The sequence below is a fragment of the Mustela lutreola genome, chromosome 4 (assembly GCF_030435805.1).
Source record: "Mustela lutreola isolate mMusLut2 chromosome 4, mMusLut2.pri, whole genome shotgun sequence".
NCBI classification, from domain to species: domain Eukaryota; kingdom Metazoa; phylum Chordata; class Mammalia; order Carnivora; family Mustelidae; genus Mustela; species Mustela lutreola.
Window position 1 is genome coordinate 113,763,491 of NC_081293.1, and position 957,240 is coordinate 114,720,730.

Here is a 957,240-nt window from a genome sequence, read left to right on the forward strand (position 1 = left end):
CTCAATTTGCATATCTGAAAAATAGGATTAAGTATTGACCTCAAAGACTGTTCTTGAGAATGAATTGAGTTAGTAAATATTAAGTCCTTAGATCAGTATTCAGCAATAGGTCCTTTATAAATGTTGGCTATGATTACTAATGTTTGATAGATTCTGATACAGAGATTCTTAACCTGGAGTCTCTAGAGCTGGAGAAGGGAATGTGGTGGTCTTGGGCAGAAAGGCAAGGTAAGCTTCAGGATTTTATAGATCTCCCTTTCTGTTCCTCAGAGTCCTGGATGTTTTAGCATTTATTTTTCTGTTGGTGGTAGTTGTACATAAAGTTAATGACATTGAAATTTAATAGCTATTGAGATTACAGCAAATTCGGGAAGGAGTCCATTCCGTTGCTTTTTCACTTTCCAATTTTGATTCTGATTTTGCATCAACATCACAGGGTTAAGCAGTTTATAAGATAATTTCCAGAACAGAAGAAGTAAAACGCTTTGGGATGCCTGGCTGACTCTTGATCTCAGGGTTGTGAGTTGGAGCCTCACGTTGTGTATAGAGAGTACTTAAAATAAATCTTTTTTTTTTTCTTTAAAGTAAAAGCTTTGACTTACTAGGTGATAGGTTGCGGAGAATTATTTATAAACATCATTACTAATGTTTTTGTGAATTCAGGTCATTCGGATAAGGATACTTATGTTGTCCAACAACATCAAGTTGCAAGGTTATGCATAACAACTTGATGTTGTTGGACTGTTGCCAATCTGATGGGTTTGAAATAGTGTTTCTGGTGTGTTTTTAATCTGCATTTCTTTAATGACTATAGAGGTTCATGATCTTTCTGTATTTAATGGACATTGAGTTTTCTCCTACTCTGAATTGCATATTCATATCTTTTGCCAGTTTTTCTATTGTGTTTCTGTTTCCTATAGATTTGAGGTGTTCTTTATTCTGGATACTAATTCCTTGACATTTATATAGATTGCAGCTGTCCTCTCCTTGTCCATGGCTTGTGTTTTCACTTTATGATTTTTTGTCATAGAAGTTTTTTGTTTTTTGGGGGGGATTATTAATGATGTTTATTTGACAGAGAGAAATAAAGGGAGAGAGGGAACACAAGCAGGTGGAGTGGGAGAGGGAGAAGCAGGCTTCCCGCCAAGCAGGGAGCCCAATGCGAGGCTCGATCCTCGGACCCTGGGATCATGACCTGAGCTGAAGGCAGATGCCCAACAACTGAGACACCCAGGCACCCCTGTCATACAAAAGGTTATCTTAACTCTGATTTAACTTTCTTCATGATTTGTGCTTACTGTGTCTTAAGAAATTTTCAATATGTTTTCTGAATGTTAGATTTGTTTTTACTTTTAGATCTTTAAGCCATTGGCAGTGTATTTTTGTATATAGTTTGAGATAGGGATCTAATTTTTGTATTTTTCAATACTCATACCCAATTTTCATACTACCTGTATTTAAAAGTTCATCTTCTAGGGGGCGCCTGGGTGACTCAGTCAGTTAAGCAGCCAGCTCTTGGTTTTGGCTTAGGTCATGATCTCAGTCAGGGTCCTGGGATCAAGCCCTGCCTTGGGCTGCATGCTCAGGGGGGAATCTGCTTAATGATACTTTCTCTCCCTCCCTCTCCTTCTCCCTTCTCCCACTACCTTGCCCCCTTCACTTGTGCTCTCGCTCTCTAAAGTAAATAAATAAATCTTAAAAATAATAAGTAAAAAATAAGGGACACCTGAGTGGTGCAGTTGATTAAGTGTCTGACTCTTGGTTTCTGCTCAGTTGGTGATCTCAGGGTCCTCAGGTGGAGCCCCCACATTGGGCTCCATGCTCAGCACAGAGTCTGCTTGAGATTCTCTCTCCTTCTCAACTGAGGTCCCACAAAGGTCCCTGTGTACACACGTATTCTTCTCTGTCTCAAATAAGTAAATCTTTAAAAAAATAAAATAAAAGTTCATCTTTTAGTCACCTCTGTCATATATCAAGTTTCCGTATTAATTGTAACTCTCTGTGTGCTCTAGACCAGCACCATATCTAGCCCTATCTTTCTTTAATAAGAATTACTGTCTGATAGGGTAAGTACCAGAGCACCATCATTATTTTTACTCAGTTGTCTCAGCTATTGTGAGCCCTGTACTCTTTTGTATAAATTTTAGGATCAGCTGGTCAAGTTCCCAAAAACCTTTGTGGGACCTCAGTTGAAAAGAATTGCATTCAATTAATAGATCAACTTAGGGAGATGATCACATTTATAATACTGAGGCTTTGTATTTATGAACACAGTTTATCTCTCCATTTAGATCTTTCATATCTATCAATTGTAATTTTCTACATAAGGATTTAGACTTACATCTATGTGTCTTATAGTCTTTGTTACTATTATACATCATAACAATTAAGTTATAGTCTATATTATCATTTTCATTGCTGTTCTACAGGGCTTCTGACTTATCTATTGATTTTCTACAAGGTAACCTTTCTAAGCCTAGTTAATTTTAATAATTTGTAGAGTCTCCTACTTTTTATGTGGCAAATATTGACATATAAAAATAATTTCTTCATTTTGTTTGGAAACTAAACCTTTTTTCTCCTATTATCTTTCTCTGATTATAGTTGCATAGTGATTATTATTGAAATCTGTGAAAAATAGGAACTATATGTTCATTTGAAAATATAATAGCATTTTGTTTCAGAATAGCAAACATAATACAAATTTATACCATCTTGTATCTTGGTCATCCTAGTAATATACAAAATTTGATCAATATCAACAATTCTTACATTGTGGAATAAATGAAAGTACCAGTTAAGGGGCGCCTGTGTGGCTTAGTCAGTTAAGTGTCTGCCTTTGGCTCAGGTCTTGCTCTCAGGACTCTGGGATCGAGCCCTGCGTTGGGTCCCCTGCTCAGCAGGGAGCCTGCTTCTCCCTCTCTACCCTTTTCCCTGCTCCCCACCCCCAGCTCGTACTTGCTCTCACTCTCTCTGTCAAATAAATCTTCAAAAAAAAAAAAGTTAAATTGACCAAAATAAGATAATACTATTACATGTTATATTTTGTAACACAGCCATCAGAGTGAATTTCTTATTACTACAATTTGGATTTTGCTTGTACAAAATGGAACCTTGCTTGCTAGTCGAATTTGAAAAATATAGTTAATACAGTTTCTTAAAAACAGTTTCATTCAGGTATAACTGACATATCATAATTTACAAATCCAGAGCATACAATTTAACAAGTCTTTATGTATCTGTGAAACTGTCACCACATCAAGATAATAAGTCTATGGAAGTCAAACCCAGCATGTTCTCATCACCCTTGCTAAGCCCTTTCACCCATCCATCCACTTATTTCCCAGCAGCCGTGGATCTTTGTCACTGTTAGTTTGCATTTTCTAGAGTTGTATATAAATGTTGGATTTATATACAGTATTAAAATGTTTAAATTTATTTCATACAGTATTTATTCTTTTTGCGGGCCTTCTTTCACCCAGCAGAATTAGAGATCCATGTTGTGTATCAACAGCCCATTCCTTTTTGGTGCTGAGTGTTGTTCCATTATACACCATTGGTGTACATGTTCACCTGGTAGATATTAGGGCTCTTTCCAGTTTGAGGCTAATACAAGTAAAGTTGCTAAGAATGTCCACATAAACGGCTTTTTATGGACATATGTCACCCTCAGGGGTCAATAGCTAGGAGTGGGATAGCTGAATTACACAGTAGCGTTATGTTTAACCTTTTAAGAAATGCCACAGTGGTTTTAGCATTCTGAATTCCCACCAGCAATGTGTGAGAGTTGAGTTCTTTCACATCTCCATCAACACTTAGTTAGCATGGTCAGTCTTTTCATTTAGCCATTCTAATGGGCGTGCATCTCATTGTGGTTCTCGCATTTCTGTGATGGCTAATGATGTGGAGCATGTTTTCATGTGCTCATGGGCCATTTGCATATCTTTAAGTATCTGTTCAAAACTTTTGCCCACGGATTGTGTTTTGTTTACTGAGTTTTGAGGCTTCTTAGATAGTCCATTGTTGAACTTGTCATTTCATTCTGAGTCTTTCAGAGAGCACAGGTTTTAAATGTTTTTTAAAGATTTGTTTTGTTGTTAACTAATCTCTACACCCAGCACAGGGCTCAGACTCATAACCCTGCAGTCAGAAGGCACATGCTCTACTGACCGAGGCAGCCAGGTACCCCACAGGTTTTTAATTTTGATGAATTCAAATGTATTGTGTTTTCCTTATGGATTTTGCTTTTGGTGTTGCATCTGTGAAATCTTTGTTTAACCGATGGTCAAAAATATTTTTTTCTCTAGAAGTTTTATAGGTTGGGGTTTTACATTTTGGACTACGGTGCATTTTGAATTTAGTTTTATGAGTGCATAGGATTGATCAAAATTACTTTTTTTTTGGCCGGTGGTTACAGCACCGTTTGCTGAAAAACTGTCCTTCGTCCAGCGAGTTGTTTTTGCACCTTTGTTAAAAAAAAAAAAGTCCATATACGTGTGTCAATTGCACTGTATTCTCTTTCACTGACCCATTTGTCTGTGTTGATTGTTGCAACTTTGTAAGTGTTGCAATCAGGTAGCGTGTGAGTCCTGCAACTTTTTTTTTCTTAAGTTTAGAAAAAAGTTGTTTCTGCTGATAGAGGTCTTGTATTTCCATGTGAATGTTGGAATCAGCTCAGTTTCTACAAAAATGCCTGTTGGAGTTTTGACTGGAATTGTGTTGAGCCTATAGATAATTCAGAAAGAACTGACTTATTGAGGCTTCGACTTGTGAACATGGTGTAACTCTCCATTTATATGTGTTTAATTTCTCTCAGCAGTGTTTTGTAGTTTTCAGTGTACAGAGTCTTACATGGTTTTTCAGATTTATCCCTCATAGTTAATATTTTTATGCCATTGTAATCATATTTTTATATAGAAACATAATTTTTTTGCATATTAATCTTGTATGCTAAACTGACTTATACTAGTAGATGCAAACTACCTCATGTTTCCATCCAAGGTGCAGTCTGAGTCCCTGTCACAGCCCCATTAGCCATTTTCATAATCCCGGGACATCAAAATGACATATTCCTCATTGGTTCTGCAGAAGCTTCTTAGGAAGATTTTTCATCTGACTCATCCACTGATTAGCAGCTGTCAGGGTCACTTTGGAGCCAGAAGAAATGCAGAATCTCAGGCCTCCCTCCAGAGCTGCTGAACCTGACTCTGCACTGGAACATTCCTCTGATGTTTTCATGTATAGTAAAGGTGGAGTAGCATTGCTTCCTGTCAACAGAAGGCACCACGGCAGATCCTATACTACTGGGCCAATCTGAAAAACCGGTTTTGTGTGTAATTTATCGAAAGGAGTCTCAAGCCATTATCCCATATAAGAACTATAAAGACTTTTATGCCCGATGCTAAGTTGTTTGAAGAAATGCAGAAATTGATTTACATATGTTTCAGTCTTTTTACAGGATGTATTGATTCATCATCAGAGCTGAGAAGGCTGTTGTTAGACCCAGATAGAGGTCTCAAATAGGTGAATAGGACCTTAGTCACAATACCATCCTCAAGAACCAGGATCTCCCTCATTCTCACCTCCTTAACCCAACCCTTCTGCCAATATTCTTGACTTCCTCACCTAGCAGATTTCCAACTACATATCACTCTGTCAGCTTTCTCTAGTCCTACCTTCAGACTGACGAGTTCTGCTGGAAAAATCAGCCAGCTGTGCAGACTGATACAACTTTGTCTAGCATTCGGCTGGGTCTCCTTAGCAGTCCTTCCCAGGCAGCTCTCTCCCACCCCATTTGTATGCAATTTCTGAGGCTGCTGGAAGAAATCGCGGCAAACCTGATGGCTTGACAGACAGAAATTTGTTCTCTCTGGTCTGGAGGCCAGAAGGCCAAAATCTGTTTTCATCTGTGAAATTGTGGTGTCCACAGAGCTGCACTCCCTCCAGAGGCTCTCAGGGAGAATCGACTCATGGTGGTAATAGCTTCCCTGAGTGGGGTTCCATCTCTCTTAGTTGTTGCTTTCGGAGTCACATTGCCTTTTCTTATGTGTCTGTGGACTCTCTGTGTCTCTCCTAAGGATAATTATGACGGCATTTGGGGCACACTGGATAATCAAATTGATCGCATCTCAAGATTGTTAATCACAGCCACAAAGACCCTTTTACCAAGGTAATGTTTAATGAACTCCAAGGATTAGAATTTGATATTTTGGGGTGGCCATTATTCAATCTACTATACCATTCAAAAATACAGCCCATATAAAAATATATGAAAATGCACAGCTGTCCAACCAAGAAACAATGTTACCGATGCCTCTCAGACTCCTTTCACTTCCCCTCCCTGGTTGGATCTTCAATTCCAAATGTTATAGTAATTCTTCCTTTTTTTTTTTTTTTTTTTTTTTTTTGGTAGCTTTTACATCCTAAATAATCTGTGGTTTTGATTTCTGCTTTTGAAGTTTATAAAAACAAAATGGTTTGGGGTTTTGATTTTGGGTTTGTTTGTTTTTCTTACTTTCTTGGACATTTTTTTTTTTTTTTGAAATTTATCCCTGCCGATGAATTTAGCTGTAGTTTATTAGTACTCACTGGTATAGTTTCATTGTATAAATATACCGAATGGATACACGTTTGGATTATTTGGAGCTTTTGCTGTTATGAGTGATACGGTGAATTGTTGAGTTGTAGGGTAGATGCCTATTCAACTTAGGTAATGTAAACCATTTCTCAAAATGGTTATACCAATTTACATTTCCTCTGGTAGTGGATAAGGGAGCCCATTGCTTCATAGTCTTACAGACACTTGGGGTTGTTTCAAATGTTCAATCTTTAATAATTCAGTGAGTATGAAATATTTCACACTGGATTTAATACCCCTGATTATGAATAAGATTGAGCACCCCTTCTTTTTTTTTTTAAAGATTTTATTTATTTATCTGACAGAGAGAGATCACAAGTAGGTAAAGAGGCAGGCAGAGAGAGAAAGGAGGAAGCAGGCTCTCTGCTGAGCAGAGAGACCCATGTGGGGCTCGATCCCAGGACCCTGAGATGATGAGCTGAGCTGAAGGCAGGGGCTTCTCTCTCTGCCTGCCTCTCAGCATACTTGTGATCTCTCTCTCTGTCAAATAAATAAGTAAAATATTAAAAAAAAAATCACTGTCACAGTCTTATTTATGATTATAGGACTAGTCAGATTTTTAAGTCTTTCTTGAATCAATAATATTTTGAGAATTTTTCCATTACATCTCAGTTTTCAAATTTATTAGCATGAAATTAGATCGATATTTTTAAAGGATCAATTTTATTTATCCTTATTAGTTTGTTCTCTTTCTTTAATTTCTGCTCTTCCCTTCATTAGCCCTTTTCTTCTACTTTCTCTGGATTTGCTTTGCTGTGCTCTGTTTTTTTCACCCTTGTTTGAAATGGTCACTTAGCTCATTAATTTTTCAAGCTTTTTCCCTAATACACACGTTTGTGATTTTATATTTTCCACTATGTAACTGTTTTAGCTTTAAAACACAAGTTGTCCGTGTCTGGTATTTTTATCATTTTGGTATCAAAATGGCGTTTTCTAACTTTTTTTTATTGGCTTCTAAGGTGACTGACTGCATTGAGGTCTCTTGCAATGATCATTCCTCTTTGAAATTTGCTTTGATTTGCTTTTTGACCTAGTTTATGATCAAAAATGTTATTTCAGGGGCGCCTGGGTGGCTCAGTGGGTTAAGCCTCTGCCTTCGGCTCGGGTCATGATCGCAGGGTCCTGGGATCGAGCCCCGCATCAGGCTCTCTGCTCAGCCGGGAGCCTGCTTCCTTCTCTCTCTCTGCCTGCCTCTCTGCCTGCTTCTGATCTCTCTTCTGTCAAATAAATAAATAAAATCTTTAAAAAAAAAATGTTATTTCATGTGCTTGAAAGAACATATATTCTATTGACTGTGGTGTTCTATAGTTTGCCTTATATATTAGGTTGTTAATTTTACTATTTAAATCTATATGTTAAGCTCATGTAAATAGGATACAATACATTAAAAATAAAACAATGATTAAAAAAAAGAGATCAGGCAAAACAAGTTTTATCTGTTTGGGATTTGCTCAGCTTCTTAAATCTATAGATTTATATCCTTTGCCAGATTTGGGAGTTTTCAGCCGTTACTTCTTCCAGGCCTTTTTCAGCTCTGCCCCCTTTCTCCTCTTCTAGGACAATAATGACATAAATGTTAGATTTTTTTGTTGTTGCAGTTCTGCAGGTCTCAGAGATCTCTTATTTTGCTTTTTATAGTCTATTTTCTCTCCAGAAGTTGTGTAACATCTGTCTTCTAACTCATTGATTTCTTTCTTCTGTGTCTTTGATTCTGTCCATCCATTGTTAAGGTATTGTATTTTTCAGTTCTAAAGTTTCCATTGGGGGGCACTCCTCATGACTCAGAATGGTATGTGACTCTTGATCTTTTTTTTTTTTTTAAGATTTTTTATTTATTTGACAGAGAGGTCACAAGTAGGCAGAGAGAGGGGGGAAGCAGGCTCCCTGCTGAGCAGGGAGCCCGTGTGGGCCTTGATCCCAGGACCCTGAGATCATGACCTGAGCTGAAGACAGAGGCCTAAGCCACTGAGCCACCCAGGCACCCATGATTCTTATCTTGGGGTTGTGAGTTTGAGCCCCATGTTGGGTATAAATATTACTTAAACTTCAAAAGAATAAAATTTCCATTCAGTTCTTTATTTACTGAGACTTACTACTTCTTTGCTATTTTTTCATTTGCTTCAATAACGTTTATAATTGGGGTGCCTGGGTGGCGTAGTGGGTTAGGCCTCTGCCTTCGGTCCGGGGACTAGCCCTGCATCGGGCTCCCTGCTCAGCGGGGAGCCTGCTTCTCCCACTCCCCCTGTTTGTGTTCCCTCTCTCGCTATGTCTCTGTCAACTAAATAAAATCCTTAAAAAAAAAAAAAAAAAGACTGCTTATAAATGCTTGTTGAAGCATTTGTATTAGAACTGCTTCAGAATTGTAATTCAGTGTTCTCATTGTCTTTTCTCATTCAGCTGGTTCTTGGTATGATGAGTGATTTTTACTTGAAACCTAGACATTTTGGGCATCACGTTATGAGACTCTGGTGCTTACATCAGCTTTCTGTTTTAGCAGGCCTCCTTTGACTGTTCCAGCAGAGAGAGGTCGGGCCACCTCTTGATTACCTCACATGGAAACAACTATAGGCTCCTCATTGTACTTTGTGGGTATTGGCAGGGCCACAGTTTTTTCCTGTGCTGTTTGGCTGGAGTAGAGTGGGCTTATTGTCTAAACATTTCTTACTAGACTGCCCTTTCTCTTATCCTTTGACTAGAGACAGTCGCCTTTTGCCAGGACTGTGTGTGTGTGTGTCTGTGTGTGTGTGTCTGTGTGTGCGCGCGCGCACGCACACACCTATTGGCATTTCTAGATCACCAGCTTCTTCAGCTCCAAGTCTGATATGTATGAGGTAAATAGAAAATCCAGGGAATCACCACTGCGTTGTGTATTCCTTGGGTCCCAAGGTCCCTGGCTACTGTTTCATCATCTCTCCATCTTTCAGAAACTTATGATTGTTTTATATATGATGTTCCAGGTTTTTAGTTGTTCTTCATTAGAGAAATAGGGAAAAGTACATCTCTATTCCATCTTATGGAAAGCAGAAATTCTCATTTTCTTATTTGCTGACCTACATATTTAGTGAGAGGAGGGAAGATGAGTAGAGAAAATGACTATTCTCTCTAAGTAATTGTTTTCTTCTTGCTTAGCACAGTGACCAGACGTGATGGAGCAATCAAGGTATGGAAATCGTTTTGACATAGTTTTCCTTTTTTCCAGGAATTCAAACGAAATCGTGTAAAATTTCATTTTAAATCAGTTTTAAATCAGAGGTTGTGTGTGTGCTCCTGATTTTATCCATGATCTGAGAAGAGATAATTTTAAAAACCATTGCTTTAGAGATACAACTTAGTCACTTTATAAGTGGGACGTGAAGTATAGCAGGCTTAAAGATGGAAATAACATCCACTCTAGTCCCAAAGGGAAAGTAAATCTGGACTCTCAATTCAGTTTTTCCTCCCACTGTACTATTTGCATCTAATAAGCTTCTAATAACTGTTTGCTCCTAGTGTTCCTTTTATAGGAATTTTAAAGAAAACTATATAAATCAGCAAGGAATACATCTAGTTGCAAATAACAGAAACCATCCTTTAGTGGTTTAAATAGAGGTGTATCTGTATCATACAGCCAAATGCTTTACCTCTTTGAAAAAATAAATTGTGAGTAAGTGACTAAATACACAAACACCATGTATTTACACCTACACATGCACACACACACACACACACACACACCGACAGCTGATAAGATCAGTTGTCAAATGCTGAGAGATTAAGTAAGATGAGGACTGAGAATCAACCTTTGCATTTGACAATGTGGAGTGTATTATCTTTGAGGCCATTTCAGTGAAGTTCTGGGAACAGCCTGAGTAGTCCAACGGAATGATTTGTGGTGAGAGTGGAAACTAGCAAGTGTAGATGACTCTTGAGGTGTTTTGCGATAAAGTTGGGCAGGGAACTGGAAAAGCTGAAGGTGGATTTGGGGCATTTCTAAGATTTATTTATTTCAGAGAGACAGCACACCAGGGGGAGGGACAGAGGGAGAGGGAGAAAGAATCTCAAGCAGACTCCCTGCCAAGTGCAGAGCGGGGACATAGGGCTCAATCCCACAATCCTAACATCATGTTCTGAACCAAAATCAAGAGTTGGTCCTTCAAATGACTGAGCCACTAAGGTACCCCTACAGCATGTTTTTAAGCTGAGAAGATTGATTCACTTTAGGTCTAAAAAAAAAAAAAAAATGATGATGCAAGGAGAGGAGGGATGATTGCAGAGCTGAGTCCTTGAGAATGTGTGAGAAGGGATCTGATACCCAAAGGAAAGGCTGATATTGGTGACAGCAAACGCAGTTCATCCATTATATTAGGAGAGAAAAACAGAATTTTAAAGTTGTGTTTGTAGATTCCGGTGATTAGACTGAAGAATTTCTCTTTGCACCTGTTTCTTTTCTTTCTTTCTTTCTTTTCTTTTTTTTTTTTTTTAAGTTGGCTGCACACCCAACCTGGAGCCCCAAGTGGGGCTTAAGCTCATGACCATGAGATTAAGTCCTGAGCTGAGATCAAGAGTTGGAGGCTTAACTGACTGAGCCACCCAGGCGCCCTGCACCTGTTTCTGAACATGAACTAAAAAGCAAGGTCACCCACTGAGGAGAGAGGAGGTATAGAGGCTTGAATGGAGAGGAGAACATAGGACATAGAGTACATAAAAATGAGCTGGTATTGTACTGGGGATCCTAGCCAATGCAGTAAGACAAGGAAAAAAGTACATATAAGAAAGCAAAAAATTTAAAAAAAGAAAAAAAGCAAGAAACTAATCTGTTATTAATACATAACATGTATCCACATAGATACCCAAAATGATCTACCAACTAAGTACTAGAATTAATGAGTTTAGGAAATAACTGAATCTAAGATCAGTATACAAAAACTGCATTTCTATGTAGAGCATCAGTTATAAACCGTAATTTATGAAAATATATAATCTAAAGTAACAAAGGCTTATGAAGTGAGAGATAAAGCTAATATTGCAAAATTATTAGTAAGAAAACTATAAAACTTCTCTGTTTAGTAAACAAACATCATTCAATTACAATAAAAATTCCAAAGTTTCTGGAAAATCTTGACAAATGGATTCCTATGGAAGAGCAAAAGCCCTCAGATAATCAAGACACTCCTAGAGAAGATTAAGTAGTAACACTTAGTATGAACCTATTATAATTGATATGGTAATAATGTGAAGGAAAGACAAAACTCACCAATAGAAGAAATATTTAAGAAAGAAACTATGCGGGGCACCTGGGTGGCTCAGTGGGTTAAAGCCTCTGCCTTCGGCTCAGGTCATGATCCCAGGGTCCTGGGATCGAGCCCCACATCGGGCTCTCTGCTCAGCAGAGAGCCTGCTTCCTCCTCTCTCTGCCTGCCTCTCTGCCTACTTGTGATCTCTGTCTGTCAAATAAATAAATAAAAATCTTTAAAAAAAAAAAAAAAAGAAAGAAACTATGCAAATATGTAAATTTGATACATGATGTGGAAGATATCACAGATTCAGTGTTTACAAAATGCCTAGCACATAATCAGTATATATTTGTTGAATTAATGTTTAGGTAAATGAGTAGAAAAAGAATGAGCTCTTTAATATTTGATGCTGGGACAATTGGTTATCCATATTTTTAAAAAATTGATTTCTCTCTCAGACCATAATTAAGATAACTTTCAGATCTGTTAAAAACTGGAATGAGAGAGAACCTGGCTGATTCAGTTGAAAAAGCTTGTGACTCTTGATCTCGGGGTCATGAGTTGGAGCCCCACATGGGATGTAGAGATGACTTAAATATATTAAACTTTAAAAAAAAAAAAAAAAAAAAACCTAAATGTGAAAGGTAAAACTTTAAAAAAAATTTTTTTTTTTAAGATTTTATTTATTTTATTTGACAGAGAGAGAGATCACAAGTAGGCAGAGAGGCAGGCAGAGACAGAGGGGGAAGCAGGCTCCCTGCTGAGCAGAGGGCCCGATGCGGGGCTCGATCCCAGGACACTGAGATCATGACCTGAGCCGAAGGCAGCGGCTTAATCCACTGAGCCACCCAGGCGCCCCAAAAATTTTATAACAATTTAAAGTTTTGGGACTTCACTGCTATGAAAATGAATAAATTACATCTATATACAACAAATGTGTATCTTAGAAACAATGGAAAGTAAAAATAGCAAATCATAGACTTTGTGATACTATTTTTATATTAAGCTCAGAATGAAACAATGCAAACTATTGTGTAGGTATACAGTGATACATGGTTAAACATTTTCTTTCTAAAAAAGCAAGAGAATGATAAACAAGATTCAAAACATGATTACCTTGGAGGGAGAAAAGGGGGTTGGCATCCACGAGGAGCACTTGGGGGTTTCAAAGGCACTAACAATATTCTGGTATAAATTGGGTGGTGGGTTCATGTGTGTTTGTTGTATTATTATACTTCATAACGAAGAGCGTTGATACACTTTCAAATGTATCAAATACTACATAATAAAAACATTTAAGGGAGAAAAAACAAAAATACATGATAACGTGCCTAATAAGACTTGTGACAATGACTGTGAGTGGAAGCACCTATGGCTCTTCTCAGTTTGACTCGTTGTTTACTGTCTAATCATCAGCATCCACTCTGCTCCCTGTCTGTGTCCACCGTCTTGTTCAAGCAGGGTATTAGCCGTCCGCCTACAGGCTTCCTGCCTCTCTCTGTCCCACCTTCATCTCAGACTCCTCATTGCTATCAAAACCACTCTGATCGCTGGCAGTAGGGTTGCGTTACAGTGTTTTTCTCTAGCTGCACTAGTGACGGTGGGAAGTTACTTCTGCCTTCTCTTCCTTCACATACACATGTAGCAAGTCCTTCTCTGCAGGGGGGATTCTTCCCCGAGGAGCAAAGCATCACAATCACTCTCCCCCTGGCAAGAAACAAAAACAAAAAGCCATATGTAATTTACTTTGGAGAAAAAAGGAAGATTAGTTATACATATGTGTGAGGTTTTAGTCGCAGTTAATTATGCTACCTGGTGGCAAAATCAGATGATTTACCAACATAGAGGAGAAAGTCCTGTATTGGTCTTTTGACCAGTTATTACCTTCTATAAGGTGTCATGGCATTTTTTTTTTAAGTAATAGACATGTTTTTATGTCCCCCATAATTACTTAAAAATACAAACATAATGCTATAATAATTCATATATTTAACAAATGTTTATTAAGTATTACTTTGCACCAGGGTTGGGTCAGTGAGGCAAACAAAGTGCCTCATGGTGCTTACATTTCAGAGGAAAGGACAAACAACAAAGGATTCACATAAGCTCGGTAAATAAAAAAAGATGTGCTACCAACCAATTAGGTAAAATTTTGTGACAGAAACAAAAGAGAAAAGAGAAAGCTGATTCAAAACTTTGAGGGAGATTTGGAGACTAGAGACTAAAGTTTTTTTCTTTGCAAATGTGGAGGGAATGCTTGAAGGAAGCGAGGGTGTTGATCCTGAGGTTTTCAGGGAACAGCATCCAGAGGGAACAGCTCGGGCAAAGGTACTGAGGTAGAAACACATCTCACGTGTGCAAACGTATCAGAGTTCAAAGGAATCTGTTCAAAGGGTTGGGCCTCACGCAATCCGGGGAGCTGGTGACAAAGCCTGGTGGCCTCTGCATCTGGTGGTATGAGGAAGTCATGGTAGACCAGGAGCACCAGCAGTCAGGAAGGAAAGCTGAGTGGGAATCAGGGAAGAATAGGAAACAGAAAAACAACCAGAATCCGTGAAACCAGAGCCACCTCAACTGCAGAGGTGAGCTGCAGAGCTGCACACACCTGACTCAGAACTGGGAGAAGACGAAGATCTGGCAGTAGCTGGCAGAGCTGCCCGTCATGAACAGAGCCAACAGATCGGAGACAGCACGCGTGCACTGGCACTGGGCCCTCTGTCCCCACCTTCGCAGCACAGTGGCTGCTGCTCCACTGCTGCCTTCCAGGCCTTACACCGGATTCTCCTGAGGCCATTGCAAACAGGAAGGAGAAGTGCATTCTGAGACATCTATTTCCTGCTTAGCAAAGATGACACACTTTAAAATTCCGAGGAACCGCAAGGAGGCCAAGGTCGCCAGACTGGACTGAGCATGGACGGGGCAAACTAGTAAGGGTTGAGGACAGAGCCGTATACTGGGGTCCAGGTCATCAGGGGTCTTATAGGCCCTTGTAAGGACGTGGGCTTTTACTCTCAGTGAAACGAGGACCCTTTGCTGGGCTTTGAGCTGAGGAGTAATCCTTACTTGTAAAAGGAATAACTAAGCAGTCCGTTAATAATGTACAGACTGTACAATAGTTAACCCTGAAGTATACCATCTTACAAATAATGATTTAGACTAAAAGGAAATGTCAAAAACCAATGGATGATAGAAACATCATTCTATAACTGACACTGAGAAAATTAGACATTTAGGGGGAAAGCAAGTTAGATTCTCTTATTCCCCCAGATAGATTTCAGATTGATTAAATAAGTAGATGCATACCATTTATGTAAGTGCCTAATAATAACCTTTCTGGAAAATGATTTCATCCAACAGATATTGATTAAGTATCCAGTAAGTGCTAGGCAGCTCCGTTAGGTACAGGGGAGAAAAATATAATGAATCTATCATTCCGGCAGTTGAGGAGTCCATATTCTGCTGGGCTATTTTGCAATACATCCCTAGAGTCCTGAAATTGCAAAAGGTAAAATATTTTCTCGCTACACAGGTATTTAAAAATGTAACCTGTTTATTTTTTTTATAGCTTATGTCCATTTTGAGGCTTTATTAATATAATCTTAGATATTTCTGATAAACTCATTAAACTCGGTTAATTCAACTTTTAAATTCCCCCCTCCTCCCCTCCAAGATGGCGTTTTGATTCTGGGGAGCCTACATATTATGATAGCCCTAAAAGGCACCATCTGCCCCTCATGCCATTGTCCCCCATCTGCTCTAGGGTGAAGCCACACCCACCCCCATAACAAATACACTGAGATGCTCCAGGAGCCAGCAGCTGGTCCTGGGAGCTGGGTCTTCCTCAGCCTCACCCCCACGGCCCCTTCAGATCTGCCTGCTTGCTCTCAGTCACTTTCTCACCACTTCCCTTTGGGTGTTCCTGTACTGCTCAGAAGCCTGAGAGTCTGAAAATGATCCCAAGCTCCCTCAGTCCACACACACTTTACCATGATTTCCAACCCACTCCCCCACCCAGGAAGCAGACATGGATGCTCTCTGATCCTCAGATCCTCAAAACCATCTGGCGTTCTGTCATCTCTTACCCAATATGTCCATATCCGGGGCTGTGGTCATCAACTAGCTCCAGCCTACTGGACACTCCCAGGATCATCTGACTTTCTTTTCTCCTCTCCCTTAGCCCTAGAAATCTCACTCTGATTTATTGTTCTATATCTTCTTTTTTTTTTTTTAATGTCATGACCTTGACCCAGTATGCTGAAAGACCCAAGCTCTTTCAGCCTTTACGAAAGACTGCAAAAAATATTTTTTGAATTTACAGTACCTGTGCATTAACTCATTTGATTCCCACTACATTTCTTCGGGAACAACCTACCAAGTGTAGTGTCTTAGCTTCCTGGACTGGTAGAGAACCTTTCAAAGTTTAAGGAAGCCAGGGTAGTTGGGGTAACAAGTGGCCCTGGAATGAAAACTGGTTAAGACTTCAAAGTTTCATTCTACCATGAAGATTTTCCTTTGGCCCCAGTAATTCCACTCTGAACATTTTACTTTTATTTTTTTATTTTTACTTTTTTAAGTTAGCTCTGTGCCCAACATGGGGCTTGAACTCATGACCCTGAGATCAAGAATCATACGTTCCACCAACTGAACCAGCTAGGCACTCCCACTTTGAGCATTTTAAAATAAATGAACAGTAAAAATTAAAAAATAAGTAAGTCAATAAATAATAAAAAATAAATAAATGAGCAGCAATAGGCTTTCTATTCTTCCCTTTCTGAAAAGAAAAGAATCTGAGGTTTGCCCCAGATTGAAGCTCTGAAATCAGAAGTAGATTAGGTTGACCCATGGATTAAAGAAATAGCTTGCAGCTTTTTTGTAGTGTTGTTATTTGTTTTTATAATTTCATGGAAAGACATTTCTTTTTTTTTTTTTTTTTAATTTATTTATTTGACAGACAGAGATCACAAGTAGGCAAAGAGGCAGGCAGAGAGAGAGAGAGAGAGAGAGGGAAGCAGGCTTCCTGCGGAGCAGGGAGCCCGATGCGGGGCTCGATCCCAGGACCCTGAGATCATGACCCGAGCCGAAGGCAGCAGCCCAAACCACTGAGCCACCCAGGCGCCCCTGGAAAGACATTTCTAGAAGACTTTTTTTTAGAAGACTTTTTTTGTCTTGCAAAATATCCATGTGATACTAGCCTAACTGCCCACCTTGGTTTCTGGACAACATCCCAAGATGTGGTAAAGACCAAATATCCATTCCTTCCTTTCTATGTTAAATTAAAAGAAATCCATTTGCTCCATGCCACCCAACTAGAAGACTATATCCTAGCCTCTGTTGCAGCCATGTGTAGTTTGGTGGCTAAATTCTGGCCAATGGAATGAAAACAGAATGTTATATGAGACTTCAAGAGTCTCATTAAAGTCTGATCTTTGGGGCACCTGGTGGCTCAGTCGGTTAAGCTTCCTACTCTTGGTTTCAGCTCAGGTCCTGATCTCATGGGTTGTGAGATGGAGCCCTACATTGGGCTCCATGCTCAATGGGGAGTCTGGTTGGAGATTCTCTCCCTCTGCATCTCCCTGTACTCTCCCTCTCTCTCTCTAAAATAAAGAAATCTTCCTTAAAAACAAAACAAAACAAAAAAACTTTTAAAACATCCAATCTTAAATAAAACCCTTAAAATAAAAAATCATGCTAAGTAGGAAAACATTGGAAATTTTCCTTTGAAAGTCAGGAAAAAACTAAAGGTGCCTGCTTTTATCTCTTTAGTTCATCTATAGAGATCCTATGCAACACAAAAGGTCACAAAAAAGAAATTAAACGCGTAAGGATTGAGGGTGAAATAAAACTTACCATTTGCAAATGATATGATTGTCTAGGTAAAAATACCCTAAAGAATTTAAAAATAAATTATTAGACATAATAGAAAACTTCGATATGATAACAAATTCAATTTCATTTCCATATACCAGACACAATTTAAAAATTTGTTTTAAAATATCAATATTATTGGGGCGCCTGGGTGGCTCAGTGGGTTAAAGCCTCTGCCTTTGGCCCAGGTCATGATCTCAGAGTCCTCGGATTGAGCCCCACATTGGGCTCTCTGCTCAGCAGGGAGCCTGCTTCCTCCTCTCTCTCTGCCTGCCTCTCTGCCTACTTGTAATCTCTGTCTGTCGGGTAAATGGATAAAATCTTTAAAAAAATTTTTTTTAAATCAATATTATTGATTTATAATACTATAAAACTATAAAAATTTCTAGGGGGGAAATTAACAAAAGATGTGCAAGATCTATACATAGAAAGTTAGAAAATTTTGGCAAAAGAACATGAAAGAGTACCTAAATGGAGAAATATCGCATCTCTATGGATAGGAAGATTTTTATCATAAATATGCCAGTTCTCTCCAAATTGATCTCCACATGTACTGCAAATCAATTACAGTCAAAAATCTCAACAAGGTTTTTCATAGAACACGAGAAGTTGATTCTAATATATGTGAAGGAGCAAAAGGCCAAGGATAGATTTTTTAATATAATATTTTATTTTTTTTATTAACATATAATGTATTATTAGCCCCAGGGATACAGGTCTGTGAATCACCAGGCTTACACACTTCACAGCACTCACCATAGCACATTAGACAAGATACTTTTGAAGGAGAAAAATAATGGAGAGAATTATCCTGCAGATATAATGATTTATTGTAAAGTTATAATAATGAAGGCAGTGTGTTAATGAGGTAGGAACAAACGAACTCACCAATGGGCAGAATAGAGAGCCCACAATCAGAGCCATGCATATTTGAATTTTTAAGACATGTTGGAAGTAGAAAGTGGGAAAAAGAAACACTGAATCACAAATGGAGCCAAAAAAATGAAAGCTGAGCTTATTTCACATCTTATACAAAAATCAAACCTAGAAGCATTAAAAGCTTAAATGTCAAAAGGGAATTTGAGCCCTTAGAAGAAAATGTAGGTGAAAATCTTGCCGATCTTAAGATAGGGAAGAGTTTTCTAAACAAGTGACAAAAGCACACTAATATGAAAGGTGTTATTAACAAATCCAGACACATTTAAATGAATCATCAAAACATGTCATCAGCATACTGTAAAGAAACCAAAATTTACAAGTAGAAGAATTAGCATGCAGAATATATAAAGATTCCTACCAACAACTAAGAAAAAGAAGAGTAACCTGATAGAAAACTGTGCTGTAAATTCAAACAGGCCTTCCTTTCACCGAAGAGGAAACAGACATAGTGGAGAAACGTGAAACAATCTTGACCTCGTTACTGGGGAAATGTAAGTCAAAACCACGTAGAGGTACCGTTGTCCAAGTGCAGATAAGAATGACAAAGTCTGGCAACACCACGTTTGAAGGGAGTGTGAACCAATGTGATCACACTGCTGGTAGAAATGTAAATTTAATACAACACTTGGAAAATTAGTTTGTCATTTGGTAGAGTTGTTCGTGCTTTAAGACCCAGTAATTCCACGTCTGGGTATTTGCCCCCACACAAAATGAGCTCCTGTGCGATGTAACATAGAAAGAAGGTTCGTAGACAGAAAGTTTGTATTAGAAAAAGAAATTTAGGGGCACCTGGGTGTCTCAGCAGGTTAAAGCCTCTGCCTTCAGCTCAAGTCATGATCCCGGGGTCCTGGGATGGAGCCCCGCTTCGGGCTCTCTGCTTAGCGGTGGGGAAGCCTGCTTCCTCCTCCCTCTCTGTCTGCCTCTCTGCCTACATGGGATCTCTCTGTCAAATAAATAAATAAAATCTTTCTTTAAAAAAATAGAAATAGAAACAATCCAATTCTCTATTGGCAGGAGAAAACATAAATACAGTTTGGTAGAGTCATGCAATGAAAATACGGAGGTGAAAATGAATGAACTGCGGTTTGACTAACCACGTGGACGTCTCAGAAACACCATTAAGTAAAAATAGGCTAGAGAAGAGTAAATACAGTGCGATACTAATTTTATTAACCAAGCAAGCCCAATTATGTCTTTATTTCAGATGTACGAGCATATTTGGTAAAATTCCTTTTCAAAAGGCAAAGAAATGGCACACACCGAATTTAGGAGAGGAATAACCTGGGTAAGAAGCAGAGAGCGAGGACAGGGGGGGTCGCCCTTACTTAGGTCAAGGGGAAATGCTTGTGATAGGCTAATTCTTGGTTGGCATTAGTTCCAGCAGGTGTAGAGTAGCAGAGAAAAATACCATGAAGCAAAATAGGGTCATGCCTGCTCCCATGATGAGAGCGTGCCATGAATCAAGAATTTTAATTGCATTCTGCACATTGGAAACCCATGTCTTAAATCATTTTTTTTATGAAGGCCATGAAAACTGTACAAGAAATTCTCCTTAATCCCACTACCCAAATGCTGCAAGCAACTCCTCTTAAAAGTCTCAGTTAATGACCTGGAACATGCTTTTATGGCTTTCCAATGAAGTGTGAAGTGTTGCTGTTCTTGTCAACAAACTGTCAAACTGCATTTCCAGCAGCTCAAAGGTCAGGGGACTGATTTTGAAAACCTTGGCGGGGAACTTCAGGAAAGAAACAAAAAAAGGTGTCAGCGAAGGCTCCCTAGGGACAGTTTACAGTTTATTTTAAAAATCTGGTTCCAAAAGCCTCATTTAAATTCTAGAAAAAACAAATAGGAGTATTGCAAAGTAAATGTTTATTTTAAATGTCACTTTCAGATCACATTTATAGTGTAACATGCCTTGCACTTTCCTTCTGTGTGAGTCATTATTAAAATTATCTTTATAACTTTATATAGCCCTCGGTTTCCTCATAAAAACATAGAAAGGCGTTTTGATTTAGAAGAAGCAACTAGGGGCCCCTGGCTAGCTCCATTTGCAGAATATGGGACTTGATCTCGGGGTCATGAGTTCAAGCCCCACGCTGGGCATAAAGCTTACTTAAAAACAAAAATTAGAGATAGCAACAAAATGGAGTTTGGGGGGGCTAGAACAGGGTGCATTTAAAACAGCATCCCGCTCCGCAAGAGGGCAAAGAAGCAAATAAAATACACACTGTCCACCCTCTCTCAGGAGCTCTATGCTATGGTTCAAAATGACTACACTTAGGAAAAGAAAGGAACCCCTATGGTCTGTAAGTCCCTGCTGTGGTTCTGACCAGCTGCGCGTTTAGAATCCCATTTCCCCATCTGTTGAACTCAAGAACCAACACCTGCCTTCCATACCTCACGGTCAGTGTGACGATGTCCTGCACGGTTCTACAGGGTTCTACGCGCTGACAGTCAGTAGTCAAGGAGGAATAATGGGAGACCCCCGGGACGCATATAATCCCTTTACACCCACTTTATCGTGCGTGGAGCATGATGGTACTAGGTATAATGACCATGGAGTTCAAAGTTAATTTATTTTTGCCTTTCCAACAGAACTCATCAAATCCTATCTGATGTGTTTGATGCCAAGTCCCTAAGCAGGAATGTAGCTCCGCGTTTATAACCTGGGTCCTGTGGTAAAAAGTAGAATCCATTCTGCAGTAACCTGTTTTGCGATGATCCCGTTTATGTGGTGGCTTCTGGAAGTGTTTTATGGACCACCAAGGGTTGCCAGTCACAGAAATATTAATTATATAGTCAATGTAGACCAATATGTGCGGGCTTCCCTTGACACTGTGGAGGGTAGGTGAGTGCCTTGGATACAAACGCCTGTCCCCATTACTTTACATTATCATTTCAAAAGCACTTTATCTTTCTTTCTGCTTGCTTGCTGTTTGAGAGCTGCACTCCCAAAATGTCAGTTCCAAATTTCTCTGCCCTTCAGCTTCCCCAACAAGTAAGTTAACGATCTGTAAATAAATCCTTAAATATCCTCGTGGATCTGCTGCCCGGTGAAGGAATCCTATCAGAAACCCAAGAAACCTCCCAAAATGCAAATACCTTCCTTGTTTCTGAGCTGGCCTGGAATTTTATACAAGGGGCTCTCTGGGGCTCAGGGAGGCAACAAACCCCTCACAGTCTCCCTCGCCCCGCTCCCCCGCCCGCTTTCTTTTAGTTGATCTCATTGTCTTTCGGGGAAGACAAGAGAAGAAGCATCCTAGAAAATCTTTATCTCTTACTTTTTTCAAGAGGAGTAGGAGGAAGATCGAAAATAGTTAGGTCTGGCAGCTTAATCTGGGTTGGCTGTTTTTTGCCAGCAATCTGTAAAATGTGTTTTTCAAGGATAAGAAGTTTGGGCCCCAGGCCAAAGCTCATGTCTGTCAGCGGCAGGAAGAGAAAAGATCCCTTTAACCCACTGCTATGTTCTGTTTACCTTTGTGCTTGACCGTGAGCACCAGGTCTGCAATCCGCCTGGAGCTGCTCAGGGGTGACCCTCTCTTCCCTCCAAACAGAGCCTTCATGCCCTCCAGTGCCGTGAGCAGGGCCGACCTTTGGCTGGGGAGACCAAACCAGCACCTGTTCCTGGATTGTTCTTTAGTTTTTCATACTGCTCAAGAGGCTCTGAAAGGGGGTGCGGGGGGTGGGGGGCGACGCCTGGGTGGCTCAGTCCTTGAACCCCTGCCTTCCATTCAGGTCATGATCCCCGGAGGAGTCCTGTGATGGGGTTTTGGGATTTGAGCCCCGCACCGCACTGGGCTCTCTGCTCAGAGGGGTGCCTGCTTCTCACTCTCCCACTCCCCCTGCCTGTGTTCCCTCTCTGTGTTCTGTCAAATAAATATAAAATCTCTTAAAAATTAAAAAAAAAAAAAGAGGCTCAAAAAGGGAACTTGAGGTACTCTTGCTTTTTTAATGCCCCCAAAGGGCATTTCCTAAGAAGTCAGAAGAGCGTACACGTGCGCTCGGGGTACCAGTGGCTGCCAACCACCGAAAGTCTCTGGCGCAAGAACTCTCCGGTGGAACCCGGTGTTCATTCATTATGCAAAACTTCATTCTAGCCCGTAGCTAACGGCACACCCCGCTACTCCCGGGGGCTTGAGGGGATGGCTGCTAAACCGGGTTTCCTGTTTCCTGCAGAACCCACCACAGCAGTGCAGAAGGTGTCTCAGAGCCAGGCAGAGTCAGGCTCCAAAAAGAGAGAAAAGACTGGCAGCACAGCAGGGGCTCGACCCCTCCCTCCTGGACCTCCCTCCTTTCCCGGGAAAGTTGCCTCCTCAGGGATGGAAAGGGGGATGCGGATCCCAGTTCCTTGGGGAGCTGCTCAAGGCCATGTTTCCCAGGAGACCGGACACAGGTGGATTTCCCTCCCTCTTGTTCCCCATCTGGCCCCTGAGCTGCTTCTTCTTCTTCTTCTTTTTTTTTTTTTTAAGATTTTATGTATTTATTTGACAGAGATCACAAGTAGACAGAGAGGCAGACAGAGAGAGAGAGAGGAGGAAGAAGGCCCCTTGCAGAGCAGAGAGCCCGATGCGGGGCTCGATCCCAGGACCTGAGCGGAAGGTAGAGGCCTTAACCCACTGAGCCACCCAGGCACCTCTGGCCCCTGAACTTCTTACTCCCCTCCTCCTTTATCTGGAAGGCCAAGTGGACCAGCCCCACTGAGAACAGATAGAGAGAGAGAGAGAGAGAGAGAGAGGCTCTGACCAACAGGCAGTGAAAAAATGATGGAGTGAGTAGGTCCCCTGCGCAGCCTGGCTTCCCCACCCCTGCTCCTCCAGCTGGGGTACTGGGTAGCGAGGAGACTGTGGGGCTGGAGGACGAGGGGGGGTGGGAAGGATGAAGTAGCATAACCTTGTTTTTTTTCCTGAAGTTGGGTCCAGCAAAAGCCCCCAACGTCTGCATTGAAGAAGCTGGCCCTTCCTGGGCCGCCTTGTAGCGTCCAGCCTTCTCCAGGCGCTTTCTTCAGGCACTTACGGAGCTCCTCCTTGCACTAGGTGAGAAAGCTGGGGTCCTCCGCTCAGGGAGCTCACAGTCTAGCTAGGAGGAGGCACGTTCCCAGGGTCCTTCCATGGGAAAGGCTGAGGCTCCAGCTGGGGTCTGCAGGGACCTCCGGAAGAGCTGGAAAGAGGGAGCAGAGCATGTCGTTGGGCAGGAGAGAGTTTGTTCACTAAGCAGTTACACCACCCTGGTCGGGCACCCTGCCCTCCCTGGGCCTCCGTTCCTTCACTGCCAGGTAAAGGACTTAGAGGCTCTGGGGATCTCAGGACTCCAAGCCTTTGCGTCTTGCCATGTGGCCCTTTCCCCACCCCTGTGCAGGGCTGTTTGCTCTCAGAGGACAGAGCCCAACCCCCGTGCAGTTCAGGATGAGCCCGGCCCTCCTGACTCTCTAGGAATCCCTACAGCCCCCGCTGGCCTCAGAAGATCCGAGATTGCCTTGCAGGGAGGGGGTTGGGTGGCGGTAGTCTGCAGGCAGCACTGATGCTGAAATCCTGCCAACCAGGGCTATGAGCAGTCCTGGTGGAATTCGGGGCATGTTCTCACCAGAAAAACCCGAGTTGACTCTTTCTGTGCCAAAGGTGCTAAAGATGTATCCCGGGGGTGGTGAGCACGACAGCCAAAGCCAGCCTAGAGAGCAGGCCCCCGGCTGCCCCCAGCCCCACTGCCCTCTCTTCCTATTCCTTGCTAGGCAGTCCCAGAACAGAGTGTCATCTCATCTGGGCAGCTAGAAGTGGACACATAACACCCTGCCCTACCCCCAAAACACATGCACTGTTTTGCGTAGATGTGAAACGTAAGGGACTCGGGCTTCAGAAATGCACCTTTCCTCCTCCCGCAGGCAATGCCATTTTCAAGGCCAGTATTCAAGTCCTGAGGAGTTCCTGGCCATCTGCTCAAGATTTCGCCTCAGTGGCTTCCTCCTATCCAACCTGTGGGCTTCCAGAATCCTCTGTGCAGATCTCCACTGAGCTTGAGAGCTCAGCCTGGCCCTGTCCTTTTCCCCACCACATCCCTGAGCAGGTTCTCAATCAAGGGCAGGAACAGTTCAATGCAGGGCGTCCATCACCTAATGCCGAGGCCTCTACCAATACCCAAGTACTGGGAATGTTGTAATCAATTCCAAGTATTCTGTTCTCAACTATTCTCATATTACTTTGTATGATCTCAATTCCTTCCACAGCCGTGGACTGACTTATGTAGACCTCATCTATCTTATTAAATGGTGATGTTAGGTCATCTGGGGTGAGAAAGCTGGCGGGGAAAGGCTGAGACTCTGGCTACTACTATTTCTAGGAGCAACAAACTGTTTTTCTGTGGCCCAGGAGTCTCACGTCTTCCACCAACATCCATGACATTGTGGCACACTGATTTATTAGCCTATACAGAGGACAAAATTCCAGACACTTTGCAGTTCTTGACAGCGTGGGACATTGCAGGTAGAAGAAGCAGTATAAGCAAAGGCCCTGAGGCCGAGGGAGCACGGCTTATTCTAGGAATTGCCAGATCAGAATGACTATGGCATAAACTTGGGGTGTGGAGTGACAAGTAATTTCTTCCTTCAGGTGTTTGCTCGATTATCACCTCAGTAGAGTGATCTTCCTTGACTAACCTATCTATGACCATCCTATCCATCCGGGAGCCAAGATCCTTTAAAGTATTTTGTGTTTGCATTTTAGAGTAATGAGGTAGCAGTAAAGGTAGCAGTGTGAGGAGTTCATTGAAAGAGAGCAAGACCACTGGAGGCTGAAAGACCAGATAGGAGGTTGGTGCGTTTTCTAGAAGGATGATGCTGATTTGGATTGAGGACATTCGGAGTGGAGAGAAATGGACAAGAGTGAAAGCTATGAGAGATGTAGAATTGACAGGACTTGGTGATTCACTGAGAGTGGAGTGCAGGTGAGTGAAGGTCACGGGTGGCCATTATGGTAATGAAGTGATTGGTTCAGGGAGCTCAGGGGAAATGTGGCGCACCTCAGCGGAGAGCTTCAAAGTGCACAATTTTGGCTTAATATTATCTGCAAAACTGTGGGGAAAGCCTGGAAACATCGCTTGAGGTAACTCTAATGGCTAGTGGTTTGTTGCTGGCTCCAGGGTCAGAATGTGACTCCACTGGGGAAACCCCAAGGAGAAGCGAGTTACGGGGCTTTCTGGAAACTGAGGCCAGCACCAAGTCAGACAGTCCCCATTTAACTTGACCTTCTCACACCTTCTCCAATTACTCTTTTTCTTTTCAATACTTTCATTGATGGGGTGTCTGGGTGTCTCAGTCAGTTAACCATCTGCCTTCAGCTCAGGTTATAATCACAAGGTCCTGGGATCGAGCCCTGCATCAGGCTCCCTGCTCAGCGGGGTGCCTGCTTCTCCCTCTTCTACTGCTCCACCTGCTTGTGCTCTCTGGCTCTCTCTATCTCTTCGTCAGATAAATAAAATACTTAAAAAACATTTTCCTTGGCTTATAAAAATTTTAAACTTTTATTTATATGCACTAAAATGCCCAGTTCTTGAGTACATGCCTCCATGAATTATTAGCTATGCATATACTCAAGTAACCACCCCTCAAACCAAGATACAGAATGTCCCATCTCCCCAGAAAGTTTTCTGTACCTCTTCCAAATCCAAGGTCAAATCCACCCCAAGGTCAGCATATTTCAGAAATTTATTCCTTTTTATAGCTGTGTGATATTCCATTCTGTAAATATACCACAGTTTGTTTTCCATTCTCCTGTTGGGGGGCATTTGGGTTATTTGGAATAAAGCTATAAGAACTTTCTTGTTCAAGTCTTTTTGTGCCCGTTCTCACGTGACCATTTCAGGGAAGCCCATCTCCTGTGTATGAGTGGGTGTTATCAAAGGAAACCCTTCCTAACAAGGCTTTGAACTTGCTGTGGATCTCTGCCTAAGGTAGCCTTAGGGATCAGCAGGTCCAAGAAACACTGGACAGGAACTCAATTCTCCATGCAGAGGGTAACGTCATTTTACCTCAACCATTTATTTCATCAAAGATCAAGAGGTTTGAAGGGAAACAAACCAGTGGTCTTGAGCAACGATTTTCATGTGCTTAGGAAACTTTTACATACTTCACAAGGACTAGAGCTGGGGAAGGAGATGGAATCAGGATACAGCATGGGCCCTATGGACCTGGCACTGAGCTACCTACAGCCTGTGGCCCTATGTCAAGGAGATGGTTTTCCCATATCATCAATGGAAAATGCTTTCACTTCTGTGTACATCACACTCATCATGTAAGCAGCCATCACGAGGATTCAGACGGAAGAGGTAACCTCATTTCTGCGAAAGGACTTCTTACACCCCTGATTCCTGGTGGCAACATGACCTTCTCATAGACCCCATTTTCTTTCTAAGCCACTTCCCAAAGACTTCTGATTTCCCAGACAGCTCCGCCAGTAAATGCTGAGATTTCTAATGCTAGACTCCTTCTCAGGCATCCCAGATTTTAGAAGAGAAAGGGAATTCTCCTTGACCCAGCCTGGCTGTGTGTCAGGTACTGGCGGTGGTGGGGGTGGGGGAAAGAGCAGTTGAAATCCCTTTTCTTATTCAGTCTTCACAGCAACACAGGGAGATGGGGGTTATGGTTCCCCTTTGTCAGACGAGGAAACAGAAGTACAGAGAAGCTAATTAACTTGTCCAAAGTCACACACTCGAGCCAGGATTGATCTCAGACATGTTTGCCTCTTTCTTGTCCAACACATGGCCCCTTAGGGACTGTGTGTGTCTGATCAGACCTCTTAACCTGGCTCACACTGTTTCTGGGTCTAAAAAAAACGCCGTTCTTTCAAATGACTCTGTGGAATTCCACTGTCTTTTTATAACTTTATTACATGGAAAATGATATTAGGTCTTGAGCTTAAAGTAACACCAACCCAGAATCACATGTGGCCCAATGTTTAAAAGCTTAAGGTGACACCAGTGCATGAGGGGGACTTCCACAAATCTGCAGGCCAAAGGGGGTTCCCTTTGGGGGAATTCTGTTCAAAGCATAGAATTGCCCAGAGATGGCTTCTCTGGCCTTCTTCTCACACTTCTTAACCCTCAGAGGGACCTAGGGCACGAGCTAGTGCCTGTTGACAGCAAGGGAAACCTGCGTTCTGGGGGTGGGCCGGGGTGGGGGAGATTCAAGGGGTCTGCCCAGCAGCCAGGAAGGTGTGGAAGGGGCCCGTCCAGCTCGAGCCTGACCCCACGGACTGCTGATAGCCCCACAGAGCTGTGATTAGTGCCTCCCACACACCCCAGGAGCCCTGCAGTAGCAGAGCCTGCATAATTTCATGCTTCCTAATTTCTGAGGTTAGTGAATCCATCTCCCTTTCTGTTTGCGTAGAACAAGAGCTTATGTAGATAAAAGCCTCCTGGGAAAGTCAGTCGGAGAAAATCACTCAAGAAAACAAAAGACTTGTAAATGAACACTTGAACGGTCTGTGTAGTCTGCATGAGACACTCTAAAGTTGTGAGAAGCCTTCCAGAGGTGTGAACAAGTAGTCCCCAGATCATTCTAGAAAGGAAACCCAGGACACTGACTTCAAAGAGCAGCAGTGAGCCCTGGAGACGGAAGAGGAGGATACTTCAGAATCTGCTCTCAGACATACTTCAGAATGTGTCAGGTCAAAGTCACCCACGTCACCATGGTCAGCAGGCCCTGTCAGGGACAGTCTACCAGGAGGCCCCGTCCACTGGAGGTATCAGCCTGCTTGCTTTAAGGAACAAAGGACATGGGGGTTAGGACTGGGAAGAGAGAGCCCCATGAGTAGAGGCAGCTGAAGACAGTGAATTCCAGCTGCTGTAGGAGGGGAAGCCCCCACATGGCCAGACCCCGAGGGGAAGGGGCTTCCAAGAGACCTCGGCCCTCCAGTCCGGCCAAGAGGTGGGCAACGCACCCCGAGCAAGCTGCTGCCTCTGGCAACCCTCAGCAGTTTTCCCTTTTCCAGAAAGGAAAAGGAGGGGAAAGGCTGTGAACGCTGGCCTGGCTCCCAGAAGCCGGGCTGCCGCGGAAGTGGAAAAAACCGCTCATCCGGGCTAGTGGGCTTGGCAAAGCTCAGGTCAGTGCAGGGGCAAAAGCCAGAGGCCGAGCCCACGGCCCTGGTCACCTAAAGGGCCTGGCCCTCAGTGGCCACAACCACGCCCACCGCACCCCTCGAAGGCCCAGAAAGAGCACTGGCTGGGGAGTGGACGTCGCCGCTGAAGGCCGCACCAGGTTCCTCCCACAAGCCCGCTGGAGGGGTCCGGTTGGACTGCAGGCTTGCCTCCTCCCTGGGACGCCCGGCCAGGGCGCAGTTCATGCCCTCAGCAATCCGGGGCCATCACGTCCTCGGAGGTATGCACCGCCTGGTTAATAAGGAGCCGCGTTGGAGCCCACGATGCGAAGGTCCAGCGCATCGGACTTTCCGTGGCGCAGAGAAGGGGGAATGAACGCCTCCGCCGGTCCCAGGCTCAGCTTTCTCACCCCAAATGCGGCTCATACTTCACATGGTGATGGGTGCGTTTAACCAACTAACATATGGGAAGCAGGAGAGGGAGCCCAGTAAATAAACGAACGCTCTTTTTTTCCAAGCAGCTGGAATCCGTGACCACTTCCTTCCCTCTAGAGAGGGGGTGAGAAGCCGGTGAGCCTGGTCGGAGTAAGGGCCTCGCTGGTTTCAGGGTCACATCTGTCACTCTGGAGAGCAGATGATACACGTTTGCCGCGCCCCCAGTTAGCGTGGGAAGAGGCCTCCCGCTGAGGCCGGGGGCCCCACCGGGGTGACATCAGCAGCAGGGCCCTGTTTAAACACAGCGGGGTGTGGGCACCGCTCCTCGCCCCCCCCCACCCCCCCACCCCCGCCCCGTGGAAGAGCCTCCTGCAACCCAACCTCGAGACAGACCTCTGCCATCTCTGAAGCTCACTGATTCCTCCTACCTCCCCAGCCTCACACCTGCGGAGCGGAGTGTGCGGAAGGAGAGGGACAGGTCTTCCGTAATGCTTCGGCAGAGCTTTCAGGGTTTCCAAACCTGGTGTTAACCCCTGATGGTCCTACCACTGAAACAAGCCTGCTGGTGCCTCCTGCTGCTGGTGGCGCTCCCTCTGTCCTTGGCTTCGAGGCTGATGGCTGTGCCTGTCACTTTCCCAGTGTGATGACAAAGCACACTCAGGCCACGATCTCCTGTGCGCCTCACTGTGGGCAGGAAAAGAGTACTCTCTCCCCTTTTTATAGACAAGGCATCCCGTCCCAGAGAAGTCACAGGGCTTATTAGCAGGAGGACTGGAAAATGCCTTCCCCTGTGCAGACCTGGCCCGCGACGGCAGGGAGGAGGGAGCCCCGCTGTTCAGCCTCGGGTACTGAGCTCTGGGAAGACTCTAGCAAGCACACACGCGCCATCGCGCGCACACACACGTGCTCTGTTTCTTCCCAGGTTCCGCTTCCCGTCGCCAAGGGCAGGGAAGGGACCCTGAGACGACCCTCCCCCATACCGTACCCTCTGCTTCTGAGAAACAGAACGCAGGGACTGTGGCTGTGGTAGCTTCTCTACAGTCGGAGACCACCGTTAGTCCCGCCCCAGGCACATTCTGGCTGTCCTCTTAGAGCCAGGGTCTCCCTTAGACCCTGCTTAGTGAGCTGCTGGCCAATGGGGCCACAGGAGACCCCTGTGACTGGTGCTCTGTCTCCAGCCGGTGCAAGCTGGGGCCCAAGCCATGCACCTGGCAGGGACCCCGGGGCACCTGCCCTCCCCCCCCCCCCCCCCCCGCAGCCACAGCTGGGACCAGGCGAGGCCCCTTCTTTGCAGAAGGCAAGAGAGCAGTCATTTCAGACCCTCCCAACTCTCATTGCCCACAGCCCCCTCCTCACCGTGGTGTGGTAGGCCCAGGGGCCGCAGAGTATGGAGGAGTGACAGGGCAGAGTAGAGAGGCATAAACAGAGACATCGGAGTGCTGTGGTTTTAGATTCAAATCCTGACCCCTTTCTTCACAGCATGGTGATCTTGGGAAGTCAGAGTCTCCTCTTTGCCAGTTTCCTTATTTGGAAAATTAGCCCTTATTGGGATAATAACAGCACCATCCAGGGGAGCCTGGGTGGCTCAGTCGTCAAGCATCTATTTTTGGCTCAGGTCATGATTTCACGATACTGGGATCGAGCCCCACATCAGGGTCCCTGCCCAGCTGAGAGTCTGCTTCTCCCTCTCTCTCTGATCCTGTCCCTGCTCGTGCTCTCTCTCTCTCTCAAATAAATAAATCAATCTTCAAAAAAGTATAATGATAGCACCTAACCACATGAGCTGTTAAGCCATTTAAATGAGATAATGCCCCTGAGTCACTGGACGGGGTGCGGCTATGGCAATTGCTGAGCCCACGTGCACTGTCACTCAAAGGTCAGCGAAGTTAACTCTTTTCACAGCCATTGTGTGGTGCAAACAGAAGCTGTTCTCAGAGCTGCTCCTCACGTAATGTGTCCTAGGCTTCACCTTTTACTTTATGTCTGATCTCTCCCACTGGAATAGCATTTCCATGAGGGCAGGGACTCGTGGCTGTTCACCGATGTATCCTCGATGCCTACAAGACCATCTGGTGCAAAATGAAAGCTCGATTTGTTGGCTGAGAGAAAGAAAAAAAGAGAGAGAGGGAGAGAGACTGAAAGAAAGAAGTAAAATCTCTTTAGGAATGCAGCTGACAAGGACCGTCCAGGAGAACCATTGCAGATCCAAGACGTACCCTGCCTGTTGGTTTTGTTTTCTGGTTTGGGGGCTTTGTTATTTGGCTTGGAAAAAAAGTCGTTATTAGATAGAACTAATGATGTATTTAGAAACATTTGCAGTTGGAATAAAAATCGGATGATTTGCCGCCTGTTTGCTCTGTTGCGATCCCGCTGGTAAAAATACTTGCATCAAATGAAGCTGTCAAGTTCTAGATTTTTTTGTTCTTTCTGCTTGAGGCTGAAGGTCATCTCACTTCCTCTTCACTACGGGATGCTGTCACCGTCCGCGTACATCTTCTTCAAGTGACATTATGTCGTGTTGCCCTGTGAGGGGCTTGCATTTGCAATCCTGGCCAAGCCAAAGCGGTCTGTCACTGGGGCTGTACTCCTGATGTTGAACTAGAGCTGACCTTCTCTGAACTGCCTCCTGGATCACCAGTGTAGTATAAAGGGATAAAACTCAGGAATAGGTGGAGGGAAGAATGCGCTGGCCAAGCTATGGGGGAAGGGTGGGGAGCTCTGGTCCCCCTCCAGGGGCACCATTCTCCCCAAATCTCTATGCATTCACCAACTCCTCCCCACCAAAGCTCCCTGCCTGCTCTTTTTACAGAGGCCGTGGCAGCCATGGTGGCCTGAGCTGGCTTGGCACCCCCATGGGGGTGGGAACTGAGGAAGGCAAAGGAGCCATGACCCGGATTTCTGAGAGCACAGCAGCAAGGAAAGCAGAAGGTGACCAGAGCCGTTCCTCAGTCACACCGGACCAAAGGGTCTCACTGACGAGGCTGGAAGCAGTGCCCAAACCCCATTACTTAATGTTTATTTGTTGGACACGTAATTATGCAGAAATTCCCGACAGGCTCAGCGGCATCTAGTTCTCATTCCGAGCGTGGACTCAGTCATTTCAGGATATTCTTTCAGCGGCCTGTTTGGTTCTTAAAGGTTTGTGAACCAGGTAAGCCCCAAAGGAAAAGTGTCAGCCAGATTCTGTGTGGGCAGAGCCAGGGAGCCGCCTGTTGGGGTGGGACTCCTCCAGGCAGGCCCCAGGCTGCACTGCTCCTTGTTCCGAAGCATGAAGCATGCACTTCAGCCAGAGGCATGACCCAGCTGCCCACGGGGAGGAAGGAGGATTTGGGGCCAGTTGGGGGAGTCCCTTCTGCCCCTGGACTTGGTCCAGAAGGTGCTCATTGTCAGAGATTTACCTTGTCATAAATAGTCTACCCTGAGTTCCCCATGGGCTTGTGAGGTGGACTGGTTTCCAGTTTCAGAAGATCTCCTGGCAGGCCCGTTGGCCAGACTGAAACCTGAGAGAAGAGCCAAGGGACAGCCCTGAGAGGGGGGGTGGGGCAGGGATCCCCCCTCCCCTGCTGTGGGGAGAGGAAGGGAAAGTTCAGGGGACCCAGCAGGCTCTGGATGGAAGGGCGCTTGCGGCAAGCACTTAACAAAGGCTCTGTGGAGCCCAGTAGGTCAGGCTACAGGGAAAGGCTCAGGGTCACTCAAAACCATCCCAGAAGAGCTCCCCAGGCAGGGTGGGTCCAGAATGCACACCTGCTCTGGGAGAAACATAGCTCATCGTGGTCTGGGATGGCATTTTCCTAGATACTGCCGAGATTAGCATTTCCGTATACATACTTAGCTCTCTGTGTTTCTTCTGTGAAATGCCTGTGTATCATTTTTGCCCATTTTTGCCTATTTTTCTGTTGAACTGCTGGTGTCTTTTCCCACTGCCTGCATCTCCCCTGGAGTCCCCAGACCCTTGATCTATTCTTGATTCTCATCCTTTGTCACTTCTGTGTTATACATCTCTTCTCCCAGTTTGTGGCTTATCTTTTGAAATTCTTGAAAGCCCGTGTGATAAATTGAGATTCTTAAACTTAATGTACTTGAAAGTGTGAATCTTTTATGGCTTGTGATTGCCTGTGTGTGTCTTGTTCTGGTTGGATGTCCCCCCACCCTGGGAAGTTGCTGCCACTTAGGGACCTGTGCCCAGGCCCCATGGTGGGGACAGGCAGCCCTCAGCATGCCTTGATATCAGGAAGGGCCCCGCACAACAACCTTAATGGTGCTGCCGCTGTCTACTTGCACAATGATGGGCCCTGGGCACAGACTACTCCTCTGTGCATTTGGAATCCATAGGCACCCACGGGGAGGTAGAGGCAACACATCGTGGACAGTTTGGATGCTGCATCCAAGGGCGGGTGCTGGAAATACTGTGACCGGCACCGAGCTGTCTGCTCACCGCATGCCAGGATCTGCCAGGGACCATCTCACAGCTAATGACAAACCTTCCTGTCAAGGCCACAAAGCAACGCTTTGTGATGCCGCGGTAGCCTGCATCCTCCCAGGGCAGGGCTCCAGGCCAGGCTGGTCAGTCCAGGCCACGGCGGACAATGGAGCCACAGTCGGGTCTGCGCAGGCAATGGAAGTCAGCGTGGAGAGGGGCACTAGACGCCAGCTGGCCGGCAGCGGCCAGGTCCACACACGCCTCCCGAGCAGGGTGGCAGGCCGGGCGTGATTCCCCCAGAGTTAACTGGACAACCTGAACCTTGCAAGTCTGCCCAGCACCCAAGCAGGCTCCACGGACACGGACCTGCGCCTGGCTTACCTGCTTTCAGTCCTCAGACTTTCCCTTCTGCTCAGACTTTGGTTTCAGAGCCTCCCTGGGGAACCACCCACCTGCAGGTCTGACCACCTGAGGTCCATAGGTCGGGGCTGGGGTTCTCTTGAGCCCCACTCTCAGGGGAGGAGGGGAAGTCGGGCTTCCAGCAGGGACACTGGTTCATGTGGTATTTAACTGGTATTTTAAAACACCAGTAACAAATAGAGAAGTATCAGGGTTTGGGTAGGCTTTTTTTTTTTTTTTTTTAAACAAGATGCTAAATTAAAAATTTGCATCTTTCCTATCAGACAAGTGAGGAGGGAGCCTCAGCTCTGTCTGTGGCCCCATCTGGGCAGTTCCCAGGGCCGGGTCTCACTTCTGCCTTCACGCTCTGCTGCTGCCCACAGAGGCCGCTGCCGGGGGGCCATCCCCTGCCCACCCCATGCTTATCAGACTCCTCCGCCTCTCCTCTCCCTGGCCACACACCATGGTTCCGACCACTTTGAATATAGTTTCCAGTTAGCTCAAAATATTTGACCTACACCCCCCACCCCATTACAATGGACTTATATGGGATCTAATATATGTTAGTTAGACTGATCATAGATGAGGCTTAAACAGAGCATCCGGTGGGTAAGAAACTACATACTGAAGAAAGTGGCTGTGAATTCAGTAACCCCACTAAGTGTGATGATGTTTTCTTTATCAAAGGAGCATCCAGGCACCTTGGAAAAGCAGCAGTCCAGTAGGTTTGCTGTCCATTCCAACTAAGGACAGTGGGGAGTCTGCCTGTGAGTTTGCAGCTGCTTGCAAAAGCTCGGGTTTTTCTGGAAGGGAACCCAGTGTCCCCCAACCTTGAGGTTCAGGGCACTCTCTGGGTTCCTCCACCAGAAAGGACGGGCATACAGATCTGGGTCTCCAGGTTGACCAGTAAAATGTAGATTCGGCCCAGGCTGCCTGCCAAGTCTGGTATAGTCTGGTCTTGGGTGGAGAACCAATTAGATCAGAAGTTCTTTGCCCCCCACCCCCTTTCTCTTTCTTTCTTTTTTTTCTTTAAAGATTTTATTTATTTATTTGACAGACAGAGATCACAAGTAGGCAGAGAGGCAGGCAGAGAGAGAGGGGGAAGCAGGCTCCCCCCTGAGCAGAGAGCCCAATGTGGGGCTCAATCCCAGGACCCTGGGATCATAACCTGAGCCGAAGGCAGAGGCTTTAACCCACTGAGCCACCCAGGCGCCCCTCCACCCCCTTTTTCTTTTCTTGTATCCTAGAACTCCTGGGTGAAGCTTTGGAGATTTCCTCTGAAAAGTGCATTCTACAATTTTACAATTCAGGAGATTCCCAGAATCCTGGAGTCCCTCCACAGGTATCATGGACCCCACGTGGCAATCAACTAAATCAAGAGATCTCAAGTTCTCATTCTGAGAGTCTGTGGTTGATGATCTGCTTAGCGCCTGCTGGACTTTGATTCCCTGGCAGAAGGCCTGGAGCTGGGACAGTGGTCTTTGCCTCCTCCTCTCCCTTCAGCTTGTATGGGGACCCGTGACTGTGAGGAGTAATATAAAGCCACCCTGTCTTGTGTTCTGACTTCATTTCTTACAATCTCCCACTTGCCTGCTTTGATCCAACCATACTGGGCTCCTTACATTACTGCCTCAGGGCCTTTGCATGAACTGTTCCTACTGCCCGGAGGTCTGATTTTTGAAACCACTTAAACAAATGCAGTTTGTACTGTCATATTGTGAGTCCAAAAATTGCAAATTTTTATGAAGAGGCTTTCATTCTCATTTGGCCTTAGACTGAGAGAATATCACATGAGCACATTAAGGAATTTTTTGAAATTCAAGGCATTTTTAATTAGTCAGCTTTCATTACATTTGGTGACAGTAACAAACAGCCTCAGAGTCTCAGTGGCTAACAGCAACAGAAGTATTTACCCCCAAGTTATTTATTTCCCTGGGAATCAGCGATGGCTCTGCCTCCGGCTTCTTTGTGACAGGATGAGGTCCTGAAGAGCTGCTGCCTAGTTTTCTCCCTCACCCCCTTCAAGGAAAGGGTGATGTTGAACAAACGAGCCAGTAGACCCGCTCCTCAGCTTCCTTCACATTAATGACCCTCATGAGGAAAGGAAATCTGCAGGGTCGTGGAGTAGAAACTTCCTCCAGCTGTAAGGATACCAAAGCTGTCTCCCCCCACCCCACAGTGGTGGGACTGGAACCGTTACTGCCCCAAAGCAGACGTGAGCTGCGGCCGTCTGGGAGGGACAGGAGTCCTGGGCACTGGGGGGGGGGGGGGGGGTCCCTGCCAACATCCACCTAGACCCAAAGTGCCCAAGATAGCACAACTGTCCAGAAGGGAGTAAGAGGGCTTCTGGGTGCCATTAAAAATCTTCGGGCAAAGGCAAAGAGAAGGGGGACGGGAAGAGTCATCAGGGAAGCAGAGGCCAGGAAGAGAGCGGGAAAGAGGGGCATGGCACACGGGCGCTCCAAGACCCCAGGCTTCTGCAGCTCAGAACCATCGGGGCCTGCACTGACAGCCCTGGGCTGGGTGTGGGGGATGGGAGGGGCTCTCTTCCTAAAAGAAGTGCCAGCAACCTGCAGTTACCCCTACACCTCGCGCTCACACTGGGAAGGAATGGACAAGCGAGCGTCCCACCTAGAAAAGCGCCGGGAGATTTGTTTCCTTCTCTTGAAAGATCTCTTTTCTCAGCCCCAGGAAAACAAGTTTCAAAGTGGATTGGGGAAGGGGGGGTTGGGATACAGATATGGAAAGAATGAGGAGAGAACAGATGGTGCCTGCTAAGGCGACCAGATTTTTTCCCCCAGTTAATCTGGGAATGACCTAATTTACATATCATTTGCATAAATTTCCATTTCAAATTAAAGCTGTCCTAACTTCAAGTATACAGGAGAAAATAAATGAGATCAGGCGATCTACTGTCATTGAACTCAAGCAGACTTCTGTGAAATGCAGGTCAAGCTTTTGCCTACTGTCCGTTAGAGGGAGCAGGGCCGAGAAGGCTCTCTGCCTCTCAAATCAGAAAAAGCTATCACAGGTGGGGCCAGAGAAGTGGTGAGAGGAAATTCAACGTCTTCTTTGGGAAGAACCAACAGTAAAAATAGAGCAGAAAAGCAGGGACCCCAGCACCCCCAGACCCAGCAGACAACACTTGTATGGAGAACGGGTATCCTTTCTACTCCTCCCTGGCATGTGTCGGGCTACTTGTCTCTCTATCCATTCAGTCTCATTCTCCCTCAAGTCCCATATCCCACCACAGACCCTCATGGACATGTGAGTGCACAGGTACCTTCATACACACACACACACACACACACACACACACTCACACACATACCCAGTCCTAAATCTGGCGATGGGAACTGAGAAGCCATGGGATGTGAAGTCCCCGTGATACACCAAGAATTTCCCCAGTGGGATAAGGCTCTCAGGTTGACTCTGGCCCACTTAATATCCAGAGCCCACTAAATGTCCAGGCCCCCCTCTATGTATCGGGGACTAAATCTGATCCAGGTGGTGAGTTCCTAGGGCAGGTGAGATGGACACAGAGCCACAGTGGAGCTTCGGAAGGTGTTCTGCATTGTAGGGATGAGCCGGCAGATGAAGTCATTCCCACCCAGGTGAGCGAAAGCCAGCCAGTGGCCCTGAGTGGTGCTTGCTTCTGTGAAGGCTTAGGGTCAAGGCAGCCTTCTGCTGACAAGCCCAGGTGCTGTCCTCAGGGGCCGTGACTCCCGATGTCTCAGCACACAGCACCCCATTCCATTTCGCACCAGAGAACAGAGGTGGGGGAGACTTGCTCGCTCCCTTCCTTTCCCCCAAAGCGGATTTTGCTGAGAGTTTTCAGTGCCTCCCCATCCTTGAAGTTCAAGTCCCTGTCCCCACTGCCCCCAACTCTCTTGAGACAAGAACACAGAACAGCCTGGCTCCTAGGGGTGGCAGGGAGCTTGAGGCAAGGAGGGTTTAAAAAAAAAAAAAATGAAGAAGAGGAATCAGGCATCTATGAATATTTTTTAAAAATTGACTTTGCCACATACTTTGTTAGGAAGCAGTAACCTAGAAGTCAGAGAAGCTCAAAGTAAGATAGAGCCAGAGTAGAGGAAAGTGTTGCTAGCAAGGCAAAGAGGGAAGAGAAAGGTCAAGTGGAGAAGTCAGGGTCCAGCGCTGGCTAATTTTTCAAAGGCTGCTCTCTCCAGGCCCCAGTGCAGCCCCAGCCCCAGGCCCGGCCGCGTGGTGCCTGAGAGTCAGGAGTCTCCGAGCGGCTGCCAGATGGTTGCTCTAGGCTGTCATGTGGTTCAAGTTCACACGCCACGCCAGCCTGGTGCTCCCGCTGGCCGGCAAGCGGGCTCAGCCAGGGGGACCCCAGCAAAGCCAGATGTTCTCAGCCAGATGGTCTTTTAAGGGCCCCAAAGCAGCAGAACTATTCCTTTTGCGGTCACCCTCTCCCTAGCATAAGATACACCGTGCTTTAAGCCCAGGGTGGCTAAGCCAGCTCGGTAAAGGGCCCCAGAGCAAATATTTCGGGCTTTGCAGGCCATGCCCAGGTCCGCTGCTGCAGCGTGGAAGCTACCATAGACGACAGGCAAACGAGTGAGGGTGGCTGTGAGCCAATAATTAGAGACACTGCGATTTGAATTTCATATTCTTCTCATATGTCGTGAAAGTATTCTTATTTTGATTCTCTCCCACCCCCCCATTTAAAATCATTCTTAGCTCACAGACCTACGAAAACAGGCAGAGGGCTAGATTTGGCTGGCAGGCCATACTTTGCTTTAAGCAAAGCCCAAAGCAGAAGGTTGAGGCTTCATAAATGCTAATTAAGAGGAGGTTGATTTGATTTATAGAAGAATCTAAGTAGAGGATGTCTTGAGTGCATTTCAAATAGGACTCAATTGCACACCTTGTTCCTGCCACACTCATGACTACCTTTCCTCCCTTCCCTTCTTTAGTATTTCTCATACTGACCTTTGTCATCCGTCAGTGGGATGCAAAATTCACGAATGGCATTTTGGAAAACATGGGATAGGATAGGACAGAATAAAAAATAGAGCAGAGTCCATTGCATGTAACAATGGACTTTATATCTTATAAAATGTTGCCAGAAGTACATATATTCATTTATCTACACATATATGCCTCTGTGCATACTGGATTGTAATGTGAGATGTATTCCTGACAGTGGATCATGGTTAAAAAGACCACACTCTGATGAATACTGGGAAAGAGAGAGGTTGAATTTCCAGCCCTCTGAGTCTGACATTAATCTCTCCACCCCTGTGTCGCTGTGGGTTCCTTTGCTGTTTGATCCTGAGAACCACTGGTCAGATGTCCTCACATGATGCTCTGGCACATGGGGTACCAGTGATGAAGAAGGCACAGGCCAGCCCACCACAACATTGAGCATTGCTCACTCAGCACATTGGAGACGGAGTGCCTGATGCCTAGGAGAAGCTCCGCAAGTGTGTGTGAGCTTGCGGCCAGCCCCTCCAGCTGCTGGGCAAGGGAGCCTGGTCCCAGTCAGCTCCCATCCAAGCAATGCAGAGAAAGCTCCCAGGCATTCCTCCCGATGTTCCGCCCTTTACTCTGCCCCCCACGCAGGGGAAACCACATGCTCCTCAGCATTTGGGTCTGCCCCCTGCCCAGCCTTTTGAGTTGCCTGCCAATTCCTTGAGCCCTTCCATGTGCAAGGACCTTCTGAGTCAAGAATTTGGAGGGTCTGTTGTGTGTGTACTGATGGCCTGAGCCCTGACCACGTCCTACAAAGAGCTGGGACCCGTGACTGTCTACAGCCCACTGCTGGGCAGATCGGCAGTGGCCCCCAGTGTGGAGCTGCAGTGGACTCCAAGGAGGGAGGGAAGACGTGGAGACCCAAAGTTACCTTTCCTGCTTCAGAGTCACAGTGTTTGGTTGCAGTGTTGTGTTCTGTCTTGTTTTATTATTTTATTTTCTTTGAATAAACAAACATCTGGTACACAGATTGTCATACATTTTAAAGGTCTCTCCTACCTCCTTTGGGTGTTGTAAGCCCGCCCCTCTCCTTTCCCTGCCTGTTCATTTGAACGTGAACTTAACGGACGCTAAGTAAGTCAGCAAAGATGCTGTTTTCATGCAGCGGGTCAGACGTGTGTCTGAAGAGATGGGCTCATATACAGGCAACACAGCCCAAAAGACACCTCCAGTCTGTTCCCTGCCACTCGGCGGGGCCCCAAGACAGGGGTTGGCTTAGCCAACCTCAGAGCTCTTGGGGGAACTGAATGTGCAAGTGTCACCTGTCTCTGTCCCCTCCTCGTGGCACCAAGGACAGCCCCTGAGCTCGAGGGGCACATACCAGTCCAGTGCTGGGAAAATAGCCCATGCTTAACAATCCTGATGCATTCAAACCAGGGCTAAATCTTTCAAGTTCCAGCCAAATGGAAGTTCCAGCACTTTCAGGGATTTGGGGGGAAGCAGGGTAGGCCAAGGAAGGCTCTCTTGAAGCCTGGGCTGACTCATCCTCAGGGTTGAGGAAAGCTTGCCTGACACAGTGCCAGTTTGGGATTTGCCTAGAATCCAGCAGAAGGCTGGAGCAGGACAGCTTTGGTCCCAATCCCCACCGTCCCAGTGAAGGACAGGGGTGTGGGCTAAGGTACAAAGCAGTCCAATGTTCTTATGGGGTTTCAGGATAGTTGTCTTTTCCAGCGAAGCACCAGCCTCCCTGGCTCAGGTACCATGTGATGTGGAAGAAGGACAGAAGTCCCAGTGCTGGGTTTAGTAACTGACTCAGTCACCTGGCCCTCTCTATGCGTCTCTCTCTTTATTTGCATAACCAAGGGGTCGCTGCAGATGACCTCAAACCTTTTTGTAGATTTAAAACTCCATGGACAGTGTGCCTGGGTGGCTTAGTGGGTTAAGCATCTGCCTTTGGCTCAGATCATGATCTCAGGGTCCTGGGATCGAGCCCCACATTGGATTCTGCTCAGCAGCAAGTCTGCTTCTCCCTCTGCCTCTGTGATCTCCCCCACTTTCACTGCCTCTCAAATAAATTAATAAATATTTAAAACCAAATAATAAAACTAAAATAAAAAACACAACATAGTTGTTTCTTCTCTAAACTCTAGTGTAGAGGTTTGTTCCAAGATCGGCACTGTGTTTGTGAACGCCTCCTGCAAACAGAAAGGCACCCAGTGCATCAGCCTTTTTAAACGACCTCTGAGCCCTGGATCTGCCTGGGCCATCACCTCACAGATACCCTTCTTAATGGATTTGTCAGCTCCTTAGATCAGAGATTGAACAAAAGCCTGGCTGAGCCCAGATTAGGTTTCTCAGAGACTGGACTTGGGGTCCAGTTTCCACTTGTGTTGAAACACTTTGTCAGAGTCAGGTGGCAGCCACAGACCAGGGTGGATGGCAGCAGTGGGGGCTCCTCCCCCGTGTCCATCCTGTAATGAAAGCTGTGCCCAGTAACATCAAGCAGCAAGCACTATGCACTAAAAGAAAACCCCCAACTGAAGAGTTGGTGGTGGGTCCCTCGGGGCTTAGCACACTTTCTGCTCGGTGAATGGCCCAAGTCCACACTTGCATGTTCCAAGTCGGCCATTGTCTTGATCATCTTCTCTGGGACCAGTGATGTTTGGCCCGAGGTCCTTAGAGAGGCAGGAGGAACTGAGCCAGGAGGGAGATGGAGGACCCCACAGCACCCAGCTATGATGTTTCTGTCACCTTCACCTGAAAGGGCCCCAAAGGGTACAAGCCCCAGCAAGGTCTCTAGGGAAAAAGAGCTGAGGATGCCCAGAGAAACCCCACCCAACTAGAAAAAACTGAATGTTTACTGCTTATTATGTACACGATCTCATTTAATATACACACACCGCTAGGGGGCAGACTCATGCCGCTATGGTCCTCATCAGCACCATCCTCGAAATGGAGGCACAAAGATGTTAAATAACTTTATTCAGGGTCACGAAGCACCAATACTTGACCCCCAGTAAGTCTATTATGAGAGTCGACACTCTTCACCACTAAGCTATGTCTTCTCCAGAGTAGGGACAGATCAGCTTGGTGAGGCCACCATGTAGACTAGAGATCATGTTTTGTCTTGAGCCATAATTCAGCAATAAAGTCCAAAGAGTCACCAGAACTTGGTGGGTTAAATAAACAGAACTCAAACAAAGACCTGGCATCTTTGGAGACATGAGCTACTGAGGTTTGAGAAGTCATGTCTCTAGGATTCTAGGAGCCTTCAAGAAGGAATTAGACCTTAGGGACAGCATTTGAGGCCTGGGCGGAAGTGGGTCCAGGCAGAGAGGTCGCTTTCTTTCCCAGGTTAATGCTCTGGCTGAACCAGGGACTGTGCCAGATCAGGGGAAACTCCACGTTGAAATAGGGACCTCCTTACCAGATTGTCTCCTGCTGCCAACCGTGGTGGTTATGGTTATTTTATCAAAAGTGGAGGCATTCTGGTGCCTTTCAATTCACTGAAAAAAGCATGGTGGGATAATGACAGAGCTTCCAATAAGCCATATGAGTGGCTGGTCTGAGACAGGCCTCCTAGGTATGAACCTCCTGTTCTATGTTTTTCTCTGTGTCTTTTTGTGGTGTTATTTTTAAAAAAGATTTTATTTTTGAGTAATCTCTACACCCAACGTGGGGCTTGAACTGACAGCCCTGAGATCAACAATCACACGCTCCACCAGACCACTGACTGAGCCAGCCAGGTGCCCCCTTCCTGCTTCTTTTGAAAGCATTTTGGCTTATAGTTGGAGGCTCTGGAGTTGGCCTTTAGAGGGGGATACAACACTACATAAACCAGGTGGCAGCTGGGTGCTCTGTGTCAGGGAAAAGGAGTATTAAAATGATGCTCAGCAAATCTTAAAAAAAAAAAAAAAAAAATCATGCTCAGCAATCTCTCTCTCCCCAGAGTCCCTGAAAGGGCATGAGCTCCGGCAGCCTTTGGTTTATAGGAAAATAAAAATGGGTAACAGTCACAGAAATAGCCAGGAGGTGAGATGCAGGAAGAACAGAGGTGTTTGAAGGTGCAGACAACCCTTGACAATTATGACCATGCCCACTCCAGTCACCATCACAATTTTAGGAAAGGAGAAGGTACCAGACATAATGATCATGTAATCTATCATACCCATGATGCCTGGCTAAGAAAAACTGCCCCAGTCGTAGCCCCCAAGGAGGGAGGTGTCCCCAACTGTTCTTCCTCATCTAACGTTTGAGTGTTTTTACCATGTGACCCTCTCTCCGCCAAGTGTGATTGGCCAGGAGTGGATGACTTGCCCAGGACCCGCCACCCATGGGACACTGCCTGCTATTGTCTAATGAAGCCCATGTCAATGGATCCTATCCAAATGAGAATTAGAATTAGCAAGTAGATGGATCAAATTCTATCTTTCTCTCTTAAGGAATTGATTTTGGAAATAAAGAGAAAACGAGCCGATTGGTAGCAGGACAAGAATCATGCAGGTACACTTAGAAGAGGGGAGTGAGGGGTGGAGTCACCAAGTCATTGGAGCACAAATGTCTCCGCGCACAGGCTGGCAACGTGCACTCACAGGAGGCCACCACGTTGTGCGCCAGGTGGAGGACGTAGCTTTTGTTGCAGCTGAAGGTGTGCATTGTTAAACGGCGCTAGTCAGACAGAATGCTGAGAGCAGAGCTTCCTGCAGAACGGAGAACGTAAATGGGCACCTGGGCGGGGAGAGCTAGAGCGTCACGACGAAGGGTGCGACGGAGCCGTGCTTTGCATGGGTGTGCCAGTTTGGGCCAGTTTGGGCCTGTGCTAGAGAAGGTAGCTGGGGCCGTACTACTTATCCTCAAATAGAAGATGCTTGAGGGCTCGAAGAAGAACCAAGTGAACGGGGTGGAAGCAGGGATGGGATTTAATTCCTTTAAAAGCGTGCCAGAAGGTCTAGTGTTTGGACGTGCACCACTGTATTCGCGCCCTTTTGGTTTCAAGTGACTGAAACTTTCCAAGGATAATTGGAAAACGTTAAGGACAGAACTGACTTAAGCATGGCTGGATCCACGTTTGCAAAATGAGGAGCGGACCCTTCTCTCCTACTCTGCTTTCCCCGCACTGGCTTTCTGCTTTGGTGGTCAGGCTCCTCCCGTACCAGACAAGGTGGTCAACGCTGGCCTCGCGCTGCCCGCAGCCTCTAGGCCAAGAGCGACGCCTAGAAATAGCGCTCAAGTCCCGCGGACAGCTCTCATTGGTCCACGTTAGGACTCGGACTGATTTCTGAACCAATCACTGGGACCAGGGAGAAGCAGCAATCTGATTGGCCTGGGTAGGATCACATGTCCAGCTCCGGCTCTAGGGCATGAGGTCATCCGCACTGGAACACTGAGCCTGCAGAAAATGGTTGTTACTGGAGGGATGGATGTTGAAGAGGCAATGAGCAGATAATCCACCTTAGTCCCAAACAAAATGGCTGAGCGCAATCTCTCCAGAGTAATGATCCTTGAACTCCGGATGTTAACCTCCTATAGCTAATGCTCAATGACTTTCTGTTCCCGGCTCCATGAGGGAGCTATATTGGGGGTTTATTAATAACGGGTTTATTATTCAGGTTTCTTCCTACCAACTAAGTCCACTCTGGTTTGTTTAAACAGAAAAAAACCAAATGTCTTAAGGGGCATTAGTGGCTCCCACAATCTCCGACAGAGTCCGAAATTGGGGGTTGAATCTCTGCAGCCTTAAACAGTACCCAACTCCCCACACGTCCGGGCCCAGGCTCAAACCCACCACCCTTGTCTCAGGCTCCTGGGAGCCTCTCTAGCCCTGCTGCCTCCAGGGGCTCAACGTCTTCTGCCACCATCTGCTCCTATCCCCAAGAGACAAGCCCATGCAGCAGCTGCTTCCTTGCTCTCCATTCTTCCTGAAGTCTCCTGCTGCTACATCCCATTGGCAGAGCCCAGGACACATGCCTGCGTCCTAGCTGCGGCCTGAGTCTGGGAAACTGAGTTCAGGACCTCCACCCTGCTGACCTAATGCGTGTAACATGGCCTACTTTCCTAACTTAGAAAGGCTGTTCAAATGATGCCGGGCTGGTACTAATATGACCCGCAGCCACGAGGCCACACTTAAAACAGTTTGGGTCTTCTGTGTCTTCTGGGTTCCTGAGAGCTCAAGTCATGGGGCCAAGTCTCATTATTTCCACATGTGTCCTGTCAATGAATCTGTGAGTGTTTGTTCTTTGCAACCAATGGAAGGCAGTTAACACAAGTAATTTGGCCAAGGCAATTTGGAGAAAATTTAGCCTGGGGGAGTGTTTCCTTCCCAGCCAGACCACATCACAGAAGCTTGAGATTTATTCTTCAAAAGGATAGTCTTCAGTGGGGCTTTCGAAGGTACCTGGAAAGCATGGCCACGCGGAGCCCTCCCAGGGGTACCAACCCACAGACATTTAACAGGCCTTCTTATAGAGCTCTATGAATGCCACAGCGGGCCACTGTTTAACCACAGACCATCCCCAGCCATTAGTAAGAAGCCACGTTGCTGGGGGACGGGGTGCTCCCTGGCAAGGCCTTCCTCTTGTGATAAGTTTCCTTCAAAGTTTGGAGTCGTACTTTCCAGGAGACTGGATTCTCTGCCCTCCCTCCTGTGGCTCCCCACTGCTCTCAGGAACTCAAGTGATTCAATTAAGAAAGATTTTGAGAGATGTCTGACTGGCTCAGTGGGTGGAGCGTGTGACTCTTGATCTCAAGGGTGTGAGTTTGAGCCCCACATTTTTTGTGGAGATTACTTAATCAAACTTAAAAAAAAAATAGATTTTGAGTATCAACTATGTCCCAGGCATTCATTGTATGATTGTGCTAACACTGGACGTCCTCGGTCCCCAGGGAGCCTTCGGACAAGTATTTCAGCCAAAGCTTACCTGAACGAGAATGAAGATGTTCAAGCACCTTTATCCAGAAAGAGGTGCATGGTTTTCACTTTTACAGACTTATTGACCAGGATCATTTCAGAAGCTGAGGTCTTTGACTTAATAATACAGGAGCACAGGGGCACCTGGGTGGTTCACTCAGTTGAGCATCTGACTCTTGATTTCATTCTGGTCATGATCTCAGGATTGTGAGATCAAGCCCTGTGTCGAGGTCTGCACTGGGCATGGAGTCTGCTTAAGATCTCTCTCTCCCATCTCCCTTTGCCCCTCCCCCCCTCCTCTCTCTAAAAATAATAATAATAATACAGGAATATCATCATTATACCTTCCAAACACGGAGTCTAACAAAGAAATTTCTCTGATAGGATCATTCATTTGTGTAAAAGTCTTTCAAAGATCTCACCATTAAATCTAATTACATGTGATAAATGAAAAGTATAAACTTGGAGCGAACAATTGAGCACCTCAGAAAATCCAGCCAGTACCGTCAGTTGGATATACATAACTGGCTGCCCACCCTGGGGATGTGTGGACCCTCACCCCTCCCACCCCCGCAGAGTATTGAAATGTTCCACAAAGCAGCAAGCGAAGTATTTGCTCTAGACCCCAAATACTCTCTTCCCACCACAGGCCTGGACGTTCCCACGGCGGCGGCAGGTGCCCACGAGGACCGCTAGGTGTCGCTGTGAGCCCGCGAGAGCCGGGCCTCACGCGGCGGGCGCACTTGAGCCCGGTCTGTTTTCAATCAACACGTTGTCAGTTTTCCTCCCCGAGGCCCCAGGGGTGTGCTAGGAATTTTTATTTCTTGAGAAATCCTGTGATTCAGCTGCCCTTTGTTGGCCCTGCTTGAGAAAATGAAGCCTGTGCTTGCTCTCCCAGCCCCCCAGACAGGGGCTCCCTGGCAAGGGTCTTTGGACCACCAGCTACAGGGCCACTCCTTCCTGGTTCATAGCCTTGGCCCTTGCTCTCCCCCTCCCTTTCAGCCTCTACTCTTTTTATCTTTCTCTCCTGGTGCCCCGTGACACTAATGAGCCCTCAGGGGTTCTCTGCCATACTAGGAGCCTTGGCCTGGTGAATTTCAAGACACCCCAACCAACTCCCACACCAACCAGCTTGCAGATTCCGTCCTCACCTTCCACCGTCCCCTTCTGATTCTACCCCTGACTTTGTGCCCTTTCTCCAGCGCAGCCACAAAACTAAGGCCATGTTGGGGTGGGAACAGCATGAGGCTGAGCTATCTTACCCTAGTCCTGGCACAAAGGGGTTAGGAGCCGCGGCGACTTTCAGACCCCCACCTCCCTCTGCCACTCACTAAACTGTGAGACCTCTGGCCTTACTTAGCTGTGAAAGCTTTCTGAGTTTCGATTCTTCAGAGGTAAATTAAATAGTACCTCCAGATGCATCCATTAAGTAAAATTATTAAGCACAAAGGACCCCATGGGATCTTACACACTGCAAGCATTCTATAAATGCAAAGTGATTTTAATTGTTATTACATGGACATTTAGGCAGGCACGTTAGCACACACTCAGCCAAAGGTACAGACCTTAGGCCCTCATTTCTCCTGAAGCCCATGGTAAGACGGTGTGTTAAGGAAACAGAGTCTGGGGGCACTCGGTCAGACGTGCCAAGCAGCACCGCTGATGCTAACCCTCTCTACTCATGTCAACAGTGATGAAGCCGTCCTGAGCCCAGCTGGGCGCTGTCTTGGTCAATAGCAGTAGCTTGCTTGGCAAACGGCCCTGCGAGCTGTCCTGGGGCCTTCTGGGAAAAGGCCACTTGTGGGCGGAGCCGACCCGCACTCCTTCCTCCTGAAGGTTCAGCACACCGCTCCCTGGTTTCCAGCTACCACACAGCTACTGTGGTTTTTTGTGGGTGACCACGCGGCAGAATCCTGACTGTGGGTGCCCTGGGGCTGCCCTGCAGGCCTCGAGGCCTCACACCCTGGAGAGCTTGGGGAAAGGCGGAAAGAAGGCAGAGCCCTCTGTCTTTTACCAAGGCGGTTCTGGACTACTCGGTAGAAGCAGCTAAATGGTAACTAGAGCCCCTGCTGGTCGGGATTAGTAACTGCAGCCACGTCCATCTGCCTCTAGAAGAGGGGGCTGATTCCCAGTGACCCAGATCTTAATCTACCGTCTTTGGAGGCGCTTGGATACTCATGGCCAAGGCTAGCCTGCTTTTTTTGAGCAGCAGACAGGTAGGGGATGTGTACAGAACGGGGGAAAGAATAGACTGCTTTTTATGCCGCCCAAAGCCCAGGGCTCTGAGCTTGGCAGGACTCTGGGAGATCATTTCAGATCCCAATCCAAGCCAGACGGGAAAGGACAGACACTCTCGGGGCGTATCTGCTGGTCCAGAAGCTGGTATTGATGCTGTTCCTGTGAAAGCTTGATTTCTGCAGCCGTCAGAAGCCTTGGACGTTGAGGGAGGAGAGTGATTCTATCAGAGGCCACTTGAGTGTTCAGTAGTCCGACACCTGTCCCCACCAGAATGCAGATCAAGGGCCATTGCAGAGCCCTTCCTGCTGAGGCTCAGAGTAGGCACCCCTAGGTTCCTGTCCTGGCCCTGTGACCTTTGGGTAGGTCCCCTTATCTCTCCAGCCCTCAGCTTTCTCAACCATGAAATGCAGGAGACGGGACCATCTCAAAGGAGTGCTGAGAGGATGAGGTCACGCAAGACAGTGTGCCCAGCACATCCCAGACACACAGTCACCATCCTGAGGTTGGTAGAGACCTAGCCATGGAGAAACTCGGGGAGGTCCACCTGCACTCCAGACCAACCCTGGACTCCTCCTGCCACAGTGGCCAGGATCTGGGAAGGGCTGAACTCCCCACACCACAACCTAGACTGGGGGTGCCTCCCTTTCTTTTAAAAATTTGGGAAACCCTCATGCCTTGCTGGTGAGAAGGCAAAATGGTACAGCCACTTTGGAAAAATCTGGCAGTTTCTCAGAATGATCTAGAATTACCACATGACCCAGCAATTCCCCTCTTAGAGACGGTCCAAGAGGAATTAGAACATAGGTCTGCAAAGAATGTGTACGTGAGTGTTCATTGCAACATCATTCCTAATAGCCAAGAGGTGCAAACAACCCAAATATCCAGCAACTGATGAATGGATAAACATAATACGGTGTGCTCGTCCAGGAGACCATGGCTCAGCCAGAGAAGGGAAGGAAGTACTAGTATCTGATAACATTATGCTAAATGAAATAAGCCAAGTCACAAAAGGACAAATACTCTATGATTCTATTTCTGTGAAATGTCCAGAATAGGCAAATCCATAGAGACAGATGGTGCCAGGGCCTGGGGATGGGGAATGACCATTTATGGGATCTGGGTTTATTTGGAGGGAGATGAAAATATTTCAGAATTAGGTAATGGTGGTGGCCATACTACTTTGCACATATCCTAAAAACCCATTGAATTTTATGGTATGTGAATTAAATCACATTATGAATAATAAAATTGTTACCAAAAAAAAAAAAAAAAAAAAAAGGCGGTTTTGCCTGCCAGCTGGAGAATGCTCTTACTGGGGATGGAGAAAGGAGATGGGCAGTGTGGGGAGGGGCGGGGAGCCTTGCCTATAAATCAGATTAACCAGCTTCCCTCCCTCCATGGTTCCTGGCTCGGAAGAGGCTGGGGCTTCCTCCCCATTTTCTCAAAGCCAAAGCTGCAGAAATCAAAGAGCCACGGGGATGCTGAGGCTCAGTGTGTGGGCAACAGGATGCGGGCCTCCAGGCACTGCGCCAGCCCCACCCAGCGGGAAACACAGAGGAAGAAAGCAGGGCTCCTGAGTGTGCTTTGCCTTGGTCCTAAGATTTACAAGGACCGTGTTTTCCAAGCCCCAGATCAGGACTGATAATTACGGTTTGTGCTCATGGGGACAGTGGGGCATACCATTTTAAGTTGCGACTGTCTCTCCAAATCTGATCATAAGGGTTCCGTTTTCTTGGACACCTCCCTCTAAAAGCTTGGACTTTTGGGAGAGTCCCAGGAAACAATTTTTTTCCTACAACTCAGGCCTCCTGGTGAAAGGTATTTAATCAGAGCTGGACAGTGGTCAACCCTGATCTGTGATTTCGCTTTCAAAGATTTTCATTACGTGCGGTCGACTGACCACGTTCTAGAAGCAATGATCCTCCTTCTGGCATGGGGTCAGAGGTGGTACCTCCGTGTCACCAAGCTCAAGCTGTTCATCTCCTCATCTCACATCATCACAAGAAGAGTGAGTACAGGACAATACGAAATTTTAAGAGATAGAGACCACATTCCCATAATTTTTAGTGAGGTGTATATTGATAAAATTGTCCCATTTTATTATGAGTTATTGTTAGTAATCTCTGACAATGCCTACTTTATAAATGAAGATTTATCATAAACTTTAGGTACATATAGGAAAAAATAATAGTACATATAACGTTTGGTACTATCTGCCATTTTCAGGGATTTCAGGTTTCGGGGGTCTTAGAATGTACCCCCCTCCCCATGGATGAGGGGGAACTACTGTACTTTTTAGACTGAGAGCAAATCTAATGCAGTTCTTGGGTCAAATGAAGTGCCTATAACCTTTCCCAGGGCTGGGCACAGACTCCAGACCTAGACAATCGATGCATGTTTCCTCTGTTTCCTCAAAGCCTGTTTGAGACATTGACAGGAAGTTCAATGCAGCAGAAACGCCGAGGGGTTATCTTTACTTCCCCAACACACACGTGACCACCAGCCCCCGAGAGCAACAGATGTCACAGACCAGGCATGGGAGCAGTTGTATTTGGGAGGAACTGTCCCGTGTTCTCTGAAACAGCCGGTAGCTTCCACTGACCGAGTGCCCAACACTGCTGGGGCGTCATTTTTTTTCCATCTCTCTCTCTCTTTTTTAAAGATTTTATTTATTTATTTATTTGACAGAGAGATCGCACGTAGGTAGAGAGGCAGGCAGAGAGAAAGAGGGGGAAGCAGACTCCCCACTGAGCAGAGAGCCCGATGTGGGGCTTGATCCCAGGACCCTGAGAACATGACCTGAGCAGAAGGCAGAGGTTTAACCCACTGAGCCACCCAGGCGCCCCAGGGGGCACCTTTTTCTAATATGGAATAGGGCTTGAGAGAATTCCAGACTTCCTTCTTCTCTGAAATACTCAAAAAGTCTCCTTATACCCACCATCCCCCACCTCTGCCACCTTGGACCAAGCCACTAACATTCATATCTGGATTCATCCAGGAGCTGCTTTATTGGGCTCTACTTCCAGCCCTGTTCCCTGCCCCCCAGTCTATTCTCAAGTCAGCAGAGAGATGCTTTTTTTTTTTTTTTTTTTAATTTTATTTATTTAAGCAGGGTGGAGGGGAGAGGGACAAGCAGATCCCACCCAGATCCACTGCGGAGTTCAGTCCCATGACCCAGAGATCACCACCTGAGCCAAAACCAAGAGTCGGCTGCTTAACCAACCATGCCCCCCAGGCGCCCCCAGAAAGACGTTTATTAAAATATAAATGATATCACCCCTCAAAACACTGCAATGGCTCCCATCATACTTGGAGTAAAAGCCAAAGTCCTTATTAGGATCCCAAAAGCCCTACATGATGATCACATTATCTCCTGACTCCTCATCATACATGCCCCACAGACACACATTCGCAGCCTGTCCCCCACAGAGACGTGCTCCCTCTCCCACAAAACCCTCTGCCATCACCTCCAGTCCTTATGCTCCTCACCCTGTTCTCCCCACTGAGCCTCGCAGCCCCTGCCTTTGTATTCCCAGCCCGGAGGCTCTTCCCACTTCCAGCAATTGCTTCTCAGTTCACCATGGGGCCATTCCCTGAGCACCCTCATTAACGTGGGCGTCCCCACCCTCCACAACCCTGACCCTATTCACTTTTCTCAGTGGCATTTACCACCCTTAACCCGTCACGCATCTGTGGGTGGATTATATATATATACAGATACAGATGTAATATGTATAATCCATTTGTCTGTCATTCCTGTGGAGATAAGCCAAGACCAACCATATGAGAAAAGCAAAGGCTACTACTTAGATGGCGAGAGAGGGAACATAACAATCACGGGCAGGGGGAGAGGGAGATGCAGGGTCCCTATTGATCAGGGAGCCTGATGCAGGACTTGATCCCAGGACCCTGGGATCATGACCTGAGCTGAAGGCAGATGCTTAATTGTTGAGCACCTCCCACATACACACCACTTGAATTCTTGCAGACACTCAAAGGGAAGCTGAGGAGCAGGAACAAAGGGAAGGCTTCAGGCATGGTCTGCCTAGGGGCTGTGGGCTTGGGGAGGCTGGAGGTGGGCTCACTGGCGTAGCTTCTGTGACTGGTGAGGAGTGGATATGTGGCTCTCTGTGGTTGGTGCTCAGCTGAAAGTGGACATAAAGTTAGCTGTCAGTAACTGTCAAGCCCCAGACCTTCTGGGCGGATTGTTAGAGAAGTTACTGCTTGCCTTCCTGGAGTGTTTCTGGAGGTAGCAATCTGGCTTTCCTCGAGCCTGACTTATAGAAGGCTGGCATCCCGTCCGCTCGGTGTAGATCGGGGCATGGTTTCCTGGGGGCTGTGGGTCAGAGTGCTGTTTTTATCTACGGTCCGACCACCGTTGTTCCTTGGTCTACTCAGTCTCTCGTCCTTCCCTAGGATATAAATGATAAGAATGTTGTTTTATTTACTGCTCAGACCCCAGAGCCTAAAATAGTGTCTGGAGCCTCATAGGCACACGGTGACTGTTTGCCACCGATTATCATAATGTTTGTCCATATCTAGTGAGACGTGCCGTGGTTCTGCTGCAGGACCCGGGCGCAAACCCACCGCAAGCTCGTAGGATGCAGTCCGAGTCTCCCGATGTTTGTTGAATGCTCTCTGCATATCCAGGAGGCTCTGTCTGGGGCTGTGTTCCTCAGTCAGGTGACGCAGGACAAGCATCGGCTGAAAATGGGTCCAAGGCTGGGATTCTGCGTGCTTTCACCTTTGCTCAAAATTTCTCTTCTCTTGCAGTTTGAACTCATCTCCACCTTTAAGGACTCGAAGGTTCCGGATCCCGCATTAGACTCAGAGACTGCTGGGGCCCACACCTGCTTTCTCCAGCACCCACTACCTGTGAAGCTCGTTTATCCTCCACAAAGGGCCTGTGTGGGAGCTGATCACCTTTTTAATAAGCTGGTTATCTTCTCAGTTGGATTATTCCCTTTTAGAGCAGGAGCTGCCTCTTACCCCCAAAACAGGTGGTCTGAGCTTCTCTCCATCCTCCCTCCCCTGCTATGTTTGACCTTTTCCCTGATCACACATCTCCCGATCACATGTCTCACGGGCCCCGGGGTCCTGCTCAGCACTGCTGTTTGGAGACGGATGCCGGCCTGACAGCCCAAGCCCAGGACCCCCTCTTCGGGCATCTTAATTATTTTCTGAGACGGGCTTCCCATGAAGTCTTCTACAAAAATATTTGAGTAATTCTGAGTTATCTGTTCTTCCAGAAAGATTTGGGTTAATTTATCTTTCAGACAGAACATTCCAGGGAGGGGGCGCCTGGGTGGCTCAGTAGGTTAAGCGTCCTGACTCTTGGCTTCAGCTCAGGTCATGATCTTAGGGTTGTGAGATCGTGCCCCAAGTCAGGATCAGCACTCAGTGGAGAGTCTGCTTTGGAATTCTCTCTCTCCCTCTGCCCCCCTCTCTCTCAAATAAATAAATAAATCTTAAAAACACACACACACACACACACACACACACACACACACAATTAGCTCTCTCAAGGAACCAATAAATGAATAGGCCAGGATGGTACAGAGAGTAGAATCTTCGGGGAGGGCTTATCAGCAGGCTAAGGTCAACTGTAACAGACGGAACAGAAGCTCCTCAAGGGCAGGGACTTGGAGGCAGCTGTGTCTACTCAGGAATCAATACGTGGCACACAGTAGATGCACACAGTAGATCCAGAAATACTTATTGAGTGAATGGGAGTTATAAACACGCACATTAAGTTTGAAACGCGAAACACCAAGTTTGAGTAGCTATTGTTTTCAGTAGTCACTAGATTCGTCGCCTTGACTGCCTCAGCCATCACAAAGCACATTTCATTAAAAAAAAAAAAAAAAAAAAAAAAAAAGAACTAAAAGGCAAAAATAGAAGCATAGATGCGGAAGAGGGCTCCGAGGCGTGAAAGCGTCCATGTGCGGTTTCTGTTCCGGAACCACACGTGCTCGAAATGCCCTGCTTCCCACAGAGCGCGAAGGAAAGCTTGAACTCCAGGATTCAGCACGTGGTTTTAGATCCCTCAGCGAGGACGGGTCCCCCTGTGGTCTCATCCCTGAACACCTTTGCCCCAGTTTCATGACTCAGAAGCAGGTGACCAGACGTCAGTTACAGAAGTCTGTATGTGTTTAAGGCCTTGAAAGGGAAATATGAGAAATTTTTTCACAAGATCCATAGCTCTCCCTGGCTTGATTTTACTCAGATAACGCCACCTCCCGCCCCCAGGCCCCAAACCTGGTGAATGTTAGAAAACAAATGACCTCTGCCTTGGACCTCAGACTTCTGATTTCCCCTCACCAAGGAGCCAAAAGTGCAAAGGAAAAAGCAGATTTTCTCTTAGCCAAAGAAAGCCTCTCCTGGTGCTGCTCTTAACCCCGTACCTTGGCTTCCTCCAGGCTCTCCTCTTGGGGCTTAGAGGGTAAGTGGCTCTTCCTACCCGACACCAGGGAAGACTCCGAGCTCTTCCAGCAGACCCCAGCCTTCAGGAAGTCCCTCCCTGTGCCTGACTTAAATCTTTCTTGGCCGAGAAGCCCAGCTCCCGCTTGCCCTGTCATCTCTGGAGAAGGGGGCAACAGCTGCTCACTGCTCTCCTTTTAATCATCCTTAATGGGCTCGTAAACAGTTACGAGATCCCCCTTCAGCCTTCTCTGAGCCTCATTTTACTTGCATTGAGGCTGAGAGCTTCTGAGGAAGGCATTCTGCTCAGAGCTCCCCAGACTTGTGGAGTCTTAAATGGGTAATCAGCCTCTTCACCCACTTTAACCTCCGCAAATGAACAGCTCTGCCTCCTTTTGCGAAATTTAAATCTATTCAGGGGAGTTCCCTGGCAACCAACCCTTATTAATAAATCACGCCTGCTCTAGGCCAGGACAGGGCATTTTTTAAAATGTTTCTCTCTCTTGGGAAGTCACACTGATGCGCAAGCACACAGTAGATGCACAGCTGCTCCCTCGAGGTTCTGCATTTGCGGGATTGTGGGCCTGGGGAGGTCGTATCTGGCTCCCCAGCTGAGAAGGGTGTGTGTTGCTCTAGTAGACTCTCGCCTGGGCCTTTCTTGTGGTTATTGGACTAGGAGCATAGCAGCAGGCGGGGGGCAGCAGGACATAGAGTTATGGCAAGACCTGCTCAGCCTCCACTAGGCACATCCTGGAAAGTTCCACTTTCTGTTCCATCCTGCTATGGTTCATGCCCACTGGGGAAAGTCCCAGTTGTATGGTTGGTTTGAGCTTCCCATTGTGTCTCCACTTTGGGTCCTGTGATTCCCTCCAATGGCAGGAGGTAGGGGAGGAACAGGGCAGGGAGGTGGGACGGTGAGCATTGCTTCAGCTTTGAGAAAGAGTGATTTCATTTCAAGAGAACTTTTAACCAGGATGGCTAAGATGAAAAGGACTGATAACACCAAGTGTGGGCAAGGGAAGTACAGCCATCAGAACTCTCAGTCATTGCTGAGGGAAGCGTACATCAGAGCCACCCACTTTGGGATTCTGGGCCAATTCCAGCAACAGCTCTGACAATTCCACTTCTAGGAATATGCTCAGAAGGAACAGGGGTTTACGAGCTGTGAAAAATGTGCACAAGAAAGTTCATAACGATGGGATTTATAAGAGTCAAATAGCAGAAGCTGCCACCCAAGTGCAGAATGGATAAATAAACCAAGGCATGGTCCTGCCATGAAAGAGGACACACGGTGGAGAGAACTGAATGACTAATCTACAGTGTCACGTGGGTGATTCTCACAGACATGATGCCCAGCAAAAGCAGCAGACATAGGAGAACCTCAGTGGCTCAGTCGGGTAAGCTTCAACTCTTGGTTTTGGCCCGGTCATGATCTCAGGGTTGTGTTATCGAGCCCTGAGTCCGGCTCTGAGCTCAATGGGGCATCTGCTTGAGATTCTCTGTCTCCCTCTGCTCCTCCCCCGACCAAGAGAAATAATTAAATCTTAAAAAAAAAAAAAAAAAAAAAAGCTACACACAAAAGAGCATGTTCTGTATGATTGCATTTATAGAAATTCAGAAAAGGCAAAAACTAATCTATGATGATAAAGATCGGAATAGCGGCTGCCTCAGAGGGGAGCCTATTATGAGGGGAATGGCTTAGATCTGTGCACTTGACTGACTATAAGTCATACCTCCATAAAAAAAGAATACAAGAAGGTGTCCATTGTGTTTTCGTCTTCCCAGATGAATATCTCATTATTTATGCGTCTGTTTTTCTTTCACTGCTTTGCTTCTTTTGAAACAGATTTGAGGTGACTTAAGAAGATGTGTGGCTTTGGGTGTGTTCATCAGGGAAGCCATCGGAGCGGTGTTACACTAAGGGCAGGGGATCGTGGTGAAACCCACTGGAAGGGGAGCCCTCTGTGTTTTCATCAGGAAGTCCCTGAGTGCTTCCTACAGAGCTTCCCAGCAGTCAACACGAAGAAGAAACATGATTCCACATCCAAAAGTTAACAGTTTATCTGATCAGAGGACAGAGACCCAAAAGAAATTTCTCCCATGCTCTCTTAGAAAAGGGCAACTACATGTGTTTTAAACATCCCATTTGGGGCCCTGGTTCTCCGAGTCCTTCAGCCCATGTTTTCACCCCTGGTGCTCCCACCCCTGCCCACGTAGGAATTAGGGAGAGGCAGTCTCCCAGGGATACTCAACTCCCCTCCCCCATGCTGCGATGTGGGACCTGCACCCAGATACCCCTTACTTTCTTGGGTGCAGTTTGGGGGAAGTCCTGACCGTGAGGGCTGAGTTTCTGCTCTTTGGGGTGCCAGGCTTGGCATCCTGGTTTCTGGAACTGGGTTGTCCTCAGCCGGGGCTTTGCTGCTCAGCCCATGTTGCTCACTGGTGCTCCTCAGTGGCCTGGCCCCTTCCCCAGCAACAACTCTATTGGGAGCAGCTCCCTGGGGGCCAGGCTCTTTCCATCTTGGCATTTGGGTTGAGGGATCTTTCCACTTTCTGGCTCCCGTGTTTGAGTTGAATTCATATACTGCCCCAGTAACTAGGAGAAAAAAATATATAACCACCCCATAAACAAGGGCATTCAAATGCTGTCCTCCCCCACGTCCACCCCACTCCTTTCTAACCCCAGGGAAAGAGGAAAGGCATGAGGAGGGGCTAGTTGTGGAGAGAGGAAGCAGGCCCGTGAATGGCATGATCTTCACCAGCCTGCCCTTTCTATGAGCTTCAGGACTCTGACCACATGGATAGCAAATATCACACCTCCCTGGGTAGATGGGCTTAGGACAGGCTCCTGGTTGCAGGGTTAGAAAGCCACATAAATCTTGAATTCCACGTCCATATTGGATAAATTCAGTTCAGTTTTCTGAATGGGGTTCCTAATTATGTTTTGATTTTTTAAAAAAGATTTTATTTTTTTTTGGGAGAGAGAGAGAGAGAGAGCAAGAGAGCCTGAGCTGGGGGGGGGGGGCGGGGGGCACAGAAGGAGAAGCAGGCTCCCCGGTTAGCAGCGAGCCAGACGCGGGGCTCGATCCCAGGACCCCAGGATCATGACCTGAGCCGAAGGCAGATGCTTCACCGTCGGAGCCACCCAGGCACCCTGATGGGTTTGTTTTAAAGCCCCGTGAATCCCAGGTATAAGAAGGAAGTCCCCGGGTTAAGGAGAACGGGACTCTGATTTTGATGTCTGTTGGGTTAGCGGGCATCTGGAGGCACAGCCACGGAGCTGGTGCAGAGAAGCCATCTTGGCGGAGTCAGAGCGGCAGACACTAATTGGTGTGCCTGTTCGCATAGTGCACTTGGCGCCTCTCTTTCTTGTCCCCTTCTCTCAAGCACACACATGTAGATAACAGCCGTGGGCTCCTGGGCTTTGGCCCCAGGAGACGGAGTCTCAGGCCACCCTCTGCTCTTGTCATTTCCGTGCGGCATGAGTGGCCTCTCGGCAGAGGATCCCACCAGCACTTATGCTAATGTGGGCACATTATGGTAACAAGTACCTAATAATAGAGGGAAATTTAATTCCAGCAGCAGCAGCAGCCTCTCCTGGAGAGGAGCCATCCTTCTGAGAAGGACCGAGCGGCTTGTGTGTGAGGATGGCAACGTGCCAACACCCTTGCCTCCCGAGTTTGGTTTCCTTCCCTTTATTCACATCTATAATTGAGCCTTTGTGAGTGGAGGGATGTGTGTAAAGGAGCTAAATTTGGAGCTGATTTCATGGGGGTGAGGGGAGCGCTAGGGGCCAGCTTTACCTTATGTTCATCTTGCCGACCGAGAAGAAATTCTTGGCCCTGATCTAGGAGGAGAGGGAGCCAAGCGTGCCATTGCTCCATCTCGCTCGCCGCCCATGGGACGGGGTTAGGAGCATTCAGAAAGGACTGGGGGAGGAGGTCGCGCCAAAGGGCAGGCAGAAGGCACCAGTCCCCTGAGCAGGTTTGCCATTTAGGAAGGGAGGACAGCCGGGGCGGGGGGCTTTCCGTGGAGATCCCGTGGTTGGGCATCTGCCAGCTCCGAGGCCATCTCCCCCCGGGGTGACCGCCAGAAGGGTCAGGCAACTTCATCCAAAGGAGGGATAAACAGAGTCAAAGGCAGGACCTTGGATAGGGTCCCTCCATGACTTTACCCACCGGCATTATAGAAAACACCTTTTGGAGGGACAGCATTGCCACTTCATTACCTGGGTCGATGGCTTCTCCATCAAAGACAGAGTTCATCTGGATTGTTTCCTAAGGAGGAGAAAGAGACAGCTTGAAGCCCAACTCTACACACACCCCGCCAGGCCAGGCCACTCATCATCACAGCTGGCTGCTTTCTGTACCCAGGGCCTTCTGGACCCTTGTCTACTCGCTAGGCACGTGCTCGATGCTGGGGACCCAACAGTGAACATGACAGGCGTGGGGACTGTGTGCACAAAGCTTGCAATCAGGGGAGCGCCTGCCAACAGGTGCACAGCATAGGGTAATAAAGTGGACCGTAGGACTCTGCCATGCTGGGGAGGGGGGAGCAGGAGGACATCTAATCCAGCTTGGGAGGCAGGAAAGCATCCCAAGTAAATATTACCTAAGCTGCACAGAAAGAAGAGCAGAAATGCCACACAACCTTGGCTGAGACCCCTTTTGCCTCAGTGGGATCTGTCAGACAAGCAGGCAAGGCAGGCAGAATGGAAAACTCACGTGCTCCCACCTGTGGGCTCTGACTGTGTCCCCTTGCCTAGGCCAACACAGTGTTGCATCTGGGCTGGGCCTGGGCTCCAGCTCCCTGCCTTCCCCCCTTCTCTGTGCCACCCTCCCGGGACTCGACCTCTGTCCCCATGGAAACATTCCCTTCCCTCACAATGTACCCTCCGGAGCTGCCCCTCTTTAGCATGCTAATGAGGACGGTATTTGGTGTCTAGGGGGCCTTTCCACCCCAGCTCTCATCCCACCAGCCATCATCTACGTACTGGTCCACAGCTCCCCAACTGCAACGACAGAGGAAATGGAGACCATATGGGTTTTATTCATGCAAAGAGTTCAACACTTTTTATGGCCATGGAGATTTGCTTATTTAATTGATTAATTTAGTAGTACATATTTCTAAGGTGCTCTCTGAGTGGCATCATCAAGGGATTTAAGAGATCCCCTTTCTCCCGAGTGTAGTAGACAGGCTCATCTGGATACGCACTTAGGTGCCTGACCTGAAGCAGAAATGCTGAAGCACAGAATAGCATTCATCATTGTACATCTCATTCCCCCCATTTATGGGTCTCGGATCATAACAGAATCTTATTATCAGGGGGTGAGGGAGACTGGGGGGGTCACTTCAAGTTCTGTCACTTCCCAGTGGGCAGATCAGGTTCAGTAAAGGAAGGCCAGGAGGTTAGCGTTGGGGGGTGCGGAGGAGACTCTCCAGCTATCTTGTAAACCTTGGCATTTGTGTGATTCTCAGCAGCTTGCAAGGTAGTTCCTCACCTGCGACCCCAGGGCGGGTGTTCTCACGCCCATCTTACAGGTGAGGAGTCCAAGGCTTAAACAGGTCGAGGGAGATTGCAAGGTCATATGGCCAAGCCAGCCGAGCGGACCTGTGGCCCAAGCACCGCCCCATCTCCCTTGCTTTTCCACGAGGTTGTGGAACAGCAAAGAAAAAAAATCAATCCCACCGAAGGTTGAGGCTCCCGTTCTGGTCTTTAAGCTCTTCTCCCCACAACTCACTCTCCTGGGGAGCTGGTGTAGATAATAAACACCACTATTCAATATTTATGAAATCCACTTCTTCTGCAAATATATCAGCAGACATGTTCAGTGGAGGGAACAAATTCTATCAGGGGCCCGTCACACAGCAATCTGTTCCAGTGGCCAAATGTAGGCGTCTTCCTGAATGATAAACACGTCCGTGAGGCTGCGGCAGGCTCTGCCCGAGAGGGGACGGGAGGGGCCCACCACATGTTACCCAAGCCAGGGGTCCCGCAGCCACCCGCACTTACCACCAAAACCTCGGGCCTCGTATCCTTCATTTCTGCAGGGAGTAGAACAGATAGAAGTGAAGCTCCTTGGACACTAAATTGACCTTAAAACTCTACCTCTACAATGGGATTTCTCTTCAACAGGCTTTGAACCTAGTATTGCAGACCCAACAAGCAATTCTCTGTCTGTAGAAATGTGTGGGGTTTTTTTAAGATTTTATTTATTTATTTGACAGAGAGAGAGAGAAATCACAGAGCAGCAGGCAGAGAAAGAGGGGAAAGCAGGCTCCCCGCCAAGCAGAGAGCCCGATGTGGGGTCAATCCCAGGACCCTGAGATCATGACCTGAGCCAAAGGCAGAGGCTTAACACACTGAGCCACCCAGGTGCCCTGTCTGTAGAAATGTTTATTGACAGTTTTCTACTTTCTCAGAAAAATACGCACACACATGCACACTCATATAATAATGTACAGAATTTTGGGGGGGAATGTTACTCTTTTCCCAATTTACTCCTATTACTGGACCTGGGTAATAAGCTTTTCACGGAAAGATAAGAAAGAAAGATCCAGTTGATACATTTGTTCATATTGTGAGGATTCCTTGCCTCTGTTCCCCGTGCCCTTTTTAGAAAGTAACTAGGGTGGGCAACAGTCTGCGAAGACCTCATTAAAATCTTTTCATTTGATGTGATCAACACCATTATAGTCAAATTTCTAACCCCACTGAGTGCCTTGTGCACATCAGCCAGGCATGCCTATGGATTGAGTGATGAACACAATCTTTTTGGGGATGCCTGGGTGGCTCAGTCACTTAAACAACTGCCTTTAGCTCAGGTCGTGATCCTGGAGTCCCAGGATCGGGTCCCACACCAGGCTTCCTGCTCAGTGGGGAGTCTGCTTTGTCTTCTGACCCTACTCCTCTCTCATTCTCTCTCAAATAAGTAAATACAATCTTAAAAAAAAAAAAAAAAGCTTTTTTTTTTTTTTTTTTTTTAAACACACTTCCCAATTCTCTGTCCTGTCTTTCTCCATAGCCTGGGTTACCCTCAAGGCAGCAACTTTCGGGGCTGGATCTATCATCCCCCTAGGCTTGGTGTCCTTATTCAGGGGGGAACTTGCTCAACTCACCAGCGGCTCAGCTCTCGCTGCCCATCTAGCTGTACCCCGCCCCCCTTCCCACTCGCCTGACCCAAATAACTTGTGAAAATGATCAAATCTGTTACAATCTGGGAATAAAGTGTTATTTGTTCTTGCAAAAGAGGCATCTGTCCCATGCAGAGCATTCGCTGTCCTCCGGCGCCGTCTCACCCCTCCAAGTGCAACAGCCAGTAGATACTGTCTGTGTCTCACTCATGCAGAATTCTTCACTCCTGGCCCGCTTGGCAGGGAACAGACCTCACGTGCCTCCGTTCCGCTGGAAGAAGGCAATCCCGGGTAGGGACCAGGCAGGACTCAGAGGAGAGATCCGAGTGCGCACATGGCACCGTGTGCCCTGCCCTGCCCTTTCTCTGGCGACATCTGACCTCTGCGTCATTTCAGCCGCAGAAGACATGATTGAAAACGCCCTGAGACAGAACTACACCCCGATTCTCTGCTGAGTTGGAATTCTTCTGATTAGTACAAGAGAACAGGCAAAACCCCAACAACAGCAGCCGCCACAGTCAGAGGGAATCGGCGTGGTCCTTACCTCCTCTCTTCACCCTATGGGGAAAAATGAGAGACGGACAAGAATGAGCCCGAGAGTGTTCTGCTCTCGTTCACGTGTAATAACTTGGGGCCTTTGGGGCAACTGTGTTCCTTGGGATTCAGGGACTGATTAAAAGAGGGGCCAGGCCTGGGGACTAAAGTGAAGGCTGGGCTCCCACCCGTGCTCCAAACAGAGCAGTTCCATCACTGTTGGTGTGGAAACTAAAGAGGTTCTGGGAGTTGGCTAAGTTTGAAAACTACTGCCTTATCGAACTTGAGGGAAAGTATTTCCTCTGACAGCACAGGTGAGGAGGGCATGGCCAGCGCGCCCAGCAATTCTGCCTGCCTCCTTTTCCTCCCCAGTAGCCAGCTTGAGCAGAAGGCTTGGCCCACAGCAGAACCTTCCAAGCTGGCATAAACCCTGTTTTCCTATAACACGAAGACCTGGGCTAGGATGCTAAACCCCTTCTTGGGATAACCCTGGGTTCCATAATTTTGCAACTCTCTTATCTTCTTTGCTGTTGGACAAACGTTGGCTGCCATATAGTTCACCTAATTTCCAGAGAGGCCAGGCCTGAGTCTGTATTACTAGCCAGTTTTTCTTCTTTAAGTCAACCATGTCGGAAACAATTAATATTTAGAATGTAAATTAAGGCAACCAGGGTCAAGGTACACCTAACCACAAATTACGTGAGAGTTATGGTGTCTAGTGGATGACTTCCTTTAAGAACTTCTGTCCAAACCTCGTTATGGAGCACCAACCATCCTTACAAGCTTGTGTGTCACTCTTTTGGAGCCAATTTCTTCTTCCAAATCAATTTGTGAGTAGAGCCCAAACAAAAATGTCTCTTTTAATTTCAGCAGATGCTCACGGATTTCTTACCTTGAAGTCAAGGTTGCCAATAGCAACGAACTTCCCCAATAAATATGGCAAAATGCAATGCACATCTTTATGCTAATGCCTTATACTTTTGAACAGGCTTTTCGTCTATAGATTTTAAATTATTCGACAGTACTCAGTAATCGGCAAAATAACCTTAAAAGGTATAGGAAGTCCCATCTCTCCCTCGTTGTGCCAAAACTTGGGTTCCAACTGCCCGAGATACCTGAGCATAGAGCTAAACTTGGAATCTAGAATCCTGAGCTCACTGGGACTCAGACACAAAAAATAATGCAACAAGACCCAACAAACACTATATTGAGCATTTACTCAACATCGGGAACAGTGCTAAGTGTTTCCTTTGTCTTTGCTCATTTGATTGTTTACTTTTCAAATAAGGAACTGAGATTCACAGAGGTCGCCACTGATCTGAGGCCATATAGAAAATGGTGAGCCCAGATCCAAACGGGTCCTTGTCCCTCTCCAAAGCCCAGGCTCAGAACCATCATGCTGTCATGGTGGGAGCTTCTGAGACTTAAGAAACTGGGTCTTGGGGAAGCCCGGGACAATGACGTGCTCTCTCTCCATTTCACTCTGGTGGCTCACTTCAGCCAGGAAAAGGCACTCCGCCGAGTACCTGGTAAGAGGCACGTGAGTGAGCAGGAGGAAACAAGAGGGAGGGGAAACGGCCGCTGCTTCCAGCCCTGGAGCGTGAGAGATTGGGGTCACATGCAAATGAACAAGGATGATTTAGTCACAAAGCCCAATGAGTCACTGGAGCCAAAAGCTTAAATCCCTTATCAGTTTTCTGTGCTTCCTCTAATTCCCTCCCATCCTTTAGATATTCTGCAAATACCAGCAGAGCATATCCTATCACTACTCACAACCAGGCTTTTTTTCCCCTGAAGCTTTTATCTAGGGCAAGGCCACTGGAGGGTGAAGCCCTGGTTTCATTGGGAATGTATCAAGGAGGAGCCGGTGGCAGGGAAAACCAAAGGAGCCATTTCCTGGCCCAGCAGGTGATGAAGAGGGAACCAAGACTGAAGGGAGCTTCGGTTCAGGTTCCTTCCCCCCACCCACTCCTTCCTTCACTCTAGGCTCCCTCCCTACCCTGGAGAGAAATCCCAATTCCTTCCATTCCTCTCCTGACACCGCTGGAAACGGTGTCCTAAAGGAAGTGGTGGAAAGGGCCCAGCCCACCGACAACTTACGGAAGTTTCCTGTGCTTCCTAGTCTTGCGGAGACAGTGTCTGTGGATGGCTTTGGCCAACAGGATGAACAGGGACCCCAGGAGTCCCAAAAGCAATATGGAGCCCAAAGTGATGACAAAAGGCACGTACCACGCTGATGGAGAATAGACGTTTTTTCTCAGGACCTGGTAGATGACCCTGGGCTTGAATGACAGAGGGGGGGGGAGCGTGCACGGAGGGTGGTTTTAGAGCCATCTCTGACATCAGCCCTCTCTCACGTCAAGTGTCTAGGGCATCTGTGTGCTCCCAGTTCTTGCTGCTTCAACCCGTCCCCTTATTTATAGTCTTTCCAAGCACCCAGGAGATCAAAACCCAGAAAATTTAGGGAACTGAAAAGCAACTCCAGGCCTATTTTTACTCTCTTTCTTCCCCTTCCCAAACGCTAAAAATCCCATTGGCTTTTTTCCCTGCCAAATCATGGCATAACCCTGGGACGAATATAGCCATTGTCTCTCACTGGGAAGGCATGCGCCACAAAAGTTGTTCTCTTTAACACTTTGTAGGCTTTGCCGTGTTCCCTTGTTGCAAGCTGCACTGCCAGATAACACGGGGCTAATGGCACAGGGAAGCCTCAAGCGTGGCATCTGCTTTCTAGAGAGGGAGACAGGACCCAAACAAGGTATGGAGATCTGTGGGCTGGAGAGATGTCACCATTGGGTCGTGCAAGCCCCAGAAGGGTGGCAGCTCCTTACGCACGGGAGATGAACATGGACCAGCTCATGGTAGGACTCTGACAAGCAGAAATTGACCACTGGTCACAGGTAGCTAGGTTCTGATGACTTCTCCTCTAGCACACTGCAGGTGTGGGGCTGCCTGCTAAGAACTCATCTTTTCTAGGAACAGGAGCTAGAGTCCCTCCAAGGACAGGGAGGAGGTAATCCTATTGTCAGACTCCAAGCCTCTCCCTTCCTTAATCACACTGGTTTTACTAGGGCACCTGCTTGCTTGCTTCCTACTATCTACTATGATCTGCAGTGAATGAATGAATTTGGATACCTGTCTGTCATCTGTCTCCCTCTCTAGATCACAGCACTCAAACTGTAGAGCATGTTGGAATCCTCTTGGAGCCTTATTAAAGTCCCAGACTGCTAGGCTCCCACTCCCGGAACTTCTGATCCAGTGGTTCTGGGGACGTGGCTAAGGACTCCAGGTTCCAGTATCTTTCCCTAGAGGTCATGGTGATCATCGCAAGGGCAGTATTCTGGGGGTGGGCCTAAGAATTTGCATTCCTAACAGGTTTCCAAGTGATGCTGTTGCTGATGGTCTAGGCACCACTGGTCTATTGGGAGCTAGTGACAGTCGAGATCATTTTTGGCTGTTCACCAAAGAGCTTGGTGTATTATAGGTGTTGAATTGATATTTGTAGATTGAACCAGTGAATTTTTTTGGCGTGGGGGTGGGCAGTAGGCTACAGGTTGGTGCATAGGGACTCTTCAAAAGAAGTGGAGAAGAGCATATAAGCAGCTGCGTTTATGGACGTTGACTCACAGTGACTCTTAAGAGCAAGCCCAGAAGCGACTGAGACAGTAGCTGCTGGTCACATGTCCATGAAAACTGACTCCTGTGCCAGCCATACACGGTCAATACCTGATCTGTCGCAAGTCGGTGTGGAAGTGCACATTCTTCTTTAACAACACAGGGAATGCTAATGGTTCTGTGAATCCAAGGTCTCACTCCGAACTTTGTCTACCACCCAGTGACTGCTCCAGTCCAGCCTATAGTTGGCGCTCCTTGCAACATCCTAGCACCTCAACTCTTTTCAGCCCATCCTATCTTTCTCCTGGGTCAAGGGGCTCCATCCCTGTGCATCGCAAGGACCCAGAGCCCTTACCCTGGGGGTTGTGGTGACAGCTGTGGTGGGGTGAGGAATGACGCTAATACTCAGCGTCACCGTCCCTGTTTCAACGTGAGCCTGAGCTTTCTTCCTGCCAGACAGCAAGTTGTCGTCGGTTACATAGACAAGTAGTTTGTAGTCCCAGATCTTGTCAAGCCCACTGGCATAGTCAAAGCGTGTCGCAAGGAGCAGGCTTGTAATGTTGGACCCGGCGTTGGGAGAGAAGATGAAATGACTGTTGATGTTGCCTAAAGGCGGTGTGAATCAAGGATTTGGGGAAAAGAAAGAAAAGAGAGTGAGAAAAGGGTTTAGATGAAAACGGCATTCCATCGTTTCCTCAAACATCCACGCCGCAGTCGTCGGCTGTGTTTCTGACACACCAGAACCAGGTCAGTGATGTGACGGGGGCCGTAATGACACCAGAGACCTCATGGGAACAGAAGAGCTCCTGTGGGGCATCTGGGTGGCTCAGTCGGATAAGCATCTGTCTTCAGCTCAGGTCATAATCCTGGGGTCCTGAGATGGAGCCCCTCGTCGGACTCTCTGCTTCTCCCTCCCCCTCTGCCTCTCTCCCTGCTCATGCTTGCTCTCTCTCTCTGTCTCTCACATGCTCTCTCTCAAATAAATAAAATCTTTAAAAAAACAAAACCAAAAACTCTTGCTCACAGTGAGGCTGCAGCAAGAATGAGGTAGAAAAGAATAGCAGCATGCCTGTCCCAGGAGGATGGCTGCCATCTTTCTGGGCATCAGGTGGAGATGTAATAGTCCTGGGGCAGCCTCTCTAGCCAATCTTCATTGCCAGTGTTTGTTTGCTAATAGTGTGTAATTCACACTCAGACCTGCGGGGTGGGGGGCGGCAGGGAGAAGATAGAGGAGGCTGCATCTCCAGCCTTGGGTCAAATTCACTCCATTGTCTTGAGTGGAACCTAGCTGGCCACCTTGGTGGCCGCAGCGGTGGTACCTCCTGGCTCACAAGGGGTCATGGTCCCAGGTCCTCCTGCATCCACCTCGGACCCACCTTCCCCACAGTGCAGCTTGGGCTCAAGCCTCCCAGCTCAGAGAGCCCCCGGGGTAGAAAGGCTCCCACCCAAGCAGCCCCTGCTCAGTCCTCTGGTGGCTCCAGACTCATTACCAACGGCAAACCCGTAAATGGAGCAGGAGGTGATTTAATTTTTACTCCCTTAGCAGCGAGGAGTTCCATAAAGGCCCGAGGGCTCTCAGTACCGATTATTTCCATCTTCAGCGACTGCCGTCGGAGGCGGTCTCTGCCCCTGGGTTTTGCGACACAGCCTGCTCACAAGGCTCCCTACCCTCGGAGTTACTGCTCTGCTGGGGCAGCCGGGATAGATTTGTACTCTTTTCCATGGAATTGCTCTGCTTATTTGGGTTTCAATCTCTGGCCCCAGCCCTTCATTAGATGAGCTATTTTGTTCCCATTTCCATCGAGGGGTGCTCTTTTTTTTTTTTTTCTCCCCACGGTGGTATATTTTTAAAGAGAGAAAGTGAAGGGAGCAAAAGAGAATTCCTGAGGATAGGAATTCGCTGCAGAATGCATTTGATCTATTTAATCTATTATTATCCAGAGAGAGGACTGGGATTCCCTGCCCCCACGGCAGGCTGGCAGGAAGTGAGGTGGTGGAGGAGGGGGACCCCCCAAATTTAAACCATACTAATACGGCTCATGCACCATGGTGGGTGGGAATTGTGAAGGGTGGGAGTGCCATCCGTGGGGTTCACTCTCCCTGGGGCCTTTGCACAACCACAGACAGGAGTCTGGGAAGACTTAGGTGAGATGGAGAAGCAGGAGGACTTGGAGGTCCGGGACCATTATGTTCCTCAACCTTGCTTCCCTCATTCAAAATACTGCCCCCTCAAACACACACACACACACACACACACACACACACACACACTGCTCCATTCAGTGTGTGAGCACACAGCCCCTTCTCCCTAAACAGCTGCTGAGGCCTCTAACACCAAGAGCCCCTGGAAACTGTGTACCTGGGCCCATGGAGTAACGAAACGACCTGGGGCTGGAGTCCAGGTCGGTACACGTCAGCTTGAAATTCTGAATGTTCGTGCCCACTTTCAGATCCACTGGGATGGCCAAGAAATAAGAGTCTGGCATACAAACTGGCTTTTCATCATTTTCTTCAAGGATGTTCACAGTTACCTAGAACAGCAAGAAGGCAGCCATGATTACCAGCCAAGGCTCACGGAGAACTTAGGGTACTTGTGGTGCCCTCCCCTGGCTCTCACGGATCCTCCCCTGAGCTGGACGATGTGGTTATTCCCATTCTCCGGATGCGGAAGCTGAGGCTTAGGGAGATTAGGTAGTGGACCTCAGGGCATCCCATTTGGTGAGGGGCACAGTTCAAGGAATTTGATCTCGGGTCAGTCCTATTCCAAATCCTGGGCTATTAACCTCTGTTCTGCGAGTGTGTGTGCTCTCATGTACATAATAAATATGCACACTCACTTACCACCCCAACCCACAGGCATCTAAGAAACATGGGCTCATCCCCCCAAGATGAAGAGCTGTTTTTCCAGTAATGATGACAAATTCTCAGTGACAACCTGTCGTCCCTTGTCATTTGCCCTTTCGAACTGGAAGTTCTGTCTTTAACTCCGGCATATAGAACACTGGTTCTCCTGCTTTCGCAGGCTTGCTCCAGACCAGGTGAACTGGACTCCCAGGAGGGTAGGGCCCAGGCACGTTTGCAAATGTTCTCCAGCTGATTCTAATATGCAGCCAGGGTTGAGAAGCGCCGGGATAGAAGGAGTCGACCCGGCTAAGCTGGGATCTCATCTGTGACCTGGGCTATGAGCACGGCACGAAGCCGGTGGCCTAACCTGCCACGAACAGGAGTGAGCCTCTTCTGTTTCCTCGTTATCTTTTATGCCTGCTGAATTGGAATATGGACTGGGACGCCTGCCAGCGCGGAATCCTAGAACGTCAGCCCTGAAAGGGACTTATGTGATCATCACCCTTTTTAAAGGCTTATGAATTTTGAGTCGTATTCATTCTACCTTTGAAATTTGGGGATTTCAGCTATTTCTGAGCCCAGGAATAAATTGAAATGTTCACTCCAGTTAGCTCCCAAAGTGGACTCCATTCATTTTTTCAAAAACCCAGCCGAACAAACATGACAATTATCTGCGACTTAGCACGCCGTTTGCTCAGCAACGCCGGGCCTCGCACATCATTAAAAACATGTCCCATTAATTCAAAGCCAGTCATCAGAGGAACTGGACTGTTCAGGTGATGGGTTATCAGGTGACTCTCCATTTAAGAGAGAGAGAAAGTGGGACACAAAGATAAGCCTTGTTCAGACCCCCTTGGAAAATTGGGATCAAAGTTGAGAAATGAACTCCATCTCCTGACGGAACAGTCGTTCTCTGGATCACACGCGGCTGCCTGCTGCTAGCCAAGAGTTCATTTTGCCTCGTGTTCCTTCACTTTACTAATGGGAAAGACCAAGAAACAGTTTTGTCCTTGCAACCATCGTATTACCTCCAGGTAATTTTAACCATGGACAGCACAGACTGTTAAGCCCTTGTTACTCAAAGAGTGGCCCCGGACCAGCTGCATCCGTAGAAGTGTGGAAATGTGTTAGAAATGCAGATTCCGAGGCCCACTGAGACAGGCTGACTCCGCATCTATATTTAAGCAGATACACAACACCACGGTTGAGAAGCAGCCCCGCCCTGGGTCAAGCCACATCCTGTGAAGGTCTACTCCATCTGACGTGATGTGGGGAGAGGTGGGAACACAGCAGAACTATTAACAATAGAACCACACCACCCTTCTGGAAGCATGCATCTCACCACCAGCCCACTGCCAGAGCGAAGAGAGATCTAAAGGGTAATGGGAGGAAGCCGGTCTTGCAGTGGTCGGTCATCAATCTTGGCGTGCCTCCCAGCCACCCATAAACTTGGACCTATGGATGCATTCTTTATTTCCTAGCCCTGCTAGTTGTGTCCAAGTGTGGCGTCCTGGAAACCACGAGTCACTCCCCCTTACATCTGTGGGATGTGCCCTGTCAAGATTCTTTATCACTACAGCTGCACGTGGAAGGTGCCAGAAGGATCCTAAGTCAACGGGTTGGGCTGGTGTGAACACACCCATGACCCCACTCACAGTGACTGAGCTGCTGTCCTCGCCGTTGGTGGCCTGGATTCTGAGAATATAGCTGGGGGTTGTTTCGTAGTCTGCTCTCATCACCAGCTGGAGTTCTCCTGTCTGGGGGTCGATCCAAAATATGTTTGGGTACTGGAGGCTGGCTCCTCCCGTGGAGATGGAATACACGACTCTGCTCTGGGGGAAGTCTTGATCGGTGGCGTGCACTAGTCCAACCCGGGTTCGAGCTGGAAGAATAAAGAACCTGAGATTAGTCCTGCTTGGGTGAGGGGGAGGGGAAACAACAGGAACCCACACTCCCACTGCCACGGGCAGACAGAGTGTTGGAGGTCTCTCTCCTGTTCAAATTCTGTATATGTCTTCAATTCTATTAAAATCAAATTATGCTAATGAATACACACCAGGTATTGGCTCTATGAGCCAAGCCTTTCTACAGACTCCAAGCAAGCCAGTTATCACGTGATCATAAGCAACACCGCAGAGAACATCTCACACCTGCTCTGGTCAAAGCAGTGTCGTCTAATGCCGCGCTGTCTCTTTCAAATGATCTGTAGTGAGTGTGAATTATTCTCACGAACAAGATGATAAAGAAAGTTTTTAAAAGGGTTTGACTATAGACTTTTAGAGGCTGTTCCATTTTGCTTATTTGATAATGTCTGTTGGTGGGGCTGCTGGAGTTCTAGCTGGCCCCTTCTAGATCTTTCTCACAGATCTTTCTCGTACATTGCACTCCTCAAGGGCAGAAACCTCTTATTTAACTGTATAGCCCCAGGGCTAAGTGCTCGACCCCAAATCGCGATATGATCTGTGAAGCATGAGAAGCCAATGACTACTGCGTCTGGTAGCCACTGGATAAGGTATAAGGAATTAAAAGCATTCTCATCAGAGACTTTCTGCACTTTGTTTAAAACTTAACCAGGAAATGGAGACCATCCTCAAGACAAGTAATAATATGGAGAAGAGATCACTGTCGAGGGAGTGTTTGGGTTGGTTGGCTGAACAGAAAAGAAGAGGAAGTATCCAAGTATCCATGGGTAAAGGATCAAAAGCAGGACTGAAGTGGGATTATACTGGAGGTAACGGTCTCCCTTTGAAGTCAGGGGAGATGGGAACTCATGGAAGCTGGAAGAGAGGAAGGACCTTCAGAAACCGAGATGTCGACAGAGGGCACAAAAGAGGCCTCCAGGGATTCCCGTTATGGGCGAGAATCTTTATGTTGTTTTAAATGAAGGAAATCTACAAATGGGAAATCTGTTCTCTATTTTTACATTTCAATTCTCTGCTCGAGCAGGATAAAAATCACAGTGGAGACTGAGGGAGAACTTAGACCACATAAAGGGAAGATGAGAGGAATCAGGCATGCAGTCAAGGAAGCAATCAGGGATTCAGAGAAACACGGCTTAAACAATAGTTTTCAAAATCTAGGTTTCATCTGAAGAGCTCCTCAGCGGTTAGGACAATTTAAAAAGAAACAAGAGATGCAATAAACACGAATGAGCTGTGAGTTGCCGTGTGCAAGCGCTCTCAGGGCCCCTGAGCTGAAGGCAGTTTCCGCTCCCGGGAAGGCGTGTGTGGATGACAGCCCGTGGACAGCGCTGCCCTCCGTGTCCTGTCGCCTCCTTACCTGGCCTTAATTCTGACACCTCAAATACGTAGGACGGTCTGTCAAAGGCAAGAGGAAACTCGTCTTCGGGCTTTGTGAAGATATAAATGTAGATGTTGTCTGAAAGCAGACACAGGAAAAAAATTAAATTGCAACACACATTTATTTATTCACCATTTTGAAAGAGCCTTCTGTGTCCCAGGCTCCGTGCAAAACGGAGGGGATACAAGGTGAAGAAGACCCACGGGTCCTGCCTTCACGATGCTTAAAGTAGTTAGCACCTTTGGCTGAACATGGGTGCAGGTCACCGCGGACATCGGAGGAAGGGCAAGAAGCTGGCTCATAGGGATGTTTAGGGTTACACACGTGGGCCAGCGTGGAGCCCGGGTACAGGGGCGCGGGGTGGTTCTGGGCATGCGCAAGGATACCGAGGTCGAGAACTGCAGGACTGTCTCCGGGAGATTGCGGTTTGGGAAAAGGGGAGCTCAGAGATGGGCAACCAGAGCTGAAGCCAGAGAGTTAGGCAGGGGCCAGAGATGAGAGCCCTTGTGTGCCAAGCCAGAGTTTGGACTTGAACTTGATAGCTGCGGGGAGACCCTCAGAGGGCTTGCAGAGAGGAAGTAATATAATGCTATTTGCATTTCCCGAAAATCACTGTCAGAACGTGGAGGGTGCCCTGGAAAGGGGCAAGACAAAAGCCGGACGGAAAGATCCTTAAAAGGCTCTTAGTGTTGTAACTGAGCCAAGAAAGGGAGGTTCTGCGTTCGAGCACTACTAGGGGAGGGGGCCGGAGGGGCAGCAGATCCTTGCGATTTTAGGTGACACCGAAGAAAGGACCCAGAGACATATCAAAAGTGTCTGGCAAAGAACAGGATTCCCAAGTGTTCGGGTTTTTGAAGTCTGCTTTTGAACACAAATGCCTAGCCCAATACTGACTGCTGCCTGACACAGCTTAGCTGTTGCTACTCAAAGATGCTTCATGAAATAAATCAAAACGATACTTGCTTTTATAGTAAGGAAGGGCAACGTCCTGCACCTGGATTATCATGGTGTACTTATTGCCAGCTGCTAGATTACTTAAATTTTCATAATCTAGGTCACCAATCAACTAGAGTAAAACAGAGATATCATATTACACAGAATAAACAATCCTTGTACTTAACTGACAGAGACACTTACATGGACTGTTAGTGGATATGTAAATTGCAAAACCTTTCCGATGACGCATTTTGCATGTAAGAGGAGTTTTAACAAGTTACATCCATACCTTTCCCCACTGTTAGAGAATTTATTCAAAAGAATTTACCAGGAGAAAGAATCTATGTTTAAAGATGTTCATCAGGCACTATTGCCTAACAGCATAGGCTCAAGACTTCAGGTTAGTTGAAGAGAAGCATGATATAGAATCCTATAGGTAGGGATATTGTCCTTTAAAATATTTATGCATATGTGTATGTAATATACATAAAAATCTATGCATAGGGAAGAAGACAAGAGGGTAACATATCAAAATGTTAATAATGGTTAACATTGAATGGTAATGTTGTTCTGTGTTTTCTACATTCTGCAGTGAAGATGTATTAATTTCCTAAACAGAATAAATAGAAATTATTTTTTAGTTGACATGTGTGCATAAAATTGTTAAGTCTTTCTTGGGGGTGGAAGAAGGGCTTGAGATGGGGGGTGTGGAGAGAATGCCTAGTGGGTTGCTTGTTCTCTCTGAGGCTCTCTATCCCTGATGCAAAGACCTCCCCCCACCTCCCAGACCGCTCTGCCCTTCCACTTCCCTCTCCTCCTTTCCCAACAGCCTCCAGCAGGAGCCCTATAGGTAACGGTCTTGCACAGCTCCCTGGGACCTGCCCTTCATGCCCCTCCGACTTCCAATTCTGTTCTTGTGCCCCTGTGGAGATGCTGCAGAGGGGGACATCTCTACACCCCTACTCCCTCAGGTCCCACAGTCAAGGCGCTGGACGTTCTCTCCCCTCACACCCCTCTGGGCCAGAGACGAGCACTCAAGTAAACCAAAGGGCTGGAGCCCAGAGTGCTAACGTGACCGTGACCGCGAGGGGCACACGGAACAGGCACGCCAGCTGCAAGCTTTGCAGGAAGGCATCCAGTCCTTAGCACCCCAGGCACAACTATGCATAACTAATGATTCCTGGAACTTGGGTAAAATAAAGAGCGAATGGGGAAAACGGAGTCACTATTAAGTTTGTCAATTACAGTCGCTTTGAGAGGGAGTTACCTTGGATATTTCCCTCTACGGGGCAGCAAAAGCGCTATGCGTGTTACACCAGCCTCCCCGATGCCCTTTCAATGATGCAATGACCATTCACTGACCACGATTTTCCCAGAGCCAGCTGGATCCTGTGAAAATCTGCCGCTGCTCCCCACTCCAGATGGCGTGGTGAAGTTGAATTGGTTGTTTGGTGCTTTGCTGTCATCATCAAAGCAGAACTTGCTCAGGTCCAGAAGCAACGTCCCCTTGGCTGCTCTTTCAGGCACCATAATGCTGGCGAAAAGACACGATTCAATATTTTCCCCAACAAATGGTGATTGAGTGTTCCTCCTGACATAGGCCCTAGGCTAGACACCTCTGCTTTTAATTTCAGTTCAAAGCTAGTCCACGGTGACGGCAGTCATCACCTAATGGGTTCCCTGCTTTGCCCTTGCTTCCTTTCAGACTCTTCTTAACACAGCAGCCAAAGGGATCCCGTTAAAATGTTGTCAGGTCACGCCACTCCTCTGCTCCTAATCCTCAATGGCTGCTACTTCACTCCAAGTCCTCGCTTTGATCTAGAGGCTCTTCGAGATGGGCACGCCCTGCCTCGCCTCGCCTGTCTGTACTCTTCGCTCGCTACAATGCTCCCTATTGGCTCCTGCCACCGGGCTTGCGGGTGCTTCTAGAATTCTTCCCCGGTGCTCCCGGAAGTCTGGGCTCAGGCCATCCCACTAGCTGTGCAAGGCTCTCCCCGCAAACGCCCACCCGGCTTGCTCAACCACTTTCTGGAGTCTCCATCAATGTTGCCTTCTCAGGCAGCCAGGCTGGGGCCCTTCTCTCAAATATCAGCCGCTCCTGCCCCTTGCTCCCTCCCCACCCCCCCACTGTTTATTTTAAATTCTAGCACGCATCCTTTTCCCATCTACTACACAGTTACTCATTTATCCCATTTGTCTCCTGCTTTCCCCCCCGGAAAGTAAGCTCCAGGAGGACAGAAATCTGTCTGCTCTCTTCTTGGCAGGCTCGCTAATGTCCGTCGATTGAGTGAATGGTGACTTAGGAGACTAGCACAGCCGTGAAGAAGGATAAATGAGAAACAGAAAACCTGCCCTGCCTGCCAGGGGTTTAGGACCTGGTTAGGGAAAATTGCCAGGTGCCTACCCACCTCACCTCACATGCTTTGCAACTCAGGATTTCTGCCCCTTGTGTTTTAATGGCTTTGACATCCCAAAAGGGCCCCCTAACACATTAGTGTCATTCACCCAAGAGAGCTTCATTAAGGGTGGAATTCGGGGGTCCCAACCTCAGCTGACTCCAGTAACACAAATGAGGAAATTTGCCCGCACCCCGGAGCCATCTGGTCCAGCCACGCTGGACGCGGGCGATGGCGGGGGGGTGGGGGGCAGGTGCGGGGAAGGTGGTGAGGCAAGGAAGTGTGATTAATCCCTTCAGGCTTCCGTTCATTCAGGGACTTGACTGTGCCCCCATGTTTCAGGTTTCCCATCTGTAATCTAGACATAAATCATGTCACCTTTGCTTCGTAACAAACCAGCCTAGAACGTAGTGGCTTAAAACAGGGCACTTGTTATTTCTTGCAGTACTAAGGGCTATCCATGAGTTCTTTGGGTTCTAGTCTCACTTGCTTCTAGTCTCTGTTGTCTGGCCATTCGGCTGGGTCTGGCTGGTCTAGGATGGCTTTGGTCACATGTCTGGTGGCGGGTCGGCAGGAGGCCTCTGCTTCCTGCTGCCGATAACCCTCCATGAGATGGGTCCAGGCTCTTTGCATGGACGTCTCAGGTTCCCAAAAGTAGCAAAAGAAGGAGTCCCATGTACACGCATCATTCGAGCCTGGGCTGCATCCAATCTGTGAATGTTCCAGCGGCCAAAGCAACTGACACAATCAGGTTCAGATCCAAGGAGTAGAAAGAGAAACCCATCCCTTGATGGGAGAAACAGTGTGGCTGAGGAATTTGTGGCTGGTGTGTGGTTTGGTTTTTGCTGTCTACCTCAATCAGTTATCTCTTATGAAAATGTATCGTGGCTGCCACGAGAATGTGTCCAGAAGACCCTCAAACAAGGAACATAGCTGACCACAGACCTTAGGCTGCTGTGCTCTGAAATTCACAGCTTCATAGGCAGTGAGGCCACGTGCCTGCGACCAGGAGTCACAGATGCTAAGGCAGGCTCATTCCTGTCTGAGGACAGCTGACTCTGGCACTAGGACCCCTTGATGCCTCGCTGAACCTTCCAGAGCCGACACAGCATGCTAGAACATTTCTGCCCACCCTCTTTCCCACTTCCCTTTGCTGAGGCCAGTCTTGTGTTGTGGTCTCATGACTCTCCTAGCCTTGTCTAACTCTCCCCCATTTTCTTCCCAAGAAGTGCCCCCCCCTAATAAAACCAGTATTATTTATTATATCAGATGGTTTGGGGGATCCAGACCCTGGTTCAGACTCTGGGAGCCAGAGTGCTCCATCTTCCCACGAATCCCACATCCTGCAGCCAGATGTTTCAGGCACTGCGCCTCTCAGGGCTGCCTAGCACGTTCTTCTCATTTTTTCCTCCCTGGTGCTTGGTATTTTCCCCCCAAACGCATAACTTGGAAAACCCCTCCCCCTCATTCATCAAGGCCTGCCTCAAAGGCCGGCTGCCCTTACTCCCGGCCATCTGACCACGTTCCCTCCCTGCGCACAGGTGACTGGCCCAGCCGCAGTCTGAGCCCGCTGACCTTCTCTGCCTCTGGCTCACAAACAGCTTGCCAAGCGCTTTCAGCCAAGCGCAGGGCAATTTACAACCAGAGCAGGGGCTGTCTCGGCGCCTTTGATGCCTCCATCAGGCCCTGGGCTCATTCATCACCAGCCTGGGAAAGCTGCAGGGTCCTCTGTGCTAGGGGATGACTCCGTCTCCAGGCTGGCCTGAGCGTCTGCAGGACCCGTGTGATCCATGGGGGCAGGTGGGGGCTGGGCACGCAGCCACCTGCCTCCAACCCACTGGGTGCGGGCACCCTCCCCCTCTCTTCCACCTGCTCTCCCAAACTCCCCAACAGGGACCATGCCGAAAGCCCTGGAGAAGGAATAAATATTCAGGGATGTGTTGTCAGAGCTGCTGTCAGTCCTCTTCTGTTTGGTTTGGACCCACCTGTGTGCTCCGGCATGGTGGGAATGGGGAAGGTGGTAAGGATCGGGGGTGGGTGATGCTGGGTCAGGGGTGGGTGATGCTGGGTCAGGTTTTCCAGCCAGTGGAGTTTGCAAATGAGGCTGGGTTTTCTGGAATAAAGATTTCCACCTCCCGGGGCTGCAGAGGAAGGAGCCCCTGCAGAGGACCTGCCCCTCCTCAGATCCTGGTTTTCACAGGATGCAAGTTGGAAAAGCCCAGAAGCAGGTCTTGAATGCTGTTCAACACCTTCACTGATCCGTGCAATTAGTCTAGTTTCTGCCTGGCATTGACCTTCAGGGCTAATTTGGAGAGATTATCAAGAGCCGGACTCTGCAAGGGGTGGCCTGGACAGCCTCGGATCATCAGACTGTGGTTTTCCCAACCAATATGGAATGCGGATCTACAAGCCACACATCAGGGGAGCTGGGACGACGCTGGAAGTGCACCGGGCGGGGAGGAAATGGACAAGGAAGCTTGGAGACAGCACGGTCCTCACCAGTCATTGCTTCCCAGAGTTCTTACCCCTCAGCCCACGCCCTCCATCTCTCAGGGTAGGGGAACGAGGAAGAGCAGAAGGGCCTAGAAAGGCAGCGCAGGAGGACAGGAAATGCCCCCAGGCCCTAGAACCACCCAAGAATGCTAGGTTTAGATTTTCAAAAGAAAGTAGAAGTGGGACTCTGCATAGCATCTCGATGCCATCCCCAGAGCCCAGGCTAGGTTAACAGAGGTGGGTTCCATCTATGGGGGAATAGTGTAGAAGTCACCGTCTGAACTACCCCACGGCGACGAGCCCTACCTACCAAACAGACTCTGAGATTAGGGTTGGGATAGAAACCTATCGCATGGTCAAGGCCCTTCCTGACTTGATCAGGGACACAGCGGGAAGTAGATGACAATTTCGGATGATTCTAGGAAGGGCTTTGGTAAAGGGCTATTACAAAGGTGGCTGGCTATTACAATCCCCAGGGATGGTGCAGTATCTCAGAGCTCCTGAGGGCCGAGTTCCCTTACCTCCTCCTGGCCCAGAGGAGCCCCAGGAGGAAGCAGTTCCTGAAGCCAGAAGAGAGACTGCTGTGTGCAATCTGGGAACTTCAAGAGGTGGAGGGACTTCTCCAGTTGACAGGCAGGGAGCCAGGGGGGTAAATACCCTGACTTTACGCTCCCCTTTGCTCTAGGGCATCCCAATGGACAAGCAGAAGCTACAGGGGAAGGGAGCCAATTCATATCCGTGTAGGTCGTTTCCATACTCCCGGGGCACAGAGCAGGGTGGGGAAGTCTGGAAGCTGCATCTGAAGGGGGCAAATAGGGTCTGTCTAAACCTGGATTTAACTGTTTCGCTGCCAGACTCCAGGCCACACTGATTTTTAGCATCGTGCTGGGCTCGCCCTTTGAGAAAACAGGGAGACAATCATAAGCATAATAAAGGAATTCATAGTTCTATTGCCAAACCTCAACAATCTTTGTCCTTTGCCCTACGGTCCTTTGCATGGCCACACCGTGGATTAGATCTGTGTCCAGAGTCTCCTGGAGCTTAAAAACTGACCTTGCAGGACCTATCAAATGTCACACCTCAGAGGAAGACTCTCCATGGGGCATCTTAAAGGGGGACATGCTCCAGCCAGCATCACTGTGGGGTGCCCCCCTCACGAGGAGCCCCCTTCGTGGTCCTGAGAAGCTGGAGACTAGCAAGTAGGAAGCCACAGAGACGAAGCCAACCCCGGGAGCGACTCGGGTGGCATTTAGACAAAGGAGCTAGTAGAGAGACAGTGCTGTTCACCAAAAGGCATATTAACACAGAATCACGAGGGACTTTATTTTTAAATAACACCCAAGAGGTGTGACATGAAGCATAGGTCAAAATGTACAAAAGAACTTGTTTCTGTGTTTTTCCCCCTTTCCATTGCCTTTGGTTTACCAGCATTTAAGTTGTGTAAGGTGAATTCGAGGCTCTGTTTTGTTTTAAGTAAACACATGGTGTGATTTATTCCTATTACTGCGATGTGTTTCTCAGGAAGCTCCTAGCTACTAATCCTAAGTCTCAGGTCTCTGTTATAACCGCTAACGAACAACACCGTCTGGACACAGGCGGCAATAAAAAAAGAAAAGACACAGTCCAGGGAGTCTCTGTGGTACATTTCACCAACAAAGATGAACATGCTGTAGGAGGGAGCAAAAAAAAAATTAAAAAAATATATATATTTTTTGCCAGAGTCCGAAGGTGCAGAAGGGAAACAAGGAAAAAGAAAGAAAATGAAGAGAAGGAAGAGAAAAGGATCAAGACAGGAAAACCTGTCTCCGAAATCGGACACCTCAGGTGGGCTTCTGGTATTGAGACATGTCCCAGATGCCCCTGATTCTTCGGTTCCTGCCAGAGAAGCCGAGGAGTTGGGGCCCCACGGAGCGCCGGGGCGGGGGAGGGGTGGCACCCAGCCCGGGAGTATACCTGAAGGAGGTCTTGGAGCACGTGGCCGGGTTGTCATTAATGTCCTCCACGATGAAGGTTATCTGCATGCGATTCTCTTGACCTCCCGAGGGTCTGTCCTTCACCAGAACTTCCAGAGAAATGGAGGGATTTTGTCTTAATTCACCTGCGTCTCGGTCTAGCCTGTGGGCCACGTGGATCGTACCCGTCACTGAGAAGGCAAAGGTGAGAACACGACTCTTCAGAGACTTGGAGACAATTGGAAAGATCGTTCCGGTGTGAGGACTGGCTTGCAGGGAAAACACCCTCTCTGCAGACACATTTTTAAAAACTCAGGTAACTTCCTGTATTGGACATTGATTGGGATGCCCGGCCTGACCCTTCTAGAACCTGTTGCCTCAAACTTCAGGGTTGGCCTTGCCCGCTATAGGACTGGCAGACAGACGACTCCAGCTCGGCCCACTACGCTCTCTCACTGGAGAACAGGTCACCGAGACTCACCAGGCAGGTTAACAGTGGAGCTACGGATCGGGGGCCAGAACTCTTGCCACTGTGGTGGGCGGGGCAGCACCAGTCCCCACCCTTGCAGTGACCCACCTACTTGTTCTCACGGGATCGCCAGGATCCTGTTGGTAGTTCTCCCCTATCTGTTTTTTCTTCTCTCATGCCTGGTTTGGCTTGCCTCCATTTTTGTTACTTGCAACCAGAGTCTTAATAAAGATGCCCCCCAAAACCACTGCATTTCTTAAAAGTTGCATTTGCAGTACTAGTGTGAACAGGATTCTAAACCATGGTTGTCCATGCTTACACCATTAGCTGAGTGAGGTCTTTGATGACAGGACTAGACAGTGCTCAGAGATTGAGCATGATTATTGCCTAAGCCTGCCTCTCCTGGGACCAGGCATCCCTCACTGTAAAGCCGATGGGGCAAATAACACATCGTCTTTCTGGGACTGTCCAATGTTTGCCTCCACAAAGTCATTATGTAAAGTGAAGTATTTTGGAAGAATGTGATAGGAACTTATGAGGTGGTATTGCCTAGGAGTGGTCTCTTGGGTCACAATCTTTGGTCTGAATCTGCTTCGTTCCCTGAAGACAAGTCATTGTCTTGGACAAGTCATTTACCCTGCCCAAGTCTCTCTCTTAGCCTTAGTTCCCTCATCTATAAAGTGTGGGTTACAATATTTCATTGGGTTGCTGTGCTGAGTTGAATACTTACAATGGAATATATATGGGTCACTTAAGATAGTACCTAGCATATGGGAAGACCCCAGTAGAAGATGGCTGTCCTAGGAGGGAGAGCTCTCCTCTGCACTGGACATACTTAGTTGGGAAGATAACTCCCAGGAGCCCGGCAGATTGCTCTAGAATGATGAGGTCCAGTCTGGTAACCACTAGCCCCACGTTATAGCTCTTGAGATGTAGCTAGTCCAAACGGAGATGCGTGCTCACTATAAAATACACAGCGAACTTACAGACTTGATACAGTAAATGATAATGTCAAATACGTCATTAATAAATTTAAGATATTTATTACACTTCATGACAATATTTTGGATATGTTGGGGTAACTAAGCTGCCTTATTGAAGATAATTTCACCTGTTTCTTGTTACTTTTTAAAAATGCGGCTACTGGACTTTAAACTTACACACATGGCTTCTGTCCTATTTATTTGTAGACAGTGTCGGTCAGGATCTTCTTTTCAGGAGACTCCCAGGTACCCTTAGGGTAGTGAACTCACCCATTCCTACACCTGCTTCGAAGGTGAAGGAGGGACATAGCTGGTCACCTTGGGACCCTGTTCAGTTTCCCCGATCCTTACCCAGCTGCTTTTAATGCATCTGTTACCCTGATGTGTTACGATATTCTCTACAGAAGGGCATGCCTCAGAACAGAAGACAGATGAAATATTTGTGAAAGAATCCAAATGGCTGAATGAAAGGGTGCACAGGAGGGTGAGTGTGTGTATGTGTGTGTGTGTAACTTACACTGGTTTATCACAAAATAGCGGTTAGCAGTCGTGATGCTGTAGAGCAGGAAACTGGTGAAACCCTTGTCGTCGGGGTCCTCCGCGGTGACATTGGCCACAATGGTGCCTGAAGCCAGCTCCTCGGCGATCGTGTACACTCGCGCCAGGCTGAGCAGAAATACAGCAGACACAGCTCATTTTCAGGGGCACGGGAGGGTGGAGTCTGCGGGGTGGGTATTTTGGTTTGCGCTAAATATAGCCCTGAGCTTCTGAAGCTGCATGCGCAGGCTCTGAGAAAGCAGTCACCGCTGAAAGGAGGGGGGGGGCAGGCTTTTGCGTTTCCAAAGATCACGTCCCCGCGGCTGCTGCTACCATGGACAGTGGCCTCGACCTCCGACGCCACACAGGCCTGATGCCGATTCACAACGGCCTGGGCGTTAACGTCTTTTATAATCGGGATGCTTGGCCGATCTGGCCCCCTTCTCTCCCTCTCCGATTCTTGTGCAAAAGCTCCCTGAGTGATTTTAAAAATCCATCTGGACCCAGGTTCCTGGCCTATCCCCTGGCTGCCACCAGAAGCGATGGTCAATAAACGATAAGTACTTTTATTTCTTCTCTGTCTTCATTTTGTTCTGTCTTGCCTGCAGAAGCAGAGTTGACGCACAGAACCTGCACACCTCCCTGAGTTGCATTTCTCGTAAGGTCAGCTCTCTGAACAGAGACGCCAAGGTCACTGCCCTCCGACGGTGACTTCTTAGGAGATAACCCCAAATCGCCAATGTACCCATCTTCCTCAGGCCTCCCCTGCTCTGGGGACGGGATGATAGTGAGGCAGATAGGTTCCAAGTTTTAACCACACGACTTGGGTAAATTGAGTAATTTTGAAGGCACCAAGGGAGGCTTATTGTTTAGAATAATCCTGCAGGAAATCCTTCTGCTGAGGGAAAGTCATTTCAGTGGGACAAATCATCACCCTCCGATTTACCAGTTTCCTGAGTTTGGATTTTCCCTTCCTTAAGAGGGAAACGTTATATCTCAGGTCTAAATGATCGCATTCGTTTGGTGAGGTCAGGATTTTTCTGCAGTTCTGTCTCATCCTTCTCCCAGGGTAGATGGGACCAAAGGGAAGAGAAAGGAGAGGGAGAGAGAATGTCCAGCTAATGTCAGACCGAGGCAGGCCGAAGGAGGCTGCGACCAGGCCCTCCCTCACCGGGGTTCCTGCCTGGGTTCTGGGTCTTGAGGTGACCCATTCTTTTTTTTTTTTTTTTTAAAGATTTTATTTATTTATTTGACAGAGAGAGATCACAAGTAGGCAGAGAGGCAGGCAGAGAGAGAGAGAGGAAAGCAGGCTCTCTGCTGAGCAGAGAGCCCGATGCAGGACTCAATCCCAGGACCCTGAGATCATGACCTGAGCCGAAGGCAGTGGCTTAACCCACTGAGCCACCCAGGCGCCCCGAGGTGACCCATTCTTGAGGTGACCTCCTATCGGTGCACTCCACTGTGGGGGTCAGTAATCCTGTTCAGGCCAAGAGGCCACCCAGTGCCCTCCTGACGCTGCCCATTGATCCACTTACTTGCCTGTGGATCAATGGGCTGTGGCCCATTGTGGGGGAGGAGTAGACAAAGGGGAGTGGGACCAAGGAGGCAGGGGTGGCAGGAGCCAAACCCAGAGTGGGAGGAGAGAGGGAGGTAGTCTCAGCTCCCAGAGCTATACTAAACTAAGCCCTTGTGTTCCTGATGTGAGAGCCTCTGTTTCTAACGTGTTCTATCTTTTCTTTGGTTACTTTGAGTGGCTTCCGTTGACTTCGAACACAGAGACTGCTATGGCTCCTGTGCCACCTTCACCCCTTGGCCCCGCTGCTCCCAGTGTGGTCCCTGCATGCCTTACATGTACCCTCAGAGATTCTGGATCTGAACGTAGAACTCAGGCCAGCTCTAGACTGCAGAATCGAGAGCTGTGTTTTCCCAAGAAGACCGAGGGACTTTGCCTTCAAAGTTTGAGAAGAGTTCTTACAAGGCATCACCAGAGGTGACAACCCCAGATACCCAGGCTGTCCTAGGACAGAGGACCCCTTGGGAGGGGACTTCTTGCAAGAAAGTGGTTCTCAGTTGGGAGCGACTGTGCTGTTTGTCACAAGCAGAGGCAGGGGCTGCTACTGGCCTCCAGTGGGAGAGCCCAGGGATGCAGCTACGCCCCCTACAGTGAGCGGGTCAGCGCCCACCGCCCACCGCAGGGAATGTCCACAGAGCAGCTGCTTAGGGCACGCTGTTCTGCAGGTTCCTCTGCCCTGAACCTGGCACTCTGGGAAATCAGGTCCCGTGGAGGGGACTAGTCAGACTATCACTTAGGTACACCATTCTCTCCTTGGCTCACCTGATAGTGAGCCTGGCAGAAGGCAAAATATCTTTGGTTTATTTGGTCTGGGGACCCAAGACCCAAGTGTGTATAAAATTACATTTAACATAAAGCCCACAGTTAAGACCTATACAGCCAGGGTCCCTGTGGTCAGCCGACGGGGTCAAGCTCTGATACCATTACATCCCCATCCCCCCACCTTCTTCCTACTGCCCATCCTCCCATAACACCGGGCTACTGGGGCCCAGGGGAGGGGGAGACAAGGACCAGGGGCCACATTCACGCCGAAGGGCATGAATCCCAGAGGATGGCCTCAGTGTTACGAATGCATATGCAGTAGGTGCATAAAAGTGTGCGTGCACTGCGAGGCACCAGGTTGAAAATGATGGCGGGGAGATACCGAAGAAATGGGCAGTGGGAGAGAGACTGCTGGAGTCTAAGGTAAAGTGCTCTGCCAAAGCAGCAAGCACGGTGCTTGCTCCATAGAGGGCAAATAGAAGTCAAGTACTTTTACAAAAAGGTGCTGGACTGTAATAATAGCAGGATCCGTGAGTACACAGCGGGAGGCCACAGAGCATTGGGGGTTTGCCCCCACTCAGGGGTAAGACGGTGAGCTCTGCCACAGAAAGGGCGTTCTCTTTGGCTGTATTCAGTGCGGGGCTTTACTAGCTAGTAAAGATAGGAGGGTTGTTTCCATATTCCGCAGCTGAATCAGTCTGAGGGTTTAATTGTGTTAATTCTGAATTAAAGAACTCATGGCTCGTCCTGGCACTGGTTTGGAAGGGAAAGAAGGACCATGGCTCCAGGGAACCAGGAAAGCCCTCCACGTCAGTACCTACTTTGAAACTGAGCAGACTCTTGCAAACCACGGACGGCTGAAGGACAAAGTCGATTCCGATGAGCCCGTGGGTGAAGTCAGGGCAGCCCCCCTGCCCCAGGGCTTCCAGCGATAGGCTCTTTCAGACCTATCCCTGCCAACACCCACGGGTCGCTGTTTGACTTAAAGCCCGATGACTTTTTACAAAACAGTTAAACGGTCACACAGATCTTTTGTCTGGCATGGAGCCTAACAGGATCATTTCTCAAACCAAAAAAGAGAACCCGAGTCCCAGACCCATCTCTGGGGGCCCCAGCAACCAGCCAAGGCCACATTCTCTTTCTTTTGGAAGATGTTGTCCAAACCAGGCATTCTGCCCCTTGGGAGAACTTACTTCTCCCTTTGCAGCCCTGTTAGCCTGCCTCCCCATGTCACAGATTGGAATGGGGTGGGGGGGCCGACACAGCAGACCGCATGGCCGTCGCCTGTCCCTGGGGGTTACCCATGAGTCGGCATTGCTGTGCCCGTGAGTACTGGAGTCTGCATCCAGGCAGGGATGTCAGAGCTCGTTATGAACCGTGCTGGGCTCCCGGAGGAACCCATCAGCAGAAACGGATCGCGTCAGCCTTCCGAGCTTAGTGGGGCCATGGGCGTCGCTGGGAAGCCTGATGCGGGCGTGTCTGCTGCTCTTCCCTCCACGTGGACCCCCGGCCCCTGGGCTGCAGACTCCTCACATCCAGAAGGCTCACAACTGTGCTGTGTTTTGCCAAACAGGACCGGCTTAGCCGGTGCATAGGGCGGCCTTATACCTGCTGGGCGCAGAAGACTTTTGCAAACGTTCTACATAGTTCTGGGGCCCGGGGCCTTTCTGTTGGTGGAGTCTCCCCAACTTCCCATATTTTACTCACGGCCACGAGAGCGGTTACTCTCACTCTCCAGGCTGGTGATTTCACCGTTCCCTCGGGCTGGTTCCCGAGCCCAGCTCAGCAACGGGGATGGGGCCTGTCTGGCAAGCAGTAGGCCGGGTGGTTTGCAAGTCGTTTTCCAGCTCAGAATCCCAGATTCCCTCTGAGATCCCAATCTATAACAGGCTTGACTGTCCCCTTTGGGCCTGAGCTGGGGGCCAGACCCGTTCCCCCAGGCTGCCCGCACCAGACTCGCTTCCCTACCTCGCCTCTACTGCCAGACACCGCCAGATCTCTTTTCTGGACCCACCACAGCAGGAATAAATCTAGAACACCCCACCGTGGGCAGGCCTCTTAGGCAACCTTGTCAGAGACCTCTCCTCAGTCAGAGAGGACATTGTTCTGAGAGTGGGCTTTATAAACCCTTGACTGATGGTGCGTGCCCTTGAACTTGACTATTATTCATGCTGGACACTCTAGTAAATGGTACCTGCCTTGGGGTTCCTGGACTCAGTGGGTTAAAGCCTCTGCCTTTGGCTCAGGTCACGATCCCAGGGTCCTGGGATCGAGCCCTGCATCGGGCTCTGTGCTCAGCAGGGACTCTGCTTCCTCCTCTCTCTGCCTGCCTCTCTGCCTACTTGTGATCTCTCTGTCAAATAAATAAATAACATCTTTAAAAAAAAAAAATAGTACCTGCCTTGTCGTTACCTCCTACACAGGTCCAGCAGCCAGCCCCGCAGCAGGGGCATCATGTCCAGCTCCTCTCCCCACTCCCCACCATACCCACAACCCCATGGAAAGGCGAGCAAAGCTGGCAGGGGGATGTCCAGAGGTCAGAGAAAAGACACTGAAGATCTCAGGCCTCTTGTCTCTCCTCCGGGCCAGGGCAAAGGGCATCCCTCTGGCGTATATTAAATGTGTCTGAGAAAGCCGGGCCGCCCAGAAGGAATGGCAGCTGTGGCCCATGGAGCCCCACACGCCCTCAGGCCTACCTGGTGAAGCGTGGGATTTCATCGTTGACATTCACAATGTTCACCTGGAGCGTTGTGGAGGCTTCGAGCCCTTGGCTATCCCTCACTCCCGCAAGCAGAAGGAAACTGTCAGGGAAACCCCCCGGAGTGAGGGACTCAGGCTTTGCCGACACTACCTCGAAGTGGAGTGGGGGGGGAGATGGGGCGGGATGAGGGGGGAAGGTTGGTCTGCCCCATTCTGCCCACTGTCCTCCAGATGCACATACAGAGTCAGAACAGCTAGGTCAACACTTCCCCTTCCTTGTCTCTACAAACCCACCCCGCCCTTCTTATTATGTGGAGATGAAGATTTGCGATGGGGAAGGAGGCCTTACTTCCTCTTCCTTTTGGGGGTCTCCCTACCCTCTGAACTCAGCAGGAAGGCAGCAGAATCTGCTCGGGGCTTCCCTCGCTTCCCCACGCCTGCTCCTCAACCCTCAGACTTCAAACAAGGTCATTGGCAAAGGCTACCTTTTGGGTCCTGCTTCATAGTCAAATTCTATTGTGGAGAAAAGGGTCCCATTAGCAGACATCGTGAAGTTCACTGAGGAGACGATCAGGAAATACTAAAAAACAAAGAAAAGAAAGAATGTAACTGAATGTACCTCTTCTTCTTTTTCTGGGGGGACTATTTTGTTCTATTCCTGTTTTATATTCTTGGCCCATGAAACATCCTTGATGCTTCAGGATGAGGCCCAATGCACAGTTCTCAGACTCAGTGATCCTTGAAGCAAGAAAGTTCTGCATCTGCTGGCCTAAGCCTCTGACCTGAGAAGCCACACTCTGAGGAGATGGTCCCTGGGTCCTGCTTCAGTGACAGAGCGAGCGAGAAGGCTCCCAGTCTAGGCACTCTGCTTCCGACTCCAGTCTCCTTTTCCCTGTCACCGTCTCTCACTTGTGCTTCTCAGGATAATGTCTGGGATTGAGTCCAGGTCTTGTCTTTGACCAGCACTATTTAAACATGGCTACCATGTGTTAAGCAATAAGTCGTAAGAAAGACCTGGTCTCTACTCTTGGAAGAACTTATGATACAGGAGGGTGCAAAAATGTTCACAAGCATCATTCCCTGGCATGATGGCAGGGAAAAGTGAAGGGACAGGAGTGAGAGAGGAGAAAACTTAGCAGGACCTCAAGTCCAAGTTGGAAGCTGGTTTGTAGCTACGAAGGCTGTTTCAGAGTCTGATCTCAGGTTTATGGCCACGGGTGAATTCTCTCTGCCTCTTGGAAGTGTCTAGAGTATAGTCCTTTATGGCTCCCAGTGCCCAGCCCAGCTCCCATGATGACCGCTGACTAGCCACACTTGCTCTGACAAAAATACAAGCTTATTTGCACAGACCCCTAAGGGCAGCCAGTGGGAAGAGCACCCTCGTGCTATCCATGCGTGTTCATCAAGATTGCTTCCTCGGTGAGGTGATGATGTCAACGAGGCAGGTGAAGGACCTGGATCGGAAGAGCTGAGTCCGAGTTCTGGTCCCCACCACGGGATCTGGGACAAGTCCCTTCCTTGCCTGTCCTACAGGGACGATACCACCAACCGCTCCTCTATGTTATCATGAGGATTCCATCAGAAGCCACACTGGAAAATGCAAACCACCACTTCCGTGTTTATGGCCATTTATCCCAAAGGGCTTTAAGGTTTGAAGGTTTGATTATTTCCTACCAGGATGAGAGAGGACCTATCCTCCAGGCCTTAGATCTCTGGATCAGATAATCAGTGGAGTTTTTGCAATCAGAGCCACAGCCCCTGAAGTCTAGAATCAAAGGAAACACCAGCCAAGGCTTCCAACCCAGCGATTTGCTCTGTTGTGCGTTTGCAGCTAAGCTCCCCATAGGAGAAGAGCGAACGCACAGAAAAGAGATTAACGATCCCGTTTGGGGCCATTAGGAGGTTTTAACCATTTTCCTAATTGTAATAAAACATGCTTTCTACACACAAAATAGGAAAGACAGAAAAATATAAAAAAGAAACTCAAGAGTAGTCACCTGTAAAATCTAACGATTTTCATGGATAGCCCTCCGATCTTTTCTATGCAAACGTACACCCCACCAAAAGATTTTGAGATGATGCTCTATTCAAAATTACATTCTCTCTTTCTTTCCCTTTGCAGCTTGAGTCCTTCCCCATATTCTTAACTCTTCCTTTATAGCCCAGTTGGTTAATGATGGCACACATTCTACTGTAGGGCTTACTTTACTAAGTCTTTCTTGCTGGTCCTTTAAGTGGTTCTTACCCATTTTTAAGGGGGAATGGGCAGCACCAAGGAACACCCTTCTTCCCCAAGTTGTATAAACAGCTTGGCAGCGCTCAAAGGTATGACATTTAAATCCCAAGGACCGCCCCCCCCCCCCCACCACTGTCTCTCTAGCTCACAGCCTGGGCAGCAGCTGCCTGTACACAGAGCCATTCTGTGCCTTTGAGCTGAGCCTTCCCTGCAGAGAATCCTCACATATCCACAGATCAGAGGTGCAAGCTGGATGTGATGGCAAGGTTTATAGACCCAGGGGAGCATTCACTCTATGCACCTGGACCGGGATGCCTTTCCAGAGTGTTTAATGCTCAGGAGATAGGTCCCCTATCTATCTCTTCCCTATGTATCCCCTAAGAGATAGTCCTGCTCAGTCTCAAACAGGAGAAAATCTCGGGATACAAAGGTGACAGACAAACCCTGCTCTCCAAAAACTGATGGGCAACTGATGGAACCTACAGGGAAAATGTAGGAGACGTGCTCAGAGGGAGACAAACATAGGATATGATGGAAACAGAGAAGAGGAACTTAGCCCCGTCTAGAATTCACTGTCTAGAAGAGTCACGAATGGGGGAGGTTGAGTCAAGGGCAGGGTCTCTGGAGCCAGACTGCTCAGTCTGAATCCTGGTTCAACTACTTTGTAGCTGTGAGAGCTTGTGCAACAAAGACTAATAATAATAGAGCATGTCGAAGGGGTTATCACATAAAGTTCTAGAACAGTGCCTAGCACATGATAATCCCTCAATTAACTAACTACTGTCAGTTAGAGTGTAAGATTCACGAGGGAAAGGGCTTCATTTTATTCATTACTACATCTCTAATGCCTAACATATAATAGATGCTCAATAAATATTTTCCTCAATCAATACCTATTTGTAAATGTTAAATACTGGGCTTTTCTTCTTGCCTATGTCCCACTGGAGACCAGCATTCCCACCCTAAAGAATCTTAAAAAAAAAAAAAAAAAAAAAAAGGCAACAACAACGAATATCTTGCTGAATTAAAAAAAAAAAATCTGTTTTACTTCAGTACAGCGAGGCTTGATTATGAAATCTCCCCCAGTTCTGCCTAGGTCTGAGCAAACAAGAAAAACCGAACAACAGCAGGCAACTGTAGAATCAGGCGACTGTAGAATCAGGAACGTGGGGGATTTCTTTTTCTTTTTGATTAAGAGGCTGATTTCCTGGAATCCTGATTTTTTTTTTCTTTTAACACAAGGCTAATTTCCTTATCCCTGAACCTACGAGCCTGAGTTAATGGGAATAGCAGTTTTGTACTTAGAAAGGAGATAATATCCATAGACTAAAAATATTGTGTCCTGTGGCCATTTGCCAGCAACTTGGTAAAGCTTTCTGTAAAACCTGGCATTCACTCCCCTTTTTAAAGGCTTGTTTAATCAAAGCTGCTCCCTTGGTATTCATTCTTGGAAAACAGAAATTAAATAGAATGAGAAGCCACTGCAGCCCCTCTCTGCTGCACCACCGGCTAAGAAAAGTCCTGAGTAATCAGATCAATTCGGTTCACAGATGCTTGTCAGACAAGCGCCGGAGTGTCCCCACTGGGAATATTCCTTTACCAGGTCTCTCTCTTTGCAGCCCCTTGCCAGCTACAGTTGGCTCCGGGACACAATGTCTTCAGTGTGGAAGACAACAGAGCCCGAGCTTCCTGCCCCATTCCCCCTTCATCGTGTTGCTAGTGTCGCTAGTGTTGGGAGAAAGGAGGGTGAGAGGCAGCTGGCCCAGTTTCCTGAAATGTCAGGCTCCTGGGGGCTGGTGGGGGGCGAGTGGGGGGGCAGATCGCGCCACCTGGGCGGGGTTCACTCACTGCAGCCGGGACCACGGGCAAATTCTGATCCAACATGTGCTCGTGGGCAGCCATCCGTGGCTTTCAGGCCTGCCGTGGAACCGAGCGACAAGAATTCAGCCTCCGGTCTCCCGAGAACAGAGCCATCCACTTCCAGGGGCCATGTTTCCAGGGGGGAGAGGAAGGACCCTTCTGCCTCCCGAGGCCAGGAATGCCAATGGGTCAGCAAGCCCCCGAGATCATGCCCAGCCGCCCCACCCCCACCCCGCCGAGCACACAGCATCGTCTTCCAATGGGGCTGTAGGGGGCGATAAATATGAGGCCACGTTCCCACTGCATTTTTTCAGTGTAAGGTGGACATTTTATAAAAGCCTTGATTCCTCTTTCTTCCCTGGTTCCACCCCTATCCAAGCTCAGAGATAGGAGGTGGGGGACAGAAGTAGGAGGGAAGGGTGCCTGAGAGGAGAAAAAAAAAAAAAGCACCATAAAAAATCCTACTCTGAACCTTTAACTTGGCTTGGGCAGTATTATCATGAGGGTGAGTAAGCGGGTGAGAGGCAAGCCTTTGAATGTTTTTAAGAGCCACGTTTACAAACCAAAAATGCTATAGGTACGGAATCCTTTACTGGTAAGGCTGTCAAGGATTCGACCCTCTCGAATTCTCTCATTCCTTTTCCAAAATCTGCCTCGGTCCTATTTGCTGATTCAGCCTTCACTGATCTTAAGGACAGCAGACCCCATCTATTTGAAGAAGTGTCTCTCCCAACATATGAAGAGTCATCAGGGGTGCTGTATGTGGAGAGGGAATTGTCCCAAACTAGTTTTTCCTTTCTTGAGCATTTTAGCAAGAAGAACCTGGAGTAGAACACGTTTTGCAGACTCCTGAGTTAGCAGGCAGATGCCACAGGGCAATGAACAAGTGGTGTGCGTGGTGGGGAGGGGGAGACATGTGGGGCGCGGGAAGGGTGCTGTCACTTGGGAAATCAAGGGGACATCAAGAACAGAATTTGCTGGAACGAGCTAGAAGGGAAGGAGCAGGGGCTAGAGTTTCGGGGCCCAGGCAAAGGCCTCAGCTCCTTCTCTCATCCGGAAATAAAATGCTGCTCAGTGCATCTAAAAAGTCCCAGCCAGCCAGCACCCACAGTGGAAAGAACAACCTTATTCCCAGGAAGAGGGAAAGAACAGCTCACTGCCGCATCTCAGAGCCTGGTGCAAGCCGGAGCGGGGAGAGAATGACTTCCCCTGTTGCCCTCCCGGTAGCTCAGCTAGTAGCAAGGTCATTGCTCTTTTAATTTCATCCTTTGTCTGCTCCAGTGAAGACAAAACACATTTCACTTTATGCAAAAGTCCTTCCCTAATGGAAAGGCCGAGAGAAAGCTCCTTAATGGAGGAATCGCTGCACTAGATCACTTTGCCTCCAGCTGCGAAACTGATTAACGTCCTGAGAGTCTCGGAGGAGGCTTCCCTGCCATCACGGTGGCCCTAGCTGAGCAGAGGGGGAGGTGAAGTGGGGGAGTTGGGTGGGAGGGGCTTGGATCTCTCTGAACCTCCTTCAAGAGGTAGGGAAAGCGCTGGTGGAGGGGGCCCAGAGAAGGAATGCTGGTTGGTATGATTATTCACAGACAAACCATTCTGAGCCCAGTATAAACACATGCCTCTGAGAATGTCCTCCTGGAACTCATAACCACACAGAAGGCGCCCAGGGAGGGGGAGCTGCTGCCAGATCCAAGCCTGCTCCCTATAGCAGGTGCCACCAGCCACCGGCACCTGTGATGACCGAGCATTTACAATGGGGCTGGTCTGAGAGGAGACGAGCTATAAATCAGCATAATGGAAAGGATGAGCCCGGAGACTTACTATTAAGAAAAAGGAGGTAAAACAGCTCATGAATCATTTGATGTTGGTCACATGTCGAAAGTATAGTAGTTTGGATAAGAGTATTTAAACATTGAAGAAGTGTATTAAAATTAATTTCACCTGTTCCATCTTATTTTTTTTTAAGATTTTATTTATTTATTTGACAGAGAGAGATCACAAGTACACTGAGAGGCAGGCAGAGAGAGAGAGAGAGAAGGAAGCAGGCTCCCTGCTGAGCAGAGAGCCCGATGCGGGACTCGATCCCAGGACCCTGAGATCATGACCTGAGCCGAAGGCAGTGGCTTAACCCACTGAGCCACCCAGGCGCCCCTCCATCTTATTTTTTAATGTGGCTCCTGGAGCATTTAAAATGGCATACACGGGCGTCATTTCCTGCTTGCAGGCCCGCTCTGTGGGCAGTGCTGGCCCAAACAACGTACAACTATCGGCTTTTACAACTGCTTTGGAAAGGAGGGAGCAAATACTAGCGGTTTCTGCATCAGCCCCACCTTCATGTTATCTGCAGCGAAGTTTCAATTTATTAAGGTGGGTAGGGATTTAAACCATTTAAAGGGTTTCTGAAGATCTCCTAGAGCTATTTAATTCATCCTTCCTCCTTAGTGGTTCCCACTGGCAGGGCAGCTCCTTGGAACCCAGCAGGAAAGCTGATAGGCACAAACCAAGCCAAGGTGTCTTCACGCTCATGCTTTACTGGTTTGCTCTTGTTCTGGTTTTGTTTCATTCTTCCTTATGGGAAGTCGCATAGTTTATTCATCAGTTTAGGGCCATCTGAAATGGGCACCTTCTCCCTCCACCTCCACCATGATCCCAAGATCATGTAAGAACTGGTGGTAAGTCTGAACGGAGATCCCATAATTATCTTGCGGGTCACAGCTTTGCCAGGTAGAGGGTTGGCTGAGGTCATGGCGGCAGGGGAGCCAGGAGGCCCCGCCATCCCATTTCAGACTCCTCCCTCAGGACCACCCTTGCAGCCAGGGCCCAGCTTGCTGCAAAGTGCCGTGACCCGACCCACCGCCAGATACGTTGACTATCAACCCCAGATCCTTCAGACCATGGCAGTATTGACCCAGCATCCTTAGCACAGGCTCCCCTCTGATCATGGGGCACAATGCCATTTTTTTCAAACACCACTCTTCTGAAGACCTGTGCTGTAGAGGAGTCCCACACAGAGAGGACTCCCCTGCAGCAAGGTTGTCATGGGCACCGTTCCCATCTTTGTAAGTATGGCTCAATATCCTCCTTCAGGCTCGCTTTCACCCCAGGGTTCTCCGCACATATTCCGGACCATACTGTCCTCAGTGCCATGGCCGACAAACCAGCTGGCCACAGAAATGACATGGTTTAGGTCACAGTACTCCCGGTAGATGCCCCCTGTGTTGACCCTATCTGCTGTGGGGCGGGTGATGCTGTAGGCCCAGCAGGAGCTGCCGTCCTGGGGATGGGCTAGTTCTTGGGGGACAAATTGACCCCATTCACCTTGTACCTGTTGCAGCTCATGAGCAGAGGCCTGGGGTGTGTGCTGAGCCCCAGCTTCAGCAGCTGGTCCTCCTGCAGGGCCAGTGGTGGCTTAGGCCCAACGGCAACAGCGGGATCCGTGCCGTGGCTCCTGGCCCTGCTCTGATGTTTCATTAAACCCTCCACTTGTTTCTTCAGTTCAGTGGTTCTCGAAGGGTACAGAGCATCAGAATCACCTGGGAAGTTTGTGTTCCAGGAATCTGTGCTTTTTTCATTTATTTTAATTAATTAATAAATTAATTTTTAAAGTAGGCTTCTGCACCTAGCAAGAAGCCCAGTGTGGGACCTGAACTCACGAACCTGAGATCAGGACCTGAGCTGAGATCAAGTGTTAGCCGCCTTAACTGTCAGAATTTGGTTTTGTTTTTGTTTTTAAAGTGGCCTACATATATTCTCAAGCAGGGACCTTAACACCTTCTGAGAAAGCCCTCCCAGCCATGCTGACTGAAAGACTTGTCCTGGGGCATTGGGCAAATACACAGACTCCCAGGCCCCTCCCAGACCTACAGGAAAAAGAAAGTTTAAGAGAGAGACTTGGGAAATTTGGGAAGCCATGTCTTAAACGGGTGGTTCTCAGTCCTCACTGTGCAAGAGATTAAGCTGGGGGCTCCAAAAAGCCTGAGGCCTGGGACACACCCCAGGACCATCACATCAGACTCCTGGGGGGCAGGACCCAGAAACCTGTCTTTTTTTAAAGTTCGTCTGCTGGTTTCAACGGACAGCCACGGGCTTCAGTGACAAGGACGGGTTTGGTCATAGTAAATCAACCCAGTTCCTTTCTCCTTATATAGGACAAAGTCTATCCTTTCATACCTTCCAAGCGTCCAGAATAAAATGTCTAAGCACAAAGGCCACATGATGTCACTTCCTAAACTGTTAGTACATTTTTCTCATCTGAGAAAGGTGCTTTCTGGATTGTCTGCCCCTCTAGGCTGACTGTCAAAGGTCTGGGCAGCTGTTCGTGCTAGTGCAGGTGTGATTAACACTTTCTGCTGCATGGGGAGCCCCCTCCCCAGAGAACTCCTAAACCCATGGCAGAACCCACAAGTGCGGGGCCCCCTAGTTCCAGGTCCCAAGCCTCTGCAGCTGCTCTCAGACCTCTTTGGACCGCACTGTTTTCTCCTAAGGGAAAAACACTGTTGCGCCATTTGCTCCTCACATGGGGCTGCTTCCCTTCCTCAGAAAGGGCAACAACCTGATCTACAAGGCATTTTTAAAGGGGTGCCATGACCTTATTCTTTCTAGATAATTTAAAGATGGAGATTTAAAAATAAACATTTTTTTGACACTTGAGATTCCTTCCACTTGGCCCCCACTGTGTCTTGTATGAACTTTAGAGTCGTTGCCTTACTGAATTCTAATAATCTGGTGTATGTGTGAATGTCTCCCATCCAGACCGTAAACTTCTGGAGGTACAAAGATGGGTCTTTCTCGTCTTTGTGCCCCAAGTATCCAATAGAAAGCCTGGCACATCGTGGATTCTTGGTAAGTGTTGAAAAGAACTAAATGTATAGATGAGGTACTATATTCTGGCTTGTTGACCCATCCAAAATTCCTTTCCGTTTGGTCACCGTCAAAAAACAGTGGCCAACAGTTCTGGCTGGTGAGAAGTAGGGCCTCCAGGAAGATCTTTGAGATACAGACTGGGTTGGCCTCTCCCTTCACCTTGTACCCCTTCCTGCCTTTTTTTTTTTTCTTCTTCTTCTTCTTCTTCCTGCCTGGAACTTAAAGCCTGGAGGTGTCGCAGCCATGTTGTGATCATGAGGTGAACAAAAAGAAGACAAAACCAGCCCTGGACTGCCTGCCCTCCTCTGCACTTCTTGTAATGGGAGGGGTAAAAAATCCCACCTCTGCCACTGTGGTTTTCTGTTATTTTCAGACAAGCATACTTATAACTGATATAATAAGGATGTTATTCGTAAGTTCGCATTTAAAGCACCTCGTATTGTTCTTAGCATACAGTAGGGACCCATTAAGTGTTTGCCTATTCCACTTACTCATGCAAATAGAACCTTGAATAAACCATTTTGGGGACAGAAGAGTCATCTTCTAATAAGAACAGACTATTCCCTAACTCAAAATGTGTCTGCTAATTTGAAAACAGCTCTGTTTCAGACCCTGTAGACCGTATTATACGGGTCCTGGAGGTTATTTCCAAGGCTCACGTCCTCCTGTTAGAAAAAGTAGCCCCTTTGAAGCTGCAAATCAAGCCTCCAACAGCAGAAACAGCCTCCCGGCGTTACCCATTCCCTGAGTGTCGTATTTCAAATATGCCCTTCTCTGTAAGGCGGGCTTTGCAGGAGTGATGCCTGCTCCAAGGTTAGTTGCCTGGCTGGTGTGAGCTTTGTTTTTGCTTTTCTTTTTCTTTTTCTCCAGCCTGGACTCCCCAGCAGCAGGGTGCATGGACCGTTTGAGGGGACAGAGCTAGGAGCCAAGCGTCCTGGCCCAGGGACAAGCTGACAGCCTCCTTCGCCTGAGGGTTGGTGTTTACAAGAGCTCCACTGATAACTGCATGAAGGAAATGGATTTAGGAAGAAGAGTGATCAGCTGTCCCGAATGAAACGCGAGGGAAAGTTCCGGGACCCAGTTTCCAACTTCCCCTGTGGGGTTTCCTCCCTCTTATTCGGAATTTCTGGGATTCTCTTTTAACTTTTTTATTTTTTACTTTCTAACTCAGCTCCAAGCAGCTTGACATCACCTCTGGAAAAGGAAGTGTTAATGCCAGTCTTTGGGGTACGCATTTTTTGCTTACTTTTAAAAGAATACAGCTGGATTTTTAGCACCTTAGAAATAAAAATACTGAGCAATTTCAGTATGCCTAACCCTGTGCTAAGTGGCTTTACGTGCATTATCTCATACTTAAAATCCCCGGTCTGTAGGTCCTTTTATGCTTCCATTTTATAGATGAAGAAATGGGAAGTTCACGGAGTCTGATCTGGCATGTCTACAGCCAGAGCTCCCTTACCCATTCCGACGTCCCCCGTGCTCTGCACCGTGGCGGTAGACAGCCTATTCCTCCCCTCACCACTGCCCGAGCCCCGGCCGAGAATCCAGGCTCCCGTGTCAAAGGCAGCACAGAGAAGCCCGACTCATTTATCAAGGAGACTTACACTGAGGGGTATGTTTCGGCTTATGTCTTCCGGATCAAAGGCTTCAACCTGGTAAATGAATCCCGGGTTTGTTCCTTCCAGTATGTAGAGGTCTAGACCTAGATCAGCGCCGGAAGTGTAAGAAGAGGCATTTTAGTAGATAAAGCCAATGAGGAATTACAGAACCAGGACAGCCGTATGCAGCCAAGGAGAACCAAGCATGCTTGGTGGGGTGGGAAGGGGGAATAAGGCTGGGAGTGAGCCCGCCGGCTGGCCTGAGCAGACCGCTCATGGAAATTTATGAAGTACTCCGGGGACAGGGGGACGAGGTGGGATCATGTTTCCTCCACTGAGAGGTGATCTAGGGGAGGAACCTCCTGGTACGGCTCCTCCGTGTTCCTGATCTATGCTCATGGGCAAATTCCTCCAAAACCATGTTGCCTGTTGAAGGGCACTTAGCACGTCAGCTGAAAGGACTTGCAGCAGGAGTAAGGGAGAGGGCTGCGGAGGCCCAGGAACGGGACCAAAAATTGCTTCATCTCCTTCAGAGTTCTGGGCAGCCAGGGGGAACCCGGCACTGGGCCCCAGCAGCCTGGCCCGAAGGGTCCCCGCACCCCGCTCTGGCCTCTCTTTCCCAGCACCCGTCCGTCCGCAAGAGGGCTGAGAACATGCACGCCAGCTCACTCTTTGGGGCCACTGTGCCGAGGGCTTGTGTTTTCTCCTTTATCGTCATAACCCCCTGTACGTAGGTATTGCAATTCTCTCCACTTTACAGACAAGGAAACGGGCTTGCGGGGATTAGGAGGCTGACTCAGCGAGGAAGGAGGTGAGAGCATACAAATTCAAGCCCCACCTGGCTTCGAGCTGAGCTCCAGCTCTCCTTCGCCTGTATCATGGCTCACGCTTGCATTTAAAACGGTGTTTACGGAGTCCTCACTCCGTACCGGACACCGATCTGTCCAAGCGCTGGGGACATAGCGGTCCTCCCAACGCACAATCACGCTCTCACAGAGCTTGCATGGCAGTGGGACGATACAGGCAATAAAATAAATGAGCAAAATATGTGAACGTTACTGAGCTGGGTGCTGGAGAAAATCAGGGAATGGAGTGTTGTGTGAAATCGTGGTTGGGGAAGGTTCGCAACACTTGAGTCTAGATTCTTAAAGAGATGAGGATCGTAGAGATACAGGGGAAGCGGTAAAGAGCCACTGAGACGATGCGGGCGAGGGTGCTATGGGGGCCACAGTGGGGGGAGGGGGAATGTGTGGAAGAGGACATGGTGGGGGTGGAAGGGGGCAGATTGGATGAGGCCTTGAGATTCTGGCTCTGATCCCGAGAGAGATGGGAAGTTCTTGCGGGGCTTGAAGCAGAGGCGTGCCTTGATTTGATTGACATTCAACAGGATTCTTCTGGCTGGTCTGCGGAAAATAGACTGACAGGGGACAAGGGCAGAGCAGTCAGGCCGGTTAGCTCGCCATTGCCATCGCGGTAAGGCGGGTGACCCATGACTAGTGACATGCTCATGTTGGTGGCAATGGAGATGCCGGGGGCAGTCAGACTGCATAGACTTGGAAGTGGCAAGATTTCCTCATGGACTTGATGTTGGGTGTGAAAGACAGAGGAGTCAAGGCTGACTTTGAAGTCTGGCCTGAGCCACTGGAAGGTGGCTAATAGCTAAAATGGGAAAGACAGGAGAAGCGGGGTTTTGGGAGTGGGAAGGAGGGGTGGAGTGGAAGTCAAGAGTTTGATTTGGGGGCAATGTCGTGTTCTGGCACCAGTTCTAATGTGTAGGGGATACTCCTACAGCATCAAGCAATCCGCTGACACCAGCTGGGGGTTCTACAATTCAACTCCATTCTGATACTATCTACCCAGAGCTAGTCTTCAGATTCTACAGACCAAGAACTCACCCCCATGAGACACCCCCATCCCACTTCAGACGCCAATTCCAAGTTCAGGTTATTGTCCGTGCTCCTGACCCACAGGCTATAAATCTGAGTTCGTCTTTGGGTTCGATGCATTTGCTAGAGGGGATCCCAAAACTCAGGGAAATATTTTACTTGCTTACTAGATTACTGGTTTTATTATGACCAGGTCTAACTCAGGAACAGACAGAAGTAAGAGATGCAGAGACCATGATAGGAAAGGAGCACAGAGCCTTCATGCTCTCTGGGCACACCACTCTCCGGGAAGGGCGAGGTGGCTCACCAGTCTGGAAGTTCTCCAAACCCCACCCTTCGGTGCTTTTCTGGAGACGTGATTACAGAGGAGTGGCTGATGACATCACTGGCCATGGGCAGGTGAGTTCCCTCTCTGCCCTCCTCCCCTTCCCATAGGCGGGGGTGAGGCAGAGTGCAGGACTGAAAGTTTCGACCTTCTAATCACATGGTTGGCTCCACTGGCAACCAGTTCTCACACTTAGGTGACCTGGGGGCATTCCAAAAGTCCCCTCACAACATCCCAGATGCCTATTAGACAGGGCAGACAGAGCTATGATTTAAGATGGCCAGATATTGGAGTCAGGAGTTTAGAGGAGAAGCTGGGTGAAATTGACAGAGCTGGAGGTTGTGAGTATGGATGGCAGTCAAAGTCATGAGCCTGGGAGAGCTCATGCAGGAAGTCACCCTGTGCTCCAGTCCTGCATGTTGGTCCCCATGCTGCAGCACACCCCAGTCCATGGGGAGAATAAACAGGTCAGTCAATGGCCACAGCACACAATGACCACACATGAGCCTCTGATGCCTGGGCCCTGCTTCCTCCAGAATGACCCAATCGAGGGCCCTGAGCCTTAATATCCCTCCACCCCCACCAAGGACTGAAAGAGGCGCAAGAGAAACCAGAGGTGAGGGGCTTTGTACGTTGTTGGGCATCATTTTGGGGAGTCCTGTCCTGGAGGACATTTCATTTATTCCCTGCTCATTAAGCAGCTGCCTGTTCCAGGCAAACAGCTGCTTGTTTACTTACTTTTCTGTTTTGCTCTGTCCCCCAGGGTCCCCCCGCGATGCCACCGTCTGGGCTGCACGGCACAGCCCAGTGAATCTTACCTTGAGCCAAGTTGCCTTGAAACTGAGGCGGCTCATTCACATCTGTTACCTGGACGGTCAGGATCTGAAGGTCAGTGACACCAACATCATCCTTAACATAAATCTGCAAATCAAATATGTTTGGTCCTGTTTCAAAGTCTAGTTGTTCCTTCCCCGTGGTGACAACCTAAAAGCAAAGGCAGAATTCTTCGTAACCAGGTGAAAGGAGATCTATTTCGTATGCATGCATTTTGCAAAGGGATGTTACTAGGAGGGAAGCAAACAGCATTCTGGAAAACATCTCTCCCCCACCACCAGAGGAACCGGTTGTTTTGCCTTCGTCCTTCCAACCTAAGCCCCTGAGATTTCTACCAAAGGGACTCCTGCAACGTGAAGCTGCTTTTCAGAGGAAAGAAAAATATTTAGGCGGCATCCTGGTTCCATTGACTGGCGATGGAAAGCCAGGAGTTAAAACCCAGTCACTACGTGGGGTAGGCATCTAGACGAGTCCCTTAGCCACCCTGAAGATGGTTGGACTTTCTGGTCTTTAAGAATAAGCCACTGCATTTTCCTGGGATTGTTGTGAAGTCACATCTTGACTCGGCACCCCATACTAATTTTCCCAAGGCCATGTCCATGAATAAACAAGGGAAGGATGCATCTGCTGAAATAAGGAACAATATACACTTACATCAACAGCCGGTTCAGGGTCTTAGTGCGTTTCCACACATTCTCCCACTGGTGGAAACGTGTTCCCTGCACTCTAAGTGTTTTTGGAGCTATGGGAGGGACCCCAAGAACGAGGGCCAGAGAAATATCACCGGAATCATCAGCAGGAACCCAGCTGGTCCACAATGTAAGGGTCCTCCTGAGGCCAGCTGGAGGCCAACTTGTGACCTCTCAGACCTACAAGCATGCTCCTGCCACCAGCTTAGACCACGGGGAGCCCCTGGCCTTTTGGAACCTCAAGGACTAAATTTCATAAATGTCTTAATTGTGCTTATGGAGATTTTTGTTTACTAAAACGCCTGGGGCCAGGCAGGTGTTCATTCTCCTGTCGTTAGGTGAGCACTTAGCTCCCATCTCACTGTCATGACTGACAGTGTGACCTGATGGGTATGACCTTGAGAAAGTCCTTTACCTTTCCCTGATTTTGTTTCCATGTGATTATAATTAGGCAAATACTCCTTGCCCCAGTAAAACAGCTGAAGCGTAACACAGGGGATTATAACAAAACGCTAGATCAGGATACAGGTGCAAAGTTCATTGTGAGCTCTGTGTAGTCAAGGAAGACTTCATGGAAGAGGCTGTGCATGATCTCGATTGGTTGAGAGAAGACAACCACAGATGGAATGAGTGCATGCGGCGGAGGGAGAAAGTGTAGAGGAGGGTTGAGAGAGGAAATGATGTAGTCTCATCTCTACCTGTGAGCAGGGACAGCCTGGGACCCACATACCTAGAGATGACCTGTCTCCATGCTTGACGTGTGACAGGCGAGACCTCTCTGTGCCTCAGATTCCCCCTCACCCCCTAACGTGTACATAATAGTAGTACACTGTGTTGTGGGGCTATTATGGGGATTAAATAAATGAATTCCCAAAATGTTTAGGGGGGAATTCCTTGTATATAGTCAAAGCACCATAAATAAGAGTTGTTATCATTAGTCTCACTATTATTAACCCTCCTTACCTTCCCTGTACCCCCAGACGTCCCAGCATCTGTGAGAGGACTGGCTCTTGGCATGAGTCAGAGGTCACCCTCAGAAAGCCTAGTACAACAGAGTCCCAAGGCCAACAGTGACCAGACCTCTGGGCCAGAGACCCAAAAACCTTGTCGCTAGCCTTCTCCTGCAGAATGTCAAGTTGGCCCATGGGAGAGTCAAGTTCCACCACGGGGATGGCACTGACCCATTCTTTAGGCCACAGAAGCAACTCTTGTGAGCATTTTGGGTTGGAGAATAGGATCTTTCTTGTGGGGGCGGAGATAGTTGATGCTGTTGGGTGATTTCTGGGGAGAAGCAGTCATTGCTTTGGGACCCAGTAACGTGTGGCCCTTCCTAGTTACTGACATAGCACCCAGGAGGGCACCAGGCCTAGGACAATACACTGGACACTAGAGCCAACATCAGTTGAGGTGCTAAGAAAGTCACCATTTCTAGAGGTCAGACACAGGATGGAATTCTTCCTTGATTGTCAACCCTTTTGGAATCATATCAAACTTGGAAAGGATGGGTCCTTTTACCTGACAGGGGGAGCTCACCAACCAGCAACAGAAGCGCAGGGCAACATGGAAGAAAGAACCTAGGATCGGCCATCAGAAGACCTGAGTTAAGTATTTCATCTGTTATGGTTACGTGATCTTGGACACACCAGCCAACCCTGCCATCTCTCTGTGATCTTAGTTTGAAAATAGAAATAAATCCTTTGCAATGGTGGTAACGTCAGTGTCAGTAGTGACAATCCAGAGGTCACTACTGGATTATGTTTCCATGTGATTATAATCAGGCAAATACTCCTTGCCCCAGTTAAACATAACTGGGGTCATAAACAGAGGTTACATAATCCAGAGAACACGCGGTGGGACCGCTGCACAGTTGCCATCATCACCATCAAAGGCAATAGACTCCTAGAGCCTAAGGGTGAGAGTTCTCAAGGGAGAACCACCCCAATGCTGTGAAAAGATAATCAAACAGTGGTCTATCCTTACGGAGGAATATGACTCAGCCATGAAAAGGAAGGAAGAGCTGACCCAGGCTAAAAGGAAACTAGCCAGTCACTAACAACCACATACAATATGAATCCATTCATAGATGACATCCAAGATAGCCAAATCCATAAGGCAGAAAGGAGATCCGGGGGTACAGGGACTGGGAGAAACAGGATAAGCATTCTAAAGCTAGATGGTGGTGATGGGGCACCTGGGTGGCTCAGTGGGTTAAGCCTCTGCCTTCTGCTCAGGTCATGATCCCAGGGTCCTGGGATCCCGCTCTCTGCTCAGCAGGGAGCCTGCTTCCCCATCTCTCTTCCTGCCTCTCTGCCTACTTGTGATCTTTCAGTCAAATTAATAAATAAAATCTTAAAAAAAAATAAAACTAGATGGTGGTGATGGTCTGTGAATGCAGTAAAAACCACCAAATTGTACATTTTCAATGGGCGAGTTGCATGCTGTACGAATTATATCATTTCCAAAAATAGGCAGAGGTCTGAAGTCAGACGCCCGGGCTCCAGGTTCAGCTCCGCCCCCGAAGCGCTGTGCCACCCGGGGCAGTTATCTAATGAATTTTGCTTCAGTTTCCTCCACGTGTGAAAAGGGAATAGGAACAGCAATAAAGTTATCAGCTTGTTTGGATATTACAAGAGGAAACACACGTGAAGCGTGCGCCACGGTGTCCAGCATATACGCCATGCCACACGCGTGCAAGCCATGGGCGGGGCTTCTAGGACCAGGTGTGCAGCAGCTGTGGAAGATGAGCCAGATGTCCAGGGCCAGGGAGAGAGGGGAGATGAGTCACAGAATGAGCCTCTGGGGCCGGGGCCTCTACACCGGATGCTGAATGTGCACTCCTTATGCACCGAAGAACCTGCCCCCCCCCCCCCCCGGGGTGCTGAGAGTACTGTCTTCCTGAGCTCTGTCTGCAGGTTCTCCAGACATGCACACTTTTTAAGAGCTCCCCTCGGGACTCTCATGATCAGCTGTGTTTAGGAACACCTAACCTCAAGGAGGCAACCAAGACTCGACCAAGCAGGCTGAGCCCACAGGGTCCCACCAGTTCCCCAGGGAAATGGCAGGGAGGACTCATGTCAGGGCTCATGATAACCGCCAGTGGTCTCTAAGTGGATGGAGGGAAGGGCAGGGATTGGGGGCGAGGGGTTCAGACATCAGGATCCTAAAGGCGTCCCTGGAAAGGCCTCCCAAAGTACCAAGAGAAAACACGCAGATAGATTTGTCCTACCTAAGGAGGAGCGTCGACTTTGGAAAAGACTTAAATGACAAACTAGGAAAGAGAGCAGAGTGTAACAGCTCCTGAATGTGAATGACGGGGTCTGAAATATCCAAGAGGAAACATTCACACAGCACAGCTGGGCTTTCAGGCTTGTATTTTTATGAAGGGTGTGTTCTTCCATATTAAATAAGTTTCCTCATAGATTTCCTTCTGGACACATCACAGAATACGAGAAGAGCAGAATCAACAGACATAAGTTCATCAGGGCCTGGCTTTGGAGGAGATGAATCCCCACGCTATGCCCCCCAAAGGATTTAGATAGTCTGCACACGCCTAACAGATGACGTCTCGTGAGGGCAGATGGCCATGAGAAACAGGACTTTTATTTGTAACAATTTGTAATAATTTGAGCATATTGTCTATCACACTGGATTAAGTGCAGAAAGAAGGTCCAAAGTATTTAGGGGCCTCTCTCAAAGAGAAATCTTGGATGCCCCAGACGGGCCTTCTGGGTCCTAGTAGAGGAGGGAGTGAGCCCGGGAAAGAGAAGGAACGGGTCCACCATCTAGAATCCATCCATCCTCATCTTCAGGACCCATCTCTGTGGACAACTCCCCCAGGGCCATGTGCTTGCCTCAAAGTCGGTGCCTGACAGCCAGTTCACTTTGAAGGCCTCAGTGAGGGGGCTCGTGTTGATGATCAGGGGCCACCCTGGGATCACAGGAGACAGCGAGGCTGATAAGTTCACAGAAAACTTGTGCACTGGCGTCTCAGGTGGAGAATTTTCAGCCACGGTGCTTGTAGCTGGCAAGTGGACAAGATGTAGCGCTTCTCTCCCTGTGGGTTTAAAAAGGATGCAAAATGGCATGAATGCAAAGCCTTGTGCTGGGAACAGCTTGGTCTGTGGCTTCAACCCGTAGCCCAGGGCATTGATGGAACCTGGTCACTCCCCAAGAGCAGACACTCTTGCCAAGGACTGGAAATGGAAATACAAGATCTTTTAGGAAGCAAGAAAATGACCACCACCAAACAACCATGAAATCTGCTTCTGTCATTCTGTAAAGAAAGCTGCTGCTTTCCTCGTCTGCCTGCGCCCCTTCTCTTTTCTCACAGCCTTTGTGAAGAGCTTGGGAAAGAGGAACGTGATGCCTCAGGGGGCAGACCTCCCCCTGGACGACCAAGGCCAGCCATGACACACCGTCTTACAAGGGCTGGGGAGTTTATGGGAGTTTCTTTTCTTGTCTGTGTCAGCGTCTGATTCAGAGGTCATCAAAACTGAGTGTGCATGACCGCCAAGCTCCAAAATCATGGTAGACCTCCCCGCATCCATAACTAATCTCAAGGATAATTGTTTGTCATTCTAGGTTTGAGGGGTGGTTGTCATGATGCTGAAGACCCATCAGTACATCTTGATTGACAGATTAACTCCCATTTCACAGGGAAGGAAATGAGAGAGACTCGGGGAAGGCATGCATGTTGCCTTGGGCTGTGTCTCAGCCAGAGTTTTACAATCTAAGAGAAAGGATGTTTCTTCCAGGAAAGCCTTGGGATGTTCTTCAGTCTCCTTGATTCTCTGCAAGATTTTGCAGGTATGGAAGAGAGTGCCAGGTCCTGTTCTTTCATGTTTCCATAGTGATGGTTACTCTCAGGAGGGGGTATGTGTGTGTGAAAAGTGTCCCCCCTCCAAAAATAAAATCCATGTTCACTCAGAATCTCCGAATCTTCCTTATTGGGAAATAGAGTCTTTGCAAACGAATTGGTTAAGAGGCAGCCATTCTGGATCGGGGTGGGCCCTAACGCACTAAATGGCATCCTTCTAAGAGGAGGACAGGGCACCAAGACACACACAGGAGGCAGAAAGCCAAGTTATGATAGAGACAGAAGATGGACTGATGCAGCTAGAAAACAAGGACCAGCAAGCAACCACTGAAAGCTAGGAAGTCCATGGAGAACAGATCTCCCTCAGAGTTTCTAGAAGGAACCAATCCTGCGAGCACCTTGACGTCAGACCTCGGATCTCCTGAACTATGAGAGAACACATTCCTGTTGCTCACAGCCAGCCAGTGTGTGGTTTATTATGGCCACTCTAGAAAGTCAAAGTCAAAAAACCATTTATCGGGACACCTGGGTGGCTCAGTTCGTTAAGCAGCTGCCTTCGGCTCAGGTCATGATCCCAGCATCCTAGGATCAAGTCCCACATAGGACTCCTTGTTCCGTAGGGAGCCCGCTTCTCCCTCTGCCCACTCTGTCTGCCTGTGCTCACTCTCTCTCTCTCTCTCTCAAAAAAACAAAAACAAAAACAAAACAAACAACAACAACAACAAAACCCACATTTATCCATTGTTCCAAATAAGCACACAATGTAAAATCCTTTCTCTCACTTACTCCCCAAAACAATCCTCTCAGAGATGAGTATTAGTGGCACCATTTTGCAGATAAGAAAACAGAGCTGAATAATAATAAGTAAAAAACCAAAATTTATACTGAAGCCCTACTTTAAGAGTAAAGCCAGCTTCCTGATCTTGGCCCCCATTAGCCCTTGGGGACAAGCCACTTGGAATGAGAGGAAGGTTCTGGGGACAGGAAAAGGATCTGTCCTACCAAAAAGCATAGAACTTCTGGGAACAAATGAGCCACGAGGAAGTGCTAGCTTTTGTCAGAGAATGTTTTTATTCAGACTTGGGGGAAAGGATGCAGAGAAGTAGATGGCCATGTAGGAAAAGTTGAAATACAAACACATTGGTACAAGCTTTCAAAAAAATCTAAAATCATTTTAGTTTAGAGACTAAAGTTCATTATGCATAAGTTATTTTTGCTCCCCGAATGTTCCAGTTTTGTGGACACAGAGCAAGGGCTCAGAAATAACAAAGCAACTGAGTTTTAGGGTGACATTGATGGGAATAGATTTTTTTTTTAAATCTATTAAAATTGACTTTAATATTATAGCATTCTCATGGTAAAAATTGGGAGCCAAATAATAAGCTATTTCTAGGCAAAAAAAGAAAGAAAGAAAGAAAGAAAGAAAGAAAGAAAGAAAGAAAGAAAGAAAGAAGTTCCCCCAAATAGTTTTTTTTTTTTTTAAGATTTTATTTATTCATTTGATAGAGATCACAAGTAGGTAGAGAGGCAGGCAGGAAGAGAGGGGGAAGCAGGCCCCCTGCTGAGCAGAGAGCCCGATGCAGGGCTCAATTCCAGGACCCTGGAATCATGACCCGAGCTGAAGGCAGAGGCTTTAACCCACTGAGCCACCCAGGTGCCCCACCCCCAAAATAGTTTCCTTAAATGAGCAAATTAATCAGTTGCTTTTGGTGCTTGGGTTTTTTTTAGACATCATTCCCTCAACGCCCTCTCATCCGGCGGCTGGAAGTCACCAGGCACCCTGAACTGTTCACCATGCTGTTTCCTCTCTGTTCAGCAAGACAGGGATGGTCACAAGCAAAGTGGAAGGTTGGTAATTTCAAGGAAACCCCCACCTTCTCTTGTCCCCTCCCACTCACCCCAGTGACTCGGGCCCCTCTCATCAAGGAGGAAGGAAGACTCTGCTCATATTTAAACAAAGATATCGCTCACTGGGTTTTTCTCAAGAATCGCCTGCGGTTAGGTATGTGCCCAGCCCAGATGAACGGACCCAAACTTTACTGAGCACCTATTTGCCAGGCTTTGTGCAGCTCTGCTGCCTAATCTCAGCTGTTCTCAACACAAGCCCGTGGTGCAAGTGTCACTGTCACCCTTCCACGTGCCTGAGGTGGCACAGCGAGGGGCCATGGGAGGCCTGGCTCGCAGCATCCGGGGCTTCCTGCTAACAGGTGGCACATACCTACTACAGACAGTCTGTTGCATGCCTGTCAGGTGACCACATACACATTATGCTTCGTGGTTATTCTACGACCCGGTGACATGGTAGCCAGATGGTGCCGGGGTCTGGTACGACATTGGCCCCTCCACCCAGATGTTTGGTCATGCTGATGCAATCTGGGGGAGGCTGTCTGGGGGAACAAGATAAGGGATCGTTCTGCAGTATCAGCTTGACATGGGCTTGGTGGGGGGAGGGGGCTTGGTGAGAGGCTTTCCGCAGCCTTGCCCTGAGCCATGGCCACCAGCCTGGCTGCATCTCCTTCAATGAACTGAGAAGGCTAGATACACTGTGCTCTTCAAATATCCCGTGCCAATCGCTTCTAGTTTGCTCTGCTCAGAGTGTGTTTATCAATCTTGTGTTCATTTTAACTTCGATAAGCCCTGGTTTCTGGAAACTAATTCCGTGAAAGAAGCAACCTTCCCATCCAAGGCATCTGACTCCAAGGACGGGCTCTTTGCATGGATCCATACATTATGGACCTTTCCATAGTCCTTCATCAATGGCCTTTTTTTTTTTTTTTTTTTTTGCGTGGCAGAATGAGAGAGATATGTTGAGGGCAGGAGTGGGTCTATTTGTGCCCTTCAAGCACTTTGTGTTGGGGACTGCCTGTTTCATGTAATGATTAAAGCCCGGCTGTATCCTTGGATATGTCCTTTCTTTTGATATTCTTTTCTCTCTCACTCTTTTTTTCTGTTTTGTTTTTTAAGTAGGCTTGGGGGCTTGAACTTACAACACTGAGATCAAGGCCTGAGATGAGATCAAGAGTTGGACGCTTAGCCAACTGAGCCACCTGTGCAGCCCTCTGCTCACATTCTTGCTGGAGATATTCTGTGCTTCAGCCTGTGGCGTCCATTCCCAGGGCAAGGCCACATGTGCCAGGGCATGCCACCAAATCCTGAAGACTTCGTGGCAGATCCTCCAAAGACACTGGTAAGAAAGGTGGTCAAGCTGAGATCTCCTGATTCTTAGGTCAACAACAAGCTCCTCCAGCCCTTTGGTTATTACAAAAAGTAGTAGGAGCAGCATTAATAGCCATAGTAATAATAACAACTGGTGCCTAGAGTCCATGCCCCCAAAATAGAGCATTTAATAAGACACAAAACTCACCAAATGCTCAAACCATTCATTATATAATCGGTTTAAGGAATGTGCCCAAAGGTACTCAGCTGATCAGGGGCAGACGGAAGGTTAGAAGCCAGGGAATGGCTCTGAGACACTACACACACTTGCCTTCCAAGGCTGGTCTTCCGAAATTTCTCCGGTGGTCTGAGGGCTGGAGACCAAGAAGGAGGCTTTAATGGAATTTGACTTACACATGCATCTTAATTAAGGATCAAATTAGAATTGCTTGAAGCGTACACTTTGAAAAAGAAAGAGCACACAGAAGATTTATTATCAGTCACTGAGCCCACTGAAATGTCTTCCTTGCTGTAGAGATCTGGGGACGTGACGTGTTCACTTGTTTCCAAATGAGCAAAATCATCACCTTGCCAGAAATGGACGCACTAGGCCTCCACAGCCTCAGTTGTGGGAGCAGAAGCCAGCCAGCCGGGACCTCTGACACCAAAGCGGTGGTGGGGTTTAGGAAACATGGGTGCTGTCGCCCTCTCCCCCACCCAGGGCCGCAGCGGCTCTTACAGTGTGACTTCAATACACAGAGCAGTCCTTGCCCAACACTGTCGCTCCATAAAGTCCTTTTCATTCTCTCCAGGAACTACTGAAAATGGTAGTGAGAGAGATCGGGGAGTGTTGGGAAAAGAGCACAGGACTGGCAACTAGAGCTCTTGCTTTAAGGTGGACTCTGCCACCGCTTGACTGTGTGACCTTAGACTGGTCCTTTAACTTCTCTGGGGCCCTCTGTCAGCTCTGTCCCTCAGGGCTGTGGTGCCACACCACCAGTGCCCATGAAACAGAGCTTAACTGCTCAAGAAGGCACCTAGGACCCGAAGGGAAAGCATACACGTCTACAGTTTATTACAGAGAAAGGAGGCGGGTTCGTATGCCCCACAGCTGAGGGCTGCCTCCTAGGACCTTGGGACTGAAGAGGCCACCAGCCTCCATCATCGTCTTTTCTTTCGGGGCCATAACAGAACGCGCTCGCTCAGATCAGAAACCATCGATGTAGCCTCGAAACCAGGGAGCCCAAAATAGAGTCTCGGCTGGACATTTTTATATTCTGCTGGTCATGTAAGCACCATCTCGTTACGTAACTGGCCTCAGCAGCAGAGCCTTCCAAGCCAGGTGCAAATCATCAATCTCACCGTTATCCACGAACAAGCTTACAAGCCCCTATAAACCGTGGCAAAACTCCCTGGACCCAGGGCTCCAAAGCAGCACTGTTCATCAGCGTGCTTCTGGCCTTGACCCTAAGTCCGTTCTGGTCAGGAACTTTATTTTAGCAAAGCAACTCAGGCTAGTTCCGGGCCGCTAGAATTCACTCTCCCAGCATAGATACCATACCCTGAACACGCATATACTCGATAAACCATAAAACATTATAGAATGTGGTTTCATTACTTGCAGTGCCTTCTCCTACTTTTAGTTTACATGATACCTACATCCCCGGATGGGACGCTCACCTGCGTCCTTTGGGAGGACCGATCCATGCCAGGCAAGGCTAATGGCGGGGAGCTCATAGGAGGACGCAGAAGGGAAGGCAGTGACTCTACTTGCGATTCTGTATGTTACCCTGGGTCACAAGTAGCAGGAGAAAGATGTGTTTGTCTTGGTGCAGTAGTCTGCCTTGGAGCTGGAGAGGGGAAGACAGCCAGATTGCCTCAGAAAGGGCGTGGGAGGAAAGCCGAGAAGAGGGACACCTTTTGTCCTTCTGATGTCAACTCTGAGCAGGAAAAGTGACATCATAGGAAAAGTAGAAACCTTTTGCAATGTTCACTGGACCCCCACCCTCACCCCCAGTACAGTATTAATCAGCCAACAAGATTTTCTGGAGATGGACTCCATCTTCCTGACTTTTCAAATGAGGGGAATCTGGATAAGGAAGGGTTGCTCCTAGCTCCTCAAAGAGCCTGAGACACTGAGTCTTGGGCCTCTTTTTGATCTCCCAACATTGCCTCGCAGGCGGCCAGGCGCGATGGCAGGCTTGGGGAAGGAGTTCTTCCTACAGAGACACGAGTTAGCCTCCTACCCGGTGCTCGGCTAGGAAAACTCAAACCAATGAGGTCTGTACCTTTCTGGGGCTCACATGGATGTTCTAGGTACTGGGGAACCCTTCTCTCATTAAACACCCTAGCATTTTTTTATTTCCAACAGAATGATACAAAAGTTAGTTCCCTGGAGGAACTTTCCCAACAATGTAGACAACTTCAGGATGTGGTGGATTTAAACACAGCGAGGGGTCCTCACTAAGTCCTCCAGCTTCGCGAATGATGCTTGCTCCTTCAGAACCGATGGAACCAGAAGATTGTTTTAACCCAACTCTCCTACCACTGTGCTTGGGGGGGTTTGTCTAGTTTATGTTCTCCCGGGGCCTTCCCGTGTAAGCCATGGGGGGAATGGGACACTGCAGCATCCGCAAAGTCCTGAAGAGAAATGGTTTCATTTCTCTCATCTTCGTAGGAGGTAGGAAGGACAGAAGCTAATTTAAATGCCGACATGAGATGTAAATTTCTGCATTTGGAGGGGTCTCAATAAATATGAAAAAAAAAAAAAAAAGACCCCAAAAGGGACGATGATCAATGAAACCAGCAAATATTTATTGGGTCCCATATATATGTGTGGAATGAGGGGACCACAGAGCAACACGAGAAGCAAAACCTGTGACTGTGGGGCCCACATTCTCCTCGTGGAAACGTGACAGATGAATTCTATAAACCATGCTGCCTGTTCTTGAGCACTTATTCTGTGTTGGGCGCTGTAACCAAACCTTGGCATACATTCCACGTATAGGCAAGAGGAGCGCCAAGGGTGGGGTGGGAAGACTACCCACCGGGAGTTGGGGCAATCCGGGAAGGCTCCATGGAGGAGGTGGGGCTTGACTTGGTTGTTGAGGGGTGTAGAGGACTTAGAGCAAATGAGAGGAAAGAGGACACTGGAGCATGTTAGTTTGTTTGAGATTATTATGGTGATGCCTGCTTCCAACAGCCTTAAGGCAGCTACCAGTGTGGCTGCCTGCCCCTCCCCTTCATGCCATGGGACTCTGGTGTTGGAGAGCCAGGATGAGAATCATGTTCCCAGACTCACAAAAAAAAGGTGAGAGGGAAACAATCTGCATCACAGCAGACCTTCAACAAACCAGGATTTGCCCCCATGGAAGCAAAAGCAGGGTACAGTGCATGGTCTTTTGGAGACGGAGGGATGTGAGTGTGGTTTTGACAAGGAATTTCAGATATGCTTGCAAACCTTTGTGATCTGTCCCTTTCACACACACGTCTGATGATTAAGTTCCAAATGATAATGTTCAGCGTGAGACACTGGGTTCTTCCTAACCTCACTCTTCCCCCAGTGGCGACAAATGTCACCTCTTAACTCAAATGATCATGGTCCAAAAAGCCTATAATTCCGGGAAAGCCTCAAGTGTTTGCTTCAAGGGAGAGTCTGAGCTACTTGAGACACGGCATCACATCCCCAGCTCCTCTTGCCCTCTGCCGGGAAGAGAAGCCCAAGATTAAAGAGGGTTCAGTATTAAGAGACCCAGTCATTTACTTATGTTATAAACAGATCAAAGGGGAAAATTAAGTGGTTATTTCCATAAATCTGGAAAAAACATTTGATTTAAAAATCCACTGTGATTCAAAAATAAATACCTGAAAAAAAAAAAGTATCTCCTTAACATATAAACCATTTCTGTTTCACACCAAAGGTTGACATCATGCTTAATGGAGAATAAGACAAAAGTGTACATTCTTATCATTATTCAACAACAGCCTGAAAGTATGGGCCTGGTAGTTAGATAAGAGAAAGAAATACAAGACAGAAAAATAGGCAAGGAGAAGTATAAATGTTGATTATTTTTCAAACGTGGGAAATGCATGAAAGTCACCTGGAAAACCATGACAAATAATAAGAAAAGGCATTAGGAGGCATTCATCCATTGTATGATAATCAATGAAAACAGATAAGGGAAGAAAAGATGTTATTCACAAATATGGAAAAAGAAAAAAATCGAAGAAAGAACTAGAAATAAATGTAATCAGAATGTGCAAGATCTCTGTGAAGGAAATCTTAAACTACTCCAGAGGAAAACAAAGACTTGAACAAGTATCTAGAACTGTCAAACAGGAAGGCTCAACATCCTACGTAATAATCACTAACATTTACTAAGCATTTACCATGTACCTCTTCCAAGAGTGTCACTATATAACTCATCAAATATGTAAATTACCCCAAACTAATCTGAAAATTTAGCATGATTGAATTCCATACATTATGCATATACTACCTATTCAAAAATAAGATTGAATTTAAAAAGCTCAATTTCCATAATCCAACCTGACGACATTAAAAGGATCACCCCAGATTCTCCAAACTCTTGAATAAGGAAGTGGGAGTACAAGACGCTCTAGCGTGAATCCAGTTCTTCAATCAGAAGATGTTTTCTTTGCTCAAGACTGAGACAAGAGCCCCTTGATACCTCGGTTTTCCCATAAGATACTTGCCAACTTCCGGTTGCCTCCAGAAGGCTCCAGAGAAAAGCCAGAGTCTCCACAAAGACTGGCTTGACATACACACAAAGCTCTGCTGTGAAACTCCTTTTCCCAACCTTACATCTTGGAAGGACGTCTGGCACAGGCCAGCAGGCAAGGAGAAAAAGCGAAGTCTGCGAGACCAGAGACTAGACTGTGGCTTCGTTCGGCGCGCCTCTTCCCCAGGGCAGCCCCACCCCAGCCTCCGAGAGCTCCCTGTTGCCGCATCATCTCATTCACCAGTGCCGATGAGCCCACTGTTGAAGAAGACCGCCCAGAGGCCATTTCCTCTTTGGGGACGTTATCACTCAGTGACAGTAACTAGACCGAGGGAGGTGGCAACATGGCGTCCCTACCTGACATGGCCCCCAGGAGACCCAGGAGAAAAACTGCTCCCTGCATCTTGGAAAGTTCACGTCTGTAGGCCCTTCCAGTATATTATCCAGCAGCAAAGTCCCGCCCAACACCCAGACTTTATTCTGGATGCCACTCATCTGCAGCTCCTGGCTTTGTTGCCATGTGAGAAATCAAACAGAGGCTTTGCTGGTAACTCAGGGAGACTCCAAACACCTCGGGACTGTTTGTTCTTTGATTACCTGCTTCTGTGACCTCATGGTACCCAAAAGGCCAACCAGCCAATCCTGGTGAGTTCACAGAGCCATTCTTAAAAGTCCGCAAGAGCAAAGAAAGCAGAGGCCCGGAGATGGTGGTAAAAGACGTAAGCATCTATGTCCGCGATGGTCCCCACCACCCTGGAGCCAGGCGTCTTGTCGTTCCCAGAGGCCAGGGCTGTGTGGGAATTTTTCTGCTGCCCTGATTTAAGGAGCAGGGCTCAGAGTTGGGACCAGACCCCTCCTCAAGGCAGACTAGCTGTGATAGACCCCTGCTCATCATCACCACCGGCCTTCTAGCCTTCAGTGAAGTCTGTGGCTTTAAGATGACTGAGGTAGTGAGGCTTCCGCCCAGTGGGGAGTGATGTGACCCCAGGCCGGGACCCTAGGCCTGGTGAGTAAGACACAGCTGGGCTGGGGTCCAGCCTCTGCTCAGAGCAGGAGCAATGGCGGCACAGAGGGAGGTGGGGAGTGGATAGTAGCTGACATAGCAGAAGGAAGTCAGACTTGGATCCTCCCTCCTGCTCCTCACACTCGAGAACTGCCTGCTGCATGAGGGGTGCCCAGGAGCCCAAGGCTGGTGGCAGGAGTGGGGGCACCCCACCAGTGAACCAGTACTTGGCACTCAGAGATCACCACGGGCCAGTTAGTCGGTCTGAGCCAGAGGAAGGTCCATCGAGAGAGACAGTCATGAGCGCCCACTAGGGGAACACACCAGTCGCTTCCCCTCTGCCTCCTCCCTGTCCTTCTGCTCCGTGACAGAGGGGAGGCCTGACCACACCCCACGTCCAGGCCCCAGGCTCTCCGAGTCCCAGCTCCCGCTGCACGAGCCTTGAAATGAGACTTTGGTCCAGCATGAGATGGAAGCAAAAGTAAAACTGGCCTCCTCCTCGCCACGGCATCCAAACCTTCGTCAAGACCCTTCCAGCCTCCACTGTAGCACCTGAGGCCCCCTTTCCCCATTTTGACATGTGACCTTGGGCAAATTACCTAACCTTCCAGAATCTCAGTTCTGCTTCTATAAATCCAGGAAGATAACGCCAGTCATGCCGTATTCTTGCAAGCAGCAATAAGATAACGAAGAGAAAGAAACCAGCCCTTGGATATGCTCTGGCGATACTATTTTTTCCTAGTAGGACATCTCTAGGGCCACGGCAAAGGCGAAAAGCTAGGAGGTCCTCCCTAAACGCGGGCTGGAAACATAAGAATAAATAGTTGCCAAGTTACCAATTCTCACCTCTCAGTTTTTCCTGTCATATTAGTTACTGTAAATAATCCATTTCATTATGCCTAATTAAAGTTGAAGTGATGGCTCAGATTAAGTTATGGAAAACGTCAGAATAATTAAGGCTTTGAATTAAAGAAACTCACATCTGTTTAATTTTCAGCCTGACTGCACAGAGTTCCTCATGCTGCCATTTTCACCAGGATACAGAGAACCTCCACTTAACTTCCCCCTTTCCGGCCTGGGGATCGTTAAGGGTCACGTTTTGGAATTTGTTGTGGGTTTGTTCTTCTGTAATTACAGCTTCTGTTCTTAGCACTGAGGTAGTTTCTGCCATTATGATGTTCTGTGGTCCCTGCGTCAGCTCCCCTCATCTTCTCGAAGCACGTGGTCCTGGCACAAGGGACCCAGCTGGACCAGTCATGTGAGGTGGGACGTTGAGGTCCCCTGGATCTCCTGTTCTTGACTGTGGGCATGCTGAGTCCTCCCGGTCCCACTGGGGTCGCAGCCAGGTGAGATGAAAAAGAGTGACTTGAAGAAAGCTGGGACCTTTGGGACAGGCACCCCTCCAGCTGCCCATGAAAGACCTGGGGAGCCTTCTCCCACATTGTGTCTGGCCACGAGTGGCTCAGGTCCTTCGAGTATTCAAAGCAACTTTTCTGGGACCCAACTACTGCAAGTGTCTAATTTGCCAGCAAAGATGTTGTGCTCTGAAGATTTGTTGACTTAGAATTTGGAACACGCTTTCTTACAGATGAGTTGTTCACAGCCCAGAAACCCTTGCGTAAGCTGGGATGCGCTGGAAATGTTATAGACTTGAGATGCAGCAGAGATTTTTAAACGTTGAGCTCCTTCAGCAGTTCTACCAACACTGGGGGGCCGGCCAGCGACCCCGGTCACCTTTATATCATTGGGCAAGTTCTGTCTATGATTCTCATTCATTCAGTCCTGGAACTATGGCCTTTCAGAATCCAAGCTCGGATACATGGCACCCAGGCTGCACAGTCCCAGCACCTCTGCATGGCGGGTCTCCCTTAGGAAGAGAGTCCTCGAGGCCAGTACCACACTCCCAGCAATGGTGGCCATGCTGATGGCCTGCAGCTCCTTGTAGGAGTGGATACCTGCCTTCCCGTGTCTTCCATGTGGTTCAGCATACCCGCAGGCACACCCTCTTTCAAACCACACTCTCTCAATTCTCTCATTGTCAGTGTCCAGCCAGTCTCAACAAGATTTTCCAAGCCAGAGAAGCTCTTCTCTTTCATTGCTTCCCAGTTGCATTGCATGTCACCTCGTGCCAGATGCATAACCAGAGAAGTTGTGAATTCCTGAAATGGCTTTATACTCCCTTGTCCTGTGCTATCCTCTCCCCTGCCCCAAACACCCATCCTGGGAGAGCCCCTCGGCTTTTTGGGAAGGGAAGAAAGTGCCACAGCCTTCCTCATTTCCGGACCACCAGCAGCACTCACTCCTGGCCCTGAAGAGCGTGGGAGGGATTCCTCTGAGGCAGAAGCCCTGTGGAAGGGGAAGAAGAATTTCCCTCTACCCTTCTAAGCTCTTGGCTGAGACCTCGGTAATAAAGGACAGAGTGACAAGAGAAAAACAAACAGAACTTTATTAATGTATGTATTTCATGGATACACGGGAGATAACTGGGGGAAAATGAATAACTCCCCAAGGGGGATCAGAATTCAGGATTAAATATCTTAATAAGAAAGGGGAAGGGAGATGTTCATGATCTTAGGGGAAGGAAATTGATTTTTCAGCAAGATGAATGGGCCCTTAAAAGAACAGATGAGAGGTATGATAGTTTGTGACCTACTTTGTCTGGTGTGGGGTTGACTTCTAAACTCCTCTCCTGTGATAAGAGCCAATCTTATGTGGTTGATGGCACTCCCCACGAGAAGATTTATGACAATTGAGTTTCTTTGGAGGATCAGTCTTCAGGTAGATGAGGAGAATTTGAAGAAAGCCTCTCCCTGTATTTGCTGTTTTTCAAGCTCAACTCAACATGATCAGTCTGCCAAGGCTGCATTTCCTGGAGCAGCACATTCTGACCTCCTACCGTCCCATTTTGGGGTGCCATCGCCTGCCACCCTGTAGCCCGCAGGACCCACTGGCAGGGCCCCTGCCCTAGCTCTAGTGGTGGAGGAGTCAATGAGCTTGACTTCCCTTAGCTTAGCCCTACTTGGCTCTAAGGAACAGAACACTGGTCAACACGGGCTAGGCTCCGCTCTCACCTCCAAGAAACTCCAGATTATTCTTATTTTCTATAACAGCATGACTGATATGTGCAAATCAGTGGTTTTTAAAGTATATTCACAGAGTTGTGCGACTATTGCCATAATGAATTTAAGGACACTTCCATCCCCCCTCCCGCCCCTTAGCACTCAATGCTCCATGTTTCCCCAGCTCCCTTCCTCCACTGCCCCAGCAATCACTGATCCACCTTCTGCCTCTATAGGCTTTCCTGTTCCAGTGGAATCATACCCTATGTGGCCTTTCTTTTTTTTTTTTTTTTTAAAGATTTTATTTATCCACTTGACAGAGAGAGATCACAAGTAGGCAGAGAGGCAGGCAGAGAGAGAGGGGGAAGCAGGCTCCCTGCTGAATAGAGAGCCCGATGTGGGGCTTGATCCCAGGATCCCGGGATCACAACCTGAGCCGAAGGCAGAGGCTTTAATCCACTGAGCCACCCAGGCACCCCCCCCCCCATGTGGCCTTTCTGACAGACTTCTTTCATTTTGCAAAATGTTTTCAAGATCCATCCCTGTTGTAGCATGAATCTTTACTTCATTCCTTATCATTGCTGAATTGTATTCCATGGTATGGTTATCCCACATTTAACTTGTCCATTCATCAGCAACAGACATTTTGGGTTTTTTTCCCCTACATTTTGGCTATTGTGAATAGTGTTATGAACATTCCTATATAAACTTTTGCAGGGACATATGTTCTCCTTGCTCTTTGATATATACCCAGGAGTGTAACTGGTGGGTCATATGGTAACTCTACCACATCATTCTCTCCTTCCCAGCCCCCCGTGGTTGATTTTTATAGGTTTATGGGGGCCTTGGACAGGGAAGCAGGGCCTCATAGTTTCTTCAGCCATTCCATGCTTGAACCTGGGGATCCTAGGATGGTTGGCATGTGGAGCACATTCCCATCATCTCAGAAGGGCCCTGGGTGGCTCAGTTGATAATGATGTTGATCATGATGTGGGGGCTGAGTGGAGGCAGAATTACAGCAAGGTCCCCAGTGGTGAAGGACTTCACTGGCACAGGCCCTTGGCTCTGGCATTCATAAGGAAGGTGGCACATCTAACGGCCATCTTGATTCTGTCAGCTGCCAGATCATTCTGTGAATACACTGAGAGCCACTGAATTATACACTTTAAATGGACAAATGGTATGGTATGTGGATTATATCTTAATAAAGCTGTTTAAAAAAACAAACAAACAAACCACTACACAATGCAACCATTCCATTTCTAAGTATTTACCCAAAGGAAATGAGAACGTATGTCTGTCCACCCAAAGACTTGCCCATAAATGTGCAAAGCAACTTTATTCATAGCAACCACAAGCTAGAAACAGCCCAAATAGTCATTAGCTGGCAAATGCATAAACAATTGTGGTATATCACAATTCCACAAACAGAATACACCTCGGGGGCAGGGGATGGCGGGGAGGAATGAATGACTGATACAGGCAACGTGGATAAATCTCGAAATCATGCTCAGCAAAAGAAGTGAGACACACAGAGAGAGAAGGTACTGTTCAATTTCATTTATATAAAATTCTAGAAAATGCAAACCAATCTAAGTGTCAAACGACAGGTCGATGATCACACAGGGCTGAAGGTGAAGGGAGGGGAAAACTGCAAAGGGGCAGGAACACTCACCTGGAAGTAGTAAAAATGTTCTGTGTCTTGATCGTAGTGGTGTTTTCACAGGCATACACAGTTGTCAAAACTCATCAGGTTGTACACTTCCAATGCACACAGTCCATTTTATATAATAGACTACATAAATGTATTTACATGTACTACATAAATATATTTACATAAATATACCTAAACAAACGTTTTAAGAGTGCACTGTAAAGCATAGGATGTTTATTTGCCAGGGGCTGTATGAACCCCCCGGGGCCTTTGGGTAAGTCAACTACTTCCCATCCCATAATCACTTTATATGTAAAATTAAGAGTATTTCAAATACTCTCCCAAACATTTCTATTGACCCTCTGTGAGTATTTATTGAAAACCTTCTATGTGTAAGGCCCTGTGCTAACTAGAGGAAGTGCATGAATGAAAAAGCACTTAAGCTGACAAAGTAGCTCCAAGGCTGATACTTTACCATTTGAGGAAGGAAACAAAATATGCTTTCATGAGTATTTTTCTGGTAGTTCCTTTTTTCCCTTTTTTAAAAAAAAGATTTTATTTATTTCTTTGACAGAGAACATAAGCAACGGGAGCAGCAGACAGAGAGAGTGGAGCGGGAAACCCAGTGAGGGGCTCGATCCCAGGATCACAGGCTCATGACCTGAGCTAAAGGCAGACACTTAACCAACTGAGCCACCCAGGCACCCTAGTATGTCTTTTTCTATCTTTTTATTCTCAAACATTCTATGTAAATTTTAAACACGATTTTTTTTTCTAAGATTTTATTTTTTAAATGTAGGGCTCAAACCCACAACCCTGAGTTCAAGTCACATATTCCACTGACTGAGACAGTCAGTCAGGTGCCCCTCAACATGATTCTTGATTAGTAAGTTATATCTTGTTTTTAAAAATTCTATCTAAAATCCCTTTCTTCCAACAAATACTTACATTTATGTTTATTGGGATAATTAGGGCTATTTTCATTCTTACTCTTCTTTTTATTGTCAATCAAGTTTTTCTGTTTTTTTTCACCTTTTTAAAATTTTTAATAAAAATGAGCAATATTGGGGGCACCTGGGTGACTGAGTTGATTAAGCATCTGATTCTTGATTTTGGCTCAGGTCATGATCTTATGGTCCTGGGATTGAACCCTGTTCAGTGTATTACAAAACATAATTTTTAAATTAACATATAATATATTATTTGCCCCAGGGGTACAGGTCTGTGAATCATCAGGCTTACACATTTCATAGCACTCACCATAGCACATATCCTCCCCAATGTCCATAACCCAGCCACCCTATCTCTACCCCCGCAAACCCCAGGAACCCTCAGTTTGTTTCATGAGATTAAGAGTCTCTTATGTTTGTCTCCCTCCCAATCCCATCTTGTTTCATTTTTACCCTCCCTAGCCCCTGTGACCCCTGCCCTGCCTCTCAAATTCCTCATATCAGAGACATCATATGATAATTGTCTTTCTCTGATTGACTTATTTCGCTTAGCATCATACCCTCTAGTTCCATCCACCTCCTTCCAAATGGCAAGATTTTGGGTTTTTTATGGCTGCATAGTATTCCATTGTGTGTATGTATATATATATATACATACACATACACACACACCACCTCTTCTTTATCCATTCATCTATTGATGGACATCTAGGTTCTTTCCATAGCTTGGCTATTATGGACATTGCTGCTATAAACATTTGGGTGCACATGCCCCTTCGGATCACTACATTTGTATCTTTAGGGTAAATACCCAGTAGTGTGATTTTTGGGTCCTAGGGTATCTCTATTTTCAACTTTTTGAGGAACCTCTATGCTGTTTTCCAGAGTGGCTACACCAGCTTGCATTCCCACTAACAGTGTAGAAGGGTTCACTTTTCTCTGCAACCTCACCAACACCTATCATTTTCTGACTGTTTAAATTTAGCCATTCTGACTGGTGTGAGGTGGTATATCACTGTGGTTTTGATTTGCATTTCCCCGATGCTGAGTAACGTTGAGCACTTTATCATGTGTCTGTTAGCCATTAGGATGTTTTCTTTGCCCAGATGTCTGTTCCTGTCTTCTGCCCATTTCTTGATTGGATTTTTTGTTCTTTGGGTGTTGAGTTTGACAAGTTCTTTATAGATTTTGAATACTAGCACTTTATCTGATATGTCATTTGCGAATATATTCTCCCATTCTGTCCATTGTCTTTCAGTTTTGTTGATTGTTTCCTTTGCTGTGCATAAGCTTTTGATCTTGATGAAGTCCCAAAAGTTCATTTTTGCCCTTGCTTCCCTTGCCTTTGGTGATGTTTCTAGGAGGAAGTTGCTGTGACTGAGGTCGAAAAGGTTGCTGCCTGTGTTCTCCTCAAGGATGTGATGGATTCATGTCTCACACTGATGACTTTCATTCATTTTGAGTGTATTTTAATGTGTGGTGAAGGAAATGGTCGAGTTTCATTCTTCTGCATATGGCTGTCCAATTTTCTCAACACCATTTGTTGATGAGACAGTCTTTTTTTCCATTGGACATTCTTTCCTGCTTTGTCAAAGATTATTTAACCATAGAGTTGTGGGTCTATTTCTGGGCTTTCTATTCTGTTCCATTGATCTATGTGTCTGTTTCTGTCTCAGTACCGTACTGTCTTGATGATGACAGCTTTGTAATAGAGCTTGAAGTCTGGAGTTGTGATGCCACCAACTTTGGTTTTCTTTTTCAACATTCCTCTGTCTATTCAGGATCTTTTCTAGTTTCATATAAATTTTAGGATTATTTGTTCCATTTCTTTGAAAAAAAATTGATGGCATTTTGATAGAGATTGTGTTAAATGTGTAGATTGCTTGAGGTAGCATGGACATTCTCACAATATTTGTTCTTCCAATCCATGAGCATGGAACATTTTTTTATTTCTTTGTGTCTTCCTCAATTTCTTTCTTGAGTACTTTATAGTTTTCTGAGTACAGATTCTTTGCCTCTTTGGTTAGGCTTATTCCTAGGTATCTTATGGTTATGGGTGCAATTGTAAATGGAATCAACTCCTTAATATCTCTTTCTTCTATCTTGCTGTTGGTGTATAGAAATGCAACTGATTTCTGTGCATTTCATATCTTGACACTTTACTGAATTCCTGTATGAGTTCTAGCAGTTTTTGAGTGGAGTCTTTTGGGATTTCCACATAAAGTATCATATCATCTGCAAAGAGTGAGTTTGACTTCTTTGCTCATTTGGATGCCTTTTATTTCCTTTTGTTGACTGATTGCTAAGGCTAGGACTTCTAGTACTATGTTGAATAGCAGTGGTGATAGTGGGCATCCCTGCCATGTTCCTGACATTAGGAGAAAAGCTCTCAGATTTTCCCCATTAAGAATGATATTCAGTGGGGTGCCTGGGTGGCTCAGTGGGTTAAAGCCTCTGCCTTTGGCTCAGGTCATGATCCCAGGGTCCTGGGATCGAGCCATCGGGCTCTCTGCTCAGCAGGGAATCTGCTTCCTCTTCTCTCTCTGCCTGCTTCTCTGCCTACTTGTGATTTCCTTCTGTCAAATAAATAAATAAAATCTAAAAACCCAAAACAAAGCAAAACAAAAAAAGAATGATATTCACTGGGTTTTTCATAGATGGCTTTGATGATATTGAGGCATGTACTCTCTATCCCTACAGTTTGAAGAGTTTTTATCAAGAAAGGATGCTGTACTTTGTCAAATGCTTTTTCAGTATCTATTGAGAGTATCTTATGATTCTTGTTCTTTCTTTTATGAATGTATTGTATCACTTTGATTGATTTGCAGATGTTGAACCAACCTGGCAGCCCAGAAATAAATCTCACTTGGTTGTGGTGAATAATCCTTTTAATGTACTGTTGGATCCTATTGGCTAGTATTTTGGTGAGAATTTTTGCATCCATGTTCATCAAGGATATTGTTCTGTAATTCTCCTTTATGATGGGGTTTTTGTTTGGTTTGGGGATCAAGGTAATGCTGGCCTCATAGAATGAATTTGGAAGTTTTCCTTCTGTTTTTGTGTTTTGGAACAGTTTCAGGAGAATAGGTATTAATTCTTCTTAAAGTGTTTGGTAGAATTTAAATTCTACCAAATTTGGGAAGCTTTCTGGCCCTGCGCTCTTGTTTGCTGGGAGATTTTTGATGACTGCTTCAATCTCCTTACTGGTTATGGGTCTGATCAGGTTTTCCATTTCTTCCTGGTTTAGTTTTGGTAATTTATATATCTCTAGGAATGCATCCATTTCTTCCAGACTGTCAAATTTGCTGGCATATAGTTGTTCATAATATGTTCATATAATTGTTTGTATTTCTTTGGTGTTGGTTGTGATCTCCCCTCTTTCATTTATAATTTTATTAATTTGGGTCCTTTCTCTTTTCTTTTTAATAAGTCTGACCAGGAGTTTATCAATCTTTCAAAGAACCAGCTCCTAGTTTCGTTGACCTGTTCTAGTATTCTCCTGGCTTCTATTTCATTGATTTCTGCTCTGATCTTTATTATTTCTCTTCTCCTGCTGGGTTTAGGCTTTCTTTGCTGTTCTTTCTCCAACTCTTTTAGGTGTAGGGTTAGGTTGTGTACTTGAGACCTTTCTTGTTTCTTGAGAAAGGCTTGTATGCTATATACTTTCCTCTCAGGACCACCTTTACTGTGTTCCACAGATGTTGAACAGTTGTGTTTTCATTATCATTTGTTCCATGACGTTTTTCAGTTCTTCTTTAATTTCCTGGTTTACCCACTCATTCTTTAGTAAGATGCTCTTTAGCCTCCATGTATTGGAGTTCTTTCCAACTTTCCTCTTGTGATTGAGTTCTAGTTTCAGAGCATTGTGGTCTGAAAATATGCAGAGAATGATTCCAATCTTTGGTACCAGTTGAGACCTCATTTGTGACCCAGGATGTGATCTATTCTGGAGAATGTTCCATGTGCACTGGAGAAGAATGTGTATTCTGTTGCTTTGGCATAGAATGTTCTGAATATATCTATGATGTCCATCTGGTCCAGTGTGTCATTTAAAGCCTTTATTTCCTTGTTTATCTTTTGCTAAGATAATTTGTCCATTTCAGTAAAGGGGGTGTTAAATTTCCCTACTATTATTGTATTACTGTCAATGTGTTTCTTTGATTTTGTAATTAATTGGTTTATATAATTGGCTGCTCCCATGTTAGGGGCATAGATATTTAAAATTGTTAGATCTTCCTGTTGGACAGACCCTTTAAGTATGATATAGTGCCCCTCCTCATCTCTTATTATAGTCTTTGGCTTAAAATCTATTTATCTGATATAAGGATTGCCACCCCAGTTTTCTTTTGGTGTCCATTAGCATGGTAGATTGTTTTCCGTCCCCTCACTTTAAATCTGGAGGTGTCTTTGGGTCTAAAATGAGTTTCTTGTAGACAGCATATCAATGGGTCTTTTTTAAAAAATCTATTCTGATACCCTATGTCTTTTGATTGGGGCATTTAGCCTATATTCAGGATAACTATTGAAATATATGAATTTATTGCCATTGTATTGCCTGTAAGATGACTGTTACTGTATATTGTCTCTGTTCCTTTCTGGTCAGTTACTTTTAGGCTTTCTCTTTGCTTAGATGACCCTTTTCAATATTTCTTGTAGGGCTGGTTTGGTGTTTGCAAATTCTTTTAGTTTGGGGTTTTTTTTGTTTGTTTGTTTGGTTGGTTTTTTGTTTTGTGTATTTTTGTTTGTTTGTTTGGTCCTGGAAGCTTTTTATTTCTCCTTCTATTTTCAATGGCAGCCTAACTGGATGTAGTATTCTTGGCTGAATATTTTTCTTGTTTAGTGCTTGAATATATCATGCCAGTCCTTTCTGGCCTGTCAAATCTCTGTGAATAGATCTTCTGCCAATCTAATATTTCTACCATTTTATGTTACAGACTTTTTTTCCTGAGCTGCTTTCAGGAATTTCTTTTTGACCCTGACAATTCTAAGTTTTACTATGGATGACAGGTTGTGGACCTGTGGTTCTCTGTACCTCCTGGATTTTGATGCTTGTGTCCTTTGCCATCTTAGGGAAATTCTCTACTATAATTTGTTCTACTATATCTTCTGCATCTCTCTCTCTCTCTCTCTTCTTCTTCTTCTTCTTCTGGAATCCCAATTATTCTAATTTTTTTGTTTTTTGTTTTTGTCTTATGGTATCACTTATCTCTCAAATTCTCCACTCGTGGTCCAGTTTCTTTGCTCAGCTTCTTTATTCTCCATCATTCAGTCTTCTATATCACTAATTCTCTCTTCTGCCTCATTTTTCCTAACAGTAAGAGCCTCCATTTATTATTTCACCTCATTAATAGCTTTTTAAATTTCAAGTTAGTTAGATTTTAATTATTTTATTTCTGAAGAAAGGGATTCTCCAATCTCTTCCATGCTTTTTTCAAGGCCAGATAGCACCTTGATAATGGTCATTCTGAACTCTAGTTCTGACATATTACTAATGTCCATATGGATTACATCCCTAGTCATTGGTACTGCCTCTTGTTCTTTTTGGGGGGGGGGGTGAGTTTTTCTGCTTTGTCATTTTATCCAGATAAGAATAGATGAATGAGAGAACAAAATACTAAAATAGTGGCAAAGACCCCAGAAAAATATACTCTAACCAAATCAGAAGAGACCCGAAACTGGGGGAGAAGTATGGGGGAAGAAATAAATTAATAATAAATAAAATAAATATATATATATATATATATATATATATATATATATATATATATATTTATATATTAGACTGGTGAATAGAACAGAGCCACCCACTTGATTTTGAGTATATTCTGGTCTCTTAGAAGAAACTACCTCCCAAAATTTTAAAGAAAGAACAACTTACATATACAAAAATAAGAGTAAACATGATGAAAGGATGGAATATGACTGTAAAAATGAAAATTTTAAAAATTCTAAAAAAGGAATTGGTAAGATAAGTTGGTTAGAAAGAGGGAAAAAAAAGAGGAGAGAATGTGATCAGCCTGGAGCCTAGAACAAAGCCACGTGCTAGATTTAGGATATATTTTGATCTATTAGAAGAAATTGTATCCCAAAATTTTAAAGAAAAAAAAAACTCTATATGTATGCAAAAAAAATAAGGCTAAATACCATGAAGGGATAAAAGATGACTATAACAATGAAAATATAAAATATTTTTTTAAAGGTATTGATAAGATAAAATAGTTTAAAAAAACATTAAAATAGGAAGGAGGAAATTTTTTAAAAAATAGAATAAGAAAAAAATTTTTTAAATTTAACTTTGAAAGACTAAAGGATCATGGGGAAAAGACCATAAATTCTATGTGTTGCTTTCCCCTAACTCTGGAATTCCACTGTTCTCATTGACTAATGAACTTGGTCTTGGCTGGATGCTCTTGCTAATCTTCTGGGGGGAGGGGCCTGTTGCAGTGATTCTCAAATGTCTTTGCCTGAGGCAGAATTGCACTGCCTTTGCCAGCGGCCAGGCTAAGTAATCTGTTCGGGTTCACTCTCAGGAGATTTTGTTCCCTGAACGCTTTCCATACAGCTTTGAAGGACAGAAGTGAAAATGGCAGCCTCCCAGTCTCTGGCTGGAGGAGCTGAGAGCCCAGGCCCCACTCCTCAGTGCGTCCTCAGAGAAAAGCAGCCAATCCCTCCCATCTCCCTGGTCTCTGGCCACACTCCATGCTTACCAGACCTGTGACCAAACATTTCTATCTCTGGTGCATGGCCCCGTTTGGAGTCTCCAAACCCAGCAGATTCCTGCAGCATGCTTTTGCACCACCCCTCCTGGGAGAAGAAGGATGAGTCTCCCGGGTCTGCCACTTGTGGGGTCCTTGCTTGAAGAGTCATAGTCTGACTATGCCTTGGAGCATGGTTTAAGGTATCCCTGAGCTGGGAGCCCCCTCCTCGGCTCCATACAACTGGCTTCCCTGTTCCAATACCTAGGAGCTCTGCTGCACTCAGGCACCCCCTGTGACCCTGCAGGTCCTGAGACCACATTGTCCCCAGGAGGGCTTCACCCTCAGCTGGAGTGATGTCCCTCAGTGGAGCAGACTTCTAAAGTTCTGATTTTGTGCTCCACTGCTCTACCACTTGCCAAGAGCCAGCCCCTCCCTCCGCATCTCTGTTCCCCTATATCCCCTTGGATTCACTTCTCCGTACGTCCTACCTTCTAGAAAATGGTCGCTTTTCTGTTCCTAACATTGCTGCTCTTCTTCTCTTCTATCTCCTGTTGAGTTTGTAGGTGTTCAGAATGGTTTGATAACTATCTAGCTGAATTCCTGGGACCTGATGATATTCAGCTCTCCTACTTCTCTGCCATCTTGATCCTCTCTCTCTCTCTTTCTCTTTTTTTTTTTTTCACTTTTTCTGACAGATCTTTTTTTTTTTCCTTCACCCCATTGCCTTGGAAGACATACATCTATTTCTATTTCTTGTGCAATTTGCCTTACTTTAATAGAACACATAACTTTATGTTTTTTCCCCAAAATGCTAAAGGTCATTGTTAGTTTTATCTTTGTCCTCTCTGAACAAAGACCTTAGCTTCCTTCTAATTCTCTAAAAGTTCCTCTCCCATCTTGTCTATTTTCTATGTTATTTAAAGTTAAGTTTCTTCTTGTTTCTAAAAGCTTTTAACCATCAATATTGTCTGTATTTACATTTATCAATATAATTTGCAGATTCTTTAGCACATTTTTACTTCTTGCATCTCAATACTTTTTTTTTCTAGATTCATTTTTCTTCATACTTAATTCTTTAGCTGTTTTTTTCTGCCTGACTCGGTAAGCATAAGTGCTCTGTATGTCTGGAAATATTGTTTATTTCATCCTCACTTGTGAAAAGTAGTTTAGGTGGGTATAGAATTCTAGCTTAACATTTTACCCTTCCTCCTCTCATTGAGGATATTTCTCCCCTGTCTTCTGCCATCAGCTCTTACCTGTAGTGCTTTGTTGTTAATCTGATGGTTTTCTGGGTTTTGTTTTTGAGGAATATGTCTTTTCTTTCCAGTGACTTTTAAGGTTTCAAGTTAGCCTCGATGTCCTGCAATTACAAAATTCTAATTTTGTTGTGAGACTACAAGCTTAGTTGTTCTTGAGGACACATTATAACTTCCTGGTCTCAAAAACCTAACAGATTAATAACTGTTTTGAAAGCTCAAATGGTTTACTGTCAAGTGAAGACCATATTCATTGAGTCAAATAGTATTATTATCAAAGAGTTTCTCATTATGTTGTCTCTTCAAAACCACTTAAATAGATCTGATAGAAGTGGCCATAAATCAAGACTTCTGCTTAATGTGAGGTACTCTCACTTACTATATATGAAATCCAGCTTTAAAATAACACAATTTGCAAATAAGATATGAAAATCATTTCATGGTCATCATGTATAGGTATGTCTCATTACAAAACTGATCTCCAAAAAAAAAAAGACTATCTGAATTTTCATACCAGATAAATAATATTAAGGGTTCTAATAAGACAAATTGAGAGTTGTATTGGTCTGGTCTGGTTTGATTTTGCTTAATTTTGAGGACTTATTAGGATTTTCTACCTTTTCAAAATGTTAGTATACTCTCTTTGTGCAGTCCAAATATTTCAATTTACAAAAAATCTAGCTTAATATGCACCTTTTCAGAAACACATTATCCTTTAATATGTGATTCTTTTGTTTGTCTGTGTTTGTAGTGCATGTGAGTGATTGTGTTTGTGTGGTGGATAAACCCACATTCAAAAATAAGTTCCAGTTTAACCAGTTGGGCTACAAACAGCCCTCTGTGCTTTTGTGGGGCTCCATAACCTACATTTAAAACCTTGACTATATTAAAAACAAGAAAACTCTTTGCTTCTGAACTCTTAACAGATCTGCCCCTTGTTAAAAGTTTTCTGGACATTTAGCTGATTATATGCATGGAGTTTCCTCAAATGACTAGAATGTGAAAACTGTGTTAGCACTATCAAATGTTAGAGGCTGAAAGGGCCACAGAGATCTTCTAGTTGAGTACTATATAAGCTTTGCATTTTCTAGGTAAGAGAACAGTTTAAATGCCTTAACTGCTCACAGAGCAGTTAGTAGAGATCCTGGAGTGGATGGATGTCCAGCCTCTGTGTTCTCCTCCCTGCTGCCTTTCTCTCATTCTAAAAGTATTAATTAATAGTAGGAAGAGTGCACCAGCAGCAGTAAATGACTGATGCATGTGTGCTACTTCATAGAAAGCACTTCTATGGGCAGATAATGCCTTCTGTTAGGATTACTTCATTGACCAGTGCTTAGACTGTAGGTGTTTCAAGCTACTGCCTCTCTCCCTCAACAGATAATGTGAGAATATAGATATCCTGCTACAGAAATCGCCAGAACAGTGGCTGTTTACCAGGCAAAGAACCACGGCTGGACAGGATTCTGGGGAAGGGCCTAAGGAATGAGAATGGGAAGTCAGTCTCTAGCTCATTGGGCATGATCATCACTAGCATTACACAACTCCCCAGGGCCCAGCATATGGGTGGCTTACCTGAGGTTCCCAGATTTGGAGAGCTCTGACCCAGAAGATGATGGTCAAGAAGGAAGAGAAGGCTTCTGTCCACAGGTATTTAAAAGGACCCTTCAAATGTGTCTATGCATGAACCTGCTCGTGTATGAAGGTATTGCCATGAAATGAGACTTTTCATCTTGAATTCCCATTTTGAACGGATACAGAAAATCTTATCTAGCTATTTTCAGGTAAATCTACCCAATTTCAGTGACTTCCTAGCCATTCCAGTTTCATAACCAGTCATATCGTGATTTTCTTCTCCCTCTTTCTCCTTATCCCTGAAGTTGACCCTAATATCCAACTCCTTTCACATTTGCCAACATGGTGGTGAGGGGTTGGGAGAGGAGTGGTGGCTAGGCACCTAATTCTTGGTGCTTTACTGCCTTGTTGCTTCGAATGTACCCCATACCGCCTGGTCTCCAAGAAGTCTTCCCAGATTTCCTACAGTCCTGTCCAATGCTAAAGCTCAAGGTCCCATGGGCTTGCTACCTCCTAGGTAGCTTTTGTGTGTCATTGAAGAGCCTTGGACATATTCACATGGCCACTCACACACTTTCAGAGACACAGGGAGCTCAGGCTACCTTCCAGCCCTGTATGTCAACTGCTGTTTCCACCTTACTGTTGATACACAACCATGGAGCCAGTTGCCATCTCCCTGGACAGGGCACAGGTACCCTCCATTCTCAGATGCCTAAACTCAACAGGAGCTCCTTGTGTGCCTTCAGCAGACACACCCACATCTGCAAGGTGGTTAGCATGGGGGTGGGGAGATGGGGGCATAACTTCCACACTGCACCCAGCTATCTTATTTCCCCTTCAGCTCTCCTCTCTCCACTCAGAGTAAGGGTTTCACCTGTTGGCTCAGAAGTGGGGAGGTTACGGGTGGAGAGAAGGCAGGGAAAAATGGGTGCTATCTTCTCATATCCTCTTTCAGATCCTCCCTCTGTCTATACCTAGAGAAGGCCTTCTGAGGCTTTGTTCTTGATTTCTGCAGTTTGGATTATGGCAAGTGAAGGGGAATGTAATCACATACCACAGGCGGGTGGCATTTTATTATCCTTCAGTTCTGGAGGCTGAAGTCTGAGATCAGAGTGTTGGCTGGGTTGGTTCCTCTTGAAGGCTGTGGGGAATCATTTGCTCTGCGCTCTGCTCTGTTCCTAGCTTCGGGGGGTTTGCTGGCATCACCCCGATCACCCCGAAGCATCCTTTCCTCCTCACATGGTGTTCTCCCTGTGTGCATACCTGTCTTTGTGTCCAAATTTCCCCTTTCTTAAGGAAACTGATCGCATTAGATTAGGGCCTTTTTAGCTTAATTACATCTGCAAATAAGGTCACTGTGACACTTCATTTTTATGTGTCAACTCAATTAGACCATGAAACCCAGATAGTCGGTCAAACATTTGTCTAGATGTTTCTCAGAATGTTTTGTTTGGTTGGTTTTTGTTTTTTACTGGAGATTCATGTTTACATCAGTAGGCTTTGAGTAAAGCAGATTACTCGCCATAATGCATGTGGGGGAGGTGCACCTCCTCATCTGCAGGCCTTCATGGAAGACACTGACCTCCCCCAGGCAAGAAGAAATTATGGCAGCAGCCTGCCTTTGGACTGAACCAATGACTCCTCCCTGAGTCCCCAGCCTGCCAGCCTCCTTTGCAGATTTGGGAATTGCCAAGCCTTCATAATTACATGAGGCAAGTCCTTAAATCAACCAATTTCAGGCCACCTGGGTGGCTCAGCCTTTAAGTGTCTGCCTTCGGCTCAGGTCATGATCCTAGGGTCCTGGTATTAAACCCCATATTGGGCTCTCTGCTCAAGAAAGAGAGAGAGAGAGAGAGAGGGAAAGACAGAAAGCCTATTGGTTCCATTTCTCTGAAGAACCTGACTGGTATTAATATAATTACGGGAATGGTGGGGAGTTAGAACTTTAACATATCTTTTTGGGATAGGGGGAGAGTTCAATCCATAACAGAAAGCATCCAGACCACAAGAGAATGGTGTGTGTGATGATGGCAGGGGTGGGGGTGGCATGGACAGGCATCTCCACTAATGCTATGTACGTCCCATACTCCAGGACTGTTGTCACCAGCAATGTATGAGGGCTCCAACCTCTCCACATCCTTGACACATTTTCTTAACTCTCTTAGTCTATAGGCTCCCCCCTACTTTTTTCTACATTTTCCCCCCTTGTAAATTATTTGTTATTTGTCAAACTTTAGGTCATTTTTCCTGTAGTTATTCCCTCATAATGATTATATTCACATGGATTGTTTAAAGTGTCTCTATTTTCCCTGTATTTCTTCTTAACGACCCCATCTCAAACAGTTCACCCCCTCTTCCATTCCCGCCAGCCACGCTGGCTTTATATCAAGTCAAGAATACCAAGCACTGCCTGGCCCAGGGCCTTTGTACATGCTGTTTCCTCTGTTTGGAACTTTCCCCTTCACTTTGAACTTGTAGATCTCGGATTAAATGTCTCTCTTCACTAAGAGTTCCCTTAATTACTTTCCCTCCAAGCACCCTGGGTCCTCTCATTCATGGCTCTTATCACACTTCACTGTGTATTCCTTTCTTTTCTTAGAGAAAAAGAGAGAGTGTGCATGCATGCACACGAGCGGGGCCAGGGTGCAGGATGGGACAGGGGAAAAGGGAGGGGGAGAAAGAGAGAATCTTAAGTAGGCTCCACGTCCAGTGCACAGCCCGACAACAGGGCTCTATCTCACAACCCTGAGATCATGACCTGAGCCAAAACCAAAAGTCTGACATTCAACCAACTGAGCCACCCAGGCACCCATTCACTGTATTTCTTCATGAGGTCATTTGCAGACAGCCCATCAGACTGTGAGTGCCATGAAGCAGGGCCCACATCTGCTTCATTCATGACCACTGCAGCGTGAGTCACAGAACCATTTACTTGCTAACCAAATCAGTCAGTCCTCAGAGGAGCAGCGTTGGACCTGAGCTCAGGCCCTGGGCAAGACTATGTGGCCACCCAGGTCCTAGATCGCGGACGGAGGCTCTCATAGAGAAGACGGTAATAAATGAGCCACAAACTGTTAGCACCAGAATCAATTAAAGCCCTGTTTACATTTCTTTGTCAAACATAATCACTTAGTGTTTGAATTAAAGTCAGGCTCACTATTGACAGCCTCTACTGTGCGTCAAATATTGATATGATTTCTACGCTTTAAGACTGTTATACAAATGCTCACACATACACACACACACATCCTTTGCTGGATGGGGGAAAGCAAGCCACCCGGAAGTTCAGTAACCAGCCCAAGGTTACAAATCCAGGAAGTGCTGGAGCCAGGATTCAAAGCCAGGCAGTTTGGCCCTAGCGTCTGGGTTTCAGGTCACTCTGTTGATAATCTCTGTGTCCCGATTATTGAACTCCATAGAACAACCACATTCGTAAATAGCACATGGGTCCTCTAAAATGGAAGGGTGCCTCCCTCTCCTACCACCGCCCCCTCAATCCTCCTCCTGCATTCATTGGAAAGAAAAGTCACTGCAAATGGTATCTGGGAGTGGGTGGGGAGTGGGGGGAGGCCCAGAGCCTAAAGAACCAAGATTAAATCTGGTTTAGTTTGGTTTTGTTCTTTCTTTGTTATTTGCTGCTCTAACAAGAAGCGCCCTCACCACCACCCCCCACTGCCAATCACTGAGCAGGTGGGGTGGGGAGGGGTTTGGTCATCAGGGAGGAAAGGAAAGGGTTTCTGGTGTCTGGGTTCTCCTTGTGTTCAGCGCGAGGGGACCAGCTCATAGGTGTTTTAAGCTCCAGGGCCTCCTGAATGGGCCACTTGGCACTTACTGGTGAAGCACCCAGCTTGACCCTGGGGGAAAAGGGGCAAGATGAATGAATGCCTTTTGGGGGCTTTGTCTAGGGAGATAAGAAGCGCCCCAACCCCTGGAAGTCCCCAAGGCCAAGACCTAGATAGGGGGCTGCGAAAGCAGGTATGGAGTCAGTCAGCGAGGTCAGTGCCTCTGCAGGGAGGGGACCCTCTGGGGCATTGTGTGATCCGAGAGCCGAGGGACCCCTTTACAAGCGGGCGGCACTGTGGCTGAGTGGCCAGTGGATCAGCCGTACACCTGGACGACAGCTGGGGACAAGGAAGGGCAGCAGCTGGTGAGCCCCATGGCCCTGCCCCATCCCAGGTGGAGGACTCCTGGCCACGTGACAAGAGACCAATGCTCCAGCCTAACCACACAGGTCCAGACCCCATGACACTTGACAGTACTCCTCAGAGCAGCTGGATGGAGGCACAACTGGAAAGAAGAAAGTTTTTATTCAGTGCCCTCAGTTCGGGACCCTTCTCCAACAGGTTTTCAGGAGAGAATATTCTACCACTGACCTAATTATTCATGGAAGTCAATAAGTTCTCCAGGCATCTGAGCTTGAGGGAAGCAGGGGAGGGGAGGGGCAAGTAAATATAGGTTTTTTTACTCAGATCTCTCCTATTCCTACTGTAACAAGGGTGGTCTGGGAAGGAACAGTGAGTCATTTCTCTTTTTTTTTTTTTTTTAATATTTTATTTATTCATTTGACAGACAAGAGATCACAAGTAGGCAGAGAGGCAGGCAGAGAGAGAGAGAGGAGGAGGAAGCAGGCTCTCTGCTGAGCAGAGAGCCCGATGCGGGGCTTGATCCCAGGACCCTGGGACCATGACCCGAGCCGAAGGCAGAGGCTTTAACCCACTGAGCCACTCAGGTGCCCCAGTGAGTCATTTCTCTTTAAGTGTTTCTGAGGTCTTTGATTTGGCAAGGTCCTTTCTGCCTGAGATGTCTCCAGTTTCTCGGCATTTCCTCTGCCCCTGTTAAAGGGGTATCAAGTGAGGGGGAAAGGGCATGAGGAATGAGAGAGCCTACCTAGGCAGAAGTGAGCATCTGCAGGAAGCCGGACACAGGGCTCTCTTGGCTTCAGCACCATGTCTGCTTAAGGGTGCCTGGCTGATACATTGGTTGATGTACCAGTGTCCCTGGGAAACTCCAAGCAGTCGATGCAAGCAGGCATGAAAGAAAACAGAGGAGAGTCTAGGGTTTCTATGTACCCAGGCTGCAGGACAGCTCTTCTTTCACGGATCAAATCTGTGGGTTGCGAGCTTATGCTGAGGTCTAATTGTTAGAGCCGGGATGGAGGCCAGCGTTTCCTTGGAAAGTCCACCATAGAACCAGGTTCTGTGACTCACAGCCTTGACAGTGTGTGGTCTGGGAGGGACAGACGGCACCCTGCTAGCCATGGCAGCACCCAGAGGTGGTGGCAGTGGCTATCCTTAATGAGAAATCAATTCTGACTTTCTTGGGTTGCAGCTGAGAAGGTGGTATTTGTGGTGGTGTTTTTAAGCAGCCTTCCCACCCAGTGCAGAGCCCGACACAGGGCCCGAACTCACATCCCTGAGATCCAGACCCGAGCTGAGACCAAGAGTCAGATACCGGGGCATCTGGGTGGCTCAGTGGGTTAAGCCTCTGCCATTGGCTCAGGTCATGATCCCAGGGGCCTGGGATCGAGTCCCGCATTGGGCTCTCTGCTCAGCAGGGAGCCTGCTTCTCCTCATCTCTCTCTCTGTCTGTCTCTCTGCCTATTTGTCATCTCTCTCTGTCAAATAAATAAATAAAATCTTAAAAAAAAAAAAAAAAGAATCAGATACCTAACCAAGTGAGGCCCAGCGCTCTGAGAAAGGGGTATTTGTAGCAGGTGAGGTTTCAGAAAATGGTAATAAGAAGACATTTCTTCATGAACCAAATCAAGAAGACACCTTATGTGGACATTTGAATATCTTAATTTGAATACTTGGCCTTTGGCAGTAACTCCTGGATGGGCTTCATCAACTACACAGGGTATGAACGCGCGTGTGTGTGTACACATTTGTATGCATACGCACACACGCACGCACACACACAGTGCACATACAAGGGAATTTTTTGGCAAGATACTACGCTACTGGTCAGTAGGATTGGGGTGGGCACGGCAGAGATGCTGGTCAGAGCCTTTCCAGCATCATCATCTTCTTGGGGAATTTAGCCTCTCATGATCCCTAAAAGGAGAAGCTTCGTTTACCCTACTCACATCTCCCCTAGCCACAAATGACTGGAACACAGCGCTCCACCACCTCCAAGGACCCCAGGCCATAGACAGGGCTGTGTCAGCCATATTTGCTCTTTCCTTTTTTTTTCTCTCAAGACCTTGACCTAAGAGACATGAAAATGGTCAAATGATGGTGGTTATGTAGAATTAAGAGAGGGGAAATGAGAGGCACCTGGCTGGCTCAGCTGGTAGAGAATGCAATTCTTGATCTTGGGGTTGTAAGTTCAAGCCCCATGTTGGGTGTTGGGTGTAGAGATTACTTAAAAATAAAATCCTTTTTAAAATTTTTTTTAAGATTTTATTCATTTATTTGACAGAGATCACAAGTAGGCAGAGAGGCAGACAGAGAAAGAAGAGGAAGCAGGCTCCCTGCTGAGCAGAGAGCCCGATGAGGGGCTCGATTCCAGGAGCCTGGGATCATGACCTGAGCCAAAGGCAGAGGCTTTAAACCACTGAGCCACCCAGGTGCGCCAAAAATCTTTTTTTAAAGGAATTTATGTATGTATGTATTTGAGAGAGAGTATGCACGCAATGTATGAGTGAGCACAAGCAAGGGGAGGGACAGAGCAAGAGGGAGAGGGAGAGGAAATCCCAAGCCGACTTCCCCCTGGGCATGGATCCCTACACAGGGCTTGGTCCCATGACCCTGAGACCACAACCACAGCTGAAACCAGGATTCTGACGCTCAACCAACTGAGCCACCCAGGTGCCCCTTAAAAATAAAACCTTAAGAAAAGATTGGGGGAGTGTGCTGATAAGTAAATAGAAAGGGAAAGAGAAGCAGGAACAGAAGCACATGCTCAGATGAAAGCAGAGAGGAGAAGAGTCTGTGGACCCGTGAGAGAGGCAGGGAAAACTTGACATGCCAACACCGCAGGTCCGCTCTGAGTGATCCAAAGAGCCTTCATCCCTAATCTCAGGGTCGAGCCTTTAACCCTGATTAAACTCAAACCAGTTTGAGTAGTGTTCTTTTTCTTGCAACAAAATGATCCCTAAAGCAGTACAAAAGGGGAGGATAGATGTCCAAGACCCCAAGGACAAGCATATCTATATGAGGATTGTTAGGATGTCTGTGATTTCGGCAAGGTAGAGTCAGTCCTATGACGTATGTGCCGGTTCATTTAAGCTTTGAGCTTTTCCTCTAAGGGCCGTCAGTTGCTCTAATGGAAAATTCCACTCCAGGGCAGTCAGCTCATATTCTATCAGAAAAGCCAGACTCCAGAAGCAGCCACTCCAAGCACTTCTGTGATGGAAGTCTCACGGAGTACCTGAGGCCTGGTTAATTAGCATAGTGAGTGTCAGAAATGGAGTTTTATTGTTTAAATTAGTACAGTGCTAATAGGTACAATGAATATTAGAAATGGACTCTATGATGAAATTAAAGGTCTTCAAGATAGGTGGACTGGCTAAAACAGTTTGGTCATGTACCATCCTTCACTGTTCTGCGAGCAGCATGGTGGATGTGGGGATGTGTGGCCCGGGGTCCCCCTCCCAGAAAGGGCTTGCAGCAAGAGGTGGGTTCGGCAAACATCTCTGGCCACCCGCCCCTTCAGGGTCCGCTTCAGCTGTAGGAGCCTCCTTGTTCAAGGCCACCTTCCTGGGGCCACCCTTGTGCAGTGATTGATTGGGCCCAGCAGGGATGAAGTCCCAGCCGTTTTGACAAAGTGCTAGGCAACCCTGTAGGGCAGCCTTCAGTCCAGGGCTCAACTCGGGGTTGCTTGATGTCTCCTCCAATGTACATTATCATTCATATTTTCCGTCTGCTCAATCTCTATTCCTTCGTCCTCCTTTCTAAACAAAATGTACTTCAAATTGTATTGAATTGAAATCCTTCTAACTATTCCTATAAAGCTGTTCTTATTAACGAGTAAAGAATAACTTATTTCATTAGCATTCATAATATATTGTTATTGGCATTGATAAGCCTCTTCAATTTGTGGATTATAACTCTCCACCAATATGAAAATAGATTGCATCATACTCTTTATAAACTATGACGGGAAAACACATACAATAAGTGTCAATGAAGTTTAAAGACCATCATGCTCCGTGATATTAAATTTGGGGCTTTTTTTTAAGAAGCGGAACAAGCCAGCGCTATATGTTAACTCATTTCATGTCAGTTGCATTCTGTTTCTGATGATGGTTCCTCCCCCCTTTCCTTTATGGGATTTGGTCCCTAACAGACATTTTCCACCCCAAACTCTGTCTCAGCACCTGCTTGCAGAGAGCCTGACTGGTGACAAATGGCACAGGGTGCCACTGCCGAGACAAAGCACCAGAGACCGGGTGGCTTCAACCACAGATAGTTACTGTCACACAACTCATCCCAAATGAAGATGTTGGCAGGGTTGTTTCCTTCCAAGGACTGTAGGGAAAGCGTCTGTCCCAGGCCTCTCTCCGTGGCTTGTGGATGGCTGTCTCCTCCCTGTGTCTCGATGACATCTTCCCTCTATGCCTGTCTGAGTCTGTATCCAAAATTCTGTCTGAGATCTCACCAGAAGCACCATTAACATTCCTATTTCGAGCAGCATTCTGTTCAGGATGGTACGTGTGTGCTCTAAGACAATAGAGACTTGCTCTCCAGCTCTTTCCTTCCTGAGCTCTCGCCCGAACCACTTTCATACCCATTATTTCTACCAATGATGTCTTCAAGGCAATTTAGGCTTTTTCAGTCCCATGTTTTAAATTTGTCCATTCCCCTACCCTTTCCTCACTCCAAAGCCACTTTCACATTTTTAAGGCATTTGTTACACCTGCAGCCCACTTCCTAGTATTAGTCAGGGTTCCCCAAAGAAGTAGAACCAATAGGAGACAAAGATCTAGATATAGACAGATTGAGATTTATTTTAGGAAATTGGCTCACATGGTTGTGGGGGTAGCAAATCTAAAATTCAAAGGGTAGGCTGGGGGCTGGTAACTCAAGTAAGAGTTATTGTTGCAATTCTTGAGTCAACTGATGAGTCTGAAGGCTGGAAACTCAGGCCAAATCTCTATCTGTAGTCTGGGGTTAGAATTTCTTCCTCTTTGGGGCATCTCAGTCTTTGCTCTTAAATCCTTCAACTGATTGAATGAGGCCCACCAACATTATAGAGGATAATCTACTCAAAGTTTACTAATCTAAGTGTTCATCACATTTTAAAAAAAATGCGTTTTAAAAATGCCTTCACAGTAACATCTAGACTGGTGTTTGACCAAGCAGCTTGGCACCACAGCCTAACCAAGTTGACACATAAAATTAAACATCACAAATATGCATCCTGGGATGGCCCCTGAGGCATGGTCCAGTATAGTTCAGTGTCTGTGCATTGGTTCAGGGGTGCTCTGGCCACCTGTTGCTGAGTCCCAGTGTAACAGAATCCTGCCTCTGAGGTATTATTGTCCCCACTTCAAATGACCCTCTCATGCAAGGCGGTGCTAAGAGCTCCTGAAAGAACAGAGTGCCCAGTCTCCATTGAGTTTATTAAATAGTTTGTTTGAATAGTTTATTTGAACCAGTTAGTTAAAAGCATTTGATAAATTTGTGTACGATGACCAAATTTGGTAGAAGATTTGGTCTCTTTACAAACTGGGAGCAAAGTTATGGGGGAGCGATTCACCCTAATTTACCTCGATCTACCTCAAAAGCTGTCATCACTACCAAGAACCTAAAAGCATCGTGACCAAGTTGACATAGGTCAGTTCATAGTGACAGTGATATGTAGTCTCTGACACCGGGCTTTATTTTCAGAGGAGGGGGCGGGGATGCGCCGCTTCAAAGCGGAAGGTACAGCGAGTTTTTTTCCGAGACAGTGATATGTAGTCTCCCTCCCATGACTCACCACTTCATTTCATTCAGGTCTTATTGTTCAAATGTCATCCCTTCTGGGCAGTGAATCTAACTACATTAGCCAGTGGACACGTGCACACACATACGCCATTTTCTGTCACTATGTCCAAATCCTGCTTCGTTTTTCTCATTGACGTTTATCAAACCTGAATGATATTTGGCAATTTTTAAATTTGGTTTGTTTTTCTCGTCTGCCAGTACGGGAGTATCAGTAGGGTACATGCCTTGCTCATGGCTCTGTCCCTAGAGCATAGAGCCATACTGTGCCTATGTTGGAAGTTAATTATTATGTGTTGATTGAATATAGGAATGGATCAATGCAGAAGATCTACCTCTGTCAGGTGGTGATTATGGGGCACTGGGGCTTTAAGGCACAAAAGAGGTACTTTAAAACAAGTGGTCAGCTGTTAACTTTTGGTCCTGTAACTCTGCTTTGCCACTCTCTCCCCTTGCTGTTCTCACCCTCTGGAGTATCTTGATCCCTGGTCTTCCCACATAAGGAAGGCTCAATTTCTGGTCCCCAGGAAAGAGTTCATTTAACCTGCCCAATTGCATGAGAACTTCAGTAGATGTTGTTTTATGTCGAGTGGTATGTTTTGACTCTTCATGGATCACCCAGTGTTTCTAAACAGAAACACTGAAATGCAGTGACAGGTTGCTAATTAAGAGGATAAGGGCTGGCAAGTGGGGGGTGATGGCTAAGCAGAAAGAGGACACTAAATAAATTGATAAAGCAAACAAAACTCCAGAGGATATTTTAAGTCCACATAGAAGAATACTCTGTTTTCAAATATTGCTTAATTAGATAAGAGGCAACTACCTATTTACCAAAAAAAACTAGTGTGTCAAGTACAAATCATTCTTCATTAAGGCAGTTCTTCTCCATTTCTAAACCAGGCAGACTTTTGCTAATATACTTGCAGCATAGATATGCAAAAAAAAAAGAAAAAAAGAAATGTATCTCTGATTAAACCTCTCTTCCCAGAGTTGGTTTACATGAAGTTTTTCTTTTTGACACCTACAGAAACAATAGCCACCTGTGTGATTCAGTAGTGGTGTTGGTGGAGGAGGCAGTGAAGGTGGAGGCCAAGGAAGTGATGGTGGTGGTGGTGGTGGAGGTGGTGGAGGTGGTAGTAGAGGTAGAGGAGGTGATGGTGGTGGAGGTGGTGGTAGAGGAGGTAGAGGAGGTAGAGGAGGTGGTGGATATAGTAGAGGTGGCAGAGGAGGTGATGGTGGTGGAGGTGGTGGTAGAGGAGGTGGTGGAGGAGGAGGTGGTGAAGGTAGGTGGTGACAGTAGCAGAGGTAGAGGAGGTGGTGGAAGTGGAGGAGGTGGTGGGGGTGCTAGAAGAGGTGTGGGAGGTGGTAAGGTGGGGGTGGTGAGGGATACTTTGAGGTCAGCGTGTGGAGGCCAAGGATGTGGAGCTCGTCCCAGTGGAGGCGGTGATGTTGTTGGAGGTGGTGGTGGTTGGAGAGGTGGTAGTAGAAAGAACAGTATACACCTCTGAACCTCTCTCTGGACCACCCCCAAGAGACGTGCCATGGAGGCTTCCCCCTCCACCCGATCTGGCTTCAGTTGTCTCATCTCCAGAAGTTCAGGTTTCATAGAATGTGTTGAGATTGGCAGCTGTGCAGGGTTGACCTTCTGTCAACAGGGCCTCACCCTTGCTGAGTTTTGGAGAAATGTTGCCATCTAGTGCCCCACAGGAGTGTTCACTCTCTAAGACAATAAACCAGCCCCCACCCCCAGCTTCATTGTCCCCTCTCCCCCACCAGAGGTCACACACACCACAGGCCAGGACTGGCGAGCGCAACCCCCTCACCTACAGGAGGAATCATGGAAATGTCTCCAGATATTTATCTAATCCCTTTTTCTCTTTACAAAATGCACAAGAGTAAGTTAGATACAACAAGAACAGCGACAGAATGACGATTTAGGCAGGAGTTAACATTTACTGTGTAGAGCACACTAAACTCAGTGAGAAATTAAGGAGTTCTAGACACAACAGTGAACTACATGAAGGGAGTCATGGCATGGCCTGAACCTTGTACTCTGGGTCATCTCCTTTTGGAACCTCTTATCCCCCTCCAGGCCCACCAAAATATAAACCCTCCCACCCTGGCCCACCTAAAGCCCCCAGTCTATTCTCTCCAGTTCATCCTCTTGCCTTTCCGCAGGAACGGCTAGTGACATCCATCACCCACACTGTCGTCTGTGTTCTTGACCTCCCCTGTCAGGTAGAAGAGGCCTATTTTTAACGGAAACCCTCAATGACTTCACAATGATTGGTGACTTTGTAGAGGGACAAGTGGCAAGCCAGGCCCGTGGGGAAGCTGCTTTGATTAGGATACTTTCTGTAGTTTCTTTCAAGCCCCAGGCATGCTCCAACTTCAACCCTGACCTTATCTTTCATGACGGATATATCTTGATTTAGATGTACATACTCATTTGTTTCCTTGATGCCAACCTCCCCAACTCGTCTGTGGGCTCCATGGGTGTGGGGACCCGGGCTGTGTTGTTCACTGCTAAACGCCCAGTGCCTGGCACCATGCCTGGCTCACAGGAGCCCTCGGACAAATGCTGGAGAGAAAACTGTGCCCATCTATAGGGGTATTTGGTACAGTGAATGGAGGCTGAGCACAGAGTTCAACACTCTAGTCAGAAGGGACACGGTGGTGTCACGATTCTCCAGTTGTTTTCCCCAAAGCCCTTGGTTCACTTGCTTTTAAGCTGAAACCTACCACCACCACCCCTCACCTTCCCCATCGTGAAGAGAAGCCCTTTCTCTATCTCCTCAGCCCATCCTCTGGGCCCTGGCAAGCCTTTAAAACATTCAAGGCAGCACAGTGTGAAAACAGCTCATCAGGTCCCTTCATTTTACAGACAAAGAAATCCGTGGAAAGCAGAGAAATGTGGAAAGGTGACAAAGGTAAGAGACTGAAGACCAAAAAAAGTGTATGTCAGAGAAGGAAAGTGCTTTGTCACAGTTTCCCCTTTCAGCCCTCGCTGTGATTCCAGAGCACTCTTCAAGAGCTGGCCTCTCTCCTTTGGGAATTCACAGCGAGATACATCCAGGCCAGCCTGAAAACAAAGCGTCCTGGAGAGAAGTCAGGGGCTCAGTATGCTGGAGGGATCTGCGGCCTCCCAGGTGGCTTGGAGGACCCTGACGGGTAAGGGGGATGCAAGCACCCCAGAGGATCTTTCTGGGAAATCGTGGCCACGTTGAGATGTTGAGGACAAAGGCTTTTCTATCCTTTGCCACCCGTGAGGCGGTGCTTTTCTGAGCAGCTCTGATTATAAATCCCTGTCCTGCTAAGATGGGTAAACTTGGCAGCATTCAAGATCTGCCTTGTGTCTTAACTGTTTCTCAGTTGGTTTGGGTCTGGCAAAAGCCCAAACGCATTCTGCCAAGTACTCTTTCCCTTAATTTCAAATCCCCTGAGTGGCTTAAGGGAAATTTCATCCATATGTTTCTGAGTCATTTACTGTGAACTCATCTTTTGGTAAAAGAAATATGTTCTCAAGCCAGCACAGTCCAGAGAATAGCAAAGTTTGAGGCTGAAATAGGTCATGCTTTCTTTGGGGAGAATTTCCTGAATTTTCTGAGTACAAGGAGGAGGCAAGACAGCAATATTTCCTTTTCTTATATTGCTTCCTCTTTCAGCATGTCCTTTCTTAAGGTTTACTTGAAAGCGTCTATAATTTAAGAAGCTGGTAAATGCCATATTTGCATTTGGATCTAAACAAAGTCTATAGAATTGTAGTTTTCAACACAAATTCTCATTTTTAACCTACGCTGGAAAAGAAACAAACAATTATTGAACACATACTACACAGTGAGTACATATCAGCAGCCTGGTGAGATAGACATTACCTTCATATGTAAAGAATCTGAGGTTAAGAAATTAGAAAAGGCGTCCTCTTAATGAAAGGCAAAGCCAAAATTCAAATCTATGGCTGACTCCCAAGTTCACATTCTGTCCACCAGCGCAGGTTCACCGAAATGCACAGAAGAGAGGCCCAACGCCTTCTAGCTGACAGTCATCCTAGAGCTAATGACGGATTCTGGCTAGATGTGTTTAAGGCAACGGGGACTAGACCTGACCTTACTGCAAAACAGTTATCCTCTTTTCTGTTGCCTTGGGAAGGTTTAGAACCTGCCTAACTACGGTGAGATGTCATACAATGACATGTTGTGGAAATTGTCAGTCTCGGAAGAGAAGTTTCCTCTATTGTTAATAGTGATGACAAGCCTCCAGGTACCGCCAATGGCTTACAAGAATTACAGGTAATAGAAGAACATGATAAACAATACCATGGGGATACAGCCCCAAATCCAGAATGTTGAAAAGTCCACAAGGCAAACAGCCCAGCTTCTTCAATAAATAAATACCAAAGCAGGGACACCTGGGTGGCTCATTCACTTAAATAGCCGATTCTTGATTTTTGGCTCAGGTCATGATCTCAGGGTCATGATCTCAGGGTTGTGAGATCGAGTCCTGCCTCAGGTTCCACATTCAAGGCAGAGTCTGTTGTCTTTCTCTCCTTCTGCCTCTCCCCCTGTTCTCTTTCTAAAATAAAATCAATCAATCAATCAATAACAAAGGGGGAAAAATGAAGGCAAGAAAACCTATAGATTCAAAAAGACAAGACATTTCAACTGAATACAATGTGTGGATCTTATTTGGATCCTGATTTGAGCAAACTAAGAATAAAAAGAAATCACGAGATAATCAGGGAAATTTGAGCACTTCCTGCATATCTTATATTAACAAATCAATGTTGTTTTTTGGATGTGGTAATGGTATTGTGATCGTGTTTTTAAAAAAGGAAGGACAGGTGCCTGGGTGGCTCAGTGGGTTAAGCCTCTGCCTTCGGCTCAGGTCATGATCTCAGGGTCCTGAGATCGAGCCCCGGCTCTCTGCTCAGTGGGGAGCCTGCTTCCCCCTTCTCTCTCTCTGCCTGCCTCTGTGCCTACTTGTGATCTCTCTCCCTGTCAAATAAATAAATAAAAACATCCACTGAGGCTGGGTGCTGGTAAAAGGGGTTCCTTCTACTAGACAGACAGACATTTATATGTTGGAAAGTGTCCATAATAAAAAATTTTAAAGTTATTATAATTATGATTTTTTTTAAAATAAAAATCATTCTAATATTTTGCTTCCTGGATAAAGCTATGAAGGGAAAAATTTTAAGTGACCTTTTGCTAATGATAAACTGAATATATGCTCTCTTTCTAGCATCACATAAAATGAGAACAAGAACCCTAAATTAGGTCGTATGCCATCACATATATTCTTCTGCGAATTTTTTGATGGCCCTTTCCTAATGCGCACTGAAAGCGCACATGAACCGACGTGCTCCCACCACATCCAGCGCCGGCTGTGTCCATCTATGCCTTTCTTTCCCTCGTTCCAGATGGGTTAAAAACAAATTCCAACACTTAACCACGATGGGCACGGAGTAATGTATCGAATTGTTCAATCACTACATTGTACCCCGGAAACTAATATGCCGCTGTACATTAACGATCCTGGAGTTAAAAAAAACTTAATAAAAGATAATTCCACAGATCATTATTGTTTCATCTGTAGAACTTCTGCGTGCATCTCTTTTTCTCTCAGATTCATGGGATTAACAGACGAGCTTCAGGTGGATTTGTAGAGTGAAGAGTCCGCCCAGAGATAACAAGAGATAAACGCGCGCGGATTTGGAGGTGCGGGAGACAGCGGAGGGCGGTTGGGGGGAGGAAGAAAGGCAGCAGGTGCAGAGTAACGGTTGAGAAGGGCAGATTAGAGGCTCAGAGCCACACCTGGGGGCTGCGGTTGCTGGGAGGGGACTCCCGTAGCTGATAGCCAGAGCAGGGGAGGGGCTGGCTGGGGAGGACAGCAGGGTCAGCCCCTCCGGCCTCTGCGCTCACCTCCTGTGCTGTGTGACGTCATCACACCCGAGCTGCTGCGGAGGAGGCCGCGCGGGGACCCGCAAGGTTTGGGATCCTCAAATGTGTTCACTGGAACTGTCAAAACGTTTCTTTCCACCCAATTTGATAAAAGCACTCCTCTGCCTCCTTCAGGAGAGAAAGGCAGTGAACATTTAGCCTTTTCCCGATGACTTAAAGCTGGTCAAGGACAATTTGGGGACTTATTTTACATGTGGGGCTCCTAAGCCAAAGGGTCACTAGATTGTTCTGTCTTTTTTAACAGGGTAAGATGGAAGTGGAAGGCAATCTTTTCTCCCTCCGCTGGACCTTGTTACAGACATCAAGATACCTGTTCCACTTCTGACCTGGCCTTTCTAACCCAGCTGTGAAGACTGTGACTAGGGGCACCTGGGTGGCTCAGTGACTTAAAGTCTCTGCCTTTTTGCTCAGGTCATGATCTCAGGGTTCTGGGATGGAGCCCTGCATTGGGCTCTCTGCTCAGCAGGGAGCCTGCTTCCCCCTCTCTCTCTGCCTGCCTCTCTGCCTACTTGTGATCTCTCTCTCCCTGTCAAATAAATGAATAAAATCTTAAAAAAAAAAAAAAAAAAAAAAGAGTCCATTGGCTATGAGGATCCAGGAGGCTCACCTCTGAGGGAAGCATAGGTTTCCCTGTTTACGTCTTTAGAGCCTTGTTGTGCTTCACTTTTTAGTTTGTAGCAGAATCCTGGACAGTTAAGGCTGCTGAGTAGATGATGTATCACTTCTGTATTGCTTGCAGCTGTTTGATACATGATCAAAAAAGATCCTGAATCCGATCTCAGCATTTTCCAGAGATTGGAAAATATGGCAAGACCTAGGAGCTGGGCAACAAGTAGCCTGAAAATATAGCACACGGTAGTAGAAACACCCTCCTAGGTACCCTGGGATCTTGGTGGGAAAGAGTTTCGAATGGAAATAGTCATTTTTAAAAGCAGGTTTTATTCTAAAGGAGCATACCTTACAAAAAAAAAAAAAAAAAGAAGAAGAAGAAGAAGAGAGAGAGATGCAGAACTTTAGATAAGAACACGTTCAACTCCATCAAAATCAGTAAGTCTAGGGGCGCCTGGGTGGCTCAGTGGGTTAAAGCCTCTGCTTCCGGCTCAGGCCATGATCCCAGAGTCCTGGGATCGGGGCCCACACTGGGCTCTCTGCTAGGCAGGGATCCTGCTCCCCACCCCACCCCCGCCCTGCCTGCCTCTCTGCCTACTTGTGATCTCTCTCTGTCAAATAAGTAAATAAAATCTTAAAAAAAAAAAAAAATCAGTAAGTCTAGGAGGGAAAAGATGCTCATCTGATGAAGTGAATGAAAGAAGTTTTCCCCAAACAGAGTATGAACCTTTGCATAAAGACAGAGAGCAAGGCTGGAGGGACTCAACTCCCCAGCCATTGGTTACAGGTCTCGGTCCCCCACAAGAAGAACAGGTGGTCACCTTTCCTGCTATCTCACTGACAGTTTCCTCTCTGAGCAAGGAGACCCTGTGTTCCATTCCACCTTGACCGACAACAGAGTGTAGTTGATGTGTTGGAAATGAGAGGGATCTCCAGTCCAATTTTCATGGTGGTCTGGGGTTCCCCAGCACGAGAGATTGGAATGCAGGATGCTGGCAAGCAAAGGGTCTGGATGTTAGAAGGAAGGTTTTCACACTGTAAGGAAAAGACAGAACACATTTTATTCTAGCGGTGACTCTCAACCCTTCCTGAGCCATAAGATCATGTGGGGAATATGTATTCCTTGAACTTCTCCAGTTGAGCCATAAATTAGATAAACCCAAATGGACAACATTTAAGACCCTCACCCTTCATATGAGTTTAGATAAATGCATATGCTTTGTTACCCACCCTGCCATCAAGATAGAGGATATATCTGTCACCCCAGAAAGATTCCTCACACACTCTCCAGTCACGGGTAGGCTGTGCCATCCCACAGGCAGTGTCTGCTCTATTCCTTTCTCCATATCTTGGTTTTGACTGTCCTTGAGCTTCATATAAAGAGAATCACAGAGTAGGTCGTCTTTTGTATGTGGCTTCTTCTCTCGGCATCGTGTTTCCGAGGTCCATCCGTGCTGTCAGGTGAATCGGGACCTCTTTTCTGTAACAGTGGTATCTAACTGTATGGACGTACCACAGTTTGTTCCTTCCGTCTCTAATTGAGGGGCATCTGGATTGTTTCCAGTTCGGGGCTGTTACTCATGTAGCTGTGAAGTCTTTGAGTGTGTGTGTGGTTTGGTTTCTCTTGGATAAAAACAGATGTGGCATTTCTGTCCTGAGGAGGGTGTGTGTTTCGCCTATGAGAAACTGCCAAACCAGCATCCAAAGTGGTCACACCATTCTGGTCCGCTAGCAGCAGCCTGTGAGAGTTCTAGCACTTTCCATCCTTGTGTTGTCAGGTTTGTCTTTTACTTCAACTGTTAGTGGTCGTATCATTTTGGTTTTACTTTGTCTTTCTCTGATGCCCAGTGGTGGTGAACACATTTTCACATACTGATGGGCTCCTTATATATTTTCCTTTGTGAAATGCCTTTCAAGCTTTTTGGCTATTTTTTTAAATGGGGCTGGTTGTCTTTTTACTAAATTATAGGAATTGCTATGATACACTGGATACAAGTTCTTTCTCAGATATATGTGCGGCAAATATTTTCACCCAGTCTATGACTTACCTCCTTTTCCTTAACAGTTTCTTTTGATGAGTAGACGTTTTTAATTTTGACAATGTCCATTTTTACACTTTTTTTTTTCTTTTGTGACTATCTGGGCAAACTTAAAGTAAAAATACCCATACCCAGGCCCAAGAGATCTGGTTCAGTGGGTCTGGGTTGGGGCCAAGCATCAGTGCTTTTTAAAGGTTGCTTGAACCTTCCAGTGTGGACAGTCAGGGTTGAGAACTGCAGCACCAAGAGGAAACACGGCTTGACATAGAGAGCATTGGAAAGAATGAAATTCTGGAAATATTATAAGGCATAATCCAAATGAACATTGAGGAGGGACCTAAAAACCTCTGTGTGTCAGTACAAGGGACATGTCGGTGAGGGTAGGGAGAAAGGCAGAAGGACAGGCCAGGAAGGACTGTGGGCTTGACAGCTCTGGTCTCAGGCCTGCGAAACACCCAGGGAGCAAAAAATGGACCTCGTAACATGGTGTTTGGGACAAGAAGATGAGCAAGAAGGACGAGGGTTCCGAGTAGATGAGGAACAGATGACGGATCTGCCCAGCCACGCTTGTCCTTCTGTCCCCCGCCATCTGGAAGCAGAATCTACAGCACCAGTAAAACAGAACACAGACGGTGAAGAGGGAACGGTAGCTGAAGATGGATGGGGACACGGAGAGGCAGCCCCAGGCAGCTCTAAAAGAGCTCAGGTCTTCGGGCCTCATGAATTACAATCCGGGGAACGGGAAGACCTCGCAGAGGTAATTGAGGAATCACGCTGTGATCTCTGAAAATCGTGGACTGAGGGAACATGGCCAGAAAACCCACAAGGAAAAAAAAAATGCTCCAAGTCTTGAAGCGAGGGCTGTCAGCAGCCGTCAGGTGGTGGCCCTTGTCCAGCATGTGCCCCCGGGATGGGCCCATTGAAGACTGGGCAGCGGAAGCAGCTGTCCCGAGAAGCCCAAACCCGCCCTTTCCAGAAAAATGTAGGTGTGACTACAAATCCTATTAATAAGACTGCGCTTCCCAGGTTGGAGCTTATGAACGCAGGTCTGGGCCCAGCCCCATTTCTAGCTTCTGTTATAGGAGTTATAATCCTGTTGTTAATTATTTACATTTATTGAGTACCTACTATACGCTAGGCTCATGTTTCTCAAATTTGAAACTTGTGAGTCCTCAAGGATCCACACTTAGCCCAGACAGAGAGCCCCAGATCCCTGTTTGAAAAGCACTGGGTTGAGAGCTAAGAGCTAGCTAGTGGATGGATAATTACAGCCAGACCACGGAATATTATTCAGCATGAAAACGAGATGAGCATTCAAGACCCAAAAAGACATGGAGGAATGTGAAATGCATATTTCTAAGTAAAAAGAGGCCAATCTGAAAAGACTAGATACTGTAGGATTCCAACTATATGACATTCTGGAAAAAGCAAAACTACAGAGACAGTAAAAAGATCAGTGGTTGCCAGGGCTTGGGGAGAGTAAAGGGAGGATGAACTGGAAGGGCACAGGGGATTTTTAGGGGAGTGTAATGACTCCGTATGGCACTTCAGGAGTGGATACACGTCGTGGTACGCTTGTCCAAACCCGTAGAACTCACACCATCAAGAGTGAGCCCTTATGTAAACTAGGGAATCTGAATGAAAATGGTGTGTCAGTGTAGGTTCATTGACTGTAGCAAGTGTACCACTGTGTTTGTGGGGGACGTCGTGCGTGTGCGGAGTGAGGGGTGTACGGGAACTCTTTTTTCTGCTCAATTTTGCTATGAACCTCCAAGTCCTCTAAAAAATAAATCTGTGTTTAAAAAATAAGCTAAGAACAGAGAATAAAAATTTCATGGAGAACATTTGGATTCCTAAAATGGACCCAGTTGAAGAAATAGTGTGTAAGGGGCTTCATATGCATTATTTCTAATTTTTTTTTCTAAGACAGTGGGGAGTGGGGGCGGGAGGGACAGAGGGAGAAGGAAGAGAATCTCAAGCAGGTTCCACACCCAGCACAGAGCCTGATGGGGCGGCAGGACGATCTCACAACCCTGAGGTCATGACCTGAACCAAAATCAAAACTCGGATGCTTAAAAGGGAGCCACCCAGGCGCCCCGCATTATTTCTAATTCTTAAAATGACCAGCAGCATACATATTATTATTCTAATTTTAGAAATGATTTAACTGGGACAGATTTAAGTAAGTTGACCCAAATCACATTGCAAGTAAATGGCAGGACAGGATTGAGCTCAAGCCTTCTATGTAAATGAAAAACCCATTGCTCTTGACCATGGCACCCCACCACCTCCCCCCTGCCTCCTCGGCTTACCTGCTGTGTACTGACTTAGCCAACTTCACTCCATCTCAGACCTCTCTCAGCCTACCTCTGCTTGCATGCTTCTCCCCTCATCCTGACTGTGTTGCTGCCGGGACCCCTGACCTACCCTCAGTCCAGTCCTCAGTTGTTTGGTTTTTTTATATCTATATTATTTATTTGACACAAAGAGAGAGATCACAAGTAGACAGAGAGGCAGGCGGGGGGGTGGGAAGCAGGCTCCCTACCGAGCAGAGAGCCCAATGCGGGGCTCCATTCCAGGACTCTGAGATCACAACCTGAGCCGAAGGCAGAGGCTTAACCCACTGAGCCACCCAGGCGCCCCCAGTCCTCCGTTTTAATTCCCAGCCCTGCTAACCGAATGCTTGCCAACCTCCTTCTAAGCTAGCCAGCCCTCTAACCGGCACCACTCCTACCTGCAGCCTCAATTCTGCCCTTTCTCTCCCCTGTACACCCAACCATGCCTTGCCTAGCCCAGCCCCTCAGCCCCAGGAACCAGCCCCACGCATAGCAGATGAGTCACGAATGGGAAGGACTTACGCTGCCCTCTGCCACAGCTAAAGGAGACCAAACCTTCATCACTTCCAGGAAGTGATGCCGTATATTATCTAAGACCAGTCAGAGACTGACGTTGGACACCATCTATGAATTTGAGGTGCTTTGTTTTGAGAAGAGGCTTTATCTATTCATCCACATGTCAGGAGCCTTTTGGAAAAATGGCGATAATGTGAATACTCTGAGCGGTAAATCTCAAGGAGCAGAAGAAGGACAGCAGTTATCAGCCGCCTTGCAAAGTTAAAAGAAAAAAAAAAAGACGTGAACCCAATTTTGCATCATTATAAGGAACCATGCTCCATGAATTACTGCAGCAACAACGCCTGTATAGTGACCTCGTCTCCTTCCAAGACACGGCAGCCAATGGCCCATACTTGCCCGGGAGCTTCAGTAATGCTGTTCCCGTGTCTGTCCAAAGATGAGTAGCAGTTATCTGTTACCTGTTTAAACACCTTCTGGGATTTGGGAGCCTGCATATCTCTAAGGTGATATTTCAGCTTTTTAGTGAGTTCACTCTAAGCATAATTGCCTTTCTGACTTGGTATGTGAAGTCAAGTTCATAATAAAGCTGTTCTTATAGGAGAAAAACACGGGCAACTGGTCAGCCAGCCAGTGAGTGTTGGAATCGGTGGGTGGAATTCCTGAGCCCTCATGGCAACTATCACATCTTTTCTCCACAAAGGTGAAGCGATGCCTTCTGGAAGCCTAGCAGGGGCTACGCCTTAGCAAAATAAGGGCTCATTACCTGAGCTCCATCTCCCTGAGTCGTAGCCGTGGTCTACGGAGGGAACAGGGACAGCCTAGGAGGCTCAAGGGTAAGCACGAATGTCAATTCTGTTAATTATTTTGTGTGTGAGAACTAAAATGTGTGTAGTCCTCAGCAGCCCTGATCCTGACTTTGTTGCCAGTGACAAACACGACTACCAGGCTCCCACGGGTGTGTACTGGGGTACAGATCCCATGGGACACCCTCCCACACCCCGCTGCTCCCCACAAAGGGTTCCTCAAAACCAAGTTTTGCCATCTATCTTCTTTGGTCATCTCTATGAAAAGAAAATAACACCAGGGAGCTAAGGCTATGAAACCGGTAGAAGGTTTCAACACCATAGTCATGCATGGCTGCTGCCTAATTCACCAGGCCAGGTCTTGGCAGTCGTGTTCTCTACCGGATTACCTCTCAGAGGCCTTATACCCCCAGATAAGTGAAGGGTGGAAACAGGCACATAGCCTCTGGGCTCAGCCTAATCACTAAGCAAGCTTTCTGTGCTCACCAAGCGATGATTTTATTATAATTTGGCTTCGTACAGAATGGTTACAAGCTAAGAATGCACTAATTAGTGAACATGAATATTCTATCTTCTTAACGGTTATATTTTTCAAAATAAATTATTTAATAATCTTCCACTGTATACAAAATGAATTCGTTTCCTACTGCCACTATTAATAATTACCACGAATGTAGCAAGCTCGACAACACAAAGTTACCACCTTAGGGTTCTGCAGATCAGAAGTCTAAAATCAAGGTGAGCAGGGCTATATTTTTTGCCAGTGGCTCTGGGAGAGAGTCTATTTCCTTGCCTTTTCCCGCTACCAAAGGCCACCCACCTACATTCCTTCACCCATAGAATTCCTTCACCCACCTACATTCCTTCATCCTTCACCTGCCTCTGTCTTCAAAGGCAGCAATGCTATAATTCTCCAATTCATCTTGTATTGGTCTCATTTCTTTATTGACTGCAACTCAGAAAGGTTCTCTGCTTCTGCTCTTCAGGATTCATGTGACAACATACAGCCCACCTGGATAACCCAGGAAAATCCCACCATCTCAAAATCCTTAACTCGATCACACCTGCAAAGTCTGCTTTTTCATGTAAAGTAACATATTCCCAGGTTCTGGGGATTAGAAACGTGGTTATCTTCGGAGGCCACTGTGCTGCCTACCACAAAAATAAAGGGTAATCTTAATGCCATTCATGCTTTCAGTGCCTCTCATAATCCCTGCGTTTGTGAATTAGAGTCGACGAGACTGGTATCCCTTATCTCAATTTTCTAAGGGGAGGAGCATCCTTCATTTATTAGACTTACTAACATTACAGAACAAATTATTTGTCAAAGGGTATTTGTTGGAAGCCACAGTATGGGCGAGGACTATGGGGAAGGGCCAAGTAGTGCATAATCTTTTAGGGAAAAGATTTCAGTATCTATTAATTTCTCATCCCTTATCTAAAAAGCCCTGATATGCCTCTGGATTTACAGGTCAAACACAAAACTATAGAAGCACGTTTTTTTAACTGGTGGAAGTCAAATTTCTGGATCGTATCAACTTCAAGTATGGCGTCCGGATAGAGTAACACCGTCCCCCAGACACCTACCCCACTCAGCTCCAAGACGATCTGGGTTTATATTTTGAGGACCTCCCACAAAAAACAGCTACCAAAAATGTGTAACTTTGAGGCATTATCCACTGGATCTTTAAAGACTTGAGGAAATTATTTACCTCTGTTCTGACTCACAGCAACCTTTCCTGGGGGAGGGAGAACCTCTTCTCTATCTCCTATCCTTTCCTGGTCTAAAATTCACCACCAGCCTGGTGACCTTGCAGGAGCACAACTTCCTACAAATTCTTCTCCTTCAAAGAGATCTAGACCAGCATTGTCCCACAGAACTTTCTTCAATGATGAAAATGTTCTGTAATCAGCATTGATCAATATAGTAGCCAGTAGCTACATGTGGCTACAGAGCATTTAAAAGGTAGCTAGTGGGACTGAGCAACTGAATTTTTTTTAATTTTATTTATTTATTTGATAGAGAAATCACAAGTAGGCAGAGTTGCAGGCAGAGAGAGCTGGGGAAGCAGGCTCCCTGCTGAGCAGAGAGCCCAATGCGGGGCTCGATCCCAGGACCCTGAGATCATGACCTTAGCCAAAGGCAGAGGCTTAACCCACTGAGCCCCCCAGGTGTCCCGAGCAACTGAATTTTTAATTTTGATTCATCCATTTCAATTTTATATCATTGTGGCTACTGGCTTCCATACTGGACAAGGCAGATCTAGACCATCTGAGAAAAAGGAACACTTGGCCATCAAGGTCATATTTTTGATCCTGTAGATCCCACCTGGAGGGGTAGGAATCAGGCACTCTGTCATATCGTGTGTGGATCACGGCAAACCCAAGCGTTTCCAGAGTCTAAGATGCTGACACCAACCATCAAACCCACTGTTTCAACATCAATACACAGAGGACCCTGAGTATCCAGAACCACAGGTTTTCTGTTCTGACCCAGAGGACTGACTACCTGGCCAGTTCAAAGAAGCAGGCTCAATGCACAAGAATACCCAGAAATTTGCCACAACTCAGCTTTACTGTCTTTGCATTTTTCCACAGAGAGCAGCAGACCAAGGCATGGACCATGGCTGCTGCTTGGCCACTGAGGCAACCATAGGGTACACTTTCTTTTCTTTTCTTTTCTTTTTTAATTTTATTTAATGAGTTGAGAGAGAGAGAACATGCATGCCCATGAGTGGGGGGAGGGGCAGAGGGAGAAGCACACTCCCCGCTGAGCATAGGCTCTATTGCAAGACCCTGGGATCATGACCTGAGCTGAAGGCAGACACTTAACTGACTAAGCCACCCGCACACCCCCAGAATGCACTTTCCAACACCCAGACACTGTGGCTATGTCTTCCTTCTCAGTTGGCACTACCATTATATTTTATAAATTGGACCTTCTAGAAGGAGATGCCGACAGAAAATGGATACATTCAAGGAATGTTCTTGGGTCAACTCTTCATTTAGTTCCTGCCACATTCCTCGTAATTTAACCCAGTAACTAGGCTGTGGGGGTGACTGGTGTTTCCCTAAGCTCTCCAAAGCAGAGCCTTTCACTACTATTCACCATATTGGCTAATGCATCTGCTAACACAGCTTATTTTCTATCAGGCCTACAAGAAACCCAGGGTGGCTACGACTGCCCAGATGTGTATTTGAAACTCGTTTCGTTTTCATGAATCCTCCCAAGTGGATTGCTTCCGTATTGTAGACTCAGTTTATACCCCAATTTTTGCAAAGCATAAATTAAAGATGGCTTTTTCTCTATGCTCTACTACCACCATCACCAAGCTATCACTTCTCCTCACCGTTAAATTTCCCCTCTAATACCCATTTGTTCTGCTACATTTACGACAGTTTCTGCCAGCCCCCAGATCTCTTAAAGCCATCATGATAAAAATAACTACCAGTGCAAATGTCCCATTGACAGGCCAGTTTATACATAATCTTACACCAGATCAGGTCTGCCTACGAGATTAGGTTGAACAAACTGTCTCCCTGGAGAAATTCTCCATGTTAAGAACCTAGTACAGGTACCCACCAAAATGCCCCAATTCTGCCTTTTCTGCTATGTACGCCAAACTCTAAGATGATGAATGACTTTTCTCTAGTCCTATTTCCCACTGCCTGGGTCATTTACTCTGGGAACCTGGGGCCATAGATCCCCCTTACCCCTCAAATCCATTCTCTTCTTCATCATCCCCTCCTCATGGCAACCAAGCTTGATTCTATGTCATGACCATAGCACCTGGCTGCCTCCTCTCCTGATAAAGGATATGAAAGGATTCTGAAAAAGCTTCAGTTCCTGGTGAACTAGGAGATGTGACCTGGTATCATACCTCCTACATATATAACCTCTAAAAAACAAGCCCCTCTGTCACCAGTAAGTATCAAGACCCACTAGACTTCACTTGGATAGGGGAACATAATGTCTCAAGATAGAGACCATTTAAAGGGCTTGTCTTCAAAGGGGGCTGTTCTTTCATTAGTATTGAATGTATGGACACCCGGATTCAACAAATATGTTTTGTTTACCTCGATGTGCCAAGCTCTGTGCCAGGCACTAGGGATTCTAAGATATTTTCTGGCCCTCAAAAAGCTCACACTCCAGAGGAGAGGGAAACAAATAAATCAGTTATTACAATATAGGGCAAGTATATCCTGTGAAGGAATTGAGATAAGGACACTTAGGGAGGGTCATATTCTTTACAAAGGGGAAAGGGAGCAGGTAGTAGGCAGGGGAGACACCGGAGTGGACTAGCAATTAGGTGGGTGGGTGTAAGGTGGGGACAGGTATTTCTGGCAGCAGGAGCAGTATGTCCAGTAGCAAAAAAGGGAGCATCTATGAAATGACCATGCAGAGCGCAGTCCCCCAGAGCCTTAGGCAGGTAAAATAAGGTGGGAGGGAGTGGGAAGAGAGGCATCCCTAAGGAGGAGCTGCCGTTTCATGCTGAAGGGCTTGATTTTATCCTGGAAGTCATAGGAAAACCACTGAAGGCTTTTGAAGAGGGGGAGAGGTATGATGAAGTTTGTGTTTCAGAATAAGGGCTGAATCCACGGCATGGAGACCGGGAAGCCAAATCTGGAGGCAAGAGGACAGAAGAGGTATCTGGGTAGTGACTCAAGAGTGAGATGACAGGGGCCCCTGGTTGGCTCAGTCAGTAGAGCACTTGACTCTTCACCTTGAGGTCAAGAGTTCCAGCCCCACGTTGGGCGTAGAGACTACTTAAAACAAACAAACAAACAAAGAAACAAAAACCAAACAAGAAACAGAGTGAGATGACAGTTGCCAGGGTGAGGACAGAGTGCTGGAGAGAAACAAGCAGTTTGGGGAAATATTAGAGGTAGAAAGAATAGGGCTTGGGGCGCCTGGGTGGCTCAGTGGGTTAAGCCTCTGCCTTCAGCTCAGGTCATGATCTCAGGGTCCTGGGATTAAGCCCCGCATCAGGCTCTCTGCTCAGCAGGGAGCCTGCTTCCCCATCTCTCTCTCTCTGCTTGCCTCTCTCCCTACTTGTGATCTCTGTCTGTCAAATAAATGAATAAAATCTTGAAAAAAAAAAAAGAATAGGGTTTCATGATTAAACTGACCAATGGGAAGCCGAGGGAGAGGGGCGCTCTAGGAGAACCCCAAATTTCTGGTTTTCACAGTTGGCTAGTTGGTGTCATTTGCTGAGACAGGGAATGAAGTTGTCCCATTACAAGACCTAAGGAGGCAAGTCATTCCTCCAAGATTCACCCTCACTCTTTTTTTTTTTTTTTTTTAAGATTATTTATTTATTTATTTATTTGACAGAGAGAGAGAGAGAGATCACAAGCAGGCAGAGAGGCAGGCAGAGAGGGGGGAAGCAGGCTCCCCGCTGAGCAGAGAGCCTGATGCCGGGCTCGATCCCAGGACTCTGGGATCATAACCTGAGCCGAAGGCAGAAGCCTAACCCACTGAGCCATCCAGGCACCCACCCCCCACCCTCACTCTTAACTCATGTCAGCCCCACTGCCCTGACTCTTGGGTTTTCTAGGATTCTTAGTTTCAGTTAAACATCAGCCTCCAGTCTTCCCCTGGTCCGCTCTTTTGCTTCCTAAAGGAACATCTGCTCTTGTCCCATTCTTGATCTGTCCTGGTCCTTTGATTCATCTGTAGAGTAGACCCTTGAGTTCACCCCACTGAGTGGTAGTCAAGTCTCCCTCTAATTAACCAGCCCAACTTATGCATGTAACCAGCCACCCACCTTGTCTCTGAAACCGCCTTCATTCATCACCCTGCTGGCCTTGGCTCTGCCTGCCATTCCAGGCTCCGAGGAACCTGGCCCCTTTCAGAGCCACTCAGAGCCCAGCAAAAAAGTGAGTTGATATCAACCCACAGCAAAAACTCTCAACCAGACTGTAGAAGATATTGTGTGAACCTGAAAGGGGAAAGGTTATGACAACTAGGAGCTCACATAGAGTTTGCTAGAACAGAATTAAATACTTCCCTTTTTAGACAAGCTTACTAGGTTAATTAACAGGAAAATGCTGTGGACAGAAAGACATTCGACCAAATTTCCCTTGTCCTGATAGACAAGACTGAATGAACAATTAGGGGTCTTCACCTTTGGTTGGATAACTGTAGCCTGGAAATGTGAATTAATTGATTAATTAAATGATTGATTAATTCCCCTGCATGTGCTCAAAGACTCTGTTCTTGGTCTTACCTTCAACAAAACCTTTATCAGCAATTTGGACACAAAGAAACATTATAGTCACTAAAATATGAGCATGACATTGAGCTCGTTAGTTTAATGGGCTATCACATCGGGAAGCTACATGATCTGTATCCGTTGGGACGATAGGTCACCACAACCAAGAAGAAAGATACTGGAGATGGAAATGAGGTCTCTCTTTGAAGAAAAAGAATTCTGTTTGCAAGGATCAACAACAGTTTATGAAAACAAACAAAAAACTAAGGGTTTTCTTGCCACCAAGGGCAAAATGAGCAAAGACTTTGTTCCTCCTCATTCCTTCTCGTTCCTCCAAGCCCACAAGGCAGTCAGAGGTCAGAGCAAAGGAGACCGGTTCCCCTCTGTTCTGAATGGAACATCCAGCGTGGCAAGCGTGACAGTGTCTCCCTGCTGGGAGAAGAATGGGGGGAGTTGGGGGGGCTCTGATACACTTCAGTTTAATACTCACTTAGCACCTATTTGCATTTAAACCAAAGAAAAGAAAAGCTGGGAGCATGATGTGTTAGTTAAGAGTGCGGAATCTGGGGGCGCCTGGCTGGCTTCAGCTCAGGTCATGATCTCAGGGTCCTGGGATCGAGCCCCGTGTCAGGCTCCCCACTCAGCAGGAGTCTGCTTCTCCCTCTCTCTCTGCCCCTTCCCCAACCCCCACTCTCACTCGTTTTCTTGCTCTCCCTCTCTCTCTCTCTCTCACTCTCAGAGGGACAAATAAAATCTTTAAAAAAAAAAAAAAAAAGAGTGCAGGATCTGGAGTCAGACAAATGCTTCAAATTTCAGCTCAGTTATTATTAGTTTGTAGGAACCAGGTGGGGTGGGTCACTTAACCTGACTGGCCCTCCGTCACTTCTTAACCCTGGAAAGATACCTCCTCCATCAAGTGCTCACAAGAGATCATCTGAGAGACCTACCTAAACTCACTTTAGCCATATTCAAGGCAGAACAACCAGGACTAAGAGCCCAGGACTGAGAACAGAGATCTTGAGAAGGAAGACAGTAGCTGTCTTTAAGTGCTGGGGGGAAAAATAGGAGAAACGTTTTTCTGCGTTGCTCTAAAAGATACCATCAAGATCAATGGGTAGAAATACTTGTGGTGGAAATGCCTTTCAATTCGCCCTAAGGAAGAGCTGGTTCAGCACAGACCATGTGGGAAAAGCCACGAGGGTACCTGAGCTGAAGGTCACGCACAACCACCACCTGCCCGAGAAGAGGGTCAGGGGAGGCTGGCCCGAGGCATTAGGCTGAGCCAGTGGTTCTGAACCCAGGCTGATCATCAGAGGCACAAAGAGAGCTTTCCCACATGCAGCTTTCCTGTCCCCATGCAGTCCCGATGCGTCTGGACAAGTCAGGGGGCCAGAATATGTATTTTAGTCAAGTTTGCCAAGAGACTGATGAAAAGCTGGACCTGGACACCTCTAGATGATGACTTCTCTATTGCCTTGAGTTTAAGAATCTGCGATATGATACATGCTAAGTTGGGCACCCGGTCGCTCAGTCAGTTAAACGTCTGCCTTTGACTCAGGTTATGATTCCAGGGTCCTGGGATCGAGTCCCCCCTCGGGCTCCCCGCTCAGCAGGGAGTCTGCTTCTCTGCCCCCCCCCCGCTCGTGCTCTCTCTCCCTCTCTCCCTCTCTTTGTCTAATAAATAAATGAAACCTTTTAAAAAAGGATATATGCTGACTCGAATTTTGAAGAGGGGAGCTAGTGTAAATGAGGGCCCGAGAGTCTCTGTAGGAATGGAAAAGCGAGAGAAGGGGGTTACCCCATTCCTGCAACAACCCAAGTGAGGCCAGGATCCCCCGGGGCCCGGTCGCCCCCTGACAAGGGGCATGTCAAGTTCCTACAAATCGCCAGCAAGCATTTTCTTTGGAAACCATCATCCCAAACAATCCCTCCCTGGCAGAATCATAGAACATATCCCACTCTGAGCGGTAAGCTAGGTCTCGGACAAAACTGCAGGGAAGGGGAGATGTGACGATGCTGGAGCTTATGACGGGAGCAGAGGACAAGTGCAGCCTTAGGTGCTTTTTAATTGGAAGGAGATGTTATTTCAGGCAACAAGACATTCAGGAAACATCATTAATTGTTTGTTGCTGTCACCGATGAGAAGAAGGTAGACGGGAACGGACTTTTTAAAATTAGCCGTCGTTAAAAAGTAAGGAGGGGGCACCTGGCCGGCTCAGTTGGTTAAGTGTCTGACTCTTGGTTTCCACTCAGGTCATGGTCTCAAGGTCATTGGATTGAGCCCCACAATGGGCTCTGTGCTCTGTGGGGGGCGGGGTTCTGCTTGGGATTCTCTCTCCCTCTGCCCTGCTCCCTGCCTGCACATGCACTCACACTCTCTCTCTCAAATAAATAAATATTAGAAAGTAAGGAGGAGCTCCTAGGCCTAGGGGAAGGGGGTGTGGCTCGGAGTGTTAAATACTACTCAGTTACGTCATTACAAATCATCTGAACTCAGTAAGCACCTCTCTGTTGTAATATTGAGATACTGGCTTATTCCCCGAGCCGCATTTCCTAACTTCAGGCAAAGGAGGACACCTGAAGAACTCAAAAACTGCACATAGACCCAAACATTGTGTGCATGGCTGCATACACTGGTCTCCTGCATATTTTCGCTACTATTTTTGAACTTTATGTGGACCTTGTTGTAATCAGTAGAATACATTCATAGTCACTTATAAACATTACTGAATTCACAGCAGTTTTCCACCCCAGAGATCTGTCCTAATCGAGGGACCAAATACAAATACGTCTGGGTATGCACCAACCTTCTCCTGCTTGCAGGAGTCAAAACTGACTTCCAGGGGCACCTAGGTGGCTCAGTGGGTTAAAGCCTCTGCCTTTGGCTCAGGTCATGATCCCAGCGTCCTGGGATCAAGCCCCACATCAGGCTCTCTGCTTGGCAGCGAGCCTGCTTCCCCCACTCTCTCTCTGCCTGCCTTTCTGCCTACTTGTGATCTCTATCTGTCAAAGAAATAAATAAAATCTTTAAAAAAAATTTAAAAAAAAAAATCTAGTCTGCTGCAGACTTTCTGGGACTGTGACCCACACCAATTTCTGTTATAGACAGAAAGCTTGTATTAGAAAAAGAAATTTAGGGGTGCCTGGGTGGCTCAGCAGGTTAAAGCCTCTGCCTTCAGCTCAGGTCATGATCCTACGGTCCTGGGATCAAGCCCCATGTCGGGCTCTCTGCTTGGCAGGAAGCCTGCTTTCTCCTCTCTCTCTGCCTGCCTCTCTGCTTGCTTGTGATCTCTGTCTGTCAAATAAATAAATAAAATCTTTTAAAAAAAATGAACAAAGTACTAACTTCCACAGCTTAGGAGGCGCCTGTCTGTGTTCGTTTCCTTCCCATCTACCCTGCAAAGAGCTTTCCCTGGCTTCACATGGAGCTGACTCTTAAGGTGTTGGGAGACACAGAGAGGGGTTGGAGGAAGAGCACAGAGGTAGCTGCCTCCTTTTGTGGTGGGGAGGTCTGCTTCCTACCAATAAAAATCTTCATATAATTTTCCAGCAAACAGCTCTCTGAGGCTACCAACATAAGTGAAATAAGTGTACTTTGTTTTCTAAAAAGACTGCTGGGGCACCTGGGTGGCTCAGTCATTAAGCATCTGCCTTTGGCTTGAGTCATGATCCCAGAGTCCTGGGATAGAGACCCGCATTAGGCTCCCTGCTTGGCAAGAAGCGTGCTTCACTCTCTCCCACTCCCCCTGTTTGTGTTCCTGCTCTCGCTGTCTCTCTGTGTCAAACAAATACATAAAATCTTAATAACAATAAAAATAAAAAAGACCGCTATTGGAAAACCAAAGAATTATCAGGAAGAGGATTGCCTAAATCCTTTATCGTTTCAAAAAGTAATCATTGATTTTTTGTGCTGTGCAAGGTTTATAAACTGCCCTCCAGGAGTTTACAAGAGTAGGGATGGAGAAGACAGGTTTGGGGCATGCATGCCCAAAAGTTAGACCCAGGAACTTACTAGCTTCTATTAAATTAGATTATAGTTTTTCTAATGATGAAATTTGGTGCCGGCAAATTGCTGAAAATGGGGCAATCTCCCCCCAACCCCATGCTGGCATCCTAAATTGTTAGAGTCCTTTACCAAAGCAATTTAGTGGTACATTCAAAAGCCTTAAAGTGTTCAGGCCCCTTGATCCAAACACTTATGGGAATTCTATTTTGAGTAAATAAACCAAAGGAAGTTGAAATTATATGCAGAAATAATTTCATTGCACACAATTTCTCATATCGAAACTTTAGAAGCAATCAAAAGGCTTTAACAATAGAGGAATGTAAAAGTAAATCATAGTAAGTCTATTCAACAAAATACTGTGTAGCCTATAAAATGTCAATATTAAAGAACTATAGAAACATGACAAATGCAGAAGTACTGAGTTAAAAAAAAACACAATGGAAGAGTGTATCAATGCCATAATTATAGTGGAATAAAAATATGTTATTTATATTACTTACGAATAAGGGCTGAAGAGAAACATGAAAAAAAATCCACATGATTTTAATTATTGTCCGGAATTTCTGCGTGAATTTATCTGCTTTTATCCTAGAGTGTGTTTACGTCATGATCAAGCTCAGTATACAAAAGAAAGTACAAACGTGAGCACGGGAAGGATCTCCTCCTCCTCTTGTACATTAGAGATCCTCGAGGCTGTTACCATGAATTCTCAGTCTAAGCATGTCCCTCTCCTCAGGTGGAGGGAGAAGATCGCACCACAGTACAGGACACTGCGGTGCTGGGGTTCTCACAAAAACAAGGCATGGTGATGGTGGCTCCCTTCCGGTCTAGAAGGAGATACAAAGCAGAGTGTGAGACCTGTTATAACCAGGAAACCGGCCACACAAAAACCCTCTGGAGTATGTTCTTTCCAAAGGAGAAAAGAGGGGCTGGCCTGGGTGGCTCAGCTGGTTAAGCGTTTGTCTTCAGCTCAGGTCACGATCCTGGGGTCCTGGGATCGAGCCCCACGTTGGGCTCCCTGCTCAGCGGGGAGCCTTCTTCCTCCTTCTCCCTCTGCCTGCTGTTCCCTCTGCTCGTGCTCTCTGTCTCTCTCTGACAAATAAATAAGCAAAATCTTTTTAAAAAATAAAATAAAATAAAGGAGAAAAGAGACTCCTACCTTCCATAGGCAAAAATAAATCTCAGAGAGGCGATCTGGTTGGTCCAAGGTCACACAGCAAGTCGCTAGTGGGGCTGATTTTCCAAACTGAGTCCAAAGCCTACTTGCCCTTCTCTCTAGACCAGGAGAAGACTGGGGTGCATCTAGGATGTAGCCCAAGTCGGTGCACCCTTGGGCTGTCAGCCCACTTGGCCCTTGAGATTTTCAGCCAGTGTTCTCAATCCTGCTTTTGCATTACAATGGTCTGGGGGTTAATTTTAAAATTTTTGGTGCCTGGACCTCCCCTGCAGAGATTCTGCTCTAACTGGTCTTACTCAGATCTGAATAAGACAAGGGTGGACTATCACAAGTCCCCAGTTCATTCTTCACAGCACGCAGGCTGAGAACCACTGATTTAGGCCCTTTGCACTTGATCCCGGAAGACTTGCCACTGGCCCCATGATTTGAATTAAAAGAGCGCTCCATTCACTCTTTGTATTTTTTATTGTCGTAAAATACAAATGACCAAGTGACCACGTGCATCATTTTAAGTGTTCGGTTGCATTAGGTGCATTCAGTGTTGTCCAACCATCACGTCTGCCTGGTTCCAGAATGTTTGCACCATCCCAAATGGAAACCTAGTAAACAGTGGCTCCCCATTCCCTCCTACCTCCTGGTAACTGCCAAGTTGCTTTCTGTCTCTATGAGTTTGCTTCTTCTGGGCATCTCCTATAGATGGAACCATGCAGTGTGTCCCCGCAACTGGCTGCTTCCGCTCCGCATGTTGTCTTGGTTCTTGCATGTCATAGCCTGTGTCAGTATCTCACATCTTTTCCTGGCGGAGTAGTACTCCGCCGTAGGGATCTACTGCCCTCTGCTTATCCCTTCACTGGTTGATGGATATCTGGGTGGTGTCCATCTTCAGACTTCTGTCCACTTTTCTCCCCAGCTCTGAAGTCCCTCAGGGCCCAGAAGACCTGGAGAGGAACCACTTTCTGAGTCAAGGCTCTGAAGTAGGCGTGTCGTTTTCCAAGTGTGATCTCCCAACCAGCAGCTCTTAGGAACTGGAAATAGAAATGCAAAATCACTGTCCCTGTCCTAGACCGACTGAATCAGAGTCTCTGGGGGCAGGTGGTTATAAAACTCAATGTTTTAACACGTCTCGCAGGTGACTCAGACACAGGCTGAGGTTTGAGAACCATTGTTACTGACTTCGGCTGGGGTTCCAACTCGAGGCGTGTGGGCTGCCTTCGCTCCGGTCAGGCTGCTCTATGCTCAGGTCACGCTGCCCCACGCTGCGCACGAGGCACCTTCAGAGCTGCATGGTCAGGCCCTGGGCAGCCTCCCTGGGCTGCGGTCATAACACCCCATCTGTCGGATCCAAGTTGCCAGGGGCACCGAGTTCAGCTGGCGCATGAGACAAGGTTGACACGACTCCCTTGTGTTATCACAGCTCTCGGTAATAAACAAACACATGTTGTAAGAAAATCGACTTAATGAGAGAGCTGCATCCTAGCAGTTTACATTGTTGAGTGTCTTGTACCCGGGGAACTGCAGTCAACATGCTCAAACCAGCTTCTCTGGTAGAGAAACTACCAGAAAGCAGTTGGCAGGGGCTCCACGGTTTTCAGCTCTCTGCTTCTCTTTCCCACCTGGGAGGACTCCTGCTCCTCCTGCCAGCCCGCACTGCTGCTCACCGGTCCCTCCCCCAAGGCCAGGAGCCATGGCAGCTCCGCACCTTGGATCAGGCTGTTTCTCCCGCTTGTGATGCACCGCCCCCCGCCCCGCTCCCCACTCACCAACCCCATCCGTCTCTTGTTATTCAGCCCCAATTCCTCCTTCTCCCCTAAGAGCCAAGGCGGGTCATGCTCGCTGACATCTATCCATCTCTTCCTCCTGGTTTCCAGGGCCACCACCCCTTATTGAGTCATATCATATGGCCATCTTCTGTTTGGGTTTTTTTTTTTTTACTAGACACCGGGATGCCTGGGAGGAGGAGGGGGCTTCATCATTAAGCGTCTGCCTTCAGCTCAGGTCATGATCCCAGGGTCCTGGGATCAAGTCCTGCATGGGGCTCCCAGCTCAGCCGGGAGCCTCCTTCTCTCTTTGCCTGCCACTCCCCCTGCGTGTGCTCTCTCACTCGCTCTCTGTCTGACAGATAAATAAATAAAATCTTTTAAAAATGAAAAATATATTTAAAAATAGACACCTTTTTTATTTTTATTATGTTCAGTTAGCCAGCATATAGTGCATCATTAGTTTTTGAGGTAGTGTTCAACGATTCATTAGTTGTGTGTATCACCCCGTGCTCAGCACACCACGTGCTCTCCTTAATACCCATCACCCGATTCCCCGATCCCCCCACCCCCACTCCTTTCTGGAACCCTCGGTTTGTTTCTTGGAGTCCAGAGTCTCTCATGGTCTGTCCCCCTCTCTGATTTCTTCCCATTCGGCTTTCCCTCCCTTCCCCCGTGCACTCTCCTTTATGTTCTACATATGAGTGAAACCATGATTATTGTCTTTCTCTACTTGACTATTTTCACTTAGCACCATCCCATCTCCAGTTCCATCCATGTTGATGCAAATGGTGGGTATTCATCCATTCTGACGGCTGAGTAATATTCCATTGTGTATGTGGACCACATCTTCTTTACCCATTCGCCTCGGCTCCTTCCACATATTGGCTATTGTGGACACTGCTGCTATGAATGTTGTGGGGCACGTGCCCCTTCTTTTCTCTACATCTGTATCTTTGGGGTAAACACCTAATAGTGCAATTCCTGAGCCATGGGATAGCTCGATTTTTAACTAGACAACCTTATTAGAGCAGCTTTAAGTTCTTAGCGAACCTGAGCAGACAGTGCAGAGATTTCTCCTGCGCCCATTGTCCCCCTCACAAACACCACTGCCTCCATTATTAGCATCCCCCACCAGAGTGGTACGTTTGTTGGGGATCTCCAGTGACACCCCTTACATTAGAGTTCACTCTTGTTGTACATTTTATGGATTTGGACAAGGGTATAATGCCGTGGGTCCGCATCACAGCATCCCAGAGAAGAGACTCACTGACCTTCAAAATCCCGCGTTCCTCCTGTTCTTTCTCCCGCCCCACAACCCCCGGCAAGCCCAGATTCTTTTACTGTCTCTGCAGTCTTGCCTTTTCCAGAATGTCACAGAGTTGGGATCCTATAGCACAGAGCCTTTTCAGATTGCCTTCTTTCACTTGGGAGTATGCATTGAAGATCCCTCCATGTCTTTTCACGGCTTGCAAACGCCTTCCTGATCATTGGTATTATGCTATTATTTTTGTCTTTACTTTGTAAGAATTTAATTCCCAACGATTCTGTAAACTCTGATATATCAGATCTAGTAGGGAGAAATGTTTAAAACCTTGACTGTGGGGGCGCCTGGGTGGCTCAGTCGGTTAAGCATCTGCCTTCTGCTCAGGTCCTGATCTCAGGGTCACAGGATTGAGTCCTGCATCGGGCTCCCTGCTCAGCAGGAAGTCTGCTTCTCCTTCTCATTCTCTCTCTGTGCTCTTCCTCCTTCTAGCTCTCTCTCTCTCAAATAATATATATATACATATATATATTTATTTATTTGTTTGTTTGTTTGTTTGTTTAAAGAAAGAAACAGGCTATATGAACTTTGATGAGACTTTATGGGTGAGAAAATCAAGCTCTGGGCATGGCTGGGAAGTAAAGGGGAAAATGCAGAATGAGCTAAACTCTGTTCTGTAAGGACGTAACTGGAATTTGGGGGTTGGAGGCACTAGTCAGCTGGGCAGACAGGAGCTCCTGAGGAAGAGCAACCCCGTGAAGATAATGCCAAGCCAGGGCCTTAAGAGAACATGGTCAATAATCCTGCTAAGGGACGGGACATCTGGCTTTCTGCTCTTGCCTCTCTCCTCTGCTGTGCCCCGTTCCCTCTGCTTAGACCAAGCACAAAGCCTGAGGCACAAAGGAGAAGGGGACGGGGGCTTTGTATAGCAGAGGGGGACATGAGCAGGGAGAAAGCAGTCACCCCCTGGGCCTGATGAGCCTCCGTGAGCTGAGCAGGAGACCACGAGCCATCAGAGACAGCCTCTGGAAATCCAGAGGAGAGCTTGAATCGCACAGAAGGGGAGATGGGACTCTGCCGGTTACTCTGGATCGCAAGCAGAGGAGGAGTCCAGAAGGCTGGGCCGCTGAGAATCCGGCTTTGTTTCACAATTGTGATCCACAATGTCTACCTTGCAGATCCCCCTTTCTGGATCATTCTGCAGTGACGATGGTTGAGATGGGGGGGCTTTAGGTGTGTTTCCCGCCAGACAGTTTAGGAGGCCAATATCTTGGGCCAAAATCACAGTTAAAGGAAGATGTATTGAGTATCCTATGAGGGCCATAGACTCATTTTTTTCAAACAGCCAAAATGAACTTCAGTGCCTTGACAATTTTTCAGACTAAAACTATTGCAGGCATGACACACAGAAAATTTTAGGTCTTTCATCATCCATATGTCCGCACCTTCAAGTGGACTGAAGATCCTTTTTTTTTTTCTTTTAGATTTATTTATTTTAGAAAGAGAGGGAGAGAACATGTGCATGGGGGGAGGGGCAGAGGGAGAGAAGCAGACTCCCCGCTGAGCGCTCAATCCCCCCCCCCCCCCCCCCGGCTGGAGATCATGACCTGAGCCAAAACCAAGAGACTCTCAACCGACAGAGCGCCTCTGAGGATCAATTTCTAAGGTGGACTATCTATCTTGGACCTATTCCCCTGCTTGCTCTCCTCCTTCCTGAACCAAGTTCATGAGCACCTTCGGTTCAAGCCCTTGAATAATCTGTTGGTTCTGTCCCATCTTGGCTGACGGAGAAACCACACCATACCACCCTAACTGAACCCACAGATGTCTGCTCCTCAGGAACCTCTCAAGAGGCAGACAGTCTCTTGAACTCACTGCAGCCCAGGATCAGTCAAAGCCTCAGCTGACAAGGACCATGACAAGGCTGTTGAGTTCAACCAGTTTTCCAGATTGAGAGAGGCAGTGGCACGGGCCCTGGAGACTGCCTGCCTAGGTGTGAAGCCCGGCTAGAGATCATGAGTTCTGTGACCCTGGGGAGCGTCCTTCCCTTTTTTTTCTGGGCCTCAGCTTACTCATCTGCAAAATAGGACTATCGTAGCACCAATCTCACATGATTGCGGTGAGACTTGAGTGAGGCAATCCACACGGAGGACACAGTGCCCTCACTGGCCCCTCGTAGTGCTCAGTAGGCATTAGTGATTACTGGCCCTGGACAGGCCACTAGAGCCCAGGACTCTCTCATGTTGGCTCTCGGTGGAATGCTTTCTGTTGGATTATGCTGTGGCTTGTTGCCATTGGTCAGGGGACAGCCAGTAGCACTTGTTACGGCATTTATTCTAAAGAAGTTGTTGAGGAAGATGGGATTGGGAGGGAGACAAACCATAAGAAACTCTTAATCTCACAAAATAAATTGAGGGCTGCTAGGGGGCGGGTAGGGGTAGGGTGCCTGGGTGATGGACATTGGGGAGGGTATGTGTTATGGTGAGTGCTATGAAATGTGTAAGCCTGATGATTCACAGACCTGTACCCCTGGGGTACATGACACACTATGTGTTAATAAAAAAAAAAAAGAAGTTGTTGAGGACACTGTTTATAATTTTGCAGTGTCCCCCTTCAAAGGGCTCTAGAGATCTTTCTTTCCACTTTAGTCTGGGACGTTGCCTCTCCTGAGTGCTCTTTTCATGAATGATTTAACAATCAGGTTTCTGGCCTCACGGGGGCCCTGAGAAAGCAAGTACACTTTGCAGTAGGTGTCTTTGCATGGGCCTCATAGCTGGCTTCCGTTTGTGACCCTGCCCCTTGTTCTCCTTATACAGCGTCGTTCTCGGCCTGGGAACAGTAATTCTTCATCACCATCCACATTATCACCCACTGAGCCACGGAGAACCTTCTGTAGGCCAGCCCAGGGCTGGGAGCTGTCCTGGATGTTTGCCCAGATCCACCAGGGAGCCCTGATCGCCAGTCTCAGATAAAGAAACCCCGGGGCAGGAGGACAGTGGGATCCATCCAGGTCCCCGAGGAGGGGAAGGGGAGCGCTGGGATTCGGGCCGCACAGCCCTAACTGATGTTCTTTCCTAGAAGGCGAGGCATTTCCATGTGCTGTCACAAGCCCTTGAGGGAACGAGTCATGGGATAAATAAATGAATCACATTTTAAACGATGCCATCTCTCGCTAGTTCCCTGATTGAACCGGTGGGACTAGGAGTGTGATGTCTGATGCTCCCAGATCCCCTGAGGGTCCCAGGACACTCTGACTAAGAGCCCTGGTGGAAATGAAGATCAGAGTGCAGCTAAGGCACAGGTGAATGTGGCCCCTGGGGCCCAGGACACCGGTTATTGATCACAAGGGGCCTCGAAGCAGTTCCAGGCTGGGTGGGGTTTGCGTCCCCAGCCTTGCCACTGCACACTCCAGCCTTGTGATGTCTTCAGCTTACTTCTCCCGTGAAGTGTGGGATCGAGAGACCTTCCCATACGTCCCTGGAGGCGGCAGCGTGACATAGCAGATAAGACACAGGCTCTGGACTCCCTGGTCTTCTCACTGTGCCTCAGTCTCCTTATCCATAAGATGGGTAGGCTAAGGATACGGAAACCTCCCCAAGGGGAGGTAATGCGGTCAATGGGTTAAGAACACAGAGCCCAGCAGTCTTCGAATCCAGGCTCTGGAAGGAGCTGAATGACCCTGAGCAAGTTTTTTAATTTTTCGGAGCCTGGGTCTCCTCTATAGAGTATGCCTGGTGGTGGCTACTCCTTCCAAGGAGAAATAACATAAATTAACATACAATCGAATGATTTCAACTGTGGTTGGCACACGGTAAGCACCATAGTAACTGTCAGCTCTTCCCATTGCTATTATGACACCTGCGAAGTGCTTGGAATGGCCAGCAACAGCCGCTCGCTCTCCTCCATCCCGGATTATAGAGACTGAGCAGCAAGCAGCACTCTGGGGAACTTCGGTCTCCTCCAGTGCCGGCAAGGGCAGGAACGCGTGAGCGACTCTGCTGGGAAACTTGAGCGTGAATCCCCCCCACTTCACCCTCCGCCAAGCCCCCTGGCCTTGCCGAAGCCAGGAGGGAAGGTTGGAAGGAGGGAAGAGGGGGAGGACAAACCAGCTTAGGTGCACTTGGCCGAGGCTTTCTCAAGGCGGAAAAAGCCTCTACCTTTGAATTTGCAAACGAAAACCCACCCGCTCAACTCTTTGGCAAGTCTGCCACAAATGAGCTCCAGGCCTGAAGAATGCATTTCTTATGGAAATCTACATGAATAAATAGAGCACATTCTTCTTTTTCCAAGTAACCCAGCCTGGGAACAAGAAGTCAACATCTGGCTAAGCAGGGGTGAGGCTGCCACCCAGGTGGGGGCCATTCTAGGCTTCCCATCACCTGCTCCTCACAGCGCGCCCGGTGCTCCCGTCTGCTCTCTGCACTCCCGAGTCCTTTTCTGTTATTGTCATACCTCCCGGCACAGAAAGCTGCCTGGGCAAATTAGAGATGAGGTCAGAAACACACACAGGGCTGCTACTGAGAAGAATTCCTAAGGAGAGAAAAGCATCTACAGAAATAGAAGCTGGAGGAGAGCAAAGAAGAGCTTTAAGGTTCCAGGTGAAGAAACACAAGCATGAGAGAGAAAAACACAGGAGAATAGAATCCAAGAATCAGGACGTATTATTATGTTTATTACTGAACCTTTTTTAAATGCTCACTATGCACCAAGCCTATATGCATTCTCTTATTTGATTTTGAAGATAGATGCTATGACCCTCATCACTTTATAGATGGGGAAACGGAGGTTTAGAGGGGTTTGGAGATTTGCCTGCTCATGACTGTCCTGTGTGAGTCAGGAAAGTCAGGAAAGACTGGAGAAGAGTCACAGAATATCCATAAAAAGGAATCTGAAATTCACAGCTTTTATCAAGAGGCTAGAAATCTTAGCATTGTTTAGTGGAGTAAAAAGAGGGCTGGGGAGCGGGTGTCAGGGGGAGGAAAAATTGTAGGGACGTTCATTGCCCCATTTCCCTTTTCTTAATTTTTTAAAAAATTTTATTTTGTTTTATTTTATTTTATTTTCTGTGTTGCAAAATTCATTGTTTATCTTAATGGGTTCTTGAGGGTCCCAGGGCCCTGGCTGGGGGAGCATGCCACACCCTCAGTTCCAGGAGGGGGCGCTAATGTGCTCAAGCCGGTCTGCACTGCCCAACTCCGACACTCACTCCCCTTCAGTGAGTGCTGTGGGGGTGGCTCACTCTGAGCCAGTGAGATATGAGGTGTGTTTTCTGGGGTCTTCTGAGAAAAATAAATCTTCTCCCTTTTATGGACGCCCCCTCCCCCATGTGACTGTGATCCAGCCAATGAAATACAAGCAAAAGTATTGTTCGGCGGTACTTCCAATGAGTCTCCTTACAAGTGAGGGGGCAAGACTTTCTCATGTTCCCTCCTCTTGCCTAGAATTCAGAGATAATGGTGAGAGTTCAGCAGTCATTGAGGTGACCTTAGAAAGGGATGAGGAACTTCAAGTTAGACATCTGGGCCCATGACATGATGGAGCCATACTTCCACCCTTGGATTGCCTGCCTCTGAAGTTCTCTGCCATGGGGGAGAAATATGCATCTGTCTTGTTATAACCACTGTAAGAGGGGATTTTCCATTACATGGAGTAAACGCAATTCTGATAGATGGACCCAGACATCTGCTGACAAACATCTTGTAGCTATAAAGGAAGGCAGACTTGGAATAAAGCTGATACCATGGCAGCAGAACAGAAATAAAAGAAACCAGCTCTTTCAATAGATCATGGAGCTGCTGGATCAAGCATGTCCTGAATCTGACATTTATCATGGGATTTTGCAGTTACATGAACAAACACAATTGCTTTATTGTTAAAGCTTATTTAAATTGAGGGTTTTGCCACTTGCAACAAAAAACATCTTAGTAGCTATATACTTACCCAAATACTCTTAAGGAAGTAATATATTAGTATTTCATTTCTGAAGGAAGCTGTACAAACAGAAGTGTATTTAAAATGCCTTGGGCTTGGGGTGCCTGGGTGGCTCAGTGGTAACAGTGTCTGCCTTCGGGTCAAGTCATGATCTCAGGGTCCTGGAATCAAGCCCCGCATCGGGCTCTCTGCTCAGCAGGGAGCCTGCTTCTCTCTCTCTCTCTCTGCCTGCCTCTCTGCCTGCCTCTCTGCCTACTTGTGATCTCTCTCTCTCTGTCAAAATAAATTAATTAAAATATTTAAAAATAAAAATAAAAATAAAGTGCCTCTGACCTTTCCTTACATCAGACTCATTAAACACATGGAATAAGGGCTGGATGATTTTTTTAAATCACCCAACATGCAGTGAGCCCCTGCTATGAGCCAGGTATTTGATGTAAATTAATCTTCATCCCTGCGATGGTACTGAATGGAAGAAATTATTATTCTGGTTTTGCGAATGGTAGAAATCTAGGCCCAAGGTCATGTAACTAATAAGGACAGAGCTGAGCCTGGGGGCCAGGCCCGTGGAGATCTCACACCCACAAACCTCGCTCCAGCCTGAGCCCCGGCCACAGACTCCACATCCTCATTAACATTCTGCAGTTCCTGTGTTTTAATTTTTGCCTTTGGGAACCTCGCAGCTTGGGCAATATTGGAGAGGACTTGTACCAGACCACGAAGAGGGGCCTACAGCTGGGTGAGCCGGCATATCTTCCTGCTCACAGATACAACTGTCCCCTCTCTTTCTTGCCTTGTCTGCTCTCAGTCTCTGGCTTTCTCCGAGGAATGGCACACGTGGATTTGGGACTGGACCAGTTGTGAAGAGCATCTGTCCTGGATATTGGATCCAGCTCGTGGTTCTGCTTTAACAAATGACTCTGTCTCCCTAGCCTTTGTTCCACTCTCTGCTAAATGTTTGAATCTCCTTTTCATTTACAATTTAGAGTTGAACGTTATGCTCCAAGATGGCGTTGGCACCAGTGAATTAGTGCTGATCCAGTACGTCTACACTGAGCCCCCCCAACATCAGTCCACACTGGGGTTTCAGGCCTCGTTTTGTTCTGTTGGTTTGTCTCTCTGCGCCTAACTACAGTGAAGAGTTTTGTGTAATATTGATTGAAGTGAGAGCATGTGCATTCATTTGCTGACGTTATGTAATTCAGTTTAAGCAAACGCCGATTCCAAATGGAAGGTCATGTGAGGTGTATTATCTATGACTCTATACTTTGCAGAAATGATCCTCTTCAGTTAAATATTTTCAACTAATTCAAATTTTATAAAAAGACCAGACAAATAGAATACCATTTCTTCTCCTGGGCCCAATGGCCGTGTTTCTTCCTTGGATGAGTCACTGTGCAACATCAGTGAGGTAGTATCTTCAAAGCAGTACATGAATATATAAATATCAGTCACTGACATTTCTTAGAGTGCTAATTAACATTTTGTCTGTTCAGACAAGTCCGAGTCTCAGGCTTCTCTATACATAAGCCACCGCAGTATAATTTATCATGGAGCTCTCAGCACATTAAATAATATCTAAGCAACTTTCCCAAATATACTACTTCTCTGGAGTGTTTCCCACATAAGATCTTCACTAAGAGCCAATAAAAGAAGCAATGGGGATCCTTCTGTATCCAGGAAATGGGCACTTCCCAATAAGCAACTTAAAAACATGAAATTCTATCTTAAATATATCTTATATGTTCATACAACATTTAGCAGATCGCTGTTAAAATAGTGTACGTTGAAGAGCATGGGCAGACAAGCCACGGACTGGGAGAAAATACTTGCGAAAGACACATCCGTTAAAAGACTGTTAGCCAACATATACAAAGAACTCCTAAAAGTCAACAATAAGAAATCAAACAACACGATTTTTCAAATGGGCCAAAGATAGGGAGAGACCTCTCCCCCGAAAAAGTTCTACAGATGGCAAATTAACACATGAAAAGATTTTCAACAGCTGTTATGGGAGGATTGCAAATTAAAATAACAATGAGAAACTACTGCATACCTTTTAGAATCACCAAAATCAGGAACATGACATCACCAGATCCTGGAGAGGATGCTGAACAACAGCAACTCTCATTCATTGCCGATGGGAAGGCAAAATGGTAGAGCCACACTGGAAAACAGCACGGCACTTTCTCTCAAAATGAAATACACTCTCTCCATTTAGCCAACAATCATGCTCCTTGTTGTTTCCCCAAACGAATTAAAAACTCATTTCTACAGAAACCTGCACATGGATGCCTATAGCAGCTTTATTCACAACTGCCAAAACTTGGAGGCAACCAAAATGTCCTTTAGTAGGTGAATGGATATATAATAAACTATAGTACAGCCCGACAACAGAGGGTTATTCGGCGCTAAAAAGAAATTAGTTATTAAGATACAAAAGGACATGGAGGAATCTGAAATGCATATGACTACGTGAAAGAAGTCCATCGGAAAAGGCTACGGACCATAGGGTGCCAACTCTGTGCCATCAGAGAAAAGGCAAAAGCACAGAAACAGTAAAAAGATTTGTGGTCACCAGGGGTTGGGGAGAGGGAGGGATTTAAATAGGAGGAGCGTGGGGGATTTTTTGGCATATGAAATTATTCTGAATGCTGGATACATTTCATTATATCTTCAACCAAACCCAGAGAAGGCGCAACACCAGGAGTGAGCCATAGCATAGACTGTGGACTTTGGGTTCGTGGATTGTAACAAAGGCGTTGCTCTGGTCCGGAATGTTGGCAGTGAGTGGGACAGGCTGTGCGTGCGTGGGCGCAGGGGGGCTGGGAACACTGTACTCTCTATGAACCTAAAACTACTTAAGAAAACAAAGCCGGTTTTACCAGGTAATGGCAAAGGCTCAACACAAGCCACCTCCTGCTAGAGATGCCACCGTACACCCCCATTATCCTGGAGGGGGGCAGCACAGTCTGAAAAGCAGGAAGTAATGCGTTTCCACTGGACACAGTCATGGAAATAGGCCGGAAAAGTTTCTGTAACCCTGGAAACAAAGCCAGACATACCATTTCGGTTCTAAAGGGCCAATTCTAAACAGCCCCAATGCTCTCCAATGCCCCCCCTCCCAATACCACACACGCATCCTCACACAACACGTGCAGATCGTATGTAGGTGGGGCAGCGGGAGAGCCCAGAGGAAAAAGATCAGCACCTAGGATCTGGAATTAAAGCAATAAGTGTGGGAGAACGTTGAATGCAAATTCTTTCACTTCTAAAGCTAAGAAATCTACTTCATTGCCGGTCAAAAAGCCTCTTTACAACTGTTGTCAGCTAAAAGACTAGAAGAAAACAACCCCAGAGGGAAAATCATTTTCCTGTGCCTCAGCAGTTCTGACGAAGTTCATGAACATCCACATGAAAGTGCTCCAATAGCTTACACGTCAGGGTATGCACTGAACTTTGGAGGTTCCTCTATTTTAAATGAAAATAAGCGTAGAGCGCAGCCCCCTGTGGGAAGCTCTACCAAGACCCAAACTTAGAATTCTGGCATCTTTGAAAGGACCTTGAAAGTCGTTTAGTCCAACCTGCCATCCAATGCAGGAACTTCTTCTGAAACATATTTGCTGCCTCTGCTTAGAGGGAGAGAATGTGTTGGGCCCTAAAACTCCCTATTTCGCTGTTAGGACATTTTTGGCTTCTGGGTACCAAACTGCCCCCAACCCCACCACCCAGTGTCATTTCTAAACACTGGGCTGTGCCTACCTTGCAGGAACAGAGAGTAAGAAGGACCCTTCTCCTGGCCCCAGCCCTCAGCGGCTGCGTGACCTACAGCAAGGCCCTGAATAGTTGAAATGTTAGCCCGTGTCTGGCATCTGATGAACACCCCATAATTATTAGCTTTTACTATAATTCGCTTTTAGACACAATCACCCTTCCCATAACCATGGAATGGGGATTCCATTATTCGGCATGCAAGGAGTAGAGACATCTCAGTTTCCTTTAAATCAGGGGCAGTCAACCTTTCTGTGGAATACCAGGTTTGGGGGCCACACGCTTGAAGGGTTTAAACGGCACCCACGGTTACCCTGGGGTCACCTGAATCAGCCCTCTTTGGGTGTGGCCGATAGACTCTCAGCAGGTCAAGTAATCGCGCGTCCTCGTTTCTTTGGCACCAGCTTGCCGCCAGGGGCCGCCTTTAATTCCCAACCTCTGACCAGCCAACAGGCTGGCCTCTGGCTGTAGGCCATGTCCCATGGCCCTCAGTTCAGCAATCTCACTTTCTGGAATTGCTTAGCAACAGAGACACTAAAAAAAAAAAAAAAAAAAAAAAAAAAAAAAAAAAAAGTTTAACCGCTTGCCAAAATTTGGCAGCACACTTTGGTAGAGTCTGAGGCAGTCCAGTAAACCACCGCACATCCAGTGAGAAGGGCTGAACGAAGCAATGAGATTTATCAGGAGGCCACACTCTGGGAACCAGAGGGGTCCAGAATCTCCACCTCAAAGCCAGGCCTCACAGAGACTGGCGCTGAGTGCAGGAGCTGGAAGGTTACTTAGGATACAGTGCAGCTCTAACAACTGGGTTATAACAGTAAATAAAATTGCCATCTGTTGAGCTCTTAATATGGGCCAGGCACTGTGCCAAGCATTTTACAAGTGTTAGCTATCTTTTCTTTTTTTTAAACCTGTTTAAATTGTGAAATAAAATACTCTTAGATTAAAGTGTTCAAAACAAATGTACAGCATAATGAACAATCACAAAGCAAACACTAGGATAATGACCTCCTTGGTCAAGAAATAAAAGACGTCCAAACACTGCAGGAGCGCCCCCAACCAGGCCCCAAGTATCCCTGTCTATCCCAGAACCCTCCGCTCCCCAGAAACAACCAGCCTTCCAACTTTTGTGATCATTGCTCCCTTGCTTTTCTTGATAGCTTGCTCAATAATATATGCTATACAATATAATCTCCATTATATAGAGTTTAGTGTTCCCAATTTATAAATTTTAAAGTAAAATCATATAGTACACATTATTTCTTTGGTTCAACATTGTGTTTGTAAAATTCATTCATGTTGTTCCCCCTAGCATAGCCCATTCATTTTTTGGTGCTGTATAGTATTCCACCGTGTGAATATTTCACAATCTATGTATTCACTGAACAGTTGATGGATCTTTCTGTTGTTTCTAGCATGAAGTGATGGACAAAGTTATAGACAAGCTTGTATATAAGACGTTCTTCCCAGAGGTGCACGTCCAAGAATAGAATTACTGGGTTGCGCAATGCGTCAGCCTTCAGGTTCCTAGATAATGCTGAAGCGTTTTTCAAAATGCTTATACTCATCTACATTCCCACCAGCAGCATTGAGATTTCTGGTTCTCCACGCCCTCTTCACTGGTACTTGGTATTAACAGATTTTTCAAATTTTACAAATCTGATGGACACGTGAAGTGTTTAATTATAGTTTTAGTGGTAGTTTTCTTTTTAAACTTTAAATGCATTGACTCCTACTTCATGCATTCATCTTGATCTTGTTACTTGTGCTCAACGCTGTGTTTATAGGATTTGTCTGTGTTGTTGCACGTGGAGCCTCACTGGATTTCCCTCATTAAGGAGGTTGAATGTATTTCCATGTATTTTTGAGTCATGCTCTATCTCCTTTCAGTAACCGCTTGTTCAAGTCTTTTGCTCGTTTGTCCATGGGGTTGGCTGTTTTTTCTTTATTGATTTGTAGATTTCTCCTGGTTTGAATCTAGATACTGGTTCTCTAGTGGTCTCCTGGGCTGCAAATACCTTCTTTCACTCTCTCATGTGCCTTTCAATCCTCTCGAGCCGAACAAAAAGATATTGTGGCATCTGTTTCATGGTCGAGGGGACAAAACAGAGCCTTTGAGAAGGTCAGTGCTTTGTTTGGGGTCCTCCCAAGAATCAGCCTCACAGCTGGGCAAGCAAGACTGGCTCTGTTCCCCGGCCACAGGCAGGTGGGGCCACCAGTCCTCCCCGTGCTCTGTGATCCTTCTACCCCTTCTGCCTCTGCTCCTCTCTTCGTTCCTTCTTCCTTCCTGTTGACTCCCACTTTCTGCCCTCCCCTCATGTGACCTTTCTAGTGTCCCTACTTCCAGATGTTGCCACCCCCCAAAGGACAGCGTCCGCTCCATCTGGCACCATCCCCGTCACGGGCAGGCTTCACACCAGACCACATCACAGCTGGGGCTCCAGAGCTCTCCCAGCCCCGCTGTGGCCAGCGTGGCAGAATCTCAGGGTCAGCCTGTGGGCTGGAGCTGTGGGCACACGGGAAACTGCAGCGAGATGGCTCTGCAAAGCCGCTGTCTTCTCCTGATTTTCACTTTTCTGGCTAATTCTCACCTGCTCCTTTCACATCATCCCAGTAACAGCTCCCAGTCAGTCTGTCCAACACGCCTGGGCGTCTTCCAGGATGGCACATTCCCCACCCAAGCCCAGCCAAGCCTCAGTTCCCATCCATTCCTATTGAGCCCTGTTCCGTCTCAGTCCCTCCAAAGTCTAGCCACTCTCTCTAGGGTACATCTGTTGGGCCTCAACCTGAGTCCAGGTTCTGCCCTGGGGTAGGTTACCACCATCTCCTACCTGGAAGCCAAAAGCTACCTCGTGTTCTCTTAGCTTCCAGCCTCTCCTCTTCCTCATCTGTTCTCCACACAGCAGCCAGAGGAATCTGCTCCAAATGCTAGTCCAATCATGTCAGATTGTTCAAAAACTTTCCACTGGCTTCCGTTTCTCTTGGCATAAAATCCAAAACCCATAAGATGAACCTCAAGGCCCTGCAGAGTTTAACCTTTGCCTCTTCTTCACTCTTCCCCTTGCTCCCTGCTCTTTGCTTCCCTGAGAACCCTTCCGATTTCATGGACAGGCCAAGCATGCTCTCACCACAGGGCCTTTGTACGTGCAGTGTGAACTGCCCAGCATGCTGCGGTTACCTGTCACCACCCCCCGCCTGGTTAATTTCAGGCCTCAGCAGTTGTGGCCTCTCTGACATACACAGGTGACCTGCATATGTCTGCATATCCTTTATCTTGGTTGTAGGCCAAACATGGTTCATGCAAACAGTATAGGATTGTCTCCTGCCTGTCAGAGAAAAAAGATTATGATTATTGATAAAAATGCACTCTGATGTGCACTGTCATTCAGGTACCACCTGAATTGTAAAGTATGGCCACAACTGTCATTTGGATGTTTCAGACCCTACGCCCCAGGGTTCCCACCTCCAGGGACTCATCCTTTAGGAAGAAATACTCCCACCAGTTCATTGGGAAGGTTTTGCAGAACAAGTTTGGTGGTAACATGTTTATAATAGTGGAAAGTGGAAACAGTACACATATCAATAAGACACTAAACTGTGGTACATTCATAAAATGCAGTATGACTCAGCCATTTAAAAAACAGGGGAGATCTTCTTGTATTCATGCGGATCAAGCTAAAAAAATTTAAAAGACTATGGTTCCATTTTTAAATTTTAAAAATTAAAAAATGCATTTTTTTTTTTTTGTAAATAAAAGACAGCTAGATTTTTAAAAGTTGGAGAAAATGCACAAACCTCTTGATGGTGGCTATTTCTGGGGAAGCAAGATGAATTAATAGGGGATTTTTTTCTTTTCTGTGTTGCATAGTTCTGTGATGTTTGATTTTGCCCTTTTATTACCACAGTTTATAATCGGGAAAAAAAATTTAATGCAGAAATAAAGATAGGAATTGATGGGAACTGAGGCTTGGCTGGGCTTGGGTGGGGAGGGTGGCATCCTGGAAGACGTCCAGGCGTGCTGGACAGACTGACTGGGAGTTGTTATTGGGATGATGTGGAAGGAGCAGGTGAGAATTAGCCAGAAATGTGAAGATTGGGAGGAGACAGTGGATTTGCAGTTACATAATTAAATCTAGAGTGTCTCTCTTCTCCCTAGAAGCTCTCTGAGGTCAGCAAATGCTGTATCCTATACAGTGGTTTTTCCCCACAGCCCAGCCAGTACCAGGTACATAGGTGTCCACCAAACATTTATTCATTGCTTAAATGAATGAATGAATGAATGAATGAATAAACTGTTTCTGTGGCCCCGTAAAATGTAATGCCCACTCAGTGCTCCAGAAACAGCCCCGTGGTTGCCTCCTCTCTTGAGCTGTCCTCCATGCCGTAAAAAGCCGTAAAGGAGTTTCATCATCAGGTTGCATGCTGATACTGAGTTTCAGGGCCTTCACACAGTACTGATTAAGGCAAGTAATTTCATATTTTGTCCCTGTCAAATTTTATCTTTAGAGTTTTGTTCACACCTGCCAAGATATTTTAAAAGCCAATCCCTGACATCTAACTAAATATAAGTCCTACCAGCTCATGTGACCCACACTTGATTTATGACTCGTATGTTTACTTCTAATTTAGTCACAAATAAAGAAAACTGCATAGGACAGGGCCTTCAACAGAACCCCGCAGCCCTCTGTGAGATGTGGCTCTCCACGCTGACATGGAGGATCTGGTCTTTCTGGGCACAATTAAGCTCAAGCACATTAAGCTCATACCTACCTCAGGGCATTTGCACTTACAACTCTCACCAATTAGAAAGCTTCGTCCAGATGGTAACTCCTTTTTGATATTCAGGGCTCAGCTCTGAGATTATCTCATCAGAAAGGCCCTCCTACTGCCCAATCTAAAATAGTTCCCTCCCCAATTCCCCACCACCTTGTTTTGTTTTCTTTAAAGCACTTATTGAAAACTCAAGTTACCTGGTTCATGTTCCTCATGTACCTCTTTACTACTTGCTCCCTCCCTCCACCCTGGTATCAGTGGGGACACAGTCAGCCTTATTCTCTCTCTCCTATGCCTGGAACAACTGTACTCAATAAATATTTGCCGAGGGAATGAATAAACGGACTTTCAGATGCCTGTGACGCCACCTGCCTGAAAACTGTCCTCTAGATCCTTGTCCCTGTTTTATATGCGAAGATGTTTTATTAGTTTCTTGGGGCTGTGTAACAAATTACCACGTTTGGGAGCTTAAAACAACTACAATTTATTCTCTCATAATTCCGGAGGCCAGAAGTCCAAAATCAAGGTGTCAAAGGGCTGTGCGCTCCCTCCAGAGGCTCTAGGAGACAGTCTTGCCTCTCGTAGCTTTGGGTGGCGGCTGCGGTTTCCTGGCTTGGGGTTGCATCACCCCGATCTTCAAGGCCAGCACCTTCAAATTTTTATCTGTTCCATCTTTGCATCACCTACTCCCCTTTTTGTGTAAAATCTCCCTCTGCCTCCCTCTTAAAAGGATACAGGTGATGGCATTTCGGACATAGCTGGATAAGCCGGGATAATCTCTCCAACCCAAGATGCTTCACTCAGTCACATCTGTAAGACTTGACCACATGCTCCCATAGGTAGTACACGCCTTGGTCTTGGGGATTAGCACCTCGCGCCTTTGGGGGCCACCATTCAGCCCCCCTACAGGTGTCATTAGTGACTCTGAGAAATGCCTTTGCAAAATGGGGACCCATTACGTATCCAGGATTTCTCTCTCCCGCTCCTCTGGTGGTGCCTGCCAGAGGAAGGCTCAGTGTTTCCTCAATGAATAAACATATGGATGTTGTTCTGTTCCAACACACCCCACCTCAGCCCGCAAAAGGAGGAAAAAAAAAAAGAGAGAGAAAGACATGGGCCTATAGTTCCTTTAGTATAGCTGGCTTCCCCAATTCCCAGATTCATGAAGAGCCAGAATGGGTTTGGAAACTGTAGCGTCTTCTCATAAGTGAGCTACCTCTGACATGCTGCCAATACCCATCGGGAGGCTATATAATTAGTGAATGGGTAACAAGACGAAAATTATTTACGAGTGAGCCTTGGCCACTGAAGACGGTTTGAGCTGAACGCACATTTGGTTTCTCTCCCTCTCCAGCACTCCGAGGAGGATTATGTTGCAGCCAAATTAGTTCTTTGGCTCTGGAGATATTGGATAAGAGAATATGGAGAGACCAAAGGGCACTGATAAGGCAGAAAGGAAATGGGTGTGTCTTTCCCAAACTGAGGGGACCCCTGATGGACTTCATCTAAAAGCCTCTGGGGAAGGGGCTGCTCAGATCCATAATAGGGTCCTTCCATAGTAAAAACTATTTTCAAGGCCCTGGTCTGGCTCCCAGAGTAGCACCACACCCCCTATTCCCTGTGGGCAGGAGCAGGTTAGTCTACAGTAATTGCATGTATTATGGTTTTTTAAGAGTTTATTTCTTTGACAGAGCATGTACAAGCAGGGGGGCGGGGTGCAGCAGGCAGAGGGAGAGGGAGCAGCAGACTCCCGGCTGAGCAGAGAACCCCATGTGGGGCTCTATCCCAGGACCCTGGGATCATGACCCAAGCTGGAGCCAGACACCCAATAACTGAGCCACCCAGGCACCCTGCATGTATTGCAGGGCCTGACAAAACCAGACAGCAAAGACTTGCTATGGTATATGGCCTTGGTCCCAATGCCCACACTCCCGCCATGATAGGGTTCTCTAGAGAAAGTGTCAGTTGGTGGGGTCTGGTATCCTAAGATTGCCTCTGCTGGTCACTGGAGTTCTCATGGCTAAAGAGCAGGGGAAACGCTCTGACAGCTGAGAACAGAGACAGTCACCCTATGTCATTATCATGGTGACGGTGATCATCAATGTCACACTCAGCCCTCAGTGGAGCTCAAGTCCTCCCCTCCATCACCCTGCAGGAGGGCTCTGGGCAAATGGGGAATGGGGTTGAGGACAATCAAGGGACTTCCCTGAGGTATGTAAGTGGAAGAGGATTCTCTTCTCTCCCTGCTCCCTAGAATAAACACCGAGAGGGCCAAGCAGGCAAGGGCGAGGGCCAAGGAGAGAGAGTAGTATGCACAGGTCTAACTTGAAAAATGAAGAAGTAATTGAGGCTCACATGTGGTTCAGCCCAGCAAGCCAGCAGAGAAGCCCAGAGACAAGCTCACCCCCAACAGTCCCAGCTAGAACAAGATGTGCATTTGCTAGAATGCCCTCCCCATCAGATAAGTAATGCTGCCATGAAGCCCAGGGGCATCGTTCCATGGAAAGCTGCTTGCTTTGGGGGAGCTATGGCAGGCCATGGCATTTCTTTGCATAGTAAATAGAACTTAGGGTTGATGCCACAGCTGTCTTGAGATCACACCAGTGCAATTATAAAGCATATCAATGGGGCAGTGATGATTCACTCCACAAAGAATCTAAACAAACTGGTCCTTTCTAATTCCTATTACAGCTTTTCATAAAGGGAGCCATACATGTTTCGTGGTTGAGGAAAATGCTTATCACCAGTTCCTACTTGCGTAACTTATCTGTGAGTTTGTGAAGTGACTGAACCCCATCTGGGGGACAGCCTGAACTGGAGAAATGGAAACAAAATTGCAGCTCATCTAATACAAGGACCATACTGGTAAATTTGAAACAGATCAGATTATGAAAATTTCACGGGTTCATTCCTGAAAACTTGGTCCTTTAAAAAAGTATATAACTCCACAAAGGAGAAGACTGATAGGTGTAACTGTATAAAAATCTTCTGAATCCATATATACGCACATGCATACACAAACCTGCCAGAAATAAAATGAAGAGACAAATAGTACATCAGGAAAAAATCTTACAATGTGTAACACAAAGCATTAATTTATTTAATATATAAAGAGCTTTCATAATTCAATAAGAGAAAGGTGTACACTCTAGTAGAAAAATAAGTGATTTATTAAAAAATAAATTTAAAAAATCAATAATCAGAGATACAACTGAAATAAACAAGAGATGAAATTCTTTCCTGTTGGGCTGAAAGATGAAAAAAGAAAAATACACCACAGATGAAGTAGGGAGTAGGAATTTTCCCACATGCTGGCCAAGTTTGACATATTCAAAATTTTAAATACATAGACCCTTTGACTTACCATCAGTTTCATTTATAAGAAAGCATCCCAAATAATCATGAATGTGAGAAAAGATTTAGCTATAGAAACACTTCTTATAGGGCGCCTGGGTGGCTCAGTGGGTTAAGCTGCTGCCTTCGGCTCAGGTCATGATCTTGGGGTCCTGAGATCGAGTCCCGCGTTGGGCTCTCTGCTCAGCAGGGAGCCTGCTTCTCTCTCTCTCTCTCTCTGCCTGCCTCTCTGTCTACTTGTGATCTCTCTGTCAAATAAATAAATAAATAAATCTTAAAAAAAAAAAAAAAAAGAAACACTTCTTATAACATTGTTAATAAAATATATAAAAGAAACAATCTAACTGCTCCCAATTGAGGAATTAAATATATTAGTTTAAGAACAGGCATTCACTAGAAGACAACACAATCTTTGAAAGTGGTTATTTAAAGGGGCGCCTGGCTGGTGCAATTGGTTAAGCCTCTTGGCTTTGGCTCATATCGTGATCTCATGGTTGTAAAACTGAACCCCACTTTCGGTTCTGTGCTCAGTACAGAGTATGCTTGAAGTTCTCTCTCCCTCTCCTCTGCCACTCCTGCTCAGGCCCTCTCTCTCTCTTAAATAAATCTTTTTTTTTTTTTTTAAGATTTTATTTATTTATTTGTCAGAGAGAGAGAGAGCACGAGAGCGAGTACAGGCAGACAGAGTGGCAGGCAGAGACAGAGAGAGAAGCAGGCTCAAGCAGCCTGATGTGGGACTTGATCCCAGGACATTGGGATCATGACCTGAGCTGAAGGCAGCCGCTTAACCAACTAAGCCACCCAGGCGTCCTTAAATAAATCTTTTTTTAAAAGTGATTATTTTAGAGGCACCTGGGTGGCTCAGTGGGTTATAGCCTCTGCCTTTGGCTCAGGTCATGATCCCAGGGTAGGGTCCTGGGATCCAGCCCCGCATTGGGCTCTCTGCTCGGCAGGGAGCCTGCTTCCCCCTCTCTCTCTGCCTGCCTCTCTGCCTGCTTGTGATCTCTGTCAAGTAAATAAATAAAATATTTTTTTTAAAAAAAGTGATTATTTTTAAAGGGTGGTTTTATCTATGTTGACTACATTATTATACAGTTCTAAATATACAATTTGATGTAGTATCCATATCTATATATGTATATATGGAATGCTATTCCAAGTAAAGTCATTTAGTTTGGAGATTGGGATCTAAAAATATATAAATATATGAAAGGTATAGATATAGTTAAATAGATTGAGTATTACTCTAATAGTCTACCAAATATTAACATTGATTTCTAGGTTTAAGTCATTTATGCTGCTTTTCTTCTGAATGCTTTGTAAAAATTCCTTTATATGCAAAGAGAAAAATACAACCATTTCAAAAAGACAGAATGCACATGGGGGCAAATATCCTAGAGGCGGAGGCATCCCTTTTGGTCACTGAGGATTCGCAGAGTAAGCAAAGGAAGTCCACAATGAATCACTTCAAATTAGGGCAGCCATATAATGTATCACCAAAACCAGGACACTTTTGAGACTGGAAGGACAAGCTATTAATAATTTTGCATAATCCGGGACTCCCCAGGCAAACTCAGCCATGTGGTCATCCTACTTGGGATGAAAAATCTGTTTAACTTGCCTTTGATAACGACCCAGGGTTGGAGTATTAGAGTAAAGCATGAACACAGAGATCCCTTTTATCAGCGCCATCAGGTACCATTTCTGAACACGCCGGCCAGATGGCTAAAGAATCTTGAAAAGTTCAAGTTTCTTACCTGATGAGCTCCTGTCCACAGAGCCCTCGTTTTAGAGATTCATTCTTTTTTTTTTTCTTTTTAAGATTTTATTTATTTATTTCACAGACAGAGATCACAAGTCAAACAGAGATCACAAGTAGGCAGAGAGGCAGGCAGAGAGAGGAGGAAGCAGGCTCCCTGCCGAGCAGAGAGCCCGATGTGGGACTTGATCCCAGGACCCTGGGATCATGACCTGAGCCGAAGGCAGAGGCTTTAACCCACTGAGCCACCCAGGCGCCCCTAGAGATTCATTCTTGACAAAAAGTATTTCTCCAAGAAATCTGCCACTTGCCTAAGAACACAGTATTATACTCAAGTTATCTCATACTGTAGATTTTAATCTTGGAAACATTGTGTAACACTTTCAAACCCTTCCTGTTTCCGAATCCCCTTGAGACTTGCCTATTTTCCACTAAGGGCTTTGTTGTAGGGAATTATTGTCTATGTGACCTGAGGCGCTCACTGAAGAAGGCCCCTGTCCCCAATGCATGCTCTGCCCACCGGCTATTCAAGACCCCCCCCTCCCATCTTTCCCAGCTCAGATTTCTCCTCTGCCCCAAGCCCTCCCGTTCTCCAGTCACTGACTACACACACATCTCCCTCCACCCCTGGTGAAAGCAGCTACTCAGTCTGTGCCATCTGGCACAGGCCCAGGCCAGGCCAGTCTGTCAGCCTCTCTCATTCCAATTATGAAATGAGGGTTGCAATGCCTTTACATACCCCACCTCCCACCCAAACTTGACTGTTTACTAGGCATTAAAAAAGACCCTTTTTTTTTTTTTTTTTTTTTTTTTTTTTTGGCTTAGCCAGAGTCTGTGAATGCCTAGGTTTTGCATAGGTAGAAAAATTAAAGCCTTCTCAACTGAGGCAACTGGTGAGACCTTTCCTCCCTAAAAGCACCATGAAATGGCACACACTGAAGATTCAGAACAAAGTCAAGCACAGAGAGTGGAGTCTGTGTGTTACAGAGATGGTTACGTAGCTACAACGGGCAAAAGCTATTCCCACCTTACAGTATTTTACTTGGATTTGATGCTCCCTGTGGGGGGCCTACCTGGAGCTCATCAGCTGATCAATGCTGCAACATTTGCCCCCATCCTCTTAAGGGTCCAGTACCTGCCATCTCTTGGTGTTGATTACACCCTAGGAGCCATTGATTGACGTTGGTAAATCAATCATGGGTCAATCCATAATTGAAACGACACTCTTTGCACTTCCTGCTGCCAAATTTATAAACTGATATACATGTCAATGTCTCCCCCTTCAAACCAAGCTTAGGATGACTTAAACCATAACAGAACAAGCACATTTAGATAGCAAGATTGTTCTATTTATTCCATCACGCAAAGCACTCTATTTCCCACACAGCTCCCAGCTGAACTGCTAACATAGAGAGAGTCATCAATAACCCCCTTCTTTGCTGCTAGTCCATCTAGCGCTTTCACAAGCATTAGGGAGAGGTGTACTTTCCTGAAGAAACTTAACTTCTGTTAGAAAATTGCTTCATAATCCTGATTTTGTTAGAACAAGCCACTTTTGTGCCATCTGCCTAGAATATTGTCACAATAAATCTATGTCTGTCCTGAGAATGGTGCTCCCTTAAAAGTGGCACCGTTGTGCAGTACACAACCTGTGCAATGGCCAAGGCCAGGTGTTTGATAACTTTAGAATATAAGAAACCAGAGGGAGGGCACCATGCTTTACTTCCACTCTGTGCCTCACTTTTATCATCCATAAGTTGGGAATAATAAGAGCTACCTCACATGGGTGTCTTAGCACTGATCAACTTTCCCCGTAGAGTAGGTAAGTCAAGATCTGTAAGGGATTCAAAGAGAAAGAGGCAACCACATTACTTGATTATTGCATAAGAACTATATCCATTTCCTTTGATTCTACCAATTCATCCAATAATATAATTTGGCTTTCATGCACTGAAAGGGCAAAAACCTAGGATTTAACTCGTAGCGATGGACGACGGGTCTCACAGCCCTGCCGTACTATTACTGGTTTCTGTGAGAGGAAGGAAGCCCATTATGGCAAAGAAGTTGCTGGGGTTTAGGTATTCATTCTCTGGAAATGAAAAAGAAAGAGAGGAAACTAGCAATTGGTTGTCCTACATCAGGGTTTCTGGATCTTATCGTTAGGATTTGGGGCTGGATAAATCTTCCCGTTCACCTAATGGCAGGATTTTTACCAGGATCCCCAGCCTGTACCTGCTAGATGCCAGTAGTACACCCCAGCCCATCAGGACAACCACAGATGTCTCCAGCCGTTGCCAGATATCCTTGGAGTGAGGAGGGGCAGTGGCGAAATCAACCCTGGTTGAGAAGCACTGGCCTATATGGAAATGGCATTTTTAGCCCTAGTATCATTCTTGGGACGTAGTCATCTGTGAGTCAGCGGGCCTCCAGACAGAGACCTGGTCTGTACTCTAAGTTCCACAGTGACTATTTGATGAACTTAAGGATACCAGGCTTCTATTTTCTGTCATATAAAGATCACCCAAACTCTGGCCTCTCATTTTCAGGATTTCCTCCTTTTGAGGGTATCAGATTGGGCCTAGAAGAAAGGCGTTAGGAACTGCTGGGGGCTGTCCCCTGCTTGCTCTGGGCCTAGCCACTTCCTGGGTTGTGGGAACAGCCATATTCTTTCAAATAATGGTGTTGCTCCCACACAGGGTTGGCAGGAAGGAAAGCTAGCAACTTGCAACCTTATATCTATGGCGATCATATACCCTTACATTTATGGCGATATGACTCAATTTCCCACAACGCCCCTACCTAAGATCAGGCCATTTAAAACTTTGATGGAAGCAAAAGTAAAGACAACACAGAAAGCCTTATGACTGGTTACTGACTCATAGCCAGGTCATCCCAGAAGGGGTCTGCTATTGGACACTACCAGGCCCGGCAATTGGCCCATTGGAGGCTCTTCTTACCTACCTGCTCCCCACACCGGGGAGAGCTCAGTCCTCTTCCCAGGTCTGCGACCCTCTCCTTCAGCCTCTAGGGCTCATGGCTCCTTCTTCTCACCCTGGAATGACAGACAGATGGGAATATCCCCATAGAGTCTCAACCACTAACCACAGGGGTTGGCCTTTTCAGATAGTTGGAAGGATAATCTCTCAATAATTCATTTTCCTAGGGGGCCTGGGTGGCTCAGTGGGTTAAGCCACTGCTTTCAGCTCAGGTCATGATCTCGGGGTCCTGGGATCGAGTCCTGCATCGGGCTCTCTGCTCAGCAGGGGGCCTGCTTCCCTTCCTCTCTCTCTGCCTGCCTCTCTGCCTACTTGCTCTCTCTGTCAAATAAATAAATAAAATCTTTTAAAAAAATTCATTTTCCTAAGGCTGAGATATTTGGTAAATCATCTTGGGGGAGGCTTTCCCCAAGAGTCCAAGCTGGTTGTGGCCATTAGGCCCAAACTTTACAGTAGCCATGAAATAGGCATGAGGTCAGGTTTCCAAAGATCTTCCTCACATGGCCCAGTCTCTGCCATGAGATGTCCCCATGACAACTGTTGAACAATGACACCTATAACACGTTTCTCAGGAATAAAAAATACTTCCCAAGAAATAGAGTACTGTGGTCTGAATCATTGTGTCCCAACCAAATTCATATGGTTGAAATCCTACTCCTGAAGGTAATGGTGTCAGGAGGTAGGGCCTTTGGGGCCTGGGGGAGAAGAGTGGGTTGTAAAGGTGGACCCTTTATCAAAGAGACTCTAGAAAGCTAGCTCGCCCCTTCTACCCTGTGGGGATATGGTAAAAAAGTGCTGTCTATGAACCAAGACACCCTCACTGAACACTGCATTTTCCAATATCACAGTCCCTGACTTCCAGCCTCCAAAATTGTGAGCAAGACATTTTTGTTGTTTTTAAGCCCTTCAATCTGTGGTAATTTGTTACAGCAACCCAAACAGACCAAGACAGAGGATTCTCAGTCCATAGTGGAAAAGAAACATTTTTTTTTCTCTGATACACCAGCAAAACATATTATAAAACAAGAGCAATTAAACTGTGGACTGGTATGGAAAAAACAGGCCAAACCGTGGAACAGAAAAGGGAGCTCAGAAACAGACCTTTGTATTTGGGAAGTGAGTATATGAAGGATCTCTGTGGAAAGAAAGGCTAAGCTCTTCAGTATACGCCTGGGGAAACTGGTAACTGGGAAAAGATCAAAAATTAAGTTTTTACTTCACATCGTTAACCAAAAATATCTAAGAGCTTAATGTAAAAACAAAAACCTGTAAAGCATAAAGAAAGAATGTAAGAAAATATTTTGTGACCTTGGGAAGGTCTTCTTAAGCAAGACACAAAAGACAAAAAGCCTCAAGGAAAAAATCTAATACACCTAACTACAACCAAATTAAAAAAAAAAATGTGCATAGAAAATACGTCACACACAAGGTTAAAAGAAGACAAGCATCATGCTGGAAAATTACATTATTTTCAGACAAAAGCTGTCAATCTAGAATGTATAGAGAATTCCTAAGAGTCAATAAAAAGATCTGAAAATGCCAATAAGAAATCATCAAAAGTTATTAACAGCAATTTACAGAGTGAAAATACAATGGACATAAGAACAAATGCTCAAAAGTATTTCAGAAATGAGGGAAGCACAAATTTTAAACAAGATATGTTTTTACCCTAACACTGGCGAAATTAAAATGTTTGAAAACTTTGGGTAGGAATTAGAGCACGAGACAATGGGCCCATCCTACGCTGCTAGTGGGAGCAAGAATCAATCAGCTATTTCAGAAGATATTTTGGCAGACCTACGAAAATTTAAAATGCACACACCCAGCAGTTCTACTTTTAGGTAGAAATACTCCCTCATGTGCCCAGGAAGCAGATCTAAAAATAAAAATGCTGACCATTCTGTTTTTTGTAAAACCAGAAACCTCAATGCCGATCACTAGGAAAACAGACTCCAGAACATCTTATGGAATAGTATGCAGCACTTTAAAAGGAGGTATTTCTACCTATAATGACATGCAGTCATTATGTGTGACAAAAGAAAACTGCTACAGAAAAATATTCACAAAACAGTCTGTTGCACCTGTCGATCTTGTTTTAAAAGCTCACGCGAGTCTTCTTTCTCAGCCAGGGACAAACCCCATCTCTCCACAAAATGATGCTGTTTGCGTTCAAAAGAAAATAGGAGCACACATGTGGCAATACCATCTATGTCTGTAATGATAAATATAGACAGCAGAGAGACATCTAGAGAATGGCTTGGACAACCACCTTCAGATTTGGGGTGTATGGAAGTGACGTGGGACCAGGGATATGTCCACTTTGGAAGGAAATACTCAAAAGGAATTTTCTCCTTATCATTACTCTTTCACTATCTCATGGGAATACATCCACATGTAACCTTTAGAATATAATATTGACAATAAATTGCTTTTGGAGGGAGGAAGTAATTTGTGGAGACCCCACTCAGCTTATTCTCAGGACAACTATTTACCGGGCTGCGCAAAAGCAGTTTTGCCTCCAGGCACATGGAATTTGGGCAGAACAGAAAAGTCTTGTAGGGCCTTCCCCAGAACAAAGGGGTATGCACGCAGCCCTGAAGTCCACATCAAATGAAGTTTCAGGCAGAAGATTGCTGACAGAAGTCTCCGCCAGTGGAAGTGGGACAGTAGGCCCATACAAAGGAACAGGAGCTTTGGTTTCCTTTCTAAATAGAAGGATGGTCAGAAGCAACCACAGGAGCCCTCCCAGCGTCAGAGGATCAGCCTGTTTCGGACTAGCCGCTGTTGTCTACACAACGCATTGTAGCTAAAGTAATAATCATAGCAAACAATTACAGTGCTCCACGGTGCACCAGGCCCTCGGCTGGGGGCTCCATAGCCAGGATCTCACTTCATCCTCACAACCATCTGAAGAGAAGAGCCTTGGTACCCATTTAACAGACTGTAAAACTGAGGTTGGGTGGGATGAAGAAGGGTTCTCAAGCAAATGACTGAAGAGCAATTCTCATTTACCACCTGCCGATCTCAAGCCCGCGCTCACCCTGCTCCGCCTCCCCAGCTATATGAACCGGTGAGTTTGGAGGGGTGGGAGGTCGGGGGGGCTGGGCTTTGCTCCAATTAATAAGTGCACATGAGTCTTAACGTTTGTCTATATTTATATTTAGATGAAGGGCCAAAAGTGATTTCTCTGGGGGTGCCTGGGTGACTCAGTGGGTTAAAGTCTCTGCCTCTGACTCAAGTCATGATCTCAGGGTCCTGGGATCGAGCCCCACATTGGGCTCTCTGCTCAGCGGGAAGCCTGCCCCCCCCCCCCCCGCCGCTGCCTAACTCTCTGCGTACTTGTGATCTCTCTCTGTCAAATAAATAAAATCTTATAAAAATTTTTTTTTAATTTTTAAAAATTTGATGATGCCAAAGAGATGCTATCTTTTCTCCTGACTCCTGAGGAAGAGCAAGGGACACTCGGGAGCAGAGGCCTCCTCAGCCTGCAGCAGCCGAGGGGTTCCAGGAAGCCCTGAGACATCAGAGCCTCCCATGAGTCTGCCAGAGCTGTCCAGGCAGCTGTCCCTCAAGGCCACGCATTCCCGTTATGGACCTTTCTGCCAGAGTCAGAATGCAAATTGTATGTTTTTGTAGTTCCGTTTATCACTAAAGTCCCTGTTATTTAGACCAGACACATGTCTAGGGCCTTATATGGAAACCAATAACCCAAAGCCTGGAATCCCTATTTTCTTCCCTACTCCCGTTGCTACTGGGGGTCTTTTCTCCCCATCCCCTTTGATCTGGCGACATGTGAGGGGCAGGGAAGAGGCAGGCAACCTTGTCTAACAAGGCGACAGAGACAGCACACCTGCTCTCCAGCTGCGGTGTTATAAAAGGTAACAACGTACGTAACAAATTCCCCCCCGCCCCCATTACAATGCTCAGAGAGAGTGGGTTTGGGAAATAAATTTAGAGAGAAGAGTGGCAGATGGGATAGATGGATTCAATTAAGACAAAGAACATCAAACAATTCCAGGGATGCCTCATTCTAATGGAATGTCATTTTCTCCTCGTCCCCTCCAGGGAGCTCCCCCCAACAGTCTAGGTAGGAAGTAAGGTGCACACACAGCAAGCACCTCGACCCCAGCAGGGGCTTAATATCCTCAAATGAGAGAGCTAATATTACCTCTTCTCTTCTTTTCAATAATGAGGTAAAACAGCACATGAATCAGACTAAGTGAATGCAGGCTGTGGATCAGACGCACTGCTCTCCCGAACCAGGTGGTACTCAAATTACACAGGTATTTTCCACGGCCGTCTCTGTGGAATGGATTTCTTTATTTGGTCTATGTTAGCGTCTCCTTTTTAATTAAATCAACCACTGTTATTTTTCTAAGAAAGATAACAAAACAATAAAAATATTTATACCCTTTTATCTTCCCAAACATTAATCATGAAGAGAAGAAAGTGTTCTACCTTTGCTAGACAGTTTTATCACATAGACATGATACTAATATGCCTTCAGTGACTGTTTTGTGGGTCAATTTGTACCTATTAAGAATGTATAAGGTTCTTGTTGCCACTATCAGTATTTGTAACTCTTTATTACCAGAAGGAATTCAAGTCTACCATAAATTTGCCATATGTATAGTTGATATTTAAGTACAGACATGTATATAACATTATTTACACACCGTGTTGACCCAAATACTATTCCTGACTGACCTCAGTTTTCATCCAAAGTCAAGTCTGAAAGTCTAGTGGTCTGATGAGCAATGCTTCCTTCCTTGTTGGGCTCCCAGTGGTATAATTTAATTGACAGCCATGTTCTCCAGTTACTAAGTCATAGGTAGGTTAGAGTTTCACCAAGTTAGTATTATGATCTCTAGAGTGGCTGGAGACACTGGGCAAAGTTGAGAGTAGAAACCGCAAATTATACTCCAGAATTCTAACTGCGGTAATACACACACGTTCTGATTATCAGTCAAACACAATGTAGCCAACGTCAGTTTTGTAGAAATGTTAAACCACTTGTAGGTTCCAGCCCCTACTTTACTATGTTATAAACCCAAATGCTCCCAGCTAGAAGGGAATAATATTTAGGATGTCATGCCAGCTTAGGGGTGCTGTGTAGAAGTAATCTCAACTTGAGAGACTTGGCCGGGGGTGTAAACTCTTATTAAAATACTGGACCAAAAAAAAATTAAAATAAAATAAAAGTAAAAAGATAAAATAAAATACTGGACCACTACCTTATTTCTCTGAGACTGAGGTGACCTGACTCCTCCAGAGAAGCCACCTTTGGTTTTTTGGGTGGTTCAAAATGGCCCCTGAGAGAAGAGAATTTTCTAGAAGCTCCCAACCACTGGGCTCAAGTCCCTTTGTCACTTTACTCTCCATACACCTCAAGGATGGCAGGGTTGTAAGGGCACCAGTGCAACAGCATCATGATCAGTAAGGACTTGTTTCTAACAGTTACATCATGACTTTGTCATTGGTGAATTCTTTCCGTAGAATAGTGATTGAGTCTAAAAAGCAAAAAACTGGAGTACCCAGAGATAAAGGTAAACTACCAAACTCAACATGTAGGAGATACTAGAGTAAACCAGTCCCACCAAGCTGGCAAGGATGGTAGACAATTCACAGGAAGCTCAAATGAGGACCAAGGAATTTTGCCTTTGTTATCTCATCATTTCATATGCAAAGCATTCTGTATTAGCTATGCATTCTTATGCAACAAGTTATCCCCAAATTTAACAACTTAAAACAGCAAACACTAATTATCTCATAGTTTAGGGGGGTCAAGAATCCAGGCACAACTTAACTGGGTGCCTCTGCCCCAGGGTCTCTCACATGCATGGGCTAGGGCTGTCGTCTCATCTCAAGGCTTGGCTGGAGAAAAATATGCTTCCAAACTCACTCACATGACTATTGACAAGATTCAGCACCTCATGGGCTGTTGGACCAAGGGCTCAGTTCTTCACTGATTGTTGGCCAGAGGCCTCCCCCAGTTCCATGCTCCCGTGCCTCTCCATAAGGTGGCTCATGAGATGGCAGGGGGCTTCCAGGAAGAGCAAGAGTGAACAAGATAGAAGCCACAGTCTTTTTGTAACCTAACCTCAGACGTGACATCACATTCGTTTTGATATATTCTGTTTGTTAGTGGCAAGTCCCTAGGTCCAACCCACCCTGAAGGGGAGGGAATCACCTAAGTGCGTCAATACCAGGATGTGGGAATCACTGGCATCATCTTAGAGGCTGCCTACCACATCTTCCCTTGTACATGCAACAGAGAAATAAACACACACACACACACACACACACACACACACAAGCGGGAGGAAAACAAGAAAGCAGTTGGGGAAGGGAAGATGTTCTAGGATCTAATTACCTAGGCATCTGAGCTCTATCTCTCCCCAAACCCAGTCATACAACATACCCTTCAATGAGGCGCTCTCTTCACAGTCTTTCACACCTGTCCCCTCCTCTACCTGTACGGGACCACCAAAGTTCATTTGGCCTTCATTTCTTCACACCACGAATACTGCAACACTACTCCTAACCTGCTTCCATATCCAAGAAGTCCTGGGCACCACAACCTTTCTAAATCACACTTTCTACTCACCCTTACACACCAGAAAGCCCCTTTAGGGGCTCCCCATTGTCAAACAAAACCCAGACTCTTTAGGTGGGCATTCAGTGCCTTCCATAATTTGACCCAGGCCTAACTATACTTCCAAATCCCCAATAATAACTCATCATCCCAGGTAAACCACATTCACCCCCCTGAAACACACCAAGCTTGTGCTCAGTTTAAAACCTCCATGAATACCATCAATCCCCTTCCCTTGGCGAAACCAGTCTTCACCTTACCATGATAAATCCTCCCCAATCTCTAAGGTGCAGAGCAAATCCCATCTTCTCTGTGACACATTTTTCTGGTCATTCCAAACTAGAATCTGGTTCCTCTTATGAAAAGGCGCAGCTCTGTGAGACCATACAGTTCACTGCTCTGGCCAGTCGCTGGGCACTTGTCTTGTTTTTCCAAGGAGTTGATAAGTTTTACACTTTCCTTCTTCCATAGAGACCACCAGACTGCATCTATACAAGGGGCTAGGTCTCATTTGTCTTCCTCTGTGGAAGGCACTTGTCCATGATAGGCAATATTTGTTGGATGGATGGATGGATGGATATTTGGAATGAAATGTCAAGCACAGTGTCTAGCATATCCTAAGAGGTCAAAAAGTAACACATCTTTGTTAATACCCACCAATTCTTAAAATGAGAATTCTCCCTGGCATCTCAGCCACTTAGTGGTTCCTTTGTAGAAACCCTTCCAAAGACAGCAGAGGCAAATCAAACTTGTCTGGGTCTGATGAAACACAAGCCCATTCCCACAAATACCACAACCAATCCATAGATCCTCCTTCATTGCTCATCCTAAACCTGGTTTGAGGTACAGCATGCCAAGTGCAGGGACATTAGATAGATGGCATAGGCAGGACAGAACGCAGTACGGAAAAACCTCAAATCAGTGTGTTTCAGCCACAGGGCAGAAACAAAAGTGGTAAGAACTAAAAGAGTACAGGGGAAAATGAAATCGATAGTAGGGGAGTTCCATCTATTCTAGGTAATTCCTAGTAAAGGAAAGGATTCCAAGAGAGAGAAAGCAATACTAGAAGACCTTTTAAGGCCTTTGCTGCTTACCCCGAGGGAGAGGAGGAGAAATCTCAATTAAAGCGTCAAACACCCAAAATTCAGGGGAAATCTAACCCATCCTTTCCAACTGGCTAGAGCAGTTACGCCTGGAGTGTATGCTCCCAGGAGTCCGATTCCTGGCCTAGGTTGCAAACGCTAATCACGGCCACCGTCGAATCACGGTAGGGAGCGCTGGAAACTGCTCCATGGGCTTGGGCCAGTAAGCAGCGTCTTCCGTGCGGCGAGCGGGCTCTCCTGCTAGCTACCGTGATCCTGCAGCAAGGTCTGCGCAGGGGTTCGCGGAGAGCCCGAGACACGCATCGCGCGGAGCATCTGGGGGCACCGCGGCCCTGAGTTTTGAGCTTTGCAATGTCCCGCAGCCTGACTGAGCTGGGTAGGCAACTGGCCTTGCCCCAAACTCACCTGCGTTTTAGAACCACTTCCATCTACCCACGGGTCTCAGCTCCCAAAGGCATCCGCGGAATCCTCCACGGTCCCAAGGTCCGCCGTGACAGGAGAGAGAAAGGGACAAGGGAGTGGTGGCTAGGAGGAGAGGTCATCACCGGGGTCCCTCCCGGGCTTGGGATGCTGGGAGGGGGGAAAACCCTGCCCCGCTTCCCCTCACTGGGCCGCGGCGGTGGGGGTGGGTCTCCGTGGGGGGCGCCTCACCGTGGACGACGGGGAGCCGGCGAGGGAAGGACATGCTGGAAGGGCTGCGTGCAAAAAACTTTCCGTCGTCTGGCGGCCACTCTGCGGGGAAGACCTCCCCGCCTCCGGCCCCGGGTAGTGCCTCTCCCCGGTCAGCCCACCCGCCGCCCCTACCCCGCAAGCCCCGCAAGCCCCGCAAGCCCCGCAAGCCCCGCAGGCCCCGGCTCTTCGGACACGGGCTCCGGCCGCCGGGCGCACGAAGCGGTGGAGGCGGCGGTGCCGCAGCACCTCCACGCGCGCGCTCGCCGCAGCCTCCCGGCCCCGGCACGCGGCGCTGGTGGGGCGCGCGGCCCCTCCCCCGGCGCGCCGGCCCCTCCCCCGGCGCGCGGCCCCTCCCCCGGCGCGCAGGCGGGCGGGCGGGCGCGCGGCGAGCTGCGGGCGCCTCTCTGCTGCCTCTGGCGGCCGCGCACCGCCCAGCGAGCCCAGCCGGCCCCGGGCGCCGAGCGCCGGCCCCGGCTCCTCCTCCTCTCTCTCCCTCTCCCCTCCTCCGCCGCCTCCCCGCGCCCTCCTCCCGTCCCTCCCTCCCTCCCCCTTTCAGAGCACTCAATGTCGGAACGTTCCGAAGATGACGTCGGAGCGTTCTCGAATCCCGTGTCTCTCGGCTGCTGCTGCCGAAGGAACAGGGAAAAAGCAACAAGAAGGAAGAGCAATGGCGACACTGGATCGCAAAGTGCCCAGTCCGGAGGCGTTTCTGGGCAAACCCTGGTCCTCCTGGATCGACGCCGCCAAATTACACTGCTCCGACAGTAAGAACCCCACCGCCTCCTCCTCCTTTTATTATCCTGTAACCTTTCCATTCACCTAGAGCCACTGGGAAAAAGTGTGTGTGTGAGAGAGAGAGTGGCCCCCGGTGTCCTCCATGCTTCTCCCTCTCTCTCTAAATAAATACACACAGAGACAGATCATCAATGTACAGAGAGAGGCCCTGCTGCCAGGGTTGGCTGTCTGTCTGTCTGTGCCCGGCTCCCCGTGGCAGCCCGCGGGGTGGGCTTTCACAGCCCCACGGTGTATCTGTTTAAAAGGCTACTCTGTTGCTGCTTGCATAGTTTTTTTGGTACCTATCTGGGCCAGGTAGATGGCAATCCGGACTTGGGAGAAAATGTGGCATTGTCAATTTTTGAAAGATTTTCATGTTCAGTATTTATATCGATCTGTTTGCAAATAAACACTCTCCCTCCCCCCCCCCCTTGACTTTGGCTTTTCCCCCCTTTTTGATCTTTTTTTCCCCCTCATTTTCTTTTCTCCTTTTCTTTTTCATCTGCAGATGTAGATTTAGAAGAGGCTGGAAAAGAGGGTGGAAAAAACAGGGAGGTTATGAGGCTTAATAAAGAAGGTAAGTGGAGCTACTGGCATTTTAGTGTTAGCATGTGTGGTAGAATCTTCACAGGATTTCGACTATAATGTGAATTGTTCTGCTGGGTACAGAGTGACTAAGGCTTGTCAAAAATCGAGCACGCCCAGGTGACTACTGCTTCATGTTAACTTCTTTCAAAGTATAAATACAACTGGGGTGGGGGGAAGGGGGGTGACTGTGGAAGGCAGAAGTTTACAGCACTTAAGCTGGAGTCCCCCGTTTGGACCCTCTGATGTGTATCTGCCATTCACCTTTGGAGCATCATTGCCAAATGGTGGGTGGGCGGGGGGGGGGGGTCGAAATCTCTGAAATGAGGTGCGGGGCTCTCTTCACCAGCATCCCAGCCTTCCTTGTGGGCGAATACACAACAGCTTAATGAGCCCCACATGGTTGGTCATTCCAGCAGTTACTTCTCCACTCTCCACTGAAAACCATTGTACATGGCAGACCTTCGCAGCAAGTTACGTTCGGCCCACTTCGCGTTTGGTCACAGATGGCTGTGCGGCAGGCAGGGCTCGGGGTGTATGTGTGTGCAGCCCCCAGCCGGTTTGCACATCTCTGTTTCCCCAGCCTGGAAATACAGCCCCCGAAAGGGGACACAGTGTGGAGATAGGTCATCCCAGACAGAGGCAGGGGAGGGAAGCTACAGCCTGCTGGAACTGGGCGTCAAACACACATGGTCATCATAAATAAATCATATCCTGGTTGCGTTTGCAGGCCTGCCGTATGTAACTCTGGCCTCTGGGCTTCACGTGGAAGCAACTCCAGAGGCCACTTTCTGTTGAACAAATGGATGGGTTCATTTGAATTGCGATTTACTCACTGGTGTCTTGTAAACATGGCTGGCTGAAATTGGGGTAGGAGGAAGGCATGAGGGGGCAGAAAAGGTTGGTGGGAAGTGTTGAAGGAGTTCAGCCATCACTAGGCCGTGGGAGCATTGCTCATCCAGAACGAATGGAGGAAAGGCCAGTCAGACTCCCAAGAATGGTCTCCCCCCTAAACAAGGATATCACCCCGGAAGGCAGTTAAAACCTACTTGGAAACGTTTTGTGGATCAGTCCCTGGGTTTCTGGGCCCAGGGATTTCCTGACCATCCAGCCAGAGGAGAATCTGTGCCTTAGAAAAAAGAGCATGGAGGTTAAGATATTCAAGGACAGTTTTCTAGCATAGTGTTCCTGCTAATTAATCACTTCAGGAACGAAACCTTATTCTAAAGATGTTTGCTTCTAAATATCTTAGTGTGATCCCTGCCATGTGTCTCCAGGATGCACGAGGGAACGATGTAAAGTGGAAATCTTACAAGTGGCAGCTTATTGGTGCTGAACGTCCATGTGTGTTGGCAATGGAACGTATCTCTCGAAATTGGTTTTCTTTACAAACTCTTGAGACCTTTAAGAGCTCATGGGACTCCATTGTCAGATCACCGGCCGTGAAAAGGTTTCCACAGAGGAAGATGAGGTTGTGAAAACCTTTAAATAAGTTGAGTAAAGGTCATGGTGTGTCACCGATTGGTACCTTTCAGGCCTGGATGGCAGATTCTGACCATACCCACCCAAAGCTTGTATTCTGCCCCCTCCTCCCTGCATCTGTCTCAAAATCCTGTTGTTCACAGATTCTCTTTGCCTCTTGGGAAACAGATTCTTTTAAGGAAAAATGAAACGCTCTCCTTTCCTCAGAAGTCACAAATGGTACATCCTGCTTATTACAGCCTTTGTCCTGTAAAGGTACAAAGATTTAGCTCCTAATTATATGAGTTTGCATTAAGGACGCCCACTGTTCAGTGTAACGTGCGATTGCTGAGTTCACCAAATAGCCACACATGGGCTGAAATCTCTTTGTTCCTGGGCCTGGTGGAGCAAGCTTGGCTTAGCAGTGCCCAAAGGTCTCCCTGCTGTGTGCATACGGTTGTCTGCAGAGGTGGAGGATACAGTAGTCAATATCTATCACGACCCATCCCCACCCCTGCCATCATGGTGAGGAATCGAAGGGTCACACTGGGACTCTGCATTGGTGTGTTTGGTGCCGGGATCTCCAGAAACACTGGTTGCATTAGTCTTGCCATGGGCCTTCTTGTCGGAGTCACCAGGGTGACCTCCAGATGGATATGGGTTTGTGGATGGGTCTCCAGGACACAAAGTGACCTAGGTATGATCGTTGTTACCCACGTGTGGTAAGCGCACAGATTGGCTGTGATGCTGTTGGGAGGAAGCAGGTCTTGAGAAGAAGTTTGGGCTTTGATGGCAGCGAGTGGGTGAGGAACGCCAAGTGAGAAATCAAGGGCTGTGATCCATAGTTGAATATACTTTAAATTGTGGTGAAAGAACTGTAATGTGAAATTTACCATTTTAACCATTTTAAATAGTATAATTCAGTGGGGCTAGGTGCATTTACAATGTTGTACAGCCATCATCTCTGTACGTTTCCTGAACTTTTTCATCATCCCAGCCGGGAACCCTGCAGCCTTTATACAGTAACTCCCCATTGCTCCTCCTCTCAGCCCAGGAAACCTCTGTGCTACCTTCTGCCTCTAGGAAGGTGCCTATTTTAAATTCTCTCTCTCTCCCTGTCCCACTCCTCTTTTTCTCTTCTCCCCCTTCTCTTTCTCTCTCTCTCTGAAATGCAGTATTTGTCTCTTTGTGTCTGGCTTATTTCAGTTAGCATGACATTTTCATCATTTATCCACACTGTAGTAGGTGTCAGAATTTTTTTTCCTTTTTATGGCTAAATAATATTCCATGGTGTTTATAGACCCCGGTTTACTTGGGCAGTCATCTGGTGATGGGCATTTGGCTTGTTTCTGCCTTTCGGCTATAGTGAATAACGCTGCTGTGACCATTGTTGTGAAACGGGATATTTTATAGACGAAGCTCAGGGAGGAAAGTTAAGCTGGAAACGTGAAAGAAGAAACATTTTGCCTTCTGCCTGTATTTGGCCACAGCGTCAGAAGACCCAGGAAGGACTTGCCGGCGTTTAGGATAGCCTGGTTATTGGAATGTTCTTCCTTCTTCCTTTTAGCTTTTGTGGCTTCGGTTCTCCACCTGTATCAGTAGGAAACATTAACCGGATGCTTCGGAATTGCTGTAGTGAATTCTTTCATCCAAAGTTTGCAAAAATCACAGACAAGAGGAATTTGGCAAAACACCCTCAAACCTTGCTAGCTTATCACCTGGGTTCAGAAGGTGTTGCCAACTGCGTGCTTGGATGTGGTGACCGGGGATTACACCGAGGGTGGCCAGGATTGCCCACAGAGCAGGAGAGAGGGCTCTGGGGCAGCTTCCTGAAGTACCCCTGTATGACCTTGGGAACATCGGCTCCCTTCTCTAGGCCTCTCCTCTCACTTGTAAAGTAAGGGAGTAGGATGATACATCCCCCAGGGTCCCTTTGAGACGGCTGACCCTGACTCTCTCTATAGAATGTACCTCTGTTTGAGATCCAGTCATACTACTCCAGGCTGTTTTTAAAGAAACAACAGCCCTCGCCTTAAAAATATCTCAGCTAACTATTACACACTGGATATGTTTTCTCATTTTATAATCTTTTGGTGGCAAACATTACTGTATCTCCTACACAAGCAAATAGTTTGTGAAGAGTGTGTGGCCTTTAGGCATCTGAGAACACTGAGGGTCTGAGTTTCAAATCCCAGGCACATGTGTCCTCCCGAAGTAGAGAGTAAGCGGACCTCAGACCATTGAGGCACTGACATTCCTGCAGGGGGAGAAGGGTCCCAGAAACCTTGTTAGTCTAATCTAAAGATGTGAAATTCATTCATAATAGAAAATTCCAAGGAAGGCCATTCATCTAGCTAACCTTTTAAAATAATTTTCTCCCTCTAGCTTCATAGATTTATCTGAAGACGTTTTTTTTTTTTTTTTTTTTTTTTTTTCCCAGCTAATTGGGGAAAAGCTCTGTGATTTAGAAGGATGTCTTTGTTTCTCATTGGCTTACCTGAACTTTTTTTTTTTCTAAGAATTTATTTATTTATTTGACAGAGAGATCACAAGTAGGCAGAGAGGCAGGCAGAGAGAGAGAGAGAGGAGGAAGCAGGCTCCCTGCTGAGCAGAGAGCCTGATGGGGGGCTTGGTCCCAGGATCCTGAGATCATGACCCAGGCTGAAGACAGAGGCTTAGCCAGCTTAGCCACCCAGGTGCCCCTAAACTTTTTTTAAGGATGTCAATTTGTAAATCGGGAACAGTGTGTGAATGGCTCATGAGTGCCTAGATCTGTATAAAATGGAGGTGCTAACAGGGTTGTGAGCACTGACTGAGATAATAGAACAGGACCCAGCAAACAGAAAGCATATAATGTTTGCCTCTATTCTTTTTTTAACTGTTTTTATGATTATCATTTATTAATGAAACCAGTTCTAGAACACTTTATTATACTTAATTAGGACTTTCAACTACTGGGTGACAAATGGGAAGAGAGATCCTGTATCAGAAATTTCATTTTTAGAGTAAACCGTGTTATCATAATTTTAGAAAGCTAGTGATTAAAAAAAAATGATTTCTATGACATCCATGTGTTTCGTGGAGTGCAGTAAATATGTAGTCTTTTATAGCTTTTATCAGGAGTTAGAAAATATACTTAGACAGTTTCGGGCCTATGGCTAAGGAGGGTTTACAGACATCTCTCTGGGGACTGGGAAGATGTAAAGAATAATTCAAAAAATTGATCGATAAGTTATTTTATCTTGTCACTGAGACAAGGAAGCCCTCCAGAGATCCTTGTTTGGGTCTTTTGGAAGTTGATGCTGGTTTCTCCGGGCATTTGTCTGTGTTTTAATGTTCCCAGATGTTCTGATTTGATGGAGGTAAACTTGTGGAATGCGTCTGATTTGGAAACTGTGCTGGGCCAGTAAGGTCTCGCCGTGACTGTAAGAGTTTGCTGCTGTCCCCCGAGGTGCTGACGGAGTTGGGCTGGAAGGGAGGAGGAAGCGGGGAACGTGGGAATGTGTTCAGCTCAGGTTTAGGAGGCTTGCCATTGTGGCGGGATGGGAGCACATTGGGGGCAGCGGTGGCAGCTGACCGGGAAAGAGTGAGGCCTTCTTAGAAGCCAAGCCAGGGAAGACCGCAACAAGTGGTGGGGATTCCTGGGAATCCGCAGGCAGCTTCCTTTTGTCATTACACAGACAACTCCGTGTCTATGCTAATAGGAGATGGGAAGACACCAAGTCCACAGATTACATAGATAAACCTCATTTTTGCATCAATTTCACCTTCCTTGCCCGTGAAGTCTCCCCTTTGGCTAACAAGCAGCAACATTTGCTCGCTTTGACGTTTTCATGATCGTCTCTCTTGTCCTGCCCAGCATTTGGGATGAAAGGACAGGAGAGACAGAGTGGCTTCCAGGTGGCAGGGAGGCAGGCTGGAAAGGAGGAGAAAGGCCTGGAGAATGAATAAGCTTTGTAGTTGCCTCCAACTGATGGGGCAGGGAGGGGGATGCCAGGACCAAGACCGCAAAGCAGAGAGAGAGAGTGCGCGCGTGCACATGCATGTTTTCAAAGCCATCTAGTTTGGAAAACATAAAGCTTCTAAAATGAGTGACTCTTTATCCATACAAGCGTTTCCATGTGCCCGGGTCTTCATGTGGAGAAAATGTGGCTCTGGCTTCTTCCAAAACAGGAAGTGAGGGTGGGCACACTTTGAAACACTGTATGTGAATTTAGCTTCGAAGCACGAAGCACGGTTCGCTGTGCTGGGCTCTCATCATATGTCATTCTGCACGAGCCTTTTTTTTTTTTTTTTAATCTCTAGAAGATGTCCACTTTTATACAGATGCAGCCATTCAAATGCTTCTTATTTTCTTTAATAATGGACACAGGTTACAAAATCCAAAAGAGTGTGCCGTGGAAAGGAAGTCTCCCTGCCCCCACCCCTTCCCCCATTCCCCTTGGTTTCCAGTAGATTCTTACACTGTTTTTCCTTCTTGCACCGCCGCCCCCCACTGATCCCCGGGTGTGGATGATGGCACCCCCTGGAGGTGCTGCTTGGTGTCCCGCCATAACCACTCATCTTGCAGAGTGGTCCGTGCCCTTCCACAAGGAGCTGCCACTTTCGGCTTTTGGTGCCTGTGCGGCAGGATGATCACTAAAGCCTCTGAGTGTCTTGCTAAGTTTTTAATACCCCCACCTGCATTCTTGGCCTGGGCCGTGCGTTGGAGACTGAGCGAGCTCTCGCAGGGCGCCAGCCCTGGGCTGGGCCTGGGGAGACAGCCATGAAATAGCACAGTCTCTGCCTCGTGGCGCTGCCACAAAGTTGAGGTGACTGCAGTGTGCGCTCTGAAAGGGAACATTGGGGTGCGGTGCCGTTGAGCAGCATGTTGGCGGGACCTCACTTAGATTAGGGGCTCAGTGAAGGCCTCCCTCTGGGGACATTTTATGTGTGCCAAAATCTGGAGGACAAATGGAAGTCTCCATGTGCAGGGCTGGGCAGGACAGAGTTAAAGGAAGCAACATGTGCAAAGGCCCAAAACGTGAGAGAATATAGAATGTTCTAGAAACAAAGAAGTCTGTCCCTAGAGGGATGACAGCAGAGCAGAGAGTTCTAACAAAGTTTCCCAACAGTGGCACTCCTTCTTTGTGGTGGGGACCATCCTGGGCATTGCAGGCTGCTTAGTGGCATGCCTGGCCTCTACCAGTAGAGTCCAGTGGCTCCCGTCCCCAAGACATCTCCAGACATTGCCAAAGTTCCACTGGGGCGGGGTAAAAATCACACAGATAGAGAATCACTGCTGTAGGAAGATGCTGGAAAAGAAGACAAAGGAAAGTAGACTTAAGATTTTCACAGAAATATTCTGTTCCTGCCTGCCTCTGTCTTAGACCTACATCCTGGGGCGGGGGGAGGGGAGGGGTGTCAACCCCAGTGAACACCCAGCAGGTGTCTATGCAGCCGTGACATCCCTGGGCTCTGGGTTGTATTTAGGAGGAGCTAAAGAGAGTGGACTCGCTCCCTCCAGGAGCTCTCCTCCTAAGGTTTCCAGGATGGCTTCTCCAAACCTTCAGTTGCATTCTATCTTAAATGGTGACAGTGGTGAGATTCAGGTTCTAATTCTGGGTGGCCCAGCCCTCCCTCGCTGTGGGTAGAGGAGACCCCAAGGCGCCGATTCCGATAATGGTGAAGCATTAAGGATCTCGGAGTATGTTTAAAGTCAGGCTGGAAATACAACTGGCTTTCTGTGCAGTTTGATTACCCACGGGATTTGTCTGAAATGGGGATGCACATGACAGAGAGCAAAGCAGCTAGCTTCAGGATTCCCATGTTCAAGATGAGGAGATAGGGTGGGCAGAGGAGGTCTCATTCCTGAGGGCTTCTGACCTGGGTGTCAAGTGGTCTGTGGCATTACTTAGAATGGGAAGGCCATGTTCACTGCAGCCTGTGGTTATCAGGGGTTGGCCGGCTCTGCTTCCAGAGCGATTTTAGAAGAGTGAGGCCAATTCCATTCCTGCTCGCTCTTCTGTGTATGTGTGTTTCTGTCCTTTGGACTAACCTGTCCTTCGCAACACTTCATTTCACTCATGACATCCTTCAGAAGTAGACCTAAGGTGGTAGCAGACACAGTAAGACTCTGCCCTAGTCAAATCCCCTTTTACCCACGGACCCCGTGGGCTGAGGTAGCCCGGTCCTTACACCTGCTAGGATCATTTAGTGACCACAATAGGAGTGATGTCCCCATGATGGTGACTTAGGTCATTCCTGACCTCACTCCTCCTCACAAGAACAGCTAACAACTATTTGTGGATGAGACACCACAGGGAGAATCCAAGAACATGGTGGGGGCAGGGGCTGAGGCGCCCCCTGCGCCACAGAGAGCAAGACAGCGGGGGAGGGTAGGAGGAGCACTGCTCACTGCCCGCAGTGGCCTTCCCCAGGCTGGCACAGCACCACATGGAGAGGGTACCTTGTGCCCAGGCTCCTTTCAGGAGAAGAGAGCCCTGGGTCGGGGAAACATCCAGCTCTTGGGAGTGCCCTCTCTGGTCTCACCTTACAGTGGGAGTCTATGGGGCTTGATTCCTGGGAGTCCAATTGTGAATGTAATAATCCAATGTAGCCATAATGGAGAGGAAGACGGTTAGCCGGTGGGTTGGCCTTTTTCTGTATTGTGGAATCCGAATGTCAAAGACTGACTTCTACATCTCTCTCCTGAAACTCCTGGTGCAGTGTTGTCGATGACATGCTCCAGCCAATGCTGTTTGGCTGGCATCCTCCCACTCTCTCCTGTGGCAGAGCTCAGACTGGCCACTTCAGCCAATTGGACCTGGCTTGAGACCGTGAGGCACTTGAACTCATGAGGGGAGGCTAGGAAATCCCTTCCTGCAAGTGGGCTGAGCCCAAGGAGCCTTAGCATTCAGGGGCTACACTTGGCTTGTCCAGTTGCGTCTAAGCAAAGCTGGAGTCCCGCTGTGAGGAACGCTTTTGTTTTTAGGCAGATGTTTTATCCTCGTACCTGTAGTTCATAACACAATCCCACTTGCCAAGTTTAAAGGATCAGGTACTTAAAGAAAAAAGGAAGCCCAGTAAGTACTCCCGACAGCAGGACAAAGTGGTACTAGGGCACCAAAGTGGGGAAGATGAAAGTGACTGCGTGACGGAAGGAGTGGTCGGTGTATCTACTCCGTGGAGCTAGATGGGGTTCTCTGGCAGGAGTGGGGGACTGCACCTGCACACCTGGCGTGGGGACACAGGGCACCCAAACCCATGCCACAAACCAGGGTATAAAGATGGTTGAGACACGTTCTCAACTTGGTCCTATCAGACTAAAGTAGAATCTGGCTCTTTCTAAGAGTGTATTGGATACGGGGTGCCTGGGGGGCTCAGTTGTTAAGCGTCTACCTTCAACTCAGGTCATGAGCCGAGGGTCCTGGGATCCAGCCACCGATTAGTCTCCCTGCTCAGCAGGAAGCCTGCTTCTCCCTCTCCCTCTGCCCTTCCCCCTGCATATGTGCACACATGCTCTCTTTCTCTCTCTCTCTCAAATAAATAAAAACTTTAAAAAAAAAAAAAAAGAGTATATTGGGCATAGAGGGGCCGAGACTGTATGTTGCACTTACTGAGGTTCCGAAAGTAGTTAAATTCACAGAGACGTAGTAGAGTGCTGGCTGCCAGGGGCAGGGGGAGGGTGGGGAAAGGGAGACTTACTGTTTCATGGGCACAGAGTTCCAGTTGGGAGAGATGACTAAGTTCTGGAGAAGGATGATGGAGACAGCTACAGACCCATTTGAACATACTTCATGCCGCTGAACTGTACGCTTAAAAATGGTTCAAGTGGTAGATTTTATGTCCTGTGTATTTTAGCATAGGAGTGCATTGGCACTGCAGACCCAGAAGTTTTAGGGAGGGTTCTTTAAATCTCACCTGTGCTCCTTCCTAGCTGTGGAGTGGGACACTTCTCTGAGCTTCAATTTTCTCCTTTTCAGAATGGGGATAAGTTCTTGGGGTTGTTGTGAAAACAAATGAGATACTCTGTGGCATACAGCAGGTGCTTAATAATGTAAGCTCTCATCACGATCGTTGCTTTTACCAGGTGTGTGGGTCCTCTCCTTGGCCTTGGTGGAACTGCCACTTGTACGGGCCAGGCGGCGTCCACTGGGGTTCTTTGAGGATGCCAGGAATCAAGTCACAAGGAGTTGGACTGGTGTCCCTGTGCTATTAGTTTTTATGAGTGATTACCAGTTTCAGTTTTTTGGAGTGTGGTCGTTCTGGGGACCGTGCATTGAAATCTCTAGGTCCTGAGCAACCCAGCCTGTGGTGTACTGAATCAGGAGCACCGGGAGTGGAGCACAGGAAGGTGGATTTTAAACAGGCTCTTGGTGGGGGGGGAGCTTTGCTATTCACCTAACTTTCTGAATCACTCTTTTTTTTTTTTTTTTTTTTAATTAATTTATTTGACAGATAGAGAGTACAAGTAGGCAGAGCAGTAGGCAGAGGGAGAAGCAGATTCCCCCCTGAGGAGGGAGTTCGATGTGGGGCTCGATCCCAGGGCCCTGGGATCATGACCCAAGCCGAAGGCAGTCGCTTAACAGACTGAGCCACCCAGGCACCCCTCTGAATCACTTTATGGTCTCAGAAATGACTCTCGGCTCTGCCCACCTTGAGAATCCTTTGCGAAGGGATTTTGAAGAACAAAAACACAGGACCATTCCCAGAGATTATGACTCCACAGGGCTGGTTTAAGGGGTTCTAGGTCACTGTGTACATATCTTTAAAAATAACAGCCCTAGCTACATTTATTGGGTATGGACCAGGAGCCAGACACAGAGCTAAGTGTGATTGTTTCACTTAACCCTTATGACCACCTATGAGGCAATTCCTATTATCAGCCCCCTTTTAAAGATTGGAAACTGAGGCTCAGAGAGGTTAAGTGATTTACCCAAGGTGATACAGTTGGGAAGTAGTAGAGCTGGGATTTGAACCCAGAGGCAGGCTGACTTCAGAGGCTGTATCCTTAAGCCCTGGGTCCCGGTATTGCCCCAGAGCAGATTTAGGACAAAGGTGAGGTAGGCAGGACCCCCAGGACCCATATCTGAGGAGGTACATCCTTAACTGTCGCACTCTGGGCGCCTCCCTAGCCTCACCCCAGGACCAGCCCTGTGACAGAAGGCGTGTCCTTAAGCAAAATGGTTGCAGCTTCCTTCCCCCCTCATGGGGGGGAAGAGAGGGCCCCAGCCCCGCTTCCGCCCCCATTGACCTGCTTTCCCATCTCAGAGCACCGCCCCCCCCATTCTGGGGCCTCTGTGGTCGGAGTCCTGGCCTCAGAGAAATCTCAGGAGCTGACTCAAACTGTTCCTTTTTGGGAGAAGGTGTTAGCAAAGATGGTTGCCAAGCAACTCCAGGGGCATCTATCTACAGTGATGATTTCTCTCTTTTTTCCCCCCTTTTGAACATCTTCTAGGCCGCTTTTCAGGTTCTCTGTTGTTAGCGTTTTCATGAAGGGTGCACTCCTTCCGATGATGGAAAGAAGATAGCTTTTCAATACCCGCCGCCTTAGAGGTGTCCTGTTGATGGGTGACGTGCCCGCTAAGTGGGTGTGAAAGACCTTTGCTTCCACAGCCACACTGACACCCTCCTTGTCACCGGCTCCAAGGGGACTGGAGCAGCCGAGAAAGGCACAGAATGCCTCTCCCACAGGAGGCCAGGGCCAGGGCCTTAGGGTGACGTTTGGTTCTGGGTCTTGGGTTCATCTACTCTGTTAACCTGGGCACTTGGGCTTTTGTGCGTGATGACCCGACTGGTCCCAAAGGAGCTGGTGTTTCTCTCTCTGCTTCTCTTTGTCTCTGTCTCTCTCACTCACCCTCAGTGGTTTCACAGATAAGAGCTCTTGACATGTGTTTTCTCTTCAGTATTGTCCCCACTTCTGCTTGGTCACCTCCTCAGTGTGGGGTTTCAGGTGGCCTTTGACAGACCCCAGACCCCTTGGTGGGCCGGCAGGTGACCTGACCCCTCTGGCAGGGGCTGGGAGCATGTGGGTTGGAGCACCTTTCACACGCAACAGAATCTGCCCCAGGCTGGCTTGGAAAAAAGACAAACACAGGGAAGGGAAACCAGTTGCATCTGGGTAAGGTTGACTCCATTTGGCCCACCCACCCGTGACAGACAGCCCTGGGAGCCCTGTCCCCAAACTCCAGACTTCTTCTGTTCCTTGCATTGCATCCTTGACCTTGACCGTGGTGGCCTTCCTCACCGTCCTCTGAGAAGCAGGGCAAGGCTGGAAGAGAACACAGAACTCACATGAGTCCTGCCACCTTCAGAGGCTCGGGCCAAACACGGAACTGCGGAAGACCGTGGAAAATAGAGATGCGTTCAGTTTCATGCAAGCGCAGTAGATAATAATGCAGCCTTCAATGGAATGATTGGAGATTTCATTAAACAGTGGACCTTGTTGGAGCGTTTTAGAAATTATACTTTCTTTTCCAAAGTCTCAGTGACACCCACTTTTATGCCTCTTCTGCCAGCTCCTTGTGTCCTGTCCGTTCCTCCCCCCAGAGTTTGTTCTGTGTCAGGTGTACCCGGCTCCCAGCTCGCACCGCAGACGTTCCCTCTGTGTGGTGACGCTGGCACGTGCACCTCCAGTCCTGGCCTCTTCCCCGCAGAGTGCGCAGCTCATGCCTCCAGTGCGCTGCATTGGACAGACCCCCCACAGGGGTCCCGACCGCACCCCGTGATGCCACTAGGCAGGCGCAGAGCCTTCTCTGTATCTTCCCTTTTCTACTGTCTTTAGAAAGCACCCCCATCTCCCCACCCTCCCTCTCTCCTCTCTAGAGGGATTCTCTGAGCCTCCCCATTTCTTTCTGCACTCTCCCCACCCCCACCCCCAGGCTACCTAGATTTTTTATAATAGCTGCTTAATTGGTCTCCCTGACGCCCATCTTCCTGCATACCACTTCAAAATTAATCTCCTGAAAAGTCGCATTGTATCAGGTTGTTCCTCAAATGAAAACCTCTCATCGCTTCCCCAGCGACCAAAGCTGACGCTGTATTCCAGGTCCCGCCTGCCTCACCCCTCCAAATGCCATAGGTGGTTTGCCCCTCACCGCCTTAGACAAGCCCTGCTCCTTCCTGGTCCCAGTCTCTGCCTCAGTGGGGTCCTCCGCATCGAGAACCTTCCCCGCAAGTGAATGATTCTCATTCTTCAGGGCTCCGGGCCACATCCTCTCTCTGAGGAAGCCTCCCCCGGCCTCTCAGGCTGCACAGCCCCGACCCCTGGGGGCTGTACCCACCATGTACTTCGGCATTAGAGTCTTCCCCCTTCAAGGCCTTTCTTCTGTCTACCAGACCATTCCACTATTGTCCTGATGGAGGAGGAGGACTGGACCTTCCCTTTTTCCTTCCTCAGGTATTTTCAACCAGCAGAGCGCTTCGTTTCAGCTACGCATCCGATTTGTTTTTCAGGTCCCCATCTTGACGTACCTGTATTTTAATTTCTTTTCTTCCTTTCCTCTTTTTTTTTTTTTTTTTTTTTTTTAAACTGCGGTTACATACAAATAAAAAAGAATTTAACCATCTTTCTTTTTAAGGAGTTCAGTAGCGTTAAGTACATGCACGTTATGCAGCCCATCTCCTGAACTCTCATCGTCTTAGGAAACTGAAACTCTACGTCCTTTAAGCAATTCCACACTTACATCTTCCTTTTTAAATGCCGTCTGGAGATGACTTAGGAGTTTCCTTGATTGATCGCCTGATGTTTTCAAAGTTGTTGAGATTCTAAGCATTGGCAGGACTCCTGAAATTTCTGTCTTGGTGGATATTTGGAGCAAGAATGCAAAAAGGCCCGGCTCAACTTAGGAGTCCCCTGTGGGTCCCTCTGCCAGCAGTGTAAGTTCAGTGGGAAAGTGCTGTGATTTGGGCCCCTGCACAGCCTAAAGGTTCCCAGTTCAGATCTGATGTAACCCCTACCCGGCACCCTCCTTTCTGTACCCCTCCAGCTTAAACTGATCATGAAATTTTCACACGTACAAAAAAGCCGAAACGATAATACAGTAGTCCTTCATCTAAGCTCCACTTAGAGTGAAAAATTAGTTCACATTTCTTCTGTGCTTTCCTATAAAGATAGAAATTTTGGTAGCATTTGGAAATAAGTTGTAGACAGCATGACACTTCACCTCAAAATATTTATCATTTTGACACATCTTGGTTGCATAACCTTGGGCCACTACTCACTTAAGTTCTCAGAGCCTCATTTTATTATAAATATGTATGTGTGCTTTTGCTGAACATTTGGAAGTATGTCGCAGACAGCATGGCACTTCACCTGTAAATACTGTATCCTGCGTCCCCTAAAAACAAAGGCATTCTCCTATATCATCGTAACACCAGCATCGCATTTAGAAAACGAATGTTAATCCCCGGTAGCATCTCATATCCAGTTCATGTTCGTCCTTCCCCTGTTATCCTCCCCAAAACCTTTATAGCTACTCTCTTCTGAGCTGCTTTTTTTTTTTTAAATGTATATAGCCAGATTCTATCAAGGTTCTTGCGTTACATTCGGCTGTTATGTCTCTTTAATCAGTTTTAATCTAGAATAGTGCCCCCCATATGTGTGTGTATATCTGTATGGATGTTTATGTATATATTTTTGTGTATCATCTATAAAACATTGCCATTTAAAATGCTTCACATTCTGCTCATGGTGTCATGTATCTTGTTTTTCTAGGCCTTGTTTTTCCCTCAGAGTTGAAGTTTTAGAGCTAAAGTCTCCAAGTGAGGCTCTGCATTTTGGCAAGAATTCTGAGTGATTCTGAGTGCCTCATTAAGCATCTCGCCGTGTCAGGGCACCCCATTATTAGGCATTGGTCACACGGTAAGGGGGTGCCCACCTCTCTCCCTGGCAAAGCCATTTTCCTTCTGCAATTGGTATGTGGTTCTGTGGGTGCTGCTTTGGCACCAAGTGAATGCCCAGTTCCCCGATAAGAAATTTCACGGATTTGGCTTGGTATCGGTCGATAATCCTTGCTTGGATTATTTACTTCTTGGGGGGGTTGTAGAACGATCATTTTCAAATTCCGTCATTTTATCTACGTTGATTGGCTGACATTCACCTATAAAGGAGACCTGTTTCTCATCAGCAGTGAAATTTTCCATTCCCCCTAAAAAGGCAAAATACAGTCTTTCCCTCTAATTACCAATTTCCAGAGTAAGGAGTTGAACCCCCGTGATTTAAGGCAAAGAGGAACAAGGCCAAGGACTGGGCACACCAGCATTTCAATAGGATGTATGTGTAGTGAGAAAACCCATAATCAATAGGAAATTTAGAGAGGGTGAGCTTTGTAGCACAAACCTCAGAAGTCAAGTGTAACCCCATCTTGGTTGGTAGAGCATGAGTTTACAGACTTTGAGCAATATTACCCTTCCCCCCACACAAATGACCCTCTTCTCCTTTAATTTGGACCTTCTCTTCTTTAATTTGGAGAAGGAAAGAAATAATTACACCTAAAATAATCTTTCTGCCACCTTTTAGCTGGAGCCCAGCATTTAACCTGGGTCTGGCAACCTGCTCCAGTTAAATTGTACACCAGGATGAGGGATGAGCTGTGAAGTTAGAGTAGTATGTTGCAGACCACTGATTCACTAGGAAGTGACCAAATGCCCAGGCACTGGGCTGGGCTCTGCACAGGACGTAATGGTGGAAAAGCCCTGGGCCCTGCCTCCTAGGAACTCAGGAAACTGCCATACAGGGGGCTGAAAACACTGACCACCTAGAGGGTGAAAAGTGGCCTGAGTGCCCAGAGACTCCAGGAAGGAAAACTCCAGTCTGCTGTCTGCACAGCCTTTGACCTGCAGGGGCTCTTTGGTTTGTGGTTCTATCTAGACCCTGGTGAAGGCATGCCATAGGAGGCAAGTTAATGTTTGAAGGATGAATGAATGAATGAATGAATGAATAAATGGATGCTTCATCAAGGATAGGATTTGGATATTGGGCACTGTGTGGGGACAGACTGACACAAGGAGAGCCTTGGTGAGGGCTGTGAGCTCCCCAGAAAGTCACTTTTAGGAAAAGGAGTCACAGAGAGCCCTGGGCCTACCCTCGGCACTGAGGAGAGATAGCTCATCATCTACTCCACGTGTATACTTCCTCCATATCCAGCACAGTTCAGCTTCTTAGGATGTAGAATTTTCAGGAAGCATGCTCCTTTTTGGTGTGGTCAGGTTTATGTGTTTTGCTTTTTCCATTCAGTACTGGGGGAGGGTTGTTCTCTCTCTCTTTCTGTCTTTCTCTCTCTCTCTCTCTCTCTCTCACACACACACACACGCGCACGCACGCACACACACACTCCCCTTACTTCTTGCTGCCTGGTTCATCTGTCGTTCTTCCCTATCACAATCCGTGTCCTGCTATTAAATGTTTTACAACTTGCCCACTGAATAAATGGGCATGGATACATATTGTAGGATACATTTTACCCATGAGAGGCTGCTTCGCATACAGTTTACAAATAATAATATAGTTGATACTCTCTTTTATAAATTTCATATAGTCCATTTATTCTAACAGAATGCTTTTGTTGATTTTTGCCAAACTCTGGGATCTGGCCAACCTGAAATCGAACTTGACAAACAAGTATAGCTCCGACATAAGTATGTTGGTTGATATTTTCATGTAAATCAGTGGGTAAGATGAAAGTGAAAGAACAAAGACGTGTGTTGGAACTTCACTGGGTCTTTGGTGACGAGAGTGACTTCCTTGCTGAAATGGAGAATAGTTTTTCAAGTACTGAGAGAACATGTCCTCATTTTTTGGTGCTATTCACAATACAGCTATAGACATGGTATACTTTTGAATAATTTTCTCCGTCGCTTTCTCAAATTTAATCACCAAAATAATAATAATAATAATAATGCCTTATTTGTAGCATTTGGAAATTTCCATGGTGTAAATTCCCATCACCATACTATAAGCTAGCATGCTATCACTGAATTCAAAGTTGGGAAAAGATACACATCCAAATGCTGTGATATGGGATTTCCACCACATAGATACAACAGCTGTAAATAACTTTAAGAGCATCAGTTCACAACCTATGGCCCATCAGTGAAATTGAGCCTGCCACCTGTTTTTGTAAATAAAGTTTTATTGGAATGCAGCCATGCTCGTTCATTTACATATTGTCCTGGTCCCTTTTGCCTTTAATGGCAGAGTGGAGTGACTGAGACAAGACACTGAAAACCTAAAATATCCCTGGCCCCTTCTAGAAAAGAAGAGTCAGCCCGTGCTAAAAAGCATAGGTAATAGTAAAAGGCAGCAAAATAAATAGGAACTGATCAACTTTGAGTATTCTTTTTAAGATATATAACACATTTAACTGTAAGCTCATATAATTTTTAATAATTTAACAATTGGCTCACCATATTCCTGAAAATTTAACAATGGGCTCTTGCACGTGTCCATGCTGGACCCAGCTCACCACTGCAATGCATTGAGGGCCTCTGTTTTTAGTGCCAAAAAGTGAGACCATCACTAATAGGAAGAAGCAGCTGACAATGCCAGATTGGAGGGGGAGCCACAGCGAGCGGATTTGAACTACTTGAAATTGTGGTCTAATTGAACCTAGAAATCAGAAGAAAGCATTTTTGAGGTTAGTTTTCATACAGTTTTTTCCCTTCCCTCTTAGGGTCTGGGTTTGTTTTGTTTTTTCAAATGAGTTTCCTTCCGAGCTGATTTAAAAACTCAGTGCAGCATGCGTTCCTTACCAAATTTTGTGAGCATCTGTCTCGGGCCCGTGGAGCCCCCTGACAGCCACCCGGCAGCTTCCAGAACCCCCACAGATGTTCTGTGTCCCGAGAAGGGCCGACTTCCTGTTGCTGGCCGGGAGCTCGAGGAGAGGTGGTCCCACCAGTTGCGTGGCGCTGGGGTTTTCCTTGCTGCCATTTCCTGCCAGTTGCCTCTGAATGGATTACAGATGGTCAGAGAAAGACTTCTTGGCACAGCGCGAGCACCAGTCTCCAGTGCTTTGTGGGAAGGATTTATAACAGGATGGCAGTTCAGGCCTACCCAGAACGGGCCTGGCGGCCGAGGCCTTCCTGACAAAACCAGCTGCCAGTGGGGATGGGGCCTGTGGGTGGAGGGGACCAGCAGGAGGGACAGCGTGTCTCCCTTTATGTCACACCGTTCATCCAGCGGGGTCTCAAATGGCTGCGTGTCCAAGGGTGTTAGGCTCCTGTGGGATGGGAGCACCTGGGAGTCAGGGCCTGAGGTCATGTTCTGGTTGCAGCTAGCTCTTTGGGAAAGCAGACTAGATCCTCCGGTCTTTTCAAAGTGAGGTAAAGGCAGGTGGGCCGTTTCCATTTTTTTTTAAGCCACAATAAAAACAGATTTAATTGTTAAATTTTTAAAAAATACACATAGTATTTACTACTGTAACAGATTCGGCCACACCGAGCACAAGCATAGCGCTGTGCATCTGTCACCACCAGCCATCTCCAGAAGTTTCCCATCAGCCCAAACAGAAACTCGGCACCCGTTAAGCAATAGCTCCCCATCCCTCCCTCCCCTCAGCCCTGGTAACCTCTACCCTGCCTCCATGAATTTACCTAATCCAGGGACCTCAGACAAATGGAAGCATGCAACATTCGTCCTTTTGTGACTGGCTTATTTCCTGTAGCATAATGTGCTCCAAGTTCTTCTGTATTGTGGCATGTATCAGAATTTCCTTCCTTTTCACGGATGGGTAACATTCCGTGGTATGTGTCTACTGCATTTTGTTTATGCATTTTTCCCACGGATGGACACTTGGGCTGTGTGTCCCCTTCGGCCATTGTGAATCTGCTGCTGTGGACCCAGGTATGGGATGGTGTCAGATGGAGGAATCAGTTTGTCCAGGATGACTCGTCAGCCCTTCCAACGTTACTCAGTTCAGGTGCGTCTTTCTGTCAAAGCTGCCAGGAATAGGTGCGCAAGAGGGCCCCTTCCAGGCACCAGTCTGGGGCCCGAGGAATTGTATGTCCTTCTGGCTGCATCCACCCAGAGCGGGCACCTTTTCCTAATTGGCATAGGGACGCTTTACTACCCAGAGGAGCCCCTGAGACTGAAACCTGACAGGCCAGCGTTCACGCGGTGCTTTTGTGTCTGGGGCAAGGGGAGACCTTGCTGGGCTGAGGCAGGGACAGAGGGCTAGATTACCTGCGTGAGGATTCCTGGGTCTCCCGCTGCCAGAAATCCGGGCCACCATGGGCAGTTATAGGGGCAAGGTCCTCTGTGAGAGAGACTAGGGCCATAAGCTCCCAGTGCACAGAGCCAGCAAAATCCATCAGAAGGAGGATGGGTATGGGGCCATGTCCGAGTGCACTTGGGTTCCGTCATGAAATACTCCAGACTGGTTGGCTTGTAAACAACAAACTTGTTTCCCACAGTTCTGGAGGCCAGAAGTCCAAGATCAGGGCACCAGCATGGTCGGATTCTGGTGAGAATCCTTCCTGGGTCACAGACTTCTCATCCTGTCCCCCATGGCAGAAGGGGTGAAGGAGCTTTGGTGGGGGGGGGGGATCCTCTTTTTTATCTGAGAGCCCTAATGCCATCCATTTCTGAGGGCTCATGGCTCATGACCGGATCAGCTCTCCTAGGCCCCACCTCCTAACACCACCCCACCGGGTGTTAGGATTCAACATGTGCAGTCAGGGGGACACAGACATTCAGACCAGAGCAGGCAGGCCTGTGAGGACGGGGTGTGGGCGGCATGAGGCTAGAGACCAGGCTGGAAGGCTCCGGGCCTGGAACAAGATGGTGGTGGAACTTCACAGAGGACAAGGGAAGATGGATGGTACAGAAAGCGTCATAAAGTGAATGGCTGCATTCTTTCTGACCAAAGATGGTGGCAGGAAGAGGAGGAGAAAAAAGTGGTGGCATTTTTCCTTCATAAAATTATTATTCATTTTATACTTTTTTAAAAAAATTTTTGAGAGATTTTATTTGTTTTTTGGAGAGAGAGAAAGGGAGAGAGCATGAGCAGAGGGGGAGGGGCAGAGGAAGAGGGAGAAGCAGGCTCCCTGCTAGACTCAATCTTAGGACCTTAGGATCATGACATGAGCCGAAGGCAGACGCTCAACTGACCGAGCCACCCAGGCATCCTCTCCTTAATGAAATTATTTAGCACCACCTGAACAGAGCCCTTTGCCTGGCATAGGAGGGACACAGAGCAGTGACGCCGGGCTTGTGATGTGTAAAACCCTCCAATTGCATGAAGACTCTAGGAGGGCCTGATTTGTGTGCGCACTTTTTCTGGGCAGCGGTTTTATGGCTTTCCTGAGATCCTCAAAGGTATGACCCTCCTTCCCCCTTTCAAAAACAAGTGATGCTTAAGGAAATTTACAGCTCCTGGGGGAGACACACGTGTGCCCAGGTATAACCACGGTGCAAGCTGCACAGACAGGGGGATCCAAGCCAGCAGGGAGGTGTGGGCCTTGGCTTAAGGGTGGATTTCGGAGTTAGGCTTTCATGACACTTTGAAATCTCCTTTGAGGAAGAGTGCTGCCTGGGCTGGGGTAGAGAGCTGGGGAGGAGCCTTGGCAGTGGAGCCACGTTAAAAAGCTAGCTCTGCTGACATGATTGCAGTCAGGCTTGCCCTGAAGATACAGAGCTCCAGAGATGGGTAACGTGGTATAAGCCGCCCGAATCTTATGTCTGTGTCTGGTTGCCTATGGCAGAGCCTGTTGGTGGAGACGGAGGAACTCGGGCTTTGCAGTCAGATCTTAACCTGTCGTCTAGGCCCTGCCGCCTGCAGGCTGTGTGACTCCAGGCATGCGACCTCACTGCTCTGGGCCTCTGCTTGCTCATTCCAACCACAGTGTTCGTCACAAGGAGGGCTCCTCACAAGGAGATGGCAGCCGTTACTGTCCGCTAGAGGGGACGGGTCTGAGAAGTCCAGGTTAACCGCTGTGTGTGCATAAATTACAGGAGGAGTGAAAAACAGGCCAGAATTTGAGAGCAAAGGATAGGAAGTGTTGTGGGAAGGTGAGTGTGGAAGTTCCAGGTGAAGAATGGGTTTAGAAGGAAGGGGGCCACAGGCCGGAGTAAGGTCTGAAGTGAGGTGTTCTGGGGGCGGAGACTGGACTTCTGCCTCCTTTGGCACCAACTCTCAGAGCTCCCACTTGATCTGGGCTCCCAGTGAGGGCATGCCCAGGGCCTGCAGAGCCGGAGGAGAGGCCAGGGAGCTCGCCCCCCTGCGGGCAAATGAGGGTTGCTTTTGAAACAAACCCCAGGGGGCCTGGACCCCTGTTCTGTGAACAGAGAGGGGACTGGGATGTTTGAGAGCAGACGTCTGTGCCCGTTCCATGACTGCCTGTCAGGGTCAGAGCCCAGCCTCTTTCCGTCCTGGGAGTCACATCATGCCGCCCAGCTTCATTTTTCCCGTCTGTAAAAGAGCCTCATCGGGTTGTTGGGAAGAGAAAGTGAAGGGGACATAACGGCACTTAGCACAAGGCCCAGCGCATCATAAATGCTCACTAGTTCTTTCCTTTCAATGCCGCCGAGTGTCCCCAGAAGGGGCACCCGAGGAGCGTTGTTCACAACGAGACACGGTGCCTTGGCCAGGGCTGTGTTCTAGATGCTGCTGGACTTAACCTCTTAAAAGGAAACCTCAGCTAGAGATGGCCCCTAAATGGGGGACCCCCAGCAGGGAGCCAGCATCTTCCAGTTCTTTGCCAGCATTTTTAGGGGAAATGATGATTTTTTTTTTATCATTGTATTTCATAGGGGGAAAAAGCTGCCAATTAAACTATAGCTACTATTGATTCTAAGAATCCATTTGGATTTTAAAGATGTTACAGTGTGTTTGGAGGGGGGTAGGGAATACAGCTTAGAATTAAGGAAATACAGCGGGGCAAAAATAGAGTCTTAAGCAAAATTTACAGGAGTTTTTAAGATTAAAGCATGAAAGTTTAAGAAATACCAAAAGCTCTGGTAGAGCCCCACACTGCGACATTCCTGTGAATTAACCTCCACCTTCAGGGTGACTCTGTTTCAAGGATTGTGTAGGGAGGAGAAGTGCCCAGGTTTGACCTCCCTGTGAGTTTAGTTGGGACATGGGGGGCGGGGAGGTCAAGGAAGTGACCCCAGAGTGTAGTAGGCTCAAAGTCATCTTAGGGCCTGAACATCCTCAGGCAGACGTCGCTTGAGTTAACTTCGCTTAGGAGGAAAATCCACACACAGCACTTTGAGGAGGAGAAGGAGGTCATAAAACCAAGCAAACGACCCACACCTGGGAAAGGGTGGAAACCACAGTTCGCTGCCCCCCCCCCCGTGAGAAAAGGCTGCTTGCTGGGACCCACAAAGCAGCACACTTCCCAGTGGGCTCCTAGCACTGGTGTTTTGATACCTCGATGGACATTTGGGGGGACACCCAGCTTTGCCCTCTTGCCCTTAAAAAACTTATGGCAACTCTCAGGCGCCTCAGAAGGGGTCTGATTAAGCTTCCTTCTCCCTGCGGGGCCCTTCTGCTCCCACCTGCATATGGCCATGTGGGGACAGGTGACTGGGGACTCTCAGTGTGGCCCAGGGAGCTTCTGGCACCTTGAAGCAAAAGGACTTCTCCCAGCCCTGTCGAGACTGAACAGACGACTCATAATAATGGTGCCACCAACTTCTGTGGAGCATGTGTCCTGGGAGTGCTGGGTCCTAGGGGTGCTGGGTCAGAGTGCTGGGTCCTAGGGGTGGTCGATGAGGCAGGCATTACCTTGAAGGACTTGCAGATGGCAGGATGGAGGTGCTGAGAGACTTTGTGATTGCCCTGGGGTGATAGTGCTGGGGGGGAGGACCCGGACAGGAGCAGAGAACGTGCCCCGGCCCTGCGAGATGGCACTCGCTGGAGGAAGAAGGGACTTGGAGGTGGGAGAGTGGATATTCGGCGAGCTGAAGCAGCGTGCTGAGCAGGCCTTCCTGGAGGCTCTGGGCCTCCGTGAGTCAACTTATTTAAAAAATATATTTTTTCATTAATACAGAGGTGATGCATGATCGCTGTGGAAAATACATATCAAAAGACAAAAAGAAAAGTTAGGCTCATCCTGTCATGTACTATTAACCTATGCATCTCATTTACAAAAATGAGATAGTCTTGTCTTGTTTGGATTATAGTGAGCATCTTTTCAAGTTATTCGCTAGTCCGTTGCATATGTGTTCCATAATTTAACCAGTTCCCTGCCATTGGCTATATCGGTTGTTTTCAGTGTTTCATCACGAAAAGAATTGCAATTAATAAATGAATATCCTAGGGGCACCCGGGTGGCTCAATCAGTTAAGTGTCCGACTCTTGATTTGGCTCATGTCGTGATCTCAGGATGGAGAGATTGGGCTCCACATTGGGCGCCACACTCAGCAGGAAGTCTACTTGGGATTCTCTCTCTTCTCTCTCTCCCTCTCCCTCTGCTTCTCTCCTCCCCCAAGCCCATCCTACCCCACCCCTGCACAAGCACACTTAATCTCTGTCTCACTCTCTTTCAAGATAAATAAGTAAGTGAATGAATGAATATCCTTGTAGCTAAATTTTTGTACATGTTCATGATTATTTCCGTAGGTATATTTTTTGAAGAGGACTGCTGAGTCCAGGGGTATGATATTTTTGAGGCTTTTGATGTCATTGTTAAATTGTCCTCTAGAAATATTTTACCCGTTAATACCCCTGTTAGGAGTATATGAGAATGTTTCCTGAACTTTGGCCAATATCTCACTGAAGATTTTCAAATATTTGGTGATTTAATAAGTTTAAATGTTTCCTTCCTTTAATTAGCCCTCTCCTGATTACTAATGAGGGTGACCATTTTGTATGTGTTTATTACCCACTTGTATATGTTTTGTGTGAGTTGCTTTTTTCATGGTCTTTGCTTAGTTTCCTATTGGTCTCAATCTTTTTCTCACTGATTTGCAAAAGCTCTCTATATATTAAAGCTAATTTACCATTGTATTTATATGGGGATCACGTGATTTTTAGAAAATCTTGTAGCTTAAGAACTCTGACTCTTTGATCTAGCCTGAAGGATGAAAGTAGCTAGGAAAATAGAAATTCCAGATAATTTCCAAGCCGTGTCGTAGGTGTTGCTGAATGCTGGCAAGGGCCACACAATATTACTTATGCTGACAAGACAGGACTAAGAGTAAGAGCTACCATTTACTGAACAATTGTTATTTACCAGGCACTTTACATGTATTAGCCTTTTAATCCTATGACCCTGTAAAGAGCTGAGAAAAGTGGAGCAGAGATGAATGAAGCTCTCATCTGAGCTCACACAGCTAGTAAGTGACAGAGTCAGGATTTGAACTTGGATCTGCCCATCTCTACGATCCACGTGCCTTCCACTCTACCAAGCTGACTCTGGCTCTCAGCGTTAATCGTAGTCTTACAAGTCAGATTTTCATCAGCGATCTCCACAGAGAAAGGAGCAAGTTGGAGAACACGGGATAACTGATCTCCAAAGATGCCCTTGCAGTGAACACGCCTCCCATTATAGTTCCCTCCCTGGAACCCTTAGCCAAGCCCGTGATTCACGTGTGTGGATGTGCATGTTTTATAGTGGCTTTATTGAAATTTAATTCCTATGCCATTAAATCCACTCCTTTAAAGTATATCATTCTATGCTCTTGGTATATTCACAAAATTGTGCAAACAACACAACTATCTAATTCCAGGACGTTTTAATAACCCCCAAAAGAAACTTCATATCCATTAGCAGTCACTCACTTTCCCTCCTCCCCCAGTCCTTGGCAGCCACTAATCTGCTTTCTAGAATAGGATTTGCCTTTTCTACCCATTACATATAAATGAAATCATACAATATGTGACCTCTTGTGTCTGGCCCCCTTCACTTAGAATAATGTTTTTAAGGTTCATTCATGTAGCATGAATCAGGACTTCATTCCTTTTATGGCAGAATAGTATTCCATTGTATGAATGTACCACATTCTGTTTATCCATTCATCAGTTGACATTTGGGTTGTTTCCACCTTTGGGCGGTTGTGAATTGCATTGTTATGAATATTTGTGTACAAGTTTTTGAGTGGATGGAATTTTATTTCAGCTCTCTTGTGTATATATCTAGGAGTGGAATTGCTGAATTATAATGGTATCTCTATGCTTAATTTTTTGAGGAACTGCCAAACTATTTTCCAAAGCAGCTGCATCATTGTATCTTCCCACCAGCAGTGTCTGAGGCTTCCAATATCTCCTCATCGTTGCCAACACTTGTTATTGTCCATCTTTTTGATTATAGCCACCCTAGTGGGTGTGAAGCTATCGCATTGTGGTTTTGATTTGCATTTCCCTGATGACTAATAATTTTGAGCATCTTTTAATGTGGCACATGTGTTTATTGGCACGTATGACCATCTTTTTTTGGAGAAATGTTTTGAAAATTCTTTGCCTGGTTTTTATTTTTATTTTTTTTATTATTATTATGTTGTGAGAGTTCTTTATATATTCTGGATATAAGACTCTTATCAGACGTAGGATTTGCAAATATTTTTTCCCATTCCGTGGGTTGTCTTTTTGCTTTCTTGATGGTGTCCTTTGAAGTACAGTAGCTTTTAGTTTTTATCATGTCCTGTTTATCAGTAATTTCTCTTGTTACTTGTGCTTTTGGTGTCACATCTAAGGAACCACAGTCTTATCTCAGGTCACAGAGATTTACTTCTGTGTTTTCTTCTAAGAGTTTTATAGTTTTGGCTCCTACATTGTGATCACTGATCTATTCTGAGGTGTTTTTGCATATGATGTGAAGTAGGGGCCCAAATTCATTCCTTTTTTATGTGGTTATCCTGTTGTCCTAGCACAATTTGTTGGAAAGATTGGTCTTTGTCCCTTTGAACTATCTCGGAACTTCTATTGAAAATCAATAGACTAGGGGCGCCAGGGTGGCTCACATGGTTAAGCACCTGCCTTTGGCTCAGATCATGATCCCAGAATCCTGAGATCAGAGTCCACGTTGGGCTCCCTGCTCAGCAGGAAGTCTGTTTCTCCCTCTGCCCCTCCCCGCCCTCCCGCTCATGCTTTCTAACTCTCTCTCAAATAAATAAATAAAATCTTTCTTAAAAAAAGAAAGAAAATCAGTGGACCATAAATATAAGGGCTTATTTCTGGGCTGTCAATTCTATCTCATTGAAATGTATGTCTATCCTTATGCTACTAGCACACTGTCTTGATTACTGTAGCTTCATAGTATTTTTTTTAAAGATTTTATTTATGTATTTGAGAGAGAGACAGCAAGAGATAGAGCATGAGCAAGGGAGAGAGGGAAAAGCAAACTCCCCACTGAGCAGGGAGCCCGACTCGGGGGTCCACCCCAGGACCCTGGGATCATGACCTGAGCCAAAAGCGGCAGATTCTTAACCGGCTGAGCCACCCAGACGCCCCTGTAGCTTCACAGTATGTTTTGAAACCAAGAAATAGGAATCCTCCAACTGTTCTCTTTTTTAAGATTGTTTCTGCTTGAAACAATATGGGCCCCTTGAATTTCCATATTAACTTTAGGATCAGCTTGTCAGTTTCTGCAAAAGAAAAGAAAAACTAGAATTATTATAGAGATTGTGTTGGATCTGTAGGTCAGTTTAGGGAGGATAGCCATCTTTACAATGTTATGTAGTCCCGTACATGAACATGAGATACCTTTCCACTTATCTAAATAATTTCTGAGTTACTCTTAACTGTGTTGTTTGTGGTTTTCAGTGTCCAAGTTTTGTCCCCCTTTGGCTAAATTTATTCATATTTTATTTTTTCAGTGCAATTACAAATGGAATTGTTTTCTTCTTCTTTTTTTTTTTTTTAATGTTATTTATTTATTTGAGAGAAAGAGAGAGCTGAGTGAGGAGAAGGTCAGAGAGAGAAGCAGACTCCCTGTGGAGCTGGGAGCCCCATGCGGGACTCGATCCCGAGACTTCGGGATCGTGACCTGAGCCAAAGCAGTCGTCCAACCAACTGAGCCACCCAGGCGTCCCTGGAATTGTTTTCTTAATTTCATTTTCAGGTTGTATACAGGGCTATTATCCTGCAACTTGTTTGTTACATCTAATAGTTCTCTGTGTGTGTGTGTGTTCTTTAGGGTTTTCTATAGGTAAGACTGTGTCAACTGCAAATGGAGGTAGTTTTACTTTTCCCTTCCCAATCTGAAGGCCTTTTATTCCTTTCCTTTCCTTTCCTTTCCGTTTTACCTTTCCTCTCCTCTCCCTTTCCCTTCCCTCCCCTCCTTTCTTCTCTGCTCCTAATTGCCCTGGCCAGAGCCTCTGGTACAATATAGGTTAGAAGTGGCATGGCAAGACGTCATGTCTTGTTCCTCATCTTCAGAGGAAGGCATACCATTAAGTATGATACTGGGTTGTGGGCTTTTCATAAATACCTCTTAACAAGTTGAGTAAGTTCCCTTTTATTCCTAGTTTGTTGAGAGTTTTTTTCATGAACGTGTGTGGCGTCTTGCCAAGTACTTTTGCCGCATCCTTTGAGGGGATCATGTGGTTTTATCCTGTATTCTATGGATAGGGTGTATTACATGGATTAACGTTCGTATGTTGAACCACCCATGGATTCCTGGGATAGATTCCACTTGTTCAAGGTATAGAATCCTTTTTATATGTTGCAGAATTCAGTTTGCAGGTATTTTGTGGAGGATTTTTACATGTAATTCATAAGGGATCCGATCAGTAATTTTCTTACGATACCTTTGTCTGATAGGGTAATAATGGCCTCATAGAGTCAGGAAAGGTTCCCTTTGACTCACTCCTAACCAATAGAATATGACAGATGTCACTGTGCAACATATGAGGCTAGGACATAGGAGCCTTGTGACTTCTGCCTGCATTTGGGGGAACATCCACTGTTGGGACACTCCGTTTTGGAGCCCCACTGCCATGCTGTAAGAAGCCCTAGCCCCAGCGGGGTGGGGGGTACCCCAGTGGACTTCCGGCTCCGGCAGCATCAAACACCAATCACGGGAAAGAGCCGCCTCGGACACACAGCCCAGCAGATCTTCGTGTGACTGTTGCTTCCATTGACATCTCATCCAAAGAGAAAACTGCCCAACTGAGTCTAGACTATCTGCAGACCCATGAGACATAATAACAAATTGTGGTTTTTAAGCCACAGATTTGGGGGATAGTTTATGGCATGATGATAGATCAGGAATCCATTGCCTCAGACTGCCTCTCAGCCATACCTTTCTGTAAGAATTATGGGGGCACACAGTGGTATTTTCCCTCTCCCCAGTTACTGAGAAGGCTCTGAAAAGTGACAAAACAGCCAGAAGGCAGCAATGAAAAGAAGAGGCAGCATGGGGCCCAGGATACCCATACATGGGGTAATCATTCTTCCCCATGGTAGCCAGTGGCCTGTTTTGAGAAAAGGCACTTGTCCAGTTGTACTTGGCCCCTGCTTTTGGCAGAGTAGCTCAAAATTCACAGTGCTCACACACTAGTCAACCTGGGGCCATTTTGCTGCCCTGATACCAGGAGGGTTTTTCTTCAGTGAGTGCCTAGCCCTGGCATGGCTGGCATTTCAGGCCATCTGCTCCCTTCGTGTTCAAGATGGATCGGTCATGTGGCATTTACCCTTAGCTCCCACCATTTTTCTCAGGTCTGCAGTTGGTTCCCCAACTGAGCATCTCCAAGCCTCTTGCTGATCCCACCTTCAAGCCCTTGGACAGAGTTGGGCTGCTATCCTTAAGGCAGAGGCAGCCAAGAAGGCCCACAAAAACAGATGTGCCCTAATAACCAGCAAGAGGAATGGGGCAGGGTGGGCCCCAGGTGGATATGAAAGCTTTTGTAGGCCTGTGCAGCCTTCTCAAATCCCAGCCTACCGCCAAAGGCTGCCATTTGCTTGCTACACGCAGGAACTGACAACTCACCTGTCTGTTGGGTGTTGTGTTTGCCACTGCCGTCTGTAAGTGGGTCAGTTCTGTGCACGTATACCAAGCAATACTTCTTTGTCTCAGAAAAGGGGCCCAAGACCTCTTTTATCTCCACTTCCATCATATCAAGAACATAAAGATGTATTACACATGAACAAATGTTCAACATCACTCATCACTAAGGAAATGCAAGTCAAAACTGCAATGAGAGATTGCTTCACATCTACTAAGATGGTTATAATATTTATATATAGAAATATACATATATATATATATTTATATATATATTTATAGAAAGGGTTTGGACAGTTCCTCAGCAGTTAGACATAAAGTTACTGTATGACCCAGCTCTTCCACTCCTAGGTATATACCCAAGTTCTCACAAAAACCTGTATAACAGTATTCATACAAGCACTGCTCTTAACAGCCAAAAGGTGGAAATAACACAAATGTCCATCAACTGATGAATGGGGAGACAGAATGTGGTATATCCACCCAGTGGAATACTATTCAAACATAAAAAGGAATGAAGTACTAATATATGTTATAACATGGACTATGCTTGAAAACATGCTCAGGGAAAGAAACCAGACCCAAAGGACCCCCTATTTATGGCTCCATTTATATGAAATATCCAGAATAGCCAGAAAGAAAGTAAATAGCAGTTGCCCTGCTAAGGAAGGAGGGGCATTGGGAAGTACAGGGTTTTCCTTTGGGGGGGTGCTGAATATTCTGGAATTAGATAATGGTAATGGTTGCATAATATTGTGAATATACCAAAAACCATCAAACTGTACACTTTAAAGTGGCTAAATATAAATTTGATGTTATATAAATTTTAGCTTAACAAAAATTTTCAGAAAAAGATGTGTTCTACTTTTAATGGTCCTTTCTGGGGAATGAAGATGTACCTTGTTTTCCCTGGAAGGACGGGTGTTTTCCCTGGGAAGACCCTTTCCCAGGAAGGATGAGGAACTTGCTAGGGAATAAGTGTTTCCCAGAGGAGCTTGACACAACACCAAGAGCGTGGGCCTAGGAGCAAGGAAATCTAGTTCTCTATCTCACACGCCGGCCAGACAACCCCAGGCAAGTTCCCCAGCCTATCAGCACCGTGTTGAAGTCATCTCTGAATTGGAGATCTTCCTTTCAGAAACACTTATAAAGTGCTAATTATGTGCTAGTCCTTAGTATTAGTCCCAGGTTCCAGCTGGAGAGACTGAGGCATAAGGGAGTAGAGTACTTGTCCAAGGTCAGCCAGCCAGTAAATGGCAGAGCAGGGTTCTAACCCAGGCCCTCTGTCTGCAGACTTTATGCCCCCCAAGTTGTCCCCACAGGAGTCTGTACCTCACCTACCTCCCATGTCATCGTAGGGATCAAACGCAATTATACACCGCAAAACCCTCTTCCAAGCATGAACGCTGTGCCACGCGCACAAGGTCTAGGGTTACTCCTGCCTTCCATATTAGCAATTAGATTTACAGGAAGAACACCTGAGGCTCATGTGCCCCAGGGACCCACCTGGTCCCACCCTGAATGTATTCCTTGTGACTTTACCAAAGAAATTAGGATTATCATCTTAAACCCATGTTTCTTTTGGTCGCAGAAAAATGTCCCAGAAAGGTTTCTGGGAAAACTCCCAAGATTGCCTTATGCTATATGGGGCCAGAACTTGGAGGGTGCAGGCAGACCAGATAGATCCTGGAATTCCTCATACTGGCTGGGGCAGATAAACCTAGAAGGGTGACCTCACCTCCAATAAGTCATTTGCAGTTTGTATTTGGAAAGGGGCCCAGTCATAAGATCAGGCAGTATGCATACCCCCATTTCTTCTTGGGGCTTCTGGTCTGGAAGCCCACAGGGATGCAGGGGAGGACGTGAAGGCTCCCTGGCCCAGCATTTGATGGTTGGGTGGGCGAGAGGTTTGGAAGCTGTCGGGGGGTGGGGGGGAATGCATAATCTGGAGAAGATATAAAAGGTAGCAGTAGAAGCCAGAATGTTGCCTGGATTCTGGCAGGGGTGAATCCAGGGATCGGGAAATTCCAGTAAACGTGACCCAAAGAGCTGGTGTGTTGGCAGGCTGATCGAGGCGTGAAATGCACCAGGCTTTTTAACCTAGCAGCACACAGGTGGGCCCCAGGCAGGCCTCTCTCCCCTCCTGCCCGCAGCCCCAAAGCATTTCTGCTCTGGCTCCTCCTCCTCTCCCCTACAGGGGCGGACTTTGTACGTGCCCTCATCCTACAGAGCCTTCACAGCAGCCTGCTAACTGACCTCTCTCCTGCTTATTGCCTCTCTAATCTGGTCTTACTGTCTCCAGAGGGGTTTTTCCAAAACTCACATCTGATTGTTACTCTGCTTCTTAAATCACGTTAGAGGCCCCCTGGGCTCTAGTGAGTGACACTGGGCACATGGCCTGTCACACATCCAGCCCCGGCTGCCTTCCCCTGTTGTTCCTCTCTTTCTCACTTCTGACTCAGACCACCTGGCGACTTCCTACACATCCATGAAGACCCAGTTCAAGGGAAGTTTCCCTGTCCCCATTCCACACTCGGCCCTGTGCATAGTTAACTGGGTCCTTACCTGGTTCCTGGCATGTCTCGGGTGCCTCTGTTATAGCTTCTGTCATATCTTATTATTGTTTCTTACGTCACTTTTTTTTTTTTTCCCGGTGGGCTCATGGTTCCTTTAAGACAGGACCCATGGGGGCACCTGGGTGGCTTAGTGGGTTAAGCCTCTGTCTTCAGCTCAGGTCATGATCTCGGGGTCCTGGGATGGAGCCCCACATTGGGATCTATGCTAGGCAGGGAGCCTGCTTCTCCCTCTCTCTGCCTGCCTCTCTGCCTACTTGTGATCACTCTCTCTCTCTGTCAAATAAATAAATAAAACCTTTAAAAAAAAAAAAGACAGGACCCATGTCTCATACATACCCCTTTTCTCCCCACGCCCAGCACACCGTAGGTGCTCTATACATGTATTTTCCTATCAGTGTTCATGACCTATCCGAGTTTGAGGCAGACACTCGACTCACCAGCGTTCTCTGTCCTGCATGTGGGGCTGGACCTAAGGCTACCGGTCCTCATGGGCTACTGAAGCTCTTCCCTGTCTCCTGGGTACCCTGAGCTGCAGGAGAAGGGAAGGAAGACTCATCTCGCTGTGCCCCTTGCACAAACTAATGAACAGCTGCTGTCCAGACGGCCCAGATGGACTGTCCAATATAGGCCAAGTGGCCAAAACAGACTCATACGTGCTAATCAGGTACCATCTGGAACCCAGTCCAAATGGGGAAGCTGCCAGCAGTTAACACCCAAGTGCCCAACAGACTGAGAGTGAGGTCCAGTACAGTAGTGCTAGGCTGAGGCACGGAAATCCCCATCTTGGATCCGGAGCGCTCAGGCCAGGAAGAGATGCCAAACCCTCGGGCAACTGCCTTCCAGGTTCAAGTTTTGATACTCATTGTAGGTGCACAAAACCCACAAGCTTTTTTTTTTTTTTTCCTTCCCCTGCATGCAGCAGCAACAGCTTCCTAAAATGTCTCTCAGCTGCACAACTGCCCATAACCCCGTGCCGTTTGGCCTTTCTAAAAGGCAACACCTCTGCACTCGAATCTAGAACACCCACAGCCAAGTGTGTCACATGTTGTTGGCTTGTTTGGTTGGTGGCTGGGCATGGCGCCTCCCTCGAGGGCTGGCTTCCCCAGAGTTGAGTGGGCAATTCTGAGAGTTCTTCGGCGACGCAGTCTGAACCGAAGGACACGTATCTGTGCAGCAGTCACCCTCCGTGGGGGAATGGATTCCTTTGCTTTTCTGCTGGAGCGAGGGAAGTGCTTGAGAGACTCTCAAGTGGACAGGAAGTGGAGGTGAGCCACTGCCAACCCTCCAGATGAGGCAGGTAGGTGGAAAAGGGCTCGCTCCTAGACCGGGCTGGCTCCGTTCCCAGGGCCCCAACACTTGGGGTCATTTCTGCATGGCCTGGGGCTCTCGCCCTGGTGCCAGACTGACAGTCAGGAGAAGGCAGTGAGCCGTTCAGGGGGAAGTGAAGGTTGCCCCTCAGAGCCCCTTTCCCTTCTCTCTGCAGGTTGCACGGTGGGGGGGGGGGGTTGCTGACCCAGGGGGGAACAGAGATCACTTTTCTTACCTGGCTTCCCAGCTCCAGCTCCTGGCAGGGATCTCACAATCCAACAAATCTCTGCACGGGGGTGCGGCGGGGGTGGGGGGGTGTGGTGCGGCGGCACCCCTTGTATCAAAAGGCTGAAATCCTGGGGGGTGTGGCCTGCGCCGCAGCTGTTTCCCTCCTGATTTCCAAGGATAATGTCAAGTGCCTCGAGTGTGTGAAATTCTGGCTGAAAGTGAATGATTGAAATGCTTTTTCCATTAAGCCGGCTCCCTTCTGCTATAGGTGTTTTCCTAACAACCCTTATGCAAATAGCTGTGAAAAGTAGGAAGTGGTAAAATGTCGAGAGTATCTTCGGCTCCTGGCTCCTGGCCGTGTTCTCAGCCGAAGCCTTCTGATTTTCCACCGCAAAAGAAAGAAAGAAAGAAGAGAGAAAAGCCGACAGACCACTAGCCCTTGGTGTGGCACCGGGCGACACAGCCAGGAGGCCTGTGCCGTTTTCTTGTCTGCAGCTTGGAGGGCAGGATTATGTTAGAACACTGAGCCATTATGGGTCTCTAGGATCACATATCGTGTGTTATTGTCTACGCAGCCAGTGTAAGTTATTGATTTGCAAATGGGCAGCATTCCTTTCCAACTCCCGTGAAGGAGGTTGGAGGGGGAGCTCTTTTCCAAGAGAGAAGACTTGATTCATTCTTTGCAAAAACATTTCCTGTGCAGCCCCGACTCCTGCTTTTAGGACCTGAGCCATAGAGAGCGAATGCACAGGGTGCATGGCGTTCATTCATGAAGGAGGCGAACACTTGGCAGGTGGCCCCAAAGGCCCCGCGCACCTGCGGAGGTTGCAAGCTTGGCATCAGGCTTGCCATGCGAGCAGAGAAGGGTGGCCAGTGACCTGCGCCCCGCGGCAGGGACCTAGTAAAGCAGATCCACGGGGAGCGCCTGCTTGCTTCTGTGGCTCCTTTGTCAGCCGTTCACCCTGTTGAGCTTTTACCTCACGCTGTGGAGATTCTGCACCCCTCTTCAGTTGGTGCCGGTGAGGAGGGGTGAGGCAGTATCATGGCTCCATGCACGCCTCCCAGAACAGCCGGGTAGCATCTGATAGACCTTGTGGATTTCATTGCTTCCAAGATGCGAGGTGTTGACTCCTCCAGCGTTGAAATGCGTCTTTAAAATCAACGCTATTATCATAGTTGAACTAGTCTGTCAGTTCTTCTCTTGCTTAGCCGTCCGTAAGATGAGGGTGCATTCTTCTAAGACCTGAAGAAATAGGGAGAACCAGAAAACCAGTCCATTGGTCTGACCACTGCTTTAAGAGAACCTCAAATCAGAAAGATTCTTCAAGGATCTGCTGAAACTAAGTCCTGCCCTCACTGGCTCCCCATCCCAACAGTTTTGGGGCCCACACGCCACCTGGTCATGGTTGCCGTCTGTCCCTCGTAATTCACTTTTCCTTCACTTCATCTCCAGAAGCCTCACCCTGTGCCGTGCACAGGCCACCTCATTGTCCTAACCCCTGGCATCCTGTTTCTCCCTTATTGCCCTCTCCTGGGCTTCTAACATGTTCATCTCATTCCTTTTGGTTTTTCTTCTTTCTTTCCTTTTTTTTTTTTTTTTTTGAGGTACGTTGACATACATTATATTAGTTTCAGGTGTGCAACATAATTATACAGTGTTTGTCTATATTGTGAAATGATTGCCACAATAAATCTAGTTTTCAGCCACCACCACACACTTAGCAGGATTTTCTTATTTGAGAGTGAGAGTGAGTGTGAGAGGGGAGAAGGTCAGAGGGAGAAGCAGACTCCCCATGGAGCTGGGAGCCTGACGCGGGACTCGATCCCGGGACTCCAGGATCATGACCTGAGCCTAAGGCAGTCACCCAATCAACTGAGCCACCCAGGCACCCAGAATTTTCTTAACTTTTAAAATCTACTCTATTAGCAACTTTCAAATATGCAATATAGTATTATTAACTTTAGTTACCAAAGCTGTACATTATAGTCCTATGATTTATTTATTTCATAACTTGAAGAATATACCTTTTGGCTCTCTTCCTCCATTTTGCCCCACCTTCCCTCCCCTCCCCACGCCACCCCCCCCAATAGCTACCAATTTGTTCTCCATATCTATGGGCTTCGGTTTTTTGGCTCATGTCCTTGTTTTGTTTTTAGATGCCACATGTAAGTGAGATCACACAGTATTTATCTTTCTCTGTCTGACTTACTTCACTTAGCATAGTGCCCTCAAGATACATCCCTGTTATTGCAAATGACAAGAATGAGTTCTTGTTTATGGCAGGGTAACACTCGTGTGCGTGTGTGTGTGTGTATGTGTGTACCACATTTTCTTCATCCATTCGTCCATCAATGGGCACTTAGTTATTTCCATATTTGGACATTGTAAATAATGACGTAGTAAACATGGGAAGTATACATCTTTTTTTTTTAAGATTTTATTTATTTATTTGACACACAGAGAGAGATCACTGCCTAGAGAGAGGAGGGGGAAGCAGGCTCCCTGCTGAGCAGAGAGCCCGATGTAGGGCTTGATCCCAGGACCCTGAAATCATGACCAGAGCTGAAGGCAGAGGCTTAACCACTGAGCCACCCAGGTGCCCAGCATAGATCTTTTTGAACTAGTGTTTTTGTCTTCTTCAGATAATACCCATTAGTGGAATTACTGAATCATATGGTCATTCTGTTTTGAACTTTTTGAGGAACTGCCGTACTATGGCCACAGTGGCTGCACCAGTTTGCATTCCCCCAGCAGTGCACAAGGGTTCTCTTTTCTCCACATCCTCATCAACACTTACTGCTTGTCTTTTTGGTTTGAGCCATTCTGACAAGAGTGAGGTGGTATCTCTTGGTGGTTTGATTTGCATTTCCCTGAGAGTGAATGATGTTGAGCATCTTTTCGTCGGTCTGTTGGCTATCGTGTGTCTTCTTTGGAGAAATTCAGATCCTGTGGCCATTTTTAATTGGATTATTTGGAGGGTTTTGCTGTTGAGTTGTAGGATTCTTTATATATTTTGGATATTAACACCATACCAGATATATGATTTATAAATATTTTATGCCATTCAGTGGGTTGCCTTTTTGTTTTGTTAATGGTTTCCTTTGCTCTGCAGAAGCTCGTTAGTTTGATGTAGTCCCACTTGCTTATTTTTGCCTTTGCTTTTGGTGTCAAATGCAAAAAATCATCACCAGGACCGAAGTCAAGGAGCTTATGCCTATGTTTTCTTCTAGAAGTTTCATGGTTTCAAGTCTTATATTCAAGCCTCTCATCTATTTTGAATTAATTTTTGCATATGGTGTCAGATTGTGTCTGGTGTCATACTTTTGCATGTAGCTGTCCTGTTTCCCCAACACCATTTATTGAAAAGACTCTGCTTTCGCCATTGTATAGTTTTGGCTCCTTTGCTGTAAATTAATTGACCCTGTATGCATGGGTTTATTTCTGGGCTCTCTGTTTTGTTCCCTTGATCTGTGTGTCTGTTTTTATTCCGGTACCATACCGTTTTGATGACTCTAGCTTCACGGTATAGTTTGATCATCTCATTTTTTAGATCATTTTTGGTCCTTGGATCTCTTTGGTTGTTAGGGTGACCCTGCGGCTCTTGTGCACCTTGGGGCCTTATAGTCTCAAGCTGCAATAAGACGTTCAGCTAAATAGATATGGCCTCTTCCTCCCGACAGAAACATACATTATTTACTGGCAGTCATTTGCCCCTGTTGTCACTGTCGTCTGTAAGCTAATGATCCAAGGGCTGTGCTGGAGTGATGGGGCCTGCCCAAATCCTGAACCGTCGGAAGCTCCTCATCTCCGTGGCTGTTCTGAGGCTCCAGAATGAGTATCTGTCTGCTGCCTCCAAGGTCTGTGCAGTTGAGACATTTCCCTAAGGTAGGAGAGAGTTCAGGTCTCCAGTGGTTTCCTTTCTGATCCTGCATCCTACTCTCCTCCTCCTCAAGCCCCCAGGTCTGGGGCACTGCTCCCCTTTCAATGTCCTCGGGGGATACAGGAGGACCTGCTCCTTCTTCCTTCACCCCCTCTCACCAGGGATAAGTCAGATCATTTCGCCTCAGAAGGCGCCTGTTCTCACACATTCACTGAAGACCCCTCACCCCTCACTTTCATCCCTCCACCTGTTACCTCAGCAAAATTCTGACTATTTCTTTCTCTGCTACTCTTCCCTCTTAAAAAAAAAAAGACATGAGAAATAAGGGTGCCACTAGCCAGACTTCCCTAGAAAGGTTTTGGGTTTTTTTTTTTTTTTTCTTTTCTTTTTTAAAGAAAAGTGACAGCCTCTGTCACCAGTCCTGTGGAAGTCCCTTCAGGATCTCCACCGTCTGGGTTTTACGGTGCTCTATGACAGTCAGATCTATTTTGGTTTCATGAAAGGTCAGAGAAGCTCTTCCCAGCCAAAAGAGAAATTGCTTCCATTTTATAGGGAAATGTATTCCAAGTCCCAAACAAGAACTTACAAATGAACTTTGGGAGCAAAACCAGTTTGTAAGATGAAAACTAATTCTCCAGAGCCTTTTAAAGCTGAAATCCTTGTACACGAAAGTCTAAACTGAGATACTGAGATTCCAGATCCAAACAGTAATCTCAGATCATCGTCCCCACCAACCCTGTCCCCTTTTCCTCTAGGAAACAACTTTTTTTTTCTTTAACTATAAAATCAAATTGTAAAATTATTTTAAAAACAACCACCCATAGTCCAGAGAGGCATGGAGTAAAGAAGGTAAGCTCCTTTCACCTGCACAGACCTGAGGTGGCCGCCCTGCCTCCATTTTGCATTTTGCTTTCTGCTTCCCTTGGCGTTCATCCTAATCATCTTCCCACCAGAATTCATATAGCCTGACCTCATTGTGTTTAAAGGCCACAAGAATGTTCCATTGTTTGAGTGAACCATTTCTTTAGCGAGTCCCAGAGACCACCTTTCACCCCAGCAAGAGCTAGTTCCCAGTGGCCCAGTGAGTCTTGGGGAGACCTGGGCCCTTGCCTCCCATCTACAGGTCATGAAGGGGCAACCTGAAATTTCCCATAACGAAAAGTGCCTCTCCCTTTTTTCCTCCAAGATACGGCAGGATTGGTTCTGGTCATATGGTCTTTGCACATAACACAAGATACTTTTCTGAGCCCCTGCACCATGCATGGCCAGAGGCAGAGGAAAACAGTTCCTCTCCTTTAAGAAATCTGCAGACTCACAGATAATGAGAAAATACCCAGCAGTGGCCACTTTCAGGAAGGGAGTTGGCAGTATGTGTGTATCTGGATTCCCAAATGTGATGACATTTGACCCCAATGATTGGACTTCCAGGAGTGTAAACTGAGTAAATAAACATCCTTGGGCACACAGATTTATACACAGGATTTTCATTACCCTATTGTTGATAAAAGCAAAAAACCGTGGCTGGTGTGTCCAAAGACAGACCAGTTAAATAAGTTGTGGTACATCCATTCAGTGGCATAGTGTGCCACCACTTGAAACCGCATTTTCAAAGATAGTAATGACATGTGAGAATACAACAAAACATTCAATGAACCATGTAGGATACAAAATTATAGGCAGTATGCCCATAAATAATTTTTTCCAGTATTTTATTATAAAAATTTTCAAACGTACAGTATACTTGAAGGAATGTTGCAGTGAGTTAACTACCAGTAGTTCTACAGCTAACATCTTACTGTATTTACTTTATTTTATATATATATATATATATAGGAATAATATGTGTCCATCCACCTGTGTTCCTTCTATCCCTCCAATAAGCCATCTTGGTTTTTTTTTATGCATTTCAAGTTGCAGACATCAGTAAATACTGAAAGAATCCCATAAATATTTCAGCATGTGAATCATTAATTAGTATTGAATATTTGTTTGTACTTTTTTTATTTGAAGAAACATTTATATACAGTGAATATACAAACCTTATACAATCTCTTAGTTTTAACAAATCTATTTGTATAAAATTCAAATCCCTATCGAGATGTGGAACTTTGCCACCTGCAACTAATGTGTCATTGTGTGTGAACTCTACTCAAATTAAAACTGTGTGGAGAGAGAGCATTACAAATTATGTTTATTATTTTTCTTATTAGGCACACACTCTTATTTATATATATGTTTATATCTAGGGTATGTGTCTATATGGATATATGATTTTCTTCACTATCTTATATTTGCCAGTGGTATACAATGAATACATCTGTTCATTCTTTTAGTCATCAGGGACTCATTGATCATGTGGTATGTGTTAGGCTGTGACCTAAATACAGGGGACTCTGGGGTTTTGGATTTTGGGGAGTTGTTTTTAAGATTTTTAAGTAATCTCTGCACCCAACATGGGGCTCGACTCATAACTTCAAGATCAAGAGTCTCATGCTCTATCAACTGAACCAGCCAAGTGTCCCTGGAGGATTCTGTGGTTAATAAAACTATAAAACTCCCTATCTTTATGGAACTTGTAGTCTACTAGGTGAAAGTCAGTAAACCAAAAATAATGCAGCAACGAAATAGGGAGTAAGCAATGGACTGTGACTGATACAGGAGGCCTCTCTCAGGAGATGGTATTTGACCAGAGAACCAAATGATGTGAGGAGAAAATCAACTGAGAGTCAGAGAGTCTGGGGTGGGGGGATTGGCAGGTGCAAAAGTCCTGGGGCAGGAAGGGAAGGCGGCTGCCATGGCTGGAGGAAACTGAGTAAGGCAGAATATGATAGGAGGTAGGGTCAGAGTGGGAGGCAGGAGCAAGCCACATGGGGCTTTGTAGGTTACACAGCGAGTTAGGATTTCATTCCAGTGTTGAGAGAAGTCATTAGAGTGTTTTAATCAGGGGAGTGACTTGATCTGATTTTTGTTTCTAAAAGCTCTGTCTGTTCTGTGGAGCACTGGCTCTAGTGGAGTAAACCATGAAGGAGGGAAGCCAGGAAGCGGGGCTTGCAGTGGGGGTGGCCGTGAGTGTGACTGGCAGTGGGCACATCCAGGACAGCCTGTGGAGATGGAGCTGACCCTACTTCATGAGGGATTAAAGGTGGGGTGGGACTGGGGAGGGGGGGCAGGTATCAAGACGGATTCTTAGTTTCTAGGTCCAGGCAGCTGGGGTGAACGATCGTGGTATAACTGAGGCAGGTGAAGAGAAGTAGAGTCAGGAGTTCTGTTTTGGGCGTGTCAAGCACAATACCTTGCAGACCCTTCAGTGGAGAAGTCAAGCAGGCAGGGGCTGGGGGAGCATGCCTGTGCCCCAGCAGCGTTTTTATCAAAACGGGGGATTGGAGGTGCAGGTCCTGTGTGACGCCCTTGTGGGCAGTGGGGTGAACAGAGGAGAGAGAGGTCAGGTTGGAGGCCAGGCAGTGAGGAAAGAGAAGAAGCCAGAGGGTAGGGCCTCGGGGCGTTTATGGAAGAAACGACTGCCCCTGCCAAACACTCCTGCGGAGAGGGGGAGCGTGAGTGAGCAATAGTGAGGGCATGTGACACATCCAAGGTCATGAGCAACTTTGACAGGAGGGAGGAGCAGCAGGAGTGAATTTCTCCGTGGAGTGCACAGAGAGGGAGTGTGGTGGCTGCCATGTCCGCGGAGGGCCAGAGTGTGCATCTGTGGAAGTCCGTCGTTCATTCGCCGTCCACTCATTCACTCATCGGCAGACATTGTGGAGTACCTCCAGGCCCAGACACAGCTCTCAGATTAGTGAACGCGACAGGCCCCTGCCCTGTGGAGAAGGGAGAAGACAGTAAATAAGTAAATAAGACAACCCAGGTGGTGAGACAGAGAGTAACAGAGGTTTAAACTGCGCAGGTCCGCTTAGACAGTACAATAAAAAAAATACAGTACAGTCCTATAAATGTATTTCCTCTTCCTTAGGATTTTCTCTCTCTCTTTTTTTTTTTTCAATTTTATTTATTTGAAAGCAAGAATGTGAGCACAGGCAAAGGGGAGCAGCAGGCAAAAGCAGAAGGAGAAGCAGGCTCCTTGAGGAGCAGGGAGCCCCAGCGTGGGGCTTGATCACAGGACCATGGGATCACAACCTGAGCTGAAGGCACATGCTTAACCGACTAAGCCCCTCAGGCACCCCACATACGATTTTCTTAATAATCTTTTCTTTTCTCTAACTCACACGATGGTAAGAATGCACTATCTAATACACACAAGTAAGTGTCAGTCAGCTGTTTACGTTATCAGTAAGGCTTCTGGTCAGTCAACAGTAGGCTCTTCCTAGTTAGGTTTGGGGGAGGCAGAAGTACTTGCGGGTTTTCTACTGCACGGTGTGCCCCCCACCCCTGCACTGCTTGAGAGTCTGCCGCACAGGAACCAGACAGGGCAGTGTGGCCCAGACCGCCACTCTAGGGAGACTGCTAGGGAGGACTAGAGTTCACCTTTGAGCTGAGACCCAAGTGATGAGAAGAGGGACAGGAAATGCAGAGTAGCCAGTGTGCTGAGTGGAGTGTGCTCCCCATTCTGAAGACCTTTGTCCAGGACCCGGGTTGGGGGGTGTGCCTAGTGCCAGGTGGAGGGGCTTGGGAGGCCCTGGAGGGGGAGCAGGTGGGGCCTGGGCAGAGAACCCCCGGCTTGGGAGGGATGGGCCCTGGCTGTGGGTTTCAGAACATGGGCCTGGAGCGGAGGGCAGTGGGATCAGAGATCTGCTGGAAGATGACTCTGGCATGTGCTGAAAATATTAGAAAGTTGGCCCTGGAGGCAGAGAGCCAGTTCAGAGATGGTTGTTGGGGGCGGAGAGGGGAGTGATACTCAATTTGTGTTGTCAGTAAAAACTCTTCTTTGGTTAAAAAGTCTGTACACCAGCATTGCACACTTTTATTTTTCTCAAAATCATACATGTACACAATTTTCAAAGATCAAACCATACTGTAAGTCTTGTAAGAAAAACCATCAGTCCCCTCCTTTGCCTCCATTCCCACTCCCAGAAGCAGGTTCTCCAGAACACTTTTCATATTGTTTTGTGATCGTTACTTCTGTAATTTAAAATAATTGGCTTTGGGGCATCTGGGTAGCTCAGTCGGTTAAGCATCCAACTCTTGGTTTCCGCTCAGGTCATGATCTCAGGGTCCTGAGATGAAGGCCCCCCCCACCCTCTCACCCCCCACTGGGCTCCAAGCTCAGCAGGGAGTCTGCTTGAGTGAGATTCTCTCCCTTTGCCCTCCATCCTCCCTCTCCCCCTCCTGTGCCTGTTCATGTATGTTCACTATCTCTGTCTCTGTCTCTCTCTCTCTCTCTCTCTCTCTCAAACAAATAAAATCTTCAGGGACACCTGGGTGACTCAGTCAGTTAAACATCTGCCTCCAGCTCAGGTAATGATCCCAGGATCCTGGGATCGAGTCCCACATTGGTCTCCTTGCTTAGTGGGCAGCCTGCTTCTCCCTCTCCCTCTTCCTACTGTTCCCCCTGCTTGTTCTCTCTCTCTCTGACAAATAAAATCTTTCAAAATAAATAAATAAATAAAATCTTTAAAGAAACAAATTTTTAAAAAATTTAAAAACTGGCTTTTTTTTTTTTGCCATTTCTCAATTTTTTAGAAGTTTTAATTAGGGGCGCCTGAATGGTTCAGTTGGTTAAGGGACTACCTTTGGCTCGGGTCATGATCCCAGGGTCCTGGGATTGAGCCCCACCTCAGGCTCCCCTCCTCCGCGGGGAGCCTGCTTCTCCCTCTCCCTCCCCCTGCTTGTGCGCACTCTCTCTCGCTCTCTCTCGCTCTCTCTGTGTCAAATGAATGAATGAAATATAAAAGAAAAAAAAAGTTTTAACATTATGTAGTAACGTCCTGCCCTGAGAAATGAAAGTTCACTTCCTTGATAGTCCCTCCACACACAGAATTTCTCTTCCATCCATCCCTCCAAGATAGTGGCATGGCAGTTTTTCACTAAGTAGGTACTGGGGGCTCGTAATCCTTATGCCCATGGAGGTATCACAGCTGAGGCTGCTAGTGTACTATGATGACATGTCCTCTCTTACCCAGCTCTGATTTCCGCCACCTTTTGCCGCGGCGATGCAGAGGGTGTGAGGGTATGAGGTTACGGGAACTTTCCAGCAAGCTCCCTATGGTTAGCTTCCCCAACCCCTCAACTCCTGGTCCTCCCATCCTTGGCCTCCCTGGGTCCTTGGGGCTCAAATCAGCCTGGGCCCACCCCCAGCTGGGGTTTACAAAGTCCTTTGCTGTTTGTCCAACTGCTCCCCAGGAGCGTCCAAAATTTTGTTGACCTCCGAGATCGCCCCTCTTCTCCTGTCTTATTCCTGTTGTTCATGTAGTTCGTGCTTTCCAGACTTTAGATTTGCTGTCGTTGTCGTGGGACTTCAGAAGACAGTCGAGGTAACCGTGGTGACCCATCCGCCCCTTTTAGCCACAAGTCTACCAGAGCATTTTTCATGCTTTCCGGCTCACAGCGTTTTCCTAACGGATGTCGGCACATGTTCCCTACTTAATGATTTTCTCCAGCTGTTGCCCACCTCAGCCCACAGGGTTGGAACTCAGGAGTTCGGAAGTACCCATCACCACAGCTGGTGACTTCTAGGCTTTTCAAGCCACTCCTGGTTTCTCCAGAGCAGTCTGGGAGACCTCCTGAGTGGGCCTGATGTGCCTTCATACTATAATGCTGAGACTATGGGGCCTTCACATTTATTTGGTGGTTTTGAAGCAGAACCCTTCCCGCAACCGAGGTGGCGAAAGGGGCAGAGTGATAAGCCGGCAGGCTGGAGCATGGCCTCCAACCAGCTGTGTGACAATGCACAACTCATTCTACCTCTCGGGACCTTAGTCGCTTCATCTAGGACGTGAGACAAGTGGACTAGAAAACCTCGTTTCTTACCCAAACCTTGCTTAGAGCCCTCTGTAAAAACAACAACAACAAAAACAAAAAATAAAACACACACACACACACACACACACACACACACACAACTGTTCTGGTGGAAGGAGGATTGACAGATGGCCCTGGGGTGATCTCTGATATACTTCTGAGGCACCTCAGGGCTCCTAGGAACCTGGATTGAGAAGCCCTGTACTTGAAGATGTCTCTGAAGTCTCCGTAGGGTAGCCCTGCGAATCTGCACAGTGTTCACTGCCCTGTAGTCAGTCTGTGATAAAATGCTGTTTGCAAGCAGGGTCTCAGGACAGGCAGCCCCCCCACTGTCTCCAGGACTTATGGGGCCCAGCACGCGCTGTCTTCATCTCCCTTGCCCCCTTCAGAGGTGAGAAATATAGGTTCTTGCTTCTTCTAGAAGGGGTGGATTTGTTGATTTATGGGTTAAGAGCCCTGGGATGGGTATCCTCCCAACACGGGCTCTGTAAGAATACAGGAATTTGTTTTCCCACATTGTTTGCTTTTGATTTACTGTTTTGATGTAGGGCTGCTTTATGACTCAGATGTTATCTTCCGCTGCCAAATCACGTGTTAGGTATGTATAACATTTCCCACACAGCGACGTCTTATCCTCTTCCACAGTTACCACGGGCTGCACCCCACACCCCCGCGCCAGGGAGAGGGAAAGAAGGTTAAAAAAATAAATAAATAAATAACAAAAGAAAAAAACTCTTCTAGTCACAAACCAAGGCACGCCGTGGGCATGTGGCAGTGGTTTGCAAAGTCATTGTCTTTGCTGTTGATGACAATGTTTGCAGAATAGGACTTTATCTGTCTTGGTCAACAAGACAGATCAAATGGAGTCCCAGCTCAGGTTGAGGGGTGCGATGGGAAGGGCTGAAACCCCCTCAGCCAATCCCACCAGCCCCATTCCCCATTGTGGGGACCGACCCTGGTGTCATTCTTGCTTCCACTTCCTGTACTTGGTGTGACCTGAACCAAGTGATGTCACCTCGCAGAGCCTCCTTTTCCTGATCTGTAAAGTGGGGTAGCCGCTGCTAGCTTTGAGCGGGCCATTTGGAGTGGTCTCAGCGACACAGACCCTTCCCCTGACCTCCTCCTCAGACTCCTGAGAGCTCCTTTCCGGGGGACCTTCACGTGGGAATGTTTTCGAAAACCTCGCTGTACCCCAACCTCAGCAGTTTGTAATAACTCGGCTTTCTTTTTAATCCTTTCTTTCCAGAGAAGGTCCTTGTAAGGCCCTTGTAACATCAGCTGTTAAGTGCTTGTGATTTTGCTTGGAATGTAAACAACATTCTGTCTCTGGCCCATTCTGAAAGGAAGTTTTCGTGTTTTCTCCTCTAGCGGAAATAGCTTTACTCTGGGAAGTGCATTTTGATCATTTGCACTGAAGTCTGCAATTTTGGTCAACGCTGAAGGTGGGGAAGCCGGCGGTAGTGTGGACCTTCTCAGGGAATGTGCGTTTGTGGGGGTTTGTTGCTGTTTGCTCAATGCACAACATTATCGTAAAATTGCACGGTCATGTCTCCCCTCTCCTGCGCGTTGGCCTCCAGGAGCCTTGTCTCTGTGTGGGCAGTGGCTGTGTTTTCAACTCTGTGTTTTCAACTCTGGAGGGCTCAGCCCGTCAAAGGTATTGATGCCTTCTCCGAGCTGGAAATTGGAAGCTATGTATTTGCTCATCTTTCCTTGTGAAAAAGCAAAGATGTCTGCTTATCTAGTATTTAAATTCTCTTTTCATTGACTCTGTCAAAAGCCTTATCCCATGAAGACATAATTTGGAAAGTATCTTCATAGAAAATAGCTCTCATTGTGTAAGCCGTGAATGTCTTCGCCTGGAGAGCTCGTGTGTTTTTCCTGTAGAGATCAGTGCTGTTCACAACCTCTCATGGTCCTCGTGAGGGTTACAGCTTCTAAACCCTATGTTTTCCCTCCTCCCTTTTTTTTTTTTTTTTTTAAGATTTATTTATTTGGGGGGGGGGAGGTGAGGGGAAGGGCAAAGGGAGAGGAAGAGAGAGTCTTAAGCAGACTCCTCACTGAACTCAGAGCCTGATGCAGGGCTCGAGCTCACGACCCTGAGATCATGACCTGAGCTGAAATCCAGGGCCAGTTGCTGAACCGACTATACCACCCAGGCGCCCCTGTGTTCTCCTCTTACCAAGTCCTTCTTCCATTTGGGTTCTGCTTTTCATAAACTGTGAACTGTGTGAGCTGGGCCTCAGTGTCCTCCTCTGTGAAGTGGGAATAATTATGGTCCCTCCCTTAAAAGGCTATGGAACGGGTAAACGGCGGTAGTGTGCATGAAGTGCCCAGCATGGTATCCAGTGTAGAGCCTGTGTCCAATACACGGCTCTTCTTGCCTCTCACGTGGGACAGAGACTGGTTTACCTGCCTACCCCTGGGACTTTCGGTATCCCTCCTCATCCCAGCCTTCCTGTGGAGTTCAGAGCAGGCCCAGCCCTCTGCAAGGTGCTGTGCGCCCCGGGGTCTTTCTGGTTCGTGGTCAGCTGTATGTTACTGCAAGCCTTGGCCTTCTAACAAGACACCCCACCCTTGCTCTCAGGGACAAGAAGCACAGATGTCTCCCGGCTCTCTTACTGGGCAGCAGGGTTCTGCGGTGGTGTGAATGCCGGGTTCCTCACCTGCTGGGATGGTGAAAATGTAATGTGTACCTCCCTCAGGCCCAATCCCAAACTGTAAGCCGTGCACAAGGAAGCCATGGGTCAGGGGTGTTAAGAGCCTAGGTGTGAGGCTGGACTGCCCGGGGTCACCTCCTGACCGCACCACGGACTAGCTGTGTGATTTTTGGACAAGTTCCATAATTTTTATGCCTCAGTTTCCCCATCTGTCAAAAAGAGATAAGAGTACTGTTTTAGTATTAGGGTCTGCATCTCTTAAACCCAAATACTCTGAAAATAGAAAGTCCCCCCACCCCCGAGTTTCCAGTACAGTCATCTGGCATCAAAATCTGACCAGAACTGGCATGTGGCTATTTATTATACTCTTTATTTAGCCAAATTAGTATGATTAGTCCTGTATTTCTCTGCAGAAATATCAGTGCTTTTGATTATAGGATGCAGCAGGTACAAGCCATGAGGCAGTCATTTATTTTAGGACAAGCAAAAACTTACACATGAGAGGAAGTGTAAACGCCAGTGTCTAAAACTGATCGGCGAGGGGCGCCTGGGTGGCTCAGTGGATTAAGCCGCTGCCTTCGGCTCAGGTCATGATTCAGGGTCCTGGGATCAAGTCCCGCATCGGGCTCTCTGCTCAGCAGGGAGCCTGCTTCCCTCTCTCTCTCTGCCCGCCTCTCGTTCTACTTGTGATTTCTCTCTGTCAAATAAATAAATAAAATCTTTAAAAAATAATAATAATAAAAATAAAAAAAAATAAAACTGATCAGCAAGAATGTTGTCAATACACACGTTTTTGGGAAAAAGAGGAGATTAGTATTCCTTGGCTCTGCTGTAAACATTATAGGTGGTCCTCATTCTCCAGACCCTCACTGTCCATCCACTGGAAGGCAATATATTCCGATACCTCTTGGGAGAGCTCTTCCCCACTCTCTGAACTCGCGCTGCTTATATCCGGAACCCAGAAACCACATAAGTATGGACCACGAGGTGCCCCTCACTTTCTGAACTTGGTATCTGACTCAGGAACTCAATAGATTTGGATACTCGACGCTGATAGCAGCTTCCTGTCACCACAGTCCCTTCCCTGGGAGCCACGACATAGCCTGGAAAGTGGGGCCCAGGGGTATTGAGGGCCAATCCCTCCTTTCCTTTTCGAAGATGCAAGTGATCTCTGGAGTCGATAAATGAAGAAATACTCAATACTCTCAGGAGCACATTTCCTGTAGATACAGAGTAAGATAAGAAGAAACTGTTAGAAGAGTGGAGTGGTTGCTTCCAGGGGAGTGGGTAGAGACAGGGCAAGGCGCTGATATTTGGGGCTTCAACTGTGTATGTATTACTTTGAAAAGAAACAAAAGATTCTTAAGAAGCACAAGCAGCTTGGAGGTTCTAGAGAACTTTCAGTTATCAGCATGGGGAGACCTTTTCCTGAGGCTGTCCATTTTTTGTTTTGTTTTGTTTTGTTTTGTTTAGGAGACTAATCCTCCCCTTTCCTGCCAGGTCTAATTGCAGATGGAGAATGGGGACCAAGAGCATCGTGTCTTTTAGTGTGGACTCCTTCATGCCATCCCACAGTTTTTAGCAGTGCCTGTCACTCTGTCCCTCCACCAGGCCTCCTGTCTCCTAGTCTGGGGATTCTTCTAGTTCATTTCCCTAGGAAATAAACCATCAGGCTTTCAAATAGCACCCCCCCCCCCCATCAGATTGCCCTTGTCGTCTGCAGTGTCTCCAGCTCCCAAGCCTGCCCAGGTTGTATCCCAGGCACATAGGCTCACCTTGCATCCATATCCCTTTCTGTAGACGTATTGGTCACTGTTTCCTCCCATCTGCACATTCCAGGATCACCCCTCTTCTGCCTTCTAGAAATATCACTTCTTTATTGATCTCTCCCATTTCCATTCATTTTGCATTTCACCCCTATTTTCTTGACTGTCGTGTTGGGGGTGTCTTTGTTGAGCTAGGAAAAGAGAGTGAAGGATTGTCGGTCAGGAGACCATGATCGTGTTCCCACTGGGTTATAGGCACTGCTGGGGGTAGAGCAGTGAACAGCTCCTTCTTAAAACACCCCAAATCCTGTGCACGGGACGCTCCATGCTCTTTAGTGCCACAAAATGGCAGCCGTGTGACAAACTATAGAAGCAGTTTGGGCTTGTTACGGTTCAAGAGCCAAAGTGCCCCCAGCCAGTTACCCCTTTCCTTGCTTGAACCTTTGCTGCCTGTAAGTGGTGACATATGATGCTGAAACTGGGGTGCCTCTGCTGTGTGAGCTGGAAACAACCATGTTTGCATGCCCCTAGACTCCTCTTACAAAGAAAGATGATTGGTTGCAGCCCTCGACTCCGTAGGAGAAAACACCTTTTATGAGTCTTTATTAAAACCAAGGTCCTATGGCTTTGCCAGGCTGAGGTGCAACCTGAAAAATGACACATCATTAAAATTTCGAAGTCACCAGTAGCAGTTTATGGAAGAGAAAGGAGCAGAACAATCTGTTAATGGTCGGTAGTAGGAAGACTCCTCCTTAGAGAAGAGATCCCCAAGCTAATTTCCACTGTACACCTGTATCGGTTAAAATATCGGGACCTGGTCCCCCAGCCTGTGTGTATTTAATACACTGTTCTGTAATTGCAGTTACAATTCGTAACATATTGGGAGTATTATGAAACAGATCCAAGATTTAAAATGTTAAAAGGGTGAGCTAAAAATAACCAGAATAACTAAAACTGCGCTAAAAAAAAAATAAAGTATTAATTAACAAAGAAGAAGAAGAAAAAGTAACTAGAATCCGAAGTTTTATTATGTTTCAGCTCTCTAATGGATCTTGTTGGCCGTCCAACCCTCACCAAGAACCAGTCACTGGGAGAAGGGGAGTGAGGACTTAGTCTTAGATCATACTGTAACCTGACATGGAGGGATGTCAGGCAAGCCACTGGGTTCTGGGCCTCAGTTTCCCCATCTCTGAAGTCATAATAGAAATACAGCAGTTTCCTTGCCTTCCTCATAGGGTGGTGGTGACAGCGACTGGGCTGACATTTCTGAGCGTATTTTATAGACCGTAGAGGACTCATTACACAGACCCAGTCGTGTGACCAGCCAGCCACCGCCTGTCCCCGGCCAGCTGTTCTTTTTCACCATCCAGAAATCTGGCCTGCTGGTCTTAGAGGTCATGGGGTAGAAGTGGGCAAGCGAAGCCGTGGAGGGCTCCCACCCTTCCTTAAAGAGACAAGTGCCACAAGCAATACAAGCCACATCCTGCAGCTAATGAGTCACCTGTCCTCTCCATTCACAGAGGGCCTCTTTCTCCCTGCAGCTCCAAGGGTCGTGTGCTCTGCTCATACAGACACTGCAAATATTGAAAAGAAAATCTGTTGTTGAGAAGCAATGTCCATGAGACTTGGAGAAATTCAGGGTGTCCAGCTGAAGTGTGAGAGGAGGGCTCTGTGGCCTCTGCAAGACCATTAATGAGCCACCTGATGGCAAGTCTCTGGGCCCCGCAGCTGGTCCCCAGAAAAGGTCCAGGGCAGACACGCTTTCAGCGTGTAGCAAGACTACATCTCTGGCATCAAGCAAAAGAAAGGATTAATTATTATTAATTATGCAAGGGGAAAATAAATGCTCCAAGTACCAGCTAGTTAATGTAAGCAGCAACAACCCCAGTTGTCCATACCGAGTCCGGACTCTGTGCTTGCATGATCTCCTGTAATCCTCATCAGTTTCATTTACATTTTGTAGAGGGGGAAAGTGAAGGTAAAGAAGCAGGATGGCTTGCTCAAGGTCATGGTGGAGCCACAGTTCCAACCCAGGTCCCTCTGTCTCCAGAGCCCTCGTGCCTAATTGCGCTACCCTTCTGCCTATACAAAGAGCTATTTGCACCTTTGATGACAATTTACACCCCTCTTGGATATCTGTATAGCTGATCGTTTATGGAGTTATGAGAGGACCCCAAACTGGAAAAAGCCTGGAGATTTCCCAGTCCAGCCACTTCTCTGAGGCCAAGCTGGGATAGAACCCCAGGCCCCCACTGCCGGCCACGGGATCTTCCAACAGCAGCAGCTGATCCGTTGGCTTCTTATAGGCAACTCTTCCAAGGACATGCAGGAGAGTTTGCAATTGAAGAAGCAATGCTCTCTCTTTTTACCCAAAGCTGGAGTACAAGTGGGAGAGCGGGAGTCTTTCATCCTGGCAGCCCAGAAGAAGGGCTGCGTATCTGAGCCTTCAAGTGATGAAAACCACAGCTGTCTGTCCATTCAAGTGGGGGCTCCAGCTTCTCCCAGGGGCCAGATGACCCATGCAGATCCCACTCCAATACCAGCACCTCCCCCCCAATACCCATCCTTTCTTCATTCTCCCCAAAAAGCCTTGCTCTCCAGAAAAATACCCAACTACGAGTCATCCATACCCCAATATGAATTTTAGACCAATACACTATTTCCTGGTAATATGTACACTTGAACTATTTTTCTTGAATATCTGTTGGCAAGGCTTTGCTTCTATTTCTATAACCTTTAGACATCAATATTAGATAGGAGAGAGAACATCTGAATGGGACACAACTTTTTAAAATTAACATATAATGTATTATTTGCCCCAGGGGTTCAGGTCTGTGAATCGCCAGGTTTACACACTTTACAGCACTCACCATAGCACATACTCTCCCCAATATACATAACCCCACCACCCTCTCCCAACCCCCCTGCCCCCAGCAACCCTCAGTTTATTTTGTGAAATTAAGTGTCTCTTACAGTTGGGACACAACTATTTAAAAAAAAATCCCAAAACAAGTTAATGCTTTCTACCTTTCTCTAATTTTAAACATTTTTATTGTTAAATATCCGACACATCCGACAGAAAACTTCATAAAACAGATGCACAAATTTACATGAGGGCCACACTACTGTAACCACCTCCCATTGAGAAAGGACCTTCATAGTCATTTAGATGCAGAGCGACCTACATCCTGAATTTTTTTAAAGATTTTATTCATTTATTTGAGAGAAAGAGCACACACACACATACAAGGGGGAGGAAGAGTGAAGGGGCAGAGGGAAAGAGAGAAGCAGGCTCCTCGCTGAGCAGGGAGCCTAACATGGGCCTCAATCCCAGGACTCTGGAATCATACCTGAGCCTAAGGCAGACGCTTTAACCAACTGAGCTACCCAGATGCCCCCATCCCGAGTTTTTTTTTTTTTTTTTTTTTTTTTAAGATTTTATTATTTGACAGACAGAGATCACAAGTAGGCAGAGAGGCAGGCAGAGAGAGAGGAGGAAGCAGGCTCCCTGCCGAGCAGAGAGCCCGACATGGGGCTCGATCCCAGGACCCCGAGATCATGACCTGAGCTGAAGGCAGAGGCTTTAACCAACTCTGCCACCCAGATGCCCCCATCCTGAATTTTTAAAACAAAGTTAAATTCGATGTGAAAATTAGCCACTTATAGGTTCAGCAATAAGAAATAACTATGGGCATTGTCTTTTCTAGCTGCAATGTTTTGAGGTCCTACATGGCTCCAGAAACCTGGGTTTTTGGTGATGCATCTCCACCGGGGTGCAGTTACGAATTATTGTAGTACATGCTGACCTCAGTGCCTGCTGCAGACTTACCCAGTGGCATCCAAACTTTTGGAGACCCTCCCTCTGCCTTGTGGAATTATCTTGACATTGGTCAGATGGTAGATGGTCCCTTTGCTTTGAACGGAAGCTGTGTTGTGCAGTTGGTCCTTCAGCCTTGAATTTGGGCCATTATGGCATCAAACAATCCCCGGAAGACTAATTTTCTTCCACCTTCAACATTCTAAGACTGCTTTGCCGCCTTTGCTGCTAAGAATCCCAAAGCTATTCCAAAAGACAAGGATTTTAGCTCAGGCAGCTTGTTAGAGTTAGCGTCTGGTGTCTGGCACTTGGCCAAGATGCTTTTGGAATATTTGCAAAGCCATCGGTCATCTTCTTAACGGTTTCACTTGGGATACTATCCGTCCTGTTTTATATGATTTTCAACTCGTTATCTGGAAATAACTTCAAATTTACAGAGATGTTTCAAGAACAAGAATAGTAGCCCCCTCTAGGTCTTACCCAGTTTGTTAACGTTTGGCCCAATTTGCTTTATCGATACGTCTCTTTAGCTGGAGAGATACATACGTGCGTATGGAGAGGACAGAGTTCTATAGACACGTATCCGTGTGTACTTTTTAACAGCCATACATAATATTTTTCTGAGCCGTTTGAGGGCAAGTTACATTCTTCCTGGCACTTTACCAGTGACTCGAGCGTGTGTGTCTCTTACATAACCTCAGTACGGTCCTCAACTTCAGTGCGTGGAGCAGCTGAGCATTCAGTGCAATCAGAAGAAACCGCCAGCCAGCCGTGGTTTATTTTCTTCTGCACGCGGAGCAATAGGGTTCCATTTTCCTGTGGTTGGCGTGCAGCAGTCTTCGAATCTAATTGTTTCAATCTTACTAAAATTGCCTTCTCCTGTATCCACACTAGGTAGAGGGTGAGTATTGACATTTCTGTTTTCAATCAAATGTTTGTTTACTCTCTGCCCTCATTAGGGTCTCTAAATACATCAGAGACAGAGAGTAAAAATAAATACTCCACCCCACTCCGGGGCCTTGGAAGTGAAAGAGTAAACACCAGTATAATTTAACACGTTCCTAATCCGGTGGGAACATGTTGCCTTTTTATGTCTCCCACGCTAAGGAGGGAGCTCTCAGTTCAGTAGAATATCCCTTGCACCCTCTGTGCCCAGCTTCCCCTTGTTGACTGACTTGCCCCACCAGATCCATCAGCTGGGCTGAACTACTGAGTGACCCACGCCTGTTCTCCCCTGTTTGTCTTCTAAACTCTGAGGTCATGGTTTGTGACACCTGTCATCAGTTGCGTCTCACCCTGCTCCCTATACTCTGTGGGTTTCCTAGAGTTCTTAGCTTCTCCCGCCTCGAAAGCAAACATTCCAGAATATTCCTGAACATTCCAGCTCACCGCTAGAGGCAAGTCTCAGCAGACATATTTCCTAATTGGAGGCCTCCCCTTGGACCGAGAACAGATGTGGTGGGAGTGACAGTGAGTTGAGGGAAACTTCTCGGTGGTTGAACCCCTTCCTGAGGTGCACGGAATGTCTCTGGGCTCCAGGTGTGGGGAAAAGGAGCACAGCATTACCGGAGTGCTGTGCTTGGAAGTTTCCGGCAGCAGGAAAATCACATTTGTGGTTTCTGAATTCAAATCATTTCACACTGAGAATTTTGTCCTATTTCCCCTTTGTCCTCCTCCACCTTAATCTCCACCATTTTGAATTGTTTTGTCACTGCATTTTCCGTATTAAAAGCTTTCTTCTATAAAAATGTCAAGGGACTGCATCATTTTCTTAAGTGAAGTTTTATTTTATCAAAGTATTGCGAAAACAAAGATTAAAAGCCTACAGCAGTACCCTTCTCAGCGCCTCTGCAGCCCCCCAGCCTCATTCCCCGGAGCAACCTCTTAAAAATCTTTTAGCTATTTATTTTGGTATTGATCTCCATAAATTAGATGCTTATCCTGCGTTTCCTGATGAACAGGTTTTAAACATTGCCTACTGACTTCCTGTTAGGGAAGTGTGACTCCTCCTACCACCCACACTCACTTCCCCGCCCCTTCTTCCCAGTAGACTGACATATAAAGTGGGACATAGTCTGTGGGCAGTGTTTCCAGTGCTGTGATGATTTCAGTATGATTCCCTAGAGAACCAGCTCTTGGGCCGGAATTACGCCTTGTTTCTCATATGACCTCTTGTTTTTCTCAGAGTTCATCGTTACCTCCAAAAGATCGCTTAGTTGACTACGTACCTGTTGCATGTTTTTCTCCCAGACACCCCGTAGCCCTATTAGATGCCTCCCAGTGCCATTCGCCAGATGCTCCCCAGCTTCAGACAATGTGCCGCTTCAGCCCTGCCCTCCGTCTCCTTCTCCAGTCCTTCCTCCTCCTTCGCCAGTCTAGACCCGTCACTCTCCAGACGTCATCTAGGGATTTCCCTCCACCACACCTCTGCGCCTTAGGTCCTTGTTTTTCTTGGACCCCATGGCTTTCTGTTTTTCAGCTTAGTCCTTCATCCGCGGGGAGCACATCCTCCAGCAGCTAAGAGGACATGGGAAGCGAAGTTTCTGAGGCCGCACAGGTCTGGAAAGGCCGGTGTCTCCCCTCAGCCTGAATGGTGGCTCATTGCTTATGGAATTTTGGGCTGAAAATAATTTCCCCTCCAGATTTTGAAAGCAACATTCCACTACCTTCCAGCCTCCTGGAAAAGTCAGATGATATTCTGGGTTTTTAATGTGACGTTTTCTCTCTGGGAGTTTATGAGATCTCCTCTTTATCCTTCGGAACAACATGCCTTGGATGGTTATGTCTCTCCCCCTCCCTCCTTCCCCCCTCCCGCCATGCCTGCCTTTCTTCGTGATCCACTCCTTAACTTGGCTATTCCCTGGGGATTTTCAACCTGAAGATGCCTTTCTTTGATTCTGGAATATGTTCATATTTCAGATGGTTCCTTTGTTGCCCCGTTCTTCCCTCCTGGAACTCCCTGCTAGTTAGACGTTGGCCAACCTAGACTGGCCTCTAAGTCCTTTGCCCTTTTCTCCTTATCCCATATCCTTTGACGAATCTGTGCTGCTGCCCGGCCTATTTCCTGGACTTTATTAGTACTCCAGTATGCTCCATTGGATTTTTTTTTTTTATTTCAGTTGACATATTTTTAATTTCTAGGAGCACTTTCTACTCTGATTCTTTTTCAGAGCACCATTCTTCCAACATGCCCTGTCTGATCTCACTGATAGTATTAATTACTGGGATTTGGGTTTGGTTTTGCTTTTTATTTCTCTCTCTAGATTTTCTTATTCTTCTCGAATTGCCTATTTCCTTCGAGCTCCACTTTCCTTATGATTTCAGGCTCACCTTTTCACTTCAGAAGGCATTCCTCAAGTGTCTGGTGTGTCTGATCAACAGGGGGTCCACCTCCTGCTGAAGGACTTGGAGCCATTCTTCCCTCCTGCCGGGGAGTCCTAAACCACAAAGGGCAGTGGCTCATGATCGGTTCACTGTTCAGGGTGTAGACTTTCACCTCCTTCCCTGTTTTCTTCCAGTACCACACTTTTGCCCCAACAGGAGCCTACCTGGAACAGTTTCCCCCTGGAATACTGCTCCTTCCTTGATGGCACTGGGCAGAGAGGGGGGAACCTAGGGGTTCCCTCTCGTGGAGGAACTGGGGTCCAGCCTGTCTCTGGTCAGCCTTGACCGTGGCCCTTCCCTTCCTCTCTATGCTACTGAGCACCCCCAGCCCTGAGCCTTCCAGGCTGACAAACCACAGGCTCACAAAGGAAGCCACAGCCTGTCTGCCCACAGGAAGGCACACCCAAGGGCTCCTTGCCTGTCTCTATCCTCAGTGTTCAACCACTGTAATATCTTTAATATATTCTTCCAGGGATTTATGAGGGAAAGGAAACACAAAACATAATAACATGTGGTTGAATCGGCCGTGTTTCAAGGAAACTATTAATTATCCCAACGTAGGCCATATAGAGGGAAACAGCATCACTCTTAGTAAGGTAGAGAGGCAAGCTGCAATGTGGGTCCCTTTTCCTGGAGCCACCTGCGAAGGGCAGATGTGAGATCTTGATGCTGTCTGACTCTCCAATGTCTTGTACCTGGCACTCCTCCCCCTTGACTCCCCAATACCTGGCCCTCCAGACACAAGAGAGCCGTCTTCCAAGTGTCTGGAACAGAGAGAACGAGCACCCCTACTTGGGTTACTTAGGTTCAAGAATAATTGCTCCTCTTTCCCCTAAAGAGACAAAAGGGAGAGGGGAGCCAAGGGGTGGGAGACCAGCCCCATCCACAGCCCTCGCACCCCCTCTCTGCAGCAATCCCAATCCTTCTATGCTCCCAGTGAATGTTCTTTTCTAACAGCCCTGTGAACTGATTGTTCTAGACTGGCAATTTCTGTGAAACAGTAATAAATACAAAGCCCCAGGAAGAAGCCGTTCAGAACATTCTCTTCTTATTTAAGGAAGAATTTATTTTTACATCAAATTTTCTGTATCTTCTCTGAATGTCTAGCCATGAGGAGGTGAGAGACAAAGTAAAATGTTATCTTTTAAGCTATGCAAGTATTTTGCAACTCTGTCCGTCCCCCTTTGGGTCCTTTCTTCTTCTGTCTTTCTTTTTATCCGTCCTTACATGTACTGGAAGGAATTTGTGAGCAGTGGAGTCATTGAGTCACTGGAATGAGGGAGGAATTGAGAAGCAGTGAGGGAGAGGAAACTCCACCTGAAGTCCAAGTTATAATAAAATACCTATTAATACCCTATGAGTATATGTAGATATAATCTAGTAGCCAGAGGTTTATGGGTATCCTAGCTTCTTTCTTAAAGACTGATTTATTTTAGAAGTAGAGAGAGCAGGATCCGGGGGAGAGGCAGAGGGTGAGAGGGAATCCCAAGCAGACTGCACCCTGAGCGCAGAGCCCAGTGCTGGGCTCGATCTCACGACCCTGAGATCATGACCTGAGCTTTTCAGCTCCAACCAAGAGTCGGGACACTTAACTCACTGAGCCACCCGGGAGCCCTTTCCTAGCTTTTCTATTCCTCAGACATGAGACCCTGAGCAAACCTAAATGGGAAACGCTGAATTGAGAGTTTCTTGATCCCCCACCCCCTTCTTCTTCAACATCCTCATCATCAAAACCTCAAGTATGGGGGGTGGGAGGGGCTATGCTAAGTTTATTATTAGAGTTTTTTAGAAGTTTTCTGGCCTGAGAGCAATGAACTGCCCGATGAGTTTTGGGTCCACATGGCTGTTGCCCTTGCTGTGGATGATTGTTGGATGCTGGATGAGAGAATGAGCACTGGACAGGCAGGGAAGGCCCCTGGCAGAGAGAGCATCCCAAAGGGCAGGGTCCGACTGCTGGTGGTGTAGAGGGGCTGCAGAGTTGCAGGGGGTCGGGGGGAGCAGCAAAGTTGGACTTTATCCACGAGTGTCCAGAGGACGCAGTATTCTCGGGGAAAGATAGCTTTCACCTACAGGCGAAGAGAAGGCTGAGGCTACAGACGTCCTATTAATAAGAAAGATTTTCAGGGTGCCAGCCTGGTTCAGTCGGTAGAACATGAGAGTCATGATCTCAGGGTCATGAGTTCAAGCCTCCCGTTGGGCACAGAGATTACTTAAAAACAAAATCTTTAAAAAGAAGAAGAAAGATTTTCTAAATGGATAATTTACTAATATCTGCATCATTTTAAACTTCAAATTAGCTCAGTCATTGGCTCAAAGTTAATGTCAACTGAGTTAAATTGGGCTTAGGGTGTATTTGTATGATATCTGCGGTACATTTTGCCCATGGCTTGTAAATATATATTAACTTTAAAGAACTTGGCAAGATTCTCATAGAAATGCTTTTATTATGTAAATATGTGCTGCATTAATATAATAATTTGCAATCTTTCCAAAAAAATAAAAAGGAAAGAAGAAGAAAGATTTGCAAACTGAGGGACTCAAAACTAGTAAGAGGAAATAGGAGTTCAGGCTAGATGGAGAAATTACCCAAGAAGACCCAATTAGTCTAAGTTCAGATTGCAGATCCAGTTAGTGATATTCTAGGATAATAGAAAAAAGGAGATGGACTTGCTTCTGGTTAGCTTGGCAGAGTCACAGAGTCACAGAGAAAAAGAGAAGTCCCAGAAGACTGAACGTAGTCAATGATTTTGTTTGTTTGTTTGTTTGTTTCCCCAAAAGGGAAGGAAACTAATTCCAGAGTTTCCAGAACAGAGGAGAGTCTAAACCACATTGATAAAATGATAGATCGTGAATGCTGGAAAGGGAAGATAGTGACCAACAGAAGCCACCCTGGGTTTACTAGAAATTACACACACCAGACAAATGCCATTTCCTCTTCTGAAAGGCCACTGGGCTAAGAGGTCAAGAAATACTTAAGACACAGTGTCCCCGATTTTAACAAGGCATTTGACAAAGGTCCCTCGTGAAATGTGTATGTGGATAACAGGAGACTCTGATCCTGAATATCATCCAAGTAGGTAGATTTGTAGCCAACTTCCGAAAGGCTGTACCTGACTATAAGTTGTTGGGAACACAGAGCTTTGTTTTGTTAACTGATAGCCTAGAACAATGCCAGGCACACAGTAGGTGCTTAATAAGTATCTGCTAAATGAGAGCGCTGTTACCAAGCCAGAGAGAGAATTTGTGGGGAGCATGACAGGATTCTTCCCTTGCCCCACCTTGCTGAGTGTTATATTATTGACCCAAGTAAAGACATTGATGATCTACTCATTAAAGTTTGTAGAGAAGAGAAAATGAGGCTTGAAAACTAACATTTTTCCAGTTTTATTGAAATAGAAGCTACAACTTCCTCTGGTTTAGAATGTATGATTTGATACATGTATATGTTACAAAATTACCACAGTAAGTTTAGCTAATATCTATTGCCCCAATAGTTACAAACCTTTCATCTTGTGATGAGAACTAGGGTGATCTACTCTCTTAGCAACTTCTGCTGCCCTGTTTTCCCTTATACATCCTAACCTTGCCCAACCTCAGGACCTTTGCACTAGCTCTCCCCTCTGCCTGGAACAAGATTCCCTAGATATCCTTCTACCTCATGATTGATGCCCTCACCTTCTTCCACACTCTCCTCAGATATCATCTTCTCAGGGACGCCCTCCTCAAAATTCTAACTAGCCTTCGCACCAGTGTTCGCAAACCCCTATTTGCTCAAGTGTGTTTTCCAGAATACTTTCCCTCTCTACATACCACACATTATTTGAAATATTTATTGTTTATTCTTTGTCTTCCTTGATAGAATGTAATCTCCATGAGTCAGGGATCTTGTTGATTTTGTTCATTTTTGTTTCCCAAGTGCCTGGAGCCGGGATAGAGCCAGAATCAGCCCGAGGCCTCCCCGGCTCCAAGCTTCCTACTGGGAAGGACCACGTCCGATTGTGCAAAGGTGAATCCTTCAGACACCATCTCTCGCTTACTCTCCCTGCCCCCCATCTTTTGCCATCACCCTCAGTGATGTCAGTATTTCTATTAAACAGATTTGCCTAAAATAAAAAGTATAAATTGTTCCAGAATCAACTTTGTGTTTGTTATGTCCACACCAAGTGAGCCTGAGCACATGACTTCACCTCCCTGTGCCTCAAAGAGAGATAGTAATGATCCTGTCCCTCACAGGATGTCCATGGGGTTCAGTGAGTTGATATGTCAGTACTCAGGTTCAAATAGTGGGTACCATGTGTTACTATAAGAATATAGGATGTTTGAACCTTAAGGGCATCCTGCTACATGAAATAAACCGCAGAAATACCACATGATCCATTTATATGAGGTATCTGTAAAGTAGTCAGACTCCTAGAAACAAGAGTAGCGTGGTGGTGGCCAGGGGCTGGGAGGAGGGGGCAATTGGAGTTGTTCCTTGGGTGTCGAGTTTCACTTGTGTGAAATGAGAAGGTTCCAGAGATCTGTACAGCATTGTGCTTATATTTAACAAGACTGTACTATGTTCTTTAAAAGTATATTAAGCTAGATCTCATGGGGGTTTTTTGTTTGTTTTTGCCACAGTTTTAAAAAAAAGAAAAATATTTTTAGTCCCTAACCCCTTGAGTTTACTGAATTTTCTCAAGGTTAAGGGACTTGCCCAAACCTCCCAGCTAATAAATGGCAGGGGGACAGCAAGAATGGAGCCTCTGACTTCCGGGGCTCTTTGGCCTGCCCCAGGTGGGGCATTGGTCCTGTCCATCCGCGTCCAGATTTTTGAAGTGCCACGTTCGGCCATCCCAGAGGGGCACATGCACACTCCCTCAAGGGAAACACCTCACGTTCTGGCTCCATAAAATCCTTCAATGCCCCATAGCTTGGGCAGTGAGAAACAAATAATCCAGACATTGGTGTTATTGATGGGCGGCTAAGGCTTCGCAAACAAGGGGAGTAAACAAAAGAACCGTCTTCATTTCAAGCTTCATTAGAACCAGCAAAGACCAAAAGTCATTTTTCACAATGGTGGGCGGCATCAGGCATCTGTCCCCACCTGTAAGGGGCCCTTGGTCTATAAAAGCTGCAAAAATAATTGTGTCTTCTGTGTCACTTGAGTAGAAGCTCCTGTCCTAATTAATTCTTCTCTCCTCCTCCCTTTATAAATATGCTTGGGGAAAGTGACATCCTAGCATTTTGTTATTGTTGTCTCTCTTCCTAACAAGGAATTCTCTTTGCTTAAGCATTTTGAGGTTCTAATTTTTCCCATGTCCTAGGGATGCTTCTAATTAGTTGATGCTTCCTTTCCATAATAGTTCACCCCAGAGAGTGGGTTTGGACTGGAGGAGGGAGCAGTTTTGTCACCGTATCAAAGTGCTACTGATCAGGTTAGTCTTCTTGGGTACTCATTCATTTTTATGCCTGTCTGGAAACAGAAACAGCAAGCTCCTTGCTAAGCGGCGCTGGAGATTGCTGGGTTTTGCAGAGCCTCCCGAAAGAGCTCCTCCAGCACCCTTTGATGAAATGCTGCCTTGAAGCCTTTGCAGTAGTGCTCACTAAAGAGATGATCTCCTTCCTTTCTCATCAGTGGAAAAACACTAGGCTAGGGACAATATGGCAGAAGCAGACTCCATGTCACCTTGTCCCCAGATAACCTGGCACCCACCAGAGGCTGTCTGCTGCCTGGGGACAGGCCCTCTGTGCATTCCAGAGGGAAGGGACATAGAAGGCCATCCCTTTTCCTGCTCTCTCTAGGAGCACAAGGACACGCCACGCCAAGGATGGCGTCATACTGTTAGAGTGGTTCTTCCGTTGCCGAAGGAGTCTGTCGACACCAGAGACCCAGGACTTGCCTCCACTTTACAGAGCTAGAAGGAGAAAGCAGTTTGGGCTTTCTTTAAAAACTTGTATCAAGGGCGCTTGGGTGGCTCAGTAGGTTGAAGCCTCTGCCTTTGGCTCAGGTCATGATCCCAGGGTCCTGGGATCGAGCCCCATGTCGGGCTCTCCGCTCGGCAGGGAGCCTGCTTCCTCCTCTCTCTCTGCCTGCCTCTCTGCCTTCTTGTGATTTCTGCCTGTCAGATAAAATCTCAAAAAAAAAAAAAAAAAAAAAAAAAAAACTTGTATCAATCAGCCTTTGCTGCGAAACGAAGCACCCCGGAATTTGATAGCTTCTTAAGACAGTAAACATCATTTATCGTGATTCTAGGGATCATCAGGGTGGTTCTTCCGGTGTGGAGGGCTCAGCTGGGGTGGGATGGTCTAAGACAGACAGCCACATTCATCTGTCTCATAGTTGGGAGGCTGGTTGATCAGAAGTGACCTTCCCAGGAATGGCTAATCCCACTCCGTGGTTGGCTTCTTCGTGTGAGACAACAGCATTCCAAAGAGCAACACAAGAGGGCAAACAAACCCCAATGCACAAGGACTCGGTGTGTCTCTGTCTGTGTCATATTTGCTGTTGTCCCGTTGGCCAAAGCAAGTTGCATGACCAAGCATAGAATCAGTATGGAAGAGGAATGAATGGTCAAGGGCATGGATATGCAGAAGAGTAAACAAATTGAGGTCATTCCTACAACATCTGCCCAGGAGTTGCATGTCGTAGAATATTTCCTATCCTGTCCGTAGTGGGCAGCGTGTGGGGTCGGTACCGGGTGGCTCTTTCAAGGAAGACAAGAATGAGAGACGGTCTTCTGCAATGGGCGAGGATAGTGGAGTTTGACCCATGTGGCTTCCAATCCCACACCCCATTTACTATCCATGAGACTCTTGGCAGGTGACTTCCTTGTCCAGGCCCCAGTTTCTTCACCTGTAGACCTCACTCTGCAAACCATCTTCGTGAGATTCTTCTGAAAGATTGGATGATACGATGTTTGTGAAGCTGTGTGCGTCTGGCCCTGGCTCACTGGGGGGCAGCTGAAGGGCACTCGTGGGAGCCACTTGGGCAGAGGGGGCAAGAGAGGGGTCTCCCATGTCCGAGAGTTTCGCCTGGGAAAGACCCTGGCAAAGGGCAAAGAAGGCTCTCCTGGCTTCTTGGAGACTAAACCCTTGTTCAGATATTTGTTGTTTAAATCAAAACAACACCTTTTCTTGGCTGCTTGTGTCCTGAAGTGGCCACTTGGCTTCCATAACTCACCTTGTCCCCAAAATAGCATTTGATCCTTGCTGTCAGAGGCATTGGGCACTCTGCAGCCTTTTCCTACCTGATGTCCCGTGCATGGTCCTCTGTGGTCTGTGTTGTATTTGGCGCCTACTGATGACTCCCCTCCCCTCTCTGGATGTTTCTTCTCAGCTTCCTGCGCCCATCCCCTTCCTCTTCTTGTCCTTGCCTGGTCGGTGTTCCCCAGCTTCCATCCTTTACCGTGTCATCATTTCACAGGCTGACACGTCCCCACATCCCCCCATATTCCCGATTCAGGGACCATCTACACGCTCGCGGTTATCTTCGCTTCCCCTGGCCCCAGCTTGCTCTTGAACTGCAGATCAGTTGTTCAAACTCAGTAGGCTGCAAGCAAATATACCTGCCCCATCGGTGTTCATCCATTTGGGCTGCCCTCCACTGTGCCACGGGCTGGGGGGCTTAAACCACAGGCATCTGTGCCTCTCCATTCTGGAGGCTGGAGTCCAAGGTCAGAGGATCAGTGTGGTTGGTTCTTGGGGAGGCCGTCTCCCAGTCGCATTACACTGGGAGTTAAGGCTTCAGCATATGACTTCAGGGGGACACAATTCAGCCCATAACACCTCCTGCGCTCCTGCTGTCTTCCCACCCACCTTCCTCTCTTCCCAGCATCCCAAGCCCAGAAGCTCTAAGTCATTTCCCACAGTGGGTCTGTGCTGAGTCTTGGGTGCTTCCTCCTCTTTCCTTGTGGCCACGCCGCCCTAGGTCAGACGTTCCCTGCCCTCCCCACAGACCTCTGCAGCAGCTTTCCCAGCTCCAAGCACGTCTCAGCACGCTGGCCACTGCCACCAGCAGGAACATGCACCCCCATTCTCCACATTCCTCTCTTGTGCACATGCACACTTGAAAATCCTGCCTCCCGCCTCTCTGGCCTTCCTGCCATCCTTGCTCTGTGCTACCTTCGGCTTCCTGCAGTGCCCTGACCAAGCCATCTCAGTCCTCTGCTGGTCCCTCGCCTGCAGGGCTGCTCCACTCTCGGCTGCAAGAAGACTCCTGCTCACCCGCCAGGATCCGACACCAGGCTCAGCATGGCCAAGCCTTCCCTGCCATCTGCCACAGAACAGGCTCTCCCTTCTTTGTACCCTGTAAACACCCTATTTATCACGCACTGGAGTGTGCTGTGGGCCTGCTTCCCCTCATGGTCACTAGGTTCCTTGAGGGGAAGAATTATCTCGTTCGTTTCTCTATACCCCACTGTCTGTAGTCAGGACAGTGAAGAAGTACTGAATGAATGAATGAATGAATGAATGAATGAACAAACAAATGAACGTGGTTAAGTGTGTGGGTGAGGGTACTGGGTGAACCCAGCAGTCTTCTCCTTCCCAGACCTTCTCCCCCCGCCCACAGAGACCACCCTCCTCCAGCGGGCCCCTGGCCACCTCAGCAACTTCCTCAGCCCTGGTTCATCACTCCCCGAGACAGCCCCTTTGGCCTTTTCTGCCTGTTCCGCTCAGTTCTGATCGATTGTCCTACCGTCTGACTGTCTGTGCTGGTTACCCCGTTACCTGGTCAAGCCCTTCAGCTGTCTGTCTGTCTGTTGTTTGACATGTGTGTGTTGTCCCAGCTGCGCCCTCGCTGTGGGAAGGGGCTGCAGTTCGTGCTTCTGTACTTCCCTGGGCATTTGGCAGATGCGACTCTTTATTCATAATGTACCTGGGCTTCCTGTCAATTCCCCACTGCTTGCTTTTCCTCCAAACTGCCGTCCCCTTTGGAAAGGCACAATGGGCCCAGCAGTTCAACGTCAGCAGACCAGGGTTCCCGTCTTGCCTCTACCACTCCCAAGCTGGGAGACTGGGAGACCGGGAGCCAGTAGCTTCCCTCTTGGAGCTTCTACTTCCTCACCAGTAAAATGGAGACTCCATTCCCTGCAGGGCTGTCGTAAGAATTACACGTAACAAGAATTACACAGTCGATGTCAGGCACTTAGCATGGTGCCTAGCACGGGGTAAATAGTCGATAAGTATTGGCCGCTGTGATTGATGTTGTTGGCGGTATTATTTTATCAATAGATCTTCCCTGTAAGGATCTAGTATAGAGCAGTCCTGGCCAGCAGCCAACATGTCGAATGAGTATTGGTAGAAATATCAAACTAGCATGCAAATGATTTCATAGGGCCACCCTGAAACTCTACCCCTTACTCATTAGTTGGCACGAGAGAGTAATTTCCTCCAGGTGGGAGAACGTGGGGGCAGGGAGACCCCCATCTTCTCCATGAACATGACTGCTCTGAATCTGATCTGGGTACAGGGTGGACTGCGCTGGCTCCTTCCCCGTACGTGTGCGCACACCTGGGACAGCCCGACCCACAAGTCCCTCTCTAACCAGGCTTTCTTAGAGGTCATCTACCAGGCCCTTCCCATCCCGTCACGTCAGGAGGTGAGGGTTTGCTGACTAAGCTGGTCTCAGCACGGCTGCCACTTGTCTCGAAGGGCTTTTCTTAACGCATCAATGAGGCGAAGGCAGCCTGCGGGACCTGATGGGAGCCTGGGTGGAAGGGAGACCTGGGCCACACCTGTCCAGCACGGGGGTGTGGCTAGGTCAAGGCTGTGGCTGGAGGGAGGAGAGGGGAGCCGAAGCCTTGACACCCAACCCTCACCTATGGTGGCCCCTTACTGCCTTCTGTGGTTGGCCAGTGGCCACTCAACAGGGCCAGAGAGGGAAACAGTGTTCTAGCCCCATCCTGTTTGCTAGGGAGGCAAAAAGTCGTGCATAAGACTCTTAGCCCCGTTCTTTCCCTTCCCTGTCCTGGTTCATAACTGGGTGAAAGAGTACAAAGTAATAGACAGTTTTTACGAGAAGGTTTTTATGGGAAGTCTTTATGGAGGAGCTCAGCCCAGTGCTGAGTTGAATGGCTACCGCAAAATCACCAGAGAAACTTTGGTCCAATATACAGATTCCTGGGACTCACTCCCAGAATTCCTAGTTCACTTGCACTGGCTAGGAGCCAGGAATCTGTACCTTAGAAAATCCTAAGAGATTCTGCTGCTCAGCTAGATACAGAACCATCCCATGGCCTCATTTCACTGGCAGGGACCAGGGTGCTCTAGGGACCCAGAGAGGTCTCACGTGTTCACAGGTCAGATACAGAGGCCCAGCGTACCATAGACACCGGTCTAGCCCTGTCTTCTCCCAACAGCCAGCCAAGTCAGGATGGCCAGGATCCGGTCAGTGGGGTGCTGACTCGGGGGGCCTCCCTCCCCATTGTCCGTAGTTCTAGGGGAGTGAAGAAGGAGCCAGGGCAGAGAAAGGAGCTCTTCAACCATTCCTTACAGAGGCCTGTACTCCCACTCTCTGCCCTCCACTGCCCTCTGTGACCGTGTCTTCGGCACCCCTGCAACCCACCGTCACTGGCACTGGAGTCCTTTTAGGGGTCCACACTGAAGTTGGCTGGACAGTGTCCCAGATGTATAGATATGACACAGAGGCAGAAGTGGAAGTTTACGATACAGATGACCCCAAGCCCCCAAGTACACAGGGGGGCTTCTGATCTGAGCATTAAAGCCTTCTAGAAAGATGAGACTGTCCAAAGATACCCAGCCCGGCTCCCAGCATTTCACTCTGGGAAACCTCTAGAATGGCAGGCACCGACCCAACAGAGACAGGCTAGGCATCTGGACCGAAAGCAGCATTAAAACCAGGAAAACAGAAATCCACGCACCCTGGGCAGCCCCAGAAGGGGAGCATGGTGCAGGGTGCATAAGGGAGCCTCCTGCCATGGGGAACTGAGGGCCCAGAGCTGTAGCCCCACTGGGAAGGTGTCTTCCTCAAGCCAATACCCCCCCAGGGCTTCAAGAGGAGGCCACCCTAGGCCTACAGGGATGGGGGGAGGGGCTGGGTGGCCTGGCTCTTGCTGGTAGCATTCCAGGAAGGTGGGATCTTTCTTTCTTTCTTTTTTTTTTTTCTGGCAAGTGAGAGGCAGTTTGATGGCACTATGAGAAAGCTTCCCCAGGCATGCAGACCTTAAGTAAATAAAAGCACAAAAATAGATTTTTCAAACCGTGTCCTTCCAGAGCATAGGAGGCTTTACTGAGAAATTGGATTGAATTCCCCTGGACTCACCTGATTGCTGAGTGGAAGAATGCAAAGGAAAAGTGTATGTTTCCCTCCGGCCTATCGGCCAAAACAGTGGCCACAGCAGGGCCTGCAGCTCTTAACGGGTGACCTTTCAAAAGGCAGCTAAGGGCGTCTCAACAGCAGGCAGGGGACTGGGGCTAAAGCTTAGCTCCCTCCTCCTCCCCACACCAGAACCATCCACTCCCTGGGATGAGAGGGAGATTTATTGGAGAACCTCAGCCCTGCCTGAGCATTCTAGATTGGTTCCCTGCGGGTCTGAAGGCCACTGGGCAGCCCTCGGGAGAACAACATTGTTTCTAAAAGGGATTGGTCCCGAAGCACCCACATCCGACTCTCTTCCACTTGGGGAATCAAGACCACACTTTACCTCCTGGCCAGCCCAAGACTAGGGTCCAGGGGGTTTTCTCCTGAGCCCCAGCATGAGGACTTGAACACTGGAACACTGTTAGTCTCATGAGCACCATCGAGCAGGAAGGCTTTCAGAAGCCGGGCTCTAAATGGTCCCAGACTACCTAAGCACCTAAATGTAGTGCCTAGTTCCTCATTCCGTAGAATTTGGGTTCCAGCAGAGAATTGATTATGGATAAGAACCAGTGGAGTGCCTAATTTAAGACGCCTGATTGTACTAGTTGTGATTTTTGAGGTATAAGTGCTCCCACCGTGGTGACTTTCAGAAAGCCAACAGAAGCCACCAAATGTGGAGTTGGGGAAGAGAGGCGCACGGTTAGCTCAGCGCAACACTGTCTCTAACCCACAGACCGCCGGCGCTTAGAGTAGGGATACCTGGGGGGGGGGGCATGAATCCCCAGGCCATGGGGACTCACAGTGGCACCTCCATATGCATCTACAGAACATGCCGTACCTTGCGAACAGTCTTTGACACACTGAGAGATTCCGTATCAGGAAACTGATGCGGGTGTGTTCCTCCAGCTGTCTCCGTATCAGCAGGTTCCATGGTAACAACAGCGTTTGGGCAGCTCTCGGGGAGATCTCCTCCCTTGAGGCCCAGGGAGGTGGGCCTTGACCTCCCTTGACCTCCCCAGGCGCCACCCCCGGAGAATCTTATTCCACAGATCTGGGATAGGGTCCAGGCCTCTGCATCTGGCCACCAAATAGCAGGGAGGATTCACACCTTGAGGAAGCCCCATTGTTTCCTCCCCCTGTGGCTTTGACAACTAGAAGTTCAAGGTCTGGAGACCATGAGCATCATGATGTCGTTCTCCACAATCCCTGTTTCCCTCCAGTGAAACAGGGCTGTTTTCTTCAAGTCCCACCGTGCAAAAGCAGATCCCAAATCCCAAGGCCAGCTGACATTATTGAGAACCTCACAAGCTCCAGACATCAAAGTGGGTGACTCCCATCACAGCCCCACAACTCCCCTGTTATTATCCTTCCCATTTCGTGGATGAGGAAACTGAGACGTGTCCCAAGGGTTCAAGTCCGGACAGCCTGACTCCTGCTCTGAACGTTACATCGAGCTGCCTCTGCGAAGTGGTGCTCCTCGCCAGGTGTGTGGGTTTCCATGCAGCGACTTCAGGCTCCGGTTCTGCTGGGCTTTGTGGGTATGTAACTGAGCGCTTGCCAGACGTCAGCACTGGTATGAGCTCTCGTTTAATCCGCCCGGCAGCCGGATGGGGAGGGTATGACTGCCATCTCCCAGGAGAGGAACGGTAAAGCCAGAGAGTCTCCGCAGCTTGCCCAGTGTCACACAGCCAGCTCAAGGCCGAGCAGGAATTTGCCGCTCAGCCTGCCCTCCCCCACAGCTGCCCAGCTACGTCTCCAGGGCACTGCCTTAGTCTTAGGCCGCTGTGATGCACTGGTGCTTTTTTAAGCATTTGAGCATGTTTCTGGCTGCCTTGATTTTGGACTGTTAGGTGTCTGAGTCCGTATGTAAAATATCAGTGTACAAATGGGGAAGATGAGCCTGCCCACCACTGTCTGTATCCACTGGGTACCGGGGGCCGAGTGAGCCAGTAAGTGCAGGAAATACAGAGGAGGGGCTTGTCGTGTGTGTGGCAGGCTCCCTGGAGGAGGTCATACCAGTGCTGGCCAGGACCTCCGCAAGCGTGGAGGGAGGGGCACAGGAAGGGCTGCAGGGGAGGAGGACATGGTGGAAGCTGAACGAGGGACCCAGGGGCACGGCCAGAGCCCAGGGGCTCACGAACCCTACCAAGAGTCTCCCTTTGCCCCTCGGGCCCATAACTAGCTTCACGCTTGATTTGTGATGGGAGACATTGTGATTTTTCTCCTCCAGCCGATCGATCTTATTTTCCATTAGTACCTTCAAACAGCCTTCCATAATCCTCTCTGTGGTGGATTTTTTTTCTTCCTTGGTCTCTCCTCTGAAATCTGCCAGCTTGAAGCACCAGCCTGCGCAGTGCCTGCCAGGTGCGTGTGGCTGGTTCGAGGAGCCTACGTGCATCGAGATGCTCCTGTCTGTTCTCTTAGAGCAGACGTCCCTTTCTGTCCTTCATGAGCAGGGATAGCAGGAGTGGCTCTGACTCCCCCGTAGGCTCCCTTTCCCCAGGGTATGCCTTGGGATATCTGTCATCAGCCTCCTGCAGGCTGGCTGTCCCAGTGGCTTGAATGCTTTGGACACCGATTCCCGGGGACATTAAACAGTTCTTGCCGCGGCCCTCTGGCTATGCCAAGTGGATGCTTCTTGTGACAGAGCCAAATGACACACCCTCCTCCGAGCTTGGCAGCATCGTTTGGGTGATCTCTGTAGTCCTAAAGGGCGCATGTGGGGCTCCAGAATCTTGATAAATGGCCCTCTGGGGGCGTGGGGGAAATGCCGCCTTCTCTTTGCCAATTACAGCCAGAGCCAGCTCTGCGTGGTACTCAGAGCTGGTGACAGGTGCCACGGGATCCAGGGGTCTCTTAGACCCTCTGAGGGCGAATGAGCTCCCCACTGCCAAGGGACTCATCAAGACGCCCCAGGCACCAGGGCCAGCCGTCATTCCTGGCCACTTGTCTCATGGATTCTGCACATAAGCTCTTCTTCGTCCCCAAATCTGTGAACATCACATTGATGTATCCCCCCCTAGCCGAGCAGGTGTTGGCCTATTGGAAATGATGGGGGCATTTTCTGGTGCGGGCGTTTTCTTGACCCTGTGGTCCCCGTCGCGTGTTCTGGATGGCACTAGGAATGGTCATCTGATGGCTGAATCCTGCTATATTATGGCCTCGTGAAGGCATCTTCTTGTGTCTTTAAGAATGTCGCATTTTCCAGCATTTGTGAGGCACCACTGGAGGGCTTGTTCATAGACGCTGCAGGTTCCAGCAGGTTCCAGCGACATGCCATCCAAGAAACGTCCCAAACTGCTAGGCTGGAACAGCGGAGCACCTGTGTGATAGATGCTGCCTGGCCGCTCGGGTCCATTTCTAAATTAAAATCTCTACGCGGTGACGGCAGGCCCAGTGAGACGTTCTTCTTACATAATTGTCCTGATCTTAGCAGGGCTGTGAAAGCCCTCAGTGTGGCGTGGTTGGATTCCCACAGATGGCTGGGTACCCCAACCCCATCCCATTCCTTTGCCTGGGGCTCTTGGTCTTATTTTCATCAAGATGGAAAGCCTCGGGGCACCTGGGTGGCTCAGATGGTTAAGGATCTGCCTTTGGCTCAGGTCATGATCTCAGGGTCCTGGGATCGAGTCCTGTGTCGGGCTCCCAGCTCAGAGAGGAGTCTGCTTCCCCTCTCCCTCTGCTGCTCCCCCTGCTTGTTTGCGTGCTCTCACTCCCTCACACTCTCTCTCTGTATCTCTCTCAAATGAATAAATAAAATCTTATTTTTTAAAAAAAGGATGGAAAGCATCTCGGCATGTGAGTCTCAAGAAGCAAGGTGGCGGACATGGAGTCCTTCAGTATGCCTTAGAGCAGCCTTTTTTTTTTTTTTTTTAAGATTTTATTTCTTTATTTCACAGAGAGAGAGATCACAAGTAGGCAGAGAGGCAGGCAGAGAGGGGGGAAGCAGGCTTCCTGCCAAGCAGAGAGCCCGATGCGGGGCTGGATCCCAGGACCCTGGGATCATGACCTGAGCCAAAGGCAGAGGCTTTAACCCACTGAGCCACCCAGGCGCCCTTTAGAGCAGCCTTTTTTAAAGCCTAAAGTCTATTCAGGTTTTGGTGAGAAGGCTGAACTCAGTGGCCTTCGTTTCAGACTTCACTTTGCTCCTGCTGTATGAACAGAACCGAGCCGGGGTGAGGAAGGCGGCACATGCGTGGGGCTTGGTCCGTGCTCTTGCGTAGTTTGTGATGCAGCCCTTGAAAACCGACTAACACTCTTTTGGCGTTGTCTCAGTTTCTCATTATCTTCTGTTTCTTTCTTTTTTAAATTTTTATTTATTTTTATAAAGCCATCTCACCTCTGTCACCCCAAATTGTAGCATTTGGTGTAGCAATAAAATGGGCTGAAGCTAAGTTAAGTCCACCTCAAAACCACATTGCTCGAAGAATATAATGCTTCCTAATATATATATATATATATATATATAGAGAGAGAGAGAGAGAGAGAGAGAGAGAGATGATAGAAGAAAGAGAGAGAGAAGAAAGAAATATAGAAAAAGATGTTAGAAGAAACAAAGAGAAGAAAGGAAAGGAAAGGAATAGAGAGAGAGAAAGAGACGATAGAAGTCAAAGAAAGATGATGACATAGAAGATAGGTAAGAGACATAGGTAGGTAGGATAAATATGATTGATAGATCAATATAGATGGTGGATAGATCAAGATAGATGATTGGTGAGAAAGGTATGGGAGATGAGATAAAGATAGACAACAGATGGCTGGCCCTCACTAACTCCTTTTAAGAATAAGCTGCTCGGATTTTGTGCTTTATTTACCTTTTCTAGAGATTTCCTTTGTAAAATCAATGTGGCATCCTCCCCTCCTTCTCAGCCGTCCTTCTCCTGACACACTCCCCGTTGGACCTGTCATCATAACTGAAGAGCCAGAAAGGAATTAAGGGACCAGTTAGTCCATCCTGCAGACTCTGTGTCAGTTGCCACAAGAAAAGAAGGTCAATGGTCTTATAGGAAAAGGCACCAAAGATGTTCCCATTGATTTCCCCTCGACTCATTTAAGTATTCTTCACAGCAGTGCTCTGTTCAGTATGGAACTTATTTTTGACCATCCCTGTCTTATTACGAAAGACATCATCACCTCCTCATCCCCAAACCCACTGCCCTCTTTTTTGAGATATAGCACCCATCCCTGCCTCTCAAAGATCTCTCTTGGGTCGGGGATAGAAAGAGGGAAGGCATCACAGACTTCGCCAGGAGACCCAACCTGGACGCAAGAGATGCTCAGGATGGAGGTGGAAGGAGTCACCCCAGAATGAACTGGAAACGGGCCTCACACATACCAGCTCTTAAATTTCCTACCCTTAAGGCAACCCAGGGTAGGAAAGGCCTATTCCAAACAAAGAAGCAAAGCCAAGCCTCCTGAAGAAGAACTGAGGAACACTGTCCAGGGAGGCCTACTGATTTTGTGAAAACAACGATTATCTCAATCGTTGTCCTCAAGTTGAAAGGTGATGTGGGCATAAAGATTCTGGTGAACGTTTAAACATTTAAATGACCCAGGTGGGAGGGGCGCCTGGGTGGCTCAGTCAGTTGAGCATCCAATTCTTGGTTCTGGCTCAGGTCATGCCCTTAAGGTTGTGAGATGGAGCCCTGTGTTGGACTCTTCACTCAGGGGGAATAATAACTGAATAATGAATGAATGAATGAATGAATGGATGGATGAGTGACCCATTTGGAGAACCTGAGAGGGAATGAGGTGTGGTGATGACTTGCGGCCGTTCCAAACCACTTGTAGGACCTTCTACTTAGCTGAAGCTGGAGGAAGGGACTAGAATTTCCCCCAGTAGGTTGATGCTTCTCTCTCTAGATGAGTCATAGTGAACTATTACAACTATTACAATTTTTACATAGCAGGCCTTTGGCTGAATATGATACATCCACCCTTGTCCTCTCCACAGAACTTTTCTCCCGCTGGGTCCAGGAAACTGGGGCTGATGTGGCAAAGGGGCTTAGAGGCTGTCCTGCCTGTGTAGCTGACCTCTGACCACGAGCAGCCCTTGCTTTAAGCAGAGGACACCTTATCAGGACTCAGCAACCAGCCAAAGTGATTCCATGTTCCTTATCTGTCCTGAGGGCCAGAGTAGGGATGTCAGGCCAGAAGCCACCAGTCAGCCTGGCTGGAGTGGTGGACAAGGATGTGCGTGACTGTGCAGGGAGGAGCTTGGGTGTCCCTGCGGCTGCTGGATAGGGAGTCAAGGCTGGGTTTATACCCCAGGCAATATTTTTAGAGACAGATTATTGGCATTGTTATCAAGGCCGTGCACGGGCGAAGGGGATCCCTTTGCAAAATGACTTTCTTAGCTCCCAGGGTCATTGTTGACCTGTAGATCCTCTGCCAGGCTGGCCTCAGATGGCTTAGTGTGCCCTGGGCTGAGCCCGGCTGCTGTGTCAGTCCAGTGCCAGACTGGGAAAGGGTGCGGCAGGAAGGACTGGGGCAAGTCTCTATCTTCTGGGCCCTAGATCTCTCACTGTTTTGATGTACAAGACACTTTACAGCCCCAGGATGAGGAAGTGGAGAAGGAGACCAGGGGAGCATCCAGAAAACACCCCTATGCCTGCCCCGAATGCTGGCTCTGAGGGGGCCCCTCACTGGGGTGGAATGGGGAGCATCCATTTTTGCCAGACGGGGAAGGACACAACCTTCGTGAATCTGGCACCAGCAGGCACAGGAATGAACCACTTCTTCCCGACGAGGGCCCACCCGGCGCGTCTTAAAAATTCAGGCAGGGCGCCTGGGTGGCTCAGTGGGTTAAGCCGCTGCCTTCGGCTCAGGTCATGATCTCAGGGTCCTGGGATCGAGTCCTGCATCGGGCTCTCTGCTCAGCGGGGAGCCTGCTTCCCTCTCTCTCTCTGCCTGCCTCTCTGTGTACTTGTGATCTCTCTCTGTCAGATAAATAAATAAAATCTTTAAAAAATAATAAAATAAAATAAAATAAAAAATAAAAATTCAGGCAGCACGTGCTTCCAGGGAGCTCAGAGAATGAATAAATGGACATAGTTATTGGCCCCATAATCTTAGATAGCAGCATGGAGATGAAGGCAATGTATTATCATTTACAACTTCCCCCTTTGAGGGCAGAGAAAATTAAGGGGCGTAGAAAGTAAATCGACTTCTTGGGGCCTTCCACTCTCATGAACGAATTGACATTTATTAAGCAGCCACCATGGGCCAGACTGTTTGGCTGGAGAGATAGAAAGAGCACTGAGTCACAACTCCTGTCCTCGAGAAGGTCCCAGTCTGGTGAGGGAGGTGTAGGCCACGTGCTCTGGGATAGCCCGGGAGCTGTGGGCACATGTGGACGGCACACTGGGAGGGAAGGGGGCCGACTCTGCCTCTCCTCTGGGGGAGGCAGAGAAGGCTTCCCAGAGGAGGGGATGGGTGGATTGGAGAGGCAGAAAGAAGGCCGCAGGTAAGAGTATTTTGTTCCCTCTATCCTTACTGGGGGCCAGCCCCTTCACACATGTGCCCTTTAATTCCAGATGAGCCAGCAACTTAGAGGGGACTGTCATGCCAAACGGCAGAGTCGGGATTTGAACTCAAGATGGCCTGACTGCGGTGCCCAGCTCTGGGGCCCTGCCTCTTACCAGGCCCACATCTCACAGGTTTTGTTCTAAGCCCTGGCGTACGGTCTCCCCCGGGGTCCAGCTGCATCCTGTCACCCCTTCCTTGTGCGGCAGAGTGGGAGTTCTGCTGGGTCTGGGAGGAAGCACGAGGAGAGTCTGCCGAGAGAGGCCTGAGGCCCAGGGAGCAGCCCCCCTCGCCGCACAGAGCATGACTGCATGGGAGTTAAGGCCCTTCTGAGGGGGCGGGATTAGGCCGTGGCTGTGGCCGGCAGGGGCTTGTGGCTTGGTTGGGTTAGGGGTAGTTCACACAGCGTCACGGGGAGCGTCCACCTGCTACGGGACCTAGCTCCCGGCAGCCGCTGTGCAGGGGGGCGCCTTCTGGCCCAGCCTCAGCAAGAACAGGCTGGGGGCCCCCCCGTTAGACCTGGTCTGTCGGAAAAGAAAGGCTCTGTGCCTGCCGCCCCGCACTCGCCCGCCGGCCCTCAGGGATGCTGAGGAGCTCTCTGCTGCTGCTTGCTTTCTAGTCCTCCCCTGGAGTTTCCGTTTCCAGATTTCATTGTTTTTGAAGCCCTCACAGTCAGGCCCTGGGTTTTCAGAGATCTGAAAGACAGAAAGTGACCGCATTTTTTTTTTTTTTTTTTTTTTTTTGCATTTTCCTAGAGGGGAAGTTCAACATTCTGCCGGAGAAGTGGGAGGTATTGGGTCCGAGGTCACTGTTTGAAGACCCCACGTTGTTTTGATCTCTAGATTTAAGGAGATTCTGGAGTTGAGGAACAAACAGAATCACGCTGTCAGAGCAAAGGAGAAACGTTTTTTATATCCCCTCAAGCTTTCCATTTGACACAAGTGATTAAAATGCTGCTGGAAACTCCACCAGCAGAGAGAAAAGACGAATTAATAAAAACTGTGTAATGAGCGTATTAAGATTAATGGGGGACGGGAAGGCGCTCGGGCCCAGCCTCTCCCAGCGTGAGGAACGCGCCTCCCGAGGTAGCACGCGTCATTCCTGTAGGTGCCCTTCTGCGTCCAGATCAGAATCCGCTTGGAGGCAGTCACGTGGCTCTTTGAACCACAGCGACTGTTCTTCCCAGCGATTTCCCATTTGAGTTTATGGAAGGGGAAGACCACAGATCAGTGCCTCTGGCAGCCCCCAGCTCGCCCTTCTGATGGTTCTGCAAGAAGCCCGCGGCATCCCACTCTCCAGCCCTGGGCGCGGGGTTGGCACTCCCTGAGGTCCTCCCGAGCGCCGCGTGCCCAGCTGCGTCCCATGGGCAGAGGCGTGCAAAGTTTCAGGCAGGGCTCGCATTCACCTTCCTGGAAAGGGCGTGGTGGGTTGCAATTACAAAAATACAACCTCCATTTTTTTTTTTATTTCATTTTTCACAGTAGTTTTTTGGAGTCTGTGAAAAGGGAAGCGTAATTTTTAAATTAAAGGTAATTGTTATAATAGGGTGTTAGGGCAATGGCTACCTTGACATTTTTATCACTCCTATAGCAACTGGGGTGGTTTCCCAACCCTGGACCAGACTTTTGGGGGAAACTGAAGGACATTTTCTGGGGATTTTTTTTTTTTTTTTTAATGGAAACTGAAATTCAGCATTGTCTGTTCTGCTGTCTTCCTTTCCGCGCTGTGGGGTTTTCTCTAGAAGGCACAAGTACCACCGATGGCCGAGAAGCCGTTCCACTGCCTTCAAAGCAAGTCAGCCTCTTGCGGCCTCTCTGTTCAGCCTGCGCTCCACTTGGCATTCCCACTCGCAGGGGGAAGGCATCAATCCTGACTCACTCCTTCCCAACTTTTTCATCTTCTGAGCTCTCAACCGGTTGTTGCCTCATAATGTTGGAGTCTTGGGCTCTGGAGGGCGTCTGGGGCAAATTCAAAGGCGCACAGCACCACAGCGGGTCCCCGGGTCCACACAAACAGCTGTCTTCCCATTTCAGGAGCCACCTTGTACAGACAGTGGGTTGGACGTGTCACCCTGCCTTTTCCGGGATGGCAGCCGTTTTGTGAACATGAGGACAGTTTGCAGCAGAAGTTCGGGCACACACGTGGCTTTGCGTGTCGAAAGGTTCCCCTCAAAAAGCTGTGTATCTGGAGTAGAACGAGGCTCCTATCCCACCACTTTTATTTCGGCATTGACTTAAAAGACAGTCAGCCAGCGACACCAGGACATGAGAGTTAACTGTTTTACTTTCACAGAAACCACTCTGCGTTCTCGAACTGCATGTCTCCTTCCATCACAGCTGAGCTCTGTCCCCTTCCCCCATCCTGTGCTGAGGTGGGGGTGGGGTGCGTGTAGGGAAGGTGAGGCTGTCTGTAAGCAGGCCGAGGGGGCCAGCCGCACGGATAGCGGTTGACAGTCCACTCTGCCACCAGTGAGCATGTTAGCAGTAGTAAGGAAGGAAGTGAAGGAGTGCCCAGCTTTAAATCGGGGCACTGGAAATGGCCTGCGGTGACCTTGTAAGGAGCACGAGGTTAATACTGTGAGTCCATTCTGAGAGTATCCTCCGTGAATAACCCTTAGTAAGGAGGCATTAAGTTGACAGACACTGGAAAGTACTCCAGTAACAATTCTCATCCTCTCTCCCCCACTGTGCCAGCCCCTCCCCCTTCTCGCCACCAAACCGTCTGCAGGTTGTGGCCTCCCTGTGCTCATCGGTTACAGGAAGCCATCCACACACCCACCTGGCTCCGTTGTGCTTGGGTTCTGGGGCTCATGATCAGTACCCCAACCGTGACTTTATAGTCATGTAACAATTTCCTCCCAAGTTCACAGAAGGCTCTCTGCATCCCACTGTGATAGACGATGAATATACTTTTCTCTGTTTTTATAATTAGGGAAGTTAGTACAGGGAAGAGTGACCACAGAATGGCTGCTCATCAGTGGTTTAAATGTTTACACAGCCCGCTCTCTGAGAGAAGAACCCAGCTCTCTCTGGTGTCGGGTGGATACCGATTCACCCAGTGTGAATATGTCCCCCTTGGCTGATTGAAGCTACCAGTGTGCCTCCTTGAATGCTGACACGAGATGATACCGTCAGGTCCCGTGAGGGGGTACCACGGGCTCCGGCATAAAATTGGCACTCACAATTCAGTTCCGGGCTCCCAACTCCCACGTGACCACTGAGGACCAGCTCAGACCTCGGTGAGTCCCCAGTGAACCCTCAGGCGGAGCTCAGCCCCTGACTGCCTCCGTTGCCTTTGAGCAGTGTTTTTCAGATACTTGGAGTTGTGACCCACTAAGGAGTCCTGAAATTGTGAAATCTCAATGAGCATTTTTTAAATGAAGTAGAATATAGTAAAACAAAAAGAAATGAGTAAAACAGAACCCATCGGAGTGTGATATATATGTTCCAAGGAGAGATGGTGGATGGATGGATGGATGGATGGATAGATAGATAGATAGATAGATGTTTATAGTGGGTTAGGGTTCAGAAACTGAAAAATACTGACCTGGAAGCAAGCGTGCCTGTTTTCTGTATCTGCAAAACGGAGCTGATGGAACTGACTCCCTCCCGGCTCCCTCAGGCCAGGGACGGGACTGAGGTCACCTCTGTGATCGTGCCCTGGCAGTTCTGGCACCCTCTCTGACCTGCAGGTGATCTGTTTGCAGGGGCAGAATGAGCCAAAACAGAAGTTTGCCTTTCTCTGTTTGGGAGATGGTTGAACGCTGTGTTTGAAACTGGGCAAAGTCTCATCATTTTTGTGCACATGCTTTCCTGGAATCCAGCCACAGCCAGAGAGAGAGCCCTCCCAAAGGATTTCAGCCCTCATCAGTCCATGCACGTGTACAAATTCTGCAGGTGGCAGGGACCCCCATTCTTCCCAGGAGGTCTGCTGTGAGTGGTCATGAGGGAGACACAAAGGATATGTTGCCTAGAGCAAGGATTGTCCCGATGGAGAAAGAGCTAGTTAGTTCTGGAAAATAGGAGCGATGAGCTCAGTTAAGGATTTCTCTACACTCTCTCCTGGATCCCTGGTGGAAGAAAACACAAACTTTTATGAGCCATCACAGCAACCCTGTGACCTGTAAGCCCCATTTCACATGAGGAAACTGACACTCAGAGAGGTTGGGCACCTTCCCTGAGGTTGCAGAGCAATGAGCACTGTTCCACAAAATCCCTCCTTCTGACTCCAGGCCTGTGCTCAAGCCAGTAACTCCCTCTGAGGCTTGGAAAAGCCTGGCAGTCACCAAGGAGACCCTTCCAAACTGGTTTCTTCATCTGCGAATTGGGCTTTTGCTCTCTTAAGGAAGGAAGCAGCCCTTTGCTGAGGAGGGGGTATCCCATTCAGGTAGAGCGTCCTGGCGTCTCAGCCCAGTTTACAAATCACCACCCCGGGATCGCAAGCAAACTGCCTTTGTTTCCTTGCCTGGAAAGTGGAGGTGATGGCAACTTTCTGGATGCATTACGAGGATTAACCGAGGTAGTGTTATCACATCACAAAGTTGAGAAGCAGCCATAGTAACCGGTCAACAGTGGCTACCCTGGGGTGGCCGCCTTGCAGGTGGTTTCACTTTTTCCCTCTTTTCTCATCTTTATTCACTGGTACTCTGCTAAATGCTTGAAAGCCAGCTCTCCAAAAGGACCAGACCTGATTGGTAGCCTCTGCCCCTTTCCGTGGTGCAAATACCCCCACAAAGGCTGATTCCAAGCCCCCACTATGAAACCACTGAATGAACTGGGGAGAGATGTGTTGGGACAAGTCCACTTCAGCACACCACCATTGGTCTTTTCAACAGTGCACTGAGTGTGTTGTTTGGGCAGTAAGTTGACAGAGAGAAAGGAAATTAATGAATAGAATGCCTAGCATCGTTCTGGGCATAGTAGTTTTCAGTTCTGCCCGACCTACCTCCCTCCCCAAGCCAACAGCACAGGGATTGTAATGGCCGGCCAGGCAACCTGAGGCAGTGGTCTTCTGAGAGGCCAAGTGCCCATATCTCGCCCCCCATCTGCTGGACTTTCAGAACCTGGGCGGCCTGCACAGGAGATTCAGAGACTGGCCAGCTGAGGAGTCAGCAGGCAGGCAAGCAGGTCCTTTCATTTTCTGTGGGAGACACACTTTTAACCAACATGGACAAGGTTGAAAGTGCCTGAGAGGAAACCAGGAAGGGTCTCAGTGGAGCGGAGAGCCTGAAGAGGCGCACACAGTTAAGGGTTTCTCTACACTCTCTCCCGGATCCCATATTCGAGCACACGCACACACCGCTGCAGCCAGCCTCTGGCTAGCTGAACCCATGACCATAGACGAGTGTGTGTACCTTGGAGGTGAGGGGGCAGTTCTGCAGATTTCTGAAGGATTACAGAAGTGGGAGTCCTGAGAGCCTCCGAACAGGTCAGCAGGCATGCACTACAGAAGTGCGGAGGCCACTCGCTCCCCGGAGCCTCCAGACTCTGCACAGCTTCCCGCACACAGTAGGCGCTCAAGACATTTTTGTTCACGCCTGTGTTTTGAATTCATAAATCTCTTCTGTTCCTGCATAGCTTAATCTGTTGCAGAAAGGATGCAAGGCCCCTCAGTAAATGCTTGCTGAATCAGTAAGTCCTCAGTCTTAGCCCTCACCAGCTCCTGGTTTCACATGTTCCTGGACGTAAAATGCGACCACATCTAAATGAGATGCAAAACGTGAATAAAAGTTACTGGTGGTTTTTTTTTTTTTTCTGGTTCTTTTGCCTTTTTCAAATGTGTCTTCAAAGAACATGGATCAATTTTGTCATTAAAAAAAAAAAAAGGACATGTATTATAAAAATAAACAGAACTATATAATCCAGAGTAGAACTGAGTGGTGTCAGCAATGAAAGAGACAGACAGCCACCCTCCCCACGCTGTACTGCTTGAACCAGGGGCCCCGGACACGTTGGCTGGGCCCAGCATGGACCTCCTCATGCTTCAGGACACTTGTCATGGCTGGGTTCTCTCCACCTCTCTTTCCCGGGGCCTCCCGCCCACGAGACACTGACTCATAACGTTGCCCTGTGGTAACAAGTCTTAGTCAGAAGTGGAAACAGAGGCGAGTCCTCGAGAGGGGAAATAACAGGCCGCGCCCAGGGCCACCGACAAGTGAGAATTTCAGGGGGCCTGCATCCCCAGCCCCACCCCCGCCTCAAGAGGACCTGCTGCGGCCAGATCCAGCAGCACCCGCACAGCCACGCGCCTCTTCCGGGGATTCAGCCCCTTGCCCAGTGACAAACGTGTCTGTCCCCCTTCTCTCCGGGCAGTGGGGCTCTTCCGAGGGTGCAGCGCTGATTGTGCCCCTGGGAAGGCAGCTGCTGGGTGATAAACGAGTTACCCCCGCATCCTGGGCGACCAGGCTTTCCCTGTGATCTAGCTCTACAGCTGGGGGAACCATCCTGTGTTTGCCGGGGTTTTGTGAAAGACACAGGTTGAGTCTAGAAGATGAGGCCTTGGAGGGGTAAGGAGAGGAAGTTCAGGAGGCTTGCGACAGAAAGTGCACTTATGCAGGCACTATCTTCTAAGTCCTCCAAGTCCTGTGTCTGCTGCGTCGGTGTCCCTGAGCCTCCTGTTCTGTGTGATTCTGGAGCGACTCTAGAGCTGGTGGGCTGAGCGGAGTCCGGGTCAGGTGCCCCCAGGGCTCCGTGTGCACCCAGTGGTACTCCAGGGGGTATAACCGTGTCTCCTCAGAACTTTTCTTTCTTTTTTGACAACTTTTATTCACATACTGTACAAATTCACCCATGAGGGGCGCCCGGGTGGCTCAGTGGGTGAAGTGTCTGCCTTCAGCTCAGGTCATGATCTGAGTGTCCTGGGATCCAGTCTGGAGCTCCCTGCTCAGCGAGGAGCCTGCTTCTCCCTCTCTCTCTCTCTCTCTGCCCGACCCCTACTTGTGCATGTGCGCGCTTTCTCTTTCTCTCTCTCTCTAACTCTTTCTCTGCCAAATAAATAAACTCTTTTTTAAAAAATTCTAATTTTTGTCTCTGAATTTGCCTGCCCTGGACAAATGGAATCCTACAACATGTGGCCTTTTGTGTCTGGCTCCTTTCGCGTCACATAATGTCTTCAAGCGTCATCCAGGATATAACAGGTGTCAGCACTTCCTTCATTTTCATGGCTGAATAGTATTCCATGATCCTGCTTAGGACTCATTTTATCTGTTCACCGGTTGATGGACATGTGTCTGGGTTGTTCCCACTGTTTGGCTGTTGTGAATAATGCTGCTAGGAGCACACATGAACAAGTTTCTGTGTGGACGTATGCTTTCATGTCCCTTAGGCCACACCACTGATTTTTTAAGTGTATAGCTGATCGTGCCACTGCTTTGCTCAAAAACCCTCAGTAGCTTCTGTCGTTTTTAAAATCAGGTTTAAAAAATATTTACCGTCCACAAGCCTTACAGCTTCTGGGCTCTCCCCTTGTTCTGTTCCTCAGAGAACCAAGAGGTTCCTCAGACACACAGCACCTCCTACCTTGGCAGCCCTGGAACCTTCCTCCCCAGCCCTTTGTTGAACCCACATGCATCCCGATGTCTCAGCCAAAATACCCCGTGCTCCGGGAAGCCTCTTCAATGCCTCTGAGCAGGTTGGGGCCACATGCTCTGCTGGGACTCTTCCATCCCTCTCCTTAGCATGAACCCCAGGGAGCGCCACATGGTGATCTTTGTCTAGTACTTGTCTCTTCTGCCGCCGTGCGCTCCAGGAGAATGGGGCCCTCGTTGGCATTCAGTGGTCCTTCCTGGCACGAGCCCAGTGCCTGGCACTTGGCGCGTGGTAAATATCGGGCAGATGAGTAACAGGTAATGAGGGCAGCAAACAAATCGCTTGTTTGGAGGTTTTGCCATGGGGTCTCCCTCAGGCGGTGGAGAACACAGGCAGCAGCGTTCACAGGCCTCTTGCCCCCCCAACCCACCTGAGAGACCTCTGCTGAAGTTGGAATGGGCTTGGGGGGACCCCCCCCCACATCCTCAAATAACTGGAGCCCCATCAGGTGCCCACTAGCACGTGGGCTCTCTGTCGGGACGAGGTAACTCCCCGCAGCATAGGACCCGGGGCAGCCCCCCACGCTGTCCACACCGAGGGTTACAGCGGTCCACCTCCAGGGATGACATGAGGAGGGGGGTCCGTGAGGCTGCAGCTTCTGTGACAGCTGGGAGCCCCATGAGCATGGACCGTGTTCCCTTTAGTAAAGATCATTGCCTTTCTACGTGTCTCGTTTGAAAAACTGTCCTTGAGGAAATTGCGAGAGGAAACTGTAGACCTTCTGAGACTTAATTGCTTTTTTCAAAACACCGTGTTTTCATTTCCCCCACAGATATGCACTTATTTGGCCATTATCCCGCACATGACGACTTCTATCTCGTAGTGTGCAGTGCCTGCAATCAGGCCGTCAAGCCACAGGTTTTCCAGGCGCACTGCGGTAAGTGGACCCCCGCACCCCGCCGCACGTTCGCAGCCGCCGCTCCCCCCCGCCACTTTGGCCCCCAGAGAGGGTCGGCCCCCTGTGCCTGCCTCAGCCCAAGGCGGTAGGGAAACTCTTCCTGCGGCTCTGCCTCTACTCTCAGGGGCACTATTTTCTGAGCTGTAGTCCTTCATCCGAAAGGCTCAGCCCTATCAGAGCAAAGGAGAGAAAACGTGCAACTTGTTTAGGGAAAGGGGACCAGACGGCAGCCATCCGCCCAACCTTCCAAGGGCCTCCCCAAGGTGACCAGAGGAAGGGCAGAGCGGTGGTTTGAGGAATGGGCCCTGCAGCCTGACATCCCTGAACGAGGGGGCCAGACTGAGTCTCCTAGGGTTTCTTCCCCCAGGACGGGCTGGGGCTGAGGGCAGCCTAGTGTGGGGGCTGTTGGGGGTGCTGCCCCAAGGAAATGCCTGGAACTTCCTGCCTCAGGTTCAGTTTCTCTGTCTCCAAGAATGCTCTTTGTGTTTGGGAACTTGCTTTCCCTCTGTATCTTTACATCCTTGGTGTCATAGATGCCCTTCGGTAGGTCACCAGCAAACCTAGGCCCCCCTTCAGAGCAGGTGTCACGGACACAGGACAGATAAAGTCCATGTGACCGCTATGTCAGGAACGTATAAACAGCTACTGACCTCGGACAGGCAGTCGCTGAACCTCTGGGGATGGAAGTTTCCTTATCGTTGAGCAGAGAGTTGTACCAGATGGTTTCCAAAGCTGTGAACTCCAGAAGAGGCTTCCCCGAGCTTTGTATTTAAGCCCCACTCTCTTTGGGTGAATGTAATGTCTCGCTGCCCCCTTTTTACTGTTGTAGCTCAAAGCACATTAAATATCGTGCCTTAAAAAATCAAAGCGATAATAATCCTGGGTATGCTTTTGTAAACCACACATTTCCCTTCTCACACTTGAAATTTCTGGCTCTCTCCCACCCCCTTCAGTTGTCACTGTTCGGTAATAAATAGGTTTGAAGTAAAGGGAGTTGCTTATCCAAGCTCTTCAGTAAGTGTTTTTGGGCCTTTAGAATAGTTTTTATGTATTCTAATATCATCTATGCATATGTATGTGTATGATATATCCATATCTATATCTATATATAGTGAGAATATTTTGTGTTTTTAATACGTAGACAGAGAATGCAGGATTTAGAGGTGCTTTCCAAAACTTCCTTACCTACACAAGGTAGAGCGGGGGGCCCGAGGGAAAGGGCCATACAGCGAGCTTCTGCATAGAGGCCCAGTCTCCCACCGTCCCTGCGGCCAGCTCCGTGAGCTTGGTTTCTTTGTGTCTTCCATGAGAGTGACTTCCAGAGGTGCTTCTAGCTCTAACATTTACGCTTCTGGCAGGCTGAGCCCGAAAGGAGCAAGTTGTGTGCTCGGCATGAGCTGACCTTCTTGCTCAGTGCTCTGCAGCGAGTGACCCTCTCTTCTTCCAAGAGGAGAGAAAAGGGCAGGCCTTTCCAAAGGGAAGCTGTCGGAGACCCAGAGGTGACACCTACCAGCTAAGGTGACAGGTGGGGGGATGGAAAGCAGAGCAGAGGCAGGAGGATCCCACACAGCTGGTTTGTTCAGTGAATGACCGTGGAATCCGCGTGGCCGATGGCTTCTGTTTGTCTTGGGAAGATGCAGAGGCTAGAGCCCTCCGAATGTAGTGGGCGTTCATTCATTCGCAGGGCCTTGCTGCTATTCTGCACACTGGGGAATGGGAACGGATGAATGGGACAGATGTGAATGGGATAGATGAAAACTCCATAGGCCATCAAAACCTTCCCTGGGAACTTGATTCACTGGCAGAGTCTGTGATGGAAGGAACCAGAAAGGGACCTGGGACCTCACTGTGCCTTGCAGAGTTCTGTCTAAGGGGATGCCTCATCTAGCCAGTGAAAGAGGTCTCGAGGGCTTGGCTCCGCTGATGCTCCCGCCTCCCTCTGTTCTAGGCCTTTCAGTTCAAAAGCCAAGTCGAGTTCAGGGGAACAGCCTGGGGTTTTGTGGCCATCTTCTCTGAGCGGTGGCAGTAAATGAGTATGTGGGTTTGGGGTGACCGACCTCGTCACTTGAAGCCCAGACTCTGTCAAGCTTCTTGCCGAAAGAGCTAACGAGTAGCGGTTGGAACACAACCACAGCTCAGCAGACAGAGGCGGCCAAACCTTGTCTTTCAGGTTGTCCTGATGATGCACAGCCCACACTTAACAGACCGGGAGAATGCAAGTCAGAGCTCGGAGTCACAGCTGTTCTTTGGGAACAGAGAGGAGTTCTCAGTGTCCCTGAGAATTCTTTCAGTGGCTTCATGATACTTCTCTTCTCTATGTTTTATCCCCTCTGACTAGCCTTGCTTTTCCAACAAGTTCATAAGAGGGACATTGTGCTAAGTGCCAAGTACCGTGCCGTGCGCTTTCTTGATCTTCGCGTGTGTGATCCTCTCAGCAGCCCTGTGCGGCAGGTACCGGTGTGACCCCTGTTTTGACTGGGAGGAGGCTCGGGCTCAGGAGCTCTGTGCCTATGGTCTCCAAGCGAGGCAGGTGCAGAACCTGGTTCAGTGCAGGCAGCGTCACTCCAGAGTGAGGGACGTGCATCATCGGCTTGCTTAGCCCTTGTCCCTCATGCCATCTGCAGGGGTCCCCTGCCCTCCCCGCCCTGCCCAGACTCCGGGAGCTGCCCCAGTTCACTGGCCGGTTAGCAACTGGGAGTACGGGTATTTATCCCCTATTTTGTTATCAGAACTTTGTTTCAGAAGGCATCTCATGGAGAACCCCACCAAAAATATATATGCAAAGGGAAGCCACTGGCGTTGAACTTCCTATAGGGGCTCGAGCCCTGCCTGCCCGGCCTCTCCTGAGCCCCAGCCTGCGGGGGTCCATAAGACAGCATTTGAAGTCTGTTGTAATGGGGAGGATATGGGGTGGAAGCCAGACAAAGAAATTCGTGTTAACTGGGTGACCTTGGGCCGGCTGCCTCTATCTCTATACCTGGTCTGCCTCATGGAGTGGTTGGTGTGAAATCACTGGCAGGAAGCACCTTCTTGCAGATACCCCCAGAGCACGGGTTCTTCGTGGCACCATGCCCCGTGGCCCCCAGCTAGACATTGTTCATCCCTCCTAGGAGCGGAGCCATCGAGTTCTGTTCTCCTGTGCCACGACATCTTCTGCCGTGTGCTTCGGTTGTCTGCGGACTGTCTCATCCCTCTACCCGCCTCTCAGATCTTTTCAGGACCAGGGACGTGTCTTGTCAGCTCTGTATTCCCACGTCCCGAAATGAACCCATCATCACGAGCACTGACCCCAGGAAGCTGAGCTGGGGTGCACTGGGAGGGACATTCCTAGAGGCCAGTGCTCCTGGGGCCAAATCCAGCTCAGCCATGCCCAGCCCTGAGACCCTGGACTTGTCACTTTTTTAAATGACACGGGACTGGATAGGATGTTCTCTTAGCCACTTAATCATTCACAGCATGTGTGACTCAACTCCTGGATTTTATGGTTACCGGCATGGAGAGCAAGAGATAGGTGTGTGACGATATCGGAGATCTCGATGTCCTGGTTGCTTAAGTTAAACTGAAAAAAGTTCATGGTGTGTGTGTGGGGGGGGGGGGCAGTTGGTTCTGGGGACTTTGAAGGTTGATGGTAACATGAAAAATTGAAAGCCATAGTGGGAAAACCATGAATTTCGGAGTAAGACAGACCTGGGCTAGAATCTGGACTAACATTTACTGTCTGTGTAACGGTGGGCTAATTGCATGACCTTTCTGAGCCTCCCTGTCCTCTAAAATGAAGGTGATAGTTCTTGCCTCACTGTTACTGTGAGGAAAGGAGAATAGAGTAGAGTTTCCTGGCACATGGTAAAGAAATAAAGAAAGGGTCACTTTTATTGTCAATAAAGTGTGGCTCCTTCTTATTAAGTTGAATGTTTCTTATGAAAAATGAGAAAACCGATTCAGTAAAATGCTTCCTGTCTTCGTTTCTTGCCCTGTCTCGGGGGACGTGAGCGCCGAGGTCAGCCTGTAGACATTGGCCCGTGATTGATCTTCAGCCTCGCATACTCTTGGAGGCAAGAATTGTCAGCCTGGAGATGATTACATGGCCAGGAGTCCCGAGGATATGGCTCTATAGATTGGGTTTACGTTCGCATAAGGTCCCAGCGTCAGATCCTCTGGAAACGCCGTGAAACTCCAGGACCCTCTCTGAGGACTCTGCCAGGGTCCATCCTGCTTTGGCCGCTTTGCCAATATGGGGTCCCATGAGTCCCCATTCCCAGGACTCTCTGCATTCCTGTTTGCTCCTGACTTTGTGCCCCATGCTGATGTCCCAGCCATAAAAAGCTGTGCTTTGCACAGGCGGGGGCTCTCTGGGAGCCTGTGTTGGTCCTCTGAGTTCTGTTTCCTGAGTGTGCAAGGGTCCTTTCAATGCCTTTTAAACCTCTACCCAGACGATCTAGAATTTTGAGGGCTTGCTCTATTTCTAAAGCCCCTTAGGTGAGTTGATGAGGTGATTTAGGGATAGTCACAAAGGGGAAACAGAAGCCTCACCTTGGAGGCTGTCCAGCCCGAGTTGTAGCTTGATACGCTGCCATGGTGTGATTGGCTTATGGCTGGGAATAGCCTCTCTGTGGTCAGTCTGCTTGGAATCAAGTTCCAGCTCTACCATTTGTTAGCTGTGTGACTTGGGCAGGTTACTTGGCCTCTCTGTGCTTTAGTTTCCTGATGCTTAAAGTGGGTAGAGAGGTTTAACCCATAAAGTGGTTGTAATGATTAAAAGAACTTGGGGCTCTTGGGTGGCTCAGTCAGTGAAGCGTCCGACTCCCATCACAGCTCAGGTCTTGATCTCAGTATCACGAGTTCAAGCCCCATGTTGGGCATGGAGACTACTTAAAAAAAGAAGAAGAAGAAGAAAAAGAAGTTGCCTTTGGAAAGTAGTTTATACAATAATTAAACAAATTTTGCTCTAACAAGAAGAAAGTTAAGCTATCGAAAACCAGGCGATAAGCTATAGAGATTTGTAATGAAATCTTGTCCAGGGACTGCCTGGGTGGCTCAGTCAGTTAAGCATCTGCCATCTGCTCGGGTCATGAACTCAGGGTCCTGGAATCGAGCCCCATGATGGGCTCCCTGCTCAGTGGGGAGCCTGCTTCTCCCTTTCCATCTGCTGCTCCCCCTACTTGTACTCGCTGTCTCTCTCTCTCTCAAATAAATTAAATCTTTAAAATAAATAAATAAATAAAACAGAGTCGGAGGACGGCATGTGAGACCTTCCTCTTATGTCAGTTGTTGTGGGGCCCACCCTCATCCCAGAGATGCAGTTGTTACCATCTTTCCAAAAAGAACACTCTCTCTGTGATACGTGTATGTGGGTGCATGTGTGCATGTGCATGTGTACACGCGTGCACAGGGGTCTTACCTGTGTGCACAGGCGTGGATATCAGCTCAAAACAAGGAGGTGCGAGGTGCCTACCATGGACAAAAAAATTTAGTATTACTTTCAGTAGTGGCACACCTTAACAATTTAGAATATTGCAGTCAGCCGAAAAGAAGACTAAATAGATTTAAGTAGTATCTTTGTAATGGGGTTGAACATTTATGAAGTTATAGTTGTAGGATTTGTCCAAATGAAAGGAGTATGATTTTTTTTTCCTCTCCTTATCTCCAATATATTTGCATAATGAGCTACTACAGTAAAGCAGGGCTTCTCGCCAGTGACACCGGTCCTGTCGGGGGCTGGCTAATTGTCTGTGTTGGGGACCCCCTGTGCAGTGTGGGGCACCGAACAGCTTCCCAGACCTCTGTCCACTCGACGCCAGTAGCAGTCACCACCTCCATCATGACAGCCAGAACTGTCTCCAGCCACTGCCAGTGTTCCCTAAGGGACAAAAACCGCCCCGGTTAAAAACGACTCCCATAACATAGAGCACCCCCACGTGTTATCGCATATCCTGTGCTTTTCTATATTTAAATTTTGCTCTGCATGAAAGTGAATGTGCGTGCACATACACACGTAGCCCAGAAATAACTGCCACAGAATATCACACACGGCAGCTTGGAGAAAGTTTACTATTTCGGCTTCCACGGAGCTGGTCACCGGGCTAATTTCCCCGTCACATTTGTATGCCAACCCTAATACAAGCTCTCTTCTAGAAGCCCCGAAGCCGCCGTTTTTCCCACCTCAAACCAAAAAAGGGGAGAAGAGGCATAAGAAAGAGCACATCCATAGACACAGATCATTCAGCCACATTTGGTTCCTGCCCTCCATGCCGAGGAGAGCCCCGCAGCCCCACATCCCATCCATCACACAGAGATAATCCTGGGAAGTCGCTGCTACTGGAAAAAAAAAAAAAAAAAAAAAAAAAAAGAATGTATTCGAACCAAAGAACCTAGATGTCATTCAATAGACAAGAGAGGATTAATTTTTCCCCTCTTTCTCAGAGAGGGCTTTTTATTCCCTTCCCTGATTATATTTTTGAATGCCCTTCAAGTAGCTGTTTTGCATGTTGATGGTGAATGCAGCAGGATTTAATGAACTGTGAGCTAAAGCAGAGAGGCTGAGCAGGAAAATAAATGAGTGACAGCAACTCACCTCCGTTCCTTGCACACATGTCCAGATGCCGGTGTCGGTTGGGTCCCGAGAGCGACACAGCCCAGCAGCCCTGCACATGGGAGCCTCATTAAGGAGGTTCCAGGCTTTCCTGCCATTGTTCTTTTCACTTTGGCTGTCTCCGGGTGACCTCTAGTTGAGGAGGAAACACACCATTTGGGCTTCTGAGCCCTAGAGACAGTCAGTCCCTCTGAATGTCAGTGCCCCCTGGGCTTCTCAGGAATCATCAGCGACTAATGATCCTAGAGGACTTCCTGTCTGAAGGTGCTCGTGTTCACCACACAGAGACCTTGGGTCTGAGTGTCAATGCAGTTGGATTTGTTTGCTGAGATTACATTTCTGTTGTTGTTACTGTTCGTTGTCTTTTATGAGACTTACCCTGGAGAAGTACAAAATAATTAAAGGAAATTGTTCTCATCAAACATAGTCTTTGTCGAGTCTGACAGCATTAATTAATAAGGCTTGGCAAGAGCATGGGAATATGTGCAAACTTTATTTTGTTAGTAGGGTTCTTTTTTACCTTTAATTTGATGAATGTACCCCAGTCCAGAATGAGCTCCTAGACTGGTATGTCTTTGGGGTTCCTTATGATCAGAAGCAGTGTCTGCCATTGTTTCTTCTGATAGCATCTTCCCATCATCCTGGTAAAGTGTGGATCCTATACTAGGTCCTAAGGAAATTCCTACAAATCCTACAGAGATCCCTATGGAAAGAAGCGACAGACCGATTAACAAACGGTTATATCTTAAGTCAAGCATTACATCTGCAAGAACCCACAAGTAGGACTGCGTTGTGCTCCAGTTCAAGTGTTTATATTTTGAACTTGCATCTGCCCAAGTTACAGTCAATGCTGGGTCTGGAACAGAGCAGGTTGACCTGGTCCCCAACCCGGACTTTTCTTTTTGCTCTGCTAATGGGAAACAAATACCATTAACAACAATGATGATAAAGCTGACGCATGTGGTGAGCCTCACACGTGCTAAGCTTTCCGTGTGTTAGCTAATCCTGTCACCACATGGTCATATTCTCCCCGTCATACAGCCAAGAAAGGGAAATTCAGAGGGTTTAGGAAATCTTCTCTGGATCCAGCCGATGTAAGTGGCAGAACCGGGATTCCAACCTCTGTCTGACTCAAGTCACTGTAACCATGGTCCAGGTGGAAAGTTTTGGGCCTGGAGCTCCCTGCAGCACTATAACTAGGCTTGGCTACAGAGAGGTCGTCACGGTCCCCTGTGGGATCTGCACAGGTGCTCTCAGGCAGCTGAACTCCCTGTCTCTTCCTCACCCACACTACTGACCTGGTCTGCTCACTGGCAGAGGTCAGGAACTTGGGCACAGTCTCGGGCACAATGAAGAAGGGAGGAATAAATCAGCCCTAGTGAGTGTGTTTGGAGCCTCAGCCCCGAGCCCCTTTAAATATCGACAGGTAAAAAAGAGGGAGCTTCTCATGGTGGTGGAGTGGGTACCTTCAGCAGTACCTGCACCTGTAGGTTCTCCTGTATCTCCAACAAAAGAACGGATCCCTGAGGCCCACAGTCGGCGCTTTCCTCTACACCGATCAAAATTCCCTTTTTGCATGTTTCTGTGAATTAAGTAGAAATGCTCACAAACAGCAGATGTAACAGTTCAGCTCAAATTTAAAGCTAAATCAATAAGCTCTTCATAACCTTAGGATTGTTGAATTCATCTTTAATTGAAAAAAAAAAGTCTACTTATAATCTCATCAAAGCCTGTTTCTTGAAGGCTGAATCTCGTGGGTCACCTTCAGAGTCGCATGGCTTTGACTCATTCATTTATTTGAAAAATGTTTACTGAGCACCTGTTACATGCAGGTATTGTTCTTGTGTTGCGGGTATCGTGGTGAGCATCACAGACAAGGGCATGGCTTTCTTGAAGCTAGTATTCTGGGAGGTTAAATGACATAAACAAAGATGCAGTCAAGTCCTATAAAGAGCTGTCACAAGAATGTCCCAGCAGGAGAGGTGGGTGGGGACAAGAACCATAGAGCCCTGCAGGCCAGGGCCCACAGTTTGGGTTTTATTCTGGGTGCGGTGAGAAGACACTGAGGGCATTGAGTGAGGCAAAGACATAATCTGGTTGATATTTTTAGATGATCACTCTGGTGGCTTGGAGCCTGGGAAACCTCCTAGGGACGAATGCAGCGCTGTGCGGATAGAAAAGGATAACTTTGAAGTCCGTTCTGGAAAAGTAACTGACAGAATTTGATGATGGGCCACATTGGAAAAGAGAGGGGTCAACATTTAGGATTAGTGAGCAGCAGAGGATGACAACATGGAAGCCAAGGCAGCAGAGCCTTAAGTAGACCTGGTCAAATGCCAAGAAGTTGAGTGAGAAGAGAAAAGAGAAGAAGCCCTTAGATTTGCCACCATAGGCTGTAACTGACCTTGACAATCCCCATCTCAGATGGGTCTTGAGATTTTTTTTTTCCCCCAAGTGCGGGTGACTTCATTTTTACATCCCTGATGGACCTCTTTTTAGGCTGACAGAGCCCCAAGTATTCTATCTGCCTTTGTGCTGAGGTCAGCTGCCACCCAGTCAAATTGTCAGCACGTTCCTCTGCCCCCAGCATCCCCATGTTCTGTGACTGATTACTGTGCAGCAGGATCACCTGCAAACACCAGCGGATGAGCTGTATGCATCCCTGAGTCTCGGCATGGAGCGTATTTCTGGACTTGATATGCAGTCGGGTAGAAGGAAAGACTCCTCTGATCCCTGTTAGGGTGCCCTTGGCGCCTCCACTTCACCAGCATTAGCATACGTCAGGGCTGTTGGAAGTGCTCGCTGACTTATCCGTCCCATCTCTCTCCCTCTCTTTCTCTCCCTCTCTCTGTCATACACACACACACACACACACACACACACACACACACGACCAGGAGTAGTTCCAAGGAGCCAGGACCCCTGTTATCACCTGTGTGATACTACCTGCGTTAATGATGATGCTGGATACGCAGTTGCTGCTCAGTATATGTCTTTGAAAATGAAGGGAGAAGAGAGGGAGGAAGCAAACAATGAAGGAAAATTGGCTTGCTGTTTGTGAAGAAGCCAGATTCCACATGTAAACGAGTACATTCATTTGAAGACACCACTCCTTGAAGGAGAATGACCAGCTCTGTTGCAATCCGGTTGGAGAGGCGGCATTGGGGAAACGTCCTTCCTCGCCAGGCGGCTTGGGAGGCTGCTGCTTTGATCCTTGACCACAGCTGATTTCTGGAGGGCTCTCCCCGTAACATGACCCCCGGCTTCTGACTCATCACTGGCTTGTCCCCGCTGTGTGGCTGCCCTGCTCCGTTCCTCGGAGCTGTATCAACCAAGGAAAATCAGGGGAACAGTCATCGCTTTATTTAAATCTGAGGAAAGAATGTGGCCAGCACAGATTCAAAGGTCATTTTGCAATCCTCTGCATCCCAAGCCGTGAGGAGGGCAGCACTTCGCAGGCAGTGGTCCCTCCCTGGTGTGGCGAACCGTACCGTGAAAGCTAGAGCTGCGGCTGGACACAGCTGGGCGCACGCACACTGGGGGACCTGCGCCCAGATCCCTCCGGAGTTTCGCGGCTGCTCTCTGAGGATTAAAGTGATCTAAGGTCTTGGAGTGAAACACAGGAACATCTCTTTCACTGGGGATTCTAATCACCGAGTTTATCTTAATCCAGCCACAAACACGGGGTAACTATCAAGGTCGTCATCAGGCACTTCTGTTTCCAAAAATGTGACCCCAGACACAAACCCACTTCGTCTGGTGCCGGAGCAGAGAAATAAAGATTTTTTTCTTTTTCTCCCCCACCAACCCTGGAGGAGAAACTGGCCATAGAGAGAGTCCACGATCCCCAAACCCTGGGCTCTGTGCTTTCTAACAGAAGGGCATTTGAGGGCGTGGGGATTATACACCATTTTTGCCTCACACCCAGATGCAGGACCCCAGCTGCTGTCAAAGCTCAAAGTCTGCTGAGCGCTTGTCCTCTTAGAAGGGTCTCTGGACTTCTCGTTCAAGGGGCTGGTTCTTAGTGCATGGCAGGGGTCACTGAGAGCGTCCCATACGAGGAAGCCCTGTATAGGTTCACCTCGGGGATGTGAAGGAAGGTTCCAGGCCCTCTTGTTTCTAAAGTCAAAGCCCTTCTCCCCTCGTGTGTATACTGACTGTGTCAGCTTTCTTGTTCCCTCCTCTGGAGGAAGGTGCTGTTAAATTGCCATGGCTTCTTAGCAGTTAGTGGCGTCCTGGGATCCAGGGAATCCTGCAGCTTGGGGAAGGCTGCGCCGAGCCAGGCCCCTTAGAAAACTGGGCACAAGTTAGGCGAAGCAGAAGACTCGAGAGATAAGTGGTCTGGGGGCAGTAATGACTGGGAGCAAGCAAACCGTTCCACGACGATGAATCCTGCTTCGTGTGCAATGAATAATAATAACTTTCTTTCCGGAGAAAGTTCCCTTTGCTTTACAAAACCACAGCTGTCGATCTCTGTCCAAGGTGTGGCCTCTGGCAAACCCTGTGATTTGCTTGTCTATGAGTGTTGTCGATGCTTTGCTTTTCTCCCCCAGGATCACTTCTTCAGATTCCTGAGCCTCCTGCAGAGGTGCGTGCGGCGGCATCCATGCTGGGTCCGTGCTGTCCACCCAGCTGCACTTGACTCTCTTTGGCAAGTGCCTGCCTCCAGCAGGGGTGCACTGCCTCTGTCCCCATCAGCAAGGTCACACTGACCCAGGCCCCGACCGACGTCCTTGCTCTGTGACCCACACTACTGTCAGCTCTGGGTATCCACTTGATGGTGGCACGATGTCCAGAGATATAGATGACCAGGATACCAAGTGTTTAAGGAAGCAGGACCTGGATGGCAGGTGCTTTCAGAATCCTAGCCCTGCTTTTCCAGCTGTGTTGTCAGATCCTTCCCACCGGTGACACTCATCGGGGGAGCTGGTGGTAGGGCACCTCTGCCCTTAGGACAAACCTGGGCCTCAGCTACTCTTCAGAGAAGGGGGAGCAGTGGTGGTGGTAGTGGGCTTGCCGCTGCTCCGAGGAGCCAGGAGACCCGCGGGGAGGCCTGGAGGTGGGGGGGTGGGGTTTTGCCCCATCGAGCTGGCCCGCCTGATGGCCAGGAGACATTTGTGCCCCAGGAAACCACCAGGCCATTTTAACCACAGCAGATGCACCAGGCACAGTCAGAAGAGCTGCATCCCCTTTCTCTTATCTTCCATCTTTCTGCCTCCTGCCTCCACTCACCCACAGAACTTACGGACCCGTCAATAATTCTGTTTGGGCCACATTGCCCTGATCCTGCGTACCATCCATTTTCCGTGGTTGAGCGGTTTTCTTTTTAATATTTGTCCTCTCTGGGATGCGTGGGTGGCTCAGTCAGTTAAGTGGCAGCCTTTGGCTCAGGTCATGATCCCAGGGTTCTGGGATTGAGCCCTGCGTTGGGCTCTCTGCTCAGCGGGGAGCTTGCTTCCTCCTCTCTCTCTGCCTGCCTCTCTGCCTACTTGTGATCTTTCTCTGTCAAATAAATAAATAAATAATCTTTAAAAATATATATATATATATCTCCCCTCCATCAGCTAGCTCTGGAACTGAATTAGGTCGGCAATGCAGTCCAGGGGATGGAGCATCTGCCTGGTTGGGGTTTTGTCTTGAGGAAGTCCTTGGGCGAGACCCTTCCTCCCCGCAGGATAACCGGACCTGTATTTTTCCTGGGCTTCTCCTCTGCAGCCTTCCCAGATCATTTTCAGCAGTGGTTGGCCATGGAAAAGAATGAACAGGAGGCCCCATACACTCTGTTACCTGCAGTGTTTGCTCGATTCCAGGACACTGTTCATTGTCAGATGCCACATCAACCGGATAGCACCTTCCCCCAGGTGCCAGTGGCACTTCCAGAACAGTCTTTCCAACCAGCCCACATCAGTGAGTGTCAGGAGATAGGCGTAGAGTGGGGCGAGCCGGCACAGCCTGGGGAATAAGCCAGGAGCAGCTTCCAGGCTTATACGCTGGGTCATAATTAACCCACGCACATCCCTCTTTTCTTCCAGGACTCCTGTACTTCACCTTCCCCCTGGTGTAGAATTAAGTTCAAAGTACAAAAGAATGAAGTTATCATGGCTCAGGGAGTTTCCTGTTTCTGGTGATAGCCCCTGACAAATGTCATGTAAAATAACGTGGTCCCATAGCAACTCTGCCACACATAGAAGAAGAAAAAAAAAAAATCGCACAACCACCAAGTGGTAATTTAGGAGTGTGGTTTTAGTTTTCAGATGTAAGAATAGTTGGGGGAGGCCGTACTGTTGTTTTATTTTTGATTTCTGGTTTCGTTTATGATGGACAGAGAATGTCAGCTCTAAGTTGTCCGTTTTAGAACTTACGATATTTCCTTTGTGACTAGTTAGCATGCGATCATTTTTTTAATGTGTCATGTGTGATTAGAAAATGTGTTTACCCTCTCTTTTTTATGCAAGTTTCCCTGTATTTATTATTTTGTTCAAATCTTATATATCCTGAGCATTTTTGGCTGCTTGGTCTGTGATTTCTGAGAAGGGGCTTTTTGTGTTTTGGGTTTTTTTTTAAGATTTTATTTTATTTGATAGAGAAAGAGAGTGTGTAGGCATGAGCAGTGGGAGGGGCAGAGGGAGAGGGAGAAGCAGACTCTACGTGAACAGGGAGCTCGATGGGGAGCTTGATCCCAGGACACCAAGATCATGATTTGAGCAGGCAGACACTTAACCGACTGAACCACTGAGGCATCCCTCTGAGAAAAGGGTCTTAAGTCTCCTATGACGGTTATAAGTATGTCAGGCTCTCCTGGAACTCAGATAGCTTTTGATTTACAGTTTTGAGACTGTGCTGTTGGGTGCATATAAGTTTATGACACATGTCTTTTTAATGGTGGAGTCTTCATCTCATTAACTTTCCCCTTAGGTCCTATTTTATCTGATTAACTTACCCAGTTTTCTTTTGGTGAATAAATGTTTGTCTTGTCTCCTTCCAATCTTTTATTTTAAATTCTTTTATCTTTTAAGATTTTATTTGTTTATGATAGACGGCAAGAGAGGGGACACAAGGAGGGGGAATGGGAGAGGGAGAAGCAGACTTCCCGCAGAGGAGGGAGCCCAGTGTGGGGCTCCATCCCAGGACCCTGGATCATGACCTGAGCCAAAGGCAGACGCTTAATGACTGAGCCACCCAGGCATCCCTATTTTCAATTCTTTTGTGTTCTCTTGTCTTGGGCTCCTCTCTTGTAAACAGTATATAGCTGGCTTTTGTGAAAGTCCAATCTGATAGTGCCTTTTAATAGGTAAGTCTTATCCATTTACATTTATTGTGATTATTTTATATATTTGGACCTATTTCTGTCTTTTAATTTGTGTTTCTGTGTACCTTGCTTTCTGTTTGTTTCTTTGTTCTCCTTTCCTATCTTCCATTAGATTAGCCATTAGATTAACCAAGTTTTCTTAAACTTCTTCCCATTTTTTTTTCTCTGCTAGTTTGGCCAGAATAGATTTTATTTTATATATTAAAAAATCTGTCTATCTATCTATTTATTTATTTATGTAGTGATTGCCATTAAGTTTTTAACATGCATACTGAACAATAATTTTTTTCCTAGTAAAAGCTACAATTATCCAGGATTTCGGTGTTCTCAAACAACACAAAGACCTTTGTACACTTTTTTCTTAACTTAAAGTCAACTGGTAATTACAATAAAGAGTTGAAATCTTGGCCCAAAACATTGCCATGCATTCTCAGCCTACTAACTCACAGGCAGATTAGAGGCACCCTTTTTGATTTCTAAAGCATGAACTTTTGGCTAATTCACTCCATTTTACACCCTGGGGTGCTCTTGGACATCTGTCTAGTTCAGAGTGATACATTCATTTCCAGTCTTTTTTTTTTTTAAGATTTTATTTATTTGACAGACAGAGATCACAAGTAGACAGAGAGGCAGGCAGAGAGAGAGAAAGGGAAGCAGGCTCCCTGCTGAGCAGAGAGCCCGATGCAGGACTCAATCCCAGGACCCTGAGATCATGACCCGAGCCGAGGGCAGCGGCTTAACCCACTGAGCCACCCAGGTGCCCTCATTTCCAGTCTTTAAAAAAAATCTGTCAAGTTCCTGAAAACATTCTGAAGTAGGACTGGACAACAGAGAATTCAGAACCCTATGCTGTACTGCTAGGCCCTGTTCCCATACGTCCTGTTTGTCATGTGTAAGATTTTTAGTGAGAAAATGAAGGGGCCCCTCCCTGCTGACTCCTGCTTTCTTATCCCTTGATTCCCAAACGTTAGTGTGCATATGAATCCCCCAGGTGTTTGCTAAATGCTAAATTGCTAACATGCAGATTCTGATTGAGTATGTCTGTGGTTCTGATGCCCTTCCAGGTGATGCTGGTGCTTTCAGTCCATAGACCACATTTGAGTAAACAAGTGCTTGGAGAGTAAAATTTAGCTAGGAAAGTCAGGGCTTCAGTCTTAGGTCAGGGTTCCATGACACCTCACAGACCAGCAGATAGCAGAAGAAATACGCTCTTCGAAGTGTTAAGGGGTTCAGGATCATTCAGAGTCTGAAGGTCTCCTTAAAGCCTTCAGGTCTGGCAGAGCCCAGCTTCAGTGCTCATTCTGCTCACCGTGAGTCCCTCTTGCCCCCATGGGCTCTGTCTGCCTCCCCTCTGGAGGTCAGCACAGCACATGCTTCAGGTAGACGTGACTCTGTGAGTCAGTGCCCCAAGAAAGAGCCTGCCTGGGGCCGGGGGCAGGTTTCCTGGTAATTTATGTTTAAGACAAGCTTTTAATAGAACTACACTTTTAAATAGTAACCAGGAAAAAGATTCTCTCTTTTTAACGGGGAGCCATTTATAGGACTCAGCTGTTGAGGCTCAAGGGTAGCATTAGGCTTAAGTTTAATCTTCTGTATGCCATAATTTACAGCACTGAGTAAAGCATTGTACGTACAACGATTTCAGTCATTTGCTGTGATAAATAGCTATCGCTCTTGGCGGAACAGAAACACCGTCTCTGCTTTCCACTTATGAATATTGAATGGTCTCAGGCAGGCTTTGCCTATAAGTTTTTAAAGGGGAAATCCCCGCCGATCACAACTCCTCACTAGCCCAAAGTGTAATTTCTCTGCTCCCTGCACCCGCCAGCCCTTGATCCGGACGGTGGTTCTGCATTGTGCGTGTCCTGGGGAATATCACACAGGGCACTTCTGATGGTCCCTTGTGCAAGTCCTGCAGTTTTGTACCACACGTTCCCCTGGTAGTTTGGTAGATTTAACTAGTGGCAGGAAGCCAGTGACAGAGGTCAGGGAAAGAGCTTAAAGGTGATCATCTGATGGAGCAGAAATTCTGTTTGATGCCTCACAGTGAGAGGATGGTGTCAGCTCGGGAAAAGGAAACAAATCGGGGCCCAAGGGGGAAAAGAAAAAGTCCAGATTCTAAATCTCTAGGGATCCACTCTTTAGGAGCTCGGAGACACACGTGCCTTCCACCAGACTTCCCTTAGTTCAGAGACTTTGTTCCCTGCCGCCTGCCACCTGGGAGGCGGCAAAATGGATATTTAAGTATGACGCTTGGTAGAGTGACCAGCTTGTCTTGGGAAGTCACTGGAACCATGTTGGCCATTCACCCTAGACTCAGGCTTCCAGAAATTCTCCCCTCAGCCCAGCTCCTTTCCTATGGGTGAATTTTCTACACTAGGGACTGAAATCCTTACACTGGCACCCATTGATTTGTCTCATGTTTGTGAGCACCCACTGTGCCAAGCCTTGCATTGGGTGGTGAGAGGACTCAAGGGTGAACATGAGTAGAGAGGGTGAACAAGTAAAATAGTGTCCCTTGGCCTCCTTTTGAATGCCATGACAGAGACTGCCTTCCTGTGGTCCATTTGGGAGCAGCCCAATGCCATTTAGCCACAGCATCTCTCTAAGATGATTCCTTTGAACACAGAGACTAGAGGCTTCTATTCTTACTACAGCCTTCTGAGGGTGAGCACGTATCTCTGGAAATATCTTCAATTTCTAGAGCATCTTGTCATTTATGAAGCACTCTCTAGTAACTTCTTCATTCTCACCGTGATAACAACTCAGTGAGGGGGACTGGGCGCTGGCTTCCCAGCTCTGGAAGCTCAAAGAAGTTCCGCAACCTTCCGAAGGTCGCTGACGGCTCGCTGCAGAGATGGGACGAGTGCTCAGGACTCCTGAATCTAACCTCAGTGTGTTTTCCGTGGAGCGAGACCCCAGGGAAGAAATGCACAGCAGCAGCAAAATATTGGAGGCAAGTGTACCTTTATGAAACTTCCAGCCTCGGCCAGTTTCTAATTCCAGACGGAGCGGCAACCAGCGTCTCCGTCTTCTTGCTTTCTCGTCTCCACTTCACATGGGATCCAAGCTTTCTGTAATAACTACTTGAAAAACAGCCTTACTGTCCTGATTATTCAGCCTGCTCATAGGCTAGGATCCATCCTTTCATTTCCTGGCCAGAAGATTCCATCAGAACAAAGTTACGGTCATTTGAGCAGACGCTGAAGGCGTTCGGTTGCGTTCCGCCTGAGAATAAATCCGCTCGGCATTCTGATTAGTTACAACTGGTGATGAGAGAATTGTGTGGGCCAAAAACTCCAAGTATGTGTTTCATGCCTGTAAACCTACTAATGAGAATGGGGTTTGGCAGAAAGCTGGGCTTAGTGTTGCTTGTTAGTATTCTGAGAGCTGGATTATAGACACAGATACAACACAATTTGATCTTGATAGCTTCCCTCATTCCCAGGCCTCAGATAAGTTTGTTAAGCAGGAAGATGAGAGGAAGCAGTCGGGAGAGAGAATTAGGTGTGAGTGGCTCAAGAGACCAAACCGTTTAGGACTCCTTAGCAACCTTGCGGTGACTTCCCGCCTCTCTTTGCCCATCTGTGGAATGGGCTTGGTGGTGCTGCTCCAAGGTTATTATTAGAAATGAAGACCTTGAAAATGCCTTGGCATGTGACTTACGCTATAAATATGCTTTGCTGCCATGTGGAAAAGGGAGTTTTTAGCTGCAATGTACCATGAGGTGAGGCAGGGAACGTCAGTCCCTGGCAGTGGAAGCCTTGCCAGAGTTGGGAGAGGTGTGAGAGAGAGGGCCAGGTGCTTGGGTACGGAAGGAGGACGCAAAGACCGTGCTGCAAACACACACGGCATGTTCAAAACAAACAAGCACAAAATAAACATTTGAACGCCTGGCCTGAACTTAGAAGCACATAGGGGATTGGAGATGAGCCTCTGTCCTTTCACATTATGGTCTCTGAGGTCCAGCCCCAGCCATGCACTGAATTCCAGAGGGTTGGGGCTGCGGAAACAGGAAGACCTAGGCAGACCAGTGGCCGTGTGGGGTTCAGCTGCCGTGTTTGGAAGAGGATTGTATTAGGAGAAGCAGCACAGGTCAGGAAGGAGCCAGCCCCTGGAGCAAGCTGCCTCTGTGTGCTGGTGTCTCTCTCTGCTCCTCACCAGCCAGGGGACCTTCAGCCAGTCCCTCAGTCTCCACGCCTCTTTCCTCATCCACAAAAGAGGGTGAAATTAGCGCCTGTCTCAGAGGTTTTTAGGAGGATGAAATGAGTAACCGCGAGTGTGGCATTTCCAAGAGCAGCCGGCATCTGTCCCCGTAAGCATCCTGAAGGCTTCCCCAGCCTTGCGAATTCCGGCGTATGGCAGTGACAGGACACACACCGACTGGCTGAGGGGAGTTCACCTCCGGCGGACTGAGGGGGCTGACCACGAATTACATGCCCGTAGTCAGAGAGGCAGCGTCGGCTGGAAAGAAGAAGAAGGGTCACAGCCAGACGATAACCAGGCTTGGCTGGACCACTGGCTGTATGCACAAAAGCAGATTCCAATGGCCAGTCTCCTAGAAATTTCTGTCTGTTTATCTCATGCAAGTCTGTCTTTCCCAGAGTCACTCGCTGATACTGTATCTCGAGTCTGGAATCCTACGAAATCATTCCCCTGTTATCTGTCTGCCTCAACAAGGGAAAAATCCCTGTCATCTGGGACTCCTGTCCAATGCCTGCCGCCCTGCCTGCCAACGGTGTGTGGGCAGCTCTGCTCTCTGCTGCACACGTCTTCAGAATGACGGGATTTGGGGCTTTCAGAGCAAGTGTCTTTAAATCCGCTGGTGAAAGGAGACAGCAGTCATCTGCGGGATGGTGTTTGCCAAAATGTGGCCTCATGACGGGAAGAAGTGATGGCTCCTGGCATGAAACCTGGTTCCCCCTGGGCGTACACCCAGCCTGAACAGCTCCTTTAAAACCAGAAGCAATTTGTCATCTTTTGATTCTCTTCCAGTACTGTCCCTGTCACAGGTAGATAAATGAGGCGGCACATGGGTGTCCCAATGCAGGAACGTCTAATCCCTGCGGTTTCCCACGAAGCCCTCACTCCACAGGGATGGAGAGCACAGTGGGGTAGTCCCTGGCCCCAGGATTGTAGCCATAAGCAAATTTTTTCATCGCATGCCAAAATGCTTTCTCAGAACCTCCCAGCCCCCAGCGTGCCAGTGATGGGTGCGTTTCTCATTTCAGACTCCTGAAATGAATCATACGTTTGCGAGCCCTGCCTCTCATGTCTCTAGTCCCACAGAATGCCACTAATCAAATCAATGTCTCAGCAGAAGCCAGCAAACGCCCCTGAATTAGAAAGAGAGACGGGTGGGGCTTGGTGTTCCAAAAAGCACTGATAATAGAAAGTCAATGGGAAAGGCAGGTGCGTTTCCTTCACCTCAAGTTCCATCCTCCCTGTATGGCCGGAGAGAAACCCCCATGGTCTTCTACACAACCCGCATGGACCATAGATTGTCTTGGTGGCCTATAACTAAAGTTACCAGGTCATTCCCAAGGATGCAATAGGCAGAAGAGGCCTCCTGGGGCCTCTTGCTCGCCAAAACATGGGAGACCTATGACGCCCCTGTAAATAAAGGCTAGTCCTGGGGGCGGATGAACTCCGCAAGCCAGGGCAGGCCTGGTGCCCATGCCAAGGTCTGAATGTGCTGCTGGTCCTGCCAGACAGCTTTGATGTCTTCTGGGGTCATCGGTCACACCCTTCCCCCCGTGCCTGCCGGAGTCACCGGGCAGCCCCAGTCACGGGAGCCCAGGCTTGGCTGGATCAACTCAAGCTCGTCCCTAACCACAGGGAGATCATCTGCCCTGATAGTATTACAGTGAGTCACTGAGCATCCCGGGGGCTCCCTGAGAAAGGAGCAAATGTGGAGCGTTTCCTCGGAGCTGGATCTTCTGAGCATGGACCAGATTCTCCGCCATTCTCCGCCACCATAAGGACTTCAGAGCCAGCTCCTAATTACCTGTGACACTGAAGGAGAACGCCAGCGTGACCTTTATCATTTAGAAAGAAGTCCCCCAGTTGAGCTTTAGCCAGCAGTTTCCTACTAGAAATCTTTGAGGAGAGCGTGGCATTTCCTTTTACGTTTTCCCCAATAACCAGTAGTGTTAATAAGCGACAAAATGACCCAGTGGGACTGGACTAACAGCCCTGGAGGGTAATTGATGCGAGCTTGAGGGCTGCGTCTGGGCCTCTTTCTGCCTCTTCCGGCCTTCGTCCTTCCTCTACCCACCGTGTGTGTTTGTGGCATCTACTTTATAAGGGCAGGAGAAGATCAAATGTAGAAATGTCCCGAGCTTCGCCGTAGGAAGCGCACAGTACATCTTAGCTCTTGTGACTTACCTAGACTTACGGAAACTCTTACTTCATCGGGAGGATGAAATAAGAGAATCGTTTGTTCAGCAAGACAGGTGTGAATTTTAGTGCCTCTCTAAGGTAATTCTGTATTTCATTCATGGCAATATCACATCATCTTTTTTTTTTTTAAAGCTTAAAAGGCTAAGCCAGCTGATATGATATATTAAACCCACATGTTTACTTACTTTCAAAAAGTTACGATTTTGAGAGTATAATCACTCCTGGAAAAAATAAACAAATAAAACTGTTTTGGTGTGCCTCTTGCCCGTCTGGAAAGAGTTGCATGTGAAGAATGATCTCCACTCCTTGGATGAGTGTCTGCAAATTCCTGCTTTCTTTTTAAGCTTTGTCATAAAGCTAGAGAAGGGCGGACTGCAGACTGCTCTCGGAAGGAGTTCCTCGTAATCCCTCTTCCCTGCCACAGAGTGTCTGGCAAACAGGTACTCAGTCAATGTCTCATGAATGAAAGAATGAATAATTTAGACGTTTAATCCTCTAAGTCAGTGATACTGAACTGTTAGCCATGCATCAGTATCATTCAGGGGGCTTGTTTAAAACACCGATCACCGGGCCCCAGCCTCAGAGTTTGTGCCTGGACGGGTCTGGGCTGGTACCTGGGAATGTGCATTTTCACTAGGCCACCTGAGGATGCTGATGCCATGGGCCCAGGGGCTAGACTTTGAGAACCACTGCTTTGGGGTCTATTCCGCTGCTTCAGTCTTCTGGTACTTCACCTGTTTCAGGACTTCCAAGAGATTGACATCCCTTTAGTTGTCTGACCTTGCCCCATCAACCTAAGATAGACTCTGTAAAAAGTACCAGGATTTAATCAGATGGAAAAGTGACCTGAATTTTTTTTTTAATTTTTTTTTTTTTTTTAATCGCAAGCCACATTTTGTTCCTTGTGAGAATCAGATCACCTCCTTCCTCTTGATGGTGACCTCTGCTGGCGGAATGCCGCCAGGAGGGGTGGAGCAGGGTGGTACAGCTTGCAACACTTGAGCCAGATTATATCTCCCTCCAGTCTGGGAATCCCTACTTAGTGTTAGATGCGCTTAGCAGGAAAGTTGAAATGAGATGCGACCTTTTGCAGAAACTGTAGATGAGGGAAAAGGGTATAGGAGATGAGCATATGAGACAAAAGGGAACAAATTCCTTGCAAAAAGGCTTTTTATGCTGCCTGTCGGCCCGACCGAAGTCATTAGGGCCCCGGGATTCGGAAACATAGAGGTAGCTTCATGGCCTAAGGAAGGCTGCTCTTTGCAAAAAGTCGTTCTAAGTCTAGATGTCACTTTGAATGGCAGGCAAAGAGCTAGAATTTCCAAACCCAGGCCCCAGAGAGTTCCCCTCCCACCATGCATCCCCCTTCTTCTCAGGGAAGGAGTCCTCGAGACCATGAGGACCCTCAGTAGAGGCCAGCGACAGGTCAGTAGAAGGTACCGGAGGGACACCAGACTCACTAAACAGAAAGAAGAGATCAAAGCAGAGTCTAAGAAGGGAATTGAAGGGATGGAGGGGACCAAGACCTTCCTCTGAAGTAGGGAAAGTTTATAAGTAACCCATTGCCGTGTGACAAGTGACCCCAACATTTGGCAGCTTAAAACCACAAGTATTTCTTGTCTTGCATGGTTTCCACGGTACCCAGGCCTGGAGTACCATAGCGAGAGCTTCTGGCCCAGGCTCTCTCATGACTTGTAGTCACGCAGTCACCTGAAAGCTTGGCTGCGGCCGAAGGACCCTCTTCCAAGATGGCGCACTCACCTGGCTGTAGGCAGGAGGCCTCAGTTTCTCCCAGTCACAGCAGAACAGTTGCCTTCCCCCCGGCGCCTGCAAGCTGAGAGAGAGAGGAAACCAGATGGCTGAAACAAATGCCTCAGGCTGGCCCTCACTCCACGGGAAAGGAAGGAGGGGCGCCACCACAGAGTGAGCCCCCCCACCCTCCCGTTGCCAGGCTCAGAAAAGCACAGGAGTCTGTGATATGGGGACTTTGGTGAAAGGCCTTTGGAAAATGACTCCAGGGGCAGCTGTGGGAGTTCTGTCTGGATGGGGCTGAGGAGGAGTGGTTGCGTAGAGGAAGGGGCATTGGAAACTCTGGGGGCTTGGAGCCCAGGATCCTGTAGGGGTCTTTTTCGGGCCGCGGGCTACCTTGCTTACAAGGGACTGAAGCCCCCTGTGAGTCCCAGGGCTCAGGTTGGGTTTCAGAGAAGAGGAAGTAGGACACCTGCTTAGAGCCACCTCTGTGCTAGAGAAAGAGCAGTCGACAGCTCCGGCACCTCCTGGGTCATCTGGGCTGGCAGGTGCCCCGAAGGCCAGAGAAGGGCAATTCCAGGCAGAAGTGGTGTCCTGGGATAAAGGGGAGCTTGCGGGCTGTGCCTCCCAGGAAGAATACTTGGGGGGAGGGGATCTTAGGAAGCGGGAGTAGAGAAGCCTCACTCTTTTTTATTAAAGGGACCGCATCAGGGATGGTGGCTCGGTACTGCCAGGCATGGAGGCCGTCAGCCCTTCATGGCTGTGGTTCCCGGGTCCCACACCGAGACCCTCCCCCGGGGGGCACACATCTGTTTCGGCGGCCCCAGCCGCATACATGGATCCTGGTTGGCCGTCTTCTTCTGAGAATGCAGAATCATGGGTGGTCATATTGTACTGTGTCTGTTCTTATCTCCCCTATCATCCCTGGGGAATAAGCTAATCAAACTTGCTGACGATCTTACACTAAGAAGGAGATAGCTAATAACTTGGATGACAAGTATTAGAATACAATGTGATGTGGATAAATTGGGTCCATGTATTAAGGGCTATAAAATGAGATTCCATCAAGGCATGAATAATGGTGCCTGTGGAAAGGATTAATCAAATACCCCATTAAAAGGTATAGGAATTCTGATCAGACAGCCCCTGTTTAATTACACTCCTGCCCCCCACCCCGCCCTCTCACTCGGTTCCCTCTGGAACTACTCTCTACTAGGAGAAATGTGGAAATGAGTTTAGAGGAAATTATAGAAAAATTGGGGACATACGTTTTGATAGAACAAGATCATGAAGACAGATTTAAGGAACCAGTGTTTAATTTAGGGGGGAAAAAAAGATAAGGCAATTGGCGTGAGTAATCATTTACAAATGTAATTTCCAAAGGAGCCCTGTTGATACCATTCGGCAAATGCCAACAAAGCATTTACTTTCCAAAGGGAGGAAGCAAGACAACAAGACAAATGAAGCCATCTCCAGGAATGGACCGGAGAACAGCCAAGCCATAGAGGAGAATCAGGTGTGAGAATGGACAGTGCAGAAGGTAGACAGAGCTTCTGAAAGATCTTGGAGGACTGGCCTTGTCTGGAGAAGGCTTCCTGGAAGAAGAGACTCCAGCGGAGCCCTGCAGTGTGGACGAGCTTCCATGTGCTGCAAACTCGTGAGCACACTCTTGGTGACAGGGTTTAGGGAGAAAATGGGCTTGCACAGAGCGAGGGGCCTCTGTGGGATTCTTCTCCTCATTTCCACCACTACCACCTTGGTCCAGGCTATCATCGCTTCTCACCTGGACAAGTGCAAAAGCCTCCCGGCTGTTTTCCGTGCCTCCACTCTTGCTCCTCTACAATCCATCCTGCGCACCAAAGTCAGAATCAAAGATCAAAGTTAATCATACCATTCTCTTGACTTGTGGCTTCCCATTGCTTTTAAGCTCAAAGGAAATCGTTCTCATGGCTGTAAAATCTTGCATGGTCTGAACCACATCCTGTGCCAGGCCCCCTTTCACTCTCTGTATGCCAGTCAAGCCAACCTTCAGCGTTTCAGCTCATTGGGTCTTTCTGCCACAGGGCCCTTGCATATGCTTTTCCTTCTCTGTATACAATTTTTTTTTCTTTGTCTCCTCTTTCTGAAGCTAACTCTTTACTTATCCTTCAGAATGCATCTTAATGATTATTTCCTCCTAGAAGACTTCTCTGATTTCCATAACTAAGTAAGCACTCTCTTATACCCCAAAAACAAATGTTTATTGTGTGAACACATGATTAATGTTTGTCTCCTCCCACTAGACCACAAACTGTACAAGGGCAGGGACCCAGTCTTTGATCCCACAGAGCCTAGCACTGTCTCATAAATACATATTGACTGGATCATGACATTTAACTAGTAGAGAGATTACAGTCCACCAGTATGCAGTAGAATGCCATTATGAATTCTTTCTGGAATGAAAAGCTGAATGCATGTTCACACTCTGCCACCTGCTGGTTGTGCTGTTGTAAATAAATCACAGGTCCTCTCAGGATCTGTTTCCTCATCTGTAACGTGGGGGTGCCAAACAGCCACTTCACTTGGTTGTAGTGAGAAATTCATGAAATAATATAAACATCTTTTAACTGTAAAGCCAGATATGAATATACTTTGTCATTTTTTCCAGTGCTTGTCACTAGCTGTCGGAAGCCTGGATGGATGGATGGATTAATGGGTGGACAGATGGATGAATGGTTGCATGGATGGATGGACAGATTAACGGGGAGCCAGCATGAGAGCCAGGAGTAGTGTGATGGAAGCCAAAAGAGGAGGGAATTTCAAGAAATGAGAGAAGGCGTGTTGATTGACCACAGCATCACATATAGTAAAGCAAGCAAGGAATGAGGGGAAAACAAGTCTTTCAACTCAGTAGTCGCTGGTGACCTCAGGACAAGTCCTCCTCAGCCTTTTCACGTTTTCTGTGCTTTCAGTGACGGACCTTAATTGTAACTTCATCGCTTTACTGCTTTTTATCTTTTCGGAGGGAAATCAAGTTGATTTGCACACACAGCAGAATTGGTGAGATTACTCCAGCTGCCACCAACAGGTGCAGACAAGTGAAGAAGTGAGCATCTGAGGATAAGAGAATACCCCACACACTTATTGTAATAGGGCCCAGTGAACCTCAGTTATTTCTTACATTGCCATGGATAAGTAGGTTTCAGTTTCTAGGGTCGTTTCATTTCTAACTCCCTGCATTCCAATAGGAGGAACAGGGCTGGATGTGTAGGCTGCTAGCCGTGGTGTGAGATCTGTGTGAGGGCAGTTTCACTGCTGTGAGCTTCTTTGGGGTCTCTGTTTACATTTCACTTTCTACCAGAACCGTCCAAGCAGGGTAGGTCACTCTAACACACACACACACCCCAGCTAAGTCCATAGGCCCATGGTTACTCCAACATGACAGCTTAGACCTCACCGAGATGCAGCCCGTCTCTCTGTGTGCGGGCCCTGGAGGCGAGTGGCCCAGGCTGCACCAGAGCCCCACGCTTACCATCTCGGGACGGACTTCTGTTGAAAAAGAAAGATGTGATGTTAATGAACCTCCAGTGGCCAATCTCAGCATTCATCTTCACCCCTCCATGCTCTAAACCCTGGCTGACGAAACTAGATACTCCACAGGAAGAACGTTAAGAACAAACTAGAAGAAGGGTACCTGGGTGGCTCAGTGGGTTAAGCCTCTGCTTTCGGCTCAGGTCATGATCTCAGGGTCCTGGGATAGAGCCCCACACCATGCTGTCTGCTTGACAGGGAGCCTCCTTCCCCCCACCTGCCTCTCTGCCTACTTGTGATCTCTGTCTGCCAAATAAATAAATAAAATCTTTAAAAAAAAAAAAAAAAACTAGGAGAAAAGACCACCAGTTATTTCATTTCCATGTAGTAGTTGATGGTGTGGAACATGGGTTTGTGAAGTAAGGAGGCAATCTTCCAAGAAGACTTTAAAATGGTCCCGGGTGGGTTCGAAGACCTTGAGCATGATGGCTGAAGCCCTTGTTGCCCATCTAAAGACCAATCCATGCATGTCTCTGCTGCTTCCCCACAGCTCCCAGGTCTAGAACTTTCCTTGACAGTCATAGGGCAAACGCTTTGTACCTGATTCAGTGGCAGACCATCACGGGGAAGCTGGGTGGTCGGTGTGAGGAGGCAGGAGGAGGCACAAGGACACAGTCTCCTGCTTCAGACGGAAGAGCTTGGTGGTTCAGAGTTGGGTTAAGAGTTCCCCTCCGCCCCACCGAGTTCCTGTCCTCTGCTGGCTGAAATCTCCTGTGTAGCGAACGGGTGTGATCATGCTTTCTCAGGGAGGCAGTGTGAGGATTAAACACCATAATGCATATAACGTGCTTCGACGGAGCCCTCCCCAGCAGGGGAAGTGAGCTAACAGAGGCATGGAAGCCGTGGTAGATTGAACCCCCTTTCCAAGTTCTGGTCTGACTTAGGACACCCCCCTGGGCCCCAGCTCAGCCTGCGCTTTCAGAACATCATACGCTGGGTGGTTCTTAGAGGCTGAAGTTGGGAATCTTGAGAAGACAGGAGTCCATGATGGGTTTGGGGTGGAGGACAGGTACAAGGAAAGGGGTCAGGGAAGAGCTCTCTGGAAGGCCTAGTGAGCCAGAGAGGGGCTGGAGGCGCAGGGGGAGCAGCCAGGAAGAGAAGCAGCTAGACTCAAGCCCCAGCATGACCGTGTCACAGAGCCCAGGCAGGAAGGAATTCCAGGGAGTGTCCGATCTTTTAGGAAGGTAGCCTAGGACGGGCACTAAGAATAAGAAAAAAAGCTTCTGAATCATATTTGCCTTTTCAGTGAAAGTGAATTCAAGTTAATTCGGTTGTAGAGCTTTAAACACATATGTCATCGTTGGAAATACCCTAGAGCACTGTAAAAACTTACCAAATTGCAACTCACTAACCGTCAACACTCTAAGAGCAGGAACCCAATCTTGCAAGCAGATTTGAAAAACTCCTGAGGCCAGGAAAGACATTGGTCTGCCAGTCCCCTGTGCCTAAGTTCTTCTCCCGATCATAACCAGAGAAGTTTCCTTAAGTTTCCATGCCTGCTCCTTGCCATCCCGCATCCTCCCCGCTATTAACAGCGACAAACAATCCTGATCTGCTTCACAAATAAAACCCCCTGGGAGAACCAAGGGAAGAAATACGAACCGAGAACCAGGATGTGATCTGTTTGGACCTCTGCCTGACTTCTTTTATTCCCCTGACGTCTTTCAGCACCCTTCCGTGGCTTTTATATGACTTCTGCTGTACTAAAGGTCTGAAGGTAGTATTGGGAGCCTATTGCGTTTGAGGACTGCCTTGGCTTTTGAATTTTTTGCTATAGTTTTGGGAATTTTTTTCTTTCTGTGCAAATCAAAACAAACCCCACATGTGTTTAATTTTTTTTTTAAGATTTTTATTTATTTGTCAGAGGGAAAGCACGAGCAAGGGGGAAGGGCAGGAAAGGGAGAAGCAGATTCCCCGCTGAGCAGGGAGACAGATGCGGAACTCAATCCCAGGACCCTGGGATTATGACCTGAGCCAAAGGCAGACGCCTAATGACTGAACCACCCAGGCGTCCCTCACACATGTTTAATTTTAAGTGTTATAAAACCTCTCATCTCCTAGTACAAGAGTGCTCATTTCTTTTGTCCATTTTGGGGTGTCAGGGCCCTGGAACATGTAACTTAGGGTCCTGGACTTACTGGAGGGGGGATCTAGAGGTCACCATTAAGTGGATGCACTCTTTATTAAGTCAATAGTTGATAAAGCCCTTTGCAATAATGCTTAATAATTGTGTTTGTGGGACTGACTGCTGAGATTGGAGAAAGGAAAAACTTTCTAAGTGTAACTGTTCTTGCTCCAGACCATAAGTGAATGGCCCGTCTCGTCTTCCCTTCATCTATCATTTATTTATTACATTTGGTGAGTCTGGTTAGTGGTCGAGATTCCTTCAGCTCCTGCTACATCCAGGCTGCTATTATGCAATCATCTTTGATAAAACTTAACAATAGACAACCCTGGGCCCTGGGGCATAGTGCGATGTCAAACCCCATTCCAAACTATATTGAAAGGCATGAAAGAGAAGCATTCCCCAGTCATTTCCAATTGTTTTAAAAAAAAAAGTCGTAAATCACTAGTTCCGCAGAGAGCTCCCCCAGATCCCATTCTCCTCCTGTCTCATGACCTTTAATGTGAGAGCGTGATCACGGTGAGGTGCGCCCTCCTTGTGTACGGGCTTTTTCTCAGATGTGATTATTTGGGTTAAGAATGAGTGCCCTTGGACACATTTGGCGTGCACCAAGACAAAATCCGGATGGTGGGAAAAGGCAGGTTTGGTGGCCTGAGCCTTCCACAGATCATGTGCAAGGAAAGGGCATAGATGGAGGGAGAACTCGTGGCCACTTATAAGAAATGTAAAGGACATCTAAAAATACGGGTTGGGACACCTGGGGGGCTCAGTCGGTTAAGCGTCTGCCTCGGGCTCAGATCCTGGTCCCTGCTCAGCGGGGGGCCTGCTTCTCCCTCTTCTGCCCTGCATGTGCTCTGCACACTCTCACTCTCTGACAAAGAAAGAAAATCCTCAAAAATAAAATAAAATATGGACAGGACTGGCCTACAGCGTCTCGGGATACGTGGGTGATGACACCATAAATAAACACGAGGAACTGAAGTTAGGAGTGCGGTGGCTTCTGGGAGCCGGGGAGGGACGAGGGCTGCAGTTGGGACCGGTGCGTGGAGGGGCCTCTTGGGGGGAGCGGCACAGTCCCCTCCCCTCCCCTGGCCAGTGCTTCCTGGGGCGCTTGCCTTCTCATCTTGCCCAGTGCGGTCCGTTTGCCTTGTGTGGTTTTGAGTGTCTATGCTTTGTTTTACAATAGAAACTTCTGTTTTAATGAGTCCCCTTGGGGTTTATATTACCTATAGTCCTTCCAGAATTTGGCTTGGGGAGAGGGGGAGGGGTGGTCATCTTAAAATATGTCTTTGTTTTCTCACAGAGAGGTAAATTATAAATCCAGTTGGAAATCCACCAGTGGGGTTTTCTGGCAGCTTGGTCGGAACTGTGAGCCTGGGGCTGGAGCGTTTTCGGGTTCTGGCTACTGAAAATCCTCTGGTCTTTCTTTTTTCCCTTTTTCTTTTTAATGTAGCTAATTATCTAGTCAGATGCTTTTGGTACTGGTATAAACACCTGCAAACCCACCCTCCCTAAACAGACTCTGGGAGCCTGACAACATCTTCTCCCCCTCTTCCTCCTCCCTGATCTCTGGAAATCGCTAAAGGCCACAAAGGTTTGCTTTGGGGACCTTCCCCCTGCCATGAGTCCCTGCTTTGTCCACCTCGCTGTCCCTGGAAATGCCGGTCTGCAGCGACTACCCTTGTGGTATGATCTTAGGGTGCCCTTTCACATCTCTCTGTCCAGCAGGGATACCATTCCTTTACCTCGAGGCTTTCGTCCCTGTGAAGTGTCATTCCACGAGAGCACTGACCACCTTAGCACGAGGAAGTTAGGTGAGAGCTGGTTTTAACAGGGGATACAGTTAAAGGGTAGGCTCCTGAAGCCTGAGGTGAGGACACAGGAAGGGAGAACACGACAGGGGGTTCTTCTTCATATTACACCTGGCCTCAACTCGTTGATATTTTTCAGCTAACTCTAGGATCGCACTAAAACACGACATTGCCATCTGTCCCTGGGCCTGCATGAAGCTAGTTGTCCAGCTCTCTCGGTGCATAAGCCTGAGTCCAAACCTGTTTGGGAAGGAAGGGCAGGGACCTCATCTGGTTTTGCTCACCATTCAATTCTCAACCCCCGGCACGGTGCTTGGCACACAGCAGGTGCCCAGGAGACACTGGATGAAGACGATGAATGAATGAACGGGGGACCAGGCCAAAACCAGCTTGTAGTGGGGAAGTGTTCGCAGGGATCCCCCAAGAGGGGCAGGGAGAAAGGGACTGCTGTCGCTCCGTGGGCTCTCAGGGACACCTTCCCCTTGCCTCCACCTCTAGGCATCTCCTTGGCAGCAGCCTGGGGTCAGCCCTCTGTGCCTCCCTTTCCTCGACAAAGGACTCAGCCAGCACCTAGTTCTTGAGAAGTACCAGCTCTTCCCACGGTTTCTCCCTCTTAGGCAACACTTCTGGGTCACGGAAGTATTTCCCCACACGCTGTCTCAAGGGCGCTGCCCAAAAGCTGCATGAAGTAGGTACTTCCCACTTCTCAGAGGCAGAAACTGAGGCCAGGAGGATTCAAGTCACTTTTGAGGAGCAGCGCTATAACGGGAACCTGGAACTTGGGATCTGTGTGTCAGGGATCCTTCCTGCTGCCCTGTCCTAGGCACCGGGATCCCAGTAAAGGGGGATCAGAGATCAGCCTGGCCCTCAAGAAGCTTCAGATCCGCTTCGGGCACAGAAAACGACCTCACACAAGGAAACGTAGGCCACTGAACATTCTGGAGCACTTCCCAATCTTTCCCTGGGTGGCTTCACAGAGATGGTCCAAAAGATTCCTGCTGGTGCCTCTCAGAAGGTTTCTCTCTCTAAACTATTTACAGAGTATGGGTCAATAAGGTGTAGTAATAATAAGGGTAAATCAGATTTATGGGTACGAGTATGGGTAATAAGAGTATTGGGAGTGGGTATGGGCTATGGGTTAAAATAAGAGTGTGGGTCAATCAGGGGTAATGATAGTAAGGGTAAATAGGGCGGCAGCGGGCTTTCACTACTGTATTGGGGAGGCCATAAATAATACAAACCCAGAGGAAATTTCAGAGACCTTATTTTGACCAGTTGTGTCAGTCTCACACTTCAGCCGCAGACCTCATTAGGAACGACCATGTTGCGGCTAGGAGAAAGAAAGCAATGGGTCGAATCCATCATGGAGATGACCATTCCCTGTGACAGAGTTACTCCTCCGCACGAAGAACCGCCCATGCTTTTGGACCTACTCCCCCGCCCCGAGCTCTTCCGCATCCCTCTCTTCCAGTGGCCTCTGTTGGCAAAGGGCCCGCTGACCACTTGGCTGAGTTATAATCCTTTAATTCGTCTATGCCTAGGAGGAAGAGGTGCTTTATTTAGAAGCTTACCAGTGAAACCTTCCGAGTCTCTAGTTCCCGATGAGCTTGCTGGCATTGGGATGATCCCAGGGTCTGCCCGCTGTGCCCCCGATCTACTGAGCACAGAAGGACTGATAGCCAGGAAGCTTGGTCCACTGGGCAGCCAGCGTGCTGCAGACTGAGGGAAGGTTGTGGCTGGGTTCGTGCACAGAGGGCAGACTGATGCAGGAAGGCAGAAGAATGAGAAAATCTTTGAAAGAATAACCAGATCTTGTTATGCTCCTCCTGGGGCAAAAAGAGAGAAGAATTGATCGTCTTGAGCCCCAGGTTGGAGCTAGTCCCCAGGTTGCCAGGCAGTGGTTCTTAGCCACGACTATACATTAGGGTGGCCTGGGAAGCTTTCCCATAATGTGGTGCTAGTCCTGGCGTCTGTGTTTTTAAAACCACATGTCATTCCAGCGAGTAGCCAGGCTTGAGAACCAGCAATCAGACCAGCATCAGAACCAGCAATCAGGGTGGTGATGGCTTTGTCGTGGGTAGGCGTGGCTAGGCTGAACTTCATCTCCCAGAATTCCCTGGCCTGTGGGTTCCTCTTTGGGTTGGGCCACAGAGGGCTCAGGAAAGCTGGAGGACAGAAGGGAAGCAGTATGTGCATTGTGGTCTTCCTGCTGGCTCACCCGATTGCCAGGTAGCAGTGGCCAGGCCTGCCATCCCTCCACCTTTCCGGGCATCCCGCCTTGGCTTCTCTGACTCTCCGGCCAGCTGCAAGTGCTTAGCTCCATAGCTCCTGGGGTATAGATATCCCTACTGTCAAGGTCAAAGGCAGCAGGAGTTTTAATCCATCCTCATGGGATTCTAGATTGTTCTTGGTCTACCAAGGTCTTTCCTTCCTAACTGCCTGCCCTATGGACTTCACGCTCCAGTATCGAACACCAAAACAACAGCCCTATAGGGGCTGTTAAACCAGCAAGTCCTGTTTTGAAAGGTCCAAGTCCCGTCCTTAATACATATATATACAGATCCACCCGGACCCTCCTTGTAGGTCTATTTCCTCTACTGAACCGACCGATATGGCTAGCTTTCAGGACTGTGGAGTGAGGGCTTGTTTCCATCCACAGAGAAAAGGCCTTTCTTGAGCCGGAGTCTCCGTTTAAGAAAGAGATCCCAGCGGGTCTGACACTTTCCTGCCTCAACCGCCATCCCCCAGGGTGACACATGAGGGGCAGTTTGAAAATCCTTGGTAGATTCCTGCTCTCCGAGTCCAGTAGGTGCGTGGGAAACCAGACTTCTCTGGGGAAAACCTTAAAGATGTAAATTCCTGGACTTGACTTGTGAGAATTTTTCAAAAGCCTCCTTCACCCCAGCCTTTCTGGGTTGTTGATAACATGCTGGTTCCTGATGTGGATGCTGGTCACATGAGGCTGTTTTGTACACCCAGAGTTAAAGGGCGTACACTTGTGATTTTTGCCCGTTCCTATATACATGTTCTATCTCAGTTTAAAAAAAAAATGCACCACCCCCCATCCCTCACCCTCCTACTGCCCATAATCCCATATTCCAGTGACTGGCCAAAGTTGACAACCGCTGATCTAGACGATTCCTTGGACCCTTCCTGACAAAATTCAGAGAGGAGCAGCAGAAAGATGTTCGGCCATTGGGAATGGTTAAGTTGTATCCATAATCCTGATGATACAATCCCACGCAGTTACTGGAACACTCGAGGAGAACGTGAAACAATGAGGCTGCCGGCCAGCTTGAAGCAGGGGGCCTGGGCTGTTAAGGAGAAAGAGAAGCTTGGAGGATCATACTGGAGCCAGATCATGGAAGGCTTTGAGTGGCAAACTGAAAAAAAGGAAAAGCCACTTTCAGAGAGTCAAGACCTTATTTTGAGGAGAAGCAAGGGGGACAGTGTGGTTGGGGAGGGGGCCTTACAGATTTGGAAAGTGATGGGTAAAAGTAACATTTTTTTAAAATTTTTTTAAGATTTTATTTATTCATTTGACAGAGATCACAAGTAGGCAGAAAGGCAGACAGAGAGAGAGGGGGAAACAGGGTCACCGCCGAGCAGAGCGCCCGATGTGGGGCCAATCCCAGGACGCTGGGATCATGACCCGAGCTGAAGACAGAGGCTTTAATCCACTGAGCCACCCAGGCGCCCCTAAAAGTAACATTTTAAACAGTGCATTTGTAAAGGTAACATTGAACTGTTTGCAGTGCATATTGGTAAATGACAGCAGAGAGCAGGCCTTGGCCTGGAGATGGGACATGACCTTCCTTTGGTGTTAAAACAGACTACACTGCACTTCCTCCTGAGGTGCCTGCAGGCTATACACACAGTTCTGGAATGTTCTTAAATAGAAAAAAATGGGGGGTAGACCCCCAGTTCTCCCATTTGAAGGCCAAGGAGATCGCTATGAGGCACAACTGTAATAGGTACGTGAAGATTTTGAAGTCAAAACGCAGGGAGAAACTTCATGGGCTGATTCATTTTAGGCCTTAAGTGTCCAGAACAGGTCCAGCCGTGGTTCTCGGCAGGGCGCCTGGACTTGGGGACCAGAGGGTATGGGGACAACAATAGACAAGCAGGTTGGGTTGCAGTTGTTTCTGGGGCTTTTGAAATAAAGAACAGGCCCTACCCCAGAGGGATTCTGAAGCTCCCCTCAATTTAAATCCTCCAGCCCACACGCTGTCTTGTCTCTACTTTAATATCCAGGGACGGAGTTTCCCTTTTCTGAGTGTGACAACTCTGTGCCCCTCCCCTACACCGCACCCCCCAGGTCCCAAAAGACACCTCCAAAGACTACAGCTCCTGAGCTTTCACAGTAAGGGCAGAATTAAGCTTAAATACATGGTAAGAAAATTGGTTAAGAAAATCAAACCTGGCTGGTTCAGTCAGAGAAGCATGCACCTCTTCATCTCAGGTCATGAGTTCGATCCGCTGTAGGGTGTAGAGATTACATAAGTACATAAAACTTTGAAGAAATAGGAAGAAAATCAAGCCATAGGTATCATCCAACTTCTTTTGAGAGATAGACGTTCTTTCTCCTTCCAATCTGACTTAAAGGATTTTCATTCACCCTTGAGTATTCCTCCCTGCTGTAACCACACCCTAAACTCGATTTTGAGGACCGGCCACTGAGAACCCTTTAATTCCCCAGGGAATTCCCTCTGGAGCCCCACAGACTCCCGAACCTCTCTCTACCAGTTCACGGGCATGTGCAGAGGGAATGCGAACCAGTCCTCGCATCAGTTGCGGTCTAAAATAGCTAGCAAGGCAACTGCAGTCATGAAAACGGTAACGTGCAGGCACTCCAAAGGGAGAAGCCAGTTCCCATGCCCTCCTGCCATTTCCTTCCTTCTCCTCCTGCAGATAATTTGAGAATCGATGTCCACAAGTTTTCTCTCCCACTGCCCACTCCCCTCCCCTACCTGAGGGCCTTTCATGGTTTTTTCCTTGCCAGCATCTTTCAGGAAAGGGAAGTTTACTTTAATAGTCTGGCCTACTGGCTCGTGAAACCACCTGACCTTCTCCTTGCTCTCCTGGGTGGGCCCAGCCCCGAGGACGCAGACGAAGCCCTGTCCACGCCAGGCTCCGGTTGTTCTGCTCACATCATGTGTAGCAGCTCTCCAGAGCACTTTACTTGGCTAATACAAGTTGGCAGAGGCACAGGGTACAAAAGCCCCAAATTCCAGGGCTCGACAAGGAAGCCTCTGGAAGCAGGAGGGTGAGCCTTAGCATTCTGACTCAGTCATGCTCGGGTTCAGGTAGCCCAGAGGACGCCCGGCTGGGTCAGTTTCAGGCAGGAGGGCTCCCATGATGTCAGTGTCTTGTGTGCACGGATCTCACAGAGCACCTGTCCATTGGTGAGGTCCAACAGGCAACATCTACTTGAAACACACAACTACAGAGTGTTAGAGCTGGAAAGAGTCCTCTACCGCAACCCCTCACTACAGTAATGGGACCCCAGACCTGCTGAGGCCATGCAAGTGATTTGCCCAGAGCCCCTCAGGTGGCAAGAGAGGTGGCCCACGCTCGCGGGGGTCAAGGTCTAGCGCTCCACCATGGCCCCTGGCCCCTTTTCGCAGATACAATGTCTTTTCATATTTCTTGTCAGGAGCCTGAAGGGCCGGGACATTACCAGGTACAGCAGAGGGCCCCAAGGCCCCTCAGACCTAGAAAAGTCACAGCTCCCACCTAGGCTGGGCCTTGGGGTTGGGCATACTTTTTATTTTTTATTTTTTTAACCACCAGTAATCCTTCCAGCTCATTTGCCTTTGTTTCTTCTGTCTCAGTCTTCCTTTCAGTTACTTTTTAGTTAGGTCTCTAGGGGACTGCATATGTGGGTGGGATGTTTCTGAGAACTCTAACTGTAGGCACGAGATATCATGTCTCTTAGCCTCGACTAGGATAAACTTCACCAAACGGTGTTACAGTAAAAAAAAAAAAAAAAAAAAATAGGGGGGGATGTACCTGCCCAAACAGAATCTGTGTATCACGATTTTACATCCGTAACACGTGTGTCCACATGGGTGGAAGTGTGCCTTATAACATTCGGGGTGGCGGGGGACGTGGATTTCATTACAGGTGGCCTTTTCTTTAATTGAAATGTAATTGACATATAACATCGTATTTGCTTTAGGTGTCCAACATAATGATTTGATACACATATGTATCCTTAATTCATCAAATCAGTAACACATGTCCCTATGAAAATATTCGAAAGGGGGGGCACCTGGGGACCCGAGTCAGTTAAGCGTCTGCCTTCGGCTCAGGTCATGATCCCGGGGTCTTGGATCGAGTCCTGCGTAAGGCTCTCTGCTCAGCAGAGAGACTGCTTCTCCCTCTGCCTGCCTCTCCCCCTACTTGCGCTCGCTCTCTTCTCTCTCTCTTTCTCCGACAAATAAATAAATAAAATCTTAAAAAAAAAAAAATTTCAAAAGGTACCAAGAGGGTCTACAGTGTACTGACAAGTCTTCCTTGCCTCCAGCTACCCGCTCACCCTCCCAGAAGCCATAGCTATTAACTCCTCCCGGAGTTAGGCAAGCATAAATGTGTTCATTTCTTTTTCTTTTTTAATAAGTGGGTGTGTATTATAGATACTGTTCCGCTGCTTGCTTCTTTAACTTAACAATGCATTCATTCATTACTTTAACTAACATGTACTGAGCTCCTATTAGGTGCCACTCAGTAGCTAGAATACAAAGGGAACCAAATAGATCCCCGGCCTCTAGGAACTTAGTGAGGGGATAGAGACGAGAAAAATCGGCGTGGGGGAGGGCGGGAGTGATGTTTCCCATGAGTCAGTCAGGGAAGGCCGGTCTGAAGAGGCTTGAGGCTGCTCCTGCGTGAACTTGGAGACGGGCCTCATAGATACTTGGCAGAAGGACTCGGCAGGGAGAGCAGCCGGGGAAGACCCTGAAACGGGGGCGTGCCAGGCAGATCATACCCCTGTGGCAGCAGAGCTGGGGTGCCTGGAGCTTCTAGGGTGAAGGACAGGGAGAAAGGGGCATGACTCTGCAGGAGACCCGCGGGGTAGACCCTTGTGAGGGTTAGTCCAGAGTGAGGTGGAAGTGCTTGGGCAGGTTTTGAGCTCCCTCTGGTCACTGGCGGAGAACACACATGGAAAGGGATCTGATCAGAAGGTGCTCGTGGGAGCCCCAGGGAGAAAGCGCCATGGCCTGAGTCAGGCTGGTGTCAGTGCTGCTGGGGAAAAGCCAGTTCTGGGTCTGTGTTGGCGGGAGAGGGGCAAACAGGATGATGTGGCTGACGGTGAGGCTGTGGGGGGCCAGTGAACAGGAGGCTGCACTGACCCTCCGGGCTTGGCCTGAGCAACCAGGCGAGTGGAGGGGCTGGACTGAGATGAAAAGTGGGGGAGGGGAGAAGGGGAGCTTTTGGCTTTGCGTGCTGCCTAGCGGTGCCCCTTCAACAGGCAAGAGTTGGATGTTGGATCCAGGAGTGGGGACTTCAGACAGAGGTCGGGGTTGGGGGACAAATTTGAGACTCCTTTGAGCCCCGGGAGCAGAAGAGATCAGAGCTGAACATTTTTCATACCCCAGGCCCTCTGCAGGAAAGGAAGAGGATGCTGACTCCGGGGCCTCTTGCCCTCTCGACAGGTCTCCATCCGTTGCCCTCAAGGCCAGAGGGATTCATGTCCTGTCACCGCTGTCACTCCTTTGTGGCCAAACGCACGGTGCAGTCGCATAGTGTGGCGTCGAAGACAGAGCATTGGGTGGGGGGTCGGGACACAGAATCCAGGCCAGCTCGGGCCCGTTCAGCCAAGGGATGACAAGCCACGTCACCTGGATGGGTTCGAGTTGGGTGGTCTCTGAGGACCCTTCCCACAGTAATGTTATATGCCCATGAGTCCAGTGGCCCAAGGAGGACAAAAGAAATCCCTGCACACCCTTTTCCAAGGACATTCACAAAGTGGAAGGGAGGCAGTGTGGTTGACTGTGCAGTGCTTGTCTGGGCTGAAGGAAGATATTTCAGACTCACAGAAAAGTTGCAAAAAATAGTTTGACCCCCTCCCCATACATATGTGTGTAGATAGACATTTTCATAGGTTTTATATATTGTGTTTTAAAGGTTTTTTGAGCTGTTTGAGAGTAAGTTGCAAAGTGTCATGTCCTCTTACCCCTTAATATTTCAAAGTGCATTTCCTAAAAACAAAAAACTCTCTTACATAACGGTAATATAATTATCAAGATCAGGAAACCAGTGTCACCAACAGAGACCTTATTCAAATGTTGCCAGCTTCTCCACAGAGCCAAGAAAAAAGGTAAAGATCCAGGATTACATGTTGGGTTTCTCTGTCATGTCCCTTTAGTCTCCTTGAATCGGGGAGAGTCCTATAGCCTAAGGCTCCCAGCCTTGACCCTAGTCAAGATTACAAGATAATAATCTTACAAAATGTCCCTCAGTTTCCTTTGCGTGATGTTCTCCGAGGGTTAAATTCAAATTTCGTATTTGGGGCAGAAGGCCCTTGCCACAGGGTGAGGTCTGAGTCTGAGATGTTGGGACAAGGACAAAGGGAAGGCAGGGCAGGGCCACTCCGGAGAGGAGGGGAGGCCCTTTTGGTGGGGACCCGACAGCTGGTCCCCACCAAAACTGGACTGGGACCTAAAGAGAAGGTTCACCTGGTCTGGATGCCATGCATGTTAAATACTTTCTGAGCTAATGTTTGGCAGGAAAGTAGGTTTATTCTCCCCAATTATTCAGAGCCATTAAAAAATCATTGATTCCAGGGCGCCTGGGTGGCTCAGTCAGTTAAGTGTCTGCCTTAGGCTCAGAACGGGATCCCAGCATCCTGGGATAAAGCCCCGAGTTGGGCTCCCTGCTCAGCGGGGAGCCTGCTTCTCCCTCTGCACCTCCCCCCCACTCATGCACACACACTCTCTCTCTCAAATAAATAAATAAAATCTTCAAAAAATCATCACTTCTGTGTAGGGCCTATGTAGGATACACACTTAACATGCCTCCTCTCACTCAGTCCCTCAGTGACCCGAGGCCTAGCAGGGTTTCCCTTGTTTTACAAATGGGGAAACTGAGGCCCAGGGAGCAGACGCAGTTAGGGGAGTATCATCGGGCCTCTGCCCCCGCCCAAGCTCGTGCTCTTTGCACTCCACGGCGCTGTTTCAAACCTAGGAGAGGATTTCCTCAGCAATCAGCCCTTGCCTGGCTTTGCTCACAACAAGGCTTGAATAAAGACTCCAGCTCTATTTTCCATTCATGTCAGTGATTGATACTTGATTAATGTTCAGGATTGCCGTCATCTAGAGCGTAATTTTCACAGATGCAAAGACCAATTTTGTTGTTACTGAGGCGGAAAGATCTATTTCCTCCTAAGTTAGCAGACAGAGTTGGAGGGAGCCAGTAAGCACCGGGGCGTCTCGCTGGCTAATTCAGAGAGGAAGCTGTGCTGCATCTGGCCTCCTTAGCCTCTGTGGTGGGTGGGGCAGGAGGCGGGCAGGGGACGGCGGGCTCAGGGCACAGGCGTGGGCACCGCCTGGACTACGATGACTCTGTATCTGGGTGTATCTGGGTGACTCTCCTCTGTCTCTAAGCGGGGGAACCTCTCAGCTGCCTTCTCACTGTCGCCCTAAGGGGCTTCGTGGAATCGTGGCCAAATCTCTTTGTGGACTTGACAGATGCCGTGAACATTACTTCCCCACCCAGCCAGAAATCCTCGTGGAGAAGAGTCCTGTCCTGTCAGAACTGCTAAGCCAGGCTGCTGCACCCCACCACACACCCACCCCCCGCAGCTCTCAGGGACACCGGTTCGGGTACTGGGTTCAAGTTCAGCTCTGTGCAGCAGGCTACCCAGCTTCTTGGGGTTTCTGGCCGTGGGAAGAGTGTGCTGAGTACCTAGCCCCCGTTCCTGGCACAGAGAGGCAATCAACTTCGGTTTTCCCTCTTCTCCCTCCATTATTTCTGCCCATTCGCCTTCTCCTTATCAGTATTGCTCTCCTGCTCCCTCCTTTCCCCTCTCTGACTCCCTTAGTCAAAGTGAGAGTTGTTATTTTGTACCAGTATCACGAACCAAGACTAGGAGGCCGAGTCCCCTGCACACTGACCAGCAAAGTAAAAAGACCCATCAAATCCTAGTTTGGAAAGCAATGACCTTGGCCTTAGGAGGTCTTGCTTTCCCCCAGAGAAGCATTCATTCGCTTCCTCATTCTAGCTGGAGGACCAGGGCTGGAAGTTGGGGCGGGCGCCCTGTGTTGAGACGGGGAAGGGCAAGCAGCTGGCCACTGGAAGATATCCACTAGGGGTAGCTGTGGGATCAGCAGCCAGTGACCAGCTTTGTAGGAGGGACCCGGTCGTGTGTGTGTGTGTGTGTGTGTGTGTGTGTGTGTGTGTAATGGAAAATGGGGTGGGGGCTTTTTTTTTTTTTTAAGATTTTATTTATTTATTTGTCAGAGAGAGAGAGCACAAGCAGGGGTAATGGCACACAGAGCAGCCAGAGGGAGAAGCAAGCTCCCCGCTGAGCAAGGAGCTCCATGCAGGACTTGATCCCAGCACCCTGGGATCATGACCTCAGCCAAAGGCAGCAGCTTAACCCACTCAGCTATCCTGGTGTCCCAAGGTCAGGGGGGTGGGGGGAGCTTTTAAACTCAACATTGAAATCGCTTTCCTGGGGGTGCCTGGGTGGCTCAGTGGGTTAATGCCTCTGCCTTTGGCTCATGTCATGATCCCGGGGTCCTGGGATCGAGCCCCGCATCAGGCTCCCTGCTGAGCAGAGAGCCTCTTCCTCCTCTCTATCTGCCTGCTTCTCTGTGATCTCCATCTGTCAAATAAATAAATAAAATCTTTTTAAAAAAAAAAAAAAAGAATATGAGTATTTAGAGAAACAGTTGCCCCAGGGTAAGCGCTCAAGCCAGTGGTAGCCATTTTTTATAGTGGCCAAGGGCCTGGACTCTCCAGCCAGATGGCCTGGGTCCACATTTCAGCTCTAACATTTCTAGGCTCACAGCCTTGGGGAGAAAGACGTTCCTTTACCTCTACCTCTCTGTGTCTCAGTTTCTGTATCTGTGAAATGGGTATGATCAGAGTATGTACATGAGAACATTGTTGTGAAAATTCATCAAAATCAAATGAATTCATATCCAGAAGGCACTTAGAAAGAGCACCAGGCACATATCAAGCAAACCATATTAGAGCTATTACTTGGGGCGCCTAGGGGGCTCTGTCGGTTAAGGGTCTGACTCTTGATTTTGGCTCAGGTCATGGGATCATGCTCGCGAGATCGAGCCCCGAGTCAGGCTCCTCACTGAGCATGGAGTCTGCTTAGGATTTTCCTTCTCACTCTGCTAGCCACCCCCCTCTTGCCTCCGTGCTCACACGTGCGCTGTCTCTATCTCTCCAAAAAGAAAAAGAGAGAGAGAAAGAGAGCAAGAAAGAGAGTTATCGCCTGCTGTTCTGGTCAATGAGAAAATTACCCCTGGATTTTGCTCATACCCAGACATATCTGAAAACCTCAACAAAGAGACTGGTCATCTTGAACTTAGAACACAAGCTCTACTTCAAGGCTAGGTCCCTGCACCAAAGAAGACAGGGCATCTGCATCATAGAGTAAGTCACACGAGAGACAGAACACTCCTATTCCTTTGAAGTTCTCGTCTTTGCCTGGGTGCATGACAGCGTGTTCTTTGAGCAAGGATCTGGCGCTCGGGATATCTGTTTCTTAGGGCTGCTGTAACAAGTACCGCAGCAGAACTTTCTTGTCTTACGATTCTGGAAGCTAGATGTCTGAGGTCAAGCTGTCCGCAGGGTCTATTCCCTCTGAGGGCTGGGGGAGAGAATCTGCTCCATGCCTACCCCTAGCTTTTCGTGCTCCACCAGGCATCTTAGACCTTCCTTGGCTTATGGAAGCATCACCCCAGTCTCAGCGTTCACCTTCACATGCTGTTCTCCCTGTGTGCATCTATCTCTGTGTTCAGATTTCCCTTTGCTAAGGACACGGTCCTATTAAATCAGGGCCCACCTTCATGACTTTGTCTTAATTCGATCATCTGCAAAAACCCTATTTACAAGAAAGGTCACATTCCCAAGTACGGGGGAGGTTAGGACCTCCACATCTTTGGGGGAGCCCAATTCAGCCCATGGTACTCACAGTTCCTCAAGCCCTCACACTGGAATTGCTGAAACCACCTTCCAGCTGGCCAAGCTCTCAGCCCTCACCTCCCATTCCCGCTCACCTTCCACAAGGTGGGGGAAGAATCATTCTTCCACTCCATTGTCCCCATGGAGGCATTTCTTTCATTCCTGATATTGTGATTAGGAACTGAGCTCATATGGGTCAGAATCAAACATGTTGACAGCCAAGGCTGGACAAGGTTATAGGGAGGGGGTTGGCCTAGTTCTTGAGTAAGGAAAACTAAGGCTTTACTTTGTGTGAGGGACTGTCTGTTGGCCCCGTGCTCTGGCCGAAGTTCAGTGTGGTCATTTGGGGTCGTTTAAGTTTCCTCTGGGCTCTTTCCTGTATCCAGAGGAGGCCACACAGTGAGGCAGAATTAGCATTTGAAGCAGAGTGTCATGTCTGTTCTCCGGCTGCCCAGCTATGTGAACTTGGACCTGCCTTACTGGGGTTTAGTGTTCTCATCGGTCCACCGAGGAAGCTGGATTCACAGTGAAGTGACTTTTGGCTGAGGTCAAAGGTATATGCGACTTCATACTTAACCCTTACAACAAGCCACTAGTATGGATGTTGTTGTCCTCATTCCGCAAACAGAAAACTCCAACAACTGAAAAGACCTCAGAAACCCACGTTCTTGGTGCTATGCGACCTCCACATTTTTCACTGACCCCGGTGGTTCTCCATCATACTGCATAGTCTAGTCACTTAGAAGAACTTCAGGTTCGAGGTGGAACATGTCTGGGAGGAGGGCCTCGGTCCCGGTACTTTTCGAGAGAGCTCTCTAGGTGATTCTGATACGTTTCCAGCGTGAGAGCCACAGCTCTAAATGTTCTGCGGATCTCCCCTGTCTAGAAGCTATATGAGTGCCCATGGCCCCTGAAGTCCTTGCTGAACTCCTCAGGCCCAGCCCTGGGAATTAAAATTCACTTGACCCAAGAATGTGCATTTTCTGATTCTGAGTGTCATGAACCACTGATCGAATCTGCTTTCTTCATTTGACACTGAGTGCCGTGCCCAAGGCCACACAGCTTGTTAGTGGCAGAGCTAGAATTCTCCCTCCCCTGCCGTTCCTCCATCTTTCTGCTCCACAGGTCTCCAGGGAAGGCATGGGATGCATGTTACAGTTACCTGAAAATGTTTTTTTAGATCTAGATGTCGTGGCCCCAGCCCAGACCAATTAAGTTACAGCCTCTGGGGGTGGGCCTCAGTGTCTAGCCTTATGGTAGCCTTTTACCAACTTTAGTGTCCATATGACTCCTGTGAAGGTCTGGTTAGAATGCAGATTCTGGGGCACCTGGCTGGCTCAGTCGGTTAAGCGTTCAACTCTTGGTTTCAGCCCAGGTCATGCTTTCAGGGTTGTGAGACGGAGCCCCACATCTGGCTCCCCACTGGGTGTGGAGCGGGCTTAAGGTTCTCTCTCTCCCGCTCCCTCCACGCCTCCCACCATCACACACAAGCACGTGTGTTCGCTCGCTCTCTCTTAAAATATATATATATATGAAGTTCTGTATCATCATTTAAGGAAAAAAAAAAAAAAAGCAGATTCTGCTTCCATGGTCTGGGATGGGTTCTAGGAGTCTGCACTTTGGAACAGGCCCCCTGTGGTGGGTCCAGGGACCACACTTTGTGCAGCAGGGCCTTATGACGGTATGGCCGCAGGTCCCTCAGAGTGTGCAGACCTGCACACCACTGCTGGCATCCCCCTTGCCTGCCTCAGGTTGTGCTCACGCATTTGCTTTTGCTTACTCTCCAGCCGAGATTTTCCACTGCATCGCTTGTCCAAGTTGACCTCCCTACCCACACTTTAAAGTGTCTTGACCCCGGGGACCTTGGTTCCAAATTCCTCACCCCTATCCTGCTCAACCCATCTACTGAGTACTGTGTTCTTCTCCAGCTGGGCAGATACTTAGGGCACATCCACTAAGCCATTTCGTTGTTAAGTAATCTCTACGCCCAATGTCGGGGCTTGAACCCACAACCCAAGATCCAGAGTCACGTGCTGTGTTGACCAAGCCAGCCAGGCGCCCCATTACTATAGACATACACCAGAACCATAGGCACAGCCCTTCCTGGAGGAGCGTGCTGTCCTATAGGGAAGGTAAAACAAGTGTGAAAGTCGCTGCAATTCACCCTGCGGAGAGTCACAGGCACCGTGCGTCCGAGTTAGGTGTGTGGGGCCAGACCACCTGGATTTGAATCCCAGCTCTGCTATAGCCCTGAGGCCTTGAGCCAATGACTGAGCCTCAGTTATCCCAATTATAAAAGAGGGACAGGAATAATACATCCTTCACAGGATTGTTCTGAAGGCTGAATGAACCAGCAGAATCAAATGCTGGCACACACGGTGAGCTGTATGTCTGTGCTAGTGCTGTGTAGTTACAGGAAGAGAGGATTGACACCCGTGTCGTGACCAGCTAGAGCTTGAGGGACTCGTTGCATTCGGGTATCCAGAGCGGGAGAAAGGGCATTCATGGTGGAAGAAAAATCATTGGCAGAGATCTGGAGGCAGACATACAAGGACATATAGAGCCTGGAGTTGAGACTGACAGATGCTGCTGGGCTTAGAATGGGCTTAGAATGCCTGTTGGGGCCAGGTGGTAGGAATCCTTCAAGGCCAAACTGAAAAGTCCAGATTTTATTCTTGAAGCAAAGAGAGAGCCACTTCTGGGAGGGTTTTGTTTTATTTTGCTTTAAGATTTTTTTATTTTTTTAAATATTTTATTTATTTATTTGACAGAGATCACAAGTAGGCAGAGAGGCAGGCAGAGAGAGAGGAGGAAGCAGGCTCCCCACAAAGCAGAGAGCCCCATGCGGGGCTCGATCCCAGGACCCTGGGATCATGACCTGAGCCGAAGGCAGAGGCCTTAACCCACTGAGCCACTCAGGCGCCCCTTAAGATTTTATTTTTAAGTAATCTCTACACCCAAGGTGGGGCTCGAACTTATAACCCAGAGATGAATTGAATACTCAAGGCCCTTGAGTTCAAGTGACCTCGAACTAGGACATGAAAAGAGTCACATAGCATGGAATCCGTCTAAGCACTGGCGTTCACAACCCCAAGCCTTGGGCCACTCTCTGCTGGTGGAATCTTGTCCCTCCCAGCCACACAACTCTCAGATTATCCACTCTAGTTAAGAACTTCAAACAGGAACACTATTGTTGTTCCTTTCCCCTTCCTCTTCTTTTTTTTTTTTTTAATTTATTTGACAGACAGAGATCACAAGTAGTCAGAGGGGCAGGCAGAGAGAGGAGGAAGCAGGCTCCCCGCTGAGCAGAGAGCCCGATGTGGGGCCCGATCCCAGGACCCTGGGATCACGACTGGAGCCGAAGGCAGAGGCTTTAACCCACTGAGCCACCCAGGCACTCCCCTTCCCCTTCTTAATTCTTAAACCTAGAATAACAGACTCGAATGGTAGGCGGCATCTCAGCTCACATACACAGGTCAGTAGGCAACATACAGAACTACTGGCGAGTTACCTAACTTCTCTGCGCGCCTACAGGTGAGGAATTTGTCTGTAACATGAGGCTCTTAAGAGTACCTATCTCACTGAGTGCTCTTGAGGGTTAAAGGAGCTACTGCGAGTAAAGCAGTTAGCCCCCTGTGCCTAGCACGTGGTCAGTGATCAGTAAGCACTGCTATTATTTCAGCAGAGGAGATCTGAGCAGCTCCTGGTCTGCAGCATTAGAATGAGAAAGAAAATGTGGTTACCCAGTGGGAAAGGAGTAAAAGAATTGTAAAAGCATTGTATGTGAACATCTATGGCAATAAATTTGAAAATCTTGAGGAAATGGAGAATTTCCTAGCAAAATATAAATTATCAAAATTGCCCCCAAAGAGGTAGAACACCTTGAATTGACCAATAACCATAGAATACTTTAGAAAGTTTATTAAAGGAGCCCTTTTTGAAAGGCCTTCATGGTCTCACAACTGGACACTGGCTTGTCTTCAAAAACCAGGTATCTTCTTTGTTATTCAAACTATTTCAGGTCATGGAATAAGATGAAAATTTCCCTCACTTCGTTTTATGAAACCAGCATGACCTCAGTGTTTAAACCTGAAAAGCACATGTCTCTTCTATCTGAAAAGCTTTGAGGGAAAAAATGACCCTACCAAAGAAAGATGGGGAAGAAAGCAGGACTATGTGCACAAAGCATTTGCTCTAAGGCCCCAGGTTCTGCCCTGAAGGCGGGTAAGAATCACTGGGGAACACCAGGCCCCACTCACAGAGATCCTGAGTTCACTAGTCTGGGGAAGCACCGGGCCATGGATACACTTTTCAACTCCCCAGAACCACTGCTTTCAGGGAACTGGAGATTATGTAAGTCCGCAAACCTGGGTTGGGGAAACCGTCCCAGCACAGCAGAAGCAATTCGAGGAGAGACTTTTAGACAAAGCTTTGGTACAGTCAGAACTAGAAGAGGCAGCCATTGGCCACAGTCACACCAAGGCTCCCATCAGAGCCTAAAGGTCTCCAGAAAGCTCCACGTGCCGCGTCTTGAGAGACCAAAGACCTAGCCAGCAACAGAGCCACTTGCATGGGCAACTTCTGAGCCAGCAACCTTGCTCGCCACAAAGGAAGGCCAGGAAAGCCCACAGAGTTTCAGTCTCTGGACCCCAGTAGGATTTTAATGACAGACCTGCTCACTGTCGTGCCGCAAGGTCATTAAGCACACGTGCTAAGCAGTTACATAAATCATTAATTCGCAGTGTGGGCACACACTCAATCCACGGTCCGGCTTTTCCTCCTTCATTATTCCCCAGTTCCCGTGCTCGGCAGCAGCAGGGACAGCACTGTGACCACACAGGCTGAAGCCTCATCAGACAGTCCTGTAGGCTCCCTAGAGGACAGATGTCCTAGATATCCGTCCTAGACCGGGGCCCTGGAAACCCTTCCAACCATCCATTGTCCTCAGAACTCAAGGTGACAATAATAGTTTTATATCCATCTTCAGTTCCGGCGTTAGGTGTAAATCTACTCTCCATCCCTTGTTTCATTAAATAATAATAATAAGGCAATTTGAACAACTTTCACCATAAGACAACATTTTTTTTTTAAATGAACAGATTGTTGGCTTAGGTTGGGTTAATTGATAGAGGAGAAATGCAAACCGTATTCCTGTGTGCACCACGCCACCTCCTTCCAAGAAAAAGAACCAGCAGGAAATCTCACTGGGTTCTCAGAGTCACCGCATCATTAAAGCAAGTGAAAGAACAAACGAAAGATCCCAAGGAGCGGTGGTGAGGTGGCACAGTGTCCGGTGTTCCCTTTATAATAGTCCCTAAAAGGAGCCTTTGGGGTGGGAATAGAAAACAAAAGGAATGGCAAAATATTAACTCCTGCAGCGGGGAGGGGTGGGTACAGGTGCCTCTAATGTTCTTCTTTCCCTTTGTGTGTTTGAAGTTTTTCCATCAGAAGAAAGAAAAAAAGACTGGGAGAGTCCACATGTGAGTAGGGATGAGCGTCCATGGCCACATGACCCATGGAAGCTTCTGGACCCTGAAATCCGTGGGGGAAAGTCCCGGAGGAGGGACAAGGGTCTCAGTGCAGATAAGCTTCTCAGGCCGTGTGAGCCATTGGCAGATTAATACTTAGCATCGCCTTGGCTCAGAGCAAGGGCCCTGTGAAAGGCAGCGAGCCGACAGCATCATTCCTATTATAGATGTTGTTATTATGCAGTCCAGGACATGGGGATCTCGTATGGAAGAGGCTGAATAAACAGGAGTTTCTTCTAGTATTTACCTTGAAACCGTCTTCAGCCCTGAGAGGACACAACACACCGCAGAGGGACGAGTCTTTGTTCCCATAGAATAAATGTGCCAGCTCTGTCTGCAAGCTTCCCCCTTCTCAGTGAGCGCTGACAATTTCATGCACCCCATTGGGAAGTGAGAGCGCGAATACAAAGGCGAGAAAATGCCAGAGCTGATGGAGGAATCCGGCCATGGCTCCAGGAAGGACAGTCTCCTGTGCATTCTCCTTGGCTCCCTCTGTCGCCCGCTCGCCTTGGCTCACGCCTCCTTCCTCTCTCTCCCCTTCCTCCTCTCCCCCCACCCCGCCCCGTTATTCACTTTGATTAGACTTTGGAAGACTTACAATATCTTCCCTTTGAAGAAAGCCTAGCCTGGTCAATGATGTTTATATGTCAACACTCAGGAATCACTTTCATTTACTAGCAAGCCCCATCTTGGAAGAAACTCCAGAGCCGGCCAAGTCAAGGTTTTTAAAAAAATATAAAAGGAGACTCTGAGGGTTGTGAAGGCTTTAGAACAGAACACAATAGCCAACAGGCCCTCAGCTGCAGGAGAGGCCGGGGTGGGAAGAGCTGGTGTGTGCTTGAATCAAATGGTAACCAAAGATTATTGATGGTCTACTTAATCTGCAAAGGATTACCTTGACAGGAATTGGGCTGCCTCTCCTGATTTGTGTCCAACCGTTGAGTTTTTGAGTGATGGCGGATCGGCCCCCGCCAGAAGCCGCAGCTGCCTCGGGCTCCGAGGCCCACTGAGAAGCGGTCGGAGCAAAAGATGGGAGTTTGGGGTATTGTTTTGTTCGGTTTTGTTTGTGTGTCTGTCCTTGCGTTTGGGTTTTGGTTTTATTTTTAAGCATTTGCTGCCTGAGAACCCCGCACGTGTGATCAGGGATTCACAGTGTCCAAGGCGCATTTCTTTTGGGGTCTCGTCCTTTGATGCTGCCAGCAGCTCCCGGTGTGACAGACTGGCTGAGGGTCTCAGACCCTCGTTTACGGATGAGGAAACTCATGCTCAGAGTTTAACAATTTGAGTGTCCGAAAATTACCAGCCGAGCAACACTAAATTCTTTAGTTCTCTGCCATGAGAAAGACAGGGATGTGTATCCAGTGCTACTTAAACATGCAGAATCTGGGGGTGCTGGAGGGGTGCTCAGTCGGTTAAGCGGCTGCCTTTGGCTTAGGTCATGATCCGGGGTCCTGGGATTGAGCCCCGCGTTGGGCTTCCTGCTCACTGGGGAGCCTGCTTCTCCCTCTCCCTCTGCCCCTCCCTCTGCCCCTCCCTCTGCTCATTCTCTCTCTCTCTCTCTCTGTCTCTCAGATAAATAAAATCTTTTAAAATAAAAAACATGCAGTGTCTGGCACTTACCAGATCCCAAAAGGATGGGATGGATGGATGGATGGATGGAACTCCCAGACATTGGAAAGTGGGTTTTATTCACCTCTGTGCCCTTGGTGCCCACCACAGTACTTTGACATGCAAGGCCCACTTCCCAAATATTTGTTGAATGAATAGTCCACTTATATATGCATATACTTTTGTACAAAGACAAACGAGAGTGCAGAGAAGTAGCTTTTTGAGCTGTAAAGAATCAAAGGGACAGAGAAATACGTTGTGAGTGTAACTGTTATTATTTATCAACACATATTATTCACCGTACTGCGGTGTAAAAAAATCTCCCATGCATTCATGTATTCACTCAAGATATCACTGAGTGCGGGCTAAGTACTAAGTTCTAGTCTTGATGTTGGTAATAAGCAGCGAACAAGAAAAATGTGGTCTCAGCTCTTACAGGAATCGCCTTCTACTTGGAGATAACAGATAATAAGCCACTAACTAGATAGCGTGTTAGTACACAGAAAGAAAAAATTCAGCCAGCCCAGGGAACGTAGTGATGATTGCAGGGTTTGCTATTTTAGCCACAAAGTCCTTTCCGGTGCTGTGACATTTGAGCAGAGACCCTAGAGAAGTGGTGACAACAAGTCGTGAGCTCTCCCAAAGGTGGAGCATTCCGGGCAGAGGACCAGCAGGTGCAAGGGCTGCGGCTGGGACTGTGTTTTTTGGATTTGAGGAACAGCTAGGAGCCCAGTGTGATGGGATGGGGGTAAACAAAGCAGATGGTTACAGGAGATTATAGAATTTTGAACAGAAGAGTGATGGATTGTCGCCAGCCTCTGGCTCTCACCAGCTACTGCTCACATCAAAACCAGCAGCCCATGGGAGGAGTCCAGGGGCTGACAGGGTACCTCATGTACACACAAGGTGGACAATGACCCTGCCCCACCCAACTTAGACTCCAGTTGCCTTGGCACTGAGTACAAATGCTCATCTGGGCAAGTGCCCTTGACTTGCCAAGGCCGCAGCAGCCATCACTGCTGAGACTAGACTAGAAATTCATCCCAGCTGTAGTCTAAAGTACTCGGCCTCCTCGTCCTGAAATCTCTCCCAAGAGAAAAAGTCCATGATTTATCCTTGTAAATCTGAAATCTATACTTAGGTTTCAGGGTGTTTGGGGTTTTTAAAGAAGGAATAGGAAATAATGTATAAGTTAAAAGGACACTTCTTTTAATAGATTTTATTTTTTAGCGGCACCTGTGTGGCTCAGCTCGGTTAAGCATCCAGCTCTTGGTTTTAACTCAGGTCATGATCTCAGTGCAGGCTCTCCAGCAAACTTACTCCTCCCGCCATTTCCCATCCCATAGTCTTTGCAAGGAGGTCACTATGCACAGCCCACACTTATGAAATGAGGAGTTGTGCTCTCCCTCCTTAAGGATGTAATATCTACGTATATTATTTGGAATTCTTTTGAAAAGGAAATCTGTATTCTTCCCCCATTTATTTATTATTTGATCACTTATTTATATCAATATGGACTCACAGATCTTTATATTTTGGGGTTCCAATCCAATACTACTCTATTTTTTTTGCTCAAATTTTTCCAGTTTTGGCCATTGGGAGCTCTCTCCATTGACCTCCTGTGTTTTGTTTTGTATGAGATTTTATTTATTTATTTAACAGAGAGAGATCAAAAGTAGGCAGAGAGGCAGGCAGAGAGAGAGGAGGAAGCAGGCTCCCTGCCAGGCAGAGAGCCCAACGTGGGGCTGGATCCCAGGACTTGAGCCGAAGGCAGAGGCTTTAACCCACTGAGCCACCCAGGTGCCCTGACTCCTGTGTTCTTTTGACATATAGAAGTTGGAGGGGTTTTGCAGGGGAGGAGATAGGTTGAGCTTGTCCTTACCTTTTGGCACCAGCAGACCCTCGAGGCTCACCTTGTCTATCTTGCCCCTGTTGAAAATCAACCATTTCCCCAAGGAGTCCTGGTTCCTTTTGCTGAAGAATGGTATTAGAAACCAGCATCTGGGGTCACCTGGGTGTTTCAGTAGGTTAAGCATCTGACTACTGATTTTGGCTCAGGTCAGGATCGCAGGGTCACGAGATCAAGCTCTGTGTTGGGCTCAGTGGGGAGTCTGCTTGAGGTTCTCTCTCTCCCTCTGCCCCCCAGCCCCTGTGCTCGCTCGCTCTCAAATAAATAAATTAAAAAAAAAAAAAAAAAACAGGATCTGGGCACAGGATGTGCTTGCTGCTATTGGAATGTTGTTGCTTCCAGGCCCTCTCAGCTGACAGAGCAAGAAAATACGTGTGTATACTAACCTAACTCATGTATATATACGTATCTATAAATATTTCTGTATATAACCATCTGTAGCTTTAGGAACGTAAGCAGTTCTTGCTGATGTCTCCAGCTCTTACCTGTTACCACACAGATCGTTCTAGCTTATGCGTAAAGTTAAACCTGCCTTCCCCCATATGCTCTCCATCCCATTGTTCAATTCCAGCCGGCATCGACAGCAGTATGAGAATTGTTAGCCAGTGTCCCCGTGGAGAACAACTTTATCCACTAGCATACAGCGCTTACGTGTGCTTGCCTTTGCCTTTAGTCTTGGAGACTCCCCTCATTTCGAAGGTTACTTAGATCAACACTTTTCCCCAGCCCTCTTCAGTGGGGTGGTTTCATAATTTGTAATACAAGTAGAGTCTCTTGTCACGATCTATATTCCTTCCTGAGATCTAAGGGGATAATTTTTTTTTTTTTTTTTTTTTTTTTTAAGTAAGCTCTATCCCGCTGTGTGGCTGAGTGCACAACCTCGAGATAGAGAGTCACATGTTGTACCAGCTGAGCCAGCCAGGGGCCCCTAAGGGGACATTTTTTTTTTTTAAGCTTTTATTTTTTAAGTAATCTCTCCACCCAACATGGGGCTTGAACTTGAAACCCCAAGATCAAGAGTTGCAACCCCAATATGTGAATATTGTGAATTTGAGACCTGTGGTGGAGGTAGAGATTACTTAATAAATATATATTTTTAAAAAAGAAAGAGAGAGAGACTCACATGCTCTACTGACTGAGCCAGCCAGGTGCCCCACAGAACACTTTTTAAACTCTTTTAATGTTTTATCTCTAGCTAGGATAATAAATCCACAGAGAAAAACTGCCGTAAGAAACAAAGTGGTACAATCATATGTTTTTTTCATTTCCTTGGTTTTTTTTAAAGTAATTCTCACATTACACAATAGATTTATTATAAGTTAAACTACTTAATACTACTTTTTAAAAAAGATTTTATTTATTTATTTGAGAGACAGAGAGAGAGAGAGAGAGAACAAGTAGAGCAGATGGGAGAGGCAGAGATAGAGGGGGAAGCAGGCTCCCTGCTGAGCATAGAGGCCCAGTGCGGGGCTAGATCCCAGAACCCTGGGATCATGACCTGAGTCAAAGGCAGACATTTAACTGACTGAACCACCCAGGCGCCCCAGTGTAATACTACTTTCCTACTGTTCCAACCCCAGTTCCCCTCCTAATGATGAACGTTGCTGTTCATCTGGGCTGTGTCTGTGCTCACTTTTTTTTTTGCAATTATATCCTCATATATATGTACTCATAGAAAATGTGTGGTAATGCTAGGGCACCTGAATAGCTCAGTCAGCTAAGCACCCGACTCTTCATTTCCGCTCAGGTCTTATCTCCAGGTCCTGAGTTCAAGCCCTGTGTTGAAAATATATATTTTTTTTTAAATGTAGATGGTAAGAGATTTAGAATTTGATATTTATAAAATATACAGTTAGAAGCATTTAATATCTATAGTATGCCTGAAATTATTTTTTAAAACAGCTTCATGACCAATTATATTTCATGCTGATATTAATTAATTTTCCTAAATAAAATTATTTTTCATTCCAAAAAAAAAGTAGAAATGTTCTCGTTTTGACACAAATAGTTTCACTTACAACTGCTGCACCTCGATTTTCTCCAAACCACTCAGCTTGGCTATCTTTCGAGTCCATGTGTGGCTTTGTACCCCATGAGCAACATTGCACAGAATGGACATGTGGGTCCTGATTGTGGGATCCTGCTCTACCCTCATCAGCCACGCTACAGGGACAGTTTTGTACGAGCACTTCTCCAGGAATTGCTGGGTCACCGAAATGCATGTTTTCTGTAACAGCTACTGTCAAAATACCTCTCGGTATAGTTAAGCCAGGAAAAAAACCTTGTTCCATATTACATAGCTGAGTGGGACTGAGAAGGGAATCAGACTGCCAGTTTCTAATTTGTCTTAATGTTTCTCTCCAGAGAATAGTAACTAGGGGGTAAGACTCACTGTGTGTTATTTAAAAGAACCTCACGCTGTGATGATTTCCAGGGCTTTTAAAATGGTAATAGTTAAATGATTAGAAGAGGGACAGTGTGGTATAGAGGGCTACCCGCTCTGGGTCAAGATTCTAAGCAGATGTACAGCAATTGTCTGACTCCCCAGGAACTCCTTATTGGCTTGACAGGGGCCAGAACGCCACAGACACTGAAGGACCAAGATGGGAGACGCCAGGGGAGATATTTCATGGCCTCTCACGTGCTCCCTCGGAGTAGGGAAGTTCCTGATTTCATTCAGCAATCACGCTTGATCATTCACTAAGGGCTGGCCACGGGGTTGGCCTTGTGGCATCCAGTTACTCAGACGGGCTGAAAATTTCCAGAATCTCTGTGACAGAGGCGGCCAGTGCATTTCTGCACCTTCATTTCCCCTTTGGCTGAGCGTATGTTGGGTTCCAGACAGGAAGCCTGGCACTGGGGAGACACACGTGAGAGGGTGACATGCTGCAGTCCTGGGTTTGCTCACATGTGGCTCCGCCGGCCGTCCCCTCGGACTCTCAGCTCCGTCCTGATTTGGTCATGCTAAGGGGCCGATGAGGCACTTTCTGTGCGAGCTGAGGGACAGGAGATGTGTTAAGCATCCTTAAATACGGTGAATGGTGGATTCAGTCCTCCCAGAAGTGCAACGTTTCCAGCTTCACTCTCAAGGCCGCTTTATGCTCCCGGAATTATTTCTGAGGTGATTGGGCGTTTGGATGGATGTGTGAAAGCTAATAACTTGCTGGGCTGCTATTTAATCAGATGTGGAAAAATTAAATTAAAGTTGCTCACAATGTCCCTGTTCTGATTAATCAGAATCAGGTATATGCTTCACATTTTAAGAGCAGATTCCCCACGAAGCAGGCTCTACGCACACAACCTGCCAACCGTGGGAAGTCGTAGATGGTGCATCTGAGGAGGAGGTGCGGAAGGAGTCAGACAGATTTTTTTAAAGGTTTGCGGAGGAGCTTTCATCAGGACGCTAATTATTGGGGACTTATTCTCCCCGTGGTCCTATAATTTACCACAACCAGCTCCAGAGTGGGGAGTGCAGGATGGAGGGAGACTGGTTGTTTCCACTTACTAGTGGTTTATAGCTTTTCTCAGAGCAGAGATGATTTCTCTTGTTCTCTCGTTGGTTAAACAGTAAATTCTCTCCTCTCCTCAATTCCGTGTTCTGGACCCTGTCCATCCTGCATAAGGGGTTGAACTGTGGCCCCCTCCAAAAAGATATGCTTGAATCCCACCACCCCTACCTGGGAATGTGACCTTATTTGGAAATAGGGCCTGCAGACACAATCCGGGTAAGGTGAGGTTGTATTGGATCAGGGTGGGCACTAGATCCAATTGGCACCCATCTTAAACCTAGAGGCTGGTGTCTTCATAAGAGAAAGGATAGAAGGATTTGGATGCAGCAGAAGCTAGGAGGGAAATCTTGGACAAATTCTTCCTCAAGGTCTTCAGAAGGGACTCACCCTGCCAACACCTTGATTTCAGAATTCTGGCCTCCTGAACTGTGTAAAAGAATACATTTCTGTTGCTTTAAGCCCCCCAGTTGGTGGTACTTTGTTCTAGCAGCCCTGGAAACTAATACACCCTGTCTTTTGGTTCTCTTGAAAAAGGAGCCTTTGAACCCAAATATCCTGTTTCCATCAAAGAAAGATTCAGTCCCACATCTAGCAATGACTTTCAGTTCCAAAATCTAGCCTTCTCCTGTTCTCCCTGCTTTGCACAAAATCAAGTGCCAATGGAGGATCTTAGCGGCTGTGGACACTGGAAATCTGTTTGCTCTGACCCCAGTGGCCCAGCTTATCTCAGAGGGGCCGTTTGGGGGCAGAGCTGCAGCCGGGGGGCGGAGCTGTAGCCAGGGGCGGAGCTGCAGCCAGGGGGCGGAGCTAGAATCCACCAACCGGCCAAAGAGAAAGGGTTGTGACCTCGGCTCTCTATAGCATTCATGGGGAACAGACTGGAGGACCGAGAGCGGTCCTGGTTTGTACCAACCGGAGACACACGAGCTTTACACAAAATGCACATAGAGGGGCCAGGAGTGGGTGGGCAACCTAGTCCTAGGTTCTCCATGGCTGATGTTTTCCTTCAAAGGATCCGCTCAGAATTCATTGAATCTTCCATAATATAAAATTTCAAAGCTGCAGAATACCTGGATTATGATTCAGTCCAACTCTCCACCCCATTTTATTTATAATAATGCCATCTGCTATTGTTGAATAACAATATAAATAATACCACATACTTACTGAATACATATTGTTTGCCAGGAAATTTTCTTTTTCTTTTCTTTTTTTTTTTTTTTTAGATTTTATTTATTTATTTGAGAGAGGGAGAGAGCACAAGCAGAGGGAGGGGTGGAGAAGGAGGGATAAGCAGACTCCCCACTGAGCACAAAGCCGCCGTGGGGCTTAATCCCAGGATCCTGAGATCATGACCCAAATGAAATCAAGAGACCTGAGATGAAATCAGACACTTAACCGACTGAGCCACCCAGGTGCTCCTGTGCCAGGAAATTTTCTAAGTGGTCTCTGTATTTTAACTTACTTAATCATCGCAGTAACACATTGTTACCTGGGCTCTCGTTATCCCAAGTCTATAGAAAAGGAAGCTGAAGTACAGAGAGAACAGGAGCAACAGCTCACAAATGGCAGAATCGTGTTTGCTCTACCCTGATCCCTCTGCTCTGCAGAGATGCAACAGGATAGGATATTCCTATCCTGTCCTAGAGCCAGAGAGCAAGAGCGTCACGATTGGGAGCCACAGAACCTAAACACTGGAAGTGGGACTACGTTTTCTTAATATAGACCCAGAGGCACGTACGAGTGTGTGTGCAGGCATGCATGTGTCATGCACGTGTGTGCGCGCACACACACACACACACACACACCCTTCTTAAAAAGAGGAACCACCAGTCACTTCCAGGAGAACAGAAGCTTAGAAGAAGGGATTTAGGAGAAAGACCCCATTGTGTTATCAGTTAGGCTACCCAGTTCCCCTTAATGTAAAAAGTTTCTCCAGCGGCTGAGCATTTCCCTCACAAAAGCGCACTGGTTAGACTTGGATCTTCGAGGAGCAGTCACAGGATGAGCACAACCAGCCATATGGTCTCAAGATGAGGACCTTGGGTCCCGCTGGACAGAACGGTAGCCTGACCCTGCCCCCTAGCCCCTGGGAATTCTTCCCAGTTTCCTCTGGGCTGGTCCCTCCCCACTGCCCTGGGGCCTTCGCCCTGTTTTGCACCATGAGGTCCCAGAGGAATGACAGACACCCCCATCGGTGCAAGCACCTACTCCATCCCCAGTGTTCCCCACGCCCGCCCTGGGACAAGACCCCTTCCCCACACGGCCGGGGCTCCAGGAGCGGCTGTGATAGATGCGCTGTGTGCGGGAGAACAGGACGCACACAGGATGGCGTTGCTGCCCTCCAGCTGGCCTGGTGTCTTCCGGAGACAGGTATTAATGACGAGCCGCTTGAAGGCCAGCTGTGCCGGAGGATCCAGGAATCGGTCCAGCAGCTAGGTGCGGCACGTCCTGGCCCCCTGCCTGTCGCTGGGCTTCTCCCTAAGTCAGCCTTTGGTTCCACTCCTTCTTCTGCTTCCTTGGGAGGTGGGGGGGGGGGGGCGCAGGGAGCGGCGCTGGAGGCCATGAGGACATCAGCTGAGTCAGAGATGTGGGGGGACTTCCATGCCCTGTCACACCATGACTCTGTGTGGGTGTCCTCTGCCTCGTTCCAACCGACAGCCCTTAGGCTGGAGGGAGCGAGGTAGGGCAGGAAGGCCCCGACTATCTGAAGCCACCATCCTGGCCCCGCCATTCCCCACCCCAGCGACAGCCTCAGAGGTCAGGTATTTGTGGTCACGGCCGCCCAGACTGTTGGGTGGATGAAGGGTCATCTTGCTAGAATTTCTGGGGGGTCAGGCCACAGACAGAGAAGCCATGTGTGTGAACCCGGAACAGAGGTCCTTTTGCCCCCCGGGCCAAAGAAACTAGAAGGGCCACGGGGAGGGAAGTGAAACAAGTACTCGTGGAGGGAGGCACGGCTGCCCTGGGGAGCCTGCTCGGCGCTTACCAAGGTTTTGCTCTGCCTCGGCCAGACGGGTGGAGAGCACCCTGGGGTCCTCCGGTAGAAGCCCAAAGGACGCCAGGTCCTCTGAGGTAAAGGGAAGTACCTGGATTACTGCTCAGCCAGAGTTAGCTCTGCCCACTCCTATCTACACTCTGCAGGTGTTAATGAATTAACCACCCGCACCAAGGATCACAGCCCAGAGAAGCTACTGTGGGCCAAGGACGGCACCAAGATCAAGATCCCAGCCTTCAAGACCTATCCAGACTATTTAAAGAAGCAGGAAGCAGAGTCTAGGTCCCACATTCCAGCCCAGGCCCCCAGGCTCTCTAGGGCTTAAGATATAATTCGGCTTCCGCAGACCTTGAAGGGATTAGACAGTCACCCTGGGTTTCAGAAAAATCCCGAGTTTGGGGCACGGCTGAGGGGAGTCTCCTTTCCCTGGCTCTCTGGCAGTGCATCTTGGAGTGTGTTCTTGGCCAGGCCTTTCACCGCAGCTCTTTATCTCCCCTGCCGTTCGCTGAGCAGCAAAAATCAACTTTGAAAGCAGGGCTTACTCCCTGTGCTGTTGCTTTTTTCTGTAAGTGGTGGGTTTCGGTCTGTCCTCAGTCTGTTGGGCTGCCAAACCTTAATTTCCTGTCTCCACTGTGGGCTTCAGGTATGCCCCCGATTTAAGTAGGTGTCAGATTCGCCCCAAATGTAATGTAATTCCTCTTTCCAAGGAGGCTCCAATTCCTGACCTGCATCCTTTGTACTCCCTCCTGCTCCAGCTTCAGAGGGAGCTCTGGGATGGCTCCTGGGATCTGGTCAGTGCCGCGAGGGCCGTGGGAATCCTAACGCAGTGAACTGAGACACATAGTCAAGTGCATGAATTTAGGAAACCAGAAAGACCCAGAGCCCAGGTGGCAATGGTATCTGTGGAAGCTCTTTAATCTGGAAAGGCTTGCACAAATCCCTGGGATATTGGTTTTGTCCGCTAGCCATGTTCCCTAGAGAGGGTCTCCCAAGCCTCCAAGAGGTGAGAGGTGGGGCAGAGCCTATCCCATGAGGGCCTCCTAGACTTGAATGTAGGAGAAGGGTGTTCCCCAGAGGAAAATTAAAGCCCATAATTGGAAGAAGAAACAAAAGGGGGAATACCAAAAGTTCTTCTTACCTATCCCCTGCCTGGTCTCTTTCCTTGCCTACCCATGTCTGCCCTTCAACTACTGATTGCAAAAGGAGAGGAAGCTCTCTTGTAGTGGGCAAATGTGTGAGCCTGGCGAGCACCATGGATGGTCTGTGACCTGGTCTTGTTCATTTGGGATCTGGATGTAATATGGACAGGCCTCAGGCAACGCACTACCTGACTTCACACCCTCGAGCCCGTGCCTCCCTGCTCAACTCTGAGCCCTTCCCCACAAGCTAAATCCTCTTTCCCGGAATGTGCTCGACCCGCACTCGGATGCTGCAGCCTCCTCTCGGCTTTTGTTTCGTTCTGGACTTCCTGTTCTATTTGTGCACAGTTGTAGCCCGGACAGATGCCTCGGCAGACGCAGAGCACGTACGAATGGCTAGCGTCCAACATGAACACCTGCCCTACTGTAAGCGACCTGGGGCTGCCCCAAGGTGGCTGCCTGCCTCCTGTCCGCCCTCGCCCTCCACCCTCCCAACCTGGTTGGCCGCATTCTCTCCTGCTCCTTCAACAGCTCCTTGAGAACTGAGAGCTTGTAACCACCTGTGCCCCCCCTCTCCGGGGAGCCCTCAGGCAGATGTGACCCTGCCCCTTGGGAACAGTGGGTCAGGTCACCTTGTGGTAGCTTTCTTAAACCTTCTTCCATCCTATCCACCCCGAGGGAGTGGGTGGTCGCATCTACATGGGTCTTCTGATCACTCAGCTTAGGCGAAGTGGCACATGGGAACTCAAGAGTTCGAACCCACTGGCTTGCTGGCTCTCACCCAAACAAGAACTTCTGCAAAATGCCCTACCCTTCCTGTGGCCACTGGGGCTGGAACCACGTGGGTCAGTGCCCACATGACCACTCTTCTCCCCCACCACCCCAGGCGTCCTGCCACAGATGAACTAGGCTACCTAGCACAGGCATGGGACTCAACCTAAGGGGTCACCCTGTCGTTATTTCTATGTCTGGGGTTTTGGTATTTTTGCTGGTATTTTAAAAGGGGAGAAGTTTTACTTATTTATTAAAGATTTTATTTATTTGAGAGCAAGAGAGAGAAGTAGATTCCCCACTGAGTGCAGAGCCGGATGTGGGGCCCAGTCCCAGGACCCCGGGATCATGACCTGAGCCGAAGGCAGAGATTTAACTGACTGAGCTACCCAGGCGCCCTCAAGGGAAGCAGTTTAAAACAAGAATTCCAGAATCAAGTTTGGTGACAAATATTTTTTTAATCAGATTTAAACTTCACCTGCCCCCATTTCTTCCCCTCCAAGCCATCACAAAAAATCTAAACAAAAAAAAAAAAAACACAAAAACTAAAAACCACCTTTTAATGCTGGATATTTCCCAGTTGTCTTATTAAGAAGCAATTATAATTTTGAACTTATGATTTTAAAATATTACTATTCATACTATTATTAAAAAAATTCTTGCAGATTAGTGACCAAAAGCAAATATACTAATGCCAGAATGGATATAAACAGGCAATTCATAAGAGAAGAAACTCAGGTAGTCAATGAATATGAAAAATATGCAACCTCAATGGTAAACAAAAAATAAATAAGTAAAACAAAAACTTATCAAAACGGCCAATGTTTAGAAGTCGACAATACCGAGTTTTAGTGAGGAAGAAAGAAAACAGACTCACTCCCAAGCTGATAGGCATATAAGTGGGGCCTCCCTTTTCCGCCAAGCATTTGACTCATGAATGAAGGGCCTGGAACCACAATTTCTGCTTCTAGGAGTTTACATAAGAAAATAAATAGAAATGTGTGAAAAATTTACCTAAAGGATGTTCACTACACAATTATCTAGAATAGCAAAAAATTGGAGCCAATATGAATGCCCTGACAGTAGGGCTATGAGAATACTAAGTAGACCTAATACTAAGTAGAATACTAAGAGAATACTAAGTAGAATACTAAGTAGTAGAATTGTATTGTTTATACAATTCAACTGGTTTTTAAGATTTTTATTTTTAAGACATCTCCACACCCAACGTGGGGCTCAAACTCACAACCCCAAGATCAAGAGTCACACGTTCCACTGACGGAGCCAGCCAGCACCCCGTACGATTCGCTTTTTTATTTAACAAGTAACATGGTAACAGTGACCGAGTTACGGTGCATGAGAACCCACATTGGTCTTGGCGTTTGTTAGGTATTTTGTTTGTTTCTAGATCAGAATCTAAATGGACTGGGGTGGGGGGGAGGAAAAAACTGGGCCCCCACATGCAAAATATCTAATATTTTGGTGGCGATTTTCAAATCCTGGAGGGAATAATGAAAAGATGAGGTCTGCTCAGGTTTTCAATTTACCACCTACATCCTGTCATTGAAATTTTTCTTTACAGATCTGAAGAGTAACTACTGACATGTCCCAGTGGGGTTTTAATTTATATAATAGAGCTAGGATTACATTTTTTTTCTTATCGTTTTAAAAAATCCTTTGAATTCTACTTGTACCCCCTGCTCTCGAGTGAAAAGCTGATTTGATAGCAGCTTACTGAGGTAGAGATGACAGAAATGCCCCCTGAGGCTCCTCCTCTACCACATCCTTTCTCTTTCCCCTCCCCCGCTTTGGGGAGGGTCCCTTTTCTTTGCTTATACCCGAAGCCTGCTGGTGTCTGATTGGGATGCCCCAGCCCTCCGTAATCAGTGTGACAGCTGCTTCCTCCGAGGTGTCTGTAGGACTGGAAGTGGGAGGGTGGGTTTGGTTCCGATAGGACTGGAATCGTCATTGTAGTATGGGGTACATACTTGGGGCTGATTTTTCACACCATAATCCCTGCTGCACTTCTGGGGTATGGGATTGGGTAAATTTTTTTTTATAAATGTGCCATGGGTAACAACTTTACCGGGTGTTGGAGGGAAGTAGTCAAAAGCAAATCGATTGCTTTAAATGTGAATGTCCGGGGCGCCTGGGTGGCTCAGTGGGTTAAAGCCTCTGCCTTCGGCTCCGGTCATGATCTCAGGGTCCTGGGATAGAGCCCCGCATCGGGCTCTCTGCTCAGCGGGGAGCCTGCTTCCTTCTCTCTCTCTGCCTGCCTCTCTGCCTGCTTGTGATCTCTTTCTGTCAAATAAATAAATAAAATTTAAAAAAATAAAATAAAAATAAATGTGAATGTCCGCCATTCACAAGTGAGCACTTCTCCCACACCATGGGGCTGGCAGCTTTTTTGATAGTATTAGAGACACTCACAGCATCTGGGTGATAACAGTAATGCCTTTGGGCATTAGTTAGATAGCTCAACACTCCAGTTATTCAAGATTATGACTTCCTTATTCTTTCTGAAAGCTCTTCTAGGTTTGGCACCAAAGGAATTCAGGATTCAGACTGATAGATAGCACCATACGAAAGAACGTGAATTTTAGAAAATTGGGCAGCTCTGAGAAATTCCTGGGGCCGCCGTTGCTGGGCACCTCGTGAGTGCGCTTTATACAGTTCTCTCTCTTAATGCTCCCCAGAACTCCAGGGGGTGGATATTGCCTCCCCCTTCTCCAGGTTGGGGGGGTGGGGTGGGGGAAAGCTCAGATAAGTTCACATTCTCTGCCCAAAGTTTCTGAGCTGGTAAGCTGCTGCTGGAACTGGGTTTCGCACCCTTGCCTAATTCTTGCTGGCATACCAGGCCGCCTTCCAGAACATTCCTCTAAGCAATGGAATCTGTGCTTCAAGTTAAACTTGTGCTATGGCTATGGGTCTAGCCTGGGAAATGAGCGTCCACCAGTTTTGCTTTGGATATTATCTTCTCCAATTGCAGCGTGCAGTGGAGCGTGCTGGGGTAACGCTCAGATCCCAGGTCAGCAGGTCTGGGCTGGGTGCCTGCTGATGCCAACACTGCAGACGGAGGCCTCCTTCTGGGGTAACAGGGCCCTAGGTAGGGAAGCAGCACTCGGCCGGCTGGCGAAGGGCGCGTTACGCAGAACGTGGATATAAATTCTGATCCTGCCAATGTGTGGGTGGCTTGGGCAAGCTATTTAACCTCTCTGCACTTGCTTACTCATCTTGAAAATAAGGATTTAAATAGCAGCTACTTCTCCGAGGTCTGAGGATTAGATGAGATAAGCCTTGTGAAGTACTAACAATTGATAGTTCTTAATCAGGATTTGCTTTGATTAGTAACACGTGGAGCCACACTGCCCTGGGGTGGAGGAAAGTGCTCTGGCAGGGAGTGGGAAGGTTTGAGGTCTCGCCTAGACCACTTCTGTAAGCGCCTAGAGTCTCGCTGGGGGTGGGAGACCCACAGAGTCCTCCTGTGGCTTAGGTACCTGCATAGCCTCTTGCTCCGGAGACCCGTAACGAGCTCGGATCCCGGGAGTCCTCCGGAGCCTCCCGATGGGGGCTTCCCACAGATGCCTACATCGCTTCCAGGGCCCACATCAGATGGGGCTCAGGCAGGGGGCACATGGCAAGCGCCCTGTGCTTGCTGTCCCCCCAGAGCCCAAACTCTTACCCCCACACCGGGGCCTGGGATCACCCTTATTGCCACTATACCTGATATAGTTTAAGGGCCTCAGGCCCTGCTTCCTTTTCATTGTATTTTGTTTAATTTCTGTGTCGCCAAGGCTCTGTGGACCCACATGTTAGCTGTGTCTGTGGGGCGGGCACTACCCTCAGAGCCCAGCCTTGAACCCCCACTCCGTGGCCGAGTGTAGTTTCCAGAACAGCAGCATCCGCACCCCCATGCCCGGCCCCTGGAAGATGGAGGTTTTACTATTACTCAGGGCTAGTGAGTCCCACAGATCAGGAGATTGTTGCCTGTGACAAGGTACTTTGTTACAGTTCCAAAGAGGAGGAGGTGTGCTGTGTCACTCAGGACCACACAGGGAAGCGCCTAGGTCAGTCAGGTGGCAGAGGAAGTGGGGAAAGCAGAGGCAGGAGCCTTTGCTGTGGTATGCACGGGAAGGCCAGGTGAGGCAGAGTCAGCAAGCACGGCAGTGGCTAGCTGGAGTAATCCAAGCAGGCTCCAGGGTGTAGGGGCCGTCTCTGATTATCTGTACCCCAGTGGCTAGCTGGAGTAATCCAAGCAGGCTCCGGGGTGTAGGGGCCGTCTCTGATTATCTGTACCCCACCCTAGGATGACCGGGACAAGGGAGCAGTGGCCTAGACTGTCAAGGAGATGGTTGTGGGTATGGGCTTTAGATTGGTTGATTTGCATATGAAAGATACATTGTGTGTGAGTCCTTTGCTACCTTTAGGGAATTGGACAGCCCATGGTCAGCAAGACTCTTGGATGTTAAAGCATCAGAAATACAGAAAAATAAAAAGGTGTGATTAGATGCTGACATATGGAATCTGCATTTTAACCAGATCTCCAGGTAGTTAATGAGCAGTCTAAATTCTGAGAAGCACCTGTAGGGCACTCTTCTCCGGCAGTCGGAATGGGGTCTGCTAAAAGCAGCAGAGCAACAGAGGCCCTAAGGGTTGGTGGTTCGCCTGGGGAGCTCAGTCAGTTAAGCCATCCAGCTCTTGATTTCAACCCAGGTCATGATCTTAGGGTCGTGAGATCGAGCCCCGCATCCTGGCAGGCTGTTTAAGAGCCTGTTTAAGATTCTCTCTCTCCCTCTGCCCTGGCCCCCGCATGCACACATGTGTGTTCTCGCTCACTCTCTCAAAAAAAAAAAAAAAAGGTAGGAATGGTGACTACGGGTCTGGGAGACAAGCTACACTGAAATCTTAAATGGATAGCTAAGAGAAGAATGTCCCAGAACATTAACAACGCCTTCCATTTCCTGGGCAGATGCTACTAATATCCTTTTGATCATTAATAATGATCCGTGTAGCAGTCATAGAAACTGGGAAAACAAATGTGGTATTCATTTCTATAACAGAACTTATTTAAAAGTAGGGAACTTACCACCTCATCAGTGAGTGGAGAGAAAAACCAGTGTTTTTATCCCCTTTTACAGTGGGAACATTGGTCAATAAATTATTCAGGTTTTCTCTGAGAAAACTCAGGTTTTCTCTCATCTCAAACGAGTAGTGCTTCAGTTTCTTGTAACAGGACATTCATCTCTCTGGTCAGACCAGTTATTTCTTCAGCTGACTGGTGCCATTTCCATTTGTCAGCACAGACAGAAAGTCCTCTAGAAGGAGCCCCGACTAGCCCACTCCACTTGGAGAAGAGGCAGTATATTGAGAAAGAGTCGAGAGCACGAGGAACCAGAGCCAAGTGTGGGTGTGGCTTAGAATCCCAGTGCTGGGACATAAAGGGACCTTTGAATCCATCCAGTGAAATCTCTCGTTTTAAGGGTGAGGACCCTGAGGCCCAAGATGTTAGTTAGCTTGCACGAGGTGCTGGGACTCCTGGATGGGGACAGGGCAGGACACAGGCTCCAGGCCCAGGGCCAGCCTTCACTGTTCTCCATGGCACTGGAGTCGCGCCAGCTCCCCCCACCCCTGTTTCGGCCGAGCGCCTCCTCCTCTGAGATGCGAGCCAGGCTCCTCATGCCCAGTCTGGCAGTGCTGACGCTGCAGCCGTGTATTTCATTTCTTTGCTTTATTTATTTATACCCAGCCTTGTTACAAAAGGATTTAAGGCCGCTGGTAAAATTGCAAACAACAGAGCAAAATAAATTTTAAATAAGTGAGAAAGATGAGACAAAGGAATAAGTGGATTCCTAATAGCTTTGCCCAGTGCCATCCCGCTCCGGCTCTCGAGCATCCAACCCCGAAATCCGAGTGATGGCTGTGGGGTCTCTGTGCCCGTGGCCCCTCCAACTCAGCAGCACTTTGGCCAGTTTTTCTCCGTGGCTACTGTTAGAGCCTCTCCCGCTTTGGGGTCAGGATGCCCTTTGGAAGGTCATGTTGAGAGACTTGGAAATTCTCGGCAGTGGGTGACCTGGACAGGGCTGGCCACGGCGGTGATGGTGGCAGGGATGGGGCTATTGTGTTGTCGGTGCTCCACAGAACCTTGGGACCATTAGCGCTGTCCCGAGTCCGTGTCCTCCTCGGCCCCTGCAGGCTGGGAGGAGGAGGCCCGGCATCACCAGAGTTCACGGCCATTGTTTTCCGCCAGCCCTTTTGCACCGTGTAGGCCTCTGCTTCAGCTCTGATCTCTTGGTTCTGGAAGGCCAGCTCGCTGGATGCTTTGACTTCTTCACACAAGGGACCCCGGCATCCTTCCTGCTTTCTGGACCTCTACTCTCTCCCACAGGCAGGCCTCGTTCTCAGGCAAGGTCCCACTCAGGTGCGCTCTCTCTCTGACTTCCTGGGATTTGTTCCAACCCCCCACTGGTGTGGGTGGCTTGTTTGATCCCTTCCAAGCCCCTGTGGCCACCAAAGGAATCAAAGCTAACCCCACCAGCAGTCCCAGGACTTGCAAGAGCTCTCACCCCTGGACACATCTGGAAATGTGCGTTTTTGTGGCCGTCCTAGTATCCGGAGGTGCTAAGTGCTCTGCCATGCCTGGGACAGCTCCACCCAGGGAAAAATCATCCAACTAAAACTGCCAGGTGCATCCCTGGGGGGATAAACACTGATAAGAACTCAGGAACGCCTAAATATTTACACGCGTACAGTTAGCATCCCAACAGCCAAGCTGCAGACTTCTTGGTTGATGCCCAAGAGTTTAGTGGGAGGAAATCACTAAATTATTTTTATCTACACAGTGTGGTTAGAAAGAATTACATTATGAAGGGTCAGCCTCTGCTGGGAATTGTTTATTTCATTAGGCCAGAGTCCCACGGTCAGATCAAGCGGCGGCTCTCCTCGGGTCGAGCATCTGAGACCCAGGAGCTTCTCAGCTAAGCGGGGCACCCCGGAGTTGGTGAGCACCACCCCATGAACTGCCAGGGCCACCTGACCTATGGGTGCTGTCAGGTCACCCCCAGCCCCCAAGGGGATGCCGGGAGCCCGCAAAACACTAGCAACCTTGTAACTGGTTGCATCGGGGAAATTTCTCCAGAGCCCCCCCTCCCCCGCCCCGGGTTACAAGCAAGGGAGAACTCTCAAAATTAAATAGACTGTTGCCTCTCGTAAAAACCCACCCTCGTTGCTCATAGGCTTCAAAAAATAACTTTTGAACTCACTGGCTAAGACAAGTGATTAAGATTAGCTAGCCCTCTGCCCACTCAAAACTTCTGGCCTGGCTGATCCCTGCCTTCTCTCTTGCTTTACTGCGGACTGGCGAATTATTTCCCGATTCGTCCCCGCAGTGTTCTCTGACACACTTTGAGTGCCTGCTGTGTGCCAGCGCCAAGATGAGATCTTTGACTGCGGCTCTTTTGGGAATCGTGGGAGAGGAAGGCCGTCCCGCGGGTCAGTCCAGATCCGTGGACCATGCGCTAAGTGGAGGTGTGCCCAGCGTGTCCTGGGAACCCCGAGAAGGGGACCGGAGGCGAGCCGGGAGAGGTGCAGTGTGATGGGGTCCCCCGCATAGCCCAAATGTGGTTCTGTCTGAACTGGGTCTTGACAGAAGACAGAGTTAAGCAAGGTGAGGAAGGCCAGGGTGGATTCCAGGGGAGAACAGTGTGCACCGAGTCACAGGGACATGAAACAAAATGCTGTCCGGAGTCCAGGGTGGCAGGAGGGAAGGATGCGGGGGGGGGGGGGGGGTGGGGGAGGGGGACGGGGGGGGGAGGATCAGAGCCATCCAGAGCGCCCGGGGCCCTGGAGATGAGTGCTGTGACAGATTCCTAGGGACTGATTCTTCTGCGGCTCAAAGACGCGAGAGGCCATTAGACATTGAGAGCAATGCCACATGTCAATCAAAATAATTAAAAGCAAAAGAACCGGAAAGCTGGCTCCCATATTCCAACATCCATCTAGCTTTCCTCCCCCGCCCAGAAAACGCTTTTGATAAAATACAATGAATGAAGTGCCAAAAGCTGTGTGTGTTCCAGAGCCGGACATGAAGTGAGTAGCGTACAAGTAATAAAAATAAAACAAAAATTTTAAAAACTCAATCCCTGCCCCACTGAGGAATTGCTAACTCCCGACAGCAGAGCGCACTTGGGTTCAGAATCCGACAGAATTCACGTCCTAAACTCAGGTTCTGCCTTGATTCACTTGAGACTGAGCGGCTCTGGGCTTTGATTTCCTCATCCAGATGAGAGGGCGATGATACCAATCTCAGCATGCTGTTGTGAAGATTAAACCGTGTCATCCCCGTGGTTTTTATTACCAGCTTAGTGTGTTTCATGTTTTAAGTAATCTCTCCTCCCAACACGGGGCTCAAACTCACAGCCCTGAGATTCGGAGTTGCACACTGTACTGAGGAAGCCAGCCAGGCCCCTTCACCCGCTTGTTGTTTCCTTTTAAGGTACTGACCTAATCCAAAGCAAGCAGCAGAATATGGTATATGAAGATCAGTGATCGTTTAGCGGAGTAAAGAACAATCACAAATTAGTTAATAAAATACATGCTAGAAATAAAAGAATTCCTATTCATTTCTGTTATTCATTGGATGAGTGTCAGGCACTGCATGAGGCTTAGGGACTAGAAGAGTGAATAAGACAAACCCGGTGTCTGCCTTCATGAGGCTCATAATCTGGTATGAAAAGGAATATGTTGGGAGATTTTTGTGTTTGTTTTGGGGGGCTTTAGGGGGGTGTTGTTTTTTAATATTTTATTTATTTATTTGACACAGAGAGAGAGATCACTTGTAGACAGAAAGGCAGGCAGAGAGGGGGTGAGGAAACTGGCTCCCCACTGAGCAGAGAGCCCAATTCGGGGCTTGATCCCAGGACCCTGAGATCATGACCTGAGCTGAAGGCAAAGTCTTTAACCCACTGAGCAACCCAGGCACCCCTGGGTTTTGTTTTTTTTTTTAAGTTTATTTTTATTATTATTATTATTATTATTATTTATTTTTGATAGAGAGAGAGCAGGGGGAGGGACAGAGGGAGAAGGAGACTCCCCCCTGAGCAGGGAGACCAACACAGGGCTCGATCCCAGGGCCCAGGGATCATGACCTGAGCCAAAGGCAGACACCCAACTGACTGAGCCACCCAGGCGCCCGAAAAGGAATGTGTTTCAAGGGATCCCTTCCTGAAATCTACCCACTAGAGACTCACCTAGAGGCATGCTCGCTGTGGACTGACCTCCGCTGCTGTGGCGATACAGAACTCCTCAGGGTTGCCATGGTAGAAGGTTGGAGGTGGTTGGAGGTGGTGAGGGCTGCTGCTCCCCCATAACCTCACTACCAGGTTACAGCGGGTCTTCCAGTCGGACTGAAGGCTGCAGTCAGTACAACATTGATCAAACAAATGTGTGTCAACCAGTGGGAAGAAAACAATGGACTGAACCTCCTCGGTAAACATGATGAAGTCCCCGCCTCCTCTCCTTGGAGCTGTCCCAGCCATCCCTATACAGAAGGTTCACTCAAGGCAGTGACGAGAATATTCCAAACACAGGAGGACTCTGTTTCCCCAAATCAGCATCATGCTGTCTTCAACCCTCCTAACTCACTGGCTGCCCCAGGCCACCTCCGGTGCCTTCCCTAAGGGCGAAGGGATGGGTCTCGCTCGATTCGAACCCTCTATTCATTCAAGCGTGGGATGTCTCTAAGGCCTTTGCCCTGGCCACCTATCTTGAATACCTCTAATTTCACCAAAAAGAATCGTTTCCTAGCATTCCTTATGCTAAGTCAAGCTTTCACCGAACAGAAGCCCATTTTTTATGTTTAGAGTGTTGATCAAAAAACAGATAGCGAAAGGATTTAAAGTAGCCGGACACTTTGGGAATTTTTTGTGGGGTTTTTTTTTCTTAATTTGTATTAAGTTTTTAATCTCAGTTCCAGTATAGTTAAGAAAAAACAGTAGCATATTAGTTTCTCACAATTCAGCAATTCTCTGCATTACTCAGTGCTCATTAGTGTTCAATCCTCATCACCTATTTTGCCCATCCCCCCACCACCTCCCCTTAATGTAGCCACTTTTGGAGTGTGACCTCTAAGATTAATACTGGTTACCCAAGATGGACTTCGTATTCTTTTTCTTTTTTATTTTTTTTTTATTTTGTTTATTTATTTGAGAGAGAGAGAGTGAGAGAGCAAGTTGGGGGGAGGGGCAGAGGGAGAAACAGATCCCTGAGGAGCAGGGAGTCTGATGTGGGGCTCAACCCCAGGACTCCGGGATTGAGACCCGAACCAAAGGCAGACACTTAACTGACGGAGCCACCCAGGCGTTCTTGATAACTTGTGAGCTGATCACCCCTAGAGGGAGAGCCCAGACTCACAGTACACCACCAGTCAGACTCAAGTACTTTTTTTTCTCTTTCATTTGTTTGTATTAAAGTACTTTAAAGTAAATTACAGACATTGTAACTGAGTTCCATTTCTCCATCCCGTTCGAAAGGTATGATTCCCGGTGGCGGGCTAGGGGGCCAGATGATATTCAAAGTGACCATAAAATCCTGGATTGTTCAGGAAAGTTGCCTTGGGGCCGGCCCATGCATTTCACACCCCCTTTTATTTTCATAAGTGTCCAGTTAGGATAAGAAAGTATATGGTTACTCTATTTATAGACAGTGCTGTAGCACAGAACGAAAAGAACACACGCGGGAGAACTGGGTTTGAGTCCCGTCTCTACCAGTTCCAGTAGGCAGGCCTTGGGCACGTTGCCTCACCATGATAAGTCTTCCTTTCCTCATTTGTAAACTGAGAGTGATACACTTGCTTGCCCTCTCTGCCTCGTCATTTCTTACAGGAGGTACCAGTCACCCCATGGACGTGAATACACTTGGTGGGGAGAAGAACACCGACAAGCGCTGGGGGTTATTCCTGTCCTTAAACCCAACATTGGTTCATGCTTTGACTTGACTCTGGCTTGGGAGAAAACTAGCTTTAGAACATAGATGACGGGGGCGCCTGGGTGGCTCAGTGGGGTAAGCAGCTGACTTCCGGCTCAGGTCATGATCCCAGGGTCCTGGGATCAAGTGCCACATGGGGCTCCTTGCTCAGCACGGAGCCTGCTTCTCCCTTTCCCTCTGCCTGCTGCTCTCCCTGCTTGTACTCACTCTCTCCCTCTCTCAAATAAGTAAATAAATTCTTCAAAAAAAAAAAAAAAAAAAAGACTCTCTCGGCCCCTCCCTCTATCTACTTGCGCACGCAGGTGCTCTCTTTCTCAAATAAATAAATGTTTAGAATATAGGTCATGTCAACTCTTTCCCTTGTCTTCCTATAGAACGGAGAGACCCCATGAGTGACCTTGCTTTTGCAGGGAAGTAAAAGCCATCCCCATCCTGCTTGGAGATTTACTTTCCCCCTTAATTCCATCAGAGAAGAGAGAATGAGCCTTGCAAGTACAACTGTAAGCCTTTCCTTTGCCTTAAAGGCATTCATGTAAAAATTTTCCGGTAAGGATTCCACTTACCCTTCTTTGTATATGTAGAACTTTTCGAAAGTTTGAGGAAACCAGCTAATGAGATCCGAAGGTGAAAGGCCCACCCGAGTATGAGTATCCTGCCTTGTTGATGCCTAGTCCAAGCAAATGTTCCCATGGCAACAGTCACACCAGAGGTGAGGGTGAGTGGGGAGGCCAGGCGGCAGTAGACTGTTTTGCATAATAAAGCAGGGTTGTTTTTTTCCCCCAAAGTGAAAATTGCTTTTCTTTCTTATTATGAAAGTAATACATTGTAAAAACTGCCTAAATTTCAAGAAGTAAGAAAGTAGGGGCACCTGGGTGGCTCCGTCGTTAAGTGTCTGCCTTTGGCTGAGGTCAAGATCCCCGGGTCCTGGGATGGAGTCCTTGCTCAGCAGGAAACCTGCTTCTCCCTCTCCCTCTGTCTGCTGCTCCCCCAGTTTGCATTTGCTCCCTCTCTCTCTCTCTCTCAAATAAATAAAATCTTAAAAAAAAAAAAAAAGTAAATATTTTGGTGTAAAATGTAACAGTCATTTTTCTGTGTTTCTGTGTTTGTCTCTGTGTTGTGTGCGTGTTTCTATATGCATATATCTTATATTTTAAAAAATAAAAGTGGAAATCTGCCTTTTGAAATTTGCCCTTTTTTTCCCAGTTAAAATTGTTGAGGACGCACTTCAGTGAATATAGATCTACATCATCACTTTTATAGCTTCCCAGCATTCCATGGAGTAGCGGGCTCAGGAATTTACCTACCCAGGACCCGATTGCTTGTTATTTAGGTTTGGTTGGGCACACAGTATCTACCCCTTTTGCTGTAATTTTTAAAAATCAATGTACGGGGGCGCCTGGGTGGCTCAGTGGGTTAAAGCCTCTGCCTTCAGCTCAGGTCATGATCCCAGGGTCCTGGGATTGAGCCCCGCATCGGGCTCTCTGCTCAGCAAGGAGCCTGCTTCTTCCTCTCTCTCTGCCTGTGTCTTTGCCTACTTGTGATCTCTGTCTGTCAAACAAATAAATAAAAATCTTTAAAAAATAAAAAAAATAAAAAAAAAATCAATGTATGATACCTATTCTCAAAGGGAAAAAAATAGCTCTCTACTCTTTTTTTTTTTTTTTAAGATTTATTTATTTATTTATTTGACAGACAGAGGCCACAAGTAGGCAGAGAGGCAGGCAGAGACAGAGAGAGAGGGAAGCAGGCTCCCTGCTGAGCAGAGAGCCTCACACGGGGCTCAATGAGAGGACTCTGGGATCATGACCTGAGCGGAAGGCAGAGGCTTTAACCCACTGAGCCACCCAGGCACCCCAAGCTCTCTCTCTACTCTTAATGTAGCCATGCATGCACACTTTTCAAAACCCCGACAGGGGGAGGTTCATTTATTGATTAGTTTGTCTTCTTTGCATTTGGGTGGAAAGTGCACCGACATTTGACGTATTGACCAGGAAGAGCTAGTCGACAACAGGGCAAAGGGCAGCTCAGCTGGGAGCGGAAAGCCAGGCTACAACATTGCAAACTGCCTAGAGTAGGGTCAGCGGCTTGCCCAGTAACCTCGTACATGGGAACCTGGGTCTGGTCATTCACGACCCAGCCCTGCTGCTGCCTAGTGAGGTGTCCATGTATCTTTTGTGGTGTACGTTACGAGGAATTTCAATCATTCATTCAAAACACGTATTAAAAACTCAAATCAAGGTTTCTGTGCTTGGCAAGGTGTCAGCCTTCAAAATAAACGAGGCTCGGAATTGGAGCCTTTGAGGAACTTACAGTGCGGTGGTCCGAGTCCAGTCAACCCACAGTTAAAGCCACTTTGCAAACTGTGGTGCCATAGCACTCAGGCTGGCAGAAATTGATACTCTCCCCAAAGCCCAGGGTATGTAGCCTACGTGTGGATACCACTGGCCCCGTGGCTTTGATCATGAGTCCACATCACCAAGGATTAAGCCAAAAGCTAGTTCCAGGTTAAGATCTGGAAGGCTGGCTCAGCCCCTGTGAAGGCAGAAGGGAAGAGCAAGGAGCTGGACCACAGGTCCTGACCTGAAAGTGTGCAGGGAGCATCAGGGACAAGAACCCAAGGGACAAGAAGCCAAATCCGTGGCCACAGCTGCTGACACGCTTACCTTGGCTTTCTGTCCCCTGACACCTCAGGCCTCCGTCCTTTTTTTTGGCTCCATCCTTTTCCTGGTCAGCTTTCCGCACATCCGTCCGGGCTATGTTTTGAAGACCTTGCTGGTCCCTGACCAGCTTCCTCCTGTGTGGATGAACTCTGAGGCAGCTGCCTTCATTAGGGGGAGTCTCGACACCCAGAGAGTGGGTCGAGGGCCTCAGCTCTGTCTCATCCTCTGCCATCGTCCTCAGGGGCCTGGATGTATTGTGCTCACCTGCCTTCCCCAACCACCGTATCCACTGACAGAGTACTGTTTGTCTGTCTGTTCTGTGGTAGAACTCACTTTGTGGAGCACACGGACGCTAACTACAAGTTTTTGCTAATGTTCCACAGCCCGCTCCTAGCCCACTTTTACTAATTTAATCGTACAGATCGGGTGGTCATGCCTCAAGGATTTTCAGAAGTTGCTGATTTTAAATAGCCCACCCTGTCTTCCCTAAATATACCAGTGCCTGCTGAACCATGTGTTCCATTTTGGGATTTTAAAAAAGTGGTCTCTCTGCTCACAAGAGCCACAAGTTATGTGGAAGTACTCTACTCGCTTTTTATCTTGTAAGCAAATGAATTTTCCTATCGAGACTGTTCTCATTTACCCAGGCCCTATATTCTTTTCAGGGAGCATAGATGCAAATGTCCTGTGGTCACCAAACCAAAACAACCTCAAATAAACCAGTCAAAGGTGCCACCTGTGCATTCCTCTGACCACAGAGCCTCTGCAGCCAACAAAACCTTCTGCATTTGATCAGTCCTCATGAGCTAGGCTGCGTAGGCACTTTGAACATAAAGTCTGCCTTGACCTCCAGCTCCTCTGGCTTTTGCTTCTATGTTTTCTTATTGGGTTTGGGGGGAGAAAAGAGGAGGAGAGGTGGATTCATAAGGCAGTGGCCAAACACTCTAGAACTCTGCAATCTTTGCCTCCGGACTGTCTTCCCTCTCCCCTCCACATTTGGCATCATGATCATGGCTCTGAGCTCTTGGGTTCCCGACACATATCTCCATTCTCCCCCAACAAACCCTGTGGCCATTTGCAGGAACTCACTACCATGTTCCCTCAGAGGAAGTGCCCCAAATTTGCAATAAACTCGCTCACGGTGTATCACACAATAGCGATACCATTTTCTATCAGGGTGTGAGCATGTCCCCTCAGCACAGACCGGGAACACAATAGTGGGACTCTCCATTTGATCCAATATTTTCAGTGGCCTCTGCTGCTACAGAACTCAGCAGAAGCATAGCCGGGAAACGTACCCGTGAAGAAGACATGCACCAAACCGTAGGCTGAGCCCAATCCCTCCTACATTGGAGACAGCACACCTTGGAAATGCAGACTCCCTAATGTTCAGCTTGGCAGGCCTGCTGGGATGCTCTGCTGTGGCTTCTCCTTAGATGAGGATTAGGGGAAGAGCCAGGGGTTAGCACGTGGGTGAAGTAAGCAGACGAAGAAGGACAGGGTTCTCACGGGGCGGAGATGGTGGCTTCCCATTGACATATGAGCTCTGCTGTCCAGATGTTTGAAACTCACAGGCTTGGAGAGGCACCTCTTGCGCTGGGGGAGCGGCACTGTGAACGGCTGCCAAAGAGCTGTGCAGACAGTTCCGAGAAGAATCTAGAGATGATGTGCTCTTAAAATACAGCCATGTTGGTGGCCTTTTGGGTCAATCATTAAGTGTTCTGGGAACATGGTAGAGGTAAGCAAGAAAGGTTAGATGAGCAATTAGGAGACCCAGTGCTGCATATTATTTGCAGTGTGGCCTTGGACATGACCTGTGGCCTCCCCAGAATCTCGGTGTACTTGTCTGGACATGGGAAGGATAAACCCTGCCCCTTTTAAAGTGCTCTGCGAATAGAAAGCACCAGCACGGCATGCAAGTCTTCTCGCTGGTAGGCCTCACTGGGCCTCAGCTTGCTTCCTTCGTTGCTCAGGACCTGACCATTCAGGATGTCTCTGAGGGGCAAATAACATAACGAGCTTGAAGGGGACCCGTAAACCATGGTGCTCTACGTGCAGGGCACGCCTTGCAAAAGTTCTGGGGTCACTCTCTAGAGTCAGTTGCCAACCCAGAGCCCAGAGGTGGTTGGAGACCCCCTGGGCCCGACCAGATCCTTCTCTCCCACGAAAGCCCTTCCCCCATTCTCCCCTCCCCCACCCCCAGCCGTCTTCCTCCTCAGCTCCTTCCTTTGTCTTGGACGCCTTTGCTTTTCTCTCTTGATGTGTCTCTGTCAGGCAGCTGCTGTGTTTCGCTCCAGGGGGTGGGGGTGGGGGGCTCCATTTCAGATCACAGCGAAACTATTTCTATATCTAGTTTGTAATAAAATGTGGGCTCGTAGCCACCAAGTGGGTTCGTGTCCACTATCACACTGCTGACCCCCAGAACCAGAGGAACAACATTTACTCTCCAGAATAAACACGAATCTGGCCTAAGTCACAGTGGTTATCCCAACAACCTGTTTCTACTTACTCATTGCTTTTTCCTAACCCTCTGGAGTGGGAAAGTGGCAACACTGGATTCTTCAGATCAAAGGTAGATGATAGATGATAGATAAATAGTGTGGACCAAGAAAGAAGTCATGAAAATTTAAGCCAACAGGCATTCACTTGTGCTGCTAGAGTTGGAATTTAGGAGACACAGATTCAGGTAGAAACCGCAACCTTGTCCTAAGGAAGACAAAGAAGGGGTAGGGCTAGGTGTGCAGTCCTCATTCAGGTCCTCTGTGCAAAGGAGGCATTGCAACTAGGCTAGCTGGGATTGGTCAGGTTAATATATAAATAAGGGACTGAACCATGTTAATTGCATGGGCTCTTTCTGAGATGAAGAGTGAGGATGATTCAGGTGTCTTGAGGAGGAAGTTAGGTCCCGGCTGAGGGCTGGCTAAACGCTCTTTTTATAAGTTCTTGGCTCCTACAATAAGGACGTGCAAATATTCCCCTTCCCTTATGGCCTCCCAAGCCCGTTTTAAAAAGAGATGGTCTTAGCTAGGCTTGCTTGCTGCATTTTGAAATCTCCTTAGAAAGAGAGATAGATAGATGGTAGATGATAGATAGGTAGATAGATAATGGGAGGAGGGCTTGAGTCCACTCTGCAATTTAAAATTCCTCACTCTTACATCTATACTCCAGTTCTCTTGGAATTCACTTTTTCAAATCCTCAGACAATCCGATTAATTCTCTTGTCTTGTTCCTCACCTGAGATGGTGCTGAATGCATTCTGGAGAAGAAATGGAAATCCTGGTTAGACAGGTGATGTAAACATTCCTTTTTATTTTATTTTGCCAGTTGAAAATACTTTATTCACTATCACCTAAAGAACACAGAGTACAGTCCCGGATGAAGGTGAAAGCTTGACCCCAGCAACCCTAAACCCAAAGAGGGCAGAGAAACCTTTCTCAGGACCAGGACAGAAACAAACCAGGGACGCAGGCCCCTGCGTCTGCTTCCTGAGTGGCTCGGCGATCTCACATCATGGAGCAGGACGCTTGGAAGTCATTTTCCTGTGTCTTGAAATCTCTGTTCAGCACGCCCCTTTCTCCTCCTATGGGATTTGCCAACTTCCAAATACCAGGGCCTCCGCCAGTCACCCCCAGATGTGCACCGAGGCCTCAGCATTTGCGAGATCTCTTAAGTAGATCTCAAAGTAAAAGATGCTTCGAGGAAGCACCCGGTTCCTCCTAATAACGGCAGTTCGTCATGTGACATCTGCCCCTCCCCCCCCCACTGATTCTCTCCGAAAACCCCCCACCCACCCCACCGATAAACTAGGTTGACGTCTGTCCTTTATCTGCCAACATCTCCATTTCCTTCAAGGTGGTAATCTTTTGCTTTTGTTCTTTAAGTTCGGCTTTATTCGTAATTGTTCCCCAATCGCTTTGGGGCTTGCATAAACAGTTAACAAAAACACGGCACACGAGGCAGCCGTTTCGCTTTCTGTGCTTGTTGTTCTTGGCACCGGGTCAGTTCTATGAACTTCTGGTGTCCAACTGGTAGGACCTGAAACTCTGTGTTTAACAAGTGCCCGTAGTCAAAACAGTTGGCGTGTGCAAGCCGGGCTCGCTGCTGCTGCCGCAGCTGGTCACCGCGGGTCCGGACTGTGCAGGGCGCCGGACTGTGCTGCTCGGTTTCAGGGGTGGGCTTTTGTTGTTTAGCTGTTGTTGTTTTGTTTTGTTTTTTTTTTGTTTTTTTTTGTTTTTTTTTGGTTTTTTTGGTTTTTTTTTTGTGATGGCATCCGTGCTAATGTGGATCTCTTCAGGTTCCAAAAGTACAACATGTTTACAGTCGTCGTAGAATCAGATTAAGTTGGCAGCCTGAGTCTCTCTGTAAGTGGTTTTAGTTTACATTTCTTCTCCTAGCAGGGTGTTTTGCATAATTTTGCTGATCCTCGGTTATTTATAGACTTTTCTGAAGAAACGGGGGTGCAGGAGTGTGTTCTGTTCTGGCTGGGGAAAGTGAAAATCCGCGTCTGCAGGGAGGGAAACTGGCCGTGCCTGGGCAGCAGGCGGTTATTTTAGCTCCTGAAAATTAATTTCTCCTCGAGGTCACTTGATAACATTCCGGAGCGTCCCGCCCAGCCCCTGACATCGGATACCCCGAGGATTGTCTTAGGACGAGTTGTTTTCCTTGGGTCGGTCAGAAACGGAGCAAAATGAAAGTCATGATGCCATTTCCTCCGGGGCGCTCTAGGAGGGTGGATGCAGTGATTGGGTGTTGTTTCACACGGGCCGAGTGGGTTTGTGTGGCTGTGCTGTCCCACCCACGGGAGCCGGGTCCGCCGGCTACCGCCGCCTGCCCAGAAGCCAGCGGGCAGGACCCACCGAGAGCAGGGGCTCAGGGGCGGGGGGCGGTGTAGGGGCAGAAGAGGGCCGGCCTCTGGAAAGTTCATGGCTAACAAAGTTTGTCCTCCTCTGCGCGTCCGTGATCCTCGGGGGTTCGTGACGTAAAAAAAAAAAAAAAAAAAAAAAGAGTCCTAATCCACGGCGAGGTGGCATCCCAGCGAATGCATTATCCATTGGATCTTCTGGCCCTGGCAGGGGGTGGGTGGGGAGCACCTTCCGGTGGCATCTTTGTGGGGTGGGTATGTGCAGGAATGAGGAGGAAATCTGGGCACGCTTGAGATCACTAAGCCGGAATGAACTCTCTGAAAGGGCTTCCATAATATTTACTAGCACAGCTGGCTGGAAATCGCCCTGCTTTGCCCACTGAATGGCTGTGTAATTAAATCACCCCTTGATAGCGTACCTTGAGCACCTCCCATCTCTGGGTTGTAGGCTCCTGGAATTTGCATGGGGAGTAGCACCTTCTCCAGCGTAAAGAGTGCGGAGTCCCAGCCTCCTGGTCCAGGGGAACGCTCGTAAATGAGACAATTCATTGTGCCTCGGGCTAAATATTTCAAACAAATCAGGAGGGAGGGAGGAAGAAAGGAAACAGTAAACATCGTGTGGGCAGTGCGAAAGGCCTTCAGAGCGGGAAGTCGGCCCTGGTCCGTGGGTCCCTCGCCGACAGGCCCACACCTACCATCAGCGACTCCCACACCTACCATCAGCGACTCGCACACGCAAATGAGAATGGATGGTTGAGGCGGAAATTTTCAAGGTAGTAAATGTGGCGTCGTAGTAACTGCTGAGCAAGGCCAGGAGCCGATTTCTTTTTCTCCTCCATGTTTCTCTAATCTGTTGCAGAGTGCAGTTTTCTTGGTGGTGGTTTGGTTTGGTTTGGTTTGGTTTGGTTTGGTTTGGTTGGCCTCCTCTCACCTTGCAGACAACGATGATGAGGCTGTCTGGCTTCTCTTAATTGAGAGCGTGCCCTCTGCTTCCTCACAGTAGCCCCAAGCTGGTGAAGGACAAGAGAAACCCTTGGGTCCCAGCAGAAAGAGGCTGAAGGAGGGGCCAGGCTTGCCCATTTTCGGACCTCCCCCTCCCCGCTGCCCATCCAACCCCAGGAACCACACTGCAGAAGTGAGGAGCCCCTTTGTTCCCGCGTGATTCTAATCCACCCCCAAGGATGCGGTCCCTATGACACTTCCCTCTTCCTCCTCCTGTACTGAGGTTGCGGGGTTGCGGGAGGACTTGAGGCTCGCCTTTGGAAGGGGCCCAAAGTGTGTGTTGGTTTGTATGCTCTCAGATAGCGGTGATTATGGGGGCTCCCACTCCTCCGGGTAAATAACCTCACGGCCAGAGTGAATGAAGGGACCTGGAGGGAACCTATAGGCCTTTCTGATGGAGCTAGAGAATGGAAAGGTTTCCTAGTTTTCCTGCCCTGAGGCTTTTGCATTTGATTAGCCAGTCCCGCCCACTCTGGAATCCTTGAGAGAGTGAAGGCACAGCCCTTTGTCCACCTCTCTGAGCAGAGCTCGCCCGCCCCTCCCAGCCCCTCCAGACATCCGCCTGCCAAAACCTTTCAAATACCCTCCTTCCTTGCTTTGATCCTTGCTGCCCGCCTGGAGAGAGCCTTGGTTGGATTGATAATTGATTGGTGTGTCTGGGCCCCTTAGCAGCAGTAAGCATTTGTGGGTCCCCCTAGGGGTCCACTCCTGGCCCCTAAGGAGTGGTTTGGCTGGGCCGCACACTCACTGGGAAGCCCAGGGTCTGGCAGCGTCCTGGAGGCTCGGGAGGGCCAAGGCATCCAGGCAGACTTGGGGATTGCCAATTCCCAATGCCAAAGGCAGCAGTTGGCGTGACCCTCTCAGGGCCAGATTTGAGTTGGTTTGTCAAACCTAGGAGAGTTTGCAGGTGGCCACCTCACTTGCTAGCCCACTCATCCCCTAGGTCTTATCCTTTTCTGGAACAACAGCCATGACATACAGATTAGGCAGAGTTTGGTTACTCCTCAGCGGTGGCTTAGTCATCTTCTTTCACCCCAGATGCTTGTGGCCCTAGGGGTACCTAAGCCTCGGGCCACCGGAGAAGGCAGGATTTGGCAGTCCTCGGTGACCAGTAGACTGTCCCCACTTGGACCTTGCTACAATTTGCCATCAAAGTGGCACGTCTCAGACTAAGGAAGAAGCTCCATTTGCTCCACAGCATCCTTTGCTTCCGAGCTTAGGACTCTGCCCTCTGTCCTCTTCTCTTTCTCTCCAATCTGGGGAACAGCGAGGGTTTTTAGGTAAATCAGTTGCATGAGTTTGCTAGGGCTGTCATAACAACGTACCACAGCCTGGGTGGCTTAAACCACAGAAATTTATTTTTTCACAGTTGTGGAGGCTGGAAGTCCCAAGATGAAGGTGCTGGCAGGCTCGGTTTCTCTGGAGGCCTCCCTCCTTGGCTTGCGGATGGCTGTCTTGCTGTCTCCTCATCAGGTTGTCCCTCTTGTATCAAAGGGCTCCAGACCTCCTGGAATAGAGCCCACCCCCACTGGCCTCATTTTTAACTTAATCACCTCTGTGAAGGCCTTATCTGCCCATTCATCCAGTCACATTGCGAGATACTGGGGATTGGGACTTCAACATACGGATTTGGGGGCGACATAATTCAGCCCAAAGCGCCAGTGCACTGAGCCTGGTGCCACCATAGCTCCATTCCTTAGCTGCCTCAGAGCACTGCTGCTCCAGCAAGATGTCGAGGTTCATCTGTGCCTTGTTCTTGCACATAGGAGTGTTGAGAACCAGGCACCGTCTCTCTGTGTGGGTGCACAGTCAAAGGGAACACAATGAGAAAAAGACAAAATATGTTCAAAGGCACAAGAAGAAGTCACCAGTGGCGGTGAATGTCTGAGTAAGCTTTCATGTGTCTTGTGATAATTTTTTGATGATTTCAGCAGCTCACCTGCCTTGAGGAAGGCTGTTTGTTGTAGGCGTGGTCTGGGCAGGAGTAGCTGGTAGACCATTGGGCCCCAGAAATCATCTGACAAAGTGGTACCTTCCCTTCTGGGCCTCTTCCTCCCGGTGCCTTTCTGGGCAGACTCCCTGATCTGTGAATAGATTCGTTGGCGTGATCCTCTCAGTGTCTTGCCAACAATTATGTATATATATTTAAATCTGCCCTCAGTGTTCATTCCCTCTGGAAGTTGGAAACCCAGCCTCACATGGGCTGGGAGAGGAAAATTTAGCCAGTTATGTCTCCCATTTCAACAGCTGCTCTTTTCCCAAGGGCCTGTGGGTGGCCGTCCATGTCCTTCCCTCTTCCCTTGCTGTGGGACATCTTTGACCCCGAGATGCTAGGAGCCAGCAGGTGGCTCCCTGATAGCCCTTCACACAAAATTTCCCCCAAGGTCTTTTTCTTCGGTAAAGAACATTTGTTCCCTCAGAAGGTACCCACCCTCAACCAAGGCAGGAGTGGGGTTCCCGGGGGCCCACCTGGAGAATGGCAGAGACGAAAGCCTGGTGTTCTTGGAAACTGCCGCCCCACTCAGAAACTCACGGATGAGTTGTGGTCATGCTTGCTCAAGCCACAGGGAAGCTAGGAGAGGAGAGCTAGGAGCTAGGAGCGACCCTCCCAGCCCTTCATTGCGTACTGGGTTCCTGCTGCAGATGACTCGAGTTCGGGTCCCCACCGTGGAGAGACGATGTGTTCCTGCAGGCTAGTGGGAGGATCCATTATCCTTTGTGAGCCAGCCTGGATTTTGGTCGGAGACAAGGAAGAAGGGGATTGCTGTCCCGAGAGGAGGTCAGGCGTCTGCTCCCTTGCAGCAATCCAGCTGCTCCGTGCTGAAAAGCCAGCTTCCGGCAGCCTCAACGCTGCTACTGGTTCCTCCTAGGTTTAACAGGCGGGTTTCTGCCAGGGAAGTGGGGGGGAGTCTGGGTTATTTATAACGGCAATAATCATAAAACTCTTCTTTTATGTTTGCATAGCCTGACTCAACTTTTAAACCTTTTTTTACGTGCCTGATCTCATTGACTCCTCCTTATAGCCCTGGGAGGACAAGTATGGTTAACCCCAGAGCATGGAAATTCTGGAAGGAGAGCCGGGGTTGACACTCCAGCTCCTGGACTCCAGTGCTCCTTCTCTTGATTTCAGCTGCCTAATGTCTGTATTTGGTTGCCAGTAAGGTGGTAGTCTGGGAGCGCACCTGGGTGGCTCAGTCAGTTAAGGGTCTGCCTTCGGCTTAGGTCATGACTCCAGAGTCCTGGAATCAAGCTCTGTATCGGGCTCCCTGCTCGGCGGGAAGCCTGCTTCTCCCTCTCCCACTTCCCTTGCTTGTGTTCCCTCTCTCTCTGTGTCTGTCAAATAAATAAATAAAATCTTAAAAAAAAAAAAAAAAAAAAAAGGAGGTAGTTTGAGAATGGGAAAACCAGGTAGTTGGTTTTTTTTTTTTTTAATTGTGTTTCCTGTCAGTTATAAAAGCAACATTTGATTGCTCACTCTGTGCAATGCCCTGCTCTATGACCTTTATGCTTAATCTTCACCACCACTGGTAAGAAGATGGGGGTTGTTAGCCCCGTTTGTCGGTTGCCCATGAGATCCTTCCGAGGGAAGATGAAGAAATGTGGGCTAAGTGACACACCTGCGCTGAGTGGCCAAGAGTGCTGTTCACGGATCGCAGTCACTCTAGGGGATGCGTGTCTGCAGTCACACACTTGGCCGCGTCCTCCTCCGCGTTGTGGGGTTTGGAAGAAGAATGGTATTGGCGGCAGGCTTCTCTAGTTTGCAGGTGGCAGATTTGGGAGGGAGAACGGATACATGAATGGATCGGGGTCCAAAACGATTTCAGCAGGCCAGACTAAACTAACCCATGACATTTTTAAAGGATGCCTGTGGCTTCGTGGCGTGGCAAGAACATGTGTGAAATAAGACTTAGGGGTGATACAGTTATCAGAAATTAAGAAATCGAGGTTGGCTCTCTAGCTGTGTGGATAGAAGGATCATGTCCAGGATGGACAGCTACAAGCTGCTCAGATCCCATCAGACCCCAGTTCTCTCTTCTGAGTTCCACAGTTTATGAAGGACCGACAGTAGAGCCGAAGACAGCCCAGAGATGAGACTAGTGAAAATGATGTTTTGTGAGGTATGGTTTAAAAAGATGTCTGGGCTGGGCGCCTGGGTGGCTCAGTGGGTTAAGCCGCTGCCTTCGGCTCAGGTCATGATCTCAGGGTCCTGGGATCGAGTCCCGCATCGGGCTCTCTGCTCAGCGGGGAGCCTGCTTCCTCCTCTCTCTCTCTGCCTACTTGTAATCTCTCTCTGTCAAATAAATAAATAAAATCTTTAAAAAAAAAAAAAAAGATGTCTGGGGTGTTTAGCCAGGAGAAAGATTTCAAGGAGCAAGTATTTGGCAAGGTGTCAGTGAAAGGGAAGTAAGACTGGGTCAAGGTGACTCCCACAGAGCAGAAATGGGATTAACATGCAACATTGCAGAGCTGCTCAAGGAGGGGAGGAGGCTCCAACAGCCAGTGGAAATGCTGTGCTGTCCCACCTGGTGCACGCTTGGAAGGCGCCATGCACATCAGGCCTCCAAGGGGAGAAGCCAGGCTGGGCAGCCCCACGGCCAGAGTACTAGGGAGGCAACAACAGTCCCAAGAGGGGGCTGGCAGGGATTAGCAGAGAGTGATTATCTTGGGGCTTCTTCTTGCCTCTTGGGAGTCTGTTACTCTGTCCCAACGCCAAGGTCTAAGATGCCATCATTGGTGGCAATGATGATTCCGTCACGGGAATGACAGTCCCTCTGATGGAAATGACGGTTGTAGCAGAGATGAGGGGCTGGCAGAGGGGAACTGTGCCTCAATGTCTGGTGTGTGTGTGTGTGTGTGTGTATGTTTGTGTGCAAGCGCATGTGTTGATACTGTTTGAAGTAAATTCACACTTCTTCGTGGACCCAAATTGGCCTTGTTTGAGAACTATCCTGGAGTGCCTGTGAGCTGTCTCCTACTGACCACCTTAATTCCCTTAACTTAAAAATTACCTCGTTTAGGGACACCTGGGTGGCTCAGTTAGGTAAGCAACCAACTCTTGATTTCAGCTCAGGTCATGATCTCAGGGTCATAATCTCCCCACTTAGAGCAGTCGGCTTCTCCCGCTCCCTCTGTCCCTCCCCTACTCTCTCTGTCCCTATCTCTAAAATAAATAATTACTTAATTTTTAAAATCACATCCTTTTAGTGATTCCAAGAAGGGTTTTGAAAGTAACTCTGAGTTATCCTTTGTATTTTATATTTTTTTAAGGATTTCATTTATTTATTTGACAGAGAGTGTAAGCAGGGGGAGCAACAGGCAGACGGAGGAGGGAGAAGCGGGCTTCCCACAGAGCAGGAAGTCAGAGGTGGGACTCGATCCCAGGACCCAGGGATCATGACCCTCGCCGAAGGCAGATGCCCAACCGACTGAGCCACCCACACGCCCCAGCCCTGATATCCTGAAGCAGTCTGTTCCTAGTATTACTATGAACATTTGTATACAAGGATTTGTTTGGGCACATGTTTTCAGTTCTTTTGGGTATATACCTTAGGGCAGAATTGTTGGGTTCTATGATAATTCTGTGTTTAATTTTTTGAGCAACTACCAAACTGTTTCCTTTCTTTTTTGTTGTTTTTGAGAGACGGAGCATGAGTGCAAGCGGGAGGAGGGACAGAGGCAGAGGGAGAGAGAGCATCTTAAGCAGGCTCCATGCCCAGCGTGGAGCCCAACACAGGGCTGGATCTCATGACCCTGAGCTCATGACCTGAGCCGACATCAAGAGTCAAACCCTCACCTGACTGCACCACTCAGGTGCTCCCCCAAACTGTTTTCCATAGAGGCTGCACCATTTTAGTCCCACTGATAGTGCCTAAGGGTTCCAATTTTTCCACATCCTTGCCAACACTTGTCATTTTACATTTTGGTTGTTTTGGGTTATTTTTTATATACAGCACCCTAGTAGGTGCAAGGCTGGAGCTCGTTGTGGTTTTGATTTGCTTCCTACTGACTAATGATGTTGAGCATCTTTTCATGTGCTTGTTGGCCGTGAGCATATCTACTTTGGAGAAATGTCTGTGTTCAAGACCTTTGCCCATTTCTTAACTGGGTCGAACCTGCCTGTTTTTGTATTTAGAGTTAAGGTTCTAACGCTAGAGCAGTAGAGGTAAATATTGCATCTTTTTATCATAAACCATCTGTTTGCTGAGAATGTAGGCCACCAACTCATTCCCTGGGTGCTGGAGGTAATAGGAGAGCACAGGGTGAAGGAAGCAGGGGAAGGTGCTCCAGAAGGATCAAGGGTTCTGGGAGAGTTGACCCCAGGAAGCTGTTCACAGCTCTTGCCCCGTGGGCTATCCTGGAACTCAGCAGAGACTAGGAAAGCTGTTCACATTGGTCTCTGGAAAGGGTAGGGCTCCTGGGCCACAGAGACTGCCCTTTCATCTGTGAAACATGGCAGCATCCTGCAGACCTCCTCTTGACAGTCCCCTAAGCGTGGGAAGTGTACCCATGGGCCCTTGACCTACTGGCCTAGGGTTCAGCAGAGAAGGCTCATAGCCTTACCCACTACAGGCAGCCTGTCTCTAGGCAAAGCTGCAAGTAACCTGGAAAGGAGGCCCGGACGCTCCTTCCAGTGAACCTGGGTCAGGTCGGTGGTCGGCTCACACTCCCTCATTCCCACTGGCTCCATCCCAAAGAAATGGAATTGTGGAGACCAGTTCTGCTTGGCCAACCAGTACTACACCCTACCTGTCAGAAACTGATGAGTTCTCCTTCATTCTGGGAAGAAACTCTAAGAGAGGAAAGGGAGCCAAGAATCCAGAGGCCCGAAGTCACGTCCTCTTGAATTATTCTCCTCAGGAGACTCCCTCCGGCCGGCTTCGGTTATGCTGGTAAGCCATTGAGGGAATGGTCCCAACGTGGGACGGTCTTGAAAAGGCAGGAAGGCCCTGCTTCATGTATGTGGCCTTGTTTGAGAGGATACTGTCTTCCCCTGGGCTGAAAATTCTCCATAGAGCTGTACTTCCGTGGCTTGTAAACCCTTTGTCTCTTAGAAGTTTGTTTTTAATTCTTATTAGAGGGCATATGTTCCTCAGCCAGGATTGACTTTAGATTTATTAGTTAGTAACCAGGTTTTACTAAAAAAAAATGTTGGAACACAGCAGAGATCTCAGTAGAAGATAAAATTGCCCAAAATGCACTTTGCCACCAGGTTTTTTTTTTAATTGAGGTGAACTTCGCCTAACAATTTTTTAAAGATTTATTTATTTATTTGAGGGAGAAAGAGCTGGGGGCGGGGGGAGAGAGAGAGAGACTCAAGCAGACTTCACATCAAGCGCAGAACCTGACCCAGGGCTTGATCTCACGATCCTGAGATCACAGCCTGAGCTGAAACGAAGAGCCGTGGGAATTCAGTCGACTGAGCCACCAAGGTGCCCCCTCACCTAACACTTTCTAAAGCATACAGTTCCATGGCAGTGAGTTTGTTCCCAATGCTGGATTACCATCGCCTCTAGATAGTTCTAAAACATTTTCGTCACCCCCAAAAGAGCCCTTATACCCATTAAGTAGTCCCTCCCCGCTGCCTTCTTCCCCAGCACCCCCGCAATCACTGATCTGCTTTCTGTCTCTGTGGATTTGCCTGTTCTGGATATTTCTTTTTGTTGTTGTTGTTCTGGATATTTCTTATCAGTGGAATTCTGCAACACGTGGCCTTTTGTGAACTGTTGGGTTTTTTTCGGACCGTCATCTTCCCCACCAGTCTCTATGCCAAGCTCAAGGAATGAACTCCCTTAATAGCCGGAATGAATGAAAACTCCCCTCTGGAATTAGTGGTTAAAATGTCCCACAAAAGTATCTTTCAGTCTTTATAACGATGTCTCTACTCTTGAAAGCACGGGGCCAGGCATTGCCGTGGACTCTGCCCTGCGTGCTGGACGGGCCCTGGGGGAAGGAGGAGTGGAAAGGCCTGAGCTCCTGCAAGCGGCCCGGAACCAGGCCTGAGCGGACAGCTCCCGGAGCCGGACCCATGCAGTTTGCACGTGGCCATCAAGCCAGGGAATGGGGGTGGGGGTGGGGGTGGGGGTTGTGACAGGCCCACCCACCCACCCATCCTCCCCTTCCCAAACACCCACTGCTCAAATCAGCCCCCAGGGGAGCCCACGGCCTCTGACACCACCTTGTGAGTGCAGTTCAGGAAAACCCAAGTTCATCTGCCAAATTTGGGATACAGCCCTGACTGTTCCGGGCTTTTCTTTCTGCCTTTCCCTAATCGCATCTGGGCGTGCTCTCTTAAAGGGGAAGTGGTGCGTTCTGACTGGCCAGGGCCCTCAGCCAGGAGCCAGGAAACGGCTCCCACGAGTCGCGTCGCCCAGCGTGTCACTGGCTCAGCCTCCTTATCCAAACGGCAAGGCTGTCTCCCCGGGATGTGTAAGTGTGAGCACAGGGCCCGTCTGCCACACAGGATGGCGTGGGGCTGGGCCCAGGTCACGGAAGAGAGAGCCCGGCAGGCGGAGCGTGCTGTCAGCCCACGATCCATTTAGCAAGTCCGAGGTGTAGCACAGACCGCGCTCTGGGGCTGTGGGCTGGCGCCGGAGCCCCAGACAGGGCTGAGGCATGCGGGGGGAAAGGAGCTGCCTCAGAAAGAGGTCAGGAGTAGGAGGCTGGGTTGGGGACCAGTCTATTTTGGACAGCCCTTCTGGAGGCGCTAACCTCGGGGCCTGGGAAGGAGTGGAGTGGAAAATTTTCTGGCACACCTCCCCTAGCCGCGGGAACCTCACCCACCCGTCACCCCCTCTTCTCTGCACCTCTGCGCAGCTCACTTAATGCATAGACTTCCCCGGCCATCAGTTTGGTCATTTTTATATGTAATTTGCATGAAGAAATAGTTCGGGTCTCTTGCCCTCGAACTTTGAAAATCACTTGACACTCGGGACTTGTGATTTTTCCCATTTCCTACTTGGGGGCGGGGTGGGTCCTCTGTCCTGGGTGTGCCCACAGCGGGCCCTGGGCAGACGCTGCTGGCCGGCCCCCCACCCCCCTACCCCGGGTAGGCTGGCCGGCTCCCTGGGGTGGCTGGCAGGGTACCTGCCCTGGTTTCTTGCTCAGGTTTTGTTTCCTGTGTGCCCACGGTGACGTAGAGGAGAAAGCTCATACCGGCTCACACACACAGCCACTAACTCAGTTGCCACAAGCAAGTGACTGACGGTCGGAAGAAAGACCCTCCATCTATGTTAGACAGCCTTCTGCCCGGGTTTTTGTGCGCATGTGGTAGTCAGTGGGTGATCTTCAATCAGGTACAAAGGCTTTGTTCTCCCCAAAATAATTCAGACCTTCCACTCCTGAAGGAGGGCAGGGGCAAACAGAAGGGGGCTGGGAAGAGACAAAACAAGTGTGTGTCTCTGTACGCACATATTGACAGGGTACAACCACACCCTATTTCAAGACAACTTCCTGTTTGCCACTGCCAACTGCCACTCCAAGGAGAACAGAAGTGGTTCCGTTATTAGTGGTTGCTGCAGGACCCCGGCAGCCTGTGGGGTGAGTGGTTCTGGGTGCCGCCGTGGGCTTCACAGGGAGCTGAGACCTCGCAGCTTCTCTTGGAAGAGGCTGTGACCCTGCACTCTGGAGACTGGAGGTCAGGACAGAGACAAATCGAGTCCCGGTGGCCTCTCCTTCCTCAGCCTGTTTTTTTTTTTTTTTTTTTTTTTTTACAACAGCGTGCTCCCAGAGGATTCTTGTACATGGAATCGTTTTAATTCAGGGGCAGGGAGAAGGAGCTACCCACTTAGTAAGGCTATGCCTTGTATTTTAAAAAAAGTCGACGTTTTCATGCGGATGGGGAACTTAAAATAAGTGAGTTGGCACTTATCACAGTAAGTGAGTTGGTCGCTACCTCCTTTGGGTCATCAATCCTCCCAACACTCATTTCTTCGATGCTGAACGCAGCAAGTGCCTATTAGGGCAAGACACAGGGCCAACTGCCAGGGATAAGAGGGAACGAGGCACCTGCCCTCGAGGTGACAATGACAGGACGCCTAGGCCAGTCAGCCAGGGATGACAGCATGAGATGTGTGGAGAGACAGGGCGCATTAGTGTCTGGGGGGGGCACCTGCCTGCTTGCAACCCTATGACGTGGACAGTGTTGTTCCCATTTTATAGGTAAGAAAACTAGGGCTCGGGAAGTGGGTTACATTATCTGCACAGTCACAGAGCTAATGGGTGACAGGTCTGGGATTTGAGCCCAGATCCTTCCGATTCCAAAGACAGCAGTGTCTGTCCACATTTCCTGTGACTCCCAAAGCTGGCACAGAGCATGAGAATCACCTCAGTACCTTTCTTTTTTTTTTTTAGATTTTATTTATTTATTTGACAGAGAGAGAGCAGGAACAGTGGGGAGGGGCAGAGAGGAAAGCAGGCTTTTCGCTGAGCAGGGAGCCAGATATGAGACTCCATCCCAGGACCCTGAGATCATGACCTGGGCCAAAGGCAGATGCTTAACCGACTGAGCCACCCAATGGGTACCACCTTGGGACTTTTAAAAAATACAGATTTGGGGCACCTGGGTGGCTCAGTGGGTTAAAGCCTCTGCTTTCCGCTCAGGTCTTGATGCCAGGGTTCTGGGATCGAGCCCCGCATCAGGCTCTGTGCTCGGCAGGGAGCCTGCTTCCTCCTCTCTCTCTGCCTGCCTCTCTGCCTACTTGTGATCTCTGTCAAATAAATAAATAAAACCTTAAAAAAAAAATACAGATTTGGGGGCCTTGGCCTTGCTGCACCGAGTGGTCCCAGAGATAGGGGTATGGCCTGGCCCCTTTCTCTACCTCTTGCTGCAGGATCCTCCCCACCTCCTGTGGGGTGTGGACAGGGCATGCCTGCGACAAGGACTCTTTAAGCACTTGCCACTGGGGAAAAGCCACTGATGGGAAGATTCGGTCCAGCTGTTCAGGTGTTTTAGACATTGGGAATCCCCATTCGAATATCTTCTCCCCAGAGACACAGCAGTCCATGCCTCCTGCTTCACCCAGCTTCCAGCTGCCTGTCACACCTGTCCCTTTGGCACCCTGGGGCGGGGACGAGGTTAGCTGTGCCAGCCTAAGGTAGAATCCAACAGCTGGAAGCCACTAGTTTTCGCCTAAGCTTTGGAGGCTCTTGTGTTTGGACTCGTGCAGCTTGTGCAGTGGGTCTGTTGGGTGGTTGTTGGAAGCAGTCGTTCTGATGGAAGACTTAGTACCATACAGAGGAACTTCTCAACCTCTCCACTACCGTGTTGGCTCTGATCACATGAGGACAACTGGGACAACAAAAGGCCTGGTATTATTAAGAGAATCGAGGCTCTGGCTGCAGGCGGAGTCCCACAAGGCAGGAGGGCTAGTCCTCGGGTCCTGCCGGCAGCAACCTTCCTCCACCACTCAGGGCGACCACGTGGTGGCCAGCCCGGGATCTGGAGTGTCCCCCATCCTGAGGGAACTCTCTGGCAATGACAATATCTCGTCGCGACCATCCCAGTGTGTGGCACACAGTGTCGTGCCTAGGAAATGCTTTACATGTGAATGAACGCATGAACGGGGGTGACTTAAACACGTTTGACTCCTTCCTACCTTTGTATTTGCACCTGTTCGCCCTCCTTCGCCCCCTCTCAGATTAAGGATGTGTTCGTAGTTGTTTTTGTTCCTTTTGATTTTTTTGTCTTACATGGACTTAAACAGCTGTAACAAAACTAACCCTATTAAGCAGTCCATCCTATATCCTTGTCTTTTCCCCCATCCGTCTACATTATGTATTCGTATAGATGGGAGTGTGTGTGTTACATTTTTTTTTGTTTTTGTAAAGTAATGATTCATGGTTACACATGATTTGTGATATTTGTGATTTCCTTGTGGGCTTGGGCACATGATCTCACATACACCTTTCCTTAGGTTGGGATAATAATGAACCTTGTTCCTGTCATTTTCAGTTGTTTTATTATAGATCATTCAGGTCAGTTGTGATATTTTTTACTATTGTAAACAGTGCCACACTGAGGCTATCTTTGAACTTTTTTGCAGTGGGGGGAGGGGGCGAATGATTTCCTTGAGGTCTGCTTTCCAGACTATAGTTACCAGATTACCAGATCAAAGGCTATGGATTCCTGTTTGGTTCTTGCTATCATCACTGGTTGGTCTCCAGAGAAATGTCATCCCTTGAAAGTACCCCAGCAGTGTCTGCGTGAGTTTGTTTCCCCAGAGGTCTCTATTTGCTGTGGTTTTTTCTTAGAGCTAGGTTTGGTGCCTCTTGAGGACTGGGGTTTACCCCTGAGGACTGATGGAAGTATTTTAGGGCCCTGGAAAGTCCCTGGGACTCCCCCAAATCATGCCCAGCAGGAGGTGATGCCAGAAACTTGCACCTTAGTATAAATAACCAAGAAAAGGAGAGGGAAGAGCTCACGGGGGAGATAAAGAGGATCTCAAGTTCTCTAGCTTCAGAGTTGTGTCTCAGGCCAGCTCTGAAAATGGGAAATGCTTTGTGAAGAATCATGGGAGAAGCGCGTTGCTGCAGTGTAGAGGGGAAGAGAACGTCCAAGCAGGGTGGCGTGCTGTGGGAAGAGTGTTGGCTTGGGCTGAGTGGACATGGGCTCTCCTCTCAAATGGCAAGGGCTGCATGACCTTGGTCTGTTTCATAACCTTGCCAAGCTTTCATTTTCCCGTCTATAACAAGGAGGCTAACAGCATCCTGTTGTCGGGCTGTTGGGTAGATTGCGTGAGCTGGAAGGCAGGAAAGTAGCTTGCACGGTGCCTGACACAGAGGCACTCAGGAGCGCCATCTCTCTTCCTGACTGAATGAATGGACAGAGTGACCAGATGACCAAGAAACCCAGCTAGAGCTTGGAGGGATTTGAGAACCAATCTGGCACGACCCACCAGCCCACAGTGGCATCTGTCTAGGTGCTGCAGACGGTGCCCACTGGCTGGCAGTGGGTAGGAGGTGAAAAGGGTAAAGAAGACCCAGTATACGCTGATTGGTGGTAGGCACCCATGCCTTCGGGAGCACTTCCGCTCAGGCCTTGGTTTGTTTGTTTTTTTTAAGATTTTATTTATTTATTTGACAGAGATCACAAGTTGGCAGAGAGGCAGACAGAGAGAGAGAGGGAGGGAAGCAGGCCCCCTGCTGAGCAGAGAGCCCGATGCGGGACTCAATCCCAGGACTCCGGGATCATGACCTGAGCCGAAGGCAGAGGCTTAACCCACTGAGCCACCCAGGCGCCCCGGCCCTGGGATCTTTTAAAGAGGTCCTCTGGCCTGAGGAGGGAGGAGGCATTCCAGAGGGGCTCACAGCACTCTGGCAGAGTGCTCTGCCTGCCACAGTCCCTTGACTTTGCTGTGTCTTCATTTCATCCGCTGCTGAGAATATCCCACCAGGTCAATACACTTCCCCTAACCACCATGGCACTACATTTAGTGTCTAACGACCATCGCGGCAAATGAGACCACAGGCTCAGATTCTAGCCCCCACTCTGCCTCTTAATTGCCTTGTGACTCTAGACAAGTTTCTCTAACTCGGGCTGCCTTCGTGTCCATGGCTGTAAACCGGAGACTACCTGCCTCAGGGGCCGGGACGCAGGGAAGGTGACAGATTTCCTGTGCCGGGGTCCGTGCTGCACCCCTTACCTTCCAGCTCCAGTTTTCTTTTGGAAGACGGTCACTTGGAATTCCGAGTTGTCCTTTATGGACAGCATCCCGACTGCGGCTCCTACTCAGATGGAATCCATTGATAAAACGGAGCCGGGCTCATCATCTGCCAAGCACTTGCCCTCCAAGCTGGGGGCCGAAAGAGAGTCCATGCTGCTGAGTGAGAAAGCCTGAGCCTGAGTGAGCCGACACAACCGTGAAGGCCACAGGTGACAGCGGTGCTCAAAGTCTCCTGGGAGGGGATGGGTCCCCTAAAAGCCATATTGGAAAATTCAAGACAGTTTCTTTCTAAAGCCGGTATAGGGAACCACACTGGGTGTTGGTAGCTGGCTCAGCCATTCAATGAGGCGTCTGCGCTGAGGCTTTCAATGCAAGATATTGATGCTGTGAGTATGAAAATATCTCAGTGAATAAGCATGGGGTGGGGGAGGTCCGAATTTTTACTGAAATGGAATTGCTCAAGGACCAGGTGCCTCCAGCCAGTGGAGAGCAAGGGAGAGAAAGGACTGTGGAGACACCAGGCTCCCCACACTTACCAGAGATTTCCAGAACGCTGGGAGGCGATGTCTGCAAGCCCGCTACTCAGCTGTTCTCCAGCTGGGCGCCCTGGAGTCACACCTGGATGGTTAAGGCCTGTAGGTGAAGCAGGTGGTCAGCCTAGCTGCTGACACCACGGTCTGGACTTCTTGTGGCAGAAATGCAAAACAAGTAAAAGGATTTGGTCTTCGGTCCTGGGGTCCCCAGCTCCTCCAGGCCGGGGCCTCAGGCTGTGGGCGTGGGACTGCTGACCAGGACCTAAAAGGCATCTCTTTCCTCTTCCTAAGGGAGCAGGAGTGCCGTGCAGGAATGCCCATATAGGTGGGCGGGGCGGGGTGGGGGTCCTTAGGGATCTTCCAGGCTGCCCCTGTCCACTGCACCGTCTTCCAGGATTGTCAGGTGGTAGAGCTCAGACCACAGGCTCTGATGTTTTCTAGCATTGTAACCTCGGGCACGTCCTGTCTCTGAACTTCATGCCTTTCATCTGTGGCAGAGAGCTAGTAATAATACCTCTCTTGGGGAATTGAAAGAATTAAATGCTCCAAGGGAAATCAAGTTTCGTAGACTGCCTGATACAGGGGACTTTCTTAGTAAATTATTAGTAGTGTTGGCCAGAGGACAGAGGGCTGGGACCAGAGGTTGCTAAGCCAAGATCAGTCACAGACGTTGTTCTTGAACTTACTTCCGTACGGGTGTTCTCACAGTGACTTTGTTTCCACTTTAGTGGAATATTTATTTATTTATTTATTTAAGCGCAATATTTATTTATTTATTTATTTATTTTTATTATTCGTATTTAGCTTTAGCACAGTAGATGGGTTTGATCTTTCTGTCCAGAAAGAAACGCGTCGTAAGAGTGATGAACTGTTGCAGTCTTTTGCTTTGGAAACGATCCCTCAAAGAAATAATCCTAAAACACTTTTTAAATAAATTACTTTTTTTTTTTTAAAGCCAAAAAAGAAAACCAAAAAACCAGATAATAAGCACATGGCTTAAAAAGTGGCTCAATAATATAGAGCAATGATTGACTGTTACCTAACCATTTTAAGTGACCGGTGACCGGTATATGAGAATCAGTAGGGTATAAATAGAATAACGGTAGTTGAAAAAGAATAATCCAAAACAGCAATTAATTGCCGTTTTGCTAACGCATCTATTTACATTAACAAAGAAAGAGGGTCGCCTGGTGGCTCAATTGGTTAAGCCTCTGCCTTGGGCTCCTGTCATGATCTCAGGGTCCTGGGATGGAGCCCTGCATCAGGCTCTCTGCTCAGCGAGGAGCCTGCTCTTCCCCCTCTCTCTCTGCCTCCCTCTCTGCCTGCTTGTGATCTCTCTGTCAAATAAATAAAAAAAAATAAAAATAAAAAAAGAAAGAAAGAAAAATTGGAGAAAAAGAATTTTTCTCTAAAAAAATTGTAAAAGTCTGTAATGTATTTTAATAGTGAATAAAAAATTCAGTGTTCTATAAACTCTTCCTGGGCAGGGCAGGTGGAATAAGTATAATTATAAGGATCTACCTTAGGCTGACCCTTGAGCAAAACAGAAAAAAATAAGCCCAGGGTAGGTGAGGACTCGCATCAGAATGATTGTCATAAATCTGGAATGCTTTACCCAAGGACATTGCCCCCGCACAGAGTGCCTTTTTACGAGAAACCGGGACCCTGTCTGCCTCTATCAGCAGCCCACCCCACTCTCCACCAAAAGACAAAACCATGTGAGTTCTCCACGGGCGGGTCATCCCAGACTAGAGAAACACCGATTGAATAGGAATTGGATCTTTCTGAAAAATCTACTCACTCCGCGCTACCCAGGACATCAGTTCTCCCCCTTTTCAAAAGCTTCACCGACTGAAGTGTGCAGCTCGCCTCCTAAGGGAGGCTCTGATCACTGTGACCTGAGCTCCCCACTTTAAATCCGTACACAGCCTTTCTCGCTCGTACCAGAGGCTGCCAAGCTTGTTCTCGAAGCTCAGGGGACAGAAGTACGGGTCTCTTTGTGGGGTACCTTGAAAGAGTGATACATTTACTCCTGTCTGAACAATAAGGAATAGTTCAATAGGAAACACTGCTTTAATCTGTTTATTACAATTCAAAATCACACATTTAAGGGTAAAGGGCTATCTTCAGGTTTTGATGAGTAATTCTCTCCTTTACAACTTGTTCTTCTAATTGGTCATTTGAGGAGAATTTATGGAACTAAAAACCAAGAAATAAGCGGATCTGTTGATTTCTTTCTTTTCTGTGAATTCAGGAGTGGAACGTGTTGGCTGGGTCACTAAACAGAGTTCCCTGAGAAGGTGATTTTAGAATCATTGGTGTGGCTCATTCATTTTATCCTTAATCACACCCTTTCTTGTGATTTTTCTTTGTTTACTATTATTATTATTATTATTATTTAAAAGCTATAATTCTAGTAGAGTTAACATACAGTGTTATATTAGTTTCAGGTGCACAATATAGTGATTCAACCATTCTGTATGTTACCCCCTGCTTATCAGGACAAGTGTACTCTTTTTGGTTTTTTTAACAGGGCGCGCGAGTTAGGTGGGGAGCAGAGTGGGAGGGAGAGAAAGAATTGTAGGCAGGCTCCACGCCCAGCACAGAGCCCAACACCGGGCTCGATCTCAGCGTCCTGAGCTGAAGTCAAGCGATGAACACTTCACCGATTGAGGCCCCTGGGGTATACTCTTAATCTTAACCAAGAATACTCTTAATCTTAATCCCCATCACCTATTTCCCCCATCCCCATCCCCCCCCGCCCATCTCCCCTCTGGCAACCACCAGTTTGTTTTCCCTAGTTAAGAGTCTGTTTTTTGGTTTTTTATTTTGTTTCATTTCTTAAATTCCACATATGAGTGAGATCATATGGTATTTGTCTCTCTCCATTTACTTGTATTATTTTTAACTCTTAGTTTAGCAAAACAGAATTTCTCTTCGTTATCAAAGCCCACCTCTCCCCCAGAGCTGAGAACGATTTCTGCACATCCTCCCCCCGCCCTCCCCACCCACCCCCACTGTGTCAGCTTGAGCAAGTGATCAGCAAGTGAGTCAATGAAAATGTCAAGCATGTCCAAACAGTGGTGGTAAACATCAGAGTTGTATTTTCATTCTGGAAACCTCCGGAAGGGCAGCAAGAACTATGGATTTGAAGTGAGAAGACTTGGTTCTGGTCTAGGCGTGGCCCCCAACTGGCTTCACCCTGCAGGCTGGTGACCAAGAGCCCCTGTAGCCTCATCCATCAGCACGGAGTTCGGACCGCTGACTTTCGATCCATTTCTGATCTTCTGTGATTCTGAGTCCTGCACTTCCTAATTTCCTGGCTCCAAATCTTGCTCGCAGTACATCCCATTTCCTGTCTTCCTGAGAAGCCGCTCGGCCCCCTGCACACGGCACAGAGGCCCATTCCTCGCATAGCCATTGGCCCTGACCTTGGCGAGTCACCTCGCCGCTCTGGGTCTTCTTTGACCAGTCAGCTGTGAGGAGGGTGGAGACGCCTGGCTGCTTCCTGCATGTCTCGCAGGGGCTGTAAAGGCCAGTCCAATTTCACAAAGGATGAATTCCTCCAAGGAAGACCCTGCCTGGGTAAAATATTTCAATACTTCAGCTGTAACTATTGCCATAATATTCGGGAATCATGAGGGATGAGGAGAAAAGCAGCAGGTGTTAGTATCCTTGTATTTATGGTAATGGAGAGGCAAGAGACCTTAGAAGCCAACTAGGAACCCTCTTCATTTACAGATAAAGACACGGAGACTGAGACTGCTCGAGTGGCAGACTCCAGGCCCAGGACTGCAGGGTGGCTGGAGTCGGAGCCTCGGTCCCTGGTTCGCAGCCTAGGGTTCTCCCACTACTTCAAAACAGATGCCCTGGGACCAGCTCTTGGTTTGTAAAAACTACAGCAGAATGGTTCTGGGACCGAAGCATGGATGAAGGGTCTGCTCTGACTCAATGAAGAAAAACTACCGAGGAAAGTTCCTGAGTATAGGCAACCTACAAGCACTGGTCAGGCAGAAGTACCCTCAACAATCAGATGGTGCGTGAAAATCCGCTTCTTCCCCAGGCCCCACTTCATCAGAGGACGGGAGTCAATCTGCATGAGACAGTCTGGCAGCCCATCAGTGTGAGGGAACCCAGAGAAACCCCCAAGAGCCCATTCCCGATCACCAAGTGAACTTGGCTTTCTCTTCCTAGGTCAGGTACACGGAATAACTTAACTGCCAGAAATGTCTCACTCATGAGAAAAGCCTGATACCCCGCTTGGAGATGGAGGGACAACATGGACTGTCATTTTCAGCTCCCATCTTGTTCATTGTCACGTTCAACCCAGATTTCCAGATCTGTGATGTCTAGTTCTTCCCATCAGGACATCTTTTTTTTGGGGGGGGGGGGGATTTTATTTTTTAAGTAATGTCAACCCCCAGGGTGGGGCTTGAACTTACAACCCCAAGATCAAGAGTCGCGTGCCCCACTGACTGAGCCGGGCAGGTGCCCCACATCGGGACGTCTGATGTAATTTTCTTTCTTTATTCAGCATTTGAACGAACAGCCCCCCCCCCCCACTGTATGGGGGCCCCAGAGAGCCAGAAGGAACTTAAGATTTCAGAGCCTTTGTCTTTTGGAGGTCCAGGATTCCTTCCTATAATTGTGTACGAAGTTTTTGTGCGTGTGTAAGTGCACGTTTTTCTTGAGAGGGGGTTCCCTAGCGTGGATCAGACCTGTTACCCTGCAACAGTTAAGGACTTTACGACGTGCACCTGTCGTCCTGGTCAGCATCCCCATCCTGCCCAGTGAGTCGAGACCACACGGGCTGACAATGGGAGAACAAGTGAGGCATATCTGCCGAGAACGCTAGTATTTTCTGTAGAACCTCAGGAAGCTGTGCCCGTCCGCCTAGACCCAGCCCCATATCTGTGACTTCTCCCTCAAGCACAGATGTCCTTCTGTGGGTCCGAGGCCAGCAGCTGGGGCCTGGCCCTCAGTGAGCCCTGTAGAGGCCGCAGGGGCACATGGACAGAAGCTGGGCCACTTCCTGGCATTCATTGACCCTTTCATTCAGCCCTCCTGGTCCTTCTGACCTTCATGCTCCTGCTGGGGGTTGGTGAGGAAGGGGTTCAGGTTCAAGAATTTCCTATTTGTTCTCTTGAGAGCCCTACTCTACCCGCTGTCAAGGGACCTTGTGGCCCCCGAAGAGCTGTCTGGAGATCACTTGGGCTGTATGGTTGCCCCACGGTGTTCTGGGAACACCTGGTTCCCTCTGCTAGTCCTTTGGGGCTGGTTTTGCAGAAAGCAAGCCCGGTGGACGCCTCCTTGAGAAGCCGGGAATTCGTTGAACGTGCCATTTGATAGAAACATTCAAAACGTCGTCACTCCTTGGTGGGATAGGAGCAGATGTCCAGACAGAATCGTAGTCAGAGCTGGGGCTTTGGGGTCCCAACCCTGCAAGATAGACGCTTTTCTCTTTGCCTCTTGTGTATTTGAGTGTGCGTGAGCATGTGGGGCTCGCCTGCTACCCGTGATGTGCTGAGTTCTCTTCTTTCTTCCTCCGCAGAGAGAAGACACGGGTCAATGTGTAGGCCTTCTCCCTCTCCGGCATCTCCACCCTCCAATTCCAGGACATCGTTAGTACAGGTGAAAACTAAAGCCTGTCTCAGCGGCCAGAACTCTGCCAGCAGCACCTCAAAGCCATTCAAAACGCCCAAAGACAATCTCCTTACCTCCAGCAGCAAACAGCACACGGTCTTTTCTGCAAAAGGATCAAGGGACAAACCATGGTGAGTGTCGGGCGCTGGCAGCCGGCAGCGGTCTGTCCCCGCCGCTCGTCTGTCCTGGGTCACCGCAGGAAACGGTGTTTACCCTCTGGCTTTGTTCCTGGGCAACATGTCCAGGAATTTGGGGAATGAGGAGGGAAGGGGCAGAAAACCAGAATGATGGGACTGGGGACGAGAAACCTAAATCCTGAGAGGGCACACGGGGCCTTAAGGCACCACGTGCCTGACAGGGGAAGCCTTTCTGTCCCTGAGAGCTGAGCCAAGCCATGTCTAAGAACAGGGTGCCAGGGAAGTATTCCTCAGTGAGGCGGTCGTCTCAATTTTCCGCCCCAGTGAAGAGAAGCACTGATGAAAATAATCAAAAGCAGGGACAGTTTGCCCAGCAGGGAGTGAGGCCCTGTGAGGCAGGCCCTCCACCGAGCCTCCGCTCCCGGACAGCAGCCGACAGAGGCAGGTAATGGGGAGCTGACCTCTGAAAGGAAAAGAGGAAATCCAAAGAGAACATCACCCCTTTGAGGGGTGGGAGAGGGCTGGTTGCAAGTGACTGTGGAGAATCAGAGGCTCTGGGTTCGTTTTGTTTTGTTTTTATCTCAGTCTTTACCCAAAAGTCAGGGAAAGGTCACCTGTGGAATGGACAGATAGGAAACGAGACATGGAAAGGAGGACCGGAGGCAGGAGGCGAACGTCTTCAAATTCGGACAGCCCCAACGTGAAACACTTAAGGGACTGGCTTCTGACCGAGCCTCTAGCCTTCTCGTTCAGGCATCGTGGAGGCAGACGAGGGATAAGTGTGGAGCCTGCCTCATTTGTGTATTTAAAGAGAAAAAGTGTTCTGTTAATTAATGATAGTTAATTACACTTAAGTTCATACCTAGTAAAGCTGTGGACTAAAATCATCCATCAATTAGTTTGTCACTGCTCACTGGAAATTATGATGACTTTGTAAAGAGCTAATTATGCCAGATCAATTAGAGAGCCTCTTGTGATAGAGTGGAAAGGTTTAGACACAGCTGTCAAGGAGGGGAGTAACCTGTCATCCAGGTGGGCCTCGTGGGCAGGCTTTGTTCTCTCGGCTTGTTAGGATCCCAGGGCCATCCTGTAGGAGGATGGAGCAGGTTAGGGAAGGCCCAGCCTGAGAGTGACGGTGGGTGGCCTCTGGCCCCGCTTGCTCAGAGTGAGAGGCTCCCTTGTATCTGTGACCTCAGCAGCCTCGATATAAGCACATGCACGTTCTGGCCATCACTGTCCCTGTACAGATCTCAGCTGGGTGACCCTGGGCAAGTTGTTCCATCCAGTGTGCCTCAGTTTTCTTCATCTGTAAAATGGGGCTACTGAAAGCTCTACCCCGTGGAATTGCTGTGAGGCTCTAGTGAGCTAATTTTTATAAAGGCAGCAAGTGCAATGTCTGGAGAGGAGCACACATTTGACATACTGGGAAGATAATGTTACCATCCTCATTGTCAGCTGCACCAAAGGTCAGAGCTCCTCTAAATGGTGACAAAGGTTGGGAAGTCAAATCTCTCTGCAAAACTAGAGAAATGAAGTTGAAAATGGAAAAGGATAAAGTCCTTTCTTCAGAGTCCAGAGTACTGAGAAACCACCGGAGAGAGCTGGACCAAGGGCCCGGGAGGAAGGAGCCAGAAGGAAAATCGGGGGTCACGGAAGATCATAACATGAACACAATGGACCACAGATGATAGACGTCCCAGCGGCATGAGACATGCTCTAAGACGTCCAAGATGTCTCCTCAGGGAGACCGCTGGGTTAGATCAGGCCCCACACTCCATTCAGACCAATGCCACATGCCCTCGTGAAGACCGCTGTGGGCCAGGCCCATCAGCCCAAGCAGGATAATTCTGGAAGTCTCTGAGAACATTGGCCAGGGCCCACAGAAGAGCAGCCAGAAGGACTGCAAGGAGGGAAATCCTTCTTAGGGAAAAAGCAGCTCCAGACACTAGAGCACTCGTCTTGTGTGAAGAGCGGAAACCTGGCTGGTGATTGCCCACTTTCAAGGAGGCAAACCTGAAGACCGACAAGGGGTGGGCAATGCAGGAGGCTTTCTCCCTGGCCTCTAGCCGAGCTATCGGCCCCCAACCCTCCATTGCCAGGAGTGTGTCAGGAAGGCTGGAAAGACTTTTCTTGGAGACTCGGAGGACTCTGCCTTGGTTCTGGCAGGCTTCCCTGGAGAGCAGTGTGAAAGAGCCAGCAGGGAGCTGGGGGCAAGAGAAGCCAGTTCAAGTCCGGGCTCAGCCAGGAATGTTCTGTGTGACCTTGTACAAGTCACTTCACTTCTCTGAGTCTCCTTTTCAAGCCTGAGTAGTTTGTGAGTCTAAGTCACAGTCATCTCAAAAATTTTCAAAGCTTCCTCATTGCCTTCTCAACTAAGGGTTAGACCCTATACAAACTGGCCCCAAGCTTCCCCACTGTGTCTTTCTTTGGTACCTATCTAGAATATCCATCCATCTGTCGTTACTCAATTTAACATTTAATAAGCACCTACTATAATACTGTGTGCCAATTCTGTAACGAGGCCTATATATTAAGTATATATGGGGGGCCCCTGATGTCCCCTATGGCATCTTTGTGCAAATAGAAAAAAGCTTGGATACAGCCCTGTCCCAGAGTGCATTGTTGGCTAACTGTCTTCATCCCCTACTCACTTCCTCAAGCAGAAATCCTGGTGCAGTGCATAACCTGTACAACTGCACACTGTAGCCTTAGGGATGCAAAATTAAATAAGACAAAGACTCTCAGACTGCCTCAGTGGCTCAGTCATTAAGTATCTGCCTTCGGCTTAGGTCATGATCTCAGGGTCCTGGGATTGAGCCCTGTGTCAGGCTCCAAGCTTAGTGGGGAGTCTGCTTCTCCCTCTTCCTCTGCCACTTCCCCCACCCCAGCTTATGTGCTCTTGTGCATGCTCCCTCTCTCTCAAATAAATAAAATCTTAAAAAAAAAAAAAAAAGACACAGACTCTCTTAGGGAGTCTGTAATAAAAAGAGACAGATGCTAACACAGAGTACAACGTGTTAAGAACTAAGATACTGGTAGAACAAAAGATGGGCACCTACCCCAGTCTGAGGACTCAGGAAGGGTTTTTCAGAAGGGGTCACCCTAGAGCTGAATTTGAAGGATAAATAGGAATCCTCTAGAAAAAGAAAACTAGATTCAATTGGTGAATGTTTTATCTATTTTACCAACATGTTTTGGGTTTTTTTAAACTTTTTTTTTAAGAAAGTGGGAAGAGGGTCCCAGGCAAAGGGAATGGACTGCACAGGGTTATCTGCACGTGGGGAGAGGGGGGAGGTGAACCTGGGTAGGTGGGCAGGGCCATATTATGAAGTTCCGCTCTGTGTGCTAAGTTCAGGGATTTGGACTTCCGGAAGGCTGCCCGGAGCTGCTAAAGGATCAGCTTCTAGGGGCCTGGGCGGCTCCAGTGGTTAAGCCTTCGACTCCTGATCTTGGCTCAGGTCACGATCTCAGGGTGGTGAGGTTGAGCCTGCGTGGGGCTCTGTGTTGAGCGCAGAGCCTGTTTGGGATTCGCCCTCCCTCTGCCCCTCCCGCGCCCCCCACTACAGCAGCTTTCCGAGGTGGTGGAGCCCCCTGCCGGCCGTGTGAAGGATGGCTTGAGGCGCCCCTCGGAAAGCAGCAAGAACAGTGAGGGAGCTTTGAGTATCCCGGGTGAGGTGCGGGGACATTCTGTACGCAGGCAGCGGTCGCCGGCGTGTGCAGAAGGGGCCAGGTAGGAGAAACAGCGGGCAGAAAACCGCCACGGGACCTCAGAGCTCATTGCATGCAGGGCTTGGAGTACGTGAGAAGAGCAGGATGCCGCTGTCCTCCCGGGCCGGTATAGCGGGCTGACTGGTCCTGCTGCTGTCTCTTGAGGAGGATAGGAAGGGCCAGGGTTTAGGAGGGAAGGAAAGGCGGGATTAAACTGGGAAGTCCATGCGTGTGAAGTCCAGACACCTCGGAGATGTGCAGGTTCCTGTCCAGATCACCGCGATAAAGTAAATAGCGCAGTAAAGCAAGTCCTATGAATTTTAGGTTTCCTGGTGTATATAAAAGTTATGTATACACTACACTGTAATCTGTTAAGTGTGCAACAGCATTGTCTTTAAGAAATAGTGTATTCACCTTACGTATGTATGTATGTATGTATGTATTTTAAAAGATTTTATTTATTTGACAGAGAAAAATACAGCAAGAGAGAGAACACAAGCAGGGGAGTGGGAGAGGGGGAAGCAGGCTTCAGGTCAAGCAGGGAGCCCGATGTGGGGCTCGATCCCAGAACCCTGAGATCATGACCTGAGCCAAAGGCAGATGCTTAACTGACTGAGCCACCCAGGCGCCCCACACCTAATTTAAAAATACTTTATTGTGGGGTACCTGGGTGGTTCAGTCGGTTAACCATCTGTCTTGGTCTTAGGCCATGATCCCAGGGTCCTGGGATCAAGCTCTGCATCCAGCTCCCTGCTAAGTTGGGGACTGCTTCTCCCTCCCCTCCCTGCTCCCTATCTCTGTCTCTCTCTCAAATAAATAAATACATAAATACATAAAACTACTTCATTGCTATGAAAAGTGCTAACCGTCATCTGAGCTTTCGGGGCGTCGTAATGTTTTTGCTGGTAGAAGGTCTTGCTTGTGTGGATGGCTGCTGACTGATGGGGATGGCAGTTGCTGGAGCCTGGAGTGGCTGTGACAAGTTTTTAAAGTAAGACAACAATGACATTTGCCACATTAGTTGACTTTTCCTTTCAAGAGGGATTTCTCTGTAGCATACACGTGCTGCTCAAGAGCATTTTACCCCCAGCCGCCAGAATTCCTTTCAAGCCCGGAGACCATCCTCTCAAACACTGCTTTATCCACTAGGTTTCTGCTGTATTCTCAATCCTTTGCTGTCGTTTCCACGGTCTTCACAGCACCCTCTCCAGGAGTATATTCCATCTCTGGAAACCACTTCCCTGGCTCCTCCATCAGGAGCGACCCCTCCTCTGTTCAAGTTCCAGCACGAGATCGTAATATTCAGCCACGTCTTCAGACTGCACTTCTCACCCTATTCTCTGGCTGTTTCCACCCTCCTGTAGCTACTTTTCCCACCAGAGCCTCGAACCCCGCTTCATGGCATCTAGAATGGTGAATCCTTCCCAGAAGATTTTTAGTTCATTTGGCCCAGACCGTCAGAGGAATCACAACCGGAGGCAGTTATAGCCTTAAGTGAAAGGTATTTCTTCAGTAGTAAGACTTGAAACCCGGGGTGCTTTCCTGGTCCATGGGCCGCAGAACCAGACACCGTGTTCACAGGCATGAGAACAACACAAATCGCGGCGTCCTTCTCCATCAGAACTCGAGTGACCAAGTTCATTGTCAATGAGCAGTCGTATTTTATTTTTTTTAAACTTTATATTTTTTTATTAAAGATTTTGTTTATTTATTTGACAGAGATCACAAGTAGGCAGAGAAAGAGAGAGAAGAGGAAGCAGGCTCTTTGCTGAGCAGAGAGTCCCATGCGGGGCTTGATCCCAGGACCCTGGGATCATGACCCAAGCCCAGGGCAGAGGCTTAACCCCCTGAGCCACCCAGGCGCCCCAGCAGTCGTATTTTAAAAGGAATCTTTTTTTTTTTTTTTTTTTTTTTTTAAATTTTCTGAGCGGTAGGTCTCCACGATAGGCTGAAAAGCTTCAGTAAACCATGTTGTAGACAGATGTGGTGTCAGGTGGGCTTCGGTGTTTCATTTAGAGAGCTATAGGCAGAGTAGATCTAGTGTCATTCTTAAGGGCCCCAGGATTTTTGGACTCGTAAATGAGCATTAGGTAGAACCTGAAGTCCCCAGCTGCCTATCGGGAGAGCCGGCCTGTCCTTTGAAGCTTTAAAGGTAGGCATTGACCTGTCTGTGGCCATGAAAGTCCCAGAAGATGGCATCTTCTCCCAGTAGGAGGCTGTTTCCCCTACACTGAAAACCTCTCGTTCAGTGCAGCCGCCTTCATTCATGATCTGAGCTAGATCTTCTAGAAGAACTTGTTGTAGCTTCTCCATCAGCACCTTCTGCTTCACCTTGCTCTCTTACATTCTAGAGACGCCTTCTTTCCTTAAACCTCATGAACCAACCTCTGCTCAATTCAGACTTGTCTTCTCTTACTTCGTCTCCTCTCTCAGCCTTCAGGGAAGGCAGTGTTAGGGCCTTGCTCTGGATTAGGCTCTGGCTTAAGGGAGAGTTGTGGCTGATTTGATCTTCTGTCCATATCACTGTCCATATCCATGACCCCTAAAATGTTCTCCATTTATCAGCAGTAAGGCTGTTTGGCTTTCTTATCATTCATGTGTTCTCTGGAGGAACACTTTTAATTTCCTTCAGTAATTTTTCCTTTGCATTCACAGCTTGGCTATCCGGTGCAAGCTTTTGGCCTGTCTCAGCTTTCAACATGCCTTCCTTGCTACACTAAAGAATTTCTAGCTTTCAGTTTAAAGTGGGAGACAAGTGCCTCTTTTTTCCCCTTGAACACTTACAGGCTGTTGTGGGGTTAGTCACTGGGCTGATCTCAAGACTGTTGTGTCTCAGGGAATCGGGGAGGCCCGAGGAGAGGGAGAGAGCCTGAGAATGGTTGAGAACGGCTGGTCAGGGGAGCCATCCAAATACGCTTGTTGCTCAGCTGCGTCTGTGGTCTTACACGATGTGGTCTTATATGGATGCGGTTCGCGGCGCCCTGAAGCAATGATTACAACAGTCACATCAAAGATCGCCCATAACAACTATCACAATATGAAAAGTTTGAACTACTGCAAGAATTACCAAAATGTGACACAGAGACACAAAGTAAGCAGGTGGCTATTGGGAAAATGGCGCCGAAAGACTTGTTCGACGCAGCGTGTGCGAATTGCGACCAAGCGAAATGCACTAAAACATCCACATAGAGATATTCAGTTGGTGGCATTGGATGTGGGGACCCAGAGGTCAGGAGAGCGGCGTGGGCTGGGAATGGAGCTGTGAGAGTCATCAGTGTAGACACAGGCATGGAGGCTGGAGGTACAGATGGGTCCTCCAGGGAAGCTTGTGTGTCTTGAGAGGAGCAGGGGTCAAGGGCCGAGGACGGTGAGGGGGTGGGGGGTGTGCGAGGGAAGAGGGTCTGAGGAGAAAAGGACTGCTGAGCTGAGATTCTTCCTACAGCATCCTGGCCCTTCTGGTCCAGATCCTCAGCGCCCGCACAGCCTGTCCGCCCAGCCACCTTCTCCGTGAACCCTGTGCCTCACCCACTTCCTCCCTGCAGGCCCCCGATACACTGACATCTTTTAATTCCCACAGCACTTCGTGTCTAGCTCTCCTGCAACTCTGTCCAGGGTCTGCTCCAGGTTAGACCTCCTGCCACTCTGCTCCGTAGTAAGTGCCAGGCCTCACTCTCGGCCAACTTAGTCCCCTTGTCAGTAAATATTTGTTGAATTGAATGAAATTGATCTGACCATTGAAAGGGTTTGTAAGATTTCTGTTCTTGAAGACAGTTAACCTTTTACCTACAACTGTTTGGACTGGTATTCTCCAGTGGAAATATAATGTGTGACACACGTGGAGTGGTAAACTTTCTAGTAGCCACGGTGGAGAAAGTGAAAAGATGACAAATTTTTTTTTTTAAGATTTTATTTATTTGAGACAGGAGGAAATTATTTATTTGAGACAGGAGGAAACAGGCTCCCTGCTGAGCAGAGAGCCCGCTGTGGGGCTCCATCCCAGGACCCTGAGATCATGACCTGAGCCGAAGGCAGAGGTGTAACCCACTAAGCCACCCAGGCACCCCAAAAGATCACAATTTTTAACAGTGTATTTTATTTATCCTAATGTATCCACAGTCTTCTAATTTTAACATATCAGTGGGATCATTTTCATTCTTTTTTGTTTTCTCTACCAAGTCTTTGAGATCCTGTATTTTATACTTAACATACACGTCAATTTGGACAGTGCGTTTTCATCATAAATACTTAACCCTATATTCAGATTTTGTAAACAACTAGAGATTATAAAATATGAATTTGCATACCCAGGTTGTTCCAAACACACTGAAGCATTTTCTAATAACTGAATCAAGTTCCTCAGATTGAATAAAATTTTTAAAATTCAGTTCCTCAGCCCTTTTTAAAGTGCTCTATAATGGGATGCCTGGGTGGCTCAGTGGGTTACACATCTGCCTTCAGCTCAGGTCATGATCCCAGGATCCTGGGATCGATCTCCGCATCAGGCTCCTTGCTCAGCGGGGAGCTTGCTTCCCCCCTGCCTCTGCCGTTCCCCCTGCTTGTGCTCTCTTTCTCTCTCTCTCTCTCTAACAAATAAAATCTTTTTTTTTTTTTTTTAAGTGCTCACTAGCCACAAACAGCTAGTGGTTGCTGCATCGCACAGATCTGGGCACCTAGGCCAGGCGACCCTTGGTGGGGTCCTCTGGTTCCTTGATTCACAGGTGCGTGACCGTGGCTCCTGGCGTCTCTGTGACATCACGCTCCCTGCAGGAGCTGACAGATTTCAGGGTGGAAGGCACGTTTGCCCGGCCTGGTTTAGCCAGCTGCCACTAGGTGTGAGGTGGGAATGGGCCTGACGGACGCAGGCAGGCCGTGCCAAGGATCCCTTGCCCCGAAGCAGTTCTGCCGCAGCCCCTAAAGGTCAGGAAAGCATAAGGCTTGCGTGCAGGTAATGGAACATGGCCTTTAGATTAGACTTAACAGGAGTTGAGGGACGCCCTTTTCCAAGTAGCTCAAATCCCCATGTATGGCAATAAAAAACACCACTCCTGAGTTCAGGCTATCCTCCAAGCATCTCACTCAAGGTTAAAGGGCCTGCGGGTGTGTTGTTTTCTCCCTTTTGTGCTGGGAGGTTAAAAAATAACTCTGCATTAGAAGAAAGGGAGAAAGGGGGCGTCCCTACGCCACCACTCACAGCCACCAGAGCCCCCGTTCAACACCACCCAGAGCCCCCCTCCACCAGTGCCCTGCCCTCAGGGGGCCAGCGGTGGGGGAATTCTGTGTCACCTCACCCTCTCGATGTCCACCGAGCCCAGAAAGGCCGAGGGATGGTGGCAAGATGATTCTGTCCCTAGGTGGAAGTCAAGAGGGAATTATAGCTGTTCGGCTCTTTTTTTTTTTTTTTTAAATATTTTATTTATTTATTTGACAGAGAGAGATCACAAGCAGGCAGAGAGGCAGGCAGAGAGAGAGAGAGGAGGAAGCAGCAGGCTCCCTGCTGAGCAGAGAGCCTGATGCGGGACTCGATCCCAGGATCCTGAGATCATGACCCGAGCCGAAGGCAGCAGCCCAACCCACTGAGCCACCCAGGCGCCCCTGGCTGTTCGGCTCTTTTGAGCTAAAATGAACATTGCAACCTTTACTTCTGAGCCTCCTGCTCAGCCAGGGGGCTCGCCCCGCCTAGTGGACCGGGTCGGGCCGTCTGACTTTCCCTTCTGCTGTCCCACTGGCCACCCGGGGCCAGGAAGGGAGCCGTGGGGTCACTTACACCTGCAAACCCGTTAGTGTGGGCGGGAGCGGGTGAGGCTTCCCTCCTCGCATAGCTTGTTGCCTTCTTTTGGGCCTGATCCACCCATATGTGTGTGATGAATGCTGAATATGCCCAGCTATTAAAAATGCAGATGAGCCTGCCGCCCCAGAAAGAGGATGAGCCAGAGCAAGAGAACAGTCAGACAGACATGCCTGACAGTGAGGTGGGGGTGACGGGGTCACTGCCCTCCCTTAGGCAGGGCTACTCTGGACACCTAGAATGGGAGGCGTGTCCTCCTGGAGTGGTGGGGGTTCGGGGGTTTGGGGAGTACACATGCTCTTGAAGCCCTTCCCAGTGTCGTATGGAGACGGGGGGGGGGGGGATAGCCCCACCTCGTGGGAGAAATGAGGCTGGCTTATCTGGTCTTGCCTGGTGTTGGCATGAAGTGGGGGCAGGACCACGGCTTGTTACTAGTGGCTCCCGGAGGGCAAAGGGACTCATCTCGGGGCTCCCAATCAGGCTGGGAAACCCCAGACATCCAAATGAATGAAGTAGTCCGTGACACAGAGCAGTTCCTTCTACCTCACAGAGATTTTTCTGATGCGAAAGGAAATGACGGGTATAAATAGCCTAACTTTCAAGTTCTTTTTTTTTTTTTTTTTTAATTTTTAAAAAAAATTTTTTAAAGATTTTTATTTATTTATTTATTTGACAGACAGAGATCACAAGCAGGCAGAGAGGCAGGCAGAGAGAGAGGAAGGGAAACAGGCTCCCTGCTGAACAGAGAGCCCGATGCGGGGCTCGATCCCAGGACCCTGGGATCATGACCCGAGCCGAAGGCAGAGGCTTTAACCCACTGAGCCACCCAGGCGCCTCTACCTTTCAGGGTCTTGATGAGAAATCCAAGTGCCAGTTTCCATCATGGAATTGTTGTCCCTGTCCCAATTACAAGAGCTAGGAAGGGAGAACTGTGGTTCTGGGATGATAAAAAGGAGAAACCCTTTGCACTCTGGCAAGAAAGGGAAGGTTCAGTGCTTCCTGTACCACTGGCTGGTCTGTCTGCCTGTGTCCCGGCGTGCACTTGACCGAGTCAGGAGGGAGCTGAGACGTCGTCGGTACGGCCTTGCACAGAAGTCCCTCCCTAGATCCCACGTCCACATCCAGCCCCTCACACAAGAGATTGGGCGGGGGGGGAGGGCGTTCAAAGGCCAGTTTTTACCACCAGTGGTGCGGGTTTGGGTGGCGAGGAAGGAGGAGTGCGACAGAGGGTCAGAGAGGAGAAAAGCAGGGTGGAGAAAAGTAAGACGGTAGAGGTTACCGGAAGGGGCCCCAGAGGGAAGGAGTGAGTGGAAAGGATAGCTGGTGAGAGATTGGGAGGGACAGGCCAGAATATGCAAGCATGGGGGGCGGGGGGAGGATGGTGTCCTTTCCAGGACAGGCAGGCACAGGAACCGAAACATCTCAAAGGCTGCATGGATTTCCAGATGATTGAGATAAGGACAATGGACAGCTCCTTGTGTATTAGACTCCGCTGACCTTGCCAAGTCACAGAAGGGCTCAGAAAAAGGGACCAGAGTCCAGGGGAGGAAACCAGAGATTTGGAGAGCTGGGGAAGGGGAGAACGGTGTGACAGAGCCACAAGGATTCGTGGCCACCGCGTCCTCTGTGTTTCTGCCGTACCTTGTAGCCCCACCCCTTTGAGCCTCTCGCCTGCTCAGTGATGAGAGGAGGAAGCAGGTGCACCCTGATGAAGAGAATAGCCAGAGCGGGAACCCCACCCCTGGACCTCTCACTGCCAGTGCCAAGATCAAGGGCGCCATCCTTAGAGCTGCCCGAAGTCAAGCCCCATGGCTGCCCTTCTCTTTGCTAAATGAAGGCCCTGGGACAACCTTTTTAAGCCCCAGGCCCCTTACCTATATCCAGCCGGCCTGAGGGTGACACACATATTCCGTGTTAAAGCATAGCCTCCTGGCCGGCATGTGGCAGTGTCAAGGGACAGTGAGAGGAGTAAGAGGCCAGGGGGAGGGTCGACAAGCCCCCAACCTTTGTCGTTGCTCTGGCACCGGGGAGAGAGAACTGTGGGCCGGTCCTTACCTAAAGCATTTATTTGTTCTGGTGGAACTCTGGTTTGGTTTTTATCCTGACTTCACCTTTACTGAGAACAGTCATTCATTCATCAACCATGTCTTGTGCCCTTCTGAAGCGCCCAATAATGCATCTGTCCCTGGGATCACTCCAGAGCAATGTATACACTCGGTCAAGGTTCTTGTCCTCAGGCAGCAGCTCATTTTCTGGTCAGGCCACAAACACAGAACTGAGACCTTGACATTTGACATGATGAATGTGGCCCAAACACCTCGGAAGGACCAGCCAGTGCTGCGAGAGAAGAGAACACTCCACCCAGATCCCGGCAGATGGAGGAGTGTCCCCCGGAGAAGGGAGGAGGGCACACCTGAGAAAGGCACCACCCAGCCCACGTAAAGGCCCAGAGCCAGGCCATGCTCGCAGCATGTTCAGGGAGCAGTGAGAGCCCCACAAGGTTATGCGGAGGGTTCCCCAGGGCAGGAGCTGTGGTGAACTGGACTGGGTCGTGGGGAGCCTGCTACACCTGGAACAGCAGGGTCAGACGTGGCTACCAGTATGCCTGGTAGCCAAGTGGAGGCAGGGGAGAGCCAGGGGGCAGGGCGGCAATGCTGGTGGTGGGGTTTTCCTCCAGGCTCTGGGGAGAGAGGAGGACAGACAAGGCAGGGGCAGGTAGACCCCGCAAGTGACTGAATGTCGTGCAAGACCCAAGGTCTCTAACTGGTTGGTGATGTTGTTCACATGCGGGTTTTTTAAAAAGACAAAGCCTATTAAATTTGGGACGAAGAATTTCCCGCGTGTGCTGTAGGTCCTGTGAAGACTGTAACGTCAAGGGTTTTAACAAAGTGTGCTCCGTGTTCTGGGTGGAGATGGTTGGGGTGCGGGGCTAGGGGGTGGAGAAGGAAAAAGCAGGGCGGGTGACAACCTCTTGTGAGGTAAGATGCCCCCTGGGACTCCTGGTCTCTGAAGGAAGCTGGGGAGCAGAGGCTGGGACCCCCACAGGTGGCCAAGGATGCTACGCCATTTCCTCGTCCCCTCTTCCTCTCAGGACAAGCTCCCTGAAAGCAGAGGCTGAGACCTGAGGTCAGGGCTTGGCACCCGACCTCCATTGGCAGGGGGACAGAGACTGTTCTGTGAGGACTCCTCTCCCCTCCCCTGGCCAGCCCAGCCAGTGATGACTCCTGGGCTTGAAGGAGACTCAATGTCTGGGCTGCTCTGGCTCTGGGAGGTGAGGAGCCGCTCCAGGAGCGGGAGCCTCTGACCTCTGGTGGCTGCAGAGGGGAGTGCACCTGCTTGCTGCTCCGGAGCTGAGCCTGTCCCCGGGCTGTGTGGGTGTCTGGAGCTCTGTTCCACTCAGCACCCGTTGCTCCCTCCAGAATCCACTTGTTTCCTGGCGTCTGACATCTCATATTCTGCCCTCCAAGGCTCTGACACCCTTTATGCATTGATGTGAATTTCACTGAGTGTTCATTTTAGGGGCCATTGGTTTGGCCCAGGGTTTGTGCCAAACCCCTCCTGCCAGCGCTGCCCAAGGCCGTGCCACTGCTGGCAAGCTGGTCCCAAGTGCACCCCAGAGATAGCCTGTCCAGCATGTGTACCCTACTGTGCCAGGACTGTTTCTTCCTTCTCTATTTTCCTCTCCTCTGGCTTGTCGATTTTTCCTACAGTTTTAGGGCATCATGACTCCCCGGAGTGTCATTTAGTGCCTGTTGATCTCCCAGCAGGTTTGGAGACCACCTCCCGAGCTCCCTGCCCTGGGAAGCCCTGATTAACAAAAATGCTGGGGAGACTAGCAGAGGCTGGTCCTGGGGCCTCCCATTTCCAGGAAATCTGGAGCAGCTTAGAAAGGGGCCCATGCAGTTACTTCTCCAGAAGACACACTGTAAAGCCAGAAGGACCCCTCCCATTGCCTAACATAATTTGGGGTCATAGCACAACGTGTTTACATTAAGAAGGAGGAGGCTGGGGGGCACCTGGGTGGCTCAGTGGGTTAAGCTGCTGCCTTCGGCTCAGGTCATGATCTCAGGGTCCTGGGATCAAGTCCCACATCGGGCTCTCTGCTCAGCAGGGAGCCTGCTTCCCTCTCTCTCTCTCTGCCTGCCTCTCTGTCTACTGTGATCTCTCTCTGTCAAATAAATAAATAAAATCTTTAAAAAAAAAAAAAAAAAAAAAAAAAAAAAGAAGGAGGAGGCTGGAGTTTCTGCTCACTCTTCCTCCAGAATGTGTTCTCCAGACAGGAGCTCGGCCCATTAGTCCAGGCTTGGTCTGTGCATGGAAGACCAGGGATGGAGAAGCAGTGGGGAAGACATCTTCCCTGGCTTTGGTTTTCCTCTTCACTGCACCCCCCCCCCCCAGAAGTGGTCCTCTACTCTGGGTAAATATGGAAGGTCCACCAGCTCCCAGCCTCTGCTGTCCCTGCCTCTCCCTACCTTATATAGCCCCCTCCCTCTGTGGTGGGACCAGAAGGGCAAAGAGGACATACATTTCTGATGAGCTGCACTCCTGATGTATACCCCAGAAGAAAGAGCAGGGTCAGTCGGGCGAGGGCACAGCAGGATCCTCTCTTGCCTTTTTGTTTTCTCTCCAGTTTATTGAAAGCCAACCATGCGCCCACCATTCTACTGTGCACTTCATATGAAAATTCCATGTAATCCCTTCAAATCTCCACCATCATCTTCATCTTACTGATAGTGAAACTGATACTGATAGGGAAACTGAGGCCCAGAGTGGTGAAGTCCTGAGATAAGGTAGGCAAGGCAGCCTCCTATGCCTGAGTGAGTTTTGTCCTTCACGAGGCTGTCCCTTCTTCTGATTCTCTCAGAAGTCCTCAGGGGCTCATGGAGGTCCCAGAATTGGGAAGTCGGATGGCCTACCCTTATGAAACCAGCAGTAGAAAAAGCAGGATCCCGATCTGGGTTCATCTGCATTCCTAACTATCATCCTCCATTGTCATGCGACACCCTCTAGAACAGTGACAAGGCACAGCCCTTGGAGTAGGCCCTACTTGTGCTCGCTGATTTTATTTCATTTGCCTCCAGCCACTTTTCCAATTCATCAGCTCAGCTTGTTCGTCTCTCCCCCGTTCCTAACGGGTTTAAGGGAGAGTCCCACACCATTCTTCACGGGGCGGCTGGTCATCTTTTCCCCCAGTTGACAGATGAGGTGTCGGCCCATCATCCAAGTAACGGATGAAGATGCATTCACCTTCCTGGTGGGCGAGGGGCCCCTCTGAGCTCTGTTCAGGGTGCTGCCCGGGGCTGCATAAGTCGCCGCTAGCTGGTCTTGGCTCTGTTGCCAGGGCACCACATTTTCCCAGTTTACTGAGGGTGGGTTCTATGGGAGGGAATCCAAAGTCGTGCAAAAGGCCAGGAGAGATTAGACACCGTGCCTTCTCTCTGACTGCCAAACCTGACACTCAGCCACCAAATAATATTAGATTAATCTGGCTGGTTTTTTATTGACTGTGCCCTGTGGCCAATTACCCTGTTTTCTGTTTGCTTAAGGTGTTTACAGATTGGCCTTCTGAAAGTTTCCCCAGTCTTTTCCCAGATTAAAAATGAAAAACAAAAACAAAAAAAAACCATTTATTCATTCGTCGGGATTTCTGCCGTACCTCCCCAATGCGCTATACCATGGGAGGACTTTGTAGCTCTCTTACTTAGGCAGATCCGTAGCGACTGTCTGACTCTTGGCCTTCAGGAACATCCCAGGTATTTTGTCTACTTAAAGAATTTAAATGTGGGGGCGCCTGGGTGGCTCAGTCAATGAAGCATCTGCTTTCGGCTCAGGTCATGATCCCAGGGTCCTGGGATTGAGCCCAGAGTTGGGCTCCTTCTCAGCAGGGAGCCTGCTTCTCCTTTTCCCTTTGCCTGCTGCTCTGCCTACTTGTGCTCACCCTCTGTGTCAAATAAATAAATAAATAAATTTTTAAAGAATTTTTTTTTAAGATTTTATTTATTTATTTGACAGACAGAGATCACAAGTAGGCAGAGAGGCAGAGAGAGAGAGGAGGAAGCAGGCTCCCTGCCAAGCAGAGAACCCGATGTGGGGCTCGATCCCAGGACTCTGGGATCACGACCTGAGCCGAAGGCAGAGGCTTTAACCCACTGAGCCACCCAGGCGCCCCTTAAAACAGAATTTAAATGTGATGTAAAAATTATCTTGATAGCAGCCCCCCAAAAATTATCTTGATAGCAGCCCCCCAAGAGAGCCAAATAGAATTCCTTCTCTGAGGGTCTTTTAAAATAGAGCAGATCGGGACAGCGCGGTGGCTCAGTTGGTTCAGCGTCTGCCTTCAGCTCAGGTCGTGATCCCAGGGTGCTGGGATCGAGTCCCACATCGGGCTCTCTGCTCAGCAGGAAGCCTGCTTCTCCTTCTGCCTGCTCTGCCTGCTGCTCCCCCTGCTTATGCCCTCTCTCTGACAAATAAAGAAATAAAATCTTTTTTAAAATTTTTAAATTAAAAAAATAATAATAAAATAGAGCAGATCCCCTTTCACTCGGGATGACTTCAATGCCGTCACTGCTTACAATGCAGGAGGCTGGGTGGTGTGCAGTAAATCGGAGATCCTTGAAATTCTGCCAGACCAGGAGGACAGGCACAGGGACCTTTGTCAAAAGAATGGGTGGGAAGAAATCAGACCACTGAGAACTCTCCACCAGACACATAACCCACAGCACAAATACCGTATGTCTCTGCAGGCTCCTGCCTGTCAAATCCATCTTTGCCCCGCGCTGGTAAATGGAGCTGGGCTGGCACCAATTTCTGCAGGCCCGAAGGTTTTCCGAACCGTTCTTTTAAGGCTTATCCATTGACGATGAAAGAATAAATCATGGGGCGCATGGGTGGCTCAGTCGGTTAAAGCCTCTGCCTTCGGCTCAGGTCACGATTCCGGGGTCCTGGAATCGAGCCCCGCATCGGGCTCTCTGCTCAGCAGGGAGCCTGCTTCCCTTCCTCTCTCTCTGCCTGCCTCTCTGCCTACTTGTGATCTCTGTCTGTCAAATAAATAAATAAAATCTTTAAAAATAAAAGAATAAATCATGATCCCCAAGCACGGGGAGCAGCCGGAGAGCTCTGGGCCCGAGAGACACAGGCAGCCCTTGGAACAGCGCTGTAAGACACTCCACTTCTGCTCATTTGCAGACGTCACTGGGCAGCGAGAGGAACCCACTCGGTGCCATGAGAACCATTTTTCTTAGAGCCAGAGCACCCTCCCTGGTCCAAAATGATAAATTCAGGCAGGCCCCCCAGGAAGAGGACGTGGCAGCCAAACGGCCCAAACTCAGCAAGGTAGACCTGTCCCCACAGAGCAAGGAGGACGAGGGAGGACTGTTCTCAGCTGCGGGATCCCTTCCCAGACCAGAGACAGAGGGACTGCGGTCACCGGGAGCAGACGACTCCCAGGGTGTTCGACACAGCAGGGAAACAAGCTGCCACCCTGGGATCCCGGAAAGAGTTCATCTCAACGGAATAAAACGGGATTATGAAAGCAGCCGGGGCCGAGCGTGGACTCTTCTCTCCCTTTCAGACACGGCTCCGCGGAGAAAGGCCAACAGCAAGGTGACCTGTGTGTCTGCCGAATTGGGAGACTCCAGGGGGCGCGTGCGTGCACCCCTCCAGACCGCAAGGACGGGACCTCAGGGGTCACTGCCAGGCTTGTGGATCACCTAAGCACACAGAGTAATGAATCTGCTTAGTCATCCGGGTGTTGCCAGCTCCCCAGTCCTCCCAGTGCCAACAGCACACGGAGGTGTTTGAGTTACCCGGATTCCACGCAGGGAGATGCCTGCACCATGAAAGCAGGGGTCAGCATCTTCTGGCTTCTTACCAGTGGAAAGAAATTAAATCTGTTTTTCAGGATCCACTGCCCAGGGCTGGGACTCTGTCTTGGCCAGGGGTGATGGGAGGGGAAGGGGGAGCAGGGAGAGAGGGGACAGTGGGGGAAGGCGGGAGGCGGTTCTGCATCGGGTTGCCACAGAAGGCTTCCAGACAGCCGCGCTCCCGTGCCCTGGAGTGTAGATACCCGTGGGGATCGACGTGCCCCTGAAGCAGCGGCGGGGGCTCTCTGCACCTTCCTGAGCTCCTAGCTGGAAAAGATGGAGTCTCTGGGATTGGTTTTTCCAAATCAGGTGGTACCATCTTGCCATCATATCCTCCTTTGTTCATCAGCTTCGGATCTGAGGGCGGTTGTCAACAGTGGTGAAGAAAAGAGACTAAATATTCCACTGGACGGACAGCTGACATTTATCCTGGGGAATGAGGTTGGCAAGGGGCAAACGGGAAGGCTTTTCACCTCTGTCTGTCTGTCTCTGATTCTCATTTCTTTTGGGGATGGGTTTGATCCTTCCTACCATCACCAAGATACCTGCTTCCCTGTCGTCTTTTACCTCCCAGCAGAAGTACCGTCTCAGCTCAGACCAGAGGCAGGTTACCTTAGCAGGTAAGCCCAAAAAGCAGGGCAGAAGGGACACCAAAGATAAAAGTATCCAGGTCACGGCTGCCTGGCTGGCTCAGTCAGAAGGGCACGTAACTCTTGATCTTGGGGTTGTGAGTTCGAGCCCCACATTGAGTATAGAGATTACTTAAAAAATAAAATCTTAAAAAATAATAATAATAATAAAGTATCCAGGTCAGGTTCCAGGTTTTCCTCCTTCATTTTTTTTTAAAGATTTTATTTATTGGAGTGCCTGGGTGGCTCAGTTGTTAAGCATCTGCCTTCGGCTCAGGTGTGATTCCAGGGTCCTGGGATCAAGTTCTGCATCGGGTTCCCTGCTTTGCGGGAAGCCTGCTTCTCCCTCTCCCACTCCCCTGGTTGTGTTCCCTCTCTTGCTGTGTCTCTCTCTGTCAAATAAATAAAGTAAAATCTCTTTAAAAATTTTTTTTAAATTTATTTGTGGGGGTGACCCAAGCAGGGGGAGTGGCAGGCGGAGGGAGAAGCAGACTCCCCACTGAACAAGGAGCCCAATGCGGGACTCAGTCTCAGGACCCCAAGATCATGACTTGAGCCAAAGGCAGACACTTAACCAACTGAGCCCCCCAGGAGTCCCTTTTCTCCTTCATTCTATATACAGCCATTCTCCATTAGTTACTGGACACCCTTGGAATTCTCACCCAAAACAACTAGAGTCTCCTATCCTCTTCCTGCTGCCAAGATACAGTGCCCCCCAACCAGCTGGTATCAGAGGTACTTACTCAGCAGCTGAGTCCCTGCTACTCACCCGGTCTGTGGAACCCACTGAAACCCTCTTGATCAGACTTTTTCCCTTAACACCTTCCATTCCAGCACAGGAAAACTCAATCCAGAGAACTTCACGTTAGGCTTCTCGTCTAGTGTGTGATGGGCTTCAATTCCACATCTTGCCCATGGACGCTGGGATCGCAGTCCAGCTGGAGTTCTGGAAGCGTTGGCAGTACCGGGTAGCAGTGAGGCACACTTGTTATATAGCAGAGAAAGTTGCAAATCAGGAGATCGGTCACAGGTATAAGGGGGCCTGGCTCAGGCTCAGTTCCTAACACAGCAGGGCAGAAGTGTGACCAAAGAGGAGTCAGCTGGCACTGTGCTCATGGCTGAATTAAGGAGCCCGTTGGAGCTGGACATTGACTTTAGGGGAGAAATGCAGACTGTACTGTGAGCGTCAGAGGACCATTTGGCTCAGTTTTGAAATTTATTCTGGTTCATACAACCGCTCTGGATTATTCTCTCCCAGTGTCGTATCTTTGTCCGCTGAGATCGCGGTACTCAACATGGGCCCCAGCCATTTTTCACAGAGACTGGAGGCCTTCCCTTTTCTCCTACCAGCTCATGGGACAGGAGCTGGCCTTGAAACCCAAAGGTCCTAGTTTCTTGTCCTGAATATACGATGAAGTACGTCCGAGAAGGCCGCTCAGGAACAGCAGAATCTTCCCACCTGGAATTCCATCAACATTTGAAGTTGAACTTCCTTCTTTAAAAGAAATAAAAATCAACAGATCAGAACCAAGGTGACTAAATCGGCAAGAGCTTTTTAAGCAGCTCTTGGAATGAGTATTTTTAAAGTCAAGATATTGATGTATAATTTAAGTTGCATGAATTTGGGGGCTGGGGAGTTCGACTGTATTTTTAATTGTGGCAAAATACACACATAAGAAAATTTTACCGTCCTGGGCACCTGGGTGGCTCAGTCAGTTAAGCCTCCGACTCTTGATTTTGGCTCCCGGTCACGATCTCAGGGTCGCGAGATTGAGCCCCGCGTCAGGCTCTGCACTTGGCGGGAGTCTGCTTGAGATTGTCTCTCTCCCTCTCCCTCTGCTCCTCCACTATACCCTCCACCCCACTGTTTACACACACTCTCTTAAAAAAGGGGGGGAGCTGCCTGGTGGCTCAGTGGGTTGAACATCCATCTTGGGTCATGTTCTCATAGGTTGTGGGATCAAGTCCTGTGTCTGGCTCCTCGCTCAGTGGGGAGTCTGCTTGAGATTCTCTCCCTCTTCCCCCCTCCTCCCTCACTCCTGCATGCTCTCTCTCTCTCTAAAATAAATAGATCTTTTGGGGTGCCTGTGTGCCTCAGTTAGTTGAGGCACTGCCTTTGGCTCAGGTCATGATCCTAGAGTCCCGGGATAGAGTCCCACGTCGGGCTCCCTGCTCTGCAGGGAGCCTGCTTCTTCTTCTCCCTCTGCCTCTTCCCCTGCTTGCGCTCTGTCTCTGTCAAATAAATAAAATCTTTAAATAAATAAATAAAATGGATCTTTAATAAATTCATTGAATTGAATTTTTTGAAAAAAAAAACTGACCATCGTAACCATTTTTAATACATAGTGCAGCAGTGTTAAATACATTCATGGTGTCCTACACCCAATCTCCAGAACTCTTTTCATCTTGCAAAACTGCAGCTTCACACACGCAGACCAACGGCTCCCTATTTTCCCCTCCCTCAGCCCTTGCAACTACCTTTCTACTTCCTGTCTCGGAATTTGACCCCTCGAAGCACCTCATGTAAGTGGAATTCTGTAGTATTTGTCTTTTTCTGACTGGCTTATTTCGCTTAGCGTAATGTTCTCAATGTTCATCCGTGTGTCAGAATTTCCTTCCTTTATAAGGCTAATATTCTGTTGTATGGCGAGCCCACATTTTGTTTATCCCATCGTCCGCCAATGGATAGTATTTGAATTGTACCACTACGAACAAGTGTGGGAACGGCTCTTCAAGACCCTGATTGGCATTAGTCTCTCTTAAAATTGAGTGAAGGAAGCCTCGAAGAATTCCATGTCCCGTGGTTTTATTATTATTTGTTTTAATTATATATTATTTATTTATCTATTTGACAGGCAGAGATCACAAGTAGGCAGAGAGGCAGGCAGAGAGAGAGGAGGAAGCAGGCTCCCTGCTGAGCAGAGAGCCCCATGCGGACCTTGATCCCAGGACCCTGGGATCATGACCTGAGCCGAAGGCAGAGGCTTTAACCCACTGAGCTACTCAGGTGCCCGGGGTTTTTTTTTTTGTTGTTTATTATTATTATTATTATTATTTTACCATTTGGAAAAACTCAGGAATGCAACACTAATTTCACGAGGTAGTATCTTTACAGTTTCTCAGTGTGCTAACTTCAAGGGCTGCCTGTGCCGTTTTTCAGCCCTGTGTGTGTGTTCTGAGAATTGCCATTAAATAGAAAGTTGCCACAGTCCAGCTGTACCTCCGTGACTGAGACACTGGTCAAAGGCAGAATTATCAGGGACTTGGTGTATCACTGAAACCCACTGTTCCAGTTTCGCCTCACACGGGGCTCGATGTCCCACACCGCCCTTCCCCGGGCCAAGAAAGCACGTAATCCCAGGACAAAGTCAGGGACACCCAGCTACAATCCGCTTCACCACCAAATGCCCTTCTCCCTGGCAAAGACCTACAAATAACATCCGTGATCAGGTTTCAGAGTAAGCAAAGTGGCAAGGGCTGAGGGGTTGCTGAAATGAGTTCATGAACAAATTGATCAAAAAAATGATCTGTGAATAAATCATAGAGAAGGAAGAGCTCACCAGCCATGTGGACAGATAAGACTCCTCCCCCACAAAAACCAGCCTCTCTTTCATGCCCTACATTGTCTGCAGGCGTGTATAAGCTATATTCTAGACCATTTGGCATTCAGATAGCTAAGTCGGCTCCACTCAGCTCAGAGATGATCGGGGGGCTGAAGTGTTAGCGTTCTGCCCTCCTGCAAAGAGGAAAGGGAATCTAGTTCAGGAACCAAAGGAAAGCGTATTCATCCCATCTCATCTTTTAAGACCCTGAGACAGACTCCTCCACGGCCCCCCAGACACAGGGCTCTCCAGCATTAAATGCGCAGAAATCAAATGCATATCCATTATGGGAGAAATCGTAGGGAAGGGGAGCTGAGGTGACAGATTTTGAAGAGCAAACATGCACCTTTGTGCTCTGTCTTCTTAAAATTCATCCTCTCACCTGCCAGCCTTGAGCATTGCCTATTTACATAACTAGCTGCCTAAAATGGAATATTCAATAACGTTACACGGTGCCTCACTCCGTTGGAGCCCATCCCCAGGATAGGAGTGCTCCTGGAGTCCTCCCGCAGCATGTGGCGTGGCACGCTGGCCCGCCGCTGTGCCTCCGTGTGGTGTGAGCCTGTCAGCGCTCCCGAGCCAAGCAGATGTCAGGCCTGATCGCCGAGGTGGGAGGCCAGCGAGCAGCAGGGGGAGGGGACGTGATTCAGCAAGTGGCATGGTAGCACGCCGTCTTCAGGGGACAAACAGCGTCTCTCCCTGAGCTTCCCAGCAGGCAAGGTGCTGTCCCAGAGACCGCCGGCAGAGAGGGACTGAAGAAGGGGGGAGCTGCAGGATCTATGGGGACAACCCGGTGCCGGAGGGACTCAGTCAGCTCTGAGCCGGCCCTGGCACTGTACCAGCCTTGAACCCCCTGTCGGTCCTTTCCAAGGCACAGATCTCCTTCCCGTCCAAACGGGAGTCCTGCTGCTCGCTTATGAGAGGAGTATAAATAAGTGATAAGCAAGTGTTCTGATGATGAGAAGCGCGTGTAGCTTCTCAGCGGACTGCATGTATCAAAGAAGGCAATTGTGTGTGTTTGTTCATTTATTTTTCAGCGTTCCGGTTCCTGTAGTCAGTTTAGAGAAAATCCCTAACCTAGTGAAGGCAGATGGTGCCAATGTCAAAATGAACTCTACAACCACTACCGCGGTCACCTCCTGCTCCATGTCATCCTCTGCTGTCTCCACCCCACCTTTAATTAAGCCAGTCTTGATGTCCAAGTCAGTGCCACCTTCCCCAGAGAAGATCTTAAATGGCAAAGGAATTCTGTCTGCCACAATAGACAAGAAGCACCAAAATGGCACCAAAAACAACAACAAGCCTTACAGGAGACTTTCAGGTACGTGTCTGTGTCCTTCGAGCCTGGCTTACGATTAGATCTGGGTCACATTGCATGACCAAGCAGTGCTGTGTTCTTATCATTAAGCAGGTCCCTTTCGTTGTAAGGAGAACACGGGCTTTACCTGCCAGCAGGACCCCCCTCCCCCAACTTAAAAATGCGAGGGAAAGCGGGTTCTCTTATTTCCTGGCCAGATGAGAGCTCTCGCTCAGCTCAGTGCTCAGCAGGAGGGGTCTTCCTGGTCCAGAAGACAGGATGCCTTATACCAAACACAACAGCCCATTCGTTCTCGAGGGTCTTATCAGGCTGACGGGCTGAACAGGCCCCAGGTTCCAAAGAGGCTTCTCCGCAGGGAAGTCAGACAGCACAGGGATGGAAACCTCACAGTAGGTCAGGGCCGACACGGGGCAGGACTGCTGAGTGCTGTGAGTGCTGTCTGCCCCGCTCCGTGCTTGGGTCTTAGTTGGTCACCTGGTTGATTTTATGGTCTGGGGCTACGACCACATTTCCTATAAATTCAGGTTGGAATTCCCACTTGGGAACCCTCAGACCAGCACAGCCGGTGCGAGGTTGAGGGGTTTCTCTTGGATCTCCATCTCGGTTGTCTGCGTAGACACTTGGGATGGCCAGAAAGGGGCACAGGGCTGGTCTTGGAGGCAGTGGTTGCCCTCAGGGGCCCCCATGTGGATGATATTTGCTTTGGATTTGTTGTGGAACTAAATCTGGCGGTTCTACTTTCTCCAAAAGACCAAGAAAAGCTATAAACTTTATTACTTCTTCACACACCGGGGGCATTTATCAAATGTTGACTGGAAAAAAAGAAAGAAAGAAAATACAGTGAAAGCCACCTGGTGAGAGAGAGAAACCATGCCCTCCAGTAAGAGCGTAATTCTGAATCAGCCTAAGAACTGTGGGTCATTTTTATTTTTTACTTCGTGTTAATCTGTATTTCAAGTGTCCTACTTTAACATCTGTAACTGTTCAAAAAAATCATTTCTTAAAAGTTCTTTGGACCCAAAGCATGCAAAAGATGTTTACCCTAAACATCTTCCTGGGTACTGTTCACCCACTCTCAAGAAAGAAAGGTAGAGCCTGGCGCACTCTTTGAGCATTGTGGTGGGGGAGGGGTGCTGTGTGGACAGGAGCCCCCAGCTCCTGGCTGTCTCCTGAACGGAAAGTTCAAGTTCACTCTGCAGGGGTGGGTGGCAACATCCCTGGAAAAACCAGTAGGCCCAGCTGGGCGGCATCCAGAGGCAGAAGCATGACCTGGCTTCCAGCCTGCGGCCCAGCCTGAAGTCATAGAGGGGTGGTTGGGATTCTTTTTTGGTGTTTGTTGGTTTTGCATTTTGTTGGTTGTTTGTCTCATTGGATCTTTTGCTTGTTTCTATCTCGCTTTCACATTTGGCAGCCAGCTCCTACACACACACACACACACACACACACACACACACACACCCCGCCAAACAACCTGCTCGGTTGCAGGCCAGGGTGAGCGCTGGTGTGGATCTGGGCCCGGGTGTGACTCTGACAGGCCCCGGGGAAAGAACTCGGTGGCAGGCAGCCTGGGGCCTGGCTCCTGGTGCGTCCTCAGCAGGCAGAGAGGGCTCCGAGGAAACGGGCCTCTCCAGGCCTCACAGTTTTCTAGTCTTAAAAAAGAAGCTAACAACAACAAAAAGTTGCAGGCAGTGTGAGGGAGCGCCTGCCTGAGACTCTTGATCTCTGGTTGTGAGTTCAAGCCCCACGCTGGGTGTAGAGATTACTAAAAATAAAATCTTTAAAAAGGAAGAAGAAAATGATGATGATGATGACAATGACAAAAGCAAAACAAAAAAAAAAAAAAAGAGAGAGAGGGGAGGGGGAGGCATTTTGATGACAGCCCGGAAACCTGTCTCAAATCTTAGAATGGTTTTCGTCGCAGCCGTTGCCCCTGTTGCAACCACCCCACAGGCCCCAGACTTTCTTTTAAAAACAGAACACGTTCATTTATTATGCTCAGAGTTTCCTCCACCAATCCCAGACGGCTTCTCAGGTAAAGCCCTGTTTGGTTTGCAGCCATTCAAATCTTTTAAGGAGACTCTCCTGCAAACTGATATCCGAGCCCCCCACCCACCCTGCGACGCTGTTGCCTACCTCCCCAGATGCCCAGAGGAGCTGTGTTTTCCCTGTGCCAAAGGACCCAGGTGGCTGCTGGGTGCCTTCCAGAAACAGCACGGCCCATCCGAGACCTGGACCTTTGAAGCGGAAAACGTCCATCAGGGCTTGTCTCGCGTCCCGCATTTTCCAGGGGAGGGGAGCGTGTTGGTCATCCAGAAGGGGCAAGGGATCCGAAGTGGGCATAGACAGAGCAGACTTCCTAGAAGGAACGTCACCGAGAATGATCCACAGCCCAGTAAGAGGCGGGAACCAGAGGAAGCCTGGCTTCCCTGCAGCCGTCCTCCGTCCCCAGTGGGTGGGCTAGCCCAGGCTCATTCCCACGGAGGAGCGACGAGAGCGGCAGGCCCCGCCCTCTGTGCCCCTTCACCTTCACATGCACAGACAGCACACACCCAGCCTTTGCCCCTGCCCCTGCCTGTGACACTGCCAAACAGGCCTGAATCAGGTAAACCACATTTCTGGTCAGCTGGGCTGCGTGGAAAGCCCGGTGCTGAGGACTTGGCAAAGCACAAGAGAGGCAGGTCACACTGACATGGCAGGGAACACTCTCCCACTTACTTGGCGAGAACTAGTGGGAAGGTAAGGGGCGGCCGGAGGTGGGGTGGGAGGGGGACGGGGAAGATGACGTATTCTTGGAGCTGCCCCGGGAGAAACGGTGGCCCTCCCTGGTCTGCAGCCAGCTGCGCCCCAAGTGCCAAGTGCTTGGGGAACCATTTAAGTGAGATAAAGTGTGTGAGCATCAGGGCTCCCTGCCCTCTGTGCCTGCCCGCCCCTCCCCTCCTTAGTCCTTGCGTCTGGGGCTGTCCCGCATCCCAGTCTAAGCTGGACTTGGAACTCTGGGGTCAGAGGGGAGTGTATTTTCCCCTGAGCGGTTCTTGAAGCATTTTAGCAGCCGGTTGGGGAAAAAAAGAGAAAGAAAGAAAAGAAAAACAAAAAACCAGATTGCCTGACAATGTCTCACTTGTTGGTGCAAATGTGCATTTTTTTAAAAATGTAGTCTTAATGCCAAATCCTATTTAGTCTCCTTTTTTCTTATATTTTTTGTTTGTTTCTTAAACCAGAGAGAGAATTTGACCCAAATAAACACTGTGGAGTGTTGGATCCCGAGACAAAGAAACCTTGCACAAGATCCCTCACCTGCAAGGTATTTCTCTTTCCATAAAAAATACTTCCTGCTCTCGCTGGGGCCTTTGTCGAAATGTTTGCATGCCACTCTCTGCACACGGCAGGGTGTGGAACCTCGACATGACCCCCAGCTGTTCTTTGTAAGGGAAATGCTTTCTTCTCTTCCATGGTAGCAGAGTGCCTGCCTCGAGCTGGCTGGCTTTTTAAGAAGGAAAAAAAAAAAAAAATAGGCTTCCCCTGTTACTTGTGAGGCCAGACAGTAAATTGTATTTATAGGCACTCACAGGCGGTTCTAAACCCTGCTACGTTTTAATGTATGCAGGAGCGGCGGCGGCGGCGGCGGCAGCGGCGGCCTGAAAGGCAGCCGCGGAGGGGAGGACCAGCGGCCGCGCCCCTGATCTGGCCACACCGGGTGGCCAGGGGGACAGCTGAACCCAAGGCAGCCGCCATCGGGCAGCCCCCAGCCCTGTATTTCATACTGAACTGCTAGTGCTTCTTGGGATCGAGGCCGTGGCCCCCTCCGCCCGGTGGCCCCGTGGGTCTGGGCCACGGCGAGCCTCCCTCCTGCACCCGGATTAACTCTAGCCCGTCCTCCCCGTCGCCTGGCCTCAGAGAGGTTTCCGTGGGCTCTGCGCTGAGGCTCGTCGTCCTGCACCAGTTGTTGTTGGGTTTTGGTTTTTGTGGTTGTTTTTTTTTTTTTTTTTTTTTTTTTTTGGAGGAAGCTTTGGCTTCTTAACGCCAGGAGTGTAGGGCATGGTTGCGTTTGCGTGGTGTCTGCCTCTTCCTAGCCACAGCACGGGAGCTGTTGCCTTGAAGTTGACTTTTCAAGCACCTCTAAATTCCCATGAATTGCTGTATCTGAGATGGAGGGCCTGGGGAAGCAGGTTTATGTGCTGATCAAAGAGGCTGTGCTTTTCATCTCTCTTCTCCTTAGACACATTCGCTAAGCCATCGGAGGGCAGTCCCGGGCCGGAAAAAGCAATTTGACCTCCTTCTGGCGGAACACAAAGCCAAGTCCCGGGAAAAAGAAGTTAAAGATAAAGAGCATCTCCTGACTTCAGCGAGGGAAGTGTTTCCAAACCAACCCGGGCCGGCACAGGACACTCTGCCAGGACCTTCAGGGAGCTCTGGGCCAGAACCGAAAGTCGCCTCCCCTGCAAAATCCAGGCCACCTAACTCTGTGCTTCCTAGGTAAGTCCCGCTTTGCCGGTAGAAGCCCCAGGTCCTAGGTCAAGTGACTGGCTGGGTCAAGTGCGGTCTGATCACATGGCAGGCGGAAGTTCTCATAGTCCTTCCTCGTGAGGCGGTTGTGAAGTTTAAGCGAGATCCTGGGCATGAGGGGCTCAGCCAGTGGCCGCCACGTAGCTTTTGGTGGATTTTACTGCCGTCACCATCTTCATCTTCATCTTCATAGCAGACCTTTAGCAGACGGAGCAAGACTAATCCGGGAATTAATACGTGGAAGGGTGACCAATCAGCCCCTGGGCCACTTTCCGGTTGCCTGAGTTTTTAGATGAGTTGGACACTCCTGGCGCTGAGAGTGGGGCAGTCATCACACCTTAGGAGCCCAGGTGCCACGTAATTTTGTGGATTTTTTTCCCCACAACTCTCCTGTGATCAGGGCGAAAGGAAAACTGGCATCACTGAGCTCATTTGTCCTTCCATCTCTCTCTACACCAAGAAAATTGAGCCATCTGTTTGGGGTTTTATTTGGTTGACCTGCACAGAGAGGAAAGAACAGAAAACAGAATTAAAATCCGTCTGGATTAAGAGTGATTTAAAGCCCATGCATGTCTGATTTGATGGGCAGTGGAATCCTGAGTGGCCAACCAGTTTCCAGGTAATAAGACAGGGAGCCCTTCATCCAAAAATATTTATCTAGTGCTGGCTCTATGAGCAAGGGACCAGTGTACCTCTTCCTTATGGGGCTTCGCAGATATTGCTGCCTTTTTTCCCCCCCAACAAATTGAAGGTTTGTGGCAACCCTGCGTTGAGCAAGTCCGCCAGCGCCATTTTCCCAACACGGTTTGCTCATTTTGTGTCTCCTTGTCAATAAAGTATTTTTTAATGAAAGCATGCACATTAGGTATAATACTACTGCACACTTGATAGACGGCAGTATAGTGTAAACATAACTTTTATAGGCACTGGGAAGCCCAAAAAATGTATTTGATTCACTGTATTGCGATACTGTCTTTATGGCAGCGGTCTAGAACCAACCCCAAGCTATCTCCCAAGTATACCTGAACTATGTCAGTTACTTTCAAGCAACAGTGCAGAGATGAATGCAGTTAGATCCCACTTTTTGAGAATTCAGTTTAGAAGAGACGAGACTCAGATACTCATAACTTCATGGAAAAGAAACGTTAATAATAAAATAATGAGACGTGCAGGTAGTGGTATTATCTGATCGCTTTTAAGGCGTACAGCGTGAATCTCAAAGGGTAATTGTGCAGTTAGCAAGCAAGCATTAAGAGAACACAGTTACGAAACAAGGGGAAGGGGTTGATTTTTAAAGCAAAAACAAATATTTGATGACAGCTGGCACGGAACTGCCGGGTTCTCACCCTCCTGCCTTCCACTTTGGTGTAAGCCTGATCCAGATGGATAGCCGGAGTCCCATTTTCGGAACCGCCAAGGGCGGCCTCAGGTTCAGGAGGATGCAGTCAGGTGGAAGGGCCACCAGCACCCATTTCCTGCGTCAGAAACATTGCCCTGGTGTTGCCATCAACTTAAACGTCATGTCGTTTTGCAGGATCATTTTATAACGACTTTTCACGGTCATGCCAGAATTTGCCAAAGGATATTTATTACCTTTCCTGAGCTTTAGAGTTAAGCAGGCAGTTATGTTCCAGATTTCCGGGAGGAGCTTCAGGTCTCTGTACAATGGCTCTCAAACTCTTCTGTAGCTGTAGAGCTTTCTCACTTCCCATAAAACGTTGTGTGTACCCAGTATAAAAACAGAGACCTGCTCCACCTAACTCCAGCTCCACTCTGCTCCCTTTGCACATGCATCCAGAGCCTGCTGTCCCCTAGCCCATCCAAGGGATCACCTTGGAGTCCCCCAGGGCTCCAAGGAGCCCAGTTTGAAAACCATCTTTTATTATAGGTTCACCGTAGATTTTGACTGATGGAGGTGCTTCTCACCACCGCCCCCTACCCCCATGGCCCAGCCTAAACAGGTAGTGGAGGCTTAAGTGTGATTTCTTTTTCTTTTTTTCCTTACTATTTCATGTGTTTATTTGAGAGAGAGAACACGAGTGGCAGGGAGGGGCAGAGGGAAAGGGAGAAGCAGACTCCCCACTGAGTAGGGAACCTGATGTGGGGCTCGATCCCAGGACCCAAGATGATGACCTGATCGTGACTAAGACACCCAACTGACTGAGCCACCCAGGCGCCTAAGAGCAGATTCTTAATGTTCTTTTTCATATAATTTTCAGGGAATGTTTGTTAATAGAGAAATGCCAGGTGTTTATATTCTCTTAAGGAAGATGAAGAAAGGGGTGTCTGGGTGGCTCAGTCGGTTAAGCATCTGCCTTCATCTCACGTCATGATCCCAGGGTCCTGGGATAGAGCCTTCAGGCAGACTCCCTGCTCAGTGGGGAGTCTGCTTCTCCCTCTCCTCTCCAGCTCTTCTCCCTCAAAAATAATAAATAAAATCTTTGGGCGGGGGGGAAGGAAGCAGAGGAAAGACAGAGTAAAGTTCATCAGCAAAAAGAATGGCTCTGAAAGGAAGGGGGCAGCCAGGGGTCGCATTACAAATGTTGGCTTACAGAGTAATCATTAAGGATGCTTTTCAAAGTTGACATAAGCACCAGAAAACTCAGAGATGAACTCAGTTCCAAACTTTGTAGGAAATAATGTCCTTTTTCACTTGGTTTTAGTTAGGAAGAAACCTCATACAATTAGTGATTGACAAGACATGATCAGAATTTAATATCCTCCTTGGGCACCTTGGCTGGCTGGCTCAGTTGGAAGAAAGAGAGTGTGACTCTTGATCTCAGTGTTATGAGTTCAAGCCCAACATTGGGTGTAGAGATCATTTTAAAAATAAAATCTCTTAAAAAAAAAAAAAAAGGAATTTAATGTCCTCCCATAAAACTTAAAACAACATTTATTTTCCTCATATTAGTGCTATATAATATATATTATAGCTATTTCAATCACAGTAATCAATTATAATTGGCAAAAAAAAAATTATCACACAGGAATGGAAATACTATAATCCCTCCCCAGTCATGAATTTCTTTTGTCGGAAATTCTTACACATGTGAATTTGTTTTTTACATATCATTTGGTAACCTTGAAAATATTTCAGTTCTCATATTCTTGAATTACAACCTACTCTTGTCAAGGGTTCCTGAAAATAGAACTTAGGTCTACTGCTGGAAAAGTGAGTCAGTAGCCAGGGCCGGAGCAAGGTTGGAAGTGCAAATGTCAGCTGTGTGCTCACGAAGGAGATGAGCGCCGCCATGTTTCTGAGCTTCTGCGGCTTCAAGCTACCCGTCTGTAAAGTGGAGCTAAGAAGAATTAGGCGAGAAGTACCAAGTTCCTAATAAGTGCTTAGTTAATGATAGCTTCGAGTAGGCGGTAGTACTGTCCCATAGAAAGCAGTGTGAGGAAATAAAGGCCTTGGGGCCCCCCCAGATTTCCATTTGCCTGCCCTCCTGGGCACTGTTTACCAACCTGGGGGCCTTCAAATAGGGGCTCTATGCTGTTTCTTGGCCCCAGCTCCAAGGGAACATATTATGTACCCCCAGAGAGTCCAAGGCTATGGATGACCAGCCCAACCAAACCCATCAGGACTTTTGTGGAAAGAGGGTTGAGGGTTGAGCTAGGTGCTAACAAGCCAGTCTCCGGCCCCCAGGAGGGAGGGAGAAAAGGTAAGCCATGGAAGCCCATGCTGACAAAACCTGGGCACATTCCCCTCTGTCTTGTGGACGTTCACATATCTAATCTTAAAATATAAAAATAGTGGGAGCCTGGGTGGCTCAGTCAGTTGGGCATCTGGCTCTTGGTTTCAGCTCAGGTTATGATCTCAGGGTCCCAAGATGGAGCCCCGCATAGTGCTTGGCGCCCAGCACAAAGTCTGCTTGAGTTTTTGGGCCTCTGCCTGTCCCCCTGCTCATGTGCTTGTGCTCTCTCTCTAAAATAAATAAATTTTTTTTTAAAATTTTTAAAGTATAAAAATGGCAAAATCTAAGGAATTTTAGACTGGCACAGGTAGTGGAGAGAGAGGCAGAAGGTTCTAGATACCTAAAAAAGGGCAGCGATGGTTCTGGAATGAAAGCAACTCTAGCTCATGCCTCATTAGGATAAGTGTCACTACTACACTGTAACCCTTGACTTTATGCGTGTCCCTCTGTTTTTTCTTTTTCTTTTTTTTAAAGATTTTATTTATTTATTTGACATACAGAGATCACAAGTAGGCAGAGAGGCAGGCAGAGAGGGGGAAGCAGGCTCCCTGCTGAGCAGAGAGCCCAATGTGGGGCTCGATCTCAGGATCCTGGGATCATGACCTGAGCCAAAGACCGAGGTTTTAACCCACTGAGCCACCCAAGCGCCCCGACCCTCTGTTTTTTTCTACATCTATTTCTTAATCTGAGGGACTTTGAAGTCAGGCAGATGGTATCAAGTCTCATTTCTGCTTCTCATTAGCTTTGCCACCCATTCCCTTGTCTGAGAAATGTGGATGAGTTACACCCACCTAAAGCAGAGGGTAAATTGAGTGAGAAAATGTACGTTGTATGCCTGGCACATAGTTGGGACTCAGTTTAGGTCGATTATCTTGTGCTGTCTTCCCCAAAGCACTCAGACAGACTGATGCTCATGCTTCCTCAAAGGGGAGGAGGAGGAACTTTCTTTAAGTTTCCCTTAGTGGAACTGGAAGCACAGGGATCACCGATTGTCGCGTGGTCTTTAGACCAGACTGGTAAATGGAGAGTGGCGGTTGATGCCATGTTGACCTCAGAAGGATGGGTGGCAGCTTAACTCAAGTGATTTTTTCAACACATTCTCATGACTGGTTGCCCCATTCCCCATCATTCCTCACCAAGCCTTATTTTTCTGAGAGTCAACTTGGTTCCATCAAACTCCTTCCCTCCAGGTTCTGCCCTGGGGTACAGTGATCAGAGCTGGAAGGTCTTGAAAGCATCCCCTACCCCATTATTGCCAGGAGGGTGCCTACATCTTGAGTGAATCAAGCCTACTAAGGAACAAATTCAGAGCTTCTTCTCCGTGTGCACGGGCACACTGTCATCATTCATGATTCTGTCTCTGCTCTCAGAGCCCTTTCTGCTCTAGACACAAATTTCCATGCTCGGCTTCCCTCTATAGGATTCTCCTCCCCTTATCTCTCTTTTATTCAGCCAGCAATTAGAATTTATTATTGTTTCAACCATGTTTTTCTTATTTTTTTCCTTAAACTTTTTTTTAATGAAAGTAAAATGGGCACATAGTTCAGAAGTCAAATAGAACTGAAAGACTTAGAACAAAAAACAGTAGTTCCTGCCATCCTGGGGAGGGGGTCTCTACCCAGTCTGTGTTAGAGTGTGTGTTTCCTAGATCCGTTGCCTCTCTGTCTATTGGTTTGCTCCTTTATTCTGATGGAGTAGCTCTTCCATCAGCTTCCTGTAAAAGTGCAAAGGGGGTCAGTTTTTAGAAACTTGTTTTTATTCTCCCCTTACACTTAATTGATAATCTCTCCGAGTATATAACTGAATTGAAAATCATTTCCTATAGAATTGTGAAGACATTTTTTATTGGCTTCTAGCACCAAAGGTTTGTATTGGGGAGTCTGTTGTCCTTCTCTTCTCATATAACCTGTTTTTAATCTCCGAGACCTGGGTCTCTGAAGTTTCACAGGGATCATTCAATATGGGTCTTTTCTCATTCGTGGTACTTGGTACTTAGTAGATCCTTGCAGTCTATGAACACCCGTCTCAGGGATAATTTCCTGTGTTACACCTTGGCTAATTGTCTCCCCACTATAGTCTTTTTTCTCTTTATTGACCTCCTATTAGTTGGATGTTGGACCTTTTGCTCTGACCTTTCCTTCTCTTATCTCTTTTCTCCTGTTATTTCTTAATTTCCTGTTATTCTTTCTAAAAAATGTTCTTTTATCTTACCTTCAAAACTGTATATGAAATAATCAATTTATGATTTGCTTTTTTAAATCTTTGGAATCTAAATCTTTGGAATTTAAATCTTTTTAAATCTTCATTATCTGGTCTTTATATAAAAAGAACTTCTTACTGTTGCTTCTTTAAAAAAAAAAAGATTTATTTATGAGAGAGAGAGAATGTGCAAGTGAGGAGAGGGGCAGAGGGAGAAGGTCAAGTAGATTCCCCACTGAGCCATGAACCCCAATGTGGGACTTGATCTCAAGACCCTGAGATCCTGACCTGAACCATAATCAAAAGTTCAATGCTGGGCGCCTGGGTGGCTCAGTGGGTTAAGCCGCTGCCTTCGGCTCAGGTCATGATCTCAGGTTCCTGGGATCGAGTCCCGCATCGGGCTCTCTGCTCAGCAGGGGGCCTGCTTCCCTTCCTCTCTATCTGACTGCCTCTGTCTACTTGTGTTCTCTGTCTGTCAAATAAATAAATAAAATCTTTAAAAAAAAAAAAAAAAAAAAAAAAAAAAAAAAAAGTTCAATGCTTAACCAAGCCACCTGGGCACCCATATCCTATGACTGCTTCTTATAATATCCTACAAGATACTATCATTTTGCAGTTAATACCATTCCAATATCTTTAAGGTTGGTTTTTAAATTTTTTCCTTTTTGCTTCATTATCTTCATTTCTTTCATGTGTGTGTTCATGCGTTTGATATTTGGCTGGTCGGTCTCATTATGGAGATGTTCCAGGAATGTTTAGTGATCCCTAACCATTCACATTTAGAAGAGAAGTGCTAACGGGCTGGTTGGAAGTCTTTATGTGGGACTGTCAACAAAAAAATCATCAAGTCACCAATCAGCCTTTCTTTAGAGGATTCCCAAAAGCAAGATCTGGAATCCTTTTCTCCAGAGCCATTCAGTTTCTCAGGGTAAAAGACTCCTCTCTGCTGATGTGCCAGTGATAGGCATTCTGGGGAGTGCCCACTAAGGATTTGACTAGAGAAAGCTCATGGTCACTTTGTTTCCAGCCCTGTGCCTTTCTCCTGATCTCTGCTGAGCCTGGCAGCCCCCTTATCTATGGTCTCTCCAGTTCATTTTCTCTGAAGAGTAAATTTCTGTTCTCTTGTTGGAGAGTTGATTGGAAGGGGTGGGACCTGACAGGGGCAATGGTGAGTCATCTGGCCGTCTAAGGTCCTAGTGTTGACCTTTGGGTCCAGCTACCACATGGGAAGACTTTCAGCTTTCCCACTAAGTTTAGCCTTCACCTCACCCATGACCTTTGCAGCTTGAGGTAGCTCCAGGTGCCCTGCTTCTCAGAGGTTTTGTGGTAGGTCAGCTCCTTGCCCTGCATCTAACACTTCTGCAGACACATTCTGTATTCTGGAAATATGTTCAGGTCTCACGTTCACACTGTATCATTTGGGATGCTACAGGTGCAAGTGGCAGAAAACCTAGTCTTCCTAAATGTTTAAATAATTAAAAATTTTCTTATCACACGGGACAAGAAGTCCAGAGGTGAAAGGGCACCAGTCCCCAAAGATGAGGAATCAGCTCTTGTTCCCTGACTTTCTTTTACTCCATCCTCTTCTGTCTTCCAGTTTCATCTTCAAAATTTGTAGCAAGATGGCAACTGCACTTTCAGGGACATCCAGAAGAAGGGGGAGACCACTTTTTCCTTGTGTCTCATTATAAAAGTGAGAAAAATCTTTGCAACCACCCCCCAGAAAAAAATGTTTATGTATTTCTCATGCCCTTTTCCAAACCAATCATTAGCCGGATGAATGAGATTTCCATTATTGGTTTAGGGGTTCAATGGAGGCTGGGGAGTAACTACCATAAGGATCGCTGTATTTCTGCTGATCTCTTTGTTCTTCAGAGCCATGCCTTTTTGATCCCTTTACTGTGATTTTAGTAGTGTTTTGGGAGGATGAGGAGATAAGTGTGTTCAATCCATGTGGCCCATATAACAAAGTTCCTCAACTACTTCCTTATACATATCTGTACTAGTAGCTCGCTTTCTGGTTTTTTTCTGTTGTCGTTGTTGTTGTTGTTTTCTTTTTGTTATGAAATTTTACCCATGTACAGAAAAGTAGAAGGAATAATAAAATGAACACCTGCATGCCTAGTTTTAACAGCTGTAATATTAACATCTTGCTATTGTATTTACTTTATCTACATTTTCTGGTGACACATTTTGACGTAAATTGCAGATAACATGGCATTTCACCTCTAAAGATTTCTAAATGCATCTTTAAAAAGTAAAGATATTTTCCTATATAACCAAAATGCTATTAATCACACTTAACAAAATCCAGCTCACTTTTATCTCCTGCAGGACAAGGAGGCCCTATCACCATGGAGAAGGCCTCAAAAAGAGCCTGCTAGAAATTTTGGAAAAAATGTCAATGTCCATCAATAGACTAGTTAAGTAAATTATGATATATCCTTACTATGGAATATTGGGGAATATAAAAAATGATGATATGGGGTGCCTGGGTGACTCGGTGGGTTAAAGCCTCTGCCTTCAGCTCAGGTCATGATCTCAGGGTCCTGGGATGGAGGCCCACATCTGCTCAGCGGGGAGCCTGCTTCCCCTCCTCTCTGCCTGCCTCTCTGCGTACTTATGATCTCTGTCTGTCAAATAAATAAATAAAAATCTTTTTTTAAAAATGATGATATAGTTCTACACATTGAAAGATCTCTACAACTTTACTAGGCTGGGGGGGTAAAGCACATCTCAAAATAGTATGTACGGTGTGATCCAGTTCTTGCTTAAAAACGCATGTGCTGTGTATGCACAGTAGAGAAATCTGGAAGGATATAAATCAAAATGGTAATAACACTTGATCTTGAGTGGCAGGATTATGGGTGCCATTTTCTCTCTTTGTATGTTTCAGCATTATCAAAATTGTTTCAGTGTTTGGGTCTCCAGCTATAAATAGGCAATAATGTTGTTGCCCCTTCTGATACAGGAGAGTAGGCATCTAGGAGTACACTTGAGGTGATGTATTCTCTGGACGATACACGTGAAACATGCAGAATGAATGGCATCCTTGCTTGCTTAAATACAGGAAGATGACAGTCAATAAATTGTCACACCAACAGAGTTTTTATAGTGACACTGCAAACTACCTGTGGCCTTGTTTTTGGTTTCTTGTGGATTTTGTGTGTGTGTGTGACAAAATATACATAAGGTGTGTTTACCATTTTAGGCCATTTCTAAGTGTATAGGTTCGTGGCTTAAGGACATGCACATCGTGGTGTGAACGTCACCACCATCCATCTCCAGAACTTTCTGTCATCTCGTAGAGAAACTCTGCACCCATCCCCAGTAGCTGGTAACCACTGTTCTACTTCCTGTCTCTGTGAACGTGACTATTGTGGGTATCTTACATAAGTGGAATCATACAATCTTCGTCCTTCGTGATTGTCTTATTTCACTCATCGTCAGGTCCTCAAGGTTCATCTGTGTTGTCGTGTGTCCAGACTTCCTTCCTTTTTAGGACTTAACTGATAGTCCATTGTATGGCTATATCATAAATATGTTTTATCCATTCATCTATTTATTGATGGACGTTCAGATTGTTTCCACCTTTGTGGCTTTGCTTTTAAAGGACTATTTTGGGGATCGGTTTGAACTTAGCTGTTTGACCCCTGGACAGCACTGAGAATGACAATGAGGGAGAAGGGAGAGCAGAATGCAGAAAGCCCATTTTTTAAAAAGATCTGGATTTTGGGGTGCCTGGGTGGCTCATTCGGTTAAGCGTCTGACTTTGGCTCAGATCCCGATCCTCGGGTCCTGGGATCAAGTCCCGCATCAGGCTCCCTGCTCAGTGGGGATCCTGCTTCTCCCTCTTCCTTTGCCTGCTGCTCCTCTGCTTCTGCTCCCTCTCTCTCTCTTGCTCTGTTAAATGAATAAAATCTTTTTTTAGATAAAGGATCTGGATTTTTTTTCCTCCCAAACTTCTTTTTCTCCCTATTTCTCCCCAGTCACCTTCTGAAAGTGGAGAAGCAGGAAAAACAACTGATGGCTAACTCTGACTATTCCTCCTTTAAGTCTTTCACTGATAGCAATGTGTTTGGTTTGTTTTTGCTTTCTCCTTGGTTTGGTTTTTTGCTGCTCATGAAATCCATGGTACCTTTTCTTGTGACATTGCTTTTCAAGCTTAGCCATCATCCAGATGAAATCTGCTGGATTGTTCATACACAGGGAACGTGTTCATTCCTTCAGCGAGAAACACAGTTCCGCAGCACCTGCTGTAGGCCAAACATGCCAGCCTGTGGTTCTAGTGGTTTGTCAAAAGTAAAATGGAAACATTCATCCTCAGAAAATATGATTAAACAACATGTGGCTTGATACTAAGAAACCCATCTTGAGCTCTTAGATGGCTCATTTGGCTAAGCATCTGCCTTTGGCTCAGGTCATGATTCCAGAGTCCTGGGATCGAGCCCTGTGTTGTGCTCCCTGCTCAGCAGGGAGTCTGCTTCTCTCTCTGCCCCTCCACCCAGCTAGTGCTTTTCTCTCTCTCTCTCTCTCTCACATAAATAAATAAAATCTTTAAAAAGGGAAAGAAAAGAAAAAAGAAACATCTGGGGACACCTCGCTGTCTCTGTTGGTGGGTCCGTGGTGGGGCATGCATTTCTTGTTCTCAGGGTCATGAGTTCAAGCCCCACATTGGGTGTAGAGCTTACTTTAAAAAAGAAAAAAAAAAAAAATGGGGGAAAAAAAGAAACAGATCTAACTGTGGGGTAAGAGACTTCTGCCTCATCAATGGGACAAAGGCTTTTTCCATGCCAGTGTGTTAATTTCATAAAGCTGGAGTTTAGTAGCTAAAACCAAATGTGGGGCCATCTTCCCTCGTGACTGATATTTCGGTAATTGGTTTGAAGTTGTTTACTTGGTTGATCTTCCTGTCAGGTTCCACTTTCAGGAAGAAGCAGCTACATGACGAGTACAAATTACTTACATGCAAACGGATGAGTTATTATAACAATTCATTAGAAGACCGATTTTAAGTTAATTCTCTCTTACTGTATATTGTGTTCCACTTACATCGTTGGAGTTTTCCCCGGTTCCTGGACTTAAGCAGGGCAGAGCCTAAGCGCCCCTGGATCACTGTAGAAAGCTCGTTGATCCCTACCTGCTCCTAGCCTGAAGTTTTCCCTCGTGTAAATTTACCATTGGCCCGCCTTCCTTGATGTATCGAGAGAGAGCGGATCAGTCTGCCTTCGGAGCTCCCTTCAACCCGGTGGGTCTTCCTCCCTCCGCCAAGTTCATTCTGTCCATTCTCTCTTGCCCTCAGACCATCTTCTGCAAATAGCATCAGCAGCAGCACGTCTTCAAACCACAGCGGCTACGGCCCGGAGCCCCCCCTGCCCCCCCCCGGAGGGGACCTCACCAGCCGGCTGTCGAGTGATGAAGGGGAGATGGATGGAGCTGACGAACCCGAGAAGTTAGACTGTCATTTCTCTACCCACCACCCCAGACCTCTTGCGGTAGGCCACCGTGTTTCCACCCATGTGTTTTCCGCCCCCTCCCCCTGGTGCCCTGCAGGCGTTTAGGTCACCCTGTCGGCCAGCACCCATTCCTGGGGAGAGGCTGCCAGAACAGTGGTTGATGGAAAGGTTTACCCTGAGGTTGAATGACCGCCTTCAGTTTACCCTTGAACGTCCCAGAAGGAAAGGGCAGGGCTCCCACCTGGTTATAATCCTTTAAGCGTCTGAGTAGCCGTGGTCCACCTTGCATCGAGAAGGCCTGAGAAATGGTGTTGATGTAAGTGTGCTGGGCAGCTGACCTTGCGGCCGTACCCGGCTCAGAATGGAGCCTCTGGTTTCCAGAGTCCGTCTAGCTCACCTGCTTTGGAAACCGTCTATCTTAGCAGTAAACCAGGTGCCAGCCCTAGCTGCTTTTCTCCCCTGTTGGTTCTGAATTTTATTGTTATTAGTAAGTATGACCATATGGCACCAGAACTGAGAGAAGGAATGTGTGTGTGTGTGTGTGCGCGCGCGCGTGTGTGTGCACGCGCAAAGAGAGGAGGAAATATTGCACATCAGCATGATCACTGAGTCCAATTCCTTGAAAGAGTCTTCTTTCGACAGTTCAAAAGGTCATTGGAATCGAGGTGGGAAGTGTCAGGAGGCGTGAGCTAAAGGCTTTTTTACATTTGCCCTACAAGCACTTAAGGGACTTCATGGCTACCATCACAGAGCCAAATTCGGGGGGGCTGGAATGTGGGACCCCATGGCCTATTTGCTCTGGTCCCAGCTGGAGCCCTGCAAGGTTTCCTTTGACTATCCCTAGATATCATGGGCTGTGTAGGGACAATCAGCCCTGTACTGGAGCACCTGGCTGGCTCAGCGAGTGGAGCATGTGACTCTTGATCTCGGAGTTGGGAGTTCAAGCCCCACACTGGGTTAAGAGATTACTTAAATAAATAAAATCTAAAAAAAAAAAAAAACAGAAACAGTCCTGCAACAGGATAGAGTGAGTGCCTCCTCCCTTCTATCCGTATGATGAATAAAGGCCAAATTCACTTCCTGTTTCTGGGGATGATGGTAACCTGTGGTTCACCAACACCCTGAGACTTGGCTGCTTAGACAGTGCAGAATAGGGATGGGGAGGAATGCCTCTGACTGCCAAGAACAGAATGTCGAACTCGTGTATAGTGTATATACACACAGTCATTGGTTCATCTTATGGAACAAGAGGTCCAGAGGTAGGTGGTTGCCTCCTTGGTTCAGCACCTCTGTAATAAGGTGCTACTCAGCGAGAATCTCTCAAGCCTCTTTGCCTGTCATCCGTGGTCTCCTGTGCCTGTGACAGCTCCCATGTCACACCCTCACCCACTGGCATTCTCCAAAGGCCAGAAGGGGACAAACAGAAAGGGAGTCTTCTTCTAAGGTGCTATCTTATATCATTTCTTAAGGAAGGAAAGCTTCCAAGGAGCTCCCCCAGCAGGCATCTGCTTCCGTCCAGCAGAAAAGGGTGACGAGCCTACCCCTGCATCAACTAGGGGCTCAGGACGAGGGGATTGCAGTGACACAGGACAAAAGTAGCCATGGTTCATCTCAAGGTTCTGGGAAGGGACCCCCATACACACCCCCACCCCATTCCCTACTCCCTGTTCCGTGTCAGATACCGGACCAAAAGGGCGGCTCCATTAGGCAGGAAAAGGTGGGGGGAGAAGTATGGGTGGGCTGGCAGCAGAGCCAGCCACAGTGGCTGGGGCAGTGAGGACCCGCAGCGCCATCTAAGGCACGATGGGTGGCAAAGAACAGGAGTCTCTTGGGCGTTAACCTTGCATCGGTATCAAATTAGAGACATGGGTAGCAAAAACAATAGGGAGCCTTCAGCTTCTGAGTCTGAAAGCGAGCCTGGGCTCTACCAGAAGGCCAGACTACAGAGCACGGGAGGTTTGTCCAAATGACAGGCTGCCAGGCTCCAGTGGCTTAGCTCAACTCTGGGCATGGCGGATTTGTGTGCCCTTCATGTTTTGCTGATTTAAATGTAAAGCCCATGGACTGTTTCCTTGCTTTGTCCTTTTCCTCATGGTCAATTGATACATTAAGTCATTTTTTGTCATGAACGGTTACTCAGGGTGTCTTTAGCAACTGGGACGAAGGAAGAAAAGATGTCTAGACCTGGAACAGCTCCCACATGCTGCTGGGGACTGGCTTCCACGTTGGAGAATCCCTTTTGTTTATTTTCTTGCTCCTTCTGTAAGCACTTGATAGGAAAGTGCAGGAAAGAGTTTTTCATCAGGATTACCAGATTTGACGGGTGACAAAATTTTCATGCAAAGCCCCCAAAACATAAGCAGAAACAAAACAAAAGCAAGGTCTTGCATTTCCTCCTAAGAACCGTTCCAAAGGCTGGTTCCAGGAAGGGTTTGTGGAATGAGTGCCAAAGCCTCTGTGTCTGGGATGGAGGCCAGGGAGCTGCTGGGAGGTCTGGGGGAAGGGGGAGAAGCTGTATTTGAGTTAGAGAGTCTTCTGCAGACTCGCCTGAGCTCTAGACCATCCAAATGTCACCTTCTCAGAGGTTGCTTCCTGAATTTCTGTCTGCAGGTCTTCTGGTTGCCCTAAATCATAATCCAGTGACGTTTGTTAAACATCTTACTGTACATACTTCAGCCACATGTTTTAAATGTGACGATTTGCTTTTAAAAACATTTTGTCGGACCTCATCTCTGCAATCCATTCTTTATCCCAGATCTCTTCCCTACCATCCTCACACTAAGGAGGAAGAAGAGAACGAGGCTTCCAGCCTTTATACATTTAAAATCAAGCAAGGCACATAGATTTTATTTACATAGAACATAAAACAGCCAATTCCAAGGTGACATGCAATAATGCATGCGATAGGTATGTGGTGGGAGCGAGAGGCATGAGGCTGGTCACATAAGAGCCACTGGAAATGAGAGTCTTGATTAGGCCACTGGGGGAGGGGAGAATTGGGACTTCACGAGAAGAGGGAAAGAGACAGGGAACAGAGGGAACAGCATGAATGAGCCAAGGGAACAGCATGAACAGAAGCATGGTGACGGTGACATGTCACAGGGCAGCCCTAAAGTGCGGAGAGGTGGACATGAGGTCAGGACTGGGGAAGGAAGGAGTTTCTAGCCTCCCTGGAAGTGAAATGGCTCTGTTGGCAACAGATGGGAAAGCTCTGACCAGTTGGCGGACTGTGTCAGGACAAGCAGTGTCCATTACTGCAGGGAGGAGCAGGGAACCACCGAGTCCCTGGAGAAGACAGATGATATACCGTAAGCAGGCAGTGCTGAAAAACCCTCCCCACTGCTGGTTTGGTTTGGTTTGGTTTGTGTGTTTGTTTTTAACCTATAATACTGGCTCGATCCCAGGTGTAGAGAAGGTAGCCCTCAGGGCCACAGAAAATTGAATGTCACTACGGTCGAGTCCTAACGCGAGGTTCTGCAGAAAATCTAGAGCACAGATGAGAGCACCACAGAAATATTTTTGGCTTCAGTACTATTTGCTTCTTTATTTTGAGTAAAATTGTACCCCTGTGTGTTTTTGTGCAAATGTTATTTTTCTCTGCATGGTTTATATTAGCTTATTAACCTGTAATCAAAATTAAAATGTTTTTTCCCCTCACAGTTTTGCTCATTCGGGAGTCGCCTCATGGGACGAGGGTACTATGTGTTTGATAGAAGATGGGATCGTTTTCGATTCGCACTAAACTCCATGGTAGAAAAACACTTGAATTCACAGATGTGGAAGTAAGTGAGCCGTTTTTGTGCAATATACGCTCAGAGCTGCCCCGAGACTGTCTGAACCCTAGCTTTCTGGATGAATGTGGTAGTTGACTTTTCATGGAACAAAATGATTCTGAAATCGGGATCCCTGCTTAATTCATAAGTACCAGGTCTTCTTAATGGCTTTCCGACAGTTTCTCAGAGATGCGTACAACGTGTGGTATGCCTTGTCCTCTCTGGAGATCATTTTTGCGTTGGTAATCTTCTAAACTAAGTGAAAAAGGCATTAGATAAGATCTCGTCTACTTAAGACTGTTAAAGGGCCTTTTGCTATGACTAAGAACATCTAAGGATACTAAGAATATGCCTCTGTCTGTAATGTTAATGCTACAATGTCGATACTAAAATTTTCACAATGGTTATGGACCAATTTCTAATTGTTTAATGTCCTGTGAGAAAAATACATATGGCGGCCAACAGGGCGGGTCCTGAGTGATGTTGGAAGTTGGTTAAGCTTGTCTTTGGCCCTTCCCGCCTGGCTAGAGCTCTCTCCTCACCTCTCCCTGAACTTCTCTGCCCCCCCACCCCAGCTTATGTTCCATTTCTCTGAGCCCCCTTTCTTCTCCAGCACCTCCCGGTGTATTTACATCTTAACAAGAGACTCATAAAAAAGGGGAGGAAACCTCCTGCCTTAGCCAAATGCCCTTGTGTAAGAATGACAAGCTAGACCGGCTGAGAATGCACGGCCAGCCCGCACCCCCACTCCCACAGAAGTGAGCCTCTAGGACATCATAATCCACTAGAGTCATGGACCTCAGGGCTGGGCCCAAGTGGGTCAGGAAAGCCACGGGTGAATCCCAAACCCCACCCAGGGAAGTCGAGGAAAGGCGGGAAGGCGTTCCTGAGAATGGGATGGGGTGCGGTGGGGGGACATGGGAACAGAATTCAGAGCTGACCCCTGTCCCAGGCAGCTGTGGCCCCTCAGCCCCTTTTCACTGCAATGCCCAGATAGCCTCCAGACCCGACCTTCTAGCAGAAGCCAGCCCCGCAGGGTGTGCGGGCCGCTGTCCCAGGGGACTCCGAGGTGACACTTACTACCAGATAGGCAAGGGCCACAAGAGAAGCTTATCGCTTCTTCTCACGGAAGTGATAGCTCAGGGTGCCCTTGGTGTCTGCCTGTGACCGCCCTAAACAGCCGCCCCCGGGCGCTGCATGTGGGGTTCCTGGGTTCCCGGTGTTTGGGTGGTTGACTCTGGTGCGCTTGCTCCCCCAAGATGGCAGCCCGCCCCGGGGGTTCCCGCAGCTCTTTGCGCTCCTGTGTGGTGGAAGTGTAAATCCCGGACACGTGGAAGGAATGTGTTGATCTGTATTTCGCTACCTGGTGTCCTGTCAGCTCAAGCTCCATATTCCTTTCCTCCTCAGGCACAGAAACCCGAGCCCCAGGGCGTCAGGTCCCTCCCCCCTTTTCAGGACTTGCCTAACCAATCTGCTGTCACTGAGCAACATTGGGGCTGCCTGGGTGTCAACTCTGGAGAGCGTAGCACCCCGCTGCCCTCTCAGCCTCGCTGCCCCAACCCCAGGCCCCGACGGGCCCGAACCTGGAGGCATGGCAGCCGATGGGGGCGTGGAAGACATTAGGAAGAAAAGGAACGGCCAAGACTCTTTTTTCTTTAACAAGCATTTAACTCTGCATCAGGAGACGCCAACACAGTATTCTCTTTCAGCCAGGTCAGCATCTGGAGCTCCATGCCAGCTGGCAGGGGAGGAGGGGTGCTGTCCGTAATTTATTCGCATCTGTGGGCTTTTGGATGGGACTTCCTAGGCCAGCGTGCAAAGTTGAAACCAGAGCACAGCCCGCAGAGCTGAAGTCCACTGCCACTCACCTAGAAAAACACATAAACTGTTGAGCCAGGGAGGCAGGGGCTTCCTGAGACAGTGAGCCTAACCACATGCCCCTCGCCCTGCTTCACCCCTGCCCTCTCTCTCCTCTGCCTCTGCCCTCCACTTAGGGCTACTGGGGAAAAGAAGACAAGGGACAGAAAGTAGATGAGGAAAATAGCATCTACTATCCCGAGCGGCCCCGGGTAAGAGGTTCGACTCCAGCCCTGCTTGTCCACGCAAGTCAAAACACGCTCACGTGACTCAGTGGGAAAGTTGCAAATCGGGGCATTCGGAGTCGATCCCGGTTAAGGCCATTGCTCGGGGTCCTCCCTAAAGGAGCCATCTGGTATCTGTAAATAACATTTGTTAACAAGTCACTGCCAAACCTCTGCCCGCATGTATTTCTGTCCCTACTTTAGCTGGTGAGAAAATGGAGTCAGGGTAAGACGGCGCGGGCTGGCGACAGACGGCAGGGAGAGGGAGAGCGTGCTAAGCCCATACAGCCTAAAAAGTCTGCCCAAAAGCATCAGGGCGGCTTGTGCCTGCCAGACCATTTGGAGGGCGTGTCCAGGCCTCTGGGGTCTGCTCTCCTGGGAGTCCCTTCCCCGCATGCATAGTAACGTTGCTGCTGAGAACTCACTCGCTCACCCGTCCACCCTCCTGTCCATCCATCCATCCATTCACTCATCGGTTCATTGCAACAAGTACCGAGGAGCCCTGGCTGGGTGCCGACAGGACCTTTTATGTCCTTTGGGCTTAAGAAAAGGTAGATTTTCGAACGGCATCACGGCCACAGTGGATTTGGCAACATTTTTTCTCTTATATTTGATCCGTTTGGTCTGATGTTTTCAAGGACCCTGTGCTGCTTCTGTATTCAAGGATTCCTCTGGATTCCACCCTAAAGATGGAAGCCGTAAGCTCCACCAGATTGCAGGCAGAAGACCGAGTCCTCAGGGCAGCGCTTAGGAGAGGAATGTCCTCGGTGGGGCCTCTTTGGGGAGTCCAGGGGCACCCCGTCCTGCTGCTCCTCCAGCTGAGAGGGTAGCCAAGGAGCCAAGGAATTTCAAGAGGCCGAGAGGCCCCATCTCACACCTACTAGAAGCCTGGGGGTTCAGGTCCCAAGTCTCCCCACCTGCCAGTGCTGCTTTCAAAGAAAGAGCGCTAGTTCCTGACTGCTGGGGCGTGGGGGGACTCGGCTCCCCTGAAAATGATTTCCGGGGAAGCAGGGAGAGGTGAGCGAGGGGAAAGATAGGAAAGTGCCCATTTGGAAATACTCACCTGGCTCCTGAGGTCAGTATCCTTTCTTGCCCCCAAAAAAATCAGGAACAAAGGGTGACCCCAAGGCCCCTGTGCCCCTCCCAGTTCCCAGAGTAGCGGCGACACCGAGCCAACCATGGTTTGGAGGTGAGAGTCAATAGATGGAATTGACAGGATGGCCTCAAGAGTGACCCGCCACCTGCTGCTGGCCTGGGCCCCCCAACCTCCTGGAAGAACCCCACCCTACCCCCCAGTCCCCTGTGTTTTCCTGTGCCCATATCCTGCATCTGTCTTCAGAACAAACTGGAAATTCCTGACCCCCTGGTCGGGATCCATGGGGGTCGCTGTCCTCTCACCCCATCCTAACCCAGGCGTGGGAAGACCTGTGCGAGGGCCGCCGCACCCCCATCATAGCTCCTCAGAGTGAGAGCTGAGGTTGGGTGCGGTGAATAAGAATAAATCGGAGCCAGCAGCCCCAGCCCGGAGCTCACGTGTTCATGCCTCTCTACAGAATAAAGCGGAGGCAGCAGACAGCAAAGGCAAGAGGATGCTGGCCTGCCAGCGGAGGGGGGAGGCAGGGGAGGGTTGGGTAGAGGACAGGAGGGACTGGGAGGCCCCGAGAGGGAGTGTACAGGACTGTCCCCCCCAGGTACAGGTGGCAAAGCCCTGTCCTCACACTTCTTACATCAAGCCAGGACCTACCTGTGAAAATGACAGCTTCTCATTAAAACTCACCGTCATCACTGCCAAAAAAAAAAAAAAAAAGAAAGAAAGAAAGAAAAAGAAAAAGAGGGAGAGAGAGAGAACACTGTCGGGGAAATTTTTATTCTAAATGACATTCACCTTTATTCATGAACCCAAATCGGCCATTATCTGGTAGCCAAGCATGGAGAAAAGGATCTGAAAACCTGAAAGTGACTCAGACTAGGTTGCTGGCTGTTGCAATGGAGGGAACCGCAGGGAAGGGCCATAATTCAGAGTCTGCCATCCTCCAAGGCTTCATCTTCCATAGTGTGGTTCGACCTGGGGTTTCCGTGGAGCCCTGCCGCTCACACGTGCTCGAGCCTCTGGAGCGCTGCCAAGCCTGTTTCTCACGGTTTCTCTTTCACTCTTCTCTCATGTTTAGGAAGATCCCTCCTGCGGCAGATAGCCCCATGCCCTCGCCAGCAGCCCACATCACCACCCCCGTTCCAGCATCCGTTTCCCAGCCTTTCAACAACCCCAGTGCCGTGTATCTTCCTTCAGCTCCCATCAGCTCGAGACTCACCTCTTCCTACATAATGACATCAGCCATGCTCTCAAACGCACCTTTTGTGGCGTCGCCGGACCCGAGTGCCCTCATGTCACACACCACAGCTTTCCCCCATGTGGCTGCAACCCTCAGCATCATGGACTCAACCTTCAAGGCCCCACCCGCCGTGTCCCCGATACCAGCCGTCATACCTTCCCCATCCCACAAGCCATCCAAAACCAAAACCAGCAAATCCTCAAAAGTCAAAGACCTGTCCGCCCGTAGCAACGAGTCTCCAAGTAACAAAAAGAGGAAGCCGCAGCCTTCGACTTCCTCCTCCTCCTCCTCATTAACCCTGCCGACATCCCTCTCGTCTCCATTGTCAGGGCCCCACAGAAAGAACTGTGTCTTGAATGCCAGTTCAGCCTTGAACTCCTATCAGGCGGCCCCTCCCTATAACAGTCTGTCTGTGCACAACTCAAACAATGGGGTGAGCCCACTCAGTGCCAAACTGGAGCCCTCAGGACGGACCTCGCTGCCCGGCGGCCCCGCGGACATAGTGAGACACGTGGGCTCGGTGGGCGGCAGCAGTGACTCCTGTCCCCTCTCTGTGCCCTCCCTTGCAGGGGACCTCTCTCTGGCCTCACACAATGCCGTGTCTTCGCTGCCCCTCTCTTTTGACAAATCAGAAGGAAAAAAGCGTAAGAACTCGAGTTCTAGTAGCAAAGCCTGTAAAATCACTAAAATGCCTGGTATGAATAGCGTTCACAAAAAGAACCCTCCCAGCCTTCTCGCACCGGTGCCCGATGCCGTTAACAGCACCTCCTCTCGGCAGGTAAGGGACCTGTGCTTCTGGGGGGCCTCCTAGCGCTGCCTCTGTGGGCTCTGGGGGACGGAGCAGGCCGGGCAGCGCCCCTGCTGAGCCGGGTGGCTCAGGTCAAGACCAGAGCGGCCTCTGTTCTGAGGATGGTTTGGTGAACACATACTTAAGGCGGCTGTCGCTGTGGGCTGGGCCGTTCGAAGCACTATGCAAAATCACTTCGTTTAAAAACCCAGAGCGGTTGGTGCATTTGTTATCACTGCGTTACAGATGAGGAAAGTGAGGCGCGGGGGAGGGGGGGTGCTGAGTTCCCCCGCCACACCTGTCTCTTCTGTATCTTGAGCTCTGAGAACGATTGCATTAAATCTGATCTCTGGGAAGCCCCCGAGGAAGAGCCCGAAGCCCAGGCAGGTTCAGTGATAGGCGGGGGAGGGGCTACCTGGGATGTGGTGGCTGGTGCTGCTGCCTCCTGGGTGCCTGAGCGTTCCCACTTCTCACCCCAGCCAACACAGACGTGTCCAATGATGCCGCTGTGCAAGTAGGAGGGTGTACAGTGAGGAAGACCGGGAAGATGGAGTGAGAAGAGTCCAGGCTCAGGCATTCTCAAGCCTGGTCTTTTCCGGTAGGGGGGCTATTTGGAGAGGCCCCACCCCCTCCTGGTGCCGCTGCTTGGGCGTCCAGGAGTGGGTGGAGGTGGCAGAGGGCCACATTCACAGGCCTGCCTCAGAGCCTGAGCCCCACAGCCCAGACGGTGGGCTGCGGCTGCCCAGGTTTAGAGTTAAGTGGGCCGGACCCTCGGCCCTGTGTGGGGATGAGGACTTGAGGGGGATTCATAAATCACAAGTAGACACATGAGAGACAGCCCATTTGGGTCCCAAGGGCCAGACTAGCTGCACACTGAGGCGAAGGTGAGACCGAGGGAGATGTAGGTCCTCTCACTGGAGCCCGGGACGCTCACGCCCGTCTGCAGCTGTGGCAGGTGTCCCACTGTTCTGATCCCCGCACGCCCAGGCATGTAGGGGAGGCGGGCTAGCACCCACAGGGCCCTCTCCTGAGACTACACTGCTGGTCCGGGCCACCTTCGGGCATCAGGATGATGAAGAGCAGAACCAGCACTTTCTGAACTTGAATGTGTAACAGGAATCCCCTGGGGTTGTGTATTCGAGCGGAGTGGAGGGTCTTATTAAGATGCAGACCGAGTCAGCTGGTCAGGGGTGTCACTGCATTGGGTTCCAGGCCACCCTGACAATGAGGGGCTTGAACTCAACCCGGAGATCCCTCCTGCGAGATTCAGATTGCAACAGTCAGGTATTTACCGACTGAGCCGTCCAGGCGCCCCCTAGTGGCACCCGTTTTAGATAAAGTTCTAGGCGCCAACACTTAGGGGATGAGCTCTGTTCCAAGCACTTCAGATATATTCATTCACTTAATTATTACCTTACCCCCCATTTTACAAATGAGTAAACCAAGGCACAGGAAGGTTAAACAACGTGCCCAAAGTCACACAGCAAGGAAATAGTGGGGCAGAGATCCAAACCCAGGCAGTCTGGCTCTGGAGTCTGGGCCCTTAACATCCATGCCTCTGTGTTCAGGGAATATCTCTGTACTGAGTCAGCGATGTCCTCTTTGCCCTTGGGTCAGCAGGACCGTAAGAAATGTTTAGCTAACACAATGAATTAGTCAAAGCGAGGGGTGAAAGGAACATCTATCAAGAGGGAAATTTAAAAAAAAAAAAAAACTGATGCCTTGAACAGCTGCCTCGGGTCTAGCTCGCACTGGCTCTCGGCTGCTAGTGATACCTGGGTGCTTGTCACCAGGCCATTTAGAAAAGCCTTTGTCTAGGGTCACCCCCCCCCCCCCAGGTGATGTCCAAGTGCTGGGGAAAAGCCTTTGCAATCTGTGTGGATTCTTGTAGGAGACTGGGAGAAGCATGACCTAGGTTGAGAAAGGCAGGGTAAACGTGCTTTGGGAACCAAATGGGGATCTAATTGTATCTGTTAGGTGTAAGGCCAGAATTTCTCACAGAGGTATTAAATTGAACAAAAAAACAAGGCTGCGAGTATAAGACAGACGTCTTTCTGCAAAGGTGAGTTAACAGAGAGGATGAGCTCTTTATAGGCCCAAGGAGCTGCCTGTAGGCAGGGTACTAACCTGAGGAAGGCTCCCACCACGTGCGCACCCAGGACGCAGAGGAAGGGGAGGAGCCCGACGGCCACACGCACAGCCGCCCCGCCCCCTCACTTGGCTAGTTTCCTGAAGAATAGCAAGGTGTTCGCTGTGTCCGGTGGCCAGCAAAACGCAGCCAGAATAAGAGGCAAGCTTCTATCCTGAGCTAGTCCCAGGGAGTCTGGGCTGGACCGGTCTGGGAGGTCAGAGGTGGAGAAGCAGGGGCCTCTGCGGGGGTAAATGCCACCCCCACCCCCAGAAGGGACGAGGCCTCTTCATCCTCACCCTTGAAACTCACCGGCTACATCTGGGAAGCAGAATTAGGAGTTACCCACTATTCCGTTTTCCCTCTGGGATGGGAAGCGCGCCCTCAGGGTGTCCCCAGAGCCATTGGCGTCTTTTCCGCCATCTGAGAGGGAAACGAGCGGCTCACCACCGGAGGGCGCTGTTGTACCCCGGGCGGCGCCGGATACCGGGGGTGTCGCGCCGCAGGCTGGCTGGTGGATCTGAGGGGGACTTCGCTGGTGTCTTTCAGGTCGGGAAAAATAGCAGCCTAGCTTTGTCACAATCCAGTCCTTCAAGCATATCCAGCCCAGGACACAGCCGACCGGTAAGTTACTGGGAAGGGGCTGTGGGGGGAATACACGGGGTCACCAGCAGAGGGAGCGAGGGAGTTCGGGCAGACCCTGACTCACCTCAGATCCAATTAAGAGTGTAGCTTCCTGGCTTCTGGAGCTTAGCCTTCTTGTTAGTAGCTGTGCGTCGTTGGCTAAGTTACTTAACTTCTCTGTGCTTCAATTTCCTCACCCACGACGGGGATCATAATGGCCCCTACCCCATACGGCTTTTGTGAGGACTAAATTAATTTATCTGCCTAAGCCTTCTAGAAAATGCCTGACACAGACCAAACACTACAAGTCTTAGCCCGATTATTAATCGCAGCCGTGTGATATTAAGCAGGTTCCTTCTCTGAGTCCCAGTATTTTCATCTGTTCAGTGGCAAAGGTGATGCCTACCTCCTAAGGTTATCGTGAAAATGAATGGTGTTGACCAGAAGGCCTTGCTTGGGGCACTGATCCATCAGTCCTTTCTCAAGGCCTCTGGTGAGCTGTGGCTGCTATTGAAGATGTGGTTTCATGGTAGGAATATTCAAGGTGGATCTAGAAGTTTCTACAAACTCAAAGTGCGAGAGTAGTCAGCGAACAGATGATTTTCTCCAGTGGAGTGTGTGTGCGCCTCTGAGGGAGGCCAGGGAGAGTAGGCAGTGGGGTGAAGTGTGTTCTGGATGGCTGGAAAAAATACATGCACGGCTGTGTTACATCATTTTCAATGTTGCAGAGGTTTTGTAGATACCAGATTGCAATATGCCTTCACTTTGACCTTTTGGGGTTTCTCCACCAGTGCTGGGTAGTGTTTGAGTGAAGATTATGGGAAAATAGTTTTTGTATCCCTAGATCAAGGAGTGTCTCAACTAATTTGAGTCACTTTTTGTGCCTGAGGACCTGCAGCCTATCCTCAGTGCTGGGATGGGGGCGGGGGGTGGAGTCATCTATGCTCTGGTAACCTGCCCCTGTTTGTGACCAGCCTCCTCCACAGGTTGCGCAGTGCACTTGTTGGCTACACGGTCACCCTTAACAGACGTAATAGTAATCAAATAGCATTTGTTGAGGCTTTTTTTTCTCTGAGGGTGCTGTGCTGAGCCCTTCACATACATTTCATGCATATAACCCTTGTAGCAATTGTATGAGGGACAAATGATGATCCTCATGTTATAGGCTGAAGATGCCCACAGGGAGAAGCTAAGAAACTTGAACCCAAAGCCTCTGTGCTTAACCTGTTATTAGATATCTTCCTTAGAGAATTCTCCCTGTGGTCTACAGGTTAGGTAGGAAAAGGTGAATTAAGAGAGGAAAAAAACAGATGGGCCCATTTTTCCAGATCTCTCTGTAGTAGGGAACCCCCACCATGCATGTCCAGGAGCTGTGTCCCTGTGTCTTCCCCCCCAGAGAGGATCTGTGTGGCTGCAGATGCATGCAGCCCTCCACACCTGGCACCTCACGTGCCTTTCACCGTGACCTTGGGCCCAAGGTTACTCTGTATCACAGCCGTGGAAACTGAGCCTCTCTGTTCTTGAATTCTTGCGGGTCATCCCAAGTGTACGGTTTTGAAACAAGCTTTTCTTTTCTTTCCTAGAAGACCACAAACCGAACGGGCAGGATAAGGACTCTTCCATAACAAGACTGTGAAGCCACTTGGAAACCAATGCCTGGCCACCTGGCCAATGTGGGAGGAGGAGGGAGGGGAGCGCGCAGCCGGGGAGAGTCTGTTTCCTGCACCGTGACTGTGGCTCGGGCCGTTCTTCTTCCTTTTTTAATTGACCAGTTTTTAGTTTTGAAGAAAGAGCAAAAGGCAAAAGAACGTGAATTTAAGATTTACAGAAAACAATACCAGTGTTCTGTTTGGGTTCTTTCATTTGCCTTGTGTATACGTATACGTTCTTCCAAGTTCGGGGTCGCCCCTCTAGCTTCCCATGCTGCTACTGCACCATCATTTCGCTCCAGCCACGAGTGCAGACATGGCCCAATGTCCGCTCCCGGTTGGCGTTGTCTGAAACTCTTGAACTTGAGCACGCGGTGCTCCTTTCCTCGACCTCTCCCACCCATCCCTTGCATCCCCTCCCACCTGCCGCTCACCGGGTCCACACTGGCCATGCAGAAGGAGCCGGCTCCCCCTTGGACAGGGTGCTGGGGGTGGGGCTCTCCTGGGGAAGAGCCTATGTTTGGGGCGCTGAGAGCAGGGAGCCCCTTGAGGGCTGAGCGCACTCATCAGGGTTCTGCGCCGCACCAGCACTGCGGGAGCCAGATGCTATGAGCAAAACCGAGAAGAGTGGCCGTTGAACTATGTCGTTTAGCCGATACCACTGTCCAGCTGTGCAGCTCAGAGAGGAGCTACAGGGTCAGGGACAGGGGCTGGAATGGTCCTGGAAGGTGACAAGAAGCAGAGCTTCTGCGTAGGGGAAGATACCTGTCAAGACAGAGGAAAGCCGGTGTTAGACATCTCTGGGGCAGAATCCCTTCCAGGGTGCGGGTCTACAAGGGCGCCAAAGCCAGGCGAACCAGAGGCGGAGAAATCCCAGGAAGGAGGGCACGAGACCCCAGGAGGTCCCTCAGGGCTTGAGACACAGCTTCCACAGTGCAAGTTCTTAAGCTGCCTTCCAGGGCTAGGCAAGAGGAGTAGAAGCAGGGCTGGGCGTGCAGGAAGGGTCTGAGGGCAAACTTCCATGAAGGGTTAAGCAATAGACACCTGGGAGAATAAGTAACTTGTGGCTTATGGCTTATGCTGCCCCAGGGTCCTGGGCAGTCAGCACACCCATCAGTCAGCTTGTGCTAGGCTATCCCAAGCCCCAGCCCGGACACAGCCACCCCAGGGAGGTGTGGTCAGCCCAGCTACCTACCCCTTAGTGCAGAGCTGTCTGGAAGTGTGGGAAGAGAAAAGCTAGAGCCTCACAGCTCTGCAACTGTTCACACTGGAGTTTTAAAAGAAATAGCAATAACCACAAGCTGTACTATGGAATGGTGATCAGGAAAGGAATTCACAACATGAAATAGGCATCCTGTGCTATTAATCATGAAATTTTGTATACGATATACTAGCAAGAGAGACCAGGAAGTTTTGCTTCATCCCTAAATCAGAAATGAATGCCAGTTTCACAGCTGGACCCAAACCTTCATCCCAACCCCGAAGTTTCCCTTTTCCTTCCCATCCCCACAACCCAAAGATCAGACTACTGTTACGTTTCACCACATTGGATTTCGCGAAGACAGGAGGCAAATGGAGTGATTTGTATCAATGGAATTGCACTGACCGTGTTTCTTATAGGATTCCTAAAATTTTTAATATAAAATGAAGATTTTTTTAAAAATCAGGAGTTGATATTAGGTACCAGGACATTAGTTCAGATGATTTCATTTTTATTTCTACAGTGTTAAAAGTGCACTTATATGCCGGTTTATTTACGTCTTGAGAAAAAGAGACTACAAATTGAAGGGAAGATGGTTAATTTTTCTTTTTTAAAAAAAAAATTAAGGCAGATTTTAAGACTTATAAAATGTTTAAGAAATTATAAACAGGTTAGACCCTTTGGAAAAAAAGTTTAGAAAATATTCTTAAAGTAAATTTTTATAGTGTTAATTTTGTAATAATTTATGTTTTACTATATTACAGAGCTAACTGACCAGAATAGTTTCAGAAACAATATGAAACGTAGGAAAGTTTAAGCAATGTTTATATTTTTAAAATGTTCTTTGAATTATGTTTTTATTGTACATTTCTTCAGACTGAAAAGTATGTACATATCTTTGTTATTTTTGCACAATTTTTGTCTCGTTCGGTTTTAGAAGTCTGTTGTTTTTTTTTATAATTTATTTTAAGTTGTAAAATTTGCAGGAGTAAAAAACAAAAAAAAATAACAAAAAAAATCTCAGCAACAAAATAACCCTCTGATTTATAAACTCTTAAACTCAAAAGAGGGAAAACAATGGTTGAGAGATTAAGTGGCTGCTTCTGAGAAATAATGTCTCGACAGGGACGAAAGGAGCAATTCAGTAGGCTTAAACATTTTAGCTGTCTGCGTCTTGAATTGCAAGCTGGAATAAAGAGGCTCCCCACCGAATGCTGCTTACTTGGTGAAAGACTGGCTCTGACCAAGGTGAGGACATTTCTGGAAAACTGAGCAAAAAGGGAAAACCCACGGTGTTTCTTCCTTCACAGTCAACCACAGGTTTACTTTATAATGATGTATTAAAAATTTACAGCTTGAAAAATGGAATGCAAATAAAAGGTTTTCTTTGGGTTTGTTTTAACGGAGTTCGACTGGACCAGCCTATAAAGCATTACTAGGGTGAGACCCTTTGGGTACTTCTGTTTCTGCGCATCCCGCCCCAGCCCTTTGACTGCACACACACACACACACACACACACACACACACACACCACCCTTCATTTGCCTGAAGATCTCATGACTTGTCGTCAGCCATAGAGGCTCGAAAGCTCTGGTTGTTAAGCATAACACAATGCATAGACCTGTCAGCCATATAAAAAAAAAAAAAAAAAAAAAAGCGACTTGGATAACTTGTATGCCTTCTTTTGTATCAATGTACCAATTGTAAATAACGCTGATCAACCTTTGTAGAGAATAGTTTCTACAGCATATTCTATTATTGCTGATTCTCAGTGAACTCTTGTTTTAAAAAAGGAAAAAAAAAAAGAAATTTTCTATTTACACCTTCTATTTTGTTATGCTGTCGGCCCATGGCACTTTAACAAAATTCTGTGGGTTTTACGTAGCTGGTCAGTCATGGGGTATATTCAATAACTGTTGTTGCACAGACAAGAATTTGCACCTGCTCATTTGTCCTTTCCTACTACCGATTTTAGAACCTTTTCCAGAAGAATTTTGGAGAAAGCATGTCCCAACATTCTAAACAAACGCCACACTTGTGGAGTGGGTTTCTTTTCTACGATCCATATTTTGTAACACTAAGTATTTTCCTTCTTTGTCCCGCACCTTTACATATTAGCACTATTGGATAGAAGTCATTCCATGCCTGTGATGATGTAAGCAGAATAAATGTCTAAAGTAGGTGTAAATAGTAAATTCTACGGCTTACAGTTTTAAAAGGAAAGAACAAACATGTATCCATTGATACTGCCATGGTTCAGCACCAGGCCTGGAGACATTCTCCAGTGAGCGATTGTACTTTTTTTTTTTTTTTTTGCCTTTTTTTTTTTTTTTTTTTTTTTTGTAACATGGCTTTGTAAATAAAATAATTTATATGTTTGTAAAACAAAGTCTTTGGGTTTTCATAAAATTTAGATTTTTTGGCTATTTCTTTTGTCTTCCGGGTCAAAGTATCCCTGCTAGAATGCACATTTGCTAGAAGAGTGTGAATTCATTCACCAAATATTTATGGAGCATCATGGGGTGGCTGCCCCTCAGCGAAGCTCTCTGTGCTCAGTGAGGAGAAACAGACATGGTCCCAGCTGCTTTCTGGAAGCTACCCGGTGGGAAAGATAGTAAATAAACACATGATCAAATGTGTAATTACGGTTTGTGGCAAAGGCTGTCGTGGAAAGAATCGGATTCTGTGAGAGAAAAGAACAGGAGAAGCTGACATACAGTGGGCGATAGGGCGCCATCAGGGAGTCCCCTTCGAGGAAGTGAGCTGAACGCACAGTGCGGGGGAGAGAATCCCCGGCAGAGATGGTCCAAAGTAGGAAACACTTGGAAGTACTTAGAGCCTGAGGAAGATCCACTGTGGACAGAGCGGAGGGAGAGAGATGGACAGAAGGCAAGGCAAAGTCACAGAAGGCCTCTCAGAATTTGGATTTCATGCTCAGTTCAGTGGGAATCCTTTGAAGGGCTTGAAGTAGGGACATGGCATGATGCCCTACATATGAGCTGTTGCATGGAGAATCACTCAGAAGCTAGTTCAAGAGACCAGATGAGACGCCATGGTTGATGCCAGTGGAGACAAGGGGAAGTGAATGGAGATCCAGCTTACATATTAAATTGACAAGACTTGCTTGGGAATTGGATCTGAGAGTAGGGAGAAATGACTCCCAGGCTGGGTTACGTGGAGATGTCTGCCATTTCTTGAGATGTGGAAACCAAAGGAGGAATGAGTTTTTCAGGGGACAGGCAGGACGAGAGATTGGTGAAGCTCAGAAGTCCTGTTCTGGGCACATGTGGGATCACTGGATCACTGAAGCTGCTGTGCCAAGTAGGTGTGACAGACGTGTGACTGAAAGGATCAGCTGCTCTAAATTGGAAACACCAGTTTGGGAACCTTTGGTATATGGATGATATTTAGAGCCCCAAGCATGAGTGGGATTGCTTCAGAGAACATAGAGCGGGAAGAAAGGACACTTAGAGGTGAGTCAGAAGCAGAAAACTAACAAAGAACCCGAAGCTGAAGGATTCCCAAAGAGAAGAGAGAACCCAACAGAAAGTGGTTCCCTCAAGGAGAGGACTGTGAGCTGTTTCAAGGAAGGAAGAGTCAACTGAGTCAGATACCATTCATGATGTTAGATCTAGATGGTATCGTGTTTGGACTTACGCAGCATGGAGGTCATGGGTGACTATTAGTTTCTTAGGGTGGCCGTAACAAATTACCACAATGTGGTGGCTTAAAGCAGCAAAAAGTTACTCTTTCAGAGTTCTGGAGACCGGAAATCCCAAAATCGAGCAGGCATGCCTTCCCTTTGACAGCCCTAGAGGAAAATCCTCCCAGTTTCTGTGGACTCCTAGCAGTGCATGGCATTCCTTGGCTTATAGACACATCCCTCCCATTGCTGCTTCTGTCTTCACATGGCTCCTGCATGGCCCCCATGTCTCTCCCACGGCAAAGATTTCCCCCTGCCTTTCTCTTGTGAGGACATCCGCGGGGGACTTACCTCCCCCACTAAATCCTGGATGATCTCATCTCCAGATCCTTAACTTAATGACATCTTTTTCCAAATAAGTTCATACTCACAGGTTCGAGGGCCCTGTCGTTTGGGGGGTTACTATTCAACCCACTACAGTGACCCTTGCAAAGCAGGTATGATGGCGTGGTAGGGCCCACAGCCAGACTGGAGTGATTTGAAGGAAATTCATGTATGTCGTCGGATCTTAAGGAGATAAGAAGGCTCAAGAGAGTGTTTGGATTTTGTTTCTTTTTGTTTATTGTTTTTCAGGGGAGAAGAGACAAGATTATGATTCATATGCTGGTAAGAATGGAATGGTAGGGGAGGGGAAGAGCAGAAGAAGAAGAGGGTGATTTAGAAAACAGGGAGAGGCCCCTGGGTGGTTCGGGGGGTGGGGGTCAAGTGATTAAGTGTCTGACTCTTGGTTTTGACTCAGGTCATGATCTCAGGGTTATGAGATGGAGCCCCACATCGGGTGCGGTGCTGACCCGCTTAAGCTTCATTCTCTCTCTCTCTGCCCCCTCCCCACTCGTGCCCACTCTCTCTTGCTCACATTCTCTTTTGGGGAGAGCCCCTACCCCCCCCCCAAAAAAGGGAAGGCTTTGAGAAGGCAAGAGGGAGGTAAACCCAAACGCATGTGTTTGTAGGGTTCAAAGATAAACTGAGGCATATTTTTAAAACTCTAAGAGTTTATTTAAGCCAAAAAGAATTTGAATCAGCAGCACCAAACAGGAAGTGCTTGGGGGCATGCCACCAACAGGGAAGAGACTGTTACAGAGAAAAGGTGGAAGCAAAGAAGTTCTTGGATGGACTGTAGCTTAAAGCCTGATTGATTGACCTTGTTAGTGTTCAGTGCTCATGACCTTGAGGCATTGATGAGCAGAGATTTGGGGTGGTTTACAAAGGCCACTGGGCATTAGTGTCTCCTCAGTCTCAGGGCCTCATTTAATGGAAGGACCAGTAGGAAGAAGGGCCCTTCCTCCAGGGCAGTGGTGAAGAAGTCAGCTTGCAGACTGGCTGTTGGGAAGACAGGGGAAATGCACACCTGGTGGCCGCCATTTTCTCCGTGACCGCGGGTAACCTGAATTTGTGTGGGAACGTGGGAGAAGTGTTAAGAAAGAATTAAGTAATTACTAGTGAAACTAGATTGCAACAGTGTTGAGAGCACATTTGAGATCCATTGTTCAAAGCAAGGTCCCGGCTCAGGGAAGACGATCTTGGAGAGTGGTTCCAGCGCACTAAGGGCAGAGCAGGGCCATTGGAGTTCCAAGTCACACTAAGACACATTTCTTACCATTCTGCCTCTGCCTTTCACTGTTGTGCAGAAAAGAAAATCGGGGGAAGCGGGTTAGAGATTTGGCACATAGTGAGCACCTTGCAAATAAATGTTTATACAAACGGATTATCCGTAGTCACAAAACCTGTGTCGTGCTTCTAGCACCAAGGACAGCATATAGCCATTTGTTCTGAGCTTTGTCTCTGACTGGCCACTCAACATCTCATTGGCCTGGGTGACCTTTCACTCCATTTTGAAAGGAGCCTATGTATTCTGTGTTTTCCAAACCTAGACTGAGAAGCCTCCTTCGGTTCTAGTCACAGGCTCAGAGAACCCCTAGAAAACCGGAAGTGATCTTAAAGACCCTCTTCTACAAGTGAGGGAACTGAGACACAGAGAGGTCAACTGAGGTACAAAACCACACCGCTGGCTGATGGGCAAGCCTGTTCTTTTAGTCTAGTGCTCTTTCCATGGTATCTCCCTGCTTCCTGTAGAAATAAACTCCACCTACAGACTCTTCCACAATGAGGTTTTAAAAGTCTATGTGACAGGACACCTGGAAGGCTCAGTTGCTGCCTTCTGCTCAGGTCATGATCCTGGGGTCCTGGGATCAAGTCCCACATTGGGCTCCTTGCTCAGCAGAGACCCCATTTTTCCCTCTGCCTGTTGCTCCACCCTCTTATGCTCGCTCTCTCTCTCTGACAAATAAGTAAGTAAAATATTTTTTAAATTAAAATAAAATTCTGTGCATCTCTTACTTGGATTACTCAGGTCTCTGAATTTCTTTTACTAAAACATTTTTCTTCTTTCTTTTTTTCCTGTTAGGCAATAACCACTTGCCCAATGGATTATTTCTTGCTTTCTGATCTGGTTGGGATTAGTCCAGTTTCCAGGCATGTATTTTTTTTTTTTAAAGATTTATTTATTTATTTATTTGACAGAGAGAGATCACAAGTAGGCAGAGAAGCAGGCAGAGAGAGAGGAAGGGAAGCAGGCTCCCCGTTGAGCAGAGATCCCGATGCGGGACTCGATCCCAGGACCCTGAGATCATGACCTGAGCGGAAGGCAGCGGCTTAACCCACTGAGCCACCCAGGCACCCTCCAGGCATGTATTTTAATAAGTGTATTTTTATTCAGTACAGCCTCGTAAGCCATTCACCTAGGCAGGTAAATGAGGAAAGTGCAGAAAAGCTGAATATCTCAAAAACTAAATCAGTCCCATAAAGGGCCACATCAGGACAGAAGGGCTGTAGGAAGCTTGCCATCGTCTTGGAGGTGTATCATTCATTGTGATCTTTTGAAATACAAATCTGATCTAAGGTCACAAATATTGGGAAAGTTCTCTTGATTTCAGAAATTTGGGGAGTTTTCTGGGCTTCCCTTTCACCTTCAAATTTTTCAGTAAATTTCTAATCAAAGTAAACCTCATCATCACAAAAGTGTTTGCTTCTTCTGAGACCTGAGCAAGCACTGTGGAAGCTGCTGGAAAAATTGGAGCTTGTGCACCCTGTATTGGGATTTTCGGTTTCTCTAGGCTCCTTTCACTTCCCTATCTGATTTCCTAGCCCATTATTACTAAGCCCCCAACCAAACACACACACACACACACACACACACACACACACACACACACACAGAGGCATCTCCCAATTTTCCTGAGTAATCCAGACACCATGTTGGGGCTTACAGGGAAAAGACAGAATTCCGACACGTTATCAGAATGGGGTAAAGGCAGAGAGCCCCAGAGAAGTGAGGCAAACAGGGAGGAAACCATAATTTGGGAGCTTTTCTTTTGGAAAAAAATCAGATGCATGTTTCTGGTTTTGTTTGCAATTTTTGCAAGTCTTTTGGTTCTGTCCAACTCAATAAACTGAGACACATTTGCTATGGACTAGATGCACCGCCCTGAGTATGGGACTGACTGAATCAGCAGAGAGAGTGCCCCCAGGGGCACTCACCTTCAAGCACTTGGCAAGATGTTCCCTCCAGGTCTACGCTGAACCCAGCACTGTTCAACATTTTAATTAATGAATTGGCATTCAACGTAACCTTGTGAATTAAAGCCTTGAATACCAACAGACGGCTTTGTAGAATAGCTCTTACCTTTGGGGGGGCACAAGGGAGGTTTCTGGTGCTGGAAGTGTTCTGTATCTTGAGCTGGGAACTTGTTACATGAACATAATTGTTGGTGAAATATTTATCAGGTTGTAGGCTCAATACTGGTTCATTTCACTGTGCACTTTGAGGTTGAAAAGTTTACACACAGACACGAAAAGTAAATGGCAGACTTGGAGCGATAATTGTGTCAGCAGAAAGAAGAAAGTTGCAAAGCAGTTTAAGGAGAATGCTAATGAGAGGCTTGCTTTCTCCCCAGCTCCCCCCAGGGGCCGCAGGGGCCACAGAGGGGAAGAGGCAGAAATGAGCTGAAAATGGAGAAGGGCGTGAAAAGTCCCCTAGGAGGTTGTTGGACCCCGGGGAGCCTGGTCACCTCCCCCATGCAGCCAAGCAACTACTCCTTCCCTACCCGCCCAGCTGGAGCCAGAAGGGGTATTTTCTAGAAAAATGGAATGGGATACTGAGATTCAGGATTCCGGGTTACCAGGCTCAGCAGAGAAAGTTAGCATCGAATGGGATGGGGGCTGGGATGAGGCATGAGCTCCTTTCCTCTCATCATTTTAATTTGTTACCATTTGGGTGTATTGCTTTGATATTTTTTAAATTTAGGTAAGCAGGGGCAGCTTCGATGGTGTGTGGATAAACGTCAAATATCGGGCTTCGGGGAATGACAGGGGACGCACTTGATGATTTCTGTGATGTTAATACTCCCACCGTGGCCTACTCATTTCGAGCCATCAGCCCAACTTTGCTGCACATAGAGAGGGAGGAGAGGTGTACAGCTGAATCCAAATGAATCCATTTTGGCCAATGCAACAGGTGAGCTTATCACCAGTAATTCTATATTAATTAACGTCAAACTACATGAAATAATTTAATCCATTAGTAACACCAGAAAGGAGAACTTTGATATCCCTTAGAAATGGCCAACAATTAAGCCATCCAATTTTTTTTTTACCCCTTTTTATTTGTCTTCTAAACTTATTTCTGCTGAAAGAGGGCATTGGGGCAAAGTGGGTCTCTTAGTTTCAAAAAATAATATACAAAGCAATGATCTATCTTTCCTGTAAAAGCCGTCCCCACTCTGTGGGCTGTGCTCCAAATGCTTCATTTGGAACTGAATATATTCTTCCATTTAAGTGTCATATCAAGGGTGATTGGTTTGCAGGACAAGCCACAAGAGCCCACAGATCCACGATGCACTTGAAGTCTGACATCAGTGCAGTAGTGTTGTTTGGGGACATGCATTCTCGGTTTCAGCTAGGGAAGACAGAACCATGTGCCCCCTGGTCACCATCCATAGCCATGAGAGGCCACACCCTCCATTCCACCCCACAGACTGCCGGCTGCGGACAAGACTTTGCCATAACTCCATGAGGTGGGTGAGATTCTTGCCCCCATTTTACAGATGAGAAAAACCAAGGCTTGCGGAGGTCAAGTCATTTGGTGAGGACCACACAGCTCATGCACGGGAAGCCTTTTGGGAAAGGGTCCTCGATCCCCCAGGTAAATTGTATAAATAGCAAATCACCTGAGGTCATCCATCATAGAAATAATTTAGAAGCACAAAGAAGGTTTTTCAAAAATTTTGTTCTGGGCTTCAATTTGGTGGACCTAATTCAAGCTTCAGCAGACCCAGTCAGTGGGATGGAAGTTAAATTTAGTCTCAGTTTATAAAATGAAGCTCCGTTTATATGATATTCTGAAATACAGAAGTATCCTCAAAAAGGAAACAGAACTGGTGTGCTCGCCTGGCTCGGTCAGGAGAGCATGCAACTTTTGATCTTGGGGTCATGAGTTCAAGGCCCATGGTGGGTGTAGAGATTACTTTTTAAACAAAAAGTGAAACAGGACAGAAAAAGAAAAAAGAATTCAGATAAAAACTAGTGAAATGCAAATGAGGTCTATGGCCCAGTAATAGTATGTACCAGTGTTGATTACCTAGTTCTGCGGTGATGTTCTTTTTTTTTTTTTTTTTTTTTTTTTTAAGATTTTATATATTTGACAGAGACAGCAAGGGGGAAACAAAGCAGGGGGAGTAAGAGAGGGAGAAGCAGGCTTCCCGCTGAGCAAGGAGCCCAATTCGGGGCTCGATCCCAGGACCCTGAGATCATGACCTGAGCCGAAGGCAGACACTCAACAACCAAGTCACCCAGGCGCCCCGATTGTGATGTTCTATGGTTATGTGATGTATTGTCATTTGGAAGAGCCAAAGGAAGGCCGCATGGAAATTTCTACAGTTTTTTTTTAAGATTTTATTTATTTATTTATTTATTTATTTATTTATTTATTTATTTATTTGAAAGAGAGAGAGAGAAGGCAATTGAGCAAGAGAGCATAAGAATGCAGAGGGGCAGAAGGAGAGGGAGACACAGACTCGCTGCCGAGCAAGGAGCCTGGACCCTGAGATCATGACCTGAGCTGAAGGCAGACACCTAACCGACTAAGCCACCCAGGTGCCCTTTTCCCCTCCTTTTTAACAGCAAGCAAAATTCCTAGCTGACTTACTCCTGGTTGAAACAGAAAACAGAGAGGAGTCACCCACAGTCTGTTGTGGAGTCTTAGCTTCCCCCTTATACAATGCTCCCTGACATACACACCATCCCCTTGAGCTACACATCCCCAGTGCACAGAGAGATTGGCAAATCTGACGTCAAAGTTCATGCCCTTGTGCCAGTGGTTCACAAACAGGGTGACAAGGTGCTCAGCTGACCTGGGACTTTCCTAGTCTTGTGGTGATAAGTTTCCCAGAACCACCCCCCTTGGAGTCCTGGTCAAACAAGGGGCGTTAGTCACTTTGTGCTCTAGAACCACCCAGGAAGCTGTTAGGAAAGCTCTGATGCCTGAGACAGCCCCCACGTACCCGGTGTGTGCGGAGCAATCACATCAGGGTCCCTGCAGGAGAAGGGACAGACACTGTGTTTATAGAAGGCTCCTGGGAGATTCCCGCGTGTGTCCTGTGCGGAGATGGGCTGCGGGACTCTACTCTCGGGGATTCTGAGCAGTGTTACTCAGACCTTTAGCCCAGGCCTCCCAGGCGGCCATCAGGCAGGATCTCAGTCCCATCTGAGCACCAGGCTCGCCCTGGGGGACCTTTCATAACCACCAGTTCAGGGAGGTAAAATGGCACAGCCACTGGGGAAAATGGTTTGGCATTTTCTCAAAATACTGCACTTCCCATATGATCCAGCAGTCCGCTCCTAGCTCTTTCCCTAAGGGAGATGAACTCACGTGCCCACCCCAGACACGTATACCGATGTTCAGATGTTCATGTCAGAGCTGTTTGTCATAGCTCCGCCGTCCCTGAAGTCCTACTCAGCACCAGCACGGGAGGAGGTACGGCGCCGTGCAATGACATGGGTGAGTCTCAAAACATAATTATATTGAGTGATGCCTGGGTGGCTCCGTTGGCTAAGTGTCTGCCTTCAGCTCAGGTCATGATCCCAGGGTCCTGGGATGGAGTCCTACATCGGGCTCCTTGCTCAGCGGGGAGTCTGCTTCTCTCTCTGCCTCTGCTGCTCCCCTTGCTTGTCCTCTCTCTCTCTCTGACAAATAAATAAAATCTTTTTAAAAAATTATATCAAGTGAAATACACTCACTGAGCCAAAACAAGAACAGCAAACCCACACTGTGTGGCTCCATTTATAGAAAATTCAGAAAATGTAAACTAATCTAGAGGGATAGCTAGCAGGTCAGTGGTTACCTGGCAGAGGGGTGAGGGGGAGGAACTAGAAAGGGGTACAAGGCAACCTTTGGGGACTATAGATATGTTTCTCGTCTTGACTGCAGTCATGGTTTCATGGATGTATATTTATTGATGAGTACACCTTAAAGATGTGCAGTTTATTTATTTATTTGTTTTTAAATTTATTTGACAGAGATCACAAGTAGGCAAAGAGGCAGGCAGGGGTAGCGGGGGAAGCAGGGTCTGTGCTGAGCCGAGAGCCCGATGTGGGGCTCCATCCCAGGACCCTGAGATCATGACCCCAGCAGAAGGCAGAGGCTTTAACCCCCTGAGCCACCCGGGCGCCCCAGTTGTGCAGTTTTTTAAATGTTAATTATACCTCAATCCTTGCTTTTAAAGCAACAACAACAGAACTACCAATGTTCAGGCCCCAATTCAAGAGATTCCATTTCCTGCTTGAGAATGGGGCCCCGCCTCCAGTAGTCTGTAAAGGACCCGGTTGGTTCTAAGGTGCAGTTGTGACTGGGAACCACCACCTTCATGTCTTCCAACTGGAGTTACTCTCCCAAACCACTAAAGGGTTAGAATAACGAGGAGAGGGGCCAGGGGGAAGTCGAAGGATGGTGATGTTGATGACAGTGATTAATTAAGCCCAAATTGCCTTAAGAGATGGCACCAGCATGGGGCAACCTGGCTGGTTCAGTCTGCTAAGCATCCCCCTTTGGGTCAGGTCACAATCCCAGGGTTTTGGGTTCGAGCCCCACATCGAGCCCCGCGGGGAGCTCCCTGCTCAGCGGGGTGTCTGCTTCTCCCTCTGCCCTCCCCCCTGCTCATGCTCAGGCACACACACTCTCAAATACGTAAAATCTTGAGAGGAAAGGCATCAGCACAAATAGCTGGCTCCACTAGGTGGCATCTGGATACTTCTCTTTAGCATGACTTCCGCGGGAATTGTAAGAGGGAGCACTGGGCACAGGAACTGCTGCCAGGCCTTTTGGAACAGAAGACAGTGAGTCAGGAAGACGTCCACAAGGTCCAACGTGCAGCCTGACTCCACAGTCACAGAAGATCAGACCGCTCCATTTCCAGGTCAAGATTCTAGGTCATCTGAGGTTCCAAGAGCAGAGCTATTTATTCAGGGCCCGAGTAACCCAGGTAGAGTAAGTGAAGCTCCCACCGGGAGGACCAAATGTCTTGAGCTTAGAGCACCAGGCAGAAATCACCGTCTCCAATGGACCACCATGCAGTCTTCTCTCCCTCCATTAAAGAACAGTCCTGACATTTTAAAGATTTTATTCATTTATTTGAGAGACAGAGAGAGAGAGAGAGAGACAGCACAAACCAGGAAAGAGCAGAGGGACATGCACACTCCACGGGGAGCACAAAGCTGCATATGGGGCTCTATTCCACAATACATGGGATCATGACCTGAGCCAAAGGCAGATGCCCAACCAACTGAGCCACCCAGCCTCCCCAATCCATTGTGTTCTTGATGAACTTTAGGGCTGTTATCAGTGCTTGTTATTATGAAGAGTGCTGCTGTGAACATTCTTGTGCACATGTCCAGGTACACCTGTCCAAGAGCAGCTGAGTGCAGAAACATGCTTGCATTATCAAGACAATTCCAAATCGATTGTCCAAAGTGGGTGTTCCAATTTGGGCTCCTATCATCACTGTTTTGTCGCAGTGTATCCTTGCCAGCTCGATCTTGTCCAACTTCCTAACTACGACCAGTCTGCTACATGTAAACTGGCATTTTCTTGTAGTTTTGTTTACAGGATTGTCGAAGAGGCTGGGAATATTTTCGTATGTTTATTGGCCATTTGTCTTTCCTCTCCTTGAAGTGCCTGTCCTGGGATAACTCCTTGTTGACCGTTAGGCCACAGGCTTCCGAGCTTGGCCCTTCAGGACAGAAGTCCCAGCCTAGAGTCCAGTTTCCGAGGCACACCGACCACTGAAGCGCGGGCCCTGCTATGCACCTGCATCCCGTCGTACTCAGTGACTCTCCCTCAACACTACTGTCAGGTGGTCTTCGACACGACCCCTCGGCGCAGCCTGGTTAAGCTGCAGAGACGTTGGCGCTCAGGATCCCAGCACGCTTCCCGACCCGCAGCCCAGGGCAGAAAGCCGGCCGACTCCTGCCCGGATTTAAGACTCTCCCTGTATGCTCTCTAATTCCCAAGGTTCATCCTGTGTTACTAGAACCTGAGGTCTCAGTTCCCAGATCAACAAGCACGGACTGGACGAGGTGCTCGAGACAAAAACAGGAAAAGCCGACCCCGCCCAGCCCTCCGCGCAGCGGGGGAACCGGACCCTCCGCCCGCCAGGGGCTCTGCACGGGCCACCCTCAGCCTCCGCGCAGGCGCCAACCCCACGCCGCACCAAGCTTCCTCTCCGCGAGGAAGTGGAGGACTCCGGTCTCAGGCCGCCCCCTAAGGCCGACCGCGCGGGGCGGAGGGGGTGGAGCCCAAGGGCCCCGACGCCGCCGGGTCGCCTAGCAACGCCCCCACGCGGAGCCATGCAGGCGCGCGGCAGCAGGGAGCTGGAGGCCAGGAATTACTTGGAAAAACACCGGATTATGGAGTTGCTGAACTATCTCACCAGCACCCTGCTCTTTTTCCGGCCGGGTAAGAGTCTTGCTTACCGCTCGGCTTTCGTTCCCACCCGCCTCCCTGCCCGGGCTGTTCCCAGAAACTCCCGGTACCGCCCTCCCTGCGCGCCCGCACCCCCCGCCCGCTCGCGTCCCCGGGACCCCCGCAGCTCGCCCTCCCCGCCCGGCCTCTATCTAGGCGGCTGGAGCCCTACTGCCGGCGAACGCCGCGGCCCTGAGTACTCGTTGAACGGCCTCTTTTGTGCCGGCCACTGGCCAGGTGCGCGGGGCTCTCGTAGGGGGAGGCTCGCGGCGGGTGGGGAGAGGCTCGGGGGAGGGTCGTCCTTAACACTAGCGGAGTGTGGGCGAGGGTCTGCGCGTCAGGGTCCTCTTCTGGAGAACGGGGAGCAGTACCGAGCTGTGGACACGTGGGGAAGACTGAATGGGTAATATATAAGTTAGCCTTACGGCTGGCAACCAACACGTGTTTGATTTAGATTTTTATAAAAGTATATGCGTATGGGGTTTAAAAGTCAAAAAGCACCCCAAGGCTTATAGAGAAGAACAGCGTTTCCCTCCCTGCCCCAGATTCCTGTTGTAAAGAATGATTGCCAACTCCCTGATATTAATAGATCACAGACTTTACTGCTACTTACCAATGTCCCCTCAGCCCCGGGGTTTAGATTTAGCTTTATACTGTGTAGGAGGAAACGTCAGCTCGCTTACAGACATGCACGTACACTCACACCTGTTCCCACTCATCCCCACCTTCCCAGTAAAATTATAATTCAGTTTTGGTGTGGCCAGCATTTAGAATGTGCATTATTATTATTAGGCAAATATCCACAGCGAATCCGTGTAGCATGCTATGACTGTATTTCCTTTGTTGATTTCCTGGAAATTAGTAATACCACCATTTTATTTTTATTTATTTTTTTAAAGATTTTATTTATTTATTTGACAGACAGAGATCACAAGTAGGCAGAGAGAGAGAGAGGAGAAAGCAGGCTCCCTGCTGAGCAGAGAGCTGGATGGGGGGGTGTGTGTGTGCTCCATCCCGGGGTTCTGGGATCATGACCCCAGCCAAAGGCAGAGGCTTTAACCCATTGAGCCACCCAGGCGCCCCAGTAATACCACATTTTAAATGTTGACTTAAATTTTCTGTGTCATTACTACTCAGTCATCGATATTCTCTTTTTGTCGCAAGCAGAGCTCTCCTCCAGGTAGGACAGGAGAGTCGTAGGAGAGGAGAGTCATGGTGTAACCACTCCCCAAGCTCTGTCTTCTTGCTCTGGACTAGACTGATGGCCCAGCTGCGCTGCTGTGTGGCTGTAATTCAGGGGTTTCCCTCTCTCTTCTCAGACCTTAACCTTTTCATCTCTCTCCTCTGTTTACAGCCTGTTTTATGGTGCTTGGGTCTCTTTCACCCACCCGCACTTTTTTTTTTTTTTTTTTTTTTTTTGCCTTTTCTCCCTTCCTTTAGAGGACAGACCAAGGAGCGTGCTTCATTGGAGTGGTAAATATTTTGAGAACTTATGTGTATGGTAGTGTCTCATCCTACACTCAAACATGATAACTAGGGTAGATACAATTCTCAGAAAGTACTGCCTTCAGAATTTGGAGGGCTGTGCCCCTTCCTCTTCTGATTGCCACAGTTGTTCTGAAGAGTCTGATGACATGACGTCATCAGATTCTTGACCTGTTTAATGAAGACTTTTTCTCTCTTCTGGAAGTTTTTATTTTATCCCTGTTGTTCTCTCTCTTTCCCTTTTTAAATACGTGTCCTCCTTTTTTTTTTTTTTTAAGATTTTATTTATTTATTTGACAGAGAGATCACAAGTAGGCAGAGAAGCAGGCAGAGAGAGAAGAGGAAGCAGGCTCCCTGCTGAGCAGAGAGCCCGATGCGGGGATGCGGGGCTCGATCCCAGGACCCTGAGACCATGACCCAAGCGGAAGGCAGAGGCTTTAATCCACTGAGCCACCCAGGCACCCTTTATCCCTATTGTTCTAAATGTTTATATGCCTTTGAAGTGGGTTTGTTTTTGTTTGTCTGTTTTCTCATTAACTGTGCTAGTAGGTACTTTGTAGTCTTTTTTTAGTTTGTAGATTTTTTTTTCTATTTCCTGCTTCTTTCCTGGCCTTTTTCTCTCAAGCTCTTTCTAATGTCAACCAATGTGGTATCTCAAGGATTCTTTTTTTTTTTTTTTAAAGATTTTATTTATTTATTTGACAGAGAGAGATCACAGTAGGAGAGAGGAAGGGAAGAGATCACAAAGAGAGAGGAAGGGAAGCAGGCCCCCTGCCGAGCAGAGAGCCTGATGCGGGACTGGATCCCAGCACCCTGAGATCATGACCTGAGCCGAAGGCAGCAGCTTAACCCACTGAGCCACCCAGGCGCCCCAAGGATTCATTTTTTTCCTTTAATATAAAAGGCTTTGAACTCGTCTGGCAAAAACAGCATTCTCCTATAGAAGGCATGGTGGGGGAAAGAGAATCTAAGATAAAGACAAATTTTCTCAGCAGAGGATAGGAAGGGGAGGTCTGGTAGAAGTTACACAATTAATATTGTAATCCTACCCCATTCATAATTTAAATAATTATCAATGTAAGAAACTGAGATGCTGTTACCCTCTGTAACAATGTGAACTTTTTCTTTTTATTTATTTATTTATTTTTAAAGATTTTATTTATTTATTTGAGAGAGATCACAAGTAGGCAGAGAGAAAGGCAGAGAGAGAGGCAGGGTGAAGCAGACTCCCCACTGAACAGAGAGCCCTATATGGGGCTTGATCCCTGGACCATGGGATCATGACCCGAGCCAAAGGCAGAGGCTTAACCCACTGAGCCACCCAGGCGCCCCGAACTTTTTCTTTTTTAAAGATGTTATTTATTTATTTATTTGAGAGAGAGGGAGCAAGAACAAGCATCGGGGAAGGTCAGAGAGGGAAGCAGAGTCCCTGCTGAGCCGAGAGCCAGGTGTGGGACTTTATCCCAGAACCCTGAGATCACGACCCAAGCTAAAGGCAGACAATTAACCGACTGAGCCATCTAGGCACCCCACAATGTAAACTTCTTGAAACATCTTTACAAAATCCAAAGGGAGTGGGGAGGGGCCGGAAAAATATGAAGAAATACTGAGGAGAAGCTAAGGGGTTTGGTTGGTGTCCAGAGTATAGGGCAATGCCTCTCCAAGTTTCCTGCCCAGATTCTCCTAATGGCAAAGAGCGGACTTGTAACTTTGGTGTCTGAAACCTTAGCCTGCTGCTGCCTGACAAGTTTCTTTGGAGTCACTTGTATTACCATAAAAATTTGCAAGTTTTGTTCTTCTACAGAGATACCCATTTCTTACTATAAATGTTTCACATTATTCACCAGAGTATGATTGATTCTCAGGAAGAAACATTATCTTTACCTCGGGTCTATCCGAAGCCTCTGGCATTATGACATGGATCCCAATTTGAAAAGCTTGGATCTTGAAGGGATTTATGGGGGCACCTGGGGGGCTCAGTGGATTAAAGCCTCTGCCTTCCGCTTGGGTCATGGTCTCAGGGTCCTGGGATCGAGCCCCGCATCGGGCTCTCTGCTCAGCAGGGAGCCTGCTTCCTCCTCTCTCTCTCTCTCTGACTGCCTCTCTGCCTACTTGTGATCTCCGTCTGTTGAACAAATAAATAAAATCTTTTTTAAAAAATAAAAAAATATTAAAAAGGGATTTATGGAAAATAAGCCTAGGCAGTTTGATTGTGTTACTACTGGTGAGGGAGCAGGTCTACAATCCCACATCCTCAACTTCAGAATTCTATCAGCTCTGGAAACTAACAGATTTTCATAACTCATTTAACAGCAAAACCCAACATGACCTGAAGTCATTCGGTAGGAAAACGTGTCATTTCCCAGCGACAATTCTGTGCTAGGGAGGGAGGGAGTATAAATGCTTAGGAGAGGGCTTTAATAGAATTAAAATTTCATTAAAAAAAAAGAGACAGTTGTAGTAACCCAGGTGAGAGATATTGCTATGGGGATGGTTAAATGAGGATAAGATACCTTTGAGAGTTACAGAGGAGGAAAAACTCAATGGAGACCATCATGCTGACAAGGTTTGGGGTTTCCAGATGCTTCCCATATTTGAGTTAGTAGAGTGCTCCCTATTAACTCCCTACTAACTCCCTAAAATGTACAGGCTTTACTGCACATTTTAGGGAGCATATTATGGATTCATACTAGCTGTGGTCTTGGGGAAGTGATGGTTATGGGGAATACCAGGCCCATAGTGAGGGCTCAATAATTATTAGCATTTATTATTAAGATGTGAACTTGAGCACGCCTGGGTGGCTCAGTGGGTTAAGCCGCTGTCTTTGGCTCAGGTCATGATCTCAGGGTCCTGGGATCGAGTCCCGCGTCGGGCTCTCTGCTCAGCGGGGAGCCTGCTTCCCTTCCTCTCTCTCTCTGCCTGCCTCTCTGCCTACTTGTGATCTCTCTCTGTCAAACAAATAAATTTAAAAAAAAAACTAAAAAAAAAAAAAGTGAACTTGAGGTTTTGTTTTACAAAAACTGATTATCATTATCAGCTGACATTTACAGAACTTTAGGTGGTTAGTAACATTTGGATCTTCCCTTCATGTTTTATTTTTTAAAATTTTTAAAGATTTATTTGTTTGAGAGAGTGCGCGGACAAGCAAAGGGAGGGAGAGGGGAGAGAGAATCTCAAGCCAACTCCATGACCAGTGCAGAGCCTGACGTGGGGCCCAATCCCAGGACCCTGAGATGACCTGACCTGAAACCAAGAGTGGGATGCTCAACCATCTGAGTCAGCCAGGCAACCCCTCTTCGTGTTTTTAAGAAGTCCTATCTTTAGGGGCGGTTGGCTTCCTCAGTCGATGGAGCAAATGACTCTTGTTCTCGGGATTGTGAGTTCAAGCTCCATGTCGGGCAGAGAGATTACTTAAAAATAAAATATTTCTTTAAAGGTAATATTTTTATTACTTCTGTTGTAAGCATCTTCAAAACATTTTTAGAAGCAGGCGGAGTATAAATTATAGACTCTAGACTTAAACATGATAACATCTCATGTAGTCTAAGGGATATACAGTAAAAATCCTTCATCAGAGAAACACACCAAGTTCCATTAGCATTATTTACTTACTCTGTCCTTAAAAAGAAAAGTAGTAAATTGAAATTCAAACTTGGCCTTTTTTCTTTTTCTGAATTTGATAAGTAGTTCCGAGAGAAGCGACAGAAGACCACATATGTGACGGGATTGCCTTCAGTAACCCAATTGTTTCTATAGTCTGTTAAAATCTGTACAGAAAGGCACAAGAGAGATCTAAAAACGTAATCACAATGTGTGGGTGCTATTTGAATAAGTGTTTACATTCATTTTTTAAAGATTTTATTTATCTATTTGACAGAGAGAGACATTGAGAGAGGGAACAGCAGGGCGAGTGGGAGAGGGAGAAGCAGGCTTCCCACGGAGCAGGGAGCCTGATGCAGGACTCAATCCTGGGACCCTGGGATCACGACCTGAGCCAAAGGCAGACACTTAAGGACTGAGCTGCTAAATTCACTTTTACTTTTTAAAACTTTACTATTTTTAAAAAATTCTATTTATTTGAGAGAGAGAGGAGAGAGAGAGAGAGAGAGCAAGCGCATGAGCATGGGAAGAGGCAGAGGGAGAGGGAGAGAAGCAGACTTCCTGCTGAGCGCGGAGCCCAACATGGGGCTCCATGCTGGACAAGACGCTGAGATCATGATCTGAGTCGAAGTCAGATGCTTAACGGACTGAGCCATCCAGGTGCCCCAACTTTTTTAAATTTAAAAAGTGTTCTCAATTCATAAAATTTGTGGGACAACCTGATACCATGAGATTCCTAGAAGAAAACACAGGGAAGAAGCTCCCTGACACAGGTCTTGGCAATGATTTTTTAGATACATCACCAGAAGCACAAAGAACAAAATGAAAAAACCAACAGCTGGGATTATGTCATATTTAAAACTTCTGCACCACAAAAGAATCAACAAAATGGAAAGGCAACCTATAGGAGAAATATTTGCAAACTATGTATCATTTAAGATCTAAAATGTATAAAGAACTCCTACAACTCAATAGCAAAAAAATTGATTTAAAAATGGGACACCTGGGTGGCTTAGTCAGTTAAGCATCTTCCTTCAGCTCAGGTCATAATCCTGGGGTCCTGGATCGAGTCCTGCATTAGGCTCCCTGCTTGGCGGGGAGCCTACTTCTCCCTCTGCCTGCCACTCCCTTGCTTGTGCTCACTCACTCTCACTCTCTATCTGACAAGTAAATAAAAAATATATATATTTTTAAATGGGCAAGGCAGGGCTCCTGGCTGGCTTAGTCAGGAGAACACAGGACTCTTGATCTTGGGGTCATGAGTTTGAGCCCCATGTTAGGGCTCAATGTAGCAATTACTAAAAAAAAAATAAAAAATAAAAAACTTAAAAAAAAATGGGCAGATGAGCTAAATAGACATTTTTCCAAAGAAGGTATACAATGGCCCGCAGATACATAAAAAGATGCCCAACATCACTAATTATCAGGGAAATGCCACTATGGAAAACAGTATAGAGGTTCCTCAAAAAAATTAAATCAGGGGCACTTGGGTTAAGCCTCTGCTTTCGGCTCTCAGGGTCCTGGGATCAAGCCCCGCCATCGGGCTCTCTGCTCAGTAGGGAGCGTGCTTCCCCCCTCTCTCTCTGTCTGCCTCTCTGCCTACTTGTGATCTCTGTCAAATAAATAAATAAAATCTTTAAAAAAAATTAAATCGGAACTACCATATGCCTAAGCAATTCCACTTCTGGGTGTATATCCAAAGGAAATGAAAACGGTCTGAAGGAGATATCTGCGCACTCATGTTTACTGCTGCATAATTCACAAAAGCCAAGGTATGAAAACAGCCCAAGTGTCTGTCTACAGATAAATGAATAATGACACTGTGGTATATTTATACAATGGAATATTATTCAGCCATGAGAAAGAAGGAGATCCTGCCATTTGCAACGAGGATGCCCCTTGAGGATAGGCTAAGTGAGCTAAGTGAGAGAAAGACAAATACTGCAAGACACCACTTATACAGGGAATCTAACAAAGCCAGTTGTAGAAATGGAGTAGAATGGTGAGTGGTGGGGGAGTAGGAGAGCTGTTGTTTGAGGGCAAGTAAGGTAATTCTTGGAAATTAATGCACAGCAAAAGGCTTACAGACAGTTATCACTGTATGATAAACACTAAACTTGCTAAGAGACTAGATCTTAAAGAAATATGTGGTAAAAGTGTCAGCAAATACTACAGTGACAATCATATTGCAAATTAAAAATGTACCAAATCAACATGTTATGTAAACTTACATAATGCTACATGTCAGTTATATCTCAGAAGGAGTCCTTATCTGTTAGGGATACATGCTCAAGTATTTATTAATGAAATATCACTGTAATTGACTTCAAAACAATACAGCAAGAGGGGGCCTGGATGAGATGATGGTGAAATGAGACTGGCCACAAATTTTAAGTTAAAGTGGGTTGACAGGTTCGTTATACTTTCCTACTTTTATTTATTTATGAAATTCTCAAGAAAAAGCCTTTTTTTTTTAAAGATTTTATTTATTTATTTGACACACAGAGATCACAAGTAGGCAGAGAGGCAGGCAGAGAGAGAGTAAGAAGCAGGCTCCCTGTGGAGCAGAGAGCCCGATGCAGGGCTCGATCCCAGAACCCTGGGATCCTGACCAAGCTGAAGGCAGAGGCTTTAACCCACTGAGCCACCCAGGCACCCCTCATGTTATACATTTTTTTTCTCCCCCTCGACACTTATCTACAAATTAGAATCACCTGAGGAGCTCTTTTTTTAAAAATTCCCAGGTCCTATATCTGGGGTAGAGTAATTGTCTAATGTCTTGTTTTGCTTGTGAGCAAGGTGTAATACCCCAGTGCCTAGTACAGAACCTTGAACGTAGTTATTTAATAATTGTTAAATGACTGTTTCCATGTGTGATATATCTTAATTTTATATCAGAAAGAATTGGAACCATTCTTTTACAGAAAAACCAAGAGAGTATTTAATATCTATATTGGAACGACTGAGAATTGCCAAAGTAACAGGCGTGGCTTTTCCTTTCTTTATGGATCACTCTAACATCGTGTCTATGTTTGAGATGATGGACACTTCACATAAAGGCACCATATCATTTGTGCAGTACCGAGAAGGTCAGTATCTTCTACTCACTGAAGTAACAGTTCGTGCTCATTTTTGAACTTTCCTTAGTTGAAAATAATGCTCGCTTCATGAATTTTCCTTCTCTCATTCTGACTTTACAGGCCTGAAAACCCTGGGTCTGTTGGATGAAGATGAAGTTTTACAAGATGATGGACATGTGATAACTTTGGAAAAATTCAGATCTGAAGTGTAAGTTTATTTTGACGTGGCTGATATTTAATGAACATGACTTTGAGGTACAAGGACTATAATTTAAAACAGAAGTTCCTACCTTTTGACAGAAACATTTCATTCCCTTGAAACGTCCAGCTGTCTAGAAAGCAAGGAGTGACAGTCAAGTCTGGAATTAGGAAATTCTGGGGCAGATTCATTCTTTTCTCAATGGGAAAGCCCAGCAGTTCTCAAAGAATGAGGGGGAGAAGCCCCAGTCTGCTAGAACTCACAGAAAAGCTTTGAGCCTAATACACCAGTTGGAAAATCTCTTTATAAAATATAGAGCAGTAGAAGTTCTCTCAGAATATTTCCTCAAAGTTATTTATCACCAAGTAGATGTTTATCAATAGTAGAGGTTGTAGGGCCTGACTAGCTCAATCAGTAGAGAATGAGACTCTTGATCTCAGGGTCATGAGTTCAAGCCCCCTGTTGGGTGCAGGGCTTACTCAAAACAAACAAACAAAAAAAACGAAACAAAAATATCAGTGTAAGTTGCATGCCAGCCCAACAATTTTAGATTTGGAGTATTACACTTGAAAAGTACTAACTAAATGCTAAATCAGAAAAAAAAAAAAAAAGGAATAAAATTTGATAGCTGTAGGCTTCTGACCAATGTAACTCAATGCCTTTAAATATTTTGTTCTCTGAGGATTTATTAATCAAGAAATCATTATGTAACAGAGTCCAGAGCCAAGGAAAAGTTGGAAGAAAAGGAGAGTTAAAGATTCCAGCTCGTTGTCACTTACATAAATATCAGACAAAAACTGTTTAGTTCCCATCCCTACCCTTGTGGGGAAAGACTGAAACACAGTGTTCTGGCCTGAAATGTTTCGTCCAAAAGAGAAGGCTGTCTACTGTCATATGGAATGGAACTAGGAAGGATTTTATTTATTTATTTTTAAAGGTTTATTTATTTATGAGAGAGAGCACACGCACGGGGTAGGGGTTAGAGGGAGGGGGAGAACGAGAACCTGCAGCAGACTCCCCACTGAGCCGGGGGCCCAAAGCATGGGGCTCCATCCCATGACCCTGAGATGATGACCTAAGCCGAAACCAAGAGTCTGATGCTCACCTACTGAGCCACCTAGGCGCCCCTAGGAAGGATTTTAAATGTAAGGACATTTGTGGAAAATGAGAGCAATTCTGTTTTAGTCACCATCTCATATGTTTTCTTGCAGGAAACACAGTGAATTTCCAAATCAAATACAGGAACCTCAATTATAAACATGCATTCTACATTGATTTTTAAAAAAAAATTTATTTGCTGTGTTTGATTATCTACAGTAGTCTCCCTTAATTAGCATAGGAAATTGAAAATTCATTGTAATTTATTATCTCTGCTCTTGTATCTTACTTAACAGACAGCATTTATATTTGTAAATGGAATTACTCTTGAGTTTTTCTGGCTTCTGAGTTTTCTGTTTTTATTTTCTTAGGAACAAGAGGACTGAGAAAATATGGTCAGCATTTTAATAACACTGTAAGTTCAAGATAATAAATGATTCTATAAAGTTTTCAATTGTCCAGTTTCATTAATTCAGAACATCATCATATAACTCGAAATCCCAACTGGCTTCTTCTTTGTTAAAAACGAAAAACTCCAAAACAAAAAAAGATGCATCATTTTCCAGTGTTAGGCCAGTTTGTCCTCAAATTAAGTAGAATCTCAACATCTTGTTGAGCCAGTTTGTAAATTCCAACTTCATTTAAGGCCGCTGTGGCCTGAGACTGCCCAGAATCGGACTGGAGGACGTCTTTCAGAAGTAGGGCAGAACCAACGTTCAGGTTCAAAACAATACAGGCTTCTTTGACACTGTTAAGAAAAAGAAAAAAAAAAAGGGCAGGAGGTCCATTATCTGTATCATCCACATCACTCCATAATATACTCATTTTCAGAAACAACTTCCCTGCACTGCTAGTCCATATGCCTTCTGTAAAAAGTATTGATGGATTTATTTGGCTCTTTTAACACATTAGGACTATGTATTTGTATAGTGTTTACATTTCATTAGATTATTATAATAGGACCATTGTTTTCAATATGTATCTATTACTTCCCAAAATATAATAATGATACTAACATAATAGCCTATTATATGTAGCTTAGCGTTTAGTTAGATTAGAATATGGGAAGAGAAACAAGAAAAATTTCAGATGACTTACTAAAATGAGCAAAAATAAATCTTTCATTTTATAATAACTTTAAAAGGAATACTTTATAATCTCAAATTCCCCCCAACAATATAAATTTTACATCAGCAATTTCTAAAAATGTCCTTACATACATTTATAGTTATGCTTAGAATCAAAATTAATACTAAATATTTAAGAAAACAGATTTTCTTCAGGCCTGGCTTACTATTAGGTACTAAGCATAATTTTAATTTCTTCTTGAATATGGCAGAATTACACTTGTTTGCATTTTCTCTCTCTAGTAATAGGCAAATAGGAGCATTCAACCAAATGCAAGAAACAAAAGGCCCAAAACGTAGTTTAGATCCAGTCCTGATAAATCTGGGGGATCATGAATCACATCTTTGATTATCTGGGTACATAATGGATATTTTAAAATTTCAATTGATGCCTTACTTATCCCACCAAACATCACTGGAACCCTGAGAGTTGTTATTAAAAAAAAAAAAGGAATCAACCTCCTCTAAACACGCGATACATTAGCAGTCACTGTTAAATATCGAGCTTACTGTTTAAAATAATTTTCCGGTCTCTTGCAATAGTGGGAGAACAGGGGGAACAGGTTCCGGGTCATATCAAACTGCAGCTGAGCCGCTCCTCCTTCATTGAAGTGATTAGCCAGAATGATCTGAAACAAAGAGCAACTCTTGTTACAGTCTCCTTGATCCTCGTGGCCCCGACATACTGTCTGCTCTTACTTACTTCTTGGTAGATGTACACATCCAGCTTCTCCACAAGCATTTGCCAGAAAATTTTAAATAAGGAGAAGCAGAGCTGCTGTTCCAGCTGAAGGGAGCGGTCTCTGAGAGTGAGCAGGAGCGGGCAGGCCGAGCTGGACAGGGACATCACCGCCTGCTCGGCCTGCGACGGCAAGGACAGCCATCTGCAAGACACAAGAGCGGCGCGGCCTGTGGCACTTTAAGTATGACTACAAGATTTTCCAAACGTGGTGGTTTTTCTGTTTGTTTGTTTGTTGACAGGCAGAGATCACAAGTAGGCAGAGAGGCTGAGAGAGAGAGGAGGAAGCAGGCTCCCCACTGAGCAGAGAGCCCAATGCAGGGCTCGAACCTGAGCCAAAGGCAGAGGCTTTAACCCACTGAGCCACCCAGGTGCCCCCAAACATGGTGTTTTGAAAGATTTAACAGATCCTTTCAAATTCGGGGAAGTGCACGTTGGATAAGAAATGATATACAGCCCAGCATGAAAAGCTCTCTCAGGAAAAAAATGTATTTGGGGTGCCTGGGTGGCTCAGTCGGTTGAGTGTCATGATCCCAGGGTCCCAGGATCAAGCCCTGCGTTAGGCTCCCTGCTCAGCGGGGGAGTCAGTCTGCTTCTCCCTCTCCCCCCTGCTCATGCTCTCTCTCTCTCTAATAGATAAAAAAAATCTTAAATAAATAAATTTATACTTTAGTGCTTTTTTAAAAAAGATTTTATTTATTTATTTGACAGAAATCACAAGTAGGCAGAGATGCAGGCAGAGAGAGAAGGAAGCAGGCTCTCTGCTGAGCAGAGAGCCCAATGTGGGGCTCGATCCCAGGACCCTGAGATCATGACCTGAGCCGAAGGCAGGGGCTTAACCCACTGAGCCACCCAGGTGCCCAATTTATACTTTAGTTCTACATTAAATGCCCCCTATTTAATGAGGATGGTAGTTTTTTTTTAAATCCCCCAATTTTAATATGACTTACTGAAATATTTATAAAACAGGCAACATGTAACCCGTATTAGCATTTAAGACATCTGCTAACTTCGTGATCTGATTTTTGGCAAGATTACAGGGACTGAAAACACTTCTACACTGATTAGAAATACTCCATGTGACCGGCACTGTTCTCCCAGAGGACACTGTGTGACGCACACAGAACCACAGCGGGATCAACTGTACAGGCAGGTGCGCAAAGGACACCCCTGGACCGTGCTTGGTAGAGCGATGACAGGCCATTCAGCTCCACATCATACACCAGCTCCCTGTATTTACAGACAGTCCTGGAGCTCAGCTATGATCAGTTTATTCTGATAAAGAATGTTTGAATATATTTTAGAAAGATTTCCATCAAAAGGTAAAGTTTGTAGCATAAAGAGCCAAACTCTGCTGTCTAGATGCCTTGGAAGTTGACTATATGTATCATCTTTCAATTTGTTTTTAAGGTCTTAAAAATTAATTATTTTAAGATTTCATTTATTTATTTGTCAGAGAGAGAACGTGCATAAGCAGGCAGGGTGGCAGGCAGAGGCAGAGAGAGAAGCCGGCTCCCTGCTGAGCAAGGAGCCTGATGTCGGACTCAATCCCCTGCCCCTGAGATCATGACCTGAGCCAAGGCTGCAGCTTAACCAACTGAGGCACCCAGGTGTCCCTTTAAGTTTTTATTTAAATCACCGGTGCTCACCACAAGCGCACTCCCTTAATCCCTGTCACCGATTTCACTCATTCCCCCAACTACCTCCCCCCTGGTAACCAGCAGTGTGTTCTCCATTGTTAAGAGTCTCTTTCTTTCTTTTTTTTTTTTTTTTTTTAAAGATTTTATTTATTTATTTGACAGAGAGAAATCACAAGTAGATGGAGAGGCAGGCAGAGAGAGAGAGAGGGAAGCAGGCTCCCTGCTGAGCAGAGAGCCCGATGCGGGACTTGATCCTAGGACCCTGAGATCATGACCCGAGCTGAAGGCAGCGGCTTAACCCACTGAGCCACCCAGGCGCCCCAAGAGTCTCTTTCTTGATGTGTCTGTTTCCCCCTATGCTCATTTGTTTTGTGTCTTAAATTCTACATACGAGTGAAATCTTATGCTATTTATCTTTCTCTGATTTATTTAACTTAGCATAATACTCTCTAGCTCCATTCATGTCTTGCAAATGGCAAGACTTCATTCTTGTTTATGCCTGAATAATATTCCATTGTATTACATATACTATGATACGTGCACACTGTGTGTGTGTGTGTGTATCTTTATCCATTCATCAGTTGACGGACACTTGGGCTGTTTCCCTAACTTAGCTATTGTAGATAGTACTGCTATAAACATTGCGGTGCATTCATTCCTTTGAATTAGTGTTTCTGTATTCTTTGGGTAAATACCCGGTACTGGGACTGCTGGATCATAGGATTACTTTATTTTTAACTTCTTGAGGAACCTCCACACTGTTTTCCAGAGTGGCTGCACCAGCTTGCATTCCCACCAACAGTGTAGGAGGGTTCCCCTTTCTCCGTATCCTCACCAATACCTGTTTTTTCTTGTTTTTTATTTTAGCCATTCCAACAGGTGTGAGGCGATATCTCATTGTGGTTTTGATTTGCATTTTCCTGATGGTCAGTGATGATGAGTATCTTTTCATGTGTTTGCTGGCCATCTGGATGTCTTCTTTGGAAAAAATGTCTGTTCAGGTCTTCTGCCCTGTTTTTGTTTTGTTTTGTTTTAAAGTGAGCTCCATGGAGCCTAATGCAGGGCTTAAACTCCCGATCCTGAGATCAAGACCTGTGTTGAAATCAAGAGTCCCCCACTCAACTGGCTAAGCCACCCAGGTGCTTCTGCCCATTTTTTAATTGGCCTATTTATTTTTTGAGTTTTAGAAGTTCTCTATATATTTTGGATATATAACCCTTTATTGGATATGGATTTACAAATATCTTCTCCCATTCTGTAGATTGCCTTTTAGTTATTGACTTTTCTTTCTGTACTGAAGCTTTTTATTCTGATGTAGCCCCAATAGTTTATTTTTGCTTTTGTTTCCCTTGCCTCAGGGGACCTATCTAGAGGAAAGTTGTTATGGTCGATATGTGAGTTCGGCTAGTGTTCTCTTCCTGAGTTTTTATGGTTCCAGGTCTCACATTTAGGTCTTTAATCCATTTTGAGTTTATTTTTGTATATGGTGTAAGAAAGTGGCCCAGTTTTCATCCTTTTCAAGTAGCTGTCCAGTTTTCCCAACACCATTTGTTTTTTGTTTTAAGATTTTATTTTTATATTTGACAGACAGAGATCTCAAGTAGGGGGAGAGGTAGGCAGAGAGAGAGAGGAGGAAGCAGGCTCCCTGCTGAGCAGAGAGCCTGATGCAGGGCTCGATCCCAGGACCTGGGACCATGACCTGAGCCGAAGGCAGAGGCTTTGACACACTGAGCCACCCAGGTGCCCCAGTGCAACAACATTTGTTGAGGAGACTGTCTTTTTCCCATTTTTCTTTCCTGCTTTGTCGAAGATTAATTGACCATATAATCATGGATTTATTTCTGAGTTTTCTATTCTGTTTCATGATCTATATGTCTATTTTTGGGGCCAGTACTCTTTTAATGTCTATAGCTTTGTCATATAACTTGAGGTCTGGAATCCTGCTGCTTTCAGCTACACTTTTTTTCTCCTCCGAGATTACTTTCTTGAGGTCTTTTGCGGCTCCATACAAATTTTAGGATTGTTTGTTCTAGCTCTGTGAAAGATGCTGTTGGTATTTTGATAGGGATTGCATTAAATGTGTAGACTGCTTTGGGTAGCATAGACATTTTAACAATGTTTGTTCTTTCAATCCATGAGCACGGAATGTCTTTCCATTTCTTTGTGTCATCTTCAATTTCTTCCATCCGTGCTATAGCTTTCAGAGGACTGGTCTTTCACCTCTTTGGTTGGATTTATTCCTAGGTTACCTTATTATTTTGGGTGCAATTTTAAATGGGTGGTTTTCTTAATTTCTTTCTCTGCTTCATTACTGGTGGATAGAAATGCAACAGACTTTTGTATGTTGTATATTCTCTGACTTTACTGAATTCATAATCAGTTCTAGCAGTTTGTTGGTGGAGTCTTTTAGGTTTTCTGTATACAGTATCATGTCTTCAGCAAAGTTTTACTTCCTCCTTACCAATGTGGATGCCTTTTGTTTCTTTCTGTTGTCTGATTGCTGTGGTTAGGACTTCCAGTATTAGGCTGAATAAAATGGGAGAGTGGACATCCCTGTCTTGTTCCTGACCTTAGGGGGAAAGGCTCTCAGTTTTCCCCCACTGAGGATGATGTTTGCTGTGCGATTTTCACAGATGGCCTTTATCACGTTGAGGTGTGTTCTCTCTAAACCTACTTTGTTGAGGGTTTTTATCATGGGTGTTGTACTGTGTCAAATGTTTTTTCTGCATCTACTGAAATGATCATATGGTTATCCTTTCTCTATTTGATGTAACGTGTTCATGCTGACAGATTTGCAAATACTGAACTACACTTGCAAGCCAGGAATAAATCCCACTTGATCGTGACAAATGATTTTTTTTTCATGCACTGTTGGGTTTGGCTTGGTAGTATTTTGTTGAGGATGTTTGCATCTATGTTCATCAGGGATATTGGCCTATAATTCTTTTTTTGTGGTGCCTTTATCTGGTTTTGGTATCAAGGTAATGTTGGCCTCATGGAGTGAATTAAGAAGCTTTCCTTCCTCTTCTGTTTTTTGGAATAATTTGAGAAAAATAGATATTTATCGTCTTTCAATTTTTAGCAAACTGGATTTGAGAGTTGAGTTGTCAGAAAATACAAAAGGACTTACCTTTCTTTTTTATACAATTTTGCAGCTTCTTTAACTTCTCTAAAAACGTGGTCTACTTGGCGGGTCAACATATCATGCTTTAAACGTTCCAGCAGGTTAATCATGTCATCAAAGACAGAACTCTCCATGGAGGCTAGCTGTCCCAGCTGCAACTTACTGAGGGTGTTATTCTCTGCAAAGACTTCCAGTGCTGCCTGTTGAAGTTGTAGGAAAAACTGAAAGCAAAAACAGGTTCACATGGTTATTAAAATACTTCTTAAAAAAAAAAAAGATACTTCTTTTTTAACAGCTTGAAATATAACTCATGTACTACATCTTATTCATTTCAAATGGACAATTCATTGGGTTTAAGAGTACATTCAGAGTTGTGCGTTTATCACCAGAGTCAATTTTAGAATCTTTTTTTTTTTTAAGATTTTATTTATTTAACAGAGAAAGACAGGAAGAGAGGAAACACAAGCAGGGGGAGTGGGAGAGAGATAAGCAGACTCCCTGCTGAGCAGGGAGCCCAATGTGGGGCTCGATCCCAGGACCCTGGGATCATGACCTGAGCTGAAGGCAGACGCTTAACAACTGAGACACCCAGGTGCCTCTAGAATGTTTTCTTTACCCCCAAAGATACCCACACTTAACCATCATCTCCCAATTCCTTCCCTCCCTGCCCTCCCTACCCCCCAAACTGTAGGCAACCACTAATCTTCCTGTCTTTGTCAACTTGCCTGTTCCGGACATTTCATATAAATGGAATTATACAATTTATGGCTCTTTGTGACTGGCTTCTTTCACTTAGTATATTTTCAGGGTTCATCTATGTTGTAACATATATCAATCAGTACTTAATTTCTTTTCACTGCTGAATAATATTCCAATATATTTACATTTTATTTATATTTATTCAGTCATCATTTGACAGATAATTAGGTTCTTTCCACTTTTTGTCTTTATGAATAATACTGCTATGAACATTGTGTAAGTTTTTTATAGACATAGGTCTTTATTTCTCTTGGATACACCTCGAAGTACAATTGCTAGATCATATGGTAATTCTAGGTTTAACTATCTGGAGATATGACAGACTGTTTTCCACAGTGACTGTACAAACCATGTGTGACCATTCAAATTTCTCCACAGCTGCACTGATAACACTTACTGTTTTATTATAGCCATCTTAGTTTATATTTAGTGGTAACTCACTGTGTTTGTTTTTGAGACTGAGAGAGAGAGTGTGTGCAAGGAGCCGGAGCAGGGGGAGGGGCTGGTGGGAGAAGGAGAGACAGAATCTCAAGCAGACTCTTTACCCAGCACAGAGCCCAAGGTGGGGCTGGATCTCACAATCCTGAGATCATGACCTGAGTTGAAATCAAGAGAAACCGACTGAGCTACCCAGGCACCCCATCTCACTGCGATTTTATTTTTTATTTTTATTTAAATTCAATTAACATATAATGTATTATTGGTTTCAGAGGTAGAGGTTTCATTGTGATTTTCATTTGCATTTGCCTGATAGCTAACTTCTTTGGGTAGTCATTTTTTCTGGGTACTGACTAAGAGTCATAGTAAAACCAGGAGAGATTTCTGACAGTTAAGAAAATTAAAATGCGAGGGGTGCCTGGGTGGGTTAAACCTCTGCCTTCGGCTCAGGTCATGATCTCGGGAGTCTTGGGATCAAGCCGCTCATTGGGCTCTCTGCCTACTTCTGATCTCTGTCAAATAAATAAATAAATCTTTAAAAAAAAAAAAAAGATTAAAATGTGGGGCATCTGGGTAGCTCAGTCAGTTAAGCAGCTGCCTTCAGCTCAGGTCATGATCCCAGGGTCTGGGATTTAGCACCGCATCCTGCTCTCTGCTCAACGGGCAGTCTGCTTCTCCCTCTCCCACTCCCCCTGCTTGTTTTCCCTCTCTTTCTGTCAAATAAATAATTTTTTTTTAAAGGAAAAATTAAAGTGTCATTTTCATAGTGGCATTTTCAATAGAATTCATATTATTTTTCTGTAGGGTAGCAAAAAATATTTTTCTAATATGAATAATGCTGTGGATAATTAGCAAAAGATTAAAAATAGCCTAAATGTCCATTAACAGGGAACTGGATATGGCCACACTAGGGATTGTTCACGAATGGCCAAGTTGGAATTTTCTGCTCAAACGGAGAAGAGGCACTGGTCCTTTGGAGACTGGTGAATGACATTGTGAGCTTGAAGCCACCTGTGGCCATGCTTCCCAGAGTCTGCCTGAGAACGAAGCCAGAAGCGAACGACTTTAGGGCATCCATGCCTAATGCTTTCAGTTACACCAAATCCTCACCACCTCACCCCAGCCCCCCATTCGCACTCAGGCCAACATGAATCTGGTTTCTGTTACCTACAATTCAAAAACTCCTGATGTTGAAGGGCTGTGTATGTCAGGCTTGGCACAATCTGGCAAGAGTCAGACAGCTATTAGTATAGAATCTAAATGAATGGAAAGTGAATTCTGTCCACTCTTCTTTTTTCTATCTAGACAATACGAGAGCTTTAATTTTATTTTAATCATTCACAGGCTGAAGGACCATGAAGAAAGTTAATTTTTGATGTTAAACAGATTTGTAATATAATAACAAGCAAGGACAAAGAACTCATTCATGATTTGAAGAGTAACTCTAAATTTAGTTATTCTTCTGTTGACAGAAGGATCCAGTTAATTCAGCATCAGATTATAAATTTCCTAAGGATAGGGATGATGGCCAATTCACTGTCATTAACAGACTACGGCACCAAGTAAAGTGTTTAATGATGTTTCACAAATAATTCGTTGAAGCTAGAAATCTGGCCTTGAAGGAGTCTCTTATTAGATCATCTGGCACAAGAAAGAGGAATGACAATTTGTTTTATGACAAAGCTTAGCAGAAAATGGAGCAGTGTGGGGGCTGAGTGAAGAAAGTACAGGATGAGGAAAACAACACATAAAAGTACAGAATGAATAAATGTATTCTAATTGGGTGCCATTATAAACAAATGCTGTGATCATTACACTTTACATTATATTCATTTTATGAAATAATTATTTTGTGTCTTATTTTCCTTGCTTAGCAGAATGTTACTACATACATGGATTTCAGTTAATGTTTTTGTAGAAAAAAGGCTTTATATAGTTAAGTCCCAGCCAAAGAGTCCAGAATAGAATAAACTATGATTGTTTTTCTCAGATTTTCATCTTGTTTATATCTGTTACTATTTTTTTTGTTCCCTTTTTTAAAATTTATTACCCTATATTTAATTAAGATTAAAGACTTTTTTGTTTCACTCGTTCTTTCACAGTAGAGGAATATAACTTCTATATAATACAGTACATTATACAATTTTTTGGTCATAAATTCATAATTTAAAATTTATTTTTTGAAATATTTTATTTATTTATTTGACAGACAGAGATCACAAGTAGGCAGAAAGACAGTCAGAGAGAGATAGGGGAGGAGGCTCACTGCTGAGCAGAGAGCCCGATGCGGGGCTCGATCCCGGGACCCTGAGATCATGACCTGAGCCGAAGGCAGAGGCTTTAACCCACTGAGCCACCCAGGCGCCCCTTGATGCCTTTAAAACACGAGTAAATACAGGGGCACCTGGCTGGCTCAGTTGTTAAGCCTCTGACTCTGGATTTCAGCTCAGGTTCTGATGCCAGGATTGTGAGATCTAGCCCAGTGTCTGCACTTACCAGGAGTCAGCTTGGGGTTCTCTCTCCCTGCTCTCAAGTGTGTGCATGCACTCAAATAAATAAATCCTTAATAAATAAATAAATAGGCAGACCAAATCTGTCAACACACAGCATTGTGTGGAAAAAGGAAAGATAAATGAAATTCCTGGATGTAAAAGTCCTTGTAATACATGCTAACCAGACCCAAGGTTTTGATTTTTAGATTTATTTGAAAGATACCTCTCCCTATAAGAAATTAAATATTTGGATGATGTGATAATGGCATTATGGTACTTTTTTTTAAAGGCGTTCTCTTAGAGCTACATTTTGAAATATTTATCATGAAATATATCTAAGATCTTTAAAATAATCAAGGATGGGGGATGGAGAAGAGGCTTAAAACAAAACTGGTCTAAGCAGCTGGGTCACAGGCACATAGAAATCCCTTTATTATTCGATTTACTCATGTTTTGTTTCTTTTTTAAAGATTTATTTATTTGAGAAAGAGAGAAAGCAAGAGCACAAGCAGGAGGGACAGAGAGAGAGGGCTCCATGTCACCCAAGATCATAACCTGAGCTGAAACCAAGAGTCGGCTGCTTAACCAACTGGGCCATGCAGGTGCCCCTCTATTTACTCATGTCTTGAAGGCATTCAAAAGATAGCCAATATCATCATTATTTTATTTATTTTATTTTTTTATGTAATCTCTATGTGGGACTCAAACTCAAGACCCCGAGACCAAGAGTCCCATGTTCCACCAACTGAGCCGGGCAGGCGCCCCTCAAATGCTATTATTTGATCTTTCTTACAGTCCTGGATTTTACTGATTTTGACACCATTATTCAATATTAGCTTTTTCTGAGATGGCAATTACCATACATGAATATTTACCAAATCTAAAGAAGAAAAAGGTTCATTCTATAGACAACTATTACACGAAAGGCTGCCTTTCTTTTCTAATAATTATAATCGTGGGATTATTTAACCATTTGAGACTTAATTGAGAAAAATATGTAATTTAATCATAACCCCTAAATTTGGCCTAATGTGTAACTTCAGCATGTTATAAGTTCAACATTTCAAAAGGTAAAACTGTTAAAACTACTAATTTGTTATTTAATATAAAAGCATATTAATAGAGTGCCTGGCTGGCTCAGTCAGAAAAGCATGTAACTAACTCTTGATCTCAGGGTGTGAGTTTAAGCCCCACATTGGATGCAGAGATTAACAAATATATATCAAAATATATATTAAATAAATATATATTAAATAAATATATATTAAATAAATAAATATATATATATTAAAATAGATGAATAAAAGTACATTAACTTACAACATTGTCAGCCCAATCTGCTAGGACTGTTGAGATATAGTTCACGGCATTGAGAATCGCACAGTATCGAAAGCCAAGGGAAGCTCTAGTCTCTTCTTTCATCACCTGAGTTAATCGTATCCTAAAATCATCTACTAAGTCCTTCTGTAACTCCAGGAACTGTAGCTTTCTGGAAGCTGTGGGGAGATTTTTATATCTGTCTGTGGAAAAAGTAAGACATGAAGGTTTGGGTTCCATCCATTACACAGTTAGAGGCTTTCCTATTGACACTGTGGGTGCTTTTGTCAAAAACTCTATCAACTGGGGGCACCTGAGTGGCTCAGTGAGTTAAAGCCTCTGCCTTCGGCTCAGGTCATGATCCCAGGGTCCTGGAGTCAAGCCCCACATTGGGCTCCCTGCTCAGAGGGGAGCCTCTGCCTACTTAAGATTTCTGTCAAATAAATAAATAAATAAAATCTTTTTTAAAAAAAAAAAAGGCACCAAAAACCTCTATCAACTGTTCATGTACGGACTTATTTCTACACTTTATAAGGGTATGGGTTTTACAAGTATATATACTTGTCAAAACTCACTGAACTGTATACTTCAGATTCATGTCTTTTACTATGTATAAATCACATGTCAAATTTTTTAAGGCATGAGGAATTTGTAGATGGTGCCTGATTTATGATGGTTCAACTTAAGATTTTTCAAGTTTACAATAGTGCAAAGGCCATACGCATTCATAGAAACGACTTCAAATTTTTTATTTGGATCTTTTTGCAGACTAGCAATATGGGGTACAACCCTCTCATGACCCTGGGCAGAGGGAGCAAGCCACAGCTCTGTCAGCCACGGGACGGAGAGGGCAGACAGCCAATGCCTTTACAGAATGGTTGTACCCACACAACCATTTCGGTTTTCGCCACCAGTGCAGCACTCAATACATTACATGAGACAGTCAATACCTTATCATAAAATAGGCTTTCTGTTAGATGATTTTGCCCAATGAATGGCTAATGTTAATGTTGTGAGCATGTGCAAGGTAGACTGTGATATTCAATAGGTTAGGCGTATTAAATGCATTTTTGACTTGGAATATTTTCATTTAGGATAGGTTTATGAGGCTATAGCCCCACTGTAAGTCAAAGATCTATATATACAAAAATCATTCCATTTCTTCAACAAAAAAATATGACTTATTTTTTCACAGGAGGAAGGGGTGCTTGGGTGGCCCAGTCAGCTAAATGTCTGGCTTTGACTTGGGTCATGGTCCCAGGGTCCTGGGATGGAGCCCTGTGTCGGGCTCCCTGAGGGAGTCTGCTTCTCTCTCTCCCTCTTCTTCGTCTCTATCTTCCTCTGCCCCTCCCCCTGCTCAGGTTCTCTCTCTGTCTCTGTCAAATAAATGAAATCTTCAAAAAAAAAAAAGAAAAAGAAAAACTTTTTTTTTTTAGATTTCATTTATTTATTTGACAGACAGAGACACAGAGAGAGAGGGAACACAAGCAGGGGGAGTGGGAGAGGAGAAGAGTCTTCTTGCCAAGCAGGGAGCCCAATGCAGGGCTCGGATCCCAGGACTCTGGGATCATCATGACCTGAGCTGAAAGTAGATGCTTAATGACTGAGCCACCCAGGCACCTCCCAAAAGAAGTTTTTTTAGATTTCTTGTGTGTTCTAGTGTTTTTCATATTCTTCACACAATGAAGAATATGGAGTTATTTACTGGCTAGGCTGGAATGACACTTCTTCAGGTGACTAATGGACAAGCTAGAAGAAAATGGTACTGGGCTCAGGGGCACCTGGAGCAGCAGCAAGTCTCCAGTGGGACAATGCAGAAAATTATGGCCCAAACAGGACTAGAGGCTGCTAGGCCCTCCTCCAGCCAGAAATTCTGGCACTGTAAGAAGAGTTCCTCTCTTCTTTTTTTTTTTTTAAGAATTTTATTTATTTATTTGACAGACAGAGATCACAAGTAGGCAGGGTCAGGCAGAAAGAGAGGAGGAAGCAGGCTCCCTACTGAGCAGAGAGCCTGATGCGGGGCTCGATCCCAGGACCCCGGGATCATGACCTGAGCCAAAGACAGAGGCTTAACCCACTGAGCCATCCAGGCACCCCTATTATTGTATTCTTCTGCAATCTTTTCTTTTTTAAAAGATTTTATTTATTTACTTGAGAGAGAGAGCACGAGAGAGAGAGTGAACATGCATGAGTCGGGGGACAGAGGGAGAGGGAGAAGCAGGCTCCCCACTGAGCAGGGAACCCGATACGGGACTCGATCCCAACCGACTAAGCCACCCAGGGGTCCCTTCTGCAATCTTTTCTGTTTTAAGGAGAAAAAGAACAGTATTTAAAATTCAGCGCCTGGGTGGCTCAGTGGGTTAAGCCTCTGCCTTCGGCTCAGGTCATGATCTCAGGGTCCTAGGATCGAGTCCCACATTGGGCTCTTGCTTGGAAGGAAGCCTGCTTCCTCCTCTCTCTCTCTGTCTACTTGTGATCTCTGTCAAATAAATAAACCTCTTAAAAAATAATAATAATAAATAAAAGAAAATAAAATTCAGGTCAATCTACTGAAGACACTTAAGCTGAATGGCGAAAGAATTCAGGTAATAAAAATAAATTCTCGGGGCACCTGAGTGGCTCAGTGGGTTAAAGTCTCTGCCTTCACCTTGGGTCATGATCCCAGGGTCCTGGGATCGAGCCCCACATCAGGCTCTCTGCTCCGTGGGTAGCCTGCTTCCCCCCACCCACCCCCGTGCCTGCCTCTGCCTACTTGTGATCTCTGTCTGTCAAATAAATAAATAAAATCTGTTTTAAATAAATAAATAAATAAAATTAATTCTCATTATTTTTAGGTAGCCATTCAGGAATTTCCTCCTCATATATACCAATGTTTAAGATATTAAATTATTAAAAATCTGAAAGCAAGTATATTGTACTAGGATTCTACCAAGATAGAAACTATATTTAAAGATATTAAAATAGCCACTATATGATATTAATTTTGTTGAACTACTTGAAAAAGTACTATATGAAGAATCAGTACTTTTAAAACAAAGTTATATCTTAAAAGATTTCTACTTACCAGTTATTACCAGTAGTAGCGTCATAAAAGTCTCTGCACAATCTGGAACTTTCATCTCATCCACATCGGTGATATCCTTATATTGGGACACCCAGGCAGCTTCTGATGAAAGCATAGAGTCCATTTTTTGAAGAGCAACTAATATGCAGAAAAAGGGAATATGTTAATTAAGTAGTTGCAGATACTCTTAATTTTCAACACAATTTTTAGGAATGACTTTCCTGTAAAAAGTAAACAAATACACAATCCCCTACTGGTTGCATTATATTTAACATCCTCTGGTTTAGGGTTGAACAAGATACTTGACTTCTCCCTGCCACCCCTACCCAAAATCTTCAAAATATTTACATTGATTAGACAAGCTACAACCAACAGCTTCTACCAATTACAGAAATAATGTAGTATAATCAGTAGGACAGCTAATTGTATAAACTACTGGCTTGAATACTACATTCTGGAAACATGTACAGTCTAAGTGTAAATTCAAGAGAAACTAAAGTTTGATGGGAAGCAAATAAGGCAACTTAGTAAATCATGACCAAGAAAAAATTCAGATGACTCTAGTTTTCTACCCAGAGCTGGGGAAGAAAAACACCAAATATTAATACCCACAAAAGAAGACAATTCTTCCCACCCAATGGCTACAAGAGCACTTACATTTTCTCTCCACAGTCAACCATCTCTGAAAACAGGTTTCCTCTGACAGAATATGCATACAGTTGGCAAACGTGTCAGGATAGCCATAAACACTGTGTAGCTCCCTTTCGAACAAAAGCACCTCATCCACCAAATGACAGAAGAGACTGTCATCGTAGAGCAGACACGGAATATCAGCAGCTAACTTCTCCAGAACGAGCATCATAAGGCCCCGGGAAAATTCGAGCTGAAAAAAATATGTACGCATAAGGTAATGTAGACAACAGGTTATTTGTGGACACATCCAACTCTAAAATTGGAATGCTTAGGACTGAGTCTCTTACCCTAGCATTTACCGAAGGGCCCGCTTTGTCCAAAATCGGCTGAATCTTCTCATCCAGAAACTGAGAGTGATTCCCAATCCACATAAGCACCTGAGCCAGGTACCATTCAGGCTAAGGAAAGAAGTAAAACAGTTTGAATTCTTAAGTCATTCCAAGTAGAGAGTTACAATTAAAGGGCTCTATTTAATTGTATACAAGCGGTACTTACAAAAATTAGTTGAAAATTCCTAAATGTAAGAACGCAATTTCTGTTCTGAACTTTAAGGTCATGCAAGGCTTAATAATCAAATGTATCCCAATGTATTCCCAGCAAATTCCCAAACGTGGCAGAAATCAATAAACTCATAAAGTTACAGTACCATGTATATTGAAAATGTGGCACTTTGGGAATACCTAGGTGGCTCAGTGGGTTAAGCGTCTGCTTTCGGCTCATGTCGTGATCCCAGTGTCCTGGGATCGAGTCCCACATCAGGCTCCCTGCTCAGTGGGGAACTTGCTCCCCATAAATAAATAAATAATTTTTTTAAAAATTAAATTAAATTAACAAAATAAGTTGTTTTTGTGTATTTCTCTGGAAATACACAAAATGAGTATTACAAAGATCTCACAGCCTTTAAATTGGTTGGTTTTTTTTTTTTGGCCATTGCATTCCAAAATAACTTTTAAACTTGATTTTCTTCTGCTCTGTCTTTTAAAAAAGTAAATTAACAAAACAAAACAACATATGCCTTAAAATAGATATAATCATAGAAAAATAATTGTAAGTAGCAGCTTTTGAAATGGTCCCTAGAGCCGATTCTACAAACCTTCCAAGTTTTGTTGGGCTAGTATTCAAAAACATTTACTGGGTGGTAAATCACTGTTGTGTGCTAGGTGCTGGAAATACAAACATGAGTAACAAACACCTATAATCTCAGGGACTGCACAGTTTAGGCTTGATGACGGTGAAAGCACTTTAGGAAGCAGTCAACATAACACAATTTTCTCACCTTTCTTACTGCTTCTCTAGAGCTTTAGGTTTATTGCTTTGTCTCACTTACCATTTACTAATTGATTCTACTCTTCTTTCCACTTACACCCCATCCAAAAAAGGAGGAGCCCCATAAACACAAAAGAAGCCGAATTTAAGAACGAAGAGGATAAAAAAAGAACCAGGAAAAAACTGCTGTGGCATTTGTGGGGCACTGTTTATACCTGGCCCCACATGCTTCACTGTGCGAATTGCTCCTTCAGGTTTATATCAGAAAGAGAAGTGGAAGGCAAGAGAGCCGAGTATTAGCTTTTGTGGTTTTTTTAAAAGATTTTATTTATTTATTTGACAGACAGAGATCACAAGTAGGCAGAGAGGCAGGCAGAGAGAGAGGAGGAAGCAGGCTCCCCGCTGAGCAGAGAGCCCAATGCAAGGCTTGATCCCAGGACCCTGGGATCATGACCTGAGCCAAAGGCAGAGGCTTTAACCCACTGAGCCACCCAGGGGCCCCGAGTATTAGCTTTTGAATAGATTGTTAATGCTAAAATGATTTGTGGCCGTAAGGGCATGACATGCTAATGAGTGAGCGGATTTCGACAACCTCTCAAGAAAAGTCCGGAAATAGATCTATTTTTTTTAATGCAAAAATTTTTTTCCTTTTTATTTATTTGATAGAGAAATCACAAGTATGCAGAGAAGCAGGCAGAGAGAGAGACAGGGAAGCAGGCTCCCCATTGAGCAGAGAGCCCAATGCGGGGCTCGATCCCAGGACCCTGAGACCATGACCTGAGCCAAAGGCAGAGGCTTAACCCACTGAGCCATCCAGGCGCCCCAGAAATTTAGATTAAGGACAGTGACAAAATAGGAATTTAACTCTTTAGAGAAAAAAAAATGTGAATAGAATCAGATTTTAACTTAAACCAGAAAAGTACAGACCACTTTGCATTTGCTATTAATAAAAACCAAGGACAAAAGAGTTGAGAAAACATACCTTGCTTATAACATTAGTCTGTCGGTTCCCTCTGAAGTGATACCTGAACCTCTTCTGGAGGGGCGTCAGCATAACCTGGATGGGCAGAATGATAGCTGGGGAAGCAGGAAGACAATATTTCTCTGGAAGTTGTTTTGGCTCAGTAAGTAATTCATCTCTGACAGAGTCGAGTCAAGGGAAAAAATATTTATATGTGTGTATATATGTATATGTGATATATTTTCCCAACAAATATATGATACTAAATAAAATTAATTATAATACAGAAAATGTTACATTACATATGATTTCAATAAAAAGTGCACAAAAATGTTCTTAAAATTAATCTATCTTCCCTAAAATGAAAAATAGTAGTAAGGAACGAAACACATTCAAGTAATTGCTTTATTGGGGCTCCTGGGTGGCTCAGCTGGTTGAGGTCTCAGGTCTCAGGTCATGATCCCGGAGTCCTAGGACTGAGTCCCACACCAGGCTCCCAGCTCAGCAGGAGCCTGCTTCTCCCTCTGACCCTCTCCAATCTCATGCTGTTTCACTCTCTCTCTCAAATAAATAAATCTTTAACAACAACAAAAAAAGTAATCACTTTATTAAATTGACACAAAGTTACTAAGATCTTCTCCCAATTGCTTTATTTTTTCCTCCCAAGAGACCTACGTGTGATGTAAACTTGGGTCGGTCATATTTCAGCCTGACCCTCCCCTGCCCCACATGTAATTCACTCGAAAGGAGAATAATCTACCACCCCATGGGTATATAAATATAAAGGTAAGACCAAACCCAGTACCCCCACTTGACTTCCTGGCCACTTTCAAAGTTTTACTCTCTAGCCACGAATCCACTCTTTAAAAAAAAAAAGCCATTTTAGTAAGTTTGAACTCCAACAAAGATACGAGGTTTGTAGTTTCAGAAGCTGACAAAACAGCATCTCCAGGTTAGTGTAGATGTCAGGGGCACTGGCTGGTCGACTCAAGCCAGCAGCTTGAGACTGGGGGGGTGTGATGAAGGGCCAATGAAGTTGGGCCAAAATTTCCTCAAAATCACTGTAACAGAAAAGTAACACACATGTTTCAGTTAAAATACAAGTCAAGAAATATCCTTCTGAAAGCAATTACCACGCAATATAATTCCTTACCTTGTAAGCTTATCCTTGAGAATCTTGTGCCAGAATTTAACAGTGGCTCTCATGAACGTGAGAAGATGAGTACAAGATGATTCCTGAAGCTTGATGTCAAGTTCCGCCATGTACGCCAGAATCGAGGCTGCCTCTGGGACGTTATTGGTCATCAGATACTGCTGAATGTTATCGCTGCAAAATGAGGCAAAGCAGACTTCAAAGATGGTTTGTTCAAGAGAATTCCAAATGCAGAAAAACTGTTTCTCCTTCCTGCCGTATATCAAGTTACATACAAGGAAAAAGGAAGCACCAGCTAGAAGTGGCTTTTTTACCAATGTGGCCAAAGTTTAAAATGGTTCTAGGTAAGCCAGAAGTCAAGATTTCCATGTAAAGCCAATTAATCAAATTCTTTGAAACCAGCCAAACAGATCCCATGAACTATCATTTTGCTTATTTGCCTTTATAAACCAAACACTTTGTTTAAAAATTAGATGTTGCATGTCAACTATACTTCAAAAAAAATTAGGAAAATTAAAATGAGATATTTCTTCTGATAAAAATACGTATTCTAGGGGCACCTACATGGCACTATCAGTTAAGCACCCAACTCTTGGGTTCCTGTGGGGCTCAGTCAGTTAAGCATCTGCCTTCAGCTCAGGTAATGATCTCAGGGTCCTGGAATCAAGTCCTGCATCAGGCTCCTTGCTCAGTGGGCAGCCTGCTTCCTCCTCTCCCTTTGCCTGCTGTTTTTCCTGCTTGTGCTTCCTCTCTGTCAAATAAATAAATAAAAATCTCTTTTTTTTTTTGAAAGATTTTATTTATTTGACAGAGATCACAAGTAGGCAGAGAGGCAGACAGAGAGAGGGGGAAGCAGGCTCCCCACTGAGCAGAGAGCCCAACGCAGGGCTCGATCCCAGGACCCTGAGATCACGACCTGAGCTGAACGCAGAGGCTTAAACCACTGAGGCTTAAACCACTGAGCAGGCGCCCCAATAAATAAAAATCTTTTTTAAAAAATGGGGTGCCTGGGTGGCTCGGTGGGCTAAAGCCTCTGCCTTCAGCTCAGGTAATGATCCCAGAGTTCTGGGATCGATCCCCACGTTGGGCGCTCTGCTTGGCGGGAAGCCTGCTTCCTCCTTTCTCTCTCTCTGTCTGCCTCTCTGCCTACTTGTGATCTCTGTCAAATAAGTAGAATAAAACCTTAAAAAAAAGAATATCAAGAAACCAACTCATTTAGAAAAAAAAGCATCCAACTCTTGATTTCGACTCAGGTCATGAGATCGAGCCCCTCCTTCCCCCCGCCATGCCCTTGCACAGAGCCTACTTAAGATTCTCTCCCTCTGCCTCTCCCTGCTTGCACTTGCTCACAAAACAAAAACCCATAGCAATTTAAAAAAAATAATAATATTCCATAGCTTAAACTAAGAAAAAGGAAAAAAAACTTTTTAATTTTTAAAAAATTTTTTAAAAGCTTTATTTATTTGAGAGAGAGAGAGAGTGCAAGAGAGCAGTTGGAAGGGGCAGTCACTGAGGGAGAGAGAATCACAAGCAGACTCCCCACTAAGCACAGAGCCTGACAGGGGGCTCAGTCTTAGGACCTGAGCAGAAATCAAAAATCAGATGTTCAATTGACGGAGCCACACAGCTGCCCCAGAACCCTGTTCTTTAATTAATTAATTAAGATGTTAACATATTTATTTATTTGACACAGAGAGAGAGAGAGCACAAGCAAGGGGAGCAGGAGAGGAAGAAGTAGGCTCCACACCGAGCAGGAAGCCCGACATGGGGCTCAGTCCCAGGACCCTGGGATCATCACGACCCAAACTGAAGGCAGCTGCTTAACCAACTGAGCCACCCAGGTGCCCGACATGGCTCTTTTAAAAAAGAGAGTGCTAGGGACGCCTGGGTGGCTCAGTTGGTTAAGCAGCTGCCTTCGGCTCAGGTCATGATCCCAGCGTCCTGGGATCGAGTCCCACATCGGGCTTCTTGCTCCACGGGGAATCTGCTTCTCCCTCTGACTCTGCCTTCCACTCTGTCTGCCTGTGCTCACTCTCGTTCTCCCTCTGAAAAATAAATTTAAAAAATTTAAAAAATTAAAAAAAAAAAAAAAAGAGAGAGTGCTAATGAAAAGCAGGTGAACATTAGAGAGAACTTAGAAGATGAAGAAAATCTCAGAAGCCCTAAGGAAGCCAGAAATAGAGATTTATCTTGAAGACCTAAAGGAAAGATCTTGCATGTTATTAAAGAAAGAAAGAGCTGTGCTCTACTTGATTATGAATTTGATTCCTATTTCTTTTTTTAAGATTCCATTTACTTATTTTGACAGAAAGAGAGAGAGAACACGAGCAGGGGGAGGCAGATGGAGAGGGAGAAGCAGGTTCCTTGCTGAGCCACATGCAGGACTCGATACCAGGACCCTGGGATCATGACCTGAGCTGAAAGCAGACACTTAACCATCTGAGCCACCCAGATGCCCTGTTTCCTACTTCTAATATGATTTCCAGGCCAAATGTCTCTTGTATTTTTAAAGATTTTATTTATTTAGTTGACAGACAGATATCACAAGTAGGCAGAGAGGCAGGCAGAGAGAGAGGGGGAAGCAGGCTCCCCACTGAGCAGAGAGCCCGATGCAGGGCTCAATCCCAGGCCCCTGAGATCATGACCTGAGCTGAAGGCAGAGACTTAACCCACGGAGTCATCCAGGCACCCCCAAATATCTTTTTTAAACAATTCCAACATAGATAAAAGCTATCTACAACCATAGTCCTATTTGAATTAACCTATTACCTTGGCTACTACAAGAGTGAGGCTTTTAAACAATTTATTCTACTTAATAAGGTTATTAATATTGCCCCTTATTGGTATTATCTTTCAGAGGGGCAAGGGGCAGTGAAGTAAAAAGAAAGAAGGTTTAAAATTCATTCATTGCAAGTGATTTATCTAAACAAGGAGATGGTCTAAAAGGTTAAGCTGAGGGGCGCCTGGGTGGCTCAGTGGATTAAGCCGCTGCCTTCGGCTCAGGTCATGTTCCCAGGGTCCTGGGATCGAGTCCCGCATCGGGCTCTCTGCTCAGCAGGGAGCCTGCTTCCTCCTCTCTCTCTCTGCCTGTCTCTCTGCCTACTTGTAATCTCTCTCTGTCAAATAATTAAAATCTTTAAAAAAAAAAAAAAAAAAAATTTATTCTACTTAATAAGGTTATTAATATTGCCCCTTATTGGTATTATCTTTCAGAGGGGCAAGGGGCAGTGAAGTAAAAAGAAAGAAGGTTTAAAATTCATTCATTGCAAGTGATTTATCTAAACAAGGAGATGGTCTAAAAGGTTAAGCTGAGGGGCGCCTGGGTGGCTCAGTGGGTTAAGCCGCTGCCTTCGGCTCAGATCATGATCTCAGGGTCCTGGGATCGAGTCCCGCATCGGGCTCTCTGCTCAGCAGGGAGCCTGCTTCCCTTCCTCTCTCTCTCTGCCTACTTGTGATCTCTCTCTCTCTGTCAAATAAATAAATCTTTAAAAAAAAAAGGTTAAGCTGATATCTGGAATCACTGGTAACACTACAACCTTGGGCATATCACTCTTGCTGTATATGTAAAACTCAGATGCAACTCAAAGATTTTCACACTGCACTGACAGGTAAAACTCTTTAAAATCTCGAGAAAAATGCAGGACAAAGTGATACCACATTACTCTTTGGGAGACATAACATAAAATATATTAATTGGGATGAATTTACGATGGGACATTAAGACTCTTGGATGGGGGCACCTGGGTGGCTCAGTGGGTTAAGCCGCTGCCTTCAGCTCAGGTCATGATCTCAGGGTCCTGGGATCGAGCCCCACGTCGGGCTCTCTCCTCAGCAGGGAGCCTGCTTCCCTTCCTCTCTCTCTGTCTGCCTTTTTGCCTACTTGTGATCTCTGTCAAATAAATAAATAAATAATCTTAAAAAAAAAAAAAAAAAAAAAAAGACTCTTGGATGACCTTTCCTCCTTAAGTCTTCCAGACAACATGAATGGTTACTGACAGCTTTGGAGCAAGAGTAGTTGAAACCAAGCAGGATGGAACCATGCAGTTTGGAGGGGCTGAAACCATATAATGAAACCAAATAATGTGCCAATCTAGGCAGAAATGTTCATTTAGCTTGTCTGAAAGGCAGTATCAGACACAGTCAACACTGTAACACACATTCAATTCAGAAAGTATGTACTTTCCCTCCTACCCATAGGTAGCAAAACTCTTGTTACTCATCTAAGAATACTGTGTAGCTCTTGTTAGATGATTTCCATTGGGGGCACCTGGGTGGCTCAGTCAGTAAAGCATCTGTCTTCAGCTCAGGTCATGATCCCCAGGGTGGGGGGGGGGGCGGTGTTTCCTGGAATGGAGCCCCACATGGGGCATCCTGCTCAGTGGAGAGTCTCATTCTCCCTCTCCCCCTGGGGTGTGCTAGTGCTGTGCGCTAGTGCTCTCTCTCTCTCTCTGTCTCTCTCTCTCATGTTCTCTCTCAAATAAGTAAATGTCTTTTAAAAAAACGATTCTCATTGAAAAGAATTCAAATTTTAGAGAAAGCAATCCACTTCAAGTGACCATGTCTAAAAAGTAAAAGTAGAGAATATTACCATGTTGAAGAGTTGTTGTATTAATTTGGTTTTATAAATTAACAGTTTTTATTATGTGTTCACAACACAAGTATAGGACTTACAATTTTTACTTAGATTACTTTCTTTCAAATGCAAATTAGGATCCCTGAAAACTTTATGTTCATTCACAATAAAGGAAAAGAATCATTATCATAATGCTATTTTCATAACAACTGGTAAAATTATATTATTATAATCTTTAATTAACTCAATTATTTAATGGCATGCATGCACTCACTAAGACAGAGCCTCAAAGGAAAATAATAATTATGAGAACAAAGAGGCCCTTTTTACCTTAGTTCTTCAATTTGTGAAATCCATTTAAGGTAAGCAAGATGGCGCTCAATCTCTTCAATTTGGCTGATCATGGCCCCAAGATCTTCCATCCATGGCTGTGCGGTCAGCAAATGGCTGTTAATGGAACTGAAGAGATGAGTTTCTTGCTCCAGAAACTGATTCAGGAATTGCTTTGATTCTTCTGCATTTTTTAAGGCACTCTGAATTCTTTTAGGGATTTCTGATGAAATCGTAAGTACCTGACCATACAAAAAACAAAACCAGCAGCAATCAGATAAAATTTTCAAAACGTTTTCTTTAGACTATTACCTTCAAAATACACATTTGTTCTAACAGAATTGAAAGTTGTCAATTACAAGCTTCAAAAGAGAGGTGTGATTTCTGCATCCTGTACCCACCAAACCAAAACACGAAATGCTGTACATGGAGATGTGTGGGGAGCGGCCTGTCGTCCCAATAAACACCTCTGGATCTGCCCTCATGTAGCTCAGCACTTTCAGAAGGTCCAACCAGAAAATACTTTGATGCTTTATCTACTAAATACTTCGATTCAAAAACAAATGAAGCTCTGATTCTAAAAGTATGAGTATCTGTATGTCCCAAAAGTTACCCAGGTGATTCTGATTTAAGTCCAGGTTGAGAACCACTGACCTGGTAAGATGATAACCAGATAATGCCTTGAGATATGGTATTTACTCATTCTTCTTACAGCACATGGAAAAACATATACAAACATTAGGTATCAATGCAGTACAAAGACTATTATAGGGGAATTACAATTTAATCAATACTGATTAGTCACTTTGCACAAGGCCCTGTGCAAGGAACAGAGAAACAAGACAACCTCTGCCCTAAAGCTCAGTTCGTGTGGAAGAGAAATGTAAGCAAATACGTCCTGTAATATGGGAAGAATGCAATGAAAGAGAGATACTAGGTGTAATGGTGACTAAGGTAATGCTTCTCACACCGGAATGTGCACAGGAATCCCCTAGATATCTGGTATAATGCCAACGTGAACTCATTAGGTCTAAAGTAAGGACTGAGATTCCGCGTGTCTAACAAGCTCTCACACTTTGGCCAACAAGGTTTTGAGGTGGTTGCCCGGCTCCTGCACAAACCTTCACAGGATGGGCGGGAATTTTCTGGGGAACTTTGGAAGGAAAGGGAATTCCAGGCAAAAGGAATGGCTCGGTCGCAATCAGAGAACAGCAAAGAGCTGAGTAGGCACAGAACACAGTTAAGAAAAAAAAAAAAAAACAAACAAAACATAGGAAGAAGAGATGAGTCTAGATTGGTAGGGAGAGATACGATCACAGGGGCATCTTGTGCCTTAGAAGAATGTGGGCTTTTTCCAACAGACAATGGGAAGCCAGTAAGAGTTTCTTTTCTTTCTTTCTTTTTTTCTTTTAAGTAGACTCCACGTCTGCATGGAACCCAACGTGGGGTCATGACCCTGAGATCAAAACCTGAGCTGACCTCAAGAGTAGAATGCTTAACCAACTGTGCCACCCAGGTGCCCCAAGAGATTTGAACAAGGAAATCATTCAGTTAGATTTATGATTTAGAAAATAAAGTGACAGGGGTGCCTGGGTGGCTCAGTGGGTTAAGCCGCTGCCTTCGGCTCAGGTCATGATCCCGGGGTCCCAGGATCGAGTCCCGCATTGGGCTCTGTCTGCTCAGCAGGGAGCCTGCTTCCTCCTCTCTCTGCCCACTTGTGATTTCTGTCAAATAAATAAATAAAATCTTTAAAAAATAATAATAATAAATAAATAAAAGAAAATAAAGTGACAAAATATTATGTTTATTCTCCTATTATTTGCCATAATAAAAACTGGAGACATCAAAAATGTCAACCAACAAGGGCCTGGCCAAAGAAATTATGTACAGTTATAGCTGAATACCATAAAACGATTAAAAAAGAGAGCTCTATATACACTGATATGAAAAAGTAGTATATTACATTAATTACAAAAAGTTAAGTGATACATATTTGATGTATGCATATGCTTATATATACATAAAAGCTATTAACTATATTTTATATACATATATATTTGCTTAATTACATATCACACAGTTTCTGTAAAGAATACAAATGAAAGTTAGTTAGCGTGGGGATGGGAAGGAAACAGATGATGTGCAAGTGCAGGAGAGGCTGCAGCCCTAAACTGGGGTGAAAAGACACCAGAGACATGAAGGGGGGCAAAACTCTGATGTGTCGGTGATGGTGAGGTGGAGGCAGGATGATGGGCAACCTGGGAGGGCTCCTAGTTTCAGGCCCGAGTGACAGGCAGATGGTGGTACCATTTTCCAAGGAGGGGAAGCATCTTTAGAGAAGAGATGCTTAATTTAAGGTTTAGTAGGGACTTCAGCAGAAGCTTCCACAGTCATCAGGGAAATGAGCCTGGGAAGTGGAGATAGACATAAAGAAAGATGACTTTCTAAGGAAGTCTAACAGTAAAAGGAATGAACACCTAGTAAAAGATGAGGGGAGGGTTTTTCGTTTGGGTTTTAAGGCAAACATCTGGGTGTGTTCCTGTGCTGAGGGGACAGGACTGGCTGAGGAGCAGAGGTTCTCACTACAAAAGTGTGAAGCAAGTTCACTCAGGTGGCAGGTGGGACCTGAGGCATGAAGACTGCCTCACATTGATCCTCTGCTGAATTACCAAGTAGAAATGATTGCAGATAAGTTTGTGGGCTGTGGTGTAGACTGTTCCAATAGATTCACGCTAAGCGCTCTCAATTTCTTCTTTTGGGAAAGGGCAAAGACAGAATGGCCAGATGGGGTCGTATCTTGGGGCAGAATTCTCAAGCCCAGCTGGGGGGAGGAGCAGAGGAGCCGACCTTCCCAGGGAAGGAGCCCTGGAAGCACTGCCGGGTGGGGCTGGAGACCACTCATCCAGGCCAGCCTCCTCGCACTCCTCTGTGGGATTCCTCAGAGAGCCCAGCACAGCCTGCCTGCGGGAGTGGAAGAGGAAGACGGGGAAGACTGGAGGTGCTGGGGATGGGAACACAGGACGACTGACAACTCAGGGCTAACACCAACATAGCCACATACAGTTTCCTTAGCCCAACATATTAGCTACAGGATAGAAAGCTTTTATCCTTGACAAACACTGTTGCAAGTACAGGGATCCACTTGTTTTTAGATTACATTCATTGGGTGTTTTAAAAATTATTTTAAGTAATATGTTCACTGTAAAAAGAAAACACTGAAAACACACAAAGATCTGAAGAAAATAAATCACCTGTTGATGCACCACCCAGAAATAACCACTATTATGTTATACTCACTTTCATGTTTTTTCCTTATGAGTGGGCATATGCAAAGTTTGGAATGATGATGTTATAACATTTTTATATACCATGAAATGACTTAGTTGTAAAAGCACTTTAAAAGTCACTGTATGGGGGTGCCTGGGTGGCTCAGTGGATTAGGCCACTGCCTTCAGCTCAGGTCATGATCTTGGGGTCCTGGGATTGAGCCCTGCATCAGGCTCCCTGCTCAGCAAGGAGTCTGCTTCCCCCTCTTTCTCTGCCTACCTCTCTCTGCCTACTTGTGATCTCTGTCTGCCAAATAAATAAAGTTTGTTTTTTTTTTTTAAAAAAAAAAGGTCAGGAGCACCTGGGAGGCTCAGTGGGTTAAAGCTTCTGCCTTCGGCTCAGGTCATGATCCCAGGGTCCTAGGATCGAGCCCCGAATTGGGCTCTCTGCTTGGCAGGGAGCCTGCTTCCCCCCTTTTCTCTCTGCCTGCCTCTCTGCCTAATTGTGATCTCTGTCTGTGAAATAAATAAATAAAATCTCAAAAAAAAATAAAAATAAAAATAAGATCACTGTATGAAAAGCTACTTAAAACGTTAGCTATCATTGTATTTTTGACAGAGAAAGACACAATAAGAGAGGAAACACAAGCAGGGGGAGTGGGAGAAGGAGAAGCAGGCTTCCCACTGAGCAGAGAGCCCGATGCAAGGCTCGAACCCAGGACCGTGGGATCACAACCCAAGCTGAAGGCAGGCGCTTAACGACTGAGCCACCCAGGCACCCCAGTTGCCATTATATTTTTAAAACCCAAATAGTATCAGCAGGAACTTTGTCTTTTTTTTTTTTTTTTTTTAAGATTTTATTTTTAGGTAATCTCTCCACCCAACATGGGGCTCAAACCCACAACTCCGAGATTAAGAATCATACATTTGGGCGCCTGGGTGGCTCAGTGGGTTAAGCCGCTGCCTTCGGCTCAGGTCATGATCTCAGGGTCCTGGGATCGAGTCCCGCATCGGGCTCTCTGCTCAGCAGGGAGCCTGCTTCCCTCTCTCTCTCTGCCTGCCTCTCTGCCTACTTGTGATCTCTGTCTGTCAAATAAACAAATAAAACCTTTTAAAAAAAAAAAAAAAGAATCATACATTCCACTGACTGGGCCAGCCAGGTGGCCCCAGGATCTTTGTCTTTTACATAATTCATAAAATACCTAGCACACTGTAAGTCTTAAAACCTATTACCTATTAAACAGTTTTAAATGATCAGACTATTAGTCATAAGCTGTATCTTCAAAATTACCTATATAATAATGGTTATGTGTATACTTCTGATTTTATTTCAATGAGTTTTAATACTTGCCTGTTCTTCTAACTGCATTTTATTTTCTGTCATCTGTTCTATGAGTTTATCAAGTTTCTTTAAAGATTTAAGGTCACTTCCAACTTCCTTTTCTATAAATGCAGACACATAAGAAGGGAGATCACCATTATCTTTATCTTCATTGACTTGTTCATTTCCAACAAGAGCTGTAATATGCACATCACCTAAAACAAAAGAATATTATTCAACATTACTAAGTACCATGGAGTTAAAAGAAATACAAAAGATATACAAAGCAATATATCTACTTTCAAAAGTCAGTAATTTAAAGAAAACACTATATATGGTATGCATGAATATGTTCATGTATATATACATACACCATATACACACATACAAAAATACCAAAATGAATATATATAATACGTATAGATGTATATGCATATATGTGGGTTTTTTGGATTTTTTACACACACACACACACATACACCCAAATGAATAGCTATAAAGTAATCTATCAATCAAGTACTACAAAATGCTTAGGAGCTGAGGAAATTCAGAGGAAGGAAAAATCCTGAGGTCTGTCCTAGTAACCATGGGTTTCAACTGATGTTGGCATGACAATGCAGTTATAAGCACATATTAAACTTTTCCAGAAGACTTTTATCTTATGAATCTATTTTATTACTAGAGGAAAAAAAAGGTCAAATACTATTTTATGGATGCAGTTTTTATTACAGTAGTAATATATTTTCAAAATTTGTAAGGAAACAGATAATGTGATCTAGAATAACACCAGAGGACTCTGATTTTAAAATGTTAAAAAAAGGAAAAAGTATTCAAAGATTTCAAGTATATGAAAAAAAATGTGAAAGGCTGACCAATGAGTAAAAACTCCTCCTTATGTAAGAATAAAAAAGTTTTAGGTGCACCTGGATGGCTCAGTCGGTTAAGCATCCAACTCTTGGTTTCAGCTCAGGTCATGATCTCAGGATCATGAGATTAAGCCCCACATCAGGCTCCATGATCAGTGAGGAGACTTGAGATTCTCTCTCTCCCTCTCCCTTTGCCCCTCCCCTGCTCGTGTACATACACACACACACATGCACACACACACACACTCTCTCTCTCTCTCTCTCTCACATAAACAGATAAATCTTTTTAATGTTAAAGATTTATTTATTTATTTATTTGACAGACAGGGATCACAAGGAGGCAGAGAGGCAGGTGGAGAGAGAGGGGAAGCAGGCTCCCTGGGGAGCAGAGAGCCCAATGTGGGGATCAATCCCAGGACCCTGGGATCATGACCTGAGCCGAAGGCAGAGGCTTTAACCCACTGAGCCACCCAGGTGCCCCTCTTTTTTAAAAAAGTAAATAAATAAATAAATAAACAAATTTTTTTTAATTAAAAAATTTTTTAATTAAAAAAAAATTTAATTTTTTTCAATGCCATTTTTCCAAATGCCATTATACAAAGTAAGATGCCCATGTCGGGAAAAGAAGTATAAAAGGAAGTGTGAAAGAAAACACAAATTACTAAGAAAAACTCAAAATGACAGGTGCAACCACTAATTTTACAGTCTGAAGTGAGACTCCTTCCACAGCAAATAAACTGGACTTGAACTGGGTCATCCAAGTTTATATACACTTATTAAATGTGACGAAAACAGATGACTTGGAACCCTGAGCCATTTCTATGGAGGAGTGGTGGCAGAGGAGCACGGCCTGTGACGGAGTGAACAATGCCCAGTGAAAACAGGAACACTGTGTAGCTTTGCTCTCACCCCATTTAGCGGGTGGGATTTCCCAAAAAGACCATTCCTCACTCTGACTTGAACACCAATTGTTTCCTGTCAGTTCCAAGTCAGTTTTTCACTCTGCAGGCATCTATACCTTCTTCCACAATCCACAATGTTTCAGAAATAATTAAGTCATTGAAGCTACATTCTCCATTTTTAGTCAAAGAAACAGATTTCTAGTAAACACTTAATCCACTTCAAAGGAAATTAAATCCTCCTCCACTATCCAAAATTTGTGGACCAACAGCACTGCTCCTTTTTTGCAGAGCTTCTCCAGCTCTACCTTCACTGACCGTCTGTGCCCAGCTGCATGTGTCTACACCCCACAGAAATCTGAAGGCCACAGCGGGGTGTCAGCAAGGAAGGCAGGAGTGACGTGATCTGTAGTTGCTACAGAGGCTCTTTCCACTCGAGCCCTGTGTGTTAGATACACTGTTTCTTCTGGGGTATCTGCTGCATGTGCAGGCTGTCCCCCTTTGCTTACTTATGGTACCCCTCTTCCTGGAGAAGGTTAGGAAACTTGGTACAATGGTGGCTGCTTTTCCACAATTTGAATTATTCCACAGACAGAGCTTACACCCCGTAGATTTGGTAGTACCTACAGATTTTTTTTAAAGGTGGTGGGGGGAGCTTGGGTGGCACAGGTGGTTGAGTATCTGACTCTTGGTTTCAGCTCTGGTGGTGATCTTGGGGGGTGTGAAATCAAAACCCACATCAGGCTCCACACTCAGCAGGGAGTCGGCTTGTCTCTCTCCCATCCCCTCTGCAATACCCCCCAGCTTGTGCTCTTCTCTCTCTCTCAAATAAAGTCTTAAAGATTTTTTTTTTTTTAATTTGACAGAGAGAGAGATCTCAAGTAGGCAGAGAGGCAGGCAGAGATAGAGGGGGAAGCAGGCTCCCTGCTGAGCAGAGAGTCTGATGTGGGGCTCGATCCCAAGACCCTGAGATCATGACCTAAGCTGAAGGCAGAGGCTTAACCCACTGAGCCACCCAAGTGCCCTCAAATAAGTAAAATCTTAAAAAAAAAAAAGATAATGTAAGAGGAATAGCCATTGGTCTCTAGATGAAAATAAGTGCTATAAAATAAGGTCCCAGACAAAAAGCAGACTTCCTAGAAACCAAACCTTAGAATAAACCTGAACATACAGTGCATTTCTCTACTTCAGGTTTAACTAAAGGATTTGGTCCTCTCTAAACAAACCATTCATAATGAGTTTATAAACAAATTAAAAGCTTAATTAAACTAGCATATGTTTAATTACAGACTGCAGCAATTTCTAAAAAAGAAAAAAACAGTGTGTGTGCATGAGAGATAAAGCTGGGGGAACAATACAGAGCCTCCTGGGGAGCAATACTGGTTGAACTTCGCCTCTGTTCTTCCTGGAGCTGCCCTTGTAGAACTTGGCTCTTTACCAAAATGGAAGTTTTAAGAAAGCAGCAACGAGGGAAAGGCAAGAGGTTATAATCAGCCTCATTACAAAACAACTATTACTTCTGATAAAATGAAAATATGAATACCTAAAAAAAAGATTCGCCTAAATGCAAAATGTAACTGTCAGATATTCAATTATTTATGTAAAGATTAACAGAACAGGGGCACCTGGGTGGCTCAGTCAATGAAGTGTCTGCCTTTGGCTTAGGTCATGATCTTGGGGTCCTGGAATCGAGCCCCACACCAGGCTACCTACTCAGCGGGGTGTCTGCTTCTCCCTCTGACCCTTCCCCCCCTCATGCTCTGTCTCTCTCTCTCTCTCTCTCTCTCTCTCAAATAAATAAGTAAAATCTTTAAAAAAAAAAAAAAAGATTAACAGAATATATACCAATGTGTTTAGGACTGGGAATGTTCCCCAGCCCTCCAAAACCAAATTTTCCTTTGTTCTATTCAACTTATAAGAATTAAAAGCTTGTTTCTGTGCTATGCGAACCAGCAGCCCACTAGTAAGAAGCAAAACTAGCATAAATCTCTGCCTCAGCTTCCCAACTATAAATGGTAACATTTGCCTGGCTTATACTTAAAGGTTATAAACAGTATTAAAGTCCATGTTTCCTGACTCTCAACCCAATTTTCTTATTTTTTTTTTCTCCTTCAAATATGAGCAGAATTGGCTGGCCTCCATCAAATTTTATTAATACAGAAACCCATCTACCATTATGTACAGGAGTCATGGTATCCTCTTTTTTTATCCTAAATAAACAAGATTTAAAGATTTTCTTTCTTGGGGCACCTGGGTGGCTCAGTGGATTAAGCCTCTGCCTTCAGCTCAGGTCATGATCTCAGGGTCCTGGGATGGAGCCCCTCATCGGGCTCTCTGCTCAGCAGGGAGCCTGCTTCCTCCTCTCTCTCTCTGCCTGCCTCTCTGCCTACTTGTGATCAATATCAAATAAAAACAAAAAAAATCTTAAAGATTTTCTATCTTCAAAGATTTTATTTAATTATCTCAGAAAGAGAGACAGTCAACAAGTTCAAGCATGAGCTGGGAAAAAGGGCACAGGGAGAAGCAGACCCCTACTGAGCAGAGAGCCTATAGAGGGGCTCCATCCCAGGACTCCTGGATCATGACCTGAGCCGAAGGCAGACACTTAACTGGCTGAGCCAGCCAGGTACTCCTTTAAGTTATATTCCTTTGACATCACCATTTAAATGTAGCATAGTACATTCTTAGTCAAATGACATATTTTTTTTTAAAAATCCATTTATTCATTTATTTGAGAGAGAGCATGAGGCCAGGGGCAGGGGTTGAGATGGGGCAGTGAGAGAGGGAGCGGCAGACTGCCCACTGAGCAGGGAGGCTTAGCCAACTGAGCCATCCAGGTGCCCCAAATGATATTCATGAAGATGACACACTGATGATTTGCGAGACTTTTATGATTCTCTTCTCATTTTTTGTAATGAGCACTCCTAATTGCAAAGAAGTTGACCAAGCCACCAAAGGAGGGACAAGGACAAAGTCTATAGTCTGTGTCTTTCATTCTACTAAATGACAGCTCAGTAGGCATCAACTTCCAGGCATCTGAATGGGCAAAGGTGGAAAAGGGAAGGGTTTAACTGAAAGACTGGGGTACTCTCCAATCCTTTTACAAGGGAGCAAAGCTGTGGGAGCTATGCCTGTCAAGGGCTGTGGACTACGTAGATCTTTCCTTCTGAGGCAGACTAGATCAGCGGGCAACGTCAAGGGCAAGCCTAACTCCTAAAGCCATTGCGGTAATGTGGACACCCTTCCTCCTATCACTATTCATTCCTAGACTATTTGCCATGGTCAGAAGAACCAAAACCCTCTGATGAAACAGCTGTTACATGCTCTTCCCTTCCTCCCCTAATTTCACTTCAAATGCCCTTGAAGACTCCTTGATTTCCAAAAGCCTGCCCTACTTAGCTCATTAAAGTAAAATGACAAATGTCCATGTCCTTGACATATGCTCCTGTCCTAGGTGGAAAATGGAGGTGCTGACCTTTTCCCTCTTCCTTATCCAGACCAAGACCCAGGAAACAAGTTATCACTTGCCCTCTTCCTCCCACATCAACTTTTTTTTTTTTTAAAGATTTATTTATTTATTTATTTGACAGACAGAGATCACAAGCAGGCAGAGAGGCAGGCAGAGAGAGAGAGGAGGAAGCAGGCTCCCTGCTGAGCAGAGAGCCCGATGTGGGGCTTGATCCCAGGACCCTGAGATCATGACCTGAGCTGAAGGCACGGCTTAACCCACTGAGCCACCAAGGTGCCCCCCACATCAACTTTTATTTTTTATTTTTTATTTTTTAGATTTTTTTTTATTTATTTATTTGACAGAGAGAGAGATTACAAGTAGGCAGAGAGGCAGGCAGAGAGAGAGAGGAGGAAGCAGGCTCCCTGCTGAGCAGAGAGCCCGATGCGGGACTCGATCCCAGGACCCTGAGATCATGACCTGAGCCGAAGGCAGCGGCTTAACCCACTGAGCCACCCAGGTGCCCCCCACATCAACTTTTAAAGGAAAATTCACCGAAGGTAGAGTACAACTAAGCAATTACCATTTTGACTCCAATTAAAGTCGTGGTCATCTCTCCTAGATCATTAGCTCCTCCAAATTCCTGATGCTTGATAAGTCGATGCTTCATTAAAATAACAGGTGGGCCAGGGCGCCTGGGTGGCTCAGTGGGTTAAGCCGCTGCCTTCGGCTCGGGTCATGATCTCGGGGTCCTGGGATCGAGTCCCGCATTGGGCTCTCTGCTCAGCAGGGAGCCTGCTTCCCTCTCTCTCTCTGCCTGCCTCTCCATCTACTTGTGATTAAAAAAATAATAATAAAAAAAAAAAAACAGGCGGGCCCTAATTATTCTGAATCCAGTCTGAGGGGCAGCACTGCAGTTATTCCACACCAGACCCTGCACTAAGTAGGGATTAGGAAATGTTTATCTCCAAATCATCCCATATTTTACAATTTTAGAAAGAAATATATGTATATAATGATACCACTACTGCATACTATGCAAGCATATTGCACAAAAAAGAGAGATTTGTCTAAAAGATAACAGGCTAAGCAAGGCAGTTCGCCGCAGACCCAGGAGGGCTGAGTTTTGGAGAGATGGCTGGGTACAGAATGCTTAGGTGTTTAGAGTCCGCTTACTTTTCTCTTCGACGTCCTTCCTTTCGTCACCACTTTCAGAGCAGCACTAGAAGAACAGGTGTAACGAACGCATTAAGACTGAAGAGATAGGTGGCACTCACACAGGATTCCCAGAGGGCATCCACTGGAGCACCAGAGGTCCCAGACTCCCTCCCCTGGGGCCTTCCTGGGGGTCAGGGCCATCTGATGCAGGTGGCCCTTGGGACCACCACTGCCACCACCCCAGGACGGCTGGAGTTACCGCGCCCAGCCTCCAGCGCCACGTCCCTAGAGAGATCTGTCTGTGTCATCTCACTGGGATGGCCAGAGCCACCGCCTCGGGACCAGCTCCCCTGGGAGGGAGGTCCACCTCACTAGATCAAGCGCTATCTCCCCCGGGCCACGGAAACCACGTCGCCAGGCTGCCAGGGCCACCTTAGAGACACAATCTTCCTTGGGAGATCTGTGCCACCTCACTGGGTCACCGGTGTCCCTTGTCCAGATCACCAGGGCCGCCTCACCGGAGCTGCCGGCGCCTCGCGGATCTCGCCGGCCGGGAGCATCCCGCCTCCGCGCGAGTCCTCAGCTCCACGCGCAGCCAGCGTGGCTTGTAGCGTTCGGGGCCGGCCAGCGGCCACACACCAGCTCAGGCTGCAAGTCTGTGGGGCTGGACGCCACCGCTACTTCCCCTCCGTCTCTCTGGTTTCTTCCTCTTTTCCCAGAGAGGCCCTGCCCGCGCAGTCGCCAGCCATGCGCCATAGCTCCCCCTGCTGGCAGGATGCCGGCTCGGCCGCTCAGAAAGTGGACACTGTGCCCCAAGGCTTTCCCGAGAAAGGGGTGGCGGGGGGATGGCGGTTCTTCTCAACCAGGAAAAAACCTCCACCTCTCTGGGCACTCAGTGGGCCCTTTTAACCTGGAAACTCATAGTTTTTAGTTTGGAGACGTTTTCTTGAACTTTTTGTTGACGACCATTACTTCCCTAACCCCTGTTGGTTTTTCCTTTTGGAACTCTTATTTTTCAGATTTTGGATTCCCTGGAATGGTCCCCGAATTTCTCATTTTTTCTTTCTTATTTTTCATTTCTTTGTCCTTTCCCTTACATTTACTTCTTCTTTCTCAGGATGCTACTGGAGATTGTGCTCTACTAAAATGAGAGACTAAACAAAGAAAAAAGAAGACATGGGATATAGGAAACAGAAAATACAATACAGAAGAAAAATGAATTGAGAGTCCCTGACACCAACCATCACCAGACATGGACTGGTGCAGGTCCAGAAGGCTCCAGGAGAGACTCCTTCAGACAGATTAAACTGATAGAACACCTCAACTATCTAAAATCTTGGGAGGTGGAGATTGAAACAATCATTAAAAAGTTTGGGCTCAGGGGGCCTGGGTGGCTCAGTGGGTTAAAGCCTCTGCCTTCAGCTCAGGTCATGATCCCAGGGTCCCGGGATTAAGCCCCACATCAGGCTCTCTGCTCAGCCGGAAGCCTGCCTCCCCCCCTCTCTCTGCCTGCTTCTCTGCCTACTTGTGATTTTTGTCAAATAAATAAAATCTAAAAAATATATATTAAAAAAAAAAAAAATATATATATATATATATATATATATATTTTTTTTTTTTTTTAAAGGACAGTATAGGGCACCTGGGTGGCTCAGTCATTAAGCGTCTGCCTTTAGCTCAGGTTATGATCCCAGGGTCCTGGGATCCAGTCCTGTGTCAGGCTCCCTGATCAGCAGGAAGCCTGCTTCTTATTCTCCCACTCCCCCTGCTTGTGTTCCCTTTCTCACTGTGCCACTCTCTCAGATAAATTAAGTAAAATCTTTAAAAAAAGAAGAGAAGAAAGGACAGTATAACTAGATTGAGTAGATAAAGAGTTGAAAGTGTGGTGGGGTTGGGGGAGGCATGGGTAAAGGAAGAAAAGTTAAATCCTCGTCTTCCATTTAGTGAAGTCAATAGATAATGCTTGAAAGTGAAAATTTGAGAAATAGCAATGCAAATATATATATATATTTTTTGCAATGTTAACATTTTATATAGAGAAATGAAGGTAAATATCACAATAGCAGTTGAAAGAGGCAACATGAGGACACTGGGTGGCTCAGTCGGTTAAGTGCCTGACTTGTGGTTTTGGCTCAGGTCATGACCTCAGGGTTGTGGGATTGAGCCCCACCACAGGCATCATGCTCAGCGGGGATCCTGCTCAGGATTCCTTCTCTCCTTCTCCCTCTGCCCCTTCCCCTCTAAAATAAATGTCTTTTTAAAAGGGTGAAATGAGGGAGGCCTGGATGGCCCAGTAGGTTCAGTGTCTGCCTTCGGCTTAGGTCATATTCCCAGGGTCTTGGGATTGAGTTCTGCATTGGGCTCCCTGCTTGTCAGGGAGCCTGCTTCTGGATTCTTCTGCCTGCCACTCCCCCTGCTTGTACTCTGTCTCTCTCTCTCTCTCTCTAACAAATAAATAAATAAAGTCTTTAAATAAATAAATAACAATTAAAAAGAGACATGACTGTCTTTGAGGAGGGGAAAATTGAAAAGGAGGGGGTGGGGGTACAGCCTTTGCTCTTTCATTGCAAATTATAAGATTTCTATAGAACTTGCATAACTGATAAAACATGCATAACTGATAAAAATAAAAACATTAAAGGGAAAAAAGATTGCTCTAAACTCAAATTTTTGCTTCTGAAGAATTCACTTTCTGGTAACAGAAATAGAAATAAAAATAATTTAAGATTGGATGCCATAGGCTCAATAACAGAAATGTTTGCAGTGACTGAGGGAGCACAAAAAACAATCAACTACTATCTGGGGAGTGGAGAGAGGCCATCTAAAATGGACAGAATACTTGGCAATAATAAGGATAAACAAGAGATACATTGTGTGTGTTACACACTTAGCAATACATAGTGCTGGTGTGGGTTAAAAGCAGGATCCTGAATAATATACATAACATACATGTTTCAAATGTAATTTGAAAGTCAAGGAGAACATTAAATTGTTAAATGATTGTTAGAGGAAGTTGGAGTTTGGGACAGGCTTTGAACGCTTCTGTATTATTTTAAGTATAAAAGCTAATAAAGAGGGATGCCTGGGTGGCTCAGCTGTTTAAGTGGCTGCCTTCCGCTCAGGTCATAATCCCAGTGTCCTGCTCCTTGCTTGGCAGGGAGCCTGCTTCTCCCTCCCCCTCTGCCTACCACTCTGTCTGCCTGTGCTCGCGCTCTCTCTCTAACAAATAAATAAAATCTTAAAAAAAAAAAATCCAGTAAAGAGCTGCCATTTTGAAAAACAAAACTAAAAATACATGTTTCAGTTGGACCTTGTCTAAGGCAGTTCAGGCTAAAAATGCAAAAAGGGTAAGTTTTGGCCGTGGACCTAGCTACCAGCTAAAGGAATGTAGACATTCTTTCCTTCTATGTGCATTTATGAGGATTTGGGCCACAAACTCAGAGAAGACACTGTTTGAAGTATACAAAAATTTAATGTTTGGGATCAAAGTTTTACTGAGGCTGTGGTAAAAATATTTGCAGTTGCTCTCACTGGAACATTAACCTATGAATTAGCCATAGCCAGAGGACATGTGCTTATACATGCATTAGAGACAAAACAGTCCATGGTACTGTACTTAATTGAGATGACTACTCGGAGACAGGCAATATAGAATCCTACCAGTCTGAGTAAATTGTCCATACTGAGTATGGATAATGTACACCTAGATTTTAAAAACAAGTCTACAGATACTATAGAAAACAATGTGGGGGTTGTTCAAAAAACATTAAAAATAGAATTACCATATGATACATCAGTTCTGCTTCTGGGTACATGCCACAAAAAATTGAAAGCAAGGTCTCCAATAGTTATTGGAACACCCACATTCATAGCAGCATTATTCACAATAACCAAAAGGTGGAAGCAATCCAAGTGACGAGAGGTGACAGATGTGGTTATATAATATGTAATGGGATATTATTCAGCCTTAAAAAGGAAGGAAATTCCGACACATGTCACAACATGGATGAACAGTAAGGAAATAAGGCAGTCACGAGGGAACATATACTGTATGATTTCCACTTACTGAGATACCTACAGTCGTAAAATTTAGCCAGACGAAAAGTAGAATGGTGGTTGCCATGGCTAAAAGTAGGGACAATGGAGTTGTTATTTCCTGGGTAGAGAGTTTCAGCGTTGCAAGACGAAAAGAGTTCTAGAGATGGACGGTTTCTCAACAGTGTGAATGTACTTAATGCCACTGAACACTGAATTGTACACTTGACCATGGTTAAAATGGTAATTTTTAAAAAATATTTTATTTATTTATTTGACGGACAGAGATCACAAGTAGGCAGAGAGTCAGGCAGAGAGAGAGATGAGAGAGAGAGAGAGAGGGAGAAGCAGGCCTCCTGCCAAGCAGAGAGCCCCATGTGGGCCTGGATCCCAGGAGCCTGTGATCAGGACCTGAGGCAAAGGCAGAGGCTTTAACCCACTGAGCCACCCAGGCGCCCCACCATGGTTAAAATGGTAAATTTTATGTTGTATGTACTTTAAAAAAAAAAAAAAAAGAACTCGGAAATAACGCCGGTTTTTCACTAAGGATTGAGATCTGGCAAAATATTGAATGTGCAAAAGCTATTCGAGGTCCCGGTTTGGTTGCTAACGTGTGCTATTCGAACAGCATGGAAGGAGTAATGGGTTTGCTTTTTCTTCTCACAGAAGCACAAACTTGCTAAAAGATCAGTTTTCCTGAAGCAGATCCTATGGGGGAGCCATCAAGCCGAAGGGGTAAATCGAAGAAGTGGGAAAATGGTTCTGTTGGATTCTCTGCACTTTGGAGGAAATTATATATAGAACCCGAATAGAATATAGTCCCTGAAGTTACTCTTTTTGTTGTTAGTTGCGTGTGGAGAACACAAAAGGTCCTTAACTATGTAGAAAAAACCCTTATAGTAAGGCCATGGCCACTTTAAAGGTCCTAAAGGCAGTGTAAAGCACTCTTCGGTGCACGATGAAATTACTGTTTGCTGGGCTCAAAGCCCAGGCGAATGGGCCTCAGCAAGCTCCCCACCCCGCAGCCTGCCAGGCCTCAAGGGACCAGCGAGATCCAGCTCCGCGAGGCCGCTGGGACACCAGGCTGCAGAAAGGGGGCGGGGTCTCGCCGAGAGAGCCCGGCGCGGGGGCAGGGCCTCCGGCGGAGACCGGGCTCCGCCCCGGGGGTGGGGCCGACCAGCGGCGGCGCGTCGCTGCGCGGCACGTGTGAGAGCTCGGCCCCCGGCGAGTCCACGCGCGCGCTCCGCGGCGCAGGGGCTGAAGACGCTGGCCGCGCTGCCTATGTCGGGACGCCCCCGCAGCTGGCTCTTCCGAGTGGCGTTCGCCGCCGCCGCCCTCCTGCGCCCGGAGCAGCGCGCCCGCCCCCTCGCCGCCCGGCCGGTGCCGCGCCCGCGCTCCCAGGCCCCGGGTAAGTGCGTTGCCTCGCCGCAGCCCCCGGGCTCCGCGGCTAGCCGACGGCCCGGCCCCAGGGCCTCGCCCTGAGGGGCAGTGCAGACTGGGAAGGCGTCCCGGCCGCGGCCTGAGCCCCCGGAGCGCCCACGGTGCCTCCATTACGGACAGTGCCCGCGAGAGCGCGGTTGGAGCCGGCGGTCCTGCTCCCGCGGTGCCAGCCCCGCCCCCCCTCCCGGGGCCGGTCAGCAGGGGGCGCCGCGCTCTCCCGCCTCCCCGCGCGGCTCGCAGCCCGCGGGCCCAGGCCCCTCTCCTCCCTTTCTTCGTCCGGGACGCTCCCTAAACTCTTCTCGCTGGGGAGAAAACCGGCCTGTATCCCGGAGCCTTAAGGGCTCGGGTGTTTCGCGGGGCCGGTCTTCTGCGGGGTGAAGCCCACGTGCTTTTGTCCTCGTTTTCAGCCATCACTGCTTACTGCGAGCTTCCTGCACGCCAGGCAGGCACTCAGCTGCTGCTTTACTACACGTTGCCCAGAGTAGGAGCGAACAAGTTGGGGCCGAAGAGTCCTATCTCCAGCCCTCCGCCGGGTCCGCGTTCAGTGAGTGGATGTTGTAGGGGCTGCTGTGCTTGTTGAAAACTCATCCGCGCTGAGTCCTTACCGCCAGCCCAGCACTGAGAGGTTTGGAAGGACATCCTTATTGCCTGGGTTATTAGCGCCTGCCAGGAAGTAGGCTTTGGAGAGTTCCGTTTGTCACGATTTGATCGCGCTGTCAGACCACTTTTTTTTTCCCCCCCCGAAAATACAGGATTATGAAGGGTTTTTGTTTCAAGTCTCCAGTCTGATCTGTGAAAACAGGTATCCCCCATTGGTTTGGGGATGCCTTGACAGTGGAGGGATCTGTCAAAAAGAAGCCAGTACACTCATATTGAAAAGGGGACGGATAGGCAGTGATTATGTTCAGTCATTAGGCAAGTAGCCAACAATCTGCATATATTAATTTAACAACTTTTGTTTTATGCGTGTGTTTGTTTTTTAAAATATTTTATTTATTTGACAGAGAGCACAAGCAGGGGGAGCAGCAGGGAGAGGGAAAAAGAGAAGCAGGCTCCCTGCTGAGCAGAGAGCCCAATGTAGGGCTCAATCCCAGGACCCTGGGATCATGACCTGAGCTGAAGGCAGATGCTTAACCCACTGAGCCACCCTGGGACCCCTAACCTTTTGCACATAACTTTTGGTGGAAGCTGGGGGGATACGGGTATTAATAAAACAGCTTTTACCACCAAATAGGAGACAGAAATTACAGTCTAGCTGATCTGTTGACGAAGTTTGCTCCTGACTCAGGTCCTTTACCTGTGCCAGTCCCACTGCCTGGAACTCACCCCACAGGCATCTCTTCATGTCTAGTTCTTCCTTCCAGTCGAGGTTCAAAGGACATCTACTTAGAGATGTTCACTAAATAGCACTCCTCTTCCTCTCCTTCCCTTTACTGTGCTTTATTTATAATTCTGCATGCATATTTCTTTTTTTTTTTTTTTTTTTTTTAAATATTTTATTTATTTACTTGACAGAGATCACAAGTAGGCAGAGAGGCAGGCAGAGAGAGAGGAAGGGAAGCAGGCTCCATGCTGAGCAGAGAACCCGATGTGGGGCTCGATCCCAGGACCCTGGTTTCATAACCTGAGCCAAAGGCAGAGGCCTTAACCCACTGAGCCACCCAGGCACCCCTGCATGCATATTTCTTAGAGATTATTACTTTATTCATTGATATATCCTTAAGTAAATGTAAACTTAGGGCAAGAAATTGTCCCTTTTCCCCCCCTGTGCTTAGACTAGTGGCAGACTTATAAGGGATCCACAGATATTTGTGGAATTAATGAATCTGATGGACTTAATGATTTTGCATGTTAGAGTGTAGTGTGTGTTCTGCCCTGGGGAAAGGGTTGTTTATTGTGAGCTAAAGGGATTATTGACAGTTTGCAGAGGATGGATGCGTTTAAAAAGTGGATGTTGTATTCTGAACATAGAATTAAGACTAATATGACTTTTTTAAGATGTTCACTTTGCAGGAAATATGTTAACGGACTATCAGTGTTGTATTACAATTTAGAGAATGCTAAACATTTCTTGTTGTGGGTGTAAAGGAATCTTATTGGTGAATCTAATTTTAATGTAAAAGACTTTAAAATATTGTTAAGGGGTGCCTGGGTGGCTTAATGGGTTAAAGCCTTTGCCTTTGGCTCAGGTCATGATCCCGGGGTCCTAGGATCAAGCCCCACATCAGGCTCTCTGCTCGGCAGGGAGCCTACTTTCCCCACCTCCCTACCTGCCTCTCTGCCTGCTTGTAATCTGTCTCTCTCTGTCAAATAAATAAATAATCTTTTAAAAAATTATTTAAAAAATTGTTAAAATCTAATATTCCTCATCTCATTTGGGTCATTTGGAGTATAAAAGAGACAAAACCCCATTTTTTAGTACTGTATTCAAAAAATTTTGTAGGACTTTGAAGTTCATTGGAAAGTATCAGTAGATTCTTTCTCTTCTTGGTTCCAGGATCAAGCTTCTGGTCTATATTACTTGACTGTGACTATATTGCTTGACTGTTGTTCTGGATTGTGTATTTGTGCAGCATAACATTTTTTTAAAAAACTTTGTTTTAAAGATTTTACTTTTATTTGGCAGAGGAAGAGAGCAAGAGCAGGAACACAAGCAGGGGGAGTGGGAGAGGGAGAAGTAGACCCCTCGCAGAGCAGGGAGCCCAATGCATCTGATCCCATAACCCTGGGATCACAACCCCATCTTAAGGCAGACAAGCTGAAGGCAGACGCTTAACAACTGAGCCACCCAGATGCCCCTAAAAACATTTTTTTAAATACCATTAAAAAAACTCCTGAAGCTGTACCCTCCACCCTTCCTCCCCTTCTTAAAAAGCCAGTCTTTTTTTCCAGCTGTGAGGTACAGTGCTTGAATATTATATTTGGATTTTCCTGAATGCAAAACTGATTTCCTTAGGAAAATCATACTGGGGCAGTCCGGGTGATTTTTTTTTTTTTAAAAGATTTTCTTTAATTCATTTATTTAACAGACAGATCACAAGTAGGCAGAGAGGCAAGGCAGGCAGAGAGAGAGGAGGAAGCAGGCTCCACACTGAGCAGAGAGCCCGATGCAGGGCTCGATCCCAGGACCCCGAGACCATGACCTGAGCCGAAGGCAGAGGCTTTAACCCACTGAGCCATCCAGGTGCCCCAGTCCGGGTGATTTTATCTTTCTGCTTGAATTCTTCCCAGCCTCTTCCATGTTCAGAGGATCTGCTCCCTCCCTCCTTCCATTTAAAAATTATATTGCATTTTAGTCTCCCCTTCTATGTAGTTCCTGCTTATGAAAATGGCACTAATTTGAGTTTGCTCTCTCCTAGTCCAGAAGTTTGCACAGCTGTTCTAGTTAAATAAGTTTTTATCTTCTAGGCCCAGTGAAAGAACTTAGCCAAAAAAAAAAAAAAAATATATATATATATATATACACACACACACACACACACACACACACATATATATATAATATATAAAATATACATATACATTTAATATATAAAATATACATATATTTTAAGATTTTATTTATTTATTTGGGAGAGAGAGAGTGCCCATGTGTGTGCGTGCTAGGGTAAGAAGGGGGAGGGTCAGAGGGAGACGCAGACTCCCTGCCGAGCAGGGATCCTGATGCAGATCGGATTGAGTCTGGGGAGTCCAGGATCATGACCTGAGCCGAAGGCAATTGCTTAAACAACTGAGCCACCCAAGTGCCAGCAAAATATATATTAACAGATTTATAGATATTGATGCTATGTATACTTTAATAATTAATGCCTGTGAAAGAGCCATTGGCTAAAACAAATGAAAACTATAATTTAATTGGGAACACAAAAGTTAGATTAGTTAATGAGCTTGTCTTTACAGTAAAACATAATAAGAAAAAGAGATTAGACAAGTATCTACAAGTATCAAGGAAAAAACTGCCAAAGAATATTAAAGGCCTGTTTATTTGGTGCTGTTGGCAGTGCTATGAGGGTCTCTTAAAATTAAATGGTATTTGAATGAGGAAACCATGTTTAATCATTAGCCCAGAGAACAAAAGAAGCATAAGAAGCTTTGTTTTTTCCCCAGACTCAGCAGTACAGCTCTGCTGTGTAAACCATCCATAATAAATATTAATGACCAACAGTTGACTGGGAACAGCTATTATAGACCTCTGAGCAAATCATCATTTTTCAGCCTTACAGAGAAAGAAACTCAACCCCCAGACTGGGTTGAAACCAGTGGGTGATACTTCATATGCATGATCTGCCTATATTCTTATTCCGGGGATGGCATAACAGTGCTGTTCTAAACCTTCTGGAACTGTCTGCATGAAATCACTGATATGGGCAGAGGGAAGAGCAAGGAGTTGGGCTGATGACCACATTCTGACCTTGGTGGTAACATCCCCTGAGGTAAGAGGTGTAAGGTGGGAAACGCTGAGATCAGTTTAGGGCATGTTGAATTTGAGCATTTGGTTCAGCTCTTCCAAGCTGGGTAAGCTGGAGCCAGAGCTGTAATCTCTGGGGTACCCCCCCCTCCCCGCAGGCCATAGGGCCAAGGAGAGGCCTCAGTGCGTTCGGCGTACACACTCTGCAGTTGCTTAGCTGTCCTCACTGTTACTTTGGGCCCCCAGGCAATGCAGGAAATTGGAAAGGGGTCTCGGCTGGACGAATTGGAGCTGGGAACAAGATGGGTGGGAAGCTAGAGATGCCCCCATTTAAGTGGCAGCAGAGAAGGAAGGGGAAAGAGCAGCTTGAGAGTCAGGAGAAGGGCAAGGAGTAGAAGCAGGGTTTCAAGGAAGGGAAGCAGTGAACCATGTCCCTTTGGGAAAAGATGTCAGTTAGAGCCAGGATGGCACAGCTGTGGTTTGGGCACAAGGACGCCATCACGGAACTTTAAAGAAACAATTGGATTGGTGTGTTGGAGGAAGAAGCCGGATCTTCCCTGGATTGGTGTGTTGGAGGAAGAAGCCGGATCTTCCCTCGAAGGAATGTTAGCCCCACAAAGGTGGGGCAGTAATTTGATTTGCTACAGTGTCTTTTTGTGGTGTAGGGTGCAGGGTGCTCAGTGTTTGTGGAGGGGGTGGAGTGAGTGTTCAGGTGACCACGGATTCTTTTAAGAAGGTTGCTGTATTTAGGGAAGTGGTTCTGATAAGGTAATCTCCGTTTTCTTTGTGGATGGCCAGCAGGACTCAGAGAAGCCTGTCCCTACCTGGGATGGCGGTCGGTCGTTAAGAGAAGAACTCTCCTTACCGGGTGTGGTTTTCTCCAGCAGCAACAAGGAGCACAGACGGAGGCAGTAGGGTTGTTACTTGCTTGGGGTCTAGCAGGGATCATGGAGCAGGACCAAGGAGCAGGAGTGTCGAGTGGTGGCTCACAGATACTAAGGCTTGGGGCACTTGAGGAAGTGAGGGTGGAGGAGACAGTTTCTTGGAACTGGTCGGAAGAGCAGGTGATGACAGAGGGTGGGACAGAAGAGGGGAAAACATCAGTGGCTTGATTGGAACAGAATAGTTTGTGTATCTCTTTCTACTTTGTAGGCTTGAAATTTCTTGTAAGAAAAACAAAAGCTCCAAGTAGAAGTTGTTTTGTTACCATCACTTAGTTTCAGTAATTACCTACCTGGTTTCAAATCTATACCTTTTCCACTTCCATTCATCACTGGTAAATTATCCTGAAGCAAATTCTAGACTTCATAATTTTCAACCATAAATATTTCACTTTGTATCTTTAAAACATAAGAATTCTATTTTTAATGTAACCACAGTAACGTAATTGTACCTTAAAAAGTTGACAGTACTGGGGCCCGTGGGTGGCTTAGTCAGTGAAGTGTCCAACTCTTGTCTGACTCTTGATTTTGGCTCAGGTCATGATTTCAGGGTCTTGGGATAGAGACCTATGCAGGGTTCCACGTGGGCGGGGAGTCTGCTTGAGGGTCTCCCTGTCCCTCTTCCTCTGCATACTCTCACATACAAATGCTCTCTCTTTAAAAAAAAAAAAAAAAAAAATTGATACTACCTTAATGTCATCAAATATCACCAGTATTTCTGCATCCCTGATTGTCCTAAACAGTTTTTTAAATAGTTGACTTATTTAAAGAAGAATCCACTCATTGCATTTCTTTTTAAGTTTATCTGTTAAGTTCCCCTCCCTTTTTCCCCATTTGTTGTTTATTAGTGAAGGAACTGTCTTTGTTCTTGTAGTGTTCCACATTCAGAATTTTGCTAGTTCCTCCCTGTGGTGGGGTTTAAAACCTTCTGTCTCTGTATGCCATCTAACCTACCAACTAGACATCGAGTTCCAGTCAGTTAGAATGCTTCACAGAGGGGCGCCTGGGTGGCTCAGTCGGTTAAGGGTCTGCCTTAGGCTCAGGTCATGGTCCCGGGTCCCGGGATAGAGCCCCACATCGGGTGTCCCTGCTCAGCGGGAAGCCTGCTTCTCCCTCCCCCACTTCCTGCTGTGTTCCTGCTCTGGTTGCCTCTCTCTGTCAAATAAATAAGTAAGTAAGATTAAAAAAAAAAAGAAGAAGAATACTTCACAGATGATATAGCACGTGCTTTCAGGGGCTTGCGGTGTGTCTGGTTGTCTGTCTGTTGTGATGTTAGTGGCCGTTCATGGTGGCTGGTTGTTCAGGCCCACTCTTTCCTTAGAGATTTGCTATTTAGTGTGTCTGATCTCTGTAGGTGAGGAACAGTTTCAGCACCTGTTGCACGAAGTCTACAGAAGATCCGGGGAGAGCTCATGAGCAGTCATCTCCCTATATAATTAACATAGGAAAACTTTTATCCTTATTTCACCAAGAGTACCAAGTAAGATCAATAAATGTATTTATTTTGATTGCCACATGTTACCCGGCTGGCAAGCTGCTCAGTACTGGGAAGTATGTATGGCTTCTTAGACTTTCCTTCATTACATTATGTGTGGGCTGGTTAAATGATAATCGGTGTTGTTTAAATTATGGCAAAATACACATAACATGTAACATTAGTTTATTCATTTATTTTTATTTTTTATTTATTTTTTATTTTTATTTTTTTTTTTTTAGATTTTTTTTTTTTAAATTTATTTATCAGAGAGAGAGAGGGGGAGAGAGTGAGCACAGCCAGACAGAATGGCAGGCAGAGGCAGAGGGAGAAGCAGGCTCCCTGCGGAGCAAGGAGCCCGATGTGGGACTCGATCCTAGGATGTTGGGATCATGACCTGAGCCGAAGGCAGCTGCTTAACCAACTGAGCCACCCAGGCGTCCCTATTTTTTTATTTTTTTGACAGACAGAGATCACAAGTAGATAGAGAGGCAGGCAGAGAGAGAGGGGGAAGCAGGCTCCCTGCTGAGCAGAGAGCCCGATATGGGGCTCGATCCCAGGACCCTGGGATCATGACCTGAGCCGAGGGCAAAGGCTTTAACTCCCTGAGCCACCCAGGCATCCCAGTTTATTCATTTTTTTATAAGATTTTATTTGTTTAATTGAGAGTGATCATAAGTGGGAGGAGGGGCAGAGGGAGAGGCAGACTCCCCGCTGAGCAAGGAGCCCAGCGCAAGGCTGGATCCCAGCACCCAGGGATCCTGACCTGAGCCAAAGGCAGACCCTTAACCGACTGAGCCACCCATGTGCCCCATCTAATCCATTTTGAAGCATACAGTTCAGTAGTGTTACACACATTCACACTGTTGTGCAACCAGTATGCGGGGCTCATTCTAATCATGCAAAACTGAAACTCTGTACCCAGTAAGCAACTCTGCATCCCCTTTGCTTTTTATTTTTCATATGGTACAAGTATGCATTCATGTCAGTAAGTGTATTTATGCACTATTTTTGTTTAATGAGTTTTTTGAAAGGATGATAATCTTCGTGAAACAAAGTTCAAGTGGCCTGACTGCGGTTTTCAGTAAAAACAGCAGGTCACCCTGTTGTGCTCAGCCACCCATACCATGTCCTAGAAGTAACCACCTTTCCCAGTTTCTGTTCACACTGTTTTGACTTATTGTTTTGAAAGACCCCTCTCCCCTTGCTAAAGGCTTGTTTAAGTAACCTGATATCCCCACAGCACCCCCTGTCCCCTTGCTGAAGGCTTGATTAAGTAACCTATTGTCCCCATAGCCGGATGGCAATACATACCAGGATGTCTATGGTCAACCGGCCTGTCAAAAGGGAAGACAAATGAGAAACAGAGTGTACCTGGGACTTTCCAGAGTGCTGAGGCAAGGCCCACCAGAACAAACGGCTGAGTCCTTGCCTTGAATCCAACGCCTGACTATGCTTGATTTAAGTTAACCAATCAGATCCCTGTAACCATGCATCTGCTTCTGTAAGTTCGCTTCCCGCCACCCCAACCCTGCCCTATATAATCTGCTCCCCAACTTAGCCCGGCACGCTCAGTCCACAGGAGGCTGATGAGTCCGCAGGCGCCTTGTGTAAACAATAAATCACCTCTTGCGACTTGCATCCAGTGGAGACGTGGTGTCTGGTTCTTGGGTGCGGAGTGAGGGTCTTTCAGTTTAGTTTATGTACCCAGGCATCATTGTTCTTAGTTTTTTGCTAATATGAAAGCACTGAGATGAGTATTCTTACAGCTGAACTTGAAACACTTAACAAAAATTTTAAGCACTTCAGTTATTTTAAGATAATCCCTGAAAGTAGTATTTCTGGGTCAAAGAACATACATTTTTTTAAGGTTTATGAAACACACTCAAATTCTATGCAGAAGTGTTGTGCCATTTTTCTGTGCCAGCATCAGGAAGAATTATTGTAATAAATGAGTTTTAGGATCCTAGGAGCAAAGTTAATTGTGCCTTTGTTTGCTGAAACTCACCCCTTAACACCTCTTTTTTTTTTTTTTTTAATTTTAGATTGTTATTTATTTATTTATTTGACAGACAGAGATCACAAGTAGGCAGAGAGGCAGGCAGAGAGGGAGGAGGAAACAGACTCCCCTCCAAGCAGAGAGCCCAATGTGGGGCTCAATCCCAGGACCCTGAGATCATGACCCAAGCCAAAGGCAGAGGCCTTAGCCCACTGAACCACCCAGGTGCCCCCCCTTAACACCTCTTAACAGAAGTGATTGTTACTTCCTTCTCTCTCTTCCTTCCCAAAAGGTTCTCTTAAATGTTTTTTTGGAGCCTTAAGAATGGAGATGACAGAAGTGACTGGTGTGTCGCTGAAACGTGGGTCTCATGCTGTCGAAGATAATGACTGTGTGGCCTCAGCTGAGGAGGCAAAGAGACAGAAGGTCTTGGATGGGAATCTGACCACAGGTCAGGATGGGCTGGAGCACGACTCTCCTCCCGGCCGTGTAGACGTGCCTGGACCGCCCACAGCTGTAAGTGCCAAAGAAGGTAGAAAGAATTCTGATGTGCAGGTGGAGGAAGAGGAGGAGGAGGAAGAAGATGGCCTTTCGGAGGAGGGTGAGGAGGAGGAGGAAGCTGAGAGTTTTGCAGACATGATGAAGCACGGCCTCACTGAACTTGATGTTGGCATCACCAAGTTTGTAAGTTCTCATCAGGGATTTTCAGGCATCTTGAAAGAAAGGTATGTTTTTATTTACGTGTCAAGTTATTTTCGTTCTGTTTGTTCTTTTCTTGAGGAAGAAACCAGCAAAAGGCTCTTCTATTTCTTTTTCTTCTTCTTCTTTTTTTTTTTTTTAAGATTTTATTTATTTATTTGACAGACACAGCGAGAGAGGGAACACAAGCAGGGGGATGGGAGAGGGAGAAGCAGGCTTTCCGCAGGGCAGGGAGCCTGATGTGGGGCTTGATCACAGGATCCTGGGATCATGACCTGAGCTAAAGGCAGACTCCTCATGACTAAACCACCCAGGCGCCCTCTGGTTATTCTTCTCTTTAGCTTTCTATCCCCAAGAATTGTTTACTGATGGTCACAAAGGAATTGTTAGGGTACGGAGTTGACCACCCCTCAGTTAGAGAACACTCTCAGTAATGCAAGTCACACAGCTAGGTTTATTTCCAGCTAGCTGAGGTCCAAGTATCTGCCTGGCGCAGCGGGTTTCAACAAGGACCCCGAGCACTCAAAGCCAAGGGTTTATATATAATTTTCAAGGCACTTTATCATAGCTATAGACATATCTTGTGCCCCACTTTGACAGTTTAACTTTGTTTAACCTTTTGCCACCCCGGCGTCACCCTGGAGCCAGGAGGCGTCACCCTGGAGCCATCCTGGCGGTTAAGTGAGACTTAAGTTTAGAAGAAATTTAACTTTATTTACATTTCCTTCTGCCTCAGCCTCCTTCGGTTTTCTGGTGGGGAGGGCGATCTTAGGCCTTGAGGAACTAAGCCATCTGTCTCTGGAAATTGGGCCATTGAAGAGATAGCCCTTTTTGTTGTAAATCACCAGGACCTTTGCAAACCAAGGGAGACTCCTGTCTTGCAGGATTGTGATCTCTGCAAGTTAACTATTTGTTTTTCTTCAACATTTGGTCCCTGTGGCACCACCACCTAACCACCCTGGTGGTATATGATTAAGTTGTTTTTTCAGGTTTTAGCTACTTTCTCTTATCTCAAGTTACACGCGCCCTTGTGGGCTGGTTACGGACGCTCAGTAAAATGGTTTCCTGGCCTTCAGGATGGCCATTCTTATGCTAACCCACTCTTACAGTGCAAGGTGCCAGCTTTTGCTTTGCCAAGATGGCTGTACTTATGTTAGGGCTAGACTCAGAGGTGGATACAGCCTTGTTTTTCTTGGCCTCCACACCTGGAGCTGGTTTCCAGGACTTGTTTTTAAGTCCCCTGGGGGGAGGGGAGCAGGAACAGTTTAAGGGTTAAACAGCAAAGTTATTGTTTAACCTCAGTGGAAGCCTCTGGCTAAAATAAAAATATAAAATAGATCCTTACAGAATGGGATGGAGAAGAGCTGCCTAAATAGTCAGATGAAGCCATTTAAAGATGAAATGAGTAAATAAAAATAATTTTTGTGGCATGCCTTGCTCATACGTGAGTGAGTGCTGTTTACTTCTTTAAAATACATTATTGTAAATGGTCTTAAGTTTTCTCTTGAGTTGGTTTTCAAATCTTAAACTCAGCTCTTTCACCTAAATGTGCCACATCTACAGTAGAAAGCAGGTGGATCTGGGTGTGAGTCTGGTCTGGTCACTGAGTTTACTTAACTCAGAGCCTCGGTAGCCTTTTCCAGAAAATGGCTCCTAATACCATCTTGGGGTTTTTGAGAGGATTTTAAGTAATGTGTGTAGAGTATTTAGCATAAATGTAAGCTTCAGGTTGGTTCATGGTAGACTCACAGGGTTCCGATTTAATTAACCGTCCCATATTTTAGGATTCACTTTAGTATGGACTGTCTCTGTAACATTCCTATGCTTTGATTTATGCATTTCTCTGAAAAAATATTCTAGAAGTTCAGAGGGCCCTTACATTCCAATACAAAGCCAAGCCATGGCTTAGAATTCATTAAGAAACCAGAAGAAATAACTCCATGTGAATTTTGTACTGAAGATTGTTTTTTAAATCCCTGTTTCGTACAACAAGGCTTAATGTTAATAAATTTTCTCCTAAAATTACTAGGAAGCAAAATGTTAATGCTTTGAAAATTTGTGTTTCCTTTTCATTTTAGGTACTCCGACTTCGTTGTTCATGAAATAGGAAAAGATGGACAGATCAGCCATTTGGATGACTTGTCCGTCCCAGTGGATGAGGAGGTAAGAGCAGCTCTCCAGCAAAAGTCACCTTCTATATAAAATAGCATTTCCTGGAGATCCTGGAAATACAGATCTCTAACAGCTTTAAATTCTGTGTTTGACTCACTGAGAGTTTCATCATTATTTTCAAGGATCCTTCAGAAGATGTATTTACGGTTTTGACAGCTGAAGAAAAGCAGCGTTTAGAAGAACTCCAGCTTTTTAAAAATAAGGAAACCAGTGTTGCCATCGAGGTAAATAGCACAAAAATGTATGGAAAAGTTTCTTTAGAGTTTTGAGTGCTTCTTTTTGGGTGAATATATCAAAGTGTCTATTAGAAAAATTACAGTAGCTTATAAAAGGATGGCCTTGCTCTATTTGATCTAAAAGAGCACTACACTAAAAATGTTTTTATTGGGGTGCCTGGATGGCTCAGTCACTTAAGCATCTGCCTTAGGGCATGGGGCTCCCTGCTCAGCAGGGGAATCTCCTTCTCCCTCTCCCTCTGTCATTTCCCTCCTTGTGCTCTTTGGCTCTGTCTGTCAAATAAATAAATAAATAAGTAGAATTTTAAAAAAATGTTTCTGTCAGTGGCAGATAACCTGTATCCAGATAAACTATAACAAAAAAAGTTAACGTTTTTGTTTTAAGAAAATTTTATACATGACCACAGATCAACAAAGAAAGGTATTGTTCGGAATCATAGAGTAGTTTTTCTATCACATGGTGTCTGTAGCCAAAAGACTAGGACAGCCTGACAATCAGATGTGTGGCCTGCTAGGGAGGCCGTGGCCTTGGCTCTGCCTCCTACAGCCTCTGGGTCTCAGGTGGGTTTTTAGAGGGAGAGGTGTTGGGGAAAGAGAAGGGAGATTTCTCTGCTCAACTTCAATCAGCTTCCACTGTGGAGGAAAAGGAGAGCTGAGCTACTAAATGCAATAGTGGATGCCTTTTCAAAAGCTTTTGTTATGAAAATTTTATTCTCAGTTAGTGCTGTCCAGTGGAATTATAATGCGTGCCATGTTTTTAATTTTAAACTTTCTAAAAACTTACAGAGGTGAAATTAATTTTTACATTATATTTTACTTACCCTAGTACATTTTATTTTTTTATTTTTATTTTTTTTTTAAGATTTTATTTATTTATTTGACAGAGAGAGATCACAAGCAGGCAGAGAGGCAGGCAGAGAGAGAGGAGGAAGCAGGCTCTCTGCTGAGCAGAGAGCCCGATGCGGGCCTCGATCCCAGGACCCTGAGATCATGATCTGAGCCGAAGGCAGCGGCTTAACCCACTGAGCCACCCAGGCGCCCTACCCTAGTACATTTTAAAATATCATTTCAGGGCACCTAGGTGGCTTAGTCAGTTAAACATCTGACTCCTGATTTCGGCTTAGGTCATGCTCTTGGGGTCATTAGATCAAGCCCCACGCTGGGCTCTGCACTCAGCTGGGAGTCTGCTTGAGATTATTCTCCCTCTCCCTCTGCCCTTTCCCCCACTCTTGCTCTCTCTGGAATAAAAGAATAAATTTTAAAAAATAATAAAAAATAGAATAGTTCAGCAGGTAATCTATATACATATATATTTTTTTTTTTACAAATGAGATGTTTTTACATTCTTTTTTCCCCCTGCTTAATCATCAAAATTTGGTGTTCTTTTATGCTGGTAACATAGCTCAGTTCAGACTAGCCACATTCAGGGACTCCGTTGCCATCTGTAGCTCATGACTGCCGTACAGGATAGCGCAGCTCTAGGTGATACAAGATTTTAAGAGTCTTGTAGCATAAGATTTTTAGAATTTTAAGTTTATGTTAAATTCATTTTATACCATAGTTTAATGACCTACTTGATTAGGGGTTGTCTGAAATCCCGGTTTCCATCACTCCCAGTTAACAAGAGCTTACCATAACTTTTCAGAATTCATTATCTGCCCCCAACCCTTGGCTCTTCTTCCCATCCACCGAAATGTCCCCAAAGTATGTATATTACAGTTTTAGGATTCATCAATTACTGAATTTACCAATGGACAAAATCTTGCAGTGCCAAAAAGAAAACAAAGAACTGTTTTGGGGAGCTGTCCAGGAGGGTGGCTTAGGTTTCTCTTGCTTGTACAGCACAGTGGCAGATCTCAGTGTCCTCTGAAAACCTATAATCATGACATCTACTGAATGTTTTTACCTTTAAAGATAAAGCCTGGGCACATTTTCTTGTTTGTAAAATGAGGACGGACTTGCCAAATGCTTGAAGTCTAACTATGTGTTCAGTCATCTGTACAAAGTTTGATTCCAGCTCAGTGCTCAGTAAATACCAGATCTAGACTCATTTTTAATATGAAAATGTCACATGTCTGTAATTAAAATGTAGTTTGTTTTCTTTTACATTTTTAATTTTACTAAAATATTACTAAGTTTAGCAAGTAGTTTAATGTATCCTGGTGTTTTTCAGCTTGCAGATTGCAGTCCTCAGTGGGTCATGGAATCAGTTCAGTAGAACTTAACCGATATCTGTGTGAATGCAATACGATAAAACAGAAAATAAGAATGTATTGTACACATTAAGGATAAATACTGTTTTTCTAAAAAAATTTTAGGTATTTAGTAAGGCATATACACATACATACTTCTGGTGGTTGAATCTAGATACGAAATGTATTTCTTAGAGTGAGACATTCAGAAATTGAACAACAGTTTTGTTTTGTTTTGTTTTGTTTTGAGAGAGGGAACATGTGTGCAGCAGGGGGAAGGGGCGGAGAGAATCTTAACCAGACTCCACACCCAGTGCAGAGCTGGAGCCCGACGCGGGGCTCGATCCCACGACCCTGAGAATCATGACCTGAGCTGAAATTGAGAGTCAGGCGTTCAACCTAGTGTGCCACCCAGGCGCCCCTGAACAATGGTTCTATAACTAATAAGTTTACATTTTCTTTTTTTTTTTTTTTTTTTTTTTTTTTTTTTTTTTTTAAGTTTACATTTTCTTGATGTCGATTTTATTTTTTATTATGAACAAATGTTCTAGAACATCATTATAAAATAATTCATCTAATATAGGGTTCACTATGGGGCAGTTGTAGATTGGAGTGTTCCAGGGAGTTGAATGTGTGATCCTCCAAAGACCCAGCTTGCCGACATCGCCATCTGAGAGCCCCGAGTCCCTGAGAGGCAGTGTCTGTGATGGGCGCCTCTGGAGTCTCACAGCCTGGATTTCACATCTGGCGCCGCCTTCCTCCAGCTGTGAGCTGGGACACATTCCTTCACTTCTGTCAGCTTCGTTTTCCTTCTCTCCGAGCAGGTGTAAGGATGGCATGGTGAGGAGATGATGGGGATTAAATAAGCCAACGACTGCGAAGTTCTTGGTACTGTGCCTGGCGGCGGTCATGCTCAGTAAACAGGCTCTTAAGATGAGCAGCGTTACGGAGCTCTGGGAGATCCAGCAATCCTACCCACAGACTCTGTTACTTCACACGGTTGATAACACGACTCGTGTTTTTACTGACTCATTAGTGTTATCTCCCTATTTGATGTTTGTTAAATCACTAGTCGCGGTATTTCTGTTTTTAATAGGTTATTGAGGACACCAAAGAAAAAAGAACCGTCATCCATCAAGCGATTAAATCTCTGTTTCCAGGATTAGAGACAAAAACGGAGGACAGAGAGGGGAAGAAATATATTGTAGCCTACCATGCAGCTGGGAAAAAGGCTCTGGCAAGTAAGTGTGCGAGTGACCTGGCATTTGTGCTGTCGGGGACCGTCCTGCTCCTCCTGCTCTTGCCCGTTCATGTTTCAGGACTACTTGGCTGGTGGGCAGGAGAGTATATTGGCCATGTCACTCTTTCAGAGAAGGTGGATGATAGCTTTCACATTCACAGAGCAGCCCTGTAGAATGTGTCTGGTTGGGAGCACTGGGTCTCTTTTGGGAGTCACGATTTGCCATAGTGACAGTGGTGCCGAAGAGACAGTGCTAGGAATTTGATACGTTCCCTGAGGAGCAGAATGGGCTCAGCGGTAATTCAAAAAGAAAATGGAAGGGTATTGCTCATTCTGTGCCTTAATGGAGAAAAGAAAGCTTTCAGTGAACCCCAAATCCCAGTGGCATATTTTCTGCCAAGCCCCTATAATGGAAGGCCTTCTGCTTTCCAACTGTGAGTTTTTTCACTCAGACAAAAAAAACCCCATGGAATATACAGGAAAATATCCCTTTGCCCATGCTCATCTTTTGTTGTATATCATTCACTTGAAACAAGTCTAATGTATTTTCTATAGCCATGAAAATTTCTATATCCTTAAAAAATAGGTCGTCTGCCAAATCAGCAGACAAAATTCTAATGAAAATGACAGTGGGGAAAAAGATATTTCCTCACCCTCGTCCCCTACGCTTGATGGCTTCTATTAGGGAAGAGTTATTTCTAGATATATTTGTCAGAGCAAAACTCGAAGACTGCGTAACAAAAGACTGCTCACACTGTTGATGCTTTGTCAGTCTTCTCTCAGGTTAATGCGTGAGTGGGAGAAGCCTTAATTGTAACTATGAATCTAGAGAAATGAGGCCATTATAAGAAAAATGGGCACAGAAATAAGGTTCAGCTGTGCCTGAAAAAAAAAATAATGTAGTTGGTTCAGTATGTCTGGGTAGTGACACAGAAATGAGAAATCTTGAGCAGGTAGGAGGAGAAGATGGACATTGGAGGCTACTTCTCAGTGGACACTGCAAAGGAAATGAGATGGTGTGTTCTGGAACAGCTGAGGGCATGGGTGGTTAATCACTCCTCAAGCCACATGCTGATGTCTTGCTTGCTGCACATTTCTTTGATGTCTGAGTCACCGTATAAAATGATTCTCCAGCCAGGGCTGTTCAGAAGCATTAATGAAAGTGATTTGAGTGAATTTTTTTTTTTTTTTTTTGCCTTCTCCCAAGATTGGCAGATGGCTGGTTACTGTCCTGGATATAGAGAGGGTGCCATGGTGCACTCAGGCTCCCGTTCTCTCAAGGAGCCCAGGCTGAGCGTGGCTGCTAGTGAGCCGTTCCTTGTAGAGAGGCAGTCCCCATGTTGGGCAACAGCCCCCTTTTAAAGGCAAGGTCTTGATTCTGCTGAGTGTGGTCATGAGGAAGCAGGTTAGCAAAACCTGGATTGTTTTGACTGGCTGCTGCTTAGAAATTATCTTTCTTTCCTAGAGGATGCTGGCCTTTGTGACTTGCAGAGAGGGGTGTTAGGGCATTTATTTGCACTGTCATGGTGGCCCTGAGAGTCTTCCCACCCTTTCCCCTCAAGTGAGTGGCATCAGATCTCTCACATTCTGTCTTTAGCCACATTCTCTATGCCTAAGCCATACCCATCTTCTTTTTTTTCCAAATAAGAAATTTCCTTAAGATTTTTTAGGTGAGATGCTGAGCTCTGTAGGACTTGAACCACCCTCCCTCTTTCCCTTGCACATCTTCAGTAAAATAGGAATTTCTCACTGGAGGAAGCATGAAGGCAGGTCAGATTGGATCGTCACCTGCATAGAGTTCTAAACCTCTTGAGCTTGAGTCGTTTTGGCGTTTGGTCAAAGTGGACTGGAGGTCTGAGCCATTCTCACCCACCTCCTCATAGCCCCAGACAGAACACAGGAGGGCCTGTGTTCATCTGTTGCAGATCCAACTCCCCACCAGTAAGAGTGCCTTAGTTAAAGACTGTTGGAAAAGTCGGGAGAGCTGGGATCCAAAGACCACCCTTCATGCCCCTGCAAATAGAGTCCAGTACCAATGATAACTTACCGTTTCGAGCATATGAATAAATTAGCTTTTAGAGATTCATTGCAAAGCTAAGCTTATAGTGTTTTTAGCGCTCCTTTCCTACCATACCCTGATATTGTTACATGCGTTACTAAGCAGATTGGCAATATTCTCACCTAAACTTTTCTCAGCTAGAGCCATGCATCCTAAAACGTAGACATCATGGTGCCCAGACACCACAGATTACCAGCTGTTTTACCTCCGAAGCTATGTTGTTTGTGAATCCAGTCTGATAGACAGGGCACCTTGATTCACCTACCAAACCATGCCTAACGGTATTTTCTGAAAATATCATTTAATTATTATAAGCCATGTAGTCAGGTAAACTAATATGTATTTTCAGATAGATCATATATTCTAAATGCCTCTAAGGACATCTTTTTAAAAAGACTTAAGTAAAAATAAGGAAAAAATCTGCCACATGATATGTAGAGGTTCCTGCATACTTTCTGAAAGGAATGGATCCCAGCAGGGATACCTACCCAGATAAAGGAATCCACAGAGACTCCAGAGAAAGGGCCAGACAGATAAGAAGGAAACTCTCTGGGAGAGGCTGGTATTGTGGAATCCACAGGAAGAGGGAATGCCAATAACTGAAGTGATTAGCAGTGGAAAATACTACAGATGGGTCCAGCAAGAGAAGAACTCTGAAATCAATCTGTCAGTTTATAGCCACATCGATATCATTGGGGCGTTTGCTGTAGAAACTCCAGTAGAATAGGATTGGGAACCGGTTGACACCGTAGGCTGCGCTGGAAGACACCAGTATGGAATGCTATTTGAAATAAGCTGTAAAGAGGGGCGCTGCTGGCTCATTCGGAGGTGTGTGTGGCTCTTGATTTCACAGGCGTGAGTTTGAGCCCCACCTGGGGTGTAGAGATTACTTGACTAAATAAATTTAAAAAAAAAATAAGCTATGAAGAGAAGGAGAAAGGAAGGCAGCATGGTGGAGAGGGATGCAAGTTTGACTTTTAAAATGGAAGAGTCCTGGGCGTCTTGATCTCCTGAAGGGAAAGAGCCAGTGGAGAGGGTGGGCAGAAATTCTGGGAGGAGAGTGATAGTTGGAAGGTCAGTGTACAGCGATGCAGTCCTGGAAATGGCCTTGAATAAGAAGGAAAGAATGTTCTGCATGCTACACCATCATGTCCTCTTTCTAGAGCTACATTTTTCCTTCCTTATTCATGAGGATCTCTGTGCTCCATACCTGACCCTTCCCGAATGTGGTTTCTTTTTTTCTCTGGTTTCTATTTCTACTGAACTGGCACTGCCCTATCAGACCATCAGAAGGTTGCTTTCTGTGATCTCAGCCTGAGAATTCTTTGCATTCTATCTTTTAAAACAGGGTGTCTCAAAAAAGTCTGAAAGTCATTTTTAATTCTCTTAAATTACAAAGCTACATAATGCTCCTTAGCATTCCAAGGATTTAGAGTTTTAGAAAGTCCCATTCACCCAGAATAAGTTGAGTCTTGCGGATTTTTTCATTATTCAAAATATTCCCGGTTAATTAATGCATATGCTTACTATTTTGTATACTGAGTGTGCCTAGAAAAAGAATCGTCAATGTTAGTGACAGAGGAGATAATGCTATGCATGTGCAGTGCTTGGATTTGCTAATAAAAGATGCATGCTTGTGAGCCAAAACTCATGCTCGGTTGTCATGGTTTCTCTTAGGCATTAAGTTTTTTAGCCTTGTAGCCTCATTCATTTCTCGCCATTATAGTTGATTGGGAAGGGGAAGGGGTCCTGAGGGGGTCATTAAGGATGCATACAGTTCCACTACATCATTTCTGATCACAAGGTTTTTTCGACTTTGTTGTATTATGGATATTTTCAAACAAGCACAGAGTGTGGTATATATTGAACCACTGTGGACCCACCAACCACCTTCAAGATTGTTTACATTCTGTTGTTTTTGCTTGATCTTTTCCTCCTGCTCATTTTTCTTGTGGAGTGTTCTAAAGAAAATTCTCTGCAGCACTTCATTTCACTCATAAATACTTCAGTGTGTATTTAGCAGCTAAGGAGAAAAACCCCAAACCATTATCACATCCTACATAACGAACAATAATTTATTAATATCCAGTAGCCAGTGCACATTCAGTTTTTCCCCCAATCATCTCAAATACGTCTTTTACAATAGATGACTTGTCAGGCAATGATACAAAAAAGGTCTGAACATTGCATTAAATAGAAGTCTCTAAAATCATCTTAAATCCCTTCAAATTTATCTTTTCAGGAGCTGTTTTCTGTAAGGAATTCTCAAATCTTTATCGAATAAAAAAATCTTTATAACTCAATGCCAGAAACTCATAAAGCACAGAAAAAGACAAAGCTAAACAATAATTACATGCAGTGTCACCACCAAAAGATAATCACAAGTAGCACTTTGTGAAAACGAATCTCTAGATGGGGCAGCATTTTGCATTAGGTTTTTTTTTTTTTTTTTTTTTTAAGCTTTTATTTAAATTCCAGTTAACATGCCTTGTAACACTAGTGTTGGGTAGACAACGCACTGTATTCAGTCGTAAACCTTACGCTGCGTCCCTTGGGTACGGACAGTGCAGCTCTGAGGATGAAAAGACCTGCCCTTGTGAGGAGGCTGAGACAGGGAAGCTGGTACCTATAGGTGAGTTTTCTCCTCATTCACTGTTTGCCTCTGTGACATTCCATTGTTAACGTCTGAATGGCTGTTAACCCACCACATAACTACCAGGTACTGTAGCAGTTCTTGGTAGGAAATTTCCATGCGATCATTTGCATGTTCACCTCTAAAGCACTTTAATATTATTACGAATTAAACATTGCTCTCTTGTGCTCTTTATGCTGTGCATTTGGACAGAGGTCAGAACTGCAGCAGGTAAGAGCGGTTGGTGTTTCATGTAGAGAAAATGAAATGCCAATGATTTTTCTCCCAAGTGCTAAGTAGAAGACAATTTTGGTTAACTGGTGAGCTAGATGGAAAGCCAAAAATAATACTGTTATTCACAATTTTCTGAGGATGAATTGTGAGGAATTCCCACGAAGAGCCAAAGAAATACTTGTAATATTTTTGTTGTCCAAGACAGAAGAGACTTACCTTCACATTTATCAGAAAGGGAAAGCAATTCGCTGAGCATGCAAGCTGTGGCGGTTTTGCAAGATGATCCATTGATTCATTTGTTGTTTACGTTTTAGCGTAAATCACTAACGTACCAAGAGTGCTTTTTGCCTTGACAAAGCGGAATGTACCAGCAACTTCAGTACCAGAAGTTTCTTATATCTCTGAAGAGGACAGATTCACGAGTTCATCCTAAAGGATTATTTTTAGGGACAAAGACAAAGGAACATTTTTAGAAGAAGACTCTAAGGATTGTATGAAATACTTTTTCCACAGTTTTTCTTTCACAAAGTTGTAGAAATCAAGTGAATTAGATGTGTACAGATGACATTTGCTGCTGTGTGTCGCTCAAGATGCAGGAACATCATTGTACAGCATCTGGAAGTGGGGTTGTGGCTTACCTGTTTTTCCCAAACTGTGTTGATTTTTCACGATCAGAGTTTAAATCCTAATATTTAAAAAAAAATCTCTGATGATAGTACATTTAAAAGAAAATTTTTTTTTTTTTTTAAAGATTTTATTTATTTGTCAGAGAGAGGGAAAGAGAGCGAGCACAGGCAGACAGAATGGCAGGCAGAGGCAGAGGGAGAAGCAGGCTCCCTGCCGAGCAAGGAGCCCGATGTGGGACTCGATCCCAGGACGCTGGGATCATGACCTGAGCCGAAGGCAGCTGCTTAACCAACTGAGCCACCCAGGCGTCCCTAAAAGAAAATTTTTAAATGTTTTCCAAAACCTGGACATATTGGTCACTTTTCAAAAAGTTGAATAATCTAACTGTAGTTCAGAAGGTCACATTGAAAGTTAACATTTAACCTGGCTTAATTTTTAGAGTTTCCTTTTCCCCAAGAATCATGACCATTAAGTTTTGAATGCTAGCCATGCTCTCTGCCAGGGAAGCGTTTGTAAACCACCTAGGATTAACTCAACTTTTGTGAAGGAAGTGGCCTTTGGAAAGCTTGAACGTGTCACTAAGGCAAGTCCTCACAAGCTTTGTCCCCATCCTTGCTGAGGCAAGTATGTGTGAACTCCTGGCTTGGGATATGAGGCAGGGCCTGTAGATTCCAAGGGGAGTTCTCTTTCCTTCTGGACACGTGTGTTCCAGAAAGCCAGTTACCCACCAAGAAGATACGCGCTTGTGAAGTAAACGCCTCTGGGGAGTGGGGACCCCTGTGTGTGAGGAGTTGCTCTGTGTGAGGATGGTTGGTTAGTCGTACTCATTTGTCACACAGCCTGCCTTTCAGCTTTTGTTTGTGACTGTGGACAGATCATGTGCAGTCTCCAGTCACAGGAAGTGTCATACCTGTAGTCCACACAGCTGTAACCACTTAACCTGTATTTCTTGTCAGACTAGATCGGATTTCTCACTCAGGTTCTCTAGCAAAAAATGAGCTTGTAGGTTTCATAAGCTAAAGCTTATGTTTAGAGCACTTTTATTATGGTCTGTGTAACATTTAATTTTTTTTGCTTTTAAGATCCAAGAAAACATTCTTGGCCAAAATCTAGGGGAAGTTACTGCCACTTTGTACTGTACAAGGAAAACAAAGACACCATGGATGCTATTAATGTGCTGTCCAAATACTTACGGTTAGTATCTTGTTCTTGTGCAGACACAAAATGACAACACGGGAATTTATTTTCCTCTTTCAATGCTAATGAAAAACAAGTGGGAAAATAAGCAAAAAGAGAGCAAGTGTGCCCTCCAGTTACGGTTTCCTTAAGCAGTAGGTGATTTATTTATTTATTTATTTTTAACCTTCGTGCATACTGCTAATGACTCAAGATCAAAATTCTATAAGTAAATAGTTATCATAGTAGCCCATCCAGTTGAAAATAAAAAGTAACTTGCTTCCTGGAAAGCCTACACTTTGATGTGTTTGCAGGGGTTTGCTTAACTAGAGTGTAAATTCTTTAATTCTTGGAGATGGACTTGATCGGACGCTTGAGACCAGTTGGATTTCCTCCTGGGAATGCAGATAGAGCAGGTTTGAGTCTTCGAGGATCGGCCAGGAGCTGAAGAATTGTTTTTCAGTTGTGGATACAGGCACCGCAGCCAGTCTGTGCGCACAGGAAGTTTACTTTGATACACATTTAACCCAGTTTAAACGTGGTACACACTGTGTCAGTCCACTGGGGCCACCATACCAAACTGTCACAGACTGGGGGGCTTCAGTAATAGCTCAGGAGACTGGGGGTCCCAGGATCAAGGTGTTGGCAGGTTTGGTTTTTTTTTTTTTTTTGAGGCCTCTCCGTGGCTTATAGATGGCCACCTTCTCTGTGTGTGTGTCCCAGAGTCTGTCCAGATTTTCTCTTTCTGCTGGAACAGATCGGATAAGGGCCCCCCAGCAGCCTCATTCTAACTGAACCACCTCTTTAAAGGCCCTGTCCAAGTGCAGCTCCATTCTGAGGTACTGGGGGTCAGGGCCAGTAAGTCCGTATGCTAGCCAGGAGGGTGCAGTACCCTACAAGGGACATTATTTTACTCCTGTTGCTGGCTCTCTGGGAGAGAGTCGGTGGGGCCTGTCTGTCCCTGAGCCTGCGAGGATACTTCCTCTGTATTGCAGAGGGACTTCCTGTGACATGGGCAGTTGGAGAGCACTCAGAATTCAAGCAGTTTGTCCTGTCCTTTTCCTTTTCATGTGGAGCAGTTTCTATAAAATACTTCATTGTTAACTAGCTTAGTTACATCTTCATATCACAACTATTGAGATCCCTATTATAGTGTTTAGCTTTTTTATGCAAAGAAATGCCATGAATTTATGGAAACTTTGTATTATTAACTTTTTAAAAACCGAAGATAATAAAATTTTCAGAGTGGTATGTTACGTATCTAGAATGAATTCCTCTTTACCTTCACTGCTATGTCATCTAAAGAAAGGCCTACGGTCGATAGGAAGTACATTGTTTCCTTTTGGTGACTGGCTAGCAAAGTCTTCCAATGGCATGTTTTTTCACTCAGCCACAAACATTCTAAGTCAAGCCCTGCTAAGAAGGTTGCTGTCCAGGCATCATTTACTTCCTTAGCTTGCATACTATTTCCTGGGTACATTTTATTTTTTAATTTTTTTATTTTTTAAAGATGTATTTGTTTATTTGACAGAGAGAGAGAGATGACAAGTAGGCAGAGAGGCAGGCGGGGGGGGTGGGGAGCAGGCTTCCGGCCGAGCAGAGAGCCTGCTCGGTCCCAGGTCCCTGAGATCATGACCTGAGCCGAAGGCAGAGGCTTATTAACCCCCTGAGCCACCCAGCACCCCCCACCCCACCAGGTACATTTTAAAATCAAGTTTCTCCTTACTCTTCTATTCCGGTACCATTTTATTTACTTTGTGTCTTAAATCATGAGAAATACGATTTTCTAATGATGTGCAAATTCATATGGTTTTGTTTTTGTCTTACCAGAGTCAAACCAAACATATTCTCCTACATGGGAACCAAAGATAAAAGGGCCATAACCGTTCAAGAGATTGCTGTTCTCAAGTAAGTACCAAGTACATGTCAGGGTTCGTTCTGCAAAAACCCTGGTGTCACTGTCCTCAAATTCACCATGAGGAGGTTTCTCTCTTCTTTTTCTTTTCTTTTCTTTTTTTTGAGAGATTTATTTGAGAGAGAGAGAGAAAGCCTAGGGTGGAGGGAAGAGAGGGAGAGGGAAAGCAGGCTCCACACTGAGCACAAGCCTGATGCATGGCTTGACCTCACCACCTGAGATCATGACCTGAACTGAAATCACGAGTCAGACGCTTAACCGACTGAGCCACCCAAGTACCCCTCTCTCTTCTTCTCTAAATGGTGCCTCTGCCTATTTGAAAAATCAGTTTTATTCTTTTTTTCTTTTTGTTTTTCTGTATTTCCTAATGTTTTTAGGAGCATACAGATATTGTTTGTGTGTGATTTTTAAAGGATTTTTGTGGTAGAGTCAAGAAAGTCAAGAAAGAGTGCTTCTTTCTTTTCGTCCTTTTTTGTTCATTCATTATTAAATATAAGTTACTTAAAATTTAATTACAAAACAGTGAATCTTTTGTTACACCCTGGGGATATACAGATGAAAAGATGGTCTGTGCATTTAAAGCAATTACAATTTAATGGAGCAGACAGATAAGTAAATCAGAGCTTATCACACAGTGAGATAAATGTGGGGGTATTAGGGTAGGCCAGTTTCATTGAAAACGGGATGCTCTAGTTTTAATCTAATCAGGGCATGTCCGCCTTCACCGGTGACATTTTGGAATGGATAATTCTTTGTTGTGGGGGCGTCCTGTACATTGTAGGGCATTTAGTGGCAGCCGTGGGCTCTACCCATTGGATGTCAGCAGCTTCCTCCCACCCTGCCCCCCACCCTCCAGTTGTGACAACCAAAAATGCCTCCAGACTTTGCCAGGTGTCCCTTGAAGGGCAGAGTCACCTGGGGTTGAGAACCACTGGTCTAGATTCTGGAAGGATGGGTAGTTTTCTGAGGCTGCAGAGGGTCTAAGGTTGCTTGTTTGAACTGAGAAAATACCTTGTGAAAGGACACTGGAAAGGAGTTGGGGAGCACTGCACATTTGGTACTTGGCAGGTGACTTTAGTCTTCTGGGAGCTAGTGAGAAATCAGGGTCCTCGGACCCTGCAGGCTGTGGTGAGGATCTTGGACTTGGCCATGATCTAAACGGAGGGCATTGTGTGGAGAGGCAGGAGTAAGGAAGGGTTGGTTGTGACTGGAGCAGGTAGGTGACCCTGGAGATCGCGGCTGTTGCTCTGTCCTGAGGGCTCTGAACCCAGCCACTTGAGTGAAAGGAAGGGGAGAAGATGAATTTATACCCTTGTGAAGTCAGAAGACAGACACACACACACACACACACACACCCGCTGAGTTTATAGCCATGTGAAGTCAGACACATGCACACACACCATCACCGCCTCCACCCTGAGGTAAGGAATGGTGGGAGGGAGAAATAAAGGGGCAGGAGAAAACTTCTGAGGGTTATGCGTGTGTTCATTATCTTGAATGTCGTAATGGTTTCATGGGCTTAGTGGTAAATCTTGTACATTTTGAATATGTACAGTTTACCACATGTTAATTATACTGTAATGATAAATGAAGTCAGTCATCTGTGCTTGCTGTCCTCACTTAAATATGTATTTATGTGTAACTCCCTTATTTTTTCATAAAGAATTTGAGGCGACCTCTCCTCTTTATCCCATGGTCCCCTATAGTGTGCTGCTTTCCCACGACTATTCTGATTCACATGAAATGGTGTCGGGTTTAAGCATCTGGTTGCATCCTAATGGTTTTGCAGCCCTTTTCCTCCTTGACCTCGAGAGGGAGGCATGATGTATGTGGTCATGAAAAAGCAAAGTAAGAACATCTCTCCATGACTCCACTAAGGTTTGTAGGAATCTTGACGTGTTTGAAAGAGCAGCAGGAGACACCTAAAAGTATTCGTATATGGTGGCCTGCTCTTTTTCGTCCTGTGATGCAGAATGTGGAATCATCTGCTGAGAATGCAGGGGACAGGATTGGGGGAGAGAAATTGAAGAGTGGGAAGATTTGAAACTGCCTCTGCTGGTAGTGGGGGCCACTGGGCTAGCCAGAAACTCTGAAGGGTTAGAGGGAGCAGCAGTGGCTCCCGGACTCTGGTATTTCTGTCTTCTGTATCTAAACTATCATTGTAGTCAACTCCTATGCTATCCGGCTGGTTCTGCAAAATTTTTTCACCAAAATTAAAAAATAAGTTAGAAAAAATCATAATAGGGGTGCCTGGTGGTTCAGTGGGTTGGGCTTCTGCCTTCAGCTCAGGCCCTGGTCCCCTCCTGCATCGAGCCTTGCATTGGGCTCTCTGCTCAGCAGGGAGCCTGCTCCCCTACCCCACTCTGCCTTCCTCTCTGCCTACTTGTGATGTCTCTCTCTCTCTCTCTCTGTCAAGTAAATAATTTTTTTTTAAGATTTTAATTATTTATTTGACAGATCACAAGTAGGCAGAGAGGCAGGCAGAGAGAGAGAGAGAGAGAGGAGGAAGCAGACTCCCCGCTGAGCAGAGAGCCCGATGTGGGGCTTGATCCCAGCACCCTGGGATCATGACCTGAGCCGAAGGCAGAGGCTTTAACCCACTGAGCCACCCAGGCGCGCGCCCCCCCCCCCCCCCCCCCCACCAAAATCATAGTAAGTTCACAAGCAACTGGCTGGCTTAGTCAGTAGAGCGTGTGACTCTTGATCTCCGGGTTGTGAGTTAGAGCCTCATGCTGGTTGTGGAGATTACTTAAAAAAAAAATAATCTCTTTTAAAAATTAAGTAAGTTAGTTGTTTTATTTCCCTTCCAGAAGGAACGAGGTGGAAGATGAAAGTTCTGCCATAATTGTACTCCTTCAGAGATTGCCTTGTTCACAGCTTGGTGTGTTTTTTGTGGGGGACTCTTTTTTTCCCTGTGAACCAAAATATTTATATAAGATGTGTTCTTGTGAACAGTAAATGATGTACCTCTTTCCCTTTTAGTACATAGCAAAAGATACGTAAAATATGGCAAACCTTAATTTCTGATGTTGACATTGTTTCCCATTTCTTGCTATTATAAGCAATTCCATGAGAGACATATTGGTAGCTAAATCTTGGCAAACTTCATTAAGATAAACTTAGCAGAGGGGCGCCTGGGTGGCTCAGTGGGTTAAAGCCTCTGCCTTCGGCTCAGGTCGTGATCCCAGGGTCCTGGGATGGAGCCCCGTATCGGGCTCTCTGCTCCTCGGGGAGCCTGCTTCCTCCTCTCTCTGCCTGCCTCTCTGCTTACTTGTGATTTCTCTCTGCAAAATAAATAAATAAAATCTTTAAAAAAAAAAAAAAAAAGATAAACTTAGCAGAGAAGGGCGCCTGGGTGGCTCAGTGGGTTAAGCATCTGCCTACAGCTCAGGTCATGATCGTGGGGTACTGGGATTGAGCCCTGTGTCAGGCTCCCTACTCAGTAGAGAGTCTGCTTCTCCCTCTCCCTGCTGCTCCCCCTGGTTGTGCGCTTTCTCTCTCTAAAATAAAGAAATAAAATCTTAAAGAAACAAAACAATACAAAAAAAACTTAGTAGCAGAATTCTGACTTAAATGTGAAACTCTACGGTTTCTTTTCTTTTCTTTTCTTTTTTTAAGATTTTATTTATTTGACAGACGGAGATCACAAGTAGGCAGAGAAGCAGGCAGAGAGAGGAGGAAGCAGGCTCCCTGCCAAGCAGAGAGCCCAATGAGGGGCTCGATCCCAGGACCCTGGGATCTTGACCTGAGCTGATAGCAGAGGCTTTAACCCACTGAGCCACCCAGGTGCCCCTCTACAATTTCTTTTGACAGCAAAGCGTAATTGCCCTGAGGAAAGGTAGTACCATTTACACCTTTATTCTGCTTCCTCAGAATCCTCCCTAACATGTGTTATGGTGTTCTGGTTTTTTTTTAATCCTTTACTAATCTGAGGGTCAAAAAATGGCATCTCGTTATTTTATTTTGTATTAAATGATGTGAAATCTTTGAATATTTGGAGTCAAGGTATTTCTCTTTTTGGTCAGCCACCAGGTGTCACACTTGATCACAATGCCGCTTTGTCTTCGAGCCTTTTGCTGCTTTTCTCATCTTCCTGTTGACTTAGTAAGAAACTATATTAGACACCTAAGTGTTGGCCTTTGGAAGGCACATAGCACTTATCTCGCGGATGCAGGCGACACCCTTCGTTGGCTTAATGGATACCCAGGGCCGGGCTGGGTGGCCTTTCCCGTGAGAACGAGTACACAGGATAACCCTACTCTGCCACGCAGGGGTCTTGATTATTGCTGAATCGCCCATTCCTAGGAATAAGCAGCATTTCTTTTAGCTTCATGTAACTCTCCAGCCACCTTGTAATTTTAACAGGATCTCCAGCAGGAACAGCCCCATTCAGAATGATTTGTTTCTTTTCCTGTCTCTTCCTGCCAGTCTCCTTTCTGAGCCTGGGCCAGTGTTTCGCTGGTTTTGTTAATAAAGGCTTTTTGTGCAACATGTTGCTTAGGTTGGCTCCTGATGTTTAAAAGTGAGATTTTTAGTAGTCCCAAGTTAGTCACAGAATTCGCTATGAATTTAAAACCGTAGAGCTCTATCCAAGATCATCAGAATTAAAACTGTGAACAGTATCATGAAGATACTGTCAACCCCATTCCACCTCTGCTCAGGGAACGCCCATTCTATAAGAATGAATATACCTGTTGCTTTCTGCTGCGCCAGTGGGATTCAGAAACATATGTCTATTGTGTATTCAGGAAGAGGTAATGGAGTATGCTTCAGCCATATAAAGGAACGAAGTACTGATACATATTACAATATGGAGAACCTATTTTTAAGATTTTATTTATTTATTTGAGAGAGAGAGCAAGCATGAGTGGGGGAAGGGGCAGAGGGAGAAGCAGGCTCCCCGCTGAACAGGGACCTACCCCACCCCCACCCAGGATAGACGCAGGGCTTGATCCCAAGACCCTCTGATCATGACCTGAGCTGAAGGCAGACACTTAACCCACTGAACCACCCAGGCACTAAACATGGATCAGTCTTAAAAATGTGATGCTAGGGGCATCTGGGTGGCTCGGTGGGTTAAAGCCTCTGCCTTTGGCTCAGGTCATGATCCCAGGGTCCTGGGATCGAGCCCCACGTCAGGCTCTCTGCTCAGCAGGGAGCCTGCTTCCTCCTCTCTCTGTCTGCTTCTCTGCCTACTTCTGATCTCCGTCTGTCAAATAAATAAAATCTTTAAAAAAAAAATGTGATGCTAAATACAAGAAATCAGACAAAAAAGGCCACATATATGATTATGTTTATGTGAAATGTCCATAGTAGGGAAACGTATAGAGACAGAGTGCAGGAGTGGTTGCTAGGGGCTGCTGGGAGAGGGAATGGGATTAATAGGTGTCGGGTTTTTTGGGGAGTGATGGAAATGTTCTTGGATTAGATAGTGGTAACAGTTGCGCAACACTGTGAATGTACTAAAATCTGCTAAATTGTATATTTTATAATGGTTAAAGTGATACATTTTAGGTTATATTAATTTTATCTCAAAAAGAGAAAACAACGGAGTCGTCAGGTACTCCCATGGCTTCCAGGGAGTAGTACTCTCCAGAATCTCTCCAGAGCCACCAGGTGCTTGATTACTTCTTCCCTCTTAAGTATCTTGTTCGTTTCTACAACAGCGGTTATGACCAAAGAAGAGTTCTGTCATCCTTGTTCCCCTCTGTTCCTCCTGATCTCTGCTTCCTGGACTCCTTGGGATATAAGTCCTAGACTAATTTATGCCCTGTGGTCCCACCACTGTCTGCATATGTATGCAGATAAGGACCTGGTGTCCTTTCTTCCTGGACCTGCCACTGGCCCATGGCCACACGAGCCTTGCTTTATGCTGTTTGGTCTTCAGATTGGATATGGTGAGGAAGGGTACTAGACTAGGAGCTTTGCCCATTTCCCAGTTTCTCTTTTTAGCTCCTGTGTTTTATATTAATTAATGGTGCAGTGACAGATTTTTTTCCTCAAGAAATTTGGTCAGGCTGCTTTTGCACATGTTGAGCTGGGAAACAAACTGATTGATATGCAGCAAAGAGATGATTGCGTGTCTTCAGGAAGTATAGGGAAATTTTCAGCAAAGAAAAAGAGTGCTGTGAGATGAATTAGCAAGCTGGTATTATATAGATGAATTTTAAACAGTTGGACTCAGTAGACAGCATGTTTTTAACTAAGGATATGACAAAGTTTGCCTGTCAGTTCTTCCTGGGACGTTGGGACTTTAGGCGGGCGGAGGTGCACACTGTGCAGGGCAGCTTCCGTGATGAGCTGCTTTGGGTGTGTGGACTGGGCACTCTGGGGCAGGGCTTGGCCTTCCGTGCTGGCCCGGCGCGCAGGCTCTACAGCCAGATGCACACGCCCATCCAGCACCTACATTTTCAGGCCAAAGCCAGAATGGGCTCCTGACAGCAGGAATGAGCTCAAGGACTAAGGCTGAAAACCAGTCCAGAGCGTCAGGTGTACTGTTCCCCAAGGTGAAGCACAAATACCCTTTGTTGTTGTAGTTCTCAGAGTAGATGTCTTTTCAGAGGAAATCTGAACTTAGAGAAAGTCAGAAACCATCTTCCACACGATGAGGTACCATGCAACATTATTTGTGATTTTGAAAAATTGTGAACAACCCAAATGGCCCAAATTGGAGGATCTTAATAAAATGAATGGTTATAATAGATGAATTTTAATGGGTGAGTTGTTTTCGACTATGTCAGAGTCTTTTTTTTTTTTTTTTAAGATTTTATTATTGACAGAAAGCATAAGCAGGGGGAGGGACAAAGGGGAGGGAGAAGCAGGCTCTCACTGATCAGGGAGCTCTGACCAGGGGCTTGATCCCAGGACCCTGAAATCATGACCTGAGCTGAAGGTAGACAGTAGACTGAGCCACCCAGGCACCCCATGTTAGATTATTTCTAAAAACACAAAAACCCTTTTTACTAAAGTAGAGATGCAAGTTGTCATAACAATATAAAAATACTGTAACATGACAATATATGAAAATCTCAAATGAAAATCCAGTGTCTTATTTATTGGGAAAATACCAGAAGCATTTCATTTAGAGTCAGGAGAAAAATAAATAAGGATGACCACACTATAACCACTATTTTTGTTGTTGTTCTGGACAGACTATAGTACAAACAAAATTATTTTTTTTTAAGATTTTATTTATATATTTATTTAAATTTATTTGACAGATCACAAGTAGGCAGAGAGGCAGGCAGAGAGAGAGGAAGGAAAACAGACTCCCTGCTGAGCAGGGAGCCCGATGCAAGGCTCGATCCCAGGACCCTGGGATCATGACCTGAGCCAAAAGCAGAGGCTTTAACCCACTGAGCCACCCAGGCGCCCCAAGATTTTATTTATTTATTTGACAGAGATCCCAAGTAGGCAGAGAGGCAGGCAGGGGATGGAGGGGAAGCAGGCCCCCTGCTGAGCAGGCAGCCCAATGCAGGGCTCGATCCCAGGACCCTGGGATCATGACTTGAGCCGAAGGCAAAGGCTTAAAACCCACTGAGCCACCCAGGTGCCCCTAGACATTTAAAAAAAGATCTTTAAAAAATTTTTAAGAAATAAGTGTTATAAAAATATTCTAAAAATTTGGCCTGGTGGCCAAATTGCGGTTTTTGTCATAAGTGATTATTTGTACTTAAAGGAGTTGACTGAAACTTATACAAGATAAGAAAGATAGGGGCACCTGGGTGGCTCAGTGGGTTGGCCCGCTGCCTTTGGCTCGGGTCATGGTCCCAGGTCCTGGGTTCGAGCCCTGCATCGGGCTTTCTGCTCATCCAGGGGCCTGCTTCCTCCTCTCTCTCTGCCTGCCTCTCTGCCTACTTGTGATCTCTCTCTGTCAAAATAAATAAAATCTTTAAAAAAAAAAAAAAAAGACTAATATAGGGACGCCTCAGTGGCTCAGTTGTTAAGTGTCTGCCTTCAGCTCAGGTCATGATCCCCAGATACTGGGATTGAGCCCTGCATCGGGCTCCCTGCTCAGCAGGAAGCCTGCTTCTCCCTCTCGCACTGCCCCTGCTGTGTTACCTCTCTTACTGTGTCTTTCTCTGTCAAATAAATAAAATCTTTAAAAGGAAGGAAGAAAGAGACGAAACGTAATATGAAGACAATATCTTAATGGAAATTATAATGGAAAAGAAGTTTTTTACACAAGGAGAAAAAGAACATACCTAGAAATATATATATATATGATTTTTATGAAGAAAATTTTTAAATACTGTTGAGAGATGTAAAAGAACTGAATGAATGCATGATACAACTGGTTCTTTTGGGTCCATATAAATGTTTTTTCTTATTGAATAAGTTTATAAATTTGTGCTGCTACTAGTGAGAATAGCAGTAGAATGGTATTGTTTAACTAAGTTAATCATAAAGTTAATGTAGGAAACTTAAGATGAAAACTAGCTATAAAAAAAAAAATTCTGGTAGAAGTCACTATCCAAGGGGGATTAACCTTAGTATATATTAAAGCATATAGAAATTTCACAGTTAAAGCAATTTGATCTTGGCACATAAATCAGTAGAATAATTAGGGGCCCAGATCCATCGACAAATTTACTGTGTATTCAAAGTAGCATTTAAAATCAGCAGAGGGAGGTGCCTGGGTGGCCCAGTTGGTGAAGCGTCTGCCTTCAGCTCAGGTAATGATCCCAAGATCCTGGGATTGAGTCCTGCATTGGGCTCCCTGCTCAGTGGGGAGCCTGCTTCTTCCTCTCCCACTTCCCCTGCTTGTGCACTTGCACATTCTCTCTCTCTCTTTGTCAAATAAATAAATAAATAAATAATATTTTAAAAAATATAAGTAAGATCAGAGGAAAAAAAATTGCTGAGTCAATGAATGTTGTTGAGATAACTGAATAGCCATCTGGGAAAAAAAAAATTGGCTCTTTACCTCTGTTCCCTAGTCTAAAATTCCAGGTGAATCAAAAATTTAAACATAAAATAAGTACAAAATAATCAGTGATGACATTTTGCCTGTCTTCACTGAGTGGGTAAAGTGGCAATGCTTTGTCAGATTTTCTTTTTTCTTCACACAAAGAAAACGTTTGTTTGAAGTAAAGAAGGTGATCACTGGGAATGGCTTCCAGAGCTGTGACTCTGCCAGAGAGTAACAAAACCGGTTACAAAGCAGCACCAGCCACAGTATCACTGCCCATGGATACAGATAAATACATTTTTTTTTTTTTTTGTAGTCAGGTCCTTGGTGGAATTTTTTTTACTCCACAGTTGGCCTCTTTATTAGGCCATAAAAGGGGCACCTGGGTGGCTCAGTCATTAAGCGTCTGCCTTCAGCTCAGGTCATGATCCCAGGGTCCTGGGATTGAGCCCTGCATCCGGCTCCCTGCTCAGTGGGAAGCCTGCTTCTCCCTCTCCCACTCCCCCTGCTCGTGGTCCCTCTCTCGCTGTGTCTCTCTCTGTCAGATAAATAAAATCTTAAAAAAATAAAAGGCCATAAAGCAGAAAGGCATGTGTGATACTGTTAATTTAAAATGTGGAGTCCACGCCACTGGTAGCTGCTGACACGGTTGCCAGTTTATGTGTGAAGAACACTTTCCCCCTTTCCTTCACCTCCTTGTTGCTTAGGATGAGGAGACGCCATGATTTAAAGCCAGGGAGTGAGAGCAGGAAAGCCTTCCCGAGTCAGCAGGACCTGTCCTATATCCCCCTCCGTTGTAAGGAATCCACTTTTGGCATCACAGGCGGACTGGGGAAGGAGCAACGGATGCTCCCACTCAAAGCCCCTGGGCAGCAGTGCCTGAGGTCTTGTCTTTTTCTCCACAACTCACCTGCTGTGAACTTAGAAAACCCTAGCAGTGAAGGTCAGTGTGTTGGTGAGCTCATGGCCTGCTCTAAGTGAAGTGTGATAAAAAGGAATCACTACCATAATCAAAAGGAAAAAAAGAAAAGTGTCCTTTTTCCTGAAAACAACAAAAAGTGGTAGAAGTATTCTACCCTTGGGAAACATTTAAAAACAAAAACAAAAAAACCTCTCTGGCTAGAGATACCCTGAGTATGTCTTAAACCTCAGAACTATTCTTTTTTTCAAGATTTTATTTATTTGACAGAGGGAGCGAGTGAGCAGAGAGGGAGAAGCAAACTCCCCGCAGAGCAGGGAGCACGACATGGGGCTCAGTCCTACAACCTGAGCTGAAGGCGAACGCTCGACTGTGCCACTCAGGCAACCCTAAATCTCAGAACTATTTAGAAAAAAAAAAAAAAGATTAATGAACATACCTAAAACTCTACTCTATAGTCCTTTGTTTACAGAAGAATGCCACCTAAGGCAGGAGGAATGGTAGATGGAGAAAAATTCTCTCTCTCACATTAACACACCAGTGTTTGCTTCAGGCAGTAAGACTCCTGGGGTACCTGGACAGGCGGATGAAAGACTGAGGAACAGGATAATCCTAAGGATTAGGGAGAAGGTCCCTTTACAGTAAAAAACCCTAGTACGTACCATCCTAACCCAGTGATTAAATTTATCACCATCAGTGTTGGACAAACTGAACACCGTTGCCTTTTGCTGGGATCTGCTGAAAAGATCATAGCATCACCTAAATAATGTGTTTATTTGAGTTGGATCACGAGGAAACAAATCCGAATGTAAAGGCACGGTGTGAGACAGCTGGCCTGGATTCTGCCAAAAGTCAGATACCAACAGAGACAAAAAGGCTGGGCCGAGGCACACAGCTTAGTAGACGCTAACCGGACATCAAGACGGCAGTATGTAGTCCTTGGTTAGATCCTGAATTCAGGGAGCTTTAAAAAAAATTGAAATGATCTTATCGGGTAACTGGGTAAGTGTGGGTGTGGACTGCCAAACAGTAGTGTCGAATTCATGTTGGGCTTCCTGACCAGGACCCGCATGGGTAGCAGTCCAGGATACACAGGGGTCACTAGGGTTAAGGTGTGAGGTCTGCAACTAACTCAGAATCATTCAGTAAAGTATTTCGATTTCACATGTGTGTCTTTGTGTATGCATGTGTGTGTACTGTATGCAGGTTCCTAGATTAGAGAGAGACTTACAAAAGGGGAGGGAGTTAAAAGTTGGTAAATCTCTTAGAACATACAAGGTTACAATGTTGCCATTTTTCTCCAGCTCTGATTTTTTTTTTTTTTTTTTTAATAAAACAGGTAGGGAGAGTTTTTTTGTTTTGTTTTGTTTTGTTTTTAAGATTTTATTTATTTATTTATTTGACAGAGAGAAATCACAAGTAGATGGAGAGGCAGGCGGGGAGAGAGAGAGAGAGAGGGAAGCAGGCTCCCCACTGAGCAGAGAGCCCGATGCAGGACTCAATCCCAGGACTCTGAGGTGGGAGCCTGAGAGCCACCCAGGCGCCCCTTTTTCTTTCCTTTTCAAAGATTCTATTTATTTATTTGACAGAGATCACAAGTAAGCAGAGAAGCAGGCAGAGAGAGAGGAGGAAGCAGGCTCCCTCTGAGCAGAGAGCCTGATTCGGGGCTTCATCCCAGGACTCTGGGATCATGTCCTGAGCCAAAGGCAGAGGCTTTAATCCACTGAGCCACCCAGGCGCCCCTAGGGAGAGATTTTCTAATGTATAAATTAATATAAATAAACTAGACTCAGGGCACCTGGGTGGCTCAGTCAGTTAAGTGTCTGCCTTTGGCTCAACTCATGATCCCAGGGTCCTGGGATTGAGTCCCACATCGGCTCCTTGCTCAGCTCTCCCTTTGTTTCTCCCCCCAGCTCATGCTCGCTCTCTCTCTGAAATAAATAAAATCTTTTGTTTTTGTTTTAAGATTTTTTTGTTTATTTCTTTGAGAGAGAGAGAGAATAAGAGAGAGTGCCATGAGAGGTAAGAGGGAGAAGCAGACTCCCCACCAAGCAGGGAGCCTGATGTGGGATTCGATCCCAGGACTCTAGGGTCATGACCTGAGCCGAAGGCATCTGCTTAACCAACTGAGCCACCTAGGCGCCCAATAAATAAAATATTTTTATGAAAATAAATAAACTAGGGATGCTTGGATGTCTGTCGGTTAAGCAACTGCTTTAGGCTCTGGTCATGATCCCAGGGTCCTGGGATCGAGCCCCGCATCAGGCTCTCTGCTCAGCAGCGGGCATGCTTCTCCCTCTCCCTTTGCTTGCCTCTCTGCCTACTTGTGCTATCTCTCTGTTGAATAAATAAAGAAAATATTTAAATAAACAAACTCACAAAATGGGAAGTAATATTTACAAACTATGTGGTAAAGGACAGATTTCTTTACTCTGAAAACAGAAAAATAATAACAATCCAAAATACGTTAAAAAAAAAGTAACAGGACAAACAGGCAGTTCACAACCAACATATGTAGAAATGTTTAACCTCATAATAGGAAGTGTGCAAATAAAAACCAAAGGTAAATATTTTTTTAACAGTCTGGCAGACTTCAAAAAGATTTATAATAGGCCCTGGCAGCAGACACAGGGATGAGGCAATAGGCACTCATATGTTAATATTGTGAGCATAAATTGATAAAACTTTTTTGGAGGGCAGTAGGGATTAAAATTTAAAATCTGTACCTCCCACATCGAGGAATTTACTCCGAGGATGTATCTGTATAGATGCACACAAAGACGTATGTGTAAGGATGTTTGCTGTAGAATTGTTTGTGATAGCAAAAGTTAGGTCCTTTAAATGTACACCAAAGGGGATCAGATGGAGGATTGAATAGGCAGGACAACAGCCATCCCATGCACTGGACAAAGAATGCGGCAGCCTCGGAAGTACCGTGTGGATAAAGCGCATCTTGGATATGCATTTTTAAGTGGAAGAAAGCCAAGAGGCTAGGGCACCTGGGTCGCTCGGTTAAGCATCGACTCTTGATTTCAGCTCAGGTCATATATCTCCTGCTCCGGAGATTAAGCCCCCGCATTGGGCTCCCCACTGAGCGGGGAGTCTGCTTCCCCTTTCCTTCTGCTTCTTACCCTGCTCACACACACACTCTCTCTCTCTCTAAAAATGAATAAATCTTTAAAAAAAAAGTGCTGAACAATTTATAATGTAACAAAAGAGGGGAGGATCTGGGTGCTAGTTACATGGTTGAGTTCACTTGGTGAAAATTCATCGAGCAGAACACTTAACGAGTCTTGTATTTTGCCATATATATAAAACATATAAAGATCTTACCAAAAAATTCCAAAAAGGGAGGAGACTGTGGGTACACCTATGCCTCTTTATACAAAAAGTGTTTCTGGAAGGATGCACAAGAAACTATTGGGGGCACCTGGGTGGTTCAGTGGGTTAAGTCTCTGCCTTCGGCTCAGGTCATGATCCCAGGGTCCTGGGATGGAGCCCTGCATTGGGCTCTCTGCTCAGCAGGGAGCCTGCTTCCCCCTCTCTCTCTGCTTGCCTCTCTGCCTGCTCGTGATCTCTGTCTTTCAAATATATAAATAAAATCTTTAAAAAAAAAAAAAAAACTGTTAACATGGGCTGCTGATGAGGAGAGGTGTTGAGGGATAGAGAGAGGACATTGGTTTTTTAGTTCTGTGTTTGTTTTTCTATGTAAATTACTATTATAGAAGTTAAGGAATTTTCATGAAAGTTTCCTTATACCTTTTAAAGATTTTTTTTTTTTTTTTTTTTTTTTTTTTTTTTTTTGAGAGAGAGAGCAGAGGGAGAACTCCTTTTACAATCATGGTCCTGGGGCTTGATGCCAGGACCCCGGGATCATGACCTGAGCTGAAGGCAGACACTTACCCAACTGAACCACCCAGGCACCCCATTCTTAACACCTTTTAAGTGATAACAAGGTACACATTTGTAGTAGAATGCCATCTCTATCTCTGTCTCCATCTATATAATATGTTTGAAAAAAAAAAAGAATGGTAGGAAATGCAAAGTTAAATATTAGCAGATATTTTTTCTTTTCTCTGTACATTTTCAAGTTTTCTTCTTAAGATCACAGTATTTTTCTGATAGATGAAAATAGGACTGAGGGATTGCTCTCTGTTATTATCCCCTTCCCTCTCACAAAATGTAGCAAATTTTACAGATATGATTGTCCCATTACTCAGAAATCACAGTAGGCTTTATGAATATAAATGTGGCCCAGGTTAATCTATCCAGTAAGATCGAACCAGCATCATTTTGCTGAAGGAACAATCCAGAGGGAAATGAAAAATGCTCAGCCCACTTGCCTGTGTTCTGCTCCTCATAACTTGGTGCAGTCTTGTTTCTAGTTGTTGTGTCCTATAGCAGGGTGCTCAAGACTATTTCATTCAGGCAGTATTTTATTTTATTTTATTTATTTGACAGACAGGGAAAGGGAATACAAGCAGGGAGGGTGGGAAAAGGAGAGGCAGGCTTCCTGCTGAACAGGAGCGTGATGCGGGGATTGATCCCAGGACTCTGGGATCATGACCTGAGCCAAAGGCAGACTATTAATGACTGAGCCACCCAAGCGCCCCTTCAGGCAGTATTTCATGATCCTCTTTGTGTTCCTTTTTTATTTTATATTTTTTAGAATAACCGCTCAAAGACTTGCCCACTTGAACAAGTGCTTGATGAACTTTAAGCTGGGGAATTTCAGCTATCAGAAAAACCCTCTGAAACTGGGAGAGCTTCAAGGGAATCACTTCACAGTTGTCCTCAGGTAAAGACCTGCAGATAGGAGTGCAAACCAGAGAGGGTCCCCCTGGGTCCCCTCACATCTGTTCAGAATAGTTATTAATCCAGGTGAGCTGGCTCTAGCAGGTGTGGCAGTGAGGGAAGGCCCAGCAGAGCCTCATAGGGCTGGAAGAGCAAATAGTGCTGGAGAATTGTACCAACACCCCCTCACCTCTCAAAACTCAGCTCCTCCTTTGGAAAGGAGCCATGTGCTTCAGACACGGTGTTAAGAGATGGAGAGCCTATGCTTCTGCTTATAGGCAGTAGCTAGGATGGGCAAATTCACAGACACAGAAAGTAGAAGAAAGGTTACCTGGGGCGGGGAGTCTAAGAGGGGGACTTCGGAACTATTGTTTAATGGGTCCAAAGTTTCAGTTTGGGAAGAGTGGGAAGTTCAGGAAGTAGATAGTGGGGAATGTTGCACAACATTGTGGGTGTACTTAAAAATGGCCAAAACAGTCAGTGTTACCTGTATTTCACCACCGTTTTTAAAAAAAAAAGCAGAGAGTCCTCAGCAGGTGGAGAGAAAGCTGCAGGGGATAAGCGAAAAGCACGAAGCCAGGCCATATCATTGATGATAGGCGTCCCTGAATGTGTTTGACTCCGTTTTTTTCTCTGGGTAACTTGGGCCCTTGCAGAAATATAACAGGAACTGATGACCAAGTTCAGCAAGCTATGAACTCTCTCAAGGAGATCGGATTTATTAACTACTATGGGATGCAAAGATTTGGAACTACCGCTGTCCCCACATATCAGGTTGGAAGGTGCGTATTTAATTTCTTGACTTTTGTCTGAAAGAGCTCACTTGAAAAAAGAAAGGGTTTTTTTTGTTATTGCTGCTGTTCTTATTCATTCATGTCTGGGCTGAGTGAACCAGTATGTCTCATCAGCTGATCTGTAGACTCCTTCTAATTTTTGTTGTGTTTTAAGATAATGCAAATTAATATAAAAATAATAATAAAAAATTAAATCACTGTTCAAAAGGATATAATTTGGAAGGTAAGTTTTTCTCTCATCTGGGATAACCCATCTAGGAATTCTATTCTTAGTTGCTTCCTTACAGGTAAATCTTGACTCAGTACAATAAGCTGTAGGGTAGCCCGACAAAGATGATACAGTTTGTGATCTCTTTTTACAAGTGCTTTCCAGTTTATTAAATTTTCATCTGCACTTTGCCTGCCCTTAAAGAAAGTGGTGTGGGATGGAAATAGTGTGGTAAAGCTTATTTTAAGAACTCTGATTCACTTTCAGGCAATGGAGAATCCCTGTAGTATAACCTAGGGTGGAAATCCCATCAATAAATAATTGGACTCTTGATCTTGGGGGTCATTAGAGCTCCATGTTGGGTGTAGATATCACTAAATAAATAAACTTAAAAAAAATAAAAATAAACTTTAAAAGGGACACCTAAGTTGGAAGAGCATGCAACTCTTGATCCCTGGGTCATGAGTTCAAGCTCCACATTCAGGTGTAGAGATTACTTAAATAAATATTTTTTTCTAAGATTTTTTTTTTTTAAGATTTTATTTATTTATTTATTTGACAGAGATCACAAGTAGGCAGAGAGCCTGATGCAGGGCTCAATCCCAGGACTCTGGGATCATGACCTGAGGTGAGGGCAGAGGCCTAACCCACTGAGCCACCCAGGTGCCCCTAAGATTTTTTTTTTTTTTTTTTTTTTTTTTTTTGAGAAAGAGAGAGATACAGAGTGGGTGGAGGGAGGAGCAGAGGGAGAAGCGGACTCTACACTGAGCATGGAGCCCGATGCAGGACTCCATCCCAGGACCCTGGGATCATGACCTGAGCTGAAGGCAGATGCTTAACCAACTGAGCCACCCAGGTGCCCAAAAAGATAAACTTTTAATACATGCCTACATACTTACTTGGATTTGGAAGCCTAAACCTGAATATGCTGTCCAGTAGATTATTAAATAAAGTAATCATTTTCATGGTTATAGAAGTCATGAGTTGGAAGTGATCTGAAGGATAAGGTAGTTCATGGTCTTACTTGTGTTTCAAACCCTTTTTCTAACAAAGGTGAAATTTAGGGTTAGGGGTCTGCTGGAGCTCACTAGTTGGTCCTCTGTAGCCCTGGGAGCAGAGGACTTCTCTTGATTCCTGTGCATGGTTGCAGCAGTTGACTACACATACTCGCGTTTGTTCATGCTTTTTTTTTTTTTTTTTTTAAGATTTTATTTATTTATTTGACAGAGATCACAACTAGGCAGAGAGTCAGGCAGAGAGAGAGGAGGAAGCAGGCTCCCTGCTGCACAGAGAGCCCAATATGGGCCTCGATCCCAGGACCCTGAGACCATGACCTGAGCCGAAAGCAGAGGCTTTAACCCACTGAGCCACCCAGACGCCCCATGTTCATGCATTTTTAAACGCACAAAATGATTGGAGTGGCTCAGTTGGTTAGGCATCTGACTCTTGGTTTTGGCTGAGGTTATGATCTCAGGGTTGTGGGATCAAGCCTCTCATAGGGGTCCGCACTCAGTGTGTTTGAGATTCTCTCCCCCTCTGCCCCTCCCCCTGCTCGCACATACTTTCTTTCTCTCAGATAATAAAGTCTTTTTTAAAAAATGAAATAAAGTTTTAGAAAAGCACAAAATGATAAAAATCTCATGCCTCTACTTCTTTGAGGCAGTGTTGTGGAGATTAAAAGCTCAGGCAGTTCTGAGCCTCAGATTACCCATCTGTTAAATGGAGATCATGAAGTGATGTGATATTTATGCATCCCCTATTGCTGTGTCTAGGATATAGTAGGTGCTCAATAAGCAGAAAGTAGTATTTTAAAGCTAAAGCATACCAAGCAGAGAAAGAATATTTACCGGAAAGAAAACTAAAGTCACTAAATATCATTATTATTAGATAGTAAATGATCATGTTTTCAATTTTGCTAAATGGTCAGAGGACATTGATAAAGATAGTGAAGATATTAATTGTATCATGGGACAGAATATTTAAGGGAAGACTGTATCAGCCTTTTGTTTTGTTTTGTTTTAAATAGCATTTATTTTTTAAGTAGGTTCCATGCCTGACTTGGTGCTTAAATTCATGATCTCGAAATCAAGAGTTCAAGAGTTGTACACTCCACTGACAAGCCAGCCAGATGCCCCAGGCTATATCAGCTTTTTTTTTTTTTTTTTTTTCCAAAATTTTACTTATTTTAGAGAGAAAGAGCACAAGCATGAGTGGAGTTGGGGGAAGGGAGGGAGAGAATCTCAAGCAGACTGTGCCCTGAGTGCAAAGCCTAACAGGGCTTAGTCTCATGACCCTGAGAGCATGACCTGACCCAAAACCAAGAGTCAGACTCTCACTGACTGACCCACTGAAGTGCCCTGTATGAGTTTTTGAATTTGTAATTAATTTGGCAGAAGAATAGCCAGGGGACCCTGCAAATGTACTCCAAAGATAATGTAAAATGGCTAATGAAAATAAAATCAGATTTATCAAAAGTGTAGAAAGGAACAAAAATTGCATTGCTTTCCCTAAGTATAGTCATTATACAGTCCATTCAAAATTTCAAACCAGCAGTTTCCTAGCTTCAGAGCAGCCCCCTATTACCATCATAGGATCTCTCAAGGGAAAAACAAAACCACCCTTAGTTTATAGATTAAAAATGGAAAAATGACTTTTATCCACAGTTTTTAAAGAACCCTTATAAAGACAAAAGAAACAAATAACAGTCTAAAAATTGGCAAGTGATCTGAGCAGACATTTCTCTAAAGAACATAGACTAATGGCCAGTAAGCACACAAAAAGGTGCTCAACATCACTAGGGAATCACTAATCATTAGGGAAAAGCAATTTAAAAATATATATATTTATTTATTTGACAGACAAAGATCACAAGTAGAGAGGCATGCTGAGACAGAGGGGAAGCAGGCTCCCTGCCGAGTCAAGAGCCCAATGCAGGGTTCGATCCCAGGACCCTGAGATCATGACCTGAGCCAAAGGCAGAAGCTTTAACCCACTGAGCCACCCAGGTGCCCCAGGGAAAAGCAGTTTAGAACCACAGTGAGCTATCACTTCATATGCACTATGATAGCTGACATCACAAAGACAGACGATAGCAAGTGTTGGTGAGGATGTGGAGAGATTGGAACCCTCACGTGCTGCAGGTAGAAATGTAAACCAGTACAGCCATTTTGGATAACAGCCTGGCTAGTCCCCAGAAGGTTCAGTCATACAACTTAGCTGTTGCACTCTAGGTGTATACTCGGGAGTTGAAAACATGTTTACACAGAAATTTACACCAATGTTTATAGCAGCCAAAAAGAATGGAAACAACCCAGATGTCCCATCAACTAATAAATGGTTAAACAAAATGTGGTGTATCCATACAATGGAATATTATTCAACAATGAAAGAGAATGGAGTGGGGCGCCTGGGTGGCTCAGTGGGTTAGGCTGCTGCCTTCGGCTCAGGTCATGATCTCGGGGTCCCGGGATCGAGTCCCACATCGGGCTCTCTGCTCAGCAGGGAGCCTGCTTCCTCTTCTCTCTCTCTCTGCCTGCCTCTCTGCCTACTTGTGATCTCTGTCTGTCAAATAAATAAATAAAATCTTAAAAAAAAAAAAAAAAGAATGAAGTACTGACTCCAACTACGTGGATGGACCTTGAAAACATGCTAAGTGAAAGAAGCTAGTCACAAAAGGCAAGATATTGTAGGATTCATATATATGAAATATTCAGAATAGGCAAATACGTAGAGACAGAAAGCTGATTAGTGGTTGCCTACGTTTGGGGAGGGGTAGCAGAGAGTGACTGCTGATGGGTGTAGGATTTCTTTTGGGGTGCTAAAAATGTTCCAGAATGATTGTGTAATGTCAACAATTCTGTGATTATACCAAAAGCATTGAATTGTGCACTTAAATATATGAATTATATGGATATATGAATTATACCCCAGTAAAGCTGTTTTTATTATTTTTTTAAAGTGGAATAAATCCTTGCATATATGGTCAAATGATATTTGACAAGAGTAACAAGACCAGTGGGGAGAGGACAGTCTTTTCAACAGATTATGTTGGGGAAATTGGATTATACACATAAAAAAAGTGAAGTTGGACCCTTAACACCATTACAAGTTGTCTCACACCATGCACAAAAATTAACTAAAAATAGATCCAAGACCTGAACCACTAAAATTATAAAATTAGGGGAAAACCTCATGACATTTGATTGCCAATTTCTTGGATCTAACAGTAGGTTGGGTTCCATAAAATCAAAAATCTCTGTGTAGAAAGGGCACTATCAACAGAATAAGAAAGCAGTCCGCAGAATGGGAGAAAATATTTGCAGGTTATCTGTTGAGGGGTTAATGTCCAAAACATAAAGAGTTCCTTACAACTCAACAATAACAAAACAACTTGATTAAAAATTGACAAAGAACTTGAATAGACCTTTCATAAAGAAGAAATGCAAATGACTTATAAACTAATAATGAAAAGATTACCAATCAAGATTACCAATCATTAAGGAACAAATCAAAACCATAATGAGATGATTTTTTATACCCATTAGACCATTATTAAATAAATTGTTGGTGAAGATGTGGGAAAATAGGAACCCTTGTGCATTGCTAATGGGAATATAAAATGGGCCTGCTGCTATGGAAAATGATACAGTAATTCTTTACAACATCAAATGTAGAATCACCATATGATCCATAAATTCCATTTTTTAGTGTCTACCCAGAAGAATTGAACATGAACACTCAGCAAGTATTTACTCACCCATGTTTTTAAGAGCAGTGTTCACAACAGCCGAAAGGTGGACGCAATCAAGTGTCCATTAACAGGTGAATGGATCCAAGACATGTTAGATCGATACAATGGAGAATCCTTCAGCTTTGACAGGAAAGAGACTCTGACACATGCTACAACATGCATAGACCTTGAAGACTTTCATGCTGAATGAAATAAGCCAGGCACAGAAGGACAAAAACTGTGTAAATCCTCTTACCTGAGGTAACTCGCATAGTTTCATACATAGTATGAAACTCGCATAGATTCATACATGAAGTGGAGCAGTGGTTGCCAAGAGACAGCAGAGTTTCAGTTGAGGAAGATGTGAAAGTTCTAGGGGCAGGTCGTCCTGATGGTTACAGTGTGAATGCACTCAGCACCGTAGAACTGTACACTTGAAAAATGGCTAAAATTAAGAGTTTTATGTTATGTGTTTTATATACAATTAAAGGGTGGCTCAGTGGGTTGGGTCTGTGCCTTCAGCTCGAGTCTTGATCTCAGGATCCTGCTCAGCGGGGAGCCTGCTTCCCCCTCTCTCTCTGCCTACTTGTGATCTCTGTCTGTCAAATAAATAAATAATCTTTTTAAAAAAAGTTGGAAGAAAGATAACGTAAGAAAAGTAGGAAACATCTTAACGTGTAGAGGACCAGATAGAATGGCCTCTTGTAAATGAAATCTACACATATTTCATACGGCACTAGGTAGTGAACTTTCATGTATGTGGCAGCATCTTAGGAAACTTGATAGTATACCACGCGTTGGCAGACTTTTTCTTTGAAGGGCCAAGTAGTAAATGTCTTGGGCTTGGTGGGCCAAGGAGTGTTCATAGCAGGTGCTCAGCTCTGCTGTTAAAACAGTGTGGAAGGAGTCACATACGATGCGTCAGGGAGGAGCACAGGTGTTTTCAAGAAACCTATTTACAAAATCAAGGGGCCAGCCAGGTCACGGGTTTTTGAACACAGACATCTTCTTTGCCACCTGACTGACCAGTGCCTCATCCTGAACTCATTCTCTGCTCTCTCTGAAGGTGTTGTGGATAGTCTAGACAGTTGCATAATGTGTCATCCAGGAGAATATTGAAGGACTGATAGAGCATGGCTTCTTCTAGGACTGTTAAGGATGGCCAGGAGTAAGAGTCTGTTATGTAATTAATCACATTAGTAGATAAAAAATCGCTATGATCCTATCATTGGATAACAAACAGCATTTTATACAGTTTAATATGCAAAAATATGCCATATAGGTTTCTTAAATATGAAAAATAAAAACCCCAGTTAGCTAGAACAAAAATTAGTAGAAGGGATTTCGGTATTCTTTTGGTGGGGAAAGCCTTTCTTCTTTTAAAGTTTTAGAGAGAGGGAAAAAGTGAGTAGGCAGGGCGCTGGAGGAGGAGGAGAAAATCTCAAGCAGACTCCCCACTGAGCATGGAGCCTGACTTGGGGCTCGCTATGGAGCTCAACCCCACAGTCATGGGATCATGAGATCATGACTTGAGCCAAAACCAAGATTTGGGCACTTAACTAGGGAAGGCCCTTCTAAGCATGACTCCAACACCAGAAATCTTAGCTGGAAGAATTCAGGTAAGACACCCGAAATAGAATTTTTGTATGGCAACATATAATGGAATAAAAGTTAAAGGGAAAATTGGATATGCTTACAGATTTATCAAAAACATCATGGAGGCACCTGGTTGGTTCAGTCAGCATGTGACTCTTCATCTTGGGGTTGTGAGTTCTACCCCCACAGTCTTTAATGGGGACCCTGGGTGGCTTAGTGGATTAAGCGTCTGCCTTTGGGTCAGGTTATGATCCCAGAGTCCTGGGATCAAGTCCCACCTGGGGCTCGCTGCTCAGTGGGGAGTCTGCTCCTCCCTCTGCCCCTTCCCTTCCCTGTCCACCCCCCAGCCCCACCGCTCGTTGCCTCTCAGTTTCTGGTGCTCGCTCGCTCGCTCTCAGATAAAATCTTAAAAAAAAAAGTTACAAAAAATACTCTCTAAAGTGTTGATTTAGATAGTGTTAGATAACAGGTAACCTTTCTTACATACTATTTAATTTTTAAGAAGCATATATTATAATCAGTAAAAATAAAGGTATTTCCATTTTGGCAAGAATAGTAAGGAAGGATAAAGTGTTATTTATTCTGTTTGTCTAGGCAAGAAGGTATTAACAAGGGGGAGAAGTTTCTTGAGAAGTTTCAAATAAGTTTTAGTGCAGAAAGGCTTAACTTTGATTTATACACATAATACCTTGTATAACAGCTTGATGAGTTGGTAGTATTTATACTATTAGCATTTTAAAACTGAGGGTGATACTGAATGTTAATGAGTGAATATGCTCTTCATTTTGTTCTCTCGTTTTTAAGTTCTTTTGGCATTTACGTTTGAAACCTTTATCATTATATTAGTTTTCCAGCTCACTGTTGCATTTAATAAAATATAGACAGTTAATATGATTTGTGACTGCACAGATTTTGACATATAAAATACATCTTACTGCAAAATTAAGTAAAATCAATGATGTTTAATTTTAGAGCTATCCTGCAGAATTCCTGGACTGAAGTCATGGATTTAATATTGAAACCCCGTTCTGGAGGTATGAATAAAATTCATGTTAATGAAAGAAATAGAATATTTTGTTAAGTATTTGTGGAATTGCTTTGAATAAAAAGTATGTGTGCTTACTGGGGGTCGTTATTTCAGAATTTTCAAGATTGTTTTTATAGTAAAATAAAAAGATGGTTCATTTTTCATAAATTCTGTGTGTATATATATATAGATGTGAGATTTATAACTTATATCCTGTTTTCAGCAGTTTAGCTCATGTAATTTATTCATTCATAAATGAATACATGTATTTCCTTTTCCCTGTGCTCTGTTAAATCTCTGAACATTCAGGAATGCAGGCACATTTCACTTGTAGTTAATTTTTAAGCATAGTGTGATAGAATGTAAAAACTGGGCCAAAAAATGTTGAGGATTTTTAGTTTAAAGAGTTTGTCAGGAACTTCCCAGAAAGTACCTCTACATTCATACTGTATGAAAAAAATATTTCAGTGCTTCTGTACAAGGGCGCCTAGGTGGCTCAGTCAGTTAAGGGTCTGACTTTTGATTTCAGCGCAGTTCTTGATCTCAGGGTCCTGAGTTGGAGCCCCACTTTGGGCTCTGTGCTGGGCGTAGTGCCTCTTTAAAAAAAAAAAAAAGAGGGGCGCCTGGGTGGCTCAGTGGGTTAAGCCGCTGCCTTCGGCTCAGGTCATGATCTCAGGGTCCTGGGATCGAGTCCCGCATCGGGCTCTCTGCTCAGCGGGGAGCCTGCTTCCTCCTCTCTCTCTCTGCCTGCCTCTCTGCCTACTTGTGATCTCCCTCTGTCAAATAAATAAATAAAATCTTTAAAAAAAAAAAAAAAAAAAAAAAAGAAAGAAAAAACCTGTACAAATTATCAAAACAGGTATGCCCTTTGGATAACCGTTTCCAAATTAAAAGAGATAAAGTTGTCTAATTTTAAGGAGAGTGGCCTCTTAAATTTGCCCACCCAGTAGAGAAGGAGAAGGAAGAAAGGACTACCTGGGTTTTGTCTTGTGACTCAGCCATTGTTATGGAACAGTAATGGTGTTTAAATCCTGGGGTGGCAGAAGGTGGACAGAGCTGGCTGGTTCAGTGCACTCTGCCTGTCCTGCCTTGTCACGTTCTGGTGGCTGTTCTCAGGTGAGCAGAAGCTGTTCAGAGTACCTGAAGCACAGAGAGCCATTTCTAATTTTGTGTTCTCTCGGCAGCACATTAAGTTACGGAAACCTGCCTGTCAATAATTTATTTTAATCACAGCTTTTCTTCCCTCCCAGCTGAAAAGGGCTACTTGGTTAAGTGCAGAGAAGAGTGGGCGAAGACCAAAGACCCAGCCGCTGCCCTCAGAAAACTTCCTGTCAAAAGGTGTGTGGAAGGGCAGCTGCTTCGAGGACTTTCAAAATATGGAATGAAGAATATAGTCTCTGCGTTTGGCATAGTGAGTCCTATTTGTGAAGTCAGGCGAATGACTTGAGGTGGCTTAATGCTTTTTAAATTTTTTCTTTAAATGTTTTACTAAATTTTGAGAGAGCAGAAGGTAAATAAGGATCCTTTGGTGATCTCTAACCAGAGTGATCCTTGTTTGTGCCCTGAACGGTGATGGGGGCGGAGGGTGGGTGAAGGAAATGTTGGCAGTAACTATTAACGTTGAGGGCATGAGGAGAGCATTGAAGTGGAAGATACTATCCACGAGAAAATTAAAATTAGCCATTTTGGTACTTCAGAAATTCACAGACCATGTTAGAGTTCGTTTCTTGGTCATTCTCCAGGTTCAGCCCTCTGACCTGCCTAAGAAGCTGCACGAGGAGTGGTCTAAATGATCACATTTTAGTTTGGTTTCTTCGTGGTGGTTCAGCAGTGGGTCCCGTCTTGGCACGCGTGGCCTTTGCTAGCATTCGGATACCTGTAACCCAGAAGAGACTGAAGTTTAACTCTTCACCTTCTGTCTTATCTACTCTTCCCCAGGGAAACAAAACAGCGTTTTTGCTGCATTAAATTAGTTGTCCGTTCAGTCCTTTAGGTTTTCTCCTTCCATGGAATTAATCAGGAAGGATGCCTGGTCTGCTCTGTAAGTGACATGTCAATTTCTGCAGTCAGAGTGCTGTGTCTTTGAATCAGGGTATAGGGTCTCCCGGAGTTGCCTTCACTGCATGAATGCCTGGCAGCTGCTGAAGTCAGAGCGACTGAGCACCCGTAGGCACAGGGGCTCTGTCCCTCACACTGGTTGCTGTGCGTCACTCAGTTTCTACCCATTCAGCGTATGAGCTGCTTATCCTAGGGTCACCACTAAACCAATGAGATGTCTTGGAAAGTACAGTACTTCTAATACTCAGAATGTGTATTTTTTTTCCTTGCCCATTTTTTTCTTCCTTCCAGATACCAAGAAATAATCGCCTGATGTATATTCATAGCTATCAAAGCTATGTGTGGAATAACATGGTAAGCAAGAGAATAGAAGAGTATGGACTGAAGCCTGTTCCAGGAGACCTTGTTCTCAAAGGAGGTAAAAAGGCAGATAGCCTCATTCCATCCAACTAGGCTTAGCTGTTTAACACTAGTGCTTAAAATGCAACCTGGCCAACTAAAGAGAGAGAGATGTCTGGTAAGGTTGAAATGGAAAGACGTTGTAAACTTGGGTTGAACAGTTTGGACCTGTGTCTTTAATGAAAATATATATCTAGTTAGGGGCTCCTGGGTGGCTCAGTTTGTTAAGTGTCTGCCTTTGGCTCAGGTCATGATCCTGCAGTCCTGGGATCTAGCCCTGTATCGGGCTCCCGGCTCAGTGGGGAGTCTGCTTCTCCCTCTGCCTGCCACTCCCCCTGCTTGTGCTCTGTCTCTCTCTCTGTCAAAGGAATAATCTCCAATTTGAAAAAGTGCCTAACTCTCTCTGGGTCTCTGGGCCTTCATTTTCTCAGCTAGAATAAGATTTGGATTCAGTGTTGCCTTAAATCTTTTTCCAAACTGTAATCTGGGTCTTGCAAATACTCCTCTCTACTTCTGGATATACCTCAGCCTCTCAGCTGTTGTCTGCCAATTTCAAAGAGTTTCTTTAAGTCAACACTCAGCTGGAGCCTGCTTTACATACCGGCCATGATATAACAGACATTTAGTGCATACCCTGTGCCCAAAGCATTCATAAGACACACAGATGATCCCTCTGATGCCAAGCCCTCCCACCACGGGCCAGGCCCTGTGCTAAGCCCTTTGTCTGCATTTTCTGGTTTAAAGTTCATAGTATGCTGTGAAGTATTCTCTCTGTTCTTCAGACGAGGTTCACAGGGTTCCACGGCTGGTTAAAGAAAGAAAAGCGGGGGCGCCTCTGCCTTTGGCTTGGATCATGATCTCAGGGTCCTGGGATCGAGCCCCACATCGGGCTTTCTGCTCAACAGGGAGCCTGCTTCCCCCACCCTTTCTGCCTACTTGTGATCTCTGTCTGTCAAATAAATAAATAAAATCTTTAAAAAAAAAAAAGAAAAGGAGCGCCTGGGTGGCTCAGTGGATTGAGCTGCTGCCTTCGGCTCAGGTCATGATCTCAGGGTCCTGGGATCGAGCCCCGCATCGGGCTTTCTGCTCAGCAGGGAGCCTGCTTCCCCCTCTGTCTCTGCCTGCCTCTCTGCCTACTTGTGATCTCTCTCTCTGTCAAATAAAATAAATAGAATTAAAAAAATTTAAAAAAAAAAAAAAAAAAAAAAAAAAAAAAAAAAAAAAAAAAAAATAAAAATAAAAAAAAAAAAGAAAGAAAGAAAAGGCAGGGATTCAGAATCAAGATCTGCCTGTTTCCACAGTCCACTTCCTTTTGGCCTACCCACCTGTCCTTCTACTGTCTGCAGACATAGCCTGCTCGTCTGCATGTATGCCTGAGAGATCCAGGTTTCTGTTGAGAAATGTTAATTATCCTAAATTAATAGTATTTAACCTCATTTAGTGTTGATTACATCCAGTGTATTTTGATGTCCCATGTGCCATTACATTTCATTCTCTAAATGCAGATGGATTTTTTAAAATTATTCTCTTAGCAAAATGCATCCATTGATGATAGAATTCTAGATGGTATTTTATAGTGTTTATAAAGGAGCTAATCATTTAATGCAAACATTCTAAAAAATTGAGGGTGCAGCTGAGAAATACATTTTTTTTTTTTTTTGGCTTCCCACTTATTCTCAGTCCATGGTTTTTATTTCTTGGGTAGAGCAGAAAAGACAAAAAGATCTCTAACTTCATTTCTTAAGCTTTGTAGGCCACTCAGCCATGTCAGCTTGCCCTTCTGACTTCTTAGATGTGTATAATTTTAGAAGCTCAGGCTCATGAAAATATTACCTATTTTCACTATTTTTCTCAATTTCTCTTTGTGAATTTGCAGCAACAGCTACCTACATCGATGAAGAAGATGTTAATAATTACTCCATCCATGATGTGGTAATGCCCTTGCCAGGTTTTGATGTTATCTACCCAAAGCATAAAAGTAAGTTCCCTATTTGGGGAAAACAGTCCAAACAAAGTTTGACATATTTAAGCCATTGGCTGTGAAGAGTAGAGAGAGGAGGGAAAAGTAATCAGTACTTGAAATAGAATTTTAGAACTTTGATTTCCATCAGACTTGAAAATGTTTCAATTTCAAGCATTTATAAATCATATTTATATATAAAGTCCCCCAGGAAGGGATGTATTCAGATAGATAAATTATTTTTTTTTTATTTTTAAGAAGTCTCTACACCCAACATGGGGCTCAGACTTATAACCCCAAGATCAAAAATCCCTTGATCTACTGATTACTCCAGCCAGGCCCCCCTGAATAATTAAAATTGAGAAACAAAATGGTGGTGGTGGTGGCAGCAGTAATGGGGAGTTTAGTAGTGGTGGTATTATTGTTCCTAGTGTTGCTGTTATTAGTGGCATCATTTAAATTTCTGAAATCCACTAATTCTTATAAAGGATAGGAAGGCTTTGAAAAAAGTCATTGAGAAAGTGAATGGATAGTTCGACTTTACCTTCCTTCAGCCTTTTTTCTTTGATAACCATGGAAGTAATACCTGCTTACTGTGTTTTAAAAGTCAACGAGCAGAAGTTTATGGAGTGAAAAGTGAGCATTCACTTCCCTTATTTCCCATTCCCCATAGGCTGTTAGGATTTACTTCCCTTATCTTCATGAATTAGGGATGGGGGTTGTGGACTGAAACTTTGGTTCTTCAGGGATTCAGAAATTGGAAAAAAGAAGGCAGCTCTGAGCATGGGACCAGCTTGATGGATCTGACCCTGGAAGTTTACCCTTAGCCAGAACTGATCTGTGGGAGGTTATTTCTTGTAAAAAAAAAAAAAAAAAAATCTTTTCTCTTGGAGCACCTGGGTGGCACAGCTGATTAGCATCTGACTCTTGATTGCAGCTCTGGTCTTGAATTCAGGGTTGTGAGTTCAGGCCCCACGTTTGGGCTCCACACTGGAGCCTACTTGAACCAACAAATGAAAACCATCTTTTCTCTCAAAGGACCAGAATGGTTTTCCTGGTCATTGTTCTTTTCCTTGAAATTGTACAAGTTAGAGAATGATTCAATATTAACATCCTTCTGGGGCTCCTGGGTGGCTCAGTGGGTTAAGCCACTGCCTTTGGCTCAGGTCATGATCTCAGGGTCCTGGGATCAAGTCCCACAGCAGGGAGCCTGCTTCCTCCTCTCTCTCTGCCTGCTTCTGCCTACTTGTGATCTCTGTCAAATAAATAAATAAAATCTTAAAAAAAAAAATTAACACCCTTCTTTGATAATGCAGATACTTAAAAAAGTTAGTTATCTGCCACTTCCATGTTGGTTGACACAGTCAAACTGCTGTGCTCCTGTTACTTCCGAGGCTGACTTTGCTGAGGGGCAAGAACAGAGACAAGGAAGAGAGAAGGACTGGGGAGACGAGGGAGGGAGCGGGGAGTGGTCTGCCTAGCCTGACATTGCAGCGAGGCCCCGAGGACACACTGACACTGGGAACTAGCGAGAAGGAAAGCACTTAAGATGCTCAGACCCACACTTGCTCTCTTTCCAAGAAAGAAAAAGTGAGCGTTCTTTTCTTCTTTCTTGTACCTCTCAGGATCAGAATTATGGGCTAATGCCAGTTAAGACATAAATTCAGCACAGCCTTTGACCAGGCCATTCATGGAAACCTTGTGGCCAGGACAGGGGCTCACAGACTGCATGGCTGGCAGGTCAGGCACATGGATGGATGGGTAACACACGCGCACACAGCGGCCAGCTGTGCTCAGTGTAGGGATCCCTGTTGTCTCATGGGTGTGTTGTGAGGGAGTCTTTCCTTCACGCTGGTCTACCCAGCATTTTTTATGAATAACTTGAATCAAGAAACCTGTTTATCATGTTTGCAGATTCTTTTACCCAGAATGGTTAATACTAATTGTATGAAAAATAAGTTTTTTGAAAAGAACTGCTGAAGGTATTGAATAGGGTTTAATGTAGATAGTGTTTTTGTAAAGGCCTAGTTTGATAGTAGTCTACATAAAGTATCTGGAGTTCTTAATAGCCTCAGACTGCTACTCTGAGGCCAATTGAGTGTTTTGTGAGGAGTACAGAAACGGCAGAGGAGGGACAGTTGAAGGAACAGGTGTGTGACCTAGAGAAGAAACGGCTTAAAGGGCCAGTACTCGTGAGTACTCATGAGTACATGAGGGCAGTGAATCCGCTATGTTCCAAAGCAGTCAGCGGAAGTTCTAAGAAGACAGATTATAGTCCGGAATAAGGGACTTTCTAACAATTGTGTTTCTCACAAGGAAGTGGTGACCAGTAACTGGCCACATGCAAGCAAGGCTGAATGACGGTCTCTTTTGGATATTCCCACATCAGGTGTGAGGCTGAGCCCAGATGGTTTTCCCAGGTCTCTTATATATATAATTTATATCTGCCTTCTTCTAGAAAGAGTCTGAGGCCATGTGTGTGGTCTCTTCCAGCTCTAAGCATGTATAAATTGTAGGTTAACAACTTCGGAGGAAATGCTCTTGTAGTTAGCTTAAGAACCTATGCCCCAGATACTGTGGCTGCTCGCAAGAGATAACTTACAAGTTGGTCCAAACTAAGCTGCAGACTCCTACTTGTGGGAGTAAGTCCCTAAATTTCGATTCCAGAGGACAGGCTGGATCATACATTAGAGGGATTTTGGTTTTGTCAAGACAGGCTGGATTATACATTAGAGGAATATCTGATTTTGTTAGGACGATCTAACTGAATGTACATGTTACTCTCTTCATAGTCTAACTGAAGATAGCTTGCTGGCATGCTGCATTCCAACTAACTTTTTGTATTTTATAGTCAGCGAAGCCTACAGGGAAATGCTCACAGCAGACAATCTGGATATTGACAACATGAGACACAAAATTCGAGATTATTCCTTATCAGGGGCCTACCGAAAGATCATTATTCGTCCTCAGAATGTCAGTTGGTGAGTGATCGTCTGGAATGATACAGAACTGAATTATGTGAGACTGAAAGCTTTTGCATCTCCTGTGTATTTTCCATCATTTACAATCTGGTGTAGAAGTGCTATTTGCTATTATTACCATTATTATTGCTATTACTTGGGATTTTTCAAGTCATCAGAAAACAAATGAGTGAAAGTGTTTAAAGTTTACATTTTATTGACCTTGCTAAATTATTGAAGAAATGTGCAGAGAATAAACTTTTCCCTATTAATAAAAAATTGAGATTTGTTGGGGCACCTGGGTGGCTCAGTTAGTTAAGCATTCAGCTCGATTTTAGCTCAGGTCATGATCTCAGGGTGGTGACATTGAGCCTTGCGTCTGGCTCCAGAGTCTGCTTGAGGCTCCTCCCCTCCTCCCAAATAAAAAGAAAGAAATCTTTTAAACATTGAGATTTGCAACAGAGCTATTGCTGAACAAGCTACCTTTATTCAGAATTAGCTGTGAGGGGCGCCTGGGTGGCTCAGTGGGTTAAACCACTGCCTTCGGCTCAGGTCGTGATCTCAGGGTCCTGGGATCGAGTCCCACATCGGGCTCTCTGCTCGGCAGGGTGCCTGCTTCCCTCTCTCTCTGCCTGCCTCTCTGCCTACTTGTGATCTCTGTCTAATAAATAAATAAAATCTTTAAAAAAAAAAAGAATTAGCTGTGAGTTCCAAACACTGATCTGTTTGTTTTAATAACAGTTTCTAAAGAGAAAAAAGTATATATGTATTAACTCATTTAAAATATTTCAGTACCTAATGTGAACCAAAGCTTTATTTGATAATTTTTAAAATTGGATCTTGAGTTAGTTGTCCATTGCCAGAAAGTTCTCTTTCCTCTCTCCATCTCCTTCTCTCTTCCTGGGTTGTGGGGTAAGGTTGGCAGGGTTGGACTTGGTCCTCCCCACTCCAGAGAACAGTTCCTCTGAGTAACTACAGTGTTAGTAGTGAAAACCACTCTGGAGAAAACATAAATGCCATTATTAATTCATTTCACATCTGTGCAAAGTGAAGTTTACTACTTATCAGTTACATATAAAAAGAATTTCTGTCCCAAGGAAATATATTGTGGGTTTTTTTTTGTTTTTTGTTTTTTTGTTTTTACAGAGGCTGGCATCCTTTGTCACCTTACCATATAGTGATGTAAAGGCAATACTCATGAAAGATCTGGTCCTGTCCTGTTAACGAGTAGTTCCACCCAGAATTATTTCCAGCAGGCCTATGTGTTTTTCTTTCTAAGCAAATGGCAATGAGCAGCTTAATAACCGTTTATGGCAGTGCACATTCACACTTCTCTTCCTTTCTGTGTTTTGAAGGGAAGTCGTTGCATACGATGATCCTAAAATCCCACTCTTCAACACAGATGTGGACAACCTGGAAGGGAAACCACCACCAGTGTTTCCTTCTGGTAAGTTTACTCAGCCGTCAGTTCTGTGTCAATTGTGAAATGTTTTCCCAATCCAAAACATAAAGAAAAAACTGTTGGGGGGCACTTAGGTGGTTCAGTAGGTTAAGCATCTGCCTTTGGTTCAGGTCATGATCTCAGTGTCCTGGGTTCGAGCCCCACATTGGGCTCCCTGCTTCTCCCTCTGCCTACCCCTCCCCTTGCTTGTACTCACTCTTTCTCTCTCTCTCTTTCTCTGTCAAATAAATAAAATCTTTAAAAAACAAAACAAAAATTCTTGGGGCATCTGGGGTGGCTCAGTTAAGTGTCTGCCTTTGACTCGGGTCATGATCCCAGGGTCCAGGGATCGAGCCCCGAGTTGGTCTCCCTGCTCGGCTGGGAATCTGCTCCTCCCTCCGCCTGCTGCTAACCCTCCTTGTGCTCTGTCTCTGTCTGTCTCTCTCAAATAAATGAATAAAGCCTTTGAAAAGAAAGAAAAAAAACACCTCTTAAAATCATCACCACCTTTGGGACGCCTGGGTGGCTCAGTTGGTTAAGCAGCTGCCTTCAGCTCAGGTCATGATCCCGGCGTTCTGGGATCAAGTCCCACATCGGGCTCCTTGCTCCACGGGGAGCCTGCTTCTCCCTCTGACTCTGTCTGCCACTCTGTCTGCCTGTGCTCGCTCTCGCTCTCTCTCTCTGACTAAATAAATTTAAAAAAAAAAAAAAATCTTTAAAAAAAAAAAAATCATCACCACCTTCTACCAGCTCAGTGACTTCTATTTTGTGTTTTGTCATCTTAGTTTCATGGTTATACTTTAATAATTAAAACGGTAGATTTTGCTGAGAATGAAGGAACGTTATAGAAGGTTGTGGTGTTAGGTGATCGAATATTTCCTCCACCGCCCCCCCACGTCCCCCCAAGTTAACACAGGTGAGTGAAAGTCCAGGAACGGAGTCTAGCACATGAAATTTGCCTTGTCATCGTCAAAGTTTTGCCACCATTCCTTTGTCTGTTTCCACCCTACTGCTTTTGTGTCGCCTGCCCTTTTTATGAAGGTTCCAGGTAGAATCACCATAGGGATTCAGCTGGATCCCATACTGCCAGATCTCACTTCCACGTTTATTCTCGGAGGCCCCACGGGAAGTAGCGCCTGAGGCAAGGAGTGAGGTGGTTTTCTTTCTGTACAGACGCTAGGACTCGCCCCGGTCTGTCTGCCGCTGCCTGCCTTTTCTGACTGTTCTCTTCTCTCTTGCCTGGCAGAAGGCAAATACAGAGCTCTGAAGATGGATTTTTCTCTCCCTCCCTCTACCTACGCTACCATGGCCATTCGCGAAGTGCTAAAAATGGATACCAGCATCAAGAACCAGACCCAGCTGAATACCACCTGGCTCCGCTGAGTCCTTCTCCCCCAGGGTTAGAAGATGCGCACGAGTGTTCGCCGGCTCCCTGTTCCTTTTTCTCTTAGTACAGACCCATAGGTGTACGTTAGATCTTTGTAGTTAAAGATTATTTGTATTTTTTCAGGTTTTTATTAGCTTAATTTGCAGTATTTGTACACATATACAAATCCTGAGGATCCTAATTCTAGCTCAGAGGATATAAATTGATCAGAATATATTTCAGGTGCTTAAATCATAGTAAAATGTCAGCTTTCCTGGCTTTATAATAATTTTAAAAGGACTTTGGTTTAAAGTTGCAGTTTTAGGTTTTTGCTACATTCTTAATGGAAATGAACTTTTAATGTATCCATGAATGGAGTACTCAGTGATGCATTTTAAGAGAAAAGGCAACAAATCTTGAGTAGCACCCCCCACCCACCTATTACTACAAGTACAGTACTCGTGCTTATTGAAATGATGATAAAACATCGCCATGTCTATAGACGCACACGTGACTGTGTCATCATCTCACTCCTGCACCAGGTTGAGGCAAGTGGTGAGAGACCTTTCAGTTGCTATAGCTTTGCGTTTATTTTCTCATCGCCTTGCGGAAGGTTGGGTTGATAGGGCTTTTTTTTCCTCAAGGTAAACACATGCAGCTATTTTTATTAGTCAAGGTCTGATTTTTACTCTAGGTGCCTTTTATGTTCAGAACTCCTTACACTGGACTGGTTATTTGCCCCAAAATGAGTGACAGCAGAGAAGAAAACTTTAAACCTTCACAAGGGCTCCTCCAATCAGCAGCATCGGCCTCTGTCACCTGCCGCGTAGGTGTTTACGTTTCTGGCATTGTGTGAGACTTGTCTCTGGCATGAGAGGGTACACGGGCCTTGCCAAGGGTGTGTGTGACATCAGTACACTGATTTTTATTTTCTACCATTTCTAGAACAAAATATAATAAATATTTTTTAAAACTCCTTTCTACTAGTTATATATTAATCATATAAATTCTCTAAAACCGAGCGCGAATGAGAACCTTGGCCCAGACTGAGGGCAAGGAACGAAGTGAATGAGGGGTCCTCAGAGATGGTGTCCACACAAAGAGGTGTCCTGCGCGGGTGTGAAGATATCACGAGGATACCCTAGTTGCGTGTCAGGCTCTACGGTGGTTGGACCAATTGGACTGGATTCAGGGTTATTCTTCCCGTAGCATCCCTCACTTGCTTCCCTGCGCGCTTTCTGGAGAGAGCAACGGAGAAGAGCTTCCCTACCAGGAACATGCCCTGTGGAAGACTGAGAACTGGTTTTCAGCCCTTGTGTGTTAATGGCATCCATCACAGTGCAGAGATGAAAAAGGATTAGAGAGCTCATGGGAAAGAACCCTCTCAGCTGGCTAGTTTCTACAGAATCTTCTGGCCTATAGAAGCCCAATTTGTTAAATATACGTTGGACTGTTGGTGCTTTCCAGTGCTAGCAAGTTACTTTCCTTCGTCAGACTGATGAGTGAAAAAGGGCTCACGAAGGGGACCTAACTGCCTAATGCAGATGCCTCCAGTAGCTCTGCATTTATAAATTTACATTACTGGGGGTGGGGAGGCTAAACTTAGAAACGTGGTCTTCATCCGGGGAATACTTAGAGCCCTGTGGCATGAGTTCGTTTGCCCACTGCATTAGCCCCCTGCCAGCTTGTGTGTGTTTCCTTGTAAACACCCCTGGGCAAGAGAGGATTCAAGGCTGAGTCTTCGTGCCACCTTGAGACTCGGGGACCGCCCGTCTAACCCCGGGATTTGCCAGCTTGGAATAAATCATTGCCTTAGCTTCGACGTCAGGACATTTTGTTGCTGTTAACAAAGGGGAGACATTTCTGTGAGCCTCGTCCTCCATGTACATATACCTTGTGTTCTCCGTTTTTGCCTAAAAGAAATAATAAAAGACCCTTATTTTTTATGATAAAAACTCAGCACTGTTAACTAAGAAGCTAAATAATCACACACATATTACCACCTGTTTCTGTTCATGGTTTCATGTTGCAGAGAGTAACCAGACAGCCTCTAATTACACTAATAAAAGAATACTTCCGACTTGAGTCCAGCCAAAAAATTAGCACCCACAGTAGCACATGTACTTAAAACTTGACCAGCTGTGCCACACACTACAAACGAGCACAAGCTGCCATTTGGACCAGGATGCTTTTTGTGGCCAATCTTGCATTAACAAAGATCTGTGTGTGTGTGTGTGTTATTCTAGTCTGTACGGATGTGTGTGTGTGCAGTATTCAGAGGCAGAGACAGTGCTGTGTAGCTGCCACTGTGAGGAAGTGACAGCACAGTGGAGGAGCTCCAAGCTGTGAGGGGCTGGGTTCTGCCCTCCGCAAGCTGAAGGGTGTGCCTGCGGAGCCAAGGATTACTGCACGGTTCTGTCTGATCAGGGAAATCTACCTTCCTGATTTATAGGGCCATATTCCTGTAGGCTAAAACCTCGGTTTTTGGATCATGAATTGAAAAAATGAAGGAATAAGTATGGATGTTGCCGTATGGGGAAGGAAAGAGAGCAAGTGTGTATGGACACACCCACACACCCCTACACATACATAGATAGGCTAACTTTTACACGACTTTAAATAAGACCCCCTACTCTACTCTAAGTCAGGGCTTTCCAAACTTGAATGTGCGTGGGAACCCCCTGGCAGTCTTGTACACTGTGGGTGTACCTCGGGAACTGCGAGTGGAGTTGGAAATATTTTGCATTTCTAACAAACTTCCAGAGGGTCCTGTGTTGCTAGTCTGCACACCGCACTTGGGGAAGCAAGGCTCCAGACGCAGTGGCCAGTGCAGCAGCCACCAGCTACGGGTGGTTAATTTAACTAAAAAAAATTTTTAAGGTGGTGTTATTTATTCGACAGAGAGATAGTGAGACCAAAGCATAAGGGGGAGCAGCAGGCGAAGGGCGAGAGAGAAGCAGATGCCCCGCCGAGCAGGGAGCCCGTCGCGGTTCTTGATGCCAGGACCCTGGAATCATGATCTGAGCTGAAGGCAGATGTTTGACTGAGCCTCCCAGGTGCTCCCCCCACCAAATTTTTTTAAGTTAAATCAAATTTACAATTGAACTTTTCAGCTACCCACAGTTCCACTGGTCCATTGCCATGTTTGGGTGGTGGTGGCTATCTGGAATGGCACCACTCTAGATGTCACACACCAATCACCTGAGCTACACAGGAGTCTGTCGATCAGGTATGACACCAGTGGTCCTAATGACTAAAGGCACCTTGTACATGTTCATCATGGGCAAGTAGGATGATATTGCAATTACATCCAGGGCTCATATTAATGTTTTAGGAGTCCCTCTTGAAATAGATAATCTTAAGAGTATTCCTTAAACTTGCTTCTATTTTCTGGTCTTCTCCGGGACCACCTGTGGTCCTGTTTTCATTCTCTTTGCCCTTGCTTTGATCTGGATACCTCATCCAAAGATTTAGTCAACCCCGTCTTGGGAAAATCATCCCCTCAAAAGATGTAACTACTGTAAATAAAAATGTTCCTTGTTGGGGCGCCTGGGTGGCTCAGTCGGTTAAGCTTCTGCCTTCAGCTCAGGTCATGATCCCAGGGTCCTGGGATCAAGCCCTGCATCGGGCTCCCTGCTCAGCAGATGAGTCTGCGCCCTTTCCCTCTGTGATCTCTCTAGCACTCTCACTCAAATAATATCTTTTTCCAAAAAAATGTTCCTTGGGTGACACACACTGTGGCTTCTAATGAAAGCAGCAACTATGAAAAGCAAGGATGGCTAGAGTCCATATGGTTTGGAGGTCTAGCATGAGTACAGGGATCGCTTTGTGTGGCAGCTTCTCCACCTGTGCTGAAGACTCTGGGAAAGTGACCAGTATGTAAAAGAGATGCAAAGGGACCTGTAATGGGAGACGTTATTCAAGACCCTTATCTCCTAATGTATACCTCCTATTGCATCAGGAGCTTCGAGTGTTGCTTTAGAACAATGCCGTCCAAGAGAAATATAATATCCGTTCATATGTAATTCAAAATTTTGTAGTAGTTGTATTAAGACAGTAAAAAGATCCATTGATAGATGAAGGGATAAAGATACAATGCTATAAAAAAGATGAGATCTTACCATTTACAACAACATGGGTATTCAGAGGGTATAATGCTAAGGGAAATAAATCAGATGGAGAAAGACAAATACTGTATGATTTCACTTATGTGTGGTATCTAAAAAAAACAAAAACAAAAACTAAAAGCAGAAACAGACCCATACATTCAGAGAATAAACTGATAGTTGCCAGGGGGAGGGTAGTGAATAGACAATGGGAGGAGGGGTGTGGGAGATAATAGGCTTCTGGTTTTATGGAAGGAGTAAGTCATGGGAATAAAAGGCACAGTCTAGGGAGTGTAGTCAATGATACTGTAAGAGCATTGTATGGTAACAGATGGGAGCTACACTAATGAGTGCAGCATAAGGTATAGACTTGTCAGAATACTATGTTGTATGCCGGAAACTAATGTAACATTGTGTGTCATCTATACTTCCATTAAAAATGTAAAAAGGGGCACCTGGCTGGCTTAGGTGGTAGGTGGTGGAGCCTGTGACTCTCAGTCTCGGGGTCTTGGGTTCATGCCCTATATTGGGTATGAAGATTACTTAAAAATAATAATACTTTAAAAAGAGACAAGTGAGATTAACTTTGTGTATTTTACTTAAACCAATATATCCCAAATATCACTTCAACATGTAATTAATATTAAAATCTAAAAACAGCGGCGCCTGGGTGGCTCAGTGGTTTAAGCCTCTGCCTTTTGGCTCGGGTCATGTTCTCAGGGTCTTGGGATCAAGTCCTGCATCGGGTTCTCTGCTCGGCAGGGAGCCCGCTTCCCCCTCTCTCTCTTGCCTGCCTCTCTGCCTACTTGTGATCTCTCTCTCTGTCAAATGAATAAACAAAATCTTTTTAAAAAACTAAAAAAAAAAACAAACCTAAAAACAAGGGCACTTTGCTGGCTCAGTCAGTGGAACATGTGACTCTTGATCTTGGGGTTGTGAGTTCTAGCCCCACATTTGGGTATAGAGATTACTTAAAAATCTAAAAAAAAAAAAAGATAATTAAAGCTAAATGCATTCTCCTTTCTGTACTGAGTTTTTAATATCCAATGTGTATTTCATACTTACAACAGATCTCAACTAGGACCAGCCACATCTCCTGTGCTCAATAGCCACATGGGACCAATTACTACAATATTGGATAGCAAAGTTCTAGAAAGATCCTTCCTTTATTGCATGTCATCAGTATGATGGCAAATTTGTCTTAAGTGTTACAGTTTAATATGTAAAATTGGGAATATGGGAATAAAGTTAATTAAATATGATTTTGAAAAGCTTAATAGATTAAGTTTTATGGAGATTGGGGTAAGTATTTTTGCTATGGGAGGACATAAATATCATTAATAGATTTTGAAATATTTTAGAATGCTTGAAGTTTTCCTTAAGCCATTCCAATCACACTCTGGAATTTTCTCTCTTTAAATATTGCAAAAGCTAAACCTCAGTGCAACCTCTATCTAGATTATAAATTCCAAATCTATGGAATATAAATTAAGGATTCAGGGCATGACAATGAGGATTATGTGACTGGTTAGCATCAACCAGAAATTCAGGTTGTGTGGGTGTGGTAAGACAACTGTGGTGGGGCTGAGATTTTTGTCTTACTTGTTTTTCTTTTTATTAACAGCTTTGTTGCTGGGCCATCTTGGCCTCTTAGGGCAGGGTCTCTGTGCATTAATTAGGAGGAAGTCAGAATGTGAGTATTTTTAAACAGTGAAAATCTTTTAAAATTAGATATAGTCTATTTTTTTAATTGAAGTGCAGTTGACATACAGTATTAGTTTCAAGTGTAAAATACAGTGATTCAACATTTATATACATGACAAAGTGATCACCTTGATACACCTAGCTCCCATCTGTCACAATACAAAGTAGTTACATATTATTAACTATGTTTCCTATGCTGTACATTTTACCCCAGGTCTGTCTTATTTAATACCTGGAAGTTTGTACTTTTAATCCTCTTCCCTTATTCTGACCAAATCCCACAAGATACAGTTTACTTATTTTTAGATTCCACCCCCACCCAGGGGGAAAACATGACTGGGCCGGGGTAGGGGTAGGGTCAGGGGAGAAGCAGATCCCTAAAGTTGGGTTTTGTTTTTTTTTCTAATTTTAAGTTTTTATTTATTTGACAGATCACAAGTGGGCAGAGAGGCAGGCAGAGAGAGGGGGGAAGGCAGGCTCCCTGCTGAGCAGAGAGCCCAATACAGGGCTCCATCGCAGGACCCTGAGATCATGAGATCATGACCTGAGCTGAAGGCAGAGGATTAACCCACTGAGCCACCCAGATGCCCCTAAAGTTTACTTTAAATACAGCACAGCTTATTGGCATCTCTGGCTTTTTTGTAGGAAAACATGTGGCATTCATTCCACAAATGTTTATTGCATTCCTGATATATGGAATGAACTGTGTTAACATCTTTTTTTTAAAGTAACATATAATGTCTTATTTGCCCCAGGGGCAAATAAGGCAGGTCTGTGAATCATCAAACTTTCACGTGTCACAGCACTCACCATAGCTCATACCCTCCCCAGTGTCCATCACCCAACCACCCCCCGCACCTCCACCCCAGCAACCCTCAGTTTGTTTCCTTAGATTAAGAGTCTCTTATGGTTTGTCTCCCTTCAGATCCCGTCTTGTTTCATTTTTTCCCTCCCTAACCCCTATGCCCCACCGCCCTGAATCTCAAATTCCTCATAACAGAGAGATCTTAACGATAATTGTCTTTCTCTCATTGACTTATTTCACTCAACATAATACCGTCTAGTTCCATCTTTAAGTAGACCTTGCCTTGAGGGAGCTCCTGAGTTCAGTTTGTCCACTTCTCCCTTCCTGTGCATCTACTAACTGATGGCAAAGGAGAAAGAGTCCACAAGTGTGGTGGGAAAGGGACATACAGCAGAATAAATACGTAACTGTGGAAAGTACATCAGAAAATGGAAGCTTTGTTAAGTGGATAGTCAAGATAACGGAGATAGTTGTTTTTCACAGAACTTTGAAGAACTTTGTAACACTTAAGACATTAAGGGTATATTTGTTCTTAGATGTGTAATGTCCTAATTTTAGGTTCAGCGAAGACAGATAATTGCAAAGACATAACTGATATTATAATAGTCCTGTATGGTGACAGAGGTAGCTAACACCTGTGAGCACAGCATAGCATACAGAGAAGTCAAAATCACACTTGTGGACCTGAAACTAACGTTACATTGTCAACTCTACTCAAATTTAAAAATTAAATAAAAAGGCATGACTACACTGACCCACCAGAGATGGCACCTGGCTGGTTCAGTCAGTGGAGCATGTCGGGGTCATGAGTTCAAGCCCCACATTGGATGCAGAGCTTCCTTTAAAAAAAAAAATGAAAAAATAATAAAACCGAGACTATCCATTTACTGTCCACTAAAATATTAAGGGCAAGACTAAATGTTAAAAAATCCACATGATTTTCTCTTATAGCTCATGTTACTTTTTTTTTTTTTAAGATTTTATTTATTTGACAGAGATCACAAGTAGGCAGAGGAAGGTAGAGAGAGAGGAGGAAGCAGGCTCCCTGCTGAGCAGAGAGCCTGATGCGGGACTCAAACCCAGGACGCTGGGATCATGATTTGAGCTGAAGACAGAAGCTTTAACCCACTGAGCCATCCAGGTGCCCCTCATGGTACATTTTTTAAAGATACTTTATTTATTTATTTATTTACTTAGAGTGTGAGTGAGCAGGAGGGGAGGAAGAACAGAGGGAGAGCCACCCAGGCGCCCCTCATCTTACCTTCCAAATGAGTTTCTGATTCGTATTTGTAGTCAAAATCACTAAAGCTAATGTTTAAGAATTCACAATGTATTTTATCTTTTCAAAGAAACAGCTTTTGATTTCATTGCTTTTTCTCAATTGTTTTCTCGTTTCCAATTTCACTGATTGCTGCTCTATTTTTTTTTTTTCTTTGCTTGTTTTAGGCATAAATTGCTGTTCTTGAGTTGCCTAAGAGGGAAGCTTAGGTCATTGACTTTAGGTCTTCTTTTCTAGAACATGCATTTAATGTTGTAAATGCCCTGCTAAGCACTGATTTTACTGCATTCCCAAATTTTGTTAAGTTGTATTTTCATTTAGTTCAAAAGATGTTCTAAGTTTTTCTTGCAGGCTCTTTTTTGACTAGTATGTCATTTATAGAGTCTTGTTAATTTCCAGATATTTAGGGTTTACAAGTTTTCTATAATTGGCTTCTTGTTTAAATTTGTGTGCTCTGGGGCACCTGGGTGGCTCAGTTCGTTAAGCATCTGCCTTTGGCTCAGGTCATGATCCGGAGTTCCTCGGGCTGAGCCCCTGCATCAGGCTTCTTGCTCAGCAGGGGGTCTGCTTCTCCCTCTCTCTCACCCCTGCTCATGCTTGCCCGCTTGCTCACTCTCTTGTGTTCTCTTTCTCAAATAAATAAAATCTTTCAAAAATAAATAAATAATTTCATGTGCTCATGAATGTTGCTTTGTATATATATCTTTTTAAAAATTCCTTCATGTATGGTTTATGGCCCAGAATACGGTTTATCTTGGTGAGTATTCACATGAGCTTGAGAAGAATGTGTATTCTGCTGTTGTTAGATGAAATGTTCTATAGATGTTGAGCAGACCAAGTTGACTGATAGTGCTGTTCAGGTCAACTAGATCCTTACTGATTTTCTGCCTTCTGGATCTATTCATTACCGAAAGAGGAGTGTTCGAGTCTCTTGAAGCAATAGTGAGTTTATCTGTCTCTCCTTGAATTTCTGTCAGTTTTTGCCTCACATATTTTGACAAGTGCATAGGTGTTTAAGGCTGTTAAGTCTACTTAACAGTAGTTAACTACTTAACTAAAGTACTTAACTACTTAACTAAAGAACTTCTTTACTAAATTAATTTAACTAAATTAACTTCTTTATCTTTACATAATGCTCCTCTTTATCTCTGATCATTTTCCTTCTTCTGAAATCTGACATTAATACAGCTACTCCAGGTTACTTTTTATTAGTGTTTGCAGGGTATCACATTACTTTTAACTTAAATCTTTATATTTATAGTGGACTTCTTTTAGACAACATACAATTGGGCCTTGTGGGGGGTTTTTGTTTTTTTTTTTAAGATTTTATTTATTTATTTGACAAAGAGAGATCACAAGTAGGCAGAGAGGCAGGCGGAGAGAGAAGAGGAGGCAGGCTCCTCGCTGAGCAGAGAGCCCTATGTGGGGCTCGATCCCAGGACTCTGGGATCATTACCTGAGCCGAAGGCAGAGGCTTTAACCCACTGAGCCACCCAGGCACCCCTGGGTCTTGTTTTTTTGATCCACTCTGATAGTAGCTGTTAAGGTCTACTTACCCTGCTGAAGAGGGTTTTTTCTTGCCTTGAAACTTAGTATGCCTTACAAATTTTTGTTGAAAGCCTGACATCATGTATTGGGTAATAGGAGATAAGTAGGTGTCCAGTGTGTGGTTTGGTGTCAATCTGGCTAGGAGTTGGACTGTTTCTCATGTTTGTTGTAGCTGTAGGTGTCGGAGGCTTTCATGCCCTCTCACGTCCTTGTTTTATCTTCCCTGGAAACTCCTTCTTGAATGGAATCTGTACCTTTGCTGCTCTTTCAGCTATAGTCCACTGTTATTTTGTAGCCCTGTTGGCACGGTGAGGGGTATAATCTTATTCTAAATCCTATACTAAACCTCAGTCTTTTAAGGGGTCTGTGTCCCTGAGTGTGACTTTCACAAGTGTCTCTCAGCATTTTTCCCTTTAGGTGTGACAGGAAAGCTAGAGGGGGCTGAATTTGGGTAATTTCCTTCTCCCAGAGTCAGATAAAGCTCTGTTAAGGTCTACTTCCCCTGCTGAAGAGGGCTTTGTCATGGAGAACACTCTGTGCCTATATCAAAATGGTTACTTTTCCCTTCCCCCTGCCAAAACACAAGTGTTTCTTCTTGGCTCTTCATGAGAACTTAGTGGGGTTTCTAGAAGTAAAATCTACTAGAATGTGGGGCCTCTGTAAGGCCACAGCCAGTAGGAGTTTCCTGCCCCTAGCTAGTCCACACCCAGCCCCTGGCAATTCTTCGGTTACTGTTTTACACATCTACCAGTTTATGGCTCCAGGAGCTTCTGTCCCAGGTAAACTGAACTCATCTGTGATTTTCTGTGTTTTTCTGTCTCCAGATTCTGTGGTGACTGCTTGCCCTGCCGCCTGAATTCTCTGAAGGCTCCAAGAAAACTCCTTCAAGTCACTGATTTTCAGTTTGTTTAGGTTTTTCCTTATAAGGACGTGGGTGACAACTTCCAAACTCTTTATATATCAGAACTGAAGCTGGAAGTCCCCCAGTATGTATTTTTTCACATTAAACATGTACATAATTATATATAGTCTTTCTTGGGGGCACCCGAGTGGCTCAATCAGTTGAGCATCTCTCTGTGATCTCTCTCTCTGACTTTTGATGTTGTCTTAGGTCATGATCTCAGGGTCGAGATCAAGCCCTGCATTCGCTGTGTGCTGGGCATGGAGGCTGTTTCAGATTCTCTCAGGGCTCCAAGGTGGCTCGGGCCTTTGAGCCTACAAATTTTGATTTCGGCTCAGGTCATGGGATTGAGCTCCAAGCTGGGCTCTGCGCTCAACATGGAGTCTGCTTATCCCTCTCCTCTCTCTCTCAAGTAAATAAAAATCTAAAAAAAAAAAAATTCTCTTCTTGATAGGCCTAGTACAATCTTGGGAACAGGGTTGCTGTATGCTGAAGGTTGGACAGTAGCTCTTAGCCTTGCCTATTTTAGGTAGTTATGCTGTGCATTTTTTTTTATTGGTGTACCATGTTTGATTTGTCCCTGATATCTTTGGAGTTTTTCTGAGAAATGGAGCAGTAATACAGCATCAACTTATTAAAATACGTTTTAAGCCTTTAAAAAAAAAAATTCTCCCTCCCTCTGCTTCTCCCACTTGCTCCCACTCTCTCTCTCTCTAATTTATTAATTTATTTTTTAAAAAGATTTTATCTATTTATTTAACAGACAGAGATCACAAGTAGGCAGAGAGGCAGGCAGAGAGAGAGAAAGGAGGAAGCAGACTCCCTGCAGAGCAGAGAGCCCGATGTGGGGCTTGATCCCAGGACGCTGGGATCATGACCTGAGCCGAAGGCAGAGGCTTTAACCCACTGAGCCACCCAGGATCCCCTTTAATTTATTAATTTAAAAATAAATAGTCCCGGGGCACCTGGGTGGGCTCAGTGGGTTCAGCCTCTGCCTTCGGCTCGGGTTCCCGGTATCAAGCCCTCATCGGGCTCTCTGCTCAGTGGGGAGCTTGCTTCTCCCTCCTCTCTGCCTACTTGTGATCTCTCTTTCTGTCAAATAAACAAATAAAATATTTTTTAAAAAATAAAAAATAAAAATAAATAGTGCCCCCACTTGGAATAAATGTCATTCTAGTGCTTCTCAATCACCATTGTATTAATCCTAAACCTCCTAACATGACTGTTATTAACAGTCTACTGTTATTTTAAATTTCTTCTCTATGTTCATATGTGTGTATATATCCATATCTATATGTGCCTGTACACAAAGATGGACATACACACATACATATATATATATACACACACATTTTTAATCAAGGTGTATATACTATGCTGCAACATTTTTTCCATGTAATACTCTATGCTTTTTTCTTTAAAAGCTAAATTTATTTCAAATGAGGCTTATGGACACCTGGGTGGCTCCGTCGTTAAGCATCTGCCATTGGCTCAGGTCATGATCCCATGGTCCTAGGATCGAGTTCTGAGTTGGGCTCCCTGCTCAGTGGGAAACCTGCTTCTCCCTCTCCCTCTCCCACTCCCACTTGTGTTCCCTCTCTTGCTGTCTCTCTATCAAAAACAATGAATAAAATCTTAAAAAAAAAAAAAAAAGAAACTTTAAATGAGGTTTATATTCAATTGACAGAACTGTGTTTTTCCTGAAATTTCATCTATTATTCATAATCAGTCATTTTATCCAATAAAAATATATTAAGGGGCATCTGTAGCCCAGTCAGAGGAGCATGCAAATCTTGATCTCAGGGTTGTGAGTTTGAGCCCCATGTGGGTGTAGAGAGAGATTACTTAAATAGTGAAACTTGTAAAAAAATATATATATATTAAGTAGGTGGCTATGGAATTCTATTAAAAACATAGGCAGGGGGTGCCTGAGTGGCTCAGTAGGTTAAGCCGCTGCCTTCAGCTCAGGTCATGATCCCAGGGTCCTGGGATCGAGTCCCGCATCGGGTTCTCTGTTCAGCGGGGAGCCTGCTTCCTCCTCTCTCTCTGCCTGCCTCTCTGCCTGCTTGTGATTTCTCTCTCTGTCAAATAAATAAATAGAATCTTTAAAAATAAATAAATAAATAAATAAAAATTAAAAAAAAAAACATAGGCAAAAACGCTAACTCATAACCCACTAATTTTTCTGCAGGGACTCAATAAAATTATATTATTTTTTCCCCTAAGTTCCAAATAAAATACCAACATATAATAAATTTAAAAAAAAAAAACCTCTGCTCATTTTTTTCCACTTTCCATCATGTGATAGTTCAACAGATATTCTAAAATACAATTTTTTTAGTACCTATACTTTCGGATATGTTTCTGGTTTAACATGGCAGACTGAAAACACACATCTGACTTTCGTTTAACTTTGAAATTATAGGAGAGTGAGCAGGTTGGAAGACACAGGAAGAGAAAAAGAAGAGGAACCTGGACTTAGCCCAACGTGCTGTATGTAATGAGAGAATCCTGGCACTCAGCAAGCTTGAAGCCGAGAAAAGAAAGAGCAGGGCTGGGCTGGGAAGCCATATTTAGAGTAAGTCATGAAAGAAGCATGCTTGGAATTACAAGGACAGTTGGTTACTTCCCCTCTCTTTTCCACCATTTATTTGTTCAACAAATATTTGTTGGGCACTTTGTAAAGGACTAGGCTCTGTTCCAAGTGCTGTTGCCGTTGAAGCCCATGAACAGCTCTCTAAAGAAAGTGGGCAGGTGGCCTGAGGAGGGCGAAGGAGAACAGTGTCTGAGTGGACTTCAGACTCCACCGTGATGTGCAGTGGGGAGGAGGGAAAGGCAGCACGTAGGAGGAAACATACTTGACCTGTTCCATCTGAAGTACAACCCTTTTCAATTTGGCAATTGTGGGGTTCCCCAGTCTGCCTGGCTCTTCACCCACACATCTTGTCTGTGAGGCACGCTGGAAGGCAGACTCTACCACTTCCTCAGAAGCAGCTCACTCTCCCCATAGGGAGAGGCCAACAGGAGCCAGAGAACATCACTGCTGAAACCTGCCTACCACAGCCGAGGCCAACCCTTGGAGGCGTTTGCACCGACATCTGAATGAACGTCTGAGCAAGCGAGATAGGAAGAAACATGGCAGCAGCATGGACAGGAAGGACCAAGATGAACCAACTGAATCACGGACTCCAGAGGAGACATAAATAACTCTAGAAAGAAGAGATTTCAAATGGTCCTAACTAGTATCCTCAGACGTTGGTGCTTCCGTCCAACAGTCTGCAAGGAAAGGGAGTGATTGCCTGAAAACCGTCATGGATGATAAAGTGGGCTGGCGCAAGGACCCGTAATCGGGAGGACAGAGTAGAGGAAGCCTCTCAGAACAGAAATCAGACCGCAGATGGAGGCGACGTCACTGTAAAGAAGAACAAAGACACGCGTGTGGAGAAATAAATCATAGAAAATCTCCTCTCACCGAAGAAAAATGCCACTCACTGTCAAGCAGGACTAATTGGAAAGGCCCACACATTCTGATGAGATTTCAGAACCAAAAATCTTCCGAAGACAGGGGGGGGGGGGTGTTGTGAAAAGCCTTGACACTTGCAGAGTATCCAAATCAGACCAACTTCAGATTTCTCATCACCAAATGCTACAGGGTATGGGAGCAATGTCTTCAGAGATGGAGGAGACAAGTGTTAGAACCTAAAATTCTATACTTAGCTATGGCATCAATCAAATGTAAAGGCCAAATGAAGATGCCTTCAAACATAAAGAGAATCCCTGCATGGGAAATTTTTAAAAGAGATTCTCCAACAAAATTTTTTAAAAATCCAGAAGGAGCATCTGGCTGGCTCAGTCAGTAGGGCATGTGACTCTAGATCTCATGGTTGTGAGTTCAAGACCCAGGCTGGGTGTAGACATTGCTAAAATAAATAAATAAATAAATAATCCAACAATGAAACATGATGTGGAAGTAGCAGTTAGAAACTAAAGTGCAACATAATTCGTGTAAGAAATAAAAGAGGAAATATGTGGAAGATTCTTCGAGTGCCAGAATGTTAACAGCATAGGGTTACATTTTCCTTTTTTACATTAGTTCCAATATACTAGTTGATTCTGTAATGATATTTACACATTCACATCTTTTATGACACCTTATTTGGTCTTTTAGGATTTACTCATTCAATAAATGTTTATTGGGGGACATCTAGGGGGTTCCTTGGGTTAAGTGACTGCCTTTGGCTCGGGTCATGATCCCTGGGTCCTGGGATCCAGCCCTACGTCAGGTTTCTGCTCAGCGGGGAGCCTTCTCTCTCTCTCCCTCTCTTTCCCCCTCAGCCTCACCTTCTCTCTCTGCGCATTCTCTCTCTCTGAAATAAATAATAAAATTGTAAATAAATAAATAAATAAATGTATGTTTATTGAGCACCTATTGGCCAGGAACAGTTCCTGGCATTGGGAACATTCAGTGAACACAACATGAACTTACTCTCTTCCAAGTGGGAGACACCTTGGGAAGGTGGCCGAGATCTGAATCAAGTGAGGGAGTGAGCCATGAAGAGCAAATACAAAGCCTCCAAGGCAAAAACACATGGCTTGCTGTAGCCAAGAAGAAATTCAGCTTTATATTTTAGTGGATAAACAGTGTATAAATATTTGTCTTGACAAGTAGGATAATATAACTAGAAAAAATTGGGAGGATCTTAAAAGAATAACACTAATTTACTCATTTTGATAGATACAGTGTGACATTTATAATTTAAGAAGTAGATGACTTCATATAATATCTAAAGAGAGAAAGATAGCCAGTAGAAGTAGAAGATCAAACTGGAACTGTTGGGAGTAAATGAGAAGAGTCCGTGTAATAAATCACATATACCAGGAAGGAGAAAATACAGCCTAAAGTTAGGATACAAACAGGGAAGGATTTTATTTCATGTTATAAGGATAATGAACTAAAAAATGAAAACCAGAAACTATGAAAAGTGGTTGTCTGTGTACGTGAACCTGGAAATGAGAAAGGGGCGACTTTCATTTTTCATTTTCTACCTTCTGTTCTACTTCAGTTCTTTCTACATTTTCTTTTTATTTTGCCCGCATAGCTATATTTTTATTATTTTTTGCATAACTATATTTTTTAAAACAGCTTTCAATTAATATAACACCAATTTTGTTCCCAAAAGTCTTCCAAGTAACATAAAAATACAAACAATAATAATAGTAACAATGAGATGAATAAAAGGAGGAAAAATCATTACAGGAAGTTTGAAGTTTGGGTAATGTCAGTATTTAAAAATTATTTAAGATCTATGTGATAGGGGTACCTGGGTGGCTCAGTGGGTTAAAGCCTCTGCCTTCAGCTCAGGTCATGATCCAGGGTCCTGGGATTGAGCCCCACATCGGGCTCTCCGCTCTGTGGGGAGCCTGCTTCCTCCTCTCTCTCTGCCTGCCTCTCTGTCTACTTGTGGTCTCTGTCTGTCAAATAAATAAAATCTTTAAATTTTTTTTTTTAAAGACTCTGTACTTAATTAAAAAAAAAAAAGATCTATGTGACAGATTTTTCATGGCTTAGCCATTCAAAAATTAATGCTCTGTTGAATATTTCTCGAGATTCTGCTAACTCCAATGGAAAATTCTGTCTTTAGAGATGATGATCTGCTAGAGACCTCTGAGAGAATGAGCCAAATCATTCTAGCCAAAATTCCTTGACCAACACAATGTTAGTTTCACTTGAAATTTGACCTGCTTTTCTTTTTTTTTTTTTTTTAAGATTTTTAAAAAGATTTTATTTATTTATTTGACAGACAGAGATCACAGATAGGCAGAGAGGCAGGCAGAGAGAGAGGAGGAAGCAGACTTCCCGCTGAGCAGGGAGGCCAATTCAGGACTCGATCCCAGGACCCTGAGATCATGACCTGAGCCCAAGGCAGAGGCTTTAACCCACTGAGACACCCAGGCGCCCTTGACCTGCTTTTCTAAATGTAATTTAGATGTTGAGAAAATGGATACTTTGTTGTGACATATGTATAAAGGGCCTGGAAAAATGAACATAGTAACCAAGATTTGAAACACAAGCTACTTTTTATTTTTTTATTATATATTTTTTAAAGATCTTATTTATTTATTTGACAGAGAGAGATCATAAGTAGGCAGAGAGGCAGGCAGAGAGAGGAGGAAGCAGGCTCCCTGCTGAGCAGAGAGCCCGATGTGGGGCTCAATCCCAGGCCCCTGGGATCATAACCCGAGCCAAAGGCAGAAGCTGTAAACCACTGAGCCACCCAGGCGCCCACAAGCTACTTTTTAAAAAAAGATTTTACTTATTTATTTGAGAGAGAATCACAAGCAAGCAGAGAGGCAGGCAAAGGGTGGGGGGAAGCAGACTCCCTGCTGAGAAGAGTTCCTGATCCTGGGCTGGATCCTAAGACCCTGAGATCATGACCTGAGCCGAAGGCAGATACCTAAAGACTGAGAGAGCCAGGTACCGGAAGATTTCACCATTTCTGAAAAATGTATTGCCAGTGTCAATACTATTGAAGGATATTGAACTTACCACACAACTCCCATATTACTCAGCATTTATAGCTGTCACATTCACTGTGATTCTCCATTGTTTCCAGTATCTGATTATTTCATTCAGCCTTCCTATATGGTCATGTCTGGACATGTACTTAGTGAAATGCATATTTCCTTTATTTCTGCCCTATAATATAGTTGGATCATTATACTGATCCTTTATGAAACTTTACTTGAGAAGAAATGATAGGACCAATGAGTTTCCTTTATAGATAAAATGAAAAAAAAATTTAAATAAAATAATTAAAGTATTTGTAATAATAACTTTTGGTAATAATCCCTAAGTGAATCTACAGATTCCGTGTAATTCCTATCAAAATTCCAACTGATTATTTTGCAAAATGAACAGTGTTCTTAAAGTTCATAAAGAAATGCTGGAGACCCCAAATGGCCAAACAGTCTTAAACAAGAAAAGTTGGAGGACTCCCATTTCAGATTTCAAAACCTACTACAAGGCTAATGTAAAATGGCACATGAACAGTGTGTTATCTGCATAAGGATAGATATATAGATCAATGAAACAGAATTGAGAGTCCAGAAGTAAATCCATACCAAACATCTATGAACAACTGCTCATTTTAGCAAGGTTCCAAGCTCATTTATTTATTTATTTATTTATTTTTTAGATTTTATTTATTTATTTGACAGAGATCACAAGTAGGCAGAGAGTCAGGCAGAGAGAGAGAGGAGGAAGCAGGCTCCCTGCTGAGCAGAGAGCCCGATGCGGGGCTCGATCCCAGAACCCTGAGATCATAACCTGAGCCGAAAGCAGAGGCTTAACCCACTGAGCCACCCAGGTGCCCCCCAAGCTCATTTAATAAGGAAAGAAGAATCTTCCAACAGATGGTGTTGAGACAACTGAATATTGGCAAAGACCCCCACCTTGACCTAACTCCGGTCAGGCTCCTCTAATCCCTCTAGGCTTTGACTTTCTATGTTTACTCTTGGGCCTGCATCACCCAGATTAGCAAGAATCTTTTCAATCAGTTTAAAAAGAACCCCCACACTCAATATATATTCAAATTCCCCTTCCTCACCACCCCCCAGGTTGTGTCTGATCCTGCTGACCTGACTTCACCAAGAATCCTGTCAAGTCACTTTAGCCAGAGTACCCCTTACCCTGATGTTTCCTTTAGTTATTTTTCCACCCACTGACATCCCCTCTAACCCTGCTCCTTGGCTATCAATCCCCACTTTTCCTTATTATATTTGTAGTTGAACCTAATCTCTCTTCCTATTATAAAATCCCACTGCAATTGTCTGTTGAAAAGTTTTTATCATCTTTAACAAGTGTTAGAGTAATTTTTTAAAAAGATTTTATTTATTTATTTGACAGAGAGAGATCACAAGTAGGTAGAGAGGCAGGCAGGGGGTGGGGGGGAGCAGGCTCTCTACTGAGCAGAGAGCCTGATGTGGGGCTTGATCCCAGGACCCTGAGATCATGACCTGAGCTGAAGGCAGAGGCTTAACCCGTTGAGCCACCCAGGTGCCCCTAGAGTAAATTTTTTTTTTTTTAAGTAGGCTCCACATCCAGCATGGAGCCCATTTAGGGCTTGAACTCATGACCCTGAGATCAAGATCTGAACTGAGATCAAAACTCAGATACCTAACTGACTGAGCCACCCAAGCACCCCTAGAATAATTTTTTTATATAATATTCATATGCAGAAGCATGAATTTGGAACCCTGCATGACACCATGTACAGAAATTAATTCAAAATGTATTAAGGATATAAATGTAAGAGTTAAAGCTATAATATTCTTAGAAGAAAGCATAGGTGTAGAACTTCATTACCTTGGATTAAGGAACAGTTTCTTAGATATGAAGCTGAAAGCACAAGAACAAAAGAAAAAGCTAATGAAATGGACTTCATCCAAATTTTAAAACTTTTTAAAAAGATTTATTTATCTGTTTCAGAGAGAGAGCATATGCGTGGTGGGAGGAGCAGCCAGAGGGGAAGAGAGAGAAGCCTCAAACAGATTCCCCACTGGGTGCATAGCCTGACATAGGGCTCCATCCCAGGACCCTGAGATCATGACCTCATGATGATCATGAGTCAAAATCAAGAGTCAGGCGCTCAACCAGCTGAGGTACCCAGGTGCCCCCAAATTTTAAAACTTCACTACCAAGTAAGTGAAAAGACAACTCATAGAAAGGGAAAAAATATTTATAAATCCTATATCTGGTAAGGGCCTAGTACCTAGAACATATAAAGAACTCTTAAAACTCAACAAGGAAAGGGAAATAACCCAATTTAAAAATGGGTAAAAGATTGGGGCCCCTGGTTTCCCAAAACCCAGCGCGGCAGTCTTCAGCCGCGCTAAGATGGCGACTCCCATGCATCGGCTCATAGCTCGGAGACAAGCTGAGGCAAATAAACAACATGTAAGATGTCAGAAATGCTTGGAATTTGGACATTGGACTTATGAATGTACAGGAAAAAGAAAATACCTACATAGGCCATCAAGAACAGCAGAACTAAAGAAAGCTTTAAAAGAAAAAGAAAACAGATTATTATTATTACAACAAAGGTCTAAGAGTGTAACCAGTTCCAGTAGCAACAGCAGTGACAGTTCAGCCAGTGATTCTTCATCGGAGAGTGAAGAAACGTCTACCTCATCCTCCTCGGAGGACAGTGACACGGATGAAAGCTCCTCCAGTTCATCATCTTCATCCTCCTCCACAAGCTCTTCCTCATCCTCCGATTCAGACTCACATTCCAGCTCTTCCAGTAGCAGCAGCACCAGCACAGAGAGCAGCTCTGAGGATGAACCACCAAAGAAGAAGAAAAAGAAATAGAATTGCTCCATCCCTATTGGACTGCTGGTCTGCAAACATTAATGTGATTCTCGAAAGGGAATTTAGAATATGTTAAGGCCAAATAGATTAACCAATCAACATTTCTGGAGTTTAAAAGTTTCTAAGTGTTTTACATCATAAGAGCATAAAGAGTATTAATAATGGATTATACATATATATAAGACTTTTTTATTTTCAGGGTAAATCTTGTTTTTCTTTTTTATCTTTAATATATATCTGTAAAACATAATCAAAGCTGAATCCAGTACGTCTGTTTTTGGGATGAAACTTATCTTTTCTCCCTGTGAAATAAATGCCATACTTTGTTATATGTCAGTGCTATGTATCAGATGTGTTTTCAGGATAATGCATCAGAATATCTGGCAGTGAATTTCTAAAGCTTTTGGCTGTGTGTTATTATATAAGATTTAATACATTGTTACTATAAAATTAGGAGTGTTCCTCTTAATAACTGTGCCCTCTTTCTATGTTTATGTTCGGAAACTTATTCTGAGTTCTTGTCTTAAATGAAAAGCTCAAGGAACCTATTAATATATTTATACCTTTTGGATGGTACAAATGTCAAGTTATTGTGTTATATTATTCATTTCCTTCTGGTTCTTAGAGTTACTCTTTTTTTTTTTTCCCCCAAGTAGGCTCCACACCCAGCGTGGAGCCCAGTGCAGGACTTGAACTCACAGGCCTGAGTCAAGATCTGTGCTGAGATCAAGAGTTGGATGCTTAACTGAAAAAGGCACCCAGGTGTCCTGTAAAGTTACTCTTTTCTGAGAAAATCGATCCGGAGGAACCTAAAAAGGAACCAAAATTCCAAAACTACTTGGAGTCTAATCTTGGTGCCTTTTGATAAATGCTGTGTATCAGAAAAGAGTCATTTGAAAGCCTAACTTAAGGTAAAAGTGATATAAATATCTTTGTGTGTTATTATGCTATAAGGAAAGTTAGGAAGAGAGGTAATTTTAACAGAAAATTAGGGTGATGTTGGTTGCCTTTTATTAAGCTTTTCTAAGCTTTCATAAGGATTGCCTTTTATCATTTTTGCAATCGTGGTATTGATGGTTTGTTTACATGGCACCTGGTCATATCTGACACTCTACTACATAAATATGAATGACTTGGATTAATCTGGTGTGTTTACATACCATATACACAGTTGAAATGTAGCATGTAAGATTAAAAAGAAATACCGCACAGTGTTTCTTAAAAGTAAAATACTCTGCTGTGGTGAAATTACTTAGTTTTGCATGACATCATTCTGTGATGTCTTTTAAGCTTTTTGGAAAGAGGTATCATTTGTAGAAAAATCCTGATTTGGGCTAAATATGGGTTTTTAAAAATATGAATGTTGTCCCTTTTTATATTTTTATGAGAAAGTAGTAGAAAATTGCTTTTGAAAATGGGCTTCTATTTAAATGTTGAAATATATGTAACAAATATTCTAAGTTTAAGGAGACTATAATTCCTTGTATGTTTTTTAGAACCATCTCCTTTCAATGATTGTAATAAATTCTCAAAACATAAAAAAAAAAAAAAAAAAAGATTGGGGCCCCTGCCCTGGCTCAGTTGGTGGAACATGTGACTCTTGATCTTACAGTTGTGAGTTTGAGTTCCACGTTGGGTATAGAAATTACTTAGAAATGAAATCTTTTTTTTTTTTTTTAAGATCTTATTTTATTTATTTGAGAGAGAGAGAAAGAGAAACAGAGCATGAGCAGGGGGAGAGGAAGAGGGAGAAGCAGACTCCCCACTAAGCAGGGAGCTTGACATGGGGCACGATCCCAGGACCCTGAGATCATGATTTGAGCCGAAGACAGGTGGTTAACTGACCGAGCCACCCAGATGCCCCTTAAAAATAAAATCTTTTAAAAAATGGCAAAAGATTTAAACAGACATTGGTCCAAATAAGAAGGATAAATGGCCAATACGCACATGAAACAAGGTTCAACATCATCAGCCATCAGGAAATACAAAATAAAACCACAATGGGGTACTGCTTTCCACCCACTCAGATGTCTATAGTTTTAAAAATGAATTAAAAAATAATAATTATAAGCGCTGGCACAGAGGCGAGAAAACTGGAGCCCTCACATACTACTGAGGAGTGGGATGTAAAAAGGTGTAGCTGCTGTGGAAAGTAACTTGGCAGTTCCTCAAACCGTTAAACAGTGAGTTACCATAGGACCCAGAAATTCCACTCCTAGCTACACACCCAAGAGAAATAAAAACATGTCTGCACAAAAACTTGTACGTGAGGGGCATCTGGGTGGCTCAGTTGGTTAAGCATCTGCCTTCGGCTCAGGTCATGATCCCGGGGATCGAGCTGCACATCAGGCTCCCTGCTCAATGGGGAGTCTGCTTCTCCCTCTCCCACTCCCCCTGCTTGTGTTCCCTCTCTTGCTGTGTGTGTCTCTCTGTCAGATAAATAAATAAAATCTTTAAAAAATAAAATACAGAGATGCCTGGGTGGCTCAGTTGGTTGAGCAGCTGCCTTCGGCTCGGGTCATGATCCCAGTATCCTGGGATCGAGTCCCACATCGGGCTCCTTGCTTGGCGGGGAGCCTGCTTCTCCCTCTGCCTCTGCTTGCCTCTCTGTCTGCCTATGCTCGCTCGCTCTCTCTCTCTCTATCCCTGACAAATAAATAAATAAAATCTTAAAAAAAAATAAAAAAAAATACAATATATTCAGTTATAATGTTTAGGTCCCAATACCCCTTCTCTATGTTTCCTAATTCCATAATTGAATTTTTAGTGTAACAGTGTGCTACTAATCATGTATTTCTGTATTGCCTTTTGGGAGTACAGTGGGGTGTTGACTGTATCAGCTGGCATGTTCCCCCTCAGGAGAAGACCTGAAAGCCCCTCATGCATATCAGCATTGCTAAAATAGAGGACTGAAGTCGTATTATCTCTAGCACTTAGGATTGGTTCAGTTAAATTGCGGTATGGCATTTTTTTTTTTTTGAAGGAAGAACTCTTCCAAAATTACTCCCATGTACATTACAGGTTATGCTCTTATCTGGGTGCGAGCGTCACTGTGAGAACAGGCAGGGGCTCCCTAACACGGACACAAACCGAATGCTGCATCCATTTGCAGTCTGTCATTCCCCGTCCCCGTCCTCGTCCTCGTCATAGCACTGGGTTCTCTTTATCTGTTCCTCCACAGACAGCTCTTGGACTGCTTCTTCCTGCCAGAATCCTAGGTCGTGGGATTTCTGATTCTGGGTAGTGACTTCTCTAGGGGAGGTATTGTCTGCAAAGCTGGACCAGTCTGTAGGCTTGGGTTCTTGTGGAGACTGCTGCTTGAGGTCTCAATCCTCTCCATCCAAGTCTGCACCATTCTCTGTAAGAGTCTCACTCCCCATCTCAAAACCACCATCTCCCTTCCTTCTCCCCCTGTCTCCCCTCTTCCAGATTCCTGGGTTTGCCAGGTTGTTTTTCCCACGCTACCATTCTTTTCGGAGGTATTGGCATTTCCCGCTTGTCTCCTTTCTGCAGTCCTTCCTCCTGTAGATCCCTCGCTCAGCTCTGACATGCTCCAGCCTTTCCTTATGCGTGGGGCCGGGATCTGGGGGCTCTTGACTGAAGTTGTTGAAATGGAGCTGCTACGGTGAACAGGTGACTTCTTTCTCTCAGCAGAGAAGACCGTCTTAGCTTCTTCAGATCCAGATCGAGGTCCTCGGGAGGGTTAGGCTTGCTGATTTCATCCTCAGGAGACCATCTAGGCTTGGAGACTTTGATCTCTTCCTCCAAGGTCCTTCCTGAACTACCAGGTTCTGGAGGTGGGGGGAGGGGGACGGCGATCAGGTGGTCCCCAGCTTCTTGGTTTCAGCAGGCTTGTCTTCTTTCTCTGGCTGCGATGAGGCCTTGGCTTCCACACTTGCTGTCAGCACACCCACCTTCACAATGCGGGCATCTTCCAGCCCTGGGCTCTGAGGGGTCTCCCCCGCATTTGGAAGCTGGGCTGGTCTCTCCAAAGTCCCTTCCTTTCAGTTTTGCTTGCCCACAGATCCTCGTGCGGTCTGTGCCCCAAGCCTTCATCATAGCTGCCTTTAGCCTTAAAGAGTTGGTCGAAGTGAGGCTCGCGGTAGAATCCCTCATGTAAAGACATGTATGTTTCTAGACTAAGTCCGCTGTTGCAGTAGGAGCAACAGAAGCCGCTGACGTGACCTCCCCACCAGTTGGCCCAGACACGCTCCATGGGGTAGACTGTCTTTTGACCTGGTGCACGAGTCTCTCCTGCAGGTCCCTGAAACTTCTTCACTGCTTCGGGAGGAGAACTCCCAGAGAGGCTGGAGGCTCTGGCATCAGGACTTCGTGGCTTGGGATGGACAGGCTGCTGGACCTCGCTCTTGACCGGGGGGGGGAATTACAGAGTCATCCTCAACAGCAGTGGAACAGACTGCCAGGCTCTTCTCAGTGGCAGACACCTTGTCTCCAACCTGATGGGCAAGGCAGACCTCAGGATCTGGGGGCACGTTCTGCTTTTGCTCTAATTAATGAGTTTTTTATTTCACCACCAGCAGCTTGCAAGTCATTTGTAGAGTTGGTGGAACTGCTCTGTTTGGACACAGCTGCCTGGCACTTGGCCATTTGATCCTTGATGGAGGTTTCTGACAAGGGTCATGAATCCAGATTTCACTGGCTCTCGGTTTCCTCTGCCTTGACCGGGGCCTGTCTCCACATCATCCAGAGAGTGGCTGTTTCTGGAGATCCTCCCTCCACCTGCCCTTTGGCCCTGGCCTGAAGAATCTGCTTCACTGGCATTGGCTCGCCCTCCTCAACCATCATCTGAAGCCTGTTCAGCAGATCATGGTATCTCCCCGTTTTGTTTGCAGCTTCCCCGTTTTCACTGATTTCAGGTTTTTCTACATGGTGCTTGAAGTCTCCTAGACAAATTTCCTTTTTTTTTTTTTTTTTTTTTTTACTTTCTTTCAAGTGGTTTTTTTTTTTTTTTGACAGACAGAGATCACAAGTAGGCAGAGAAGCAGGCAGAGAGAGAAGGAGGGGAAGCAGGCTCCCTGCTGAGCAGAGAGCCCGATGCAAGGCTCGATCCCAGGACCCTGGAATTATGACCCGAGCTGAAGGCAGAGGCTTTAACCCACTGAGCCACCCACGCGCCCCTCGAGTGGTCTTTAAGACGCTCACTGCCTTCAAGGCGGGGATGTGGACACTGAACATGGGCTTCAGGATATGGTCCGAGCCTGGGTCTGCAGTGAACTCATTCCTCGTGGTCAGCTTGGGCTTCAGAGGCAGAAGACACCTCTTCACCGGGAGGATGGCTGCCTCTGAGTCAGACCTCAGCATTCCTGTTCAGAGGGAGTCTGTGGGAAACTCTGTCCCCAGGACTGGGTTCTCCCACTTCTTCTTTACCACAGTCAGGATCCCCCTCCTGCAGGGCTGGGGGAGATGATCAGTGTTCTAAAGGAACAAGAAGTAAGGTGTCAGTTATAACTTGCCTGTTGAAACCTTCAAACATGTTGTTCTGTTTTTGTGTTTGTTTTTCTTTTTAAGATTTTATTTATTTGAGAGAGAGAGAGAGAGAGCAGGAGTGGGGGAATGGTTAGAAGGAGAGGGAGAGGCAGAATCCCCACTGTGCAGGGAACCCAACACAGGGCTCGATCCCAGGACCCCGAGATCATGACCTGAGCCAAAGGCAGACACTTAATGGACAGAGCTACCCAGGCACTTGTTGTTCTTTGTAAAATTAAAGTTCAAACTCTAAGCTGCTCCTGGTCCACTGACCTTTCAGACAGCTGTGAACAGTTTACAGCCCTGCCACATGGAAAAGGCATCTACCCGAGAGAGGAATTTTATCTTAATTTACAAAAAGAATAGTAAACCCGTTTATATTATATTTCTATAGAAAAAACTCTATTTTCAAAGACAAAAAAAAGTGAGAAGGATGTTTTACAATTTGGCAAGTCTCTTCGATGTCTGGTCTAATAAGAGATAGATTTTTCATATTTGCTTTTGCATTCAGTCTGTTGCAATGTGTTGTTTGGTTAAAGATAACAAAGACGGGGGCACCTGGGTGGCTCAGTGGGTTAAGCCGCTGCCTTCGGCTCAGGTCATGATCTCGGGGTCCTGTGATCGAGTCCCACATCAGGCTCTCTGCTCAGCAGGGGGCCTGCTTCCCTTCCTCTCTCTCTGCCTACTTCTCTGTCTACTTGTGATCTCTGTCTGTTAAATAAATAAATAAAATCTTTAAAAAAAAAAAAAAAAAAAAGATAACAAAGACGATCTGTCCTTAAATGCAAATGTAGTTAGAAAACAGGGACATCGCCTGTAAGAATGTTTAAAATTTGAATACTTAAACTTTTAAGACTGACCATACCAAGTGTTACTCAGTGTTACTGAGAATGCAGAGCATTGAAGTTCTCATACTCCTGCTGGAGAGACTGTAAAGGGCTACAGCTACTGCAGAAAACAATTCTGTAGTTACTTGAAAGTTAAACAGAACCTACCCCATGACTCATCCATCCTACTTTTAATGTATTTACCAAAGAGAAATGAAAGCAAAGCCCATGTAGATACAAAGTCTTTTGCACAAATGTTCAGAGCGGCTTTATTTGTAATAGCTGAGAAATGGAAACAACCCAAGTATCCATCTACAAATGAATGGTTATGCAAATTGGGATACATCCCTGCAATGCAATTCCGCTCGGCAACAAAAAAGGAATGAACTATTGATACATGCAACAGTATTATGAGTCTCAAAATAATTATGCTGAGGGAATAAAACCAGTCCTAAAATGATTCCATTTTTTAAAAAGATTTATCTATTAATTTGAGAAAGAGCGAGAAAACAGGGTGGGGAGGTGGAGGAAGAGAGTCTCAGCAGATTCTGCACTGAGTGCAGAACCTGATGTGGTGCTCAAGTTCACGAGCCTGAGATTACAACCTGAACTAAAATCAAGAGTCAGGTGCTTAACTCACCAAGCCACCCAGGAGCCCCTGTATGTTTACATTTTTAAGAAGTTTTAGAAAATGCAAACTAATCTATGGGAAGTAGGTCCATGGTTGCTTGGGGATGGGAGTGTGTGGGGACATTGGAAGGAGCAGGATTACCAAGGGGGCATGAGGAAACTCAGGGTGATGGCTTTGTTCATCATCTTGATTGTGGTGATAATTTCTCAGGTGAATAACATGTCAAAAATTATCTAATAGTACACTTGAACATGTACTTGTATGTCCATATTACCTTAATAAAGCTGCTCAAAAAGAAATGGTATTTTATTTTATTTTTTTTTAAAGATTTTATTTATTTATTTGTTAGAGGGAGAGAGAGAGTGTGAGCACAGGCAGACAGAGTGGGAGGCAGAGGCAGAGGGAGAAGCAGGCTCCCCGCCGAGCAAGGAGCCAGATGTGGGACTCGATCCCAGGATGCTGAGACCATGACCTGAGCCGAAGGCAGCTGCTCAACCAACTGAGCCACCCAGGCGTCCCAGAAATGGTATTTTATTTTATTTTTTATTTTTTAAAAATATTTTATTTATTTACTTGACAGAGAGAAATCACAAGTAGACCGAGAGGCAGGCAGAGAGAGAGAGAGGGAAGCAGGCTCCCCGCCGAGCAGAGAGCCCGACGCGGGACCGGATCTCAGGACCCCGAGACCATGACCCGAGCTGAAGGCAGCGGCCCAACCCACTGAGCCACCCAGACGCCCCCAGAAATGGTATTTTAAAAAAAGAAAAAATATATACACAACAGATCTTGTTTCGATCCGGTTTCAAATCATTTGTAAAAAGATATTGAAAGGGGCACCTCGGTGGTTCAGTCAGTTAAGTGTCCAGCTCTTGATTTCGGCTTAGGTCGTGATCTCAGGGTCGTGGGATTGAGCCTGGCATAAGGCTCCTTGCTGGTGTGGGGCCTGCTTGCGATTTTCTCTCTCTCCTTCTGCCCCTCCCCTGCCTTAAAAGGAGGCACTGGAGAACATTTGAATACTGACCGGATATTAGATTATGTTAAGGAAGTGTTACTATTTTTTCAGTGTGATAATGGGTTTGTTATGTTAAAAAGTGACTTATCTCTTATAGATACATACTGAAGTATTTATGGATGAAATTATGTGATGTCTGGGATTTACTGAGTTGGAGGAAATGACGCGTATGTATGAAACAAGGTTAGCCAAATATTACTAATACTGACTTTATTCACTCTGCTTAGGATTCTCTCTCTCCCTCTCTCTGTCCCTCACCTCCCACCTGAGTGCACAATTTCTGTCAAAAAAAAATGTATATATATATATTGCATTAAAATATATGTATATATATTACATTTATATATGCACATATATATTGCATTTAAATGCACAATTTATGTAAAAAATATGTATATATAAATTGCATTTATATGTGTATATATTGCATTTACATAGAGGTTTGTTATACCATTCTTTCTACTCCTGTGTATTTTGAGATTTCCCATAATACATTTTTGTTGTTTCTCTCTCTCTTTTTTAAGATTTTATTTATTTATTTGACAGAGAGCATAAGCGGGGGAGCAGCGGCAGAAGGAAGAGGAAGAGCCCCGCATCGGGCTCCCTACTTAGTAGATGCGGGGCTCAATCCCAGGACCCTGGGATCATGACCTGATCCAAAGGCAAACGCTAAACTGACTGAGCCCCCCCCGGCACCCCACTCTTGTTTGGTTTCTTAAGAAATGATTATTTTAGGGGCGCCTGGGTGGCTCAGTGGGTTAAGCCGCTGCCTTCGGCTCAGGTCATGGTCTCAGGGTCCTGGGATCGAGTCCCGCATCAGGCTTTCTGCTCGGCAGGGAGCCTGCTTCCTTCTCTCTCTCTCTGCCTGCCTCTCAATGTACTTGTAATTTCTCTCTGTCAAATAAATAAATAAAATCTTTAAAAAAAAAAAAAAAAGAAATGATTATTTTAGTCCTGCTGCAAAAGAGGGGAGTGGACTAAGTGGCTTCTAATCTTCTCATCTGAGAAAACATACCTTTTCTATTAAGTGATGATATAAACTATCTGCTTCTCACTAGAGGCAAAATATTAAAGTCTAAAAGACACATGGGGTTTTTGACCAATTAATCATAAATCTCTATGCTGATATACTGTTGGAATCCCTGCTTAAAAAATAAAAAGTGAGCCAGTGGCATAGAATAAAAATGCTATTTAAAAATGTCTTGCTTGGTGTGCCTTGGTGGCTCAGTGGGTTAAAGCCTCTGCCTTCGGCTCAGGTCATGATCCCAGGGTCGTGGGATTGAGCCCCACATCAGGCTCTCTGCTCAGCAGGGAGCCTGCTTCCCCCCCTTCTCTCTGCCTGCCTCTCTGCCTACTTGTGATCTCTCTCTGTTAAATAAATAAATATAAATAAATAAAATAAAATAAAATTTCTTTCTTCTCGGGACCCCTGGGTGGCTCAGTTGGTTAAGCAACTGCCTTTGGCTCAGGTCATGTACCTGCAGTTTGGGGATCGAGTCCCTCATGGAACTCCCTGCTCAGCAGGGAGTCTGTTTCTCCCTTTGATCCTCCCCCCTCTCACACTCTCTCTCCTTCACTCTCTCTCTCAAATAAATAAATAAAATCTTAAAAAAAAAAATTTCTTTCTTCTCAACTCACCCCAAAATCTCATGGAAATAACCTGTCACTGGAGAGAGAACATATTTCTTATCATTACTCTGAAACTCAAGTAAAGCAAATTACATTTTTATTCTGGCTAAAGGAAAGAAAAGGTGATCTGATCTTTTCTGACTTTTCTAAGTAAAAAAAATTGAGCCAACTGGAAATTCTCTCTAGGGAGCAAGCACTGGAAAAGTAATTATATCCAAGTATTATTTCAAAAAATTAAAAATGTGGCTCTTGCACATAAACACAGAGAACAAACCGGTGGTTGCCAGAGGGACGACTCAGTGAGGGGTTGGGCAAAATGGGCAAAGGGGAGTGAGAGGTACAGGCCTCCAGTTATGGCAAGAATAAATTACGCGGATGAAAGGTACAGCCTGAGGAATATAGTGAGTGGGACTCTACTAGGGTTGTGTGTTGACAGATGTAGCTACAGCATAGTGTAAGGTATAGACTTGTCCCATCACTATGTGGTACACCTGAAACTAACCTAACATTGTGTGTCAACTATACTTAAACAGTGTATATATTTATTTATGACATATTTATGACTCCTACAAATAGAGAAGGAATGCAGGGAAAATGGGTGCCTGGGTGGCTCCTGGTGTTAAACTTCTGCCTTTGGCTCAGGCCGTGATCTCAGGGTCCTGGGATCAAGCCTGTGTCGAGCTCCCTGCTCAGTGGGAAGGCTGCTTCTCCGTCTTCCACTCCCCCTGCTTGTGTTTCCTCTCTCTCTCTCACTCTCTGCCTCTCAAATAAATAAATAAAACCTTTTTTAAAAAATTAATGTGTCCGAACACAAGGAAAAGGTTTTCGTCCCCTAATCAGTGAGGGAACAAACAGAACAGTAAGGCTAGTTCGAAGGGTATTTGAGGAATTGTATATTGAATAGGCCTTTTGATAAGAAAATTTAAATTAAGTAAGACTGTTCACCAAAAAGAAAAAATAAAAGAAGTAAGATTGTTCACCTCTTGGGGGGCGCCTGGGTGGCTCAGTGGGTAAAGCCTCTAGAGGCCTTCAGCTCGAGTCATGATCCCAGAGTCCTGGGATCAAGCCCCACATCGGGCTCTCTGCTCAGCGGGGAGCCTGCTTCCTCTTCTCTCTCTGCCTGCCTCTCTGCCTATTTGTGATCTCTCTCCCTCTGTCAAATAAATAATAAAATCTTAAAAAAAAAAAATGGGGACGCCTGGGTGGCTCAGTTGGTTAAGCAGCTGCCTTCGGCTCAGGTCATGATCCCAGCGTCCTGGGATCGAGTCCCACATCGGGCTCCTTGCTCGGCAGGGAGCCTGCTTCTCCCTCCACCTCTGCCTGCCATTCTATCTGCCTGTGCTCCCTCTCTCTCCCTCTCTCTCTCTGATAAATAAATAAAATCTTTAAAAAAAAAATCTTAAAAAAAAAAAAAAGATTGTTCACCTCTCACCTGAATGAATTGCCAGAGGATTATGCTCTGTGAAAAAAGGAAAAATCCCAAAAAGGTTATATAGTTATATATATAAGGTTACAGATATGATTCTTCTCTATAATTTTGAAATGGCAAAACAGAAATGGAGAACAGAATAGTCTTTGCTGGGGATTAAGAAGGAGGTGGGGGTCTTGAGAGAAGTGGGTGTGGCTACAAAATGGCTGCCTGAGGGATTTTTGAGGGGATGGAAATGCTGTGACTTGACTCTATCAGGCAATATCCTGGCTGTGATACTGTACTGTAGTCCTACAAGGTGTTACCACTGCAGAAACTGGGTAGAGATCACACATCATCTCTCTGCAGTACTTCTTACAACTGAATGTAAATCTACATACAATAATCTCAAATTTTGCAATTTAATTTTTTTAAAAGTTTTATTTATTTGAGAAAGAGAGCATGCAAGAGGGAGAAAAAAAATCTCTAGCAGACTCCCTACTGAATGGGAACCCCAAAGACATGGGGCTTGATCCCACGTCCCTGAGATCATGACCTGAGTTGAAATCAGGAGTCAGATGCTCAACCAACTGAGCCACCCAGGCGCCCCTAAAGTTCAATTTTTTAAAAAGGGATCGCTCTATTAGATACAAAACTGGTTAATATCCTGTGACAATAAAACCATAAACCTTTTTTGCCCCATACCTTTCGAGTTATATTTCTACCAGACATTAAATTTTACCTTTACTAGAGAAAAATCTACAAATTAACATGCAAATTCATAGAATCTTATGCTTTTAATCAATAGTGAAAAGTGAAACGAACAAAAATCGTGAATAGTGAAACAAAGGGACTTCTAGAATCAGCAAACTGTCAGCAGGCCAGATTTGGGTGTAGCCCCTGAGTTAAGAGTGGCTTTTACATTTTTCAAGGATTGTGAAAAAACAAAACCCTGAATATTGACTTACCTGACTCATTTTTCAGAAAAAGTTTGCTGACCGCTGGGTTCTAGAGAATTAAGTCATACTTTGGTGGTCACGTTAAACAATGCTTTAATGGGATCCTCAAAAGATATGCTACCATCTCTTCGCCTTGTTTGTGTTTGGATAGTATTTTTAAACAATCAGAGCTAGGGGTGTGTGGGTGGCTCAATTGGTTAAGCCTCTGCCTTTGGCTCAGGTCATGATCCCAGGGTTCTGGGATTGAGCTCCACATCGGGCTCCCTGCTTAGCTGGTAACCTGCTTCTCCTTCTCTGCTCCTGCTGTCTCTCAAATAAATAAATAATAAAATCCCAGATAAATAAATAAAATCTTTAAATAAACAGTGAACCAGTTCGTGTGCCTTCCTCCCTAACCACTGAATCATCAGAACACTCTCATTCCATGTTCTTTAAAGCAATTCCTCATGTATCCTCTCATCTTAATATTGGTCTTCAGGCAGCTTCTCAAGGCAGAACTCAGTGTAGAATATGGTCCTGTTATATCAAAGCTTGCCAAAAATTAAAGGGTGACCCATATTTCTCTCTCTCTCTTCCTTTTCCTTTTTAATTGAAGTACTGTTAACATTCAATATTATATTAGTTTCAGGTGTACAACATAGTGATTTGACATTTATATACGTTATGAAATGCTCACTATGGTAAGTGTAGTCACCTTTGGTCACCAAACAATATTACAGTATTATGGACTATGTACCCTATGTTTTACTTCTTATCCCATGACTCACCTATTTTGTAACTGGGAGTTTGTACTTCCTAATCCCTTTTCTCGATTTTACCCATCCCTCTACCCACCTCTCCTCTGGTAACCATCAGTTTGTTTTTCATATTTACGAATTTCTCTTTTATTTGCTTGCTTGTTCATTTGTTTTGTCTTATAGATTCCACACATAAGTGAAATTATAGGGTATTTGTCTTTCTCTAACTTATTTTATGTAACCTAATACCTTCTACATCCATCCATGTTGTTGAGAATGATAAGATTTCATTCTTTTTTATGACCGAGTAGTAATATATTTATTATCATATATATTGTATGTGTGCCCACATTATAAATATATTAGATATATGTATACACACACACACACATATACCCTACATATTTTTTAATTGAGTCTATATTTAAAAAAAAATTAAAGGATTTTTTAAGGATTTATTTATTGGGGCACCTGGATGGCTCAGTGGGTTAAGCTCTGTCTTCAGCTCAGGTCATGATCTCAGGGTCCTGGAATCAAGCCCCACATCAGGCTCTCTGCTCAGCAGGGAGCCTGCTTCTCCCTCTCCCTCTGCCTCTCTGCCTACTTGTGATCTTTCCTTCTCTGTCAAATAAATAAATGTTTAAAAAAATAAATATTTTATTTATTTATTTGAGAGAGAGAGTGTGCGTGTGCCAATGCAATTGGGGGAGGGGCAGATGGAGAGAGAGAGAAAGAATCCTCAAGCAGACTCCCACTGAGTAGGGAGCCTGAAGTGAGGCTAGATCCCAGGACCTAAGATCATGGCCTGGGCCAAAATCAATAGTCAGATTGTCAACCAACTGAGCCACCCAGCCGCCCCTAATTCTATATTTTTTAAATAAACTTTTTATTTTGAGTTAATTGTGAATTTACATGTTGCTGTGAAATAATATAGGGAGATGCATATTCCCTTTACCTGTTGTGCCTATAGAACAATATCAGGATCTTGAAATGGAGAGAGTCAAGATGCAGAACATTTCCATCACCACAGGATTCCCTGGTTTTCTTTCTTATCATAGTAAGCGTCCTCTTTAATTCCCATCACCTGTTTCACCCATTCCCCCCCATTCTTCTCCTCTTTGGTAACCATTAGTTTGTTCTCTGTAGTTAAGAGTCTGAACCTTGGGGGCACCTGGGTGGCTCAGTGGGTTAAGCCGCTGCCTTCAGCTCGGGTCGTGATCTCAGGGTCCTGGGATCGAGTCCCGTATTGGGCTCTCTGCTCAGCAAGGAGCCTGCTTCCCTCTGTCTCTGCCTGCCTCTCTGCCTACTTGTGATCTCTGTCTGTCAAATGAATAAATAAAATCTTTAACCAAAAATAAATAAAAAGTCTGAACCTTGGTTCATTCCACTGCTTTTTTTTTCCTTTGCTTGTTTTGTTTCATAAATTCCACAAATGAGTGAAATCGTATGAATACCACATCTTCCTTATCTGTTCGTCTATCAGTGGACAGGTAGGTTGCTTCCATACCTTGGCTATTGTAAATAATGCTGCCGTTAAGATGCTCAAAATCACTAATCATCAGGAAAATGAAAATCGAAACTATTGTGGGGTGACCCACCTTGATGATGTAGTATTTTTGTAGCCACAATTTTTCATAGTCATTATAATTTTTAAATATATCAACATTTATCCCAAGCTGTTAGCTAAATGCTTCTTGAGTTAAAGAAGAGCAGATGATTCTCAGATATTTGATGTAATATTATCATCATTAAAGTAATTAAACCCAGAGCCCATTAGACTGAGGTGGCTCTAACATCTTGATAGCAAATGGAAACCTAAGCCAGAGTTAAGTCCTGTAAATGCCTCAAGATTAAGAAATTGAAAACTAAGAACAACTAATCACAAATCCAAGTAGTTTTTCCCAAATAAAGCTACTCTAAGCTAAAGCCGATCAAATAATTTCCTTGCTTTGCTTTTGCATGCTCTATAAAAGCCTTTCCCCTTTCATGGGGCACCTCCCTTGGGTGGCTCAGTCAGTTGGGTGTCTGCTTTTGGCTCAGGTCATGATCATGGAGTCAAGGGATCTCTGCTCTCTGCTCAGTGGGAGTCTGCTTCTCCCTCTTCCTCTGCCCCTCCCCCTACTCATATTCTCTCTCTTTCACTCACTTGCTCATTATCACATAAATAAGTTCTTTTTTTTTTAAGATTTTATTTATTAATTTGACATAGAGAGAGAGCACAAGCAGGGGGAAAAGCAGAGAGAGAGGGAGAAGCAGGCTCCCTACAGAGCAAGGGAAGCCCAACACGGGACTTGATCCCAGGACTCTGGGACCATGACTCGAGCTGAAGGCAGTGGCCCAACCCACTGAGCCACCCAGGCACCACTCAAATAAATAAATCCTTTTTTTTTTTTTAAGATTTTATTTATTTATTTGACAGACAGAGATCACAAGTAGGCAGAGAGGCAGACAGAGAGAAGGGTAGGGGGGAAGTAGGCTCCCCACTGAGCAGAGAGCCCCATGCATGTAGGAGATGGGGAGCGTGGATCCCAGAACCCTGAGATCATGACCTGAAGGGAGGCAGAGGCTTAGGTCACTGAGCCACCCAGGTGCCCCTCAAATAAATAAATCCTTAAAAAAAAAAAAATAGAAAAGCTTTTCCCCTAGTAGAGTGCTCTTCTCCGTTCTTCGTTTGACACTGCCCAAATTGATATTGGCTCGTGTAAACTCTTCAAAATCTTCATGTACCTCAGTTCATCTTTTAACATAATTTATTGAAATATTCTCAATTTATAGGTTTTTTTCATGAATGTGAATAATAAGCTAAATCTCATTCCTGGTTAAAATGTTTTATGCCTCTAAGAATTATATATGTCTATATACATTATTTATTATATATGCCTATATATATGTATGCATTATATATTATAAATATATATATATATATATACCTATAAGAATTATAAAAACTTTGGGGTACTTGAGTGGCTCAGCCAGTAAGTGTCTGCCTTGATCTCAGGCAAGTGTCTGTCATGATCTCAGGGTCCTGGGATCGAACCCCCCATCGGGTTCCTTGCTCAGTGGGGAGCCTGCTTTCCTTCTCCCACTGCCTAGCTTGTGTACCTCTCCAGCTCTCTTGCTCTCTGTCAAATAAATAAGTAAAATCTCAAAAAACAAACAAATATTGAAATCATCTAAGCACTTTGGCAGTTTTGAAATACACTAACCAAAGAAAAGAAAAGTAGTAAATAAAATTTCTTATCAGTTCCAGAGTGCTTCTACTCAAACTTATAGATAAGAAACACTGAATTAGGGGCACCTGGGTGGCTCAGTGGGTTAAAGCCTCTGTGTTCAGCTCAGATCATGGTCTCAGGGTCCTGGGATGGAGCCCCGCACTGGGCTCTCTGCTCGGCGGGGAGCCTGCTTCCCTTCCTCTCTGCCTGTCTCTCTTTCTACTTGTGATCTCTGTCTGCCAAATAAATAAATAAGATCTTTTAAAAAAATTTAAAAAAAAAAAGAAACACTGAATTAAGTCAGCACACAGACAAAAAATTAAGTCAACACATATTCAGCATATGGACACTCCCTATAAGGCAGAAATTTAAATCTTTTATGACATACATCCTTTAGAAGACCTTCCCCATCTCCTACACTAGTTAAGAAACAAATATTTACTGAAGCCTCAGAGCTGCAGAGTCAAACCAAACATTGAAATACATAATAAAGAATAGATTTAAGAAAGAATAGATTTTTGCTTTGATTGTCAAAGAGCAGACAAATAGAAGTAGGATAAAGACAGAAAATATCTAGGGACGTCTGGGAGGCTCAGTCAGTTAAGTATCTGCCTTCGACTCAGGTCATGATCCCGGGGTCCTGCTCGGTGGGGAGCCTGCGGCTCCCTCTCCCTTTGCCCCTCTCCCTCTACACCTCTCCCTCTCTCATGTGTGATCACTCTCTCAAATAAATAAAATCTTTAAAAAATATTGAATTAGTAAATAGATAATAATAGGATAAAGAAAATAGATCATTAATAATAACTGCTCAGAATGTGACCCAGAATTAGGAGTTGTGCTGGAAGATTGTTGAAAGACAAAACTGAACAACAGCGCCTGGAATTCGTCTTTCCCAGCCTGCCCTCTGACCTCTTTCTCCAAGACCCAAAAGGCCTCTCCAGACGTGGGGCCCTTTATTACTTCCCCACTGTGGCTGTAACAAACTGGCTTACACCAACAGAAATTCTGGGGCGTCTGGCTGGCTCAGTCGGAAGAGCATGCCACTCTTGACCTCAGGGTTGTGAGTTCGAGTCCCATATTGGGCAATGCTTACTTTAAAACAAAGAAATGAACAGAAATGTATTCCCTCACGAGTCGGGAGGCTAGAAGTCAGAAATCCAGGCATTGGTAGGGCCATTCTCCCTGTGCAGGTGTTAGGGAAGAATCCTTCCTTGTTTCCTCCTAGCTTCTGGTGGCTGCCCACACCCTTGGCAGTCCTTGCCTTGTAGACACACTACTTCAACACCTGCCTCCAAGGTCATGTGGCCTTCTCCCCACTGTTTCTCTGCCTTCTGTATCTTTCTATCCAGAGATTTCTCTTCTTATAAGGACACTTATATGTTATTTAAATTTACATACTGGGCATATTATTATTTTAATATAGACCAATCAATAAATAATTTTCTGGTTTTAATTTCTAATATGGTAACACAAAAGTTCTTTGAGGTTCTCAGCCATTTTTAAGAGTATCAAGAGAGATGCCTGAGTGGCTCAGTCATTAAGCGTTTGTCTTCGGCTCAGGTCCTGATCTCAGGGTCCTGGGATGGAGCCCCAATTCAGGCTTCCTGCTCAGCAGGGAGTCTACTTCTCCCCTTCGCTCTGCCTCTCCCTCCCCAGCTCGTGTGCATTTTTTTCTCTGTCTCTCTCTCTCAAATAAATAAAATCTTTAAAAAAAAAAAAAAAAAGAGTGTCAAGAGATTCTGAGACCAAAAAGTTTTGAGAACCACTGGCTTAGATCAACCAAAATATAGTCCAATAATGGAGGGATGGTGGACACAGAAACAAAAAAAATAGACCTCTGCCCACATGGAGGAAAAGGGCAATGGTTCGTGGGTCGGCATCCAATGATGGCTGCTACCAGAGGAAGATGGTTTGAATCTGGAACATGACTAAAGAAGACAGAAAGTGTAAGGATGGGTCAAGGGAAACAAGAACAAGCAAGCTTTTTCCTTCCATTATGGCTATGGGAGGCAACTTTATAGATGACTGATCAACAGTGACCAGTCTGAAGCAGGGGATGGGGGAGGTCTGGCTCTAGTGTTAGTAGCATTAGCAGACTGGTTCACTAGTGAAAGGTATTGCAGTAATCTTGTGCCTTTATGTATGAAAATACTTTTACCTTTTCTCCCTGGATTACACATTTACATTTAAAAAAATCATAATTCTATGTAGTTGAGCAAAGCAATATGGGAGAAAAACTATTTAGAAGACAGTATTACTCCAAAATGAAAAAGCGAAGTAGCATGTTCATCACCCGTGTAGGGTCTGAGAATCCTAAACAAGATCCCCTTAAGGCTGCAGAGGCTAACAGAGACCCGCTAATCCTCTGTCCAAGGTGCTGCAGGTGACAAGGCCTCCCATAATGCTTTCAGAACTGAACACTCGGACAATAGTCTAACTGTGCTCGTCATTGCAGAACTGCCTATTGGTACTTTTGAGAAGATACCTTTTTGAAAAAAATCAAGAAGGTTGATTTTTCAGACCTTGTCCCACTGAAAATGTTATAGGAAGCTTTTTGTTTGTTTTATAGATCTCAGCATAACTCACTTTCTGGACACGTCCAGCACCACTATCTGCTCTAAATTGATTTTAATGCTTGCCAGGAACTATTAGCAGAAATGTTTGCTGTCATGATACTCAGTTTATTTGTTTCCAGACAGTTTAGATATCTAGTTTCCAGTGGTGCTGTGTGTGCATGTATATAAGTAGATGACAGTCAACTCAATTTTCTCCTTGGAACTTTGGATTGGGTTATTTTTTTTAAAGATTTTATTTATTTATTTGACAGCGAGAGAGAGCGAGAGCAGGAATGCGAGCAGTGGGAGTGGGAGAAGGAAAGCAGGCTTCCCGTTGAGCAGGAAGCCAGATGCGGGGCTCAATCCCAGGATGCTGGGATCAGGACCTGAGCTGAAGGTAGTCGCTTAACCAACTGGCCACCCTGGTGCCCTAATGTTTTATTTTTATTTTTTTTTAAAGATTTTATTTATTTATCAGAGAGAGAGAGGGGGAGAGAGCGAGACAGAATGGCAGGCAGAGGCAGAGGGAGAAGCAGGCTCCCCGCCGAGCAAGGAGCCCAATGTGGGACCCAATCCCAGGACGCTGGGATCATGACCTGAGATGAAGGCAGCTGCTTAATCAACTGAGCCACCCAGGCGTCCCTAATGTTTTATTTTTAAAGAGGAGGAACCACAGTGGACCAAAAAAAAAGTATATGCTGGGTCAAAAAATTGTGTGTGTCTTAGCTCTCCTCCCTACTGCAAAAATGGGACTTCTGGAGTGTTTCCCAATGCCGACAGCCAATCCTCTGATTCTCAGGACACCTAGTGGGTGTTCAAGAATTCACTTCAGTTCTGACAGTAACTACCTGGGGTTAGCACAGACCCTGCGAAACTGCCCCCCCCCCCCTCCAGCTTTAGGACCAGTTGTTAAGTCTTAGAGACATCACCCATGCTTCTGAGGGACTGGCCATAAAGGAGGAGTCACCATAACCCCTTATTATCAGGTTTGATAATTTGCTAGAATGGCTCAGAGAATTCAGGAGGGCATTTTACTGGTTTATGATCAAGGACACAACTCAGGAGCAGCCAAAGAGAAGTGAGGCACAGGGCAAAGTTCGAGTGGTGGGGTGCACAGAGCTTCCCTGCTCCCTCTGGTCACACCCCCCTCCCAGCTCCTGGATGCTTCACCAGCTTGGAACTTCAAATTTTGTTCAAGACTTTCTCTCTTCATGAGCTCAACCTTCAGCCATCCTTCCCTTCAAGGAAGTCAGGGGTGGGGCTGAAACTTTCAACCCTCTCATCACTGGGTCTTTCTGGTGACCAGCCTTATCTTGAGGCTTTCTAGAAACTTTACCCTAAGTTGGTCAGGTGTGATGTAAATGGGTTCATCATGAAAAAACCAAAGACCCTTCTAATACTCAGGAAATCCCAAGGTTGTAGAAGCTCTGAGCCAGGAACTGGGATCAAATACCAAATGAATGTCCTATCATACCGCAGGGACATGCACCTTTACCTAGTCCATGGAATGGACTTGAAAGAATTTAATGTAATGGATCTGAAAGCATTCTTTTAGCCAAAAATTGCAAGATAAATGTAATGTGTATTCCAAGCCTATTACTTTGTTCCTTGTGGTTGCTGCACAAAGTAAAACTGTTAACGGATTGGCCTTGCAGAGGTTTAAGTGCATTGGCAAGCATGCCTCAAATGAAGTCCATGGGGTTTTACACACACACACACACACACACACACACACACACACTTGTGTGTTCATGCACGTACACACACATACACCTGTGGTAGACTACTATAAAGTGCCCCTGGTGAATAACGCCTCCCTAAATTCACACACTTGGTATCACTGCCTCTTGCAATCAATCTGGTCTTGGGATTTGCTTAAAGCAATAGAATAGTATGGAAATGACATTGTGTGATTTTTCTGAAGCCTGCACAGCTTGTGCCTTCACTCTCTTGAGCCTTGCCGTTCTAAGTGGCTGAGCTAGACCAGTTAATGATGAACCACTTCATGGAGAGAGAGAGGTCCCCCCTACCCCGTTCCAGTCTTTTCAAGCCCTCAGATATAGGAACGGGGTCATCTCGGGCTCTCCAGCTTAGTTCACCCACTGGATGGATGCAGCAGCGTGAGTGAGCCCGGATGAGACCAGAAGAACCGCCTAGTGAACCCACAGCATTTCAAGAAATAATAAATCGTTGCTGTAAACTACTAATTTTAGGGTTTTTTTTTTTCTTGTTTTATGCAACAATAGAGAACTGAGGCCGTTCTCAACTTGTGATGACCATATTCTTTAGGTGTTGGTTGTTTGTAAATCTGGCATTAGATAGGGAGGGGGAAGGAGAAGCAGAGAGTGAGAACTGAAGACATACCTAAGGACTCGGAAATAGGAGGCCTGTACATCAGCCTCACGATGACAACACAACATGTTGCCTTCCTCTCTGGTGACAAATGGTGCACGAGAGGAGACATCTGCTTGCTGTACATCACTGGCCGTGGTGAGTCACGAAAACATGCCATACCTACCCAGAGATTTAAAAATGCCGTTGTCTTCATTTTATTTATTTGTTTGCTTGTTTATTTATTTAGAGGGTGTGGTGGTGGGGAGGGGCCATGGGAGCAGGGGAGAGAGAGAGAATCTTAAGCAGGTTCCATGCCCAGCACTGAGCCTGATCCAGGGCTCAGTCTCATGACCTTGAGATCATGACCTGAGCCCAAATCAAGAGTTGGACACTTGGGTGCCTGGGTGGTTCTCTGGGTTAAGCCTCTGCCTTTGGCCCAGGTCATGCTCAGGGTCCTGGGATCGAGCCCTGCATCAGTCTCTCTGCTCAGCAGGAAGCCTGCTTCCCCCTCTCTGCTGGCCTCTCTGCCTGCTTATGTTCTCTCTCTCTCTCTCTGTCAAATAAATAAATAAAATCTTAAAAAAAAAAAAAAAAAGAGCTGGACACTTAACTGAGCCACCCAGGGGCCTCCCAAAATACCACTGTCTTTTTTTTTTTTTTTTTTTTTAAGATTTAGGGTGTTTGTTTGTTTGTTTTTTGTTTTTTTAAAGATTTTTTTTTATTCATTTGAGAGAGAAGGAGAGAGTGAGAGCACAAGGAGAAGGAGAGGGAGAAGCATACTCCCTGATGAGCAGGGAGCTCAATGCGTGTGGTACTTGATCCTAGGACCCTGAGATCATGACCTGAGTTGAAGGCAGACGCTTAACCAACTGAGCCACCCAGATGCCCTGGGGAGAGGGTTTAAGCAAGGAGACTGCCCAGCCCATGAGCAGCCCCCCCCTGCCACTGTTACGTTGGGTCTGCTCCTCTGTCAAGTCATTTCAGCAGATTGTGAGGCCCGAAATGGGTCTTGCAGGACAATAGAAGCAGCCAGTGGAAACCAAGGCCTGTTTATCTCCAGTTGCCCAGAAGGATGTGTTCTGGGGTTACTGAATGTGCCCTTGGACAGGACTGCCCTCGGTTTACATTACTATTTTACATTAGTTCAGCTGTACAAGGGGACAGATTTAAACTTACTTTTGTTCTTGTCATTTATTCAGCACCACCTACTATGTGCCAGGCACTCCCAGAGGAACTAAGGACATACAGTCCCTCTTTAAGCAACAGAGTCTAGTTTTTGTTAGCACTGCAACATAAAAATCCTAACGTGGAGAGTAAATTATAAGCGTGTGGGACTTCATGATGTCTAGAAGTTCTGAGAATCAGGTGTGAGATCCAGGAGAATGCTTTGAAATCAATGCAGTTACTGCAGCAACCATTTGGGAAAATCCTTTGGCCGTGTCTGCTAAAAGTGAGCACACACACACATCCCCTATGACTTAGCAATTCCATTTTCTAGGTTATAGACACATACTCACCCAAAGACAGGGATGAGAACATTTATAGCACCGCTACTGGTAATGGCCCAAACTGGAGACAGCAGAACCACCTGTTACTGGTAGAATCATGTGACCATCAGAGTCTGGAGACAAAACAGAAATTACTTTCTTGTGGCAGTTAGATCAGCAGCTTTAACAAACAAACAAAGAAACAGAATATAAGGCATCGTTTGGTTGAACAGGTACTGCAGAACGAAAAGAGGATAAAGGGGACACTGTGATAAGACCATGTTGCAGGAATTCCCATCTCTACAGCTGGGGAACAAAGTGCAGAGCGGGGTACTCCCAGCTTAGAGGAAGAGGCTGGGACCCGGAAGTCTGAGGAGGGGGTGTTGCCTGGCGTTGGGTGTCGTTCTGAGGGGACAACTTGAGACTAGACCCCTCTGCTGTTGTGAAGAGAGGATGGTGACAGGACCCGCCAATCACAGGAAGGGGGTAAACTCGGTCTCCGTTTCCAGGCTCCAGGCTCCCTCTGGCGCCCCCAGCCGGCAGAACTAATTATAGTCTGTTGGCTGAGTCAGCTGCCTCCTTACAAAGCTGAGTTTGGGGTTAAGACACAGCACTTGGGGTTTTTGTGTCTGTTTGTTTGTTTTTAAGATTTAATTTATTGGATAGAGTGAGAGGGCACTGGAGGCTGGGGGTTGCAGAGGGAGAGGGAGAAGCAGGCTCCCTGCTGAGCAGGGAGCCCAACTTGGAGCTCCATCCCAGGACTCTGGGATCATGACCTGAGCTGAGGGTAGGTGTTTAACCAGCTGAGCCACCCAGGCGCCCCTTGTTTTTCTTTCTTTCTTTCTTTTCTTTTCTTTTCTTTTTTTTTTTTTTTTTTGAGGGAGAGTGTAGTAGGGAGGGACAGAAGGAGGGTGTGTGAAAGAATCTTAAGCAGGCTCCACACCCAATGTGGAACTTGAGGCGGGGCGCTATCTCACCACTCTGAGATCATGACCTGAGCTGATATCAAGAGTAGCACACTTAACAGACTGAGCCACCCAGGTGCACCAAGACATGGCAGTTTAATAAATGGTGTCAGTGGGGGCCCCTGGCCGACTCAGTCAGTAGACCATGTGACTCTTTTTCTCAGAGTTGTGAGTGCCAGCCCCACACTGGGTGCAGAGATTACTTTCAAACCAAATCTTTAAAAAAATAAATAAGTGAATGGCACCAGTGGATTTAAAAAATAAGTGGTGGGGTGCCTGGGTGGCTCAGTGGGTTAAAGCCTCTGCCTTCGGCTCAGGTCATGGTCCCAGGGTCCTGGGATCGAGCCCCATATCGGGCTCTCTGCTCAGCAGGGAACCTGCTTCCTCCTCTCTCTCTCTCTCTCTCTGCCTACCTGTGATCTCTGTCAAACAAATAAATTTTAAAAAAAATCTTAAAAGAAATAAAAATAAAAAACAAGTGGTATATTCACAAAATGGAACACTCTAATGAAAGTATTACTGCATGTAACACACAGCTCAGTCTTGCAAACATGAGGTCCAGCTAAAGAAACAAACTGTAAAGCCCTAGTGTATGATTTCATTTACATAAACCTAAAAACTGGGCCCCTTTAATCAGCAGGCTAGTTAGAATAGAGGTTATCTGTGTGGGAGTAGTGACTGAGGAGGGACGAGGGGGCTTTCGGGAGGTACTGGGAGGGTTCAACATTGTTTTTTTAACGATTTTATTTATTTGAGAGAGACAGAGAGCACAGAGGGAGAGTGAGAGGGAAAAGCAGGCTCCCCACTAACAGAGAGCCTGATGTAGGACTCCATCCCAGGACCCTGTGGTCATGACTTAAGCCGGAAGGCAGATGCTTAGCCAACTGAGCCACGCAGGTGCCCCTCAAATAAGTATAATTGAACACTATAATCTTGAGGACTCACCAAGCTGTTTTGTGTTTGTGTTTGTTTGTTTTTTTTAAAGATTTTATTTATTTATCTGACAGACACAGATCACAAGTAGGCAGAGAGGCAGGCAGAGAGAGAGGAGGAAACAGGCTCCATGCTGAGCAGAGAGCCTGATGTGGGGCTCAATCCCAGGACCCTGAGATCATTACCTGAGCCGGAGGCAGAGGCTTTAACCCACTGAGCCGCCCAGGCACCCCATGTTTGTGTTCTTTTTTAGATTTTATTTTTATGGGGCACCTGGCGGGCTCAGTCAGTTAAGCATCCAACTCTTGATTTCAGGGGTCATGATCTTGGGGTTGTGAGATTGAGTCTCTAGTTGGGCTCAGTGCTGGGCATAGAGTCTGCTTGAGATTCTCTCTCCCTTTCCCTGTCTCTTCCCTGCCTTAGAAAATGAAAAGAAGATTTAATTTTTAGGTAGTCTCTACACTCAATGTGGGGCTTATACTTACAATCTTTTTTTTTTTTTTAAGATTTTATTTATTTATTTGATAGACAGAGATCACAAGTAGGCAGAGAGGCAGGCAGAGAGAGAGAGGAGGAAGCAGGCTCCCTGCTGAGCAGAAAGCCTGATGCAGGGCTCAATCCCAGGACCCTGGGATCATGACCTGAGCCAAAGGCAGAGGCTTTAACCTACTGAGCCACCCAGGCGCCCCTCAGCTTATTTTTACATCAGATTTTATACTGGATTTTTGAATCAGTTACCATAAAATGGAAAACAAAATTCTTATACTCAGAGAGTTCATGTATTTGAGAAACAAGTATTTTCTCATGGCTCTGTCCATGTTCAAATGCTGGAAAGACCTGGGGCCCAGGGTTCGAGAGTTTGGCATAGTTTATTATGGTCCGACCCTCTGATTTGTTTAGATATGCTCTGGCATATTAGTCAAGATTCTAAATCCCTACTAATACAGCCCTGGACAGATCGTTCAAAGCCATTTTTAACTGGCTCCTTTTATTTATAACACATCTATTACTATTGTTGATTTTCCCTAGATAATCTAGACTATGTTCCCTTTTATTTAATGTGAACATTGGACTGAAAATTCTCTTTTATTTCTACTGTTTAGACAATAGCCCAGTGAGGGGGTCTGTAAGGATTCTCGCTCGCAAATCAGAGGCCCTGAAAGAAAGAAGGAATGACCCCTTGTGGTGGTTTAAGAAATATGTCCGTTTATTCTCTGCCACTCTTCCCTTCAAGAAGTGGTTTCGTGCCCCTCCTTTGAGCATGGGCTGGACTTGCCTCTCATGATTGGAATGTGGTGAAAATGACAGATTGTGACTTCTGAGGGTAGGTCACAGAAGGCAGTGAAGTTTCTTCCTTGCTCTCTGGGGGAAGCCACACACTCAACCACCCTATGGAAAGATCCAAGTGGAGGAAGTGAGGCCTCCTTGAAAGAACCAGTGAGGGAGGGTCTGAGGCCTCCTGCTAACAGCCATGTGAGTGAGCCATCTTAGAAACAGATCTTCCTCAAGCCTCCAGATGACTGCAGCCCTCAGTGACAACTTCACTCTCCAGCCAAACAGCTCCCCAAGGCCCGGACCACAAAAATCGTGAGATAATAAATGTTTGTTTTAAGTCGCTAAATTTGGGAGAAATTTGTTTTGTAGCAATAGATTAGTAAGACATGTCTTGCTATGCATATAGATAAGAACAGCTCGTATTTTTTTTAAACTTCTTTTTTTTTTTTTAAAGATCTTATTTATTTATTTGACAGACAGAGATCACAAGTAGGCAGAGAGGCAGGCAGAGAGAGAGGTGGGGAAGCAGGCTCCCTGCGGAGCAGAGAACCCCATGCAGGGCTCAATCCCAGGACCCTGGGATCATGACCTGAGCCAAAGGCAGAGGCTTTAACCTACTGAGCCACCCAGGTGCCCAAGAACAGCTAATGTTTCTTGAACAATTAGATCGTTCTCTAAGTATTTTATATGAAACAACTCATTGAATCCTCACAAGCATATAAGGTAGTTAATATTACTATCCTCGTTTTGCAGCTCAGGAAACTGAGGCACAGAGAAACTGAGTAACTTGTCCAAGTTACCCAGCCCGAAGTTTACCTAGTAAATGTTAAAACTGGGATTTGAACTCAGGCAGTCTGGCTATACTACTCTGTGCACTAACTTCTGGGTTAAATTCCTGCTTTAATGGCACTAATGCCATGGAGAAATACGCTGTAATCATAAAAGACGGGCTTAAGCTTCATAACAGAAGGTATAAATTAGATCTAAAGGAACTTTCCTACAAATGTCAAAGCATTGGAGAGCCTTTAGAAAGAGGCTATGTTCATATCCACTAAAGGCCCAAAGGTGAGTTGTATGACCTCTCCAGTCTGTTTCTAATTCTATGACATACTAAATGTACCTTCTACCATATGGCATGATTTAATAGCTCTACTTAGAAATGTTAGTGTACAATTGGGTTTATGGCATTCTGTAATTTTCTCTTATGTTTAGTAAGGATTAACACGAAAGGTTCACCTTGAATTCTGTTGTGCTAGATTGGGGTGAAAATGCACATATACTGCCCTTTTCATTTCTTTTGGACTGCTAACAGAGAACAAAATATATCCAGTTGTAATACTACCGCTTCTTAATTATAATCTCAGAATTAGATTTATTAGCAATAAATAATGGTAGAATAAAATAATTAAATTTATACTCAGGGTTGTGAGTTCGAGCCCCATGTTGGGTATAGAGCTTAACAAAAAAAACTTAAAAAAATACTTATACTCTTTTTGTTTCTTTTTCTAATTTCATTGAAAATGTCATTTGAAATTATGCATCCCAAAGAAATTTTCCATTTTTAAATTTCCATTTTTAAAATTAAAAATTTTTTTTTTCGGTAGGCTCCACACCCGGTATGGGGCTTGAACTCACAACTGACCCTGTGATTGAATCACATGCTCTACCCACTGAAACAGCTATGTGCCCCCAAATTTTTAATTTTTAAATTTGTAGAGACTAGGTTTATACTTTATCATTCTTTCTGTAAGCACCTAATATAGTATGTGCAAATTTATTGATTGATAATTAAGTTGGTGTATTTTTTTTTTTAAAGATTTTATTTCTGGGGCGCCTGGGTGGCTCAGTGGGTTAAGCCACTGCCTTCGGCTCAGGTCATGATCTCAGGCTCCTGGGATCGAGTCCCGCATCGGGCTCTCTGCTGCAGGGAGCCTGCTTCCCTCTCTTTCTCTCTCTGCCTGCCTCTCCATCTACTTGTGATTTCTCTCTGTCAAATACAGAAATAAAATCTTTAAAAAAAAAAGAAAAGATTTTATTTCTGTATTTGACAGAGAGAGATCACAAGTAGGCAGCTAGGCAGGCAGAGAGAGAGAGAGAGAGAGGGAAGCAGGCTCCCTGCTGAGCAGAGAGTCCGATGCAGGACTCGATCTCAGGACCCTGAGATCATGACCTGAGCCGAAGGCAGTGGCTTAATCCACTGAGCCACCCAGGCGCCCCAAGTTGGTGTATTTTAACTCAATAAATTCAAAGCAATTCACAGATATTGTAAGTGGCAAATGTGGTTCTCTCCTAATTTATAGATGTAAAAAGATTGACACAACTTAGGTCTTTAATTGTTATCTTCTCAGTGAGACCTTTTTCTTAAAAAAGATTTTATTTATTTATTTGAGAGAGCACAAGCAGGAGCAGGGGGAAGAGTAGTGGGGGAGGGGGAGGGAGAAGCAGACTCCCTGCTTAGCAGGGAGCCCAACTCTGGGCTTGATCCCAGGACCTTGAGATCATGTCCTGAGCCAAAGGCAGACACTTGACTGACTGAGCTACCCAGGTGCCCCTCGGTGAGATCTTTCTTTAACACCTCCTCAGGGGCACCTGGGTGGCTCAGTCATTGATGCTTCTGCCTTTGGCTCAAGTCATGATCCCGTGTCCTAGGACCGAGTCTCACATCAGGCTCCTTGCTCAGTAGGAACCCTGCTTCTCCTTCTCCTGCTCCCCATGGTTGTGCTCTCACTCACATTCTCTGTTAAATAAATAAATAACTAATACAATCTTTAAGGAAAAAAAAAAATCTCGAAAAAAAGAAAACATCTTCCTGAAAGGTTGGTATTTTTTAATTTTTCATTTAGTTGTTGTTTTTTTCTTTTTATAGATGCTACTGCCACCTAGTAATCATAGTAATACTTCACATATTTATTTTGTTTATTTTCTCTTCTGGCAGCAGAAAGTAAGCTCCACGAGGGAGGGAGATTTCTGTGTTCTTCTTTCAGTGCTATAGACTCAATATGTAGAATAATGCTACATTAATAGGTATTGGATAATTATTTGTTGAACAAATGAGTGCAAAAGATCTAGCAGGCAGATTCGGTCTCGTGTCTTCCATCTAATGTTAATGATAATTAATTATGTATGAATTGTTACTTATTTTATTTGATTATCATATTGATCAAGGAGGATTGGTATTGATATTATTACTATTTTCCAGATGGTGTAATTAAGTAACTTGTTCAAGGTTATGGATAAATTAGTAGCAGAAATTGTCTTCAACATTAAGTGAAAGTAGCCAGTCACAAAAGGCCGCATAGTGTATGATTTCATTTACATGATCTGTCCAGAATGGGCAAGTCTATAGGGACAGAAAAGAGATTAGTGGCTGCCCAGGGCTTTGCAGGGAAGGATGGGGGAAATGGGGAGTGACTACTAATGACTATGGAGTTTCTTTTAGGGGTGTGAAAAATATTTTAAAATTAGATTGTTGGTGGTGGTTGCACAACCATGTGAACGTACTAAAAAACCATTGAATTTTGCGCTTTAAGGGGGTGAATTGTATGGTATGTGAATTAAATCTCAATAAAGGTGTTAAAAATAATAAAAGAAATTGGTTTCAAATTCACATTTCTTTATTTTCCAAGCTTCTAATCACCTTCCAGAAGGAGCTAAGACTGGACACATGCTGGTTTTGAGACCATGTCAAGGAAAGCACAAAGTTTTCTGTAACTTCTTGTGCCAGAACCTGAAGAGGTGCTCAAAAATCTACTGGGACGTGTCCAAAGGTCACTACCAATTGGAAGGGATTTTGTGGTCAAATATGGAACAATTCAAGATCAAATATTGATGTGACAGAAATAACTGTCAATATTGATACCAAAAACAAAGGCAAAAAACAAGACGAAAACAGAGAACCAAGGAGTGGTGAGAAATGAAAGGTCTTCTTTATATAAGAATGCCACCTAATTAATACAGGTAGAACAGTTGGAATGACAGGATTATAGTGTCATTCTTGTACAACCATGATAGTAGTAATCGACCCAGGCAAGCATCATCAATAGATGATGAGCACCCAGGTGCCCCTCCTTCTTCATTCTTTTTATGGGCTGAAAAATATTCCATTATAGGGGTGCCTGGGTCATTGTAGGGGTGCTCAGGTCATGCATGATCTTAGGGTCCTGGGATCGAGCCCGGAGTCGGGCTCTCTGCTCAGCAGGGGTCCTGCTTCCCCTCCTCTCTGACTACTTGTGATCTCTCTCTCTGTCAAATAAATAAATAAAATCTTTAAAAAAGGGGGGAAAGCAAACCCATTAAAAAATGTCCCATTGTGGGCGCCTGGGTGGCTCAGTGGGTTAAGCCGCTGCCTTCGGCTCAGGTCATGATCTCAGGGTCCTGGGATCGAGTCCCGCATGGGGCTCTCTGCTCAGCGGGGAGCCTGCTTCCTCCTCTCTCTCTCTCTCTGCCTGCCTCTTTGCCTACTTGTGATCTCTCTGTCAAATAAAAAAAAAATAAAATCTTTAAAAAAAAAAATGTCCCATTGTATGAGTAAACCACAGTTTGTTTATCCATTCATGTGTTGATGTATCGATATTTGGGTTGTTTCTGACCTTTTGGCTACTGTGATTAGTACTGCTATGTACATTTGTGTACAAGGATTTGAGTACTTGCTTGCAGTTATTTTGTATATATACCTAGGGGTGGAATTGCTGATAATTCTATGTTTAGCTTTTTGAGGAACTGTGGGACTGTTTTCCACAGTGATTGCACCATTTTACATTTCCACCAGCAATGTACAAGGATTCCAATATCTCTATATCCCTGCCAACACTTAGTTTCCATTTATTTATTTATTTTTAAAGATTTATTTATTTGAGAGAGAAAGAGAGAGTGTGAGTTGGGGGAGGGGCAGAGAATCTCAAGTGGCTCCCCACTCAGTGCTGAGCCCGTGGGCCTCCACGTGGGGCTTGATGTGGGCTTGACACGGGGGTTGATCTCAGGACCCATGAATTCATGACCTGCGCCGAAACAGGAGTCTAAAGCTTAACCGACTGAGTCACCCAGGTGCCCCTTATTTTCCATTTTAAAAAAGGAATATAGCCAACTTAGTAGGTGTGAAAGGGTATCTCAGCATGTGTATGTGTGTTTGTGTGTGTGTTTAAGATTTTATTTATTTATTTGAGAGATAGAGCAAGAGAGCACAGAGGTAGAGTAAGAGGGAGAAGCAGACTCCCTGCTGAGCAGACAGCCTGATGCTTGGCTCAACCCTGGACACTGAAATCATAAAATGAGCCCAAGACAGATGCTTAACTGACTGAGTCACCCAGGGGCCCCTCTTTGTGGTTTTGCTTTGCTTTTCTCTAATGATGTTGAGCATCTTTTCATGTGCTTTTTGGCCATTTGCGTATCTTTGGAGAAAGGTATATTCAAGTCCTTTACCCATTTTTTACATAGACTTTATTTATTTATTTATTTTTATATTTATTTATTTATTAAATTTGTTTATTTGACAGACAGAGATCACAAGTAGACAGAGAGGCAGGCAGAGAGAGAGGGGGAAGCAGGCTCCCTGCTGAGCAGAGAGCCCGATGCAGGACTCGATCCCAGGACCCTGAGATCATGACCTGAGCCGAAGGCAGTGGCTTAACCCACTGAGCCACCCAGGTGCCCCTAGACTATTTTTTTAAATAGAAAAGAAACAAAGCTAGCTTTACCATAGAAAAATGATTAAATGTAACATCACCAATAATGGAACAAAATGCCATAATTTCCGTTCTGTTGCAACATACTGAGATGGACACAATATCATCCATACAGTGTACCTGACAAAATTATTTAACTTGAATCTAACAGGGAACAGACCAGTACAAAGTGAGGAGTATCCTGCACAACAGTAGAACTGGGTTCTTCAAATGAAGTCAATGTTATAAAAGAAAACAACAACAGCTAGGGATTATTCTAGACTAAAGGAGTGTGAAAAGAAGGCAATTAAATGTAATGCATGATTCTTGACTGTATCCTGGATTGGAAAAAAGTCAGCAAAAAGGGACATTTTGAAAATTGGAATATGGTCTCTGTACAGATAATATTACAGATAATATTATATTAAATTTTCTTGGAATGATAATGGAATTCTGATTATGTAGAATATCTTTGTTCTTAGATACTCATTGAAATGTTGAGGGTAAAGGCTAACAATGCAAAAACTTCAGTGATTCAGCAAAAACAACAAAGAACGTTCCATAGGCACACATACACACAAGGAAAGCCAATGTGATGAAATGTTAAAAATCGGTGAATATAGGTTAATATGAGTGTTGCTTATATTTTTCTCATAACGTTTCTGTAGGGTTAATGTTTTTGAAAATATAAAGTTGAGAAAGTACTCAAGTAGAGAGAACAAACTGATGGTTACCAGAGGGGAAGTGGGTGGGGGTGGCCGAAGTAGGTGATGGGGAGTAAGGAGTGCACTCCAAGGAGGTGATTAAAATAAGATCTTAAAAAAAAATGTTGTGAAAGTAAAAGGGTCATCAAATCTAAGCAATACTTTCGGTTCTTTGGGTTTAGCATCTTCAGAATAAGACGAGTTATTTTGATGAGCTAAGAAAATAGTTGTTCAACCAAAGAGAGTCAATAGTCCGGGTGGCTATCTTTCCAAAACATTATAATTATTTATTTATTTATTTATTTATTTATTTTTTAATTTTTAATTTTTTATAAACATATATTTTTATCCCCAGGGGTACAGGTCTGTGAATCACCAGGTTTACACACTTCACAGCACTCACCAAATCACATACCCTCCCCAATGTCCATAATCCCACCCCCTTCTCCCAAACCCCCTCCCCCCGGCAACCCTCAGTTTGTTTCGTGAGATTAAGAGTCACTTATGGTTTGTCTCCCTCCCAATCCCATCTTGTTTCATTTATTCTTCTTCTACCCACTTAAGCCTCCATGTTGCATCACCACTTCCTCATATCAGGGAGATCATATGATAGTTGTCTTTCTCTGCTTGACTTATTTCGCTAAGCATGATACGCTCTAGTTCCATCCATGTTGTTGCAAATGGCAAGATTTCATTTCTTTTGATGGCTGCATAGTATTCCATTGTGTATATATACCACATCTTCTTGATCCATTCATCTGTTGATGGACATCTAGGTTCTTTCCATAGTTTGGCTATTGTGGACATTGCTCCTATAAACATTCGGGTGCATGTGTCCCTTTGGATCACTACATTTGTATCTTTAGGGTAAATACCCAATAGTGCAATTGCTGGGTCATAGGGCAGTTCTATTTTCAACATTTTGAGGAACCTCCATGCTGTTTTCCAGAGTGGCTGCACCAGCTTGCATTCCCACCAACATTATAATTATTTAAACAACCACAGGAACACTGTAGTTGTCATTTTGTCCCACTACCAGCTTGATTCCCGTCTTTATTAGGTAGCATGGTAGGTGGAAAGGATTTGGAGACAGCTAGGCCTAAGTTTGAATTCTCGCTGGGCAAACTGTTCAACTTCTTTAGGACTCAGTTTCCTCATTGTAGGACGTAGACAATAACTCCTTGGCGGGACTGTTGTGTTAACGGTTATGCACTTGTTTACTGAGCTGGGCTTTAATTCAGGTGCCAAAACTTCAGCGTACTTTCCATACCAATTGCGTCTTTTCTCTTAATTGAACGAACAGTCCTGTGGGGTGGGCGAAGGGGAGAGATGAGAGGACTTCTCCAAGGTCACACAGCTAGTGAAGGACCCAGGTTTCCCCGCTCTTGGTCCAGTGCCCTTTCCACACCCGCCGGAGAGGAGGAAGCGGCGCTCATGGGGATGCAAGGATGTAGAGGAGCAAAGGGGGAGAAGAGGCCGCGCGAAGAGAGGTGGTGCGAGACCCGCGGAGGCGCCGGCCAAGGAAGGGCGCATGGAGAGGCGGGTGGCGCGGTCGGCCGGGGTGCGTAGGGGAGAGGCTGTGGAGAGGGAGGGTCGCGCGGGCCGGGTGCTCCGGAGGGGCGGGAGGCCTGGGCCGTCCGCGGGGGCGCAGGAGGCGGAGGCCCCGGCCGCAGGCAGGGGCGGGGGACGCCGTGGGCGGGAGTGGCGGTGGCGGCGGGGAGTCATTTCTGCACAGGTGGGGCAGGTGGGTGGGTGCGGGGCGCGCGGGAGGGCTCGGCGCTGGGGGTCCGGACCCCAGCGGGCGGGTGGGGGTGGGGCGGGGCGGGGGCGGGGCCCGCCGGGGGCGGGTCTCACTGGGCCCCCCGCGGGAGCAGCGGCTGCTGCGGCGGCGGCGCAGGCGCGGTTCCCGCCTCCTCCCGGCTGGCGGAGCGAGTGGAGGCTGCAACCCGGCTCGGCTCGGCTAGGCTCCCGCGTCGCCGCTGCTGCCGCCGCGAAGCCCCCCGCCCCGCTTCCGCCGCGTCGGGATGAGCTCCCGGAAAGGTGAGTGGCCCGCGGCGTCCCCTCTTCCCCGCCACGCGGCCCCGCAGGCCGGCCGGCCCGACCGTTAATGTGTGTCTTCTCTTTCCCTAGTGCTGGCCATTCAGGCCCGAAAGCGGAGGCCGAAAAGAGAGAAACATCCGAAAAAGTGAGTCCACGCCGCGCTAGCCCCGGGGCCTGTGCCCCCGCCTGGTCGAGGGCAGCCCACGACCACGCAGGGGAAAGTTGCCCGGATCCCCAGGGCCGGCCGGCTGGTCCCCCGGGACGCCGGCGCTCGCCTCCTGCGCGCCCCGGCGGGCGGCCCGGGGGGAGGGGCGGGCGGGGGAGGGGCGCGCGCGAGCCCGCGGCCGCCCGCAGAGCATCCCCGGACCCCCGGGCCCCGGCGGCCGCGGCGGCCGTGGGGCGGGGGGCGGGCGGCGGGGCGCGGGGGCGCCGGGCGTGCGCACCCTCCCTGCGCGCGGTGCTGGCCCAGGGGTCGCGGGCCCTTCCCGGGAGGGGCGCTGGCGTCCTCCTCCCCGGCCCCGCCGCGTGCGGGCGTGAGGCTGCTGCGTGGCTCGCACCTGGGCACGGGGGCCCAAGAGGAGGAAGAGCCGAGTGTGCCAGAAAGTGAGCGAGTGTGTGTGTGTGTGTGTGTGTGTGTGTGGCCTTCTCTTCCTCCCCGGCCCCCGCCTCTCGGCCTTTGCAGCTGAAAACCTGAGCTGATTGTCAAGTGCTTTGCCTCGGGCGTGTTCCTGGCGCGAGTTCAGCGCCGAGACCTGTGCGTTTCGGGGCTCGGGTTTTTATTCGAAACTTTCTGCTCGGGCCGAGCGTCACTTCGCTGCGCGGCGGGTGCGCCCGGGTCGCGGGCTGCGCGGGACCGGTGGGCGTGTGCGCGGGCGGTCCCCGGCGCGGCTCCCCGGCCCTCGTTGTGCCGGGCAGTTGATGAATAGGGTGGTGATATTTAAAACGTGCCAGCCGCCGGCCACCTCCAGCCTGGCCGCGGTCCGGGGAGGGAGCGGCCGGCGCCCGAGAAGCCTTTCCTGGAGAGCTGCTCCGACCGCAGAGCGCCGCCGCGTCGCTTCTTCTCTCAGTTTTAAAAAGCCAGCCTGTTCAGCGTCTTGACTCCTAGATTTGTGGCTTCACTCTTCCTTTTGAGCAAGAGATACTCGGTGGTATTTGTGATCTTCCAGGGGATGGCAGTCCATGATTTTCTTTAGAATCGCGAACATTTCTGGTTCTGTTTCCTTTGGGGGACTACCCTGCAGCATTCCTAGGCTTTCCCCTTCCTGTCCACCTTGGTCTCTGCCTGGTGAATTTCAGGCTCTCTATGAAAACTGACCGAGGGATTACTTCTGACAGGACTTTTGTTCACTCAAGATGGACTATAACTTGAAAGTATTTTCAGGGTCTCAAAATGTGGATCTTCATATAATAATGCCTCAAAAAATTACAGTGATAGAAAAAATGCTTATTAAGGACTTATTAAGTGGTGGGTAAAAATCTGATAATTGGGTTCTTAAGACGTTAAAACAGAATGGATGTGGTACTTTGAGATGCTTTACAAAATTAATGCTGGCTTTCAAGTCAGGGCCTTAAATTTGGGATTTGCTTTGAATGTTGGGAGATTAAGCCCATGAGTAAGGAGAACTGTAACGTTTAAGATCCTCAGTACTGAGTTTTAAAAAACAACTTTAAATTCGAAGCATTTATTTTCACATAGTGCATTATGTTTAGAAATGTAAAAAGGAATTGAAAAAAGCATGTCCCCAATTTTGGGAATGGCTGTGTGTGTGTGTATGCACATATGTATGTATAATATGTCTGTATGTTATATGTAGACATACATGAAAACCCTTTTAGTTAACTAAGTCAACATGTGTTTCATATTTTCATATTTCAGGGTATTATTTTCCTAATGGCCAAGAGCCTTTTTTGATGTGCTGCAGTTTGGATTTATGTGGTATGTTTATAAAGAATTAGTATATATCCACAATATCCAGTTTTCACTCTAAGAGATTAACGTTCCAGATTCTTCCATTGTCTTCTGTATTTATGTGATAAGGTTTGAGGGAAAAACCCCCAGGCAATGGCTGAGTAAATTGGTTGGACTGCAGGGTAATTAACAAGAGAAGACCAGTCCAATTACATAACTGATAAATGCAATGCCATTTTTTGCTTAATTCTTTGAATTAAGACATTCTAAAGGAATGCTCGATAGATTTATCTGTTCATGTGTTCAACAAGTATTTGCATGCCTTTCCTTGGAGATGGTGATAGAGCTTTGAACAAGACAAAGTTCCTCATGCACGTTACATTCTGTGGGTATTGGGGGTATTGTGTTCCCTGTGTACCCTTTATCCAGATTTCCCCTTCTTGTCAAAGATGACGACAGATCAGGATGGCATATTCAGATGGTGCTATGCTATGAGGTAGGGACAACATTAAGATGGGATGCTTGAAGTAACAGTGTAGGTGACATTTGAACCCAGTGCCAGGCACCATGCTGATAGCTTTACTGCCTCTTACCCTGTGACAACACTACGGTAGACACTGTTTTTTTTTTTTTTTTTTTTAAATATTTTATTTATTTATTTGACAGAGAGAGATCACAAGTAGGCAGAGAGGCAGGCAGAGAGAGAGAGAGGGGAGGAAGCAGGCTCCCTGCTGAGCAGAGAGCCCGATGCGGGACTCGATCCCAGGACCCTGAGATCATGACCTGAGCCGAAGGCAGCGGCTTAGCCCACTGAGCCACCCAGGCGCCCGTAGACACTGTTTTTGATCACCATTTTACAGATGGGCAAGCAACATGCTTGGCTGTAGAGCTGAATATAGGCAGCCCGGGACTCGAGTCCACAGCTCAGCTCTCTCAGGAGGTGACATTTGACCAGAAACTAGAATGAGGAGGAGGAGATGGGAGTGTGACAGAGGCCTTGGGGAGGAATGGGTAGCAATGTTGGAGGACCCCAAATGTCAGGGTCACTGGAGTGTTTTGGGAGAAGATGGTGACAGGGGAGGTCGAGAGTGGGTAGGGCCCTGCCCTCTGGGGCATCTGGGGGCTTACCCATGGGAGTGACAGGATCAGTTCCTGTTTCAAAGAGCACGGGTTGTCTGTGGAGAGTGGCTTGTCAGGGGTAGAGAAGAAGTAGAGGCTGGGAGCTGGCCTTCTGTCTGAGGGAAACCATGGTGACTTGGTTCAGGTTACAAGCAGTGGTGTCAGAAGTGGTAGAAGGGGCTTCAGAGACGGCTGGTCTGAGGAGAAGTCCTGATTTTTATAGTCAGCCCTGAGGAAGGTGATAGTCACACAATTAGCTGTGTTTGGACCAGAATTCAGGTCTCCTGATGCCCAGTGTTTTTGTTTTTTGATTAATTCTCTAGAGGAGGAAAAGGAGTAATAGGTCTAATTTGAAACCATATAAATATAATGACTGGCAAACCTAAATTATGTGACAACATGGGCCTGGGTTGATGTAATATGATATGCTTTTGTCATTACCTACTTGTATACGCAAGCTGGCTCTTCATTTTCATTCAGTGAGCTTTTATGAATTGAGCCAGTTCCTGGAGGCTACTTTTTTAGTATGCTGGAATTTGTAATTGTCAGGAATAGCATTAAGATTTCTCTATTTAGCTGAGTCAAAATTTTAATCTTGTTAGATTGTTCCATTGAGTTTAGTTTGCTAATTATTAATTGAGCTGCTTTGTGAGTAACAGGCAGCAGGGAAGGACTGCAGTGTCAATTCAATCATGAATCTTAAGAATTAGCTAAATCGTATGGCTTGGGAGAGTATTGCTTTGGGGCATGAGTGAATGAATGTATGTATAAAAGTTTTTTTTTTTAAAGATTTTATTTATTTATTTGACACAGAGAGAGACGGAGCCAGAGAGGGAACACAAGCAGGGTGAGTGGGAGAGGGAGAAGCAGGCTTCCTGCTGAGCAGAGAGCCGCCAGATGTGTGGCTGGATCCCAGGACCCTTGGGGTCATGACCTGAGCTGAAGGCAGACGCTTAACAACTGATCCACCCAGGCACCCCATGTATAAAATTTTTTAAGCATCTTTATTTTTTTTTAACACATGTAACTTTTGCATTAAGATGTAATTCATGTACTGTAAGATTTATCTTTTCAAGTGTATAATTTGCTGGTTTTTAGTATATTCACAACGTCGTGGAACCATCACAATGATTAATTCCACAACATTTGCATCCTCCCCTCCCCCAGGAATAGACCCCATACTTTTTAGCAGCCATGCATCATTTTTCCCTGCTCCCAATTTATTTTCTGTCTCTATGAATGTACCTATTCTGGGTATTTCATATAAATTCTGTCATCTTGTGTGTGATTTCTTTCACTTAGCATAACACTTTCAAGGTTCATCCATGTTGAAACATGTATTAGTTCTTCATCCTTTATTTTTTTCTTAAAGATTCTATTTATTGATGACAGAGAAAGGTAGCGAGAGAGGGAACACAAGCATGGGGGACCTGGAGAGGGAGAAGTAGGCTTTTTGCTGAGCAGGGAGCCCAAGCTCCAGGGAGCTTGATCCCAGGATGCTGGGTTCATGACCTGAGCCACCCAGGCGCCCAGTACTTCATACTTCTGTAGTGCCAAATAATGTTACATTGTATTGATATGCCGTGTTTTATTTATCCATTCATCCATCGATGGACATTCAAGTTCTTTCCACTTTTTGACTATAAATTATAGTCCAATTATTTTTAAAAATATTTATTTATTTTAGAGAGAGAGAGCAGTTATGAGCAGGGAGAGAGGGAGAGAATCTCAGGCAAAACCCGTGCTGAGCATGAAGCCCCCTGTGGGGCTTGATTTGACTCTGAGATCACAACCTGATCCAAAACCGGGAGTTGGGCCCCCAACCCACTGTGTGCCCCAGGTGCCCCCAACTCCTTTTTTATTTTTTTATTTTTAAAAATTTGAATATTTCATTTTGAAATCAGGGACTCTTAAGAGGTTGCAAAAATGATGCTGAATTCCATGTGTACCCTTTATCCAGCTTTCCCCCAGTGGTGATATCTCCCATAACTATAGAACATTCCCCAAACCAGGGAATTGACATTGCCACCATGATGCTATTAACTGAAATAAAGTTTCACTCGTTTTTATTCGTACTTTCTGTGTGTTGTTCTTTCAGATGGATCACTTGTTTAGATGAATGTGTTCATCACCAGGGTTAGGATGCCAAACTGCTTCACCACCACAGAGAAAGTTCCTCTTGTTACCCTTTTAGAGTCTGACCCTGCCCTCAGCCCTCACCCTGGACAGCCGAGCACCACTCTGTTCTCCAGCACTGATCTCACCACTTTGAGACTGTTACATAAGCGGAGTTACACACTATGTAACTGTTGGAGACTTTCTTTTCTCACTCAGCTCAGTGCCTTTGAGACTCCTCGGTGTTGCTGGGTTGCTGGGTGTATCAGTAGCTCATTCCTTTTTATTGCCTAATAGTATTTCATGGTGTGGATGTACCACAGTTTATGTATCCATTGACCTGCTGAGGGACATTTAGATGGCTTCTAGTTCTTGATTTTTTTTTTTTTTAAGATTTTATTTATTTATTTGACAGACAGAGATCACAAGTAGGCAGAGAGGCAGGCAGAGAGAGAGAGAGGGAAGCAGGCTCCCTGCTGAGCAGGGAGCCAGATGTGGGGCTCAATCCCAGGACCCTGGAATCATGACCTGAGCAGAAGGCAGAGGCTTTAACCCACTGAGCCATCTAGGCGCCCCCAGGTCTTGATTCTTAGGGATAAAGCTGCTGAACCTTCTGAACCTCCGTGTACAGGTTTTTATGTGAACATGTTTTCATTTCTGTAAGATAAATACCCAAGAGAATGTTTGCTGGATGTTTGCTGGAGGACTTAAGTTTATACTTTGGCTTTCCTAGGGAGTTAGTAACTTGGTCTCTTGATGTGTATCTTTCTCTCTCTCTCTCTCTCTCTGTTTTCCTCTGTAGGATATCTGTGATCCGTGTGTATGCTGTTGGTGATGGGATTCTTTGCTGGATCCTTTGGGCTTTTAACTTTCTGTTGGTGGGTGGATCCTGTAGGTTATTGCTTGGCTGTGTTCTGTAGTGTAGGTTCTGACTGCTATAGGAATGATTGGCATGGGATTGGTGGCATTGGGTCAGTAAATCACAGGTGAGACAATTTAGGAATGCTGTCATGCAAGTTGATATTTTTATTGGGTAAACCTCAACCTGACTCTCCTGTAGTATAAATTCAAGCTCACAAACCCATGACCTTGGAATACCTCCCATAGAAGGTAATCACTTATTTTTGACTTCTTGGGTGGTTACACATTGTTTACTCTGCAAATATTTTTGCTTACTACAAGACATTTCAATACAACAAACACATATGAAGCAAATTCCTAGTGCTAGGCAGTGTGTTGTATGCTAGTAAGATTAAGATAAATAAAGCCCAGTTCTAACTGGAGAGTAGGAGAGATATATGTGTTTCATGGTCAGTAGACCGTGGTGGGACACTGTGATAAGCACTGTAATTTAGGTGCAGTGGTGCTTTAATGGTGGTAAGTGAAGGCTTTAGAAGAGATCTTGTTTAATTTTAGCACTATTGTTATTCTAATGAAATAGCTTTTTTTTTTTTTTAAGTGATTGGAAGTAAGTAATATGGTCTTGGTGGAAAATTCAGACAGTACAGAACAATTTAAAGAAATATCAGTTGTAGGTCCACGAGTTACTTTGGTGTATTATCCTTTTACTTGTGCACATTTTTTCCTCCATCTTTATTGAGATTTAGTTGCTGTATAACATGTAAATTTGAGGTGTGCAACATGATAATTTCATGCATGTGAAATGACTGCCACAGTAAGGTTCGTTAACACCTCCATTTTCTTATATAATTACCATTTTGTGTGTGTGTGGTGATAACAGTTAAGCTCTACTCTCTTAATAACTTCCAGGTATATGACACAGTACTGGTAATCTTAGTCTACTTGTGCATTTTTTGTTAGTTTTTTTTTTTAAGAAATTGAGTTATAGAGTATATATGTATGTGTATAGTAAAGTGTACTATTTTTGAGTAAAGTGCCCTGAGTTTGACGATTTTTCATGTATTCGTACACTTGTAACCACCACCCAGATCAAGATACACAGCCTTCGGGTACCTGCCTCACAAGGCTGGTTCCTCAGGTCTCTCCCCAGTCTGTACCCTGCCACCCAGAGATGACCACTGTGCTCACATCTGCATTATTGATTACCGGCCTGTTGTTGAACCTTCATATCAAGAACACTCTTGGGATGCCTGGGTGGCTCAGTTGGTTAAGTAGCTGCCTTCAGCCCAGGTCATGATCCCGGCGTCCTGGGATTGAGTCCCACATCGGGCTCCTTGCTTGATAGGGAGCCTGCTTCTCCCTCTGCCTCTACCTGCCACTCTGTCTGCCTGTGCTCACTCTTGCTCCTCTCTTGCTCGCTCTCTCGCTCTCTGACAAATAAATAAATAAATAAAATCTTTAAAAAAAAAAAAAAAAGAACACTCTTGTGTCTGGCCTCTGTGAGGTTTGTCCATGTTGTTGCAGGTACCAGTAGTTCACTGTTGACTGCTCTGTACTATTCCATCGAATGACTATATCACAGTTTATTTGTCTATTCTGTTGATGAGTATTTTTTTCTTCAGTTTCTGGTCATTATGCATAAAGCATTCTGAATAATTCTGCATAAGAAATAAAGCATTGTGAATAAACTTTCTTTTTAAAGAAGTGCTCACTACCATATCATTTGTAACTGATGGTAATATATATATATTTTTAAGATTTTATTTATTTATTTGACAGAGATTACAAGTAGGCAGAAAGACAGGCAGAGAGAGAGGAGGAAGCAGGCTCCCTGCGGAGCAGAGAGCCCGATGTGGGGCTTGATCCCAGGATGCTGGGATCATGACCTTGAGCCGAAGGCAGAGGCTTTAACCCACTGAGCCACCCAGGCGCCTCGATGGTAATATTTTTTAAAGATTGATTTATTTGGGAGAGAGAGAGTGAGCTGGGGGAGGGGCAAGGGAGAGGGAAAAAGGGAAAACGTTCAAGCAGACTGCTGAGAGTGGAGCCTTATGAGGGAGGTGGTGGTAGGGGCTCGATCACACGACCCTGAGATAAACCAAGAATTGGACGGTCAACTGCCTGAGCCAGGCAGCTATAAACATTCTTGTACATGCCTTTTTATGGATGTTTGCATTCATTTCTCTTGGATATAAGCCCTTGCAGTAGAATTGCTAGATTACAGAATAGGTATATGCTTAGTGTTAGTAGTAAGGGCAAAGATATTTTTCTCCCATCTTTATTATGAGATAGTTTTGATTGGACTTCTTACTCTCACACCAGCAATGTATGACAGTTTCAGTTGCTTTTTATCTTTGCCACATTTGATAGAGTCATTCTTTTTACTTATTTACTTATTTATTTATTGTATTATTAGCCCCAGGGGTACAGGTCTGTGAATCATCAGGTTTATACACTTCACAGCATTCACCATAGCACATACCCTCCCCAGTGTCCATAACCCCACCACCCTTTCCCTATGCCCCTCTCCCCAGCAACCCTCAATTTGTTTTATGAGATTAAGAGTCTCTTATGGTTTGTCTCCCTCCTGATCCCATCTTGTTTCATTTATTCTTTTCCTACCTCCCAAACCCCCCACGTTGCATCTCCACTTTCTCATATCAGGGAGATCATATGATAGTTGTCTTTCTCTGATTGACTTATTTCACTAAGCATAATACCCTCTAATTCCATCATGTCATCGCAAATGGCAAGAGTTCATTTCTTTTGATGGCTGCATAGTATTCCATAGTGTATATATATATATATATACCACATCTTCTTTATCCATTCATCTGTTGATGGACATCTAGGTTCTTTCCATAGTTTGGCTCTTGTGGACATTGCTGCTATAAACATTCGGGTGCACACATTTGTATCTTTAGGGTAAAAACCCAGTAGTGCAATTGCTGGATAGTGCAGTTGCTGCATAGGGCAGTTCTATTTTCAACATTTTGAGGAACCTCCATGCTGTTTTCCAGAGTGGTTGCACCAGTTTGCATTCCCACCAACAGTGTAGGAGGGTTCCCCTTTCTCTGCATCCTCGCCAGCTTCTGTCATTTCCTGACTTGTTAATTTTAGCCATTCTGACTTGTGTGAGGTGGTATCTCATTGTGGTTTTGATTTGTATTTCCCTGATGCCAAGTGGTGTGGAGCACTTTTTCATGTGTCTGTTGGCCATCTGGATATCGTCTTTACAGAAATGTCTGTTCATGTCCTCTGCCCATTTCTTGATTGGATTATTTGTTCTTTGGGTGTTGAGTTTAATAAGTTCTTTATAGATTTTGGATACTAGCCCTTATATGTCGTTTGCAAATATCTTCACCCATTCTGTTAGTTGTCTTTTGGTTTTGTTAACTGTTTCCTTTGCTGTGCAAAAGCTTTTGATCTTGTCCCAGTAGTTCATTTTTGCCCTTGCTTCCCTTGCCTTTGGTGATGTTCCTTGGGAGAAGTTGTAGTGGCTGAGGTCAAAGAGGTTGCTGCCTGTGTTCTCCTCAAGGATTTTGATGGATTCCTTTCTCACATTGAGGTCCTTCATCCATTTTGAGTCTATTTTCATGTGTGGTGTAAGGAAATGGTCCAGTTTCATTTTTCTGCATGTGGCCGTCCAATTTTCCCAACACCCATTTGTTGAAGAGACTGTCTTTATTCCATTCTTTCCTGCTTTGTTGAAGATTAGTTGACCATAGAGTTGAGGGTCTATTTCTGAGCTTTCTATTCTGTTCCATTGATCTATGAGTCTGTTTTTGTGCCAGTACCATACTGTCTTGATGATGACAGCTTTGTAATAGAGCTTGAAGTCTGGAATTGTGATGCCACCAACTTTGGCTTTCTTTTTCAATATTCTTCTGGCTATTCGAGGTCTTTTCTGGTTTCCATACAAATTTTAGGATTATTTGTTCCATTTCTTTGAAAAAAAATATATGGGATTTTGATAGGGATTGCATTAAATGTATAGATTTCTTTGGGTAGCATGGACACTTTCACAAGGTTTGTTCTTCCAATCCATGAGCATGGAATATTTTTCCATTTCTTTGTGTCTTTCTCAATTTTTTTCATGAATACTTGATAGTTTTCTGAGTATAGATTCTTTGTCTCTTTGGTTAGGTTTATTCCTAGGTATCTTATGGTTTTGGGTGCAATTGTAAATGGGATTGACTCCTTAATTTCGATAGAATTATTCTTTTTAATTTTTGCTCTTCTAGATATATATTGATACCTCCTTTTGGTTCTGTTTTGTATTTTTCTGAGTGATGGTGTTGAACATCTCTTGAATATGTTTATTGGTCATTTGAATTTCCTGTTTTGTAAAGGGCTTGTTTTGTCTTTTTCCCTTTAAAAAAAGATACTGGGTTTCAAGTCTTTTTTTCTTAGAGAAGATTATGACACTTTTATTGAGATACAATTTACATACCATCAAATTCATTTGCTTAAAGTGTACAATTCATGAGTTTTTAGTAGATTCATAGTTATGTTAGATTCTTGGAGAGCCAGTACTAGTTTGCCAAGTAAGAAGAGGAGGCAGGGTGAGGGTCTTCCAGGCAGAAGGAGTGTTGCAGCTGGTGTAAATGGCATGCTTGTATTTCCAGACTGTTAAGCAGGTAGGAAAGGCTAGGTAGGGTGCAAAGTGTGGTGACCGATGAGTGGAGCTCATCTGTCTGAGGAAGTTGACAAGGGACTGGGGAGCTGTTCAGAGGCACAGGTTGAGATTTTTAGAAAGATTACTCTAGCCACTGTGTGGAGAAGGCCTTAAAGAAGCCAGAGATCTATTAGGAGGCTATTAGAGGAGGCTTCAGGAGACTGATGGGTATTAAGGAAGCAGTAGAATTAATTAAATTTAGTGCCCAGTTTAATGTGGGAGTTGGGTGGGAGGATGAATCCCAAGTTTCTAGGATGAATCCCAAGTTTCTGAATTAGCAAAATTTATGGATGCTGTTGTCATTCCTCAAGACAGAAAATCCAGAGCCAGTTTGGGAAAAGCTAATGATGGCTCTGGTTAGGCTGTTAGAGGTGTCTGCGTGAACCCAGTTAGAGATGCTAGTCAGTGTTTGCAGCTGGAGCACTGGGAAGAGCTGTGGTTGGGAGATGTGTATTGGGAGTTGTTAGGAATAGCTGTTGGAGGCTGCTGGTTGAAGGTGTGAGTGTGAACAGAAGAAAGCCACGGGTGGGATTGGTAAAGGAAGAGCCAGAGAGGTGAACCAGGAGAAAGGTGATTCACAGAGACCAGAGTCACAGTTTGCAAAAAAGTCCAAGAGATGAGCCCTAATCTTGGCCTTTGATTTTGGCAATTAGGGGGTCATTGGACACCAGTGCTTTTAGATCAGTGAATGGGATGACAGGACGTTGGAGTCCTTTTTTTTTTTCTTTTCCCCTTTTAGAAGAGTACTCCTTGGAACATCTGGTGGTATAGTCACTTAAGTGGGGGATTCTTGGTTTTGGCTCAGGTCATGATCTCAGGGTTGTGAGATTGAGCCCTGCCTCAGGCTGCATGCTTATTAGCAAGGCATCTGCTTAAGACTTTCTCTCCCTCTCCTTCTGCCTCCCTCCTTCAAATAAATAAATACTTCTTAAAAAAAAAAATTACTCCCCAAATACACTTTGTGTGAAGGAGAAAAGGTTGAGGAAATGGTTCTTGAGAAGTGGGTCATCTCTTCCACGCCCTCTTCCCCCACCTCCACCCTGCTTACCATGTAAGCAGATGGTAAGATGGTAAGGAGAGGTTGAAAATACTGGCATGTGGGATTTTGGAGCAGAAACCCAGAGTTGACAGGAAGGGGGAGTATCAGAGACAGGTTTGCTTAGGATATGAGTATGGTAACTTTCCCTGAGATGAGGAAGGCTATAGGTTGCATGTTTTAAAAAACATGTTCCTAGACCTTGCTGGAATGTTACATAATACATTATATAGGTACTGTATTATCTTTGGAAAATTAAAAAAACTGGAATGGAGTAATGTCTGGCCCCCCAAAACTAGAGTGGTGTAACATCCGGCCCTCACGGTTGTGGACCTGTGGTAAGTGCGGGAAAGGTTGGCTGTTAATAGGCTTCTGGCGTTAAAGCTGTCGTGTTTTTCCTCAGTGACATATCCAGCTATCCCAGCTGTGTTGCATTTCCATGTAGCGTGTATTCACTTCTCTCCTGTAGTTCCGTGTTGTTTTAATTGCTGTAGTTTCAGATACACTTTACAGGGGTTTGGAAGATGGACGCTCTCTTCCATCTCCCATACACAGCTTGTTACTCTTGTTTTCAGAATTTGGGGGGCAATTCTTGCATATTTATTTATTAAGATCGCATTTCTAAGTCCCTCCCCCAGTTTGCTTTTGCTCTTTGGTTTGAGGTAATTGAATTTGTAGATTAATTTAGGGAAACCTGACAAGTCTTGAATTAGAAATACATTTTAAAAAGCGACTTTATTTATTTTTGATTTTCTTTTTTAAGTAAGTTTTGTGCTCAGTGTGGCACTTGAACTCAAAACCCAAGATCAGGAGTCAGTCACATGCTCTGCTGACACCTCTAAAAAGGTGACTTTAAAAATATTATGTACCAGGGGCACCTGGGTGGCTCAATTGTCAAGTGTCTGCATTTGGTGCAAGTCATGATCCCTGGGTCCTGGGATTGAGCACCACATTCTGCTCCCTGCTCAGTGGGGAGTCTGCTACTCCCTCCCCCATTCCCCTGCTTGTGTTCTCTCTCGCTATGTCTCTCTCTGTGAAATAAATAGATGAAATCTTTAAAAAAAAATGCAGTTAAAAAAAAAAGGTTTAATAGGACCCCCAGATTTTTGACAACAAATCTTGGGTTCTGTTTTCAAAAAAAAAGAAAAACCACAAACAAAAACCCAGAAAACAAAAACAAAAACAAAAGTCTTTACCTGACTTGTTGCCAGATTTTTGAGCTTGTGGCCTGCCTTGATTTCAGGAGCATTATCAGCCAAGGTTAAAGGTAGCACAGTCTACCTTTAAGACTTCAGAGGTGTTAGAGTAACTTGTGTGGACAGGTATTAACAAGAGTATTTTTTATTTCTTTGTTTTGATGGGGGTATTGTCTGGTATGTCTCCATGGGAACACTTCAGGTTGAATTTGTTTTGTAAGATACCTTATGTCTATGAATATAAGACACCCTTGATTGTAAGTCTCCTAATTCCCCAGTGAGAAGATTAAGATTCTTTACAACTTGAATATATAAATCTGATATATAGATGGAATAGTCAAATGTTTATTTATGATATTTAATTCCTAAAGTTAATTACACATACATTTAAATTCATAAGTGAATTTATACATTACTTTAGGAATATTTCTTTTCTGTGTCTCTATCAAATAAATTAAAAAAAATCTTTAAAAAAAGGAATGTCTCTTTTCCTCTTAAGTTTCTGAAGCAGTTTTTTTTTTTTTTTTTTTTTTTTTTTAATTTATTTGACAGAGACACAGGAAGAGAGGGGACACAAGCAGGGGGAGTGGAAGAGGGAGAAGCAGGCTTCCTGCCGAGCAGGGAGCTAGCTCCATGCAGGGCTTGATTCCAGAACCCTGGGATCATAACCTGAGCTGAAGGCAGACACCCAACAACTGAGCCACCTCGTGAAGCAGTTTTATTGAGACATTTCATATTTGTGACAGCCATGACTGTATTAGAAATGCTTTTTGATATACTACACATACAAAAATGGTAACTGTGTAAGGTGATGGATGTGTTAATTAACCCGATTTTGGTAATTATTTCATAAAAATACTTATGTCATATCATCATGATATATGACTTAAAATACATACAATTTCATACCACAGTAAAGCTGTTAAAGTTATAAGAATCTTGAAATTGCGGGGCGCCTGGGTGGCTCAGTGGGTTAAGCCGCTGCCTTCGGCTCAGGTCATGATCTCAGGGTCCTGGGATCGAGTCCCGCATCGGGCTCTCTGCTCAGCAGGGAGCCTGCTTCCCTCTCTCTCTCTCTCTCTGCCTGCTTCTCCATCTACTTGTAATTTCTCTCTGTCAAATAAATAAATAAAATCTTTAAAAAAAAAAAAGAATCTTGAAATTGCTATGTCTGAGTAATTGGTTTTGGAGATTCATTATTGTCTTCCTTGTTTTACTGATTTACAAAAAAAAAAAAAGTTTTTTAAACATGTTAAAAAAGAATGCTTTTTGAAACAGTTAATGGTTTTCCAGAGCACATGGTATATATTTTTTAAAATGTAATTTTTCCCCTAGTTTTATTGAGAAGTAATTGTGTAAGTTTAAGGCATACAAGACAATGGTCCAGTTTATGTTTGTTGTGAAATGATTGCCACCACAGGTTCAGCTAATAATCCATCTTCTCATAAAGATACAAACAATAAAAAGAAAAGAAAGACAAATTTCTCCTTGGGATGAGAACTCCTTGGATCTACTTTTTTTTTCTTTTTAAATATTTTATTTATTTATTTGACAGAGAGAGAGAGAGAGAGAACACAAGCAGGGGGAGTCGGGGAGGGAGAAGCAGACTCTCTGCTGAGCAGGGAGCCTGATGTGGGGCTCCATCCCAGGACCCAGGGATCATGACCTGAGCTGAAGGCAGACACTTAATGACTGAGCCATCTAGGAGTCCCTGGGATCTACTTTCTGAACAACTTTCATGTGTACTGAACGGCGTTGTTGATTATAGTCATGGTGCTGCATCATACGACATCACACTACATCCCCTTTGCTTATTTGTCTTATGACTGGAAGTTAGTACATTTGGCTACCTTCCTCTGCTTCTCCTGTCCCCAGCCTCTGGGGATGTGTGGTTACAAGTCCTATCTCTTTAAAAACTTCATTTTTTAGAACAAGTTTAAATTTACGGGAAAACTGTGAAGATAGTATGAAGAGAGCCCATGATGTTTATTTTAGTCTAACCTGAGATGCATCATTTTTGAATCCTACAGGACACTGACACTGGATATTTGATCCAGGCAGCAGCTAACTGCAAAACAATGAGACATTTGAGTTTTGTTTCGTTTTTCCTCATTTGTTTTGTGGAATTACATTTGTTATTACAACTTAATGATTTACTTGCTTTTTAAAACAAAAAAATTTTTATTAAATAATTTTATTTATTTGACAGAACAAGATCACAAGTAGGCAGAGAGTCAAGCAGAGAGAGAGAGAGAAAGGGAGGAGGAAGCAAGCCCCTTGTCGAGCAGAGCGCCCATTGTGGGGCTTGATCCCAGGACCCTGGGATCATGACCTGAGCCGAAGGCAGAGGCTTAACCCACTGAGCCAGATGCCCCTAAACACTTTTTAAAAACAGGCTTGTGTATAGCATTAATGAAGTAATATCTTAAAGAATAATTCCAAAAATGTGTTGAATTTACTTGCCTTCTTTTAAATTGATTTTATGGGGTTGATGTCTCTAAGCCTTCCAAATTAGTATTGATTACAGTGATTTCATCCAGTTCCCCCAGAAGGTTCTCAGTCAGTGAAGAGTGGCTTATCCCTCCTCCCCCATTCTGTCTGACCAGCTCCACTGAGCCAAGCTCCTCTGGGAGTAATCTTCTGTCCCCTGCCATCAAGACTAGCATTACCATAATCCTGATTGTTCATTTCCTCTTGGCTTGAAGATATTTTTCCCTTATTACGTTAAAGATAGGATAGTTGAAAGAGCAATCTGTCATAATAAATGCTTTGTAAGGACTGGAGTATAAGGAAACTATCTCTTTTTTGAGAGATAATTTTTGGGAAAAGACCATGTTTTATGTATTTGGGCATATGTGATACTTTATGCTTAGTTCTGAGCCTTACTAGATAAATCCTGCAAAATGTATTATGTAATGTTTTGCCCCCGATATTTGAATTCCATTCTACATTGAATATTTTGTAGCTTTGCTAATAATAATCAAATTAATGATTGATTTATCAATTTCAGGGTACGTTTATTTCAGCTATCTCTTCGACAAATAATGTAAATATTTTTAAACATGATAATTCTAAAGTCAGGGTCTTAAAATGTGGGGCCTAAAAAGATAGGCATAAGAGGGGACATCCCGGTGAGGTTGTTGAATATTTTAAGCTTTGATACTTTGTAGCCCATGACTGTTGCACAGTGTAATCAGGAGTAGAGTATGGGTGCCACGCCCCTTGGGACTGAAAATTTGTAGCTGTGCCTCTGGATGTGCAGGTTAACTAGGTAGGGTGTGGGAAGGAGTGAAGAAAGACTTCAGCCCAGGCTACCTCCTGACCTGAAGCAGAAGACTGAGACGCAGAGGCGAGAAGATGGACAACACTCTTGGAAGGCCTCCCCAGCTCCCTGGCTCTCTGGCTCTCCGGCTCCCCCGGCTACTGGGGCTCGGTGCCTGGGTGCTGGCTCAGCACAGGTGCTGCCGGCTTGCATGGGGAGTCTTGTCCTCCTGCTTGTTTTTATTTCTAGAATCTCTTGCTGAGAGATTTTTTTTGAGGAGGAGGTATGATGTGTTTTATCCCCAAATAAGTTGTAATCGAATGTTACTTGCAGCACTGCAGAGTTGACTCTTTTGCAGATGAAGCACACCGCGTGAGGGTTGTATGTCTGAGAATGCAGCGTTGGTGCTGGGACAAGTGTTGTTCACCCTTACTTTGCAGTGGCAAAAGGCTTTTTATTTATTTATTTATTTTTTAAATTTTTTAAAGATTTTATTTATTTATTTGACAGAGAGATCACAAGTAGGCAGAGAGGCAGGCAGAAAGAGGAAGGAAAGCAGGCTCCCTGCTGAGCAGAGAGCCCGATGTGGGGCTTGATCCCAGGACCCTGAGATCATGACCTGAGCCGAAGACAGAGGCTTTAACCCACTGAGCCACCCAGGTGCCCCACAAAAGGCTTTTTAAATAAAAATTGATGGAGGGCTGGGTGGCTCATTGGTTAAGTGTCTGCCTTTGGTTCAAGTCATGATCCTGGAGTTCTGCTATTGAGTCCCGTAGAGGGCTCCCTGCTCAGCAGGGAGCCTGCTTCTCCCTCTCCCTATGCTGCTCCCCCTGCTTGTTCTCTCTTGCTCTGTCAAACATAATAAATAAATAAATATTTTTAAAAAAGTAAATAAAATTTGATGGAGAACTCTTCCATGTAAAATGGGGAAAGTTCTGGGGGAGTTGGCAGGTGAGGGGTTGTGACTGCCCGGCCTTCCCCTCAGCCCCTATGGGGCTCCCCATGGTGGCTTCATGGACACAGCTTCACATTTCTTAGGACATCGTTTCTTCTTCCTTTCTCCTCCATTGAGCGATCTGACCTGATTCAAGTCAGGCAACCTGACAACCTGTTCGGTGCCTGAGCCGGTGAGAGTGTGGGCCTGCCGCCCTGGACTCTGCTTCAGTGGTCTTTGAAACCATCAGTTGTTCTGCAGAAAGATAAGCAATTCTGGGTCTGATACCGAATGTGAAGTTTCTAACCCCCGCAAAGAGAGATTATTGCAAGAAACTTTTTTTTAAAAGATTTTATTTCTTTATTTATTTCTTATTTGTTTATTTATAAAAACATTTTATTTATTTATTTGACAATTTAGGGACAGAGGCAAGCAGAGAGAGAGGAGGAAGCAGGCTCCCCGCTGAGCAGAGAGCCCGATGTGGGGCTCCATCCCAGGACCCCGGGATCATGACCTGAGCCGAAGGCAGAGGCTTTAACCCACTGAGCCACCCAGGCACCCCTGATTTTATTATTATTATTATTTTTTTTTTTTTTTTTTTAAAGATTTTATTTATTTATTTATTTGACAGACAGAGATCACAAGTAGGCAGAGAGACAGGCAGAGAGAGAAGGGGAAGCAGGCTCTCCGCTGAGCAGAGAGCCCGATGCGGGGCTCGATCCCAGGACCCCGAGACCATGACCCGAGCCAAAGGCAGAGGCTTTAACCCGCTGAGCCACCCAGGCGCCCCATGATTTTATTATTTTTTAAAGTTACCTCTACACCCAGTGTGGGGCTTGAGCCCACAACCCCAGGATGAGGAGTTGCATAGTATACCGACCAAGCCAGCAATGCACCACAAGAACCTTATTTTTTATTTCTTCCCTTTACTCTCTGAAAAAAAAAAAAAAAAAAAAAAAAGTGTATTCTCTTTCCCTGGGTGGAGATGACTGTTGGCGTGCCACATGGGTCTGGACTGTTTTGTCATGTGCAGATGTGGTGGGAGTGGGATGGAAGTTACTTCAGGTAGAAAATTTTCGTGTACAGTAAGATAGTTTTTTTTTTTTTTTTTAAAGTAACTTTATTTTCTGTCTTAGCTTTAAAAACTTGTGTTTTGTTTTTTTTTAGTAGCTACAGGGCTGAGGCTTTCAATATCCTTTGTATAGCAGCTAGTAAGAGTGGGCCTGGGATCTCACTTACATGCGGAATCTGAAAAAAGATAAACTCCTAGCTGCAGCAGGTAGAGACCCAGTGTGGGGCTTGAGCCCACAACCCCAAGATGAGGAGTTGCATAGTATACCAGGGGCTGCATAGTGTTTGCCAGGGGCTTGGGGAGTGAGGGGGAAAGGGCAGACGGGTTGAAGGATACAAACTTACAGTTAAAAGACAAGTAAGCTCTGGGGGAGGTTGCAGCTAAGTGGAACCTCAGCTCAACTCCTGCCTGCTACTAGCAGCATCTTTGTCATCGAGTTAAGGGACACTCAAAGATAAGTTTACTTCTTAGAGGCTCCTGGGCTTTGTCTGTTACTTTGTATAGGAAAATGCTGTCTCACTTCCCCAACTTCCCAGAGAAGATGTGATGGCTTCACTTCCCTGGAGTCTGAGTTACCTTTGGATATTCTTTGCTGATGCTGGAATTGCTATCAGAGCTCGCAGACAGACCAGGGTTTGCGTTTAAAGGGATCACTTTTGTCAGTGGTGTTAGGTAATTTATTTAACTTTTCTAAAGCTCAATTTCTTCATCCTAAAGTAGAGCTAAGAGTACTTACTTATAAATGTAAATGTGAGTATTAAGTGAGATACATACATACATACACACATACACACACACTCTCTGCACATAGTAAACGCTCAGTAAGTGGCAGCTATTAGTTTAATGATATCTCAGTTGTATTTTGGGGATTTTTAAAATAGGACAAAAGGCGAGCTGTGGAATTGTGAAAATTTCTTACCTAAACATGCACGTTCCTTTATTTTGACCAGCTTAAACTTTTTAAGATTGAACTATAGTGGGCGCCTGGGTGGCTCAGTTGGTTAGGCAACTGCCTTCAGGTCAGGTCATGATCCCAGAGTCCTGGGATCAAGTCCCACATCCGGCTCCCTGCTCCACAGGGAGTCTGCTTCTCCCTCTGACCTCCTCTCTCATGCTCTCTCATTGTCTCTCTGTCAAATAAATAAAATCTTAAGAAAAAAAAAAAGAACTGTGTAATCAAGATGCAGACACACAGTTAATTTTAAAAAAGATTGAACTATAGTTGACATACCATGTTATGTGAATTTCAGATGTACAGTTCAGTGATGCAACAACTCTGTCACAGTACCATTGCTTATATTCCCTTGCTGTACCTTTCATCGCCAGACTGACTTATTCCATGACAGAATCTTGTACGTCCCTTCTCACTGCACCCATTTTTCCTGTTCCCCCATTCTTCCTTACCCCTGGCAACCATTGTTTTTTTCTCTATATTTATAGGTCTTTTTCTGTTTTTTGTTTCTTAGTTTGTACTTTTTTTTTTTTTTTTTTAAGATTCTACGTGTAAGTGAAGTCACGTGGTATTTGTTTTTCTCTGTCTTATTTCACTTTGCATCAAACCCCCTAGGTCCATCCATGTTATTGCAAATGGCAAGATCAGATTCTTTTTTAATGGTTGAGTAATATTCCATTATGTTTGCACCTGTGCACTTACACCATATCTCTTTTATCTCTTTATCCATTGATAGACACTTGGGTTGCTTCCATATCTTGGCTATCATAAGTAATGCTGCAGTGAATGTAGGGTACATATATTATCTCTTCAAATTAGTGTTTTTGTTTTCTTGGTTTTTTTTTTACCCACTAGTGAAATTACTAGATCATAATGGTATTTCTATTTTTAATTTTTTGAGGAACCTCCATACTCTTTCTATAGTGTCTGCACCAGTTTACATTCCCACCAACAGTGCAAGAGGGTTCCTTTTTCTCCACATCACCACCAATACTTAATTCTTTTTTTCTTTTAAAGTTCTTATTTATTTATTTATTTAAAGTAATCTACATCCAACATGGGGCTTGAACTGATGACCCTGCGATCATGCTCTTTTTTTTTTTTCCTTCAAGATCTTATTTACTTGAGAGAGGGGGATGAGTGCACATGAGTGGGGGACACGAGAGGGAGAGGCAGACTCCCCACTGAGCATGGAGCTTGATGTGGGACTTCCATCCCAGAACCCTGGGATCATGACCTGAGCCCAAGGCAGATGCTTAACCAACTGAGCCACCCACACCCCCTGGGAGTCACATGCTCTTCAAATTGATCCAACTGGGTGCCTCAACACTTGTTTTGCTTACTTTTTAAAAAAAAAATAAACAAAACGTAAACTTCACCTCCAATGTGGGGCTCTTGGGATCCTGGGATCCTGAGAAAGAGTTGAATACTTTACCTACTGAGTCAGCCAGGTGCCCCTTTGTCTTTTTGATTTTAGCCATTTTGACTGGTGTGAGGTGATACCCAATAGTGATTCTGTTTTGTGTTTCCCTGATGGTGAGTGATGTTAAGCATCTTTCCATGAGTCTGTTGGCCAGCTTAAATCTTTACCTTTCTATGCCAACACCTGTAAGTTTTTATAGGAGGTACATTGTCTAAGCACAAGTCCTTATAGTGAATTAGAGCAATGAAATTACTTCTAGAAGTTACTTCTAGAAATCATGAAGGAGATATTAATTGTTCATAGTAGGTGGTCTTTGTCTAGGTGTATAATTTGAAACTAGAAGAAGGGCAAGGGAGGAGGAGACAAATGCATGTGATAAAAGGGATGGCTGATCCCAATAGTCATTTTTTTTTTTGAAGATTTTATTTATTTATTGGACAGAGAGAGAGAGATCACAAGAAGGCAGAGAGGCAGGCAGAGAGAGTGGGGGAAGCAGACTCCCCGCCAAGCAGAGAGCCCGATGTGGGGCTCGATCCCAGGACCCTGAGATCATGACCTGAGCCGAAGGCAGAGGCTTTAACCCACTGAGCCACCCAGGCACCCCCCCAATAGTCATTTTTAAAAAAAGATTTTATTTATTTATTTGATAGAGAGATAGAGAGCACAAGTAGGCAGAGCAGTAGGCAGAGGCAGAGGGAGAAGCAGACTCCCTGCCAAGCAAGGAAGCCTGATGTAGGGCTCTACCCCAGGACCTTGGGATCATGACCTGAGACGAAGGCAGTCTAATTTTTTTTTTTTAAGATTTTATTTATTTACTTGACAGAGAGAAATGACAAGTAGGCAGAGAGGAAGGCAGAGAGAGAGGAGGAAGCAGGCTCCCAGGCGCCCCCATGAAAAGATTTCTTAAGAGAGTTGAGAACTTTGGCTAATAAAGGATGAAGGTGGGTATTAGGCCTGAGCCGTAGTGTTGCTCTTAGGGTGGGAAATGCTTTGCAGCCCTACCCATCTCAGGGACTTTGCTTTCCCAGGCTTTGCCTGTCATATTTTTGATCAGACCAGAGAAATCCCTCTTAAAGTGGAGAGATTCTCTACTCTGTAACCTCAAGTTTTTAAAGATTTTGAAAATAAGCCTCATTCCTTCTTTTCGATAAAGGTGTAGTCTTATATGTCACTATGAAAAAGCAAATATGGTTGAACATGCCTCAATTTTGAGCTGAGTATATATGACATTGAGCTATATGAGATTGGCCTTTTTTCCTTAAGTGTCCAGTTCTATCACATTTCTTGTGGTTTATCTCATATCCATAAATGGCTAATAGAGCAACTAATGTTTATTAAGCATTTGTGTCTTGGGCATTCTACTAAATGCTTAACAGGTACTTCTTTTAATTCTAGCAGCCTGAAATTGGGCTTTTTAAGTTTTCAGCTGTCCAGAATCCATTTTTTCTACTGGAAGGAAGCCTCAGTTTTTGTATTGGGAGTATCCCTTGTCTATTTTTGGCTCAGGTAATTCAGGTCTCTTCCTGTTTCTCCTCACGCTCTAGGTGTTGAGCATCGGCTGTTTCAGCCACAGTTTGAGCCCACCTATAGCTCATCACAGGGCTTTTGCCTGAGGATCTGGAAGAAGCTTTTACTTTCTTTGGCTTGACTGTGAGAGGTGGTTATATGGAGTTATTTGAAGTCATTTTGTCACCAGGCTGCTCCTGCATATGAACAGAGAACAGAGCCTAACCAAAAGGTGGAGAGAGTCTTGGTCCTGAAAGTGATGCTGAAATTCCGTCTAAAGCAAGGGCTACCTGCTGGACTTGGCAGTTACATAAGCCAGGTTGAGCTGGGGCATAAGCCAGGTTGAGCTGGGGTTTCTGTTACTTAAAACTGAAAGACCAACATTCCTCATCAAGGTGGGTGGAAATAACCCAAATGTCCATTAACTGATGAACGAATAAACAGAATGTAGCAAATCCACATGGTGGAATACCATTTGGCTACAAAAACCATGAATGAATGTAACATGTTACATCATAGATGTACTTTGAAAACAGCATACGGATTGAAAGAAGCCAGTCATGAGTGACCAGATACTATGTTGACATGAAATTTCTAGAAGCAAATCCACAGAGATGGAAAATAGAGAACTGGTTGCCCAGGTCTGGGTAGGAGGGGAAATAGGGAGCTGTTGTTGATAGCCATGAGTTGTTTTTCTTTTTAAAGATTTTATTTGTTTATTTGACAGATAGGGATCACAAGCAGGCAGAGAGGCAGACGGGGTGGGGGGAGGATGCAGGCTCCCCGCTGAGCAGAGACCCCCCCCCCCCCACAATGAGGGGCTCAATCCCAGGACCCTGAGATCATGACCTGAGCTGAAGACAGAGGCCCAACCCACTGAGCCACCCAGGCGCCCTGATAGCTATGAGTTTCTTTTTGGGGTGATGAAAATATGCTAAAATTGATTGTGGTGATGCTTGCAGAACTCTGAATATACTAAAAGTCATGGGATTGTACACTTTAAATGGGTGAATTGTATGATCAGTGGATTGTATCTGTCTAAAGCTATTATTAAAAAAACAACAAAACTGGAATGATGTTACAAAACCGCCCCGAAAATGCTGACAGATACTATTATTATTACTATTTTATTATTATTATGTTCAGTTAGCCAACTTATTACATTAGTTTTTGATGTAGTATTCAATGATTCATTAGTTGCGTGTAACACCCCGTGCCTGTCACATGTGCCCTCCTTAATATCCATCACCCAGTTACCCCACCCTCCCACCCCCCTCCTTTATGGAACCCTCATTTTGTTTCCCAGAGTCCAGAGTTTCTCATGGTTTATCTCCCTCTCTGATTTCTTCCCATTCAGTTTTCCCTCCCTTTCCCTGTGGTCCTCTGTGCTATCCTTATGTTCCACATATGAGTGAAACCATATGATAATTGTCTTTCTCTGATACAGTTATTTCACTCAGCATAACACCTTCCAGTTTCATCCACGCTGATGCAAAAGGTAGGTATTTATCCTTTCTGATGGCTGAGTAATAGTCCACTGTATGTATGAACCACATCTTCCTTTTTTTTTTTTTTTTTTAAGATTTTATTTGACAGACACAGATCACAAGTAGGCAGAGAGGTAGAAGCAGGCTCCCTGCTGAGCAGAGAGCCCTATGTGGGGCTTGATCCCAGGACCCTGGGATCATAACCTGAGCTGAAGGCAGATGCTTCAACCCACTGAGCCACCCAGGCGCCCCGAACCACATCTTCTTTATCCCTTCTTCTGATGAAGGACATCTTGGCTCCTTCCATAGTTTGCCTATTGTGGATGTTGGTGCTATCAACATTGGGGTGCATGTGCCCCTTCAGATCACTACATCTGTATCTTTGGGGTAAATACTTTAGTAGTACAATTGCAGGGTTATAGGATAGCTCTTTTTTTTTTTTTTTTAAGATTTTATTTGTTTATTTGACAGAGATCACAAGTAGACAGAGAGGCAGGCAAAGAGAGAGAGAGGGAAGAAGGCTCCCCGATGAGCAGAGAGCCCGATGTATGTGGGGCTCCATCCCAGGACCCTGAGATCATGACCTGAGCCGAAGGCAGCGGCTTAATCCACTGAGCCACCCAGGCGCCCGGATAGCTCTATTTTTAATGTCTTGAGGAACCTCCACACTGTTTTCCAAAGTGGCTGTACCAGCTTGCATTCCCACCACCAGTGTATGAGGGTTCCCCTTCCTCAGTGTCCTCGCCAACATTTGTTGTTTCTTGTCTTGTTAATTTTGGGCCATTATAACTGGTGTAAGGTGGTATATCATTGTGGTTTTGATTCGTATTTCCCTGATGGCTAAGGATGTTGGACATTTTTTCATGTGTCTGTTAGCCATTTGTATGTCTTCTTTGGGAGAGTGTCCATTTTTTTTTTTTTTTTTTAAGATTTTATTTATTTATCAGAGAGAGAGAGAGGGAGAGAGAGTGAGCGTAGGCAGACAGAATGGCAGGCAGAGGCAGAGGGAGAAGCAGGCTCCCTGCCGAACAAGGAGCCCGATGTGGGACTCGATCCCAGGACGCTGGGATCATGATCTGAGCCGAAGGCAGCTGTTTAACCAACTGAGCAACCCAGGCGCCCCATTTTTTTTTTTTTTTTAAAGATTTTATTTATTTATTTGACAGAGAGAGATACGGCGAGAGAGGGAACACAAGCAGGAGGAGTGAAAGAGGGAGAAGCAGGTTCCTTGCTGAGCAGGGAGCCTGATGTGGGGCTCGATCCCAGGACCCTGGGATCATGACCTGAGTGAAGGCAGACACTCAACAACTGAGCCACCCAGGCGTTCCAGAGTGTCTGTTCATTTTTGCCCATTTCTTGACTGGATTATTTGTTCTTTGGGTATTGAGTTTGAGAAGTTCTTTACAGATCTTGGATACCAGCCCCTTTATCTGTTATGTCATTTGCAAATATCTTCTTCCATTCCATGGGTTGCCTGTTAGTTTTGTTGCAGATTATACTACTACTATTCTCATTTTACAGATGAGGAGCTGAGGTATAAAGGCTAAGCATTAGGCCTATTGTTGAGTGTTGGAGGAGGGAGTGCTGGGATTCAGACCAGCTGTCTGACTACCAGGTCTAAGCTTACTGCTGCTCTGCTCTGCTCTTCCCTATTTTCCTTCTTTCTTTCTTAAAGATTTTACTTCATTTTTGTATTTATTGTATCTATTTCTTTGTCAGAGAGAGAGAGTGCGCATAAGCAGGGGGAGTGGCAGGCAGAGGGAGAAGCAGACTTGCCACTGAGCAGGGAGTGCGATGTGGGACTCAGTCCTAGGACCATGGGATCATGACTGGAGCCGATGGCAGACGCTTAACTGACTGAGCCATCCAGGTGTCCCTTATTTATTGATTTTAGAGGGAGTGCATGCATGCATTTGGACGGGGGAGAGGGAGAAGATCTCAAGCAAACTTCATGATGAGCATGGAACCTGATGCTGGGCTCAGTCTCATGACCTTTGAGATCATGACCTGAGCTGAAAGCAAGAGTTGAATGATGCTGACCTGATTGATCCCCCTCGGGCACCCCTGTGCTTCCTTTTCCAAAGATAAATAAGTCTCATCTTTATGCAAGATAAAGTTAGGAGTTGGGAGTTCCTTAGCAGTTACTTAATCTAACCCCTTCATTTTAGTGATGAGAAAATTGAACCTCAGATAATGCCATGACTTACTTGAGATTGCCAAGGTAATTAGCGGCAGGCCAGGATTTGTGACAGGCTAGTAAACAAGTACCAGTGATAATCGGTGGAACGATCCACCCTGGATAGCAAATAGCAGTGTGGGCGTTGTGCTGTGTAAGATTTGGGGAAGGCTCAGTTCTGATGACTATCCCGGGGGGTTTTCGTTGAAGCTGTGGCAGTCCGAGGGAATAGCTGGGAAACAGGCCTGAGTGTGAGGGAGAGCGAGAGGTCCTGGATGTCTCAGTGCATACCTGGAGTGCAGGGCAGGTTGCGGAAGGTGATTCAAGTGGGAAAGGCATGAGGGTGGCGTTAGGGAACTCAGACTCTCTCTGTGAGCAGTGCGGACCATGGCAGATATTCGAGGAGGCATGGCATGATCACCTGCTGAAGGTCATGGGCAGCCACGTGAAGGTTGGATTGAGGTCTGTGGCAGACGCTGAAGATTTGGAGAGATAATTGCGCATGTTCTCGCAGTCATCCCTGTGCACAAGGCTGTGTGACGGCGGGAGGAATGGAAAGGAAGGAGGGAATGTGCATCTGCACAGGTGGAATCATTAGGACTTGGCAGCAGGTTGGAAGCAGCTAGACTCTGAGCTCCAGGGGGCAACCTTGTCCTGCTTGCCATGTGTCCCTGGCACCCAGCACAGCGCCTCACACGTTTGTGGAGAGTAGAAGGGGGAGCATTTTCCTTTGACTTTGAATATGTCATCATCTGACTTTGAAGATTTTGATCTGTGGGCACAAGAGGAGAAGCAGGGTCGGGCATGGAGATGAGGGGAAAATGTAAGGAGTAAAGGGGGGAGGCAAAAAAATTGGGATTTTGTTGAGTTTGAGGTTCCTGTGAAACATTCAGACGAGATCGGGCGCGTTCAGGGTTGTATGGCCGTAGACCCTGTGAAACATTCAAATGTGGCTGTTGAGCTGCAGAAATTGGGATCTCATCTGTCCACTCAGATGAGCGATAGCGGCCGTAATACATTTAGGAATCAGAGGGTCATCCGCACAAAGGTCCTAATTGAGGCTCTGTGAGAATTAAGGGAATGTTGAGGATAACCTACATTTTGAAGAGGCAGGAAGAGAAGTAGCATCACTAGCAGAGACCTGAAGAGAACCGTGTTATTATAAATCGTTTATTCTCTGGAAGCCATGGGTTGGGGACTGTTTGAATGTGTGTCCCGTGTAGCAGAAGAGCAAGTGAAGTAAATGAAGACCAGTGAAGAAGGCCAGTGGAGAATTTAGGTGGCTAATGGAGATGTTCCCTGTGGAGAATTGGGAATTTTTGAAGCATGTTTATTAAGACTGGGGTGGCTGCCACCTAAGGGCAGATTAAAGAAATTAGTAACCATGAACATTTACTAAACCTTCAGCGTGGACCATGCTGAGGGCCGGACATGTTCTTCCCTTTAGTCCTCATAGTGACTAAGAGGTACAGTAAATGGAAAGATTATTGTAAAATGGGGAGGGTGTTTAAAGTGAGCTGATTATTTGTCATACTGAGGACCTGCTCCTTAGTCCTGGTCCTGTAGCTTCTATGGAGAGATGACCTGCAGAGCCTGCACTCTAGATCGTAGGGTCTTGGTCACCTGTGAGATGATCTGTGTTTTCCTTCCTAGCTCTATTCATTATTTATTACTTCGCAACAAATTACCTTAAAACATAGTGACTTAATCACCAGGATGCACATTTTAAATATTTTAAAATTTTGTCAATTATGCATCAGTAAAGTTGGGAAAAAACCTACATGGCTTAATACCACAGACATTTATCACTGCCTAGTTTCTGAGGTTAGGAATTCAGAAGCAGTGGAGCTGGGTGGTTCTGGCTCAGAGTTGCAGACGTTCGAAGGCTTGGCTGGGACTGGAGGAGCTCCTTCCAAGCTGGCTGACTGACAGGGCTGTTGGCAGGACACCTCAGTTCCTTGCCGTGTGGACCTCTCCTTGAGTGTCCTCACAACATGTCAGCTGGCTTCATCCAGAGTGATGATCTGAGGGAGCAAGGAGGAGGCTGCCATGCTTTTCGTGACCTCCTCTGGGAAGTCTCACACCTGCCCCCTCCACCACACTTCAGTGCTTAGAGGTGAGCTACTACTGGGGGGAGAGTAGAGACTGTGCTTTTTGAAGAGGGGCATATTAAATAATTTGTGAACACATTTTTAAAACCAGCACCCAGGTCAGGCACAGTGAGGAGGAAAGGTGCTGGGGGAGGAGTCAGAAGACTGGGGCTGCAGACCCAGCTCTGCTCCCTGAGACTCTTGAGGATGTGGCTTATCCTCCCTGAACGTCCATTTCCTCTTTGAAAATATCATGAAACTGCAGGCTGCTTCACAGGAAGTTACCAAGGTGCTAGCAAAGTGATAACACCCGCAATGGGCTCTGCACCCCTTCAGGTGCTGTGGGCTCTGCTGACCGGTGTGACTGCTCAGTCCAGTCCCGGACTGTGTCATCTCGAGCATGGTGTCTGACCCCTCTTGTGCCTCAGTTTCCTCATTTGTAAAATAGGATTAATTCAGTTGTCCATCTCATGGGGTTACTGTGAAGATTAAATAAGAATTCATGGGATATATTTAGTATAATGCTTGTACATACCAGGCCAGGTATTACTTAATAAATAGTCACTTGAAGGGTCTTTTCTTTTGGCTTGTGTCCTTTCTGTTATCTCTTCTTGGTCTTCAACCAGTATTCGGTCCTAGGACTTTCACATGGATATTTATGAAGGATCCTTGATCCATGGTCAGATATGTTTCTTTCAGTAAAACATTTCCTTTTTAAAAATGTATCACCTGATTATACAGAACTAGTTTGGTTAGAAAATATTTCTAACTTCGCTCTACCAGAGAGTGACTTACTAAGTTTGCTGAGCAGTGTCTTTAATATTAGTATGTTCATTTGTGATCAGTTTGAAAATGTTTTGCTTTTTTCTAAGTTTCTGTTTTTAAGGAAAATTTCCAATTGTGATGTAATCTTTTCTTTTTATGAATAACTGAAACCCTTAAGATATCTGTGTTAGTGGTAGTTTATTGTGCAAATGACTTAGTAATGGTTCATGGGGCACCTAGGTAGTGCAGTTGGTTAAGCATCTGACTCCTGGTTTTTGCCTCAGATTGTGATCTCAGGATCAGGAGATTGAGCCCTACATTGGGCTGTGTGCTCAGCCCAAAGTCTGCGAGACTCTCCCTCCTCTGCCTGCCACCCTCCCACCCGCTCAGGCGCCCACTCACACTCTCAATTAAATAAACAAATGTTATAAAAATGGTTGATAAACTATTGCAGATGACTCACATAGAAGCTTCTCATTCTTGTTGAAACCACAGTCTGTTTTTAATTGTGGTGGAATGTACATAACATAACATTTACCATTTTGATAATTAGTTTGTAAGTATACATACTGTTGAGGGGCATCAAGTATGTTCACATTGTCTTGCTTTGGTCACCACTGTCCACCTCCAGAACTTTACCGTCATTCCATATTCAAACCCTGTTCAGAGTTTCAGGGACACCTGGCTGGCTCAGTTGGTGAGCACCTGACTCTTGAAGAAATCAGAGTTTAATTAAATGTTTTGTCACTGGCTACTATTATGAAAAAACCATTTGATTTTTTTTCTTTTTAATTCTAAAAGACTGAGGGCGCTTGGGTGGCTCAGTGGGTTAAGCCGCTGCCTTCGGCTCAGGTCATGATCTCAGGGTCCTGGGATCGAGTCCCGCATGGGGCTCTCTGCTCAGCGGGGAGCCTGCTTCCTCCTCTCTCTCTGCCTGCCTCTCTGCCTACTTGTAATCTCTCTCTGTCAAATAAATAAATAAAATCTTTAAAAAAAAAATTCTAAAAGACTGAGACAAGATTTTTCGTACTACTGTTTGCTACAGTAGAGAAATAGAAATTGACACTTACTACATATAGTATCGTTAAAATATATTTATAGTAAAATATCTTTGTGAAGCTTCCCAGAGAGTTTATTTCTTAAAATATTGAAGAGAAAATTTCAATAGCAGCCAGTTACCATGAATACCCCTTTAGAGATCATTGTCAATATGTTAATTGTCAATATGATCATATGATCATTGTCAACTGTTAATAAATAACAGTTTAAGTGTTCTTTTTTTTTTTTTTTAAAGATTTTATTTATTTGACAGACAGAGATCACAAGTAGGCAGAGAGGTAGGCAGAGAGAGAGGAGAAAGCAGGCTCCCCACTGAGCAGAGCAGAGGCTTGATCCCAGGGGCTTGATCCCAGGACCCTGGGATCACGACCTGAGCCAAAGGCAGAGGCCTTAACCCACTGAGCCACCCAGGCGCCCCTAAGTGTTCTTTAGAAAAGTTTGTCAGGTTTGCTTTAGAGCCAGTTTTCTGTCACTTATAAGAAATAATTTACATACATTCATTTCGTTTATTATAAAAAAGCCACAACATAAAATTTACCATCTGAACCATTTTCAGTGTACAGTACAGGAGCGGGTACATACATTTCCGTGTAACTCAACCCTAGAACTTCTTCATCTGGTAGAACTGCAACTCCTCTGTACCCATTAAACAGAATCTCCTCTCTTCCTCCTTACCTGACCCCTGGCAACCACCATTTCTTTTCTGTTTCCAAGAGTTTGATAGCTTTAGATCCTTTTTTTTTTTTTAAAGGTTTTATATTTTTTAAGTAATCTCTACACCCAATGTGGGGCTCAGACTCACAAACTCAAGATTAAGAGTCACATGCTCTGTCAACTAAGCCAGCCAGGTGCCCCTGATCTCTTATATAAATGGAGTCATGGGGTGCCTGGGTGGCTCAGTGGGTAAAAGCCTCTGCCTTCAGCTCAGGTCATGATCTCAGGGTCCTGGGATTGAGCCCCGCATTGCGCTGTCTGCTCAGCAGGGAGCCTGCTTCTCCCTCTCTCTGCCTGCCTCTTGGTCTACTTGTGATCTCTGTCTCTCTGTCAAATAAATAAAAACTTAAAAAAAAAATGGAGTCATGTAGCATTGACTTTTTATGACTAACTTGTTTCACTGAGCATAATAGCCTCAAAGTTCATTAATGTTATAGTGTGTGTGTCAAGATTATCTCTTTTTGAAGTCCAAATAATGGCCCATTGTATTTATATGTATTCATTTATTTATCTTAATTATTTAAAAAATATTTATTTATTTGCTAGAGGGGGAGAGCACAGCAGGGGGAGCAGCAGGCAGAAGGAGCAGCAGACTCCCTGCTGGGCAGGGAGGCCAATGAGGGACTCTATCCCAGGACCCTGGGCTTGTGACCAAAGGCAGATCCTTCACCGACTGAGCCTCCCAGGTGCTGTTGTGACTGAGTGACTGAAGTTCTAATTTTATTTAACAGAAGTTAATTTAAATAATCACATGTGGCTAGTGGCTAAGATATTGGGAGACTAGTTAATAGAACATGTGCCCATGTGGTCATTGGCTGAATCTGTTTTGGAAACTTGTTTCTTGGCCAGCTTTATATTCCAAACGCATTGATTTCTTTGTGCATAACATAAATATTTATGAATTAATAGAAGAATTGAGAAGTTTTATCCTTCAGTAGATATGGTGTTTCAATTGTATTTTATCTTATTCTCTGTTTTAACTTCTTAATGTTATATAATGTGTTTTCCTTATTTTTAATACAGTATTTTTTCATTTCTTGCAGTATATTTGGTGATATTATTAATTTCTTTGGTCTTGTGCATTTCTTTAAAATGTGCTAATGAGCTTAAATAATCTCATTATCAATCTGAAAAGCTACTGTTTTTAGTTTTTGAATCTGCAAGAGAGAAACTGGACTGTGAATTGAGATTTGTCCTAATGGACTCTGAACACTTGACATCAGTATAAGAGTTGTTCTTTTTTGTTCCTTTTACGCAATTACTTAAAATCCCTTTCTCTGGGATGCCTGGGTGGCCCTGTCAGTTGGGCTACTGCCTTCGGCTCGGGTCACGATCCTAGGGTCCTGGGATCAAGTCCTGTGTCAGGCTCCTTGCTCAGCAGGGAGCATGCTTCTCTCTCTGCCTCTGCCTGACACTCTGCCTGCTTGTGCTTTCTCTCTCTGACAAATAAATAAAATCTTTTAAAAAAATATAAAATCCCTTTCTCCTTCCTTTAGTATTTTAAATCAGAAACTATATAAGCAATTAAAAAATATGAATGTGGGTGAACTTGAATGAGTTTAGGTCAAAGGAATGCCTTTCTATTGGTTACTCGATGGTAGGGTCTTAGCAGAGACTTGCAGGTGAGAGTAATAGTGGTGCTGTGGAAATTGGAGTGATGGAAAGGCTGTGTAGTTGAACTTTTAGGTTAGGACATATAGCAGGAGTCCTCAAACGATGGCTTGATGGCCAAAAAACAGTAAACAAGTAAGTTTGTTTGTGTATTCTGTGAGATAAGATGACTTTTAAGGTTTTCAATGAATGAATTCAAAAGAAGAGTATTTTGTGACACGTAAAATCATACGAGATTCAGATTTCAGTGTCTACAGTTTTGTCGAAGCACATTGGTTTCTTGACACATTGTGTCTATGTGCTTTTGTACTTTGACAGAGATCATACTCCTTACAAGAAATAGTTGCCACCTGGGTCTTTGCAGAAAAAGTTTGCCAACCTCTGGTGAGAATGTTATTGAAAAATGGAAGGATATGATATTGTAAACCATGAAGTATAGTTTTGTGAAAAAATGAGAGAGGAAGAGCCAGTGCTTGATAATCTCATTAACAGGATGTTGAAATACCAGTGCTAAATGGAAGTGTACTCAAAGTGAGCCAACTATGAGTGTGTGCGGAATGAAAGATGAATAAGGGTTCTTTCCTCAAAGGCCTGAATTCTGGGAGAGAGCTTGAGAGTCACACAACTTCCTACAGGTTTTCTGGCCTTCACCTTCTTCCATTTTTAGAGTCAGGCATTGCTAAAATAGTGCTCCTCTTGACAGGAGTTTTGCACACGTCTGCCATTTTCAGTAGGTCCTTGAGACACATCTGGTGCCTCCTCCAGGTTTCTACTCACCGACCTTGTCCATCTCTCCTCCTGCTTCCCTTCATTTTTGTATATTAGCCCATGAACACATCCTGCTGTCCAGGCCCCTTAGCAGAGGTCGACAGGGGATGCGTTTTCTATGTCATTTATGTTTGGGACCTGGTTCAGCAGTTTATTCTCTCACCTCTTTTTGGCTCTGTCTTTTCTCCCCTACTTTTACATACTCTGTTTCATTCTCCCTCCTTATTTGAAGCGTATCTGGGCCACATCTGTAGTTGAGATGCTTGGGGGCTGGGGGAGGAGAATGACCAGACTGGGGAGAATCGGATGTTGCCGTGAGAGGAGAGCAGCTCGTGAGAGGACATGTGGAGTCCAGAGAGAGCGAGGTGGGTTCCGCACATGATTGGTATGTCTAGAATTCAGTGTCTTTTTGGAAAAGTGTTAGGAGATGAGACCAGGGAGCTCAGTAAAGTGTCTACTATGAAAGACCCTTGCTTATACCAGTAGGTTTTTCAGTCCTTACTTGTGCGTAAGATTCATCCTTCCTGGGTAGAACTTGTTTGGCCCCACACCCAGAGGTTTGGAGTCCAAAGTGCTGGGAATCCAGAGTAGGCGATGAGAGGGTATGAGGGTGGCTGGGGAAAGAGCAGGTTATGGAGATTCTTGGTGTGTTGTTTGGACGTCAGCTCCTTAAGATAGCTGTTTTAAGATTCTTCATCAGGACAGCGACCTTGGGAAAGCCATCTCTGGAAGAATTGTTCAGCTTGCTTTGGAATGAGGAGAAATGGGAAGCAGGGAGGAACGGCTGGGAGGCTGCCATGGAAGGATGCTTTAGTTCAGGAAAGGAATAAATTTTGCAGGTAGCTGGCTGTCTTTTCCTTTTTTGTAATTATCAGTTGAAATCTTTCTTTCAAATTCTAATTGATAATAGTTTTACTGTCTTGTTTAATGTTTTTTTTTTTTTTAAAGATTTTATTTATTTATTTGACAGAGAGAGATCACAAGTAGAGAGAGAGAGGGAAGCAGGCTCCCGCCGAGCAGAGAGCTCGATGCGGGACTTGTTCCCAGGACCCCGAGATCATGATCTGAGCTGAAGGCAGCGGCTTAACCCACTGAGCCACCCAGGCGCCCCTTGTTTAATGGTTTTATTAACAAGTCTACTTTTATTATACACGACCACAAACCCTTTTGGAATTATATGAGATATGAAAGAAGTGATCTCTGGGGGCGCCTGGGTGGCTCAGTGGGTTAAGCCACTGCCTTCGGCTCAGGTCATGATCCCAGGGTCCTGGGATCGAGTCCCGCATCGGGCTCTCTGCTCGGCAGGGAGCCTGCTTCCCTCTCTCTCTCTGCCTGCCTCTCCATCTACTTGTGATTTCTCTCTGTCAAGTAAATAAAATCTTAAAAAAAAAAAAATGCCAAATATTTCCCCAAGTGGCTCTGCCATTTTTTCTTCCTACGGGTGGTAGTTTCTCCACATCCCTGTCAACACTTGGCATGGCCAGTCTTTTTTAATATTTTGGCATTCAAATAGGTGTGTGGTAGTATTCATGGCTTTCTATTTTATTTTATTTTTAAAGATTTTATTTATTTATTTGACAGCAATCACAAGTAGGCAGAGAGGCAGGCAGAGAGAGAGGAGGAAGCAGGCTCCCCACTGAGCAGAGAGCCAATGCAGTGCTCGATCCTAGGACCCTGAGATCATGACCCGAGCCAAAGGCAGAGGCTTTAACCACTGAGCCACCCAGGCACCCAGTCTCATGGTTTTCAGTTTGCATTTTCTAATGATGGTAAGAGTCTATCTTTTCACAGTCCCCCCCCCCCCCATCACTAGGTTTCTTTGATTAAGCGTCTATTTAAATCGTTCAACAATTTTAAAAAATTAGTTGGTTTGCTTTGAGAGTTCTTTTTTATATTTTGGGTACAAGTCCTTTATCAGATATGTGATTTCCAAATATTTTTTTCACATGCTATGGTTTGTCTTTTCATTTTCTTGGCAATATTTTAAAGAACAGAAGTTCTTATATTTGATGAAGTCCAGTTAACGAATCTTTTATTGTTGGTTCTAAGAAGTCTGCCCAAACTAGTCTCACAAAGATGGTCTTCTTATGTTTTCTCCTAGATATTTTGATTGTTTTAGTCTTTACTTTTTCCATTATGAGCTGATTTTTGTATATTAAACGTAAATTAACTATACTGATGAAAGTTTATTTTACAGATGGGTTTATTTTTCCTGTACTTTCCATCTTTTAAAATTTTTTTTAATTTAAAGATTTTTAAAAAAATATTTTATTTATCTATTTGACAGAGAGAGATCACAAGCAGGCAGAGAGGCAGGCAGAGAGAGAGGAGGAAGCAGGCTCCCTACTGAGCAGAAAGCCCCATGCAGGGCTCCATCCCAGGACTCTGAGATCATGACCCGAGCCGAAGGCAGAGGCTTAACCCACTGAGCCACCCAGGTGCCCCAAGATTTTTTTTTTTTAAGTAATCTCTGCACCTGTGTGCGGCTCAGACCCACCACCTTGAGATCAAGAGTCACATGCTCTACTCACTGAGCCAGTCAGATGTCCCTCCAGCACTTTCTGTAGAGAAGACTATTCTTGAGGCACCTAGGTGGCTAAGTCAGTTGAGCATCTGGCTCTTGATTTTAGCCCAGGTCTTGATCTCAGGGTTGTGAGTTCAAATTCCACTTTGGGCTCCCAGCTGGGTGTAGAGCCCGCTTAAAAAAATAAAAGACAAAACTATTCTTTCTCCACTGAATTCCTTTTATTTTTTTGTCAAAAATTAATGAACCATATTTGTGTATTCTTTCCTGGACTCACATGTATTTTACCGATTATAGACCTCTTCATCCGTCTAGATGTTTTACTGTCTTAGTTATTGAAGCTTTAATAACTCTTGAAGTCCTGTGCTGTAAGCCCTCCATTTTTGTTATTTTTCAAAGTTTTCTTTTTGTTGTTGTTCTAAATCCTTTGTATATCTCTGTGAATTTTAGGATCAGCTTGTCAGTTTCTATCAAAAAGTGCTAATTTAGATTGGGCTTGAATCTATAGATAAATTTGGCGGGGGGCAGAAGTGACATTTTAACAGCGTTGAGTCTTTGGGTCTGTGAACATATGTTTCTGCCTTCATTTAGGTTGTCTTTAGTTTCTTTTCAGCAACAATTTTGTGGTTTTCAGTGTACAGTTCTGAAACATCTTTGCTTATATTTATTCCTAAGTATTTAGTACTTTTTGATGCTATTAGTATATATTTTTTAATTTTGGTTTTTTACTTTATTATAATTTTAGCTTACATAAATCATGGCTATGATTGTGGATTCTAGAATTAGACCGAGGTTTAAATTGCAGCTTTCTACTTCTTGGGTGACATGGATCGTGCAAAAATTACTCTATTCTTCTGAACTTGTTTTCCTCAGTAAAATGGAGAATGATTATAGACAGCATTTTTCAATCTTGGAGCTGTAGATGCCAGTTACAGCTAGTCAGCCTGAAAACGAAAAATGTCTCCAGACATTGCCAGGATGTCTCTGGGCATTGGGGGAGGGGTGGATATCAAAATCACCCCTGATAGGAATCATCATTGTTCTGACTTGGTGAGATTGCCATGAGCGTTAATTTGATACGTACGGAAAGAACTCAGAGATCTTGTCTATGGAAGACAATAATTGGTTGATGCTATGTCATATATTCTTCAAATTGTTTTGGCACTTTTAAGTTATTTTGTTTAAGTATAAGCTCAGAAAGAGTAGTCTTTGGGAGGAAATCATTGAATTACATCAATGTCCAGGAAAAGTGTGATAAATAATTCAGTGTGGATGCTTTATACCAGTTTGAGGAGGTGTATCTAATTACCTATCTATGTGGCAAGCAGAAAAAAATGAAGAAATAGAGGATTATTAAGAAATTGGACTGTTGTCTACTTCTTCCTGTGTCATATCTCCTTGGTGTGTGTGTGTGCATGCATTTTAAAGACATTTATTTATTTTAGAGAGCATGACAGGGGAGGGCAAAGGGAGAGGGAGAAAGGGAATCCCCATCAGACTGTCCACTAGCAGAGCGGGGTGCGGGGCTCCATCCCATGACCCCGAGATCCTGCCCCAGAGGATACGTGATCTATTATTCACCCCTACGTACTTCCACATCCTGTATCGTGGTCTAAGCTCAGGCTACATAACAAAATACCGTGGACTGTGGGGCTTAAATAACAGCCATGTATTTTCTCACAGTTCCGTAGGCTGGAATTGTGAGACTGGGAGACCAGGCGCGTCCGGCTCTGGTGAGGGCCCTCCTCCTGCTTGCAGATGTTCCCTCACTGAGTCCTCACTTGGAGAGGAAGACTCTGCCTGCTGTTCTTACAAGGGCACTAGTCGGACTTTCGACCTGCTCTCAGTGAACATCACCACTTGTCAGCCCCGTCTCCAAACAACTTCACTTTGGGGGTTAGGGCTTCAGTATCTGAATTTGGGAGGATATAATTCAGTCCATAGTAGTCACTAAAAGAGTTGGACATTTTCTTACATAGTCACAGCTCATTATCATATCTAACAAAGTCATAAAATTCTCTCTGGATCCTCAAAAACCCAATCTTGTATTCACATTTCCATGATTACTTTTTACAGTTGAGTTTTTTAGAATTGGGATCCAAAAATAAGTCCATGTGTTACATTTGTTTGTTTTGCTTTTTAAATATGGGCAGCTAAGATAGTTCTAAAAAGCAGTGCAGTGGGACAACGGACACTTTATCTAGTGATCGAATTAAATAAAAGGAGGAGGAGGGACGGCTGTAAAGTAAAAGATACTTAAAATGCAAAATAAACAAATGTAATATGTGGGCCTTCTCTGGGGGGATGTCCTCGTTCTGACAAATCAATTGTGAAAAAGATGACAATGTCTGAAGTTGTATAACTTCAGTATTCTGGAAAACTGACACTTGTAAACATTTGAGTTGTAAATAAAAAAAGATTAACATTCTGGAGGTGTTTTAATTAAATAAAGATTTTTATGTTCTTCACAAATTACAGTGGTATTTTAGTTTTAAAACATTCCGAACACACAGATGAAAATTTTGTTAAGAGTATTGTTGAAAGTCAAGGTATTGTTAATTCATGATGATGTAGCTTTAAAAACTCCTCCTCCCCAAAACACAGACAAAGAAAAAAACCCCAAATTCTCCAAAGCTGAATTCATCAGAGTAGTCTAGTAAAATTTTGTAAAGATCATTACTAAGAGATTTTAGACTCTGTATTTTGTATTAACTATAGTGAATATTTAATGTGCAGTGATATTATTCAGGTATGAATTTAACCAGTAGGTGGCAACAGATCAATATCTGAATCTATTTTTATGAAAATTTCAGGAAAAATAGTGTTAAGTAAATACATATACCTTATATATAGATAAGGTATATTTGATATTTTCTTACAAATAAATGTTTTGTGTTTATGTCCTAAGTCCATGCCTTTTTTTTTTTTTTTTTTTAAATTTTTAATAGAGAGCGAGAGAGCACTTGAGCAGGGGTTGGGGGTGGTGAAGGGCAGAGGGAGAGTGAGAGAATCCTAGGCAGGCTCTGCTCTTGGGGCTCGATCCCACAACCCTGAGATCATGACCTAAGCCAAAACCAAGAGTTTTGGCTGACTAAGTCACCCAGGTGCCCCAGTACATGCCTTTTCACTTGAAAAATCGGTATAGATTCTATTTTTGTGTGATATATATAGTTATTTTTTAAGACTGTGATTGATTTTTGATAGTTGGATGATTAATTTATAGTTGTGTGTAAAATCTGGGAAGGCAGTTATTGGATTTATTACCCAGTGGACACAAATAAGCGTGATTTGGGGAGTTACTTTGTGCCTTGCTTTGTTAGAAGCTTAATAATAACATGATACTATAGTAAGTAGTATTTTTTAATTTACTAAAAGTAAGGTTATATTAAAATCCAAAAAAAACCCCCCAAAAAACCCCACTCCAGAAACTTTATAACACTGTATGATAGACTAAACTGGGCAAAATCAATGTTTATTAATGGGGAGTATATTCATATGTTGTAATGCTATAAGTGCATTAGATCTATTGTTAACGTGTATCAACTAGACAGCATTGCATCAGAAAGTTTGACAAAGGAGAGAAAAGTATAGTACCATTTGTAAAAGTTTTCCACTACCATCTATTGTTGATGGATATGTGTCTGTATTCTCTTCTCTGCCAACCCTCTCTGGGAATCCTCTCTTACAAAACTATCCAGAGCTGGATTGTCAGGGTCACAGCAGAACCTCACGGTTGCTAGGAAGTAGCAGAGGGGCTTGGTACTCAGGGTTACTAAGGGTTAGCTTAGCTTTTTTTTTTTTTTTTTTTAGCCTTTTTTAATAATATTAGCAGTTAATTCTGAAAAATGGGAAGAAAAGTGTTACAATACTTTCAGTTCTTTGTTCATATTTTCAATTAAAAAAGACAACTGAAGATAAATAATCTTGAGCAGAACAATGAGTGCTCACAGAATGTTTTTTGTCACTGCAAATTTTAACACTTTAAAGGTGTACAGACATCTTATATTTTGCCCATATATACAAACTAAATGTCATTTTTTACTACTTTTTGTTCAACAGGGGGCGGAGAAGCAGAGGGACAGGGAGAGAGAGAATCTTAAGCAGGATCCACGCCAGCACGGAGCCCATCTCAGGGCTCAGTCTGACGACTCTGAGATCATGACCTGAGCTGAAATCCAGAGTCAGATGCATAACCAACAGAGCTACCCAGGGGCCCCCCATTATTTACTACCTGATATGTTTTGGGTACTTTCTAACCTATACTCCTATACATTTCTCATGTAAACTAACACATTGCAGTGTACATAGTTCCACATTTTTAGGCTTTTTGGTGGTTTCCTTTTTATTTCATAAGTACCACTTCTATTGGATATATTTTGCCCACTAGGATTTTTGGGGGGAGGGAGAGTAATTTTTTTGGGAAATAGAAGTTCAAAGGTGTGAGAAATGTTTGAGTTTCTGTCATTTATTTTTAGAGTGTCTTTAGAAAGAACACACTAGCTTGCAGTTCTGTTTCCTTCCTTATCCTGTCCAGTTTGGGCTTTGTATTTCATTCTGTTTTGTGGATACATGCAGGTGGATAAATGCAGGTGGCTGTCAGGAATGTACACTCCCCTCGCAGTGATGTATTGTGTAGGAACTTGTGTTTTTCTTGGTACTTCAGAATATCATCTTTATCATTTGCCCCTGCCCAGCGATATTGTTCATGGTACTCTGGGCTCTGTCCTGCCTCTGGTCTTTCTGAGCTTCTGTTTTCCCTCTTTTAAATTTTGCTGGTTTCTTGTGTTTTATTCTGGCACCAACTTTGGCATTGTCCCTCAGATACTTACTTCATGCCCGTCCTCTAAGAGCACTGCTTACTTAGTGGGTCTTTTCTTGGAGCATTTGTCCTTTCTTCTTTGGTACGTACCAGAACATTACATTGCTTTTTGTACTGTTTGCTCAGTTTCCTATGGACTTGAACTCTGACTCTGGGCATCATGGGCACTTTATTCAGACTCTGAAAATGCAGGGCCTACACCTGTGCTTGGAAGTTTGCATGAATTAAATAAGTCCAATGAATGAATTAACTTTAAAGATTGAAGGTTTACCTGTCAGATCTCATTGAACTGTTTTCTGTTAATCTCTCTTGTCTGTTCATTCTGTGGTAATGAATTTTCCTCTTCCTCAAAGCTAGGATATGTTTTTAGGATCAGTATTTGTTTTTATGGGTTATTCTTTATATTTAACTCTTTGACACATCTGAAATTTATTGTAGAATTTAAGTAGTATGAAGTACAATGCAAAGTTATTCCTTTTGTTTTAAACTACATTTAGTATGTATTGAGACATTCCTTATTATTTGTGGTTAAAAATTTAAGTATGCCTAAAAATACTGTTTTAGTCCATCGATTAGTATCTTCTCTATTTTATTTATTTAAAGATTTTATTTATTAGAAAGAGAGAGAGAGACAGATAGTGAGAGAGCACGAGCTGGAGGAGAGGGAGAAGCAGGCTCCCTGCGGAGGAGGGAGCTGGGTATGGGACTTGATCCCAGGACCTTGAGATCATGACTGAGCGGAAGGCAGACGCTCAACTGACTGAACCACCCAGGCGCCCCAATGTCATCTCTTCTTAAACCAGAAAAATTTAAACTGTTCTACTTTGGAAATCTGGTACCTATGAATATATAGTAATTGTCATTTCGATTAGTTGTCAAACTCACGTGAATTTTACTATCAAAGGGTGAAGTTAAAGGAAATAGTCTGTGTGGTGTCTACTTGGTATTTCACTTAATCTCACATTTATGTTAATTGTATTTACACTGGGATAGGTTTCATGTTTTTAAATTAAATAGTTTCTTTCTTTTTTTTTTTTTTTAATAGTTTATTTCATCCAACCATCCACCCTACTCCACCCCACCCCCACTCATCTTACAATTTTATCCCTCGGTAAGCCATTTAGGAGTAGCCATTAAGATTTGCTGACCTTGGGGCGCCTGGGTGGCTCAGTGGGTTAAGCCGCTGCCTTCAGCTCAGGTCATGATCTCAGGATCCTGGGATCGAGTCCCGCATCGGGCTCTCTGCTCAGCAGGGAGCCTGCTTCCTCCTCTTTCTCTGCCTTCCTCTCTGCCTACTTGTGATCTCTCTCTGTCGAATAAATAAATAAAATCTTTAAAAAAAAAAAAATTTGCTGACCTTTGGGGCGCCTGGGTGGCTTATAGTAGATTAAAGTCTTTGCCTTTGGCTCAGGTCATGATCCCAGAGTCCTGGGATCTAGCCCCACATCATGCTCTCTGCTTGGCGGGAAGGCTGCTTCCTCTTCTCTCTCTGCCTGCCTCTCTGCCTACTTGTGATCTCTGTCTGTCAAATAAATAAAATCTTAAAAAAAAATAAAAAGTGTTGCTGACTTAAAAAAAAAAAGATATATTATTTATTTGAGAGAGAACACCTGTCCGTGTGTGAGTGCAGGGATGGGCAGAAAGAATCTCCAGCAGACTCCCCGCTGATGACAGATCCTGCCATGGGGCTTGGTCTCAGGACCCTGAGCTCAGAGAGTCAGATGCTTAACCCACTGAGCCACCCAGGCGCTCCAAGAGTTGCTGACATACTAATTTCACCCCTGAATAATTAAGCATGTCTCCTTAGAAAAGGGATATTTTTCTGTAACACATCTACAGTGTTACCACTCTCAGGAAGTTTAACATTGCTATGATATCATTCAGTGTATGGTCCATACGTATGTATCTGTATGTAGTATTTATATATACCTGTGTTTCAGGGGTGTGTGTGTGTGTGTGTGTGTAAAATTTAAACCAGGATCACATGTTGCATTTAGTTGTCATGTCTCTTAGTTCTTCTTAATCTGGAATAGTACTTCTGAGACTCTACAGGGCAAAGGAGCATTTTTTTCTTTCATTTCCACTCTGGTGTAGACCAGTAATTTTCTAAAATACAATAATAAAGAATTATTATGAAATTAAATGGAAAATAAAAATAAGGCTCATTTAAAAAATTAGATTCTGCTATCAAGTTGCTATAAAAATTTCTGAACTCTAAATTTGTGTACTTACCATTGATCAGTAACAAACATTTTGAGGGCTTTTACTGCTCTGTGAGTTAGGTAGCACTGATCTGGAACAGTTCACTCAGGTTATTATTATTATTTTTTTAAAGATTTTAGTTATTTATTTTTTAAAGATTTTTATTTATTTGACACAGAGACAGAACAAAGCAATGGGAGGGGGAGAACAGAAGGAGAGGGAGACACAGGCTCCCCCCTGTGCAGAGCCTGACATGGGGCTCTATCTCAGGATGCTGGGATCAGGACCCGAGCTGCAGACAGACACTTAACCACCTCAACCACCTAGGTGCCCCAAGATTTTATTTTAGAGAGGCGGGTGAGTGTGAGCTAGGAGTACAGAGGGGGAGGGGAAAGAATCTTCAGGAATACTCCTCAGGGAGTGTGGAGCCCCAGACAGGGATGGAACTCAAAACCCTGAGGTCAAGACCTGAGCCAAGGTCAAGAGTCAGACACTTGACCAGATGAGGCCCAAGGCACCCCCTCCCTTTTTCAAATTAATAAGATACTGTGAAACTGTCTGTCTGTTCTTATAATTATGCAATGGTTTTAACATCACTTGGTGTTTCTTGCCTGAATCAGTGGGTAACCGTGGGTTGCAAATGATAATTGTCTAATTCTCTTAGTATCTTTTTACATTGATTAGTTGTCTTTCTTTTGAAGAGAAGACATTTTTGTGTTCCAGCAGTTTTTAAACCACATTGTAGAGATGAGCCCTTGACCTAAGGAAAATTGAACTGAGTGTCTTTTTATTAGACACCTCCCATTTCCCTTTCTGTACCTTTTCCATCAGTTTTGCCTTTTGGGTCTCTTTCTTGTCCCAGTTTTCCCTAGGTTCCCTGGTTGAGAGTCTTACATTACTTTTCTGTCTCACAATCAAAACTGCTTTTTCTGGTCCACAATAATGCATGAAGCTTTGACATTTTCTTAAGCTTTTTGAGTCTATTTGTGTTTAAAGAGGTTCTTTTGTAAGGTGAGTGAATAAATTAGGTGACTAATAGGCAGTGTGACATGTGGGAGAAAGAGATATTTGGAGGGGGTGGTTGAAACTGAGGAGCAGCCTGTCCTGTAGCTGAGTTTCGAGAAGACTCACATCTGAGCCCGGGAACCTGAGGCGTTCCGGTTTTTTGTTTTGCTTTTTGTTGTTGTTGTTGACCATTTTTATTGTTGTTAAAACCTTTTACTGCTGGGTTGCAGGCTGGTTTAACCCTCTACCCCAACCCTTCCCCGCCAATTTCCTGCCCTACTCTGATCCATTTTGTGTGATGTTGGGGTTTATGACTGGAATGAACCAAGGGTTAGAGCCCTTTGTAGGACTCCTTTGGAAGTCTGATAATCTGTGTTTCTGGCAGAAACTCTTGTAAGTTTGAAGGTTGTTTAGATAAGCTCCTCTGAATTCAGTACCTTCTGTCTTTTCATTCAGTAGGTCCTGGGCACCAAGTGTGAATGGCATTGCTAGGCACTGGGATACTGTCCTGAAGGAGTAGCGGTGGGCTTCACGCTGCATCTTGTAAGGAGACAGTTACACAGCTCAGGTGGATGCAGAGATGGGGGAAGAATCAGGGGCTACAGGGAAACCTTACCTGAACCTGGTAGGGAGGAGGTCAGTATGCTGGGGAGAGGTGCAAGACTATGGGAGTGGTTGGCAGACTCTTCCTGTAAAGGATCAGATAGTAAATGTTTCTGTCTTTTCAGGTCACATGATATCTGTTGCAACTACCTCATCCTGCCATTCCAGTGCCGAAGTGGCCTGGGAAGTAAACAGATGAATGTCAGACTTTATTTATGGATGATGAGACTCAGAATTACGTAAAATTTTCAGATGTCATGAAATATTCTTTTGATTCTTTCTTCCCCAACCATTTGAAAATGTAAAAATCATTTTTAGCTTTTGTGTTGCTACAGAAACAGGTGATGGGCTAGAGTTTGCTGACTCCTGGAATATGGGACTAATGTGCCTGTTATCAAGGGTCTTTTGCCGAAACCCCTGGTAAAAGCAGAGCTATGGTGTAATAGACCTGCAGTTGGCGCGAGCATTCAACTTTCAGCAAGATCTAAATTACAGTGTTTCTGTACCTCTAGCTGTTCTTTTGAAACAGTCCAGTAATTCTGGAAATTCAAAGGAAAGGATGTTGGGAATTATGAGACTGAGTGACTAGTGGTGCTGCACGTACAGAGGGGCTGGCGTGGTGTAATTAATAGTACTTAGAAGGCCCAAGTCCCAGTCATGATCTTGTCAGTTACTGGTGGGGTAAACATTGCCCTTTTCTGAGCTTTGTGAAGAAGAGAAAGTAAACTCAACCCAGATACTGCTTGGAATTGTTGCAACTAATAGTGTACTTTGGAGCACCATGTAACCTGTCAACATTAATATCTTAAAATTAGCCATTTCTCTCATCTTTACATATATCCTATACGTATGGGATGGCATTACGATTGCTTAGTTTGTGTCACAAGATGAGTTCGTGAGGAATTCCGCTGTCCTACAGATGTTCGTCATCTCCGTGTGTTAAGGACTGTTCTAGTTATGGAAATACAGCAAGGGGCAGATGGGCGTGTGGGGATCGTGGATGGGGAATGTGCCGGGGAAAGCCTCTTAGGAAATAAGCTTTGAAGTTACCGAGGTTTAGGGAGGTGGGGAAGCTTTCAAGGAGCTGGAGAGCCACTGTCAAGGCCCTGAGGTAAGAAGGAGTTCTTTAGTATGTTGACTGAAGGCCAGCAAGCGTAGGTTGGATCGAGTGATGGAGACAGGTCCGGGACAGATGTATAGGACCTTTTGTACCATGGAAAAGAGTTTGGATTTTATTCTGAGAAAGATAAAAAAGCTATTGGAGGATTTTAAGCCAAAGAGTGAAATCTGTGTACATGTGAAAGTGATTACTCTCCCAAACCCTTCTTCCAGAACAGTTCTGTCCTAAAGCCGTTAGGTGGGGCAGAGCTAGGTGGGCACACACAATTTGAGGGAGAGGTGTGGTTAGCTGTGTGTCCCAGAGCAGCATGTCTGGGCCCAAGTGGGATGAGGAGGGCGGTTTGTGACAGAATGTCACTGTTGAGAGAGCCCGCACGGGAGATGTCACAGGAGCCAGACCCCAAGCATGGTGAAGCCAGGATCTTTCTGACTGGGTTCCTGGTGTGGGACAGGAGAGCTTGATCAGGGTGAGGAGTGTCCCGAGGGGAGGGCAGAGTGCACAGGGAGTCAGAGCCTATGCTGTCCTCACCACATAGAAGGGGTGGCCTGGTGTGGGCTGTGAGGATTAAGTCATGGTCCTCTGTCAGTCTTCATTTTCTGGTCTTGAGGATTATGTTGCAGTTATCTAGGCCATCCTTGCTTTCAGCATTGGAGGATGATGGAGCCTGAGGGGGGCAGCTAACTCTTAGGTGGTTTGGGGAAGAAAGTTCTTCGTACTACTGTCCTTTTCTGCCTTTTATTGTTTCAAAACTGAAAAAGAAGGGCGCCTGCATGGCTCACTTGGTTAAGTGTTTGCCTTTGGCTCAAGTCATGATCCTGGGGTTCTGGGATCAAGTCCCACATTGGGCTCCCTGCTCAGCAGGGAGTCTGCTTCTCCCTCTCTCTCTGCCCCTCCCCCCTGCTTGTATCCTCTCATTCGCTCTTGCTCTGTCTCTCAAATAAATAACTCTCTTAAAAAATACTGAAAAAAAAATCAGTCACTCTGGCAGTTGTATGGTAAAGGATTGTAGAATGGCAGAATTCTAGGGAGGAAGCTGGTGTAACAGTTGATCTAGGAGGGTAGTGCTGGTGGCTTGGGCAGGTAGTCTTTTTTCTTTTTCTTTTCTTTTTTTTAAATTTTGTATTTATTTGAGAGAATGAGCAGTGGGGAGGGGCAGCAGAGGGAGAGAGAGAGAGAGAGAAAAGCAGACTCCCTGCTGAGCAGGAAGCCCATTGCAGGGCTCAATCTCAAGACCGGAGGATCACGACATGAGCAGAAGGCAGATGCTTAACCATCCAAGCTACTCAGGTTCCCCTTGGGCAGGTGGTCTTAATGGAGGAGGTGAGAAAGGTCGGATTGGGGACTTATATTGAAGAAAGAGCTGATTGGATTTACTGATGGGTGTGAGAAAAGACAAAAGTCCAAGTTAGCTTCTTGGTTTTTTTAAGGATTGAGGAATTTGGGAAAGATGGTGGTGTTAATAATGCCATGAAAATTTTTTTTTAAAAGATTTTATTTATTTATTCATTTATTTGAGAGAGAGAGAGAGAGAGAGAGCATGAGCGAGGAGAAGGTCAGAGGGAGAAGCAGACTCCCCATGGAGCTGAGAGCTCGATGCGGGACTCCATCCCACAACTCCAGGATCATGACCTGAGCCAAAGGCAATCGTCCAACCAACTGAGCCACCCAGGCGTCCCTTTTTTTTTTTCCCTTTGGGTCAAAGGACCTGGTTTCTAGTCTTAGCTCACCCATGGAGATGGTGTGGGAACGGAACTTGTCTTGACATTTCCGGCTCTTGAGTTCTTCATGTGGACGGCATTGTGTACAATGCCACTGTAGCCATATGAGGATTTGATTTCAGCAAGGCACGTCATAGTCTCTGCTGATACTTTGTTGAAGTGTTGGAGAAACGTGGTTTATATAACCGCTTACCTAGATAGTTTAAGATCTGCTTTCCAGAAGTGTTGATGATTTAATCACCAACTTCTGAACTTTAAAAGGGTTCATTAAATTGTGAGATGAAATACTTTATCTTTGATTGTATTCTGCTAAATATTTTTATCATTGACTTAGATGATTTGGATCACTTATCAAATTAGTATGCGTAGGGATGTTGAGAGCACCTTTTGGGTGGGGGAAGGAGGTTACAGTTGGGAATCATAAAAGTCGTGCTTGCATAAAACTGCCTCTACATGATTCTTACTGATGAATAGGTTCAGTTAACTTCCTAATGTACCTACTTCAGTGTACGTACATGGCGGGTTTTAAATAGGAATAACAGGGTTGTTGGGCATTAACTGGTTAATAGGTGGAAAAACCCCAGGCATGCCTGATGGATGTACCCTATACATGTCAGTAGCATTCCTCTCCAGTCAGAGGGTCTACTAACCTTACTTATCCATGCTTCACAGTTGTTAGCTTTTCAGTTATGACTCATTTGGTCAAAGTAATTTTAAGGAGACACAGTTTGATTCTTTTCAATTTTCAATTTGTTTCTATCATGCATACTCGAAGGTGGCATTTCTTACCTTGAAAAAAGCTTCCTGAAGGGAAATTTTCAGCAGGTTGCTTGGTCTATTAAGGGAAGAGTGTGAGTGATGTGTCCCCAGATCATCACTATAGTGTTAAAGGCATAGACATATTTATGTAATACATAATATAGATTCATTTCCACTTCTTGGAAACTGATGTATTATTCCCACTTTATCCTTAAAATATTCACTCTAAAGGCATCAAACATGGTTCCCCTGTGTTCTTTGTCAGTATGTAGCATCTTGTACACTTGAGTGCTGAGTAAGTTACACCGTTAAGTAACAGAGAAGCAAGACTTTATTCTTCTTAACATTTCTGAACAGGGCCAGTATTTAATTTTATTTGCTTTAAGAATCACTTCTTGAGAAAGTAATAGATTGCCTGCAATGTCTCAAATGTGAAATATGGGTAAGTGTTTCAGAGAAATGTCTGTGCAGTTCTGCCTGTGGTTTGAAGTTTGAAACCTAAGAGGGAGTCCTTTGTTGCCTGCTATTTTCAAGCATTGATGGTGGTAATGCAGACTTAACGTTTGTCACTGCCTGTAGTCACAGAGCTCCTCACCTTCTATTTGTTTTTGAATTTTGTTAAGTTTTAGTGTATATGTTTCTCTAGTGGTTTTTTTCCCCCCAGCATAAAATTTCGGTCTTTATGTAAATATACATTCTTAGAGTTTGTTTTCATAGGTCTTTTTTTTTTTTTTTTTTAAAGATTTTATTTATTTGACAGAGACCGTGATAGAGGGAACACAAGCAGGGGGAGTGGGAGAGGGAGAAGCAGACTTCCTACTGAGCAGGGAGCCCGATGCAGGATTCAATCCCAGGACCCCAGGATTGTGACCTGAGCTGAAGGCAGACACTTAACCAACTGAGCCACCCAGGTGCCCCTTCGTAGGTCATTTTTGATCCAGTGTTTTCTTTCCAGCTGCATCTAGGCTATGAGCCAGGGAGACCTAAAGTGTTGAGGGGGGCACACTGAGTTGGGGAGAGCATTTCTGGCTGAGGTGGAGATGTATAGACTAGCAAATTAGACATCCTTGCAAACTTAAAAAAAAAATTGAGGTGAAATTCACACAGCATACAATCAACTGGTCTAAAGTAAACCATGGCATTTAGTATAATTACATTGTTGTGAAGCCACCAGTTCCAAAATGTTTCACCACCCCCCCCCCAAACCAGTAGAAACCAGTATGTGTTAAACAGTTGCAGCTTCTTGCTCCCTGCTCCAGCTCCTAGCGACCACCTGTCCGTTCTGTACAGTTGTCCTTTCGGATTTTCTGCTCTTGAATATCTCCACAGGAGCTGCAGAAGGTGAGGGAGAAGCAGGCTCCCCACCCAGCAGGGAACCCCCAGGACCCTGGGATCATGCATGACCTGGGGCGGAGACAGATGCTTAACTGACTGACCCACCCAGGCATCCTGCCTTTCTTTGAGTCCTCTTTAGTTTGCCAGTGGTAGTTCAGTACTGCGAAGTGGCTTACTGGTTGCCTTTTCTGAAAACTTATAGTTTATTCTGTACATTATTCTCAAGGTAATTAATTAATAATGTATTTTTTAAAAATATTATTTATTTATTTACTTATTTGACAGAGATCACAAGTAGGCAGAGAGGTAGGCAGAGAGAGAGGAAGGGAAGCAGGCTCCCTGCTGAGCAGAGAGCCCAATGCGGGGCTCCATCCCAGGACCCTGAGATCATGACTTGAGCTGAAGGCAGAGGCTTTAACCCACTGAGCCACCCAGGTGCCCCAGTAATGTATTTTTAAATGAGAATCTTTGAACAAACAATGATAATGATAAACTTGCTTTCAGTTTAACATGAACAGTTTGCATATGTAGCTCCTCTTTTTCCCTCTTCCTCATGATTAAATTGGCAGTGTTTTTGTGTTAGAGGAAGTACGGGACTGAAGATGAGAGGTGCTGAGCAGAAGAGGAACGTTAGCTTACAGTGCATTCCTCTGTTGAGGGAGTGGGTGTGGCTGTGTGTGTGTGAGGAGAATATATGTTGATGTGTGTTTTAAAGCACAGATGTTGCTTTGCTCTTCTGAATATTAATATGCCTTAAATACACAGCCTATGGACAACACTACGACTAAAAAGAAAATGTAACGATTTGAATTTGTTAAACTGGTTTACCAGAAAAAGACCACTTGATTATTTGGAAAAACATTTAAAAAGCAGATCATACAATTTTTTCCTCTTCCTGTACTAAATGTAAGAGTGGATGTTGACAACAAAAACTAAAGGTTGTTAAGGTTAATCATTAATGTGTTTCTTGAATAAGTTTTCAAGAAGGTGGAAGACACAAAGAGTAGGATAATTTTAAACCTTGATACTATAAATGGTCTTTAAAAAAAATTCAGGAAACCGTCAACACCTGGAGACTATTGTGCTTAAGCCCCTATATTCTGAGAGACTAATGTTTAATAATTCTCTTTGGATAGAACTCTGCTGTGTTGAAAAGGACATTTGCAGTGAAAATTTTTGAGTCCTCCATTAGCAAGTATAGAATTTTAAAACAGGGAAGACTGGGTGGCTCATTCGGTTGGTCAGCGGCCTTCTGGTGATCCCAGGATCCTGCTCCCTGCTCTGCGGGGAGCCTGCCTCTCCCCCCTGCTTGTGCTCTTTCTGTCTTTCTGACAAATAAATAAATCTAAAAAAAAAAAAAAAGAATTTAAAAATAGTATTTAGGTACATTTTCACAGAAATTAGAGATTCTAAATGGTAAATGATGATATTGTGAACATAGCTTTTTCTTAACTGTGACTTCCAGGCACTTTTGAAATATTGAGTAAATTAACCAGTTTTTAAAAAATATGTTAGATTTCATTTTTACTCCTTTGGATTTGTGTTTATTTTGGTTAAGATAGGACTCCTTGGTTTACTTGAAAATATTACCTAGGTTTTGTTTTAAAACGCTAATTTCACTCTTGCATGTACATTACTGTTCTGTGAATTAGCTGGTGATCATTTGTTGTATGACTGTCTTTGGAATGCAGCAGCTAAAAACTGGGCATGTGAAGTCCAGGTTCCTCCCTGTTCTCCAGTGCCAGGGTATTCATGACTGGGACTGAAGGACACTGTTCTTGAACCCAGAAATTGCATGCCTTCTTTAGTGCTTGAGTTCTGTGTTCAAGAGAGAGCTTTACTCATATTCTCAAAGGTGGTGGAGGAAGCATGTATCAAAAAAAAAAGTTAAAAGGTCCATTAAGGTAGCATACCGACGATTGAAGGGTAAACTGAAAGTAAGGTTAGTAAATTTCTTTGTTGTTAAGGATGTAGCAGGACATAAAATCCTTAGGTGCTGAGTGACATTTCTGATTTTTCAAATAGCTTGAATTAAGGAATGTGATAATTATATGACAGTGATTTTTTTTTTTTTTTTAAGATTTTATTTATTTATTTGACAGAGACACAGTGAGAGAGGGAACACAAGCAGTAAGAGTGAGAGAGGGAGAAACAGGCTTCCCGCTGAGCAGGGAGCCCGATGTGGGGCTCCAATTCCAGGACCCTGGGATCATGCCCCGAGCTGAAGGCAGACGCCCAACAGCTGAGCCACCCAGGCGCCCCTAGACGGTGATTTTTTTTTTTTTTAAAGATTTTATTTATTTATTTGACAGAGATCACAAGTAGGCAGAGAAGCAGGCAGAGAGAGAGAGGAGGAAGCAGGCTCCCCGCTGAGCAGAGAGCCCAAAGTGGGGCTCGATCCCAGGACCCTGGGATCATAACCTGAGCCAAAGGCAGAGGCTTTAACCCACTGAGCCACCCAGGCGCCCTAGACGGTGATTCTTAAATGTTTCGCTCTCAGGACTTTTACAGACTCTTTTTTTTTTTTTTTTTTTGACACTTTTACAGACTCTTAAAAATTATTGAGGAGACTAAAGAGCTTTTTAAATGTGTTTTATATTTATTGGTACTTTGTTAGAAATTAAAATTGAGGGCACCTCGATGGCTCTGTTGGCTAAGTGTCTGCCTTTGGCTGGGGTCATGATCACAGGGTCCTGGAATCAAGCCCCTCATTGGGCTCCCTGCTTCCCCCTCTCCCTCTAAATGTTGCTCCCCCTACTTGTGCGCTCTTACTCTTTATGTCAAATAAATAAAACCTTTAAAGATTATTTATTTATTTATTTGACAGACGGAGATCACAAGTAGGCAGAGAGGCAGGCAGAGAGAGAGAGAGAGGAGGAAGCAGGCTCCCTGCTGAGCAGAGAGCCTGATGCAGGGGCTTTAATCCACTGAACCACCCAGGTGCCCCCAAATAAATGAAATCTTTTAAAAAAACCACAAATGTTAAAAAAAATTAAGAAATTAAAATTGAGAAACTTAAAAAATGTTAATTTAAAGAATAATAGTAAACCATTGCATAGTAATAAAATAGCATATTTTTAATGAAAATAATTAAATAAAAAAATAAATACTTTTTGAAACAAAAAATTAGAATGAGATTGTTTCATGTTTTTGTCAGTCTCATTAATGTCTGGCTTAATAGAAGCTAGATTCTTCTATATGCTTCTGCCTTTAGTCTGTCACAGAATGTTATTTTGGCTGAATGAAAAAAAAATCTTTCATCTCATCCTGTGTCCTTGCATCCAGTGTTTGTATTAATGCAGGAGCTTCATTTCACTAATATTTGAGACTGTCTGCCAGGTACCCAAGTTTGAATAACCATGGCTCCTCTGTTAGTCAAGTAAGTAGGGTGTCCCTGGAAAAAGAGACTACTTCTCTTTGCAGCCTGGCCCCTTGTGGCGCAGGGGGTTTTCCCTTGAGATGAACGTGTGCAGCAGAAGTGCTTCCTGTTTCATCGGACTGAATATGTGCTCAGGGTTGAGATATGATAAAATTAATATGTTTTACTCCTTGGTGAACTACACTCGGAAGTGAAACTGACATTATCTTAAGTGCAAGTCAGGTGAAGAGTACAGTGACTGCTGCTGGGTGCCATTTGGGGCTGGTGGGGATGAGGTGCTCGTGGGTCATACCCCCCCCCCCCCGATTTTACATTGCAAATGTCAGCACAGTGCAAAGGGCAGAGGCTGTCTTGTCATTAGGAAGATAGAGCTCCTGGATTTCTTGGGATATGTGAACATACATTGAGAGTTGTTGCGGGGAGTGGGCACCCTGGTATGAACTGCTGTGGCAGCTCTTCCTCCCAGTAGGAAAAAGAAAGAGAGTCAAACCAGAGTCTGATTTTCAGACTCAGCAAATATTTATGACTTTCCAAATAGTCATCATTCTCATGTGTGTACCACTGGCCTGCCCTGGAGACTAGACATTGTTATTCCTTACTTGAAAATGAGGTACATAGATCCCTAAGGGGTTGCATACCTTACCCATGGTCATGGAAGTAGTAAATAGAGGCCAGTTGGCTGGAACTAAAATTGGGTGAAATCAAAGAGGACATGTTTTCCCTAAACAACACTCACCTCTAGGTGGATGTAATGGGTCCTGGATTGCGGAGAGTCTAATTCAGAGGTCATTTGACCATTGCTCTGTCCTGTACCACTTTGTGCTTGCAGCCATCCCCGCTCCCCTTTTCTTGTCATTAACCTTTTTTATTAAGAATAACAGGAATCTTGGTTTAGAAAGATGCTCATGGAAAGTAGTGATATTTACTTGATCTTTGATCTCATTTGCAAAATTGAAATAAGGTCAAGGAATAAAATATTGTCAAGCTAGGAGTCAGGAATGTAGTTTATCTAGTGGGTTTTTTCTCTGGCTTTTAGAATCACTTGTACTAATTTGTGCTCCTTGCTCTGAAGCACTTAATGGAGGGACTTTGCTCTGAAGCACTTACTTAATAGAGGGCACACAGTACAAGTGAATACTGTGTGTTACCTGGTCCTTGAGAGTGTCTTCACCGAGTTGTGGATAATAGACTACTGAAGTTAATGCTCCTTTCCAAACAGTAATTTGAGAGTTGGTTTCCACTGTTTAAAGGGCTCTTTTTCAAGTTAAGAGGCACACTTTTAAGATTACCTGAAAAATACCTTTTTCATTTAGTACAGTGTTTTGCATTGTGTAAAAATGCTGGGAGTTTGAGGATACCAACAGAGAAGTAATTTCAGAAAATTTTTAGTAACTAATATCTGTGACATGAATATGCATTAGTAGGAAAACCATCGTAGAATCTCAGAGTTAACAAAAAGTTCTTATGCAGTATATTAGAATCATGTGAAATATATTTAACCTAGATTTTTATTATTTGTGTGTTCACCAAGGGTATTTCCAGACTTGCCAAAGGGATGAAAAAGGTGTCATATTTAGAATGACGTATAATACTCCGAGGGACTTTAGGGGTTATCTACTTAAGTGGTTTTAGAACTTTAGAATGTGTTGAACCTTTTCTTTAATTGAAATCATATCCCGGAGTCCAGCATTTAAAGCATCAAGGACAGGTAGCTGAAATGAGAGTCGTGGGTCTGGGATCCCCATGTTGCTTGGCAGGTTCTTTTTGCCGCTGCTGTGAGCCACTGGTTAATAGGAATAAACAACATTCATGTGTATGAGTGTGATACGAAGTATTTCACATGCATGATCTCACAGTTCGAAAACCACTCAGCTAGTTCAGCCTGTGAACTTTTATCTCTGAAGAAACAGGCCCAGAGCTTCCGTGAGTTGCCCAGAGTTTTCTGTAGAGTTAGTGTTACTGAAACCCTTTGGCCAGTGGAGCAGGTGGTGTATGTGGTATGTTGTTTTTCCAGATAGGAAAATAATGTGTGTCATTGCCAACATTTTTGAGTTCAGGCAAGAGTGTAAAAGGGAAAGAATACTTAACTTCACTAATTAGGGATTGATCTTTCTAGCCTCCTTTATAAATGTGTATGAGAAAATTGATAAATCTACCATATCATTTTATTATGAGTCTTTTCTTAAGGTTAACAGTATATTCTAAAGTGTGTTTTTTTCCCTTTAAATTCTTCATTCAGTCATTCTTCATGAGAATGATTATTTAATGAAACTTTACTAAATCACACAGTTTATTTATTGTTTAATGTTTCCCGGTTTTTGGACATTTATGATGTTTGCAGGGTTTTTCTTTTTTCTTTTTTTTCTGTTATATTTAATGCTGTAATGAACACTTCGTGAATATAAGATTTCTGGAACATGAACTTTTAGATTTCAAATTACTGGATCAACAGATGCCTTAAAATATATTTGGGGGGTGGCACCTGGGTGGCTCAGTGGGTTGAGGCATCTGCCTTTGGCACGAGTCATGATTCTGGGATCCTGGGATTGAGCCCCGCATTGGGCTCTCTGCTCGGCGGGGAGCCTGCTTCCCCCTCTCTCTCTGCCTACTTGTGATCTCTGTCTGTCAAATAAATAGATAAAATCTTTGAAAAAAATATTTATTTGGGGGCGCCTGGGTGGCTCAGTGGGTTAAAGCCTCTGCCTTCGGCTCAGGTCATGATCCCGGGGTCCTGGGATCGAGCCCCACTTTGGGCTCTCTGCTCAGTGGGGAGCCTGCTTCCCTTCCTCTCTCTGCCTGCCTCTCTGCCTGATTGTGATCTCTGTCTGTCAAATAAATAGATAAAATCATAAAAAAAAAAAATATATATATATATATATATTTGAAGCACATTTTCTAGCTGATCTCTTTGGAAGGTTTTGCCATTTTATACTTTTCTCAAGTCATGTAATTAAACTCTTATAATGAGTTTTCAACAGGGCAGTTAAATAGGTCATTATTTTAATTTGTAGTTGATTATAAATGAGGTTAAACTTCTCCCTTTATATTTATTAGCTGTTTCTGGTTTTTCATTTGTAAATTTTTAGTTTCTTTACTTTGGCAGCTTTTCTATTTGAGTATTTCTCTCTTTTAAAAAAAAAAGGGTTCAGGAAACACCTGCATGTCTTTCTACTCTGTGCCCCCTCTATCCCCACAATCCCTGTCATATCTTTTGCTGTTTTTTACCCAGGCTTAAAAAAAACACTACTTTTTGGCAGAAAGAAGTTTAACTTTTTATCTTCCTTTCTTTGTGCTATCGTCAGTCATTTGTGGTGACCACTGTCTGCATCCATTAATTCATTAGGTATTCTAAAAGGTTGATATTATCATTCTGTTTTTTTTTTTTTCTTTTAAGATTTTATTTTTAAGTAAGCTCTACACCCAGCGGAGGGCTTGAACTCACAACCTCGAGATGGAAGGTTGCACACTCTATGCACTGAGACAGCCAGGTGCCCCATTCCATCTTTTCTTTATTCTTTTCCTAGAATATTGTAGAGAAGCTTCCCCATATCAACTGTTTGGATACTTCAGGTGCATTTTGTATAATCTTCCCTTTTATTTAGCACATTCAAAATAGTTGATTTACTGGCTTCTTCCAGAATGACTAAAAAAATTACTTACGGATTTAACCGTATTTGTGTATTGTTATACTTCCTGCTGCATGAATTGTTCCATCTACAACCAGCAAGAGCACCTTCAGCTGCCAGGAAGTGCAGGGCTGAGTGCACCTGTTCTGACCTCAGTTCTTGCCTTCAATTCCGTGCTCTGTGTGGAATTGAGCCCCGTGTTCTGAGGTGACTAGAGGGAAGGGGAGGTGACTGAACATTTCTGAGGTGTATTGTTAATTAATTTGTTACTGGTCAGTACAGCAGATACTTAATGAACCATTTCTTCAGTATGCTAGGGATGTGGTTGTGACCATGACTAATTTCAGATCAGTGCTCTGGAGAAAGTTAAACAGGGTGATAAGCTAGTGGATGAATATACTAGTTTAGGCATCAGTGAACAGAAGAGTGTTTAACTGTTATGCACCAAGATAAAAGTCTTGCCTTTTAAGGATCAGAGACAAACCAGGTGTTGAGTGGTGCTGAGTTACTTGCATTTGTGAGCAGGGAAGGAACCATCCCCTGAAAAGGGAGTTGAAAACAGAGCTCAGAAATGTCTGTTTAATGCTTTATGACAGAATTAGGTTTCTTAAGGTTTGGTTTGGGAGACTCCACTTCTCATTACTTCTAATTACTTGTGATGAAAATAATTCTGAAACAGCAACCCATGCTACAGTACAGCCTGCAGGGAAGAAGACTGGCTGTGAAGGTGGAGGTTCCAGATTTTCAGTCTCAGCAGTCTGTGGTCTTTGAAGAAGCAGCCCCTCTGGCTTTCTTGCTGGAGGTAATGCCTGTTGGAGTCGCCCAGTGGCAGTAAGAGGAGCTCGGGAGCACCTTCTCTGGGAAAGAAAAGTACATCTTCTGCACATTTGGGCATGTTGTCATTCTGTAGGCAGTACCCAGTGAGCTATTAATGTTCCACCCTGCAATTCGTGGTATGGAACCCAGGTCTGTGCTACTTCTAGTAAGGATTCAACTCTCCAACGTTAGATGCCAGTAGGCTATCGTAGTATGTGGACAGGACCTGTAGGCGTGGATGAGGGCTCAGTAAGTGATCTTAAGGAAATTACTTTAGCCTTGCCGCAGTGGGTGTTGAAGTTCACAGATTTTCCCTTTTCACTGGCATTTTTTTCCTGTTTGTTTGCCCCATTTAAAAAGAACACGGGGCACCTGGCTGGCTTAGTTCGTGGAGCATCCAGCTCTTGATCCTCGAGGTTGTGAGTTCAGGCCCCACATTGGGTCAAGAGATAGTTTAAAAAAAAAAAGAAAAGAACACAAAACCCAAGGATCTTCCTTTCCTTCCAGCCTTAACCTGCTTCCCTTCCTTGTTCTTACGTTGCGTGGCGGTTCACCGTGTTTACTGTGCGAGTGTGCTGTTTAGCTTGCACAGATATGCTTTGCATATGGCAGATGTTACACATTTTGCACAGAATAACCTTTGTTCCTATTCTCCGTGTTCATTCTTTATTTGCTTCTCCTGCTGTCGACTCCAGTTTTTCTCTATTCATCATCTGTGGGCCTACTGTGTATATTTCTCCTGACATCAGTCAGCGGAGTCACACAGAATTGTGGGGAGATTAGTCAAGTCAGAGGGACCTTCCATTTACAAACGGAGGGTGGGTATTTTCTTTGCCTGGGATAATTGTGAGGCTGAAGTTAGATGTTCTTTGGAAACCGTAAGGGGCTATTACAGTGATAACGTAAAGACCATTATAGCCAGGCTTTGACTTATCCACAGTGACACAAGTAGTCCTACTCAGAACGTTGGAACAAGGCATCTTCAGTGATTTGAAGCTTTCTAAAATACATGCTGTGCGGGGCTCCTGGGTGGCTCCGTGGGTTAAAGCCTCTGCTTTCGGCTTGGGTCATGATCCCAGGGTCCTGGGATCGAGCCCCACATCGGGCTTTCTGCTTAGCAGGGAGCCTGCTTTTCTTCCTCTCTCTGCCTGCCTCTCTGCCTACTTGTGATCTCTGTCTGTCAAATAAATTAAAAACAAAAACAAAAACAACATGCTGTTCTTTGCCACTTGAGGATTTTCTCCACGGCCCCCCCTTCTGGTCCTGGGTGGTATTGTGCCTCTGGAGCCCGTCACTGTAACTAGAGGTGGGCATGTGGGTGCAGGAAGGAATTTGTTCTGATCCCGAGGACTTGCTTCCTTGGGGTTTTCCTTTTCCTGGGTCTTTTTTCATCTCCCCCCTTTTTGTGTTTCTTGTTGCTCCTAACTGAGCTGTTTGACTCTCACAGCTGGTAACCTGGTCTTTTACTGTCTTCCTTAGTCATTTGGAGTACTGTTCCTTTGGCTTGGCTGGTAGAACAGTGTCCCCCAATCGTTGGCCTTTTGATCGTGTTCTTGGGGTACTTTGAAACAGCTTCTTCATCCTCTCCCTTCCTCCCTTGCCTTCAGAGCACTCCCCCCCCCCCCTTGGTTTTTTAGCCCCTTCCTCTAATACCAGAGCTTGGACAACTTGTCAGTAACCCATTCCATAGCACAAGCAACATTGGAAACCAAAAAGGCAGATGTTGTACTTGGGACATACTTTAGTCAGCGCCAAGTTCAGGTGTGACCTGGCTACAGCATAGTTGTTACCAGCTGAGGGTGAGAGGAGAATTGACAGCAGGAGGACAGGAAGGAGACGGGTGGCAGCAGTGAGGTGAGTGTGTAGCTGCTGAAGAGACACAGCAGAACATCGAAGCACCCCGGCGGGTGGGGTCCTGGGGCCCCGGAGTCCTGGAGCCCCGAGTGTGCGGGCGTGTGCACACTTCTCAGTAGGCCAGGGAGCACCGGTGTGCACCTGCAGCCCAGCCGCTCGACGCCAGCCTGCCTGTTGCTGTTTTTCCCCTGGTAAAGTGCGGAGAGAAGTAAGCTGGTACCTGCTGAGAACTGACAAGGGTGGAAATATGGGAAGATAGCACTTGACCTAGTAAAGTTTTGGTTTTGTTTTATATGATTCTGTAGCTCCAAAAGAGCAGCTGCTTACTCAGAATAAATTTTTATTGAGATATAAATCACGTACTATAGACTTCACTCATTCCCCTCTCTCTGCAGACCCTGGCAGCCACCACTCTTCTTTCTGTCTTTATGAACTTGAGTGCTCCAGATACCTGTGCAGGTAGAATCATAGAGGATTCGTCTTTTTGTGACTGGGGTGTTTCCCTCAGCACAAGGTCCTCCAGGTCCCATGTTAAAGTGTGTGTCAGTGGGGCGCCTGGGTGGCTCAGTGGGTTAAAGCCTCTGCCTTTCGCTTGGGTCATGATCCCAGAGTCCTGGTATCGAGCCCCATGTTGGGCTCTCTGCTCGGCGGGGAGCCTGCTTCCTCTTCTCTCTCTGCCTGCCTCTCTCTGCCTACTTCTGATCTCTGTCTGTCAAATAAATAAATAAATAAAATCTTAAAAAAGAATGTGTGTGTCAGATTTCATTCCTTCCTCTGGCTGAATGAGAATCTGGCGCACACATACCACAGTTTATTCATCCGCTGATGCACGTTTGGCTTGTTTCTCCTTTTTGACTATTGGGAATAGTGCTGCTGTTAACATCCATGTACTAGGATTTGAGGAAGAGCTTGTGGTTTTTATTTGCATACTCCAGTGATTAATTGATGTTAAACATCTTTTCATGTGCTTGGTGGTCATTTTTAGATCTTCTTTGAAAAAATGTCTATTCAGGTCCTTTGCTCATCTTTTAATTGGTTGTCTTTGTTGAGTTGTAAGACCCTTATCAGATAAATGTTTTACAAATATTTTTTTCCCATTCCATAGATTGTCTTTTCACTTGATAATGTCTTTTGATGCACAAAATAACTCTTCACTTTATGGTTTTTTTTTTTTTTTTAAGATTTTACTTATTTATTAGAGAGAGACAGTAGTGACAGAGGGACTAAGAGCTCTCAGAGCTCCCCCCCTGGAGAAAGAGAAGCAGACTCCCTGCTGAGCAGGGAGCCCAAGGAAAGGCTTGATCCCAGGACCCTGGTATCATGACCTGAACCGAAGGCAGGCACTTAACCCACTGAGCCACCCAAGCCCCAGCTCTTCACTTTAATTGCAGCTTTTAGTTAACTAAAGCAGTTAAGCAGGGTCATACATGTGTGCAGCCAAGCCCCTCCCACCTCGACTGTGGGTGAGCTGGTGAAAAAGAGTAAAGACTGTCTCTCTCTCTCTGACTTGTGTTATGTGAAAAGGCTAAAGTGGTTGGCATAAATAATGTGTATTTTGGAAAGGTGGTTTGGCTTTTTAAATTGGTACTTAAATTATTGTGTTATGCTCCATTTCCTATCATAGAAGGTTTGAGGAGGCTTATGGTAGATGTGCTCAAATGGAGAAGTCTAAGTAAAAGATAAAAATTAGGATGAAAGGAAAAACAGAGATTAGGGAGAAGAATATCATTGGGCATTTCTAGATGGGGAGAACTATGCAGTCACTAATGTAGGATTATGAGTGATATAACATTTTCTTCTTTGTATATGACTGTTTTCTTTTTACATTTAACATATTTTTCTTTAGTAAAGAGAAGATTTTACTATAGTACTATTAAAATTCTGAATGCATTTGTCAGAATTGCTGCTTTCTCCACACTGATACATGATCCGTTCTCTTGGGTTTTGTTTTTTTTTTTTAAGATTTTTTATTTATTTATTTGACACACAGAGATCACAAGTAGGCAGAGAGGCAGGCAGAGAGAGGGAGAGAGAGAGAGAGAGAGAAGCAGGCTCCCCGTGGAGCAGAGAGCCCGATGCGGGGCTCGATCCCAGGACCCTGAGATCATGACCCGAGCCGAAGGCAGCGGCTTAAGCCACTGAGCCACCCAGGCGCCCCCGTTCTCTTGGTTTTATCTGCTGTGGGCGTTTGTGTTCAGTTTGTCCTTCTTCCCTGAATTTCATTTGGTTCATCTGCCCTGCATTTGCTGTCCCCAACCCTGCCCTGGTCTGGGACCCCGCCGGGCGCCTCCATCTCCTGACTCCCTTGTCCTGCACATTGTGTTATGGTTCTCTCAGCTGCAGCCTGGCCTCTCTGCTTATTCCTTTCTTTTTGCCTCAGTTCTGCTAGGACTCACCCCAGGTACCCCATCCCTGGGGTCTGTGCAGATGCTGGGAAGACTCCTCTGATGTCTTGCACTCTTTCTGTGCTGACCTGGGTTCCTTTCTCACTCTGCCATGGCTTCTGCCTGGCTCTGTCATGCTGACCACAGTGTTTATGCATTGTGCTTTTATCCTCCACTGGATGAGGACATCGACTTCTTTGTCTTTCCCCAAGCCTAGCAGTGTGTGTGGTGCAGGGTTGGCCCAAATACCTGGCTATTCAATTAACTTATTTATTAATAAGGTCTGTACTATCATGAGGCACCAGCTGGTGGGTATGGGCTGGATTATACTTGTGGATATGTTTGTGTACCTTACAGTGTGTGGAAACTTGGGATATTTCATAAAATAATCCCTATTTCCTGGGCACCTGGGTGGCTCATTTGGTTAACCATCTGCCTTCAGTGCGGGTCACGATCTCAGGGTCCTGGGACTGAGCCCCCACAGGGCTCGCTGAGCAGGGAGCCCGATTCTCCCTCTCCCTCTGCTCTTCTCCTCCTGCTCCGGCTCTCTCTGTCTCAAACAAAAAACACATGTATCACTTTCCAAGGTTCATGACTTTACTATCCTTAAAACAAAATCCCTATTTCCATCTTCTGAAAATATGAGACTGTCTGGCCACGTGTATCAGCATCCCTTCACCGCACTGTTCATTAGGCCTGGTTGTGGTTCTTGCCCCTTTTAGAGGATTTGCCGTACTCCCATCCCTTTCTTCTCACGGGAGACTGGCTTTACTCGTGTTTCTGGTTGTTCGCTTGAGATGCTTGAGGTTAGGTCCCAGATGCAGAGGAAGGATGGAGGGCATACCCTGAAGCCAGATCTCTGTCTGCCTCCATTTGGTCCTTAGGTAGAAGGTGGGTGGCAGACTGAGGTTCTGCTTTCTGGCGTGTTTCTCTGAGGCTGATGAAGGATAGGGCTTGAAACTTTCCTATATACATACACAACTGAGACATTCACAAAGTGCTGGTGAGTTGAACTTCCGAGGACATTAGCAGAATGTCCTAAGGACACAAGTTCAAATAAAATGAGATGTTTAGTTACGGGAAAGATTATCACTCTGAAGTTCCTAAATTTCCTTTTAAAGTTTTTGACATGTAATCTGTATGTTGATGAATGGGTTTTGGTTAAAATGTGAATATCTCTTACCTTCCTAAAATCTCTTAGCTACCTAAAATATGAACTTAAATATGAACCTAAAATCTCTTAGCTACCTAAATTATGAACATCTCTTAACCTAGCAAATATTTATGGATTTACTTAGAGAAATCTTTAATTCCTTTATGAGATTAAAGATGGAGTTTTGTTACTTATGTTTGGAATTTTAAGTCATTAAGTAAATTGTGTTCTTGGTGTGACTGTATGCAAAATTTGGTTTTTTTTTTTTTTTTTTTTTTTGGCCATGGTGCATAAATTCACAAGGGGCTGATCCTAAGTCCAAGCAAAAACTGTAGACGTAGGAAATGGGGCAGTCCTAAAGGGCTTTCTGTAAGTGGGGCAGTAAGGGGATCGGGTTTTCTGTCTTTGAAGCTTGACTCCGTAGCATTGTGGGCCAAGGATTAGATGGGTGAGATACCAGGGGCAGATAGGGGAGGCTCCAATGAAAATGAATGATTAGGGAGGGAGAAATTCTGATTATTTTTGGTGAAGTTATGTCGTCTAAGTACTTGGGTTAATTATGAAACTGCTTTTCAGATAAGAATGAATGAATCCTGGGAATACTATTGCTGACAGTATCCTCTTATTGAGGCTATTAATGCTAATTGAGAAAAGAGAGGGTAGGAGTCTCATGTCTCTCTGTGGGAAAAGAATTTTTTAGTTGAGTAAGCAGAAACTCCGGATTTCCCCTTCCCGTACTCCCACATGTTGGGCATAGCGCTGTCAGGTGCTTTAGGCACTAGGGAAGTGGTCCTGCCAACAGAAGCAGTTCTCCCAGCTGCCAGACATACTGGCCTGGTGGCTAGAAGTAGGAGATGGTGTCTGGGTCTCAGTCTCGAGATTCACCACTTCCTCCTACTGTGCCTCAGTTTCCTCAGCTGTACGCTCTATTTACTCAGCATTGTTGGAAAGAGTAAATAGATTAATATATGTAAGGTGTTTACAATAGTAAATATATATTAGTATATATATAAATATATATATTAATAAGTACTTAGCACAGTTGCTTCTACCACTGTGTTTACTATTTTTATCAATGGAGGGATACACAAACAAGAATTCTTTTGACTGAAATTGTTTACATTATGTGTAACATTGTAGTTGGAAGTTTCAGAAACAATACTCTTTGGCTCCAAATCAACAATAAGAATTGAGCATTATAGGGGTGCCTGGATGGCTCAGTGGGTTAAAGCCTCTGCCTTTGGCTCAGGTTATGATCTCAGGGTCCTGGGATCGAGGCCCTCATTGGGCTTTCTGCTCAGCGGGGAGACTGCTTCCTCCTCTCTCTGCCTGCCTCTCTGCTTACTTGTGATCTCTCTCTCTCTCTCTCTCTCTCTCTCTGTCAATAAATAAATAAATAAATAAATAAAATAAAAAAGAATTGAGCATTATAGCTTTTTAAGTGGTGATCAGAATGAAGATGAAAGTCTGTACAAGTAAGAGGGTCAGTGCATGTCCACCATTCCTTAAGTTCCTGATCTGGTGGTTACTGGAGTTCTAGTGTACAGTACTTTTCATTTAAACTGTATGAACATTTTTACACTGTGTAAACAGCATGCAGCAGGGTGGGTTTTCTAAAGCCCTCTGAGAACATAATCCTGTGATGCTTGGGTGCTGAAATGGGAGAAGGGGAGCAAAAGAAATGCTTGGGTGCCATCTCAGTCTGTTCAAGGTTGGCTGTTGACGAAAGGAGGACAGGGTTTTTTCCCCAGTGTTTTTTGTGTTTTTTTTTGTTTGTTTGTTTTTAATTTGGTGCAGAATTTTTTTTTTTTAAGATTTTAAAATTTATTTGACAGAGAGAGACAGTGAGAGAGGAAACTCAACAGGGGGACTGGGAGAGAGGGAGGAGAAGCTTTCCTGCTGAGCAGTGGGCCTAATGCAGGGCTCGATCCCAGGACCCTGGGATCATGAGCCAAAGACAGAGGCTTAATGACTGAGCCACCTGCGTGCTCCCCCCGAATTAATTTTCTATGAAAACAGAATCATAAACAAGTATGACCTCTAGGTAGAGCAACAAAGCTCTCACCCCAAACTTCTAACTTTGGGATATATTCAGGTGATGAGTCTACAACTCTAGCAGTGAAGCTCTAATATCTAATAAAGGCCACCCACTTTGCCAACCCTTCCCCACCTTTTAAAAAATTTGAGAGAGATGGATGGTGAGAGAGCACAGCAGGGAGGAGAGGGAGAAACAGGTTTCCTGTTGAGCAGGGAACCCATGAACAGAGAGCCCGACACAGGGCTTGATCCCCAAACCCCAGGAATATGACCTGAAATGAAGGCAGATGCCTAACCGATGGAGCCACAGAGGGGCCCCTGCCACCACTTTTGTATATATTATCTTGTGTCATCCTCATTACTGTCTCATGAGACAGATATTCTTAATACATTGTTTTTCTGTGTGTGTGGTTTTTTAAAGTTTTGTTTTTAGAAAGGGTGCTTGTGTGTGTGTTTGGGGGGCAGAAGGAGAGGGAGAGAGAGAATCTCAAGCAGACCACCCACTGAGCACTGAGGTCAATCTCATGACCCTGAGATCACGACCTGCGCTGAAATCAGAAGTCATCTGCTTAACCGACTGGAGTACCCAGGCACCCCTAAATTCTCTTTTTCTAGATGATGGTTGGGATAGTAAGTAGTTTGAATTTTAGGAGTGGTCATGCATGTCTGGGCAGTCAGCCAGAGCCCATACCCTTAATTGCCATGGTATATCCCACCTAATTGTTAAATTACTACTTGATTATAAAAATATATATATCCTGATTTTTTTTTAAAGATTTTATTTATTTATTTGACAGAGAGAGATCACAAGTAGGCAGAGAGGCAGGCAGAGAGAGAGGAGGAGGAAGCAGGCTCCCTGCTGAGCAGAAAGCCTGATGCAGGACTCGATCCCAGCACCCTGAGATCATGACCTGAGCCGACGGCAGCGGCTTAACCCATTGAGCCACCCAGGCGCCCCTATATATCCTGATTATAAAATGTGTATTTATAGTCCAGTGTAGGAAATTCAGAAATCATTTGGACTCTAAATTCCTCTGGATTCTGGATTCTGTCATGCTTACATTTATTGAAGGTTTCCTCAAGGCACTGTGCATTTGTAGAGGTATACCTTTGGTACTTTTTCTCATGGGAGTTTTTTTCCATGTAAAAGTAAGATTGAGATAATGGGCACCTGTGTGCTTCAATGGGTCACGCTCTGCCTTCGGCTCAGGTCATGGTCTTAGGATCCTGGAGCCCCACATGACATAACATCGGGCTCTCTGCTCAGCAGGGAGCCTGCTTCCCCTTCTCCCTCCACCTGCCTCTTTGCCTACTTGTGATCTCTTTCTGTTAAAATAAATAAATAAAATCTTAAAAAAAAAAAGTAAGATTGGGATGAGACTTGGAAGTATCAGGAGAGAGTGAAAATTCAGCATATGTCAATGGCCAAGTGGATGGTGTGGCCAGGGGGTGGTTCCGGGGGGCAGGCACTTCTCTTGCCTCCCTGTCTCAGTTGATATTCAGTAGAGTTCTAGGTCACCAGCTTTAACAGACTAAGTTCTGGAGTGAGTCACTTAGTACAAGTTGGAAATTATTTGATTCTATACGCCTTGTTTTGGTTTATCATTCGTTTATCCTTTTTAAAAGATCACGGAATTCTTGTTTTAACAACAGGCCTTTCTTAGGTGAAGAAAAGCCTCTTTGTATCCACCATGGCAGATGGAAAGGCACTTGTACGTCTAAATTTTTTAGAAGTAAGACTCTCCTGAAATAGCACTAAAAATTAATTACTTTAATTGACACTGTCCTCCCCCATCCCTACTGGGGAAATCATGGTTTGACATAAAATACGACCCTTCTACTAAAACCTCCTTTTGGCATTGAATGTTTGTCGCCTGACACTAAATGTGAGCTTTTATTTCCATAAGCAGATTGTAAGTTCATGTTCCAACATTGCTTTTCTCAGTATTAGAGTCCTTTTCTTCCCTTTCATGGGATTATTTTCTGTTACACAAATGCTCCTCTGGTAGTGTTTTCTAATTCTGAAAAATTTATGACATTTATTTTTCATTTTCTTCTTGAAAGTTACTCTCTCCTTGAGTTGGAGATGTATACAACATTAAAATGGATTGCCAGTAAAGGCATTTGTAAATGAATGTTTTGGTTAAATCCTTTTCCAGCTGAAGGTGGCCTCTTGCCAGCGAGAGGGCGGCAGTTAGCCAGCACGTCTTTCTACATGACTTTTTTTCTTTGTTCAGGCAGAGTAACATCCTGCTACTTCAATGGTAGAAAACTCCTCTCCTCTTTCTGGGATTTTAAAAGAATGTTGTTTGCCTGGTTATTAAAAGAGTCGAGCAGAATTTGACTGTGGTGTGGTCTCTTAAGTTTAAATATTTCTATTTAAATGGTTTGGTTCTAATGATATGTCCTTTGCAGTAATAACTCATAATTCTTAAGACTTACATTAATGTTCTGAAACTATTTATGGTATTTTTGGTAAATAAATTGAAAGGCATGAGAGCGATGGCCCTCCAGGGCCTGGTTAAGTCCTATAAAAGCCTGAAGGACTGGGCGTCTTTTTCTTCCTCCAAAATGTAAAGTGACAGTACTCTCAATAACAAGCTAAAAAAGAATTTCCATTGGCACCCATAGTTGAAAAAGTACTTAAAATATTAATCTTAAAGAAAAAAACATTCTTATAATTTTTTTGGTGGTATTCCCTGAGCATGCTGAAGGGAGAACAAAGTTTGCCACCTCAGAACACCTCACTCTGGCAAGAAGATTGTTGTGAACTGAAGGCCGTTAGTTCTCTGCCCTCTTATTTTCTGTGTAAAAGCAGGACATAAATCTCCAGTTTTAGAAGTGTTTCCCTTTCTCATACAGGGAGTGAGGAGAATCTTCTCAGTGTAATAAACCTTATAAATGGCGATTTTTTCTTTTTAAGATTTTATTTATTTATTTGACAGAGAGGGATTAGAAGTAGGCAGAGGGAGACAGAGATGGGAAAGCAGGCTCCCTGCTGTGCAGAGAGCCCGATGTGGGGCTTGATCCCAGGACCCTGAGATCATGACCTGAGCCGAAGGCAGACGCTTAACCCACTGAGTGGCGCCCCTAAACAGCACTTTTTTTACTGTCCTTATCCTAGTCCCCTTCCCGCAACTACCCTGACCTCTTTTCCTTTCTTAGCCTTTTTTTCCCCTTGCAGCATGAAGCCCTGCGTTCCATCCAGCCCTTTGTGTTGCTCATCACCTGAATTTTCCTATTTGTATGCACTTGATGGGTGTAAACAGACAAGCTTCTTTCCTCCTGTTAATTTGTGGTTCATCAGTTTGACTTGTGGGCCTGGTGGCTGAACCCAAGAGGGTGACAGAGTTTTCTTCTCCTCTGCATTGTTCTTCATCTTCTTCCTTTTGGATAATTTCGCTCTGATTGTCCCCCAAGTCATACAGAAGATGATTAGAATAGCACAGGGATGAGGAAGAGAGCTAGTTTATCTGGAGGAAGCTTTTTGTTTTTTAAAGTTAATTCTTTAGAATAAACTATTAGCTCCTTTTCATGGTTTTTTGTATGCTGCTGTGATAAGGCAGGATTTTTGTTAAGTAAACATCCTGTATTCTCTGTCTGGGGCTTTGGGATACAGAGGGCATAGGAACCCATTAAAATAGGTACTTGAGCGGCGCCTGGGTGGCTCAGTGGGTTAAGGCCTCTGCCTTCAGCTGGGGTCATTATCTCAGGGTCTTGAGATCAAGCCCTGCGTTGGGCTCTCCGCGAAGCAGGGAGCCTGCTTTCCCATCTCTGTCTCCCTCTGCCTACTTGTGATCCCTCTCAGGCCCTGAATCAGGCTCTCTGCTCAGCGGGGAGCCTGCTTCCCTTCCTCTCTCTCTGCCTGCCTCTCTGCCTACTTGTGATCTCTGTCTGTCAAATAAATAAATAAAATCTTAAAAAAAAAATAGGTACTTGATAGAAAGCATTTTGAGCAATGGTTATTTATTGCCATGGTCTGGATGCTTCTAGAGTGATAGTGTATTTTTCAGTTAGATCAGAATCTATTGTAGCTGTGTATTGGTTTGATTTTATAAAGCCATATACTTTTTGATTTATCTTTAGTCTAGGGAGGCTTTTAGTTTTTCTTCTGCAAGGAGAAGGGTCTGTCTGAAGGGTCTGGTGTGTAGGTGTTGTGTAGCAGTTAGTAATAACCTGGGGCCGGGACAGCCCTGAGGTATTGTGGATTGCTCACTAGAATCATTAGAGTCCTATAGTCTCAATACTTAATACTAAATGAAAGATCAAATATTTTAATTTTTCTTTCAGGTTCCCCCCCCAATCTAATTAAAGTGTAGGATATTACCTGATAGGAAACAAAGGGTTAAGGCAAGACTCGGTGTCCAGTCTTTGGGCAGTATGCATGTGCGCATCTTCTGCCTTGTTCCAATAGATTTAAGGTGATACTTCTCTGCAGCTTTTATGACCTGAGTAAGACTTACAAATACACTTACCAGTCTCAAGTTGAAATGAATCTGGCTTCCAAATGCTGTGTACTTACTCCAACAACGCTGCCATTGTACCACCAGTCTCGTTACACCTTCAGGGTTTGACTATGTTCACTGATCATAAATCTTTTATCCTTTGATGTTAGAATCAATATTTGGCATCAGCCAAAAATCACCGAGTGCGAAGTCTGGTGAGTAACCTGGATAGGCAGTACTGGGTTATTAGAGTTTTTGGCTTATTGTTTTTGACTGAGACTATGAGCCAGAACGTTTTCAGGATGATGAAACCAGTTTCTGAGCTACAATTAACTCCTTGTTACTTCAGCAGACTTGAACAATGGGTCCATTTGGCTTTTGGTCTTTGTGGGATGTTCCTAAGTAGCAGAGCCATTGAGATCAAATAAACAAGTTAGCATTGTCCTTGCTTGTGATTTTGATATGGAGATTTTGGGGGGGTTTTGGACTGCACCAAAGTTTTCCATTGCAAATTTTGTGTCTTTAGGGGACTATGAAACCTTTTATCATTAGTATTCTTATAATTTTCTCAAAACGTTATTTTCTTTAGCTGTCCATGAAAGATCCCAAACAAAGAACAGATTCTGTTTTTTGTCACTTAGTGAAAATAATTGGAACATTATTCACCCGACTTCTGCTATATTTATTAGCCACCCTGTCTCACCCTCTCCCTCAACTAACAGATTTTCTTGTGTTCTGATTTTTCTGCGTAATCATTCAATTGGATGAATTAAATTATTACACTGATAGCATTTTATAGATGAGGAAAAGGACTTATGGAAGATGAGACTTAATGTAATTTAACTAAAGAGGAAAAATTTAAATCCCAATTTTCTGACTCTTAATTTTGAGAACTTTTTCAGTACTTAATGCTGCCATCATGGAATCAAGTCCTATATATTTATCTATTTCAGGTTTTTTTTTTTTTTTAGTAGTAATATAAAAATTAAGAGCTTTCCCCCTTTATTTCCATATAGTTCGCTTGTGGATATAATGACCCCCAAAATTGAATATTTTTTTTCTCAGTAGGGTCATTTTTCATTATATATCAACATGGAGCCTGTACATGCATTTACATTAACCCATTATGCTTTGGCCTTGAAAACAGTTGTTGCATATGAAAAAATTGCAATACATTTCTCCTGTGCCTGTCTCTTTGTTTCCATAAATCATGCCAGAAAATCATGTGTATTTTAGTGTTGCATTGAAACATTAGTTTGTCTTTTTCGTAATTTTTACAAAAGTCACACATAAAAGTTTGCTACATAAGGGGTGCCTGGGTGGCTCAGTCACTTGAGCGTCAGAGTCTTGATTTTGGCTCAGGTCATGATCTCAGGATCTTGACATTGAGCCCCGAGTCGAGTTCTGCACTCAGCTGGAAGTCTCCTTGAGGGTTCTCTCCCTCTCCTTCTGACCCTCCTAACCCCCCTGCTGCTCAATTTCCAACTCTCTCTTTTCTCTAAAAATCAATCAATCAGTCTTTTTTTCTTTTTAAAATTTTATTTATTTATTTGACAGACAAAGATCACAAGTAGACAGAGAGGCAGGCGGGGGTGGGGGCGAGCAGGCTCCCTGCTGAGCAGAGAGCCTGATGCAGGGCTCAATCCCAGGACCCTGGGACCATGACCTGAGCTGAAGGCAGAGGCTTTTTTTTTTTTTTTAAGATTTATTTGTCAGAGAGAGAGAGGGAGAGCGAGGGAGCACAAGCAGACAGAATGGCAGGCAGAGGCAGAGGGAGAAGCAGGCTCCCTGCGGAGCAAGAAGCCTGATGTGGGACTCGATCCCAGGACGCTGGGATCATGACCTGAGCCGAAGGCAGCTGCTTAACCAACTGAGCCACCCAGGCGTCCCTGAAGGCAGAGGCTTTAATCCACTGAGCCACACAGGCGCCCCTCAATCAATCTTAAAATAGATTTGTACACTTAAATTAGGTTGAAGCATCAAGTTTCTTTGTTAAATATTATATTTCATTTATGGTGGTGTCCTCATATGCTTATAACTTGAAGAAGAGATCATTTTTACTTTGGAAATATTTTAGACCTGTGGAAATGTGTTGTACTCTATTCTTATCCTGGTTGGAGTAGTTTGGGTCACCTGGCACCCCAGTCATTCCCTGGGAAATGTGATAAGGGTATTCCCTTAGATACTGTATTGATGGCAGCTGAGTTGGATGTGTGAGTGTTGGGGGGGAGTGGGTTCTTACATAGAAGTCAGAATACTATTATCACAGGTGAGGAGATTGGATGAGACTCTGCACCAGAACTGGTCATTCACTGCAGGCCCATTACCTGCTCATTTTGACTCAGGACATGGTATACTTTGCTTCCTTGTTCTTCCTGTAGTGACCATCGGGACCATGTAGATACTGAGCTCAAATGTCATCACCTCTAGCCCTTCACACATCTAGGGCATTTTCCCAACTGACTTTCATATTCTTCACATCTCCCTTTGTTGTGTGTAGGTATTCCTCTTACAGCTCTAGAGCAAACATAAACTGTACTCCGAAGAGAGCTACAGGAATTGTTAGGTCTTGTGGGAAAGGTGGCTGTCTTCACCAAGAGCTTCCTGTGGTCCATTATTGCCTATCAATGGGCAAAGGTTGAGGAACTGTCCTTACCAGCAAATTCTGCCACACACAAACTCTCAGAAGCTCAGTGGGAAGAAATATTTTTATGAAGGATTACATGTGGTCCACCCATCCTGTCATTCTAAATTTTATGATATATTAAGCTGAGCCATTGGGGTGACTGGCTTTCCTGTAAGGCATTGTGTTAGAATGGGTTACGCTTATGGTGGATAGAGGTACCATTATAGCTCTCCTCTGCCTATGGTAGAAGAGAAGGCTAATATTTCTTTTTTTTTTTCCCCCAAAGATTTTATTTCTTTGACACATAGAGAGGCACAGTGAGAGGGGGAACACAAGCAGGGGGAATGGGAGAGGGAGATGTAGAATCCCTGCAGGCAGGGAACCTGACATGGGGCTTGATCCCAGCACCCTGGGATCATGGCCTGAGCCAAAGGCAGACACTTGACTGACACACCTAAGGCGCCCCTATTTCTTATTTTTTAAAGTACCTCTTTAAAAATTTAAAAAGTTCCTTTTTGGGAGGCCTGGTTGGTTCAGTTGGTAGAGCATGCGGATCTTGATCTCAGGGTTGAGAGTTTGAGCCCAACTTTGGGTGTAAAGATTCCTTAAAAATAAAATATTATTTTTAAAAAAATTTTATTATTTTTTTTAAAGATTGTATTTATATATTTGACAGAGAAGAGAGGCAGTCAGAGAGAGAGAAATAGGCTCCCTTCTGAGCAGAGAGACACATGCAGGAAGGCAGAGGCTTAACCCACTGAGCCACCCAGGCGCCCCTTAAGATTTAAAATCTTAAGGGGCGCCTGGGTGGCTCAGTGCCTTTGGCTTGGTCGTGATCTCAGGGTCCTGGGATCAAGCCCTGCCTTGGGCTCTCTGCTTGGGGGGCAGCTTGCTTCCCCGTCTCTCTGCCTTCTTGGGATCTTTCTCTCTGTCAAATAAATAAATAAAATCTTAGAAAAAAACTTAAAAAGAAGCTCAATTTTAAGGTAATAAAAATGTATTGATTTCCCTTAACCTAGAGATAGATATGTTAGGCTGTGTAGTGCTCTTTTAGGCTCTAATTTTTTTTTTTTTAAGATTTTATTTATTTATTTGAGAGAGAGAGAGTATGAGAAGGGGGAAGGTCAGAGGGAGAAGCAGACTCCCTGCCAAGCAGGGAGCCCGATGCAGGACTTGATCCTGGGACTCCAGGATCATACCTGAGCCGAAGGCAGTCGCTTAAACCAACTGAGCCACCCAGGCGCCCTAGGCTCTAATTTTTTTATTATTTTATTTTATTTTATTTTTTTTAAGATTTTATTTGTTCAGAGAGAGAGGGAGAGAGAGCGAGCACAGGGAGACAGAATGGTACGCAGAGGCAGAGGGAGAAGCAGGCTTCCTGTCGAGCAAGGAGCCCGATGCGGGACTCGATCCGAGGATGCTGGGATCATGACCTGAGCCGAAGGCAGCTGCCCAGCCAACTGAGCCACCCAGGCGTCCCTATTACTTATTTTATTTTTAAAATATTTATTTGAGAAAGACAATTTTCATATGATCTTTCTGATAGGAGGAATTTGAGAGGCAGGGTAGGGAGGGATAAAATGAAACCAGATGGGATCAGGAGGGAGACAAACTGTAAGAGACTCTTAATCTCACAAAACAAACTGAGGGTTGCTGGGGGGAGGGGGTAGGGATAGGGTGGCTGGGTGATGGACATTGGGGAAGGTATGTGCTATGGTGAGTGCTGTGAAATGTGTAAGCCTGATGATTCATAAGCCTGTACCCCTGGGGCAAATAATACATCACATGTTAATAAAAATAACTTAATAAAAATACATTTATTTATTTGAGAGCGTGAAAGTACGTGTGAGCCAGGGGAGGTGCAGAAGGAGAGGGAGAGAGCTCCCCACTGAGCATGAAGCCCAGCTCAAGGCTCGGTCATGACCTGAGCCAACTCAAGACCCCGAGATCATGACCTGAGCCAAAACCAAAAGTCTGATGCTCAACCAACTGAGCCGCCCAGGCACCCCTAGTTTTTGATTTTAAAAATGTTATAGAAAATGAGAAGATAATATAAAAATAAGCACTAATAATGATTTAGTTAAAACACATTATAGAATATTATAGCACCAAATCTCAAATTTTAAAGATCAGAAAGTTGAGGCCTGATTAGTTTTGGCATCTCTCCCAAAGTTTCCAGAATGAATACAGGCTAGGACTGAACCCAGGTCTTAGGGCTCCGAAGTCCAGTGCTGGTTGTGGGAGGGTGTGCTTGCCTTGAGTTGCTACAGATGTTGGGAGTAATGACGACTGAGGATTACCTGTTGATTTGGTAATCTGTATTAGCAAGCTTTGTTGAATGCTTGCTCTCTCAAGGATGTCGTGTTTGACTTATGAGTTGAGAAAGGGAGACCCTTGCCATCAAGGCCATAGCGAGGGATAAGGGAACATGAGCCTTTGCAGACATGAGAAGTGATAGGCTTCTTGAGGTGACCCATAAGATCTGTTTGAACTCCTCCAGCTGACCCTCTAGCAAACCGGTTGTAGCACCTCCCCCCACCCCTCGGGTAGAAGCTGTGCAAGTGGGTTTTGGAGTGTGGGCCATGTGGGGTGGTGAACTTCCTTAACGTAGGGATAGGATGGAAGAAAGTGTTGGTGTTTCAGTTGAAAAAAGTATTATTTGTCCTGCAGATAACAAATATAAGTCTTTACTGTTCTGAGCATCGATACAGTTTTGTCCAGATAGCAATTGACTTTATCTTTACAAGGTTCATGTTTTCTTTATTAATTTCTGACAAGTTGGTTCACCAACATCGTTTACAGAAAGGTTATTAAAATGTGGACTTCTCCAAACAGAAGTTCTATTCTTCATTCTAACTATATGGAAAATAATTCATTTAAAAAATTATGTGGCTGGAAAAGAGGCTGTTCACAATGTTGAGTTGGGACAAAGCCCTTAGTTGAGAGCGTTGTGAGAACTTGAAATATCAGGCTCTCCCACCTGAACCCACTCAGCAATGAGGATGGGGACTTGAGAACAGCGGCCCCACCTCCATGTAGCCCTGCAGAATATGAACACTGGAGGAACAAGGGCCTCTGGTCCCCGGGGCCTGCGGGAGAAGTCACGTCATCAGGGCTGCTGGTCAGGTTTGGGCAGGCAGTCCTCTCAGAGCCGGAACAGAGGTTGTGGGGATCGGCTGATGGTTGTTAAGTTCCAGTGGGCAGTGAGGGGAGGGCACTGGGAATTAAGGCATATTAGTGGTGCTGGTGCCATCAGTAACTTGGGCTGACAGAACTGAGCAGTGTCCGGACCGGTGGGTAAGCAGTGCTAGCTGAATGGGGGCTCTTGCTGGTTCTCTTGATGGCCGTGAGAGCCGGGTGCTAGGAGGACACGTGAAGGCCTCCTGGGAGACAAGCTGTGCTGGGGGCCTGTCTGCACCTCCTCTCTCCCCTGCTGGGCCTGGGCGCAGTCACTTGGACCTGCTCTAGGGTGGAGTGGACTATTCTGAGCCACACTATCCTGAAAGCGTCTTTATTTGATAATTTTGTTTGCTTTTATAGACTCAGAAATACTATTATACTGTAGTAGTGATTGAATTTCATGGCTTACTTGTGTAGTTTTTAGCTTTTAGCTTTTAGGTTTTTAGCTTTTTAGTCCCCTCAAATGGCTTGCCAGAAATGCCTGCCATGCATAGGGAGTGGTCTAGAAGAATCCCCGCCCCCAGCTGTTTCCTAAACCACCCTTGTTCTTTGAATCTTTTTCTATTGCTCATGGTGTTTCCTCTTCCTAGGATGTTGTTCTCTGCCTAAGCTTTTGCTCGGCATGAACTAGCCCTCTGCCAGCTGCTGGGTGCCTTCTCCTGCTTTGTACTTGGACGCAGTCTGTTCTTACACTGCTTACCTTGTATTTTAGTGAGTTGATTGTCTGTATTAGTTTGTGCCTTCTTATTTACCCTTATATCCCTAGGCCAAATATAGGTGCCCGGAAAACATTTTCAAATAAATCCTCTCATAAGGGCCAGTACTATTTTTTTTTCATTTTATTTTAATTCCAGTATAGTTAACACAGTGTTATATTGGTTCCAGTTGCACAATATAGTGATTCAGCAATTCCCTGTGTTAGCTTGTGCTCATCACAAGTGACCTCCTTAACCCCCCTCACCCATTTAGCCCATGTCCCACCCTTTATCAATCCTCAGTTTGCTCTCTGTTGTTAAAAAAGTCTCTTCTAAAAATTATGTATTTATTTGAGGGAGAGCAAGTGAGTGAGTGCGCGTGTGCACATGAGGTGGGGGATGGGGGAGTGTGGGCAGAGGGAGAGGGAAAGAGAGAATCTTAAGCAAGCTCCATGCCCAGCACAGATCCCAACTAGGACTTGATCTCAAGACTCTGAGATCATGACTGAGCTGAAATCAAGATTTGGACGCTTAACCAATTGAGCCACCCAGGTGCTCTCATCATTGAGTTTCTTACGGTTTGTATTGCGCTCTCTTTTTTCCCCTGCCCATATGTTCATCTGTTTTGTTTCTTAAATTCCAAATTTTATGGTGTCTGTCTCTTGACTTAGCATAATACACTCTAGCTCCATCTACATTGTTGCAAATGTCAAGATTTTCGATGATTGAGTAATGTTTTGTTTTATATATATATATACACACACCCACACAACCCCTCCACATCGTCTTTATCCATTCATCATTTGATGGACATTTGGGCTTTTCCATAATTAGGCTATTGTTGATAGTGCTGCTGTAAACATGCGCATACATGTCCCCTTCGAATTTGTGTTCTTACATTCTTTGGGTAAATACACAGCACTGCCATTGCTGGGTCATAGGGTAATTCCATTTTTAACTTTCTTAGGAACCCACCATATAGTTTTCCAGAGTGGCTGCACCAGTTTGCATTCCCACCAGTGGTGTAGGAGGGTTCTCCTTTCTCCACGTCCCCAGAAGGCCAGAACTTTGGATCAAGCCATAAAAATAAAAAAAGTAGTTGATACCTTGCTCAACATACAAAAATTAACTCAAAATGGATTATAGAGTTAAATGCAAAACTACAAGTTACTAGAAGAAAACATTTGGAGAAAACCTTTTTGACTCGAGTGAGGCAAAGACTTCTTAAGTAAACCCAAAGCATAATCCATTAAAAAAAAATATATATATATAAATTGGACTTAAAGTCATTTCCTCTTTGAAAGACATTCTTGGGGTGCCTGGGTGGCTCAGTCCGTTAAGCGTCTGAGTGTTGGTTTCTGCTTGGGTCATGATCTTGGGGTCCTGGAATCAGGCGTAAATCGTCTCTGTGCTTAGTGGGGAGTCTGGATTCTCTTTCTCCCTCTGCCCCTCCCCCTGTTCATGCTCTCTCTCAATAATCTTTTTTTAAAAAAAGATTTTATTTATTTACTTGACAGAGACCCAGTGAGAGAGGGAACACAAGCAGGGAGCCTAGGCAAGGGAGAAGCAGGTTTCCTGCCAAGCAGGGACCCAGAAGTGGGGCTCGATCCCAGGACCGTGGGGCTTGCTCCCAGGACCGTGGGATCATGAACTGATTTGAAGGTAGATGCTCGACGACAGAGCCACCCAGACTCCCCTCAAAAAACAAATTTTTAAAAAAAGAAAAAAAGAAAAGATAGAAAGACATTGTTAAGATAACAAAAAGAGAAGCCACAAACTAGTAGGAGATATTTACAAATCATCTATCTGGTATAGGACTTTTTTCTAGGATATATGTAGAGAACTTTGCAAACTCAGGAAATGAGACCAATTAAAAAATGGGCAAAAGATCTGACATTTCAGTAAAGCAGATTTATAGATGGCAAATAAGCGCATGAAAAGATGGCTATTTTTATCAGTCATTAGAGAAATGTAAATTGAATCACGAGATACCTCCATACACCTTTCAGAATAGTTAGAATAGAAAGAAACTGGCTATACCTTGTGCTGGTAAGGACGTGGACCCAATGGACCCCTCACACATCATACCATATGACCTATTCCTGGGTTTTACCGAAGTGAAATAAAAACTTACATTAATATAAAAACCTGTGCACTAATTTTATAGCAGCTTTTTTTTTTTAAATTTAAACAATTGCCAAAAAACGGTGACCATTCAGATCTCTCTCAACTGGTGAATGGAGAAACAAATGGTGATACATCAGTACAGTGGAATGCTGCTCAGCAGGAGAAAGAAATGGACTGCTGATAACCACTGCAACCAATGGGTGAATCTAAAAGGTGTTAAGCCTTGGGGCGTGTGGGTGGCTCAGTCAGTTAAGCATTTTTTTGTTTTGGCTTAGATCATGATCTCAGGTCTTGGGATTGAGCCCACATCAGGCTCCCTGCTCTGCAGGGAGTCTCCTTGAGGATTTTTCTCTCTCACTACCTCTGCCCCTGCTCTCACTCTCTGCCTCTCTCTCTCTCTCTCTCTCAAGTAAGTAAGTAAATCTTTGAAAAAAAGAAAGAAAAGTGTTATGCTTGTGAAAGAAGCCAGACTTAAAAACCTGAGGACTGTACAATTGCATTTGTATAGGGAAAGGCAAGACAGTAGGACAGAAAGCAGATCAGTGGTTGCTATGGGTCATGGGTGGGGAGAGAGTGGCTGTAGGGGTGCATGGAGGAACTGTTTTAGGCCTGGAACTCTTTATCTTGTCAGTGGGGTTGGCACACAACTGTGTTTGTTTTGCACCGAACACAGAGAACTGAAAGCTAAATGTGAATTTTACCATGTGTGAATTATACCTTAATTCAAAAAGAAAATCAAAGTAATTGATACAGGTGATTATCAAAAGTTTTGTTAACTCTCTTAAAACTTCACAGGTTTGGGGAAATAGTTTGCCAGAATGTGATCACCTCTGAAAGCCTTTCTGTTGACTGTTGTGAGGGCCTCTGTCTGCTTCATCACTTGCCAAAGTGGGCAACCAAGGAGGTAGGCTGGAGGGTGTTGCCATGTGTTAAAGATGAGTGTGGTTTGAGAAATTTGCGAACGTTGAGCAAGACAACGTTAAATCCAGTAGATGTGGCAAAGGCACAACAGATGCGCTGTGTCCTGCCTCGCGTTCCAGCAGTTGTGACTCCTGTGTAGCATATAGAGCCGGCCTGTGTCATTTCATTCCGTCAGGGTATCATCAAACTCACCATAAGAGTAAAGGTCTGTGATTGGCAGTTAATTTGCTATTTCCAACACTCTGTTGGTTTTCATGTTTTGTTTCTAAAATAGGTGACAGTTCTGTCACACCCGTGAGTTATTGTTACTGAAGATTCCCTCGAGTCCTGTCCAGTGACTGTGAGGAGCTCAGTCAATATTCTTAGTCTCTACATTTTTTGGTTAGTTTATGGCCTTTGAACCCCACCATAAACGTTATCGAGAACCTGCTGTAAAGATCGTGAGAGGCGCTTTGTAGTAGTGGCTTCTGGAACTAGGTTACCTGGCTCTGTCTGCCAGCTCTACCGTTTATCAGCTGTGTGGCCTTGGGCACAATTACTAAATTCTCGGTGCCGTTGTTTCCTCGTCAGTATGTGAGGGGAGGGTGATAATTACAGTACCAGCTCCAGGGGGTTTGTGTGGATTAGCTGAGCTAATATAATACGTGGGAAGCCCCCCCAGCAGGTAAGGGATAGCTGTTAGCAGTCCTCATCTGTGGGCGCAGGGTGTCGTGCGCCTTCTTATGTACTCGTATCCAAGAGCGGCTGTGATGCTCTTTCACCCTTGAGACTGGATTTCTTTACTTTTTGCAAAGCCAATGGACTTACTCTTATTTTCTTTCCTGTTTCCCTGAAGTTTCTTTCTGTCTTCATTGCATATTTGATTTTTAGTCAATATGTTTGTTACATTTGGAATCTGTCTTCTAAAGACTCATTGCCGGGGCACTTGGGTGGCTCAGTGGGTTAAGCCTCTGCCTTCGACTCAGGTCATGATCCCCGGGTCCTGGGATCGAGCCCCACATCAGGCTCTCTGCTCGGTGGGGAGCCTGCTTCCTCCTCTCTCTCTGTCTGCTTCTCTGCCTGCTTGTGATCTCTCTTTGTGAAATAAATAAATAAAATCTTAAAAAAAATAAAGACTCATTGCCTTGAGAAATATGAGATGGAACTAAATGTATCTCTTAAATCGGGAGCAAGAGAATGTGGCTATAAATTGAGATTTGGAAATTGGTACATTTAGAGGACTGAATATCAGAAATCAAAAGAACAGATTGTTTGCTTCTTTGTGTACTATGTTACTTTTTGAGAAATTGTGTCTTTTATGCAGATAAGTGCTCTCTCAGCACAAAGCTATTTGTGTTGGTCAGAGTATTTTGAAGATACTTGTTAAAAAAAGCACTTGTGGAATGGTTTGTGGAATGGCTCTGAGGTTTCACAGAGTATTCTTGTTCTCCTCAGACCCATTCTTTTGTAGGACAAAATAAGATTTGTCTTTTAAGCTTGATGATAGCAAACCAGTTCACTACACTTTTCTTCCTGTGGGATTAAATTAGGTAGTATTCTTTAGGGGTTCTCAAACTACCAACTGATTTGCTGGCAGTGACGATATCCTCTATACCAAGAATCTGAGGGAACTTTTGCCGCCTCTCTTACTACCCGAGTAAGACTTCTTCATTGTGGAACCTGAACCATGACTCCCATTTCCACTCCTCAGTCCCTGGCAACCTTTGTTTTATTTTTGTCCTAACTTACTTATTCTAGGTACTTCATGTAAGTGGAATTATATTTGTCCTTTTCTGTTTGACTTATTTCATTTAGCAGGTTTTTAAGCTTCATCCATGTTGTAACGTGTCAGAATTTCCATCTTTTTTTTTTTTTACAGCTGAGTGTTATTCCACAAATCCAATAATATAATTAAATAATACATTTAACCCAGTATCTCAAAATCCTGTATCAAGAGGTATTCTGTATAAAAATATTAATAGACTATTTTTCATTTTCTTTTTATGCTAAGTGCATCTCTGTTGGGAGTAGCCACCGTTCAAGTGCCCAGTGGCCAAATGGAGCTGGTGATTTCTGTATTGGACGGTGAAGGTCTAGAATAAAGGATGATTACTTAAAATTATTAAGCAGCACAAATTTTTTTTTTTAAAGAAGAAGAATATTTGCTGAAAAACAATTTTAGAAGAGATTATAGTCCTCCACTACAGAAAAAGAGGATTTAAAAAATAACAAAGACTCAGACCTGTCTCTTCCTTTGTTTCAGACTTCATAAGGGTTAAAAGCCTTTAGAGGAAGAAATACTTAACTCTGAATTTCTTTTTGCCAGAGTAGATGTAAAGAACTCTTGACAGGATTTTTGATTCACGCTGTCCTAAATACAGTGCTGGTAAACCATAGGTAATTAACATTTTGTGTAGAAAAATTGAACACGGAGTAGAGCCTGGTCCTAAAGGACCAGGAATTGCAGTGGGTGCCGTGCGGCTTGATGAAAAACTCCTGCCCAAACTCTGGGATTTTTCTTTTCCATCCCATTCCCTGAACTTCGGGGATTGTGCTTGATGTATGCCAAGCACTCAGGGCTGCTGTCGGGCACGAGGGGCACTCGGGATTATAGACTGGAGGTGCCCCATGGCAGCCTGCCCGTGTTTGGGTCTGCTGCGTGCTGCCTTCCCTGGAGGGGCTGGGTCAGGCGTGCACCCTGGTTCTGGCACAGGCAGGCCCCAGGGAGCCCAGCATCTTGCGGATAGTGCACCCTGGCGAGAGAAGCCCAAAAGGAATAATGCATTCCGTGCCTCAGGAATCTGGGTTTCGGACACGGAGAGATTGGACCAGTTTGATAGGGCTGCTGTGTCACGTGGCTAGCATTGGCTTCAGAGTTTGACTCACCTGGGGCCACGTTCTGTGTCTGCCGTGAAATGGCTGCACGACTTTAGACCTGTTGTCACCTTACCTTTGCCCCTCCCTTACTCATCTGCAAAATAGGCGGGACAGTTGTATCTGTCTCATAGTGTCTTATGAAGATAAAGATGTGTTATCCTTGCACCTTCGGGAGTTACTGTTGACGTCGTAATGCAGAACGGGTTCCTGTCGTCACCATAACGTGGAAAAGCCTGGAATACTTCTATATTCCATGTGCACGCTGCAGGTCTAGAGCTAGTCACTTGGGAAGGAATGAAATGGATGCTCAAAGAGCAACAGATGTACTGTGGCAGTGGGACCCTCAAAAAAGTGGGCCTAGAACTGTTTTTATATGAGCCTTGAATGTCTAGGACCCAGAAACATTCAAGTGTTAGAATTTAAAGAAAACTTGATGTACAGTGTGGGAAACTGTCTAGAGTGCACTCACCAGGTTGGAATGAGCCGGTGGGAAGGGCCCACATGTAGCCCCTGTAAGGGACAACGAAGCAAAGCTGTAAGAAGCTTAAAGCACTGTCCTAACCTGGAGCCTTGGTGCCGAAGCCGACCTTCTGCTACCACTCAGAGATCCGTGAGGGTGGTCGAGTAGTGCTTAGAACAGAAGTCTCTGAGGGAGTGAAGTGAATGTTTCAATCCAGAATGGCTTAAGTAAGGTAAGGCACATAGTCTTTCAGCTCTCACGAGCACATGGCTGTCCAGGGTCACTCATTCCTTGAAGGCCAGGGGCCGAGCTTTGCCAGTGTTCAGAGGAGGGAAAGCAGGGGAAACTGGTTAAGAACTGGTGAAAAGTTAAAAACATTGAAAAAGTATACAATCATTCATGTGTTTTAATACATGAAATACAAATGTAAGTGCTTTTTTTTTTTTTTTTTCCTTTGTTTTCAAGAAAGGGAGAGGGGCAGAGGCAGAGGGAGAGAGCATGAGAGAATCTTAAGCAGACTCCATACTGAGCAGGAGCCCGGCATGGGACTCGATCTCACAATCCTGACCTAAAAATCAAGAACTGAACACCTAACCAACTGAGTTAGCTTACCAACCCCGTAAGTTTGAAGAATAGTAAAATAGGCGCCTGAATACCTCACTTTCCCAAAAGAAGTAGAATGCTCTCAGTCCACATATTTCCCCCATCCCCCCTTCTTTGTTATTGGTCCAGTTTTCAGAGAATTAGGCTTTAGAAAAAGGAAAAAGCAAGTTACTTCAGATGAGTTAAAAACACATTGGCTAGCATATTTCAGTATAAATCGAGAAACCATTTTATTAAAGTAGATAATGATATGACTGGAAGGAAGTTATGTATATGTATATGTATATATAAATATATATCTAAAGATTTTATTTATTTATTTATTTGTCAGAGTAAAAGAAAGAGAGAGCACACAAGCAGGTAGAGAGGCAGGCAGAGCTGGAGAGAGCAAGGAGCTCAGCTCCTGCTGAGCAAGGAGCCTAATGCGGGACTCGATCCCAGGACCCTGGGATCATAACCTGAGCTGAAGGCAGCGGGTTACCCCCTGAGCCACCCAGGTGTCCTGGAAGTTATATTTTTAATAAAAACAAGACTAGGGCACTAGCCTTGTAGGGCACACTGGGGGGCCCAGTCATTAAGGGTCTGCTTTCGGCTCAGGTCATGATCCTTGGGTCCTGGGATCAAGCCCTGCCATCAGGCTGCCTGCTTCTCCCTCTCCCACTCCCTTTGCTTATGTTCCCTCTCTCGCCTTGTCTCTCTCTCAAAAAAATTTTTTAAAAATCTAAAAAAAAAAAAAAAAAAGAGAAAGCAAGACTAGAATTTCTTAACCCTCTGTTCTTGAGCCATTTTATACTTAGCTCTTCATTGCGGTGGTTCTTTTGTGGGACATGTTTTTTGCTATGTAATTGTACTGGCACTTCAGTTTCTCAAGCTCATGCCTTTCCCCTCTGCACTGTCTAAAAAAGAACGCAGACATTCCATGACTCTGCTTACACAATTTAGTTCTCTTACCCTTGTCCATCGGCTTCTGCGTTTCTTCTCTAGCGCAGCCTGTAGGCTCACTGCATCCATTGGCTGGAACCTGATCATTTTTGGACTGCTAAGTTACATTTTTAGATATATATATTTTTTTAATTCACCAATTTGTCTCAGGAATTTTATTTTGTTTTAAGAGCCTGCTCATGATAGACTTAGAAGGGACAGACTGAATTTAGTTTTTAAAGCTAGTTTTAAATGCAATTTGTACAACCTTCACAAGATTCCCTTTCTTATGATAGTACGGTGTCAGAAGAATTTTGCTGTCCCCCCTCCCCTTTCAGTATAACACTCTAAGGATTCTAACAGACATTGCTTTGATCTTGATTAAACTGTGAATTTTATTTGAAAGTGAAAATTGGCATTTTGGAGGCTATTTATAAGGGTGTGATGACAGTCTTCTTGCAGAATGTCCATTTGAAAGCTGGATAATCACAAAAGGGGTTTGTTTTAAATGGAATATCACTTGGCAACACTTAATGTCATTTAAGAAAATCATTTTTAATTACACAAATAATACCTATAAAAGTTTAATGTAAAATTCTCTGGCTGCCATTTCCTTGTTCCCCATTTCACCTGCAGAAGTAAGGAAGACCTTTTTCTAATCATTTTGGAATATACTCTTCCCATTTATATGTATGTACATATACACACATAGGTACACCTGCGAAAATACACGTGTATAACAAAAGTAGTATTATACTGTGTGTATTCTGCAAGCTGCAGTTTTAGTTTTATATAGATCATTCAGTAAACGGAGATCTACCTCATTCTTTTCAAATGCTGTGTGGGATGAATGTACCATAGTTCGTTTATCAATTGGGTTGTTAACCATTACATGCTGTGGCATACAGCATTCTGATGAGCGTCTTTGTGTGATTCTCCTAGGCCACATGAGACTGTTTCTCTGGCTTAGGTTTGGAAGAAGTGGAGTTGCTGGATCGTTAACTATCTAGCATTCCCTATATTGAAGTCAATAAATAGAATATTGTTTGGCATGATTGGCCCATTTGTGCTTGTGAAATGAATTTTTTTTTTTTTTAATACTGTCGTTTTAGTTAAATAAGGAGGACAGGAGCCAAGTGTAAAACCAGTGATTCTCAGCACTGGCTGTGCATCAGAATTACCTCTAGGACTTTGTCGGCATCATCACCCTAAGAGAGTGATTTTGTAGGTCTGCAAATAAGTGCACACGGCCCTTAGGATGAAGAGGAAAATTAAATACAAGAAATACATCCCAAGACTTTCTTAGAGTGCCCAAGTTACCCAGTACTGGCTCAGGACTTAGCTTGCCCCATAAAATGCAATCAAATTATAGCCAAAAAATTGGACTTTCTTTCAACTCTTAATATAAGTTAATGGCCTTACCCCGCAAATGCTTAACACATAAATGATTATTTTAAGATTGACAGAGAGGAAGAAATTTTTCTTCTGTGGAAAAATTTGAGAACATTTTAAATGGGCCACACAGAGAGCATAATGGTTGAGGGCCCAGACAATGTGCAGAGGCCGCTGCGGTTCAGATTCCCCCTCTACTGGCTTTATGAACAGTGGCAAGTTACTGAGCCTTTCTGTACCTCAGTTTCCCTATCTGCAAAATGGGGTTAATGATTAATATTGATCTTACAGGGGTATGAGATTATTAAGAATTATTACAGAAAGCAAATGAGCTCCTGACACATTGTGGTTGGTATGAAATATTAGTTGTTACTGTTGTTACTCTTGCTGCTAGTTATCACAGAGACAATTATGAATGCTAATGTCTTAATCTTTAGGTATTGTTTCATGCTCAAAATACTTGTTTTCTAATGACTAGAAACCAGCAACTCGATACATGCTCAGAGATGATAAGGATGAAGAACTTGTACTCTGGAATATCGATTCAAGGTCACTATGATGTAACAAAATGAAGGTTTTCTGTTTCCTTGATATGTTTAAGTCCCAGTTTGTTTATTTTTGCATATTAAAATGGAGAACTAGTTGAGGTTTTTTTCTATGTAATTGGTAGGAAAGCCCACAGACAAAAATAAAGTAGCCTGTATTTGATTTGCTAAAGTATCTGTGGTACTTCGTAACATTTTGTAAAGCAACAAAGCCTTGGAAGTAGGCTTTACTATTGCTTGCCTCTGTTAAAGATTTTTATAGACATAAGGGACGACTGATGCTTGAGGTGAGAATTTTAGGACTTACAAATGAGAGAGGTGATAATTGGCTAAGTTTCTGAGGGGCACTGTGTGGGTGGAAAGATACACATTGAATTGTGGAGAATTGACAAGTCTCATAAATAGCGCCATGAAGTTGAATATTGTTTGCAGAGCATGACATAAGGTTTTAAAAATTTGCTTTTCACTCTGATTCACCTGTTGAATCTCATATTTTAGCTTTGGCTGTATAGTTGGTTATATTCTACCATATGGAAAAGAGGACTTCTTCGTCTGGCATGAAAAGCCCCACCAGGGTCTCTGGCGCTATCTCCTACGAGTACCTCCTTGGCTCTTGCCAGTCACCAAAACAGCTCCGATTATCCACACAACGGGGGTCTTTCTGGCTTTATTTCTGTCATTTTCCTGTTGGGAGTGGACTTTTCTGCACCTGGCAGAGTCCTCTAACCCTAGTAATGAAGGTCAAATGCCTTCTTTGGCCATTCCCTCTGCCCAGTTCGGTCATCTCCCCTCTGCAGGCTGAAGCTTGGCTTCAGAGCTCCATGGTCCAGGTTCTCATACTGGCTCAGCAACATACTAGCTCTGAAACCTTAATTTTTTGTTTTGTTTTGTTTTTTGATATAAAATTCATAGGTCACCTTTTCCATGATTTTAAAGTTTACGTATCAGTGGTTTTTAGAATGCCTATAATCTCGTAAAGACATTGCCATTACCCAATTCCAGATCATGTTTGTCATTCTAAAAAGGAGCTCTTCGTGCATTAGAGCAGACACTCTGCATTTTCCTTCTCCTCGCCTGCCCTTAGGGCTACTTACTGTCTCTCTAGATATCCCTGTTGTGGACATTTCATGTAAATGGAATCATGCAATTCGTGTTTTGTGTCTGGCTTGTTTTACTCTCCATAATGTGTCAGGATTTATCTGTGTGGTAGCATGAATCTTTAGCTACATTTCTCTTATGTATGGATATACCACATTTCATTTATCTGTTCATCAGCTGATGGATATATGGGTTGCTGAGAGTTTCTGAATGTTATGAGTAACACTTGTCTATTCGTTTTGTGAAAAGTATGAGCATATGTTTTCATTTCTCCTGGGTATATACTGAGGAGGGGAATTGTTGGGTAATGTGGTAACACTTGGTTGAACTTTCTGAAGAACTGACAGACTGTTTTCCAAAGTCGCTGTGCTGGTTAACGTTCCCACCAACAGTAAATGAAGTTTCCAAATTCTCCACATCCTTGCCAACACTTGCTGCTGTCTTTTTGATTATAGCCATCTTAGTGGGGGATAAAGTGATATTTCATTGTTCGTTTTTGCATTTCCCTGATGACAAATGACATTGAGTATCTTCTCATGTAATAACTAGCCATTTGTGTTTTTTTTTGTCTTTAGACATGTTTGTTAGATCTTTTTTGCCCATTAAAAAATTTTTTTTTAGGGCGCCTGGGTGGCTCAGTGGGTTGAGCCGCTGCCTTCGGCTCAGGTCATGGTCTCAGGGTCCTGGGATCGAGTCCCGCATCGGGCTCTCTGCTCTGCAGGGAGCCTGCTTCTTCCTCTCTCTCTCTGTCTGCCTCTCTGCCTACTTGTGATCTCTCTCTGTCAAATAAATAAATAAAATCTTAAAAAAAAATTTTTTTTTTAAATTGTTGAATGTAAGAATTCTTTATATATTCAGGATTCTGTTTTTTTTTTTTTTTTTAAGGTTTTTATTTGGCACACACACAGCACAAGTAGGCAGAGCAGTAGGCAGATGGAGAGGGAGAAGTAGGCTCTCTGCTGATCAGGGAGCCCGATGTGGGGCTTGATCTCAGGACCCTGAGATCATGACCTGAGCCTAAGGCAGTATCTTAAGCAACTGACCAACCTAGGCTCTCCAGGATTCTGGTTCTTTATCAGATATATGATGTGCAAATATTTACTCCCATTCTGTGGATTACCTTTTTTTCCCTTGATACTGTTTTTTTTTTTTTTTAAGATTTTAATTATTTATTTGACAGAGATCACAAGCAGGCAGAGAGGCAGGCAGAGAGAGGAGGGAAGCAGGCTCCCTGTTGAGCAGAGAGACTGATGTGGGGCTCGATCCCAGGACCCTGAGATCATGACTTGAGCCGAGGCAGAGGCTTAACCCACTGAGCCACCCAGGTGCCCCTGATAACTATTTTTTGATGCACAAAAGTTTGTAATTCTTAAAGTGTTCAGTTTATCTATTCTTTTGGGCTTTTTGTACTTTTTGTGTCATGTTTAAAAAGCCCACCTAGGGGCGCCTGGGTGGGTCAGTGGGTTGAGCCGCTGCCTTTGGCTTGGGTCATGATCCTAGGGTCCTGGGATCCAGCCCCGCGTCGGGCTCTCTGCTCGGTGGGGAGCCTGCTTCCTCCCCTCTCTCTCTGCCTGCCTCTCTGCTTGTGATCTCTGTCTGTCAAATAAATAAATAAAATCTTTAAAAAAATAAAATAAAAAGCCCACCTAATCCAAAATCATGAAGATTTACATCCATATTTCCTTTTAAGAGTTTTATCGTTTTAGCCTTTATATTTAGGCCTTTTATCCATCTGGGGCTAACTTCTGTATGTGCTGTGGATAGAAATACAACATTACTCTTTTGCATGTATATATCTAGTAGGCTAGAACCATCTTTTCTTTTTTTCTGAATTTATTTATTTTAGAGAGAGAAAGAGAGTAAGAGCACGAGTAGGACAGGCAGAGGGAGAGCGAGAATCCCAAGCTGACTCTGCACTGAGTGCAGAGCCCAGCACAGAGCTCTGTCTCATGACTCTGAGATCACAGCCTGAGCACCATCTTTTGAAGAGAATGCTTTCCCCATCGAGTGGCCTTGGCACTCTTGTTGAAAATCACTTGGCTGTATTGGGAAGGTTCATTTCTGGAATCTTATTCTATTCCATTGATCTATATGTCATCTCTTTATACTGGTTTCACACTGTTTTGATTACTGTAGCTTTGTGTTAAGTTTTGAAGTCGAGATATGGGAGTCCTCCAATCTCGTTCTTTTTCAGGGATTGAATTGAAGGGTCAGCTTGCCCATTTCTGGGAGGAAAAAAGGCAGTTAGAAATCTGATAGGAATTGTGCGAATTTGTAGATCAATTTTGGGGACGCTGACCATTTTAATAATGGTAGGTCTTCCAACCCATGAATACAAGGCGTCTTTTCATTTAAGTCTTTAATTCCTTTCAGCAGTGTTTTGCATTTTCAGTGTGCATGTCTCTCATTTCCTTGGTTAAATGGATTCCCAAGTATTGTATTCTTTTTTGATTTTATTATAAATGGAACTGTTTAACTCTGGAAGTTATAGAGATTTTCTTTTCAAAGCTTTAGTTTCTGTGCATGCAAAATGGAATTTATGTTAAGTACCTTTTCTCCAGTTGTTGAGTTAGTTAACATAAAGGTTTCAAGTAGGCCTGATAGTTCAAGCTAAATGTTAAATATTGGGCTGTGAACTCTCTGAGGAGTGGAGTTTTGCCATGTGTATTTTTGAGACATTCTTCCTCCCCCATTCAGGTAACATTTAGTGCCGGGCCTATTGGTACTGAGGGAGTGTAGACAGGTGGACAAATTGTCCTGCATCATCAATTTCAGTTCTGAAGTTTGAAAGTTAACATAGATTGGGAGTTAGGGACTCTAATCCCTCCTTATATTTCATATTTTGATAGGGCTTCTTTTCTTATACAAGTAAATAAGCCTTGTACAATAATTTTACCATCTCTTAAGATAGTGAACTTACTTCTCAAGATGGTTGAATGGACCTTGATTTACTAAAGGAGTTGGAAAGCAAGAATTCATTGCATTGGTGAACTCATAGTCCTTTATGTGCCAAAATTGTAAATGGAATTAAAATGTCTTAATTTATGACATTGTAAGCCACAGTATTAAAGAATCGAGTAGTTTCAGTTCTATGTTAATAATTAGTATGAAATGCAGTCTTTTTAAATTAGGATTATAAAATACTTCCTTTTTCTGAGTACTGTAATTTCTAAAATTCTTATATCAGAAAAATTTATAAATGGTATTTATTTTATAAGTGTAAAACAGAGAAAGCTTTAAACTTGATCTCATGGTAAACAGCATTGGATCTCTCACCCTAAGTGTAACAGCTCAGTTTTCTAAGAACTTGTGTTACTTCTTCTGTCTCCCCAACAGAGTCTGGGTAAGAGTGCCTTTGTTCTGTTTAGCAGCTGGGATTAACTATTAATGATCCTCTGCTGTGTTGAGAAACGTGTAGGCAGTTTTCAGGGATTAGTTCCATTACATTTCATTACTGATAGAGGAAGGACACTGATGATGATGCTAATAAAATGAAACATTTATTTAAGCATGCGTATTTTCACATTTTAATGCATTTTTGTATTTATTGTCCTGAAATTCCTCAGCATGGAAAGAACAAAAACAATGCTAACAAATATTGTCTGATGTACTGTTAAGTCTGAAAGCACCCCTGCAGGGTCAGGATGGGTGACCTGGATCTGGGGCTGGTGCAGGCACAGCCAGAGCCCCTGACTCCTCTTCTCCTTGCCTCTTGCTTGCAGGCTTCTGGGGGTGAGTAAGGATGGGAATCCCAGTTTGAGGGGATTGACCCACTTTTCTCACTACAACTTGAAAATCAGTAGCAAACCTTTCCTTTTATTTTATTTATTTATTTATTTTTAAAGATTTTATTTATTTGTCAGAGAGAGGGAGCAAGAGCGAGCACAGGCAGACAGAGTGGAAGGCAGAGTCAGACAGAGAAGCAGGCTCCCTGCGGAGCAAGGAGCCCGATATGGGACTCGATCCCAGGACGCTGGGAGCCCGATATGGGACTCGATCCCAGGACGCTGGGATCATGACCTGAGCCGAAGGCAGCTGCTTAACCAACTGAGCCACCCAGGCGTCCCAAACCTTTCCTTTTAAACTAATCTTTCTTTTGGGTTATAAATTGCACTCAGTAATAATTTAAGAAGTGACAGAGGAAACATATTTCCTCTAGTAAATGAAGTTTGTCATAAGTGGCAGCAGCAGCTACCGTGGAAGTTCAGACTGAAGCCTCACCAGCTGGAGACCTCCTCCTCCTCCTCCAGTCCCCTCCACCTCCCACCTCCGCCCCATTGTAGGGTTTGGCGTGAACACAGTGTACTCCACTGGCACCGTACCACGTTCAGGAACACAAGTAACCCTGTTTGGGGGATTATAGCATGAGGAAATTTGATACTAGAAAAAGACTACTTTTAAGGAAGGGGGTGAAATTGGGACTTCTGTCTAGAAGAATAAAATCAGGTTTGGAAAGTAAGTTTGAATTGTAAAACTTGAATTGTAATTTAAAAATAAGTCCTGAGTAGTAGAGTGTACAAAGACTGTATCAAGTGTTAGTTGTTTTTGACATGTGTTTTCCTACTAAATTTTATATAATAAAGTGATTGGATATCTTTTAATTGGTAATGCAGTTGTAATGAAGGACATTTTTGTAAACTATTTAAGAGTTTTATTATTTTCCCCATTAGTTACTGATAAATAATTATCATTCTTGATACACTTGGCATATTATTGTCCTTGTTGATTTTTCTCATCAATTACTAACCTTCCTGACTCCTCCCGTGACCTCATTTCTCAGTCTCTATCCTCACTTGGGATTCCAACATTTCATTATTATCTTCCACCAACTTGGTCAAATGTTGCACCTTGTGTTGCCTTTTTTCAGTTTTCACTTTGTTCTGGGTTTGCATTCTATTTGAATTGTTGGGAGTATATGAGAATCAGTGAGAGAGAGAGAGAGAGAGAGAGAAGAGGGTTGATGGGCAGATATAGAGGCTAGGGATAACCAGGGACAGTTTGAATGGTCAGTTCATTAACAATTGTTTTTGTTTGCACAATTTTTGCTTTTCTGTGTGTTCTTATAAAGGATGACTTGAATAGTGAATGCAGGATAGCAAGGACTCCTTTTTAAGACTGAACTGTCTTCATGGTGTTGGCCAGTCAGTCACCGACCTTCTTAGCGGTTTTGCACAACTTGCTTTACTCCTACCCCTTTATGAAGGGTATCGTCTGTGTCCGTTTTTGAATTTTGAGTCGGGAACACAGTACTTGGTCCCAGATGGTAGTATCAGGGCTTGACATTTGAGCCAGAAAGCTTCTGCAGGCCCAACGTTTTTTATTTAAATGGGAGCCCCTTAAAGGTACTTGCAGGATGAAGTTGGAGACACACACACACACACAGAGAGGGGGAGAGAGAGAGAGAGAGAGAGAAAGAGAAGGCTGCTAGCCAGCATCCCGGGGCAGCAGAGTCTGTGAACATGCGAAAGAGAGCGGAGAAGCAGTTAATTGGTAGTGACAGGAGACGCTGAATTAGGGTCACAGAGGTGTTGAATCACCAGAATGCGGAAGCATTAAGATGGAGAGCAATCCCTCAGAGCACTTGGTAACAGAGTATCAAGAGCTGCCCTGCCTTTTGAGCAAGATTCTCACTGGGAGGCCTGTGGAGGCATTTTTCTATTCTTAACTTCTAGATGTTTTCTTGCAGTATTATCCTATCACCTGAAGCAAACTGAGCACATACCTGTTTCTTGTAGCCTGAAACGGCTCCAAATATATATAAAGCATTAATTTTAAAAAATCCCCCTTATTTATGTGTATTCAAAATAAAATCAGCTTTGTGAATGATTATGTAAAGAATTTGGCAAGAGAAAAGAAGTTTAGTAAATCTGTTGGAATAACACCCATGAGAAAAGGATGTAGATGTAAGAATTGAGGTCTTATTTAATTTCCATGTCCTCAAAGGAAGGGGGGTCCCATGTGAGCTTGTGGTGGGTGTGTAGTGCTGTACAGGACGTGGTAGTCTCATGTTGCCGCTGCTCTCCGGATCCAGGTGGATTTGGTGCTGTCCACTTTCCCTCCCGGGTTGTCTGTTCTGTGAAGCATATCCTTTATTGGACTTTATTTTAATAGCACTTACTGGTCACTGCTATTCTGGGTTCTTAGGGACGGGCTTAGCTCTGGACTCAGCCATGTGTCTCCAGACTCATGTTATTAAGTGGAAAATGAAATATTAGAGATAATAGGCCATTAACCAAAGAGTTAAAAATAATCATCTTTACAAGGAATTTGAATATCTTTTAAAGTGTAGGTATGAGAATAAAAGATTTTTGTGAAGAAGGTTTAGGGGTTGGTTAGAAGACCATGAGTTGGGAGATTATGGTGAATTTGTTTTTCCCTTTTGGTGTGTAAAGTGACGAATAATCAGAGTATGATGTCATAGATGGAGCAGTTATAATGGAGAAAGCCGACCAATAGTGATGATTTTAATTAATTAGAGATATGAGAAAATAGAATTTAGAAGCTGATTTTACTTATTTTTTTTTAAAGATGTTGTTTATTTATTTGAAATATATATAGAGAGAAAGCACAAGTGGGAAGGGGAGGGAGAAGCAGGCTCCCTGCTAAGCAGGGAGCCCGATTTGGGGCTCAATCCCAAGACCCCGGGATCATGACTTGAACCGAAGGCAGGCAGAACAGATTGAGACATATAGGCGTCCCGAAGCTGATTTTAAAGAAGCTGAATGTTCTGCTTGGGTTGCTTGTCTTTGGAAACTTAACTGTAGCTCTCAGGGACAGTGGTCTTATGGGGAAGGTGAAGAGTATTCTTGCTATCAGTTGTTAATCTTTTTAACTCTCCGATTTCTTCTTCATAAATTCAGGTGGTCCAGCTAGGTGATGATCTCTGAGGTTTCTCCCCAAGTCTGTAGTTGTTGGAAGCTCTGGCTAATTGTATCTGGAAATGTGTATTTAAGGAAACCAAGTTAGCTAGATTGTAACTTTGACTAGAATAGGTTAAGAAAACCATCAAAGACTCAGTAAGTAAGCGTGAATTGCAGTGAAATGTCAGGTCCCCATCCCTAAGGAAGCTGTGGTCTCAGGGGTGTTGGCCAAGAGTGCATATATTTTAGGAATTCTCTAGTGCAAGTGTATGTGATCTGCAGAGGGCAGAGGAGATGAAGTGTGTGCTGTCTGGGCGCTGTCGGAGGGGAGGTGGCGCTTGGGCTGAGTGAGATTAGAAAAGGGAGGTGGGGGCACAAGGGAAGCAAACTGGGCACTGGGATCCCAGGGAAGGAAACTGTGTCAGAAAAAAGTTGGTGTGAGAAAGCATAGTGTGTTTGGGGGATCACAGAGTAGTGCTGAGTAATGCTGGAACATAAAATAGATTGAAAAGGGTGAGTGGTGGTAATGGTAGCCCAGATGAGACAAGGGTGCTAGTCTGGGATCCTTCAGAAATTTCTGGCTCAGGAGGGTAACGCTGCTGCTGTTCAGGGAGATAAAGACTTTAACAGGAGATCCTAGACTGAGGCTTTGATGAGGTTAGCTTTAAGATGCTATGTTCAGGGCATGTCAGGACTATGTATGTAGGGGAAGATGTCCGGTAGGGTTGGAAGGACTTAAAGTTCTGGGTTGCAGGAGAGAATATGGGGCTCGAAATTCAGGTTTAGTCATCCTCAGTGTCCTTTGGTTGTGGATGTCAAGGGAATAGATGGAAGAGTCAGTGAGTAAAAAGAGGTCATGCAAGAGAAGTATCTCTAACAGGTAAGGTTTGTGTGAAAAAAGATGATACGGCAAAGCACCTAGAGTTAGGAGGAGAATCATAATAACACAAAAGGATTAGAAAAACAAACTTGTGTTGTCCCATAATGTTGCTTAGAAATTAGAACAAAATTGTGATCCCCCCCCAAAAAAAATCAACCATAATTTTGAATATGCTTATTCAGACTACATAGGAACCACTTGTTCATTTTCTTTGTGAAATAAAAACGTGTGGCCTTAGTACTCATTGGCCTGAGTGAATAAATAGAGACTGGTTGGTTGAATAAATATGTATTTACGGGGTTGTAAGACTGCCGCTTTGGAAGAACTGAGGAGTGGTGGTGAAAAGAGTAATTTAGAATTGTGGGGGTAGGGGACACAAGGTTTTAAATTAACTATAAAAGCAGACTGGATCTCTACATGTATTCATAGACTGAAATACCTTCTAAGAGGGTCCAAGGTTTACATGCTAAATAAAATTATAAAGTATTGGAAGGAAACAGGGTGATTTTAAAAATTTGGTGTGGGGAAAATCTAAATGTAACAGAAAGACTATCATTCATTAAGGAAGATATTGGTGGACTTAAATGAAAAAAAAAAAAAAAAAAAAAAAGGATCCTAGATACGTGAATGAAACAGGAACAGCCAGCTAATTTGTAGTGTGTGTAAGAGTGAGGGGTTCAGGAGGCTGAGGTCTTAGCCAAGGGTTTTTTGAAGACCTGTCTGTCACTGTGAACACCGCATGGAAGGTGTTGTTGTGGGATGGCTTCTAGAGTTGTTAATGAATGTGGGGAGGAATCAGACTATGGCTGATATTGGCAAGGAGGAGTGAGTAGTAGAGTAGACGGGATACACTGGCCTCAGAGTATACAGTATTCACGTAGTATTTGTGAATATTCCTAAACGTTTTAGTCCTTTGGGAGCTAGAAACAAATCTGAAGGTTTAAAGAAAGTGTGAAAATGGTGGTAGAAACCTGTCCGGGCATTATTGGAAACCATTTTGGTTTGGAACTCTCAAAGCTTTAACTTTTGTTTCTAATGTTTATACACTTCCCTAAGAGCTGTGCAGTTGAAACTTGGGGGTCTTCCCCCACCCAAAGATTCTGTTTATTTGAGAGAGAGAGAGAATGTGACTGGGAGGAAGAGGGACAAGTGGACTCTGCACTGAGCCTGGCACTGGTTTTGATCCCACAACCCTGAGACCATGACTCAACCCGAGTTGAAACCAAGAGTCAGACACTTAACTGACTGAGCCACCCAGGTGCCCCTAAACTTGGGGTCTTTCAGCTTATGTGCCCAGATCTTCTGCACACCAAAGTGCAAATTTTTTGTCTTTTTGAAATGAACAATCACCACAATGAAGAAGGATTCAAATGTAACCACATTTCTGACTTGACTAGTTGAGAAACAAGAGTAACTCTCTACATGGGGAGGCTGAGATACAGATTAGAGTTACAATTCCATATATAATCAAACTATAGTGACAAAAAATATATGTTGAGCTTGATAGCAAGAGGGAGAAGGTGGATCAAAACTGTGGAAAAGCTGCTTAAGGCAGGACAGACCTAGTGTATATACCTCATTAACTCATTCGACAAGTATTTGTTGCGGATTGCTATTCTCTGCCAGACACTCCCTAGCAGTAGACAAGGAGGGCTGACCCCTGTCCAGCACGACCCTCCATCTGCATGACTGTCACAGAACACTGTATTTCATTAAATCCCCACAGCAGCCCTTTCTGAGCCCCGTTATTATCCCCATTTTATAGGAGAGGAGATAGAGGCTTTTAGAAAGTCTAAGTAATTTCCCCAAGGTCATGTGGCTATTAAAAACGTTGGAGGAGCCTGCCTTCATATCCACGGCTGCTGGTGGCCGAGCCTGAGCTCTTAAACACTGTGCTCTTCTGAAGCTGGGGGTGTGGGTGGGGGTGGGGGCTTAGTAAATGTTTGCTGTGGCACCTGGTGCTGTACTCTGTTAACCACGTAGGAATCCTCAAGGTAAGTTTCATTGTCGTCGTCTCCTTCTCCGTTTAACCACCGTGTGGTGTGCTCTCCCCGGTGGTTAGGGAGTTTGGCCACAGTCTGTGGCAGATTCTGTTCTCTCATCACATGTTCGTGCCGGTTTTATGGAGTGCCCACTGGATGAAGCCGGAGCTTAAACAATTTGGAAAATCCCTTATTTTAACAACGTTGAAAGGCTATATTCTGAACAGGTCCATTGTATTTTAGGCAACAAAAAAACCCCCCAAACTAAACTAATTTTTATTCCCTTTTCCTTTTCTATCTTTCCATATTTCTTTGATTTTTGTAATCAGTATTCTTAAAAATTAAGATTTGTTTTCCTCGTAAAACCCTCCAAACTCTTGAGGTCCACTTTGGACTCCTGTGACTGCCTCTAGTTGAATTTCAGGGGCCAGGTGTTTTATGTTTGGTGTGTGAACTTTTTATTATGCATAGAAATCACATTTACGAATAGGAAAACAGCTTCGCGTGTGAAATAGTCTAATGGGACCTTGTCAGTTTGGATCACATAAAATTACGTACTTTTAGGTTAGTCATTAGTATTTTTAAAGGAAATGTGTTAGGGTCCCCCCCCCCTTTATTTTTACTTCTCCTTCCCTTTTAGTCTGTTATCTTTTTGTCCCCCCAAATCAGTATCAGCAATTTTCTTTTAATTAAATTGAATTGGCGCTTCCATTTCTATTGCAGATGGCATTGTGAGTCCTTTCCTAAAAGGACAAGTATATTATCTGCTCGGTGACTGGGTGTTGCTGTTCACTTGTGCTGTATTGCGAAGGAGGAGGGGAGAATTAAGGTGTAAAATAGAAGTCTTTTTCTAAAGGAGTTAGGGACTAGGTATTAGACAGATTCTTCAATTAAAGACAAGCAAGAAATTATAACAGGGATTAAAAAAAATTCCAATCTATAAATTGGGGTTCTGGTTTAATATTTCATTCTTAAGTGACAAAAATGATTCACTGAGCCATATTTTTTAGGGCCGGTGAAATGCAAGGAGCCAAGGGTTGAACATCTGTTCCTTACAGCTCATACCTTTCTTACCCAGGCTTCTCAGATGATCTAGGGTATCGAATGCAGTGGTGAGTGTTTCTTGTTTGTGTTTTAATTTGCTGCATTTGAAATCTTCTGGCAGAGCCGTGCTAGTTCTACCTTAAAAAAGAAAACACCCCTCTGCTTAAAAGAAATGGTACTTCCTGCTTTCATAAACAGTCATGTGCATAGTTTAGCAAGGCCTGGTGCCTCTGGAGCTTTTCCCTTTATAGCACCATCGAATCCCAGTCCTAACAGAAGTACTGCGAATCTTGTGGCCTCTTTTTGAACAAAAGGGATCAGAGACAAAAAATCTGTTGATATAAAGCTTGAAAGCAAGGGCAGGCAATCTTGGTTGTGAATATTTTCTGATTTTTCCAGAAATCAAGCAGAAGATTGAGCTGCTGATGTCAGTTAACTCTGAGAAGTCGTCCTCTTCAGAAAGGTACAGCTACATCTCTTGCATGAACAATTAATGGTGTAGCATTGCTAAGAAACAACCAGGACGTGTTTTTTTCCTTGTTAAGTTTGCTGTCTAATGTACTGTACTGCATGCTGGTCATTGTGGTGTATTGAAGATGTGTATTTGGGCAGGCTGTTCTGCTTTTACAAAGGGTAATTGATTTTTTAAAAAATAGTGAAGCCGAATCAGCTGCAGCATGTAACCATAGCCCAGCAGAGCGCTCGTTCATGTGTGACAGCTGTTGGAGGCTTTAGAAAATAATTTACTTCGTTGCAAAACAAAAATCTTGCTTTCTTTAAGGAAATATTAGTATTAGATTTTCTTCCTGTATTTTGAGGTTGTTGCTACAAAATTACCAACATGATTTGTACCATGTAGGTTAAAAATACTTGGCTTTTGGTTGTCATAAATATTTTCTTATGTGGAAAGGGAGTGCCATTTGTAAATAGCTTAGGAATTGCAAACCCACAGATTAGTCACATTCTGAAAGAGATATGATGCTCCTTCAAGTCTGTGCTAGGAAATGGAACAGTCACTGCATGCAGTAATGGTTCGTGCCTGCAGGTAAGGACAAAATGACTCAGAAGTGTTTTTAAAGCAATTATTTTATCTGTCAGTCAAATGCTTATACCTGTAAAAGGAGGTATTTCCTTAAAATTGCTATTTTACTTAATAAATGGAATTAAGATATTTTTATCTCCAGCCAGAAATGAGGCTATATAGTTGCCCATTTTGATATGTAAATATTGTGTTCACCCCTGTTTGCCAAAATTGTGCATACTACATAATGTTTTAAATTGAGGTTCCTGGGCATATAGCTGATGCTTACCTTTCTCTTGGTTACCTAACAGTTTATACTTTATGTTGATATTTTGTATTGAAGGTGTGTTGATTTGTCTCTCTGGTGGTTAGTTTTCAGGTTATCTTTTTTGTTCACAGATTTAATATTTAGGAAAATATTATGGAGGCATGATTTAGTAGTTGAGGATGATCGAGGAAAAGCACTGGGGAAAAAAATGAGGTGAAGAAGCTACCATGGTAAAATGGGTTTAATTCAAGTAAACTAGTGTATGGAAGACGTGAGTTGATGGCAAAATGATGACATTAAATCGATTTATTAGTGTAATTAAGGGAAAGGCTCCTGGCTGTAATTTAGAACATTACAAATAAGATATTAACTGCTTTCTTCAGAAACTGAAAAATAGAAAAATTTATTCACATTTGTGTTTATTTTTATGTAGTTTCTAACTCCTGGTTTGTGGCTAGCCATCCGATTTTGAACACTCTTGTTTGCTGAGATGAAAAACAATCTTGAGTCTTGTGGGTGTTCTGCCAGTAAAATGGTGGTGATGGGAAGGGGAGAGGGTAGCGGTGTAAATAGTGGCGGTCCGGATGCCAACTGTAATGTTGGAGTTTGTTACCAGGAAGAGCATTTTCAGTGGGATGGCGGCAATAATTATGTCAGCTCTTCTGAATAGCATAAATTCTGGGTTGATCAATTGAAGGTTGGACAGAATGGATGAGTCTTGGCGAGAAACACGTTAGGAATGTGTGAGGTTCTATGGTTAAAATACATTCTTCTAAGGAAAGGCACTAAAATATTTTGGTAATTACATTTATTTATTTTATTATTATTGTTATTTACTATTTTAAAAGTCTTTTTACCTACACTCTTGTAGTTAAATTCAATGGAAAGGGAGGTTGCATGTGGTTATGGTTTCAAAGTTTAGAAATCAGCCACTAGGCTTATGACAGCTTTATACACACTTTTACCAGAGTTTGTTTGTTCTGCTTTTGGGGGTGCTTAGACATATATGACCCTTGTGATATGCTGACTTCATGGGTGATAAATGTAGTTTATGAGTCAGCCAACACTTTGCAAGGAAGTTGCTTCATTAATGTATATATATATTAAAAAATTGAACTTACGCCTTTTTTCCTCTTCTTTTCAAAAGGCATACAATAATGAGTAGCCAAGCCTTTGTCTTTTCAAAGTGTCTGAAAAAATTTGAGAAACAAGAATATGAAGTTAAAAAAAAAATTCATGGCCTAGTAATGCTATATCGTGCCCATGAATGTAATAGCTTGTAACATCAGGTAACATTATATCACATCCTCCAGTTCCTCGTCCTCCAGTTACTTCAGTTATTGAAAGTCTTAGTTGTTGTTGTTGTTTTAATTTAGCTGTTTGAGTGTTTGAGTCATGACCTTTTAAGTCTTAAAGCTATTTGGAATTTACATCTGGTCAGTATTCCTTTTTTTTTTTTTTTTTTTTTTTGGTAAAAATGATGAAGAAAGCCTATCTTCTTTAAAAGAAGGGAGAAGCTACTTGTTTGCAGGAAACCAAAACTTAACATTTTCCACAATTGATTTTGTTTACTGCAGCATAGAATGATCTTTTGATATTTCAGGCCATCCAGTGGAGAAGCAACATTTCTAAGTATAAAATATAATAAATACAAACAGTGATGTCCTAATAATTCTTCCATCTCATATTTTTAACCTGCTTCATGGGAATTGCTAGTCCTGTGTGACATCTAGTGTTGGTTGAATCAGTTCTTGTTCAGACAGTTTTATAAAATGGGAGAAACAAAACAAAAAATAAACCTAATTTACTTTTGTGGACTTAGGATCCTTCATTAAGGAATAAATCTGATTAGAAGCAATATATGGAATTTTGAAGGTTGTTTTGGAGCCTAAATAAGAAAATATATTTTCTTAACACATATCTCAATAAAACTTTGACATTTAAGATTATATTTTTACCTTTAACAAAGTAGTGGGGGTCCATTGGATGTTATTTTGTAGGGGATGCTAGGAGTCCTGTTCAGAATGGCTAGGAGTCCTGTTCAGAATGGCTGACTCATAGGATGAAATCCATTGGGGTGACAAAATTGTTTTTTGGTTTTAAGCTTTGGAGAAAGGGGGAAAATGTTAGCTTGGTTTTTTAAATTAAGGACAGAGAACATTATTGAATGAATTAAACAACAACAAACCACGTGATACCTGATGGATGTCGTTGCCAGTTAAGAGGAACATCTGTCGATTGCAAGGGGGCCCCTTCTGCAGATTTTAGAAGCAAATCGTAACTACCGGTAATCTCCTTTTCAATTGCTGCCTGTTGAATGAGTGAATGTATTCATCTTAAATATGGTAGTGAGAGGACCATTTGAAGGTTACTTCCTTACCTATCCCCATTTAATGAAAAAAAGAAAGCTGTGAACGTTTGTTTGATATAAAAACTAGGTTTTCAAGGTTTTGTTTCTTCTTGAATTTTCTTAGCCACAACACTTCTGGGATTTGGAAATTTATGGGGTGGAGTGGGTGGGGAAGAGGAGGAAAAGGAGTAGTAATCATGATAATAGCTAGCAAAAAGGTGGTAATCATTTATTAAACAGTTCCAAATACAAGTTCTAAGTGAGGAGGGAGGAGGAGGAGGGGGATGGAGAGGAAGGGCGGGAGGGAGGGAGCACGCATGCGCACGCTGTGCGGAGGCCTCTGACACAGCCTCCCCTGAAGGACCTGAAGTGAGCAGAAGGAACTTTTTGCTTTATTAAAATTTTTGTCCAGCTGTATTGCTAGTTCTTCAGTGAACTCATGAACAAAATCCGACAATTCTTAATCAGTAAAGAAGGGTTGAGCCCAAGGTGCTCAGAGTGAGGATTCCCAGTTTTTATATGCGGACTCCTGGGAGGGTGGGGAGTTTGAGGAGTTTGTGAACCTGCATTCACACAAAGCTTTGCTCCCAACTCTCTTGTGAAATGTAAATGTTGTTGTTGTAATTAATAAAGTTCACAGTCTGTCAGAAGTTTGCATTTTCCCAGATACCAAAAGGATCATTTCGTGTGTGTATGTTAGATATTTGACATTTTGGGGGGTTAAAAGGGCTCTTTATACTGTAGCAGATAAGGGCTAGCTGAGGTTATAGTATCCCACAGAGCTAGCACTTAATTGAATTTATAAATTGGTAACTACCTTCTTCAGGAGAAGAGAGAAAGAAAGAGGGAGAAAGTATAAAAACATTGGCGCTGTGGCCTCTGTTCTGCCGATGCTGTATAAACAGGATTGTGAGAAGTGGTAGAGATTGTTGTCCCTACCCCAGCATAAGAAGGGCATTTGAAACACACAGAGAACCTTTGCTATTTTTGTGTGTGTATTTTAATTCCTTTTCTTATTTTGGAGCCTCATAAGTGAAAGAGAAAGGGCATATGATAATGAGGCGTGGTTGCAGAAAGCAAAAAGGGAAGCCTGGAAGAATAAGGGGAAGGGAGGGGGAATATTTAAAAATCAGGATGGGAGAGATGAGTCAAGGGTATTCGGGGGAAAGGGTCCAGGACCAAGGTGTCTTTTATTTGTTCTTGTGTCAAATGTATTTTCCTCCATATCTCTGTGGTGAACTAAGAGCAGTCATGGAAGGATAGCCAGATTTTACAAAAAAATTCCTTCTTCCGGGGTGCCTAGCTGGTTCAGTCGCTAGAGTGTCTGACTCTTGATCTCAGGGGTTGTAAGTTTGGGTCCCATGTTGGGTGTAGAGATTACTTAAAAAACCCAAAAACACGAAAAAAGAGATCTTAAAATTCTCTCTTCATTGTAATTTCTGTCTACCCATTCCAGCTCCCAAGGCGGGGTGGGTAGTTAGTGGTGACTGTCTCTCTCTTTCTCATCGTCACTTCAGCCATAGTCTGAGCTTGCAGGGCAAGTGCACTTGGGACAGACTTTCCCTGAGTGGTGAGAAGAGATGACAGTGTGGTCTCCCTCCATTCAGTCATTGTGCTTGCTTCTGTTTTCATTTAATTTTTACTAATATGTTTATTGAAAGTATGTACGGGAAAGTGCACAGATCATAGATCATTATGAAATCCAATTATTGGGTTTTCTTTCTTTTGTAGTTTATGTTTTATGAGTTGTATCTAAGAAATCTTTGCCAAGCCCAAGGTCATTAAGATTTTCTGCTAGGTTTACTTAATAAAGTTTTTGGCTCTTAATATATTAAGACTGGGATTCATTTGGGTCTTAGTAGTAAGGTAAAGATGAAGGTATTTCCAGATAGGACTGTTCATTTGGGTCTGTTTTTGAGCATCATCTATAACTAGAAACCCTTTGTACACACTTTTGGTCTGTCTTCTTCCCCCACCCCCATTACCTGTGAGATGCCATTGTGTTTTGTGCTTAGCGGGAGTTGGCTGGGAGTTGGCTGGGTCTCGTTGCTGGGCAGAATTCACCGTTTGAATGTGCCCCACTGCATTTATCTATTCCGCTGTTGATGAGCATGTGGGATGTTTGCAGTTTGTTAGGAACACTGCTGCTCTGAGCATTTGTATACATACCCTTTGGGGAGTGGACCAGTGCATTTCTGTTTTGTGTGCGCCCAGGAGCGTAATTGCTAAGTGTTAGCGATATTGCCACTTTTCCAGAGCGAGTGTGCCAGTCTGCACTCGCCTAGCTGTTCCAGCTGTTCTCCAGGTCCTGGTGAGGCTGATACTGTATACATCCTTTTTCTCTGTCTTCCCAGTTCTTTTCCCTTCCCCTTTTCTTTCTCTGTCAGAATTCTGATAGGTGTGCGGGTGTGACCAACAGTTTGAGCCTTTGGGAGGAGAATTAGATAGAGATAAGGGACTTTCTGAGTACCAGCTTTCGTGAAGGAAATTAGAAGTTTAGACCAAATGGGAATCATAAGGTGTAGTTATCTAAGGTACTGCTCTCCCACTGACTAATTCTGATGTTTATATTGGGCCCTGTAGGCCACAGGTGTTACCATTAGTTTTCAGACTTGGTCTCAGTGGCAGAATTACTTCTTCATTTAAACCTTATTAGAGGCCTATCACAGAAAACATAAAAGCCCTGGGTGAGAACCGGGGAAGTAATCAGAGCCTCAGTTCTTGGTACTCAGCCACCATCACCACGCCCCCGGTCCTGAGAACCCCTCCATAGACCTCTGGTAGGCCACCTTGGGTCTGACCAAGAAATGAGAACATTTTTGATATGTTTTGATTTTATATTACATTTTTTATAATGTTAAATTTTTTTTTTTTTTTAAAGATTTTATTTATTTATTTGACAGAGAGAAATCACAAGTACACTGAGAGGCAGGCAGAGAGAGAGAGAGAGAAGGAAGCAGGCTCCCTGCTGAGCAGAGAGCCCGACGCGGGACTCGATCCCAGGACTCCGAGATCATGACCTGAGCCGAAGGCAGCGGCTTAACCCACTGAGCCACCCAGGCGCCCCTATAATGTTAAATTTGTATAGTTGTTACATTTTATAACATAGTCTCTTAAATTTCTGTATCATACACCTAAATAAAAGTATACTATTGGGGGCGCCTGGGTGGCTCAGTGGATTAAGCCGCTGCCTTCGGCTCAGGTCATGATCTCAGGGTCCTGGGATCGAGTCCCACATCGGGCTCTCTGCTCAGCAGGGAGCTTGCTTCCCTCTCTCTCTCTCTCTCTCTGGCTGCCTCTCTGTCTACTTGTGATTTCTCTCTGTCAAATAAATAAATCTTTAAAAAAAAAAAGTATACTATTGTCTTTTAATGTCTGTTTTTTTAAAAAAAAAGGACAATTATCTGCACTTCCTTCCTGTTGGTCATTATTTATGTGGTCTAGATGCAGTAATTTCTGGATTATTGTGTTTATTATCAATTTAAACTTTCTGCTTCCTGGTGCCTCTCTGCAGGGCTACCATGTTAGAGCCAGCACAGCCTTCCTGAGCTTGGATCTGCTCAGGCAGGGCCCTCTGCTTTAGATACCCCTCAGCTCTCTCCCCACTGTCCTTGGCAGAGAGAACTCCATACCTGAGCCGGTGAGGCCGACTTCAGGCTCCCTGACTGCACTCCTCTCCTTGCTTTAGTCTTATGCTGCTGCTATCCCTCCCATCTTAAGGAAGCCCTGCTGAGGTCTGATTACACCTGTTGTAAGCCCTTGTAGAACTGTGTACCTCTCCTTTCTAACATTTGTCACAGCTGCTGTTTGAAAGAGGGAAGTATCAGTGACATTTGGTCTCCTTATTAGTTTACTTAGTATTAGCCCCAGCTGAAGAACTTAAATATAGAAGTATTTTCATTGTGGAATGTTTTTATTTTATATCATCATTTGCGGCTTACAATTTGGGAACTTTTGGGGAAGACTTTTTTGGTATAGGGCATCATTTTATGATGTTGGCTTAGAATAATAGAGTATAGCCATATATAGTCATAAATGGTTATATGTATTCTCACATATAGTCAGTTCTAGTAATAAGCTAATTTAACTCAGATTAGCAACGTTATGCATCTCAGGTTTTTCCATCACCATAAAAATGCAGTTTGTTATTACAGATATTTTTTATATTTGTTATAATATAAAATGGAAATTAAAGTAAATCTGAACACTTTCCTTCTCGTTGCCAAAGTGGTAACATCAAATGATAGCCATTTCTTCCCCAGATGTTAGTGTTTTGTATATCGCCTTGGTGCTGTTTGTCTTGGTTATACTTCATCCTTTGCTGTTATTTACTTAATAACATGTCTTTTGCTTGTTTTTAGTTGTGATAAATGTATGTAACATAGATTTTTTTTTTTAAGATTTTATTTATTTATTTGACAGAGACATGACAGAGGCAGAGAGGCAGGCGGAGAGAGAGAGGAGGAAGCAGGCTCCCCGCTGAGCAGAGAGCCCCATGCGAGGCTCCATCCCAGGACCCTGGAATCACAACCAGAGCCCAGAGCCGAAGGCAGAGGCTTAACCCACTGAGCTGCCCAGGCGCCCCTGTAACATAGATTTTTATAATACTTTCTTAAGGTTAATTTTCTTTAAAAAGAAATCTTTGTATTCCTACGAGAATTTTAAAAAACAATTTCTATTAAGTCCTGTCTCGATTCTCTTGTCTGATAAAGGTTTTAGGCCTGGCCATATGTTCCCTCTGTTTACAAAGGAAATTAAACTGGCAAGTGTCAGAAAGGAGCTTAAATACGTGTTAGCACCAAAGTGAGACATGCTCTCCGATAGACTCAAGATAGCCTGAAAAGTCAGGAAAAGAATAACTCTCTCAGTATGTGATTCATTGTAATTCAGTACCAGGTCCCAAGTGTTACCTGTCACTGTTTAGTGTACCCACAGTAGAACTTTCTCTGTGCTTTGGGAACTGCCCTCCTCTCCACCCCCAAATGGCAGAGCAGGGAAATTTTGCACACATGTGAACAGCTAGTGTCAGAGCAACAACGACAACAATAAGAGATAACTCTAGCTCTCATAAGCATATTACAGATTCCCTTGGGAGCAGAATTCTCCCGGCTACTGGCTGGAAGAAATTAAAGACTAATTTTAGTGTACATTACATGTGTCCTCCATCCATCATCTGTCCATCCGTCCGGCATTTCTCAGCAGCTGCTGTGCACTAGCCAGTCAATGATTTGGAAATCTGGGAGCAACAAAGTCAGCATGAAAGCATAGGCTCTTGACAGAAGAGGCCTTGGTGTGTGTCTTACCCCTGGCCTAACTCGGTCAGTGTTTTGGGCATGTGGTGTGCTGAGCACTGTTTCAGGGACCGCTCCAGGGGGAGGCTCTTGGCACTTTTTTGAAAAGATCACAAATAACCAGTTATTGCACTTTGGGTGAACGTACATAAAGGCTAGGGGTGAGGTGAAGGGGTTATAGACATTTGCCTACCCACGGCAACTGTGAGTGAGTGAGGAGGGCAGGTGCGGCCTCCACAACACTGGAGACCACAGTCCCATCTAGAGATGTGGCTGCTGTTACACTTCAGTTAAAAAAGAAAAAAGAGGAAGGGGAGGGAGAATTGGGGAGAAGGAGCATAGAGAACTCAACACCCTTTCCTGTGCTGCTTCAAAGGCAAAAATAAAACCAAAATGGTTTTTGTGAATTACTCTGCACCTTTATGATACCAAAGCTATTGGAAATAAACAGAATGATTTGCAATGTGAGAGTACTAAATTTGTTATAGTTTATACAGTGTAAGGAATATGATGCAGAGATTAAACTGTGTTATAGAAGACTTAATAATGCAAAAATATTATTAAAAGACAGTATAAAAAAGAGAGTAGGTACGAAAGATGGAAAACAGGTGGTAAAAAAGTTTTTTAAAGATCTCTAGCTTCTGTAAACCAAGAGTTTATAATATAAGGATGTGTGTGTGTGTGCGCGGGTGTGTACGAATGAGCCTATACACACAAATATATGGTATGCAAAGACACACTGTCTAATTCTGCAGTGGTTGGTGGTGTTACACGTCTGTCCTTTTGACCTGTTGGTATGTAATGCAGTTTTTCTTTTTTTTTAAGATTTTATTTACTTGATAGAGATCACAGTAGGTGGAGAGGCCGGCAGAGAGAGAGAGAGAGGAGGAAGCAGGCTCCCCGCTGAGCAGAGAGCCCGATGTGGGGCTCGATCCCAGGACCCTGGGATCATGACCTGAGCCAAAGGCAGAGGCTTTAACCCACTGAGCCACCCAGGTGTCCTGTAATGCAGTTTTTATGTGTTTTTGACATCAAGTATTTATAAAGAACCCGTGTCCTTCCAAAATAAATAAGTAAATAAAGAAGTGGCTGCTGATCCACTCTTGCTGGCTGCTGACATGTTGAAATACAAGCCAAGCTGTGCTGCCTTTTGTGATTTTTAGGAGAAGTTGAGAATTCGTTTTTTTTAAATGTCAGATCTCTCATTTTTAATTTATTTTGTAAAGATGTTATTTTTAAATAATCTCTACACCCATTGTGGGGCTCAAACCTACAAACCTGAGATCAAGAGTTGCTCACTCCACTTAGCCACCCAAGGTGCCCCCAGAGCTCTCACTTAAATGATGATCCAAGTTAAAAACAAAACTTGTACCAGCCTTAAAAGAAAAGAGTATCTGCCGTCTGAATTCAACTCATGGTAAACTGTGCTGGAGCACGTTGATTTACAGTCTGGGGGCCACAAACCTGTGTGGATTTACAGTAAAGGATTTTCAAGTCCTGTGAGTACTATAAGCATTATCTGTCTACGGGAGGCACACAAGTCCAACTATTGTTTTACTAAGAAGTGTGTGTCTAGGTTTTTCTGATGGTGATCACTGCTCTAATAACTGTGTACTAAGGTACCAAAATTTAGGAAGATCTCAACTGTTTGAAGTAGGAAGGGCCCCTGAAAGGGTGCCCACCATGGTAGAACTTAAACTTCAGTAAGTTAACCTGACAATTACAGAGGTACAGCAATATCCTGTTTGTGCAACTGTCACCTCCTTTTCTCCTTCCTCCTTTTCTCCTTCCCCTTTTCCCTTATTTTCCATCTTTCTTTTCCCCCTTCACCCACACTCGTCCTACAAAAAAAGGTTTTTGAGGCTAGTTAGAAGAATATCTACAATGCAATAAAGAAAGGGCCCGAGAAAGTGCAGGTCAGGGTAGAAGGTTGTGATGGTGGATAGTCAGAAGCAGCCCCCTCCCCGCGCCCGCCCCCGCCCCAGATGCGTGGCATTGCTATGCACCTGCTCATGGTGATTGGCATATTTGGTGTTAAAGTCTCCTGACAGCCAGACTAAAGAAAAAAGTAATGTTGCTCTTACTTTTAAGGAGAAAATATACTAGTTCCGGCAGGAGAACTAAACCTTTTCTTTAACTTAATTATGATTAGTATTATTTTATATATATATTATATATATATATATATTTTTAAAGATTTTATTTATTAGAGAGAGGGAGAGAGTGTGTGCTTGTACAGGAGCAGGGAAGAGGGCATGGGCGAGGGAGAAGCAGCCTTCCATCTGAGCAGGGAGCCTGACATGGGGCCCAATCCCAGGACCCTGGGATCATGACCTGAGCCGAAGGCAGACACTTAACCGACTGAGCCAGCCAGGTGCCCCTTACTGTCTTTTTCACATATCTCCAGTTTATTCATTTTAGAAAATTGAGATAAAAGGGACACAAAAAGCACCATGCTTTTATCACTAAAGGTCAGTCACCATTATTAATTTTTTGAAGTTAATATTTTGTTTTACTATAAGTACATCTATAAAAAATCAAGCAGACATACTTTAACAGGATCACCACCATCAGAAAGAAAACCCAGTATCATACTGACAAATTACTTTGGAATTGGCTTTTTATCTCATGCAGTCTTTCTTGTGTTATTAAGTAAATCTTCTGTAGCATCATTTTTTTATGGTCTCATTTTTAAAGGCTGCATAGGTCTGAATCTGTGATAGGGATGGGCATACTGTGATTGTATTTATGGAGTCTGGGTGGTCTTAGAAGTGGAATGGCTTGCAAAAGCCAGCTTGTAAAGAGTCTTGGGCAGGAGTGTTACATTGCTCCCCAAAGATAGGGCTTTACACTCTCACTGGCAGCCGTACACTGGTATCTGGGAGTCTCATGGCCATGTGTCGATGGCGGACCGTGTGCTAGTCACTGCTGACCTGTACCAGTCCTGCTCCCGAGCTCTTCTCTCCGGGGAAGCCAGCTGCTTCTGTGATGCTTCAGTGTTGCTCTGGGTGTGCATACGCGAGAGCAGAGTCCATGAAACCAACTTTAACAGACTGTAAGACACAGTAGATTCTTGTATTCATCCGCATTTATGAAACGCTGAAGTGATACTGAGTGCCTTTGTTAATGAATCTTAATCTTGTAAGAAATTTTAGGAAGTTAGATGATAGAAACTTCTCACCCGATACAGATGACAGAACGTTTAACACCAATGATAGGCTTTCCTTTAAAAAAATTTTTTTTAAAGGTGTGTAGTAATTAAGATCCTCTAACCCTCCTTGTGGGGGTTGTGAACTAGGGCCTTGTTGTGTTTAGTAAGTATTCACTGACTTTATTGTAAAAATTAATCACCTTTTTAGTCAAGATCTATTTTTGGCAAACTGCATTTTTCCTGCTATAATTTTGAGTTTTGGAGGGGCGGGTCCAGCAGTGTGTGTGTGTTTCTGTGTGTTTCTGTTGGGAGGCTGAAATGAGAAGTTGAAGTCCTCACATTGGCTTTGTAGTCTGGGGAGAGAGCGTGTGAGAACTCAGAGTGAATTGAAACATTGTGGTACCATTTGGGAACTCCAGATAATTCTGTAAGGCTGGGAAAGAGGTGTAGGAAAGGTAGGGACAACAAATCAGAGAGACACTGTGCCTTGGCAGCAAGGATTCTTCTGTGCAGTGGTAAGGATTTTGGATTTTATTTTATTTTTTAAAAGATTTTATTTATTTAGAGTACATGAACAGGGGAAGAGGGAGAGAGAGAGAAAGAGTCTCAAGCAGGCTGCATGTCCAGCTTGGAGCCTGACGTGGGGCTCCATCTCACGACCCTGAGATCAAAACCTGAGCCAAACCCGATTTGGAGGCTCAACCAGCTGAGCCCCCCAGGCACCCAGGCTTTTGGATTTTTTTTTTTAAGATTTTATTTATTTATTTGACAGAGAGAAATTACAAGTACACTGAGAGGCAGGCAGAGGGAGAGAGAAGGAAGCAGGCTCCCTGCCAAGCAGAGAGCCCGATGCGGGACTCGATCCCAGGACCCTGAGATCATGACCTGAGCCGAAGGCAGCGGCTTAACCCACTGAGCCACCCAGGCGCCCTGCCAGGCTTTTGGATTTTAATGCTGAAGTTTACCAAGAGCCATTGACAGGGTTTAGCAAGGGAAATGTTCCGCCCATGTGTAGAATTTACACATGTGCCTGTGAGCATTAAAGTCCGGTCTCAGACTTTTTAAGAAACTCTTAAGAAATGGATTTTCCCCTCTAGGATTGAATCAGAGGTTGCAAGATGTGTTGTAGAGCTGGTGGCAAAATGTTACCATGCATTTGCTCTGGGAAGGGGTGGTAGCATTATGGCAGTATTTACCATTTGAATGACAGAGGGTAGGTAAATTCCTTGATGCTGTGATTAGTAAACATTGAAGTGGATTACCACAAGAGCTTGTGGAGTGTGTTTCTCTTCAAGATTTTTTTTTAAAAAGGATTTTATTTATTTATTTGACAGAGAGAGAGATCACAGGCAGGCAGAGAGAGAGAAAGAGAGAGAGAGGAGGAAGCAGGCTCCCTGCTGAGCAGAGAGCCCTAATCGGTGCTTGCTCCCAGAACCCTGAGATCATGACCTGAGCTGAAGGCAGAGGCTTAACCCATTGAGCCACGCAGGCGCCCCTCTCTTTAAGATTTTTAAGAGACTGGTTCTGGGGCGCCTGGGTGGCTCAGTGGGCAAAGCCTTCTGCCTTCCAGTCCTGTCATGATTCCGGTCATGATCCCGGGAGTCCTGGGATTGAGCCCCGCATTGGCTCTCTGCTCAGCGGGGAGCCTGCTTCCTCCTCTCTCTCTCTCTGCCTACTTGTGATCTCGGTCAAATAAATAAATAAAATCTTAAAAAAAAAAAAAAAGAAGAAAGACTGGTTCCTTATTTGTTTAGATGGATAGGGTTGTCCTGAGGACAGGTGGTTGGCCTGTCAAACCTTAAGTATTTTTTTCTTTGTTCTATATGGTTAGTCATGATTACAGAATTTTTGTGGTTAATAATTTGTTGCTTTTTTTTCTGAGCTTTTGTAGTTGAAAGGAGAGGATATTGATTATGGATTTATTGCTGTGGTGGTATCTTTGATCCTTCTAAGGTTTCCGCGTAGATGAAAGTGTTTATTTCCAAGCAAACAAGTGGGAAAGTTGTGTTTGGGCATGCGGAGCTGTGCATTGTCCCACCGGTGCTCGCTGGGTCCTTCCGCTACCATTGCTCCTGCGCGGCTTCTGCTGCTCTCGCGGCCCACGGAGCCGTCGTGTTCCTGGCGCTATCTTAGGCCTGGTGTGGCAGTCTGAAGGCTCCTGGAGAAGAACACAGTTGTTACCCTGCTTCTCTCGGAGGGGCTGTCAAATATTTAACAGGTAGTAACAGAAATGGAACTGCTTATTTGTGGCCACCCTTCTGGTAGTTGAAAGCAGTCAGTTCACGGAGAGCATTAAAGGCCTTCTGTTTCTTAGGACTAGGTGTTACGAGGGAGCTGTTTGTAGTGATACTTTATATAAATGCAAATTGGGCATTTTCCATGCAATTTTTTTACATTTAATGTTTTGAAGTAGATGTACTGAAGTTAACTTTTTCTAGAAATAAGGCTCTGTCTACTTACCTCCTATGATCTGATCATTTTTGTGGTTCTGAACTTAAGAATTTCCACCAAGAGTTCAGTGGCATCACACCATACCTGTGCGTGAGGTAAATCCTGTCTCTCTCTGCATGTGGAATTACCGGGTGGTGACTGACATTGTGTCCCCTGTGAGTCCGGCGCAGCCAGCCTTTCATCCAGGGGTCAACACATTAGTGTTCCTTTGTATTGTTTGTTACGTGTGAGGGCATGTGGTACAAAATGGTGTGTTTTGGGACATTAGAGTAACAAGTAGCTCAGCGACGTGGTCATGCTTTGAGAGACATGTGGACAACAAGAGCTCATGTGAAGAAATCAAAGATTCACACGTCTTATCGCCTGTCATTCTACCTCCTTCACTCACTGAAAGGAAATGTTAGGAGGAATCACCACATTTCCAAAGTTGTCATTTTTTTTTTTAAAGTAGGTTCCATACCCAACATGGGGCTTGAACTTAATGACCCTGGGATCAAGAGTCCCATGTTCTCCCAACTGAGCTAGCCAGGTGCCCCTAAAATTGTCATTTCCCCTCTAACTTAAACACAGTAGAGGTGGTAGAATGTAAAAGTTCATTTATGAATGATGCAACTCAGTTATAATGATGCATTTTTATTAACTAATCAACAGCATTTCACTAGTCCTTTTGCCCCGGCATACGTAGATGAATAGAATGAGAAAAAAATCTCAGCAAGGAAGAGCTTGGAGATCCAGTGATTCCTCCACACTTGTCTTCTGAATGAGGAAGACTGATGCCCCACATGGTGAAGTGATTCCTCTAAGCTTCCACACTGGATTCTTTTTTTTTTTTTTTTAAAGATTTATTTTTAATTTTAAAAGTTTTTTTAGAGAGAGAGAGAGAAAGTGAGTGGAGAGGGGGAGAAGGAGAAAGAATCTGAACAGACTCCACGCTGAGTACAGAGCCTGCCACGGGGCTCAGTCTTACAACCTCGAGATCATGACTGAGCTGAAACCAAAAGTAGGATGTGCCCCTAGATTCTTGTAACCCATAACTTTTAGTACTTTAAGTTTAGAGTCTTGGAACATTGTACAAAGAAATTGGTCTGATGGTTTCCTTTTTCTTTAAGAAAAACAGGAGTGGTGATTTTAAAATTATACAAGGACTGTTCTTCTAGCTCTGGTCTAGCCAGAGAATGGAAGAAATAACTAGTGCTTTGTGTTTTTGTGTGTGTTTCTTTTAAGATTTTATTTATTTATTTGACAGACAGAGATTACAAGTAGGCAGAGAGGCAGGCAGAGAGAAAGAGGGGGAAGCAGGCTCCCTGCTGAGCAGAGAGCCTGATGTGGGGCTCCATCCCAGGACCCTGAGGTCATGACCTGAGCTGAAGGCAGAGGCTTCAACCCACTGAGCCACCCAGGCGCCCCACTAGTGTTTGGTTTTATAGTGCTTTCCCCTGTTCACTGTTAGTTTCATTCTTTAAACAGTTCTCTAGAATTACAGTGTGGTTAGGTGAGAAAACCAGTGTGTTTATATATGATGATGTCATGCTCCGGGTGGTGGTCCGGGTTGTGCACAGCCCCACCCTCTGCAGGGTACGTGGAACGACCAGGATTTCGAGGGTTTCCACGTACAGGGTGTCTTGAGTCAGGTTGCGTGCATTTAATAAGCACATGCACTCCTAACATGTTCCTCCAGCAGCATCAGTGTACAAGCACCAATAAGGCAGTGTGACTCGGGCTGCCAGCCGTGGCCATGGAACAAAGCAAAGGTAATGGGCACACGTGGACAGAAGTCACACTTCTGCTGTCGTCTTCTCTTTATCACCCATCCTGGCCCGACAGGGCTTCTTAGCCCCAAATCTATTCTGTCTGAAGAGAATTATGCAATTTCTTAGGCAGGAGGACCAATGACTCTGACCTTCTAGAGTCACAGAAGCTGCTTCATTTAAGTACTGGCAGCCTCTTCAGAAGAAGGTTAAGAAAGGTCATCAGTACAGTCAGTTCTGATGCGGAGGATCAGACTTCATTTTAGCTACCGTTTAATACATTTTGTTAGGCGCCATTATTCTGTCATATTTTGTTCAGTTAACGGTTAAAAACTTAGAACAATAAAATGAGAAGCCTGGGTGGCTCTGTCATTAAACATCTGCCTTCAGCTCAAGTCATGGTCCTGGGGTCCTGGGATCGAGCTCTGTATTGTGCTCCTTGCTCGATGGGACGCCTGCTTCTCCCTCTTCCACTCCCCCTGCTTGTGTTCCCTCTCTCGCTGTGTTTCTTTCTGTCAGAATAAGAAATCTTTAAAAAAACAAAAAAAAAGAGAACCCTGTAAAAGTGTAGCTCCTTTTTTTTTTTTTTTTTTTTTTAAATGTGTGTATATGGTACTTTGATGATTGTTAGCAGTCATGTAGGTATTACGTTTAGTGGTCAGTGGTACGTTGAGAAAGCTGCTTGCTCTTTCTTCTGTCACCAAATTTGTAACCTTTTCTAGGCACGCTTTTACTTAGTCCTCAGAGCAGTATGATCTCTGATTTATGGGTGGTTTGGAGTTAACAGCCAAAGCCATAGAGCTGATGAGTTTAAAAAGTGTCTCCTTTTTTTTTTTTTTTTTTAAAGATTTTATTTATTCATTTGACACAGAGAGAGAGTAGAAGCAAGGGGAGCAGCAGAGGGACAGGGAGATGCAGGCTCCTCACCAAGCAGGGAGCCTGATGTGGGACTCAATCCTAGGACCCCAGGATCAAGATCTAAGCCGGAGGCAAACACTTAACCATCTGAGCCACCCAGGTGTCCCATAAGTGTCTTCTTTTTACAACACTGAATGAATTTGTACTTCCTCTATAGAGGAGAATGGTTAACGGCGGAAAGAAAGACTTTGTTAATGTGCAGCCTTGTGCTGTGGTTGTAGTTGTAATGTGAGCCCCTGGAGATGTGGTTTTGATTCCCAGTTCACATGGCTCTGTGAGCACCAGGACTCTCCTTTCTTCTCTGCAGTACACTGCATTTGAATGTCAGCTGTGGGCCTTGCCTGTAGGACCAGGGTCAGCTGTGGCCCTTGCCTGTAGGACCAGGACCCAACGTTGACCATTGTATATATTAGTGCTTCACACTCACTTATCTGATGCTTTCTTTCCTTTTTGTTTTTAAAGATTTTATTTAGTTGTTTATTTATTTGGTTTAAAGATTTTATTTTTAACTAATCTTTGCACCCAGCATGGGGTTCAAACTTAGAACCCCGAGATCAAGAGCTGGATGCTCTACTGGCAGAGCCAGCCAGGCGCCCCTCACCTACCTGATTCTTGAAGTTATTTGAGCTGTGAGCTATACGTGTAAAGGGAAAAGCTTCCTTTATCTGGAAATGCCACTCATCAGCAGATTTAACTCCTGACAGTTCGAGGCAAATGAAAGATTACTGTCACTGGCCAGTTACTGAAATTGGTAAAATTTGTAGCTGTCCTCAGCATTCAAAATACCTGGCACTGAAATACATACATATACTTAATATAAGAAGTTTCTGTTTTTGGTTAGAAAAAAGTTGGGACAGAAGATGAACTTAAGTCATCCTTTTCAATTTCTTTGGGTTCTTCTTTTCCTTATCCAAATGTTGGCCCTTCCTTGGGGTCTCTGTCCTAGGTCTTTTGCTCTGTTCGTCTGCATTCTCTCTGAAGATGATCTCAACTGTTTCCATGGTGTTGAGTACCATCTGTCTGCTGGTGACTCCCAGATTTCTATCTTAGCTCTCCATTCTGAGCTAGACATATGTATTAACCTGCTTACTTTACATCATTACCTAAATGTCTTTTGAAACCATACCATAAACAAAGTCTTTATCTTGTTTAATCCTTCTTCACTGTGCTGATAGGTTATATGGCCGATCTGTGTCTCACTGTTCTGTCTTGTAAAATGTAGTTGTAAGGGGAGGAGAGGGAATAAATCATGCGTTTGATGTATGGCTGCCCTTAGGGGCTCTGGAGTCACGGACGAAAATTACCCTGTATGTTTAAATGTTAATGCTAAATTTTTCCCTGCTTCTGTGGGTTTAAATGAACATTATAAATATCTTTGAAAGAAAGCAGAAGGCACCAGGAAATTTTGCAAGGTATATACAAGGATAGAAAGAATTTCCCTAACTTCACCCCAGCAAATAGTGAGGATTTTTGCTGATGTGGACAGTTGGAATTTGAACTGTGTGGGTGTGCTGATAGAGAACTTTTTTTTTTTTTAAACAATACAGTAAGTTATTTTTTCTTCCTTATGATTTTCATGACATTTTCTTTTCTCTACCATACCTTATTGTAAGAGTATAGTATATAATATACAAAATGTGTGTTAATTGTTTCGGTTATCGGTGAGGGTTCCTGGCTATTAGTAGTTATGTTTTGGGGGCCCCAGAGTTACTGTTCAGGATTTGGTGCCCTCACCCCGCACTGTTTGAATGCAGCTGTGTACGGAGTTCTTAAGCTTTTCTTTGTAGCAGCTGCTGGAGCTGCTGGAGCCGCTGTCCTCTCTCTGCCAGATTTCTTGCTTATGTTACTTGTTAACTCTCAAGCTCAAATTAGGGGCCTGCTGTGACCAGGAATGGTCCTTCTGTCTCTCAGATTTTGTCACACTGCTCATTTTAATTAAAAAAAAGTGAGTGTTTATAACTTTCTATAGATTCAAAATCCTTGGCATTGCCTTATCCTCTCAATTTGCCTCCCAGTCCACATCTGGTTGGTCCCTGGGGGTTGTTAATTCTCTCACAGAAGTTCTTTCCCAACCGTGTGCTCCCCTGTGACCTTCGTGCCCTGCGTTTACTCCAGTGCTGCTCAGTCTCCTTCCTGACTGCCACTAGCCTATCCCCTCCGCCCATTGTGCCATCTCTGGGATGGCATTCCTAAAAGACTTACTCATCTTGCTTGAGAAGGTCTTTCACTGTTTGGTGCTCCCCAGCTGTACTTCTTGCTGCCCCGCCGTCTTGGTCTCGCCATCCTTGCTGTGTTCACGGATGCTCTTCCCGCTGCGTGGACCTCACTGCTCTGATAGTAACCCCAGTTTGCACTGCCCCTTCAACACCCCTGCAGAGCATCCTTCTCTTTGTGTCTCCCCGAAAGCCATTGATACATGTGTCTGAGAAGCAGCCTGTCACCCCACGAGACTGTGAGAGACAGTTTTATCCATCTTTGTGCTCCTGGCACGTCTTCTGGCCTGTATAGGAGACACAAACGTTTATCTGAATGAAGGTTTTTCAGTTTCTTTCCCGATTAGTAAGGAAGTTTTCTCTGAGGAAAGATTATTTTTGTCTTTTTTATTAGACAGTATTAGGCAAGGATTCCCTTATTTTATTCTCTTCTGAAAAGCTTTGTTATATGTTTGTTTCTGTAGCTGTTTTGCCCAACCTTGCTGTGCTTGGAAACCCTCACATTGTCTTCGGTGGGATCTCCAGCGGCTTCTGTCTGGTAGCACTCTTTTCTTCTGGAAGTACCTACCTGATGTTTGAATTACCTGTGAGCCACGGGCCTTGGGAGGCATACCAGTTCAGTAATGGCAGAACTGGGACTTGAGCCTTCCACTACCTGTTTGTCTCGTGCTTTTTCCCTTGCGTGTGACTGATGGCAGCAGCAAGAACACTAGGCACAGCTCCCTGGATTAGAGTGAGAAAATTTTGTTGATACCACTTAAATTTTAAGTGATTCACTGAACTGCAGCTATTTGATCAGTATGTTCAAATTTATAGAAAATTATAATCTTGATATCTGAAATTTAAAATTTTGTATATTTTCTCAAATTCCAAGTTTATTAAAATTATCAGTTTTGTTCACAGCCCTAAAATTACCATTTACTATTTAAGGTTGTTTTACAAGTGACTTTAGGATTTTAATTTTAATCTTGGTCACCTTTGCTCCTTCTCCGGTTCCTCAACTATAAAATGACTAACACAGACTTGGAAAATTGAGATTAGAATGTAAAGATGTCCAGCCTTTTTGAACTTTGGCCACACCTCTACCAGAATAAATAAAATGGGGAAGTAGAATTAAATATTTGAAATGCTACTTCCTTGGCATCTTTAAGCCTTCAGAGCTTTCTGTTCTTATATTCAGGTTATAGCTGTAGTCAAGCCGAAGGCTTAGAGATGCAGCTTGCCTTAAGATTCATTGGTGAGCACAACTGGCTGCTCATTTGGCTGCTACAGACCAGTCTAGGCCCTGTCCTGAGTGGATGTGAGCTAAAAATAGCTGACTTACTTTGGGTTGGCAAAGCACAAGCTCTGGGTTGTTTTTGTTGCTTGTTTAGGTTGGACTTGGTGTGCCTGCGAGTGGGTCCTTCTATATTCGGTAGAACCAAGTAATAGTGACTTTGCTTTACTTACCGTGGGGTTTTATCTGCAGCCCTCACCTTCTGCTCTCCAGCCCCCATAAATTTTCAGCCTCCTTCTCACAGGCGAAGGAAGAGGGGAGTTCTTGAGATAGCTTAAGAGTTCTAAGTCGGAAGGGTGGTTTGAGATGATGTTGCTCATTGTATAGAGGCGGTGGCAGACCTAGAAGTGTTGCCTGTTGTAAATCAGGTGAGAATGGCACCAGATAGAAATGACAGCAGGAAATACTTAATTTTTTATTTTAAAAATACATCAGTATATGATTTGGTCCTTGGACTTGGGAAGAAGGTTATTCAGAGGAAGTCAGACTGTTGACTATGGCCTTGCCCTGATAACTTCTTCTTGGGGGAAGAATTCCTTTCATGTCTTTAAGCTTTTCCAGTTACCTGTTTGAGAAGCTTGGTAGAGGGAGTGACTGATAATAATGTAAATCCTTGAGAATTGTCTGATCTTTTCCTGGGAGCGGCAGTGGGGACCTGGAAGGGAGGAGGAGCGGCTTTGGCAACAAAGGACCAAATCTGACTTGATCTCCATCCTGTGGGAATCAAGTTTCCCATATGGTGTGTGTGTGTGGGGGGGAACATCTTGTGGTGATAGATTTATAGAACATTAGTACTAAAAGCAGGAGGATATATTGAAAAGAATGTTTGGACTTCAGAGCCATGGACCAGAAACTAAATTTTGGCAAGCTACCTAACTTAAATGTTAGGTTTTTTTCTTATTAGTTTATTTATTTATAAGACAGTGAGAGAGGGAGAGAGACAAGCAGAATCTGCTCTGAGTAGGGAGTCTGATGTGGGGATCTGTCCCACAACCCTGGGATCATGTAACTTGAGTGGAAACCAAGAGCCTTAACCGACTGAGCCAGCCAGGCACCCCAGTGTTCTTGTTCTCTAAAATAAAGAGGATAATGCCCAAGGAGGTTATGTGTATCAAGTGGATGTTCAAGAGGCAGTGGGTGGTCTTGTTTTAGGATCCCATGCTTTGGGGCCAGGCAGTCACTGAATTGCTTTGTTTACCTTAGGCAAGCAGGTAACCTTCTCTGGGCCCAGTCCGTTATGTGTACAAAGCAAATATAAGAATGCATACCAGTCGGGGAATCATGAATTTAGCCATTCAATAAATGGTCTAGGAGCTAGGAGAGGCTGCAGAGAAGGAATGTCTTAAATTGAGCTGGACAGCCCTGTTCTTTACCTCAGTTTGTTATCATCTACTTAATTAGAGTTCTTTATTAGCAACATTACAAAATGGAGTTTACATCCCTTCCTTACTATATAATCTCCTTTTAAAAAGTCATTTTGTATTCTGACACAATTTCAATGCTTATATAAACTGGTTCTTGATCGTTCTTTAAAAGGCAGACAAACAAAATGATAACAAAAATAAAGCATTGAGCTGGAATTGTGCTGCCAAAGGTTACTTTAATTATACATCTCAATCCAATATTCAAGAGGTACATATGTCTGGTTTAAAAATACTGATAAATAAGCATTTGGTTAAATACCAGGTAAATATTTTCCTTGGTGGTAAGTAAAGGCCTCCAGTAAATCAAGAGCATGTTTAAAATAAAACATATGAGAAAAATCATATTTTTAAAAATGTTGTTTCAAAGCAGTGTTCTTTCTCATTCCTCTGTAATCTTTCCATTTTTAGAGGCAAGTGAGGTTCAAAGGTCAACTGTTAGTTCACCCTGTGCATTCCTGAAACTACAATCTATGTTTAGGCTTTAAATGTTAAAAAAGCTTTTTCCTTCTTCCCTCCCTCCCTCCCGTCATCCCTGCCTGTTTGTAATTTCTCTCTAGGATTTCTACATGGAGAACTGTACGAACCAGGTATAATATGTAGTGCCTCACACGATTTTTATACCCATTCTGTATTCTTGGGATTCGGTTTAAAGAAATGTTTTAAAATGTGTTCATTCTATATTCCTTCCAGATAAAATTACTCTTTAACTGTCTTTTCTAAAAGGATAAAAGTAAGTTCGTAAAAAATTGACTTTTGACCTTTCAGGCTGAGCCCAGACTATTTGATTCAGAGAGAGAACTTACTCTCCTGTAGGTAAAATATGATGAGTGGAGGTGGGGAAAGTGAGCAGGTCACATCTTCAGAAAAGAACCAGGGAAACAAGAGGAAATACTAGGTGGTAGGTAAGCAGCAGTTGCTGACTAAGGCAGAGAGCCAGAAGCGAAAGCGGCTGCAAAGCAAGATCTCGTTCAGAAGGGGGAGAAAAAATAATGAGCGCAAGGGACTCTGGCTTTCATATTCTCATCAACCGTGTATCACTGTTTTTGGATCTGTTCTCTGGTATTCCCATACTTGCATGGTTTTTCTGTTGCTTTGTCTTGTAGAGCACTGTTCTGTCTGCTTCCCTTGAATTAGAGTCTGTTAATGATGTTTTATCTTTTCCCCCTCATCCCATCACTTCTTGTTAGCTCCTAGGAGTCTCTTAGAAACAATGTATTTTGATGTTTGGTTGTTCTCCCCTCCAGCCTTCTTAAGGGCTCTGACCTACTTAAAGGGGGAAGAAAACCCTAAAAGATAGACTATTCTGGGTGTGAAGTACTGGACGTACTGCTTCAGCGGTGCCTTGATAATTCAGGAAAGGAGTCCTTTGTTCTCTGTGTGTTTTTTATTGAATGGCTTCCTGTGCAAAGACAAGATGCATCAGCATTTTTTCTGACTTAAGAAGGAAGGAGTGATGGCTGTATTTTGCATTGTCTGATGGCTAGTTATATTATAGTTTTCTAAGATGTTCTTTAAAATTTTGGATTTGTGAGGACATAGAAAGGTTTATCTTCTTGTTCCCCTTTTTGCCAGTTGATAAAAATAAATTGTGCTAGGAAGAATAATTTATGATTCATACCCTCTTCTGATGAATGGTACAGTTTCTGAAGTAGAGGTTTCTAATCAGTAGGCTGAACTATTCAGATATGTAGGGCAGCTGTACACTTGGATTTGCCAAGGGTAGCCCCAATTTAAGTATGTTTCCTGGCTGACTTATTAATAGGGAAAGGAAAGAAAGAAGCCTTCTCACTATTAAAAATGTATTGGAATAATGAATTATGTGGTCACCTTGGCTTAATGTCTTCATAGATCTGCAGTGTGGTTACTGTGTCCACACTTTCTTCTCCGGGGTCAAATGTCCATTTGGGCAGAAAGCTTGGAAAGGTGTTCCAAAGTGATTGTGGTTGTCTGTCTAGGTGGTGGAATTATGAGCGATGTTACATTCTTCAGCGTATGTGCTCTACTTTATAATTTTCTACTAAACAAAATGAGTTTGGTATTAAAACTAAAACAAAAAACTAAAGACATTTCAAAAATTGTTTATGTTTAACAAAAATAAAATGGGGACTGTATAATGCTGAAGTCTGTCAATCAGGCTTTTGCGTTCCAAGCAATATAAACCAACTTTGTCTATTTTTAAAAAAATATTTTATTTGTTTATTTGAGAGAGTAAGAACGCTGCAGAGGGATAGGGAGAGCAGGCTCCCTGCTGAGCAGGAATCCCATGCCACGAGGGGCTCAATCCCAGGATGGTGGGATCATGACCTGAGCCAAAGGCTGACACTTACCCAACTGAGTCACCCAGGCGACCCCCAACTCTGTCTATTTTAAGTAAGAAATAGTTTATTGGAATGATTGAAGTGCAGTTGACTCTTGAACAGTGCAGAAGTTAAGCGTGCTGACCCTCCTGTAGTAAAAAGTCTGCATGTAATTTTTGACTACCGGAAACATAACCACTAATTGCCTGCACTTGACTGGAGCCCTTCCCGATGCTGACCTAGCACACATTTTGTGTGTCACACCTAACGAGTATAGTCAGGAGAAAGGCAGGTGAGGCAAGGGGACTCCTGTCCTAAGAGGAAACTACCCTTAAAAAGAAAAGAGATCCTATCCTGTTATTTTGTATCCCCCGGAAGGACCCTTCCGGCCTTTCCCATGTGAACAAGTACCTGATGGGTAGTGAGCCTGTGGTTAAAAACCTGATTGGGCCACTGGGGCAGGGAGGGTTAATCAGGTTAAAACAGCCCACCAACAATCTCATAAACACCTCCAGACTTAGGAACTCCAGGACCAACCCTCTCGGGTCCCCTCCCTCTTCGGGAGCTTTGTACAGTCCCTCAGTAAACTTTGCTCTGCTGCCCACCACTTCGTCTGGTGGACCTCTTCATTCTTCAGAGGGGTGTGACCAAGTATCAGGGGCATTAAAGGGAAGGAAGTCCTGAAACAACATGTATTATAATACTGTATTCTTACAATAAAGTAAGCTAGAGAAAGGAGAATGTTATTAAAATCATAAGGCAGAGAAAAATACATTTATAGTACTGTACAGTGTTTGTCAATCATGTAAGCTTCTGTTGTCTGCTGATAACGTGAATTGTCTGTCAGTACCTGCATTGATAGTGTCTTAGATGGTACAGAACACTGTAGCTGTTGCACACATTATTAACACTAGACATCAGAAATGAAAATATAGGAGCACCTGGGTGGCTTAGTTGGTTAAGCGTCCGACTCTTGGTGTCTGCTCAGGTTGTGATCTTGGGCTCCTGGGAACGAACTGCATCGGGCTCTGTGCTCAGCAGGAAGTCTCCTTGAGGAGTCTCTCTTCCTCATCCTTCTGCCCCGCTCAGCTTGCGTGTGCGTTCTCAAGTATGCCGTCCCTCAGATAAGTCTTTAGGAAAAATGAAAACATAATATGAAAAAGTAGTTTGTATTTATTTACAGGTATAACGATTCATGCCTTCATAATGAAGAAGCAGCAGTACAGTTGTTTTATGGAAGCTTCTGTAATCAGTACAATTGCTTCATGGCAGCCTGGTTTATACACTGGCGAATGAATCGTTACAACATTTTTGTGCCATACAGTATGATAGTCATTCATAATACAGTATTAGAAACATTTTTACAATTAAAAAACCCCTTCCCTGTGATGATAGGATGATGAGCAGTTTCTCTAGGTATGAGAGAGAAAGGTGTAATATACGGTAATTTATTTATTTATTTTTTTTAAGATTTTATGTATGTATTTGGCAGAGATCACAAGTAGGCAGAGAGGCAGAGAGAGAGGAGGAAGCAGGCTTTGCGCTGAGCAGAGAGCCCGATGTGGGGCTTGATCCCAGGACCCTGGGATCATGACCTGAGCGGAAGGTAGAGGCTTTAACCCACTGAACCACCCAGGCGCCCCCAATAATGTAATTCTTTAAAAGCAGAGTTATAAAATAGAAAATCACAATATTTTGTATTAACTATCAGTCACCTCGTGCCTATGTAAGGATAGGCTGTCCACGTCCATGCAGGTCTTGGACACGCGATGTTCTTTATGGGGAATGTGAAGGTGGTGATGGTGATGACAGGGAAACATCTCGTGCGGTGCTTGTCCTGCACTTCTTAGATCTTCATACAAAGACACGCACACACACCATGGATGTGTATCACCTGCACGGCATGGTGATTGTTTACTGTTCACGACGTGGAGGTGGGTCATCATGGAGTCTTCCTGCTTGTCATCTTGGGGTTGTGTGGCCTGAGGAGGAAGTAGAAGAGGGGTCGGGACGGTCTTTCTGCCTCAGAAGGGGCAGAGGTGGAGGTGATGGAAGGCAAGGCCGCAGAGGCGGGCACAGTGGGTGTCACCCCCTGGGAATACGTCGTAATGTTAGATGACTTCTGCTATTTCACGTCTCTGAAAATGTCTCTGTCTGGTACCTGTCTGTCTTGCACTGTTTACTTTAGATTCGGGGCCTATATCACAGGTCCAGGTTGTAAAAGAAATCAAAAGCAGTCTAGATTGTCCAATGTCTGTTTTCTGGCGCTGCTTCTCCTGCGACGACTTCTTCCTCATCATCTGGCGGTATCCGAGAGCACTCATCTCCAGCCAGTCCTCTCTTAATTCCTCTGGTGTGGTGTCAGTTAGCTCTTGAGTTTCACTGAAATCCATATCTTTTTTTTAAAGATTTTATTTATTTATTTGTCAAAGAGAGAGCGAGAGCGAGCACAAGCAGACAGAGTGGAAGGCAGAGTCAGAGGGAGAAGCAGGCTCCCTGCGGAGCAAGGAGCCCGATGTGGGACTCGATCCCAGGATGCTAGGATCATGACCTGAGCCGAAGGCAGCTGCTTAACCAACTGAGCCACCCAGGCGTCCCTGAAATCCATATCTTGAAACCCTTTACCCACCCACAATTTTTGCCATATCAACGGTTTCTTTCATGATTTCCTTGATTGGTTCTGTCATAAATCCTGTGAAGTCATGCACAACATCTAGACATCGTTTTCTCCAGCAGGAATGCCTTGTTTCAGACTTGATGGCTTTCATGGCTTTTTGGGTAGCCACCATGGCCTCTTCAGTGTTGTAATCCTTCTAGACTTTAATGATGTTCTGTCAGGTTCTCTTCTACAGTGTTCACAATCCATTCCATTATACACCACATGTGTAATGAGCATTAGTGACCCTGATCTAGAGGCTGAGTTAGAGTCATTGTGTCTGAGGGCAAGTAGTCCATTTTAATACCTTTGGTGCTAATCTCTTGGGGTTCTGGGTGGTTGGGAGCATTGTCCAATCAAAAGAACTTTAAAAGGCAGCTCTTACTAGCAAGGCACTTCCTGACTTCAGAGACAAAGCCTGAGAGAACATCCAGAAAAAGGGGTTCTCATTGTCCAGGCCTTCTTGCTATACAACCAAAAGACTGGCAGCTGCTGTTTATCTTGGCCCTTCCGGGCTCTGGGGTTAGCAGCTTTGCAGATAAGGGCAGTCCTGGTCATAGGCCTAGCTGTGCTTGCACCAAACAGTAGAAGCAGACTGTTCCTTCCTTCTTTCCTTCAGTCCCGGTGCTCCCTTCTCTGCCTGACTTACAAACGTCCTTTGTGGCACTTTTTTCCAGAATAGGGCACTTTGGTCTGCATTAAAATCTATGCAGGCAGCTCTCATTTCTCCTCAGTAATTTTCTTAATGGCATCTGAGAGAGAAGTCATTTGCTGTCCTTGGTTGGCAGAACTGCTTCTCCTGTTATCTTAACTTTCTTTTTATTATTAATTAACTAACTAATAAATTAATTGATTATTGTGTTCTCTTAGTCACCATACAGTACAACATGAGTTTTTGATGCAGTGTTCCATGATTCATTGTTTGCATATAACACTCACTGCTCCGTGCAAGCCGTGTCCTCCCTAATACCCACCACGGGGCTCACCCATCCCTCCACCCCCTTAACTTTTCTCTTATTGCAGTTATCACACCATCCTTTGCTGACATTAAATTTTCCAGCTTTAGAGCATTCACTTGCCTTTTACTTGAAGTTGTCATGTAATGACTTGGCTTTTTCTTGAATCCTCTTAGTTTAGAGGTATATCTTTCATTTCTCCATCCTGCACCCACATAAAAGCTGCATTTTCAATACAGGATAAAAATGTGTTTTGCAGAAAGTCCAAGGTTTTCGTGGCTCCTGGCATAGCAGCAGCGACAGCGTCATCGACTTCCTTTTCTTTCTTCTAAGCGGTCCCTACGCTGGATTCGTTTATCTTGAAATGGTGGACACCGTAGCTGCAGACCTCAGTCCGCATACACAGCAGGCAGTTGAACTTTTTCTTGTAAGGTCATGCTTGCTGGGAGCGCTTCTCACATCATCTGTGGCACTTCTTATGGGTCCCTTGGTGTTATTCAGGGTTTACGGTCTGGCACTAAACACAGCGAAAAACACACGAGACCTGAGAGAGATCACTTTTACCGAGATACACAGCTTCCTGGAGAGAGAGCCCGCTTGTGCCGTGATGAGGGTCACTCAGTGCTGTAGGTGGGCGCTCGCACCCTCGAGTCCCCTGCACTGGCGGCAGAGGTGGCTCTGAAGTTACCGCGGTAGTGCAGGCTGAATTAGTTCATTTTGTGCAGTTATGATTTAATACTGCATCTTTGTTTCTATTTCTCTTGACTGCAAATGGTGCCATGTATAGTCCATATGGATGTATGTAAGCTTTTATAAGCTTTTTTTTTTTTTTAAAGATTTTATTTATTTGACAACAGATCGAAAGTAGGCCAGAGAAGCCGGCAGAGAGAGAGGGGGAAGCAGGCTCCCTGCTGAGCAGAGAGCCGGAAGCGGGGCTTGATCCTAGGACCCTGGGATCAGGACCCAAGCTGAAGGCAGAGGCTTTAACCCACTGAGCCACCCAGGCACCCAAGTTTTGATAAGTTTTAACGCCCCCCCCCCATTTTATTTAATTGAGAGAGAGTGAGAGAGCGAGCCTGCCAGTGTACAAGGAGGAGAAGGGGTGGAGGAAGAGGGAGAAGTGCCCTCCCCCTTCCTGGCTGTGCAGGGAGCCTGCCCTGGGGCTCCATCCCAGGACCCTGGGATCTTGACCTGAGCCGGAAGCAACTGACTGAGCCACGCAGGCGTCCCTAAATTTTAACCTTTTATAATTTGTGTATATTTTATGATAATAAATGATAAAGGAGATTAGTATCTCTATATATTTTATGTATTTCTGACATACTTAATTTTTTCCTTTTTTTTTTTTTAATATTTCTAGGCCATGCAGTTTGTCTGCCTGTTTATTCAAATTGTCAAAGATCTCCAAAAAATTTTACAATATTTTATTGAAAAAAATCTCCAGTCTACTTATAGGGGAAATTTTTTACAGTTCAAACCCCTATTGTTGTAGGGTCACAGATGTAAGTGGTGGAACAGCAGAGAGGCTGGGGGACCAGTAGAGAGGCAGCAGCCACTGCCATTTCCTGGGGTCAGCCTGGGGACATCATGGCTCCTGCACAAGTCCCACGGCTGTGGCCGGACCCCTCCTGCAGTGCTTTTCCTCCTGGGCTACGGGTTTGTCCTTTGCCCTTTCAGGAGCAGGTACAGATCCTTTCTTCTACTGCAGGAGTGAGAGGCAGAGTTTCAGGGTGACTCCGTTATGAACTTCTTTCATCATCGAGGCACACCCAGGAGATGAGCATTGTCATCATCATTGTAGTCTAGTTATCTTGATACCCTGTCTCTTAGGCATTTGAATGAGGCATGCACCCTCTAAAAGGCATTTGCTCTGATTTGAAAATGACCATTAATTACCACTAGTTGAGAGTCCCAGGTCATGTTGCTTTGCTGTCTCTTACCCTGCGTGATTCTGCCCTTACTTGGGCCCATTGTCCGTTGGTCAGTCGGGACATGGAGCGGTTTTTCTTAACAGCGAGGTTGATGTAGATACGTGCTTTGCCTCTAGCTCTGGACTCTTCTGCTCATGAGTTGTTTCAAACTTAAATACTGTAGCATTTTGAGTGCTGTAATTGTCAGAATGTGCTGCTGCTGTTACTGGTTGTTTATAAACAGTTAAACACTTTCCCTGAAATCAGTTCAAGAGTTATGTGTATATAGTGAACCTAAAACCAAGCAAGAAAAATAGAAATCTCTTGTGTTAGTGGTTCTGGATACGCTTTCTTAGGTTCTTAAAGTTTGGCTTATGGTTTTAATAGAGCACCCCAGTGTCTCAGGTCTGGTGGCAGAAGCCATCTGTGTGAGAACGCTTCACTTACCAGAGTCAGAGGCATTCAAGTTTTTTTTTTTTTTTAAAGATTTTTATTTATTTGTTTGACAGAGAGAGATCACAAGTAGGCAGAGAGGCAGGCAGAGAGAGAGAGGAAAGGAAGCAGGCTCCCTGCTGAGCAGAGAGCCCGATGCGGGGCTCGATCCAAGGACCCCGGGATCATGACCTGAGCCAAAGGCAGAGGCTTAACCCACTGAGCCACCCAGGCACCCCGGCATTCAAGTTTTTAAACATACATGGTAATTACAGGAAAAATTTCGTGGCCTCAAAGTTAAGTCTGATTTACACGTTTCTAATCAGAAGTGGAATGTGGGATTGAAGTAGTGTTTAGAGTCCCTTGCAGGGATGAAAAATATTTGGGCCCCAGAAGAATTACCAGCTTAAATGGTTTTCTCCTCTGAACTTTCAGTTGTCTTAGTAAGGAAGATCTGTGTGATGAACACGATATTTGCACATTCTTCTCCTAGGAGTTAAAACATTTAATTGATCCAAGTAAAGGTGTAAGTGTGTTTTGAGAATGTGCTGAGTAGGTTGCATAATTTAGTAGACTTGTACTAAGGAGTGGAGATCCGCAGGAGATTATGACAAATCATATGTTGGATTTTCTATTCTAACTCTTTTCCTTTAAGTTTTAGGTTTAATCATTTTGGCAGCCACAGAGTGGTCTTTCAGAAAGTCACCTTTTCTTTTTTTTTTTTTAAGTAGGCTCCATGGCTAGGGTGGGGCTTGAGCTCAAGACCTAGGCTGAGATCCCGAGTCAGATGCCTAAGTGACCAAGCCACCCAGGCGCCGCCAGAAAGTGACGTTTCACACCAAATCTGATCAGAAGCATAAAGCTTGTGGGTTGTTACTTTGGTTGGTTGTTTTGTTTTTGAGATTAGTTTCTGTGCACTGCTGTGAAATCTCTTGAGTTTCTGGTAGTCTCAGCAAGCTGATGATGCATGGTGTTCCGACAGTTCTCCAGACCCAGGGCCAGTCGTGGCAGAAACCTGACTTCACAGTATCACCTGCTATAATTTAAAGTGAATCCTCAAACCATTATCTGTCTGCTCAGAGACATTATGTCATCTCTGCGTCCTGCAGCACTGTGTGGGACAGTGATCCCAAGCTGCTGCTCTGGTTCCAGCTCTGCGTTTGTGGAGGGGTTCGCTTGACTCTTTTCATTTATTTATAGCTCCTTAATAAAAACCTCGAAGCATTTCATTTTAACTGCTTAAATTTGGTATTTCTCACCTGGTGTCCCTAACTTGTTGGTACATTCTGCTGCACTGGTTTGCCCTCCTCTCCTTTCGCTCTGTCCGGCAGGCACACTGCGGGGCACTGTTGTCAGCAGTATCATATTGGAGGGAAGATGTTTGGTTTATGTGTCAAAGATTTGGGGTTTTCTAATCTTGGACCCATCATTTACTAACTGCGTGATCTGAAGTGGGTCTCTTATATTGCTCTAAAATCTGTTTCCTAATCTATAAAATGGGAATAAAACCTACTTTTCCCTCCTACAGCTGAATGAGAAGAGAGATTATTTTTTGGTGAACCAGCCACCTGTACAGCATAACACACATCATTGTTTGACATGCCACTAAGAAAGTTCATTGTGTATTAAAATATATTACACCATTGATTACAAAATGCATCTTGCGATCAAAAATTTAAAATGAGAAAAATATACATTAAACTAAGTGAAATGTGTTGTATATGACATCTCCATTCTCCATATTGCTGTCACAGTGATATTTTAAAAATTATAAGTCTTGTAATGTCCTTTCCCTGCTTGAAATTCATCAGTAATTCCCCATAACCTAAGGACACAGTCGAAACCATTCATGTCATAAACAGGGGCCAGTGTAATCTGGACCTGCGTTTGGTGCCCAAAGCACTGGCATCACTTGGGGACTTTTTAGAAATGGGACTTCTCAGACCCTATCCCATTTCTGTGGAACAGAAACTTGGGGATAGACCCAGGAGCTTTAACAAGCTTGTCAGGAGCTTCTGATTTACACCAGTTTGAGAACTTTGGTCTAGGTCAAATCTATTTTAAGTTTCTCCCCCTGCCCTTACTGTTATGTGTACTTAAGTTAATGTAGAAGTAGTGGGACTGCTTGGATATAAGGTGAGTACTCCCCTTCCCAGAAATTATCCCCCAGAGAAGAGCAGTGCGGGCATCTCTCATGTTGGGGGTAGGGGCTGTCTCACGGACATTATTTTGGATAGCAAAGAATTCTTTGTGACGACATACTATAAATCAAAATGATTTGAATCAGTGCTTAATTTCAGATATTTTTAGAACTCACTTGTGGAAGTAGTTTTTAAAAAGGCAAAAGCATTTTAACACTGATTTTCTAATAGACCTCACAGTTGCTGGTGTTGACCATCTAATGCCTTTTAAAGATCACACAAAAGGCAAAAACATTGGTGATTGTGATGTGGAGATTGTGTGTGTGTGTTTGTGTAAATCAAATGGCTAATCAAATGAATAGTTATTTCTGAGTTGGGATAACAGGTCCACAGGCAGTATTATATTTATTTAAATAAAAACAAGAACAAAACTTCTTTGCCAAAGGGTTAGAAATAAAGATGCTTTAATTTGGAAAACCCATTTTAGACTAAAGAATTGGCTTTACTGATGGATACAGTGATGACCAAGATGCATATGAAGCATTTGAATAAACTTGCTTCATGAATGTAAGAAAAACAATCTGAATAGTATTTTATAATATGCATTTCACTATATATGCTTAAGGTATAATTAAATATTATAAGTAAAACATTTGATTGTTTCACCTCTATACCTAGAATTTTACCAAAAATTTTGGGGGAGTAATTGTCAAATCATATTTAGAGTTTCAAGAAAACTCTGCTGTCCTCTCTGCCTGGAATGGTCTAGCATCCCCTTTCTCTTTGCAGGCTTCTTTGTACTCTTTGAAGCTCCTTTCCCATCCTCTCCTCACGTTTACTCTACCCCTATCTCCCCAGACCCTTGAGGTTAAGAGTACCGTTTCCTGCCTGTAGCAGCTGGTACTTGCTCCATGTCAGTGCACCTGTCTTCACTGCTTTCCTGCTTTGTTTTGCTTTATTTCTTCTATTAGTGTGTGAATTATTTTAAGGCTTTCTCTTTGGGTAATTAATAACCGGTGTAAGGAGCACGGGCTTTATAGACCGTCTTGGTTTGAAGGACGGCTTAGCTACTGCGTAGGTGTATCACCTAGCGAAAGTCACTTCATCTTTCTCAGTCTCCAGGAATTGAAAGTAATAGTTTGTTACGTTATATTGAGGATCGAATGAAGTGTGACAGTTAAACATCAGTAAATACTTATTATTCAGTTCTGCCTTTAATGTCTCATAGGGACTCAAGATCTCTTTAAGTGAGATAGAAGAGTTTTATCTAATTTATACTCTATTATCTCTGAATAGATCAAAAAGCAATTGTAGCCCATAGGAGAAATATTAGTGTATGTTTCAAAATCTTATTTACTAACTTATCTGCATTGTTTCAAACAGTATTTGTTTAATTCTGTCTCTTAAAATAGTTACCCACAATCTGACGTTCCAGTGGCAACTACTGACATACATCTGGACTCCTTTCCTTGCCTCTTTTTTCTTTGTATGTGACTGAGTTTATTTTTATTTTTATTTTATTTTAAAGATTTTATTTATTTATTTGACAGAGATCACAGGTAGGCAGAGAGGCAGGCAGAGAGAGGGGGGGAAGCAGGCTCCCTGCTGAGCAGAGAGCCCGATGCGGGGCTCGATCCCAGGACCCTGAGATCATGACCTGAGCCAAAGGCAGAGGCTTAACCCACTGAGCCATGCAGGCACCTCTACTAATATAAACATTTTAAGAGAAAAATGTTTGGAATGTTTTCCATGGACAAATTCCTAAGGAAAAATCACAAGAGAGACCATATTAAAGGTTTCTGATCCATATTGCCTGGTGATTCTAGCAATTTATATTTGTCAGTGGCATACGAGTGCCTTTGTCAGTATATCTTTATCTGTGTAGATGGTTGTTTTTGAAGACTTGGAACAGGGGTGCCTGGGTGGCTCAGTCAGTTAAGCATCTGCCTTTGGCTCAGGTCATGAGCTCAGGGTCCTGGGATGGAGCCCCACATTGGGCTCCCTGTTCAGCGGGGAGCCTGCTTCTCCCCCCCCATCCTCTCTCTCTCTCTTTCAAATAAGTAAAATCTTAAAAAAAAAAAAAACCCAAAACTTGGAACCAATGTGAAAGGTGTATCAAGGGCATCTCATTGGTACATGTGCCTTTTTATAGGAAAATAAATCTGTTCTTTGGGTAGATCCATTTTAGCTTCCTGTGTTCCTCTAGTCACGTTGCTTACCTTGTCCCATTACCCTTTCTAAGGCACACATGGTCTTGTCCTTTTCCTGTCCTCCGTTTACTGCTTGCTCGCCCTTCTGCCGATTGTAGAGCCTGGCAGAGCCAGGGCGCAACTGGGGTCCGCGCTGTCTTCAGGACTGAGTTTGCTGCTCTCCTGGAGTGCCCTGTTCGCCGCCACCTCTCTCCGGGACATGTCCTTCTAGTCCCATCCAAGTGTCTTCATCATTTGTTAAAGGAGCACTTTGTCTTTCCCTTAAAGGAGTCTGTGGTTTTGGTCACTTGGATCCTCGGGTGCTCTGGCTGTCCAACTGGCTTCATTGGTGCTCTCGGGTTTTCAGGCTGGAAGAGGAGGGGGGTCAGTCTCCCGTCAGGAAATGTCCCCCCACCTGGATTCTCTCTCTGTCAGGACCGAGCTCAGGTCCATCCTCCGTGAGACCTTTCTGGATTGCTAAGCCCTTATGATGTTCGTCAGAACCATTTCTTTCTTAAAAGCTGTTTTCAGGTGGTCGCCTTGGCATCTGGGCGGGGTTCCTGGGACAGTGACTCTGCTTGCCTGCTTCTGGGTCCCCTCATCTGCGCCGGTGCACACAGATGCTCCCTATGTGGTCGCTGTACCTCTCGCCCCTCGTGGCCTCCATGCCGGATGTTAATGGAACCAGGACCTGTCCCTGTGCTCCTCTCAGGGGTCCTCGCTCCAGCATTTTATCCCTGCGCTCCCTCTCCATCTGTAGGGCGGGGTGTGGGAGGAGAGGGAAGGAGAGAATTCTCTGTCACAGCAAAGCTTGAGGCCGTCTGTCTGATGTAATCGAGGCCCTGTCTGTGTCTGGGTTTGCCCTACGTTAGCGGGAAGGCCCTTTAAAGCAGGCCTGTCCTTTCGCATCTTAGGGTGGTTTCTCCGCTTCCCCTGCTGAGCTGAGCTCCCTGCCCCTTTCTTGCCCTCTCGGGTACCAGCTTTCTCAGCAACTGTCGGTGGGCCCATGGCTTTCCAGCATCAACACCACAGTGAAAAGTAAGCGAACAGGCTGCTGCTTCTGGAGCAGTAGTTGTATGTAATCAGCAGAAACTCTGATGTTTCTGTATAAAAGAGATAAATGACTGTAGATATTAATTTACTCCAATGTAAACAAAAAGGTGTTTTGGTGTCCTCTTCCAATATCGTTTCTGTGGCCCGATACCACACATGTAAAGGACTTGGGTTACATCTTTGCTATTCCCTTTAGTATCTAGATACTGGAGATTCAGAAATTTCTGTTTTAAACATTTTTTGAAGAGAGAAATATTTTCAGAAGGTTGATGTGCCTTGTAGCTGCAAATGTAAATTTTCTAAGTGTTTCCAAAAGCTTTGAATCCAGGCACTGTACTGTTCTCCTAGCAAGTTAATTTTCTGCATGCAGTGGGCTCTATCCATTCCTGGTGTCACACACTTCTCCCGTCCCAGCGTAGGATGTTGGTTTGGGCCATCATTCATATTTTTGTTATTAAAGCTTTCCCTTTTTAAAATAGTAGATTAAAAATACTAAAAATAGCTGGTGAGTATGGAAATTCGCCTCTATCAGTTATTTCCCCTCTTCCTCACTCCTGTGAGGGTCAAAGTAGGTTGTGAGATGTTTGCTGTGCTTTTAAAAACAATGTCTTTTTAAATGAAAGACAAAAGAAAATACACTTCTTGGGCCTCTCAGAACTGCTTTGTGTTATTAGTATAGGATATTGGATTTTCTGGATAATTAAGTATAATGAAGTATGCTGTAGCTACCTCAATTTTTACTCTCCCTCCCCTATAATCTGGAAGAGGGCATTCCATTACTATATTTTTAGTGCTTTTAATATTTACATGATTGACAGAAGAACTGTGACAAGGTGAATACATTAAAATCTAAAATGTTTTTCCTTAATAATATATTCTGTACTTAAAAAGTACTATTGAGAATTACTGGTTCAATTAATGGTAATAAAGATTCTAGCAGCACATTCTCCTTTAAAGGGATTTCCTGTGGTCTGTGGCATATGGTGTTTGTTTGACAGCAGATGAGGTAAGGGTATAATAATTCAAAGGAAAGGTGGCTCTAGAAGGGTGATGGGGAGAATTAATTATAGTTTTAAGACTCGTTAAGCCGTCTTGTTGGACTTTTCCTTCATTATTTTCCTTGATATGATTCTGGGTCCCCAGTTACCAAGCTTAGATCAGATTGGTCTGTTTTCTGTTCTGCAAAATGAAGGATAATAATGCCCTCCATGATAGTGTTGTACAGAGGAGTGAGCGAATAAGCATTATGTCAAGAGTTTAGGATGATACCTAGCACTCATTTAATCTCAGTAGTTATTAAGTATAATACTTCTGTTATATTCTTTATACTGGTGGCATGGACACAGGAGTGGAGAAGTAGGTGAACATGTTTTGTTCATGTTCTTGCCGATGTCTATGAATTGACTAGAAGATAACCATGTAAATGTCTTGAGCCTGGTGAGGGTGTGGTGAAGTGAAACTGGATGGGAGATGACAAGTATCTGTGATGTGTAATGGGTTCTGAGCTGTGAAGAAATTCTGGATTTGAGGCATAATGTGGCTTTTGAGGAATGGTTGCATCGTTGAAAGAGACAGGATTTTTAAAATATTGGAAAATATTTAAAATATTGGAATTTTAAAAATTATTTAAAATAAATATTTTAAATAAATAAATATTTAAAATAAATATTTTATTTTTATTTTTATTTTTTAAAAAATTTTATTATTTATTTATTTGACAGAGAGAGATGACAAGCAGGCAGAGAGGCAGGCACAGAGAGAGGAGGAAGCAGGGTCCCTGCTGAGCAGAGAGCCCGATGCGGGGCTCGATCCCAGGACCCTGAGATCATGACCTGAGCCGAAGGCAGCGGCTTAACCCACTGAGCCACCCAGGCGCCCCTAAAATAAATATTTTAAATAAATAATAAATATTTTAAATAAATAATAAATATTTAAAATAAATATTTTTTTTTTTTAAAGATTTTATTTATTTATTTGTAAGAGACAGAGGGAGAGAGAGCAAGCGAGCACAGGCAGACAAAGAGGCAGGCAGAGGCAGAGGGAGAAGCAGGCTCCCTGCCGAGCAAGGAGCCTGATGTGGGACTCGATCCCAGGACCCTGGGATCATGACCTGAGCCGAAGGCAGCTGCTTAACCAACTGAGCCACCCAGGCGTCCCTTAAAATAAATATTTTAAAGAATTTAAAAATATTGGAATATTGGGATCTTGTGAGGTGTTGCAAAATCTGAGGGTAAGTGTGAATTCTTCCAAATTCATAATGAAGTGTTTCTGAAAACATTTTTTATCTTCAAAGCCAGGCTATGAATTTGGAACCCAAGGGAGAAAACCTAGAAAAGACAGGACTGTGCCTACCTAATGTCCCTTCAACCAGAGACACTCTTCAGATTTACATTCTGATTGTTGATTGTGTGTCAGTGCTTTAACTATTTTCTGTAGTCTTGATGTCTTTGTACATTGAAATTCCTCTGGGTGAGGTTATAAAATAACAGAGATGCCTTACTTTGGGGGCTCTTTGGGGAGAATTTCTGGGAGATTGTCTTCAAACTCAGGGACATGGATTTTGGGAGGCATAAGCTTCATATCACCTGGTAAAGCCTTGGGATAATGTCCAGTCAAATCCTGGGCTCAGATCCTTTCTGATTTTTGTTAAGCTCTCTGGCTCACTGTATGGCTTACTTCACTTGGCTGGTAGCCCCATATCTTCCCTTAAAAAGCCTCAAGTGAACAATGCCAGCTTAATAGGAAAATGATAAGCTATGCATTTAATTTTACTTAAAAACATATATACTTAACATGGAGCTATAGTTCACATAGCATATAGTTAACTCATCTAAAAAGCACAAGTCCGTGGTTTTGATATATTCACCCAATTGTGTAACCATCACTACAGTAAATTTTAGAACATTTTTATCACCCCAAATGAAATCCTGCCCCCTATAGCAGTCATTCCCCATTTCCCATTGGCCTCCAGCCCTAGGCAACCACTAATCTGCTTTCTCTATAGACTTGTATAGTTTGGACATTTGGTACAAGTAGAACCATGTGTTTGGTTACTGACTTCTTCCACTTACCATAATGTTTCGAAGTGCATCCATACTGTAGCATATATTCGTTCTTGATTCCTTCTTACTGCTGAATAATACTCTGTTGCACATATACACTACATTTTGTTCATCCCTTCATCAGTTGATGGACATTTGGGTTTCTGGTTTTTTGGCCCTTTTAATTGATGCTGCTATGAACATTCTTGTGCAGATTTTTGAGTCAACTTTTTTTTTGTTTGTTTGCTTCTTTATTGGGTATATTTAGAAGTGAAACTGTTAGGTCATATGGTAATGCCTATGTTTCCGCTTCTGTTAGAGACTGCCAGACGGTTTACCAGAGCTGCTGCACTTCCTTGCATTCCGCCTGCAGTGTAAGGGATTCCCAGTTTTCCCACATCCTTGCCTGCACTTGTTACTAGCTTTTATTTAATTGTTATAGCCATCCTATTGGGTGTGAAGTGGTATCTCACTGTGGTTTTTATTTTTATGACCCTGATGGCTAATGATCTTGAGCATCATTACTTATCATCATGCGCTTACTGGCTATTTGTTTATCGTCTTAGGAGAAATGTCTGTTAAGATCTTTTGCTCAATTTTAAATTGAGTCATTTATCTTTTTTATTACTGAGTTGTAAGAGTTCTTTATTTGCTTTCAGTTATTGAATTTGGGAGTTACGGTGCCTTTGATTCTGGGGGAAAAGGGGCTAAGCGACAGTTAATAGTCACAGTTGTCACCACTTGCTACTAAGGTGTCTCCAGTAATTTAACACAGAAGGGTAGAGTAAGTGAGAGATGAGAAGGGATTAGCTCCTGGTGCAGATGAAAGCAGTCACTGCTCTTATCCTTATATCCCAGTCAGGATATTCTTTTGATTTAACCCAAACTTTGGCGGGGAGCTTTCTTTCTGAGGGAAGGTCTTTGCTGCTGGTGACAAGGAAATCTTTTTATTTTTTGGAAATTTTTTTAAAGCATGAATTTTGTTTCTTCCTTGAACACATGCACAGTTTTTTTTTTTTTTTAAGTAAAAAGTTTTGCTCTTATTTTTGTGTATTGTGAAGTACATAAATGTAATCCCTAAATGCTTCACAGGTAGGTAAGATTTTGTATTTATTTTACTTAAAATAGAATTAGGGGCACCATGCTGGCTCAGTCAGAAAAGCATGTGACTCTTATCTGTGGGTGGTAAGTTCGAGCCCCATGTCGGGTATTGATGTTTCTTTAAAAAAATAAACTTTAAAAAAGCATTAAAAAAATACAACCGATTTACTGTTTTGGCATACTTATTACCGTATTTTGGAGGCCTTTAGATTCTGAGACGCAACAGAAGTTTGTATTTGGTAATAAAACTATATTTTAAATTTAACTTTGGGGTGCCACAGTGGCTCATTCAATTGGGTGTCCAACTCTTGATTTCGGCCCAGGTGATAATCCCAGGTGGTTTCCAGCCCCGAATCAGGCTCTTCACTCATGTGGAGTCTGCTTGTCTTTCTCCCTCTCTTCTTCCCTCACAACTCACTCACTCTCTGTGTCTGTCTAAAGCGAATAAATAAAATCTTTAAAAAAAAAACAGTTAATTTTATTAGCACTCTTCACAGCTTTTAAATTCTGCAGCAGCATTGTTCAGTAGAGCACACTGTGATGGAAGTACTCTGTCCAGTATGGTAAACAGGCCTGCTGCGTGTAGCTGTTGAACACTTGAGACGTGGCTGATAAGACTGCTGAGTCTTCAGGTTAATTTCTTTAATAGTTAAAACTAGAATTTAAATAGCCACATGTGGTTAGTGGCTATGTTGCCCAAGTTCTAGATGCTACAGGTGTAGAGCCTCACTAATCTATTATGTTTTTGGAAGTATGAATTCAGCTCTAATGAAATTGTTACAGGAAATAAGGGCAGTGTGTTTTTGGCAAATATTTTTACTGAATGTATTTTCTATTTTCTCTAGTCTGAAGAGTGCCTGTTTTCTACGTGGAGCCTATTAAACTTTATAAATAAAGTTAAATTTCTGTGTCTATCTGTAATTACAATGTAGAAAATGGCTGCACAGATTTTCACTAAATTTAGAAGGTTTCAGATGTTGTGAGTGAAAATATAAACTGTGTGTCCTGCTTAAGACTGGATTTGGGGAGTACGGTGGCTGTTGCCTGGAAGAGGCTAATGGATGATGGGAAGCCCTCCTTGCCACACCTAATCCAGGACCCGGAACAGACAGGACCAACTCGTGGGTTGAAGTATGAATCTTAAGTAGAAAGTAACTAGGGCGGCGATTCTGACTGCTGGTTGGCCTCAGTCTGTAGCTTGCTCCAGGGATAGCAGCCGCAGTGATTCTCCAGTGCAAATGGAGAGGGCTGGTTGCTAGGCGTAAATAAATTACTCACCGTCTTTAAGATGGAAGAGGAAGCCAAATTTTATTGACAGTTTTTGGATGGTGGTAGTGTTCTAGGTAAATTTAGCTTTGTTAACATTATGAAAGCTTCAGAAAAGAAAGGGAATCACTTGATTTGATGTTTTAACACCCTTTTTATATTTAAGCTCGTGTGTGTCTTGAGATTAGTTTTTTTGTTCATGAAAAGTTTAACTTTGATTTAACAAGTAAACATTTTAAATTTTTGGGGGGCAAAAGAGGATGTCTAGTTCACTTTAAATGGTAGATAAACATACTAAATTCATAAACGTAAACAGGGACAATGGCAAGATGTATTTTAACTGGCAGTTTGCAGTTCAATTTAGAATTCTGCATGTTCCAAAATGGAAGAAGGTGGCAAGCTGAAATTTGAGCCAGCCGTAACTGTACGACAAGTGAGGGGTGTGTTCGTGGGGGAGAGTGGGTTAAAGCCTTTTCTGAGGAAAGGATAGAGACTCTGGATTCCTAGAAAGAAACTCTGACAAATAACTTGCTCTTTTGGGGGAGAAAATGATGGAATATTACAGAGGACATAAAAGCTCTCGAATATAGGGACACTTGGGCGGCTCTATCGGTTAAATGTTCAACTCTTGAGTCTGGCTCAGGTCATGATCTTGGGGTCCTAGGATGAAGCCCCAGATCAGGCTCTGCACTCAGCCCCTCTTCTTCTTCCCCTTGCCCCAATCATTTGCACACACTCCCTCTCTTTAAAAAAAAAAAAAAAAGGCACTGAAATATAAAACTAGAGAGGGCAGGGTGATTTAATATTGTGTGGGAGTTATTAGTCTGTAGATGCTGCTGGGACAGTTGGTTCTCCCTATGGGATCAACGAGAACTAGTGCGCTACCTCACACCTCAAAGAACATTTCCAGGTGCATAATTACCTATGCTACCAGTGGATCAGAGTTGAAGATGTGCATAGCCCGTTGATTAGAGCTTTTACTTCTGGGTATATACCTTCAAGTATTGGTTTTCATGTTTTATTCCTTTGTGACCCACTGCGTACACAGAACTTTGCAAGTAGAACTGAAAGTTTTTTTAAAGAAACAATCCTCATAGTAAATCAAACACACTTTTCTACATTATTCCATTTTTGATAAAATACTGCTGTGACCCAGGGCCCTGGTTTCACGAGCTCCTGGGTGTAGCTTTACAGAGACTGCCTTTGGGAAACACTTGTGCATGCGCATAAGGAGACGTGCGTGACAATTTCAGCATGTCTGTAATAATGTAAAGTGATACATGTTAAATTATAAAAATGTGCATAGGTACTATGAACCTTAATTTTGGGATAGCTCTTAACAGTAGAAGGGTGGGGGGGATCTGAGGGTCTTCAAGTCTGTCTGTTTTAAGTTAGTCTCTGATCTAAAACGGTCTGAAGCACATGGACAGGGTTACAGTTTGTAAACATGGCAGCTGCACATGCTTTGTTGTATGCTTGAAGTCGTGGAATATGATGTAATCAAGACGGGGGAGAAAAGCAGGAGCCGTGGTGTTGAGGTGAGGCTGGGTTTGCAAGCAGGGCCCAGATCATCAGAGACATGTATTCATTACGTTAAGAATATTTTTGCTTTTTAAAAAAAAAAAAGAATATTTTTGCTTTGGGTCGCCTGGATGGCTTGGTTAAGCGTCTGCCTTCAGTGTGGGTCATGATCCCAGGGTGCTGGGATGGAGGCCCGTGTCTGTCAGGCTCCCACGCAGGGGAGTCCGCTTCTGCCTCTGCTGCCACCCCTCCCCCAACTCGTGCACGCTCTTGCTCTCTCTTTTGTGTTCTTTCTCAAATAAATAAAATCTTTTTTTTTTTTTTTTTTAAAGATTTTATTTATTTATTTGACAGAGAGAGATCACAAGTAGGCAGAGAGGCAGGCAGAGAGAGAGGAGGAAGCAGGCTCCCTGCTGAGCAGAGAGCCCGATTCGGGACTCATCCCAGGACCCTGAGATCATGACCTGAGCCGAAGGCAGCGGCTTAACCCACTGAGCCACCCAGGCGCCCCAATAAAATCTTTTTTTAAAAAAAGAATATTTTCCTTGATCTCAATGGCAGAAGGGTTTGTTTTATTTATTTAAAAAAAAAGATTTTTAGGTTTGTTTATTTGACAGAGAGAGAGAGAGAGAGAGCGAGCGAGCAGGAGGGCACAAGCAGGGGGAGCGGCAGGCAGGGGGCTGGGGAGCAAGAAGCAGGCTTTCCACCAAGCCAGGAGCCTGATTAGGTACTTGATCCCTGGACTCCCGGGTCCTGACCTGAGCTGAAGGCGGGTGCTCAACTGACTGAGCTGACCAGGCGCCCCAAGGGCAGAAGGGTTTTAAAAAGGCATGATGATACCAGATTGGTGTTTTTGAGTACAGTGTGGGACAAAATTGAGGGAGCAGAGGCTGAGGGGGTGTAATGATTCCGTCGTGGGGTGTTTGTGACTGGAACAGAGCAGGACAGTGAGAGGGTAGGAGGGGGAGGGTGGCTAGACTTGGAGGAGGCAGTCAGTCTGTTGGTGTCTGATCAGATGCAGGGGTAGGGACTAACACTGAGGTAACTCCTAGCTTCCTGTTCACCACTGATGTGTGTAAAGATGGTGGCCTTCCCCGGAAGGGGAAGCAGAAGGACTGGATTAGAACTTAAGTCATCCTCAATTTCTTTCATGAGTACTTTATAGTTTTCTGAGTATAGATTCTGTGTCTCTTTGGTTAGGTTTATTCCTAGGTATCTTATGGTTTTGGATGCAATTGTAAATGGGATTGACTCCTTAATATCTCTTTCTTCTGTCTTGCTGTTGGTGTAGAGAAATGCAACTGATTTCTGTGCATTGATTTTATATCCTGACACTTTACTGAATTCCTGTATAAGTTCTAGCAGTTTTGGAGTGGAGTCTTTTGGGTTTTCCACATATAGTATCATATCATCTGCGAAGAGTGATAATTTGACTTCTTCTTTGCCGATTTGGATGCCTTTAATTTCCTTTTGTTGTCTGATTGCTGAGGCTAGGACCTCTAGTACGATGTTGAATAGCAGTGGTGATAATGGACATCCCTGCCGTGTTCCTGACCTTAGCGGAAAAGCTTTCAGTTTTTCTCCATTGAGAATGATATTTGCGGTGGGTTTTTCATAGATGGCTTTGATGATATTGAGGTATGCGCCCTCTATCCCTACACTTTGAAGAGTTTTGATCAGGAAGGGATGTTGTACTTTGTCAAATGCTTTTTCAGCATCTATTGAGATTATCATATGGTTCTTGTTCTTTCTTTTATTGATGTGTTGTATCACATTGACTGATTTGCGGATGTTGAACCAACCTTGCAGCCCTGGAATAAATCCCACTTGGTCGTGGTGAATAATCCTTTTAATGTACTGTTGAATCCTATTGGCTAGTATTTTGTTGAGTATTTTCGCATCTGTGTTCATCAAGGATATCGGTCTATAGCTCTCTTTTTTGGTGGGATCCTTGTCTGGTTTTGGGATCAAGGTGATGCTGGCCTCATAAAATGAGTTTGGAAGTTTTCCTTCCATTTCTATTTTTTGGAACAGTTTCAGGAGAATAGGAATTAGTTCTTCTTTAAATGTTTGGTAGAATTCCCCCGGGAAGCCGTCTGGCCCTGGGCTTTTGTTTGTTTGGAGATTTTTAATGACTGTTTCAATCTCTTTACTGGTTATGGGTCTGTTCAGGCTTTCTATTTCTTCCTGGCTCAGTTGTGGTAGTTTATATGTTTCTAGGAATGCATCCATTTCTTCCAGATTGTCAAATTTATTGCCGTAGAGTTGCTCATAGTATGTTCTTATAATAGTTTGTATTTCTTTGGTGTTAGTTGTGATCTCTCCTCTTTCATTCATGATTTTATTATATTTGGGTCCTTTCTCTTTTCTTTTTGATAAGTCGGGCCAGGGGTTTATCAATTTTATTAATTCTTTCAAAGAACCAGCTCCTAGTTTCGTTGATTTGTTCTATTGTTTTTTTGGTTTCTATTTCATTGATTTCTGCTCTGATCTTTATGATTTCTCTTCTCCTGCTGGGCTTAGGGTTTCTTTCTTGTTCTTTCTCCAGCTCCTTTAGGTGTAGGGTTAGGTTGTGTACCTGAGACCTTTCTTGTTTCTTGAGAAAGGCTTGTACTGCTATATATTTTCCTCTCAGGACTGCCTTTGTTGTGTCCCACAGATTTTGAACCGTTGTATTTTCATTATCATTTGTTTCCATGATTTTTTTCAATTCTTCTTTAATTTCCCGGTTGACCCATTCATTCTTTAGAAGGATACTGTTTAGTCTCCATGTATTTGGGTTCTTTCCAAACTTCCTTTTGTGGTTGAGTTCTAGCTTTAGAGCATTGTGGTCTGAAAATATGCAGGGAATGATCCCAATCTTTTGATACCGGTTGAGTCCTGATTTAGGACCGAGGATGTGATCTATTCTGGAGAATGTTCCATGTGCACTAGAGAAGAATGTGTATTCTGTTGCTTTGGGATGAAATGTTCTGAATATATCTGTGATGTCCATCTGGTCCAGTGTGTCGTTTAAGGCCTTTATTTCCTTGCTGATCTTTTGCTTGGATGACCTGTCCATTTCAGTGAGGGGAGTGTTAAAGTCCCCTACTATTATTGTATTATTGTTGATGTGTTTCTTTGATTTTGTTATTAATTGGTTTATATAGTTGGCTGCTCCCACATTGGGGGCATAGATATTTAAAATTGTTAAATCTTCTTGTTGGACAGACCCTTTGAGTATGATATAGTGTCCTTCCTCATCTCTTATTATAGTCTTTGGCTTAAAATCTAATTGATCTGATATAAGGATTGCCACTCCTGCTTTCTTCTGATGTCCATTAGCATGGTAAATTCTTTTCCACCCCCTCACTTTAAATCTGGAGGTGTCTTCGGGCTTAAAATGTGTTTCTTGGAGGCAACATATAGATGGGCTTTGTTTTTTTATCCATTCTGATACCCTGTGTCTTTTGACAGGGGCATTTAGCCCATTCACATTCAGGGTAACTATTGAGAGATATGAAATTGAGGAAGACACAAAGAAATGGAAAAATGTGCCATGCTCCTGGATTGGAAGAATAAATATTGTGAAAATGTCTATGCTACCTAAAGCAATTTACACATTTAATGCAATTCCTATCAAAGTACCATCCATCTTTTTCAAAGAAATGGAACAAATAATGCTAAAATTTATATGGAACCAGAAAAGACCTCGAATAACCAAAGGGATATTGAAAAAGAAAGCCAACGTTGGTGGCATCACAATTCCGAACTTCAGGCTCTATTACAAAGCTGTCATCATCAAGACAGCATGGTACTGGCACAAAAACAGACACATAGATCAATGGAACAGAATAGAGAGCCCAGAAATAGACCCTCAAATCTATGGTCAACTAATCTTCGACAAAGCAGGAAAGAATGTCCAATGGAAAAAAGACAGCCTTTTCAATAAATGGTGCTGGGAAAATTGGACAGCCACATGCAGAAAAATGAAATTGGACCATTTCCTTATACCACACACGAAAATAGACTCAAAATGGATGAAGGACCTCAATGTACGAAAGGAATCCATCAAAATCCTTGAGGAGAACACGGGCAGCAACCTCTTCGACCTCTGCCGCAGCAACATCTTCCTAGGAACAACGCAAAAGGCAAGGGAAGCAAGGGAAAAAATGAACTACTGGGATTTCATCAAGATCAAAAGCTTTTGCACAGCAACGGAAACAGTTAACAAAATCAAAAGACAACTGACAGAATGGGAGAAGATATTTGCAAACGACATATCAGATAAAGGACTAGTGTCCAGAATCTATAAAGAACTTAGCAAACTCAACACCCAAAGAACAAATAATCCAATCAAGAAATGGGCAGAGGACATGAACAGACATTTCTGCAAAGAAGACATCCAGATGGCGAACAGACACATGAAAAAGTGCTCCATATCACTCGGCATCAGGGAAATACAAATCAAAACCACAATGAGATATCACCTCACACCAGTCAGAATGGCTAAAATCAACAAGTCAGGAAATGACAGATGCTGGCGAGGATGCGGAGAAAGGGGAACCCTCCTACACTGTTGGTGGGAATGCAAGCTGGTGCAGCCACTCTGGAAAACAGCATGGAGGTTCCTCAAAATGTTGAAAATAGAACTGCCCTATGACCCAGCAATTGCACTATTGGGTATTTGCCCTAAAGATACAAATGTAGTGATCCAAAGGAGCACATGCACCCGAATGTTTATAGCAGCAATGTCCACAATAGCCAAACTATGGAAAGAACCTAGATGTCCATCAACAGATGAATGGATCAAGAAGATGTGGTATATATACACAATGGAATACTATGCAGCCATCAAAAGAAATGAAATCTTGCCATTTGCAACAACATGGATGGAACTAGAGCGTATCATGCTTAGCGAAATAAGTCAAGCAGAGAAAGACAACTATCATATGATCTCCCTGATATGAGGAAGTGGTGATGCAACATGGAGGCTTAAGTGGGTAGAAGAAGAATAAATGAAACAAGATGGGATTGGGAGGGAGACAAACCATAAGTGACTCTTAATCTCACAAAACAAACTGAGGGTTGCCGAGGGGAGGGGGTTTGGGAGAAGGGGTTGGGATTATGGACATTGGGGAGGGCATGTGATTTGGTGAGTGCTGTGAAGTGTGTAAACCTGGTGATTCACAGACCTGTACCCCTGGGGATAAAAATATATGTTTATAAAAAATTAAAAAAGTATAAAAAAAAAAAAACTTAAGTCAGTCAGGTTTTCTATGGGAACATGATTATGCTCATAATTTCTGCTTGATTCCATTTCAGAAGAACTAAAACTAATATTTTATAATCATTGTTTTATGTTTACAGAATAGTATTTCTTTTTAGTTTTGATTAAAGAGGTGATTTTTGCACTAAAAATGAAAGAAAGGTACTAGGATTGTATAACAAAGTGCCTGTTTGAATAGTAGTAGAGATACTTGAGATGATTATAATAGGGAATTGGTTTTGCCTCATGATACAATTTATATGTATTTACAGAACTTTTAGATGTATCGCTAGGTATTGGGTTAATCTGTTGGGATTTTTTTGTTTGTTTTACGAATTACTTTCTCAAACATTAAAAAAATGTTTTTTTTAAAGTAGGCTCCATGTCCAGTATGGAGCCCAGTGCAGCGATGGAACTCCCAACTGAGATCAGCAGCTGGATCCTTCTCTGACTGAGCCACCCATGTTCCCCCAAACATAAGGATTTTTAATTGTTCACTGTTGTGGGTCTATAATTTTAACTTCTGTTTTCATTGCAGTTATTTTCCGGAAGCCAGTTTTGCATTTATTCTTTTATTACTTTATTGTTCTCCTCTGCACATGAAAGAAGTTTGATAAAATACAAAGTTGACTGTTCCAACCGACACCATATGTATAAACCGTTTTTCTGTAGGAACATGCTGGAGATGCACCTGGTAGTGGAATGGAAACCAACTTTGCTTCTCTATGTCTTTCTGTGTTGGAGCTTTACTTAAGAACCTTCAAGGATGACATGTTAATAGTCACTACTGACACCAACAGGCATGGCTCTGTGCTGGTCATCAGACGGTCTCTCCCTCTGTAAATCATTACAGTGCCTGCCACAGTGCACGGTACGTGGTTAGTCTTTCGTAAGTATTTGTTGAATGAAGAAGTATACCATGGCCAACATAGTGACAATTTGAATCTTTCACAGTTTCTAGTGTCTTTTGAAGGTCAGTTATTACTTTATGAGGTTAAAGTATCACTCCTGAAAGTGTATTTGTACTTAGAGTGAGAGAACAGATGATGGTTCTCAGTGAGCAGGATTAAATTAAGTGGCTTGGAATGCTCCCTTAAAATAATGTAGGATAGCAGGAGCCCTTTGGTGTTGAAGCCTTCACTGGTCAGGTGGTTTAATAAAGCATTGGTGTGATTTCTGGATAAAACCTTTTTTGTCTGTTTAAATTTCCATATATATTATCCGTAAATACAAGGTAATAATTTTATTGTATTTGGATATTTGATTTATTTTTAAAAATTAAGGATAAATGGGTGCCTGGGTGGCTCAATGGGTTAAAGCCTCTGCCTTCTGCTCAGGCCATGATCCCAGGGTCCAGGGATCGAGCCCCACATTGGGCTCTCTGCTCCGCAGGGAGCCTGGTCCCAACCACCCCCCACCCCCCGCAACTGCCTACTTGTGAGCTCTCTGTGTCAAATAAAAAAAAACCCATAAAAGTAATCTTAAAATAATTAAGGGTAGAGAAGGACTTAGTAAATAGTTTTTAAAAAATAAGGAAATAATTTCATGTTTTTTTTTAAATTTGACACGGAGATAGAGAGCACGAGTAGGCAGAGCAGCAGGCAGAGGGAAAGGGAGAAGCAGCTCTCCACTGAGCAGGGAGCCCAACGGGGAGCTCGATCCCAGGACTCTGGGATCATGACCTGAGCTGAAGGCAGATGTTTAACGACTGAGCCACCAAGGTGCCCCTAATTTCATGTTTTTAAATTAAAGGATATGTTAAATGTTTGCACATTTGCAATTTTCACAATACCTGTGGAGCAAGAACTCCGTTATCTGGGGTTCTTTTGTTCTTCACCTCAACTCTCTCAGACACAGGGGAGACTAAGAACGGGGAGTTTCGAGAGATTGCGCAGTGTGCACAGCAGGGAACCAGGAGCTGGGTGGTTGGAGGTGGTGCTAACCCAGTGTGTCCCTGTAGTTCCTGAACATGCCAGTGGGATGCGGGAAGCACTGTCCTTAAATCTGCGGAGGACACATTTCACAGGGACATTTCTCAGGGAGTTGATGGCAGAAGGAAGAGTATAATTTGTCAGAAGAATGGCTTTTATGAAGCAGAAGGTTGCATACACGTGGCAGATAGTTAAACTTTTGGCATTGTGGTGCAGAGGTGTGGCAGGAGGAATTGCAAAGGAGGGGCCTTCAGTCCCATATTGTGCCTGGATTGTTGAAATGTGGAGAGCTTGTGATGGGTTAGCACATCAGGAACTTCTTTTGAAGATGCTTTTTCATTTTCGGGGATGTTCCAGAAAGGATCTGGAAGGCAACAGCAAATAATCGTTGTTGCAGGGTTTTTTGTTTGTTTTTAGGCGAAGAGAAACACAAATCTTTTTGAAATTGTTGTTTCTTTAAAGATTTTATTTATTTATTTGTAAGACACAGAGAGAGAGAGAGTGAGAGCGAGCACAGGCAGACAGAGTGGAATGCAGAGTCAGAGAGAGAAGCAGGCTCCCTGCGGAGCAAGGAGCCCGATGTAGGACTCCATCCCAGCACACTGGGACCATGACCCGAGCCGAAGGCAGCTGCTTAACCAACTGAGCCACCCAGGCGTCCCTGAAATTGTTGTTCTTGAGCCTGTTCTGGGCAAGTGGAGTTAAGGATGTGAGGTGTCATAGTCTCATATCTTCTTTGGACTGTTGGGCCCTGGGCTGAGGCAGCAGGTCCTCTGTGGTGTCTGTGTGCAACTCAGTGCTGCGCTCAGGCGCTGCGTCTTACAGCTCAGTCATTTTACATAAAGAGTAATTGCATCAGTAGTGAAAGTTTCTACTGTGCTCCTTGTGCTTTTTAAGAAATTAGTCTTTTTTTTTTTAATATTTTATTTATTTACTTGACAGAGGTCACAAGTAGGCAGAGAGGCAGGCAGAGAGAGAGGAGGAAGCAGGCTCCCCACAGAGCAGAGAGCCTGATGCGGGGCTCGATCCCAGGACCCTGGAATCTGAGCCACCCAGGCACCCCAGAAATTAGTCTTTAAAAAGATGTATTAGAGGGGCGCCTGGGTGGCTCAGTCTATAAGTGTCTGCCTTTGGCTCAGATCATGATCCCAGGGTTCTGGGCAGGAAGCCTGCTTTTTCCTCTCACACTCCCTCTGCTTGTGCTCTCGCTTTCTCTCTCTCTGTCAAATAAATAAAATCTTGGAACAAAAAAAAGACATATTTGAATAAATGTAAAAGCATTTAGATAATGCCTGGCTTGTAGCAGTAACTAGAATTTCGCTGGCTTTTTCCATCCTTAAAATTACAAATACAAACTTCTTTGTTCCGGTTCCAGTGTAGACCCAACCAAATACTCCAGGAGGTCAGGGTCCATATCTGTTCATGATGAAACAACACAGACCTATACAGTGTTAGTGTGGTTACTGCATGTAAGTGGAAGTCTTTCAGAAGTATGTTTTTAAGATTCATGTTATTATGGATTCAGCTTCTGTATTTGTATCAGAATGCTTTTTCTCAAAAATGTAAGTAATGATGAAAAAGTTAAAAGGAATGTGGGGGAACAGTGTTTAAAGAAATAGATACCAAGTATGTAAAAAAAAATAGTTTTAAAACAGTGATTTTGATGTTAACAAAAATGGTTTCTGCTTAAAATGCTTATAAAATGACTAGAATATTGTCTTCAGTATTGTTAGATCAAATTTTACTTCACATATTGAATTTCATACTTTGTTGATTATAGTGCCTTTTTGTTGTATGTTGCATGAGATGCTCCTTCCGGTAAGCAAACAGTCTCCTGCTGCCACTGTGTGTGGGAGCCCGTGCTGCGCTGTTACGCTCCCAGTATAGCAGCTCCCTGGTGAGGAGAGCCAGGGGTGCACAGGTCTCTGTACAGCAGTCTTTAAATGTCTGTATTCTCTGATCTGATTGTTGACTCCTGAGACTGTGTCCCAAGAATATAATTTGTAAGATATAGACAAAGATGTTTGACCAAAGATATTTTTAAACATGATTAGATAAAGTTTATCGAGGCTCGAAACAAAGGAATGGTTAAGTAATTTTGGTAGATGTGTGTCATGAAGTATTCTCTGCCTATTAAAATGGCATTTAGAGAGTTTTTAATGACAGAAGATAATGCTCATGACTCCTGAAAAGAATATCCTCAAATTACGTAAGGTATATATGGGGAAAGGTTGGGAGGACATTTATGGAGATATTATGGCTTATCTCTGTACACTAGGTCTGTAAATAATTATTTATAGTTCCCTGATATATATATTTTTAATAATGAACAAAATTTTTTTTGTTGTTGTTATCTGAAGAAAAATAAATACTACTTTTCAAGCAGAAATACCCTAGGTCGTATCTCTGATTCAGCAAGGTGGCTCTGGTGAAGGGAGAGAGGGCTGGATGGGGAGGGACTGCATGTCAGAGATGGATGCAGGAGGACGGTGTTTAAGGCAGGGGTTGATGGAGGGATAGCCGGTAGGATGAGCGGCTTTGGGATTCAAGATAGTCATCAAAGAATGATTTGGGGTGTAGATCTTGGCAAACAGGTGCAGTTGGGGTGAAAATAGACTTTGGTGTGATGTTGGTTTGAGATCCTAGAAGAAACATGCAGATTTCTGCTTACCAGTTTGGCAGGCTGATTGAGATGCTTGTCTAGATCCAAAGTATGGCATGAGGCGGCTGCCACTGGCAGATGAATGAGGTACGAGGAAAGTACACAGCAGAGAAGGTCCAGTGGCCCATTCAAGGCCACAGAGCTCATTCTAATTTAAATGAGGTCTGTGAACTTTCTAGGTTGTGCATTTAACTACTGCTTTGTATTTTTCAAATTTTACTGAAAGGAGTGAAATATTACTTAGTTTATAAAAACGAGTATATAAAGCAACAGTATACTATGATTTAGAGATTTCCTTACGTGATCAAAAACATGGTGAGCAGATTAGTAAACCATTCGGACTAATGCATTCACGTGTTATTCATTTTCTGACTCTGCCAACTAAATACTGCAAATATTTTAAATTGATGATTTATAATTTTATCAGTTTCTACTCTTTATTTCTCCCCATTGTTAAAAGATGATTATATTGGCACTTGTGGCTGTTGTTCCTCCTCCAGTGCTCTTTTAAAACATTTTAGACATTTAAGATACCAATTGAAACAAATTAGCCCCAGTCTGGGTTGACAGAATTAATGCTGGGAATCTGGGTGCCTCGATATATCCAGGTGGTTAAGGCGAACTGTAGTGAAAACAGTGTGTTAGAATTCTCCTAGAATGGTGTGCTGGTTGTGATGTGTTTCATATACCGACTGGCTGTGGAGAGAGTGACCGTGTCAGCTGGGTGTCGCAAGTCAGACTGTCTCAACGACAAATGGGCTCGAGAGGTCAGGGATCACTTAAATGATTCAGTGTAGAAAACATGGATTTACTAAACTCCATCTTTTGAGCAGTGGCTGTATTTTGTTTTTTGTCTGCTGATTTGAAAACACAAATCATTTAAATGAAATCTTACTTCATTTTTCAGGATTTCAATCACGTATTATTTGAGTTCCTCAAATTCTCTCTAATAAGTAGTAATGAAGAGACTATTTAGCTTGCATGCCTCTGGGTCAAGAGTCCACTAGTCAGAAATTTTTCCCTGTTCTTGCTCCCAGTTTGTGATGGAGTCATTACTGGGATTCTTTACTCATGAATTCCTGACATATAGAAATAGTATCTATTCAACAGAATTTTTTATATTTGCAAACCAAACCTCATTATTTACTGCATATTTGGGGGAAAGAAAGGACTAGGAAATATACTCTTCAATTCAGAGAATTTCTGTCATTGCACTGAAGTTCCGAAGCCATGTGAAGCGAGGAAATCAGAGTATTATAGGTGTGATGATTTAGAAAGTAGCATGTATTCGCCTTTTCAGGTGTGGTTTTTCGCTCAGCATGCATTATTTAAGGTCTGTCTGAGTAGGCACTTGTGTGAGGTGGTAGGCAGCAAGGCCTAGCTCTTGTCCTTGGTGGTCTGCCGTAGCATCAGACCCGGTAAAGAACGCTGGACCACCCAGCGCTGGAAAGCTGGAGGGGAACCTGGGTGGAGGAGCTAACTGACCTTCATGGAGGGAGAATCCACTGGGTGATATGTAAATGCTCTTCCGTATCACAGAAAAAGCAGTAAGAGGAGGGTGGGAAAAAATTCCCTTGTCATTGTACATGGCTGTGGCCTGGGTGAGGCTGTTCAGTTTCTCCAGGAAAGACTTCTCCAGACTCCTGCCCAGGAGGAGAAAGTGCAGCTGGGCTTGTGTTGTGGAAGCAGCGTGGAGAAGGAGTCCGAGAGTCTCACTGTTCATTGTCCAAATGTCGCTTATCTCAATACCTTACCGCGTCCTCCGTGCCTCCAGTCTCCAAAACATCTCGTCTTGGCCTCCGGGACAGTTGTAATCTGGCCACTCTGAGGGGAGAGGGTGTGTGGGGAGGGAGCCCGGGCTTCATCCAGCGGCCCCTCCCCTGCTGCGCCGCAGCCCCCCCATCCCTGCGGTGGTGCCGAGCCTGTCCGGCTCCCCGGGTCAGTGTCTGTTTATGTAGTGACTTTCCCTTGTAGCTGCTTGTGTTCTTCCTGCTGCTTATCTTCTCCATTCGCTTTGTTTTCAAAAAACATCAAATGTCTTGTTTTTCAGTTTCTACTTTTTATTATCTTTGTTCTTGTGGGCTTTCTTGGTTTTTTATTATTGGAAAGACAGAAGAAAAATGTATGCTAATCAGTCATGTTTAAATTAGACATTTTTGAGCTGTGGTTTTCTGAGGTGGAACGCCTACATGAGGATATAATTATTTATATTTTAATGGAATTAACCCAGAGTTGCTTTTACTTGAAGTGGGTGATTAGGATAGTAAATTTTAAGAAATATGCATTCATTAAAGGGGAGATCCATTTCCTGAAGTCGTTTAGAGGATTAGAAATTTTTATTTCTGTCAGCCTTTCTTTGCTTTTGTCTGTTCCTACCTGTTTGCCTATGCAGTCGACCCTTGAATGACAGGAGTTTGGACTGAAATGGTTCACTTGCACAGATATTTTTTTATATACAGTACAGTACTATAAATGTACTTTCCCTACAGTTTTATTAATATTTCTGTCTCAGTTTTTTAATTGTAAGAATGCAATATGTAACATATATAACATATAAAATGTGTGTTAACTGTTTATAAGGAAGGCACTTGGTGAACAGTAGATAAATGTTTGGGTAATCAGAAATTATATGCAGATTTTTGACTGGATGGAGGTTGGTGGTGGTCCTGTCACTCACATTGTTCAGGGGTCAACTGTGTTTGAATCATAAGCACACTTGAGTGCATTACTGGTAGACATCTGGTAGAGGTGGCGGTGCCTTCTAACCGTGGGTGTGTACCGGTCTCCTAGTGACTGAGTCCAGGATACATTCCAGACCCACTGAGTCACAGTCTCCTGGGCCTAGGCTTTGGTTTTTTTGAAAAGCTTCCCTGTGATTTTGGTGTATAGTCTGCTTTAGGAACTATTGTGTTACAGCTTCTAAGATAAAAGTAGATTAAATACTGCATGGCATTTATATCTTACCAGAAATAAAGTCCACATTCTTCATTCAAAGGTGTCAAAATCTAGTCCGAACCTTTCTTTATAGAATTTCTGCCAATATTTTCCTGTGGGTCTGTTATGTGTCAGCAAAACTGAACAAGCCCCTTCCTGCCGCCATACCTGTGTTCACTCTGCAGTTCCCTGCCCTGAAGGTCTTTTCCCTTGCTACCACTTGTCCCTCCTCACAGGTGAGCCTCAACTGTGACTCCTTTCTCTAAGCATTCCTCGGGACTTACCCGGCCCAAGAGAGTATCATTGCCTTTCCGTGTATTTTGTTCTTGTCATTGTTGCCCCTGGACCGTATAACAGTGTGGGAAACTGTAACTTGAATATGTTGGGAGTTTATGGAAATAGTCTTTTCAAACCAGTATGTGGCTTGTTTTAGTTTATTATTTAACCTGTCTGATATACCTGTATATTATACCTGTCCATTATAATCTGTTAGAGTCCTAGTTCTGTGAATGAAGATACATATTTTACTCATTTTAGCAAGAAAATAGAGTTCAGTAAATATTTCTTGAATACATAAATGCGGTATCTTCTCAGTACTTGGGAAATCAAGCAGAACTTGGAACTGTGAGGTAGAATCACAAAATTTATGACACAGGGAAGGGGAGAGAATGTCCCAGTCTGTGCGTTCTGTTTGCCGTGAGTTGGTGAGCTGCTCAGACGGGTGTCTGGTATACCTGTATATTATATAGGTGGAGGGCTCTAGTCCCCGCCCCGTCAGCGCTGTGAGTTGGATGTTCATCAGGACAGTCTTCAGTTATTCGATAAACTCGCACTGAAATGGGACTTTGTTGTCTGTGAACGCGAGAGTCATTTGTAGTATCTGCTGTCGTGGGTGCTGGTCTTAGTACCACTGTATGTGTTGAATTTCTGTTCCACCTTAGGTAAGACTCTTCCTGTGTTTAACGCCGAAGCTTTGGTTTTCTCTCCCGTTAGAGGCAGTGTGTCCTCTCGCGCGGAGCGAAGGTCGGGACTGAGTGCCGGGTGTGTTATGTCAGTAACTGAGGGGTCTGCACTATTCTGTACTTGGTAGTGACGATCACTGTGCTTACTGTTGATTGTCTTCTTATTGCTGAGTAGTTATTCCCACACTGTTTAGCCACAGTTTATCTTTCCTGCCATCATCCTTTGGACAGCATGAAACTGGCACATTATTTGTCTGAAGATTTAATACTTGGCACTTATTTCCAAAGTGCACGTGATCCTGATTTTTCTTGTTTAAAAGGTCGTTAGAAAGTAATACAGAAAATGAGAGCAAAAGACTTGGTGTGTAATGTTGATGGTGGTGACATGTGCACGCAGTGGAGGGCATCAGAGTCTGGGGCAGGGGCGGGAGGCTGTGGTTCTGCCTGAACACGCAGGTTCCTGGGCCTCATCTCCGTCCTGGTGAGTCACACTCTGAATGCTGTAAGTGGCTGTCAGTAGCAGAGAGGACTCCTTCTGGTGCGTGTGCTCACGTGTATTTTGTCTTTAGCCAGTTACACAACCGAGAATTCAGATACTGGCTCCTGACACTTCAGTGATCTCATACAGCTGTTTGACAAATTGCATTCTTCCTTTTGAGAGCTCTGGTGACAGTGTGGTTGTCATTCTCTGCAGGAAATCTGGCTGTTTTCCCCCTTTTTTTCTCTCTTTGCTTTTGGGGTTCTTTAATTTTTCTCTATTGTGGTTCCTTTTTATCTGGCATACTTTGTGCTTTCTGAATCTGAGAAGTTATTATTATTATTATTATATCAGTTCTGGAGAATCCTCTGCTGTTATTTCTTCTAGTAGTGACTCTTCTCAGTTTTCTTCCTTTTTTTGGATTCAGGTATTAGTTTAGATCTCACTCTACTGCATGTCTTAACCTTTCTTTCAGATTTTCAGTATCTTTTTTTTTTTTAAGATTTATTTATTTGATAGAGAGAGCAAGAGACGCAAGCAGGCAGAGCAGCAGAGGGAGAGTGAGAAGGAGGCTCCCCACTGAGCAGGGAGCCTGATGCAGGGCTCCATCCCAGGACCCTGGGATCATGACCTGAGCCGAAGGCAGTTGCATAACCAACTGAGCCACCCAGGCGCCCCCATATTTTCAGTCTCTTTATCTGTGATCTTTGCTGGGTGATTTCTTCAGATCCGTTTCAGTCTACTTGTGGTCTAATCCGCTCAACAAATTTTAAGTCTTATTTTTTTCTGCTCATGCTTTATTTCCTGTATTTCTATCGACATTGTGGACATCCTCCTTATTTTATATTCTGTATTCCAAAATACTAGTATCTTAAATCTGTTTTTGTTGATTATTTCTTTTGGCTTGCTCACAGGGTGTTGTTTCCTTGTTTCAGTGATGATTTGAAAAACAAAACAAAACAAAACAAAAACCTGTTACATTACATTTCCACAGTCTTAGTCACTGAGAAACCCAGGAGCCCGGACTGAGGGTACACTTCTCCCAAGAGGATTTGTTTTTGCTTCTTCTGGGAGCCCTGGAATGGCAGTGACTCAGAAGCATTCTAAATTTCTTGGCTTGGGAGGTTTCCAGGACAGGGCAGGTATGATGATAAACTCCGATGCTGACTCCGCATGCGGGGAAGCGTGAGACCATGGATTCCTAAGGAGGACTTCCCCAACCTTTTTCACACCAACCTGAAAAAGTTCAAGACACGGTATCCCAAGTCCACCTCACTGGCCAATCCTGGGTGCTTGCTTCATTTCTTCTGGTCTTACCTCTTCCGAGAACCTGTCCTTACATATCAGTTCACGTAGTTGGAATCCTAACCTACTCCCACTTTATTCTGGAGCCTCTCCCGCTGGGATTGGATTTGGTGCTTGCAGAATCTCTCATTTCCTTGGAAAATGTTTTTCTGATGGCTTCTTCAGGTAACCACCAGTCTCTGAGAATGGCCACTCCTACAAGAATAATATGCTTGTGCTTTAACATCTTCAAAGAACAATATACACAATTCCTACAGTGAGGTTGGTAGTAGGGCTAATTGAAAGAACTGCCTTCAGAAATAAAGCTGTTTATTTAAAATTTAACAATATGGATGAATGAAACTAAAGTTCCAGAGAGACAGAATGTATTAGAGAAGACCAGTAAATCTTCAGGTGATCAAAATTCTGTGCCAGCAATTGTGAATTTTTTCCCCTCTGGGAGATACTGTTTTTAATACGAGAACAGTTTTGATGTGTAAAGCCCATTATGTGGAAGTCTAGCTCACAAGCTCTTATCTTTGTACTTGTCAAAAAAGACTCAGTTAGAATAAGTCATGTTTTTTTGTTTTTGTTTTTCAGATTTTATTTATTTATTTGAGAGAGAGTGCACTAGTGGTGGAGAGGGAGAAGCAGGCTGCCATTGAGGAGGAAGCCGGATGCAGGGTTTGATCCCAGGATGCTGGGATCATGACCTGAGCTGAAGGCAGACGCTTAACTGACTGAGCCACCCAGGCACCCAAGTCATGTGTTAATGGAGAAGATTTATTAAGCAATTTGTTTACTCATTAAGTTTTAAAAATTCATGTTAGACATCATTCTCTTCAAAGATGATTATAACAACAATACAGTCCCCTTTTTTGTCTTATAGAAATACGTGATCATTAACGACAGAGATCCTGGTGAAACATTGCTAAATCTCTTAACTAATCATGAGTATGAGGTCGCATGGGTGTAGAAGCAAGGGGTTAAACAGAGGTGGGACTGATGCCAGCCTTTGCATTACGACAGTCACAGGTGAACAGAGGGCCAGAGGCCCAGTAGCAGTGTTGGGGGTGATGTGTCAGCATATCCCTCTTAGCCACATCTGGAGCCCTGCAGAGACAGACAGGTTCACAGTCACCACACATCAGTGAGGAGGGAGGGCAGGATTCACCTTGATACCCTGCCTGCCACTACATGCACAGTCACCATCCCGGCCCATTTATGCATCATCTCTTTCAGTTTTCACCACACTCTGACTTTCTTTCCAGGCCCTGAGAGCTTGTCGCTGGCTTGAGTTCTTGTGGATTTGTAAGTGATAGAACTAGTAGTCAAGCCTGACCACAGCCTTTCTATCAGAAAGCTGCATGGCAGTTGGACTTTGACCTTTAGCTGAACCTCTGGTTCTGTATTCGAGATCTGTAGTAAGTTCTCCTTAGCGGAACTGCAGGGAATGGGTGTCATAGGTGTGAACTACTTTCCCAGCATCTTGTTTCTCTTTCCTTATTTTCCTTTCCCGTCTGTATAAGTTAAGTGGGCGTGCATGCAGTACCAAATTGGAAAAGTATGGAAGGCACATGAGGAATTTTGGGAATGTTCATTCCTTTCCGTGGCCACCAGTCGCTGAGTTCCTCTCCCTGCATCGAGCCGTCACTGCCGTCACTGCCGGATTCTTGTTGCTCCATCCAGAGATAGCAACACAAGGCACACGCTTCTTGTCTCTGCAGAGCCTGAGGTCCGTGCCGCATAAAACACCTCCTTAGCGTCTTGTGTTTATCAGGGCACGTCCTGTCTGTACACAGAGCACTGCCTCATTATTTCTGTGTAACACCTTTCTCGAGAGAGAATTCACCTACTCTAAATGTACCCATTTCAGACGTACAATTTCAAGGTTTTAAAGTATACTTAGAGTTTTGCAACCATCACCAACCACTTAATTTCAGAACATTTCCATCACCCTGAAAAGGAACTCTTACACGTGAATTGTCATCCCATTTCCTCCCATCCCCGTAAGCAGCTGTTGATCTTCTGTCCGTTCTGGGAACTGTGTAGGAATGGAGTCATTCACTGTGATCCCTAGTGACCAGCTTCTCTGATCGACCATAATGCTTTCAGACATTATGGTTATAGCCTCTGAAAGTACTTTATTCCTTTTGATTGTTTTGTTGCTGGTAACAGGCATTTGGGTGGTTGTTCCTTTTGGCTGTTATGAGTAGTGATGCACTGACGATTTATATACAAGATGTTGTTTTGATGTAAGTTTAGTTTCTCTTCATTGTTACATACCTGGTAGCGGAATTGCTGGGTCATATGGTAACTCTCTTCCAACATTTTGAGAAAGTGCCTCCAGTTTTTCAAATGTCTTCAAAATGGCTGCACCATTTTCCTTTCTCCTTAGCAGTGTATGAGGGTTCTGATATCAGCACATCCTTGCCATCACATGCTATTATCTATCTGTTATGTGTCAGCAAAGCTGAGCAAGCCCTTTCCTGCCGCCATACCTGTGTTCACTCATGCAGTTTCCTGCCCTGAAAGTCTTTTTCCCTTGCTACATGTTGCTCCTTATAGGAGAGCCTCAACTGTGACTCCTTTCTCTAAGCATTCCTTGGGACTCACCTGGCTCAAGAGAACATCGTTGCCTTTCCGTGTATTTTGTTCTTGTCATTGTTGCCCCTGGACCTTACAACAGTATAACAACACACACAGCACTTGATTGTTACTGATTTGAGATTATTATCCTGGTAGTTGTGAAGTGGTATCTCATTATGGTTTTGATTTTCATTTTTTTGATGGATGATGAGCATGTTTTCTAGGAGATTTATATAGTGTTAGATCTCAACATCTAGGTCTTTGATCTGTTATGAGTTATTTTTTAGTGTGTATGAGGTGAATTAGGAGTCTGTACTTTCCATGTGGATATTCAGTTTTCCCATCACTTTGTTGGCACTGCCCTTGTTGAAAAGACTACTCTTCCTGAAAAATCCGTTGACTATATGCTAAGGGTTTATTTCTGTACTCTCAGTTCCCCTCGACTCGCTCTGTGTGTCCAGCCTTTTGTCCATACCACACTGTCTTGATTACTGTGCCTTTGTAGTGAGTTTTGAAATCAAGAAGTATGAGTCTTCCAATTTTTGCTCTTTTTCAAGATTGTTTTGGCTATTCTGGGCCCTTGCATTTCCATATGAATTTTAGGAATGACTTGTCAATTTCTGCGAATAGGCCAGCTATTATTTTGCTACGGATTGAATTGAATGTGTAGATCATTTGGGGGCATATTGTCATCTTAACAGTATTAAATCTCCAGTTCATGAATCAAGCATGCCTTTCTGTTTATTTAGGTCTTCTTTAAATTCTTTCAATAATGTTTTTTAGTTTTTACTGTATGAGTTTTATATATTTTTTAAAAGATTTTATTTATTTATTTGACAGAGATCACAAGTAGGCAGAGAGGCAGGCAGAGAGAGAGAGGGGGCTGAGCAGAGAGCCTGATGGGGGCTCGATCCCAGGACCCGGAGATCATGAGATCCTAACCTGAGCCACCCAAGTGCCCCAAGTTTTGGCATTATTTTGTTAAATTTATTCCTAAGTACTTTATTCTGTTAGATGCCATTGTGGATGGACTTTTCTTAATCTCATTCTTTCTGGCAGAGTTGTGTAGTATATGTCTGCCATAATCTACCAGGTGTTATTAATAATAAGTCCTCTCTTGCTACACATTTGGATTCTGATATATTGCTGTTTGCAGACCTTGTCACTGTGAGTGTATCAGTAAGATGAATTCTAGGAAGGAGGTGTGCTGAGCTAAAGGGTATTCAGATATTGGAATCATCTGTCCAATTTAAATTGAATATACACTCTCTGTTTATAGTTTTATAGCTTATTTTTCAAACTTCTAGTAGTGAGCTACATAGAAAAATGTTTCATACTCTTTTAGTTGATCTTATTTATTTATTAAAAATAATGACATGCTGGAAGAAGTCCATGCTTTTAGAATATCGCCTATAGCAGTGTTGTCCAATAGAGCTTCCTATGGTGATGGGAATGTTGTGGGTCTCCACTGCCTAGTACCGTAGCCGCCTGCTGTGTGTGGCTGCTGAGTGCTTCTGAGGCTAGAGTGATTAAGAACTGAATTTTAAATTTTACTCTGTTTTAATTAAATTGGCTAGTGCCTATTGAATTGTATAATTACAGTTGCTTTCAGATTTAAAGGTTTTGGACATTTGCAGAAGACTTGTCCAAAGTGGTACGGTGTTGCATTATTTCCTGAGTAACACAAGGCAGCTGTGAGTGGTTGTAGTAAGATTCGTCAACATACAGGTCTCAGCAAACAGTCCTTCTTTTGTAGCCGTGGAGCCTATGCCCCTTTGACTTGATCGCCTACAAACAGTATTTCAGTGGAAACACATATGGGTCCTACCTAGGTTTGCTGGCTCTTTTTCCTTTTTTTAGTGCATACCTCATCCTAATGTAAAAGGTAGGCTTACATGAGGTTTTTATATATGCATATTCTTTAAAATCTGTACATAAAATATATGATCTATATTGGTGATTATAGTATGGTCATTGTTACGGATTTTAAGCTGGTGCCTTCATAACCTTGTACTCTGGCTCCGAACTAGGCTGTGCCCTGGGCCATTTCACTCATGATTTCTCCTTGGCATTCTCACGTACTTTGGAAAAGCCTGTAGCTACCATAAGCTGCTTGCTTATGACCTCTACTTCTATTTATAGCCCCAATTTTTATTTTTTAGCTATAGATTCTATATACCAAGCAAGCCACTATATTCCTATACTGCTGGGTGTCCCAAATGCCTCTCAAACTGAGATGAACTAAAAGAGAAGGAAATTTTCTCTGGAAGCCCTTCCTCTTCCTCCTGGCTCTGTTTGCTATCCTAATTAATGGTAATGCTATCTCACTACCAGAAATCGAGGAGGCAAAGACCCACCTCCACCATCTGAATTACCAAGTTCTGAATTCATGGCTTTATCCTCTCTTCCCTGGGCTCCTCACCAGTTTCCTTGCTTCTGGCTTTTATCCTTTCTACCCATTCCACATACCAGTTCCGTATGTTCTTGGCAGAAAACAAATCTCTTACATTTCAGTGGCTCCTGCTTGCTGTAAGGATAGAGCCCAGACTGCTTAGAACGGTGCTGTGGGTCATTCCTCCATGAGCTGATGACAGCAGAACCTCTTGCCTGTCTCTGGCCTTGGCACTCCAAAGGCTCTTTTAGGCCTTTTTGCTTCTGGTCACCTTGTGTCCAGGACTGGGGCCTCCATCTGTCTGCTGCCCCGACCCTTCATGCCTTGTTCTAGTCAGTCCCAGCATGTAGGTGTTTCTGCCATCTCCCCCTCCCTGACGATAACTGGGAAGCACTGCTTGTGTTCATGTATCCCTGTTGACCTGCATTTCTCTCCTTGCTAGACTGCGTCCCTCAGTGCTAGGCTCCTGGGAAGCTTTTGCTGGGTTATGGTAGATACTCTTCTGACTGTGTGTGGGATCGGTGGATGTCTTCTTACACCCCTCTTAACTCTGGCGTACATTTTTTCTGTTAGTCTTTTTCAACTTCAGTAGTAATATTTCTCCCAGGTCCCACTAATGTTTTATAAAATATTCACAGTACCGGTGGCTTAAGAAGTGTGTAGCCCTGTCATATATCTGTTGTTAGGTGATCAAACAGTTAACTCCTTTCTTGTCTAAAATGTTAAGTGGGGAGGCAGATCTGTTTACTTTGTCACCAACTTTTAGTTGGCTGTGTTCCATATTCTAGAAAACAATGTTGTCTTGGAAAATAAGGTCTAAATGTTCTAGCTTTGAATTATGATTATTTCTGTTAGAATTTGGGGCATACGTTTTTGGTTTTTGGTTTTTGTTTTTTTGTTTGTTTGTTTGTTTGTTTAACCTGCCTATGCCCAAAGAAGAATTGGCTTCCATTCTTGAATATCCAGCTTCTTAATTCCTCTGGCCATTTTAATTACCTAAAAAAAATCTGGACCTCAGTTGAGGCCAAAATCTGATAAATTAACATGAACTGCTCAATTACTTACTGAGAACTTACTTGGCCAGCTGTATTCATTTTCTATTGCTGTGTAACAAATTACCACACACTTAGCAGCTTAAAACAATACCCATTTATTAGCTCATCATTCTGTAGGTCAGAAATTAGGGCTGCACAGCCTGACTGGATTCTCATGACTGGAGATCAAGCTGTTGGCCAAGACTGCGGTTCTCTGTTGGGGCTCAGAGCACTCTTCCAAGATGACTGGTCACTGGCAGAACTCATTTCCTTGCATTGAAGTCCTTGTTAGTCCTAGCCGTTGACTTGGGCACTGTGCTCACTCCCAGAGGTCGCTGGAAATTCCTTGCTCTGTGGCCCTGATGGGCAGTTCACAGCATGGTTGTTTGCTTTCTCCTCTGCCAGCTGCAGCACTCTCTGACTCTCTGACTTCTGTGACCAGCCAGAGAAAACCCTCTCCTTTTAAAAGGCTCATGTAATTAGGTCAAGCCCACCCCAGCATAGCTGTCCTGTTGCCGTGTAGCATAATATCGTGGTAAGAGTGGTATCTTGTTCACAGGATCTACCCACATTCAGAGGAACAGGGAATTCTGTAAGGGTGAGGGTCACTGGGGCTCAGTTTTAGAAGTTGGTCTACCACAACAGACACTTAACCATTAATGTTTGATTTACCCAAAGTTCGGAAGTTTTTTCATTAGGGAAGAACACATGAACTCATTACGGGTTTTTTTTTTTTTTCTCCTTAGCTGTGAGGCTTTACCCCAGTGTTACAGGAAGGCTTTTTGGATAAGCTATTTTGAGAGAAAGTATATATTGATTAGTTCTGTCCTTAAGCAGAAATGGCAGATTGCTTATTCCTCTGGCTGACAATTTGCCATCAAGAATGGGGAGTTGGAGGGAGGGAGGGAGTTTTAGATTAGGTGATAGACATAGGGGGAAAGAAAACAAAATTTGGCTTTATGTGAATGTTCTAGAAGTTCATTTTGAACTTCTTTTTTAAAGTATATTTTGGCTAAAGATGAAACGAATGAATTAATTTCTTAAACTAGTGTTAGTTGCCATTTACATTGATAATAAAGGAAAGGCCGTTTTTCTGCCAAAAGTGAAGTTTATTTGTCCTTTTCTCTGCTCAGAAGAAATAGCAGCTGGAAGGAAGTCGGGACTCCGGTTGCCATGACAGTGTGGGGCCGATGATGCGTGCCTTTAGCTAGGGTTCGAGTTTCCTCCCTGGTGTGGTAGAGCCAATGTACCTGAAAAATACAATAGGCAGTAGATAAGCATGGTAAAATCATCTCAGTATTATAATATTTAAGGAAAACCGCTTGTTCTTTAAATGGCATTTTTTGCTCATCCTATTTGGAGTAGTGAGAATATTTAGGTGTCCTTTGTAGGGAAAAATGAATATGTAATCCTTTGTGAAAAATAAAATGGCAAGTTGGAATTTCGTTTCTAAATTTTTTAATTCTAGTTGCTGAGGGTGGTACCTTGTTTATGTTATATGAGAACATGTTCTTTAAATTAATTTACAGAACTGCATACTTCTTTCTGCTGTAATGTGGCTGGGGCAGTTGTGAAGGAGACCATGTGTACAGATTTTCTAAATCTAAATGTAGGTATCTCTAATTTTTCTTGTAGGCCTATCCTTTCTAAAGTGGACATTATAAGATACTGGTGTGTGTGTGTGTATGTGTGTGTGGCATGTGCATTTTTTTCCTTTAAAAAAACCCAGCTTTTTGAAATTGCTCGGTACATGTGAACAGTTAATCCCATTCCCGTTCCTTTTCTCTTTTCTCTGCCACCAGCCCTCAGCAACCACTGATTGACTCTGTTCTCTGTACATTTGCCTCATCTGGACATGTTCATGTCAAATAGAATCCTACACCGTAGTCTTTGGTGCCTGGTATTTTTCACTTAGCATAATGTTTTCAGGGGTCACCCATGTGGTAGCATATGTCAGTACTGCATTTCCTTTCCTTTTCTTTTTTTTTTTTTTTAAGATTTTTATATATTTATTTGACAGAGAGAGATCACAAGTAGGCAGAGAGGCAGGCAGAGTGGGGGATGGGGCGGGGAGCAAGCTCCCTGCTGAGCAGAGACCCCGACTGGGGGCTCAATCCCAGGACCCTGGGATCATGACCTGAGCCAAAGGCGGAGGCTTTAACCCACTGAGCCACCCAGGCGCCCCTGCATTTCTTTTTATTGCTTAATAATATCACATTTTATTTATTCATTTATCAGTCAGTGCACATTTTTTGTCTATTATGAATAATGCTGCTATGAATATTTTCACACAAGACTACGTGGGGACATATGTTTTCATTTCTTTTGGGTATGTACCTGGAAGTGGAATTGTTGGGTTTTATGAGAAGTCTGAAGTCAACCTTCTTGGGAGCTGCCCAGCTGCAGAGCAGCTGGGCCGTGTAACAGTCGTGCTGCAAATTCAGGGTTCTAATTTCTTTAGGCTCCCCAATACTTGTTATTGTGTGTTGTGTTGTGTTTTGTTTGTTTTTAAATTATACCCATCCTAATGGGTGTGAAGTGGTATCTCATTGTGATTTTGATTTTTCATTTCCCAGACAGCTAGTGATGTTGAGCACCTTTCATGTGATTATTGGTCACTTACAGGTCATCTTTGGAAACTATCTCTTCTAATCTTTTTCCTTTTTTAAGTTGGGTTTGCCTTTTTATTGTCAAGTTGTAAGAGTTCTTTTTATTTTTGTTTTTAACATTTATTTACTTATTTTTTAAAAAGATTTTATTTATTTTTTTGACACAGAGAGAGAGAGAGAGAGAGAGAAAGATCACAAGTAGGCAGAGAGGCAGGCAGAGAGAGAAGGGGAAGCAGGCTCCCCACCGAGAAGAGATCCCGATGTGGGGCTTGATTCCGGGATCATGACCTGAGCTGAAGGCAGAGACTTTAACCACTAAGCCACCCAGGTGCCCCCTATTTTTAACAATTTTTAAAGATGTATTTATTTGAGAGAGAGCACATGTGTGTACACACACATATGAGCTCAGGAGGAGGGGGAGAGGGAAGCACCCGATCCCGTGACACTGAGATTATGACCTAAGCTAAAACCAAAAGTTGTTGGCTCAAGCAAGTGTGCCACCCACCTGCCCCAAGTTCTTTTTCTTTTATTTTGTTTATTTTTACTTTTTAAAGATTTTATTCATTTACTTGACAGAGAGAGCACAAGCAGGGGGAGTGGTAAGCAGAGGGAGAGAGAGAAGCAGTCTCCTCGCTGAACAAGGAGCCCGATACGGGGCTCAATCCCAGGACCCTGGGATCATGACCCGAGCTGAAGGCAGATGCTCAACCGACTGAGCCACTCAGGTGCCCTCAAGTTCTTTTTATATTCTAGACATATAATACCCTTATCTTGTATGATTTGCAGGTATGTTCATCCTTTCTGTAGACTGGTTTTACTTTTTTGATTGCCCTTTGAAACACAAAAGTTCTGAATTTTAATCAAGTCCACTTTATCTTTTTTCTTTTATTGCATATGCTTTTAGTGTCATATTTAAGAAATGTTGCGTAGCTCTAGAGTAATGAAGGCAGTCAGGCTTCTGCCTTTGGTTCCGGTCATGATCTCAGGATCCTGGGATCAAGCCTCCCATAGCCTTACATCGGGCTCCTTGCTCAGCGGGAAGTTTGCTTCTCCCTCTCCCTCTGCCCCTTCCCCTGCTTGTGTTCCCTCTCTCTCTGTCTCTCTGTGAAATAAATAAATAAAATCTTTTTTAAAAAAGTCTTTGATCCATTTCAAATTAATATTTATGTTTGTGTGAGGTAAAGTTACAGCTTTTTTTTCCCCCCATTTCATACAGATGACCAATTTTCCCATTACCATTTTTTTTGGAAGGAGCATTCTTTCACCATTTAATTGTGTGGGCCTCCTTGGCGAAAATATTTATGAGTTCCCTGCATGGCTTCTTAAGTGCTTCTAGTAATTCTTATATGAAATAACTTCTTGATGGTTTTCAACAGGACTGATGAAAAGATATTTTTTTAAATCTGTTGATAAATTTCATGAGTATGTATTTGGTGATAGAAACAGCTGCTGTAGAAGCCATGAGAAACCATGTGAAGAAGCCAGCCTTAAAGATGGTGTGGCCTGGTCCACACAGCTGCCCTACAGCAGATTTACCAGGGCTTCTCCTGTGTGGAAGCAGTAACTAGGATGGATGGGATGAAAAAGAGAATGATTGGGACTATAACATTGTTCTGAGCCTTCCTATGCTGAGTTGAGTGATTTAATAGTTAGTGATAATTGATGTGAGGCAGGTTACTAGGAGAAGCCTTTTTTTTTTTTCTAAAAAGATTTTATTTATTTGTCAGAGAGAGTGAGCACAGGCAGAGGCAGAGGGAGAAGCAGGCTCCCTGCTGAGCAAGGAGCCCTCGATCCCTGGACTGCTGGGATCATGACTTGAGCCAAAGGCAGCCGCTTAACCAACTGAGCCACCCAGGCGTTCCTGGGAGAAGCCTTAAAAAAAAAATCACAGGGCACCTGGGTGGCTCAGTCAGTTAAGCGCCTGCCTTCACTTGGGTCAAAATCCTAGTGTCCTGGAATCAAGTCCCACATCAGGCTCCCTGCTCCTCGGGGAATCTGTTTCTCCCTCTGCTGCTCCTCCTACTCATTCTCTCTCTTCCAAATAAATAAATAAAATCTTAAAAAAGAAAAGAAAAGAAGGGAAAAGAAAAATCCAGTTATTGGGTGTCCAGGAATCTCTCCTGTGGGGTTGGTGATCTGAAGGGTCTAGCGTAGTGCTGGTCTCATTTGTAGTTCAAACTGTTCTAGTAGTCACATTAAAAAAAAGCAAAAAGGATCAGGTGAATTTAATTTTAATAATATATTTCATTATATCCCAAACATTATTGTTTTAACAATGTAATAAATAATAATAATAATAATAATTAATAAGATATTTTACATTTTTTGTATGAAATCTTGGAAATCCAACGTGTAGTTTTACACGTACCTTGATTTGGATTAGTCACATTTCAAGTACCTGCATGTGGCCAGTGGCTGCTGATTTAGGCAGCATAGCCCTAGATCCTTCGGTATGATAGCTGGTTGGAATGTTACATCAGCATTTTTCAGCTTTCTTTATACTTCAGGGCACCCCGACTCATCCCTTTAACCTGAGAGAACTGACTGGCTTTGGGTGAGATTTCTGCCTGCCTGTTGATGTGGTCCTCACTGGAGGGGTGGGAGGTGCCTATTCATTGAGACCAGAGGGTCCGAGAATTTTGTTAAGCAATGTGGGCATCTCACCAGATGGGTGAAGAATAAGAAACTCATTGTGATGAAGGTATTTGAACCTCTCAAAGGAGAGAAAATGAGCCCATGCAAATTAGAATTTCTTTTCTCTTAACACAGATACAATCTATTCCACAGAGATGAAGCTAAAACCAGAAAATATTGTGAGAGCAGTGGATCCCTAATGGGCATGGCTTTGTCCCCAGGGGTGTTATCCACGGCTGGACCCAGTTTTGATGGTCGCACCTGGGGGTGGGGGATAGGATGTTACTGACCTCAGCGGCTTGAGGCCAGGGATGCTGATAACATCCTGCCGGGGACAAAACAGCCCCTGCTACCCGGCCCAAATGTAAGAAATCGTAAAACAAGATCCTCCAGTTCTGTTCTTTTCATTTCTGTTCCCTAGTTTCTATAGGGAATAGAACGCATTTTCTTTTGAATTTGGAGAATCTCCTCGTTTATTCATATAAAATTTCTAAGGAAGAAATAGCTAACTTTCAAAGTGTTTCTGACTGAGCAGACTTGTCAGCTGGGTAGATTCTGCTCACGGCCCTGAAGAATGAATGGGTCGCATGAGACCATTCATCTTGCTAACCTTCTCTTCCCTCCGGAGAAGCCGTGGGATGGGTGCAGTCCTCCCCTGCCTCCCCCTCCTCGGACCTCTTTTCTGTCCAGTACATTCCACTTGCAGTAAGAGCACATATGTTAACAAGAGAAGGAGCATCTGCAAGGCTGCCAGAAAGATGATCACACTTGCATAAGGTCTGTTGGATGTATTTTTGGACGTATTCTGGCAGTGATGTGGGTGTTTGGTTGTGACTCTTCCCTTCCAGGGCTTCATCATGAGCAGTGGTTAACTCAGAATATGATCACCACCACGCTCCTAATGTTTGTCACCCAGAGGGCTGTAACTTTGAGTCTTCATAAATTCTAGCAAGTAGAAATCAATACAAGTCATTTTTTTTTTTTTTAATTTATTTGACAGACAGAGATCACAAGTAGGCAGAGAGGCAGGTAGAAAGAGAGAGAGGAGGAAGCAGGCTATCCGCGGAGCGGACAGCCCGATGCGGGGCTCAATCCCAGGACCCTGGGATCATGACCCGAGCCGAAGGCAGAGGCTTTAACCCACTGAGCCACCCAGGCGCCCCTCAATACAAGTCATTTTCAGCTCATAAGCATTCGTTAGTTCTGCTGAAGGTGGTCCTGATTGCCAGCGTTCGCTGGTGACTGCAAATGCTGCCTCTTCCTGGTGACTGCTAGGGTTTCTGCTGCCTTCGACCCTTGGCCCCCCCTTTGTTGCTTGTGACAATGTGAGTGTTGGGGACGAACCACATAAATGAACTGTAGCTAACTTAGGCTTAAGGCAATATAGTAAATGCTATTTGGAGGATCTTAGATGTGGCAAGAATTTAGAGGTCCAGCTTAGAAGGGGTCACTGGTCAGGGCAGCTCTGCTGGCCCTGCCTCGTACCAGCAGCTGCAGATGAACTTGCGCCCTGTGACTGCTGATCCGAAGGCACCAGGGCTCTCAGGTGACCTCTAGCTGTCTGTGCCCTCACCTGTACCACCAGGAAGAGAGCACATCTGGAAGCTGCCTTCCACTGTGCAGAGAGTAGTGATGTCTTGAAGGGTGTTTTTAGAAGGGGAGCCATGAATACTGGGCAGGCCAAAGCCGAGCACTGGTCTCCCACATTAGGGCTTGTGGGATTCCCCTGGCTCCCAGACTAGAGACCCCCTGCTCACCTACTGAAACTCTCTCTGGGAAACGCAGATACCTTCTGCAGGGTATCCGCACATCCCCATTTCCTACCCACGCAGCTCTGGTCAGCTCAGGGAGGGCAGTGGTGGTTCCATTGCTGGGGCAGCTTGTCTTAGTTGAAGGGAGAGATGTGGTTCTATGCCTGTGTTGTGACCTTAGGTTCAAGTTTCAGAAGGACATGGTTAGAAATAGCAGTTACATTTTATAGTAAGTGAAAGCTTGATTTTGTAGGATTGCATTATGAATGCATTATTTATTTAAGCAAATATATTCAGTATGCTCTTGAGTTTCTAGATTCCTGAAAGAAGGTTTATATATGTAATCTCTCAAGCTTAAAAATGTTTTTTCTTTACAGGTTTTCTTAACTTTTGTAAAAGAGCATAATTAATCATCATTGAGCCTTTATATGATAATTAGAAATGACCACTTTGCAAACCTTGCAAACCTGGCATTAATATATGGACAGTATCTATGTTTGACAATGGGTATTTTCTTTGTTTAATTTCCAGTTTGGGGACAGTGTTCTTGATAAGCAAGGTTGATCAATAACTGTGAATTCTGTGATGAAAATGACTGTACATCAGCTACAGTGTGTATTAATTAGCTTTTAGAAGCATCCAGGAAACCTAACCATATTCTTACTATTTCTATAGGATTTCATTTTTAAATAATGGAAACTAAGCCCTTTTTTACGTTCAGGGCTGCTTTCATCTGTGTTTTAATAATCTCTGAGGGATGTGTTCTTACTAATAAGGCTGTGTATCGTGGGGGGTAAGGGTGAATACTCTTTCTCTTTCGCTTATATTTTATAATCTTGTCAGGACTTAAGAAATACTAAATCTTTGAGTGAAAATATGTCTGTAAAGTATAATCTTTCCTCCTGACCTGTTTGTTGAAACATTACTTGAATTCAGCTAGAATGACAAAGTGACGTTAATCAACTCTTCTTAGTGTGTTTTATTTTTTGTCTTGTATTAAGAAACGCTCATATGTGTCCATCATGCAAGATTGACTACTAAGTAAACAGGAATTTTCCTTCCACTGTTTCAGGCCGGAGCCTCAGCAGAAAGCTCCCTTAGTTCCTCCACCGCCGCCCCCGCCGCCCCCGCCGCCCCTGCCGGACCCCACACCCCCAGAGCCGGAGGAGGAGATCCTAGGATCCGACGATGAGGAGCAGGAGGACCCTGCCGACTACTGCAAAGGTGATATGCTCGTGGGGTTTGTCAGGCCGAGCGAATGAGGCTGATCGCTTGGTCTTTATTTTTTTTATTTTTTATTTTTTTAAAGATTTTATTTATTTATTTGACAGAGAGAGATCACAAGTAGACAGAGAGGCAGGCAGAGAGAGAAGGAAGCAGTTCCCTGCTGAGCAGAGAGCCCGATGCAGGCCTCGATCCCAGGACCCTGAGATCATGACCTGAGCTGAAGGCAGTGGCTTAACCCACTGAGCCACCCAGGTGCCCCCGAAGCTTGGTCTTTATTAAATTAACCTCTTGGTGTCAATATCATTTTTAATTTCTGGGTCATTGAATATAGAATGATACCCCAAAATGTAAGAAACATCAGAAGGAAAACTGTATCCGATAGAAAATATATACATACGTACATTCACACTGAGTACTTACCAGAGGATTTAAATCTACTAATAGAATTAAAGATAGTATTAAGCAACAATTAAAGATAAAAACGGAATAAGCCATCTAGGAAGAACATAGAGACTTGAAGTTACCAGGCTCCTGAGGGGGCCAGTTTAACTCTTGTGCAAGACTTTTGACTTCACGTTTCAGGCTGCTAAGACTAACAAGGAACCAGCCCTTTCTCTGTATAGCATTGAATTACATAGTATTCATTGTCTGTGGAAAGAAAGCCTGTTCATTTGTTTACAGAAACAGGCATTTTCCTGGCATTGTGCTCAATGAAAAAGACATTCTGTGGGTTCTACCATTGTGTGACATAGTGGATTATATTTTTAGCTGTGATTTTGCAGAAGACACAGAAATTACTCAAGTGAGGGGCGCCTGGGTGGCTCAGTCAGTTAAGCGTCTGCCTTTGGCTCAGGTCACGATCCCGGGGTCCTGGAATCAGGTCCGGTATCAGGCTCCCTGGTCAGCAGAGAGTCTGCTTCTTCCTCTGCCTACTGCTCCCTCGGCTTGTGTGCACGGGCACGTACTCTGTCTCTGACAAATTAAATAAAATCTCTAAAAAAATTACTCAAGCAAAGTGTTGCTGTATTGATGTTTCCTAAAGATTAAGAACATAGAGTTAAACTCCTTAAAACACCAAGCATGTTGTATGATGATTATTGAGAACAGTGGGATCCAGACTCTATACTTGGTGTAGATGGGACTCTGAGAATGCAGGAGAAGGGAAGTTGCTGTGCCCATTTGACTCCTTTTTTTACTTAACTTACTCATCTGGACTTTCACTCTGTCTAATAGAAAATTATCACAGTCTGATAGTCTGAGCTTCTGAACATGTGATGAAACACTGATTTGCTACAGATTAAGATAGATGTAAAGCAGATTCTGTACAGAATAATAATAGATGGTAGAAGATGGATACCTGTTTAGGCCATAGAGCATTAATGACTCTCTGGCTTTGTAGTGTCACTTACCTCGTGATTACAGGCCATTCATGTATTGGTTATGAGAACATTGTGCTTTTTAGTTACCTATTAGGAGGAAGAGAAAATTATGTTCTGCTATAAAAGTTTAAGAACCAATCTTCCACTCTGACCTCATTGTTCCAAGAATGGGTTTCTACACGTGGAATCTGTGTTTTCTTTAGGAAAAGGAGTAGATCTTCAGCATTTTTATGAGGAGTGATTGTGACCCCAGAGGTCTTTGCCATCTGCTATGAAAGATAACAGGAGTCTGTGGAAAGGTGAAAAGAAGAGGTTTTGTATCCCCCCTCTTAATCTGCATTTCTTGGTTCATAAATGAAGTTGTTTGAAAAGGAGATGCGGACAGTTGTCTTTCAATTTTACTGCTTAGGCCAGAGCATTAGGTTGGTTCTGTAGGAACATTTCTTTTTAGCACAAGGGCCCCACAGTGCTAGAATGAGAGCCCTTTGCCTCACATCTGGCTCTGAAGCGTGTGGGTCAGAAGATGTAACCAGTGCTCTTGTTTATCCCTTTCCAGTCTGTAGATCCACACAGTGGACACCTCAGACCAAAATACAGGCCTGTGAATGAAGGATTTCACAGTCAGGGCTGATTTTAGGTAACATTTACTGAACTCTAAACATCTTAGAGTATTAAAGTCAGCCTCACTAAAGCATGTGCAAGAGAGAAGTTTCTCTGTCTTTCCTGATTTTGCTGTTACTTGTGCGTCTAGTCAGTATTACACATACCAGATGCTTTACTCTGTGAATTTTGTATGTAGATCAGAACCCTTTGTCCAAGATAACCAAGGTAAATGCATTCAAGGAGTCTGTGAAAATGATTGGGAATGTCTGGGACTAGAACTGCGCCCCACCCCCACCCTCCAGCCCTGAACAGTTTAAATTTCCAACATGCTGCTTATTCACCCCTGAGTTATTTAGCATATTTTGTCCACAATCAGGTACATTCTTCTTTATAAGTACAATGCAACCATCAAGATCAAGAAGTTAACATTGTAATAGTTCTGCCGTACATTCCTCGGACTCTGTTCAGGTTTTGCCAGCTGCCAATATTGTCCTTTATGTGAAACCAGTTCTTCTCAGAATCATGTTACATTTGTTTTCTTGTGTTAAAAAATAAAATTCAACTGAATAGATTTGGAGATCTAGTTGGCTTTATTAAGCTTTTCACGAATTGGACAGCATCTGTAATCCAGCAAGTGGAGTTGCTCCTCGGAGTTGTGACAGAGAGCTTTCTCTGGGAAAGAGGGTGAGTCTTGGAGTTACTACCAAGAGGAATGATTATTTCCTGCCAGGATTTTTTCCTTCGAATGAGGAGAGCGGAGAGCAGAGAGTGAGGTGGCAGCATTTTTATCATGCAGATTACCTCACTGTACTTATCAGGAAACTCCTGGTTGACTCCTAAAAGGTCACATTCCTGGGGTAGTTTGAAACTATAATTCAGTCTTGGTTTGCCCTGTTGGGGGACAAATGACTTGTTGGGCTTGTTTTTTTCTTTGTGAACACTTGTTTCTTTAATCTGGAATAGTTCCTTAATCTTTTCTTGGCTTTCATGACCGACATTTTTGAAGATTGTGGTCAGTTATTTTGTATAATGTTTTTTAATTTGGTAAACTTCTTTATTTTGTAGATTTTGTTTGTTTGTTTTTAAAATAATCTCTATACCCGAGGTTGAACTCCAGCTCACAGCCCTGCGAGTAAGAAAGGCGTGCTCTGCTGACTCAGCCAGCCATGTCCCCACCCCCCCCACCCCCATGTTTCTTAGTTTGGAGTATTAGAAGAGTGTTGTGAAGCACCTGGGTGGCTCATTCTGTTAGGCATCTGCCTTTGGCTTGGGTCATCATCCTGGAGTCCTAGGCTCAAGGGGCCCAGCTCTCTGCTCTGTGCTCAGTGGGGAGCCTGCTCCTCTCTCTCCCTCTGCTGCTCCCCCTTCTTGTATTCTCTTGCTCTCTGTGAAGTAAATGAATAAAATCGTTTTTTAAAAAAAAAATCCAGAAAAGTATTGCTCTTTGGGAAGTGTTCTCTTAGCACGTTATTTTACCAAGAAGCGCAGTGTTTTGGTTTATACCATTGGAGTTGATGTGGTCACTTTGTTTAGCACAGTGTCTGCCAGATGATCTGTTCTGTGAAGTTACTTTTTCCCGCTGGTCGTAAATACAGATTTTATTGAGAGTTACTTCTTTGAGACTGTTTAAGTACCCTCTTGTCAACAAATATATTTCTTTCTTTCTCTCCTTTCTTTCTCTTCCTGTCTTCCATTCCTTCCATCCGTCTCCCTGTCTTGTCTGTCTGGCTATGTCACATGGACTCATTCATGGACTTCCCTATTCAGTGAGTTCTAATCAGTTCCTCTCCTTATTTGTTTGGGTGCGTGGCTTATCCCACATTTGGCCATTAGGAGTTCTTTCAGGTTGATTCTGTGTCCTTTCTAGATGTCCTTGTCATTCTTTGAGCACTTGCTTACTTTCAAGTATAGCAAACTGTTCCAGGCTTGTATTTTCCCTACCCCAGCCCTGGAGTCCACTCTTTCTACAAGGATCCCTGGTCTCTTTTAGGGGAGGACAGGATTTAGAAAACAAGATCTGGGCATTGGATGTGATTATCATCACTGGGGTATCAGTGTTTGTAGATCTCTTAGCATAGGTCTAGGGAGACACACATTTTTTTATGTTTATATATATTTCTCTATTTATGCTTATTTCTGTTTTTACTTATGTATTTATTAAGATATGTGAATTTAATCAGGTAGCTCTAATTCCACTCTAATACCAGGGGATTCAGCCCAGTTTTCTCCCTTTCTGTATTTCTGGGTTTCTTTCTTTCTTTGACAGTAAGAGGCTAGGCTCTCATTATTCTCATTACATTTAATTATTTGATTAATTTCCTTGTACGTGATGAGTCACCGGTCGCTGTCTCTGCTTCAGAGGGCATCTCCCCCCTTTGCCCTTGCCTAGCCCGTGATCCGATACCTGTGTCGCCCCACCCTGTCTCGTGACTGCGGACTGAATTGTTCGGGCAGGGGGAAGGGGAGGGATGGCTTTTGCAGTTTTTAGGGGTGGGTTTTACTTAGTCTGAGGAGGTGTCTTGTCTGTTTCCTGTCCCTTCTGTTTTCTTTGACTTCATTCCTAGAGAACCTCTGCCCTACCAACCACTTCTTAGTATTCACAAAGTAAAATAAAATGTCAACAACAAAACACAATACCTGTTTTATCTCTTCACAAAAGAAGTGTTTGTTCACCTCAGGAAACAGGTCGTGGGTTGGAGTGTGCAGTCACCTGGAATCCCAGTGTCCCAGCGTCTGGGTCTCTGCCCTCCTGGATCATTCATGACCAACCAACCTTCCTTTTCATCTCTTTACATGCCTTTCCCCATTCGAAACATAGGAAACCTCAGCTACCTGAGCCCAAAGGCCACTGTTTAGAGTTCTAATATCGCTAACGCATTCTTCCTTGTTCCTTTTTACTTGGCTGTGCATTCTCTGTCTTCACGGCTGGCTTGTTCCCACTCCTTTTATTTTTCATTCTCCCATCAGACCCAGTAGGACTGTGGACTTTGGTGTCTGAGTCCAGAATCCAGCTTCTCAGCTCAGAGAAGCCTCAGTCAGGCTCTTTGCCCTCCAGGCGTCAGCTTCTTCATCTGTGATGGAATATCCTCTCCCCGTGTAATATGACACACAACCACATCATACCACCTAAGGTTTTATTAGGATGAAAATGGGACCAATACACCAAGTATGTGCCATACTGCCTGGTACATAGAAGGTGCTTAAGAAGCGTGAATTTTATTTCCCTCCATCCTGCCCTTGTTCCTTCGTTCTCCTGCATTCGTTCCCTCCTGTGCTTTCATGCTGGTCCCCTTTGTGCCGCCCCTTTGGGGTCTTCGCTGCCTCACTGTGCCGGGCTTGTTGCCCCGGCCTCCGGAGAGAGAGAGCCATGTCACGTGGCCTCTCTCTCCATGTCTCGTTTTGGTGTCTCCTCTGGTCAGTTGTCTCAGGCGAGAACTGTAGCAGCAGGCAGGGCAGTTTGTTCAGATTCCTGCTTCCAAGCCTGGAAGATAACAAGGGTCAGACACAGGGCGAGCCACTGAACAGACACTTCCGGGAGGCCCTTGTGCCTCATGCGCACGCTCCGTGAGTTTGAACATAAAGCCTCCTCGCCAGAGTGGAACCTGGTTGTTCAGGGAGACTGCGGCGCTGGTGGCTTTGCAGAGTGTGACCTCAGAATGGCTGGGGGTGTCCGCTGGATGTTCCTGGGCTGGACTGTAACCCCCGGACTGGGATTTAAGCGAGGACGACCCGCACCCCTACGTATTTCAGAGCCTCGTCAGGCCCCGCTAAGGTACGTGGGTGCCTCTGCGCCTCAAAGCCAGCACAGAGAAGTGCCTTCTGGTCGCTTCACCGTAGGTGACTGAGGTGCGTGAGGGGAATTACTGGCTTGGGACGACCTTGTGTCTGAACGTTTCTCCCACCCTCAGCACAGGCTTGCTATGGGGACTGGTCAGTGTTGACGGTCAGAACATCATTTGATTAGATCATCCTGCCTGCCCTGCCTCCTTGGAGATCCTCGCCTAAATCATTCTTCAGTAAGTTGGCAACTTGTACACTTTCATTGGGTATTATTTCTGGAGACCTCGATTTCAACACTTTTGTGGTCTGACTTGGTAAGCGTGTGTCATTTCCTCAGAAAGGCCTTCTTTAAACCCTGAGTCACATCTTCCTTAGGCCCCTGCCTCTGCCCCCAACAAGAGCGTGTCCCAGAGCCTCCCAGCCCCCAGCTGGCACCAGGGTGTGTAATTCTACAGTTATTTTTCGGTTCATTTGTGATCTCCTCCTCCTCAGTTTGGAAAATTCCCTGTAGTCAGGGGCTGTGTATTGTCAGCCCCCCTGCGTGTGTACTCTCCGCAGTGCAATAAGTATTTTTGGTTGGATGAAGGAACTGTCTCTAGTGTTAAGTTACAATGGATGGACAGATGACGCCGATGTTTCCCGTGTGTCTCAGAAGGCCTGTCAAGAGTGAGGAGGTTGACATGCCGTGAAGGGGACACAAGTCAGAATACAGATTTCGTTTCTTCCCTAGATCTTTTTAAAATGACCCGTAATGCTCCAGAGGTCTTATTTATTATCCACGTTTGAGTAGCTTCCAGTTGGTTCCTTTTGAAACTTAGAAATTTCTTCAAAAGGTAGGATAAACAGTATAAATATTCACACAGTATAAACATGTCTGATGACTTTCTTACATACAACTTGCCTTTCCATCTATGAAAAGTTTGGATTGGCTGAATTTTAATAACTGAATATTTCACATTGATGGTTATATGTTCTCACTGGCCTTGTCTTTCTACAGTGTGTGCCTTGGGACTATTATAGCTTTAGCTTGTCTTAAAATAAGAACACAGTACACCTTACATAGGGTTGCCTTAGAAACCAGTGTCATACAGCTTGTATTTTATAGAAGTGTCATCCTTAGTTTGCTTTTTTTCCCTTTTTTTGGTGTGGGGGGGAGGGTTATAAAAAAGATCACCTTTATTCATTCAGTTCTTTTCCTTATAAACCACTAAGGCTGTGCACACCTTAATCCTACCGTGGTTGTGTATGTTTTTAAAATTATTCGGCTTAATTTGGCTTACCTGAAGCCTTAAGAAGAAACTCTGCTTATCTGTGTGAGAAAAGTCATAGATGCTCCTGAGTTAATCACAGAAGGCCTCATTACGTTTCTTTCGTGGGTGGAGACTGAGGACATCCTGACACCTGATAGGCCCGCCGGTGCTGCCAGTTGCCACTGACAGGGGGATGGATCACAAAGCGTTAGTTAGCATGACAGTTCAATTCTTTGAGGCTTACTCTGTGTCAGGTGTTATGTTTTACCTCAGGGACTAGGAAGATGAATTAGAAAGCAGCCCTGACTCCCCAGGAGTTCGTGGGCTTGGGACTTTGCCGCTAGAGTAGGTAGAAGCCAGTCAGTCCTTCGTTGCTCTTGCCTTTGCAGTTCGTCCCTGGCACCTGGTAGAATAATGTGTGGCTTGTTGAGTAGTGACTGAAGAGGCCACATCGAGAAATTACTTAAATAGCCTTTTTTACCTTTACTGTGTGGTTAATAATTATAGGAGGGAAAAGGAAGATTGGTGAGAGCTTTTAGAGGATTGGTGTATTTGGTTAGAGGTAAAAGACTTCCTAGAAGGTGTTAAAGGGGGCCTTGCCACTGGAGAATTATTGGACTTTACTGATGGCACAGGACACTTCTCTGATTCAGCCCTGGAGGCTGGAACCAGTGTTTCTGGGAAGCGCTAGAGGCTCTTGTTTTCCTAGCCCATGGTGAGCTAAAGGCTGATGCATAGATTAGGTTGAAGAGGAATTTGGGAGCATCATGTAGAGGATGAAGATGAGGGAAAGAAATTTGTACATGAAGTAAATTAAAACACCGGGTAGTAAGATATGAAGGAACACAGATTAGTTCTGTGTCTATGTAGATTTCTTGGGATTTTCTGCACACGGGTCATTTATCATATCCCAGAGTGTCATGCAGATACTTGTTTTCCTCAACATTCTTTATGTATTTTATTTCTCTTTCTTGCTTCCTTGCTCCCTTGCCGAAGGTTGAATAGAAGTGTGGTAAGAGTGGACATCATCGATTGTTTCTGACCTTACAGTAGATGTGTAGGTATTTTTTAGCTCTCTTTGAAAGGTTGTGATGGATCATAGATTTAAATGTAAAGCTAAAATTATAAAGCTTAAAGTAAGATATCTTCACAAACTTGCAGTAGGGAAGATTTCTTAGAGAATATGCAAGATGTATTAACTACAAAATAAAAATTAATATATTTGATTTCATCAAAATAAAAAAGTATTTTCAGATTTAAAGGCACTTTTAAAAATGAAAAGACTAGTCTCAGACTAGAAGAAAATACTGGTCACCTAGATAGCTGACAAAGAGTGTGATTGGGAGAACAAGCATGGGAAGTCTGGAGAAATATTCTTCATGTTGATTAAGGTGTATACATTTGTCAAATAAGATGTTTGACTTCATTGTATGTAAATTTTAACTCCGTTTTAAAATTTTTATTATTTTTTTACTTATTTGTCAGAAAAAGAGAGAGCGAGTGCACAAGCAGGGGGATCAACAGGCAGAGGGAAAAGCAGGCCCCTCACTTAGCAAAGATCCCAATGTGGGACTTGATCCTAGGACCCCAGGATCATGACCTGAGGTGAACGCAGACACTTAACTGACTGGGTCACACAGGCATCTCAGTTTTACCTCAACTTAAAAAATTGTTGCCATACCTAGTTAATGTGGATTATAGGATTTCTTGTGTGTGTGTGTGTGTGTGTGTGTGTGTTACCGCTTTGTCTTAATTTTTCTTGATTTTTTGTACTAAGCATGCGTTTTTTTGTAAATAGAAAAAAAAAATGTTTAAAAAAGAGAAACAGAGTGAGAAGCCATTGCAGATTTTGCATGGGCAATGGCTGTATTTAAGAAAGATTCATTTGTCAATCTTGAATGCTTAGAGAGAGAAGATACATATAATGGAGGGGTCAGAAAGCAAGTAGCATCATAGAGGAAGCATCTCTGTCTTTGACAAAAGACTGACCATAGAGGACAGGGTCTTGAACTGTGTGTGGTGGGACTGGAAGAAGAGAGTGCATTCTGGACGTCTTTTTTTTTTTTTTTTTTTTTTTAAAGGACTCTGAATTCTGAATCTGATTGCCATTTCTTCTTTGTTTAGGATGTTATTTGGCTATTAAAGAACTCAGAGCCAAATGTGCAACCCTCCTATTAAAAAATGAGCAAGAATTTCCAGCATTGTATTCTGTGTCCTAACTTCACTGCAACATTATTCTATTTTATTTTTTTCAAGGCTATTTTTTCTTTGCCCCAATTTCCTTCTAATTTTGTATCTTTTACCGTGGTTTTATGAACTGCCTCAATTCCTTATTGGAAAGAGTGGATTTGGAGCTATTAACAGGAACAGTGAAATCACAGTTGGTCTGGGGAAATTTTGAGTTTGACTTTATTCATTTAGTTTAAAGACACTGGCGTAGATATCAAGAAGACAGCTGGAAATAGGAATCCGGGGCTCAGAAGAGCTGCTAGGAAATGGTGTAGTAAGGAAGCAACGCTGCTGGGGCACCTGGGTAGCTCAGGTGGTTAAGCCTTAGAGTCATGATGTAATGCTGGCAGAAGAGGGCACCTGGATGCTTTGCATTTGGGAGCCTCCTAAAGCCTGCCTTACCTCTCTTCCCTGGGTTGACTGTCATCTGTGGCCCTTATGTTGTAATAAAATGTAATCATGAGTATGACAGCCTTCAGGGAGTTCTGTGAGTTCTTAGGGATTAACTGTTGCAGCCAAACCTGTCTTTGGAACCTGCAGAATTGCAGTTGGTGTCAGCGGGGGGTCTCTGGGACTCCTCAGCTCCAGGGTTCTGTGGTTCTTGTGACTCTTCCCAAACCTTGCACAAGAACTACAGATCTGATAGGAAAGCAAATCGTGGAAGAGATGTTAAGTGAATACAAAAGATGCAGTAAGGCTATTCACTGACAGGCCTTTGGGAGAGGCCATGGAATGTAGGAGGAGAAGGAACAAGGTGAGAGAGAGAGAGCAGGCAGGGAGGTAGGAGAGCAGCCAGAACTGGGGTTCGGCTTGACATGGAGCGGATCGAGGAACTGGCAGACAGCAGCTGTTGGTCTCTGTGCGTAGTTAGTTGTGTAACTGGAGTTTTCCATTTTTTGGTGCAGAGGGGTCTTTTTTTTCTTTAAAGATTTTTTTTTTTTTCTTAGTCAGAGGGAGAGATCACAAGTAGGCAGAGAGAGAGGGGAAGCAGGATCCCCACTGAGCAGAGTCTGATGCAGGGCTTGATCCCAGGGCTGTGAGATCATGACCTGAGCCAAAGGTGGAGGCTTAACCCACTGAGCCACCCAGGTGCCCTGTGGGGTCTTAATCGTCTTCTCAATGTCTGTGGTTCTTGCCCTACCTGTAGGTCCCCTGCATCGTTGGCCATCGTTGGGTCTGCATGTCCCCAGAGGTGGGTGGCATGGGATTGGGGCCAGTGCCACCACATCCTGTCTGCCATGGACTTTCCCTCTCACCTCTCTCAGCCTCTCGCTGACCCAATGCTGCTGGTACCTGCTGTGAGATTGCTCCTGGCCATGCTGTGGGGCTGTCCCTGCTGTGCTGGGTGCCAGAACAGGACCGGGTGGTGCAGCCCAAATTCCTCCTCTGTTTTCACTTAGTCCAGCAGGGGTCTGCACAGCATTGCCCTCGCTCTATTCCTCCCCGTCCCCCCTGTGCAAACACTTCCTGCGGTCGCCCCACAGCCCCCTCCCTGCTTGTCTGCACTACGGGGCCCAGGAGGCTGGATCTTGGAAGAGTCTGCAGGCCATGTGAGGGCTCACTGCTCTGTCCCATCCTCTCCCAGTCCACTTACCAGCTCACTGGACCGTAACTTCCTTTACTTTCCTTCTTTGACCCCAAACTGATACATTCTAGCTCTTTGGGCCTGTCTACCAGTTCTCTCAGTGGGCCCCAAGCATGTTTGATTCTTTTGGGACCTAAATTAGGATTTTGAAAACATTTACAAACAGAACCAAGTAATGAGACAAGTTTTTAGAATAATTTATTTTCTCTTTTTTTGAATTTATTTTTACTAAGGTATAATTGACATACAACACTCTGTAAGATGTACATTGTGTAAGTAAGGTGTTCACTTGATACATTGGTATACTGAACTGTGATTACTACCTTAGTGTTAGGTAACACTTTTATCATGTCACATAATTATCATTTCCTTTTCATAGTGGGAACGATTACAGTCTAGTCTCTTAGCAACTTTGAAGTTTACAATAGAGTTGCCTGTGTTTTTTATTTCTCTCTTGAGGCTTGTATAAAAAAGAGCTGTATTCTTAAGAGTTCCTTATCCAGATCCCTCTCTCGCTCCCTCTTAGCATTGATATTCTGAATTGGTAGGATGGATTGGGCAGGGTGATTTTCCTATTTATCTGTACCAGATCCTGTTTTAACCTAGAACTGAAAAGACTGAAATGAAGTAAAGCAGTTTTAGATTTTGTTGAAGGGTTTTTCTTTTTCTTTTTCCTTCTATTTGGTATTGACTAGCAGTACTTGAAAACTTGCTTATTTTTTTCCCCCCCTCATACAGTTTTCTGTATTGATTACAATAGCCCCCCAACCCCAAACCACTAGGGTTATGTTCCAGGACCCACATGAATGCCTGAAGCTGCAGGGAGTGGCAAACCCTATATATATGTTTTTCCTATACATACATGCTTGTGATGAAGTTTAAGTTCTAAATAAATCAGGCACAGTAAAAAGATTAACAACAATAATAAAATAGAACAAGTATAATAATATACTGTAATCCAAGTTATGTGGTCACGTGCTCTCTCTCTCTCTCTCTCTCTGAAAATGTCTTATTGTTCTCTGTTCTCCCTTCTTGTTTTTGTAGTGATGTAAGATGATAAAATAGCCTCCTTCAGGGCATCCTGCGTGGTTCAGTCTGTTAAGTTTTTGCCTTCGGCTCAGGTTGTGATCTCAGGGTCCTGGGATCGAGCCCCGTGTTGGCTGCCTGCTTCTCCCTCTCCCTTTGCTTCTCCCCACATGCTTGTGCTCACTCTCTGTCAAATAAATAAATAAAGTAGTTAAGAAGAAAAAAAAAGAAGCCTGCTAGATGAGATGAAGTGAGGTGAATGATGTAGGTATCGTGACCTCATGTTAGGCTGCTTGTTGCTCTTCTGGTGACATGCAGAGGGAGGCTCACCTGCTTCCCGGCTGCCGTTGGCCATGCTAGTGCAAACAATGGAAGGGGGGTACTTTACATAGAATTTACCACTTTAGAAGCTACAATTCATTGTTTTTCAGTATATTTACAGATTGGGCAACTATTAGCACTAATTCCATAACATTTTCATCAAAATGAAACCAAAAAAGAAACATGTTCATTAACAGTCAGTCCTCATCCCTATTCTTCCCAGTCCCAGGCAACAACTAATCTACTTTCTTTCTTTATGGATTTGCTTATTCTGGACATTTCATGTAAACAGAGTCCTGTAGTATGTAGTCTTCTGTAGCTGGCGTACTTTGCATCTTTTTAACTTTGGTCCATGTTGTAGTGTATGTTACTACTTTACACCTTCTTACACTGCAATATGCTGTGCTTGAGATGTATTACATTTTGTTTGTCCATTTATCAGTTGATTTACATTGTGTCTCTCTCTTTTTTTTTTTTTTTGGCTAATAATATGCTACTGTGTGTGTATGTATGTCTGTGTGTGTGTATGTGTGGGTATTTGTATCTGAGTTTTTTGGTTTTTTTTTTTAATGATTTTATTTATTTGAGAGAAGGGAGAGAGATCACAAGTAGGCAGAGAGGCAGGCAGAGAGAGGGGAGGAAGCAGACTCCCTGCTGAGCAGAGAGCCTGATGCGGGGCTCTATTCCAGGACCCTGAGATCATGACCTGAGCCAAAGGCAGAGGCTTAACCCACTGAGCCACCCAGGTGCCCCTGTATATGAGTTTTTAAATGGGTGTGTTTTCATTTTCTTGGGTATGCGTAGGAATGGAATTGTTTTGGGGTCATATTTTAACTCCATGTTTAAATATCTTGAGGAATTGCCGGACTATTTTTCTGAAGAAACTACATATCACCGTATATTCTTACCAGCAGTATATGAAGGTTACAGTTTTTCCACATCCTTGCCAATACTTAACTCTTTTGTAGCAATGCTAGTGGTACTGAAGTGGAATCTCATTGTTATTTTGACACAGATTTTTTTTTTAAAGGTTTTACTTTTAGGTAATCTCTAATTCTGACATAGGGGTCGAACTCACAACATATTCTTCTAACTGAGCCAGCCAGGAGCCTCTGATTTCCTTTTCCTCTTCCCTTTCTTTTTCCTTTTCTCTTTTTGTCTCCTTCCTTCCTTCCTTCCTTCCTTCCTTCCTTTTAAAGATTTTTATTTATTTGAGAGAGAGAGTGAGCATGAGATGGGGAAGGAAGGTCAGAAGGAGAAGCAGACTCCCCACTGAGCAGAGAGCCCGATGTGGGGCTCAATCCCAGGACCCTGGGATCATGACCTGAGCTGAAGCAGAGGCTTTAACCCACAGAGCCACCCAGGCACCCCTTATTTTCTAAGTGATTATTGATACTGATCATCCTTTCATATGCTTATTGGCCATTTCCATATCTTCTTTGGCGTTGCTATTTGTGTATATGTGTGCATGTACTCAGATGAAAATTCCATTATTCCTGAGCTCATGGTTCATAATAACACATGTTCTCATTATGAGGGTCTGTGAGAACTTTTCTCCACTCTCAGTACATGGGAAAGCCATACTGCTACCCTCTCCTAATTTATTATTAATGATTTTAGTAATGTTAAAAGTTCAAACCAAGTGGAAAGTAAGCAAAATAAGTTCTCATTTTACTTCCAACACAGTATTCCGCAGTCCATTTTTCCAAGGTGAATTTAAAGGGTGGCTCAGTCAGTTGGGCTTTGGACTCTTGGTTTCAGCCTGGGTCATGGCCTCAGAGTTGTGGGATCAAGCCCTGCATCAGGCTTTGTGCTGGGTGTGGACTCTATTTGGGGTTCTCTCTCTGCCCCACCCCAACCTTTTCTCTTAAAGAAAAAAAAATGTTTCCTAGGTGTCCTCCCAGAAATTAACGTATGTATGTATGTGTGTGTGTATATATGTGCATATATATAAAAATTAAATGTATATGTATATATGATATATATATATATATAATGTATATGTATATTCGTATGTGTATAATTTCCATAAATGAAATTAATCTGTGCATGATCCTTATCATGCTATTTTTCTTTCAGTAATATTTATGGATACAGTTCCATGAATCTAAATTTAGTTCTGCATCATTATTTTCTGCATAATATTATATTCTGTTTATTTACTTTAATTTTGATACTTAAATGTCTCCCCCTTTCGGTGTTGTAAATAATAGTACTGGGAACTGCTTGTGTATTTATCTTATGGGTTTGTTTTGAGCATGAATGTTTACATGGGATTAGCTGGTTTGATGCATAGTACATTTTGACTTGAGAACATGTCACCATTGGGGGGTGGCAGGCTCAGTCAGTGGAGCTTGCAACTCTTGCACTTAGGGTTGTGAGTTCGAGCCCCACATTGGATGTAGAGATGACTTAAAAATAAAATCTTAGAGGGGAAAAAAGTCACCAGTTGCTCTTCAGAAATATTATACTGACTTATACATTTACCACGAGTACATGAGGGTACTCCTATGAGGGTTCCACATAGCACCACTATACAGTGTCACCAGTAAACTCTGTTTTTATTTTACTCATTTGATTTTTCATAAGATTGGCCAATTGTATTTAACATTTCTAAAGTTAATTGTGTCCTTCATATTTTTTTGACCATTGGGTTTTTAAAGCTTGATTTTATTCTTTTTGTGTCATGTGAACTTGTGTTTCTTTTTCTAAAGGTTTAGTTCTTTTATAATAATTTCATCATATCTTGATTAGGCTTTACTCTTTTGTCCTTTTATATGCTAACTAAAATCATTCTACGTAGCTTTGTGACTTTCATCGATTCTTTCAGGCTACTCAGCTCTTTTCACTATATCACTCATATTCACTGTGAACCTTTAAACTTAAATCTCGCATCAGACTTCCAGACCAAAGTTCTTGCTGGGAGAATAGTAATTTTTCCTCTATTAATAATACACTGAGATGGTAAAGTTCTCTCCAAGGCTGTTAGGTCTGAGGCACAGAAGAAGCAGTTTTTAGGAAGGAAGGATCTAATAATAGCAGTATTCACTTAAGCCACAGTTTGAGGAGGATGAAGGTTAAGACAGGGTCAGTGACCTACCTGCAGGGAGTGCCCTAGAGACCCCTCGAATGGGGTTATGGAGATGACCAGGTGTTCTAGATTGGTCATAGCAGTTCCTTGGGTAAAATGAAAACATTTTAACTTGCTGGGGGCGAGGCAAATTGGTTACCCAATTAACAAGGAAAAGTTGACTTTAGGACAGGATCCCTTGAACACATTTCTAGGCAGAAGAGAAGAAATCTCAGGGCACCTGGGTGGCTCAGTGGGTTAAAGCCTCTGCCTTCGGCTCGGGTCATGATCTCAGGGTCCTGGGATCAAGCCCCACAACTGGCTCTCTGCTCATCGGGGAGCCTGCTTCCCCCTCTCTCTGCCTGCCTCTCTGCCTACTTGTGATCTCTTTCTGCCAAATAAGTAAATAACATCTTTAAAAAAAGAGAGAGAGAAAAAATCTGAAGAGAAGTTGAAGGGCTGGCAAAGAAAGAATTGAATGAGTGAATTTTGGAGATAGTATTGGAGAGGTTGAGATTACCTCTTTCTCGCAAAATAGGGAGGTTTTACATAGCTGTTGTGGTAAGCAGAATAGTGACTGTCTGGCTATTGTTGAATAATGAATTATCGCAGAACTCAGCAGCCTTATGCCAGCTTTCAATTTTGCTTATGATTTTATGGATCAGGAATTTGGAAAGGGCAAAAGCAGGATGGTTTGCCTCTGCTGCATGGTGTCTGTGGCTTTAGCTAAGACATCTCAAAGGCTTGAAGTGACTTGATGGCTGGGGACTGGAATCATCTGGAAGCATACTTACTCTCACATATCTGGTCCCTGGGACAGAGGAATGGAAGACTGGAACTGTCAGCTGGAACCCTGCCATGTGGCTTGGTTTCCTCACAGCATGGCCGCCTCAGAGTAGTCACGCTTCTTACCTGGTGACTCAGAGTTCCAAAGGCAGATATCCACCTTTTAAAGTCAGGGCTGTGTTGCCTTTTACAACCTAGCTTCAGAAACCATGCAGCCATTCATGCTACATTCTTCTGCTCGAAGCATTTTGAAAGCCGATCAGATCCACAAGGAAGAGAAGTAGAGTCCATTTCTTAATGATAGAACTTCAGGGTTCTAGAAGACCAAGTGGTTTGGAAGATATTGTGTCCTTTTTTGAGGAATATGATTTGTTGGAAGAATGTCACAAGAACTTAATGAAAGGACATTGCAGCCTCCCATGAATGTTTAGCTAGGGTTATTTTTTAGCTAGGTTTATTTTTACTTTTCCTAGAGCATAAATTCATTTAATACTCTCTTTGTCTGGCATAAATTCAAAGTGCTAAGCCTGAAGCCCACTAACTGTATCAAATTGCTATGTCGGGTGCCTCATAAAGGAGTATGCACAAGTTGGTACATGAGTTAGGCTTTCTCAAGATGATTAAACTAGAAAGCATTCTTTGCTTTTGGATTATAAATCTACATGGGACTTCAGATTGAGGCTCAAAGTAAGTTCTGTTTTCTATATATATGTTAAAGATCTTTTCTATATATATGTTGAAGATCTTTTACTTACTATATTTGTAGTCCTTTGACTCTAATACCTATGTTCTTTTCCCCATTTTAAAAATTTCTTAAGAATAATTGAGAATTTGGATTATACACAATGTTTCTTCTTCATTTTTTCTAAAAGATGTAACATCTGCTTGGGAAGACACCTGCAGTTGTGTGGTTGAGCCTGACCTTGCTGTGCACTTTGGTATATCCTTGCTGTCTTATAGGAGCCAGAAATAACAAGGGCCTTGACTTCGTAAAGGAGTGTAGGCTTTCAGTTATATATTGGTATCTGAGTGCGTGTAATTATGGGCTATGGATTCAAATGGCCAGGGAACTGCGTTCAGGGTACTTTTACTTGAAAAGTTTCTTAGTTACTAAAGGAAATTTCATTGTTTTTTTTGTTTTTGTTTTTTGTTTTCGGATTTCTGAATTCTGCTTTTACCCAATTAAGATGTTCTCAATTGTTTTCCCAGATCAGTTGTTTTCCCAGTTCATATATTAATATATTTGAACTTATCTAGAACATAAAGAACAAAGAATGAGCCCAGAATCTTTGAGTACATATGAATCATGTCCAAGTTCTTGTACTATAAAGCCCATGTTTACTAAAAGGGGAGAGTAACGCCCTTTCAGAATTTCAAATAATATATATATATACTCTTCCTTTGCCCAGAAAGCAAGTAAGGAGAAGGCTAAGAACAAGAAACAAGATATAAAAGCTGGAAAAATCATGAAACCCCAATAAACACTGCAGCCTTAATCTGCTTGATATAGTGATAACATTTTTAGGCAGAATGACCACATCTTATCAGAGGAAAATCAGATTGTTATCAGACTTTTGCACATCAGTGTTGTAGGACAGAAGACAATAGCGTAATGCATTTGACATACTGAAGGAAAGAGATTCTGAGCCAAGCATTTTGTATCCAGTCACACTGACCTTCAGTTCTAAAGGTCCCATGTAAACTGTTAGGTACATGCAAGTCTTGAGGGAGTATTTTTCTCTGAGAAATCTGTTCTTCAAAAAATTAACTGCAGATAACCAAAATTAATGTAGAGGGATAGACATAAAGACTGATTGCATTAAATGACAAAATTATACCTGAAAAATTACAGCTCTATCAGCCTCCAGAGTATTTATCTTACAACATACTATTAAGTAGGTGTATTAGCTAGACGCTCAAAAGGACTTTGAAGAATCAGTATTTACTTTCTTTTGACTATATTTTTCAATTTAAGGGTAAATTTTATAACAACATATTTAATAGAGCAATGGTTTAGATTCTATCAAAGACACATGAAGAGATAAATGGCTGTGCCTGGTACTGTGTGAGAAACAACAGAAAGTATTAGTAATAGATACAAAATGTGTCTGTGAACTCTTTAGCTGTGAATTCTGAGATTTGTAGATTATTGTATGTAAAATATATTTTTAGTGAAATTGCAATATTGTATGTATATGTATGAGAAACTCATAAACATGAGAAGCATCCATTAACCATTTATAATCTGATGTTAACTCCTCTGCATTTTAAGGTCTACCTACCTTCAAGGTGCATTTATAGAATACTATGTTCTAAACCATTCTTCCTGGATTAAGAAGTGATTCAGAAGTATTCTAGACTACAGACTGTAGAGATTAGGCTTTTAGAGTTTGCCTTGCTCCACCATGGGATTTGCATGTCCACTGTGGGCTCTGGCATTCCTTTCTTTTCTTTTCTTTTTCTTTTTTTTTTTTTTTTAAGATTTTATTTATTTATTTGACAGAGAGAGATCACAAGCAGGCAGAGAGGCAGGGAGAGAGAGAGGAGGAAGCAGGCTCCCTGCTGAGCAGAGAGCCTGATGTGGGGCTCGATCCCAGGACCCTGAGATCATGACCCGAGCCAAAGGCAGCGGCCCAACCACTGAGCCACCCAGGCGCCCCTGGCATTCCTTTCTTATTAAAGATTCTATTTTTAAGTAATCTTTACACCCTGCATGGGGCTCGAACTCACAACCCAAGACCAGTTGTTGCTTGCTGTACTGACCGAGATAGCCAGATGCCCCTTGAGGGTCTTTTCTAGCAAAGTGAAAATGTCCACATCATTATATTTTAGAAAAACTTTGCTGTATCTATAAAATTATGGCACTAAAGAAATTACAAGAAACTTAGTTATTGATCATAAAAGTAGATCAGATCCTTACTCTATTTGATTTTTGTCTAGAATCACATTCCAACTTTGTAAATATTTGGAGCTGTTAGTGGACTTTAACCCTTAAATATTTGTAGATCCTTGATGGCCATGTTTAGGGTCTTAGAAATAGTATCAGGGCTCACTTTCCTTCTTATCAGTTTGTCTTAAATATTGTACATTTTAATTTTGCAATATAAAAAAGTATAATTTTTCCACCGCTTCTCTTAGCGGTGTATTTATTTGATATTACTTGGGATACATTTAAATTATTAGTTTACTTTTCCCCTTTCTGTTCATAAGAGAAATAAAGGGAAATCTTCTAAGGATATGCTGTATTAGTAAATTCTGTTCACAGTTAATAATGAAATAACTCTCGAACAACTCTCAAGGCTTTTCACAATCTGATCCCAAAGTGCTTTTCTTGTTTTCTTCTTAGCAGCAAACGGAAGTATTGATTTTACTGTGAGCATGCCTTCCTGCTGTTGTAATTTTCCTCTTGCTATCTCTTTTTCTTTCTGGGCCTTCCTCTGTTTTTTGTATTTTTTTGTTTTTCTGTTTGGGTGTAATATTAACTCAGAATTTAATGCTAGCCCACATCTTAAACTGGTAAAGCCTTTTCAGTTTTTCCTCATACCACACCAAGGAACAGACAACCAGCCTCGCTCCCATCTGTGTCTCTTGTGTTCTCTGCTTTCTCTCTCGTGTATTTTATTGACTTGCGTGCTGTGATCAGGTACTATGTGCTAGGGACACTGTCTCTCTCATCGTAGTGTTTAAAATCTCCTGGGAAAGGAGCGCCTGGCTGGCTTCTTCCATGGAGTGTGTGACTCTTGATCTATGGGTTTTGAGTTGAGCCCTACATTGGGTAGACAGATTACTTTAAAAAAATCTTTGGCGTGCCTGGGTGGCTCAGTCATTAAGTGTCTGCCTTCGGCTCAGGTCGTGATCCCAGGGTCCTGGGATCGAGTCCCACATCAGGCTCCCTGTTCAGTGGGAAGCCTGCTTCTCCCTCACCCACTCCCCCGCTTGTGTTCTCTCTCTCAGCGTGTCTCTCTCTGTCTTATAAATAAATTAAATCTTTAAAAATAATAACAACAAAATCTTTAAAGTAAAATCTGGGGAAAGACAAATGAGAAAATAATTAAAATATTGTGCTTTGTAACAGCATAATGAGACATTATAGAGGTTCATAAGAGTAGTACAGGACAGGAGCTTCTCCTCATCTAGGAGAAATCAGGAAATGCTTCCAAGGAGAGGGCCTTGTTTGAGCTTATCCTGAATGATAAGTAGCTGTTAATTGTATCCTAACACTTTACATACTTGAGACATTTTACACATAAAATACATAGAATATAATAGACAAATAATGAGGAAATTATAGAAAAAATTAGTCACATTAAGGTTTATACATAAAGATATATAAGTAGGTATCTGTACAATTTAAGAGTGTTGCAGATTTTCCTCTGGGTTCCTTAGTCATCAAAGCAAGGAAGGAAATGCAGTGGTTGTGAGACTGACAGTTTTCATAAGATGAAAACAAACTAGTCACTCTAAACAAGAGTGCTTTCTCATGGTGCTAAAAATAAATCTATCATGAACCAAGACATTTGTGAGATTTTATTCTTCCTGCAAGCTGATAACTTAGCCAGCCAGTTTCACAGATGCTTGCAGAAGACATGATACTCCTGCGTCAGAAACCAAGGGTTTTATTACAGCACAAGAAGCAGCGTGTGCTCATGTCCATACTGGTTCCCCCACTGCCCCAGTCCCACAGAGGCCATGTGGAGGCAGGCCCAGGTCGGTGCTCTTCACACTGTGCCTTTGTATCAAAGCTGAGGAACTTCAGGCTTGGGAAACTCTATAATCTTTTCCTGGTATGCAACCAAACCTGCCCAACCTTTGTTCTTGGGGGTGGGGGGAGATGCTTATCATACTGGATAGCAAACCAGTGTGCCCTCTTCTCCAGTGGGAGATAGTATGTCTATTTTCCAAGGTTATTCACCTTGGAATCCTTTGAAAGATAGTCTGGAACAAAGGCTATCAATGTCTATATTCAAAAGGTGTGCAGAAATCTGGTCGGTTTGGGACCAAGTTCTCTCATGAGGTTACCATCAAGCTGGGGCTGCAGTCTTCTGTAGGCTTGACTGGTCCAAAGGATCTGCTTCCCTGATCATTTAGGTGGTTGTTGACAGGTCTCAGTTCCTCACTGCTGTTCATTAGAGGCCTCAGTTACCTGCCACATGTGCGTCCCTCCACAGGGCTGCTCACAACAAGGCAGCTAACTTAGCAGAAAAGGGAGAGGAGGGAGCACCCAAGATAGAAGCCACAGTTTTTATAAGACAACGATAAGCCACAGTGACATATCTTAGGAAATGACATTAAACTTGAATTTTGAAAACCTCGATTCTTTTAAAAGTATATTTTAATGTTTGAATACACCATTGATAAATAAAAAGAAGAGTTTCTTTAATAAATTTTTTAAAAGACTTTATTTATTTGACAAAAGCATATGAGCCATTGACTAGGGTGGAGGTTGCAGAGGGAAAGAATCTCAAGCAGACTCCACGCTGAGTGTGGAACCCTTCATGGGGCTCAACCTCATGTCTCCAAGATCACAACCTTAACCAAAGCCAAGAGTCAGATGCTCAACTGACTGAGCCACCCAGCTACTCTCACCATTTCTATTCGTACTGGAAGTCCTAGCCACAGCAATCAGACAGCAAAAAGAAATAAAGGCATCCAGATCAGTAAGGAAGAAGTAAAACTTTCACTATTTGTGGGTGACATGATAAGACAGAAACCCAAAAGATTCCACCAAAAAACCACTAGAATTGATAAAACAAGTTCACTAAAGGTGCAGGATACGAAATCAGTGTACAGAAATCTGTTGCATTTCTATACACCCATAATGAATCAGTGAGAGAGAAATTAAGAAATCAATCCCATTTACAATTGCATCCCAAATTATAAAATACCTGAGAGTAAACTTAACCAAAAAGGTAAAAGGCCTAGATGCTGAAAACTATAAAACATTGATGAAAGAAATGAGCATGACACAAAGAATTGAGGGAAGAAAAATATTGTTAAAATGTCTGTACTATCCAAAGCAATCTACAGATGTAATGAAATCCCTATCAAAATACCAGCAGCATTTTTCACAGAACTAGAACAATCCTAAAATTTGTATGGAACCACAAAAGACCCTGAACATCCAAAGCAATCTTAAAAAAGAGAAGCAAAACTGGAGGCATGACAATTCCAAGTTTCAAGCTACATTACAAAGCTGTAGTAATCAAAACAGTGTAGAACAAAAGTAGATACATAGATCAGTGGAACAGGATAGAAAACACAGGAATAAACCCATAATGGTATAGTCAATTTTGAACAAAGCAAGAAAGAATATGCCGTGGGAAAAAGTCTCCAACAAATGGTGTTGAGAAAACTGGATGGCTGCACTGGACCACTTTCTTATACCATAGACAAAATAAATTCAAAATGGGTTAGAGACCTAAATGTGAAAACTGAAACCATAAAAATCCTGCAAGAGAGCACAAGCAATAATTTCTCTGATATTGGCCATAGCAAAATTTGTCTAGATATGCCTCCTGAGGCAAGGGAAATAAAAGCAAAAGTAAACTACTGGGACTCCATCAAAGTAAAAAGTTTCTGCACAGTGAAGGAAACAACCAAAACTAAAAGACAACCGACTGAAAGGGAGAAATTTGCAAATGACATATCTGATGAAGGGTTAGTATCCAGAATGTATAAAGAACTGATACAACTCAACATCCAAAAAACAAATAATTCATTAAAAAATGGGCAGAAAACATGAACAAATATTTCTCCAAAAAAGACATCCAGATCACCAATAGACACATAAAAAGATGCCCAACATCAGTCATCGTCAGGGCAATACAAATCAAACTACAGTCAGATAACACTCACACAAGTATCACATTAGTGAGAAGGGCTAAAGTCAACAAACAAAAACATGTTGAAGATGTAGAAGAAGAACCCTCTAGCACTGTTGGTGAGAATGCAAGCTGGTGCAGTGACTGTGAAAACAGTATATGGGGGTGCTTGGGTGGCTCTGTCATTAAGCTGCTGCCTTCGGCTCAGGTCACAATTTGAGGGTCCTGGGATCGAGCCCCACATTGGGCTCACTGCTCAGTAGGGAGCCTGTTTCTCCCTCTGCCTACTCCCCCTGCTTGCTCTCTCTCTCTCACTGCCAAATAAATAAATAAAATCTTTTAAAAATGAAAGCAGTATAGTTTCCTCAGAAAGTTACAAATAGTACTGCCCTACGATCCAGTAATTGGACTAGTGGGTATTTACCCAAAGAATACTAAAGCAGCAATTCAAATGGATACGTGCACCCTTGTGTTTATTATAGCATTATTTACAATAGGCCATAAATTATGGAAGCAGGCGAAATGTCCATCAGTAGATGAAATTGTAAAGAAAATGTGTGTATACACACATATATACAGTGGAATATTCACCATAAAGAAGAATGAAATCTTGGGGTGCCTGGGTATCTCAGTGGGTTAAAGCCTCTGCCTTTGGCTCAGGTCATGCCCAGAGTTCTGGGATCGAGCCCCACATTGGGCTCTCTGCTCAGCAGGGAGCCTGCTTCTACCTCTCTCTCTCTCTCTGCCTGCTTCTCTACCTACTTGTGATCTCTGCCTGTCAAATAAATAAATTTAAAATAAAAAGCTTAAAAAAATTAAATCTTGCCATTTGCAGCAATGTGGACTGTGCTAGAGAATATAATACAAAGCAAAATAAGTCAGCCAGAGAAAGACAGATATTATATGATTTTACTTATATGTGAAGTTAAAACACAAATGGGCAAAATAAAGAGACCAACCAAGAACCAGACCTTTTTTTTTTTTTTTTTTTTTTTAAAGATTTTATTTATTTAGGGTGCCTAGGTGGCTCAATTGGTTAAGCAACTGCCTTTGGCTCAGGTCTTGATCCCAGAGCACCGGAATCGAGTCCTGCATCAGGCTCTCAGCTCCACGAGGAGTCTGCTTCTGCCTCTGACCTTCTCCCCTCTCATGCTCTCTCTCTCTTTCTCTCCTTCTCCCAAATAAATAAATAAATAAAATCTTAAAATCTTATTTATTTATTAGAGAGTGCAACTGGGAGGGGGCAGAGGAAGAGGGAGAGAGACTCTCAGGCAGACTCTCTGCTGAGCACAGTCCAGCATGGAGCTGGAACCCACCACTCTGAGATCACGACTCAAGCTGAAGCCAAGCATTGGATGCCTGACCGACTGAGCCACCCAAATGCCCCCAGACTCTTAACTATAGAGTTTGTTCTCTGCAAATGAATGGAGTGGGGAGACTTAAAAAAGTGATGGGGATTAAAGAGTACAATTACCATGATGAGCACTGAGTAATGTATAAAATTGTGAAATCACTATACTGTATTCCTGAAACTAATATAATGCTATATGTTAATATACTGAAATTGAAACAAAAACCTTAAGAAAAAAATGAGTTTCTTTCTTTTTGACATTTGGCAGCTTTTAATCATCATATCTGGTGTATCACAAACCTTTTACAAATTGGGCTACATTAGTGAATTAAAGAGCTATAGACAATACTCTGAACCCTGGTCTGCTGACTTGTTAGTCTGTCATTAGTCACAGTGGATTTGGGTAATGGCAGAACAATAGGGAACACTTACGTGGCACTGAGTGTGTACCCGGGTACGGTCCTGATCAGGTGACTTGTAGGGGCAAATTCCCAGAGAAACAGACTAATTTGCTCTGTGTCACATAGCTAGTAAATGCCAGTGTGATTCAAATCAGCACCCTTTTTAAAGAACAAATCTGAGTAAGTAATTGGCAGTTAGGCAAGAGCTTAAAATTATTCATGGGACTTTATATGAACAGTTTATATATTCAGGGTCTCTCAATCTATGGATTTTACTTAAATCTCTGTGGCTCTACTACTGAAATTGTTCCTCCGTTTTATCATATTTTACTCTCAGGTCATTTTTGTTGTTACTTCTTTAGATCATAGATAAGTAGGAGTCTTCTTGCGGAGCATTTTCCTTTGCTCTGGGTTTCCCTGTAGAGCTCTCTCCTATTCATGAGTGTTACAGAGAGTGTTTGGTATAACAACAGATTAACTTATATTCAAAAGGGTTTTTTTTAAATAAGATTTTATTTATTTGAGAAAGATAATGACAAGGGACAGTGAAAGAGGGAATGAGCAGGGAGGAGAGGGGAGGAGAGGGAGAAGCAGGCTCCCTGCTGAGCAAGGAACCTGGTGCGCTGCTCAATCCCAGGACCCTGAGATCTTGACCTGAGCTGAAGGTAGATGTTTAGCTGACTGAGCCATGCAGGCACCCCTCCAGAGGGTTTTTAAAAAATGATTGTATTTATTTGAGAGAACACATGTGCACATGTGTGCAAGCAGGCGGTGGAGTGTGGGGAGGAGCAGTGGAGTGAGGGAGACGGAAGGAAGCCCAAGCCGACTCTGTGGGGAGCAGTAGCCTGACTGGCGGCTCGATCTCATGACCCGGAGACGATGACGTGAACCAAAACCAAGAGTGGGACACTTAACTGACTGAGCCACCCAAGCACCCCTATATTCAAGAGTCTTTAAATAATAGTGATTCCTTTGTTTAAGGAATCACTATTGAATCTCCCTTAATCTGAAGGGAGTTTAATAGTTGTCTCAGAGGCTTCCTTATTGCCTTGTTTTGTTTGATGGCTACTAGGGATATTTTTTAATACTCTAATTTCTGCTGCCTTTTAATGTGTAGTGTTATTAATGTTTCTACTGGGATACATTTGATTTATTTTTTATTTTTATTCTTAGATTTCCATTAACATACAATTATTTTTTTCAGGGGTATATGTCTGTGATTCATCGTTCTTATATAATATCCAGTGTTCATTACAACACATACCCTCTCCAATGTCCATCACCTAGTTTCCCATCCCTCCCACCTCCTCCCCTCCAGCAACCCTCAGTTTGTTTCCTAAGATTAAGAGTCTCTTACAGTTTGTCTCCCTCTCTGGTTTTGTCTTGTTTCATTTTTTTCCTCTCTTCCCTTACGATCTTTTGCCTTGTTTCTTAAATTCCACATATCAGTGAGATCATATGATCATTGTCTTTTTCTGATTGACCTGTTTCACTTAGCATAGTACCCTCTAGTTCCATCCACACTGTGGCAAGATTTCATTTTTTGATGGCTGTGTAATATTCTGTGTGTGTGTGTGTGTGTGTTCTTTATCCAATTATTTGTCAATGGACATCTTGGCTCTTTCCATAGCTTGGCTATTGTAGACATTCCTGCTATAAACATTGGGATGCAGGTGCCCCTTCAGATCACTATATTTGCATTTTTGGGGTAAATACCCACTAGTGGTATTTTTTACCCAGCAGGGTTATAGGGTAGCTCTGTTTTCAACTTTTTGAGGAACCTCTGTACTCTTTTCCAGAATGGTTGCACCAGTTTACATTCCCACCAACTGTGTAGAGGGTTCCCCGCATCCTTGCCAACACCCGTTGTTTCCTGACTTGTTGATTTTAGCAATTCTTAACTGGAGTGAGGTGATATCTCATTGTGGTTTTGATTTGTATTTCTCTGATACCTGATGAAATGAAATGACATACAAAATGATTTGTATTTCCCTGATGAAAAAGTGGAGCACTTTTTCATGTGTCTTTTGGCCATTTGGATGTCTTCTTTGCAGAAATGTCTGTTCATGTCTTCTGCCCATTTCTTGATTAGATTATTTATTCTTTGGGTGTTGAGTTTGATAAGTTCTTTATAGATTTTGGATTCTAGCACTTTATCTGATATGTTATTTGCAAATATCTTCTCCCATTGGTCGGTTGTCTTTCGGTTTTATTGACTGTTTCCTTTGCTGTGCAAAAGCTTTTTATCTTGAGGAAGTCCCAATAGTTCTTTTTTGTCTTCATTTCTCTTGCCTTTGGAGATGTGTCTAGCAAGAAGTTGCTGTGGCCTAAGTCAGAGAAGTCCCTGCCTTTGTTCTCTTCAAGGATTTTGATGGATTCTTGTCTTACATTTAGGTTTTTCATCCATTTTGAGTCTATTTTTATGTATGGTGTTAGGAAATAATCCAGTTTCATTCTTCTGCATGTGGCTGTCAAATTTTCCAAACACTATTTGTTGAAGAGGCTGTCTTTTTTCCCATTGGACATTCTTTCCTGCTTTGTTGAAGATTAGTTGACCATAGAGTTGAGAGTCCGTTTCTGGGTTCTCTATTCTGTTCCATTGATCTGTTTGTCTGTTTTTGTGCCAATACCATACTGTCCTGATGATTACAGCGTTGCAATAGAGCTTGAAGTCTGGAATTGTGATGCTGCCAACTTTGGTTTTCTTTTTCAACATTCCTCTGGCTATTCGGAGTGTTTTCTCGTTCCATACAAATTTTAGGATTATTTGTTCCAGTTCTGTGAAAAAAGTTAATGGTGGTTTGATAGGGATTGCTTTGAATGTGTAGATTGCTCTGGGTAGCATAGACATTTTCACAGTATTTATTCTTCTAATCCATGAGCATGGAATGTTTTTCTATTTCTTTGTGCCTTCCTCAGTTTCTTTCATCAGTGTTCTGTAGTTTTCTGAGTACAGATCCTTTTCCCCCCCTTTGGTTAGGTTTATTCCTAGGTATCTTATGGTTTTGGGTGGGGTGCATGTGATTTAAATTATGCTGTAACTTATTAATGAATAAAAGAGTATTTTCTTAGATTTCAACATTTTTTATTTGATGTTGTGTAAACATCATTTTCGCAACTGTGAAATTTTACAAAGCTTATGTGGGATAAAATTTTAAAGCAATAGTTTATTTTCATATTTAGTTCTTAACCAAAATTATGGTTGCTAAATATTTGTAAAACTTGTTCATAAAGACCAATTACAATAGATTCTTATGAGTCATTGACAGGCAAACTATTTCCAACTCAGGCATGTTGTCAATACCTCATACTGAGAAAAGAGATATCATTGAAAATGGCAGTTTTTATTTTGGAGTTTTTTTTCTCTCTGTTTATCCACAATGCCAGTATTCACTTAATTCATATTAGAATTGTAGACAGAAAGAAAAGGGCTACATATTTTAGCTCATGGGTGACTAGTAAAGTATGGTGTTGCAGAAAGAGCCCAGTGTTGAGAGTCTGGCGCATCTGGATGCTAATTCTGACTCCCACGTGCTTCCCTCGTGGCAGGGGATTGATGATGGTGGAGCCTCGCTAGCCACCCCCTGATATACACGTGCGCACGTGCATACACACACACACACACACACACACACACACACGCACACTTGTTCAGTAGGAATGATAAGTATCATAAATGCAAGGAATCAAGAGTGGACCTTCAGTAGGCTTTTTTATTTTGCTTTCCTTCTAATTTATTTCTTAGAGGTAATTTTATAATTTTTTTAAAGATTTTTATTTATTTACTTGACAGACAGAGATCACAAGTAGGCAGGCAGGGAGAAAGGAGGAAGCTGAGCAGAGAGCCCAATTGCTGGGCACAATGTGGGACTCGATCCCATGCTGGGCTTGATGCAAGGCTCGATGTGGGGCTCGATGCGGGGCTCCCAGGACCCTGGCATCAAGACCTGAGCCAAAAGCAGAGGCTTTAACCCACTGAGCCACCCAGGCACACCTTCTTAAAGGTCATTTTAGTAAAAGTAGGGTCCCACCTGTGTGTGTGCTCTGGTCACGCTGCAGAGCATCCTCTGTCCTTCAGTGGTTGAAACTGGTTTTTAGCTGCTTGGGGCTTGCCTCTAGACAGCCCTCTCCCCTGCACACATTTGGAATGAGTAAGAGACTGGTTAAAAATGACGTGCTTTTTATTATGGGAATTGTTGAACATACAGAAATGTTGAAGGAATAGTGTAGGGAGTTCCTGCATTTCCTCTGTGGAGGAGGGTGTTACCATTTTAGCATCGATGAGGAGTTGCTGACATTCTCCCTTATTTGCTTTATTATATACATATATATTTTTTCTTTTGCTGAATTACTGAAAAGGAAGTTAGAAAAATCATGACACTGTACTCCAAAAAATTTTCAGCAGACTTATCTAAGAATAAGCATTCTCATTATATAGCCATGATGTCATTGTTTGAACTAAGAAAATGAATAATTCCGTAATATCTAAAATCCATATCTTATTTAAGTTTACCTAATTGTCTGAAGAAATGTCCTTTATACCTATATTTTTTTTCTTTTTAAATTTGGGGCCTAATAGGATTTACCCATTATAATAACTTTTTTTTTTAAGTTCTTTTAATCTAGGAACGAGCCCCCTCTTCTTTCCATTCCTTGGCAACTTTAAGTCTGATGCTGTCTGTAGGTTTTTCACAGATGCTCTTCTGTTCCTACTTTGTCCAGAATTTTGACCAGGAGTGCGTGTTGGCTATTAGGAGATTTTTTTTTTTCCTATTTATTGAGCTAATCATATGGGTTCTAAGTTTTCATTCCTGGAATAAAACCTGCTTGGTCATGGAGTATTATCCTTTTAATATGTTGTTTAATTAGATTTAATGAAATTCTGTTCAGAATTTTTATATCTACATCATGGGGAAAATTGGCCTGTAACTTTCTTATAATATCTTTGCCAGGCTTTGGAATCGAAGTAATGCCGGCTTCATAGAATGAGATTAGGAGTATTTCCTCCTTTTCAGTTTTCAGGAAGTATGTAGAATTTTAAGTATTTTTCCTGTAAATGTTTGAGATTATTCACCAGTTCATTTTTTATGGGAAGGTTTTTAACTACGAATTGATTTCTTTAGAAACAGAAACAGTTTTTTAGGTATGTGATTCTTTATTGGAGCTTGGGTATGTTGTGTTTTTCATGGTATTTGTTCATTTTGTCTATGTTTTCAAATTTATAGGTATAAATTTGTAGTATTCTCTATAGCTGTCCTTTTACTAGCTATAAAATATGTAGTGATGTCACCTCACTCGTGTTGGTAATTTCTGTTTTCTTTCTTTTGTCCATGGTCAACTTAGTTTATTATTTTCATTTTCTTTTGGTTTCACTGATTTCTTTCTTCTTATGTTTCTTATTTCACTGATTATAGCTCATGTATTTATTTTCTCTCTTTTGCGTAATTGAAGTTATATTTGTTCTTTTTCTGTTTTTTTAAGCTGGAAACCGAGCTTATTGAGAACTTTTTTCTGATAATAGGCATTTAGTGCTCTAAATTTTCCTCTTAAGTTTTAATGTTTTAACAACATTTCGCAGATTCTGATTCATTTTCATTGAGTGTAAAATTCTTTATAATTTCCTTTTGATTTCTTCTTTATCCTGTGGGTTATTCTGAAGTGTGTTAGTTTTCCAATTTTGTGATATTTTCTGTTACTCATTTTTAACTTAATTCTTTTGTGGTCTGGGAACATACTTCATAGTACTTGAATTTTTTAGTATCTGTTGAAGCTTGTTTTTGCCCAGTATATGGTCTATGTTGGTACATATTCTGTAAAAAATGAAAAAAAAAAAGTTTGCTGTTGATTAGAGTGTTCTATAAATGTCAATTATATCAAGTTGGTTGGTGGTGTATTCAAATCATCCATAGCTTTACTGCTTTTGTATCTGTTTTTTAACTTTTGAGGAAAGAAGCACAGATATCTTATGTGATCCCAGGTGTGTCTTTATTATTGTTCTGTGAATGACTTACATATTACCACACCTTCCTTTTTTTTTTTTTTTTTAAAGATTGATTGATTGATTGGATTGATTTGACAGACAGAGATCACAAGCAGGCAGAGAGAGAGGAGGAAGCAGTCTCCCTGCTGAGCAGAGAGCCTGATCTGGGGCTCTATCCCAGGACCCTGGGGTCATGACCTGAGCCAAAGGCAGAGGCTTAACCCACTGAGCCACCCAGGCGCCCCCACACCTTCCTGTTTTAAGACTGCATGTGTTGGAGTTGATTCTCCAGTTTTTCTTTAGACCTTTTGATAGCCTTCGGTGGTTGTAGAGACAACCTCCCCACCAGAGGCCTGAGAAACTAGTGTTGGTTCAAAAGAAATGAGTACTTTATATAGTATCTTTATTAGAAAATAAAGACTTTGCTGAAAATCGTTCCAAACTATTTTGTATGACAGTGTTCTGAATTTTTGATTCACTCAAATTGACCCTATTTTTGGCTCAGCAAGGGAAAGAAGAGTCATCTGTATCTTTGTTTCTAACACAGCTAAGAAGGATAGTTTTAGAATTGCCTTCTTTGGAGCCTTGATAGTTGGAGTAGAGCTTTAGCTACAGTTTTCTTCAATGTACTGGAGGGATAGGAGTTGAAGAAGAAATCAGCATGTGAACTTAATTACTTAACAGTCAATTTTTATTCTCTAGTATTTACAATCCAATCTAGTATTTATTTTTTAATAATCAGAGATGAACTTCTAAGTGATAAGTGCATGGTTTTTATATTGAATAATACAAATATTGAAGTACAAGTGTGTCAGCTGAACCCCAAGGCATGGTAATTCTCAGGTGCTTGATCCTTTTTGGTACTCTGCCTGATGCCATGAACAGGATCTGTGGGTAGCACTGTTGATAAATTCCTGTAGTGCCTGTTGGTTAAACAGCAGCAGGAGATGTCCTTACCTTTTCTGTGACTGTTCTTAAGATTCCTTGTGTGCTAGGCAGTGTTGTCAGCCATGGAGTGTCCATTGCTAGCAGTCACTGCAGTGCACGCTGTTAGCTAATCCCAAGGAATTGGAGAATTAATTGCGAGAGTTACTGGAGTGTCCTTTTTCTCTACTTCTGTGGGTGTTGGGCAGGTTGGTGTGGTTTGTTAGGGGGAGTCATAGTCTACCTTCTGGCAGCATGAATATTATTTACCCTTCTAAGGGAAGAGGTTGAAAAATGGTCAGAAGAGGGGCACCTGCGTGGCTCAGTGGGTTAAGCCTCTGCCTTCCGCTCGGGTCATGATCTCAGGATGCTGGGATGGAGCCCCACACCTGGGATCTCTGCTCAGCAGGGAGCCTGCTTCCCCTTCTCTCTCTGCCTGCCTCTCTGCCTACTTGTGATCTCTGTCAGATAAATAAATAATATCTTTAAAAAAAAATGGTCAGAAGAGACTTTTTTTCTATGGATTTGGTAGTTAGAGTAGGAGAATATATGGAATACTGGTTTGAAATTCTGTCATATTTTCAAAATAAAAAGATAAGTGTTTAGTACTTTTTATTGTTTTTATATTTGTATTAAAAAGTTGCTTCTTTACCACATCTTGTTTTAGTTGGCCTACTTTTAGGTATATTATTATTATTATTATTATTATTTATTATTATTTTTAATCCTCTGCTAGGTAAATCATTGTTAGCTCATCTGTGGGCTCCTGAGATACCGGGACTAAACTAGTAATTTCTTTTGTTCAACTTTCAGAGTCTTACTGAGAAAAGGAGTAGCTGTGCTTACACTGTGATTATATAGGAACTAGTGCTCTTCTGGTTGTTGGAGAATCCAAGTCTGAAACATACCATAATGATACAAATCTCTTCTCTTTATGCATGATTCAATTATTTTTAAATTTAGAGACTTTAATATTGGGAATAATATGCAATTAAGTAGTAAACAGCTTTTAATTAAGCTCTCAAGTGTTCCCCAAATACTAAGACCAGGAAATAGTCCTGCACTTGTTAAAAACGAAATACATTTCTTCCTGGTAGACAGAGCATGGACTTCGGAATCTGACCCAGTTTCCAGCCCTGACCCTCTTACTGTCTCAGAGACTTGTGCCCACTTCAGCAGTATAGCAATCACACCATCAGCTTTGTGGGGTGATTGTAAGAAATGACCTAGACCTCGGTATTTCCTAAATACTTTGTGTTATGAAATGTGACTTGGTGTTTTTTTTGCTGCTGCTGTTTCTTTCTTTCTTTCTTCCTTCCTTCCTTCCTTCCTTTCTTTCTTTCTTTCTTTCTTTGTTTTTGAAGAAATCCATTTCATGAGCAAATATGTCTGGGATTTGCAGCTTGCTCTTTTCTCTTTGAGGTCCCGCTGTGTGTTAAGACATTGGGCTCTTTGAACCCCTTGGTCAGGAAATCTGCTTTGCTTTGTTGAACTTCAAATTTCCCCAAAAGGACTTCTCCCTTCTTCTTCCCACTCCCACCATGGAATGCCTGCACCATATTGTAGTTTCCTTTCCTTTCTTGGAATCTGGTTTTGAAAATAAAGTGCCTAGCACAGTGCCCCTAATTTGTACTTGGAAATTTATAGGTTTTTTCCTCCTCCTTTCCAGTGTTAATTTTAATGGTTGAAAACTTATATTGTAAACTCAGAGCCCAGTTCAATTTTAGTTTATTTTTTCTTCCAATTTTATTGAGGTGTATTTAATAATTCAGCACTGTATAAGCTTAATATGACTTGACATATTATTTATTGTGAAATGATTACTACAGTGAGTTTAGTCACCATCTTTTCATTCATTTAATAATTTGCCATATTCTTAATTTATTATTTTTTAGCTCATATCTTTTACCCAGAATATTGTTAAAGACTTCGATATTAAGATCTGAGAAATGTTAATATAGTGGGAGGAGAGTAAGAAACTCAGTATCTGGTCAGATTCCTGCTTCACTAATTCCACTGAGTAACAGTTTAAAAATTCATAAACATTTGTAGTGTTATTTGAAGTTTATTCCTAGCCCTCTGAAAGATACTTAGATATGTTAAAAGATGTGGCTTGAATACTTCTGCACCTGCTTTGAGCCTCTGAACACGAACTATCCAAGTCTTACTTGAGTGATTTGTAAGAATTCTGTAGATTTAAAAAATGAGAGATAACAACATTGCAGTAAAAAAGCAGATGTTAAAAGAATAAGAAGTAGGAAAGCATTGTTTGTTTTAGTTAAAAAATTAAGGTAGATAAAAAAGAATAAAAGTAATTTTATACCCAGAGATGTTTGTTGCTAACATCTTTTTTTTTTTTTTTTTTTTAGATTTTATTTATTTATTTGACAGACAGAGATCACAAGTAGGCAGAGAGAGAGAGGAGGAAGCAGGCTCCCTACTGAGCAGAGAGCCCGATGCGGGACTCGATCCCAGGACCCTGAGATCATGACCTGAGCCGAAGGCAGCGGCTCAACCCACTGAGCCACCCAGGCGCCCCTTTTAATCTTATTTTTAAAGATTTTATTTATTTACTTGACAGAGATCCCAAGTAGGCAGAGAGGCAGGCAGAGAGAGAGGTGGGGAGACAGGCTCCCTGCTGAGCAGAGAGTCCCATGCAGGGCTCGATCCCAGGACCCTGGAATCATGACCTGAGCCAAAGGCAGAGGCTTAACCCACTGAGCCACCCAGGCGCCCCTGTTGCTAACATCTTATCCTCCTAGATTTTTCCTAGTGTGTTTCGCAAAAATGGTAATCACATTCTACATGCTACTTTTTAGCCTGCTTATTTTACTTCCAAATGCAAAGTAAAGGTCTTTTAATGCTAGACATCTATGAAAGTACCCTTACCTTTCCCAAGTATCTGCCTCAACAGGGTGTCCTCTCTCTCTCTCTCCAGCCTGTTTCTCAGCAGGGCTTTTGAGGTTGGAGGAAGTATGGGGAGAGGAGCAAGCTCTGTTGGAGGGTAAACTGCTGTACCTTATATGATTCCTTATTGGTTATGCATAAACTATTGGTGTATGCAAAACGAGGTAGAGTACACATCTTTTATTTTGTTGAGTTATGTTCTACTGACCCAAAAAGATTTGTGTTGAATTTATTGCTTAAAAGAGAAGACAATGACTTGTGGGAAGGTGGCAAGCTGGTGTGTGCATATTATGTATACCTAGACTTAAATATAAACCCAAAATTATTGTTATGGAGTACTGAATGGCTTGTTGTCTTTCTGAGTTAAATCAGAATGAACAGAAAGTGTAATAGGAAGGTAAAGGACATTTTTGTCTTGATGGAAGATGTTTTTGAGAAAAATGTTTAATTATTAAACATACCTTTATCTGATTTTATTGTTTAGAGCTTTCTTAAATGGTATCAAGAACTGACTGAAGGGGGTACCTGGTTGGCTCTGTCAGTAGAGCATGTAAGTCTTGATCTCGGGGTCTTGAGTTCAAGCCCTAGGTTGGATATAAAGATTACTTAAAAATAAATAAAATCTTGAAGAAAAACTGACACAAAGGAAGAGATTTTATTACTATTTCTCGGAAATTAAAAAAAATTTTTTTAATAAAAGGTGGCTACCATCCAGTGAAAATTGGAGACCTCTTCAATGGCCGATACCATGTCATTAGGAAGCTAGGATGGGGACACTTCTCAACCGTCTGGCTGTGCTGGGATATGCAGTAAGTGTACTTTGTCATTTGTGCATTTGATTTCTGGTCTGGTTCAACTTTATCATCAGGTATGGCTGAGGAGCACACCTACTTCTGTTTTGGTGTGTATAGTACTTAGCACAGGCCTGCCTCACCCAGCTAGACACCACCCTGCACGGCCCCACTCCCCTTAAGAAGTTCATTTGTGTGTTATCTTAATATATTAACTTTTTCTGCTTTTATATCTGAAGCTTGTTTATTGAAATAGCATTATGTCAAACATACTGTTCTTGTGGTAATTCATCCACATCAGAAAAATATTCACATGTAAAATAATAATGTATTGGCCTTTAAAACCTGTGGTTTCTGACTTTCTTGTAAAAAAAAAGTCATGACCCCATAGTTTGAAACCGAGCTCCTACCCAGGACACACACACAGATGGTGTGTATGTGTGTGTAATAAAACACAGGTGTTATAAGAATTACCCTTAATCTGTATGATGAACTCTGACATTTTTTCTAGTCCACCTTACTTTTATTAGGTAAAAACAAAGCAAAAAAGAAATTGTTTTGATCCATTAGCCTATTGCTTAATTGTGGCCACACAGTTTGAAGAGTACTATTTTAAAGGGAAGGTTATTAGAAGTTTCTATTTATTGAATCGATTTTATTATAATGATAACTTCTGCTGACAATGTTAAATTTTTTTTAAGGGGGAAAAGATTTGTTGCAATGAAAGTTGTAAAGAGTGCCCAGCATTATACAGAGACAGCCTTGGATGAAATAAAATTGCTCAAATGTGTAAGTACGGCAAAAATGTGAATAATAATGCAAGAAGAATTAATGACTTAAAATTTTACAGAAGGATTTTTATGTTCAAATACTGAATCTTTTATTTTTAAAAACATTACTTTTGCTAAAATGTTTTTGGTTGGTTATAATGGAAACAACTTTCAGTCCTAAATGGTTCTGTTCTTGAATTCATTTTTCTTTCCATAGGTTCGAGAAAGTGATCCCACTGACCCAAATAAAGACATGGTAGTACAGTTAATCGATGACTTCAAGATTTCAGGCATGAATGGAATACGTATCCTTATTGACAGTTCCTTTTCTTCCTAATGATTTTTTACTTTTAAAATATGGAAATATTTTAAGCTTATTTAAACCTCTGTTTGCTGTATCAATGTCCACATAAAGCCTCTAATATCATTGCAGATTGTTATAAAATGGTATGCCAAAAAAACTCCCCAGCTGCCACCAGTCCATTTCGTGTCTGGTGTCATCTCTCTGAGGTTGTATAACACTTAAGCATCCTTACTGCACAGGTACTGGGCTTTTTACAGACAGTCCCTCTACCTTCACTACCAAGCTAGGGAGGGCCTTGTATATGTGTGAGGGGAGAGCAGAGAAAGATGGGTTATAGTCATCTTTACAGACTACAGGGAGCAAAAGATCAGTGTGTCAGTAGCCAGGGTTGTCATCTTACCATGTTTGGATCAGATCCATCATTTCCGTATTTGACCTGGTCAAACTCCAAAAGCCCAAGGACAAAAGCCTTCTCCCACTTCAGATCCCAGAATGGCACCCTGTTTCTGCATCTCCTAAGCTTTAATCCTTGGGGAGCCACTTCTTTCATACCCTGTATGTCTGAGGGAGGTTCTGTATTTCCTCTAGAGATTGGACTAGAAGCTACTACTAGTAAGTACCAATGCCTGCTAATGTCATCTTGACCTTTGCCTCAAGATTAGTTTTGCTAGTTGCTGAGTGCATTTTTCCCCACTTGAAAAAAAAAAAAAAGAAAAGAAAAGATTTATTTATGTTTTGAGCAAGTTTAAGAGTGAAGGGGGACAGAGAGAGAATCTCATGCAGGACTCCCCACTGAGCACAGAGCCCGATGCAGGGCTCCGTCTCAAGACCCGGAGATCACGACCTCATCCCAAGTCAAGAGTCACACGGTCAGCCAACCGAGTCACTCAGCTGCCAGTCCCCCCCACCCCACCTCCACAGACAGAAAGAGCTGGTTCTCTGACCAGTCTCCTGCTGAATCTGTTTATTTATGGGCAGGTAGGGCAGCCCCTCTTCTTTGGATTAGTTCTGTAAGGCAGCTTATTGGGATAGATGACAGGATTTCTTTGGAGAAACTACCTGATATATAGGTAAATGGAGTGTTTGGGGTATGTATATTCCAATGGCTGTTTTTACCATTAAATAGGATGCTAGGAAACCATTATAATCCAGGTTGTCAGCGCTTTGAAGAAGAATTTAGGTCATAATTTAGAAATCTTGGCCTTTGATTCTTTTACTAATGCTAATCCTTAGTTTGCCTTTTTTTTATAATGATTTGGGAAATAGTAAGAAACTTCTGGCTTTAGATTTACCTATGCATAAGTCTATAATGTTCTCCACTGTAGAAATGTTTTCTTTTTAAAATTTTCATTAAAAATATTTAAAGTAGCAGTTATTGTGATGATGTGATTTGGTAGATCCAGATATTGTAGAAAATATTAAATCAACTAACCTGCTTTAATAATCTATCTGTAGGCTTCCAGGGACGAACGATGTACTCTCAAGAAGTTTCAGAGCCATTTTCAATCTTCCTGTATGAATAACATGAATGTGTTTGTATGATGGACTTGGGTGGGTCACAGTCCCAGAAAGTCTGCAGCGGACTAGATTTTTTTTTTTAATGTTTTTTTAAAAGGTTTTATTTATTTCTTTGACAGATAGAGATCACAAGTAGGCAGAGAGGCAGGCAGAGAGAGAGAGAGAGGGAAACAGGCTCCCCGCCAAGCAGAGAGCCCAATGTGGGGCTCGATCCCAGGACCCTGGGAACATGACCTGAGCCGAAGGCAGAGGCTTTAACCTACTGAGCCACCCAGGTGCCCCTTGGATTAGATTTCTATTAAAAAAAAAAAAAAAAAAAACAAAAAAAACAAGAGGAGTGCCTGGGTGGCTCAGTCGTTGGGCACCTGCCTTCGGCTCAGGTCATGATCTCAGGGTTCTGGGATTGAGTCCCATATCGGGCTCCCTGCTTGGCGGGAAGCCTGCTTTTCCCTCTCCTACTTCCCCTGCTTGTGTTCCCTCTCTCAGTGTGTCTTTCTCTATCAAATAAATAAATAAAATCTTTAAAACAACAAGAAACACAACACCTCAGATTCCATAGGTTTAATTCCTTTAAGTAGATCTTTTTAAAAATTTATTTTATTTTTTTATTTGAGAGAATGAGAGAGAGAGAGCGCGCATGAAAGCAGGGAGGGTCAGAGGGAGAAGCAGACTCCCTCCTGAGCAGGGAGCTGGATGCTGGACTTGATCCTGGGACTGCAGGATCATAACCTGAGCCAAAGTCAGTTGCTTAACCAACTGAGCCACATAGGTGCCCCTGTAAGTGGGTCTTAAGTGCCATGTCTTATATTGTGATCCTATGTTATTGAAAACTGCTTAGAGTATTAAAGTTGATCTGGTTCTGCAATGAAAGATACTATTGAAGGACAAGATTAAGTATCTTCACTGTGTTTTTTATGTTTCTATTTTATAAAGTGTTTCATGGATTGGAATTAAGTGTCCTCCTTGATTGCCTAAAGACAGAATTTTTTGGGTCCCCCTCCGCCCAGTTAGTTTTTATGAGGTTTCAGCCTTGCTCACTTTCATTACGACTGATGATCAGGGAGGGAATTGAAATGAGCAAGAGTGCAGGGAGGTGTGGGTTTATGTCATGGCCAGGCCACCTTGGGACTGTGTGATGCCAGAAAGCTCTTCCAGCTCCTGGGTTCACTGTGGCCACTTCTGTGTGGGGCTAGGGACATTGTTTGACGAGCATACATTGAGAAACATAGGAGATAGAAGTACTTAGGAAATGTTAGATCTATTTATTTTGGTGAGAAACAGCACATGACCACTATTGATAGTAGTAACATTGCATTTTAAAATGGTTTTGGTTTTTGTTTTTGTTTTTTAAGAGAGTGTGCAGGTATGCACAAGCAGGGGGAGGGGCAGAATGGGATGGAGAGGGAGAGGAAGAATCCTAAGCAGTTTCCGTGCTGAGCATGGAGCCCCATGTAGGGCTCGATCTCACAACCCTGAGATCATGACCTGAACCAAAACCAAGGGTCACTTAACCGACTATGTCACCCAGGTGCCCATGATGTTGTATTTTATAAAGAAAAAATTGCCAAGTGCCACAAAGTTGCTGCTTTGAGTAATTGCATCACTCCAGGCAATGTATCTGGATGATCCTTTACCATGTCCCAGATGTCTGCATGGTCTTCGAAGTACTTGGCCACCATCTCCTCAAGTGGATCATCAAGTCCAACTACCAAGGCCTCCCAGTTCGTTGTGTGAAGAGTATCATTCGGCAGGTGAGCATGTGAGGGCAGTCCCCATCCTCCAGTTCCTAACTGGCTCGACTTTCAACGAAAGCTCCTGTTCTTAAATACACAGACACGCTCGTATAAATATAATCCCTGTTTCATAAATACATATGTGAATAGTATAGTGTGTAACATGTTGAACTTGTTATGTCAACTTTATAGGTATTTAGTCATGTGCCATCCTGTCTTGTACAGAGGACAGTATGTAAATGTCAGGCATGCATTTCTTTTGGTGTACTGACCTTTTTTTAAGGTAAGTGATACGGCATACTGAGAAATTAAATTGTTCTATCTAATATCATTACTGTGAAGTGTCCCACTTAGTTCCTTAGAAAATAATTCAGAAGAAATAGATGATTTGTGCTCTTTTACTATTTCTATGTCTTTTTGGATGGAGGCTAAATGAAAGGTAATATAAGGAATGTTGAGGTTCTTTATGGAGTCTTATGTTAGATTTGTATTCTGTTCAGTTGCCTGGACAGAAGGAAACCTTTAGCTTGGGTCTGGTTCAGGGACGATGTTCCAGCAAAGATTGATAGAATGAAAGTCTACACATGTGGAAGATCTCCTAATTAGAAAATTTACCAGATTCGGTTTTTTGCATGGAATACATCAGTCTGTATTCCTCATTGCCCTTGTAGCCTACATTAGGAAAGTTGTGGATACGACTTATTCTGAATTACCTGTTCTGGTATCATGGACAATTGTCATGGACAATTCTGCAGAGTAAGTGATATATCAGGGGGTTTACTTGGTTTGCTCAAGAAAAGGGCTGGGTGATTTGGCACCCATCCCTTGCCCGTTTAGGCCCAGAGCTTAAGCTAGTGCTTGGGGTTGGTGGGGGAGGTTTCTAGACCCAAAACACAGGCCTTCGTCTACAATTCTTACATAGGAAAAGAATCAGGGAATGATTCACAATTAAAGAGTTGTGAATTCAAGTGCTGGTCGCCTACAAAAGAACCTTCCTCAGATGGTATTTGCATACATGCACAGGACTAGGTTTTTAAACCCATTTTATGAAGATTCTGGAGCTTAAATTGGTTTGTGAAAGCATCTTGGATTTTGCTTTTGAAATTGTATATAGGTAGGATTGTTTAGTCAGCCTGAGTGTTCTCATTTATCTTTGTTTCTTTGCATTGCAAATTGGCAGCTTGTCTTTTAGCATTATAGATGTCCTGTGAAAGGAGAGGCCTGAGAGAGAAAGGCGCTTTGCCTTGTTCTGTTCCTGTTCTGTGCACAGTATTATGTTGGGTACATGCACATGCCCTTTGTGGTCTTGTGGCCTGCTCTGGATTAAAAATACTGTTTGTTCCCTTTTAGATTTTAGGTAGTAGCATTTTAACTTATTATTTTAACATGGCTAATATCTCAATCCAAAAAGCAATTTCCCTTTAACGATGGCAATTAACCTTTATTGGAATTTCTTGATTCCTAAATGACACTTTGGTATTATAGCGATGAGTGGCAACTCTGAACTCTAAAAAGTCATCTTGTTAAAACTCTGAAAAAATGCCTTAATTATCTCTTCATAAATCCTGAAAATATTAAGATTTACAGATTCTAACAAAAAGCAAATAATTTGAGAAACCCCAGCTCGCGTCTGTTTCACTTAGGTCTGTCGTCCCCTGGAAGCTGGTACTTTTTGAAAGCTGTCTGTGGCTGTCTGAGGTCACTGACCACAGCACAGCTCACGCTGGGCACTGAAAGGACATGACTTCGCAGATGAGCCTTTGATACTTATTTTGTGTTCCTGAACACGGAAACAAAATGTGGCCTTTCTCAGCAAGTGAAAGAGTCTGTAAATCTAAAGATGAAATTCTTGGAGTTTAATGAAATTTTCATGGGTTGTTGCCAAATGAACAAATGATTTTAATGAGTGTGTAATTCACATAACACTGAGCTTTGCGGACTGAGCACTCTTACAGTGTTTTATTGGTCTAGAAAAAATTCAAAGTGAAATTATCATTTTCTCTACTTAGTTATTAATAGGCAATATTTAGAAGTTTTGCTTTTAGTGTGAACCCCACCTTTAATTTTATGTAAGGAAGATGTCGATTCTGGAGTTCTTTCCCTAAACTTGTAACTTTCAAAGTAGTAAATTGTTATCTATCCAGTTAATAATCTATGTCACCTGGAATTCCCTTCATTTCTTTAGGTTTAGCCTATGGATTCAGTACTTTTGACTCCTAGGTAATAGCGGGACAATCCTTTATTAATAGACCTCACAGTTTCAGTGCTTCCTGGAACAGACAAGGTAGACCAGCTTTCTAATACTCTGTCACTACGTGGCCTCCCTTGTCTTCGAAGTCAGGTGTGGCTGACCCCGCTCCAGTCCCCCATCCTCTTTCACTTGGCAAGCTTCCCTGGTCGCCTGGCCCTCCTTCCCTCCTGTGCTGTGCCTTTTACTCCGGATCTTTCCCTTTCCAGCACCACTGTCCTTAGTTCAGACCCTTAGCACCTCCAGCCAGTACATTTTAATGGGCTTCTCTCGACTCTCCCAGAGGCCTGCGCATACCTACTCCATTTCCCTGTGCCAGTTTTTATCTGCTTTCCATTGGCAATTACCTTCCAAAACAAAACTTTGCTTCACTCCAAAACCTTTAGTGGCTTTCCAATGCGTGTCGTCTGAAGCTTAACGTTTGCTTTCAGGAAGCTACATGTGGCAGGAGAATGAACTCGGGTTTTGGTGTCTAGCTTGGAACTTGGGCTAAGTTCCTTAACCTCCTTAAGCCACAAGTTCATCATGAATAAAATGGGAATAATAAAGATACCTTCCATGCACGATTATTGTTACATGTAAAGGGACGCTACTATTAATTATCACAGATTTTTATTCAATACTACTTAGTATGTGCCAGGCAGCATTGTAAGTACTTTGCAAATTTTAATACGTTGACTCTTCACAGTAACTCTATGAAATAGGTATTTTTACCCTTCTGATTTTACTTTCCCCCAGTCAGGAAGTGACTTTAAAAAGTAGTAAGCTGTGGAATGGGCATTCGTACCCAGAGCGTTTGGCTATGGAGGTTTTACCTTTAGCATTTGCCAAGCGGCATAGTGTATCTTTAGAATTGTACTTGGCCTAATGTCCAGTAAAAGTTAAATCACTATTCTTTCTATGAAACTATTTAAGGTTGTCTGCCATCTGGTATCAGCCCATATTTCCCCTTGCAAATCCCGATTCAGCTTTTATCTCCTGGCAGGTAAATGTTTTCCCATTAAAAATATTTTAAATAGGTAATGCATTTAAGTGTTCTAAATAGTTACGTCCTTCTGGCACCCAGTTTCTCACCCAGAGTCAACCAAGTTACCAGTCTCTTATGAATGTTTGAAGATGCCCAAGCATTTATAAATACATGCAAATTTACCCGAGTTTTTTGTTCATGAAGTTCTACTAGTTTCATTTTGTACGTTTTTTAGAGGAAGTACTCACCTGGCCATTTTTTAGCTGCACATCTTTGATCAGTTCTTTTGTCTTAGGCTGCCGAAAATACCACCCTTTCTTTTCTACCTATGCTTTGAAAGACTCAGCCTGTTTCCATGATGAAGGCTTCCCACACTGCCCCAGTTAGGAATGCTCTTTGTTGCCGCCTCAGTCTACCTGCACCTCCATTTGGGCCTTTCCTGATGATTGCAGCATCTTACTGCAGGGGCCCCAGCCCCGTAGCCCCGCCACTACTCACGTTTTGGACTGGACAGTTCTTTGTTGTGGGGATTTGTCTTGTAGGATCTTCACCAGCATCCCCTACCCTCAACAAACTAGATGCCTGTATCAGCCACCACCACCCCAGCTGTGATGGTTTTAAAGGTCTCTCAACTTTGTCGGGTGTTCCTGAGGAGGCAGAATTCCCTCTTGGGAGAAAACCACTGGGATAGGGGAAGGTGCCCCTGCTAGGTGCCTTGCCAGTAGGCCTCACTTCACATTATACCTTTGGCACGTACCGTTTTGTGACCCTTTTCTGATGATGTAGCCTCTGTGAGCCTGTTTTCTCCTTTGTAAAGCTGGGATGGTAATAGCTAATTTGTGGAGTTAACATGGAGGGACTGTGGATTAAGCGTCCAGCGTGGTGACGAGTGTGAAGTGGCCAGTGTGTCCCCACCTGTGTGCGGGCTTCTGGAGTTATGAGTTCTCTGTGACTCCTGTGTCTCTTTGGAGCTTTGCTTGTGCCAGAGGTGGTCAAAGAATGTTTTTGATATGCTCTTTCCTTAAAGGAAAGCAGTATACATTCCTCTTTTTATTCTACAAAATGGCTCACTTTCTGTGATTTATGGGCTTGTAGACCAGCATTACCCCTAGATTGTATTTTAAAAGTAATGACATAATTGAATCATCTGTCTTTTCAGGGTTTTCCATGCACTGTTGTCAGTCCGTTGGTCAGTTCTGAGCTGTCCTCGTGTAGTCCTGGTGGCTTGTGCTGGGGGGGGAGAGGCCCATGTGTGCTGGTGGTGTCTGGCAAGCTCTGTGCGGCCTCTCCCAGGCTATTCTGGCTCAGGCGTGGAGGCTTGTGTTAGTCTGTTCACCCCCAGCTTTCCATGCTGCTTTTGAAATCTGTAGTGAGGTCTGGTTCATGTCTTGCTCTTCCTTCTGCATCCAGGAGAAGAGACGGGTGCTCGTGTTGGCCGTGTTTATTGTGCAGCGTAGAAGGTGCTGCTTCTCTACATGCTGCTCTCCTCTCGGCCTGGCTTTGACTTGCTTGTACATTGAAGGGGTAGCTGACATTTTACTTTTTAAAACCTTACGGTTTAGTTCATTACCTTTTATAGGAATGTGAAAGGAAGTGGCCTCTTGGTAAGGGCAAGGCCCTGATTTTGGTGACTTTTGCTATCGTACTGGAAAAACTAGCAGTTGCAGCTTGTAGCTCTGGATTTTTAAATTTTTATTACTCTTTTGGGATGCCTGGGTGGCTCAGTCTGTGAAGCAGCTGCCTTTAGCTCGGGTCACAATCCCAGGGTCTTGGGATTGAGTCCTTCATTGATCTTGCTACACAGGGAGTCTGCTTCTCCCTCTGCCTGCTGCTCCCTCTGCTTGTGTTTGCTCTCTGTGTCTCCCTCCCTTTCTCTCTGACAAATAAATAAAATATATTAAAATTCTTACTACTCTTTTCTATAACTGCAGTTGTCACTAGCATTGACAATACTCTTTGACACCCCTCTTTTTGAAGCGCTAATTTGAATTCAGGTGGTGTAATTCTAGAACCCATGCTCTCAATTGCAAGGTCCTGTGAAACGTCTACATGGAAAGACCCGGGAGCATTTAGGTGATAGCATGTGTTTGTGAAAAGTGTGCCTTTGGGGGTCTGTTTGTGGTAATTCTTTGCCTTAATAGGAGAACTGGCAATTAGAATATTTAAAAGAATAACCATCAGGTGTTATTTACTAAGTGATTTGTAATTGGTAATATGTGCTGTGCTGTTTAGCCAAGGGGGCTTGTGCAATGCAGTGCTTTTCCACACCCCACTTCTGTGGGGCGGGGATTCTGGGGCCGTGCTTGGGCAGGCTGAGTCGACTGTTAGCACTGAATGCCTTTGTCTACACTGAGTATCTGTTGACCATTTCATTTATGTCCCTGCTCCTAATTACTGTGAATTCATGATCACTGAGCCAGGAATCGATAGAACAGAAGATTAATTTTAAGTTGGTAAACATTTTTATATTCATTGTGGTGGTTCTGTCCTAAGTTGGAATCCTCCTCGGAAGGTGGGTCCTCATCTATGAAATGGGGTGAGCCGCTTTCCCAGCACAGTGCTCTGTGGCGCCCTCTACAGGCCGGGCACGGAGGCTTTCTCTTTTCCTTCCCACTGTGTTCAGAATGGCTGCAGGGTTTTCTCACGGATTCTCAGTAGTCCTGAGTTAGAACACGGGGCAGAAGGCTGTTTCGTGTCAAAGGAGACAAACACAGTGTCCACTGAAACTTTTGTGCGCATGCACACCCACCCTTTCCACTGAGCGGGGATCCCCACACTTCCCCATGCAGTTTAATTGTCAGAATTGTCAGAATCAGCTTGTAGGGTTTACGTCATGTCTGTTCAGTGAAGAAAAGAAATCCAATGGGAGCCTTAGCTTTCCTAGTAGAAAGTGTCCAGGCCTGAGGAGAATCCTCAGGTATGCGTTCCTTCACACCACCAGGTGTAAGTGTCTTGTCGAAGGGATCCTGCGTGGGCCAGCCCCTCCCGCTACATAGTAAGGCCTTACAGAGTAAGAGCCTGGCCAAGTCTCCTCGCCCCATGTCCTTTGTTCAGGTGTGGAAGGAAGAAAGTCCCCGTGTGGTGACCAGAGTCAGAAAATAATTTAGAAAGTTGCTCTCATTCTGTTTCTCTTTACAGTTTAGGATTTTGAAGGAAGCTTTGTTTTCTGGGGCGTGAGCAGGGCCCAGAAGACATCTTTGAGGGAATTTCCCACATTCCTCTCAGCTCACTCCTGCTATTGTATCTGCATCATCACGGGACTGTTGTAGCGTGCTCCAAGAGGAGCAGCTTTATGTCACTCACACCAGCAGCAGACCATCTTCACAGGCGTACCTAAGGGAAACCTAAGGGACTGTCTGACCCCCTTACTTTACAGATGGATTTGAGGTCAGGGAAGGGGACTTGCTCTAGGCCTAGCTAGTTAGTATCTGGAGCAGAACTGGGGGCTCCTGGCTCCCAGGCCTGGGCTCTGCCTTCACTGATAAGCTGCTAGCCTGTCCCTCCGACTTCACAGAACTGGCCCCGCTTCTGAGGGTGTGATCCAGCTCCTCTGAATGAGGTGCAGCCCTGCCCTAGGCCCGGCTGTGCTCAGACTGGTCTCAGCGCTCCTGGAGGCTTAGATTCCAGCAGCCAGTCAGCAGGGTTCTCTGCAGCCTCTGCTGCCTCCTGCTGATGAGGTGAAGTATGTTTTTTTAGGCAAGAAAGAAATATACTGGCCTGGCAAGTGCAGGAAACACAGAAAATGAGTAAAGGCTCCTTTTAACTCTGTTTTTCAGATTTTGCAAGAAGAGCTCTATCCTTGGGCATGAAGCTTGATTCACTGCTTTTCTCTTTTTTTGCATCATCATAGTTATTCTGCATAAATGGTTATGAGATTGCCCATCATTACTGTTTATTCTGGATTCTGGGGTGCTTTATTGCTTTAAACTTCACTGGCTGAGAAGAGAAATGCTATTTTTCAAAATAACCATTCTTTTTAGTCTACATCTAGAGACTTTATAAAAAAAAATTGTAGTTCGGAATTAAGGCGTCAGAATTTCATTGCTGGGATGTACCACAGAATTTATCAGGGCTAGCCTACTTGTAGGTGGGAGAAAAGAGACTCCGAGAAGTTTAGTAAGTGACTTAGAAAAGTTAGAGTTATCGGGGCGCCTGGGTGGCTCATTGGGTTAAAGCCTCTGCCTTCAGCTCAGGTCATGGTCTCAGGGTCCTGGGATCGAGCCCAGCATCGGGCTGTCTGCTCCGCAGGGAGCCTGCTTCCCTTCCTCTCTCTGCCTGCCTCTCTGCCTACTTGTGATCTGTCAAATAAATAAATAAAATCTTAAAAGAAAAAAAAAAGTAAAGTTAGAGTTATTTTGTTGATGTCAGTACAAGTGTTTTGACTTAATTCAGTTCTCCCATTAATGTTGAGCATCCTGTGTGCTAGACCTTGTTTTTTTGTAGATTTTCCATAGAGTAACTCTTATCATATTTCTACTTAGTAGCTACATTCCTCCCGTTTTTTAATGTGAAAATGGAGGCTCAGACAGTGTGCGGCCCTTCCCCAGTGAGTGAGTGATGTGGCCGCAGTCTGGGAGTGGGTGAGTCCCAGGGTTGTGTTTTAACACCACACTGTGCTATGTCTGTCAGTTATTTCCTTTAAATTTTGCATTATCTTAATTAAATACTTAATCTGTCTCAGCAGTCCATTCTTCGTCTGTGTTCATCGTTAGACATTATAAGCTGTGCTTCTTAAGGAAAGGTAACCCAGTGGCATGCAATTGCAACTATTTTAAAAATCTGGAACCTTAACTTCTTGCTGAGAACACTGTGTTCATCTCAAGTGCCTGCTTTTCATTGGGAACTCATGAACACATCTGGATGCTGGATCACATTAACTCTTACTTATGTAGCCTCCCACACAGTAAGACAACCAGACCACCACAAAAGAGCTCAGGTTGGAAAGACAGGAGTGACTCAGGCATGAAATGGTTAATATTTGATCACTGAAATGCAATTTCAGTTGGAATAATTTTTAACTGTTTAAAGTTTCTCAAAAATCATATTCCTTTGCCTCTGTAGGTTAGAAATCACTACTGTTCCTGTCTGTTAATTTCTTGCACTTCTCAGAATCTCTCTTGTTATTCAAATATAAAAATTCCCCATATTATTTCATTTTGAACAAAGAAGATGTATGAATGTCAGTGAATAACATATAGGTATCTGGATTATAACCCAATTCTTTATAGAAACATATAATGAATCTTTCTTCCTCGTCCTTTGATGTTTTAAACATAATTTAATAGTTCTAATTGCAGTACCATTGCAAACATTAAATAGTAATTTTCAGGCAAAAAAACAAAAACAAAAAAACCAAGTGTCTTACCTTCTGTTATTATGGTTTTATCTGTTTCACTCTTTTGGTGTTTACTAGGAACTTATTTGTTATGCCCATGCTCGTCTTGGTTTCTTTTTGGCCAGTCCCTTTCCTCCTCCTGGCAGAAGACAGTAAGCTCTCTGAGGACAGAGGGGCTCTAACCCCCAAGAGACGACGAGCTTCATTTGTTGCTGTGTGTCAGACACCTGGAATTAGGTGCCTGACCTATTATAGGAGCTTGACTGGTGCTTGTTCAATCTTCCCTTCCCAGGGAAGGTTACTTTAGATGAGTATAGAGATTGTCATCCTGGTTATGAGATGGGTTTTTCCTTTTCTCATTTTCCTTGTGGAACCTCTGCCCCCTCATTTCCCAATGCTATTGTCTATTAAGGTTCCTTAGGCATTTACAGCAGACAGAAGCATGGGGCTGTTGGGGAGAACTTTTGAGAGTTGGAAACACATATTATGTGTCTGCTGCTTATGTTTTTCCCACTTCCTTGTCTGTTGTGGACAAGACCTCTAAATGATTTAAAGTGTATGATGATATTTATTTATTTACTTACTTATTGTTTTTTAAAGATTTTAATCATTTATTTATTTGACAGAGAGAGATCACAAGTAGGCAGAGAGGCAGGCAGAGTGAGTGGGGGGAAGCAGGCTCCCCGCTGAGCAGAAAACCCAATGCGGGGCTCGATCCCAGGACCCTGGAATCATGACCTGAGCTGAAGGCAGAGGCTTAACCCACTGAGCCACCCAGGTGCCCCTAGAAAATATATTTTTGTTGATGGGAAGAATTGAAAGAATTCCTCTCTAATGGAAAGAATTCCAGAAATACTGTGACCTTGTATCTAGGTCACTGCACTCTGTAAGTTTTGTGGGTTTAGTTTTTGTGGATATTCTGGTCCAGCAGTTTCTTTGGGTTTGGTGCTCTTGCGTGGTCTGGATTCCACAGCTGTTTAATCCTCCTTCCTTGCGCTATTAAAAATTCATACACATCATTAAGCATCACAGAGATGCAGATCATACATCACACCCACCAGGGAGACTAAAATAAAAAGATAACGAAGTGTAGACCTCCACGCAGAGGGTGGAACCTTCTACGTTGCTTGTGGGAATGTGATAAGGTGCGGCCGCTGTAGAAAACCAGTTACCCTGTGACCCAATGGCTGTACTCCAGGTATGCGCCCCCCCAAAAATAAAATTGTGTGTGTGCACAAAAACTCCTACGTGAATGTGCAGAGCAGTACTCTTTATAGGAACCAAAAAGGGGAAACGACCCCAATACCTATGAATTGAACGGCTCGACGAGATGCGGCATGTCCAGTGGAGTATTACTAGGCAGTTACAGGAGCTGAAGGAGGTACACGCTACGCAGGGCAGGGGCAGACCTTTACAACGTTACGCCAGTTACAAAAGACCACTTTGTAGATTCCGTTTCTATGAAATGTTCACAGCCAGCAGATGTGTGCAGATAGAAAGTAGACTTGTGGTTGCCTAGGGCTGGGAGCTAAGAGGAGAGGGAGAGTGACTGCCTGTGGGTAAAATGTTTTAATTTACATAGTGGTGATGGTGCACATTTGAATTGTACACCAGAAAGGGTGAATCGTATGTCATTTACATTTTAAGAAAGTTGTTACAAACAAACTATATGTGCAGGTGTGCTCGCTCCCATGAACGTAAAGAATCACCAGAAGGATGCACATTGGTAGCTCATGGGAAGGTGCTGGGCTGTGCTGGGGGCCGGGGCGGGGGGGCAGATTTTTATGAAGCAGCCTTCCTGTCTGTTTTATTTGGTGCCACGTGATTATGTTACCAATTTTACAAATGTTGAACAATGAAGGTATTAATAACTCATGTCATCTCTTGATTTACTCCGACCAGGTCCTTCAGGGGTTAGATTATCTGCACAGTAAGTGCAAGATCATTCATACTGACATAAAGCCGGAGAACATCTTGATGTGTGTGGATGACGCGTATGTGAGAAGAATGGCAGCCGAGGCCACCGAGTGGCAGAAAGCAGGTGCTCCTCCTCCTTCAGGTTCTGCAGGTGAGGGCACCGAGCTGGCTGGTTCCAGTTTGTTTGGGGGCATCGAGAGCTGGCAGAGCTGCACACTGAAGGCAATTGAGTCAAATGTGTACCTCGTAGGAACTTTTGGATGAGTCTGATTGCTAGAAATCACGAGACCTTTTTTTGAAAAGGAAGATGCCCCAATTAAATCTGCTTTAATATTTGAGTTGCTTAACTTTATCCTCCCTTGAAAGAGCATTTGAAATCTTACGAGCTTCTTCATCTACGTTGGAACATTGTCTTGTGCTGCGCACTCGTCTGTGGAGGGCTGCACAGTAACAGCTTGCTTATAGCAACCTGTAGACATCAGAACTGTTCTCTGGTTTGTTAGAAGGCTTCCTAGCCTCTGTTTAGTCATCGATCCGAGTCTAACTGGCGGGGTTCGAATCGGTTACAAAAGACCGATTCAAAGGTTACCCTTGAGGGTAGGAGAAGGCCAGCTGCCTTGAGTATTGGCATCTAGAGTTTTCCGTCTGCTTTTGATGGAGTGTAATGGCTGTGGGTACGCAGGGACCGCTCTCGCCATCTCATCACATGATCTGCCCCTGGTGTGTTGTCAGGCGAGTGTGTCACTGAGGGGCTATGGTCGAGTGACTGACCTGGCTCTCAGGAGAGGCACTGCCTCCTCGTCTTGTTTCCCACTAGGGTTGTTTCTTAAAGATGCCCGCAAAGACCAGTCATGGCATTTCTAGAATATTTGATTTATTTCCGCTGCATAGACTTGCCAACTAGTTTTCAAACACAGATGTACATCTCCTAAACTGTTCATTTTATTGTCTATAAAACAAATTTAGTTAGATGACCATGTGACATTTGTGAACTCTTACCTGTTTTCTTAAGTTACCAGTCAGAGCTTAGGATTGACTTGTTTTGAAATGAGTGGGTATTTAATTTTTGATAAATAATAGATGTGCCTTCATAGGAGCACATGCCTTTGCAGAGCCTGTCATTTGAGTTGGGTCAGTTTTCTTTAGATCTCGATGACTAAGAAGCTCTGATGTTTAGCTCCTTTGATGTTGGATAGCCATTAAAGGGCAATAATTGCTTTCGTTTTACAATTCAGGTTACCTGCGTAAAGATACAGATCTGTTTTCCTCTAAACATTCATTTTGTCTCATTTTGTTTTAGTGAGTACGGCTCCGCAGCAAAAGCCGGTAAGTACTTACCTGTACACTTGTATTCATTGTTGTTGCGTCAGAAACAGCTGTTCCTTACTGAGCTTTTCAAGTTACAAAAGTAGTCTCTGCTTTTTTGCAACATTTTTTTCATTTAAGGTGGTTTGGGGGGGGAATGGATTTTACCTGTTTTGTTATGTTCTCAATTGTAGATATTTAATACATAGTAATGCAAAAGACAGGCGTGTTTGTAAATGCTGTGTATCCTTGAATATATGAGACTTGCTATTTTGGAAAGTTGAAGTGATTGTGATTTTTAGAGTTGGTGTAGTTTGAGCTTTTCCACTTTTGATCTTCATTTTCCCTGTGCACTTTCTGGGATGCTCTTGGCTGAGCCTGGTGAAATGTGACGTGATTGAGATAGAGCTTCAAGTGTGATTATTATAAAACCCTTAGCATTAGTTCCGATTTGCCTCTAAGATACCTACTTTTCTGAAGCTTGTACTCCCAGTTTGTTTTCCAGCCAGTAGTTAAATATGGAAGAATATTGTCTGTGTGTGGTATGAAACAAGCTACTTGGAATGAAATCTTACCCAGTGTCCCTCTACCTGCTCAGCTCCAGTAGAGGATAGAATACATAGATCTTGAGTTGGCGAAATTCTGAAAGAACTTTACGAACCAGAAGCATTTGAAAGGAAATGTTGAGAAATTGAGCTTTGGAACGAAAGTCCCAGGACCAGAGGAAGTCGTGATACTTACGCCACCCAGCTTGCTGAGCTGCCGAGTCGTTGCCTCCAGGGCTGCGGTGGTCTGAGCCTCTCGTTTTGAGAATTGGTTCTGTGGCAAGACTAGAGGCTGTCGTTGCTAGCACTTGCCCAGTCATGTGGCCTGATCGGAGGCAGGCCAAGCCTGTGGCTTTGTCTTTTGCTCCTTGACTTGGTGGGCTGGTGGCTGACTGTTTCTGTGGTCCTGGCTGTTGGTAGCAGCTCAGCGTGTGAGACCCAAACACCGGCAGTGCTGTAGACAGAGCAGGGCACCCGTGTCGGCAGGCAGAGAGGACATACTGTTAGTTTGTGTGGAGGTAGCAGGAGATAGAACCTGCCGGAGGTGCTTCTTGTTCAAAGGCCAGAGTCTCAGCATTTTCTATTCTTAAAGTGGAACTGAAACAGACTTCTGGGAAGGGAGCCTTGTGTCCCTCTGAGGGCAGGGCCTGCTAGTAGCCCCGTTACTTGATGTTAGGCTTGTTTTTTCTGGTTTCACTGTAACCCCAAGCACGACATGGCTGTCATGTCTGGGCATTTGGTGTTCACGGATAAGCCCCGAGGAAACAGGACTTGTCCGTGTTAGCTGTGCCGCTGGTGCTGGACCTCTCGTGTAGTGCTTCCCCAAGAGGCAGACTGACCTGTGGCATTTTCTTGACATGTAGATAGGAAAAATATCTAAGAACAAAAAGAAAAAACTGAAGAAGAAGCAAAAAAGGCAGGCTGAGTTACTGGAAAAGCGCCTGCAGGAAATAGAAGAATTGGAGCGAGAAGCCGAAAGGAAAATAATAGAAGAAAACATCACATCAGCGGCACCTTCCAATGAACGGGACGACGGGTACGGCCCAGAGGGCAAACTCAAAGCTGCTGGCTTAGAGGACGCGGCCGAGGGCGAGCCCATCAACGACAATGGTCAGTCTGCATGGGGCCTGCATCTCCCTCCCTGGCTCCCGCCGGGTCGCCGCACAGGCGCGCTTGTGCTCCTCCTCCACATGCGAGGGTGATTCTCACCAGCTCGCGGTTGGGGAATATGGGAAACCAAACCACCTGCCACTTCATTTGTAAAATGAATGCCAGAAATATGTTAGTATTTCAAAATAGTTTTTTTAAAATGTAGAAAGTCTGACACCATGTCTTGATTGTGCTAATGATTGTTCTTTATTTTGTAATTAACCTTTAACCTAGCAGTAATGTACCCACAGACATTTTCAGAAGGTTGTAGAGGAGAGGGTAGAAGTGGAAAGGCACCTCTATTTGTAAATAGTCATTTTTCCCCAAATCTGACTTTTTCTTAATAAGAGTTAGCCAGTCATTTACTAAATGAAAAATAAGATTTAGAAAACCTAAGATCCTACCCTGAGAGCCAAGAGGCCTTTTGCTCTATAGTACATAAATCAAGCGCATCCAGGGGCGCCTGGCTGGCTGGGTCGCTGGAGCATGTAACTTGATCCTCAGGGTCATGAGTTCGAACCCCATGCTTGGTGTAGAGCTTACTTTGGAGGGGGGGTGGAGGGATTAAGTACATTAAATTGAATACATTCAGAATTATCTCTTGTTGGAGGAAGTATGTGCTTAGTGCCACTGTGTTAAGGAGAGTGACACATTCTGATTCTGAACCCATCAACTTTTTAAGGTGAGGCTGAGGACCAGGAAGAGAAAGAAGACACCGAGAAAGAAAACACTGAGAAAGATGAAGACGATGTTGAACAGGAACTGACCAACACAGACCCTGCGTGGATAGAATCCCCCAAAACCAACGGCCATATTGAGAATGGCCCGTTCTTACTGGAACAGCAGCTGGATGATGAAGATGATGAAGAAGAAGATTGCCCAAATCCTGAGGAATATAACCTCGATGAGCCCAATGCAGAAAGCGATTACACATACAGCAGCTCCTATGAACAATTCAATGGTGAATTGCCAAATGGACGGCATAAAATTCCCGAGTCACAGTTTCCAGAGTTTTCCACACCGTTGTTCTCTGGGCCCTTAGAACCTGTGGCTTGTGGCTCTGCACTTTCCGAGGGATCCCCACTTACTGAGCCTGAGGAAAGCAGTCCATCCCACGACAGAAGCCGGACGGTTTCAGCCTCCAGCACTGGAGATTTGCCAAAAAGTAAGTGTCCTCCCCCACCAGGTGTCTGCTTACAGTGGCCTGGGTATCGTGTCCTTGACACACGCTGTGAAGGGGATCGGCTGGAGATGGTCACATCATGTATGTGTGCATTAACCGTTCTCATTGTATTTCTGTTGTGCTCCCGGATCTGTGGTGTAATTTCAGACGTACTCAGTGCCACATAGGCTTTCTCTTGCTCTCTGAGTATCAGTCGCGTTTTGGAGCTTCTGTTACTCCTTCTGTAACTAGTGACATCTACGGTTGCGAAAACCTTCCCGGTCCAGCAGCTTACACGTACTGTAGCTTTTATAGAGTGTGTTGTTCCTAATTTGTACTTCCATCTGATATCTAGTTTTGGGGTTTTGTTTCATTTCGTTTGTATTCAGGGGAAAAAAATACACCTGCTCTTTGTCTGTATTGAGGAAAAATTCTCTTACTTTATTTTGATGGTTGTTCCTGATTGTAGAACTCTGCTATTGAAATGTTAAAGCTGTTTTAGAGGAAGTGGCATGGATTTTAATGTGATGATGACCTCTGTCAAACCTGTATTTTGAGAGTGAATGCCACATGACCTGTCTCTGCCTGTGTCATGCTAGGGGCCCCAGTAAGCAAACGTGGGGCATCTCGGATGGTTTCCGATCCAGCCCGCAGAGGACTGGCTCAGAAACCTCCTCTGCTCCCTCTGCTGACAAGAGAGTTTACCACATGGCGCGCCAGTGACCCAGCCCTGCAAGAGCCCACAGAATCCCGCAGCCCCTCAGGCCAGCAGGTGGGAAACCTGCACAGCCATCTGTGTTCCTCATTGGTTCTAGCTAATTGTCCTAAGGATGTGGGTTATTATTTTTTTTTTTTTCTTACTTGGATGGAATACCCTGTTCCTTTTTACTTTTACCCTGATCAAGAACTCTTCGAAGGTGCTTATAAAATGCTCTCACATGGAAGGTGGGTTCATCGAGGGAACGCCTCACTTCTGTGTGTCTCCTTCACTCTCACACACTACTTCTGACACCTTTGGTCACCTAATGGGTATGTAGGCCATTTTCCCTACACCAGAAACTTTTCTGACACCATCTAGGGACAGCATCAGATCCCACAGGTGAAGGGCTCAGTTCCAGGGGCGCCTGGGTGGCTCATTTGGTTAAGTGGTGCCTTCGGCTCAGGGCATGATCCCGGGGTCCTGAGATGCAGCCCTGCACTGGGGGCTTCTCCCTCTCTCTCTGCCTGCTGCTACCCCTGCCTTTGTGGGTGTGTGCACTCTCTCTCTGTCTCTCTCTGACAAATAAGTAAAGTCTTAAAAAAAAAAAAAAAAAAGACCTCAGTCCCATAAGACACCCCCACCCCCTTCATACACCAGTAATAGCACATGTTGTCACCCGTGCTTCTGACCCAATGACCATGACTCGGAGATGCCCATGTCCCCTGGTTCAGGTTCAGTTAACATGTTACAGCAGCTCACAGAACTCAGGAAAACGGTTTGCTTGCTGGGTCACTGGTCTGTTACGAAACACTGTAACTCAGGAGCAGCCTGATGGAGGAGATGGAGAAGGTGAGGCTGTTCATGCTCTCTTCAGGCGAGCCTCCCGCCCTGCCGCCTCTCACACGTCCCTTCCTGCCATGCATGTGCTTGTGGATTCTTCGTTCTTCTGATAAACACTTTGGATTATGTCTGTCAACATTTACAGCTTCTAGTTGTTTGATGCTTGAACTGTCCCAAATTTGGGCCACACAAGCCTCTTCCAGCTGTCTCTTCTGTCCTGTTGACACGACCCCGTCATTCTTCGCACGCTTCCTTGCTTTCCGGAACCACCTCCCAGTTCAGACTCTCCCTGCCCCAGGCTGGAGTCAGTGTGTCTCCAAGTGGTTCTTGTGACTTAATTTTTTTAAGCTTTTATCATGTGCAGAATATATAGGAACAGTAGCATGTAAAATTCATAAACATGTCTCTGTGGACATGGATATGCAAACATTCTTTATTAAAGGAGTAAACGGAGGAAGAGTTCCATGATCACAAGTATAATAGCTTCTCCCCCGGCTTATTTTCAGGATCTTATGAAGAGCATCTTTGTGCAAATGGCATGTTTGCTCATGCCTCTGTGCCTTTGCTGACGCTTTTTCTTCTACTCGGAACGTTTCCTCCTCGGGATCTGTGGTTCGTCTTTTTGGCCAACTTCACTCTTTTGCCAGCTCCACACAGGCCCTGCCTAGTCTGTGTGCCAGCTCCACACAGGCCCTGCCTAGTCTCCCCAGCTGGCCTGTTGCCTTTCCCCTCTTCACCTACTTCTCATGCTTCTCTTAGCTGAACCCTCGTTTTTTCCATTATCTTTCTCCTCGCTAGGATGTGACATCTTTGAGAGCTGTGTGTGTTATCTTTGTATCTTCAGCATCTCAGCCAGCGCTTTACGGAGTAACGAGCAGACCCCTGATGGCTGTTTCTCCCCTTCTTCACTTGGTCCCGCCTTTCCCATTCAGCACCAGAATTTTCTGTCTGGCACACGCTCCGTCCCCAGCAGCCTTTCTGCTGCACCAGTGTCCTGTCAGGGAGAAATACGAGGCTGGTTTTTTATGTTGATCCAAATCTCTTAGCACTATTGTAAAATTCAAGGTACACACCAGGGACAGGATGTCATCATCCACTTCTTGGTCCGGAGGCCCTCAGTGTTGGTTCGACAACCTTGGGTAACCTCCTGTGTGGGAGGGGCAGGGCCCAGGGCGGCCAGGTGGCCCCCTACCACTGTGTGAGCATGAGGCCACAGAGAAGGAAGGCTCTGTTCAGAGTTGGTGGGTCCTTGTCGTTAGAGCAGAGCTTACACACGTCAGGGCATAGTAGAAGAGAAAGGCCAGAGGAAAGGGTGGAGGGAGAACTTACATGCCAGGTAGAAGGGTGTGGACTTTTCCCTGGAGTGCCTGGGTGGCCACTGAAGGTTGAGGCAGCAGGACCTGGGTCGCTGCCCTCGCTGTGGCTCTTGCTGCCCGGTCTGTTCTCTGTGGGGCAGTCCAGAGAGAGCTTTTCAAAGCACATCCTGTCATCTTCCCTCCTGCTCTCTCCCCAGGACCTCCAGTGTGGTTCCACTCAGAGTCACACCCCCAGGCGTCACTCTGTAAAGCTCAGGAGCTCTCTGCAGCCCATTCTCCGGCAGCTCGCTCTCTGGCACTGCCCCCCCCTGCCCTCCCACAATGGCTCCTTCCTCGTGGCTCTCGAGCATGCAGGCTTATTTCTGCTTCTTGGCACTCCGCACTTGCTGTGGCCTCTGCCCAGAGCCTCTCGCCCTTCGCGTCTCCCTTTGTTCAGGCTTCTCCTCACACATGACCGTCTCCGGAAACACGTCCCCTGCACACCCTCATCGTCCCGTCTCCTCTCTTTGTTTTTCTTCTTTTTTTTCTGACATGGAGTGTGACTCCACTATTTTATTTACTTCATTGCCTACTGACATGTGAGTTTCCTCATTTGGGGTGTGGTGGGAGCCTTACACATTTTGTTCATGCTGTTCTGAGTGCCAGGATAGTACGCAGAAGGGACTTAGTACATATTGGGTGAAATGAATGGACCAGGCTCGGGCATTCAGTTTTCCCAGTGCTGCTCCTTCCTGGGCCTGGCACTGGAGCCACTTATCGACAGGATATCCACGCCTCTACTGTGAGGACGTTTTAAAGTCCGTGAGCGTGAGCCCAGCACAGCACCTTGCAGATGAGCGGGGACGGCTGCATGGTCACTCAGGAACCATGCTGCCCTCTCACTCCTTTCTAAGATGGCTTCACGTGGAATGAACAGCGTCCCTCAGACAGCAGGTCATCCGAGAGGATTTGAGAGCTCCAGTCCATGGAGATTTGAGAGCTCCAGAAATGACCTATCCCACCTCTCTCCTCCCACTTTTCATCCCGTCCTGGCAGAGGCAGAGAACACGGAAGGGCTGTGGGAGGCCACTGCAGTGATGATGTAGTCAGAGGAGCCAGCTGGTTTCTGGGCCAAGCGAAGTTGGTATGAGGACGCAGCAGGCACGAGCGTCCCTGTGTTTAAATGGGCTTTGTTGAGGGTTGTTCCCTAGCCTGGGGAATCATCACACTGAGAGAAGAAAGTCAGAAATGCAAGTTGATTCTCCTTTAAAAGCCTGCTTTGTGTTCTTCACCAGTTAAAGTTCTGGAATGAATTCCCTCCTACTTGGAAGGCATCATGAGCAGGGTCCCTGCTGACCAACCTGAACCAGGAGGATAACTACCTGTCACCAGAGAGACTTTGTCTAGTGATGAGAGGGGTTAAATGCAAAGAAACTATATAGAACATGTGCAATGCTGTGTTTTTTACAGTGCATTTCCTCTGACTTACTTGAATAATGTAGCTTCTGGGAGACATCTTTATAAATACCTGGGAATGGGTGGTGATCGCAGACCCCTCCTTCCCCACGAGTACCCTAGGGCACCAACTTACTCTGGGCTGGTCAGAACTGGAGCTTCACCCCCTTCTTGTTTAGAACGTCAATCGGAATTGTTTCGCTTCTCCTCTGCTCTCTGCTAGTGGGGCTTTGGTTCTGGCTGGTGGAAGCCTCTGCCTGGGATTTGGGGGGAGGGTGGCCTGGCTTCCTATGTTGATTGGTTGATTTGGGTGGGGGTAGCATGGCCTCTTCCTCCTCTTTCTGGAGCACTGAGCCTCACAGAATTTGAGTCACGTGCCAGAGTCTTATAACTTGTTGATGTTGAAACTTCGATTTGAATCCTGTTCTGCAGACTTCACGAGATCAGTGCTCTAACCCCTGGAGCCCAGTTCTGCAGACTTCAGCTTCCATGCTTTTGCCTGTTGGCTCTCCTTGACTGAATGACATGCAGGATTCGTCTGACCATTTCTAGTGCGGCCCCCTCTCCATTGGGTCAGCGTGTTGATGTTTCTCCTGGAGCTCTGTTCTCTGCCTGCCCGCCAGTCACCATAAACATTTTGCTCCTCATGTGGGTCTCTGCTTTCCTTCTCTTCCTTTGTGAGTTCCTGTTTGTTCTACCAGCTCAGACCGCCTTTGGTGAAGCCCATAGTGCACCGGCATCCTTAGAAGAAAGTGGTCGTAGGACAGATGGCAAAAAGGGAACACGTGAGCCTGGCCTGTTTACATTGACCCACAGGCCTGAGGAGTGGGTCTTGAGGGTTAAGATGTTGGAGAGCTCTGTGGGTGCCCCAGCTCCTGGCTGCCTTGCTTACTTGCTGAGCTGCTAACAGGTGAGCGTGGTGGCCTTGTGTGGGAATGCCCAGGAGTCAGAGTGCCCTTGAGCCCGGGGCTCTGTGGCACAGGTGTCACTGAAGGAGGCTGTGTGTGCTTTAGCAGTGCCCAGCTTTGAGCGAATGAAGGGGTATTTAATGTTCTGTGTTGAGTGGACTTTTTGGTTTAGTCTGTAAATACCATTTCAGGATGACTTCTACAGGAAATAAGAGCCATGGTCATAACTCATCCCCTCTAGAAATACAAGCTTTTGGTCAGCGGGACGTTTGAAGACGCTTACTCGCTTCAGGATTTTCTGTCTGGGCCCCTCCCAGTGGCTTTCCTTTGTCAGTTGCCCCTGGTTAACTGTGCTTGAGACGAGCATGGTCTGGACTTGTCTGAGAAGCTTTTCTGGCCCCGGAGGGCTAGGAAACCTGGTGACCCTGTGTCTGCCATTGAGCTTCTCTCCGGTTCACCCTGGGTTTAAATCTGGGCCAAACCCAAGCTGATTAGTTGTGGCCTTTCATCTGTATTTGTGAATCAGCCGTCACCTAAACTTTGAAGTCTGTGTGCTCAGCCCAAGTGGAAGGAGAGGCAGGTGAGGTGGTGACCAGGTGGACAGGTGTCACTTACAGGGGGATTAGACCTCAGGACATGTCTTCACTGCCTTCAGGTTTCACGTGATGATGTGCAGGTAAACTCGATGTGGTCCACTGTGGGCTCTGCTGCAGTGAGGAGAGGCTAGAAAGACGCGAAAGGGAGCCGAGTAGGGTCAACCTAGAGGTGAAGGAAGCCAGGATATAAGGAGAAAAGACAAGGCCAGAGCAGGGAGGTGTCTGGGCAGCACAGTGTGCTCTCTTTTATGAACTATCTTCCAGAAATGGAGACCAAGAATTTAAAATGCTGTTGAGTTCAACTTACAGAGTTCCAGGTCTAAGCGATCATCCCATCAGTTGTCTGGAAAAGGAGACTGTGGCCGGCCAGCACTGTGTGCGTACATCAGACCCCGTGTCCCAACACTAACTGTCCTGCTGTTTGCTCACGCCAGCAAAAACCCGGGCGGCCGACCTGTTGGTGAATCCCCTGGATCCGCGGAACGCAGAGAAAATTAGAGTTAAAATTGCCGACCTGGGAAATGCTTGTTGGGTGGTAAGTAAAAGTTTTCTTTCTAGAACATTTTGCTCGTGATCATATATTAGAACACACTTTCTGCTCTTAACACCTGTTTTCCTCCCTAGTAATGCAGTGTGTTCCCTTGCAGCATAAACACTTCACAGAAGACATCCAGACGCGTCAGTACAGATCCATAGAGGTTTTAATAGGGGCAGGTTACAGTACACCTGCTGACATCTGGAGCACAGCGTGTATGGTAAGGACGGCCTCGGCCACTCTCTTCTGTGTAAAGGCTCATCCCCTTAATGCTCGTGATGGGACAGTCCCACCGTGGCTTGTGGCGTGCATTTTCCCGACTGTGGGATGGGAGAGGGCATGTGTGCTGCTTTGAGTTGTTGAGAACTGGAAGAGCTGAGTTCTTCTCAGGTGTGTTTGGTGGTTGGGCATCTCTGATTTAGTCTTAAGATAGACAGTCTCTGGTCAAGGCCGTCTTCAGGCCACCGCCCCGAGAACCACACCCTCTGCTCTGGAGACAAAATCACTTCAAGTAATTCCTCCTGGTTTCTGAAAGCTTGTAGGCCATCTGCAGGTTTGCCCTTCACTCATGCTGTGGAGGAGGCAGTGGTGTCTGAGGGGAAGGTGGAGGTCGAAAGGCAGGAGCCTTTCTTGGTGACCTCTGGCAGACCTTGTCCTGACCGCAAAGGAAAGGATTTCCCTTTGTGCCAGTGTGGAATGTCTCTCTTTTGTAAGGCAAAACCTAGAGAATATTCTGGCTTATTGCTATAGGCTGTCCACTGACTTCCAGACACAGCAGCTGCACGATCCCCTTTGAGTCTGTTCCCAGGGAGAACATGCCGGCATCTCGTCAGGGCCTCAGGATGCCTCTTCTTTGCCCCGTGTGTCTTCATTTCTTGGTTGCATCACGAGATTGCTTGTGTCCACACTGCGCCCCAGGCCCTCACTGGGGCCTTTTTCTCACTTACTGCTGACCTGTGACTTGATGAGCATGAGTGGGCCCTCACCCATAAGCCAATTTCAGTTCCTCTTTCTTGACCCTGTTTCCCAGCCTGGACGCGTGGGGGAAGGTGGGAGGGGGGGCTTGGGGTGCTATTTCATGTTTTTCTTGAACTTCATTTTTTTCCTCCAAATTCTCTGATATATTTAAAACAAGAGGCTTTGTGTATGAAACTTGGCACTTGTCTTCTTAATAAAAAGAGCAATGAGGAATGAATGTCATTGTTATTCAGAGATTAACAGTTCTTTAGAGTTGGCTGTGCCGGAAGCCTTCCTCTAGCACCACGCTAGCTCATCTCTATAGCGTGGTGCTAGATGATATGAAAAAAAGTAGATATTTGTGTAAAGTTACGAAGATCTCAGGCAATAGATTGGAAATTGTGCCTTTCTGGAAGGCAGCTATGCTAACCACTATACCACCAACGCAACTGTCCCTTTGTCAGAGCGAAGCCACCCACTTTGCTCTGACAAATTATACTAGATAATAATTTTTAAAACCAAGTTTTTCAGTGAGTATCAGAACTTAGGTCTTTGCTGTGCTAGGTATGGAAAAGAATGGTGAGAAGAATTGGTGGGCCTGTGGTGGCTGCTTTGAATTTGGAGACTGCTGTGCAAGTAGGGACAGGGAGGGTCGGAACTCTAGAGCGCGGAGGTGGGGGCCGGGGCTGGAAGCGGCAGGAGCCCAGGTCAGTAGGAAGGAGAGAAATGTTCCATTTCAGGATGTGGTGAGGTCAAGCTTACATGTCCCCAGCAACACAGAAGGGACCATACCAGGCTGCCTGAATTAGATCCTGAGGGCTCTTTCAACTCTGAGATCCTGTGCTTCTAATTTGGGGTGTTAAATTTTGGTGATATAACCAGAAAAATAGGACAGGATCTCAGAGGTAGGAGAATAATGGTGGAGATGTCAGAATACTTCTATACCTGTTGTCTGTCTTGTCTTCCATGAGCCCGGACTTGTCCCCTCACATGGTATCCGCATCCTGGCCACTTCCGCTCCTGTAAACAGTGGCACAGAAGTAGCAGACGGTCTCCTTTCTCCTGCCTCCCCTCCCCCAGAGTAGCTGTAAACTCCCTCAGGGCTTGAGGGCTATTTGGAGGGTTTTTAAAAGTTTTAAATTCAGGGGCGCCTGGGTGGCTCAGTGGGTTAAAGCCTCTGCCTTCGGCTCAGGTCATGATCCCAGGGTCCTGGGATCAAGCCCCGCATCTGGCTCTCTGCTCAGCAGGGAGCCTGCTTTCTCCTCTCTCTCTCTCTCTGTGCCTTGTGATCTCTGTCTGTCAAATAAATAAATAAAATCTTTAAAAAAAAAAAAGTTTTAAATTCAGTTGGTTGTCACCAGGGTGATTTTTTTTTTCTTTTTTCTTTCTGGAAGAGGGCAAGCCTTGTTCCCCAGCCCCACCTTCCATCCCGGAGGGCGAGGCTGAGAGGTCCCTTTTGTTCTTCCTAGAGAACCTGGTAAACACAAGGCAGTTTTTCCCAGTCCTTGCTTGTGTTGAAGTTTGGAAGTACGACAGTATATTAAAGTCATGATCCGACGCTATACTGGAGCTCCAGCCTGAAGCGGGGGGGGGGGGGGGGGGGTGCGGTGTGCGGTCCTTTCATGGCATCATGGCGTCAGTCTCGCACACGCCCCGGTGGACTTGAGAGCGCCCGTGAGCAGCTGGTGCTCAAGCTCAGTGAGGAGTGCCTGTGCTGTTGTCAGGACGGACCACAGAGCGAGGCAGAGTAACTGAAATATGCCACTTGTTGATCCTCTTGTCTTTTTCTGGACTTTTGGGACCCCTCCAGATGGAAGTGGATGTGATGTAAAAGTTCTCTGCGGGCCAAGGTGTGGAGTTGTGTCAGAGCCCCAGGAGAGGGCACTTCCTCAGGCTCTGCAGGGGGCCCCAGTGAGTGCCCTGACAGACGTCACCCGACTTCCTCAGCACTGGTCACATCTCAGAAAGAAGAGGCGACTTTACTGATTTAGAGTGGTGTGGAAGGGCATCCAAGAAAGAAGTGTGCGCTCTTCCCAGAACCTGAGAACAGAGTTTGGTGTGGGGGCCATCCTGATAGGGGATCTGGTCAGGTAAGGAGGAAAGCGTTCACAGTTCCCGAGTATTGAACCAGTAACAGTAAAAGTTGTATTGGAGGGACTTGGTGAGTGGAAGGCAATCATCTTCCACAGTTTTGTGGCTTCCACTATGGAAGCCAACTAGAAAGCACTCCGGCCGACATTTCCCAATACCTGCCTCTGCAGTGTTGAACAGGTTTTTTTGTTAAGAAAATCTCATCCCTCTTCAGAGAACTAGGACCAGAGAGCCCGACAGGACAGCCTCCAGCTTACCTTTCCTCTTCCTTTTTTTCTTTTAAATCCTTTCTTTGTGGGCTTCTTTGATTTGAGAGTTTCATTGGAAATAACATGGGTGCTAATCAGAACGGTCATCTTTCAAGGAATACTCAGTTAATATCTTTGTGTTGGGTTGTAAGAAGTAGACTTCGCCGGATTGAAATGTTCTTGAAAACGAACTAGAAGAGTGAGCAAGGGCTCGAGGGCGGGGTCAGGAGCAGCCCCAGCACCGTCCTCGGGGCTTCCGCAGCAGCTTCTCACTTCCTCATGGTCTCCCCTCTTCCTCATGGCTTGTCCCAAGCGAGGAAGACTCTTTTGGCCATTTACCATGAGATCTGACTGTTCCCTTTGCGTTCGCGGCCACGTGTGAGGTTTTGTGCCCTGATCTGCAATAGGTATTTCTTGTTCATTGGGTAGAGGGGAGAGGCCCCAGGTGAGGACCTTCTGCAGCTCTACCGCACTTGTGTGACCTGACACTGGGTATGTCCAGATCCTGCGGGATTCTGAGTTCATGAACTGGTGCTCTCACAGGGTAGCTGATGACCATCTTGTCACCCTTTCCTTAAAAAAAAAAAAAAGAAAAATAAATAAAAGGAGGGCGATCTGGTCATGGCCTGCCCGTGCCCACCCTTGGTTTGTGGCAGGCCATGGTGGAGGCCCTGCCCTGCACCCTGGTTGGGGCCTCGGGAGGAGATGGGGGATGCGGGAGGGCAGAGCCCCTGAGTGCCTTTCAGAACAGCAAGATCTAATACAGAATAGAAGTGTACAAAAACCAAAAATAGGATTGAGCCTTTTCTTTTTTAAAAAAAGATTTTAAGAACATGGTATTGGATCGGCACAGCAGCAGCAATTGCCATCTTTATATACCGTTAGCAGATGAAACTCATGGTCCTGAGGGTTTTTTTGAGGACAGGGGGAGAAGACTGCCTAGCAGAAATGGAAACACGTGGCCTCCCCCGCCAGCTAGCAGACTTGGGGGCAGATAGTGGCAAACCAGGAGGCAGGCCAGCTCTCCCTGCCCTCTCCCCCCGGGGTCCTCCTAGCCCAGGGCACAAAGCAGGAGCCACAGAGCCTTCTTTGTGGCTCTGGGTTTTCCCTTGGTTGAGTCTTAAGTGAAAGAAATGATGAGACGCTGGGAATACTTCTTGGTTCCCAAGACACGAGGGTCCTTGCTTCACCTGCTCGCCAGGGGCTGGGCCAGCCTGTGGGCGGAGGGCAGGCACGAGTCAGCCCTGGTTCTGAATCGAGCCCAGTCCTGCCATTCAGAGGGGGGTACGGTCCCCGGCAGACCTGGCCAACGTGCTTCTTGCAGGATGAGGGGAGGACATAGACTTGACATCCTCCAGGAGAGGAAATGGAAGAGTATTTCTGAAACTTCCTTGTACTTTTTGGAGGGAAGAAAAAAGCTGGTGTTGAGCTCTTTCAGAAGGCCCTTTGGTTTGATCAGATCCTCATAAAATGGAGGTCTCTGGTACAAGGAGAAAAAGTTACTGCCTTGGGGGCTGCTTCTTGGAGTGCTTAGCATGTCATCTGTTGTATCCTAGGCATTTGAGCTGGCAACGGGAGATTATTTGTTTGAACCACATTCTGGGGAAGACTACTCCAGAGATGAAGGTGAGTATCGCTGCCTGCCGCGTATCCCAGGCGGGGTCTCCTGAAAGACCCGAGCTTCCGGAGAGTAATGTGTTTCTATACTGAAAGAGAGCTGTGTTCCGGTTTTCAAACGCCCAATTCAGTCACTTTTCCTTGAGCTTGAAGTCCCCTTGGGCACAGTGGATGTGCAGCTCTGTGGAGAGCCCTTGGCCCGAGCTCGCCTAGCCTCCTGCTTGCCCCCGGTCTGGTGCCCAGTGGCCAGGAGAGGACAGGCTGTGGGAACTGCAGAGCCTCTCTGTGGTCCTTGTGTCCACCAGTCTGCTGCCCATTTCTCTGTCCTCTTGGGGAGCTGAGTTGAAAACCGGGGAATTCTGGCTTGAATTCCATCTGTAAACCTGACCATCTCCATGCTTATTTGCTTGCAATGCTGGGGTGGCCTGGGGGTGAGCTGGGGCCAGTCACCGTTAATGCTCCAGACGGTGCCTGAGGCCCGCCAGCCCCAGGATCCTCTGCATGGTGTGCGCAGACATTGTTGATTTGAATCTATTTTGGATTTTTTACTAATTTCAATTTTTTTCCCTCTTCTTTTATCCCATCCTTCCCTCTGCCCCTCCCATTCCCGTATCCTTTTTTTTCTCTCCTCCATAGACCACATAGCCCACATCATAGAGCTGCTAGGCAGTATCCCAAGGCACTTTGCTCTGTCTGGAAAATATTCTCGGGAATTCTTCAATCGCAGAGGTAGTACCTCATCTTTTTGAAAAGCGCCATGATGCAGACAGAAACGGGACAGCAGCTGCTGATCGTAGCATTAATGGTGACAGACCTGTCTCCTAAATTCAAAAAGCAACCTAGCCAAATTCCTCTGCTGATTTAAAAGTTGAGAGGGCAGACCGCACTCGCCCTGGGCTGTGGTCGCCCCGTGCATCTGTGCTTGCATTACCAGGTGGCGCTCTGTTTCTGTCTGCGCGGGCGGTAGCAGTGTCCGCATGCAGTGTACTGATTAAACTGTCGTGTGTTTCTGTTTTGCTGGCAATGTTTCCCAATGCAGATCACATAGCATTGATCATTGAACTGCTGGGGAAAGTCCCTCGAAAATACGCTATGTTGGGGAAATATTCCAAGGAGTTTTTCACCAGAAAAGGTAACGGTATTTATGCAACGCTAATTTCCAGCATAATCCTCTCCCAAAAGGAGAAATTGTGCATTTCCGTTTGGGCAGTGGAGAAAGACCTGGACGTTTACAGCTGGGGAATTCTGCTGAAGAAAGCTCTCAAGACAAAAGCTCGAACCGTCTCGTATCTGTGGAGTTCGGATTTTGTAAGAGCACAACTTCCCTGAAACCCTCGGTCTCCTCCCCACCTCCCTGTCCCAGTCTGAGCTCATGTGTATATTGGTGGATTTGGAAAAAGGAGTTTAAGTGATCTTCAGGAGATCTTCAGGATCTCCTTTTCTCTGTTCTTGGAGCCCCAGTGTTTCTGCCACAGAGTGGAGGGAGCCAAGGGGCTGGACTTAACGAATGTCTGTCCCTGTCGTCTTGGGTCTGTTTGAGCTACTGGGGAGTGGCCATGGGCCTGTGAAGCCCGATGCCCCAAACTCGGAGAAATCAAATTTTGTTCTCTCGTTGCATTACTTACACTCTGTTGTAGCCGATTTACTTTGATAAGTTCTGTTGATCTTCCCTTGACGTGACTCTGAATAGATGTTTCTTTGCCTTGTGTAGTCTTTAATTAGTGATCAAGTTTTTAAAATACCCTAAAGCCCCAGGAATTTATTTTTGAAGGACCCTCCCCATTGCCATTTTCCTTTGTGTGAGCATGTTGGTCCTCTTCGTATTTTCCCAGCTTGGATTTTTTTGCGGGGGGTGACGTGGGCAGTGAGGGCTGCAGCACCCTTTAATAAATAACTTTTAAAGTTGGTTTGAGCAGGACATGGAGTTTCTAGAAATTTCTGAAAGTCCTTGGTACTCTGTTCCTCTCTGCTTTAGCCAGATTTAGAGGACTGGTTTTGACTTTGCATTTTCCTATGAGATAGATGAGTTACTCTTTTAGAGGAATAATCCTTTTTTATACCCTTTGGTGATGTTGACCTAATCAGCCCTCATTTCATCCTCTACACATTCTTGTGAAATGCACGGAGACTTGAGAACTGACCGTGCCGAAGCTGGCGATTTCCTGAGCCTCTTATTCTGAGCACAGTGACCCCGACTCCCAGCTGTTCTGGGATCACCCGAGGGGCAGTCTCTGAAGCATGTAACTGATGTAGTTACTCTCTTATTAACCGTTAAAGGCTTATCACAGGAGAAAAGATTGTCAGGGAGAACGGTTCTTCAGACAGCCTGTATTTTGGTTTCCAGAATCTATGTGGTCTTTGGATTTGGGTCCCGGGAGCAAGCTCCGTGCACGGTTCCCCTCACACGGAGGCCCTGGGAGGCTCGAGGGCAACGGAATGGCTTTGCCACTGAACCGTGTTCAGCGACAGCTGGGTGGGAGCGTGCTGTGAGGCTGGGCGTGTCTCATCTTCAGGTCCCCTCCGTGTGGTTGTTGCAAAGAAATGTAAGAGGTATCTGTGCAGTGCGTGGCACTCTAGTAGCTCGTGCCATGTCCACTAAGGCAAAGTTGGAAACAAGAGAACACTCTAAACAGGGTGAAATTCTAGACAGTGGTTTTCCTGGGAGAGTGGACCAAGTTTGCATAGGAAACTTGCTGACAGGGAGGCCAGAAAATGTTACTTGAAAATGGTTGAAGCGAGGGAAAGCTCCAGATGGTTATGGCTTGGGATTCCGTGTGACTTGAGGAACTCTGATTTCATCAGGCAGACCCCTTCTTCCACACTGGAGAATGTTTTCAGAGCCTGGAGAGGTGTCAGGAGGACTTGCTGGCAGACGACTTGCAGTGAACCCCCAGCCACGGCTGCCACCATTGTCAGGTGGGGGTTGGAGGGGATGATGGCAGAGAGCTTACCAGCCTAGTTTGTCCTGAAAGAGGGGACATTACTGACCTGCTGACGTTCTCAGGGAGGGGACAGGCACTGCAGGGCACTGGACCACAGCACCTGCCCCTTTAGCCAAGCAGGGTCTGCCACGGGTGCGTGAGCAGGTTCCGGCGTCAGGCTGTGGGGGGTGACAGCTGAGAAAGGCACGCGGGGATAGTTCCTTTAACTGTGCTGCTGCTGCCTTTGCTCCGCAGTGAGGAGCCGCTTGCAACACCTGGGCTCTGCAGCTCCCTCAGTGCATTGTCCCTGGGGAGGAAGAGGGACCTGAATGGTGAGAGAGTGATGTTGTGGGAGTTATTTGAGGTCATGTGCTCGGACTTGTTCCTGGAGGCAGCTGCTCTGAGCCTCTCATGCTCTCATGCTTTGCCTGGGCTGCAGACCACCAGGGACAGCTCCTGCTAAGGACAAGCCCAGACCTGGCACGGGGCCCGGAAGCCTCGCCTCAGCCCAGCTGGCAGGTGCTGTCTTTACAGGAGAGGCTGATGAGTGATGCATAGTGAACCGATACCGGGTCACCGGCGGGTCTCCGCTCAGAGCTGCCCATCCCATAGCCCTTGGTGCTGGTAGGCGATGTTCACACTGGCCTCCCTGTCAGCAACGCTGCTGGTCCTGGGACTCGGTGTGGTCTGTGCGCAGTCACGGCCTGCTGCCCCATGGGAGCCCGAGTGCTAGCACAGGACCATGCTGCTGGAGTGGCAGGTCCCGGTCGCGCATGCGCTTTGGGACTCATGTGCGTGGGGCAGTTTTGTGGGGCTTGTCAAGCTGCAGAGTGGAAGTGTGTTTGGCATCCTTGGTAAATATAGACCGAAAACACTGTGACCTGGTATTACTTTTCTTCTTCATTTGGATGTAAGGGAGTGTTTGTGACTAGGCAAGACATCCTCTAGAATGACTGGGACTTGAGGCTTTGGTCCTGATCACTGTTGAGTTATAATAACTGGAGACAAGAAGGGACTTAGGCTGGTTAAAAGTCACAGAACTAGTATGATGTTGAATGAGGGCCTGTCGTGAAAATAGATTTCACCGTGTGCCCTAGGATGATGCTACATTAAAGGTGGGCTTTGGTAAGATGTGCGAATATACGTTTTGAAAGTAATGAGATCTTCAGTGTTATCCATTAAAGAATTTTTTAAAAAACACCTTTGTACCAGAACTGATAAAAGCAAAGCTGAGGGACGCCTGGGTGGCTCAGTGGGTTAAGCCGCTGCCTTCGGCTCAGGTCATGATTCCAGGGTCCTGGGATCGAGTCCCACATCGGGTTCTCTGCTCAGCAGGGGGCCTGCTTCCCTTCCTCTCATTCTCTGCCTGCCTCTCTGCCTACTTGTGATTTCTCTCTGTCAAATAAATAAATAAAATCTTTAAAAAAAAAAAAAAAAAGCAAAGCTGAATACTTACTAATTTGCTGAAGTCACCTTGGAAGATAGCCAGTGGTTGAGAGGGAGTGAACAGCACCACATTTTTGTGCTCTCTGTGCTCCTGGGTGGAAGCAGATCTCCTCCCCACTGGAAGGCCGGGGAGAAAGGAGGCTGTGTGTGTTCAAGCTCGAGATCAAGTGCCGCTAAGTGACATCTCAGTTATTCTGGGTAAAATGGTTGTTACTAGTTTGAGTTATTTCTTGGCCAGGAATTTTTAAAAGGAGCTAGATTTTTTGGCAAACGGTAGTTCCTGTTCTCACCCTGTTAGGGTTTAATAACCAGCAAGCTATTCCTTCCGATGTGGACATTAGCCACCAAAGATTGCTCATAAAAATCATCTTATCAGTGTGTGAAGATGTGCCCCAAGAGAAACAAGCATCTCTGTGAATTCTGTCCCTGTCCTGTCCTGTTACAGTCTGAAGGTGCCTCCCCCCTGCAAATTCATATGTGGGAATCCTAACCCCCCAAGTATGGTGGCACTAAGAGGTGGGGCCTTGGGAAAGTACAGAAGGTCATGAAGGCAGAGCCCTCATGGGTGGGACTAGTGCCCTTGTGGAGGAGACCCCAGCCAGCTCCCTCGCTGCATGTGCCCCAGGAGGACATGAGGAGCCCGTGACCCAGAGGAAGGCCTGCAGCAGAAGCCAGTGTGGCTGGCGGCCGCTCCCAGACTACCAGCCTCCAGGACCATGGGCAAGAAAATAATGTTGATTTATAAGCTATTAGGTTGTACTTTGCGATGGCGGCTAGAGCAGGCTGACAGGGCCCCAGAATGAGCTGTCCTCCAGAAGAGCCCTGGCGCTCAAGTGGTGGTGGCATAGACAGTGCCGGCGGGAGCCACCTCCCTGTGGGTTGAGGCGGCTGCCACCGTTTCAGTAAAGGTCACTGTGTTGAGAATGGAAGTATTAGAGGAGTTGACTTTTTTTTAATTGCTTTGATTCTAAGTAAGGCCATCGAGTGTGCTGGAATGTGTAGGATGATCTGTGTGTGGGACCAGAGACCTTGAATTGCTACTGGAGACTTCAGGGCGCGCATGAAACCTGCGTGTCCGCAGTATTGGCAGCGTCCTGCCCTCCCATGTCCCAGGCTGTGGCCGCGGGGATGCAGCATGGCCCCAGACGGACCTGGCGCTGCGGGGAGCTCTGTAAACAAGACACTCCGTTCCGTGTTCTTCGTTCTCAGTTTGAGATGGAAGCTGCTGGAAAGGTTGTGATGCTGCCCAGAATCACCCCAGATCACCAGATGGCCTGATTTCTGGGAAGCGTGGGGCCGCTGTGGCTGGGCAGGGTGTGCTGGCCGTGGGTGACGGCCGGGTGACAGCGTGGGGGGCCGCGCATGCAGGAATCATCTCCGCAGGAGATGGGTGAGATGCAGGCACCTAGAAAAGGCTCCTCACGCCAGTGAATCTGACACTTAGTTGTGGACGACTTGCGCGACAGTCGGACTTCAAACATGAGTTCTGAGTGGTGAGGTTCTGGGCGCGATCCGAGACTCGCTGTGTCTTTTTACAGCCTGATGCAGAGGGGGCACCCGAGGGCTTTGTATACTCAGAAACCGGAGCCCTGTTCCATCTTGGTTTTTGGAGGTCTTCTTGAGCCAGATCTAGGTGGCACTGTGTTCTCTCAGCCTGGACGCCCTTGCAGCAATCCCGCACCCTCTCACGGGGCCCTGTTGGAAGGCTGCACCGTCCAGGCACCCCCCACCCAGGGTTGGGGTGCAAGACGGGAGGACGCTGTAGCCATGATGCCACCGCGTAGAGGCCGACTCAGGACACCGAACACAGCAGACACTTTGGAAAAGAACAGACCCCAGGCCACAGCTGACCATAGGTCCAAATCCGTGTTTTAATCGTTTGAATTTGAGTTTAAGCATATGGTGCCAAAAAGTGATGAAATTATTGCTGTAACAGGTTCAGTCAGAGCTCACCCCATGTACTCCCATTGCTCATTGTGAGCTGCTAGCCAGTGGAGGGGGAGTTTGGACGCGCATTAACTGTGTTGGATTTCTTTCAGTTGTTGCTCTGTGGTAAGATTTGTACTCTTTTTTAAAAGAGCAGCTTTATTGAGAAGCGATCTCTTGCATCCTATGCGTTTCCGGGTGTACAGCTGAGTAGTTTCTGACACGTTCCAGAGTCAGGCAGCCGTCTTCACTCTCCCTGAGAAAGCCGCTGCCTGTTAGCCCGCGCTCTGCATTCTCCCTCAGCCCCGCCGCCAGTCACCTCACGTGGGTGGGATCCTGTGGCCTGTGCACTCAGGGTCCCTCCACTGCTTTTGGGACTGCGGGCTTCGTGTGTGTGCAGAGACGTGCCTGCTTGCCTACTCGTCTGTTGACGGCTGGGTGGGTCATGTTTTCAGTCTTCGGCTCTTAGGCATAACGGTGCCGGGAGCTGGTACAGCTGTTGGGTGGACGCGTTTTCATCACTCTTGAATGTGCGTGTATGATGTTGAAGTGTAAAACTTCAATTGGGATCAAGTCTAACTTTTTACGCTTTCTTCTGTTACTTGTTTTTGTTTTTACTTTTTTAATTTATTTTTAAAAATTATAATGTATGATTTTTTTCAGGGGTCCTGGTCTGTGATCCCCCAGTCTCCTATAACACCAGAGCTCACTACGGCACATGTCCTCCCCAGTGTCCATCACCCCGGTGTTACTTGTACTTTTCATGTCCATTCAGGAAACCATTGCCTACTTCACGGTCCTGGAGATTATCCTTTTGTTTTCTACAGAGAATTTTTTTTTTTTTTTTTTTAAAGGAGGCTCCATGCCTAATACGGAGCTCAATGCAGAGTTTGAACTCACCACCCTGAGATCCAGACTTGAGCTGAGATCAAGGGTCAGAGGCTTAACTGACTGAGCTACAAGTTCAGTCATGATCTCAGGGTCGTGAGGTTGAGCCCCACTTTGGTCTCTGTGCTTGGATTCTGTCTCTCCCTCTGCTCCTCACCACCCCATCATGCACGTGTGTGTGCACCTTCCCTATCTCTAAATAAAAAATAAGATAAAAATAATAAAAATTAAAAAGCATTCTGATAATCTAGGATTGGCAAATATATTTGTAGTCCCAAAGCCTTGACTTGGTGGTGGGAGGCAGTGCTGGGCTGCTGAGGTCAGGGCCATCCATCCAGCCTTGCTGGGCTCCAGAGGAAAGAGTCAGTGATTCTCAGCATTCTTTAAGAAGGAAAGGAAGCTCAGTTTAAAAAATAAAGACTGGCACTATTAAGTGTCTAATTATTTGCAAACTTTGAATGAAACATACCTTGGTATATTTTCCTAGGGAAGAAAAAATCGTCAAGGTAAAAATTTGTTGACCTATCAGGAGCTACTTGTATAATAAAAAATAGTGGTCTCAATTTCCCCCCCCCTCATTTTGGTCTCTTATTTCCCTCCCTTACACGTGTTATTATTTTATTTTGTATTCTAAGTGCTGGGAGTGGCTTGGCTGCATTTCCCGCATGTGATTTGCGGGGCTGGAGCTGTGGAGTGGACCCAAGGTCCTTCCTTACCAGGTGAGGCTGTCCTGCCGGTAGCAGCTGCACAGGCTTGGGGACTTAGAGTTTATTATGGAACATTTATCAACTATTGTTTTCTTTCCTTTTTTTTTCCCCTTCGTATCGAATGTCTAGTTAACATTTAGTTAACATACAGTGCAATATTGGTTTCAGGAGTAGAATTCAGTGATGATCACTTATCTACAACACCCAGTGCTCATCACGAGGGCCCTCCTCAGTCCCCACGGCCCGTCCCTCCACCTGCCTCCCCTTCAGGTGCTCTCCTTTCGTTCTCTATCAGTGAGACTCTTAGGGCCGGTTGCCTGGGGGGCTTGCCTTCAGCTCAGGTCAGGATCTCAGGGTCCTGGGATCGAGCCCTGCATCAGGCTCCTTGCTCAACGGGGAGCCTGCTTCTCCCCCACTCCCCCCGCCCCCCGCCTGCTGCTCCCCCTGCTTGTGCTCTCTTGCGCTCTCTCTGTCAAATAAATAAAATCTTAAAAAAAAAAAGTCTGTTATGGCTTGTTTCCCTCTCTCTCTCTTTTTTCCTTTCTGCTGTGTTCATCTGTTTTGTTTCTTAAATTCCATGTATGAGTGAAGTCATACTTTATCAACTGTTTAGAAGACTGTGTTTCATATTGAATTGAACATACTAACTTGTGCATGTAATCATAGGGCCTAGGCGAGTTTATGTCCTGCGTTTTTCTTGGCACATTTTTCCCGCTGTCTGCGTGGCCACATGTTTGCTCCTTGGGAGGCCGTTCCATATTCTGTGATGCACTGTTGCGCTGTGGTCAGTACCTATCAGTGCCTAAAAGTGTTCTGCACGTTTCCTGTTTCCTGTTTTCCTGACAGCCTCTTTGCACATAGTTTTCTGTGTGGAATTACCTGGTGGAAGGAAGGTAGATATTTTAGTCTGTTCTTCAGAAATCTCTGTTGGCTCACAGCCCATTAGGTATGAATACAGATTGCCCTGGTCTTCTGCAGTGTACTGTCTTCATCAGTGTTCTTATGCAGATTTTAAGGTGGCTGTCTCCAGTAAAGCTTCTTTCTTTACATGGAAGATTGTACTTAATTTGATGCATTTTAATTTGAAACCAGCTCCCTCAGAAAGCCATTCCTTCCTTGTTCTGGGCAAACTGTGCATCTTAGCAGGTATATCCGTTCGTGAGCTCGGGGCATGTCAGAAGAGATGGTCAGTGAAGTTCTCTCCCCTTTCCAAAGAACTTGCCTTTAGCTTGTTGTGTGTGAACTTTCTTAGTTTCCTTCGGCTGGCTCTGCTGAAAGCCACAGTCACTGTAAAACCCCATAATGAAGCTGGAGTTCGGGGGCACCTGCTTTGCCTTTCTAGGGACTGTGGAAATTACTCTTGTGATCATGTTTTTCTAGTCTTCTGTTCTTTTAGTACCAAACATTCTGCCATGTAATTAAGTATTAAGTAGTATTCATCGAGCAGATGGAGCGTGGTTTGTTGTTTTTTAAGCCCTATTCTCCTGTTAGTGAGCACTTGTAATTGTGCACGTCCCTCTCACTTTGCAGTGGGTGTGATTTGGGTCATGGGCTGGTGGGTGCTGGAGCTCCGGAGCTGGGATTGCAGATGCGAGGGGGTGAACTTGGAGTGGCAGCTTGGACTCTGTGCTTAGGGACATGGTCTTCCTTCCACAGGAGGGAGCCCTCTCCTCTCAGATGGCAGGTCCACCTCCCTCGGAAAACAGACCAGACCGACCAACAGTTCTATGCCTGTGCTGAAATCTGTCCTCTGTCCTTGTCCTCAGAGTGTTTTCTGCACCATCCTCTGACAGAGGATGTTCTTCCGAATCCTGTGCATGCCCGATTACAGCTCTGTAGACATACCATTTCCCAGGAGTGTCACTGAGAGAGCATGTGGGCCGAAAGGAAAGATCCTTGTGGGTGGAATTATAGTCGTTTCTGCTTGTGTTTTTTTATTTTCTGTAACGTGCTTTTAATCATCTTTGTGATGAAAGAAGGGGGGGGGGGAGGTGGGCTAAGTTGAGATGCATAAATTGGTGAGCCAGGCCCAGGTGTGTGGGGTGGGAAGACCTTTGTAATGCACACCAGGAGCGTCCCTGGTGGCTCAGGTGCTAGCTGGGTGTGGAGGCGGAGGGGACAGGAGCTCAGGCTTGAGCCCGTGCGGGGAGTGGGCGCTGGGAGGGCTTCCCTCACCTGCGGGAGCTGCTCCTGAGGCCTCTCCAGGGGCAGGGGTGGGGTGTCCTTTGCAGATGTCCAACTGGTTAAAAAAAAAAAAGGGTGAACCGTGAGAGACTATGGACTCTGAAAAACAATCTGAGGGGTTAGAAGGGGCAAGGGGTAGGGGGTTGGGGTACCAGGTAGTGGGTATTATAGAGGGCACGGATTGCATGGAGCACTGGGTGTGGTGCAAAAATAGATGAATACTGTTATGCCGAAAATAAAAAAATAATTAAAAAAAAAAAAAAGGAGTTACTCGTCATGAAAGGGATCCTCACCTTTCGGTAGTTTGACTTGTGACAACTTTTGTTCCTGTCTTGGAAAAGGCTGTTGTCCGACCATCCACCGGATCGTCAGTCCCTATAGCTTGTCAGTGGGGGCTGCTCACAACCTCCGCCTTGTACGTGCAGTCAGCACATTGGCACAGTCTAACTTCAAGATCCCATGTCCTGCTCTCTCAGATGCTGGAGCACATGTGTAGAAATGAATGGTATTTGATTCAGGTCGGCCTCTAAGGCGGGGTTGTTTGCTACAGTAGCCGCTAGCAGCTGGTGAAATTTAAACAAAGGGGAACTTCAGCTCCTCAGTTGCACTGATAACCACGTCTCAGGGCTCAGTGGTCACCTCCAGCTCGCAGCTGCCGTGTCAGGGAGATAAAGTGCATCTCTGCCACCAGAGAAAGTTCTGACGGCGCTGCTCTAGAGGGAGAGACTTCCTTCTCTCTGCATGGTCACATGCAGAAGTCATGCTCCAAGGGGTTTATATAGTGTGTATCTTCAAGCTTTTTCTAAGTCTGTTTATAGACTGCAAGAGATCCCACATTGGTGGGAGCGTAGCACCTTTGTCGTTCTTTGCTAAGGAAAACATTCTGGGTGGGAGCGCCCCTCGCTGGCTCCGGAGGAGCCACGTGACTCTCAAGGATCTCGGGGTCGTGAGTTTGAGCCCCACACTGGGTGTAGAGTTGAGTAAAAATATATACATACATAAACTCAAAAAAAAAAAAAAAAAAAAAGAAAACATTCCGAGTGGACTCGACACCTCTACTCATTTAAAAAAACCTGGAACTGATTCAAGTGGACTGTTCCCTGTTTGATGAACCCCTTATTTGCATTTGCCAAGCTTACTTGAAATATGACACAGCCTTGTAGACCTTGAAGGACGACCATCTGGGGGGGAAGCTGGCTTGTTCGTTGTGGCTTAGTGGCTTAGTGTCGGGCAGGTAGGTGTCTGCTTCCTCACACGCCTGGCTGGACCACCCATGGGAAATGCACATCTGGAGCTTTCTTGACCCTGCCTGTTTCTTCCCTGTAGGAGAACTGCGGCACATCACCAAGTTAAAGCCCTGGAGCCTCTTTGACGTCCTTGTGGAAAAGTACGGTTGGCCCCACGAAGATGCTGCACAGTTTACAGATTTCCTGATCCCCATGTTAGAAATGGTTCCAGAAAAACGAGCCTCAGCTGGCGAATGCCTTCGGCATCCTTGGTTGAATTCTTAGCAGATTCTACAAATAGAGCATTCTGAGCTAGCAAATGTTTTCCAGTGCATTGGACCTAAACGGTGACTCTCATTCTTTAACAGGATTACAAGTGAGCTGGCTTCATCCTCAGACCTTTATTTTGCTTTGAGGTACTGTTGTTTGACATTTTGCTTTTTGTGCACTGTGATCCTGGGGAAGGGTAGTCTTTTGTCTTCAGCTTAGTAGTTTACTGACCCACTCTCTTCTGGAAACAATAACATGTCTCGAAGCATTGTTTGTGTCGTGTGACATTCAAATGTCAGTTTTTTTGAACGAAAAATACTTTCCCCCTTGTGTTTTGGCAGGTTTTGTAACTATTTATGAAGAAATATTTTAGCTGAGTACTATATAATTTACAATCTTAAGAAATTATCAAGTTGGAACCAAGAAATAGCAAGGAAATGTATAATTTTATCTTCCGGCAAAGGGACATCATTCCTGTACTATAGTGTATGTAAATGCACCTGTAAATGTTAATCTCCATTAAATATGGGATGGGGACTCAAATTTCAGAAAAGCTACCAAGTCTTGAGTGCTTTGTAGCCTGAGTTGCATGTAGCGGACTTGAATTGCTCCCAGGAGTGGGGCAGACTTTTCATTCCATAACAGTCCTTTTACATCGGATTTTAAAGAAGTGGCTCTGAGTTATGTCATTCCCTATATGGCACTTTAAAGCAAGACATGCTTTCATTCTAAAATACGTATTATAGTTTTAGCACTCCCATTCATATTTTTGCATATTTTAAAAAGTACTTTAAAGGAAAAAGAGCAATTTCCCTTTAAAAATGTGATAGCCTGGTACCATGTGGTGTTGCCTCCTCCAAACACTGTAAGTTAAACTCTACATAGATTAAATTGGACAACAAAACCATGTGCAGTGTGTGGAATGAGAAAAAACAAAATATATATGTATATATATATATTTTTCGGAGAAGTTTGCTTGTGTTTGTCCAAAACCCAGGTATGGTATGCAGTGCAGCGGGCACGAGCCTGGCGTCTGCGAGGTCGCAGGGATCGCGCTCATTCCGTAGGCGGTTAACTGTGTGGCTGTGACGACATCACTAGCTTTTTCATTGTCTTCCCATGCACTGAGGTTGAAAAAACGATTTTTCCTTTGCAGGTTGCACACGATTTTTGTTGATGCATTTCCTTAATATTGTAGAATCCAGGACACAAACCATAGTAGGCAATACAATTTTAGAATGTAATATATGGAGGTGTATTTAGCCTCTTTTAGAAGTCAGTGGATTGAATGTCAGGTTTTTAAAAAAATTTTACATTCATTAAGGTGCCTCGTTTTTCTTGACTTTGTCCATTAACATTTATCCATATGCCTTTGCAATAACTAGATTGTGAAAAGATAACAAGTGTTGTAATAATAATCCATTGTTTGAGGTGCTTGCAGTTGTCTTAAAAATTAAAGTGTTTTGGTTTTTTTTTTTTTTTCCAGACATTGCCTTGGTCATTGGCCTATATTTGAAGCGATAGAATCAACAAACATTTGCTCTCCTTTTAGTGTAGTGTAACCCCAACTAAATAAGTACCCACGTTCCCATTGCAGGGAAGGTAGCTGTAGAACATGCTTAAGCCTTATTACAGGAAATCATTGTTTTTTAAGAGTAGAATATAGACCTAAAAGAATTGCTATAGGACAGATGCACTACCTAGGATTTCAGTAATTCTTTTTCACTCATGTTCCATCAGAAACCTACTAACTGCATTGTGTTTGAGCATTGCAAATTTTCTTTTTAACTGTATTCACCTTGAGGGAACAGACACATCCCTTCAGGCGTTACCATGGTATCACCTATCGCGGTGAGACAGAGCGTAACCACTTCCGTAGGCATCGCGCATGCTGTGTTCTGACAAGGCTGGAGGTTATCCCGCCGGTTCTGCGACAGTTGGTTGCTGCAGTTTCCGTAGGAGCCATTCTCACGAGAACCACAAAGCACATGTCTTCCCTAACTCTGAAAAATCTGTGTCAGGGTTTGTAGCACACTTGAATGAACTTGATCTAATGCAGTTTTGGCTCATGTTAGAAAATAAACTCGATTGTTGGGAATTTGGAAAGATCTGTCCCTTACACAATGTAAAAAAGTTCTAGAAGGAATGTACATTTGTATTAGGTATAGTCTGGTTTGTAGCAGAAGCTCGATGGCTTGATGAGAAAGAATACTGCGCTGAAGGAGCGGCGCTGGTGCGTGGCTCACTGAGGCCGGCTCGGTGGTTTCAGTGAATGTCCTGGCTTTTCCTCTTGTTAGTCTGTGCCAAGTCTTCCTGGAAAAGGACAAGCAGTGGATCCTGAACGTGGCAGATGAGAAGCTGGCTGTCTGGAAATTAGAACCGCTCAAAGGCCAAAAAAAGCAAGTTTAGAGGCTTCAGGAAAGCAAACTTTTCAGGTGAAAATTGATTTACTCACTTGCCTCTTCTTGTACCTGAATCATTCCTAGTTAGTTAACACGATAAACTGCTTTTCTCCTTGGGTAGAGAACTTCAATTTCAATTCACAGTTGAGATTATTCCTTAAATTCCACTTTTTCTTCCATTATTGTTTTTGTAACTTGAATGAAATTCTGGTAGAGACAATATTTGAGAGTGTATGTGCCCTTCATCAAGGAGTCAAAGAATAAAAGAGATTCTGCAGTTCATAGAAAAGCTTCTTTATCATTATTTGTGTCGTAGGCAGATTCATCACAGGAATTTTAAATCCTTAGGACAGTCTTTTGAAAGAGGTGAAGGCTGCCGCTCACTGTGCTGATAGTTAATTAACCACCTTTGTGCTGTGAAACCTCGGGCCGGGTGACCTGAAGCCGTGATTTCTTGGACAAGTGTTTCTTTAGCAAGTACCGTAAGTAGAGTGTTGTTTGCCAAGTCAAGAAGGGTGAAGTTGACTTCAAGTTCTTTTAAAACTTGAAGCTGATTAGAACTGAGCCCTAAACGCAGCTTTCTTCCTGTACCATGATTAGCTGGTTTTTAAAAGGAAATGGACATTAAAAGTTACTGTAAAACATGACTTTCCTTACTGCCAGATCTTACCCAATGATGTTTATTTAGTCTGTTGAGGTTTCTCTCCAAAACCACAGAATGCTGTGCGGAATTATGTCAGGTGAAAATTGGAAAAATGTGTCATTACTTATGGTTCTACTTAATCCTCCTAAGAGGTAGAAAACAAAGAATCTTTTCAAAACAAAAACTAGCATTGGATATTTCAGCAAAGTGTCTAAGAGGCTGTTTGCATTTCACTTGAGAACTCTAAGAATGATGCCGTTTTCCTTTATTTTATATGCCCGAAACAAATTTTTAAGACATCCCATTACTACTTTCTCTTTAATACTATAGCTAGATGGTAAATCTTAATTTAAAAGGTTTTCAAATAGTTTTGATTCATCAGTAGGACATTGCTGTCATGCATGTTCTGCAGTGTACAAATGAGATATTTGTGTTGTCAGGCAAAACTACGCCATGTTTTTAAACAGTTGTCAGTTCCACTCTAGAATTCGATCACGTGTAATACTTAACGATATTGGACTCATTTTGTATGACGTCAGCTAGAGGTAGCGCCTCCACCCAGCATAGAAGTTTCCTGCAGAAATGACAGGAAGGAGCGTTAAAGGAACAGCCCAACTGCTCACTGTCTCCTGATGTCTGCTACAGTCCAGCTGAGGTAGGTGTAGCTGAAGAAAATGGAAGGCTAACCCCTGACAAACTAGATCTGATGAAAGGGAACTTCTTGTTAAAAACAAGCAAACAAAAACAAAAACAAAAAAACACACCACACTTGCTTAAACAGACTCCAATCTCAGAAGTTGTACAGGACAATTTGGTAAAACTGACATAATTGTGATTTATTAACATGAATTAAAATGCCCAACCAGTGCTTCAATGTGACAGTATATTTAAAATAAAAAAGAAATTAAAGGCCATATACTGTACTACTTTCACAAAGATCACACAGTTTTGCAAAGACTTGTCATATGTACAGTGCTATATATCAAATGAGAAAAGCTGTAAGCAATTATGTACGCAAAAGAAATGCAGTATTTACAGTTTTTCAGGAGACATTAAAAATCATCTATACATTAAATTACATTCTGCTTGCAAATAACCGATAAAACAAAATGAGCCATGTCCACACCAAACTATAAAGATCTGTATTGCATTTTTTTTTTTTTTTTTATACCTAAGATGCACTCACAGAACTGCTGACAGGAAAAAAATGAAAATCCTCATAGTGCCATTACTTAGCTGTGTACTTAAATGCATATGTATAAAATAATATAGAAAACATTCACTAAATGAATTTTAACTGCAACAATAAAATTTAAAGATCATGTAGCATCAAATCTACTGCCAGAAAAACAGCTGGAATGTTCACTTACAAAATAAAGATACCTAATACTGGCTTAACAGCACATTTTTTAAGGAATTTTAAAAAGCAAAAATGGGAAAAATACAGTGAAAGAGCACTGGTGTTTGTTTTTTTTTATACAAAGTTTCATGTACAAGCTTTAAAAAGTACCTTAATAGGTACATATGAAATATACAGTTTATCTTACAGAACATTTTAAAAAATGTTTTTGGAGTCCATTTTAATGCCACCCCGAACCATGGTAATTGTTCTGAAATGTTGGTGGCACCTGTGCTCTGTGAATTGGAATCTGTCCAGGCACGGGAGATGCCTGCTGAGGTCCTTGAACCCCATGTGGCAGGGCCACAGAGCCAGGGTGAGGACAGAACCCTGAAGCAGTAGGTGTTGGAATACTGTTTGGTCCTTGGGGCTGGAGATGAGGACCTGCGACTGGTAATGGACAATGTGGCCCTGTTCCAGAAGGCTGGTGTTGGGGTCCCGGTCCCAGAGTGGTGTGATGTGTGGCTTGGGAGGGATACGGTGGTACGGCTGGATGAGCACTTGTAGGGAAGAGTGGAGGTCCTTGAGGAGGTGGATGGTGTAAGGCTTGAGCAGAGGTGGTATGGTGCCCGGAAGCCAAGACACTGGAAGGTGGCGGCGGCGGGGGTGGGGGGGGTGCCGAACTGACCACATGCTGGTGTTGTGCTGGTAGACCTTGGAGTCCCGTGGAAGGATGGGGTGGCGGGTGGTGATGAGGGGCAGGACCAGGAGGTGGAGGGGGTGGTGGCAAATGGTGTCCAGCAGTCTGAGAATGAATGTGGGACCCGGGGGTGACCGCGTGAACAGGCCCTACGACGTGAGCGACAGTGTGTTGCTGATGGGAGCTGGGCTGCTGCACGAGGTGTGGCCCTGGGGCCGGGGGCGGGGGGGGCGGGGGGGGCACCCCAGCAGCAGCAGTTTGATGGTGAAGAGGAGCGTTCGGAGAAGGCAAGAAATGCCCCGGAGTGACGTGGTGGCCTGGAGCCGGCTGCTGGCTGCCGCCGCCCGGAAGTGCTGGATTTGGTCCTGACGCAAACACAGTCTGTTGGGAAAGACTACCTTTAAGCTGATTATAATTCTGAAAGTTGGCAGAGGGCTGCTGGTTCTGATAGTAAGACGAGGAAGAAGGGGGCGGTGGGGGCGGAGGGGGCGGTGCCGTGCTGCTCAGACTGGGGGCGGCGAACTGACTGTAGGTCGCCGAAGATTGTCCTGAGGGCGTCTGTGTGAACAGTGCTCCTGACGGGGCCGGCGGAGTACTGGCCGGAAGGGTCTGTGCCGCTGGGTAGAAATTTCTCTGAGGCTCTCGCTGAGGTGTTCCCACTTGAGGCGACTGTGCGTGATGAGGCCTGTAGGGCGAACCTAGCTGCTGGGAAGGGGGCTTTGGCGAGAGATACCCGTGCTGCACAGGCGGGTGGGGTGTCGAGGACTTGGGAGGATTTTCTACATGAGGGGACGGAGGACAGTGCAACTTGACCGGCACCGAGGGCAGCTTCTGTGCAAGTTGCTCAACGGAGTTTCGAGCGAGCGGCTGAGGAGGAGGGTTCTTTGGAAGTGCTTGGGTGCTGTTTAACAGCTGCTTCTGGGAAAGCTCTGCTTTCAGGTGCACCCCGTTCTCCACCTCCGACGCGGCAGCTGCAGCCTCCCAGTGGGACTCGGACTTTGTGGCTATTTTCCCATGCGGCTGAACAGAAGGTACGGGTCCCGGGGACGCGGGCTGTGGAGAGAAAACAAATCCGTCCGTTACCAGGGGTACGAACGGCACTTTGGGGTTCACTTTAGAAAGGGGAAGCAGGTGAGGTGGACTGGGGAGGTCCATCACAGAGGCGTGAGATCCTGCAAGGGCAGCTTTTTCACTAGTCTACCGAGTTCTGGTGCTGAGCTTCCACCAGATTCTCTGGATTAATTTTTCTGGAAGACAAGTTTAAGGAGAGAATGGTCTTTACATTCCATTTGCCTTTTTCCCCTCAATGATCCAACCTGCTTTTGAGGCTTATTCTGAAAGAATTCACTGAGCAAGTTTCAATTCTGTAACAGAACCTGCTGCACCAACCTATCACCCGGTCTGAGTAAACGAACGTGCTCACCCCAACTGTTCTGACCCGAAACATCTCTTAACGTTGTTCAGACATGAACAATCCAAGTATAAGACACGTCAGTGTACATGATGTCACATAAACGGAAAAAGAGTACCAGCCTCGCGCCCCTCGTCCTTAGTTTGCGCAGCTCCTGCCGCCACACAAGACCCGCCCCTCTTCCTGAATCAGGATGGCCAGAGCATTTCTTCTCAACACGTGTCATCTGACCTTTTGTTTTTAGAGAACAGACCACGTGGTCCAAAACTGTATGAAAAGACTGCATTTCCTGGGGTGACAGAGGTGGACCTCCAGGAGAAAATATAAAGGACGGAAAAGCAGTGAGCACGTTAGACCGTGGGATGCCAAAGTGTCCCAAAATAGCAAAGTGACGCTTGGGATGGCAGGAGAGATCTCCACGTGCATGTGAGCGCCGCCTTTCCTGAACAGCCATGTTCAAAGGTCAATTTTATTACCTTGCTCATTTTTGAAGGGCTTTTACAAGTGTTTTGAGAGGTGTCTGGGGATGGACATTCACTTGTAGTCACGGGCTCTGCATTTTCAGGGTCAGGATCTGTAAAGCAGAAGAAAGCTAGAGTGAATGGAACATTGCGCGACCAGCACTGCCTTGCACTAACATTATTCAGCCCAACTCTGTAGAAAGGTACTTTCCTTGATGATTCAAAAAGGTTTTTAAAACAATAACCACGATAGGTCATCTGCTTACTGACCTTCCATAAGTTCACTGAAAGGAGGGACTGGGCCCTTGGGTTGCAACTGGGGAATGTGATTTGAATGAGATGAAGGTGAAGACGGAACATGACTCGGTGAACATGGGACACATGGTGACTCTCCCCCTAGAGATGAAGGAGACCCAAAGAGAACATTAGAACCGCAAAGAACGAGGGTGCACAGGGATTAGCTGGCTCCACTTTTGGGCAAAGGAACAAGCTCACTTACCACTGTCTTTATCTTTTCGGTGATCACTGAGAAGTAGTGCTCGCTGGTAACTCCTTTCTCTCACTTGCTCCACTGAGGTTGAAGCAGTCCTTGAACATAAAATCATACATTCAATTCAAGGAAGCTACTGCCAGCTAGATTAGTCTTTGTCCTTGATGGTCAACATGTCCTCTCAGACCAAGGCTTTTGCTCTGCTGGGAAAATACTCAGGTGTAAAGCTTTGAAAGTAGCCAGACTCCAGTCCTTTGTCTTAAGCAATTTCTTGGTGGGAGAGGGGTGGGGGAGCTGAAGTGCATCCACACCCAGAATGTCATGGGCACCAGATACACCCTTTACAGGTGAGCCTGTGTCTGCCCTGTAAGGCTAGTGGGACGTGCTTGGGGGGAAGGGGACCCAAGAGGGAAGTGAATGAGCCCTTCTGCCCTTTGCCAAAACCCATCCCATATCCAGCTTTTGCTGTTCCTACTGAAGAAATACTAAAACCTGGTTCTTCTTTTGTAACTGGTTAGGGATCTAAGGAAATCGCAGGCAGGATACAGACTACGATAGAAGTTCTCTGGAGAGGGATATTATGAGAAAACCGAAAACTGTCAAAGAGGCAGCACAGTGAACCCTTAACATAGGCAAATACAGAGCGGATTTAAAGCCCTATCAGCAAGGAGAAATCGCTCAAAATTAGGACCGCGAACATCTCTCTCCTTAGAACTGGGGTAATGATGACAAACAGGAAGAGAGTTCGCTACCCAAAGCTTGTGCTTTGCAGAACAGCATACTTCAGATCTTTCTAGATCTAGCTGCGGTCACAATCAGCTACAGAAAAGATCCTGCCTGGACGATAAAGAACAGAGACTACTTTAATTATAAGGTGTACTACTCGGAGTTCTAAAGTTAGCAATGAGCTCTTTTAGACAGGCTTACCATTGAACTTCCGGGTCGTTCTTCTCACTGGCAGAAGCCTCCTTAACAGGACAGTTATTGCTGGTTTCTTCCGAAGTCGCACTATAAACGGTAGTAGCTGGTGTTGGTAACGGCAGGCTAGCGGTGCTTTCTAGCTGCTCCCCGCTTTCGGTCCTGTTGCCACACCCGTCACCACTGTTGCTTGAGTTGCCGCTTGCATGAGGTGACACACTAACCAGTGGAAAGTGCTCGGCCTTCGAGCCACTCTTCCTGGCTTCCCGCTGTCTTTTACGGTACTCTAATAGAGAGACCTTGAGCGAGAAAGTGAAGGAAAAGCAAATCTTTTATTCTTGTTTTGTATGTCAGAGTCGATCTATTTTTTTTTTCTAAAGAGAATTACTATATTTACATTAGGAAAATTATGTAAAATAATTTGATTTTGAACAAATAAGAATAATTAACAATTACCAATGCCTAGTATATGCCAGGCATTGTATTTAGATGATTTACATACATTATCTCATTTAATCCTCACAACAACCCTATGAAATAGGTATATTATCATCCCCATTTTACAGATGAGGAAATTGAGTAACTCACTCACTCAAGGTCACACAGCTGGTGAGTGTTGGAGCCGGGATTCGAACCTAGGTCTTACTTGAAAGCCCGTGCTCTCTCCACTATACTACATTGCTTCCCACAAAGTTGCCAACTGGACTCTGTTACAAAAATTAAAAGCACACATCACTAAAATTCTTTGACTTGCAAAGCAATAAGCCCATTAACAAATAAAATAAGTGTCGTAGTTCATTCCATTTCTCTGAAGTAAGGCATTCTAATTGTCTCAGTATGTCTGCTGCCAACCAAAGAATGGTGGTAAGTCAGGGAACTTACAATTATTTACAGAACACTTTTCAAAATACTCATATCCACAGCCTAAATACTATAGATATTATGGATGAATAAAGAAGCATTTCTCCAATACAAGGCTGCCTGTTCTACATAAAATAAGGATATTAAGAACACAAGTATTATTTAACTCTCTTTATTTGGCTAGGAAGTGGTTATCTTGGGGTTTCGATTTCTCAAACTGCTTGTAAGCATTTTCCACATCACTAGAATGTTCTACTTCTCTGCATTTTCTAATTGAGCATTTACAAAAGGTTTGAAAGTATACATAACACAAATTTAACTTGGAATACCTGGAGTAGGAATGCCTTACATAACACATAACTGCTAATAACCCTCAGAAGTAGTATGAAAAAGACACTATTAAAAGGACTAAAATCGTTAAATTTGTAACCTTTTTCTTTTGTGGTGGATTCTGGGGTGTGCAACTTCCGTCGATCAAATTGTCATTAACAGTCCGTCCGAAACCAGAAACAAGCCCATCTTCTGAAGTACAAAACACAGGTGTTTCCATAAATATGCCTCTAGTATCATCCTGCATCAGGCATTTTGACTCACTTATTCGGAAGCCTCCTCCAACCTCCAACTGATGTGAGGGCGTCAGGTCCCTCAAGTTAGAGTTTACTGAGAAGTTAACTCCTGTTCTGTCAGGACTCTTTACCCAGGAAGAATACACTGTGCCCCGTCCAGAGTGAGCAGATTCCAGCTGGCTGTTAGGATCAGTCCTGTCATGTGTAGGTGGTTCCATGGTTTTGTGTAAGGCAGTCTGCTCGATTGCCTCGAGTCCCAGTTGAAGGTCGGACACAGATTCCTTTTCTCCAGGGCACTGCCTGTTGACTTCAGTCCTACTGCGAGGGCTGGTATAACCGATAGTCTTTATTTCTTGCAGACCAAGGTCAGTTAAATTAGAATTTCTAAAAGGCCCCAATGTTAACATGGTAGAAGATCGGTCATATCCCTGTTTAAGGAGTTAAAACAAAAAAAATTACACAAATAACCACATCTTGAGACTGTTTACTATTTTAAGATCTCCCAATAATTTAAGCAAAATAATGGTAATAGGAAAATGTCACCAATTTAAATACTCTTTCTGAATAACTCCTTACCTCTTGATTATAAGTGCGTCTCTTAATTTCTGGAGAACTTTCTGGGGAAGAAATATTCTGTATAAAATAAATAAGTAGAACTGAAAATTAACATCTATAAATCCATGATATTCATAGAAATCCAAACAAACTATTACACAGACTTTGGTTTTAAACTTCTTTCTATTTCCATGCCCCCTGTAAAATCTCTGCCTTAAGGTCAGTTTGATACACACACACATAGAGCCGTTCAGTCTGACACCAAGTATCAGTAAGATCCAAGTTATGCTCATTTTAATAAAAATGTAGAAGTTTAAATTCACATCAATGCACATTCCAAATTTACTCTCTTGGTTTCTTAAAAATGTTTTCTTCCTACTCAAAGCACAGTAGTTTGGGGGTGGTGGGAGCTGTTAAGTACCATCCCCATAGGTTGTCTTTTCCCCATTTAAATTTCTCACCTCAAAGTGCATGGTATTTCCTGGTGTGCCAGGAGTTACTGGGGTAACTGGTGAATATATGGGCTTATAACCATTTCTGCAGGCTTCATCATCTGATTTTACCCGTGGAGGAGTGGCAAATGATGGGTCCGTGGGAGTAATATCTGTGTGAGTCGGTGTAGCATACGGTGAAGGAGTAGGTGTGGAGGTTTCAGAGTAAGCAGAATCTAGCAACTGATAAAGTCTTCGTTTTTTTAGTGGTGTAGTTAGATCTGTTGGTGAAATAGTAATTCAGACATTATACTGCTGGGTATTTGCTACATTCTGTATTCTGGGCAAGGTCAAAACATCAACAATAGTAATTATGAATTTCACCCCCAAACTAAATTTCAGGGTTTTCAAAGATACTACTAACATGAAACAAGCTCTCCCCACCCCCACGAGTTAATTTTACTACTATAGCATGAATTATCTTGCCAAAGTGCCTACAGGAGAGTTTTTTTCGATCTGAGAAGCAGCCCAAAAATTCAACCATAAGCCCAATATATAGGGTACTGCAAATTTAAGATTTTCATGTTTATCTTCAAACAAAAGGTTAGAGGACTGAAAAAAATAACAAAATGCTTCTTTCATAAAGCATGTAACAACTAGAATGTGTCTGTTATACAAGCTGTATACATCCTACCACATTCTTCAAACTAAAACAACACTGAAAAGAAATTCTACCTGGAAGGGAACAGCTATCATTTAGTAGTAGTGGACTTTTACTTTCACCATTGACTGTAGGACTTCTGGATCTTTCTTGACAGGGTGAATTAAATCTATGTAAAACTGCTGAGTTTTCCTCTTCTAAGGCTTGTTTCAACCATCGCTGAAATACATAACAAATGAATAGGAATCAGTTTGTAGCTCTTCACACAGCCTATAAATGTAGAGCTGATTCTAAAAGCACTTCACCAACAGGGATGGTAGTAAGGAAGGAGACTGGCACTTAGCTATTCCTAGATTTTTATATCCAAAGAATGGTTTACCTTCTTGCATGAGCCTGAAATGTTTTCAGTAGGTTCTTTTCTTCTCCTTTTTTCTGAAAGGAATGGTGAAGTAAATCGAATATAGTGCTTAGGAGTAGAGTACACATGCGGACTGTAGGCCAGGCCTGGTAAGGAATTGAGCTGGGTAGCTAACACCTCAGGATCTGTAGTTATGCGCAGAGGCCTTTCTGAAAGGCTGTCTGAAGGTTTTCCTGTCTTCTCATTCTTCTCACTTAACCATTCATTGACCAAGTGCTAGAGAAAAGAAAAAGTTGGATCACTCTATATATAATTGCACAGATCGTCCTACTGAACATTCTGATACTAAATTTGAAATTGATATATTATCCAAAATGATACACTGGGTAATCATTACATTTCTTTGATTAACTTCCCTTACTTGTAAGATTTTGTATACAACAGTACTCTTCCAGGAAGAAAACATATGGTACCTTTTGTAAAACAGCAAGGTCTAAGAGACTTCAGTACTATCTTATAAACACAAACATTAAATTTAGGTTTGTTATTGCTTCTGTTACCATTGTGTAAGAAGAATCTGGTTTTATGCAGTGTTTTTGTACCCTGGCTGCCTATCAGAATCTCCAATGATGAGATCAATGCATATACATTAAAAAAAAAAAAAAAAGTGTCAGCATTAAAAACCCTGCTTTAAAATTTACATAGCCCTTTTATATTAATTCTGTTTATTTATTTTTATCTATAGCGTATGTAATTTAGACTTTACTTGTTATGAATATACCTGGATCCTACTACTCACTTTTTTTTTTTGTAGGCTGGTTACAGTTATTTAATAAAGCAATTGTAATGGGCACAGAAATAAGGATTACATCTGTCAGCACAAGCACATTTTGTTTGCTGTGTGGGCATTCATATTTTTCTATCTGGTAATCAAATGATATTCTTGTTATTTTTACTCTAATTTGTTCTAAAAAAAAAAAAAAGTACTTGAAGTAATATATGCATTCTCACACATAGATACACACACAGTGAAAAAAATAATCTACCGGCACTGTCTTCCAGTGATAATCATTAAAACATTCTAGCATCTTTTTGTCCTCTCCCCACCCCGCCTCCCCGCCCCAGTGTATGTACAACTGCATATCCCAGACAAAGAGAAAGCTCATGGGGTCTGCAGCCAGGCTGCCTGGGTAGGAATCCTGGCTTTGCCACTCACACCGTGACTTCTCTACATCTCAGTCTTTATCTGTAAAAGAAAGGTCATAACAGAAACTAGCTCTACAAACAGGATTACTTTGGGGATTGAAAGAGCTAAATAATATTTATAAAGCTCTTCAAGTAGCACAGTATCTGGCAGAGTAGATACTATGTCTTCTTACACTGAATGAAGCCTTCACATTAGGGGAAATCATGAGGAAATCATGATACTTTCATGCTTGAACAGTATATTTAAAAGAATGGAATACCATCAACAAAACCTGTGGCACAGGAGGCTCTTTTAGAGAATCAGATGGGAGTAAAGTCTCCTTCTCTGACCAGGAATTGAAATAAATTGATAACACCACCATAACTAAGCCATTTAAAACTAAAAGGCACAATTATGTTGTATCTGTAGTCGAGAAAGTAGCTTCTCTTTTAAAACCTGAGTTTTTTTCACTAATCTTAAGTTACAAAGAAAAGATGCAACTGTTTTTTTGTCCTTTCAAAGTAGGCAAAAATAACTGCCCATTTGACAGTTATCAAATTAACATACATTTAAACTGCTCCTCGTTAAGGCAAATGATGGCTGGCTTGTTCAAAATCCATGGGGCAGTGAGGAAGAGTACAGCCTTCCCGTTAGAACTGTGTTTAGATCTTAAGTCTCTAACTAACCCTCTGACTCGCCATTAAAATATACTCCCAGGTTCATCCCAGATGTTTACTGAACATACTTTTGGTTTCACAGTACCTACAAACTGTGCTGAATCTGGTAAGAACAAGATAAAGTTTCAAAACCTTTTGTGTACAAGAAGAATCCAGTTATGATCTAACCCCTTCCCCCTAAAGGAGCCCAAGGATTACCACTTTGCTATCTGTGCTCCACTGTACTATATTCTACTGGGGGTTGGGGGTGCTTCGTAAGGATGCTCTGTTATTTCTGAGCTGTGAAATTCAGGCTGGTTTAGCTCAGTGAATAACTTCTTGTAATTGCTTTATTAAGTCTTAACAGTTTTTCAAAGATGAATAAACTTGAAAACTACCCTTTATGGCAATCAGGAATTTCTTCACATTTAATTCTTACAATCTCCCTATATTGTGAAAACTGTAGGAAGTAAAAAAATAAAAGATAACATATGTAAAACCATTTGTTTCTGCGAAGTACAAATTTAGTACATAGGATAGGCAAAAAAAGGAATTTTGATAAATGATTAAAATCATTACATTGTGATTTGTAATTTCCAAAAGGAAGTCTTGATATACTGACCATTTTAACTCTGTTTGTAACAACAGTGCAAACATTTTTATTAATTGATTTTACTGTTTGGGATTTTCATTCTAGTCTAAAAACTATTAAGTGTAAAAACTATGCCTCTTGTTCTATTCTATTCCTTATGTTACAGACTAAATCTTAAAAACACAGATATATTTAACGTCATAGATATCTCTCCTGAGAAGAGTTTCCCTGCTCCTGAGAGCCCTACCTTCTTAGTTTTAGGGTACTTCGCGGGACATTTAGTAAGTGCTGGGACTTCAGTTTCGGTAATTAGTTCTGCTAGTGCAGTTTCAGCTTCTGGTTCTATTGCAAGTACAGTATTTTCAATATCGTTCTGTTGTGAAGTGACTTCTATATCCGGAGAAGATGGCTGGATATCTGAGCACATGCTGACAGTCCTGTGTCTCCGACGCTGTTGTCCAATGTGAGTCCGACTCCGAGAAAAACTTTTTCTCTGTTTAGTTCTATTCACTTTGGCAGGGGTTGGCTTGCTAGCAGTTTCTTCTTTTGCTTGTTCCTAATTCAAAATACAACAGAGTGGAACTTTGCACACAACATTTACATTAGTAACAAGTTGAAATCTAAAAGCATTAATCAACTTCAGAAGCTAATTTCCTGAAGTTAATGAATTCTGATAAATTAATATAACCTTTTTTTAGTCTAAAAGCAAATAGGGGTGCCTGGGTGGCACAGTGGGTTAAGCCTCTGCCTTCGGCTCAGGTCATGATCCCAGGACCCTGGGATCGAGCCCCGCATCGGGCTGTCTGCTCAGTGCATAGCCTGCTTCTCTCTCTGCCTGCCTCTCTGCTACTTGTGTTCTCTGTCAAATAAATAAATACAATCTTTAAAAAATAAAAATAAAACAAAGCAAAGGGAACCTCGTATCTCAGGTCTAAATTCTCAGAATTTGAAAAATGCTACTAACACGTTAAAAATTCTTTACAGATGCAACTAAATCGGTGAGACAATTTTCTCCGAAAGTGCTTAAGTACGAAAACAAAACTAAACCTGAATAACGATACCTGAATAACTTCAGCATCGCTGACAATCTGTGCATCTTTACATTCACTTTTAACTTCAGTTTTGGCTGTGCTGATCCTTTCCAAAGCTTGTTCTCTTCTTTTCTCTCGTTTTTCAAGTCTGGCAAAAGCTTGCAGAATTGCTTCCATTTTCCTTTCTTCTCTTGTCTAAAAAATTTAAATTGGCATAATAAATGTCACTGCACTGAAGTAAAATTCAAAAGTCCAACTGTTCTTGTAAATTTAAGAAATAAATTCTATGATGATGTTAGCAAAACATTTCTACTGATGATAGCTTGGGGCGGTGGGGGGAAGGGAGACATATTCATTTGAGATCCTTCAGAGTCGGAAACATCTCAGGAAGCCCTGTCACTGCAAATACATTTCATAAAAGGGATACTGGTTGGATGATTGTCAAAGATAAGTATAAAGCAAAACCAAAAAATGGGGGGGGGGGCAAAAAATCTACCTTGCTTTACTCCAAACTGAAAATCCTTCTGAATAAAAGGAAAGTTAGCCCTTTTAAAAATAAGATTCAAAGTTTCCACGTTAATGAATGTTAAAAAGATCACATTCACAGAAACTGAGGGAATGAATACATTATTAATACATGGCAGGGTATTACAGGGTGAAGTCCTGCGTTCAAATTATGACTGTACTAGTCACTATCTTTGTGGCTCTAGTCAACTTAACCACCCTAGTTACTAACCTTTCTGAGCCTCTTAACCAAATGTGGATAGTAATTATTACACTTCACTGAACTGTTATTGAATTCAGTTGGGAAATATCTGTGCAGCTTGCCAATACCACTTGGAAAATGGCATTCCCGAATTGTGAGTGATTATTTGTACTTGAGCTTTCTTGCCCCCTGTCAGAGTTCCTACAACACATCCTTCTACCCTCTGTCTTCTACTGACAGTTTAAGGCAGGGACTGAAGAACAGCAATAGTTCCTTTGACCTTCAGTACTCTTTAGAGAGAAAATATTAAAAGCAAGACCCAGAGCCTTGGCCTCGTGGGCCTGGCAAGTGCTTCAGCTTTCAACCAGAAACAGGAAGCACTTCCATGGGACTGTCCAGTTCTCCACATGAAGAGAACCAGCTACTGAGTCTCCGAGCCATTTGGCTTTCCTCCTTTTCTGTCAGTGATGGGGGAAGAAGGGTTGGGATCTTAAGCTCTGGCTGCATGGTCTTCTCCACACTGGAGCTTTAGTCCCAGTCATTATCAGCAGAGGTTTAAGCATTAAGATACCCACACACTGGGGAAACTACTGCTTACTGTATTTTTTTCATTCATGTTTTTAAGAAGATTTACAGATAGAGCATGTGCATGAGAAGGGGAGGAGATGAGGGAGGAGGGAGAAGAGAGAGTGAATTCACAAGAGGATTCCCCTGCTGAGCGTGGAGCCCAAAGTGGGGCTCAATCCCAGAACTAGGATATCATGACCTGAGCAGAAATCAAGTGCCAGCCGCTTAACTGACTGAGCCACATGGGTATCCCCTTTTCTTCATTTTCTTTACACTCAATATGGGGACAGAAACAGTCAGCAGACTCCTCTGACAATACGGCTGAGCTTCTAGTTAGTCACAACAAATTGCCGTCCTGCAAATTTGCCACTCTTACAAAACCCATCATCCTCACTTTGTACTACAGGCAAGGAAGCCGGTCCACAGAGGCAAGGCTGCTTGTTTGTGGGCACATATATACGTATGTACCTGCTGTGGGATGGGTTAACTGGCACTAAAATCAATAGCACAGACAAAAGTGGTCTTTTCACCGGAACTGGAAATTTACACAAACCCCTTTCATCTTCTAGCTCTTTAAAAAAAACCCTATCTCTGTATGAGGGCTTTTCTAAAATCCTAAATGTAGAAATCCAGAGTAATTAAAAAATTATTTTCCTAACTGCTTCACCTGTTGAACAGGGGAGGGGGGTGAAGAGGGAGAAAGGGTTAACTACTGTGGTTATTTTCTCTCTTGAAAAATTTTAAAATATATCTGACAAAAAGTACATTTTTCCAGAAGAAATAAACTTAGCAAGAATCAGTTTATGTATAAAAAATTACTAGCATTTAAGATAAGTATGAATTTATGACAAAAATCTGACATAGTTAATATTCACTTGTTTTACATGGTTAGAGTGAGGGTCAAAGATAAAATTATTTGAAATAAAGACCAAATTCATTCAATGAAAAACTGAACTGCCACGGTGCCTTGGGTGGCACCATCAGTTAAGCATCTGACTCTTGATTTTGGCCCATGTCATGATCTGGGTGTCATGAGATCCAGCCCTGCTTTAGGTTCTGCGCCGAGCCCGGAGCCCGGAGCCTGCTTAAGGTTCCCTCCCTCCTTTCCCACCGTCCCCGCTCCGCAGCTTGCACACACGTGCATGCTGTTTCTCATGAAATAATAAAAATACTGAACTCCGTGTAAACAATACAATTAGCTGACAGTTAAAAGAAAATATTTTAGGGATGACTCAATCTTTTAGAACTAGTCCTGTGCTGCTGAAGAAACCAAAGCCCCTGTGCATTATATGACTTGTTCAAAGGCAGAGCCATGAGGATTATTCAAGTTTTCTGGCTCCTAATTTACTCTTTCCAGTTAACCACCACCAATACTACATAAAGCAAAATAAAGCGTTAACTCTTCCCATGTCTACTACAACTGTCAGCTGAAAGCACTAAGGACATGATATTACTTTTAATACAATCTCATCTTTAAAAAACACAAGTGTTGGGAATGTAAGCACGCCTTTGATTTTCTACATGAAAAAAACCATAGGCACACCGGTCTACTTTCATTTTAAATTCCAAGTTTCATATGTCGTTCAGCATTTGTTCCCACCATTGCACTGAGTACATAATCAGATACACAGTATCTATTTAATGATTGAAAACTTGTCTATTTTACAGACCTAATGGAAAAATAACCAGTTTTACATATAGCCTGGGGTAGCTACAGTTTGTGCAGGGGATTAGAGATATCAGGAATCCTAATTAACCCCAGCAGACCCCAACATCTGTGCTTGATACTGTTCAAATATGGCTTAGTGCTAAGACCTGCATGTTCTGTAACCATGACTCTTTATTCCAAGCCCATGACCCGACCTCAGAATCAGCTATCTGTGAGCTGAGCAATCACAGACCTGATAGAGAGTTAGAATTAGGTTTGACTTTCAGGAATACTACATTAGCATTTGACATACTGTTAATGCTGGAGTACTGGGTGCTAATCTATGAAGGCTCCCTGATGATATCAACATTGCTTTTATGACATGTACCTTAGTTTATGGTCTTACAGAGCAAATCTAGAGTACTGTAATTCCTGCAAGCAGAAGAAAGTCTGCTTAACATCCCCTTCCAGAATTTTATCACTTGAGTTGATATTTTGAGTATTTTTATTCCAATTTCGTGCTTCCATATACAAACACAATAGAGGACAAATCTGTCTTGAAACCATATAACTTGATATACTTGGAAGAGATTATGAAGATCTTCTAAGCCTCCTTTCAATAAACGGTGAGGTCCATATAGTTCAAGGGCACGTAATAAAGAACACATATTAAAGTTTTATATAATATGGCAACTGAAAAAAGAAATTCCACTGAGTAAACTTATAATTCATCCTAATAATTAAAGATAACTGGCACTTTTTTACTGAGTAAAAACAAGCTGATGCATTGTGGGTGCCCCACAGCATGGGCACAGAGGGCAACGCACCTCATAGGAGAGAGAACTGAGAAGGAAACAAAATGAAGACCTCTTGGGACTCAGTTTTTTTTTGTTTTGTTTTTTGTTTTTTGTTTTTTGTTTTTACCGTGCTAATGGGCAGAAAGTGGTTCTCAAAAAACTTACCTTTTAGGAAAGGGAATCAGCAGGGTCAGCCTGCCAAATTACCCTACCCACAGCCTTGAAATAAAGTAAGAGATTCCTCACTCAAATAACTTGGCTTATCCTCTTGAACAAGAGAGAGTGATTTACTAATCTTCTAAAAAATGGTTAAGATTACTGATTACCAACAGAATAATTCCAAAATAATATCCCCATTTCTTCTCTACCACATGATGACTCAGTTTATTCTCACAGTACTGCTTCCTCTTTGAGATCTGTTTCTTATATCCATGCATGCCATCTCCAGGAAATTTTCTCCAGAACCTGGCTGCCTTTTTCACCCAGTACCTTCAGTGGTCCTTAGCAAACAGCAAACACTCACAATTTTGTTAAATGAGTAAGGAGTGTGTATATACTACAGAGAGAATATGTCACTGTTATGTGAAAGCACAGAATGAAGTATTTTAGCAAGACTTTGGGAATCCTGAGTTTATTACAAGGCAGGTGAAGCTGAAGATCCTCAGTTCGTTTAAACAGAATACTGATAAAAATACATGGGTTCCCTTTTTGCTATTCAGTAGCCTAATGTCAGTAATCACTCAGAACACAATTCCTAAACTCTCTAAAGAGAAAATTAGTAACCGACATAAACTTAATCATGTCATAAGGAGAGAAAGTTGATCAGATGGGTGATATATTTCACATATCATCAGATGACTTTCTGGCCAAGGTTAATCCTGATATCTTACTATCAAAATTTCTTCCTCATCTTCTAAAGTGCTCTTCTAAGTCAAGTTACTTCCTAGAAACATTAGGAACAGGATTCTTTCTAGTCTTTTCCCCTAGGATGCCTGTACCATCGAATAAAAATCTGTAGGCTATCAAAGGTATCACCACAAACAAGTTGCAAGGGTTTATGAAATGGTTTCACAAACAGAGTTTCTCAAGCTTTTAAACACAATGTGTGTATACTGGGAAACTCGAAGTTGGGAAACTGAAGCACTGTTTACTAAACTCAACTGGCTGCAGAGCTCTTCTGCCCTCCCCCCGAAAATGTTGAGTTCTGTGGAATAATTTCTGGTGTGATGGATGAGGCATAAGAAAATGATGGAGATTTCTGCATACTGACAAGGCTTCCAGGACACTTTCTGGCCTATAAGGAAGCTTCGGTAAATTCACACTTATGGGCTTACCCATATCTCTACTTGAATGGCTGCCACAAATATTTAATAGGTTCATTTACTGACCACGGACTTTTTAATAAAGCCAGGCAGTTTTTTCTTCCCCCTAGAAGCTGGGGCTATACCATTTAACAAAATTACAATTTTTTTTAAAAGATTTTATCCATTTATTTCACAGAGAGATCACAAGTAGGCAGAGAGGCAGGTGGGGGGGGGGGCGGGAAGCAGAGAGCCCAATGAGGGGCTCGATCCCAGGACCCTGAGATCATGACCTGAGCTGAAGGCAGAGACTTAATCCACTGAGCGATCCAGGCACCTCTAAAAATTCTTTTTTAAAAGATTTTATTTTTCATTTATTTGAGAACAGGCGAGCAAGAAAGCAAGCACAAATGGGAGGGGCAGAGGAAGCGGGAGAAGCAGACTCCCTGCTGAGCAGGGAGCCTGACTCAGAACTCGATTCCAGGACCCTGAGATCATGACTAGAGCCAACAGCAGACACTTAACAGACTGAGCCACCCACATGCCCATTCCTTAAATCTCTATCCTCCAAACTGTGATGGCCTCCTGAACCACCTTCCCTGGATTCCAGTGTAAGCAATCTGACTAAAATATACCATCAAATATTACCAAGACTATATATCCCCAAGGTACAGTCTTAACACAATGCCACGAAAAATTATTTTGAAAACATCGATCAGAAGATACTTGAGGAAGTTCTTCTCATGCCATTATAAATCTGGAGTGGCAAGCCACCTTTTTTATTTAAATCTTTCAAAAGCTTTATGTTTCGACTGATCACTTGTTAGTTCAACAAAATGTAATGCGCTTCCCAGTATCTAACCCCCTGCTGTACACTCTTTACCCCTCACCATACCAACTACAGTGTACCTGGGGGTGTCCACTCAGTAGTGCCCTGGTTTTGGAATCAGGTGATTCCCTACCCTATTTCAACTTCTGTAGCTTAACTGGGCTGACTGTAAGATTCTCCAAAGTCAATTTCCAACCCACTGCCGCAGAAGTATTTCTTACCGGCTAAAAGGAAATGTCAATAACCATCTATTCAGTTCTTATACCATTTAGGCACAAATTTGCTTTTGTAGGTAGGTGACAACTTTTTAAAGGGGGAAAAATGGAGGGGAAAGGAAAATGTTAGTAAAAGCTTTGTATTTAGTCATACAATAATTTGAATAGTCTTCCATGGAATTTCTATCAATCAACATTTCATGTGATCTGCTACCAACGCTTACCTCCCTGCTCCCCCCAAAAACACCCTCTATAATCCCAGCCGAGTATGATACAACCCCTTCCAGGCTATTTTCTCTATGGGCTATTTCTCCACTCAGTGCCATACAGTTTAGCTACACGCTAATCTGTACTTGTTCCAACCCTACAGCGAAGGTCCATCATAAACACTACTTCATGAATGGTCTCTGAGCAGCCCCCAACCCAACCACAGCTCAAGGTTATCAGATTTATATTTCCATTACCACATCTGTTGTACTATAATTGTTTCTGTAAATGCCCCTGAAGGCAGAGACACAGTCTTATCTCCCAACTTCACCAAAAAGAACAAGCAAGCAACAAAATAATACATCCACTGGTGCAATTTTTGGGAGACTGAACACAATGTTAAATATTAGGTTGTTCAAGAAATTGCCATTTAGGGACGCCCAGGTGGCTCAGTCATTAAGGGTCTGTCTTCAGCTCAGGTCATGATTCCAGCGTCCTGGGATCCATCCACATGTAAGGCTCTGATCTGTGGGAAGCCCGCTTCTCCCTCTCCCACTCCTCCTGCTTGTGTTTCCTCTCCCACTGTCTGTCTCTGTCAAATAAGTAAAATCTTAAAGAACAAGTGCCATTTATGTAGGTAAAGACTGTCGAATCAACAGTTTCATACAGTTCAAGCTATACTACGAAAGGATGGGCTAAAGTATATTTGAATTTGGACGTTACAGAGAGAGTATGACTAACTCCTTTTATATCCCAATCTCATAAATATACAAGACAACTAGAATCTCCTATTATATCCACAGTGATTTAAAGTCTGTCCTCTCACAGAAGGAGATTTCAATCAGTTTAACCTAAGGTTCTTACGAGCTGTCCTTAATCTTTCCAACTACTAATGTTAACCTAACCAATATAAAAGGCAGACACTAACGGCTAATATTAAGTTTTAAAACCAAGTATTTTGTTCCTCACAAATACTAATATGTTGGCAGGGGTGGGGAGACCCTGCCAAACTGGCTTAAGAATCCTAGGATGCATGCTTTTGCATTCTGCTTATATGGGTATATCCAAAAATTCTTAACTGAGATATCAAAGCAAATATACCATTAGAAATCGTAACACTGCAATGATTTTGAGAACTACAGGTCAAGGAACAAAGATTTTTAAGTATTTGTTTCACAGCCCTTCAAAATACCAGACAAATTCTGAACACTGATACTTTTCAAGTTTTCCACATTTTACTTGTATGAAAAATACCTAGCTGCACACAAGCAACCTTAGACTGGGCAGACATTAAAATGAATATGCCCAAAATGGACATGGAATTCGAAGCATTTGCCTGTTTTAACATAGCATTCAAACAGGTAAAATCAGGACCAAAAATGGGCCAACTAAGCATTTTTATCTGTTCAAAGTTCCATCAGCAAAAGGGTATTTCTATTTTCTTTTGGGTTCTGAAAATGAGGATGTTCTTAAGTTCATGGATTTTCTCAGCATTAAAAGAGAGATGTAATTTTAAAGTAGCCCCACAGTCACAAAAACTTTGATAAAAAATGCAATCTGAGTAAAACTATTTTAAGGGCATTAAACCTTTTTCTTTTTTTAAATCTTGTGATTTTTTCCAAGTGGCTGTTATAGCCCTTAAAGTCACCTGCGAAAGAGGTTCCTTCTACCAGACACATGCCTCATCCAAAAACCAGTGATACTCCAAATTGGTTTTGCAGGTTAGTGCAAATACACTGTTGTGGCTACTGCAGAATGAATGGGCCAATACTTAAATCTAGTCGAGAGAGGGCCACAGGTGATTTGGGTAGGTATCGATAATTCAGATAAAATCAAATGTTGAAAAGGGTTCATGGTGACTCCTTCTGGTATTCCTTCAGTACTTTCTCCTACAGAGCTGTTTTTTTGTGTCTCTGATCTCTAATATCACCCTATCACACCCTCAGAGCAGTGCCTCTGAAATCCAAAGGCTGTGAAACAGTTCTGCATTGCTCTCATAATTCCCGAATGTCAACAAGGAAATGATACAGGAATGACCATCCAGGCAATAAAACAGGCTTACATTAAGTAGGCCGACAATGACCAAATTCCAAAGATCCTATCCCTCCCTACACTAAGTGTATGACACCTGAGATTCCATGGAATTCGGCATGAAAATCACAGATAGGAAACAAGGAAGCATATAAAGTAAAAGGGAGTGGGGAAAACCCATATTAGGATCATTAACTGGTGTGTAAAGTCGTTTTCAAATCTTTGGGTAAACTATACCATACATAATACTTACTTAACTGGCCTATATAAATATATATCCACTAATAAATTAACATGGATTTCTAATAAAATATCTTGTATTATTTATTTGCAAATATCTGTATAAAAAGTAGAACAAGGAACATAAATACCAAACGCATTTTAATGGAAACCTTATTTTATGATACCAGTATGAGAAACAGACATAGTAGCTACCAAACAGTGGGGTTTTTTTTACATAACTCATTTATTTGGTGATGGTGTAAGGTTTAAAATTCCATTTTTGCTTTACATTAAATTATGAAGTGAAAACGAACATTTAGCTAATGAAAGATTTTGAACAGTAATTCTGGCATTAAAATTTATTAGTAGTTCTCAGCTTTAAAAATGTTAAATGTCATACATTCTATTTGAAGGGTAATAACAAAGTCAAACAGAAATGCTCAGTGGCACATCATGTTTGCTAACATGTTTCCTAATAAAGAACAGTGTCAAAACCTTCCTAAAGGCAACGACAATCTATGGGAAGAGAAGCTGTCATAAGCCCAAGAGACAGCATGAAGCAGCTACTGGCTTCCCGACTTACCATCTTCCTTTTCCTTTCTGCAATCTGCTCCTCTGATTCCATTTCTACTTCATTGCTAATGGGAGTTTTTTCTTCTATATCATCAATGAAATCTGGTTCCTGAAAGATGGAAATGACTGCTTTATAGAAACTACTATTCCATCTACAAACTAGGGACACTGAACTATTAAAATACCTTTAAATGGCAACTAATGCATTCAACAAAGAAAAATTACAAGCCTACTTAAATCCATTTCAGAACCTTAAAACTGGCTGTAATTAAAAATTTTTTTCAAAATTAAATGATTTTGCTTTTTAGAGTTCTAGTCCATAATATTAATAGAGCCCACAAAGTCAAATATGGTAGCATAGCTTTCTGTTTACATTCTTCCCAAAACATAAACATATAAAATTACTTCATAAAACTTGGTGCCTAGAGATTCCAAGTGCTTAATAAATGTTTGTTCAATTTAGAGCTTTTGGGAAATATATTAAGTTAATTAAACTTAAATTATGGAAAATGGGCTACTGGAGAGGAGTGAAATCTTCCTTATTTTTCACTTTATTTTTATTTTTTTATTTTTTTTTAAAGATTTATTTATTTATTTGACAGAGATTACAAGTAGGCAGAGAGGCAGGCAGAGAGAGAGAGAGGAGGAAGCAGGCTCCCTGCTGAGCAGAGAGCCCGATGCGGGACTCGATCCCAGGACCCTGAGATCATGACCTGAGCCGAAGGCAGCGGCTTAACCCACTGAGCCACCCAGGCGCCCCTATTTTTCACTTTAAATGGTGCCTCCTAACTTCTATTTATGTAGAGGGCATATAAGAAACTCTTTCCTAGCAGGGCAGATGTATGGGCCAAACTCATCCCCCAAAATAATCCTACATGTTAAGAGTATTTTCTCTGAAAAATCTTCTGTCTCATCCTTATAGAATTGATTTAATTATGTCCCAAATGTTAAAAAAAAGGAAATTAAGACTTTAAATAAGAACACTTACTACTAAGATATGGACAATACCATCTGGGAGAAGTTTTTAAATCACCCAGTTATAGAAAAATCTTGTATTCAATTCTGCAAGGATCTGCTGGCTCAGTTGTTTAACGAGCTTAATGAACACTGCACAAATTCTAGCAGAACTTCTGTACTTGTGTTTTATGTTTCTAAGTACTTCATTAAGTAACAATAGATCTAACTTAAAAAATTTAAACCGTTTTACATAAAGAGGTTAAAATATGACAAATTATGTTCTTTTGTTGACTTCTGCTGACAATCAGAAGAGCGTAGTTCAGTACCTGATTATTTGATACTGATAGCCTCAGTGGAGAAAGCTTTCTCTGTTTAGTTTCTGGGCTCTTCATTTTGTTGGTGGTTCCTTCACAATCCAAAGTAATATTCTGATTTTGTGTATCTTTTTCTTTTGAAATATCCTTTTCTTTTTTTCCTTTTTTCCTTCTGGTCTCATAACCGCTGTTGATGTTTTCCATGGATTCAGAACTACGTTTTAGAACAGGGCACTCTGGATTTTCTTTGAGGCATGCGCAGTCCACCTTGTACTTACTGGAAAGATAACCAGTTCAATATTTATTCAAGACAAATTGTAAAATTTTCTAATTCATTTGAAGCTGCAACTCTGCAAAACTGCATGCATGCTACTACTACCACTTAATAAGCAATCCTTACTTTTCACTAATTTGCACTCCCCATAACTATCACAAAAGAAGTTTTTTGTCCTCATTTAAAAAACATTAATCATTAGAAGTTGATTTCTGATAGAAATTGGACCTTCAATCATAAGGATAACCAGTGATGGTTTAGAGAAGGAAAACAAAACCAAAAAAACCTCAATGAATTAAAACTGAATCCTTGTAAGTGAAACGATATATTTGGTTCACATTAAGGCAAAAATGGTATTTACTTCAGTAGTCCCAAACCTTAACTATGTCTTATACTTTAAGAAATGACTTTGATAACCAGTTGTCTTTAAAAAGCCACTTTGAGGGGCTCCTGGGTGGCTCAGTTGGTTAAGCCACTGCCTTCAGCTCAGGTCATGATCCTGGCTGGGATCGAGTCCCACATCAGGCTCCCAGCTCCATGGGGAGTCTGCTTCTCTCTCTGACCTTCTCCCCTTTCATGCTCTCTCTCTCTCTCATAAATAAATAAAATCTTTATTTTTAAAAAAAAAGCCACCCTGAAAAAGGGTAGAGTTATGTTTTCCTTTGCCTCTCTTAAGTACTCCCTCTTTCAAATGGACGCTTGAAAAATAACTGCACTATCTCTCATCTTCACTACAGTGATAATTATTACCTCCACCATACAGGGAAGATTCAAATGCAGAGAGCTTCAGCACTTTGTCCAAAGTGGCACAGTTACTAAATGGTTGCGACAGCATTCAGGTACAGGTCTGTGTGAGTCCAAAGCTCACACTTTCCATTTCTTCTTAACTCTGCCCTCCATATCCCTACCACCACCATTTAGTTTCTCTCCAGGATGCAGGCAAAATGCCCAAACCTAAGTAAAACACTAGAAGCCCCCCATTCGACATGTTTTTAAGTAGTTTAATACTTGTTCGCCATAAAAGTAATTCACTTTCCAAAGTTCCTAATACTGTTCTCCTTACTAACTTTCAAGATTAGTACAAGTCAAACTGCCTAAATCTGTAAATCAGGAACAGAACTCAAAAATTTGTTATCTATGGGACCCATCTCCCCAAATTAGGTATTACTAGAAACTAGGTTCAAAGTCTTTCTAGATGTTTTCTTTGATTTTAGGATAACAACTGCAAATAATGATGGCCAACAGCTAATATTTATTAAAAGCACTTATTTTGTGCCAGGAAACACTCTACATATCTTATACTCACTGAATCTTCAAAACATTCCTGTTAGGTGAGTATTATTATTCTTCTATTATGATATAATGAGATGAAGAAATCGGCTGAATAAGCAACCAAGCTAGGATTTGAAACCACTCAGATTATAAAAAGCTTATATTCTTAACCACTTATGGGAGACAGTCTTTCAAAGCAATGAGCAAAGAGCCACTATGCTAAATTTACTGCCATCTAGGAGAAAAAGGGCTAAGAAGGTCATGCTTAAGTTATAATAAATTTGACTCCCAACAATCAAGTAGAGATACACAGTGCAGGAAGTGAAATTTCATTAACAGAAAACATCATGAACATGTAAAACTTACACATTTAAATAGGTTACCATACAAAACTTTAGAAGTAAAATACAGAATAGGAGGAAATGAGCTCAAATGCTTATAACCAAACAGACTACAGGATACAAAAAAACCATTTCCCTCCCCACCCAAAAAAATCAGAAAAAGACCAGTAGGAAAATTGAAGGGGATTGAACAATCCATGAGAGAGGAAATCCAAATGACTAATATACAAAAAGATCCTTGGGCTTATAAAATAATCAAGGAAAATGATAATTAAAAATATAAAAAGATGGGATGCCTGAGTGGCTCACTAGGTTAAGTGTCTGCCTTTGGCTCAAGTCATGATCCCAGTGTCCTGGGATTGAGTCCCCCATCAGGCTCCTTGATCAGCGGGGAGCCTGTATCTCCCCCTACTTTCCTCTCTCTCTCTAACAAATCTTTAAAATACACACACACACGTATGTATAAAAAATACCATTTCACATGGATTAGCACCAATTTTTCAAAGTCATAAGGAAGTAGAGCAAGGAAGAAAGGTGTGAGAATAGAAACTGGTCATGACCCCCTGTCAGGTAACACTGAGGCCGTGCACATGCCACAGCTGAGCAAGCATACCCACTAGATTCTCTCCCATGGAGACAACATGGGCCCACAAAAACATGTTCAAGGAGTCACAGAACGGTTCTAGTGAATTTAAGATCCAACAGAGAAATGGATAAATGCTACTGGCAGTGAAAACAAATGAACTAGAGCTACACAAAAAGAACCAAATCTCAAAAGTAACAAATGAGAAAAGATGAAAACAAAACACTACAGAATGTAATTTACATAGAACTTAAAAAAAAAAAGTTTTTATACTCAGAATTAACTTTATTTCCCTAGTGTTTCAGAACAACAGTTCTCAGAATTTCCTTACAGGACTCCAACAAACCCTTTCAATTTATACTACAAAAAAACTGCACAATTTCTTTTCTTTTCTTTTTTTTTAAGATTCTATTTATTTGAGAGATAGAGCAGGAGAGGGGAGAAGGTCAGAAGGAGAAGCAAATTCCCCTGGGAACCTGAAGCGGGATACCTGAGCTAAAGGCAGTTGCTTAACCAACTGAGCCACCCTGGGGGCCCCTGCACAATTTTTTATTTTGAAGGGCAAAAGTGAAATTATCCATTCACACTTATCAATTAACTTACATTAAAACCAAAAATGTATCCCCTAAAACACAAGAAAGAAGAAATTCTCATGTAAACAAGGTCAGTGTTATATAGCTGAATTAGGACTACTTTTTAAAATTACTATGATCATTTACATTACAATAATAAAAGTCTAGAAAAGAACTAAGTAATAATGCTTAGTGGAAGTTGACACCAAAATGCTTGTTTTCAAGTACATTTCACTGCTTCATAATACATACAAATAAAAAACTATGAAAGTGATGACAATACCTAGATTTTTAGGAGGGCCTTAAGGAACTATTTCAAAACAGATAACATATTTAGAGACTTGAACTTACCAATTCCCATAGTCAAAATCAAAGGCAATAGTTATTTCAGTTCCCTTTGGAATACTCTGTATAGAATAAATGTAAAGATGTATGGTTCCATCTTCAATTTCATGCCTCACCTGTTAAAAGAATAATTTTACATTTTTAGAAATTATTTTCTATCTTTAGGAGCACCTCATCCTGTAATTTTGAAAACTTTTCAAAGTAATTCATGAGTACAATGGGAAAAATATGCAACTGTAACACTGTAACTCTAAACTGGTGGTTATCAGCTGGAAGCAAGTGCAGTGAGGCAAACTGCAATCCACCACGTAGCATTAAAAAGCAAACACTAGGGCTACCTGGGTGGCTCAGTGGGTTAAAGCCTCTGCCTTTGGCTCAGGTCATCATCCCAGGGTCCTGGGATCGAGCCCCGCACTGCGCACTCTGCTCAGCGGGGAGTCTGCTTCCCCCTCTCACTCTGCCTGCCTCTCTGCCTACTTGTGACCTCTGTCAAATAAATAAATAAAGTATTTTTAAAAAAAAAGCAAACACTACACTTCACAATTTCATAATGCATATTTTTTCACCTCTCAGTATCCCTGGAATTGGGAGTTTTATAAGTGATAATATGTTTGATTTGATGACATGCAGTAATGAGTAATGGTACAGTTAACACCACACTTTTCTATGACAGACACTGTTCTAGGTACGTCACAGGTATTAACTCCTTTAGTCCTCCCATTAAGTTTTTACAGGGAAAAACAAGCACAGACAAGATTACAAAGCTAGTTCATCAAAGAGAAGACATGAATCTAGTAAGTCTGGCTTCAAAACCTATACTCTTAGCTGTAACATATAAATTGTAAATGTTTACTCTGGCATGAAAAACCAGAAATACTGCTTCAGGCTCCAAATTAAAGCACAATTTTTATAAAAAAAATTTATAGTAGCACATGTAAAATCTACTTTAGCTTTTAGTTTTGTCATCTATCTTGATCCAATCAGATCAAGATGTATATGACCCACAGAGCTTCAGAAATAAAGTCCAGTATTTCCCCTACAAAAAAAAAAAAAATCACAATTTCTTCAAAATGTGCGAAGTCATTTCTAAAACCTGAGAGCCTAATTTTTCAAAGTGGAAGCACATGGACCATATAAAATTCATCAATGGTCAAAAAGGCTACCAGATTTGTGTCTGATACTCATTTCCACATATCCCCCAAACTCCTGCCTCCCAAAAAGATTTCTGTAAGCTTACCTCTGCATTGGGTGTACAAGAACGCCTGATGAACCGAGCCTCATTTCCAAAAGTCCTTGCATCAACACACATTTCTAGCCCGTGAAATTTAGAATAAAACAAAACAAAAGGATATGGTCTACAAAGAAAGAAATGCATTATAAACTATTAACATATTACCAAACTTCTAAAATACTCAAAGTCAATAGTGAAGCCAAGATCTGGATACAGGCAATCTGATACCAGAACCCATTTGTTAAGGGCAAGTTCATGCTAATCCGATTTTTACTTGCTCCAATAATCTTACTTAAATCAAAGTTAATTAACTGAAGGTAGAAATTCAAATTTACAAGGAAAAATAAAAAGGGGGTGACTACTGCCTTTACAGAAGGATTCATAACTGGATGCCTTTAAAATCCGTATCTCCTAGTGCATTTAAGTGTTTGATTTACAACACTGTTTCACATAAAATTTGTATGTAAAAGAGAAGTATTCTTGTATATCTTTCAAATCTTAAAAACTCAATTATAAACAACAAATAATCATATAGACTGAGAATGTTCTCAGTCTATACCAATGTATTTCTACACCTCAGGGAAGCAATGGTCACATCAAATCCCCATCAAAATCACAAACCACAGAAGAGGGCTCCAGAGCCATTCACTTTCACAAGAAAGTGAACGTTTTAAAGTAGGGCACATCTAACATCCTCTAATAAAGAGGAAGGGATTTTTGCCTGTGATCACCAATGGTCTTTTCAGGTTCTACCAATTATGTCACAAGGAGTTAGGAAAGGTCCTGGACTCAAAAGGATTCCTTAGAATCTTATGCAATCAGAGTCATCCATCTAAACTGCTGTAGTTTATCTTTGAAGTAGACTATTGTAGGAGTGTCAGCAAGACAGAGATGGGTAAGAAGAGACTGAGGAATACATCTGCTTTTTGCTGTATTTTATTATAGTTCAAAAGTTTATCATTAGTCATTGTTCAGTCACACTACACTTTTAAATGTATTAAAATGCACTCAGGAAGGCAAAATATATATGAACACAGATAGCATCTTGGTAAAATAGCCCCAAAACCCCAATTCATAACTATAGATAACTGATAAAATAAAGAAATATACCTCTTAAAGAAATATCCATTTGCTTCAAACTGTTCTCTTAGCATAAACTTCCCTCTGTACTCAATGATAAGTGCATCAGGAGGCAAATCTTTTGCGGATTTCAGAATTTTCTTATTTTTTTGTATATGGCTCTAAAACCAGAGAAATGTTGAGATTAATTAAACCTGATTGCTTTCAAGCTAACTACTCAAGATATGCATTAGAAAACGGTTTTGTTTCATAATTTTTTTTGGCAAATGAAATATTTACCTCCACAGGAGGCTTGAAGAGCAAATTGTTGGTATTCAAATCTGATTTATTTATTTCTTTTTTGTCATTTCCATTGCCTAATCTCAGAGCTATTCTTTGTGCCTCCCTCTGAACACCCTCACTATACTGGTTACTGTTTGCCTCTTCATAGCGATCCATCCACGCTTTGATTTTTGTCTCCCATCCAAAATTTGAACCATCAGATGAAGGATCGATCTCTGGAGCTGACCCCTGAAATCACAGCAAACAAAGCATTAATATCTGGACTTCCAAGTATTTATATACACACACTCAAATAAATGATCATCTATGTAAAAGAATGTAATATAAAGTAGAGACAATGATAGGCTTTCAGAGGTTCTAGGGAAAAACAGACCATAAATGAGCAGCCTACTACACCTTCATACTGCATGCCAGACAGGTAAGGACTTAGAAAACTAAAGGAGACCAAGTTATGTTGGACTAGCAAAAATTCAGCCTTCACTGACACCACTGTAGCCCAAAGGGCGTCATTAATAAAACTGCAAACACTCCAAACTTGGGAGTCACTGCTAGCTATTGGTTAAAAAAAGGACAGCATGGGGCTGACTAAGCCTGTGTAGCTCAGGGTCCAACTCTTAAGTGTCCAACTCTTGACTGTGGCTCAAGTCATGATCTCAAGGCTGAGACAGAGACTCAAATCAGCCCTGAGCTGGGTGTGGATTCTGCTTAAGATGCTTAAGATTGGAGCACCTGGGTGGCTCAGTCATTAAGCGTCTGCCTGCCTTCGACTCAGGTCATGATCCCAAGGTCCTGGGATGGAGCCCCACATCAGGCTCCCTGCTCCTCCCTTTCCCACTGCCCCTGCTTGTGTTCCCTCTCTCATTGTCATTCTCTGTCAATAAATAAATAAAATAAATAAAATCTTAAAAAAAAAAAAAAGGATGCTTAAGATTCTTTCTCCCTCACCTCTCCCTCTGCCCCTCTCACACTGCTCTCTTGGGAGCTCTTTAAAAAAAATAAATAAATAAAAGAACATGCACTATTTTATTAGAGACTGTCAGTATCTACCTTGTATTCATAGTTTTGACAGACTACAATTTTGACATGTTTTATTTAAAAATACATGTTGATATCTTAATTTAGTGTAATTTCAAGATCTATAATCAACTGTCCACATGATAAATTTGACATAAGGAACAAAATATCTCACAGAATGTGAAATGACCAAAATGGTCCATAGCCTAAATTCAAGGGTCACAGTGATAGCAAGGACCTTTGCTCATCTATACCTCCTACTAAAAACCCAAAAGATAAGAATGCTTAGTGCAAAGTACAGGAAGTCATAGCCTCTCTTAATCTGTTACAGAGCAAAAAGTGTGGGGCACTTGGCTGGCTCAGTTGAAAGAGCATGCAACTCTTGGTCTTGGAGTGGTAAGTTTGAGCCTCATGCTGGGTGTAGAGATTAACTTAAAATTTAAAAAAATCTTACTGGACACCTGGGTGACTCAGTTGGTTTAAGTGGCTGCCTTAGGCTCAGGTCATGATCCCAGGATCCTAGGACTGAGCCCTGCATCAGGCTCCCTGCTTGGCAGAAAGCCTGCTTCTTCCTCTCCCTCTGCCTGCTGCTCTGATTACTTGTACTCTCTCTGTCAAATAAATAAATAAAATCTTCAAAAAATAAAAATTTTAAAAATCTAAAAAAAAAAAAAAAGAACAAAAGGGGACTCTTTTCTTGCTGGAATGCAACTTACAGACAGGCATAATTACCACACATTTTGAAAATATATTAAAAGGTGGAATCCCACAATAAGGTTTTTTTTTTAAGATTTCATTTATTTATTTGACAGTGACAGAGAGAGCAAACACAAGGGAGAGCGTGAAGCAGGCTCCCCACTGAGCAGGGAGCCCAACATGGGGCTCGATCCCAGGACCCTGGGATCATGATTTGAGCCAAAGACAGATGCTTAACGACTGAGCTAGCCAGGCACCCCTTCCAGAATGATAGAATGATTTTTTTTTTTTTTAAGATTTTATTTATTTGACAGAGAGAGATCACAAGTGGTGGGGGGAAGCAGTCTCCCCGCTGAGCAGAAAGCCCGATGCAGGACTTGATCCCAGGACCCTGAGATCATGACCTGAGGCGAAGGCAGAGGCTTAGCCCACTGGGCCACCCAGGCGTCTCCAGAAAGATTCTTATTTGCAATCTTGGGAAGAAAGTCAATCAATGCAGATAAGAAAAACTTTTGTTTCATTAGCATAATTCAGATTGTAAATGATTTTAACACATGACATTTCAATTTTTTGTAAATGCTATTCATCAATTTTGTTCTACAACACTGAACACCTTGATGAGAAAAAATTATTTCCTATGGTAAGTGCTGTGAAGTGTGTAAACCTGGCGATTCGCAGACCTGTACCCCTGGGGCTAATAATACATTATATGTTTATAAAAGAAAAGAAAAGAAAAACACAGAAAAAAAAATAGAAGCTTTTTTGGTTTCCTCAATAATTTTTTCAGTACACAGAGGCCCTGAGACAAAATTGTTTAAGAACTGTCGCTTTAGGAAGGCATTTATTTTCTCAGTTGGTGTGAGATGTGCTAATAATAAAGATTGTTACTATCTGTTGGGAAAAAAAAAAAAAAAAGATTATCTCTAAAGTATGTACAACCTACATAACTAAAATTTTAAAATCACATGTAGAATTAATAAAAGCTCTTATATATCCTGTTAGCCAGGTACACATGTACAGTCAACACTAAAGTTTACCATTTGTCCACCTTCCATATAGGTAATTTTTATTACAAAAAGTATCATTCTTTCCTACAATGAAACAAACTATAGTAAGTTGTTCAACTACTTGACAGAGTGTGTTTATTTTTACCAACTGATATTTTATGTAATTATATATTCCACATTATGATGACCACCTTTTAACAGATTTTTACACAAATATGAAATACTACATATTAAGGCTTTCATCAGTATTATTAAAGAAATCTAGTAATATCTCAGCTTTTATTTTTTTTATTTGTTAATTTTACTTTTTACTTTCTAAAGATTTTATTTATTTATTTGACAGACAGAGATCACAAGTAGGCAGAGAGGCAGGCAGGGGCGGGGGCGGGGTGCAGGGGAACCAGGCTCCCTCCTGAGCAGAGAGCCGGATGCAGGGCTCAATCCCAGTACCCTGGGATCATGACCTGAGCTGAAGGCAGAGGCTTTAACCCACTGAGCCACCCAGGTGCCCCAAGAAATCTAATAAATTTTAAAGATTTTTTTCTTTCTCTTTTACCACCCCCGACCCCAACCAAGCCTTCTACTGACCTGGTATATATCTGATGCAGTAAATTCTTCTATATCTCTTCAACCTATAAATACTACAGAATTACTAACTGGAATTGCTGTATCTTAAAGAAGGTATCTTTGACTTAAGTAAAAAATATCTTTAGGGGCACCTGGGTGGCTCAGTGGGTTAAGCATCTGCCATCGGCTCAGGTCATGATCTCAGGGTCCTGGATAGAGTCCTGCATCAGGCTCTCTGCTCAGCAGGGAGCATGCTTCCCCCCTCTCTGCCTGCCTCTCTACCTACTTGTGATCTCTCCTCTCTCTCTCTCTCTGCTCTGTCAAATAAATAAAATCTTCTAAAATATATGTATATATCTTTAAAGATTCACAAAGATTATTAAAATTTCACTTTCTTAGTCACTTCTTTACATAATAAATGAAAATATTTTACTTAAGTAAAAGATACCCCATCTTCAATAAACCTATTGGGATGACTACTGGATAAATTGGAAAAGGAAACTACAAAGTATTGAGTTTCTACTGGGTAAATCCAAAAACCTTTTCAGACTGTACGTTATGTCAGAGAATATCCCATAAACTCAAGTTTAATATATATATAGTAAGTATAAAAGTACAAACATATACTTTAACACAGAAAGAACATTTTTGGGCTTATAGTCTGTTGAGTGTCACGATGTATTAACTTTCTTGAGAAAGAACTACAAAAGTATGTAGTAATCATCACTGCACAGGTGTTAAATGATTTGTTTTCCAGGGAATGTGGAATAATGAGTAACTATTATGCTTTACACGATGGTCACAACAAATATACTGTAACATGCTCCCTATTTTACTATCTGACAACTTGAGAAACCCATTATTCTTTAACCATATAACCTAGAAAGCTATCGACATACTATATAGCTGACCTCTGTTATCCAACACCTATCATTTGGGGGGGAGGCAGAGCTAAAGAGCCTTGCCTCTCTCAGCAATCTGGCCATCTACAAAATTGAGGATGTATTCTAATTAACTCAAGGTACAGGTGACTACTTTGTACTTCAATGGTGATTTTATAGTATTTTATAACAACTTAATTAAATCACTAGAATCCCAACTATGCAAAATATACAAATTTTCAAATTCTCAATGTGATTTTGCATTCATATGTCCAGTATATGAAGTGGTACTGGGAGGCATGGAATGCAATAACTGAAATTCATATTACCCCAAATTTTGATATTAGGTATTACTTACATACCACTACCTTTTGCTTAATATTTTAACATTGTGAGTAAACTCCAAGAGTGGCATATTAATCAAAATAGGATTTTCTATGGTACACTTCTGATAAAGATATAATAAGCAATAAATGATACACAATGAAGAGAACATAAAGATTATGGACAATCACTTAATAAGCTCCTGAAAAACTGACAGTTGGTACTAAGGACTTAAATTTAATGTATTTACCTTAACTCTTGATGACTTCCTAGATCCTTCGCGAAAGGCCTGAAATAACATTAAATTCTGAGTGAGTTTTTCTTTAAACTGAATATAATATTTAAGAATCAATCAGTTCACTAAAGTCATCTACTAGAATATTATTCTATTATTAACAATAGAATGCAGACAGGGCGCCTGGGTGGCTCAGTCAGTTAAGTGTCTGTCTTCAGCTAAGGTCATGATCCCAGGGTTCTGAGATCAAGTTCCCCATCAGTGGGAAGTCTGCTTCTCCCTCTCCCTCTCTCTGCCCCTCCCTTCCACTTCTGCACTCATGCATGCTCTCTCTCTCTCTCCCCACCCCACCCTCAAATAAAATAAAATTAAAAAAATAAGAGTGCAAACTTTGTATACCTGAAACTAAAATATATTCAAATTAAAAAAAAATAAGAATGTAGATTATGTAAGAACATAAGAATATGTATGTGATACTGCCCAAAAAACCCTCACGTTTTCTGTGTGCTCAATTATTACAACCATGGAAAAATATCTGATTAAAATTGAAAGGGTATTAAAAATAATACAATAATTTTATTGAAGTCATGAGTTTTGGGAGTGATAAAATAATGTTACTACTTTAATTCTCTAAGTCAACTAGTAAGTGATTTGAATTTGTTGTTTTATTTAAGAAATATACACTGTGGTAAAAGAGAGCTGTATTTATTCAATAAATATTTAGTGACAGCTCACTAATCTGCTGGGTCCTGAAAGGTATTTAACATTTATCTTCATCATCAGTCCACCCCAAAAGTCTCTAGAGGGACTAACAAACATAAACCGAGAGTAAGCAATATAGATCCAAATATATTTAAGTGTCAAGTCTGTGTGTAGACTACATGTTAGAAGCAAGCAAGATTTACTAACAACAAAAACAAGGCAATGAACCTTCATGGGAAACATGGGAAAAGAGCTAGGTAGACTTTAGAGAATGGATGTACTCAGAGAGATGAACTGAAAGGAACCCAATCCTAGTTCCTTATGTGAGGGGCACCTGGGTGGCTCAGGTCATAATCTCAGGATTCTGGGGTCAAGCCACCCCCTGTCCCCCGGGGGGTCTGGTACTCCTTCTCCTTCTGTATACCCCTTGTGCTCTCACTCTCTCTCAGATGAATAAAATCTTCTAAAAAATTATAAAAAAATATGAAAGAAGGCATTAAATGGGAAAAATATGCCACAGTCAAAGAAAAATGAATATATGCACTTGTACCTACTGAAGAGTATGAAATAAAATTGGCTAAAATTAAAAATTAGACCTTGGAAACCTTATTTTAAAAAGTCCAATTTTATGATTCTGACTCAAATACAGTTATGCTTTTCTTTACGGTAGAGGAATCAAAATTCTTCTAAGCAGAGAAGAGATGTAAGAGCAATATTCACAGGAGATGTTGCAAAGCAGAAAGATAAAGTTGGAGAAATTAAATATGGTAAATTATTACTGCAATACGAGGTGATGAAGGCTTAGATGAGTTTGCAGAAGCAAAAGAAAGAAAAATAAAAAAGTAAGAGACACTCCAAAGGAAAAAATTAACAGTGCTTTTGAAAATCAATATGAATGTCCAAAAGTAAAGATGACTTAAAGATTTTTGAGGCTGGGGGCACCTGGGTGGCATTTCTATGACTAGTTTCACTAGTGATGATGGCAAATCACTATGCAAACATTCTTCTCTATTACGCTCCAATCTTTTAAACATATTAAAATTTTAAAACGAGTTTTAAAAAGCTTAAGATTCTAACACCGTTTCTGGCTACCATCCAATACTCATCTGCCTTTCCTGTAAAACTCAGCTCCCACCAATTTCCATCTATACATCTTAAGAAAGAAAAACATACCTTTTTACACTTTGAAATACTTTGGTCTTTCTCCCCACTTTTTTTCCTTCGTTTATCATTAACCTTGGAAACTCTCGAAGCAGTTAGAGTAATCGATGTTGGGGTGTGCTGAAATGCAGTATATAATTCCACAGGAACTTCATCCCCACTCTCAGTTGCACTGGTATCACCATCTTCCAAGGCAAAACAGAAACTATTGTACTTGTAATACTATTTCAAACAAAACAAAAAACAAACTACATGGCATTCTATGTGGCAAACTGTTATATCTCCATCTGTCTGAAGAATAAACATTTTTTCTTACTTCCTCACCTCAACGACACTTCAAATGCAAACTACAAGTACCATTTCTTACACACTGAACTAGATACAAAAGTTTGACATTACACAGACATGGTGTGACTGTGGGAAAGCAGCACTTGCATAAACTGCAAGGAAATTCACAATTCCCTATGAAGGGGAATTTAGTCATATCTAGCAAAATTCTACATTTATTACCCTTTCATCCAGTAATCCCATTTCTAGTATGTATTCAAAGATAAAGTGAACGAAACCTCCCCCCCCCCCAAAAAAAACCCTTATCCAGGAGAGTTTCATTGAAGGTACTACTTGTAATAACATAAACAAAAAATAAAAAATACTGGAAACATCCTAAATGTCCATCAAACAGGAAGAGTTCAATTAACTATGATTATTCAAAACCATTTGTACTAGTACTGTTTTAAGCCAAAATCAAAGTTATATTGTAGTTACACTTCTAAAATCTATTCTTAAAAATGAAAAACTACTACTCCATTATGATAAACTAACGGATCACCATCTCTCTGAAAAGCAAACATATTTTAATACTTCTTTAAACCAATATAACTTTGTAGAAAAACATGGATGATTTATAATTTTTATTTTCCTCTACTTCCTACGTTTTCTAAAATAAGTACATTCTTATTCTATAATCTGTTAAAAAAAGAATATTTAAAATCTCTACCTGATTGTAAGTCATATACACAATCAACATTCACTGCTAAGGTGTTTACATCTGACTAAAATACGCAGGCCACCCAATTCTCTTGATCACACTGATCTTCATTTAGTATAGATTCTTTTCACCTACCTGACATATTCTCCCTTTTCCGGCGTTGTAGTAGCACTGCCCTCTCTTTATCCAAACTCCTGTATTAAAATATTAATGATTATTTATCAAACTTTCATGAATTTAGGTGTAAGCAGCTTGGTTTTAAACGTGATAAACTTTACAATTTCTCTAATATGTTTTTACTGAAAAATGAAAAGTATAAAATATTATGTATTATCCCTTGCCTTAGTTAGATCTTATCCAGCGTAATCAGCAGCAGATGCCAGTTAAGTGACTCTACTGTACTTCTAAGAAAAAAACCTTTTACTTAGGAAACAGCAAAAAGTCTGTTAAAAAAAGGATGCTATTTCATGAAAAAGATGGGGTTATCTTGAAGGGATGGAAAGAAATCAATCAATCTCAACATACCACTATAAAGTGACCTTATGCACATATTTTTAAGAGAAAAAAATGAAATGTGGCAAAAACTATAGTATACTATCACTTACCTAAGGCAAGAAATACAAGTATGTATGTATATATCTGTTTCTAATAAGGAAACAATGGAAAGAATAATCCATTTTTTATCCTACTTCAGGGGTGGAAGGACATAATCACATTAGCATATTGTCATAAAAATAAAGTACAAAACAATCCTAAAAATAAAAAGTAACTAGATTATTCATATATTTCTGACAGGAATATAAAATGGTACAACTGATCCACAAAATAGTTGGGCAATTTTGTGTAAAACTAAACATGCTACTACCATGTGACTGAACAACTGCACTTTCAGGCATTTATCCCAGAGAAAACAAACTTAACACTCACACCAAAACCTGTACACAAATGTTCACAGCCACTTTATCTGTAATAGCCCAAAAGTGGAAAAGACCCAAATGTCCAATGGGTAGGTGGTTACTGTACATATATATCACAGAACACTACTCCGCAATAAGAACGAACAAAATACTAGTAACATGCAACGAATTAGATGGCTCTCCCGAGAATTACGCTGAGTAAAAAAAGCCAATCCCAAAGGTCACATACTGTATGATTCCATTTATATAACATCTTTGAAATGACAAAATTATAGCCATGGATTACAGATTACAGCAGTGGAGTTGCCAAAGGTCAGGTATGAGACGGGTGGGAGAAGTGGGAGGTGGTGTGGCTGTAAAATGCAACATTAGGGATCCTCTCCATGGAAATGTTTTGTTTCTTGACTGTATCAATGTCAATATCCTAACCGTAATACTGTATTAATAGTTTTGCAACATGTCACCACAGGGGCAACTGGGTGAAGTATATACAGAATTTCTGTATTATTTCATAACTGTATATGAATCTGTAATTAACTCAAAATAAAACGTTTTATTTTAAAAAATCAAAAATAAAATAACATCAACATAGTGTGTATTCAGCTGGTATTATAATCACAGTGAAATCCTTTTAAGGGACTTTAAACACAATAACTATACATTCCTTGTGGCATATAACTTAAGAAAAAAAGTTCTGAACTCTTTTACATAGGGGCAGCACCTGGCTGGCTCAGCAGTGGAGCATGCAACTCTTGATTTCAGGGTCATGAATTTGAGCCACAATTTGGGTGTAGAATTCACATAATAAATAAATAAATAAATGGATGAATGAATAAATAAATAAATAAACTGTTTTACGTAATCATATGGTTGGTGCTAGTGTTGGTATTGTTACTCTGAGACCACTGTATTTTTCTATGAAATGAAGCAACTAAGAAATTGGTGAGATTCTAATTACATTACTGTCTATACTGCTGGGAACTAGGATGTAAAAATGGGATAAAGAAACGGCTAAATGAAAACTTTATATTCCTAAATTTAAACTGCAATCATCTGTATAAACTCATGTACTTTATCTTAAAAATAACACACAAAACGTATTTCCTAGCTTTGTCTAAAAAAACAAAGACCTAGGAACATGACCAATCCGGTAGGAAGGAGCATGACTAGCTCTCAGATTCTACAACTGAAAACCAATTCTCAAGTTAGAGGCACAAGAGTATAAAATAAGCTCAAGACGACTTCTTACACCAGAAAGCACAAAACCTATCAAGTACCAGTAGGTTACGGTCATAAGGGCTCAAGAGCAAACTTGATGAGGTTCCCAATGACCAAAACTGGACAAAATTTGAGTATCAATAAGAATAATAACTGCAACAGACTGATATCCAAGATGTTTAAATCCCTGAATTCATAATGATACTTAAATTTCTTTTCAGTATTCTGAACACTAGTAAATAAAAGGTCAGAATCAACAAGCATTTATCCTGCCTTTCCTTACCGAAATACAGTTGACTCTTGAACAACATGAAGAGTTAGGGTCACCAACCCCCCCTCCCCATGCAATCAGGTATCTGCATATAATGTTTGATTTTCCAAAAACTTAAACTACTGAAAGCCTACTATTGAATGTCAGCCTACTGATAACATAAACTGTTGATTAACACATATTTGGTATATGCATTATACATTCTTACAGTAGAAGTGCACCAGAGAAAAGAAAATGTAATTAAGAGGGGGCAGCTGGGTGGCTCAGTCAGTTGAGCATCTTGTCTTCCGCTCAGGTCATGATCCTAGGGTCCTGGGATTAAGCCCCACATTTGAATCTGCTGGCTCCCTGCTCAGCAGGGAGTCTGCTTCTCCCTCTTCATCTGCCTCTCTCCCCAACACCTCGTGCCCTCTCTTTCTCTCTCAAATAAGTAAAATTTAATTTAAAAAAGAAAATGTGATTAAGGAAGTCATAAAAATCATTTACTTATTGTATTGAAAAAAATTCACATTAAAAAAAGAAAAAATCCACATTTAAGTGGATCTGCACAGATCACAACTATGCTGTTCAAGGGTCAACTGTATTTCTTCAGAGAACTGAACAGTTAATATGGGAGAGTTTGTTTCTATAGAACTATTCCAGCTAGTAAGTTATAAGCAATAAGATTAACATGGCACTAATTTGCAACCCCTATTAATGGATCTAAATAAGGACTATCAATCAGTATGTCCTATCACAGAGACAACCAGATATTATGTGCTATCTGACAGAACAGAGTCTATGAAAAATCCTCCTCTCAGCACTCCCCAAAAAATCAAACCTACAATCCCATCACACACTTGTTTACAGAAATACAAAGGACATAGAAACTGGTTATTATCATGATAATGCAATCAGCAAACAAATCAGAACAAACAATTCAGTTCCTTAAAAGGGAGACCAGAGTTGGTGGGGTGATGAAAGGAGGTTTGTATTACCAGAGTCTTAAGAGACAGATGTGTATCAACCAATCAGTATTTTAACCGTGGCTGAATGATAATGAATTTTATTGCATGTATAATAATGGTTTGGGGTTGATTTTTTTAAAATTCTTTTACAGATACATATTGAAAGACATATAAATATATATATATAGAAATACATAGGGATACATGTGTATGAAATACTATATCTGGGACTCCCATTAAAATGTGTGAAAGGGAGAAGATATATATATGACAGTATAAATGAAAAAGATTATTGAAAATTATTGAAGCAGGGTGGTGGAACAATTATTTTTTATGGAATACATGGATCTTGTAACTCTTTAACATAGTGCACTCCCGTGAAAAAAAGATGCCATCACTTGGAAGATGTGCTATTTTATGCACTATTAATAAATTAAAAAAAAAAATCCACAAAGTAAACTGTGGCATATTATCAATAGAAAGACTCTTTTAGAGATGTCAGAATTAAAAAAAAAAAAAAAAGAACATAAAAATGAAAAGTTTACCTTAGAATTGATGAAACACAGTAAAATCCATTAATTGTTTAATCCAGAATTCATACATAAACCTCTCTTAACGGAAGATTGCTTCAGTAAAATAACTGGCAATCTTGTAAGTATGCACAACTTACCTAGGCTGACAACGTTCACATAAGTATGTATCAGGAATATGCTGCCTGTCAATCCCCATGCAGTCAATATGTTGCCAAACACTTAAAGAAAAAGAAGAACATATAAAATGTTAACAGAATATTCTTAATTTAAGATGTGATTGTCTATTTAACTATCACTTCATAAGCACCCACTTTGAGTTTAGCACTGTAAAAGGTGCTGTGAGGAATTCATAGAAATATGTCCTTGGGGAGATAAAACTAAGATGCAAAGACAAGACGACAAATATAGGATTTTATTTTATTTTATTTTATTTTTTAAAGATTTTATTTATTTATTTGACAGACAGAGATCACAAGTAGGCAGAGCGGCAGGCAGAGAGAGAGAGGAGGAAGCAGGCTCCCTGCAGAGCAGAGAGCCCGATGTGGGGCTCAATCCCAGGACCCTGGGATCATGACCTGAGCTGAAGGCAGAGGCTTTAACCCACTGAGCCACCCAGGCGCCCCCAAATATAGGATTTTATATATATATATATATTTATTTCTAAAGCAAATATAACTTTTAATGTGAAAGGTAGTATACATTATAAATATTCTCAAAAGTCACAGCATGAAGATGTCCACACTATTTGAAGTTAATGGGAAAATAACCCTGGTGAATAATGGACTTGAATTAAAACCTCATCTGGGAGATTAGAAAGAAAAGGTGTCATTATAGTAACTTTTCTCAAGTAGACAGATATAAGGAGCAACAGCCAGCAGGCAGTTATCTATATGAAGGGGGATTTTCATTCTGAGACATAAAGGGGGTAGAACCGGATTAGTAAAGTGTAGTCAGATTACACAGGACTCAAATTTCAGGATGTGTACATATCTCCTCTGACAGGCACGAGGTAACACTAGAGGTGCTTTGGTGGTATACAGTTAATTCAAAGAAGTTAGGAAACCCAAAGTAGAAAAACCAACTAAGACAATTTTCCAACATTCCAAAACTTAAAGAAGGACAGAACTAGAAAGCAGCAGAGAAGATAAGTTAAAGAATCCAAGATACATTCCATAAGGATAGGGATTAAACCTATTCTGTCCTCAAATTATTTTTATAGAATACATGGATCACTTTGAGGCAATCTCTCAATTTGCTACTATTACTTATTTTGTTGCCAGGACTTTAATTGGCCCAAAGCTGATAGATAGATAGACAGACAGATAGATCTTAATTACTCTTTATATAATAATTAGCCATTTCAAATATATCCCTACTGAGTTAACTATAGTATGCTTTCCACTTCTAAACTGGGAAAGCTGGGAAAAGACCTGGTAGGAAGTGGAAGGTAACAAAATATAAGATGTGGGGGGGAAAGTGAGAAATAAAAGCAGAGCACCTGACAAGGCAGGTTAGAATAACAAACTGAATTAAATTTGGTAAGTAATAATGTCATGCAGATAAAAGTAGAAACAAAACTAGAAAATGCAATAAATGATCTGAGCTCTAGATGTCAAACTTGAAAGAGGAGTATAGGCTGGAGGTACATGGACATACACAGAGGCAATACAGAACAAAAAGAGGAAAAAAGGTAAAGCCTTGCAAATATACTACGGATTAAGCAGTAGAAAAATAGAACAACAAGAACAACAAAAAAAACCCAGATTCATAAAAGAGAGCAGTTGCTGAGAAGCAAATACCTTGAACAATCCAAAAACTGAACCGGTCCTTCAAGAATTTGCAGACAGGTATAAATCCTAAGGACTATTTCACTATTTTCTAATTGAGATAATTCTATATTATATCTAGATCATTGTAATGAAATCGAAAGAAAACACTGCATTAAAATGAAAACACTGCCAAATGGTATGTAATTTATCACATTAGATAAGATCAGCTAAGAGAAAGCTATTATTACATGATCAGTTAAAATATGAACTAAAATTTCCTAATTATTTAAAAAATAATGAAGAAAACAAGTTATCATTGAAGTTATTTTTTTAGTTTTTAAATTTACCTCCTGAATAAATTTACTGAGGTGACTGTTCATACTAATGATATGTGTCACAGGTAATAAGTATTTATTTTAAAATTTTAAAAGGTATCACAATAATTTTATTAAAATTAATTCAAAATATCACATCTTTACACAAAAATGCCGAATTTCACTCTCCAGTTAAGACTAATTCCTTCCTTCTGGCAAAAGTAAATCAACTTTTTAAAATATAACCCTATATGCATGTTTTTATCAATAACTTCCAACTCTTAATCATGTAATAGATGGGAAGAATATTACAAATAATGCGAAGTAATTTATATTTGGCTTTAAGATGTGCTTTTACACTCATACTCAAATATGGGTATATGCTATACTATTTCAAATCAAATAATGAAGCATTGCCACAAACATCTGACCTAGGAAATTGTGTAAAGCCACCGAAGTATCTTACCCCCTACAGTACACTGCTTAAATCCTCTCTGCTTCCCACTCTGTACAAGGGATGGACTCAGTAACTTTCAGGCAGAAATCCTACAGTTCCCTCTCCATCTTCCCCAACTCCCTCCCCTGCAAAACAAATCAAAAAACAAAACAAAACAGAAAAAAAAAAACAAAAACAAAAAATGAAAACAAAACCCCACTTTCTGTCCCAATCACACCTTCTCTAGGGGAGGAGGCCTTTCTTGGTGGTTGAACCAGGGTTGGGGGAGGGGAGACTGTGGTTCTGGTTCAAGGAGACTCCAGAGGGCTGCAAGGTTCAAGTCAAAAGGAGGTGAGAGAGTCAGGTCAAACAAACATCAATCAAAATGTGTAATTCCCCCAAACTGGAAAATCACAGTTGACTATACAGCACAAATAATTCCAAAGGAAATTCAGAGGGCTCATTTTTCTATCTTGTCTACCATTATATGCAGTTGTATTATTATTGGATGAGCAAAAAGAGAGATGGGATCCTACACGAATGACGTTCAGAACCAACTGCCTATTACTCAGTTAATAAGGAGGATTTCTAACAAACTCTAATAGAGCTTCTTTCCCATAAGAAATCTTTCTAGCAAAACACACTGCATTGATAGTAGCAATGCATCAAAAAAAATGCGGACACCAATTCCTTTAAAAGTGACTTTATCTTTTCCAAGAATAACAATCAAAGGTTAGCAACATTCAAGAAGAGTAAACGAACAGCGTAAGGTATTTTACCTGCATTTGTCACAACAGATCATATATCCATCATCATGTGTAAAACCACATATGCACCTGGTTACATCAGTACCGTAACTTCCATCCTCAGATGTGCTGATTGTTGTAGCACTGGAAGTTTCATCAAAGTTAGGAGTGGCAAATATGCCTACTTCATTTTTGCTAATAAGAACTGATGGAGGAGGGGAAGCCGGAGGTGTTGGAGGAGGACGAGCACCATAATTATGGTCCTGGATAATTGAACACAAATACAGCACAATATAATTCCAACAACAGTATGAACTTAGATAAAAATCAATCCTTAATTTGAATATTCAAGAAATATGAAATTGACCCATTTCTTCCCTAATACCTTTAAAATAATGACTTGTGAAGCTAGAAATTAAACCATACTAGTAAGAGAAAATGTCTACCCAACCTCAGTCACCTGCACAGGGACTGGACTTCCCTCAAACTCCATGCCCTCACCTCCCTAATCAAAAGATACCTCAAAATCTTTTGGTTAAAGAGCTCCACTTTCAAGATAGAAGCAGGTATAAGATGTGAAGATAGGGGTTAAAAACAAAACAACAAAAATAAACCCACAAAAAAATCTTGGGAATTGGAGACATTCTTAAAGAATAACAGAAACAACTAATAAAGACATATTATCCCTATATAGATTTTTAAAAATTTGGTGTTTACTCTGGTCCCAGAGGTAAAAATCCGTCATAACTGTACCTGGATAGTATCACAAATGTGTCCAGTTCTCTGTTACAATCTAACTTGTACCTAGCTATGCAACAAGTGAATGAGTTTAGATAAGCCTTCATTTTTTCAGCTATGAAATGGGGACAAAAATTATGCCCATCTGATGAAGCTGGTTTGGAAGATTAAATGAGATAATATATGTAAAAATGTTTAAAGTCTGGCACAAAAGTGCTCAATAAGTAGCAATTATGTAATTTATTATAAAATTACTATATAATTTAGAATCAACAGTAGATAGTAAATACAACCCTATGTTTTTTTGTATAGAGAAGGTAAAGAATTATAACACTAAACTATTAATAGCATAAAATGCATAATAACAGGAGTAAGATTAATAATAAAACTTCTAGGGAATTCCTCCTTTAGAATTTTAATCCCTCAATATAGTGAGAGTAATAAAGTTAAACTATAAATTACATACCTAATTATTTAGATAATATAAAGCAAGTATTTTTTCTAAATATTGTTTTAGGCACAATACCACATCTTCTTTCAACATCTTGATATAAAATACCCTTTGAGAGAAATGTTGGACACTTACCGCATAGGGCAAACCGATGTAACTGTGTGAATGATGCGAGCTGCTGGTATATAACTGGTGGGGATAACTGTTGGATTTCTCAACTACCACAGGGCTAGCTTCTACGGATTCTGGTCTGGAGGGGGAAGAGTTGCATTAAAGAGAATTCCACTCATTTTTGTTCTGTTCATGCATTTAAAATTCTAAGCATTTATTTCATATAACTTGTTTCTACACAAATGTCATTATTTCTATACAAATGTTTTTTCACAGTAGGTAGACACCCTGTGGACAAGATACATCCTATATATCCTATCTAGATTCTGTGTCCTAACAACAAAACTTTTAAGTAAAATAGTATCTTGCCTCCAAGTTCAAATATAGTTGCCCTCTCACTAAGAAAAATTATCAGGGGTGCCTGGGTGGCTCAGTGGGTTAAGCCGCTGCTTTCGGCTCAGGTCATGATCTCAGGGTCCTGGGATGGAGTCCCGCATCGGGCTCTCTGCTCAGCAGGGAGTCTTCTTCCTCCTCTCTCTCTCTCTCTGCCTGCCTCTCTGCCTACTTGTGATCTCTCTCTCTCTCTCTGTCAAATAAATAAATAAATAATCTAAAAAGAAAAAAGAAAAATTATCAGAGATTAAACATTCTTTAATATACTCAGTGGCACTGGGGACACTAAACACAGGGGAGGAGGAAAGTGGCAGAAACAATTTAAACAGGAGGAAGAACACACTGAATCTCCATGGAACCCAATGTCAATGTGAAGTACACATTTCAATGTTCAAAACTGTAGGTCTACGTTAGTGTGCCAAGATGTAACAAAGCTCTGGAAAATATCATTAAAGTTAATGAATAGTTAAGAATAAATAATAGTAAAATAATAGTAATTAATAAATAAGTAATAAATAAAGTTAAGAAATAGGAAACTTCACAATGAACCAAGGTTTGCTTATAAAAAAAATATAAGCAGCAGGTAGAGTTATACTGATCAGCAGTTCTCACCTGTAATGGTTAGGTGATGATGACCTGACCATCAACTGATACAAATGGGACTAAATATGAGTAAGGAAGTAGGTAGTAAACCTACTTCTGAAGCCAATTCAGAATAAAATTACTTTCTGGCTTGCATACACAAAATATGACCTGTTTCTGTGCCTTTATTCTTACCGCAGCCATCAACTGAGAAGATTTTTTTCGTAACACTCCTTATCTTACCTCTCATTAAAAACTTGCCCTTAGAACTTAGTACTTTTGCACTCGTCGTGGTTTAATACTTCTTAATGTACTTACACCCTAGCTTCATATATCTATAGTCAACTGCTTCTTGATATACTGCTCCCCCCCACTCCCCTGTACAAAGTCTCAATTTAGCTCTAAGTGGCTGCTGTTGTTGAGATCTAGTATTACACAATCAGGAAAGAAAGGAAGCACAAACTGAAGTTGTCACATGGTTCTAGAGGAAAGAGCAGAAGAGCCTCCAAAAATGTTCTGAATACTTTGACAATCAATGCCTATGCTATTATTTAAAAAATTGATTACTTTCTTTTAAAAAAGAAATTTTTAAATTTTAAAATCAACACATTCTCACTGCATAAAACTTAAATACATAAGAAAGTGAAAGATGTCTTCATCCAAATCTCAAACATACCCATGTTAAGAGGCCATGTAACTCCCTCTAAATTTTTCCTATCCATAAATAAATCTAAGACCTGTTTATTTTTTCTTCATTTTTTAAACATACAATGTATTTTTTGTTTCAGGGGTACAGGTTTGTGATTCATTAGTCTTACACAATTCACAGCGCTCACCATAGCACAAACCCTCTTCAATGACCACCACCCAGCCACCAGAGCTGTTTATTTCAAAAACTGAGAATATACTGGGGCACCCAGGTGTCTTAGTCAGTTGGGCAGATGCCTTTGGCTCAGGTCATGATACCAGGGACCTGGGATGGAGCCCCGCATGGGCTCCTTGCTCGTCAGGAGCCTGGTTCTCCCCCTCCCTCTGCTTGCCACTCCCCCTGCTTGTTCCCTCTCTCTATCAAATAAATAATTTTTTGAAAAAATTATAAAAAGTGAGAATATTCTCTATTTGCTTTTTCATAATCAGCTTTTTCCATCTGTCAATATCAATACTTATTACCTTATTTTTGCTAATAACTACTGACTTCAATATATAAGTGTACATAGTACTTAACAATTTCCCCATTCAGGAGAGGATGCCTGGGTGGTTCTGTCAGTTAAAGTGTTAGACTCAATTTTGGCTCAGGGCATGATCTAGGATTGTGCAATCCAGCCCCACATGGGCTCCATGCTCAGCACACCGGCCACTTGGGAGTCTCTCTCCCTTTCCATTTGTCCCTCCCCCCACTACACATCCTCTCTAAAAAGAAAGAAAACAGTGGCGCCTGGGTGGCTCAGTGGGTTAAAGCCTCTGCCTTAGGCTCAGGTCATGATTCCAGGGTCCTGGGATCGAGCCCCCATCAAGCTCTCTGCAAAGCAGCTCTCTGCTTCTTCCTCTCTCTCTCTGCCTGCCTCTCTGCCTACTTGTGATGTCTGTCAAATAAATAAATCTTAAAAACTAAATAAATAAGTAAAAAAAAAGAAAACAATTTCCTTACTGGTGATATTCAGTTTTCATTGTTAAAGGCATCACTGCATTTGCATAATACATGGGAGTATTTCTACAATATGATCCCTGGGAGATAGAAATGCTCAACAGAAAGGTAAATGCATATAAAATGGATAGGTACTAGCAAACTGCCTTTGAGTGATTTACAATATCAATTGCTTTAAAATTCTTAAACAATTACACAGAAGGAAGAAGTCGGGGTGGCTCAGTCAGCAAAGCATCTGACTCTTGACTTCACCTGACTCGTGATCTCTGGGTCTCAGGATTGAGCCCCATGTTGGGTTCTATGCTAGCTAGGAGGCTGCTCACGGATTCTCCCCTCCTCTCTACCTATGCCCCTCCCATGGCCTGTGCTTGAGCATGCTGCCTCTTTCTCAAATAGATAAATAAATCTTTTTTTTTTTAATTATGATGGGGCACCTGGGTGCCTAAGTGGGTTAAAGCCTCTGACTTCGGACTCAGGTCATGACCCACGGTCCTGGAATCAAGCCCCGCATTGGGCTCTCTGCTCAGTGGGGAGCCTGCTTCCTCCCTCTCTCTCTCTCTCTGCCTGCCTCTCTGCCTACTTATGATCTCTGTCAAAAAAATAAAATCTTCAAAAATAAAAATAAAAAATAAAAAAAATTATGTTGAAGGAAGAAGTGAAATTTAGGGAATTCCTGATCTATAATACTATTATTAAGGCAACATGGAGGTATTCTGGCCAAAAGAGAAAGATTCAGACTTAAAGAATTAGATCAAACTCTAAATATACTACTAAGGAGTATAGCAAAAACTTCGGCATTTTGGAGTAGTTAATGGTTCAGTCTAAAATATTTTTCAGCACAAATGCAGTTAAGTTCAAGCATGTAAATAAGTCACAAATGCATAACCTCATGATTCAAATTACATCTGTACCACTATTATAGAAGAAAGCAGAAATTTTTTATCAAGATCCTCATTTCTACTAGAGGGTATTATGCTTAGCGAAATAAGTCAAGCGGAGAAAGACAACTATCATATAATCTCCCTGATATGAAGAAGTGGAGATGCAATGTGGAGGGGTTGGGGGGTAGGAAAAGAAAAAATGAAAGAAGGTGGGATTGGGAGGGAGACAAACCATAAAAGACTCAATCTCAAAAAACAGACTGAGGGTTGCTGGGGGTAGGGGGGATGGGAGAGGGTGGTGGGGATATGGACATTGGGGAGGGTATGTGCTATGATGAGTGCTGTGAAATGTGTAAATCTGGCGATTCACAAACCTGTACCCCTGGGGATAAAAATACACTGTATGTTTATTAAAAAATAAATAAATAAATTTAATTTAAAAAAAAAGATCCTCATTTCTAATGCTGCTGCTTATACCAAAAGTAATTTTAAGAAGGTGGTAATGGTCACTTTTTTAAAAATAATCTGGTTGATGAGGTGCCTGGGTGGCTCAGTCAGTTTAAGCATTTGCCTTCTGCTTGGGTCATGATCACAGGGTCCTGGGATCCAGCCCCAAATCAGGCTCCCTGCTCAGCAGGAGTCTGCTTCTCCCTCTGCCTGCCCCTCTCCCCCACTTACACATACTCTCTAATAAATAAATAAAATCTTTTTAAAAACATTAAAGAAAAAATATTTTAAAGATTTTTCCTGACCCATAAGATAGCATTTTAAAAAAGTCATACAACATATATCTTTAGAAATATTCTTTATGGGGCGCCTGGGTGGCTCAGTGGGTTAAAGCCTCTGCCTTCAGCTCAGGTCATGATCCCAGGGTCCTGGGATCGAGCCCCGCATCGCGCTCTCTGCTCAGCAGAGAGCCTGCTTCCTCCTCTCTCTCTGCCTGCCTCTCATCTACTTATAATCTCTGCCTATCAAATAAATAAATAAAATCTTTAAAAAAAAAAAAAAGAAATATTCTTTATAAGTTTCATGGTGCTAAATATCCTCAAAACTCTACATTTCCGTAACACTGTAAACATGAAAACAACTTTGTGACAAATACCAAAAGTCAAACATCTTTTGATCCAGTAATGCCATTTTCAGGAATTTATCCTAAGAAAGTAATTCCCACTAGATGAAGACCTGCAGATTTGAGATGTTTATTGTAATACTATTCATAAAACAATATGTAAGAGGAGAACTCATTTAAATATCCAGTCAAAAAATGACTAATTAGGGGCGCCTGGGTGGCTAAGTGGGTTAAGCCGCTGCCTTCAGCTCAGGTCATGATCTCAGGGTCCTGGGATCGAGTTCCGCATCGGGCTCTCTGCTCAGCAGGGAGCCTGCTTCCTCCTCTCTCTCTCTGCCTACTTGTGATCTCTCTGTCAAATAAATAAAATCTTAAAAAAAAAAAAAAGACTAATTATATCCAAGCAAACCTACTATATTTATAGATGGGTAACACCTTGGCAGGAACTCCTAGTAACAAAAACCACTATACTGAGATTACAGAAGTTTTCCTCAAAATCTTCTGGACCATTTCATAAAGCTTTAATAAATTTCTAATGTAGAGCTAAAGGGATAATATGCAATAACAAATTTTTATGTGAATGGTTGCTATAGTGCTCTGTTTAGCCTATATACTTATATATATATCTACACACACACACAAACACACATATAAATACAAATATAGAGATACCATTTATCATAAAGAAACATTAGCATATTTCTATACATAATTATGTATCAAAACATAAATCATGCTGCTTTTTTCATCCTATAGACCAATAGGATTTCACCTATATAATTTTGATGTCAGTTTTCAAGTAGTAAGATACTTACTTGTACTCACTCATATATGGCTTTGTATGTGTTTTTAAATCACTGAACCAATGATCACTATTAAAGAGATACTCTCTATCCACGGGAAACTTTCCAAAAGATAGTCACTTTCTAATCTGAGAATTCAGTGTTTAAAAAAATAACATGCAATTAAAGTATTCATAATAGGGGCGCCTGGGTGGCTCAGTGGGTTAAGCCGCTGCCTTCGGCTCAGGTCATGATCCCAGGGACCTGGGATCGAGTCCCGCATCGGGCTCTCTGCTCAGCAGGGAGCCTGCTTCCTCCTCTCTCTCTGCCTGCCTCTCTGCCTACTTGTGATCTCTGTCTGTTAAATAAATAAATAAAATCTTTAAAAAAAAAAAAAAAAAGTATTCATAATACATGAGCACTAAGGGGGCACCTGGGTGGTTCAGCTGGTCGAGGGTCCAACTCTTGGTTTTGGCTCCAGACATGATCTTATAGGGTCATGAGATGGAGCCCCATGTTTGGTTCTGAGCACAGCAGGAAATGTGCTTTTTTTCTTCTCCCTTTGCCCCTACCCCTGTTCGCACATGCTCTAATAGATGAATCTTCAAAAATAAATATAGATACATGCAATAAGGTATGGCCAAATGGTCAAAACAGAATTTGTAATGAACTCTCCTTTTCAAAATTCTGAATTCTGTTTCCCACAAATTGAGGACATGAAATGCATACGGAGTTTCTAATATGCAACTTGGCTCTAAAACCAAATTTTAAAATATGCTCTCTTAATCATCAAGACAGCATGGTACTGGCACAAAAGCAAACACATAGATCAATAGAACAGAACAGAGAGCCCAGAAATAGACCCTCAACTCTATGGTCAACTAATCTTTGACAAAGCAGGAAAGACTGTCCAATGGAAAAAAGACAGCCTCTTTAATAAATGGTGTTGGGAAAATTATCTGGATAGCCACATGCAGAAAAATGAAATTGGACCATTTCCTTACACCACACACGAAAATAGACTAAAAAAATAATGAATACTGTTATGCTGAAAATAAATAAATTTAATTTAAAAATTAATAAAATAAATAAACAAAATATTTAAATAATAATAAAAAAATTTTTTTAAATGGATGAAGGACCTCAATGTGAGAAAAGAATCCATCAAAATCTTTGAGGAGAACACAGGCAGCAACCTCTTCGACCTCAGCCACAGCAACATCTTCCTAGGAACATTGCCAAAGGCAAGGAAGCAAGGGCAAAAATGAACTATTGGGACTCTATCAAGATCAAAAGCTTGTGCACGGCAAGGAAACAGTTAACAAAACCAAAAGACAACTGACAGAATGGGAGAAGATATTTGCAAACGACATACCAGATAAAGGGCTAGTGTCCAAAATCTATAAAGAACTTAGCAAGCTCAACACCCAAAGAACAAATAATCCAATCAAGAAATGGGCAGAGGACATGAACAGACATTTCTGCAAAGAAGACATCCAGATGGCCAACAGACACATGAAAAAGTGCTCCATATCACTCGGCATCAGGGAAATACAAATCAAAACCACAATGAGATATCACCTCACACCAGTCAGAATGGCTAAAATCAACAAGTCAGGAAATGACAGATGCTGGCGAGGATGCGGAGAAAGGGGAATCCTCCTACAATGTTGGTGGGAATGCAAGCTGGTGCAACCACTCTGGAAAACAACATGGAGGTTCCTCAAAATGTTGAAAATAGAACTACCTTATGACCCAGCAATTGCACTACTGGGTATTTACCCTAAAGATACAAAGGTAGTGATCCGAAGGGGCACGTGCACCCGAATGTTTATTGCAGCAATGTCCACAAGAGCCAAACTATGGAAAGAACCTACATGTCCATCAACAGATGAATGGATAAAGATGATGTGGTATATATACACAATGGAATACTATGCAGCCATTAAAAGAAATGAAATCTTGCCATTTGCGACGACGTGGATGGAACTAGAGGGTATCATGCTTAGCGAAATAAGTCAAGCAGAGAAAGACAACTATCATATGATCTCCCTGATATGAAGAAGTGGAGATGCAACATGGGGAGTTAAGGGGGTAGGAGAAGAATAAATGACACAAGTTGGGATTGGGAGGGAGACAAACCATAAGTGACTCTTAATCTCACAAAACAAACTGAGGTTGCTGGGGGGAGGGGAGTTGGGAGAAGGGGGGTGGGGTTATGGACATTGGGGAGGGTATGTGCTATGATGAGTGCTGTGTGTGTAAACCTGGCGATTCACAGACCTGTACCCCTGGGGATAAAAATATATGTTTATAAAAAATAAAAAATTTAAAAAAATGCTCTCTTAAAAAAGAAATATGCTCTCTTATTGACTAAGCCAACACCAGATACTGACCGGTTTTTTTGGAAGTTCCTTAATAGCTAATAAATGCAGAAGGAATGATCAAAGTAGAAAAATCACAAATTTTCAACCCTCTAGAGATGATGGATTTAGGCAAAAGATAGCCAATGAATGCTAAAACCTTGAAAGGCTGAAAGCTGATGGACAGATAAGGCTGACAACACCTGAACCCGCTGATCTTTCTTGTCATCACTGAAAGTTAGACAACCAAGTTTTCTGTGCCTCTCTCATACTATGCAACAGAAATTACAAGGTCCCACTTTTAAAGTATCATGCTGAAAAGAAAAAAGAAGAAAAATGAGAAAGGGAAAAAACAAATCTGAAGCTAATCACATCTCTAGGTCGAAGTACCAGTTTATAGGAACACAGGAGTAAGTAGATTAATACATGACAGCAAAAGGAAGCAACAGGCCAAATCCAGAACATTAAAACTTCTACAGACCAAAAGACTCTGTTTTTTTACCAGTGTATGGTATGAGGGAAAATAAATTTAAAAGGTTGCTGCAGATAAAAGAGATTCAAAGATATTTCAATCAAATACAATGTGTAGATTTTGTCTGGATACCAATTTGAATTTACCAATTACAAAAAGCCAGTTTTGAGACAAGTAAGGGAAATCTGAAGATGAATTTGGTATTTTATATTAAGAAAGTGTTAATTTTGCCATACAAAATAATAGTGTTGTCGTTTTTAAAAAATCCTTATCTGTAAGTGGTGTATATTGGAGAAAACAAGTAAAATGACCTAGGAATTTCTTCTAAAATATTTCAATAAAACTGTAAAATAGATGAAACAAGATTCTAAAACTTGGAATACTACTGAAGCTAAGTAATGGGCACCTCCAACTATTACACTGCATTCCCTACTGCTGTATATATTTTTGTACTTCCTTATTAAAAATTTTTTTTACATTCCCCAACCTTTTCATCCTATATTTAGTTTCCTTTAATCAATAGGTACCTGTAAGAACGGTACCTTCCCAAACTCAGGAAGATATCCTGGGGATTTCTATTTCTAAGCCTCTATCTGTGGAATCTCAACCCTTCTTGATTTCAACACATCTCTCAAAGCTTACTTCACATGCTCAAGGAGTACTTTCCTAACTGCTTCTACTCATCACAATTTTTATAAATCCTATGGATTCCTATAGCACTTATTTACTGTACTGTTAATTTATTACCTTTCATACAATATTTCTGTAGGCTATCAACCATCTTATCACATGGACTTATTATTTCTTTCTTCCAAATGCCATCAAAATTAACAAGGCATCTTCTCTCTTAAAAAAAGAACATAGGGGTGCCTGGCTGCCTTAGTCAGAAAAGCATTCAACTCTTGATCTCAGGATTTTAAGTTCGAACTCCACGTGGGGTGTAGAGATTACTTTAATTACTTAAAACTTTTTTAAAAAGCATGGAATTGGGACATTTGTGTCTAAGACTGGCCATTCAATGGGTACAGCTGAGTAGTCACTTTTCTAAAGCTCAACTTTTTATCTATAATGTAGGGATAAATATCCCCCTTCACGTTCTTCCCAACAATATGGATGAAACTCAAAAGACAGAAAGGATATGAAGATGCATTTTCTCAACTATAATGCATCATGCAGATATGCAATGCTACTTTTTTCTTCAGAAATGTCTCTCAGATGTAACTATTCAGTCTGAAATTACTTTTCAATTATTTTAAAACCTTGAATCCACAGTAATTCAAACTTCCAACAGTGATTCTAAGTACAAGGTCTACTATGCCTGTTATAAATACATCACGAAATTTGCAAGTTATCAAAAACACTGTTGATATTTAAATATTTGGTAAATACTGAGCACTAAATATGTGCTAAGTCCTCTTAAAGTTTATTCTTTTTAAAAGTATACTCCCATAACTCTCAAAATTATACTAAAGTCAAGTGCCTTGAAATAAAATGATTCCTTGGTAATCCCTCTGTAAAGCAGAATTTTAAAATATTTTTTCTTAAAGTTGAGTCCATAAATACATGATTCTTCACATAGTTAAGAGACTAAACTTTACATCAAGAAAGGTAATCTGTAATCATGAATCTGTAATGTTCATATAACAAGGTTTTAAAATTCTAGATCAGTGATTCAGAATATTATCCAGTGACATAAAATACATTTTACTGCTACACTATATATATATGCATCACTAATCTAACAGGGACACACGGTGATATGCATGTCACTTTTCTGTACTTACCTTGTCTTTTTTAATAAAATGATCGAAGAGACAGGGACCTATTACTGTAATAAGTTATTTACTACCAACAAAATCAGAGACAGACAGAAAAGGGTGGAACAGCAAAATGGGATTAATGTTCTAATTTTAGTTCCAGTCCCTACTTAAATCATTTATAATTTTGACACAGAAGCTAAGTAAGCAAGGAAATCTCTATCACTGGCATCAGAGAATTTTTATACATTTAAAATTTTTTTTGGAGGGGTGCCTGAGTGGCTAGATGGTTAAGTGTCTGCCTTCAACTCAGATCATGATCTCCAGGTCCTGGGATTGAGCCCCACATCATGCTCCAGCTGAGTGGGAAGGCTGCTTCTTTCACTCCCCATGCTTCCCCCCACTTCTTGAGCTCTGTATTTCTCAAATGAATAAATTAATTAAAAGGTTTTTTCAATATTACTGTACATATAGACTTTTTAAAAGATTTTATTTCTGTATTTGAGAGAGAGCACACACCAGTAGGGGAAGGCAGAAGGAGAAAGACTTCCCATTGAGGACAGGGGCTTAATTGCAGGACCTTGAGATCATGACCCCAGCTAAAGTCAGATGCTTAACTGACTGAGCCAACTGGCACTCCTGTACATCTAGATTTTAGATAACTGTGTTTTCTTCCAAGATTTTATTTTTTTTTTTTTTTTTTTGTTTTTTTTTTTTTTTTTTTATTTTTTATAAACATATATTTTTTATATACATATATTTTTATCCCCAGGTCTGTGAATCACCAGGTTTACACACTTCACAGCACTCTTTAAGATTTTATTTATTTATTTGACAGAGAGGGAAAGATCACAAGTAGGCAGAGAAGCAGAGAGAGAGGAGGAAGCAGGCTCCCCGCTGAGCAAGAGAGCCCGATGCGGGGCTCAATCCCAGGACTCTGGGATCATGACCTGAGCTGAAGGTAGAGGCTCAACCCACTGAGCCACCCAGGCACCCCCAAGATTTTATTTTTAAGTAATCTCTACAACCAACATGGCTTGAATAGATCAAAACCTGAGCTGAGATCAGATACTTACCCAACTGAGCCAGGCAAGGACCCCTAAACTGTTTTTAAAGTAGTAACTTTAAGGTTTCTGGTTGGAAAGGTTTTTAAAAGGCTATACATAGGTATGTTCAGTCTTAAGCATGTCAACGAAAAATCAACATGATTTTGTGGAATACTTAATATACACACATGAGGTTAACTAGATTAACAATATCAGACAAGATGCATTTGAGTCACTGTTCACCCAGTCCAATATCCAACATGCTAAACCAAGAACTGATATGTAAGCTCCTTGGAAAGAGCCATTTTATTCAAAAGCTTTGCAAAGTAATACTTTGCCATCTTTTACTCCTCTCTTTACAACTCTAAAGGTGCTCCCTAGTTTTTATGTATTAATGTTAAGTGACTAAGTACCTGTCCATATAGATGGGTCGATCCACTTCACTATCCTGTTTCTTGATTCTTAGGTCTCAATCTTTTAAAAAAATTTTTTTTATTCTTTTATTTGACAGAGACAGAGAGATCACAAGTAGGCAGAGGCAGGCAGAGAGAGGGGAAAGCAGACTTCCCGCTGAGCAGGGAGCCTGATGCAGGGCTCGATCCCAGGACCCTGAGATCATGACCTGAGCTGAAGGCAGAGGCTTTAACCCACTGAGCCACACAGGTGCCCCCATAGGTCTCAATCTTATTAACCATCTTTTTAAAAAAGTTTTTAAAGTAATCTCTACACTTAAAGTGGGGCTTAAACTCATGCCCCTGAGATCAAGAGTCACATGTTCTACCAACCAAGCCAACCACGCTCTCCTTATTAACTGTCTTTATAACACAGCCCCTGAAGCCCTGGTGATCATTTAGCTTTCTTCAGATCCATTTATTTCTTCAATAAGATGTGGCAAACAGAAAGGCAGGGTCCTCCAGCCATGAGTATAACACACTCTGTAGAAAGTGATGATCTCATGATGACTCCTCATTTTCTAGATTCTTCTGACATAATTATACCAAAGTCAAAAAACCACCGTATCTTAGTATTTCTGTCATTGCCCACTGAGAAACATTTGCCATTTTCTGAAGTATTCTCAAATTTGTATTTTATCACCACTAACAACATATGCTTTCAGTACATAGAAGAATGAATCTGGACACAGTCCCTATCTCAAAGAAGCCATATAGACATTAAAATAAGAGCAACCCCAGTCATGCAGGAGGACACCGCTGTTTATATCACTTCACCCAGAAAGTTTATTCCTAGATTCTGTTTCCACCTATGATAAATCCCAGTCAGAAAATTCTTTCCAAGTTTTTTTGGAGGATTTACCTTACAGTCAAAGGAGCATACAAACTGTAATTCAATGAATAGTTCTATGATGGTGTTCACTATGTGATTAAGATAACTTGTTAGATCCTAGACAGGATAAAGAGATATAAAACATACTCCAATCATTCAAAGAGTTTCCAATCTTGGGAGGAACAGCAGCATTAGCAAAAAGAGACAGGTAGCACTATACAAGGCAAAAATAAATACCATAAGAAAAGTATGGTCAAATGCTTAACAAAAACTCTTTCCTCCTCTGTGTGAGATTTTGCTCTTTTACCTGAATGGGTAATTTGCTATATTGCTTGGCAAATTAAAATGACCCTTGATTGGTAAATAAGTTTTGTCTAGACTGAGAAAACTATAAATATTTGATGAGGATACCACAGATCTGAACTTCCCAAAGATGCAGTGACTCTTCTAACTGGCAAGTCCCTTTCAGGGAACCTGGAAACGTTGCCTATGCTTGTTACAAGAAATAATGGCTTCTTAAGGGCATAAGGGTTCTAAATCAGGACTACCATAGCTCCTAATGTGGACCCTGTCTCCTTGTATCTGACAGTCACTTGAGAAGTCGAAGAACATAGTTTCTGGATGGCTGACTGTACTCCTACATGGTCTCATACAGACATGAACAACTGATGCTGACCTCTGATAAACTCGGGCTCCTGTCCTATACTCCAGAGACTAGTGCCAAGTACAGCCTATAATAGTCTTGTAAATCTGAATCTTTAGTTGAGCCTAAGAAGACCTTCTTGGAGGGGTTGCAAAAGTTCAAGGCTTCTGAATCAAGGGAATTCAAGAGAAGGACATTTATCTGAGTAAGAGGAAGGATAAGGAATAAACATCATGAAGTTTTACTTTTTTAAAGATTTTATTTTTATTTATATTTATTTATTTATTTGAGAGAGAGACAGTGAGAGAGAGCATGAGCGAGGAGAAGGTCAGAGGGAGAAGCAGACTCCCCCATGGAGCTGGGAGCCCGATGCAGGACTCCATCCCGGGATTCCAGGATCATGACCTGAGCCGAAGGCAGTCGTCCAATGAACTGAGCCACCCAGGCGCCCCATCATGAAGTTTTATTAAAAATGAGAATACTTCTGAAAGACAGACAGGACTTTAAACATTTGAAATTTATACTAGGCATGTATCTTCTATTGAAAAAAAAATTTTTAAACCAGTAAGATGGAGAAAGACAATATGCCACACATATGCAAAAAGAGAAAAAATTGCATGGGGAGTAATCAAGGAATATGAAGGGGTCAGTTAGACTTTAGAATAGTGTTTGCTTAGTTAGCTATTGGTCAAAATTAAGTAACACACAAAACCCTGCAACAGAAGGAGTGAGGTTTTTCTCTGTAGATTTGGATTTAGAGAAACACGTTAAACTAGGTCTTTAGGTAATCTGTATACCAACATCATCAAACACAAATAAGCAGTTGCACTGAAAACTCATGGCAGTACTCAGCATAAAGTGGTGGTCATCCAAGATCACTCTAAACAGACTTTTCCTAGCTCAAAAGGAAAAACGGCAAATAAATAAATAAATAAAACTTCATAGGGCTCATAAAGTCCCTGGGGACTATATCCGTAGACCTCAGTTTGACTAGCAAGCATTAAACAAATATTGAGGGCCTGCTGCTTGCCAGGCACTATGAAAGGTAAGACACTGTCCCTGTATTTAAGGAACTTATAATATAGTTTTAATTCACTCAATAAACATTTTAGCACACATCTGTAAGTAGAAGACACTGAGATGCTGGAAGTTAAGAAATAAAGAAGGGAAAGAAGTGGTCCTTCTCAAGAAACTAACTGATCTATGGGGAAGACAAGTATATCAGTGATTATAGTAGTGTCATCAGAGGTATGCAAGGGCTCTTCACAATAGTAATTGTATTTACCAAACTGTAAGGAATGAAAAGTTAACAAGCCAAAGAAAGAGAAAGGTGAGAGAGATGGAGAAGGTATTCCACACAAAAAGCACACAGGCAGTCAGAGATATAAATACCAAGACATGTTTAAGCATGTTTCTCTAAGCATGACTGACAGAACACCAGTATCACAATCACATGTAATGCAATTTTTTACAGCTCTACTTAACCAAGTAAATAAAATTTTCTTAAAGATCAGGCTCAGAAATCTACAATTTAAAAAGCACACTTTTTTTTTTTTTTTAATTTTATCTTTTTGACAGACAGAGATCACAAGCAGGCAGGGCAGCAGGCAGAGAGAGAGGAGGAGGCAGGCTCCCCACTGAGCAGAGAGCCTGATGTGGGGCTCGATCCCAGGACCCTGAGATCATGACCTGAGCTGAAGGCAGAGGCTTAACCCACTAAGCCACCCAGGCACCCCTAATAAGCACCTTCATTCTCATGTTCACTGAAGTTCAGGAAGCACAGATTAGAAAGAGTTGCTTATATACCTCAACACCAAAACATCCCAAATAATTCAATTCAGGCAGAGGACCTGAATAACATTTTTCCAAAGATACACAAATGGCTAAAAGACACGTGGAAAGATGCTCAACATTACTATCATGAGAGAGAAATACACATCAAAACCACAATGAGGTATCACCTTATGCTTGTCAGAGTGGCTTGAATCAAAATGACAAGTGTTGGCAAGGATATGGAGAAAAAGGAAAACTCATGTACTGCTGATAGGAACACAACCTGGGGCAGCCACTGTAGAAAATAGTATGGTGGATCCTCAAAAAATTAAAAACAGAACTACCATATGATCTAGCAATTTCACTACTGGATACCCAAAGAAAATGAAAACACTAATTCAAAAAGATATATGCACCCCTATGTTTACTTGCAGCATTACTGACAATAGCCAATGTACAGGGCCAATCCAAGTGTCCATCAGCAGATGAATGGATGAAGAAGGCATGTACACAGACACCCACCCACCCACACACACACACACCACACACACACAGAGGAATGTTACTCAGCCATAAAAACGAATGGCATCTTGCTATTTCTAACAACATGGATGGACATAGAGGGTATAATGCTAAGTCAAGTCAGAAAAAGACAAATACTATATGATTTCACTCATGTGGAATTTAAGAAACAAATGAACAAAGAAAAAAGAAAAACAAGAAACTCTTAAAACTGTACAAAGAACAAACTGGTCGTTGCCAGAGGGGTAGTGGATGGGTGAAAAAGAAAAAGGAGATTAAGATTACACTACTGTGGGGCGCCTGGGTGGCTCAGTGGATTAAAGCCTCTGCCTTTGGCTTAGGTCGTGATCTCGTGGTCCTGGGATTGAGCCCCACATTGGGCTCTTTGCTCAGCGGGGAGCCTGCTTCCCCCTCTCTCTCTGCCTGCCTCTCTGCCTACTTGTGATCTCTGTGTCAAATAAATAAAATCTTAAAAAAAAAAAAAAAAAAGAATACACTACTGTGATGAGCACTGAGTAATGTATAAAACTGCTGAATCATTATATTGTACACCTGGAACTACTAAAACCCTGGATTTTTAAAAGTCTGTTTGTTTATTTATGTGTTTGGGAGAAAAACTGTGTGTGTGTGGGGGGGTGGGGTGGAGAGCACGCAGGCACACAAGCACAGGCCAGGGGAGGGGCAGAGGGACAAGTAGACTCCCTGCTTAGCAAAGGTTGAGGGGGGGCTAGAACTGCTACAATTCAGAGCAGATGGAGTTAAAGTATGTAGAAGAGGCCAAGAGATGCGGGCAGATAAGTTAACCAAGCACAAGTTCAAAAACCACCCTAAGAAATACCTTTATTCGGAAAAACTGTACAGAGCCACTAATGATTTGTTTCTCCACCAAGGAAGGGAACAATGTGATCAGAGTAGCAGCATTTCAAAATAAAGCTAAGGGTTCCAAATGCAAGGTTGAGTAATAGGTATGCAATTCTCCCAGATTCAGTAGGTTCAAGAAAAAGCCCTGATCTGAGCATGTAAAAAGTCTACCTCTCCAACCCCACTTAGAAGTAAGTTACCTTGGCTGTTCTTTGCTGAAAATTAATACCCTGTCTATAGTTTCAAAGTAATCTTCATGAGCAAATGGTGCCCACAGTCCAAATCAGTAAACTTTTTTATTTAAGAAAGGGATAATAAAATATGCAACTTGCTATTACAAGCAATAATTTCTACAAATGAGTTTCTTCAATTAAGTATGGAACCAACCCACCTTGGTGATTTACCTACAATCAGTTTTTTATTACATACACTGGGCACATTAACCACTATAAGATTCATGTGATACTTAGTTACTTTCAAAGACAATGTGGAAATAAAAGACTTTCAAATATTTTTTTACTAAAAGACAACTCTTAGTAATTTCTTAATCTGTTAATTACATTATCAACAGAAAGTCGCATTAATTCTCTAGTAGCCTTATGTTTTTAAAACCTTACCAAACTTGGTAACATTTGCCAAATATGCCTTAAATTATCTTTTCATCCACTTAATTTCTAATTATTACATGACATGCCAAACTTCTTTGCATCTACTTTTCCCCTTAACTGACTGTTCTGTATTCTGAGAGAAGGCTTTTATATGGTTGTTTTATTTATAACAGCATCTCTTTATTTGGCTGGTTAGCCGCACAAAGATTAAATCAGATTCAAGTGCCCACTTTTGATCTATAGCACATTACTACCAAGATTCCAAACAGGGATCTTTACAAAGACTCTACAGTTAAGAAGATGAAATTATATTTTAAACTCCTACTTTTAACTGGTCGGGGAAATTTCATCACTTAATCCCTCAACAGTTAAAGAAAATATGATTTCAAGTTTCCTAGTCAAAATGCTATCACTTAAAAAAAAAGTACCATCACTTGTTATTAAAATTCTAATACTGAAGAATCTTATATCATCCCTCTTGCTTTTACATTCTGTCTAATGTAGTCTATCACCATCAAAACACAGTCACTCAGGTAATGTATACAGTAAACTTCAATCTCTCTCTAGTTGCTATTTTAATGCTGCTAGTTTCCTAATGCCTTTTATTATTTCCCAGCTTCCTGAAATAGGTACTAACTAAAACAGCTACTTTAAAGAACTACAGCATTCAACTCACTGAAATCACACCAATTGTGTAAGATTTTTTATACACAGGAAACAGTTTGTTCAATTCTAAAGCCCTTTACATCTTTTCCTACAACGGAGAGGCTATAAAATATTTCCAGCTTTAGTTCTGTCTCTCCTAAACAACTGAAATAAAATTAGCTAAGATATGAACATTCAACAATCATATATAATATATGCTATTTATAGGCTATATAATAGGCTTCAGAGTTAACAAAGAGACCAATACGATTCATGATTCAATACTTACTACATGCCAGGGCCTGTGGTAATAATAAAACAGATGTTTATATACATGAAGCTTGTATTTCAGTAAAAAGATAAGGAAAAAATAATGAAAGAAAACAAGACTTTTTCAGAGATTTTTCAGGCACTATTTTAGATAGTGTGCAGAGGAAAGGCCTCACTGAAAAGTTGTATTTGAGCTCAGCGAAGACTATGCTAAGAGGAAAAAAAAAATGTTCAAGGCAGCTGGAACATCAAGTACAAAGGTCCAAAGGCAGGACCAAGTTTAGAATGTTCAAAAGAACAAGGAAAATAATACCAACATGGGAGTAACAGTAGGTTAAGGGGAGAATATAGAGCAGAGATTAGAAAAGTAGGGCCTACAGTACCAAAAGATAGGATTTTAAGTGAAACAAAAAAATCACCAGAAGGTTTTTAAGTGGGAGAAATTTAAGATTTGTTTAATGCTTCAGAATTACATTATCTTCTACAGAAACAATGAATTGTGGAAAGCAAAAGAGAAACACGGAACTTACTGTAGTGTCCAAACAAGAGATGACTAGGACAATGGTAGAAATGGAGAGAAGTATACTGATTCAAAGTGTTATTTTGGAGGAAGACACAGGATTAATCAATTAATCAATGAATCAGACATGGTGGGTAAGGGAAAAGGAATAACCCAGAAGAATGCCTTAGGGTTTTGGCTTAAGCAACTAGATAGAGGCGGAGTCATTTAAAAAAAAAGATGAGCCTGGAGCAGAGTTAGATCTGAGGGAAGAAAATCAAGCAAAAAATGGGAAAGAACGGCCAGCTAAGTGTGGCATCCAAAAAGCCAACAGGGTTAAATTGTTCTAGTAAGAGGAAACAGTTATTTATATCAAATGCTGATAAAGCTATATAAATTATGGAAGACTACCAATTATTTTGACAACCTGGGTATTTATAACGGTGTTCGGTAGCCTGATGCTGAGTGTGAACTCTTTCAAGAAGTTTACTACAAAGAACAGAAAAATGGAATAGGAAATAAAAAGGGGTAGCACTCTTAAGGTATTTATATGAGATGGGAATGATCTAAATAGAAAGAAACTGAAGATGCAGGAAATATGGGACGGCAGGTGAGAGTGAAGTGTAAACATCCTGAAAAAGATGAGGGGGAATGAGATCCAGACAGCAAGTAGAAGAACAAAATTTGACATTTTATAAGAAAAGCAAAATTTGAGTATAGACAGACTTCAGATGTGGAGCTGTGTTCCTACACCTGAAACATGACTGATATAGTATAAGCTCTTAATAAATATTTATTAATAAACAGGAAGTTCCTATATTAAAATAGAGTCATACCAAAGAACTAATAGTACCTGCTTAAGCCAAAGAAATCAGAAAGAATGATGCTCTTCACTTGAAAGAGTACCCAAGATTCACTTTCTCTAAACAAGGAGACAGCAAACTAGGATCCCTAAGCCAAAGCCAGCCCAATGCCTGGTTTTGTAAATAAAGTTTTACTAGAACCCAGTTATGCCCATTCCTTTATACATACTGCCTAGCTTTACAGTGACAATACAACACAACTGAGTAGTTTCAACAGAAACTATACTGTTCCAAATCGTACATATTTACTCTTTGGCCTTTTAAAGAAATAGTCTGTTGAGGGGCACCTGGGTGGCTCAGTGGGTTAAGCCGCTACCTTCGGCTCAGGTCATGATCTCAGGGTCCTGGGATCGAGTCCCGCATTGGGCTCTCTGCTTGGCGGGGAGCCTGCTTCCCTCCCTCTCTCTCTCTCTCTCTGTCTGCTGTGATCTCTCTCTGTCAAATAAATAAATAATTAATTAAAAAAAGAAAGAAAGAAAGAAATAGTCTGTTGGCTCCAGCTCTAAATTTAATTTTAAATTCCAAAAAGGATTCACTACCACACACACTACGGAGACACACATCTACTTTATAGTCATGAGACACCTAAGAGACCTAGTAATGCAGGGGGCTCTATGGGTGGAGTTCATGAGACAGAATTAAGCTAAGGATGATTTGAAGTCATGAGCATGTAGGAAATGGTGAAAGCTACAGAAGTGGATGAAACCTCCAGGACAGGGTACACGGTTAGGTTAAGTTAAAGACTCCTAGAAAGCATAAATATTTAACAAACGGAAAAGAAATCTTTAAAAAAAAAAAAAGATTAAGGCACAAAAAGAAAACTAGATGAAAGCAGTTCGTGGTTTCTCATAATGTTAAACATAGAATTAACTATGACCTAGCAATTCCACTCCCAAGTACACTCCCAAGTACACATCCAAGTACACATCAAAGACTCAAATAGATACTTTATGCCAATATTCATAGCAGCATTATGCACAATAGCCAAAAGAGGGAAACATCCTAGGTTCCATCAACAGATGAGGGGATAAACAAAATGCAGTACATCTATACAATGGAATATTATTCAACCATAAAAAAGAGGGTAATTCTGATACCTGCTACAACATGAACTCTGAAAACATTATGCTAAGTAGCCAGACACAAAAAAGATAAATATTTTATGATTCTATTTATATAAGGTATCTAGAAGAGACAGAGAGAAAGCAAGAGAAAGGAGTAAAATAGAGGTGCCAAGCACTTGGGCCTGGAGGGGACAAAGAGGTCTGTTTATGTAATAAATGCAAAGTTTCTGGGGATGATCAAAAAGTTTGGGAACAGATGTGAGACTGACTGCACAGCACTGTGAATGTACTTAATGCCACTGAATTCTATACTTAAAAGTAATCAATTTTATATAAGCTATATTTTTCTACAATAAAAAGACCCTAACTACAAAAAGGTAGTTTCACTAAAAACGAAAGTACTAAGAGTCACAGTATCAAATCCTGAGAGAACAAGGAACAAGTCTGAAAATTATGCATTTGCCTCAATGTGACAGTAGCACAGCCAAAGTCAAAGCCAAATTGTACACAGCAAGTGGAAGATCAGTGCAAGAATTCAAACATATGACCAGGCCTACAACTGAGACAATGCCCATGGAATTATTAAAGTAAGAGGCACAAATAATACTGACAGAGGGTCAAGATTTAATCTGAATTAGCCACTCCCAGGACCTACTTGGGGTGATGTTTGGGGCCTGGAGAGAAGGTGAAATACTGCTGCTAAGACTTGGTAAGTAGAAGAGGTAGAACAAAGATGTGGTAGGCCTGGTTTGCATTTGGCCCCAAGAGACTATTGGGGCACAGTTTCTTTTCCCTCAGACCGCAAGGAGGTTTGTTCTAGGCTGGGCCTGCTAGGAGTCGATCTGTTCCGGCTCAGTCCAGATTGGTACAGTGAAACAGACAGTTTTCGACCCCAGGAAGTATCGAAGCTAGGAATGGTGGATCAGTTGCTGAGTCCTACTTGGTATGGGACAGAGTGCAAAGGGACAGGAACTGTTTACGGAAGAATCTCTGCTGCTCCAAAGTGATGTTCAGACACTGTCCCAGAAAGTATTCTGTAGATCACATGGTCTACCCTCCAGCTTTACCCACCAGGAGATGACTGACGCTAGCTTCAAAAACTCTATAGTTTCAGGATTACCTGGGTGGCTCAGTGGGTAAGCCTCTGCCTGCAGCTCAGGTCATGATCCCAGTGTCCTGGGATCGAGTCCCATACCAGGCTCCTAGCTCGGCGGGAAGCCTGCTTCTCCCTCTCCCACTCCCCCTGCTTGTATTCCCCCTCTCACTGTATCTCTCTGTGTGTCAAATAAATAAATAAAATCTTAAAAAAACAAAACAATGGGGCGCCTGGGTGGCTCAGTGGGTTAAGCCTCTGCCTTCGGCTCAGGTCATGATCCCGGGGTCCTGGGATCGAGCCCCACATCGGGCTCTCTGCGCTGCGGGGAGCCTGCTTCCTCCTCTCTCTCTCTGCCTGCCTCTCTGCCTCCTTGTGATCTCTGTCTGACAAAGAAAAAAATCTTTAAAAACAAAACAAAACAAAACAAAACACTCAATTCAAGCACTAACTCTACCACTAAGTCACTATGTACCGTTGGGACATGTCACATAACCACTCTGGGTCTAGGTTTCCACATCTGTAAAATGAACTCTTAATTCCAAGTCATGTGGCTTTAAAACAGCCAAAAAAATACCAAAGCCTGGATCTCTGAATGTGCTCTAGAAAGTTTCCCATTAAACAACATTGTCCCCAGTATGCCTGTGAAATAGGCATACTGTTTATGTCTGTGGATTAGTGACTTAATGAGGTAAACAGCTTTACCTCATTTTTATAATACAAAATGGTAGTTTGTGTCACTTTATAGAGTTACACAAAGCCTGAGTTCTGGTAATCCTGAATCTATGCCATTTTAATTTTCATTATATCAAACTCCACAAATACGCAAAATATTTTTGGTCATTAAAATTAAAATTATTCCTTTATGTAGTATTTCCATTTATAAAAATGAAAACAGGCTATTTCCAAATGTACTAACTGAAGTTCTAAATTATTGTTTAAGTATTATTTATTCTAAAACTTAGAAGGCAGAACTACTATTATTTTGTTTGCAGTCATCTACCTGATGATGCTGCCCCATTTTTCTGGAACCACTTTGTAAATTAAAAATCTTATTTAGACCAAAATATTCTTATTCTTCAAAAAGGCATCATAAATAACCACCCAAGGCAAATTATGCATTCTTGGTGCAGGCATTTAACTATATTAGGTAAAGTGAACTTAAGATCTAAAAAGAGAAAGAAAAGGACCAATCACTAAGTGAGGCATTTAGAGAAAAAGAACAGGTTAGAATGACTGAATAGGGTCGCCTGGAAGGCTCAGTCGGTTAAGCATCTGCTTTTGGCTCGGGTCATGATCTCAGGGTCCTGGGATCAAGCCCCACTCAAGGGGAAGTCTGCTTCTCTTTCTCCCTCCATCGCCCCACCCCCCAACCCCGGCTCATGCATATACACTCTCTCTCAAATAAACAAATAAAATCTTTTTTAAAAAGTGACTGAAGGGCACCTGGGTGACTCAGTCAGTTAAACATCCACCTTCAGCTCGTCATGATCCCAAGACCTTGGGATCTAGTCCTATATCAGGCTCCCTGCTCATCCCTGCTCAGTGGGGAGTCTGCCTCTCTCTCTCTCTCTCTCTGCCCCTTCCCCCACCCCTGTGTTTTCTCTCTCACTCAAATAAAAAAAGATCGTAAAAAAACAAAACAAAACAAAAAAACAGTGACTGAAAGGCACCTGGGTGGCTCAGTCAGTTAAGTATCTGCCTTTGGCTCAGGTCATGATCCCAGAGTTCTGGGATCCAGCCCTGCATCGGGCTCCTTGATCAGCGGGGATCCTGCTTCTCCCTTTCTCTCTGCCATTCCCCTCCTTCTTCTGACTCTGTCAAATAAATAAATAAAATCTCAAACAAAAAAAGGGGGTGTTTGAATAAATAAGCTGTGATTCCTCAAAAATTGCGAGTTTTATGATTTTCGTCTTTCTCAACAAAAATTTAATTTCTTCCTTGTATAAACCTTCAAAATATAGTTTGATTTTAATAGTTTATATATCGGTGTTATAGGTAAAACCTCTAATTTTCTTTTTAATGTTAAAATATTCAATAACACATACCTGGGTGTCAGTAATGGCATATGGACAGAATGACTCCCTAACCACTACAGTAACATGTATAAAAGATCTCCGTGAGTTCTCAATATGCTCCTTCAGATTTGTAATCAAAGCTTGTCCATTTCTTTTATCCTTGTGATAACCTATTGTTTTTTAAAGCTATCACATGAAAATCACACACATTATAATAGCACACCAAGAAACATTTTAAAATGGAGAGGTCTGGTTTGACAACTGCCCTCAGTTTATTTCATGTGGCACCTTACTTCATTTAACTCATCTGTTAGTAAAACCTATCTCTCCTGACCAAGTGGTCAAGCAACCCTGGGTTCAAACCTAACTTTACTCTTTATTAATTATGTGGCCTTACTGAAGTCTGTTCATCTCCTTTAGCTGTTTTTTTTGTTTTTTTTTTTTTTTGGCAAAGTGGGAATAATACTTGGCTTTTTGCCGGGATACGTGTGTTATAGACAGCTGCATGAATGTTCTGAGCTTTGTATTAATTATCACAAGTGAAAAAAAAATTAGAAGAAAAATTGTGTATGATTAAGTATGATTCAGCATCATTCTAAGGACAGTTCTAAACAATGCAAGTGCAGTGCTGTAAAACAGGCTTTTAAATGTTAGAACAAAACCACATTTAAGTGAAACCACTTCCAAATTAGGATAAGCAAATCAACACTTACTTTAAGAGCAAAGGAAAGTATTAGTTTCCTGATAGTGGATTATGTGTAAAGAAATCAGAGGTGAAAATGCTAAGGATCAGTGAAAATGAACCAGTATAATGCTACTAAAAACATTTCATTAGACACAAAACACTTTAGCATCTTCAATTACACAAATTCAGACTAAAAGCACCCAAACATTTCAACAAGTAATGAACTCTGTCAGCAGGTGGCTCTAGTGACATTGAAATAACTTAGTATCACATGCTATAACAAATACAAGTAAAAATGTATGGAACCTCATAAATTTCAAATCAAAAGGAGTCACATTAATATCTCAATCCAAGCCCTCTTTTTCAAAGTAAGATAACCAGAGTCTACAATAATTAGGTGTCATGTTTAAGGTCTCACTAGTAGGACAGTGGCTGAACAAAACTGAAAATCTAGGTATTTCCTTTTTGTACTTAGTTAAGAACTGAGTATTTACTGTGTTGCCCGGTATAGGAAAATGAGCCCTCCTCCAAAATAATTCATCTCTAACCTACAAGTCACATTTAGTAATCTGTCTACCTCATCTGAAAGTACCCGTAATTATATAAGAGCTCATTTTAATGATTTCTAATGGTACCAAAATAGTAATAGTAATATTAAAAGGAATACAATGTTGGCAATCTTATTCCCAGCTGCTGATGAGAAAAGTAGCTTGGCTTTTCTTTTTTTTTAAAGGCTAGGAAAGAAGAAATTTAACATCCCTATTCACACATCTACCCACTTTCCAGCCCCAGGACTTCCCACCTTTTTGTTTATTTAACCAATTTAGGAATTCAGATAGTTGGAAGACCAGAGGTAGAAGAGGTAAAAAGAAATAGAGGACGTAAGCTCTCTCCATTAGGATAAAAAACACACAATTCTAAGAAACAGCTGAATTCTGGCTCATCTTTCCTGTCTAATGATAATGGAGTCTAGGTTTTCTTTTACTTCCCTTATTCTTGAGCAAGGACCTGAGAATACCTTTGTTATTATTGCAGTTATTTATTACCCTGAATTTACTACTGCTAGAAATGAAGCTACTATATACATGAACCACATGTCAAAACAATTATTACATAAATATTCTTTGTAATATTAGTAAAGTAGCTATATTACAGAAAAGGCCTAAAATGAACACAGTGAATTCTGCCTCTGCCGCTTTTCTGCTCTGTGACTTGTTTCCTCACCTATAAATTAAGAATGACAATATCTACCTGATAGCTCTATCTTTATCTTTCTCATTCAGAGAGAGAGATTCTTAGATCTCACTTTAACAACTTCCGTTAACTAGCCTACAGCCTAGGCTTCACTATGTCCTTTCCTGATGTTCCACTTTGTTGTCTAGTCTAGAGTTTCTTTATCCAATACAGTAGCCACTAGACATATAGCGAACACTTGAAATGTGGCTAGTTTGAATTAAGAGGTGCTGAAGGTATAAAATACATACCAGATCTTAAATATTTTTAGTGTGGAGAAAAAGACATGAAATTTCTCATTCACATCTTTATACTGATTTTATGTTAAAATGATAATACTCTGGACATACTCCATTAAATAAAATACATAACTAATTTCAACTTTTTATAAACCTTTGTATAATATGGACACTAGGAAAATTTTATTTTTAGAAATATGAAAGTATACACGACTCTGTATACTTATTGCACAGCTCTGATCTAGATTTCTGACTTCCATTTGCTTATACTTCCCTTAAGAGTAAGGGTAAAATTTATACTTCACCTTTGTAACCTGAGCCTCTTATAAAACACTTTCCACACAGCTGATGCTTTAAGTTATGATCCAAAATGTGCTTTCTTTTGGATTACTAGTCTTACCCTATGAAATTATGTTAGAAGAAATCCACTTCTAGTATTAAGCCTTAATCAAAAAAAACTTTACAGATGGCACTTCCTGATAATAAAGGCAATCTCCTGTTTATTCCAATTATGGTCATTTTGCTAATCAAGTTTTAAAAAACTGCATTTACACTTAGCTCAATTTTTCCCTTTAAATATATTATTATCTTTCCACACTTTTTACTGTACCCAGGATCATGCGAGACAGTAGTGAGGAAGTCAGTGAGTCATTATATTAACCTGTATGTTGTGATGGGTACTTTTCAAATCTAAGAACACAATGCAGGTAAAAACTCGCTGCTAAGATCTAAAGAGTTAACAAGCAATTTTTAAGGTATCTTAAGAGTCTCCCCGTAGCATTTGGCTCCAAATCCAATTCTATTCATCAAGATCTAGGTATTGGTTTTTATCGATGCTATGTATAGTAAAAAGTAATTTTTGAATAAAACACCTTCAATTACATTTGACTGTGGAATGTTTATAACTCCTTTAAAAAAATACTTAGGCTAGGGGTGGATGGAGGGCTCAGTCGTTAAGCATCTGCCTTTGGCTCAGGTCATGATCCCAGAAGCCCTGCATCCATACTTCTCATGTTGGGCTCCCTGTTCTGCGGGAAGACTGCTTCTCCCTCTCCCACTCCCCCTGCTTGTGTTCCTTCTCTCACTGTCTCCCTCACTGTCAAATAAAATAAAATCTTTTAATAAATAAATATAATAAACACTCGGGCTAATAAAACAAACATTTTTAAATTTTATTCTTATTATTAAAGCGGGTATACCTGAACAATAGTCCATCAATATTCACTGGTCAGTTACTCATAAAATATTTTAAAGTTACTCTTTTTTAGTGCAAACATTTAGGTAGAGAGCCAAATCATGGCAAGTAACAGGGAACAGAAAAAAGTAAAATACAAGATCCCTAACTTTGAAGGAAAGGCAAAAAAAAAACTAAGATTTTTCAAAACTTAGTGATGAGAAGAGCAAAAAAAAAAAAAAAAAAAAAAAGTAAAAAAGAAGAAGCTGGACCTGGTAAGACTAATGAGTTTTATTTTAGAGACACAATAATTCAACAGCAAATGTTACCAAGTATGGAAATAATAGACTAGAGCTTAGCAAACCCATTCTTCAGAGATCCTAGACATTCAACTTCAAATTTCCTGTCTATAAAATGCTACAGATAAACTAGATAAACAAGTAATCCAATAAATTCTCTTTTATAGCCTTAGAAGCTAGTGTAAATATGGTCTAGTATATAACAGACTCAATAAACAATCGCTGAGTATCTCCTAAATTTTGAAATAGTTTATTAGTGATAGACTGTATTTTAGCAGTACAATCTTTTTTCTTTATTTTTATTTAATTTTTCAGTGTTCCAGAATTCATTGTTTATGCACCACACCCAGTGCTCCATGCAGTACTTGCTCTCCACAACACCCACCACCAGGCTCACCCAACCTCCCACCCCCCTCCTCTCCAAAACCCTCAGTTAGTTCCTCAGAGTCCACAGTCTCTCATGGGTCATACAATCTTTTTTAAAAATACTTATGTATAATTATTATTATCTAGCCACACGAATACAATAAAATGTAATTCTCTTAAAAACATTTGAGTTTCAAATTATGCAGCTTCACAGGAAGGTAAAGAAATAGAGAGGGAAGTTCCATGCACTGCTCCCCCCGCATCCTCCATCTTACACAACTTTTCTGTATTTGAAATAAAAAGAAAGCATTGCATTAATTACATAAAAATTTCTTATAAAAACAACTCTAAAAGCTTCATTTCTGTGGGAAGCAAGGAAAATATTATTTAAGGCTCTTTTTAAGCTTCCAGGTTTTATATTTAAAAAGAGAATTTAAAAGCTTGAAAATTAAACCACAAAAATTCTGATGGCTGTCCCATAATAAACATTGGCACTAGCTATACTTTCTGTGCCCACTGAGTAGGGGAAGCTATGCCCAAGCAACATACACCTGTATGTGGAATAGAAAAAAAAATAATTTTCTAAAATAGAAAGACAGTCATTCTGTAATTCCTTACAAATTGATCATTTTCCCATAATAAAAATGGCCATATTTGTACCCAAAAAGATTTGGCTCCATAATATAAATCATACTTATTGAGTATTCTAATAAATATAATTTAAAAAACAGGAAGCTGTTCCCTACACTGCCCTCTTTCACTGTATTATTCATTCCCTTTTAACTGTATAATGCCTTCCACTCTGTGAATTATTTTCAAGTGCAAATACTAGATATGCCAACAAAGCACAGATGCATCTCATACTGTATACTAGACAAATTCCTACCCTGCATATAAATTTCAGAAATTACACCTTATAGTAATTGCTTAAAAGACTATTTTTTTTTTTTTAAAGATTTTATTTATTTATTTGACAGAGAGAGATGACAAGCAGGCAGAGAGGCAGGCAGAGAGAAAGGAGGAAGCAAGCTCCCTGCTGAGCAGAGAGCCCGATGCGGGGCTTGATCCCAGGACTCTGAGATCATGACCTGAGCCGAAGGCAGCGGCTTAACCCACTGAGCCACCCAGGCGCCCCTAAAAGACTATTTTTTTAAAGGAAAGAACTTTAGAGGTGATTCTATTTAGGAAGCTAAGAATCTTTACCAATAAGTGCCTGTAAGTATTATCAGATATGGATTTGCATCTACCAGATACTTCATATTAAGAAAAACCAGTACTTTAGACTCAGAACCCTTTGTTTCCCAAGCACTGCTTCCAGAATCTTTCCTTCCCACAGTATCCCTATCTGGGCAGAATAATGGCAAAGCAACTGTCACAGAGTGCCCCATTAGGAATCTATTATTTTATGACAAAAATAATTTATACATAGTGTAAAAAACATAATGGCTTTTAAAAATTGTATTACAACAATCATACAGTTACATAGACTGTATAATATATTACTGAAACAATAGAGAGCATCTCTGGGGTTTTCCTAATGGCACAAACAGAAATGGTGAAACACTTCAGACCACATGAAATGACAGCAAAAGGAAAATAAATAGCAGTTTTATCCTCTTATGTATCAGTTCTAGAGACCCTAAAATAAATAAATTTCCTTTTTCAAACTTAAATTCTATTAAGATCAGCTTTCTGGTCAGAGTCCCATTAGACACAATATATCTATTCACTGAAACAGAGAACAGACATACGCATCTTTCTATCGGTCAAACACTGCTACTTGAATCCCTTGCAATTTCCAAAAACAATCAATTAATCCTCACAGCCAATATAACCTAGTATTAAAGTGGCTGGTCATTCAAAAACAAAATATAATGAAATCTATATGCACAACTGCCTAGACCAAATAGTCTGGAGTCAGGGTAAGAACCCTTCACTGAATCCATCAGAAACAGCTCTCATAAAAGCAAAGGTTATCAAAATAATCATACAGCAGAAAATAATCCCTTTCTCTTACTTAAAAATGGTTTGAATTTTTTTAACTCAACTTAAAAAAAAAAAGCAAATTCCACATTTAAACGGATCCTACAGTATTTTCAAATATTCAAATTTTTTTTCAAATATTCAAATTTAAAACCAAATTACTTTTCCAATATAAACATGACAAATCTTACAATACAAAAAAAAAACCAGTAATCTTGAACCCACGACCCTGAGATTGAGACCTGAGCTGAGATCGAGTTGAATGCCAAAATGAAGTGAGCCACCAGGCACCCATTATATCTTGATTCCTTTTTTTTTTTTTTTTAAAGATTTTATTTATTTATTTGACAGAGAGAAATCACAAGCAGACAGGGAGGGAGGCAGAGAGAGAGGAGGAAGCAGGCTCCCCACTGAGCAGAGAGCCCGATGCGGGACTCGATCCCAGGACCCTGAGATCATGACCCGAGCCGAAGGCAGCAGCTTAACCCACTGAGCCACCCAGGCGCCCTATATCTTGATTCTTGAGGTTGACAGTTAGCAAACAGAAAAGACAAAAGGTTAGAAAAGATACAGCATTTGGCTGAAGAATTGTTTTTGTTTTTTTTTTTTTTAAAGATTTATTTATTTGACAGAGAGATCACAAGTAGACAGAGAGGCAGACAGAGAGAGAGAGAAGCAGGCTCCCTGCTGAGCAGAAAGCCCAATGTGGGACTCGATCCCAGGACCCCGAGATCATGACCTGAGCCGAAGGCAGCAGCTTAACCCACTGAGTCACCCAGGCGCCCCTGAAGAATTGTTTTAAAAAGTAACTTAGTTAAAGGAATTTTAACCTTCTGATATTTTGTTTTCAACAAGAAACTAAAATGAGAAAATAAATGCAAATCAACCACTGCTTGGTTGTGTTAAAAACTGTGTAAAATATCCTGCCTTTCCTATCCAAAATACTTTTAATTTAAATACTTACTCTGAGCCTGCAGCCATTTCCAAGTATGATGTTTCTGCTGTATCAACCCCCAAAGGGATCACTATGCTCATGACGTTCGCCTCTGGTAAATTCGATTACTATGGAGTCCTATGCATTGGTATCCAAAACACTGGGGCATGCCAGCCACAGTGCTCATTGCAAACATCTAAGTGCATCCACAAACCCTGTTTAAAAAAAGAAGGGGAACAAAAAGTTAAAAATCACCTTCATATTCCTAACACAGTCATACTATTAAAACAGTTAAGTAAAAAACATGAAGAAAGCATTCTTCATTAAAATATCCATAGATACTGGAATTTGCTCAGGGAGACTGAAGGAAGTTTCTAAATCAAAATCTCCCTTTGGGAATGAATTTAAAAATACCAAAAAAAAAAAGATTAATTAAGGTGTACTGCTTAGTGAAGAACCAACAAATATTACTCATTTTGAAAGACAAAATGGAATTTCTTACAGCACCATATCCAAAACAAGTCTCCTGGTTCAGAAAGTGATCTAAACTAACAAATACTGAGAACTTACTATGGACTAAGCATCATATTAGGCTTTTAGATGGATGATCTATTTAATCCTTACAGCTGGAGATAGGTATCTTTTACCACTGAGGATCACAAAACCAAGAAAGATTAAAAAACTTAGACAAGGCTGCTCAGTTGGAGAAATAAACCCAGGATTTGAATCAATTCCACTCTACTGTTTATATATGTAAAAAGCAAAACTATTTTATTTGTAATAAAACCCACTGCCTTAAAGTGGCTGTCATTTTCTATACTATGTAAAGTATGAAGGAGTTCTCCATTTCTTCAGTTAGTATCAACTCCCTAGAACTAATATTCCCTAATACAGGCAATTAGTTAAGAAAACTAATATACTTCATTGTTTTTAAATACATTTACCAAGTAACAAAATATATTCAGCTTTAACATCAATGCTTCTAATCTAATTCATTGCATAACATTTGTACATGGTACTCTTTGTGAAGTATCTACTCAAAATCTTTCAAATAATAAAACAGTATAACTCAGGAACAAAACAGAATGATAATCCTATAAACAGGAAAAGAGCAACAGTCAAAATCATTTTTTGCCATGTTATACCTGAAATACTGAAGAGCAAGCTTTCTTCAAACAGCAATTCTTGTATTTATTTTTAATTTTTTAAATTTTTCAAGTAAGCTCAAGAATACCTAATTCAGGTTAATTCCTATTTCTCAAATAATGCAGATTGTGAGCTCATACCTTATTGGAGTAAATACCAAAACAGGGAATAAAGCGGTAACAGTGGTTTGAATTCTCCAAGAAAACTAGCCTCTATTTTTAAACCATGTATAACTGGGGGAGACCTACTAGATTATAAGACATTATAATAAAAATACACAATAACAGTTGTGTTATTGCACTTAAAAGTTAAAAACAGAAGCACTGGACCTATCTCTAATGCTCACCAGACGTGTGAGCCAAGCAAGTTATTTAACCTAAGCCTCAGGTTCCTTGTTCATAAAATGCGAATTTATCCTCATAGGGTTTCTGAGAAGAAAATGAAATAATGAATGCAAAGCATTTTTGTACACAGCACTGCACTTTTTTGGCAATCAACATGTGGCAGTCATATAAAAAGAGTTGCTCTTCTTTCATGGAAAAGCTCTCTAGATTTCATTTAAAGTGAACTTCTAATAGCTTTTGAAACTAAAGTAATTACAGTTTTCAACTTGCCTTGTTTTTATAGTTTGCTCCATCAAATTAAAATCATCCTCTAAAAATAATTAAAGCAGATAGAGAAAAAGGAACAATGAAAAGCTGCCCTACCTTCTTTTCTACACCTGACCATATTAGAGTTACTTCATGAAAGCCACATAAAGCTATAAAATTTCTAATTAACAAAATGCAAGTAATACCAAACTTTAAGTTTGTTCATTCAAATGGTATCTCATTATGTATTTCTTTTAAATGCTGAAGACATGGGCCTAACAACAGGTTAACAACTACAACCTAAAAAAAAAAAAAATTCTCTTCCTTGTTGGTAGAATCTACTTGGTAGATGTTTTCTTTACATTAGACTCCTAAGAAGTCTTACATTTTAGGTGTATGTTGTTAAATATTTAGTAGTGCCATTTTTGTTTGTTTTAATCAGAAGCAGAAACAAGAAAGCAGAAATCAAACTGTTATATACTCCTTTAGGTAAATGAGTAATGTTTCCAACCTAAAGAATCTACTTGAGTATGTTTTCAATAGTATGCTCCATTTTTATAAAATATACACTCAATAAACACTACATTTGAACTATTTTTAAACAGCAACGAAGAGCTTGCCATGAGCCTATTTCAGCCAATAGCTTATGCCTATGTGATTACGGCCTATCTCTCAAACGCTGCACAATGCCTGCAGCATAACACTCTATTAAGGGACTAGTGAATGAATTAGAGCACCTAAGATGAAACTGCAGCCCTGGCCTCATTAGCCAAATGAGTTGCCAGCCTCTAGAATTAAGTGCTATAACAGCAACTACATGACACCTTCTCCACAAATACATCACTCTAAAAACACAGACGCTTATCCTCAGGATAGGCACATCATCCCAACTGAAACAGAACCACAGACTGAATTTGACTTAAGAGGGAAAATCTCAGTAATTTATTCACAAAAGGTCAGAAGCCAAGAGGTCCCATCTACTGAGACCATAAAATGGCAAACATTTCACTCTATTCATTAATATCAAAAACTCTAGCCAGAAAACTCACACTGTTTAAAAATATAGTTGATACTTAATAGAATAATAAATTCATTAGGGTCAAATTATTGCATGTTTAAAAATAAGAAGGGAAAGCCAAGGTAGTAAGCGGAAAAGGTGTGAGCTTGTAACATACGCACAACTAGAGGAAATTCAACAATTCAACACAATCCAAACAATTACCACAAAGCTTTCACAGCTTATATGCGAATCAAGAAACTGATTTTCCAGCTGTCAAGTAAAATATATACAAAGCACATTGAGAATAAATGGCAGCCATTAAAGAAATAATGTAAAAGGAAATACCATGAGATGTCTGGCAAATCTGAGGTCCAAGAAAGAATAAATGTCTTCACAAAACCTGCTATCCAGAATAGACCTAGAAACCAAGTGAACACAGGAGTATTGAGCTGTTTTTAAATGGCATAAAATTATGGGTATGTCTGTCTAATATGGTACCTAAAACCAAAGGGACTCACACAAAGACAGAAGCTAATTCTTAAAAAAAAAAATAAATTTATTCTTCACCTCTTTATACAAATGAGTGTAAACACAGTAAAGGCAACAATTAAAGCTAAATGCCAAATCAAACTGGACAGAAACTGAGAAAATACAATATTAAATACAGATTTAGCAAAGCAAAGGCAACGATACCAAAACAAAAACAAAATTCTAAAGTAGGAAAAACAAGTTGAAAAGCTAGGAAAAGCAATTACAAAACAGTCTATCAGAAAAACTGGAAGGCTGAGGTTGCTTTTAAGACCATGTTCAAAAAGCAAAAAATACCACTGAAAAGATGAATATCGTACCCAAATGCAGAAGGATGAAAATATGAGGAAATTTTTTTTCTAAAATTATGAATAAAAGTGCCTAATTTAACAAAATCTCTTTGAAGAGTCATTTATTACCTTTCTATCCCTTATAAGTAGCTTATACACAGTTCAAAAAATATTAGAATTAAATCAGTGTTTGTGTTTTGGACATGTATCACTAATAAGCTGGTGAATTTTTGGCTAAATTACTAATGAAAATGAAATAAAGAAACTTGAAAGAAATTGTAAGGGACCACATACATAACATTTCCTTATAAATTAGAAATTAAACTGCCCTCACTATGAATGTAAGATTTCCTTCCTCTGTAGCAGTTAGCTAAGGTATAATTAAAAAAAAAATACTGGTTGACCAAGATTACCAAGTATTACCTATGAAACTCTGGAGAAGTCATTTTACTACTCTGGGTTTGAACTATAAATGGAGGTAGGTTAGGCTAATGATCTTACAGTTTAAATCGTACAATCACAAGTCTATTAAGAGATTACTCCTGATAATCTAAACACTGAATATCACATTCCAAAAAGCAACAAAAAATAACTTTGACAATAGAATGAATTACTTCTCCAACTGGGTTAATATTATTATCAGACAGTGCTCTACAAGCACTTACCTAATACTCAAATCTCCCCAAATAGAGGTTCTGACAGCAATGACAAATACTGAGTGCCTGCAATGCTTAATCATCACAAACCTATGGTGGGGGTACATTTATTACCCCCATTTTACAGACAAGGTGGAGAGATTAAACTTCTGTAAAGCTTTATCGCTAATAAATAGGATAATCTGGGGTTATGGACATTGGGGAGGTATGTGCTATGGTGAGTGCTGTGAAGTGTGTAAACCTGGCGATTCACAGACCTGCACCCATGGGGATAAAAATATATGTTTATAAAAAATAAAAAATCAAAAAAAAAAAATAAATAGGAGAATCAAGACTGGAATGCTAGTAGTCTGATTCCAGAACCTACACATTAGTTTGCCTGAAATTAAAATTTGCTAGATGACTGTTGTTTACAATTAAGAGGAAAAAATTGACAACTGCCCTTCTCAAAAAGAGGAGAAATTAAATAAATACGTAAGTGTTGCACTCTAGGACATCTGGACTACATTTATTCCAGCACACTGAAAGAACAGTAATGAAACCCACCTTGCTCCTCCCCCAAACTTAATCTACTTACTCAACTTACATGCATTCCACAACAATGCACTAAAATACTACAGAAGAGGAGACCTATAGCTCAAAGCCTAAAATTTGGATTAAAATATTTCAGGGATAGTGCGAAGGACATCATCAAAGAATATTCAAATTCTCTATTTTCAGGAACAAACGTGCTTCAAATTTGAGATTACCAATATACAAGTAATATGCAAATTTAAGATGACTAATATACAAGTATAACTCAATTCCTTATACAAAACTATTTAAGTAAAGACCACCTATCTAACCAGTTAACTTTTAACTTGAATCCCCTTTAAACCACCACTTGGTTCCTAGAAACAATCTCACCAACCTACATTATAATCCTTTTGTAGCAAATGAAATTTCTAAGAAAATCTGTATTCTTGTGCCAGGGTTAACGCTGGTCTTGAAAAATGGAACCTATAATATAAAATTCAATGTTCAGAAAGTGTATCTTCTGGTTCTGTGAAAGTCTCACAGTGTTTCACTGTATCATATTTAATACAATCCCATTACTACTAAACTCAATGTCAAAGTAGCAATGCTTCAGCTTTCACATTCTTTCACATTCACATTTTCACAATCATTCACATTCACACTTACTAATAATGGTTACTTATTCTCTCTAAGCCTTAGCACCTCATCTCTGAACAGGAATAATCACAGAACATGTATTTCTGAATTGTTTCAGACTCTGTGTGGCACTCAGTATTAGCTATCATGATCAGATAAAATTTCTGGGAACTAAATATTTAGTGAAAGTCCTTAAGAATGAGTACTGAAGAACAATTCTCAACTATTATACTTGCAAAAGTCAAGTCAACTATTAAGAATTTCTGACCAGCGTGCCTGGCTCAGTAAGAAGAGCATGCAATTCCTGATTTCAGGATTGTGGGTTTGAGCCCCACACTGGGTGCAGAGATTACTAATCAAATAAATAAATAAACTTGAAAAAAGGGTATTAAAGTATTAAGAAGAACAACCTTAAAAAAAAAAACAACATGAAGACAGAGAGTGAGCTGTAATGTGAACTATACAATCTGGTTCATAAGGATGTTTCACTGCTGGTTCATTGAATGTAACAAATGTACCATAATAATGAGGAACACTGACAATGAGCAAGGTTGTACTTGGGTCAGGAGGAGGCATGTGAGAAATCTATAGTTTCTTCTCAGTTTTTAAGTGAACCTAAACTTACTCTAAAAAATGAAGTCCATTAATTCTTAAAATACATGTATGATTACAATATTGTGAACTATTTGTCTGGCATTATAAAATGGGGTACCATTCTTTCTACTAGGGTTTCTGGAAAACTTCTGAACACTGGCACATTCCTCCTTCCCCACCCCAAAGCATGTATAAGCTAAAAAAATTAATTCATTACTATCAATTTTTTAATGCATGATGCTTTTTTGAGGAGTATTTCTTATCTCCCAAAGTGGTGGGGATCACTAAACTTCAGTATAAAATGTGGCCTTTTAAGGCAGCAATTCAGGGGGAACTAGGTGGCTTAGTCAGTTCAGCATCTGCCTTCCGCTCAGGTCATGATCCCAGGGTCCTGGGATCGAGCCTCACATCAGGCTCCCTACCCATGCTCTCTCTCTCTCATAAATAAGATTTTTAAAAAAATAAAATAAAAAGCAATTCAGTGACTGGTAAGAATTGACAAGTTAGACTGTCCCTAGACATGGAAATACAATTTGTTTCCCATACACACAAAACTGCTCTTAGAGTTTAGTCTATACTCACACCTGAGAATATAACAAAAGCTATTTCCTGCTGAAACAGTTATCTATTGCCACTTTCTACTTGCAATATGGCCCCACAACAACATATCTTAGAATTTACTGCTCACAATACAAGTGCAGAAGAAAAAAATCTTCAAAGTTAAGAATAATCACCTTCCCAAATTCCTTAATAGCTTACTTTTACAAGCAAAAGCAGTAATACCACATTCTCCAATGTAAAGCATCACATATGTGAAGCATCGTACCTGTAAAGCATAATACCACGTACTTCATGGGTACAACATCCTTCTGTTAAAAAACAAAAAAAGTTGCTATCCACATTAGTAATTTTTAAACTGTGCTCCCAGCAGCGCTCATGGAGTTGGTGATTGAGATATTAAGAGAAAACAGAATCAGGGAAGTTAACAAAAGAAAAGGAGAGACACGTACTACAGATTTAAAGGAAAAGTCTGAGGCTGCATGTCCTATGTCTATCAAATGAGAAAATGGTATTAAATGGTATACTACTTAGTAATATAAAGGAACTATTGATACATGCAACTTGGATGAATATCAAGGAAATTATGCTGAGTGAAATAAAAAAGCCAATCCCCAAAAGATCACATACCATATAATTCCATTTACGTAAGAGTCCTGAATGACAAATTATAGAAACAGAACACATCAGTGTGGCTGTAAGAGGGTATCACCAGGGATTCTTGTAGAGATGGAAATGTTCTGTATCTTAAGTGTGGTAGTGGATACAGGAACCTACATGTGATAAAAATGCCAAGAACTAAACACACACACACACTCCTATGCACACACACGTGAAATTGGGGAAATCCGAACAAAGTGAATAGACTGTATCAGTATCAATATTCTGGCTGTGACACTGTACAGCAGTTTTGCAAGATGCTACCATTGAGAAAAATTGCCTAAAGGAAAAATAGTTTCTCTGTATTTTTTTCTAAGATTTTATTTATTTATCTGTGTGGGTTGGGGTGGGGGAAGGAGGGAGAGCATGCATGAGCACAAGGCAGAGGAGGGCAGAGGGAGAAGCAGACTCCCCACTGAGCAGGGAGCCCAATGCAGGGCTTGATCCTGGGAGACTCAGGGATCATGACCTGAGCCGAAGGCAGACACTTAACCAACTGAGCCACCCAGGGATCCCTCTCTGCACTATTTCTTACAAATGCATGTAACTCTATATTACTTCAAAATTTAAAACTTAATTTTCTAAAATGACATTAAAATTGTGGCCTTCAAACTTTTTTTTGAGTACTGATAGAAACTTTTTTACAAATAACATTATACAGTGAAATCTAAGCATTTTTTAAAGTATTTATTTATTTATTTGACAGAGAGAGAGAGAGAGAGAGAGATCACAAGCAGACAGAGAGAGTGGGGGAAGCAGGCTCCCAGCTGAGCAGAGAGCCCAATGTGGGGCTGGATCCCAAGATCCTGAGATCATGACCTGAGCTGAAGGCAAAGGCTTAACCCACTGAGCCACCCAGGTGCCCCATGTGAAATCTAAGCATGTATTTTGATTCCAGAATGAAAAATAGCTTGAATCTCCTATGCTTTTCCCAGCGATTGCTAATGTCAACTTGAAGTACTATGTTAAGGAGGCCACAGCCAGATACAATAACAGGAGGCCTCAAGTGATCAGTAATGTCTGTAAACAGGTACAACAGGCATTTGTACCTCACATTTGCTATGTCTGTGGTTAAAGAGGGTGGCAGGGGTATGTTCCTGCCTATATGTCCTCGCAGCCATCAGTTAAGTTCCATGAAAAGCATATAAGCTTCCTGGAGAATAGCTCAAAAATCACTGGTTAAAAGAAAATACTTACTGACTCAACATATGACATGAAAAACTTATTTCACTGGTATACTCTACCTGCCCAAAGCAGAAAAGAAAAAATAAGCTTCTAAAAGTAGTGCTGGAGTCTACTGTATTAAAAAACTAACAAACAAAAACAACAAAAAAACTCTGCATTTAACCTTTCAGTCAACCTATACAGACTGTTAGGCTGGTTCATTCTTGCTTTTTCAGACTTTAAATAAGTATCCCACCATATAAGGGCATAATACTTAAAACAATTAAAGCTGGTAATAATTTTATTCTCTCATTCTTCGTTCTAGTCTCAAGCAAAACAATGTCCTCTCCAGGATTAACGAAGTACACCTTCAATCACTATTTTGAATCATTTCTTTCAGACTAGAGATCTTGAGTCCTCTCTTACTTCCCTAACAAAAAACAGTATGTATCAAATCTAACGAATAGGATTTAAACAAATCTTTCAGGTTCTACCATCTACATTTTTATTATCTCAGACCTGGGCTGCCAGAGCAATTTTTTAAGTGGTCTCTTTTCCTTTCTAACTTGACCTTTAAACCAGTGATCCTCAAACATAAATCCACAAATTGCTACTTTTCATATACTGGGGTCTGGAGTTGGAAAAGATAGATTCCTAGGCCTCATTCCCACAGATTCTGATTTAGCAGGTCTGGGATGTAGCCTGGATGTCTTATTTTTTAAAAAGGCAATTGTTCCAGCCCTTTATAACAATTGCTTAGACAGATACACTTCACGCACTAGTATCCTAATTTTGCCCTCTTCACAAAAGCTCAAAGTAATTACAGTTAAATTCCTAATCTTGACATTATCAGGTTACCCTGTTCCAATACATAAATTCTCTGACTATGCCAGTCTTTTTACTACTGTTGGCATAACTTTGCTCATTCCCCTTCAAATTTTCTACAGTAATAGTCCTTCATTTTTGTCCATCCCACCAACAAAAACCTTATTAAACCTTCAAGAGTTATGTAAATACTTACTACACTTCCTTGGAAGCATTCCCAATTTCCCAACTTAAGACTTTTCTGCTACAAAACTAGCACCTGGGTGGCTCAGGTTAAGCCTCCACCTTTGACTCAGGTCATATTCTCAGAGTCCCAGGATCCTGTCCTGCATTGTGCTATCTGCTCGGCAGGGAGCCTGCTTCCTCCTCTCTCTCTCTGCCTGCCTCTCTGCCTACTTATGATCTCTGTCAAATAAATAAAATCTTAACAACAACAACAAAAAAATCCTAGCTTTTAAGGTCTCTAGATCAACCTCCTGAGGGCTGTTTCCTTATCTATAAACAAAAATTTGGCCAGGCTACCTCAAAAAACTATCCCAGCTATAAAACCTGCTCCACCCTAATCTAACTTCCCAAAGAATGTTGTTATATTTTTTTAAGCCACTAGCATTTGACCCATTACTTGAAATAGCTATTAGATGCTTGGTTCTCAAAACTCTATCATCTACTTCACCCTTTACCAAGAACTAATATTTACATTTTAGCTATCAAAGCCCACGTCGTGGTAGTGAAGATACCACCTAAAATTATTCTGGATTAAATCATATTTGTCCTCACCCTAACACATTCAATCCCTTCCTCCCTCTTTTAGATAAACAGGAACATATCTCAAAACAAAGCAAAATACCTGTCAAAGAACATTATTGATTTCCTTCTGGAACATTTTTTTTTTGTAATTCTTTCTCTTATTACTTTTTAAAATGTGGAGTCTCTCAAGGCTCAATCCTCCCTATTATTAATCTCCACCCACACTGGATTTCACCTTTCATTCCTCTGATTTCCTATTCCTAGCCATCTATAGGGTATGTATCTATTCAAACATCTGCCATCACTGCAAAAACCAAACACTCAAACTGAATCTCTTCCACACTTTGCATTCCATTTTTTGTTTGTACCCCACTCCCCTAGTTCTTTTTAATCCTTCTTTTTTCTAGTCTCCTGTTATACTTGCTCAACAAGCCTTTTGTGCCTCTTCAGTGTTCCAGATTCATTTTTCCTCAGTTTCCATGGCTCCCACCATCATCTTCACCATCTGAATAACTTCCAATAATCAACCCCTCCAGCTTGCCACCATTGACTTCTGAATACCTGGTCTCCAAACAATGGAAGAAATCTTGCTTATTCTTAAGCACTTTCCCAGAGTATAGGGTAACTATTCTATTAATTTAAAATGCAATAAAATCAACTAAAATTTATCCATTTAACATATTTATGTTAACATGTTCTGTATACTGGTTTATGTGCTTGGGAATGAGCACTGAACAAAATTAAGTTGCCCTTAAGCCCCTTTTGATGAGCTAGGGCAATATAATATAATCAAAGGTATCTCAGAGGCAGTTTTAAGTAACTGCCTTTGATAACGATTTGTGTATTCTCATAACTTAGTCAAAAATTAGTCCTTTATAAGGGTCAATAGAGAGCTGAGATTTTTTCAAATGATCTGAATTCAAATTCTTGATCAGTGGCCTTTTTTTTCTTTTCTTTCTTTCTTTCTTTTTTTTTTTTTTTTGAGAGAGAGGGAGTGAGCAAGCAGGTGCGGGGTAATGAGGAGGAATCTTAAGCTGGTTCTACACCAGTGCAGAGCCTGATGAGGAGCTCGATCTCACGACCCTGAGATCGTGACATGAGCTGGACTCAAGAGTTCAATGCTTAACCACCCAAGGACCCCTTATCAGTCACTCTTTAACTATGCTACTCCAAGTCTCTCTAGGTCTCTCATGAAAAATGGGTAAAATATCTACCTTGCAGAGTTGGTATGAATTTTAGCATCTTCCCTCTTAAGAATTAAAAGCATGAAGTTCCCATTACTCAATTTAATGATAATTTAATCAATCCCAATCACAAAACTGTGGATCACTGAAGACACTTAGTGAAAAACAGCATCTCTATTATTGTAAATTTCTGAAAAGATCTTAAAATTCCACGTTTAAAATATTTGCTATAGAAATCTTAATTCTAAAAAAGAGTAATTTCTAAGTATCAACAAACTATAAAATCAGCAAGAGACTAGCAAAATGAATAAGAAAAAATACTTTCCATGTTTAAACCATTTATTTCTGCAAAATTTTCCCCAGTCTTTTTTTTTTTTTTTTAAGATTTTTTGATTTATTTATTTGACAGAGGGAGAGAGGTTACAAGTAGGCAGAGCAGCAGGCAGAGAAAGAGGGGGAAGCAGGTACCCTGCTGAGCAGAGAGCCTGATGCAGGGCTCTATCCTAGGACCCTGAGATCATGACCTGAGCAGAAGGCAGAGACTTAACCCACTGAGCCACCCAGGTGCCCCCCCCCAGTCTTTTTAATCCCAAGACTTACAGTATCCAATGATCAACTTCTTCCTCTGCATATATTAATATAAATAGAAAAACAAAATAAAAAACCCGGAAATGGAAAAAAAAAACCAATCCAGAAATCAAAGAACCAGTGCCTAAGAACTAGAGAGTTGAAGCTTAGAGAAAAAATGTCTACGCATCTCACAGGAATGAATTATGGAATTAGTAGATCTAAGCCTCCATCAAGAAAATTACTCAGAAATGCAGACTTTATTAACTTATTATGTCTTATTCAAGCTTTTAGAGTAGCCAGTCTTTTTTTTTTTTTTTAAGGTTTTATTTATTTATATTTGACAGAGAGAGAGATCACAGGTAGGCAGAGAGGCCGGCAGAGAGAGAGGGGGAAGCAGGCTCCCCACTGAGCAGAGAGCCCGATGCAGGACTTGATCCCAGGACCCTGAGACCAGGGCCTGACCTGAAGGCAGAGGCCCAACCCCAATGGCATCCTAGAGTAGCTAGTTTTGAACAGGCATATAATCACAGAGAAACTGTACAATAAAGGGTAAAATGAAGTGTCAGGAATGAACTTAGTAGATAAAAGTGTCATTATTGACAAGCATATTTGCTATAAGACAGGCTACATCCACTTTCACTTTCCAACTTAATTTTAAAGACTTGTCTTTACAAATAGAAAACATTATGTATATACATTAAAAAAAAAATCAACATTTACTGAGCCAACTGGCCACCCTTATAAAAGTCATTGTACATGAAAAAACTGCTGTGCAAAGTTAGGGGCTGATACTTTCCTCCAAATCCTTAATGAACAATTTACCTCAGGATATAAGAGGCATAAAATTTAAACTCCCTGTAAGTAAGAGTTTATACCAGCAGAGACTCCTTTTATAAAAGGCTATACCAGCAGAGACTCCTTTCAAATCTCCATTATCATTCTGGATTAAATTTAAATGATAAGTAAAATATTCTCAAAGTAACTACACAATAAAAGAACTTTTGTCTTCTGGCACAATACTAAGTCCCTAAGATCTCCCAGTTTTTACTTGGAATTCAAAAATCAAAAAATCACTACATTAGTGTGTAATTATTAGGTTTTGCTAACATACAGCAACCATGTTACAATGTATCAAAAAATTACAGGCTAAAATTTGCAACCACACAAACTGATCCCAGAGTTATTAGCCAACACAATCATCAGTTACTTCCCCTAGGAAATATGTGCAAGGTCAGCAAGCCAAAATTAGTAGCTACCATAACACTTTCAATTAGAGGGCGTTCAACTATTTGCCACTAAATGAATCTAGTTTACAATATTAACAGAAGAGTCCTAAAGAAATGAATGTAAATCTCACAAAAAGAAAGTAAATCTCACAAGACAATAAAGGTTACGGGATCTTGTCAGATCAGCGCATCTATTCAATTCCATAGACATTTGAAATGTGTGATTTCATTTAGACAGAATTCTATAAACCCCAGTAGGACAAATCACAGATTCTGAAACAGCATTTTAATTATTTTTATTTGTGTGTATATGTGTGTGCTGCATGTGTGTTGTCTAGCAACGGGATTCACTGAGGTAAATGGAATATAGAGGGGTAGATTCATTTCTTAAGGATGCTACAGCACATGATCATAAACAATTCTAGAGACCAAAGTCTGAAATCAAGATGTCAGCATGAAAGAGCATTTTAAGACTTCTAAGATACAACCCCCCTCAAAAATCTGGATTTATAAACAACAGGAATTCGAAATTTGTGAGTTCATCAGTTAATATGGAGACTCATTTAAAAATTATATATACCAGGGTGCCTGGGTGGCTCAGTGGGTTGGGCCTCTGCCTTCAGCTCGGGTCTTGATCTCAGGATCCTGCTCAGGGGGAGCCTGCTTCCCTCTCTCTCTCTGTCTGCCTCTCTGCCTGCTTGTGATCTCTGTCAAATAAAAGAATAAAATCTTAAAAAGAAAAAGAAAAAAAAAAAGGAAATGTCTTCCTTTAAAAAAAAAATTACATATATCTTAAACACTGTATTTTTAATTTAAAATGGACCCTGAGATCATGACCTGAGTTGAAAGCAAGAGTGGACACCTAACCGACTGTGCCATGCAGGGATCCCTGGCACTAATATTTTTTAAGTGAAAGTTAAGGAATCCTCTACAATATCTATATAAAAGGCTTTGGGGAAAACACAATATACAAAAAAATTTAAATAAATTATGTGTGTGTGTGTGTGTATAAATATATACATATATAAAAGCTATAAACAGTGATCAGTACAGCACATGAAACAATGGGGATAGAATCAGAAACTCACTTTTTTTCCAGGAACAGCTACAATACAAACAGCTGGAGAACTAATGAAGAATTGTACACCTATTAACTCAATGAATTCTCAAAACGACTCTGTAAGATAGGCTCTATTTATTATCTCAATTTTGCAGATCAAGAAACTAAGGCACTAAAAGATAAGTAACTTGTCCATAAGGCAATACAACCTTACGGTTCTAGTTTCTACTTTAAGTCCTAGGCAATACTGCCTCTAACGAAGTATTGTTGAGTCATATATAAGAATATATACTGCTTTCATAATCTTAAAAATTGGAGGGGATAATCAAGTCTTAGTATGTCACTCCCCAAAACAAATTTTTCAGCAGCTCTCCCATAAAGTCCATAATCTTCTGTCCTGGCATTCAAGGCTCATCAACCTTGATCACAATTTGTACTGCTAGAATTCTAATCCGAGACTCATCCAAATAACACGTGGGTTCTGGAAACCAACAGATAATCTTGAATTGGGATGTAAAGAAACACAAAACATAGTCTGTCACATGACACTGCACAAAGACTAGTATTCCTTCATTCAGATAATCTAAAAATTGGCTTCTCAAGAGAACAGTCAGCATGGTTTCCTGGAAAAGTTTAAATATCAAGAATTGTGACCTAAATTTTAATCCCTGATCAACCACTATCTAACTATATGAGCTAAGGAAAATCATTTAACCTCCCTGGTTTCTGTTCTACTTGCAAAATAAAAGGGAAGAGCTAGAACACTGTAAAAACTAGCTGAGGCTAGCAACTAAAATGCAAATTCAAGACTCCACTAGATGTGATTAAGTAGGTCTGGAATGCGGCCCAAGAATGTCTGCTTTAGTGAGCACCACGTAAATAATACATGTGGTCCCTGGACCACAGTGAAAAATATTTAAATAAAAATCTCAGAAATCAATTCTAACTCTAGTTTCTTAGCTTCAGTCAATAGGATGCTACTTTACATAACCAGCATGCGGGCTGTGGCCTAAAAGAAAATCCTCAGTTCATCATGAGATTTGTTTTGCACCTCTCACCCTGTACTTTTTTAAGACAATGGAATATAATTTAGTAGTGCTACAAACTGAACTTTCATCCTCTTAAGACACAGATACAGTTGATTAAAATGAGTTTTAAATTAATTAAGCCCCTACAAAATGCTGATTCAAGTGTATCATCTCATTAATCCTATTTTGAAATATGTTCATTATCAGGATATTTCAAGTTTTAGAGAATGTAATCTCCACTCTGTAAGTACCCACAAGTCTCAAAATTTTCTTCTCCCAATTTTCTCTGAAAATTTCCAAAGAAATTAGTAATTTTCATTCAGTATGTTACCCAGGGCCTAAATCAGTAAAATATTCAAATTACCACCCAATTTCACTACCAGTATTTTATCATTAAGAAGAAATATGCCAAATTGATGAGTATCATTATAATGTAATTAAAGTCTGAATAAGTATTTTCCCTGTTTATTCTTTTCTTGTTCTAATGAACTTTTCCACAGTAAGTACTACATTTGTTCCAAAAAATCATACAGCACTTTGTTCTAAGAGTTACAGATGTTTGATGCTCTGCTATATTAAATGTACCATCTCACCAACCCTTTTTAAAAGAGCAAACTTGGGCACCCGGGTGGCTTAGTGGGTTAAAGGCCTCTGCCTTCAGCTCAGGCCATGATCCCAAAGTCCTTCGATAGAGTCCCTCGTTGGGCTCTCTGCTCAGTGGGGAGCCTGCTTCCTTCCCTTCCTCTCTCTCTGCCTGCCTCTCTGCCTACTTGTGATCTCTGTCTGTCAAATAAATAATAAACAGAATCTTTTAAAAAACTTGCATATATGTTATATGTTAACATATATGTTAACATATATGTTTGTATGTTAAATATATTTTAACATGTATGTTTAACATATGTTTTTAAAACTTATCTCAATAATTTCAGAAAAAAAATTTTCAAAAGAATTACTTCAAAGATTTTTTTTTTTTTAATGGAGAAAGGGGAATAACACCATAATTAAAATATATATTTTCAGGGGCACTTGGGTGGCTCAGTTGTTAAGCATCTACCTTTGTCTCAGGTCATGATCCTAGGATCTTGGGATCAAGCCCCACATTGGGCTCCCTGTTCAACGGGAGGCCTGCTTCTCTCTCCCCCCCCCCACCACCCCATTTGTGTTCCCTCTCTCGCTGTGTCTCTGTCAAATAAGAAAAATTTAAAAATACATATATGTATATATATATTTTTAGCATTGTCTCAGATATCAAAATGCGAGTGTTAGCAGCAAATCATAAACCTAAACAATTCTAACTCAAGGCTCATTTAGTAATAATTCTAAAAACTAAATGAGTAATTAGAACACTATAATTAAAAAAATAATTTAACAACCTATGTACTTATTTTCTGTATTCTGAATTTCAAATTAGGACAGCATTCAGTAAGCTATTTTAAATCCCATGTGTAGAAAATGACACTATCTGACACTATCCAAATTATCTACACTTTCCTTCCTTAAAGTAGTTTTCAATCTGTGTGATTTCAAAAACGATTCATCTGTCTCACAGAAAGACAAGAAAAAAGAAAACTCCCACAATTCCAATTACCCAGACACAAATCATTGCTAAAAACTTTGGTGTGTTTGCAGCCACATGGTAAAAACTTATTCTGGCAAGAATCACCAATAGACACTGAATCTAGGAAAGTCTGACAGGGAACAGAATATTTACACAACCTCAAAAATACCTTCCCACAAATTACTTAATAATGGCAAAAAGAGAAACAGTAACTATACAATGGAGAAACTACACCACGCCTTAACCAAGCAATTAAAATGAACTACTGATAAGGGGCAAACATATTAAATGCATCCAGATGATTAAACAAAACAAAAAACCCATATATTGCTTATCTAGTACTCCAGAAAAAAATCCAAAATCTGAATCTAATCATGAAGAAACCTTAGGTAAACCCAACTGAGGGACACTGCTTTAATGACTAGCCTGCCAATATCATGAAAGACTAAGAGACCTGAAAACTAAACACAATCTGTGATACTGAATTGGCAACCGAACCAGAAAAAAAGTGCTAATAAAGGACATAACTGGGAACCAATGAAAATGGAATATGGACAAGAGTCTAAATGAAAAGTATTACATCAATGCTAAATTTCCTAAATTTAACCACTCTGCTTACTTAAGACACTTGATCTTAGGAAATGCATACTTAAGTATAAGACAGCATCATATATGCAATCTACTCTCAAATAGTTAAGAATTTCTTTTCACATCAACAGAGAAAATAATAAAGTAAATAAGACAAAATGTTAAAAACGAGGGGATTTGAGTAAAGGGCTTAAGGGAAGTTTTGTTACTACTCATGTAACTCCTGTAAGCCTGAAATTATTTAAATTAAAAAAAAAAAACAGAAAAAATCTTGGTGTTTTGGCAGTATTCCTTAGCATATGTGTATATAATTATATACAATATTTGTATTTTTTAAAATTAAAAAATGGAATCATCCATTTGACACTATTTAGTTTCAGAGGCCCTCCGAAGTACACATGAACATCCAGGGGAAAAAAGCAATTGCTTTACGATGAATTAAGTGTCCTTCTCTTGCTCTCCACCCAAGCAAACTCCCCCACACCATAAATACCCATTCTACCACCATCTCCTTAACCAGTCACAGCTAATTAAAGGGATCAAGATGGAGAACAGTGGTTCACTGACACCTTGCCAATTCCTGTGAGGTCTAACTGTACTTTCTTCAAAAAGGTTCTCTAAGATTTCCCTACAGTTCTATAACAAATCTTTTACTTAAGCTAGCTGGAGCTGATTTCTGTACCTTGCATCCAAACAAACTCTAAAACAGCAGGCTTTTGAGAAGTAGAAATAATCTTTTGTCTGTGCTTGAAAAAGATGGTTTTGCTGGGGGCTTAATGGTAAGATATAACAGGGCTGTGTCAATTCAGCCAATTATGCAGCTTCATTTAAAGAGAAGCAGCAGAAAAGCAAATAATTCAAAAGGAACAATCTTACTTTCTCAAGAAGAGCTACTATGTATCAGACCAACCCCAGAACCTCATCAATATATGGCTAATGAAGCAGTCTCAACCTTTCAGTCAGTCACGTATCATTAAAGAGAAAATGGGTTTTCAAATTCCTGAAACCTGTCTTTCTTCAAACAACATACAAAAACAAGAGGAATTTTTTTCAGTTAGTCTTTAAGTAAAAATTATGTTATAAATACCTTTTGAAAACAAAAGTCAAAATAGATTTAAACACTAAAAATTTTTCTGGTCTTAGGGGCACTTGGCTGGCTGAGTGGGTTAAGACAGGCTCCGGCTCAGGTCATGTTCTCAGGGTCCTGGGACAGAGTCCTGCATGGGGCTCTCTGCTCAGCAAGGGAGCCTGCTCCCCCCACCTCCCACTGCTTGCTGCTCTGCCTACTTGTGATCGCTCTCTCTGTCAAATAAATAAAATTTAAAAAAAATTTTCTGGTAGTAGAGAAAATGTTAGCTAACCTAATTCTGTGAACCTGAAATTTAAAATTATCTTATGAATACCACAAACCAAAACTATCTCAATCCCACTGTTCCATTAGTTAACTTTATTGCTATAGGCTCAGACCTTAAATGCTGTAACAAAGTTAGCTATAACACAGGTGTGATTACTCAATGTTCTTTCTCAATTATACACTTCAGGACGAAGATGTTTTTTCCTTCAGATTAACTCTAAATTAAGCAAACATCTAAGAGTTGCTAGAAAATTCCCTCTTCTCCAACTGTACAACTCAAATAAAGAAAGTTGCACAAATAATTTTCTCAGGTCCTGTCTTCATTAAACCCAGATTTCACACTTAGGACAATTTTAAAATGCAAAAACAAATATTTTAACTAGAAATAATGGACAAGTAATCGATTATTTACTTAATGAATTACTATATTATAGATTACTAATGTGTGGAAAGCCATAGTATCTTGTTTTGATGGCATAACTCAACACATCAAAAAAACTGACTGAGCTGTTGCACTGAAAAGTCCAAGATCCCAAACAACTTAAATAGTTCTTATAAATAATCAAATCAGATTTTCCAGTAAAGCTGGAAAATTCACCTAACAATACAAAAATGGCTTTCGTAAACTACCTAAAAACAGAATTTTATTTATGAGCTGTCTGTAGGGAAGAACGACCTGATGTCATATTAAGGGAAAATATTTATCAAGTGAAATTTAAGACCCTATTTTCTTGACTCTGACTTAAGTAAAAAAGCATCCTAATGCTACTAATGGTTAATAAAAACTTCTTATATTCTTAAAGACACAAATAACATCTAATTAAATTAGCTTTAGTCACCATCTGATTTTTAATGTAGCACTTAGCATGAGTGCTCACAATTAACAACAAAAAAAAATCTTTTGGTTAATTCCTACCTCTCTCTTTAGTTAGGAATTCATTTAATTGCAATAGCAAGATTTTTAGTTAAATACTGTTACTTCAAATCTGGTGTGCTAAAAAACTATTTTCAACCATAAATATTCCTCTTCCATATTAAATAAGAATTTAATACACATTATCCATTTAATATTTTTTTAAAAAGGCTCTTCCCAACACTTCTATGTTACAAAAGACAGTAAAAAAGAAACAGTAAGCTACTCCAATTTAAACTCAGCCTAAAAACTAACATTTATACAGCAACATCTAAAATAGTATCCTTGTTTTTTTGCCAGTCAACACAAAAGAATAATTTTACCATAAAGTAAAAATAATTCTATAGCTAACATTAAAAATTCTCCCTGAATACAAGTATTAAACATTTATTCTAACATATCACAAGAAACAGTCCCTGATTACCCAGAATATTTGAGATGTGTCTGCTTAAATGAAAGCTTTAAATGCAACAAATAATTGAGCACCTACTCTCTACTGTGAATCAATCCTTTGGAAATGAAAGCTAATTATACACTATGAAAATATTTTAAAAAATAAACAGCATCTTTTACAAAAATTCCACACTGATACTTCTTTAGCACCTTTTGACAGTTCTTCCAAGTCTTTTTCATTTTCTCCATTTTAAACACTCAATGATAGCACACATTTAAGTCCCAGTACTAACTTCCAGAAAAGCGGATCTGTTAGGATTTATGTAACACACTTTAAAAAAATCCCTATAGGTGTAAGGCTTTGATGCATGAAAATGGGTACATTATTCTTAGAAATAAGAAACCAATTTTAAAAGTTAGACTTTCACTAAGACCACTAAGGTATGTGTTAAAAGAAGAATTTCTCCTAAATTATTAATTGGCTTTTATCCTCACTTCCTCATTTTAGATCCAAGAAGTCCTAGAGCTTACTGTGGTATACATGGTAAAAATTCTCTGGCTGGAAGCTCTAAGACAGACAAGCCAAAATTGTGAGAGTTATCAGAGATCTAAAGAGTTGAAGGGAAATGGAGGAGCCCTGTAAAGGTTCTAAACTTAAATTGAGATCAAAGGGATCCTATAACATACACTGACAACAAAAGGGAAGTACGATCAAAATATAGTCTCTAAAAATAAATTTGCTCTCCAATTACGTTATAATTTTTCACAAATCCACTTAAACAGATAAACACCTAATCCCTCAAAACTCTTAACAAAAGACCATTTGACTAGTCTCCCCCCTTACCCAGACCTACTGTATCAAAACTCACCAAGAAAAAACCTTGCCTAACCTTTTAATAAATCTGCCTCTACAATTCTAACTTAAAACACAGTCAATGGGGTATACATTAACAAAAGCCAAACATTTATAACCATGTTATTTATAAATTAACCATTTAAAATAAAGTACAATATCCTTTAAATATATATCAAAACAAGCAAAAACAAAAACAAAAACAAAAACAAAAAAAAACAAAGGCAATGAAGCAGCCCAGTATGAGGAAAGCAATAGCGTGAAGGCAGCTTTTCTCATAATTTCTAACTTGGTATTGTTTATCTGAAGCCAAGTAGGTCCAAATGCTCTGTGTCTAGACCTGATCAAGGTCACTATCAAGAAAAAACAATGGGTGTAGACAGTGTTCCCTCCCCTGGCTACATAAACCAAATTTCCCTAAGAGTATACTGATTTCCTACATTAAATAGTAAGTTAAAGTACCAACCTTCTGGACCACAGATCTTAACCACACACTCTATGAAACAAATGCACAATCTTTACATTAAAGTTACGACCTAGACTTACATGATCACCCAGAGCATAATAAAAATGTGTATTGACCAGAAACCCCTACACAAACTCCAACTATCCACTAATATTTCATTTTACAATACATTTCAAAGATTCTAAGTAAGGTTATGTGCTCAGTCTTCCATGATGAAACTCTCTAAGCCAGTTATTTCTAAGATTATTTTGTAGAACAAAAAGTAAACTAGCTCAATTGTGAACTTCATGATTCTCTTGTTCCATTGTAAATATCAGAGCAGAATTTACAGTGGAATAAAAGAATCATTAAAGGGTGTATACTCCCCAACCTTTTTAAGAACTACTGGATTGAAAGGCACTCATCTTTCAGTTATTCCATATCAGACTGGTCATTAAACGCCATTAATGGCCCCACTGAAAACTCACTGCTAAGTTGAAGCCAAAAACATCAACCTCCCACTACAGAGGTGAATTTTAATCATTCCTACTTTTTCAAATACTGGTAAATGACACCATTAAATTTTCTGTCTCAATCTAGTAGATTCTGAAATTAGAATAAAATGGATTCAAGACCCTATATTATGGTATGGCTTTCATTTCAAGTCATTAAAACAGACTAAGTTCCACATCCCAAAATAGGTAAATGGGCATGGCGGGGGTGGCTTCAAGAACTAAAGCCTTACTTTTCTACTTACATAATTACAATAATATGCTATAAAACAATTTTAAAAGATAGCAAACTGTGCAGCTGCACTTCATGAAATACAGATAACTTGGAAAATTCTTAAGGAATGCTGAAATACGTGAGAAAAATGGATGCAAAATAAAATAATGAGAAGAACAAGCATCTCCACACCCAGCGAAGTAACAGGTTTAGGCTTGTTTGTACAGCTCCCTAAAAATTAATCTGAAAGAGTACAAAAACCAAAATTCACAAAATTGGTCAAGAAGTGGATGGGAAACATTTCACTTTAAATTAAAACATGTAGTCCCACAAAATGTTACACTTACACACTTATTAAACATTTTAACTTACTTTAGCACAGAGAATAAAAAACACTTGCACTAAACCGAGCAAGAAACTATTCCTTGTCCCAAGTTTTTTTTTTTTTTTTTAATGTTTAAGAGTACCTACCCTCACTACTTGAATTTCTAAGGCTACCTGAGTGTTTTAATTTTTTTTTCGAAAGTGGTGTCATTTTATTTGCCTCTCAGGAAAAACAATAAAATTAATCAACTAAAACACAGCACTATAATTTGCAGTAAAATCAACACATTTTTGTAAACTATCTGGGGAAGAAAAGAAGCACAGTCTTTTCATGTAAACATAATAAGCCCGTAATATGCTGCAGACAAACGCACTGCATGGGGTGTGGAGGACCCGAGCTGATTAGATTACCACAACATCAGCCTGGGGCCGCCATTTTTAGAATCTGTAAAGGACAAAAGAGGGAAATTTCACTTTTTACTTCCCATCTCGGAAAATAAAGGAAAAAACGGGGCTATCTTCCAGTTAGGTATTGATGTCTCCAGCCTAGAGTTGAATGCACCTCACTTAATTCTCTCCAAGGTCTCCAGAACTCCAACACCTTACGTTATTCACATCTCTAAAAGGAGGGGAAATAGGCACCAAAAAAACCAAACCAAACCAAAACAAAACCCGGGGTTTACTCCAAAGCGAACTCTAGCGATTTCTCTTTGACTTTAAATTGTCTCGTTCTTAAGAGTCTAGCAAGAACGGATCTATCTCTACGGAACTGAGGCCAGTGGAAGAGAGCACTCCGGATTGTTTTTTCTCTCCCCCCTCCCCCGTTTAGCACAGTGAACCGTTTGTTTCTCTTCTCTATCTGCTGCCACAGTGTTTGTGCCAATCCCTTTGGTCAAAATAAGCTTTTCTGAAATGTGCCATATTGTGGATTCTAAGCCTGCGGTACAGTAAAGGACCGCGATAATGCAAGAAGAGTGGGGGAGGAGACTGAGAAGGCTGGGTACTGGGGTGACCACCTCAGGGGCGGGTTTACCCTCTCCTGGAGAGGATGAGGAGCTGTCTCGTTCCCCCACAAAGGAAGATAGAGACCCAGAACGTCCTCTTAACCCCCCTCGTATTTACTAGGTAATTGCACCAGAGAATACCAGGCAATTAATGGAAGAAGAAGAAAATGGGGCCTATACGGTTTTTCAGCACCTGAACAAGATGCGGTCGAGGAAAGGGAGACTGGCAGCTCCTGGGACCACTTCGACACAAACCCTAACAGTCACAAGCCTCCCTCCTCACCCAAGCGGCCTTAACCCGCTGCCAATGAGGAGTGCGCCCCCTCCCTAACTCCCACTCTCAAGGGGGTTTAACTGCCAGTTTCCCCTTTCCCCAACCCTAAAACCCGCCATAATGCTCCCTTTCTAGGGACAGGGAAGAGAAAGGATAAATTCTATTCAAACAAGCAGCGTCTTCTTCCAGCCCAGACACCTGAGAGTCAACGTCGACTCCCCCCAACCCCCTCCCAAAAGGATAAAAATGAGAAAGCCCCCTCCCCCTTGAAACACGCGTCCCTCCACCCCACAAACCCCAAGAACTCCCAAGGAGACGACAGGCACTGACCTGTGATGTTCACACACCAGACACCCGAACCCCGTTATCTGCTCGACCCCCAGGGAGTCTCTCCACACCTCCGCGAACAGACGACCCCCCGACAGCAGCCACTGCGGACACAGGACCCGGCTCCACACACCCCCTCCCCAAACAGCAGCGCGCAGCCTCTTCACCAGCAATCAAAGAGTAGGGGAGGGGGCACCCAGACAGTCAACAGGAACGCAGAGGCGACGGCAAGGCTGCTCAGAGTGTCTATGCCCCCTCTGTTGCCGCTCCCGAACTCAGGCACGGTCTCCGACTCGGCCCCCTGCGCCCGCTCAGTGTCACTGCCTCTCGCTCTGGGAAAATGGCGGCGACGGCGGCGGCGGCCGCGGCGGCGGCGGCGGCGGCGGCCGCGGCGGCGGCGGCAAGTGCACGGGGCCCGCCCGCCCCGCTCCGCAGGGGCAGAGGGGGAGGGGACGAAGCTGCCCGCCGCCATTTTGCTTGTGGGCTGCCGCCCGCCGTTGCCTCTTCCACAGAGGCTTGAAGATAGCCAACTGGAGGCAGAGAGGTGGGCAGAACCTCCGTCTTTATCACAACAGATGCATTCAACTATTCACAGAAGGTTTGGGAAGTTTCGTATTTGGTGGGATTGGTTCTTTACCCCTTCTCCTTGAGCAGCCCTCAAGTCTGGATATCGGCGACGTTGGGCACGCCACTGTTGGGTGGAAGGATGAGGACTGTAGGCCCTGGGAACAACCCCCCCCCTTCCTAAATCGATGCACTTTCTCCCACTCCCCAAACCATCTCAGTCTCAGTCTTCCCCTCCCCCTCCTCAGTCTGGCCTCCAGCGCTGGGTGAACTCGGTTGGGGTGTCACTCGACGCCCACTAGGGGCTGTGGAGGCTCCAGTGCGCAGACTCCGGGCACCGGATAAAAGCGGAGCTGGGGCGTCCAGCGCCGTCTCGATGGAGGAGAGAGAAACGGAAGAGGTCGGGGGGAGAAGCAGCAGGAAAAGTACAGCCACCGTCAGCGCCGCTTTCCTGCCACCGTGTTTCGGGGTAAAAAGCTGCCGTTGCCGTCGGTGCAGTTGCCGTCGCTGCCTCCTACTTCTTTTGGCCCAGGGGAAGGATTTCCCCGCCGGCGGGACAGTGTGCGGGGTGGGGAGCGGGAGTTCCTTTATGTGGTGGTGATTAAACGAGGGAGGGACAGAGAGACGGTTATCTCGAAGAAAAAAGGGGGAAGCCAAAGAATAAAACAAGGGTTTCCCCACTAAAATAACACGGTGATTCTTGTTCTTGTTTTCGGGGTCTTCCCCCGAAATGGCGGTTTCCGTCTTCTCGCTCCGCAGAGACCAGGAGCGCTTGGTACGCGAAGTGGGGAGAGGCAGAGGCGGTCCGTGCAGCCAATCAGTGCCTGATGTGTTCTGTCGGGCGCGTCGTGATTGGCTAGCGATGACCTCATGCTGCAGCAGCGGGTGGGGCCAGAGCCGTCGGGGGAGGCTGTTGCAAAGGCAGAGAGGGAGAAGTGACGATGGTGATCGTTGCTGCCGCGGCTGATATGGAACCCAAGCAGTGGCGAAGAGAATCTCAAGGCTCTTCCCTGAGTATTTTCTCCTGTCCCTGCGCGAGGTGAGGGGCCCGGCTCGGCCTCTGCGAAACTTTGGGGCGCTGGCGCGGACGAGGAGACGAAATTACTCCCATGACTTTTGTAACTGCGTCAGGGCAAGATGGCGCTGGGTCTCCTTGGGGCGCGGGGGGAGAGGCACGTCCACCGCCGCCGCAGAGCATGTGACCGGGCTGCATTCCTGTGGGGTTTGGCTCCGACCCAGGCTGGGGCGGGGGAGGGGAAAGGGCTTGGGCGGAGGAGACTGTGGTGCGGTCGGCGTTGGCGGCCTGAAGAGGAAGAGATGACTGTTTGAGAGCTGTTCCCCTCCCCCATATAGCTTACAGTTGCGGCTCCCGGGGGAAAGCCCCTGGAGGGACACTCCTTACGGGGTGTGACGGCTGTTGGTGGTGGAGGTTTGGTGCCCTATTTTCTTACCTACCTTTCTCCTTGCAAAGTTCTTACGTAAGGTGACAGTTTCCTAGTGTTGGAGTCGCAGTCATCTGCGAGTCCCTGAGGGCCGCTGGACTGAGTAAAAAAGAGAGAGAGTAGCTGGGCCACAACGTCAAGAAGTTATCAGTTATTTTTTGAGAAAGCGTTAGGTTTCTCAGATCCCAGAGGAAAAATATTTCGTGTATTTGGAAGCAAGTTTAAAAGGTGTAAGTAACACCCAGGAACACTTAAAATTTCCTAAAAGTTACCATTTGAATTTTGAGGATCATTTTCAGGCTTTCTGTTCCTTCCTGTGTACTTCTCATATCCTCCCTTCTGTATATTCTAAAAGAATGTGTCATTTTAGTGGATACGCTTTTCAAATTTAGGAGTGATTAGTAATAACAGAATAAAAGCTGCTATTGTTGTAATCTACATGAAATAAGGATGTTTTCAATACTTTTGTCTTTCTGTTGCCCTCTTATCTATGGTCTTTAAAAATAAAAGATGAAATCACTTTCGGTAAATGTTACTCATTAAGATTCCTGCACCATTATGAAGCCTACCTCTTTAAACCACTTCTGTAGGAAGTGTGGGACTTAAGTAACAGTTTCCGAAACCTTGTTAGTTGAAGGTCTTTAGTTCAAAAGTTATTAAGTGGCCTATATTCGTACGTTCAGGAAGAAATACTAGTTTTGTTTTTGGTTATTCCCACTTGGACAGAC

At 44.4% G+C, this 957,240-nt stretch overlaps 8 protein-coding genes, 3 long non-coding RNA genes and 1 pseudogene across 41 annotated transcripts; 6 read left to right on the forward strand and 6 right to left on the reverse strand.

Moving 5' to 3' along the window:
• Positions 1–56,081: 56,081 nt before the first annotated feature.
• On the reverse strand, positions 56,082–114,253 carry CDHR3 (cadherin related family member 3). Of its 2 annotated transcripts, XM_059170834.1 has the most exons (18): positions 114,087–114,242; positions 104,867–105,069; positions 100,311–100,476; positions 97,288–97,385; positions 87,207–87,301; positions 86,718–86,822; positions 81,667–81,815; positions 79,699–79,888; positions 74,219–74,390; positions 72,884–72,986; positions 71,900–71,998; positions 70,276–70,502; positions 68,136–68,307; positions 66,132–66,382; positions 64,262–64,443; positions 60,507–62,185; positions 58,722–58,770; positions 56,082–57,089 (listed from the first exon to the last, which is right to left on the reverse strand). In XM_059170834.1, exons 1-16 carry the CDS (start codon positions 114,130–114,132, stop codon positions 62,146–62,148), a joined length of 2,298 nt encoding a protein of 765 aa, XP_059026817.1. In that variant the 5' UTR covers positions 114,133–114,242; the 3' UTR covers positions 56,082–57,089; positions 58,722–58,770; positions 60,507–62,145. The 2 variants fall into 2 exon arrangements, with proteins under 2 accessions (XP_059026817.1, XP_059026818.1); XM_059170835.1 differs by lacking the exon at positions 104,867–105,069 and having other exon boundaries at positions 114,087–114,253.
• Positions 114,254–198,017: 83,764 nt separating this feature from the next.
• On the forward strand, positions 198,018–431,972 carry ATXN7L1 (ataxin 7 like 1). 12 transcript variants are annotated; one of them, XM_059170837.1, is made up of 13 exons: positions 198,018–198,253; positions 198,772–198,840; positions 280,894–280,998; positions 379,429–379,651; positions 402,281–402,564; positions 405,780–405,862; positions 406,778–407,034; positions 418,261–418,453; positions 422,075–422,196; positions 423,595–423,900; positions 426,437–427,376; positions 430,063–430,137; positions 431,724–431,972. In XM_059170837.1, exons 1-13 carry the CDS (start codon positions 198,073–198,075, stop codon positions 431,760–431,762), a joined length of 2,877 nt encoding a protein of 958 aa, XP_059026820.1. In that variant the 5' UTR covers positions 198,018–198,072; the 3' UTR covers positions 431,763–431,972. The 12 variants fall into 12 exon arrangements, with proteins under 12 accessions (XP_059026820.1, XP_059026822.1, XP_059026819.1 ...); XM_059170836.1 differs by having other exon boundaries at positions 198,019–198,253; positions 431,721–431,972; XM_059170839.1 differs by lacking the exon at positions 280,894–280,998 and having other exon boundaries at positions 431,721–431,972.
• Positions 214,950–216,284, reverse strand: LOC131829262 (uncharacterized). The gene is made up of 3 exons (XR_009352799.1): positions 216,042–216,284; positions 215,697–215,898; positions 214,950–215,037 (listed from the first exon to the last, which is right to left on the reverse strand). It is a non-coding gene; the product is annotated as an uncharacterized LOC131829262 (long non-coding RNA).
• LOC131829261 (uncharacterized) lies at positions 347,988–355,158 on the reverse strand. Its single transcript, XR_009352798.1, has 3 exons — positions 353,824–355,158; positions 349,426–349,588; positions 347,988–348,489 (listed from the first exon to the last, which is right to left on the reverse strand). It is a non-coding gene; the product is annotated as an uncharacterized LOC131829261 (long non-coding RNA).
• Positions 431,973–446,286: 14,314 nt separating the features above from the next.
• EFCAB10 (EF-hand calcium binding domain 10) lies at positions 446,287–456,614 on the forward strand. Its single transcript, XM_059170853.1, has 4 exons — positions 446,287–446,697; positions 454,713–454,877; positions 454,989–455,076; positions 456,537–456,614. Exons 1-4 carry the CDS (start codon positions 446,589–446,591, stop codon positions 456,571–456,573), a joined length of 399 nt encoding a protein of 132 aa, XP_059026836.1. The 5' UTR covers positions 446,287–446,588; the 3' UTR covers positions 456,574–456,614.
• Positions 456,339–491,498, reverse strand: RINT1 (RAD50 interactor 1). 3 transcript variants are annotated; one of them, XM_059170850.1, is made up of 15 exons: positions 491,318–491,498; positions 490,818–490,863; positions 484,459–484,643; positions 479,842–480,083; positions 474,939–475,112; positions 474,697–474,846; positions 473,807–473,963; positions 471,846–471,956; positions 471,523–471,748; positions 470,866–471,003; positions 467,805–468,004; positions 462,802–463,016; positions 457,996–458,176; positions 457,803–457,921; positions 456,339–456,913 (listed from the first exon to the last, which is right to left on the reverse strand). In XM_059170850.1, the coding sequence occupies exons 1-15, from the start codon at positions 491,357–491,359 to the stop codon at positions 456,721–456,723; spliced, it is 2,379 nt and encodes a 792-aa protein (XP_059026833.1). In that variant the 5' UTR covers positions 491,360–491,498; the 3' UTR covers positions 456,339–456,720. The 3 variants fall into 3 exon arrangements, with proteins under 3 accessions (XP_059026833.1, XP_059026834.1, XP_059026835.1); XM_059170851.1 differs by having other exon boundaries at positions 491,232–491,345; XM_059170852.1 differs by lacking the exons at positions 474,939–475,112; positions 479,842–480,083; positions 484,459–484,643; positions 490,818–490,863; positions 491,318–491,498 and having other exon boundaries at positions 473,807–473,961; positions 474,697–474,834.
• A 4,508-nt stretch (positions 491,499–496,006) lies between these two features.
• PUS7 (pseudouridine synthase 7) lies at positions 496,007–554,416 on the forward strand. Of its 3 annotated transcripts, none has more exons than XM_059170854.1 (16): positions 496,007–496,242; positions 505,389–505,821; positions 507,874–507,958; positions 508,090–508,191; positions 511,492–511,636; positions 518,270–518,381; positions 520,194–520,271; positions 534,778–534,906; positions 535,559–535,684; positions 543,202–543,263; positions 544,507–544,667; positions 545,606–545,732; positions 547,590–547,691; positions 550,525–550,654; positions 551,989–552,080; positions 553,321–554,416. In XM_059170854.1, the coding sequence occupies exons 1-16, from the start codon at positions 496,116–496,118 to the stop codon at positions 553,455–553,457; spliced, it is 2,148 nt and encodes a 715-aa protein (XP_059026837.1). In that variant the 5' UTR covers positions 496,007–496,115; the 3' UTR covers positions 553,458–554,416. The 3 variants fall into 3 exon arrangements, 2 of the variants coding, with proteins under 2 accessions (XP_059026837.1, XP_059026838.1); XM_059170855.1 differs by lacking the exon at positions 496,007–496,242 and adding an exon at positions 496,578–496,899; XR_009352800.1 differs by lacking the exons at positions 551,989–552,080; positions 553,321–554,416 and adding an exon at positions 548,228–548,309 and having other exon boundaries at positions 550,525–550,655.
• An 18,163-nt stretch (positions 554,417–572,579) lies between these two features.
• Positions 572,580–573,661, forward strand: LOC131829266 (zinc finger CCHC domain-containing protein 10-like). Its single transcript, XM_059170857.1, has one exon. It carries the CDS (start codon positions 572,680–572,682, stop codon positions 573,151–573,153), a length of 474 nt encoding a protein of 157 aa, XP_059026840.1. The 5' UTR covers positions 572,580–572,679; the 3' UTR covers positions 573,154–573,661.
• Positions 573,662–576,367: 2,706 nt separating this feature from the next.
• LOC131830170 (LIM domain and actin-binding protein 1-like) lies at positions 576,368–578,475 on the reverse strand (annotated as a pseudogene).
• Positions 578,476–598,686: 20,211 nt separating this feature from the next.
• On the forward strand, positions 598,687–855,777 carry SRPK2 (SRSF protein kinase 2). Of its 12 annotated transcripts, XM_059170865.1 has the most exons (18): positions 606,398–606,529; positions 607,099–607,153; positions 704,110–704,173; positions 775,965–776,116; positions 811,233–811,341; positions 812,025–812,112; positions 812,311–812,398; positions 815,560–815,666; positions 826,101–826,266; positions 827,416–827,441; positions 828,829–829,075; positions 829,797–830,279; positions 836,505–836,605; positions 836,718–836,825; positions 841,458–841,527; positions 842,155–842,247; positions 842,558–842,650; positions 852,917–855,777. In XM_059170865.1, the coding sequence occupies exons 1-18, from the start codon at positions 606,500–606,502 to the stop codon at positions 853,099–853,101; spliced, it is 2,265 nt and encodes a 754-aa protein (XP_059026848.1). In that variant the 5' UTR covers positions 606,398–606,499; the 3' UTR covers positions 853,102–855,777. The 12 variants fall into 12 exon arrangements, with proteins under 12 accessions (XP_059026851.1, XP_059026857.1, XP_059026845.1 ...); XM_059170862.1 differs by lacking the exon at positions 704,110–704,173 and having other exon boundaries at positions 606,388–606,529; XM_059170869.1 differs by lacking the exon at positions 842,558–842,650 and having other exon boundaries at positions 606,400–606,529.
• Positions 855,778–857,589: 1,812 nt separating this feature from the next.
• KMT2E (lysine methyltransferase 2E (inactive)) lies at positions 857,590–954,880 on the reverse strand. Of its 4 annotated transcripts, XM_059170860.1 has the most exons (28): positions 954,510–954,880; positions 937,549–937,591; positions 933,848–933,920; positions 930,797–930,981; positions 900,745–900,859; positions 899,454–899,683; positions 896,293–896,373; positions 892,405–892,463; positions 891,294–891,466; positions 889,434–889,472; positions 884,692–884,922; positions 884,443–884,573; positions 883,339–883,456; positions 882,108–882,217; positions 878,727–878,991; positions 877,454–877,552; positions 868,378–868,542; positions 867,564–867,872; positions 864,904–865,158; positions 864,599–864,743; positions 863,894–864,144; positions 863,454–863,510; positions 862,742–863,305; positions 861,460–861,749; positions 860,542–860,630; positions 860,313–860,438; positions 860,058–860,155; positions 857,590–859,223 (listed from the first exon to the last, which is right to left on the reverse strand). In XM_059170860.1, the coding sequence occupies exons 4-28, from the start codon at positions 930,865–930,867 to the stop codon at positions 857,712–857,714; spliced, it is 5,583 nt and encodes a 1,860-aa protein (XP_059026843.1). In that variant the 5' UTR covers positions 930,868–930,981; positions 933,848–933,920; positions 937,549–937,591; positions 954,510–954,880; the 3' UTR covers positions 857,590–857,711. The 4 variants fall into 4 exon arrangements, with proteins under 4 accessions (XP_059026843.1, XP_059026841.1, XP_059026842.1 ...); XM_059170858.1 differs by lacking the exon at positions 937,549–937,591; XM_059170859.1 differs by lacking the exons at positions 933,848–933,920; positions 937,549–937,591.
• Positions 954,881–954,955: 75 nt separating this feature from the next.
• Positions 954,956–956,922, forward strand: LOC131829270 (uncharacterized). The gene is made up of 2 exons (XR_009352801.1): positions 954,956–955,104; positions 955,319–956,922. It is a non-coding gene; the product is annotated as an uncharacterized LOC131829270 (long non-coding RNA).
• Positions 956,923–957,240: the final 318 nt, after the last annotated feature.

Coding starts and splice junctions, on each gene's coding strand:
- SRPK2 (XM_059170862.1), top strand. CDS start 606,403: ATGGGGATGCAAGGATGTAGAGGAGCAAAGGGGGAGAAGAGGCCGCGC. Junction 606,530..607,098: donor GGGTGGCGCGGTCGGCCGGG/GTGCGTAGGGGA, acceptor CTCTTTCCCTAG/TGCTGGCCATTCAGGCCCGA. Junction 776,117..811,232: donor CCCTGCCGACTACTGCAAAG/GTGATATGCTCG, acceptor TTTTAATAAAAG/GTGGCTACCATCCAGTGAAA.
- PUS7 (XM_059170854.1), top strand. CDS start 496,116: ATGTCGGGACGCCCCCGCAGCTGGCTCTTCCGAGTGGCGTTCGCCGCC. Junction 496,243..505,388: donor CCCGCGCTCCCAGGCCCCGG/GTAAGTGCGTTG, acceptor CCTTCCCAAAAG/GTTCTCTTAAATGTTTTTTT. Junction 552,081..553,320: donor ACCACCAGTGTTTCCTTCTG/GTAAGTTTACTC, acceptor CTTGCCTGGCAG/AAGGCAAATACAGAGCTCTG.
- EFCAB10 (XM_059170853.1), top strand. CDS start 446,589: ATGCAGGCGCGCGGCAGCAGGGAGCTGGAGGCCAGGAATTACTTGGAA. Junction 454,878..454,988: donor ATTTGTGCAGTACCGAGAAG/GTCAGTATCTTC, acceptor CTGACTTTACAG/GCCTGAAAACCCTGGGTCTG. Junction 455,077..456,536: donor GAAAAATTCAGATCTGAAGT/GTAAGTTTATTT, acceptor TTATTTTCTTAG/GAACAAGAGGACTGAGAAAA.
- CDHR3 (XM_059170834.1), bottom strand. CDS start 114,132: ATGCAGGGAGCAGTTTTTCTCCTGGGTCTCCTGGGGGCCATGTCAG. Junction 105,070..114,086: donor TCTCCTGGGGGCCATGTCAG/GTAGGGACGCCA, acceptor TTAAACCCACAG/GGAGAGAAGCGCTACATCTT. Junction 87,302..97,287: donor GCCGAAACATACCCCTCAGT/GTAAGTCTCCTT, acceptor TTTGTTTTTTAG/TATTTCCTGATCGTCTCCTC.
- ATXN7L1 (XM_059170836.1), top strand. CDS start 198,073: ATGACGTCGGAGCGTTCTCGAATCCCGTGTCTCTCGGCTGCTGCTGCC. Junction 422,197..423,594: donor TTGAATTCACAGATGTGGAA/GTAAGTGAGCCG, acceptor TTTCCTCCTCAG/GCACAGAAACCCGAGCCCCA. Junction 423,901..426,436: donor CAGTATTCTCTTTCAGCCAG/GTCAGCATCTGG, acceptor TCTCATGTTTAG/GAAGATCCCTCCTGCGGCAG.
- KMT2E (XM_059170859.1), bottom strand. CDS start 930,867: ATGAGCATAGTGATCCCTTTGGGGGTTGATACAGCAGAAACATCATAC. Junction 865,159..867,563: donor AGTACCCTAAAACTAAGAAG/GTAGGGCTCTCA, acceptor TCTTTTCTCTAG/CACTTGGTCAATGAATGGTT. Junction 864,145..864,598: donor TGATAGCTGTTCCCTTCCAG/GTAGAATTTCTT, acceptor TTTCACCAACAG/ATCTAACTACACCACTAAAA.
- LOC131829266 (XM_059170857.1), top strand. CDS start 572,680: ATGGCGACTCCCATGCATCGGCTCATAGCTCGGAGACAAGCTGAGGCA.
- RINT1 (XM_059170850.1), bottom strand. CDS start 491,359: ATGCTCCCGGCCGGCGAGATCCGCGAGGCGCCGGCAGCTCCG. Junction 475,113..479,841: donor TCACAAATTGAAGAACTAAG/GTAAAAAGGGCC, acceptor CTCATTTTGCAG/CGATAACATTCAGCAGTATC. Junction 471,749..471,845: donor GCCCTTCGGTAAATGCTAGG/GTAAGAGACTCA, acceptor TATTTTTTTCAG/CTCGAATTTTCCCGGGGCCT.